Below are 1,119,577 nucleotides of genomic sequence, written 5' to 3'. Positions count from 1 at the left end.
CAAATCCCACTGGGGCCTTATGAATGGGGAACGTGTAAACATATGGGTAAGACCGTTGCGAAATCTCACAACAATGAGAGTTTAAACAATGAGGGTTGATCAGGAAGTCTGAGGAAGGCAGAGATTGGAGACAGATAACCCATAAAGGTGCCCAAAGCAGAGCCCTGTAGGGAAAGAGAGAGAATAAACAAAAGCACCTCAGAGAGAGGTGCAGAAGGGGTAGCAACAGATTTGTTGGTGCACCATGCCACAAATTTATGCCAACAACAGGTATATACCGTTTTGTTGGATGGACGCCTGGCTGTCAAGATAACATCACGGACTTTAGGCAGAAGGTCGAAAGTGGTCAACCGCCACCTCTCAACCTTCACGCAAGAAGCCTGAGACTGGACTGGTTCGGGTGGAGAAACCCCCCCCCCAAAGCTCAGGATACCATAATCGCTGTGCCCAGTCCGGAGCCATAAGAATTACTTGGGCCTAGTTGTTCTTGATCTTCTTGAGAACTCTGGGCAGAAGTGGTATTGGCGAAAAGGTGTACAGGAGGCCCGAGTTCCACTTGAGATGAGGGACTGCCTCTTTGGAAACTCCAGAGCGCAAAACAGCTGACATTGCGCATTCTCTTCAGAGGCAAACAGATCTAACCAAGGCTCTACCCACTGTTGTAAGAGACCTAGCGCCACCTCCGGATGGAGACGCCATTCGTGACCAACCTTGCCTTGATGGCTGCGTTTGTCTGCTCTGGCGTTTGCCCACCAGATGTTGATCCACCAGGGATATGCCCTGACATTCCAATTATGTCCAGAGACACAGGGCCGCTTGACAAAGGGTCTGCAACCCCACCCTACCCTGCTTGTTGCAGTACCACATGGCAGTGGTGTTGTCTGTGAACACCTGCAACCCTTTCCCTTTGAGAGAGGAAAGAAATGCCTTCAGTGCAAGTCTGATCACTCTGAGCTCCAGAAGGTTGATGTGGAACCTGGACTCCCCTGGAGGCTATACGTCTCTGATCTCTGCCTCTACCATGTGGCCGCCCCATCCTAGGAGTGACACATCTGTCATTACGGTCTGATCTGGTCAGGGAAGGGAGAGGGATCTACCTCTGCCACAATCCTGGTTTGTTAGCCAACACTGCAGAACTTGCGCAGTTCCTTTTGAGATCTGGACCATGTCAGAGATATTCCCCTTATGCTGCGCCCATTGGGACTTCTGTTCCCATTGCAGCACCCGCATATGCCATCTGGATTGTGTGACCAGCAGGATGAAGGAGTCCATGAGGCCCAGCAGCCTCATAGTCATTCTCACTGAAACCCAGGAAAGAGGCTGAAACATCATTATCATAGCCTGAATATCCTGGACTCGCCGCTTAGGAGGATAGGTCCGAAACTGCACTGTGTCCAGAACAGCTCTGCTGAAAGGGAAGGTTTGAGAGGGAGTCAGGTGTGACTTTGGCACGTTTATAGTGATCCCCAACTAATACAGAAGGTTTGACATAGTTTGAGCTGGTAGACAACAGCCTGGGGTGGGCCTACCTTCAACAGCCAGTTGACACGGTACAGGAAGACTGAACCCCCTGGCCGATGCAGATGAGCTGTGATCACCGCCATCACTTTGGTGAATATCCGAGAGATGCTGGTAAGGCTGAAGAGTACGGTAAACTGAGTGTGCTCATGACCTACCATGAACCGCAAGTAAAGTCTGTGGGCCGGCAGGACGGGAATATAAACATAGACGTGCTGAAAGTCCAATTCTACCATCCAAGACCAGGGAAGAAAGACCTGAGTCAGAGTGAGCATTTTGAACTTGTCTATACAAATAGCTAAGAGAATGGAACACACAGTTGTTTGGTTGCAGGAAATTGATACGCCAAATGCTGAAGGGAAAAACAGTAATATTAATAAAATCAAAAATAAGAGGATTAGAGACAAATGTGGAGAAAAGTAAAAGTTCAAGAGACAATGTGGATGGGGCTAAAATTAGAATAGGAGGAGATGAAAGGCAGAGAAGACTTGGGTGGAGAGATGTTGTGTTATCGGTGTGATGCCCCAGGACATATTGCATCTAGTAAGATGTGTGCAGCAAAAAATGCAATTTGTAGAAATTATGGAAAAAGGGGGCATTTTGCAAGTGTGTAAATTCAAATTTGGAGTAGGAAGCGACAAAGGAATTCAGGTTATAGATAGTGATCCATGATGTTTGCAAGAATATTCATGAGTTAGTTTTAGTAGGGGACGAGGCTCTGGAAAATTAGAGGAAGGATCTTTCATGCCCTACTGAGGTGATGACACGAAGGCAAGTGAAAATGGAAAGTACTGATAAATTGTAGAAGCCGCTTGGACAAATACTTTTAAACAATGTACCAATTAAAATCTTCATAGACTCAGGAAGTTTGTTCACCCTCATATCAAAGGAAACGTATGAATCTGGGTAGTCATGTGTAGAAAATTCACTTCTGATGGATACAACTACCTGTGGATTCCTCACCTCATGAATACTCCCATGGCGCCAGCATTCGACGGAAATCTTCTTACTAGTCTCTGCACGTCGACGAGGACGTCACTGTCTCGCACGCGACGCCGTCTGACGTCATACAGGCAATAAGAGGTCCTCGACGACGTGCAGACGTCAGTTCCCTTTTTTCCGTGCATTCGAAACGGTTATCTTCGAGGGAGCAACTGTTACTCTTGCGGTTACAGTGTATATCTTGCTGCGTACTCTTTCTCTGTGGAAATAATGTCGCAGAGAAAGTCTGGATTTAAGCCTTGTCGTGAGTGTGGAGGCAAGATGTCGGTGACGGATCCTCATTCCGATTGCCTTTGGTGTTTGAGCTCCGACCACGACGTCTCGACTTGTGATTCGTGTCAGCACATGAATCCGAAGGCCCTTAAAGAACGCGAGGCGAAGCTGTTTATGGCCAAGTCAAAGGAGAAGCATCACAAGAAAAAGTCTTCTCCAAGACATCGGCGTCATCGAGACTCCCGGCGCCGTAGAGAATCTCGGCGTCATTCAAGGGAGGCTCGTTCCAGGTCTCCGGATCGGCGCCGGAGGACATGGGAGGTCAGTCCCACGGTGACGCCGCATCCTTCGACGCCGTTGCTCTCTCCGGCGTCTCCAACTTCGCCTGGACAGGCGTCGGTGATTGAGGTATTGGAGCCTCAAGTGTTTTCTCCGGCGCAGACGCCGAGGCCGGCGTCGGGGTCGCCTCCGAGTCAGGCACCCCAGTATCCGGCTTTTCCCACCCCTGGAGCCGATAGTTCCGCATTCTTGAATGCGATGTATTCCATCTTCCAACAGATGGCTCCAGGGGGTGCTCCGGCTGGGCCTTTGGCCTTTTCTTTGGGTGATCCTGCGCCTCTTCGGCCGGCACCCTTTATGCCCTTTCTCCCGTTTGGGAACGTGGGCTCGGCACCAGTGTCGGCGCCGGTGGCCGCTCCGATGGCTTCGGAGGGATTGGCCCCAGGGATTTCCATCCCGTCGACGTCGAGATTTCGGCCTGTGACTCCGGTGGGTCCATCCGTTTCATCTGCTCTTCAGTCGGCGCCGAAGTTACCTGTGGCGCCGGATGCGGCGTCGGTGGCTTCGGAAGATCGGCGCCGATCTCCGACTTCGGCGGAGGTATTGTCGACTCCGCGGATTGAGCAACGACTGCATTCAAGGAGGCGTGCTCTCCGGGTACTAGAGGAGCAGGAGTACCAACGAGCCCTAGAGGAAGGAGAGCTAGAGGACTCGGGTGATGGGCTGCGTGGACTGGAGTCGGCCAGTGGGCTGGACACTTCCCCTGAGTGGGACCTTTCGTCCCCGGGGGAATATACCGAGGAAGCTGCTTCCTTTCATACAGTGGTACGGAAGGCAGCTAGTTTTTTGGACCTGCCTTTGCCGGTGGTGGAGGCGAAACAAAACCTTTTGACAGAGGTGTTGCATCCGGCCTCAGCCGCGGCGGAGCCTCTATTACCTTTTAATGACGCTCTGCTGGATCCGGTTTTAGAGGTGTGGAAGAAGCCGGCATCTTCCCCAGCAGTTCACAGAGCCGTGGCCAGGAGGTATCGGACGGCTCCAACTGATCCTGGTTTCCTATCTAGGCACCCTACGCCGGAGAGCTTGGTTGTGCAGGCCTCCTGTTCGTCCAAGTCAGCGCCTGGTTCTTTCCCGACGGTGCCTGGGGACAGAGACTCAAAAAAGCTAGAGGCGCAGTCGAAGAAGATTTTTTCGTCCTGCAGTCTGGCGTTAAAAGCCACTAATGCGACCTGTATCCTGGGGAGGTATATTCATGCTCTGATGGATGACATCTCCTCTTCGTTTACAGAGCTTCCCCAGGGTCTTTTGGATCTTGTCTCTGATGCCCAGGCTGCTGCGACCCAAATTATCCAGACGGGACTGGATACCACCGACTCGGTAGCCAGAGCAATGGGCACAACTGTGGTGGAAAGGAGACAGGCCTGGCTCCGTAACTCGGGCTTTTCGGCAGATGTACAGTCCACATTGTTGGATCTCCCGTTTGATGGGGACAAACTGTTTGGGGCTAAGGCTGATTCAGCCTTGGAACGTTTTAAGGAGAGCAGGGCCACGGCTAAGTCGTTGGGACTCCAAGCTCCTTCTTCCACGGCCTCTTCCAGATTCTTCAGGAGGTTTCGTGGATTTGGGTGTGGCTCTTCCTCCTCTTCCTTTCGGGGAAGATATCAGCAACCTGCCTCTTCCCATCCCTATAGATCTTTTAGGGGGAGGGGTAGGGTCCGCACCAGGGGAGCCTCTCAGCAGCACTCTGCCTCTTCCTCATCCTCTGGCGGGGTGCAGCAGGGGAAGCAGCCTTAGGCTTCCACCATTTCCCACTCACTCCTCTCCTGTAGGGGGAAGATTACAGCATTTTCTCACCAAATGGGAGACTGTTACGTCGGACACTTGGGTTCTCAGTGTTGTGGGAAAAGGCTACACCCTTCCCTTTCGGGAGTTTCCGCCCCTCATCCCGCCCCGCCCTTCGTATTGTTCACAAGAACACCTCCTGTTGCTAGAACAGGAGGTAGAAGTCCTCCTTTTAAAGGGCGCGGTGGAGTTGGTCCCGGAGCAGGAAAGGGGTCAAGGAGTTTACTCAAGGTATTTCCTGATTCCCAAGAAGGATGGTCGTTTGAGGCCAATTCTGGACCTGAGGATCTTGAATTGGTTCCTCAAGCAGGAAAAGTTCAAGATGCTGACCCTAGCACAGGTGCTTTTGGCGTTGAACATGGAAGACTGGATGGTGTCTGTCGACTTGCAGGATGCTTACTTTCATATCCCGATACTCAAGTCACACAGGAAGTATCTCCGGTTTGTGGTGGGATCGCAACACTACCAGTTTGCGGTCCTTCCGTTTGGTCTTACCTCAGCACCTCGAGTCTTCACGAAGGTGATGTCGGTGGTTGCGGCAGAGCTCAGAAGGAAGGGGATAGCAGTATTCCCTTACTTGGACGATTGGTTGATCAAAGCCAAGTCCCCGGAGCTTGTGTTGCGTCATCTGCAGTCAACAACCCAGTTGTTGTTCGACCTGGGCTTTTCGGTGAACGAGCCCAAATCTCACCTAGAGCCCTCTCAGCGCCTCCTGTTCATAGGGGCAGTACTGGATACAACATTGGGTCGGGCCTTTCCTCCGCCTCAGCGGATTCAAGATATTCAGGATTTGGTTCCAATGTTTCGAAATGGAGCGGTAGTTCCAGTCCTCAAGGTCCTTCGTCTGCTCGGTCTTTTTGCCTCCTGCATTCTGTTGGTCACGCATGCTCGCTGGCACATGAGGGCTCTTCAGTGGTGCCTCCGAAGGCAGTGGTCTCAACACAGAGGGGATCTAGAGGGTACTGTCAAGATCTCCAGAGATGCTGCTGTGGATTTGAAGTGGTGGATTGCAAGCAACAATCTTTCACAAGGAAAGCCGTTCCAGCAATCGCCACCAGTGGCCACAGTCATAACGGATGCTTCCACTCTAGGGTGGGGAGTTCATCTGGGGGATCTGGAGATCAAAGGTCTTTGGTCTCCAGAGGAACAGATTTTTCACATCAATCTGTTAGAGTTACGGGCTGTACGTCTGGCTCTCAAGGCCTTCCTCCCTTCCCTTCGTGGTCAGTCGGTACAGGTCCTAACGGACAATACTACCACGATGTGGTACATAAACAAGCAGGGAGGAGTGGGGTCGTACCTTCTCTGCAGAGAAGCTCTTCGGCTATGGTCCTGGGCAAAGGACCATCGGATTTGCTTGATAGCAAACCATCTGGCCGGAGTCTTGAACGTGCGTGCGGACAGTCTCAGTCGCCACTTCTCGGCAGACCACGAGTGGCGTCTCCATCCAGATCAAGTCCGTTTAATCTTCCAGAAGTGGGGGTTTCCTCGGGTAGATCTGTTCGCCACTCGAGAGAACGCGCATTGTCCGTTGTTCTGCAGCCTTCAGTATCCGATGCAGGAAGCGTTGGGGGACGCGTTTCAAATGACCTGGTGCGGCCAGTTGCTTTACGCGTTTCCTCCCATACCCTTGATTCCTCGAGTATTGAGGAAGATTCGCCAAGACCGGGCTCTAGTAATCTTAATAGCTCCGGATTGGCCAAGGAGGGTGTGGTACTCCGACCTTCTCCAACTCTCAACGTGCCCGCCGCTCCGTCTCCCTTTCAGGGCAGACCTCCTCTCACAGTCGCAGGGGCAGGTTCTACACCCCAACCTCCAGAGTCTGCATCTACATGCCTGGAGATTGAACGGGGCAACCTGAGTTCCTTCTCTCTCCCGCCTGAGGTAGTGGATGTTATATTAGCGGCCAGGCGACACTCCACTAAATCTATCTACGCTAATAGGTGGTCTAAATTTGTTGCGTGGTGTGGAGAGAGGCAGATTGATCCTTTACATGCTCATCTATCGGACGTTTTGTCTTTTGCTCTATCTCTGGCGCAGAAAGGTTGTGCAGTGGCTACCATTAAAGGTTATTTATCGGCCTTGTCAGCCTTCATATGTCTTCCAGACCAACCATCTTTATTTAAATCCCCTATTGTTATCAGATTCTTGAAAGGTCTTCTAAATCAATATCCTCCAAAGCCATTCGTTATGCCGCAATGGGATTTGCCCTTAGTCCTGACTTTCCTTATGGGGTCCCCTTTTGAACCTATGCATTCTTGCCCCTTGAGGTATTTGGTTTTAAAAACAGTCTTCCTGATAGCTATAACATCAGCAAGGAGAGTGAGTGAGTTGCAGGCCTTATCAGTAAAACCCCCTTATACAACTTTTTATGGGGATAAGGTGGTGTTGAGGACCAAGGCTGCTTTCCTCCCGAAGGTTGTTTCACCCTTCCATTTGGCTCAGGCAATTACTTTGTCCACGTTCTATCCTCCGCCTCATCCTTCCAAAGAGGAAGAAAGACTGCACCGTCTGGACCCAAAGAGAGCGTTGAGCTTCTTTATCGATAGAACAAAGGATTTCAGGCTGGAGGATCAGCTGTTTATTGGATACGTGGGCAAGAGGAGAGGAAAGGCAGTCCACAAGAGAACACTATCCAGGTGGGTTGTTCTTTGCATTAAAATATGTTACTCTTTGGCAAAGAAGGATCCTCCTGAGGGCATTAGAGCTCATTCCACCAGAGCTAAGTCGGCCACTTCGGCCTTAGCCAGAGGTGTTCCTGTGGTCGACATCTGCAAGGCCGCAACTTGGTCGTCCCTTCACACTTTTGCAAAACATTACTGTTTAGATTCTGAGGTTAGAAGGGACGGCCATTTTGCACGGTCAGTGCTGCAGGATTTCTTGGTTTGACCATTTAGGCACCCACCGCCGGGCGTGGTACTGCTTTGGGACTCTATTCATGAGGTGAGGAATCCACAGGTAGTTGTATCCATCAGAAGAACGAGTTACTTACCTTCGGTAACGACTTTTCTGGTGGATACATTAGCTACCTGTGGATTCCTCACGGTCCCACCCGCCTCCCCGTTGCCTTTATGGTCTTGCCAAGTAATCCTTGAGTGCGCTCCTCTTGGTCTTTGAGGGTGCAATAGATGTATATATATAATATATTTATATATATATAGGTACATGTGTATATATCTTTATGTATATACTTGGTGTGTGTATATATTTTAAAAGAGAGAGTTTTATATATATATATATATATATATATATATATATATATATATATGTACATAAAAAGATTTACAGTTATTCATACAATGTGGTGTATTTTTACAATATAATGGATGTTGCTTTGTTCTTTCATTGCATTGCCTGGTTGTTCTCATGCACGTAAAAAAATGATTGGTACTGACGTCCGCACGTCGTCGAGGACCTCTTATTGCCTGTATGACGTCAGACGGCGTCGCGTGCGAGACAGTGACGTCCTCGTCGACGTGCAGAGACTAGTAAGAAGATTTCCGTCGAATGCTGGCGCCATGGGAGTATTCATGAGGTGAGGAATCCACAGGTAGCTAATGTATCCACCAGAAAAGTCGTTACCGAAGGTAAGTAACTCGTTCAACTAGTCAAATCGGATATAAAGGCAGTTGGTTATGTGGGGAAAAGGATAGAACTTTTAGGAATGGAATGGGTGACAATCACTTTTAAAGGAAGGGCTGTTTTTGGAAGCGTATATGTTACGGACTATGGGTGAAATTTATTGGGATGGCGTCATCAGAAAGACCTAGGCATAATATTGAATCCCAATGCGAAGGAACCGGTGTTGCTAACAGAAAAGTAAGAAATAGAAGAAGTAAATATTTAGTATCAAAATCATTTAGTTGAAAAGTATTCTTAAGTATTTTCAAGCAAATTAGGTTTGTTAAAGGGTTTCTCTCATAAAATAATATTGAAAAAAGGTGCAAAACCGGTAGTTCACAAAGTGCGAAATATTCCTAATATGATGAAGGAACCTCTGAAACAAGAATTAGACAAACTGTTACTAGAGGACATAATCGAAACTATTGAAGCTTCTGAGTTGCTTGCACCAATTGTGGTAGCGTCAAAAGGAGGAGGAAAAATGTGGCTATGCTTTGATCTTCAAGATTTAAACAAGAACCTATGGATTGATAGACAGCCTCTTTTGAATGTTTCTGAAATGTTAACAATGGAAGGAAGAGGGCTGGTATTTAGCCTTCTTGATATGTCATCTGCGTATCATCAAATAAATTTGCATGAACAATCTAGACTTATGACATTCTTTGTTACACCGTTGGGGGCTTTTCGTTATAAACAAAATGCCTTTTGTTCTTGCACCAGCCTCTGCGGTGTTTCCAAAGATAGTGAAGAACATTTTGGGGGCTATGACCCAGGTATTGTGTTTTCAGGATCATACATATTGTAGGAAGAAATGTGAGTGAGCATGATCTCTTGTTTGAAGAAGTTATGAGAAGGCTAGAAAAACTTGGATTGACCATTAAGGAAGAAAAATTTCAGATTAGGAGTCCAGAGGTGTGATAAATAGCAGTGGAATCAGGCCAAAGAACAGTGTAGTGACAGCAATTACAAATACACCTAAGCCTTGTAACAAGGACTAATTAAAATTGTTCCTTGGTCTCACAGAATATTGTTCACAATTTGTAAAGAATTTTAGAGAATGGTAGAGCCCCTAAGGAAATTAATGAAAAAGGGAATAGAATATGTGTGGAAGGAAGATTGTAAAAATGCTTTTGAAGGCATTAAAAGGTGTATTATGCAAGCACCTACATTGGGACACTCGGTAACAGCAAGGACTTATATTACTACTGATGCAAGTGGTGTAGGTATTGGGGTGATTCTGACACAAGTGAAAGATAATGAGGAATATGTACTTGGATTTGAATCCAGGAGATTATAAGGTGTGGAAACATCGTATTCCGTAATAGAGAGGGAGGCCTTGGCATGCTGCTGGGGAAACAGTCATTTCAGATTCTATGTGTGGGGTATACCTTTCAAATTAAGGACAGATCATAAACCCTTGATGTAGATTTTTAAAGGGGGAAGGGATTTGGAAGGAAATATTACACCACACATTTCTAGATGGTTAACTTTGATGGATTATAACTTTGAGATAGAATTTTTGAGAGGTAGAAAAAATGTGATAGCGGATTATCTTTCAAGGATGCCAATTGCAGTAGAGGAGATTGAGGAAAATGTAACTTTGGGAGGTGATATTCAAGGTGATGTTGCAATACATTTAGAAGAATAGGATATTGCAAAAGAAAATGTACTGGTCATGAGGAAGGTTGAAGAAAGAGTTGTTCTTGGATTGAAGAACGAGGATGGGGTGAGTGGTGACATAACTGAGTATTTTAAGATTAGAGATCAATTGACTAGATAGAAAATTAATGAGGAGAAATCAGCTTGTTCCTCCAGAAGGTGTTAGTAAGCACATAATTGACATTATGCATAAAGGACACTTAGGTCGAGGAATGATGAAGAGGAATGCAAGGCAGTCATTCTGGTGGCCAGGCATGGATCGTGAGTTAGGGGAGGCAGTAAACAATTGTGTAGCATGTGCACATAGTGATAAAACTAAAGTATTGAAACGACCTCCTTTGGCGGCAAAGGATTTTCCTGGTAAGCCTTGGGAAAAATTGGCTATAGATTTCATTGGTCCAATCTCAAAACTAGGTTGGAAAAGTAGGTATAAAATACTCTTAATAGATTATCATACTAAGTGGTTCTTGATAAAAGCAGAGGAACAGGTAAACACATCCATGGTGATTGAGTTTTTGGAAGAAGCTTAAATGGAGGAAGGGCCACCTAAAACTATTGTGTCAGATAATGAGGTGCAATTTGTATCTAGAGAAATGACTAATTTTCTAGATAGAATGGGAATAACTCATCAAAGGGTTGCTCCGTTCCGACCACAAGCAAATGGTTTGGTGGAGAGAATAAACCGGGTTCTGATGGAAAACATTCAGCTTTCGTTAGCTAATCATCTTCCATGGATAAGAGAGTTGAGAAGAATGATGTGAGCATATAAAACTCCTCCTCATTCTGTAATAGGGGTATCACCATTTGTGTCTCTGAAGGGAAGGGAACCAGGAGTGAAAGAATGACCCATATGGTTGAGAGGAAAAGGAAAGGTAGAAGTAGATTGAAAACTGATAAAGGAAAAAGTTAGAGATGCAGGAGAAGAATATCCGGTATTACAACAATAGGAAAGGGGTCAAACAATGTTGTGTCCAAAGTGGTGATTGGGTTGTTATAAAGAAAGGATGTATCATTCAGAAAGGAGATAGCAAATACTCTATTCTGCATAAAGTGAAGGAAGTTGTACGTAATGTAGTGATTTTGGAGGATTGGGCAAAGTGGAGTATGGGAAATATATGAAATGAAACCAATATGAGTGATCTTTACACATGCCTTACAGCCTGGAGGCAGGGTGCACTAGCACTGAGGGCATAGCTAATATGCCTCTACAGTGTCTAAATCCATTCTTAGACATTGTAAGTGCAGTGTAGCCATATTAAGTACATGATCTAGGAGTTTGTCATTACGAACTCCACAGCACCATGATGGCTTCACTGAATACTGGGAAGTTCGGTATCAAACTTCTCAGCACAATAAACCGACACTGATGCCAGTGTGGGATTTATTGAAAAATGCACACAGAAGGCATCTTAGAGATAGATGCCCCCTGTATGTTAGCCCAACTGCTAGTGTAAGACTGAGCAGTCTGTGCCAGCCTGCCACTTTCAGACGAGTTTCTGACCACATGGGGTGACTGCCTTTGTGCACTCTGAGGTAGAAACAAAGCCTGTCCTGGGTGGAGGTGCTTCACACCTCCCACTCCAGGAACTGTAACACCTGGCGGTAGGCCTCAAAGGCTCAAGCCACGGATTCCAGTGCCCCCAGGGCACTCCAGCTAGTAGAGATGCCCCCCCCCCCCCCCCTTTGCGGGCAAAGCCCCACTTTTGGTGGCAAGTCTGGTGGAAAAATTAGGAAAACAGGGAGGAGTGACCACCTCGGCCATGACCACCCCTAAGGTGTCCAGAGCTGAGGAAACCCACCCCCTCCCTGTAGAATCCTCCATCTTGGTTTAGAGGACAGGGACCAGTAGGGATAGGATTCTGAATCTAAGAGCCTCCCTGAACCCAGCTCACCCGATTCCTGATGACCTCAAGAAAGAAGGGCTGCTGAGCTGAAAACCCAGAAGAGAAGGCGACAACAACTGACTCGGCTCCAGCCCTACCGGCCCGTCTCCTGCTTCAAAAAGCTGCAAAAGAAAAGCAACGCTTTCTGAGGGGCCAGCGGCCTCTGAAGAGCCTCCAGGGGACTTTCTGCATCGCAAAGGACCAAGAAACTCCAGTGGAAAGTGGATCTGCCCAACAAGAAAGAAGGAGAAACTGCTTCTAAAGGACTCACTCCAGAAGCATGAGTCCTAAACCACTCTGCACCCGACGCCCACGGCCTGTGCCCAGGTGGCCCATCTAGCCAGAGAGGACCCCCAGACGATTCCGACCGAGTGTCCACCCCGGGCTGACTTCTCCATGACTATACCTGTAGAGGGAATTCCGAGGACCACCGCGACTGCCGGGGACGAAGATATCCGACGCCTGGAGAAGCACTGCACCTGCAGCCCCCAGACTAGAGAGAAACAGACCACCGGTGCAGTGACGACCAGCAGGAGACCTGCCTTCCTATACAGTCGGTGGTTTGCCCGAGAAGCCCCCCTGTGTCTTGCCTGCAGTGCCTAAGTGACCCTGGGAGTCCCCTCATAGTGTTACATTGGAATCCCGACGTCCTGTTTGCACTTTGCACCCAGCCGCCCCAGTGCCACTGAGGGTGTGTGATTGGTGCCTACATGGGGCCCCTCCAATGCACCTGTAAATCCCCCCCGGTCTGCCCTCTGACAACGCGGATACGTGCCTACTAGTAGACCGGAACTGGGGTACGCCCTGTCTCCATAGGGGCCCATGTTATTTTGGCTCTTGTTTGACCTCTTCATTTAACCGGCCCGTGTTGCCAGTGCTGGGTGCTTGGGGTTATCTTGAACCCCCAACACCCCGGAGACTAAACCTGTAAGTTTGTTACTAACCTCCAAAACTATACTTTACTTTCCTCCCCTATGAACTGTTGAAAATTGCAGTGTCCACTTTTAAAATAGCTTTTTGCCATTTTAAAGAAAACTGTATGGATTGTCAATTTGATTCAAAGTCCTGAACTTACCTGTGCAAATTACCTTTCATTTAATGTATTTACCTGCAAACTGAATCTTGTGGTTCTAGAAATAAATGAACAATAGATATGTTTCTATATAAAACCCTACTTGTCTAGAGTTAAGTAATTTAGTATGTCTTTCTTCTATTGCTTGTGTGTGTGTGTATGCAACAAATGCTTAACACTACCCTCTGATAAGCCTAATTGCTTCCCACACTACCACAAATAGAGCATTAGTATTATTTACTATTGTCTCTGTCAAGCCTCTGGGGAACCCCTGGACTCCGTGCACACTATATCTCATTTTGATATAGTATATACAGAGCCAGCTTTCTACATGCTGCGGGATAAAAGAACTGAAAATGGGGGACTCCCAAAGCCACCATGCTCATATGGAACGGTGAGAATGCCTCCATCGAATGCAGGGCTGTCAGCCCACACCAACCAAGTAAGCAAGCTACGGAGTGTGGCAAAAAAGGAATTTCTGGGCAGTACCAGAATGTTTAAAAAGAGAGTGGTTTTCTATTGCTTTCTATGCCAATCCCTGACTTCCAATATGTATATAATAGTGTGTTTATTCACCTCCTAGTGGAGTATTACCAGTACAGTAGGTTAGTAATTGTGTTACCATAATAAAGTACCTTTATTTTTGTAACACTGTGTGGTTCTTTCATGTGTATATGTGCTGTGTGAATGTAGTGGTAGTGCATAAGCTTTGCATGTCTCCTAGATAAGTCTTGTCTGCTCATCCACAGCTACCGCTGTAGAGCCCTGGCTTCCTAAACACTGTCTACACCTCACTAATAGGGGATACCTGGTATAAGGTGATAACACCATATGGGCTCACCACACACCAGCGGACTTAGACTTCAGCTCATTCAGCGGCCGACCAATGAGCGAGGAACATCGGTGTTCCAAGCACGGTTCAGTGGAGCCATTGCCATGTCTGACTCCGCACACCTCCCTGTTTACAGGATCCAGAGTTACCCCTGCCCAGATAAAATAATTTTACGAGACCATGTGCCGCATATTAGAGTTGGCTGGCCTTTCCGTAGCGGAGCGCCTTTGGTCCCGCCTGGGTTGGAGGAGACCCCACCAGGTTCCACTTCGAAGGCTCTGGCCTCAGCTCAGAAGGGGTCTCATGGATCTGATTCCGGATCAGCACTGGTTGTACCAATGCAGCCTTCTCTGGTGCCAATGTTCCAGGTGCCACCGGCACCCACTGGTGGTGCTAGCCCCATCCTGACTTTTAGCGATCCAGTGCTGTAACTGCATAGAATGATGTGGATGTTCTGCTCCAATGGAGCCCATGGGTGCCAGATCATTGCCCGAGCATTGTTTTCCACAACCAGGCTTGGGAGGGGGCCACTGGACCTTTTAGAACACCAGTTACAACAATAATTGGACTGGGATGAGGAACTAGGAGAGGCCAGTGGATTGGACAGATCTACACATTCTGGGATGCTTTTTTCTTCTGTGGCTACGGAGAAGGGAGCTTCTTATGCAGTGGTGGTGCAGAGAGCCGCGGAGATTCTGGATCTCAAAATGCGCTCAGTGTCTGTCAAGACTAACAGCTTGACAGAAGAGCTTCAGCCTGGGGCTTCCTCTTCTGAACACCTTCTGCCCTTTAATGAAGCTCTTACTGTTTCCCTTCTGGGAACCTGGACCAAGCTCAGCAGAGGGGCTCCTGTAAACACAACAGTTTCCCATTGCATCGCCCTGTCCTGGGTGACCCTAGTTTCCTCGGTTAACACTCACCCATGAAAGCCTGGTAGTCCAAGTCTAAACTTACCATGGTGCGTTCTTTTCCACTCCCCTGGAATGGAAATCCAAGATGCTGGACCAATTTGGGAAGAAGTTTTCTTCCACCAGCCTGACTTTGAGGTAGGTGAGCACTTCATGCCTTTTGGGTTGTTATTCCCGTACCCTTTGGGATACGGTTGCGCAAGTGCTGCCTCTGGTCCCGGAGGGAAAGATGGGAGAGAGGCAGCATAGTTACCCCCACCTTTTGCCAATTGTCACCAGGACCCCAGTGACCTTGCTCTCTCCTATGAATTTGGTTGCTAGTAAACGTTCTACACCAACAATTGGCATACTGGTGCACCTATGTAAGTCCCTAATATATGGTATCTATGTACCCATGGTATTGGTACACCACAGGTCCCCCATGGGCTGCAGCGTGTATTGTGCCACCCATGGGAACATGTGCAAACTGTCTGCAGCCTGTTTGAAATGGTGCAGACACCCTTTCACCATGGAAACTGGTCACTTCACTCAGACACTGTCACCCCTCCAATAGGCCCTTCAACCCAAGGGCAGGGTGCATGCCCCAAGTGTGAGGGAACCCCTGAATGAGCAGGGAGCCCCTATAGACCCTAGGCCAATTTCTGGACTCTAAGTGCTAGGAAGCCATCTTGTAGTGGATGTAGGAAAGTACCCTCATTTTGGCATTGTTATCCCCACTTTTTCCCTGCTGTCAGTGTGTTTTGACCGTTTTCACTGGGATCCTGCTAATCAGGACCCCAGTGACTGTGCTCTCTCCCTCTAAATGTGGTTGCTTAGGACTTTGCACACCCCTCAATGGGCATACTGGTGCTCCCATATAAGTCCCTAGTATGTCGTACGTAGGTACCCAGGGCATTGGGGCACAAGGGGTTCCCCATGAGCTGCAGCACGTATTGTGCCACCCATGGGAGCCCATGCAAAAATGCATCTGCAGGCCTGCCATTGCAGCCTGCGTGAAAAGGTGCATGCACCTTTTCGCTACAGGTCACTGCACTAGGTCCCATGGTAGGCCCCCCTAGCTCAGAGGGCAGGGTGCAGACTGCTTTGAAGGGCACATTTAGTGCCCTACTTGCATAATCTGTTTTGCGCCAGTTCAGTAACCCCCGGTGCCTGCTCTGGTGCGAAACTACATAAAGGACAGGGGAGTGACCACCTCCCCTGTCCAGCTCCTCCCCTAGGGAGGTGCCCAGTGCTTTGCCAGGTGGCCACTTGATTCTGCCATCTTGGAAACAAGATGGGCAGAGGCACCTGGGAGCATCTGACTAGTTAGGCCTGGTAGATGACGTTTTGTTGTGCTGGTGAAGCCTCCTTTTGACTCCCTGTGTCCATCGTCTGTGGGTCACTCGTGTGGGCGCCATCAACTACTGCTGGCCGTCCTGAGGGCCAGTCCTGACTACCCCTCCTGGGTAGTCTCCCCTGGACTTTGCTGGTCCTACAACTTTGCAAACTTCTCTTCCGCTTCTATTTGCACTTGTCAGCGCTTGTTGGTGACCTGGCTGGTCAATGACCCTCCTGCAATCCAGCAACCATTGAGGGACAGCTTGTAGACGACTCCTGGGAGCTCCATAGACATGTAAAACCAGAGCTGGACTTCTTCCACCGACTTGAAGGAGCTTCACCACCAGGAGGGTGGGTATTGTCCCCTGCACCACCTGGGAACCTCTAACCGTGCTGTACTCTGTCCCCTTCCTTTGCAGGCCCTCCATGTTCCACCGGCCTGGTTTACAGATTGTAACAGCAGCTGGACAATCTGTTTTGAATTTGTGCCTTACTCTTATGATTGTGCCTTGTTTCCTGGTTTTTTCACCCCTTGTGCGCTCCCCCCTTGCCGCTCTCTCCCTGCCGCTGCCTCCCGGCGGCCCCGCCCCCCTCGCGCCCCCATTCGCCGCTCCCTCCTGCCTCCCAGCTGCTCCTCCCTCCCCCCTCCCTTCCTAATGGCCCGTCTGCACCCGTCCGCGCCTGGACCGCGCCCAGCGCCACCCCCCCTGGCCCACACGCCCCCCGCACCACCAGACTTCGCTACTTGGCCAGCGAACTCCTCGCCCTCAACCCTGGCTCCTCCACAGCCTGCTTCCAAGCCACTCCGAAGCACACCAAAGGACCCTTCTCCTGCCGCACCTGCAACTTCACCTGCAACAGAACAAGGAAGCCTACATCAACCAACACCAACCACCTCCACTGCATCCTCCTCAACACACGCTCCGCACGAAAGCACGCCATCGAGCTCTGGGACCTGCTCGACACCACCGTCCCAGACGTAGCCTTCCTGACCGAAACCTGGTGGAACGACTCCTCGGCCCCTGACATCGCCATCCCTGATGGCTACAAGATCACCAGAAGAGATCGCACCAACAGAATCGGTGGAGGAATAGCCATCGTCCACAAATCCACCCTCAAGATCCACACCCACACGGACGACACCCTCAAGGCAGCTGAACACCTTCACTTCAAGATCCACACGGATCCCAACACTACCCTCAGAGGAACTCTCATATACCGACCACCAGGACCAAGACCCCCCTTCAGTGACACCATTTCTAACCTCGCCAGCGCTCACGCCCTCGCCTCAACGGACTACATCCTCCTTGGAGACCTCAATTTCCACCTGGAGAACAACAACGAGGCCGCATCACTGACCTCCAACCTCGGACTCAGACAACTGGTCAACACACCCACCCACATCGCCGGTCACACCGTAGACCCACTCTTCACTGCAAGCAACCACATCTCTTTCAACCACACCACCGAACTCCACTGGACCGACCACCACTGCGTACACTTCACATTCAAGAAAAACACCGAACATCACCGAACCCCACTACCACCACACCGCCACTGGGGAAAAGTCACCGCAGATCAACTAACCAGCACCCTCGCCAAGAACCTCCGACCGACCCCACCGACCCGGACTCCGCCGCCATCAACCTCCAACAGTGGTTCCTCAACTGCGCCAACACCCTCGCACCACTCAAGAGGTCCACCGTCAACCAAGAAAAGAAAAAAGCAGCCTGGTTCACAGACGAACTCATCACCTCCAAACGCTCCTGCCAGAAACTCAAGAAAAAATGGCTGCTCGAGCGCACACCCGACAGCCTAGCAGCCCACAAGGAAGCCACCCGCAAGCACCACCAACTTATCCAACTCGCCAAACGCTCCCACTTCACAGAACGCCTTAACAACAACGCGCACAACAGCAAGGAACTCTTCTGCATCGTGAAGGCGCTCTCCAACGTCAACGACATCCCACCATCCCAGAAACTCTGCGACGCACTCTCCACCTTTTTCTACCAGAAAATCGCCGCCATCCACGACCGCCTCAATGCCACACCTCCGCCAGACCCCACCCCCGACAACTCCTCCTACGCCGATTGCCTCACCACCTGGACCCACGTAGATGACACCGAAACCCGAAAGACCATGAACTCCATCCACTCAGGATCCCCATCAGACCCCTGCCCACACCACGTCTACAACAGAGCCGACTCCACCATCGCCCCCCAACTTCGTAAGATCATCAACCTTTCCTTCGACACCGCTACCTTTCCGGACAGCTGGAAGCACGCCGACATCCAAGCCCTCCTCAAGAAACCAAAGGCTGACCTCACCGACCTCAAAAACTTCCGCCCGATCTCCCTCCTCCCCTTCCCAGCGAAGGTCATCGAGAAGATCGTCAATGCCCAGCTCACCCACTACCTCGAAGACAACTCCATCCTAGACCACTCCCAATCCGGATTCAGACGCAATCACAGCACCGAGACTGCTCTCCTCGCCACAGACGACATCAGACAGCAAATGGACAATGGCGAAACTTCAGCCCTCATCCTCCTAGACCTATCCGCCGCCTTCGATACGGTCTGCCACCGCACCCTACTAACCCGTCTCCACGAAGCCGGAATACAAGACAAAGCCCTCAACTGGATCTCCTCCTTCCTCTCTGGCAGAACCCAGAGAGTCCGACTCTCACCCTTCCGATCCGAAGCCACCGACCTCATCTGCGGCGTCCCCCAAGGCTCCTCACTAAGCCCAACGCTGTTCAACGTCTACATGGCACCCCTCGCACAACTGGCCCGTCAGCACAACCTCAGCATCCTCTCCTACGCCGACGACACCCAGCTCATCCTCTCCCTTACTAAAGATCCACACACCGCCAAAGCCAACCTCCACAGGGGACTGAAATCCATCGCTGAATGGATGAGAAACAGCCGCCTGAAACTAAACTCAGATAAGACGGAAGTCCTCATCTTCGGACGCTCCTCCTCGGCCTGGGACGACTCCTGGTGGCCCACCGCACTAGGATCCCCACCTACTCCAGCCAACCACGCACGCAACCTCGGCTTCATCCTCGACTCTGCCCTCACCATGTCCAAACAGGTCAACGCAGTCTCCTCCTCCTCCTGCTTCAACACCCTCCGCATGCTCCGTAGAATCTACAAGTGGATCCCGACAGAAACCAGAAAAACGGTGACCCATGCCCTCGTCAGTAGCAGACTTGACTACGGCAACGCACTCTACACAGGCATCCCAGCAAAAAAGACATCCAACGACTCCAACGCATCCGCCCGCCTGATCCTCGACATCCCCCGCCGATGCCACATCTCCCACCACCTGAAGGACCTCCACTGGCTCCCCGTGGACAAGAGGATCACCTTTAAACTTCTCACCCACGCGCACAAAGCAATAGACGACGCCGGTCCCGCCTACCTAAACAACAGACTTAACTTCTACGTCCCCTCCCGCCAGCTCCGCTCTGCCAACCTCTCCCTCGCCATCGTCCCCCGAATTCATCGCAAGACCTCCGGCGGCAGATCCTTCTCCTACCTCGCCACCAAGACCTGGAATTCTCTCCCGACCTCCCTGCGCCAGACCCAGGACCTCCTCACCTTCAGGTGACTCCTCAAGACATGGCTCTTCGACCGATAGCAGCTGCCCCCCACCCCCAGCGCCTTGAAACCCTAACGGGTACATAGCGCGCTTTATAAGTTTAATGATTGATTGAATGATTGAGGCTTTCACTGACTACAGGAAGAGTCCCTTCTCCCGTCTGCATCCCGGTCCCTGGTGTAGCCACTCCTGTCTTCTGGGTATCCTGGGCTAAGGGACAGCTCCATCATTTCTCTTGTCTACTAGTTTCCTCAGGGTCCACTGTATTTTCATGCTATTTCTGGTGGTTACTTTGTGTACATATTGTGTGTAGATATCTCCAAAGGGACGTATACCAATGCTAGTTTAGTAGTAGTAGTTACTGTCTGACTACGGTGGTATTGCAAGTGCCTTACATTCATCCTGGATAATTTAGCTGTTCGCCTCAGCTACCCCTAAAAAGCTTTTGCTGTCTGAACACCTAGTCACTATCGCTAAGGGTTGCCTGGACTTAGTATAGGGGGGCACACCATAACCTGATTCAGCCTCATACACTAAAGACATTGGGCAAAGTTGGGTCTTAAGTTTTCTTCAGTTAAGAGTCTAGCTGTGTAGGAGGAGTTTTAAGCCTCAAATGCCAAAAAGCCACTGCTACACTCTTTTAAATAATCAGTGATTCCCAACCAGTGATCCGGGGACCCCTGGGTGTCCGTGAAGCATCCAAAGGGAGTCTATGACTGCTTAGAAAATTAAATAGTAACCGATTAATAAAGTGCATATAAATAAAGTGACTAAATGTACAATTAAAAATGTTAAAACATACTGTAAATATTAAGGTATTTGAAACTGGAGACTAAAAATTAAGTTATTATCTTCAGATTGAGTCGTGTGAGCAATTCAGGTACATCAAACAGAATATAATGTGGGCAATGTGTGGCTTCAGTCGAATTTAGAAAAGCTCCAATCTTCCTATTAAAATAACTTTTGTTGTTTTTTTTATTTATATTTGTTTGAAATTAAATAAAGTGTTATGATTTGTATATGTTTGATGGAATGCTTGTTTCTTTATTTTTGTGTGTTTTATTTTGCAGTTTAAATCATCAACAATGTTTAGTCCTGGGTCCCCTGCTTCCAGTCGTGACTCAGTGGTGAGTCCTCGGATTCCAGTAATGATTCAGTAAGGATCCCCGGGTTCCAATAATGATAAATTGGGCCCAGCACAGTCAAAAGGTTGAGAACCACTGCTCCAAACCAGTCCTTGCTTCATGCCTAAAAGGCTTACTACTTGGGGGCGTGGCTACGCAGGCCAAAATGGTGACCACGTTTTACCAGAGCTCGGCGTCATTCTAGCCATCCGCCCAGATCCTACCTGACAGAGCGGGTCTCAATGATCCTGGGGTCCACGGCGGAGGATGGGGCAGAGCCTGCTACCACAGAGGAAAGGACAGGCGGTATCAGGGCAACGCGCCTGCCGCAGTCCCACCTGACCCTAAGATAGAGGGCGATGTGTAGGGCTTGCTTGGCCCTGGCCCCTTTCTATCACCCCCTCCCCCCCTTGTTCTTGGACAGCAGCTCAGCCAGCGGTGGCCGGAAGCAGGGAGTAGAACCGGCTGCCGCAGAGAAACATCGCAAGTGCAGGAGTGGTGCGGTGGGGGGCCTTCTGGCCTTGTGATGCCACGTGACACATCTCAGACCTTGGTGGCCTCTGGCCCCGTGGTGGTTTGTGAGAGGCCTGGGGGCTGACCCAGGAGGAGGCAAAGGTAGACGCCCTAGACTACAAGCGGCAGGCGAGGACAGAGCAGCTGCAGTGACCTGAAGGTGGGGGAGGGGGGGGGTGGCTGAAGGGTCATGCAGGAGGTGACGAACTCCGTATTGACTTTTCACTGATCTGGCAAGACCTATTGGTGGGGGGGTTACCGGGAGAGTCTCCAGGGCGGAGAAGCACATTTCCACAACAGAGGATTATGTTGCTGTCCTCAAGCGCAAGGTTTAGAAACTCACCTCCTCGATGGCAGAACTGCACGAGCGCACAGAGGATGCTGACAACCGGGCTAAGTGCATCAACTTGGATCTGGTAGGCCTGCCAGAAGCCTTGGATGTTCCAGATCTAGCTGCAGCGCTTGAGGGTTGGTTTCGCACCTTGATGTCTGCAGAGAAATTGCCCTCTACCTTCAACATAGAACCATGTGCACCGCTCGCTGGTGCTTTGACCGCCGGTAGGCGCACCGCCATGACCGATAATCCTGAGGATCCTTAACTTTAGAGACCTAGATGCAATTCTGCGTGAAGCCAGGAGTCCGACAGGCCTCCAGTACCAGAACTCCAAAATCTTGGTTTTTCCAGACTACTCCAGGGCAGTGCAGCAAAAGCGCAGGTCCTTCGAGGCTGTCAAACAGAAACTACGTGCGCTGAACATGCGCTACATGCTACTTTTTCCTTCTCGCCCAAAAGTAATTGTCCAAAATATATATATATATATATTTTTTTTTTTTTTAACTCCCTGAAGCAGGCCTGGGAGTGGGCTGCCGAAAAACACGTCCTGATTCCTCCGGCGCTGAAGGGGAGAGGGGGAAAGGAAAGGTGCCCGGAGGCCTCACCGGTGCCTGAGTTGCAGGCAGATATGGCATTGGCCGCTGCCCTGGTGGTCACCCCTGCCCGGTTTGCATCGGCAGAGGACACGCCAAACCCCTCGGATTGATCAGGCCTGAGGGGGAGGTGGCCCAGAGACTGGGATTCTGCTCGGAACACCTGGCAGCAGCTGGATGCCGGGGGCAGGCAGCAGCCTGAGAGACTCGATTGGTCTTATTTTGTCTTAATAGTGCTGGTCAGGTTGCACATCTGTGAGCAAGGCACTGCTAAATCTTGAGGACCCCCCAAATTTTCCCTGTTTTACTTTGCTGGTTTGCAAAAGTGTTGGGCAGGGGCGACAGATGCTTCATGGATAGAAGTATGGGGTGGGGGTGTTTTTGGGGGGAGGGTTTTTTATTGAGGGGAGTTGTGTTGTATTGTGTCCTTTGTTCTAAATTTGTTTCTCCCAGGTTAGACTTGTAAGTAACATGCATATAGATCCGTTGGCCAAGGTAGCCGTTGTGCTTGGCAGCTTGGGCCTGGCAAGGGACCAGAGTTGAGTTTAGTGCCATTCCCTACACCTGCGATATGTCTAGAATACTCTGTTGGTACGTTAATGATTTGGTCTGTTAGACCACATCAAGAGATCAGTGGTCCTATGTCACATTAGGAGATATCGCCTGGGACGTGTTCTCTTGCAGGACACCCACCTAGTGGAAACCCAATGTTTGTTTCTCGGTCGCTTCGGATATGACCTCTGGTTTCCCCAGGGGAGTGGCCCTCATGCGCTATAGGTCGTTGCCCATGCTAGTGGATAAGGTTCATACTGACCCCCAGGGACAGTACGTCTGAATGGAGGGCCACTTGGCAGGCCGACAGGTCAACTTAATTTCATGCTATCTCCCCTCGCTTCTTCGGCCCTCTCTGTTAGGACTACGCACTGTGCTTCTATCCCCACCACAGGGAACCACCATTCTGGGAGGAGATTTCAATGTGGTCCCGACAGGAGACACCTCTACTGTGTTATGACTGGGGCGTTACACGGACTCTACGTGCATCTTGAACTGGGCAGACTCCTTGGGTCTTTGTGATGCATGGCGGGCTTGGCACCCGCAGACGACTGCGCTCACCCACCGTTCGGCAGCTCACCACACAGAGGCACGAATAGACTTGATGTGGCTTCCAGCAGTAGATCTCCTAGCCTTGACGTCAGTGCAGATTCTGGCCCTGCGGTATCTTGGACCACGTGCGGGTCCTGTTGAGTTGGGACACCCTGGCGCAGAATGTGCGACCCATGTGGGGCTTTAGCACATGGTATTTGAAAGACCCCACTTGTGTTGACTTCGACCAAGGATTAGTGCACTACTTTAGAGAGAATCAGGACTCAGTGGCCTCGGTGGGTATCCTCCGGACGGCAAGCAAACCCTCCTTGAGAGGCATCATTAAGGGGTATGTCAGATGGCGGGAGGCCCAGCAGGCACGGCGGATAACCGAGCTGGAGGTCGAAATGGCGGATTTGGAGTATCATGCCCGACAGCCCGGAGGGGAGGATTCGAGGAGATAGTAGTTGGAGCTTTGGCGTGTGGAACTCAGGCAGGTGTCCCTGGCGGAGACTTGACAATACTGGCAGGCCTCGACCCAAAAAGTGTGAGAGCTGGGTGTTAAGACCGGAAAACTGCTTTATTGGCTGGCGACTTGCAATGTCTGGGCCCGGTTGGTGCGTGCACTAATCAGAAATCGGACAAGATTCACACAGGAGGACCTGCTGGCAATTGCACGTGCTTTTGCCTCCTACTATGAAGACCTTTATGCTAGAGTCCGCCAGCCCACGGCGGAATAAGAAAGCCACATTCTGGGAGACATTCTGCTGCCCTCTTCTGTTGTCCTTGGAAGCAGAATTGTACCCATCTTTGGCAGAGGACGCAGTGGGAGAGGCCATCTCCACTCTTCAATCCTTGAAAACCGAAGGTTCCTACAAGTACATTGTCGAATACTACGAGCCATTCTGATCGCACATGGTATATCCCCTGATCAACCCCTATGAGGAGGCGCTTTGTCGTAGCTCCTTCGCCCCAGATCTAGATTGCGCCATGATCGTGGTCATACCTAAAGACGACCTGCCCAGGGACCAATGCTCATTCTACCGGCCCATCTCACCTATTGCAGACATTGATATTCTGGAAGGTCTTGGCTGCCCGGTTGGTACGCACACTGCCTTATCTGGTTCATCCTGATGAGTGCGGCTTCATGACAGGCAGAAGCACTTGCCACTATCTCATCGGGTCCAGGTGTCGCTTTCACCTGCGGATCGACTGGGGGGGGCAGGTTGGCGCTCCCCCTGGTAGACTTTTGCAAGACTTTCGACACCTGGCTTGGAACTTCCTGGAGGAGGTCCTGGTGCGAATGGGTTTCAGCCCGAAATTCAGGAACATGGTCCACCTTTTGTATGACAACCCTTTGGCGCAGGTGCAGGTGAATGATATTCTATCAGATCCCTTTCCGATCAGGCGGGGGACACATCAGGGATGCCCCTGCCCCTCTTACTGTTTGCCCTAGCCATTGAGCCGCTGGCCTGCCTACTCTGCGGTGACTCGTTGATCGATGGTTGGAGGTGGGGGATTAGCCATGAAGACAGTGTGTCCATATATGCGGACGATGGCTTGGTGTTCCTGGGGCAGCCCCAATGTTAGGGACCTCGTTGTTTTGAGCTCCTGAAGCTGTATGGTGAGGCCTCACGGCTACGCTTAAACCCCAGGAAGTCACTGTTGGTGGAGGTGTGGTGAGCTGCATGGAGAGGACTAGTGTCCAGATTTCGCAGTAAAGTGAAATGCCTTCAAATACTTGGGTGTTCATCTCTCCCCGCTCCTGGATCTGGCATGGCAATTAAACTTCCAGGCCCTATCAAGCGCTCTGAGGGGAGACTTGACCTGCTGGGGTCGTTTGCCCCTGAAGCCATTGGGTTGCAACACCCTTTTTTAAAGTGATCTCCCTCCCCGCTATTTGCATGTCCTGACAAACTTCCCCTACTTTGTGCCCCGCTCCTGGTTCCGATCCCTCACCTCCAAGCTCACCTCCTTTATATGGGGGGTGGGCGGGGTGCCATGGAGTGGCCTTTTGCTCCATGCAGAAATCTCCCTATGAGGGTGGATTGGGAGTGCCAAACCTCTGCATCTATAACTTGGCGGCCCAGTTGGGTACAGTCGACGAGTGGTTTACTGGGGGATGGGATGACCTGGTCTACTGCTTGGAACTCTGCCACCTCGGACTCGAGGGCCTGCTGGGATTTTTTGTATAGTGGTCCGGTCTCCCAGGTGGCCCCGGATTGCAGGTGAGTGGCGGTGCGCTGTTGGCAGGCAGCCCTGCGATTGACGGGCTGAGACCAACGCATCACCAAGCTGAAGCCCCTGTGGCATGGAACGTGGTTGCAGCAGTGTTTTGCTTTCACTAATGACTGAGCTGACAATCTCTGGAATGCACTTCTTAGTTCAAAGGAGACATTTATTATTACTTCAACATGAGGTTCCTAAAAAGAGATAAGTAGGTTTAAAGCACACGTTTAAAAATAGTCGCAACAATGAAAGGAAAATGTATCAAAATGAAGAATAAAGTAATAATTCATATACCGTAGGGCCTTCCAAGCTCTTCATCTTTCTCTTACTAGCAAGAAGATGACCCCGTTCAACTGCGAGAAAGAGATATCCACCCTCACAGCACAAGTGTCAGTCTTGGAAAATCCCTCGCTACTGAGCAGGGCCACCTTTATATATCTCTAAAGAACCGAAAGGGCTTTCTGGGGGGGGTGGGGAAGAGGAAACCCCTCCTCTCAGATGGAAATATTCAAACATGCTGGCTACTGTAGGTCAGAGTTGGAAGAAAAACTTTGAAAACTGGCCAGCATTTCAAGGCTCTCCTGCCAAGGCTGCGCCGTTCCCTGCACTGTCCTTTCTTATCATGTTGACTAACTGTTTGGTGAGCTAAAATACGAAAAACAGGCTCAGTTTACCATGTGGAAAAACACATCTCAACTGCAATGGCTAATGCCACAATAAAGCCAATAGGCAGCTAAACTGAATACAAAATGTAATCTGCAACTGGTGAACACTGAACAACTAATATGCAAAGTGGTGCAAAACAAAGTCAGTGGTCAAAAACATCTATTTTCATTACAAGCAGGTGTCCCGATTGGAGGGCTTTAGACAGTGGGACGCCTTTGGAATTACCTACCTGGTAGATGTTTGCACTGGTGACAATCTGATGTCCTTTCAGCAGCTGAGGGAGCATTATGCCCTATCCAACTCCCAGTTTTTTCGCTTCCTCCAGATGCGCCATGCCCTGCGGGCTCACCTGTTGGCCAATTTCTCTCTCTGATATATAGCCCGCTTGAGGCAAAACTGTTGTTGGTTTGCATGGGGAAGGTGCCAATACCCAGATCTAGCGTTCCTTGCTTACTAATGCAATGGATGGCTTGGCCACGATGCGGGACAGGTGGGCGGCCTTGGTGGGAGAGCTGGATGAGGATGATTGGAGAGAGGCCCACCTACCACCCAGGGAACTGACCATTTTCTCCAGGTTAAGAATGGTCCAGATAAATTACTTTCATATGACATACAAACCCCCCAGCTGCCTGAGATGTGGTCAGCTGGGGGCACATCTGCGGCACGTAGCATGGGAGTGTCAGGAGATGCATCCCTTCTGGGTGAGGATGGAGCGGGAGATCTCGAAGGTCCTTGGGTATTCCATTGGGTTGAGTGTGAATGTGGCGCTGTTGGGCCTTCTGGCAGAACTGGGGGGAATGAGAGCTGACCGAATATTCATAAGGGTTGCCTGCCTGGTGGCCAAAAGAGACATTGCACAGTCCTGGAGAAGCCGGTGGTGCTGTCAGTTTCTAAATGGCAGGCCGGAGTGGACTGGTGCTCTCAACTAGAAAAGCCAATTTATGAGGCGCGGGGCTGACCCCCAAAATATGAAAAAATCTGAGGAAAATGGCAGGCACACCAGGGGCTGCATGTTTGATCAGTGTTATTATGTCTTGTTTGGGGAGAAGGGAGGGTTCTCATTTGTGGGAACGGTATTGCCCTGCCTCATTCAGTGGTGCTATTGTGTACTCACTGTCGTGTCTTTGTTTGCCTTTTCCTTTCTGTTCTCACACTTAAATAAAAATAAAATTAGTTATAAAAAAAAATGCTTACTTATTTCTACCTCAACCAGGAAGTCGTTCTTCTTAAATTGTTTCCACAGTCTTACACAGTGCCAGAAAGAGCTTTTCATTCTTCAGAAATTAATCTATTTTTACAATTGTATTTGGGCATGTCTTTATACTTGAAACAGTCAGCCCAATTATTTGTGTTGCTTAGGTCAAGACTTGTTGAAGAATTGCTTAGCACATTGAATAGCCGCTTGCATGTCAGTGTGTGGAAAGTAAGACTGAATACCTCAAGTGGGAAAGTGCGGGTGCATTTCACCAGAGGAATTGTTGCAACAGCTGCTGTCTTTGCTAAAGCTGCAGTATTGCCGACAGGGCACTCCTCTGGAAAGCATCACTGCATGATGTACAGGCTGTCGTAGACTGCTAAACATACTGTGCTACAGGCCATCCTTGCCCACATTCCACTGTTTTTGTTCTCTTTTTAACTACTTTTTAGCCCTAATTCAAATATGCAACTCTGTGAACGATTCAGTGCTGGGGAAGAAAATGTTATCTACCTACAACACACAGTATGGGTTTCTTTTGTAGATTTAGATGAGATCACAAGCCTCTTTAAAGAACACTACATCCCAATCCATTAACCATCCACAAACCAGCTTCTTCTATTACTCATTGAGTTTATTCTGGTCCTTGAACTTGCCCTAGTGCTCCACTTTTTCCTTTTTTGATAGGTTTGCACTATAGAAATAACATATGCATAGCAGTATTGTGACCCTAATAGAAAGAAACAACAGTCTTGACACTTGCTTCACTGCATTAAAACCCCCATTCTGATCTTGGCTAATCACCCGATCAGTGTGAGGGTTAATTAAACCAGGGGTAGAATGAAAAGCAATGACTTGCATAAAATAGCCCAGTGCTGAGGTTCCTTATCTTTCTGGCAATTACTGTATGAGTGAAGGGGCTGAGTCACTATAAGAGACGTTACCTTGGTGAGCACTTTTAACTTCTCTCTGCTTCTCTCTGTAGAATGCTGTTGTGCCACAACTGCTGAGTCAGCCATCGACTACCAGCTGAGTCTGCAGGCGCACCTTCTGCACCAGAGCAGCTCCCACGAGAACTTGCAAGGTACAAATGTAACAGCCTGCTGCAGCGATGTGTGCACCTTTCAATGACAGTCGCTGAGGGGGGCCAGGAAGTTGGCACTGCCCTGACTGAATAGCAAATGAGAAGGTCTGGTACAGCGCTGCACTGAGCTTAACCCTATTGTGCAAGAAGTTCATAAACTGAAACAGAAGTTACTGGGAACAATTTTTAAGTAATCTTTAGTATGATTCCCAAAGTGGATTGAATATAAAAGATTACTCAAAGTGTTTCACTTGAGCAGTTTGAGCCTATGAGGTTCTCAAGACACCGAGGGGTTTGAACCCTCTGTGGATTAACAAGGCTCATAAGGTCTGTATGTGTTTTGTCTGCTCTTTCTTATTTTGTGATCGTTGGCCTTTAAGGTCTCCACCTCTGCTTTTCATGTGGGCAATTTCACCGTCTGTATGACTGCCAAATATTGTAGTTCATGAAAAAGGTAATTTGAGAAAACATTTAAAATCAACCCAGGAGAGCTGTGGCTCTTGCAGTTTTCATAATTGTCCCAGACATATCACACATCTCTGTCTCTGCCAATTCAGTCTTTGCCTTCTCTTCTTTGGTATACTGTAAACAAGGGAGCCATCCATAGTGACACCATTTCTGAATCAGGAGGAGATCAAGATATCTGAAGAGTTTCAAAAATCACTGACGTCATCATAGATGCTGGTTGAGGAATATTCTATTTGTTAGCCCCTCAGATGAGAGCCTCCTGGATTGTATTGATGTCTTCATACCAGGAGATTCTCGCAGGAAGAGAGGTGAGTCAAATACTGCCAGTTTCAGATGTCCTCAAAGACAGTGTTGTAGCTGTATGCTTTAGAGTCTCTATTGATGTCTGCATCTAGATAAGCATCTGGAAGAAGTATGACTTGAATGGCGTGAATGATGATGTGACCTCAACCCTGATTAGTAACAAGAATAGACTTGTGGTGTTGAAGACTTGGATCTGCTTGGCAATAAAGTTGATTCTGTGAGAAGCAGAGTCATAGAAAGTACTGATGGCAGAAATTGAATTTTATCCACAAGAGTCTCTGGGTGTTAGAGGCAGCAGTGGAAGAGGTGGAGCAGGAGACAGTGGTAGTACCACTAAATGCAGTGAAGAATGATTTGAAGAAGACTGGAGAGAAGGCTGGGCATCCGGAGGAGGAGAATCCAGTAAGACCACAGGAGATGATGGCCTAGATGGAGAGTAGGGCCTGCGACCTCTGAGTTCTTTCAGTCAGGGATGCTTGCTGCCTTCTCTACTGATCCTTTCCATGAAGGCTAATATTCTCTGTCACTGACAGGCTACTTGCCAAAAATCAATGGATTTATTGGAAAGAAAAAAATTGATTTCCTTTCGCGAAATGACAGAAAAACGGGTGAAAAACAATTATCAAGAAGTATTGTTGAAGATCCTAATAGTTTAAGTCAAAAAAAGCTGAACTACATACTACATGGTATTGTCACCAGGAGCCGGAAAGAGGAACTGAAGTAATTGCCCCCTACAGGGCCTGATGGGACACTGGAGATACTGAGGCCTTTAAATGCATGGGGTCCGTTATCAGCCCAGCCTAGCTACAGCCTATGTGACCACACTGTTCTGAGTCTTTTCTCTTCTTGTTTGTGAAAGCGGTTTTAGCACTTAATTTTTATGGTGACATCCAGTGTGTTTAATGGCATTTCGTCTTTTAAAACAAAATTAATGGACTTGGTCAATATAGTCTGTTTGTAGGCTGCAGAATTGTTTTTTGTAGAATTGTGGCCGCCCTAAAGTAAATCCAGGATAATATATAAAAATTTACATTTTGAAAGAAGTGCTTAAGGGTCTTGCTCATGTGTGACAGTTGAAAGGTTATGTTGTCACTGGAGATTGCCCTGAAGAACTAGGATTACAGAGAAGAAACCTTTTTAATCTTGTGCTAGCCACGTTAGAATGTTGAGTTTAAAAGTACTTTTGCAGAAGTTGGAGGTTAGGTACCATCTGTGCAGTTCTGATCTTTGCTTTGTATTTCTAGTAAGAGAATATTTCCCCCAGCCAAGTGTAAATTTACATTGTTGATTTACAAATCACAATTGGACATTATAAAAATAATTCAGAATGTTGTCTGTTGCCATGTTTTTCATACAATTTTTAAATGTAAAATGTGTGGAGATATTCTAGTGATCCACCCATGATTTAAAAAAAAACGTGATTACAAGTAAGTAACCTCTTATTACCACTAGAGACCTAATTTCTCACAAGAAGTTCAAGGTGGGATGTTGGTGTAAAATAAGAACTGGGGGCATTTGGATGAACCTGTGGTTTACTACTTTGTCATAACACCTTTTTCTGGCACTTACAAAAAAGTGGCGGCATATGTCATCATTGGCAGTTGGAAAGACTGTGCAGACTTTGGACTGCATTTGTTAGGAATTTGAAGACTTCTTTGCTTATGCCAGTCCATTTCCTTTCTCCTTGTCAAAATATGCAGAACACATGTGTCTGGGGAGCAACATGGACTCGTTCCAGCAGTCTTCAGGAAGCAAAAAGGGAATGTTTACAGATGATCTCCACAAGCTAGTGGATGATTGGGCAAAGGAGACTGCTGGGAACTCACTTATGAAGCCAAGCCTCAACCAGATCAAGCAGAATCAAAGCCGATTAGAGAATGATAGCTGGGGCCGAACATATGAGGTAAGCCTTTTCCACAGTGTCTTCGTATGTTCTGGTTAGCTGAACATGTGATGTAAGCCTTGGTCTCCAGTTAGAAGATTGAGGTGAACCTTGCCTTCCATACAATTCTTCTGGACGTTGATGTTTATGATGAGCCCCTGACATACACCAAAGCCTATGAAGTATGCACAGATATTCTGCTTCCCTCTGACAATATGTGTGAGGTACACCACCCTTATTTTATCCCTCCTGACATCTAGTGCATACCAGTTAGGAGCGCATGTGTGTGTAATGCTCTGCCCATCTTGTCTTGAGGTGAGTGCATGAGAAAAGCAAGAGCATCCTACTCTTATGAGATGTTGGGGGTGACTATGCGGGGTTAACAATACTCTGATGTCCCAAGCCCTTTAGTCTTAACTATTACGTGTCCTTCAACTAGACCATAGCAAAAAAGGCGATCATATCACAGAAGCTTTATTTAATGTTTCTAAAAGGAGTTGATTATATCCAAATAGTCAACACATTTATAAAAAAAAAATGACTAATAGAAATGTCTTTCACTAACCTTTTGTTTAAGTAACATATATGAAAGGCAGAGTAATGTTAGTATAGATACTGTCATGAATACAGGCTGAAAAACTGACTGTACCCCTAAGAAATCATTCCCCTTCTGCGTCCATCCTTTCCAAGCCATGCAAATAAATTCATTTGACGTTTTTTTAGCATTTGACGTGTTTTAGATAAAGTCCTGAAATGTTTGTTCGGTGGCATGTGTGGCTGTGGATACACATGCTTTGCATTATCCTGCCATCTGATGTTGGGTCCGGTGTGTTACAAGTTTTCTTCGAAGATGTTTTTTGAGTCTCTGGATCGAATGACTCCTCCCTCTCAGTGATCATGGGCATCGAGTCCTTTGTTGGATTGTTTTCTCTCCGCCGTTGGGTTCGTACGTGTAATTCTTCACTCCAGTCCAAGACTATTCCTCCGTCTTTTCTATTCCACTGTATTGTACATTCGATCAGGGTTTTCTGACTCTCACATTGACCTTTTTCTTGCATATCGGTTCCAGTTTTTCAATCGTACACCCTCCGTGTCGGAGGCCTGTCGGGCTGGTAAGCCTTGAAACTCTTGGCACCAGACAACACTGTAAGCCCAATGGAACAGACGCCATTTCGGTTTTGCCCTTGGTGCCATTCGAATTACCCCTACACCGATCATCATCTGGTGTGTAACTTATGCCTCTCGCCAGACCATCAAGAGTCTACCTGCAAGACGTCGATCCTTCTGGTCCAACAAGTCACTCCGAGTCCGAAAAGCTTGTAGGCTGGAGATGGCGCGCAGATCTCCAGATGGCACCCTGGATATATTCGAGGAGGAACATGGGCAGGAGGAGGCCCACCAGGAATCCGTCTCTATCCAAGATTTGGATTCAGACATCCAATCTGACATCGAGAGCCAAGAACTGACTTCGGTGGAAACTGAGAGTACAGTAGCCCCACCTCTTACCACAAAACCTCCAAAAAGACCCCATACCGAGGTCACCTGGCCACCACTGAACTTGAGCCATCGCCGGTCTAGGAAAGAACTTTTGGATGCACCGCCCATCAGCTCAGCTCCCAAAACAATGCAGACTGCGGCTGCATCTTTGGCTCTGACCTCATCTACTTCAGTCCAACTTTCCACCACCAAGCACTCGCACCAACCACAATGGTTGCAAGCCGGCAATCTTCAGAACACAGCTCGACGCCGAGAAAGATCTGAGCGAGAATTCTGATGCAGAAAACAAATGAACGTGTTCCTTCTGAGCATTTGGACTCAAGCCACTCAACCACCACACTTTCAGCTATTCAACAAATATTAGAGAGAATGGACGTTAGACAGCGCAAAATTCAGGAAGGCACGGGGCGAATTCTAACTTTCCCTACAATTACTTTTAAAAGAACGCTAACCTTCCGGGAGGCACTGGACACCTCACGACCTAGAAACTCCAGAAGTGAAAGACTGTTTCCACAACGCAGCTTGTTTGTCCTCTTCCTCCTCGTACTTCACCTCCACCTACTTCTCCTCCTTCTCCCAGTTCTCCATCTGAGGGAGATACACAAGCTTCACCTTTATTTGAGGAACACTATTTAGAGGAAATACCACCAGATCAGGATCCCTGGGATTCTTATGATCCAGACCCAGTTATTAATGCGGATCCAGATTTGTATCCCACCAGACCTTCTTCTCCAGAGGATGCTACCAGCTACCAACAAGTCATTGCTAGGGCAGCTGCATACCATAATGTACCTTCACACAAAGATCCTATTGAACAGGATTTTCTATTTAACACACTGACCTGCACACACAGGGACACTCAATAGCTCCACATGCTCTCAGGTATGTTGCAACATGCAAGCATTTTTCAGGTGCCTCTTCGTTCAAGAATAATAACACCAAAGACAGAAAAAATACAAACCAGCTCCATCTGACCCTTAGTTTCAGATCACAAGTGCCGCCAGACTCTACAGTGGCTACGACCACCAGGAAAAGAGCTAGTAGCCGGACCACTGGAGACTCTCCCGTGCCTGACGAGAAAAAAAAAAAAGATTGATGGGTCAGGCAAAAGAGTAGCTGTGCAAGCCGCTAATCATTGTCGGATAGCCAATACCCAAGCTCTGCTCTCTAGATATGACAGAGCTCACTGGAATGAAATGGAGGATCTACTCCAATATCTCCCAGAAGAGCATCGCTAAAGTGTGGCTAACACACTGTGTCGGAGGGGCAGACTATTGCCAACAACTCAATTCGATGTGCCCTGGATGCTGCAGACTCCGCAGCACGAGGCTTAAACACAAGTGTCCTAATCAGAAGACATGCATGGCTTAGGTGCTCTGGATTTGAGCCAGATGTGTACAGCAAGCAGTTTTAAATATGCCCTTTACTAAAGAACATCTCTTTGGTCCATGTTAGAAATGGGGTTTTTGGTTGGCAGTCAGGTTACCCCCTGTCCAAGCAAAAGCCCTCACTCTAGTCAGGGTAAGTCACACACAATCCAAGATTACCCTGTGCCCACCCTCTGGTAGCTTGGCACGAGCAGTCAGGCTTAACTTAGAAGGCAATGTGTAAAGTATTTGTGCAATAAATCATACAATACCACCATATAGCACCACAAAAATACACCACACAGTGTTTAGAAAAATATAGAATATTTATCAGGATAATTGTAGGTCAAAACGAATAAAGTTGCAATGTGAATTTGTAGAGATATCACTGAAAAGTGATACAAAGTGTCTTAAGTCTTTAAAAAGCAAACAAAGTCTCTTTCAAGCACGAAGTACCTGGTTTGGAGTGGAAAATCTCCTCAGAGGGCCACAGAAGAAGAGATACGTGGAAAAAGGGTGTGTGCGTCGATTTCTCCCCAGCACACACGGACTTGCGTCGTTATTTTTCACGCGGGGAAGTCGTGCGTCGTTTACCGGCACGTGGAAAGTCTCTTTCTGTGGATCGCGGGGAGTACCAGATGTCCCGGGTCTGTGCGGGGATTTTCCTGCTTGTTTTCCGGCTGCGCGTCGTTCTGCGGGGCTGCGCGTCGAAATTACGATCTCATGGCAGGCGTTGCGTCGATTTCTCCTCTGGAGGTTGGGCGGCGTTGTCCTTGTGAAGCCGCGCGTCAAAGTTCCGGTCTTCCCAAAGGCGTCGTGTCGATCAGCATCGGTGTGCGGCGTTTTTCTCGCCGCGGAACAAGCTGTACGTCAAAAATTTCGGCGCACGGAGCGTCCAAGTGAAAAAGAGAAGTCTTTTTGGTCCTGAGACTTCAGGGAACAGGAGGCAAGCTCTATCCAAGCCCTTGGAGAGCACTTTCACAGCCAGACAAGAGTTCAGCAAGGCAGCAGGCCAACAGCAAGGCAGCAGTCCTTTGTAGAAAGCAGACAGGTGAGTCCTTTGAGCAGCCAGGCAGTTCTTCTTGGCAGGATGTAGTTTCTGGTTCAGGTTTCTTCTCCAGCAAGTGTCTGATGAGGTAGGGCAGAGGCCCTGTTTTATACCCAAATGTGCCTTTGAAGTGGGGGAGACTTCAAAGAGTGGCTAAGAAGTGCACCAGGTCCCCTTTCAGTTCAATCCTGTCTGCCAGGGTCCCAGTAGGGGGTGTGGCAGTCCTTTGTGTGAGCAGGCCCTCCACCCTCCCAGCCCAGGAAGACCCATTCAAAATGCAGATGTATGCAAGTGAGGCTGAGTACCCTGTGTTTGGGGTGTGTCTGAGTGAATGCACAAGGAGCTGTCAACTAAGCCCAGCCAGACGTGGATTGTAAGGCACAGAAAGTTTTAAGTGCAAAGAAATGCTCACTTTCTAAAAGTGGCATTTCTAGAACAGTAATATGAAATCCAACTTCACCAGTCAGCAGGATTTTACATTACCATTCTGGCCATACTAAATATGACCTTCCTACTCCTTTCAGATCAGCAGCTACCACTTCAATACTGTATGAAGGCAGCCCCAATGTTAGCCTATGAAAGGAGCAGGCCTCACAGTAGTGCAAAAACAAATTTAGGAGTTTTACACTACCAGGACATGTAAACTACACAGGTACATGTCCTGCCTTTCACCCACACAGCACCCTGCTCTAGGGGTTACCTAGGGCACACATTAGAGGTGACTTATATGTGGAGAAAGGGGAGGTTTAGGCTTGGCAAGTACTTTTAAATGCCAAGTCGAGGTGACAGTGAAACTGCACACACAGGCCTTGCAATGGCAGGCCTGAGTCAAAGAAAAGGGGCTACTTAAGTGGGTGGCACAACCAGTGCTGCAGGCCCACTAGTAGCATTTAATCTACCGGCCCTATGCACATAGAGAGCACATTACTAGGGACTTGTAAGTAAATTAATAGTCCAATCAGGTATGATTCAAGGTTACTATGTTTTAAGGGAGAGAGCATATGCACTTTAGCACTGGTTAGCAGTGGTAAAGTGCGCAGAGTCTAAAAGCCAGCAAAAACAGTGTCCAAAAAGTGGAGGGAGGCAGGCAAAAGGTTAGGGGTGACCACCCTAAGGCTGTGAGGTCTAACAGTCCACAAGTTGATTCCACTTTGGAAAAACTAAAAAAGGACATGGACACTGCAAAGGGCATGGGGGCTCTACAGTCACAGGCACAAAGAGGATTATTTTGTCACCCACTCTACTAAGAGGGTTACAAATCAGCAACTTCATCTGAGCCTTCCATGTCTCAAAACAAGCAACCCTCAGGTTCCTGTACCAGAGACTCTTTCAGTGGAGCTTTCAGAGGTCATAATTTCAGAGGCAGGGGCAGGAACACCAAGTCTCCGGGCTCAAGTTCCACAACAAAACACGGTCCACCTCAACATACCCAAACCCCATTTAACACCAGTTGGGGAGCGGCATCAGGACTTCTTTACTCAATGGACACAAATAACATTGGACCAGTGGGTCCTCTCCATTATCCAACATGGTTATTGTAGGAAACTGTCCCTGTATATACTATATCAAAATGAAATATAGTGTGCACAGAGTCCAGAGGCAAACCACAAGATTCAGTTCAGAAGTAAATACTGATGCAGGTAAGTACTTAGCGTAGACATCAATGTAACTTTGTTTCACTTTAGTCAAGTAAACAGTTTTTAAGAAAACAGAGAATCTATTTTAAAAGTGGACACTGCATTTTCTGAACAGTTCATGGGGGAAGACAATAAAGTACAGTTTTAGAGGTGAGTACACAACTTACAGTTCCAGTCCCTGGGTTGTAGGTAGTCCACCATTGGGGGTTCAAGTTAACCCCAAACACCCACCACCAGCATCACGGGGCCGGCCGGGTGCAGAGGTCAAATTTGAGGAATTTTAACATGGGCTCCTATGGAGACGGGGTACACAAATTCGTTCTGCCAGCAGATAAGTACCTGCGGCTCAGACGGCAGACCAGGGGGGATTAGTAGAGCACTGGGGGCACACGTAGGCACCAAATCCGCACCCTCAGCTGGACAGGGGCGGCCAGGTGCAGGGTGCAAACAGGACATCTGGCTCCCAGTGCTGGTTTATGAGGGGACCCTGGGGGTCACTCAGGGGCTGCAGGTGAGGTCCAGAGGGGTGTCTCGGGCACACTATCGGTTGGACAGGGAAGAGGGCCACCTGTTGATCGTTGCTGCACCGGGTGTCTGTTCCTCCAAGGAACGGGTGCTGTGGGTCCTTTGGCGTTTGATATCTTCGTCCGGAGCTTTTGCGGTAGGGGGTGGGGGGGTCCTTGGAATTCCCTCTGCAGGCGTCGTCGTCCAGGGGGGAGGGGTCATCCCAGGGTGAGCACTTGCTCGGAATTGCCTGGGGACCCTCTCTAGCTGGGTAGACCACCTTGATACGGGCCGGGGGCATCAGGTGCAGAGTTGTCAGGACTCGCACTTCATGAGTGAGGTGGGAGTCGTTCAGAAGAGGTTTCTTCTTCTGTTCTTCTTTGGACAGGACCGCTGTCCACAGGAGTTCTTGATCCTCTGTGATGCAGGCAGTCCTCTTGAGGTTTTCAGAGGTCGCTGGACCTGCAGGATGCGTCGCTTTTCTTCTGCAGGTTCTTTGAAGCAGGAGACAGGCCGGTAGGGCTGGAGCCAAGTCAGTTGTTGTCTCCTTTCCTTCTCTGCGGGGGTTTCAGCTAAGCAGTCCATCTTCTTATGAGGTCGTCAGGAATCTGACTAGCTTGGTTCAGGGAGCCCTTAAATACAAGATTTAGGGGTGTTTTAGGAGTCAGAGGGCAGTAGCTAATGGCCACTGTCCCTGAGGGTGGCTACACCCTCCTTGTGTCTACTCCCTTTGGGGAAAGGGGCACATTCCTATTCCTATTGGTCCCTGTCCTCCAAACCAAAATGGAGGATTCTGCATGGAGGGGGTCATTTGAGCTCTGGACACCTTAGGGGTAGTCCCAGCTGAAGTGGTGACTCCTCCTTGTTTTTCTTAAGTTTCCCGCCAAACTGGCCACCCAGAGCGGGGGCTTGTCGGGGCGGGGCGGCATCTCTACTAGCTGGAGTGCCCTGGGGCACTGTAACAGGAGGCCTGAGCCTTTGAGGCTCACCACCAGGTGTTACAGTACCTGCAGTGGGGAGTTGTGAAGCATCTCCATCCAGAGCAGGCTTTTTTTATGTCCTCCGAAAGCACAAGGGCTCTCACCCCAGGAGGTCAGAAACTCGTCTCTTAGTGGCAGGCTGGCACAGACCAGTCAGTCCTTCACTAGAGGATTGGGTAAAATACAAGGGGCATCTCCTATATACCCTCTGTGTGCATGTTTTAATAAATCCAGCACTGCAAATCCACTTCAGTGTGGATTTATTGCGCTGAAAAGTTTGATACCAAACTTCCTAGTATTCAGTGTAGCCATTATGGAACTGCAGAGTTTGTTTTGACAGACTCCCAGACCATATACTTAATATGGCCACACTGCACTTACAATGTCTAAGAATAGACTTAGACACTGTAGGGGCATATTGCTCATGTATTTATGCCCTTACCTGTGGGATAATGCACCCTGCCTTAGGGCTGTAAGGCCTGCTAGAGGGGTGACTTACCTATGCCACAGGCAGTATTTTGTGTGCATGGCACCCTGAGGAGGATGCCATGTCGACTTTGCCTTTTTCTCCCCACCAACACACCCAATCTGCACTGGCAGTGTACATGCGTTAGGTGAGGGGTCCCTTAGGGTGGCACAACACATGCTGCAGCTCTTGGGGAGCTTTCCTGGCCACAGTGCCCTTGGTACCTTTTACAAGGGACTTATCTGTATGCCAGAGGTGTGCCAATTGTGGAAACAATGGTACATGTGTAGGGAAAGAACACTGGTGCTGGGGCCTGGTTAGCAGGATCCCAGCACACTCATCAGTCAAGTCAGCATCAATATCAGGTAAAACGTTGGGCAGGGGGGAAGGGGGGGAGTTAGCGAGTGCCAGTTTCCTACAGTTATTGCATGGAATTCACAACCACATCTCCCAATATCCCTCCTCACACATTATCATCTCAAGAACACCTCACTCTCCTCAACAAAGAGGTACAAGCTCTCCTTTCAAAATGGGCTATAGAACCAGTTCCATCCAGATATTAAGGCACAGGAGTTTATTCGCTATATTTCCTCATTCCAAGAAAAGACAGGTCACTCAGACCCATCTTAGATCTCAGGCCCCTAGATCAATGCATTCTTTCAGAACATTTTCACATGGTCACGCTTCAGGATGATATTCCACTCCTTCAACAGGGAGATTTTATGACAGATCTAGACCTCAAAGATGCATACTTCCACATTCCCATCCATCCAGCACACTGAAAATATTTAAGATTTGCAATTGCCAGCAAACATAATCAGTTCAAAGTTCTACCTTTCGGGGTCACAACTGCTCCCAGGGAATTTAACAAATGCCTAGCAGTGGCTTCAGGACATCTAAGACAACAAAAGAGACCCTGTCCCTCAACTCATTCTGACCACAGATGCATCCTTGACAGGTTGGGGAGCACATCTTCAAAACTTCACAGCACAGGGTCTTTCTGATTATACACATCGTTCCCTGCACATCGGCTATCTGGAACTTCAAGCAGTTTTTTAGCCCTATCTTACCTCACCTCCCACACACAGTTGTCCTTGTCTGCATGGACAGTATGACAGTGATGTCTTACCTACAAAAAGAAAGGGGGATATGATTGTTCCAGCTATCACAACTGGCACAAACAGTATGGAAATGGGCTTATCACCACATTCACCTACTGACAGAATATCTCCCCGTGACGGACAACGACTTTGTAGACCTATTCAGCAGGATGCATCAACAAGTCCACGAATGGGAACTCCACCAACTAGTCCTTCAAAAATACTTCCAAAGGTGGGAAAATCCTGAAATAGATCTTTTCGCCACAGCAGAAAACGCAAAATGCCCAAACTTTGTGTCAAGGTACTCTCGCCCTCGCTCCAAGGATAATGCTGTATGGATGAACTGGCCAGATCTGTTTGCTTATGCTTTTCCACCTCTCCCACTAATTCCATGTCTGGTTCACAAACTCACAGATGCCACTAACTATGATACTAGTTCGTAAATCTTGGTTAACAAATCTTCAGGATCTCTCGCAGGTTCCTCGCGAGAAGCTCCCCAACAGGCCAGATCTTCTCACTCAGGACCATGGACAGATCAGACATCTGGACCCCAAATTGCTCAACGATATGGCTCCTGAAGTCATAGAATATGGTTATCTTAATTTACCTCCTGAGTGTGTGGAAATCTTGAAGGAGGCACACAGACCCACACGTAGAGCATGTTATGCAGCAAAATGGAAACGTTTGCTACTGCCAGTCCAAACACATTAATCCAATAAAATAATCTGTCCAAGAAATTATTTGCTACTTACTTCATTTGCAGCACTTCACTTCACTTGGCCTACACTTCAATCATATTACGTCTTGCATCTATAGCTGCATACTTACAAAATAGAGAACATATTTCATTGTTCAGACTCCCTGTTATTAAAACCTTCACATAAGGACTTAAAAGGCTCATTCCACTTAGACTTCCACCTGTTCCATCATGGAATCTTAACATTGTACTCACTAGGCTTAGGGGCCCTCTATTTGAGGCTCTTCACTCATGCCCTATTCAGTTACTTTCATGGAAAATAGATTTATTTTCTGGTTGCAAAAATATTCCTTAGACGTGTCAGTGAGATTCAGGCATTAACTCTAGAGGAACCCTTCTTTAAAATTCATAAGAATAAGGTAGTCCTTTGCACAAATCCAATATTCTACCAAAAGTGGTGTCTCAATTTCATATCAAACAAACCATTGATTTCCCAGTTGTTTCTTTCTCACAGCTGGATTCAGTAGCACAGAGGGCACTCCACACTTTAGATATAAAGAGTGCACTTTTTGTGGCTTTTGCTTAACCATTCAAGGACATTCCAAATTTATGGGATAGCTAGATGAATTGTTATATGTACACAAACATGTTATTTAAAGGAGAAAAGTCAATTGCCACAAACTCCTAGGGCACATTTCACTAGGAATAAAGTTGCTACTATTGCATTTTTGGGAAATATTCCTTTAGCTGACATATGCAGAGCAGCTACTCTGTCTACACCACACATCCAGTAGACAAGATGCTTGGATGTACAAGCATGACAACTAGCAAATGTTGGACAAGCTGTCTTCAGAACACTTTTCCAAGCAACTGCAACTCCCACAGTCTAGCCACCTCTTTTTGGAGGGACTGCTTTACAGTCTGCAAAGCATGTATATCTACAGCCACACATGCCACCGAACGGAAAATGTTACTAACCCAGTAGCCATCTGTTTGTAACATGTAGTGCTGTAGATTCACATGCACCCACCCTCCTTCCCAGACACCTGTGGCTGTTGCAGTTATCTTATATTCGTATGTATATTTGTACTTATGTAGATATACTTGCATGGACATTTTTTTTTTCTATACTTCCTTCTCAACCCTTTCTCACCCACTTGCGGGAAAACAATCTAACAGAAGACTCGATGCTCATGCTCAGTATCATCGAGAGGGAGGAGACACTTGATCCTGTGACTCGAAAAACATCATCTTTGAAGAAAAATTCAACACTGGACCCAACACCTAGATGTCAGGATTATGCAATCTATAGCACTACATGCCTCGAACAGATGTCTACTTGGTAAGTAACATTTTCCTTTTTTTCTCTTCACAAAATGCCATCCATATTTCTGAAGTGCTCTTCCTGTGGTAAAATGAAGGCTCGAGTTAATATAATATGCTTTCTTGAGGATCACATCCCAAAGGTCTGATGGCTTTGTTTGCCCTGAAGGAGAGGGGGGATGAACTTACTTCAAGGCCTGCAGGAGATACAACTGTAATTCATATCTGGAATCTCTGGAGGGCCTGGAGAAGGGTCCTTTTCTACCAATGTATCTTCTGTTCGCTCTAAAGGTTCCCTGAGAAGGTGATGTAAAAGAAAACATCAGTCAAAGACAAGACATTGTCCATGGTCAACGTTGAAACTGGTTGTTACCTGCTTCCCATCAAAGGTAGGTTGGCCATTGAGAGGACATCATTTGACATCACAGAAACGGTTCTGGACAAAGTTGGCTTGTTTGCCTTTGAATCACTGCTCTCTGTAGACCACAATAGTGCACTCTGCTTTGCTGTCGACATTGCTACTCCCCTCGATGTTGAAAACATCAACGTGGTGGATCAGGTTGAATTTTTCAGTGGAGTGGGTTAAGAAGTTGAAGTGAAGGAGGGCTGCTCAAGGCATCTGATTCTGACTTCTGATCTCCAGAGCAAATTCACTGACTCATGAGGTCTGTCCACCTTTTAGCAATTCTTCCTCCAAGGATTCTTATGTAACCAAGGTGGTGTTCTCTGTTTCCTGATACTTCATACATACCTGTACTAATACCATTTCCACGTTCTCAAAGAACTCCCCATCCCAGAAGTTTCAACCTGCAAACTCTTGCATATGATCCTAGAGACTCTTGCAGCAGAAGTCTTCGTAGGCTCTCAAGGTCTTTTTGTTTTTCTTTTTAAAAATTATTTTTTAATGTTCTTTCAAACCATACACAGGGTTCTCATTTTCGCATCAAGCAATGCATGGAGGGTCCATACATGAGTTACTTAGCATCACGGCTCATCATCAAAAGTATGTCATGTCATACAGCGTTTTGTGGCCCTTCACAAGACCTCTCGCTATCTATACGAAGGAATGATTCTCCACCTTGTCACCCATCCCTACCCTCCCACATGCCTCAGTCTCTGCCTGAGCCCCGAGCAGTTGCACAGCCCTCCCCGCCCCCCATACTTTTTCCTTTTCTTTGGGCAGCCTCTCCTCTCCTATATGACCTCAGTCCGCTGGCACCAGTCCAGGTTGGGTTGCCAGTATAATATTTGTGGGGCAACCGTGCTCTCCCAGGCTCTTGCAACATTACATTTTGCCACTCCACCTACCAGTCTCAGCCATATTTCTGTGTATATGGGCCAGGTGTATTCCCCTGATATTCCTAGGATTAACCATTTAGGATCTAACGGAACTTCCAGTGCAGTCATGCGTGCCATCTCTCCAACCACTTCCGCCCAATATTCCTTTATGTGAGGACATTCCCATAATATATGCATGAATGTGCCATCTTTGCCACAGTGCCTCAGGCAACATGGAGTCACTGCCCTGCCAATCTTAAATAGCAGAGTGCGCAGGTAGTATTCTCTGTGAAGGATTTTTAATTGCCACACCAGGGGGTGATCCCGTAAATGTAGGGATTTTTAATTGTACCAGTCTGAATCTAGCCCTAATGGCTATATCCTTGGTGCTACCAATGGCCTCCCCTCCCCACTGCTCTTCCTCTAATGGTCCCAAGTCGGTTTCCCATTTCTCTGTTAATTCGTTTTTTGTAAATTACAGAATTGCCCCGCCTATGAAGTGGGTCCAGTAGGATGTGATCTTCCAACAAGGAAGCATCCGGCAGGCTGTCTTCCTCCCTAATGTTTCTCCTCAATGCATGTCTGAGCTGCATGTATCGAAAGTGTTCAGTGGGTGCCAGAGTGTACTCCTCTCTGTGTCTCAAAACTAACAAATGCCTGTCCCCTCCACACGTCACCCAGGTGTTCTATGCCAATCGTCTCCCATCTCCTGAATCCCGCTAGGCCTCGTACCTCGGATAACTTGTCGCTGTGCCACAGCGGGTTAAGGTCAGTGAGCTTCCCCAACCACCCCAGGTGTTTAGCTGCCTCTTTCCAGGCCTGTGTCACTACCCTCATGTGAGGCAGCATTGCCTGCTCCTGTCGAGTGTCATCTAGCAAATGTCTTTCTAGTCTATATGCTGGGTCCTGTTTCTCCCCAAACATCCAGTCATTGACCACCAAAAGGTGCGCTGCCCAATAGTATTTCTGAATGTCCGGTTTTGCAAATCCACTCTCTTCATTCCCCCCCCCCCCCCCCCCCCTCCCCTCTCGTATGGTCCCCTCTGTAGCTTGTTTAGGGCAATCCTCTGTGTTCCCCGCCCCCACAGCAACCTGTATACATCTGAGGCAATTGTGCCGAACACCTCACGCTGAATGCTATACTGGGTGTTTTGCAGGACGTAGAGGAGGCGCGGCAGGCTCATCATCTTATAGATTGCTGCTTTTCCCATCATGGTCAGAGGGAGGTCTTGCCAATGTGTCACGTCTCCTTGAAGTCTCTCCAGTTGGACAGTTCCCCTCCCTCCAGGGGATCTACCACCAACCTGGACCAGTTTATTGTGTATCCAGAATGGTCGCCAAAAATTCTAAATATTTCCATGAACCTGCCTATTGTCAGTGAGGGCCGCGAGACATTAAGCAGGATATCATCTGCATGCAAGGATGTACATTCCTCCCAGCCGCCCGATGTTTGGATTCTATCACCAAAGGATCCTGATGGATCCATTCTGTGAATTGCTCCACAGCTAGAGCAAAGAGCAGGGGGGACAGTCGGCAACCCTGTCTGGTAACCCTCCTCAACTCAAATTCTCGTGACACTATTCCATTGACCTTCACTCGCGCTGTGGGGGCGGCACGCAGCAGCCTAGTCCATTTACAGGACTGTGGCCCGAACCCCAGTTTCTTCAGGACCGTAGACAGTTCCACTCCAGGGAGTCAAACGCCATTTTGGTGTCCCGTGCCATCAGGGTCCCCTGATCTGTGTCTGCGGTCAGATGTAGCACACCAAACAAGCGCCTAAGATTTAGTCTTGTGCTTCTGTTCGGCATAAAGCCTGATTGATCCGGCTGCACTAGGTATCCTATTACTCCCCACAACCTATTGACCAACACTTAGGCTAGCACCTTGGCTTCCATATTAAGGAAGAATATCAGTCTATATGAGCTACATACCTCCGGGGGCCTCCCTTCCTTATGAATCACCACAATTGTTGATGCCCTTTGGTCTGCTGGTATACAGCCCTTGTTCCTGGCTTCCTTAACCATTTCCAGTAGTGGACTGGCAATTATGGTGGCCATTCCCTTGTATAGTTCGACTGAGATCCCATCAGGGCCCGCAGCCTTCCCCGTCTGCAAGTCTTGTAATGACAAAGTCCTCTTCCTCCATCATAAGTTTCCAGTGCGCCTGTGTCGTCATTTTTCAGTACCGGTAGTTGGATATCCCCTCAGTACCCTTGTACGTTCTCTGTCCCTCTGCTCCTGCCATGCTAACAACCTGCCCGCCTTGTCGCCCACATCATACAGCCTACGCTGGACCGCTATTGCATATTGCTTGGCCTGGTTCTCTGCCAGAGCTTTCAGCTCTGATTGTTGCAGTCGCAATTGCTCACGATCTTCTGGATCGCTAGAAGCCAGACCTGTCGCTTCCAGGCTGACTATATCTTTCTGTATGGTAGCGCATGCTAGCCGCATCTCCTTCCATGCCACCCCTAGGGCCACCTGCGCTTGGCCCCTTAAAACTATCTTGAAGGCTTCCCATAACGTCCCCGCCAACGATACTGAGCCCTGATTCTCCAAGAAGTAAAGGGTTGCCCCCTCCTGCAGGTTCTCTCTAACCCCCAGCTCCCTCAGACCCCAAACGTCCAGTCTGTCCGGGTGCATGTAATCCCGTTGTGGGCCCAGCAGTTTGACCCCGACCGGGGAATGGTCAGACACACCCCTCGCATGGATAGTCGCGTCACGGAACTGGTGAGCGTGCGCACGCAGGGTGAAGATGTAATCCAATCTGGAGAAACTCCTGTGAGCTGCTGAAAATTGTGTATTGTCTTGCATGTGGGTTGCCTTCCATCCAAAGGTCAGTCAGACCCAGCGGCCCAGAAAACTGGGAAAGTGTCCCCCACCCCCGGAGTCCTTGATCTGTCCAACTCAGAGTTCTTGGTCTGATTCATGTTGCAACCCAAAATAAGGATCCCAGAGGGTAGCTGTAGTAACAGGTACCCCAACCTCTGCGAGGGTAGCTGCCTGCAGTCATGAGGAAGATACAAGGAGCACAGGTTGAGCGTAATGCCCTCCCAGGTCCCCGAGAGAGCCACGTAGTGACCCATGTGGTCATGTCACAGCTGGTGGATAAGGGGTATCGTTTTTTTACCAGAATGCTCACTCCCTTAGCATCAGTAGTGTTCCCTGCATGTGCTTTGAGGATGTAGCCAAATCTGTCCAGTGCCTTATAGTGATTGCCTCTTAGGTGTGTTTCCTGAAGAAAAACCATGTCTGTGGACTGGTGCTTTATATGCTGTAGAACCAAAGTGTGTTCTTCCTGCTCCCCAGCCCATTTATGTTCCAGGACCATATGGTCAAGTTGTGCACCGGACCACCCATTTCACCCTGTTGATTCTATATGGAGTCTGACCCGCCCGCCTCTCGATGCTTCCTCCTACCCCCTGTCAGGGCGGTCCCTCCCTTTGAACCGCGTTGTGTGAACCCCAGAGGCCCCCAACGTGTGGCACTAAGAACATAACTATACATAAGTCCTTACTTGAAACTGCTTGCATCCCCAACTCCTCCCTCCCTGCTACTCTATGCCATGAGCTTTGAACTGCCCACCCCGCGTGTCGCCCTAAACAAACTATGCTTCATCAGGGGTGTGCCACCTATGAGGTGTCGCTCAACTGATCAAATGTGGGCACACACCCAATGTCTCCCCACTTTACGCTGGCTGTTTACAATGACCCTGGTTGGTATGAATCAAGATGCCCTCCAGCCTTCTTGTCTTCAGTGCTAAGGAATTTAGTCATTTCAGTGTCCACCTATCTAATTGTTCTCAGTGCCCTTCTTGAGTTGGGTGCTTTTCATTCTTTTCCCCGCATTTTCCGTTGCACCATCGGTGTGAGCTCTCCTTCCGCTCCCCAGCTTATGTCCTGGTCTCCAGCCAGTCCCACGCCTCTTCGGGGGTGCCAAAGTACCAAGTCTTTCCCTCCGGTACCAAAGAAGTTAGACAGGCGTTTTAGCTTGAGCTTGTTTAGGACTACTTCCTCCACTAATAGGTCTGTGTTCTGGCCTTTCATGCCCTCTGGCACTCCCCCCACCCTCACGTTGTTCCTTCGGGATCATCCCTCCTGACCTTCCAGCCTGGCTCCCATTATTTTGCTCTTTTTGCTGAGTGACTGGATCTGCTCCTCTAGTCGTTTTGTTGTAGCCTGTAGGCCATCTATGTGGGTTTCTGCAACTGCAACTTTCTCTGAGATGTTGCCCATGTCCGCCCTGAGGAGGTTAACATCGATCTGGACTGTCTAGTTTTGGTTCCAGGGGACAATGGAACCCCGGAGGTCCCATATGGCTGCCATGATTGTTCTCAGCGAGGGCGCCGTACCCGGACTCCAGTATTTTCTGTGGTCTCCTCCGTCCCCCCCTCTTGGGAGGAGTCCCCCGCCGCCTCCATTCGTATTGCGTACCTATCCAGGCTGTTTGTAACTGCTTGAGATTGCCGCCTTTGACCATGGTCTCCGTCTTCTGTATCTCGCTTTCATGGGCACACGCCAATGCTGCGCTTCTTCCTGCTGTCCCCTTTGAACTACCTCGTTGATCAAATGCTTACAGTGTCACTTCCACTGGCTTACGCTTTCCACTGGGTGCTCCTCCACTCTCTACTATGTGTGTGGCCATGTCTCTCTCAGGCTCACAACATGTCCCTGGGGCCTTCACTATTGTGCTTTGCCTATCCAGAGGCTCCCTGTCTCCTGTTCCCCCTCGTCGTTTGGCCCCACTGCAGTCTGGTGGTTCTCCATCTTCTAATTTCTGGGGTTATCTGCAGGATTCAGGTCTTGCGAGATGCCGCTCACCACTCCGCCTCCACTGTTGGGTCCCCTCTTCTCAGCTATGTTGATGTTATTTGTGACCCTGGGGCCTTACTGTATAACTGCCTCAGTCCGGTGGCTCCCGTTTTCCTGCTTACCCACTGCCGCCCCACCCCCCTGCGGGTGTGGACAGCGAGGCAGGCAGCAGCAATGGCCCTCTCACTTTGGGCGCCTTGCTGTTATCAGGGCTGGTGTCTTTCTCCCCTCGCACTGCAGGGCAGCTTCGCTCCACTCTCCATTTTGTTTGGAGGCAGTCTGAGCTACTACACTGCCGGCAGCTCTTAGCCAGCCTCATCAAGGGCTGGACCAGTTCAAGTGTCTCGAGGCTCCAGGCATGCCCTGAGCCCCGCCGTCGGCAGGATTTTGTCAGATTTGGGGGGTTATATACCCTGGCAGCACTGGAGCTCGATCAGAGCGTGGCCATCTTTGTTGGCCCAAGCTCCTCCCCCAGGCTCTCAAGGTCTTCATCTAGATGACACTTAAGATCGCATTCCTAATGTTCAAGGCCTTCGAGAGAGGGACAAGAGCTTGTTCATATTTGCCTCTGTCAAGGATATTGCCGTTTTTAATGAGGTCTTAAAGGGGCTTCTAACCTGAGTATTCTAGTTCCTGCTGTTCCTGTATCAATGTTGGTGGTGATTGAGACTGTGCACCATTGGTCTTCTTCTAGACTTCTGCTTCTGTTGGTCCTCAGTCTTAGTCTTGTTTGCTTGGCCCAGAAGTGTCATTATTTTGTATATCTCTTAGCCAGATATTCCTTAGCAGGATCGTTAAAGAAATACAAAGCTCTAGTCCAAGAATCACTTTGAACCAGACACACTTTCCGCCATATTCAGTGATTGTGTCTGCAGCCAAGAAGTTCCACACTGCTTCTAAACCCTCTGTCCTACCAGAGAAGGAATGCAAGCAACTAGAGTATGTGGGAAGCAACATAGTGGGAGTGCTGTGACTGGAATGAGGGCAGCTAGCCCCGTTGGTTTACGGGAAGGTATTATAGATCCGTTGGGATTCCCATCGGTGGTTCTCTCAAACTTCCCAGAGAGGACAGACATGGCTTCCATCATGTATTGGATATCTCCGGCATGTGTAAAGTGCAGCTGCAGTTTAATCTGGCCTAGCAGCTAAATCTTCCTGCCACAGTTTGGCTTTAAGATTTAGTTCCTGGGTGTGATTACCTAGTCTAAAGTTTGAGCCATAGTTGTACATTATGAACCTTCCATTTTCTGGCAGTACGCTTTTTGGATCTCATGACAAAGTCTGCTTTATGAAGGCAGAAACAGAAACCCTAAAGCCAGTTGGGGTGGATAAGGAGTACTGAAAGCATCAGTACAAATCCTTCGCCAGATGCTATTCCAATATGAAGTTAACGCATATTGGCTTGTAAACATAGCCTCCAAATTGTAGGACGGAGCTTAAAATGCTTAAGAGCTATGCCTTATTTGAACTTGCCAGTTTACCTTGCAACATGAGCATATTCTAGGCTTGCAAGCTGTGGTTAAGACCAGAAATGAACATTTAAGTGCAAATGTTCTTTTAGGATGCCCTTCAAACATACTTTGATTTTGCATGTTTCACTGTCACATAAATGATAAGCCAACAGCCCCGCAAAGTATGAGTTTATTTTTAGATTCTATTTTTTGCCACTGGTAGGCTTGGAGGTATTTTCCCAGATCCACTGGGAGAAGCAACTTTTTCAAGAAAGAAATGTTGCTGATCAGGTCTAGAACCGGGTCGGAGAAAATTGAGTGACCAGAATCGGCATGGGGTTTAGTACAATAGTGTTTTTTGTTTTTGTTTTAACTGGGTTCTTCAACCAGATCAGAGAATGTATTCAGGGGAGATTGTTGTCACTTTGAGTACAATCAACTCTATTTTGTTGAACGTGTCCACACTGTTTAAATTATGCCCAAAATGGTATGGAAAATTTGACTTAAATGACAACTACCCACAGTGTGTTTGTCTCCCAAAAGACCGCAAGTCTGAACAATACTAAGCCTAAAACATTGAAACATCAGAAGCATCAGGATAAGATAATAATAGCATACTTTGCCTGGAAACAGAAGAGAGAAAATATGAAAACAAACTGCAAGGGGCCACTCTGTGGAGAAGACGGCTTCTTAGACTCAAGGGGAACCTCAATTGGTTTCAGAGCTTGTGGAAAGATTCTTATATTACAACTATAACAATCTGTTACTTGAACATTTCTCCAGGACAAGTCTACGACTTGTATTCTCCTTCAGAGGAAGGACTGAGGAGCTTATTCAAGTAATCTAAGACGTCATCTGTGTGTAAATACTCATCAATCAAAGACAAGACATAAAACACAAGTCAATCCAGGAGAGCGTCGACAAATCCCATCCTTGTGGGTTCATATCCAAGGCCACCAGTACAGAAACTCTGGAAGCCATTAACCTAACTTTGGAACTCAATCAAGGTCCAAAAGGGGGAAAAAAGGTAATTATACTCAAAAAGAAAGATGCTGAGTCCTCTTACGGGATACTGAGGCAGAAAAGAGGAACGGGATACTTGGTGCAAGAATTGCTACTCTGATAAAGAAGACAGCATTCTTGTAAAACAAAAAGACAAATAGGAGTAAAAACACTAAAGGCGTATGTCAAAAAGTCAAAAATATAAAGAAAAAGCAAGGTTGTGCATAAATTACATAAAACAAGCATACCCAATGAAGTTTTCATTCAGACCTACTTCGAAGATTAATTCACAGTTCAGCACATTCAGGAGGAGGGAGAAGCAGTTTGGCAAAAAAAAAATTTTTGATTCATATTAGAAAGAGGGTCTCACTCTTCAGGCCCTTCCCTAATCTTCTTGCTCTATTTTCATCACGCTTCATCTGTGATGGAACAGATGCCCTTTCGATGCGGCCCTTGGTGTCGTACAAAATATCCCTGATCCGACCTATTCCAAGTCTGCAACCTGTGCCCAAGCACATCGAGGCCTCCTGGGAATCCTATTGGTCAAAGAAGACGCTTTGAGGCTGCCAGGACTGTTTGTTTGCAATGTCACAGAGGAGCAGAGATGGCACCCAGGACCTCGAGGGGGAACATCATCCAGAGCTGTCGCCGCTGATAAAGCTTGCTAGCCCAATGCCATTTCTGCTCTGACCACAAGATCGAACACGCCCCCTTGCTCAGCTGGTGAGTTCAGTTCCCGTCCCCTGAGACTGCTCGCACTCTGAGCACCTGCCTCCCCCTCACCCAAACAACCCCCCCACACAACAAACACACACAGGTTTCTGGATACCACTGCCTTAGGGCCATGGTCAGCATCGACCACTTCAGACTCCAAGCTCAGCCTTGCGTCAATGAAGATTTTGAAGCTGACCTATTCTGCCCTACCTGCCCATCTGATCCAAAACCGTCGACAGCAGTGCCGACAGCTAAGTCAACCAGTGGCTCCTTCAAACCTGTCCTCCAAAAACTGCAGGACCAACTCAGCATCTGCCAGAGGCAAATTATCATCCACCCCTACACGGGCCGGATCCTCACACAACCATCAGGGTCCGCCACTTAGCCTTCCAAGAGGCAGCTTAGCTTCGAGGAGGCCCACGAGCTCCCACCACTGGCCAAGCAGAAGAGGCACAACAATGCCACCAGTCCTCGTCGTGAGCCTCAACTGCCTATCGCATCCACCACACCTCCACTTTCCTACACATCACAGGGGTCACTACACTGAGTTTGAGGGACATGGCAGAGAGAACCCATATGACAGGACATGCCCTTGCAGGGAGACCCCTGGGATTCCTATGATGTGGACCTTCCAGGGGATGCAGACCCTGCCCTCTACCCTGCCTGTGCGTCCTTTGTGGATGACACTATCTCTTACCACAAGGTCCTAGATAGGGCCACCTCATACCATAAGGTGGACATGCACAGGGAACTTATTGAGGAGGTCTTCCTCTTCAAAACAAGTTACTTACCTACGGTAATGCTCTTTGTGGTAGAGAGTCTATCTAGCGACAGGCTTATCACTGACGCTCCTTGTTCTGTGATTGGACACTATCCATTAATAAGATCCTAAGTGCCACGAACATGCACAGTGATCACACCAATTTGCTTTTGGGGTTGTGCATCTGAGGGAGCAGGTACTCTCAAAAGCAACTGACATCAGTGCGGAGGAGTGGCTCCTATATATGCTTTGAACATAATTTCTGGAGCTTAACGACATCAGTGCGGAGCCGCACAGCACCACCTACCGGTGCTCAAAAGTCATGCTAAAAAGCTTCCAAACTCAGACTGATACCTGGTAAATGGTCAAAAGGTGAGGAATCTCCGGCTAGATAGTCTCTCTATCAAAAAGAGTGTTTCTGAAGATAAGTAACTTATTATTGTGTGAGAGTTCTGCCAAAGATGGACACACATTTGGTCTGATTACGAATATAAGTGATATTTATCACACCAGATGAATAACGATACCACCGGGTAGGTTATCGGGTGCAATAAATAGCCCCTCTTACGAATGTCAGCAGAATAACAAGCTGATTTTTGTGTTTCACACTGCTGTGTGGTTTGACCTGCGGAAATGTAATGATGCTTGAGAAATGTGACATGTTAAATACCTTCAAACTTGTAATTCTGAGCTGTGCAGAAACTGGTTTATATATACGTCTGACCCACTTGTAATCAGGCCGTGTGTGTGTGTGTGTGTGTGTGTGTGTGTGTGTGTGTGTGTGTGTGTGTGTGTGTGTGTGAGAGTGTGTGAGAGTGTGTGAGAGTGTGTGTGTGTGAGAGTGTGTGAGAGTGAGAGACCTGTTTCCATCCAGGTCATGATGAAAAGAAATTAGATTTATTGCTTTTTTGAAGAAAACCAAAATGAACCAGTACGAGTGTTTGGTGTTTCTTTGCTTGGATAAAGGAACTAGAGCCCTAGCTAAGGAATTTGAAACTGAAAGACCTTCAGGTGAAAAGTCTTCCACTTCCATTTCAAAGCAACCTATTGAACCTGACAGTAAGTTTCATTCTTCTGACCTACATCAGGAGGAGAAGAGGAGGACTGGCTTCTTGCATGCTGATCTGACAAATCCGAGAAAATGCACTAAGATAGGAAACAATTGTCAGTTTCCTGAGACACAGCAAAAAAATCAGCTGGAAAAGATTGAAATTTTAGCTTTATCAACAGGCAACACGGTAGGCCAGTTGATCATTAATTGTTTATCATTAAGACTACATCAGTAGCGAACGTGAGGACCAGAGCAGTATTGGACAAGACTTTAATATTACAGAATGCCCAGTCAGAGAAGATCATTTTGACATCTGAAAAAACTGAAAGCACTACAGTTGCGGTGTCTCATAAGACAGAAAGAGATAGATCCTTGACTAAGATTTAACCAGTGGAAAAGACTGTTGAAGAAACTTTGACAAAAGTCTTTGTTCCCCTTGAGGCCTCCACAGGCTTCCCTTCTCTAAGCTCCTGCATGATGTTCCTTTCACTGATAGTTTCCTGATTTCCTGCACCTGGTTGATAACTCGTTCATGGCTCACCTCCTGTACCTGTGCTCCTTCCCTTTGCCTCCATTTATTTCCACCTTGGAAGCTCAGCAGCAGTCTTTTCTACTCATTCCCCACTTCGGTTTTGTTTTGCTGCTCTGACTCCAGCCTTGTTCCTTGATTCCTTGTACTTTGGTTTCCCTTTACTTGCAGCTCCCCAGTCCCTTTTTCGTCTCTTTCTCTTCCTCGTTCCTGTTCTTTGTTACTGCCTCTCTGTCCCTCCTTTTCATGGCTCTGTCTGCACACTCCTTGTTCTCCCCTTGTTAGTGTGCCAGAGTTTACTGCTCCATCTGCTGACCCTATGCAGGTCGAGATCTTTTGTTTAACCATATAGGATATCTTTAAGATGGCTCTGGTACCCTCATTGTAACTCCCCAACAGTGAATCAACTCCTTGAGGCTTGGTGATTATGGCAGCTTCCCCGCCCACAACTCCACACCTCCAGAGCCTCTGGCCTCAGCATCTAGCAATAAGTCACTGACTGCATTGCCATCCCCAGACTAGACCGTCAGCCTAGAGCCATCAATTACTCCACCACCCAAAGCTGATTATATCATCGGACTTGGAGCACTTATCCGTGTCATCCTCAAAGTCAGCAGAAATCATCCAGGTGGCGCGAAAGAAGGTTAGAGCTCACCTTGATGAACAGCCTTTTCCTAGAACCCAGACTTGCCCAGATGGGGGAAAGTTATTCAGATCCATTTCGAACATCAAAATCATGCCTCATGGAGATTGCAGCCCCACTGAAGATGTTTTCTAGGCTGACTGCTTCCTACTCCTTACTCAGATGCTGGTCTTATCTTGTCTTACAAAATACCAGTAATCGAAATAAACTTTGACACAATGGCTCATAGAGCTGGAGACATTTTTTACTGGACTTGCCCTCTGAGGAGCCAGACTACCATTTTGAGTGATATTTTGCAACCTACTCGTCAGTTGCAGAGTCTTTGCTTCCACTAAACGAGGCACTACTTAAATCTGTTCAGCTGCCTGCAGAAAGCCCATCATAAGCACAGGAGTCCATAGGTAAACTTCTCAAAACCACAGGCCTGTTTTGATTCATTATTGTCCTCTCACCTTTCGCCAGAGAGCTCAGTGGTTCAGGCTTCATCCTCCAAACTAAACTCAAGTGCCTCACTTTGACCCACACAGAACGTTCTGTAAGAAGATACTTGCTTCAGGCACTCTCACGCCCCATATGGTGAATGCCACATCTATTAGACCTCTGTGTCTATGCCTTGTAGGAGATGGCCAAGGTGGCAGTTAGTTGTAAGTCTACTGGGACACATGATGCCATTTCAAATGTAGTCATTGATAGGTAGGACGCTTTGCAGATCCTGAAGTTCAGCCTGGATTCCAGTCTAGCATAGACAGGCCATGAGCACTTCTGTCAATCACTGCCATGGCTGGCTGCATTCCACTGGACTTTGGAGATGTCTAGGCTAGTCTTATGGATGTTGCTTTTGATGGTGAAATGCATTGCGAAGAAAAGGTAGATTCCTCCCTGGAACGATTCAAGATTACTAGGTATAAGACTTGCTCACTGGACCAGGCCTCACCCGCAAGACAGCTCTATTAGTAGTACTGAAACTTCTAGGGCGAAATTCCAGAGCTCAGCAGTGCTGGCAAAGACAAACCTCTGAACTGGTACATAGACCTCAAGTACTGTTTCTTTTGTGGCAGTGGTCTACCCAAGGTTCGACATCTCCAGCAGCATATCTACTTCCCTGCCTTAAAACCTCTCTTAACTTCCTCTCCACCCCTTTTAAAAAGCCATTTTCCAGTGGTTGGAGGGTTCCCCACTTTTCTGTCAATTAAGAGAGAATCACTTCGAACTGCCAGGATATCCATTTGATCTGCAAGGGCTACACTTTACCCTCCTCTCCCTCCCTCCTGACTGCTCCTTTTCCACCAGGACATGCTTTTCCGCACACATTTGGAGTCTGGTGACTGAGGTTCTAGTCCTGCTGAGCAAATAGTGTAGGAAGCTGGCCTGGTGAGTGGTGAGCACCTATGGTACTTACACCTTATACCAGGTCCAGGGTTTCCGCCATTAGTGAAGTGTAGGAAGTGTCTTGGAGCCAGGCTCTCTAGAGGTAGCTTTGGATGAGCAGCCAAGGCTTATCTCGGAGACATGCGAAGCTCATGCAATACCACTGTAGTCATACAGCACTTACACACATGAAAGAACCACACTGTTACAAAAATAAAGGTACTTTATCTTAGTGACACAATATCAAAAGTACTAGAGAGGCAACCCTCCAATAGGAGGTAACACCCTAGATATGTACACTAGTAGTGAGAAATATGCATTAAAAAGAAATAGAAAACAGCGCAATAGCAATAAACAATAGTGATCCTTGGGGGAACCCAAACCATATACTAAAAAATGGAATGTGAATGTAGGACCCCCACCCAGGTAAGTGGAATCTCCGGAGGGGAGCTGGAGGAGCTAGGAACCCCAAAAGGTAAGTACCACAGTGCCCCCCAGCGACCAGGAAGAAAAAAGTAAGTTACTGGATTTTCCCCAAACCACCAAAAGGACTGAAAAGAAGAATAATGCACCACCCAGATAAGACTGCAAGAAACCAACGGTGGATCCTGAAGGAGGAAGACCTGAAAAAGAAGGGGACCAAGTCCAGAGCTCACAGAAGTGTCCAGTGGGGACAGGAGCCACTACCCACCCCACCCGTCTGTGGTTGCAGGAGTTGGTCGACAGTAGGACAAAGACGGTCAGAAATGCAGCCCTGCAGTCAGTGAAGAGTTCCTGGAGGATGCAGTCGACGTCCCACGCCGGATGGAAGATTGCAGTCTGTCAGTGGTGTGGAAAAGCCACCAACAAGCCTTGGTAAAGGCAAGAGTTGTGTTAGGCGAAAAGTGGAGCTGTCGGAGACCAGCAAGGTCTAGGGGGACTCAACCTACGGAGGGGATTCCGAGGGGACCCTCAGCAATGCAGAGAGTCCACAGACCAAGAGGCAGCCCCCACTGAAGACCCACTGGAAGAGGACCCAGGAGTCAAAGGAGCCCATGCAGCACAACTGAAGAAGGGTCCCACACTGCAGGAGAAGCACGCAGAGGACTGTGCGTCACAGGGAAGAGTGCTGGGGCTACACTGAACCTGAAGATCCCTTGGAGGAGATGCCAAAAAGCTTTGGTAGCTGCAAGAGATGCGGTGCACAGGGCGTACTGTCCTGCATGGGAAGGCAAGGACTCACCTTCACCAGGGTTGGACAGCTGGTAGAGAGGACCAAGGTGACATCTTCAGGCCACCACCTGTGATGCAGGATCCACGCAGCTCAGGATGAGGGTATCCACGCAGCTGGTCGTCATTGCTGCTGGTGCCTGCGGATGCAGAGGAGTGACTCCTTCAATCCAAGAGAGATTCCTTCTTGCTTCTTGTGCAGTCTAAAGGCTTGCTGCCCTCAGAGGATGCACAGCTGGGGAAATGTTGCAATTGTTGGAAGGAGCTGGAGATACAATGTTGCAGGGCAAAGTCGTTCCTTTAGCTGCACATTCAAGGTTCCTGTGAAGTCCAGTTTCGGTTCCAGTGGCCAGAAGTCGAAGTAGACGGTGCATAGGAGTCCTGCTGGAGTCTTGACTGTCGAATCTAAGGACCCATCCACGAGGGAGACACTAAATATCCCTGGAAGAGGGATTCGTCACCTAGCCAGATGACCCCCTATCAGGAGGGGACTCTGACGTTACCTGCCTGACCTGGGCACTCAGATGCTTCCAGAGGCCCCTGCCCACCTTGGATTCAAGATGGCAGAATCAAGGGACCATCTGGAGGAGCTCTGGGCACCACCCCTGGGGTGGTGATGGACAGGGGAGTGGTCACTCCCCTTTCCATTGACCAGTTTCGTGCCAGACCAGGGACTGGAGTGTCCCTGAACCGGTGCAGACTGGTTCATGCAAGGAGGGCACCAAATGTGCCCTTCAAAGCATACCAGTGGCTTGGGGAGGCTATCCCTCCCAAACCATGTAACACTTATTTCCAGAGGGAGAGGGTGTTACCCCCCCCCCCCCCCCCCCCCCCTCTCCCAAAGGAAATATTTTGTTCTACCTTCTTGGGCTTGAGCTGTTCAAGCAACAAGAGGGCAGAAATCAGTCGGAGGGGAGGCAGCAGCTTGGCCTTCCCGGAAAACCCCAGAAAGCTGGTAGGAGCAATGCTGGGGTGTGGGGTCCTCTAAGAAGCCCCCAGAGTGCATGGAATCATACTTCCAATACTGACAACAGTATTGGGATATGATTCTGACATGTTTGATACCAAACATGCCCAGGTTCAGAGTCACCATTATGTAGCTGGACATAGGTAGTAACCTATGTGCAGTACACGCATAAAATGGCATCCCGCACTCACGAAGTCCATGAAAATGGAACTGGAGTTCGTGGGGGCACCTCTGCTAGTGCAGGTGTGCCCTCACACACAGTTACCTGAACTCTGGGCTAGGAGGGCCAACCATAGGGTGACTTACAGTGAGCTGTACTGAAAAGGGTGCATGCCCCCTTTCACGTCGGCTGCAGTAGCAGGCCTGCAGATACATTTTGCATGGGCTCCCTATGGGTGGCATAGTACATGCTGCAGCCCATCTGGAACCCCTGGTGCCCCAATGCCCTGGGTACCATATACTAGGGACTTATAGGGGGGCACCAGTATGCCAAAAGTGGTGTGTTTGTGGTCCAAGCAACCACTTTTAAGGGGGAGAGTGCAGTCACTGGGTCCTGGTTAGCAGGATCCCAGTTAACACAGTGAAAACATGCTGACAACCGGCCAAAAGTGAGGGTAACCATGCCAAAAAAGAGGGTACTTTCCTACAAAGAGGTCATAGAGGTGGTGCTCCTGGAAGAAAGGGGCACAGGCATCTACTCCCTTTACTTATTGATCCCCATGAAGGATGGAGGTCTGAGAACACCCCCTACTGCATCTCTACTTCCTGTACTTTCTTTTTTTGCCAGGACAAGTTTAAGATGTTGTCTCTGAGCCAAGTCTTACAAGCGTTGAAATATGGGATTGGCTGGCACTGCTGTATCTCCAGGGACACCTACTACCATCATACAGAATTCGTTTTCATTACTGCTACTTGAGATTGCCTGTGTGGTCCAAGCACTATCATTTCACAGCCTTGCCATTTGGGCTGACAGCTGCTCCTTGTGTTTTCATGAAAGTGAATCAAGTTTTGACAGCTTTACTGACAATCAGGAGTCCACCTAATTCTCTTCTTGGACTAGTGACTGGTGAAGGCAAAGTCCCTGGTGCTGTTCTTGGGAGCACAATGATTCTTCTATATGACTTGGGCTATCAACAACCAAAACTCTCACCTCACTCTAATGCATAGGTTGACCTTTATATATGTAATTTTGGAGACAACTTGCCTGAAGGACTTTTCTCATCCTCAGTATGTTATGGGTATTCGTGAGTTGATTCTGACGTTTGTGACTTACATGCTTTTCTTGGTCCCGCGGGGCATACATCTGCTTGGCTTCAAGACGTGCATGCCGTGTGGAGGGTGAGGGCCCTCCAGTAGTCCCTGCGATGACACTGGCTGCAGTGCTCAGGGTGCTTACTGGCTTACTGCAGATGATCCAGTCAGTGCTTCCAAACACGCACTGGCAGATGGATCTCTCTGATTTCAAAGATGGCGGTCTATTCAGTCTCCACAAGAACAGGCTACTATGTGACAAACACCACCTTCTTGGGCTACGCTGTCTACCTGGGCAATATGACAGAGTAGGACATTGTGAGAGTATTGTCTTTACATAAATATACTAGAGCCGCAGGCAGTCTGCCTTGCCATGAAACCGTTTTCAATTTCTATTTCAGAGGTTGTCATTCAGATCTCTTGGACAGCAGCATTAGTGTCTATTTAGAAACGAGTAAAGTGTTGTGGGGTCATCTGTGGTAGGAGTTAATTTGCCTGTAGCATTTTTCCTGGTAGTTTCCCCTAATGTGAGAGTGGATGTTATCCATTGTATCTTGCTGGAGGACATCCAGTGGGATTTAGGCCCCAAAGTGACATAAGTGGAAAATTCCACCACCTACTGATCCAAAATATATATGGGGTCCCCAGCAGGCATACTTCTTAACTCCTGACGCTTTACCATGTAAAGGATGTTTCAACGCATGGGCCACAATATGAAAGGACACCAAAGCGTGTAACAGAAGCTCCATGTGCTGAAATTGTATTGTTTAATACATGAGACGGAATGATCGTGATTGTTAAAGGTACTAACAGCAATAACTAGAGAAGGTACTGCCTCTCTATTTTTAAATCTACGCAAGATGTGGATATCTATTGATCTGTAAAATGCACTGTACATTTTATTTGTACTCTGCTGTTTCTTTTTTGTTTGATCTTTATTTACTTCTAAAACCTTAATTAAAAAATGATAAAAAATAAGAGACAGGAGTGATGTTCTGGTGTCCATCTGTGGGTTTCTTTGCCACTAACAAGAACTGGAAGTGTCCTCAGTTTTGTGCTAAACACTTACTCTGAATGTTTTGTGTGATGCCTTCAGTTTCATATGGTCTCAGGGCTTGCTGCACATACATGCACTGATCGTTTCTGGTGAAAGTCCTGCCTATGATGTGGCAGGTTTGTGCACAGCTGATCGTCCCAAGGTGGGCAAAGAGGGTCTGGTACCATTATCTGCTGCCGCTCAACATGTGGCCACCATGTTTCCTGCTCAGGGTGGACCTGAACTTGCAGATGGATGGTCAGGTCCTCAAACCCAATTCCTGCGGTTGCATTTGTGACAATTGATCAGTGCCAGATAGTCCTTTTGCTTCCCTGATGAAGTTACAGAGTGTTGGACAACAAACTACAAAATCCAAGGGGGTGCTGGAGTGCATTCTGTACACTTTTAGTATTGTAGTGTTTGTGATTTCAAGTACAGTTGTACTCTGTGATGGCATAAATAAAGTCCTCCTTGTTCCTAAATGTAGCAGTGCAATATTGAGGACATTTGTTAAACCATTATTTTGTTGTTAGTGACTGATTGTGTAATTTAAGAGTTGCTGTTGTAGATTTGTGTTTTGTTCTGTTTACTATTGACGAAATGTTGTTTAAATAGTTGGTTGAACCAAATTGAATGTATTATTTTTGCATGTCCACGCACCACACCCCTGCTTCCATTATTTCTAGATCTGGGGTTAAGCCGAGTAGCAGATCTAGCTACTCTAAGACCTCTCCTTTATTGGATCAGGTTATGGATAACCCCCGAACTAGATATATATAAGACCTCATTACTCGATCTATTGAAATGCCAAAACGCTATTACTCTTCCCTGGATTCGCCATGTGGCCCATTGGCTTCGGCTATTGGGTCTGGGTGATTATTGGGAAAATCCCCATAAATTAGAGAGATGGCATAAAAACGTTTTAAAGTTAACCTATTGGTCTTATGTTAAGGATAACTACATAACCCACAAATCCCATGGTCGCTTAACTAATTCCTTCATTGATATTAAATGGTCCCCAAAGTTTGAATCCTATCTGGATATTATACTGGATTTGCAGGGCAAGAGCTTATATGCAAGGTTTCGTTTTGGCTCTTTGCCCTTGATGTCATTGATCCATAGGTGGGGGTCGATTAATGTTCCCGATATATGCCCTGCCTGTGGCAGTACTTTCGAAACCATTGAGCATTTCATGTTCTTCTGCCCAGCCTATGCGATTCCGCGATTAAAATGGATCCGCAATATTTGCAGGGACATGGGATTCAAGAACTGCCCTTTGGCTCTACGGGTTCTAAAAAGCCATAATTCTGCCGACGTAATTCTTTCAGTAAGCAAGTATTTAGCAACAGCTTGGCGCATACGATGCCATCTTCAAAAAGTAATTTAAGGTCTCATTTCTTTTATAGATAAGTTTTAGAGTCATATGTGTAATTCAAGTTATTGTTTTAATGTTTTTACACCAATTTATAGATGTGTATTTATTTATTTACTTAAGAATTATTTATTATCTTGTTTTTATGTGCTTTTATGGTCATTGATCGAATAAAGCTGATGATGATGAAAGTCCTCCTTGTTCCTAAATGTAGCAGTGCAATATTGAGGACGTTTGTTAAACCATTATTTTGTTGTTAGTGACTGATTGTGTAATTTAAGAGTTTCTGTTGTAGATTTGTGTTTTGTTCTGTTTACTATTGACGAAATGTTGTTTAAATAGTTGGTTGAACCATATTGAATGTATTATTTTTGGAAAAGGAAGATATTTTAGTTGAAGACAATTCAGAGCAGCCTCTTAAATATTGATGTATTTACCTTCTGTAAGTGTACAGGTAGGTAACTATTTACTTCTGTCTCCTTATGAGGTTTTCTGCTGCTAGGATGAGGACAAAAATAACATGGTAATGCCCCCCTCTACGTGGTGCTAAATGGACAAGACTGCCAGCATTTTGTCCCCCTCCCACCTACCACTTAACATTAGTCTGTTCAGTGCAAGTAGAGTATTCATTAAGATCCTTTGTACCGTCTGATCACCTCTTATTCTATTGATCTACTTTGTGTACTCCTTAAGTAGTGGAAGAATCAAGCAGAGTTCAAGCTACCTGGTCCTTATTAATTAAAGATATGTGATGGATTCTCTGTTTTTTTCCAGAATACCACTTCGCCTCATGGCTACACACCCAACTGGGTCTCTTCGCTGCCTCAGATCCATGGGACTTTGCCTTCTACCCTGCCACCAGGACTTCCTGCTGCTCCCTTCCCTGGGCCAACGTTACCAGCATATGGCGTGCCACACATTTGTCAGTACAATACCATAGGAGGGAGTGGATATGCAGTGCCATGGCCAGGGATTCCAGGAACTGCACCGCCGGCTGTCCTACCTACACAGCCTCTTGGACCATTCCAGTCTGGTTTGAGTTTGCAGGGCTATGCAGCTACCCCAGCACAGAAGCAAGCCACTGTTCCCCCAAGTCCCAAATGAAACATCAAACCAGGAATATCTGATTAAGTCGCACCTTCCAGTGTCTCCCAGCTCCTCTGCTGGCATCCTGCAGTTCTCTTCCAGGACAAGATCCCTGGTGCCGCCCTTCCCATCTTTAACCCTGCTATAGCCGTTTGGTATTGTTGGGTCCAGCGTTTGCACGTTTGCTGGGAAAAGCGTGGCATTAAGGGTACTCCTTCTGCAGGAGGGGCATTTCATTCAGATACTGTCATTTTAATCTTGCCAATTTTGTTTCTGTGGTCGAAATGTTTTGGAAATGTTTTGTTTTTTGCTGTAGGCATCACATTCCAGCAGTACACTCAACACGGTGGTAAAGTTTCCCACAAAACTCTTCGCTATTGTTGTTGCCTCGGCTAGTTTAGCTTGTGCTTCAAACTACACCTGAAAGCCACCCATCTCTTCATTATGAATCACTTATGGATTTGGAAGAATGGGATAGACTTCCTTCCTAGATTACCAGTTCCCCTTTCCATGCCAAGAGATCTTTTTTCATCATTATACCAGGATGATTGAAATCTGAGTAGATATGAGCAGGCGTGGGGGACGGCAGAGGTCTTTAATAACGCTGGCACTGCAAGCACCTCTCGTCCGTAAACACTGATAAGTTAGACTTCACCTTTCCACCACTTATCAGAGCTGTACTGTTAAGAGTGAGCTACACAGCCCTTCTCTGCACCAGCCAGTCTCATTATTTGGGCCTTGCTCTTGTTTAGGTCAGTTTTGAAAAGAGGGATCCCCCTCCCAGCCTCCTCAGCATGGAATGTTGGGCCTTAGAATGGAGATACCTCTAGTAGTTCATGCCAATGGTGTGGGGATTTTTTTTTCAAGTTTTCTTCCCCATGTTTGCTTATATTGTACTGACAAAGACTCTTGCATTTACAGGTTAATAACAGAAGACCGTGTTAAGCTTTTTTTTCTGTACTTTGAGGGGAAATCCTTGCCTTTTTTTAATGATTTGTTTTCTTTGTGTACTGTTGTTTTGCCTACAGCTATTATCCTCTGCACATAAAATGTGGAAATTCAGAAGCAGAAATTAAAAGTAAGTTAGGTGTAACTTGTCACTGGCAGCGCTGGCCTGCAGCAGACAGATATCCTCTCTAAGAGAGACACTGCAACACACCTAGTTTATCCCCAGGGATCTCTTGCCAGTTGTCTGTTCTGGAGATGTCCTTGAGAGCTCATGCTTTCAGTTGCCATGATTGAAGCGATGCAGCACAGTAGACCTCTGTGATGGTTCTAGGTGCAGACAGTTCACTTGAGTGGCCACACTACAACCACTATGGTTGCAGGCATTTTGAGGGGTGCTGCTCTTGTGAGACCAAGATCCTGCCCTATTGCTTTTGATATTAAGCCTCCAAACCTTCTTGAAGGAACCGGGCCTGCTTGGGTGTCAGGGCTTGAATGTGTGTCATCTGAAGAGGATGACAGCTATGCATGCTCTTGCTCCAAATGTCAACTTTCGTTCAGATTGAAGCAAACCCCGCTCACTCTTTTGATATGGCTCATAGCCTTGCTGAGTTTAGTGCAAAGATTGTGCATGGTTGCAGATTCTTTGGATCCCAGGATTCATTACATTTCTTTGAACATTTCTCACAAAAAGTAATGCATGGTGTTTGCTAATCCATTGTCGCAGACAGAGAAGACACAGTTGAGAAGCAATTTAAGTAGAAGAATATGGGTAGATTTGGAGGAAATGTTTATAGTTGATTAGAAGATCAAAAACGGAGGAAAATTGTATGGTCCACTGGAGAGCAAATCTTGCTAATGCTGAGCGGCTTAGGTTGGTTTGCATGCAGACCACACAGAGCTGTTGGGGTAGTTTTTTATTTCTGTAATAAGGCAGGCTTCTGCCAGAAACGTTTGTACGTGTATCCCATTGGTTCCAGCACTGAGTGACAGACGTTGAATTGCCAGCAACACCAGTAGCGGGTTGATGCATCAGTTTGAGCATTTATTATCTTCTTGAAGTCTGTCTGCTTGCCGCATTGCCAGTGAATGCAAGCTGTGTAGGAAAAACTGCAGTTCACTCTTCTGCTTCTGCTGCATAAATGCTTCACACATTCCCCTCCTTCATGATCGACTGCAGACTTTGCAGTGCCTTGTGATAAATATATAGATATATTTTTTAAAACACATTGGGTCTTTGCTGGAATAGAGATGTTTTTGCTTTGTATCACCTGATGTATAGTAGAATGGGGTTCTGGTTCTGTCCTGATCCCTGTAGGGTTTGGAGGGATGAGAGGAACATTTTACGACTCCTTACCCCCAAAAAATAACACAAGCTAGTCTGTCTGTGGAGATTTGAGAAAGAAAACAGTGTTAATTCACACCGCTGTTTATTTTTGTTGAACTTTGACATTCATATTTCTTTGGGTGGGGTGGGTTGGATAGTTCGTTCAAAAGAGGAACACAGATTGCTTGGAGGTTGTAGGCACCTTGACTGTAAATACTGGGTAGTTTTATACTTGAACATTTTGCATTGTTTAGTAAATTTTTTTGCTACGTGAAAATGATATTCTGCAATTTGTCTTCACTTAAAGCTTGTTAATGGTTCCCCTTCCCGTACCAAGCTGCAAGTGGCAAGAAGAGACTAAGATGTGGCCTGCCTGCTAGCACGTCTCCACCACTCTGGACAGTGAGATGGTTCCCGGTCTGTTCTGAGACCCCGGGGGCTCGACTCTTTCCCTGCGCTCCTTGTGGAAGATTGGGTCTACAGTACCAGAATTCTTCATTCCGCACTGGGTTTGCCTTGCTTTAATCATTGGGCTTCTCACATCCACACTTGGGCTCCCTGCTTTAAATGTAGCACTCTTGGCATGTCTGTTGCTGATCATAAGTTACATAGCCAGCCTGGTTCTGAGGCAAAAGGTTGTTGATGCATTCAAGACCTTTCATGACCTCCTATGGCTACAACTCATTTGTGACTTGTGTGTGGCAGTGATAGTCAACCTGGTGCAACACTGTGTGCTACCATGTGCAACATCTCACATAATCCATAACTGAGGCAGCTTGCAAGCACAGGATGCTCAGTTTTAGGGGTGGAGGCTGCTTCATGATGCCCCGGTTAGGTCCTTGGACTCGTAACACCTTCCTTATGCTGCTTTCAATGTCACTTTGGGGACTTGGCAAAAACTGACATGAAGACCTGGGACATTATGAATTGAATAAAACAAAGCAGACATCTTGAACAAAAGCGTCCCATTAGCACCTTTATCAGAAGTGCTCACCTGCCCATGATGTCTTGTCGCACCTGGAGGGCCCTGTAGAGTTCCTTTTGGTCTCAAGGCTATGCTCTTGCCCTGCAGTACTGTATTCTCTGCCCTCTAAAACTGTAAGGAATTGTTTTTGTGAGCCAGCAGTGAAAAGGGGGGAGTGGTGTTCGTATGTTTGTTTACTGTGATGTGACGCCTTAAAGAACTCATTTACCCATGGTGAGGCATACTGTATTTCCTAAGCTTGTTGCTGTCCAAGTAAGAGATCCCATTCCTCGGCCTCCCGCCCACAAAGGCCTGTGCCTGAGCCACATTCTTGGGCCCAGTCATGCACCATAGAAAACTTATCTGAGCCAGATGAAAAGAACACTTTGAGCTATTTTTTGCTGTTTGATTCTTTTCTTTAGAAGTAATTAGTTGTTGATAGAACTGTGAACTCTGCATTTGTTTGGGCCTTTTTCACTTCCTTCAGATTTTATATCAAGCATGAAACTTTTCATAAGAATGTACAAGAAGGATTAGTTACGCCATCTGACCTGGCCTCTCCGCTCAAACAGGCAGGGATGCACATCAGCACGGAATGTAGCCTTCTTATTTATCTCACATTTAGTTACTACTGTCTAGCAAATGTATTTGTGTTTGCAATACATGATGTTGGTTTCTCTTAGCTGCCACTACTTTATAGATTGCCTACTAGGTGGGATCATTTGGCTGCCATATTGAGCCATACACCTTGCACATGGATGGTTAAGCATGGGAAGCCGAATAGCATGCAGTCAAACAGGGTCTTTGCAGGCACCAGTCATTTCATCACTCAAGCAAAAATCCAGTTCTCGTCCTCTGTGTTTGCGATACTTGAACTCTTTCCCAAAATGTAGGCATAGTTTGTAATCTTTTTCCAAGTTCTTGGGTTTCTCTAGGGAAATGTGCCAGATTTCCAAGGACGTGCAGCTTCCACCTGAAGTTAGCACATCCCATGACAAGGTCTTGAAGACTTCCCGCAGCTCTGCTGTTCTCTGGGTTTCCACCTGCTCCATGTTAGCTATGGGGTTCCTCCTACAGTCTTTTCACAACCTCAACATAAGCCCTTTTCTAATTCACCCTATGTGTTTGGGATGGAGGGACTACTGGAGATAGAAGGGTGTCTGACCTCTCAATTTTGTGGAAGGTTCTGAGGTCCTTTGGATTATGAATCCTGCTTCTCCCACAGATTAACATTTTCCTTACTCTGAAATAGTTTTGACATCTACTCAGCTCTTCGTGATGGGGTATGGTTCCTCCTCCAAATGTAACAGTAGCTAAGTAGCTAGACATTCCTCTAACACTGTGACAGGGCATTAACATTCCCGTCTTTCTTGCAGCATGTTCCACATACAGCGAAGACCTCACATTTCTTCTGCATAAGTGACATGCTATAGACATTCCTCCATTTCCCGTAGAAAGCTTCATGGTTCCACCATCCTGATCAATGGGGGTGGGGGGTGACCTGAACTCTGCAAACGAGCTGCCATATCCTGCCTAGTAGGTAATCTACAGAGAGAAAAGCATTTAAGATCATTCATGTCGCAATTAACGAACTTGTTTTATTTTATTTTTATCTACCTCGTTTCAGTGCTGTCGAGGGCTCAATTGCCCCATGCCTGAGGGATGATAACTTCCATGTTGCCTTTTGTTTTTATACGCTTGGGCTTCTTCCAGGTCTTGAGCCGTTGCAAGAGAGTTCCCGTAGTGTATCTAGGGTGGGACACGGAGTCATCGGTTACCTGGGGATCCCCTTGTTTGGAATGTACTGTATTTTAAACATGTTTGTTACAGGAAGAGTTCCTCCTGCTCCATGGAGGCGTATTGCCATCCTTTGGCCACTGTGTGTATTTCAAATATATATTTGGTTTGGATTACATGTCATCTTTGGATTTTCAGATTTAAAAAAAGCATTAAACAATCGGATGTCCTTCGTATACTGGTCTTTTCATTTATTTCTTTGTGTTCTCTTTTGAATGTGTGTTTTTCTTGTTACACTATTATATCTTCCCCAACTTGATACTGTTGTGCCTCTGTCTCTCTGTACATCCCTATTCCATTCATTCCCTTGTTTTCAGTACCTTGCTTCCTTAATACAACCTCTTCAGTATTTTTATAATATTGTTCTCTTGCTCCGTCTTTGCAGTACAGTCCTCTCCCCTCTTTCGTAAGCCCATCTCCTTTCTTCTTTGTAATCTGGTCAACATCTCTTCTATAGATGGTTGTCGTCTCTGGATTTCATGGTTTCTGCTCAAATTACAATATTCTTGTACTCCTCTCTCCAACTGTCAAAGCATTCCTGCTGCTTTGGGAATTTCCTTTTATCCTAAGGAACGATAGATAAAATATTTTAAAAAATGGTTAGAAGGCAATCAGTGCTATCTATTCTCTGCATGGACAAACCTTTCCATACACCCATGTATCTCCAGCAGCTCTGCATCATAGGTTCTCCCTTGATAGCCAAAACCTTTGAATACTAGCCTGCTGCTTGCAGGGACCCTGGAACATTAATACACAACATATGCAATTGTGAAAAAGTGAATAGGCTAGCATGAGGAAATGCAGTGAATCTCTGCCAAATAGTCTATCCAGGTGAAATGTTCCAGATATTTAGACTATATGATATATCTAAATAAGTTCAGAGCATCCGCTAAAAACTGTATCGCAGCACCTACAAAAAGGTCTTGCTGCTTAACAAGTTTAAATAGAGAGGAAAACAGCCTGCTAGGCTTGCGTTGAGTTAGAGTACCATTCTGCCCCCTTAAAAGTCTAGGAACTTCCACACAGGTTGCCTTCTACTGGCAATAGCCTTACAGGCGCTTCTTTTTTCACAGCTTATGTGAGTGAGATCCTGGAACACTTTGGATGATTATATACCTATTTTTCCTCAAACATCCAAACAGAACTTACCATTGTTTAGCGCTAGAAAGTGTTTAGGAATGTCTTACATTTGACTTCCACCTTTTTCCTAGCACAATGCCTTTACTTTTGTGAAGTGCTTTTCTTGTGGTAAGAAGAAATGGACTCAGACCCTCACAGGGTATGTGTGATTTGTCGTGCACCTCCACGTTCAGTCAAGGATTGTGAGTTTTGCCAAAAAAATAATACAACTGTAAAAGACAGAGAAGGCATCAGGCTGTGAATTAAGCTGGAAGACCTCAGAACCGAACTTTTACTGTCGTTGTCGTCGTCCTGCTCCTCTAAGAACTCCCAAAGGGAGCAGTCCAGAGAGAAAATCACAAAAAAGGGAGAAAAACATTATCATCCTCAACGTTCAACATAGAAAGCATCAAAACACATCACCACTGTCATTTTCAAACTGAAATATCTATGACATCAAAGCCTTTAAAAGCATCTTTAGTGTCACATTCAAGTCTTTTATCTCAACGATGCATCAACTGTTGAGTGCCATTTGAGGTCAAGACCTCATTCAACATTGAGACATCACTCACCCAAGGTGCCCTAGGACATAATGGCAGCACTCAATATCGAGGCGATCGATGTTGATATTCTCCATGGTCAAGCCATTCGCCAAACCAAACTTCTAAAAAGAGGATGAAACGCATCATTGCTAGCTGAGTCTCCTGGTCTTGTCTGACCACCGCATTTTATCATTCTGGTGGAAGTCTTGCTTTAAGAACATCTGCAACTGATTGATTTGCCTCCCTCTCCTCCACTCACACGTGCTCAAGTGACAAGGCACATTTCCATGTCCTCTACAAGGAAGAGACTAGTGACACCTAGGTACACTCCTGTAATATAACCTGAACAAGAGCCTGCTCTGCTGTCTGGGGACTTCAATTTTGATCAACCCTCACCTAAACGTTGGTAGAAAATGCGGCCTGCTCCTTCTCCATCAGTGTCCTTACATTCTTATGTTGACACTTCCTCAAATGCGCCCACAGCATTAATAGCCGCTGCCTTTAGGATTTCACCTTTGGACTGTATCAACACATTTCAGGTTTTCTGAGATCTGTCTAATCAGGTCATCAGCCCCTTAAGTGATGTATCAGAAATATTGACTTGCGGTTATTGTCCCAGAATAATCCTAAGACACTCTTCTTGGCAGCGTCTTCCCTCGTTGAGGAGCAGAAGTCCAGATAAAATAATACATTTTCTGTTTACATTTGGTACACTGTTTGGTCAACACACCAAAGAAGAGATGCAAACAATTGAAAACAAGATGATGACTCTTAAAGCAGTGGGCCTGGAGGAGAGGCACAAACTCTGCAGATCACGATTTAGTCAGAGAGATCCCAGGTACTACTTTTGATGGAGTGTTCAAGCCACTTGTTGAACCTACCAATAGAAGTAACATCAACAGTACCATCAGGGCCAAAGGTATTTGAAGCATCAAAGATGAGATTCAGTAAATAAAATGTCTCAGAATCCATCTGCCGGCTCATCAGGCAGCTGCCCTAAATCAACTAACAATTGCTTCACCCTCCATCACCTCAATTGGATAGCACCATATCTCAACATCTGGCACAGAGGCAAAAACATTGCAGACAGATAGGTGCGAACTATTGTAGAAGACTACTTCTCACAACATTTCTAAGCACCTACACCAGCTATACCACCCAAGTCATCTGGAAAATTCTGTCTAGCTAAACTGCACCAGGGGAGACTACATCAATGATTCCAAAAAGTGATATAATTAGTCTTCCTTCCTCCACAAGTGGAAATCTATTTAGTCAAGATATTTTATGCTTTTGAAAAAAAGGTAGAAGAAATTCAGAGAATCGTAGATCTGTCTCTGCACACAAGTGCATCAAAAGAGAGAAGTCACGTATGCTAGTAGGCCATTAAATCATTCTGCATTTCATACAGGGAGACTGGATGGCTGCCGATGACCTACACAATACCTATTTTTGCAGTACTGTGGCTAAACAAAGCATACAGAATATATTTATCCTCTGTAGTAAGTCATTCAGACAGACTTTTAACATGCAGTTATACACTTTGGTCTAAGGTCTGCCACTTGGACTTTTCCAAGTGCTTGGCAACAGTACCAGCCTATCTTTGTTGACAAGAAATGTTCATCTACAGATGACTGGCTGATGAAACCCCAGAATCTGCAGAAAGTGTTGCAGAATTTTCAGACTAAACTACAGCTGTTAAAATACTTGGATTTATAGGTAACCCTGCAAAAGTCAGTAAGAGCTCCTCTACAGATTCTATCCCATTTAGAAGCAACACTAGATACAGCAGGAGCAAAAGCATTTCCTTCACAGTAGAAAGTATTATCAATCTGGGGATGTATGTATGTTTCTAACCGCAGAGTCCTCCCTATGAATGTTCACTGGATCCGGAAATTCAAAGTAGTACTCCTGTGTCCGGATAGGTGGCATTACGTGGTTCTGCGATAACATTGCCCCAATGTGGAAGTGACAAGCTACGCTGTATATAAGCAACACCCATGCACATTGACTTCTGTTCCTGTCTTACTGTGCTTTCAGACACAAATCTAGAGCTACTCCTTCCAGTTTTGAAAAATCTTTTGTGCAGTGGACTAACTTCCCAGAACAACACTGTTTACGCTTTGTAGGGATGTTTGTGACTGATCCTCATGAGGGTATGCCTGTGGTGCCTGAGATTTGAGCATGATTCCAGTACCTTTGACTATTGCATCTAGATGAACCTGAAGGCTGTCCTGAACTGAAAGGTAAAACTTTACATTTCAAAACACTGAAAGACACCACACCGTTATTTGTCGAAGTTAAAAGGAAGTTCCCGGTCCCACAATAGGCCTTCATCACGGTCAAAGTTATTGTGTAAGTCTAAGAAGAAGCATAAAAAATCCAGGTGGGACTTGACCCCTTCCTGCCACTCTCAAACTCCAGAGAAGGCGCAAGGGTGTCAATGTGCCTCCAAGTCTCGCTCTAGGCCTTGCTTCTAATCCGCTTGAGAGCTGATTTTAAACTTGGTTCTGACGCACCCTGAATTATTGGGTCCTTTGCAGTCTTCAGCAGGTTGAGGCCTTTTCTGAGTCTATGCTGTGGACCTTTGGCACTTTTCCTCCTGCAAGCCTTCTGGTCAAACGTCTGCCGGAGCGTCTGCTTTTGGCACAGTCTGTGCCTTCTGAACCCGCTTTGGGTTCTGCCCTGGTGCAGACTTCAGTCCCTACCCAGTGCTGGCTACTTTCCATCAATGCTGGTGCCAACGCTGCTAGCACCAGAGGAGGAGGCTCAATTCATACTGCTCTCCCACTCAGAGCTGAACTTGTCCCAATCTAGACAGAGGCCGCATCTCGATCCTTCTGCGGCACAGTCATTCAGCAGCTCCTCTGATTCAGATACTTTGTCCGTAGCATAACCCAGTTGTACAATGTTTGTAGCACAGAGTCTGATAATTACACCTTTTATGATGGGGCTACATTTATCTCCCAATACACTGAGGATAACTGGTATGAGAAAATATAGGATTTCAGCGGTGTTGACACATCCACAGACACTGGCCTAGTTAACTGCGATCATCCTGATGTTTCAGCCTCTGTCCTGAGGCTGCTGGGATTGTGAACATCCTGCTAGTGAAAAATGCCAGATAGCATATGCAGGATCTGCAGTGGAACCTGATGTCCCACTAGGTAAAACATTGAGGGAATAGGAAGGATTGTATCCAGATTTCTGAGGACGCTGCAAAAGACCTACAGTGATGGCTGCTGGGCCATTGTTGGGTCAGTGGCAGACCTCTCTCCAACCTCCACCCAGATTTAACCTATCTATTCCTGAGGCATGAGGAATTAAAGAGCAAACAAAACATGATTAATTAGTATTTTCTGAATCTATACCTGACGTGCTAATACCACATGTTATCTAGTAATCTGGTATGAAGTACTATGGGACACATTATCATATGTAGAGTTCTTGCTAGTGTATGATGTAACTAGTAGAGCTATTAAATACATTACTATGAAAGAGCAATAGTGGGAGTGATATTTATAAGATACAAAAAAAGGAAAAAGAAAAGAAAAATACATAACTTTAGTTTTGCTGGTTCAAAAACTTGTCCAAAGGCAGAGGTGGTGGGATATTTTTATGGTCACAATCTTCTCCCCCCCTCCGTATTCCATTTATATCGCTGTGGTTTTTGGCGTGATGCAGGATTCAATTGAATGTCCGATAAATTTATCAAAGGCTTCCTGCCATCTACTGAGAGAGCAGTGGGAATAGTCATTACAGTGAAAGGTCCATCAAACCTTGGCTAACTTCATTTTTGGATAACATTTCTGACAAAAACTATCTCTGTCACAACTGGGGAGGTTAACTTCTCCTTTGCGTTGGTTACCGGTATGGAAATTAACTTTGCAACTTTGGTTAATTCAGAGAGATAAACATGCATTTTATCATTCAAGGTTTCAGCTGTACATTCTCCCTGTACCTTCTGGGGGCAGGTATTTGTCTTCATAGGTCTCCCTGTCACTATCTGATGGGATGTCGGTGACGATCAGAACTAGGTGCATTGCTAAGCGAGTAGAGTGCCAGTGGTAGGCAGTACAACCACTTCTTATGCAACATGGCATATAGCTTGCTAAACGTATTCTTCAGCAGGCCACTTAGGCGCTCAATAATGCCAGTGCTCTGGGAATGATATACAGAAGATAGTTTGTTTTATTCTTAGCATTGATGTGAGATGTGTGAAGAATGAATTAGCAAAGTGTGTGCCATTGTCAGATCTTATCTCTTCTGGAATTCCCCAGCAGGGAATCACCTCACGAATCACAAAAGTAGCAGCGGACTTACCATCACAGTGGACGCACGGTCCTGCTTCAATCCATCAAGGAACAAGGACAAACTACAACAATGAGATTGATTGTTGCACCTTTCTAACATGTCCACAAAGTCAAGCTTGAGAGCTTTAAAAGGACCTTGTGGTCATTGAATGGTAGAAGTTACCGCTTTCGATGTAGGATTTGGAGAGGATTGTTGACAAACAGTAAAATTATAAAGGTACATTGTAAGCAAATCATGTAAGTTGGGAACAAACCCATTTTGTTGTATTTACATAGACAAATGATCTCTTGAGATGTGAGCTGGTAAATGCAATTTATCAAGAGCTATCATAAGTAAATCCTGAGGCATCACTGATTTACCTGTAGATATTTGCATACAAACTAAGTCATCCCATGATTGGAAGCATCCTCTAGTCTCCTATAACTGTTTCTCATGTGGTGGAGCAGCTTCCTGCAACTCTCGAAGATGTAAACTTGCTGTCTCAGAATAATGAGGAATGATGTCAGTGATGGTGTCAGATTCACTCAGACGTGAGTCAGTCTGGGCCACCAAAACAAGGACATGTTTATGAATCTGATGGTACAGGCGGGGGTATGCGCCTAGCTGCATCTTAGTTGCCTGATCTGCTAGTGCATTTCTTTGTGATGCAAAATCCTTTCCATTTGGATGTGCTGTACACTTCACAGCTGCCACTAACTGTGGTAACGCAAGTGGCTCCATTAAAGCCTCTAAAAGATTTATTTGCATAACAGGACATCTGTCTGACTTGAGGAAACCTCTCCTGTTCCTCTCATAATGCTACAATGTACAGTGGCAGTTACATAAGCCAAATCGGAATATATTGTGATGACTTTTCCTGCTCCTTGCTTAAGTGCTGCTATCAACTCTGCTGCTTGTGCAGAATAATGTGCTGGTAATGTTAACCGCTGTATTATGCGGAGTGTGTTTGAAGAATCATGCTGTTGTGCTTGGACTACACTGCACCTGTATATCTGTATCCTGGTCAATAGTAGAGGAACCATTAACAAAATTAACAATACTACATGGAATAGGATCCTCTTGTTGCTTGACTAGATACCATTCAAAGATGGTAGTAACAGTATCACCGCATATCCTGATGCTAGGTGTAGTTAGAGTAGTCCTAGACTTCTGAGTGATTCCAAACACTGCATGTTCTTCATAGATAACCCCCCCAAATAACTATAGGGATGCTCTTCTTCAAAGCAGAGGCTGCAATGGCGAGAGCTTGCTAGCAAGAATAATGTACTCATCACGGAATCCAAATGTCCTCTAAAATATGCAATGGGTTTGTGTCCTAATGGACTGGCCTGTGCATTACTGATAATACTGGACACATGGAACTACGATATGGGCACCTTCATTGAGTGTATCCTCCCACATAATTTGTCTGGAAAGGCTTTCTTCCTCTCGCAATCACATCTCCCTATCCACTTTGAGGTGGAATTGCCATTCAGGGTGGCTGGTAACTTTGCTGTGGTGGCATTTGTTGCACAAGAGGCATTGCTGGTTGCTGCACATTTTGTGGTGGAGTCTGAGGTATATATATTATTTGTGGGTTTGACTGTGGCTGCTTTAGTGTATTTCCTGGCTGACTGTAAACACCTGTTCTTCCATTTTATCCAGTATTGGATCTTTCATAAATTCACATGCTCGAATCATCCCCGTCGTCGATGTGGGAGTCCCACGGTATCCTAAAAAGCAGTAAGTTAACATTTTCATAGGCTATAATGCTAGCAAACTCCAACATATAGCCTGTCCTTGTCCTTTTGTAATAAAAGAATCAAACTTGACTTATGACCAATCAGGCGCCAGCATCCTCTAGAATATTCCCCAAAGAGGCTCTTCTTGTGAAGGGAGTCTCCCTGAGCTCTGCTCAGTTTTTTCCTCTGGAAACAACTCTCTTCTTCAGAAGATGTCTGATACTTCCAGGAAAGGCATTTTTTGCACTTGTAAGATATGTGGTAAGAAGAGGCTACATGTTGATGATCCACATAAAGACTGTTTATGTTGCCTGCATCCTTTACACCTGGTAAAAGACTGTAAGATATGCTGCACCTTCTCTGCTAACACCCTTAGAGACAGAGAAGCAGGACTGTTAATATTGTTACAGGCTAAATCCTGTACTTCTGGTGAGGAGAGGGATCCAGGAAAGCCTCATAAAAGGTCCAGATCTGCTGACCTGGGGCAGGGTGAGGAAGGCAGGAAACACTACAAGACTCACCATAAAGAGGATGCCAAGACCTTACAAGGCTCAACTTCCTCCGAACCATCCTTTCCTCGTTGCAGGAAGGAATCCCAACCCCTTTCTCCTTCATAAGAACCATCCACTTCTAGAAAGGTTTCACTTAAATTCAAGTTGACGATGACACTACTGTAGACAACGGTTACCACAGCTACTGTCTCGTCAACGACACCATCGTCGACTATGTCTGTTTTAAATTCCTTCAGTCAGAGTCACTGATAAGGCACAGCCATTGTCTGAGCCATCGATGAAATCTGCTCCAGAAAAGACTTCGTCATTGAAGAGTTCGTCGACGAGGGCATCGTCGTCAGTCACTTTGCTCTATGGGAGCACTGACGGCAAGGGCATCGTCGTCAGCACCATTGTCGACGAGAGCACTGTAGAAGGTCGGCGGTGACAAAACCGTGTCTGACACCAACACCGTCGACCAGGCCATCGTCGTCAGCTCCATCAATAGCAACATGGTCAACAATCCCATTGTCGAGGATGCCACTAGTTCCTGTCAGTCAAGACAGCGTGATCCCCATTTCTTCTGGATCTCCTCACCTTCAAGCCACAGTGAAGATTACAACACTGTCTAGATCTACCGCAGATACATCACCTAGTGAGGTAACAACCTTTCTTCCTATTCTCCTGCTAGACTGGAGGAATCGGAGGATGAAGGGCCGTTTGGTGAAGCACACAGCCCATCCCAATTGCATTTCAAATATCAGGAGGATGATGATGATGAGTACGAGCAACAGTATCAGACTTATTATAAACATCAAAGACGTTATTATGAGCCATTACATCAGCTGAGAGACACTGTACAAATGCCTGCCTCTTTAATTCAACACTTGCAATCTATGTTACAGGATTATCAGAGGAGGTTTCCAACTGCAGCTGAGACTCAACCGCCTCTACCTTCCTCTCCTACTACACCAAGGAGTATACCTCCGCCTCCAGCAACTCCCAGGCTTACACCTAAGTCACAAATAGCCGCCCCTCCCAGAGAGGACGTTTACTCTTCAGAGGATGAAAGGGAAGAAGGAGAGATTTCAACTCCCCAACATCCTAACAATGGATGGGATGAATAGTTAGCTCCTACACCATCGGCACCACTGCCTCATCTATCAGATTCTCCACCGGAGGATATAGGAGGTTTTCATAATTTAATGGACAGAGTTTCCACACGGTTTTATTCACCAACATCTGTCTTTCATTCAGAATGCTTCCTCCATGACTTTAAAGAACAGGCAAGAAAGTCGGTGTGGGAAGTTGGTTCTGTATATACTATCTCAAAGTGAGAGATGGTGTGCACAGAGTCCAAGGGTTCCCCATAGAGGTCGATAGTGGCAAAATTAGATAATACTAATGTTCTTTTTTGTGGAAGTGTGGTCAAGTAGTAGGCTTATCAGAGGGTAGTGTTAAGCATTTGTTGTACACACACAGGCAGTAAATGAGGAACACACACTCAGGCAATTCCAGGCCAATAGGTTTTTGTATAGAAAAATATATTTTCTTAGTTTATTTTAAGAACCACAGGTTCAAGATTTACAAGTAATACTTCAAATGAAAGGTATTTCACTTAGGAACTTTAGGAACTTTGAATTAGCAAAATAGCATATACAGTTTTCACACAAATGGCAATAAGCTATTTTAAAACTAGACAGTGCAATTTTCAACAGTTCCTGGGGGAGGTAAGTGTTTGTTAGTTTTGCAGGTAAGTAAACCACCTACAGAGTTCAAAGTTGGGTCCAAGGTAGCCCACCTTTGGGGGTTCAGGGCAACCCCAAAGTTACCACACCAGCAGCTCAGGGCCGGTCAGGTGCAGAGGTCAAAGTGGTGCTCAAAACACATAGGCTTCAATGGAGAAGGGGGTGCCCCGGTTCCAGTCTGCCAGCAGGTAAGTACCCGCGTCTTCGGAGGGCAGACCAGGGGGGTTTTGTAGGGCACCGGTGGGGGACACGTCAGCACAAAAAGTACACCCTCAGCGGCACGGGGCGGCCGGGTGCAGAGTGCAAACCGGCGTCGGGTTTGCAATAGGATTCAATGGGAGACCCAGGGATCTCTTCAGCGAAGCAGGCAGGCAAGGGGGGGGGCTCCTCTGGGTAGCCACCACCTGGGCAAGGGAGAGGGCCACCTGGCAGTCGCTCCTGCACTGGAGGTCGGATCCTTCAGGTCCTGGGGGCTGTGGGTGCAGTGTCTTTACCAGGCGTTGGGTTCTTGGAAGCAGGCAGTCGCGGTCAGGGGAAGCCTCTGGATTCCCTCTGCAGGTGTCACTGGGGGGCATCAGGGGGGTCAACTCTGGCTACTCACAGGGTCGCAGTCGCCGGGGAGTCCTCCCTGTAGTGTTTCTCCGCAGGTCGAGCCTGGAGCGTCGGGTGCAGAGTGCAAAGTTTCACGCTTCCGGGCTGGAAACGTGTTGCTTTAAAAGTTGCTTCTTTGTTGCAAAGATGTTTTTTCTTTGGAGCAGAGCTGCTGTCCTCTGGAGTTCTTGGTCCTTTTGGATGCAGGGTAGTCCTCTGAGGCTTCAGAGGTCGCTGGACCCTGTGGAACGCGTCGCTGTTGCAGTTTTTCTTGAAGTGGGGAGACAGGCCGGTAGAGCTGGGGCCAAAGCAGTTGGTGTCTCCGTCTTCTCTGCAGGGCTTTCAGGTCAGCAGTCCTTCATCTTAGGTTGCAGGAATCTATCTTGCTAGGTTCTGGGAGCCCCTAAATACTCAATTTAGGGGTGTGTTTAGGTCTGGGGGTTAGTAGCCAATGGCTACTAGCCCTGAGGGTGGCTACACCCTCTTTGTGCCTCCTCCCTGAGGGGAGGGGGGCACATCCCTAATCCTATTGGGGGAATCCTCCACCTGCAAGATGGAGGATTTCTAAAAGTCAGTCACCTCAGCTCAGGACACCTTAGGGGCTGTCCTGACTGGCCAGTGACTCCTCCTTGTTTTGCTCATTATCTCCTCCGGCCTTGCTGCCAAAAGTGGGGCGTGGCCGGAGGGGGCGGGCATCTCCACTAGCTGAAGTGCCCTGGGGCGCTGTAACAAAGGGGGTGAGCCTTTGAGGCTCACCGCCAGGTGTTACAGTTCCTGCAGGGGGAGGTGAGAAGCACCTCCACCCAGTACAGGCTTTGTTACTAGCCACAGAGTGACAAAGGCACTCTCCCCGTGTGGCCAGCAACATGTCTGGTGTGTGGCAGGCTGGTAAAACTAGTCAGCCCAGACTGGAAGTCGGGTATGTTTTCAGGGGGCATCTCTACGATGCACTCTGGGGTGTATTTCACAATAAAATGTACACTGGCATCAGTGTGCATTTATTGTGCTGAGAAGTTTGATACCAAACTTCCCAGTTTTCAGTGTAGCCATTATGGTGCTGTGGAGTTCGTGTATGACAGATTCCCAGACCATGTACTCTTATGGCTACCCTGCACTTACAATGTCTAAGGTTTTGCTTAGACACTGTAGGGGCATAGTGCTCATGCATCTATGTCCTCACCTATGGTATAGTGCACCCTGCCTTAGGGCTGTAAGGCCTGCTAGAGGGGTGACTTACCTATGACATAGGCAGTGTGAGGTTGCTATGGCACCCTGAGGGGAGTGCTATGTCAACTTAGTCATTTTCTCCCCACCAGCACACACAAGCTGGCAAGCAGTGTGTCTGTGCTGGGTGAGGGGTCCCCAGGTGGCATAAGACATACTGCAGCCCTTAGAGACCTTTCCTGGCATCCGGGCCCTTGGTACCTGGGGTACCAGTTACAAGGGACTTACCTGGATGCCAGGGTGTGCCAATTGTGGAAACAAACGTACAGGTAGGGAAAGAACAATGGTGCTGGGGCCTGGTTAGCAGGCCTCAGCACACTTTCAAATCATAACTTGGCATCAGCAAAGGCAAAAAGTCAGGGGGTAACCATGCCAAGGAGGCATTTCCTTACAGTACTCTGGTGCTGGGGCCTGATTAGCAGGGTCCCAGCACACTTCTTAGTCAAGTCAGCATCAATATCAGGCAAAAGGTGGGGGGGTAACTGCAACAGGGAGCCATTTTCCTACAGTCGGTGAGAGCAATCCCAATCATAGACTTTATTTGGAGTGAAGGTATTAAAATTAGGGCGAATCCAGTTCTAGTTCCACAGAAGCTGGATAAAAAGTACAAGGCTACACAGCACAGGACTCTCCAGCATGTTTGACAGGACACCCAAAGCCAGATTCTGTCATTTCTCAGGCCGCCCAAAGACGTTCCAAGAATCCGTTGACGCCTATATCTACTCCACCAGATAAGGAAGGCAGATGCCTGGACAACGTGGGCAAGAGATTCTCATCCATGTCAGCTATTACTGTCCGTGCAGCCAACTCTGGCGATTTTAGGTTGCTACTACAGTCAGATGTGGTCTGACATGAACTCCTTCATAGAGCTCTTTCCGGAAAACAAACAACCTGTGGCATGTAAAATACTGCAGGAGGAAGAACGTATTTCAGAAGAGATCGACTGTGCATTTGATATAGCCTCTACGGGTGGAGGACAGCAGCAGTATTGCGCTGCCCAGGATTTTCAGGCCTGAGGTCCAGTCCAGGATATTAGGCATGCCCTATGATGGCGAAACTCTTTGGCAAGCATATAGATGACACCTTACAGGCCATCAAGACTGTTACGGACACTGCTCTTTCTCTGGGTACCCTAAAGTACAAGAAGCACCCCTTTCAGGGAGCCAGAGGTAGGGTTTCTCTTAGTTTCGTGGTTCCGACCATAGGCAGTACCAACAGCCACACTACAGACCAGCCTATCAACAGTCTTATAGACCACCATCTACAACCACCTACATCAGACAAGATGGAAGAAGAAAACAGAACTCACTATCCCGGGATCAACCTCGTAAGCAATGATCCCCTTCAGAAGCCGGCTACGCTTCCATGTTTCCCACAGTTCCATCAAGTCGGAGCAAACATCTCAAACTATCTACAGAATATGGAAAACATAACATCGGACAAATGGGTGCTGGATATGGTGGCTCACGGTCATGTGCTGGAATTTGTACAGAAACCACCACACCACCCTCCTGGGAAATCGCACCCACTGCATCTTCACTTGCTTCAGCAGAAGCACTCCTAATGCTCTCCTAGGGTGCAATAGGAGAGGTTCCTGCACAACAGAGGGGACTTGGGTTATTTTCCTGGTTCTTTCTCATAAGAAAAAAGTCGGGGGAATGGAGACCAATTCTAGACCTCAGACAATTGAACAAGTTTCTAAGGAACACTCCTTTCGTATGATCACACTGTTGGATATACTGCACCTTCTCGACACCCGAGATTACAGGACATTGTTGGATCTCCAGGACGCCTATTTCCACATCCCTATACATGCAAAGCATCGCAAATATCTACGCTTCACCGTAGCGGGTGCCCATTACCAATTCAAAGTTATCCAATTCGGATTAAAGTCTGCGCCAAGAATCCTCACAAAATGGCTTGCACCAATAGCAACTTCCCTTTGCAATGAGGGTTTTCAAGTCTTCCCGTATTTGGACGACTGGCTGATAAAGGCCCCAACGTCGCAGCTGGCGTCCAAAGCCACTAACGCCTGCCTAGCATTATTTCACAACCTAGGCCTAACAGTAAACTTCCAAAAATCATTTACTCTTCCGACACGCAAGGTAGTCTTTTTGGGTGTGGAACTCGACACTGTCGAAAGCAAGGCTTATCTTTCAGTGGCTTGGCAACAGAGGCTTGCCAATATGGCTACCACGGTCTCAAAAAGAAAGTCTGTTTCGTTGCGGACGTTCAAGTCACTCATAGGAATGATTTCCTCATCAATCACCTTGGTCCACCTAGCAAGGCTGAGAATGAGGTCACTACAAGAGGACTTGCAACTGCAATGGACCCAATCTCAAGGATCCTTTAAGGATTTAATCAATATTACACCAAGGATGGTAGAGACCCTGCGGTGGTGGTCCAAAACCAGCCACATCTCTCAGGGATTGACCTTCCTAACCTCAATAACAGATTTCATTATCACAACGGTTACTTCATTGGAAGGCTGGGGAGGTCATTTGCAAGACATGCATTCAGGGAGCACGGTCAAACTCGCAGAAGAGACTGCACATAAATCTGCTAGATTTAAAGGTGATATTTCTTACGCTCAAGGCATTCCTCTGGCAGATTTTAGGATCCTCAGTGTTGGTCCATACAGACAAAACAGCAAGCATATACTACGTCAACAAGCAGAGAGGAACACGATTTCTTTCCCTCTCAAGAGAAAAACAATCTCTCTGGGAATGGCTCACTCTTCATCAGATTTCTCTGAGAGTAGAACACTTTCCAGGTATCAACAACGCCCTAGCGGACTCTCTCAGCAGGACGGGTGACAGTTGCCACAAATGGGAACTCAATCAGAGGGAACTGGGCAACATCTTTCAAAGCAGGGGATGGCCAACCTTGGATCTATTTGCCACCAACCAGAACACCAAATGCCAATTTTACACAAGTCGATACCCACTCCCAGGGTTGTGGGGGAATGCTCTTTCGATGCAATGGTCTAGGATCTTTGCATATGCTTTTCCCCCCTTCCTATTAATCCCCAGACTTCTCACGAAGATGAAATAAGAAGGTTGCAAGCTCAAAATCATAGCACCCATGTGGCCCAGACAGTATTGGTACACAAAGCTCTTTCTCCTGTCGGTGGCCAATCCCTTACAACTTCCCAGCAAGCACAACCTTCTAACGAAGAGGCGAGGTCTGAGACTTCATTCAGATCCAGCCTCTCTCCAATTGCACGCATGGCTCCTGAATTCAATGAGTTCCAGGGCATGAACATTGATGAGGAATGCAAAGTAATTTTGTAAAGAGCACGAGCTGATACTACAAACAAGACTTACAGGCTCAAATGGAGGAGGTTTTGTATCTGGTGCCATCAAAACAATATGCATCTGTTAAAGGTCTTGCCAAAGCAAAATGTATCATACCCTCTTGCTCTATCTAAAACTGGGCTCTAGTCGCACCTCCCCACTCCTCTTAAAGTTTGGACCACAACCTCCCAAAAGCTTTGTACTGTGGGACAATCTCATGCTAAGTGTAGGAAGGTTGCGGGTCATGCACTACAGCGTTGGCATCCATCCTCTCCACTAGGGTCAATCCTACGGAGGAAGGCAGGGGTGACATATGTATGGTGTATGTAATTAAAGTGTATTAGTTTAAATCTAGCTATACATGTCCCCTGGCACACATATTGCCTTCCATTATGTCTCTTCCAACTGGGCATCCAGATCCATGTCCCAAGCCTCTCGAACCCGCAGCACAGACCTAGGTGTATCTGCCACCACTGCCTTTTATTTCTGATGGATACACCTACCTGTGGATTCCTCACCTAAAGAATTCTCCCCTCGCGCCAGCCCTCAACGGAAATTTCTTCTAGCTCTGCACGTCGACGTCACAATCGCCCGACTCCACGCGACGCCACATGACGTCATCCAGGCAATAAGAAGCCCTCGTCGACGTGCAGACGTCAGTTCCCTTTTTTCCGTGCCCGAGTAACGGTTAATTCTTTGAGGCTCACAGGGAGCTACTGTTTCCAACGACGGTTACGATGTCGCAGCCTAGAAAATCCGGCTTTAAACCTTGTAGCCAGTGCGGGGGTCGAATGTCGGTTACCGACCCCCACGAAAACTGCCTCTGGTGCCTTAGTTCCGACCATGAGGTCGAGTCATGCGGCTCATGTCAGTGCATGAACCCTAAGGCTCTTAAAGAGAGGGAGGCGAAATTGTTCTTGGCTCGGTCCAAGAAGAAGAAGGAGAGGAGTCATCGGAGGGAGTCTTCTTCGAGATCCTCGAGGTCTCGTCACCATCATAGTGACTCTCGGCGCCGTCACGGATCTCGGCGCCGATCGAGAAAGGGACGGTCCAGGTCAAGATCGGCTTCTCTGTCGGCTCGGCGTCGGCCGATGTGGGAGATAAGCCCGACCGTCACCCCTCCGCCTCCTACAACCCCGACGTCACCCGGGTCGGTCTTTGAGGTCGAGCCTCCCCAGAGGCCTGAAGGTTCTCCTGGCCAGGAGTTACCTGGACCCTCCTCGGCATCTATGCCGGCGCAGCAGCAGCAATAAACGGCTTTCCCGACTCCGGGATCGGATCCTGCAGCGTTTTTAAACGCAATGTTTAACATTTTTGCTTCCATGACGCCGGGTGGAAGTCATGCAGATCCGTATGGCCCTCTGGCCTATGATTTGGGTGTTCCGGCGTCTTACAGATCGACGCCATTCACCCCATTTTTATCTGCTGCACCTGAAGCGGCGCCGATGCCTATGATGTCGCCCAGGCTGACTACACCTGCTATGGCGCCGTCTTATTCGCCTCGGATCCGATCGACGTCTAAGAATCTTTTGGAGCCGGAGCTTCCGGCTTCGGACGGATCCGAGGTTCGGCGCCAACGAAGATCTTCGGCGTCAGCCAACGCCTTGTCGACTCCAGGTTTGGAGTCAAGACTTAAATCAAGACGTCTGGCTCTTTGACTTTTGGAGGAAGAAGAGTACGCAAGACAACACCTGGAGGGAAGGTGAAATTGTAGACCCCTCTGGTGACTTCCAGGGGCTGGATACAGCTAGTTGCTTGGACACTACCCTGGAATGGGATCTAGCTTCCCCTGGAGAGGTCACGGCGGAAGCTGCTTCATTCCACGCAGTCATTCGGAAGGCTGCAGACTTTTTGGATCTTCCCCTTCCTACCGCGGAGGTCAAGAGAAATTTATTGACAGACGTTCTACACCCGGCTTCTGCTTCTGCTGAGCCTCTTTTGCCCTCCAATGAGGCTCTGCTGGACCCCATTAAGGATATCTGGCTGAAACCTGTGTCCACCGCTGCGGTCAACAGCGCGGTGGCTCGTCGATACAGGACGGCGCCTGGGGATCCGGTGTTTCTCTCCAGACAGCCAACTCCGGAGAGTCTAGTGGTGCAAGCCTCTTGTTCGTCCAGATCCTCTCCTGGCTCGTTTCCTGGGACCCCTGCGGACAGGGAGTCAAAAAAGATGGACCATACTGCAAAAAAGACCTCTTAATCTTGCAGTATGGCCCTAAAATCTTCCAATGCAACTTGCATACTGGGGCGTTACATCCATGCCCTTATGGAAGAGGCGAAGGGACACCCTAATTTGTCCCAGGAGATGTTGCAGCTGTTGGCGGATGCCCAGGCGGCTGCGACTCAGGTGATCCAGTCAGGATTGGATACTTTGGACTCGGTGGCTAGGGCTATGGGTACGGCCATAGTTTCTAGACGGCAGTCTTGGCTACGGTCATCTGGCTTCTCGACGGACGTGCAGGCCACACTTCTTGATCTTCCTTTTGATGGAGAGAAGCTCTTCGGCACAAAGGCAGACTCTGCCCTGGAGTGTTTTAAAGAAAGCAGAGCGACTGCTAGATCTTTGGGACACCAGTCGTCAGCCTCATCCTCCTTTAGAGGCTTTCGGAGGTTTAAGGGATTTGGACGTGGTTCCTTTTGTGGAAGATTGCAAGGACCACAACAATCTGCTTCTACCCTGCCATACAGATCCTTCAGGGGCAGAGTCCGTACGAGAGGAGCCACCTTGCAGCATTCTGCCTCTTCCTCTTCCTCAGGAGGGGTGCAGCAAGGAAAACAGCCGTAGTCCTCCTCCACTCCCTGTCCACTTGTCTCCGGTAGGGGGGAGACTTGCCCATTTTCTTCCAATGTGGGAGGTTATAACATCGGACTCCTGGGTCATCGACATTGTGAAGAAGGGGTACGCTCTTCCCTTTCGGGAATTCCCTCCTACCTTCCCTCCCCGCCCATCCTTCTGTTCGGAAAAGACCATCTTCTTCTATTACAGCAGGAGGTATTATCCCTATTAGCAAAAGGTGCGATAGAGTTGGTTCCCGAGCAAGAGAGGGGTCAGGGTTGTTACTCAAGATTCTTCCTGATTCCCAAAAAGGATGGTCGGCTGAGACCGATTTTGGACTTGAGGATTTTGAATTGGTTCCTCAAACAGGAAAAATTCAAAATGCTGACCCTCTCACAGGTTCTTTGGCGTTGAACGAAGGAGACTGGATGGTGTCGGTCGATTTGCAGGACGCTTATTTTCATATTCCGATCCTCAAATCGCACAGGAAGTATATCCGGTTTGTAGTGGGATCGCAGCATTATCAGTTTGCGGTCCTCCCGTTTGGTCTTACTTCAGCACCTCGAGTCTTCACAAAGGTGATGGCGGTGGTGGCAGCAGAGCTCAGAAGAAGGGGGATAGCTGTGTTTCCCTATCTGGACGATTGGTTGATCAAGGCCAAAACTCCGGAGTTCGTACGGTGCCATCTCCAGTCGACGACTCAATTGTTGTACGACCTGGGTTTTTCAGTCAGTGTACCCAAATCTCACCTGGAGCCCTCTCAACGCCTCCTGTTCATAGGGGCAGTATTGGACACGACATTGAATCGGGCCTTTCCTCCACCCCAGCGGGTCCAGGATATTCAGGCATTGATTCCAATGTTTCGAAATGGAGCGGTAGTTCCAGTCCTCAAGGTCCTTCGACTGCTCGGTCTGTTAGCTTCTTGCATACTGTTGGTCACTCATGCATGCTGGCACATGAGGGCTCTTCAGTGGTGCGTCCACAGGCAGTGGTTTCAGCACAAAGGGGATCTCGAAGATTCGATAAAGATCTCCAGAGACACTGCAGTGGATCTTCTATGGTGGGCAGCGGTCGACAACCTGTCTCAAGGAAGGCCGTTCTCGCTGCCACCTCCAGTGGCCACAGTGGTAACGATGCTTCCACTCTAGGGTGGGGAGCTCCTCTGGGGGACCTGGAGATCAAGGGCCTTTGGTCTCCAGGGGAACAGAAGTTACATATCAATCTGTTAGAGTTGCGGGCAGTACGTCTGGCACTCAAGGCCCTCCTCCCTTCCATTCGCGGTCAGTCAATCCAAGTTCTAGCGAACAACACGACCGCAATGTGGTATATAAACAAACAGGGAGGAGTGGGGTCGTATCTTCTCTGCAGAGAAGCTCTTCGTCTCTGGTCCTGGCTTCAGGACCACAAGATCTGCTTGATTGCACATCACTTGGCCGGAGTCCTGAACGTGCGTGCAGACATTCTCAGTCGACGTAGCTCGGTCGACCACGGGTGGCGTCTTCATCCAGATCTAGTTCTGTGTATCTTCAGGATGTGGGGATATCCACTGCCCCGACACACGCACTTCCGTGGGCACACACTACCTTTAAATACCTAGGCATACAAATATACCATAGTGTCACTGACCTGAGGGAGGGCAACCAAGGATGCATTCTTCGATCAATTAGAGGCTCCTTACCTTTCTGGAGATTGATCCCGCTGTCGCTCATGGGCAGGGTAGCAATTGCCAAAATGATTATTCTCCTGTGCATGATTTATCACTTCACCGCTTTATCACTACTGATTCCCTGCAATTTTTTTCACATCACTGAATAGCCTCACAATGGATTTAATATGTGGGGGGAGGCCGCCGGCGCGTGGCAGTTACTGCTTGAAATAGGTGGACTGGGCACCCCACACTACGAATTATACAATGCTGCGGCACAAATACAGTGGGCCTGGCGCTGGTTACAGGACCCCCCCGAACTCGGAGGCGAAGTTAGTACACACCATCCTGGGATGCTCAGATGTGTTAGGATGGTTGTTGGATTGCAATAGTCCAACTGGTCAGCATAATACCTTGACGCACATAGCTCGCTGGTGCTGTTATGTAATCGGTGGGAATCTGACCCCCCCCATACTCAGCCCAGATTGCACTACTACTAATCCCAGAGATCTCTAAATTGACCAGACAACATAAGTTACATCAATGGCCCGCGAGAGGCATACTACTGATTGGGGACATATCCTTAGAAGGCCGCATGATGATATATGCCAAACTCTCCTCGGCAAGTGGACCGGGGATGGTTCCTGACATATTATGCTCTACAACAACTCACACGTCGGACTTGGCGATGTGGAGATAGGGAACCTCCAACATCGCTTATACTGCATGAACTGCTTTCCGGCTTGGGAGGGCATTGCAGTATATCCCAGATATATAAAGCCTTACTAGGCAGCCCAGAGGTGGCCCAGCCCCAAGCAAAGGTCAGGTGGGATGGGGTTCTCCCCGCTCCGTTAAACCAACGAGAATGGGGCACAGCACTTGGTTTGGTACGAACAGTATCTCAAAATCCTAGATTTCGCTTCATTCAATTCAACGATTTACACCAGACCTGTCTCCGCACAGGCTACAACACGTTTCCTCAGTCTCCTCAGGAATGTCCACGATGCGGGGACGCAGACGCAACCTTTTTTCATATGATGTGGGAATGTCCGCTGTTGTTTCATGCCTGGCAGGACATTACTGCTAAGCTGATCGGGCGTCCGCTCTCCCCCACACCTGCCTCATGTTTATTGGGTATCCCTCGAAATCCGAAAGGGAAGAAGCACGTACAAAGATGCATCGAGTTGGCATTTATATTATTCAAGCGCCTAATAGCAATGTAATGAAGTGTGCCGAATGTACCGGATACCCGTCATTGGATAAGAGATATGCTGAAGTGGGCAAGAGCGGAGGCTCAAGTGCTGCATTCACTTCGGGACAGAGGGATGCAAATTAAAGAGATAGATACATGGGACACACTAGTTACATCACTTGAAACTAAAGACGATACCCGTCCACCATGATCACATAGGCAGCGCCAACCAACACACACCACATATGAAATAGAAAAGGATCCAGTTCGATCATGGGGCCCGGAGACACACATGACGATCCCAACTCACACGTCACTCGTAACATATCTCATATAGCACAAACGAATGCACGATGGATAACACATAATGGACACAAAGGGCCAGTCCAGGAGGGTTTTGGTCATGACGCGCCGCAGAATATGGAATAGGGGCTGATCTTATGATGGCTGGCAGTCTTTGGCGGCCTGCACTGGGGTCTCCTTCGCACGCTTCTAGCTGACCACCAAGTTAAGTGCTGTGGAATACCAAAATATTATTGTCAAGGAGATATCCTCCCCCTTCCATAACACTGTCCCCTTTTTTTGCGCCCTCCTTTCCCCGCCTCCCGTCCTACCTCCCCACTACCCTTTCCCCCCCCATCATACAGCTCACAACCTAGGCTAAATACCACTAATGATCAGCTGGTTTACATCTCGTTACCTTATCTCGGAATGCCTCCTATATTATCTCACACCGTCGACCATTATTGTTCTGTCCTCATTCTTTGTTACTCTCTTCCTTCCTCTCTCTCTTGTTATAATTCTGGATCACATATTATGATATCATTAGAGCAGGGCCAGGAGCTCGAATGTATATGATGCTGTGTTCTTTAAATTAATAAAGAGATTTAAAAAATATATATATACTGCTTTATTAAGTTACTGTGGGACACCCACTTCGACAGCGTGGAAAGATTCGAGCATGTGAATCATGGAAAGACACCAATACTGGAGAATTGCAGTTACAGGTAACTTATTTTCTTTCTTTTCGGAGACCCAAGATACCATAACTAAGTGTATGGTCGATGCCTGCCACTCTTTCCAGCCCCGGGACTGGGTATATATTTGAGTGCGCCAGAGGAAGACCACTCTGCAAACTCGCTGCTGAGGACATTAACAGGTTCTGCTCATCAGCCAACACTGCCGTCCACAAATGCTCACATAGAGATAAAGACACACCTTCCTGCATTTCTAGACCTGTGTCCAGACCCGGGTGGGTGCCTCCTGAAAAACTGTCCCAGCTGTTGATTTACCACCTGTCAGTGGGCAAAACCACCTGAGCACACCTCCTTTGCCTGCCCCTTCAGAGCCACACAACAATGCGCTCACCACCCCTCATCATCACTGTGGCCTTCAGAGGTGAGCAGCCTTCTCCTGGATACTGGATCCCTTTGTGGATTTGGCCTGCAACCTTTGCTGATACTGTAAGGATCTGGTTATTGGTTGGCCACACCATCACTGTAGAATGGGGAGATATCTAGGAGCCTAACTGCACTGAAACTATCCTGTGTGAATATCTCCTATGTGCTGATGCTTGAGAAACACAAACTATTAATTTCTCCTCTTGCTGGATCTGCGCTCACATGCCTGGGGATGTGGGGGAAAACATGCTTTTAATCAGAGCATCCTTTAAAAAGAATGGAACCTGTCCCAACTTGTTGTACCACGGGACAGGTGACTACAGTATGCTGCCATTCCGTCCCAGTCTTATCAGGAAGTTGAGAGGACAATTCCAATGGCCGCTCCCGAAACAGTGTCAGTCATATCACTGTTTGGTTGCTGGGCTTGTAGCGCTCACAAAGTGCCTTTGTGGGTCAAAGTGTGTTCGACACTGTGGTAGAGACTATTATCTCTGAGCCTCACTGTATGAACAACGCCATTATCAGAAGGATATCCTCATTCCGTCTGTGGAGCCTCGGAGGGCCACAGGAATAGACTGCAGGCTGTTGCTCTGGGTCTATTGCACCTGCCATCTTTCCCTTGCATGGAGCAGGCAAGCTACCTCGAGACCAGATGCAAAGCTGGGAAACTGGAGGAAAATGCCACCAACAACTCGATGCCCATAAAAGCATTTCTTACAGTTCAGGATGGTTTTAGATCACTTCCTTGCATCAGAGGAGAGTGCGTGCTCAATAGTAGGAAAGGAATGTTGCACATATCTCCCCAAAAGCTAACTTAGCATAGACAACCAAATAGATCACATTAAAGATAGAGTTCAAAATGTACACGAGTTTCAAAATGGATTCAATTTCAACCTAAAAAACATCCACACTTGGTTGGGTGGAATCTTTGGGAATGGGGGAATTAAGATATTTGAAATAAATAAAACACCAACGCTACCGTGATGAATAGTTAACTGGTTACCACTTAAGAGAATTCCAATAATGGGTGCCAGTAGTAGATGTACTAGGTATGCCTGGAGGTCCTTACATTTTTCTGACAAACTCTCACCCACTAGCCTAGATGCCATGCTTCACAGCAACACAACAAGATGATGGACGGGGGTGAGTGTTTCAAAAGTTTCAGGGATGTAGGGGGCGAACAGGCTATCTGTCTGAAAATACAGTAAGGTTTTAGACATAGAGGTACACTTCCCACAAATAATGAGGTTAGGAGATCAATGTAGGTTAAAAATCCCTCATGTGGGATAGCTAAATCCATAGTTTATTCTGGCTTTCCTGTGGGATAGTAAATCCAAACGTTGTTGGGACACGGGGATTATCATGCCACTGTCCCCATAATAATCATGTTTCAACCTAGAGTCCGAGGGTTTCATTCTGTGCTTAATTTGAGCAGGTGGTTTTCAGTGCGCGGCACAGGCATGGTGCTTATTTTTCTGCCTCAAGCATTTACTGCGAGCAAGAAAGAGGGAGGAAGAGAAAAACGAAAAAGCGTCACAATGTGAGAAAGCAGAAAGCTGCAAGACTGAGCTGAAGGGACAGGGAGTGGCTGTAAATGGATTAAAGAGGCCCGAGATGGCTTCAGGATTACGCTGCCTCAGTATTCCGTGTTCGCACATTTAATTGCAGCAGCCCATGATTGGGCACGGCACGTTTTTATTTACAAATTAAGCACTGGTTTCATCAGGATTGCTATCCTGCTTCTGCAGACTTCCCTCATACATATGGACTCAAATATACACTGAATATTTGCTCTGGTAGTACTGCTTGTGTTTGGTATCCCTAATTTATGGGCATTCATTGCCTCATGGAGGGCTTTGGTGATAAAAGTAGGCAAAACTGCCAGTGAGACCCTTTGACAAAAGCGAACTGCAAGGGACGCTTGGTGCCTCGAGTGAATGTGACAACCTGATGATGAAGGATGCCACCTACGTTGGTAGGGAGGGTTCAGTAAAAAAGAGCCTCCAGACACATCTAGTCTAGCTATCCCTGCAACCCATCAGTGGAACACTCGTGGGTGGTGAGCAGTTACCTATCCACCGACATTGCCTCACTGCTATATTGATTCATGGTTTGCCCACCCTCTCCTCCCCAGCTTTAGTTTGGATAATTGAAACGGTCATTGCTGTCACTCTGGTTGTGGTTACTCTGTATGTATTTAATCAGCTAATGTTCCTCATTCAACACATTTGAACAAATAAATGCTATGTCCGTCTTGGTACTCTAGAGTATGCGGATGACTGTAATAATGTGAATGTAAGGACTAAGGTCACCCGTTTAGCAACAAATGAATTGTTGAAGGTTTGCCTCCCCTCGAAAACATGGGGGAGGTGGGGCTGAGAACGCGAATCATGCACACCATGTCGCGACACCAGTCCTATATTGTCAATGCTTTGCCACATTTATGCCTTAACAAGCACTGAGGTTTCTATATTAACCTGCGGCACCTATGGACCTCAACATGTCTGCAAAATGTGAATGTCTGTCAGCAGCCTAGAAGCCTCTTTACAGTCGCACATGTCCTTGCATCCTGTAGTAAGCATAGTCTTGCTCTGAGGATCAGCAGAGAGCTTGAGTTCCACCAATAGTGAGCTCGGCATTGAGTTTGTGCATCTCTGTTTACTACCCAAGGTCTTCTGGTAGCCATCCTCCGGCTTCCTGCTCAGTAGCGAGCTTTGTTGGCCTAACACCTTCCTATTACATCTCCACACTTCCATTTACTGGAATTGGTAAAGTAGGAATAAAAATGCAGCCGAGATGTGTAGATTTTAGCATTATAGCTGAGTGTAGCACTAACCAACTGCACCCTTTCCCCTTGTAGGTAGCACTAGCCCGGAGGAAGGCTTGGTAGGTCTCTAGCGAAAGCCCTTCTGAACCATAAAAGGGCCACTGGAGTTATGGAGCAGAGTAGGACCAAATTATGCAGCTGGGATGACAAAACTGCACTGCAAGGAGAGGCAAACTGTGGCACTATGCAGCACCTTTTGTGTTAGTATTACCTCATTTCTACACACCAACACTTTCTGGGGAAAGGTTTCACCTCATTAGTACCACACTGACACCCAAATACCGAAATAACCAACACAAAGGTGCCGGTCAGCCTTTGCGAAGGGACTTCCACTCCACTGCAGCCTGTGCTATGTTTTCAGCAACTTTTGAGCTAGAAACAATTTGTTTGCTACAGACTTTGCAGCAGATGATGGATTACGTGGCAGACACTTACTTATGCAGTGGAAGCCCTGTGGCATCAAACTTCCAGTAGCCCTGACTATAACAAAAACGTACAGTGGCTTTACAGATTACCCATTACTTACTGTTGGTTGGTTTTACTGACACTCTTGTGAGAACCTCTAAAACCTGGGTTGGTCACCCCTGTTTCAGCTTCATTTTACATTTCCTATTTTATTAATTTCAGTAAGGCTGCTTTTTAGCAGTGCTTCTTACATATTTTTATCAATTGACTTTATTTTAGGAAAACAAGGAAAAAGCTGTTGGTTTAGTTAGCCTTTGCACAGCAAATAATCAGTACTTTCTGTCGATGGCTGAAGAAGCCTGTACAAGATATGCTGGTTTGTGTTGCCCCGTAAAAGAGAGTTTCTACCGTCTAGAGATAGGATTGCTTTGGAACTGTATTTCTAACACAGTATGGTTTATTATATAAAAAAAATGCACTGACCCAGAAGGGGCAGAGGGCATTCCGGCCACGACTATCCTTGGACGCATACTGTGTGACATGTAGCTTGGCTGCTGTTCATCTACTACCCTCCGTGGGAGTTGCTATCCACATCACGGACTAAGTACCGTCACTGTTCCAGGGATGGAGTTGGGGGCTAATGCTTTAGAGCATGCCAGGCTGAGGGTACACCCGCTATGCTCTCAGTTTAGATATTGGGTTAGGTAGGAACCTCTAGAACCACATACATTGTTCATCCTCTTTATCATGTTCGTAATGCTGATTACCTTGTTTTGTTTCATCTGCCTAATTATCGCAGTTCACTCTCTATATGCCAGATTGCGATTCTTTCAATAAAAGCATTGAAAAGCTTTCTTGCCTCTTTTGTGTTTCACCTTGGCATGCATGAGTAAGGGCACAAAAAGGGTAGGATCTGTTTACACGGCTTCCCTGGGGAGTCAGCCATAATCACTCCTCACCCCAATAGGTTTCAGGTTCATGTATAACACTGAACTACCCAGGAATGAGGTTGACGGGTGGATAGACTCAGTCTCCCACACTCCGCCATTCTGCCATCTAAATATGCAGTCCTATTACCAAAGTAGTAACCACATAACAATGGCACCACCAACGTTTCACGGTCGGTTACTTATTTAGCAGGTCTCCTGAGTAGTTTTTGCTTGTGTGCCTAAGGTGCCCTATTCACCTTTGTACGAAGATGTTTGTGGTGGTAGGGAATTATACTCTTCGGCTGTATAGGTAGCACCATTATTTGGCTGTAGGTTGTTCAAGATTGAACCTCTAAAAGTATACCCCAGTTAGTGTTTTCCTTCTCTGAATTCCATTATTCAAATGGCTAATCCAGTATTTTTTTCAGTAAATTGTAGACATGCTGTTACACAACATTTACTTTTTAAATGGACAACCCAATGGGGGTGGAGATGTTATGTTTGTGGTTGAGGTATATGATGCATACAAAACAAACATTTTATTCATGGGTCAATTTTCCTGCAGTCGATCCCAACTTACATTTCACAAATATAAAGTGGCTAAACCACCAGCACCATATAGAGCATACAATCATTTAGAAATATAACTGACATATCAGTACATAAAAATTGGTTCCAGGGCGCCCTACCACACATTGTTGAAAACGTTAGATTGGTTCCCCTCAGAAATGACGAGACTGCATGGCCAGTTCTAGCTGCCTGCACACCATATCCAAATATCCAAAATGTAGCAGCAGCTGATCTGCGCCCATTGTGCAATAATCTAGTTAGAATTTATAGGCACCTAACACAATTTGTAATGCGAACATTAAATACTGCCCCAGCGAGGGCTGCTGAAAAACAATTTTCTAAACTTGAGATTAACCCAGTTACTATTGATGCTACTATGGGTAGGGTTCCCACCAAACGGGAAGAAATTCAGTTTTGGATTGCACAAAAAACAAACCAGCTGGAAGCAGTGTTTCCCCATACTGGACCCAAGGATAAAAATAGAATTCTCACAATGTACCTGCTACTTCGGATGGTACCTTCAATAGATGACTGTGCTACCTGGGACCCACTCTTTTCTGCGATATATACCATAACTCATGGTACACCACCGCTTGCGGTTTTACCTGAAGCGTTAAAAAATGAATATGCGGTTGCCCCTGACTTGGCCTTGGGGATGAAATTAATTGACAACTTTGCCACAGTATCCTTAATTATTTTAGGGAACATAAAGGTGAAGCAGCAGCCCTGGCAGCTTGCCAATGTCTCATGCAGGTTACTTTGATAGATCAGGAGTGCAAGTTGGCAAAAACAATTGTAGAAACTCCTACATGTATAGATCTTGATAACTTAAAGCCCAGACCAAATAAGCCACAGCTTAAAGGTAATTCTGAAAAGGATAATGCTGAGTAACCACAGGAGTCTTAAAAAAAAAAAAAAGACGACATACAAAAATAAAATAAAAATAAAGTAAAATCACAGAAAGACTCTCCACACTCTAAGAGCACTGAAAAGTGTGACAGCCTTCTAACCATGATAATTTGAAACAACCCTTCAGATATCAGTTTACTGATACACCCCTTTCTTGTTCCTTTCAGGACTCCTCTGATAAACAGTCTGAGAGAGCTGGGTGGTCAGAACAGAGGAGTATGTGAAACCAAAAAAGGACACAACACTCATTTGACGTACTTATAAAGAAGGAAGAGAAACTTCCTCAAGAAAAACCCCAATTCAAAAAGGTGGTTGCAGGAATTTCAGGGAAATATGCCACACATATTGAGAATGTTACTGCAGAACAGGACACGGACAGTTACTCTGCTGGACAGCGAAGCAGAGGTCATGATAGACCACCCGAATCTTCAAGAGTTTCAGGATGTGAGAGCAACTAACAACTACACAGAAGTTGAAACCCCAGATAGACGAGTCACCCATCCAGATCAAGTGTATAAATTAAACATACAATCTGAGGGAGACCTAATGCACACAATTAAAGTAATTTTGAGGAAAGATTAACACTATGATATTCTCTTGGCTGAAAGATTGGCAACCAGAGTTAGTTAGAAGACTACCGCAAGGATAAGATGTGATTTTACCATCTTTCTCAGTTCTTGTATCAGAGCAGTTAAAGCAAGCGTATGCGGCAGACTGGTCTCTTGCACAAGTCCCAGCAATGTACTGCAACCATGTGGGCTGAGATAGGGACTCCCCTGATCATGTGATATCCATAAGGTCCAACCCGCAAGTACAACCACAATACCCAATAAACCATGAAGCAAAAACTCCTGAGCTTCTCACACAGCTCGAGTGCTAGGGAGTAACTAAACCCTGTGCATCTCCAATGAACAACCCGTTGTTCCCCGTAGCTAAGCAGGATCATTCCTATAGAGTAGATTACTCTATAGGAATGACATTTAAATAGTAATTCCCAGACATCTGCAATACAAAACTCACAGTACAGCACTAATGAACAACATTGCCCCCCACCCCCCCAAAAAAAAAACAACAACAACCGTGCATATTTCCAATGTTTTTTCTGCCAAAATATAATAAGCCTGAAAGCAGGGATCTAACTGCTCTTTCCATCCTCGGCTCTGTGTTGATTTTGCAGACTCCCCCCAAGGGTATAAGAACAGTCCAGGGCTGTTCTCTGCCTGTGTGACATTAATATTGCATGATATTGATCCAGAAGCATTGTCCTATGTTGATAACATATATATCTGATGGATGATGATTTAAACACACATTTAGCCCAGGTAGATCGCATTGTATTGGGATTTGCTGAACATAGCTGCAAAATCAATTTTAAGAAACCAAAAATTGCTTTCCTCTGTGTCCTGTTTTGGGGATATGAACTTTCAAAGGAGGGTAAGAGTCTGGCACCACACTTCCTAGAAAAGTGTGCACAATTCCAATCACCAAGCACTATTCAAAAATTGCAATCCTTGTTCTTTAATTTTGGCAGAACATATATACCTGATTATGCGCAACCCATAAAACCACTTTATGGTTTAATATGTCCAGATTTTTCAAATAAACATTGTACACCAGAACACACAAATACCCAGAACACTACAGATTGACAAGCTTGAAGCAAAACATTTACACACATGTGAAAACAAAACCAATTTGGTCATCGGATAATTCTGGGTGCCATTGGCTTTACCTATGTAACATTCTATGAAGGTGAGACAGCACCGATTGCATATAAATCTCATTTATACTCCAATGTTGAAATGCATTTTGGGTCTACTAAAAACATACTGACTGTAGTTCCGATGACTGTCATTAAGGAAAGAACACTGACTCAGTGAAAATGCATCATTGTCATAACCCCAGTTCCAGCTGTAGAGGCTGTCACGAAAGCTAGCATTGCAAAAGCCTTACATTCAGGATGGATACAATGGGCCACTTCCTTGACTGCCACTAATGTAAACTATGTGCGTGACCCTAAATTGCATCTCAAGAAGTTCTCTAAATATGAACTGGAGTCCCCTATGCCCACTAGCTTTATGCCTCTTGATCAGTATAAATATGTTATTTACACTGATGGTTCAGCTCAACCTGCTGTAGGTACTAAACATCAATACTCTGCAGCTTGTGCACCTGTTTATGGAGTGATGAGGGATGGAGAGTTTTACCCTCAACAAACATTTACGCAGCCCCTAGGGGACTGCACTGCAGAACTAGCTGAACTCACAGAATTGATTCTAACGCTGGATCATATAAATCCTGATTTCCCGACAATGATAGTGTGTGATTCATACTACTGTGGCCAGTCTTTCAATGATAATCTGCATTACCTGGTGAAGCAGCCACAGCTGCAGTTTTTACCACAACTGTAGCTGCGATAACTCATTCACATACAAAGGTGGAAGACTAAATACTGGTTGCCGTGAAGGCCTCGACTGATGGCACCCATTTACCAAAAGCATATCCAGCAAAACATTTCTACAGTTTAAGTGCCCAAAACATTCCGTATGTAACAATTCCAGGGGTGGGTGATCGCGTGGTCCCTAACCAAAAACCTAGGCTATAATTAATTCAAGCAGAGCATGAGGGTTTGGTTTCTGCCCATGTTGATGTAGCAGCTACCATTTCCTTTCTACAATATGGTTATTGGTGGCATGGTCTGTACATACAGACAAAACAGCTAAATTCTTATCTGTGACATCTGGCAGGTAATTATAAGCTGCACTGTTAAATGCCCGCCTCAGACACCCCTCTAAGTATCCAACAAGCCTATGCAGTGTGTGCACTTGGACCATTGTAGTCCCTTAAATTCTGATGGTGCATACAAATACATTCTACTTGCAGTAGATTCTTGTTCCAAACTCCTTTGGGTGTGGGTACAACAATCCGCTGTTATTATAAATGTGCAAGTCTTTGTCACGACATATACAGTAGCTGCGTTCCACTAGGACCAGGGCCCTGCTTTTGCCCTCCAAGCATACAGGGATACCATGGGAACCCTGGGTGTAGATGTGAATTTTCCTTCCCCTTATCATCCTGAGGGGAATTCAAAATATATATATATATATATATATATATATATATATATATATAGAGAGAGAGAGAGAGAGAGAGAGAGAGAGAGAGAGAGAGAGAGAGAGAGAGAGAGAGAGAGAGAGAGAGAGAGAGAGAGAGAGAGAGAGAAAAAAAAAACGTGGGAGCATTCATAACCATCTCAAAAGTGCCACGTTCCTGACAGAGTCTGACAGGGACGGAGAGTCTTGGATTCTGCATTACCCTTTAACCAAACATTTATTTTCCCGGTTTAATAATATACCATCCCCCTAGTAATACATCTGATTTTCTGGACTTCTAGGAGGCGGTTGCCTCTGAGGTGGCACTGAGATATTAGAACTGTACAGTTCTGAGGAATTTCAATCTTCATGTGGATGTACTGATAGAGATGGTCAGTCACTAATGGATTCATGCAAGGCTCCTAATTTGAATCCTTAGGTCTCAACAGCTACCCACCAAGCCGAGCACACCCCAGACCTCATTCTCTTCAATCTTCCTCTCGCAGTCAACCTGCCACTGAAATTAAGTTAGTCTGATAATTTTTTGATAAAGTTTAGTTGGAGCCGGGGGGTGGGGAGGGGGGGGAAGTGGCACTCTTGAATCTGGTAGCAGGTCGCAATATTGTGCATAGAACAAGATCAAGCCCTTGGATTCAGCCTTTTTTTTTTTTTTAAGAAAACAGCTAACCCAGATGTATTGGCTAACTTTCGGCTAATATCTATTCCACTGGTGGCTTTCAAAAGGCTAGAAAAATTAGTCCACACTTAATTGACTTTGTCATATCTGAAAGATAATGGCCTTTTGCATTACGCTCTGTCAAGCTTTCACCAAGGCTATAGCATGAAAACAGCCCTCCTGGAGGATACAGAAATCATAAAAATCTCATTAGATAGAGGTGAAAGCACTGCTCTGATAGTACTGGACTTATCTGTGGTGTTTGATACTGTCTCTCACCCCATTTTATTACAAAGCCTCGCTGAGGTTGGCATTAGTGGGATGATCTCAGGAATGCTCAAACTCTTCCTCGAGGAAAGAGCTCGAATATAGTGGCTGACTCCTTATGTGTCATCTGCAAGGAAGCTTGCCTCTGGGGTATCTCAGGGCTCCACATTGAGCCTTACACTATTTAACATCTGCTTGGCTCCTTTGGCTAAGCCAATAGGCTTCTTTGGCACGGAAACAGTCTCCTGCGCTTACAATACTCAGCCTCTCTTGACAGTCGACCTTTCCTCCTCTACTACAACTGAGGCATTCAAATCCTACCTTTCCGCAAACCTGCGCTGACTGAAAGAGAACATCTGTTATGCAACGAGGATAAAAAACAGATTTTCCTGTTTGGTCACTCCATAGGAGAATGACTGCACAACTTCTGGTCAGAGGATCTCACTACTCCTCCAGGGCCTGCATCATTAGCCAAGAATTTAGTGGTAAAGCCTCTGGATCTCCGGTCTTTAAGGACGGTGGTACATGCACTGATAACTTTGGGACTCGACTATGCTAACAGTCTCTATGTCGGTTTCCCAGACAAGCTGAGAAATTGCAAGTGGTCAAAAAAGGATCTACCCACCTGATTTGAGGGATCTTGCGGGTAGCACATATTTCCCACCACCTGGAAGAACTACTCTGGGTTCCTGTTAAAAAGAGGGTTCTTTTTAAAGCAATGACCATTTTGCAGCAGGCTTTTTACGAGCAAGTTCTCTGATTTGAGGACAAGAACTAAGCATCATATTTCTTCCAGACTCGTTCGCTCAGCAGCCGCTCTGCAAGTTTCCATTCAGAGGTTTTGCTGTATAAAATGCAGGTGCTGGTCGTCCATGATGGTGGCTGAGAGCAAACAGAATGGCCTCCTCGCTTGCTTCAGTCTCTCTCATGAACCAGCCTTTCGTAAAGCTTTAAAAATGTGCCTCTTCTCACTAAAGTAACTTTTTCGTCTGTGCTTCCTTATCTTTACAGGCCATGAGTACCTGACAAATAAAGAGATGTGATTTTTTTTACAGTCCTATTTAGTATCATTCTAGTCCTTTGCAGTCTCTTAATGCTTGAGTACCAATGGTGGATATCTGCCTCGCAGCTACACGAGGAAACAAATAATGGAAGCAGTAGCTGACAGAAATACAGCACTGGACAAGTAATTCTGCTTTTTAGGTCGAAGGCTACCAGACAGCACAGCTGTCTGGTTTGCTAAAGACATCTTGACATTGAAATTCAGAAAGCTTCCCTGGGAATGCATTCCGCTCATTGCTTACAATTGCCTTTGTAACTCACATTTGCCTTCTTTCTATTTGTTGGCTTTATTGGTTTAGGCTGCCCTGCCTGAGTTATCCTTTCCATGGCTCATACCTTATTTAATGTATTCTTTCACCATTACTCGCTTTCTGTAAACAGGACTTTAAATCTTGTTCTTATCTTGTCACATTTACTGTGCATTCAGAGGTCAAAGGTCAGGCTCTGTCTTCCTAGGGAGTTTGTTGTTTACTTTTCTTTCTTTGACTTCAACGTGAAAGGATTTATGTGACAATAATGCTGGACACTGGGGGGGTGCTGGAGGAAGGCCGTATGATATTTTAATTTCTAGCACAAAAAATGTTTTAAATGTCTGTAAATGAACTTCGCAGATATTTCAGAATTAGCGCAAATGAAGCACATTGTTGGTAATTCTGAAGTATGGTGGAAACATTTTAATACGATAAAAACAAATCAATACATTAGGTGATGACATTTCCACACATTATCAATTGTGCGCCATATACTTTTATCAGTAAAAATGTACGTCTGTGCAAATGTAATAGTTATTTCAAATGAAGATGTGTTGTCTAATGTCAGTGCACTACCACACTCTGCACCACTCCACTCTACCACTCCATGCCACTGCACTCAACTCATTACCACTCCACTCAACTCATTACTCATCCACACAGTAACATCTATGCCAATCCACTAGTCACTCTAATCTACTCTCCTCCAAAGCGATCTACTCTGCACCACCCTACTCTAACCACAGCACTGTGCGCCAATCTGCTCTGCACTGCACGATACTCTAGAACATTGTAGTCTACTTCACTCTACGCAACTATTCTACTCTGCAGCACTGCACGACATTGCACTCTACACCACTCTATTCTACTCTGCACCACTTTACTCTCCACCAGTGCACTCTACGCCATTCAACTCCGCACTCTCTGCCACTAAACTCTTTGCCACTCTACTACACGCTACCACAGTCTATGCACAACTGCATTCTACACTATTCTAGCCAAATCCACTTTACTCTGCACTACTCCACTCTGCACTCTAAGCCAATGCAATCTTCTCTGTACCATTCCACTCTGCCTGTGCACACTATGCCACTACTCTGTCATTGCACTCTATAGCCTGTGCCACTTCTCTATTATGAAACAATCCACTCTATGCCACTCCACACAACTGTAATCTACTCAACGCCACTGCTATCTACGCTGCACCCCTCTATGCCAATGCACTCTACACTTTAATCAAAACCAATGTAGTGAATGCCACTTCACTATGCGTACTGCACGCTGTATCACTCTACGCTGTTGTACTATACACCATGCTAGTCTACTCCGCACCACTGCTCTCTTCCATACTCCCATCTGCACCACTGCTTTCTATATCACTGTACTCTGACACTGTTCTGCACAGCTTCACTCTCAACTCTTCACCACTCAACTCTGCACACATCTTTAAATCTACTCTGCACTCAACACCACTGCACTAGCCTGCACCACTCCACTCTAGTCTGAAATAATCTACTCTATGCCACTCCCCTCCATTCACAACACCACTATGCCATTGCACTCTAAACCACTACAATCCATAGGGCGCCACTCTACACCAATGGACTCTACACCACTTTACTTGAAACAAAAGCACTCTACATCAGCCTTTTTGCCACCTCACTTTATAACATGCTATGATGCTCTACTCCATGCCACTCAGTAACATAATTCCACTCTGATGCTCTGTGCAACTCTCTGACACTTTATCCGACTCTAACTACTCTAAGCACTCCATGCCACTTCACTCTGACAGTCGACTCTGCTGTAAGCCACATTACAAGGCTAAATTTGTTCTAGCTAACGCATCAAGAATTTTTAATTCTAGTGACGACTGTGCAGTGAGGATTATGCTTTTCCATCTTTACGGTTTATTATTCTCGAAAACACAGCAGCCAATAAAATTAAACCTTGAGAAAAACTACATTACTCTTAACTTTCATTGTGACTTCATAAAATAGCTCAATTCAAAAGAAGGTATTGTTCCCATTAAAAAGAAAACAATAACAGACAGGAAATTAAACTCAATCCCAAACAGGGGAGAATTCTATCAATTATCTTGTGGTGCCCTCACATACCCCATAGGGCTGTCATTCATAAACATCTGGCTGCTCCTCTTAGGATCAGCGCTGGAATGTCCCACTGGCCCCTCGAAGGGTCACTGTAGTGAAGCTTTTCTGTCTTATGATGATGGTAAGTATGAGGGTGTCCTAACAGTGTGGGGTCAAGTGTCCTTCTGATCAGAATTTCCAAAACTGGAGATCACTATGACGCCTTAACTATATCCAAGCGACAAAGACAAGTCTCAGAAACTGGCATCATCCAAGAGAGCAACGGGATCTGAAAGAAAAGTGAACTCTAGAACTTTTCTATTCATCTTTTCAGACTCTGATCACAATCTGGGAAATACAGCGAAAACTAACATAATACCCAATGGCAGATAAGGTAAAAACATGTGAATACCTAAGTACACAATATCATTGCCATAAAGAAAACAACATCATATATGAATATACCAGCACATAATATCCAATGTTATGTAGAGTAGAAGACCACATATGAATACATTAGTACCTGAGGGTGGGATAAATGGACAATAAGCGTGCAAATAATTTTATTTAACAAGCGAGGGTAGTATAATCCTCGCCTCTGAGTCCTTAATAAAACTGAAACTGCGTGACTTGTTAGCTAGAGTTTTTTTTTTATTCTATGTCAGGCCCGGAGGCTTCAGATTATGCCTGTTCAAAGCTGTTGTAAAACAAGTAAAGCCTTTAATGCTATCAGTATTTAACCACCAGTTTCATCTTTACCACTGACTCCATATTGTGATTAGCTTTACACACTGTCACATTGGTGGCGCAGGTATTTTTCCCTATTTTTGTGCATAGCTTATGCAATGTGTTTTGCTCTTTCTCACCGAGGATGGGTACATAACATGGGGGAGTATCAGAGCTAACGCACTGGCTGGGAATGTTTAGGGTAAGGCAGGGAACAGCTTGGTCTTGGAAAGACACCATGAGAGTTGGCCAGTCTCAAGCGTGTTCCTTTCCAACACTGACCTGGTGAGGCCAGCGTTTGAACAACAACTTACTGTATAGGAGGGGGAGCTTCTAGAATTCTCCTCTCCAGTTGGTTTAAAGAATATAAGGAGAGAAAGCATGAAGACTGAGACTAGAAGGAACTCAGTCTGAAGGGGGGATGCCTTCCTCAGAATCACATGTGGTTGGAAAAACACCCTGTCTCGGTTGTGAGGGCTCCTCAGCCTGAAGCTGGCAGATGAAGGAATGATGTCGATGTCAAGCCCCATGTTGCTGGAATTTTCATTCTTATTTTTATCTTTGTGTTGTGTGTGTGGGGGGGGGGGGGGAGGGAGAGAGAGAGAGAGAATGAATATATATATATATATATATATATATATATATATATATATATATATATAAAACCATTGTGGAATTCTGTGATCAGTATTAATTCACTTCTGTAATCATTTTCAGAAATGCACAAATGTTTTTGCACTTGAAATAAAAGCTCACGTTATTCTTTTTGTGCATGAGATTTGGAAAGTGTCTTAATAAATTAATTGTTTAGACTGAGTGCTGCATTCTTGCCATTCCTTTTATTTTGTCTCCTCTCAGTCTGTAGTAGAGCAGAACAATCTGGCATAGTCGGCAGTACGAGGGAAAAGTTGAAAAGTGTAAGTTTAAAAGTGAAATATGTTTGGCAAGAAGTCAAAAGTGGCTTCACAAGTCATTCCCTAAGTGTCATGTGAGATTCAAGGGTGGATGATAGAGCCTTATAATGTCTCGGGGAACCAGTGGTCTTGTTGTTCGGGGCTTTCAGTATCCTTGGATGAATGCCCTGGTGATGAAGAGTCCCAGAATGTTCCTTTATGTTTAAAAAAAAGTACCTCAAACAGGTGTAGGAAAATGTGCCCTTGTTGCAGTTACAACCCCCTTCTCTCCCCCCCTCCATACCCACACACACTTTTTGCCTGATATTGATGCTGACTTGACTGAGAAGTGTGCTGGGACCCTGCTAACCAGGCCCCATCACCAGTGTTCTTTCACAAAAAAATGTACCATTGCGTCCACAATTGGCAAACCTCTGCCATACAGATAAGTCTCTTGTAAAAGGTACCAGTGGAACCAAGGGCCCTATGACCAGGGACGGTCCCTAAGGGCTGCAGCATCTGTTGTGCCACCCTAAGGGACCCCTCACCTGAACACATGCACACTGCCAGTGCAGATTGTGGGTTGGTGGGGAGAAAAAGGCAAAGTCGACAAGGCATCCCCCTCAGGGTGCCATACCCACAAAACACTGTCTGTGGCATAGGTAAGTCACCCCTCTAGCAGGCCTTAAAGCCCTCAGACAGGGTGCACTATACCACAGGTGAGGACATAGCCGCATGAGCAATATGCCCCAACAGTGTCTAAGTCCATTCTTAGATATTGTAAGTACAGTGTGGCCTTTTTAACCATATGGTCAGGGAGTCTGTCAAAACAAACTCCACAGTTTCATAATGGTTACACTGACTACTGTGAAGTTTGGTATCAAACTTCTCAGCACAAGAAACTCACACTGGTGCCAGTGTTGGATTTATTAGAAAATGCACACAGAGGGCATCTTAGAGATGCCCCCTGTATTTTACCCAATCCTCTATTGTAGGACTGACTGGTCTGTGCCAGCCTGCCACTAAGAGACGAGTTTCTGGCAGGAACTGTAACACCTGGCGGTGAGCCTCAAAGGCTCAAGCCTCATATTACAGTGCCCAGGGCAGCTTGCCCCCCCCCCGGACAAGCCCCCACTTTTGGCAGCCAGTTTGGCGGGAAACTTTCGAAAAAGAAGGAAGAGTGCCCACTTCAGCTGTGACCACCCCTAGGGTGCCTAGAGCTGAAGTGACCCCCCCTCCCCGCTGAATCCTCCATCTTGGTTTGGAGGACAGGGACCAATAGGGTTAGGAATATGCCCCCCCCCTCCCCAAAAGGAGTGGCGCAGGAAGGGTGTAGCCACCCTTAGGGACAGTAGCCATTGGCTACTGCCCTTTGACCCCCTAAATCGTCCCTAAATCTTGTATTTAAGGGCTCCCTGAACCAAGCTAGTCAGATTCCTGCGAACCTCACAAGAAGGAGGACTGCTGAGCTGAAACCCTGGCAGAGAAGGAAATGAGATAACAACTGACTCGGCCCCAGCCCTACCAGCCCGTCTCCTGCTTCAAAGAACCTGAAAACAAAACAAAAAAACAACGCATCCTGCAGGTCCAGCAACCTCTGAAAAAACCAGAGTGTGTTCCTTTCCAACACTGACCTGGTGCGGCCAGCGTTTGAACAATGTACTGTATGGGAGTGGGAGTTTCTGGAATTCTCCTCTCCAGTTTGTTTAAAGAATATAAGGGGAGGAAGCTTGACAACTGGGACTAGAAGGAACTCATTCTGAGGGGGACGCCTTGCTCAGAAGCCCATGCAGTTGGGAAAACTCCCCCTAGCTTGGTTGTGAGGGTTCCTCAGCCTGAAGTGGGCAGATGAAGATATGTCAATGTCAAGTCCCACTGTGATGCATTTTTAATTCTTATTTTTAGCTTTGTTGTACATGCATGAATACGAAATGTGTGTATGTATATGTATATATATATATATATATATATATATAAAAAATAACCATTGTTGAATTCTGTGATTAGTAAATTTTCACAGCTGTGATCATTTTCAGAATTGCATGAGTGATTTTGCATATGAAATAAAAGCTCATGTTATTCTTTTATGTGCATGAGACTTGTGAAGTGTCTTAATAAATTCATTATTGAGACTGAGTGCTGCGTTCTTGGCATTCCTTTTATTTCGTATCCTCTCAGTCTGCAGTAGAGTAGCACAAACCCACATCTAGAAACAGCTTGTAATGGAAAGAACATTCTGAATGTACCACTGGCAAACTCAGACGTTGTTAAAATGATACCTTGTGACGGAGAGTCTTAGTCATAGTATTTCGAGGCCATAATCCATTTGATTGAATAAGCTCTATAATTAGAAGCATCAGCACCTGCTTTGGAGAAAAATCAGTGTTCCCAGCGAGCTGAAGTCTCCAAAGGTATTGAAAGAAAATCTAGCTGCAAATCCAGTAAGAAGAGGCCCAAAGTGAATGCTGAAAACACTTACTGTTAGAAATAGGGCTCCTGGTTGGCTAGGGTAGGCACCTCAGCCAGGTAGGGATCGCCATTCTGAACAGGGTTCACCCAACACCTAAGATAATCCCTGCTCACCCCCTTGGTAGCTTGGCGCAAGCAGTCATGCTTATCCCAGAGGCAATGTGTAAAGCGTTTGGACAACACTAGTGACACAATAAATACACCACAAAGAAAACTCCACAACAAGTTATATAAAAATAAACTGTATCACATACAACATCATTAGACCACAAACATGAACCAGTAGTATTCTGCTACTCAGGCAGTTGTCAGATTATCACATAGTTTACTTGTACTCTGCAAAACAAGCAGTTGTCAGGCCATCCTTGTTACCAAGAACGCACATACAGGGAAACATTACCTTATTGCCTTAGTCATAAAAAACATTATCATGCAGGCCAATAAGAGGTAACTTCTCCATATGGTATATGTTATAAACACACACTGCAATGCACACCAAATGTGCCCTGGAAATATATTTGTTCCCCCAACCTGGTTAGCACGACATGTAATGGAAATGAGGTCCTTGAACAAGAGAAACACCAGTACAACACCGAGGGCAGAAATCGCCCTAAACACCCCTTACAGAAATGCTACAGCACCTCAGCGCTTCCTTTACAAGGTTTGCAGTAGTTTCCAGGAAGGCTGGGCAGGCACGGGACCTCCATTGAGGGTTTCCTCCCTCATCGACCCAGCCATACAATACTGCCACCACATACAAAGAGGGGCTTACCATCAGCAATTAAGGCCCCATGGCTTCTGGTACCTATGCTGCAGGTGGTGGTGGGGGGAGGCAGCCAAGGAAGTCTGCTCACTCTTCCTTTGGCAGCCATGGAGACCTCTCCCGGCCTCCCCGCGTAGAGGACGCCCTGTGACCACTCAGCTACTCTGCACTGGCCGCTCATCGCCCTACACGAGTCAAGGGGAACGCGTCGAGAGCCCTCCAGGGCTTGCTGAACGGATGCCTTTCTCTCCAAGGGACCTGCTCAGCCCCATGGGGCTTCTCCAACGTTTATGAGCTGCGGGCCAACTCCTCCTTTCTTCCCGCCCGGGGGCACTATAGGAAGCGTGCTTGTCTGTTCTATGGCAAGAGGCTCTTTTTGACCTCTCCTGCACTGGGGAGGAAGGGGACCACAACGACACTGGGTCAGTCTTGCAAGAAATGAGGTGCTTTTCATGCACGGTCTTAGACTGAACAAATGAATCGCTCTGCACGGTCAACAAATAAAGCGCTCCGCACAGGAGAACACAAATCCAGGGGGAAAAGGGGGGTACACCACCCAGCCGCTGGAGACAGTCGGGGGTGGGGGGTGCACAAAGCTGCAGGGCCCAGGCAAGCGAGGCAGCACAAAGGTCATAGAGAAAGCAGTCGCAGTCCCTCTAATGACCTAGCAAGTCGCAGGTCAGCACAACAGTAGGGCAGTCCCAAGGCAGTTCCTTGCAAGTCCTTCCAGAAGCATCTAGTGTCTGGTCCATCAGTGTCTCTCCAAACATGGGGCACAACCCCCATACTTAAACTCCAAATGTCTTTGATCTAAGGGGGCACTTCAAAGGACCCTCAGAAGTGCACAACACCCCCCTTTCAGCATCAGTCCTGGCTACAGACATCAGTAGGGGGTAATCAGTCCATTGTGTGGAGGACAGAACACACCCTATTCACAAGTGAGGCGTGAATGACCCTCCCTCTCCCCAGCCCAGGAAAACTATCAGTATGCAGATGTATCCTCTGTCACACCCAGCCCCTCCTGTGTGATGGCTGTCTGGAAAGTATGCACCAAGTGGAGCTGTCACTCTATCCTAGACGTGGATTGGAGTCAAGCTGCAAAACACAAGATGTAGGAAGCTGACCTGGGGTGTGGTGGGTACCTAAGGTACTTACATCAGGTCCAGGTGTCCCATATTAGTGTAGGCAGTGTCTAGAAGCCAGGCTCTCTAGAGGTAGCTGTGGATGGGCAGCAAAGGCCTACCTAGGAGACATGCAAAGCTCATGTAACACCACTGTAGTCATACAGCACTTACACACATGAAAGAAAAAACTCAGTGTTACAAAGTTTAAGGCTCTTAGTTCTAGTAACACAGTACCAAAACACTGGATAGGCAATACTCCAAAAGGAGGTAAGTTAAACACACCAAATATGTACACCGATAATCAATCAGTAATAGGCATGAAAGTGATAAAAAAAAAAAAAAAAAAAAACTGCAAATACAATAAGACAATAGTGACCAAAGGGGGAGCCCAAACCATATACCAAATAAAATGGTATGCGATCACAGGACCCCCGTCTAGGTAAGTGGAATGTGTAGAGGGGAGGTGGGGGTACTAGGATACCCCCAAAGGTAAGTACCACAGTGCCCCCTTGTGACCAGGAAGAAAGGAGTAAATTACTGGATTTTCCCCCAAGAAAATGCAATACCCTGACAAGACTGCAAGAAACCAGCGGTGGATTCCTGAAGATGAAGACCTGTGGAAGAAGCTGACCAAGTCCAGAAGTCAAAAAAAGAGTCCAGGGGGAGCAGGAGCTACTACGTACCCAGCTGTGGTTGCAGGAGTTGATCTATGGTAGGACGAAGACAATCAGGAATGTAGCCCTGGGGCAGGTGAAGGGATCTTGCAGGATGTAGTCAACATCCCACGCCAGAATGATGATTGGAGTCTGTCAGTGGTGTGGAAAGGCCACCAACAAGCCTTGGCAAAGGCAGAAGTCACAGTGAGGCTGTCGCGTAGGCTCTCATTCTAATGAGACTACTGGATTTTGAGCGACAGAATCGCCCGCCGCGTGGGAGACTAAGTCTGACCCACTGCAGGTGACACCTGTCGCTCCAATCCTAACTAGCAGTGCCTCATCTCTACCCAAGGGCAGAGATGACTGGGCAGCTGAGCGCATGACATAATTGGTTTCTCAGGGTAGCCGTGGTCACTCAGGTCTCATCCGTTTCTCTCAGTTACCTTAGTCTCACATATAAATGACAAACAGAGGCAGTATATGTTTTAATAATGAACTTAATAAAATGACTGCATCTTAGCAAAGCGTGAGCTGCAATAACCAGGACGACACAGCATAACCGTATTAAAATTGTGACGAGGAGAGTGAAGCATAGAAATAATGCTACTGTATTGTCACTATGGTCAATAGACTAACTCTTACATAGGTTATGATAGAGCACAGCATGTTAAGCTCTAATTATGCCCTTCAAGTTCCCCTGGGAAGACTTCATCCCCCCCATACCTGAGCAAAGGCCTGCGGTCTGCGTTAGTATCAGTAGCGAAGTATTCAGCAATCAGCATACAGTCGTGGTTCTCTGGCTGGAATCTCCCTCTAAAGTGTACGGGACAAGGAAGTGTTTATTTTTTTATTTTTTATAACACAGCTAATGTTTTGAGAAAATGTCCCTACGTAAGGATGTGTGTTTTCTACGAATATTGGAGACTAAACTTCTATCACGTTCACCGGAAATGTACCGTGCTGTAGCCTTAGAAGAAGCACAGAGTGAGCAAGAATGTCTTGTTTGAGAACAGAGTGCTGGCCTTGGCAAAAACAGTTAGATAAACAGAAAATAAAACAAGACCGTAAAAGTGGCTATTGTAACAATAAAAAAGTAAAGCTGAATACAATATATCTAGGTTAGAGTGCGCAGCGGCTTAGCCTAGTGTCTTAAAATAACGTGCATGGAGCTATAGCTAAAATGGCTACACAACAAGGCAAAAGTGGAGCTGGCGGGGACAAGCAAGGTCCAGGAGGACTCACCCCACAGGAGGAGTCCTGGGGGGGGACCCCCAGCAAGGCAGAGAGTCCAATGAAGAAGAGGCAGCCCCCACGGGAGACCCACTGGACAAGGAACCAGGAGTCGCAGAGGACTCTACGCAGCACAACTGGAGAAGGGTTTCACGCTGCAGGAGAAGCACGCAGGGGGCTGTGCGTCACAGGAAGGAGTGCTGGGGCTACATGGAGCCTGAAGATCCCTTGGAGGAGATGCAGACAAACCTTGGTAGTTGCAAGAGACGCGGTGTACAGGGGTACTGTTCGGCGTGGGAAGGCAAGGGCTTACCTCCACCAAAGTTGGAAAACTGGCAGAGAGGACCAAGAGGACTGCTCCGGACCACCACCCATGAAGCAGGATCCATATAGCTAAGGATGAGAGGAGATCCATGCAGCTAGTCGTCGTTGCAGTTGGTGCCTGCGGATGCAGAGGAGTGACTCCTTCACCCCAAGGAAGATTCCTTCTTCCTTCTTGTGCAAACTGAAGACTTGCCGCCCTCAGAGGATGCACACCCGAGGAAATGTTGCAGAAGCTGGAAGGAGCCATGGAAACAATGTTGCAAGCAGAGTCTTCGTTGTGGATGCAGATTGTTGGTTCCAGTGGCTAGAATTCAAAGTAGAGGTTGCAGAGGAGTCCTGCTGGAATCTTGCAAGTCGAATCGGAGGACCCACCCAAGAGACAAATCCTAAATAGCCCTTAAAGGGGGATTGGTCAGCTATCCAGGTGACCACCTATCAGGAGGGGGCTCTGATGTCACCTGCCTGACCTGGCCACTCAAATGCTCCCATAGGTCCCTGACAACCTTGGATTCAAGATAGCAGAACCCAGGGACGCTCTGGAGGAGCTCCGAATCAATCAAAAAATGTATTAAGCGTGCTACTCACCAGGTAGGGTCTCAAGGCACTTTGGGGGGTGTGGGGGGATGCCGATTTACTGTTCAAAAAGCCATGTCTTGATGTGTTTTCTGAAGGTCAGGCGGTCCGGAGTCTTGCGTAGGTTGGTGGGGAGGGAGTTCCAGGTCTTGGAGGCGAGGTGGGAGAAGGATCTGCCTCCGGAGGTGATGCGAAGGACTGTGGCGAGGGCGAGGTCAGCCGATCGGAGGAGACGAGTGGGTGTGTGAAAGTTCACTCTTTCGTTGACGTAGACTGGTCCAGTGTTGTGGAGGGACAAGTGTAGGCTGGTTTATGCACGACAGGCACCAAATGTGCCTTTCAAAGCATAACAGTGATTTGAGGAGGCTACCCCTCTGGAGCCAGTCACGCCTATTTCCAAAGGGAGAGGGTGTTACCTCCCTCTCCCAAAGGAAATCCTTTATTCTGCCTTCCTGAGCTTGATCAGATCAAGCAGCAGGAGGGCGAAACCTGTCTGAGGAGTGGTAACAGTTCCGGCTGCCCGGAAAACCCTGTAAGACTGGTGGTAACAATGCTGGGGGTATGATTCCGACATGTTTGATACCAAACATGTCTAGGTTTGGCATTACTATTATTTACCTGGACCTTGGTAGTGATCTATATCCAGTACATGCGTAAAATGGCGTCTCTGCACGCACAAAGTCCAGGAAAATTATTCTGGAGTTGTGGGGACACCTTTGCTAGTGCAGGGGTGCCCTCACACACGGGTACCTTCACCCTGCCCTCTGGGCTGAGAGGGCCTACCATAGGGGTGACTTATAGTGACCCGGTGCAGTGACCTGTAATGAAAACTGGTGCATGCACCCGTTTCACAGAGACTGCAATGGCAAGGCAAGCCAAGCCTGCAGAACCATTTGCATGGGCTCCCTATGGGTGGCAGAATAACTGCTGCAGCCCATAGGGATCCCCTGGAAGCCCAATGCCCTGGGTACGTAGGTACCATGTACTAGGGAATTACATGGGGGACCAGTATGCCAATTTTGGGAAGAAAAAGGTACAGTTACCAAGTTAGAAGGGAGAGAGCATAACCACTGGGATCCTGGTTAGCAGGATCCCAGTGGACACAGTCAAACACACTGATAAACAGACCAAAGAGTGGGGGTAACCGTGCTAGTAAGAGGCTACTTTTCTACACCCAGCTACGGGGATGTCATGGGCCAAAGTTAGGATAAACTCTCTAAACTGCTGAGGCACTACCACTCTCCTGGTTGCACCAGATTCGGGGTCTCCGGCCTCAGTGTAAAGGAATCGGAGGATCACCCAGGAGAGAGACCCTAAATAGCCCTGAAAGGGGGATTGGTCAACTAGCCAGGTGACCACCTATCAGGAGGGGGCTCTGACGTCACCTGCCTGACCTGGCCACTCAGATGCTCGCAGAGGTCCCTGCCAACCTTGGATTCACGATGGCAGAACCCAGGGACCCGCTGGAGGAGCTCTGGCCACCACTCCTAGGGTAGTGATGGGCAGGGGAGTGGTCACTCCCCTTTCCATTATCCAGTTTCGCGTCAGAGCAGGGACTGAGGTCCCTGAACCGTTGTAGACTGGTTTATGCACGGAAGGCACCAAATGTGCCCTTCAAATTATACCAGTGGCTTGGGGAGCCTCCCCCCCTCCCAAGCCATGTAACACCTATTTCCGAAGGGAGAGGGTGTTACCCCCCTTTCCCAAAGGAAATCCTTTGTTCTGCCTTCCTGGGCTTGAGCTGTTCAAGCCACAGGAGGGCAGAAACCTGGGCTACCCAGAAACCTCAAGAAGGCTGGTAGGGGCAATGCTGGGGTTATCTAAGGAGCCCCCAGAGTGCATGGAATCATGCTTCCAATACTGGCAACAGTATTGGGATATGATTTCGACATGTTTGATACCAAACATGCCTAGGTTCGGAGTTCGCATTATGCAGCTGGACATATATATATATATATGTATATATAGTAATAATTAGGAATTAGCATAGGAATCAACAAGCATTAGCAAGAAACCACAAAAAAAGAGCTAAGGCCCTGGGGGAGGGCCAAACCATATAATAAAATAGTGGAAAGTGAAGTCCCACACCCAAAGATATGGAGTCGTTGGAGGGGAGCTGGGAGAACATGGGACCCCAAGAGGTGAGTACCTAAGTGACCCCCAGCGACCAGGAGAGCATAGGTAAGTACCTAGTCTTCCCAAGGACTAACAAGAGGACTCAGAAAAGGAACTCTGCAAGAACAGGACCAGACTAGAGGAACCCAAAGGTGAATTCTGGAAGATGAGGACCTGTGAAAAAAAGGAGACCGAGTCCAGTCTACAATGGAATGTCCAGTTGGGGCAGGAGCAAGAGTCACAGTGCAAAGGGGTACTGTCCTGCGTAGCGAGGCAAGGCTCACCATCTCCCAAAATGGAGAGATGGCAGAGACGACCAAGGGGGCCACTACCTGTGTTGCAGGATCCATGCAATTCCAGAGGAGAGCAGATCCACGCACCCAGACTTCGTTGCTGTGGGTGCCTGCAGATGCAGGGGAGTGACCCCTTCACTCCAAGGGAGATTCCTTTTTTCTTCTTGGTGCAGCTAAAGTGTTGCCGACCCCAAGAGGATGCACAACAGTGGAAATATTGCAGTTGCTGGAAGCAGCCGGGGAAACAATGTTGCATGGTAAGGCCTTCTCAGGTGTTGCAGTCTTGTCAGTTCCTGAAGTGTCCTGTTGAGGTTCCGGTGGCTAGGAGAAGAAGAGGTCAACGCAGAGGAGCCCTGGTGGAGTATTGCATGCCTAATCTGGAAGCCCACCAGCAAGGGAGTGCGTAAATAGCCCAAAGAGGGGGTTTGGTCACTTTGCACGGTGACCACCTATCAGAGGGGTCACTGATATCACTTGCCTGACCTGGCCACTCAGAGGCTCCCAGGGGTCTCTCGCATCTTGGTTTCAAGATGACAGAATCAAGTGGCCACCTGGAGGAGCTCTGGGCACCACCCCCAAACGAAGGACAATAACACTAACCATGCCCAGTTGAGTCTTCATTCACTAATAGGGGTTGCCGGGACCTGTTACAAGGTGCCAACACCATAGGTGTCCACCACACACCATACCAGCTTCCTACACAGCCATCCTACAATCACATAGAGGAGGATCATTACACATTTCTCCATGAAAAGGCAATGGCTCTCCTGGCCATGGGAGCCATAGAGAGGGTCCCTGTGCCAGAAGTAGGTCATGGTTGTTATTCCTGCTACTTTCTAGTGCCCAAAAAGGACAAGGGTCTTCATCCTATCCTAGAACTCTGGGCCCTCAATCTCTTCCTCAGGAAGGAGAAGTTCAAAACGCTCAATCTAGCTCAGATCCTTTCTGCCCTGGACCCTGGATAGTAGCATTGGACTTACAGGATGCCCATTTTCATATTCCCATCCTGCCTGCCCACAGACGTGCTGTTCATTGTAGGTCATGAGCATTTTCAGTTTATGGTGCTCCCCTGCGGCCATAGCAGCGCCCCACGGGTGTTTACAAAAGTGATGGCAGAGGTTGCATCTTCTCTGCGCAGGCTAGGGGTTTAAACTGCTGGTTTGGGGGATTACATTGCTTTTTGTTTGTAGGTGTCTAGGCCAATTCTACAACAACTCACAATTGTTGGCCCAACCCTCCCGGCTCACAAGCAGTACCGCAACAAAAACCCAAATGGCAAAAGGTGATTTGTGGTAGCCTTTACGCATGGACTTGAGTGCAACGTCTCAGGAGAGTCGTGGTTAAACAGAGATTACCCTTTTCTCACATGAGCAACAAGTCTCAGTCACACACAGGCAGAGGAGGACATGCAGTAAAGATTTCAATATGTTTTATTAACAAGACTGCAATCTACTGCAAATTGCATGGGCTGCAATGATTAGGATAATGAACAAAGCAAGAAACAGAATTGTAAAAACGAGAGTCATGAATATAAAGATCCCCACTATCTTGCAAAAACATGAGATATAAAATAGATGTGAAAGAGGCCCTAATACCCTAGCATGATTAACCTAATACCCTAGCATGATGAACCTAATCTCTAACCTAAAGAGGGCTAGGTGTGTTAAACCTAATCTGCCAGTACCATGTCCATGAGAAGAGCCTCCCCAACCCTGGTTACCATGGAATAAGGTCTGTAGATCAGACTCCGTGGGGACACAAAGGCTGGGGCTGCATCACAGCGCCATGTAGCATAGCTAGTGTTGATGGCATCTGGTAGGAATCCGTCTGATAACCTTGTCTGCATGAGATGTATTTATACAGATCTTGTAGGACCCCAGATGTAGGTATGTTCCCAAACAATAGATAAGAAAGCATGCTTTGGGTGGCAATTATATAACAATTCCCTGATAAGGTACATTATATTACTGGCACACAGAAGTGGGAAAGTACATAATGTGAATACCTATGTATATCATTTATCTTTGATGCGGATAGTGACGCCTTTACAGAGTGGCACTGATAATGTGAAATTAAAACATCTGCCTAACTATGAACATAGCCATTTGGAAGAAATAAATAAACGCGCTAAAACAGAGCAGGCTAAGTAGGTTAAAAATCACTAGGTGACGGGGGCACCGGCCAGCAAGCCAGAAGGCTAAGCATCTCCTGATTCCCAATAAAACCAAATAGGATCCACAACACCCTCCCTATTACCGGAACAAGTATGACGCCATAATGATGACACCAGAAAAGGTGAATGAACCCAAGCTACGATGCTCTGGACTTAAACAAGCTAAAAGCATACTAAAATCTAATGCAAAACTTGTTAAAACTAGCTAAAACATACAAAGAGACAAAATGTCGACCATGACAAGCACAGCAGGCCAAAGTTAAAGGCAATGTTGGCAAACTTTAAAACTTTGAAATAAGCCATGGTCAAATTTATTTCACAGTAGTCATGATCTTAAAGAATGTCTTCGAGGCCACTGAAAGGAAGGAAAGGAACCGCATTGTCGGATGTCAGATCGATGACAGGTTTGGCAGACGGATCCACGGAGCAGTAGTGCGCAGCAGCCTCAGGATCACCTGCAAGGGCAGCACCATCCAAAGTGCCTAAAGGAGCCAGATAGTCCGCCAAGGGGGGCTCATAGGTGGCCTCGCGAATCAGTCTCATAGGGAATGACCGTGAATTAACCCTCATTGGGAACATCAGCAGTTCTTGGTCCACAGGAGGCACTGGCAGAACAAGACACATCGAAGGTAGATGTTCAAAGAGGCATCAGGTGCAATGAAAGACTGGTTGCACACACCATAAGACTGGTCGGAATGACAGTGACCAATCATGCTCTAATGCTTCCAGCAACAACCACTGTGTATCAGGAGCAAGAATAGCAGTATCCAGCTGATCAATGCCAAAGTCACAGGAAAGCTGCCAAACACACTTGAAAAGAGTGAATGGAAGGCTGAAGGAATGTCAGTCAGTCAGTCACAAAACTTTATTCGGCAAATGCCATAAAAGTACAGACAAAAACACAAAAACCACACAATAATTACGTTACAGTAAATAGATAGAAGAATAAAATAGTACCATATCTAAAACATTACGTAAACATCCGGTCTAAAATCCCATAAAATAAACAAATAAAACTCATAACATAAGGAAAATCACAATAACAGAATACAAAAATTAACTTACAATATTAAACTATACATACATATACATTTAAAATGAAATGAGCCTTTTCCTAATACTTAAAGAGGCTGTAATAAAATCTAATACAAAATGACAAATTTGCCTATCTGGCAATCTCTGAAAATATATTAAAGCTTCCTTGTAATGGATGGGTCTAACAAAACGTAAAGTGGGTAAAATGCAAACTCCTCTAGGAGCAGCATAAAAAGGGCAAAAGAGAAAAAAGTGCAAAAGAGAAAAAAGTGCAAAGTACTCTGGGTTGATCTAGAATCACAGGGACAAAGAGGTAAATCCCTTTTCCAAAAACATGGTTCAGGAAACGCTACCTTAAAATGAATTAAATTAAGTCTAAAAAGTGTTAAAAAAGAAAGTATCTTAAAACTGGAAAACCAGGTCAGATAAGGTTCAAGGCATGGGGCTGTCACTACCTGAGAATAGGAATCAAAGGATTTTAATTTCAGAGAACTACAAAATCTCAGGTCTGATATGTACTCGGAGTAAGTAGCCTTCAGAACGGACCTAGAATTTATAGTTAATAGGTGAGGTTCATCAAACATGTATCTAAGACCTAAATTCTCAAAAGAGTTTCGTAAAAACATAAGCCAGGGGATCCTGTTTGAATTTTCCAATTGTAAGCATTCAGAAATACAATCTTGGACCAATTTTGCCATTGGGTTTAGCCAACATCTAATCCAAAGCAATAATGGCGCCAAAAAAACCCTGTCCTCCAAAAAACACTGACCAGGGTTCTTCGTGGCAGATGATATTTGCAGTACATTTTGGAACCAACAGTAATCTTCGCAAAAATGTATTTTCGACCCTCTGGAGAGATGGTACCTTTACACAGCCCCAAACGCCTGCTCCGTAGAGCACAGCTGCGGTACACTTAGAATTATACAGAGTTTTCATCTGTGCAGGGGGTCTATGGCCTAATTTATTAGAGAAGCGAAAGATCGCTTCGGTGTTCCTTATCAGCTGTTGGAGCTTAAAATTAATATGAGTCTTCCAGGACAGAGAGGAACTCAAATACATGCCTAGGTAACAAAAATCTTTGACCTTGATAAGAGAATGCCCTCCCATAGTAAATTGTTTGGATTTTGTGTTACGTGGGCCACAGGTCATGACAAAAGTCTTGGGGTAATTGACCTTCAAGTCGAGGTTCGACATAAACTCATAAAATATGTCCAATAAGCCCTGTAAGCCATTTGCAGTACGAGCAATTAAAACTGCATCATCCGCATATAGTAAAACTGGAAGTAATCTTTGGCCCATCTTCGGTACATCCTTTGCTTGTTTAACCAAAAAATCATAGAGCCCATTTATATAAATCAAGAAAAGAAAAGGGGCTAAAATACATCCTTGCCTTACGCCCCTGGTTGACGGAATAGGGGGGGTTCTCTGCCCAAATGAGCAGACCTGAACAGAAACCGTTAGGTCTGTATGTAGACGTTTAATAAGCTCCAATAGAGCCGGGTCACACCCTAGAACTTCTAGGATTTGCCATAACTTTGATCTGTTAACCAAATCAAAGGCACTGGTTAGATCGATGAAAGCCATATGGATGGACTCTTTCTTAACAGACACATATTTATTAAGTATCAATTGTAAGTTTAAAACTTGCTCAACTGTGCCCACACCGGGTCTAAAACCGAATTGAATGTGAGATAAAATCTGGGCATCTGTTACCCAATCTTCTAAACGGGACAAGATCACACTACCTAAAATCTTTGCCGTTGAATCAATAAGGGAGATTGGTCTGTAACAAGAGGGGTCTTGTCTATTACCTTTTTTAAAGATGGGAACAATAATAGCCGATTTCCATGAAGAGGGCACATTACTAGTTACCACGTTGTTCAACACATTTGTAACCAAAGGGCCCCAGAGCTCAATTTCTGATTTAAAAAGGTCGACAGGAACCCCATCGGGGCCAGGGGCCTTTCCCTGCCTTGATCTATCAATGGCACCTTTGACCTCATGGAGATCAAAAATAATATTTAGGGCCTTAAAGTTAAAATCTGGAGTAAAATGTGTAGCAGGAATAACTGCCACATGCGAATTCTCATAGGTTTCAGAGCAGAAAACTTTCCTAAAATGATTTATCCAGACATCCTCAGTAATAAAACATTCATTGGCCAAAGAGTTCTTATCAGAAAAGTAAGAGTGATTTATCACTTTCCAGAATTTGGAAGTGTCCTTAAATTCAGATGCGGCCAGAAGATCGCTCCAAGCCCTGGACCTAATTTCGAATTTCCGTTTATCAAGGGCAACCTTATAGTCAAGTCCTTGCTAATTTTACTAATTGACGTGCGGGAGGAACTGCTTTAAGAGCTTCTTTAAGTTTTTTATGGGCTAAAGAACACGCAGAATCAAACCATCTATGGACCGCCGGCCCCTTCCCGGGCCTGTCCATCACCAGGGCGCGTGAAATATCACTACTTAAGGATTCGAATTCTCGCACAATACAGTCAGAGTCTAGCTGCTGAGACAAACACATATGAATCGTATCAGACCTACTTCTTACAATTTCTTGGTTAAACTTTTTAGGGTCAATTTTATCCCATTTTAAACGAATGCCACTATTTAAATTGTAAACTGTAGCAGCACACGAATTTTTGTTCATGGGTGCCTGATTTACCTTTAGGTCCAGTGTAATACTAAGAGGGTTGTGATCACTTGCACAATGAGGCGTAATCTTAAAATTTCTGATTAGATAAAAATCAGGAGAGCTGATAAGTATAAAATCAATGGTACTCCTCTTCAAATTCCCTGTGTAAGTGGGCGTATTACGGGCATCAGGGGCCAATTTCTCTGTAACGTGAACCAGATCAAATTTACAAATAAAAGAATTTAAGGCATCTCCTTCAGAGGTATGATTAAAATGAATTGGTGACTCTCTGCCCTCAACAGGGAAGGCACACAAGTCCGTGTGTTCTTTACAGCATAAGGGAATATTAAAATCACCCACCCAGAAAATAGTTAAATCACTAAACTGTAAAGCATGTGAGGAATCTATAAAATCCATTACCTCTTCCAGATGGGTCATAAGGAAGCCCCGAGGGATATTATTATAAAAGTTTAAAATTAGAATATCCTTTTGCCCGCTTATAGAGACGAGAACAACCATAAAATAAGGGGAAGACAAAATTAGAGACACATTTAAAAGCGGAAGATTTACAGAAACAAGTACTAAAAGGCCACCACTAGCTCTCCCCATGTGGGAAGTCCGTGCCGGCTGACAAAAAGAAGTAAAGCCATTCAAGAAAAACATATCTTTAGACCAAGTTTCCTGTAGACAAATTATATCATAAGAAGAAATGAAACTCTTCCAGTCCGAATTGTTAAGTTTAGATCGCAACCCTGCTACATTCCAACTGAGCAGGGTTAGTGGTCTAAATGCAGAACATAATGATGAGACTTTGGTATTTAGATGAGTTTGTAAATCTGTAATACACATTCCTGTGCCCCTGATACGCTTGGTTTGGACGGTCCCAACCATCCGTCTTTCTAAATTGGAAGAACAGTGGTGGGTCACCGATAGTCAATCATTCTCATCAAAATGACTAAGAGTCGAGAATCTATTGCTAGTTGGAACGTTGACCTGTAAGAGAGACCTATCTGGCTCTTGGCTGTGCATGCTTAAATTAGTAATAGGACGATTTGGTAAAAGCACAGGGTCATAAAAATGGTGCAGGGAATGGATTTGAATCTTGTTATTTAACATATTACAATAGGCCGATTTAGTCAAAAAGTAATCTACTGACTGCGGATTGGCAAAGTTTAAAACAACATAATCGCCCTCCTTCAATTCCTTTGAGAAGCCAACCCTCTTCACCCTTCGGGCCATAAGAATCTTATCATTACGAAAGCCTGAAGAATTTGGTTTAAATTTATAATTCAACCAATGGCCGGCTTTCCTAATTAAAGAGTGGGTATCTTCTAATTTACGGCACTCCAAAGGAGGAACGTTAGAAAGAACCAAAACGTACGGATTACAGTCCGGAGGTAAATGTAAAAAGTCTGCATGATTGGTGGATAAGTTGGAGCCATTGTCTTGCAACCTAGAGGAGTGAGCCTTCCTTGCTGGACATAATACAGGGTTATCCACAAGGGTTCCTTGGCCAGGGACAACTTGTAGATCAGACAAATAGTTACCTGCTCCTTGGGGTGCCAATGTAGGGGGAGGAGTAGGTAAATAAACTGATTCGGGGCCAGGGAGAATTCCCGAGCTAAGTGGGCCAGGTTTAGAAAAACTAGATAAAAGCCTAGTTACATCATTAAAAAAACAATCAAGCTTCTCGGTAATCAAAGTTGTAATTTTAGCCTCTAAAGTTGCACAAAATAATTTAAGTGTCGAGTCAAATCTATTAGAGCCATCTTCAGAAATGACCGTACTTGGAAGACATTCAGAGGTAAAAACCAAGGGGGCTGAAGGTTTGTTACTTTGGGTCAAATGGGTAGGTAAGTTCTTTTTAAAACCTGTGACCTTTTTTACATTTTGTGGCTTTTTCCCGGCTCGCCTCTTCTTCGTAGGTGGAGAAACAGTCTGAGAACCCTCAGAAGGAGGAGTAACTAAAAGGGGAGAAGAAGTAGTACGATCAAAAGTAGGAATTTTGTCTTCTTTCAACTGGCTGGAGTTTGTTGTTAAGGACAGTGGTGAAAGACCAGTACTTAAGGGGGTAGGTGCGTGGCTGATAAGTTCCAGAGAAGGTTCCAGCGGAGGATATTGGACAGTACTTTGGACAGCCCCAATCCTTTCTTCTACATGTTCTAGTTCAGACTCAATGGCCCCCATTACAGAAGATAAATAGCTGGTAATGGAGGACTGGAGGGAGCTGGACCCACCTATCCCCTTCTGAACATTGATTTTCCTTTTCCCCATATTTAATAAGAGATCACACTGTACCTGGCGCAGCACACAAGTATAGATGACACTGTAGAGAGGAGAAGGCGTAAGAGGGGGGGCCCAGCCCGGCCTCTTCCGGTCGATGACGGGCGAAGGACGGGCCCGCCCTTGGCCCGGGCTTCGCCCGGGCGCTGCCCGCGCGCGTCCCGCGGTGCGGGAGCGCTCAAAGTTATTTAAAGGGCTCCTGCCCCGGAAATGCTCTGCCGGTCCCCAGCGGTGCGGGAGCGCTCAAAGTTATTTAAAGGGCTCCTGCCCCGGAAATGCTCTGCCGGTCCCCAGCGGTGCGGGAGCGCTCAAAGTTATTTAAAGGGCTCCTGCCCCGGAAATGCTCTGCCGGTCCCCAGCGGTGCGGGAGCGCTCAAAGTTATTTAAAGGGCTCCTGCCCCGGAAATGCTCTGCCGGCCCCCAGCGGTGCGGGAGCGCTCGAAGTTATTTAAAGGGCTCCTGCCCCGGAAATGCTCTGCCGGTCCCCAGCGGTGCGGGAGCGCTCGAAGTTATTTAAAGGGCTCCTGCCCCGGAAATGCTCTGGCTGAAGGAATGACTCCTAAGACAGTCTTGAGGATGGACACAAATCCAGACCCAACAGCCTTAAAGAAGTGCATAATCCCTGTAGTGCTCGAAGCGTTGACAATTCTGGCTCTCCTAAGTGCTTGGGATTGTATCTCAGCTGATGATCTTGCTATCTGGAGAGCATATGTCTCTCTAGCCGATGCCAACGCAACTTGCTTCTTGAACAGTATCACCTTTAGTCTGCTCAGTTTGTCATAATTTACATTAGTAGTATCAATGTGAGGTCACATTTCTGCTACTCTTATCTCTTGTGTTGGGGGGGATAAAACATGTCTGCAACAAGTTACGATCTTAGAGACTGAAATTGCGTAGGCAATTCCTGGTCTCATACCACAACAGCTTTTTTTGTTCAGGACCACATAACTTCCATTTGAACATATATGAACTACTGGACAAATCAAAGGGACAGGAGTACTTAGTCAGAAAACAGGCTAAGTTCACAACCCCTTCTTGCAAAGGTCATGAAGGGACACCTGTTTGTAGACCACTGAATGACTAACAGTAGTCCCACATTTCCTTCCGCTGAGAAAGACCTCTGTTTCGCCGTTCAGACATTTATATTCAAAGGGCAACTCCCACTCTTCTTTAATAGAACTATCACTTAGCCGCTCGCATCTGCCCACGGCAAGATGTTTCAAGAATTTTGAAAAGTGAAAGGTGGAAATCGGCAGATTTATAATGCCATACACGAGCCACACTGTTGATGGACCTTCTGCAACCGTGAAAGGCAACTTTTCACATTTTCTATACAAAGCATGGTGAAATTTGCTTCCCTTTTAGCCATTTTCTGTTGTTCCTTGGTTAAATTAAAAGCAGGAAACAAGTCACTACTGTTAATGTATTCCAATGGAACGCGGCCATTTTTCAAAATCTGTAGTGTCAAACCTAACTGCATGATTAAACGCAGCCGACATTGTCCATGCTGTAAAAAGGACGTAATTCTGAATTATGACTATCGCAGATGACACTGTGTTATTAATGGAGTATATTCTGTTGAGCAGAGTGTTCATGCCATTATCGACAACAGCTAAAGCCTTTTCCAAATTTTCATTATCTATCTGCCATAAACCTGAAGCTGCTTCCATCTGAGAAAGCTTCCAGATCTCATGGTATATAGCATAAATGAATCTTTTTGAGCAAAGTTTCCTGGGACCTAACAAGAAATCTTGTAAGTCTATCGTCAGATAGGGTATTAGGATTTTCTTTAACTGCTGCTAAGGTGTTAGTCTGCAACCGTTGTTGGCACAGTTTACCCACACTGTATGTGTTAACCATGCCTGAGTGTTGACCTAAGACAAAGGGAGGGTCCGGCCTGCTAATCTTGAAACCCCATGAGGAATTCACAAAACGCGACTGACACTCATTTGTGTCCTTTGGCCACAATACACACCAGCCAGGTCTAGAAAGTGAAGAATTATAGGTACCAATCTGAACCTTTGCATCTAATTCTTCCTCTGTGATGTTGAGGAAGGACTGCCAATTGGTGAATTTTGTTGGTGTGGGGATACTGGATGCATTAATTTATTTCATTCTTGCTTACCCTAGACAGGATGTCTGTTGAAATGTATCATTCAAAAAAATAATTTGAACAGGAATAAGGCATGCTCTAAATACAGCTTCCCTACCCTGAATTTGCCAATCTTGTATACCCCATACACTCTTTACATCTGTAGTGTTCTTTCAGTATTTGTATCCTTCAACTGCAAGTCAGGAAACAAAGGAATCTTAATAAATCAATTTTGTTTGTTAGCACATTTTGCCTAATTTTAGAAGGTTGTTATTTGAAATAGTATTCTGCATTCTTAATGTCATGCCCAGAAAAATACATAAATGTATCTGAATAATGCTTTGAGATCTCCACGGGTGGAGTCGAACAGTGTTCCCACTGTGTGTAACTGAATGCTGATCCGCGTCTAGTTGCTCAGTGGAGGTTGTAGTGGATCCTATTTAGTTTTAATGAGAATCAGGAGTTTAAGCTCAGCCTCTGGCTTGCAGGCCTGTGCGCCCGTCACCCGGTGACTTTTTACCTACTTAGCTTGCTCTGTTTTAGCACATTTATTTGATTAATTCTTCCAAGATGGCTGCCATGTTTATAGTTAGGAATATGTTTTAGATTCGTTATCAGTGCCATTCTGCAAAGGCGTCCCATCAGCATCAAAGATAAATGAGATACGTAGGTTGTCACATTATGTACTTTACCACTTTTATGTGCCAATAAAATAATGTACCTTTTCAGGGAATTGTTTATATAATTACCGCCCCTAGCATGCTTTCTTATCTATTGTTTGGGAACATATCTGCGTCGGGGGTCCTACCAGATCTGTATAAATACATCTCACAAAGACAAGATAATCAAGCAATCATGGAATTTGTAAAGCACACTACTCACCCGTGAGGGTCTCAAGCCGCTGAGGGGGGAGTCGGTGGGAGGACTGTTACTGCTCGAGCTGCCATGCCTTGAGAAGTCTCCTGAAGGTAAGTAGGTCCTTAGTCTGACGCAGGTGGGTGGGAAGAGTGTTCCACGTCTTGGTGGCGAGGTGGGAGAACGATCTGCAGCCGGTGGTTGTTCTGCTGATGCGTGGGACGGTGGTGAGGGCAAGGTCGGCAGAGCAAAGCTGTCGGGTCAGGGTGTAAGAAGGAGTGCCGTCTTTTGAGGTATCCTGGTCCGGTGTTCTGCAGTGCCTTGTGAGCGTGGGTGAGGAGTTTGAACGTGATTCTCTTGTTGACAGGGAGCCAGTGTAGTTCTCTCAGGTGGGCTGTGATGTGGCAGTGGATGTCCGAGATGAGGTGCGCGGAGGCGTTCTGGATGTGTTGCAGTCTTTTCTGGAGTTTTTGGCCGTGGTTCCTGCATAGAGGGCATTGCCGTAGTCCAGTTTGCTCCTTAAAAGGGCCTGGATGACTACTGTTCTAGTTTCAGTGGGGATCCATTTGTAGATCTTCCGAAGCATGCAGAGGGTGTTAAAGCAGGAGGAGGAGATGGCTTTGATCTGCTGGGTCATAGAGAAGAGTCCACGATGAATCCCAGGTTGCATGCGTGGTCAGTGCGGTTCCCAGTGTGGCATGCCACCAGGAGTCGTCCCATATGGAGGGGGTGGAGCCGAAGATGAGGACCTCAGTCTTGTCAGAATTCAGTTTCAGGTAGCTGTTCTTCATCCATTCGCCGATGGCCTTCATTTCTTCATGGAGGTTGGTCTTGACAGTGGCGGGGTCCATGGTGAGGGAAAGGATCAGCTAGGTGTTATTGGTGTATGAAATGATGTTGAGGTTGTGAGATCGGGCGATGTTAGCAAGCGGAGCCATGTAGACGTTGAAGAGGGTCAGGCTAAGGGACAAACCCTGGGGTACGCCGCAGAGGATTTTGGTAGCTTCAGAGTGGAATGGAGGGAGGCAGACTGAGTTCAGACAGTGAGGAAGGAGGTGATCCATGCCAGGGCTCTGTTGCGGTTTCCTGCGTCATTGAGGGTGTGGTGGCAGACTGTGTCAAACGCGGCTGAGAGGTCCAGGGGGAAGAGGTCCGCGGCTTTGCCGTTGTCCTGTATGGTCCTGATGTTGTCGGTGGCTGCAATTTTATTGCTGTGGTTGCTGCGGAATCCGGACTGGGATGGGTCCAGAGTGGTGTTCTCCTCAAGGAAACGGATCAGTTGTTTGACAGTTTTCTCTATGACTTTTGCCGGGAAGGGGAGCAGGGAGATGGGCTGAAAGTTCTTGAGGTCCTTTGGGTCCACCTTGGGTTTCTTTAGGAGGGCGTTGATCTCAGCATATTTCCAGCCCTCCGGGAAGGAGGTAGTCTCAATGGAACTGTTGATGATTGTAGGAAGTTGGCTCTGTATGTGCTATTTCAAAGTAAGGAATAGCATGCACAGAGTCCAAGGGTTCCCCTTAGAGGTAAAATAGTGGTAAAAATAGATAATACTAATGCTCTATTTTGTGGTAGTGTGGTCGAGCAGTAGGCTTATCCAAGGAGTAGTGTTAAGCATTTGTTGTACATACACATAGACAATAAATGAGGTACACACACTCAGAGACAAATCCAGCCAATAGGTTTTTATATAGAAAAATATCTTTTCTTAGTTTATTTTAAGAACCACAGGTTCAAATTCTACATGTAATAGCTCATTCGAAAGGTATTGCAGGTAAGTACTTTAGGAACTTCAAATCATCAAAATTGCATGTATACTTTTCAAGTTATTCACAAATAGCTGTTTTAAAAGTGGACACTTAGTGCAATTTTCACAGTTCCTAGGGGAGGTAAGTATTTGTTAGTTTTACCAGGTAAGTAAGACACTTACAGGGTTCAGTTCTTGGTCCAAGGTAGCCCACCGTTGGGGGTTCAGAGCAACCCCAAAGTCACCACACCAGCAGCTCAGGGCCGGTCAGGTGCAGAGTTCAAAGTGGTGCCCAAAACACATAGGCTAGAATGGAGAGAAGGGGGTGCCCCGGTTCCGGTCTGCTTGCAGGTAAGTACCCGCGTCTTCGGAGGGCAGACCAGGGGGGTTTTGTAGGGCACCGGGGGGGACACAAGCCCACACAGAAATTTCACCCTCAGCAGCGCGGGGGCGGCCGGGTGCAGTGTAGAAACAAGCGTCGGGTTTGTAATGGAAGTCAATGGGAGATCTAGGGATCTCTTCAGCGCTGCAGGCAGGCAAGGGGGGGGTTCCTCGGGGAAACCTCCACTTGGGCAAGGGAGAGGGACTCCCGGGGGTCACTCCTCCAGTGAAAGTCCGGTCCTTCAGGTCCTGGGGGCTGCGGGTGCAGGGTCTCTCCCAGGTGTCGGGACTTTGGATTCAAAAGAGTCGCGGTCAGGGGAAGCCTCGGGATTCCCTCTGCAGGCGGCGCTGTGGGGGCTCAGGGGGGACAGGTTTTTGTACTCACAGTCTTAGAGTAGTCCTGGGGTCCCTCTTGAGGTGTTGGATCGCCACCAGCCGAGTCGGGGTCGCCGGGTGCAGTGTTGCAAGTCTCACGCCTTTTGCGGGGAGCTTGCAGGGTTCTTTAAAGCTGCTGGAAACAAAGTTGCAGCTTTTCTTTGGAGCAGGTCCGCTGTCCTCGGGAGTTTCTTGTCTTTTCGAAGCAGGGGCAGTCCTCAGAGGATGTCGAGGTCGCTGGTCCCTTTGGAAGGCGTCGCTGGAGCAGGATCTTTGGAAGGCAGGAGACAGGCGGGTGAGTTTCTGGAGCCAAGGCAGTTGTCGTCTTCTGGTCTTCCTCTGCAGGGGTTTTTCAGCTAGGCAGTCCTTCTTCTTGTAGTTGCAGGAATCTAATTTTCTAGGGTTCAGGGTAGCCCTTAAATACTAAATTTAAGGGCGTGTTTAGGTCTGGGGGGTTAGTAGCCAATGGCTACTAGCCCTGAGGGTGGGTACACCCTCTTTGTGCCTCCTCCCAAGGGGAGGGGGTCACAATCCTAACCCTATTGGGGGAATCCTCCATCTGCAAGATGGAGGATTTCTAAAAGTCAGAGTCACCTCAGCTCAGGACACCTTAGGGCTGTCCTGACTGACCAGTGACTCCTCCTTGTTGCTTTCTTTGTTCCCTCCAGCCTTGCCGCCAAAAGTGGGGGCCGTGGCCGGAGGGGGCGGGCAACTCCACTAAGCTGGAGTGCCCTGCTGGGCTGTGACAAAGGGGTGAGCCTTTGAGGCTCACCGCCAGGTGTCACAGCTCCTGCCTGGGGGAGGTGTTAGCATCTCCACCCAGTGCAGGCTTTGTTACTGGCCTCAGAGTGACAAAGGCACTCTCCCCATGGGGCCAGCAACATGTCTCTAGTGTGGCAGGCTGCTGGGACCAGTCAGCCTACACAGATAGTCGGATAGGTTTCAGGGGGCACCTCTAAGGTGCCCTCTGTGGTGCATTTTACAATAAAATGTACACTGGCATCAGTGTGCATTTATTGTGCTGAGAAGTTTGATACCAAACTTCCCAGTTTTCAGTGTAGCCATTATGGTGCTGTGGAGTTCGTGTAAAACAGACTCCCAGACCATATACTCTTATGGCTACCCTGCACTTACAATGTCTAAGGTTTTGTTTAGACACTGTAGGGGTACCATGCTCATGCACTGGTACCCTCACCTATGGTATAGTGCACCCTGCCTTAGGGCTGTAAGGCCTGCTAGAGGGGTGTCTTACCTATACTGCATAGGCAGTGAGAGGCTGGCATGGCACCCTGAGGGGGGTGCCATGTCGACTTACTCGTTTTGTCCTCACTAGCACACACAAGCTGGCAAGCAGTGTGTCTGTGCTGAGTGAGAGGTCTCCAGGGTGGCATAAGACATGCTGCAGCCCTTAGAGACCTTCCTTGGTATCAGGGCCCTTGGTACTAGAAGTACCAGTTACAAGGGACTTATCTGGATGCCAGGGTCTGCCAATTGTGGATACAAAAGTACAGGTTAGGGAAAGAACACTGGTGCTGGGGCCTGGTTAGCAGGCCTCAGCACACTTTCAATTGTAAACATAGCATCAGCAAAGGCAAAAAGTCAGGGGGCAACCATGCCAAGGAGGCATTTCCTTACACAACCCCCCCCCAAACGAAAGAGGATGAGACTAACCTTTCCCAAGAGAGTCTTCATTTTCTAAGTGGAAGAACCTGGAAAGGCCATCTGCATTGGCATGGGCAGTCCCAGGTCTGTGTTCCACTATAAAGTCCATTCCCTGTAGGGAGATGGACCACCTCAACAGTTTAGGATTTTCACCTTTCATTTGCATCAGCCATTTGAGAGGTCTGTGGTCAGTTTGAACTAGGAAGTGGGTCCCAAAGAGGTATGGTCTCAGCTTCTTCAGGGACCAAACCACAGCAAAGGCCTCCCTCTCAATGGCACTCCAACGCTGCTCCCTGGGGAGTAACCTCCTGCTAATGAAAGCAACAGGCTGGTCAAGGCCATCATCATTTGTTTGGGACAAAACTGCCCCTATCCCATGTTCAGAGGCATCAGTCTGCACAATGAACTGCTTAGAATAATCTGGAGCTTTGAGAACTGGTGCTGAGCACATTGCCTGTTTCAGGGTGTCAAAGGCCTGTTGGCAGTCCACAGTCCAGTTCACTTTCTTGGGCATTTTCTTGGAGGTGAGTTCAGTGAGGGCTGTCACAATGGATCCATATCCCTTCACAAACCTCCTGTAGTACCCAGTCAAGCCAAGGAATGCCCTGACTTGAGTCTGGGTTTTTGGAGCTACCCAGTCCAGAATAGTCTGGATCTTGGGTTGGAGTGGCTGAACTTGGCCTCCACCTACAAGGTGACCCAAGTAAACCACAGTTCCCTGCCCTATCTGGCATTTGGATGCCTTGATAGAGAGGCCTGCAGATTGCAGAGCCTTCAAAACCTTCTTCAGGTGGACCAGGTGATCCTGCCAGGTGGAGCTAAAGACAGCAATATCATCAAGATAAGCTGTGCTAAAGGACTCCAAGCCAGCAAGGACTTGATTCACCAACCTTTGGAAGGTGGCAGGGGCATTCTTTAAACCAAAGGGCATAACAGTAAACTGATAATGCCCATCAGGTGTGGAGAATGCTGTCTTTTCTTTTGCTCCAGGTGCCATTTTTATTTGCCAGTACCCTGCTGTCAAGTCAAAGGTACTTAGAAATTTGGCAGCACCTAATTTATCAATGAGCTCATCAGCTCTTGGAATTGGATGGGCATCTGTCTTGGTGACAGAGTTGAGCCCTCTGTAGTCCACACAAAACCTCATCTCTTTCTTTCCCTCTTTGGTGTGAGGTTTGGGGACTAAGACCACTGGGCTAGCCCAGGGGCTGTCAGAGCGCTCAATCACTCCCAATTCCAGCATCTTGTGGACTTCCATCTTGATGCTTTCCTTAACATGGTCAGACTGTCTGAAGATTTTGTTCTTGACAGGCATGCTGTCTCCTGTGTCCACATCATGGGTACACAGGTGTGTCTGACCAGGGGTTAGGGAGAAAAGCTCAGGAAACTGTTGTAGGACTCTCCTACAATCAGCCTGCTGTTGGCCAGAGAGGGTGTCTGAGTAGATCACTCCATCTACTGTGCCATCTTTTGGGTCTGATGACAGAAGATCAGGGAGAGGTTCACTCTCTGCCTCCTGATCCTCATCTGTTACCATTAACAGATTCACATCAGCCCTGTCATGGAAGAGCTTAAGGCGGTTCACATGGATCACCCTCTTGGGGCTCCTGCTTGTGCCCAGGTCCACCAGGTAGGTGACCTGACTCTTCCTCTCTAGCACTGGGTAAGGGCCACTCCATTTGTCCTGGAGTGCCCTGGGAGCCACAGGCTCCAGAACCCAGACTTTCTGCCCTGGTTGGAACTCAACCAGTGCAGCCTTTTGGTCATACCAAAACTTCTGGAGTTGTTGGCTGGCCTCAAGGTTTTTGGTTGCCTTTTCCATGTACTCTGCCATTCTAGAGCGAAGGCCAAGTACATAGTCCACTATGTCCTGTTTAGGCTCATGGAGAGGTCTCTCCCAGCCTTCTTTAACAAGGGCAAGTGGTCCCCTTACAGGATGACCAAACAGAAGTTCAAAGGGTGAGAACCCTACTCCCTTCTGTGGTACCTCCCTGTAAGCGAAAAGCAGACATGGCAGGAGGACATCCCATCTCCTTTTGAGTTTTTCTGGGAGCCCCATGATCATGCCCTTTAATGTCTTGTTGAATCTCTCAACTAAGCCATTAGTTTGTGGATGGTAAGGTGTAGTGAATTTATAAGTCACTCCACACTCATTCCACATGTGCTTTAGGTAGGCTGACATGAAGTTGGTACCTCTGTCAGACACCACCTCCTTAGGGAAACCCACTCTGGTAAAGATACCAATGAGGGCCTTGGCTACTGCAGGGGCAGTAGTCGACCTAAGGGGAATAGCTTCAGGATACCTGGTAGCATGATCCACTACTACCAGGATATACATATTTCCTGAGGCTGTGGGAGGTTCTAGTGGACCAACTATGTCCACACCCACTCTTTCAAAGGGCACCCCCACCACTGGAAGTGGAATGAGGGGGGCCTTTGGATGCCCACCTGTCTTACCACTGGCTTGACAGGTGGGGCAGGAGAGGCAAAACTCCTTAACCATGTTGGACATATTGGGCCAGTAGAAGTGGTTGACTAACCTCTCCCACGTCTTGGTTTGTCCCAAATGTCCAGCAAGGGGAATGTCATGGGCCAATGTTAGGATGAACTCTCTGAACAGCTGAGGCACTACCACTCTCCTAGTGGCACCAGGTTTGGGGTCTCTGGCCTCAGTGTACAGGAGCCCATCTTCCCAATAGACCCTATGTGTTCCATTTTTCTTGCCTTTGGACTCTTCAGCAGCTTGCTGCCTAAGGCCTTCAAGAGAGGGACAGGTTTCTTGTCCCTTACACAGCTCCTCCCTTGAGGGTCCCCCTGGGCCTAAGAGCTCAACCTGATAAGGTTCAAGCTCCAAAGGCTCAGTTCCCTCAGAGGGCAGAACTTCTTCCTGAGAAGAGAGGTTCCCTTTCTTTTGCTGTGTTGCAGTTGGTTTCCCAACTGACTTTCCTGTTCTCTTGGTAGGCTGGGCCATTTTTCCAGACTCCAGCTCTACTTTTTCACCCTGTGCCTTGCATTGTGCTCTTGTTTTTACACACACCAGTTCAGGGATACCCAGCATGGCTGCATGGGTTTTTAGTTCTACCTCAGCCCATGCTGAGGACTCCAGGTCATTTCCAAGCAGACAGTCTACTGGGATGTTTGAGGAGACCACCACCTGTTTCAGGCCATTGACCCCTCCCCATTCTAAAGTTACCATTGCCATGGGATGTGCTTTAGTTTGATTGTCAGCATTGGTGACTGTATAAGTTTTTCCAGTCAGGTATTGGCCAGGGGAAACCAGTTTCTCTGTCACCATGGTGACACTGGCACCTGTATCCCTCAGGCCCTCTACACTTGTCCCATTAATAAAGAGCTGCTGCCTGTATTTTTGCATGTTAGGCGGCCAGGCAGCTAGTGTGGCTAAATCCACCCCACCCTCAGAGACTAGAGTAGCTTCAGTGTGGACCCTGATTTGCTCTGGGCACACTGTTGATCCCACTTGGAGACTAGCCATTCCAGTGTTACCTGGATTGGAGTTTGGAGTGGAACTTTTCTTGGGACAGGCCTTGTCTCCAGTTTGGTGTCCATGCTGTTTACAGCTATGACACCAGGCCTTTTTGGGATCAAAGTTTTTACCCTTGTACCCATTGTTTTGTGAAGAGGCTCTGGGCCCACCCTCCTGTGCAGGTTTTTGGGGGCCTGTAGAAGACTCTTTACTATTTTTAGTTTTGGTTGTCTCATCACCCTTCTGCTGGGGAGTCTTTGTGACCCCTTTCTTTTGGTCACCCCCTGTTGAAGTCTTGGACACCCTTGTCTTGACCCAATGGTCCGCCTTCTTTCCCAATTCTTGGGGAGAAATTGGTCCTAGGTCTACCAGATGCTGATGCAGTTTATCATTGAAACAATTACTTAACAGGTGTTCTTTCACAAATAAATTGTACAGCCCATCATAATTATTTACACCACTGCCTTGAATCCAACCATCTAGTGTTTTCACTGAGTAGTCAACAAAGTCAACCCAGGTCTGGCTCGAGGATTTTTGAGCCCCCCTGAACCTAATCCTGTACTCCTCAGTGGAGAATCCAAAGCCCTCAATCAGGGTACCCTTCATGAGGTCATAAGATTCTGCATCTTTTCCAGAGAGTGTGAGGAGTCTATCCCTACACTTTCCAGTGAACATTTCCCAAAGGAGAGCACCCCAGTGAGATCTGTTCACTTTTCTGGTTACACAAGCCCTCTCAAAAGCTGTGAACCATTTGGTGATGTCATCACCATCTTCATATTTAGTTACAATCCCTTTGGGGATTTTCAACATGTCAGGAGAATCTCTGACCCTATTTATGTTGCTGCCACCATTGATGGGTCCTAGGCCCATCTCTTGTCTTTCCCTCTCTATGGCTAGGATCTGTCTTTCCAAAGCCAATCTTTTGGCCATCCTGGCTAACTGGATGTCCTCTTCACTGGGGTTATCCTCAGTGATTTCAGAGTTGTTGGTCCCTCCTGTGAGGGAACCAGCATCTCTGACTATTATTTGTGGAGTCAGGGCTTGAGAAGCCCTGCTCTCCCTAAGTAGGACTGGAGGGGGGGAATTTCCCTCCAAGTCACTATCTTCATCCTCTGAGTTGCCATCCTCAGAGGGGTTGGCCTTTTCAAACTCTGCCAAAAGCTCCTGGAGCTGTACTTTGGTAGGTTTTGGGCCCATTGCTATTTTCTTTAGTTTACAGAGTGACCTTAGCTCTCTCATCTGTAGATGGAGGTAAGGTGTGGTGTCGAGTTCCACCACATTCACATCTGTGCTAGACATTATGCTTCTAAAAGTTGGAATACTTTTTAAGAAACTAAAACTGGTTCTAGAATCTAATTCAAACTTTTACCAAACTTTTAAACTCTAAAAGAAATGCTAAACAGGATCTAACACAAGGCCCTAGCAGGTCTTTTAAGAATTTAGAAAACTTTTCAAATTGCAAAAATCAATTTCTAATGACAATTTTGGAATTTGTCGTGTGATCAGGTATTGGCTGAGTAGTCCAGCAAATGCAAAGTCTTGTACCCCACCGCTGATCCACCAATGTAGGAAGTTGGCTCTGTATGTGCTATTTCAAAGTAAGGAATAGCATGCACAGAGTCCAAGGGTTCCCCTTAGAGGTAAAATAGTGGTAAAAATAGATAATACTAATGCTCTATTTTGTGGTAGTGTGGTCGAGCAGTAGGCTTATCCAAGGAGTAGTGTTAAGCATTTGTTGTACATACACATAGACAATAAATGAGGTACACACACTCAGAGACAAATCCAGCCAATAGGTTTTTATATAGAAAAATATCTTTTCTTAGTTTATTTTAAGAACCACAGGTTCAAATTCTACATGTAATAGCTCATTCGAAAGGTATTGCAGGTAAGTACTTTAGGAACTTCAAATCATCAAAATTGCATGTATACTTTTCAAGTTATTCACAAATAGCTGTTTTAAAAGTGGACACTTAGTGCAATTTTCACAGTTCCTAGGGGAGGTAAGTATTTGTTAGTTTTACCAGGTAAGTAAGACACTTACAGGGTTCAGTTCTTGGTCCAAGGTAGCCCACCGTTGGGGGTTCAGAGCAACCCCAAAGTCACCACACCAGCAGCTCAGGGCCGGTCAGGTGCAGAGTTCAAAGTGGTGCCCAAAACACATAGGCTAGAATGGAGAGAAGGGGGTGCCCCGGTTCCGGTCTGCTTGCAGGTAAGTACCCGCGTCTTCGGAGGGCAGACCAGGGGGGTTTTGTAGGGCACCGGGGGGGACACAAGCCCACACAGAAATTTCACCCTCAGCAGCGCGGGGGCGGCCGGGTGCAGTGTAGAAACAAGCGTCGGGTTTGTAATGGAAGTCAATGGGAGATCTAGGGATCTCTTCAGCGCTGCAGGCAGGCAAGGGGGGGGTTCCTCGGGGAAACCTCCACTTGGGCAAGGGAGAGGGACTCCCGGGGGTCACTCCTCCAGTGAAAGTCCGGTCCTTCAGGTCCTGGGGGCTGCGGGTGCAGGGTCTCTCCCAGGTGTCGGGACTTTGGATTCAAAAGAGTCGCGGTCAGGGGAAGCCTCGGGATTCCCTCTGCAGGCGGCGCTGTGGGGGCTCAGGGGGGACAGGTTTTTGTACTCACAGTCTTAGAGTAGTCCTGGGGTCCCTCTTGAGGTGTTGGATCGCCACCAGCCGAGTCGGGGTCGCCGGGTGCAGTGTTGCAAGTCTCACGCCTTTTGCGGGGAGCTTGCAGGGTTCTTTAAAGCTGCTGGAAACAAAGTTGCAGCTTTTCTTTGGAGCAGGTCCGCTGTCCTCGGGAGTTTCTTGTCTTTTCGAAGCAGGGGCAGTCCTCAGAGGATGTCGAGGTCGCTGGTCCCTTTGGAAGGCGTCGCTGGAGCAGGATCTTTGGAAGGCAGGAGACAGGCGGGTGAGTTTCTGGAGCCAAGGCAGTTGTCGTCTTCTGGTCTTCCTCTGCAGGGGTTTTTCAGCTAGGCAGTCCTTCTTCTTGTAGTTGCAGGAATCTAATTTTCTAGGGTTCAGGGTAGCCCTTAAATACTAAATTTAAGGGCGTGTTTAGGTCTGGGGGGTTAGTAGCCAATGGCTACTAGCCCTGAGGGTGGGTACACCCTCTTTGTGCCTCCTCCCAAGGGGAGGGGGTCACAATCCTAACCCTATTGGGGGAATCCTCCATCTGCAAGATGGAGGATTTCTAAAAGTCAGAGTCACCTCAGCTCAGGACACCTTAGGGCTGTCCTGACTGACCAGTGACTCCTCCTTGTTGCTTTCTTTGTTCCCTCCAGCCTTGCCGCCAAAAGTGGGGGCCGTGGCCGGAGGGGGCGGGCAACTCCACTAAGCTGGAGTGCCCTGCTGGGCTGTGACAAAGGGGTGAGCCTTTGAGGCTCACCGCCAGGTGTCACAGCTCCTGCCTGGGGGAGGTGTTAGCATCTCCACCCAGTGCAGGCTTTGTTACTGGCCTCAGAGTGACAAAGGCACTCTCCCCATGGGGCCAGCAACATGTCTCTAGTGTGGCAGGCTGCTGGGACCAGTCAGCCTACACAGATAGTCGGATAGGTTTCAGGGGGCACCTCTAAGGTGCCCTCTGTGGTGCATTTTACAATAAAATGTACACTGGCATCAGTGTGCATTTATTGTGCTGAGAAGTTTGATACCAAACTTCCCAGTTTTCAGTGTAGCCATTATGGTGCTGTGGAGTTCGTGTAAAACAGACTCCCAGACCATATACTCTTATGGCTACCCTGCACTTACAATGTCTAAGGTTTTGTTTAGACACTGTAGGGGTACCATGCTCATGCACTGGTACCCTCACCTATGGTATAGTGCACCCTGCCTTAGGGCTGTAAGGCCTGCTAGAGGGGTGTCTTACCTATACTGCATAGGCAGTGAGAGGCTGGCATGGCACCCTGAGGGGGGTGCCATGTCGACTTACTCGTTTTGTCCTCACTAGCACACACAAGCTGGCAAGCAGTGTGTCTGTGCTGAGTGAGAGGTCTCCAGGGTGGCATAAGACATGCTGCAGCCCTTAGAGACCTTCCTTGGTATCAGGGCCCTTGGTACTAGAAGTACCAGTTACAAGGGACTTATCTGGATGCCAGGGTCTGCCAATTGTGGATACAAAAGTACAGGTTAGGGAAAGAACACTGGTGCTGGGGCCTGGTTAGCAGGCCTCAGCACACTTTCAATTGTAAACATAGCATCAGCAAAGGCAAAAAGTCAGGGGGCAACCATGCCAAGGAGGCATTTCCTTACAATGATCTTCCGGAGTTGGGGTGTGATGACAGAGCTTGCTTTGTTGAAGATGTGGTGAGGGCAGGGGTTGGATGGCGAGCCGGAGTGGATGGTGTTCATGATTTAGATGGTGTAGTTGTTGACGTGGGTCCAGGAGAGCAGGAGGCTGGTTGGTGGTGAGTCTGTGGTTGACGAGGGGTCTGAGATCTTGCCGTAGAAGGTGGCGGCTAGGGAGTCACAGAGGTCTTGTGGTTGCAGGATGTTGCTGACGTTGGAGCCAGGGTTGTAGAGCTCCTTCACGATGTTGAAGAGATCCCAGTGGCTGTGTGCACTGTTGTTGATGCGTTCTTTCAAGGCGGTTCTCTTGGCGGTTCGGATGAGTTGGTGGTGTCTGCGGATGGCGTTCTTGATGGCTGTGTGGTTGTCAAGTGTCTGATCTTGGAGCCACTTCTTTTCGAGTCTTCGTCATGTTTGCTTAGATTCTTGGAGCTCGGCAGTGAGTCTGTCGGTGCGTCTGTTAGAGGGATTCTTGATCGGGGCGAGAGTGTTGGCACAGTAGTCAATCCATTGACTGAGGTTGCGGGCTGCTGTGTCAGTGGGTTCTGGGAGAGGGTAGTGATCAGATGGTCTTTAGTGAGCTTGTTCCATCTGCGGTGGGGGATCTGTTGCGGGTGATGGTGTGTTGTGGGTTTCTTAAAGGAGAAGTTGATGCAGCGGTGGTCAGTCCAGTGGAGTTCGGTGGTGTGGCTGAAGGAGATGAGTTTGCTGGCGGATAAAATGGGGTTGAGCATGTGTCCTGCGGAGTGGATGGGTGTCCGGACGAGCTGCTTGAGGCCGAGGTTGGCGAGCAGGGTGGTAGAATTGTTGTCGTTGGTTTTTCTCAAGGTGGAAGTTCAAGTCCCCAAGGAGTACGTAGTCTGTGGATGTGAGAGCGTGTGAGCTGATGACGTTGGTGATTGAATCACTGAACTGCTGTTGTGGGCCGGGGGTCTGTATACGAGGGTCCCTCTGCGGGTAGTGTTTGGGTCAGTGTGGATCTGGAAGTGTGTCAGGACCACACAAACTTGCCAAGTCAAACCAAAGAAGTGCATGAGAAAAGCAAAGAGATATCCTCAGTGGAGACAGCAAAGCCCAAACTGGAAGAAGGTTTGCAGAGTAATCTTGCGCTTATTTCAAAGGAAGAATCAAGAAGAGAAGATCCAAGATGGCCGCTGTGAGTCCTGAAGGTTAGTTACAGTTCTAGTCTTGCAATCGGTTGGTTGCTAGGTTACGAGCTCTCCAGCTGGAAACCTTGCACTTCAACTGAGGTCTGACAGGAATCAGCTGTGTGGAGAGAGAGCGCGCTTCAGAACAGAAACTCCTGTGAGGTAAAATTACATTTGAAGATTATATTACAGAAAACTGATAAATATTGTCAAGGTTTATTCGAAGAGTTTGATAGTAGACCGTTCCTGTGGAAGTCGGCAAGGCTACAGAGTTAATGTATGAATTAACCTTATGTTTACAAGGTTCTTGTTTAAGATATTAAAGTCAAAGAAAAAACGAACTTTAAAAGAGCAAGTATCTACAAATGTCAAGGTTATAAACAAAGGCCAAGTTTAAAGGAGAAACAAACTGTTAACAAATAAGCATTTACAAATTCAATGGTAATAAACCAAAATAGAGTTTAAAAGAGAAACGAACTTAAATAAACAAGCATTTACAACTACAAGTTATCGACAGATGTCGAAGTAAGGAAGGAGAAACTAACTGTAATAAACAAGCATTTACAAATACAAGTATTGACAGAAGTCACAATAAGACAGGAGAAATTAAATAACATCAGCTGATTTGAAGAACGCATTATCACCAACTATATATATATATATATATATATATATATATATATAGCAACATAAAACCAATCTCTAACAAAGGTTGAGAAGTTCTTCCAGAATCAGTAATAAGCATTTTTTTAAGAAGAGCTATCATTTATAGAGAGAAGCAAGGCTACAGAGAACTCAGGGTGAGTGAAGAAATAATAGAATTAAAGAGAATTAAGTGTTGAGAGTAGAAAGTGAAAAACTGATGTTGTATGTCCCTAGTAATTGCGACTGTGACTCTTGCAGGTGCTGTATCCAATCTTAGATGTGAAGAGGCAGACTGAGTACTGGCGTTCATCATCTCTGTGGCAGTCTCTCTACCATCCCATTCCCCTTTCCCCCTCTGGGGTACTCAGCACGAAGGATTAATATTCGTTGTGAGTAGCTCGGGTCGGCACTGAGGAGTTATCTTCTGCTTCTGAGGAAATCGAATTGAAGTATCCTGACAAAGTGCAGGTGTTCGGTGATGCCAAGAGTATCATCAGTGCTGGTCGTGATTCTGAGGGTGTTCCTGTGGATGATGGAGATGCCTCCTCCTGGTTTGTTGGTGCGGTCCCTGCGGGTGATCTTGTAGGCATCCGGGATGGCTATGGCGATGTCTAGCACTGAGGAGGGGTTCATTCAGGTCTCGCTCAGGAAGGCGACGTCTGGGGAAGCTGAGTCGAGTAGATTCCAAAGTTCGGCGTGTTTGTGGACGGAGCGGGTGTTGAGTAGGATGCATGTGAAATGGTTGCTTCCTGTCTTGGTGGGTGGGTCGTCGGCGTGGAGGCTGGTGAAGGTGCATTTCCGGCAGGAGAAGGGTCCTCGGGTAAGCTGCGGGGTGGCTTGATGGCAGGAGGATGAGCGACTGGTGTTCAGGGCATGGAGGGTGGTGGCGTTGTAGCAGCAGTGGGGCAAGAACCAGGGGTTCCGGCACTGGGCGTGGTCCAGGCACCAATGGGCTTGTCATTGGCGCGCCAAAGCACACGTCCGCTATGCGACCACCATTAAGTAGGGGGGGTGGGGAGGAGGGAGAGGGCAGCTAGGAGGTGGGAGCAGGGCGAAAAAAAGAGGGCAGGCCGCAGAGGCAGGACTGCAGCACGCATGTGAGAGAGGAGGGGGTGGGGCCGCAGAGAGAGAGGGGGAGAGCGGAGTGGAGGGAAAAGCGAAGAGAGAGAGTGAGAAGCAAAAGTCAAACGGAGCACTGTGGGGAGTGAACGGCAAAAGGGTCACAAGGGGGCAGACACAGAAGAGAGCACACAGAGAGCGAGGCAGAGAAAAGTAGGAGATAGGAGAGAGGCGGAGGGCTCTACTTACAGGTGGAGCTACGGGAGGCAGACAAGTTCACTGATAAGGTCAGTGGTATTGCTCGACCTACAGCGCAGCAGCCATTAAGTAGCGGCGGGAGAAGAGGAAAGCTGGGAGGCGGGAGCGGGGGTGAAAACGGCGCAAAAAAAGGGGGGGCAGCAGCAGCGGGGGTGCAGCGCGCGAGAGAGAGAGGCGGGGGCAAAATTGTGAGAAAAGGGGGGTGGGGCTGCAGGTGCAGCAGCAGTGGGAGTGCAGCACGAGAGAGAGGAGGGGGCAGGGCAGCAGCGGCAGGAGAGAGGCGAGAGAGCGGAGTGGAGGGAAAAGCGAAGAGAGAGAGAGAAGCAAAAGTCAAAACAGAGCACCGAAGCAAACGGCAAAAGGGGCAGACACGGAAGAAAGAGCACACAGAGAGCAAGGCAGAGAAAAGGAGGAGAGAGGCAGAGGGTAGCCTAGTAGGATAGCAGAGCTCTCCCACTAGACACCAGGGATGAGGCGCGGGCAAAAGCCTGCTGGTGGAGTAGGGCTTTGAACCCCTGACAGGGGTCAGGAGTTCAGAGGAACGAGGGCTCTACTGACCAGGTCAGTAATCAGAGGGATTCCTACCAGATGCCATCTAGGCTACACGTCGCCTTGATGCTGACTCAGTCTTCATTTCCCTACGGAGTCTGATCTAGAGACGTCATGCCAAGGTAACAAGGGTTGGGGGCTCTTCTTATGGACATGGTATTGGCGGATTCGGTTTAACACACCTAGTTCTCTTCAGGTTAGAGATTAGGTTCATCTTGCTAGGGTATTAGGGCCGGTTTCACATATATTTCACATTCTATGTTATTGCAAGATGGTGGGGGTCTTGGTATTCATGACTCTTGTTTTTACCATTCTGTTTCTTGTGTTATTCATTACCCTAACCATTGTAGCCCATGCAACTTATCTCAGATTGCAGTCTTGTTAATAAAACCTATTGAAACTTGACTGCATCTCCTTCCTTGCCTGTGTCTGACTAAGGCATATTGTTCATGTGAGGAAGGGTAATCTCCCTTTAACCACGATCTCCCTGAGATGCAGCACTCTTAAGTCCATGCGTAAAGGCTTTGAATGTTTGGGATTTTGTTGAGGTGCTGCTTGTGAGCTGGGAGGGTTGTGACGACAGTTGCAACTTGTTGTAGGATTGGCCTAGATGCCTACAAACATAAGTACTGTCATCCTTAAACTAGCAGTCTTGCCTAGAGCAAAGAGTCAAACTACAACTGTCCCCAAATATTTTAACAGAACATTTCCCCATAATTCTTTGTGTTAGTGTACACCTCATCACTTTCAAATACAGTGTAATCCTGCAATTCAGCTAGCATGGAATCAACTGTTTGAACATCCCAGTCATCAGACATAACACCAGATGTCATTACATCAGTCATTGAAATTTTGAAAACAGATGGAATTTGAATGACCTCAGTAGGCCTGTATGTATCAAATGGAACTTTATCCCATCAGGAATTGGTACTGCTGAAATGTTCACAAGGGACAAGTCTCTTTGGACCTTATGTGAGGAAATATATGGAATTAAGACTTCCTCCACAGACTCAACAGAGCTGTGTTCAGAAAGATAAAGACCATTTATGAGGAGAAAGAAAACAGTCACAAAGCCAATCCATAATAGAAAGGCAAGCAATGTCAGAAATATCCATGGATGAATAAAATAGTTATCTTTAAGCCATATGTACAGGTTACGTGTCTGAAACATTTTCAGTTACAGATGCGGATAAAGTTAAAGAGACGTCATCAAGGTTGATAAAATAACCAAAATCAGTCTCTGCAAAAACAGGAGCCGGTGCATTACTGGTAGATGGATCCATTTTGCGTGGAGGCTCATATTAGACAATGTTGTCTGTTTGTGTGGAGAGTACAAGACAGCCACATCTTGAACAGTTGTTGTCAGTGAAGTGATCAAAGGAATCAGAAAAGGCTAATTTTTCTCCCATTCCCGTGAGGTATTTGCAGCATTGTTGTACATGCTTGTGTAGTCAGAAGTGTTACTATTTCTTCTTTGAAGAGGTATGTCCTGGTGGGTAGTGAGAGGGGACCACCTAAGGGACCTCTGGGTCTACTGTGCGGGATCAGCCACATGATATAGTTTGATTTTGTCAAGGGAGACAAATCTATTTGCTTTGGTCCCAGGCAGCAGGGGTAGGATGACAGCCTTGGTACCTTGTATTCCCAGGAATTAGACCGGTGCTCTGTAGGATGGGCCAAATTCCTTCTTCACAGCAATCTTCTCATGAACCAGATCCCTAACTTTAAGAATCCAGCCAGTAGAAGTTGTTGGCAAATCCCTTATCCCTCAGGTGGCAGCACTGGCGGATGAATTAGCATCATGAAATTGCTGAAGCTCCTGTAAGATAGTGAGACGTTCATTGATGTCAAAAGGTGTATCTGCTGCCACCAAACCAGGGCCATCTAGATCTGGGATATACATAGGTATCCCAAAGAGAACCTCATAAGGAGTGTGCCCTTCCAAGGACCGTCTTGGCAGATTATTCAGTGCTCTCTGGACCCCAGATCTGTGAGGAAGCCAGCTGCTGCCAGAACCTAATACTTTAGATGTTATGGACTGCTTTGGATCTAGATTCCTCCTCTCCATAGCCAAATTTCCCTTGGGATGGTAGGGTGAGGAGTAATGGAGTTCAACACCCATTGTGCTCACAGTGTCCCTAAGTGCCTTAGAGGCAAAGGCAGGGCCCTGTTCCGAATGTAATGCTGCAACTGCCTATGTACCGATAAAGATCAGCAAGTATTTTATAACAGTTTGAGCGTCTCTGCACACGTTCACAGAGAATTACTGACTGGACAGTCAAGTCCGCAGAGACAGCTACTTTGGCTGTTTGGTCCTGCAGGACTTTTTAGTCTGATCTTGGTTCGCAGCCCAAGGCAGAGGATGTTATTGCTTGGGGATTTATTTTAAAGTAAGGAATTTGCAAATAAAAGTCTCTATCAGATGAGCAAGTTACATACCTTTGGTAATGATTTATCTGGTACAGACATATTCTAGCTCCCTCCTCCCTGCTTTGCTAATTAATTTCTAGGTACAGGGACTCCCTTTTCACTGCCCTAGTTCTGGCACACCAATATCAGTGTTCTTTGTGGCTCTGGGCTACTGCCGTGGGAATTTGTGAAAAGAAACTGATGTCAGAGCGCAGGGGTGGTGCCTATATACAACTGGGGCGGTGACCATGACGCCAAGGACGCACATGGAGTCAACCTACACCACCTGACTGTGCAGGGGTATTGCTCAAAGAAAAACCTCAGCTTTCCATTCAGACACCTTGGGGAAATTCTAACTTAAGGAATCTGCAACTTGAATATGTGTCTACTGGATAGATTGTTACTACAGGTAAGTAACTTGTTCATCACTCACAAACACTTGACTGATTCAAAATTACATCCACCCGGAAACCAAAAGAGACACCATCGTACTAGGCAGTCATATGTAAAGGGAAAAAAAAAACAAAAAAAACACGAATTTACAGCCTAACCTCTGGGGGTTGATAGATCAACGCAGAGTAATCTATTCACCTTTGAAGAGATACATCCATAGAAATTGAGGGCCAGTAGTGAAGGGAGGACTGGAAAATAGTCTGAAGCAAACCTGCTGGCTTGCCGGCCAGGCCTGTGTTGGTGAAAAACCCCATATCTTGGAGAAGGGGTCTGAGTTGTCAGAACCCCAACTATACAGTTGTACCATTGTTAAATAGTAATCCAAAATGGTCTCCCTCAGGCACCATTTTGACTATTCATTTGCTATTGCCAGGTGCTCGACAAAGCTGACTCTTCATTGAACCGTGCAAGTTGACTTTTCTATGAACTCTGCTTTTACTAAACCATCTTGTGATCCAGGCCTCTCAACTCTATCTAATTAAGCTGACTCTTAGAAATACCGAGCCACAGCTGCATCCTGCTTGTCTCTGTGCACAAACAAAACTGTACCGCGTACCACCACATTCCAGGAGCCTTTCACACTGGATATCCTCATAAATTATCAGCCAGGCCTTGAGAGACTAAATTTTGGATAGATGAACTGTCACTTTGCCTGTGTATCAGCAGGATACTCCTGAGACAGTGGGAGTGCAGGCAGAAAAAACGAAATCTAACGTGTGTACGTCAGCAGGATGCTTCCGGGTCAAAGGGAGAGCTGACTGAAGCTTTTGGGCTCACAAGATGGGGAGGGGTGGCTTCCTGACTGGGGGACAGCTTAACTATATAAGATTGTACGCTGCAGAATGAAGCAGCCAGCCTCCGTAGGAAAGTCCATCAGACTGTCCTGGGACTGTGCTTGGCTCGAGCTATTATCTGTTTGTTAATAAAACTCTTCTCTTCCTCGTCTGTTGTGTTCTCTGCTGGTAAAGGACCTTGAAGACTTAGGGTGTCCCCTCCACCGCTGGGAGAGGTGAGGCCGCCTTTCCCGGTTCTTCACCATTTGAATATGTTAGGGGAGCTAACAGGGAGTATCAGGAACCTGTGCCATAGTTGGATTCCCATCAAGAGAAGATATAATGGCGAAGGAAACAATAGCAGGATAGAGAAATAGCAGACCTACGAATCAAGGTATCATCCCTCCGTTTTTATAAAGAACCATAATAGGGAAAAAAGAAAAAACATTCTGCTTGTGATTCCTAGCAGATATTCTGTTAATGTTTTGCAGATGCATCGATGTGGACGGCCGGTCAGTTGCCCTCCAAAATAATCTGCCCCAGCCAAAAGATTGTTCAGGGATGTTGAAATTAAACATCCAGGGCTGTAAATGTGCAGTCAAGGAAGGACAATTCTTATACAAACATGTTGACAGGCAACATGCTGAAGGCCATAGGGCAAGTATCTGCCAGCTTGGGATCACTGTGGATCAGATCCAAAAGACGACGTACTATAGCTAGTACAGATTGTCTGCTGCCTAGTAGACTCACTGCTTCTTTGGCCAATCCTGAAACGAAAATGAACTCTTCTAATATTTGGTCAGCAGCAAAAGCGGACGTCCCTTTGTTTACATACCATGTTATGTGATGATTCCTGCTATTGTGATGAGGTCACAATTTAAGTTATGGGTAACGTTTCATTTCTCTGGCTGCTGTCTTTTGGAGCACAATAAACAGCAAAATGGGTGAAAGCCTAATCCGAAGCCGCCTGTCCTGGCACAGAATCGACCCCCCTCAGGTCACTCCACAGAATTCCCAGCACGTGAGTAACTTTTAGCCGCACAGAACGGCAGCCACGCTGGTGAACAACATGACTGAAATGGCAAAGTCGGTAGTTCTTTCAGAGGCGAGACCTGGTGGTGTTCCCATTTTTTTTTTGCGGTTCTATATAGCGCGAAGTTGGCCCGAGGGCTGTAGCGCTTTACAAGACACGTCTTCTAAGGCATTTCAGACTTATTAATAAGTCGATGTATACGAACTGATCATGTAGCAAACCAGAGACTAGTGATATCAGCTTCAAACTGAGGAGACGAAGGAGCGCGCGGGAAGAGGACTGCACACTACGTCTCCCGGAAGTTGTATGCACATTTCCGGTCACAAATGGCTGTGGGAGCCCCGGGCCGGCGCGCGCACGCGTCTCTGGGAAACGTAGTACAAGCGCGGCTCTCTTCGCGCGCTTGGACACTGAAGTCGTTATGCAAAAGAACTACAATTCCCAGTAAGGCCACGAGGTTTGTTGGAAACGAAGAGACCGCCATACCTGGCCGCGCGAGTAAACGCGCAACATGGCGCCCGGAGCTTGAGGCGCGCGCGCGCTGGACGGTCCGCAGATTGGCGCCCGAGGTTGTTTTTGGCGGGAAGGCTCACCCCCTGGGGGCCGCCATTTTCGAGCGGGCCGGTGGCCGCCATTTTGTGAGCGGGTCCTGCCGGTGACCTCCATTTTGTGGATCTCGGTGTTCGCCGTCTCTGCCGAGGCCTCGCCGGCGCCATGGGCGTGCAGGGGCTGCAGGAGTTCGTGGAGAAGCGCTGCCCGGGCGCGGTGGTGCCGGTGGACCTGCTGAAGCTGGCGCGCGCGGTCTGGCGGGGCTCCCCGGGGCCGCCGCTGCCGCCCGGGGCCTCGCCGCCCCCGGCCCGGGTGCTGGTGGACGCGGGCTCGGCCCTGCAGCGGCTCTACGGCGGCTACCAGACGGACTGGGTGTGCGGCGGGCAGTGGGGGGCCATGCTGGGCTACCTGTGGGCGCTGGCGGGCGCCGCCGGCCTGGAGCTCGCCCTGGCCCTGCCCGGGGCCCTGGGGAAGCCGCGCCTGCCCGAGTGGGCCCGCCGGGCCCAGGCCGAGCGCCAGACCGCGCAGCTCATCGTGGGCCACGTGGGGCACAAGGGCACCCCTCCGCCGCGGGCCTGGTTCCTGCCGCCGGCCTGCCTGCAGCACTGCCTGAGGCTGGCCCTGCTGCGCTTCAGAGTGAAGGTGAGAACTGGGGAATGTCGGCTTGTCCCTGCCGGGGCTTTCCGTGTACGCAGCAGTGCCTTCTGGGAGTTGTAGTCCGAGCGGTGCTCTGGGGGCTCCCGGCCCTCTGGTCTCCTAGGGGTGCCACCCTTCCACCGCCCCAGCAGCACTGCCTAAAACTGCCCAGAACTAATGCCTCGGCAGAGGTGTGAAGTCTGGGGGGATGCAGCATTGCATTCTGGGAGTTGTAGTCCAAGCGCTGCTCTGGTGGCTCCCGGCCCTCTGGTCTCCTAGAGGTGCCACCGCTCCAGCAGCACTGCCTGGAACCAATGCCTCTGCAGAGGGGGAGGTGTGAAGTCTGGGGGATGCAGCAGTGCATTCTGGGAGTTGTAGTCCAAGCGCTGCTCTGGTGGCTCCTGGCCCTCTGGTCTCCTAGGGGTGTGGCCCTTCCACCGCCCCAGCAGCTCTGCCTAAAACTGCCTGAATCAATGCCTCTGCAGAACTGGGAGGGGGGGTGAAGTCTGGAGGGCACATCATTGCATTCTGGGAGTTGTGGTCTAAGTGGTGGCCTTGTGGAAAGCAACCACCGGGTCCTTGGGGCGTGTGATCTCCCCATGAGTGTCCTTCACACTTCAAGATGGGGTGTGTCCCCTGCCCCCTCCCACCAGCAGCACTGCCTAAAACTACCCAAAACCAATTCCTTTGCAGAGGAGGGCGTGTGAAGTCTCCATGACGCAGCATTGCATTCTGGGAGTTGAGGCCCCTGGGTCCTTGGGGGTGTGTGATCTCCCCTGAGTGTCCTTCACACTTCAAGATGGGGTGTGTCCCCTGCCCCATCAGCACTGCCTAAATCTGTTTAAACCAATGTGTCTGCAGAGGAGGGTGTTTGAAGTCTGGAGGACGCAGCATTGCATCCTGTGAGTTGTCATCTAAAGTGGTGTCCTGTTGGCAAGCAGCCACCTGGTCCTTAGGGGGTGTGATCTCCCCATGAGTGTGCTTCAGTTTTCAAGTGGGGGTGTGGCCCCTCCTCGAACAGCACTGCCTAAAACTGTCCAAAACCAGTGTCTGCAGGGGAGGGTGTGTGTGAAGTCTGGAGGACGCAGCATTGCATTCTGGGAGTTGTAGTGTATGCAGTGTTCTGGTGTCTCTCCACTATCTGCTCCTCCTATGGGTGTGACCTCCCCATGAGTGTGCTTGAGACCTCAGTGGGACTGTGTCCTCTTCAGCAGCACTGCCTGCAACTGGCCGAGGATGGCATGTGAAGTCTGGATGACATAGCAGTGCATTCTGGGATTTGTAGTCCATGCGCTGCCCTGGTAGCGCCCAGCCTCCTGGTCCTTCTTGTGACCTCGAAAGGGGGTGTGACCCCCAACAGCACTGCTTGAAACTGGCCAAGGTCGATGTTTCAGCCGAGAAGGGCATGAGAAGGGTGGAGAGAAGGGGTTTGTGTGGTATGGATTACAGACGAGAAGAGCATCTTTTTTTAAAGTGAGGTGTATCGGACCAGGAAGGGTTTGCTGCCTAGGGTAAGGGTGGTGGTGTGTCCTGGACTGGGCAGGCCTCCTTGGATGTCATGGGCTGTAGACATCCTTCCACTGCGTCAGGTCCTGGGTGGAGCTCTCCAGTGTTTCATGTCCGTGCATCGGTCGCTTTACTCCACTTTCAAATTTGTGAAATTTGTCTTGATATTACAGTTGGTAAAACACAACTGTAATGCGTTGATTATGAGTGGGTGGAGGTTTCTGACCACTGTGGTAATAGAATTGTAAGTTTTCTGGAGTTTACCGTACTCAGTAGTTATCGGGTGCAATAAGATGAGCTGTCTCTGCAAGGTTAAATCTACTAAGTGTAGTTAAAGGCTACAGAATTGGAGGTGACATTTGGCTGGATATTGGTGTACTAACCACTTAAGTCTGCATGTAATTTTCCGCAAACTTGAAATATGTGAAATTTATTGCTTCTGATAATCTACCACACATGGTAAATGGTATGACCAACTTTAGATGCAACAGTGCTACTCCAAAAGTAATCCAAAGATAAAACCTAACTGACTCAGTCTCTTCTAACCAGGATAAGCTAAAACTCGTGAAAGATGGAAGGGAGCCTTTGGTGTAAGAGTGGTGAAGAATGCTACATTGTCTTCCTTATGACAGGGGTCAGCATCTTTGGATGTGATGAGGGGGTTACACACGTTTTGCACGTGGCTGCGGTGTTGTAGTAGCAGAGGACACGTGGAGTTACTGCACCAAGCACAGGCACTTAAGTTAGTCATGTCCACTACCTGTCTCTGCCAGAAGAGTTGATCGATCCCTTTAACACACTCTTCACTTTACCTGCTTTTATATTGCCCCTTTGTTTTTACATTTCCTTATTGGTTTTCACAAACACATTCACGCTTTTTACTTTTTCATTAAAATGTTATACTTGGTTTAAGGGGTTCTGGAATTGCAAACTAAATAATGCAGAACATAACTGTCTCCTACTTTGGTGTTTTTAGGTTGAGTGTAGCGTAAGCGCTGCTTTCCGACGTATTATAATCTCTTCTGTACCTTTAACCACACACCCCTCCCTCCCATCACTTACATTCGTTCCTGGGCTTGCCTTTCAAAAATCCTTGATGTTGTTGGTAAATGCTTTACATTTGTACCGCCTTGGGGACTGACCCTGTTGCACGGATAATAATCAAGGCGGACATGGCGCTCAGAATTTTCATACCGCACAAACTCGAGTGGCGGTATTGGAGCGCTTTACATGACTACCAGATAAGGTCACATTGTTTTGTTTGTCTCCCTGTGCTCCATGATAGCCATGCCGCTTTGAAGTTTCATAGAGCGCAACCCTGTTTAAGCCTCTTTTCCCTGCAGTTGGCAGGTGCACCTTAAAATGTTTTAAAGGATCTGCAAATAGAGATGTAACTTTCTTCAGATGAATCAGAAGCCTTGCTTTTGCTTCCAGCGTATGGTACTTGTATTTTTCAACCCCGCTAACCACTTCAGCTCAGACCTGTTTTTCTCCACAGTCCTGGGATCAGTTAACAGTTGATGCTTCAGAGCCTCTGTAACTGTGCAGGGAGGGGGACTGCTGCTGCTGCTACCCGGGTGCCCTTTCTAGCATTTAACACTTCCTGTGCCATGTGTCTAGACTTTATAGCTCACCAATACATTTACACAAAACTTCCAATTTTTTTGACAGCGACTTGTAAGAAGTAAACGGAAGTCCGTTTACATCCATTTAAACAAGTCCGTCACCTGCTCCTCAAATGAGGAACCTCGCTGTACAGAGTTGTTGACAATCTTATTTTTCATACAGGATAGTTCCAAAATCTTAGCCCAGTAATAACAAGAATGATGATCCGTAATGTGTACATGTAGTTTAGGCGCAAATTGCAATTATTTAAGTACAAATTGCCTCACAGTATCTTTTGAGCCTAACATCTTATTGATATAAGATATAAGGCACTCTGTTTTCTGTTTGAATGATCGACTTTCACTTTTTTCAGGTGATTTATTTTTACAGTTTGTACCTGTTGTATCAGTAAATGTGTGATGTCTGTGGGATGGATTGAAGTAAACTTTCGATGCTGAGTACCTAACCAGAATAGGTGACAACGTGACAACATGTTAATGAACAACATATTGAAATATATACTCACATACATGTTTACATACTTAACAGTGCTCCTGTCTGTCAATATGCACTGGTCTTGGCTTTCTAGTTCTCTGAAGAGTAGCAGACCCTGGGAAATAAGTCACTGACAACGCATTTTATCATTATGTCCTATATTACATGCCCAGGCACATCGCATTTAACCCGCAGCTCTGGTCTCTGATTGCTATCTGTGACTGTATTAATTGCTGTACAAAGCGTGTGAAACTACCCATTACCTACTGCTTGATGCGGTTACTGACACAAACGTTTCAGAATACGTTGTCCCCTTTCATCCACTATGGCTAGTTCATGTCACACTTACGACAGGCTGCACTTGTGTTTCTTTTTCTCTCAATGCATTTAGATCTATATTTTTGATCTTATTTACTGTCAAAAACAAACCGGATATTCAACCACCATTGCAGTGTAAAACATTAATTTCTAAATTAGTTTAATTTTCTGCACTCACATTAATATTTGTAAATGTTGTGCATTCTGCCTCATAACGTTTCACGTTGTAATATTGTTAATTTCTCCTTTGAACACAGCAGTTTTTCACTATGCACTCAGTTTTGTAGTTCATCACGCTCCAGTTGGTCAGATGTTGTCGTCCTGGGTCCCATTCCCTCTGCCTGGGGCGACTCCTGGTGGCCAACTGCCCTCAAAAGCACCTCCCTACCCACCGACCTCACACGCAACCTAGGCATCATCCTGGACTCCACACTGTCCCTAACCCACCAGGTTAACACAGTCTCATCGTCAACCTTTCACACTCTTTGCCTCCTCTGAAAGATCTTCAAGTGGATCCCAACCGAGGCAAGAAGGATGGTCACCCATGCACTCGTCAGCCGCAAACTCTACTACGCAACGCTCTATCCTGAAATCACAATGAAGCACCAAGCAAGACTCCAGAGAATTCAGAACGCAGCAGCCAGACTTATCCTTGACATCCCCACCTCAGCCACATCTCCACCCACCTTAGAGACCTGCACTGGCTCCCCATCAACAAATGCATCACCTTCAAGCTCCTGACACATGCCTACAAGGCTCTGCACAACATCGGGCCGGCCTTCCTCAACTACCGCCTATCTTTCTACACACCTGCCAGACAGCTCCGATCTTCTCAAGATCTGGCAAACTCTGGACCAAGTTGCTAGTAATATGATACATGAGCTGAGATGTCCTATCTTAGGGCAAACATATACTGAATCGGCTGCAGTCAGAAAAGTTATCTTAGAAAACTACATACAAATCTATAGTCAAACCAAGGATATTGACTGCAAGACTATTTGGGATTGTTTGGGGAAACTGGATATCCCCACTCTGTCAAAAGAAGACTTAGACGTTCTTTCCCAGCCATTCACTAAGCTAAAACCTTTGGAGGTGGTCAAAAATCTTTCTAATGGAAAGCCTGTGGCCCGGATGGTCTCCCTGCCACATTTTATAAAATCTTCTTTAAGAAATTTGTAGATGATTTTTTGTTTCTAATCGATAGCTTGTTAAAGGGTGTGAGGATTCCTAACTCTTGGTATATGGGGAAGGTGCTTAGCTTTCCAAAAAAAAATAAGAATAAAGAAGACCCTAATGCATATCTCCCGATTTCACTGTTACATACAGACTATAAAATCATTATGAAACTCCTGGCTAATCAGTTTAATGTGGTTGTCCCTAACTTGGTCCCTCCTGATCAAAACGGTTTTATCTCTGGGTGACAACTTGCAACCAACACACACTTTTTGGCCGAGGCTCTGGACTATTTCTCTTCAAATAAAATTCCCGCCGTTATTCTTTTGTTCAACGCAGAAAGAGGTTTTGATCTAGTAGTCTTGGATACACTGTTTGAAATATTATCCAGATTCAGGGTTTCAGCACTAATTCCACGGATATATCAAAATTCTGAAGCTGATATTATAATTAACTCTGTGAGCGTGGGCCACCTTCAATTTCGCTGTGGGACCAGTAAAGGCTGCCCCCTATCCCCTATTCTTTTTGCTCTTTTTATTGAACCGTTAGCTATTACAATTAGAATAACCAGATTCACCTTCCTTTGAAGTCAATGCGGTAGATCAAACTTTACGCAGATGATATTATGTTTTTGGAAGAGGATCAGTCCTCTCAGCAGGAGGCTCTCAAGTTTTTTTTCTGAATTTGAGCAAATTGGTGGATACAGGGTCAATAGGAATAAAACTGATGTTACCCTCTGTGGCTCTACGCCCAATAGATTAATCCCTGAATTATCGCTCTGCTGGAATACCAGGCCCAGGAGGTACCCTGGGATCAACTTTTCATCTGATATAGGATGTCAATTTGTTTTCCAACACACAACATTTAAATAACATATAAATGAACGGTACAAATGGCAAAAATTACAGTTAGGAAAAATGTTTTTGTTTATTCTGAACTATAATGGAAACAATGATTTGTTTTGATCCTGTTAAAATCTGAATACTTTATTTGGTGATGAGCAAATGATAAATACTTTCTGAAACCTGATTCCCACACACTATCATGTGCATGTCAAATAGTTTTATCAGTAAAACTACATTCAGCAGGAATGTGTATGGCATTTCAATAGAAAATATGCTCTCTGTAAACGAAGGTGCACTGCTTCGTCATGCTTTAGTAATATTTATTAAAAGTGAGAGGTTTTTAAACTTGTCCAGTTACCTCCTTGATGGTGCAACAAGAAGATAAGAGACCCTTCTAATTTTGTGTGCAACTGGCTTCATTTTCTCTTTCAGCACTATCTTATGTTCAAAATCTTTAAGCAGCCCTAGCTCATCTCTAAATATTTTTTCTATTTTTTTATTATATTCAAAATATTGCTTAATCAGTCACCTTCAATACTTAATCCAGAGAATAGAGATTAGGTGTGATATTTAAACCTTGTAGATGCCTCCATCCTAAAAAGTGGTTGCCTCGTTTTGCTTAATATACCTTTCCAATTTTCCCCTTTTCCTTAAAACAATTCTCATGACAGTGAAACCTGCGAATTCAATCGGAATTACCCCCCATATTCACTAGAAATAATATTCTGAGGTGATAGTGTAGTAGTCTACCTTCCAAAAATTCTCTCCCAATTTTTGGCACCTATCAAAGTGTATGGTGATTCAGAATCTACAAGAACTGTGATTAGTTCTCCCCTTCTTCAGTACAGCACTGCAGCATCATCATTGGACCATCATATATTGTATTATTCTATACATGGAAGTATTCGCAACTTGCAGGACTAGTTTCTGAACACTACTCGAAACCTTACTCACATTCTGCTCTTATCCTCTACCGTACACATGTGCAAAATGTCCACGTTTGCCACATTTATGTTTTTAAACAAGGGGAGTTTCTTTCAAAACAGTTAACTTAGGGACAAATGTCCTACCTTGCCACAAATGCAGCACTTTAACTTTGTTTCCTCTAGAGTAGGACCATCACTCTCAGCACAACTTCATTATGATATTCCCCATACAACTTTAATGTTGCTATAATTGTTTCTTTATTCATGCGTCCTAGCAGTTCCTCTCTTTCTTTTTTCACCTATCTAGATGTATGTTAAATATTTTCCACAATCTCAGTTGCTTCCTTCAAACGGGTATTTATCTAGACTTTTTTCCATGTAGGATTTAGTGTATCATACTAACTGGTCTTGCATGAGCAAATCTGTACTGGCCCCTAAGTCAAAAGCTCAGGAAAGACCTTTCAAACTAGCTACATAACTACCAACCTTTTTATAATTACCTGTGCCCCTGTGAAAAACATAAGTTGTTCTAATTCCATGTAGATCTTCGCATCATAGTGATTTTGCAGCATTTTCACTGATACTTCATAAATGTAATGGGGTTCACCTTCAGTGTAAGCAGTTAGCAACTCATCCAAATTTTTTAGCAATTGCGACCTTCAATTCTCTGATGGTGTAACAAGACAGCTTGCTTCCTGGCTGGTTTAATATCCTCCCTCTCCAATTACTATTAAATATCAATCACATTTTAATTGTATTCATATAGCTCTTACTACAGCTGATGAGACTTTGAAATTCTTTTCGGTGAGTAGCATGCTGCTTTGGAACCCAAAAAGCATTTGTGTCAGATTAGTATAGGGAAATATATGTTTTTAATTTGGGTGATGGACATGTATATCTGTTAATTTGAATAGGATAGAGGAGGGAAGAGTCTAGAAAGTGTTATTTGCGAGCTGACGGTAGTAAGATGGCAAAGTCCAGGAAGCACTAAATAAATAGGCAAGTGTTTACCAACATTACAATGTTCAGGGCCTGTATTCAAGAGCCTGTACCACGGCAGACACTGCCCTTTTCTACACTAGGGTTCAAAACATGTGTTCACACCACCTCTGTGTTTTCTGCACGGTTACCGATGCTGAATCCCCACTGGTATTTTCTAGCACCATGAGTTAATGCGCCCATTTGCCCAGCAGCCCTGAGCTCCAACCCCACAAAATGAAATCTAGCAGTGGTTCTAAAGTAGATCCAGGGGATCCAAAAGGAAAGTATACAGAACACCTTAGCATTTCTTCCCACCAACCTCATTTGATCTACTGGCTCTGAAGTATTAATAAGCAGCACCTTTACAGAAGCAAGCTTTGTTGCACTGATTGCAGAGTAAAACATTCAGTAAGCAAACAGTGGTACCGGGAACAGGTTGTGTGAGGAGTATGACAGGTTCTTAAACACACTTGATAAAGGTCTCAATTTTTCCAAAGACACATCGTTTTTACTTTTTCCTCAGTGCTTTTTTCCATTATTGCAGCTTGGTGTTTTTTTTTTTAATTTTTTTTTTTTAGTACCTGTATAGTCCTCATAAAAGAGCAGAATACTGTATGCTTGATACACACCATAGTAATAGTAATAGTTATAGTGATATTGTACCTGAGTGATATTGCAGCCGAATGTAGTCTGCAGAAAGCATATTTGACCCTCTGGCTGACTTGGTCATGCACTTTGAACATAATGGATGTGAAATCGAGAGAGTTCTGTCTCAAGACCTTGAAGCCCTGTTTTTATGCCAAGTTGTATAGACACCCACTCACAACACAGGTCACCTTCTACACCCTGTTTTCACTAATTTGAGTAACCTTTTCACTGAGGAATCTTTCCCTATACTGTGGTCTGATCACCATCTAGTCCCCTTCCATCTTGAAGTTTCAGGGACAACTGGTAAACAACCCCCTTCACAAAAGCCTAGTCGAGCGTTGTCCAAACTTAACATAAGTGAATGGAAGGTTGCCCTCGCCCTAATGGGTGGCACTACAGAGATATATATCACCTTTGAGAAATGTCTCATTAACTTGCTGGTACATGCCAAAGCTAACTCAACTAAAAAAGAGAGGCTAGAAAGAAGGAGAGAGAGTAGATGAATACCTATTGTAATAATAGCAAAATAAGCTGTAGAATAGCCATAAAAAGATTTAAACAAGCAATTAGGGAGGCCAGAATCACCTACTTTCAAGAGAAAATAGAGACTGCTCCGAACTCATCCAGGGAACTATTTTCAACAGTCAACAAATTTGACTTCTCCCTCTTGTTCTGTAGAACCCTCCCCGTCTACAGAACGCTGCAACATGTTTGCCAACCATTTCATCAACAAAGTCAAGAACATCCGGACCCTCCTTCCATCAGTTAACTCTCCCAGCACCGATGATCAAGCAAGGCAGCATGCAGGCCCCACCCTGGCCTTCCCTGCGTTGAGCAGTGAAACCTTGAAATCCACTCCTGAATCCATAAAATCAGACTCCTTGTGTCCCAGCCCCTCCTGATATCCTGGACCATGGTAGCATCCTAGTACTGGACACCCTCATGAACATTCTCAACCATTTGCTCGAAGCAGGGCATATTCCTAATACTTGGAAACATGCAATAGCGAAGCCACTTCTAATGAAACCAACGGCCAATCCTGATCTGGTAGACAGCTACAGGCCAATTGTCCTTCTCCCGGTAGTGAGTAAAGTACTGGAAAAGCATGTTCATAAACATCTGTCTAGTCTTCTGGAGTAGCATGCTAATTTACACCCCACTCAGGCAGACTTCTGGTCTGGCTATAGTACGGAAACTGCATTACCGGTAGCCACAGAGGAACTTCGTTCTAATCTAGATCAAGTTAGCTCAGCGGCAGAGATCATGCTGGGCTTGAATGCTGCTTTCAGTGCAGTATCTCATCCCATCCTCATTCAGAGAATGTTGGATTTCGTTATTATAGGGATCGCCATCAACTGGTTGGAGGCCTTTTTAGTTGACATAAGTTTCTGAGTATGCAAAGACTCGTTCACCTCTTCCATTCATCCTCTGTTGTGTGCGGTCACAAAATACTCCTCACACACCCCCATACTGTTAAATTTGTATGTGCGCCCCATGGCAGCAATTGTGCATTCACTTGGGCTCGCCCTAGTGTCCTATGCAGATTACACACAGATGATTCTGGCCTTCATCCCCAGCACTAGCGAAACCTGGCCTTCATCCCCAGCACTAGCGAAACCACCTGTTGGCTCTGTATGTGCTATTTCAAAGTAAGGAATAGCATGCACAGAGTCCAAGGGTTCCCCTTAGAGGTAAAATAGTGGTAAAAATAGATAATACTAATGCTCTATTTTGTGGTAGTGTGGTCGAGCAGTAGGCTTATCCAAGGAGTAGTGTTAAGCATTTGTTGTACATACACATAGACAATAAATGAGGTACACACACTCAGAGACAAATCCAGCCAATAGGTTTTTATATAGAAAAATATCTTTTCTTAGTTTATTTTGAGAACCACAGGTTCAAATTCTACATGTAATATCTCATTCGAAAGGTATTGCAGGTAAGTACTTTAGGAACTTCAAATCATCAAAATTGCATGTATACTTTTCAAGTTATTCACAAATAGCTGTTTTAAAAGTGGACACTTAGTGCAATTTTCACAGTTCCTAGGGGAGGTAAGTATTTGTTAGGTTAACCAGGTAAGTAAGACACTTACAGGGCTTAGTTCTTGGTCCAAGGTAGCCCACCGGTGGGGGTTCAGAGCAACCCCAAAGTCACCACACCAGCAGCTCAGGGCCGGTCAGGTGCAGAGTTCAAAGTGGTGCCCAAAACACATAGGCTAGAATGGAGAGAAGGGGGTGCCCCGGTTCCGGTCTGCTTGCAGGTAAGTACCCGCGTCTTCGGAGGGCAGACCAGGGGGGTTTTGTAGGGCACCGGGGGGGACACAGGTCCACACAGAATTTTCACCCTCAGCGGCGCGGGGGCGGCCGGGTGCAGTGTAGAAACAAGCGTCGGGTTCGCAATGTTAGTCTATGAGAGATCTCGGGATCTCTTCAGCGCTGCAGGCAGGCAAGGGGGGGATTCCTCGGGGAAACCTCCACTTGGGCAAGGGAGAGGGACTCCTGGGGGTCGCTTCTCCAGTGAAAGTCCGGTCCTTCAGGTCCTGGGGGCTGCGGGTGCAGGGTCTCTCCCAGGCGTCGGGACTTTAGGTTCAAAGAGTCGCGGTCAGGGGAAGTCTCGGGATTCCCTCTGCAGGCGGCGCTGTGGGGGCTCAGGGGGGACAGGTTTTGGTACTCACAGTATTAGAGTAGTCCTGGGGTCCCTCCTGAGGCGTCGGATCTCCACCAGCCGAGTCGGGGTCGCCGGGTGCAGTGTTGCAAGTCTCACGCTTCTTGCGGGGAGCTTGCAGGGTTCTTTAAAGCTGCTGGAAACAAAGTTGCAGCTTTTCTTGGAGCAGGTCCGCTGTCCTCGGGAGTTTCTTGTCTTTTCGAAGCAGGGGCAGTCCTCAGAGGATGTCGAGGTCGCTGGTCCCTTTGGAAGGCGTCGCTGGAGCAGGATCTTTGGAAGGCAGGAGACAGGCCGGTGAGTTTCTGGAGCCAAGGCAGTTGTCGTCTTCTGGTCTTCCGCTGCAGGGGTTTTCAGCTGGGCAGTCCTTCTTCTTGTTGTTGCAGGAATCTAATTTTCTAGGGTTCAGGGTAGCCCTTAAATACTAAATTTAAGGGCGTGTTTAGGTCTGGGGGGTTAGTAGCCAATGGCTACTAGCCCTGAGGGTGGGTACACCCTCTTTGTGCCTCCTCCCAAGGGGAGGGGGTCACAATCCTAACCCTATTGGGGGAATCCTCCATCTGCAAGATGGAGGATTTCTAAAAGTTAGAGTCACCTCAGCTCAGGACACCTTAGGGGCTGTCCTGACTGGCCAGTGACTCCTCCTTGTTATTCTCATTATTTTCTCCGGCCTTGCCGCCAAAAGTGGGGGCCGGGCCGGAGGGGGCGGGCAACTCCACTAGCTGGAGTGTCCTGCTGGGTTGGCACAAAGGAGGTGAGCCTTTGAGGCTCACCGCCAGGTGTGACAATTCCTGCCTGGGAGAGGTGTTAGCATCTCCACCCAGTGCAGGCTTTGTTACTGGCCTCAGAGTGACAAAGGCACTCTCCCCATGGGGCCAGCAACATGTCTCGGTTTGTGGCAGGCTGCTAAAACTAGTCAGCCTACACAGATAGTCGGTTAGGTTTCAGGGGGCACCTCTAAGGTGCCCTCTGTGGTGTGTTTTACAATAAAATGTACACTGGCATCAGTGTGCATTTATTGTGCTGAGAAGTTTGATACCAAACTTCCCAGCTTTCAGTGTAGCCATTATGGTGCTGTGGAGTTCGTGTTTGACAGACTCCCAGACCATATACTCTTATGGCTACCCTGCACTTACAATGTCTAAGGTTTTGTTTAGACACTGTAGGGGTACCATGCTCATGCACTGGTACCCTCACCTATGGTATAGTGCACCCTGCCTTAGGGCTGTAAGGCCTGCTAGAGGGGTGTCTTACCTATACTGCATAGGCAGTGAGAGGCTGGCATGGCACCCTGAGGGGAGTGCCATGTCGACTTACTCGTTTTGTCCTCACTAGCACACACAAGCTGGCAAGCAGTGTGTCTGTGCTGAGTGAGAGGTCTCCAGGGTGGCATAAGACATGCTGCAGCCCTTAGAGACCTTCCTTGGCATCAGGGCCCTTGGCACTAGAAGTACCAGTTACAAGGGACTTATCTGGATGCCAGGGTCTGCCAATTGTGGATACAAAAGTACAGGTTAGGGAAAGAACACTGGTGCTGGGGCCTGGTTAGCAGGCCTCAGCACACTTTCAATTGTAAACATAGCATCAGCAAAGGCAAAAAGTCAGGGGGCAACCATGCCAAGGAGGCATTTCCTTACACAACCCCCCCCCAAACGAAAGAGGATGAGACTAACCTTTCCCAAGAGAGTCTTCATTTTCTAAGTGGAAGAACCTGGAAAGGCCATCTGCATTGGCATGGGCAGTCCCAGGTCTGTGTTCCACTATAAAGTCCATTCCTTGTAGGGAGATGGACCACCTCAACAGTTTAGGATTTTCACCTTTCATTTGCATCAGCCATTTGAGAGGTCTGTGGTCAGTTTGAACTAGGAAGTGAGTCCCAAAGAGGTATGGTCTCAGCTTCTTCAGGGACCAAACCACAGCAAAGGCCTCCCTCTCAATGGCACTCCAACGCTGCTCCCTGGGGAGTAACCTCCTGCTAATGAAAGCAACAGGCTGGTCAAGGCCATCATCATTTGTTTGGGACAAAACTGCCCCTATCCCATGTTCAGAGGCATCAGTCTGCACAATGAACTGCTTAGAATAATCTGGAGCTTTGAGAACTGGTGCTGAGCACATTGCCTGTTTCAGGGTGTCAAAGGCCTGTTGGCATTCCACAGTCCAGTTTACTTTCTTGGGCATTTTCTTGGAGGTGAGTTCAGTGAGGGCTGTCACAATGGACCCATATCCCTTCACAAACCTCCTGTAATACCCAGTCAAGCCAAGGAATGCCCTGACTTGAGTCTGGGTTTTTGGAGCTACCCAGTCCAGAATAGTCTGGATCTTGGGTTGGAGTGGCTGAACTTGGCCTCCACCTACAAGGTGTCCCAAGTAAACCACAGTTCCCTGCCCTATCTGGCATTTGGATGCCTTGATAGAGAGGCCTGCAGTTTGCAGAGCCTTCAAAACCTTCCTCAGGTGGACCAGGTGATCCTGCCAGGTGGAGCTAAAGACAGCAATATCATCAAGATAAGCTGTGCTAAAGGACTCCAAGCCAGCAAGGACTTGATTCACCAACCTTTGGAAGGTGGCAGGGGCATTCTTTAAACCAAAGGGCATAACAGTAAACTGATAATGCCCATCAGGTGTGGAGAATGCTGTCTTTTCTTTTGCTCCAGGTGCCATTTTTATTTGCCAGTACCCTGCTGTCAAGTCAAAGGTACTTAGAAATTTGGCAGCACCTAATTTATCAATGAGCTCATCAGCTCTTGGAATTGGATGGGCATCTGTCTTGGTGACAGAATTGAGCCCTCTGTAGTCCACACAAAACCTCATCTCTTTCTTTCCATCTTTGGTGTGAGGTTTGGGGACTAAGACCACTGGGCTAGCCCAGGGGCTGTCAGAGCGCTCAATTACTCCCAATTCCAGCATCTTGTGGACTTCCACCTTGATGCTTTCCTTAACATGGTCAGACTGTCTAAAGATTTTGTTCTTGACAGGCATGCTGTCTCCTGTGTCCACATCATGGGTACACAGGTGTGTCTGACCAGGGGTTAAGGAGAAGAGTTCAGGAAACTGTTGTAGGACTCTCCTACAATCAGCTTGCTGTTGGCCAGAGAGGGTGTCTGAGTAGATCACTCCATCTACTGTACCATCTTTTGGGTCTGATGACAGAAGATCAGGGAGAGGTTCACTCTCTGCCTCCTGATCCTCATCTGTTACCATCAACAGATTGACATCAGCCCTGTCGTGGAAGAGCTTAAGGCGGTTTACATGGATCACCCTCTTGGGGCTCCTGCTTGTGCCCAGGTCCACCAAGTAGGTGACCTGACTCTTCCTCTCTAGTACTGGGTAAGGGCCACTCCATTTGTCCTGGAGTGCCCTGGGAGCCACAGGCTCCAGAACCCAGACTTTCTGCCCTGGTTGGAACTCAACCAGTGCAGCCTTTTGGTCATACCAAAACTTCTGGAGCTGTTGGCTGGCCTCAAGGTTTTTGGTTGCCTTTTCCATGTACTCTGCCATTCTAGAGCGAAGGCCAAGTACATAGTCCACTATGTCCTGTTTAGGCTCATGGAGAGGTCTCTCCCAGCCTTCTTTAACAAGGGCAAGTGGTCCCCTTACAGGATGACCAAACAGAAGTTCAAAGGGTGAGAATCCTACTCCCTTCTGTGGCACCTCTCTGTAAGCGAAAAGCAGACATGGCAAGAGGACATCCCATCTCCTTTTGAGCTTTTCTGGGAGCCCCATGATCATGCCTTTTAATGTCTTGTTGAATCTCTCAACCAAGCCATTAGTTTGTGGATGGTATGGTGTAGTGAATTTATAAGTCACTCCACACTCATTCCACATGTGCTTTAGGTATGCTGACATGAAGTTGGTACCTCTGTCAGACACCACCTCCTTAGGGAAACCCACTCTGGTAAAGATACCAATGAGGGCCTTGGCTACTGCAGGGGCAGTAGTCGACCTAAGGGGAATAGCTTCAGGATACCTGGTAGCATGATCCACTACTACCAGGATGTACATATTTCCTGAGGCTGTGGGAGGTTCTAGTGGACCAACTATGTCCACACCCACTCTTTCAAAGGGCACCCCCACCACTGGAAGTGGAATGAGGGGGGCCTTTGGATGCCCACCTGTCTTACCACTGGCTTGACAGGTGGGGCAGGAGAGGCAAAACTCCTTAACCATGTTGGACATATTGGGCCAGTAGAAGTGGTTGACTAACCTCTCCCACGTCTTGGTTTGTCCCAAATGTCCAGCAAGGGGAATGTCATGGGCCAATGTTAGGATGAACTTCCTGAACAGCTGAGGCACTACCACTCTCCTAGTGGCACCAGGTTTGGGGTCTCTGGCCTCAGTGTACAGGAGTCCATCTTCCCAATAGACCCTATGCGTTCCATTTTTCTTGCCTTTGGACTCTTCAGCAGCTTGCTGCCTAAGGCCTTCAAGAGAGGGACAGGTTTCTTGTCCCTTACACAGCTCCTCCCTCGAGGGTCCCCCTGGGCCTAAGAGCTCAACCTGATAAGGTTCAAGCTCCAAAGGCTCAGTTCCCTCAGAGGGCAGAACTTCTTCCTGAGAAGAGAGGTTCCCTTTCTTTTGCTGTGTTGCAGTTGGCTTCCCAACTGACTTTCCTGTTCTCTTGGTAGGCTGGGCCATTTTTCCAGACTCCAGCTCTACTTTTTCACCCTGTGCCTTGCATTGTGCTCTTGTTTTCACACACACCAGTTCAGGGATACCCAGCATTGCTGCATGGGTTTTTAGTTCTACCTCAGCCCATGCTGAGGACTCCAGGTCATTTCCAAGCAGACAGTCCACTGGGATATTTGAGGAGACCACCACCTGTTTCAGGCCATTGACCCCTCCCCATTCTAAAGTAACCATTGCCATGGGATGTACTTTTCTCTGATTGTCAGCGTTGGTGACTGTGTAAGTTTTTCCAGTCAGGTATTGGCCAGGGGAAACCAGTTTCTCTGTCACCATGGTGACACTGGCACCTGTATCCCTCAGGCCCTCTATTCTAGTCCCATTAATTAAGAGTTGCTGTCTGTATTTTTGCATGTTAGGCGGCCAGACAGCTAGTGTGGCTAAATCCACCCCACCCTCAGAAACTAGAGTAGCTTCAGTGTGGACCCTGATTTGCTCTGGGCACACTGTTGATCCCACTTGGAGACTAGCCATACCAGTGTTACCTGGATGGGAGTTTGGAGTGGAATCTTTCTTGGGACAGGCCTTGTCTCCAGTTTGGTTTCCATGCTGTTTACAGCTATGACACCAGGCCTTTTTGGGATCAAAGTTTTTACCCTTGTACCCATTGTTTTGTGAAGAGGCTCTGGGCCCACCCTCCTGTGCAGGTTTTTGGGGGCCTGTAGAAGACTCTTTACTATTTTTAGTCTTGGTTGTCTCATCACCCTTCCCCTGGGGAGTCTTTGTGACCCCTTTCTTTTGGTCACCCCCTGTTGAAGTCTTGGACACCCTTGTCTTGACCCAATGGTCCGCCTTCTTTCCCAATTCTTGGGGAGAAATTGGTCCTAGGTCTACCAGATGCTGATGCAGTTTATCATTGAAACAATTACTTAACAGGTGTTCTTTCACAAATAAATTGTACAGCCCATCATAATTACTTACACCACTGCCTTGAATCCAACCATCTAGTGTTTTCACTGAGTAGTCTACAAAGTCAACCCAGGTCTGGCTCGAGGATTTTTGAGCCCCCCTGAATCTAATCCTATACTCCTCAGTGGAGAATCCAAAGCCCTCAATCAGGGTACCCTTCATGAGGTCATAAGATTCTGCATCTTGTCCAGAGAGTGTGAGGAGTCTATCCCTACACTTTCCTGTGAACATTTCCCAAAGGAGAGCACCCCAGTGAGATCTGTTCACTTTTCTGGTTACACAAGCCCTCTCAAAAGCTGTGAACCATTTGGTGATGTCATCACCATCTTCATATTTAGTCACAATCCCTTTGGGGATTTTTAACATGTCAGGAGAATCTCTGACCCTATTTATATTGCTGCCACCATTGATGGGTCCTAGGCCCATCTCTTGTCTTTCCCTTTCTATGGCTAGGATCTGTCTTTCCAAAGCCAATCTTTTGGCCATCCTGGCTAACTGGATGTCCTCTTCACTGGGGCTATCCTCAGTGATTTCAGAGGTGTTGGTCTCTCCTGTGAGGGAACCAGCATCTCTGACTATTATTTTAGGAGTCAGGGTTTGAGGGACCCTGTTCTCCCTAGATAGGACTGGTAGGGGGGAATTGTCCTCCAAGTCACTATCCTCTTCCTCTGAGTTGCCACCCTCAGAGGGGTTGGCCTTTTCAAACTCTGCCAAAAGCTCCTGGAGCTGTATTTTGGTAGGTTTGGGGCCCATTGTTATTTTCTTTATTTTACAGAGTGACCTTAGCTCCCTCATCTTAAGATGGAGGTAAGGTGTGGTGTCGAGTTCCACCACAGTCACATCTGTGCTAGACATTTTGCTTCTAAAAGTTGGAATACTTTTTAAGAATCTACAACTGGTTCTAGAATCTAATTCAAACTTTTACAAACTTTTAAACTCTAAAAGAAATGCTAAACAGGATCTAACACAAGGCCCTAGCAGGTCTTTTAAGAATTTAGAAAACTTTTCAAATTGCAAAAATCAATTTCTAATGACAATTTTGGAATTTGTCGTGTGATCAGGTATTGGCTGAGTAGTCCAGCAAATGCAAAGTCTTGTACCCCACCGCTGATCCACCAATGTAGGAAGTTGGCTCTGTATGTGCTATTTCAAAGTAAGGAATAGCATGCACAGAGTCCAAGGGTTCCCCTTAGAGGTAAAATAGTGGTAAAAATAGATAATACTAATGCTCTATTTTGTGGTAGTGTGGTCGAGCAGTAGGCTTATCCAAGGAGTAGTGTTAAGCATTTGTTGTACATACACATAGACAATAAATGAGGTACACACACTCAGAGACAAATCCAGCCAATAGGTTTTTATATAGAAAAATATCTTTTCTTAGTTTATTTTGAGAACCACAGGTTCAAATTCTACATGTAATATCTCATTCGAAAGGTATTGCAGGTAAGTACTTTATGAACTTCAAATCATCAAAATTGCATGTATACTTTTCAAGTTATTCACAAATAGCTGTTTTAAAAGTGGACACTTAGTGCAATTTTCACAGTTCCTAGGGGAGGTAAGTATTTGTTAGGTTAACCAGGTAAGTAAGACACTTACAGGGCTTAGTTCTTGGTCCAAGGTAGCCTACCGTTGGGGGTTCAGAGCAACCCCAAAGTCACCACACCAGCAGCTCAGGGCCGGTCAGGTGCAGAGTTCAAAGTGGTGCCCAAAACACATAGGCTAGAATGGAGAGAAGGGGGTGCCCCGGTTCCGGTCTGCTTGCAGGTAAGTACCCGCGTCTTCGGAGGGCAGACCAGGGGGGTTTTGTAGGGCACCGGGGGGGACACAGGTCCACACAGAATTTTCACCCTCAGCGGCGCGGGGGCGGCCGGGTGCAGTGTAGAAACAAGCGTCGGGTTCGCAATGTTAGTCTATGAGAGATCTCGGGATCTCTTCAGCGCTGCAGGCAGGCAAGGGGGGGATTCCTCGGGGAAACCTCCACTTGGGCAAGGGAGAGGGACTCCTGGGGGTCGCTTCTCCAGTGAAAGTCCGGTCCTTCAGGTCCTGGGGGCTGCGGGTGCAGGGTCTCTCCCAGGCGTCGGGACTTTAGGTTCAAAGAGTCGCGGTCAGGGGAAGCCTCGGGATTCCCTCTGCAGGCGGCGCTGTGGGGGCTCAGGGGGGACAGGTTTTGGTACTCACAGTATTAGAGTAGTCCTGGGGTCCCTCCTGAGGCGTCGGATCTCCACCAGCCGAGTCGGGGTCGCCGGGTGCAGTGTTGCAAGTCTCACGCTTCTTGCGGGGAGCTTGCAGGGTTCTTTAAAGCTGCTGGAAACAAAGTTGCAGCTTTTCTTGGAGCAGGTCCGCTGTCCTCGGGAGTTTCTTGTCTTTTCGAAGCAGGGGCAGTCCTCAGAGGATGTCGAGGTCGCTGGTCCCTTTGGAAGGCGTCGCTGGAGCAGGATCTTTGGAAGGCAGGAGACAGGCCGGTGAGTTTCTGGAGCCAAGGCAGTTGTCGTCTTCTGGTCTTCCGCTGCAGGGGTTTTCAGCTGGGCAGTCCTTCTTCTTGTTGTTGCAGGAATCAAATTTTCTAGGGTTCAGGGTAGCCCTTAAATACTAAATTTAAGGGCGTGTTTAGGTCTGGGGGGTTAGTAGCCAATGGCTACTAGCCCTGAGGGTGGGTACACCCTCTTTGTGCCTCCTCCCAAGGGGAGGGGGTCACAATCCTAACCCTATTGGGGGAATCCTCCATCTGCAAGATGGAGGATTTCTAAAAGTTAGAGTCACCTCAGCTCAGGACACCTTAGGGGCTGTCCTGACTGGCCAGTGACTCCTCCTTGTTATTCTCATTATTTTCTCCGGCCTTGCCGCCAAAAGTGGGGGCCGGGCCGGAGGGGGCGGGCAACTCCACTAGCTGGAGTGTCCTGCTGGGTTGGCACAAAGGAGGTGAGCCTTTGAGGCTCACCGCCAGGTGTGACAATTCCTGCCTGGGAGAGGTGTTAGCATCTCCACCCAGTGCAGGCTTTGTTACTGGCCTCAGAGTGACAAAGGCACTCTCCCCATGGGGCCAGCAACATGTCTCGGTTTGTGGCAGGCTGCTAAAACTAGTCAGCCTACACAGATAGTCGGTTAGGTTTCAGGGGGTGTGTTTTACAATAAAATGTACACTGGCATCAGTGTGCATTTATTGTGCTGAGAAGTTTGATACCAAACTTCCCAGCTTTCAGTGTAGCCATTATGGTGCTGTGGAGTTCGTGTTTGACAGACTCCCAGACCATATACTCTTATGGCTACCCTGCACTTACAATGTCTAAGGTTTTGTTTAGACACTGTAGGGGTACCATGCTCATGCACTGGTACCCTCACCTATGGTATAGTGCACCCTGCCTTAGGGCTGTAAGGCCTGCTAGAGGGGTGTCTTACCTATACTGCATAGGCAGTGAGAGGCTGGCATGGCACCCTGAGGGGAGTGCCATGTCGACTTACTCGTTTTGTCCTCACTAGCACACACAAGCTGGCAAGCAGTGTGTCTGTGCTGAGTGAGAGGTCTCCAGGGTGGCATAAGACATGCTGCAGCCCTTAGAGACCTTCCTTGGCATCAGGGCCCTTGGCACTAGAAGTACCAGTTACAAGGGACTTATCTGGATGCCAGGGTCTGCCAATTGTGGATACAAAAGTACAGGTTAGGGAAAGAACACTGGTGCTGGGGCCTGGTTAGCAGGCCTCAGCACACTTTCAATTGTAAACATAGCATCAGCAAAGGCAAAAAGTCAGGGGGCAACCATGCCAAGGAGGCATTTCCTTACACAACCCCCCCCCAAACGAAAGAGGATGAGACTAACCTTTCCCAAGAGAGTCTTCATTTTCTAAGTGGAAGAACCTGGAAAGGCCATCTGCATTGGCATGGGCAGTCCCAGGTCTGTGTTCCACTATAAAGTCCATTCCTTGTAGGGAGATGGACCACCTCAACAGTTTAGGATTTTCACCTTTCATTTGCATCAGCCATTTGAGAGGTCTGTGGTCAGTTTGAACTAGGAAGTGAGTCCCAAAGAGGTATGGTCTCAGCTTCTTCAGGGACCAAACCACAGCAAAGGCCTCCCTCTCAATGGCACTCCAACGCTGCTCCCTGGGGAGTAACCTCCTGCTAATGAAAGCAACAGGCTGGTCAAGGCCATCATCATTTGTTTGGGACAAAACTGCCCCTATCCCATGTTCAGAGGCATCAGTCTGCACAATGAACTGCTTAGAATAATCTGGAGCTTTGAGAACTGGTGCTGAGCACATTGCCTGTTTCAGGGTGTCAAAGGCCTGTTGGCATTCCACAGTCCAGTTTACTTTCTTGGGCATTTTCTTGGAGGTGAGTTCAGTGAGGGCTGTCACAATGGACCCATATCCCTTCACAAACCTCCTGTAATACCCAGTCAAGCCAAGGAATGCCCTGACTTGAGTCTGGGTTTTTGGAGCTACCCAGTCCAGAATAGTCTGGATCTTGGGTTGGAGTGGCTGAACTTGGCCTCCACCTACAAGGTGTCCCAAGTAAACCACAGTTCCCTGCCCTATCTGGCATTTGGATGCCTTGATAGAGAGGCCTGCAGTTTGCAGAGCCTTCAAAACCTTCCTCAGGTGGACCAGGTGATCCTGCCAGGTGGAGCTAAAGACAGCAATATCATCAAGATAAGCTGTGCTAAAGGACTCCAAGCCAGCAAGGACTTGATTCACCAACCTTTGGAAGGTGGCAGGGGCATTCTTTAAACCAAAGGGCATAACAGTAAACTGATAATGCCCATCAGGTGTGGAGAATGCTGTCTTTTCTTTTGCTCCAGGTGCCATTTTTATTTGCCAGTACCCTGCTGTCAAGTCAAAGGTACTTAGAAATTTGGCAGCACCTAATTTATCAATGAGCTCATCAGCTCTTGGAATTGGATGGGCATCTGTCTTGGTGACAGAATTGAGCCCTCTGTAGTCCACACAAAACCTCATCTCTTTCTTTCCATCTTTGGTGTGAGGTTTGGGGACTAAGACCACTGGGCTAGCCCAGGGGCTGTCAGAGCGCTCAATTACTCCCAATTCCAGCATCTTGTGGACTTCCACCTTGATGCTTTCCTTAACATGGTCAGACTGTCTAAAGATTTTGTTCTTGACAGGCATGCTGTCTCCTGTGTCCACATCATGGGTACACAGGTGTGTCTGACCAGGGGTTAAGGAGAAGAGTTCAGGAAACTGTTGTAGGACTCTCCTACAATCAGCTTGCTGTTGGCCAGAGAGGGTGTCTGAGTAGATCACTCCATCTACTGTACCATCTTTTGGGTCTGATGACAGAAGATCAGGGAGAGGTTCACTCTCTGCCTCCTGATCCTCATCTGTTACCATCAACAGATTGACATCAGCCCTGTCGTGGAAGAGCTTAAGGCGGTTTACATGGATCACCCTCTTGGGGCTCCTGCTTGTGCCCAGGTCCACCAAGTAGGTGACCTGACTCTTCCTCTCTAGTACTGGGTAAGGGCCACTCCATTTGTCCTGGAGTGCCCTGGGAGCCACAGGCTCCAGAACCCAGACTTTCTGCCCTGGTTGGAACTCAACCAGTGCAGCCTTTTGGTCATACCAAAACTTCTGGAGCTGTTGGCTGGCCTCAAGGTTTTTGGTTGCCTTTTCCATGTACTCTGCCATTCTAGAGCGAAGGCCAAGTACATAGTCCACTATGTCCTGTTTAGGCTCATGGAGAGGTCTCTCCCAGCCTTCTTTAACAAGGGCAAGTGGTCCCCTTACAGGATGACCAAACAGAAGTTCAAAGGGTGAGAATCCTACTCCCTTCTGTGGCACCTCTCTGTAAGCGAAAAGCAGACATGGCAAGAGGACATCCCATCTCCTTTTGAGCTTTTCTGGGAGCCCCATGATCATGCCTTTTAATGTCTTGTTGAATCTCTCAACCAAGCCATTAGTTTGTGGATGGTATGGTGTAGTGAATTTATAAGTCACTCCACACTCATTCCACATGTGCTTTAGGTATGCTGACATGAAGTTGGTACCTCTGTCAGACACCACCTCCTTAGGGAAACCCACTCTGGTAAAGATACCAATGAGGGCCTTGGCTACTGCAGGGGCAGTAGTCGACCTAAGGGGAATAGCTTCAGGATACCTGGTAGCATGATCCACTACTACCAGGATGTACATATTTCCTGAGGCTGTGGGAGGTTCTAGTGGACCAACTATGTCCACACCCACTCTTTCAAAGGGCACCCCCACCACTGGAAGTGGAATGAGGGGGGCCTTTGGATGCCCACCTGTCTTACCACTGGCTTGACAGGTGGGGCAGGAGAGGCAAAACTCCTTAACCATGTTGGACATATTGGGCCAGTAGAAGTGGTTGACTAACCTCTCCCACGTCTTGGTTTGTCCCAAATGTCCAGCAAGGGGAATGTCATGGGCCAATGTTAGGATGAACTTCCTGAACAGCTGAGGCACTACCACTCTCCTAGTGGCACCAGGTTTGGGGTCTCTGGCCTCAGTGTACAGGAGTCCATCTTCCCAATAGACCCTATGCGTTCCATTTTTCTTGCCTTTGGACTCTTCAGCAGCTTGCTGCCTAAGGCCTTCAAGAGAGGGACAGGTTTCTTGTCCCTTACACAGCTCCTCCCTCGAGGGTCCCCCTGGGCCTAAGAGCTCAACCTGATAAGGTTCAAGCTCCAAAGGCTCAGTTCCCTCAGAGGGCAGAACTTCTTCCTGAGAAGAGAGGTTCCCTTTCTTTTGCTGTGTTGCAGTTGGCTTCCCAACTGACTTTCCTGTTCTCTTGGTAGGCTGGGCCATTTTTCCAGACTCCAGCTCTACTTTTTCACCCTGTGCCTTGCATTGTGCTCTTGTTTTCACACACACCAGTTCAGGGATACCCAGCATTGCTGCATGGGTTTTTAGTTCTACCTCAGCCCATGCTGAGGACTCCAGGTCATTTCCAAGCAGACAGTCCACTGGGATATTTGAGGAGACCACCACCTGTTTCAGGCCATTGACCCCTCCCCATTCTAAAGTAACCATTGCCATGGGATGTACTTTTCTCTGATTGTCAGCGTTGGTGACTGTGTAAGTTTTTCCAGTCAGGTATTGGCCAGGGGAAACCAGTTTCTCTGTCACCATGGTGACACTGGCACCTGTATCCCTCAGGCCCTCTATTCTAGTCCCATTAATTAAGAGTTGCTGTCTGTATTTTTGCATGTTAGGCGGCCAGACAGCTAGTGTGGCTAAATCCACCCCACCCTCAGAAACTAGAGTAGCTTCAGTGTGGACCCTGATTTGCTCTGGGCACACTGTTGATCCCACTTGGAGACTAGCCATACCAGTGTTACCTGGATGGGAGTTTGGAGTGGAATCTTTCTTGGGACAGGCCTTGTCTCCAGTTTGGTGTCCATGCTGTTTACAGCTATGACACCAGGCCTTTTTGGGATCAAAGTTTTTACCCTTGTACCCATTGTTTTGTGAAGAGGCTCTGGGCCCACCCTCCTGTGCAGGTTTTTGGGGGCCTGTAGAAGACTCTTTACTATTTTTAGTCTTGGTTGTCTCATCACCCTTCCCCTGGGGAGTCTTTGTGACCCCTTTCTTTTGGTCACCCCCTGTTGAAGTCTTGGACACCCTTGTCTTGACCCAATGGTCCGCCTTCTTTCCCAATTCTTGGGGAGAAATTGGTCCTAGGTCTACCAGATGCTGATGCAGTTTATCATTGAAACAATTACTTAACAGGTGTTCTTTCACAAATAAATTGTACAGCCCATCATAATTACTTACACCACTGCCTTGAATCCAACCATCTAGTGTTTTCACTGAGTAGTCTACAAAGTCAACCCAGGTCTGGCTCGAGGATTTTTGAGCCCCCCTGAATCTAATCCTATACTCCTCAGTGGAGAATCCAAAGCCCTCAATCAGGGTACCCTTCATGAGGTCATAAGATTCTGCATCTTGTCCAGAGAGTGTGAGGAGTCTATCCCTACACTTTCCTGTGAACATTTCCCAAAGGAGAGCACCCCAGTGAGATCTGTTCACTTTTCTGGTTACACAAGCCCTCTCAAAAGCTGTGAACCATTTGGTGATGTCATCACCATCTTCATATTTAGTCACAATCCCTTTGGGGATTTTTAACATGTCAGGAGAATCTCTGACCCTATTTATATTGCTGCCACCATTGATGGGTCCTAGGCCCATCTCTTGTCTTTCCCTTTCTATGGCTAGGATCTGTCTTTCCAAAGCCAATCTTTTGGCCATCCTGGCTAACTGGATGTCCTCTTCACTGGGGCTATCCTCAGTGATTTCAGAGGTGTTGGTCTCTCCTGTGAGGGAACCAGCATCTCTGACTATTATTTTAGGAGTCAGGGTTTGAGGGACCCTGTTCTCCCTAGATAGGACTGGTAGGGGGGAATTGTCCTCCAAGTCACTATCCTCTTCCTCTGAGTTGCCACCCTCAGAGGGGTTGGCCTTTTCAAACTCTGCCAAAAGCTCCTGGAGCTGTATTTTGGTAGGTTTGGGGCCCATTGTTATTTTCTTTATTTTACAGAGTGACCTTAGCTCCCTCATCTTAAGATGGAGGTAAGGTGTGGTGTCGAGTTCCACCACAGTCACATCTGTGCTAGACATTTTGCTTCTAAAAGTTGGAATACTTTTTAAGAATCTACAACTGGTTCTAGAATCTAATTCAAACTTTTACAAACTTTTAAACTCTAAAAGAAATGCTAAACAGGATCTAACACAAGGCCCTAGCAGGTCTTTTAAGAATTTAGAAAACTTTTCAAATTGCAAAAATCAATTTCTAATGACAATTTTGGAATTTGTCGTGTGATCAGGTATTGGCTGAGTAGTCCAGCAAATGCAAAGTCTTGTACCCCACCGCTGATCCACCAATGTAGGAAGTTGGCTCTGTATGTGCTATTTCAAAGTAAGGAATAGCATGCACAGAGTCCAAGGGTTCCCCTTAGAGGTAAAATAGTGGTAAAAATAGATAATACTAATGCTCTATTTTGTGGTAGTGTGGTCGAGCAGTAGGCTTATCCAAGGAGTAGTGTTAAGCATTTGTTGTACATACACATAGACAATAAATGAGGTACACACACTCAGAGACAAATCCAGCCAATAGGTTTTTATATAGAAAAATATCTTTTCTTAGTTTATTTTGAGAACCACAGGTTCAAATTCTACATGTAATATCTCATTCGAAAGGTATTGCAGGTAAGTACTTTAGGAACTTCAAATCATCAAAATTGCATGTATACTTTTCAAGTTATTCACAAATAGCTGTTTTAAAAGTGGACACTTAGTGCAATTTTCACAGTTCCTAGGGGAGGTAAGTATTTGTTAGGTTAACCAGGTAAGTAAGACACTTACAGGGCTTAGTTCTTGGTCCAAGGTAGCCTACCGTTGGGGGTTCAGAGCAACCCCAAAGTCACCACACCAGCAGCTCAGGGCCGGTCAGGTGCAGAGTTCAAAGTGGTGCCCAAAACACATAGGCTAGAATGGAGAGAAGGGGGTGCCCCGGTTCCGGTCTGCTTGCAGGTAAGTACCCGCGTCTTCGGAGGGCAGACCAGGGGGGTTTTGTAGGGCACCGGGGGGGACACAGGTCCACACAGAATTTTCACCCTCAGCGGCGCGGGGGCGGCCGGGTGCAGTGTAGAAACAAGCGTCGGGTTCGCAATGTTAGTCTATGAGAGATCTCGGGATCTCTTCAGCGCTGCAGGCAGGCAAGGGGGGGATTCCTCGGGGAAACCTCCACTTGGGCAAGGGAGAGGGACTCCTGGGGGTCGCTTCTCCAGTGAAAGTCCGGTCCTTCAGGTCCTGGGGGCTGCGGGTGCAGGGTCTCTCCCAGGCGTCGGGACTTTAGGTTCAAAGAGTCGCGGTCAGGGGAAGCCTCGGGATTCCCTCTGCAGGCGGCGCTGTGGGGGCTCAGGGGGGACAGGTTTTGGTACTCACAGTATTAGAGTAGTCCTGGGGTCCCTCCTGAGGCGTCGGATCTCCACCAGCCGAGTCGGGGTCGCCGGGTGCAGTGTTGCAAGTCTCACGCTTCTTGCGGGGAGCTTGCAGGGTTCTTTAAAGCTGCTGGAAACAAAGTTGCAGCTTTTCTTGGAGCAGGTCCGCTGTCCTCGGGAGTTTCTTGTCTTTTCGAAGCAGGGGCAGTCCTCAGAGGATGTCGAGGTCGCTGGTCCCTTTGGAAGGCGTCGCTGGAGCAGGATCTTTGGAAGGCAGGAGACAGGCCGGTGAGTTTCTGGAGCCAAGGCAGTTGTCGTCTTCTGGTCTTCCGCTGCAGGGGTTTTCAGCTGGGCAGTCCTTCTTCTTGTTGTTGCAGGAATCAAATTTTCTAGGGTTCAGGGTAGCCCTTAAATACTAAATTTAAGGGCGTGTTTAGGTCTGGGGGGTTAGTAGCCAATGGCTACTAGCCCTGAGGGTGGGTACACCCTCTTTGTGCCTCCTCCCAAGGGGAGGGGGTCACAATCCTAACCCTATTGGGGGAATCCTCCATCTGCAAGATGGAGGATTTCTAAAAGTTAGAGTCACCTCAGCTCAGGACACCTTAGGGGCTGTCCTGACTGGCCAGTGACTCCTCCTTGTTATTCTCATTATTTTCTCCGGCCTTGCCGCCAAAAGTGGGGGCCGGGCCGGAGGGGGCGGGCAACTCCACTAGCTGGAGTGTCCTGCTGGGTTGGCACAAAGGAGGTGAGCCTTTGAGGCTCACCGCCAGGTGTGACAATTCCTGCCTGGGAGAGGTGTTAGCATCTCCACCCAGTGCAGGCTTTGTTACTGGCCTCAGAGTGACAAAGGCACTCTCCCCATGGGGCCAGCAACATGTCTCGGTTTGTGGCAGGCTGCTAAAACTAGTCAGCCTACACAGATAGTCGGTTAGGTTTCAGGGGGTGTGTTTTACAATAAAATGTACACTGGCATCAGTGTGCATTTATTGTGCTGAGAAGTTTGATACCAAACTTCCCAGCTTTCAGTGTAGCCATTATGGTGCTGTGGAGTTCGTGTTTGACAGACTCCCAGACCATATACTCTTATGGCTACCCTGCACTTACAATGTCTAAGGTTTTGTTTAGACACTGTAGGGGTACCATGCTCATGCACTGGTACCCTCACCTATGGTATAGTGCACCCTGCCTTAGGGCTGTAAGGCCTGCTAGAGGGGTGTCTTACCTATACTGCATAGGCAGTGAGAGGCTGGCATGGCACCCTGAGGGGAGTGCCATGTCGACTTACTCGTTTTGTCCTCACTAGCACACACAAGCTGGCAAGCAGTGTGTCTGTGCTGAGTGAGAGGTCTCCAGGGTGGCATAAGACATGCTGCAGCCCTTAGAGACCTTCCTTGGCATCAGGGCCCTTGGCACTAGAAGTACCAGTTACAAGGGACTTATCTGGATGCCAGGGTCTGCCAATTGTGGATACAAAAGTACAGGTTAGGGAAAGAACACTGGTGCTGGGGCCTGGTTAGCAGGCCTCAGCACACTTTCAATTGTAAACATAGCATCAGCAAAGGCAAAAAGTCAGGGGGCAACCATGCCAAGGAGGCATTTCCTTACAGTAAAGTACTGGAAAAGCATGTTCATAAACATCTGTCTAGTCTTCTGGAGTAGCATGCTAATTTACACCCCACTCAGGCAGACTTCTGGTCTGGCTATAGTACGGAAACTGCATTACCGGTAGCCACAGAGGAACTTCGTTCTAATCTAGATCAAGTTAGCTCAGCGGCAGAGATCATGCTGGGCTTGAATGCTGCTTTCAGTGCAGTATCTCATCCCATCCTCATTCAGAGAATGTTGGATTTCGTTATTATAGGGATCGCCATCAACTGGTTGGAGGCCTTTTTAGTTGACATAAGTTTCTGAGTATGCAAAGACTCGTTCACCTCTTCCATTCATCCTCTGTTGTGTGCGGTCACAAAATACTCCTCACACACCCCCATACTGTTAAATTTGTATGTGCGCCCCATGGCAGCAATTGTGCATTCACTTGGGCTCGCCCTAGTGTCCTATGCAGATTACACACAGATGATTCTGGCCTTCATCCCCAGCACTAGCGAAACCACCTCCCAAATAAATTCTCGCCTCTGAGAGGTCATAGACTGGCTGTCCAAGAGAAGGCTAAAGCTTAACTGGAACAAAAAGAGGTCTTAGTGGGAGGCAATAACATTTCTAGGTAGCAGGAACTCGACATCTATGACAGCTTCCTCCCGCAAAATCCTGGCACCAGAATCTGTAACAGACAACCGAACCAGACTATCCACAGCTGGTCCACGCTTACCATGGAGGAAACAGTCAGCATCATGAACAGCACCCACTTTGGAGACCCCACGGACCCCTGCCCATACCACATATACATCAGAGCCAGCGCATCCATTGTTCTGAGCTCCAGAACACAATGAACTGCTCCATCAACACTGGCACTTCCGAGGACTGGAAACACACTGGAATAACCCATCCGAACTAAAGAATTTCTGGCCCATCTCGCTGCTACCTTACCCCGTCAAAGTACTGGAGAAAGCAATCAACGCACAACTCCCAGTAGAGTTCCCAGTCTGACTTACACAGCAACCACAGCATGGAGACAGCCCTCCTGGCAGCCACCGACGACACCCGATTACTCCTAGACCGCGGCCACATTGCAGCACTCATATTCCTCGGCTGCTCAGCAGCTTTCGACATGGTCTCCCGTAGTACTCTGCGCACCAGACTCCATGACCTAGGAATCCGCAGAAGAGCCCTGCAATAGATCCACTCCTTTTTCTCCGGGAAGGCACAGTGGGTCAGACTCCCACCCTACACTTCCAGACCCATAGGAGTCAACTGCAGAGTTCCACAAGGATCCTCACTGAGTCCCACACTGTTCAACATATACATGGCCCCCTCGCTGCCATCATCAGAAGCCACAGTATGAACATCATGTCATCTGCCAATGATTTAGAACTCATCATTTCCCTCACTGAAGACCCAGACACAGCCAAATGGAACTTCCACTTGAATGGAAGATGCCACCTGGATGAGAGAAAGCTGCTTCAAGCTCAACTCTGACAAGACTGTGGTCATCATCTTTGGAAACGCCACCTCAGCTTTGGACGACTCCTGGTGGCCCACATCCCTCAGGCATCCCCCCTGCACCGACTGAGCACGCTCGCAGCCTAGGCATTATCCTCAACTCCTCCCTATCCATGACCTGCCAGGTAAACTCAGTTGCCTCCTGCTGCTGGCACACACTTCGCAAACTTCGGATGTTCTTCAGATGGATACCAGCAGACTGTTGCAGGACAGTCACCCACGCCTTAGTCACAAGCAAGCTTGACTACTGCAACGCTGGCACCTCGACTAGAAAAATAAAAAAAACTACAACTCATCCAGAACGCCGCAGCCAGACTCATCCTGGACCTCCCATGCCGAGAACACATCTCCAAACACCTGAGGGCCCTTGGCCGAGAAATAAATCACCTTCAAGCTATTTACCCACACGTACAAGGCCATACACAACGCAGGACCAGCCTACCTGAATCACCACGTCCCCTTCCACACCCCTGCCAGATCCCTTTGCTCTGCCCAGATGGCCCTGGCCACCATCCCTCGCATCTGCAAAACTACAGCCCGAGGTCGATTCTTCACCTACATCGCAGCAAAGAGCTGGAACAACCTGGACCTCAAACAAACATCGCTCACCATCTTAAGAACCTCAAGGTGTGGCTCTTTGGATTAGGCCCCTTCCCTCCCTCCCAGCACCTTGAGGCCCTCACGGGTGAGTAGCCGCGCTGTACAAAAACAGATTGATTGACTATAAAAAGGACCTGCAAGGGATAAAGAAAGAGAAGGATAGGGTTGATGGAAGAAAGAGGCCCGGGTTTGAATCAAGACTAGGCAACTTTGTTTTTAGGCAGTCTTGACAACCAGTGCAGGCTCCTAAGAAAAACATTGGCCTCTGAACTTTTGTTTTAACAAATTTAGCACTAGAAGAATTTATCAGTAAGGGCCAGCTGAAAAGTTTTTTTTCGGTGTGCAAATTCAGGTCAAAGCCTTTTTTACTCTATCTTGATATACAAAACTTAACCATATGCGTTTCATGACATTCAACTATACATGCTACAGAAGCAACATGAAACAGTCAACCTGCTAACAGGTTTACACTTCCCAGTTAGTTTCCTCAAGCATTAGGATCCCCACCAAACATGAGCCATTATAGTGTTACCCCCAACTAGCCAAAGTCCGCTCACCAGGAGAGCAGTTAGAATATTTCAAAATACACGGCCTGGCATCATTATCTTCTCTTTGAAGCGATTCAGGTGGCCTAACATTTCAGAGTTTGGTGCTGTGGGTGGAACTGGGGCACTCACAAAAACATCAAAAGTTTGGCAGGGTCCCTCAGACACCCATAATGGGTGCTAGCCTGAAAAAAAAAATGATCGCCGGCCCCCACCGGCACTCAAGCGAGCCCAAATTCAGAATTGTAATGGGGCTAGATTGCTTAGACAGTATTCTCTAAGTTTGATACTTGCTCCTAGCGCCTGCAGCACTATTAACAATCGAAAACTCTGAGAGGCACTACCCCTTAATTCCAGGTTTACAATAATTTCATGGAACATTGCTGGTTTGAGGATTTATAGAGCTCATAGCTACTCGTGAGTATTCCAACTCTAGGCAGGGCTTCTGTGGGGTAGCCAGGTCTTTAAAGGTTTTCGGAAGCGGAGTTCCTTGTTGGCTGCCTAAAAGTGTAGGGGAGGGAGTTCCAAAGTTTGACCACGTTATATCTTAAGAACCAGTCTCCGATTCTGGCTCTTCTAATGAAAGGAACCACTGCCTGATAGGCGTTGGTGGAATGCAAAGTTCTGTGTAGAGTGTGATCAGGTGTGGCAAGATTAGGGTGGCTTTGTCTAGAAGAACCCTGTGAGCCATACCGAGGGCTTTAAATGATATTCTCTGGGCTACTGGCAGCAAGTGGATGGGGATAAATGCTTGAAAAGCAGACTTGTGCCTAGGGCTATTATGCAGAATCCGACCTGCGGATTTCTGCATCACCTGCAGTTTTCTGATGACCTTTTTTGATGCTCCCAGGTACAATAAGTTTCTGTAGTCCAGACAAGACATGATTGCCTGGACCAGTGCTTTTTTTGAGGATGGGGGAGCCGATACAGAATTTTTGAAGCATCCTGAAGGTGCCGTAACAGGTCCCCACAGACTTTGTTGCCTGGGTGTATGAGGTCAAGGAGTTGCCCAGCCATACCTCCAGTCTCTTTATAGCCATCTTGGGGCCGGGCGGGGTACACAGACAGACTGGAGATCCCACACTAGAATAGAAGTTGGGAGAATCACCACAAATCACAATCTGTTTATCCCCAATTAGTCTGAGGAAAGAGCTGTTCATCCATTTGGCTGCTGCCTCTATGCAAGCTCCTAGGATGGGAAAGGGGGTCTTGATTGCGAGATAACGAAGACCAACTGTGTGTCGTCTGCATATGATATTATAGAAATCCCAAATGGAAGGATATGGTCTGCGTGGGGGCACATGTACAAGTTAAACAGTGTTGGACTTAATGATGAGTCCTGAGGCACTCCACTTTTCAGCAGGAAGGTATCTGAGGTGCAGCATCATTCAAAAACCTGGAAGGTTCTGTTCTTCAGGAACGAGTGGAGCCAAGAGAGGGCTCGTCCCGGGACCCCTGCTCGTTCCGGGACATCTGCACTGTGTATTCTGTTAATGAGAAGCTTGTGGTTAATGGTGTCAAATGCTGCTCTCAGATCAAGGAGAATGATGGCTGCTGAGTCTCCTTGGTCCAGCTGCATTTGAGCTTCCTCCACTACTACAAGGAGAGCAGTATTTGAACCATGTTTAGGTCAGAACCCCATCTGGGTGAAGAATGTTATGGTCTTCTAGAAATTCTGAGAGTGACTGGTTGAAGTATTTCTCTAGGACTTCGATCAGCCCAGGTAACAGCCAGATTGGTCCATAGTTTCCTGGGTCAAGAGAGTCTAAGTTGGGCTTTTTGAGTAATGTTTAAACCATGGCATGTTTCCACGCCGCGGGTACAGTTCTCAGCCAACAAGGAGAACCTGAATTAATTGACAGTGCTGATATACTGTACCTACAAGAAACATGGGCAATGACGCCGATACTGATTGCAGAGTTTCATGGAATTTACCAATTGCGTTTAAAATAGGTAATTTTGGATGCTCTCAGGGGGCTTCGCCAGTTACATACCCACAAGCAAAAAGCTGGAGACAATAGAAGTCAATGCAGAGTGCCATTGTCTCAAGGTCCTACGTCTGCTCGGTCTGTTTGCTTCTTGCATACTGTTGGTCACGCATGCACATGAGGGCTCTTCAGTGGTGCCTCCGAAGGCAGTGGTCTCAAGACAAAGGGGATCTCGAAGGCTCGGTGAGAATCTCCAGAGATGCTGCCAGGGATTTGAAATGGTGGATTGCGGACGGCAATCTTTCCCGAGGAAGGCCGTTCTCGCAAGCTCCTCCAGTGGCCACAGTAATAACGGATGCTTCCACTGTAAGGTGGGGAGCTCATCTGGGGGACCTGGAGATCAAGGGGCTTTGGTCTCCAGTGGAACAGGTGTTTCATATCAATCTGTTGGAGTTACGGGCTGTACTTCTGGCTCTCAAGGCCTTCCTCCCATCCCTTCGCGGTCAGTCGGTTCAGATCCTGACGGACAACACTACCGCGATGTGGTATATAAACAAACAGGGAGGGGTAGAGTCGTACATTCTCTGCAGAGAAGCTCTTCAGCTATGGTCCTGGGCAAAGGACCATCAGATTTGCTTGGTAGCAAATCATCTGGCCGGAGTCTTGAACGTACGTGCGGACAGTCTCAGTCGCCATTTCTCGGCCGATCACGAGTGGCGTCTCCATCCAGATCAAGTCCGGCTAATCTTCCAGATGTGGGGGTTTCCTCGGATAGATCTGTTTGCCACCCGGGAGAACTCGCACTGCCCGTTATTCTGCAGCCTCCAGTATCCGGTACAAGGAGCTTTAGAGGACGCGTTTCAGATAACCTGGTGCGACCAGTTGCTTTACGCGTTTCCTCCCATACCCTTGATTCCTCGAGTGTTGAGGAAAATTCGCCAAGACCGGGCCCAAGTCATCTTAATAGCTCCGGATTGGCCAAGGAGGGTGTGGTACTCGGACCTTCTCCAACTCTCACTGTGCCCTCCGCTCCATCTCCCTCTCAGGGCAGACCTCCTCTCGCAGTCGCAGGGGCAGGTTTTACACCCCCACCTCCAGAGCCTGCACCTTCATGCCTGGAGATTGAACGGGGCAACCTAAGTTCCTTTTCTCTCCCGCCTGATGTAGTGGATGTTATCTTAGTAGCCAGGCAACACTCCACTAAATCTATCTACGCTAATAGGTGGTCTAAATTTGTGGTTTGGTGTGGAGAGAGGCAGATTGATCCCTTACGTGCTCATTTGTCAGATGTATTATCTTTTGCTTTGTCTTTAGCACAGAGGGGTTGTGCAGTAGCTACTGTTAAGGGTTACTTGTCTGCCCTGTCAGCCTTTATTTGTCTTCCAGACCAGCCTTCTTTGTTTAAATCTCCAATAGTGCTTAGATTCTTGAAGGGCCTTATGAATAAATTCCCTCCATCTCCTTTTGTTATGCCTCAATGGGATTTGATCTTGGTTTTAACTTTCCTTATGGGGTCCCCTTTTGAGCCTATGCATTCTTGCCCCATAAGATTATTAGTTCTTAAAACGGTTTTCCTGGTTGCAATTACCTCTGCAAGGAGAGTGAGTGAGTTGCAAGCTCTATCTGTAAAACCCCCTTATACATCTTTTTATGGGGTTAAGGTGGTGTTGAGGACCAGGGCTGCTTTCCTTCCGAAGGTTGTTTCACCCTTTCATTTGGCCCATACAATTATTCTATCCACGTTTTATCCTCCGACTCATCCTTCAAAGGAAGAAGAGAGACTCCACCGCTTGGACCCAAAGAGGGCGCTAAGCTTTTATATAGACAGAACAAAGGATTTCAGGCTGGATGATCAGCTTTTCATCGAATACGTGGGAAAGAGGAGAGGAAAGGCAGTCCACAAGAGAACACTCTCCAGGTGGGTTGTTCTTTACATTAAAATGTGTTACTCTTTAGCAAAGAAGGAACCCCCTGATGGTATAAGAGCTCATTCCACCAGAGCTAAGTCGGCCTATTCGGCCTTGGCTAGGGGTGTTCCTGTGGTCGACATCTGCAAGGCTGCAACTTGGTCATCCCTTCATACTTTTGCGAAGCATTACTGCTTGGACTCTGAGGTCAGAAGGGATGGCTATTTTGCACGGTCGGTGCTGCAGGATTTCTTGGTTTGACCGTTCAGGCACCCTCCACCGAGTGCGGTACTGCTTTGGGACTCTATTCTTTAGGTGAGTAATCCGCAGGTAGTTGTATCCATCAGAAGAACGAGTTACTTACCTTCGGTAACGACTTTTCTGGTGGATACATTAGCTACCTGTGGATTCCTCACGGTCCCACCCGCCTCCCCGTTGCCTGTCTGGTCTAACCAAGTAGTTCTTGAGTGTGCTCCTCTTGGTTTTGAGGACTTGTATATATTCTGTACATATGTTCATATTTATATATATATTGTTCATATAAGTATATATTTGGTGAAAAAAAAAAAGGGAAGGACTGAATTCTCAGAATGATATATTTATTTGGAATATCATTAAATATTTCTATTGTTCTTTCATCTCAATGGCCTATTATTCTCAGGCACGTAAAAAATGTTGGTACTGACGTCGGCACGTCGGCAAGGACCTCTTATTGCCTGTATGACGTCAGACGGCGTCGCGTGGGCAACTGTGACGTCCTCGTCGACGTGCAGAAGCTAGGAAGAAGATTTCCGTCGAGTGCTGGCGCAATGGGGGTATTCATTAGGTGAGGAATCCACAGGTAGCTAATGTATCCACCAGAAAAGTCGTTACCGAAGGTAAGTAACTCGTTCTTTTAAACTTTGAGGGGGGCCCAGAGGGACCCCAGGATCAAGGCTAGGGGGTTAGGGTAAGTATACCTTGCCCCCTTTTCTTTTTTTGTATGTTTTTGGGACTCCGCTTTAGCCGAGTCCCAAATTGACTGCCAACACTTTTTGTTTGAATTGTTGGCAGCCAATCAGATCTCAGCAGAAGATCTCTCTGGATCTGCAGCCCTAGACATACAAATTTTCTTTCCCATTAATATCTCAAAAACTACTGAACGTATTTACACCAAATTGGGTAAAAAGGGTGCTCTGCGGACCAAAAGCTGTCTTTTTGCCAGTTTGGTGTAATTCCGTTCAGTGGTATAGTCTGCAGGTGAGTCTATGGGAATTAACATGGGAAAGACACTGACCCCCCTCCCCCCTTTTCACAGCCCCCTCTTGACAGATCATCCTAAAATTATCCATTCACAAGACCCAACTTGACACTTTGATTGAAAATATTGTGAAGATTCTTTAAATGGTGCCATAGATATAAGCAAGTCAGAAAAAAAATGTTCTATGGCTATATGGGGTAATTTGTCAAGCGGGGGCCTAGAAAACAAGGGAGGAGTGGTCCTAAAATACTTTTTCTCCATGCAGTTTAGACATGACTGCAGGCCAAGCCGCTGGACTGAATTACGCCAAATTTGGCAGAAATCTAGATCTTGGTCCAGAAAGAGCTTCTTGTTACTTGTTGCAAATCTGTTCTGTAGTTTGAGTTTTTGAAGAAAACTATCTAGGGACATGAATCCACTGTGGTGGATTTGCGTATCCATGAGCAAAAGCAAGGCCCTGTTGTCTGGGTGCAACCTACGAGAAAAGTTGCTGCAACAATTTTCTTTTATCAACTCGGTCCGAGGGGGTTGGAGGGAATACACATTAAAAGTGATATAAAGGGACAGGATAAAGGTATCCTGAACCCATAGGACTGATGGAGGGTTCCCTAAGGGACCAGTCTGTATTACTTTACGTTAAAAAAAGCCAGAGAAATTCACTGAAAAAAAACATGTTAGATACGTTATGGTTAGGAAATGGAATTAAAAAAACGTTAGAAATTCACCCAAAAATACCCAAATGATACAGAGACGTTACAATTAGTTTTCCATTTTACAGACACAAAACTGTTGAAATTCAGCAGTCATAGCTATACTTACTTGAAGAAGCTGTAACTCGTGCTGTAAAGTAGCTTTAGGCCATGAGTTATAGTTTCATAATGTGAGTAATATAATGTAAATCTCCCCAGTTGTGTCTGTTCTCATGCACATAATCCGTCTAGAACACTGAATGTACCGAGAGTCGCGTCACAGCCAGGTGCTTAATCAGTGTAGTTGTATACGTGCGCTTGAAGAACTGGGGATGCTGATTTCCTTTTGCAGAAATGTAGAAATAAATGCTTCATGTAGAAATGTCAGAGAGGACTAAAGAGAAAGAGGTTAAAGAGCCCGCAAAAAGCACGCAAACACAGGGCATTGCCATTGGGAGGTGGAAGGGACAATTTTGCACACAAGATCCCTGGAGCGTGCAAATCATAAGGACCGATGGAACTCCATATCCCAGGCAAAAAGCATAAACCTGAAGTGAATATTGCTATGCACTTCTTTCCATTGTATCCCTAACATTCAAATATCCGTTGCATAATCCAGACCTGCCTTATCCCCTGCCATGGTTCAGTGCAGCTTTAGGTAGGTAGGGCATGTTGTGGGAATGAACTATAGTCAGTGTGTAGAGTCCAGTGGTCTCCAAACTTTTTAATTCTGCTCCTACCCTGTTGAAAAATAAAAATAATTGGGCCCCCCCTCAGAATTTTTCACAATTGTTTTATAAAGATGGCAATGTTTAAATATGCCTGGGGGGGCGTGGCCTGGCCGTCGGGCAAGATGGCCGTCACTACGTGAGGCTCTGCCTGGCCCGGGGCCGTTTATCCGTATGTTTTCCCATCTGACGGTGCTGGCGGGTGCGAGTCTAGTGCACCCTGCTAGGAGGAGCCCCTGGACTGCTCTTGGCGGCTCGGGAGCGGCGGTGCGGCCGGAGCAGCTGAGGAGAGACGCGGGCGGGCCTGCTGTCGGCCGTGCGCGCAAGGTGCAGGGCGGACGAGCGGACGCGGAGGCCCGCAACTGCAGCCGGAGGTGTGTGCCCGGGAGCGGAGCTGTGCAGGACGCGGAGCCGGCGGGCAGACGTGGAGGCCCGTGACTGCTCCTGGAGGTGTGTGGCTGGGTGCGGAGCTACGCCTGGGGGCTATTCGGTGACGCGGCCGAGTCGCGGCCCTGCGGCGCGCTCGATCACGGTGGCGCTGCCGCGGAGGAGGTACCGCTGGGCCCCGTGATCCATCTGGGGACTGGCGGCTTTAACGGGCGAGGAGGAGGCCCGAACGGAGACAAGCTGCCGTGGTGAAGCCTTCAGGGGTACACTTGAAATTCGCAGTTGCTCTCCCTTGGCTTCTGGGGAGGTACCGCCCGAAATACTTGGGCGGAATACTTAGGCGGGCCCTCCTGGGGGCCGCTAATCGAGAACACGAGGCAGCACCCGGTTGAGGACGGTGAAGGCTGTGATCGCGGAGGCCCGAGGAGGGTGAACGAGCGGCGACTATCCGGCTGGGCAATGTGGGCCGAGCGGGCCCGAGGGAACTGGCTGATGCTCTGGTGCCCTGCTATTTGATGACCTCGGCTGTTGGTGCTGGTCCAGTGGTGAGTTCTACGCTGTCTGAGGAGGCCCCTGGATTCTGGGCTCCCTAGTGACTGGTTCTAATTACTTGGGCACGGCCGGAGGTGCGGGTCCAGAGTGGAACAATGGGCAAGGCTGATCAGCGCCAGGCCAAACTTACCTTTGAAGGGGGGAAAAAAAGAACGCTGCTGCCAGCTCTCAGCCCTGTGAGGAGACGAACGGGGAGGATGGCCCTGAGGCATCGGTGAAGTCCATGTTCTTGGACCTTAAGACCAGCCTGGCTGGCATTGACGCCAAGCTGGATCATGTAACTGAACAACTCGATCGCATCACGCACATCTGAGATAGAGGACGCGCGCCAGGGTGACAGGGATCAGATTGCACGAATGGAGCGAATTATTGAAGTCATACGCAACAAGAACGAGGACTTGGAGGCAAGATCTCGCCGCAATAACATTCGCATTGTGGGGCTGCCAGAGGCGACCGAGATGGGACGAATGGAAGACTTCATAGAGCAGATGCTATCTGATCTGTTCGCTGGTGAGCTCTCCCAGATGTTAGTGGTTGAGAGAGCTCATAGGTCTTTGGGGCCCCGACCCCTGCCGGAGACCCCCCCCCCCCCACGCCCAATTATCGCGCGTCTGCTGAACTACCGTGACCGTGACGCTGTGCTTTGTCTGGCAAGGGAGAGACGTCCGTTGCTTTATAAGAACTCCGAAAGAAATTTTTTCCCGGACTACACTCTCGGTGTGCAGACCCAGAGGCGTGCTTTCCTGCCGGTTAAACGACTGTTGAACCAAGCGGGAGTAAGCTTTACCCTGCTATACCCCACTAAGCTGAGGGTGCGCCACGAGGGTAAGATGCTCTACTTTGCGCATCTGAAACAGGCGACCAAATTCGCTCTGCAGTTGCCTCAGAGACGGGAGACTGCGGAGCGCCGGGGCCGTGGCGATGACGCCGCCGTTCTGAGTGACAATAAGCTCCGATCGACCTGATACTCATTGCTGGAGCTGCTTGGGTGTGTTGGCTTGCTCCTTGCCTGGATCCGTCCGCCTGATGTCTAGTAGTTGGCCCACGGGCCCCTCTCTCCCGGTGTCAGCTGGGCAGAGAGGTACCAGGCCGGTTACAGCCCCTAGGATGAGTCCTATTATTCACTGTTTTTGTTCTCAAATCAAATCAAATCATTAACATTTATAAAGCACGCTACTCACCCGTGTGGGTCTCAAGGCGCTAGGGGAAAAATGGGGGGGTTATCGCTGTTCGAACAGCCAGGTCTTTAGGAGTCTCCGGAAAGCGGAGTGGTCCTGGGTGGTCCTGAGGCTGGTGGGGAGGGAGTTCCAGGTCTTGGCCGCCAGGAAGGAGAAAGATCTCCCACCCGCCGTGGAGCAGCGGATGCGAGGGACAGCAGTGAGTGCGAGGCCAGAGGAGCGGAGGAGGCGGGTGGGGACGTAGAAGCTGAGGCGTCTGTTGAGGTATTCCGGTCCCTTGTCGTAGAGGGCTTTGTGTGCGTGGGTGAGAAGTCGGAAGGTGATCCTTTTGCTGACAGGGAGCCAATGCAGGTGTCTCAGGTGTGCGGAGATGTGGCTGCTGCGGGGTATGTCGAGGATGAGGCGGGCCGAGGCGTTTTGAATGCGTTGCAGGCGATTTTGGAGTTTGGCTGTGGTCCCGGCGTAGAGGGTGTTGCCGTAGTCCAGGCGGCTCGTGACGAGGGCGTGGGTCACGGTTTTTCTGGTGTCGGCGGGGATCCAGCGGAAGATCTTGCGGAGCATGCGGAGGGTGAGGAAGCAGGCAGAGGACACGGCGTTGACTTGCTTGGTCATGGTGAGAAGAGGGTCCAAGATGAAGCCGAGGTTGCGGGCGTGGTCTGTGGGGGTCGGTGCGGTGCCGAGGGCCGTGGGCCACCAGGAGTCGTCCCAGGCGGACAGGGTGTTGCCGAGGATGAGGACTTCCGTTTTTTCAGAGTTCAGCTTTAGGCGGCTGAGCCTCATCCAATCTGCGACGTCCTTCATACCCTCTTGTAGGTTGGTCTTGGCGCTGGCGGGGTCCTTGGTGAGGGAGAGTATAAGTTGGGTGTCGTCGGCGTAGGAGGTGATGATGATGTCGTGCTTGCGTACGATGTTGGCGAGGGGGCTCATGTAGACATTGAAGAGTGTCGGGCTGAGTGATGAGCCTTGGGGTACGCCGCAGATGATCTCGGTGGGTTCTGAGCGAAACGGAGGGAGGTAAACTCTTTGGGAACGGTTTGAGAGGAAGGAGGCGATCCAGTCCAGGGCCTGGCCTTGGATCCCGGTGGAGCGGAGGCGGGTGATTAGGGTGCGGTGACAGACGGTGTCAGAGGCAGCCGAGAGGTCGAGCAGAATGAGGGCGACTGTTTCACCGTTGTCCATCAGGGTTCTGATGTCGTCAGTGACTGAGATGAGGGCGGTTTCAGTGCTGTGGTTGGTTCGGAATCCGGTTTGTGAGGGGTCGAGCAGGTTGTTGTCTTCCAGGAAGGTGGTCAGCTGTTTGTTGATGGTCTTCTCTATTACTTTGGCTGGGAAAGGCAGAAGAGAGATGGGGCAGAAGTTTTTTAGGTCGCTCGGGTCAGCCGTAGGTTTCTTTAGTAGGGCGTTGACTTCGGCGTGTTTCCAGCATTCGGGGAAGGTAGCAGAAGAAAAAGAAGAGTTGATGACGGTCTGGAGGTGCGGGGCGATGATGTCATCGGCTTTGTTAAAGATGAAGTGCGGGCAGGGGTCCGAAGGGGCGCCGGAGTGGATAGAGTTCATGATGGATTTGGTTTCTTCCGTGTTGATGTGGGACCAGTCGTTGAGGGTGATGGCCGTGGATGCCGGTTCGGTGGTGTATGGTTGGGTCTGGTGTCCGAAGCTGTCGTGGAGGTCGCTAATCTTGCGATGGAAGAAAGTGGCGAGGGATTCGCACAGATCCTGTGAGGGCGTGACGGCGTTGGCGCTGGGGTTGGAGAACTCCTTGACGATGCTGAAGAGTTCTCTGCTGTTGTGTCTGTTTTTGTCCAGTCTGTTGGTGAAAAAGTTCCTTTTGGCAGCGCGGATCAGGTGGTGGTGTTCGCGGGTAGCGTTCTTGAGGGCGGTCATGTTGTCAGCGGTGCGGTCCTTGCGCCAGGCTTTCTCAAGGGCGCAACAAGTTTTCTTTGAGGGTGTCAGAGAACCAGAGAGGTTTTTTGGTGTTGGTCTGTCGATGCGTGCGTTTGAGGGGAGGGTTTTGGGGTCAAGATGGGTGGGTCACTGGTTGGGTCCGATTGGGGGGCCTGAGTGGGTGGGGGGTATCTCACATGTTCGTGGGGTATTGTTCCTTTTTCTTTGTATGGAAGTTTTATTTGATCCTTTGCTAAATCTATGGCAGGTGGTGACAGATCTTTGCGTGCAATGCTGGCTGATTGCTGACTGGGCTGAGGGGTGAGGAAGTGACTGTGGTTAGATGTTTGACTTGGAACGTGCAAGGGCTTAATGATAGAAGGAAAGCTCTACTTGTGGCTGCATATGTTAAGAGACATGCAATTGATGTCTGTATGCTTCAGGAGACGCACTTGGTGGAGTCCACAATATGCAGACTAAGAACTGGGTGGGTAGGTGAGATGCACTGCTCCACGTACTTGGGTTATTCCCGTGGAGTGGCAATCCTTCTTCGTAAGGGTCTGCAGTGACGCCCGAAGAAGGTCCTGGTAGACCCAAATGGCAGATACGTACTGATGAGTGGTGTGCTACTAGACAAAGAGTGTCGCCTAGTTGCTATATATGGGCCGAATGTTGATGATCCAGGTTTCTTTTTGGAGCTGTGGCGTCTGGTGGAGTCGCTGGGGCCAGGTGCGGTGCTCTGGGGGGGAGATTTTAATGTAGTGCTAGATGCTAAGATGGATAGGGAGAGCTTGGCCAGGATACAGCACGTTGCGGCGGCTAAAGCCTTGGAAGGCGTGATGCGAGATGGTGCTCTGGTAGACTTGTGGCGACAGCGGCACATAGAGGCGAGGGAAGGTACATGTTTGAACTATGTACACAGTAGCTGGTCTCAAATTGATCGCTGGCTGGGTACCAGGGATGTGTTGGCCTGGACTAGAGCGGTCGACCATCTCCCTCGTACGTTGTCGGATCACTCGCCGGTATGTCTGGAATTGGAGATACCAACTGTATTTGGTGGGTCGGTTATGTGGCGGCTGCCTAAGGGGGCGCTTCGAGATGCGGCCTTCCGAGAGGAATTGCGCGAGGCGATTAAACTGTATTTTGCCGAGAACCAGGGATCGGTTGAGTCCCCAGGTACTCTTTGGGAGGCATTTAAAGTTGTTATCAGAGGGGTCTGTCTCTCGAAACAGCATGGTATAGTTAAAACTCTAAGGCGAGAGATGGCCGAAATTGAGTCGCGGCTTGCTGAGTTGGAAAGGCGACTGGCATCCCACTGGTCCAGTGATGTTCTTGCGGAGATTCGTCGAGAGGTGTCGCTGTATGAGGAGATCTCCCTTAGGGAGATTTGCTTCCTCGGGAGGGAGGCCCGTGCACGCCAGTATGGGGAGGGCGAAAGGGCTGGACGTACGCTGGCAAACCTTGGGCCAGTGATTATGTCTCTGAGGTCATGGATGGTGAGGGTGGGAGCGTGTCGGGATCGGGTGGAGTTATGCAGGTGTTTACTGAGTTCTACACGAGGCTTTATGCGGCTCCGGTGTGCGCTAGTGCGACTGATGCACAGGTGATCTTCGAGGATATTGCACTAGTATGGTTTGATGAGGTGCACAGGAAATACTTAGACAAACCATTCTCAGTAGAAGAGGTGGCTGCGGCCATACGTGGATTGCCGGGAGAGAAGTCTCCTGGGGTGGACGGCCTGTCCCCCGCGTTCTATAAAGAGTATGTGGATATTTTAGCTCCCCGGCTGATGGCGGTCTATTCAGAAGCCCTGGAGACTGGGTCGCTACCGGCCTCACTCAGGGAGGCTTTGATAGTGACGATCCTGAAACCTGGAAAGGACCCGACTCGATGCGATTCGTATCGTCCGCTTTCCATGATAAATATTGACAACAAAATCCTAGCAAAAATGATTGCGGTGAGATTGCAACCTCTCCTCCCTAGATTAGGGCTACCGGATCAGTCGGGCTTTGTCCCGGGAAGGTCTACAGGCCACAACTTGCGCACCTTTTTCGCGGTGGCCGGTACACTGGCAGAGGATGATAATGCAGCAGCTGTTTTTCTGGACGCAGCTAAAGCGTTTGATTCCCTGACATGGGACTATATGTTCGCTCTGCTGGGTAGGGTGGGACTTAGTGCGCGCTTCCTTCGCTGGATTAAACTATTGTATACGTTGCCCACTGCTAGATTGCGCATTAATGGAAACGTGCCGGCTACTTTTCCGGTTGCGCGAGGCACGCGACAGGGATGCCCGCTGTCCCCTCTCCTTTTTGCAGCGGCGATGGAACCCTTGGCGGCCTGGCTTCGACAGAAATATAACGACAGCGGATTACAATTCCGGCAGCGTCCTATCCTGATATCTCTGTATGCTGATTATATTGCATTATATGTACGGAATCCTGACCAAAATCTGGATATGCTGCTAGATGAGATCGTGCGCTTTGGTACCTATTCAGGTATTACTATTAACTGGTCTAAATCTGTGGTGTTGCCTCTGACCCCTGGGGTGTTGCGGTATGACTCTAGATACCCTCTGGTGTGGGCAGATGGCCCGGTGCGGTACTTGGGTGTACAGCTGAGTTGAGCTGTGGCGGGCTAACTATGGCGCTGCTCTGACATGGCTGGAGAGGAAGGTTGAGGGCTGGCGGGCCCTTCCGTTATCATTGATAGGGTGTATTGCTATTGCAAAGATGGTGGTCCTCCCGAAGTTTTTGTACTTATTTTTTAATCTTCCTCTCCCGCTCCCGAGAGGCTACTTAAAACGTCTGCGCTGATCTGTCTGGTATGGGCGGGCCGACGCGCACGCATTTCTTGGGAGAGGCTGACGCTGCCGTTTGAACTGGGTGGGCTCGCTGCGCCAGGTATGGAATTATACTATCTTTGTGCTCAGGCGCATTTTGCGTATTACTGGCTGAATCCTATCCGTTATTTGCCGCACATGGCGCCTGAGAGCGACTCTGTATGGCCGGATGACCTGACTCGGGCATTCGGTAGATGTGTTCCGTCGCGGGGGATTGATACAGTGGCATGCACGATGCGGGCGTGGGGTATGTTGATGCGGTGGTCCTGGGTCGCGGTCCCGTTTGCTCCCTCTCTGCCAGTCATGGCGATAGCCGATGGACAGCTGTACCGCGACGGTGGAGTACGTGGGTTTCTCCGAGATGCTGGTCTGATAGAGATGAAAGATTGGATGGCGGAGGGTCGCCTGCTTGCAGTATCTGAGGTGCTGGCTGACCGCGAGTGCACGGCACTTCAGCGTATGTATGTTATCCGAGTCCGTTCTTTTTTGCGAAATCGCCTGCGTGGTTCGGTGGAGGCACCTGTGGTGTTCCGTGCACTGGAGGTTCTTTGCTGTGCGCAGTCGCCTAATAGACTGGTTGCCAAATTATATAACTGTATGCAGGAGCAGAGAAATAATCTCCGAGAACCGTCTAAGCTCGCGTGGGAGGCGGACCTGGGAGTGCCCATCCCGGAGGTCCAGTGGCGTGATTGCTGTGCGCATATGAGAGCGTTGACACCAAATTATAGATTTAGATTGCTGCACTTTAATTTTTTGCACAGACTATATTACACCCCAGCGTGGTTGCACTCCTTGGGGTTGCGTGAGGATACGCGCTGTGTACGCTGTCTGGCGCTGGGTGCTGGTTTTTTACATTTAGTATGGGAGTGTAAGGATGTTCACGCCTTCTGGGTGGCAGTTTTTAATGCAATCTCTGAAATGGTCTGAACAGAGATTCCTGCCAATCCTAGAACTGCGCTGCTTGGGTACGTGGAGGATCTTCGGGTAACGCATAGGCGCTTGGTGGGCCTGCTATTGCTGCTGGCCAAGCGTAGAGTGGCCATGTGTTGGGGTGGGACGAGAGTGCTGCGTTGTTCTGAATGGTTAACCCCTTAGCTGCTGGGCCTTTTCCCCCCCAGTGCTGAGCCCTTTTTTGGCTATTTGGGGTAGTTCGCGCTTAGGGCTTCATAACTTTTTGTCCACATAAGCTAACCACGCCAAATTTGCGTCCTTTTTTTTCCAACATCCTAGGGATTCTAATGGTACCCAGAGTTGGTGGTTTCCCCTGGAGGAGACCAAGAAAATAGCCAAAATACAGTGAAAATTTAGTTTTTTCCCAAAAAATGGGGAAAAAGGGCTGCCGAAGAAGGCTTGTGGTTTTTTCCCTGAAAACGCCATCAACAAAGGGTTTCTGGTGCTGAATTCACTATCTTCCCACCTTTCAGGAACGGGCAGACTTGAATCAGAAAACCAAATTTTTCAACACAAATTTGGCATTTTACTGGGACATACCCCATTTCTACTATATTTGGTGCTTTCAGCCTCCTTCCAGTTAGTGACAGGAATGGGTGTGAAACCAATGCTGGATCCCGGAATGCTAAACATTTATGAAAACTAGACAAAATTCTGAATTCAGCAAGGGGTCATTTGTGTAGATCCTACAAGGTTTTCCTACAGAAAATAACAGCTGAAATAAAAAAATATTGAAATTGAGCTGAAAACAACAGCCATTTTTCTTTATGTTTTACTCTGTAACTTTTTCCTGCGATGTCAGATTTCTGAAAGCAATATACCGTTTTGTCTGCTGGACTCTTCTGGTTGCGGGGATATAAAAGGCTTGTAGGTTCATCAAGAACCCTAGGTACCCAGAGCCAATAAATGAGCTGCACCCTGCAGTTGGTTTTCATTCTATACTGGGTATACAGCAATTCATTTGCTGAAATATGAAGAGTGAAAAAGAGGTATCAAGAAAACCTTTGCATTTCCAAAATGGGATCAAGATAAGGTTTTGAGGAGCAGTGGTTATTTGCACATCGCTGAATTCCGAGGTGCCCATACTAGCATGTGAATTGCAGGGCATTTCTCAAATAGACGTCTTTTTTACACACTCTCTAATATTTGGAAGGAAAAAATGTAGAGAAAGATAAGGGGCAATAACACTTGTTTTGCTTTTCTGTGTTCCCCCAAGTCTCCCGATAAAAATGATACCTCACTTGTGTGGGTAGGCCTAGTGCCCGCGACAGGAAATGCCCCAAAACACAACATGGACACATCCTATTTTTTTTATAGAAAACACAGCTGTTTTTTCCAAAGTGCCTACCTGTAGATTTTGGCCTCTAGCTCAGCCGGCACCTAGGGAAACTTACCAAACCTGTGCATTTCTGAAAACTAGAGACCTAGGGGAATCCAAGGAGGGGTGACTCGCGGGGCTCGGACCAGGTTCTGTTACCCAGAATCCCTTGCAAACCTCAAAAAGTGGCTAAAAAAACAAGTTTTCCTCACATTTCGGTGACAGAAAGTTCTGGAATCTGAGAGGAGCCACAAATTTCCTTCCACCCGGCGTTCCCCCAAGTCTCCCGATAAAAATGATACCTCACTTGTGTGGGTAGGCCTAGCGCCCGCGACAGGAAACGCCCCAAAGCGCAACGTGGACACATCCAAATTTTTGGAAGAAAACAGAGGTGTTTTTTGAGAAGTGCCTACCTGTAGATTTTGGCCTCTAGCTCAGCCGGCACCTAGGGAAACCTACCAAACCTGTGCATTTCTGAAAACTAGAGACCTAGGGGAATCTAAGGAGGGGTGACTTGCGGGGCTCGGACCAGGTTCTGTTACCCAGAATCCTTTGCAAACCTCAAAAAGTGGCTAAAAAAACAAGTTTTCCTCACATTTCGGTGACAGAAAGTTATGGAATCTGAGAGGAGCCACAAATGTCCTTCCACCCGGCGTTCCCCCAAGTCTCCCGATAAAAATGATACCTCACTTGTGTGGGTAGGCCTAGCGCCCGTGACAGGAAACGCCCCAAAGCGCAACGTGGACACATCCAAATTTTTGGAAGAAAACAGAGGTGTTTTTTGAGAAGTGCCTACCTGTAGATTTTGGCCTCTAGCTCAGCCGGCACCTAGGGAAACCTACCAAACCTGTGCATTTCTGAAAACTAGAGACCTAGGGGAATCCAAGGAGGGGTGACTTGCGGGGCTCGGACCAGGTTCTGTTACCCAGAATCCTTTGCAAACCTCAAAAAGTGGCTAAAAAACAAGTTTTCCTCACATTTCGGTGACAGAAAGTTCTGGAATCTGAGAGGAGCCACAAATTTCCTTCCACCCGGCGTTCCCCTAAGTCTCCCGATAAAAATGATACCTCACTTGTGTGGGTAGGCCTAGCGCCCGCGACAGGAAATGCCCCAAAACAGAACGTGAACACATCTCATTTTTTCATAGAAAACAGTGCCTACCTGTGGAATTTGGCCTCTAGCTCAGCCGGCACCTGGGGAAACCTAGCAAACCAGCACATTTTTGAAAACTAGAAACCCAGGGGAATCCAAGATGAGGTGACTTGTGGGGCTCGGACCAGGTTCTGTTACCCAGAATCCTTTGCAAACCTCAAAATGTGGCTAAAATACCACGTTTTCCTCACATTTCGGTGACAGAAAGTTCTGGAATCTGAGAGGAGCCACAAATTTCCTTCCACCCAGCGTTCCCCCAAGTCTCCCGATAAATATGATACCTCACTTGTGTGGTTAGGCCAGGTGCCTGCGACAGGAATAGATCACACAACGGTCAATGTTGGTCCTTACGTGAGGCAGCTGTTGACCCTGGGGTGATCCATTCCTGACACAGGCACTAGGTGTAGGCACTCAAGTGGGGTAGTGTTTTTATCAGGACAGGTGAGGAGTCACTGGGTGGTAGGAATGTTGTGGATCCCAGCATATTCCTGTAGTTTGTGTGACAGAAATGCGAGAAAAATAGAGGTTTTTTTCAACATTTCAGCTTTGCAGGGTATTCTGGGTAAGAAAACTTTGGGGAATCCACACAAGTCACACCTCTGTGGACTCCCCCGAATGTCTAGTTTCCAGAAATGTTTGGGTTTAGTGTGTTTCTCTATATGGCCGCCGAATCCAGGACCAAAAACACAGGTGCCTGCCTTACAAAACCAGTTTGTTTTGCCATAGACAATTTTGATGTCTCCACAATATGATTTGGGTGGTGGAATTTGGGGCTGAACTAAATTGGTGAGCTCCCAAGAGAGCACTCTCTCTCTGCTTGCCGCCACATTCACCTGCTCTCTGGGTTGGCCTAACCCACTATTACCCAGTTGCATGAACAGCTTGCGAAGGGACAGCAGGACTGTCCTCATCACCTCCCTCATAATGTACTGGAAGAGGAGTTTTCGAATGGGACTCCTCTGACTGAAAAATCACTCCCAGAGTCTGCGCCATTGTCCTATCCCTCAGATGCTGTCTCAGTATCTGATGTCTCAGTCTCTGATCCTATGTCAGAGCGGTCCTCTATAACCCAAGTGCAGGCAGCAGTCATCCATCAAGATGCCATCTCTGCTATTGGCTAAACTGTTGCTCTAAAACACTAGCCTACGTAGACAGTCACAAAATCGATGGTGTGTGTGAGATACGTGCAACAGTAGAGGCCACCTTACCTGCGCTTCTTCCCTCAATCAGCACGTACTTTCAAGACACTCAAAAAACACCTTGTCACATACCATTCGTCACAGTCTTTAGCACCTCCTGCGCCCAGTCCAACAATCATTATTGGTGCTCCCACTCCCTCCTCCTCGGATTCCCTCATTACCACCCAGCAAAAGTGCCCTTCATCTCTCCATAGACTTTACTAATGTACTCAGCTATTTACATAAAATACAGATGTGCTCTTTGCAGTAGGCATATAAACCTTCTGCGCTTCTTTATGGCACTAAAACTGCCACTAGACAAGTCGGACCCTTTTCCCCCCAGGGAAACCACACACATATTGACAAAAGTGATGTATATATGACAGCCAACCACCTGAAACTCAACTCAAGCAAAACCGAAATAATCCTCTTTGGCCCACACAAAAACACCTGGGACCCCCCATGGTGGCCCACCACGCTAGGCCCTGCACCCACCCCCGCCAACTACGCACGCAACCTCAGCATCATCCTAGACTCCTCCCTCTCTATGACCCAACAAATCAACGCTCTTACCTCCTCATGCTTCAACAAACTCCGTATACTGAAAAACATTCAAATGGATCCCCACAGAGACCAGAAAAACTGTCACTCACGCACTCATCAGCAGCAGGCTTGATTACGGAAACGCCCTCTACGCCGGCACCACTCTAAAACTCAAGTGCAAACTACATGCATCCAGAACTCAGCAGCACGACTCATCCACGACCTCCGCCGACACGAACACATCTCTCCACACCTCAAATCCCTCCACTGGCTCCCCATTGACAAAAGGATCACCTTCAAGATCCTCATCCTCGCACACAAATCACTCCACAACACAGGCCCTGCCTACCTCAACGAGAGTCACCTTCCACACCCCCACACGAAACGTCCGCTCAGCTGACCTCTCTCTCGCCTCTGTCCCCCGCATCAAACACACCACCACCGGGGGCAGATCCTTCTCCTACATTGCACCCAATACCTGGAACGCACTCACAACCCACATTCGCAAGACCCAAAACCTACTTCTTTTCAGGAAGGGCCTCAAAACCTGGCTTTTTGAACAGTGAACCTCCTAGCCCCTTTCCCTCCCCCTGTCCCCCCCCCCCCCGCAGCGCCTTGAGACCCTCACAGGTGAGTAGCGCGCTTTATAAATCTCTTTGATACAGATCTACCTATATATATATATATATATATATATATATATATATATATATATACACACATAGATATACATAGATATATCTATAGATATATCCATGTACCTAGATATATCTATCTACATAGATATATATATATATATATATATATATATATATAGATATATACATATATATTTTTTTTAGTTGCTGTATGGTTTCCTTGGGGGCCAAAATGGCCCCCAGGGAAACCCTACAACATCTAAAAAAAAAATTGCCCCCACAGGGGGTCACCCTGCCCACAGGCGACCCCCTGTCATTTCATTTTTTTATTTATTTTTTATTTTTTTGAGGAAAAAAAAAATCCCCTGGGGGGGGCGCGATCGCCCCCCCCCTCAAGGGGGCACCTACCTTTTTTTAAATAAAAAAAATTATGCCGGGTGGGGGGGCGGCCCGTTTTCCGGGGGGGCCGCCCCCCAAAAGTTAAATCCCTGGTGTCTAGTGGGGTTTCCTGAAACCGTTTCAGAAGGCCTCGTAAGAAAGGGGAGACTCTCCTCTTTCTTACGAGGCCTTCTGAAACTGTTTCTGGCCCCCGATCGCAGCTGTGCTGCGATCGGGGGAGCCAGGAAACCTGAAAGTGTTTCCTGGCCCCCGATCGCAGCACAGCTGCGACCGGGGGCCAGGAGACACTTTCAGGAAGGCCTCGTAAGAAAGGGGAGACTCTCCCCTTTCTTACGAGGCCTTCCCGAACGTGTAAAAGGCCGTTTTCCCCATGAAAGCAGGAAGCGGCCGCAAGGCTGCTTCCTGCTTTCATGGGGAAAACACCTTTGCAACGTCAGCGCGCCTCGCGGCGCGCTGACGTCACAAAGGGGCGGGTGGGGGGCGGGGGGAGACACGGTAGCTTCCGTGTCTCCCGGGGGTAGTAAAAAAAAAAAATAATAATCCTCGGGCGCAACGCACCCGAGGATTTATTAATGCCCTTCCTGGTGTCGGCCACTGGTCGTGACCCGCACCAGGGAGGGTGTGTGGGCGTCGGCCAGTGGCCGACGCCCGCACTCAAGCGGTTAAGTGATTCTGCTTATTGTCATGATCAGCTCACAGTCTACTGGAACCTGATGCCTGAAGGGTCTAGACCCAAAGATATTTGGGCCCCATTGAATAACTTCTTAGCGGCCGAAGTCGAGTGAGTGAAATAACCGGAAAAGCCCGGACTGTGTTGTTACCCCCCTCTGTCTGTTGGCATCTACGCCAGGAAGGTGAATGATTGCTAATGCCTGGCTGTATGCCCCACCTGCCTTTTTTGTTTGTATTGGCTGTTGTCCCCTTCTTTTGCGGTAGGATAATGCCATCACATCACTACCATAAGCTGCCCTGTGGTAGTTGGTACGGATTCTGTCACCAATAATGGATTGAGTGGTTAAAAGGGTAAATTGGATTACAGCGATTAATGTGTGCCTATCTGGTTTCTCCTACGCGACATGTACGCTGATATTGCAGATGATGACAAATTTCTTTTGTTATGATGCTGTGAAGGGACTGTTTTTTTTTCTTCTGTATGTTAATAAGATAAAATCAATTAAAAAAAATATTTAAAAAAAGTTTAAATATGCCTAGACCTATTTAAACATTGCAGTTAAGTACTGTTTCCTTTTAAAAAAATGCAATAACAAGCTTCTGCTTAAAACAAAGGCATGTTATCTGTACACTGCTTCTTTTGGCCAGTGCCTGGCGCCCCCCGGGATCACTTGAAGCCCCCCTAGGGGGGCCTGCCCCCCAGTTTGAAGACCTCTGGTGTAGACTGAAATGCTCTAGTAGGTGGTTAAGGAAGTCAGTGTGTTCCAAGTATCAATATTAAACCAGGACCTCGAGGAGCAGACTGACCGTCAAGAATAGGAAACAAGCATTTGCAATGCAATAGGTCTCGCATTTGCTTGAGTTAGAGCTATTGGTGTTGTAAATGCATAACTGAACTCCTCTTGCCCTATGAATTGGTTAATCAACACATTTATATGGCGTGGCTGTGCGTGCTACTTTACAGCGCTACAGCGCCATACAGCCCGCCTAGCTGTCGTCATAGCTGCGCAGGGTTTGGGTCTCCATCCACAGCCAGTGAGGAGCGGCTGGCACAGAGGAGAAGGGGTGTGGCAGGGAACAGGAGCCCGAGGGAAGGCAGCCAGAGCAGGGGTGGGCTGCGGGGGAGCACGCGAGGCAGGGAGGCGGAACGCAGGGGGTGTTCTGCAAGCGGCATAAGAGGAAGAGAGCAACATGGAGCCGGGAGGATGTTTGGGGAACGAGAAGCAAACAAGGAAAGGCAACGTGAGGTGTTGGAGTGATTATGATGAGGTGCAGATTACAAAGGGTAATACAAACCCGTGAGATTGGTCGTCCTCTGTCACACGAGTGACACCTTTAGCCTGTCCTGGCATTTTAACCATCAACACTTTGCAGGCCAGGATTCGCTTGCCTTAAATGTGCACTGCAAGCCCCAGAATGCAATCTGCATTTATGACACAACTGACCGAGGGAATCAGACACAGGTGACTCTGTAAAAACTATGCATCCCACCTCGTAGATATGCAAAAAGGTTGTTATATAGGACAAACCACAGCGTGGTGCACATCAGACCTCTGACCTCGAGCAGGGTAGGTTGGTATCTGGGAAGTGTCTGAAACATTACTGGGAAATCATAATAGTGAAAACACGTAATGCACCACTGAGTTGAATTTAAAAATATCTTTTGCAGCTCAAACATTCCGTTCACAGCAGCATCTGTTACATGTACCACAAGCCAAGAAAGTATAAGCTGTTGACAAACCAGTCTCTCTGGGGCTGGTTTCATGTTTGTTTGCTGTGCAGCAACAGTCATTGTGCACGTGAAGCATTCGTACATTAACCCGCTGAGCTACCCCAGCAGTCTCTAACCAATAGGTCCAAGGATGGAAATGCACATCATAAAATTTCTGTACTTGTATAAAAAAGAGCAAGTCATACAGAAGGCCTGTGTACCTTGACACAGATGATAAAAAGTAAAGCAGGGGCAAATGTGTTTAGGTTCCATGAAACAAGTGCCTCGAAGTTGTGAAATGTGTGCTTCAGATCCCGCATTACAAACAAATCTTGAGGACCCGGGGGAGGGCTGCTATTTGGCTGTGTGGGGAGAGGTGACATGACAGGAGCCACAGACACAAAGGGCTGTCCGAGAATCCAAGCCCTACCACAAAGACGAGGGGGAAGGGTTAACAAAGGTGCAAGCATGGGGCACGGTTCTCTCTGCTGCTTGCTTCGGAGTGCAATTTGAATAACTGTAGAGGAGGAAACGCGCTTCTTTTAATAAGCAGCAATTCCCACAAGAATTTAACACTGCAGGAACATGTTGCACAAAGCGAGTACCAAACGTGCGTGCAAAGGTGAACAAAAGTCACAAGACAACGGTCGGAATTTTGCCCCAAAAGTTTACTCTTAGCTAGGCGCAAAGGACACAAACTACGCGGAGAAGGAAAACAATGGCGAAAGCCTGCTGCTTATTGTTGCCTTTGTGCAGTTTCAAAGGGGACAGTAGGGCGATGCTGTGCGGCACGAGAATACTCCTGCCAACAGCGATGTGACCGATCATACAGAGCTGCCAACTTCGGGACCCGGGAACCAGGCTCTATTAAAAACTAAAAATAAAATCCTTATCTGAAAATAAACTCGTAACAAATAAAATGAAAATGGTAATCAAAAGGCAGATAGGTAGTGTGGGCGTGTAAAAGTCCAGAACAGAAGCTCTTTAAAATTGAATGAAGCAAGGCAAAGGAAACAAGTAAGAGGTAGAAACAACATACGGCGCTAAGCGGCGAGGCCAAAGACAAAAATAGTGGAGCACACTCAGCCGTGTGGCCGACCGTGCCCCATGTAACAGGGTCCGCCTGTAAGGCAGTAACAAAGCAGCCGCAAGACAGGACAAACGCATAAATGTAGGGATTTTCAAAAGGCAAGTCCAGGCACGAATGAAAGTGATGAGTGTAGTTAAAACCTACAAATGTACAACAATTCAGAAAGCAGTGCTTGCGCGATGCTATGCTCTACCTAAAAAAGGAGTGACAAAAGAAAAGCTGTGTGCCGTCAGGGTAGATTAGAAAGCTTGGAAACGTTGCAGTGCCACGTTAGATACACACTTAGTCTGTTATGATTGTATTGCAGGACCGTATTAGATGAGTAGAATGTCAGGAAAGATTGTTGACCAGTACTGAGTTAGGTAAGTAGGTAGTTTCAAAGTATTGCAGTGTAGGTTTGTATGAGATTGCAAGTAAAAATTAGATAAGCTGCTACTGTTGGTCTCTATGCTTGAGTTGGCAATAAAAAAAGTGCTGTTTAGTACATGGATCAAGGTAGCCTTTGTGGCAGTATCTTGGTTTTTGGCCTACTGCTTTTTTTGGCTCCCGCTAAAAGTCTGTTTTTTCCGTTCTTCTGTAGGTGTTCCAGACCCTTGAAGACCATCACCTTGAAGTGGTTGCCTTCTACAGGGAGAATGGCTTTCATGGTTTAATTGCCCATGACTCTGAATATGCCCTCTGCAACATCCCTTCCTACTACAGTTCTCATGCTCTGAAACTCAGCTGGAACGGGAAAAATCTTACAACCAATCAGTTTCTCATGCAAGAGGTTGCCAAGCAGCTGGGACTGAAGCTTGCACACTTTCCTCTTTTTGCAGCCCTTCTCGGTAAATACAGATAAGTTTGTAGCGGAGGTAGATGCTGCTTTCCATGTGTGCCTCACACCATAGGCCATTTACCCTTTTCGTATTGCTCATCACTGGGACCGGTTGCGTTGCTACAATGAGGTTGTTAGTTTACAAAGCATTGTGTTCTGCTTTGAGATGGTGCTTTGCAAGGCTGCACACGGGAAACGTACAACTAAATTATTTTTTAATTTCAGGCAATCACATTCTCCCAGACGAGGACCTGGCTGCTTTTCACTGGAGCCTGCTCGGACCAGACCACCCTTTGGCCTCACTGAAGGTGATGCCTGTTCTGCTATCTTTCTCGCACTTCCCATCCACCCATTTCCAGTGGGTTCAGCAGCACTGTATGTTTTTTTCCTAGTCCATTTCCCAGGCATTGTCCATTGCTAAATTATGTTTTAGAGAAAAGAATACTTTACATTCCCTAAAATGTGAAGACTCCTCACTCACACTTGCATACACACATCTAAGGAAGACCTACCTCTTCATTCCGTTAGCCTACAACAAACAGACCTCTGAGGGAGGTAATTTCAGTAATTATGGGAGTATTCTTTCATATGCTTTGTATTTTTTGTCTCTGTCCTTTTTATAGGTGCGTGCTCATCAGCTAGTCCTTCCGCCCTGTGATGTCGTGATCAAGGCTGTCTCAGAGTATGTGGCTTCAATACGAGATCCCTCAAACCTTGATATGGTGGGAAAGGATGTTTTTAAACACTCTCAGGTGAGGCTGTCCCACATACATCTCTCATTTTTCACTTAAACTTCTGTTTGTTTGAAGGTAGGCGGAGGTTAAAAATTGCATGCCACTTCTGTTTTTGGGGGACTGGGCTCTAAAGTCTAACGCATGTGAACTTTTTAACACACCATACCATTGCTGCTTTAAAAGTGCTGGGATTAAGAGCTTAAGTAAAGCCCAGCCCAGAATGTCCAGCTGTTTAAAGAGGCCCAATTTGAACTGGAGATACCTTAACCTGATTATGGATCAAAATTATCATAGTTTTTACCGATTAGGCTAGAGCAGGTTCCTGAAACAACTTCAAAATTAAAAGTGTACTTTTGAAATAATTTTATAATCCTTTGTATTTTGGGAGAACATATTGGGTAATATTTCCTCTCCTTCCCTTTGCGGTCTTTGAGAGTGGTGACAATATTCTTAGCCACATTTCTTAAAATACACATTTATACATAGTAGGAGTTTCATTGTCTGTGTCTTTATAAATCAACTGCGCTTTTAAGTGCTAGAAGTAGGAATACAGCAGCATGTCCATTTTACCGAATATGAACTGTTTTTACAATACTTTTCTTAATAAGTCCATTCCGTTTGATACATTAAAAAAACATTTTACACCACATTTTGAACCTCCTGCCCTTAAGCTACTCCGAGAAATTTGTAGGAAATAAACGAAAATGAAGCTAGATAGGCAGCAGAATAATTTTTGGACACTTATGTGGGTTTTCAAAACTTTCTACAAAAAAGGTTATGAACTCGGCCCTATTGTGAAAAGTTACATAGTAGTCCGTCAAGTAGGGGCCAAGAAAAAGGGAGGTCCTTTTTAAATTTAAATCAGGCCCAAGATCTGATTGGCTGCTTCACATCAATAAAACAAAGTTTGGGAGCCGTTTTAGGATTCTGGACCTGAGTCCTGAAAATAACATATAGGGGAAGGGTAGGGATACACATACATGGACCATGGAGCGCAGGAGGTGGTGGGTAGGGGAAGGCAAGCCTGCCAGACAAAGCAGGCACATGAGTCAATGGCAGAAAGACGGACCACGGGGAGCGGAGGCAGCAGGGACTTGCACACACAGAATAAAGGGGATGGGACCCTCCCATGGACAGGGGTCACCCAGGTAGTGAACGTAGGGCAGATGAGATGGGGGGGAGAGCAGAGAGTAAGCTGGAATTGGCAGGGGCAGTACAGTGGACCGCAGAGGACAGGAAGGCTGGGGCAGGGGGATGCACAAGGAGAACAGAAGGCAGGGGAGGGGTATCATGCTGACCACAGAAGGCTAGACGGAGGGGCCAGGGACATGCACATGGAGAACGGAGGGCATAGGGGATGGAGGAATGTGCAGCATCAACAGTGACCATGGAGGTAGGCAGGAGAGGGCAGGTGTGCATAGACAAAGGGCAGGGGGGTTGGGGCAAGGACAGCAAGCTGACCACAGAGGGCAGAAGGTAGGTAGCAGGGTCAGTAAGATGACCATGTAAGGCAGGCCATCAGGGACAACATTAATTAACTAGGGAGGGAGGGCTGGAAGGGGCAGGGACACACAAATGGAGAACGGAGGGGGGAGGAGCAACAAGCTGGCCACAGAAGGCAAGCTGGCATGGACAGGGACAACACAACAGACCATAGAGGAAGGTTGGAAGGGGCTGGCTCACTCACTCGCTCGCAGGGCAGACGGACGAGACAGGCCCAGCAAGCTGACTACAGGGGGCAAGCCGGCAGGAGCTGGGGCAGCAAGCTGACCACTAAGGGCAGACTACAGCGGTAGGCACCAGTGTGGTGTGCCTCGGCCACTCCCCTCTGCACAACGCCAAAGGATGTGCAAAGTTAAGGGTGTTAGTTGAATGTGATTTAAAAAAAACAACTGAAAGAAACAAATCTTAAAGTGACATTTAAGTAAGGTGTTGAAATGGGTTATAAAAAATGACTACAAACCAAAAAAATAAAAAAACACTGAATTTGTCTTTTATTGTTCGGTTAATTAACTATAGCTTGCGCCCCTGCCATGCATGACTTATGACTTCACATATATAATCACTCATGACATTTTAGCTGGCATCATTGATGACAGCATTCAGTTAATGTGACTGTTTACATTACGCTTTTCTTACTGGAAGGTAATCAGCAAGGTACATCTAGACCCAATTTTCTATACCCTCGTTAGTTCCAATGGGTGTAATCTTTAGCAACATGTAGAACATGAAGCATATCCGTGACATTACCCACATTTAAACCTATAATGCTTTTTTAGGGTCGAGCCTGCATTGCATGCGTTAGCGCATGCGAATCGCTTGCGAACGCTGTAGTAGTTAGAAAAGGGCTCGGAGCCCCGCCCATGTCAGGTGAGTGTCTTTCATTGGTTCGTGGGCTTGCCTTTTAAAATCTGCTCGCTTTCATTAGTGGAAGGCATGCATACGTCATGCCTTTTCCGGTGGTTAGCCCTCCTCGAGCGCAGCGGCCAAGTACTGAAAACATACGAGGCTCGCTGTTTTCCGTCCGGTTTGTGGACTACTTTTTCTCTTTTTTCGCAGAGCGATCTCGCTTGGCAGAAGTCAAGCGCTTTGCATGACATGGACCCTGAGACCGTTTCTATTTCCATTTTTTAGCAGCGCAATCGCGCTTGTTTTTTTTCTCCATTTAATGAGGCAAGAAAAGTCTGGTTGGGAGTTTACAACTGCTAATAGTTCTAACTCGGAGAAATGCGAGACCCGTTGCATTGCAAATGTTTGTTTTACTGGTATTCAGGGACATAAGAATGTAATGACTCATTAGACATTAATGTGATCAGCAACTGATTAAAGTTTGAATACTGTTATAAAATTATTTAGCTTAATAAGATGTGCTTGTTAAATACCTCATCTGACCTCAAATTTTAAGTCAGCTTTACATTAGCCACTGAAAAGGCAAGCACAACCAGCCCTCTTCTTTGTTACAGGTGACTTGTGCTGCACCTACTCACCTGTAACAAAGAAGTGACCTAGTTGCGCAACTGTAATAAATTGTTTTATGATTTATTAAAGTTTGAGTGTTGCCAAAACCAGCAGCCAAGTTGAAAGCCATACACAAAGCATAATAAAAGCTGTAGGTATAAAAGTTAAAAAGAGATTTGGCTTTTCCTTTAGCTTTGTTTTTCTGTATGACCAGGAAAGCAGCAGCAAGGAGATATTTATGGCTGCAATCTATAATCTGCATCTTTCTAAACATTGAGGTACACAACTTTTAAGAAAATAAATTGACTTGATTTAAGTTGATCTTATATCTTTTTTTTAATAAATATATTTTTTTTTTTTTTTTTGTTTCATTTAAAGTAGAGATTCTGCTTTTATTCCTCATATTTGCATGCATGCTACTTCTTTCATATGAAAGAACAACGCACCAAAGATTTAAGTGGTTTGTGGACAGTTATATTATTAGGGTATTGCAAGTCAACTTGCAGTTCCATTATGTAGGAAGTTGGCTCTGTATGTACTATTTCAAAGTAAGAAATAGCATGCACAGAGTCCAAGGGTTCCCCTTAGAGCTAAGATAGTGGCAAAAAGAGATAATTCTAATGCTCTATTTTGTGGTAGTGTGGTCGAGCAGTAGGCTTATCAGAGAGTAGTGTTAAGCATTTGTTGTACACACACAGGCAATAAATGAGGAACACACACTCAAAGACAATTCCAGGCCAATAGGTTTTTATATAGAAAAATATATTTTCTTAGTTTATTTTAAGAACCACAGGTTCAAGATATACAAACAATAGTTTAAATGAAAGGTATTTCACTCAGGTATCTTAGGAACTTTTAATCATCACAATAGCATGTACAGTTTTGGCAAAAATGGCAATAAGCTATTTTAAAATTGGCCACTGTGCAAAATTCAACAGTTCCTGGGGGAGGTAAGTGTTTGATAGTTTCACAGGTAAGTAAAGCACTTACAGGGTTGGAGGGCAGACCAGGGGGGTTTTGTAGGGCACCGGGGGGGACACAAGCAGGCACAGAAAGTACACCCTCAGCGGCACAGGGGCGGCCGGGTGCAGTGTGCAAACAGGCGTTGGGTTTGCAATAGGTTTCAGTGGGAGACCCAGGGGTCTCTTCAGCGATGCAGGCAGGCAAAAGGGGGGGGGGGGGGGACTCCTCGGGGTAGCCACCACCTGGGGGGCTCACTCCTGCACTGGAAGTCGGATCCGTCAGGTCCTGGGGGCTGTGGGTGCAGTGTGTTTACCAGGCGTCGGGTTCTTTGAAGCAGGCTGTCGCGGTCAGGGGGAGCCTCTGGATTCCCTCTGCAGGCGCCGCTGTGGGGGCTCAGGGTGGTCAACTCTGGCTACTCACAGGCTCGCAGTCGCTGGGCAGTCCTCCCTGTAGTGTTAGTTTTCTTCAGCTCGAGCCGGGGGCTTCGGGTGCAGAGTGGAAAGTCTCACGCTTCCGGCGGGAAATGTGTGGTCTTTAAAAGTTGCTTCTTTGTTGTAAGGTTGCAGTTTCTTTGGAACAGGGCCACTGTCCTCAGGAGTTCTTGGTCCTTTTAGATGCAGGGTAGTCCTCTGAGGCTTCAGAGGTCGCTGGACCCTTAGGGACGCGTCGCTGTTGCAGTTTTTTTTGAAGTGGGGAGACAGGCCGGTAGGGCTGGGGCCAAAGCAGTTGGTGTCTCCGTCTTCTCTGCAGGGCTTCAGGTCACCAGTCCTTCTTCAGCTTCAGGTTGCAGGAATCTCTCTTCCTAGGTTCTGGGGGGACCCTAAATACTCAATTTAGGGGTGTGTTTAGGTCTGGGGTGTTAGTAGCCAATGGCTACTAGCCCTGAGAGTGGCTACACCCTCTTTGTGTCTCCTCCCTGTGGGGAGGGGGGCACATCCCTAATCCTATTGGGGGAATCCTCCATCTGAAAGATGGAGGATTTCTAAAAGTCAGAGTCACCGCAGCTCAGGACACCTTAGGGGTTGTCCTGACTGGCCAGTGACTCCGCCTTGTTTTTCTCATTATCTCCTCCGGCCTTGCCACCAAAAGTGGGGCCGTGGCCGGAGGGGGCGGGCATCTCCACTAGCTGGGATGCCCTGTGGCGCTGTAACAAAGGGGGTGAGCCTTTGAGGCTCATCGCCATGTGTTACAGTTCCTGCAGGGGGAGGTGAGAAGCACCTCCACCCAGTACAGGCTTTGTTACTAGCCACAGAGTGACAAAGGCACTCTCCCCATGTGGCCAGCAACATGTCTGGTGTGTGGCAGGCTGGCAAAACTAGTCAGCCCACACTGGAAGTCGGGTATGTTTTCAGGGGGCATCTCTAAGATGCCCTCTGGGTGTATTTCACAATAAAATGTACACTGGCATCAGTGTGCATTTATTGTGCTGAGAAGTTTGATACCAAACTTCCCAGTTTTCAGTGTAGCCATTATGGTGCCATGGAGTGTGTGTATGACAGACTCCCAGACCATACACTCTTATGGCTACCCTGCACTTACAATGTCTAAAGTTTTGCTTAGACACTGTAGGGGCATAGTGCTCATGCACCTATGCCCTCACCTGTGGTATAGTAAGGCCTGCTAGAGGGGTGACTTATCTATGCCATAGGCAGTGTGAGGTTGGCATGGCACCCTGAGGGGAGTGCCATGTCGACTTAGTCATTTTCTCCCCACCAGCACACACAAGCTGGCAAGCAGTGTGTCTGTGCTGAGTGAGGGGTCCCCAGGGTGGCATAAGACATGCTGTAGCCCTTAGAGACCTTCCCTGGCATCAGGGCCCTTGGTACCAGAGGTACCAGTTACAAGGGACTTATCTGGATGCCAGGGTGTGCCAATTGTGGAAAAGTACAGGTTAGGGAAAGAACACTGGTGCTGGGGCCTGGTTAGCAGGCCTCAGCACACTTTCAAATCGAAACTTAGCATCAGCAAAGGCAAAAAGTCAGGGGGTAACCATGCCAAGGAGGCATTTCCTTACACAACACCCCCCCAAACGAAAGAGGATGAGACTAACCTTTCCCAAGAGAGTCTTCATTTTCTAAGTGGAAGAACCTGGAAAGGCCATCTGCATTGGCATGGGCAGTCCCAGGTCTGTGTTCCACTATAAAGTCCATTCCCTGTAGGGAGATGGACCACCTCAACAGTTTTGGATCTTCACCTTTCATTTGCATCAGCCATCTGAGAGGTCTGTGGCCAGTTTGAACTACAGAGTGAGTACCAAAGAGGTATAGTCTCAGGTTCTTCAGGGACCAAACCATAGCAAAGGCCTCCCTCTCAATGGCACTCCAACGCTGCTCCCCGGGGAGTAACCTCCTGCTAATGAAAGCAACAGGCTGGTCAAGGCCATCCTCATTTGTTTGGGACAAAACTGCCCCTATCCTATGTTCAGAGGCATCTGTCTGCACAATGAACTGCTTGGAGTAATCTGGAGCTTTTAGAACTGGTGCTGTGCACATTGCTTGTTTCAGGGTGTCAAAGGCCTGTTGGCATTCTACAGTCCAGTTTACTTTCTTGGGCATTTTTTTGGAGGTAAGTTCTGTGAGGACTGTCACTATGGATCCATATCCCTTCACAAACCCCCTGTAATACCCAGTCAAGCCAAGGAATGCCCTGACTTGAGTCTGGGTTTTTGGAGCTGCCCAGTCCAGAATAGTCTGGATCTTAGCCTGGAGTGGCTGAACTTGGCCTCCACCTACAAGGTGTCCCAAGTAAACCACAGTTCCCTGCCCTATCTGGCATTTGGATGCCTTGATAGAGAGGCCTGCTGATTGCAGAGCCTTCAAAACCTTCTTCAGGTGGACCAGGTGATCCTGCCAGCTGGAGCTAAAGACTGCAATATCGTCAACATAAGGTGCACTAAAGGACTCCAAGCCAGCAAGGACTTGATTCACCAACCTTTGGAAGGTGGCAGGGGCATTCTTTAAACCAAAGGGCATAACAGTAAACTGATAATGCCCATCAGGTGTGGAGAATGCTGTCTTTTCTTTTGCTCCTGGTGCCATTTTGATTTGCCAGTACCCTGCAGTTAAGTCAAAGGTACTTAAGAATTTGGCAGCACCTAATTTGTCAATCAGTTCATCAGCCCTTGGAATGGGATGGGCATCTGTCTTGGTGACAGAATTAAGTCCTTTGTAGTCCACACAAAACCTCATCTCTCTCTTTCCATCTTTGGTGTGAGGTTTGGGGACTAAGACCACTGGGCTAGCCCAGGGGCTGTCAGAGTGCTCAATGACTCCCAATTCCAGCATCTTGTGGACTTCCACCTTGATGCTTTCCTTAACTTGGTCAGACTGTCTGAACATTTTGTTTTTGACAGGCATGCTGTCTCCTGTGTCCACATCATGGGTACACAGGTGTGTCTGACCAGGGGTTAGGGAAAAGAGCTCAGCAAACTGTTGCAGGACCTTCCTACAGTCAGATTGCTGTTGGCTAGAGACGGTGTCTGAATAGATCACTCCATCAACTGAGCCATCTTTAGGGTTTGTGGAGAGGAGATCAGGGAGAGGTTCACTCTCAGCTTCCTGGGACTCAACTGTTACCATCAACAGATTCACATCAGCCCTGTCATGGAAGAGCTTAAGGCGGTTCACATGGATCACCCTCTTGGGGGTCCTGCTAGTGCCTAGGTCCACCAGGTAGGTGACCTGACTCTTCTTTTCTTGTACTGGGTAAGGGCCACTCCATCTGTCCTGAAGTGCCCTGGGAGCCACAGGCTCCAAAACCCAGACTTTCTTCCCAGGTTGAAATTCAACCATTGCAGCCTTTTGGTCATACCAAAACTTCTGGAGCTGTTGGCTGGCCTCAAGGTTTTTGCTTGCCTTTTCCATGTACTCTGCCATCCTTGAACGTAGGCCAAGTACATAGTCCACTATATCTTGTTTAGGCTCATGAAGAGGTCTCTCCCAGCCTTCTTTCACAAGAGCTAGTGGTTCCCTTACAGGGTGGCCAAACAGAAGTTCAAAGGGTGAGAACCCTACTCCCTTCTGAGGCACCTCTCTGTAAGCGAAAAGCAGACATGGCAAGAGGACATCCCATCTCCTTTTGAGTTTTTCAGGGAGCCCCATGATCATGCCTTTCAATGTTTTGTTGAATCTCTCAACAAGACCATTGGTTTGTGGACGGTATGGTGTGGTGAATTTGTAAGTCACCCCCACTCATTCCACATGTGTTTCAGGTATGCTGACATAAAGTTGTTACCTCTGTCAGACACCACCTCTTTAGGAAAACCCACTCTGGTAAAGATACCAATGAGTGCCTTGGCTACTGCAGGGGCAGTAGTCGACCTAAGGGGAATTGCTTCAGGGTATTTAGTAGCATGATCCACTACTACTAGTATGTATAGGTTCCCTGAGGCTGTGGGAGGTTCAAGTGGACCCACTATGTCCACACCCACTCTTTGAAAGGGGACCCCTACCACTGGAAGTGGAATGAGGGGGGCCTTTGGGTGTCCACCTGTCTTACCACTGGCTTGACAGGTGGCACAGGAGACACAAAACTCCTTGACCTTCTGGGACATGTTGGGCCAGTAGAAGTGGTTGACTAGTCTCTCCCACGTCTTGGTCTGTCCCAAATGCCCAGCAAGAGGAATATCATGGGCTAAGGTCAGAATGAACTCCCTAAACTCCTGAGGCACTACCACTCTCCTAGTGGCACCAGGTTTGGGATCTCTTGCCTCAGTGTAAAGGAGTCCATCTTCCCAATAGACCCTATGTGTTCCTGTTTTCTTTCCATTGGACTCTTCAGCAGCTTGCTGCCTAAGGCCTTCAAGCGAGGGACAGGTTTCTTGCCCCTTACACAACTGCTCCCTTGAGGGTCCCCCTGGGCCTAGGAGCTCAACCTGATAAGGTCCTAACTCCATAGGCTCAGTTCCCTCAGAGGGCAGAACTTCTTCCTGAGAAGAGAGGTTCTCTTTTTCTTGTTGTGTTGCAACTGGTTCCCCAGTTGTCTTTCCTTTTCTCTTGGTAGGTTGGGCCCTTTTTCCAGGCTCCAACACTACTTTTTCACCCTGAGCCTTGCACTGTGCCCTTGTCTTGACACACACCAGTTCAGGGATACCCAGCATGGCTGCATGGGTTTTCAGTTCTACCTCAGCCCATGCTGAGGACTCCAGGTCATTTCCAAGCAAACAGTCTACAGGGATATTTGAGGAGACCACCACCTGTTTCATGCCATTGACCCCTCCCCACTCTAAAGTTACCATAGCCATGGGATGTACTTTAGTCTGATTGTCAGCGTTGGTGACTGGATAAGTTTGTCCAGCCAGGTATTGACCAGGGGAAACCAGTTTCTCTGTCACCATGGTGACACTGGCACCTGTATCCTTCAGGCCTTCTACACTTGTCCCATTAATTAAGAGCTGCTGCCTGTATTTTTGCATGTTAGGGGGCCAGGCAGCCAGTGTGGCTAAATCCACCCCACCCTCAGAGACTAATGTAGCTTCAGTGTGACACCTGATTTGCTCTGGGCACACTGTTGATCCCACTTGGAGACTGGCCATTCCAGTGTTAGCTGTAGTGGAGTTAGAAGTGGTACTTTTCTTGGGACAGGCCTTGTCTCCAGTTTGGTGTCCAGGCTGATTACAGCTACGACACCAGGCCTTTTTGGGATCAAAGTTTTTACCCTTCTACCCAAAATTGGATTGTGAAGAGGCTCTGGGCCCACCCTCCTGTGCAGGTTTTTGGGGGCCTGTAGAAGACTCTTTACTATTTTTACCTTTGGATGTCTCAACACTCTTCCCCTGGGGAGGCTTTGTGACCCCTTTCTTTTGGTCACCCCCTGTGGAGGTCTTGGTCACCCTAGTCTTGACCCAATGGTCCGCCTTCTTTCCCAATTCTTGGGGAGAAGTTGGTCCTAGGTCTACCAGATACTGATGCAACTTTTCATTGAAGCAGTTACTTAAAATGTGTTCTTTCATAAACAAATTATAAAGCCCAACATAGTCATGCACTTCATTTCCAGTTACCCAACCATCCAGTGTTTTCACTGAGTAGTCTACAAAATCAACCCAGGTCTGGCTCGAGGATTTTTGAGCCCCCCTGAATCTAATTCTATACTCCTCAGTGGAGAATCCAAAGCCCTCAATCAGGGTTCCCTTCATGAGGTCATAAGATTCTGCATCTTTTCTAGAGAGTGTGAGGAGTCTTTCCCTACACTTTCCAGTGAACATTTCCCAAAGGAGAGCACCCCAGTGAGATCTGCTTACTTTTCTGGTTACACAAGCCCTCTCAAAAGCTGCGAACCATTTGGTGATGTCATCACCGTCTTCATATTTAGTTACAATCCCTTTAGGGATTTTCAACATGTCAGGAGAATCTCTGACCCTATTTATGTTGCTGCCACTATTGATGGGACCTAGGCCCATCTCTTGTCTTTCCCTTTCTATGGCTAGGATCCGACTTTCCAAAGCCAATCTTTTGGCCATCCTGGCTAGCAGGAGGTCCTCTTCACTGAGGCTATCCTCAGTGATTTCAGAGGTGCTGGCCCCTCCTGTGAGGGAAGCTGCATCTCTGACTATCACAGTTGGAATCAGGGATTGAGGGTCCCTGGGTTCCCTAGTTAGGACTGGAAGGTGGGAATTCTCCTCCATGTCACTAACATCATCCTCTGGGTTGTCATCCTCAGAGGGGTTGGCTTTTTCAAACTCTGCCAAAAGCTCCTGGAGCTGTTGTTTGGAGGGTCTTAAGCCAATTGTGATTTTCTTTATTTTGTAGAGTGACCTTAGCTCCCTCATCTTAAGATGGAGGTAAGGTGTGAGGTCGAGTTCCTCCACATTCACATCTGCACCAGGCATTATGTTTCTAAAAGTTGGAATACTTTTTAAGAATCTAAAATTAGTTCTAGAATCTAATTCAAACTTTCACAAAACTTTTAAACTCTAAAAGAAATGCTATCAGGGACTAACACAAGGCCCTAGCAGGTCTTTTAAAAATTTAGAAAAATAGTTCAAATTGCAAAAATCAATTTCTAATGACAATTTTTGGAATTTGTCGTGTGATCAGGTATTGGCTGAGTAGTCCAGCAAATGCAAAGTCTTGTATCCCACCGCTGCCACCAATGTAGGAAGTTGGCTCTGTATGCACTATTTCAAAGTAAGGAATAGTATGCACAGAGTCCAAGGGTTCCCCTTAGAGGTAAGATAGTGGCAAAAAGAGATAATACTAATGCTCTATTTTGTGGTAGTGTGGTCGAGCAGTAGGCTTATCCAAGGAGTAGTGTTAAGCATTTGTTGTACATACACACAGGCAATAAATGAGGAACACACACTCAGAGACAAATCCAGGCCAATAGGTTTTGTTATAGAAAAATATATTTTCTTAGTTTATTTTAAGAACCACAGGTTCAAATTCTACATGTAATATCTCATTTGAAAGGTATTGCAGGTAAGTACTTTAGGAACTTTGAATAATCACAATAGCATATATACTTGTTACATAAAACACACTTAGCTGTTTTAAAAGTGGACACTTAGTGCAATTTTCACAGTTCCTAGGGGAGGTAAAGTAATGTTAGTTCTTGCAGGTAAGTTAACCACCTACGGGGTTCAAATTGGGGTCCAAGGTAGCCCACCGTTGGGGGTTCAGAGCAACCCCAAAGTTACCACACCAGCAGCTCAGGGCCGGTCAGGTGCAGAGTTCAAAGTGGTGCCCAAAACGCATAGGCTTCAATGGAGAGAAGGGGGTGCCCCGGTTCCAGTCTGCCAGCAGGTAAGTACCCGCGTCCTCGGAGGGCAGACCAGGGGGGTTTTGTAGGGCACCGGGGGGGACACAAGTTCACACAAAAAGTACACCCTCAGCGGCACTGGGGCGGCCGGGTGCAGTGTAGAAACAAGCGTCAGGTTTCCAATGTAAATCAATGGGAGACCAAGGGGTCTCTTCAGCGATGCAGGCAGGCAAGGGGGGGGCTCCTCGGGGTAGCCACCACCTGGGCAAGGGAGAGGGCCTCCTGGGGGTCACTTCTGCACTGAAGTTCCGATCCTTCAGGTGCTGGGGGCTGCGGGTGCAGGGCCTTTCCAGCCGTCGGGATTTTAGAGTCAGGCAGTCGCGGTCAGGGGGAGCCTGGGGATTCCCTATGCAGGCGTCGCTGTGGGGGCTCAGGGGGGACAACTTTGGTTACTCACAGTCTCGGAGTCTCCGGAGGGTCCTCCCTGAGGTGTTGGTTCTCCACCAGTCGAGTCGGGGTCGCCGGGTGCAGTGTTGCAAGTCTCACGCTTCTTGCGGGGATTGCAGGGGTCTTTAAATCTGCTCCTCTGTCACAAAGTTGCAGTCTTTTTGGAACAGGGCCGCTGTCCTCGGGAGTTTCTAGTCTTTCTTGAAGCAGGGCAGTCCTCTGAGGATTCAGAGGTCGCTGGTCCTGGGGAAAGCGTCGCTGGAGCAGGTTTCTTTGGAAGGCAGGAGACAGGCCGGTAGGACTGGGGCCAAAGCAGTTGGTGTCTTCTTTCTTCTTCTGCAGGGGTTTTCAGCTCAGCAGTCCTCTTCTTCTTGTAAGTTGCAGGAATCTGAGTTCCTAGGTTCTGGGGAGCCCCTAAATACTGAATTTAGGGGTGTGTTTAGGTCTGGGAGGGCAGTAGCCAATGGCTACTGTCCTTGAGGGTGGGTACACCCTTTTTGTGCCTCCTCCGTGAGGGGAGGGGGGCACATCCCTATTCCTATTGGGGGAATCCTCCTTCTACAAGATGGAGGATTTCTAAAAGTCAGAGTCACCTCAGCTCAGGACACCTTAGGGTCTGTCCTGACTGGCCAGTGACTCCTCCTTGTTTTTCTCATTATCTCTCCTGGACTTGCCGCCAAAAGTGGGGGTTGGGTCCAGGGGTCGGGCATCTCCACTAGCTGGAGTGCCCTGGGGCATTGTAACACGAAGCTTGAGCCTTTGAAGCTCACTGCTAGGTGTTACAGTTCCTGCAGGGGGGAGGTGTGAAGCACCTCTACCCAGAGCAGGCTTTGTTTCTGTCCTCAGAGAGCACAAAGGCTCTCACTGCATGGGGTCAGAAACTCGTCTCTCAGCAGCAGGCTGGCAGAGACCAGTCAGTCCTGCACTGAACAATTGGGTAAAATACAGGGGGCATCTCTAAGATGCCCTCTGTGTGCATTTTTTAATAAATCCAACACTGGCATCAGTGTGGGTTTATTATTCTGAGAAGTTTGGTACCAAACTTCCCAGTATTCAGTGTAGCCATTATGGAGCTGTGGAGTTAGTTTTTGACAGACTCCCAGACCATATGCTCTTATGGCTACCCTGCACTTACAATGTCTAAGGTTTTGCTTAGACACTGTAGGGGCATGGTGCTCATGCACCTATGCCCTCACCTGTGGTATAGTGCACCCTGCCTTAGGGCTGTAAGGCCTGTTAGAGGGGTGACTTACCTATGCCATAGGCAGTGTGAGGTTGGCATGGCACCCTGAGGGGAGTGCCATGTCGACTTAGTCATTTTCTCCCCACCAGCACACACAAGCTGGCAAGCAGTGTGTCTGTGCTGTGTGAGGGGTCCCTAGGGTGGCATAAGACATGCTGCAGCCCTTAGAGACCTTCCCTGGCATCAGGGCCCTTGGTACCAGGGGTACCAGTTACAAGGGACTTACCTGGATGCCAGGGTTGTGCCAATTGTGGAGACAATGGTACATTTTAGGTGAAAGAACACTGGTGCTGGGGCCTGGTTAGCAGAGTCGCAGCACACTTCTCAGTCAAGTCAGCATCAGTATCAGGCAAAAAGTGGGGGGTAACTGCAACAGGGAGCCATTTCTTTACAATCAGCATAGGCAAAAAGTCAGGGGGTAACCATGCCAAGGAGGCATTTCCTTACAACGCATTCAAACATATTGACAACAGATAGAAAATAGGGGTAACTAGGCCAAGAAAGAGGGTACTTTCCTAGACCAGGTACTTAACCTCCTCTCTCGTGGTCGCCGGGCAGTGCTCTAGTACTTACCTTTTGGGGTTCCTAGTTCCTCCAGCTTTAGTCCCTTTACAGATTCCACTTGCGTGGGTGGGAGTGTCCACCTCTCGCCTTCCATTTTTTTTTAGTATATTGTTTGGTCTCCCCTGAGAGTCTTTATTGTTTACTGTTATTTCACCATTTTCTATTGCTTTCTGTGCCTATTCCTGATTACTAAGGTGTATATAATAGTGCGTTTACTTACCTGCTAGTCGAGTGTTGCACGTTTAGTATTTTAGTAATTTTTTTAGTGTAATAAAGGACCTTTATTTTTGGAACACTGTGTTTTTTTCATGTGTGTAAGTGCTTTGTGACTACAATGGTACTACATAAGCTTGGCATGTCTCCTCGATAAGTCTTGCCTTCTCATCCACAGCTACCCCTAGAGAGCCCTGGCTTCCTAGATACTGCCTACCCCTCACTAATAAGGGATACCAGGACCTGGTATAAGGTGATAACACCATAGGTGCTCACCACACACCAGGCCAGCTTCCTACAGCCACTGTCCAAAACGCAAAATGTCAAAGGTTTGCCTCCAGGTTTCCACACCCGCAGTCAATGCTCTATGGATGAACTGGTCAAGAATATTTGCATACTTTTTTCTGCTTCTCCCACTTCTTTCATACATGGTTCAGTAGCTTCAGCAGACATCACTCACTCTCATCCTGGTGGCTACCGCCAGACAACCCTACTTTCCAGTCCTTCTAAGCTGGTCACTGGTTTCCCTCAAGAAGCTGTTTAGCAGGCCAGACCTTCTCACGCAGAACCAAGACAATAGGAGACATCCGAACACCAAGCAAATTAATCTAACGATTTGGTTTAACTTACACTTCCGTATGACTACATCTTGCTGCATTCACAGCTTACTTGCAGAATAGGAAGCACGCTTCCTTGTTTAGGGTCCCTCTTATAAAGGCTTTAATGGAAGGGTTCAAAAGAGTCATATCTCCCAGGGTAACTCCCACTGCTGTCTGGAACCTCAGTACCGTATCTTATGGACTGACCTTTTCAACCTTTACACTAATGCCCACTGCATTTGTGGTTTTGGAAGGTTACTTTCCTAGTCGCTGTCACCTCTTTGAGGTGCATCAGCTAATTACAAGCTGAAAAGGGAGGGGGAAGAGTAAAAGGCGAGCCTCCATTGTGTATAAGTATTCCCCACCTCTGTGACCAACGTGTAGGTTAGCTAAAAGTATAGACAATTTGCACTGCCATGTATGTGTTCTATATATCGAAGACCTTTCTAAAGTTTATAATGGGCCCATTGGTTATCGAGGACGTACACCGCTCAATGGCTTTGTGCGGAGTGTGTCGCAAGTAACTGAGCCTACCTCCTTACCCAATACCGGTATCGAACTACACGTTGTTCACAGAGGTAGGGATACTTATTCACGCTTGGAGGTCTCCTTTCCCTCTTGATAAAAGGTTAGGTTTAGTTTAGGACCTGATGAAATGCCACTTGAACATTCTTTGACATAATGGGCATGAAACATGACGACCATGAATTAGCATCAATGTAAACACATTTGATTTCTGTTAAAAGCAGAGTCTTTCGCAGACTTATAGGTAATGTTAATTTGTACTTATCCAATCTTCTAATTTATCTCCTGGAGTCAATCCCCTGCTCGAGGTGCTTAAAGATGATTTACAACAAAAGATCTCTGGCAAAGTGCCCCTTCATGAGGCCTGTTTGGTATTACAGCACTGGCCCAAAGAGGAGCAGGCCTGATGATGAAGCATGCCACCTTTTGGTGGGTGAGGGCACTTACTTCAAGAAGCAGATGCTTCTAATGACTCTTCCAGGTCTCTATTAAGCTGCCTCAGAAGTTATATCGGATCAGTATACTTTATTCTTTATTATGTGTTTGTTTTTATGATATTTATATATATATATATATATATATATATATGTTCGATGGCATGTGTAGCTGCAGATACACATGCTGTGCACAGTCCGCCGTCTGGTGTTGGGCTCGGAGTGTTACAAGTTGTTTTTCTTCGAAGAAGTCTTTTCGAGTCACGAGACCGAGGGACTCCTCCTACTTTGATTCCATTGCGCATGGGCGTCGACTCCATCTTAGATTGTTTTTTTTCCACCATCGGGTTCGGACGTGTTCCTTTTCGATCCGTGTTTCGGGTCGGAAAGTTAGTTAGAATCTCAGAAAAAAACGTCGGTATTGTTTGCGTTCGGTATCGGGTTAGTTAGAACAAATCAACACCGAATTTTGAAGAGCTCCGGTGGCCCTTCGGGGTTTTTTGATCCCCCGTCGGGGCCTGGTCGGCCCGGCCACGTGCGACTTCAAGGCTCATGGAACAGACCCCATTCCGTTTCTGCCCAAAATGCCATCACAAGTATCCGTATACGGATCACCATCTGGTCTGTAACTTGTGCTTGTCCCCCGAGCACAAGGAGGATACTTGTGAAGCCTGTCGAGCGTTTCGGTCGAGGAAGACGCTGAGAGACCGAAGAGCCAGGAGACTACAAATGGCGTCCACACCGACAGGTCAAGATCGTTTCGAGGAGGAAGAAGAAGCTTTCTCCGTCCGCGAGTCGGATTCGGAAGAACTCGACGCCGAAGAAACAACCAAAACCGTGAGTAAGACGTCGAAAATCAAGACTCACGAGAAGTCTACAAAAGCCCAGGGGACGCCACCGCCAACAGGCCATGGCTTAACCCGAAAAATAGGTGACCCATCCAAGGCACCGAAAAAGGGCATGCTGGTGTCGAAGTCATCCGACTCCGGTCGAGATACCGCCACACAGCAACCTCGGAGCCGAGACAGAGGCTGCGAGAAACTTCGGCACAGAGACAGCGGCACCGAAGAATTTCGGCACCGAGACACCACGCCGAAAATAAAGAAGGTTTCTTCGGAGCCTAAAAAGACTTCCGAAAAGGTTTCGGTTCCGAAACAGCCAGCCTCGGAGCCGAAAACCAGTTCCTATACAGAGGAACAAGGATTAACCTCCCAATTACATAGATTTGGAGAGGAGCTTCAAGATGTAGAACCTGACTACACACAAAGAAGGCTTCATATTCATGAGGACACAGGGAAGATAACCACTCTTCCTCCAATCAAAATAAAAAGGAAACTTGCCTTTCAACAAAAGGACAAGCAACCACAGGCAAAGGTGGCAAGGAAAACAACCCCACCACTGTCTCCACCACCATCAATACATGCATCACCAGCAACAACTCCACCACTGATGCACTCACCAGCTCATACCACAATGAGTCAGGATGATCCCGATGCATGGGACCTCTACGATGCTCCAGTGTCTGACAATAGCCCAGACTCTTATCCTACAAAACCGTCACCACCTGAAGACAGTACATCCTATACACAGGTGGTCGCTAGGGCAGCCGAGTTTCACAATGTCTCCTTACATTCGGAACCAATTGAGGATGACTTTCTCTTTAACACCCTATCCTCCACCCTTAGCCAGTATCAATGCCTTCCCATGCTCCCAGGAATGCTAAGACATTCAAAACAAATTTTTCAGGATCCAGTTAAAGGCAGAGCCATAACTCCGAGGGTGGAGAAAAAATATAAGCCACCGCCCACAGATCCAATATATATTACAACACAACTAACACCAGACTTAGTAGTTGTGGGGGCAGCTCGTAAGAGAGCCAACTCTCATACCTCAGGCGACGCACCACCTCCAGACCAGGAGAGCCACAAATTTGATGCTGCGGGAAAAAGGGTTGCAGCACAAGCAGCAAATCAGTGGCGTATTGCCAATTCACAGGCACTTTTGGCAAGATACGACAGGGCTCATTGGGATGAAATGCAACATTTCATCGAACACTTACCCAAGGAGTTCCAAAAAAGAGCGCAACAGGTGGTGGAAGAGGGACAAAGTATTTCAAATAATCAGATACGGTCTTCCATGGATGCAGCAGATACAGCTGCAAGGACAATAAACACTGCAGTCACAATACGAAGGCACGCATGGATGCGCACTTCTGGGTTCAAACCGGAAATCCAGCAGGCTGTGCTCAATATGCCGTTTAATGAACAGCAATTGTTTGGGCCGGAGGTAGACACTGCCATCGAAAAACTAAAAAAGGACACCGATACAGCCAAAGCCATGGGCGCACTCTACTCCCCGCAGAGCAGAGGCACATTTCGGAAAACACCTTTTAGGGGAGGGTTTCGAGGTCAACCCACAGAAACCACAACCTCACAAACAAGGCCTACCTACCAGGGTCAATATCAGAGGGGAGGTTTTCGGGGGCAATTTAGAGGGGGCCAATTCCCAAAAAATAGAGGAAAATTCCAAGGCCCCAAAACCCCTCAAAATAAGCAGTGACTTACAAGTCACACAACCCCATCACATAACACCTGTGGGGGGAAGACTAAGCCAATTTTACAAACTTTGGGAGGAAATAACAACAGACACTTGGGTCTTAGCAATTATCCAGCATGGTTATTGCATAGAATTTCGCCAATTCCCTCCAAACGTCCCACCGAAAACACACAATATGTCAAAACAACATATAGATCTTCTAGGACTAGAAGTTCAAGCATTGCTACAAAAGGACGCAATAGAATTAGTACCAACTCAACAAAAAAACACAGGAGTTTACTCACTGTACTTTCTAATACCCAAAAAAGACAAAACTCTGAGACCAATACTAGATCTCAGAACACTAAATACCTACATAAAATCAGACCTCTTTCACATGGTCACATTACAAGACGTAATCCCACTGCTCAAACAGCAAGACTACATGACAACATTTGATCTAAAAGATGCGTATTTCCATATACCAATACATCCTTCACACAGGAAATACCTAAGGTTCGTATTCCAAGGAATACATTACCAATTCAAAGTGTTGCCATTCGGAATAACAACTGCGCCAAGAGTTTTTACAAAATGCCTGGCAGTAGTAGCTGCACATATCAGAAGGCAGCAAATACATGTGTTCCCGTACTTAGACGACTGGTTAATCAAAACCAACACGCTAAAACAGTGTTCACAGCACACAAAATATGTCATACAAACCCTTCACAGGCTAGGTTTCTCCATCAACTACGCGAAGTCACACCTTTTGCCGTGTCAAACGCAGCAATACTTAGGAGCGACAATCAACACAACAAAAGGGATTGCCACTCCAAGTCCACAACGGGTTCAAACATTTCACAAAGTAATACAGGCCATGTATCCAACACAAAAGATACAAGTCAGAATGGTAATGAAACTACTAGGCATGATGTCTTCATGCATAGCCATTGTCCCAAACGCAAGATTGCACATGCGACCCTTACAACAGTGCCTAGCATCACAATGGTCACAAGCACAGGGTCAACTTCTAGATCTGGTGTTGATAGACCGACAAACATACATCTCGCTTCTATGGTGGAACAGTACAAATTTAAACCGAGGGCGGCCTTTCCAAGACCCAGTGCCACAATACGTCATAACGACAGATGCTTCCATGACAGGGTGGGGAGCACACCTCAATCAACACAGCATCCAAGGACAATGGGACGTACATCAGAGACAGTTTCACATAAATCACTTGGAAATGTTAGCAGTATTTCTAGCGCTGAAAGCATTTCAACCCATAATAACCCAAAAATACATTCTTGTCAAAACAGACAACATGTCAACAATGTATTATCTAAACAAACAAGGAGGGACACACTCAACACAGTTGTGCCTCCTGACACAGAAAATATGGCATTGGGCGATTCACAACCACATTCGCCTAATAGCACAATTTATTCCAGGGATTCAGAACCAGTTGGCAGACAATCTCTCTCGAGATCACCAACAAACCCACGAATGGGAAATTCACCCCCAAATACTAAACAATTACTTTCAAAATTGGGGAACGCCTCAAATAGATCTATTTGCAACAAAGGAAAACTCAAAATGCCAAAACTTCGCATCCAGGTACCCACAAGATCAATCCCAAGGCAATGCTCTATGGATGAACTGGTCAGGAATCTTTGCATACGCTTTTCCCCCTCTCCCTCTCATTCCATATGTAGTAAACAGGTTGAGTCAAAACAAACTCAAACTCATACTAATAGCACCAACATGGGCGAGGCAACCTTGGTACACGACACTACTAGACCTGTCAGTAGTACCTCATGTCAAACTACCCAACAAACCAGATCTGTTAACACAACACAAACAACAGATCAGACATCCAAATCCAGCATCTTTGAATCTAGCAATTTGGCTCCTGAAATCCTAGAATTCGGACACTTGCACCTCACACAAGAATGTATGGAGGTCATAAAACAAGCTAGGAAACCTACCACTAGACACTGCTACGCAAACAAGTGGAAAAGATTTGTGTATTACTGCCAGAATAATCAAATTCAGCCATTGCACGCATCTCCAAAGGATATAGTAGGATATTTACTACATTTGCAAAAATCAAATCTAGCTTTCTCTTCCATAAAAATACATCTCACCGCAATATCAGCTTACCTACAAATTACTCATTCAACTTCACTATTTAAAATACCAGTCATTAAAGCATTTATGGAAGGCTTAAAGAGAATCATACCACCAAGAACACCACCTGTTCCTTCATGGAACCTCAACATTGTCTTATCAAGACTCATGGGTCCACCTTTCGAGCCCATGCATTCTTGTGAAATGCAATACTTAACGTGGAAAGTTGCATTTTTGATTGCCATCACATCTCTAAGAAGAGTGAGCGAGATTCAAGCATTTACCATACAAGAACCATTTATTCAGATACATAAAAATAAAGTAGTTCTAAGAACAAATCCTAAATTTTTACCAAAGGTTATCTCACCGTTCCACTTAAATCAAACAGTAGAATTACCAGTGTTCTTCCCACAACCAGATTCTGTAGCTGAAAGAGCACTACATACATTAGACATAAAAAGAGCACTAATGTACTACATTGACAGAACGAAACTAATTAGAAAAACAAAACAACTATTTATTGCCTTTCAAAAACCTCATACAGGAAATCCAATTTCAAAACAAGGCATTGCTAGGTGGATAGTTAAGTGTATTCAAACCTGCTATCTTAAAGCAAAGAGAGAGCTGCCTATTACACCAAAGGCACACTCAACCAGAAAGAAAGGGGCTACCATGGCCTTTCTAGGAAATATTCCAATGAACGAAATATGTAAGGCAGCAACATGGTCTACGCCTCATACATTTACCAAGCACTACTGTGTAGATGTGTTAACTGCACAACAAGCCACAGTAGGTCAAGCTGTACTACGAACATTGTTTCAAACAACTTCAACTCCTACAGGCTGAACCACCGCTTTTGGGGAGATAACTGCTTACTAGTCAGTGCACAGCATGTGTATCTGCAGCTACACATGCCATCGAACGGAAAATGTCACTTACCCAGTGTACATCTGTTCGTGGCATGAGTCGCTGCAGATTCACATGCGCCCACCCGCCTCCCCGGGAGCCTGTAGCCGTTTAGAAGTAGATCTTCAACATTTGTACATTTGTAAATATATTACTTTAACCTTTATTATGTACATACGTATTCATCCCATTGCATGGGCACTATTACTAACATACACAACTCCTACCTCACCCTCTGCGGGGAAAACAATCTAAGATGGAGTCGATGCCCATGCGCAATGGAATCGAAGTAGGAGTCCCTCGGTCTCGTGACTCGAAAAGACTTCTTCGAAGAAAAACAACTTGTAACACTCCGAGCCCAACACCAGACGGCGGAGTGTGCACAGCATGTGAATCTGCAGCGACTCATGCCACGAACAGATGTACACTGGGTAAGTGACATTTTCCATATATATATGTTTCCCTATTGTCTTATGAATTGCACGTCCTTTCTAGAACTATTAAGTGGTACTGAGAAAGTTGGGCTAATGGAGAGCAATGTGGATACATTTTGAAGTATTTTTACTTGCGCACCTACCATTGGTTTTAAGTGTTTTGTATGAGATTATTAATTATAAACTTTAAGTGAGCTATGCGATTACACTCGACCACATAATTTTTTTTAACCACCACTGCTACGTTGAAGTAAATGGGATTAACTATTACATGTAATTAAATGTATAACTTTTTTTTTTTTTTTAAACAGACTGAAATGTAAAATTCCCAGGAATTAAATGAGCATGTTGTAGGGTGACCTTTTTCTTGGCTGCTGCGGCTAAATGATTTTGTTCTACATATAAGCTTTTTGAAGAGTGACTTGTATGCAAACAACTCATATTCAATCCTTTACTGCTATTCCTCTCTTTGCTGTCTAGTCTAGGACTGAAGAGAAGATTGAGCGTTTTAAGAAAGCAGTTGAATATTACTCCGTGGCCACCAAACCCCGACCATTACCTTTGGGGCCTTCTCCGTTCTTAGGTAAGCATAAAAAACTGCTCTTCAACATGCATTCTTGTATGTATTAACTTTCTTGGTTGAATGCACTATGGCTTTAGCTCAAAGACTCTTACAGTGTCATATTTATGAGCTTGTCCAATTTTACCTGCACTCCAGGCAACTGGTGAAAGGTGCCACCACACCCAGTCAGTACCATTTAAATTGCTTTTTCTGAGGTGCCATGAGTAGTTTTTGGTTAGAAGTGTCTATCAGAAAACAGTCCTCGCTCAGCTATGTGGTCAAACTCTTCTATCCAATCACAAATTTGTATTTTGGGGTATTTGGGATTAATTCTTGCCACGAATACAGGTACTTAAATGTCTCATCTTACTTAACCACTCATTATTTCTACTCCATCTTAGTCTCAAACACACTCTGGCACTCACACAACCTGTAAAAAATTTGTACATAGATTACCTACCACTTTATCTATGCCATTCAAAGTTTAGTGCAGGCCTTTTGTTCTCACAAAACCCTAAATTTATTATGGGCCTTGCTTGCTGTCAGTTTGGCTGATGGTGGTTGCAGTTGTTGGTGGCAGTTTGCAACAGGGTGCTTGCAGGTGTAGTTGAAAGAATCCTAGAGGGCTGGCTCTGAATTCTGAACTAAGAAGTTATTGTAATTGATTACTCCGGAGGCAGGTTATGGATGTCAACTTGGATGGGGTACCTGCCTTAGCATGTCTAGTGTTCTGGACACAGAAATAATTAGCTTGACGTGGAATAAAGATCACTCAGTCAGCCTTCCTTGCTCTGAATGCTAACCAGACAGACCCCAGACCTACATATCTGAGAACAAATTCCAATACTGAGAGTGTATATTAAAGAAAAAGGCTAACTGGCCAGCAATCCCCAAAACTTCTAACCACAGATTCTTCGCCTTCTGCATATTCCCCCAGTTGTCAGACTGGATCTGTAAAAGTTTCAGCAGTAGCCCTGCACACTGGTAGGTGCCGTCACATGGCTCTGAGGTGACGTTGTTCCGCTCTGGAAGTCACACATGGAGTTGTACATTTCTGCCGCTTGTGATTTAACAGTTTGTTTGTGCGCCTGTACACGCAGATCTTGAGCTACCCCTCATCTGTAGAGATAGGATTCCCAAGAATGTTTCACTAACCAGTGTGCAGTGTAATGTTATCCCACCAAGTCTCCATGTACAGACTCTTACAAAAAAATGTGTGTGAAAGATTTCCATTGGACCAGGAGTCCACGGCCTGCAGTGAACATAACCTATGTCACACTAACGTCATTTGGAAATGGAAAGTGAAGCTCTATGTCGTGAAACACTGGCAGACTCCATGCCATGCCCGTTTAGGTCGAAGGGAAGATCCCCTTCCCACTCCTGACATTGTTCCCGCAGCAGATCTTCATCACTGTCAGTCATTGACCAAGAAGAAATGGAAGAAATCCAGGTGTGACTTTGCCCATTCATGCCACTCTCAATGTACAGAGAAGGTGTGAGGGCGTCAGTGTGCCTCCTGGTCTTGCTCCAGATGTCAATCTTCTGAGCCGATTCTGGGCCTTGTTTCACAGCAACCTGAGTTTCCAGGGGCGGTGGCTGCTCCCAACAACTAAGAGTGTTGCGAGGTCATATGTCGCCTCTGTTACGTTACTGACTCCCTATGGTGTACCTCCGGGCCCCAAGAAGCCAAGAGGCCTCCCAACTAGCGCTCCCAAGGCAGGGCCACTATCTGCACCAGTTGGGCCCTCTGGACCCATTATGGGTTTCGTACTGGTACCTTTGGTGACCTCTATCCTGATGCCACAACCCTTGCTAAGACATTGCGTGTCAGTGCCAGTGTCGACGCCCGACGACACACATCCCATATTGTTGTCTGAATCACAGTTGGCGCTGCTTCAACCTCGATCAAGGCTACACCCTGATCCCCCAGGCTGCAGCCTATTTACAACCTTTTTTGATTCAGTTGTACTACCTATGCCCCAGTGACAGACGCATACCCTCCATACTTTTTGCTTCTAATACTGATTATGACGCTTATGATGCTGGGGACGAGTTTGTCCAGCCGTACATCACGGCCAGTTGGTATCATATTATCATGGTATCAGAATATCTCATAGTATCAAAGCCTCTACATCCTACCAGACATTGGCTTGGTCTCCCCTCCTGGTCTTGCATCTAAAGAGTGACTACTTTGCAGTGGTCATGCAAATGGCAGCTGAGGTGTTCAACTTACGTCTGCCCAATATGGAAGTCAATGCTAGTGAACTGACTGAGGTCCTCCATCTGGGGCAAACTAATTCTGAACCTGTGCTCCCTTTTAATGAGGCCATTACGGCTACCCTTATGAGGGTGAGGTGAAACCTTGTTCTAGATTGTCGGGAAACTTTGTTCTAGACTCTGGGTTTTTCGGCAGGTTTGCAAAGCATCATTGCCCTGCTGTAGGTGTCCCCAACATCTTAACTCTGCACCCTTCTCCCAGGCGCTTTGTAGTGCAGGTCTCAAAGAGTAAGGTTACTTATAACTCTTCCTGTACTGCACCATCAAATAGAGATATTTGGGAAACATATGTTTTCCTCTACAAGTCTAGCATTAAGGTCTGTTGAATGCAGCTGCCTTATACGTTGCTATTCTCTTGTGTTTTTTGGGACCCCATAGCAAAGGGTCTTCCAATGGTCCCTGATGTTGTATGTTTTTGTCTCGACGCTGGCCATACAGGATGTTTGCAACGCTGGCAAGTTCACAGTTTGTTATGGCATTGATTCTGCTGACTTACGCAGAGTCATACGTAGCAGTGAGGCCTTTCATAGGCATCCTTGGGCGAGGTGTAAGAGCTTCCCCAATTTGATTTACAAGCCGACCTCATGTAAATGCCCTTTGATGGCTCCTGCTTCTTTGGAAATAAAGCATACTTGGCCCTCGAGTGCTTTAATGAAAGAAGAGCCACAGTGTGCTCTTTGGGCTTAAAAAAAATGGGACCTTCTGCTCCACAATGACAACAGCATCAGCAATTTTGTCACCACTGTGGCTACGGTATGAGGCTTCCAATTCCACCAGCAGATGCAGCTAAGTCTGCAAACTCCCCATGCTTTCCATGATCGAGGCCATGGTAATCACAGACCATTTTCTTCCAGGGTGGCAAGCAGTCACTGGACAAGTCGGTCCTGCAAATTGTCCAGTGGGGCTATGCCTTACTATTTCTAGATACCCTGTTGCACCTTACACCATCCTCTGAACTGCTGACAGGGGGTAATCTGTTCCTTTTGCAGCAGGAAATGCAAGCCCTTCTGGCCAAAGGAGCTACAGAGAGAGAGAGAGCTGATGTCAGAAGTAAGCTGTGGTTGCTATTCCTGCTACTTGTCCAAGCCAAAGGACGACCAAGGCATTCGTCCTGTTTTAAACCTTGCGTGCTCTCAGTGTCTTTCTGCGAAGAACAAATTTAGGATGCTCATTTTAGTGCATCTTTTGCATTCCTAATACCCTGGAGACTGGACTTCAATTTTGAACCTACAGGGCGTTTATGTCCACATCCCCTTCCTGCAGGCCCATGATTAACGGTGGACCTGGAGCATTTCCATTTTGCTGTGCTCCGCTGTGGCTTTGCCAGTGTGCGTCAGGTGTTCATGAAAGTGGTGGTTGCAGCATGTGGGGGTCATGATAACAGTCTGTAACAAGGTTGCTCTGTATATACTATGCCAGAATGAGGTATAGTGTGCACAGAGTCCAGGGTTTCCCCAGAGACGTGACAGAGGCTGAAGTAGATAATACTAATGGTCTCTTTTGTGGTAGTGTGGGCGAACAGTCAGATCTCGTTGCAGTCAGGAGGGTCCTCCGATTCAGGCTGCAGGCATTGTTGTGCTGCCAGGAGAGGTCAACCCAGGGTGGACTTGAGGTCAAAATCGCCTGGGGACCGTCTCTGGTCTGGTAGGCCACCTAGCCTTAGGCTGTGGGCGTTGGGTGGGGAGTGGGCATGGCTTGCGGGTCCAGGCTGTTCTGGAGTCCTTTTAGAGGTTTCTTCTGGACAGGGCCGCTGTCCTTGGGAGTTCTTGGTCCTCAGTTCTGGGGGTTTGTAGAAGTCGCTGGTCCTGCAAGATGCGTCGCTTAATTGGAGCAGAGGTCTTTGAAGCTGCAGGCAGGCCAGTAGGGCTGGTGCCAAGTCAGTTGTCATCTGGAGTCTTCACTGCTGGGATTGGCTTAGCAGTCCCCCTTCTTTCTTCTTGAGGTTGCCAGGAATCTGGTGAGTGAGGTTCAGGGGAGCCCCTAAATACTAGATTTAGGGGAATTACAGGGGTCGTAGGGCAGTAGCCAATGGCTACTGTCCCTGAGGGTGGCTACACCCTTCTGTTGCCCTCTCCCTGTGGGGAGAGGGGCACATTTCTAACCCTATTGGTCCCTAACCTCCAAAACAAGATGGAGGATTCTGCAAGTAGGGGGTCACTTCAACTCTGGACACCTTAGCGGTAGTCCTAGCTGCAATGGTCACTCCTCCCTGTTTAACCTAATTTTCCTGCCGCCGAAAGTGCGTCTTGGTCCAGGCGGTGGGAATCTCCACTAGCTGGAGTGCCCTGGGGCACTGTAACAGGAGGCCTGAGCCCTTGAGGCTCACCGCCAAGTGTTACAGTTCCTGCATGGAGGAGGTTAAAGCACCTCCACCCAGAGCAGGGTTTGTTTCTGACCTCAGAGAGCACAAAGGCTCTGACCCCATGTGGTCAGAAACTTGTCTGTTAATGGCAAGCTGGCACAGACTGGTCAGGCCCTTGGTACCACTGGTACCTTTTACAAGGGTGTAAGGAAATGCCTCCTTGGCATGGTTACCCCCTGACTTTTTTGGGAGCTTTTGGCTTAGTTTCTCCATCAGTATTCTCGCCTTCGCTGGAGGAACTTGCGGAGACGTTACTGTCAAACTCCTGAGCCACCTCCTCCTCCTCCACTCTGGGAGCGAAAGATTAATCAGTCTCATCACCAGGGTCTTCGCTGCTTCCGTGCTCCTCCCGAATCTTGCCTTCGGCCTTCATGCGCTCCAGGTAGGCGTTGTTCTGACCCTCGTCTGAATCCGCATAGTCGTCATAGCCTTGCTTCATGCCCTCTTTCATTCTTCGGTTCTTGATATTCAGTTTCTTCTGAGCTAGGCGGTGTGCTAAGGAAATGCCTCCTTGGCATGGTTACCCCCTGACTTTTTGCCTTTGCTGATGCCAAGTTATGATTTGAAAGTGTGCTGGGACCCTGATAACCAGGCCCCAGTACCAGTGTTCTTTCCCTAAACTGTACCTTTGTCTCCACAATTGGCACAGCCTGGCACCCAGGTAAGTCCCTTGTAACTGGTACCCCCTGGTACCAAGGCCCTGGTGCCAGGGAAGGTCTCAAAGGGCTGCTGCATGTCTTATGCAACCCTAGAGACCCCTCACTCAGCACATACACACTGCTTGCCAGCTTGTGTGTGCCGGTGGGGAGAAAATGACTAAGTTGACATGGCACTCCCCTCAGAGTGCCATGCCAACCACACACTGCCTGTGGCATAGGTAAGTCACCCCTCTAGCAGGCGTTACAGCCCTAAGGCAGGGTGCACTACACCACAGGTGAGGGCATAAGTGCATGAGCACTATGCCCCTACAGTGTCTAAGCAAAACCTTAGACATTGTAAGTGCAGGGTAGCCATAAGAGTATATGGTATGGGAGTCTGTCAAACACGAACTCCACAGCACCATAAGGGCTACACTGAAAACTGGGAAGTTTGGTATCAAACTTCTCAGCACAATAAATGCACACTGATGCCAGTGTGCACTTTATTGTAAAAATACACCCAGAGGGCAGAGATGCCCCCTGAAAACCTACCCGACTTCCAGTGTGGGCTGACTAGTTTTTGCCAGCCTGCCACACACCAGACATGTTGCTGGCCACATGGGGAGAGTGCCTTTGTCACTCTGTGGCCAGGAACAAAGCATGTACTGGGTGGAGGTGCTTCTCACCTCCCCTTGCAGGAACTGTAACACCTGGCGGTGAGCCTCAAAGGCTCACCCCCTTTGTTACAGCGCCACAGGGCATCCCAGCTAGTGGAGATGCCCACTCCTCCGGCCAGTGCCCCCACTTTTGGCGGCAAGGCTGGAGGAGATAATGAGAAAAACAAGGAGTCGTCACCCCCCAGTCAGGACAGCCCCTAAGGTGTCCTGATCTGAGGTGATTCTTACTTTTAGAAATCCTTCATCTTGTAGAAGGAGGATTTCCCCCAATAGGATTAGGGATGTGCCTCCCTCCCCACAGGGAGGAGGCACAAAGAGGGTGTAGCCACCCTCAAGGACAGTAGCCATTGTCTACTGCCCTCCAGACCTAAACACGCCCCTAAATGCATCATTTAGGTGCTCCCAGAACCGAGTAAGATAGATTCTTGCAACCTAAAGAAGAAGGACTGCTGACCTGAAGCCCTGCAGTGAAGATGGAGACAACAACTGATTTGGCCCCAGCCCCACCGACCTGTCTCCCTACTTCGAAGAAAACTGCAACAGCGACGCATCCAACAGGCAACAGGGTCCAGCGACCCGTGAAGCCTCAGAGGACTACCCTGCATCTAAAAGGACCAAGAAACTCCTGAGAACAGCGGCCCTGTTCAAGAAACTGCAACTCTTTGCAACAAAGAAGCAACTTTTAAAGACCACATGTTTCCCGCCGGAAGCGTGAGACTTTCCACTCTGCACCTGACGCCCCTGGCTCGACCTGCGGAAAATTAACACTACAGGGAGGACTCCCCGGCGACTGCGAGCCCGTGAGTAGCCAGAGTTGACTGCCCTGAGCCCCCACAGCGACGCCTGCAGAGGAAATCCAGAGGCTCCCCCTGACCGCAACTGCCTGCTTCAAGGAACCCGACGCCTGGAAACCACACTGCACCCGCAGCCCCCAGGACATGAAGGAACTGAACTCCAGTGCAGGAGCAACCCCCAGGCGACCCTCTGCCTAGCCCAGGTGGTGGCTACCCAGAGGAGCCCCCCCTATGACTGCCTGCATCGTTGAAGAGACCCCCGGGATCTCCCCATTGATTCCTATTAGAAACCCGACGCCTGTTTGCACTCTGCACCCGGCCGCCCCTGTGCCGCTGAGGGTGTACTTTCTGTGCCTGCTTGTCCCCCCCCCCGGTGCCCTAAAAAAAAACCCTGGTCTGCCCTCCGAAGACACGGGTACTTACCTGCTGGCAGACTGGAACCGGGGCACCCCCTTCTCCATTGAAGCCTATGTGTTTTGGGCACCACTTTGACCTCTGCACCTGACCGGCCCTGAGCTGTTGGTGTTGTAACTTTGGGGTTGCCTTGAACGGTGGACACTTTGTGCAAATATCAACAGTTCCTGGGGGAGGTAAGTAAATGTTAAGTTCACAGGTAAGTAAAACACTTACAGGGTTCAGAGTTGGGTCCAAGGTAGCCCACCGTTGCATGTTTTGTACGGAAAGATACTCGCACTTATAACGAGGCGGTGAAGCTAAGGCTAAGCTGAATACAAAATGGAGTCTGCAACTTGTGACTGCTAATGTGACGGTGGACAGCTAAGCCAAGTGCAAAGCTGTGTGTCACGGAGTCAGTATCAGAAACACAAATTTCTGATGGATACAACTACCTGTGGATTCCTCACCTGATGAATACTCCCATGGCGCCAGCATTCGACGGAAATCTTCTTACTAGTCTCTGCACGTCGACGAGGACGTCACTCTAGCCCACGCGACGCCATCTGACGTCATACAGGCAATAAGAGGTCCTCGCCGACGTGCCGATGACAGTTCCCTTTTTTCCGTGCATTTGAAACGGTTATCTTCGAGGGAGCTACTGTTACCTTCGTGGTTACAGTGTATTGTCTGCTGCGTAGTTTTCTCTGCGGTAATAATGTCTCAGAGGAAGTCGGGTTTCAAGCCCTGTCGAGAGTGTGGGGGCAAGATGTCAGTTACAGATCCTCACTCCGACTGTCTATGGTGTTTGAGCTCCGACCACGACGTCTCGACTTGCGATTCATGTCAACACATGAATCCGAAGGCCCTCAAAGAGCGTAAGGCCAAGTTATTCATGGCAAAGTCAAAGAAGAAGGAGAAACATCATAAGAAGTCTTCTTCGCCAAGGTCTCACCGGCGTCATCGAGACTCCCGGCGCCGTAGAGACTCACGATTGCATTCCAGCAAGGAGTCTCGTTCGAGGTCACCTTCGGCTCGGCGTCGGAAGACTTGGGAAGTCAGCCCCACGGTCACGCCGCATCCTTCGACGCCGTTGCCATCTCCGGCGTCACCGACTTCGCCTGGTCAGGCGTCGGTGATTGAGGTGGTGCAGCCTCTTGGGTTTTCTCCGGCGTCGCAGACGTCGAGGTCGGGGTCGCCTTCGATCCAGGCACCCCAGTATCCGGCTTTTCCCACTCCTGGAGCCGATAGTACCGTGTTTCTTAATGCGATGTATACCATCTTTCAGCAGATGGCTCCAGGAGCTGCTCCGGCTGGTCCTTCGGGGCCCTTGGCCTTTTCGTTGGGTGATCCTGCGCCTCTTCGGCCGGCACCCTTTATGCCCTTTCTCCCTTTTGGGAATGTGGGCTCGGCGCCGGTGCCGGCGTCGGTGGCCGCTCCGGTGGCTTCGGATGTTTCGGCCCCGGAGGTTGCCCTTCCGTCGAAGTCAGGATTTTGCCCTGTGACTCCGGTTGGTCCATCGGCTCCAAGACCTCGTCCTCCGGCTCCTGCCTCGGCGCCGAAGCTGCCTGTGGCGCCGGACGCGGCGTCAGATGCTTCTGGAGATCGGCGCCGTTCTTCGACGTCGGCGGAGGCCATGTCGACTCCGCGTATCGAGGAGAGACTTCATTCGAGGAGGCGTGCTCTCCGTCTTTTAGAAGAGCAGGAGTACCAGCGAGTCTTAGAGGAGGGAGAGATTGAGGACTCTGGAGACGGACTACATGGTCTGGATACAGCCAGTGGGCTGGACACTTCCCCTGAGTGGGACCTTTCATCTCCAGGGGAATATACGGAGGAGGCTGCTTCCTTTCATGCTGTGGTGAGGAAGGCAGCGAGCTTTTTGGACCTGCCTTTGCCGGTGGCAGAGGCAAAGCAGAATTTGCTGACAGAGGTATTGCATCCGGCCTCTGCTGCAGCTGAGCCTCTCTTGCCATTTAATGAGGCTTTGCTGGATCCGGTGTTGGAGGTGTGGAAGAAGCCGGTGTCTTCCTCGGCCGTTCATAGGGCTGTGGCCAGGAGGTATCGAGCTGCACCATCTGACCCTGGCTTTCTCTCTAGACACCCTACGCCGGAGAGCTTGGTGGTGCAAGCCTCCTGTTCCTCAAAGTCAGCGCCTGGTTCCTTCCCGACGGTGCCTGGAGACAGAGACTCCAAAAAACTGGATGCGCAGTCCAAGAAAATATTTTCGGCGTGCAGTTTGGCGTTGAAGGCCACCAACGCAACGTGCATTCTGGGGAGGTACATCCATGCTCTGATGGATGATATTTCATCTTCATTTACGGAGCTCCCCCAGGGTCTCTTGGATGTGGTCTCGGACGCCCAGGCTGCCGCGACCCAGATTATCCAGTCTGGGCTGGACACGACCGACTCGGTGGCCAGGGCGATGGGCACGGCTGTGGTGGCAAGAAGACAGGCCTGGCTCCGAAACTCAGGGTTTTCTGCGGATGTGCAGTCGACCCTGCTGGACCTCCCGTTTGATGGGGACAGACTGTTTGGAGCCAAGGCAGATTCGGCCTTGGAACGATTTAAGGAGAGCAGAGCCACAGCCAAATCGTTAGGACTGCAAGCTCCTTCTTCCTCTGCCTCTTCTAGATTTTTCAGGAGGTTTCGGGGATTTGGGCGTGGCTCTTCTTCCTCTTCCTTTCGGGGGAGGTTCCAGCAACCCGCCTCTTCCCTCCCCTATAGGTCATTTAGAGGGAGGGGGAGGGGTGGGTCCCGTACCAGAGGAGCCTCTCAACAGCACTCTGCCTCTTCCTCGTCCTCTGGAGGGGTGCAGCAGGGGAAGCAGCCTTAGGCTTCCACCGTTTTCCACTCACTCCTCTCCTGTAGGGGGAAGATTACAGCATTTTCTCCACAAGTGGAAGTCTATCACAACGGACACTTGGGTTCTCGGCATTGTGGGGAAAGGCTACGCCCTTCCCTTTCGGGAGTTCCCGCCCCTCATCCCGCCCCGCCCATCTTATTGTTCAGAAGAACACCTCCTGTTGCTAGAACAGGAGGTTCGAGTCCTCCTTTCAAAGGGCGCGGTAGAGTTGGTCCCAGAGCAGGAAAAGGGTCGAGGTTGTTACTCAAGATACTTCCTGATTCCCAAAAAGGATGGTCAGTTGAGACCAATCCTGGATCTGAGGATCTTGAATTGGTTCCTCAAACAGGAAAAGTTCAAGATGCTGACCCTAGCACAGGTGCTTTTGGCGTTGAACAAAGAGGATTGGATGGTGTCTGTCGACTTGCAGGATGCTTACTTTCATATCCCGATCCTCAAGTCGCACAGGAAGTATCTCCGGTTTGTGGTAGGGTCGCAGCACTATCAGTTTGCGGTCCTCCCGTTTGGTCTTACTTCAGCACCTCGAGTCTTCACAAAGGTGATGTCAGTGGTTGCGGCGGAGCTCAGAAGGAAGGGGATAGCAGTATTCCCTTACTTGGACGACTGGTTGATCAAAGCCAAGTCCCCGGAGCTTGTGTCGCATCATCTGCAGTCAACAACCCAGTTGTTGTTCGACCTGGGCTTTTCGGTGAACGTGCCCAAATCTCACCTGGAGCCCTCTCAGCGCCTCCTGTTCATAGGGGCAGTACTGGATACAACATTGAGTCGAGCCTTTCCTCCGCCTCAGCGGATTCAAGATATTCAGGAATTGGTTCCAATGTTTCGAAATGGAGCGGTAGTTCCAGTCCTCAAGGTCCTTCGTCTGCTCGGTCTGTTCGCCTCCTGCATTCTGTTGGTCACGCATGCTCGCTGGCACATGAGGGCTCTTCAGTGGTGCCTCCGAAGGCAGTGGTCTCAGCACAAGGGAGATTTAGAAGGTACTGTCAAGATCTCCAGAGATGCTGCTGTGGAATTGAAGTGGTGGATTGCGGGCAACAATCTTTCACAGGGAAAGCCGTTCGTGCAGTCGCCACCAGTGGCCACGGTCATAACGGATGCTTCCACCCTAGGATGGGGAGCTCATCTGGGGGATCTGGAGATCAAAGGGCTTTGGTCTCCAGAGGAACAGGTGTTTCATATCAATCTGTTGGAGTTACGGGCTGTACGTCTGGCTCTCAAGGCCTTCCTCCCATCCCTTCGTGGTCAGTCGGTACAGGTCCTGACGGACAATACTACCGCGATGTGGTACATAAACAAACAGGGAGGAGTAGGGTCGTACCTTCTCTGCAGAGAAGCTCTTCGGCTATGGTCCTGGGCAAAGGACCATCAGATTTGCTTGGTGGCAAATCATCTGGCCGGGGTCTTGAATGTATGTGCGGACAGTCTCAGTCGCCAATTCTCGGCAGACCACGAGTGGCGTCTCCATCCAGATCAAGTCTGTTTAATCTTCCAGATGTGGGGGTTTCCTCGGATAGATCTGTTTGCCACTCGGGAGAACGCGCATTGCCCGTTATTCTGCAGCCTCCTGTATCCGATGCAGGGAGCGTTGGGGGACGCGTTTCAGATAACCTGGTGCGACCAGTTGCTTTACGCGTTTCCCCCCATACCCTTGATTCCTCGAGTGTTGAGGAAAATTCGTCAAGACCGGGCCCAAGTCATCTTAATAGCTCCGGATTGGCCAAGGAGGGTATGGTACTCCGACCTTCTCCAACTCTCAATGTGCCCTCCGCTCCGTCTCCCTCTCAGGGCAGACCTCCTCTCGCAGTCGCAGGGGCAGGTTTTACACCCCAACCTCCAGAGTCTGCACCTACATGCTTGGAGATTGAACGGGGCAACCTGAGTTCCTTCTCTCTCCCGTCTGATGTAGTGGATGTTATCTTAGCGGCCAGGCGACACTCCACTAAATCTATCTACGCTAATAGGTGGTCTAAATTTGTTATGTGGTGTGGAGAGAGGCAGATTGATCCCTTACATGCTCATCTGTCACATGTTTTGTCTTTTGCACTGTCTCTAGCGCAGAAAGGTTGTGCAGTGGCTACCATTAAGGGTTATTTGTCGGCCTTGTCAGCCTTCATTTGTCTTCCAGACCAACCATCGTTATTTAAATCCCCTATTGTTCTCAGATTCTTGAAAGGTCTTCTGAATCAATATCCTCCAAAACCATTTGTTATGCCTCAATGGGATTTGTCCTTGGTCCTGACTTTCCTTATGGGGTCCCCTTTTGAGCCTATGCATTCTTGCCCCTTAAGGTATTTGGTTATTAAAACAGTATTCCTGGTAGCTATAACATCTGCAAGGAGAGTGAGTGAGTTGCAGGCCTTATCGGTTAAACCCCCTTATATAACGTTTTATGGGGATAAGGTGGTGTTGAGGACCAAGGCTGCTTTCCTTCCGAAGGTTGTTTCACCCTTTCATTTGACTCAGACAATCACTTTGTCCACGTTTTATCCTCCGCCTCATCCTTCAAAGGAGGAAGAAAGACTACATCGCCTGGACCCAAAAAGGGCGTTGAGCTTCTATATCGATAGAATGAAGGATATCAGGCTGGAGGATCAGCTGTTTGTCGGATACGTGGGCAAGAGGAGAGGAAAGGCAGTCCACAAGAGAACACTCTCCAGGTGGGTTGTTCTTTGCATTAAAATCTGTTATTCTTTGGCAAAGAAGGATCCGCCTGAGGGCATTAGAGCTCATTCCACCAGAGCTAAGTCGGCCTCTTCGGCCTTGGCCAGGGGTGTTCCTGTGGTCGACATCTGCAAGGCCGCAACTTGGTCGTCCCTTCACACTTTTGTGAAACATTACTGTTTGGACTCTGAGGTCAGAAGGGACGGTCATTTTGCACGGTCAGTGCTGCAGGATTTCTTGGTTTGACCATTTAGGCACCCACCGCCGGGCGTGGTACTGCTTTGGGACTCTATTCATCAGGTGAGGAATCCACAGGTAGTTGTATCCATCAGAAGAACGAGTTACTTACCTTCGGTAACGACTTTTCTGGTGGATACATTAGCTACCTGTGGATTCCTCACGGTCCCACCCGCCTCCCCGTTGCCTTTTTGGTCTCTCCAAGCAATCATTGAGTGTGCTCCTTTTGGTCTTCAAAGTTGCAATACATTTTGTATATATGATATTTGTATATATGTGTATATTTATATATATATAAATCAATATATATTGTGTATATACATGATTCGTATGTATATATATATTTATTAGTTTAAAAAAAAAAAAAAAGGGTTATATTAAATCTACAGCTATTTTATTGCAATGTTGTGTGATTCACAATATTAAGAGATGTTGCTTTGCTCTTTCATTACATTGGGTTATTATTATTATTATTATTCTCATGCACGTAAAAAATGTTGGTACTGTCATCGGCACGTCGGCGAGGACCTCTTATTGCCTGTATGACGTCAGACGGTGTCGCGTGGGCTAGAGTGACGTCCTCGTCGACGTGCAGAGACTAGTAAGAAGATTTCCGTCGAATGCTGGCGCCATGGGAGTATTCATCAGGTGAGGAATCCACAGGTAGCTAATGTATCCACCAGAAAAGTCGTTACCGAAGGTAAGTAACTCGTTCTTCACCTCCAGGGGATCCTCATCAATAGTCATAAACATTGAATATTCCCACCCCGTGCGGGGATCCCGGAGCATATGCAAAAACACACATGTATAAGTATGAAATATATATGAAAAAAATTTGCATTTTTAGTAGACAATTTTCATACCAGATTCATGTATACATGTGTATAACAGTAATGCAGACTACATTGATAAACAGGCTAAAATGCTTCATTTCTATGGAGTTTTTTTTTTTTAAACACTCTCCTTTATAATTACAAGAAAAAACATTCTAAAGCCCCATAGCCGGGCACAGAAAAAGAAGTACCAGCAACACGTGTGAAAAAAGAGAAAAAACTACATTGAAAACAATAGAGCATTATTAGCCGATAGGATGCATGCAGGTTAATACAGCAGAACCACAAAATTTGGCACCGTGCCTTTAAGACCCTGAGCACCTCCAGTATCCCACCATGCCTCAGGGGTGAAGGAAAGGTGACAGTTGGTTCACAGTTAGGTCAGTTCTTTTTTCCGGCTTCATTGTTTTTTTCTACCTTCACTTGACGTTTTTCACCTTTTTCTGAGTGAGGGGATTTTTTCCTGACTGGAAAATGCCTTCTCTTTTTGTGAAGTGTCCTTCCTGTGGGAAGAAGAAGGCCCAGTCTGATCCACACTCTCTCTGTATTGTGTGTTTGCCTCAGAGCCACTGCCCTGACACATGCAGGCACTGTAAAAACATGTCCAAAAGGACTCTGAAGGACAGAGAGAAAATCAGACTTCATGTGAGGCAGAAAACATCGTCCTCTTCGCTTCCCAGGCAGTCTACAAGCCATTCTCAGGAGAGACAGGCTAGATCGACATCAGCTGGTAAGAAGGTGCCTGTCTGTTCCCCGTCGACGTCATTGCTGCCACCGTCGCATCATCGCATATCGCCGCCAACGCCGACCCAACTGACGTCGAAGGATACAATGTCGAAGGCGCACAGCCATCACCAGGACAGATCTCCATAGACGGCAACCCACCGATCGACGTCGAGCCAGCACTGTCGTGCTCGTACACCGTCGAAGGCATCACACCCCTCGACGGCACGGAAGACGACGTCGAGATCGCCTCAGCGGGGAGAGCAGAGGCATCCGTCGTCAGCAGTCCATCACTTGACAGCGAAGCATACGACGTCGAGCCGTGCACATACAAGGGACCACCAGTCGCCGTCGAGGCGCTCGATGTCGAGACCTGAGTAGTCCACGGTACTTCCTTTGACGTCGGCACACCTTTCGACGTTGAAACAGGTACTGCCTATCTCTCAAGGTGAAGAGCGTCAGCAACCACCGGCTGACAAGAATGTCACTCCACCAAGCCCAGTGGTCTCTATAAGGAGTGGATCGTCTAGACGGTCAAGGGCATCGTCAGGGCACGTCTCGCCCATAAACCTATCGCCAAGGTGGTTGGAGATCCTTAACAAGGCACCGGCTTCTCCAGACTCTCAATACTCGCCGATGTATTCACCATCAGCGTTGCTTCCGAGGACACCATCGCCAACGGCGCGTACAGAAGGGGCTCGTTCTACGTCTCGCCAATCTGCCACTAGGCCTCAGCACACTACCACAAGATCTAGGAGCAGGTCACGCTCCCAGAGGAGGTCTAGGTCAAAGTCGCGCCATAACAGGAGGACTCCTTCTTCATCCACATCGTCGAGGTCTTTCATAAGAGGTTACTCCCCGACTCTGACGGATTCTCCACCAGCTAGAGTTTCCCCGGTGGATGACATAACAATTTTCAATGAGGTGCTGCTCAGAGGAGCACAAAAGCTTAATATTGATGTCCCGGAACCTGCAACTTCCTCGTCAGTAATCTTCTAAACCCTGCAACACAGGACGGTTTCAAGGAAGTTGTTACCTCTCGTGCCTGGTCTTCTCTAGCCGACCATGGAGGCTTTTCTAACGCCAGCAAACCTCCGTTCAGCTCCTGCTAGGATCTTGAAAAAGTACAAGGCCCCTGATCAGGATCCTTTGTTTCTCAGGGTTGATCCACCACCAGACTCAGTCATATTATCCGCAGCCCGCAAGACGCATTCAGTGGCGTCATCCTCAACGGTTCCACCGGACAAGGAGAGTAGACATCTGGACTCTCTGGGGAGGAAGATGTGTTGCACAGCGTCGTCGATGATGGCGATCTCCAGCGCCTCAGCACTCCTAGGCAGATATGATCGATTCTTCTGGTACTCGCTGAGCAGATTTGCGGAAAAGCTGCCTAGAGAGGACAGGCAGGACTTCCAGGAGATCCTTCAGGAGGGAAGTCTGGTGTCCAATCAAGTCATCAGTGCAGCCGCAGACGGTGCAGACTTGGCGGCGCATTGATACGCGCATGGGGTTTGCGCGAGAAGATCTTCCTGGCTGAGGCTCACAGGGTTAAAGCAGGAAGCGCAACAGTGTATCATGAATCTTCCGATACATATTTGGAGCCCACACAGTTGATGAGATGGCCCGTATGAAGGCGGAGGTCAACACTATGAGGGCAGTGGGTCTCGAAAGAAGGAAAGACTTCAGAAGGAGGTACAGGCCTTACGACAGGCGCCCGTTCCAGCAGAGAGTTCAAACCCCTCACTGGTCTCAAAGACCGCAGCAAAAACAAGGGCGTCCTCTTTTCCAGTCTCGCAAGACCACAAGAGACCGAGGATCAAGCAGACCTCAGCAGTCTACCTCCAAAGCCCCCGCAAAACAATGAGAGTTCACTTCCCTTAATACCGTACACCACTCCGGTTGGGGGAAGTATCACAGAGTTCGCTCACGAGTGGCATGGCAAAACAAAAGACAAATGGGTGCTGAACATTGTAGAGAGTGGATGCTGTCTTCTTTTCCGACAACCTCCACCTCATTTGCCACCAACCAAGTCGAGACCTGCTCACATGAACTTACTACGCAAAGAGGTTCGCGCCCTGTTGCAGAAAAGAGCGATAGAAAAGGTGCCAGCTGCCCAAAGAGGAAAGGGGGTATACTCCCGCTATTTTCTAGTAGCAAAGAAGGGTCGGGAAGGAGTCTTCAGACCGATTCTAGACTTGAGGCTGCTCAACAAATACATACGGAAACAAAAATTCTGAATGCTGGCTCTTCATCAGATTTTCCCTCAACTGCATCGAGGAGATTGGATGTGCTCCATAGATCTGCAGGATGCATATTTTCATATCCCGATCATTCCCAAACATCGGAAATTGTTTGTGATAGCCTCCCGACACTATCAGTTCAAGGTGCTTCCTTTCGGCCTCATATCTGCCCCTCGCGCATTCTCCAAGTGTGTAGCAATGGTAGCGGCGCATTTAAGGAAGCAGAAAAGCTTCATTTATCCATACCTAGACGACTGGCTACTGAAAGCCTCCTCTCCGGAACAGGCGAAAAAGCATCTAGACATTGTCCTCAGTGTTTTCCGATCTCTAGGTCTGCAAGTCAACTTCCAAAAGTCCACCCTCATCCCAACACAAACCCTCCACTACCTGGGAGCGATACTGAATACAGAGCTAGAAAGAGTGTATCCTTCGGAGGAACGACTGTTATCAATAAGGAGGAAGTGTTGCGATCTTCTTGGTTCCCCCGCGCCTACGGCCCGTCAGGTGACATCTCTGTTGGGCTCCATGGCCTCTTGCATTTTCATTGCCTCGAACGCCAGATTGCATATGAGACCTCTACAAGAGACTCTAGAGGAAAACTGGAATCAACACACAGGCCACTGGGAGGACAGGATACTTCTTCCGGTAGGAGCGCGACAATCATTACAGTGGTGGACGCGCAGACATCACCTGTCAGTAGGAGTTCAGTTTCACCATCTAATCCCTTCCGACACTCTGGTAACGGACACTTCGCTTCAGGGCTGGGGAGCTCATCTGGGTTTCCTTCTGGCTCAGGGCTTGTGGTCCAGCAAAGAGAAAACGTACCATATCAACCTGCTGGATCTCAGAGCGGTTCCTCTGGCTCTCAAATCTTTTGCGCCATCGATTCAGGGAAAGTCTCTCCTGGTGCAGACGGACAATACGACAACATTATATTATCTGAACAAGCAAGGAGGTACGAGATCCCGGCCCCTATCTCGGGAGTCTCAAACCGTCTGGCATTGGCTCATAGCGAGGGGAATGTCTCTTACAGCAATTCACCTCCCAGGGCAGCAAAACGTGGAAAAGGACTTCCTAAGCAGAACCCTCGAGGACGCCCACGATTGGGTTCTTCACGACGAGGTCGTCGCAGACATCTTCGTTCAATGGGGTCAGCCTCAGTTAGATCTGTTTGCAGATGAGGTAAACAAAAAATGCCCAGACCTCGTGTCCAGGTTCTACCGTCCGGGGTCTCGAGGGAATGCCCTGTTGATAGGCTGGTCAGGGATATTTCTCTACGCTTTTCCACCAATTCCCCTGATACCAGCGGTGATAAACAAACTCTACAGTTCTAACACCAGAATGATTTTCATAGCCCCGCAATGTCCTCGACAGTTCTGGTACACGGATCTCCTCAACCTGTCAGAACAACCACACAAGAGGCTGCCGTGCAGACCGGATCTCCTTTGCAGGCTGGGAGGCAAGATTCTTCACCCCAACCTTCTCTCTCTGAGCTTGACGGCATGGCTCCTGAATTCCTGCAGTATGGGCATCTAGGACTCTCTCAGGAATGCATGAACATTTTGAAGGAGTCCAGAAGGCCTTCCACTCGGCACTCTTACGCTTTCAAGTGGAAGAGATTCTACATATGGTGTCGTCAACGGGGTCAGAATCCTATTCTGGCTCAGGAGGAGGTCATATTGTCTTACCAGCTCCATCTGGTGAAATCAGGTCTGCAATTGTCATCTATTAAGGTACATTTATCTGCCATTACGGCTTATCGTAAGTCACCTTATCAGGAATCCTTCTTTACAATGCCCGTAGTCAAGGATTTCTTAGAAGGTTTAAAGAAGGTTTTTCCACCCATTCGAAAACCCACGCCTCCTTGGGAACTGAAGATAGTATTATCTAGACTCATGGGCCCTCCTTTCGAGCCTATCCACAAAGCTTCTTTGCAACACTTTACGTGGAAGACAGCTTTTCTCGTAGCCATTACTTCGGCTAGGAGGGTCAGTGAGATTCAGGCTTTGTCCTCCAAGGAACTGTATACGGTTTTCCATGAAAACAGAGTTGTTCTAAGAACTCATCCATCATTCTTACCGAAGGTGGTGTCGGATTTTCACATCAATCAGACTATATCACTCCCAACTTTTTTCCCCAATCCGGATACTCCAGCGGAGAAGGCCTTGCACTCCCTGGATTTGAAAAGCGTGCTAAAATTTTACCTGGATAAGACCAGATTGATTAGACGGTCTCACCACCTGTTTGTTAATTATGGACATATGAGAACAGGCGATGCAGCCTCAAAACGAACCATATCTAGATGGATAGTTTCATGTATTGTAACTGCATATCAATTGGCTAACAAACAGTTATTGGCTAGGCCTAAGGCTCATTCGACAAGAGGAAAAGCGGCTACTGCTGCCCCCCTTAATAATGTTCCACTCTCTGAAATCTGTAAGGCTGCTACATGGAAATCTGTGCATACGTTTACTAGGCATTACTGTTTGGACTCAGATGCCAGAGCAGACGCTCAAGTTGGGCAAGCGTCTCTGAGAACTTTGCTTGCATAGTGTATGTCTTTGTCCTGCACTTCTATTAGACAGTCCGCAGAGATAAGGGATGGGCTTGCTAATCTATTCACTGTTTATGACTATTGATGAGGATTCCATGGAAGAGAAGGATAAGTTACTTACCTGTAAATCCTAGATCTCTTCCAGGGGTATCCTCATCAAAGTCAACCCACCCTCCTCCCCGGACTCCAGTCTCCTAGAAGTGCAGGACAGACCATCTGTCTAATCTGTTGGATGCTTTGTCACCGTAAAAAAGTACTGACCTAACTGTGAACCAACTGTCACCTCTCCTTCACCCCTGAGGCATGGTGGGATACTGGAGGTGCTCAGAGTCTTAAAGGCACGGTGCCAAATTTTGTAGTTCTGTTATATTAACCTGCATACAGCCTATTGGCTAATAATGCTCTATTGTTTCCAATGTAGTTTTTTCTCTTTTTTCACATGTGTTGCTGGTACTTCTTTTTCTGTGCCCGGCTATGGGGCTTTAGAAAGTTTTTTCTTGTAATTATAAAGGAGAGAGTTTAAAAAAAACACAAAAAAAACATAGAAATAAAGCATTTTAGCCTGTTTATCAATATAGTCTGCATTGCTGATATACACATGTATACATGAATCTGGTATGAAAATTGTCTACTAAAAAATGCTATTTTTTTCATATATGTTTCATACTTATACATGTGTGTTTTTGTATATGCTCCGGGATCCCCGCACGGGGGCGGGAATATTCAATGTTTATGACTTTGATGAGGATACCCCTGGATGAGAAGTAGGATGTACAGGTAAGTAACTTATCCATCACTGCAACATCCCACTCCTGGAGACTGGAGCTGTAAGTTGAGTACTTACCACAAAACTTCACTAGGACTGTTCTGAAAATTGCACTGTCAATTTGTAAAAGTGATACTTGCCTGTAAACCGTTTTCTTTGCCAAATCTAAAGAAAGTGCTATTGATACGCAAGTTTGATACTTACTTGCAAATGTACTTACTTTCAACTAGAACTTTTTGGTTCTAGAAATAAAGTAACAACATCTATTTTTCCCATATAAATACATTGGCCTGGAGTTGGTCACTGAGTGTGTGCCTCATTTATTGATTGTGTGTGTACATCAAATGCTTTGCACTACCCTCTGAAAAGCCTAACTGCTGGACCACACAACCACAAAAGAGCACATTAGTATTATCTCCTTTAGCCTCTGTTAAGCCTCTGGGGATCCCCTGGAATCTGTGCACACTATATATAATTTTGATATAGTACATACAGAGACCGCTTCCTACAGTGTGAATCTAGAAAGATTCCATACTACAAACAAAGCTAGTTACATGTAATTATGATTATAAAGCTTGATGCTCCTCTCGATTCACGTGCAGCCCTTCCTCCCTATCGCAGAAGGTTCGTAGAAGGAAAAGCAAGAACCTAAGATGCTAGGCATGCATGTGGGCATTGTCTCAGTACGGTTGACATTAAATAGGGACTTTGCATTTGACTTCCACCCACAAGCTAAAAAGTTTTGAGGAAAACACTTCCAGGCCCAACCACTTGATGGCAGGATTGTGCAAAACATGCAAATCCATAAGTGATTAGTGCTTCAAAAGCATAGTTACAGGTAACCAGTTTCACATACAATGCTTGAACCATAATGTTTTACAAAGCAGCCTTTTGCAAGGTAGTATTTTTAAGCGTTTTCGTCAGTGACGTGTGTATACTGGACGTGAAAGAAATGTGTACTGTTGTATGGATAGGTTCATCGACTTCAAAAACTCAGCATTGCCAATTGGATTACACAGATTACATTTTTCAATATATTTTGGTATGGTCAGGGAAACACAGTTGCTGGGAAGAAAGATGACACTATTGACAAGGCAAAGAGCATCCAAGGCAGCAGCAACTGCCAGTGTGCCTCTCCAAGGCACACATGAAGTAGCTAATTGGAGGACACCATTAGGCGCTCACCATTCACTCTTTTCTTGATGTGGCTTTCACAGATGAAACGTTGGATCAAGATGCGAAAAAGAAACATAGTTACAGGTGTATAACTTTTTCACCTGTGCACCAGCTCCTTCTGCTCTAAAGTGCTAAAGTCATAATTGTAAGGCAGTGTGGTCAAATACTAAGCCTGATGTCTTAGATTTGTCTGTATATTTTAGTGTAATGTAGTTATCTTGGTTTAGTTTCAGGATATGGGCAAAATCAGTTTGGAGTTCCTCCTATGCCGCCTAATCAGATGGGCGGGGTGCCAACAGGAAAGCACATGGTAAGGTACTCAAGTGGTTGGATGGTTTCTTATATTTGCACAGTTTGTAGTAGCCCACTGTATGTTGTCTCGTTTTTTCACCATCTTATTTTCCTTCAGTTTTCTCACCAGATGCCACAGAAGTTGCAGTACCAGCACTCGTTTCCCCCAGGACCAATGTCGGGTTCGCTCTTCAGCCCTCACCACCACCAGCAGCAACACCACCACCACCTCAGCAACATGCCCCCTTTCCCGGATGAGCCCATGCTGAAGGGGGCTCCCTTCAACAACTGGTCAGTCTCCCACGATTCGCCTGCCCCCAAGTTTCCTAATCATTTGACCTCCAAAGCGTCTCCTTCTGGGCCAGGCTCTTCTCCCACCACTTCCTCAGATGACGAGGAGCATAACGGAGGCAGCTCCAAGTAAGCACTGTAACCCACCCGTTCTAGCACATTTCATGTGTTCAGAATGACCCAGGTGCTCTCCCAGCCCCCCGTTTGATCAGTAGTTGTAGGCAGGTAGAAGGACCATGTTAATGCTATATGTGGGTCAATGCTTCTGAAAAGGTGTGTTGGAAGGTATTGCTCTATTAGAATTATGGTGTCTGTAGGCTGTCAACATATGAATCACATTTTTATTAATTGTCGCTGCTGGTGTGCTATGTGGTATGCTTTTTGTTTGCATTGCTCTGACAATGTCAGATGCATTTGAAAGCAGTATAGTGCAGCAAGACTTGTTCTGTTGTACAGTGGCTGCTCCTCTCTCTCTGCCTTGGGTTATCATTATATGAATCACATTCCTCATAACAATTGTCAGTGTTGTTGTGCTGTGCCCTTTCTTTGCATATCTGTTGTAATTTCAGATGAATTGGGAAGCAACATCCTGTTGTACTGTCATGGAGCTGCCCTCTTTTCTTCTTGGAGTTTTCAAAGCTGGTGTCTAGCAGGACCTTATTCATCTTAAAAGTGACATGAATGATTCAGAGCCACAAGATAAAAAGTGTTGAATTTCTTTTCATAATAAGGCAAGTGGCAACAAATGTGAGTTCTGGTAGTCAGTGGCACGTGTGCTGTGCTGAAGCATTTGAAACTAAGTTGCTATGTTTTACAGTGGCTTTGGATGTTACAGTCTTACCGTATTAGTGCAAAGGTGTTTGGTGTTTGCCCGTTTAGAGCTCATAAGTTCTTCTGGAACTTGCATTCTGTAATTTGTTGGTGCAGGTACATTCATGTGAACTAGACTATTTTCTGCAATGGGAGTTTTAAGTATCTCAAGGCAGAGTATTTCAGTGTTGTTGTCAAAATGTGGACTTTTATTTCCCTCTGCCCATCAAAAATCACTCCAGTCTTCCGTCTTGGTTTCTTGGGATCACTTTCATTTAGGGCCAGGAACCCTGCTGAAGTATCACATGCAGAGACACATTTGACAAGTCTCCATGCATATCCAACCGCACATAACTTATATAGATTTCAAACACAATGATTTGCATGGTTTGCTTTCTGCCACATTCCATTGCTCACCACAAGCACTTCTGCTGATCCTCAAAGTCACAACACCCTGTTTGTACTGAGAGTGTCAGTTATTTATCCCTGGGCTAAACACTAACTTCCCTCTAGGCCATATACGCTCAGCTGAGTACAAAGGTCAGTAGGTTATTTCTTGGACCGGATTGTGTTCTTTGTACCAAAGTCACGGTTCCACCGTTTGACTATCACATGTACTGGAACTCCGGTTTCAGCACATTTTACTGGTGTCTATTTCTGTCTCAAGTGTATGTTTTTTGTACAAGATGGAGTCTGTGACTAGCACATGTACAGAAACGCTGGTTTCAACACATAGTTTACTGGTGTGTCCATTGCTATCTCATACATATTTTTTGTACAAGATGGACTCTGTTCGCAAAATGGAGTTACTGTATACATTTCTATTTCCTCATTCGCCCCTCTTGTCAATTGATTGACACCTATTTGATGCTGGTGATGTTGTGGCTGTCCCCAATTGTCCATTAGCCTAATTTTTGTTCTAACCAAATTAATTCCTACTCTGCCAATGTTTGCCATCTCTCTCTGGCAGCATTGTAGTATTATTTGGAAGCAACATAGCAGTATTACTATTATGATGGGCAGGAGGGCTTTAAGGAACCCTGATATCCAGGATGGTACCCATGAGAACCACCCTGAAAACCAATCCATAGGTTTGATTTGTTCCGTTGCCATATTTTCTCTCAGAGTGTGCAAAGCTAGCATTGCTTTTGGATAGGGTACCGTTGTCTTCATTATTTCCTGGAATGAACATACAGCAGGAGGAGCCAATCTTGGCACACACTCCAGCTTCCATGGCCGTTAGTAAATCCAGTACAACACAATGTTGCATCACCATTATTCTCATTGCCCCTGATTCTTCTCTGATAGCATTAAAACCATCATCTGTGCGATTCACTAATAACATAAGCTCATGTCGTTTGCTGCAGACATCTGGCATTAGCAACTGCTTGGAACACTGGAATCGGTCCTCCGGTAGGGCATACTCGCACCCAAAACCTCACTTTCGGAGAATAGTAGAAACTCTTCTGGCACACCTTTCACGTCCAGGGCAAATTGTTGACGAATGCACGTCTTCAACCTGTGTGTTAGGGCATGCTTTCTCTTTTGTGCATGCACATAAATGTCTTCCACTGTGACATTTTCATGTAATGGTGCCACTAGTGTTTGGGACATCAGCAGAACAAGGGAGCAAACACCCTGCCAATTTTTGGGCATTTGATAATGTGATTGTGTACCACATGCCCAGTACGTATCCATTAATGCTGCTGTTCCTTCTTGTAGGCTTTGAAGATTTAAACCCTTCGCTGCCAGGCCTTTTCCCCTCCTGTGCTAAGCCTTTTATTGGCTATTTGGGGCAGTTCGCACTTAGGCCCTCATAACTTTTTGTTCACATAAGCTACCCACGCCAAATTTGCGTCCTTTTTTCCACCATCCTAGGGATTCTAGAGGTACCCAGACTTTGTGGGTTACCCTGAAGGAGACCAAGAAATTAGCCAAAATACAGTGAAAATTTCGTTTTCTATTCAAACAAATGGGAAAAAAGGGCTGCAGAAGGCAGCTCGTGGTTTATTCCCTGAAAATGGCACCAACAAAGGGTTTACAGTGCTAAAATCACCATCTTCCCAGCTTTCAGGGACAGGTAGACTTGAATTACAAAACCCCATTTTTTCAACACAATTTTGACATTTTACTGGGACATTCCCCATTTTTACTATTTTTTTGTGCTTTCAGCCTCCTTCCAGTTAGTGACCAAAATGGGTGAGAAACCAGTGCTGGTTCCCAGAAAGCTAAACATTTCTGAAAAGTAGACAAAATTCTGAATTCAGCAAGGGGTCATTGTGTAGATCCTACAAGTGTTTCCTACAGAAAATAACAGTTGAAATAAAAAAATATTGAAATAGAGGTGAAAAAAACAGCCATTTTTCTCCACGTTTTACTCTGTAACTTTTGCACACTGCGATGTCAGATTTTTGAAAGCAATACACTGTTACGTCAGCTGGACTCTTCTGGTTGGCGGGATATATAGGGCTTGTAGGTTCATCAAGAACCCTTGGTACCCAGAGCCAATGAATGAGCTGCACTTTGCAATGGGTTTTTATTCTATACCGGGAATACAGCAATTCATTTGCTGAAATATAAAAAGTGAAAAATAGGTATCAAGAAAACCTTTGTATTTCCAAAATGGCCACAAGATAAGGTGTTGAGAAGCAGTGGTTATTTGCACATCTCTGAATTTCGGGGTGCCCATAATAGCATGGAATTACAGGGCATTTCTCAAGTAGACGTCTTTTTTACACACTGTCTTGCATTCGGAAGGACAAAATGGAGAGAAAGAAAAGGGGCAATAACACTTGTTTTGCTATTCTGTGTTCCCCCATGTCTCCCGATAAAAATGGTACCTCACTTGCGTGGATAGGCCTAGCGCCCGCGTCAGGAACTGCCCCAAAACACAACGTGGACACATCACATTTTCACAAAGAAAACAGAGCTGTTTTTTGCAAAGTGCCTAGCTGTGGATTTTGGCCTCTAGCTCAGCCGGCACCTGGGGAAACCTAGCAAACAAGCGCATTTTTGAAAACTAGATACCTAGGGGAATCCAAGATGGGGTGACTTGTGGGACTCTGACCAGGTTCTGTTACCCAGAATCCTTTGCAACCTCAAAATTTGGCCCAAAAAACACTTTTCCTCTCATTTTGGTGACAGAAAGTTCTGGAATCTTAGAGGAGCCACAAATTTCCTTCAACCCAGCGTTCCCCCCAAGTCTCCCGATAAAAATAGTACCTCACTTGTGGGGGTAGGCCTAGCGCCCGCGACAGGAAAAACCCCAAAACACAACGTGGACACATCACATTTTCACAAACAAAACAGAGCTGTTTTTTGCAAAGTGCCTAGCTGGATTTTGACCTGTAGCTCAGCCGACACCTAGGGAAACCTAGCAAACCTGCGCAGTTTCGAAAACTAGACACCTAGGGGAATCCAAGATTGGGTGACTTGTGGGGCTCTGACCAGGTTCTGTTACCCAGAATCCTTTTCAAACCTCAATATTTGGCCAAAAAAACACCTTTTCTGCTCATTTCGGTGACAGAAAGTTCTGGAATCTGAGAGGAGCCACAAATTTCCTTCCACCCACCGTTCCCCCAAGTCTCCCGATAAAAATGGTACCTCACTTTTGTGGGTGGGCCTACTGCCCGCAAAAGGAAATGCCCCAAAACACTAGCTGGACACATCAAAATTATCAAATACCAACCTACCTGTTTTTGCGGGGGCACCTGTGTTTTTGGCCCTGGGCCTAGCAGCCTCCTAGGGAAACCTACCAAACCCAGACATTTCTGAAAACTAGACACCCGAGGGAGTCCAGTGAGGTGTGACTTGCGTGGATCCCCTAATGTTTTCTTACCCAGAATCCTCAGCAAACCTCAAATTTAGCTAAAAAAGAAAATCACATTTTCCCACATTTCAGTGTGGGATCACCGCACTGGGACAAATTTCATACCACCCAATGTTCCCCTAAGTCTCCCGGTAAAAATGATACCTCATTGGTGTAGGTGGGCCAAGTGCTTGTGAAAGGGAAGAGCCAAAAACATGTCGAAATTGAGGGGGAACCAAACGGAGTCCAAAAGGGTAGTTTGCAAAAAAAAAACATTTTTAGGCTGACAAGTGCAGTAGAATGTTTATCGGTATAGATGAGGCAATGCTGGGTGGTAGGAATTTTGTGGATTCCTGCAGATTCCGGAAGGTTTCATCACAAAAATGTGGGAAAAATGTGTGATTTCCAGCAAAGTTGGAGGTTTGCAGGGCATTGTGGGCACAAAAATGGTGCAGGGTGCATGTGAAACACACCACCCTGGAATCACCAAGATGTTTAGTTTGCAGATGTGTCTAGGTGTTGTGGATTTTTCTACATGGCAGCGTCCCAAAGTCCATAAAGTGCAGCCCTCACCATTCCAAGTGGGACGATTTTGAGAGTTAGCCAAGCTCTCATGGCCCAAATGTAAAACCAAAACCCAGAATAATCAAATGTCTTCTTGCTTGCTGTGGGATAAGATGTTTTAGTGTGCAGGGGAGAGCTGAAAGAATGTTACCCCCCCTTCAGTTGGGGTGGGGGCATAACCAGGCTCATACTGGTTTGTAGCCACCACCCCAATATATATATATATTTTTTTAATTCCCTGGCATCTAGTAGACTGTCTGCCCCATCTGCCCACTGGTGGGCAGAACAACTTTGGCCCCATTTATTTGGGGTGTAGGTATGGCCATACCCCTACCCTCTTATTTTTGAAAAAAAAACTTCCCTGGTCTCGGGGGGGGGGGGGGGACAGAAATGGCCTAAATATAATTTGGCCCCTAGGGAGCGAACCTTGCCTAAGGGGTCGCTCCCCAACAAAAAAAAAAAAAAGATCACTGGCGCCTAGTGGATTCTGCCCCCCCCCGGGGCAGATCGGCCTAACAACACTAGGACGATCTTCCCGGGGGGGGGGGCAGAAAAGGCCTTGCAAAATATTGCCCCCCTGGGGAGCAACCCTTGCCCATGGGGAAGTGGCCTCTGATGAGGTCAGCACGCAAATGCATGCTGACGTCATCAGATGTCACTGTGGGTGTCAGGGGGGGGTTGGGGGGGCCGGGGGTGGAAGGGGAAGGGCTTCTCCTACCATCCCTGCCTTGGGGGTGTGGGAGGGAAGCCCACAGAGGGAGCGCTAGTGCCGAGGACGTAATGGTTATGTCCTCGGCACATGATCACTGTGCCGGTGGACGTAACCATTACATCCCCAGCACAGAAGCGGTTAATGTAATTTGACACTTTTTGTTCCTACCTACCAGTTGTGTCCCATTGCCTCAAAAACATATAGTATAACTCAACCCTGGAAAAATATGTATTGGTGCTGGTATTGAGTCAAAATATGTCGTACTTGTTATTTCCTGGTCCCATATAGGACTACATCCTGTTTTGGTTTCCCTATAATCTGTAGCATTGAAAGCTACTTGCTTTATTAACACTTTGGAGGGACAAATAGATCTAGTATTGAAAACCCATTGCCTGTTCTCGTATGCTGCTCCTTTTAAATGTTAGTGTAGCCCATTTTTCGCGTTCTTTCGCTGTGCTATTTTACTCCCATTGGTACAGTGCTGCTCCATTGTTCTTCCTAATACTGCTGTGGTATTCATCTTTACTGCCCTGAAAGAATATTTGGAATACTGTTTTCTGCCCCCAAAGGAGCAGGACATTAATACTAATAGACATGTGGGGTTGGTTCGCTCCTTCACTCTCCATTTCAGTACTATCTGCTTCATGTGGTATTAACGAGCAAACAAAACGTGTCTTATCTGAGTGTTCCCTGACAGTAGTATGTAAACTTCTATACCAAGTGTTCGTCATCAAAAATGGGTGTAGTGAGATGGTCAGTAAGTTCTCTTTTTGCTTAGGTGATTTGGCAGATATATGCCTATAATCCCTAGGTGCTTGTGGTGTTACAATTGCATTGCTACCTAGCAGACCCTTATCTCGTAAGGAGGGTATCAACAACTTTTTTTTTTTTTTTTTTTACTACTTGGCAGACCCTTATCTTGTAAGGAGGGGATCAGCAACATCTGAAAATGACTGTCTAGCGGGATCTCACCCTTTATGAGTGTGAGAGACAGCATCACAAACAAAAACAATAAGCAACAAAGAATAACGTCCCCCCTCTCCTTACTCCTGAGGAGAAAGGCTGCGGTATTGGGACAGTCATACATCTGATAAGTGAATCCAGTGCTTCAGTCCCTAGACCTTTACTGATGTTGGTGTTACTCGAATCACTTTGTAGAGGCAGAGAAGTTGTGGATCCTTCCACTGGTGCACAAAGTTCTTCACAAAGTCCTGGCATCTATCTGGGATAGATGTTCTTCTGTGGTACCACTGGTGGGGCGATGGAGCTCACTTTTTGAAGCCGAACCTGCTTTGAGAAAACTTACACAACACGTGTTTATGCACTCATATATGCTTACGTCTCTTGCCATACTAAACCAATTGTTTTTTGTGCATCAGTATTGTTTCTATGGGGCACAAAGCCCATAGGCATTAACCTGCCTATGACTATTTGATGTAGTGTCAAATGATGGTCTGAAGAGGGAGCATTCCTTAGGGAAAATAAAGCTGGTAGCAAACAATAAATCCAATTTGCATTCAAGGTGACTGACAATTTAGTCATGTGCTCATATATTTTGCTGGCGAAATGTTTCCCATTACCGGAGCGAATCCCTTTTGGAATTCCCCATCTTGGGATAACTTCTTTAACTAAAGATTTAGCTGCACTTTTTTGCATCTTGGCTGTGGCAAGGTCCTGCCTCTATCCGTCAGGAGAATGGACAGACGACTATAATCAAATATCTCATGTTTTGGCATCTGTGAATCATGTCCACATAATCTATGTGTAACTCTTGAAAAGGGCCTTCGGGTCATGGAATGGAGGATAAAAGTTTAGTTGCTGGTCTTGTGCTATCATACTGTTTGCAGATGATACATTGGTGTAAAATATGTCTATTAACTTAAGAAGCTCTGGAACAAACCAATCTGCTGAAAGTATATATGTTTTTTCTTTGGTAGATGTGATGGCAAATGTAGTTGAGTCAGTGCTAAATGGAACAACCTCTGTGGTATCACTAGTTTTCCTGTGTCTGTATATCGATACAGAAAATCACTTGAAACCATACATCCTCTATTGTCCCAAACTTCTCTCTCTTCCACGGGAACGGTTTCCTGTATGTCCTGCAAATGATGTGCTGCTAACGCGAGATAACATACGTCAGTATTTTCAAAGTGCCCTTCTGTCACAGTACATATTCTAGAGGACATCTGTCCTGCTTTGTAGCTGCATTGTCTGCTATGTCATTACCTTGGGAAATGGTATCTAACCCATTAGTATGTGCTTGACATTTCACTATTGCTTTTGTCCCCCCTCCCCCTACCACCTCTTTCTTTAATTCTGAAATCAGTTCCTGTAGGAGATCATGTGTTTCTGGCGTACCGTCGCTTTTCTTGAAACCCTGTCTCTTCCATTTGCTGAGACCTGAGTGTACAGTGGAAGTGACATGCTGAATCAGAATAAACAGTAACATCATCTGGATGTACTATCTGTAAGGCCTGTATCAGAGCTTTGTGCTGAAAAATGGGATGGCAGTGGTATATACTGTAATACTGAGTACATGACTTTTAGTGGAACTCCTGTTTGTTATACTACTGCTGCGCCTGTGTGCCTTATCCCTGTTTGCTGATCTATTTGGGACGAACCATCAGTATATAACATTCTGTTGTGTGGTAAGGGCAATTCTGACGCGTATGTTTCTGTGTCTTCCTGATGTGTTGCACATTCTTTTCCAGGGGATCCTCATCAATAGTCATAAACATTGAATATTCCCGCCCTTGTGCGGGGACCCCGGAGCATATATAAAATACACACATATAAAGTATGAAATATGCACGAAAAATATATATATAGCATTTTTAGTAGACAAATTTTTCATACTAAACTCATATATACATGTGTAAAACAGCAATGCAGGCTATAATCATAAACAGGCTAAAATGCTTTATTTCTATGGAGTTTTTTTTTTTAAATCTTTCCAAAATTACAATAAGACAATAAATATCTACCAAAGCACCACAACTGGGCTTAGGGAAATAAGCAGTAGTAATCATTAGAGAAAAAGAGAAAAAACGACATTGAAAAACAATGGAGCATTCTTAGCCAATAGGCTGCATGCAGGTTAACACAGGAGAACCATAAAAACGTTGTCACCGTGCCTTTAAGACCCTGAGCACCTCCAGTATCCCACCATGCCTCAGGGTTGAAGGAGAGGTGACAGTTGATTCACAGTTAGGTCAGTTCTTTTTTCCGGCTTCTTCTGAGAGGATCCTGGAGCATTGAGCTCTCAGTTTTTCTGAGTTTTTCTCAGAAAAATACTTTAGAACAGCCTTTTTTCCTACTTTACTCAACATCTAACATCATTGTCTGAGTTTGGAAGTTTTTTCCTGACAGAAAAATGCCTTCACTTTTTGTGAAATGCCCTTCCTGTGGGAAGAAGAAGGCCCAGTCAGATACACACACTCTTTGTATTGTGTGCTTGCCTCAGAGTCACTGCCCTGACACTTGCAAACACTGCAAGAACATGTCAAAGAGGACTCTGAAGGACCGAGAAAAGATCAGGCTTCATGGGCTTCACGAGAGGCAGAAAACATCACCCTCTTCGCTTCCCAGGCAGCCAACAAGCCACCCTCAGGAGAGAATGGGTAGGTCGACGTCAGCAGGTAGGAAAGTACCTGTTTGTTCACCGTCGACGTCGTCGCTGCCACCATCTCACCGCCATAGATCGACGGCGACCCGCCCGACGTCGAAGGATACGACGTTGAGAGAACATGGCCATCGCAGGGGCATATCTCCGTCGACGGCAACCCGCCGATCGACGTCGAGCCATCGCCGGCGCGCCCATTTGCCGCCGAAGGCCTCGCACCCCTCGACGTCAAGAGAGACGGCGTCGAAATCACCACAGCGGCGAGAGCGAGGACATCCGCCGTCGGCCGCCCACCGCTCCATGTCGAGGCACACGACGGCGAGCAGGTCGAGGTCCAGAGATCGCCGTTCGACGTCGAGACACTCAATGTCGAGACACTCAAGGGCGAGACAGGAACAACCGGCGGCGCTCCCTTCGAAGTCAGTACGGCTGTCGACGTCGACACAGGTTTTACCTGTCTTGCAGGGAGCAGAACCCTTCCGCCAGCAGATAAGACTACTCCATCTCCAGTGGTCTCCATAAGGAGTGGTTCATCTCGTTCGAGAGCGGCATCGTCGGGGCATGTCTCACCCATCAATTTGTCACCAAGATGGTTGGAGAGCCTTAACAGACCAACGGCCTCTCCGGATTCGCAGTATTCACGGATGTACTCTCCTACTGCCTCTCTCCCGAGAACACCATCACCGACAGCGCGGGCAGGACGGGCTCGTTCTGCTTCTCGCCAACCGACCACGAGGCCTGGGCGCTCTGTTACAGCGTCTCGCAGCAGGTCACGTTCCCAGCGATGATCTAGGTCACGATCAAGACACAGAAGATCGCCCTCTTGGTCATCGCCAGGGTCGTCCGTTAGACGATACTCCCCCACCTTAACAGATTCTCCACCAGCTAGAGTTTCACCGGTGGATGACATCACTACTTTTAATGAGGTGCTTTTCAGGGGAGCACAGAAGTTAAATATAGAGGTTCCAGAACCATCAACCTCCTCATCAGTCATTTTTGAGACTCTACAGCATAGAGCAGTTTTGAAAAAACTACTGCCGCTAGTGCCTGGTCTGTTGCAGCCAACCATGGACACTTTTTTGGCGCCAGCCACCCTCCAATCTGTTCCTGCTAGGATTTTGAAAAAATATAAAGCGCCTGAACAAGATCCTTTATTCCTAAGAACTGATCCGCCGCCGGAGTCATATTGTCCGCAGCCCGAAAAACTCACTCAGTGGCATCATCCTCCACGGTCCCACCGGACAAAGAGAGCAGACATCTAGACACTCTGGGGAGAAAAATGTGCGGCACGGCGGCATCTGTGATGAAGGTCTCCAGCGCGTCTGCACTCCTAGGCAGATATGACTGTTCTCTGTGGGACTCTCTCAACAGGTTCACAGAAAAATTACCTAGAGAAGACAGACAGAACTTCCAAGAGATCCTGCAAGAGGGATGTCTGGTATCCAACCAAGTCATCAGCGCAGCAGCAGATGGGGTAGACTTAGCTGCACATGGGTACGCACATGGAATCTGTGCAAGAAGGTCTTCCTGGTTGAGATTGACTGGTTTAAAACAGGAAGCACAACAGCGCATCCTAAATCTTCCATTCAACGGGAACTCGCTGTTTGGTACCCATACGGACGAAGAAATGGCGCGCATGAAAACTGAAGTGGACACCATGAGGGCAGTAGGCCTGGAAAGGAAGAAGGACTTCAGGCGGAGGTATAGGCCTTATGACAGGCGCCCTTTCCAGCAGAAGGTTCAAACCCCTCACTGGTCCCAGAGACCACAGCAAAGGCAGGGACGCCCTCTTTTTCAGTCTTGTAAGGCCACAAGGGAACGAGGGTCAAGTAGACCACAACAGTCCACACCCAAAGCGCCGGCCAAGCAATGAGAACTCACTTCCCTCAACACTGTGCACCACTCCGGTGGGGGGGAAGTATCACAGATTTTCTTCTGAGTGGCGCTCGATCACAAAAGACAAATGGGTGCTCAATATTGTCGAAAATGGCTACTCCCTTCTTTTCCGGCAACCTCCACCGCACTTGCCACCAGCCAAATGCAATCCATCTCACGTCAGCCTATTGCGCAAAGAGGCTCTCGCCCTTTTACGAAAGAAGGCAATAGAAAAAGTTCCACTTGCGCACAGAGGAAAGGGGGTTTACTCCCGTTATTTTCTGGTGGCGAAAAAAGGCCAAGAGGGCGTTTTCAGACGGATTCTGGACTTAAGGCTTCTGAACAAGTACATAAGAAAGCAAAAGTTCAGGATGCTGGCTCTTAACCAGATTTTCCCTCAGCTACATCAGGGAGATTGGATGTGCTCCATCGACCTGCAGGATGCATATTTTCACATCCCGATAGTTCCCAAGCATCGGAAATTCCTGCGCTTCCAGATAGCCTCACAGCATTATCAGTTCAAAGTGCTACCATTCGGCCTGAAATCTGCCCCCCGCGTCTTCTCGAAATGCGTGGCAGTGGTAGCGGCACATCTTCGAAAACAAAAAATCTTCATTTACCCATACCTAGATGACTGGCTACTGAAAGCCTCCTCTCCGGAGCAGGCGAGAACCCATCGGGACATTGTGCTCAAGGTTTTCGAGTCTCTAGGTCTTCAAGTCAACTACCAAAAGTCCACCTTGATTCCAACGCAGAACCTCCACTACCTGGGAGCAATACTAAACACAGAGCTCCAAAGAGTGTATCCTTCGGAGGAACGACAATTCTCAATAAAGAAAAAGTGTGAAGACCTGTTAAGATCCGACGCACCTACGGCCCGTCAGGTGACATCTCTGCTGGGCTCCATGGCATCATGCATTTTCATTGTCCCGAATGCCAGGCTACATATGAGGCCCCTCCAAGAGGCGTTGGAAAACAACTGGAGCCAAAGGACAGACCACTGGGAGGACAGAGTGCGGTTACCGATAGCAGCACGTCAGTCATTGCAATGGTGGATGCACAAACCACACCTATCAGTAGGGGCTCCGTTTCACCAGGTAATTCCATCCGACACTCTGGTAACGGATGCGTCTCTTCAAGGATGGGGGGCTCATCTAGGTCCCCTTCAAGCTCAGGGCCTGTGGTCCGACAACGAAAGGAAGTACCACATCAATCTGCTGGAGCTCAGAGCGGTCCATCTGGCTCTCACGTCTTTTGCTCCATCGATTCAGGGGAAATCTCTCCTAATACAAACGGACAATACAACCACAATGTATTACTTGAACAGACAAGGGGGAACGAGATCCCTACCCCTATCTCGGGAGTCCCAAACAATCTGGCATTGGCTCCTGGCCAGAGGGATGTCGCTTACAGCGGTTCACCTACCAGATCAACAAAACGTGGAAGCAGATTTTCTGAGCAGACACCTAGAGGACGCCCACGATTGGGTCCTACTCGGAGAAGTCGTCGAAGACATCTTCGCTAAATGGGGTCGGCCTCAATTGGATCTCTTCGCAGACGAGGTAAACAAGAAATGCCCAGACTTCGCATCCAGGTTCTACCGTCCGGGATCTCGAGGGAATGCCCTGTTGATCGACTGGTCAGGGATATTTCTCTACGCTTTTCCACCGATTCCCCTCATACCGGCAGTGATCAACAAACTTTACAGATCCAGCACCAGAATGATTCTCATAGCTCCACAATGGCCCCGTCAATTCTGGTACACAGATCTCCTCAACCTATCGGAACAACCTCACAGGAGGCTGCCGTGCAGACCGGATCTTCTGAGCAGGATGGAGGGCAGGGTCCTGCACCCCAACCTACCCTCTCTGAGCTTGACAGCATGGCTCCTGAATTCCTGCAGTATGGGCACCTAGGGCTCTCGCAGGAGTGCATGAACATCTTGAAAGAGTCCAGACGACCTTCCACGCGGTGTTCTTACGCGTTTAAGTGGAAGAGGTTCTATATATGGTGCTGTCAGCAAGGTCAGAATCCCATACGGGCTCAGGAGGACGTCATACTGTCTTACTTACTCCATCTGGCAAAGTCCGGTCTGCAGGTATTGTCTATTAAGGTACATTTGTCTGCCATTACAGCCTATCGTAAGTCACCTTCTCAGGAATCCTTCTTTACGAAACCAGTAGTCAAGGATTTCTTGGAAGGTTTGAAAAAAGTTTTTCCACCCATTCGGAAACCCTCCCCTCCATGGGAACTGAACATAGTACTGTCAAAACTTATGGGCCCTCCTTTCGAACCTATACACAAAGCCTCTTTGCAACACCTGACGTGGAAGACGGCTTTTTTGGTAGCCATTACTTCCGCAAGGAGGGTCAGTGAAATTCAGGCTTTGTCCTCCAAAGAACCGTACACAGTCTTTCATGACAATAGAGTAGTTCTGCGAACTCACCCATCATTCCTACCGAAGGTGGTGTCAGAATTCCACATCAATCAGACTATTTCTCTACCAACTTTTTTCCCCAATCCGGAGACTCCGGCGGAGAAAGAGTTGCACTCCCTAGATCTGAAAAGATTTCTCACATTTTATTTGGATAAAACAAAATTGATTAGACATTCCAACCACTTGTTTATAAATTATGGTCATTTGCGAACAGGAGAGGCAGCATGTAAACGAACCATATCAAGATGGATAGTTTCTTGTATTGTTAATGCATACCAGTTGGCTAACAAACAACTACTTGCTAGACCTAAAGAGCATTCCACAAAAGGAAAAGCGGCTACTGCTGCCCTCCTTAATAATGTTCCAATATCTGAAATTTGTAAGGCTGCTACAGGGAAGTCTGTACATACATTTACTAGACATTACTGTTTGGACTCAGATGCAAGAGCAGACGCCCAAGTTGGGCAAGCTTCTCTGAGGAATTTGTTCGCATGATACATATCTATTCCTGCACTTCTATTGGACAGTCCGCAGAGTCCAGGGATGGGTTTACTAATCTATTCATTGTTTATGACTATTGATGAGGATCCCCTGGAAGAGAAGGATAAGTTACTTACCTGTAAATCCTAGTTCTCTTCCAGGGGTATCCTCATCAAAGTCATAAACAACCCACCCTCCTCCCCGGACGCACGTCTCCTAGAAGTGCAGGACAGACTATCTTTCGAATCGGCTACACAGATTGTCACCGTAAAAAAGTACTGACCTAACTGTGAACCAACTGTCACCTCTCCTTCACCCCTGAGGCATGGTGGGATACTGGAGGTGCTCAGGGTCTTAAAGGCACGGTGCCAAAGTTTTTATGGTTCTCCTGTGTTAACCTGCATGCAGCCTATTGGCTAAGAATGCTCCATTGTTTTTCAATGTAGTTTTTTCTTTTTTTTCTCTAATGATTACTACTGCTTATTTCCCTAAGCCCAGTTGTGGGGCTTTGGTAGATATTTATTCTCTTATTGTAATTTTGTAAAGATTTAAAAAAAAAAAAAAAAAAAAAAAACTCCATAGAAATAAAGCATTTTAGCCTGTTTATGATTATAGCCTACATTGCTGTTTTACACATGTATATATGAGTTTAGTATGAAAAATTTGTCTACTAAAAATGCTATATATATATATGTTCGATGGCATCTGTCGCTGTAGATACACATGTTGTGCATAGCCCGCCATCTGGTGTTGGGTCGGAGTGTTACAAGTTGTTTTTCTTCGAAGAAGTCTTTCGAGTCACGGGACCGAGTGACTCCTCCTTTTGTCTCCATTGCGCATGGGCGTCGACTCCATCTTCGATTGTTTTCTTTCCGCCATCGGGTTCGGACGTGTTCCTGTCGCTCCGAGTTTCGGAACGGAAAGTTAGCTAACTATCGGAAGATTACGTCGGTATTGTTGCGTTCGGGATCGGCTTAGTTAGAATCGACACCGCATCGAAGTTTGAAGAGCTCCGGTGCCCTTCGGGGTAGCTTTCGATCCCCCGTCGGGGCCTGGTTGGCCCGACCGCGTGTCAGACAACGCAGATGGAACGGACCCCGTTTCGTTTCTGTCCCAAATGCCACAACAAATACCCGTATTCAGACCAACATTTGGTCTGTAACCTGTGCCTGTCGCCTGAGCACAGTGAAGAGACTTGCGAGGCCTGTCGTGCGTTCCGGTCCCGAAAGACACTCCGTGACCGTCGAGCCAGAAGACTTCAGATGGCGTCCACGCCGACAGCACACCGAGAGTTCGAGGAACAAGAGGAGGAAGAAGCCTTCTCGATCCACGAATCGGACTCCGAGGAATTCGACGATCAAAGAACTGTGAGTAAGACGTCGAAGGCAACACACAAGAAAAGTGACAAGGCCCAGGGGACGCCACTGCCACCAGGCCATGGCTCGACCCATAAATTCGGTGACCGACCGTCGGCACCGAAAAAGGCCGAAACAGTGCCGAGATCGTCCGACTCCGGTCGAGACACCGGCACGCAGCCTGCTCGGGACCGAGACAGTGCTGCTGAAAAAGATAGACGCCGAGATAGCGGTGCCAAAACGGCTCGACGCCGAGACAGTGGCACCGAGGAAGATCGACGCCGAGAGGTTTCGACTCCGAAAAAGAAAAAAGTCACCTCGGAGCCGAAAAAGAGTACAGACAGGGTTTCGGTGCCAAAACGAGCCGCAACCGACCCAGTTACCGGTTCCTATTCAGAGGAGCAATCACTGTCCTCTCAGATGCGAAAGCATAGATTTGAGGAAGAGTTGCAATCCACCGAAGTGGACCATACGCAGAAACGTATTTTCATACAGGAAGGAACAGGGAAAATAAGCACCCTTCCCCCAATTAGGAGAAAAAGGAGACTGGAGTTTCAAACAGACCAAGCACCACAAACAAAAATGGTGAGAAAGGTAACTCCGCCACCCTCTCCTCCACCTGTAACTAACGTTTCACCAGCACAAACTCCATCACATTCCCCGGCTCACACCACCGCGAGCCAAGGTGACCAGGACCAAGACGCTTGGGACTTATACGACGCCCCAGTGTCGGACAACAGTCCAGAGGTGTATCCCACAAAGCCCTCACCACCAGAAGACAGCACGGCTTATTCACAAGTGGTGGCTAGAGCGGCAGAGTTCCACAACGTAAACCTCCACTCAGAACCAGTCGAGGATGACTTCTTATTCAACACCCTCTCCTCCACCCACAGCTCCTACCAAAGCTTGCCTATGCTCCCAGGAATGCTTCGGCACGCAAAGGAAATCTTCAAGGAGCCGGTCAAGAGTAGGGCAATAACGCCAAGGGTGGAAAAGAAATATAAAGCACCTCCCACAGACCCTGTTTTCATCACCACACAGCTGCCACCAGATTCCGTCGTAGTAGGAGCAGCTCGCAAGAGAGCCAACTCCCACACATCTGGTTATGCACCACCCCCAGATAAAGAGAGCCGCAAGTTCGATGCAGCCGGAAAGAGAGTCGCAGCACAGGCTGCAAACCAGTGGCGCATCGCTAACTCCCAAGCACTACTTGCGCGCTATGACAGAGCCCATTGGGACGAGATGCAACACCTCATTGAGCATCTACCCAAGGAACTACAAAAGAGGGCGAAGCAGGTGGTTGAGGAAGGACAGAACATATCTAATAATCAGATACGCTCCTCTATGGACGCAGCGGACACAGCTGCGAGAACAAAACACATCTGTGACTATAAGAAGGCACGCATGGCTACGAACGTCTGGTTTTAAACCAGAGATACAGCAGGCAGTGCTCAATATGCCATTCAATAAAAAACAACTGTTCGGACCAGAGGTGGACACGGCAATTGAGAAACTGAAAAAGGACACTGACACTGCTAAAGCCATGGGCGCACTCTACTCCCCGCAGAGCAGAGGCACTTACAGCACCTTCCGCAAGACAACCTTTAGAGGGGGGTTTCGGGGTCAGGCCACACAAGCCAGCACCTCACAGACAACACCGTCCAGCTACCAGGGACAGTACCAGAGGGGAGGCTTTCGGGGCCAATACAGAGGACAATTCCCTAGGAATAGGGGAAAATTTCAAAGCCCCAAAACCCCTACAACCAAGCAGTGACTCACATGTCACTCATCCCCTCCACACAACACCAGTGGGGGGAAGAATAGGTCATTATTACCAAGCATGGGAGGAAATAACTACAGACACTTGGGTCTTAGCAATTATCCAACATGGTTATTGCATAGAATTTCTACAAATCCCTCCAAACATACCACCAAAAGCACAGAATTTATCAAAACAACATTCAGACCTTCTGGAAACAGAAGTTCAAGCATTATTGCAAAAGAACGCAATAGAACTAGTACCAGAAACACAAATAAACACAGGAGTTTATTCACTGTACTTCCTAATACCAAAAAAGGACAAAACACTGAGACCAATCCTAGACCTCAGAACACTAAACACCTACATCAAATCAGAACACTTTCACATGGTCACGCTACAAGAGGTGTTACCATTGCTACAACAACAGGACTACATGACAACCTTAGATCTCAAAGACGCGTATTTCCACATACCAATACATCAGTCGCACAGGAAATACCTCAGGTTTGTATTCAAAGGAATACATTACCAATTCAAAGTATTGCCGTTTGGTTTAACAACCGCGCCAAGAGTCTTTACAAAATGTCTAGCAGTAGTGGCTGCACACATCAGAAGGCAGCAGATACACGTATTCCCGTATCTAGACGACTGGCTAATCAAGACCAACTCACTGACAAAGTGCTCACACCACACAAATCAGGTTATACAAACCCTCTACAAACTCGGTTTCACCATCAACTATGCAAAATCACACATTCTGCCGTGCAAAGTACAACAATACCTAGGAGCCATAATAGACACAACAAAAGGATTAGCCACTCCAAGTCCACAGAGAATTCAAAATTTCAACAAGATCATACAACGCATGTATCCAACACAAAGAATACAAGCAAAAATGATATTACAACTCCTAGGCATGATGTCCTCATGCATAGCCATTGTCCCAAACGCAAGACTGCACATGAGGCCCTTACAACAGTGCCTAGCATCACAATGGTCACAAGCACAGGGTCACCTTCTAGATCTGGTGTTGATAGACCGCCAAACATACCTCTCGCTTCTATGGTGGAACAGTATAAATTTAAACAAAGGGCGGCCTTTCCAAGACCCAGTGCCACAATACGTAATAACGACAGATGCTTCCATGACGGGGTGGGGAGCACACCTCGATCAACACAGCATACAAGGACAATGGGACGTACATCAAACAAAACTGCACATAAATCACCTGGAACTGCTAGCAGTTTTTCAAGCACTAAAAGTATTCCAACCGATCATAACTCACAAGTACATTCTTGTCAAAACACACAACATGACAACAATGTATTATCTAAACAAACAGGGGGGGACACACTCACCGCAGCTGAGCCTTCTAGCACAAAAAATATGGCGCTGGGCAATTCACAACCACGTTCGCCTAATAGCACAGTTTATTCCGGGGATCCAGAATCAACTTGCAGACCATCTCTCTCGAGATCACCAACAGGTCCACGAATGGGAAATTCACCCCCAAATGCTAAACACTTACTTCAAACTTTGGGGAACACCTCAAATAGACTTATTTGCAACAAAGGAGAACGCAAAATGCCAAAACTTCGCATCCAGATACCCACACAGGCAGTCTCAAGGCAATGCCCTATGGATGAACTGGTCAGGGATATTTGCGTACGTTTTTCCCCCTCTCCCTCTCCTTCCATATCTAGTAAACAAATTGAGTCAAAACAAACTCAAACTCATACTGATAGCACCAACATGGGCAAGGCAACCTTGGTACACAACACTGCTAGACTTATCAGTAGTACCCCACGTCAAGTTGCCCAACAGGCCAGATCTGTTAACACAACACAAACAACAGATCAGGCATCCAAACCCAGCATCGCTGAATCTAGCAATCTGGCTCCTGAAATCCTAGAATTCGGACACTTAAACCTCACACAAGAATGTATGGAAGTCATAAAGCAAGCTAGAAGACCATCCACTAGACACTGCTATGCAAGCAAATGGAAAAGGTTTGTTTGCTACTGCCATCAGAATCAAATTCAACCATTACACGCATCTCCAAAGGATGTAGTGGGCTACTTGCTACACTTACAAAAATCGAAACTGGCCTTCTCTTCCATTAAAATACACCTCGCAGCAATATCTGCATACCTGCAGATTACCCATTCAACTTCACTATTTAGGATACCTGTCATTAAAGCATTTATGGAAGGCCTCAGAAGAATTATACCACCAAGGACACCACCCGTTCCTTCATGGAACCTCAACATCGTCTTAACAAGACTCATGGGTCCACCCTTTGAACCTATGCATTCTTGCGAAATGCAATTCCTAACCTGGAAAGTTGCATTTCTCATCGCCATCACATCTCTAAGAAGAGTAAGTGAAATTCAGGCGTTTACAATACAAGAACTTTTTATCCAACTACACAAAAATAAGGTAGTCCTAAGGACTAATCCTAAATTTTTACCGAAGGTTATTTCACCATTCCACCTAAATCAAACGGTAGAACTACCAGTATTCTTCCCACAGCCAGATTCCGTGGCTGAGAGGGCACTGCATACATAAGATGTCAAAAGAGCATTATTGTACTACATTGACAGAACAAAGAACATCAGAAAAACTAAACAGCTATTTATTGCATTCCAAAAACCTCATGCAGGAAACCCAATATCAAAACAAGGTATAGCCAGATGGATAGTTAAGTGCATCCAAATCTGCTACCTTAAAGCAAAACGACAGCTGCCCATTACACCAAGGGCACACTCAACCAGAAAGAAAGGTGCCACCATGGCCTTTCTAGGAAATATTCCAATGCACGAAATATGTAAGGCAGCCACATGGTCTACGCCTCACACGTTCACCAAGCACTACTGTGTAGACGTGCTATCCGCACAACAAGCCACAGTAGGTCAAGCCGTGTTAAGAACCTTATTTCAAACTACTTCCACTCCTACAGGCTGAGCCACCGCTTTTGGGGAGATAACTGCTTACTAGTCTATGCACAACATGTGTATCTACAGCGACAGATGCCATCGAACTGAAAATGTCACTTACCCAGTGTACATCTGTTCGTGGCATCAGTCGCTGAAGATTCACATGTGCCCACCCGCCTCCCCGGGAGCCTGTAGCAGTTCGGAAGTTAGCTTAAGCTTTGTACATTTGTAAATATATTATTTAAACCTTAAATAGGTACATACTTAGTCACTCCATTGCATGGGCACTATTACTACAACACAACTCCTACCTCACCCTCTGCGGGGAAAACAATCGAAGATGGAGTCGACGCCCGTGCGCAATGGAGACAAAAGGAGGCGTCACTCGGTCCCGTGACTCGAAAGACTTCTTCGAATAAAAACAACTTGTAACACTCCGACCCAACACCAGATGGCGGGCTATGCACAACATGTGAATCTTCAGCGACTGATGCCACGAACAGATGTACACTGGGTAAGTGACATTTTCATTTTCGTGCATATTTCATACTTTATATGTGTGTATTTTATATATGCTCCGGGGTCCCCGCACAAGGGCGGGAATATTCAATGTTTATGACTTTGATGAGGATACCCCTGGAAGAGAACTAGGATTTACAGGTAAGTAACTTATCCATCATGATCAACTTCTGTCAATGGTTCCAGTAGAAATTGAGCTGGGTTCACTGTATGAACACTGACAATTTTACTGTGTAGTTAAAGTACTTTCTGCTTTTTGCAGAGCTGCAAAAGGGTCATGCTCTGCGTATAGTGTTGTGGGACTCCCTGCTGTTATCTTAGATACCTTTTCTACTCTGAATGCTGCAGCAAGTCCTTGTTCTTTTGGAAACTGTCCTTTCATTATCTCATCTAATTGTCCACTGAAATAAGCTATGGGTTTATGGCCGATATGATAATTTTGTGTTAGTACTGCTCTCATGGTATCTCCATTAGTACGGGAGCACAGAAAAAACTCTGTTATGATCTGGTGTTGCTTACACTGGGCGGGGGCTATGCAGTTCTTTAATTCTTGGAATATTTGTTGCAATGGTGGTGTCCAGTGCAATGTCATGGTTCCTGAAGGTGTGCCTTTGATCATCTGGTACAAGGGTGTGATCTTAGAGCTGTAATCAAAAATCTACTGTCTCACAAAGTTGCATATCCCTAAAAATGTGTGTAATGCCTTCACTGTCTGGGCTAGTGGTTGATTTCTAATTGCTTCCACTCTGTCTTGAGTAATGCGACGGCCTTCAGCAGACACTACTTGTCCTAGGTATTGTGCTTGCTGTTGAGCAATCTGCAATTTCTGCTTTTCAACTTCGTAACCTTTGTATGCTAACAGTATCAGTAATTCCACAGTGTCCTCTTCACACTGTGCCTTAGTGCAACTCAAATCATCCACATATTGTAATACTGTACTTTCACTTTGAAAATTCATCAGATCATTCCTCAAAGCTCTGTTAAAGATTGAGGGTGATTCACATTACCCTTGAGGCAAACAAGAATACAAATATTGAAATCAAGAAAATGTAAATGCTGTCTCTTGGTGTAAAGATACACCATGAAATACATTCTTTAAATCCGTCACTGTACACCACTTTTCTGTGTTGGAGATGTTGGTTAATGTCACTGAGGCTGTCTGGTACTACAGGAAATTCTTGTACTGCAATAGCATTCAAGAGGCGAAAATCCTGTACCATCCTCCAGTTATTTCCCTGTAATTTGCGCACTGGAAAAATCAGGGTGTTGCTTAGTGAAGGCGAAGAGTATAAAACTAAGACTTGTATGGTAATTGCTATTCCTTCATTCGCTTCGCGTGAAATTTGGTAACTCTAGGCAATTGTGCATTTACCTTTAGTGTTATTTATAAAGGTTCAGCGCTCAGTATTAATCCAACATCGTTTGAATCTTGTGACCATAGCGGGGGAGGTGTCCATGCATGTAATTTACTAGCTTCCCCTGTTGTTTTTTGGATATCCGTGGTGGCATGGGCACACTTCTACTTGTATTTCAGTCCCTGCTGATATTGTTTAGGAATAGAACTAATATTTCTTCTGTCACCGGGTATGGAAATTCTGGTCTAAGCTGCAATTTAAGTGGTGTCTCTATCCACTTGCCCTGCAAGGCTGGTTCTGTCATTATGAATTTCATTATGCCTTTCTGTAGCAGGGATACATTGAGGGGTACACCTCATTTGTACTTCTGTATTGTCTAGGGCGGTTCGTCAGACCATACACATGGATGGTATCCCTGGTGTGGAACAAAGCATTGTCCCATCATCGTTGAATGTAATGGACATGTTCAGTTTGTGTAACAAATCTCATCCCAATAAATTTGTAGGAGCTTGGGATGCATATAGCAATAACTCTGACACTACAGAATCTCCTACCTGAACTGGAATCTCACAGGTGTAGGGTACTGTCATTATTTCTCCTGTAGGGTACTGTCATTATTTCACCTGAGACCTCTTGTGCTGCCATTGTTTTATTTGACAGCGGTAAACCTCCATGTCCAAGATTTGGTTGCCCCTATATCAATCAAGAATTTATATTTTCTTTGCTAAATACAAATGGATGCTATAGGCTCTTGTTAGTAATTCAATGTTTTTGCTATCAAAGGGCACAGTAGGGTCTCTGGTGCAGACTATCATGATGTGAAGAATAGATTAGTCCCAGCTTGAAAAAGTGTGCTCCACATCATTGGCTGCGGTACAGGTTGTGCTTGCTATGGTGTCTGCTGAATATACTGGCCCTGGGGTGGATGTTAACATCCCTGTCTCATATTTCTGTTGTGGTTGTATCATTTGGATTGGCTGTTGTGAAGCCATTTGTGGTGCACTGTACACACAACTTTGTTGCTGGTACTGGTGCACAGGAGAAAAAATCCCTGCATGGGAAAAATGTCTTCCTTGTCTCAGTTGTGCCTTTCTAAAATAACAGTCTGCTATTAAGTGCCCTTTACTATTGCAATAACAACATGTTATATTTGTTTTATTTCCTCTACCTTGCCCATGTTGCTGCAATCCTTGCACCATTTGCTGAGGAGGCTGACGGGTGGGGCCTTGATACCACTGCTGTTGTGACTATCTGTGGTAGTTGTGCTGTAACTTGAACTGGAGGTGCTTGAGTGACTACATTTGCTCCTATTGTGCTCTCTTTCTCTACTTTTTGACTAGTCAATTTGGCTGTGACACTGTCCAAATGTTCCGTTGTTTTTCTTTCCTTTTCCAACCTTTTTATAGCATGGTGCAGTATTATGCCCTTTAATTCCACCCAAGGTTTACTATCTATTGCCACTACTGTGTCTAACGGCTGCTGGAGATCCTCTGGCAATCGATTTTTCACAATGTGAAAGAGCAGTCTGGTCCCTTGTACATCTAGGGGACCCATATCAGTGGTCCACAGTTTTCTTAAGCATTCATCATATTACAACACTGACTCATCCTTCCCAATTACTTGGCTCGTCATGCCACCTATATCTGGCACATCTGGATATCTCCTTCTCAATTCTGCCCAGACAAGTGCACATATGCTGTTAAATGTTTCTTTGTCCCTGTCACCATTAATCAAGGTTATAAGTCCTGCATTGGTGCACGTTACTACTTAATAAATATTGTCTGTCTTATCTCCCTATATACTTGCAAGGAAGCTCTTCACGTCCCCTGTTGCTAATTGTACTCCTGCTGTGTGCTTTTCTAGGGCAGCTATGCATTTAGAAGCACCCTCAGAAAGTGGTGGTAATTGTTTCTTTCATTTCTCCTGTAAGGAAATGCCTCCTTGGCATGGTTACCCCCTGACTTTTTGGCTTTGCTGATGCCAAGTTATGATTTGAAAGTGTGCTGAGGCCTGCTAACAAGGCCCCAGCACCAGTGTTCTTTCCCTAACCTGTACCTTTGTTTCCACAATTGGCACACCCTGGCATCCAGGTAAGTCCCTTGTAACTGGTACCCCGGTACCAAGGGCCCTGATGCCAGGGAAGGTCTCTAAGGGCTGCAGCATGTCTTATGCCACCCTGGGGACCACTCACTCAGCACAGACACACTGCTTGCCAGCTTGTGTGTGCTGGAGGGGAGAAAATGACTAAGTCGACATGGCACTCCCCTTAGGGTGCCATGCCAACCTCACACTGCCTTTGGCATAGATAAGTCACCCCTCTAGCAGGCCTTACAGCCCTAAGGCAGGGTGCACTATACCACAGGTGAGGGCATAGGTGCATGAGCACTATGCCCCTACAGTGTCTAAGCAAAACCTTAGACATTGTAAGTGCAGGGTAGCCGTAAGAGTATATGGTCTGGGAGTCTGTCATACACGAACTCCACAGCACCATAATGGCTACACTGAAAACTGGGAAGTTTGGTATCAAACTTCTCAGCACAATAAATGCACACTGATGCCAGTGTACATTTTATTGTAAAATACACCACAGAGGGCACCTTAGAGGTGCCCCCTGAAACTTAACCAACTATCTGTGTAGGCTGACTGGTTCCAGCAGCCTGCCACACTAGAGACATGTTGCTGGCCCCATGGGGAGAGTGCCTTTGTCACTCTGAGGCCAGTAACAAAGCCTGCACTGGGTGGAGATGCTAACACCTCCCCCAGGCAGGAGCTGTAACACCTGGCGGTGAGCCTCAAAGGCTCACCCCTTTGTCACAGCCCAGCAGGGCACTCCAGCTTAGTGGAGTTGCCCGCCCCCTCCGGCCACGGCCCCCACTTTTGGCGGCAAGGCTGGAGGGAACAAAGAAAGCAACAAGGAGGAGTCACTGGCCAGTCAGGACAGCCCCTAAGGTGTCCTGAGCTGAGGTGACTCTAACTTTTAGAAATCCTCCATCTTGCAGATGGAGGATTCCCCCAATAGGGTTAGGATTGTGACCCCCTCCCCTTGGGAGGAGGCACAAAGAGGGTGTACCCACCCTCAGGGCTAGTAGCCATTGGCTACTAACCCCCCAGACCTAAACACGCCCTTAAAATTAGTATTTAAGGGCTTCCCTGAATCTAAGATTTTAGATTCCTGCAACAACAAGAAGAAGGACTGCCTAGCTGAAAACCCCTGCAGAGGAAGACCAGAAGACAACAACTGCCTTGGCTCCAGAAACTCACCGGCCTGTCTCCTGCCTTCCAAAGAACTCTGCTCCAGCGATGCCTTCCAAAGGGACCAGCGACCTCTGAATCCTCTGAGGACTGCCCTGCTTCGACGACGACAAGAAACTCCCGAGGACAGCGGACCTGCTCCAAAAAGACTGCAACTTTGTTTCAAGAAGCAGCTTTAAAGAACCCTGCAACTCCCCGCAAGAAGCGTGAGACTTGCAACACTGCACCCGGCGACCCCGACTCGGCTGGTGGAGAACCAACACCTCAGGGAGGACCCCCGGACTACTCTACGACTGTGAGTACCAAAACCTGTCCCCCCTGAGCCCCCACAGCGCCGCCTGCAGAGGGAATCCCGAGGCTTCCCCTGACCGCGACTCTCTGAAACCTAAGTCCCGACGCCTGGAAAAGACCCTGCACCCGCAGCCCCCAGGACCTGAAGGACCGGACTTTCACTGCAGAAGTGACCCCCAGGAGTCCCTCTCCCTTGCCCAAGTGGAGGTTTCCCCGAGGAAGCCCCCCCTTGCCTGCCTGCAGCGCTGAAGAGATCCCTTGATCTCTCATTGACTTACATTGCGAACCCGACGCTTGTTCTAACACTGCACCCGGCCGCCCCCGCGCCGCTGAGGGTGAAATTTCTGTGTGGGCTTGTGTCCCCCCCGGTGCCCTACAAAACCCCCCTGGTCTGCCCTCCGAAGACGCGGGTACTTACCTGCAAGCAGACCGGAACCGGGGCACCCCCTTCTCTCCATTGAAGCCTATGCGTTTTGGGCACCACTTTGAACTCTGCACCTGACCGGCCCTGAGCTGCTGGTGTGGTAACTTTGGGGTTGCTCTGAACCCCCAACGGTGGGCTACCTTGGACCAAGAACTGAACCCTGTAAGTGTCTTACTTACCTGGTAAAACTAACAAAAACTTACCTCCCCCAGGAACTGTGAAAATTGCACTGTCCACTTTTGAAATAGCTATTTGTGAATAACTTGAAAAGTATACATGCAATTGAAATGATTCAAAGTTCCTAATGTACTTACCTGCAATACCTTTCAAACAAGATATTACATGTTAAATTTGAACCTGTGGTTCTTAAAATAAACTAAGAAAAGATATTTTTCTATACAAAACCTATTGGCTGGATTTGTCTCTGAGTATGTGTACCTCATTTATTGTCTATGTGTATGTACAACAAATGCTTAACACTACTCCTTGGATAAGCCTACTGCTCGACCACACTACCACAAAATAGAGCATTAGTATTATCTCTGTTTACCACTATTTTACCTCTAAGGGGAACCCTTGGACTCTGTGCATGCTATTCCTTACTTTGAAATAGCACATACAGAGCCAACTTCCTACATTGGTGGATCAGCGGTGGGGTACAAGACTTTGCATTTGCTGGACTACTCAGCCAATACCTGATGACACGACAAATTCCAAAATTGTCATTAGAAATTGATTTTTGCAATTTGAAAAGTTTTCTAAATTCTTAAAAGACCTGCTAGGGCCTTGTGTTAGATCCTGTTTAGCATTTCTTTTAGAGTTTAAAAGTTTGGTAAAAGTTTGAATTAGAACCTAGATCTAGTTTTAGATTCTTAAAAAGTATTCCAACTTTTAGAAGCATAATGTCTAGTACAGATGTGAATGTGGTGGAACTCGACACCACACCTTACCTCCATCTTAAGATGAGGGAGCTAAGGTCACTCTGTAAAATAAAGAAAATAACAATGGGCCCCAGACCTTCCAAACTACAGCTCCAGGAGCTGTTGGCAGAGTTTGCAAAGGCCAACCCCTCTGAGGATGGCAACACAGAGGATGAAGATAGTGACTTGGAGGAAAATTCCCCCCTACCAGTCCCATTTAGGGAGAACAGGGTCTCTCAAACCCTGACTCCAAAAATAGTAGTCAGAAATGCTGGCTCCCTCACAGGAGGGTCCAGCCTCTCTGAAATCACGGAAGGTAACTCCAGTGAAGAGGACATCCAGTTAGCCAGGATGGCCAAAAGATTGGCTTTGGAAAAACAGATCCTAGCCATAGAAAGGGAAAGACAAGAGATGGGCCTAGGACCCATCAATGGTGGCAGCAACATAAATAGGGTCAGAGATTCTCCTGACATGTTGAAAATCCCCAAAGGGATTGTAACAAAATATGAAGATGGTGATGACATCACCAAATGGTTCACAGCTTTTGAGAGGGCTTGTGTAACCAGAAAAGTGAACAAATCTCACTGGGGTGCTCTCCTTTGGGAAATGTTCACAGGAAAGTGTAGGGATAGACTCCTCACACTCTCTAAAAAAGATGCAGAATCTTATGACCTCATGAAGGGTACCCTGATTGAGGGCTTTGGATTCTCCACTGAGGAGTATAGAATTAGATTCAGGGGGGCTCAAAAATCCTCGAGCCAGACCTGGGTTGATTATGTTGACTACTCAGTGAAAACACTGGATGGTTGGGTAACTGGAAATGAAGTGTATGACTATGTTGGGCTTTATAATTTGTTTATGAAAGAACACATTTTAAGTAACTGCTTCAATGAAAAGTTGCATCAGTATCTGGTAGACCTAGGTCCAATTTCTCCCCAAGAATTGGGAAAGAAGGCAGACCACTGGGTCAAGACTAGGGTAACCAAAACTTCCACTGGGGGTGACCAAAAGAAAGGGGTTACAAAGCCTCCCCAGGAGAAAGTGGGTGACACTAGAAACAAAGAAAAAGAGTCCCCTGTAGGCCCCCAAAAACCAGACCAGGTGGGTGGGCCCAGAGACACAACCCAAAACAAAGGTGGGTACCAGGGTAAGAGCTGGGATGCCACTAAGGCATGGTGCCATAACTGTAAACAGACAGGGCACCACACCAAGGACACTTCTTGTCCCAAAAACAAACCCCCTAGCAAAATCCCAGGGGTGACCAGTGTAGCCATTGGGGATGACTCCTCAGATGAGGAGGTCTTCATAGCCTTCAACTGGAAAAAGGGCCCAACAGGTGAGTTGGAGATTCCAGAGGGAAGTAGACACTTCCACCACCTACAGGTGAATGGAATCCCAGCCACTGCCCTGAGAGACACTTGTGCCAGTCACACTATTGTGCATGACAGGCTGGTGTTCTCAAACCAGTACATCCCAGGTGAGATGGCCAGAGTAAGAGTTAGCCCAGACAGGGTCACTAATAGGCCTGTGGCTTTTGTGCCCATAGAAGTGGGTGGAACTTTTAGCTGGAGAAGGGTGGTAGTCAGTACAGACCTCCCCCTTGATTGTCTCCTTGGAAATGACTACCCAGAGGTTAGTCAGAGCCTAAGAGAAGAACTGGTCCAGGGCCAGTCCTCTCCCAAGGATTCTGGAGTGCCTGCCTCTGCAGTAAATGCACGTAGGCCCCAGAAGAAAAAGAAAAGGAAACAGAGTAGGAAAGGTGGACAACCTTTAGCCAATGTTCCAGCAAGCCAAGGAGATAATGCTCCAGTAGAGGAGAACTCCAAAAGTGGCTCTGATAAAGTCCAACCTGACCCACAAGAAGTCCTGGCTAGTCAGGCAACTGTTAAGCCTGAGTGGGTGGCTCCTCAGCTAACAGAAGAAAGAGTGGAAGAAGGGTGTTTACTACAAGATGTGGTAACCCCCCACTCTAATACAGCAGACAGGCACCCTGAACCCAAAGAAGCCTGTAACTTAGCCCCTTCCCTTGTAGGTGAAGAGCTAAAGGTGTGGTTCTGGGCACTGACAGCTGTCAGTGGCCTCTGCTGGGTGTTAGCCTTTATGGCTGCACTATCCTTGGCATGGTGGTCTGACCCCATGCCAAATAACAAGTTAGGCCCCCTGACCCTGTTGGTCATGGTGGGGTTACTCCAGCTCTGGGTAACCTCTTTGGGTAAGCTAGGGGTGACCCTGGCTAAGATAAGATTAGCAGAGGTGGATACCTCTAACCCCAAAATAGAGAGAATGGGTGAAGACATAAAAAGCACAGACAAGAGGCAGTTCAGACTAGGTCCTATCACTGTGGAAGTGGGTCAGTTCCCCAGAGGGGATGACCTGAACAGGAGGATGTAAGGCAGAGTAGGCCCTGCAACAAACCAGCCTATTTCCTCTACTCTTCCTCGCCTGACAGACTAGGAAGACTCTCCCAGCTTTGGCTGAGTCTCCTGGCCTGTGGGCTGGGGGGGGCTTGTGTAAAGAAATGGCTCCCTGTTGCAGTTACCCCCCACTTTTTGCCTGATACTGATGCTGACTTGACTGAGAAGTGTGCTGGGACCCTGCTAACCAGGCCCCAGCACCAGTGTTCTTTCACCTAAAATGTACCATTGTTTCCACAATTGGCACACCCTGGCATCCAGATAAGTCCCTTGTAACTGGTACCTCTGGTACCAAGGGCCCTGATGCCAGGGAAGGTCTCTAAGGGCTGCAGCATGTATTATGCCACCCTAGAGACCCCTCACTCAGCACAGACACACTGCTTACAAGCCTGTGTGTGCTAGTGAGAACAAAATGAGTAAGTCGACATGGCACTCCCCTCAGGGTGCCATGCCAGCCTCTCACTGCCTATGCAGTATAGGTAAGACACCCCTCTAGCAGGCCTTACAGCCCCAAGGCAGGGTGCACTATACCATAGGTGAGGGTACCAGTGCATGAGCACTGTACCCCTACAGTGTCTAAGCAAAACCTTAGACATTGTAAGTGCAGGATAGCCATAAGAGTATATGGTCTGGGAGTCTGTTTTACACAAACTCCACAGCACCATAATGGCTACACTGAAAACTGGGAAGTTTGGTATCAAACTTCTCAGCACAATAAATGCACACTGATGCCAGTGTACATTTTATTGTAAAATACACCACAGAGGGCACCTTAGAGGTGCCCCCTGAAACTTAACCAACTATCTGTGTAGGCTGACTGGTTCCAGCAGCCTGCCACACTAGAGACATGTTGCTGGCCCCATGGGGAGAGTGCCTTTGTCACTCTGAGGCCAGTAACAAAGCCTGCACTGGGTGGAGATGCTAACACCTCCCCCAGGCAGGAGCTGTAACACCTGGCGGTGAGCCTCAAAGGCTCACCCCTTTGTCACAGCCCAGCAGGGCACTCCAGCTTAGTGGAGTTGCCCGCCCCCTCCGGCCACGGCCCCCACTTTTGGCGGCAAGGCTGGAGGGAACAAAGAAAGCAACAAGGAGGAGTCACTGGCCAGTCAGGACAGCCCCTAAGGTGTCCTGAGCTGAGGTGACTCTAACTTTTAGAAATCCTCCATCTTGCAGATGGAGGATTCCCCCAATAGGGTTAGGATTGTGACCCCCTCCCCTTGGGAGGAGACACAAAGAGGGTGTACCCACCCTCAGGGCTAGTAGCCATTGGCTACTAACCCCCCAGACCTAAACACGCCCTTAAAATTAGTATTTAAGGGCTTCCCTGAACCTAAGATTTTAGATTCCTGCAACAACAAGAAGAAGGACTGCCTAGCTGAAAACCCCTGCAGAGGAAGACCAGAAGACAACAACTGCCTTGGCTCCAGAAACTCACCGGCCTGTCTCCTGCCTTCCAAAGAACTCTGCTCCAGCGACGCCTTCCAAAGGGACCAGCGACCTCTGAATCCTCTGAGGACTGCCCTGCTTCGACGACGACAAGAAACTCCCGAGGACAGCGGACCTGCTCCAAAAAGACTGCAACTTTGTTTCAAGAAGCAGCTTTAAAGAACCCTGCAACTCCCCGCAAGAAGCGTGAGACTTGCAACACTGCACCCGGCGACCCCGACTCGGCTGGTGGAGAACCAACACCTCAGGGAGGACCCCCGGACTACTCTACGACTGTGAGTACCAAAACCTGTCCCCCCTGAGCCCCCACAGCGCCGCCTGCAGAGGGAATCCCGAGGCTTCCCCTGACCGCGACTCTCTGAAACCTAAGTCCCGACGCCTGGAAAAGACCCTGCACCCGCAGCCCCCAGGACCTGAAGGACCGGACTTTCACTGCAGAAGTGACCCCCAGGAGTCCCTCTCCCTTGCCCAAGTGGAGGTTTCCCCGAGGAAGCCCCCCCTTGCCTGCCTGCAGCGCTGAAGAGATCCCTTGATCTCTCATTGACTTCCATTGCGAACCCGACGCTTGTTCTAACACTGCACCCGGCCGCCCCCGCGCCGCTGAGGGTGAAATTTCTGTGTGGGCTTGTGTCCCCCCCGGTGCCCTACAAAACCCCCCTGGTCTGCCCTCCGAAGACGCGGGTACTTACCTGCAAGCAGACCGGAACCGGGGCACCCCCTTCTCTCCATTGAAGCCTATGCGTTTTGGGCACCACTTTGAACTCTGCACCTGACCGGCCCTGAGCTGCTGGTGTGGTAACTTTGGGGTTGCTCTGAACCCCCAACGGTGGGCTACCTTGGACCAAGAACTGAACCCTGTAAGTGTCTTACTTACCTGGTAAAACTAACAAAAACTTACCTCCCCCAGGAACTGTGAAAATTGCATTAAGTGTCCACTTTTGAAATAGCTATTTGTGAATAACTTGAAAAGTATACATGCAATTGAAATGATTCAAAGTTCCTAATGTACTTACCTGCAATACCTTTCAAACAAGATATTACATGTTAAATTTGAACCTGTGGTTCTTAAAATAAACTAAGAAAAGATATTTTTCTATACAAAACCTATTGGCTGGATTTGTCTCTGAGTGTGTGTACCTCATTTATTGTCTATGTGTATGTACAACAAATGCTTAACACTACTCCTTGGATAAGCCTACTGCTCGACCACACTTCCACAAAATAGAGCATTAGTATTATCTCTGTTTACCACTATTTTACCTCTAAGGGGAACCCTTGGACTCTGTGCATGCTATTCCTTACTTTGAAATAGCACATACAGAGCCAACTTCCTACACACCCTCTTTGTGCCTCCTCCCTGTGGGGAGGTGGGTACATCCCTAATCCTATTGGTGGAATCCTCCAAACTCAAGATGGAGGATTTCTCAAGGCAGGGGTCACCTCAGCTCAGGACACTTGAGGGGCAGTCCTGACTTTTGGGTGACTCTTCTTTGTTTTTCTCATTATCTCCTCCAGCCTTGCCACCAAAAGTGAGGGCAGTGGCCGGAAGGGCGGGCATCTCCACTAGCTGGGATGCCCTGGGGCGCTGTAAGAAAAGGGGTGAGCCTCACCGCCAGGTGATACAGTTCCTTCAGGGGGAGGTGAGAAGCACCTCCACCCAGCACAGGCTTTGTTCCTGGCCACAGAGGACAAAGGCACTCTCCCCATGGGGCCAGCAACATGGCTGGTGTGTGGCAGGCTGGCAGACACTGGTCAGCCTACACTAGTAGTCGAATTGGTATTCAGGGGGCAACTCTAAGATGCCCTCTGGGTGTATGTTACAATAAATTGCACACAGGCATCAGTGTGCATTTATTGTGCTGAGAAGTTTGATACCAAACTTCCCAGATTTCATTGTAGCCATTATGTAACTGTGGAGTTTGTGTTTGACAAACTCCCAGACCATATACTCTTACGGCTACCCTGCACTTGCAATGTCTAAGGTTTTGCTTAGACACTATAGGGGCATAGTGCTCATGCACATATGCCCTCACCTGTTGTGTAGTGCACCCTGCCTTAGGGCTGTAATGCCTGCTAGAGGGGTGACTTACCTATGCCACAGGCAGTGTGAGGTTGGCATGGCACTCTGAGGGGAGTGCCATGTTGACTTAGTCATTTTCTCCCCACCAGCACATACAAGCTGTGAGGCAGTGTGCATGTGCTGAGTGAGGGTCCCAAGGGTGGCATAAAACATGCTGCAGCCCTTAGAGACCTTCCCTGGCATCAGGGCCCTTGGTACTAGGGGTACCAGTTACAAGGGACTTACCTGAGTGCCAGGGTTGTGCCAATTGTGGAGACAAAGGTACAGTTTAGGGAAAGAACACTGGTGCTGGGGCCTGGTTAGCAGGGTCCCAGTACACTTTCAAATCATAACTTAGCATCAGCAAAGGCAAAAGGTTAGGGGGTAACCATGCCAAGGAGGCATTTCCTTACACTCATTTCATAATCTGACAAAACAGTATCATAAACTAGTAAACTATTGTCACATTCCTGTATTTAGTGACACTTTATTCCTGTTTCGTCTCCTGGACCTAGGATGCATACACCACTACTAAACGTTTTACTTAATGCAGACACTTTGACATTCTTAGTCATGTCTGACTAATTAGGAGTCCACCCTACAACAATATCTATATTGTGCCTTATGCACCTTCTAAGAAACTCGAGAGGGAAAGACTTTTAAGGGCATAAATTTATTCAGAGAATGTGTTAGGCTCACCTGTCTTACCGAACTACGAGACCCACTCCCCCCTCTCGATGGCAGATTTTGAACAAACACTGGGAATCTGCATACTTGTTTGAGTGCTCTTTAATCACAGAAGGGGAGGTGGTGGGTTTGACCCCCTGAGGTTCAGCAGGCTGACCGCAAGAATTCTCCTGGCTGGCTCGCCAATGTCAAAACGTGGACTTTTATTTCCCTCTGCCCATCAAAAATCACTCCAGTCTTCAGTCTTGGTTTTTTAGAATCACTCTTACTTACGGCCGGGAATTCTGCTGAAGCATTGCGTGCAAAGACATATTCGGCAAGTCTCAAAGCATATCTGACTTCACATAACTTATATAGATTTCAAACACAATGATTTGCATGGTTTGCTCCCTGCCACATTCCATTGCTCACCACAAGCACTTTTGCTGATCCTCAAAGTCACAACATCCTGTTTGTACTGAGAGTGTCAGTTATTCATCCCTGGGCTAAACACTAACTTCCCTCTAGGCCATATACGCTCAGCTCAGTACAAAGGTCAGTAAGTTATTTCTTGGACCAGTTTGTGTTCTTTGTACCAAGGTGTCAGCCCCACCCTGTGGCTATCACATGTACTGGAAGTCCGGTTTCATCACATTTTTTGGTGTCTATTTTTGTCTCACCTACATGTATTTTTTGTACAAGATGGAGTCTGTGGCTAGCACATGTACTGAAACTCTGGTTTCAATACATTTTACCGGTGTCTCTTTCTGTCTCATGCATATTATATGTACAAGGTAGACTCTGTTCGCAAGATGGAGTTACTGTAGACATTTCTATTTCCACAGTGTTATCACATTAAGAGTTAACTTTTGTTCTATAGTATAGGATCTTCGTTGGTAGTCAAAATAGTAGAATAATGTATCTCTCCCCACATAGACTCTGGAGCATTTTTCCTAGATATATATTCCCTTGAATTATCAACAAAGGGTGCCAGCGCCCTTATGATGGGCAGCACCGTTTAGGGCCCTATCAGAGTTGTAAGGAAGAACCCTCTTTTTGACATGGTTATCCCCACTTTTTTGCCTGCACTCTGTGCCAGTGTTTTGACTGTGTTCCCTTGGGTTGTGCTAACCAGGACCCCAGTGATTGTGCTCTATCCATCTAAATTTGGTTGCTTAGGACTTTGCACTCCCCACAGTTGGCATACTGGTGCCTCCATATAGGTCCTTAGTATATGGTACTTGGGTACAGAGGGCATTGGTGTAACAGGGGTTCCACATGGGCTGCAGCATGTATTGTGCCACCCATGGGAGGCCATGCAAAATGTGTCTGCAGGCCTGCCATTGCAGCGTGTGTGAAAAGGTGCACGCACCTTTTCACTACAGGTCACTGCACCAGGTCACTGTAAGTCACCCCTTTGGTAGGCCCTTTTAGCCCAGGGGCAGGATGCAGGTACCTGTGTGTGAGGGCACCCCTGCATGAGCAGAGGTGCCCTTACGAACTCCAGCTCCATTGCACTGGACTTCATAAGTGTAGGGAAACCATTTTACCTGTGTACTGGACACAAGTCACTACCTGTAGACCAGCTACATAAGGTAACTCCGAACCGGGGCATGTTGGGAATCAGCTTGTCTGAATCATACCCCAAGACTATTGCCAGGATTTGTTCTATGAGTCCATGCACTCTGGGGGCTCCTTAAAAGACCCCCAGCATAGCTCCTACCAGTCTTCTTGGGTTTTCCAGGCAGCCTGCGCTGCTACCACCCATCAGACATATTTGTGCCACCCTGCTGCTTGACCAGCTCAGGCAGAGGAGTGCAGAACATAGGACTTTCTGTGGAGAGGGAGGTAACACCCTCTCTCTTGGAAATAGGTATTACGTGGCTTGGGAAGGGTAGCCTCCCCAAGCCACTGGTATGCTTTGAAGGGCACCTTTGATGCACTGCTTGCAAAAGCCAGTTTGCACCAATCTAGGGACCCCTGGTCCCTGGGCTGGAGCAAAACTGGACAATAGAAACGGGAGTGACCGCCTCCTTTGTCCATCACCTTGTCTATCTCTAGAGGTGGTGCCCAGAGCTCCTCCAAGGGGTCACTTGATTCTGCTATCCTAAATCCAAGGTGGGTAGACGCCCCTGGGAGCATCTGAGTGGCCAGGTCAAGTAGGTGACATCACAGCCTTCTCCTGATTGGTGGTCACCCTGCGAGGGGACCAAGCCCGCTTCCTGGGCTATTTAGGGTCTCCTTCCTCCGTGGGTTCTCTGATTCGATGTGCAAAATTCCAGCAGGACTCTTCTGCATTGTTTACTTCATCTTCTGGCCACTGGGACTGCAACTGCAACTGGAGGAACCAACAATCTGCAACGTAATCGACTCTGCTGTGCAACATTCTTTCTCCGGCTCCTTCCAGCAACAGCAACATTTTCCCGGCTGTGCATCCTCTGAGGGCGACGAGTCTTCAGGCTGCACAATAAGTAAGAAGGAATCTCCCTTGGATTGAAGGAGTCAGTCCGCTGCATCTGCAGGCACCAACTGCAGCCATGACCGGCTGCGTGGATCTGCTTTCCTCCGGAACTGCGTGGATCCTGCATCACGGGTGGTAGTCCGGAGTAGTCCTCTTGGTCCTCTGTGCCAGCTGTTCAACTTTGGTGGCAGGAAGCCCTTGCCTGTCCACGCAGGACAGTTGCCCTGTGGACCGCATCTATTTCAGCTGCCAAGCCTTCTTTGCATCTCCTCTAAGGGAGCTTCAGGATTTGTGTCCCCCAGCACTTCTTCCTGTGACACATAGCCCTCTGCGTGCTTCTCCTGCGGCGTGGGACCGTCCTCCAGTAGTGCTACGTGGGCTCCTCTTTGACTTCTGGTTCCTCGTCCACTGGGTCTCCTGTGGGGGCTGCCTCTTCTTCTTTGGACTCTCTGCCTTACTGAGGGTCCCCCTAGGACTCCCACTGTGGGTTGAGCCCTCCTGGACCTTGCTGGTCCCTGGCAACGCCACTTTTGCTTTACCGTGACTTCTGCCTTTGTCAAGGCTTGTTGGTGGCTTTTCCATGCCACTGACAGACTGCAATCTTCCATCCAGCATGGAACGTCGACTGCATCCTCCAGGAACTCTTCACCTGCTCCAGGACTGCATTCTCAACCATCTTGGTCCTACTGTTGACCAACTCCTGCATCCACAGCTGGGTGGGTAGTAGCTCCTAATCCTCCTGGGCTCTTCTGTGACTTCTGGACTTAGCACCCTTCTTCTACAGGTCTTCCTCTTCAGGAATCCACCGCAGGTTTCTTGCACTCTTGTCTGGGTGTTGTATTTGTTTCATTTTCTTCCTTTTGGGGGAAAATCTATTAATTTACTCCTATCCTCCTGGTGTCTAGGGGGCACTGTGGTACTTACCTTTGGGGTTTCCTAGTACCCGCTGCTCCCTTCTACACATTCCACTTATCTAGGTGGGGGTCCTGTGTTTGCATTCCATTTTTTTAGTATATGGTTTGGGCTCGCCCTAGGGTCACTGTTGTCTATCTGAATTTGCACTGTTTTCGATCACTTTTTATGCTTATGTCTGATAACTAGTGTACATATTTAGTGTGTTTACTTACCTCATATTGGAGGGTTGCCTAACTAGTGTTTTGGTACTGTTACTGTGTTTTCTTTTATGTGTGTAAGTGCTGTGTGACTACAGTGGTATTGCATGAGCTTTGCATGTCTCCTAGATAAGCCTTGGCTGCTCATCGACCGCTACCTCTAGAGAGCCTAGCTTTTAGACACTACATACACTACACTAATAGGGGATATCTGGACTTTGTATAAGGTGTAAGTACTTCAGGTACCCACTACACACCAGGCCATCTTCCTACAATATACTATATCAAAATGAGATATAGTGTGCACAGAGTCCAGGATTCCCCAGAGGCTTAACAGAGGCTAAAGTAGATAATACTAATGTGCTCTTTTGTGATAGTGTGTTCGAGCAGTTAGGCTTATCAGAGGGTAGTGCAAAGTGTTTGTTGTACACACACAGTCAATAAGTGAGGCACACACTCCATGACTAACTCCAGGCCATTGTATTTATATTGGAAACATATATTTTGTTAGTTTATTTCTAGAACCAACAGGATCTTGTTGCAAGTGAGTATCTAACATATGTATCAATAGCACTTTGTTTAGGTTTGGCAGAGAAAACTGTTAATAGGCAAGTAACACTTTTCACTTTCAAAAGTTGACAGTGCATTTTTCAGAACAGTTGTGGGGGTAGAGGGGGTGTGTTAGTGCAGTTTTGAGGTAACTATTAGCCTTACAGTTCTAGGCTCCGGGGGTTATGATGCCCACTGGTCAGGGTTCAGGATGACCCCAAACTTACACAACCATCAGCACGGGCTGGCAGGGTGCAGAGGTCAAAGGTCAGTTCCAAACATCATCCCACCCCTCCCCAAGAAAGCACAGGGGTGGCCGGGTGCAGGGTCAAAACACAGCATCAGGCTCCCACTGTTTTCCAATAAGGGGACGCCGGGGGGTCAACAAAGATGCTGCAGGCTGAGTCTAGGGGGTTGGTTCTGGGAAACCACAAGTTAGACAGGGATGAGTGACGCCTGCTGAACGTTGCTGGGCCAGTGGTCGGATTCCCCAAGGCTATGGGGTGCGGGTGCAAGGGTGTACCTATGGGCATCAGAAATCTTCAACTGGTTCTCTCGAGGCTGAGGGTGGTCCTCCTCATTTATGCTGCAGGCATTGTCGTGTTGGCCAGGAGTCCTGGGGAGCTGCTGTGGACCAGTGGGCAACTTGGACACTAAGAATGGACTTGGACACTGTAGGGACATATTGCGTATGCAGCTATGCCCTCACCTGTGGTTTAGTGCACCCTTCCTTAGGGCTGTAAGGCCTGCTAGAGGGGTGACTTACCTATGCCACAGGCAGTGGTTTGTGGGTATGGCACCCTGAGAGGTATGCCATGTCGATTTTACCTTTCTCCCCACTAACACGTACAATCTGCAATGGCAGTGTGCATGCGTTTAGAGAGGGGTCCCTTAGAATGGCACCATATAGATGTTGTAGCCCTGAATGACCCTCCCTGGATACTACTGGTACCTTTACAAGGGACTGAGCTGTGTGCCAGGGCTGTGCCAATTGTGGAAACAGTAGTACAGTTTAGGGAAAGAACACTGATGCTTTGGCCTGGTTAGCAGAATCCCAACACACAATCAAGTTAGCATCAGTACCAGGCAAAAAGTGGTGGAGTAACCATGCCAAAATGAGGCACTTTTCTACAACCTTCACTGGCTCCAGCTCAACAAAAGAATCACCTTCAGGCTCCTCATGCACACATACATTCCCCTTCACAGCATCAGACCTGAATACCTCAATCACCGCCTGACCTTTCACACCCACAAAACACCTCCGCTTCACCCAACTGGCCCTCTCCACTACCCCCAAGAATGTGCAAGAAGTCTGTTGGAGGAAGTTCATTCTCTTCCTAGCCGCAAGGACCTGGAACGCTCTTCCTCAACACCTCACGCAATCACCCTCACTATCTCATTTGAAGAAGAACCTCAAGACCTGGCTCTTCGACTGAACTCCTACTACCCCCAGCGCCTTGAGACCCTCATGGGTGATAAAACGTGCTTAACAAATATGCTCATTGATTGATTGATATCTGAAGTTTCAGTGTGCCAAACATCAAGGGGATCTCTTTGACCATGTCCAGATTTCTAAGGAGACCGCAAAAGTTCTACATTGGTGGTTTCTTGACTGCCATTGGGTGAGTGGCAGACTCAACTCCCTACCCCCAAACAAAGCTGACAGTGGTCTCTGATGCATTACTTATGGGTTGGGGTGGCCATCTGGGAGAGGGGTTGTATGACATTACCATGCGTGGTTTTATAATGCAGGTCTTTACGTCATAGTTTTTACCACGCATACCATTACCACACTTTCACATTTGCTTACTTACCACATCGCTTACACCTCACATAAGATGACTTCGTATTTTATAATAACTAGACAGTAGTGGATTTTCACTAAAGTGTGACACTGCCACCTACTGACTAACATGAGTAACAATTCCAAAATCAACCTGAATACTTCAATCCAAATACACAATAAACTCTAATACTTTGAATAAAAAATGTATATTTTTTTTATAATGCCAATTATATCATTTACAGGTTTATGTCTCCCAGGAAAGATACATACTGGGCTTCAAAGTTTCAAACGACTTATCAAACCTTTGCCCCTAAACCCTCTGCATCGTGTCCTGGGAGTATCTTTTTTTAATGCAACATATATATTGCTATCAAATTGATACTCTGCTATTACAAATAATAGCTAAATATTAACAAACATACCCACCCATTGCCTCAAACCCTAAAAATACCCTTTGCACATTATAGCCATTTCCCACCCCTATACCCTAAAAATACCCTTACAACCCAATACCCCTACCCAGACTATAACCTTAAAATCACCCTTAACACCCATATCCTTTACCCACTCCTAAGCCATAAAAATACCCTTGCCACCCAATACTCTTTTCCACTTTTAAGCCCTAAAAATAACCTTAAAAATCAATACCCTAACCCACTGCTAAACCCTAAAAATACCCTTACAATTCAAATCCATAACTCGCCCCTCAACCCTAAAAATATTCTTAAAGCACAATATCTTTACCCACCTCTAAATTCTAAAATTACCACTCTATCCCCACCCCTAAACCCTTCAATGTGAGTATCTATCGCCTCTGTTTATATATAATACCATTTTATATATAGTATGTGTGTGTTAAAATAATTACTACAATTATATCAGTATAATAATAAGTAATATATTATATTATGGATAATTAAATGTAAAATACAAGTTTTATACATATTTTTTACTTTTAGTATGTATGTAAAATATTATGCTATAAACATTATTTTACATTTTTGAAAAAATGCCATCACCAAAATGTCACTTTAGTAATATGAAAAAAATACTATTAAAAAAGAAATTATTATTAAATTAACACTCATGTTATTAAAAATAAAAAGATGATCGGACAACTGTAGTTTCAACCACAGGTTAACACTGCCACCTACTCTATTTTCCAATGTAAAGATTTGCGTTATAACTGTCATTCCATTGTAGAAAATGTATAGTGATTGTGGTTGTAAAAACTTTGAAGTAAAGACTGTTTCCCAGGAGATTTGGAGATGAGGTCTATAGCCTCTGACAGAGCCTCATCTCCACATCAACCTATTGGAGCTGAGGGTCATCCTCCTGGCCTTGAAAGCTTTCCTGCCCTTGACCATGAAAAGACTGGTGCAGTTGCTGGTGCTCAGAGACAACACCGCCACCATGTGGTATTTCAAGAGCAGGAAGGGGTGAAGTCGTGGACCATGTACCAGGAGCCTCTGCTGCTCTGGAAATCGCTAGAACATCAAAGAATCTTCTTGGTGGTGAACCACCTGGCAAGATCTTTGGTGGCCAGAGCGGACAATCTGAGCTATTGAAGCCTAGCAGCAGTTACACCCATGTGTGGTGCAAGTTCTCTTTCACGCATGGGAAGACCTTGGCTTGATCTCTTCGCCACCACCACAAAGGCGCAATCCTGCACTTGAGAGTTTCCAAAGCATCTCTTTTGAAGAAGCTTGTGACTCCTGTATGCCATCTCGCCGATACCTCTTGTACCACGGGTTCTGAAGATCAGGAACAACCAGGCTCAAGTCATCCTAGTGGCCCTAAATTGAGCACAGAGCATTTGGTCTCCAGAACTCCAGGGCATGAGCATGGATGACCAGTCGTCACAGTGAGGTGGCATGCTTGAAGATGGAGCAGCATGGAGGTGCTTAATGTCATCTTGGCAGTCAGCTGTCCCTCGACTAACTGTATATGTCTGTCATTTGGACAAATTAGTGGTCTTGTGCAACCCAAAACATATAGACCCCTCCAGGCCAAATTGTATACGATTTGGTGTTTGTTCTCTTCCGTGCCCAGTAAGGCTTTGCTTTGGGCATGGTTAAAGGGTATCTTTTGGCATTTTTACGGTTTCTGAACCTGTCCTCTTTATTTACATCACCTGTTATGGTGCATGTGTTTTTTAAAGGACTCCAACATTTGTTTCCTTCTTCTCCCTTTGTTATGCTGAAGTTGAATCTTTTATGTGTACTCCCTTTGAACCTTTTCACAGCAGTCCTTTGTGGCTTCTCACTATCATAACAGTATTTCTTGTTGCCATAACATCAGCCTGACTGGAGAGTGAGCTCTATGCTTTTTGTGTTAACCCACCATATACAACCTTCTTCCCAGACAAACCAGTTCTGTGGAGTTGAGCATCATTTCCTTAAAGTAGTGATCCCGTTCCTTGTCATTCAAACCATCACCTTGCCGGAGTTCTGTGCTCCTTCTCTTCCCTTTAAAGAACCTCAAAAGAGCGCTTAGTTTGTATATTGATCGTAGTGGAAAACTCAGAGTGGACTATCAATTCTTTGTGGGAGCAAAGAAAGGCAAGGCCGTGTTGAAAAGTACTTGTACTCTCTCGCTGGATTGTGCTCTGCAAAAAGATCTGCTATACGTTGAGGACTCATCCCACCAAAGCCAAGGCTGATGCTGCTACATTATCGTATGGAGTTCCTGTCTTGGACATTTGTCTGGCAGTTACTTAGACATCTCTCCACATGATCATGAAGCACTACTGTTTAGACAGCCAGATTCTCTGTGAAGGGGAACACTCTCTGGTATCTATTTAAAAGGTGAGAAATCTGCAGTCAAACATCTCTATCAGAAGAACTGATTACTTACCTTGAGTAGTGCTCTTTCTGTTAGACTCTTACCGCAGATTCCTCACCGAACTTTCCGTCTTGTTCTGTTAATCTGACACACTCCATTGAAAAAGATCCCAAGGCTATGAATCTACTCACTGGTTGATACCAATTTTCTGTTGGGGATCTGCATCTGGGGGTGTAGACCACCTTCAAAGCCCAGGAGTGGTACCTGTATTAATGGTGCACGTCATGTATGAAGCAGATCGGCATCAGTACGGAGCAGCACTGCATCACCTACCGGCACTCAGAGCTACTGCTCAAAAGGTTCTGGATCCAGTTTGATGCCTGAGAAAGAATCCAGGGTGAGGCGTCTGTGGTTAAATGTAGTCTCCACTAAAAGGAACCTTACTGAAGGTAAGCAACTTGTACTTTAGGGTACCAGTCCTGTTGCTATATGGCTCTGTTGATATCATCACGACTCCCCGTCTGGAGTCGAAACAGTCAGCACCTCCTTCCAGTGCTGGAGGCTTTTTGCTAAAGTTTTCTGGGTCCAATCTTTCATCTGGGATATTCAAAGGTGTGGCATCTGTAGTAGATATATTATTCACCTGGAAGATCTTTATAGAGGGTATGTAAGTAATGTTCATTTTCGATAGCTATTACCTCTGCTCGAATAAAAAACAAGATTCAGGCATTGTGCTTTCAAGAACCTTAGAACAAAACAGGGAGGTGATGAACACTCATCTGAGTTTTCTCTCGAAAATAATCTTTAAATATTCTTACTTTTTTTCGAATCCTTCAACTCCAGCAAACAAAAGCCTTCAAACTTTCTATGTGAAAAGAGTAGACAGATAAAGCAGCCTAATCATCCATTTATAAATTATAGTTTTGTAAAAACTGGTTTACTTATGACAATTATGTCCATCTCAACTGGATAGTATATTTTATTTTATATTCTTATTAATAAATAAATCTCTCCCTGATAGATCTAAAGCATGTTTGAGCTGGGGAAAGCTGCTACCCCAGGTGTGACTAGAAATATCCCTTTTTCAGATATGCACTGCTAGTACATGGAGGTTTGGAGATATATTTGTGAGCCATTGTCTTGATTGAGACTCAAGCAGATGCCCCATGTAGGAAGCTGGCCTGGTGTGTGGTAGGTTCCTGAGGCGCTTACACTTTATACCAGGTCCAGGTATTCCCTATTAGTGTAGTGTAGGCAGTGGTTAGAAGCCAGGCTCTCTAAGGTAGCCGTGGATGAGCAGCCAAAGGCTTATCTAAGAGACATGCAAAGCTCATACAATGCCATTGTAGTCACACAGCACTTACACACATAAAAGAAAACAGTGTTACAAAATAAAAGTACTTTATTTTATTGACACAATTACCAAAAAAGTACTAGAGTGGCAACCTTCCAATAGAAGGTAAGTAACACACTAGATATGTACACTAGTAATTACAAATAGGCATAAATAGCAATAGAAAATAGTGCAATAGGAAATAGGCAACAGTGACCCTAGGGAGAGCCCAAACCATATACTAAAACGATGGAATGCGAATGCAGGACCCCTACCTCGGTAAGTGGAATGTGTAGAGGTGAGCTGGGGGTACTAGGAAACCCCACAGGTAAGTAACACAGTGCCCCATAGCCACCAGGAAGAATGGAGTAAGATACTTGATTTTCCCCACACCACCCAAAAGGAAGGAAAAGAAGAAAATGCAACACTCCGATAAGACTGCAAGAAACCAGCGGTGGATTCCTGAAGACCTGTGGAAAAAGGGGTCCAAGTCCAAAAGTTACAGAAGATTTCAGTGGGTGCAGGAGCCACTACCCACCCAACTATGGATGCAGGAAATGGTCGACGTTAGGACGAAGTCGGTCAGGAATGCAGCCCTGGAGCAGGTGAAGAGTTCCTGAAGGGTGCAGTCGATGTCCCACCCTGGATGGATGATTGCAGTCAGTCAGTAGCAAGGAAGAGCCACCAACAAGCCTTGGCAAAGTCATTGTGAAGCAAAGCAAAAGTAGAGCTGCCAGGGACCAGCGAGGTCCAAGAGGACTCAACCCACAGGGGGAGACCTAGGGGGACCTTCAGCAAGGCAGAGAGGACCAGGATGACTACTCTGGATCACCCCCCTTAATGCAGGATCCACACAACTCAGGATGATATGATATCCACGCAGCCGGTCGTTGTTGCAGTTGGTGCCTGCGGATGCAGGGGAGCGACTCATTCACTCCAAGGAAGATTCCTTCTTCCTTCTTGTGCAGACTGAAGACTTGCCGCCCTCAGAGAATACTCAGCTGGGGAAATGTTGCAGAAGCTGGAAGGAGCCATGGAAACAATGCTGCAAGCAGAGTCTTCGTCGTGTATGCAGCTTGTCGGTTCTTGGAGGGTCCAGTCGAGGTTCCAGTGGCTAGAAGTCGAAGTAGTGGTTGCAGAGGAGTCCTGCTGGAATCTTGCAAGGTGAATCTGAGGACTTGCCCAAGAGAGAGACCCTAAATAGCCCTGAAAGGGGGGATTGGTCACTTATCCAGGTTACCACCTATCGGGAGGGGGCTCTGACATCACCTGCTTGACCTGGCCACTCAATTGCTCCCAGAGGTCCCTGCCAACCTAGGATTCAAGATGGCAGAACCCAAGGACCGTCTGGAGGAGCTCTGGGCACCACCCCTGGGGTGGTGATGGACGGGGGAATGATCACTCCCCTTTCCATTGTCCAGTATTACGCCAGAGCAGGGACTGGGGGTCCCTGAACCAGTGTAGACTGTTTTTTGCATGGAGGCCACCAAATGTGCCCTTCAAAGCAAACTAGTGGCTTAAGGAGGCTACCCCCCTAAGCCAGTCACACCTATTTCCAAAGGTACAGGGTGTCGCCTCTCTTTCCCAAAGGAAATCCTTTGTTCTGCCTTCCTGGGCTTGATCAGATCAACCAGCAGGAGGGTAGAAACCTGTCTGAGGGGTGGCAGGAGCTGGGCTGCCCAGAATACCCTGTAAGACTGGTAGTAGCAATGCTGGTGGTCCTCTAAGGAGCCCCCAGAGTGCATGGAATCATATTTGCAATACTTGTAACAGCATTGGGGTATAATTCTCACTTGTTTGATACCAAACATGCCCAGGTTCGGAGTTACCATTATGTAGCTGGACATAGGTAGTGACCAATGTCCAGTACACACATAAGATGGCGTCCCCGCACACAAAGTCCAGGAAAATAGATCTTGAGTTTGTGGGGGCACCGCTGCTAGTGCAGAGGTGCCCTCACACACAGATACCTGCATCCTGACTTCTGGGCTGAGAGGGAGTACCATAGGGGTGACTTATAGTGACCTGGTGTAGTAACCTGTAGTGAAAACAGGTGTATGCACCCGTTCCACGCAGGCTGCAATGGCAGGCCTGCAGAACCCTTTGTATGGGCTACATGTGGGTGGCAGAATAACTGTTGCAGCCCATAGGGATCCCCTGGAACTGCAGTCCCCTGGGTACCATATACCTGGGACTTACATGGGGGGACCAGTATGCCAGTTGTGGGAATTACAAGCTACAATTTAGAGGAGAGAGCAAAACTGCTGGAGTCCTGCTTAGCAGGAACCCAGTAGACACAGACAGAAAATGGGGATAACCATGCCAAAAAAGAGGGTACTTTCCTACACCAAATGTGTGGTGTGTTACCTAGTTAGAAGGGCGAAAGCATAATTGCTGGGGTCCTGGGTAGCAGGATCCCAGTGGTCACAGTCAGACACACTATCAACAGGCATAAAATGGGGGTAACCGGGCCAAGAAAGAGGGTACTTTCCTACATCCCACAAGGACTGGCCTGTTTGAGGAATCTTAAGGTTTGGGTTAATTCTGTTTCGTTTTCTTATCTGCCTTTTTGATAACAAGAGCTTTCTAATCTAATCATTGCTTTTGACAATTGATGAGGATCCTCTAGAAAAGAAAAAAACATAACTTACTATTAATCCTAATTATTTTCCTGGGGAATAATGATCAAAGTCCTAAGCAACCCTGCTACCTCCCCTGAAAGGCAGGCAGGCAGGCATGCAGCAATGTGTTCATTTTGTACCCAGGATCAAGGCACCGTAAAAATGAACTGACCAGTTACCTGTGATGGGGCACATGAGTAAGGTTGAATCACTTAGTCATACTGCTGGTCTTGCTCATTTAGCCAAGGCAGAGCTTAATATTCTATTAAAATCCCTGTTTCAGAGTTTAAGCATGTCGAAAATATCATTGATAAACTTGTTTTTCAGATTCCTTGTAGCTAACGATTTCCTGAAGGGCAGTCAAGAGCTCACTCTTTGAGCATATTCATAAGGCTTCCTTACAACACCTTTGCTAACGAAAACTCACCCTACATTCCTCCCTGTGGTAGTTTTATTTTTTCGTGTGAAAAGAATAATTTCCTTAACTTTTTTTTTTTTTTGTATAAAATCCCTCTTCTGACATGAGGTTTTTTGAAGTGTTATCTATGTAAGACCAAAGACTTAAAAGTCCAAACAGTTTTTTGGCAACCGTGACCCGTGACGGACAGTGTTTGTCGCATCGAAACTATCACTGAGTAACTGGGTAGTTTCGGGCTACTGCTGCTTCTTTGTAAAATATTCAAATTAGTTTTGACCTGTAAAGCAGGAGTCTTGCTTGAGAGATGCTGTTGTCTTGATTCAGGTTCGAGAGCAGATGCCCAAATGCGCGGGTATCCTTGAAAAACCTCCATGCCCGCGTCTATGGATCTGTGTTTTTAACATCTTCAGTTACAAACTCTGGTATGAGCTAGCTAATTTATTTCAGTGCTAATGATTATCAGTAGACATCCTCGAAAGATGAAAGAATGGTTTCTTACCCGTAATCCTTCTTCTTCACAGGAATCTCCATTGAAAACTCAATTAACCCTCCCACCACCCTGGTGGAAAAGATAAAGGCGACATTGAAGCATCAACACTACTGATGTAGCTGCTACATACAGGGCAGATTGGGCGCTGAAGGTCACTCTAGCGTAGCTGTAGCCTACAGCGCTACATTGCCTTGATCTGCCCCTTCATGTGCTTGGGGAAAGGGCTTGTGAAATTGATTTTAAATGTCACTTTTCTTACTTTGTAGTGACATTTCAGGATTTTATGTATTTATTGAGTTTTTAGAGTAAATTAATGGATTTGGCCCTATAGCCTTCTAAGGCTGTTAAATTTGACACTTATCACATGTACTTCTTGACCATTCCAAAGTAAGGTGTAGGTGTTACACTAAATGCAACTTTGGTAGAAGTGCTCTGGAAACCCACACGTGGGCAAGACTGTTAAATGTTGATGAAGGAGAACTACAATTACAGGTAAGAAATCCAACCTTTTCTGTTCATGTGGGTAGGCTAATGAAGTGGCACTGTTTTCTGCCTCTTTGGCTGTGTTTAACATTATCCTGCTATAGCAGTGTTAGCAAGGGACTACCATCTCGATGACCGTGATGATTCAAGTATGTGAATCTATGAAAGATACCAAAGCTGGAAACTAGTATTAGGTAAATATTGTTGTGCATACAAGTGGCTACCAACTAAGTAAGGCTGTGAAAAAGAAGACTGTTAGTAGCATGTTTCGCTGTAGCTACACATGCTCTTCATACTTCTGCCATCCATTGTACGCCTCAGACATCGGCAAGTTCTTTTTCTTTTAAGAAGTCTTTTGAGTCACATGATCTGTAGTGACTCTCCCCCGTATTTGACAATGCGCATGGGCATAGACTCCATGTTAGATTGTGTTTCACGCAGTGGATTGAGATCTTTATGGAGTGGTGAGTCAACATAATATGATGCACGTGTGTTGCACAAAAAAGAATGTAATTGGAAAAGAGACCTGTCATCGGAGTCACAGGCCTCTTGGTAGGAGGGTGGGATCATGTAAATCTACAGCACTACACGCTACAAACAGATACTAAGGGGGTAAGGAACATTTTCGATCCGTAGTATGTGTTGCTGTGGCTACATATACTCTGCATAGACTCTAAAGCAGTGCCTTCCATAAGTCGTGGCTGGCGTGTGGATGATGCATATCTCTGAACTAAGGTCCTTAAGAGTATCTGGCCAATCATAGCCTGTTGTCTAGCTAGAATTTCCACGCACTATTTAGTAAGCGTGTGCGGTTGACCACATAATTGCCTTACAGGTGTTAGCTAGGGGGATGTTTCCCAGAAAAGCCATAGTTGCAGCCTTTTTCGGGGTAGAGTGTCCATGGTGTGACAGGTAGGGCTGTAATTAATGCTTTAACCGCGGTTATGAGCAAGAGGGAGGAATGTGCTTTATTTTCCTTGTAGGCTGCTATAGCTGCCGGATAAAGCCATATTGAGGTGTAGGCTTCTCGATTACTTTTAATTCTTGTTATCTTTCCGCCATTCTGATATTGCTGGACAGTTTTTCACTGATGACTAGTGATCTGGCAGACGCGGGAAGGCGCTAACTAGGAAGAATCAAGTGCTCCCACAACCACTGACAGATGAGGCTTGGATGCCAGTTCACCAACACGTTAAAGAGGTGTCTCGGAATCCTAGATTCCGATTTACACAATTTAATTACACACATCCGGCATCCCACCCCCCAAGCTCATCATACATATATACCCTGCTCCCACACCTGAATGCCCAAAATCAAAGCTTACAGAGGCTGGGTCCTACCACATGGTTTGGGAATGTCCTCAGGTACATCTAATGTAGGCGGAAATCACAACCACTTCAGCAGACTTAGTACCTACCTCCGAATTCTGCCTCCTCGGCATTTGTTGCCAAAGGGGATAAACGGATTGATTTATTGATCTGGCGTTCGTTCTCTTTAACAGCGGATGACAAGGCAGTGGAAAGCTCTGTGCGCCCAGGCACTGATAAATGTCTGGCTACACTAGTACAATAGGCATGCGCAGAATCGAATGTGCTGTGCTCCGAACCTGCCAGGGGGGTGGCAAGGGCGGGGGTGAAAATTGGGACATATACATTATAAACCTTGAAGCCAAGAGCGCTATATGCTGGCGTTAAAGAGAATACCCTGTAACTACAGGGCTACCACTGCCATAAGGTGACGTAATTGACCCACAAGCCTCACACACTGCTGCAACCCAGTGGATAAGGGATGCTAGACGTCTACACCGGTCCGTGCCCTTGGTGGTCGCTGATCATGTCTCTACACACACTATTGGTTATGTTTGCTTTATCAGGGCCTCCATGGTTGCCCAGTAGTGATTCCATTTCCCCTCCCCCCACGGGAGCCACTGTAGAGGAGATGTCTTGTGAAATGCTCCTATATTACTGTATGTACTATAAATGTGATTATTGTCATGACTATGTACAGTAGTCCTACGAAATGAGTTGTGCGTTACTTACCTGGATTCCCTTGTTGTTGTGAAATAATAAAAATAGATTAAAAAATTTTTGCTGTACACAATAACGTTTCTAGAAACAACCCAACTTTTTAAAATTGTATTTTTTGTTGGATGAGGGCTGTTAGTCCTTTAACACTATGTGGGCGTGGTTTTCTTGACAAGTCAGGCTTTGCGCATTTATGCAACTCTTTGAAAACCTGAGTGTTCATATGAGTGTCCACCATCAGAACACAGTATGGAATTAAATGTCTGTGACTCTAGTATGGGCCTCGATGAAGAGCATCTGCCCCCTCCCCTGCTGGTTGGCTGATGCATTATTACAGCAGAAGTTCTTTCAATGTTGTTTGCAACCTTCAGCTCTTGAAATGTGTAGCGTCCTGCATTTATCCTTTTAGCCTTAAGGACTTCACGGTTTGTGAAGGGCTCCCTGTGGCAAAAGTAAAACCAAAAATCAGAAAAAGATCTTCATAACCCATGCATCCTTTTACTGTAGACAGTTGTAAATGCAGTAAATGGCATTCTATAACATCTTTTTCATTTTCTCATTTTTTTTTATAACATTTTCATCGTCTGCCGTTAGGGCTAAGAGTGTTTTATAAAACTCAGTAGATACAAATAAGACTTGAAAGACTGAAACAGTCTGCCAGTCGTGGTTAGCTCTGTTTGATCACTATGTACTCCTCCTCTGCAGTCCAGTGATGGTAAGAAAATCAGATGGACAGAGTTAAAAGTGCTGTAATCTAATGCCGTTGGACCAGTTCATAACAAACTTTATCCGTAACCATGGGAATGAGAAAGTGGAGGAGGGATCTGTTGAGGTGTTTTTCTTACTAGCAGTCTGAACTTCTTCGGAATATCTTTTTTGTGTTGTTGGGAGTGCTCATTTAGCGTTTTACAGGGCTGTCTTCCCTTCGCCCTTTTACCAGAGACACACTTATTGTAGTTTGTTCTTTTTATGTAGGAGATGGCTCCCTATGCCATGCTTCTTATCTGAGCTTGAAAGGAAGACAGCTTCATACTGTAAGTGTGATGCCTTAGCTTTTTATGGCCAAATCGATATGCAAATTGAAGTATTGGTTAGATTTCAGCATAATACTTAAACTGAGCACATTTTACCTTAAGAGCAATTGGCTAAATTGTCCTCCCCCTTTTCTTGAATTCTGCAGCATAATTTAAATGACCGTTACAAGTGATTTTTTTAAGTGAAATTTGTTACATGAAGGCTTAAATCTAAAGGTTTAAAAGTCAATAACTGTTTTTGTCTTTTGTCAGTCATGTGGCGGACTTGCACAAGTCTGGCTGGGAAGATCCATCTAGTGAGAAAATGCCCCCTGGATGGGGACCACAGTCTGGTGGAGGTGATTCTGCTGCAAACCTCAATAGCTCTGCGGGCACTCCTATACCATCATTACTCTCCATGTCAACAAGAAACCATATGGACATCACTACCCCTCCTCTACCACCAGTGGCACCTGAAGTCCTTCGGGTTGCTGAGCATCGGCATCGGAGAGCACTTATGTACCCCTACATTTACCATGTGCTCACAAAGGTGAGCAAGATTGGGGCAGTTGGATATCTGTAAGTCACCACCTGTGTCCTCCTGTGGGCAGATAAGTTCATTGTGCCTTTACTACTTGGAAACTGCTGATGTGATTGATAATGGTTTCTGACACAGATTCCTAACTGCAGATTCCTCATCGTGAGAATATCCCCAGCGCCAGACTGAATCTAGACAATTTTCAAGAGCAATTCTGTCACATACCCTTAGGTGGCATCATGTGGCCCCATATTCGGTTGGTTCCACCCCAGATGTCACATTGAGGGGCCACTAGATATGCACCACTTACACACGCTGACATCAGTTCATTTCTTTCTGTGCTTTCTAATGCACATGCAGAGCTTTTGTTCCCTTAGACTACAGACAGATTTCTTTTCACATTTTCCCAGTGTGCAATTGATATGTTCCCCACCTAACCCAGTGTTCAAACTGTGCAAGGATTGCCATAAGCAGATGTTGATAACAGTCCTAACAAGTTCTATCTTTGGTAACTTGGCTCCAAACAAAACTGTGTCCTGTGGGGCTGATGAGCAAAGATGAATCCGATGGACGTGCACGTCTTGAAGCTAGGCTTGAAGGCCATTCTTGATCTCCAAGCTAATCTGTGTTGTGAAAGACCAAAAAGATGGGGCGGTTTTGTTTGAAGTCAAGGCTATGGGCCTGCTCTTGCAACCTCTCATCAGTTGCAGTGTTCATGTAAGTGCAAAAGGTCAAGGACACTCAACAGGTCCAAACACATCTCCACTTCGTCATGCCGTTGCCACTACTTTGACTCACGTGACCGAGGGCTTTAAGTGGGCCAGATCCTGCCAGCACTGAACACCATCAATTTATAAAAGGGGGCATCGAAACGGGTCACTATTGGGCTCTGTTTTCATGCCACTGGCACAGGCGGTCTGTTTTTTTTTTTCCTCAAGAGGTAACTTTGGAGTGAGCATGCCCACTAGTGTGAAAAAAGGTGTGTGCATGCTCATTTCACGCCCACTTCTCACTTGGGGAGAAGTTGCGGCGTGATGTCACACCAGGTGAGCTTTGTAGCGGGAAGGGAATTCCTTTAAAGAGACATTTTCTCTATGGATTTCACTTCTCTTTCTGCAACTCAGGAGCAGCAGCAACAACATTTTCTGTTCTGCCATCATCACCTGCCCCCAACGCTTGGGACAGATCATCAGAACCACCAGTACCGGCCCAGCGCAACCCTTCTGTGGCTACTCAGAGCTAACAGAGGACCAATGGCAGCCAACCACCAATGCGACACTGCTCTGCTCTTTCACCGTAAGGGTCTAGCATGCAGAGTGCAGTGTAATCCAGCCACAAGGGAAGCGTTTCCCCCTCCTCTACCAAAGAGGCTTGCAGAGTAACCATCCTGTGTGATCCTGACGCAGCCCTACCAGCACCAGCAAAGTTAAACTCTGCTGAACCTTTGAAATCCACCTCAGCAAGGATTCGGATGCCTTGTGTTCTGAAGATGGGTGAATTGTAGGGAGATATTTGTTTCCTTCTTGCTGACTGTAGTGCAACACAACTACCTTGAACGCCACAGGAAGTAAGGAATGTGTCTTTGTGTATTGTAACTGTTGCTCGTGTGCAGCTCTCCTATACCCGCAGGTCTAGTATGCGCTATAAAACACTGCAAAACAATAATATATTACTAGCTATTTTAACAGTAAAATTAAACCTTGTATTTTCCCGTATCCCTTGCATGCCTTATTTGTGGGGGGCATGAAGGGGGTGTGTGAATCTTGGGTGCATTGTAAAGAGAGTGCACTTTGCGAACGACATGCACATGCTACAATACTCATTGTGCAGGGGTTAAGCCTGTACTTTATTAAATAAAACAATGATCTGGTGCTGTGTTCTGCTGTCCTGAAAACATGGTGGTGATCTCCCCAGGCAGGTTTTTTTTTTAGTGTGCCCCCTCAGACTGTTTCTCTACTTCAAGACAATGTTCCATACATTGAGTATGGCCAGATAAAACAAATATGTAAAAAGAAAAAAATTGCATGCATATTGCACAAAAAATATTTAAAAACAAGACCTCTTAACATACATTACATTTAAAAAAAAATGGTGCCTTCATCATTTGTATGTAATAGTTTTAAAATGTGGACAAATTCAAGAATACCCTGATTATGTTGCCATAAGTGACCAAATTTCTTTAAGCGTCACTTTCATTAGCTGGCCAAGGAAAACAAAGTGTGGTCTAGTAGCAGTATGCCGAGGATCATGCAGTTTAGTCAAGCGTAAACACTGTGATTTGATCTCAGGATTCGTAATTACATCCTACAATTTAGCCACTAAATAGATGTCTTTCTCATTCCTTCTTAAAATGAAAACAGCCTCCTGCCTCCCTTGCTCCTTACCTTCTCTCCTGTGTTTTCATTCAGAAAAAATGTCCTTGGTATTGTAACTGTTGCTCATGTAAAGACCTCCAATACTTTTGCATTGAGTTCGCTCTATATAAAACTGACTGCCCATCATGGTCTGTTCATTCAGCCGCCAAAGACAAGAGTGAGCAAGGATGCAGTCATGCAGCACTTACCAGACGGAACTCAGTGAGGGTGCGCAGGGGCAGTAGCTACCCTGACTTTAACCTGGGGTCATGAAGACAGCAGTAAGATAGCAAAGCAAATGGAGGTCTTAAAAGCTGTTTACCTTTTACAGGTTATTTATTTCTTTTTTTGCGGTTTTAATATAGCGTAGACTTGGCCTAAAGCGATTTCCCTACAGGAAAAAACGGCCAGGCCACACCTTGCCCTGTCTCTCAGATAGATTTCTAAGTAATGTAATCATTGTAAAGTGTTTGTTGTTTTTATTCCTCTTTATTCCCCCCCCCCCCCCCAAAATAAAATCGCCGACTTGCGCCAAAATCAATTTTTTTCATCACACACTTAAATTCCTGGTGTGATTCTCTGGGTACCTTTAGACCACAAACTGTGACCCGACTCTGGGTTTGCTTTGATTAGGCTCCAATTTCCCAGGTTGCCACCGCTACAGATCAGGAAATATCATGAGACCACGGACTGCATTTTTCTGGCACCGTTGGTTCGGTTTGCCTTGGATCGTGGATGTCGGGTGCAGAGGTCACTTGAGGTGTTGTCTTTGCTGTTCTTGAGTCTGCAGAGTCATTTCCTGTTACTTTGTTGCTGAGCAGGTCTGCTCCTTACATGAGTTGAGTCTTCTTAGAAGGCAGGCAGTCCTCCTGGGTTTCTTGGAGGTTCAGTTGCAGGACAAGTCGTCTTCTTTGGCAGAATCCAGTGAAGTCAGCAGGCAGGCATGTCAGCTGCTTTTTCCTCTTCTGCAGGGGTCCTACTCTTCTGTGTCTTTCTGCGTAGGTCATCGAAATCTGAGTTCTAGCATTCATGGGTGCCACCTAAATATTGAATTTAGGGCAGATACAGAGAGTGCCAAGTGATAGCCAATGCGCTGACCCCCTTTAGGATGACTCCTTCCTCTGGGAAGTGGGTGTTGGACCTGGCCCTTTTTACAGAGTCATCCCCAAACTTTTTGCCTTCCTTCTCCTGTTTTTTTCCTGACCCTTTTGTTGACGTTAGGACTCTGAACACTTTACCACTGCTGATCAGTGCTAAAGTGCATGTGCTCTCCCTTCTAAATTTGGTTTGATTGGCTTACACCTAATTGACACATTTAATTTTAATCTGTAAGTCCCTTGTACAGTGGTATCCCTTATACCCAGGGCCTGCAAATTAAATGCTACTAGTGGGCCTGCAGCACAGCTTGCACCATCCACAGAAATAGCATGTCAGACCTGTCTAAGGCCTGCCACCGCAGAGCCTGCTTGCGTAGTTTCTGCCTAAGGGACCTGATTTAAGTTGACTTGCCAGGCCTGGAACTCCCCTTTTACTAAATATAATTCACCCCATGTGTAGGCCCTAGCTAGCCCTATGGGCAGGGTGCTGTGTATGTAAAAGGAAGGGCTATATGTCTTTATGTACTACATGTTCTGGTTGTGACAAACTATCTAGTTTCTCACTACTGTGAGCGCTTCCTGTCTTATGGGATTGCATTGGAAATGCCCTAACATTGTCTAAGTGGTATTGTGTGATCTATGAGGGGTGGCGCATTGGTGTAGGTGGATTTTTTTATTACCATTATAGAATTGCCACTTTTAGAAAGTGAGCATTTCTCTGTGCTTATGACTCTGGTGTTTTGCAGCTTGACTCCAAGCCACGTCTGTGCAGAGGGACAGCTGGGCTTTGTGCGTACTGTTCAGACAGTCTGTATACAGGGAGTGTGGAGGTGTGACATGACTGCATCTAAATATCAAATGGTCTTCCGGGGCTGGGAGAGGTAGGGGCAGGGCACACCTGCATCTGTAAAGCTGTGCCCTGGCCTCACACAAAGGGATCGTTTACCCCATGCTGTTGTCTGGAGCCAGTGCTGGAGGAGAAAGGGGACATTCCTGGAACCAGTTAGTGCTGGTTTGAACCACTTCTCCCCTGTTTTGTGGAGGCAACGCAAAATGAGTATTAGTACAAGGAGGCTGCCCCCACATTTGTAGACACTGCCCGGACCTGCCCGGAGGAACTCTTATGCTGCAGAAAGGAACTGCCATCAGGACTGACCTGTTTAAGGGGCTGACCTGTGACCTTCTAGGGCACAAGAAGGACTGCAACATTGTCCCAAAAACCCTCATGTGCTGGCTTGTTGCTGCTGCTTACTATAACTCTCTGAATAGGAGATTGGGAGGTGGTGGGTTGTGTCCCCTCAGTATGGGAGAAGTTGGCAGGCACCGCATTGCCCCTAGTAGGGAAACCTGTGGCAACCATTATGGCCTTGCTTCAGTTTGGAGGTGGGAACCCAGAGAGGTCTCCCCGCACCTGTGTTACCCATATGAGCCGCGCCTCCCCACCCCACTCCTGGTGGCCCATCTGTAGGAAGAGCCTCGACCTTCTAGGACTACCACCCAGGTGGGGAAGGATCCCCATCAGAGTCCTCTGTCTGGCTACTCTGTTTTCAAGGATAGAGTTTACCGCCTACTCTCCTAATAGAGTTGCAGGTGCACCCGATAGCCCTGCTGGGGTAACATATCCCTTTCAGGATTGCAGGGCAGACATGGGGATGGGTGGGGAATGTTCTATCACATATGCCTTATAGGAATGTTCCAGCAATGTTTTCCTGGTAATCTTTTACATGATACATGCAACCTGGAAATGTTTTCCTGTTGTATGCTTCTATGTTGGTGATACTAATGACTTGCCTTTTGGGAATGTTTCATTTTATGTGCACTCAGGAGGATGTCTTGGCAGTTATGATACTGTGTTTTTTTCCGACTTGTGCATTTTTGGTGGTAATAACAACCTGAAAACTGCTGGTGGGGCAGAATAATAGTAACCTATATGTTTACCTGTCTACTGCTTGCTTTCGCAGAGTACTAGTAACCTAGTTGATGTTCTGACGACTGCTTGTGTGGCAGGGTATTGCTGATACATGTCATGTTTGGTCTAATGTTGTTTTGTACAATACAGTTTATTTTTATATAACTTGTTGTGTTTCCTTTGTGGTGTATTTATTGTGTTGTGTGTGTTGTGTAGGCACTTTCACATTGGCTCTGGGATAGGCCTGACTGCTTGTGCCAAGCTACCAAGGGGGTGACCAGGGGTTATCTTGGGTGTGTAACTCCCTCGCCCTGACTAGAGTGGTGGGCTCTACCTGGTGTAGATGCATACCCTAGCCAACCAGAAACCCCATTTCTAACAGTGGGCATACTCCTAACCCTAGTGGCCTAATTCCTTCAAAAAGGTTTGCGCGGGGGCGTATTGCATCCAGAACCCAGATCCCTACAAGGACCAAAGGTGCATCTACGTCCCTGAGCACCTCAAGTCTTCTACCTACCTGCTTGTTGTCCCCAAATGGTTTCCTAGCCAGAGCCTGCAGCCTGTTTGTCACGAGGTCCAACTCCATAGACAACTATTGGGGATCCAACGCCTTACTGCACCTGTAGGAAGTTGGCTCTGTATATACTATCTCAAAGTAAGAAATAGTGTGTACAGAGTCCAAGGGTTCCCCTTACAGGTGGGATAGTGGCAAAAGAAGATAATTCTAATGCTCTATTTTTGTGGTAGTGTGGTCGAGCAGTAGGATTATCAGAGGGTAGTGTTATGCATTTGTTGTACACACACAGGCAATAAATGAGGAACACACACTCAAAGACTTACTCCAGGCCAATAGGTTTTTATATTGAAAAATATATGTTCGATGGCATGTGTAGCTGCAGATACACATGTTGTGCATAGCCCGCCATCTGGTGTTGGGTCGGAGTGTTACAGGTTGTTTTTCTTTGAAGAAGTCTTTCGAGTCACGAGACCGAGGGACTCCTCCTCCTTTGCTTCCATTGTGCATGGGCGTCGACTCCATCTTCGATTGTTTTCTTTCCGCCATCGGGTTCGGACGTGTTCCTTTTCGGTCCGGGTTCGAAACGGAAAGATAGTTAGAAATTCGGAAAATTACGTCGGTATTGTTGCGTTCGGGATCGGATTAGATAGAATCGACACCGAATCGAATCGTGAAGAGCTCCGGTAGCCCTTCGGGGTAATTTCGATCCCCCGTCGGGGCCTGGTCGGCCCGACCGCGTGTAACATCGAGGCTCATGGAACGGACCCCGTTCCGATTCTGCCCTAAATGCTACAACAAATACCCATATACAGACCAACATTTGGTCTGTAACCTGTGCCTGTCGCCCGAGCACAAGGAAGAAACTTGTGAGGCCTGTCGCGCGTTTCGATCCCGAAAAACGCTCCGTGACCGGCGAGCCAGGAGATTACAGATGGCGTCCACGCCGACAGGACACCGAGAGTTCGAGGAACAAGGAGAAGAAGAGGAAGCCTTCTCTATCCATGAATCGGACTCAGAGGAATTCGACGTCCACGAAACAGTGAGTAAGACGTCGAAGCAAGCACACAAGAAAACAGACAAGGCCCAGGGGACGCCACTGCCAACAGGCCATGGCTCAACCCATAAAGTCGGTGACTGCCCATCGGCACCGAAAAAGGCCGAACTAGTGCCTAGATCGTCCGACTCGGGTCGAGACACAGGCACGCAGCAATCTCGGGACCGAGAAAGTGCTGCCGACAAAGATCGACGCCGAGACATCGGAGCCGAAGCTGCTCGACGCAGAGACAGTGGCACCGAGGAGGATCGACGCCGAGAAGTTTCGACTCCAAAAAAGAGAAAAGTCGCCTCGGAGCCGAAAACGAGTAAGGACATAGTTTCGGTGCCGAAACGACCGGCAACCAAGCCAACTACCAGCTCATATTCAGAGGAGCAATCACTGTCCTCTCAATTGCGCAAACATAGATGCGAGGAAGAGTTACAGTCCACTGAAGTAGACCACACTCAAAAGCGGATCTTTATACAGAGTGGAACAGGGAAGATCAGCACCCTTCCCCCTATTAGGAGAAAAAGGAGACTTGAGTTCCAAATACAGGAACAAGCACCACAAACAAAAGTGGTGAAGAAGGTAACTCCGCCACCCTCTCCTCCACCTGTAACTTACATATCACCGGCACAGACTCCGTCACACTCACCGGCTCACACCACCATGAGCCAAGATGACCAGGACGCTTGGGACCTATACGACGCCCCGGTGTCAGACAACAGTCCGGAGGCGTATCCTACCAAGCCCTCACCACCAGAGGACAGCACAGCGTATTCACAGGTGGTAGCTAGGGCAGCAGAGTTCCATAACGTGTCGCTACACTCGGAACCTGTCGAGGATGACTTCCTTTTCAACACCCTCTCCTCCACCCATAGCACCTACCAGAGCCTGCCTATGCTCCCAGGAATGCTAAGGCACGCAAAGCAAATCTTCAAAGAGCCTGTCAAGAGTAGAGCAATAACACCAAGGGTGGAAAAGAAATACAAAGCACCGCCCACAGACCCTGCTTTCATCACCTCACAACTCCCACCAGATTCGGTTGTAGTAGGGGCAGCTCGCAAGAGAGCCAACTCTCACACGTCAGGCGATGCACCACCTCCGGATAAAGAAAGCCGCAAGTTCGACGCAGCCGGAAAAAGGGTCGCAGTACAAGCTGCAAACCAGTGGCGCATCGCTAACTCTCAAGCGCTCCTAGCGCGATATGATAGAGCCCATTGGGACGAGATGCAGCACCTCATCGAGCATCTACCCAAGGATTTACAAAAAAAGGGCGAAACAGGTGGTTGAGGAGGGACAAAACATCTCCAATAACCAAATACGCTCCTCTATGGATGCAGCTGACACAGCTGCAAGAACAATTAACACAGCAGTAACCATAAGAAGGCACGCGTGGTTACGAACATCTGGCTTTAAACCGGAGATACAGCAAGCGGTGCTCAATATGCCATTCAATGAGCAACAATTGTTCGGACCTGAAGTGGACACGGCAATTGAGAAGCTAAAAAAAGACACTGACACTGCCAAGGCCTTGGGCGCACTCTATTCCCCGCAGGGCAGAGGCACTTTCGGCACCTTCCGCAAAACAACCTCCAGAGGGGGGTTTCGGGGTCAGGCCACACAAGCCAGTACCTCACACTCAACACCATCTACCTACCAGGGACAGTATCAAAGGGGAAGCTTTCAGGGCCAGTACAAAGGAGGACAATTCCCTAGAAACAGGGGAAAAGTTCAAAGCCCAAAAACACCTGCAACCAAACAGTGACTCACAGGTCACTCATCCCCTCCACACAACACCAGTGGGGGGAAGAATAAGTCAGTATTACCAATCTTGGGAGGAAATAACAACAGACACTTGGGTCTTAGCAATTATCCAACATGGTTATTGCATCGAATTTCTCCAAATCCCTCCAAATATACCACCAAAAACACAGAATATATCAAAACAGCATTCAGACCTTCTGGAAATAGAAGTTCAAGCATTACTGCAAAAGAACGCAATAGAACTGGTACCAGGTACACAAATAAACACAGGAGTTTACTCACTGTACTTTCTAATACCAAAAAAGGACAAAACACTGAGACCAATCCTAGATCTCAGGACACTAAACACCTACATCAAATCAGAACACTTTCACAGGGTCACACTACAAGAAGTGTTACCATTGCTAAAGCAACAAGACTACATGACAACCTTAGATCTCAAAGACGCATATTTCCACATACCGGTACATCCCTCGCACAGGAAATACCTAAGGTTCGTATTCAAAGGAATACATTACCAATTCAAAGTATTGCCGTTCGGTATAACAACCGCACCAAGAGTCTTTACAAAATGCCTAGCAGTAGTAGCTGCACACATCAGAAGGCAGCAAATACACGTATTCCCGTATCTAGACGATTGGCTAATCAAGACCAACTCACTGTCAAAGTGTTCACACCACACAGATCAGGTCATACAAACCCTCTACAAACTCGGTTTCTCCGTCAACTATGCGAAATCACGCGTTCTGCCGTGCAAAGTACAGCAATACCTAGGAGCAACAATAGACACAACAAGGGGAATAGCCACTCCAAGTCCACAAAGGGTTCAAAATTTCCAAAAAGTTATACAAACCATGTATCCAACACAAAAAATACAGGCAAAGACGGTATTACAACTCCTAGGCATGATGTCCTCATGCATAGCCATTGTCACGAATGCAAGACTGCACATGAGGCCCTTACAACAGTGCCTAGCATCACAATGGTCACAAGCACAGGGTCACCTTCTAGATCTGGTGTTGATAGACCGCCAAACATACATCTCGCTTCTATGGTGGAACAGTATAAATTTAAACAAAGGGCGGCCTTTCCAAGACCCAGTGCCACAATACGTGATAACAACAGATGCTTCCATGACAGGGTGGGGAGCACACCTCAATCAACACAGCATCCAAGGACAATGGGACGTACATCAAACAAAGCTGCATATAAATCACCTCGAACTGCTAGCAGTTTTCCTAGCGTTAAAAGCATTCCAACCCATCATAACCCACAAGTACATTCTTGTCAAAACAGACAACATGACAACAATGTATTATCTAAACAAACAGGGGGGGACACACTCGACACAGCTGTGCCTCCTGGCACAAAAAATATGGCAATGGGCAATTCACAACCACATTCGCCTAATAGCACAGTTTATTCCGGGAATCCAGAATCAACTTGCAGACAATCTCTCTCGAGATCACCAACAGGTCCACGAATGGGAAATTCACCCCCAAATTCTAAACACTTACTTCAAAATTTGGGGAACACCTCAAATAGACTTATTTGCAACAAAGGAGAACGCAAAATGCCAAAACTTCGCATCCAGATACCCACACAGGCAGTCCCAAGGCAATGCCCTATGGATGAACTGGTCGGGGATATTTGCGTACGCTTTCCCCCCTCTCCCTCTCCTTCCATATCTAGTAAACAGATTGAGTCAAAACAAACTCAAACTCATACTGATAGCACCAACATGGGCGAGGCAACCATGGTACACAACACTGCTAGACCTATCAGTAGTACCCCACGTCAAGTTACCCAACAGGCCAGATCTGTTAACACAACACAAACAACAGATCAGGCATCCAAACCCAGCATCGCTGAATCTAGCAATCTGGCTCCTGAAATCCTAGAATTCGGACACTTAAACCTCACCCAAGAATGTATGGAAGTCATAAAGCAAGCTAGAAGACCATCCACTAGACACTGCTATGCAAGCAAATGGAAAAGGTTTGTTTGCTACTGCCATAATAATCAAATTCAACCATTACACGCATCTCCAAAGGATGTAGTGGGTTACTTACTACACTTACAACAATCAAACCTGGCCTTCTCTTCCATTAAAATACACCTCGCAGCAATATCTGCATACCTGCAGATTACCCATTCAACTTCACTATTTAGGATACCTGTCATTAAAGTGTTTATGGAAGGCCTCAAAAGAATTATACCACCAAGGACACCACCCGTTCCTTCATGGAACCTCAACATCGTCTTAACGAGACTCATGGGTCCACCTTTTGAACCCATGCATTCTTGCGAAATACAATTCCTAACCTGGAAAGTTGCATTTCTCATCGCCATCACATCTCTAAGAAGAGTAAGTGAAATTCAGGCGTTTACAATACAAGAACCTTATATCCAAATACACAAAAATAAGGTAGTCCTAAGAACCAATCCAAAATTTCTACTAAAGGTTATTTCACCGTTCCACTTAAATCAAACGGTAGAACTACCAGTGTTCTTCCCACAGCCAGACTCGGTAGCTGAAAGGGCACTACATACATTAGACATCAGAAGAGCACTAATGTATTACATTGACAGAACAAAACAAATCAGAAAAACAAAACAACTGTTTATTGCATTCCAAAAACCTCATAAAGGAAACCCAATATCAAAACAGGGTATAGCCAGATGGATAGTTAAATGCATCCAAATCTGCTACCTTAAAGCCAAAAGGGAGCTGCCCATTACACCAAGGGCACACTCAACCCGAAAGAAAGGCGCTAGCATGGCCTTCCTAGGGAATATTCCAATGCACGAGATATGTAAGGCAGTCACATGGTCTACGCCTCACACATTTACTAAGCACTACTGTGTAGACGTGCTATCCGCACAACAAGCCACAGTAGGTCAAGCCGTACTAAGAACTCTATTTCAGACTACTGTCACTCCTACAGGCTGAGCCACCGCTTTTGGGGAGATAACTGCTTCCTAGTCTATGCACAACATGTGTATCTGCAGCTACACATGCCATCGAACTAAAAATGTCACTTACCCAGTGTACATCTGTTTGTGGCATTAGTCGCTGCAGATTCACATGTGCCCACCCGCCTCCCCGGGAGCCTGTAGCCGTTTGGAAGTTATCTTCAACTTTGTACATTTTGTAAATATATTACTTAAACCTTAACTGGTACATACTTATTCACTCCATTGCATGGGCACTATTACTAACACACACAACTCCTACCTCACCCTCTGCGGGGAAAACAATCGAAGATGGAGTCGACGCCCATGCGCAATGGAAGCAAAGGAGGAGGAGTCCCTCGGTCTCGTGACTCGAAAGACTTCTTCGAAGAAAAACAACTTGTAACACTCCGACCCAACACCAGATGGCGGGCAATGCACAACATGTGAATCTGCAGCGACTAATGCCACGAACAGATGTACACTGGGTAAGTGACATTTTCATTTCTTAGTTTATTTTAAGAACCACAGGTTCAAGATTGACATCAAACACTTTAAATGTAAGGTAATTCACTTAGATACTTTAGGAACTTTGAATGAAAACAATTTCATGTACAGTCTTTGTAAAAATGGCAATAAGCTATTTTCAAAGTGGACACAGTGCAAAAATCAACAGTTCCTGGGGAGGTAAGTAAAGGTTAGATTAGGAGGTTAGTAAAACACTTACAAGTCTCAGTTCTGGGGCATAGGCAGCCCACCGTTGGGGGTTCAAGGCAACCCCAAAGGTACCACACCAGCAGCTCAGGGCCAGTCAGGTGCAGAGGTCAAAGAGGTTCCCAAAACACACAGGTGTCTATGGAGAACAGGGGGTGCTCAGGTTCCAGTCTGCCAACAGGTAAGTACCTGGGTCCTCGGGGGGCAGACCAGGGGGTTTTGTAGAGCACTGGAGGGGACACAAGTAGGCACACAAAACACACCCTCAGCGGCATAGGGGTGGCCGGGTGCAGTGTGCAAAGCAGGCGTCGGGTTTCAGGTAGGAAACAATGGAGGGACCCGGGGTCACTCTAGCGGTGCAGGCAGGCACGGGGGGCTTCTTGGGACAGCCACCACCTGGGCAAGGTAGAGGGTCACTCCTGCGTTGAAGTTCGGTTCCTTTAGGTCCTGGGGGCTGCGGGTGCAGTGTTGGTTCCAGGCGGCGGGTTCCTTGTTACAGGCAGCCGCGGTCAGTGGGAGCCTCTAGATTCTCTCTGCAGGCGTTGCTGTGGGGGTTTAGGGGGGTCGTCTCTGGTTACTCACAGGCTCGCAATCGCCGGGGAGTCCTCCCTGAGGTGTTTGTTCTCTGGATCTAGAGCCGGGGCGTCTGGTGCAGAGTGTGAAGTCTCACGCTTCCGGTGGGAAACGTGTAGTCTTGGAAAGTTGCTTCTTTGTTGCAAAGAAGTAGCTGGTTTTGAACAGGGCCGCTGTTCACGGGAGTTTCTTGGTCCTTTAGTCCAGGGCAGTCCTCTGAGGCTTCAGAGGTCGCTGGTCCCTGTCAGATGCGTTGCTAGAGCAGGTTTTCAAAGTTGGAGACAGGCCGGTAGGGCTGGGGCCAAAGCAGTTGTCGTCTTCCTCCTTCTCTGCAGGCTTGTAGGTCAGCAGTCCTTGTTTCTTCAGGTTGCAGGAATCTGCTTTCCTGGGATCTGGGGAGCCCCTAAATACTGAATTCAGGGGTGTGTTTAGGTCTGGGAGGGCAGTAGCCAACGGCTACTGTCCTTGAGGGTGGCTACACCCTCTTTGTGCCTCCTCCCTGTGGGGAGTGGGGCACATCCCTAATCCTATTGGGGGAATCCTCCAAATTCAAGATGGAGGATTTCTCAAGGCAGGGGTCACCTCAGCTCAGGACACCTTAGGGGCTGTCCTGACTGGTGGGTGACTCCTCTTTATTTTTCTCATTATCTCCTCCAGCCTTGCAGCGAAAAGTGGCGGCAGGTGCCGGAGGGGTGGGCATCTCCACTAGCTGGGATGCCCTGGGGCGCTGTAACAAAAGGGGTGAGCCTTTGAGGCTCACCGCCAGGTGTTACAGTTCCTGCAGGGGGAGGTGAGAAGCACCTCCACCCAGTACAGGCTTTGTTCCTGACCACAGAGTGACAAAGGCACTCTCCCCATGTGGCCAGCAACATGTCTGGTGTGTGGCAGGCTGGCGGAAACTGGTCAGCCTACACTAGAAGTCGGGTAGGTATTCAGGGGGCATCTCTAAGATGCCCTCTGGGTGTATGTTACAATAACTTGCACACTGGCATCAGTGTTCATTTATTGTGCTGAGAAGTTTGATACCAATCTTCCCAGTTTTCAGTGTAGCCATTATGGAACTGTGGAGTTCGTGTTTGACAAAATCCCAGACCATATACTCTTATGGCTACCCTGCATTTACAATGTCTAAGGTTTTGCTTAGACACTGTAGGGGCATAGTGCTCATGCACATATGCCCTCACCTGTGGTATAGTGCACCCTGCCTTAGGGCTGTAAGGCCTACTAGAGGGGTGACTTACCTATGCCACAGGCAGTGTGAGGTTGGCATGGCACTCTGAGGGGAGTGCCATGTCGACTTAGTAATTTTCTCCCCACCAGCACACACAAGCTGGCAAGCAGTGTGTATGTGCTGAGTGAGTTGTCCCCAGGGTGGCATAAGACATGCTGCAGCCCTTAGAGTCCTTCCCTGGCATCAGGTCCCTTGATACCAGGGGTACCAGTTACAAGGGACTTACCTGAGTGCCAGGGTTGTGCCAATTGTGGAGACAAAGGTACAGTTTAGGGAAAGAACACTGGTGCTGGGGCCTGGTTAGCAGGGTCCCAGCACACTTTCAAATCATAACTTAGCATCAGCAAAGGCAAAAAGTTAGGGGGTAACCACGCCAAGCAGGCATTTCCTTACAGCACCTCTGCACCCGGCTGCCCCAGTGCTGCCCGGTGTGACCTGTTGGTATTGTTCTAAACATTGCCCAGTACTTAACTTTGCTTCCTGAGTTCGACCTCATAAGTCCTTGTTAACCCTGTATTTGCCGAACATTGCTTTCCTCAATGGGATAACATTGAAAGGACTTCGAAAATTGCACTGTGTTGATTTCTGAAACGGCAAATTATGGTTAAAAGGTTACTTACCTGATTACAAAGTTCTTGGGTTTAAAATATATTTAAAACATTTTATTTTATTTTTCTAAGTTGGTCTCGGATTTGTTCTTTTGAGTGTGCCTTATTTATTGCCTCTGTGAGTACAACAGATGCTTAGCACTGCTCTCTGATAAGCCTATCTGCCACACTTCCACAAAATAGAACATTAGTCATATCTACATTTGCCTCTGCCAAACCAATTGGGGATCCACTGGAGTCTGCACAGTGTTTTTCATTTTAGTGCACTATATAGAGACCCAGCTTCCTACCTAAGCATAATGCTGCTCGAACACACTACCCCCTAAAAGAGCACCTCAGGAATGCTAGAGCAAGCTCCTGCCCATTAATAAGGGAAACCCTGGACTCTTTGCACTAAATATCTCATTTTGATACCTACACTTGTGCCACCATGAAGGTCTCCCAAGTAAAACAAGTCCCCCAGTATGCCACACCAGACTGATGGAGCAGTTGCGCATTGCTACCCCGCCTTTGCCATTGAAAGCAATGGCAAACCCACCTGTGACATTTGTGTAAGTCACCCTTCTGTCAGGCCTGCCGACACAGGCAGGACATGTGCCGTACATGTTTTGACAGTAATATACCTGAAAGGACTGTTTTAACCGTGGAAAGACACGATCGCCCAATTGGCAAGTACAGGGTTTCACGCTGACTCTTTTGCTGCACTAACTCCTGAACGATGCATCCAGAGTGGACACTCCCAGGTATCAAACAGCTTGTTACATTAAGCCTGAGTTAAATCTCAAGTAGAAATTAACGTAACTTGTTGCAGTGTACAGCTTTGGCAAAGCTGCCTCTTTGTTGCCTTTAAAACTCCTGTGCCTTCCCGGACACACACAGAGCCTTCTCCCCAAGACAGCTTTCTTCCTTCCTGGAGAGACCTGCAACAACTCACAGTGAGGAGAGCAGTGAGGTTTTGCAGGCCATGGTGATGTCACCTTCCTCCTGCAGGTAGCCACTTAGGTGTTAGCCTCAGAAGGCAGGCTTCAAAGGTGAAGCCGCTTTTGAAGAACAGATGTGGGACTCCAGGGGGAGGGCGGCCCCATTGCTGAGGTAGAGAGGCTGGCATGGGGGCAGGAATGGGAAACCAGTAGTCAAACCAGTTTCCTCAGGGGCGTGTAACGCGGGTAACCCCTCCCCTGGGGTACACTAGGCAAGTCTGTATGCCAGGATTTTGGACTTGCACTCCTGGTAGTTGACAGAATGGAGATCCTGGGATATCCAATTGGCACACTCTGATGAGGACTGCACCTGCTGGCTAGTGAAGAGAGGGACTGTGCCTGCCGGGTCCTGCTCTAGGACAAGTTGTCTCCAGAGCCTATCCAAGTCAAGAGAACTTCATGGGCCAGCTGACTGGCTTCCTGTTCGCAGCACAGGAACACAACAGCTGAAAAAGCCTTCTGAGGCAAGTTGGCAGCCCATAGTCTTCAATTCGCTGTCACAGTGCAGCACTGAGGACCAAAACCTGATGCACAGAGTTGCACCCAAGTTCATTGAATCCAGGAGTGCTGACTGTAGGAGGCTGTCTCAGTTTATGGTGGACACCTTTGGTGTGGCACCATATACTGAGTCCAGGCAACCCTTAGTGATGGTGAATAGGTGTCCAGATAGCAAAAGCTCTCTAGGGGTAGATGAGGTGAGCAGCTGAAGCTTATCCAGGAGGCATGTAAAGCACTTGCAATACCACAGTAGTCAGACAGTAACTCACTCACAAAAAAGAACCACACAAGTGTGCAAAAAAAAGGATACTTTATTACAGCACTGCTACTAGATAAGCATTGGTATATCTGCCTTTGAAGATATCTACACACAGCATGTACACAAAATAACCAGCAGAAATAGCATAAAATATACAGGGCCCTGTGGGGGTGCCTAACCATATACTAAGTAAGTGGAATGCGACATAGTGAACCCAACCAAGGTGAGTACGGTAGTTAGCTAGGTGCTGAGGAAAGATGAGAACGCCAGAGGTAAGTACAGCAAGTGTTCCCAGTGACCAGGCGCGGATGGGCTACCTACCCAGTCGTCCCATAGGCTAACATAGGTAGTAGTGGTTGGAGTTCGTGTGTTTCAGGACCCTTCCCAACAGATCCAGAGAAAACCAGCAGACAAGTGGAAGGTTGGAGAGTGGCCCCACCCCAGGATACCCAGAAGATGAGTACTTACAATGAGGACCTGGATGCAGAGGAGAGAAGGGACTCTCACTGAAGTCAATGGAAGCCTTGTATTGTCCAGCTGCTGTCGCAACCCATGGACCAGGCAGGTGGAACCCAGGGGTGGATTCCGGACATGGAGGACATGTATAGGAAGGGGACAAAGCCTAGCATCGTTGGAGGTGCACAGGTGGTGCAGATGGCAATGTCCACCTTCCTAGAGGTGAAGTTCCTGCAAGGCATTGGAGGAAAAAGACCACTTGCGAGTTCCAGGAGCTGCAGAAGGACCCAGTAGTCTCCTACGAGCTGTACCTTGATGGTCGCTGGATTGCAGGAGGGTCAGTGACCAGCAAGACCACCAACGAGCACTGGCAAACAGAAGCTGAAGATTGCAGGACTATAGGAAGCTGGCCTGGTATGTGGCGGGCACCTATGGTGTTTGCACTTTATATTAGCTTCAGGTAACCCCTATCAGTTAGTGAACAGTGTCTAGGAAGCCAGGGCTCTATAGTTGTGGTGAGCAGCCATGACTTATATAAAGTGTAAAGCACTTGCAATACTACAGCAGTCACTCAGCAACTTATCTCCCATGAAAGGAACCACACAGTGTTGCAAAAATAAAGGTACGTTTTTACAGAAACACTGAACTCGATTACTATAGGCAGACCCTCAACTGGAGGTAAGTATACACTGTATATACACAATAAATACTAGGAATTAACAAAGAAAAACAACAAGCATTGGTAAGAAATCTCAGAAAATAGCTACAGCCACATAGGGAGCCAAACCATATTCTAAAATTGTGCCAAGTGAAGTCAGCTCCCCCACCTACGGTTGTAGAGTAGTTGGAAGGGAGCTGGAAAAACTAGGAGCCCTGCCCCGGCCCCAACCGGAGCTGCAAAGGAGTCCCTGAAGTCATTCAGAAGCTAGCCCACACTGGATGCTGGGTCGAAAACGGGCCGGTGGTCAGAAGGACCACCAACAAGCCTTGGCAAGTGCATATATAAACAGACGAAGATTTGCAGAGCTGAAGAGGCTCAGTAAGGGCCCTGGGGACTCAACCCTTGGAGGAGAGTCCGGACATGGAGGACATGTATAGGAAGGGGACAAAGCCCAGAATTGTTGGAGGTGCACAGGTGGTGCAGATGGCAATGTCCACCTTCCTAGAGGTGAAGTTCCTGCAAGGCATTGGAGGAAAAAGACCACTTGCGAGTTCCAGGAGCTGCAGAAGGACCCAGTAGTCTCCTACGAGCTGTACCTTTATGGTCGCCGGATTGCAGGAGGGTCAGTGACCAGCAAGACCACCAACGAGCACTGGCAAGCAGAAGCTGAAGATTGCAGGACTATAGGAAGCTGGACTGGTATGTGGCGGGCACCTATGGTGTTTGCACTTTATATTAGCTTCAGATAACCCCTATCAGTTAGTGAACAGTGTCTAGGAAGCCAGGGCTCTATAGCTGTGGTGAGCAGCCATGACTTATATAAAGTGTAAAGCACTTGCAATACTACAGCAGTCACTCAGCAACTTATCTCCCATGAAAGGAACCACATAGTGTTGCAAAAATAAAGGTACTTTTTTACAGAAACACAGAACTCGATTACTATAGGCAGACCCTCAACTGGAGGTAAGTATACACTATATATACACAATAAATACTAGGAATTAAAAAAAAAGAAAAACAACAAGCATTGGTAAGAAATCTCAGAAAATAGCTAAAGCCACATAGGGAGCCAAACCATATTCTAAAATTGTGCCAAGTGAAGTCAGCTCCCCCACCTATGGTTGTAGAGTAATTGGAAGGGAGCTGGAAAAACTAGGAGCCCTGCCCCGGCCCCAACCGGAGCTGCAAAGGAGTCCCTGAAGTCATTCCGAAGCTGGCCCACACTGGATGCTGGGTCGAAAACGGGCCGGTGGTCAGAAGGACCACCAACAAGCCTTGGCAAGTGCAAATATGAACAGACGAAGATTTGCAGAGCTGAAGAGGCTCAGTAAGGGCCCTGGGGACTGAACCCTTGGAGGAGAGTCTGGACTGACCCTCAGCAGTCAGGAGAGCCAGCAGAAGCAGTCATGAACTCATCAGGCAACCCTCTGGCAGCAGGCACAGTAAGTTGCAGTGAGGTCCAGTCACCACACCTGGGGAGGAGTCCCACGTTGCTAGAGCAGCAGAGAGGAGACTGTCCTTGCAAGGATGAAGTGCTGGGGGCTGGGGCTACTTGGAGCCTGAAGATCCCTCGGAGCAGGAGTCAACAGGCCTTGGTTGCTGCAAGTCGCGGTGCACATGGACTCTGCCCTGGAAGGAGAGGCATGTGTTCACATTCTCCCAAGTTGGAGAGAAGGCAGAGAGGACCATTCAGAACCACCACCTGTGTTGGAAGATCCATGTAGGTCCAGTGGAGAGCAGATCCCAGCAGCTGGACAGTGAGATTTCTTCTTGCTTCTATGGTGCAGCTGAGGTTGCACAGTCGTGGGAATTTTGCAATTGCTGGGAAGGAGCCAGAGAAAGAATGTTGCAAGGCGAGGTCGTCTCGGGAGTTGCAGGCTTGTTTGGTTCCTGTGAAGTCCAGCAGTGGTTCCTCTGGCTAGGAGCAGAAAAGGTTGATGCAGAGAAGTCCTGGTGGAAGCTTGCACGATGAATCTGGGGACCCATCCACTAAGGTATCCCTAAATAGCCCTAACAGGGGGCTTGGTCACTCTGCAGGGTGACCGCCAATTAGAGGGGGTCACTGATGGCAGATACCTGTCCTGACCAACCAGATGCTCCCAGGGGCCTCTGCACATCTTGTTCCCAAGATGGCAGAATCAAGTGGTCAACTGGAGGAGCACTGGGTACCATCCGTGGGGTGGTGATGGACAGGGGAGTAGTCACTCCCCTTTCCTTTGTGTAGTTTTGTACCAAAGCATGGACTAGGGGTCCATGGACTGGTGCAAACCTGATTATGCAAGGAGGGCACCAAATGTGCCCTTCAAAGCATACCGGTGGCATGTGGGAGACTACCCTTCCCCAGCCTTGTAACACCTATTTCCAAGGGAGAGGGTGTTGCATCCCCTCTCCTAAAGGAAATCTATTGTTCTGCCTTCCATTGTTTGAGCTGGTCAAGCAGCAGGAGGGCAGAACCCTGTCTGAACGGCTGCAGCAGAGTGGGCTGTTCGCAAACCCTGTAGGACTGGTAGGAGCAATGCTTGGGGGGAGGGGGGTTTGTCCTCTAAGGAGCACCCAGAGTGCATGGAATCATGTCAACAATACTGTCAACAATACTGACATTAGTATTGGGGTATGATTCTGACATATTTGATAACAAACATGCCTAGGTTCAGAGTTACCATTATGTAGCTGGACCACAGACCCTTACATGGGTAAAATGGCTTCCCCGCACTTATGAAGTCCAGTGCATTGGAACTGGAGTTCGTAAAGACACACCTGCTGTAAGGAAATGCCTCCTTGGCATGGTTGCCCCCTGACTTTTTGCCTTTGCTGATGCTATGTTTACAATTGAAAGTGTGCTGAGGCCTGCTAACCAGGCCCCAGCACCAGTGTTCTTTCCCTAACCTGTACTTTTGTATCCACAATTGGCAGACCCTGGCATCCAGATAAGTCCCTTGTAACTGGTACTTCTAGTACCAAGGGCCCTGATGCCAAGGAAGGTCTCTAAGGGCTGCAGCATGTCTTATGCCACCCTGGAGACCTCTCACTCAGCACAGACACACTGCTTGCCAGCTTGTGTGTGCTAGTGAGGACAAAACGAGTAAGTCGACATGGCACTCCCCTCAGGGTGCCATGCCAGCCTCTCACTGCCTATGCAGTATAGGTAAGACACCCCTCTAGCAGGCCTTACAGCCCTAAGGCAGGGTGCACTATACCATAGGTAAGGGTACCAGTGCATGAGCATGGTACCCCTACAGTGTCTAAATAAAACCTTAGACATTGTAAGTGCAGGGTAGCCATAAGAGTATATGGTCTGGGAGTCTGTCAAACACGAACTCCACAGCACCATAATGGCTACACTGAAAACTGGGAAGTTTGGTATCAAACTTCTCAGCACAATAAATGCACACTGATGCCAGTGTACATTTTATTGTAAAATACACCACAGAGGGCACCTTAGAGGTGCCCCCTGAAACTTAACCGACTATCTGTGTAGGCTGACTAGTTTTAGCAGCCTGCCACAAACCGAGACATGTTGCTGGCCCCATGGGGAGAGTGCCTTTGTCACTCTGAGGCCAGTAACAAAGCCTGCACTGGGTGGAGATGCTAACACCTCTCCCAGGCAGGAATTGTCACACCTGGCGGTGAGCCTCAAAGGCTCACCCCCTTTGTGCCAACCCAGCAGGACACTCCAGCTAGTGGAGTTGCCCGCCCCCTCCGGCCAGGCCCCACTTTTGGCGGCAAGGCCGGAGAAAATAATGAGAATAACAAGGAGGAGTCACTGGCCAGTCAGGACAGCCCCTAAGGTGTCCTGAGCTGAGGTGACTCTAACTTTTAGAAATCCTCCATCTTGCAGATGGAGGATTCCCCCAATAGGGTTAGGATTGTGACCCCCTCCCCTTGGGAGGAGGCACAAAGAGGGTGTACCCACCCTCAGGGCTAGTAGCCATTGGCTACTAACCCCCCAGACCTAAACACGCCCTTAAATTTAGTATTTAAGGGCTACCCTGAACCCTAGAAAATTAGATTCCTGCAAACTACAAGAAGAAGGACTGCCCAGCTGAAAACCCCTGCAGCGGAAGACAAGAAGACGACAACTGCCTTGGCTCCAGAAACTCACCGGCCTGTCTCCTGCCTTCCAAAGATCCTGCTCCAGCGACGCCTTCCAAAGGGACCAGCGACCTCGACATCCTCTGAGGACTGCCCCTGCTTCGAAAAGACAAGAAACTCCCGAGGACAGCGGACCTGCTCCAAGAAAGGCTGCAACTTTGTTTCCAGCAACTTTAAAGAACCCTGCAAGCTCCCCGCAAGAAGCGTGAGACTTGCAACACTGCACCCGGCGACCCCGACTCGGCTGGTGGCGATCCAACACCTCAGGAGGGACCCCAGGACTACTCTGATACTGTGAGTACCAAAACCTGTCCCCCCTGAGCCCCCACAGCGCCGCCTGCAGAGGGAATCCCGAGGCTTCCCCTGACCGCGACTCTTTGAACCTAAAGTCCCGACGCCTGGGAGAGACCCTGCACCCGCAGCCCCCAGGACCTGACGGACCGGACTTTCACTGGAGAAGTGACCCCCAGGAGTCCCTCTCCCTTGCCCAAGTGGAGGTTTCCCCGAGGAATCCCCCCCTTGCCTGCCTGCAGCGCTGAAGAGATCCCGAGATCTCTCATAGACTAACATTGCAAACCCGACGCTTGTGTCTACACTGCACCCGGCCGCCCCCGCGCCGCTGAGGGTGAAATTTCTGTGTGGACTTGTGTCCCCCCCGGTGCCCTACAAAACCCCCCTGGTCTGCCCTCCGAAGACGCGGGTACTTACCTGCAAGCAGACCGGAACCGGGGCACCCCCTTCTCTCCATTCTAGCCTATGTGTTTTGGGCACCACTTTGAACTCTGCACCTGACCGGCCCTGAGCTGCTGGTGTGGTGACTTTGGGGTTGCTCTGAACCCCCAACGGTGGGCTACCTTGGACCAAGAACTGAACCCTGTAAGTGTCCTACTTACCTGGTAAAACTAACAAAAACTTACCTCCCCCAGGAACTGTGAAAATTGCACTAAGTGTCCACTTTTAAAACAGCTATTTGACAATAACTTGAAAAGTATACATGCAATTTTGATGATTTGAAGTTCCTAAAGTACTTACCTGCAATACCTTTCGAATGAGATATTACATGTAGAATTTGAACCTGTGGTTCTTAAAATAAACTAAGAAAAGATATTTTTCTATAGAAAAACCTATTGGCTGGATTTGTCTCTGAGTGTGTGTACCTCATTTATTGTCTTGTGTATGTACAACAAATGCTTAACACTACTCCTTGGATAAGCCTACTGCTCGACCACACTACCACAAAATAGAGCATTAGTATTATCTATTTTTACCACTATTTTACCTCTAAGGGGAACCCTTGGACTCTGTGCATGCTATTCCTTACTTTGAAATAGCACATACAGAGCCAACTTCCTACATTGGTGGATCAGCGGTGGGGTACAAGACTTTGCATTTGCTGGACTACTCAGCCAATACCTGATCACACGACAAATTCCAAAATTGTCATTAGAAATTGATTTTTGCAATTTGAAAAGTTTTCTAAATTCTTAAAAGACCTGCTAGGGCCTTGTGTTAGATCCTGTTTAGCATTTCTTTTAGAGTTTAAAAGTTTGTTAAAAGTTTGAATTAGATTCTAGAATCAGTTTTAGTTTCTTAAAAAGTATTCCAACTTTTAGAAGCATAATGTCTAGCACAGATGTGAATGTGGTGGAACTCGACACCACACCTTACCTCCATCTACAGATGAGAGAGCTAAGGTCACTCTGTAAACTAAAGAAAATAACAATGGGCCCCAAACCTACCAAAATACAGCTCCAGGAGCTTTTGGCAGAGTTTGAAAAGGCCAACCCCTCTGAGGGTGGCAACTCAGAGGAAGAGGATAGTGACTTGGAGGACAATTCCCCCCTACCAGTCCTATCTAGGGAGAACAGGGTCCCTCAAACCCTGACTCCTAAAATAATAGTCAGAGATGCTGGTTCCCTCACAGGAGAGACCAACACCTCTGAAATCACTGAGGATAGCCCCAGTGAAGAGGACATCCAGTTAGCCAGGATGGCCAAAAGATTGGCTTTGGAAAGACAGATCCTAGCCATAGAGAGGGAAAGACAAGAGATGGGCCTAGGACCCATCAATGGTGGCAGCAACATAAATAGGGTCAGAGATTCTCCTGACATGTTGAAAATCCCTAAAGGGATTGTAACTAAATATGAAGATGGTGATGACATCACCAAATGGTTCACAGCTTTTGAGAGGGCTTGTGTAACCAGAAAAGTGAACAGATCTCACTGGGGTGCTCTCCTTTGGGAAATGTTCACAGGAAAGTGTAGGGATAGACTCCTCACACTCTCTGGACAAGATGCAGAATCTTATGACCTCATGAAGGGTACCCTGATTGAGGGCTTTGGATTCTCCACTGAGGAGTATAGGATTAGATTCAGGGGGGCTCAAAAATCCTCGAGCCAGACCTGGGTTGACTTTGTAGACTACTCAGTGAAAACACTAGATGGTTGGATTCAAGGCAGTGGTGTAAGTAATTATGATGGGCTGTACAATTTATTTGTGAAAGAACACCTATTAAGTAATTGTTTCAATGATAAACTGCATCAGCATCTGGTAGACCTAGGACCAATTTCTCCCCAAGAATTGGGAAAGAAGGCGGACCATTGGGTCAAGACAAGGGTGTCCAAGACTTCAACAGGGGGTGACCAAAAGAAAGGGGTCACAAAGACTCCCCAGCAGAAGGGTGATGAGACAACCAAAACTAAAAATAGTAAAGAGTCTTCTACAGGCCCCCAAAAACCTGCACAGGAGGGTGGGCCCAGAGCCTCTTCACAAAACAATGGGTACAAGGGTAAAAACTTTGATCCCAAAAAGGCCTGGTGTCATAGCTGTAAACAGCATGGACACCAAACTGGAGACAAGGCCTGTCCCAAGAAAGGTTCCACTCCAAACTCCCATCCAGGTAACACTGGTATGGCTAGTCTCCAAGTGGGATCAACAGTGTGCCCAGAGCAAATCAGGGTCCACACTGAAGCTACTCTAGTTTCTGAGGGTGGGGTGGATTTAGCCACACTAGCTGTCTGGCCGCCTAACATGCAAAAATACAGACAGCAACTCTTAATTAATGGGACTAGAATAGAGGGCCTGAGGGATACAGGTGCCAGTGTCACCATGGTGACAGAGAAACTGGTTTCCCCTGGCCAATACCTGACTGGAAAAACTTACACAGTCACCAACGCTGACAATCAGAGAAAAGTACATCCCATGGCAATGGTTACTTTGGAATGGGGAGGGGTCAATGGCCTGAAACAGGTGGTGGTCTCCTCAAATATCCCAGTGGACTGTCTGCTTGGAAATGACCTGGAGTCCTCAGCATGGGCTGAGGTAGAACTAAAAACCCATGCAGCAATGCTGGGTATCCCTAAACTGGTGTGTGTGAAAACAAGAGCACAGTGCAAGGCACAGGGTGAACAAGTAGAGCTGGAGTCCGGAAGAATGGCCCAGCCTACCAAGAGAACAGGAAAGTCAGTTGGGAAACCAACTGCAACCCAGCAAAAGAAAGGGAACCTCTCTTCTCAGGAAGAAGTTCTGCCCTCTGAGGGAACTGAGCCTTTGGAGCTTGAACCTTATCAGGTTGAGCTCTTAGGCCCAGGGGGACCCTCAAGGGAGGAGCTGTGTAAGGGACAAGAAACCTGTCCCTCTCTTGAAGGCCTTAGGCAGCAAGCTGCTGAAGAGTCCAAAGGCAAGAAAAATGGAACGCATAGGGTCTATTGGGAAGATGGACTCCTGTACACTGAGGCCAGAGACCCCAAACCTGGTGCCACTAGGAGAGTGGTAGTGCCTCAGCTGTTCAGAGAGTTCATCCTAACATTGGCCCATGACATTCCCCTTGCTGGACATTTGGGACAAACCAAGACGTGGGAGAGGTTAGTCAACCACTTCTACTGGCCCAATATGTCCAACATGGTTAAGGAGTTTTGCCTCTCCTGCCCCACCTGTCAAGCCAGTGGTAAGACAGGTGGGCATCCAAAGGCCCCCCTCATTCCACTTCCAGTGGTGGGGGTTCCCTTTGAAAGAGTGGGTGTGGACATAGTTGGTCCACTGGAACCTCCCACAGCCTCAGGAAATATGTATATCCTGGTAGTAGTGGATCATGCTACCAGGTATCCTGAAGCTATTCCCCTTAGGTCGACTACTGCCCCTGCAGTAGCCAAGGCCCTCATTGGTATCTTTACCAGAGTGGGTTTCCCTAAGGAGGTGGTGTCTGACAGAGGTACCAACTTCATGTCAGCATACCTAAAGCACATGTGGAATGAGTGTGGAGTGACTTATAAATTCACTACCCCATACCATCCACAAACTAATGGCTTGGTTGAGAGATTCAACAAGACATTAAAAGGCATGATCATGGGGCTCCCAGAAAAACTCAAAAGGAGATGGGATGTCCTCTTGCCATGTCTGCTTTTCGCTTACAGAGAGGTGCCACAGAAGGGAGTAGGATTCTCACCCTTTGAACTTCTGTTTGGCCATCCTGTAAGGGGACCACTTGCTCTTGTTAAAGAAGGCTGGGAGAGACCTCTCCATGAGCCAAAACAAGACATAGTGGACTATGTACTTGGCCTTCGCTCTAGAATGGCAGAGTACATGGAAAAGGCAACCAAAAACCTTGAGGCCAGCCAACAACTCCAGAAGTTTTGGTATGACCAAAAGGCTGCACTGGTTGAGTTCCAACCAGGGCAGAAAGTCTGGGTTCTGGAGCCTGTGGCTCCCAGGGCACTCCAGGACAAATGGAGTGGCCCTTACCCAGTGCTAGAGAGGAAGAGTCAGGTCACCTACCTGGTGGACCTGGGCACAAGCAGGAGCCCCAAGAGGGTGATCCATGTGAACCGCCTTAAGCTCTTCCATGACAGGGCTGATGTGAGTCTGTTGATGGTAACAGATGAGGATCAGGAGGCAGAGAGTGAACCTCTCCCTGATCTTCTGTCATCAGACCCAAAAGATGGCACAGTAGATGGAGTGATCTACTCAGACACCCTCTCTGGCCAACAGCAGGCTGATTGTAGGAGAGTCCTACAACAGTTTCCTGAGCTTTTCTCCCTAACCCCTGGTCAGACACACCTGTGTACCCATGATGTGGACACAGGAGACAGCATGCCTGTCAAGAACAAAATCTTCAGACAGTCTGACCATGTTAAGGAAAGCATCAAGGTGGAAGTCCACAAGATGCTGGAATTGGGAGTAATTGAGCGCTCTGACAGCCCCTGGGCTAGCCCAGTGGTCTTAGTCCCCAAACCTCACACCAAAGATGGAAAGAAAGAGATGAGGTTTTGTGTGGACTACAGAGGGCTCAATTCTGTCACCAAGACAGATGCCCATCCAATTCCAAGAGCTGATGAGCTCATTGATAAATTAGGTGCTGCCAAATTTCTAAGTACCTTTGACTTGACAGCAGGGTACTGGCAAATAAAAATGGCACCTGGAGCAAAAGAAAAGACAGCATTCTCCACACCTGATGGGCATTATCAGTTTACTGTTATGCCCTTTGGTTTAAAGAATGCCCCTGCCACCTTCCAAAGGTTGGTGAATCAAGTCCTTGCTGGCTTGGAGTCCTTTAGCACAGCTTATCTTGATGATATTGCTGTCTTTAGCTCCACCTGGCAGGATCACCTGGTCCACCTGGGGAAGGTTTTGAAGGCTCTGCAATCTGCAGGCCTCTCTATCAAGGCATCCAAATGCCAGATAGGGCAGGGAACTGTGGTTTACTTGGGACACCTTGTAGGTGGAGGCCAAGTTCAGCCACTCCAACCCAAGATCCAGACTATTCTGGACTGGGTAGCTCCAAAAACCCAGACTCAAGTCAGGGCATTCCTTGGCTTGACTGGGTATTACAGGAGGTTTGTGAAGGGATATGGATCCATTGTGACAGCCCTCACTGAACTCACCTCCAAGAAAATTCCCAAGAAAGTGAACTGGACTGTGGAATGCCAACAGGCCTTTGACACCCTGAAACAGGCAATGTGCTCAGCACCAGTTCTCAAAGCTCCAGATTATTCTAAGCAGTTCATTGTGCAGACTGATGCCTCTGAACATGGGATAGGGGCAGTTTTGTCCCAAACAAATGATGATGGCCTTGACCAGCCTGTTGCTTTCATTAGCAGGAGGTTACTCCCCAGGGAGCAGCGTTGGAGTGCCATTGAGAGGGAGGCCTTTGCTGTGGTTTGGTCCCTGAAGAAGCTGAGACCATACCTCTTTGGGACTCACTTCCTAGTTCAAACTGACCACAGACCTCTCAAATGGCTGATGCAAATGAAAGGTGAAAATCCTAAACTGTTGAGGTGGTCCATCTCCCTACAGGGAATGGACTTTATAGTGGAACACAGACCTGGGACTGCCCATGCCAATGCAGATGGCCTTTCCAGGTTCTTCCACTTAGAAAATGAAGACTCTCTTGGGAAAGGTTAGTCTCATCCTCTTTCGTTTGGGGGGGGGTTGTGTAAGGAAATGCCTCCTTGGCATGGTTGCCCCCTGACTTTTTGCCTTTGCTGATGCTATGTTTACAATTGAAAGTGTGCTGAGGCCTGCTAACCAGGCCCCAGCACCAGTGTTCTTTCCCTAACCTGTACTTTTGTATCCACAATTGGCAGACCCTGGCATCCAGATAAGTCCCTTGTAACTGGTACTTCTAGTACCAAGGGCCCTGATGCCAAGGAAGGTCTCTAAGGGCTGCAGCATGTCTTATGCCACCCTGGAGACCTCTCACTCAGCACAGACACACTGCTTGCCAGCTTGTGTGTGCTAGTGAGGACAAAACGAGTAAGTCGACATGGCACTCCCCTCAGGGTGCCATGCCAGCCTCTCACTGCCTATGCAGTATAGGTAAGACACCCCTCTAGCAGGCCTTACAGCCCTAAGGCAGGGTGCACTATACCATAGGTAAGGGTACCAGTGCATGAGCATGGTACCCCTACAGTGTCTAAATAAAACCTTAGACATTGTAAGTGCAGGGTAGCCATAAGAGTATATGGTCTGGGAGTCTGTCAAACACGAACTCCACAGCACCATAATGGCTACACTGAAAACTGGGAAGTTTGGTATCAAACTTCTCAGCACAATAAATGCACACTGATGCCAGTGTACATTTTATTGTAAAATACACCACAGAGGGCACCTTAGAGGTGCCCCCTGAAACTTAACCGACTATCTGTGTAGGCTGACTAGTTTTAGCAGCCTGCCACAAACCGAGACATGTTGCTGGCCCCATGGGGAGAGTGCCTTTGTCACTCTGAGGCCAGTAACAAAGCCTGCACTGGGTGGAGATGCTAACACCTCTCCCAGGCAGGAATTGTCACACCTGGCGGTGAGCCTCAAAGGCTCACCCCCTTTGTGCCAACCCAGCAGGACACTCCAGCTAGTGGAGTTGCCCGCCCCCTCCGGCCAGGCCCCACTTTTGGCGGCAAGGCCGGAGAAAATAATGAGAATAACAAGGAGGAGTCACTGGCCAGTCAGGACAGCCCCTAAGGTGTCCTGAGCTGAGGTGACTCTAACTTTTAGAAATCCTCCATCTTGCAGATGGAGGATTCCCCCAATAGGGTTAGGATTGTGACCCCCTCCCCTTGGGAGGAGGCACAAAGAGGGTGTACCCACCCTCAGGGCTAGTAGCCATTGGCTACTAACCCCCCAGACCTAAACACGCCCTTAAATTTAGTATTTAAGGGCTACCCTGAACCCTAGAAAATTAGATTCCTGCAAACTACAAGAAGAAGGACTGCCCAGCTGAAAACCCCTGCAGCGGAAGACCAGAAGACGACAACTGCCTTGGCTCCAGAAACTCACCGGCCTGTCTCCTGCCTTCCAAAGATCCTGCTCCAGCGACGCCTTCCAAAGGGACCAGCGACCTCGACATCCTCTGAGGACTGCCCCTGCTTCGAAAAGACAAGAAACTCCCGAGGACAGCGGACCTGCTCCAAGAAAGGCTGCAACTTTGTTTCCAGCAACTTTAAAGAACCCTGCAAGCTCCCCGCAAGAAGCGTGAGACTTGCAACACTGCACCCGGCGACCCCGACTCGGCTGGTGGCGATCCAACACCTCAGGAGGGACCCCAGGACTACTCTGATACTGTGAGTACCAAAACCTGTCCCCCCTGAGCCCCCACAGCGCCGCCTGCAGAGGGAATCCCGAGGCTTCCCCTGACCGCGACTCTTTGAACCTAAAGTCCCGACGCCTGGGAGAGACCCTGCACCCGCAGCCCCCAGGACCTGACGGACCGGACTTTCACTGGAGAAGTGACCCCCAGGAGTCCCTCTCCCTTGCCCAAGTGGAGGTTTCCCCGAGGAATCCCCCCCTTGCCTGCCTGCAGCGCTGAAGAGATCCCGAGATCTCTCATAGACTAACATTGCAAACCCGACGCTTGTGTCTACACTGCACCCGGCCGCCCCCGCGCCGCTGAGGGTGAAATTTCTGTGTGGACTTGTGTCCCCCCCGGTGCCCTACAAAACCCCCCTGGTCTGCCCTCCGAAGACGCGGGTACTTACCTGCAAGCAGACCGGAACCGGGGCACCCCCTTCTCTCCATTCTAGCCTATGTGTTTTGGGCACCACTTTGAACTCTGCACCTGACCGGCCCTGAGCTGCTGGTGTGGTGACTTTGGGGTTGCTCTGAACCCCCAACGGTGGGCTACCTTGGACCAAGAACTGAACCCTGTAAGTGTCCTACTTACCTGGTAAAACTAACAAAAACTTACCTCCCCCAGGAACTGTGAAAATTGCACTAAGTGTCCACTTTTAAAACAGCTATTTGGCAATAACTTGAAAAGTATACATGCAATTTTGATGATTTGAAGTTCCTAAAGTACTTACCTGCAATACCTTTCGAATGAGATATTACATGTAGAATTTGAACCTGTGGTTCTTAAAATAAACTAAGAAAAGATATTTTTCTATAGAAAAACCTATTGGCTGGATTTGTCTCTGAGTGTGTGTACCTCATTTATTGTCTTGTGTATGTACAACAAATGCTTAACACTACTCCTTGGATAAGCCTACTGCTCGACCACACTACCACAAAATAGAGCATTAGTATTATCTATTTTTACCACTATTTTACCTCTAAGGGGAACCCTTGGACTCTGTGCATGCTATTCCTTACTTTGAAATAGCACATACAGAGCCAACTTCCTACATTGGTGGATCAGCGGTGGGGTACAAGACTTTGCATTTGCTGGACTACTCAGCCAATACCTGATCACACGACAAATTCCAAAATTGTCATTAGAAATTGATTTTTGCAATTTGAAAAGTTTTCTAAATTCTTAAAAGACCTGCTAGGGCCTTGTGTTAGATCCTGTTTAGCATTTCTTTTAGAGTTTAAAAGTTTGTTAAAAGTTTGAATTAGATTCTAGAATCAGTTTTAGTTTCTTAAAAAGTATTCCAACTTTTAGAAGCATAATGTCTAGCACAGATGTGAATGTGGTGGAACTCGACACCACACCTTACCTCCATCTACAGATGAGAGAGCTAAGGTCACTCTGTAAACTAAAGAAAATAACAATGGGCCCCAAACCTACCAAAATACAGCTCCAGGAGCTTTTGGCAGAGTTTGAAAAGGCCAACCCCTCTGAGGGTGGCAACTCAGAGGAAGAGGATAGTGACTTGGAGGACAATTCCCCCCTACCAGTCCTATCTAGGGAGAACAGGGTCCCTCAAACCCTGACTCCTAAAATAATAGTCAGAGATGCTGGTTCCCTCACAGGAGAGACCAACACCTCTGAAATCACTGAGGATAGCCCCAGTGAAGAGGACATCCAGTTAGCCAGGATGGCCAAAAGATTGGCTTTGGAAAGACAGATCCTAGCCATAGAGAGGGAAAGACAAGAGATGGGCCTAGGACCCATCAATGGTGGCAGCAACATAAATAGGGTCAGAGATTCTCCTGACATGTTGAAAATCCCTAAAGGGATTGTAACTAAATATGAAGATGGTGATGACATCACCAAATGGTTCACAGCTTTTGAGAGGGCTTGTGTAACCAGAAAAGTGAACAGATCTCACTGGGGTGCTCTCCTTTGGGAAATGTTCACAGGAAAGTGTAGGGATAGACTCCTCACACTCTCTGGACAAGATGCAGAATCTTATGACCTCATGAAGGGTACCCTGATTGAGGGCTTTGGATTCTCCACTGAGGAGTATAGGATTAGATTCAGGGGGGCTCAAAAATCCTCGAGCCAGACCTGGGTTGACTTTGTAGACTACTCAGTGAAAACACTAGATGGTTGGATTCAAGGCAGTGGTGTAAGTAATTATGATGGGCTGTACAATTTATTTGTGAAAGAACACCTATTAAGTAATTGTTTCAATGATAAACTGCATCAGCATCTGGTAGACCTAGGACCAATTTCTCCCCAAGAATTGGGAAAGAAGGCGGACCATTGGGTCAAGACAAGGGTGTCCAAGACTTCAACAGGGGGTGACCAAAAGAAAGGGGTCACAAAGACTCCCCAGCAGAAGGGTGATGAGACAACCAAAACTAAAAATAGTAAAGAGTCTTCTACAGGCCCCCAAAAACCTGCACAGGAGGGTGGGCCCAGAGCCTCTTCACAAAACAATGGGTACAAGGGTAAAAACTTTGATCCCAAAAAGGCCTGGTGTCATAGCTGTAAACAGCATGGACACCAAACTGGAGACAAGGCCTGTCCCAAGAAAGGTTCCACTCCAAACTCCCATCCAGGTAACACTGGTATGGCTAGTCTCCAAGTGGGATCAACAGTGTGCCCAGAGCAAATCAGGGTCCACACTGAAGCTACTCTAGTTTCTGAGGGTGGGGTGGATTTAGCCACACTAGCTGTCTGGCCGCCTAACATGCAAAAATACAGACAGCAACTCTTAATTAATGGGACTAGAATAGAGGGCCTGAGGGATACAGGTGCCAGTGTCACCATGGTGACAGAGAAACTGGTTTCCCCTGGCCAATACCTGACTGGAAAAACTTACACAGTCACCAACGCTGACAATCAGAGAAAAGTACATCCCATGGCAATGGTTACTTTGGAATGGGGAGGGGTCAATGGCCTGAAACAGGTGGTGGTCTCCTCAAATATCCCAGTGGACTGTCTGCTTGGAAATGACCTGGAGTCCTCAGCATGGGCTGAGGTAGAACTAAAAACCCATGCAGCAATGCTGGGTATCCCTAAACTGGTGTGTGTGAAAACAAGAGCACAGTGCAAGGCACAGGGTGAACAAGTAGAGCTGGAGTCCGGAAGAATGGCCCAGCCTACCAAGAGAACAGGAAAGTCAGTTGGGAAACCAACTGCAACCCAGCAAAAGAAAGGGAACCTCTCTTCTCAGGAAGAAGTTCTGCCCTCTGAGGGAACTGAGCCTTTGGAGCTTGAACCTTATCAGGTTGAGCTCTTAGGCCCAGGGGGACCCTCAAGGGAGGAGCTGTGTAAGGGACAAGAAACCTGTCCCTCTCTTGAAGGCCTTAGGCAGCAAGCTGCTGAAGAGTCCAAAGGCAAGAAAAATGGAACGCATAGGGTCTATTGGGAAGATGGACTCCTGTACACTGAGGCCAGAGACCCCAAACCTGGTGCCACTAGGAGAGTGGTAGTGCCTCAGCTGTTCAGAGAGTTCATCCTAACATTGGCCCATGACATTCCCCTTGCTGGACATTTGGGACAAACCAAGACGTGGGAGAGGTTAGTCAACCACTTCTACTGGCCCAATATGTCCAACATGGTTAAGGAGTTTTGCCTCTCCTGCCCCACCTGTCAAGCCAGTGGTAAGACAGGTGGGCATCCAAAGGCCCCCCTCATTCCACTTCCAGTGGTGGGGGTTCCCTTTGAAAGAGTGGGTGTGGACATAGTTGGTCCACTGGAACCTCCCACAGCCTCAGGAAATATGTATATCCTGGTAGTAGTGGATCATGCTACCAGGTATCCTGAAGCTATTCCCCTTAGGTCGACTACTGCCCCTGCAGTAGCCAAGGCCCTCATTGGTATCTTTACCAGAGTGGGTTTCCCTAAGGAGGTGGTGTCTGACAGAGGTACCAACTTCATGTCAGCATACCTAAAGCACATGTGGAATGAGTGTGGAGTGACTTATAAATTCACTACCCCATACCATCCACAAACTAATGGCTTGGTTGAGAGATTCAACAAGACATTAAAAGGCATGATCATGGGGCTCCCAGAAAAACTCAAAAGGAGATGGGATGTCCTCTTGCCATGTCTGCTTTTCGCTTACAGAGAGGTGCCACAGAAGGGAGTAGGATTCTCACCCTTTGAACTTCTGTTTGGCCATCCTGTAAGGGGACCACTTGCTCTTGTTAAAGAAGGCTGGGAGAGACCTCTCCATGAGCCAAAACAAGACATAGTGGACTATGTACTTGGCCTTCGCTCTAGAATGGCAGAGTACATGGAAAAGGCAACCAAAAACCTTGAGGCCAGCCAACAACTCCAGAAGTTTTGGTATGACCAAAAGGCTGCACTGGTTGAGTTCCAACCAGGGCAGAAAGTCTGGGTTCTGGAGCCTGTGGCTCCCAGGGCACTCCAGGACAAATGGAGTGGCCCTTACCCAGTGCTAGAGAGGAAGAGTCAGGTCACCTACCTGGTGGACCTGGGCACAAGCAGGAGCCCCAAGAGGGTGATCCATGTGAACCGCCTTAAGCTCTTCCATGACAGGGCTGATGTGAGTCTGTTGATGGTAACAGATGAGGATCAGGAGGCAGAGAGTGAACCTCTCCCTGATCTTCTGTCATCAGACCCAAAAGATGGCACAGTAGATGGAGTGATCTACTCAGACACCCTCTCTGGCCAACAGCAGGCTGATTGTAGGAGAGTCCTACAACAGTTTCCTGAGCTTTTCTCCCTAACCCCTGGTCAGACACACCTGTGTACCCATGATGTGGACACAGGAGACAGCATGCCTGTCAAGAACAAAATCTTCAGACAGTCTGACCATGTTAAGGAAAGCATCAAGGTGGAAGTCCACAAGATGCTGGAATTGGGAGTAATTGAGCGCTCTGACAGCCCCTGGGCTAGCCCAGTGGTCTTAGTCCCCAAACCTCACACCAAAGATGGAAAGAAAGAGATGAGGTTTTGTGTGGACTACAGAGGGCTCAATTCTGTCACCAAGACAGATGCCCATCCAATTCCAAGAGCTGATGAGCTCATTGATAAATTAGGTGCTGCCAAATTTCTAAGTACCTTTGACTTGACAGCAGGGTACTGGCAAATAAAAATGGCACCTGGAGCAAAAGAAAAGACAGCATTCTCCACACCTGATGGGCATTATCAGTTTACTGTTATGCCCTTTGGTTTAAAGAATGCCCCTGCCACCTTCCAAAGGTTGGTGAATCAAGTCCTTGCTGGCTTGGAGTCCTTTAGCACAGCTTATCTTGATGATATTGCTGTCTTTAGCTCCACCTGGCAGGATCACCTGGTCCACCTGGGGAAGGTTTTGAAGGCTCTGCAATCTGCAGGCCTCTCTATCAAGGCATCCAAATGCCAGATAGGGCAGGGAACTGTGGTTTACTTGGGACACCTTGTAGGTGGAGGCCAAGTTCAGCCACTCCAACCCAAGATCCAGACTATTCTGGACTGGGTAGCTCCAAAAACCCAGACTCAAGTCAGGGCATTCCTTGGCTTGACTGGGTATTACAGGAGGTTTGTGAAGGGATATGGATCCATTGTGACAGCCCTCACTGAACTCACCTCCAAGAAAATGCCCAAGAAAGTGAACTGGACTGTGGAATGCCAACAGGCCTTTGACACCCTGAAACAGGCAATGTGCTCAGCACCAGTTCTCAAAGCTCCAGATTATTCTAAGCAGTTCATTGTGCAGACTGATGCCTCTGAACATGGGATAGGGGCAGTTTTGTCCCAAACAAATGATGATGGCCTTGACCAGCCTGTTGCTTTCATTAGCAGGAGGTTACTCCCCAGGGAGCAGCGTTGGAGTGCCATTGAGAGGGAGGCCTTTGCTGTGGTTTGGTCCCTGAAGAAGCTGAGACCATACCTCTTTGGGACTCACTTCCTAGTTCAAACTGACCACAGACCTCTCAAATGGCTGATGCAAATGAAAGGTGAAAATCCTAAACTGTTGAGGTGGTCCATCTCCCTACAGGGAATGGACTTTATAGTGGAACACAGACCTGGGACTGCCCATGCCAATGCAGATGGCCTTTCCAGGTTCTTCCACTTAGAAAATGAAGACTCTCTTGGGAAAGGTTAGTCTCATCCTCTTTCGTTTGGGGGGGGGTTGTGTAAGGAAATGCCTCCTTGGCATGGTTGCCCCCTGACTTTTTGCCTTTGCTGATGCTATGTTTACAATTGAAAGTGTGCTGAGGCCTGCTAACCAGGCCCCAGCACCAGTGTTCTTTCCCTAACCTGTACTTTTGTATCCACAATTGGCAGACCCTGGCATCCAGATAAGTCCCTTGTAACTGGTACTTCTAGTACCAAGGGCCCTGATGCCAAGGAAGGTCTCTAAGGGCTGCAGCATGTCTTATGCCACCCTGGAGACCTCTCACTCAGCACAGACACACTGCTTGCCAGCTTGTGTGTGCTAGTGAGGACAAAACGAGTAAGTCGACATGGCACTCCCCTCAGGGTGCCATGCCAGCCTCTCACTGCCTATGCAGTATAGGTAAGACACCCCTCTAGCAGGCCTTACAGCCCTAAGGCAGGGTGCACTATACCATAGGTAAGGGTACCAGTGCATGAGCATGGTACCCCTACAGTGTCTAAATAAAACCTTAGACATTGTAAGTGCAGGGTAGCCATAAGAGTATATGGTCTGGGAGTCTGTCAAACACGAACTCCACAGCACCATAATGGCTACACTGAAAACTGGGAAGTTTGGTATCAAACTTCTCAGCACAATAAATGCACACTGATGCCAGTGTACATTTTATTGTAAAATACACCACAGAGGGCACCTTAGAGGTGCCCCCTGAAACTTAACCGACTATCTGTGTAGGCTGACTAGTTTTAGCAGCCTGCCACAAACCGAGACATGTTGCTGGCCCCATGGGGAGAGTGCCTTTGTCACTCTGAGGCCAGTAACAAAGCCTGCACTGGGTGGAGATGCTAACACCTCTCCCAGGCAGGAATTGTCACACCTGGCGGTGAGCCTCAAAGGCTCACCCCCTTTGTGCCAACCCAGCAGGACACTCCAGCTAGTGGAGTTGCCCGCCCCCTCCGGCCAGGCCCCACTTTTGGCGGCAAGGCCGGAGAAAATAATGAGAATAACAAGGAGGAGTCACTGGCCAGTCAGGACAGCCCCTAAGGTGTCCTGAGCTGAGGTGACTCTAACTTTTAGAAATCCTCCATCTTGCAGATGGAGGATTCCCCCAATAGGGTTAGGATTGTGACCCCCTCCCCTTGGGAGGAGGCACAAAGAGGGTGTACCCACCCTCAGGGCTAGTAGCCATTGGCTACTAACCCCCCAGACCTAAACACGCCCTTAAATTTAGTATTTAAGGGCTACCCTGAACCCTAGAAAATTAGATTCCTGCAAACTACAAGAAGAAGGACTGCCCAGCTGAAAACCCCTGCAGCGGAAGACCAGAAGACGACAACTGCCTTGGCTCCAGAAACTCACCGGCCTGTCTCCTGCCTTCCAAAGATCCTGCTCCAGCGACGCCTTCCAAAGGGACCAGCGACCTCGACATCCTCTGAGGACTGCCCCTGCTTCGAAAAGACAAGAAACTCCCGAGGACAGCGGACCTGCTCCAAGAAAGGCTGCAACTTTGTTTCCAGCAACTTTAAAGAACCCTGCAAGCTCCCCGCAAGAAGCGTGAGACTTGCAACACTGCACCCGGCGACCCCGACTCGGCTGGTGGCGATCCAACACCTCAGGAGGGACCCCAGGACTACTCTGATACTGTGAGTACCAAAACCTGTCCCCCCTGAGCCCCCACAGCGCCGCCTGCAGAGGGAATCCCGAGGCTTCCCCTGACCGCGACTCTTTGAACCTAAAGTCCCGACGCCTGGGAGAGACCCTGCACCCGCAGCCCCCAGGACCTGACGGACCGGACTTTCACTGGAGAAGTGACCCCCAGGAGTCCCTCTCCCTTGCCCAAGTGGAGGTTTCCCCGAGGAATCCCCCCCTTGCCTGCCTGCAGCGCTGAAGAGATCCCGAGATCTCTCATAGACTAACATTGCAAACCCGACGCTTGTGTCTACACTGCACCCGGCCGCCCCCGCGCCGCTGAGGGTGAAATTTCTGTGTGGACTTGTGTCCCCCCCGGTGCCCTACAAAACCCCCCTGGTCTGCCCTCCGAAGACGCGGGTACTTACCTGCAAGCAGACCGGAACCGGGGCACCCCCTTCTCTCCATTCTAGCCTATGTGTTTTGGGCACCACTTTGAACTCTGCACCTGACCGGCCCTGAGCTGCTGGTGTGGTGACTTTGGGGTTGCTCTGAACCCCCAACGGTGGGCTACCTTGGACCAAGAACTGAACCCTGTAAGTGTCCTACTTACCTGGTAAAACTAACAAAAACTTACCTCCCCCAGGAACTGTGAAAATTGCACTAAGTGTCCACTTTTAAAACAGCTATTTGACAATAACTTGAAAAGTATACATGCAATTTTGATGATTTGAAGTTCCTAAAGTACTTACCTGCAATACCTTTCGAATGAGATATTACATGTAGAATTTGAACCTGTGGTTCTTAAAATAAACTAAGAAAAGATATTTTTCTATAGAAAAACCTATTGGCTGGATTTGTCTCTGAGTGTGTGTACCTCATTTATTGTCTTGTGTATGTACAACAAATGCTTAACACTACTCCTTGGATAAGCCTACTGCTCGACCACACTACCACAAAATAGAGCATTAGTATTATCTATTTTTACCACTATTTTACCTCTAAGGGGAACCCTTGGACTCTGTGCATGCTATTCCTTACTTTGAAATAGCACATACAGAGCCAACTTCCTACATTGGTGGATCAGCGGTGGGGTACAAGACTTTGCATTTGCTGGACTACTCAGCCAATACCTGATCACACGACAAATTCCAAAATTGTCATTAGAAATTGATTTTTGCAATTTGAAAAGTTTTCTAAATTCTTAAAAGACCTGCTAGGGCCTTGTGTTAGATCCTGTTTAGCATTTCTTTTAGAGTTTAAAAGTTTGTTAAAAGTTTGAATTAGATTCTAGAATCAGTTTTAGTTTCTTAAAAAGTATTCCAACTTTTAGAAGCATAATGTCTAGCACAGATGTGAATGTGGTGGAACTCGACACCACACCTTACCTCCATCTACAGATGAGAGAGCTAAGGTCACTCTGTAAACTAAAGAAAATAACAATGGGCCCCAAACCTACCAAAATACAGCTCCAGGAGCTTTTGGCAGAGTTTGAAAAGGCCAACCCCTCTGAGGGTGGCAACTCAGAGGAAGAGGATAGTGACTTGGAGGACAATTCCCCCCTACCAGTCCTATCTAGGGAGAACAGGGTCCCTCAAACCCTGACTCCTAAAATAATAGTCAGAGATGCTGGTTCCCTCACAGGAGAGACCAACACCTCTGAAATCACTGAGGATAGCCCCAGTGAAGAGGACATCCAGTTAGCCAGGATGGCCAAAAGATTGGCTTTGGAAAGACAGATCCTAGCCATAGAGAGGGAAAGACAAGAGATGGGCCTAGGACCCATCAATGGTGGCAGCAACATAAATAGGGTCAGAGATTCTCCTGACATGTTGAAAATCCCTAAAGGGATTGTAACTAAATATGAAGATGGTGATGACATCACCAAATGGTTCACAGCTTTTGAGAGGGCTTGTGTAACCAGAAAAGTGAACAGATCTCACTGGGGTGCTCTCCTTTGGGAAATGTTCACAGGAAAGTGTAGGGATAGACTCCTCACACTCTCTGGACAAGATGCAGAATCTTATGACCTCATGAAGGGTACCCTGATTGAGGGCTTTGGATTCTCCACTGAGGAGTATAGGATTAGATTCAGGGGGGCTCAAAAATCCTCGAGCCAGACCTGGGTTGACTTTGTAGACTACTCAGTGAAAACACTAGATGGTTGGATTCAAGGCAGTGGTGTAAGTAATTATGATGGGCTGTACAATTTATTTGTGAAAGAACACCTATTAAGTAATTGTTTCAATGATAAACTGCATCAGCATCTGGTAGACCTAGGACCAATTTCTCCCCAAGAATTGGGAAAGAAGGCGGACCATTGGGTCAAGACAAGGGTGTCCAAGACTTCAACAGGGGGTGACCAAAAGAAAGGGGTCACAAAGACTCCCCAGCAGAAGGGTGATGAGACAACCAAAACTAAAAATAGTAAAGAGTCTTCTACAGGCCCCCAAAAACCTGCACAGGAGGGTGGGCCCAGAGCCTCTTCACAAAACAATGGGTACAAGGGTAAAAACTTTGATCCCAAAAAGGCCTGGTGTCATAGCTGTAAACAGCATGGACACCAAACTGGAGACAAGGCCTGTCCCAAGAAAGGTTCCACTCCAAACTCCCATCCAGGTAACACTGGTATGGCTAGTCTCCAAGTGGGATCAACAGTGTGCCCAGAGCAAATCAGGGTCCACACTGAAGCTACTCTAGTTTCTGAGGGTGGGGTGGATTTAGCCACACTAGCTGTCTGGCCGCCTAACATGCAAAAATACAGACAGCAACTCTTAATTAATGGGACTAGAATAGAGGGCCTGAGGGATACAGGTGCCAGTGTCACCATGGTGACAGAGAAACTGGTTTCCCCTGGCCAATACCTGACTGGAAAAACTTACACAGTCACCAACGCTGACAATCAGAGAAAAGTACATCCCATGGCAATGGTTACTTTGGAATGGGGAGGGGTCAATGGCCTGAAACAGGTGGTGGTCTCCTCAAATATCCCAGTGGACTGTCTGCTTGGAAATGACCTGGAGTCCTCAGCATGGGCTGAGGTAGAACTAAAAACCCATGCAGCAATGCTGGGTATCCCTAAACTGGTGTGTGTGAAAACAAGAGCACAGTGCAAGGCACAGGGTGAACAAGTAGAGCTGGAGTCCGGAAGAATGGCCCAGCCTACCAAGAGAACAGGAAAGTCAGTTGGGAAACCAACTGCAACCCAGCAAAAGAAAGGGAACCTCTCTTCTCAGGAAGAAGTTCTGCCCTCTGAGGGAACTGAGCCTTTGGAGCTTGAACCTTATCAGGTTGAGCTCTTAGGCCCAGGGGGACCCTCAAGGGAGGAGCTGTGTAAGGGACAAGAAACCTGTCCCTCTCTTGAAGGCCTTAGGCAGCAAGCTGCTGAAGAGTCCAAAGGCAAGAAAAATGGAACGCATAGGGTCTATTGGGAAGATGGACTCCTGTACACTGAGGCCAGAGACCCCAAACCTGGTGCCACTAGGAGAGTGGTAGTGCCTCAGCTGTTCAGAGAGTTCATCCTAACATTGGCCCATGACATTCCCCTTGCTGGACATTTGGGACAAACCAAGACGTGGGAGAGGTTAGTCAACCACTTCTACTGGCCCAATATGTCCAACATGGTTAAGGAGTTTTGCCTCTCCTGCCCCACCTGTCAAGCCAGTGGTAAGACAGGTGGGCATCCAAAGGCCCCCCTCATTCCACTTCCAGTGGTGGGGGTTCCCTTTGAAAGAGTGGGTGTGGACATAGTTGGTCCACTGGAACCTCCCACAGCCTCAGGAAATATGTATATCCTGGTAGTAGTGGATCATGCTACCAGGTATCCTGAAGCTATTCCCCTTAGGTCGACTACTGCCCCTGCAGTAGCCAAGGCCCTCATTGGTATCTTTACCAGAGTGGGTTTCCCTAAGGAGGTGGTGTCTGACAGAGGTACCAACTTCATGTCAGCATACCTAAAGCACATGTGGAATGAGTGTGGAGTGACTTATAAATTCACTACCCCATACCATCCACAAACTAATGGCTTGGTTGAGAGATTCAACAAGACATTAAAAGGCATGATCATGGGGCTCCCAGAAAAACTCAAAAGGAGATGGGATGTCCTCTTGCCATGTCTGCTTTTCGCTTACAGAGAGGTGCCACAGAAGGGAGTAGGATTCTCACCCTTTGAACTTCTGTTTGGCCATCCTGTAAGGGGACCACTTGCTCTTGTTAAAGAAGGCTGGGAGAGACCTCTCCATGAGCCAAAACAAGACATAGTGGACTATGTACTTGGCCTTCGCTCTAGAATGGCAGAGTACATGGAAAAGGCAACCAAAAACCTTGAGGCCAGCCAACAACTCCAGAAGTTTTGGTATGACCAAAAGGCTGCACTGGTTGAGTTCCAACCAGGGCAGAAAGTCTGGGTTCTGGAGCCTGTGGCTCCCAGGGCACTCCAGGACAAATGGAGTGGCCCTTACCCAGTGCTAGAGAGGAAGAGTCAGGTCACCTACCTGGTGGACCTGGGCACAAGCAGGAGCCCCAAGAGGGTGATCCATGTGAACCGCCTTAAGCTCTTCCATGACAGGGCTGATGTGAGTCTGTTGATGGTAACAGATGAGGATCAGGAGGCAGAGAGTGAACCTCTCCCTGATCTTCTGTCATCAGACCCAAAAGATGGCACAGTAGATGGAGTGATCTACTCAGACACCCTCTCTGGCCAACAGCAGGCTGATTGTAGGAGAGTCCTACAACAGTTTCCTGAGCTTTTCTCCCTAACCCCTGGTCAGACACACCTGTGTACCCATGATGTGGACACAGGAGACAGCATGCCTGTCAAGAACAAAATCTTCAGACAGTCTGACCATGTTAAGGAAAGCATCAAGGTGGAAGTCCACAAGATGCTGGAATTGGGAGTAATTGAGCGCTCTGACAGCCCCTGGGCTAGCCCAGTGGTCTTAGTCCCCAAACCTCACACCAAAGATGGAAAGAAAGAGATGAGGTTTTGTGTGGACTACAGAGGGCTCAATTCTGTCACCAAGACAGATGCCCATCCAATTCCAAGAGCTGATGAGCTCATTGATAAATTAGGTGCTGCCAAATTTCTAAGTACCTTTGACTTGACAGCAGGGTACTGGCAAATAAAAATGGCACCTGGAGCAAAAGAAAAGACAGCATTCTCCACACCTGATGGGCATTATCAGTTTACTGTTATGCCCTTTGGTTTAAAGAATGCCCCTGCCACCTTCCAAAGGTTGGTGAATCAAGTCCTTGCTGGCTTGGAGTCCTTTAGCACAGCTTATCTTGATGATATTGCTGTCTTTAGCTCCACCTGGCAGGATCACCTGGTCCACCTGGGGAAGGTTTTGAAGGCTCTGCAATCTGCAGGCCTCTCTATCAAGGCATCCAAATGCCAGATAGGGCAGGGAACTGTGGTTTACTTGGGACACCTTGTAGGTGGAGGCCAAGTTCAGCCACTCCAACCCAAGATCCAGACTATTCTGGACTGGGTAGCTCCAAAAACCCAGACTCAAGTCAGGGCATTCCTTGGCTTGACTGGGTATTACAGGAGGTTTGTGAAGGGATATGGATCCATTGTGACAGCCCTCACTGAACTCACCTCCAAGAAAATGCCCAAGAAAGTGAACTGGACTGTGGAATGCCAACAGGCCTTTGACACCCTGAAACAGGCAATGTGCTCAGCACCAGTTCTCAAAGCTCCAGATTATTCTAAGCAGTTCATTGTGCAGACTGATGCCTCTGAACATGGGATAGGGGCAGTTTTGTCCCAAACAAATGATGATGGCCTTGACCAGCCTGTTGCTTTCATTAGCAGGAGGTTACTCCCCAGGGAGCAGCGTTGGAGTGCCATTGAGAGGGAGGCCTTTGCTGTGGTTTGGTCCCTGAAGAAGCTGAGACCATACCTCTTTGGGACTCACTTCCTAGTTCAAACTGACCACAGACCTCTCAAATGGCTGATGCAAATGAAAGGTGAAAATCCTAAACTGTTGAGGTGGTCCATCTCCCTACAGGGAATGGACTTTATAGTGGAACACAGACCTGGGACTGCCCATGCCAATGCAGATGGCCTTTCCAGGTTCTTCCACTTAGAAAATGAAGACTCTCTTGGGAAAGGTTAGTCTCATCCTCTTTCGTTTGGGGGGGGGTTGTGTAAGGAAATGCCTCCTTGGCATGGTTGCCCCCTGACTTTTTGCCTTTGCTGATGCTATGTTTACAATTGAAAGTGTGCTGAGGCCTGCTAACCAGGCCCCAGCACCAGTGTTCTTTCCCTAACCTGTACTTTTGTATCCACAATTGGCAGACCCTGGCATCCAGATAAGTCCCTTGTAACTGGTACTTCTAGTACCAAGGGCCCTGATGCCAAGGAAGGTCTCTAAGGGCTGCAGCATGTCTTATGCCACCCTGGAGACCTCTCACTCAGCACAGACACACTGCTTGCCAGCTTGTGTGTGCTAGTGAGGACAAAACGAGTAAGTCGACATGGCACTCCCCTCAGGGTGCCATGCCAGCCTCTCACTGCCTATGCAGTATAGGTAAGACACCCCTCTAGCAGGCCTTACAGCCCTAAGGCAGGGTGCACTATACCATAGGTAAGGGTACCAGTGCATGAGCATGGTACCCCTACAGTGTCTAAATAAAACCTTAGACATTGTAAGTGCAGGGTAGCCATAAGAGTATATGGTCTGGGAGTCTGTCAAACACGAACTCCACAGCACCATAATGGCTACACTGAAAACTGGGAAGTTTGGTATCAAACTTCTCAGCACAATAAATGCACACTGATGCCAGTGTACATTTTATTGTAAAATACACCACAGAGGGCACCTTAGAGGTGCCCCCTGAAACTTAACCGACTATCTGTGTAGGCTGACTAGTTTTAGCAGCCTGCCACAAACCGAGACATGTTGCTGGCCCCATGGGGAGAGTGCCTTTGTCACTCTGAGGCCAGTAACAAAGCCTGCACTGGGTGGAGATGCTAACACCTCTCCCAGGCAGGAATTGTCACACCTGGCGGTGAGCCTCAAAGGCTCACCCCCTTTGTGCCAACCCAGCAGGACACTCCAGCTAGTGGAGTTGCCCGCCCCCTCCGGCCAGGCCCCACTTTTGGCGGCAAGGCCGGAGAAAATAATGAGAATAACAAGGAGGAGTCACTGGCCAGTCAGGACAGCCCCTAAGGTGTCCTGAGCTGAGGTGACTCTAACTTTTAGAAATCCTCCATCTTGCAGATGGAGGATTCCCCCAATAGGGTTAGGATTGTGACCCCCTCCCCTTGGGAGGAGGCACAAAGAGGGTGTACCCACCCTCAGGGCTAGTAGCCATTGGCTACTAACCCCCCAGACCTAAACACGCCCTTAAATTTAGTATTTAAGGGCTACCCTGAACCCTAGAAAATTAGATTCCTGCAAACTACAAGAAGAAGGACTGCCCAGCTGAAAACCCCTGCAGCGGAAGACCAGAAGACGACAACTGCCTTGGCTCCAGAAACTCACCGGCCTGTCTCCTGCCTTCCAAAGATCCTGCTCCAGCGACGCCTTCCAAAGGGACCAGCGACCTCGACATCCTCTGAGGACTGCCCCTGCTTCGAAAAGACAAGAAACTCCCGAGGACAGCGGACCTGCTCCAAGAAAGGCTGCAACTTTGTTTCCAGCAACTTTAAAGAACCCTGCAAGCTCCCCGCAAGAAGCGTGAGACTTGCAACACTGCACCCGGCGACCCCGACTCGGCTGGTGGCGATCCAACACCTCAGGAGGGACCCCAGGACTACTCTGATACTGTGAGTACCAAAACCTGTCCCCCCTGAGCCCCCACAGCGCCGCCTGCAGAGGGAATCCCGAGGCTTCCCCTGACCGCGACTCTTTGAACCTAAAGTCCCGACGCCTGGGAGAGACCCTGCACCCGCAGCCCCCAGGACCTGACGGACCGGACTTTCACTGGAGAAGTGACCCCCAGGAGTCCCTCTCCCTTGCCCAAGTGGAGGTTTCCCCGAGGAATCCCCCCCTTGCCTGCCTGCAGCGCTGAAGAGATCCCGAGATCTCTCATAGACTAACATTGCAAACCCGACGCTTGTGTCTACACTGCACCCGGCCGCCCCCGCGCCGCTGAGGGTGAAATTTCTGTGTGGACTTGTGTCCCCCCCGGTGCCCTACAAAACCCCCCTGGTCTGCCCTCCGAAGACGCGGGTACTTACCTGCAAGCAGACCGGAACCGGGGCACCCCCTTCTCTCCATTCTAGCCTATGTGTTTTGGGCACCACTTTGAACTCTGCACCTGACCGGCCCTGAGCTGCTGGTGTGGTGACTTTGGGGTTGCTCTGAACCCCCAACGGTGGGCTACCTTGGACCAAGAACTGAACCCTGTAAGTGTCCTACTTACCTGGTAAAACTAACAAAAACTTACCTCCCCCAGGAACTGTGAAAATTGCACTAAGTGTCCACTTTTAAAACAGCTATTTGACAATAACTTGAAAAGTATACATGCAATTTTGATGATTTGAAGTTCCTAAAGTACTTACCTGCAATACCTTTCGAATGAGATATTACATGTAGAATTTGAACCTGTGGTTCTTAAAATAAACTAAGAAAAGATATTTTTCTATAGAAAAACCTATTGGCTGGATTTGTCTCTGAGTGTGTGTACCTCATTTATTGTCTTGTGTATGTACAACAAATGCTTAACACTACTCCTTGGATAAGCCTACTGCTCGACCACACTACCACAAAATAGAGCATTAGTATTATCTATTTTTACCACTATTTTACCTCTAAGGGGAACCCTTGGACTCTGTGCATGCTATTCCTTACTTTGAAATAGCACATACAGAGCCAACTTCCTACACCTGCTCATGCAGGAGTGCCCTCACACACAGAGACGTGCACCCTGCCCTTTGGACTGAAAGTGCCTACTGTAGGGGTGACTGGTGCAGTGAGCAGCAGTGAAAGGGTGCATGCACCTTTTCACGCAGGCTGCAAATGGCAGGCCTGCAGACAGTTTACATGGGCTCCCGTAGGTGGCATAATACATGTTCAGCCCATGGGGGAGCCCTGGTGCGCCAATGCCCAGGATACCTAAGTACCATAAACTAGTGACTTACAGGGGTACACCAGTATGCCAATTGTGGGGTGTAAAAGGTACCAAAGCAACCATATTTAAAGGAGAGAGCACAATCACTAGGTTCCTGGTTAGCAGGAACGCAGTGCAAGCAGTCTAACCACACTGATTACAGGCAAAAAGTGGGAGTAACCGTGCCAAAAAGAGTGACTTTCCTACAGGGACCAGCAAGGTCCAGAGGACTTGACTCTTGAGGGGGATTCAGGGCTGGCCCTTCGCTAGCAGGAAAGCCAGCAGAAGTCTTAAACCCCCACGAGTGACCCACAGGCGATGGACACAGGGAGCCACAAAGAGGCCTCAGCAGCACAACAAAACAGAAGTCCCGTGTTGCAGGACAGGGGTTGATCTTTGAGTTGCGGAGTGCTGGAGGCCAGGGCTTCTTGACACCTGAAGATCTACTGGAGGAAGAGTCAACTAGCCTTGGCAAGAGCAGCAGTCATGGTGAACAGGGGTCACAGTCCAGTGGCAGGAGCAGGGGCCAACCGTCTCCCAAGTTGGTCAAAAGACAAGCAGGACCCCGAGGCGGCCTCAGAACCCCCACCGGTGATGCAGAGCCTTTCAATGTCCATGGGAAAGCACACTTCAACAGCCGGTCGACGTTGTCTTGAGGTGCCTGCAGATGCAGGGGAGTGACTCTTTCCAAGGGAGCTTCCTTTGTGCTTCCAAGTGCTAAGAGAGTCCTTGTGACCCTGGAGGATGCACAAACTTGGATGTTGCAGAATTCTTGCAGGATCCCGAGAAACAATGTTTCAGTGGGAGACTTCCCACCAGAAGCAGACTTGTTCGGTTCCAGAGCAGACTGGCAGCGTTTAAAGAGGCCAGGAGCAGAAAGTGTCTTGCAGAGAGTTCCTTGTAGAGTCTTGCTCAATGAATCTGAGGACCCATCCTCGGGGGAGCCCTCAAGTAACTGTAAAAGGGGGTTGGTTACTCTGAAGTGACCCACTTATCAGAGGGGGTGAGGAACGTCATCTACCTGGCCTAACCAGTCACAATCTCCCAGGGGCCTCTGCACATCTTATTTTTAAGTTGACAGAATCAAGTGGCCACCTGGCAGAGCTCTGTGCACCTCCCTAGGGTAGGAGCCGGACAGGGGCTGTGGTCACTCCCCTGTCCTTTGTGCAGTTTCACGCCAGAGCTGGAACCGGGTGTTCCTGAACTGGTGCAAACCAGATTATGCAAGGAGGGTACCAAATGTGCCCTTAAAAGCAGTCTGGTGCTCGGAGGCCATCCCACCCCAGCCCTTAGACACCTAATACACAGGGGAAGGTGGTCACACCGCTCCCTTGCAGGAAATCTGTGTTGAGCAGTGCCCACTGCATACCTTAAAATGGCTTTCCTGCACTCACAAAGCCCAGGGATTGGAGTCTGGGGTTTGTAGGGGTCCCCTGCTCATACAAGGGTACCCTCACACTTATGGACATGCACCTTGCCCTTGGGCTGAAGGGCCTACCAGAGGGGTGACTTACAGTGTCTAAGTGCAGTGACCAGGGTATAAGGCAAGCCGTATATCTGAAGTGAAAGGTGCATGCACCATTTCACGCAGGCTGACATGGCAGGCCTGCAGACAGTTTGCATGGCTAGCACAATACATGCTCAGCCCATGGGGGTCTCCGGGTGTACCAATGCTCTCTGGGTACCTTAGTACTATATACTAGGGACTTACATAGGTGCCCAGTATGCCAATTCTGGGTGTAAAAAGTTTACCAGCAACCAAAATTGGAGGAGACAGCACAGCCCCTGGGGTGCTGGTTAGCAGGATCCCATTGAATTACTGTCTAAACACACTGACATCAGGCAAAAAGTGGGGGTAGCTGTGTTAGAAAGATGTTACTTTCCTACATAACCAATCAGGCGATAGCACCCTGTTGAAAACACTCCCAACAGAGGCTAAGTGCCTCAGATTTCCAAGCACAAGTGGGAATAAATAATCCTGAGCTATAAGTGGAGACTCTATGAGGAGGAGGGTAGGTACATGTGAATCTGTGAAAGATACCAATACTGGAGAACTGCAGTGGCAGGTAAGTAACTTATTTTCTTCTTCAGTATTGGATCTTTAATAGATTCACCTGCTTGAATCAGAATAGCAAGCAGTTACTGTATTTGTATATCTTGTAGTTAAAGCACAAATAGTGGATGGTGGGTAGAAAATATATTCCTAACATTAATATGCAATTTAGGGGGGCGTGGCTAAGCCACCAAACATGGCGGGCGTGAGCTGCTAGAGCTCCACGCCACGGCAGGCCGGCCAAAAACAGAGTTTAGGGGGAGACGCAGAGGGGGTATAATACCCTCGCAGGCCGTATGGGAGCGGGGGACACGCCAATGTCGTTTGGAACGCCGTAGCTACCCGGGCGGCCTCGGCGCTCTGACCTGCGCGGCTGCGGAGCGGGCCGTGTGCTGGAGCCGGGCTGCGGGGCGGTGCCCGGATGAAAGAGAAGACGTCCGGCGCGGCCGCGCCTGCACCCGGAGGCTGAGATGGCCTGATGCACCCGCCGCGGTGGCCAAATACAAGCTGAGGAGAGGCGACTTACATCCCACTGGGGGGCGACGTTAAAGCGGTGAGTGGTGACGGGGGGGAGCGGTCCGCTCCCCTCCCTTTCCCCCTTCTTCCCTCTCCAGACCCACGCGGGGAGAGACAACGAGGCCGAGAGGGCCGGGGAAAACCACTGTCTCGGCTGGGACTACGTGCCGGACCTGTGGCGACCCCTCCGGAGCCAGTAAGGCCCGCACCCAATCTGTGGCGGTATCCCCCGATGCGAGGACTGGTGTCCCTACGGCCTAGCTTACGGACTCTGGCTGCGGCGCCGTGGCCACGCCTGGGAGCCGGCCCCCGGGGTGAGGGTCGGCGCGCTGGAGCCTCTCCTATCCACTACAACCAATATACTTACGTTGGAGACGATAGACCGGACCTGCCGGGCAACTGCTGAGGGACTCAGGTGCTACGGGGTAGGGAGCTGCTGCGACCGCGACTGATCTGCCAGGGCCGAAAACGTAACCCACTCGCACTCTGCGCTGCATACAAAGGTGGGTCCAGAAGACGTACAAAAACCTCTACCTGCACTAATGTGACCCGAAAGACTCTTCCCCCCACCGACAATAGAAACGTTTCGAGTGAAGCAGAACCTTTCCTGATGACTGGGAAATAACGCGAATCAACCGGAGTGACATAGCTTAGGATCCCCCCCCCCCCCCTCGGCCTGTAAGTGGAGCACCACAAAAATAGCGGTGAGCGGCGTAACACCTGCAAAAAGAAAGGCCAACCACTCGGGCTGCTCGTGCTGTCGTGGGGCTGTGACACAGTGACCCCTGACAAGCGGGCCCGACTCTCCCTGTATAAGCACTGGTACATAACTGAAGGGGAGCAGCATTGAAGCCATGTAGTCTGTTGACGAATTAAGACGCCCCTGTGAAGCCCATGCTAGGCGCAATCCTACATGAGACCAGGCACTGTGGGAACTCCACACTAAAGATCTGGGAACGACCACTGGCAGCGAGACCTCCCACCAAGTACTTGAAAAACACCGAAGAACAATACACTCATCTTACACCATCTCGACGAAAATTGATATACGTCTTGTACTGCGAGCGAAGACTAGTCAAGCGAAAAGTACTGACCAGAAACCAAACAGCTCTCATTAATAATTTCGAACCATGGCTGGAGCTGGACGCCTACGCTCCGGAGTTGGAACTGGGAAAACGCAAGACCCCTCAACCCAAGACAACCAAAAACTAGATGCAGTGCTTGCAGCAGTGGAACGCATTGGAGATTCTCTTGAGCGTGCCCGCACGTCATTGGAAGCCAAGATAGACAGTGTGGCAAGTGATCTTATCCTTCTACATGCGGACCACCGCAAACTAACAGACAAGACTAACGCGATCGAAGCCACAGTAAAGGAATTAACACCTGTGACCGCCCAGCTGAAAGCAGGGATGGAAGACATACAAGCTAGAGTGGCAGAACCGGAACGCTGAGCGGAAGACGCGGAAGGCCGCTCCAGAAGAAACAACATTTGTGTGGTAAACCTGCCGGAAGGCACGGAGGGCCGAAACCCGACGACCTATTCGGAGAGCTGGCTACGCGGGCTGGTCCCAGATGATACACTTAGCCCCTTTTTCTCTGTAGAACGCGTGCACCGAGTCCCGGCTCGGGCGAGACCACCGGTAAGCGATCCACGCCCATTTATTATTCGCCTCCTCCACCAGGCAGACAGAGATATAATATTGAGCTGCTCCGGATAAACGATACGCAAATACTGTTATTCCCAGATTATACTCTGGCGGTGCAAAGAGACCGTGCCTCCTACCTCCCGCTGAAGCGTAGGCTACGGTCATTGGATCGAACTTACTCTCTGCTGTTCCTGGCCAAATTGCGGGTAGTGATGGAGGACAAAACGCACTTCTTCTCCACACCGTAAGCGGCCTGGGAATGGCTCGAATCGTCAGGGCTATCCACTGGAGGCGCCCCGGAGCGGGCTGAACAGATACCCCGGACCAAGCGCAGCCGAAGCAGACGAGATCGGAAAAGGAACACAACCCGCACAGGGCCAACTAAATGTGCACCGGACCTGGAACAACTAATCCAGGAGAGAAGAGAGGCGATCCACACTGCGGCGGCGATAGGTATGTCCCCCCCCGGGCTCGGGATCCGACACCGAAACCTCGCAACAGACCAGCGACCTTCCCCCCACACCGGATCGTCTATCAGAACTGGGCCTTACTGATGGGCTGCCTGCAACACCAGCCACTGCAGACGAAATTTTCTAAATAGACTCTTGAACAAAGCAAAGAGCCAAAACGCCGCAAGAAGAACCCAACTAGAGACGCCTACACAAATTATCTTACAAAGCGAGCAACAACACCATAAGGAGCGACCTCTGACCTGTTTTAGGTCTAGAGCTCGCCCCCCACGTCCGCAGCACCAACCTGCTGTCTCCTGCCTCTGACCCCCACCCACGCTGCTGCTAGCGTGTTCGAGGCCCTCCTCCACCCGCAGGCATCCTCCTGCGCCTCATCCCTGGTGTCTAGTGGGCTCTAGTAAGCTTCACTTGACCCGTGTGCCGCTTTCCGCCGTCCTGTAAGTGTTTTTCTCATTTTTCAGCGCCTTGCCTCCTTGCGCTTCTGCCCCCGTCGTGCCCCTTCTGTTTGTGCCACTTTTCGCCGTCCTGTAAGTGCGTTTTTACTGTTTTCAAGCACCTCGCCTCCTGCGCATCTGCCCCCGTTGTGCCCCTCTGATTGCTGTTTCCCCGATTGTATACTGTGCCATTAGTGTATTTCTGTGACTGTTTTCAAATTGTGACTGTTTTTTAAAATTGTGCCCGACTTTTTTTGCCTTGTTTTTTGTGTTTTCGCCCCTTGTGCGCTCCCCCTTGCTCTCCGCTCCCTGCCGCTGCCTCCCTGCGGCCCCGCCCCCCTCGTGCCCCCATTCGCCGCTCCCTCCCGCCTCCCAGCTGCTCCTCCCTCCTCCCTCCCCCCTCCCTTCTTAATGGCTGGCGCTGCGCGTCGCGAGTGAGCGACCTCTGACCTGTTTTAGGTCTAGAGCTCGCCCCCCACGTCCGCAGCACCAACCTGCTGTCTCCTGCCTCTGACCCCCGCCCACGCTGCTGCTAGCGTGTTCGAGGCCCTCCTCCACCCGCAGGCATCCTCCTGCGCCTCATCCCTGGTGTCTAGTGGGCTCTAGTAAGCTTCACTTGACCCGTGTGCCGCTTTCCGCCGTCCTGTAAGTGTTTTTCTCATTTTTCAGCGCCTTGCCTCCTTGCGCTTCTGCCCCCGTCGTGCCCCTTCTGTTTGTGCCACTTTTCGCCGTCCTGTAAGTGCGTTTTTACTGTTTTTAAGCGCCTCGCCTCCTGCGCATCTGCCCCCGTTGTGCCCCTCTGATTGCTGTTTCCCCGATTGTATACTGTGCCATTAGTGTATTTCTGTGACTGTTTTCAAATTGTGACTGTTTTTTAAAATTGTGCCCGACTTTTTTTGCCTTGTTTTTCGTGTTTTCGCCCCTTGTGCGCTCCCCCTTGCTCTCCGCTCCCTGCCGCTGCCTCCCTGCGGCCCCGCCCCCCTCGCGCCCCCATTCGCCGCTCCCGCCTCCCAGCTGCTCCTCCCTCCCCCCTCCCTTCTTAATGGCTGGCGCTGCGCGTCCGCGCCGCTGGCGCGCCGGATGCGCGCCAGAGGCAAGCCCGTCTGCGCCCGTCCGCGCCTGGACCGCGCCCAGGCCCACCCCCCCTGGTCCTCACGCCCCCCGCACCGCCTGCTTCCGATACTCGGCCCGTGAACTCCTCGCCCTCAACCCTGGCCCCTCCACAGAGTGCTTCCTGGCCACCCCGAAGCACACCAAAGGACCTTTTTCCTGCCGCACCTGCAACTTCTCCTGCAACAGAACAACGAAGCCAGCAACAACCAACACAAACCACCTGCACTGCATCCTCCTCAACACACGCTCCGCATGAAAACACGCCATCGAGCTCTGGGACTTGCTCGACCCCACCGCCCCAGACGTGGCCTTCCTGACCGAAACCTGGTGGAACGACTCTTCGGCCACTGACATCGCCATCGCCATACCTGACGGATACAAGATCACCAGAAGAGATCTCACCAACGGAATCGGCGGAGGGATAGCCATCGCCCACAAATCTACCCTCAAGATCCACACCCACACGGACAACACCCTCAAGACAGCCGAACACCTCCACTTCCAGATTCACACGGACCCCAACACTACCCTCAGAGGAACCCTCATATACCGCCCTCCAGGACCAAGAGCCCCCTTCAGCGACACCGTCTCCGACCTCGCAAGCACCCACGCCCTCGCCTCTCCAGACTACATCCTCCTGGGAGACCTAAACTTCCACCTGGAAAACAACAACGACGCCAACACCGCATCACTGACCACCAACCTCCTCAACCTCGGACTCGGTCAACTGGTCAACACTCCCACCCACATCGCCGGACACACGCTTGACCCACTCTTCACCTCAAGCAACCACATCTCTTTCAGCCACACCTCCGAACTCCACTGGACCGACCATCACTGCATCCACTTCACCTTCAAGAAAAACACCGAACACCACCGCATCCCTCTACCGCCTCACCGCCGCTGGGGAAAAGTCACCGAAGACCAACTAACCAGCACACTCGCCAAATACCCACCACCCGAACCCACCGACCCGAGCACCGCCGGCATCAACCTCCATCAATGGATCCTCAACTGCGCCAACACCCTAGCCCCACTCAAGAAACCCACTGCCAACCAAGAAAAGAAAAAAACAGCCTGGTTCACAGACGAACTGACCACCTCCAAACGCACCTGCCAGAAACTCAAGAAGAAATGGATCCTCAAGCGCACACCCGACAACCTTGCTACCCTCAAGGACGCCAACTGTGAACACCGCCAACGGATCCGACTCGCCAAGCGCGCCCACTTCACAGAACGCCTCAACAACAACGCCCACGACTGCAAAGAACTCTTCTGCATCGTGAAGGAACTCTCCAACCCTAATGCCAACGTCAACGACGTCCCTCCCTCCCAGAAACTCTGCGACGATCTCTCCACCTTCTTCCACCAGAAAATCGCAGCCATCCACGACAGCTTCAACACCGCACCTCCGCCAGACCCCACCCCCGACGACTCCTCCCACGCCTGCCGCCTCACCACCTGGACTCAAGTAGACGACACCGAAACCCTAACAACCATGAATTCCATCCACTCAGGCTCTCCCACGGACCCGTGCCCACATCACGTATTCAACAAAGCCGACGCCACCATCGCCCCCAAACTCCGCAAGATCATCAACCTCTCCTTCAACACCGCCACCTTCCCGGACAGCTGGAAGCATGCAGAAATCCAACCCCTCCTCAAGAAACCCAAGGCTGACCCCAACGATCTCAAAAACTTCCGACCGATCTCTCTCCTCCCTTTTCCAGCGAAAGTCATCGAGAAGATCGTCAACGCACAGCTCGCCCACTTCCTAGAAGACAACTTGTAGGAAGTTGGCTCTGTATGTGCTATTTCAAAGTAAGGAATAGCATGCACAGAGTCCAAGGGTTCCCCTTAGAGGTAAAATAGTGGTAAAAAGAGATAATACTAATGCTCTATTTCGTGGTAGTGTGGTCGAGCAGTAGGCTTATCCAAGGAGTAGTGTTAAGCATTTGTTGTACATACACATAGACAATAAATGAGGTACACACACTCAGAGACAAATCCAGCCAATAGGTTTTGTTATAGAAAAATATCTTTTCTTAGTTTATTTGAAGAACCACAGGTTCAAATTTAACATGTAATATCTTGTTTGAAAGGTATTGCAGGTAAGTACATTAGGAACTTTGAATCATTTCAATTGCATGTATACTTTTCAAGTTATTGACAAATAGCTACTTTAAAAGTGGACACTTAGTGCAATTTTCACAGTTCCTGGGGGAGGTAAGTTTTTGTTAGTTTTACCAGGTAAGTAAGACACTTACAGGGTTCAGTTCTTGGTCCAAGGTAGCCCACCGTTGGGGGTTCAGAGCAACCCCAAAGTCACCACACCAGCAGCTCAGGGCCGGTCAGGTGCAGAGTTCAAAGTGGTGCCCAAAACGCATAGGCTAGAATGGAGAGAAGGGGGTGCCCCGGTTCCGGTCTGCTTGCAGGTAAGTACCCGCGTCTTCGGAGGGCAGACCAGGGGGGTTTTGTAGGGCACCGGGGGGGACACAAGCCCACACAGAAATTTCACCCTCAGCAGCGCGGGGGCGGCCGGGTGCAGTGTAGAAACAAGCGTCGGGTTCGCAATGTTAGTCTATGAGAGATCAACGGATCTCTTCAGCGCTGCAGGCAGGCAAGGGGGGGCTTCCTCGGGGAAACCTCCACTTGGGCAAGGGAGAGGGACTCCTGGGGGTCACTTCTCCAGTGAAAGTCCGGTCCTTCAGGTCCTGGGGGCTGCGGGTGCAGGGTCCTTTCCAGGCGTCGGGACTTAGGTTTCAGAGAGTCGCGGTCAGGGGAAGCCTCGGGATTCCCTCTGCAGGCGGCGCTGGGGGGGCTCAGGGGGGACAGGTTTTGGTACTCACAGTCGGAGAGTAGTCCGGGGGTCCTCCCTGAGGTGTTGGTTCTCCACCAGCCGAGTCGGGGTCGCCGGGTGCAGTGTTGCAAGTCTCACGCTTCTTGCGGGGAGATTGCAGGGTCTTTAAAGCTGCTCCTCAAAACAAAGTTGCAGTCTTTTTGGAGCAGGTCCGCTGTCCTCGGGAGTTTCTTGTCTTTTTCGAAGCAGGGCAGTCCTCAGAGGATTCAGAGGTCGCTGGTCCCTTGGAAGGCGTCGCTGGAGCAGAGTTCTTTGGAAGGCAGGAGACAGGCCGGTGAGTTTCTGGAGCCAAGGCAGTTGTCGTCTTCTGGTCTTCCTCTGCAGGGGTTTTCAGCTAGGCAGTCCTTCTTCTTGTAGTTTGCAGGAATCTAATTTTCTAGGGTTCAGGGTAGCCCTTAAATACTAAATTTAAGGGCGTGTTTAGGTCTGGGGGGTTAGTAGCCAATGGCTACTAGCCCTGAGGGTGGGTACACCCTCTTTGTGCCTCCTCCCAAGGGGAGGGGGTCACAATCCTAACCCTATTGGGGGAATCCTCCATCTGCAAGACGGAGGATTTCTAAAAGTTAGAGTCACCTCAGCTCAGGACACCTTAGGGGCTGTCCTGACTGGCCAGTGACTCCTCCTTGTTATTCTCATTATTTTCTCCGGCCTTGCCGCCAAAAGTGGGGGCCGGGCCGGAGGGGGCGGGCAACTCCACTAGCTGGAGTGTCCTGCGGTGCTGTGACAAAGGGGTGAGCCTTTGAGGCTCACCGCCAGGTGTTACAGCTCCTGCCTGGGGGAGGTGTTAGCATCTCCACCCAGTGCAGGCTTTGTTACTGGCCTCAGAGTGACAAAGGCACTCTCCCCATGGGGCCAGCAACATGTCTCTAGTGTGGCAGGCTGCTGGAACTAGTCAGCCTACACAGATAGTCGGTTAAGTTTCAGGGGGCACCTCTAAGGTGCCCTCTGGGGTGTATTTTGCAATAAAATGTACACTGGCATCAGTGTGCATTTATTGTGCTGAGAAGTTTGATACCAAACTTCCCAGTTTTCAGTGTAGCCATTATGGTGCTGTGGAGTTCGTGTTTGACAAACTCCCAGACCATATACTCTTATGGCTACCCTGCACTTACAATGTCTAAGGTTTTGTTTAGACACTGTAGGGGTACCATGCTCATGCACTGGTACCCTCACCTATGGTATAGTGCACCCTGCCTTAGGGCTGTAAGGCCTGCTAGAGGGGTGTCTTACCTATACTGCATAGGCAGTGAGAGGCTGGCATGGCACCCTGAGGGGAGTGCCATGTCGACTTACTCGTTTTGTCCTCACTAGCACACACAAGCTGGCAAGCAGTGTGTCTGTGCTGAGTGAGAGGTCTCCAGGGTGGCATAAGACATGCTGCAGCCCTTAGAGACCTTCCTTGGCATCAGGGCCCTTGGTACTAGAAGTACCAGTTACAAGGGACTTATCTGGATGCCAGGGTCTGCCAATTGTGGATACAAAAGTACAGGTTAGGGAAAGAACACTGGTGCTGGGGCCTGGTTAGCAGGCCTCAGCACACTTTCAATTGTAAACATAGCATCAGCAAAGGCAAAAAGTCAGGGGGCAACCATGCCAAGGAGGCATTTCCTTACACAACCCCCCCCCAAACGAAAGAGGATGAGACTAACCTTTCCCAAGAGAGTCTTCATTTTCTAAGTGGAAGAACCTGGAAAGGCCATCTGCATTGGCATGGGCAGTCCCAGGTCTGTGTTCCACTATAAAGTCCATTCCCTGTAGGGAGATGGACCACCTCAACAGTTTAGGATTTTCACCTTTCATTTGCATCAGCCATTTGAGAGGTCTGTGGTCAGTTTGAACTAGGAAGTGAGTCCCAAAGAAGTATGGTCTCAGCTTCTTCAGGGACCAAACCACAGCAAAGGCCTCCCTCTCAATGGCACTCCAACGCTGCTCCCTGGGGAGTAACCTCCTGCTAATGAAAGCAACAGGCTGGTCAAGGCCATCATCATTTGTTTGGGACAAAACTGCCCCTATCCCATGTTCAGAGGCATCTGTCTGCACAATGAACTGCTTAGAATAATCTGGAGCTTTTAGAACTGGTGCTGAGCACATTGCTTGTTTCAGGGTGTCAAAGGCCTGTTGGCATTCCACAGTCCAGTTCACTTTCTTGGGCATTTTCTTGGAGGTGAGTTCAGTGAGGGCTGTCACAATGGATCCATATCCCTTCACAAACCTCCTGTAATACCCAGTCAAGCCAAGGAATGCCCTGACTTGAGTGGGTTTTTGGAGCTACCCAGTCCAGAATAGTCTGGATCTTGGGTTGGAGTGGCTGAACTTGGCCTCCACCTACAAGGTGTCCCAAGTAAACCACAGTTCCCTGCCCTATCTGGCATTTGGATGCCTTGATAGAGAGGCCTGCAGATTGCAGAGCCTTCAAAACCTTCTTCAGGTGGACCAGGTGATCCTGCCAGGTGGAGCTAAAGACAGCAATATCATCAAGATAAGCTGTGCTAAAGGACTCCAAGCCAGCAAGGACTTGATTCACCAACCTTTGGAAGGTGGCCGGGGCATTCTTTAAACCAAAGGGCATAACAGTAAACTGATAATGCCCATCAGGTGTGGAGAATGCTGTTTTCTCTTTTGCTCCAGGTGCCATTTTTATTTGCCAGTACCCTGCTGTCAAGTCAAAGGTACTTAAGAATTTGGCAGCACCTAATTTATCTATGAGCTCATCAGCTCTAGGAATTGGATGAGCATCTGTCTTGGTGACAGAATTGAGCCCTCTGTAGTCCACACAAAACCTCATCTCTTTCTTTCCATCTTTGGTGTGAGGTTTGGGGACTAAGACCACTGGGCTAGCCCAGGGGCTGTCAGAGCGCTCAATTACTCCCAATTCCAGCATCTTGTGGATTTCCACCTTGATGCTTTCCTTAACATGGTCAGACTGTCTAAAAATTTTGTTCTTGACAGGCATGCTGTCTCCTGTGTCCACATCATGGGTACACAGGTGTGTCTGACCAGGGGTTAAGGAGAAGAGTTCAGGAAACTGTTGTAGGACTCTCCTACAATCAGCTTGCTGTTGGTCAGAGAGGGTGTCTGAGTAGATCACTCCATCTACTGAGCCATCTTTTGGGTCTGATGACAGAAGATCAGGGAGAGGTTCACTCTCTGCCTCCTGATCCTCATCTGTTACCATCAACAGATTCACATCAGCCCTGTCATGGAAGAGCTTAAGGCGGTTCACATGGATCACCCTCTTGGGGCTCCTGCTTGTGCCCAGGTCCACCAGGTAGGTGACCTGACTCTTCCTTTCTAGCACTGGGTAAGGGCCACTCCATTTGTCCTGGAGTGCCCTGGGAGCCACAGGCTCCAGAACCCAGACTTTCTGCCCTGGTTGGAACTCAACCAGTGCAGCCTTTTGGTCATACCAAAACTTCTGGAGCTGTTGGCTGGCCTTAAGGTTTTTGGTTGCCTTCTCCATGTACTCTGCCATTCTAGAGCGAAGGCCAAGTACATAGTCCACTATGTCTTGTTTAGGCTCATGAAGAGGTCTCTCCCAGCCTTCTTTAACAAGAGCAAGTGGTCCCCTTACAGGGTGACCAAACAGAAGTTCAAAGGGTGAGAATCCTACTCCCTTCTGTGGCACCTCTCTGTAAGCGAAAAGCAGACATGGCAAGAGGACATCCCATCTCCTTTTGAGTTTTTCTGGGAGCCCCATGATCATGCCTTTTAATGTCTTGTTGAATCTCTCAACTAAGCCATTAGTTTGTGGATGGTATGGTGTAGTGAATTTGTAAGTCACTCCACACTCATTCCACATGTGTTTTAGGTATGCTGACATGAAGTTGGTACCTCTGTCAGACACCACCTCCTTAGGGAAACCCACTCTGGTAAAGATACCAATGAGGGCCTTGGCTACTGCAGGGGCAGTAGTCGACCTAAGGGGAATAGCTTCAGGATACCTAGTAGCATGATCCACTACTACTAGGATGTACATATTTCCTGAGGCTGTGGGAGGTTCCAGTGGACCAACTATGTCCACACCCACTCTTTCAAAGGGGACCCCCACCACTGGAAGTGGAATGAGGGGGGCCTTTGGGTGCCCACCTGTCTTACCACTGGATTGACAGGTGGGGCAGGAGAGGCAAAACTCCTTAACCTTCTGGGACATATTGGGCCAGTAGAAGTGGTTGACTAACCTCTCCCACGTCTTGGTTTGTCCCAAATGCCCAGCAAGGGGAATATCATGGGCTAAGGTCAGAATAAACTCTCTGAACGACTGAGGCACTACCACTCTCCTAGTGGCACCAGGTTTGGGGTCTCTGGCCTCAGTGTACAGGAGTCCATCTTCCCAATAGACCCTATGTGTTCCATTTTTCTTGCCCTTGGACTCTTCAGCAGCTTGCTGCCTAAGGCCTTCAAGAGAGGGACAGGTTTCTTGTCCCTTACACAGCTCCTCCCTTGAGGGTCCCCCTGGGCCCAAGAGCTCAACCTGATAAGGTTCAAGCTCCAAAGGCTCAGTTCCCTCAGAGGGCAGAACTTCTTCCTGAGAAGAGAGGTTCCCTTTTTCTGACTGTGTTGCAGTTGGTTTCCCAACTGACTTTCCTTTTCTCTTGGTAGGCTGGGCCATTTTTCCAGACTCCAGCTCTACTTTTTCACCCTGTGCCTTGCATTGTGCTCTTGTTTTTACACACACCAGTTCAGGGATACCCAGCATGGCTGCATGGGTTTTTAGTTCTACCTCAGCCAATGCTGAGGACTCGAGGTCATTTCCAAGCAGACAGTCTACTGGGATGTTTGAGGAGACCACCACCTGTTTCAGGCCATTGACCCCTCCCCATTCTAAAGTTACCATTGCCATGGGATGTGCTTTAGTTTGATTGTCAGCATTGGTGACTGTATAAGTTTTTCCAGTCAGGTATTGGCCAGGGGAAACCAGTTTCTCTGTCACCATGGTGACACTGGCACCTGTATCCCTCAGGTCCTCTACACTTGTCCCATTAATAAAGAGCTGCTGCCTGTATTTTTGCATGTTAGGAGGCCAGGCAGCTAGTGTGGCTAAATCCACCCCACCCTCAGAGACTAGAGTAGCTTCAGCGTGGACCCTGATTTGCTCTGGGCACACTGTTGATCCCACTTGGAGACTAGCCATTCCAGTGTTACCTGGATTGGAGTTTGGAGTGGAACTTTTCTTGGGACAGGCCTTGTCTCCAGTTTGGTGTCCAGACTGACTACAGTTTCGACACCAGGCCTTTTTGGGATCAAAGTTTTTACCCTTGTACCCAGGATTGTTTTGTGAAGAGGTTCTGGGCCCACCCTCCTGTGCAGGTTTTTGGGGGCCTTTAGAAGACTCTTGACTATTTTTATTTTTGGTTGTCTCACCACCTTTCCCCTGGGGAGGTTTTGTGACCCCTTTCTTTTGGTCACCCCCTGTGGAAGTTTTGGACACCCTTGTCTTGACCCAATGGTCCGCCTTCTTTCCCAATTCTTGGGGAGAAATTGGTCCTAGGTCTACCAGATGCTGATGCAGTTTATCATTGAAACAATTACTCAATAGGTGCTCTTTCACAAATAAATTGTACAGCCCATCATAATTACTTACACCACTGCCTTGAATCCAACCATCTAGTGTTTTTACTGAGTAGTCTACAAAGTCAACCCAGGTCTGGCTCGAGGATTTTTGAGCCCCCCTGAATCTAATCCTATACTCCTCAGTGGAGAATCCAAAGCCCTCAATCAGGGTACCCTTCATGAGGTCATAAGATTCTGCATCTTGTCCAGAGAGTGTGAGGAGTCTATCCCTACACTTTCCTGTGAACATTTCCCAAAGGAGAGCACCCCAGTGAGATCTGTTCACTTTTCTGGTTACACAAGCCCTCTCAAAAGCTGTGAACCATTTGGTGATGTCATCACCATCTTCATATTTAGTTACAATCCCTTTAGGGATTTTCAACATGTCAGGAGAATCTCTGACCCTATTTATGTTGCTGCCACCATTGATGGGTCCTAGGCCCATCTCTTGTCTTTCCCTCTCTATGGCTAGGATCTGTCTTTCCAAAGCCAATCTTTTGGCCATCCTGGCTAACTGGATGTCCTCTTCACTGGAGTTATCCTCGGTGATTTCAGAGGTGTTGGTCTCTCCTGTGAGGGAACCAGCATCTCTGACTATTATTTTTGGAGTCAGGGTTTGAGAGACCCTGTTCTCCCTAGATAGGACTGGTAGGGGGGAATTTTCCTCCAAGTCACTATCCTCTTCCTCTGAGTTGCCACCCTCAGAGGGGTTGGCCTTTTCAAACTCTGCCAAAAGCTCCTGGAGCTGTATTTTGGTAGGTTTGGGGCCCATTGTTATTTTCTTTATTTTACAGAGTGACCTTAGCTCCCTCATCTTAAGATGGAGGTAAGGTGTGGTGTCGAGTTCCACCACAGTCACATCTGTGCTAGACATTTTGCTTCTAAAAGTTGGAATACTTTTTAAGAATCTACAACTGGTTCTAGAATCTAATTCAAACTTTTACAAACTTTTAAACTCTAAAAGAAATGCTAAACAGGATCTAACACAAGGCCCTAGCAGGTCTTTTAAGAATTTAGAAAACTTTTCAAATTGCAAAAATCAATTTCTAATGACAATTTTGGAATTTGTCGTGTGATCAGGTATTGGCTGAGTAGTCCAGCAAATGCAAAGTCTTGTACCCCACCGCTGATCCACCAATGTAGGAAGTTGGCTCTGTATGTGCTATTTCAAAGTAAGGAATAGCATGCACAGAGTCCAAGGGTTCCCCTTAGAGGTAAAATAGTGGTAAAAAGAGATAATACTAATGCTCTATTTCGTGGTAGTGTGGTCGAGCAGTAGGCTTATCCAAGGAGTAGTGTTAAGCATTTGTTGTACATACACATAGACAATAAATGAGGTACACACACTCAGAGACAAATCCAGCCAATAGGTTTTGTTATAGAAAAATATCTTTTCTTATTTTATTTTAAGAACCACAGGTTCAAATTTAACATGTAATATCTTGTTTGAAAGGTATTGCAGGTAAGTACATTAGGAACTTTGAATCATTTCAATTGCATGTATACTTTTCAAGTTATTGACAAATAGCTACTTTAAAAGTGGACACTTAGTGCAATTTTCACAGTTCCTGGGGGAGGTAAGTTTTTGTTAGTTTTACCAGGTAAGTAAGACACTTACAGGGTTCAGTTCTTGGTCCAAGGTAGCCCACCGTTGGGGGTTCAGAGCAACCCCAAAGTCACCACACCAGCAGCTCAGGGCCGGTCAGGTGCAGAGTTCAAAGTGGTGCCCAAAACGCATAGGCTAGAATGGAGAGAAGGGGGTGCCCCGGTTCCGGTCTGCTTGCAGGTAAGTACCCGCGTCTTCGGAGGGCAGACCAGGGGGGTTTTGTAGGGCACCGGGGGGGACACAAGCCCACACAGAAATTTCACCCTCAGCAGCGCGGGGGCGGCCGGGTGCAGTGTAGAAACAAGCGTCGGGTTCGCAATGTTAGTCTATGAGAGATCAACGGATCTCTTCAGCGCTGCAGGCAGGCAAGGGGGGGCTTCCTCGGGGAAACCTCCACTTGGGCAAGGGAGAGGGACTCCTGGGGGTCACTTCTCCAGTGAAAGTCCGGTCCTTCAGGTCCTGGGGGCTGCGGGTGCAGGGTCCTTTCCAGGCGTCGGGACTTAGGTTTCAGAGAGTCGCGGTCAGGGGAAGCCTCGGGATTCCCTCTGCAGGCGGCGCTGGGGGGGCTCAGGGGGGACAGGTTTTGGTACTCACAGTCGGAGAGTAGTCCGGGGGTCCTCCCTGAGGTGTTGGTTCTCCACCAGCCGAGTCGGGGTCGCCGGGTGCAGTGTTGCAAGTCTCACGCTTCTTGCGGGGAGATTGCAGGGTCTTTAAAGCTGCTCCTCAAAACAAAGTTGCAGTCTTTTTGGAGCAGGTCCGCTGTCCTCAGGAGTTTCTTGTCTTTTTCGAAGCAGGGCAGTCCTCAGAGGATTCAGAGGTCGCTGGTCCCTTGGAAGGCGTCGCTGGAGCAGAGTTCTTTGGAAGGCAGGAGACAGGCCGGTGAGTTTCTGGAGCCAAGGCAGTTGTCGTCTTCTGGTCTTCCTCTGCAGGGGTTTTCAGCTAGGCAGTCCTTCTTCTTGTAGTTTGCAGGAATCTAATTTTCTAGGGTTCAGGGTAGCCCTTAAATACTAAATTTAAGGGCGTGTTTAGGTCTGGGGGGTTAGTAGCCAATGGCTACTAGCCCTGAGGGTGGGTACACCCTCTTTGTGCCTCCTCCCAAGGGGAGGGGGTCACAATCCTAACCCTATTGGGGGAATCCTCCATCTGCAAGACGGAGGATTTCTAAAAGTTAGAGTCACCTCAGCTCAGGACACCTTAGGGGCTGTCCTGACTGGCCAGTGACTCCTCCTTGTTATTCTCATTATTTTCTCCGGCCTTGCCGCCAAAAGTGGGGGCCGGGCCGGAGGGGGCGGGCAACTCCACTAGCTGGAGTGTCCTGCGGTGCTGTGACAAAGGGGTGAGCCTTTGAGGCTCACCGCCAGGTGTTACAGCTCCTGCCTGGGGGAGGTGTTAGCATCTCCACCCAGTGCAGGCTTTGTTACTGGCCTCAGAGTGACAAAGGCACTCTCCCCATGGGGCCAGCAACATGTCTCTAGTGTGGCAGGCTGCTGGAACTAGTCAGCCTACACAGATAGTCGGTTAAGTTTCAGGGGGCACCTCTAAGGTGCCCTCTGGGGTGTATTTTGCAATAAAATGTACACTGGCATCAGTGTGCATTTATTGTGCTGAGAAGTTTGATACCAAACTTCCCAGTTTTCAGTGTAGCCATTATGGTGCTGTGGAGTTCGTGTTTGACAAACTCCCAGACCATATACTCTTATGGCTACCCTGCACTTACAATGTCTAAGGTTTTGTTTAGACACTGTAGGGGTACCATGCTCATGCACTGGTACCCTCACCTATGGTATAGTGCACCCTGCCTTAGGGCTGTAAGGCCTGCTAGAGGGGTGTCTTACCTATACTGCATAGGCAGTGAGAGGCTGGCATGGCACCCTGAGGGGAGTGCCATGTCGACTTACTCGTTTTGTCCTCACTAGCACACACAAGCTGGCAAGCAGTGTGTCTGTGCTGAGTGAGAGGTCTCCAGGGTGGCATAAGACATGCTGCAGCCCTTAGAGACCTTCCTTGGCATCAGGGCCCTTGGTACTAGAAGTACCAGTTACAAGGGACTTATCTGGATGCCAGGGTCTGCCAATTGTGGATACAAAAGTACAGGTTAGGGAAAGAACACTGGTGCTGGGGCCTGGTTAGCAGGCCTCAGCACACTTTCAATTGTAAACATAGCATCAGCAAAGGCAAAAAGTCAGGGGGCAACCATGCCAAGGAGGCATTTCCTTACACAACCCCCCCCCAAACGAAAGAGGATGAGACTAACCTTTCCCAAGAGAGTCTTCATTTTCTAAGTGGAAGAACCTGGAAAGGCCATCTGCATTGGCATGGGCAGTCCCAGGTCTGTGTTCCACTATAAAGTCCATTCCCTGTAGGGAGATGGACCACCTCAACAGTTTAGGATTTTCACCTTTCATTTGCATCAGCCATTTGAGAGGTCTGTGGTCAGTTTGAACTAGGAAGTGAGTCCCAAAGAAGTATGGTCTCAGCTTCTTCAGGGACCAAACCACAGCAAAGGCCTCCCTCTCAATGGCACTCCAACTCTGCTCCCTGGGGAGTAACCTCCTGCTAATGAAAGCAACAGGCTGGTCAAGGCCATCATCATTTGTTTGGGACAAAACTGCCCCTATCCCATGTTCAGAGGCATCTGTCTGCACAATGAACTGCTTAGAATAATCTGGAGCTTTTAGAACTGGTGCTGAGCACATTGCTTGTTTCAGGGTGTCAAAGGCCTGTTGGCATTCCACAGTCCAGTTCACTTTCTTGGGCATTTTCTTGGAGGTGAGTTCAGTGAGGGCTGTCACAATGGATCCATATCCCTTCACAAACCTCCTGTAATACCCAGTCAAGCCAAGGAATGCCCTGACTTGAGTGGGTTTTTGGAGCTACCCAGTCCAGAATAGTCTGGATCTTGGGTTGGAGTGGCTGAACTTGGCCTCCACCTACAAGGTGTCCCAAGTAAACCACAGTTCCCTGCCCTATCTGGCATTTGGATGCCTTGATAGAGAGGCCTGCAGATTGCAGAGCCTTCAAAACCTTCTTCAGGTGGACCAGGTGATCCTGCCAGGTGGAGCTAAAGACAGCAATATCATCAAGATAAGCTGTGCTAAAGGACTCCAAGCCAGCAAGGACTTGATTCACCAACCTTTGGAAGGTGGCCGGGGCATTCTTTAAACCAAAGGGCATAACAGTAAACTGATAATGCCCATCAGGTGTGGAGAATGCTGTTTTCTCTTTTGCTCCAGGTGCCATTTTTATTTGCCAGTACCCTGCTGTCAAGTCAAAGGTACTTAAGAATTTGGCAGCACCTAATTTATCTATGAGCTCATCAGCTCTAGGAATTGGATGAGCATCTGTCTTGGTGACAGAATTGAGCCCTCTGTAGTCCACACAAAACCTCATCTCTTTCTTTCCATCTTTGGTGTGAGGTTTGGGGACTAAGACCACTGGGCTAGCCCAGGGGCTGTCAGAGCGCTCAATTACTCCCAATTCCAGCATCTTGTGGATTTCCACCTTGATGCTTTCCTTAACATGGTCAGACTGTCTAAAAATTTTGTTCTTGACAGGCATGCTGTCTCCTGTGTCCACATCATGGGTACACAGGTGTGTCTGACCAGGGGTTAAGGAGAAGAGTTCAGGAAACTGTTGTAGGACTCTCCTACAATCAGCTTGCTGTTGGTCAGAGAGGGTGTCTGAGTAGATCACTCCATCTACTGAGCCATCTTTTGGGTCTGATGACAGAAGATCAGGGAGAGGTTCACTCTCTGCCTCCTGATCCTCATCTGTTACCATCAACAGATTCACATCAGCCCTGTCATGGAAGAGCTTAAGGCGGTTCACATGGATCACCCTCTTGGGGCTCCTGCTTGTGCCCAGGTCCACCAGGTAGGTGACCTGACTCTTCCTTTCTAGCACTGGGTAAGGGCCACTCCATTTGTCCTGGAGTGCCCTGGGAGCCACAGGCTCCAGAACCCAGACTTTCTGCCCTGGTTGGAACTCAACCAGTGCAGCCTTTTGGTCATACCAAAACTTCTGGAGCTGTTGGCTGGCCTTAAGGTTTTTGGTTGCCTTCTCCATGTACTCTGCCATTCTAGAGCGAAGGCCAAGTACATAGTCCACTATGTCTTGTTTAGGCTCATGAAGAGGTCTCTCCCAGCCTTCTTTAACAAGAGCAAGTGGTCCCCTTACAGGGTGACCAAACAGAAGTTCAAAGGGTGAGAATCCTACTCCCTTCTGTGGCACCTCTCTGTAAGCGAAAAGCAGACATGGCAAGAGGACATCCCATCTCCTTTTGAGTTTTTCTGGGAGCCCCATGATCATGCCTTTTAATGTCTTGTTGAATCTCTCAACTAAGCCATTAGTTTGTGGATGGTATGGTGTAGTGAATTTGTAAGTCACTCCACACTCATTCCACATGTGTTTTAGGTATGCTGACATGAAGTTGGTACCTCTGTCAGACACCACCTCCTTAGGGAAACCCACTCTGGTAAAGATACCAATGAGGGCCTTGGCTACTGCAGGGGCAGTAGTCGACCTAAGGGGAATAGCTTCAGGATACCTAGTAGCATGATCCACTACTACTAGGATGTACATATTTCCTGAGGCTGTGGGAGGTTCCAGTGGACCAACTATGTCCACACCCACTCTTTCAAAGGGGACCCCCACCACTGGAAGTGGAATGAGGGGGGCCTTTGGGTGCCCACCTGTCTTACCACTGGATTGACAGGTGGGGCAGGAGAGGCAAAACTCCTTAACCTTCTGGGACATATTGGGCCAGTAGAAGTGGTTGACTAACCTCTCCCACGTCTTGGTTTGTCCCAAATGCCCAGCAAGGGGAATATCATGGGCTAAGGTCAGAATAAACTCTCTGAACGACTGAGGCACTACCACTCTCCTAGTGGCACCAGGTTTGGGGTCTCTGGCCTCAGTGTACAGGAGTCCATCTTCCCAATAGACCCTATGTGTTCCATTTTTCTTGCCCTTGGACTCTTCAGCAGCTTGCTGCCTAAGGCCTTCAAGAGAGGGACAGGTTTCTTGTCCCTTACACAGCTCCTCCCTTGAGGGTCCCCCTGGGCCCAAGAGCTCAACCTGATAAGGTTCAAGCTCCAAAGGCTCAGTTCCCTCAGAGGGCAGAACTTCTTCCTGAGAAGAGAGGTTCCCTTTTTCTGACTGTGTTGCAGTTGGTTTCCCAACTGACTTTCCTTTTCTCTTGGTAGGCTGGGCCATTTTTCCAGACTCCAGCTCTACTTTTTCACCCTGTGCCTTGCATTGTGCTCTTGTTTTTACACACACCAGTTCAGGGATACCCAGCATGGCTGCATGGGTTTTTAGTTCTACCTCAGCCCATGCTGAGGACTCCAGGTCATTTCCAAGCAGACAGTCTACTGGGATGTTTGAGGAGACCACCACCTGTTTCAGGCCATTGACCCCTCCCCATTCTAAAGTTACCATTGCCATGGGATGTGCTTTAGTTTGATTGTCAGCATTGGTGACTGTATAAGTTTTTCCAGTCAGGTATTGGCCAGGGGAAACCAGTTTCTCTGTCACCATGGTGACACTGGCACCTGTATCCCTCAGGCCCTCTACACTTGTCCCATTAATAAAGAGCTGCTGCCTGTATTTTTGCATGTTAGGAGGCCAGGCAGCTAGTGTGGCTAAATCCACCCCACCCTCAGAGACTAGAGTAGCTTCAGTGTGGACCCTGATTTGCTCTGGGCACACTGTTGATCCCACTTGGAGACTAGCCATTCCAGTGTTACCTGGATTGGAGTTTGGAGTGGAACTTTTCTTGGGACAGGCCTTGTCTCCAGTTTGGTGTCCAGACTGACTACAGTTTCGACACCAGGCCTTTTTGGGATCAAAGTTTTTACCCTTGTGTAGGAAGTTGGCTCTGTATGTGCTATTTCAAAGTAAGGAATAGCATGCACAGAGTCCAAGGGTTCCCCTTAGAGGTAAAATAGTGGTAAAAATAGATAATACTAATGCTCTATTTTGTGGTAGTGTGGTCGAGCAGTAGGCTTATCCAAGGAGTAGTGTTAAGCATTTGTTGTACATACACATAGACAATAAATGAGGTACACACACTCAGAGACAAATCCAGCCAATAGGTTTTGTTATAGAAAAATATCTTTTCTTAGTTTATTTTAAGAACCACAGGTTCAAATTTAACATGTAATATCTTGTTCGAAAGGTATTGCAGGTAAGTACTTTAGGAACTTCAAATCATCAAAATTGCATGTATACTTTTCAAGTTATTGACAAATAGCTGTTTCAAAAGTGGACACTTAGTGCAATTTTCACAGTTCCTGGGGGAGGTAAGTTTTTGTTAGTTTTACCAGGTAAGTAGGACACTTACAGGGTTCAGTTCTTGGTCCAAGGTAGCCCACCGTTGGGGGTTCAGAGCAACCCCAAAGTCACCACACCAGCAACTCAGGGCCGGTCGGGTGCAGAGTTCCAAGTGGTGCCCAAAACACATAGGCTAGAATGGAGAGAAGGGGGTGCCCCGGTTCCGGTCTGCTTGCAGGTAAGTACCCGCGTCTTCGGAGGGCAGACCAGGGGGGTTTTGTAGGGCACCGGGGGGGACACAGGTCCACACAGAAATTTCACCCTCAGCGGCGCGGGGGCGGCCGGGTGCAGTGTAGAAACAAGCGTCGGGTTCGCAATGTTAGTCTATGAGAGATCTCGGGATCTCTTCAGCGCTGCAGGCAGGCAAGGGGGGGATTCCTCGGGGAAACCTCCACTTGGGCAAGGGAGAGGGACTCCTGGGGGTCACTTCTCCAGTGAAAGTCCGGTCCTTCAGGTCCTGGGGGCTGCGGGTGCAGGGTCTCTCCCAGGCGTCGGGACTTTAGGTTCAAAGAGTCGCGGTCAGGGGAAGCCTCGGGATTCCCTCTGCAGGCGGCGCTGTGGGGGCTCAGGGGGGACAGGTTTTGGTACTCACAGTATCAGAGTAGTCCTGGGGTCCCTCCTGAGGTGTTGGATCGCCACCAGCCGAGTCGGGGTCGCCGGGTGCAGTGTTGCAAGTCTCACGCTTCTTGCGGGGAGCTTGCAGGGTTCTTTAGAGCTGCTGGAAACAAAGTTGCAGCTTTTCTTGGAGCAGGTCCGCTGTCCTCGGGAGTTTCTTGTCTTTTCGAAGCAGGGGCAGTCCTCAGAGGATGTCGAGGTCGCTGGTCCCTTTGGAAGGCGTCGCTGGAGCAGGATCTTTGGAAGGCAGGAGACAGGCCGGTGAGTTTCTGGAGCCAAGGCAGTTGTCGTCTTCTGGTCTTCCTCTGCAGGGGTTTTCAGCTAGGCAGTCCTTCTTCTGGTAGTTGCAGGAATCTAATTTTCTAGGGTTCAGGGTAGCCCTTAAATACTAAATTTAAGGGCGTGTTTAGGTCTGGGGGGTTAGTAGCCAATGGCTACTAGCCCTGAGGGTGGGTACACCCTCTTTGTGCCTCCTCCCAAGGGGTGGGGGTCACAATCCTAACCCTATTGGGGGAATCCTCCATCTGCAAGATGGAGGATTTCTAAAAGTTAGAGTCACTTCAGCTCAGGACACCTTAGGGGCTGTCCTGACTGGCCAGTGACTCCTCCTTGTTATTCTCATTATTTTCTCCGGCCTTGCCGCCAAAAGTGGGGCCTGGCCGGAGGGGGCGGGCAACTCCACTAGCTGGAGTGTCCTGCTGGGTTGGCACAAAGGAGGTGAGCCTTTGAGGCTCACCGCCAGGTGTGACAATTCCTGCCTGGGAGAGGTGTTAGCATCTCCACCCAGTGCAGGCTTTGTTACTGGCCTCAGAGTGACAAAGGCACTCTCCCCATGGGGCCAGCAACATGTCTCGGTTTGTGGCAGGCTGCTAAAACTAGTCAGCCTACACAGATAGTCGGTTAAGTTTCAGGGGGCACCTCTAAGGTGCCCTCTGTGGTGTATTTTACAATAGAATGTACACTGGCATCAGTGTGCATTTATTGTGCTGAGAAGTTTGATACCAAACTTCCCAGTTTTCAGTGTAGCCATTATGGTGCTGTGGAGTTCGTGTTTAACAGACTCCCAGACCATATACTCTTATGGCTACCCTGCACTTACAATGTCTAAGGTTTTGTTTAGACACTGTAGGGGTACCATGCTCATGCACTGGTACCCTCACCTATGGTATAGTGCACCCTGCCTTAGGGCTGTAAGGCCTGCTAGAGGGGTGTCTTACCTATACTGCATAGGCAGTGAGAGGCTGGCATGGCACCCTGAGGGGAGTGCCATGTCGACTTACTCGTTTTGTCCTCACTAGCACACACAAGCTGGCAAGCAGTGTGTCTGTGCTGAGTGAGAGGTCTCCAGGGTGGCATAAGACATGCTGCAGCCCTTAGAGACCTTCCTTGGCATCAGGGCCCTTGGTACTAGAAGTACCAGTTACAAGGGACTTATCTGGATGCCAGGGTCTGCCAATTGTGGATACAAAAGTACAGGTTAGGGAAAGAACACTGGTGCTGGGGCCTGATTAGCAGGCCTCAGCACACTTTCAATTGTAAACATAGCATCAGCAAAGGCAAAAAGTCAGGGGGCAACCATGCCAAGGAGGCATTTCCTTACACAACCCCCCCCCAAACGAAAGAGGATGAGACTAACCTTTCCCAAGAGAGTCTTCATTTTCTAAGTGGAAGAACCTGGAAAGGCCATCTGCATTGGCATGGGCAGTCCCAGGTCTGTGTTCCACTATAAAGTCCATTCCCTGTAGGGAGATGGACCACCTCAACAGTTTAGGATTTTCACCTTTCATTTGCATCAGCCATTTGAGAGGTCTGTGGTCAGTTTGAACTAGGAAGTGAGTCCCAAAGAGGTATGGTCTCAGCTTCTTCAGGGACCAAACCACAGCAAAGGCCTCCCTCTCAATGGCACTCCAACGCTGCTCCCTGGGGAGTAACCTCCTGCTAATGAAAGCAACAGGCTGGTCAAGGCCATCATCATTTGTTTGGGACAAAACTGCCCCTATCCCATGTTCAGAGGCATCAGTCTGCACAATGAACTGCTTAGAATAATCTGGAGCTTTGAGAACTGGTGCTGAGCACATTGCCTGTTTCAGGGTGTCAAAGGCCTGTTGGCATTCCACAGTCCAGTTTACTTTCTTGGGCATTTTCTTGGAGGTGAGTTCAGTGAGGGCTGTCACAATGGATCCATATCCCTTCACAAACCTCCTGTAATACCCAGTCAAGCCAAGGAATGCCCTGACTTGAGTCTGGGTTTTTGGAGCTACCCAGTCCAGAATAGTCTGGATCTTGGGTTGGAGTGGCTGAACTTGGCCTCCACCTACAAGGTGTCCCAAGTAAACCACAGTTCCCTGCCCTATCTGGCATTTGGATGCCTTGATAGAGAGGCCTGCAGATTGCAGAGCCTTCAAAACCTTCCTCAGGTGGACCAGGTGATCCTGCCAGGTGGAGCTAAAGACAGCAATATCATCAAGATAAGCTGTGCTAAAGGACTCCAAGCCAGCAAGGACTTGATTCACCAACCTTTGGAAGGTGGCAGGGGCATTCTTTAAACCAAAGGGCATAACAGTAAACTGATAATGCCCATCAGGTGTGGAGAATGCTGTTTTCTCTTTTGCTCCAGGTGCCATTTTTATTTGCCAGTACCCTGCTGTCAAGTCAAAGGTACTTAGAAATTTGGCAGCACCTAATTTATCAATGAGCTCATCAGCTCTTGGAATTGGATGGGCATCTGTCTTGGTGACAGAATTGAGCCCTCTGTAGTCCACACAAAACCTCATCTCTTTCTTTCCATCTTTGGTGTGAGGTTTGGGGACTAAGACCACTGGGCTAGCCCAGGGGCTGTCAGAGCGCTCAATTACTCCCAATTCCAGCATCTTGTGGACTTCCACCTTGATGCTTTCCTTAACATGGTCAGACTGTCTGAAGATTTTGTTCTTGACAGGCATGCTGTCTCCTGTGTCCACATCATGGGTACACAGGTGTGTCTGACCAGGGGTTAGGGAGAAAAGCTCAGGAAACTGTTGTAGGACTCTCCTACAATCAGCCTGCTGTTGGCCAGAGAGGGTGTCTGAGTAGATCACTCCATCTACTGTGCCATCTTTTGGGTCTGATGACAGAAGATCAGGGAGAGGTTCACTCTCTGCCTCCTGATCCTCATCTGTTACCATCAACAGATTCACATCAGCCCTGTCATGGAAGAGCTTAAGGCGGTTCACATGGATCACCCTCTTGGGGCTCCTGCTTGTGCTCAGGTCCACCAGGTAGGTGACCTGACTCTTCCTTTCTAGTACTGGGTAAGGGCCACTCCATTTGTCCTGGAGTGCCCTGGGAGCCACAGGCTCCAGAACCCAGACTTTCTGCCCTGGTTGGAACTCAACCAGTGCAGCCTTTTGGTCATACCAAAACTTCTGGAGTTGTTGGCTGGCCTCAAGGTTTTTGGTTGCCTTTTCCATGTACTCTGCCATTCTAGAGCGCAGGCCAAGTACATAGTCCACTATGTCCTGTTTAGGCTCATGGAGAGGTCTCTCCCAGCCTTCTTTAACAAGGGCAAGTGGTCCCCTTACAGGATGTCCAAACAGAAGTTCAAAGGGTGAGAATCCTACTCCCTTCTGTGGCACCTCTCTGTAAGCGAAAAGCAGACATGGCAAGAGGACATCCCATCTCCTTTTGAGTTTTTCTGGGAGCCCCATGATCATGCCTTTTAATGTCTTGTTGAATCTCTCAACCAAGCCATTAGTTTGTGGATGGTATGGTGTAGTGAATTTATAAGTCACTCCACACTCATTCCACATGTGCTTTAGGTATGCTGACATGAAGTTGGTACCTCTGTCAGACACCACCTCCTTAGGGAAACCCACTCTGGTAAAGATACCAATGAGGGCCTTTGCTACTGCAGGGGCAGTAGTCGACCTAAGGGGAATAGCTTCAGGATACCTGGTAGCATGATCCACTACTACCAGGATATACATATTTCCTGAGGCTGTGGGAGGTTCCAGTGGACCAACTATGTCCACACCCACTCTTTCAAAGGGAACCCCCACCACTGGAAGTGGAATGAGGGGGGCCTTTGGATGCCCACCTGTCTTACCACTGGCTTGACAGGTGGGGCAGGAGAGGCAAAACTCCTTAACCATGTTGGACATATTGGGCCAGTAGAAGTGGTTGACTAACCTCTCCCACGTCTTGGTTTGTCCCAAATGTCCAGCAAGGGGAATGTCATGGGCCAATGTTAGGATGAACTCTCTGAACAGCTGAGGCACTACCACTCTCCTAGTGGCACCAGGTTTGGGGTCTCTGGCCTCAGTGTACAGGAGTCCATCTTCCCAATAGACCCTATGCGTTCCATTTTTCTTGCCTTTGGACTCTTCAGCAGCTTGCTGCCTAAGGCCTTCAAGAGAGGGACAGGTTTCTTGTCCCTTACACAGCTCCTCCCTTGAGGGTCCCCCTGGGCCTAAGAGCTCAACCTGATAAGGTTCAAGCTCCAAAGGCTCAGTTCCCTCAGAGGGCAGAACTTCTTCCTGAGAAGAGAGGTTCCCTTTCTTTTGCTGTGTTGCAGTTGGTTTCCCAACTGACTTTCCTGTTCTCTTGGTAGGCTGGGCCATTTTTCCAGACTCCAGCTCTACTTTTTCACCCTGTGCCTTGCATTGTGCTCTTGTTTTCACACACACCAGTTCAGGGATACCCAGCATTGCTGCATGGGTTTTTAGCTCTACCTCAGCCCATGCTGAGGACTCCAGGTCATTTCCAAGCAGACAGTCCACTGGGATATTTGAGGAGACCACCACCTGTTTCAGGCCATTGACCCCTCCCCATTCTAAAGTAACCATTGCCATGGGATGTACTTTTTTCTGATTGTCAGCGTTGGTGACTGTGTAGGTTTTTCCAGTCAGGTATTGGCCAGGGGAAACCAGTTTCTCTGTCACCATGGTGACACTGGCACCTGTATCCCTCAGGCCCTCTATTCTAGTCCCATTAATTAAGAGTTGCTGTCTGTATTTTTGCATGTTAGGCGGCCAGACAGCTAGTGTGGCTAAATCCACCCCACCCTCAGAAACTAGAGTAGCTTCAGTGTGGACCCTGATTTGCTCTGGGCACACTGTTGATCCCACTTGGAGACTAGCCATACCAGTGTTACCTGGATGGGAGTTTGGAGTGGAACCTTTCTTGGGACAGGCCTTGTCTCCAGTTTGGTGTCCATGCTGTTTACAGCTATGACACCAGGCCTTTTTGGGATCAAAGTTTTTACCCTTGTACCCATTGTTTTGTGAAGAGGCTCTGGGCCCACCCTCCTGTGCAGGTTTTTGGGGGCCTGTAGAAGACTCTTTACTATTTTTAGTTTTGGTTGCCTCATCACCCTTCTGCTGGGGAGTCTTTGTGACCCCTTTCTTTTGGTCACCCCCTGTTGAAGTCTTGGACACCCTTGTCTTGACCCAATGGTCCGCCTTCTTTCCCAATTCTTGGGGAGAAATTGGTCCTAGGTCTACCAGATGCTGATGCAGTTTATCATTGAAACAATTACTTAACAGGTGTTCTTTCACAAATAAATTGTACAGCCCATCATAATTACTTACACCACTGCCTTGAATCCAACCATCTAGTGTTTTCACTGAGTAGTCAACAAAGTCAACCCAGGTCTGGCTCGAGGATTTTTGAGCCCCCCTGAACCTAATCCTGTACTCCTCAGTGGAGAATCCAAAGCCCTCAATCAGGGTACCCTTCATGAGGTCATAAGATTCTGCATCTTGTCCAGAGAGTGTGAGGAGTCTATCCCTACACTTTCCTGTGAACATTTCCCAAAGGAGAGCACCCCAGTGAGATCTGTTCACTTTTCTGGTTACACAAGCCCTCTCAAAAGCTGTGAACCATTTGGTGATGTCATCACCATCTTCATATTTAGTTACAATCCCTTTGGGGATTTTCAACATGTCAGGAGAATCTCTGACCCTATTTATGTTGCTGCCACCATTGATGGGTCCTAGGCCCATCTCTTGTCTTTCCCTCTCTATGGCTAGGATCTGTCTTTCCAAAGCCAATCTTTTGGCCATCCTGGCTAACTGGATGTCCTCTTCACTGGGGCTATCCTCAGTGATTTCAGAGGTGTTGGTCTCTCCTGTGAGGGAACCAGCATCTCTGACTATTATTTTAGGAGTCAGGGTTTGAGGGACCCTGTTCTCCCTAGATAGGACTGGTAGGGGAGAATTGTCCTCCAAGTCACTATCCTCTTCCTCTGAGTTGCCACCCTCAGAGGGGTTGGCCTTTTCAAACTCTGCCAAAAGCTCCTGGAGCTGTATTTTGGTAGGTTTGGGGCCCATTGTTATTTTCTTTAGTTTACAGAGTGACCTTAGCTCTCTCATCTGTAGATGGAGGTAAGGTGTGGTGTCGAGTTCCACCACATTCACATCTGTGCTAGACATTATGCTTCTAAAAGTTGGAATACTTTTTAAGAGACTAAAACTGATTCTAGAATCTAATTCAAACTTTTAACAAACTTTTAAACTCTAAAAGAAATGCTAAACAGGATCTAACACAAGGCCCTAGCAGGTCTTTTAAGAATTTAGAAAACTTTTCAAATTGCAAAAATCAATTTCTAATGACAATTTTGGAATTTGTCGTGTGATCAGGTATTGGCTGAGTAGTCCAGCAAATGCAAAGTCTTGTACCCCACCGCTGATCCACCAATGTAGGAAGTTGGCTCTGTATGTGCTATTTCAAAGTAAGGAATAGCATGCACAGAGTCCAAGGGTTCCCCTTAGAGGTAAAATAGTGGTAAAAATAGATAATACTAATGCTCTATTTTGTGGTAGTGTGGTCGAGCAGTAGGCTTATCCAAGGAGTAGTGTTAAGCATTTGTTGTACATACACATAGACAATAAATGAGGTACACACACTCAGAGACAAATCCAGCCAATAGGTTTTGTTATAGAAAAATATCTTTTCTTAGTTTATTTTAAGAACCACAGGTTCAAATTTAACATGTAATATCTTGTTCGAAAGGTATTGCAGGTAAGTACTTTAGGAACTTCAAATCATCAAAATTGCATGTATACTTTTCAAGTTATTGACAAATAGCTGTTTCAAAAGTGGACACTTAGTGCAATTTTCACAGTTCCTGGGGGAGGTAAGTTTTTGTTAGTTTTACCAGGTAAGTAGGACACTTACAGGGTTCAGTTCTTGGTCCAAGGTAGCCCACCGTTGGGGGTTCAGAGCAACCCCAAAGTCACCACACCAGCAACTCAGGGCCGGTCGGGTGCAGAGTTCCAAGTGGTGCCCAAAACACATAGGCTAGAATGGAGAGAAGGGGGTGCCCCAGTTCCGGTCTGCTTGCAGGTAAGTACCCGCGTCTTCGGAGGGCAGACCAGGGGGGTTTTGTAGGGCACCGGGGGGGACACAGGTCCACACAGAAATTTCACCCTCAGCGGCGCGGGGGCGGCCGGGTGCAGTGTAGAAACAAGCGTCGGGTTCGCAATGTTAGTCTATGAGAGATCTCGGGATCTCTTCAGCGCTGCAGGCAGGCAAGGGGGGGATTCCTCGGGGAAACCTCCACTTGGGCAAGGGAGAGGGACTCCTGGGGGTCACTTCTCCAGTGAAAGTCCGGTCCTTCAGGTCCTGGGGGCTGCGGGTGCAGGGTCTCTCCCAGGCGTCGGGACTTTAGGTTCAAAGAGTCGCGGTCAGGGGAAGCCTCGGGATTCCCTCTGCAGGCGGCGCTGTGGGGGCTCAGGGGGGACAGGTTTTGGTACTCACAGTATCAGAGTAGTCCTGGGGTCCCTCCTGAGGTGTTGGATCGCCACCAGCCGAGTCGGGGTCGCCGGGTGCAGTGTTGCAAGTCTCACGCTTCTTGCGGGGAGCTTGCAGGGTTCTTTAGAGCTGCTGGAAACAAAGTTGCAGCTTTTCTTGGAGCAGGTCCGCTGTCCTCGGGAGTTTCTTGTCTTTTCGAAGCAGGGGCAGTCCTCAGAGGATGTCGAGGTCGCTGGTCCCTTTGGAAGGCGTCGCTGGAGCAGGATCTTTGGAAGGCAGGAGACAGGCCGGTGAGTTTCTGGAGCCAAGGCAGTTGTCGTCTTCTGGTCTTCCTCTGCAGGGGTTTTCAGCTAGGCAGTCCTTCTTCTGGTAGTTGCAGGAATCTAATTTTCTAGGGTTCAGGGTAGCCCTTAAATACTAAATTTAAGGGCGTGTTTAGGTCTGGGGGGTTAGTAGCCAATGGCTACTAGCCCTGAGGGTGGGTACACCCTCTTTGTGCCTCCTCCCAAGGGGTGGGGGTCACAATCCTAACCCTATTGGGGGAATCCTCCATCTGCAAGATGGAGGATTTCTAAAAGTTAGAGTCACTTCAGCTCAGGACACCTTAGGGGCTGTCCTGACTGGCCAGTGACTCCTTGTTATTCTCATTATTTTCTCCGGCCTTGCCGCCAAAAGTGGGGCCTGGCCGGAGGGGGCGGGCAACTCCACTAGCTGGAGTGTCCTGCTGGGTTGGCACAAAGGAGGTGAGCCTTTGAGGCTCACCGCCAGGTGTGACAATTCCTGCCTGGGAGAGGTGTTAGCATCTCCACCCAGTGCAGGCTTTGTTACTGGCCTCAGAGTGACAAAGGCACTCTCCCCATGGGGCCAGCAACATGTCTCGGTTTGTGGCAGGCTGCTAAAACTAGTCAGCCTACACAGATAGTCGGTTAAGTTTCAGGGGGCACCTCTAAGGTGCCCTCTGTGGTGTATTTTACAATAGAATGTACACTGGCATCAGTGTGCATTTATTGTGCTGAGAAGTTTGATACCAAACTTCCCAGTTTTCAGTGTAGCCATTATGGTGCTGTGGAGTTCGTGTTTGACAGACTCCCAGACCATATACTCTTATGGCTACCCTGCACTTACAATGTCTAAGGTTTTGTTTAGACACTGTAGGGGTACCATGCTCATGCACTGGTACCCTCACCTATGGTATAGTGCACCCTGCCTTAGGGCTGTAAGGCCTGCTAGAGGGGTGTCTTACCTATACTGCATAGGCAGTGAGAGGCTGGCATGGCACCCTGAGGGGAGTGCCATGTCGACTTACTCGTTTTGTCCTCACTAGCACACACAAGCTGGCAAGCAGTGTGTCTGTGCTGAGTGAGAGGTCTCCAGGGTGGCATAAGACATGCTGCAGCCCTTAGAGACCTTCCTTGGCATCAGGGCCCTTGGTACTAGAAGTACCAGTTACAAGGGACTTATCTGGATGCCAGGGTCTGCCAATTGTGGATACAAAAGTACAGGTTAGGGAAAGAACACTGGTGCTGGGGCCTGATTAGCAGGCCTCAGCACACTTTCAATTGTAAACATAGCATCAGCAAAGGCAAAAAGTCAGGGGGCAACCATGCCAAGGAGGCATTTCCTTACACCTTGTACCCAGGATTGTTTTGTGAAGAGGTTCTGGGCCCACCCTCCTGTGCAGGTTTTTGGGGGCCTTTAGAAGACTCTTGACTATTTTTATTTTTGGTTGTCTCACCACCTTTCCCCTGGGGAGGTTTTGTGACCCCTTTCTTTTGGTCACCCCCTGTGGAAGTTTTGGACACCCTTGTCTTGACCCAATGGTCCGCCTTCTTTCCCAATTCTTGGGGAGAAATTGGTCCTAGGTCTACCAGATGCTGATGCAGTTTATCATTGAAACAATTACTCAATAGGTGCTCTTTCACAAATAAATTGTACAGCCCATCATAATTACTTACACCACTGCCTTGAATCCAACCATCTAGTGTTTTTACTGAGTAGTCTACAAAGTCAACCCAGGTCTGGCTCGAGGATTTTTGAGCCCCCCTGAATCTAATCCTATACTCCTCAGTGGAGAATCCAAAGCCCTCAATCAGGGTACCCTTCATGAGGTCATAAGATTCTGCATCTTGTCCAGAGAGTGTGAGGAGTCTATCCCTACACTTTCCTGTGAACATTTCCCAAAGGAGAGCACCCCAGTGAGATCTGTTCACTTTTCTGGTTACACAAGCCCTCTCAAAAGCTGTGAACCATTTGGTGATGTCATCACCATCTTCATATTTAGTTACAATCCCTTTAGGGATTTTCAACATGTCAGGAGAATCTCTGACCCTATTTATGTTGCTGCCACCATTGATGGGTCCTAGGCCCATCTCTTGTCTTTCCCTCTCTATGGCTAGGATCTGTCTTTCCAAAGCCAATCTTTTGGCCATCCTGGCTAACTGGATGTCCTCTTCACTGGAGTTATCCTCGGTGATTTCAGAGGTGTTGGTCTCTCCTGTGAGGGAACCAGCATCTCTGACTATTATTTTTGGAGTCAGGGTTTGAGAGACCCTGTTCTCCCTAGATAGGACTGGTAGGGGGGAATTTTCCTCCAAGTCACTATCCTCTTCCTCTGAGTTGCCACCCTCAGAGGGGTTGGCCTTTTCAAACTCTGCCAAAAGCTCCTGGAGCTGTATTTTGGTAGGTTTGGGGCCCATTGTTATTTTCTTTATTTTACAGAGTGACCTTAGCTCCCTCATCTTAAGATGGAGGTAAGGTGTGGTGTCGAGTTCCACCACAGTCACATCTGTGCTAGACATTTTGCTTCTAAAAGTTGGAATACTTTTTAAGAATCTACAACTGGTTCTAGAATCTAATTCAAACTTTTACAAACTTTTAAACTCTAAAAGAAATGCTAAACAGGATCTAACACAAGGCCCTAGCAGGTCTTTTAAGAATTTAGAAAACTTTTCAAATTGCAAAAATCTATTTCTAATGACAATTTTGGAATTTGTCGTGTGATCAGGTATTGGCTGAGTAGTCCAGCAAATGCAAAGTCTTGTACCCCACCGCTGATCCACCAATGTAGGAAGTTGGCTCTGTATGTGCTATTTCAAAGTAAGGAATAGCATGCACAGAGTCCAAGGGTTCCCCTTAGAGGTAAAATAGTGGTAAAAAGAGATAATACTAATGCTCTATTTCGTGGTAGTGTGGTCGAGCAGTAGGCTTATCCAAGGAGTAGTGTTAAGCATTTGTTGTACATACACATAGACAATAAATGAGGTACACACACTCAGAGACAAATCCAGCCAATAGGTTTTGTTATAGAAAAATATCTTTTCTTATTTTATTTTAAGAACCACAGGTTCAAATTTAACATGTAATATCTTGTTTGAAAGGTATTGCAGGTAAGTACATTAGGAACTTTGAATCATTTCAATTGCATGTATACTTTTCAAGTTATTGACAAATAGCTACTTTAAAAGTGGACACTTAGTGCAATTTTCACAGTTCCTGGGGGAGGTAAGTTTTTGTTAGTTTTACCAGGTAAGTAAGACACTTACAGGGTTCAGTTCTTGGTCCAAGGTAGCCCACCGTTGGGGGTTCAGAGCAACCCCAAAGTCACCACACCAGCAGCTCAGGGCCGGTCAGGTGCAGAGTTCAAAGTGGTGCCCAAAACGCATAGGCTAGAATGGAGAGAAGGGCACCGGGGGGGACACAAGCCCACACAGAAATTTCACCCTCAGCAGCGCGGGGGCGGCCGGGTGCAGTGTAGAAACAAGCGTCGGGTTCGCAATGTTAGTCTATGAGAGATCAACGGATCTCTTCAGCGCTGCAGGCAGGCAAGGGGGGGCTTCCTCGGGGAAACCTCCACTTGGGCAAGGGAGAGGGACTCCTGGGGGTCACTTCTCCAGTGAAAGTCCGGTCCTTCAGGTCCTGGGGGCTGCGGGTGCAGGGTCCTTTCCAGGCGTCGGGACTTAGGTTTCAGAGAGTCGCGGTCAGGGGAAGCCTCGGGATTCCCTCTGCAGGCGGCGCTGGGGGGGCTCAGGGGGGACAGGTTTTGGTACTCACAGTCGGAGAGTAGTCCGGGGGTCCTCCCTGAGGTGTTGGTTCTCCACCAGCCGAGTCGGGGTCGCCGGGTGCAGTGTTGCAAGTCTCACGCTTCTTGCGGGGAGATTGCAGGGTCTTTAAAGCTGCTCCTCGAAACAAAGTTGCAGTCTTTTTGGAGCAGGTCCGCTGTCCTCTGGAGTTTCTTGTCTTTTTCGAAGCAGGGCAGTCCTCAGAGGATTCAGAGGTCGCTGGTCCCTTGGAAGGCGTCGCTGGAGCAGAGTTCTTTGGAAGGCAGGAGACAGGCCGGTGAGTTTCTGGAGCCAAGGCAGTTGTCGTCTTCTGGTCTTCCTCTGCAGGGGTTTTCAGCTAGGCAGTCCTTCTTCTTGTAGTTTGCAGGAATCTAATTTTCTAGGGTTCAGGGTAGCCCTTAAATACTAAATTTAAGGGCGTGTTTAGGTCTGGGGGGTTAGTAGCCAATGGCTACTAGCCCTGAGGGTGGGTACACCCTCTTTGTGCCTCCTCCCAAGGGGAGGGGGTCACAATCCTAACCCTATTGGGGGAATCCTCCATCTGCAAGATGGAGGATTTCTAAAAGTTAGAGTCACCTCAGCTCAGGACACCTTAGGGGCTGTCCTGACTGGCCAGTGACTCCTCCTTGTTATTCTCATTATTTTCTCCGGCCTTGCCGCCAAAAGTGGGGGCCGGGCCGGAGGGGGCGGGCAACTCCACTAGCTGGAGTGTCCTGCGGTGCTGTGACAAGGGGGGGAGCCTTTGAGGCTCACCGCCAGGTGTTACAGCTCCTGCCTGGGGGAGGTGTTAGCATCTCCACCCAGTGCAGGCTTTGTTACTGGCCTCAGAGTGACAAAGGCACTCTCCCCATGGGGCCAGCAACATGTCTCTAGTGTGGCAGGCTGCTGGAACCAGTCAGCCTACACAGATAGTCGGTTAAGTTTCAGGGGGCACCTCTAAGGTGCCCTCTGGGGTGTATTTTGCAATAAAATGTACACTGGCATCAGTGTGCATTTATTGTGCTGAGAAGTTTGATACCAAACTTCCCAGTTTTCAGTGTAGCCATTATGGTGCTGTGGAGTTCGTGTTTGACAAACTCCCAGACCATATACTCTTATGGCTACCCTGCACTTACAATGTCTAAGGTTTTGTTTAGACACTGTAGGGGTACCATGCTCATGCACTGGTACCCTCACCTATGGTATAGTGCACCCTGCCTTAGGGCTGTAAGGCCTGCTAGAGGGGTGTCTTACCTATACTGCATAGGTAGTGAGAGGCTGGCATGGCACCCTGAGGGGAGTGCCATGTCGACTTACTCGTTTTGTCCTCACTAGCACACACAAGCTGGCAAGCAGTGTGTCTGTGCTGAGTGAGAGGTCTCCAGGGTGGCATAAGACATGCTGCAGCCCTTAGAGACCTTCCTTGGCATCAGGGCCCTTGGTACTAGAAGTACCAGTTACAAGGGACTTATCTGGATGCCAGGGTCTGCCAATTGTGGATACAAAAGTACAGGTTAGGGAAAGAACACTGGTGCTGGGGCCTGGTTAGCAGGCCTCAGCACACTTTCAATTGTAAACATAGCATCAGCAAAGGCAAAAAGTCAGGGGGCAACCATGCCAAGGAGGCATTTCCTTACACAACTCCATCCTAGACCCCTCACAATCTGGATTCAGACGAAACCACAGCACTGAGACCGCACTCCTCGCCGCCACAGATGACATCAGACAACAAATGGACAACGGCGAAACCTCAGCCCTCATCCACCTCGACCTATCAGCCGCTTTCGACACAGTCTGCCACCGCACCCTGCTAACCCGTCTCCACGAAGCCGGCATCCAAGACAGCCCTAAACTGGATCTCATCCTTCCTCTCCGACAGAACCCAGAGAGTCCGACTCTCACCCTTCCGCTCCAAAGCCACCAACCTCATTTGCGGCGTCCCCCAAGGCTCCTCTCTTAGCCCAACGTTGTTCAACGTCTACATGGCCCCCCTCGCACAACTGGCCCGTCAACACAACCTTAGCATCATCTCCTACGCCGACGACACCCAGCTCGTCCTCTCCCTGACCAAAGATCCGCTCACCGCCAAAACCAACCTCCACGAGGGACTAAAATCCATCGCCGAGTGGATGAGCAACAGCCGCCTGAAGCTCAACTCCGACAAGACGGAAGTCCTCATCCTCGGACGCTCCCCCTCGGCCTGGAACGACTCCTGGTGGCCCACCGCCCTCGGACCCCCACCCACCCCAGCCAGCCACGTACGAAACCTCGGCTTCGTCCTCGACTCTGCTCTCACCATGTCCAAACAGATCAACGCCGTCTCCTCCTCTTGTTTCAACACCCTCCGCATGCTCCGCAGGATCTTCAAGTGGATTCCAACAGGAACCAGGAAGACGGTGACTCAAGCCCTCGTCAGTAGCAGACTTGACTACGGCAACGCACTCTACACGAAAGACATCAAACGACTCCAACGCATCCAGAACGCATCCGCCCGCCTGATCCTCGACATACCCCGCCGATGTCACATCTCCCCCCACCTGAAGGACCTCCACTGGCTCCCTGTGGAAAAAAGGATCACCTTCAAACTCCTCACCCACGCACACAAGGCACTACACAACACCGGACCCACCTACCTGAACACCAGACTCAACTTCTACGTCCCCACATGTCAACTCCGCTCTGCCAACCTCGCCCTCGCCTTCGTCCCCCGAATCCAGCGCAAGACCTCTGGCGGCAGATCCTTCTCCTTCCTCGCCGCCAAGACCTGGAACTCTCTCCCCACCACTCTACGCCAGACCCAGGACCTCCTCACCTTCAAGACATGGCTCTTCGAACGCTAGCAGCACCCTGTTCTTCTGATGAACGAACGCAGAGGAGCCCCCGTGCTCCCACCTATTATTCACATTATCCGTCACAACCGGACATAATGCCCCTTGGCTACACCATCCCCCGCTATATTCGGCCTACCCCCATACTCCTACCAGTGGAACCACGTAATGTACAGTCACCCAACTGCAAGTTACCACTATTCTTGTTGTAGTGTTTGGGCGGTGACCCGTTGTTTAACTGCTCTGATGGTATTGATTGTGTTTTGTTTTTGCCGAAGGTCATGCTATACCCCCGAGTCTTAGCTGGAAAGGGAAGGATAAGGAAATAATGCAGTGTAGGGTGCGCAGGAGGGTAAAGGAAAGGAGAAAAGTCCCAACGCCCATGATATGGCTACATACACAACAATTACTTGGAACGTAAGGGGCATACACACTCCCAAGCGACGCTATGCTATCTACTCCTACCTTAAAAGACACTCAGTTCAACTGGCGCTTCTACAAGAAACACACCTAACAACTCAGGAGATCCCCCGGTTACGCCAGCGCTGGAGAGGGCAGTTATACGCGACAGGCCATTCGGCCTATGCTAGTGGCACGCTGATCTGGGTTAGGGCAGGCACCCCCTTCGCGGCTGAAGAACAGATTATAGACCCGCAGGGTAGATTCGTACTCGTCAAAGGGAAACTGGCGGGTCACACAATTGTATTGGGCTCTATATATGCCCCAAACACAGACCAAACCACCTTCCTACATAGTCTATCACACCACTTAGCAAACTGGAATACAATACCGTGGCTACTGGGGGGAGACTTCAACAGTGTACTAGACGTCGAACTAGACCGCTCCTTCCCACCGCTGCCCACATCCCCAGTGGTAGCTGCCTCACGCGGTCTGACAGAATGGGCACAGCGGTGGCAGCTGGTGGATGTGTGGCGACAGAGACACAGAGAGGAAAGAGTCTACTCCTTCTACTCCGCCCCACACTCCTTGCATGTACGCCTAGATAATATATTCTGCACTGCGAACCTTGCTCCGGTAGTTGTGAGCTCGGAATACATGGGTCGCACACACTCAGACCATAACCCTCTGGTGGCACATGTGATGGGGATCCCCCCACGCGCCCATTTCCACGTGGAAGTTGAGACCAGAGCTCCTAGAGGACCCTGACTTTAGAGCATCATTAGGTACCGCAATTCTGGAATATTTTGAGCAGAACGAAGGCACGGACACCTCGAGGCTGATTGAATGGGATGCATTCAAGACTTTTACTCGAGGGCACTGTCTGGGAGCCCAGTGTAACATGCGACGTTCTATCGAACGCGACCTGACCCGAATAGAGCGGACTTTACCGCAGTCGGAAGACGAAATTACTAACAACCAAATTGGAAAAAGCGAAACCAGCAATAATACGTGCAGAACATCAGACACTACTAGAACGTCTGAGATGTCTTAACTACACTGCGCACTCCGCAAGAACTCATGCATCAGCAGATAAAGCAGGTAAATTACTGGCTTGGCTGATACGTCGGGATTGCGAGAGGAAACCGATAATGGAAATTCGCTCACAAACAGGGGAGTTAGTGTACACGCCCACGGAGATACAGGCCAATTCACAAGACACTATGAGACACTCTACACCTCAAGGACAACCACTGGAGAAGACCCCAGTGCTGGGTTCCTTGGCAGGGTGACACTTCCACACTTGGAGAGTGACCAGATTGAGGCACTTGAGGCACCCCTCGACCTTGAGGAGATTAAAGCCAGTATTCGAGAACTTGCGTCCGGCAGGACACCGGGCCCAGATGGGTTATAGGTCGACTTTTACAAAGCCTTCGCACTACTGCTGGCACCTAAGCTACTTCAAGTATATGAGAACGCTGAACAGGAGGGCCATCTGTCGACCACACAAAGGGAGGCACTACTAATCTCCCTTCCCAAACCCGGAAGAGACCTAACAGACATGAGCTCCTACAGACCGCTGGCAATGCTAAACACCTATTATAAAATATTAGCCAAAACACTAGCGACAAGGCTAGCGCCTAACGTGCCAGAACTAATACACCCCGACCAAAACGGGTTTGTACCGGCCAGAGACACTTCTCATAATATTAGAAGACTATTCCGGGTTATGCAATACACGAGACGTTATTGGCCGAGGGCGGGCTGCCTCGTCCTTGATCTAGAGAAGGCCTTTGACTCACTGGAAGGGCCATTCCTGTTCAGGGTGCTGCAACAGTATGGCTTGGGATCATCGTACATTCGCTGAGTTAAACTATTATACACCAGGCCAATGATAAGGGTGGGACTGGGATCCGAGATATCAGAACCGATCTGAGTGTGTAGAGGTACTAGACAGGGCTGCCCCCTATCACCATTATTATTCTCACTTGCAATGGAGCCCCTGGCAGCAGCCCTGCGTGAGGAAGGAGAAACTTGGGGAATCCCTCTGGGAGACGGCTTACACATAGTGTCATTATACGCTGACGACCTCTTGCTATACTTTCGAGACATTACACAGGTACCACATAGAGCCGGCTCACTCCTACAACACTTCGCATCAATATCAGGTTTGAAGGTCAACTGGTCGAAATCATGCCTCTTCCCATTCGACCCGGGCTTGCCGGACCCGAGACTGGTGCTGGCCGGAAACCCTGTCCCATGGCAACCTAATACATTCAAATATCTGGGTGTCAGAATCTACCATAACGAAGAAGACATATTTGAGGGCAACCTTGTAAGGGCGGTAACCTCGGTCAGGTCCCAAATGGTGTTCTGGAGGACATTGCCACTATCCATGACTGGCAGGATAGCACTCCTAAAAATGGTGGTACTCCCACGGCTTCTGTACTTTTTCTCTAACCTCCCACACTACGTCCCCCCCCAGTTTCTTCAGGACACTAGAGACCGGGCTAAGGGAATTTATATGGAACGGCAGCCGCTGTAGGGTCGCCCTTAAAAAACTGTACCTACCGCCTGATCAAGGTGGGCTTGCAGTCCCCAACCTAGAACAATACTTTCTGGCAGCTCAACTCCAGTGGGTGTCTAGATGGCTAGCTGGTGTGCACCTCACAGACACAGCAACAGAGGGAGGGCCACGCCTACTCCCAACAAATACAGCATTTATTCCACCCGCTCACATGCACACAGACCCCACGGCAACTGTTTCTAAAAACAGCTCATAAATGCTTCCGTAGATCGCTCTACCTCACGAGATCAATAGTCCCATTTGCGCCTGCCTTGGCACTGGTGGGTACTCCAAGGGGTCCTAGGATCACGTCCTACTCCGAACTGCGTGCATGGCACGAATTAGAAATACATACACTGGGTGACATTTATGAAGAAAACCAACTGCTGCCGTTCGCTAGACTCTGTAAAATGGGACTCCCGCCTGGTCAATTCCTATTGTACTGCTCACTGGTGAGGGCACTGAACTCCAAATGGGGAGAAATCACTACAGCTCCACCTACCCACCTACTGGTCCAATACCTACAAGTGGTGGGCCGCGGCCAACACCATATCAGCTGGCTAGCGGACGCCCTGAGAATCCAAACTGCCTCCGACAATGATGCACTGCGTGTAGCATGGGAAATGGACACAGGCGATCCCATTGCAATTCTGCGATGGAGATCTGCCATCTCAAGTCATCTCAACATACCACGTAACGCGCGATTCAGACTAATCCAATATTATATAGTGAACAGAGCCTATCTCACACCTGCACGAATAAACAAATACTTTGCTCGTCAGGACGCGGCCTGCCCCAGATGCCATGAGATTGGGGCGGATATGCTGCACAGGCTGTGGTCATGTCCCAGCCTGAACGCCTATTGGAGGGCGGTAATTGACAACTTATCGAACTGTATAACACAACACATACCATTCACATGGGAAACATGTATTCTGGGACTATTCCCAAGAGATAAACAACACAGAGCAGAGACGCGATTCATAGATCTAGGACTCATTGTTGCGAAACGACTAGTGACCTGAAAGTGGAAGTCCCCAGACCCCCCTGCCGATACAGGCCTGGAGACGCTTGTTTGAGGTGTGGGCGGGCGCGGAGAGTTTAGCACTTACACGGGAAGAAACTCTGGGACTACGACAATTCCCGATCTCCACCTGTTGGAATGGGTTCTTACTACAGCTAAATAACACGGAAGCACATTCGATGGAAGAGGGGTTCGACTGAGGCGAACCAGTATTTAGGAGTGAGAAAACCACACTATATAGGAAGACAGAGTGTAGAACATTACTGGGCACACCATGGCATTGAGGAAGTAGAAAACAGCATGCGCTAAACCTGCCACATGACCTACCCCCTCACCTGCAAACAGAACTGTCACAATAGACCCACAACCTGACATGAACCAGCTAAGCCTGAAATAATCACATAGATTTTGATCTCGGCACACAAAGTTATTATAGAAGTTTTTCTTTTTTTTCCTTTTCCTTTTCTATTTCCTGTTTTTTTGTTAAGGTTAACCAATATAAAAATCATATTATCTGCTTTTATCCTCCTTCAACCAATAGCAATAGCTGGACATTTCAGACAGTAAAAATGGTATCCCAATAAAAATTGCAACTACATTGAAAAACTGAATAACCACAAAAGAACTATGTAACAAATGTAATATAACCATGTTGCCACCACTCCAATATCGCTTAACAATGTGAATACCGCAGATTAAGATATGTTATACTGAAACGAACCCCAACTAAGACGAAATGTAAAGCTTTAACAAAATTTAATAAAACAGATTTATGAAGAAAAAAACCCATTAATATGCAATTTTATATATTAACATATAAACATATATATTCACTTAAAAAATCAAAAGTTCCAGGGACGTTAAAGTGAGGCTTACATTTTAAATGTACAAAACCATAGAAATTCCCCTCTTATAGTTGGATTAATCTCAAGTAACTATAACACGTGCCCTAAGGTAACTATAACTTGTGCCCCCACCATGCACAGTTTTTTTGTGAAAACTTTTGCTGCAAATATTACATTGATATTATCAAAGATGTCACGAGTGCTTTAATTTGTGGGTAATTAGCAGTGCATGGCGAGGGCGCGAGTTATGGTTTCCTTGGAGCATGAGTTATAGTCACTTGAGATAATTCTATCTAGAACAGGTGACTTTCTGTGGTTTTGTACGTTTCAAATGCGACCCTGACTATAACGTCCCTGTAACCTTTAGTTTTTGTAAGTGAATTTCTGTGGTTTTGTACGTTCCAAGTGTGACCCTGACTATAACGTCCCTGTAACCTCTAGTTTTTTAAGTGAATTTCTGTGGTTTTTAAATTCTATTTCCTAACTGCAGTGTCCCTGAAACCTTAGTTTTTTTCAATGAATTTCTTTTTTTTTTAATGTATAGTCATTTTCATTACTACATGTTGATCCAACCACCAACGCGCATGGACTTCGGCTGTGCACGGTGGCAGTTGGCCACAGAGCCTGGCCTTTAGATTCCTCACTGATCCTCCATCCTCCCCGTTCTTTGCAGTGGACTCATCAAGTAGATTTAATAAAATTACAATGTAGAGATCTGCACATTGTTCCAGTCCGATTATGAAGGCTCTGCGTCTGTAAGTGGGGGTGGAAAGAAGGTGGCGAATATGTAGTAGCCCTGTTGTCGCATACTGGGCAGGACAGACCTGAAGCAGAGCCGCACAATGCCACATATTGGCTTGTGAGCGAATTGCTGTTGAAAACTCTTTGGATCCAGTCTAGCCCCTGTGGGTATTCACAAAGTGAGGAATCTGTGGTACAATAGTCTTTATCAAAAAAGGCATTACCAAAGTTAAGTATCTTGTTCACTACGTCTACTTCTTTGTGTTTCCGGGTCTAGTATTGATAAACTTTGAGTTTCTACAATTCACTGTTATTTTCCGGTGTTTGTCTTCCAGGGTGAGATTAAAATCCCAGTATGCATAGAGGATGAGTGTAACATGGAGCTCCCACCGGCCACTATTCTGTTCCGAAATGCCCGCCAGTATGTGTATGGCGTTCTCTTCAGCTTGGCAGAAACCCAGAGAAGATTAGAGCGATTGGCAATGCGCAGGCGGATCCCAGTGGAAGGTGAGCATTCTCTTGCGATCTGATGATTTTCGTATTCTCTTTCAGAGTGTGTTCTTCTGTATTCATAATAAATGGAATATCTCTGTCTTTTCTGAGTGGTCCGAACACTTTTTAAAAGAACACTTTTTTTTTTTTTTTTGTTGGGTGGGTTTACCCACCCAACAAATTACTGCATGTACTATCTGAAAACAGACTTGAGTAGTCAAATTAAAGTTCAGGCACAATTTTTGTTTGTCCAATTAAGTCCGATATATATGGTAATACAAGTTACAACACATATTACAGTTCAGAATTGTGCCGTTAGCAACTCCCTCCCCACAATTTTGCCCCGGGTAAGTTTTGGCAAGTTGAACTTGCTGATGATTAGAGAGGAGACAAGCGCTATCAATATTGTATTGGGTGATCTTTAGCACACGTTAATTCTGATCCCTGCAGTGTAAAATTTATTGCCTGCAATACATATTTGCACAGTTTTGTGGGCCAAGCTTAATTAGTGCACAAATCTGTCTAACATATCAGTGGCGTCTATTGTTGGAGAGGTTTAAACCCCTGAAGCGTTGAATCTATCATTGCATTGTGAGAATGTCATGTTATTTCTAAGTTGTGACATGATCTGTTGGGAATAGCCTGGTGAGGAGGGCTTTGTCACTCTACTTTCCACAGTTGGGCCTGCTCTGTAACTGCTGGCTATTGTGGTAATTGATTGTTTTTGCTTCCTTGTCAGAACGACCGCTCAGTGGAAGTATTTTGGAGATGCAGATGAAACTGTAGGTAATGGCTTTGATTGCTGTTGACTTGTGAGAATGTAGGTGTGTGCTTCTTGGTCCATCTTTATGTAGTGCACAACTGCAGCTCGGGGTTAGATTCAGTTGTGACTTAAGGAGGTCTGATCAGGACGCAGCCAGTATATGCTGAGGCGGCCGCCGCCGCAGCCACGACCCTAGCAATGACAAGAAAGATTTGGTGGACGAGGCATAGCTTAGGTGTGGTGGGTTTTGAAAAAACACTATTCTGACAGTGGCATTTTGAAGCATGCTGTAAGTTTTATTTGGAGGAGAAAGTGCTTGGCAAGTTGGTTTATTTTAAAGCGTATCAGTATGGGCTTTTGGGGGTTTCAGATCCCCCCAAAGATAGGTGGGTACATTAGTGTCCCATGTAGTAAACATCCCACATTTGGCCAGTAAAATTGGTCAAATCATGATCAGAGTTATAGACAGCCTTACAAAGGCTTTGGACGTTCTTCTGCAGTAGACTTTAGTCACAAGCTCTAACATGGGAAACACCAAGGCACAAACTCTTTGGTCATACTTATTAAAACGGCAAACAATTTACGTATCATTTTCCAAGCAATCTACATATATCCGCACTCATCTAAGGATTGTTTGAAAAAAATGAGGCCAGGGACCAATAAGTACATCCAGCCAGTAAGAGTCATTACATTTCATAGTAAACAAGCTAGTACTTTAAGGAATCCAAGAGTACAATGTTTTAAACCAATTTTAACCAAACGCTTCAGTGTACACTCAATATTGTTTCGTATCAGTTTAATGCTTAACCTGACCATGATAGGCAAAACATATTTAGAATCAATACACATTACTGCCAGCTCCTTGCTGTGGGTGGCAATGTGAGTGACAGTACTCGATCAGTAACCGTCAATGAATAGGTCTGTAAAGATCCCAAGCTGTCCTGATTATTTCAAGTCTTAACAGCTCCATAAATCTATGCCAGTACCATTTAGAAACCCCATTATTATTCAGAATAAAAGTGTTGAGAATAAAGAATTCATAAAATACTATTAAAAATATATATTTGGGAATGTTATAATCAGATCTGATTTTCAGTTTATGAAAATACAAACATTTTACCATCTAATTCAAGCTTTTCATTTTAGAAAAGTTTCCTCCAAAACAAAATTTATTAGCACATAAAAAATGTATTTTCACAGTTGAATACCATTTTGTAATTTTTTTAACGTTTGTAGTAAAGCACCATTTTTGGCATGTTTAGCCCCCCACTTTTTGTCTGGTACCAGAGGTAATTTTGACTATTAGTGCACTGCGTCCCTGCTAACCAGGTCTCCAGTGCCAGAGCTCTTTCCCAAGACTGCACAGTTGTTTTGCACAATTGGCACACTCCTTAGCACCCACTGCAAGTTCCTAGTAAATGGTACCTCTGGTACCTATGGCCTGAGGTATTAAGGAAGGTCCCCGAGGGCTGCAGCACCAATTGTGCCACCCCCAGGGACCCCCCACCAAACCCACGCTGTGCTGCCATTGCAGACTGTGTGTGTTGGTGTAGGTAAAATTGAAAACACAACTTGTCACACACCCCTGTGTGCTAGGTCCCCTATCACTGCATGTGCCAGGTGTAAGTCATCCCTAAGTCAGGGTGCATCCTGACACCTGAGGGCATATGCACATGAGCAAATATGCCCCTGCTATGTCTCTGTTGATTTTCAGACATAGTAAGTGAACAGGGAAACCATTTTAAATGCATGTGCTGGACACTGGTCACTATGTTTGGTATCAAACATCTCAGATTAATAAACCCTCACTTATGCCAGTGAGGGATTTAATAATAACTGCACCCAGAGGGTACTTTAGAGGTGTCCCATGAAAACCTATCAGCTACTAGTGTGTGACTGACTGGTCCTGACCAGTTCAGCCACCTTAGACACGTTTCGGGCCTCCCAAGGTGAGAGCCAGCGCTCTTGAGGGCCAGATACAAAAACATGAACTGGGTGGGGATGTTAGCACCTCGTCCATGCAAGATGGACTTTTCAGAGCGGGGAGCTTCAAAGTCCCAGCCGCCTTTGAAATGCAACCCAGGTATCTCCAGATGGCAGAGAGGACCACCCCCCCCCCTGTCCTGACCCCACTTTTGGCGACAGAACAGGCCGGAAAACTAGTCCGATTAGGAAGTGCTCCCACTCATGCCAGTCTCACCCCTAAGGTGGACGAGCCGAAGTGGACACTACTTTTTAATTTCCTCCAGTTAGGCCACTAGGGTTAAGATTATGCCCAGTTCCCCACAGAAGTTGTCATAGAAAGTGTGTAGTCACCCTGAAGTTGGTCAGCCCATTGGCTACCACATGTCACTGCCTGTAATGCCCATAAATTGAATGTTTAGGAGGTACCCCTGAACATAGAACTCAGATCCTGATGAGGTAAGAAGAAAATGACAGAAGAGTCGCATCTACAGAAGAGGAGGTGAAAAAGAAGCAGCTGACCTGGTACAAACCCCTTCAGCCTCCCTTCTGACCTCCACGGACTCTGCCTAAAAAGATGACTCGTCCTGCAACTGCACCTCCATAAACCCAGGCAAATTGTCTACCCACCACAAAGACTCAAGACTTCCATGAGCAGCAGATCTGCTCTGCAACAAAGTCTCAAAGAGCTCTGCAGCCTCTAGAACAGCAAAGACCCGACACCCGAAGTGACTACTACACCTGACGTGCACGACCAGGGGTGAAGTCAACCAATGGTGCAAGCAAGGTTCCCCAGCTAACCAGAGTGCGAGTCCATCGTGGTCTCACCGATCTTGAAGTGGGAGTCCCACGGTATATAGAAAGCAATAAATAGAGATTTTTTTTCATTTTTTTTTTCATTGAAGTCAATAGGAAAAAACACATTCAATTGTACAACTATCAGCCTCATTAGAAAAAGCCCAAACTTCAGCCAATCAGGCGAGACCACCCCTTTAGAATCCTCAGCACAGAGGCTCAGTCTCTCAGATTTCTCCGCACTAGTGATTACAGGGAAGCAAAAGAGGTGAGCCCCTCTGGGGAGGAGGGTGGGTCGCATGTGAATCTATGAAAGATACCAATACTGGAGAACCACAGTTACAGGTAAGTAACTTATTTTCTTCTCCAGTATTGGGGTAATTTTCATAGATTCACATGCTTGAATCAGAGTAGTCAGCAGTAGGAAAGATGGTTGAGTTCTGAAATGCCAGAAGCATGCCTGTGTAGAATTTATCCTATATGGACTTATATAGGTAATTAACATTTGCAAATCAACCCTCTAAAAGATTATATACATGAATATATGTATATATCTACACATAGATCTATTTACATGAAAATATAAGTTCGATGGCATCTGTCGCTGTAGATACACATGTTCTGCATAGCTCGCCATCTGGTGTTGGGTCGGAGTTCTGGCAATACGTAGAGGATGGAGGGTAAAAGGTTATTGGCTCACCTTATGCAAATAAATTACGTAACACTGCTTGTCCTACCGCGGCATCCATTCTGTCCGTAGCTTCCAGGCAGTAGTGCTGGGTAAAGGTGTGAGCACGTGTCCACGTTGCCGCTCTGCAGATCTGGCTCAGAGGGACTCCTGCGAATAGAGCTGCCGAAGTGGATACCGCTCTAGTGGAGTGCGCTCTGACACTGGATGATAACGGTTTCCCTGCCAACTGGTGGCATAGCTGTATGGCAGAAGAGATCCAGCGCGCTATGGTCTGCTTAGTAACGGCTTTGCCTTTATTGATCCGTCCATAACTAATAAACAGTTGCTCAGATTTACGGAAATTGCTAGTCCTTTGTATATAGAATTTTAAACATCGTTTAATGTCCAGAGAATGTAATGCACGCTCCGCTGCAGTTTGCGGATTTGGAAAAAATGTTCTCAGAACCACCGGCTCATTCAGATGAAAAGACAATGGAACCTTAGGTATAAATTTTGGATTAGTTCTCAGAATGACCACCTCTGGTTTGAATTGTATGAAAGGTGGAGAGATTGTGAAGGCTTGGATATCGCTAACCCTCTTCGCTGATGTCAAGGCCAGAAGGAGGGCTGTTTTAAAAGAAATTAATTTGAGGTCTACCTTATGAATGGGTTCAAACGGATGCTTCATTAACTGGGATAGCACAATATTCAAATGCCACTGAGGTGAAGGACGGTGAATCGGCGGAAACATCCTGAACAAACCCTTAAGAAATTGTTTTATTATTCTGGATGACCATAAAGAAGGTGACTGAGACGTTCGTCGGAAACGGGATATGGCAGCCAGGTGCACTCTAATAGACGAATGCGAAAGGCCGGATTTAGCTAAATGCAATAGATATGGCAGAATCTGTTCAGGAGAGGACTTTAGAGGATGAACGTTGGAAGTTGAGCACCATGTGCAAAATCTCTTCCACTTGAACTTATATGTCCTGTTTGTAGACTGAGCCCTGGCACAGGCAAGTACCTCCCTGCAATCTGGAGGAATATCTAGGCCGTCGAATTCATAGAATTCAGGAGCCAGGCTGATGAACGAAGAGACGTCGGGTTGGGATGACGGATCTGACCCTGATTCGTTGTTAGCAAATCCGGTAGTGTCTTCAGTCGAATGTGAGGCTGCTCCGAGAGTAATAGGAGTTCTGTGAACCAAAACTGGCGTGGCCGGATTTGCTAACAACCAAAGTGAGCCAATAACCTTTTACCCTCCATCCTCTACGTATTGCCAGAATGATATTTTCATGTAAATAGATCTATGTGTAGATATATATATATATATATATATATATTCATGTATGTAATCTTTTAGAGGGTTGATTTGCAAATGTTAATTACCTATATAAGTCCATATAGGATAAATTATACACAGGCATGCTTCTGGCATTTCAGAACTCAACCATCTTTCCTACTGCTGACTACTTTGATTCAAGCATGTGAATCTATGAAAGATACCCCAATACTGGAGAAGAAAATAAGTTACTTACCTGTAACTGTGGTTCTCCAGTATTGGTATCTTTCATAGATTCACATGCGACCCACCCTCCTCCCCAGAGGGGCTCACCTCTTTTGCTTTCCTGTAATCACTAGTGCAGAGAAATCGGAGAGACTGAGCCTCTGTGCTGAGGATTCTAAAGGGGTGGTCTCGCCTGATTGGCTGAAGTTTGGGCTTTTTCTAATGAGGCTGATAGTTGTACAATTGAATGTGTTTTTTCCTATTGACTTCAATGAAAAAAAAAAAAAAAAAATTCTCTATTTATTGCTTTCTATATACCGTGGGACTCCCAATTCGACGACGGGGAATGATTCAAGCATGTGAATCTATGAAAGATACCAATACTGGAGAACCACAGTTACAGGTAAGTAACTTATTTTCTTAGTACCTTTTTAAAATCCAATGTTGAATGTAATTTTTGGATTTGTTTTTTTTAAGTTAATTGTACTTTGGTAGTGTATTTTTATTTGAATACTTTTATGGTTTTTATTAACTGAATACAGTATTCCTGAATGAGTACATTAGGAGCATTAGTATAAGTGCTGTTAATATTGAATGTTCTGTTTAGGTTTCTTTCAGTTAGGTGATGTCTCCTTTGTAGTTGTCTGCCAAAATCTTGGCATGCTTCTTTTTATAACGAAAAATTGTATTGTAGGAAAGTACACTTTTTTCGGCATGGTTACCTCCAATTTTTCCCTGCTATCAATATGCTTAGACTGTCTTCACTGGGATCCTAAGAACCAGGACCCCAGTGATTTGCTCTATTCCTCTAAATTTGGTTGCCTAGGACTTTTGTGCACTCCACAATTGACATACTGGAGTCTCCTTATAAGTCTCTAGAATATGGTACTTAGAAAACCAGGGCATTGGAACACCAGGGGTCACCCATTGGCTACCGCATGTATTATGACACCCATGGGAGTCCATGCAAAGGTTATCTGCAGGCCTGCCGTTGCAGCCTGTGTGCAAAGGTGCATGCACCCTTTCACCACAGGTCACTGCACTAGATCACTGTAAGTCACCCCCATGGTAGGCCCTCCTAACCCAGAGGACAGGGTACAGGTCCCTGTGTGTGAGGGCACCCCTGCATGAGCAGAGATGCCCCTACGAACTCCAGTTCCATTGCACTGGACTTTGTAAGTGCGGGGAAGCCATTTTACCCGTGTACTGGACATAGGTCACTATCTGTGTCCAGCTAGCTACATAATGGTAACTCCAAACATGGGCATGTTTGGTATCAAACATGTCGAAATCATACCTTCAATACTGTTGTCAGTATTGGCTGTATGATTCCATGCACTCTGGGGGCTCCCTAGAGGAACTTCTGCCCCCCAGTTTTGCTCCTACCAGTCTTCTAGGGTTTTCCAGGAAGCCCAGGCTGCTCCCACCCCTCAGACAGGTTTCTGCCCTCCTGCTGCTTGACCAGTTCAAGCAAGGGAAGGCAGAACAAAGGATTTCCTGTGGGAGAGGGAAGCAAAACCCTCTCCCTTGGAAATAGGTGTTACAAGGTTTGGGAGGCTTAACCTCCCCAAACCACCGGTTTGTTTTGAAGGACCCATTTTGTGCCCTCCTTGCATAAACTGGTTTGCACCAGTCCAGGGACCCCCGGTCCCTGCTCTGGCGTGAAATTGTACAAAGGAAAGGGGAGTGACCACTCCCCTGTCCACCACCACCATTGGGGTGGTGCCCAGAGCTCCTCCTGGTGGCCACTTGATTCTGCCATCTTGAAACCAAGATGTGCAGAGTCCCCTGGGAGCATCTGAGTAGGCAGGTGATGCCAGAGGACCCTCCTGATAGGTGGTCACTGTGCAAGATGACCAAACCCCCATTTAGGGCTACATAGGGACTCCCTTTCAGGTGGGTCCCCATATTCGATGTGCAAGACTCCACGAGGACTCCTCTGCATTGTCTGCTTCTGCTCCTGGCCACTGGAACCGCTGCTGGACACATCAGGAACCGACAAGACTGCAACTTTCGAGACAACCTCGCCTTGCAACATTGTTTCCCTGGCTCCTTCCAGCAACCACAACATTTCCCCGGCTGTGCATACTATGAGGTCGGCAAGACTTCAGCTGCACTAGGAAACCAAAAGGAATCTCCCTTGGAGGGAAGGAGTCACTCCCCTGCATCTGCAGGCACCTACAGCAATGAAATCCGGCTTCATGGATCTGCTCTCTGGAACCTCGTGGATCCTGCACTAAAGGTGGTGGCCTCCAGCACTTCATCCTGCCAAGAACAGTCTCCTCTCTGTTGCTCCAGCGAAGTATGACTCCTCTCCAGGTATGCCGATTGGGCCTCAATGCAACTTACTGTGCCTGCTGCCAGTCGGGTTGCCTGTGGGGGCTGCAAATACTTCTGCTGGCTCTCCTGGCTGCAGAGGGTCAGCCCGGACTCCCCTCCCAAGGTCGAGTCCCCCTGGATCTTGCTTGTCCTCTTCGGCCTTGCAACTCTTTTTTTTGTCTTGTGTTTGCTAAGGCTTGTTGGTGCTGCTCCTCAACCACTGACCAATTGCGACCCGACGAACGACATGGGACACCATCTGCACCGCCCCAAGGACTCTTCTCAGCACTCCATTGTGGGTTGCACTCTGTCCCCTTCTTTTGCAGTTCCTCTTCTTCTTCCAGAATCCACCTTTGGTTTCTTCTAGGCTGGTCCTGTTCTTGCACAATCCAATTTAAGCCCTCTTGTTAATCCTTGGAAAGACCAGGTACTTACCTCCTGATAGTTGGGGGTCACTCAAGTACTCACCTCTTGGGGACTCTAGTTCTTCTAGCTCCGCTCTAACTTCTTCATACCCCTGGGTGGGGGACTTCACATAGTATTGCACAAGTTTAGTATATGGATTGGTCCTCCCCTAGGGTCCTAACTATTTTTCACTAACTCTTGCCAATGCTTGTTGTTTCTTGTGGCAATTCCTAATGATTACTGTGTGTGTGTGTTTTTATATATTTGTATGTTCGATGCCATGTGTAGCTGCAGATACACATGCTATGCACTATTCCGCCATCTAGTGTTGGGCTCGGAGTGTTGCAAGTTGTTGTTTTTTTTCCTTCGAAGATGTATTTTCTGAGTCACGGGATCGAGTGACTACTCCTCTCGTCATACTGCGCATGGGCATCAACGTTGTTAGATTGTTTTCTTCCCGCTGTCAGGTTCGGACGTGTTTCCTCTCACTCTGAGAATTTGAATCGGAAACTTTAGATAACTTCCTTGACCATCAGTATTGTTTCAATTGCGTTTCCACCTAGACTCGAACCGATAGTACCATCAAAAACTAAATTTCGCCCTTCTGGACGCGTGCACCCGCATCGGGCCTACCACATCAAAGCCTAATGGATCGGACTCCAGTTCTATTTTGTCCCCGATACCACGCAAAATTTCCATACACAGACCAACACCTTGTATGTAATCTGTGTCTTTCCCCCAATTACAGAGAAGAGGATTGCAAGGCCTGTTGATCGTTTCAATCCAAAAAGACCCTGCGTAATGGGAGAGCCAGGAGACTGGAAATAGCGTCGAAGAGTACCGAACATATCGACACCATGGAGAAAGAACAGGTGCAGACGGCAGTTTCCATCAGAGGCACCGACTCTGAAGAAGACCTGAAGGAAGATAGACTCATTACTGCTGGTCAGCACGTGAGTACAACTGCACCTATGCCCACTCATAAAAACCCCTCAAAGGCCTTGGGTGCACCACTGCCAGAGAGCCACGGTTCGACCCAAAAGAAGATTCTCGTCGACTGACCTTCAGGTTTGGCACCGAAAAAGGCCACTTCTCTGTCGATACCGGAGTTGAGCAAGTCCACCAAAAGCTCAACTTCCGAACACAGAGTCGGCGTCTCCACTCTTCGAATTCGAAGCCTCGACGTCCTGCTTCGGAGCCGAAACAACCAGCGGTATTTTCGGGCCTGAAAAAACTATCCTCTTCAGAAAAAGAAAAGTTTTCTTATTCGCGAGAACAAGGATTTTCGAGCCATCTTAAGCAGTGCTCAAAATCACTTGACGAACAGTCATATAGACCATCTGATTATGTTTCTGAGGACACAGAGTTTCAACCCATCCTTGAAATCATGGATGAGAGACAATGAAGGATTCATATCCAAGAAGAGACTGGCAGAATAATTACTGCACCTCCTCTACAGACCAAGAGAAAGTTGGCTTTTCAAGAACATTTAGATACTACTCCACCACCAGCAAAGATTTTTAAACAGGAAGGAGAAGCCATTACCTATGCATACTTCTCCCCCTCATTGACCACAACTTTCTTTTTTGCCACCACCCACTAGCCCACCACCTTTGCCTTCAACAACTCATTCACAATATTCTCATGGGGATACGGTTGATCCTTGGGATTTCTATGATCCGGATCCTATTCCTGCCAATGACCTGTACTTAAACCCTTCAAAACCTTCTCCTCCAGAAGAAACTACTGCATACACGCAGGTTATTTCTAGGGCAGCAGCGTACTATGGGGTGCTTATGCACAGTGAACCTTTGGAAGAGGATTTTCTTTTTAACACCTTATCCTCCCCACACTCAAGATATCAGTGCCTCCCCATGCTACCTGCCACGATTAAGCATACGGATGAGATATTCAGTGAGCCGGTCAAAGCTAGGGTTTTAACACCATGCATTGGCAAAAAATATAAGCCTGCACCTACAGACCTGCTTACATTACCCACCAAGTACCTCCAGACTCGGTGGTTGTGAGTGCCACCAGAAAGAGGGCTAATAGCCAGTCGTCAGGGGATGCTCAAGGGGTGCTCCTACCCCTGACAGAGAGTAGGAAATTCAATGCTGCTGGCAAGAGGGTAGCGACACAAACTGCTAACCAATGGCAAATTGCAAACTCGCAAGCCTTGCTAGCAAGGTATGATAGAGCCCACTGGAATGAGATGAAGGAACTCCTACAGCACCTGCCAACACCAAAAAAGAGCTCAACAGATTGTTGAGGACGGTCAGGCCATAAGTAACAACCAAATACGGTCTGCCCTTGATGCTGCAGATACAGCAGCTAGAAGCATGAATACTGCTGTCACCATACGCAGACACACATGGCTATGTTCCTCTTGATTCAAGCCAGAAATACAGCAGGCAGTGCTGAATATGCCTTTCAATAAAAAACACCTGTCTGGTCCTGAGGTTGACACTGCCATAGAAAAACTCAGGAAGGACTCGGACACTGCCAAAGCAATAGGAGCCTTATATACAACATCTTATAGAGGCTCCTTTCGTAGGCAACAATTTAGAGGAGGTTTCAAGCCACAATCTACAGAGGCGTCTACCTCCCAGGCAAAACAAGGGTAACAACAACAGTGCCAGAGAAGAGGATTTAGAGGTTCATATAGAGGTCAACACTTTAGAACCAGAGGCAAATTCCAGGCCTTAAAACAAGCCACTACCCCATCTAAACAGTGACTTATTTGCCATCCCTCAACCCCACACATCTCCTGTGGGGGGCAGACTGCAGCAATTCCACTCCTAATGGCACAATATCACCACAGACCAATGGGTATTGTCAATTATTCGCAATGGCTATTGTCTAGAATTGGTTTCTATCCCTCCAAACATTCCTACACATTATCACAAGTTGTGCCCAGAACACAATGTTCTGTTACAACAAGAGGTACAATCAATACTATTAAAACAGTCAATAGAATTGGTCCCACATTTTCACCAAGGAACAGGAGTATACTCACTAAACTTCTTCATTCCCAAAAAGGATGGCACTCTCAGACCCATCCTGGACCTCAGACCCCTAAATCTATTTATCCTGTCAGAACACTTTCACATGGTAACTCTGCAGGACGCCATTTCACTACTACAAAAACAAGATTACATGACTGCATTAGATCTCAAGGATGCATATTTCCATAACCCCATCCATCCAGCTCACAGAAAATATCTCAGATTTGTAATAGCAGGAAAACATTACCAATTCAAAGTTCTGCCATTCGGCATAACAACAGCTCCGAGAGTATTTACAAAATGTCTAGCGGTAGTAGCAGCTTACCTAAGGAGACAACACATACATGTCTTCCCTTCTCTAGACGATTGGCTAATAAAATCAAGCAATTTTATACAATGTCAACAAGACACTCAATACACAATAGAAACCCTATGTAGGAAGTTGGCTCTGTATATACTATCTCAAAGTAAGAGATAGTGTGCACAGAGTCCAAGGGTTCCACTTAGAGGCAAGATAGTTGCAAAAATAGATAATTATAATGCTCTATTTTGTGGTAGTGTGGTCGAGCAGTAGGCATATCAGAGGGTAGTGTTAAGCATTTTTTGTACACACACAAGCAGTAAATGAGGAACACACACTCAAAGACTAACTCCAGGCCAATAGGTTTTTATATAGAAAAATATTTTTTCTTAGTTTATTTTAAGAACCATGAGTTCAAGATTTGAAGTAAATACATAAAATGCAAGGTACTCCACACAGGTAAGTTAAGAACTTTGAATTAAAGCAATATCCTATACAGTTTTTGTTAAAATGGCAATAAGCTATTTTAAAAGTGGACACAGTGCAAAAATCAAAAGTTCCTGGGGGAGGTAAGTAATGGTTAGATTGTGAGGTAAGTAAGACACTTACAAGTCTTAGTTCCTGGGCATAGGCAGCCCACCGTTGGGGGTTCAAGGCAACCCCAAAGTTACCACACCAGCAGATCAGGGGCGGCCGGGTTCAGTGTGCAAAGCAGGCGTCGGTTTTTAGATAGGATTCAGTAGAAGGACGCGGGGGTCACTCTAGCGGTGCAAGCAGGAAAAGAGGGGGCTTCTCGGGACAGCCACGACCGGGGCTAGGCAGAGGGTGGCCTGGGGGTCACTCCTGCACTGAGGTTCGGTTCTTTCAGGTCCTGGGGGCTGTGGGTGCAGTGCTTGGTCCAGGCGTCGGGTCCCTTGTTACAGGCAGTCGCAGTCAGAGGGAGCCTCTGTATTCTTTCTGCAGGTGTTGCTGTGGGGGTCCAGGGGGGTTGTCTCGGGCTACTCACGGCGTCACAGTTGCCGGGGAGTCCTCCCTGTGGTGTTGGTTCTCTGAATCTTGAGCAGAGGGCGTCGGGTGCAGAGTGTGAATTCTCAGGCTTCCGGCTGTAAGAGTGAGTTCTTTGAAAGTTGCTTCTTTGTTGCAAAGATGTTGCTGTTTTTGAGCAGAGCCGCTGCTCACGGGAGTTTCTTGGTCCTGGGGTCAGGGCAGTCCTCTGAGGCTTCAGAGGTCGCTCGTCCCTGTTGGATGCGTCGCTGGTTGCAGGTTTTCGACTCAGGAGGCAGGCCCAAAGGTGTCGCCGTCCATGGTCTCTGCAGGCTTGTAGGTCAGTAGTCCTTCTTTGTAGTTCGGGTTGCAGGAATCTGATTTCCTGGGTTCTGGGGTGCCCCTAAATACTAAATTTAGGAGGGTGTTTTAGGTCTGGGAGGGCAGTAGCCAATGGCTACTGTCCTGGAGGGTGGCTACGCCCTCTTTGTGTCTCCTCCCTGGGGGGAGGGGGGCACATCCCTAATCCTATTGGGGGAATCCTCCAAAACTAAGATGGAGGATTTCTAAAGACAGGGGTCACCTCAGCTCAGGGCATCTTAGGGGCTGTCCTGACTGGTGGGTGACTCCTCCTTGTTTTTCTAATTATCTCCCCCAGCCTTGCCGCCAAAAGTGGGGCACTGGCCGGAGGGGCGGGCATCTCCACTAGCTGGGATGCCCTGGGGCGCTTTAACAAAGGGGGTGAGCCTTTGAGGCTCACCGCCAGGTGTTACAGTTCCTGCAGGGGGAGGTGTAAAGCACCTCCACCCAGTGCAGGCTTTGTTCCTGGCCACAGAGTGACAAAGGGCACTCTCCCCATGTAGCCAGTAACATGTCTGGTGTGTGGCAGACTGGCAGAAACTGGTCAGCCTACACTAGAAGTCGGGTAGGTATTCAGGGGGCATCGCTAAGATGCCCTCTGGGTGTATGTTACAATAACTTGCACACTGGCATCAGAGTGTATTTATTGTGCTGAGAAGTGTGATACCAAACTTCCCAGATTTCAGTGTAGCCATTATGGAACTGTGGAGTTTGTGTTTGACAAACTCCCAGACCATATACTCTTATGGCTACCCTGCACTTACAATGTCTATGGATTTGATTAGACACTGTAGGGGCATAGTGCTCATGCATATATGCCCTCATCTGTGGTATAGTGCACCCTGCCTTAGGGCTGTAAGGCCTGCTAGAGGGGTGACTTACATATGCCACAGGCAGTGTGAGGTTGGTATGGCACTCTGAGGGGAGTGCCATGTCGACTTAGTCATTTTCTCCCCACCAGCACACACAAGCTGTGAGGCAGTGTGCATGTGCTGAGTGAGGGGTCCCCAGGGTGGCATAAGACATGCTGCAGCCCTTAGAGACCTTCCCTGGCATCAGGGCCCTTGGTACCAGGGGTACCAGTTACAAGGGACTTACCTGAGTGCCAGGGCTGTGCCAATTGTGGAAGAAAAGGTACAGTTTAGGGAAAGAACACTGGTGCTGGGGCCTGGTTAGCAGGGTCCAGGCACACTTTCAATCAAAACTTAGCATCAGCAAAGGCAAAACGTTAGGGGGTAACCATGCCAAGGAGGCATTCCCTTACACCCTACATACATTAGGATTCAGTCTCAACTACCAAAAATCCCAACTTCAGCCAGCACAGGTACAACCTTACCTAGATGCTATGCTCAATACACAGAAAGCGTTGGCCTATCCAAATACCCAAAGGATACAAGCTTTCCAAAATCTCATAACACAGATGCTGCCAAATTAACAATACACTGTAAGATGTATCATAAAACTATTGGGAATGATGGCATACTGCATAGCACTAGTACCGCATGCAAGACTAAACATGAGGACCCTACAACAGTGCCTCTCGCAGCAATGGTCTCAAGCACAGGGTCAGTTGCGAGATGTAGTGTTGTTAGACCGCCAAACACACAGGTCCCTTCAATGGTGGAATCTCAGCAATTTAATGAAGGGGCAGTCTTTTCAAGACCCTGTGCCTCGGACCATAAAAACAACAGATGCATTAATGAGTTTGGGAGCTCATCTCAACAACCTTATCATTCAAGGGGCATGGGATTCAAAATAGCGAAATTGCCACATAAACCATTTAGAATTATTAGCTGTATTCCTTGCCCGAAAAGCGTTTCAACACCTTCTCAAACACAAGACTGTTATGATAAAAACAGACATTATGACTACCATGTATTACCTGAAGAAGCAGGCGGGACACATTCATCTCAACTATCCCTACTAGCCCAAACAATATGTAAATGGGCAATTCACAGTCACATTAATCTATTAGCAGAATACATTCCAGGAATACACAATCAGCTAGTGGATCTCCTTAGCAGGACATACCAACAGATACACAAATGGGAGATTCACTTTCAGGTACTTCAACAGTAATTTCAAAAGTGGGGAACACCAGAAGTAGACCTATTCTCAACAAGCGAAAACGCAAAATACCAAAACTTTGTATCCAGACACCCACATCCTCTATCCAAGAACAATGCTCTATGGATCAACTGGTCAGGGATATTTGCTTACGCTTTTCCCCCTCTCCCACTACTTCCCTTTCTTGTCAACAAACTACATCAGACCTCTCCCACCATGATACTCATATCCCCAACGTGGCCAAGACAACATTGGTACCAACACTCCTAGATCTGTCAGTAGTACCTCATTCCAAACTTCCAAACAGACCGGATTTGTTAACACAAAACAAAGGACAAATCAGACATCCAAATCCCAGTGCTCTCAACTTAGCGATTTGGCTCCTGAAATCATAGAATTTGGATACTTAAAACTTCCATTAAAATGCATGGAAGTTCTCAAACAAGCATGCAAGCCTACAACTAGGCAAAGCTATGCTAACAAATGGAAAAGATTTGTTTACTACTGTCAATTTAAAAATACTGACGCACTTTCAGCATCAATACAAGATTTTGTATGCTATCTACTTCATTTGCAGAAGTCAAATCTGGCCTTCTCATCCATTAAAATCCATCTTACTGCAATATCAACATACTTGCAAACTATTCAACATACCTCTCTCTTTAGAGTCCCAGTTATAGATGCCTTCATGGAAGGACTAAAATGTATGTTCGATGGCATCTGTCGCTGTAGATACACATGGTATGCATGAGCTCGCCATCTGGTGTTGGGTCGGAGTGTTACAAGTTGTTTTTCTTCGAAGAAGTGTTTTCGAGTCACGGGACCGAGTGACTCCACCTTCTGTGCTCATTGCGCATGGGCGTCGACTCCATCTTCGATTGTTTTCTTTCCGCCATCGGGTTCGGACGTGTTCATGTCGCTCCGAGTTTCGGAACGGAAAGATAGCTGAAGACGGAAGATTTTCGACGGTATCGTTGCGATCCGGTTACAGATAGACACATACGACGACGCGTTGAACATCGAAGCGCTTCGGTGCCCTTCGGGGTAGATTTCGGCACCCCGTCGGGGCCTAGTCGGCCCGACCGCGTGGAGGACAACGCCGATGGATCGGACCCCGTTTAGATTCTGCCCCGAATGCCACAACAAATATCCTTATACGGACCTGCACTCGGTCTGTAATCTGTGCCTGTCACCCGAGCACAGTGAAGAATCCTGCGAGGCCTGTCGGGCGTTCCGGTCCCGAAAAACTCTGCGCGACCGTCGAGCGAGAAGACTGCAGATGGCGTCCACGCCAAAAGAGCGTCGACAGTTCGAGACAGAAGAAGAACAGGAGGAATCCTTTTCCATCCAGGATTCAGACTCCGACGAGCTACACTCTACAAGAACTGTGAGTAAGACGTCGAGATCAAACCCTAAAAAAGGAAAGAAGGCCCAGGGGACGCCACTGCCAACCGGCCATGGCTCCACCCAAATTCTCGGTGACCAACAATCGGCACCGAAAAAGGCCCATTCAGTGTCGAGATCGTCCGACTTCGGTCGAGACACCGGCACGCAGCCTCCTCGGGACCGAGAGAGTGCTAAACAGAAGCATCGACACCGAGAGTTCGGTGTCGACACCGATCGACGCCGAGACAGTGGCGCCGAAGACCATAGAGGCCAAGAATTTTCGGCACAGAAAAAGAGGAAGGTTACCTCGGAGCCGAAAAAACAATCGACAGGGCTTTCGGAGCCGAAAAAAGCGACATCAGACCCTGTTTCTGGCTCCTATACCGAAGAGCATTCTATGTCTTCTCAAATGAAGAAACATAGATTTGAACAAGAACTGCAATCCACTGACGTGGATCACACGCAAAAGCGTATCTTTATTCAGCAGGGGACTGGGAAGATCAGTACCCTTCCACCTGTCAAACGAAAGAGAACGCTTCAGTTTACTCCTCAGCAACAAACAACACAAAAGGTAACACCTCCTCCCTCGCCTCCACCTGTAACTCCGGCTTCGCCAACTTACACCCCGTCACATTCGCCAGCTCACACCGCCATGAGCCACGACGACCAAGATCAGGATGCGTGGGACTTGTACGACGCACCAGTGTCTGATAACAGCCCAGACACATACCCAACTAGGCCATCACCACCGGAAGACAGCACAGCCTACTCACAAGTGGTGGCTAGAGCAGCTCTATTCCATAATGTGGAACTACACTCGGAACAAGTCGAGGATGATTTTTTATTTAACACCCTCTCCTCAACCCACAGCTCCTACCAAAGCCTGCCGATGCTCCCAGGCATGCTACGCCATGCAAAGGACATTTTTAAGGAGCCAGTTAAAAGTAGGGCAGTGACGCCTAGGGTGGACAAAAAGTATAAGGCGCCTCCTACGGACCCTGTCTTCATCACCTCTCAGCTGCCACCAGACTCTGTGGTGGTAGGGGCTGCCAGAAAACGGGCAAACTCGCACACTTCTGGGGATGCACCTCCCCCAGATAAAGAAAGTAGGAAGTTCGATGCAGCCGGGAAGAGGGTTGCTGTCCAAGCAGCAAACCAGTGGCGCATCGCAAATTCACAAGCGCTGCTAGCGCGATACGACAGAGCCCACTGGGATGAGATGCAGCATCTCATTGAACATCTCCCAAAAGATCTGCAAAAAAGAGCAAAACAGGTTGTTGAGGAGGGTCAAAACATTTCCAACAATCAAATACGCTCCTCCATGGATGCAGCAGACACGGCCGCAAGAACCATTAATACGTCGGTTACCATCCGTAGGCACGCATGGCTCAGAACGTCTGGATTCAAGCCAGAAATTCAGCAGGCAGTGCTTAACATGCCAGTAAACGAGAAACTTCTGTTCGGTCCGGAGGTCGACACAGCTATAGAAAAGCTCAAGAAGGACACTGACACTGCCAAGGCCATGGGCGCACTCTACTCCCCGCAGAGCAGAGGATCTTATAACACCTTCCGCAAAACACCTTTTAGAGGAGGGTTTCGGGGTCAGGCCACACAAGCTAGCACCTCACAGTCCGCACCGCCCACCTACCAGGGACAGTACAGAGGAGGTTTTCGGGGCCAGTATAGAGGGGGGCAATTTCCTAGGAATAGAGGAAGATTTCAAAGCCCCAAAACCACTACCAACAAGCAGTGACTCACACGTCACTCACCCCTCCCACACAACACCAGTGGGGGGGAGGATACATCAATATTACGAAGCATGGGACAAAATAACTACAGATACATGGGTCCTAGCAATTATCCAACATGGTTATTGCATAGAATTCATGCAATTCCCTCCAGACATACCACCAAAATCACAAAATTTATCAAAATACCATTCACAACTTCTAGAGATAGAAGTTCAAGCACTACTGCAAAAAAATGCAATAGAATTAGTACCAAGCACACAAATAAACACAGGAGTTTATTCACTGTACTTCTTGATACCAAAAAAGGACGAAACACTGAGACCAATTCTAGACCTCAGGGTAGTAAACACATTCATCAAATCAGACCACTTTCACATGGTCACACTACAAGAAGTGTTACCATTGCTCAGAAAACACGACTACATGACAACCCTAGACCTCAAGGACGCATATTTCCATATACCAATCCATCAATCACACAGGAAATATCTAAGGTTTGTATTCAAAGGAATACATTACCAATTCAAAGTATTGCCTTTTGGTTTAACAACCGCTCCAAGAGTATTCACAAAGTGCCTAGCAGTAGTCGCTGCACACATCAGAAGGCAGCAAATACATGTGTTCCCGTATCTAGACGACTGGCTAATCAAAACCAGTTCGCTCACACAATGCTCAAACCACACAAATCAAGTCATACAAACCCTCTACAATTTAGGGTTCACCGTCAACTTTGCAAAATCAAACATTCTGCCAAGCAAAGTACAGCAATATCTAGGAGCCATAATAGACACGACAAAAGGAGTAGCAACGCCAACTCCACAAAGGATCCACAATTTCAACAGGGTCATTCAACACATGTCTCCAAACCAAACAATACAAGCAAGAACAATACTACAGCTCCTAGGCATGATGTCCTCATGCATAGCCATTGTCCCAAACGCAAGACTGCACATGAGGCCCTTACAACAGTGCCTAGCCTCACAGTGGTCTCAAGCACAGGGTCACCTTCTAGATCTGGTGTTGCTAGACCGCCAAACTTACCTATCGCTTCTATGGTGGAACAGTATAAATTTAAACATAGGGCGGCCTTTCCAAGACCCAGTGCCACAGTACGTAATAACAACAGATGCTTCCATGACAGGGTGGGGAGCACATCTCAATCAACACAACATAAGAGGACAATGGAACATACATCAAACAAAACTGCATATAAATCATCTAGAATTATTAGCAGTTTTTCAAGCACTAAAAGCTTTCCAACCAATCATAACCCACAAATACATCCTTGTCAAAACAGACAACATGACAACGATGTATTATCTAAACAAACAAGGAGGAACACATTCAACGCAGTTAAGCTTGTTAGCTCAAAAAATATGGAAGTGGGCAATCCACCATCAAATTGGTCTAATAGCACAGTTTATTCCGGGGATCCAGAATCAGCTGGCAGACAATCTCTCTCGAGATCACCAGCAAGTCCACGAATGGGAAATCCACCCACAAATTCTGAACACCTACTTCACACTCTGGGGAACACCACAAATAGACTTATTTGCAACAAAAGAGAACGCAAAATGCCAAAACTTCGCGTCCAGATACCCACACAAGCAATCCCAAGGCAATGCCCTATGGATGAACTGGTCAGGAATATTTGCTTACGCTTTTCCTCCTCTCCCTCTCCTTCCTTACCTAGTAAACAAATTGAGTCAAAACAAACTCAAACTCATTTTAATAGCACCAACGTGGGCAAGACAACCCTGGTACACAACACTGCTAGATCTGTCTGTAGTACCACACATCAAACTGCCCAACAAACCAGATCTGTTAACGCAACACAACCAACAGATCAGACACCCGGACCCAGCATCGCTGAATCTAGCAATCTGGCTCCTGAAATCCTAGAATTCGGACACTTACAACTTAGCCAAGAGTGTATGGAAGTCATAAAGCAGGCCAGAAGGCCATCCACTAGACACTGCTACGCAAGTAAGTGGAAAAGATTTGTTTGTTACTGCCATCATAATCAGATACAACCACTAGAGGCAACTCCAAAACATATAGTAGATTACTTGCTCCATTTACAAAAAGCAAAGCTAGCCTTCTCTTCTATTAAAATACACCTTGCAGCAATATCTGCATACCTGCAAACTACATATTCAACTTCCTTGTATAGGATACCAGTTATCAAAGCATTCATAGAAGGGCTTAAAAGAATTATACCACCAAGAACACCACCTGTTCCTTCATGGAACCTAAACGTGGTTCTAACAAGACTCATGGGCCCACCCTTCGAACCCATGCACTCTTGCGGAATACAATTCCTCACCTGGAAAGTTGCCTTTCTCATCGCCATTACATCTCTAAGAAGAGTAAGTGAAATTCAAGCGTTCACAACACAAGAGCCTTTTATACAAATACATAAAAATAAGGTCGTCCTACGACCTAATCCAAAATTTTTACCAAAAGTTATTTCTCCATTCCATCTAAATCAAACGGTAGAATTACCAGTATTCTTCCCACAGCCAGATTCTGTGGCTGAAAGAGCACTACATACATTAGATGTCAAAAGAGCATTAATGTACTACATTGACAGAACGAAGAACATCAGAAAAACTAAACAGCTATTTATTGCATTCCAAAAACCTCATGCAGGTAACCCAATATCAAAACAAGGTATAGCCAGATGGATAGTTAAATGCATCCAAATCTGCTACCTTAAAGCAAAAAGACAACTGCCCATTACTCCCAGGGCACATTCAACAAGGAAAAAAGGTGCTTCAATGGCCTTTTTAGGAAACATCCCAATGCAAGAAATATGTAAGGCAGCCACTTGGTCTACGCCTCACACATTCACCAAACACTACTGTATAGATGTGCTATCCGCACAACAAGCTACAGTAGGTCAAGCTGTATTAAGAACTCTATTTCAGACAACTTCTACTCCTACAGGCTAAACCACCGCTTATGGGGAACTAACTGCTTACTAGTCTATGCATACCATGTGTATCTACAGCGACAGATGCCATCGAACTGAAAATGTCACTTACCCAGTGTACATCTGTTCGTGGCATCAGTCGCTGAGATTCACATGGACCCACCCACCTCCCCGGAAGCCTGTAGCAGTTCAGAAGTTACCTTCAATTTTGTACATTTGTATATATATTACTTAATCCTTTAATAGGTACATACTTACATTTTTCATTGCGCGGGCACTATTACTATAGTACAACTCCTACCTCACCCTCTGCGGGGAAAACAATCGAAGATGGAGTCGACGCCCATGCGCAATGAGCACAGAAGGTGGAGTCACTCGGTCCCGTGACTCGAAAACACTTCTTCGAAGAAAAACAACTTGTAACACTCCGACCCAACACCAGATGGCGAGCTCATGCATACCATGTGAATCTCAGCGACTGATGCCACGAACAGATGTACACTGGGTAAGTGACATTTTCATTTTCCACCTAGAGCACCTCCTGTTCCTACTTGGAATCTAAATATTGTACTCAACAGACTAATGGGCCCACCTTTTGAACCCATGCATTCTTGTGAGATTCAATTCTTAACTTGGCAAGTTGCTTTCCTAGTGGCCATTACTTCATTGCGAAAAGTTAGTGAAATACAAGTATTCAGTCTTGAAGAACCTTTTTTCCAAGTACACAAACATAAAGTTGTACTTAGAACAAATCCAAAGTTTCTGCCAAAAGTGGTATCACCTTCCTCTCGTAGGGGATTTCCATGTATAGTCATAAGCGTTGAATAGTTCTGCCCGCCTGCGGGGACCCCGGAGCACTTTTTCCAATCTAACTTCTTAAGTGTCCATGTTCGCCTTACTTCAGGAAGGCCTGCCAAGTCACTTAAGAATGTCCATATGCAGCCTAGAGGAAATGCTAGTGTCCAAAATTCTTCATCCAGTTAGCTTTAAAAAGGGAAACATTTGAGACACATGCATTCAAATGCCTGAATGAGTTGAAAACTTTTGCATAAAAAAATCCTTCACAAACCTTTTTATATTGCAAAACAATGATGGAGTGTAGGGCAGTGTAGCCCATAGGCTGGATGAAGGAAAAGGAGAATGTGACTTTAAGAACAGCCAGTCCTCCAGTATCCCATCATGCCTAGAGAGCGGCAATTACCTCAGTTCTTTTTCCGGCTCCTGCTGACAGGACCCTGGAGCATTGAGCTCGACCTATTTAGGTTTTTTCATCTAAAATACAGTGAAAATTTCAGTGACAACTACTTCACTGGACGTCTTTTGAATTTCTCTCTTGATTTCTGTCTTTTTTTGACTGGAATTAGGGCTTTTTTCCCAGTAAAAATTCCTTCTCTATTTGACAAATGTCCACGATGTGGCAGAAAAAAGGCCAAAACAGACTCTCACGAAGTCTGTATCATCTGCCTGCCGCCTTCACACATTCCTGCCTCCTGTAACATCTGCAAATCATTTTCCAGACATAGCCTGCATGACAGGGAGAAGATTCGCCTTCAAGGGAGAGCAGAGAGGCGACGCCAGGATGCCAGTGGGACCTCTGAGTGAGGGGAAGGTCAGTCTTCTACCACAGCTCTTCCCTCAGCCTCCATTGGACGTGGAACGTCTTCTGTTAAAAAACGCTTTCGGTCCCGGTCGATGTCGAGGAGATTGACGTTGAGAGGAGGTACGGCACCGACATGATCGCCGTCGAAGTCTGGCTCGACTTCGCACAAGCGGCGCCACTCGACGTCAAGACGCCGCATGACGTCGAAGACTCCACGGCACACGACATTGAGGAGCATATCGACGTCGAGGCGAAAACGCAGATGAGGTCCCACTCAATGTCGACACCTGGACGTCAGAGAGAAAGATCAACGTCCATGAGTCCCTTTACGATGAGGAGACCGAAACGGAGAAGGATATATTCATCATCGGATTCGCACCATTCCCCTTTTCTGCTGTTTCTTCCTTCGTCGCCTTCTCCTCATACCTCTCCTCCACCAGCTGCTACGTCTCCTCTTCAACCTTCACAAAGTCTGACTCCGCTGTGGTCGGCTGCTCTGGGTGTTCCGGCACCCGCACCACTTCTGGTGCCTTAAATGTCTATCAATGCCCCAGCTCCCAGAACGCGCTCAACATCGTGCCACCGTTCTCGTCATGGCCATCGGTCATCAGGCCGCTCAAGGTCAAGTCATTCCCGCCACAGATCTAGACATAGATCAAGATCACGTGCCCATCAGAGAGATTCCTTGTCCTCTACCAGAGATTACTCACCTACATTAACAGATTCACCTCCACCTCGTTCCTCACCGGTTGATGATATCAATATCTTTTGTGAAGTTTTTGTACGAGGTGCAACAAAACTCAACATTCCGATGGCTGTCCCTACTCCATCTACGTCGATTATATTCGAGAGACTCCAACAGCGCAAGATTCTTTGTTTCTGCGTTCCGACTCTCCACCGGATTTGGTTTTAATACTGGCTGCCCGCAAATCCCTCTCTACCTCTCCATCTTCTACCTCTCCTCCTGACAGAGAGTAAGAAAGTTGATTCAACAGGCCGCAGAGTCTATAGTTCGGCAGCGAACTCCATGAAGACGGAAAGCGCAACAGCCCTTTTGGGCAGATATGATAGGGCCTTGTGAGATTCCCTACTCCAGTTTGCAGAGCACGTCCCGAGAGATCTTAGGGAGGATTTTTTGGAGATCGTCCAGTTGGGTGCCATGGTCTCTAACCAGATCATTAGTGCAGTGGCGGACTCTTCCTTGCTCTTTGCGCATACATACGGCCACGAGTAACGCTAAGGAGACATTCATGGCTATGTCTAACATCCCTGAAGCCGGATGCTCAGCAGCACATTCTGAACCTGCCATCATCATACTCCACTCTATTCAGCTGTCACGCCGATGATGAGATGCTAAGGATGAAGGCTGAGGTGGACACATTGAAGGCAGTGGGTCTTGAAAAGCCCAAAGAACAACGAATGCCCTTCCGACCTTTCCAACGTCGCTATTCTACTCAGAGGGTTCAAACCCTCAGTGGCTCCCTGCAAGATCTCACCAGCAGTTCCAAAGATCTTTCCATCCTCAGCGAAAACCAGAGAGGACGAACGACACATCAGCCCAGTCAGGGTTCTCGACAACCTTCAGCCTCAAAACCCTTAAAGATTTCTCCCCCCGAGTCCGTTACCCACTCCGGTGGGGGGAAGTGTCACCAATTGCCTGGCAGAGTGGCAACAAATTACAACAGATGCTTGGGTCTTGAACATTGTTTAGAATGGATATTGTCTCAGGTTTTCCACTCCGCCCCCAAGCATTCCGCTGAAATCCATTACTTCTTATCTCGGCCTTCTAAAGGCGGAAGTTTCCATCCTCCTCGAAAAGAAAGCAGTGGAACCCGTTTCCCTCAACCAACGGGGAAAAGGCATTTACTCAAAGTATTTTCTCGTTCCAAAAAGACAAGAATGAGTTCAGACCCATTCTAGACCTGAAGATTGCCAACAAATGGATCCGATAGGAAAAGTTCAGGATGCTGGCCTTACACCAGATACATCCCCAGATTCATTAAAGGGGCTGGCTTTGCTTAGTAGACCTACACGATGCCTACTTTCATATCCCCATCGCGAAAAAGCATCGGACGTTCTTGAGGTTTGTTGTGGGACACGATCACTTACAATACACTGTCCTACCATTAGGTCTCAAGTCAGCTCCCAGGGCTTTTTCCAAATGCATGGCTGTGGTGGCAGCACATCGCTGAAGACTTCGGATCTTCATCTATCCATATCTGGACGACTGGCTAATCAAATCATCCACCCATGCAGAAGCCCAACTGCATATGGAGTGAACATGCAATCTCCTTTATTGGCTAGGGCTTCATGCAACTATCTCAAGTGTACAACAGTTCCTGTCCAGAAGTTGCACTACTTAGGAGCTACCATAGACACACTACAGGCAAAAGTGTGTCCTTTGGAGGAACGACGCTTATCCATTCTCCTGAAGTGTTGGGCACTCCAAACTATGCATCGCCCAACAGTGCGCACAGTCTCCTCACTTTTCGGCTCCATGGCCTCCTGCATCTTTCTGACACCCAATGCTCGCCTCCACAAGCGACCTCTTTAGGAGTGCCTGGAGGACCAATGGAATCAACGGTCTGAAAACTGGGAAGACCGAATTCTTCTGTCCACCCACGCAATCAGATCCCTCGCTTGGTGGTGTTCTCCAATCAATCTCCTACAAGTGATGCCTTTCCGTCCACAGCCTCCAGCAGACTATCGTGACAAATACCTCTCTCCTCGGATGGGGAGCCCATATGGGTCACCTACAAACACAAGGCCTCTGGTCTCCCAAGGAGTCGTCATACCACATCAATCTCCTCGAGCTCCGTGCAGTGCACCTAGCTCTCAAGGCATTTCTCCCGTCATTCACCACCGACACCTTGCTTATCCAGACAGACAATACAACCACCATGTATTACCTGAACAAACAGGGGGGGCGCCAGATCGAGAGTCGTGTCTCAAAAGTCCCAGACAATATGGCACTGGCTCCTAGCCAGGCGGTTGAACATAGTGTGAACTCACCTTCTAGGTGCTCAGACTGTACAAGTGGATGCCCTCAGCAGAGTTTTCAAAGAGAACCACGAGTGGGTGCTCAACGAAGATGTCGTTACTCCAGTATTGGAACTTTCATAGATTCACATGCTTGAATCATTCCCCGTCGTCGAGATGGTAGTCCCGGTACAATTTTCACAAGTAATGTTAAGACATATTAACAGAGAAAAAAGGCCCTAGGCCTCTTCAATTTCATAGTCTATCAGAGTCATTTTGTGAAAAGAGAACTGGAGAACTACAGTTACAGGTAATTAACTTAGGGCCAGATGTATGAAAATATTTTGCACTCGCAAACAGTAAAATCGTCCGTTTGCGAGTGCAAAATAGTGGTCTGCAATGCATGAAAGGCATTCGCAGACCACAAAGTAGAAATCGCAAAAATTTCGATTTTTTGCGTTGCGACCTGGATTTTGCGAATCACAATTTGCGATTAGCAAAATCCAAGTCGCAAGGCAATGCTGCAAAAAATCGCAAATTGCGATTTGTCGCAGAATGGTATTTTGCACATGCAAAATACCATGATCTGCAACCAGGTGGTAACCTGGTGCAAAATTTAAAAATGCAGTAAAACTGCATTTTTAAATTTAACATGTAAAGCACACATGCCCTTTTAGCATGTGTGTACCTTACATGTTCAAAAAAAAAAAAATTGGGGTGCAGGAGAGGGGGCCTTAGGCCCCCAGCACCCTGGCCTTTTGCATTTCCAAAATTGCGATTTCTGGTTAAGAAATCGCAATTTTGGAAATGCAAAAAATTAGCAGATATGGGCCAACAGGCCCATAGGGGCGAATGGGGCCGGTATCGCAGTTTGCGATTCGGTAATAGCATTTGCGATTTTTAAGAAATCGCTATTACCGATTCGCAAATGTGATACATGGCATTTTGCGAGTCGGAAATAGCGATTTCTTAAAAATCGCTATTTCCGAATCGCAAAAGGCCTTCATGATACATCTGGCCCTTATTTTCTTCAAGATATCTTCCGTTTGTGGGGCACACCTTCTATCAACCTCTTCGCCACACAGGAAAACAGAAAATGCCGCGAGTTCGCCGCCAGGTTTTACCATCCAGAATCGTTGGGAAACACTCTGTGGATAGACTGGTCCAACAAATTTCTGTATGCCTTTCCACCAATTCCACTGATCCCAGCAGTCCTTCTCAAACTCTCAATGACTTCTGCCAGAATGATACTCATTGCACCAGAGTGGCCGAGGCAGTGGTGGTTCCCAGGTTTTATTCACCTGTCACTCTGTCCACATCTCAGACTGCCATGCAGGCCGGTCCTCTTGACAAAAGTCGGAGGGCAGATGAGACACCCTTCTCTCTCCTTCTTGAATTTGGCAGCATGGCTCCTGAGTTAGTAAAGTATGAACACCTGAATCTTCCACAGGATTCTATGGAAATCCTAAAAGAGGCGAAGCGGCCATCTACCAATACATCATATTCCTTCAAATGGAGAAGATTCTGCATCTGGTGTTCCTCTAAAAGGATAGACCCTACATCTTGCCAGGAAGATGTCATTCTTCCATACTTGTTACATTTGGCTCAATCTGGTCTACAACTCTCTTCAATTAAGGTCCATCTGGCAGCCCTGACTGCATACAGAGAAGGTCCTTCTCAAACCTCTTTCTTTAGGATTCCAGTCATCAAAGATTTCCTAGAGGGGTTAAAGAAGGTCTTTCCTCCAGTGAGGCGCCCTTTTCCACCATGGGAGCTTAATGTGGTCCTTTCCCACCTCATGCAAAATCCATTTGAGCCCATACATAAAGCATCTCTCCAATACCTAACTTGGAAAACTGCTTTCCTTGTGGCAACCACATCGACACGAAGGGTTAGCGAGATTCAGGCTCTCTGTGCCCACGAGCCTTACACAGTAGTCCACTCCTCCAAGGTAATGATGAGAACACATCATAAATTCCTGCCCAAGGTTATATCTGACTTTCATGTCAACCAATCGATTTTCTTACCAACTTTCTTTCAAAACCCATCAACTCCAGCTGAGAGGGCTCTCCATTCTCTAGACATAAGGAGGGTGTTAAAATTCTACTTAGATAAGACTAGTTCTCTTCGAAAATCTCCACAAATGTTTGTTAATTATGGTCCGGTTCGCACTGGTCTGGCCACCTCCAAACAATCAATATCTAGATGGATTGTCTCCTGTATTCTATTTTGCTACCAACTAGATAACAAAACCCTAGCTGGTAGACCAAAAGCACATTCTACCAGAGGCAAGTCTGCAACCACTGCCTTAATGAGGAATGTTCCCTTAGCAGACATCTGTAGAGCTGCGACTTAGTGGTCTATTCACACCTTTACTAAGCTTTATTGTCTTGACTCTGATGCCAGAACAGATGCTCAAGTAGGACAGGCTTCTCTCAGGAGCCTCTTTGCTTGAAAGTGTATTTCATTATTGTTCTGTCTACGCCTCCGCGGTTTATGGGATGGACTTGCTATTCTATTAAACGCTTATGACTATAAATGGAAATCCCCTACGAGAGAAGGAATAGTTTCTTACCTGTAACTCCAGTTATCTCGTAGGGGTATTTCCATGATAGTCATAAGTGATCCTCCCCCCTCCCCAGTAGAGTAGACAAATTAATACATCAGGTTTATCATTACTGTCAGCTAGTACTGCTTAACACTCCGCGCACAACACTAGATGGGGGAAGGGTTCCTGGGCGTGGTATAAGATGCCAACCTCATATGTGTTCCCCACACACCAGGCCAGCTTCTACAGATATATTTTATTTTGCACATAATACCACTGTGGATTTGGTCTGAATATTTAATAAAGATTAGTATCTTTTGATGTGTACTGTTGGTTTGATTTCAGGCAGGTAAAAAAAACAGTCTTCACTAGTACGTGAATAGGGCAGTATATAGGAGTCTTATAGTTTATCTTGAGGCTACTTTATGAAACTTTTGTGTAAACTGAGTTTTAAACAGGTTTTTTTCCATTCAGTTTCCGTTTTTTATTGAACATTTGGGCTCCCAGCATTGGTTGCAGTAACATTTCAAATATCGTGCCTTAAAGCAGATCACAAAGTCCTCCTTAAATTGAGCATGTAAGTGTTCTTGTTAAACCAGCACCAGCTATATATCAGATGTTGATATTTGTCTGTTTAGTGTGACCTTGAATTAAGGGCCAGATCTTGTCTCACACCAGGTGCTTGTAATTTAGTTTTGTTTCAAAGAAATCCATGGTGAGCTTCATGGTTGAACATGTTCACATAGATTGTATTGAGTTACTGGTTCCAAATGATATGTCTTTGCCATATAGTAATTTATGGCCATCTTCACTTCACTGTGCACAACAGCTCCACCGCTGTCACCTTATCTACTGAAAGAGTCAAAGTAGTGGAAATGAAAAGTGACCATATCCTCAACTGCTGGCAAGTGCCCTCGCTTCCCATCTGCCCTCCAAACTAAGTAGCATATTGACGAGGCAGTGCGCAAACAGGAGTACTCTTACTCATTTGATATGCAACAGGGTGTTGCATCTTTATGCAGTAAGTGGTTCTTGGCTCTGTCTGCGTGGATCCCAACCTCCCGAATTGAGAGATAAGCCTGAAGCGGCAGAAAGGGGTTGCCGCTTGAAACTTATATCACTAACTTCGCTTTCCTTTGCTCACCACACGAAAGCTCTGCGACAGGCCAATCCAACCTCTGGATCTGTCTACCTGGATCCTCTCTTCCCCACTTAATACTGGATCTGAGCAAGAACAAAGCAGTGGAGTGTGGTTGACACTCAAGAATGTAATCACACAATTATTACTTCTTTGCCCAGCACTGGAAGCCCTGCTGATGCCACCGCACCCTACCCTGGGCTTTGCCTGTTTTCTGTCCTTGATGCATCCATGAGCCCTAGAGGAGGCCGTGGCAAGCACATAGCACTAGGACGTTGAAACATATTGCGTATTCTCCTTTGTCCAGTACACGCAGGTCCTGTTGATGCCTTCTTGTCTTCCACCACTGCTGCCCCCAGGCACAGTCAGTCCAGGGGACAGAGGTGAAGGCACCGCACACGCCTTTCCTACTTCACTTGTGCTGTACACGTATTACACACACACGTGCACTCCTCAAACACACAGGATGTCAGTCCACGATTCCAGGTTTTCACATAACAGTGGATCTTTACATGAGACACACTGACACTGATAAAAAAAACAGTCTGGTCAACTATATGAGATCATAAAATATGAACTGCTGCCAGCACCACCTTATGTGCTAAACCCAAGACAAGGACAGTAGTTATCTGTTCACTCAGAGGGTAAACATGATGTACCCCTCACAGTCACAGCTCAGGTCTTGGCCCTTGTCATGGACAGACGTAGGCCTCTGCTCACACACTAGCCGAGCAGGATAGCAGAGACAGGGTACCAGAAGCACATGCAGTTGGATGCTCAGGGTATGAGGACATACCCTCATACCATGCAGGGGGTATTCCTGTTCCAAAAGAAATCAGTCCTAGTGATGGATGACTGTTCCCCTAATTCTAGTGCCTATCATTTTTTTTAATATAGCACTATTTCACAGGCTAGTAGTGTTGTTTCTTTCTACTAAATTACATCTTTAGATTGCATGCTATACCAAAAAAGCCTCATCCCACTGTATTCTAAACCGTGCAAGAAAATCTGACCTTGATTTAAAATTTTCACTTTCCCTCTTTTCCTATTGAATGACCCCATTCTTACCTCCATCCGCCTTCTTTCTCTGAGAATAGCGTAATCCGTTGCAGGGGTGTCTCCATAATTGCCTTTTGTATTTCAGCAATTACTTACACCTTATTTCATAGACAACAACCCCCGTACTATGAGCTCATGTCCAAGCAACCAAAAAATTCTGATTTCATCCACTGTATTTTTTTCATCCAACCAGCTATCTGCTTGAACTCATAGACTCCCAGGAATTAGCAGATCTAACTCCCATCAGTCTAAGGCAGAGGTCTTCAAACTGGGGGGCGGGCCCCCCTTGGGGGGCCTCAAGTGATCCCAGGGGGGGCGCCAAACTGGTCAAAAGAAATATTATACAGATAACATGCCTTTGTTTTAAGCAGAAGCATGTTATTGCAGTTTTAAAAAGGTAACAGTACTTAACTGCAATGTTTAAATAGGTTTATACCTATTTAAACATTGCCATCTTTCTAAAATAATTGTGAAAAATTCTGAAGGGGGGGGCCCAATGATTTTTATTTTTCAACTGGGGGGGCGCGGCTTAAAAAAGTTTGAAGACCACTGGTCTAAGGTAACACAAAGAAACCAAAACAAATGCTAGGAATGGTTTCCTTGGGAGCACAATACTAATCCCAATTATCAGTAGCAAGTGAATTTATTATTAATATTGGGTTGTGGAGTAGCATGCTTCTTATTGTAATGCACTTCAGTAACTCATCAGGGTGGGTAAGTTAGTATAAAGCGATTTTATTAGATCAGTACCGGCGCTTCTCCAGACAGTACTAGAGCTTCTCCTGAGCGCAGGTGCCTGGTGGGTGATCCATGGTAAATTTGTTAGGACAGCACTGGCACTTGTCTAGAAGAATATGTAGTGGGACTGTGGGGGCCCTTCGTGTGAGATCTGTGGTACATTAAAAGCCACAGTACCAGCTCTTGTCCAGGACGCACTGATGTGGCGTTCTGCAATGGTGTGAAGGTGAGTGACATCTTCCATTCCTCCTTTAGTTTAAGATTTCATCAGAATTGTACCATGGTTGAAAATATCGACAGGCCTTTGCCATTAATGTTCATTTATGATACTGCTGAGACGTGTCCGACTTTGACTAGTATGTTAATTTAAGAAATACTACAACAGAGGAGCACAGCTAAACAAGACCAACCACATGGGGGAGCCTGGGCTTAGAAGGTAAGTAGGACATATTTGCCAAGTTTAGAGTTTGTCTAAATGTGATATTTCTCTGTTTTCGGTGTGCTGAAGTTTGATGTTACAGTGCCATGTGTGACGCTTTGAGTGACACTTCATTCTTAGTAGAATAGAGCAGTTAAATCCATTTAATGAAATAAATATGAGAGAGTCCCTTTTGTGCAACATGTTAGGCTAGACACAGCCCTAGAACAATCCAGACTGCAAAGTAGCCTTGGCTATAAAGATGAAACTGCCTGAAGGCTTTGGTCACACAAGATGCCTTTTGGCACCACTGTTATAACTATTTTATCGTAAAATATATACATATTCTTTCCGTCTTTACACCTGTTTTAACAAATGTATATTTAACTTATGGCCAAATGTGTGTGTATATATGTGCATGTGTAGATGTATGTATGAGTATATATTTTGTATGTGTACATATATATATATATATATATATGTATATTTTTCTACCCTTAATATGTTCATAGGTCACTGCATAGTTTCTATACAAGCTGTTAGATTGGATGCTTAAGAGTCTCTGTTTTCATTTTATCTATTGCAATAGGTAAATATTATCTTAACTGTTTACAAGCATTTCACTATTGAAATATTGAGGAAAGATAAAATAATGTTAAAAAAGTACACAAATAAATTAACTGCAAACACAGCTACTCTTACAAGTGTGTGGTTTAACGATACAACTTAAATCTCAATATATTATATATTTTTACTTTGGTCCTACTGTACAAAAGGAAAATGTAATTACTCTTTCAAAGGTTTTACTCTGTCTCACCATTACCCTAAACCTCTGTCAATCTATCCTCTATCCCCACCCTTTGACTCATACCAAACCCGTTCTACTACTATGATCTCCAAAATAACCCTTCCTAGACTCTTCCCTCATCTATCCCACTTGGCTCACCAGAATCCTCGGTTTACTACTGTGATCTCCCAAACAACCCCACTAAATTCTCCCTCATTTATTTCTCCTTTACTTATCCCAAACCTCATCCTGCACTATGATCTCCAAATTAACACTTCTGAATTGTTTTTCCCTCTATATCTCCGTTGTTCTATTCAGTCCAACTACCAGACTCACATCCACTGCTCAAATGAAATCATACCTCCCTATACAAATACTATGCTCTTATTCCCCTATATTTTTCCACCACTAATCCCTTTGGGTTGTGGAGTAGCGTGCCGCTCTCTGGAAAGCACTTTTACACCTTCAAAAGGGCAGTAACCGCTATATAAATACAATTACAATCTACGTCCCCGAGAACCCCACGTCTACAACCTACTTGTTTACTGTCCACGACTGGCTTTTTAGCCAGAACCTGCAGCCTGTTTACATGAGGGCCAATTCCTATTGAAAACCATTGGCCACCCAATGCCTTGCTGCACCCCTGCACCTGGCCGCTCCAGTGCTGCGCGGAATACCTGCTGGTGTGGTTCTGATCAGTGTCCAGTATTTAAGTGAACTGTCTGAGATTGGCCTCAAAGTTGTTAACTGTGTACCCTATGTGTGTGTTAACCTATGGAGGAACATTGTTTTCCTCTATAGGCTAACATTGAAAAACTCTGAAACTGCACTGTTAACTGTTCACCCACACTACCACAAAATAGAGCATTAGTCCGATCTACTTTTGCCTCTGTAAACCAATTGGGGATCCACTGGACTCTCTGCACGGTGTACTTCTTTTTAGTGCGCCATACAGAGAGCCAGCTTCCAACAACGTGTATTTTGTGTGGCTTTCATCAGGCATGTTCAAGTACTAACACAGTAAATGGATAGATTGCACCTAGCTTGTTTCACATAAATGACTTACGTAATGCTTGTTAATGATTTTCAAGACTGTTTGCTGCGAGAACACAGAAATTAGACCATCCTGTTTGGCGTAGGTGAATGAGACTGTTGTTTTCTCAGCTGTACATGGGGTGGCGGAGCGAAGAACTCTGTGTTGTTTTGCAGATTTCTATTTTGCCAGCATTTCCACTTTTACTGAATGTATTCTTGGTGCATAGCAACACTAATACAGTTTACTATCACTGGACTTTTTCAGAGCTTTGCCGTTGTTATGTTTCATGACAGAATATGTGTAGCTGAAGTTTTTTTTTTTTTCTTTTTAGTTTTTTTTCATAAAAAGCATTATTTGTTTCGCCTGCCATGTTTTTTTTTTTTTTTTTAAAGTAACTTCTCTAACACAATTTCTGACATGAAACTTGAAAATGGTAAAGGTCTGAAAAAATACACAATCAAAGAAAACTGTAAAATAGCATTGACATGCATCAGAAATGCAGTTTCATCAGATATGGGAATGCTGGAAAGATAGCTTAGCGAGTTCTACACCCAACCCTGCGTGGGTGGAGAAGTGTGGCTCAATGGTTAGAGCGGCAGACCCTGAAGCAGAGATCTGGCTCAAGACCAGGGTTCAAGTCCCGCTTCGGCAGGTCTTGGGCTCAATTCCCCTTGACCAGATAATTCTCGCCTCGGTCCCTAATCTAATTCATGGGTCCCACTCTGCAACTCTGGGCAATAGCTTGCTTAATCTCCACAACGGCCCCAACAGCGCTTGGATGCCTGGCTTCACCCTGGGGGTGCTCAGGAGTGGGCGCCTCACAGGGAAAAGCCAGGAGGGGTTCCATAGCGGTATGAGTACAGCGCCTTGAGACCCTAACAGGTGAGTAGTGCGCTATACAAGTGCTAATTTACATTTTTTTACAACCCTGACATCTGAGTCAGCCCCCCAGTTATAATCTGCAATATCGGTATACCACTCCAGCCTTCTATCCCTTTGAGGTCAGTAAATTGAGTACTTATGAATTTGGTAACCCTGCTATCTGTTTTGTATAGCAAGTAAAGTAAGCAACATTGCAGTTTCAGCAGTGTTGAAAAACAAGCTTTTTATTGTCCGAAAGATATTCCCTCAGTGAAATTTAAACAAGTGAGAAGGTTATACGTTCACTGACAGCGCCCACCTCTTTTGTAGCGTTGGCCATGACATAGTGTTGGTAATTTGTGGGATATTCTGCGCCTCTGTCACTGTGATCGCACGCAAGGTAGAATCTTTTCTGTGTGTTTGATTAAAGCAATCAGCTTATGATTATTATTTGGAAAATTGAATTTATTTTTCTAAAATTAATTACAAGGTTTTACTGAGTAGCAACATTCATGTATTTAGAATCTTGTCCATGTGTTCTTACGAAAGCACTCTCCTTATTATCATTATTTGAAGAATTACATGTATTCTAAAATGAGTTCTAAGAATGTACTTCAAAGCAACATTCATGTATTTTCATAAACTTAAACTCTTCTGGGCTCAAAAGTAACGGCTACACAAATATATATCAAACTAGTATTTGGTTGCTAATCAGTATTGCTGTCTGCAGGTCTACTCTTTCTGATCTGAGAAATGTGTGCATTTGTTTTTCTGACTTACATCTTCAAATAATATTTTGAGTCATACCATATGTCTGAGAATCTGCAAAAGAGGAGTTGGGAAGTTAAAATGCAGAAGTAACTAAAGATGCTATGACAGTGGTGGGTTAACTGAAAGTCAATTTCCTAAACTGATTGTAAAATGTATCACTTTACCCCAGGTGTTTGGGACGGCTGAACCCCATACACAACTAGGGTGGGTGAATCAAACCAAGTGCTTGTCTTCATGAAACTGCTGGAATATTACAAGAGTCCACCTTTGTTTCACATTTATGTGAAAACAGTGGTGTGCAAAAACCCAATGTAGGTTTATTTTTCGAAAGCATCATCTTGATCCTCTATAGGAAATCAGACTTGTTTGCTATGCCCAATTCATTTAATCGAAGGTCAATATTTAGGCCCCAGTGCATTTTGACAGGTCACTAGTCACCACTACTTGGAGGTAACCTCCCTACTACAGTGGAAGTCATAGAATTCACTTGCTGAGCTCACTCGCTTGGGCTTGTTTAAAATTTCTACCTTCAGTGCCCAGTACCACCTTGTTTGCTTCTGCTGTAGGGTGCATTGTTATTTGGTCCAGACCTGATGTTATGCATAACATGTAGGCCATGGGATGCCTGCAGGTGGGACAACGTTTAGTTAGGAAAAGACTGACAAAGTAGCGGGCTGAGCCTGAGTGCCAGGCAAGTTAATGTGCAAACATGCCCCGATGCAGACCTTTATCACCAAACACTACCAGAGAGTCTAACCCCACCATTGTCACTGGTCCCTGTTGCGGTTAACTACCATCACCCCTTAGCCAAGTCTGAATGCACTGCGCCATTGTTACTGCAAGTCCTGTCCACCAGTGAGCGCAAGAAGCCTTCCCACTGTTCCAAATAGCTGTCCTGCTCCCTAGTACAGCAGGAGGTACACATGGGTCTGCAGTCAGGAAATGCAGAGATCCTGACCACCACCTACCCAGCTAGGAGTGTTCACTGCCAAAACTTGACAACTCTGGTTGCAGCTGAGACCATGCATCTGAGACTGGCGCTCGATGGACACCACTCATCAAAATTCTAAATCAGATCAGAGACCATCTTCTAGGGAGTGGAATGACCTAGTAACTGCTGCCTACAACGGGTAGAGCTGAGGGGGAGAATAAATGCATGTGAAGTAATGCCTGTAGGCAAGTACCTTCTTTTTGGCTTGGTTACCCCTACGTTTTGCCTACTATCAGTGTGCTTAGACTGCATTCACGGGGATCCTGCTAACGAGGACCCCAGTGACTGTGCTCTCTCCCGCCTAATTTGGTTACCGAGGACCTTTGTGCACTCTTCAGTTGGCTTACTGGTGTCTGTAGGAAATCCCTCTTCTTCCCATGGTTACCCCCATTTTGTTGCCTGCTACCAGTGTGTTTTGACTATCTTCACTGGGATTCTGCTGACCAGGACCCCAGTGGCTGTGCTCACTCCCTCTATTTGGTTGCTTAGGACTTAGCATTCCCCACAATTGGCATACTGGTGCCCCCATGTAAGACCCTAGTGTATGGTAGTTAAGTAACCAGGACATTGGGGTACCAGGGGTCCACCATGAACTGCAGCAGCACTTATTCTGCCACCTTGGGGACCCATGCAAAATATTACTGCAGGCCTGCCATTGCAGCCTGCATGAAAAGGTGCATGCACCCTTTCACTACAGATCACTGCTCCAGGTCACTGTAAGTCAATCCTATGGCAGGCCCTCCTAGCCCAGAGGGCAGGGTGTAGGTACCTGTGTGTGAGGGCACCCCTGCATGAGCAGAGGGCCCTCTATAAACTCCAGATCCATTACTCTGGATTTTGTAAGTACAGGGAAGCGATTTTACCGTGTACTGGACACAGATGTTCTGTGTTCAGCTACATAATGGTAACTCCGAACCTGGGCACGTTTGGTATCAAACATGTCGGAATCATACTCGGAATCATACCCCAATGCTGTGGCCAGTATTAGTTGTATGATCTGATGCACTCTGGGGGCTCCTTAAAGGACCCCTAGCATTGCTCCTATCAGTCTTAAAGGGTTTTCCAGGCAACCTGTGCTGCTGCCACCCTCCATACAGGTTTCTGCCCTCCTGTTGCTTGACCAGCCCAGGCAGAGGAAGGCAGAACAAATTTATTTTGGGAGAGGGAGGCAACACCCTCTCCCTTTGGAAATAGGTGTTGCAGTGCTTGGGAAGGGTAGCCTCCTGAAGCTACCAGTTTGCTTTGAAGGGCACATTTGGTGCCCTTCTTGCATAAACCGGTTTGCACCAGTCCAGGGACCCCAGACCCTGCTCTGGCGCAAAACTGGCAGCAGATCCCTCAGGTTGGAGTTCTTCCCAGGCGTCAGGCTGGATCCAGACATTTTTGTGAGCTGTACCCTTGCACGCCAGTAGGTTGTATCGCTCGGCTCTGCATGGTGGTGTGTGTGCTGAAAGTGTCAGCGCAGTGCCTATATGGGCACCACCCCAGTGCACTGACGGCAGTTCTTTTCTTTCCACACAAGTCATGTCAGATAATGGAAGAGCTATCCCCAGTCTTTTTTGGCTGACTATTTTTTGACTTTTTGTCCATATTTTTTCATTTTGAGACCTTACCTCCTGGTGCATCAGGATGTCCGCTTGGAAAGCTGTCTTCAGACTGTTGGCACCTAGCATCAACATATGTCTGTGACAGACCCACATTTGGTGTGTCTCTGGTGCTTGGAGTGTGACCATGATGCCAAGACCTGTGTTGACTGCCAAGCGAGAGCCCAAGGCCTTGTGGGACCACACCTTCAGGCTCTTTGCTGCCGCAACGCTTGGCATCTCAGTTGAGAGGAAGGTCCCGAGATCATTTGCTGATCCACTTCAGGCACTCATCGCCACAGTCAGTCATCTGGGAAATCGGGTAAATCAAACAGGGATAAGAACAAGAAGTCAAAAAGATCTCCAACTTCACCACTTTCGGCGAAGTCATCTGACGAGATGAGGGAGTGTTGGCAATAAAGGCATTTCTCTTTTGTGGAGCCTGCTCTTGGGCCGTCCCCACACCTTGCAGAGTTTCCAGGAGCCAGAGCAACCCCTGAACCAGTTACATAGATTTTATGAGGCCTTGCACCAGTTGGGCCCCTTGGATCTGTTGATGGCTCTGGAGCGATGCCAGTCTAGTCACCTTGACCTTCCCTGGCACCTGCTCAAGCACTGGCACTGCCGATTTTCCCCCCACAGCGGCTCCATCCCCATACTGAGCACAGACTCAAACACAGAGCCGGTTCACCATATGCATGCTATCTCCACTCTCCACCTCCGCTCATGCCAGAGCTGGTTACTTATTCAAATGACAGACCAGGATTGGGAGACGAATAGGAGGATCGGCGGACCCTTATGGATGCCAGTTAGTTGATCCCAGGACATCTGGTATGACAACCTGGTGGGTGCTAGTAGACTGTACACCTCCTCAAACACTGCCCTGGTCTCTCTACTCCCTATTGTGGCTTCGGAGAAGGGTGCCTCATTCGCAAGGGTAGTGTGGTTTGGCAGCTGAGGTCCTAGAGCTACCCTCAGTGGCAGTCAAGCCAATCATCTTGATGGAGGTGTTTCAGCCGGTAGTTTCCCCACTGTAGGAAGTTGGCTCTGTATGTACTATTTCAAAGAAAGAAATAGTGTGCACAGAGTCCAAGGGTTCCCCTTAGAGGTAAGATAGTGGCAAAAAGAGATAATAATAATGCTCTATTTTGTGGTAGTGTGGTCGAGCAGTAGGCTTATCAGAGGGTAGTGTTAAGCATTTGTTGTACACACATAGGCAATAAATGAGGAACACGCACTCAAAGACAATTCCAGGCCAATAGGTTTTTATGTAGAAAAATATCTTTTCTTAGTTTATTTTAAGAACCACAGGTTCAAGATTTACAAGTAATACTTCAAATGAAAAGTTTTTCACTCAGGTATTTACTTTGAATAATCACAATAGCATGTACAGTTTTGACAAAAATGGCAATAAGCTATTTTAAAAGTGGACACAGTGCAAAAACTGTTCCTGGGGGAGGTAAGTAATTGTTAAGTTCACAGGTAAGTAAAACACTTACAGGGTTCAAAGTTGGGTCCAAGGTAGCCCACCGTTGGGGGTTCAAGGCAACCCCAAAGTTACCACACCAGCAGCCCAGGGACGGTCAGGTGCAGAGGTTAAAGAGGTGCCCAAAACACATTGGCTTCAATGGAAACGGGTGCCCCGGTTCCAGTCTGCCAGCAGATAAGTACCCGTGTCCTCGGAGGGCAGACCAGGGGGGTTTTGTAGAGTACCGGGTGGGACACAAGCAGGCACAGAAAGTACACCCTCAGCGGCACAGGGGCGGCCGGGTGCAGAGTGCAAACAGGCGTCCGTTTTTGTATTGGAATCAATGGGGAGACCCGGGGGTCTCTTCAACGTTGCAGGCAGGCACAGAGGCGGGCTCCTCTGGGATGCCACCACCTGGGCTAGGCAGAGGATCGCCTGGGGGGTCGCTCCAGCACTGGAGTTCAGTTCCTTCAGGTCCTGGGGGCTGCGGGTGCAATGTTGGTTCCAGGCCTCGGGTCCCTTGTTACAGGCAGTCGTGGTCAGGGGGAGCCTCTGGATTTCCTCTGCAGGCTTCGCTGTGGGGTCTCAGGGGGGTCGTCTCTGGTTACTCACGTGCTCGCAGTCGCCAGGGAGTCCTCCCTGAGGTGTTTGTTTTCCGCAGGTCGAGCCGGGGGCATCGGGTGCAGAGTGGAAAGTCTCACGCTTCCGGCGGGAAAGGTGGAGTCTTTAAAGTTGCTTCTTTGTTGCAGAAAGTTGCAGATGGTTGAGCAGAGCCGCTGTCCACGGGAGCTTCTTGGTCCTTTGGGTGCAGGGCAATCCTCTGAGGCTTCAGAGGTCACTGGTCCCTGTTGGATGCGTCGCTGTTGCAGTTTTCGTCGAAGTAGGGAGACAGGCCGGTGGGGCTGGGGCCAAATCAGTTGTCGTCTCTTTCTTCACTGCAGGGCTTCAGGTCAGCAGTCCTTCTTCTTCTTTAGGTTGCAGGAATCTAGGGCCATATGTACAAACACATTTTCCCATTGACACAGAATGGGAAAAACCCTTTGTTACATCTGGCCCCATGTTTCCTAGGTTCTGGGGGGCCCTAAATACTGAATTTAGGGGTGTGTTTAGGTCTGGGAGGGCAGTAGCCAATGGCTACTGTCCTTGAGAGTGGCTACACCCTCTTTGTGCCTCCTCCCTGTGGGGAGGGGGGCACATCCCTAATCCTATTGGGGGAATCCTCCTTCTACAAGATGGAGGATTTCTAAAAGTAAGAGTCCCCTCAGCTCAGGATACCTTAGGGGCTGTCCTGACTGGGGGGTGACTCCTCTTTGTTTTTCTCATTATCTCCTCCAGCCTTGCTGCCAAAAGTGGGGGCAGTGGCTGGAGGGGCGGGCATCTCCACTAGCTGGGATGCACTGTGGCGCTGTAACAAAGGAGGTGAGCCTTTGAGGCTAAGGCCAGGTGTTACAGTTCCTGCAGGGGGAGGTGAGAAGCACCTCCACCCACTACAGGCTTTGTTCCTGGCCACAGAGTGACAAAGGCACTCCCCCCATGTGGCCAGCAACATGTCTGGTGTGTGGCAGGCTGGCAAAAACTAGTCAGCCCACACTGGAAGTCGGGTATGTTTTCAGGGGGCATCTATTAGATGCCCTCTGGGTGTATTTTACAATAAAGTGCACACTGGCACCAGTGTGCACTTATTGTGCTGAGAAGTTTGATTCCAAACTTCCCAGTTTTCAGTGTAGCCATTATGGTGCTGTGGAGTTCGTGTTTGACAGACTCCCAGACCAAATACTCTTATGGCTACCCTGTACTTACAATGTCTAAGGTTTGGCTTAGACACTGTAGGGGCATAGTGCTCATGCACTTATGCCCTCACCTGTGGTCTAGTGCACCCTGCCTTAGGGCTGTAAGGCCTGCTAGAGGAGTGACTTACCTATGCCACAGGCAGTGTGAGGTTGGCATGGCACTCTGAGGGGAGTGCCATGTCGACTTAGTCATTTTCTCCCCGCCAGCACAATCAAGCTGTGAAGCAGTGTGCATGTGCTGAGTGAGGGGTCCCTAGGGTGACATAAGACATGCTGCAGCCCTTAGAGACCTTCCCTGGCATCAGGGCCCTTGGGGATAACCATGTAAAGGAGGCATTTCCTTACACCCACACTGAGCCGTTACTCTCATTTAATGAAGTCCTTGCTGATATCCTACTCGGGCCTTCTCCAAGCCCGGCAAAGGGCCTACTGTGCTTAGGACAGTTGCCTGCCACAATCGTCCAGTCCCTGGAGACCCCAGTTTTTCCATCCAGCACCCCACACCAGAGAACTTGGTGGTCCTGACCTCCACCTCCAAAGTTAGTTCACCCCGGTGCTTTCCCTCCACCAGGAATCCAAACGGCTGGATAGATTTGGAAAGAGGATGTTCTCTTCTGCCAGCCTGGCACTGCGATTGGTGAACACTGGATGCCTCTTGAGCTGATACTCCCATATTATCTGTGACTCTATTGCCCAAGTGCTGACCATGATAGAGGAGGCCTGAGCTAGACTCTCTCATGTAATTGATGATGGGAGGGATGCCAGATGCCTAGGTGAGAACCATTGGCTTTTCGAGGGATGTCTAAGCCTCACTGATGGACATGCCCGTAGATGGCTCTCATTTGTCTGGAGAGAAAGCGGGCTCAGTGATAGAGCGCTTTATGGATAGCAGAGCTACGGCCTGGTCTTTTGGCTTGTCCATGGCCCCTCGCCAACCCCAGTCCTTCTTCCGCCCCATTTGTGGTCACGAGCGCCTTCCAACTGCGTCTTTATACCTTTACACTCCCAGCCTCCCCGGCTAGCAGTCTTTTTGTGGCAGAGAACGCAGTTCCCACAGACAACATGGGACAGATACCCAGAGAATGATCCATTTCAACTCCCCTCCCCCCAATACACACACCAGTCACACCCTAGACACCACTTTACAATCCCCTCTGTCCATCATGGGCATCTAGTGGGTGGCAGGATATGGCATCACCTGCACCAATGGAGGGCAATTAAATTCGACCATTGGGTTTTGCCACTCGTCCAGAGGCTTCAGTCCCTACCTCAACGATTGGCTGTTGAAGGTGGGGTTGCTCTAGACAGTTGTCTTTCCACCTTCAGACTATGGTAAGCCTTCTGCACTCACTGGGGTTCTCTATCAGCGTGCCGAAGCAGTTCTGGACACAATGCAGTTTCGGACCTTTCCTCCCAAGCAGAGAGTCCAGGAAATTGAGGATATGATAATGATGTGTTCGATGGCATCTGTCGCTGTAGATACGCATGTTCTGCAATAGCTCGCCATCTGGTGTTGGGCCGGAGTGTTACAAGTTGTTTTTCTTCGAAGAAGTCTTTCGAGTCACGGGACCGAGTGACTCCTCCTTTTGTCTCCATTGCGCATGGGCGTCGACTCCATCTTCGATTGTTTTTTTTCCGCCATCGGGTTCGGACGTGTTCCTGTCGCTCCGAGTTTCGGAACAGAAAAAATAGTTAATTTCGGAAGATTTTCGTCGGTATTGTTGCGTTCGGGATCGGCGTACTTAGATTCAACACCGCATCGAAGATCGAAGAGCTCCGGTGCCCTTCGGGGTAGTTTTTCGATCCTCCGTCGGGGCCTGGTCGGCCCGACCGCGTGCTGAGGAACGCCGATGGAACGGACCCCTTTCCGTTTCTGCCCCAAATGCCACAATAAATACCCCTACACAGACCAACACTTGGTCTGCAACCTGTGCCTGTCACCTGAGCACAGCGAAGACACCTGCGAGGCCTGTCGTGCGTTCCGGTCCCGAAAAACACTCCGAGACCGTCGAGCCAGAAGACTTCAAATGGCGTCCGCACCGACAGCCCAACGGGAGTTCGAGGAACAGGAAGAGGAAGGTACCTTCTCGATCCAAGACTCAGACTCCGAAGGATTCGACGATACACAAACCGTGAGTAAGACGTCGAAAACCACACAAAGAAACATTTACAAGGCCCAGGGGACGCCACTGCCACCAGGCCATGGCTCAACCCATAAAATCGGTGACCGACCGTCGGCACCGAAAAAGGCCCAAACAGTGCCGAGATCGTCCGACTCCGGTCGAGACACCGGCACGCAGCCTTCTCGGGACCGAGAAAGTGCTGGAGACAAGCCTCGACACCGAGATGCCGGTGTGGACACGGCTCGACGCCGAGACAGCGGCACCGAAACAGATCGACGCCGAGAGGTTTCGGCCCCGAAAAGAAAAAAAGTCACCTCGGAGCCGAAAAAACACGCAGACAAAGTTTCCATGCCGAAACAAACTGCAAGCGACCCAGCTTCAGGCTCTTATACAGAAGAGCACTCGCTAACCTCCCAAATGCAGAAGCATAGGTTTGAGGAAGAGCTACAAGCAACTGATGCGGACCATACGCAAAAGCGTATCTTCATTCAGCAGGGGACAGGAAAAATAAGCACCCTTCCCCCCATTAGGAGAAAGAGAAGGTTGGAGTTCCAGACGGAACAAGCACCACAACCAAAAGTGGTGAAAAGAGTTACACCACCACCCTCTCCTCCGCCCGTGATTAACGTTTCACCAGCACAAACGCCATCACACTCCCCAGCTCACACCACCATGTGCCAGGGTGACCAAGACCAGGACGCATGGGACCTATACGACGCCCCAGTGTCAGATAACAGCCCAGAGGCATACCCTACAAAACCATCTCCACCAGAAGACAGCACCGCGTACTCTCAGGTGGTGGCTAGAGCAGCACAATTTCACAACGTAAGCCTCCACTCAGAACAGGTCGAGGATGATTTCTTGTTCAACACACTCTCCTCCACCCACAGCTCCTACCAAAGCCTGCCTATGCTCCCTGGTATGCTCCGGCACGCAAAAGACATATTTAAGGACCCGGTCAAAGGTAGGGCAATCACACCAAGGGTGGAAAAAAAGTACAAGGCGCCTCCTACGGACCCAGCTTTCATCACAACACAGCTGCCACCAGACTCTGTTGTTGTAGGAGCAGCTAGGAAAAGGGCCAACTCTCACACATCTGGAGATGCACCACCCCCAGATAAAGAAAGCCGCAAGTTTGATGCAGCTGGTAAGAGAGTCGCAGCACAAGCTGCAAACCAGTGGCGCATCGCGAACTCCCAGGCACTACTTGCGCGCTATGACAGAGCCCACTGGGACGAGATGCAACATCTCATCGAACATCTGCCCAAAGACTTCCAAAATAGGGCAAAACAAGTGGTTGAGGAGGGACAAGCCATCTCCAACAACCAGATCCGCTCCTCCATGGACGCTGCAGATACAGCTGCACGGACAATTAATACATCTGTAACTATCAGAAGGCATGCATGGCTCCGAACGTCTGGATTTAAACCAGAGATTCAACAAGCAGTTCTCAATATGCCTTTTAATGAAAAAGAACTGTTCGGTCCAGAAGTGGACACAGCGATTGAGAAACTCAAAAAAGATACGGACACTGCCAAAGCCATGGGCGCACTCTACTCCCCGCAGAGCAGAGGGAATTACAGCTCATTCCGTAAAACGCCCTTTCGAGGGGGGTTTCGGGGTCAAAGCACACAAGCCAGCACCTCACAAGCCACACCGTCCAGTTACCAAGGACAGTATAGAGGAGGTTTTCGGGGACAATATAGAGGAGGGCAATTCCCTAGAAATAGAGGAAGATTCCAAAGCCCCAAAACCCCTACTACTAAACAGTGACTCACATGTCACTCACCCCCTCCACACAACACCAGTGGGGGGACGAATAGGTCATTATTACAGAGCATGGGAGAAAATCACTACAGACACTTGGGTTCTAGCAATTATCCAACATGGTTACTGCATAGAATTTCTACAGTTCCCTCCAAACATACCACCAAAAGCACAAAATTTAACAACACACCATTCCAATCTCCTAGAGATAGAAGTGCAGGCACTATTGCAAAAGAATGCAATCGAATTAGTGCCAAACACACAAATAAACACAGGAGTTTACTCACTGTACTTTCTGATACCAAAGAAGGACAAAACACTGAGACCAATCCTAGACCTCAGAGTAGTCAACACTTTCATCAAATCAGACCACTTCCACATGGTCACACTACAAGAAGTGTTGCCATTGCTAAAGCTGCACGACTACATGGCAACTTTAGACCTCAAGGATGCTTATTTCCATATACCAATACACCCATCGCACAGGAAATACCTAAGGTTTGTATTCAAAGGAATACATTACCAATTCAAGGTACTGCCTTTCGGATTAACAACCGCACCAAGAGTCTTTACCAAATGTCTAGCGGTAGTCGCTGCACACATCAGAAGGCAGCAAATACATGTGTTCCCATATCTAGACGACTGGCTAATCAAGGCCCATTCGTTAATAGAGTGCTCAAATCACACAAATCATATCATACAAACCCTCTTCAAACTAGGGTTCACCGTCAATTTCACAAAATCCAAAATTCTGCCACGCAAGGTACAACAATACCTGGGAGCCATAATAAACACATCAAAAGGAGTAGCCACTCCAAGTCCACAAAGAATTCAAAATTTCAACACCATCATACAACGCATGTATCCAACACAAAAGATACAAGCAAAGATGGTATTACAACTCCTAGGCATGATGTCATCATGCATAGCCATTGTCCCAAACGCAAGACTGCACATGAGGCCCTTACAACAATGCCTAGCATCACAGTGGTCTCAAGCACAGGGTCACCTTCTAGATCTGGTGTTAATAGACCGCCAAACTTACCTCTCGCTTCTGTGGTGGAACAACATAAATTTAAACAAGGGGCGGCCTTTCCAAGACCCAGTGCCACAATACGTAATAACAACAGATGCTTCCATGACAGGGTGGGGAGCACACCTCGATCAACACAGCATACAAGGACAATGGAACGTACATCAAACAAAACTGCATATCAATCACCTAGAACTTCTTGCAGTTTTTCAAGCACTAAAAGCTTTCCAACCAATAATAGTTCACAAATACATTCTCGTCAAAACAGACAACATGACAACAATGTATTATCTAAACAAGCAGGGAGGGACGCACTCCACGCAGTTAAGCCTGTTAGCACAAAAAATTTGGCATTGGGCAATTCACAACCAAATTCGCCTAATTGCACAGTTTATACCAGGGATACAAAATCAACTCGCAGACAATCTCTCTCGAGATCACCAACAGGTCCACGAATGGGAAATTCACCCCCAAATACTGAACACTTATTTCAAACTCTGGGGAACACCTCAAATAGACTTGTTTGCGACAAGGGAGAACGCAAAATGCCAAAACTTCGCATCCAGATACCCACACAAACAATCCCAAGGCAATGCCCTATGGATGAACTGGTCAGGGATATTTGCTTACGCTTTTCCTCCTCTCCCTCTCCTTCCTTACCTGGTAAACAAACTCAGTCAAAGCAAACTCAAACTCATATTGATAGCACCAACTTGGGCAAGGCAACCCTGGTACACAACCCTGCTAGACCTATCAGTGGTACCCTGCATCAAATTGCCCAACAGGCCAGATCTGTTGACACAGCACAACCAAAAGATCAGACACCCAGATCCAGCATCGCTGAATCTAGCAATCTGGCTCCTGAAATCCTAGAATTCGGGCACTTACAACTTACCCAAGAATGTATGGAAGTCATAAAACAAGCAAGAAGGCCATCCACCAGGCACTGCTATGCAAGTAAATGGAAGAGGTTTGTTTGCTACTGCCATATTAATCAAATACAACCATTACACACAACTCCGGAACATGTAGTGGGTTACTTGCTTCACTTACAAAAATCTAACCTAGCTTTCTCTTCCATTAAGATTCACCTTGCAGCAATATCTGCATACCTGCAGACTACCTATTCAACTTCCCTATATAAAATACCAGTCATTAAAGCATTCATGGAGGGCCTTAGGAGAATTATACCACCAAGAACACTACCTGTTCCTTCATGGAACCTAAATGTTGTCCTAACTAGACTTATGGGTCCACCTTTTGAACCCATGCACTCCTGCGACATACAGTTCCTAACCTGGAAGGTGGCATTTCTCATCGCCATTACTTCCCTGAGAAGAGTAAGCGAGATTCAGGCGTTTACTATACAGGAACCTTTTATACAACTACACAAAAATAAAGTCGTCCTAAGGACCAATCCTAAATTTTTGCCAAAGGTTATTTCACCGTTCCATCTAAATCAAACAGTGGAACTTCCGGTGTTCTTTCCACAGCCAGATACCGTAGCTGAAAGGGCACTACATACATTAGATGTCAAAAGAGCATTAATGTATTACATTGACAGAACAAAGAACATCAGAAAGACTAAACAACTCTTTATTGCATTTCAAAAACCTCATGCAGGAAACCCAATTTCAAAACAAGGTATAGCCAGATGGATAGTTAAATGCATCCAAATCTGCTACCTTAAAGCTAAACGACAGCTGCCCATTACACCAAGGGCACACTCAACCAGAAAGAAAGGTGCTACCATGGCCTTTCTAGGAAACATCCCAATGCAAGAAATATGTAAGGCAGCCACATGGTCTACGCCTCACACATTCACCAAGCACTACTGTGTAGACGTGTTATCCGCACAACAAGCCACAGTAGGTCAAGCTGTATTAAGGACATTATTTCAGACTACTTCCACTCCTACAGGCTGATCCACCGCTTTTGGGGAAATAACTGCTTACTAGTCTATTGCAGAACATGCGTATCTACAGCGACAGATGCCATCGAACTGAAAATGTCACTTACCCAGTGTACATCTGTTCGTGGCATCAGTCGCAGTAGATTCGCATGTGCCCACCCGCCTCCCCGGGAGCCTGTAGCAGTTTGAAAGTTACCTTCAATTATTTATATATGTATCATCTCAACCTTAAATAAGTGCATACTTAGTCACTCCATTGCATGGGCACTATTACTACAATTCAACTCCTACCTCACCCTCTGCGGGGAAAAACAATCGAAGATGGAGTCGACGCCCATGCGCAATGGAGACAAAAGGAGGAGTCACTCGGTCCCGTGACTCGAAAGACTTCTTCGAAGAAAAACAACTTGTAACACTCCGGCCCAACACCAGATGGCGAGCTATTGCAGAACATGCGAATCTACTGCGACTGATGCCACGAACAGATGTACACTGGGTAAGTGACATTTTCATTTGGCCTCTATTCTGAAGTTTGGTGACATTGTGTAGGAAGTTGGCTCTGTATGTGCTATTTCAAAGTAAGGAATAGCATGCACAGAGTCCAAGGGTTCCCCTTAGAGGTAAAATAGTGGTAAAAAGAGATAATACTAATGCTCTATTTTGTGGTAGTGTGGTCGAGCAGTAGGCTTATCCAAGGAGTAGTGTTAAGCATTTGTTGTACATACACATAGACAATAAATGAGGTACACACACTCAGAGACAAATCCAGCCAATAGGTTTTGTTATAGAAAAATATATTTTCTTAGTTTATTTTAAGAACCACAGGTTCAAATTTAACATGTTATATCTTGTTTGAAAGGTATTGCAGGTAAGTACATTAGGAACTTTGAATCATTTCAATTGCATGTATACTTTTCAAGTTATTCACAAATAGCTATTTCAAAAGTGGACACTTAGTGCAATTTTCACAGTTCCTGGGGGAGGTAAGTTTTTGTTAGTTTTACCAGGTAAGTAAGACACTTACAGGGTTCAGTTCTTGGTCCAAGGTAGCCCACCGTTGGGGGTTCAGAGCAACCCCAAAGTTACCACACCAGCAGCTCAGGGCCGGTCAGGTGCAGAGTTCAAAGTGGTGCCCAAAACGCATAGGCTTCAATGGAGAGAAGGGGGTGCCCCGGTTCCGGTCTGCTTGCAGGTAAGTACCTGCGTCTTCGGAGGGCAGGCCAGGGGGGTTTTGTAGGGCACCGGGGGGGACACAAGCCCACACAGAAATTTCACCCTCAGCGGCGCGGGGGCGGCCGGGTGCAGTGTTAGAACAAGCGTCGGGTTTGCAATGGAAGTCAATGAGAGATCAAGGGATCTCTTCAGCGCTGCAGGCAGGCAAGGGGGGGCTTCCTCGGGGAAACCTCCACTTGGGCAAGGGAGAGGGACTCCCGGGGGTCACTTCTGCAGTGAAAGTCCGGTCCTTCAGGTCCTGGGGGCTGCGGGTGCAGGGTCTTTTCCAGGCGTCGGGACTTAGGTTTCAGAGAGTCGCGGTCAGGGGAAGCCTCGGGATTCCCTCTGCAGGCGGCGCTGTGGGGGCTCAGGGGGGACAGGTTTTGGTACTCACAGTCGTAGAGTAGTCCGGGGGTCCTCCCTGAGGTGTTGGTTCTCCACCAGCCGAGTCGGGGTCGCCGGGTGCAGTGTTGCAAGTCTCACGCTTCTTGCGGGGAGATTGCAGGGTTCTTTAAAGCTGCTCCTTTGGATAAAGTTGCAGTCTTTTTGGAGCAGGTCCGCTGTCCTCGGGAGTTTCTTGTCGTCGTCGAAGCAGGGCAGTCCTCAGAGGATTCAGAGGTCGCTGGTCCCTTTGGAAGGCGTCGCTGGAGCAGAGTTCTTTGGAAGGCAGGAGACAGGCCGGTGAGTTTCTGGAGCCAAGGCAGTTGTTGTCTTCTGGTCTTCCTCTGCAGGGGTTTTCAGCTAGGCAGTCCTTCTTCTTGTTGTTGCAGGAATCTAATTTTCTAGGGTTCAGGGTAGCCCTTAAATACTAAATTTAAGGGCGTGTTTAGGTCTGGGGGGTTAGTAGCCAACACTACTAGCCCTGAGGGTGGGTACACCCTCTTTGTGCCTCCTCCCAAGGGGAGGGGGTCACATCCCTAATCCTATTGGGGGAATCCTCCATCTGCAAGATGGAGGATTTCTAAAAGTTAGAGTCACCTCAGCTCAGGACACCTTAGGGGCTGTCCTGACTGGCCAGTGACTCCTCCTTGTTGCTTTCTTTGTTCCCTCCAGCCTTGCTGCCAAAAGTGGGGGCCGTGGCCGGAGGGGGCGGGCAACTCCACTAAGCTGGAGTGCCCTGCTGGGCTGTGACAAAGGGGTGAGCCTTTGAGGCTCACCGCCAGGTGTTACAGCTCCTGCCTGGGGGAGGTGTTAGCATCTCCACCCAGTGCAGGCTTTGTTACTGGCCTCAGAGTGACAAAGGCACTCTCCCCATGGGGCCAGCAACATGTCTCTAGTGTGGCAGGCTGCTGGAACCAGTCAGCCTACACAGATAGTTGGTTAAGTTTCAGGGGGCACCTCTAAGGTGCCCTCTGTGGTGTATTTTACAATAAAATGCACACTGGCATCAGTGTGCATTTATTGTGCTGAGAAGTTTGATACCAAACTTCCCAGTTTTCAGTGTAGCCATTATGGTGCTGTGGAGTTCGTGTAAAACAGACTCCCAGACCATATACTCTTATGGCTACCCTGCACTTACAATGTCTAAGGTTTTGCTTAGACACTGTAGGGGTACAGTGCTCATGCACTGGTACCCTCACCTATGGTATAGTGCACCCTGCCTTGGGGCTGTAAGGCCTGCTAGAGGGGTGTCTTACCTATACTGCATAGGCAGTGAGAGGCTGGCATGGCACCCTGAGGGGAGTGCCATGTCGACTTACTCATTTTGTTCTCACTAGCACACACAGGCTTGTAAGCAGTGTGTCTGTGCTGAGTGAGGGGTCTCTAGGGTGGCATAATACATGCTGCAGCCCTTAGAGACCTTCCCTAGCATCAGGGCCCTTGGTACCAGAGGTACCAGTTACAATGGACTTATCTGGATGCCAGGGTGTGCCAATTGTGGAAACAATGGTACATTTTAGGTGAAAGAACACTGGTGCTGGGGCCTGGTTAGCAGGGTCCCAGCACACTTCTCAGTCAAGTCAGCATCAGTATCAGGCAAAAAGTGGGGGGTAACTGCAACAGGGAGCCATTTCTTTACACAAGCCCCCCCCAGCCCACAGGCCAGGAGACTCAGCCAAAGCTGGGAGAGTCTTCCTAGTCTGTCAGGCGAGGAAGAGTAGAGGAAATAGGCTGGTTTGTTGCAGGGCCTACTCTGCCTTACATCCTCCTGTTTAGGTCATTCCCTCTGGGGAACTGACCCACTTCCACAGTGATAGGACCTAGTCTGAACTGCCTCTTGTCTGTGCTTTTTATGTCTTCACCCATTCTCTCTATTTTGGGTTTAGAGGTATCCACCTCTGCTAATCTTATCTTAGCCAGGGTCACCCCTAGCTTACCCAAAGAGGTTACCCAGAGCTGGAGTAACCCCACCATGACCAACAGGGTCAGGGGGCCTAACTTGTTATTTGGCATGGGGTCAGACCACCATGCCAAGGATAGTGCAGCCATAAAGGCTAACACCCAGCAGAGGCCACTGACAGCTGTCAGTGCCCAGAACCACACCTTTAGCTCTTCACCTACAAGGGAAGGGGCTAAGTTACAGGCTTCTTTGGGTTCAGGGTGCTTGTCTGCTGTATTAGAGTGGGGGGTTACCACATCTTGTAGTAAACACCCTTCTTCCACTCTTTCTTCTGTTAGCTGAGGAGCCACCCACTCAGGCTTAACAGTTGCCTGACTAGCCAGGACTTCTTGTGGGTCAGGTTGGACTTTATCAGAGCCACTTTTGGAGTTCTCCTCTACTGGAGCAGAATCTCCTTGGCTTGCTGGAACCTTGGCTAAAGGTTGTCCACCTTTCCTACTCTGTTTCCTTTTCTTTTTCTTCTGGGGCCTACTTGCATTTACTGCAGAGGCAGGCACTCCAGAATCCTTGGGAGAGGACTGGCCCTGGACCAGTTCTTCTCTTAGGCTCTGACTAACCTCTGGGTAGTCATTTCCAAGGAGACAATCAAGGGGGAGGTCTGTACTGACTACCACCCTTCTCCAGCTAAACGTTCCACCCACTTCTATGGGCACAAAAGCCACAGGCCTATTAGTGACCCTGTCTGGGCTAACTCTTACTCTGGCCATCTCACCTGGGATGTACTGGTTTGAGAACACCAGCCTGTCATGCACAATAGTGTGACTGGCACAAGTGTCTCTCAGGGCAGTGGCTGGGATTCCATTCACCTGTAGGTGGTGGAAGTGTCTACTTCCCTCTGGAATCTCCAACTCACCTGTTGGGCCCTTTTTCCAGTTGAAGGCTATGAAGACCTCCTCATCTGAGGAGTCATCCCCAATGGCTACACTGGTCACCCCTGGGATTTTGCTAGGGGGTTTGTTTTTGGGACAAGAAGTGTCCTTGGTGTGGTGCCCTGTCTGTTTACAGTTATGGCACCATGCCTTAGTGGCATCCCAGCTCTTACCCTGGTACCCACCTTTGTTTTGGGTTGTGTCTCTGGGCCCACCCACCTGGTCTGGTTTTTGGGGGGCTACAGGGGACTCTTTTTCTTTGTTTCTAGTGTCACCCACTTTCTCCTGGGGAGGCTTTGTAACCCCTTTCTTTTGGTCACCCCCAGTGGAAGTTTTGGTTACCCTAGTCTTGACCCAGTGGTCTGCCTTCTTTCCCAATTCTTGGGGAGAAATTGGACCTAGGTCTACCAGATACTGATGCAACTTTTCATTGAAGCAGTTACTTAAAATGTGTTCTTTCATAAACAAATTATAAAGCCCAACCTAGTCATACACTTCATTTCCAGTTACCCAACCATCCAGTGTTTTCACTGAGTAGTCAACATAATCAACCCAGGTCTGGCTCGAGGATTTTTGAGCCCCCCTGAATCTAATTCTATACTCCTCACTGGAGAATCCAAAGCCCTCAATCAGGGTACCCTTCATGAGGTCATAAGATTCTGCATCTTTTTTAGAGAGTGTGAGGAGTCTATCCCTACACTTTCCTGTGAACATTTCCCAAAGGAGAGCACCCCAGTGAGATTTGTTCACTTTTCTGGTTACACAAGCCCTCTCAAAAGCTGTGAACCATTTGGTGATGTCATCACCATCTTCATATTTTGTTACAATCCCTTTAGGGATTTTCAACATGTCAGAAGAATCTCTGACCCTATTTATGTTGCTGCCACCATTGATGGGTCCTAGGCCCATCTCTTGTCTTTCCCTTTCTATGGCTAGGATCTGTCTTTCCAAAGCCAATCTTTTGGCCATCCTGGCTAACTGGATGTCCTCTTCACTGGAGTTATCCTCAGTGATTTCAGAGGTGTTGGTCTCTCCTGTGAGGGAACCAGCATCTCTGACTATTATTTTTGGAGTCAGGGCTTGAGAAGCCCTGTTCTCCCTAGATAGGACTGGTGGGGGGGAATCACCCTCCAAGTCACTATCTTCATCCTCTGTGTTGCCATCCTCAGAGGGGTTGGCCTTTGCAAACTCTGCCAACAGCTCCTGGAGCTGTAGTTTGGAAGGTCTGGGGCCCATTGTTATTTTCTTTATTTTACAGAGTGACCTTAGCTCCCTCATCTTAAGATGGAGGTAAGGTGTGGTGTCGAGTTCCACCACATTCACATCTGTGCTAGACATTATTCTTCTAAAAGTTGGAATACTTTTTAAGAAACTAAACTAGTTCTAGGTTCTAATTCAAACTTTTACCAAACTTTTAAACTCTAAAAGAAATGCTAACAGGATCTAACACAAGGCCCTAGCAGGTCTTTTAAGAATTTAGAAAACTTTTCAAATTGCAAAAACAATTTCTAATGACAATTTTGGAATTTGTCGTGTGATCAGGTATTGGCTGAGTAGTCCAGCAAATGCAAAGTCTTGTACCCCACCGCTGATCCACCAATGTAGGAAGTTGGCTCTGTATGTGCTATTTCAAAGTGAGGAATAGCATGCACAGAGTCCAAGGGTTCCCCTTAGAGGTAAAATAGTGGTAAAAAGAGATAATACTAATGCTCTATTTTGTGGTAGTGTGGTCGAGCAGTAGGCTTATCCAAGGAGTAGTGTGAAGCATTTGTTGTACATACACATAGACAATAAATGAGGTACACACACTCAGAGACAAATCCAGCCAATAGGTTTTGTTATAGAAAAATATCTTTTCTTAGTTTATTTTAAGAACCACAGGTTCAAATTTAACATGTAATATCTTGTTTGAAAGGTATTGCAGGTAAGTACATTAGGAACTTTGAATCATTTCAATTGCATGTATACTTTTCAAGTTATTCACAAATAGCTATTTCAAAAGTGGACACTTAGTGCAATTTTCACAGTTCCTGGGGGAGGTAAGTTTTTGTTAGTTTTACCAGGTAAGTAAGACACTTACAGGGTTCAGTTCTTGGTCCAAGGTAGCCCACCGTTGGGGGTTCAGAGCAACCCCAAAGTTACCACACCAGCAGCTCAGGGCCGGTCAGGTGCAGAGTTCAAAGTGGTGCCCAAAACGCATAGGCTTCAATGGAGAGAAGGGGGTGCCCCGGTTCCGGTCTGCTTGCAGGTAAGTACCCGTGTCTTCGGAGGGCAGACCAGGGGGGTTTTGTAGGGCACCGGGGGGGACACAAGCCCACACAGAAATTTCACCCTCAGCGGCGCGGGGGCGGCCGGGTGCAGTGTTAGAACAAGCGTCGGGTTCGCAATGGAAGTCAATGAGAGATCAAGGGATCTCTTCAGCGCTGCAGGCAGGCAAGGGGGGGCTTCCTCTGGGAAACCTCCACTTGGGCAAGGGAGAGGGATTCCCGGGGGTCACTTCTGCAGTGAAAGTCCGGTCCTTCAGGTCCTGGGGGCTGCGGGTGCAGGGTCTTTTCCAGGCGTCGGGACTTAGGTTTCAGAGAGTCGCGGTCAGGGGAAGCCTCGGGATTCCCTCTGCAGGCGGCGCTGTGGGGGCTCAGGGGGGACAGGTTTTGGTACTCACAGTCGTAGAGTAGTCCGGGGGTCCTCCCTGAGGTATTGGTTCTCCACCAGCCGAGTCGGGGTCGCCGGGTGCAGTGTTGCAAGTCTCACGCTTCTTGCGGGGAGATTGCAGGGTTCTTTAAAGCTGCTCCTTTGGATAAAGTTGCAGTCTTTTTGGAGCAGGTCCGCTGTCCTCGGGAGTTTCTTGTCGTCGTCGAAGCAGGGCAGTCCTCAGAGGATTCAGAGGTCGCTGGTCCCTTTGGAAGGCGTCGCTGGAGCAGAGTTCTTTGGAAGGCAGGAGACAGGCCGGTGAGTTTCTGGAGCCAAGGCAGTTGTTGTCTTCTGGTCTTCCTCTGCAGGGGTTTTCAGCTAGGCAGTCCTTCTTCTTGTTGTTGCAGGAATCTAATTTTCTAGGGATCAGGGTAGCCCTTAAATACTAAATTTAAGGGCGTGTTTAGGTCTGGGGGGTTAGTAGCCAATGGCTACTAGCCCTGAGGGTGGGTACACCCTCTTTGTGCCTCCTCCCAAGGGGAGGGGGTCACATCCCTAATCCTATTGGGGGAATCCTCCATCTGCAAGATGGAGGATTTCTAAAAGTTAGAGTCACCTCAGCTCAGGACACCTTAGGGGCTGTCCTGACTGGCCAGTGACTCCTCCTTGTTGCTTTCTTTGTTCCCTCCAGCCTTGCCGCCAAAAGTGGGGGCCGTGGCCAGAGGGGGCGGGCAACTCCACTAAGCTGGAGTGCCCTGCTGGGCTGTGACAAAGGGGTGAGCCTTTGAGGCTCACCGCCAGGTGTTACAGCTCCTGCCTGGGGGAGGTGTTAGCATCTCCACCCAGTGCAGGCTTTGTTACTGGCCTCAGAGTGACAAAGGCACTCTCCCCATGGGGCCAGCAACATGTCTCTAGTGTGGCAGGCTGCTGGAACCAGTCAGCCTACACAGATAGTTGGTTAAGTTTCAGGGGGCACCTCTAAGGTGCCCTCTGTGGTGTATTTTACAATAAAATGCACACTGGCATCAGTGTGCATTTATTGTGCTGAGAAGTTTGATACCAAACTTCCCAGTTTTCAGTGTAGCCATTATGGTGCTGTGGAGTTCGTGTAAAACAGACTCCCAGACCATATACTCTTATGGCTACCCTGCACTTACAATGTCTAAGGTTTTGCTTAGACACTGTAGGGGTACAGTGCTCATGCACTGGTACCCTCACCTATGGTATAGTGCACCCTGCCTTGGGGCTGTAAGGCCTGCTAGAGGGGTGTCTTACCTATACTGCATAGGCAGTGAGAGGCTGGCATGGCACCCTGAGGGGAGTGCCATGTCGACTTACTCATTTTGTTCTCACTAGCACACACAGGCTTGTAAGCAGTGTGTCTGTGCTGAGTGAGGGGTCTCTAGGGTGGCATAATACATGCTGCAGTGCAGCCCTTAGAGACCTTCCCTGGCATCAGGGCCCTTGGTACCAGAGGTACCAGTTACAAGGGACTTATCTGGATGCCAGGGTCTGCCAATTGTGGAAACAATGGTACATTTTAGGTGAAAGAACGCTGGTGCTGGGGCCTGGTTAGAAGGGTCCCAGCACACTTCTCAGTCAAGTCAGCATCAGTATCAGGCAAAAAGTGGGGGGTAACTGCAACAGTGAGCCATTTCTTTACACATTGACTCTGAGGCTGTTGGGCCTCATACACTTCTGCATCCTTCTTGATAGATGAGGGCTCTGCAGTGGGTCCTGAAGTGACACAGATCCGGTGAATTACTCCGACATGGTCCATATCTCAGAGGGACCTGCAAAAACCTATAGTGGTGGTTAACAAACTGCAAATGGGTTAGTGGCAGACTCCTTTCCCCTACCCAACCAGACTGTAGTTTTTCATGTCTGGGCTGGGGTGGCCATCTGAACGAGGTAGAGAACAGAAAGGCAGGCGATTTTCGCAGTTTGCGCCATGCAAAATAGTTACTATATCTGGCTCCTAGTCCTTCCCAGCTAAATGTTAAACATCACGAAGAAGATGAAGATTATTATGAGGAATATGATTCACAGATCTTCACTTCTCAGGAAAAGCAATATCAAGAGGAGATGGTGTTTATGCTGAGTTCCCAGCTTATGGTGTCTGATTACAGAAAGAGATTTCCACCCACTGGAAATTGGGTGCCTCAACCATCTATGCCTGATAAATCCCCAGCACCTCCACCAGCCACCCCACTCCAGAGGCCTACATCGTTGCCCCCCACAACATTGCCATCACCTTCCACAGTTCTGCTCTATGATCCAGATACCACTGACTAAGAACGTGAGGAAGGTGAACTCCCAAGAGGATCACACAGAATGGGATGATTTAATTCTTCCCACCCCATCATTTCCTGTACTCGCCTCCTGAAGACATTGGGGTTTTCATAATTTATTTTAAAGAGCTGTCTAAAGTTTTGGAGTACCAATGCCAACCAAGCAGATGGACTGCTTTTTGTATGACTTCAAAGAGCCTTTCCCGAAAAGCGTATGCTCCATGCCTGTGGTCAGTTACATCTGGGAGGAAGGGTTAAAGGTGATGCAAAACTCTGAGATACAAAATATAAAGCCCCGGAAGATGCCCCAACTTTCCTGTCACCCACAACCAGACTCTGTTATTGCCCAAGCGGCTCAAAGGCGATCTAAGAATTCCTCCACCCCAAATCCGACACCTCCTGATAAGGAGGGACGACAATTAAACAATATTGGCAAACATTTTTCATCAATGTCAAGTCTTACTTTGTGGGCGGCTAACTCTCTGGCGGTGCTCGGCAGATATGGTAGTTGTGGGCAGATATTGGCCCATACATAGATCCGCTACCAGATGAATCCAAGCTTTAAGCAAATGATATTTCCAGAGGGAGAGAGGGAACATCAGCAGATATTATCTGCTCCATGGATATTACCACCTCCCATTTCGTCAGCTTGCAGGAGCTGCTGTGCTGAGAAGACAAGACTGGTTAAAGGCTACATTCTTTTGCCCGGAGGGGCAAAATAAGATCTTAGATCTCCCCTTTGACAGACAAGCCTTGTTCGGCAAACATGTCGATGAAGCTCACCCGGGATTAAAACTGATACCAACTCAGCTAAATCTCTTGGTACACAGCAGGTCAGAAAGTTTTCCTTTCATGGAGCCAGAGGTCGTGGAATTCCTTTATACAGGGGAGACTATCAACAGTACAGACACTCCTCTTACACATCGACCTCCCAATAATTTCATTCACAGTACACACAGAGGGAACCTCCACAAGCAGTGTACACCAGTCTGGCTCGCCAGGGAAAAGAGACTGCGCACTGACAATAATCCCTTCAAGGCCCCTGTCCCTTCAAACTCCAGACTAGTGGGCACAATTTTGTCATTCCTCCGACCATGGCAGGACATAACATCAGACCAGTAAGTCTTAGACCTGGTTCAGTTTGGTCATACTCTGTAGTTTGTCCAGATTCCCGCTCACAAGCCTCACAATCCATTCCCAAACACCTCCATCAGCTCAGTTTACAAGTCAACATCATGCTTCAGATTGGAGCGATAGAGGAGGTCGCCCAGTCCTGATGGGAAAAAGGATTCTATTTCCGCTTCTTCCTCATTTGCAAAAAGTGGAAGGGATGGTGGCCTATCCTCAACCTCAGAGATATGAACATCTATCTGAAGAAACAATCTGCATGGTAACACTGCAGGATATCCTCCTCCGCTTAAACCATGGGGATTATCTGTCCACCCTAGATTTGCAGGACTCCTTCTTTCATATTCCGACCCACTCTTCTCACAGGCAATTCCTAAGATTCATGGTAGCCGGAAGCCAACAGTTTCCTGTTCTACTCTTCGGTCTGAAATCGCCTCCCAGGATATTTACAAAGTGCCTAGCACCTGTGGCCGCAGTCTTGAGAAAACAAAAGCACCAAGTCTTGCCATACTTGGAGAATTGGCTTGTCAAGGCAAAGTCATTTCGAGCAGGACAAAAATCGACAAGAGTATGTATTGCACTATTCAACAACTTAAGCCCCACTCTCAATTGGAAAAAGTTCAACCCTCATCCCTCGCAGACTACCATCTTTTTGGGGGCAAATCTGGACACCAATCCTACGTGGCTTGTCCCATTGTAGAAAGGCAACAGTAACTAATTGTTTTGGCAAAAGCCATTCAAAAAAGCAAATGCATTTCAGTATGCATTTTCAAGTCGTTATTGTGGATGATGTCTTTCTGTATCTCACTAATACCGTTCTGCAGACTCAGGATGCGTCCCCTCTAAGAGGAGCTCATCCTCCAATGGATTCAAGCCACAGGCAAGTTCGCTGATCAATCACGATCACTCTGGCGATCATCAAGACCCTAACTAGCTGGATGCATAAAAAACGTATCGATGTGCCTCTCCTTCCTCCCTCAACCATCTCCGTAGGTCATCACCACTGAGGCACTAGAAGGGTGGAGAGCATATCTTCAAGACCTACAGATAGGCGGCAAGTGGCAAACACCTTCTGGGAGTTCGTACATCAACCTCCTTGACCTGAAAGCAGTGCATCTGGCCTTGCAAGCTTTCCTTCCCAGGATTGCCAATTCAGAGGTTCTCATAAGGACAGACAATACCACCACAGTGCACTACCTAAACAAACAGAGAGGCACAAGATCTCTTCTTCTCTCCCAAGAAGCACCGGAAATTTGGAATTGGGCCATCACACATGGAGTGCATCTGCGAGCAGAACACATCCTGGGGAAGCAAAACCAGATTGTGGACACTCTCAGCAGATTGACATCAGCTTGTCACAAGTGGGAACTAATCAACAGACGGTCGAGCACATATTCTCCCAATGGGGAACTCCTGGTGTCAACATTTTCTCTCCAGAGCCTGAGCTACCAGCACTAACAAAACTTACTCTTGTAAGTGGAAGAGATTCTGTTTATGGTGTCAGCAGCAACAGATACATCCACTGTCTTCCTCACCGGAGAAGTTAGTACCCTGCCGTTTGCATTTGGCACATTCAGGCCTAGATTATGCCTCCAATAGGGTTCATCTAGCTGCCTTTCTCTTTTTAGACGTTCACATAGGACACCCCTCCTATGGTTCTCCAGACTCATCAAACAATTCCTGAAAGGGCTCTTCAGGGTCTTTCCACTATTCATACCGCCCCTCCTTTGTGTCAGCTGAACACAGTCCTTGCACAGTTCATGAAACAGCCATTTGAGCCGATTGACAGATCCACTTTGAATTTTCTATCTTGGAAGGTAGCCCTCCTGGTCACTCTCATGTCAGCCAGACAGGTCAGTGAGATCGATGCTTTGGCGATTCAAGAACCTTTCTTACAGAATAGACGACAGGCTAATCATACGGACAAATCCATGATTCATATCTATGGTCTATTTCGACTTCCCTATCAATCAGCCACTTATCCTGAAGACCTTCTCCCAAACCCTTCAACACCAGCGGAAAGGGCTCTTCATTATTTGGATGTGAAAAGCTGCATCAAGTTCTACCTTTATAGGAACAAATCCTTCTGTAAGACTAACCAGTTGTATGTCGCTTACAGTACACTAAGAAAGGGCCATTCCCCTTTCCAAACGAGACATTGCTAGATGGATATCGGCTGTGTAGGAGGCTGGCTTAGATTATGGTGTACACCTATGGTGTGGCACCCTATGCTGAGTCCAGGCGACCCTTAGTGATAGTGAATAGGTGTCCAGATAGCAGAAGCTCTCTAGGGATAGCCGAAGCGAGCAGCTAAAGCTTATCCAGGAGGAATGTAAACCACTAGCAATACCTCAGTAGTCAGACACTAACTTAGTCACAACAAGGAAGTACACATGTGTTGCAAAAATAAAGGATAGTTTATTACAGCACTATTATTAAACTGAAATTGGTATATCTCTCTTTGGAGATATTTCATACAATTATACACTTAAAATGATCAGCAAAAGTAGCATAGAAATATACAGGGCCCTAGGGGAGGGCCAAACCATATACTAAAGTGGCATGTGAAAGTGGAACTCCACCCAAGGTAAGTGTGGTGGTTAGCTAGGGGCAGGGGCACGGGCCAGATAGAACCATCAGAGGCAAGCACAGTAGGTGACCCCAGCAAGCAGGTGTAAGACAGTTACCCACCCAGGTGTCCGTAGGCTAACACAGAAAGCAGTGGTTAGAGTTGGTGGAATTTAGGACCTTTCCTAGCGAACCCCGAGAAAACCAACAGGCAAGAGGATGGATGGAGAGTGCCCCTACCCTAGAATACCCAGAGGACAGGAGTTACCTACACCAGGGACCCAGATGCAGAGGTGATAAGGGACTCTCTCCGAAGACTGTGGATGCCTTGGATTGTCCAGCTGCTGTCTCGGCCCATGGTCCAGGCTGGTGGAACCCAGGGATGGATTGCGGACCTGGAGGACCTGCAGAGGAAGGGGGACGGAGTCCAACACCCAAGGAGGTGCCCAGGTGGTGCAGGTGACAATGCTCACCCTCCGGAAGGTGAAGTTCCTGCAAGTCGATGGAAGAAGTCCATCTGCAGTGTCTAGGTGTCTTTGAAGATCCCAGGAGTCGCCTACGAGATGTCCCTCAACGTTTGTCGGATTGCAGGAGGGTCACTGACCAGCCAGGTCACCAACAAGCACTGGCAAGTGCAAATAGAAGCAGAAGAGAAGTTTGCAAAGTTGTGGGACGAGCAAGGTCCAGGAGACTCTACCCAAGAGGGGGAATCAGAGCTGGCCCACAGCACACCAGAAGGCCAACAGAAGTCAATGGAGCCCCCACGAGTGACCCACAGGCGCCTGACACTGGATCACAAGAAGACGTTACCATCCCAGCAAAACAGAAGTTCCACGTTGCAGCAGTTGCAGGACAGGAGCTGATCTTTTTGCAGAGTGCTGTGGGCTGGGGCTCCACGGAGGCAGAAGATTTCCCAGAGGAAGAGTCAGCAAGCCTTGGCAAATGCAATAGTTGTTGTGCACAGGGGTGCCAGGCCAGTGGCAGGAGCGAGGATCTAGTCTCTCCCAACTTGGATAGAAGACAAACAGGACCTAGAGGAGGCCACAGACTCACCACCTGTGTTGCTGGATCTTCGAATGTCATGAGACAGCAGACCGCGCCAACCAATAGACAATGCTTTGAGGCACCTGCAGTTGAAGGGGAGTGACTCTTTCACTCCAAGGGAGATCCCTTCTTGCTTCCTGGTCCTTGTGACCCTGAAGGATGATCAGTCTTGGCTGTTACAGAATTCTTGCAGGATCCAGAGAAACAATGTTGCAGTGGAAGCCCTCCCATCAGAAACAGACTTGTTCAGTCCCAGGTGAAGACCAGCAGCGGTTCCAGAGGCAGATGTCTTGCAGAGAGTTTCTTATAGAGTCCACTCACGAGGGAGCACTTAAATTACTCTAAAAGGGGGTTGGTCACTCACTGCAGTAACCTACCTATCAGAGGGGGTCAGGGATATCACCTGCCTGGCCTACCCAACCTGATGCTCCCAGGGGGCCTCTGCACATCTTATTTTCAAGATGGCAGAATCAAGTGGCCACCTGGCAGAGCTCTGGGCACCCCCCCTAGGGAATTAACTGGACAGGGGGGGGGGAGGTGATCAGACCCCTGTTGTAGGAAAGTACCCTCTTTCCTGGAATGGTTACCCCTGTTTTTTTCCCTGCTAACCAGGACCCCAGTAGTTTTGCTCGCTCCTCTAAATTATACTTTTTTCTTCCCACAATTAGCATACTGGTCCCCCCTCCCCCAATGTAAGTCCCTAGTATATGGTACCTAGATACCCAGGGCATTGGGATTCCAGGGGATCCCTGTGGGCTGCAGCAGTTATTCTGCATCCCATAGGGATCCCATGCAAAGGGTTCTGCAGGCCTCCCATTGCAGCCTGCGTGAAACGGGTGCATGCACCCATTTTCACTTCACCATGTCACTATGTCACCCCTATGGTAGGCCTTCTCAGCCCAGAGGGCAGTGTGCAGAGACCTGTGTGTGAGGGCACCCCTGCACTAGCAGAGGTGCCCCCACAAACTCCAGATCCATTTTCCTGGACTTTTTGAGTGCGTGGACACCATTTTACGCATCTACTGGACATAGGTCACATAATTGTAACTCCGAACCTGGGCATGTTTGGTATCAAACATGTCGGAATCATACCCCAATACTGTTCCAAGTATAGGAATTATGATTCCGTGCACTATAGGGGCTCCTTAGAGGACCCCCATCATTGCTACTACCAGTCTTACAGGGTTTTCTGGGCAGCCCAGCTGCTGCCACCCTTCAGACAGGTTTTTGCCCTCCTGCGGCTTGATCTGATCAGGCCCAGGAAGGCAGAACAAAGGATTTCCTTTGGGAGAGGGAGGTAACACCCTCTCCCTTTGGAAATAGGTGTGACTGGCTTGGGAGGGGTATCCTCCCCAAGCCACTGGTTTGCTTTTAAGGGCACATTTGGTGCCCTCTGTGTACAAACTAGTCCACACCGGTTCAGGAACCCCCAGCCCCTGCTCTGGCGTGAAACTGGACAATGGAAAGGGGAGCGACCACTACCCTGTCCATCACCACCCCATGGGTGGTGCCCGGAGCACCTCCAGAGGGTCCCTGGATTCTGCCATCTTGTTTCCAAGGTTGGCAGGGAACTCTGGGAGCATCTGAGTGGCCAGGCCAGGCAGGTGAGGTCGGAGTCCCTTCCTTGTAGGTGTTTACCTGGTTAGGTGACCAATACCCCTTTCAGGGCTATTTAGGGTCTTTCTCCTGGGTGGGTCCTCAGATTCGGTTTGCAAGATTCCAGCAGGACTCCTCTGCAACCTCTACTTCAACTTCTGGCCACTGGAACCACGACTGGACCCTCCAGGAACCAACAGACGCTGCTACATCGAAGAAGACTCTTCTGCAACTTTGTTTTCACGTCTCCTGCCAGCTTTGCAACATTTACCTGGCTGTGCAGCCTCAGAAGACTGCAACTCTTCAGCCTGCACAAGAAGAAGAAGAAGGAATAGCCCTTGGAGTGAAGGAGTCAGTCCCCTGCAACCGCAGGCACCTACAGCAAGCGACAACCTGCTGCGTGGATCTCCTCATCTTGAGCTGCGTGGATCCTGCATCACAGGTGGCGATGCAGGATCAACCTTGGTCCTCTCTGCCAGATGTCCAACTTTGGTGGAGGTAAGCCTTTGCCTTCCCATGCAAGACAGTACCCCCGTGCACCGGGTCTCTTGCAGCTACCAAAGCTTGTTTGCATGTCCTCCAAGGGTTCTTCAGATGACTTGTAGCTCCAGCCCCCAGCACTCCGTCCTGCAAAGCACAGCCTCCTGCGTGGTTCTCCTGTGGCATGGGATCCTCTTTTGTAGTACTGAGTGGACTCCTTCTGCGACTCCTGTGTCCCCATCCTGTGGGTGCTGCCTCCGCTCCTGTGGACTCTGCAATGCTGAGGGGCCCCGTGAATCCCCACTCTAGGGGTGAGTCCTCTGGGCCTTGCTGGTCCTTGGCAGCACCTCTTTTCCACTAACCGTGAGTTTGCCTTTGCCAAGGCTTGTTGGTTGAATTCCTGCAGTGACACCAGTCTGTGATCTGCCTTCCGGAGTGGGGTTTCATCTGCATCCATCAGGAACTCTTCTCCAGTTCCATAGCTGCAGTGCTGACCTGTTCTTCATCACCTTTGACCAACTTCTGCCTGCATCCACAGCTGGGTGGGTAGTAGCTCCTACTCCTCCTGGACTCCACTGTGACTCTTGAAAGTGGTCCCCTCCCTCCACTGGTCTTCTTTCTTCAAGAATCCACCGCTGGTTTTAGTATATGGTTTGTGCTCCATCTAGGGTCACTATTGGTTATTGCTATTTGCACTGTTTTCTAAACTTTTCTATGCCTGTTTTTGATTACTAGTGTATATATTTAGTATATTACTTACCTCCTAAGGGTGGGTCACCTGTCTAGTGTTTTGTGGTGATTTGTTCTAGAAATAAAGTACTTTTATTTTTGCATAACCAAGTGTATTCTTTCTTGTGTGTAAGTGCTGTGTGACTACAGTGGCATTGCATGAGCTTTGCATGTCTCCTACATCAGCCTTGGCTGCTCATCCACAGCTACCTCTAGAGAGCCTGGCTTCTAGACACTGCCTACACCTCACTGAGAGGGGATACCTGGACCTGGTATAAGGTGTAAGTACCACAGGTACCCACTATACACCAGGCTAGCTTTCTACAAATATGATGCCTTGAGACATCCCTTTGAGCCAATGGACATGACTGATAGAGAAAGCACCTTTTGCAAAAGTTTTTTTTATTTGTTTTTTAATCTCTTGATTTAGAAAGTTTCATGCAGTTTGTGTTGATGAACCATACATTGTATTTCATCATAAGTGTCATTAAGAACCCGCCCTTTCTTTCGTTCGAAAGTTGTTTCTGGCTTTCACATTAAGGAAACGGTTTCCTCGCCTACTTTTTTCCAAATGCAGTGTCTTCAACTGAGAGGTTGTTACTTTGTGTTTCCAAAATAAACTGCCTTGTTATTTTTACAAAATGAAAGAGATTTGTAAAGATAAGTGGTACTCCATTAGATAGGTTTTTCGTTTTTTGCATTGTTTTCTGTTATGACGACCCTGAAGGACAGCACCAATTGATCTCTACCTGCTAAGCCTTGGGGCCTTTCCATATTGCTGCTTGGTGTAAGGCAGCCACATGGAGATGAGTCCATACATTGGTAGATCACTATTGCTTGGACTCTCTATGTAACCTATTTACCTACAGCTTCGCTCTGTGGCCCTTATTGCGCTTTTAAGTTTGGGCTGATTTGCTACTGCATTGTACCTTTTATAAATACCTCAGGGACTCTGTGGGTGAAGAAGGAAAGGTTACGTAGTTGTTATCCTGAGTCTTCTCTTTCTTAATTCACAAAAGCCTCTCCCACCCCCTTGCTTTTGGGGCTGCAGGCTTTGAACAGATTACTGCACTATACAGAGCCTCTATCAAGTGCGCTAAAGAGCAAACTGCCCTTCTGTCCTAGGATTGTGCCGTCTTCCACAGGAGCAGGGTTCTTTATACTTGTGCTTTGCTTTACATTGGACCACTATTTACTGCTTTTGTGTATATACTCTTGGAAGTGGTATTTTCAACAAGATGCACCCTTAATTTATTATTTTGGTTAATTGGTATAAAAAGCACCATGCCACCTTTGAGCATTTGTTTTCGTTCATTGTAAACCGGAGTTTTCAGACATCGCCGTGGTGAGGGGCTGGGATTAAAAAGACCTCCTTGCTTTTCCCGCATTTACGTTCACTATTCTTAAGTTCAACAATTTGTTTCTTCTGAAGAATTGGAGCACTTCATACAAAATGAACCCTTGCTTAATTGAGAATTTTGTTTTTCAGAAATGTATGGCTTTCTGGGTGCGCTCATAGGTTTTACACCCTTTCAAAAATGGTTAGTTCATTGGCATTGTTCGTTAGTTTGACTAACTTAATTTACTTTTTCAAACAAAAATGAGAAAATAAGTAGAAAATGTTGCTTGTTATAGGCACTTATTCATTATGTAAAAAGCAGCCCTAAATGGTATTCTAGGGTTCTTATGTATTCTACTTTTAATAGGTTCAGAGAGCATACCCCTGACGGAGGATAAGGATTGCTGATACTTAACTTTTCCATCTTTCTTTTGTGTGGTAAATAAGTAATGTTCGTGCTTTTGTGTTCAATAAATGAAATTCGTAACTAATGATATCTTAAAGAAACAAAATGTTACTTCACGTTGAAAATTAAAATCTTGTGTGCTCAAGACCCCCCCCCCCCCCCCCCCCCCAAAAAAACCATGGCAGAATGAATCTGTTTACCGATTCAAGAAACACTCCTGTTGGCGACCCAGGATTAGAACTTTGTGACTTTTGATTATAATAGCGCCACGTTCATGCTACGAGCTTCGCATTTGATTGCTGACCCATACTTCTGTAAAGAAGATTTTTTTTTGCTTTTCCAATTAATAACACATTTCCTTTGCCTTCTGATTCTTGCAGTGCCTCCAGTCATTGTCAAGGAGTGGTCTGCCTATAAGGGAAAGTCTCCTCAGACCCCCGAACTTGTTTCTGCGCTGACCTTTAGGGAATGGACATGTCCAAACCTCAAGAAACTCTGGCTTGGGAAGGCTGTGGAGGACAAGAACCGAAGAATGAGGGCATTCCTTGCCTGTATGAAGTCTGATACTCCTAGTATGCTTAATCCAGCCAACATCCCAACACACCTGCTGCTCATGTGCTGTGTGCTTCGGTAAGTGAAGTGAGGGAATGTGATGAAAGTAGCCTCGAAATGCACCTCACACTCCCAGTTATGATAGCTGGCTACGTGTAGTGCTGCAGCAGTCCCGTGCGGAGGCCCAGACGCTGCGTGATATGCAACGTAGAGGATTGGTGCAGGGTGGCTCTGACATCTGGGATATCTTTAAAGTAAACATGGAGGCCAGGGACGACTCCCTGCAGGCATTGATGCAGATAAATGTCCCGGGTCTACCTGAGTTGGTGTTTGCTCTACGTCTTCTCGCTGGGGGCGCAGTGGATCTTGTGCGAGTGGCGATGCAGCGCGCGAGGATCCCGGTTACCCATGTTGCTCCACTTAACATAACCTACTCCAACCTGCTCTTCAGCCCATATTAATATTACTATAGCGCGTGACCCCTCCACTATCATACCAGCACTCTATTATTCTAATGGCACACTCGGGGCACCTAACGCCCCTCCTCTCACTAAGACCCTTTCAGTTGCACCTCCTCTGACACAAAGGGAGGAGCCAGAATGCTTGACTAGTGGCACAGTTTATTGTTGTGGTGGTGGTGGTGGTGTTTTCTCTTAATATACAATGTAAAGAATGGTTCGATGCATATGTTGCTGCAGATACACATGTTTGGCACAGTCCGCTGCCTGGTGTTGGGCTCGGAGTATTACAAGTTGTTTTTCTTCGAAGAAGTCTTTTTTGGTCACGGGACCGAAGGACTCCTCCCTCCTCGGCTCCATTGCGCATGGGCGTCGACTCCATCTCAGATTGTTTTTTTCCGCTGTCGGGTTCGGACGTATTCCTTTTCGCTCCGTGTTTCGGTTCGGAAAGTTAGTCAGAATCTCGGAAGAAAGCGTCGGTATTGTTCCGTTCGGTATCGGGATAGTTAGGTACATCGACACCGATCATCGGAAGACTTTGGGGTAGTTTCGATCCCCCATCGGGGCCTGGTCGGCCCGACCGCGTGCGACATCGAAGCCGATGGAACGGACCCCGTTTCGTTTCTGCCCAAAATGTCACAGTAAGTATCCTTATACAGATCAGCACTTGGTCTGTAACTTGTGTTTGTCTCCCGAGCACAAGGAGGATACCTGTGAAGCCTGTCGAGCCTTCCGGTCCAGAAAAACACTCCGGGACCGAAGAGCCAGGCGTCAACAAATGGCGTCCACGTCGACAAAACAACGTTTCGACGAGGAAGAGGAAACATTCTCGGTTCCGGAATCAGAATCCGGAGACTCCGACGTCGAACAACAGCAACAAACTGTGAGTAAGACGTCGAAAAGTAAATCCATCGACAAACCGAAAGCCCAGGGGACGCCACTGCCAACAGGCCATGGCTCGACCCATAAAACAGGCGACCCGTCGAAGGTGCCGAAAAAGGGCACGCCCATAGCGAAGACACCCGACTCCGGTCGAGGGACCGCCATGGAGCAATCTCGGAGCCGAGAAAGCGGCTCCGAGAGACAAAAACAAGATACCGGCACCGAAAAACATCGGCACCGAGAATCCATGCCGAAAGGAACAAAAATTCTGTCGGTGCCGAAACCGAAAAAAGATTCTCTCTCGGCGCCGAAAAATACCACACCTTCATCCTACTCAGAGGAACAAGGAATAAGTGGCCAAATGCACAGATTTGGACAAGAGCTCCAAAGTGTAGAATCGGACTACACACAAAAGAGACTGTACATCCAGCACGACACAGGGAAGATATCAACCCTTCCCCCAATCATGAGGAAAAGAAGGATCGGACTTCCAAAGGATGACGCACAACCACAAGCCAAAGTGGTTAAAAAAGTCACGCCTCCGCCCTCTCCACCACAGGCATCGCCGGCACAAACACCGCCACAAATGCACTCACCAGCGCAAACTACCATAAGTCATGACGATCAGGATCAAGACGCTTGGGACCTGTATGACACCCCAGTGCCGGACAATGATCCCGAGTCATACCCCACAAAGCCGTCACCGCCAGAGGACAGTACCTCATACTCGCAACTGGTGGCTAGGGCAGCAGAATTCCACAATGTCCAACTGCATTCCGATCCTATAGAGGATGATTTTTTATTTAACACCCTCTCGGCTACACACAGCCAATATCAATGTCTCCCAATGCTACCAGGGATGTTACGGCACGCAAAACAAATTTTTGAAGAGCCCGTAAAATCAAGAGCCATCACCCCAAGGGTGGATAAGAAATACAAACCACCACCCACAGACCCAGTGTTTATTACTTCGCAGTTACCACCTGACTCCGTGGTAGTAGGGGCAGCTCGCAAGAGAGCAAATTCACATACATCTGGCGACGCCCCACCTCCGGACAAAGAAAGCCGAAAATTTGATGCGGCAGGGAAAAGAGTAGCATCACAGGCAGCCAACCAGTGGCGCATCGCAAATTCACAAGCGCTGCTGGCCAGATATGACCGCGCACACTGGGACGAGATGCAACTTCTCGTAGACCATCTTCCCCAGGAATACCAAAAAAGGGCGCAGCAAATAGTGGAAGAGGGACAAACGATCTCAAACAATCAAATCCGCTCTTCACTAGACGCAGCCGATACTGCAGCAAGAACAGTCAACACTGCTGTCACCATAAGGAGACACGCTTGGCTACGCACTTCAGGCTTCAAACCTGAAATCCAGCAGGCTGTCCTTAATATGCCCTTCAACGAGAAACAACTTTTTGGCTCTGAAGTGGATACAGCCATTGAAAAACTTAAAAAGGACACAGACACGGCCAAGGCCATGGGCGCACTCTACTCCCCGCAGAGCAGAGGCTCTTTCAGAAAAACTCCATTTAGAGGGGGGTTTCGTGGCCAACCCACAGACACCACCAGCCAACAAACAAGAACCACACCATATCAGGGTTCCTTCCAAAGGGGAGGTTTCAGGGGATATCGGGGGGGTCAATTCCCAAGGAGTAGGGGAAGATTCCAGACTCCAAAAACACCTCCACCTAAACAGTGACTTTCAAGTCACGCAACCCCTTCACTCAACACCAGTAGGGGGAAGACTAAGCCAATTCTACCAATCTTGGCAACAGATTACAACTGACAATTGGGTATTAGCAATAATCCAACATGGCTATTGCATAGAATTCCACAACTTCCCACCAAACATCCCCCCCAAAACACGCAAAATGTCACCACAACATTTAGAACTTTTAGGACTAGAAGTTCAAGCACTACTGCAAAAGGATGCAATAGAGTTAGTACCAGTACAACAAAAAAACACAAGAGTTTACTCCCTGTACTTTCTAATTCCAAAAAAAGACAAAACATTAAGACCAATATTAGATCTCAGGACACTAAATACCTACATCATATCGGACCACTTTCACATGGTCACACTACAAGACATCATTCCACTGCTCAAACAGCAAGATTACATGACCACATTAGACCTAAAGGATGCGTACTTTCATATACCAATACACCCTTCTCACAGAAAGTACCTACGGTTCGTATTCAGAGGAATACATTACCAATTCAAGGTGTTGCCATTCGGAATAACAACTGCACCAAGAGTGTTCACAAAATGTCTAGCAGTAGTAGCAGCACACATCAGGAGACAACAGATACATGTGTTCCCTTACCTAGACGATTGGCTAATCAAGACCAACACAGTAAAAAAATGCGCAAACGACACCACATTTGTCATACAAACCCTTCACAAACTGGGGTTTTCCATCAACTATACAAAATCACACCTAGAACCGTGTCAAACACAACAATATCTAGGAGCAACCATCAAAACATCAAAAGGAATTGCCACTCCAAGTCCACAAAGAGTGCAGGCATTCCACAAGGTAATAAGTGCTATGTTTCCAAACCAAAAGATACAAGCAAAATTTGTGCTAAAACTTCTAGGCATGATGTCATCATGCATAGCCATTGTCCCAAACGCAAGGCTACACATGCGACCCTTACAACAGTGTCTAGCATCACAATGGTCACAAGCACAGGGTCAACTTCAAAATCTGGTGTTGGTAGACCGCCAAACATACCTCTCGCTTCTATGGTGGAACAGCAAAAATTTAAACAAAGGGCGGACATTTCAGGACCCAGTGCCTCAATACGTTATAACAACAGATGCTTCCATGACAGGGTGGGGAGCACACCTCAATCACCACAGCATTCAAGGACAATGGGATATACACGAAACAAAATTTCATATCAATTACCTAGAACTGTTAGCAGTATTTCTAGCGTTAAAAGCCTTCCAACCCATAATAACACACAAATACATTCTTGTCAAAACAGACAACATGACAACAATGTATTATTTAAACAAACAAGGAGGAACACACTCAACACAATTGTGCCTCCTAACACAAAAAATTTGGCAGTGGGCGATTCACAACAACATTCGCCTAATAGCACAATTTATTCCAGGAATACAAAACCAACTAGCAGACAACCTTTCGCGAGACCACCAACAAGTCCACGAATGGGAAATTCACCCCCAAGTTCTGAACAAGTACTTTCAAATTTGGGGAACACCCCAGATAGATTTGTTCGCAACAAAAGAAAACTCAAAATGCCAAAACTTCGCATCCAGGTACCCACACCGCGAATCACAAGGCAATGCTCTATGGATGAGTTGGTCAGGGATATTTGCGTACGCTTTTCCCCCTCTCCCTCTCCTTCCATATCTAGTAAACAAGTTGAGTCAAAACCAACTCAAACTCATACTGATAGCACCCACATGGGCAAGACAACCTTGGTATACAACTCTACTAGACCTTTCACTAGTACCGCATGTCAAACTACCCAACAGGCCAGATCTGTTAACACAACACAAACAACAGATCAGGCATCCAAACCCAGCATCATTGAATCTGGCAATTTGGCTCCTGAAATCCTAGAATTCGGACACTTAGACCTCACACAAGAATGCATGGAGGTCATAAAACAAGCTAGAAAACCTTCCACTAGACACTGCTATGCATCTAAGTGGAAAAGATTTGTTTACTACTGCCATGCCAATCAAATACAACCATTACATGCCTCTACTAAAGACATAGTAGGATACTTACTACATTTGCAAAAAGCAAATCTCGCTTTTTCATCTATAAAAATACACCTCGCAGCAATATCTGCTTACCTACAAACTACTCATTCATCGTCTCTATTTAGAATACCAGTTATTAAAGCATTCATGGAAGGGCTAAAAAGAATTATACCACCAAGAACACCACCAGTTCCTTCATGGAATCTTAACATCGTCTTAACAAGACTCATGGGTCCACCTTTCGAACCCATGCATTCCTGTGAAATGCAATATCTAACCTGGAAGGTCGCATTTCTCATTGCAATCACATCCCTCAGAAGAGTAAGTGAAATACAGGCATTTACCATACAAGAACCATTTATTCAAATACACAACAATAAAATAGTTCTAAGAACAAATCCAAAATTTCTGCCAAAAGTAATCTCACCATTCCATTTAAATCAAACAGTAGAATTGCCAGTGTTCTTCCCACAACCAAATTCTGTGGCTGAAAGGGCACTACATACATTAGACATCAAAAGAGCACTAATGTATTACATTGACAGAACAAATCTAATCAGGAAAACAAAACAACTGTTCATAGCTTTTCAAAAACCACACATAGGAAATCCAATCTCTAAACAAGGCATTGCTAGATGGATAGTCAGATGCATTCAAACATGCTATCTTAAAGCCAAAAGAGAATTGCCTATTACACCAAAGGCACACTCAACCAGAAAGAAAGGTGCTACAATGGCCTTTCTAGGAAACATTCCTATGAGCGAAATATGTAAGGCTGCAACCTGGTCTACGCCTCATACGTTTACTAAACACTACTGTGTAGACGTACTAAATGCACAACAAGCTACAGTGGGCCAAGCTGTACTAAGAACATTATTCCAAACTACTTCAACTCCTACAGGCTAAACCACCGCTTTTAGGGGAGGTAACTGCTTTATAGTCTATGCCAAACATGTGTATCTGCAGCAACATATGCCATCGAACTGAAAATGTCACTTACCCAGTGTACATCTGTTCGTGGCATTAGTCGCTGCAGATTCACATGTACCCTCCCACCTCCCCGGGAAGCCTGTAGCCGTTTAGAAGTAGATCATAAATCTTAAACATCTGAACATTTGTAAATAATTATTAGAAACTCTTAACGTACATACATATTCACTCCATTGCATGGGCACTATTTATACCAAACAACTCCATCCTCACCCTCTGCGGGGAAAACAATCTAAGATGGAGTCGACGCCCATGCGCAATGGAGCCGAGGAGGGAGGAGTCCTTCGGTCCCGTGACCAAAAAAGACTTCTTCGAAGAAAAACAACTTGTAATACTCCGAGCCCAACACCAGGCAGCGGACTGTGCCAAACATGTGAATCTGCAGCGACTAATGCCACGAACAGATGTACACTGGGTAAGTGACATTTTCATTCCTATTCCCATGCTGCTGTCTGAGGCTTCAGGCGTGTTCCACTTTATGTGATACTATCGTAACAATAAAGAGATGTTAAAAAAAAGTAGCCTCGAATCAAAAGTAGCCTCGAATCAGCATGTTGGAAGCAGACAGCTTTGCTTGAACCTAAAAAGAAAAAAGTATTTTATCCATGGATACAACTAAATGTTAATTTTAGCAAACTGGATTCCTATCTAGTGCTACAAAGGGATCTCTGTGCACTTTCACCAATCGCTTGCAAAGGTAAACAAACTAGTGCCTAGAATTAAAAGCTTGTTTGTGCGAGCAGTGCCAAGTAGTTCTTGAAACCTTGGCACAAACAGTCTATCAACGAAAATGTATGTAAGATGCAAGAACAGGGACTCAACAGCAACATTTACGTCACAAAAGTAAAAAGATTTCATATCAATTCAATTATTACAAAGGATGTAATGAATAAAACTGCAAAAATATGCTACCTGCCTGGTGAGACTCAACCTTATCTTGCAGTCAGGAAATTGTCTTAATTTGAATGCTTTGTGCATTTACATTGCTTAGAAATGAACAGTAGCCCACACTAGAGCCCTGGCTGTGTTCACAAAAAATGCAAATGTAGAAATGCAAAAAATGTAAATTTTTGGTGTATGCCTATTTTTGGGAAGTACTGTATCAAGCAGAGTTCCAAAATGAATGACTTTAGAAAACTGTTCTACAAAAATGCTGTCCAGGTTTTTAGAACTTGCAAGACAATTTCTGTATCTCAAGCACAAATTTTCCCAAACTTCCTGGGATTGTTCCTCTCCTGGGATTGCTCCTCTCATTGGACGCAAGGCCACAGGCCAAATGGGGCAAGAATTTTCCTCCACTCAAGGATCACCGCTGCATGTCCAGTTCCACGATTACTTGATTTGTTTTGTCCAGGAGGTATCTCTTTTTGGCTTGTAGAATTAGCAAGAGTCTTGATTACCTTTGTCTAGTCAGCCCTCTCATGCCCCTGGGATTCTGTGGCTTCAAAAGAATTTCCTCAGTGTTCTTGTTAACAAGTAGCTATGATTACAAACCAAAGAACACCTCCATGCATGGGCTGGCCTATCAAATGAATCTCGCCCACTGCTCCTTATAAAGTGTTTACTAAACATAAGCTAGGGGCCTGCTTACCCTTTGTTCATAACCCTTTGATCAGTGGCCACACCCCCTGATGAATACCTCTTACATTGGGATACTGCACACCAAAAGGTTCACTGTCTAGGGAGCCCTGTGATCTGGAAGTATTTAACTGGCCTTGCTCCTCATTTTATGCCAGGTGATTAACTGGAGCACTTTGGGAAGCCAGGCCAAGTGGCAGAGCTGGTGTTAAGATCAATTTGCGAAGCAGTATTTGAATTATAATTCTACCTTTATACTTGCCACACTTGAAATACACATCTGTCTTATGAAAAGGTTGTTTAATGAACAAGTCAGCTCTGGGTTTCTGCCCACAGTTTTACGTGGCTGGCTGTGTCAGCATTTCACCAAGCTGTAAATCTCCTGGTCTGTGGGGAGTCCTTGCTGCAACTTGCATGCGTTATTTTCCTTTAATACGACTAGTGCAATTTAGTCCAAATATCATCCTAGGCTTCCATAAGCCCATTAGTCCAGTTGAGTGGCTGTGTTTTGGGGAAGACAAACTATGTAGTGAGAATTATTCCCTTTTATCAGACTTTGATTATTAAATGCATCAGTTAGATATCCATTTAAAATCTAAATTATTAAGTGCCCCTTACAAGTCATTGGGGCCTTTCCTGCTAAAACCAGTGAGTGTGTGGATCTCTGGTATCATCTTCAGTCCTCTTCATTTTCAAACGCAGAGTGTACAGTGTATATTTGTCTCATTGTATGTTTAAACATTGTGGGAATTGTCTGTCATATAATTGTCATTCATGTTCATAACCAAACTGTAGATCTGTCTATATGCAGGACCCTTGGTGCACCGTTACAGTATAGAGAACAGCCCAATTCAAACAAAAAGCATTACGTATGTAAAAGCAGCATTGTTTTAGAATTGTATGTACCTATGTTAAAAACATTAGACAATTAGAAAACTGTAGAAGCCCTGCTGATATAAACATCTCAACCCTCATCAGCATTCGATCTTTCATACATTCACGCACTTGAATGCTTCCCCATCATTGAGGTGAGTCCCAGGGTAACCTTACAATAGTAGTAAAAGGCACTACCTGCCTGAATGACCTTTAGACAATGCCCATTTAGTGTCACACTTGCCTCTTTGTTAAAGACCTGAACTTCAGCCAGAGGTGCGAATGCCCTCAGCCTTGTCTCTCTCCCCGTTGTAGGAAGCTGGCCAAGTGTGTGTTGGGCACCTTATACTGGGTCCAGGCAAACTTCAACTACATAGTGTTACAGTGTCTAGACTGCCAGGGCTCTCTAGGGTAGCTGTAGTGAACAGCCAAGACTTATCTAGAAGGCATGTGAAGCACTTGCAATACCACAGTAGTCACAGTAACTGATCACACATGAAAGGAACCACACAGAGTTGCAAAAATGAAAGTCCTTTCTTAAAGGCACACCAAACTAGACTACCATGGGCATAGCTCCCTTTAGAGGTATGAGCACACAAGATATACGCAGGTAAATATTAATGAAAAGCATAAATTAGCAAGGGCCCTATAGGGAGGCCAAATCATATATTAAAAACATTGAATACGAAAGGGTGTCCTCCACCAGAGTGTATGGAGAAAGTTAGACAAGTGCTGGGGGAGAGTGGAACCACAAAAAATAAGTACTGTAAGGAAATGCCTCCTTGGCATGGTTGCCCCCTGACTTTTTGCCTTTGCTGATGCTATGTTTACAATTGAAAGTGTGCTGAGGCCTGCTAACCAGGCCCCAGCACCAGTGTTCTTTCCCTAACCTGTACTTTTGTATCCACAATTGGCAGACCCTGGCATCCAGATAAGTCCCTTGTAACTGGTACTTCTAGTACCAAGGGCCCTGATGCCAAGGAAGGTCTCTAAGGGCTGCAGCATGTCTTATGCCACCCTGGAGACCTCTCACTCAGCACAGACACCCTGCTTGCCAGCTTGTGTGTGCTAGTGAGGACAAAACGAGTAAGTCGACATGGCACTCCCCTCAGGGTGCCATGCCAGCCTCTCACTGCCTATGCAGTATAGGTAAGACACCCCTCTAGCAGGCCTTACAGCCCTAAGGCAGGGTGCACTATACCATGGGTGAGGGTACCAGTGCATGAGCATGGTACCCCTACAGTGTCTAAACAAAACCTTAGACATTGTAAGTGCAGGGTAGCCATAAGAGTATATGGTCTGGGAGTCTGTCAAACACGAACTCCACAGCACCATAATGGCTACACTGAAAACTGGGAAGTTTGGTATCAAACTTCTCAGCACAATAAATGCACACTGATGCCAGTGTACATGTTATTGAAAAATACACCACAGAGGGCACCTTAGAGGTGCCCCCTGAAACTTAACCGACTATCTGTGTAGGCTGACTAGTTTTAGCAGCCTGCCACAAACCGAGACATGTTGCTGGCCCCATGGGGAGAGTGCCTTTGTCACTCTGAGGCCAGTAACAAAGCCTGCACTGGGTGGAGATGCTAACACCTCTCCCAGGCAGGAATTGTCACACCTGGCGGTGAGCCTCAAAGGCTCACCTCCTTTGTGCCAACCCAGCAGGACACTCCAGCTAGTGGAGTTGCCCGCCCCCTCCGGCCAGGCCCCACTTTTGGCGGCAAGGCCGGAGAAAATAATGAGAAAAACAAGGAGGAGTCACTGGCCAGTCAGGACAGCCCCTAAGGTGTCCTGAGCTGAAGTGACTCTAACTTTTAGAAATCCTCCATCTTGCAGATGGAGGATTCCCCCAATAGGGTTAGGATTGTGACCCCCTCCCCTTGGGAGGAGGCACAAAGAGGGTGTACCCACCCTCAGGGCTAGTAGCCATTGGCTACTAACCCCCCAGACCTAAACACGCCCTTAAATTTAGTATTTAAGGGCTACCCTGAACCCTAGAAAATTAGATTCCTGCAACTACAAGAAGAAGGACTGCCTAGCTGAAAACCCCTGCAGAGGAAGACCAGAAGACGACTACTGCCTTGGCTCCAGAAACTCACCGGCCTGTCTCCTGCCTTCCAAAGATCCTGCTCCAGCGACGCCTTCCAAAGGGACCAGCGACCTCGACATCCTCTGAGGACTGCCCCTGCTTCGAAAAGACAAGAAACTCCCGAGGACAGCGGACCTGCTCCAAGAAAGGCTGCAACTTTGTTTCCAGCAGCTTTAAAGAACCCTGCAAGCTCCCCGCAAAAGGCGTGAGACTTGCAACACTGCACCCGGCGACCCCGACTCGGCTGGTGGCGATCCAACACCTCAGGAGGGACCCCAGGACTACTCTAAGACTGTGAGTACAAAAACCTGTCCCCCCTGAGCCCCCACAGCGCCGCCTGCAGAGGGAATCCCGAGGCTTCCCCTGACCGCGACTCTTTGAATCCTAAGTCCCGACACCTGGGAGAGACCCTGCACCCGCAGCCCCCAGGACCCGAAGGACCGGACTTTCACTGGAGGAGTGACCCCCAGGAGTCCCTCTCCCTTGACCAAGTGGAGGTTTCCCCGAGGAACCCCCCCCTTGCCTGCCTGCAGCGCTGAAGAGATCCCTAGATCTCCCATTGACTTCCATTACAAACCCGACGCTTGTTTCTACACTGCACCCGGCCGCCCCCGCGCTGCTGAGGGTGAAATTCCTCTGTGGGCTTGTGTCCCCCCCCGGTGCCCTACAAAACCCCCCTGGTCTGCCCTCCGAAGACGCGGGTACTTACCTGCAAGCAGACCGGAACCGGGGCACCCCCTTCTCTCCATTCTAGCCTATGTGTTTTGGGCACCACTTTGAACTCTGCACCTGACCGGCCCTGTGCTGCTGGTGTGGTGACTTTGGGGTTGCTCTGAACCCCCAACGGTGGGCTACCTTGGACCAAGAACTGAACCCTGTAAGTGTCTTACTTACCTGGTAAAACTAACAAATACTTACCTCCCCTAGGAACTGTGAAAATTGCACTAAGTGTCCACTTTTAAAACAGCTATTTGTGAATAACTTGAAAAGTATACATGCAATTTTTATGATTTGAAGTTCCTAAAGTACTTACCTGCAATACCTTTCGAATGAGCTATTACATGTAGAATTTGAACCTGTGGTTCTTAAAATAAACTAAGAAAAGATATTTTTCTATATAAAAACCTATTGGCTGGATTTGTCTCTGAGTGTGTGTACCTCATTTATTGTCTATGTGTATGTACAACAAATGCTTAACACTACTCCTTGGATAAGCCTACTGCTCGACCACACTACCACAAAATAGAGCATTAGTATTATCTATTTTTACCACTATTTTACCTCTAAGGGGAACCCTTGGACTCTGTGCATGCTATTCCTTACTTTGAAATAGCACATACAGAGCCAACTTCCTACATTGGTGGATCAGCGGTGGGGTACAAGACTTTGCATTTGCTGGACTACTCAGCCAATACCTGATCACACGACAAATTCCAAAATTGTCATTAGAAATTGATTTTTGCAATTTGAAAAGTTTTCTAAATTCTTAAAAGACCTGCTAGGGCCTTGTGTTAGATCCTGTTTAGCATTTCTTTTAGAGTTTAAAAGTTTGTTAAAAGTTTGAATTAGATTCTAGAACCAGTTTTAGTTTCTTAAAAAGTATTCCGACTTTTAGAAGCATAATGTCTAGCACAGATGTGAATGTGGTGGAACTCGACACCACACCTTACCTCCATCTACAGATGAGAGAGCTAAGGTCACTCTGTAAACTAAAGAAAATAGCAATGGGCCCCAAACCTACCAAAGTACAGCTCCAGGAGCTTTTGGCAGAGTTTGAAAAGGCCAACCCCTCTGAGGATGGCAACTCAGAGGATGAAGATAGTGACTTGGAGGGAAATTCCCCCCCTCCAGTCCTACTTAGGGAGAGCAGGGCTTCTCAAGCCCTGACTCCACAAATAATAGTCAGAGATGCTGGTTCCCTCACAGGAGGGACCAACAACTCTGAAATCACTGAGGATAACTCCAGTGAAGAGGACATCCAGTTAGCCAGGATGGCCAAAAGATTGGCTTTGGAAAGACAGATCCTAGCCATAGAGAGGGAAAGACAAGAGATGGGCCTAGGACCCATCAATGGTGGCAGCAACATAAATAGGGTCAGAGATTCTCCTGACATGTTGAAAATCCCCAAAGGGATTGTAACTAAATATGAAGATGGTGATGACATCACCAAATGGTTCACAGCTTTTGAGAGGGCTTGTGTAACCAGAAAAGTGAACAGATCTCACTGGGGTGCTCTCCTTTGGGAAATGTTCACAGGAAAGTGTAGGGATAGACTCCTCACACTCTCTGGACAAGATGCAGAATCTTATGACCTCATGAAGGGTACCCTGATTGAGGGCTTTGGATTCTCCACTGAGGAGTACAGGATTAGGTTCAGGGGGGCTCAAAAATCCTCGAGCCAGACCTGGGTTGACTTTGTTGACTACTCAGTGAAAACACTAGATGGTTGGATTCAAGGCAGTGGTGTAAGTAATTATGATGGGCTGTACAATTTATTTGTGAAAGAACACCTGTTAAGTAATTGTTTCAATGATAAACTGCATCAGCATCTGGTAGACCTAGGACCAATTTCTCCCCAAGAATTGGGAAAGAAGGCGGACCATTGGGTCAAGACAAGGGTGTCCAAGACTTCAACAGGGGGTGACCAAAAGAAAGGGGTCACAAAGACTCCCCAGCAGAAGGGTGATGAGACAACCAAAACTAAAAATAGTAAAGAGTCTTCTACAGGCCCCCAAAAACCTGCGCAGGAGGGTGGGCCCAGAGCCTCTTCACAAAACAATGGGTACAAGGGTAAAAACTTTGATCCCAAAAAGGCCTGGTGTCATAGCTGTAAACAGCATGGACACCAAACTGGAGACAAGGCCTGTCCCAAGAAGGGTTCCACTCCAAACTCCCATCCAGGTAACACTGGTATGGCTAGTCTCCAAGTGGGATCAACAGTGTGCCCAGAGCAAATCAGGGTTCACACTGAAGCTACTCTAGTTTCTGAGGGTGGGGTGGATTTAGCCACACTAGCTGTCTGGCCGCCTAACATGCAAAAATACAGACAGCAACTCTTAATTAATGGGACTAGAATAGAGGGCCTGAGGGATACAGGTGCCAGTGTCACCATGGTGACAGAGAAACTGGTTTCCCCTGGCCAATACCTGACTGGAAAAACTTACACAGTCACCAACGCTGACAATCAGAGAAAAGTACATCCCATGGCAATGGTTACTTTAGAATGGGGAGGGGTCAATGGCCTGAAACAGGTGGTGGTCTCCTCAAATATCCCAGTGGACTGTCTGCTTGGAAATGACCTGGAGTCCTCAGCATGGGCTGAGGTAGAGCTAAAAACCCATGCAGCAATGCTGGGTATCCCTGAACTGGTGTGTGTGAAAACAAGAGCACAATGCAAGGCACAGGGTGAAAAAGTAGAGCTGGAGTCTGGAAAAATGGCCCAGCCTACCAAGAGAACAGGAAAGTCAGTTGGGAAGCCAACTGCAACACAGCAAAAGAAAGGGAACCTCTCTTCTCAGGAAGAAGTTCTGCCCTCTGAGGGAACTGAGCCTTTGGAGCTTGAACCTTATCAGGTTGAGCTCTTAGGCCCAGGGGGACCCTCCAGGGAAGAGCTGTGTAAGGGACAAGAAACCTGTCCCTCTCTTGAAGGCCTTAGGCAGCAAGCTGCTGAAGAGTCCAAAGGCAAGAAAAATGGAACACATAGGGTCTATTGGGAAGATGGGCTCCTGTACACTGAGGCCAGAGACCCCAAACCTGGTGCCACTAGGAGAGTGGTAGTGCCTCAGCTGTTCAGAGAGTTCATCCTAACATTGGCCCATGACATTCCCCTTGCTGGACATTTGGGACAAACCAAGACGTGGGAGAGGTTAGTCAACCACTTCTACTGGCCCAATATGTCCAACATGGTTAAGGAGTTTTGCCTCTCCTGCCCCACCTGTCAAGCCAGTGGTAAGACAGGTGGGCATCCAAAGGCCCCCCTCATTCCACTTCCAGTGGTGGGGGTGCCCTTTGAAAGAGTGGGTGTGGACATAGTTGGTCCACTGGAACCTCCCACAGCCTCAGGGAATATGTATATCCTGGTAGTAGTGGATCATGCTACCAGGTATCCTGAAGCTATTCCCCTTAGGTCGACTACTGCCCCTGCAGTAGCCAAGGCCCTCATTGGTATCTTTACCAGAGTGGGTTTCCCTAAGGAGGTGGTGTCTGACAGAGGTACCAACTTCATGTCAGCATACCTAAAGCACATGTGGAATGAGTGTGGAGTGACTTATAAATTCACTACACCTTACCATCCACAAACTAATGGCTTAGTTGAGAGATTCAACAAGACATTAAAGGGCATGATCATGGGGCTCCCAGAAAAACTCAAAAGGAGATGGGATGTCCTCCTGCCATGTCTGCTTTTCGCTTACAGGGAGGTACCACAGAAGGGAGTAGGGTTCTCACCCTTTGAACTTCTGTTTGGTCATCCTGTAAGGGGACCACTTGCTCTTGTTAAAGAAGGCTGGGAGAGACCTCTCCATGAGCCAAAACAAGACATAGTGGACTATGTACTTGGCCTTCGCTCTAGAATGGCAGAGTACATGGAAAAGGCAACCAAAAACCTTGAGGCCAGCCAACAGCTCCAGAAGTTTTGGTATGACCAAAAGGCTGCACTGGTTGAGTTCCAACCAGGGCAGAAAGTCTGGGTTCTGGAGCCTGTGGCTCCCAGGGCACTCCAGGACAAATGGAGTGGCCCTTACCCAGTGCTAGAGAGGAAGAGTCAGGTCACCTACCTGGTGGACCTGGGCACAAGCAGGAGCCCCAAGAGGGTGATCCATGTGAACCGCCTTAAGCTCTTCCATGACAGGGCTGATGTGAATCTGTTAATGGTAACAGATGAGGATCAGGAGGCAGAGAGTGAACCTCTCCCTGATCTTCTGTCATCAGACCCAAAAGATGGCACAGTAGATGGAGTGATCTACTCAGACACCCTCTCTGGCCAACAGCAAGCTGATTGTAGGAGAGTCCTACAACAGTTTCCTGAGCTGTTCTCCCTAACCCCTGGTCAGACACACCTGTGTACCCATGATGTGGACACAGGAGACAGCATGCCTGTCAAGAACAAAATCTTCAGACAGTCTGACCATGTTAAGGAAAGCATCAAGGTGGAAGTCCACAAGATGCTGGAATTGGGAGTGATTGAGCGCTCTGACAGCCCCTGGGCTAGCCCAGTGGTCTTAGTCCCCAAACCCCACACCAAAGATGGAAAGAAAGAGATGAGGTTTTGTGTGGACTACAGAGGGCTCAACTCTGTCACCAAGACAGATGCCCATCCAATTCCAAGAGCTGATGAGCTCATTGATAAGTTAGGTGCTGCCAAATTTCTAAGTACCTTTGACTTGACAGCAGGGTACTGGCAAATAAAAATGGCACCTGGAGCAAAAAAAAAGACAGCATTCTCCACACCTGATGGGCATTATCAGTTTACTGTTATGCCCTTTGGTTTAAAGAATGCCCCTGCCACCTTCCAAAGGTTGGTGAATCAAGTCCTTGCTGGCTTGGAGTCCTTTAGCACAGCTTATCTTGATGATATTGCTGTCTTTAGCTCCACCTGGCAGGATCACCTGGTCCACCTGAGGAAGGTTTTGAAGGCTCTGCAATCTGCAGGCCTCTCTATCAAGGCATCCAAATGCCAGATAGGGCAGGGAACTGTGGTTTACTTGGGCCACCTTGTAGGTGGAGGCCAAGTTCAGCCACTTCAACCCAAGATCCAGACTATTCTGGACTGGGTAGCTCCAAAAACCCAGACTCAAGTCAGGGCATTCCTTGGCTTGACTGGGTATTACAGGAGGTTTGTGAAGGGATATGGATCCATTGTGACAGCCCTCACTGAACTCACCTCCAAGAAAATGCCCAAGAAAGTGAACTGGACTGTGGAATGCCAACAGGCCTTTGACACCCTGAAACAGGCAATGTGCTCAGCACCAGTTCTCAAAGCTCCAGATTATTCTAAGCAGTTCATTGTGCAGACTGATGCCTCTGAACATGGGATAGGGGCAGTTTTGTCCCAAACAAATGATGATGGCCTTGACCAGCCTGTTGCTTTCATTAGCAGGAGGTTACTCCCCAGGGAGCAGCGTTGGAGTGCCATTGAGAGGGAGGCCTTTGCTGTGGTTTGGTCCCTGAAGAAGCTGAGACCATACCTCTTTGGGACTCACTTCCTAGTTCAAACTGACCACAGACCTCTCAAATGGCTGATGCAAATGAAAGGTGAAAATCCTAAACTGTTGAGGTGGTCCATCTCCCTACAGGGAATGGACTTTATAGTGGAACACAGACCTGGGACTGCCCATGCCAATGCAGATGGCCTTTCCAGGTTCTTCCACTTAGAAAATGAAGACTCTCTTGGGAAAGGTTAGTCTCATCCTCTTTCGTTTGGGGGGGGGTTGTGTAAGGAAATGCCTCCTTGGCATGGTTGCCCCCTGACTTTTTGCCTTTGCTGATGCTATGTTTACAATTGAAAGTGTGCTGAGGCCTGCTAACCAGGCCCCAGCACCAGTGTTCTTTCCCTAACCTGTACTTTTGTATCCACAATTGGCAGACCCTGGCATCCAGATAAGTCCCTTGTAACTGGTACTTCTAGTACCAAGGGCCCTGATGCCAAGGAAGGTCTCTAAGGGCTGCAGCATGTCTTATGCCACACTGGAGACCTCTCACTCAGCACAGACACCCTGCTTGCCAGCTTGTGTGTGCTAGTGAGGACAAAACGAGTAAGTCGACATGGCACTCCCCTCAGGGTGCCATGCCAGCCTCTCACTGCCTATGCAGTATAGGTAAGACACCCCTCTAGCAGGCCTTACAGCCCTAAGGCAGGGTGCACTATACCATGGGTGAGGGTACCAGTGCATGAGCATGGTACCCCTACAGTGTCTAAACAAAACCTTAGACATTGTAAGTGCAGGGTAGCCATAAGAGTATATGGTCTGGGAGTCTGTCAAACACGAACTCCACAGCACCATAATGGCTACACTGAAAACTGGGAAGTTTGGTATCAAACTTCTCAGCACAATAAATGCACACTGATGCCAGTGTACATGTTATTGAAAAATACACCACAGAGGGCACCTTAGAGGTGCCCCCTGAAACTTAACCGACTATCTGTGTAGGCTGACTAGTTTTAGCAGCCTGCCACAAACCGAGACATGTTGCTGGCCCCATGGGGAGAGTGCCTTTGTCACTCTGAGGCCAGTAACAAAGCCTGCACTGGGTGGAGATGCTAACACCTCTCCCAGGCAGGAATTGTCACACCTGGCGGTGAGCCTCAAAGGCTCACCTCCTTTGTGCCAACCCAGCAGGACACTCCAGCTAGTGGAGTTGCCCGCCCCCTCCGGCCAGGCCCCACTTTTGGCGGCAAGGCCGGAGAAAATAATGAGAAAAACAAGGAGGAGTCACTGGCCAGTCAGGACAGCCCCTAAGGTGTCCTGAGCTGAAGTGACTCTAACTTTTAGAAATCCTCCATCTTGCAGATGGAGGATTCCCCCAATAGGGTTAGGATTGTGACCCCCTCCCCTTGGGAGGAGGCACAAAGAGGGTGTACCCACCCTCAGGGCTAGTAGCCATTGGCTACTAACCCCCCAGACCTAAACACGCCCTTAAATTTAGTATTTAAGGGCTACCCTGAACCCTAGAAAATTAGATTCCTGCAACTACAAGAAGAAGGACTGCCTAGCTGAAAACCCCTGCAGAGGAAGACCAGAAGACGACTACTGCCTTGGCTCCAGAAACTCACCGGCCTGTCTCCTGCCTTCCAAAGATCCTGCTCCAGCGACGCCTTCCAAAGGGACCAGCGACCTCGACATCCTCTGAGGACTGCCCCTGCTTCGAAAAGACAAGAAACTCCCGAGGACAGCGGACCTGCTCCAAGAAAGGCTGCAACTTTGTTTCCAGCAGCTTTAAAGAACCCTGCAAGCTCCCCGCAAAAGGCGTGAGACTTGCAACACTGCACCCGGCGACCCCGACTCGGCTGGTGGCGATCCAACACCTCAGGAGGGACCCCAGGACTACTCTAAGACTGTGAGTACAAAAACCTGTCCCCCCTGAGCCCCCACAGCGCCGCCTGCAGAGGGAATCCCGAGGCTTCCCCTGACCGCGACTCTTTGAATCCTAAGTCCCGACACCTGGGAGAGACCCTGCACCCGCAGCCCCCAGGACCCGAAGGACCGGACTTTCACTGGAGGAGTGACCCCCAGGAGTCCCTCTCCCTTGACCAAGTGGAGGTTTCCCCGAGGAACCCCCCCCTTGCCTGCCTGCAGCGCTGAAGAGATCCCTAGATCTCCCATTGACTTCCATTACAAACCCGACGCTTGTTTCTACACTGCACCCGGCCGCCCCCGCGCTGCTGAGGGTGAAATTCCTCTGTGGGCTTGTGTCCCCCCCCGGTGCCCTACAAAACCCCCCTGGTCTGCCCTCCGAAGACGCGGGTACTTACCTGCAAGCAGACCGGAACCGGGGCACCCCCTTCTCTCCATTCTAGCCTATGTGTTTTGGGCACCACTTTGAACTCTGCACCTGACCGGCCCTGTGCTGCTGGTGTGGTGACTTTGGGGTTGCTCTGAACCCCCAACGGTGGGCTACCTTGGACCAAGAACTGAACCCTGTAAGTGTCTTACTTACCTGGTAAAACTAACAAATACTTACCTCCCCTAGGAACTGTGAAAATTGCACTAAGTGTCCACTTTTAAAACAGCTATTTGTGAATAACTTGAAAAGTATACATGCAATTTTTATGATTTGAAGTTCCTAAAGTACTTACCTGCAATACCTTTCGAATGAGCTATTACATGTAGAATTTGAACCTGTGGTTCTTAAAATAAACTAAGAAAAGATATTTTTCTATATAAAAACCTATTGGCTGGATTTGTCTCTGAGTGTGTGTACCTCATTTATTGTCTATGTGTATGTACAACAAATGCTTAACACTACTCCTTGGATAAGCCTACTGCTCGACCACACTACCACAAAATAGAGCATTAGTATTATCTATTTTTACCACTATTTTACCTCTAAGGGGAACCCTTGGACTCTGTGCATGCTATTCCTTACTTTGAAATAGCACATACAGAGCCAACTTCCTACAAGTACCTAAAAGATCCCCAGCGGTCAGGTGCAGAGAGGTAAGTTACCCATTTTTCCCATAGGCTAACATGGGGACATGGCAGTTGGAGAATGCAGAGGCTGGACTGGGCCAGTGGAACCCAAGGGCAGCTTCTGGGTGAAGAGGACCTGCAAAAGAAGGGGACAGAGTCCAGTCCAGGTAGGAGTGTTAAGGTGGAGCAGGGGCTATTGCCCACCCTTCTGAAGCTGAAAATCCGGGTCGACTGTGATGGATGAAGTCCAGCGTCGTGGTCCAGGAGCTGCAGAGGAGTCCCTGAAGTCGCCTACAAGCTGTCCCTCGATGATCGCCGGATTGCAGAAGGGTCAGTGGTCAGGATGGCCACAAACAAGCACAAGCAAATGCAAGAGGAGCTGTTTTGCAGAGCTGTGGAGGACCAGCAAGGTCCTGGGGACTCGACCCTTGGGAGTCGGGGCTGACCCTCAAAAAACAGGAGCGTGAGCAGAAGCAGTTGGAGCCCCCACAAGTAACCCACTGACAGCAGGTGCAGTAAGTTGCAGTGAGGCCCAATCAGCACAGCTGAAACAAAGTCCAACGTCACTGTAGCAGCAGAGGAGACTTTCCTTGCAGAGATAGAGTGCTGGGGGCCGGGGCTACATGGCACCTGAAGATCCCTCGGAGCAGGAGACAACCAGCCTTGGTTGGTGCAACAGTCCCGGTACACAGGGATTCTGTCCCAGTAGCAGAGGCAAGGGCTTACCGTCTCCCACATTGGGAAGAAGATAGGACCCAGAGGATCCCACAGAACCATCGCCTATTTTGGAGAATCTTTGCAGATCCAGAAGACAGAAGGAGATCCCACCAGCTGGACGTTGTTGCCTTAGGTGCCTGAGGATGCATGGGAGTGACTGCATCGCTTCAAGGGAGATTCCTTCTTGCTTCTTTGGTGAAGCTGAAGTCTTGTCAACCCGAGAGGATGCACAGCTGTGGAAATGTTGCAAATTGCTGGCAGGAGCCACGGAAACAATATTGCAAGGAGAAGTCTTCTTAGGCATTGCAGTCTTGTTCGGTTCCTGTGTTGCCTAGCAGCCGTTCCGAAGGCCAGGAGCAGAAACTCTTTACAGAATGGTCCCGGTGGAGTGTTACACGACGTTCTGGGGACCCACCCTCAAAGAGTCCCTAAATAACCCAAAAAGGGGTTGGTAACTCTCTGGAGTGACCACCCATCATGAAGGCTCTCTGACGTCAGCTATCTGGGCTATCCACTCCGAGGCCTCTGCCCATTTTGGTATCAAGATGGCACAACCAAGTGGCCACCTGGAGGAGCTCTGGGCACCACTGTAGGGGTTGAGCTGGACAGGGGAGTGGACACTCCCCTTTCCTTTGTGTGTTTCAAGCTAGAGAAGGTGCCAGTGGTCCCTGGACTGGTGCAAACCGGATTATGCAAGGAGGGCACAAAATGTGCCCTTCAGAGCTATCTGGTGGCATGGAGAAGCTACTCCTCCCTAGCCCAGTAATACCTATTTCAAATTGAAGAGGAGGTTGCACCCCTTTCCTACAGAAAACCCTTTGTTCTGCTGTCCCCTACTTGAGGTGGTCAAGCAGCAGAAGAGTAAAATAGTGTCTGAGGGCTGCCCGCAGACCCTGGAAGGTTGGTAGGAGCAGGACTGGAGGACCCTCTAAGGAACCCCTAAGTGCACGGAATCATGCCACCAATACTGGAATCAGTATTGGGGTATGATTCCGCCATGTTTGATACCAAACATGCCCAGGTTTGGAGTTACCAATATGTAGCTGGGCCACATACAGCGAACATTGGTCAGCACATAGCTAAAATGGCTCCCCTGCACTTACGAAATCCAGTGAATTTGAATTGGAGCTCATGCAGGGGTGCCCACATACGCAGGGACCTGCACACGGCCCTTTAAATTGAAAAGGGCCTAACGTAGGGGTGGCTTAGAGTGACCTGGTGTAGTGACTCCTAGTGAAAGGGTGCATACACCTTTCTACGCAGGAGGCAAATGGCAGGCCTGTAGACACAGTCTGGATAGGATCCCATGGGTGGCACAATATATGCTGCAGCCCATGGGAGACCCTGGTGTACCAGTGCCCTGGGTAGCTAAGTACCATCTACCACGGACTTGCAGGTGTACACCAGTATGCCAATTGTGGGATGCAAGTATCATCAAGCCAACCTAATTTAGAGGAGAGAGCACAATCACTAGAGTCCTGATTAGCTGGATCCCAGTGAGGACAGTCGAAGCACACTGATAGGCAAACAGTTGCGGTAACCATGCCAGAAAGAGGGGACTTTCCTTCTCCTATCTCCTCAGATTTTTACTTCTACTGCACATCATGTGGAAAGGGAATCCCACAGCTTTGCTCTCTGCTGGAAAGAGATAGGTCTCAACTTTAAATTTAATTTCTGACCTGTCCTTAGGACACCACAACTTCCTCTGAAATGGACAGTTTGACTTACTTTAGCTTAGAGAAATAATCAGAAAGAATACTATTAAGATATGTGCCTGTTTTGGAAATAAGGTGTGTTCGATGGCATGTGTGGCTTTACATACACGCTTTGCATAAGTCCGCCATCTATTGTTGGGTCTGGAGTGTTACAAGTTGTTAATTTTTTTCTGAAGAATCTTTTCGAGTCACGGGATCGAGAGCTCCTCCACCTCGGTGATACTGCGCATGGGCATTGAGTCCTTTGTTAGATTGTTTTCTCTTTGCTGTTTTGTTCAAACGTGTGTTCCTCTTGCTCCGGCATTCCTCGGTTCGGTCTGTTCCGAACTGTTCTTTTCCGTCTTTCTTTTAGCAACGGTATTGTAATTCGATAGCTGTTTCTCCTCCTAACATAGCCGATCCGAATTTCTGCCCCGGGAATCGGTTTATCATCCCTCGAGGGGCCAATGCCCATCTCAGGCCTACTCCTTCACGTTGTGTTGAGATATGCAGCGCTGATGGAAAAGACTAAATTTTGGTTTTGCCCTTGATGCCATTCCAAATTCCCACACACCGATCAACACCTGGTGTGTAACTTGTCTCTCTCTCTGGACCATAAAGACAGTTGCGACGCCTGCCGGTTCTTTTAATCCAAGAAGACACTCCAGGACCGAAGAGCACTCAATTGGCGATGTTGACGATATCTGACGACATTCTAGATATTTTCAGCGGAGAACACTCACAGGAGGAGCTCAAACAGGAGGAGGCATTATCAATAGAAGATTTGGAGTTGGATGTCCAATTCGACATTGAAAGACATCCTCTTACCTCTGCGCAACCTGTGAGTACATCTGCCCGACCCCTTATACAAAGGTTTTAAAGAAGCCCCAAAAGCAGTTCGCAGGACCGTCACTACCTTCGGGCCATGTCGGATCCAAAAGAATCCTTCGGGTTCTGCACCGAAAATAGCCAAGACCAAAACGTCTTCGGTGTCGACCTCTGGCTCCAGAACATCCCACACAGTCTCAGGATCGACCAGACCCCTTGATCCGAGTGTTTCGGCACCAAGCAAAAAGCCCACCATACCGGCTTCGGGTCGACACAAGAGTTTGACACTGAGAACTTCAGAATCTAAGACTTTATCTTCTAAAGACTCTAGTCACTCCTCAGAAGCAGCCTCACCAGTGGAGCCCACCTTAGAGATAATGGACGCTCGTCAGCACCAGCTCCATATTCAAAAAGGATCAATCAAGAGAAAGTTTACATTTCAAGAGGCCTAGACACCTAAAATGGTCTCTGAGGACAAGGCTCCACTTGGACCCCGGCCTTCTCCACCATACTCAGCTGTGCTTCCTTCTACACCTCCACCACCTCCCCATTCACCTACACCCATTACTAAGCCACAATTATCTCCACACAAGGTTCACTACCACCTCAATGAGATGATTTAGGGAACATGCCACAGGACGTTGACCCATGGGATTCATACGATCCAGGTCCCATTTTACCAAATGACCCTGATCTATATCCAGCACTCCCATCACCTCCTGAAAACTCAACATCATAATCAGCAGGTCGTAACACGGGCAGCAGCATACCACAATGTCCAGATGCACACTGACCCCATTGAAGAGGACTTCCTCTTTGATACACTGACTACCACCCATAAAGAAAGTCAGTTTTTACCCTTGCTACCTGGCATGCTTTAACATGACACTGATATTTTTAAAGAACCTGTTAGGTCTAGAATTACCACCCAAGAGTAGATAAAAAATATAAGGCAGCACCTACAGACCCTATATTTATACGCTCACAAATCCCTCCTGACTCCATAGTAGTCTGCCTTGCACAAAAATGTGCTAACAACCAATCAACAGGAGACACCTCCCCCTGATAAGGAAAGCAAAAAACTAAATGCAGCAGGGATAAGGGTGGCTGCTTAAGTTGCAATCATTGGCGTATCGCCAATTCGCAGGCACTTTTAGCACGATGTGACAGGGCCCACTGGGGTGAAATGGAGAATCTTCTCCAGTACCTCCCAGAGGATCTTCGAAAAAGGGCACAGGAGATAGTTTCTGAGGGTCAGACCATCTCAAACATCTTAATCAGGTGTGCAGTCAGTTGATGCAGCAGACACAGCAACATGTGGTATTAATACCAGCATTATCATCAGGAGACCTACTTGGCTTAGATGTTCAGGCTTTAAGCCAGAAACTCAGCAGGCATTTGTCAACATGCCCTTCGACAGAGAACACCTGTTTGGTCAAGAGGTTGAGAAAACCATAGAGAAGCTCACAAAAGACTCTGACACAGCAAAAGGCTATGGGGGGCATTACTCACCGCACCACAACTATGTAATTTCCATCACCCACAATTCAGGGGAGGCTTCAAACAATCCTCAACTGAACCTTCCACCTCTCAAAGCAAGCAAGGCAATCAATTCTATACTAGAGGTTCATTCAGAGGTTCATGCAGAGGTGCAAACAAAAAAGGCAGAGGAAAGGCACCCACCTCAATAGGATCTGCCTCCACTGCACATCATTGACTACCTACACCTTCCACTGCCTCACACCTCTCCAGTAAGGGGAAGATCAAAACATTTCTACCCACAGTGGTCCAATATCCCCACAGATCAGTGGGTTCTCGCGATTATCCAGTATGGTTACTGTCTGGAGCTCATTTCCACTCCACCAAACATCCCCCCTTGGGTTAGCAAACTTTCACAACACCATCTTTCTCTTCTAAAAGAAGAGGTATAATCCCTTCTTCTCAAAGGGTCTATAGAACCTGTTCCCCTCTCACAGCCAGAGTTAAGAGTATTCTCCCTATACCTCCTCATACCAAAGAAGGATGGGTCACTCAGACCTATTCTAGATCTCAGGCCACTCAACCTCTACATTCTGTCAGAACATTTCCATATGGTTACTCTCCAAGATGTCATTTCATTGTTAGAACAAGGCGACTTCATGACAGTTTTAGATCTAAAAGACACATACTTTCATATCCACATTCATCCAGCACACCGCAGGTACCTCAGATTTCTCATTGCAGGGAAACACTATCAATTCAAGGTTTTACCGTTCAGGGTAACAACTGCTCCAAGGGTCTTCACAAAATGTTTAGCAGTAATTGCAGCATACCTCAAATGACAACACATCCCTTTCTTGGACGACTGGCTTATCACAGCCAGTAAAAAAAACAACTATGTTAGCGCCACACTCGAAGCACAATTCACCTCCTTCATACTCTGGGATTCACAATCAACTTTCTCAAATCCCATCTCCAACAGTTACAGCCTTACCTAGGGGCAATTCTCAATAGTCAGTCAGGGCTAGCATATCCAACACCAGCTCGATTCAGCCTTTTCAAACTCTTGTTTCTCAGCTACAGGAAAACCACACTTACACAGTCAGAACAGTGATGCAAATACTAAAGATGATGGCCTCCTGTATTGCCACCGTTCCCCAGGCCAGACTACTCATGCGTCCCTTACAGCAGTGCCTTATCTCATCAGTGGTCTCAGTCACAGGGCTGTCTCCAAGCTCTAGAGTTGTTGGACCGCCATCCTCACTACTCTTTACAATGGTGAAAAACCACCAACCTCTCCAAAGGGAGGGCCCATTCAGGACCCAGTGCCTCATATCACTCTCACTACAGATGCATCACAGACAGGTTGGGGAGCTCACCTCAACAACCTCCCAATACAGGTCATATGGGATCCCATTCAACAAGCTTCCTACATCAATTACTTGAAATTGCAAGCAGTTTTACTAGCAATCAAAACCTTTCTACCACAACTCTCCCACAAAGTTGTTCTACTCTGTACAGACAACATGAGAGCCATGTATTAGCTGCAGAAACAGGGGGGGGACACATTCTCAGTTATCCATCTCGCTCGAACAATATGGAAATGAGGAATTCACCATCACATTCACCTAGTGGCGGAATATCTCCCAGGAATGGACAACCCCAGTTGCAGTTTTTTTTGTTTTTTTTTACCCCAGTTTGCAGACCTCCTCAGCAGGATGCAGCAATAAGTCCACGAACGGGAACTCCACCCACAAGTCCTTCACTAGTACTTTCAAAGGTTGGGAACACCCCAAATAGATCACTTCGCCACTGCAGAAAATTCAAAATGCCAAAACTTTGCGTGTAGATACCCACACCATCAGTCCAAGCGCAATGCTCTATGGATGAACTGGTCAGGTATATTTGCTTTCGCTTTTCCACCTCTCCCCCTCATTCCGTCTCTAGTTCGCAAACTGAGACAAACTTCACTCACAATGATCCTTGTAGCTTCCACATGGGTACATCAACATTGGTTCACAACACTTATGGATCTGTCCTTTGTTCCTCACAAGAAACTCCCCAACAGGCCGGACCTTTTTACTCAAAGTCAAGGTCAGATAAGACATCCAGATCCCAAGATGCTCAACCTTACGATATGTCTCCTGAAGTCATAGTTTGGTAACCTGAATCTTCCATCAGAATGCATGGACATTCTTAAAGAGGCACGTAAACCTACAGCTAGACAGTGTTATGCAGCAAAATGGAAACGTTTGAATGCTTCTGTCGACCTAAACATATTGACCCGCTCAAAGCTTTAGTCCAAGACATTGTTTATTTGCTACATTTGCAAAACTCAAACTTAGCATACTCATCCATTTGTCTTCATTTAGCAGCAATAACTGCTTACCTCCAAAACAGACAACATGTTTCTTTATTTAGAATTCCAGTTATCAAAGCCGTCATGGAAGGTCTCCAAAGAGTCATTCCACCAAGGGTCCCCCCAGCACCATCCTTGAACCTTAATGTTGTACTTACTAGGCTCATGGGCCCACCTTTTGAGCCTGTGCATGCATGCCCATTTCAATTCCTTTCATGGAAGGTAGCCTTTTTAGTAGCTATCACTTTCCTAAGAAGTGTAAGTGAACTCCAGGCTCTAACTGTAGAAGAACCATTCTTCCAGTTACAGAGTAGTTCTTCGAACAAACCCTAAATTCCTTCCAAAAGTAGTTTCACAATTCCAAATAAATCAGTCAATTGAGTTACCAGTCTTTTTTCCACAACCAGGCTCAGTTGCAGAGAGAGCTCTTCCCGCACTAGACTTTAAAAGTGATCTTATTTATTATATTGACAGGACCAAACTGTTGAGGAAATCTAAAGAAATTTTTGGAAGCATTTTAAACACCTCATAAAAATAACCCAATATCAAAAAATGGTATAGCCAGATGGATAGTCCAGTATATCAAACTTGTTATGCGAAAGCCAACAGGTAGTTAGTTACCTATTGCACCCAAAACGCATTCCACCAGAAAGAAGGGTGCTTCTATGGCCTTTTCATGTAACATCCCAAAGCAGATATATGTAAAGCTGCTACTTGGTCTACACCACATAAATTTACTAAACACTGTTGTGTAGATGTTTTAGCACGTCAACAAGCCAAAGTGGGTCATGCAGTGCTCCAAACTCTTTTTCAAGCAACTCCAACTCCTAGCCACCGCTTACTTAGAGGGACTGCTTTACAATCTATTCCACATCTACAGCCACTCATGCCATTGAACAAAAAATGTTACTTACCCAGTGTACATCTGTTCGTGGCATGTAGTGCTGTAGATTCACATGCACCCTCCCTCCTCCCCGGAGCCTGTGGCCGTTGTGGTTGCATTCTTATATAAATATTGTATATATGTAAATATATTGCATGGACATCTCTTTTCCTATTACTCTCTATACACTCCTTACCTCACCAACCTGCGGGAAAACTCTAACAAAGGACTTGATGCCCATGTGCAGTATCACTAAGAGGAGGAGTGGCTTCATCTCGTGACTCAAAGATTCTTCAAAGAAAAACAACTTGTAACACTCAGGACCCAACACTAGATGGCGGACTTATGCATAGCCTGTGAATCTACAGCACTATATGCCACAGACCGATGTCTACTCGTGACTAACATTTTTCTGTCTGATTATCCTCACAAAAAGGGCAGTTAATACTACCTTTATCCGGATAGTGCACTAAAGGACTGCAAGATTTGCACAACATTTTCAGCCTAAACCCTCCTCGATCTCGATGGATACACAAGACTAAGAAAGGGCCTGATTCAGAGTTAGTTATACAGTGTGCTCTGTAGCAAACGCAACGGAGTACCCTGTCTGCCAAGCCCTTGGTCTACTTGCCTCATTTAGAGACTGGCAGACATTAAGCTTTCCATTGACTGAGCCCCTGTTGCCTCCGTCGACAGAAAGTCTCTGACAGCCTGATGGAGTTGCAGCTGTTGGAGGAAAGACATTACTCTGCCCAACCTATTTATAGTGGACAGTTTAGTGTCACCACCAGGCAGTAAGGGATAGGAACACAAAATGACCCCCATACCCAGAGGGTTCCCCCCAGGGTGTGATGCTTGTAGGAAGCTGGCTCTGTATATACTACACCAAAATGTGGTATAGTGTGCACGAGTCCAATGGATCCCCAGAGGCTTAACAGAAGCTAATGTAGATAATACTAATGCTCTCTTTTGTGGTAGTGTGGTCGAGCAGATAGGCTTATGAGAGGGTTGTGCTAAGCGTTTGTTGAACACACAGTCAATAAATGAGGCACACTTAATGACTAACTCTAGGCCAATGTTTTTATGTAGCAAAAATATATTTTGTTATTTTATTTCTAGACCCAAAAGGATCTTTGTTGCTGGTAAGTACAGTTGTAAGTTTGTATTAAGCTTATATATCAAATTAACTTTGTTTGTGTTTTGCAGATAAAGCTGTTAACAACTAAGTAATACTTTTCAGTTTTCAAAAGGAGACACGTGCAATTTCTCTTAGGAACCAATGGAGTCCTGGGGAGGAAAAGTGTTAGCACAGTTTACAAGTAAGTACTCGACTATGACCCCAGTCTTCCGGGGTTAGGATGTCCATAGGTCAAAGTTCAAGTTGACCCCAAAAGTGCATCACGAGCAACACAGGGCCAGTGGTCACAGTTGGTGTTGGGTTTTCAAGGGAATCCTATGAGAACTGGGGGCACTCAGAAAGAAACAGGTTGCAGGTAAGTACCCGCGGTTTCCGGGCACAGACCTTGGGGGTTTAGATGAGCATCGAGGTGGCCACAGGTCAGCACCAAACACAAACCCACAGGGGCGGCTGGGTGCAGGGTGCAAACACAGCCACTGGCCCCCCAATGATTTTCAATGATAGAACCCTGGGGTCACAAAGATGCTGCAGGCTGGGTCTAGGGAGTCTGTTACGGAAAACCAAAGATTGGACAGGTAGGAGAGGAGCCTGATGGACCATTGGTTGGATTGCTGCTGCAATTTTCGTCTGATCCAGTCGCGGTCAAGTCCTCCGGATTTAGGCTGCAAGCGTCGTCATGTTGGCCAGGAGGGGTCAACCCAGGGTGGACTGGAGGTTGGAATCGCCTTGGGGACCTTCTCCTGAGCGGTGGGCCACCTTGATTCGGGCAGCGGGCTTCGGGTGCAGACAGGGCCGTTGCCCTTGTGAGTTCTTTGTCATCTGGTAGGCAGGCAGGCCTCTGGGAGTTTGTAGAGGTCGCTGGTCCGCAGGATGTGTCGCCTTTTTGTAGCAGGAGTCTTGAAACTGTAGGCAGGATGGTAGGGCTAGGGCCAAGTCAATTGTCATCTCGAGTCTTCACTGATGTGGTCGGTTCTTCAGTCCCTTTTGAGGTCGCCAGAAATCTGAAGAGCGGGATTCAGGGGTGTCCCTAAGGACTAGATTTAGGGGCGTTCCAGGGGTCAGAGGACTGGCTACTGTCCCTGAGGGTGGGTACACCCTTCCTGTGCCTATTCCCTTGGGGGAGGTGGGCACATTCCATTCCCTATTGGCTACTTTCATCCAAAGCAAGATGGAGGATTCTGCAAGGAGGGTGTCCCTTCAGCTCTGGACACCTTAGGGGTAGTCCTGGCTGCAGTGATCACTCCTCTTTGTTTTTCCTAATTTTCCCACCAGACCTGCCGCCAAAAGTGGGGCCTCATCTGGAGGGGGCGAGCATCTCCACTAGCTGGATTGCCCTGGGGCACTGTAAAAGGAGGCGTGAGCCTTTGAGGCTCTCCGCCAAGTGTTGCACTGTTGAGACCCTACCTGGTGAGTAGTGCACTTAAGAAATGATTTGCAGTTCCTGCAGGGGGGAGGTGTGAAGCACCTCCACCCAGAGCAGGCCTTGTCCTTGACCCCAGAGAGCACAAAGGCTCTCATATCATGGGGTCAGAAACTTTTCTGTTAGTAGTAGGCTGGCACAGACCGGTCACCCGGTCAAATGGTTGGATTAAATAAAGGGGACATCTCTAAGATGCCCTTTGTGTGCGTTTTACAATAAATCCAACACGGGCATCAGTGTGGGCTTATTGTGCTGAGAAGTATGATACCAAACTTCCCACACCTCAGTGGAGCCATCATGGAGCTGTGGAGTTCTTAATGACAGACTCCCAGCCCATGTACTTAATGTGGCCACACTTACTTACAATGTATACGAATGGACTTACAGTGTAGGGACATATTGCTCATGCAGCTATGCCCTCACCTGTGGTATAGTGCACCCTGCCTTAGGGCTGTAAGGCCTGCTAGAGGGGTGACTTACCTATGCCACAGGCAGTGGTTTGTGGGCATGGCACCCTGAGAAGGGTGCCATGTCAACTTTGTCTTTTTCTCCCCACCAACACACACAAGCTGCAATGGCAGTGTGCATGTGCTTGGTGAGCGGTCCTCCATGGTGGCATAACACATGCTGCAGCTCTTGGGGACCTATCCCTGGTCACAGGGCCCTTGGTACCATGGGTACCTTTTACAAGAGACTTAACTGTGTGCCAGGGGTGTGCCAGTTGTGGAAACAATGGTACAGTTTTAGGGAAAGAACACTGGTGGTGGGGCCTGGTAAGCAGGATCCCAGCACACTCTGTTAAGTCAGCATCAATATCAGGCAAAAAGTGTGTGCGTGTGGAGGTAACCATGCCACAAAGGGCACTTTCCTACATATACGCAAAGGGCATATGAGACCTCAAGGCAAAACTTTACGTCGCCAAGCACCAGGAGACGCTGCAACAAGACTAATCTATGGAATTCAATGGCTCAGATTCTCCCAGGTGTTACTGAAGATCTCCAACCTGTCCTTGCCCAGGCTATAAAGGACTGTTGTGACCTGGCCAGGTTCAGAATTTGTTGTGGCTTGAACACCACTAATTCCATTGGGGGGGGGATAGGCACTAGTGTTGGCATTTGCCTCCGCACTTGGCTGCAGTAAAACGATTTCTCAGGCAATGTCCAGTCATCCCTCATGAAAATGGCTTTTAACCAACTCTCCCAGTCTGGGTACAAGTCACATTCCACTCTAGAGCGTTCAAGGAGATTAGGACGCCCCTCACCAAACCCCACCTGCCAAGCCCTTTCAGCATTCTCTAGTGTGTAGCACAACCGCCGTTGTTGGCAGGCCATAACATCAGGCAGGTGGATCCTACAAATTGTTCAGAAGGGATGTGCCCTACCCTTCCTTTCCACTCTGCCACACCTCCCACCATCCCTTCCAGTGACTGGTGAAGGACCATCTGTCCATTTTGCGTCAAGAAATGCAATCTTTTTTGGTCACCGGCTTTCGAAAGGGTGCCTTTTCCAGAAGTAGGTTGTGTTTGTTATTCCTGCTACTTCTGGTGCCCAAGAAGGATGAAGACCTTCATCCCAATTTAGACCTATGGCCTCTCAACGCCTTCCTCCGGCAGGAACAATTCAAGTTGCTCATTCTGGCCTAGGTCTTGACTGCTCTCAACCCTTAAGAATGGAGGATGGTGCTACGCATGCAGGATGCCTATTTCCATACACCCTTCATGGTGGCCCATTCGTGCAACTTGCAGTTCGTAGTGGGACAGGAGCAGTTTCATTTTGCTGTCCTCCAATTTGGTCTTACCAGTGCCCTTCAGGTGTTCACAAATGTGATGGTGCTAGCAGCATATCTTCAGAGATCAGGGGTTCCAGTTTTCCCCTACTTCAACGACTGGCTGCTGAAGGAGGGCTGGCCCCAGGCAGTCATCAGCTAGCTCTAGATGATAGCAAACTTAATGTAATCTTTGGGGTTCACTATGAATGACAAACCTGAATCTTCCTCAGACGCACCCCTTCATTGAAGGCGTTCTAAACACAGTTCGGTTTTGTGCCTTTCCCCTGGGAAAGAGTCCAGACCATTTAGGCTATTATCCAGATCTTTCACCCTTGGTCCAGTAATTGGACTCTCTGGCTTCTGAGACTGATGCCTCCTGCATCCTGCTGGTGAAGCACACTAGGCGGAATACGTGGGCCCTGCTGTGGGATCTGAAGTTTCAGTGGGCCCAATATCAAGGGGACCTTTCTGACCAAGTTCAGATTTCAGAGGAAACTACATAATATCTTCAGTGGCAGTTGCTGGACTGCAAAAGGGTCAGCATAAGACCTCCCTTCCTCACCCAGAGCTGACAGTGGTGACTGGTTGATTGCTTCTTAGTTGTGGTGGCCTTCTGAGAGAGGGGGACATCAGATACATATGGTCCCTGGCAGTGTCCCGGCTCCATATTAACCTTCTAGACCTGAGAACCATTCGATTAGCGTTGAAAGCTTTTCTTCTGTCCATAAAGGGGAGACTAGTACAGTTGTTAACTGACAACACCGCCATGTTTTACTGCAACAAAAGGCAGGGTGGCGTCACAGACCCTGTGGCAGGAGATCCTGCTCCTCTGAAATCTAAGTGGCGGGAACATCAGGGTATTTTCCTTGTGGTGAACCACTGCAGGGTTGTTGAATGTTAAGGCAGGTGAGCCCAACCATTAGCACCTAGCAGTAACAGCTGGAGTTGGCGCAAGGCCTCTTTTGCAAGTGGGGAGAACCTTAGCCTAATCTGTTCGCCACTGCAGAGAACACACAATATCAGCAATTCTGCATGTTTGGGTTTCCTAGGCGTCCCTCATTTGGAGGTGCGTTCCAACTCGAGTGAACCTCTGTATGCATTTCTGCGGATAGCACTTGTGGCTCGAGTTTTCAAGAAGATTAGGATTGACCAAGCCTAAATCATTTTCGTGACCCCAGATTGGCCACAGGGGGTACAATACCCAGAACTCTTGGGCTTGGGCATCTGCCCTCTGATTCAGCTGCTCCTCTAGAGGGATTTGCTGTCGTAGCTGCAGCACAGGGTTCTACAACCAGGCCTTCGCATTCTCCACCGTCATGTTTGGAGATTGAGCAGCAACAGCTGTACAACTTAGACCTTCCTCCAAAGGTGGTTGATGTCATTGTGGCAGCCAGCATACCATGACAAGAGCTGTATACACCTGTCACTGAGGCACCTTTGTGCCTTGGTGCAGTACTCGGCAGATAAACCCCTTCCAGATAAAGTTATCTGTTGTTTTTGTCTCTAGCTCTGCAAGTCTTTGCTCCGATCACTCTTAAAGGGGTCCTTTCTTTTCTTTTAGGCTTTTTACAGTCGCCGGATCAGCCCCCTGTAAGTCTGCAATTGTCTTGTGCCTCTTGAAAGGTTTACCGTATTTGTTTCCTTCTTCTCCCTTTGCCATGCCACAGTGGGACCTCAGCTTGGTCTGGAGATTCAATGGATTGGCAATGGAGGCTGCTGGAACCAGCACACGAGCGATTGCAGGCAACTTTCTGTATGTAGTCTGGCATGTGGGGACAGTCACAAGGAGAGGAATCACAATGTGAAGAATCTGTGGTTAAATAGAGTATTTCATTAATAATATAGTTAACAAAGCTAAATAACTTGTTCTTCTTAAGATTCATACCAAAAGATGCCCTTCCTTCCTTATTTGCTGGCTTTGTTGAATAATTAAAAAGGAATGTCCGTTTCTGGACTGATGTTTTAATTTAATGGAAACTCTGAGTTCGATGGCATCTGTCGCTGTAGATACGCATGTTCTGCAATAGCTCGCCATCTGGTGTTGGGCCGGAGTGTTACAAGTTGTTTTTCTTCGAAGAAGTCTTTCGAGTCACGGGACCGAGTGACTCCTCCTTTTGTCTCCATTGCGCATGGGCGTCGACTCCATCTTCGATTGTTTTTTTTCCGCCATCGGGTTCGGACGTGTTCCTGTCGCTCCAAGTTTCGGAACGGAAAATTAGCTAATTTCGGAAGATTTTCGTCGGTATTGTTGCGTTCGGGATCGGCGTACTTAGATTCCACACCGCATCGAAGATCGAAGAGCTCCGGTGCCCTTCGGGGTAGTTTTTCGATCCTCCGTCGGGGCATGGTCGGCCCGACCGCGTGCTGAAGAACGCCGATGGAACGGACCCCGTTCCGTTTCTGCCCCAAATGCCACAATAAGTACCCTTACACAGACCAACACTTGGTCTGCAACCTGTGCCTGTCACCTGAGCACAGCGAAGACACCTGCGAGGCCTGTCGTGCGTTCCGGTCCCGAAAAACACTCCGAGACCGTCGAGCCAAAAGACTTCAGATGGCGTCCGCACCGACAGCCCAACGGGAGTTCGAGGAACAGGAAGAAGAAGGTACCTTCTCGATCCAAGACTCGGACTCCGAAGGATTCGACGATACACAAACCGTGAGTAAGACGTCGAAATCCACTCAGAAGAACATTTACAAGGCCCAGGGGACGCCACTGCCACCAGGCCATGGCTCCACCCATAAATTCGGTGACCGCCCGTCGGCACCGAAAAAGGCCCACACAGTGCCGAGATCGTCCGACTCCGGTCGAGACACCGGCACGCAGCCTTCTCGGGACCGAGAAAGTGCTGGAGACAAGCCTCGACACCGAGATGCCGGTGCCGACACGGCTCGACGCCGAGACAGCGGCACCGAAACAGATCGACGCCGAGAGGTTTCGGCCCCGAAAAAGAAAAGAGTCACCTCGGAGCCGAAAAAACACGCAGACAGGGTTTCGATGCCGAAACAAACTGCAAGCGACCCAGCTTCAGGCTCTTATACAGAAGAGCACTCGCTAACCTCCCAAATGCAGAAGCATAGTGTAGGAAGTTGGCTCTGTATGTGCTATTTCAAAGTAAGGAATAGCATGCACAGAGTCCAAGGGTTCCCCTTAGAGGTAAAATAGTGGTAAAAATAGATAATACTAATGCTCTATTTTGTGGTAGTGTGGTCGAGCAGTAGGCTTATCCAAGGAGTAGTGTTAAGCATTTGTTGTACATACACATAGACAATAAATGAGGTACACACACTCAGAGACAAATCCAGCCAATAGGTTTTTATATAGAAAAATATCTTTTCTTAGTTTATTTTAAGAACCACAGGTTCAAATTCTACATGTAATAGCTCATTCGAAAGGTATTGCAGGTAAGTACTTTAGGAACTTCAAATCATCAAAATTGCATGTATACTTTTCAAGTTATTCACAAATAGCTGTTTTAAAAGTGGACACTTAGTGCAATTTTCACAGTTCCTAGGGGAGGTAAGTATTTGTTAGTTTTACCAGGTAAGTAAGACACTTACAGGGTTCAGTTCTTGGTCCAAGGTAGCCCACCGTTGGGGGTTCAGAGCAACCCCAAAGTCACCACACCAGCAGCTCAGGGCCGGTCAGGTGCAGAGTTCAAAGTGGTGCCCAAAACACATAGGCTAGAATGGAGAGAAGGGGGTGCCCCGGTTCCGGTCTGCTTGCAGGTAAGTACCCGCGTCTTCGGAGGGCAGACCAGGGGGGTTTTGTAGGGCACCGGGGGGGACACAAGTCCACACAGAAATTTCACCCTCAGCGGCGCGGGGGCGGCCGGGTGCAGTGTAGAAACAAGCGCCGGGTTCGCAATGTTAGTCTATGAGAGATCTCGGGATCTCTTCAGCGCTGCAGGCAGGCAAGGGGGGGGTTCCTCGGGGAAACCTCCACTTGGGCAAGGGAGAGGGACTCCTGGGGGTCACTTCTCCAGTGAAAGTCCGGTCCTTCAGGTCCTGGGGGCTGCGGGTGCAGGGTCTCTCCCAGGCGTCGGGACTTTAGGTTCAAAGAGTCGCGGTCAGGGGAAGCCTCGGGATTCCCTCTGCAGGCGGCGCTGTGGGGGCTCAGGGGGGACAGGTTTTGGTACTCACAGTATCAGAGTAGTCCTGGGGTCCCTCCTGAGGTGTTGGATCGCCACCAGCCGAGTCGGGGTCGCCGGGTGCAGTGTTGCAAGTCTCACGCTTCTTGCGGGGAGCTTGCAGGGTTCTTTAAAGTTGCTGGAAACAAAGTTGCAGCTTTTCTTGGAGCAGGTCCGCTGTCCTCGGGAGTTTCTTGTCTTTTCGAAGCAGGGGCAGTCCTCAGAGGATGTCGAGGTCGCTGGTCCCTTTGGAAGGCGTCGCTGGAGCAGGATCTTTGGAAGGCAGGAGACAGGCCGGTGAGTTTCTGGAGCCAAGGCAGTTGTCGTCTTCTGGTCTTCCGCTGCAGGGGTTTTCAGCTGGGCAGTCCTTCTTCTTGTAGTTGCAGGAATCTAATTTTCTAGGGTTCAGGGTAGCCCTTAAATACTAAATTTAAGGGCGTGTTTAGGTCTGGGGGGTTAGTAGCCAATGGCTACTAGCCCTGAGGGTGGGTACACCCTCTTTGTGCCTCCTCCCAAGGGGAGGGGGTCACAATCCTAACCCTATTGGGGGAATCCTCCATCTGCAAGATGGAGGATTTCTAAAAGTTAGAGTCACTTCAGCTCAGGACACCTTAGGGGCTGTCCTGACTGGCCAGTGACTCCTCCTTGTTGCTTTCTTTGTTCCCTCCAGCCTTGCCGCCAAAAGTGGGGGCCGTGGCCGGAGGGGGCGGGCAACTCCACTAAGCTGGAGTGCCCTGCTGGGCTGTGACAAAGGGGTGAGCCTTTGAGGCTCACCGCCAGGTGTCACAGCTCCTACCTGGGGGAGGTGTTAGCATCTCCACCCAGTGCAGGCTTTGTTACTGGCCTCAGAGTGACAAAGGCACTCTCCCCATGGGGCCAGCAACATGTCTCTAGTGTGGCAGGCTGCTGGAACTAGTCAGCCTACACAGATAGTTGGTTAAGTTTCAGGGGGCACCTCTAAGGTGCCCTCTGTGGTGTATTTTACAATCAAATGTACACTGGCATCAGTGTGCATTTATTGTGCTGAGAAGTTTGATACCAAACTTCCCAGTTTTCAGTGTAGCCATTATGGTGCTGTGGAGTTCGTGTAAAACAGACTCCCAGACCATATACTCTTATGGCTACCCTGCACTTACAATGTCTAAGGTTTTGCTTAGACACTGTAGGGGCACAGTGCTCATGCACTGGTACCCTCACCTATGGTATAGTGCACCCTGCCTTAGGGCTGTAAGGCCTGCTAGAGGGGTGTCTTATCTATACTGCATAGGCAGTGAGAGGCTGGCATGGCACCCTGAGGGGAGTGCCATGTCGACTTACTAATTTTGTTCTCACTAGCACACACAGGCTTGTAAGCAGTGTGGCTGTGCTGAGTGAGGGGTCTCTAGGGTGGCATAATGCATGCTGCAGCCCTTAGGGACCTTCCCTGGCATCAGGTACCAGAGGTACCAGTTACAAGGGACTTATCTGGATGCCAGGGTGTGCCAATTGTGGGATCAATGGTACATTTTAGGTGAAAGAACACTGGTGCTGGGGCCTGGTTAGCAGGGTCCCAGCACACTTCTCAGTCAAGTCAGCATCAGTATCAGGCAAAAAGTGGGGGGTAACTGCAACAGGGAGCCATTTCTTTACACAAGCCCCCCCCAGCCCACAGGCCAGGAGACTCAGCCAACGCTGGAAGAGTCTTCCTAGTCTGTCAGGCGAGGAAGAGTAGAGGAAATGGCTGGTTTGTTGCAGGGCCTACTCTGCCTTACATCCTCCTGTTCAGGTCATTCCCTCTGGGGAACTGACCCACTTCCACAGTGATAGGACCTAGTCTGAACTGCCTCTTGTCTGTGCTTTTTATGTCTTTACCCATTCTCTCTATTTTGAGGTCAGAGGTATCCACCTCTGCTAATCTTATCTTAGCCAGGGTCACCCCTAGCTTACCCAAAGAGGTTACCCAGAGCTGGAGTAACCCCACCATGACCAACAGGGTCAGGGGGCCTAACTTGTTATTTGGCATGGGGTCAGACCACCATGCCAAGGATAGTGCAGCCATAAAGGCTAACACCCAGCAGAGGCCACTGACAGCTGTCAGTGCCCAGAACCACACCTTTAGCTCTTCACCTACAAGGGAAGGGGCTAAGTTACAGGCTTCTTTGGGTTCAGGGTGCCTGTCTGCCGTATTAGAGTGGGGGGTTACCACATCTTGTAGTAAACACCCTTCTTCCACTCTTTCTTCTGTTAGCTGAGGAGCCACCCACTCAGGCTTAACAGTTGCCTGACTAGCCAGGACTTCTTGTGGGTCAGGTTGGACTTTATCAGAGCCATTTTTGGAGTTCTCCCCTACTGGAGCAGAATCTCCTTGGCTTGCTGGAACCTTGGCTAAAGGTTGTCCACCTTTCCTACTCTGTTTCCTTTTCTTTTTCTTCTGGGGCCTACTTGCATTTACTGCAGAGGCAGGCACTCCAGAATCCTTGGGAGAGGACTGGCCCTGGACCAGTTCTTCTCTTAGGCTCTGACTAACCTCTGGGTAGTCATTTCCAAGGAGACAATCAAGGGGGAGGTCTGTACTGACTACCACCCTTCTCCAGCTAAAAGTTCCACCCACTTCTATGGGCACAAGAGCCACAGGCCTATTAGTGACCCTGTCTGGGCTAACTCTTACTCTGGCCATCTCACCTGGGATGTATTGGTTTGAGAGTACCAGCCTGTCATGCACAATAGTGTGACTGGCACAAGTGTCTCTCAGGGCAGTGGTTGGGATTCCATTCACCAGTAGGTGGTGGAAGTGTCTACTTCCCTCTGGAATCTCCAACTCACCTGTTGGGCCCTGTTTCCAGTTGAAGGCTATGAAGACCTCCTCATCTGAGGAGTCATCTCCCATGGCTACACTGGTTACCCCTGGAATTTTGTTCTGGGGTTTGTTTTTGGGACAAGAAGTGTCCTTGGTGTGGTGCCCAGACTGTTTACAGTTGTGGCACCATGCCTTAGTGGCATCCCAGTTCTTACCCTGGTACCCACCTTTGTTTTGGGTTGTGTCTTGGGGCCCACCCACCTGTTCTGGTTTTTGGGGGCCTACAGAGGACTCTTTTTCTTTGTTTCTAGGGTCACCCACTTTCTCCTGGGGAGTTTTTGTAACCCCTTTCTTTTGGTCACCCCCAGTGGAAGTTTTGGTTACCCTAGTCTTGACCCAGTGGTCTGCCTTCTTTCCCAATTCTTGGGGAGAAATTGGACCTAGATCTACCAGATACTGATGCAACTTTTCATTGAAGCAGTTACTTAAAATGTGCTCTTTCATAAACAAATTATAAAGCCCAACATAGTCACACACTTCATTTCCAGTTAACCAACCATCTAGTGTTTTTACTGAGTAGTCTACAAAATCAACCCAGGTCTGGCTCGAGGATTTTTGAGCCCCCCTGAATCTAATTCTATACTCCTCAGTGGAGAATCCAAAGCCCTCAATCAGGGTACCCTTCATGAGGTCATAAGATTCTGCATCTTTTCCAGAGAGTGTGAGGAGTCTATCCCTACACTTTCCAGTGAACATTTCCCAAAGGAGAGCACCCCAGTGAGATCTGTTTACTTTTCTGGTTACACAAGCCCTCTCAAAAGCTGTGAACCATTTGGTGATGTCATCACCATCTTCATATTTTGTTACAATCCCTTTGGGGATTTTTAGGATGTCAGGAGAATCTCTGACCCTATTTAAGTTGCTGCCACCATCGATGGGACCTAGGCCCATCTCTTTTCTTTCCCTTTCTATGGCTAGGAGCTGCTTTTCCAAAGCCAATCTTTTGACCATCCTGGCTAACAGGGGGTCATCTTCACTGGAGTTATCCTCAGTGATTTCAGAGGTGTTGGTCTCTCCTGTGAGGGAACCAGCATCTCTGACTATTATTTTTGGAGTCAGGGTTTGAGGGACCCTGTTCTCCCTAGATAGGACTGGTAGGGGGGAATTTTCCTCCTGGTCACTATCCTCTTCCTCTGAGTTGCCACCCTCAGAGGGGTTGGCCTTTTCAAACTCTGCCAAAAGCTCCTGGAGCTGTATTTTGGTAGGTTTGGGGCCCATTGTTATTTTCTTTATTTTACAGAGTGACCTTAGCTCCCTCATCTTAAGATGGAGGTAAGGTGTGGTGTCGAGTTCCACCACAGTCACATCTGTGCTAGACATTTTGCTTCTAAAAGTTGGAATACTTTTTAAGAATCTACAACTGGTTCTAGAATCTAATTCAAACTTTTACAAACTTTTAAACTCTAAAAGAAATGCTAAACAGGATCTAACACAAGGCCCTAGCAGGTCTTTTAAGAATTTAGAAAACTTTTCAAATTGCAAAAATCAATTTCTAATGACAATTTTGGAATTTGTCGTGTGATCAGGTATTGGCTGAGTAGTCCAGCAAATGCAAAGTCTTGTATCCCACCGCTGATCCACCAATGTAGGAAGTTGGCTCTGTATGTGCTATTTCAAAGTAAGGAATAGCATGCACAGAGTCCAAGGGTTCCCCTTAGAGGTAAAATAGTGGTAAAAATAGATAATACTAATGCTCTATTTTGTGGTAGTGTGGTCGAGCAGTAGGCTTATCCAAGGAGTAGTGTTAAGCATTTGTTGTACATACACATAGACAATAAATGAGGTACACACACTCAGAGACAAATCCAGCCAATAGGTTTTTATATAGAAAAATATCTTTTCTTAGTTTATTTTAAGAACCACAGGTTCAAATTCTACATGTAATAGCTCATTCGAAAGGTATTGCAGGTAAGTACTTTAGGAACTTCAAATCATCAAAATTGCATGTATACTTTTCAAGTTATTCACAAATAGCTGTTTTAAAAGTGGACACTTAGTGCAATTTTCACAGTTCCTAGGGGAGGTAAGTATTTGTTAGTTTTACCAGGTAAGTAAGACACTTACAGGGTTCAGTTCTTGGTCCAAGGTAGCCCACCGTTGGGGGTTCAGAGCAACCCCAAAGTCACCACACCAGCAGCTCAGGGCCGGTCAGGTGCAGAGTTCAAAGTGGTGCCCAAAACACATAGGCTAGAATGGAGAGAAGGGGGTGCCCCGGTTCCGGTCTGCTTGCAGGTAAGTACCCGCGTCTTCGGAGGGCAGACCAGGGGGGTTTTGTAGGGCACCGGGGGGGACACAAGTCCACACAGAAATTTCACCCTCAGCGGCGCGGGGGCGGCCGGGTGCAGTGTAGAAACAAGCGTCGGGTTCGCAATGTTAGTCTATGAGAGATCTCGGGATCTCTTCAGCGCTGCAGGCAGGCAAGGGGGGGGTTCCTCGGGGAAACCTCCACTTGGGCAAGGGAGAGGGACTCCTGGGGGTCACTTCTCCAGTGAAAGTCCGGTCCTTCAGGTCCTGGGGGCTGCGGGTGCAGGGTCTCTCCCAGGCGTCGGGACTTTAGGTTCAAAGAGTCGCGGTCAGGGGAAGCCTCGGGATTCCCTCTGCAGGCGGCGCTGTGGGGGCTCAGGGGGGACAGGTTTTGGTACTCACAGTATCAGAGTAGTCCTGGGGTCCCTCCTGAGGTGTTGGATCGCCACCAGCCGAGTCGGGGTCGCCGGGTGCAGTGTTGCAAGTCTCACGCTTCTTGCGGGGAGCTTGCAGGGTTCTTTAAAGTTGCTGGAAACAAAGTTGCAGCTTTTCTTGGAGCAGGTCCGCTGTCCTCGGGAGTTTCTTGTCTTTTCGAAGCAGGGGCAGTCCTCAGAGGATGTCGAGGTCGCTGGTCCCTTTGGAAGGCGTCGCTGGAGCAGGATCTTTGGAAGGCAGGAGACAGGCCGGTGAGTTTCTGGAGCCAAGGCAGTTGTCGTCTTCTGGTCTTCCGCTGCAGGGGTTTTCAGCTGGGCAGTCCTTCTTCTTGTAGTTGCAGGAATCTAATTTTCTAGGGTTCAGGGTAGCCCTTAAATACTAAATTTAAGGGCGTGTTTAGGTCTGGGGGGTTAGTAGCCAATGGCTACTAGCCCTGAGGGTGGGTACACCCTCTTTGTGCCTCCTCCCAAGGGGAGGGGGTCACAATCCTAACCCTATTGGGGGAATCCTCCATCTGCAAGATGGAGGATTTCTAAAAGTTAGAGTCACTTCAGCTCAGGACACCTTAGGGGCTGTCCTGACTGGCCAGTGACTCCTCCTTGTTGCTTTCTTTGTTCCCTCCAGCCTTGCCGCCAAAAGTGGGGGCCGTGGCCGGAGGGGGCGGGCAACTCCACTAAGCTGGAGTGCCCTGCTGGGCTGTGACAAAGGGGTGAGCCTTTGAGGCTCACCGCCAGGTGTCACAGCTCCTACCTGGGGGAGGTGTTAGCATCTCCACCCAGTGCAGGCTTTGTTACTGGCCTCAGAGTGACAAAGGCACTCTCCCCATGGGGCCAGCAACATGTCTCTAGTGTGGCAGGCTGCTGGAACTAGTCAGCCTACACAGATAGTTGGTTAAGTTTCAGGGGGCACCTCTAAGGTGCCCTCTGTGGTGTATTTTACAATCAAATGTACACTGGCATCAGTGTGCATTTATTGTGCTGAGAAGTTTGATACCAAACTTCCCAGTTTTCAGTGTAGCCATTATGGTGCTGTGGAGTTCGTGTAAAACAGACTCCCAGACCATATACTCTTATGGCTACCCTGCACTTACAACGTCTAAGGTTTTGCTTAGACACTGTAGGGGCACAGTGCTCATGCACTGGTACCCTCACCTATGGTATAGTGCACCCTGCCTTAGGGCTGTAAGGCCTGCTAGAGGGGTGTCTTATCTATACTGCATAGGCAGTGAGAGGCTGGCATGGCACCCTGAGGGGAGTGCCATGTCGACTTACTAATTTTGTTCTCACTAGCACACACAGGCTTGTAAGCAGTGTGGCTGTGCTGAGTGAGGGGTCTCTAGGGTGGCATAATGCATGCTGCAGCCCTTAGGGACCTTCCCTGGCATCAGGTACCAGAGGTACCAGTTACAAGGGACTTATCTGGATGCCAGGGTGTGCCAATTGTGGGATCAATGGTACATTTTAGGTGAAAGAACACTGGTGCTGGGGCCTGGTTAGCAGGGTCCCAGCACACTTCTCAGTCAAGTCAGCATCAGTATCAGGCAAAAAGTGGGGGGTAACTGCAACAGGGAGCCATTTCTTTACACATAGGTTTGAGGAAGAGCTGCAAGCAACTGATGTGGACCATACGCAAAAGCGTATCTTCATACAGCAGGGGACAGGAAAAATAAGCACCCTTCCCCCCATTAGGAGAAAGAGAAGGTTGGAGTTCCAGACGGAACAAACACCACAACCAAAAGTGGTGAAAAGAGTTACCCCACCACCCTCTCCTCCGCCTGTGATTAACGTCTCACCAGCACAAACTCCATCACACTCCCCAGCTCACACCACCATGAGCCAGGGTGACCAAGATCAGGACGCATGGGACCTATACGACGCCCCAGTGTCAGATAACAGTCCGGAGGCATACCCTACAAAGCCATCTCCACCAGAAGACAGCACCGCGTATTCTCAAGTGGTGGCTAGAGCAGCACAATTTCACAACGTAAGCCTCCACTCAGAACAAGTCGAGGATGATTTCTTATTTAACACACTCTCCTCCACCCACAGCTCCTACCAAAGCCTGCCTATGCTCCCTGGTATGCTCCGGCACGCAAAAGACATCTTTAAGGAGCCGGTCAAAAGTAGGGCAATCACACCAAGGGTGGAAAAAAAGTATAAGGCGCCTCCTACAGACCCGGCTTTCATCACTACACAGCTGCCACCAGACTCTGTCGTTGTAGGAGCAGCTAGGAAAAGGGCCAACTCTCACACATCTGGAGATGCACCACCCCCAGATAAAGAAAGCCGCAAGTTTGATGCAGCTGGTAAAAGAGTCGCAGCACAAGCTGCAAACCAGTGGCGCATCGCGAACTCACAGGCACTACTTGCGCGCTATGACAGAGCCCACTGGGACGAGATGCAACATCTCATTGATCATCTGCCCAAGGACTTACAAAATAGGGCAAAACAAGTGGTTGAGGAGGGACAGACCATTTCCAACAACCAGATCCGCTCCTCCATGGACGCTGCAGATACAGCTGCACGGACAATTAATACATCCGTAACTATCAGAAGGCATGCATGGCTCCGAACGTCTGGATTTAAACCAGAGATTCAACAAGCAGTTCTCAATATGCCTTTTAATGAAAAAGAACTGTTCGGTCCAGAAGTGGACACAGCGATTGAGAAACTCAAAAAAGATACGGACACTGCCAAAGCCATGGGCGCACTCTACTCCCCGCAGAGCAGAGGGAATTACAGCACATTCCGTAAAACGCCCTTTCGAGGGGGGTTTCGGGGTCAAAGCACACAAGCCAGCACCTCACAAGCAACACCGTCCACTTACCAGGGACAGTATAGAGGAGGTTTTCGGGGACAATATAGAGGAGGGCAATTCCCTAGAAATAGAGGGAGATTTCAAAGCCCCAAAACCCCTACTACTAAACAATGACTCACATGTCACTCACCCCCTCCACACAACACCAGTGGGGGGAAGAATAGGTCATTATTACAAAGCATGGGAGGAAATCACTACAGACACTTGGGTTCTAGCAATTATCCAACATGGTTATTGCATAGAATTTCTACAATTCCCTCCAAACATACCACCAAAAGCACAAAATTTAACAACACACCATTCCAATCTCCTGGAGATAGAAGTGCAGGCACTATTGCAAAAGAATGCAATCGAATTAGTGCCAAACACACAAATAAACACAGGAGTTTACTCACTGTACTTTCTGATACCAAAGAAGGACAAAACGCTGAGACCAATCCTAGACCTCAGAGTAGTGAACACTTTCATCAAATCAGACCACTTCCACATGGTCACACTACAAGAAGTATTGCCATTGCTAAAACTGCACGACTACATGGCAACTTTAGACCTCAAGGATGCTTATTTCCATATACCAATACACCCATCGCACAGGAAATACCTAAGGTTTGTATTCAAAGGAATACATTACCAATTCAAGGTACTGCCTTTCGGATTAACAACCGCACCAAGAGTCTTTACCAAATGTCTAGCAGTAGTCGCAGCACACATAAGAAGGCAGCAAATACATGTGTTCCCATATCTAGACGACTGGCTAATCAAGGCCCATTCGTTAATAGAGTGCTCAAATCACACAAATCATATCATACAAACCCTTTTCAAACTAGGGTTCACCGTCAATTTCACAAAATCCAAAATTCTGCCACGCAAGGTACAACAATACCTGGGAGCCATAATAGACACATCAAAAGGAGTAGCCACTCCAAGTCCACAAAGAATTCAAAATTTCAACACCATCATACAACGCATGTATCCAACACAAAAGATACAGGCAAAGATGGTATTACAACTCCTAGGCATGATGTCATCATGCATAGCCATTGTCCCAAACGCAAGACTGCACATGAGGCCCTTACAACAATGCCTAGCATCACAGTGGTCTCAAGCACAGGGTCACCTTCTAGATCTGGTGTTAATAGACCGCCAAACTTACCTTTCGCTTCTGTGGTGGAACAACATAAATTTAAACAAGGGGCGGCCTTTCCAAGACCCAGTGCCACAATACGTAATAACAACAGATGCTTCCATGACAGGGTGGGGAGCACACCTCAATCAACACAGCATACAAGGACAATGGAACGTACATCAAACAAAACTGCATATCAGTCACCTAGAACTTCTAGCAGTTTTTCAAGCACTAAAAGCTTTCCAACCAATAATAGTTCACAAATACATTCTCGTCAAAACAGACAACATGACAACAATGTATTATCTAAACAAGCAGGGAGGGACGCACTCCACGCAGTTAAGCCTGCTAGCACAAAAATGTTGGCATTGGGCAATTCACAACCAAATTCGCCTAATTGCACAGTTTATACCAGGGATACAAAATCAACTCGCAGACAATCTCTCTCGAGATCACCAACAGGTCCACGAATGGGAAATTCACCCCCAAATACTGAACACTTATTTCAAACTCTGGGGAACACCTCAGATAGACTTGTTTGCGACAAGGGAGAACGCAAAATGCCAAAACTTCGCATCCAGATACACACACAAACAATCCCAAGGCAATGCCCTATGGATGAACTGGTCAGGGATATTTGCTTACGCTTTTCCTCCTCTCCCTCTCCTTCCTTACCTGGTAAACAAACTCAGTCAAAGCAAACTCAAACTCATATTGATAGCACCAACTTGGGCAAGGCAACCCTGGTACACAACGCTGCTAGACCTATCAGTGGTACCCTGCATCAAATTGCCCAACAGGCCAGATCTGTTGACACAGCACAACCAAAAGATCAGACACCCAGATCCAGCATCGCTGAATCTAGCAATCTGGCTCCTGAAATCCTAGAATTCGGGCACTTACAACTTACCCAAGAATGTATGGAAGTCATAAAACAAGCAAGAAGGCCATCCACCAGGCACTGCTATGCAAGTAAATGGAAGAGGTTTGTTTGCTACTGCCATATTAATCAAATACAACCATTACACACAACTCCAGAACATGTAGTGGGTTACTTGCTTCACTTACAAAAATCTAACCTAGCTTTCTCTTCCATTAAGATTCACCTTGCAGCAATATCTGCATACCTGCAGACTACCTATTCAACTTCCCTATATAAAATACCAGTCATTAAAGCATTCATGGAGGGCCTTAGGAGAATTATACCACCAAGAACACTACCTGTTCCTTCATGGAACCTAAATGTTGTCCTAACTAGACTTATGGGTCCACCTTTTGAACCCATGCACTCCTGCGACATACAGTTCCTAACCTGGAAGGTGGCATTTCTCATCGCCATTACTTCCCTGAGAAGAGTAAGCGAGATTCAGGCGTTTACTATACAGGAACCTTTTATACAACTACACAAAAATAAAGTCGTCCTAAGGACCAATCCTACATTTTTGCCAAAGGTTATTTCACCGTTCCATCTAAATCAAACAGTGGAACTTCCAGTGTTCTTTCCACAGCCAGATACCGTAGCTGAAAGGGCACTACATACATTAGATGTCAAAAGAGCATTAATGTATTACATTGACAGAACAAAGAACATCAGAAAGACTAAACAACTCTTTATTGCATTTCAAAAACCTCATGCAGGAAACCCAATTTCAAAACAAGGTATAGCCAGATGGATAGTTAAATGCATCCAAATCTGCTACCTTAAAGCTAAACGACAGCTGCCCATTACACCAAGGGCACACTCAACCAGAAAGAAAGGTGCTACCATGGCCTTTCTAGGAAACATCCCAATGCAAGAAATATGTAAGGCAGCCACATGGTCTACGCCTCACACATTCACCAAGCACTACTGTGTAGACGTGTTATCCGCACAACAAGCCACAGTAGGTCAAGCTGTATTAAGGACATTATTTCAGACTACTTCCACTCCTACAGGCTGATCCACCGCTTTTGGGAAAATAACTGCTTACTAGTCTATGCAGAACATGCGTATCTACAGCGACAGATGCCATCGAACTGAAAATGTCACTTACCCAGTGTACATCTGTTCGTGGCATCAGTCGCAGTAGATTCGCATGTGCCCACCCGCCTCCCCGGGAGCCTGTAGCAGTTTGGAAGTTGCCTTCAATTATTTATATATGTATCATCTCAACCTTAAATAGGTGCATACTTAGTCACTCCATTGCATGGGCACTATTACTACAATTCAACTCCTACCTCACCCTCTGCGGGGAAAAACAATCGAAGATGGAGTCGACGCCCATGCGCAATGGAGACAAAAGGAGGAGTCACTCGGTCCCGTGACTCGAAAGACTTCTTCGAAGAAAAACAACTTGTAACACTCCGGCCCAACACCAGATGGCGAGCTATTGCAGAACATGCGAATCTACTGCGACTGATGCCACGAACAGATGTACACTGGGTAAGTGACATTTTCAATACAGAGCAAACGTCCTACAGTGGTGAAAATTAAAACAAATTTTTGGTTCTTCCGATATCTAACATTTCAAATGTTCGTATAATCTATTGACAAGAATTACCGTTCACAGTAAAGTAACCTTTTCATTTAGCTAGTCGTTTGTATGAGAGCTGCCTTATGTAGCCACAGCAAGTAGGTGAGGTCCTGCTACGTTATCATGCCTTCAAGTCTTTTAAATGCATAATGTGCTTCCTAAGGTCATTTTCAAAACACAAGTTCACCTGCCTTTTTTAGACTGTATCAGATATGCTGTGCTCTTTTGTAGATGTAACACTCACTGGTTGTAGCCTCCTCCTCATGTCTTTTATTCCACAAGAAGCTGAAGACCTGGCATTTCGAGTAGTCCCACTAGGCCCTGTGCGTTTCTAAACACAAAACAGCTCAGCGCCAGGATACCCGGCCGAGCAATAGTGTGCTCTTCAAATTTGCATAACATAACACAACACAGTGCTCACATTTCCACTATCTCTTTTTGTGTTTTTCAGTTACATCATGCAGTGGCCGGGTGGCAGAATCCTTCTCCGGCATGAGTTGGATGCGTTCCTAGCTCAGGCGGTCTCTGCGCAGCTGTACGAACCTGACCAGCTTCAGGAGCTCAAGGTACACTGGAAGAAGCGCGAGTGAATGGGGCTGTTACTGCTTATCTTCAGCTGTATCCTAACCAGCTGGCACCTAACTGGGTTGAGCATGAAAGGAGTTGTGATTTCTTGTACAGCCTTTAATTTAAATCCTCTACTGCATAACAAAACAGCTTATATGTTGGTAATGTTTGCTTTCTTCCATAATCTGGCTATCTGTATCGTTCAAGTCTTAGTTCTGTTGTATATCATCTGAAGGCTAATTCTACCTTCTCACCTCTTAAATTCTGGCAGATGCCAGACTGAATCTGTAAACTGTTAACCCTCACACCTCGGAAGGTTGCGTCACGGCTCTGGGCAACGTCTCAGAGCTGTATAAGGTGCCTCCTTGGTGCACTGACGGTTCCTTTTCCCTCATCTTGGAGCATGGATCTTGACTCATTTTCCTCAAACCTTTATTTTAAAATAAAACTATTGAAATTAAAGTATGTTTGATGGCATGTGTGGCTGTAGATACAAATACTCTGCATACTCCTGCCATCTAGTGTTGGGTCCGAAGTTGTGCTAGTTGTTTTTCTTCTAAGAAGTCTTCCAAGTAATGATGTTGAGTGACTCCCCCTCTCAGTGATATTGCTCATGGGCATCAACTCCATTGTTGGGTTGTTTTCTCTCCACCATTGGGTTTGGCATATGTGCCTCCACTCTGTTTTTCGTCTCCATTCGGTACGATTCTTTGTTTTTTTTACTGTCTTCTACGGTATTGTTTTCGTTTGTGCTTCTCTATTTCTCCACTGCTCTGGAATTTTGTCGGTTTGGGCTTCGACTGACCGCCCTTCGATGTGCCGCCTGTCTTGTGCCTACCTTCCCACATGTCACCAGCTCCATCAAATGTGCATTTCTGGTGGAATGTACACCCTTCAGATGTTGCCCGCATTGCCACGCAAAATACCCTCACACCGACCAGCATCTCATGTTCAACCTCTGCCTCCGACCACAAGGAGATAGAGTGCGATGCCTTTAAGTACTTCCATTCTAAGAAGACCCTTCCGTAAAAAGGGCTTGATGACTAGAAGTGTTGCAGAAGGCCTCTGATGACACTCCCAGTCTTTTTGGTGAAGAACATGCGCAGGAGGAATGAACGCTGAAGAAGTGGAGGCCTTCTCCATCAAGGATAGCTCCAGCTCCGACATCGAGCTGAACCTCAAAGTGCAGGAGATATAATCAGCCCAGCACATGAGTACTATGGCCCCTGCTTCAACACCCAAGCCCTCTTAAAAATAATCGAGGGATCTTCCACTTCCACCTTCTGAGGTCACCGGACCACCACTGCCGGCCAGACATGGTTGGATCTGAAAGTCTGTCTCGGCCGCCCCACCCTCAGGCCTATAGCAAAGATGGCCGCAAAGGCCAAGCCTTCGGCATCAACCTCCACCTCAAAGGACCCAAGGGCACGCTTCGGCATTGACTGACCCAGCAGCTGCCTCCTTCAAACTCAGCACCAACAAAGCCTCCTTTGGCCAGGCCAAAACATTCAGCATGGAAAGCCTCGGAGCCGAAAGATTCCAGAGTCGATCCTAGCAAAACTGGACATCCGACGAGGAGGTTTCAGATACAAGTGGGGACTTACTGCATTATCGCTACTCCTTCTCCCCACCACCTCTAAAGGGGAAGTTGACTTTCGAGGAGGCATTGGACCTTCCCATTCCTGCCAGGAAGAAAACCAAAGACAAGGCCTCCAGCCCTGCCTACCATCCTCCACCACCTCCTCCTTCTCTTCCTTCTCCTCCACTCCCACCACCTCCACCCCCTCCACCTCCTCAAACACTGTCTCCTACACACGGCCCACTTGATGTTTCACCTCCGGGGTCACCAGAGTCGGGCACCTGGGGTGGAGGTAGGAGGTGCTATTAGGTGATCCTGACCCTTGAAACATGTACAACACTGATCCCACTACCCCAATGATCCAGAAATATCCTGCTCATCCTTCCCCTCCTGAGGATGCCACTTCCTTCCAGCAGGTTATCTCTAGGGCAGCAGCTTTTCATAACATTGAGCTGCATAAAGAACCCCTAAAACAGGACTTTCTGTTTGACACCCTCTCTTCCACACACATTCTTACTGTCATGATGAGACATGCCAAAGACATTTTTAAGGAACCAGTCCAAGCCAAGGTGATCACCCCTTCGGTGGCAAAAAAAATATAAAGCGGCGCCTTCCGGCCCCCTGTTCATCTGGAGTCAAGTTCCACCTGACTCCATTGTGTTGCAATGTAGGAATCTGGGTCTTTATGTGATATATCAGTAACTAGAAATACCGTATAAAGAGTCCAGGGGTTCCCTTCTCAGTGGTCTGGGGCTTGCTATGCTATCCCAAAGGGCTCTATTTTTGAGGTAGTGTGATGGAGCAACCTTAGACTTTACACAGAGTGGGCACGAGATCTACAAATACACACAGTAGTCAATAAATTAGATGCTACCACTCCTGCCTCAGGTTTAAGAGATGAGCAGGACACAACTGTACCCAGAGTGGGCCAGGAGAGAGTGGTACCCAAAGGTCCTATGCTTTGGATTTGTCTTCCAATCAGGCAGCCACTGCTAGAGGATCTTATGTCTTGGCAATAGGGTAGGATCCTGCATCTGATTATCCACAACCTCTGAACAACAGTAACTGAATGCAGTTGGTTTGCCTTCAAGGTGACTGACATCTTCCTTTGCAGCTAGCAACCCTTTCTATAAAGTCCATCTATGCGAGGCACTTGGGAGAAATGTGTTCTTTGGCGTAGTCCCCGAAATAGCTACTGTTACATGCAAACCTATCTGATGTTCTTTTTTTTGTTCTTTTGTTAGCCTAGCAAGGTCTTGCAGTAGGTACAGCAAAAGGTTCATTATTGGCTCTTTCTGATTTTTGTGTGTTCTGAACTAATTGTCCTTGTTTAAATCACTAGTCGGATACATTTAATTAAAGGTTTGACCTACAAGTTTCTTCTAAACCAGTGGTTCCCAACCTTTTGACTTCTGTGGACCCACACTTTATCAGTACTGGAACCTGGGGACCCCAACTGAACCATTATTGGATTCCGGGGACCCCCACCAATGAGTCATTGCTGAAAGCTGTTAATATTATTACATTTTCAAAGCAGTCACGGACCCCCTAAGGAGGCTTTGCGGACCCCAAGGGGTCCCTGGATGACAGGTTGGGAACCACAGTTCTAAACCATTTGTGATACCTCAGTAGAACCTTAACCTTGTTTTAAAATTTCTTATGGACATACCTTTGGGGCCTATGCACAGCTTCTGCTTAAGGCTCTTTGTTATGAAAACGTTTTTATTTATTGACAGGGCACTTCTTGACTGAACTGCGGATGTCATCTGTACAGCAATCCTACACCAGCTCTACACCACCTTCTTCCAGATAGGTCGGTGATAAAGACACAGGTTATCTTCTTCCTTAAATTTGTGACCACTTTACACATTGGCCTATAGATCCCTGTGCCAACGTTCTGTGGTATGTCTCACCATTCAAAACAGGAGAAGAGACTCCAAAGCCTATATTCTATTGTTGATTGTTCAAAAGATTAAGTAGTTGAACAGCTCTTCCTTTGGTTTTCAGGTACAAGGAAAGGTAAAGTGGTGCAAAAGAGGACCCTTACAAGGTGGGCACGTTTGCTGTTAGAAGCACTGCAATGTGCTGGCCAAAATATCAAGGCCCCTCAAGATATGAAAGCCAATTATAACAGGGCTGAGGCTGCTCCAGTGGTGTTGGCTTGAGGGGTGTCTGTGCTTCATGTCTGCCAGGCATCGGTTCATATGTTCACAAAGCTCGGCTGTCTTGTCAGCTAGGTCTGGAAGGATAGTGAGTTCCTCTGCTCAGTTCTGCAGGAATGTTTTGTCTTCTCTCCACTCCACCTACCTTTATAAAAATTGCTGTGGTATATATTCTAAAGGTGACAAAGAAAGATTATTAGTGGAGTCTCAAAAATAATGTTATCATCAAATATAATCTACAGCGTCCAAGTAGGAGGAAGAAGGATGGGAGCCTTGCTGAGGACATCAGACCACTAGCTGGAGGATTAAGGGGAAGGATTGGCAAAAGGAGCTGGTTTTATCTGTATTTAGCCTGAGCAAATTAGAAAACATCCAGTTAGCAAGCACACAGAGGCAATTCCAAAACTAGTTCTGTCTAAAAAACAAAAAATCAAGGTCTCCAATAAGGTGGAGTATCAGTTGAATGTCATCGACATAAGCACAAAAGTGAAGACCGAATAAAAAAGAAAAGCACAAAAGTGAAGACCGAATAAAAAAGAAATAAAGAGTGGCAAAAGGAATCATGCAGCTGTTACAAAACGTAGGGCTCAGTGATAAGCCCTGGGAAACCAGACAGGTGATGGGTTTGCATGACAGCAAAAGTGAGCAATGACAGAGAATGGGAGCATCCTTGAAGAAAGGACAAAACAGCTGTGTACATGGGTTCTATAAGTAATTCATTGAACTGGAAAGTCATGCAAGAGCGAAAAATGTCTTGAGCCATTTTGTGTGAAGCGCTGTTGACATTCGGATTGAAATCTCCAAGGACTATTAGAGGGTCGGTATGTAGACTAATGGTGGAGATAACTTCGAGCAATAAAGATGCAGAGTTTAATAGGGCTGGGAGGTTTGTAGATTAATAGCATTTTCAATTTGTGACTGATGGTGAGAGTCACAGTTTCAAAGATCTTTCTGAGCATTACTCCCATGCGCTGCTAGGAGACCTCATATGGCTCCGCAGTAACCCTACACCGCCCCGGATGTGACAGTCGAACTGCATGTAAACAGCTAGCCTGCGTGTTGACATCTCATTCCACGCCTCCAGACATGGCGTTTAAAACATTGCTGGCACAGTGTGTTGACCTTTAATTCGGGACATTTTCAGATGATAAAGAGGCTATTCCACAGAACAGGAAGGTTGGAGAGCAGTGAGGAATCTACGAGGTTAGATACAGTATCCACAAGAAAGAGCATTACCAAAGTTTAATTAACTTGTTCTTCTGATGGATACTTCTGCAGGAAAGTGCCATCTTTCTAGCACAGTTACACCCACTTTTGCCTGATGTCAGTGTGTTTAGACTAGAGTTCACTGGGATCGTGCTAATCAGGACCACTGTGACTGTGCTCTCTCCTCTACATTTGGTTCCTGGTAAACTTTTTGCACACACAATTGGAATACTGATGCACCCATCTAAGTCCCTAGTATATGGTACTTAGGTACCCAGGGGTCTCCCATGGGCTGCAGCATATATTGTGCCACCCATGGGAGGCCATGCAAACTTTGTCTGCAGCCCTGCCATTGAAGATGCGTGAAATGGTGCGTGCACCCTTTTACCACAGATCTAAGGCTTGCCTTATATCCTGGTCACTGCACTTAGACACTCTAAGTCAACCCCCCCCCCGGTAGACCCTTCAGCCCAAGGGCAGGGTGCATGTCCCTAAGTGTGAGGGCACCCCTGCATGAGCGCAGGCTCCATTTCCTGGGCCTTGCAAGTGCAGGGAAGCCATCTTAAGGTATGCAGTGGACACCTTTCAACACAAGTGGTCCAACTACATAATGGCTTCTCTGAACCTAGGTATGTTTGGTATCAAACATGTTGGAATCGTACAACGACACCGATTCCAGTGTTAGTTGCTTGATACATGTACTCTGGGGATTCTGTAGAGGATCCCCCAATTCTGCCTGTGCAGCCTTATGGGGTCTAGCTGCCAGCCCACGCTGTACTGCCCTCCTACTGGTGAGCCTGGATCAGGCTGTAAAGGCAGAACAAAGGATTTCCTGCAAAGCAGAGGTGTAACCACCTCTTCCTTTGTATTAGGTGTAAGGGCTGGAATGTGGTGGCCTTTGAGCACCACCAGACTGCTTTGAAGAGCACATTGGTGCCTGTAGGAAAATGCCACTGTTGGCATGGGTACCCCCTCACTTTTTGCCTAGTGTTGCTGCCAGCTTTGATTGGACGTGTGCTGGGACCCTGCTAACCAGGCCCCAGCACCAATGTTCTTTCCCAAAAACTGTACCTTTGTTACCCAATTGACACAGCCCTGGCACACAGTTAAGTCCCTTGTAAAAGGCACCCCTGGTACCAAGGGCCCTGTGGCCAGGGAAGGTCCCTAACGGCTGCAGCCTGTATTATGCCTCCCTAAGGGACCCCTCACTCAGCACATGCACACTACCTTGCAGCTTGTGAGTGCTGGTGGGGAGAAAAGACAAAGTCGACATGACACTCCCCTCAGAGTGTCATGCCCACAAACCACTGCCTTTGCAACTGGTAAGTCATCCCTCTAGCAGGCCTTACAGCCCTAAGGCAGGGTGCACTATACCACAGGTGCGGGCATAGCTGCATGAGCAATGTGCCCCTACAGTGTCTAAGTACATTCTTCAACGTAAGTGCAGTATGGCCATATTGAGTACATGTGCTTGGAGGTTGTCTCATTTCGAACTCCACAGCTCCATGATGGCTTCACCGAAGACTTGGAAGTTTGTTATCAAACTTCTCAGAACAATAAACCCACACTTATGCCAGTGTTGGATGTATTATAAAATGCATCCAGAAGGCATGTCCCTTGTATTTCACCCAACACTTTAGTGTAAGGCTGACCAGTCTGTGCCAGCCTGCTACTTCCAGACAAGTTTCTGACCCCATGGGGTGACAGCCCTTGTGTTGTCTGGGATCAGGAACAAAGCCTGCTCTGGGCGGAGGTGCTTCACATCTCCCTTCTGCAGGAACTGCAACACTTGACGGTGAGCCTCAAAGGCTCAGGCCTCCTGTTATATTGCCCCAGGGCACTCCAGCTAGTGGAGATGCCTGCCCCCAGACCAAGCCCCAGTTTTGGTGGAAACATTAGGAAAAACAGAGTGACCACTGCAGCTAAGAAGTCCAGAGCTGAAGTGACCCCCCTCACTGCAGAATTCTCCATCTTGCTTTGGAGGAGAGTAGACAATAGGGATAGGAATGTGCCCAATTCCGCAAAGGGACTGGATACAGGAAGGGTGTAGCCACCCTCAGGGACAGTAGCCATTGACTACTGGCCTCTGACCCCTGTATCGCTAGTATTTAGGAGGATCCCTGAACCTTGCTCTTCAGATTCCTGGTGACGTCAAGAAGTAGGACTAAACAACCAACCCCAGCAGTCAAGACTCCAAACGACAACTGACTTGGCCCCACCCCTACCGGCCTGTCTGCAGCTTCAAGATTCCTGCTACAACAAGGCAAGACATCTGTAGGAATTTTGCTCTTTCTGTCATGGTTACCCTCACTTTTGGCTGTTTATCAGTGTGTTTAGACTGTTCTCACTGGGACCCAGGTACCCAGGACCCCAGTGGTTGTGCTCCCTCCCCTAAATTTGGTTGCTTTGGTACTATTTACACCCCACAATTGGCACACTGTTGTACCCCTGTAAGTCCCTAGTATATGGTACTAAGGTTCCCAGAGCATTGGTACACGAGGGGGCCCCCATGGGCTGCAGCATGTAGTATGCCATCCATGGGAACCCATGCAAACTGTCTGCCGGCCTTCCATTGCAGCCTGCCTGAAAAGGTGCACGCACCCTTTAACCACAGGTCACTGCTAGTCATCCTTCTGGTAGGCCCTCCTAGCCCAGAGGGCAGGGTGCAGGTTCCTGTGTGTGAGGGCACCCCTGCATGAGAAGAGGTGCCATTAGGAACTCCAGGTCTAATGCACTGCACTTTGTAAGTGCAGGGAAGCCATTTTACCTGTGTACTGGCAAAGGTCAGTACCTGTGTGCAGCTACATAATGGTAACTCCGAACCTAGGCATGTTTGGTATCAAACATGTCGGAATCATACCCCATTACTGATAACCGTATTGGTGGCATTATTCCATGCACTCTAAGGGCTCCTTAGAGGACCCTCCGTATCCCCCCCCACACCTCCCCCCACCCCACCCCCCAGGGTTGATCCCTCCTGGCCAACACGACAAAGCCTGCAGCCTATATCAGGAGGACCCCCATGACCGCGACCGGATGTGACGAAGATTACTGACACCAACAGGTACTCCTGCACCCGCAGCCCCCTAGAGCTTGGGGAGTCCGACCGTCCAGCAACGTCCAGCGGGCTCCTCTCCTACCTGTCCAGTCTTTGGATTTTTCACAACCGACTCCCTGGACCCAGCCTGCAGCATCATTGTGACCCCTGGGGTTCCCCCATTGAAAAGCATTGGGAGCTCAATGCGGTGTTTGCACCCTACCCCTGTGCCACTGAAGGTGTGTGTTTGCTCTGACCTGTGGCCCCGATGCTCATCTGTGCACTGAAGCAGCGGGTTCTTACATGCAACCTGTTTTCTTCCGAGTGCCCCCAGTCCTCATATTATTCCATTGAAAACCCGACACCACATTTGACCTCTGCCCCCGGCCAGCCCTGTATTGCTGGTGGTGCACTTTTGGGGTCCACTGGATCTTTAACCTGTGGGCATCCAAACCCCCGAAGACTGGGATCGTAAGTCAAGTACTTAGCTGTAAACTGTGCTAACACTTTTCCTCCCCTAGGACTCCATTGGTTCCTAAGAGAAATTGCAGTAAGTGTCTACTTTTGAAATTGAAAAGTGTTACTTGTAAACTGCTTGATCAGCAAAACCCAAACAAAGTGCATTTGATATATAAGCTTGATACAAACTTAAAATTGTACTTACCTTCAAAAAGATCCTTTTGGGTCTTGAATTAAAGTAACAAAATATATTTTTGCTATATAAAAACATTAGCCTGGAGTTAGTCATTAAGTGAGTGCCTCATTTCTTGACTGTGTGTGTACAACAAATGCTCTGCACTACCCTCTGGTAAGCTCAACCACACTACCACACAAGAGAGCATTAGTATTCTCTACTTTAGCCTCTGTTAAGCCTCTGGGGAACCCCTGGACTCTGCAGTATATACAGAGCCAGCTTCCTACAAGGTGTATTTCCGAGGTTCTGCTAGCAGTGGGAGATTATTCTGAAGGTTTGGGTTCCCTCGCTGGTGAACTGTTGTTACAAATAAGCAACTTTTCTGTTTTTCCTGTTAACCAGCCAATTTCAGTTATGCATAGACATAAAATGAGGAGGAAAGTTAACAGGATGTTGTTTTTATTAATTTGTCTGGGTAAGGTTTGGATTGGCTGTCTGCAGGGTGACTTTGTTTTAAGAAAGATGTTTAATCTAAAAAACAGAGGTTGACCATTGTAAACATCTCTGACAGAGGGTTCTGTTGAGGATTGAGAATCACATAATAACAGATTGAGGTCACCATTTATCCAATTTGTTAATGTTTTTTGTTTGTGTTATGTACAGATTGAGAGGTTGGATGTCCGTGGTATTCAACTTGCTGCCCTTTTCATGAGTGGTGTGGACACAGCCCTTTTTGCCAATGATGCCTGTGGACAGCCGGTGCCATGGGAGCACTGCTGTCCTTGGATCTACTTCGATGGAAAGCTTTTCCAGAGCAAGCTCATTCGGGCAGGGCGAGAGCGAGCACCGTTGATCGATCTCTGTGATGGACAGGTACGGTGTAGCACAGTCTTTGTTGTTGACGTTTATTCAAGCCTTTTCTTAATACAGGCTGAGAGCACTTAAGTAACCTTTACATACTATGGGCCTCATTTGGACCTTGGCGGTCTTGTTTCAAGACCGCTGAGGTACCGCCGTGCTGAAGACCGCCAGTGCAGGCGGTTTTCCTCACAGCGTATTAGGAGTGCTGGCAGCCCTCTGCCCTTTTCCGGACGGAGAGCCGCCAGCAGCCATACTGGCGGTCGGCGGTGAAGTGGAGGCTGCTCCACCGCCACGTCATCAGAACACCGCCCACCGAATCACGTCCCAGGATTCGGTGTAGCGGTGTTCTGGTGACGGGGAGCTGGCGGCGGAGCTGCCCCCATGGATCCTGTTCCCTCCCGGAGGATCACCGCACAAGGTAAGGTGATCGTCCGTTAGGGGATGGGGGTGTTGTGTGCGTTCATGGGGGTGTGCATGGGAGTGTGTAGAGGAGGTGTGTAAGTGCGTGTATGCATGCGGGGGATGTGTTGTTTGTATGGGAAATGTGTGCGTTTATGTCTGTGTGTATGTGTTCTTGTTATGTGTAGTAGTTGTGTGAGTGTGCCTGTTGGGGGAGTGTGTATGACAATGTTTGGGGGGCGTGGGGAGGGGTCCTGCCACCTTAGGAGGGTGGTAGGGGGGTCATGGGTTTCGGGGGAGGACTCTGGGGAGGGGAGTGGGGCAGACCCCTATCAGTGCCAGGGAACGAATTCCCTTGCACTGATAGTGCCTACCGCCATGGATTTCGTGGCGGTACAGAACCCCACGAAATCCATGGCGGTATGCGGGGTCGTGATACCGCCGGCGATATAGTGACGGCCGCTGGGCTGGAAACCGAAGTCTCCAGCCCAACGGTCGTTACCACCTTGGCGGTCGGAGTGGAGATGCAGCGGTTTGGCATGGCAGTCACTGCTATGCTTGTAATTTCCTTTTTTGTTTTTTTTTTACCGCCGACCTGTTTGCGGTATTACCGACACTTCTCCACTGACCGCCAGGGTTATAATGAGGGCCTATGTCCTTTACATACACCCTTCTATTTCTTGACCACCATAGTCAGAATGCCCCTCTAGCTACCAAACCTCTCATTGGCTCCTGAGGTTAACGCACATCTTGTGTCAAACAGAGGAGCATTAGGCCTGAATATCAAAGATTGGTTGTGAGGAGAGTGCAGAGGTGAATAAAATTAGTGCAAAGTGTAAGCAGTCGCCAATTGGATTTCTGAAATGCGTATAGGCAGCCTAGTGTCTGGCGGGGAGGAGCCACTATAATCATACAGGTGCATGTGTGAGCTGAGACTCCAGGTAAGTTTAATGGCCCTAAAATAAGTCCAAAATGTGCACAGAAAAATCAGTCAGATGTGCTTAGTGTAGATTGTAACCATCCTACTTAAGGATAAGATGAGCACTGACGCCGACGCAGAACTCGCTAGCTGAGCAAGCCGCAAGGAGCAGCAGGCGGCTGTAGCAGTGCAGAGCTGGGCTGCTGGACTGATACTTCACTACCGGGCAAAGACAGGGTGGCAGAGAGGGGAGGTCACAGTTTAGGTTCCCCCAGCCTGACTGCATTGTCGGATTAGCCCGAGGCCTGTATCTGGGCTCCGGTTTTGGGTTTGATAGAGTGGCAGCAGAAAGCGAGTAGTGAGTTGGGGACAGGCAAGACTCAGAGCCGCGGACTACCACTGCCGTGGCGTGGAAGCGGTCTGTTTTAGGCCGATGCGGCTTGCTTCCTTGGCGGGCCCCTTTATTTTATCCCCTTTCCCCCCCAACTACTTCCTGAGTTCAATCCATTCCGCTCTTGGTGTAGCTCATATTGGATTTTAATATGCAGTGAGTGTACTGTCTGTACTATACCAACTGACCAATAGAGAGACACATGAGGGAACCCTTGCTCGTCATTGTGGTTTACCTTTTTGGACCTTCAGGCTTTATCATTTGACAGATTATCAAGGAACCCCTCCGGACATTAAGTTGAGCGTGCTCGTGGCCCCCATATGCCATAGGATTGCCGATCGGCTTCAAGGAGTGTGGCACCGCTCATTGGCACAAATCGGGCTTCAAAGGGTCTGCTGAGCTTTTGCCAGACATCTTGCGAATTAACAAGTGTGCAATAACAGGTGGCCACTCCCTATGCCAGTGCCTGTTCCAGCAAATCCACCAACTTCAGACACACATGCTTGAGATTATTACACTTTAGATTGTAATGCTAGGCCCTCTAGGCGGGGCCATGCAAAGGGGTAGTGGCATGCTTGTTGTTTAATACACTTAAATGGAAGTATGAATGTTATAGAGATCCTAGCAACTTGTTTATGGCCGTAACTGTGCATGGCAGGTGGAGATCCAAGTGTCGCCCCCCTCTTATTGGTAAATTCCTACATACCTCCTAATGCTTTGACGGCCTTCTTTATAGAATTTTCTCTTTTATTAGTACATCTCTTGATAGATAATGGGCTCCCCACGTTTTACTGGTAGGAGATTTAAATTGTAAAGTTTCCAACTATGCCTTGCACCAACTACTCGAAGTTGAAAAAGAGGAAGCCTTGCGAATTCCTGTGAGCATTTTTCCACCAAAGATAAGAACCAATAAGAGAGGAAAGCTCCTACTCGATCAACTGAAAAGTAATGATTATGTTATAGTTAATGGGAGACTTCCCTCGGATTCCCCAGCGTTGTATACGCACATTTCTCCAAGGGAAGAGGCAATCATCGATTACGTGGTGGTAGGTTGCCCCTCAATCTTTTTGTTGGGCGATGTAAAGGTTATTGATACCCCCCTCAGCAATCATAGCCTGTTGATTTAAAAAAAAAAAAATCCTTGGACTTGAATACTTCCCCCATTAGTTCATGGATGCTTGATGGGTCTTTATCCAAATTTGATCAAAAGACAGTGAGAACACAGTGAAACCATAGGATGATTACAGGCTTGAAATGTAAACTAGAAACCACACTTGAAAAACGTGAAGCCTGGATGGGAGATGAACTGGAAAGTTTTGGTATGTTTATGAAGCGGCTGCTAGTAGGGGCTAGCTGAAAATCCATTAATAGTAAATTTAATGCAATTTCCTCGTCCTCTCCTCCTTCTAAATAGGGAAATAAATACCTTAATTAGGAAACAATACATGGTATATTCCCCCAAAAGGAATACCAGGCTGTCACTTTTGAAAAGGAGAAAGAGGCATCTGAGGGGCCGCATAAAAAGAGAAGCGTGTGACAGGCTTTGGTTTGACCTAAGGGACGCTGTAGTAAAGGGCCTGACAAGGTGCTTTTGGTCGCTGGTCGCTGGATGATGTAGGTCAGGAGTCCGATCTTTCGCCTTGGCTATTAATGAGGCTAGTAGAATCAGTTTTATTTCTAATTGTTATGCCTCTAAATCTATCTGAAAAAGAGATTTAACTAGCCATTCGAGTAATGCGTTCCTTGGCTGCGATGGGGCCAAACGGAATACCAATTTCTGTAATAAGACAAGGTATAAATGTATACGTATCTTGACTAGTTATGTTTTTTTATATGAATCTCTTTTGGAGTTCTGTAACATAAACAAAATAAACTTGAAATTTAAGCATGGAAGGTGTTAACAGTCTAAAGGAAGGTGAAAATAGTGTAGATGTCAACTGAGTACATCAGATGAGATTAGTGCAAGGTATGTGCATAGTCCCCATGCAGGTGACATCAGTATTTAGGATGCGCAGAATTTAAAAGGAGGTGAGATTTGTGTCAGTGATATGTAAAACCGTTCATCAGTTTTGAAAGAATTGGGGTTAGGAAGACGTGGTAAACAGTGTACAGACACTACTGATTAAAGTCAGATTAGAGCGGTTTTTAAGCAGTGCCATTCAGCTGGACTGATGGATTATTGTAGGTTACGAGCAGTATCAATAAGTAGCTTTGAGAGGTGGAGGATTAATGCAGGACGTAAACTACAGGCTGTCTGATTAAAAGTTTTGAGATTAATATAGGCGTATGAGCAAAGCACACCCATTTACTCCAGTATTGGAAGTTTTCATAGATTCACATGCTTGAATCATTGCCCGTCGTCGAGATGGGAGTCCCGGTACAATTTTCATAAGTAATGTTAAAACATATTAAAGAGAAAAAGGCCCTAGGCCTCTTCAATTTCATAGTCTATCAGAGTCATTTTGTGAAAAGGACCAAACCTGATCCTCCACCAATCAGGGGACAGCACCCTTCAGAACCTCCTGAGAGAAGCTCTAGCACCTCAGATTTTCTACCGCACGTCGTGCTAGGGAGTCTCCTCAGAGCTCTGCTCTGTTTTCACACCTTTATTCAGCTCTTTTTCTCTCAGAGAAACTCATTTATTTGGTTTTTGTCAGCTATTTTTCAACTATGTCTGACAAGGAAAAGAAAAGTCTCTTTAGGGACTGCAAGACTTGTGGGAAGAAAAGACTTCATTCTGAAGATCCTCATCAAGACTGCATTTTCTGCCTGTACCCAGATCATTCAGCCAAGGACTGTAAGATTTGCCGTACTTTTTCTTCTAAGACCTTAAAGGATAGAGAAGGCAGATTATTAATATGGCTGCAGAAACTGAAGCATAGGAAGGATCCAGTTTCTGATTCTGAGAGTGAGGAATCCTCAACATCCAAGAGATCAACTAAAAGGGCAAGATCACGCTCTAGATCTCCCTCACAAATCTCAAGGAAAGCCCTCAATAAGACTGCTTCAGGGTCTTATAAGGGTCGCAGCCCTTCTTCTTCCCCAACTAAACTCTCAAGTAAAGAGGGGAAAAGACATTCTTCCAGTTCTGAGAGGCACAGGAAATCCTCATCTGTGCCTTTCAAAAAGCCATCCTCTGTGACTGGAAAAAAGGCCTCGTCGACGGATTCCCCGTTGACGGCACCGTCGGTGGGCGCATTGCCGACGACAACAGCTACTTCAGGTTTTCCATCGTCAACGGCTCCGTCGGCGACATCGGCGACGAGAACAAGTACACCACCGTCGACGAGAACTGCAACGACGACATCAGCGTCGACGACCATCTACACCTCGTCATCGTCGACGGCGCTGATGTCAGTGTCAGCCCTACCGTCGTCGACGACTTCGTCGACAGTAGACTCGTCGGCAAAGCTTTCTGCTATTAAAATAACGGTGCGTCCAGCATCGACGGGGGAAAAACATCAAAAAAGAATAGAAAAGTTAACTCCAACCCACACTTCACCTAGTAAGGTATCCTCCCTGGTACCAGTACATCTTTTGGAGGGAGTTGAAGATTCAGATGAAGATGGGCCTTTTGGAACAGCCCACAGCCCCTCTGAATTGAATGTAAAATACCAGGAAGAGGAGGAATATGAGGAAGCTTATGATCCCCAGGCTTGCTCGGAGCATCAGCAGTATCAACAGGGAACGTATATTCCTTCTGACCTGCTTACTGGCCTTAGAGCGATGTTAGTGGATTACAACAGAAGGTTTCCTCCACAAGGAGAACAGCCTCCTCCATCGCCCATTTCTGGTCTTTCTACTCCACATCAAAGACCAACGTCTTTGCATCTCACAGATGTGGCCACCCCGGACATGACAATTCCCCAAGACACTGACATTTCAGAAGGAGATCAGGAGGAAGGAGAGCTCATAGATACTCACTCAGAGTGGGACGAGTATATTATTCGTGCTCCATCTTCTCCTTCTCACTCGAAGGTGGAGTCCCCACCTGAAGACATTGGAGGTTTTCACAATCTCCTAGAGAGGGCAGCCAAGCGTTTTGCTTTACCGCTACCTACGAAGCAAACAGATTGTTTCCTTTATGATTTTAAAGAGCCCTTCCAGAAGTCTGTGCGCTCTATCCCGATGGTGAACTACCTGTGAGAAGAAGGCCTTAAAGTCATGACTAATCCGGCAACAGTCACAGCAGTTTTACCACGTCTGGATAAGAAATACAAAGCTCCTGATGATGCACCAACATGCTTGACAGGACATCCTCCTCCAGATTCAGTAGTAGCTCAGGCGGCTCAAAGAAGATCAAAAAATCCTTCTGCTCCGATTTCCGCGCCCCCAGATAAGGAGGGTCGGAGGCTAGATAACATAGGGAAAAGATTTTCGTCTATGGCCAGCCTAGTGCTTAGAGCTGCCAACTCCTTGGCTATTTTGTCTCGATACGACAGACAGCTTTGGGCGGATATTGCACCTTTTATTAATCAACTGCCAGAAGATGTAAAATCAGAGGCAAATAAGACTGTCCAAGAGGGTCAACGCACGTCTGCAGAGCTTATAGACTGTGCAATGGATATAGCGACCACTGCTTTCAGACAGCTTGCAGGTGCTGCTGTATTAAGAAGACAGGGCTGGCTCAAAGCCACCTCATTTCGCCCAGAAGTCCAGAATAAAATCCTAGACTTACCCTTTGATGGCCAAGCGCTACTTGGGAAACATGTGGACGAAGCCCTACAGTCAATTAAAACGGACACAGCAAGGTCATTAGGGACCCTGCAATATCGAAGATTGTCCTTTCGTCCTAGGGGGCGTGGCCAGCCCTCTTACAGAGGGGGATATCAACAACAGAGATACTCTTCCTATCCATCATCTTCACAACAATATCGGCCATACTACTCCCAAAGGCAACCGACTCAACCAGCCTTTAGTAGACTGGCAGGCCGTGGACGTTCAACCCGCCCCGCCAAAGATTCAGCTCGTAGAATCTGATGTTTTCGAGGCGCCGGCTACGCTCAGTCCTCCTCCTGTCACCCTGGGCGGGAGAATTTCCTTATTTCTCAGTCAATGGCAAACCATTACGTCAGACAAGTGGGTCCTACAATTAGTGGAACGGGGCCATACTTTAGAATTTGTCCAGATACCTCCCTCCAACCCTCCCCGCAGGACTCCTTCAAGATATCCTCAACAACTCAAAGAAGAGGTCTACAAGCTCCTTCTCAAGGGAGCTATAGAGAAGGTGCCTCGGGCTCAACGAGGAACAGGATTTTATTCCAGGTTCTTCATCATTCGAAAAAAGTGGAAGGATTGGAGGCCGATCCTCTATTTAAGGCAACTAAATGTATACCTAAAAAAGCAATTGTTTCGAATGATCAGCCTGCAAGACGTCCTTCTGCGTCTCAATCAAAGAGATTTTATGTCATCACTAGACCTCAAAGACGCATACTTCCACATACCAATCCACCCTGCCCACAGAAAGTATTTGAGATTTACCGTAGCCGGGAGCCATTATCAATATCGCGTCCTTCCCTTCGGGCTCAAATCAGCCCCAAGAATATTTACCAAATGCCTAGCACCAGTTGCAGCCTTTCTCAGGAGAAGAAAGCACCAGGTCTTTCCATACTTAGACGACTGGTTAATAAAGGCAAAGACTTACGCAGGAGCACACAAGTCAACAAGAAAGTGCGTTTCCTTACTGACCAATCTCAGATTCACAATCAACTGGGAGAAGTCCAACCCTCTACCAGTACGCAGTATTACTTTTCTGGGAGCAAAACTGAACACGGAATCCGGCATGGCATGTCCCAGGTTAGAGACAACAAAGATTTCTAACCCTAGGGAGTTTCATACACAAAAGACGAAAGGTTACAGTCCGTCTCTTCAAATCACTATTGGGCATGATGTCTTCATGCATACCGATGATCCCTCTGTGTCGGCTAAAGATGCGCCCCTTGCAGGAGCAGCTAAACCGTCAATGGCTCCAAGTATCAGGCACTTTCGAAGACCGGATACAAATAACTCCAATAATGATCAAAACTCTCAAGTGGTGGTCTCAAAAGCATCATCTGTCAATCGGTCTCTCGTTTCTTCAACAGCCAGCCCCGTGGACCATAACAACAGATGCCTCACTGGAAGGCTGGGGCGCAGTATTACAGGACCTGAAAATAAGTGGCAAATGGCCAACTCATCTGGCATCAATGCATATCAATTGGCTAGAACTCAGGGCAGTGCACCCCGCCTTACAAGCGTTTCTCCCAAGAATCTCTGGATCGCGAGTGGTGATAAGAACGGACAACACCACTACGATGCACTATCTCAACAAACAAGGAGGTACAAGATCTCTCACCCTCTCCAGGGAAGCCCAAGCGATCTGGAACTGGGCCTCACAGCAAGGCATCACACTATCGGCGGTACACTTGCCGGGAATAAACAACAAGGCAGCAGATGCACTCAGTAGGCAGAAATCGGACTGTCACGAGTGGGAACTAGACCAGACAGTACTGACCCAGATTTTTTCCCAGTGGGGAACACCAACAGTGGATCTGTTTGCGAAGAAGGACAACGCCAAATTCCAGTTCTTCGCAAGTTGGCATCACCAAAAGGGATCTTAGGGGAATGCGTTTTCGATAGTCTGGTCAGACATCTTTGCTTACGCCTTTTCTCCCATTCTGTTGATCCCAAGGGTCCTCACGAAGATGAAAACAGAACCGCGCACTCTCATACTGATAGCCCCGTACTGGCCGCGCCAACATTGGTTCACAGAGCTCCTCATTCTGTCAGTCAAACCTCATATTCCACTGGAGCCGTTACCTCATTTACAAACAATGAACAACAGCCAACTTCGGCACCCCGATCCGCAGTCAATGCGGTTATCAGCATGGCTCCTCACCACAGAGAATTTGCGCATTTGAACATCCCGCAGGACTGCAGAGATATTTTGTCAAAGGCCAGAGCGGATAGCACTAACAAGGCGTATCACTGTAAATGGAAAAGATTCTGTGCCTGGTGTCATCAGCGTCAAATCGACCCTCTACTTTCACCACCAGAAGAGATAGTGCCGTATCTCTTACAGTTAGCTCGATCTGGCCTTGCACACTCGTCCATTAAAGTTCATGTAGCAGCCATAGCTGCATACAGACGTTCAGATGACACACCCCCGCTCTTCTCTTCTCGGCAGATTAAGAGATTTCTGAAGGGGCTGTTCAGGGTTTACCCTCCTTTCAGACCGCCACCTCCTTCGTGGAATTTGAATATTGTTTTGGCACAACTGATGAAGCATCCATTTGAACCGATCCACCGTGCTTCCCTCAAATACTTGTCGTGGAAGGTTGCCTTATTGATAGCTCTTACATCAGCTAGGCGGGTCAGTGAGGTGCAAGCGCTGTCCATCCAAGAGCCATTCCTGCAGCTTAAACAAGATCGACTACTAATGTGCACTAACCCGCATTTTATTCCAAAGGTTCCGTCAGACTTTCACATGAACGAACCTTTGGTCTTCAAGTCCTTTTTCCCTCATCCATCTACTCCAGCGGAGAGGGCATTACACTCTTTAGATGTGAAAAGATGCGTTCAATTTTATTTGGACAGGACTAAAGCTTTTTGGCGCTCTAATCAGCTATTTGTGGCGTAAAGTGCTCCTAGGAAGGGGTACCCGCTATCCAAGCAGAGTATTTCTAGATGGATCGCCTTTGCTATTCGCTTCTGCCATCAGGCAGCGGGCAAATCTTTGCAGTCTTCTGTGCATGCTCACTCGACGAGAAAAGTCTAATCGTCAGCGGCACTGTTTGCCGGAGTGCCACTACAAGACATATGTAGAGCAGCAACATGGAAGAGCTGTCATACCTTCACGAAGCACTATTGCTTGGAGTCCCTCTCGCACGGAGAGGTAGCAGTGGGCCAGGCGGGTCTCAGGAATCTCTTCAGGTGAAGGTGAGCCATTTCTCCTACATCCCTCCATCCTAGAACAGGTATGCACATTGAAAAAAAAATTATGAAAAAAACAGAAATGCATCTAAAGATAAGAGAACGCTATCATAATCCCATAAGTAAGCGGGTTTTCAGACATTGGTCATGTTACAGTAGTGTCTTATGATGTTTTATTACTGGTTTGTTATTCAAATTTCATCATGTATCTTCACAGGTATATCTCTATATATATTAGAGATAAGAAGATACTTATATTTATATATATATATGTTCGATGGCATGTGTAGCTGCAGATACACGTGCTGTGCACATCCCGCCATCTGGTGTTGGGCTCGGAGTGTTACAAGTTGTTTTTCTTCAAAGAAGTATTTTCGAGTCACGAGACCGAGGGACTCCTCCCCTTTCGACTCCATTGCGCATGGGCGTCGACTCCATCTTAGATTGTTTTTTTTCCGCCATCGGGTTCAGACGTGTTCCTTTTCGCTCCGTGTTTCGGGACGAAAGTTAGTTAGAATCTCGGAAAATTCGTCGGTATTGTTTGCGTTCGGTATCGGGTTAGTTACAACAGATCGGCACCGACTTTGGAAGAGCTCCGGTGGCCCTTCGGGTTTTTTTTCGATCCCCGTCGGGGCCTGGTCGGCCCGGCCACGTGTCTCTTCAAGGCTGTTGGAACGGACCCCATTCCGCTTCTGCCCAAAATGCCATAACAAGTATCCATATACAGATCAGCATCTGGTCTGTAACTTGTGTTTGTCGCCGGAACACAAGGAAGATACTTGTGAGGCGTGTCGAGCGTTTCGGTCCAGGAAGACACTAAGAGACCGAAGAGCAAGGAGACTGCAAATGGCGTCGGCGCCGACAGGACAAGAGCGTTTCAAGGAGGAGGAAGAAACATTCTCCATCCATGAATCTGACTCGGATGAGATCGATCCCGAACAAACGGCGAAAACCGTGAGTAAGACGTCGAAACACAAGACTCACGAAAAAACCACTAAAGCCCAGGGGACGCCACCGCCAACAGGCCATAGCTTAACCCGAAAAATAGGTGACCGATCATCGGCACCGAAAAAGGGCACGCTGGTGTCGAAGTCATCCGACTCCGGTCGAGATACCGCCACACAGCAATCTCGGGCTCGAGATAGTGGCTCCGAGCAGGGTCGCACCGAGACAGCGGCACCGAAATGAGTCGGCACTGAGAGACCACGACGCCGAAAACAAAAAAGGTTTTGTCGGAACCGAAAAAAGTAGCCGAAAATGTTTCGATACAGAGACATCCGGCTTCGGAACCGAAAACAAGTTCCTACACAGAGGAACAAGGACTGTCCTCACAAATGAAAATACATAGATTTGGACAGGAATTAGAGACAATGGAGCCAGACTACACCCAAAGACGGCTCCACATCCAAAAAGAAACGGGAAAGATCAGCACTCTCCCTCCTATTAGGATGAAACGCAAACTTGCCTTCCAGGAGAAAGACAAGCAGCCACAGGCAAAGGTGGCTAAACAAGTAACCCCGCCACCATCTCCACAATGCTCTCCGCAACCATCACCGGTAGCCACTCCACCTATGATGCAATCCCCGACCCACACAGGGATGAGTCAAGATGACCCTGACGCATGGGACCTTTATGATGCACCAGTGTCAGATAATAGTCCTGACTGTTATCCAGCTAGACCGTCACCACCAGAAGATAGTACAGCCTACGCACAAGTGGTGTCAAGGGCAGCAGCATTTCATAATGTCAGCCTACATGCAGAGCCCATTGAAGACGACTTTCTATTTAATACACTGTCGTCCACACACAGCCAGTACCAGAGTCTTCCCATGCTACCCGGGATGCTAAAACACTCCAAACAAGTGTTTGAGGAGCCTGTAAAAGGAAGGGCCATTACTCCAAGAGTGGAGAAAAAATATAAACCACCACCAACAGACCCTGTGTACATCACACAACAGCTAACACCAGACTCAGTTGTAGTAGGGGCAGCTCGCAAGAGAGCAAACTCACATACTTCAGGAGATGCACCACCTCCAGATAAGGAAAGTCGCAAATTCGACGCAGCAGGCAAAAGGGTGGCGGCACAGGCAGCAAACCAGTGGCGTATTGGAAATTCACAGGCTTTGTTGGCCAGATACGATAGGGCTCATTGGGACGAAATGCAACATTTTATAGAACATTTGCCCAAGGAGTTCCAGAAAAGAGCACAGCAAGTAGTAGAAGAAGGACAGAGTATCTCCAACAATCAGATACGGTCAGCTATGGATGCTGCAGACACAGCTGCTAGAACTGTCAACACAGCAGTAACAATAAGGAGACATGCATGGCTGCGTACATCAGGATTTAAACCAGAAATACAGCAAGCTGTGCTAAATATGCCATTTAACGGACAGCAGTTGTTTGGGCCGGAGGTGGACACTGCGATCGAAAAACTTAAAAAGGACACTGACACGGCCAAAGCCATGGGCGCACTCTACTCCCCACAGAGCAGAGGCACATTTAGAAAAACACAGTTTCGAGGGGGGTTTCGAGGGCAAAGCACAGAACCCACAACCTCACAAACAAGGCCCACTTATCAGAGTCAATATCTGCGTGGAAGTTTTCGGGGACAATATAGAGGGGGACAGTTCCAAAAAAATAGAGGAAAGTTCCAAAGTCCCAAAACTCCTCAAAATAAGCAGTGACTTAAAAGTCACACATCCCCAACACATAACACCTGTGGGGGGGGGAGACTAAGCAATTTTTACAAACATTGGGAGGAAATAACAGATACTTGGGTACTGGCAATTATCCAGCATGGTTATTGCATAGAATTTCTCAAATTCCCTCCAAACGTCCCACCGAAAACACACAATATGTCAAAACAACATATAGATCTTCTAGGACTAGAAGTTCAGGCGTTGCTACAGAAAGAGCCAATAGAATTAGTACCAAACCAACAGAAAGGAACAGGAGTTTACTCTCTGTATTTTCTCATACCCAAAAAAGACAAGAGTCTGAGACCTATATTAGATCTCAGAACATTAAATACCTACATCAAATCAGATCACTTTCACATGGTGACATTACAGGACGTAATCCCACTGCTCAAACAACAAGACTACATGACAACACTAGACCTAAAGGATGCATATTTCCATATACCGATACGTTCGATGGCATGTGTAGCTGCAGATACACATGTTGTGCATAGCCCGCCATCTGGTGTTGGGTCGGAGTGTTACAAGTTGTTTTTCTTCGAAGAAGTCTTTCGAGTCACGAGACCGAGGGACTCCTCCTCCTTTGCTTCCATTGCGCATGGGCGTCGACTCCATCTTCGATTGTTTTCTTTCCGCCATCGGGTTCGGACGTGTTCCTTTTCGGTCCGGGTTCGGAACGGAAAGATAGTTAGAAATTTGGAAAATTACGTCGGTATTGTTGCGTTCGGGATCGGATTAGATAGAATCGACACCGAATCGAATCGTGAAGAGCTCCGGTAGCCCTTCGGGGTAATTTCGATCCCCCGTCGGGGCCTGGTCGGCCCGACCGCGTGTAACATCGAGGCTGATGGAACGGACCCCGTTCCGATTCTGCCCTAAATGCCACAACAAATACCCATATACAGACCAACATTTGGTCTGTAACCTGTGCCTGTCGCCCGAGCACAAGGAAGAAACTTGTGAGGCCTGTCGTGCGTTTCGATCCCGAAAAACGCTCCGTGACCGGCGAGCCAGAAGATTACAGATGGCGTCCACGCCGACAGGACACCGAGAGTTCGAGGAACAAGGAGAAGAAGAGGAAGCCTTCTCTATCCATGAATCGGACTCGGAGGAATTCGACGTCCACGAAACAGTGAGTAAGACGTCGAAGCCAGCACACAAGAAAACAGACAAGGCCCAGGGGACGCCACTGCCAACAGGCCATGGCTCAACCCATAAAGTCGGTGATCGCCCATCAGCACCGAAAAAGGCCGAACTAGTGCCGAGATCGTCCGACTCGGGTCGAGACACAGGCACGCAGCAATCTCGGGACCGAGAAAGTGCTGCCGACAAAGATCGACGCCGAGACATCGGAGCCGAAGCTGCTCGACGCAGAGACAGCGGCACCGAGGAGGATCGACAAAGAGAAGTTTCGACTCCAAAAAAGAGAAAAGTCGCCTCGGAGCCGAAAACGAGTAAGGACATAGTTTCGGTGCCGAAACGACCGGCAACCGAGCCAACAACCAGCTCATATTCAGAGGAGCAATCACTGTCCTCTCAATTGCGCAAACATAGATTCGAGGAAGAGTTACAGTCCACTGAAGTAGACCACACTCAAAAGCGGATCTTCATACAGAGTGGAACAGCGAAGATCAGCACCCTTCCCCCTATTAGGAGAAAAAGGAGACTTGAGTTCCAAATACAGGAACAAGCACCACAAACAAAAGTGGTGAAGAAGGTAACTCCGCCACCCTCTCCTCCACCTGTAACTTACATGTTCGATGGCATATGTTGCTGCAGATACAGATGTTTGGCACAGTCCGCTGCCTGGTGTTGGGCTCGGAGTATTACAAGTTGTTTTTCTTCGAAGAAGTCTTTTTGGTCACGGGACCGAAGGACTCCTCCCTCCTCGCCTCCATTGCGCATGGGCGTCGACTCCATCTTAGATTGTTTTTTTCCGCTGTCGGGTTCGGACGTATTCCTTTTCGCTCCGTGTTTCGGTTCGGAAAGTTAGTCAGAATCTCGGAAGAAAGCGTCGGTATTGTTCCGTTCGGTATCGGGATAGTTAGGTACATCGACACCGATCATCGAAAGACTTTGGGGTAGTTTCGATCCCCCATCGGGGCCTGGTCGGCCCGACCGCGTGCGACATCGAAGCCGATGGAACGGACCCCGTTTCGTTTCTGCCCAAAATGTCACAGTAAGTATCCTTATACAGATCAGCACTTGGTCTGTAACTTGTGCTTGTCCCCCGAGCACAAGGAGGATACCTGTGAAGCCTGTCGAGCCTTCCGGTCCAGAAAAACACTCCGGGACCGAAGAGCCAGGCGTCAACGTCGACAAAACAACGTTTCGACGAGGAAGAGGAAACATTCTCGGTTCCGGAATCAGAATCCGGAGACTCCGACGTCAAACAACAGCAACAAACTGTGAGTAAGATGTCGAAAAGTAAATCCATCGACAAACCGAAAGCCCAGGGGACGCCACTGCCAACAGGCCATGGCTCGACCCATAAAACAGGCGACCCGTCGAAGGCACCGAAAAAGGGCACGCCCATAGCGAAGACACCCGACTCCGGTCGAGGGACCGCCATGGAGCAACCTCGGAGCCGAGAAAGCGGCTCCGAGAGACAAAAACAAGATACCGGCACCGAAAAACATCGGCACCGAGAATCCATGCCGAAAGGAACAAAAATTCTGTCGGGGCCGAAACCGAAAAAAGATTCTCTCTCGGCGCCGAAAAATACCACACCTTCATCCTACTCAGAGGAACAAGGAATAAGTGGCCAAATGCACAGATTTGGACAAGAGCTCCAAAGTGTAGAATCGGACTACACACAAAAGAGACTGTACATCCAGCACGACACAGGGAAGATATCAACCCTTCCCCCAATCATGAGGAAAAGAAGGATCGGACTTCCAAAGGATGACGCACAACCACAAGCCAAAGTGGTTAAAAAAGTCACGCCTCCGCCCTCTCCACCACAGGCATCGCCGGCACAAACACCGCCACAAATGCACTCACCAGCGCAAACTACCATAAGTCATGACGATCAGGATCAAGACGCTTGGGACCTGTATGACACCCCAGTGCCGGACAATGATCCCGAGTCATACCCCACAAAGCCGTCACCGCCAGAGGACAGTACCTCATACTCGCAACTGGTGGCTAGGGCAGCAGAATTCCACAATGTCCAACTGCATTCCGATCCTATAGAGGATGATTTTTTATTTAACACCCTCTCGGCTACACACAGCCAATATCAATGTCTCCCAATGCTACCAGGGATGTTACGGCACGCAAAACAAATTTTTGAAGAGCCCGTAAAATCAAGAGCCATCACCCCAAGGGTGGATAAGAAATACAAACCACCACCCACAGACCCAGTGTTTATTACTTCGCAGTTACCACCTGACTCCGTGGTAGTAGGGGCAGCTCGCAAGAGAGCAAATTCACATACATCTGGCGACGCCTGTAGGAGGCTGGACTGGCTTGTAGTGAGTACCAAGGGGTACTTGCACCTTGCACCAGGCCCAGTTATCCCTTATTAGTGTATAGGGTGTCTAGCAGCTTAGGCTGATAGATAATGGTAGCTTAGCAAAGCAGCTCAGGCTGAACTAGGAGACGTGTGAAGCTACTACAGTACCACTTAGTGTCATATGCACAATATCATAAGAAAACACAATACACAGTTATACTAAAAATAAAGGTACTTTATTTTTATGACAATATGCCAAAGTATCTTAGAGTGTACCCTCAGTGAGAGGATAGGAAATATACACAAGATATATATACACAATAGCAAAAATATGCAGTATAGTCTTAGAAAACAGTGCAAACAATGTATAGTTACAATAGGATGCAATGGGGAAACATAGGGATAGGGGCAACACAAACCATATACTCCAGAAGTGGAATGCGAACCACGAATGGACCCCAAACCTATGTGACCTTGTAGAGGGTCGCTGGGACTATTAGAAAATAGTGAGAGTTAGAAAAATAACCCACCCCAAGACCCTGAAAAGTGAGTGCAAAGTGCACCAAAGTTCCCCTAAGGACAAAATAGTCGTGTTAGAGGGAGAATGCAAGGAAAACACAAATCAGCAATGCAACAACGATGGATTCCTGTCTGAAGGTACCTGTGGAACAAGGGGACCAAGTCCAAAAGTCACAAGCAGCTCGGAGATGGGCAGATGCCCAAGAAATGCCAGCGGTTGGTGCAAAGAAGCTCTTACTAGGCTGAAGAACTGTGAATACTGCAGGAACGACAAGGGCTAGAGACTTCCCTTTTGGAGGATGGATCCCCCACGCCTTGGAGAGTCGTGCAGAAGTGTTTTCCCGCCGGATGGACGCCAACAAGCCTTGCTACACGCAAATCGTGCGTTTGGCGTTTTTGGACGCTGCTGGGGCCCAGGAGGGACCAGGAGGTCGCAAATTGGACCTGCAGAGAGAGGGGACGTCGAGCAAGACAAAGAGCCCTCACTGAAGCAGGTAGCACCCGGAGAAGTGCCAGAAACAGGCACTACGAGGATGCGTGAAACGGTGCTCGCCGAAGTTGCACAAAGGAGTCCCACGTCGCCGGAGACCAACTTAGAAAGTCGTGCAATGCAGGTTAGAGTGCCGTGGACCCCGGCTTGGCTGTGCACGAAGGATTTCCGCCGGAAGTGCACAGGGGCCGGAGAAGCTTGCAAAGTCGCGGTTCCCAGCAATGCAGCCCAGCGAGGTGAGGCAAGGACTTACCTCCACCAAACTCGGGCTGAGGAGTCACTGGACTGTGGGGGTCACTTGGACGGTGTCGCTGGATTCGAGGGACCTCGCTCGTCGTGCTGAGAGGAGACCCAAGGGACCGGAGATGCAGCTTTTTGGTGCCTGCGGTTGCAGGGGGAAGATTCCGTCGACCCACGGGAGATTTCTTCGGAGCTTCTGGTGCAGAGAGGAGGCAGACTACCCCCATAGCATGCACAAGCAGGAAAACAGTCGAGAAGGCGGCAGGATCAGCGTTACAGAGTTGCAGTAGTCGTCTTTGCTACTATGTTGCAGGTTTGCAGGCTTCCAGCGCGGTCAGCGGTCGATTCCTTATCAGAAGGTGAAGAGGGAGATGCAGAGGAACTCGGCTGAGCTCATGCATTCGTTATCTAAAGTTTCCCCAGAGACAGAGACCCTAAATAGCCAGAAAAGAGGGTTTGGCTACCTAGGAGAGAGGAAAGGCTACTAACACCTGAAGGAGCCTATCAGCAGGAGTCTCTGACGTCACCTGGTGGCACTGGCCACTCAGAGCAGTCCAGTGTGCCAGCAGCACCTCTGTTTCCAAGATGGCAGAGGTCTGGAGCACACTGGAGGAGCTCTGGACACCTCCCAGGGGAGGTGCAGGTCAGGGGAGTGGTCACTCCCCTTTCCTTTGTCCAGTTTCGCGCCAGAGCAGGGGCTAAGGGGTCCCTGAACCGGTGTAGACTGGCTTATGCAGAATTGGGCACACCTGTGCCCAACAAAGCATTTCCAGAGGCTGGGGGAGGCTACTCCTCCCCTGCCTTCACACCATTTTCCAAAGGGAGAGGGTGTCACACCCTCTCTCAGAGGAAGTTCTTTGTTCTGCCATCCTGGGCCAGGCCTGGCTGGACCCCAGGAGGGCAGCTGCCTGTCTGAGGGGTTGGCAGCAGCAGCAGCTGCAGAGAAACCCCAGGAAGGGCAGTCTGGCAGTACCAGGGTCTGTGCTACAGACCACTGGGATCATGGAATTGTACCAACAATGCCAGGATGGCATAGAGGGGGCAATTCCATGATCATAGACATGTTACATGGCCATATTCGGAGTTACCATGGTGAAGCTACATGTAGGTAGTGACCTATATGTAGTGCACGCGTGTAATGGTGTCCCCGCACTCACAAAGTTCAGTGAATTGGCTCTGAACAATGTGGGGGCACCTTGGCTAGTGCCAGGGTGCCCTCACACTAAGTAACTTTGCACCTAACCTTTACCAGGTAAAGGTTAGACATATAGGTGACTTATAAGTTACTTAAGTGCAGTGTAAAATGGCTGTGAAATAACGTGGACGTTATTTCACTCAGGCTGCAGTGGCAGGCCTGTGTAAGAATTGTCAGAGCTCCCTATGGGTGGCAAAAGAAATGCTGCAGCCCATAGGGATCTCCTGGAACCCCAATACCCTGGGTACCTCAGTACCATATACTAGGGAATTATAAGGGTGTTCCAGTAAGCCAATGTAAATTGGTAAAAATGGTCACTAGCCTGTCAGTGACAATTTGGAAAGAAATGAGAGAGCATAACCACTGAGGTTCTGGTTAGCAGAGCCTCAGTGAGACAGTTAGGCACCACACAGGGAACATACACATGCACACCTATGAGCACTGGGGCCCTGTGTGACAGGGTCCCAGTGACACATACATATAGGCCACAAACCTATGAGCACTGGGGTCCTGACCAGCAGGATCCCAGTGACACATAACAACCATACTGAAAACATGGTGTTTTCACTATGAGCACTGAGGCCTGGCTATCAGGATCCCAGTGAGACAGTGAAAACAGTGACAAACACCCTGACATACACTCACAAACAGGCCAAAAGTGGGGGTAACAAGGCTAGAAAGAGGCTACCTTCTCACACAACCCCCCCCCCAAACGAAGGACAATAAGGCTAACCTTGGCCAGTTGAGACTTTATTGTCTAAGTGGTGATAAGTAGAGAGTAGCTCTGCAATAGACTGGTTACTCCCTTTATCATCCACTATATGGTTACTTCCCTGTGGGGATGTAAACCACCCTGTTTGAAGTTTTTTAGCTAAGCAACAATGTGAAGATGTATTTTCAGAGTTTCTATCAGTAAGTTTTAGTTTAGAGCAGTGGGAATTGTCCACTGAACCTATTTGTAGTGATGGAAATGCCAGACAGGGATGCTGTCTCAGAAAAGCCATAGCTGGGCAAAAACTTTGTCCATCTGGCTGGAAGAGAGAACAGGGATGCTGTTTCTCTTGAGTTGGAGCAGGGCAGGGATGCTGTCCTATGAGCTCCACACTAGGGCAGGGATGCTGTCCTAAGTGTTGTGAGGTAGTGCAGGGTTTCTGCACTAAAGTTTCTCTGGAAGGGTTGGAGGGATGCTCCATGTTAACTAAAATGGTGCTGTTTTTCTCACCAATGTTAGTTATCCCACAGAGAGGTACTTCCACCTCAGGGAGTCCAGCTTTGCCAGCTGATGATTCCCTTAGAACAGGTGCCACCCCAGGAGAGGTTTCTCCCACCACAGGAATAGTATCCTGAATGGTAGGGTGGTTAGGGGATACTGTGATACCCTTTTTACCTGTTGATGGAGAGGGATCCTGAGTTTTCAGGCCTTCTCTCCTTTGCTTTTTCATTTCACTTGAAATGAGAGGGAACAATTCCTCAGGGATGCCCAGCATGGCTGCATGGGCATAAAACTCTACATCAGCCCAACCTGAGGCCTCTAGGTCATTACCTAAGAGACAGTCTACAGGTAAGCTAGGTGATACCACCACCTGCTTAGGGCCAGTAACTCCACCCCAACTAAACTGAATTATAGCTAAGGGAAGAAACTTAGTGGAGTTATGGACATCAATAATCTTATACTGTTGTCCAATGATGTGTTGTTCAGGAGGCACTAGGTTTTCAGTCACCAAAGTGAAACTGGCACCTGTGTCCCTGTAGGCCAAGGCCTCAACACCATTTATTGAAACTGTCTGCCTGTACTTATCCATTGTAAGGGGACAAGCAGCCAGTGTGGCAAGGCCAATGCCACTAGGTGTGACAGAAACTGTCTTGGGACTGATTACATCAGTTTCCACTATGGACCCATAAGTGAACCCAACTACACCCTTTGCTTGACTGTTGCCAGCAGTCCCACCACTAGTACCACTACTGCTAGGGGCACTAGAGCTTGATGTATTAGTGGTGGTAGGCTCAGGGGGTTTACCTGGACAGGACTTATCCCCTGGCCTATGGCCTCTGTTTTTACACACAAAGCACCAAGGCTTTTTAATGTGTGCAGGTTGGGAAGAAGAGGAATAATTTGTTTTATCCCCACCCTCTGAAGAGTGTTTAAGATTTGAAGTGGGATCTTTGGTTTTACCCTTATCCCCATGCTTATCTTGAGATTTTTCACCATCTTTCTTCTTATTGCCATCTTTGTCACCCCCTGTATGAACTTTTCTGTTCACCCTTGTTCTGACCCATTTGTCTGCCTTCTTTCCCAATTCTTGGGGAGAGGTCAGATCAGAGTCTACCAGGTACTGGTGCAACAAATCAGACACACAATTATTAAGTATATGCTCTCTCAGGATTGTGTTATACAGGCTTTCATAATCAGTAACTTTACTGCCATGTAACCACCCCTCCAAGGCCTTCACTGAATGGTCAATGAAATCAACCCAGTCTTGTGAAGACTCCTTTTTGGTCTCTCTGAACTTTATCCTGTACTGTTCAGTGGTTAAGCCATAACCATCCAGGAGTGCATTCTTAAGAACTGTAAAATTATTGGCATCACTTTCTTTCACAGTAAGGAGTCTATCCCTACCCTTTCCACTAAATGATAGCCATAGGATAGCAGCCCACTGCTTTTGAGGGACATCCTGTACAGCACAGGCCCTCTCAAGTGCAGCAAACCACTTGTTAATGTCATCCCCCTCCTTATAAGGGGGAACTATCTCGTGCAGATTCCTGGAATCATGCTCTTTTGCAGGATGACTATGGGGAATACTGCTGCTGCCACCATGGGTATCTAAACCCAACTTCTGTCTTTCCTTCTCTACTTCTAAAGACTGTCTATCCAAATCCAGCTGTTGCTTCTTGAGCTTCAGTCTGGTCTGTTCCACTCTCAATCTATTGAGCTCCCTTTCTAACAATCTGTCATCAGGGTGGGTGGGAGGGACATTTCTAGATACAGAGGTATGATGGGAATGAACAGAAGGAGACCTGTCCCTTACAGAGGGCACCCTAACAGCTTGGCTACCAGTATAATGTGAGAGCACACCATTAGTATGGTGTGATTCAACCTCTGTACCAACTATGCTAGACTGTCTAGTAATGGGCAGGCTGAGAAGTTTCTTTCCTGAACCTTTTCCTGGGGGAGTCCCTGGATCAGATTGAGAACCATTAGCTACTTTTTCTACAGATTGGGCACTTATGGCCTTATCCTGTACTCTAAGCATATTAATTAACAGTTCTAAGGAAGGATTCTTCCCTACACTCAAACCTCTCTCTATGCAGAGACTCCTTGCTCCTTTCCAGCTAAGGTGATCATATGCAAGTTTGGACAGTTCAACATTTTGGCCTGTGCCAGACATTTTTAGAGAGAGTTAAAGTGAAAGAGAAAAAAGTTTTCAGAACTTTTTGGAAAGACAGAAAAAAACTTTTTAAACTTTTAAGAACTTTTTGAAAGTTTTAGAAGTACTTTTCAGCACTTAGAAAAGAGTGCAAAGAGGAAATGCAAAACTTTTTGGCTATGTGTATATACACTGACCTTGTTTTGTATATTTTTCTCTTATGAAAAGTACAATGACAAGAGTGGTAAGTAGTCTCAAGCACTTATCCCACCACTGCACAACCAATGTAGGAGGCTGGACTGGCTTGTAGTGAGTACCAAGGGGTACTTGCACCTTGCACCAGGCCCAGTTATCCCTTATTAGTGTATAGGGTGTCTAGCAGCTTAGGCTGATAGATAATGGTAGCTTAGCAAAGCAGCTCAGGCTGAACTAGGAGACGTGTGAAGCTACTACAGTACCACTTAGTGTCATATGCACAATATCATAAGAAAACACAATACACAGTTATACTAAAAATAAAGGTACTTTATTTTTATGACAATATGCCAAAGTATCTTAGAGTGTACCCTCAGTGAGAGGATAGGAAATATACACAAGATATATATACACAATAGCAAAAATATGCAGTATAGTCTTAGAAAACAGTGCAAACAATGTATAGTTACAATAGGATGCAATGGGGAAACATAGGGATAGGGGCAACACAAACCATATACTCCAGAAGTGGAATGCGAACCACGAATGGACCCCAAACCTATGTGACCTTGTAGAGGGTCGCTGGGACTATTAGAAAATAGTGAGAGTTAGAAAAATAACCCACCCCAAGACCCTGAAAAGTGAGTGCAAAGTGCACCAAAGTTCCCCTAAGGACAAAATAGTCGTGTTAGAGGGAGAATGCAAGGAAAACACAAATCAGCAATGCAACAACGATGGATTCCTGTCTGAAGGTACCTGTGGAACAAGGGGACCAAGTCCAAAAGTCACAAGCAGCTCGGAGATGGGCAGATGCCCAAGAAATGCCAGCGGTTGGTGCAAAGAAGCTCTTACTAGGCTGAAGAACTGTGAATACTGCAGGAACGACAAGGGCTAGAGACTTCCCTTTTGGAGGATGGATCCCCCACGCCTTGGAGAGTCGTGCAGAAGTGTTTTCCCGCCGGATGGACGCCAACAAGCCTTGCTACACGCAAATCGTGCGTTTGGCGTTTTTGGACGCTGCTGGGGCCCAGGAGGGACCAGGAGGTCGCAAATTGGACCTGCAGAGAGAGGGGACGTCGAGCAAGACAAAGAGCCCTCACTGAAGCAGGTAGCACCCGGAGAAGTGCCAGAAACAGGCACTACGAGGATGCGTGAAACGGTGCTCGCCGAAGTTGCACAAAGGAGTCCCACGTCACCGGAGACCAACTTAGAAAGTCGTGCAATGCAGGTTAGAGTGCCGTGGACCCCGGCTTGGCTGTGCACGAAGGATTTCCGCCGGAAGTGCACAGGGGCCGGAGAAGCTTGCAAAGTCGCGGTTCCCAGCAATGCAGCCCAGCGAGGTGAGGCAAGGACTTACCTCCACCAAACTCGGGCTGAGGAGTCACTGGACTGTGGGGGTCACTTGGACGGTGTCGCTGGATTCGAGGGACCTCGCTCGTCGTGCTGAGAGGAGACCCAAGGGACCGGAGATGCAGCTTTTTGGTGCCTGCGGTTGCAGGGGGAAGATTCCGTCGACCCACGGGAGATTTCTTCGGAGCTTCTGGTGCAGAGAGGAGGCAGACTACCCCCACAGCATGCACAAGCAGGAAAACAGTCGAGAAGGCGGCAGGATCAGCGTTACAGAGTTGCAGTAGTCGTCTTTGCTACTATGTTGCAGGTTTGCAGGCTTCCAGCGCGGTCAGCGGTCGATTCCTTATCAGAAGGTGAAGAGGGAGATGCAGAGGAACTCGGCTGAGCTCATGCATTCGTTATCTAAAGTTTCCCCAGAGACAGAGACCCTAAATAGCCAGAAAAGAGGGTTTGGCTACCTAGGAGAGAGGAAAGGCTACTAACACCTGAAGGAGCCTATCAGCAGGAGTCTCTGACGTCACCTGGTGGCACTGGCCACTCAGAGCAGTCCAGTGTGCCAGCAGCACCTCTGTTTCCAAGATGGCAGAGGTCTGGAGCACACTGGAGGAGCTCTGGACACCTCCCAGGGGAGGTGCAGGTCAGGGGAGTGGTCACTCCCCTTTCCTTTGTCCAGTTTCGCGCCAGAGCAGGGGCTAAGGGGTCCCTGAACCGGTGTAGACTGGCTTATGCAGAATTGGGCACACCTGTGCCCAACAAAGCATTTCCAGAGGCTGGGGGAGGCTACTCCTCCCCTGCCTTCACACCATTTTCCAAAGGGAGAGGGTGTCACACCCTCTCTCAGAGGAAGTTCTTTGTTCTGCCATCCTGGGCCAGGCCTGGCTGGACCCCAGGAGGGCAGCTGCCTGTCTGAGGGGTTGGCAGCAGCAGCAGCTGCAGAGAAACCCCAGGAAGGGCAGTCTGGCAGTACCAGGGTCTGTGCTACAGACCACTGGGATCATGGAATTGTACCAACAATGCCAGGATGGCATAGAGGGGGCAATTCCATGATCATAGACATGTTACATGGCCATATTCGGAGTTACCATGGTGAAGCTACATGTAGGTAGTGACCTATATGTAGTGCACGCGTGTAATGGTGTCCCCGCACTCACAAAGTTCAGTGAATTGGCTCTGAACAATGTGGGGGCACCTTGGCTAGTGCCAGGGTGCCCTCACACTAAGTAACTTTGCACCTAACCTTTACCAGGTAAAGGTTAGACATATAGGTGACTTATAAGTTACTTAAGTGCAGTGTAAAATGGCTGTGAAATAACGTGGACGTTATTTCACTCAGGCTGCAGTGGCAGGCCTGTGTAAGAATTGTCAGAGCTCCCTATGGGTGGCAAAAGAAATGCTGCAGCCCATAGGGATCTCCTGGAACCCCAATACCCTGGGTACCTCAGTACCATATACTAGGGAATTATAAGGGTGTTCCAGTAAGCCAATGTAAATTGGTAAAAATGGTCACTAGCCTGTCAGTGACAATTTGGAAAGAAATGAGAGAGCATAACCACTGAGGTTCTGGTTAGCAGAGCCTCAGTGAGACAGTTAGGCACCACACAGGGAACATACACATGCACACCTATGAGCACTGGGGCCCTGTGTGACAGGGTCCCAGTGACACATACATATAGGCCACAAACCTATGAGCACTGGGGTCCTGACCAGCAGGATCCCAGTGACACATAACAACCATACTGAAAACATGGTGTTTTCACTATGAGCACTGAGGCCTGGCTATCAGGATCCCAGTGAGACAGTGAAAACAGTGACAAACACCCTGACATACACTCACAAACAGGCCAAAAGTGGGGGTAACAAGGCTAGAAAGAGGCTACCTTCTCACAACGCCCCACCTCCGGACAAAGAAAGCCGAAAATTTGATGCGGCAGGGAAAATGAGTAGCATCACAGGCAGCCAACCAGTGGCGCATCGCAAATTCACAAGCGCTGCTGGCCAGATATGACCGCGCACACTGGGACGAGATGCAACTTCTCGTAGACCATCTTCCCCAGGAATACCAAAAAAGGGCGCAGCAAATAGTGGAAGAGGGACAAACGATCTCAAACAATCAAATCCGCTCTTCACTAGACGCAGCCGATACTGCAGCAAGAACAGTCAACACTGCTGTCACCATAAGGAGACACGCTTGGCTACGCACTTCAGGCTTCAAACCTGAAATCCAGCAGGCTGTCCTTAATATGCCCTTCAACGAGAAACAACTTTTTGGCTCTGAAGTGGATACAGCCATTGAAAAACTTAAAAAGGACACAGACACGGCCAAGGCCATGGGCGCACTCTACTCCCCGCAGAGCAGAGGCTCTTTCAGAAAAACTCCATTTAGAGGGGGGTTTCGTGGCCAACCCACAGACACCACCAGCCAACAAACAAGAACCACACCATATCAGGGTTCCTTCCAAAGGGGAGGTTTCAGGGGATATCGGGGGGGTCAATTCCCAAGGAGTAGGGGAAGATTCCAGACTCCAAAAACACCTCCACCTAAACAGTGACTTTCAAGTCACGCAACCCCTTCACTCAACACCAGTGGGGGGAAGACTAAGCCAATTCTACCAATCTTGGCAACAGATTACAACTGACAATTGGGTATTAGCAATAATCCAACATGGCTATTGCATAGAATTCCACAACTTCCCACCAAACATCCCCCCCAAAACACGCAAAATGTCACCACAACATTTAGAACTTTTAGGACTAGAAGTTCAAGCACTACTGCAAAAGGATGCAATAGAGTTAGTACCAGTACAACAAAAAAACACAGGAGTTTACTCCCTGTACTTTCTAATTCCAAAAAAAGACAAAACATTAAGACCAATATTAGATCTCAGGACACTAAATACCTACATCATATCGGACCATTTTCACATGGTCACACTACAAGACATCATTCCACTGCTCAAACAGCAAGATTACATGACCACATTAGACCTAAAGGATGCGTACTTTCATATACCAATACACCCTTCTCACAGAAAGTACCTACGGTTCGTATTCAAAGGAATACATTACCAATTCAAGGTGTTGCCATTCGGAATAACAACTGCACCAAGAGTGTTCACAAAATGTCTAGCAGTAGTAGCAGCACACATCAGGAGACAGCAGATACATGTGTTCCCTTACCTAGACGATTGGCTAATCAAGACCAACACAGTAAAAAAATGCGCAAACGACACCACATTTGTCATACAAACCCTTCACAAACTGGGGTTTTCCATCAACTATACAAAATCACACCTAGAACCGTGTCAAACACAACAATATCTAGGAGCAACCATCAACACATCAAAAGGAATTGCCACTCCAAGTCCACAAAGAGTGCAGGCATTCCACAAGGTAATAAGTGCTATGTTTCCAAACCAAAAGATACAAGCAAAACATGTGCTAAAACTTCTAGGCATGATGTCATCATGCATAGCCATTGTCCCAAACGCAAGACTACACATGCGACCCTTACAACAGTGTCTAGCATCACAATGGTCACAGGCACAGGGTCAACTTCAAAATCTGGTGTTGGTAGACCGCCAAACATACCTCTCGCTTCTATGGTGGAACAGCAAAAATTTAAACAAAGGGCGGACATTTCAGGACCCAGTGCCTCAATACGTTATAACAACAGATGCTTCCATGACAGGGTGGGGAGCACACCTCAATCACCACAGCATTCAAGGACAATGGGATATAAACGAAACAAAATTTCATATCAATTACCTAGAACTGTTAGCAGTATTTCTAGCGTTAAAAGCCTTCCAACCCATAATAACACACAAATACATTCTTGTCAAAACAGACAACATGACAACAATGTATTATTTAAACAAACAAGGAGGAACACACTCAACACAATTGTGCCTCCTAACACAAAAAATTTGGCAGTGGGCGATTCACAACAACATTCGCCTAATAGCACAATTTATTCCAGGAATACAAAACCAACTAGCAGACAACCTTTCGCGAGACCACCAACAAGTCCACGAATGGGAAATTCACCCCCAAGTTCTGAACAAGTACTTTCAAATTTGGGGAACACCCCAGATAGATTTGTTCGCAACAAAAGAAAACTCAAAATGCCAAAACTTCGCATCCAGGTACCCACACCGCGAATCACAAGGCAATGCTCTATGGATTAGTTGGTCAGGGATATTTGCGTACGCTTTTCCCCCTCTCCCTCTCCTTCCATATCTAGTAAACAAGTTGAGTCAAAACCAACTCAAACTCATACTGATAGCACCCACATGGGCAAGACAACCTTGGTATACAACTCTACTAGACCTTTCACTAGTACCGCATGTCAAACTACCCAACAGGCCAGATCTGTTAACACAACACAAACAACAGATCAGGCATCCAAACCCAGCATCATTGAATCTGGCAATTTGGCTCCTGAAATCCTAGAATTCGGACACTTAGACCTCACACAAGAATGCATGGAGGTCATAAAACAAGCTAGAAAACCTTCCACTAGACACTGCTATGCATCTAAGTGGAAAAGATTTGTTTACTACTGCCATGCCAATCAAATACAACCATTACATGCCTCTACTAAAGACATAGTAGGATACTTACTACATTTGCAAAAAGCAAATCTCGCTTTTTCATCTATAAAAATACACCTCACAGCAATATCTGCTTACCTACAAACTACTCATTCATCGTCTCTATTTAGAATACCAGTTATTAAAGCATTCATGGAAGGGCTAAAAAGAATTATACCACCAAGAACACCACCAGTTCCTTCATGGAATCTTAACATCGTCTTAACAAGACTCATGGGTCCACCTTTCGAACCCATGCATTCCTGTGAAATGCAATATCTAACCTGGAAGGTCGCATTTCTCATTGCAATCACATCCCTCAGAAGAGTAAGTGAAATACAGGCATTTACCATACAAGAACCATTTATTCAAATACACAACAATAAAATAGTTCTAAGAACAAATCCAAAATTTCTGCCAAAAGTAATCTCACCATTCCATTTAAATCAAACAGTAGAATTGCCAGTGTTCTTCCCACAACCAAATTCTGTGGCTGAAAGGGCACTACATACATTAGACATCAAAAGAGCACTAATGTATTACATTGACAGAACAAATCTAATCAGGAAAACAAATCAACTGTTCATAGCTTTTCAAAAACCACACATAGGAAATCCAATCTCTAAACAAGGCATTGCTAGATGGATAGTCAGATGCATTCAAACATGCTATCTTAAAGCCAAAAGAGAATTGCCTATTACACCAAAGGCACACTCAACCAGAAAGAAAGGTGCTACAATGGCCTTTCTAGGAAACATTCCTATGAGCGAAATATGTAAGGCTGCAACCTGGTCTACGCCTCATACGTTTACTAAACACTACTGTGTAGACGTACTAAATGCACAACAAGCTACAGTGGGCCAAGCTGTACTAAGAACATTATTCCAAACTACTTCAACTCCTACAGGCTAAACCACCGCTTTTAGGGGAGGTAACTGCTTTATAGTCTATGCCAAACATGTGTATCTGCAGCAACATATGCCATCGAACTGAAAATGTCACTTACCCAGTGTACATCTGTTCGTGGCATTAGTCGCTGCAGATTCACATGTACCCTCCCACCTCCCCGGGAAGCCTGTAGCCATTTAGAAGTAGATCATAAATCTTAAACATCTGAACATTTGTAAATAATTATTAGAAACTCTTAACGTACATACATATTCACTCCATTGCATGGGCACTATTTATACCAAACAACTCCATCCTCACCCTCTGCGGGGAAAACAATCTAAGATGGAGTCGACGCCCATGCGCAATGGAGCCGAGGAGGGAGGAGTCCTTCGGTCCCGTGACCAAAAAGACTTCTTCGAAGAAAAACAACTTGTAATACTCCGAGCCCAACACCAGGCAGCGGACTGTGCCAAACATGTGAATCTGCAGCGACTAATGCCACGAACAGATGTACACTGGGTAAGTGACATTTTCAATCACCGGCACAGACTCCGTCACACTCACCGGCTCACACCACCATGAGCCAAGATGACCAGGACGCTTGGGACCTATACGACGCCCCAGTGTCAGACAACAGTCCGGAGGCGTATCCTACCAAGCCCTCACCACCAGAGGACAGTACAGCGTATTCACAGGTGGTAGCTAGGGCAGCAGAGTTCCATAACGTGTCGCTACACTCGGAACCTGTCGAGGATGACTTCCTTTTCAACACCCTCTCCTCCACCCATAGCACCTACCAGAGCCTGCCTATGCTCCCAGGAATGCTAAGGCACGCAAAGCAAATCTTCAAAGAGCCTGTCAAGAGTAGAGCAATAACACCAAGGGTGGAAAAGAAATATAAAGCACCGCCCACAGACCCTGCTTTCATCACTTCACAACTCCCACCAGATTCGGTTGTAGTAGGGGCAGCTCGCAAGAGAGCCAACTCTCACACATCAGGCGATGCACCACCTCCGGATAAAGAAAGCCGCAAGTTCGACGCAGCCGGAAAAAGGGTCGCAGTACAAGCTGCAAACCAGTGGCGCATCGCTAACTCTCAAGCGCTCCTAGCGCAATATGATAGAGCCCATTGGGACGAGATGCAGCACCTCATCGAGCATCTACCCAAGGATTTACAAAAAAGGGCGAAACAGGTGGTTGAGGAGGGACAAAACATCTCCAATGACCAAATACGCTCCTCTATGGATGCAGCTGACACAGCTGCAAGAACAATTAACACAGCAGTAACCATAAGAAGGCACGCGTGGTTACGAACATCTGGCTTTAAACCGGAGATACAGCAAGCGGTGCTCAATATGCCATTCAATGAGCAACAATTGTTCAGACCTGAAGTGGACACGGCAATTGAGAAGCTAAAAAAGGACACTGACACTGCCAAGGCCATGGGCGCACTCTATTCCCCGCAGGGCAGAGGCACTTTCGGCACCTTCCGCAAAACAACCTTCAGAGGGGGGTTTCGGGGTCAGGCTACACAAGCCAGTACCTCACATTCAACACCGTCTACCTACCAGGGACAGTACTAAAGGGGAGGCTTTCGGGGCCAGTACAGAGGAGGACAATTCCCTAGAAACAGGGGAAAATTTCAAAGCCCAAAAACACCTGCAACCAAACAGTGACTCACAGGTCACTCATCCCCTCCACACAACACCAGTGGGGGGAAGAATAAGTCAGTATTACCAATCTTGGGAGGAAATAACAACAGACACTTGGGTCTTAGCAATTATCCAACATGGTTATTGCATAGAATTTCTCCAAATCCCTCCAAATATACCACCAAAAACACAGAATATATCAAAACAGCATTCAGACCTTCTGGAAATAGAAGTTCAAGCATTACTGCAAAAGAACGCAATAGAACTGGTACCAGGTACACAAATAAACACAGGAGTTTACTCACTGTACTTTCTAATACCAAAAAAGGACAAAACACTGAGACCAATCCTAGATCCCAGAACACTAAACACCTACATCAAATCAGAACACTTTCACATGGTCACGCTACAAGAAGTGTTACCATTGCTAAAGCAACAAGACTACATGACAACCTTAGATCTCAAAGACGCATATTTCCACATACCGGTACATCCCTCGCACAGGAAATACCTAAGGTTCGTATTCAAAGGAATACATTACCAATTCAAAGTATTGCCGTTCGGTATAACAACCGCACCAAGAGTCTTTACAAAATGCCTAGCAGTAGTAGCTGCACACATCAGAAGGCAGCAAATACACGTATTCCCGTATCTAGACGATTGGCTAATCAAGACCAACTCACTGACAAAGTGTTCACACCACACAGATCAGGTCATACAAACCCTCTACAAACTCGGTTTCTCCGTCAACTATGCAAAATCACACATTCTGCCGTGCAAAGTACAGCAATACCTAGGAGCAACAATAGACACAACAAGGGGAATAGCCACTCCAAGTCCACAAAGGGTTCAAAATTTCCAAAAAGTTATACAAACCATGTATCCAACACAAAAAATACAGGCAAAGATGGTATTACAACTCCTAGGCATGATGTCCTCATGCATAGCCATTGTCCTGAACGTAAGACTGCACATGAGGCCCTTACAACAGTGCCTAGCATCACAATGGTCACAAGCACAGGGTCACCTTCTAGATCTGGTGTTGATAGACCGCCAAACATACATCTCGCTTCTATGGTGGAACAGTATAAATTTAAACAAAGGGCGGCCTTTCCAAGACCCAGTGCCACAATACGTGATAACAACAGATGCTTCCATGACAGGGTGGGGAGCACACCTCAATCAACAGAGCATCCAAGGACAATGGGACGTACATCAAACAAAGCTGCATATAAATCACCTCGAACTGCTAGCAGTTTTCCTAGCGTTAAAAGCATTCCAACCCATCATAACCCACAAGTACATTCTTGTCAAAACAGACAACATGACAACAATGTATTATCTAAACAAACAGGGGGGGACACACTCGACACAGCTGTGCCTCCTGGCACAAAAAATATGGCAATGGGCAATTCACAACCACATTCGCCTAATAGCACAGTTTATTCCAGGGATCCAGAATCAACTTGCAGACAATCTCTCTCGAGATCACCAACAGGTCCACGAATGGGAAATTCACCCCCAAATTCTAAACACTTACTTCAAAATTTGGGGAACACCTCAAATAGACTTATTTGCAACAAAGGAGAACGCAAAATGCCAAAACTTCACATCCAGATACCCACACAGGCAGTCCCAAGGCAATGCCCTATGGATGAACTGGTCAGGGATATTTGCGTACGCTTTTCCCCCTCTCCCTCTCCTTCCATATCTAGTAAACAAATTGAGTCAAAACAAACTCAAACTCATACTGATAGCACCAACATGGGCGAGGCAACCATAGTACACAACACTGCTAGACCTATCAGTAGTACCCCACGTCAAGTTACCCAACAGGCCAGATCTGTTAACACAACACAAACAACAGATCAGGCATCCAAACCCAGCATCGCTGAATCTAGCAATCTGGCTCCTGAAATCCTAGAATTCGGACACTTAAACCTCACCCAAGAATGTATGGAAGTCATAAAGCAAGCTAGAAGACCATCCACTAGACACTGCTATGCAAGCAAATGGAAAAGGTTTGTTTGCTACTGCCATCAGAATCAAATTCAACCATTACACGCATCTCCAAAGGATGTAGTGGGTTACTTACTACACTTACAAAAATCGAACCTGGCCTTCTCTTCCATTAAAATACACCTCGCAGCAATATCTGCATACCTGCAGATTACCCATTTAACTTCACTATTTAGGATACCTGTCATTAAAGCGTTTATGGAAGGCCTCAAAAGAATTATACCACCAAGGACACCACCCGTTCCTTCATGGAACCTCAACATCGTCTTAACGAGACTCGTGGGTCCACCTTTTGAACCCATGCATTCTTGCGAAATACAATTCCTAACCTGGAAAGTTGCATTTCTCATCGCCATCACATCTCTAAGAAGAGTAAGTGAAATTCAGGCGTTTACAATACAAGAACCTTATATCCAAATACACAAAAATAAGGTAGTCCTAAGAACCAATCCTAAATTTCTACCAAAGGTTATTTCACCGTTCCACTTAAATCAAACGGTAGAACTACCAGTGTTCTTCCCACAGCCAGACTCGGTAGCTGAAAGGGCACTACATACATTAGACATCAGAAGAGCACTAATGTACTACATTGACAGAACAAAACAAATCAGAAAAACAAAACAACTGTTTATTGCATTCCAAAAACCTCATACAGGAAACCCAATATCAAAACAGGGTATAGCCAGATGGATAGTTAAATGCATCCAAATCTGCTACCTTAAAGCCAAAAGGGAGCTGCCCATTACACCAAGGGCACACTCAACCCGAAAGAAAGGCGCTAGCATGGCCTTCCTAGGGAATATTCCAATGCACGAGATATGTAAGGCAGCCACATGGTCTACGCCTCACACATTTACTAAGCACTACTGTGTAGACGTGCTATCGGCACAACAAGCCACAGTAGGTCAAGCCGTACTAAGAACTCTATTTCAGACTACTTCCACTCCTACAGGCTGAGCCACCGCTTTTGGGGAGATAACTGCTTACTAGTCTATGCACAACATGTGTATCTGCAGCTACACATGCCATCGAACTGAAAATGTCACTTACCCAGTGTACATCTGTTCGTGGCATTAGTCGCTGCAGATTCACATGTGCCCACCCGCCTCCCCGGGAGCCTGTAGCCGTTTGGAAGTTATCTTCAACTTTGTACATTTTGTAAATATATTACTTAAACCTTAATTGGTACATACTTATTCACTCCATTGCATGGGCACTATTACTAACACACACAACTCCTACCTCACCCTCTGCGGGGAAAACAATCGAAGATGGAGTCGACGCCCATGCGCAATGGAAGCAAAGGAGGAGGAGTCCCTCGGTCTCGTGACTCGAAAGACTTCTTCGAAGAAAAACAACTTGTAACTCTCCGACCCAACACCAGATGGCGGGCTATGCACAACATGTGAATCTGCAGCGACTAATGCCACGAACAGATGTGCACTGGGTAAGTGACATTTTCAATCCTTCACACAGAAAGTACTTAAGGTTTGTATTCCAAGGGGTACACTACCAATTCAAGGTGTTGCCATTCGGAATAACAACTGCGCCAAGAGTTTTTACAAAATGCCTAGCAGTCGTAGCTGCACATATCAGAAGGCAGCAAATACATGTGTTCCCGTACCTAGACGATTGGTTAATCAAAACAAACACGCTAGAACGGTGTTCACAACACACAAAGTATGTCATAGAAACCCTCCACAAACTAGGTTTCTCAATCAACTACACGAAGTCACACTTTCTGCCGTGTCAAACACAGCAATACTTAGGGGCGACAATCAACACAGCAAAAGGGATTGCCACGCCAAGCCCTCAAAGGGTTCAGGCATTTCACCATTTAATACAGACCATGTATCCAAAACAAAGAATACAAGTCAAGACAGTGATGAAACTCCTAGGCATGATGTCCTCATGCATAGCCATTGTCCCAAACGCAAGGTTACACATGCGGCCCTTACAACAGTGCCTAGCATCACAATGGTCACAGGCACAGGGTCAACTTCTAGATCTGGTGTTGGTAGACCGCCAAACATACATTTCGCTTTAATGGTGGAACAGTATAAATTTAAACCAAGGGCGGCCTTTCCAAGACCCAGTGCCACAATATGTAATAACCACAGATGCCTCCATGATAGGGTGGGGAGCACACCTCAATCAACACAGCATCCAAGGACAATGGGACACTCAGCAAAAACAGTTTCACATAAATCACTTAGAACTATTGGCAGTATTTCTAGCGCTGAAAGCATTTCAACCCATAATAAGCCACAAACACATTCTTGTCAAAACAGACAACATAACAACGATGTATTACCTAAACAAACAGGGAGGGACACACTCAACGCAGTTGTGTCTCCTGACACAGAAAATATGGCATTGGGCGATTCACAACCACATTCGCCTAATAGCACAATTTATTCCAGGAATTCAGAATCAGTTAGCAGACAATCTCTCTCGGGATCACCAACAGATCCACAAATGGGAGATTCACCCCCAAATACTAAACATTTACTTCCAAAGGTGGGGAACACCACAAATAGATCTATTTGCAACAAAAGAAAACGCAAAATGCCAAAACTTCGCATCCAGGTACCCTCAATATCAGTCTCAGGGCAATGCGTTATGGATGAGTTGGTCAGGGATATTTGCTTACGCTTTTCCCCCTCTCCCACTCCTTCCATATCTGGTAAACAAATTGAGTCAAAACAAACTCAAACTCATACTGATAGCGCCAACATGGGCAAGGCAACCTTGGTACACAACACTACTAGACCTTTCAGTAGTACCTCATGTCAAACTACCAAACATACCAGATCTGTTAACGCAACACAAACAACAGATCAGACACCCAAATCCAGCATCGCTGAATCTAGCAATTTGGCTACCTGAAGTCCTAGAGTTCGGACACTTAGACCTTACACAGGAATGTATGGAGGTCATAAAACAAGCTAGGAAACCTACCACTAGACATTGCTATGCAAATAAGTGGAAAAGATTTGTTTATTACTGCCATAATAATCAAATTCAACCCTTACACGCATCTGCCAAAGACATCGTAAAATACTTAATGCATTTGCAAAAGTCAAAGCTAGCTTTTTCTTCCATTAAGATACATCTTACCGCAATTTCAGCTTACCTGCAAATTACGCACTCAACTTCACTATTTAGGATACCAGTCATAAAAGCGTTTATGGAGGGCCTAAAGAGAATTATACTACCAAGAACACCACCAGTTCCTTCATGGAACCTCAACATTGTCTTAACACGACTCATGGGTCCACCTTTTGAGCCCATGCACTCTTGTGAAATGCAATACTTAACATGGAAAGTTGCATTTTTAATTGCCATCACATCTTTAAGAAGAGTAAGTGAGTTTCAAGCATTTACCATACAAGAACCATTTATTCAAATACACAAGCATAAAGTAGTTCTACGGACAAATCCTAAATTTTTACCAAAAGTTATATCACCGTTCCACTTAAATCAAACAGTAGAATTACCAGTGTTCTTCCCACAGCCAGACTCTGTAGCTGAAAGAGCACTACATACATTAGACATCAAAAGAGCGTTAATGTACTACATTGACAGAACAAAACTAATTCGAAAAACAAAGCAACTATTTATTGCTTTCCAAAAACCGCATACAGGAAATCCAATTTCTAAACAAGGCATTGCTAGATGGATAGTGAAGTGCATTCAAACCTGTTATCTTAAAGCAAAAAGAGAACTGCCTATTACACCAAAGGCACACTCAACTAGAAAGAAAGGTGCTACCATGGCCTTTCTAGGAAACATTCCAATGACCGAAATATGTAAAGCAGCTACATGGTCTACGCCTCATACATTTACCAAACACTACTGTGTAGATGTACTAACAGCACAACAAGCCACAGTAGGCCAAGCTGTACTACGAACATTGTTTCAAACAACTTCAACTCCTACAGGCTGAACCACCGCTTTTGGGGAGATAACTGCTTACTAGTCTATGCACAGCATGTGTATCTGCAGCTACACATGCCATTGAACGGAAAATGTCACTTACCCAGTGTACATCTGTTCTTGGCATTAGTCGCTGCAGATTCGCATGCGCCTCCCCGGGAGCCTGTAGCCGTTTAGAAGTTGATTTTGAACATCTGTATATTTGTAAATATATTACTTTAAACTACATTATGTACATTACTCCATTGCATGTGCACTATTACTAGCATACACAACTCCTACCTCACCCTCTGCGGGAGAAAACAATCTAAGATGGAGTCGACGCCCATGCGCAATGGAGTCGAAAGGGGAGGAGTCCCTCGGTCTCGTGACTCGAAAAGACTTCTTCGAAGAAAAACAACTTGTAACACTCCGAGCCCAACACCAGATGGCGGGATGTGCACAGCACAGCATGTGAATCTGCAGCGACTAATGCCACGAACAGATGTACACTGGGTAAGTGACATTTTCCATATATATAGAGACATATGTCAGTACACTCATATACTTCATCAATTTATGCATGATGATAAGAAGGGTTTGTGGTTTAAGATAATTTGTTTATTAAAGATGTTGTCATTTTACAATGTGCATAGTTATTGCTTTCTACTCTGATTCAAGCATGTGAATCTATGAAAGTTCCAATACTGGAGTATGAAAATAAGTTACTTACCTGTAACTGTAGGTTCGATGGCATCTGTCGCTGTAGATACGCATGTTCTGCAATAGCTCGCCATCTGGTGTTGGGCCGGAGTGTTACAAGTTGTTTTTCTTCGAAGAAGTCTTTCGAGTCACGGGACCGAGTGACTCCTCCTTTTGTCTCCATTGCGCATGGGCGTCGACTCCATCTTCGATTGTTTTTTTTCCGCCATCGGGTTCGTACGTGTTCCTGTCGCTCCGAGTTTCGGAACGGAAAATTAGCTAATTTCGGAAGATTTTCGTCGGTATTGTTGCGTTCGGGATCGGCGTACTTAGATTCCACACCGCATCGAAGATCGAAGAGCTCCGGTGCCCTTCGGGGTAGTTTTTCGATCCTCCGTCGGGGCCTGGTCGGCCCGACCGCGTGCTGAAGAACGCCGATGGAACGGACCCCGTTCCGTTTCTGCCCCAAATGCCACAATAAATACCCCTACACAGACCAACACTTGGTCTGCAACCTGTGCCTGTCACCTGAGCACAGCGAAGACACCTGCGAGGCCTGTCGTGCGTTCCGGTCCCGAAAAACACTCCGAGACCGTCGAGCCAGAAGACTTCAAATGGCGTCCGCACCGACAGCCCAACGGGAGTTCGAGGAACAGGAAGAAGAAGGTACCTTCTCGATCCAAGACTCAGACTCCGAAGGATTCGACGATACACAAACCGTGAGTAAGACGTCGAAAACCACACAAAGAAACATTTACAAGGCCCAGGGGACGCCACTGCCACCAGGCCATGGCTCGACCCATAAATTCGGTGACCGACCGTCGGCACCGAAAAAGGCCCAAACAGTGCCGAGATCGTCCGACTCCTGTCGAGACACCGGCACGCAGCCTTCTCGGGACCGAGAAAGTGCTGGAGATAAGCCTCGACACCGAGATGCCGGTGTGGACACGGCTCGACGCCGAGACAGCGGCACCGAAACAGATCGACGCCGAGAGGTTTCGGCCCCGAAAAGGAAAAAAGTCACCTCGGAGCCGAAAAAACACGCAGACAAAGTTTCGATGCCGAAACAAACTGCAAGCGACCCAGCTTCAGGCTCTTATACAGAAGAGCACTCGCTAACCTCCCAAATGCAAAAGCATAGGCTTGAGGAAGAGCTACAAGCAACTGATGTGGACCATACGCAAAAGCGTATCTTCATTCAGCAGGGGACAGGAAAAATAAGCACCCTTCCCCCCATTAGGAGAAAGAGAAGGTTGGAGTTCCAGACGGAACAAGCACCACAACCAAAAGTGGTGAAAAGAGTTACACCACCACCCTCTCCTCCGCCCGTGATTAACGTTTCACCAGCACAAACTCCATCACACTCCCCAGCTCACACCACCATGAGCCAGGGTGACCAAGATCAGGACGCGTGGGACCTATACGACGCCCCAGTGTCAGATAACAGCCCGGAGGCATACCCTACAAAGCCATCTCCACCAGAAGACAGCACCGCGTACTCTCAGGTGGTGGCTAGAGCAGCACAATTTCACAACGTAAGCCTCCACTCAGAACAGGTCGAGGATGATTTCTTGTTCAACACACTCTCCTCCACCCACAGCTCATACCAAAGCCTGCCTATGCTCCCTGGTATGCTCCGGCACGCAAAAGACATATTTAAGGAGCCGGTCAAAAGTAGGGCAATCACACCAAGGGTGGAAAAAAAGTATAAGCCGCCTCCTACGGACCCGGTTTTCATCACTACACAGCTGCCACCAGACTCTGTTGTTGTAGGAGCAGCTAGGAAAAGGGCCAACTCTCACACATCTGGAGATGCACCACCCCCAGATAAAGAAAGCCGCAAGTTCGATGCAGCTGGTAAAAGAGTCGCAGCACAAGCTGCAAACCAGTGGCGCATCGCAAACTCCCAGGCACTACTTGCGCGCTATGACAGAGCCCACTGGGACGAGATGCAACATCTCATTGAACATCTGCCCAAGGACTTCCAAAATAGGGCAAAACAAGTGGTTGAGGAGGGACAGACCATCTCCAACAACCAGATACGTTCCTCCATGGACGCTGCAGATACAACTGCACGGACAATTAATACATCTGTAACTATCAGAAGGCATGCATGGCTCCGAACGTCTGGATTTAAACCAGAGATTCAACAAGCAGTTCTCAATATGCCTTTTAATGAAAAAGAACTGTTCGGTCCAGAAGTGGACACAGCGATTGAGAAACTCAAAAAAGATACGGACACTGCCAAAGCCATGGGCGCACTCTACTCCCCGCAGAGCAGAGGGAATTACAGCACATTCCGTAAAACGCCCTTTCGAGGGGAGTTTCGGGGTCAAAGCACACAAGCCAGCACCTCACAAGCAACACCGTCCACTTACCAGGGACAGTATAGAGGAGGTTTTCGGGGACAATATAGAGGAGGCCAATTCCCTAGAAATAGAGGGAGATTTCAAAGCCCCAAAACCCCTACTACTAAACAATGACTCACAGGTCACTCACCCCCTACACACAACACCAGTGGGGGGAAGAATAGGTCATTGTTACAAAGCATGGGAAGAAATCACTACAGACACTTGGGTTCTAGCAATTATCCAACATGGTTATTGCATAGAATTTCTACAATTCCCTCCAAACATACCACCAAAAGCACAAAATTTAACAACACACCATTCCAATCTCCTGGAGATAGAAGTGCAGGCACTATTGCAAAAGAATGCAATCGAATTAGTGCCAAACACACAAATAAACACAGGAGTTTACTCACTGTACTTTCTGATACCAAAGAAGGACAAAACGCTGAGACCAATCCTAGACCTCAGAGTAGTGAACACTTTCATCAAATCAGACCACTTCCACATGGTCACACTACAAGAAGTATTGCCATTGCTAAAACTACACGACTACATGGCAACTTTAGACCTCAAGGATGCTTATTTCCATATACCAATACACCCATCGCACAGGAAATACCTAAGGTTTGTATTCAAAGGAATACATTACCAATTCAAGGTACTGCCTTTCGGATTAACAACCGCACCAAGAGTCTTTACCAAATGTCTAGCGGTGGTCGCTGCACACATAAGAAGGCAGCAAATACATGTGTTCCCATATTTGGACGACTGGCTAATCAAGGCCCATTCGTTCATACAGTGCTCAAATCACACAAATCAGATCATACAAACCCTCTTCAAACTCGGGTTCACCGTCAACTTTACAAAATCCAACATTCTGCCGCGCAAGGTACAACAATACCTAGGAGCCATAATAGACACATCAAAGGGAGTAGCCACTCCAAGTCCACAAAGAATTCTAAATTTCAACACCATCATACAACGCATGTATCCAACACAAAAGATACAGGCAAAGATGGTATTACAACTCCTAGGCATGATGTCATCATGCATAGCCATTGTCCCAAACGCAAGACTGCACATGAGGCCCTTACAACAATGCCTAGCATCACAGTGGTCTCAAGCACAGGGTCACCTTCTAGATCTGGTGTTAATAGACCGCCAAACTTACCTCTCGCTTCTGTGGTGGAACAACATAAATTTAAACAAGGGGCGGCCTTTCCAAGACCCAGTGCCACAATACGTAACAACAACAGATGCTTCCATGACAGGGTGGGGAGCACACCTCGATCAACACAGCATACAAGGACAATGGAACGTACATCAAACAAAACTGCATATCAATCACCTAGAACTTCTAGCAGTTTTTCAAGCACTAAAAGCTTTCCAACCAATAATAGTTCACAAATACATTCTCGTCAAAACAGACAACATGACAACAATGTATTATCTAAACAAGCAGGGAGGGACGCACTCCACGCAGTTAAGCCTGCTAGCACAGAAAATTTGGCATTGGGCAATTCACAACCAAATTCGCCTAATTGCACAGTTTATACCAGGGATCCAAAATCAACTCGCAGACAATCTCTCTCGAGATCACCAACAGGTCCACGAATGGGAAATTCACCCCCAAATTCTGAACACTTATTTCAAACTCTGGGGAACACCTCAGATAGACTTGTTTGCGACAAGGGAGAACGCAAAATGCCAAAACTTCGCATCCAGATACCCACACAAACAATCCCAAGGCAATGCCCTATGGATGAACTGGTCAGGGATATTTGCTTACGCTTTTCCTCCTCTCCCTCTCCTTCCTTACCTGGTAAACAAACTCAGTCAAAGCAAACTCAAACTCATATTGATAGCACCAACTTGGGCAAGGCAACCCTGGTACACAACGCTGCTAGACCTATCAGTGGTACCCTGCATCAAATTGCCCAACAGGCCAGATCTGTTGACACAGCACAACCAAAAGATCAGACACCCAGATCCAGCATCGCTGAATCTAGCAATCTGGCTCCTGAAATCCTAGAATTCGGGCACTTACAACTTACCCAAGAATGTATGGAAGTCATAAAACAAGCCAGAAGGCCATCCACCAGGCACTGCTATGCAAGTAAATGGAAGAGGTTTGTTTGCTACTGCCATATTAATCAAATACAACCATTACACACAACTCCAGAACATGTAGTGGGTTACTTGCTTCACTTACAAAAATCTAACCTAGCTTTCTCTTCCATTAAAATTCACCTTGCAGCAAAATCTGCATACCTGCAGACTACCTATTCAACTTCCCTATATAAGATACCAGTCATTAAAGCATTCATGGAAGGCCTTAGGAGAATTATACCACCAAGAACACTACCTGTTCCTTCATGGAACCTAAATGTTGTCCTAACTAGACTTATGGGTCCACCTTTTGAACCCATGCACTCCTGCGAAATACAGTTCCTAACCTGGAAGGTGGCATTTCTCATCGCCATTACTTCCCTGAGAAGAGTAAGCGAGATTCAGGCGTTTACAATACAGGAACCTTTTATACAACTACACAAAAATAAAGTCGTCCTAAGGACCAATCCTAAATTTTTGCCAAAGGTTATTTCACCGTTCCATCTAAATCAAACAGTGGAACTTCCAGTGTTCTTTCCACAGCCAGATACCGTAGCTGAAAGGGCACTACATACATTAGATGTCAAAAGAGCATTAATGTATTACATTGACAGAACAAAAAACATCAGAAAGACTAAACAACTCTTTATTGCCTTTCAAAAACCTCACGCAGGAAACCCAATTTCAAAACAAGGTATAGCCAGATGGATAGTTAAATGCATCCAAATCTGCTACCTTAAAGCTAAACGACAGCTGCCCATTACACCAAGGGCACACTCAACCAGAAAGAAAGGTGCTACCATGGCCTTTCTAGGAAACATCCCAATGCAAGAAATATGTAAGGCAGCCACATGGTCTACGCCTCACACATTCACCAAGCACTACTGTGTAGACGTGTTATCCGCACAACAAGCCACAGTAGGTCAAGCCGTATTAAGGACATTATTTCAAACTACTTCCACTCCTACACGCTGATCCACCGCTTTTTGGGGAAATAACTGCTTACTAGTCTATGCAGAACATGCGTATCTACAGCGACAGATGCCATCGAACTGAAAATGTCACTTACCCAGTGTACATCTGTTCGTGGCATCAGTCGCAGTAGATTCGCATGTGCCCACCCGCCTCCCCGGGAGCCTGTAGCAGTTTGGAAGTTACCTTCAATTATTTATATATGTATCATCTCAACCTTAAATAGGTGCATACTTAGTCACTCCATTGCATGGGCACTATTACTACAATTCAACTCCTACCTCACCCTCTGCGGGGAAAAACAATCGAAGATGGAGTCGACGCCCATGCGCAATGGAGACAAAAGGAGGAGTCACTCGGTCCCGTGACTCGAAAGACTTCTTCGAAGAAAAACAACTTGTAACACTCCGGCCCAACACCAGATGGCGAGCTATTGCAGAACATGCGAATCTACTGCGACTGATGCCACGAACAGATGTACACTGGGTAAGTGACATTTTCATTCTCCAGTATTGGAATCTTTCATATATTCACATGCGACCCACCTGCCTCCCCGGAGAAGCTCACTTCACCTCTTTCTTTCTATTTATACATATATTCAACATAATATAAGCACTTGTGCTTGGAAAATCTGAGGTGCTAGATCTTCTCTCAGGAGGTTCTGAAGGGTGCTGTCGCCTGATTGGTGGAGGATCAGGTTTGGTCCTTTTCACAAAATGACTCTGATAGACTATGAAATTGAAGAGGCCTAGGGCCTTTTTTTCTTCAATATGTTTTAACATTACTTGTGAAAATTGTACCGGGACTCCCATCTCGACGACGGGGAATGATTCAAGCATGAAAGATTCCAATACTGGAGAACTACAGTTACAGGTAAGTAACTTATTTTAATTCTGCTCATTAACTGTTATTTATTTAACAATCAAGCAAAATTTTATTTTCAAAATCACTTTACAGTAGTTACAACCCCTAGTCTTCCCATATCATTCTAAATGCTAAACAGGACCCTCACTATAACCATTTGTATTGATCCAACAGCGTTTGAGAATATTATGTTCTATGGCATGTGTGAATGTAAATACACATGCTTTGCATAATCCTGCCATCTAATTTTGGGTTCAGAGTGCTGCAACTTGTTTTTCTTCAAGAAGCATTTTTGAGTCACGGGATCAAGTAGCTCCTCCTTCTGGGTGACACTGCGCATGTGCATTTAATCCTTTGTTAGATTGTTTTGTCTGGGCCGTCGGGTGCGGATGTGTTTTAGTCACTCAGTATCTCGCTTGCTCTGGTTCGAGATTCTGTTTCCGTCTTTCCTCTACATCAAGGGTGTTGTATTTCCGACAGCGTTTTTCCCAGTCTACACTTGGTCTTCTCAGTCCGTCTGGATCGATCTTCCACTGTGCGCCCTTCGGGGCCGGCTTCGCCCAGCCTCCGGCCTACCTCCACGTAGCATAGAAGATTATGATTCCCTGATGGAATGAATGCCGTTTCGATTCTGCCCCCGGTGCCGCACCAGTTTTCCACACACCGATCACCACCAGGTATGTAATCTCTGCCTCGCCCGGATGACCATGAGGCCACCTGCCACACATGCCAATCGTTTTGATCCAAGAAGACCCTTTGGGACCGACAAGCTCGCAGACTGGAAATGGCTTACTCATCCCAAGAGCAGACCCTGGATATTTTCGTGGACAAACATGCTCAGGAGGAGCAGGAGGAGGCGGCTTTCTTTATTCAGGGCTCGGGCTCCAACCTTCAGTCTGATATAGAGAGCCGGGACATCACTTCGGCACAGCCTGTGAGTACCAATGCCCCTCCTCCCTCCGCAAAGACTCTCAAAAAAGCCCCAAAAGACGTTGCCAGACCACCACTGCTCTTGGGCTATGGTCAGTCATGGAAAGTTGCTTTGGTTGCCCTGTCTTCCCACTCATCTCCGAAAAGCTGGCAAGACTTCGGCTGAGTCTTCCATCGCAACCTCCTTTAGTTCAGTCTGAATGATAACTAAACATTGGCACAGACGACTTTGGCACTGAGTGGGAGTAGCACATTCATCGCTGGCACTGAAAAATGTCATTGCCCCAAAGCTTCAGTACCAAAAATCCACACCACCGCTTCTTAAGAACAGATGGAGTCTATCCTAACCCCCTGCACTACATCTTCCATTGAACCCATCCTTGAAACCAAGGATGCTAAGCAGTGTCGGCTTCATATACAAAGTGGCACAGGACGCATTGTGGCTTCTCCATCACAACCTTGAAGAGGAGACTCACTTTCCATGAGGCCTTAGACAACTCACCTCCTCTTAAGAAGTCTCACCCTTGCAGCTACACTTCCCACTCCTCCTCCAGCACCATCTTCTCCACCCCCACTTCCTATATCCCCTTGGCCACACTCTTATCCTCATTCTCCTGCCTCTCCTGCTGCAGAAGACCACACTCCACTCTGTATGCTAGGGGGACTTGGGGGATATAGCACGGGACCCAGACCCCTTGGGACTCTTATGATCCGTATCCTCTTATCTCTACTGCCCCGGCTCTTTACCCTGCATGCCCCTCTCCTCTAGAGAATAGGACCAGCTATCATCAGGTCATTGCCAGAGCCGCTTCCTATCACAAAGTCCAGCTCCACTGGATCCTAAAGAGCCGGATTTCCTGCTCGACACCCTCACATCAACACACAACACATCCAGTACCTCCCTATACTGTCAGGGATGCTTTGTCATGCTGAAGACTTCTTCAAGGAGCCTGTCCGCTTAAGAATTACACCTAGGGTGGACAAGAAGTACAAACCGGCACCCTCTGATCCAGTTTTCATCCGTTCTCAGTTTCCACCGGATTCCATTGTGGCTACTTTAGGAAGCTGGCCTGGTGCGTGGTGAGCACCTATGGTGTTATCACCTTATACCAGGTATCCCCTATTAGTGAGGTGTAGACAGTGTTTAGGAAGCCAGGGCTCTCTAAAGGTAGCTGCGGATGAGCAGCCATTACTTATCTATTAGCATGCAAAGCTTATGCAGTACCACTACAGTCACACAGCACTTACACACATAAAAGAACCACACAGAGCTACAAAAATAAAGGCACTTAATTATGGTAACGCAAACACAAAAATACTGTAAAGGCAATACTCCACTAGGAGGAGAGTAAACACTCTATTATACACACATTACAAGTCAGGAGTTAGCGTAGAAAATAATAGTAAACCGTAAAATAATAAAAAAAAATTAGTAAAGGCACTAGGGGGAGACCAAACCATATACTAAGTAAGTGGAATCCGAAACGCAGTCCCCCACCCAAGGAAGTAAAATCTGTAGAGGGGAACTGGAAGAACTAGGAATCCCAAAAGGTAAGCCCCAGCAACCAGGAGAGAAGAGGTAAGTACCTGTTTTTTACCCAAGCCCACAGGTAAACTTTGTAAAAGGACTGTGCAAGACCCAAGCAAGACTGGAAGAAACCAAAGGTGTATCCTTACAGAAGAGGACCTGCAAAAAAAGGGACCAAGTCCAGTTCGAGTTGAAGTGTCTGGTGGGGGTAGGAGCCACTACCCACCTTTCTGGAGATGCAGAAAAGGTCGACCGTGAAGACAAGGAGCCAGATGTGCAGCACTGGAGCAGGAGAAGAGTTCCAGAAGTGAGGCAGCCGATGTCTCAAGACAGAAGAAGAGTTGCAGTCAGTCAGTGATGTTGGAGAACCATCAGCAAGTCTTGGCAAAGGCAAAAGTTGCAGATGATGAGTTGCAGAACTGCCGGGGACCAGCAATGTCCAGGGGGACTCAACCCAAGAAGCGGAGTCCCAGGTGACGCTCAGCAGTGAGGAGAGTCGGAAGACGAAGATGCAGCCCACACAGGCAACTCACAGGCAGCAAGCACAGGAGTTGCAGTGAGGCCCACTCTGCACACCTGGAGAGGAGTCCCACGTCTCTGGAGGAGCAGGCAGGAGACTGTGCTTTACAGGGCGGAGTGCTGGAGGCTGCGGCTACAAGGAACCTGTAGATCCCTTGGAGAAGGAACAAACAAACCTTGGTAGCTGCAAGAGTTGCGGTGCACAGGGGTACTGTCCTGCAAAGGCTCACCGTCTCCCAGGTTGGAGAGCTGATAGAGAGGACCACTCCAAACCACCACCTGTGTTTTACGATCCACGCAGTTTTGCAGGAGAGAAGATCCTCGCAGCCAGACGTCGTTGCAGTAGGTGCCTGCGGATGCAGGGGAGTGACTCCTTCACTCCAAGGAGATTCCTTCTTGCTTCTTGTGCAGGCTGAAGACGTGTTGCCCTCAGAGGATGCACAGCCAGGGAAATGTTGCAATTGCTGGAAGGAGCTGGGGAAACAATCTTGCAAAGCGGAGTCGTTGCAGATTGTCGGTTCCTGGAGGGTCCAGTTGCAGGCCTGGTGAAGAAGATGAAGTAAACAACGCAGAGGAGACCTGCTGGAATCTTGCACATCTAATCTGAAGACCCACCATGGAGGGAGACCCTAATAGCCCAGGAAGGGGGGTTGGTCACCTAGTAGGGTGACCACCTATGAGGCGGGGGCTGTGACGTCACCTTCCTGACCTGGCCACTCGGATGCTTCCGTGGGCCTTTACCCACCTTGGATTCAAGATGACAGAATCAAGTGGCCACCTGGAGGAGCTCTGGGCACCACCTCTGGGGTGGTGATGGACAGGGGAGTGGTCACTCCCCTTTCCATTGTCCAGTTTCATGCCAGAGCTGGGACCAGAGTTCCCTGGACCGGTGCAAACCGGTTTATGCCAGGAGGGCACCAAATGTGCCCTTCAAAGCCTACCGGTGGCTTGGGGAGGCTACACCTCCCAAGCCTTGTAACACCTAGTTCCAAAGGGAGAGGGTGTTGCCTCCCTCTCCCAAAGGAAATCCTTTGTTCTGCCTTCCTTTGCTTTAGCAGGCTAAGCAGCAGGAAGGCAGAAACCTGTCTGTGGGGTTGCTGCAGCACGGGCTGCCCGGAACACCCCAGAAGATTGGTAGGAGCAATGCTGGGAGTCCTCTAAGGAGCCCCCAGAGTGCATGGAATCATACAACCAATACTGGCACCAGTATTGGGGTACGATTCCGACATGTTTGATACCAAACATGCCCAGTTTCGGAGTTATCATTATGTAGCTGGACATAGGTGTCCAGCTTGACCTGTGCCCAGTACACAGATAAAAATGGCTTCCCCGCACTTAAGAAGTCCAGGAAAATGAAACTGGACTTCGTAGGGGCTCCTCTGCTCATTCAGGGGTGCCCTCATACACAGTTACATGCACCCTGCCCTCTGGACTAGGAGAGCCTGCCATAGGGGTGACTTACAGTGACCTGGTGCAGTGACCAGTAGTGAAGGGATGCATTTACCTTACACGCAGGCTACAATGGCAGGCCTGCAGTTGCAGTTTGCATGAGTGGGCTCCTGTGGGTGGCATAATACATGCTGCAGCCCATGGGGAATCCCTGGTGCCCAAATGCCATGGGTACCTAGGTACCATATACTAGGTGTAGGAAGTTGGCTCTGTATGTGCTATTTCAAAGTAAGGAATAGCATGCACAGAGTCCAAGGGTTCCCCTTAGAGGTAAAATAGTGGTAAAAATAGATAATACTAATGCTCTATTTTGTGGTAGTGTGGTCGAGCAGTAGGCTTATCCAAGGAGTAGTGTTAAGCATTTGTTGTACATACACATAGACAATAAATGAGGTACACACACTCAGAGACAAATCCAGCCAATAGGTTTTTATATAGAAAAATATCTTTTCTTAGTTTATTTTAAGAACCACAGGTTCAAATTCTACATGTAATATCTCATTCGAAAGGTATTGCAGGTAAGTACTTTAGGAACTTCAAATCATCAAAATTGCATGTATACTTTTCAAGTTATTCACAAATAGCTGTTTTAAAAGTGGACACTTAGTGCAATTTTCACAGTTCCTAGGGGAGGTAAGTATTTGTTAGTTTTACCAGGTAAGTAAGGCACTTACAGGGCTTAGTTCTTGGTCCAAGGTAGCCCACCGTTGGGGGTTCAGAGCAACCCCAAAGTCACCACACCAGCAGCTCAGGGCCGGTCAGGTGCAGAGTTCAAGGTGGTGCCCAAAACACATAGGCTAGAATGGAGAGAAGGGGGTGCCCCGGTTCCGGTCTGCTTGCAGGTAAGTACCCGCGTCTTCGGAGGGCAGACCAGGGGGGTTTTGTAGGGCACCGGGGGGGACACAAGTCCACACAGAAATTTCACCCTCAGCAGCGCGGGGGCGGCCGGGTGCAGTGTAGGAACAAGCGTCGGGTTTGTAATGGAAGTCAATGGGAGATCTCGGGATCTCTTCAGCGCTGCAGGCAGGCAAGGGGGGAATTCCTCGGGGAAACCTCCACTTGGGCAGGGGAGAGGGACTCCTGGGGGTCACTTCTCCAGTGAAAGTCCGGTCCTTCAGGTCCTGGGGGCTGCGGGTGCAGGGTCTCTCCCAGGTGTCGGGACTTTAGGTTCAAAGAGTCGCGGTCAGGGGAAGCCTCGGGATTCCCTCTGCAGGCGGCGCTGTGGGGGCTCAGGGGGGGACAGGTTCTGGTACTCACAGTATCAGAGTAGTCCTGGGGTCCCTCCTGAGGCGTCGGATCTCCACCAGTCGAGTCGGGGTCGCCGGGTGCAGTGTTGCAAGTCTCACGCTTCTTGCGGGGAGCTTGCAGGGTTCTTTAAAGCTGCTGGAAACAAAGTTGCAGCTTTTCTTGGAGCAGGTCCGCTGTCCTCGGGAGTTTCTTGTCTTTTCGAAGTAGGGGCAGTCCTCAGAGGATGTCGAGGTCGCTGGTCCCTTCGGAAGGCGTCGCTGGAGCAGGATCTTTGGAAGGCAGGAGACAGGCCGGTGAGTTTCTGGAGCCAAGGCAGTTGTCGTCTTCTGGTCTTCCTCTGCAGGGGTTTTCAGCTAGGCAGTCCTTCTTCTTGTCGTTGCAGGAATCTAATTTTCTAGGGTTCAGGGTAGCCCTTAAATACTAAATTTAAGGGCGTGTTTAGGTCTGGGGGGTTAGTAGCCAATGGCTACTAGCCCTGAGGGTGGGTACACCCTCTTTGTGCCTCCTCCCAAGGGGAGGGGGTCACAATCCTAACCCTATTGGGGGAATCCTCCATCTGCAAGATGGAGGATTTCTAAAAGTTAGAGTCACTTCAGCTCAGGACACCTTAGGGGCTGTCCTGACTGGCCAGTGACTCCTCCTTGTTTTTCTCATTATTTTCTCCGGCCTTGCCGCCAAAAGTGGGGCCTGGCCGGAGGGGGCGGGCAACTCCACTAGCTGGAGTGTCCTGCTGGGTTGGCACAAAGGAGGTGAGCCTTTGAGGCTCACCGCCAGGTGTGACAATTCCTGCCTGGGAGAGGTGTTAGCATCTCCACCCAGTGCAGGCTTTGTTACTGGCCTCAGAGTGACAAAGGCACTCTCCCCATGGGGCCAGCAACATGTCTCGGTTTGTGGCAGGCTGCTAAAACTAGTCAGCCTACACAGATAGTCGGTTAAGTTTCAGGGGGCACCTCTAAGGTGCCCTCTGGGGTGTATTTGGCAATAAAATGTACACTGGCATCAGTGTGCATTTATTGTGCTGAGAAGTTTGATACCAAACTTCCCAGTTTTCAGTGTAGCCATTATGGTGCTGTGGAGTTCGTGTTTGACAGACTCCCAGACCATATACTCTTATGGCTACCCTGCACTTACAATGTCTAAGGTTTTGTGTAGACACTGTAGGGGTACCATGCTCATGCACTGGTACCCTCACCTATGGTATAGTGCACCCTGCCTTAGGGCTGTAAGGCCTGCTAGAGGGGTGTCTTACCTATACTGCATAGGCAGTGAGAGGCTGGCATGGCACCCTGAGGGGAGTGCCATGTCGACTTACTCGTTTTGTCCTCACTAGCACACACAAGCTGGCAAGCAGTGTGTCTGTGCTGAGTGAGAGGTCTCCAGGGTGGCATAAGACATGCTGCAGCCCTTAGAGACCTTCCTTGGCATCAGGGCCCTTGGTACTAGAAGTACCAGTTACAAGGGACTTATCTGAATGCCAGGGTGTGCCAATTGTGGATACAATGGTACATTGTAGGTGAAGGAACACTGGTGCTGGGGCCTGGTTAGCAGGGTCCCAGCACACTTCTCAGTCAAGTCAGCATCAGTATCAGGCAAAAAGTGGGGGGTAACTGCAACAGGGAGCCATTTCTTTACACAAGCCCCCCCCAGCCCACAGGCCAGGAGACTCAGCCCAAGCTGGGAGAGTCTTCCTAGTCTGTCAGGCGAGGAAGAGTAGGAGAAATAGGCTGGTTAGTTGCAGGGCCTACTCTGCCTTACATCCTTCTGTTCAGGTCATTCCCTTTGGGGAACTGACCTACTTCCACAGTGATAGGACCTAGTCTGAATTGCCTCTTGTCTGCCTCTTCAATGTCTCCACCCATTCTTTCTATTTTGGTCTTAGAGGTATCCACCTCTGCTAACCTTATCTTGGCCAGGGTTACCCCTAGCTTACCCAGAGAGGTTACCCAGAGCTGGAGTAACCCCACCATGACCAATAGGGTCAGGGGGCCTAACTTGCTATTTGGCATGGGGTCAGACCACCATGCTAAGGATAGTGCAGCCATAAAGGCTAACACCCAGCAGAGGCCACTGACAGCTGTCAGTGCCCAGAACCACACCTTTAGCTCTTCACCTAAAAGGGAAGGGGCTAAGTTACAGGCTTCTTTGGGTTCAGGTTGCCTGTCTGCTGTATTGGAGTGGGGGGTTACCACATCTTGTAGTAAACACCCTTCTTCCACTCTTTCTTCTGTTAGCTGAGGAGCCACCCACTCAGGTTTAACAGTTGCCTGACTAGCCAGGACTTCTTGTGGGTCAGGTTGGACTTTATCAGGGCCATTTTTGGAGTTCTCCCCTACTGGAGCAGAATCTCCTTGGCTCGCTGTAACCTTGGCTAAAGGTTGTCCACCCTTCCTACTCTGTTTTCTTTTCTTCTTCTTCTGGGGCCTGCTTGCATTTACTGCAGAGGCAGGACTTCCAGAATCCTTGGGAGAGGACTGGCACTGGACCAGTTCCTCTCTTGAGCTCTGACTAACCTCTGGGTAGTCATTTCCAAGGAGACAATCAAGGGGGAGGTCTGTACTGACTACTACCCTTCTCCAGCTAAGAGTGCCACCCACTTCTATGGGCACTAAAGCCACAGGCCTCTTAGTGACCCTGTCTAGGCTAACTCTTACCCTGGCAGTCTCACCTGGGATGTACTGGTTTGAGAGCACCAGCCTGTCATGCACAATAGTGTGACTGGCACAAGTGTCTCTCAGGGCAGTGGTTGGGATTCCATTCACCAGTAGGTGGTGGAAGTGTCTACTTCCCTCTGGAATCTCCAACTCACCTGTTGGGCCCTGTTTCCAGTTGAAGGCTAGGAAGACCTCCTCATCCGAGGAGTCATCTCCCATGGCTACACTGGTTACCCCAGGAATTTTGTTCTGGGGTTTGTTTTTGGGACAAGAAGTGTCCTTGGTGTGGTGCCCAGACTGTTTACAGTTGTGGCACCATGCCCTAGTGGCATCCCAGTTCTTACCCTGGTACCCACCTTTGTTTTGGGTTGTGTCTTGGGGCCCACCCACCTGTTCTGGTTTTTTGGGGCCTACAGAGGACTCTTTTTCTTTGTTTCTAGTGTTACCCACTTTCTCCTGGGGAGTTTTTGTAACCCCTTTCTTTTGGTCACCCCCAGTGGAAGTTTTGGTTACCCTAGTCTTGACCCAGTGGTCTGCCTTCTTTCCCAATTCTTGGGGAGAAATTGGACCTAGGTCTACCAGATACTGATGCAACTTTTCATTGAAGCAGTTACTTAGAATGTGTTCTTTCATAAACAAATTATAAAGCCCAACATAGTCACACACTTCATTTCCAGTTAACCAACCATCTAGTGTTTTTACTGAGTAGTCTACAAAATCAACCCAGGTCTGGCTCGAGGATTTTTGAGCCCCCCTGAATCTAATTCTATACTCCTCAGTGGAGAATCCAAAGCCCTCAATCAGGGTACCCTTCATGAGGTCATAAGATTCTGCATCTTGTCCAGAGAGTGTGAGGAGTCTATCCCTACACTTTCCTGTGAACATTTCCCAAAGGAGAGCACCCCAGTGAGATCTGTTCACTTTTCTGGTTACACAAGCCCTCTCAAAAGCTGTGAACCATTTGGTGATGTCATCACCAGCTTCATATTTTGTTACAATCCCTTTGGGGATTTTTAGGATGTCAGGAGAATCTCTGACCCTATTTAAGTTGCTGCCACCATCGATGGGACCTAGGCCCATCTCTTTTCTTTCCCTTTCTATGGCTAGGAGCTGCTTTTCCAAAGCCAATCTTTTGACCATCCTGGCTAACAGGGGGTCATCTTCACTGAGAGCATCCTCAGTGATTTCAGAAATGCTGGACCCTCCTGTGAGGGAAGCAACATTTCTGACTATCATTTTTGGAGACAGGGCTTGAGAGGCCCTGGTCTCCCTATTTAGGACTGGAAGGGGGGAATTGCCCTCCCAGTCACTAATTTCTTCCTCTGTGAAGTCATCCTCAGAGGGGTTGGCTTTTTCAAACTCTGCCAACAGCTCCTGGAGCTGAATTTTGGTAGGTCTGGAGCCAAGGGTTATTTTCTTTATATTACAGAGAGACCTTAGCTCCCTCATCTTAAGATGGAGGTAAGGTGTGGTGTCGAGTTCCACCACATTCATCTCTGTATCAGACATTATTTTGCTAAGAGTTGGAAGACTTTTTAAAGAATCTAAAACTGTTTCTAGAATCTAATTTCAAACTTTTAACAAACTTTTAAACTCTAAAAGACAATGCTAAACAGGAACTTAACACACAAGGCCCTAGCAGGACTTTTAAGAATTTAGAAAAATTTCCAAATTGCAAAAATGAATTTCTAATGACAATTTTGGAATTTGTCGTGTGATCAGGTATTGGCTGAGTAGTCCAGCAAATGCAAAGTCTTGTACCCCACCGCTGATCCACCAATGTAGGAAGTTGGCTCTGTATGTGCTATTTCAAAGTAAGGAATAGCATGCACAGAGTCCAAGGGTTCCCCTTAGAGGTAAAATAGTGGTAAAAATAGATAATACTAATGCTCTATTTTGTGGTAGTGTGGTCGAGCAGTAGGCTTATCCAAGGAGTAGTGTTAAGCATTTGTTGTACATACACATAGACAATAAATGAGGTACACACACTCAGAGACAAATCCAGCCAATAGGTTTTTATATAGAAAAATATCTTTTCTTAGTTTATTTTAAGAACCACAGGTTCAAATTCTACATGTAATATCTCATTCGAAAGGTATTGCAGGTAAGTACTTTAGGAACTTCAAATCATCAAAATTGCATGTATACTTTTCAAGTTATTCACAAATAGCTGTTTTAAAAGTGGACACTTAGTGCAATTTTCACAGTTCCTAGGGGAGGTAAGTATTTGTTAGTTTTACCAGGTAAGTAAGGCACTTACAGGGCTTAGTTCTTGGTCCAAGGTAGCCCACCGTTGGGGGTTCAGAGCAACCCCAAAGTCACCACACCAGCAGCTCAGGGCCGGTCAGGTGCAGAGTTCAAGGTGGTGCCCAAAACACATAGGCTAGAATGGAGAGAAGGGGGTGCCCCGGTTCCGGTCTGCTTGCAGGTAAGTACCCGCGTCTTCGGAGGGCAGACCAGGGGGGTTTTGTAGGGCACCGGGGGGGACACAAGTCCACACAGAAATTTCACCCTCAGCAGCGCGGGGGCGGCCGGGTGCAGTGTAGGAACAAGCGTCGGGTTTGTAATGGAAGTCAATGGGAGATCTCGGGATCTCTTCAGCGCTGCAGGCAGGCAAGGGGGGAATTCCTCGGGGAAACCTCCACTTGGGCAGGGGAGAGGGACTCCTGGGGGTCACTTCTCCAGTGAAAGTCCGGTCCTTCAGGTCCTGGGGGCTGCGGGTGCAGGGTCTCTCCCAGGTGTCGGGACTTTAGGTTCAAAGAGTCGCGGTCAGGGGAAGCCTCGGGATTCCCTCTGCAGGCGGCGCTGTGGGGGCTCAGGGGGGGACAGGTTCTGGTACTCACAGTATCAGAGTAGTCCTGGGGTCCCTCCTGAGGCGTCGGATCTCCACCAGTCGAGTCGGGGTCGCCGGGTGCAGTGTTGCAAGTCTCACGCTTCTTGCGGGGAGCTTGCAGGGTTCTTTAAAGCTGCTGGAAACAAAGTTGCAGCTTTTCTTGGAGCAGGTCCGCTGTCCTCGGGAGTTTCTTGTCTTTTCGAAGTAGGGGCAGTCCTCAGAGGATGTCGAGGTCGCTGGTCCCTTCGGAAGGCGTCGCTGGAGCAGGATCTTTGGAAGGCAGGAGACAGGCCGGTGAGTTTCTGGAGCCAAGGCAGTTGTCGTCTTCTGGTCTTCCTCTGCAGGGGTTTTCAGCTAGGCAGTCCTTCTTCTTGTCGTTGCAGGAATCTAATTTTCTAGGGTTCAGGGTAGCCCTTAAATACTAAATTTAAGGGCGTGTTTAGGTCTGGGGGGTTAGTAGCCAATGGCTACTAGCCCTGAGGGTGGGTACACCCTCTTTGTGCCTCCTCCCAAGGGGAGGGGGTCACAATCCTAACCCTATTGGGGGAATCCTCCATCTGCAAGATGGAGGATTTCTAAAAGTTAGAGTCACTTCAGCTCAGGACACCTTAGGGGCTGTCCTGACTGGCCAGTGACTCCTCCTTGTTTTTCTCATTATTTTCTCCGGCCTTGCCGCCAAAAGTGGGGCCTGGCCGGAGGGGGCGGGCAACTCCACTAGCTGGAGTGTCCTGCTGGGTTGGCACAAAGGAGGTGAGCCTTTGAGGCTCACCGCCAGGTGTGACAATTCCTGCCTGGGAGAGGTGTTAGCATCTCCACCCAGTGCAGGCTTTGTTACTGGCCTCAGAGTGACAAAGGCACTCTCCCCATGGGGCCAGCAACATGTCTCGGTTTGTGGCAGGCTGCTAAAACTAGTCAGCCTACACAGATAGTCGGTTAAGTTTCAGGGGGCACCTCTAAGGTGCCCTCTGGGGTGTATTTGGCAATAAAATGTACACTGGCATCAGTGTGCATTTATTGTGCTGAGAAGTTTGATACCAAACTTCCCAGTTTTCAGTGTAGCCATTATGGTGCTGTGGAGTTCGTGTTTGACAGACTCCCAGACCATATACTCTTATGGCTACCCTGCACTTACAATGTCTAAGGTTTTGTGTAGACACTGTAGGGGTACCATGCTCATGCACTGGTACCCTCACCTATGGTATAGTGCACCCTGCCTTAGGGCTGTAAGGCCTGCTAGAGGGGTGTCTTACCTATACTGCATAGGCAGTGAGAGGCTGGCATGGCACCCTGAGGGGAGTGCCATGTCGACTTACTCGTTTTGTCCTCACTAGCACACACAAGCTGGCAAGCAGTGTGTCTGTGCTGAGTGAGAGGTCTCCAGGGTGGCATAAGACATGCTGCAGCCCTTAGAGACCTTCCTTGGCATCAGGGCCCTTGGTACTAGAAGTACCAGTTACAAGGGACTTATCTGAATGCCAGGGTGTGCCAATTGTGGATACAATGGTACATTGTAGGTGAAGGAACACTGGTGCTGGGGCCTGGTTAGCAGGGTCCCAGCACACTTCTCAGTCAAGTCAGCATCAGTATCAGGCAAAAAGTGGGGGGTAACTGCAACAGGGAGCCATTTCTTTACACTAGGGATTTACATGGAGGCACCAGTATGCCAATTGTGGGGTGTGCTAACTCCTCAGTAACCAAATTTAGAGGGATACAGCACAGTCGCTGGGGTCCTGGTCAGCAGGATCCCAGTGAACACAGGCAAAACATACTGACAGCAGGCAAAAAGTCGGCGTAACCATGCCAAAAAAAGGGTACTTTCCTACAGCTACCACCGCTATAAAGAGGGCTAACAGTCAGGCTAATGGAAAGTGTCCCCCACCTGAGAAAGTTTTTTTTTTTTAAATGGATGCAGCAGGCAAGAGGGGTAGCCATGACCAGGCTCACTGGGATGAGATGGAGAAACTCCTCCAATGTCTCCTAGATGAGCACCGTAAACATGTACAGGAAATTGTTTCCAACGGTCGAAAACAGTTGCAAATAATTGAATCAGGTGCACATTAGATGCAGGAGACACAGCCGCACTTTGGGTAAACACCAGTGGCCTGTTCAGAAGGCATGCATGACTCAGATGCTCCAGATTTAAGCCAGAGTGTCGGAAGCTGGCTCTGTATATACTATATCAAAATGAGATATAGGGAGTCATTCTGACCCTGGCGGTCATGGACCGCCAGGGCCAATGACCGCGGAAGCACCCCAACAGGCTGGCGGTGCTTCCATGGGCATTCTGACCGCGACGGTACAGCCGCGGTCAGAAACGGGAAACCGGCGGTGTCCCGCCGGTTTCCCGCTGCCCCAGGGAATCCTCCACGGCGGCGCTGCAAGCAGCGCCGCCATGGTGATTCCGACCCCCTTCCCGCCAGCCTGGACCTGGCTGGCGGGAACGGGTGTCGTGGGGCCCCTGGGGGCCCCTGCAGTGCCCATGCCATTGGCATGGGCACTGCAGGGGCCCCCTAACAGGGCCCTACATAGATTTTCAGTGTCTGCTTGGCAGACACTGAAAATCGCGACGGGTGCAACTGCACCCGTCGCACCCCTTCCACTCCGCCGGCTCCATTCGGAGCCGGCATCCTCGTGGAAGGGGGTTTCCCGCTGGGCGGGCGGGCGGCCTTCTGGCGGTCGCCCGCCAGCCCAGCGGGAAACTCAGAATGACCGCCGCGGTCATTTGACCGCGGTGCGTTCATTCGGCGGCTCCCGCCAGGCATGCGGTTACCGCCGCCGGCGTGAGTCAGAATGACCCCCATAGTGTGCACAGAGCCCAGGGGTTCCCCAGAGGCTCAAGTCGATAATACTAACACTCTTTTGTGGTAGTTTGGTCAAGCAGTTAGGCTCATCAGAGAGTAGTGCAAAGCATTTGATGTACACGCACAGGCGATAAAGGAAGCACACATTCATTGACTGACTCCAGGCCAATGGTATTTATATGGCAAAAAATATATTTTGTTACTTTGTTCGATGGCATCTGTCGCTGTAGATACACATGTTGTGCATAGCCCGCCATCTGGTGTTGGGTCGGAGTGTTACAAGTTGTTTTTCTTCGAAGAAGTCTTTCGAGTCACGGGACCGAGGGACTCCTCCTCTTTGTCTCCATTGCGCATGGGCGTCGACTCCATCTTCGATTGTTTTCTTTCCGCCATCGGGTTCGGACGTGTTCCTTTCGCTCCGGGTTTCGGAACGGAAAGTTAGCTTAAAATCGGAAAATTACGTTGGTATTGTTGCGTTCGGGATCGGATTAGATAGCATCGACATCGAATCAATACGATAACATCTCCGTTGCCCTTCGGGGTAGTTTTCGATCCCCCGTCGGGGCCTGGTCGGCCCGACCGCGTGTGACATCGATGCTGATGGAACGGACCCCGTTCCGATTCTGTCCTAAATGCCACAACAAATACCCATATACAGACCAATATTCGGTCTGTAACCTGTGCCTGTCGCCCGAGCACAGGGAAGAAACTTGTGAGGCCTGTCGTGCGTTCCGGTCCCGAAAAACGCTCTGTGACCGCCGAGCCAGAAGACTGCAAATGGCGTCCACGCCGACAGGACACCGAGAATTCGAGGAACAAGAAGAAGTAGAAGCCTTCTCGATCCATGAATCGGACTCTGACGAATTCGACGACCATGAAACAGTGAGTAAGACGTCGAAGATAGCACATAAGAAAACTGACAAGGCCCAGGGGACGCCACTGCCATCATGCCATGGCTCAACCCATAAAATCGGTGACCGACCGTCGGCACCGAAGAAGGCCGAAATAGTGCCGAGATCGTCCGACTCGGGTCGAGACACAGGCACCCAGCCATCTCGGGACCGAGATAGTGCTGCCGACAAAGATCGACGCCGAGATAGCGGAGCCGAAGCTGCTCGACGCAGAGACAGCGGCACCGAGGAGGATCGACGCCGAGAGGGTTCGACTCCGAAAAAGAGAAAAGTCGCCTCGGAGCCGAAAAAGAGCGTGGACATAGTTTCGGTGCCAAACCGAGCCAACTACCGGTTCCTATTCAGAGGAACAATCACTGTCCTCTCAAATGCGAAAGCATAGATTCGAGGAGGAATTACAATCCACCGAGGTGGACCACACTCAAAAACGGATTTTTATACAGAGTGGAACAGGGAAAATAAGCACCCTTCCCCCTATTAGGAGGAAGAGGAGACTTGAATTCCAACAAGAACAAGCACCACAAACAAAACTGGTGAAGAAGGTAACTCCGCCACCCTCTCCTCCACCTGTAGCTCACATTTCACCGGCACAGACTCCGTCACATTCACCGGCTCACACCACCTTAAGCCAAGGTGACCAGGACCAAGATGCTTGGGACTTATACGACGCCCCAGTGTCGGACAACAGTCCAGAGGCGTATCCTACAAAGCCCTCACCACCAGAAGACAGCACGGCATATTCACAAGTGGTGGCTAGAGCAGCAGAGTTCCACAACGTGTCTCTACACTCGGAGCCTGTCGAGGATGACTTCCTCTTCAACACCCTCTCTTCCACACATAGCACCTACCAAAGCCTGCCTATGCTCCCAGGAATGCTAAGGCACGCAAAGGACATATTCAAAGAGCCTGTCAAGAGTAGGGCAATAACACCGAGGGTGGAAAAGAAATATAAAGCACCTCCTACAGACCCAGCTTTCATCACCTCACAACTGCCACCAGATTCGGTTGTGGTAGGGGCAGCTCGCAAGAGAGCAAACTCTCACACATCGGGCGATGCACCACCCCCAGATAAGGAGAGCCGCAAGTTCGATGCAGCCGGTAAAAGGGTCGCAGTACAGGCTGCAAACCAGTGGCGCATCGCTAACTCTCAAGCGCTCCTAGCGCGCTATGACAGAGCCCACTGGGACGAGATGCAACACCTCATTGAGCATCTACCCACAGAACTACAAAAGAGGGCGAAACAAGTGGTTGAGGAGGGCCAAAACATCTCCAATAACCAGATACGCTCCTCTATGGACGCAGCGGACACAGCAGCAAGAACAATTAACATGGCAGTAACCATACGAAGGCACGCGTGGCTACGAACATCTGGTTTTAAACCAGAGATACAGCAGGCGGTGCTCAATATGCCATTCAATGAGCAACAATTGTTCGGACCTGAAGTGGACACGGCAATTGAGAAGCTAAAAAAGGACACTGACACTGCAAAAGCCATGGGCGCGCTCTACTCCCCGCAGAGCAGAGGCACTTTCAACACCTTCCGCAAGACAACCTTTAGAGGGGGGTTTCGGGGTCAAGCCACACAAGCCAGTACCTCACATTCAGCACCGTCCACCTACCAGGGACAGTACCAAAGGGGAGGCTTTCGGGGCCAATACAGAGGAGGACAATTCCCCAGAAGCAGGGGAAAATTTCAAAGCCCCAAAACACCTACAACCAAACAGTGACTCACACGTCACTCATCCCCTCCACACAACACCAGTGGGGGGAAGAATAAGTCAGTATTACCAAGCGTGGGAGAAAATAACAACAGACACTTGGGTCTTAGCAATTATCCAACATGGTTATTGCATAGAATTTCTACAAATCCCTCCAAACATACCACCAAAATCACAGAATATATCAAAACAACATTCGGACCTCCTAGAAATAGAAGTTCAAGCATTACTGCAAAAGAACGCAATAGAACTGGTACCAGATACACAAACAAATACAGGGGTTTACTCACTGTACTTTCTAATACCAAAGAAGGACAAAACACTGAGACCAATCCTAGACCTCAGAACACTAAACACATAGATCAAATCAGACCACTTTCACATGGTCACACTACAGGAAGTGTTACCATTGCTAAAGCAACAAGATTACATGACAACCTTAGATCTCAAAGACGCGTATTTCCACATACCAATACATCCGTCGCACAGAAAATACCTAAGGTTCGTATTCAAAGGAATACATTACCAATTTAAAGTATTGCCGTTCGGTTTAACAACTGCACCAAGAGTCTTCACAAAATGCCTAGCAGTAGTGGCTGCACACATCAGAAGGCAGCAAATACACGTATTCCCGTATCTAGACGACTGGCTAATCAAGACCGACTCACTGACAAGGTGCTCACACCACACAGATCAGGTCATACAAACCCTCTACAAACTCGGTTTCACCATCAACTATGCGAAATCACACATTCTGCCGTGCAAAGTACAACAATACCTAGGAGCGACAATAGACACAACGAGGGGAATAGCCACTCCAAGTCCACAAAGGGTTCAAAATTTCCAAAAGATTATACAACGCATGTATCCAACACAAAAAATACAGGCGAAGATGATATTACAACTCCTAGGCATGATGTCATCATGCATAGCCATTGTCCCGAACGCAAGACTACACATGAGGCCCTTACAACAGTGCCTAGCATAACAATGGTCACAAGCACAGGGTCGCCTTCTAGATCTGGTGTTAATAGACCGCCTAACATACCTCTCGCTTCTATGGTGGAACAATATAAATTTAAACAAAGGGCGGCCTTTCCAAGACCCAGTGCCACAATACGTGATAACAACAGATGCTTCCATGACAGGGTGGGGAGCACACCTCAATCAACACAGCATACAAGGACAATGGGATGTACATCAAAGAAAGCTGCATATAAATCACCTCGAACTACTAGCAGTTTTCCAAGCATTAAAAGCATTTCAACCAATCATAACTCACAAATACATTCTTGTCAAGACGGACAACTTGACAACAATGTATTATCTAAACAAACAGGGGGACACACACTCGACACAGCTGTGCCTTCTGGCACAACAAATATGGCAATGGGCAATTCACAACCACATTCGCCTAATAGCAGTTTATTCCAGGGATCCAGAATCAACTTGCAGACAATCTCTCTCGAGATCACCAACAAGTCCACGAATGGGAAATTCACCCCCAAATTCTAAACACTTACTTCAAACGTTGGGGAACACCTCAAATAGACTTATTTGCAACAAAGGAGAACGCAAAATGCCAAAACTTCGCATCCAGATAACCACACAGGCAGTCTCAAGGCAATGCCCTATGGATGAACTGGTCAGGGATATTTGCGTACGCTTTTCCCCCTCTCCCTCTCCCTCTCCTTCCATATCTAGTAAACAAATTGAGTCAAAACAAACTCAAACTCATACTGATAGCACCAACATGGGCAAGGCAACCATGGTACACAACACTGCTAGACCTATCAGTAGTACCCCACGTCAAGTTGCCCAACAGGCCAGATCTGTTAACACAACACAGACAACAGATCAGGCATCCAAACTCAGCATCGCTGAATCTAGCAATCTGGCTCCTGAAATCCTAGAATTCGGACACTTAAACCTCACCCAAGAATGTATGGAAGTCATAAAGCAAGCTAGAAGACCATCCACTAGACACTGCTATGCAAGCAAATGGAAAAGGTTTGTTTGCTACTGCCATCATAATCAAATTCGACCATTACACGCATCTCCAAAGGATGTAGTGGGTTACTTACTACACTTACAAAAATCAAACCTGGCCTTCTCTTCCATTAAAATACACCTCGCAGCAATATCTGCATACCTGCAGACTACCCATTCAACGTCACTATTTAGGATACCTGTCATTAAAGCGTTTATGGAAGGCCTCAAAAGAATTATACCACCAAGGACACCACCTGTTCCTTCATGGAACCTCAACATCGTCTTAACAAGACTCATGGGTCCACCCTTTGAATCTATGCATTCTTGCGAAATACAATTCCTAACCTGGAAAGTTGCATTTCTCATCGCCATCACATCTCTAAGAAGAGTAAGTGAAATTCAGGCGTTTACAATACAAAAACCTTTTATCCAACTACACAAAAATAAAGTAGTCCTAAGGACCAATCCTAAATTTTTGCCAAAGGTTATTTCACCGTTCCACCTAAATCAAACGGTAGAGCTACCAGTGTTCTTCCCACAGCCAGATTCCATAGCTGAAAGGGCACTACATACATTAGACGTCAAAAGGGCACTAATGTACTACATCGACAGAACTAAAAACATCAGAAAAACTAAACAACTATTTATTGCATTTCAAAAACCTCACGCAGGAAACCCAATATCGAAACAGGGTATAGCCAGATGGATAGTTAAGTGCATCCAAATCTGCTACCTTAAAGCAAAAAGACAACTGCCCATTACACCAAGGGCACACTCAACCAGAAAGAAAGGCGCTACCATGGCCTTCCTAGGGAATATTCCAATGCACGAAATATGTAAGGCAGCCACATGGTCTACGCCTCACACATTTACCAAGCACTACTGTGTACACGTGCTATCCGTACAACAAGCCACAGTAGGTCAAGCCGTACTAAAAACCTTATTTCAGACTACTTCCACTCCTACAGGCTGAGCCACCGCTTTTGGGGAGATAACTGCTTACTAGTCTATGCACAATATGTGTATCTACAGCGACAGATGCCATCGAACTGAAAATGTCACTTACCCAGTGTACATCTGTTCGTGGCATCAGTCGCTGAAGATTCACATGTGCCCACCCACCTCCCCGGGAGCCTGTAGCCGTTTGGAAGTTAGCTTCAACTTTGTACATTTGTAAATATATTAAATCTTAAATAGGTACATACTTATTCACTCCATTGCATGGGCACTATTACTAACAAACAACTCCTACCTCACCCTCTGCGGGGAAAACAATTGAAGATGGAGTCAACGCCCATGCGCAGTGGAGACAAAGAGGAGGAGTCCCTCGGTCCCGTGACTCGAAAGACTTCTTCGAAGAAAAACAACTTGTAACACTCCGACCCAACACCAGATGGCGGGCTATGCACAACATGTGAATCTTCAGCGACTGATGCCACGAACAGATGTACACTGGGTAAGTGACATTTTCATTGTAGAACCACAAGTTTGTTTGCAGCTAAGTACATTTGCAAGTAAGTAGCAAGCATATGTATCAACACAACTTTGTTTCAAGTTTTCAATTAAATAGCAATAATCTGTTTTATAAGTTGACACAGTGCAATTTTCAAACAGGTTCTAGAGGGAGAAAGGTCAGTACAGTTTTGAGGTAAGTACAAGACTTAGAGTTCCAGTCTCTGGGGTTAGGATGTCAACAGATTGGCGTTCAAGCTAACCCCTAACACCCACCACCAGCAACACGGGGCCGGCCAGGTGCAGAGGTCAAAGTTGCTGCAAGATTTAAAATGGGCTCCTATGGAGACTGAGGGCACTCAAAATCAGGCCTGCTTGCCTTGTATTCAGAGGGCAGAACAGACACCCTCAGCAGCACAGGGCTAGCCAGGTGCAGGATGCAAACTTAGCTTCGGGCTCCCAGTGCTTTTCAATAGGGGGACCCCAGGGATCACAAGTAGGCTGGGTTCAGGGGGTGGGCTCGGAGAAACCACAGGCTGGACAGTGAGGAGGGCTGCCTGCTGGACGTTGTTGCACCCGACGTCTGGTTCCCCTAGGCTCAGGGAGCTGGGGGTGCAGGTTACCTTTTGCCGTCTCTGGTATATTTGTCCAGATCCTTCATAGGCAGGGGGGTCCTCTGGTTTTGGTCTGCAGGCATGGTTGTAGTGGACAGGAGTGGTCAACCCGGGGTGGACACTAGGTCAGAATCGCCTAGGGACTAGCTCTAGTCTGTTGGACCACCTGGACATGAGCCGTGGGCTTCTGGTGCTGAGTAGGCAGGACTCACGGATCTTGGGTGGCTCTAGTGTCCTTTGTTGGAGTTTCTTTCTGGACAGGGCCGCTGTCCACAGGAGATCTTGGTCCTTTGATGTGCAGGCAGTCATTTTGAGGCTTTTAAGAGGTCGCTGGTCCTGCTGGATGCGTCGCCTTTTTGTTGCAGGAGCTTCAGAAGCTGGAGACAGGCCGATAGGGCTGGGGCCAAATCAGTTGGTGTCTTCAGCCTTCTCTGCTGGGGGTCAGCTTAGAAGTCCTTCTTTCTTTTTGTCGTCGTCTTGAGGTTGCCAGGAATCTGGTGATCTAGGTTCAGGGGTGCCCCTAAATACTAGATTTAGGGCTGTTAAAGGGTTCAGAGGGCAATAGCTAATGGCTACTGTCCCTGAGGGTGACTACACCCTCCCTGTGCCCACTCCCTTTGGAGAGGGGGGCACACTCTTAACCCTATTGGTCCCTGTCCTTCAAACCAAGATGGAGGATTCTGCAGGGAGGGGAGGGGTCACTTCAGCTCTGGACACCTTAGAGGTGGTCCCAGCTGAAATGGTCACTTCTCCTTGTTTTTCCTAATTTTCCCATCTGACTTGCCACCAAAAGTGGGTTTTGTCCAGGGGATGGGCATCTCCACTAGCTGGAGTGCCCCGGGGGACTGTAACAAGAGGCCTGAGCCTTTGGGCCTCACTGTCCTGCTGGGGGGAGGTGTGAAGCACCTCCAACCAGGACAGGCTTTGTTTCAGACCATAGAGAGCACAAAGGCTCTCACCCCATGTGGTCAGAACCTTGTCTGGAAGTGGCAGGCTGGCACAGAGCAGTCAGTCCTGCACCAGAAGTTTGGCCGAAATACCCCCTGGATGCATTTTTCAATAAATCCCACACTGGCATCAGTGTGAGTTTATTGTGCTGAGAAGTTTGATACCAGACTTCCCAGCCTTCAGTGAAGCCATCATGGAGCTTTGGAGTTCGTAATGACAAACTCCCAGCTCATGTACTTAATAGGACCACACCACACTTACAATGTATAAGAATGGACTAAGACACTGTAAGGGCATATTGCTCTTGCAGCTTTGCCCTCACCTGTGATAGTGTGCACCCTGCCTTAGGGCTGTAAGGCCTACTAGAGGGGTGACTTACCTATGCCACAGGCAGTGGTTTGTGGGCATGGCACCCTCGAAGGGCTGTCATGTCGACTTTGCCCTTTTCTTCCCACCAGCACACCCAATCTGCAGTAGCAGTGTACATGTGCTTGGTGAGGGGTCTCTTAGGGTAGCACAATACATAATACAGCCCTTATAACTTACACTTACTCTACACTCCATTCTCACCCCGCCTGTGTGAAAACAATCTAACAGTGGAGTCGATGCTCATGGATAATATCAAAGAGAATGTGGAGTCACCCTTCCTCATGGCTCGAAAGACTTTCTTAGAAGAAAAACAATCTGCTCACATCCGACCCAAAACTAGATGGTAGGAGTATGGAGAGCATGTGAATCTACAGCACTACATGCCACAAACAGATGCTTAAAGGCCAAGTTACATATTCCAGTTCTTCTTACTGGTGTCTTAACCCAAGAGTTCTTTGTCTGTGCCTGGGATGGCTGAGCCTCAGCTCCATTTATAGACTCAGCCAAATAATGTTATTGTGTTGGACAAGATGAGTGAACAGGATATTCACATCAGTGCAATTTTGTTAAAGAATGCATCATAAGTTTATTTTAATTTTATTTATTTGATTCCCAGGCGGAGCAAGCTGCCAAAGTCGAAAGGATGCGGCAAAGTATCCTGGAGGGTATCAACCTGAACCGGCAACCACCTCCTCCTCTTCTGCCTCCCCCTGCATTCGTGCCCCCAATGATGTCACCTTTTTATCCAGTCCACCTCTATCCACGCGCTATGGGTACAGTGCCGCCACCCCCTCCGGGACGTAACAGAGGTCTGTCTGGTGAGTGTTACATGCGTACCGCATAGGTGAACAGCTTTATGTAGCCTTTCAAAGGTATACTCTGTGTTTCATTACTGCTTTTATACAGAAGCTTTGCCTCACAGTGGACTATACAAAGGGAAGGAAGGTATGATGGCAGCTTAACAAACAAGTAGGAAGCAATTGTAGGAAGCTGGCCTGGTGTGTGGTGAGCACCTATGGTTTTATCGCCTTAAACCAGGTCCAGGGATCCTCCACCAGTGAAGTGTAGGCAGCCAAGGCTTATCTAGGAGACATACAAAGCTTATGCAGTACACCTATAGTCACACAGCAACCTATCACACTTGAAAGAACCACACAGTGTTACAAAAATAAAGGTACTTTATTATGGTAACACAGCAGTAGAATACCTAGAGGCAGTTCCCCCCAACTGGAGGTAAGTACACACTAAATATATACACAGTAGCAATCGGTAGATAGAATAGAAACAACAAACATTGGCAATACTTAGTGAAAATAGCAAGGGCCCCAGGGGAGGGCTAAACCAGATACTAAGAAAGTGGGATGTGAGATACAGTCCCCCACCCAAGAATGTAGAGTTGTTAGAGGGGAGCTGGAGGAACTAAGAACCCCAAGAGGTGAGTACCAGAGTGACCCCCAGCGAGAAGAAAAGCAGAGGTAAGTACCTGGTTTTCCCAAGGACTAGCGGGGGAGGACTTAGAAAAAGGATTATTTCAAAGTAAGCGATAGTGTGCACAGAGTCCAAGGGTTCACCTTAGAGGTAAAATAGTGGCAAAAATGATAATTCTAATGCTCTATTTTGTGGTAGTGTGGTCGAGCAGTAGGCATATCGGAGGGTAGTGTTAAGCATTTGTTGTACACACTGTCAGAGTCACCAGATCCTCTGGGTCCGTGCACGTTCCCAACACTTCAACCACAAGACAGCTCCAATACTCTGATTAGATTTATCACAGAGTCTAAGAGAGTCCAAGTGGGGAAAAGGGGACTAGGACGGGAACAGCTGGGAAGGAGACCTGTAGGAAGCAAAAGGTTAAAACACAACATCAAAATTACATCTCATGAAATCAGTACCATGCTACAACTCTAAGCTTCGTCTTTTCTGAAAAACATGAACAACCCTAGAATAATCCTAAAACTGACTATGCTTTAGATGACCGAATACCTGAGGAGGAAACAGGAAAAGTTAAATAGTACTTTCAGATTCAAGTACTTTCTTTAGCATGAGAATCAGGAAACACTCTGAGCAATTTCTAAACAACCATATGAATCTCCTTTTAGGAATACATATCAGGAACACACAGAATTACCTCTAGAACTCTGCTATTGTGTTGTGTTCATCTCAGAAAAAACATTGGGAAGTAAATTGCGCACACTGCAGATTTTTATATGAGTATTAAAAACCATAAAGGTTTGTGCACCATGAAATCACACAACGTAGTTTCAAGGAATAAATCACGCGACGTGTCAACTTGAAATGCTACCAAGAAAATGTCTTAGAATGGTAGCGCACAGTAACTTACATTATTTATACACGAGGAAAGAATTGCGCGTCTTGCCGATTCAAATGCCACCATACAAAAGCCAAGAAATGGTAGCGCACAATGAATAACATGAAAAAACACTCAAGGAAAGAATCGCTCGTGTTGCCGATTCGAATGCCACCATGTAAATGCCAGAAAATGGTAGCGCACAATGAACAGCATGAATTACACATGAGAAGTGAATCGCGCGTTTCGCCGATTCGAATGCCACCATGTAAATGTCAAGAAAAGGTAGCGCGCAATGAACAACAAAGTTAAATGCTCATGAAACGAGTTGCACATCTTGCCAACTCGTAAAACATCATGTAAATGTCAAGAAATATCAGCGCGCAATGAACAATAATGTAATAACGAAGTCAAATCTTTATGGAATAAATTGCGCGTCCTCCCTATTTGCAAACCACCATACAAATGTCAAAAAATGGCAGCGCACAAGTAATCTGTTATTCATTTAGGATTTAAAATCAAGAATATGAAGCTTCTCAATTACGGTGTTGGGAAATGTCCAAACACCGTCTTACCGCCTGGAAACAGTGAGCACCAATGAGAGATGAGTGCAGAAGACTGGAAAATCCAAATAGGCCGCCGGGACAGGAGCTCAGGAAGAAGCTGCTGCTCTGCACCGGGACCTCTGAATAGTGAGCACTGGAAGTTGGGCTGACTCTCTTTTATAGAGTCTTGGCCCAGCCAGGATCCACGCCCAGGCATGTTGCAGGGAAAGTCTCCAGAAGGCCCTGGAAAGGGACCACACCCTAACACACTCTGAATGTCTGCAGCAACACATTGTAAATGTACAGTATTTATAAGCACCTTAAAAATGAATCTTTTGGATGGATTTCTGCAATGCAAAAGGTTAAACAATAACATATCATCACAATGCATAAATTACTTTATCTTGCGAGTGTTGGGTTTTTGCATTCTAGATGCCCGTAAAGCGCGCACTGTCCTGGTGTTGACACACACACAGGCAATAAATGAGCAACACACACTCAAAGACTTACTCCAGGCCAATAGTATTTATATAGAAAAATATATTTTCTTAATTTATTTTTAGAACCACAAGTTCATGATTTGAAGTAAATACATAAAATGCAAGGTACTCCACACAGGTAAGTTAGGAACTTTTAATTAGAGCAATATCATATACAGTTTTTGTTAAAATGGCAATAAGCTATTTTAAAAGTAGACAGTGCAAAAATCAACAGTTCCTGGGGGAGGTAAGTATTGGTTAGATTGTGAGGTAAGTAAGACACTTACAAGTCTCAGTTCCTGGGCATAGGAAGCCCACCGTTGGGGATTCAAGGCAACCCCCAAAGTTACCACACCAGCAGCTCAGGGCGGGTCAGGTGCAGAGGTCAAAGAGGTGCCCAAAACACATAGGTGCCTATGGAGAACAGGGGTGCTCCAGTTCCAGTCTGCCAGCAGGTAAGTACTTGGGGCCAGACCAGGGGGGTTTTGTAGAGCACTGGGGGGGGGGGGCACAAGTAGGAACACAAAACACACCCTCAGCGGCTGGGTGCAGTGTGCAAAACAGTCGTCAGGTTTTGTATCGGGTTTTGTATAGGAAACAATGGAGGGACCCGGGGGTCATTCTAGCGATGCAGGCAGGGCACAGGGGGGATTTGCGGGCCAGCCACCACCTGGGCTAGGCAGAGGGTCGCCTGGGGGTCATTCCTGCGCTGACATTCGGTTCCTTCTGGTCCTAGGGGCTGCGGGTGCAGTGCTTGGTCCAGGCATCGGGTCCCTTGTTACAGGCAGTTGCGGTCAGGGGGAGCCTCTGGATTCTCTCTGCATGCGTCGCTGTGGGGAGCCTTGTTTTCCTAATTATCTCCTCCAGCCTTGCCGCCAAAAGTGGGGGCAGTGTCCGGAGGGGCGGGCATCTCCACTAGCTGGGATGCCCTGTGGCGCTGTAAAAAAAGGGGTGAGCCTGTGGCTTTGTTCCTGGCCACAGAGTGACAAAGGCACTCTCCCCATGTGGCCACCAATTCGTCTGGTTGTGGCAGGCTGGCAGCAACTGGTCAGCCCCACACTAGAAGTTGGATTGGTATTCAGGGGGCATCTCTAAGATGCCCTCTGGGTGCTTGGTACAGTAAATTGCACACTGGCATTAGTGTGCTTTTATTGTGTTGAGAAGTTTGATACCAACTGAGAGGTCTGTGGTCAGGTTGAACTATGAAGTGAGTACCAAAAAGGTATGGTCTCAGCGTCTTCAGGGACCAGACCACAGCAAAGGTCTCCCTCTCAATGCCACTCCAGCGCTGCTCCCTGGGGAGTAACCTCCTGCTAATAAAAGTAACAGGCTGGTCAAGGCCATCATCATTTGTTTGGGACAGGACTGCTTCTATCCCATGTTCAGAGGCATCTGTCTGCACAATGAACTGCTTAGAGTAACCTGGAGCTTTAAAAACTGGTGCTGTAGACATTGCTTGCTTCAGGGTGTCAAAGGCCTTTTGACAGTCCACAGTCCAGTTCACTTTCTTGGGCATTTTCTGGAGGTATGTTCTGTGAGGGGTGTCACTATTGATCCATAACCCTTCACAAACCTCCTATAGTACCCAGTCTAGCTAAGGAATGCCCTGACTTGAGTCTGGGATTTTGGAGCTACCCAGTCCAGAATAGTCTGGATCTTCAGTTGGTGTGGCTGAACGTTGCCTCCACCTACAAGGTGACCCAAGTACAACACAGTTCCCTGCCCTATCTGACATTTAGATGCCTTGATAGAGAGGCCTGCTGCTTGCAGGGCCTTCAAAATCTTCTTCAGGTGCACCAGGTGATCCTGCCAGTTGGAACTAAAGACAGCAATATCATCAAGATAAGCTGCACTAAAGGACTCCAAGCCAGCAAGGACTTGATTCACAAACCATTGGAAGGTGGCAGGGTCATTCTGTAAGCCAAAGGGCATCACAGTAAACTGATAGTGCCCATCAAGTGTAGAGAATGCTGTTTTCTCTTTTGCCCCAGGTGCCATTCTTATTTTCCAGTACCCTGCTGTCAAAGGTACTTAAGTATTTGGCAGCACCTAATTTATCTGTTAGCTCATCTGCCCTTGGAATGGGGTGAGCATCTGTCTTGGTGACAGAATTAAGCCCTCTGTAGTCCACACAGAACCTCCTCTCTCTTGCCATCATGTGTGTGAGGTTTGGAAACCAAGACCACTGGGCTAGCCCAGGGACTGTCAGAGTGCTCAATCACTCCCAACTCCAGCATCTTGTGGACTTCCACTTTGATGCTTTCTTTAACTTGGTCAGACTGTCTAAATATTTTGTTTTTGACAGGCATGCTGTCTCCTGGGTCCACATCATGGGTACCCAGGTGTGTCTGACCAGGGGTTAAAGAAAAGAGCTTAGCAAACTGCTGGAGGACTTGCCTGCAGTCAGACTGCTGTTGCCCAGAGAGGGTGTCTGAATAGATCACTCCATCTACTAAGCCATCTTTAGGGTCACAGGAGAGGAGATCAGGGAGAGGTTCACTCTCTGCTTCCTGGTCCTCATCTGTATCCATCAACATGTTTACATCTGTCCTATCATGGAAGAGCTTGAGGCGGTTCACATGGATCACCCTCTTGGGGGTCCTGCTAGTGCCTAGGTATACCAAGTAGGTGACCTGACTCTTCTTTCTAGTACTGGGTAAGGGCCACTCCATCTGTCCTGAAGTGCCCCTGGAGCCACAGGCTCCAGAACCCAAAATTTCTGCCCTGGCTGAAACTCATCCATAGCAGCCTTTTGGTCATACCACATCTTCTGGAGCTGTTGGCTGGCCTCAAGGTTTTTGCTTGCCTTTTCCATGTACTCTGCCATCCTTGAACGTAGGCCTAGTATATAGTCCACCACATCTTGTTTAGGCTCATGGAGAGGCCTCTCCCAGCCTTCTTTTACAAGAGCTAGTGGTCCCCTAACAGGATGGCCAAACAGAAGTTCAAAGGGGGAAAACCCTACTCCCTTCTGTGGCACTTCTCTGTAGGCGAAAAGCAGGCATGGCAAGAGGCTGGTTTCTTGCAGTCTTGTCTTATTTTCTTCTTTTCCTTCCTTTTGGGTGGTTTGGGAAAATTCCAGTGATTTACTTCTGTTTTCCTGGTCACTGGGGGGTATTGTGTCACTTATTTCTGTGGTTTTCTAGTACCCCCAGCTCTCCTCTACATATTCCACTTACCTAGGAGGGAATCTTGTGTTCGCATTACATGGTTTTGGGCTCCCCCTTGGGTCTCTATTGGTTATTGCTATTTGCACTGTTTTCTAACCTTTCTATGCCTATTCTGATTACTAGTGTACATAGTAAGTGTGCTTACTTAACCTCCTAAGGGCGTATTGCCTTTTTAGTAATTTTGGTATTGTCACTGAAATAAAGTACCTTTATTTCTGGAACACTGAGTGTTTTCTCTCGTGTGTAAGTGCTGTGTGACAACAGTGGTATTGCATGTGCTTTGCGTGTCTCCTAGATCAGCCTTGGCTTCTCATCCACAGCTACCGCTAGAGAGCCTTGCTTCTAGACACTGCCTACACTTCACTAAGAGGGGATACCTGGACCTGGTATAAGGTGTAAGAACCTTAGGTACACACCAGGCCTGCTTCCTACAGTATTCAACATAGATATCAATGTAACTTTGTTTAACTTTAGCAAGTTAAATGGTTTTGAAGAAAACAGAATATCTATTTTAAAAGTGGACACGTAGTTCAGTTTCTTTTCTGAAGCAGTTCCAGGGGAAAGAAAAGAAAGTACTGTTTTAGAGGTAAGTACCAGACTTACAGTTCCAGTCTCCGGGGGTTAGGATGTCCTTCGGTTTGGGTTCAAATCAACCCCAAACACCCACTACCAGCAACACAGGGCTGTTCGGGTGCAGAGGTCAAAGGGGTTGCCGGCTTTATAGTGGGCCCCCATGAAGACTATGGGAACTGGGAGTTAGGCCTGCCTGTAGTTAAGTACCCGCGTCTTCGGAGGGCAGACCTGGGAAGTTTTGAGGAGCAGCAGGGGGGGCCCCACAGGTAAGCACCAAGCACACACCCTCAGCGGCACAGGGGTGGCTGGGTGCAGGGTGCAAACGCAGCATTGGGCTCCCAGTGCTTTCCTTTGTGGGGACCCCGGGAATCACTTGGATGCTCCAGGTGGGGTCCAGGGGTTTGGTTCCGTGAAACCACAGGCAGGTCAGGTAGGAGGGCTGCCTGCTGAATGTTGCTGCACCAGAGGTCTGGTTCCCCAAGACCAGGGGGCTGCAGGTGCAGTGTACCTTTTGGCATCTGGCGTCTTCGTCCGGTGCTGATGCGGTCAGGAGGGTTCTCTGGGTTCACACTGCAGGCGTTGTTGTGGAGGACAGGAGAGGTCAGCCCAGGGTGGGCACTTGCTCGGAATTGTCTGAGGGTCCTCTCTCGTCAGTCGGGCCACCTGGACACGGGCTGTGGGCGTCAGGTGCAGAGTGGTCAGGACTCGTTGATCCAGGGAGGCTCTGGAATCCTTAGCTGCTGTTCATTGTTGGACAGGGCCGCTGTCCACTGGAGTTCTTGGTCCTCGGTGGTGCAGGCAATCCTCCTGGGGCTTTTAGGAGGTTGATGGTCCTGCAGGATGCATCGCTTTCTAGTTGCAGGGTTTTTGAAGCTGGAGACAGGCCGGTAGGGCTGAGGCCAAATCAGTTTGCGTCTTCATTCTTCTCTGCGAAGGTTCGGCTAAGCAGTCCTTCTTTTCTTCAGTCTTCTTGTGAGGTCGCCAGGAATCTGATGGTCTGGGTTCAGGGGAGCTCTTAAATCCTGGATTTAGGGGCATTAGAGGGGTCAGAGTGCCTTAGCCAATAGCTTTTGTCCCTGAGGGTGGCTACACCCTTCTTGTGTCTGCTCCCTTTGGGGAGGGGGACACAGACCTAACACATTGATCCCTGTCCTCCAAACTAAGATGGAGGATTCTGCAGGGAGGGGGGTCATCTCAGCTATGGACACCCTAGGGATGGTCCTAGCTGGAGTGGTCACTCCTCCCTGTTTTCCCTAATTTTCCCACCAGACTTGCTGCCAAAAGTGGGGCTTTGTCCAGGGGGCTGGCAACTCCACTAACTGGAGTGCCCTGGGGCACTGTAACAAGAGGCTTCAGCCTTTGAAGCTCACCGCCAGGTGTTAAAGTTCCTGCAGTGGGGAGGTGTGAAGTACCTCCACCCAGGACAGGCTTTGTTTCTGGCCACAGAGAGCACACAGGCTCTCACCACATGTGGTCAGAAACTTCTCTGAAAGTGGCAGACTGGCCTGTCCTGCAGTTTGACTAACATACAGGAGGCATCTCTATGATACCCTCTGTGTGCATTTTTCAATAAATCCCACACTGGCATCAGTGTGGACTTATTGTGCTGAGAAGTTTGTTACCAAACTTCTTCCTAGTGTTCAGTGAAGCCATTATGGAGCTGTGGAGTTCATAATGACAAACTCCCAGACCATATACTTAATATGGCTACACTGCACTTACAATATCTAAGAATAGAGTTAGACACTGTAGGAGCATATTGCTCATGCATCTATGCCCTCACCTGTGGTATAGTGGACCCTGCCTTAGGGCTGTAAGGCCTGTAGAGGGGTGACTTACCTATGCCACAGGCAGTGTCATGTTGACTTTGCCTTTTTCTCACCACCAGCAAACACAAGCTGCAAAGGCAGTTCATGTGGTTGGTGAGGGGTCCCCCAGGGTGGCATAATACATGCTGCAGCATTTGGGGTCCTTCCCTGGCCGAAGGGCCCTTGGTACTATGGCTACCTTTTACAAGGGACTTAACTGTGTGCCAATTGTGGAAACAAAGGTACAGATTTGGGGAAAGAACACTGGTGCTGGGGCCTGGTTAGCAGGATCCCAGCACACTCTCAATCAAAGTTGGCATCAATGTCAGGCAAAAGGGGTGGGGTGGGGACCATGCCAACAAGGGCACTTTACTTCAGGCACTATAATGGCCTCTTTCTGATGGATACAACTACCTGTGGACTCGATGACGCCGTGAATCTCTACGGTGCCGGGAGTCTTGATGACGCCGATGAGACCTTGGCGAGGAAGACTTTTTGTGATGTTTTTCCTTTCTCTTCGACTTCGCCAGGAATAATTTAGCCTCACGTTCCTTGAGGGCCTTCGGATTCATGTGCTGACATGAATCGCAAGTCACAACGTCGTGGTCGGAGCTCAAACACCAGAGACAGTCGGAGTGAGGATCTGTAACGGACATCTTGCCCCCACACTCTCAACAGGGCTTGAAACCCGACTTTCTCTGAGACATTGTTACCGCAGAGAAGAACTACGCAGCAGAAAAGACACTGTAACCACTAAAGTAACAGTAGCTCCCTCGAAGATAACCGTTTCGAATGCACGGAAAAAAGGGAACTGACGTCGGCACGTCATCGAGGACCTCTTATTGCCTGTATGACATCAGACGGCGTCGCGTGGGCTAGAGTGACGTCCTCGTCGACGTGCAGAGACTAGGAAGAAGATTTCCGTCGAATGCTGGCGCCATGGGAGTATTCATTAGGTGAGGAATCCACAGGTAGCTAATGTATCCACCAGAAAAGTCGTTACCGAAGGTAAGTAACTCGTTCTTCTAGGAATCCAGTAGGCTGCCCTTAACTAACGCCCTTAACACATTGGTCAAGCGAGGGGCCCAGATTTCAACATTATTTTTAAATAGATCTACTGTCACCCCATCGGGCACCGGGGCCTTGCCACTAGCTGCACGCTGAACGGCTGTGGCAACAGCTGCGTGGTCAATCAAGTCAGCTATCCACTCCTCGCTTACCTCTTTATGGGATGGGCTGGAATCCTTTCTTTGCTCACGTACCTCACTAAAAACAAAGTGTTCTATCCAGTCCTCTTCACTGAAATGGCATTCAATGTCAGTGGGTTGTGGTTGTTTGTCAACGAAAAGGGGTTGGTTTACTGTTTCCCGAAAGAGTTTGTAGTCTTTTAGATGGGCAGCTTTTTCTAAATCCTCTCAGGCCTTCCTTCTAATTTCATGCCTCCTTTTCCCAAGAGCCTTGCTTCCCTTACCTCCTTTATGTTATGTGCAGTTTTATTGGTGGCCTTTTTTAATGCTTTGAGTGCTACTGTGCGTTCTGGGCTTAACTATGTATTAACAGAGGACTTTCTTTTTGGAAGTGTTTCAGATAAATATCTTGCCACTATGCTACCAATTTTAATAAAACACTGACATCATATACACACAAAACTGCTTACCTGATAACGACGTTCTTTGGTTCAAAGCATCGTTATTTTTTCTAAATTTGTCTCAGATCTATTCTTTGAGTGTGTCTCTCATTTATTGCCTCTGTACAACAAATACTTAACACAACTCCTTGATAAGCCTACCTGCTCGTCCACACTACCACAAATAGAGCTCTAGACCTATTGATTTTTGTCTCTGCACACCTTTGGGGATCTACTAGACTCTCTGCACAGAGTACTTCACTTTACTACACTGTATAGAGAACTAGCTTCCTATAGATGAGCTGTTTCATTATAGGCTCATTTTGCTGTGCATTCATTTTCACATTCTCATGTAATTTTTCTTCTCCTGCATCCCCAGGTATTCACCAGATCCCACCCCAGGGTGGTAAGCTCGAGATAGCTGGAATGGTTGTGGGCCAGTGGGCTGGCAGCAAGCCCTCGCGGGGAAGAGGATCATTCGGTATGCAGGTGGTGTCGGTGGGAGGTCCAGGAAAGGGGTAAGTGTTTGATCAGGAATTAACTTTAACATGTTTGTACATAATGCCTTTGAACATAAACTTGAGTGTTTGTGGCATGATCACTGATGCATTCTAGTTTATGTTGACACATTCTACTAATCAGAATTGAGAGTCAAGAGGAGTTAGTCTCTGGAATAAACTGAACATTTCAGAGGAAAAAGTTGCCCAAAAGACATTAGTGACAATTTTGAGATATGCGATCATAAACAGTACATTTAATATATGCCATAACATTGACAGCACAAGTCTCTTATTAAGTTATCTTAACTGCTGAACTAATTACTGTTTGCTAGTACAATCATCTAGTCATTCTTATCATTATCATTACCCCATTCCAAGACTCTTCAGTACTCGATTAAGTAATATTTTGATTGATCCTGTTTTTAACCAGCTGAAAGCAGGCTGCCTGATTTTCAGAAATAAGATGAGCATTGTGGCATAGTTTAAGAACATTCTGATATATCTGTTACTGGGTTTTAATTTGGATGTATTTCATTTCATGCTTGTATAACATCATGGTGTGGGTATGGTTCATAAAACCATTACCTTAGCTCCAACATGCTGTAATAGAAAATTTTATTTTAAGTGTTGATGTTGCTTCTGTAAGTAGAAATGTAGGACATCTGTTTCAGCACAGCGGTGCTTGTAGTGCACTTTTAAAAATAGATGTAGCTGTTCGTTTAAAGTCCAGCATTTCTCTTGATCATCACCTTCTGGGGGCAGCTTCGTTTCTCCAGTACTGGATCTTTCATAGATTCACATGCTTGAACCATTCTCCTATGTCTAAGTGGAAGTCCCGCTGTACCATAATAAAGCAATACATAACATTACTGTAGACCATAATGGCAATGAAACATTTACTCTAATAATGTATCCATATACTTTAAACTGAACCAAACTCCAGCCGATCAAGTGACAGCACCTTCTTGAATACTCTCCTCAGCGGCTGATTCCCTCAGATTTTCTACCCCGCGTCAAGTCAAGGGAATCTCCTTGAGCTCTGCTCAGTTTCTTCAACCAATTTTAGAGTGTCTGCTACATGTCCGATTAATTAAAGAAAAGCATTTTCGGGACTGTGGCACCAGCAGGCAGAAAAGGCTTCATTCTGACGATCCCCAGAAGGACAGCATCTATTGCCTCTACCCTACACATAAGGTAAAAGACTGCAAGATCTGTCATATCTTTTCTACGAAGACCCTAAAGGATAGGTAGAGGAGGCTTCTTCTTTGACTTTAAAAATCTAAATCTAGAAGCTGTCCTTTTCTAAGGAAGAAGACAGTGACACTTCTTTAACCTCTCAAAAAAGGTCACACAAAAGGAAAAGTTCTCGTGACCAGGGGACATCAGAAGAATTTAGAAAGCCATTAAAGAAGACTTACCATAAGTCTGTCAGAGCCAGCCTCCAAATGTAGAAAAGAGAAAAAAAATAATCTCAGAAACCTCAAGGTCTGAGCCCACCACTCAATCTGCTAAGTCTGGTGTGCAACCAGAGAAGTCCTTCTCAGAGCTTTCAACGACAAAGCCAAACTCGCTTTAAAATCTGCGACCACTATGTAGGAAGCTGGGCTGGTGTGTGGTGAGCACCTATTGTGTTAGCGGGTATCCCCTGTTAGTGAAGTGTAGACAGTGTCTAGGAAGCCAGGGCTCTCTAGCGGTAGCTGTGGATAAGCAGCCAAGACTTATCTAGGAGACATGCAAAGTTTATGCAATACCACACATCACTTACACACATAAAAGAACCACGCAGTGTTACAAAAACAAAGGTACTTTATTATAGTAACACAAATACTAAAATACTGTATAGGCAATACTCCAACTGGAAGTAGGTAAACACACTATTACATGGACATTAGCATTCAGTAAATAGCACAGAAAGCAATAGCATTGATAAAAGCAATAGCAAATAGTGAGAGCCCTAGGGGAGGGCCAAACCACATACTAAAAAAGTGGAATGTGAAAGGCAGTCCCCCACCCAAGGACGAGGAATCAGTAGAGGGGAGCTGGAGGAACTAGGAACCCCAAGAGGTGAGTACAAGACTGACCCTCAGCAACCAGGAGAGCAGAGGTAAGAACCTGGTTTTCCCCAAAACCTACATGAGGACTTTGGAAGAGGATTGCGCAAGACTCAGACAATACTGGAAGAACCCAAACTTGGATCCTGACAGAAGAGGACCTGCAAAGAAAGGGGACCAAGTCCAGTTTGTAATGGAGTGTCCGGTGGTGGCAGGAGCCACTAACCACCCTTCTGTGGATGCAGGACCAGAGTTGAGGAGGAGTCCCAGAAGTGATGCAAGTGATGTCCCATGTCTGTGGTCATGATGCAGTCGGTCAGTGGTGCTTAAAAACTCCCAACAAGCCTTGGCAATTGCGGGAGTCGGAGAAGAAGGTTTCGCAAAGCTGGGAAGGTCCAGGGAGGTCCAGAGGACTCGACTCAAAGAGGGAAGTCTGAGGTGACCCTCAGCAGCTGGGAGAGTCACAAGAAGATGTGGCAGCCCCAACAAGCGACCCAGGGGCAGCAGGCACAGGAGATACAGTAAGGCCTACTCAGCACACCTGAAGAGGAGTCCCACTTCGCTGAAAAGGCTGGAGACTGTGCTCTGCAGGAAGCAGTGCTTGGGGCTGTGGCTACACAGAGCCTGAAGATCCCTTGGAGGAGGAACAATCTAGACTTGGTAGCTGCAGGAGTTGCCGTGCACAGGGGTACTGTCCTGCAAGGAGAGGCAACGGCTTACCGTCTCCCAAGTTGGACAGCTAGTAGAGAGGACCAAGGGTACCACTCCAGGCCACCACCTGTGATGCAGAATCCACGCAACTCCGGTGGAGAGAAGATCCAAGCAGCCGGTCTTTGTTGTAGTTGGTGCCTGTGGATGCAGGGGAGTGACTTCTTCAGTCCAAGGGAGATTTCTTCTTACTTCTTGTGCAGGCTGAAGACTCATTGCCCTAGGAGGATGCACAGCTGGGGAAATGTTGCAGTTGCTGGAAGGAGCCAGAGAAACAGTGTTGCAGAGCGGAGTCGTTGCTAAAGTTGCAGATTATTGGTTCCTGGAGGGTCCAGTTGCAGTCCCAGTGGTCAGAAGATGAAGTAAATGACGCAGAGGACTCCTGCTGAAATCTTGCCCATCGATTCTGAGGATCCACCCAAGAGGGAGACCCTACATAGCCCAGGAAGGGGGATTGGTCACCTAGCATGGTGACCACCTATCAAGAGGGGGCTGGGACGTCACTTGCCTGACCTGGCCACTCAGATGCTCCCAGGGACCTCTGCCCACCTTGGATTCAAGACGGCTGGATCAAGTGGCCACCTGGAGGAGTTCTGGGCACCACCCTTGGGGTGGTGATGGACAGGGGAGTTGTCACTCCCCTTTCCATTGTCCAGTTTCGCGCCTGAGCAGGGATCAGGGAGGGTCCCTGGACTGGTGCAAACTGGTTTACGCAAGGAAGGCACCAAATGGGCCCTTCAAAGCATACCGGTGGTTTGGGGAGGCTACCTCTCCCAAGCCATGTAATACCTATTTCCAAGGGAAATAGTGTTAACTTCCTCTCCCACTGGAAATCCTTTGTTCTGCCTTCCTCTGCCTGAGCTGGTTAAGCAGCAGTAGGGCAGAAACCTGTCTGAGGGGTGGCAGCAGCGGGGGCTGCCTGGAAAACCCCAGAAGACTTGTAGGAGCAATGTTGGGGGTCCTCTAAGGAGCCCCTATAATGCGTGGAATAATACAACCAATACTGGCAACAGTATTGGAGTATGATTCCGACTTGTTTGATACCAAACATGCCCAGGTTCGGGGTTACCATTGTGTAGCTGTGTCCAGTACACAGGTGAGATGGCTTCCCTGCACTTACCAAGTCCAGGGAAATGGAGCTGAGTTCGGAGGGGTACCTCTGCTCATCCAGGGGTGCCCTCACACAAGGTAATTGCCCCCTGCCCTCTGGGGTGACTTACAGTGACGTGGTGCAGTAACTTGTAGTGAAAGGGTGCATGCACCTTTTCACGCAGGCTGCAAAGTCAGGCCTGCAGACACATTTTACATGGGCTTCCATGGGTGGCATAATACATGCTGTAGCCCATGGGGATCCCTTGGTGTCCCAGTGCCTTGGGTACCTAGGTACCATATACTAGGGACTTACATGGGGTCACCAGTATGTCAATTGTGGGGTGTGCTAAGTCCTAAGCAACCAAATTTAGGGGAGAGAGCGCAGTCAATGGGTCCCTGGTGTGCAGGATCCCAGTGAACACAGTCAAAAAACACACTAACAGCAAGCAAAAAGTGGGGGTAACCATGCCAAAAAGAGGGTACTTTACTACAGTCATGGCTTCTTAGTACAGGAGGAGGGCACATAGGGGGTCATTCTGACCCTGGCGGTCATTGACCGCCAGGGCCAACGACCACGGAAGCACCACCACCAACAGGCTGGCGGTGCTTCCTGGCCAATTCTGACCGCGGCGGTAAAGCCGCGGTCAGAAAAGGGAAACCGGCGTTTTCCCGCCGGTTTTCCCCTGGCCAAAGGAATCCTCCATGGCGGCGCTGCAAGCAGCGCCGCCATGGGGATTCCGACCCCCTTCCCGCCAGCCTCTTCCACCAGGAAGAGGCTGGCGGGAACGGGTGTCGTGGGGCCCCTGGGGGCCCCTGCACTGCCCATGCCACTGGCATGGGCAGTGCAGGGGCCCCCTAACAGGGCCCCAGCAAGATTGAAAATCGCGACGGGTGCCACTGCACCCGTCGCACCCCAGCAACTCCGCCGGCTCCATTTGGAGCCGGCTTCATCGTTGCTGGGTCTTTCCCGCTGGGCCGGCGGGCGGCCTTTTGGCGGTCGCCCGCCGGCCCAGCGGGAAAGTCAGAATGTCCGCCGCGGTCATTTGAGCTCGGTGTGGTCTTCTGGCGGTCTCCGCCCGGCGGGCGGTGCCCGCCGCCCGCCGAGGTCGGAATGACCCCCTTGGTTTCTTGAAGGTCATCAAAAACTTTTTGGGAGCTGGCTGTCCACAAAACCTTTTGGGCATCCTTTTAGATGTGAAGTCATTTAAGGGGGCTACAATGGAGCTATAGTTTGTAATGAACGTCCTATAGTACCCTGTCAGACCTAGGAAGGCTCTGACTTGGGTCTGAGTGGTAGGGGCGGTCTAGTCCAGAATGGACTTTGAATCTGGCCTCCACCCACCAAGTGGCCCAGGTAAACCACTTTCCCTGCCCTATCTGGCACTTTCAGGCCTTGATAGTGAGGCCTGCTTTTTGCAGAACTTCCAATACATTCCCAAGGTGGACCAGGAGATCCTCTCAGGTGGAGCTAAAGGCCGCTATATCATCTAGATAGGCTGCAGTGAAGCTTTTCAGGCCTTGGAGAACTTTGTTCACCAACCTCTGGAAAATGGCAGGTGCATTCTTTAGTCCAAAGTACATCACTGAAAAGTGAGAGTGCACACTAGGAGTGGAGAATGCAGTTTTTGGTTTGGCATCCTCTGACAGCTTGCTCTACCAGTAGCCAGCAATCCGGTCAAAGGTGCTCAGATACTTGGCAGAAGCCAGTGTATCTATGAGCTCAACTGCCCTAGGGATAGGATGAGTATCCGTTTTAGTCACAGTATTGAGACAAACCTCATCTCCTTTTTACCATTTTGGGAGTGTGTTTAGGGACAAGGATTACAGGACTAGTCCAGGGGCTGTCAGAAGGCTCAATAACTCCCAGGTCTAACATCTTTGGCAACTCACATTTGATGCACTCCCTGACATGATCAGGGTCAGAGAGAACAGTTCAGAGAACTGTCCCAGGATATTTCTGCAGTCATCTTTTTGTGACTGAAAGAGGCAGTCTGCAAGCACAACCCCATCTACTGAGCCATCCACTGTATTGTGGGATAAGAGGTCAGGGAAAGTATAACTCTTTTCTTCCTGTCCCTCATCAGTTGCCATGAGTAAGGTCATGTCAGACCTGTTATAGTAGGGCTTCAGGCGGTTCACATTAAGCACCCTGTGGGGGCTTCTAGGAGTGCCCAAGTCCACCAGATATGTGACCACACCCTTTCTCTCCAGAATGGTGTGGGGTCCACTCCATTTGTCTTGGAGCACCCTGGGAGCCACCGGCTCCAGGACCCACACTTTCTGTCCTGGCTGATAAACAGTTAGCACAGCCTTTTGGTCATGCCATTGTTTTTGCAACTATTGGCTGGCCTTAAGTTTTTTGGAAGCCCCCTTCATGTACACTGCCATCCTAGATATAAGGCCTAGTACATAGTCCACAATGTCCTGTTTTGTAGGCATGAGAGGTTGCTTCCAGCCTTCTTTTACAAGAGTAAGGGATCCCTAACAGGATGTCCAAGCAGAAGTTCAAAAGGGCTATAACCCTCTCCTTTCTGAGGAACCTAACTATAGGCAAAGGGTACGCAAGGTAACAGGACATCCCACCTCCTCTTGAGTTTTCCTGAGAGCCCCACTTTTATTAAACCTCTCAACTAGTTCATTTGTTTGGGTATGGTAAGGGGTGGTGAATTTATAAGTGACACCACACTCCTTCGACATGGCTTTAAGGTAAGCAGACATGAAGTTTGCATGTCTGTCTGATACCACCTCTTTAGGAAAACCCACCCTTGTGAAAATTCCCAGGAGGGCTTTGGCCAATGCAGGAGCTGTAGTGGTTCTAAGAGGAATGGTCTCTGGATACCTGGTGGCATGGTTCACTACCACCAATATAAATCTATTGCCAGAGGCTGTTGGAGGGTCCAGGGGGCTAACACTATCCATCCCCAACCCTCTCAAAGGGCACCCCAACCACCGGTAGTAGAATTAAAGGGGCCTTTGAAGTGCCATCTGACTTACCCCTGGCTTGACAAATGACACAGTAGCGACAAAACTCCTTGGTGTCCTCAGACATGTGCAGCCAGTGAAAGTGAGGGACAAGCCTATCTCAAGTCTTGCTTTGTCCTAAGTGGCCTGCAAGGGGAATGTCATGTGCTAGAGGTAACAGGAACTTCCTAAACTTCAGAGGGATAACCAGTCTCTTGGTGGCACCAGGTGTAGGGTCCCTTGCTTCTGAGTAAAAGAGGTTCTCTTCCAGGGGAATCCTCATCAAAGTCATAAACATTGAATATTCCCGCCCTTGTGCGGGGACCCCGGAGCATATATAAAATATATACACATTATACATGTGTAACAAACAGTCATGCAGGCTATCATGTTAAAAACAGGCTAAAATGCTTTATTTCTATAAAGTTTTTTTTTTTTTTTTTTTTTTTTTTTTAAATACTACAATAGAGCATAAATAAGTACCCAAGCTCCTAAAACTAGGCTTGGGGAAGTAAGCAGTAGCAAACTCTAGTGAAAAAATAGAGAAAACTGCATTGAAAAACAATGAAGCATTCTTAGCCAATAGGCTGCATGTAGGTTAACACAGGAGAACCATAAAAACTTTGGCACTGTGCCTTTAAGACCCTGAGCACCTCCAGTATCCCACCATGCCTCAGGGGTGAAGGAAAGGTGACAGTTGGTTCACAGTTAGGTCAGTTCTTTTTTCCGGCTCCTTCTGAGAGGATCCTGGAGCATTGAGCTCTCAGTTTTTCTGAGTTTTCCTCAGAAAAATTCTTTAAAAAAGCGTTTTTTCACTTTTCACTCGACAAGTAACATCTTTGTCTGAGCTAGGAAGGTTTTTTCTGACAGAAAAATGCCTTCTCTTTTTGTCAAATGCCCTGCTTGTGGGAAGAAGAAGGCCCAGTCAGATCCCCACTCTCTGTGCATAGTGTGCCTGCCTCAGAGTCACTGCCCTGACACTTGTAAGTACTGTAAGAACATGTCTAGGAGGACTCTGAAAGACAGAGAGAAGATCCGACTTCATGGGCTTCAGGAGAGGAAAAGAACATCGTCCTCCTCGCTCCCCAGGCATCCAGAAGGCCATTCTCAGGAGAGAATGGCCCGGTCGACGTCGACAGGTAGGAAAATACCTGTTTGTTCACCGTCGACGTCGTCGCTACCACCGTCCCACCGGCATAGATCGCCGTCGACGGCGACGCACCCGACGTCGAAGGGAACGGCGTCGAGGGAACATCAGAGTAGGGGCAGGTCTCCGTCGACGGCAGCCCGCCGATCGACGTCGAGCCACCGCCGGCATGCCCGGTCGCCGCCAAAGGCTGTGCGCCCCCCGACGTCAGGACACACGACGTCGAGATCTCCACGACGGCACGGGAAACATCCGCCGTCAACCTCCCATCGCTCCACGTCGAGGCACACGACGGCGAGCAGGTCGAGGTCCAAGGAACGCCGTTCGACGTCAAGGCACTCAACGTCGAGGCAATCAACGTCGAGGCAGGACCAACCGACTGGGCGTCCTTCGACGTCGAAACAGCCATCGACGTCGACGCAGGTTTTACCTGTCCAACAGGGAGCAGAACATCGCCCCTCGCCAGACAAGGCTCAGTCTCCAGTGGTCTCCATACCGAGCGACTCTTCTCGGTCAAGAGCATCTCCTGGGCATGTCTCGCCCATCAACCTATCTCCGAGATGGCTGGAGAGCCTCAACAGACCAGCGGCCTCCCCAGATTCGCAATATTCGCGAATGTATTCACCCACTGCCTCCCCGCCAAGAACGCCATCGCCGACAGCCGGGGCAGAACGGGCTCGTTCAGCTCCTCGACAGCCGACCGCGAGGCCTAGGCGCTCGGCTACAGCGTCCCGCAGCAGATCTCGCTCTCAACGGAGATCCAGGTCGCGCTCAAGAAGATCACCCTCTTGGTCTTCATCAGGTTCTTCTGTCAGGCGTTACTCACCTACTCTTACAGATTCACCACCTGCTAGAGTCTCACCAGTGGATGACATAACCACTTTCAACGAGGTGTTGCTAAGAGGAGCACAGAAACTCAATATAGAGGTTCCAGAACCATCTACCTCCTCATCAATCATCTTTGAGACACTACAACAGAGATCAGCGTCGAAAAAGTTGCTGCCTCTAGTGCCTGGTTTGTTGCAGCCGACCATGGACACTTTTCTGGCCCCAGCCTCGCTTAAGTCTGCCCCGGCTCGGATTCTTAAAAAGTACAAGGCTCCAGAGCAAGACCCTTTATTCCTTAGGAAGGATCCGCCACCAGACTCAGTGATCATAGCTGCCGCCCGAAAGACCCACTCGGTGGCATCTTCATCCACGGTACCCCCGGATAAAGAGAGCAGGCATTTAGACTCTCTGGGAAGAAAGATGTGCGGGACAGCGGCTTCAGCAATGAAGGTCTCTAGTACGTCTGCGCTCCTGGGCAGGTACGATCGTTCTCTGTGGGATTCCCTCAGTAGATTTACAGAAAAACTGCCCAGAGAAGACAGGCAAGATTTCCAAGAGATTCTACAGGAAGGATGCCTGGTATCTAACCAAGTTATCAACGCGGCAGCGGATGGGGCGGATTTGGCGGCTCATGGGTACGCACATGGTATCTGTGCGAGGAGATCTTCCTGGCTGAGGCTCACTGGCTTGAAACAGGAGGCACAACAACGTATCCTGAATCTCCCATTTGCCGGGAATTCTCTATTCGGTGCCCATGCAGACGAAGAGATGGCCCGCATGAAGACCGAGGTGGATACCATGAAGGCGGTAGGCCTCGAAAGAAGGAAAGATTTCAGGCGGAGGTACAGACCGTACGATAGACGCCCTTTCCAACAGAGGGTTCAAACCCCTCATTGGTCGCAAAGGTCTCAGCAACGACAGGGACGCCCTCTGTTTCAGCGAAGAAACACAAGGGAGCGAGGGTCAAGTAGACCTCAACAGTCCACTCCAAAAGCACCCACTAAGCAATGAAGTCTCGCTTCCCTCGACACTGTACACCACTCCGGTGGGGGGAAGTATTATTGCTCATCTTCACGAGTGGCACTCTATCACAAGAGACAAATGGGTGCTCAATATTGTCGAACATGGCTATTCTCTCCTTTTCAAGCAGCCTCCACCACACTTGCCACCAACCAAACACAATCCGGCTCATCTCACCTTGCTACGCAAGGAGGCTCTCGCCCTCCTAAGAAAGAATGCCATAGAAAGAGTTCCACCTGCCCACAGAGGAAAGGGGGTCTACTCCCGTTACTTTCTAGTAGCAAAGAAGGGTCAAGAGGGCGTTTTCAGGCCAATCCTGGATCTAAGACTGCTGAACAAATACATAAGAAAGCAGAAGTTCAGAATGCTAGCGCTTCACCAAATTTTCCCTCAACTGCATCAGGGAGACTGGATGTGCTCCATCGACCTGCAGGATGCGTATTTCCACATCCCAATAGCTCCAAAGCATCGAAAATTCCTGCGCTTTCGAGTAGCGTTACAGCATTACCAGTTCAGGGTTCTACCCTTTGGCCTGAAATCTGCTCCAAGAGTTTTCTCGAAATGTATGGCAGTGGTGGCGGCGCATCTACGAAGACAAAGGATATACATATATCCATACCTAGACGACTGGCTACTAAAGGCTTCTTCTCCGGAGCAGGCGAGAAGCCATCGGGACATTGTACTAGGAGTTTGCGAAGCTCTAGGTCTTCAGGTCAATTACCAGAAGTCAACCTTGACTCCAACGCAGAGTCTTCACTACCTAGGAGCTATCATAAACACAGAACTACAAAAAGTGTATCCTTCGGAGGAACGACTGTCCTCAATAAACATGAAGTGCCAGGACCTGTTGAGAGCAGGCGCACCTACGGCACGTCAGGTGACATCACTACTGGGCTCCATGGCATCGTGCATCTTTATTGTCCCAAATGCCAGACTCCACATGAGACCCCTCCAAGAGGCATTGGAGGCCAATTGGAGCCAAAGAACAGGTTACTGGGAAGACACAATGCGGCTACCGGAGGTAGCACTGCAGTCATTGAGATGGTGGATGCACAGACCTCACCTGTCAGTGGGCGCTCCGTTTCACCAGGTACTTCCATCCGACACTCTGGTAACGGATGCGTCTCTTCAGGGATGGGGGGCTCATCTGGGTCCTTTTCAAGCGCAGGGTCTGTGGTCAGACAAGGAGAAGCAGTACCACATCAATCTGCTAGAACTCAGAGCGGTCCATCTGGCTCTCAAGTCTTTCACACCGCTAATTCAGGGGAAAACTCTATTGATACAGACGGACAATACAACCACGATGTATTACTTGAACAAACAAGGGGGAACGAGATCCCTACCCCTTTCACGAGAGTCCCAAGCGATATGGCATTGGCTCCTGGCCAGAGGAATGTCAATCACAGCAGTTCACCTGCCAGGTCAGCAGAACGTAGAAGCAGACTTTCTAAGCAGACACCTGGAGGACGTTCACGATTGGGTCCTGCACGACGAAGTCGCAGAATACATCTTCGCGCAATGGGGTCGGCCTCAACTGGACCTCTTCGCAGACGATGTAAATAGGAAATGCCCAGACTTCGCATCCAGGTTCTACCGTCCAGGATCTCGAGGGAATGCCCTGTTGATCGACTGGTCAGGGACATTTCTTTACGCTTTTCCTCCGATTCCCCTCATTCCGGCAGTGATCAGCAAACTTTACGGATCCAGGACCAGAATGATTCTTATAGCGCCACAATGGCCTCGACAATTCTGGTACACGGATCTCCTCAACCTGTCGGAAAAACCTCACAGGAGGCTGCCGTGCAGACCGGATCTTCTGAGCAGAATGGAGGGCAGGATTCTGCATCCCAACCTACCCTCTCTGAGCTTAACAGCATGGCTCCTGAATTCCTGCAGTATGGGCACCTAGGACTCTCGCAGGAGTGCATGAACATCTTGAAAGAGTCCAAACGGCCTTCCACGCGGCGTTCCTACGCTTTTAAGTGGAAGAGATTCTACATATGGTGCTGTCAGCAAGGCCATAATCCCATACGGGCGCAGGAGGACGTCATACTGTCCTATTTGCTTCACCTAGCGAAATCCGGTCTGCAGGTATCATCTATTAAGGTACATTTGTCTGCTATTACTGCCTATCGCAAGTCACCTTCTCAGGAATCCTTCTTTACGAAACCTGTAGTCAAGGATTTCTTAGAAGGTTTGAAGAAAGTTTTTCCGCCAATTCGGAGGCCTTCTCCTCCGTGGGAACTGAACATAGTCCTAGCAAAACTTATGGGCCCTCCTTTCGAGCCTATCCATAAGGCCTCCTTACAACACCTTACGTGGAAAACGGCTTTTCTGGTGGCCATTACTTCAGCGAGGAGGGTCAGTGAGATCCAGGCCTTGTCTGCAAAAGAACCGTACACGGTTTTTCATGACAATAGAGTAGTTCTGCGAACTCACCCATCTTTCCTTCCGAAGGTGGTGTCAGAATTCCATATTAATCAGACCATAACTTTACCGACGTTCTTTCCCAATCCGGAAACTCCGGCTGAGAAAGCATTGCACTCATTAGACTTGAAAAGAGTGCTGAAATTTTATCTGGACAAGACAAAATCGATTAGAAACTCTAACCGCTTGTTTGTGAACTATGGTCATTTAAGGACAGGAGAAGCAGCATCTAAGCGAACAATATCAAGATGGATAGTCTCTTGTATTGTTAATACTTACCAGCTAGCTAATAGACAATTGCTAGCGCGGCCTAGAGCGCATTCCACAAGGGGAAAAGCGGCTACAGCTGCTCTCCTTAACAATGTTCCTATATCTGAGATTTGTAAGGCTGCTACATGGAAGTCTGTACATACTTTTACAAGACATTATTGTTTAGACTCAGATGCAAGAGCGGATGCCCAAGTGGGGCAGGCCTCTCTAAGGAATTTATTTGCGTAAGACATGTCTATTCCTGCACTTCTATCGGACAGTCCGCTGGGTTTAGGGATGGGCTTGCTAATCTATTCAATGTTTATGACTATTGATGAGGATCCCCTGGAAGAGAAGGATAAGTTACTTACCTGTAAATCCTAGTTCTCTTCCAGGGGTATCCTCATCAAAGTCATAAACAACCCACCCTCCTCCCCGGACACACGTCTACTGGAAGTGCAGGACAGACAGTATTTTGATTCAATTATACAAATTGTCACCGTAAAAAGAACTGACCTAACTGTGAACCAACTGTCACCTTTCCTTCACCCCTGAGGCATGGTGGGATACTGGAGGTGCTCAGGGTCTTAAAGGCACAGTGCCAAAGTTTTTATGGTTCTCCTGTGTTAACCTACATGCAGCCTATTGGCTAAGAATGCTTCATTGTTTTTCAATGCAGTTTTCTCTATTTTTTCACTAGAGTTTGCTACTGCTTACTTCCCCAAGCCTAGGTTTAGGAGCTTGGGTACTTATTTATGCTCTATTGTAGTATTTAAAAAAAAAAAAAAAAAAAAAAAAAAACTTCATAGAAATAAAGCATTTTAGCCTGTTTTTAACATGATAGCCTGCATGACTGTTTGTTACACATGTATAATGTGTATATATTTTATATATGCTCCGGGGTCCCCGCACAAGGGCGGGAATATTCAATGTTTATGACTTTGATGAGGATACCCCTGGAAGAGAACTAGGATTTACAGGTAAGTAACTTATCCTTGCTCTCCCAGTACACCTTATTGGTGCCACTGACATCCCCTACTTCTTGTGCCGAACCTTGCTGCCTTACCTCTCCAGTGAGAGACAGGGTTTCTGTTTCATACTGAGTTCTGCCTCAATTCACCCAAGAACTCAGCTGTGTCAGCTTTGAGCTTCTCTGTTGTAGGTTCCACCCAAGAAGTCAACTCTTCTCCCTCAGGAGTTGAATCTTCACTGGAGGCTGGAGCAATTGGCACCTTTTTACCCTTTCTGCTCTTTTGTTTAGGAACATCCTGGGTGTAGGAAGTTGGCTCTGGATCTACTATTTCAAAGTAAGAAATAGTGTGCACAGAGTCCAAGGGTTCCCCTTAGAGGTAAGATAGTGGCAAAAATAGATAATACTAATGCTCTATTTTGTGGCAGTGTGGTCGAGCAATAGGCTTATCAGAGGGTAGTGTTAAGCATTTGTTGTACACACACAGGCAATAAATGGGGAACACACACTCACAGACAATTCCAGGCCAATAGGTTTTTATATAGAAAAATATATTTTCTTAGTTTATTTTAAGAACCACAGATTCAAGATTTACAAACAATACTTTAAATGAAAGGTATTTCACTCGGGTATCTTAGGAACTTTGAATCATCACAATAGCATGTACAGTTTTGGCAAAAATGACAATAAGCTATTTTAAAATTGGACACAGTGCATAAATCAACAGTTCCTGGGAGAGGTAAGTATTTTGTTAGGTTCACAGGTTAGTAAAGCACTTACAGGGTTCAAAGTTGGGTCCAAGGTAGCCCACCGTTGGGGGTTCAGGGCAACCCCAAAGTTACCACACCAGCAGCTCAGGGGCCGGTCAGGTGCAGAGGCCAAAGTGGTGCCCAAAACACATAGGCTTCAATGGAAATAGGGGTGCCCCGGTTCCAGTCTGCCAGCAGGTAAGTACCCGCGACTTTGGAGGGCAGACCAGGGAGGTTTTGTAGGGCACCGGGGGGGGACACAAGCAGGCACAAAAAGTACACCTTCTGCGGCACAGGGGCGGCCGGGTGCAGAGTGCAAACAGGCGTCGGGTTTACAATAGGTTTCAATGGGAGACCCAGGGGTCTCTTCAACGATGCAGGCAGGCAAGGGGAGGGCTCCTCGTGGTAGCCACCACCTGGGCTAGGGAGAGGGCCACGTGGGGGTCGCTCCTGCACTGGAGTTCGGTTCCTTCAGGTCCTGGGGGCTGCGGGTGCAGTGTCTTTACCAGGTGTTGGGTTCCTTGAAGCAAGCAGTCGCGGTCAGGGGTAGCCTCTGGATTCCCCCTGCAGGTGTCGCTGTGGGGGCTCAGGGGGGTCAACTCTGGCTACTCACGGGCTCGCAATCGCTGGGGAGTCCTCCCTGTAGAGTTAGTTTTCTGCAGGTCGAGCCGGGGCGTCGGGTGCAGAGTGGAAAGTCTCACGCTTCCGGCGGGAAACGTGTGGTCTTTAAAAGTTGCTTCTTTGTTGCAAAGTTGCAGTTTCTTTGGAACAGGGCCGCTGTCCTCAGGAGTTTCTTGGTCCTTTTAGATGCAGGGTAGTCCTCTGCGGCTTCAGAGGTCGCTGGACCCTGGGGTACACGTCGCTATTGCAGTTTTTCTTGAAGTGGGGAGACAGGCCGGTAGGGCTGGGGCCAAAGCAGTTGGTGTCTTAGTCTTCTCTGCAGGGCTTCAGGTCAGCAGTCCTTGTTCATCTTCAGGTTGCAGGAATCTATCTTCCTAGGTTCTGGGGGCCCCTAAATACTCAATTTACAGGGTGTTTATGTCTGGGAGGATAGTAGCCATTGGCTACTAGCCCTGAGGGTGGCTACACCCTCTTTGTGCCTCCTCATTGAGGGGAGGGGGGGCACATCCCTAATCCTATTGAGGGAATCCTCCATCTGCAAGATGGAGGATTTCTAAAAGTCAGAGTCACCTCAGCTCAGGACACCTTAGGGGTTGTCCTGACTGGCCAGTGACTCCTCCTTGTTTTTCTCATTATCTCCTCCGGCCTTGCCGCCAAAAGTGGGGGCAGTGGACGGAGGGGCGGGCATCTCCACTAGCTGGGATGCCCTGTGGTGCTGTAACAAAGGGGGTGAGCCTTTGAGGCTCACCGCCAGGTGTTACAGTTCCTGCAGGGGGAGGTGTGAAGCACCTCCACCCAGTACAGGCTTTGTTACTAGTCACAGAGTGACAAAGGCACTCTCCCCATGTGGCCAGCAACATGTCTGGTGTGTGGCAGGCTGGCAAAACTAGTCAGCCCACACTGGAAGTCGGGTATGTTTTCAGGGGCATCTCTAAGATGCCCTCTGGGTGTATTTCACAATAAATTGGACACTGGTATCAGTGTGCATTTATTGTGCTGAGATGTTTGATACCAAACTTCACAGTTTTCAGTGTAGCCATTATGATGCCGTGGAGTTCGTGTATGACAGACTCCAGACCATATACTCTTATGGCTACCCTACACTTACAATGTCTAAGGTTTTGCTTAGACACTGTAGGGGCTTAGTGCTCATGCACCTATGCCCTCACCTGTGGTATAGTGCACCCTGCCTTAGGGCTGTAAGGCCTGCTAGAGGGGTGACTTACCTATGCCATAGGCAGTGTGAGGTTGGCATGGCACTCTGAGGGGAGTGCCATGTCGACTTAGTCATTTTCTCCCCACCAGCACACACAAGCTGGCAGGCAGTGTGTATGTGCTGAGTGAGGGGTCCCCAGGGTGGCATAAGACATGCTGCAGCCCTTAGAGACCTTCCCTGGCATCAGGGCCCTTGGTACCAGGGGTACCAGTTACAAGGGACTTACCTAAATGCCAGGGTGTGCCAATTGTGGAGACAAAGGTACAGTTTTAGGGAAAGAACACTGGTGCTGGGGCCTGGTTAGCAGGCCTCAGTACACTTTCAAATCATAACTTGGCATCAGCAAAGGCAAAAGGTCAGGGGGTAACCATGCCAAGGAGGCATTTCCTTACATAGGGCCATTGTTCCATGCTCCAGGGCTCCCTGTTCCCTTTGTTTCTTGGCCTGTGCTCTGGTGAGGGCAAAGGTATGCCCAGGGATGCCCAGCATTGCTGCATGGGCCTCCAATTCCACTTCAGCCTAAGCTGAAGTCTCCAGTTCATTACTTAGCAGACATTCTACAGGTAAATCGGAGGACACTACAACCTTTTTAGGGCCAGTAACTCCCCCCAGCTAAAGTCAATAATTGCTATGGAGTGGCACAAAGTGTTAGTGTGCGCATCAGTCCTGTGGTACGTGTGACCAAGTCGGTGTTGCTCAGGAGACACCAGTTTTTCAATCACCATAGTACCACTGGCACCTGTGTCCCTCAACACCATTGATTAAGGGATGCTGTCTGTACTTACCTATGATAAGGGGACAGGCAGCTAGGGTGGCAAAGTCAATGCCCCCATCAGAGACCAGCACAGCCTCAATGGTCTCTCTGACTAGCCCAGATCCCACTAACAATAATAATAGTAATGTAGCAAACCTTAGCATATATGGATGAAGCCTAGGGGATGTAGGTCTCAGGCGACAACTACCCCGAAAGTAAACTTGAAGATGTTGGGTATGGGCAACAGGCACTCTGACGAGTTGGGGAGGTGGTTAGTTTTAAACTCACCATGCAAGGAGGCAGGGAGGGGAGTATGTTTTGGTTTAATTGTTGGTCGATTGTTTGAACAAGTGTCTTGTACGATAAGCAATTGTTGGATGCCACTAAGACTCAGAATGCCAAGGCTAACACATTCAAACCAGCAATTGCGCTTCCCCTTGATCATTCAGGGATAACTGGGTTCATGTTCGCATTAACCTGGGACAATGATATTAAGAGCCGTGGATACTAAACTGCTCTCCTGGAATGTAAATGGGCTGGGGGATAAAATGAAGAGGGGAGTGGTGTTGCAATACCTAAAACGGCAAGCCCGTGATATTCTCCTGCAGGAGACTCATCTGTGTGGAAACACTTATCGAGCTTTAGATCGAGGAGGGTATAGAATGGCAGCACATGCAGGATACACCTTGGGCTCTCGAGGAGTGGGCATCCTACTGCGCAAGTCCTGGCCCTTTACAATCAAAGGCACATGGGTAGACAGACATGGCAGATATGCAGCACTCACTGGGACATGGGGGTGAAGCCACACTGAATATTATCTCAGTGTATATTCTTACATGCGGATCATATGACCCTGCTCTTAAAATTGCCAGATGGCGACCTCCTTATAGGGGCTGATTTCAATGGGAAACCAATGTGAGTTACAAGGTAGATGGCCACATTGGCAAGTGGCCTAAACCCACATCTCTCTGGCAGACTTTATCGCAGCTGTGGGGCTTATTGATGTGTGGCGTTCCTGTCACCCACAAGAGCGCCAATACATGTTTCTCTCAGGAAACCATGGAAGCCTCTCAAGATTCGACTACATCCTTACCTTCCCTCATCAGATAGGTTATTATAAAGAAATTAGACATTTGGCATGAGGAATATCAGATCATTCACCAATTTGTTCACTGTACGGAAATCAGGCTCCATCAGGACAATGAAGGTGATACCGCATATCCGCTCTAACTTGACCAGGGTAGCCCAAAGCTACTTCAAACAAAATGTAGGGTCAGTTGAATCCTCACAGACACTATTGGAGGCTTACAAGGCGGTAATAAAGGGGCAAGGGGACTCAGCGATAGTAGGGCATAAGAACATTGCAAATGCACTTGCAGAGGCACTAGAGAAAGAAATTAGAGACCTAGAGGCGGGACTAGGGGACCATGGCCAAGTAGACAGAAGAATCAGCTGGTGCTAAAACAAATAGAATATAGAGACACTGTGATGGAAGAAGCCCGCACACACCACGTAGCCATGCAGCGAAGGCTATATGAAATGTGAGATAGGGCGGGTAAATTGCTTGCTTGGCTGGAGAGAAAAGATAAAAACAGTAGAAGGGTCCCTGAGATTGAGACTCATGGGGGTTCCGGTGCGTGAGGAGCGACTGCTAGCAGAGGCATTTGCTAAATACTACACCGCCCTGTACTCCAAAACCACATTGGCCTCTGCCATTGACATCCGGGAATTACTATCGGATATCAGTTTGCCGACTTTCAATTGCCAAAATACAGAACGATTAGAGCACGACTTAACGCAGGATGAAATATTGCAAGCGATAAGAGACATGGCCTCAAGCAAAGTCTTGGGACCTAATGGGATACTCAAGGAATTATATAAACTTACTGCGTCTACCATTGCGCCACATCTACTGACGATGTATCGTAAAAAAGTAGGGACAAGGGCCTTTTGCCCCAGGATCAGCGAATCGCCAGCATAATGGTCATATCCAAAGAAGGCAAACCACCTGAAAAATGTGCCTCGTATACGCCTATTTCACTTCTTAATGCGGAAGTCAAAATTTTAGCTAAAATACTGACCACCAGATTGGTCAAGATGATCCTCTTCTTGATACATCTAGATCAATCTGGCTTCATGCCAGGTCGAAGCACTGCCCTGAACCTGAGACGCCTACATGGGTCATAGGTAGGACACACAGAATAAGAGAGGCAGTACTAGAGTTTTCTCTTGACGCAAGGATGGCCTTTGACACCGTAGATTGGACCTACCTCTTTAAAGTCCTTAGAAAATTTGGGTTTGGACCCAAATTCACAGCCTTGGTACGTCTCCTGTATGCGGAGCCCCTGGCACAGGTGGTCGTCAACAAATGTACATCCCCAGTTTTAAACTCCAGCGTGGTACCCGACTGGGGTGCCCACTATCCTTCTTGATCTTTGCGATGGCACTGGAGCCACTGTAAGAGGGGATACATGGTGATCCGCTGCCTAGAGGCTTGCAGTGGTCAGAGGGATGGGAAGACAGGATATCATTCCACGCTGATGATATTACTCCAGTATTGGAACTTTCATAGATACACATGCTTGAATCATTCCCCGTCGTCGAGATGGGAGTCCCAGTACAATTTCCACAAGTAATGTTAAAACATATTGAAGAGAAAAAGGCCCTAGGCCCCTTCAATTTCATAGTCTATCGGAGTCATTTTGTGAAAAGGACCAAACCTGATCCTCCACCAATCAGGCGACAGCACCCTTCAGAACCTCCTGAGAGAAGCTCTAGCACCTCAGATTTTCTACCGCACGTCGTGCTAGGGAGTCTCCTTAGAGCTCTGCTCTGTCTTCACACCTTTATTCAACTATTTTTCTCTCAGAGAAACTCATTTATTTGGATTTGTCAGCTATTTTTCAACTATGTCTGACAAGGAAAAGAAGAGTCTCTTCAGAGACTGCAAGACTTGTGGGAAGAAAAGACTTCATTCTGTAGACCCTCACCAAGACTGCATTTACTGCCTGTACCCAGATCATTCAGCCAAAGACTGTAAGATTTGCCGTACTTTTTCTTCTAAGACCTTAAAAGACAGGGAAGGCAGATTATTAATATGGCTGCAGAAACTAAAACATAGGAAGGATCCAGTTTCTGATTCTGAGAGTGAGGAATCATCAACATCTAAGAGATCATCTAAAAGGGCAAGATCACGCTCTAGATCTCCCTCGCAAATCTCAAGAAAAGCCCTCAAAAAGACTGCTTCAGGGTCTTATAAGGGTCGCAGCCCATCTTCTTCCCCAACTAAAGTCTCAAGTAAAGAGGGGAAAAGACATTCTTCCAGTTCTGAGAGGCACAGAAAGTCTTCATCTGTTCCACCATCTGTGCCTTTCAAAAAGCCATCCTCTGTGACTGGAAAAAAGGCTTCGTCGACGGATTCCCCGTCGACGGCACCGTCGGTGGGTGCATTGCCGACGACAACAGCTACTTCTGGATTTCCATCGTCGACGAGAACAAGTACCCCACCGTCGACGAGAAGTGCAACGACAACATCAGCGTCGACGACCGTCTAAACCTCGTCATCGTCGACGGCGCTGATGTCAGTGTCAGCCCTACCGTCGTCGTCGACTTCGTCGGCGAGGCTTTCTGCTATTAAAATAACTGTGCGTCCAGCCTCGACGGCACCGTCCATGACAAAGTCGATTTACACGTCGACGACGACACCGTTGACGAGGGAAAAACATCAAAAAAGAGGAGAAAAGTTAACTCCAACCCACACATCACCTAGTAAGGTATCCTCCCTTGTGCCAGTACATCTTTTGGAGGGAGACGAAGATTCAGATAAAGACGGGCCTTTTAGAACAGCCCACAGTCCTTCTGAATTGAATGTAAAGTACCAGGAAGAGGAGGAATATGAAGAAGCTTATGATCCCCAGGTTTACTCAGAGCATCAGCAATATCAACAGGGGGCGTATATTCCTTCCGACCTGCTTACTGGCCTTAGAGCGATGTTAGTGGATTACAACAGAAGGTTTCCTCCTCAAGGAGAACAACCTCCTCCATCGCCTATTTCTGGTGTTTCTACTCCACATCAGAGACCAACGTCCTTGCCCCTCACAAATGTGGCCACTCCGGACATGACAATTCCCCAAGACACCGACATCTCAGAAGGGGATCCGGAAGAATGAGAGCTCATGGACACTCACTCAGAGTGGGACGAGTACATTATCCCTGCTCCTTCTTCTCCTTCTCATTCGAAGGTGGAATCCCCGCTAGAAGACATTGGAGGTTTTCACAATCTTCTAGAGAGGGTAGCCAAGTGTTTTGCCTTACCGTTACCTACTAAACAAACAGACTGTTTCCTATATGATTTTAAAGAGCCCTTTCAGAAGTCTGTGCGATCTATCCCGATGGTGAACTACCTGTGGGAAGAGGGCCTTAAAGTCATGAATAATCCGGCAACAGTCACGGCAGTTTTGCCACGTCTGGATAAAAAATACAAAGCTCCTGATGATGCACCAACATGCTTAACAGGACATCCTCCTCCGGATTCAGTAGTAGCTCAGGCAGCTCAAAGAAGATCGAAGAATCCTTCTGCCCCGATTTCCGCACCCCCAGACAAGGAGGGTAGGCGGCTAGACAACATAGGGAAAAGGTTTTCGTCTATGGCTAGCCTAGTAGTTAGAGCTGCCAACTCCTTGGCTATTTTGTCTAGATTCGACAGACCGCTTTAGGCGGATATTGCACCTTTTATTAACCAACTGCCAGAAGACGCGAGATCGGAGGCAAATAAAACTGTACAAGAAGGTCAACGCATCTCTGCAGAGCTTATAGACTGTGCAATGGATATAGCGACCACTGCTTTTAGACAGCTTGCAGGTGCAGCTGTAATAAGAAGACAGGGCTGGCTTAAAGCCACCTCGTTTCACCCAGAAGTCCAGAATAAAATCCTAGACTTACCCTTTGATGGCCAAGCGCTATTTGGAAAACATGTTGATGAAGCCCTACAATCAATCAAGACGGACACGGCAAGGTCATTAGGGACCCTGCAATATCGAAGATCGTCCTTTCGTCCTAGGGGGCGTGGCCAACCCTCATACAGAGGGGGATATCAACAACAGAGATATTTTTCCTATCCATCATCCTCACAGCAGTATCGTCCATACTACTCCCAAAGGCAACCGACTCAACCAGCCTATAGTAGACCAGCAGGCCGTGGACGTTCAGCCCGTCCAGCCAAAGATTCAGCTCGTAGAACCTGATGTTTTCGAGGCGCCGGCTACGCTCAGTCCTCCTCCTCCTGTCACCCTGGGCGGGAGGATCTCCTTATTCCTCATTTAATGGCAAACCATTACGTCAGACAAGTGGGTCCTACAATTAGTGGAACGGGGCCTGTAGGAAGTTGGCTCTGTATGCACTATTTCAAAGTAAGGAATAGTATGCACAGAGTCCAAGGGTTCCCCTTAGAGGTAAGATAGTGGCAAAAATAGATAATACCAATGCTCTATTTTGTGGTAGTGTGGTCGAGCAGTAGGCTTATCAAAGGAGTAGTGTTAAGCATTTGTTGTACATACACACAGGCAATAAATGAGGAACACACACTCAGAGACAAATCCAGCCAATAGGTTTTGTTATAGAAAAATATATTTTCTTAGTTTATTTTAAGAACCACAGGTTCAAATTCTACATGTAATATCTCATTTGAAAGGTATTGCAGGTAAGTACTTTAGGAACTTTGAATAATTACAGTAGAATATATACTTTTCACATAAAACACAAATAGCTGTTTTAAAAGTGGACACAGTGCAATTTTCACAGTTCCTGGGGGAGGTAAGTTATTGTTAGTTTTAGCAGGTAAGTAAATCACTTACAAGTCTCAGGTTTGGGTCCAAGGTAGCCCACCGTTGGGGGTTCAGAGCAACCCCAAAGTTACCACACCAGCAGCTCAGGGCCGGTCAGGTGCAGAGGTCAAAGAGGTGCCCAAAACACATAGGCTTCAATGGAGAGAAGGGGGTGCCCCGGTTCCGGTCTGCCAGCAGGTAAGTACCCGCGTCTTCGGAGGTCACACCAGGGGGGTTTTGTAGGGCACCGAGGGGGACACAAGTCAGCACAAAAAGTACACCCTCAGCAGCGCTGGGGTGGCCGGGTGCAGCGTGTAAACAAGCGTCGGGTTCTCTGTAGGTTTCAATGGGAGACCAAGGGATCTCTTCAGCGGTGCAGGCAGGCAAGGGGGGGGGGCTCCTCGGGGTAGCCACCACCTGGGCAAGGGAGAGGGCCTCCTGGGGGTCACTCCTGCACAGAAGTTCCGTTCCTTCAGGTGCTGGGGGCTGCGGGTGCAGGGTCTTTTCCAGCCGTCGGGACTTTAGGTTCAGGCAGTCGTGGTCAGGGGGAGCCTCGGGATTCCCTCTGCAGGCGTCGCTGTGGGGGATCAGGGGGGACAACTTTGGTTACTCACGGACTCGGAGTCGCCGGAGGGTCCTCCCTGAGGTGTTGGTTCTCCACCAGTCGAGTCGGGGTCGCCGGGTGCAGTGTTGCAAGTCTCACACTTCTTGCGGGGAGTTGCAGGGGTCTTTAAATCTGCTCCTTCAAAACAAAGTTGCAGTCTTTTGGAGCAGGGCCGCTGTCCTCGGGAGTTTCTTGTCTTTCTTGAAGCAGGGCAGTCCTCTGAGGATTCAGAGGTCGCTGGTCCTTTGGAAAGCGTCGCTGGAGCAGGTTTCTTTGGAAGGCAGGAGACAGGCCGGTAGGACTGGGGTCAAAGCAGTTGGTGTCTTCTGTTCTTCCTCTGCAGGGGTTTTTCAGCTCAGCAGTCTTCTTCTTCTTGTAGTTTCAGGAATCTAAATCTTAGGTTCAGGGAAGCCCTTAAATACTAAATTTAAGGGCGTGTTTAGTTCTGGGGGGTTAGTAGCCAATGGCTACTAGCCCTGAGGGTGGGTACACCCTCTTTGTGCCTCCTCCCAAGGGGAGGGGGTCACATCCCTAATCCTATTGGGGAATCCTCCATCTGCAAGATGGAGGATTTCTAAAAGTTAGAGTCACTTCAGCTCAGGACACCTTAGGGGCTGTCCTGACTGGCCAGCGACTCCTCCTTGTTATTCTCATTATCTCCTCCGGCCTTGCCGCCAAAAGTAGGGGCCGTGGCCGGAGGGGGCGGGCAACTCCACTAGCTGGAGTGTCCTGCGGTGCTGGAACAAAGGGGTGAGCCTTTGAGGCTCACCGCCAGGTGTTACAGCTCCTGCCTGGGGGAGGTGTTAGCATCTCCACCCAGTGCAGGCTTTGTTACTGGCCTCAGAGTGACAAAGGCACTCTCCCCATGGGGCCAGCAACATGTCTCGGTTGTGGCAGGCTGCTGGAACCAGTCAGCCTACACAGATAGTCGGTTAAGGTTTCAGGGGGCACCTCTAAGGTGCCCTCTGTGGTGTATTTCACAATAAAATGTACACTGGCGTCAGTGTGCATTTATTGTGCTGAGAAGTTTGATACCAAACTTCCCAGTTTTCAGTGTAGCCATTATGGTGCTGTGGAGTCCGTGTTTGTCAGACTCCCAGACCATATACTCTTATGGTTACTGTAGGAAGTTGGCTCTGTATGTGCTATTTCAAAGTAAGGAATAGCATGCACAGAGTCCAAGGGTTCCCCTTAGAGGTAAAATAGTGGTAAAAAATAGATAATACTAATGCTCTATTTTGTGGTAGTGTGGTCGAGCAGTAGGCTTATCCAAGGAGTAGTGTTAAGCATTTGTTGTACATACACATAGACAATAAATGAGGTACACACACTCAGAGACAAATCCAGCCAATAGGTTTTGTTATAGAAAAATATCTTTTCTTAGTTTATTTTAAGAACCACAGGTTCAAATTTAACATGTAATATCTTGTTTGAAAGGTATTGCAGGTAAGTACATTAGGAACATTGAATCATTTCAATTGCATGTATACTTTTCAAGTTATTGACAAATAGCTATTTCAAAAGTGGACACTTAGTGCAATTTTCACAGTTCCTGGGGGAGGTAAGTTTTTGTTAGTTTTACCAGGTAAGTAAGACACTTACAGGGTTCAGTTCTTGGTCCAAGGTAGCCCACCGTTGGGGGTTCAGAGCAACCCCAAAGTCACCACACCAGCAGCTCAGGGCCGGTCAGGTGCAGAGTTCAAAGTGGTGCCCAAAACGCATAGGCTAGAATGGAGAGAAGGGGGTGCCCCGGTTCCGGTCTGCTTGCAGGTAAGTACCTGCGTCTTCGGAGGGCAGACCAGGGGGGTTTTGTAGGGCACCGGGGGGGACACAAGCCCACACAGAAATTTCACCCTCAGCAGCGCGGGGGCGGCCGGGTGCAGTGTAGAAACAAGCGTCGGGTTTGCAATGTTAGTCTATGAGAGATCAATGGATCTCTTCAGCGCTGCAGGCAGGCAAGGGGGGGGCTTCCTCGGGGAAACCTCCACTTGGGCAAGGGAGAGGGACTCCTGGGGGTCACTTCTCCAGTGAAAGTCCGGTCCTTCAGGTCCTGGGGGCTGCGGGTGCAGGGTCTTTTCCAGGCGTCGGGACTTAGGTTTCAGAGAGTCGCGGTCAGGGGAAGCCTCGGGATTCCCTCTGCAGGCGGCGCTGTGGGGGCTCAGGGTGGACAGGTTTTGGTACTCACAGTCGTAGAGTAGTCCGGGGGTCCTCCCTGAGGTGTTGGTTCTCCACCAGCCGAGTCGGGGTCGCCGGGTGCAGTGTTGCAAGTCTCATGCTTCTTGCGGGGAGTTGCAGGGTTCTTTAAAGCTGCTTCTTGAGACAAAGTTGCAGTCTTTTTGGAGCAGGTCCGCTGTCCTCGGGAGTTTCTTGTCGTCGTCGAAGCAGGGCAGTCCTCAGAGGATTCAGAGGTCGCTGGTCCCTTGGAAGGCGTCGCTGGAGCAGAGTTCTTTGGAAGGCAGGAGACAGGCCGGTGAGTTTCTGGAGCCAAGGCAGTTGTCGTCTTCTGGTCTTCCTCTGCAGGGGTTTTCAGCTAGGCAGTCCTTCTTCTTGTAGTTTGCAGGAATCTAATTTTCTAGGGTTCAGGGTAGCCCTTAAATACTAAATTTAAGGGCGTGTTTAGGTCTGGGGGTTAGTAGCCAATGGCTACTAGCCCTGAGGGTGGGTACACCCTCTCTGTGCCTCCTCCCAAGGGGAGGGGGTCACAATCCTAACCCTATTGGGGGAATCCTCCATCTGCAAGATGGAGGATTTCTAAAAGTTAGAGTCACCTCAGCTCAGGACACCTTAGGGGCTGTCCTGACTGGCCAGTGACTCCTCCTTGTTGCTTTCTTTGTTCCCTCCAGCCTTGCCGCCAAAAGTGGGGGCCGTGGCCGGAGGGGGCGGGCAACTCCACTAAGCTGGAGTGCCCTGCTGGGCTGTGACAAAGGGGTGAGCCTTTGAGGCTCACCACCAGGTGTCACAGCTCCTGCCTGGGGGAGGTGTTAGCATCTCCACCCAGTGCAGGCTTTGTTACTGGCCTCAGAGTGACAAAGGCACTCTCCCCATGGGGCCAGCAACATGTCTCTAGTATGGCAGGCTGCTGGAACTAGTCAGCCTACACAGACAGTCGGTTAAGTTTCAGGGGGCACCTCTAAGGTGCCCTCTGGGGTGTATTTTGCAATAAAATGTACACTGGCATCAGTGTGCATTTATTGTGCTGAGAAGTTTGATACCAAACTTCCCAGTTTTCAGTGTAGCCATTATGGTGCTGTGGAGTTCGTGTTTGACAGACTCCCAGACCATATACTCTTATGGCTACCCTGCACTTACAATGTCTAAGGTTTTGTTTAGACACTGTAGGGGCACCATGCTCATGCACTGGTACCCTCACCTATGGTATAGTGCACCCTGCCTTAGGGCTGTAAGGCCTGCTAGAGGGGTGTCTTACCTATACTGCATAGGCAGTGAGAGGCTGGCATGGCACCCTGAGGGGAGTGCCATGTCGACTTACTCGTTTTGTCCTCACTAGCACACACAAGCTGGCAAGCAGTGTGTCTGTGCTGAGTGAGAGGTCTCCAGGGTGGCATAAGACATGCTGCAGCCCTTAGAGACCTTCCTTGGCATCAGGGCCCTTGGTACTAGAAGTACCAGTTACAAGGGACTTATCTGGATGCCAGGGTCTGCCAATTGTGGATACAAAAGTACAGGTTAGGGAAAGAACACTGGTGCTGGGGCCTGGTTAGCAGGCCTCAGCACACTTTCAATTGTAAACATAGCATCAGCAAAGGCAAAAAGTCAGGGGGCAACCATGCCAAGGAGGCATTTCCTTACACAACCCCCCCCCCAAACGAAAGAGGATGAGACTAACCTTTCCCAAGAGAGTCTTCATTTTCTAAGTGGAAGAACCTGGAAAGGCCATCTGCATTGGCATGGGCAGTCCCAGGTCTGTGTTCCACTATAAAGTCCATTCCCTGTAGGGAGATGGACCACCTCAACAGTTTAGGGTTTTCACCTTTCATTTGCATCAGCCATTTGAGAGGTCTGTGGTCAGTTTGAACTAGGAAGTGAGTCCCAAAGAGGTATGGTCTCAGCTTCTTCAGGGACCAAACCACAGCAAAGGCCTCCCTCTCAATGGCACTCCAACGCTGCTCCCTGGGGAGTAACCTCCTGCTAATGAAAGCAACAGGCTGGTCAAGGCCATCATCATTTGTTTGGGACAAAACTGCCCCTATCCCATGTTCAGAGGCATCTGTCTGCACAATGAACTGCTTAGAATAATCTGGAGCTTTTAGAACTGGTGCTGAGCACATTGCTTGTTTCAGGGTGTCAAAGGCCTGTTGGCATTCCACAGTCCAGTTCACTTTCTTGGGCATTTTCTTGGAGGTGAGTTCAGTGAGGGCTGTCACAATGGATCCATATCCCTTCACAAACCTCCTGTAATACCCAGTCAAGCCAAGGAATGCCCTGACTTGAGTCTGGGTTTTTGGAGCTACCCAGTCCAGAATAGTCTGGATCTTGGGTTGGAGTGGCTGAACTTGGCCTCCACCTACAAGGTGGCCCAAGTAAACCACAGTTCCCTGCCCTATCTGGCATTTGGATGCCTTGATAGAGAGGCCTGCAGATTGCAGAGCCTTCAAAACCTTCTTCAGGTGGACCAGGTGATCCTGCCAGGTGGAGCTAAAGACAGCAATATCATCAAGATAAGCTGTGCTAAAGGACTCCAAGCCAGCAAGGACTTGATTCACCAACCTTTGGAAGGTGGCAGGGGCATTCTTTAAACCAAAGGGCATAACAGTAAACTGATAATGCCCATCAGGTGTGGAGAATGCTGTTTTCTCTTTTGCTCCAGGTGCCATTTTTATTTGCCAGTACCCTGCTGTCAAGTCAAAGGTACTTAAGAATTTGGCAGCACCTAATTTATCTATGAGCTCATCAGCTCTAGGAATTGGATGAGCATCTGTCTTGGTGACAGAGTTGAGCCCTCTGTAGTCCACACAAAACCTCATCTCTTTCTTTCCATCTTTGGTGTGAGGTTTGGGGACTAAGACCACTGGGCTAGCCCAGGGGCTGTCAGAGCGCTCAATTACTCCCAATTCCAGCATCTTGTGGACTTCCACCTTGATGCTTTCCTTAACATGGCCAGACTGTCTAAAGATTTTGTTCTTGACAGGCATGCTGTCTCCTGTGTCCACATCATGGGTACACAGGTGTGTCTGACCAGGGGTTAAGGAGAAGAGTTCAGGAAACTGTTGTAGGACTCTCCTACAATCAGCTTGCTGTTGGCCAGAGAGGGTGTCTGAGTAGATCACTCCATCTACTGAGCCATCTTTTGGGTCTGATGACAGAAGATCAGGGAGAGGTTCACTCTCTGCCTCCTGATCCTCATCTGTTACCATCAACAGATTCACATCAGCCCTGTCATGGAAGAGCTTAAGGCGGTTCACATGGATCACCCTCTTGGGGCTCCTGCTTGTGCCCAGGTCCACCAGGTAGGTGACCTGACTCTTCCTTTCTAGCACTGGGTAAGGGCCACTCCATTTGTCCTGGAGTGCCCTGGGAGCCACAGGCTCCAGAACCCAGACTTTCTGCCCTGGTTGGAACTCAACCAGTGCAGCCTTTTGGTCATACCAAACCTTCTGGAGCTGTTGGCTGGCCTCAAGGTTTTTGGTTGCCTTTTCCATGTACTCTGCCATTCTAGAGCGAAGGCCAAGTACATAGTCCACTATGTCTTGTTTAGGCTCATGGAGAGGTCTCTCCCAGCCTTCTTTAACAAGAGCAAGTGGTCCCCTTACAGGATGACCAAACAGAAGTTCAAAGGGTGAGAATCCTACTCCCTTCTGTGGCACCTCTCTGTAAGCAAAAAGCAGACATGGCAAGAGGACATCCCATCTCCTTTTGAGTTTTTCTGGGAGCCCCATGATCATGCCTTTTAATGTCTTGTTGAATCTCTCAACTAAGCCATTAGTTTGTGGATGGTATGGTGTAGTGAATTTGTAAGTCACTCCACACTCATTCCACATGTGTTTTAGGTATGCTGACATGAAGTTGGTACCTCTGTCAGACACCACCTCCTTAGGGAAACCCACTCTGGTAAAGATACCAATGAGGGCCTTGGCTACTGCAGGGGCAGTAGTCGACCTAAGGGGAATAGCTTCAGGATACCTAGTAGCATGATCCACTACTACTAGGATGTACATATTTCCTGAGGCTGTGGGAGGTTCCAATGGACCAACTATGTCCACACCCACTCTTTCAAAGGGGACCCCCACCACTGGAAGTGGAATGAGGGGGGCCTTTGGGTGCCCACCTGTCTTACCACTGGATTGACAGGTGGGGCAGGAGAGGCAAAACTCCTTAACCTTCTGGGACATATTGGGCCAGTAGAAGTGGTTGACTAACCTCTCCCACGTCTTGGTTTGTCCCAAATGCCCAGCAAGGGGAATATCATGGGCCAAGGTCAGAATAAACTCTCTGAACGACTGAGGCACTACCACTCTCCTAGTGGCACCAGGTTTGGGGTCTCTGGCCTCAGTGTACAGGAGTCCATCTTCCCAATAGACCCTATGTGTTCCATTTTTCTTGCCTTTGGACTCTTCAGCAGCTTGCTGCCTAAGGCCTTCAAGAGAGGGACAGGTTTCTTGTCCCTTACACAGCTCCTCCCTGGAGGGTCCCCCTGGGCCTAAGAGCTCAACCTGATAAGGTTCAAGCTCCAAAGGCTCAGTTCCCTCAGAGGGCAGAACTTCTTCCTGAGAAGAGAGGTTCTCTTTTTCCGACTGTGTTGCAGTTTGTTTCCCAACTGACTTTCCTTTTCTCTTGGTAGGCTGGGCCATTTTTCCAGACTCCAGCTCTACTTTTTCACCCTGTGCCTTGCATTGTGCTCTTGTTTTTACACACACCAGTTCAGGGATACCCAGCATGGCTGCATGGGTTTTTAGTTCTACCTCAGCCCATGCTGAGGACTCCAGGTCATTTCCAAGCAGACAGTCTACTGGGATGTTTGAGGAGACCACCACCTGTTTCAGGCCATTGACCCCTCCCCATTCTAAAGTTACCATTGCCATGGGATGTGCTTTAGTTTGATTGTCAGCATTGGTGACTGTATAAGTTTTTCCAGTCAGGTATTGGCCAGGGGAAACCAGTTTCTCTGTCACCATGGTGACACTGGCACCTGTATCCCTCAGGCCCTCTACACTTGTCCCATTAATAAAGAGCTGCTGCCTGTATTTTTGCATGTTAGGGGGCCAGGCAGCTAGTGTGGCTAAATCCACCCCACCCTCAGAGACTAGAGTAGCTTCAGTGTGGACCCTGATTTGCTCTGGGCACACTGTTGATCCCACTTGGAGACTAGCCATTCCAGTGTTACCTGGATTGGAGTTTGGAGTGGAACCTTTCTTGGGACAGGCCTTGTCTCCAGTTTGGTGTCCAGACTGACTACAGTTTCGACACCAGGCCTTTTTGGGATCAAAGTTTTTACCCTTGTACCCAGGATTGTTTTGTGAAGAGGCTCTGGGCCCACCCTCCTGTGCAGGTTTTTGGGGGCCTGTAGAAGACTCTTGACTATTTTTATTTTTGGCTGTCTCACCACCTTTCCCCTGGGGAGGTTTTGTGACCCCTTTCTTTTGGTCACCCCCTGTGGAAGTTTTGGACACCCTAGTCTTGACCCAATGGTCCGCCTTCTTTCCCAATTCTTGGGGAGAAATTGGTCCTAGGTCTACCAGATGCTGATGCAGTTTATCATTGAAACAATTACTTAACAGGTGTTCTTTCACAAATAAATTGTACAGCCCATCATAATTACTTACACCACTGCCTTGAATCCAACCATCTAGTGTTTTTACTGAGTAGTCTACAAAGTCAACCCAGGTCTGGCTCGAGGATTTTTGAGCCCCCCTGAATCTAATCCTATACTCCTCAGTGGAGAATCCAAAGCCCTCAATCAGGGTACCCTTCATGAGGTCATAAGATTCTGCATCTTGTCCAGAGAGTGTGAGGAGTCTATCCCTACACTTTCCTGTGAACATTTCCCAAAGGAGAGCACCCCAGTGAGATCTGTTCACTTTTCTGGTTACACAAGCCCTCTCAAAAGCTGTGAACCATTTGGTGATGTCATCACCATCTTCATATTTAGTTACAATCCCTTTAGGGATTTTCAACATGTCAGGAGAATCTCTGACCCTATTTATGTTGCTGCCACCATTGATGGGTCCTAGGCCCATCTCTTTTCTTTCCCTCTCTATGGCTAGGATCTGTCTTTCCAAAGCCAATCTTTTGGCCATCCTGGCTAACTGGATGTCCTCTTCACTGGAGTTATCCTCAGTGATTTCAGAGGGGTTGGTCTCTCCTGTGAGGGAACCAGCATCTCTGACTATTATTTTTGGAGTCAGGGTTTGAGAGACCCTGTTCTCCCTAGATAGGACTGGTAGGGGGGAATTTTCCTCCAAGTCACTATCCTCTTCCTCTGAGTTGCCACCCTCAGAGGGGTTGGCCTTTTCAAACTCTGCCAAAAGCTCCTGGAGCTGTATTTTGGTAGGTTTGGGGCCCATTGTTGTTTTCTTTATTTTACAGAGTGACCTTAGCTCCCTCATCTTAAGATGGAGGTAAGGTGTGGTGTCGAGTTCCACCACAGTCACATCTGTGCTAGACATTTTGCTTCTAAAAGTTGGAATACTTTTTAAGAATCTACAACTGGTTCTAGAATCTAATTCAAACTTTTACAAACTTTTAAACTCTAAAAGAAATGCTAGACAGGATCTAACACAAGGCCCTAGCAGGTCTTTTAAGAATTTAGAAAACTTTTCAAATTGCAAAAATCAATTTCTAATGACAATTTTGGAATTTGTCGTGTGATCAGGTATTGGCTGAGTAGTCCAGCAAATGCAAAGTCTTGTACCCCACCGCTGATCCACCAATGTAGGAAGTTGGCTCTGTATGTGCTATTTCAAAGTAAGGAATAGCATGCACAGAGTCCAAGGGTTCCCCTTAGAGGTAAAATAGTGGTAAAAAATAGATAATACTAATGCTCTATTTTGTGGTAGTGTGGTCGAGCAGTAGGCTTATCCAAGGAGTAGGGTTAAGCATTTGTTGTACATACACATAGACAATAAATGAGGTACACACACTCAGAGACAAATCCAGCCAATAGGTTTTGTTATAGAAAAATATCTTTTCTTAGTTTATTTTAAGAACCACAGGTTCAAATTTAACATGTAATATCTTGTTTGAAAGGTATTGCAGGTAAGTACATTAGGAACTTTGAATCATTTCAATTGCATGTATACTTTTCAAGTTATTGACAAATAGCTATTTCAAAAGTGGACACTTAGTGCAATTTTCACAGTTCCTGGGGGAGGTAAGTTTTTGTTAGTTTTACCAGGTAAGTAAGACACTTACAGGGTTCAGTTCTTGGTCCAAGGTAGCCCACCGTTGGGGGTTCAGAGCAACCCCAAAGTCACCACACCAGCAGCTCAGGGCCGGTCAGGTGCAGAGTTCAAAGTGGTGCCCAAAACGCATAGGCTAGAATGGAGAGAAGGGGGTGCCCCGGTTCCGGTCTGCTTGCAGGTAAGTACCCGCGTCTTCGGAGGGCAGACCAGGGGGGTTTTGTAGGGCACCGGGGGGGACACAAGCCCACACAGAAATTTCACCCTCAGCAGCGCGGGGGCGGCCGGGTGCAGTGTAGAAACAAGCGTCGGGTTTGCAATGTTAGTCTATGAGAGATCAACGGATCTCTTCAGCGCTGCAGGCAGGCAAGGGGGGGGCTTCCTCGGGGAAACCTCCACTTGGGCAAGGGAGAGGGACTCCTGGGGGTCACTTCTCCAGTGAAAGTCCGGTCCTTCAGGTCCTGGGGGCTGCGGGTGCAGGGTCTTTTCCAGGCGTCGGGACTTAGGTTTCAGAGAGTCGCGGTCAGGGGAAGCCTCGGGATTCCCTCTGCAGGCGGCGCTGTGGGGGCTCAGGGGGGACAGGTTTTGGTACTCAGTCGTAGAGTAGTCCGGGGGTCCTCCCCGAGGTGTTGGTTCTCCACCAGCCGAGTCGGGGTCGCCGGGTGCAGTGTTGCAAGTCTCACGCTTCTTGCGGGGAGTTGCAGGGTTCTTTAAAGCTGCTTCTTGAGACAAAGTTGCAGTCTTTTTGGAGCAGGTCCGCTGTCCTCGGGAGTTTCTTGTCGTCGTCGAAGCAGGGCAGTCCTCAGAGGATTCAGAGGTCGCTGGTCCCTTGGAAGGCGTCGCTGGAGCAGAGTTCTTTGGAAGGCAGGAGACAGGCCGGTGAGTTTCTGGAGCCAAGGCAGTTGTCGTCTTCTGGTCTTCCTCTGCAGGGGTTTTCAGCTAGGCAGTCCTTCTTCTTGTAGTTCGCAGGAATCTAATTTTCTAGGGTTCAGGGTAGCCCTTAAATACTAAATTTAAGGGCGTGTTTAGGTCTGGGGGGTTAGTAGCCAATGGCTACTAGCCCTGAGGGTGGGTACACCCTCTCTGTGCCTCCTCCCAAGGGGAGGGGGTCACAATCCTAACCCTATTGGGGGAATCCTCCATCTGCAAGATGGAGGATTTCTAAAAGTTAGAGTCACCTCAGCTCAGGACACCTTAGGGGCTGTCCTGACTGGCCAGTGACTCCTCCTTGTTGCTTTCTTTGTTCCCTCCAGCCTTGCCGCCAAAAGTGGGGGCCGTGGCCGGAGGGGGCGGGCAACTCCACTAAGCTGGAGTGCCCTGCTGGGCTGTGACAAAGGGGTGAGCCTTTGAGGCTCACCGCCAGGTGTCACAGCTCCTGCCTGGGGGAGGTGTTAGCATCTCCACCCAGTGCAGGCTTTGTTACTGGCCTCAGAGTGACAAAGGCACTCTCCCCATGGGGCCAGCAACATGTCTCTAGTGTGGCAGGCTGCTGGAACTAGTCAGCCTACACAGACAGTCGGTTAAGTTTCAGGGGGCACCTCTAAGGTGCCCTCTGGGGTGTATTTTGCAATAAAATGTACACTGGCATCAGTGTGCATTTATTGTGCTGAGAAGTTTGATACCAAACTTCCCAGTTTTCAGTGTAGCCATTATGGTGCTGTGGAGTTCGTGTTTGACAGACTCCCAGACCATATACTCTTATGGCTACCCTGCACTTACAATGTCTAAGGTTTTGTTTAGACACTGTAGGGGCACCATGCTCATGCACTGGTACCCTCACCTATGGTATAGTGCACCCTGCCTTAGGGCTGTAAGGCCTGCTAGAGGGGTGTCTTACCTATACTGCATAGGCAGTGAGAGGCTGGCATGGCACCCTGAGGGGAGTGCCATGTCGACTTACTCGTTTTGTCCTCACTAGCACACACAAGCTGGCAAGCAGTGTGTCTGTGCTGAGTGAGAGGTCTCCAGGGTGGCATAAGACATGCTGCAGCCCTTAGAGACCTTCCTTGGCATCAGGGCCCTTGGTACTAGAAGTACCAGTTACAAGGGACTTATCTGGATGCCAGGGTCTGCCAATTGTGGATACAAAAGTACAGGTTAGGGAAAGAACACTGGTGCTGGGGCCTGGTTAGCAGGCCTCAGCACACTTTCAATTGTAAACATAGCATCAGCAAAGGCAAAAAGTCAGGGGGCAACCATGCCAAGGAGGCATTTCCTTACACAACCCCCCCCCCCAAACGAAAGAGGATGAGACTAACCTTTCCCAAGAGAGTCTTCATTTTCTAAGTGGAAGAACCTGGAAAGGCCATCTGCATTGGCATGGGCAGTCCCAGGTCTGTGTTCCACTATAAAGTCCATTCCCTGTAGGGAGATGGACCACCTCAACAGTTTAGGGTTTTCACCTTTCATTTGCATCAGCCATTTGAGAGGTCTGTGGTCAGTTTGAACTAGGAAGTGAGTCCCAAAGAGGTATGGTCTCAGCTTCTTCAGGGACCAAACCACAGCAAAGGCCTCCCTCTCAATGGCACTCCAACGCTGCTCCCTGGGGAGTAACCTCCTGCTAATGAAAGCAACAGGCTGGTCAAGGCCATCATCATTTGTTTGGGACAAAACTGCCCCTATCCCATGTTCAGAGGCATCTGTCTGCACAATGAACTGCTTAGAATAATCTGGAGCTTTTAGAACTGGTGCTGAGCACATTGCTTGTTTCAGGGTGTCAAAGGCCTGTTGGCATTCCACAGTCCAGTTCACTTTCTTGGGCATTTTCTTGGAGGTGAGTTCAGTGAGGGCTGTCACAATGGATCCATATCCCTTCACAAACCTCCTGTAATACCCAGTCAAGCCAAGGAATGCCCTGACTTGAGTCTGGGTTTTTGGAGCTACCCAGTCCAGAATAGTCTGGATCTTGGGTTGGAGTGGCTGAACTTGGCCTCCACCTACAAGGTGGCCCAAGTAAACCACAGTTCCCTGCCCTATCTGGCATTTGGATGCCTTGATAGAGAGGCCTGCAGATTGCAGAACCTTCAAAACCTTCTTCAGGTGGACCAGGTGATCCTGCCAGGTGGAGCTAAAGACAGCAATATCATCAAGATAAGCTGTGCTAAAGGACTCCAAGCCAGCAAGGACTTGATTCACCAACCTTTGGAAGGTGGCAGGGGCATTCTTTAAACCAAAGGGCATAACAGTAAACTGATAATGCCCATCAGGTGTGGAGAATGCTGTTTTCTCTTTTGCTCCAGGTGCCATTTTTATTTGCCAGTACCCTGCTGTCAAGTCAAAGGTACTTAAGAATTTGGCAGCACCTAATTTATCTATGAGCTCATCAGCTCTAGGAATTGGATGAGCATCTGTCTTGGTGACAGAGTTGAGCCCTCTGTAGTCCACACAAAACCTCATCTCTTTCTTTCCATCTTTGGTGTGAGGTTTGGGGACTAAGACCACTGGGCTAGCCCAGGGGCTGTCAGAGCGCTCAATTACTCCCAATTCCAGCATCTTGTGGACTTCCACCTTGATGCTTTCCTTAACATGGCCAGACTGTCTAAAGATTTTGTTCTTGACAGGCATGCTGTCTCCTGTGTCCACATCATGGGTACACAGGTGTGTCTGACCAGGGGTTAAGGAGAAGAGTTCAGGAAACTGTTGTAGGACTCTCCTACAATCAGCTTGCTGTTGGCCAGAGAGGGTGTCTGAGTAGATCACTCCATCTACTGAGCCATCTTTTGGGTCTGATGACAGAAGATCAGGGAGAGGTTCACTCTCTGCCTCCTGATCCTCATCTGTTACCATCAACAGATTCACATCAGCCCTGTCATGGAAGAGCTTAAGGCGGTTCACATGGATCACCCTCTTGGGGCTCCTGCTTGTGCCCAGGTCCACCAGGTAGGTGACCTGACTCTTCCTTTCTAGCACTGGGTAAGGGCCACTCCATTTGTCCTGGAGTGCCCTGGGAGCCACAGGCTCCAGAACCCAGACTTTCTGCCCTGGTTGGAACTCAACCAGTGCAGCCTTTTGGTCATACCAAACCTTCTGGAGCTGTTGGCTGGCCTCAAGGTTTTTGGTTGCCTTTTCCATGTACTCTGCCATTCTAGAGCGAAGGCCAAGTACATAGTCCACTATGTCTTGTTTAGGCTCATGGAGAGGTCTCTCCCAGCCTTCTTTAACAAGAGCAAGTGGTCCCCTTACAGGATGACCAAACAGAAGTTCAAAGGGTGAGAATCCTACTCCCTTCTGTGGCACCTCTCTGTAAGCAAAAAGCAGACATGGCAAGAGGACATCCCATCTCCTTTTGAGTTTTTCTGGGAGCCCCATGATCATGCCTTTTAATGTCTTGTTGAATCTCTCAACTAAGCCATTAGTTTGTGGATGGTATGGTGTAGTGAATTTGTAAGTCACTCCACACTCATTCCACATGTGTTTTAGGTATGCTGACATGAAGTTGGTACCTCTGTCAGACACCACCTCCTTAGGGAAACCCACTCTGGTAAAGATACCAATGAGGGCCTTGGCTACTGCAGGGGCAGTAGTCGACCTAAGGGGAATAGCTTCAGGATACCTAGTAGCATGATCCACTACTACTAGGATGTACATATTTCCTGAGGCTGTGGGAGGTTCCAATGGACCAACTATGTCCACACCCACTCTTTCAAAGGGGACCCCCACCACTGGAAGTGGAATGAGGGGGGCCTTTGGGTGCCCACCTGTCTTACCACTGGATTGACAGGTGGGGCAGGAGAGGCAAAACTCCTTAACCTTCTGGGACATATTGGGCCAGTAGAAGTGGTTGACTAACCTCTCCCACGTCTTGGTTTGTCCCAAATGCCCAGCAAGGGGAATATCATGGGCCAAGGTCAGAATAAACTCTCTGAACGACTGAGGCACTACCACTCTCCTAGTGGCACCAGGTTTGGGGTCTCTGGCCTCAGTGTACAGGAGTCCATCTTCCCAATAGACCCTATGTGTTCCATTTTTCTTGCCTTTGGACTCTTCAGCAGCTTGCTGCCTAAGGCCTTCAAGAGAGGGACAGGTTTCTTGTCCCTTACACAGCTCCTCCCTGGAGGGTCCCCCTGGGCCTAAGAGCTCAACCTGATAAGGTTCAAGCTCCAAAGGCTCAGTTCCCTCAGAGGGCAGAACTTCTTCCTGAGAAGAGAGGTTCTCTTTTTCCGACTGTGTTGCAGTTTGTTTCCCAACTGACTTTCCTTTTCTCTTGGTAGGCTGGGCCATTTTTCCAGACTCCAGCTCTACTTTTTCACCCTGTGCCTTGCATTGTGCTCTTGTTTTTACACACACCAGTTCAGGGATACCCAGCATGGCTGCATGGGTTTTTAGTTCTACCTCAGCCCATGCTGAGGACTCCAGGTCATTTCCAAGCAGACAGTCTACTGGGATGTTTGAGGAGACCACCACCTGTTTCAGGCCATTGACCCCTCCCCATTCTAAAGTTACCATTGCCATGGGATGTGCTTTAGTTTGATTGTCAGCATTGGTGACTGTATAAGTTTTTCCAGTCAGGTATTGGCCAGGGGAAACCAGTTTCTCTGTCACCATGGTGACACTGGCACCTGTATCCCTCAGGCCCTCTACACTTGTCCCATTAATAAAGAGCTGCTGCCTGTATTTTTGCATGTTAGGGGGCCAGGCAGCTAGTGTGGCTAAATCCACCCCACCCTCAGAGACTAGAGTAGCTTCAGTGTGGACCCTGATTTGCTCTGGGCACACTGTTGATCCCACTTGGAGACTAGCCATTCCAGTGTTACCTGGATTGGAGTTTGGAGTGGAACCTTTCTTGGGACAGGCCTTGTCTCCAGTTTGGTGTCCAGACTGACTACAGTTTCGACACCAGGCCTTTTTGGGATCAAAGTTTTTACCCTTGTACCCAGGATTGTTTTGTGAAGAGGCTCTGGGCCCACCCTCCTGTGCAGGTTTTTGGGGGCCTGTAGAAGACTCTTGACTATTTTTATTTTTGGCTGTCTCACCACCTTTCCCCTGGGGAGGTTTTGTGACCCCTTTCTTTTGGTCACCCCCTGTGGAAGTTTTGGACACCCTAGTCTTGACCCAATGGTCCGCCTTCTTTCCCAATTCTTGGGGAGAAATTGGTCCTAGGTCTACCAGATGCTGATGCAGTTTATCATTGAAACAATTACTTAACAGGTGTTCTTTCACAAATAAATTGTACAGCCCATCATAATTACTTACACCACTGCCTTGAATCCAACCATCTAGTGTTTTTACTGAGTAGTCTACAAAGTCAACCCAGGTCTGGCTCGAGGATTTTTGAGCCCCCCTGAATCTAATCCTATACTCCTCAGTGGAGAATCCAAAGCCCTCAATCAGGGTACCCTTCATGAGGTCATAAGATTCTGCATCTTGTCCAGAGAGTGTGAGGAGTCTATCCCTACACTTTCCTGTGAACATTTCCCAAAGGAGAGCACCCCAGTGAGATCTGTTCACTTTTCTGGTTACACAAGCCCTCTCAAAAGCTGTGAACCATTTGGTGATGTCATCACCATCTTCATATTTAGTTACAATCCCTTTAGGGATTTTCAACATGTCAGGAGAATCTCTGACCCTATTTATGTTGCTGCCACCATTGATGGGTCCTAGGCCCATCTCTTTTCTTTCCCTCTCTATGGCTAGGATCTGTCTTTCCAAAGCCAATCTTTTGGCCATCCTGGCTAACTGGATGTCCTCTTCACTGGAGTTATCCTCAGTGATTTCAGAGGTGTTGGTCTCTCCTGTGAGGGAACCAGCATCTCTGACTATTATTTTTGGAGTCAGGGTTTGAGAGACCCTGTTCTCCCTAGATAGGACTGGTAGGGGGGAATTTTCCTCCAAGTCACTATCCTCTTCCTCTGAGTTGCCACCCTCAGAGGGGTTGGCCTTTTCAAACTCTGCCAAAAGCTCCTGGAGCTGTATTTTGGTAGGTTTGGGGCCCATTGTTGTTTTCTTTATTTTACAGAGTGACCTTAGCTCCCTCATCTTAAGATGGAGGTAAGGTGTGGTGTCGAGTTCCACCACAGTCACATCTGTGCTAGACATTTTGCTTCTAAAAGTTGGAATACTTTTTAAGAATCTACAACTGGTTCTAGAATCTAATTCAAACTTTTACAAACTTTTAAACTCTAAAAGAAATGCTAGACAGGATCTAACACAAGGCCCTAGCAGGTCTTTTAAGAATTTAGAAAACTTTTCAAATTGCAAAAATCAATTTCTAATGACAATTTTGGAATTTGTCGTGTGATCAGGTATTGGCTGAGTAGTCCAGCAAATGCAAAGTCTTGTACCCCACCGCTGATCCACCAATGTAGGAAGTTGGCTCTGTATGTGCTATTTCAAAGTAAGGAATAGCATGCACAGAGTCCAAGGGTTCCCCTTAGAGGTAAAATAGTGGTAAAAAATAGATAATACTAATGCTCTATTTTGTGGTAGTGTGGTCGAGCAGTAGGCTTATCCAAGGAGTAGGGTTAAGCATTTGTTGTACATACACATAGACAATAAATGAGGTACACACACTCAGAGACAAATCCAGCCAATAGGTTTTGTTATAGAAAAATATCTTTTCTTAGTTTATTTTAAGAACCACAGGTTCAAATTTAACATGTAATATCTTGTTTGAAAGGTATTGCAGGTAAGTACATTAGGAACTTTGAATCATTTCAATTGCATGTATACTTTTCAAGTTATTGACAAATAGCTATTTCAAAAGTGGACACTTAGTGCAATTTTCACAGTTCCTGGGGGAGGTAAGTTTTTGTTAGTTTTACCAGGTAAGTAAGACACTTACAGGGTTCAGTTCTTGGTCCAAGGTAGCCCACCGTTGGGGGTTCAGAGCAACCCCAAAGTCACCACACCAGCAGCTCAGGGCCGGTCAGGTGCAGAGTTCAAAGTGGTGCCCAAAACGCATAGGCTAGAATGGAGAGAAGGGGGTGCCCCGGTTCCGGTCTGCTTGCAGGTAAGTACCCGCGTCTTCGGAGGGCAGACCAGGGGGGTTTTGTAGGGCACCGGGGGGGACACAAGCCCACACAGAAATTTCACCCTCAGCAGCGCGGGGGCGGCCGGGTGCAGTGTAGAAACAAGCGTCGGGTTTGCAATGTTAGTCTATGAGAGATCAACGGATCTCTTCAGCGCTGCAGGCGGGCAAGGGGGGGGCTTCCTCGGGGAAACCTCCACTTGGGCAAGGGAGAGGGACTCCTGGGGGTCACTTCTCCAGTGAAAGTCCAGTCCTTCAGGTCCTGGGGGCTGCGGGTGCAGGGTCTTTTCCAGGCGTCGGGACTTAGGTTTCAGAGAGTCGCGGTCAGGGGAAGCCTCGGGATTCCCTCTGCAGGCGGCGCTGTGGGGGCTCAGGGGGGACAGGTTTTGGTACTCAGTCGTAGAGTAGTCCGGGGGTCCTCCCCGAGGTGTTGGTTCTCCACCAGCCAAGTCGGGGTCGCCGGGTGCAGTGTTGCAAGTCTCACGCTTCTTGCGGGGAGTTGCAGGGTTCTTTAAAGCTGCTTCTTGAGACAAAGTTGCAGTCTTTTTGGAGCAGGTCCGCTGTCCTCGGGAGTTTCTTGTCGTCGTCGAAGCAGGGCAGTCCTCAGAGGATTCAGAGGTCGCTGGTCCCTTGGAAGGCGTCGCTGGAGCAGAGTTCTTTGGAAGGCAGGAGACAGGCCGGTGAGTTTCTGGAGCCAAGGCAGTTGTCGTCTTCTGGTCTTCCTCTGCAGGGGTTTTCAGCTAGGCAGTCCTTCTTCTTGTAGTTCGCAGGAATCTAATGTTCGATGGCATCTGTCGCTGTAGATACGCATGTTCTGCAATAGCTCGCCATCTGGTGTTGGGCCGGAGTGTTACAAGTTGTTTTTCTTCGAAGAAGTCTTTCGAGTCACGGGACCGAGTGACTCCTCCTTTTGTCTCCATTGCGCATGGGCGTCGACTCCATCTTCGATTGTTTTTTTTCCGCCATCGGGTTCGGACGTGTTCCTGTCGCTCCGAGTTTCGGAACAGAAAAAATAGTTAATTTCGGAAGATTTTCGTCGGTATTGTTGCGTTCGGGATCGGCGTACTTAGATTCAACACCGCATCGAAGATCGAAGAGCTCCGGTGCCCTTCGGGGTAGTTTTTCGATCCTCCGTCGGGGCCTGGTCGGCCCGACCGCGTGCTGAGGAACGCCGATGGAACGGACCCCGTTCCGTTTCTGCCCCAAATGCCACAATAAATACCCCTACACAGACCAACACTTGGTCTGCAACCTGTGCCTGTCACCTGAGCACAGCGAAGACACCTGCGAGGCCTGTCGTGCGTTCCGGTCCCGAAAAACACTCCGAGACCGTCGAGCCAGAAGACTTCAAATGGCGTCCGCACCGACAGCCCGACGGGAGTTCGAGGAACAGGAAGAGGAAGGTACCTTCTCGATCCAAGACTCAGACTCCGAAGGATTCGACGATACACAAACCGTGAGTAAGACGTCGAAAACCACACAAAGAAACATTTACAAGGCCCAGGGGACGCCACTGCCACCAGGCCATGGCTCAACCCATAAAATCGGTGACCGACCGTCGGCACCGAAAAAGGCCCAAACAGTGCCGAGATCGTCCGACTCCGGTCGAGACACCGGCACGCAGCCTTCTCGGGACCGAGAAAGTGCTGGAGACAAGCCTCGACACCGAGATGCCGGTGTGGACACGGCTCGACGCCGAGACAGCGGCACCGAAACAGATCGACGCCGAGAGGTTTCGGCCCCGAAAAGGAAAAAAGTCACCTCGGAGCCGAAAAAACACGCAGACAAAGTTTCGATGCCGAAACAAACTGCAAGCGACCCAGCTTCAGGCTCTTATACAGAAGAGCACTCGCTAACCTCCCAAATGCAGAAGCATAGGTTTGAGGAAGAGCTACAAGCAACTGATGCGGACCATACGCAAAAGCGTATCTTCATTCAGCAGGGGACAGGAAAAATAAGCACCCTTCCCCCCATTAGGAGAAAGAGAAGGTTGGAGTTCCAGACGGAACAAGCACCACAACCAAAAGTGGTGAAAAGAGTTACACCACCACCCTCTCCTCCGCCCGTGATTAACGTTTCACCAGCACAAACGCCATCACACTCCCCAGCTCACACCACCATGAGCCAGGGTGACCAAGACCAGGACGCATGGGACCTATACGACGCCCCAGTGTCAGATAACAGCCCAGAGGCATACCCTACAAAACCATCTCCACCAGAAGACAGCACCGCGTACTCTCAGGTGGTGGCTAGAGCAGCACAATTTCACAACGTAAGCCTCCACTCAGAACAGGTCGAGGATGATTTCTTGTTCAACACACTCTCCTCCACCCACAGCTCCTACCAAAGCCTGCCTATGCTCCCTGGTATGCTCCGGCACGCAAAAGACATATTTAAGGACCCGGTCAAAAGTAGGGCAATCACACCAAGGGTGGAAAAAAAGTATAAGCCGCCTCCTACGGACCCGGCTTTCATCACAACACAGCTGCCACCAGACTCTGTTGTTGTAGGAGCAGCTAGGAAAAGGGCCAACTCTCACACATCTGGAGATGCACCACCCCCAGATAAAGAAAGCCGCAAGTTTGATGCAGCTGGTAAGAGAGTCGCAGCACAAGCTGCAAACCAGTGGCGCATCGCGAACTCCCAGGCACTACTTGCGCGCTATGACAGAGCCCACTGGGACGAGATGCAACATCTCATTGAACATCTGCCCAAAGACTTCCAAAATAGGGCAAAACAAGTGGTTGAGGAGGGACAGGCCATCTCCAACAACCAGATCCGCTCCTCCATGGACGCTGCAGATACAGCTGCACGGACAATTAATACATCTGTAACTATCAGAAGGCATGCATGGCTCCGAACGTCTGGATTTAAACCAGAGATTCAACAAGCCGTTCTCAATATGCCTTTTAATGAAAAAGAACTGTTCGGTCCAGAAGTGGACACAGCGATTGAGAAACTCAAAAAAGATACGGACACTGCCAAAGCCATGGGCGCACTCTACTCCCCGCAGAGCAGAGGGAATTACAGCTCATTCCGTAAAACGCCCTTTCGAGGGGGGTTTCGGGGTCAAAGCACACAAGCCAGCACCTCACAAACCACACCGTCCAGTTACCAAGGACAGTATAGAGGAGGTTTTCGGGGACAATATAGAGGAGGGCAATTCCCTAGAAATAGAGGAAGATTCCAAAGCCCCAAAACCCCTACTACTAAACAGTGACTCACATGTCACTCACCCCCTCCACACAACACCAGTGGGGGGACGAATAGGTCATTATTACAGAGCATGGGAGAAAATCACTACAGACACTTGGGTTCTAGCAATTATCCAACATGGTTACTGCATAGAATTTCTACAGTTCCCTCCAAACATACCACCAAAAGCACAAAATTTAACAACACACCATTCCAATCTCCTAGAGATAGAAGTGCAGGCACTATTGCAAAAGAATGCAATCGAATTAGTGCCAAACACACAAATAAACACAGGAGTTTACTCACTGTACTTTCTGATACCAAAGAAGGACAAAACACTGAGACCAATCCTAGACCTCAGAGTAGTCAACACTTTCATCAAATCAGACCACTTCCACATGGTCACACTACAAGAAGTATTGCCATTGCTAAAGCTGCACGACTACATGGCAACTTTAGACCTCAAGGATGCTTATTTCCATATACCAATACACCCATCGCACAGGAAATACCTAAGGTTTGTATTCAAAGGAATACATTACCAATTCAAGGTACTGCCTTTCGGATTAACAACCGCACCAAGAGTCTTTACCAAATGTCTAGCGGTAGTCGCTGCACACATCAGAAGGCAGCAAATACATGTGTTCCCATATCTAGACGACTGGCTAATCAAGGCCCATTCGTTAATAGAGTGCTCAAATCACACAAATCATATCATACAAACCCTCTTCAAACTAGGGTTCACCGTCAATTTCACAAAATCCAAAATTCTGCCACGCAAGGTACAACAATACCTGGGAGCCATAATAGACACATCAAAAGGAGTAGCCACTCCAAGTCCACAAAGGATTCAAAATTTCAACACCATCATACAACGCATGTATCCAACACAAAAGATACAAGCAAAGATGGTATTACAACTCCTAGGCATGATGTCATCATGCATAGCCATTGTCCCAAACGCAAGACTGCACATGAGGCCCTTACAACAATGCCTAGCATCACAGTGGTCTCAAGCACAGGGTCACCTTCTAGATCTGGTGTTAATAGACCGCCAAACTTACCTCTCGCTTCTGTGGTGGAACAACATAAATTTAAACAAGGGGCGGCCTTTCCAAGACCCAGTGCCACAATACGTAATAACAACAGATGCTTCCATGACAGGGTGGGGAGCACACCTCGATCAACACAGCATACAAGGACAATGGAACGTACATCAAACAAAACTGCATATCAATCACCTAGAACTTCTTGCAGTTTTTCAAGCACTAAAAGCTTTCCAACCAATAATAGTTCACAAATACATTCTCGTCAAAACAGACAACATGACAACAATGTATTATCTAAACAAGCAGGGAGGGACGCACTCCACGCAGTTAAGCCTGTTAGCACAAAAAATTTGGCATTGGGCAATTCACAACCAAATTCGCCTAATTGCACAGTTTATACCAGGGATACAAAATCAACTCGCAGACAATCTCTCTCGAGATCACCAACAGGTCCACGAATGGGAAATTCACCCCCAAATACTGAACACTTATTTCAAACTCTGGGGAACACCTCAGATAGACTTGTTTGCGACAAGGGAGAACGCAAAATGCCAAAACTTCGCATCCAGATACCCACACAAACAATCCCAAGGCAATGCCCTATGGATGAACTGGTCAGGGATATTTGCTTACGCTTTTCCTCCTCTCCCTCTCCTTCCTTACCTGGTAAACAAACTCAGTCAAAGCAAACTCAAACTCATATTGATAGCACCAACTTGGGCAAGGCAACCCTGGTACACAACGCTGCTAGACCTATCAGTGGTACCCTGCATCAAATTGCCCAACAGGCCAGATCTGTTGACACAGCACAACCAAAAGATCAGACACCCAGATCCAGCATCGCTGAATCTAGCAATCTGGCTCCTGAAATCCTAGAATTCGGGCACTTACAACTTACCCAAGAATGTATGGAAGTCATAAAACAAGCAAGAAGGCCATCCACCAGGCACTGCTATGCAAGTAAATGGAAGAGGTTTGTTTGCTACTGCCATATTAATCAAATACAACCATTACACACAACTCCAGAACATGTAGTGGGTTACTTGCTTCACTTACAAAAATCTAACCTAGCTTTCTCTTCCATTAAGATTCACCTTGCAGCAATATCTGCATACCTGCAGACTACCTATTCAACTTCCCTATATAAAATACCAGTCATTAAAGCATTCATGGAGGGCCTTAGGAGAATTATACCACCAAGAACACTACCTGTTCCTTCATGGAACCTAAATGTTGTCCTAACTAGACTTATGGGTCCACCTTTTGAACCCATGCACTCCTGCGACATACAGTTCCTAACCTGGAAGGTGGCATTTCTCATCGCCATTACTTCCCTGAGAAGAGTAAGCGAGATTCAGGCGTTTACTATACAGGAACCGTTTATACAACTACACAAAAATAAAGTCGTCCTAAGGACCAATCCTAAATTTTTGCCAAAGGTTATTTCACCGTTCCATCTAAATCAAACAGTGGAACTTCCGGTGTTCTTTCCACAGCCAGATACCGTAGCTGAAAGGGCACTACATACATTAGATGTCAAAAGAGCATTAATGTATTACATTGACAGAACAAAGAACATCAGAAAGACTAAACAACTCTTTATTGCATTTCAAAAACCTCATGCAGGAAACCCAATTTCAAAACAAGGTATAGCCAGATGGATAGTTAAATGCATCCAAATCTGCTACCTTAAAGCTAAACGACAGCTGCCCATTACACCAAGGGCACACTCAACCAGAAAGAAAGGTGCTACCATGGCCTTTCTAGGAAACATCCCAATGCAAGAAATATGTAAGGCAGCCACATGGTCTACGCCTCACACATTCACCAAGCACTACTGTGTAGACGTGTTATCTGCACAACAAGCCACAGTAGGTCAAGCTGTATTAAGGACATTATTTCAGACTACTTCCACTCCTACAGGCTGATCCACCGCTTTTGGGGAAATAACTGCTTACTAGTCTATTGCAGAACATGCGTATCTACAGCGACAGATGCCATCGAACTGAAAATGTCACTTACCCAGTGTACATCTGTTCGTGGCATCAGTCGCAGTAGATTCGCATGTGCCCACCCGCCTCCCCGGGAGCCTGTAGTAGTTTGGAAGTTACCTTCAATTATTTATATATGTATCATCTCAACCTTAAATAAGTGCATACTTAGTCACTCCATTGCATGGGCACTATTACTACAATTCAACTCCTACCTCACCCTCTGCGGGGAAAAACAATCGAAGATGGAGTCGACGCCCATGCGCAATGGAGACAAAAGGAGGAGTCACTCGGTCCCGTGACTCGAAAGACTTCTTCGAAGAAAAACAACTTGTAACACTCCGGCCCAACACCAGATGGCGAGCTATTGCAGAACATGCGAATCTACTGCGACTGATGCCACGAACAGATGTACACTGGGTAAGTGACATTTTCATTTCTAGGGTTCAGGGTAGCCCTTAAATACTAAATTTAAGGGCGTGTTTAGGTCTGGGGGGTTAGTAGCCAATGGCTACTAGCCCTGAGGGTGGGTACACCCTCTCTGTGCCTCCTCCCAAGGGGAGGGGGTCACAATCCTAACCCTATTGGGGGAATCCTCCATCTGCAAGATGGAGGATTTCTAAAAGTTAGAGTCACCTCAGCTCAGGACACCTTAGGGGCTGTCCTGACTGGCCAGTGACTCCTCCTTGTTGCTTTCTTTGTTCCCTCCAGCCTTGCCGCCAAAAGTGGGGGCCGTGGCCGGAGGGGGCGGGCAACTCCACTAAGCTGGAGTGCCCTGCTGGGCTGTGACAAAGGGGTGAGCCTTTGAGGCTCACCGCCAGGTGTCACAGCTCCTGCCTGGGGGAGGTGTTAGCATCTCCACCCAGTGCAGGCTTTGTTACTGGCCTCAGAGTGACAAAGGCACTCTCCCCATGGGGCCAGCAACATGTCTCTAGTGTGGCAGGCTGCTGGAACTAGTCACCCTACACAGACAGTCGGTTAAGTTTCAGGGGGCACCTCTAAGGTGCCCTCTGGGGTGTATTTTGCAATAAAATGTACACTGGCATCAGTGTGCATTTATTGTGCTGAGAAGTTTGATACCAAACTTCCCAGTTTTCAGTGTAGCCATTATGGTGCTGTGGAGTTCGTGTTTGACAGACTCCCAGACCATATACTCTTATGGCTACCCTGCACTTACAATGTCTAAGGTTTTGTTTAGACACTGTAGGGGCACCATGCTCATGCACTGGTACCCTCACCTATGGTATAGTGCACCCTGCCTTAGGGCTGTAAGGCCTGCTAGAGGGGTGTCTTACCTATACTGCATAGGCAGTGAGAGGCTGGCATGGCACCCTGAGGGGAGTGCCATGTCGACTTACTCGTTTTGTCCTCACTAGCACACACAAGCTGGCAAGCAGTGTGTCTGTGCTGAGTGAGAGGTCTCCAGGGTGGCATAAGACATGCTGCAGCCCTTAGAGACCTTCCTTGGCATCAGGGCCCTTGGTACTAGAAGTACCAGTTACAAGGGACTTATCTGGATGCCAGGGTCTGCCAATTGTGGATACAAAAGTACAGGTTAGGGAAAGAACACTGGTGCTGGGGCCTGGTTAGCAGGCCTCAGCACACTTTCAATTGTAAACATAGCATCAGCAAAGGCAAAAAGTCAGGGGGCAACCATGCCAAGGAGGCATTTCCTTACAGTTACCCTGCACTTACAATGTCTAAGGTTTGGCTTAGACACTGTAGGGGCACAGTACTCATGCACTGGTGCCCTCACCTATGGTATAGTGCACCCTGCCTTAGGGCTGTAAGGCCTGCTAGAGGGGTGTCTTACCTATACTGCATAGGCAGTGTGAGGTTGGCATGGCACCCTGAGGGGAGTTCCATGTTGACTTACTCGTTTTGTTCTCACCAGCACACACAAGCTGGTAAGCAGTGTGTCTGTGCTGAGTGAGGGGTCCCCAGGGTGGCATAAGATATGCTGCAGCCCTTAGAGACCTTCCCTGGCATCAGGGCCCTTGGTACCAGGGGTACCAGTTACAAGGGACTTACCTGGATGCCAGGGTGTGCCAATTGTGGAATCAAAAGTACAGGTTAGGGAAAGAACACTGGTGCTGGGGCCTGGTTAGCAGGCCTCAGCACACTTTCAATTCAAAACATAGCATCAGCAAAGGCAAAAAGTCAGGGGGTAACCATGCCAAGGAGGCATTTCCTTACAGGGCCATACTTTAGAATTTATCCAGATACCTCCCTCCAACCCTCCCCGCAGGACTCCTTCAAGGTATCCTCAACAACTCAAAGAAGAAGTCGACAAGCTGCTTCTCAAGGGAGCTATAGAGAAGGTGCCTCGGGCCCAACGAGGAACAGGATTTTATTCCAGGTTCTTCATCATTCGGAAAAAGTGGAAGGATTGGAGGCCGATCCTCGATTTAAGGGAACTAAGGGGGTCATTCTGACCCCGGCGGGCGGCGGGAGCCGCCCGCCTGGAGGGAGCCGCCATATGGCCGCTCCGCGGTCGAAAGACCGCGGAGGCCATTCTGGCTTTCCCGCTGGGCTGGCGGGCGACCAGAAGGCCGCCCGCCAGCCCAGCGGGAAACCCCTCCCCACAAGGAAGCCGGCTCCGAATGGAGCCGGCGGAGTGGAGGATGTGCGACGGGTGCAGTGGCACCCGTCGCGAATTCCAGTGTCTGCAAAGCAGACACTGGAATTCAAAGTGGGGCCCCCAGGGGCCCCACAACACCCCTCACCGCCATCCTGTTCCTGGCAGTTGGAACCGCCAGGAACAGAATGGCGGTGAGGGGGTCGGAATCCCCCATGGGGGATTCCCAGGGCAGCGGAAAACCGGCGGGAGACCAGCCCAGCGGGAAACCCCTCCCCACGAGGAAGCCGGCTCCGAATGGAGCCGGCGGAGTGGAGGATGTGCGACGGGTGCAGTGGCACCCGTCGCGAATTCCAGTGTCTGCAAAGCAGACACTGGAATTCAAAGTGGGGCCCTCTTACGGGGGCCCCTACAGTGCCCATGCCATTGGCATGGGCACTGCAGGGGCCGCCAGGGGCCCCACGACACCCCTCACCGCCATCCTGTTCCTGGCGGTCAGAACCGCCAGGAACAGGATGGCGGTGAGGGGGTCGGAATCCCCCATGGCGGCGCAGCAAGCTGCGCCGCCATGGGGGATTCCCAGGGCAGCGGAAAACCGGCGGGAGACCGCCGGTTTTCCTGGTCTGACCGCGGCCAAACCGCCGCGGTCAGAATGCCCTGCGGGGCACCGCCAGCCTGTTGGCGGTGCTCCCGCATCCCCGGGGTCGGAATGACCCCCTAAATGTATACCTAAAAAAGCAATCGTTCCGAATGATCAGCCTGCAAGACGTCCTTCTGCGTCTCAATCAAGGAGATTTTATGTCATCACTAGACCTCAAAGACGCATACTTCCACATACCCATCCACCCTGCCCACAGAAAATATTTGAGATTCACCGTAGCCGGGAGCCATTATGTAGGAAGTTGGCTCTGTATGTGCTATTTCAAAGTAAGGAATAGCATGCACAGAGTCCAAGGGTTCCCCTTAGAGGTAAGATAGTGGCAAAAAGAGATAATACTAATGCTCTATTTTGTGGTAGTGTGGTCGAGCAGTAGGCTTATCCAAGGAGTAGTGTTAAGCATTTGTTGTACATACACATAGACAATAAATGAGGTACACACACTCAGAGACAAATCCAGCCAATAGGTTTTGTATAGAAAAATATCTTTTCTTAGTTTATTTTAAGAACCACAGGTTCAAATTCTACATGTAATATCTCATTTGAAAGGTATTGCAGGTAAGTACTTTAGGAACTTTAAATCATAAAAATTGCATGTATACTTTTCAAGTTATTGACAAATAGCTGTTTTAAAAGTGGACACTTAGTGCAATTTTCACAGTTCCTGGGGGAGGTAAGTTTTTGTTAGTTTTACCAGGTAAGTAAGACACTTACAGGGCTTAGTTCTTGGTCCAAGGTAGCCCACCGTTGGGGGTTCAGAGCAACCCCAAAGTCACCGCACCAGCAGCTCAGGGCCGGTCAGGTGCAGAGTTCAAAGTGGTGCCCAAAACGCATAGGCTAGAATGGAGAGAAGGGGGTGCCCCGGTTCCGGTCTGCTTGCAGGTAAGTACCCGCGTCTTCGGAGGGCAGACCAGGGGGGTTTTGTAGGGCACCGGGGGGGACACAAGCCCACACAGAAATTTCACCCTCAGCAGCGCGGGGGCGGCCGGGTGCAGTGTAGAAACAAGCGTCGGGTTTTCAATGTTAGTCTATGAGAGATCTCGGGATCTCTTCAGCGCTGCAGGCAGGCAAGGGGGGGGTTCCTCGGGGAAACCTCCACTTGGGCAAGGGAGAGGGACTCCTGGGGGTCACTTCTCCAGTGAAAGTCCGGTCCTTCAGGTCCTGGGGGCTGCAGGTGCAGGGTCTCTCCCAGGTGTCGGGACTTAGGAGTCAAAGAGTCGCGGTCAGGGGAAGCCTCGGGATTCCCTCTGCAGGCGGCGCTGTGGGGGCTCAGGGGGGACAGGTTTTTGTACTCACAGTCTTAGAGTAGTCCTGGGGTCCCTCCTGAGGTGTTGGATCTCCACCAGCCGAGTCGGGGTCGCCGGGTGCAGTGTTGCAAGTCTCACGCTTCTTGCGGGGAGCTTGCAGGGTTCTTTCAAGGCTGCTGGAAACAAAGTTGCAGCCTTTCTTGGAGCAGGTCCGCTGTCCTCGGGAGTTTCTTGTCTTTTCGAAGCAGGGGCAGTCCTCGGAGGATGTCGAGGTCGCTGGTCCCTTTGGAAGGCGTCGCTGGAGCAGGATCTTTGGAAGGCAGGAGACAGGCCGGTAAGTTTCTGGAGCCAAGGCAGTTGTCGTCTTCTGGTCTTCCTCTGCAGGGGTTTTTCAGCTAGGCAGTCCTTCTTCTTGTAGTTGCAGGAATCTCATTTTCTAGGGTTCAGGGTAGCCCTTAAATACTAAATTTAAGGGCGTGTTTAGGTCTGGGGGGTTAGTAGCCAATGGCTACTAGCCCTGAGGGTGGGTACACCCTCTTTGTGCCTCCTCCCAAGGGGAGGGGGTCACATTCCTAACCCTATTGGGGGAATCCTCCATCTGCAAGATGGAGGATTTCTAAAAGTTAGAGTCACCTCAGCTCAGGACACCTTAGGGGCTGTCCTGACTGGTCAGTGACTCCTCCTTGTTTTTCTCATTATTTTCTCCGGCCTTGCCGCCAAAAGTGGGGCCTGGCCGGAGGGGGCGGGCAACTCCACTAGCTGGAGTGTCCTGCTGGGTTGGCACAAAGGAGGTGAGCCTTTGAGGCTCACCGCCAGGTGTGACAATTCCTGCCTGGGGGAGGTGTTAGCATCTCCACCCAGTGCAGGCTTTGTTACTGGCCTCAGAGTGACAAAGGCACTCTCCCCATGGGGCCAGCAACATGTCTCGGTTTGTGGCAGGCTGCTAAAACTAGTCAGCCTACACAGATAGTCGGTTAAGTTTCAGGGGGCACCTCTAAGGTGCCCTCTGGGGTGTATTTTACAATAAAATGTACACTGGCATCAGTGTGCATTTATTGTGCTGAGAAGTTTGATACCAAACTTCCCAGTTTTCAGTGTAGCCATTATGGTGCTGTGGAGTTCGTGTTTGACAGACTCCCAGACCATATACTCTTATGGCTACCCTGCACTTACAATGTCTAAGGTTTTGTTTAGACACTGTAGGGGTACCATGCTCATGCACTGGTACCCTCACCTATGGTATAGTGCACCCTGCCTTAGGGCTGTAAGGCCTGCTAGAGGGGTGTCTTACCTATACTGCATAGGCAGTGAGAGGCTGGCATGGCACCCTGAGGGGAGTGCCATGTCGACTTACTCGTTTTGTCCTCACTAGCACACACAAGCTGGCAAGCAGTGTGTCTGTGCTGAGTGAGAGGTCTCCAGGGTGGCATAAGACATGCTGCAGCCCTTAGAGACCTTCCTTGGCATCAGGGCCCTTGGTACTAGAAGTACCAGTTACAAGGGACTTATCTGGATGCCAGGGTCTGCCAATTGTGGATACAAAAGTACAGGTTAGGGAAAGAACACTGGTGCTGGGGCCTGGTTAGCAGGCCTCAGCACACTTTCAATTGTAAACATAGCATCAGCAAAGGCAAAAAGTCAGGGGGCAACCATGCCAAGGAGGCATTTCCTTACACATTATCAATACCCCGTCCTTCCTTTCGGACTCAAATCAACCCCAAGAATATTTACCAAATGCCTAGCACCAGTCGCAGCCTTTCTCAGAAGAAGAAAGCACCAGGTTTTTCCATACTTAGACGATTGGTTAATAAAGGCAAAGACTTACACAGGAGCACACAAGTCAACAAGAAAGTGCGTTTCCTTACTGACCAATCTCGGATTCACAATCAACTGGGAGAAGTCCAACCCTCTACCAGTACGCAATATTACTTTTCTGGGAGCAAAATTGAACACAGAATCCGGCATGGCATGTCCCACGTTAGAGAGGCAACAAAGATTACTGACCCTAGTGAGTTCCATACAGAGAAGACGAAAGGTTACTGTCCGTCTCTTCAAATCACTGTTGGGCATGATGTCTTCATGCATACCTCTGGTTCCTCTGTGTCGGCTAAAGATGCGCCCCTTACAGGAGCAGCTAAATCGTCAATGGCTCCAGGTAGCAGGCACTTTCGAGGACCAGGTACAAATAACTCCGATAATGATCAGAACTCTGAGATGGTGGTCTCAAAAGCACCATCTGTCAATCGGCCTCTCGTTTCTTCAACAGCCAGCCCCGTGGACCATAACAACGGATGCCTCACTGGAAGGCTGGGGAGCGGTGTTACAGGACCTGAAAATAAGTGGCAAATGGCCAATGCATCTGGCATCAATGCATATCAATTGGCTAGAACTCAGGGCAGTGCACCTGGCCTTACAAGCATTTCTCCCAAGAATCTCAGGATCGCGATTGGTGATAAGAACGGACAACACCACTACGATGCACTATCTCAACAAATAAGGAGGCACAAGATCTCTCACCCTCTCCAGGGAAGCCCAAGCGATCTGGAACTGGGCCTCGCAGCAAGGCATCACACTATCAGCGGTACACTTGCCTGGAATAAACAACAAGACAGCAGATGCACTCAGTAGGCAGAAATTGGACTGCCACGAGTGGGAGCTAGACCAGACAGTACTGAACCAGATTTTTTCCCGGTGGGGAACACCAACGGTGGATCTGTTTACGAAGAAGGACAACGCCAAATGCCGGTTCTTCGCAAGTTGGCATCACCGAAAGAGATCTTGGGGGAATGCGTTTTCAATAGTCTGGTCAGACATCTTTCCTTACGCCTTTCCTCCCATTCCGTTGATCCCAAGGGTCCTCACGAATATGAAAACAGAACCGTGCACTCTGATACTGATAGCCCCGTACTGGCCGCGCCAACATTGGTTCACGGAGCTCCTCATTCTGTCAGCCAAACCTCATATTCCACTGGAGCCGTTACCTCAATTACTAACAATGAACAACGGCCAGGTTCGGCACCCCGATCCGCAGTCAATGCGGTTATCCGCATGGCTCCTCACCACAGAGAGTTTGCGCATTTGAATATCCCGCAGGACTGCAGGGATATTTTGTCGAAGGTCAGAGGGGATAGCACGAACAAGACGTATCAGTGTAAATGGAAAAGATTCTGTGCCTGGTGTCATCAGCGTTGGATTGACCCTCTAGTCTCACCACCAGAGGAAATATTGCCGTATATCTTACAGTTAGCTCAATCTGGCCTAGCACACTCGTCCATTAAAGTTCACTTAGCAGGTATAGCTGCATACAGACGTTCAGATGACACACCCTCACTCTTCTCTGTTTGGCTGATTGAGAGATTTCCAAAAGGGCATTTCAGGGTTTACCCTCCATTCAGACCACCACCTCCTTCGTGGAATCTGAATATTGTTTTGGCACAACTGATAAAGCATCCGTTTGAACCGATCCATCGTGCTTCCCTCAAGTTCTTGTTGTGAAAGGTTGCCTTATTGATAGCCCTTACATCAGCTAGGCGGGTCAGCGTGGTGCAAGCGCTGTCCATCCAAGAGCCATTCCTGCAGCTTAAACACGATAGACTGTTAATGCGCACTAACCCGCATTTTATTCCAAAGGTTCCGTCAGACTTTCACATGAACGAATCTTTAGTCTTCAAGTCTTTTTTCCCTCATCCATCTACTCCGGCGGAGAGGGCATTACACTCTTTAGACGTTAAAAGATGTGTTCAATTTTATTTGGACAGGACTAAGGGGGTGATTCTAACATTGGCGGGCGGCGGAGTCTGCCCGCCAATGTTCCCCCTCCAAAATACCGCTCCGCGGTCAAAAGACCGCTGAGGGTATTTTGTGATTTGCCCTGGGCTGGCGGGCGGCCGCCAAAAGGCCGCCCGCCAGCCCAGGGCAAATCGACCTTCCCACGAGGACGCCGGCTCCGGATGGAGCCGGCGTAGTGGGAAGGTGCGACGGGTGCAGTTGCACCCGTCGCGTATTTCAGTGTCTGCGTTGCAGACACTGAAATACTTTGCGGGGCCCTCTTACGGGGGCCCCGCGACACCCCCTACCGCCATCCTGTTCCTGGCGGGCGAACCGCCAGGAACAGGATGGCGGTAGGGGGTGTCAGAATCCCCAAGGCGGCGCAGCATGCTGCGCCGCCTTGGAGGATTCTGACGGGCAGCGGAAAACCGGCGGGAGACCGCCGGTTTTCCTGCACTGACCGCGGCCAAAGCGCCGCAGTCAGAATGCCCTGCGGGGCACCGCCGGCCTGTCGGCGGTGCTCCCGCCGACCCTGGCCCCGGCGGTCTAAGACCGCCGGGGTCAGAATCACCCCCTAAATCTTTTCGACGCTCTAATCAGTTATTTGTGGCGTACGGTGCTCCTAGGAAGGGGTACCCACTATCCAAGCAGAGTATTTCCAGATGGATCGCCTCAGCCATTCGCATTTTGCCATCAAGCAGCGGGCAAACCTTTGCAGTCATCTGTGCATGCTCACTCTACGAGAAAAGTCTCATCGTCAGCGGCACTGTTTGCCGGAGTGCCACTACAAGACATTTGTAGGGCAGCAACGTGGAAGAGCTGTCAGGCGGTGCTCAGGAATCTCTTCAGGTGAGGGTGAGCCATTTCTCCTACATCCCTCCATCCTAGAACAGGTATGCACATTGTTTACATTTAAAAAAAAAAAAAAAAGGAGTGTAAAGAAATGGCTCCCTGTTGCAGTTACCCCCCACTTTGTGCCTGATACTGATGCTGACTTGACTGAGAAGTGTGCTGGGACCCTGCTAACCAGGCCCCAGCACCAGTGTTCTTTCACCTAAAATGTACCATTGTTTCCACAATTGGCACACCCTGGCATCCAGATAAGTCCCTTGTAACTGGTACCTCTGGTACCAAGGGCCCTGATGCCAGGGAAGGTCTCTAAGGGCTGCAGCATGTATTATGCCACCCTAGAGACCCCTCACTCAGCACAGACACACTGCGTACAAGCCTGTGTGTGCTAGTGAGAACAAAATGAGTAAGTCGACATGGCACTCCCCTCAGGGTGCCATGCCAGCCTCTCACTGCCTATGCAGTATAGGTAAGACACCCCTCTAGCAGGCCTTACAGCCCCAAGGCAGGGTGCACTATACCATAGGTGAGGGTACCAGTGCATGAGCATGGTGCCCCTACAGTGTCTAAACAAAACCTTAGACATTGTAAGTGCAGGGTAGCCATAAGAGTATATGGTCTGGGAGTCTGTCAAACACGAACTCCACAGCACCATAATGGCTACACTGAAAACTGGGAAGTTTGGTATCAAACTTCTCAGCACAATAAATGCACACTGATGTCAGTGTACATTTTATTGCAAAATACACCCCAGAGGGCACCTTAGAGGTGCCCCCTGAAACTTAACCGACTGTCTGTGTAGGCTGACTAGTTCCAGCAGCCTGCCACACTAGAGACATGTTGCTGGCCCCATGGGGAGAGTGCCTTTGTCACTCTGAGGCCAGTAACAAAGCCTGCACTGGGTGGAGATGCTAACACCTCCCCCAGGCAGGAGCTGTGACACCTGGCGGTGAGCCTCAAAGGCTCACCCCTTTGTCACAGCCCAGCAGGGCACTCCAGCTTAGTGGAGTTGCCCGCCCCCTCCGGCCACGGCCCCCACTTTTGGCGGCAAGGCTGGAGGGAACAAAGAAAGCAACAAGGAGGAGTCACTGGCCAGTCAGGACAGCCCCTAAGGTGTCCTGAGCTGAGGTGACTCTAACTTTTAGAAATCCTCCATCTTGCAGATGGAGGATTCCCCCAATAGGGTTAGGATTGTGACCCCCTCCCCTTGGGAGGAGGCACAGAGAGGGTGTACCCACCCTCAGGGCTAGTAGCCATTGGCTACTAACCCCCCAGACCTAAACACGCCCTTAAATTTAGTATTTAAGGGCTACCCTGAACCCTAGAAAATTAGATTCCTGCGAACTACAAGAAGAAGGACTGCCTAGCTGAAAACCCCTGCAGAGGAAGACCAGAAGACGACAACTGCCTTGGCTCCAGAAACTCACCGGCCTGTCTCCTGCCTTCCAAAGAACTCTGCTCCAGCGACGCCTTCCAAGGGACCAGCGACCTCTGAATCCTCTGAGGACTGCCCTGCTTCGACGACGACAAGAAACTCCCGAGGACAGCGGACCTGCTCCAAAAAGACTGCAACTTTGTCTCAAGAAGCAGCTTTAAAGAACCCTGCAACTCCCCGCAAGAAGCGTGAGACTTGCAACACTGCACCCGGCGACCCCGACTCGGCTGGTGGAGAACCAACACCTCGGGGAGGACCCCCGGACTACTCTACGACTGAGTACCAAAACCTGTCCCCCCTGAGCCCCCACAGTGCCGCCTGCAGAGGGAATCCCGAGGCTTCCCCTGACCGAGACTCTCTGAAACCTAAGTCCCGACGCCTGGAAAAGACCCTGCACCCGCAGCCCCCAGGACCTGAAGGACCGGACTTTCACTGCAGAAGTGACCCCCAGGAGTCCCTCTCCCTTGCCCAAGTGGAGGTTTCCCCGAGGAAGCCCCCCCTTGCCTGCCTGCAGCGCTGAAGAGATCCCTTGATCTCTCATTGACTTCCATTGCGAACCCGACGCTTGTTCTAACACTGCACCCGGCCGCCCCCGCGCCGCTGAGGGTGAAATTTCTGTGTGGGCTTGTGTCCCCCCCGGTGCCCTACAAAACCCCCCTGGTCTGCCCTCCGAAGACGCGGGTACTTACCTGCTGGCAGACTGGAACCGGGGCACCCCCTTCTCTCCATTGAAGCCTATGCGTTTTGGGCACCACTTTGAACTCTGCACCTGACCGGCCCTGAGCTGCTGGTGTGGTAACTTTGGGGTTGCTCTGAACCCCCAACGGTGGGCTACCTTGGACCAAGAACTGAACCCTGTAAGTGTCTTACTTACCTGGTAAAACTAACCAAAAACTTACCTCCCCCAGGAACTGTGAAAATTGCACTAAGTGTCCACTTTTAAAATAGCTATTTGTGAATAACTTGAAAAGTATACATGCAATTGAAATGATTCAAAGTTCCTAATGTACTTACCTGCAATACCTTTCAAACAAGATATTACATGTTAAATTTGAACCTGTGGTTCTTAAAATAAACTAAGAAAATATATTTTTCTATACAAAACCTATTGGCTGGATTTGTCTCTGAGTGTGTGTACCTCATTTATTGTCTATGTGTATGTACAACAAATGCTTAACACTACTCCTTGGATAAGCCTACTGCTCGACCACACTACCACAAAATAGAGCATTAGTATTATCTCTTTTTACCACTATTTTACCTCTAAGGGGAACCCTTGGACTCTGCGCATGCTATTCCTCACTTTGAAATAGCACATACAGAGCCAACTTCCTACATTGGTGGATCAGCGGTGGGGTACAAGACTTTGCATTTGCTGGACTACTCGGCCAATACCTGATCACACGACAAATTCCAAAATTGTCATTAGAAATTGATTTTTGCAATTTGAAAAGTTTTCTAAATTCTTAAAAGTTCTGCTAGGGCCTTGTGTTAGTCCCTGTTAGCATTTCTTTTAGAGTTTAAAAGTTTGTTAAAAGTTTGAATTAGATTCTAGAACCAGTTTAGTTTCTTAAAAAGTATTCCAACTTTTAGAAGCATAATGTCTAGCACAGATGTGAATGTGGTGGAACTCGACACCACACCTTACCTCCATCTTAAGATGAGGGAGCTAAGGTCACTCTGTAAAATAAAGAAAATAACAATGGGCCCCAGACCTTCCAAACTACAGCTCCAGGAGCTGTTGGCAGAGTTTGCAAAGGCCAACCCCTCTGAGGATGGCAACACAGAGGATGAAGATAGTGACTTGGAGGGTGATTCCCCCCCACCAGTCCTATCTAGGGAGAACAGGGCCTCTCAAGCCCTGACTCCACAAATAATAGTCAGAGATGCTGGTTCCCTCACAGGAGGGACCAACCTCTCTGAAATCACTGAGGATAACTCCAGTGAAGAGGACATCCAGTTAGCCAGGATGGCCAAAAGATTGGCTTTGGAAAGACAGATCCTAGCCATAGAAAGGGAAAGACAAGAGATGGGCCTAGGACCCATCAATGGTGGCAGCAACATAAATAGGGTCAGAGATTCTCCTGACATGTTGAAAATCCCCAAAGGGATTGTAACAAAATATGAAGATGGTGATGACATCACCAAATGGTTCACAGCTTTTGAGAGGGCTTGTGTAACCAGAAAAGTGAACAAATCTCACTGGGGTGCTCTCCTTTGGGAAATGTTCACAGGAAAGTGTAGGGATAGACTCCTCACACTCTCTAAAAAAGATGCAGAATCTTATGACCTCATGAAGGGTACCCTGATTGAGGGCTTTGGATTCTCCACTGAGGAGTATAGAATTAGATTCAGGGGGGCTCAAAAATCCTCGAGCCAGACCTGGGTTGATTATGTTGACTACTCAGTGAAAACACTGGATGGTTGGGTAACTGGAAATGAAGTGTATGACTATGTTGGGCTTTATAATTTGTTTATGAAAGAACACATTTTAAGTAACTGCTTCAATGAAAAGTTGCATCAGTATCTGGTAGACCTAGGTCCAATTTCTCCCCAAGAATTGGGAAAGAAGGCAGACCACTGGGTCAAGACTAGGGTAACCAAAACTTCCACTGGGGGTGACCAAAAGAAAGGGGTTACAAAGCCTCCCCAGGAGAAAGTGGGTGACACTAGAAACAAAGAAAAAGAGTCCCCTGTAGGCCCCCAAAAACCAGACCAGGTGGGTGGGCCCAGAGACACAACCCAAAACAAAGGTGGGTACCAGGGTAAGAGCTGGGATGCCACTAAGGCATGGTGCCATAACTGTAAACAGACAGGGCACCACACCAAGGACACTTCTTGTCCCAAAAACAAACCCCCTAGCAAAATCCCAGGGGTGACCAGTGTAGCCATTGGGGATGACTCCTCAGATGAGGAGGTCTTCATAGCCTTCAACTGGAAAAAGGGCCCAACAGGTGAGTTGGAGATTCCAGAGGGAAGTAGACACTTCCACCACCTACAGGTGAATGGAATCCCAGCCACTGCCCTGAGAGACACTTGTGCCAGTCACACTATTGTGCATGACAGGCTGGTGTTCTCAAACCAGTACATCCCAGGTGAGATGGCCAGAGTAAGAGTTAGCCCAGACAGGGTCACTAATAGGCCTGTGGCTTTTGTGCCCATAGAAGTGGGTGGAACTTTTAGCTGGAGAAGGGTGGTAGTCAGTACAGACCTCCCCCTTGATTGTCTCCTTGGAAATGACTACCCAGAGGTTAGTCAGAGCCTAAGAGAAGAACTGGTCCAGGGCCAGTCCTCTCCCAAGGATTCTGGAGTGCCTGCCTCTGCAGTAAATGCAAGTAGGCCCCAGAAGAAAAAGAAAAGGAAACAGAGTAGGAAAGGTGGACAACCTTTAGCCAAGGTTCCAGCAAGCCAAGGAGATTCTGCTCCAGTAGAGGAGAACTCCAAAAGTGGCTCTGATAAAGTCCAACCTGACCCACAAGAAGTCCTGGCTAGTCAGGCAACTGTTAAGCCTGAGTGGGTGGCTCCTCAGCTAACAGAAGAAAGAGTGGAAGAAGGGTGTTTACTACAAGATGTGGTAACCCCCCACTCTAATACAGCAGACAGGCACCCTGAACCCAAAGAAGCCTGTAACTTAGCCCCTTCCCTTGTAGGTGAAGAGCTAAAGGTGTGGTTCTGGGCACTGACAGCTGTCAGTGGCCTCTGCTGGGTGTTAGCCTTTATGGCTGCACTATCCTTGGCATGGTGGTCTGACCCCATGCCAAATACCAAGTTAGGCCCCCTGACCCTGTTGGTCATGGTGGGGTTACTCCAGCTCTGGGTAACCTCTTTGGGTAAGCTAGGGGTGACCCTGGCTAAGATAAGATTAGCAGAGGTGGAAACCTCTAAACCCAAAATAGAGAGAATGGGTGAAGACATAAAAAGCACAGACAAGAGGCAGTTCAGACTAGGTCCTATCACTGTGGAAGTGGGTCAGTTCCCCAGAGGGAATGACCTGAACAGGAGGATGTAAGGCAGAGTAGGCCCTGCAACAAACCAGCCTATTTCCTCTACTCTTCCTCGCCTGACAGACTAGGAAGACTCTCCCAGCTTTGGCTGAGTCTCCTGGCCTGTGGGCTGGGGGGGGGCTTGTGTAAAGAAATGGCTCCCTGTTGCAGTTACCCCCCACTTTTTGCCTGATACTGATGCTGACTTGACTGAGAAGTGTGCTGGGACCCTGCTAACCAGGCCCCAGCACCAGTGTTCTTTCACCTAAAATGTACCATTGTTTCCACAATTGGCACACCCTGGCATCCAGATAAGTCCCTTGTAACTGGTACCTCTGGTACCAAGGGCCCTGATGCCAGGGAAGGTCTCTAAGGGCTGCAGCATGTATTATGCCACCCTAGAGACCCCTCACTCAGCACAGACACACTGCTTACAAGCCTGTGTGTGCTAGTGAGAACAAAATGAGTAAGTCGACATGGCACTCCCCTCAGGGTGCCATGCCAGCCTCTCACTGCCTATGCAGTATAGGTAAGACACCCCTCTAGCAGGCCTTACAGCCCCAAGGCAGGGTGCACTATACCATAGGTGAGGGTACCAGTGCATGAGCACTGTACCCCTACAGTGTCTAAGCAAAACCTTAGACATTGTAAGTGCAGGGTAGCCATAAGAGTATATGGTCTGGGAGTCTGTTTTACACGAACTCCACAGCACCATAATGGCTACACTGAAAACTGGGAAGTTTGGTATCAAACTTCTCAGCACAATAAATGCACACTGATGCCAGTGTACATTTTATTGTAAAATACACCACAGAGGGCACCTTAGAGGTGCCCCCTGAAACTTAACCGACTATCTGTGTAGGCTGACTGGTTCCAGCAGCCTGCCACACTAGATACATGTTGCTGGCCCCATGGGGAGAGTGCCTTTGTCACTCTGAGGCCAGTAACAAAGCCTGCACTGGGTGGAGATGCTAACACCTCCCCCAGGCAGGAGCTGTAACACCTGGCGGTGAGCCTCAAAGGCTCACCCCTTTGTCACAGCCCAGCAGGGCACTCCAGCTTAGTGGAGTTGCCCGCCCCCTCCGGCCACGGCCCCCACTTTTGGCGGCAAGGCTGGAGGGAACAAAGAAAGCAACAAGGAGGAGTCACTGGCCAGCCAGGACAGCCCCTAAGGTGTCCTGAGCTGAGGTGACTCTAACTTTTAGAAATCCTCCATCTTGCAGATGGAGGATTCCCCCAATAGGGTTAGGATTGTGACCCCCTCCCCTTGGGAGGAGGCACAAAGAGGGTGTACCCACCCTCAGGGCTAGTAGCCATTGGCTACTAACCCCCCAGACCTAAACACGCCCTTAAATTTAGTATTTAAGAGCTACCCTGAACCCTAGAAAATTAGATTCCTGCAACAACAAGAAGAAGGACTGCCTAGCTGAAACCCCTGCAGAGGAAGACCAGAAGACAACAACTGCCTTGGCTCCAGAAACTCACCGGCCTGTCTCCTGCCTTCCAAAGAACTCTGCTCCAGCGACGCCTTCCAAAGGGACCAGCGACCTCTGAATCCTCTGAGGACTGCCCTGCTTCGACGACGACAAGAAACTCCTGAGGACAGCGGACCTGCTCCAAAAAGACTGCAACTTTATCCAAAGGAGCAGCTTTAAAGAACCCTGCAATCTCCCCGCAAGAAGCGTGAGACTTGCAACACTGCACCCGGCGACCCCGACTCGGCTGGTGGAGAACCAACACCTCAGGGAGGACCCCCAGACTACTCTACGACTGTGAGTACCAAAACCTGTCCCCCCTGACCTCCCCCAGGGCGCCGCCTGCAGAGGGAATCCCAAGGCTTCCCCTGACCGCGACTCTCTGAAACCTAAGTCCCGACGCCTGGAAAAGACCCTGCACCCGCAGCCCCCAGGACCTGAAGGACCGGACTTTCACTGCAGAAGTGACCCCCAGGAGTCCCTCTCCCTTGCCCAAGTGGAGGTTTCCCAGAGGAAGCCCCCCCTTGCCTGCCTGCAGCGCTGAAGAGATCCCTTGATCTCTCATTGACTTCCATTGCGAACCCGACGCTTGTTCTAACACTGCACCCGGCCGCCCCCGCGCCGCTGAGGGTGAAATTTCTGTGTGGGCTTGTGTGTCCCCCGGTGCCCTACAAAACCCCCCTGGTCTGCCCTCCGAAGACGCGGGTACTTACCTGCTGGCAGACTGGAACCGGGGCACCCCCTTCTCTCCATTGAAGCCTATGCGTTTTGGGCACCACTTTGAACTCTGCACCTGACCGGCCCTGAGCTGCTGGTGTGGTAACTTTGGGGTTGCTCTGAACCCCCAACGATGGGCTACCTTGGACCAAGAACTGAACCCTGTAAGTGTCTTACTTACCTGGTAAAACTAACCAAAAACTTACCTCCCCCAGGAACTGTGAAAATTGAACTGTGTCCACTTTTAAAATAGCTATTTGTGAATAACTTGAAAAGTATACATGCAATTGAAATGATTCAAAGTTCCTAATGTACTTACCTGCAATACCTTTCAAACAAGATATTACATGTTAAATTTGAACCTGTGGTTCTTAAAATAAACTAAGAAAAGATATTTTTCTATACAAAACCTATTGGCTGGATTTGTCTCTGAGTGTGTGTACCTCATTTATTGTCTATGTGTATGTACAACAAATGCTTAACACTACTCCTTGGATAAGCCTACTGCTCGACCACACTGCCACAAAATAGAGCATTAGTATTATCTCTTTTTACCACTATTTTACCTCTAAGGGGAACCCTTGGACTCTGTGCATGCTATTCCTCACTTTGAAATAGCACATACAGAGCCAACTTCCTACAAGGAGAAAAACAGAAACGTATATAAGGATAAAAGAACGCTATCGCAATCACATAAGTAAGCGGGTTTGCATACATTGATCATGTTACAGTAGTGTCTTATAATAATTTCTTTTACTGTTTTTCTTGGAATTTCATCATGTATCTCCACAGGTATATCTGTATGTAATAGAGATAAGTATATAGGTGTATTTATATGTTCGATGGCATGTGTAGCTGCAGATACACATGCTGTGCACATCCCGCCATCAGGTGTTGGGCTCGGAGTGTTACAAGTTGTTTTTCTTCGAAGAAGTCTTTTCGAGTCACGAGACCGAGGGACTCCTCCCATTTCGACTCCATTGCGCATGGGCGTCGACTCCATCTTAGATTGTTTTTTTTCCGCCATCGGGTTTGGACGTGTTCCTTTTCGCTCCGTGTTTCGGGTCGGAAAGTTAGTTAGAATCTCGGAAAAAACGTCGGTATTGTTTGCGTTCGGTATCGGGTTAGTTACAACAGATCGACACCGAATTTTGAAGAGCTCCGGTGGCCCTTCGGGGTTTTTTTCGATCCCCCGTCGGGGCCTGGTCGGCCCGGCCACGTGTGATTTCAAGTCTGATGGAACGGACCCCATTCCGCTTCTGTCCAAAATGCCATAACAAATATCCGTATACGGATCAGCATCTGGTCTGTAACTTGTGCTTGTCCCCAGAGCACAAGGAAGATACTTGTGAGGCCTGTCGAGCGTTTCGGTCCAGAAAGACGTTAAGAGACCGAAGAACCAGAAGACTGCAGATGGCGTAGACGCCGACAGGACAAGAGCGTTTCGAGGAGGAAGAGGAAGCTTTCTCTATCCATGAGTCGGACTCGGAAGAGCTGGAGGCCGAAGAAATGCCGAAAACCGTGAGTAAGACGTCGAAACATAAGACTCACGAGAAGTCAACAAAAGCCCAGGGGACGCCACCGCCAACAGGCCATGGCTTAACCCAAAAAATAGGTGACCGAGCCAAGGCACCGAAAAAGGGCACGCTGGTGTCGAAGTCATCCGACTCTGGTCGAGATACCGCCACACAGCAATCTCGGACCCGAGACATCGGCTCAGAGAAATTTCGGCACCGTGACAGCGGCACCGAACAAATTCGCCACCGAGACACCACCACGCCGAAAATTACAAAGGTTTCTTCGGAGCCTAAAAAGACGTCTGGAAAAGTTTCGGTTCCGAAACATCCAGCCTCGGAGCCGAAAACAGGTTCCTATACAGAGGAACAAGGATTGTCCTCCCAAATGCAAAAACATAGATTTGGAGAGGAACTTCAAGCTGTAGAGCCAGACTATACTCAAAGGAGGCTCCACATTCATCAAGACACAGGTAAGATAACCACTCTTCCCCCAATTAAAATAAAAAGAAAACTTGCCTTTCAAGAAAAGGACAAGGAGCCACAGGCAAAGGTGGCAAAGAAAACAACTCCACCACCGTCTCCACCACCATCAGTGCACACATAACCAGTAGCAACTCCTCCACTGATGCACTCCCCGACTCATACTGCCATGAGTCAAGATGATCCCGATGCATGGGACCTTTACGATGCTCCAGTATCGGACAACAGCCCAGACTCGTACCCTGCCAGGCCGTCCCCTCCTAAGGACAGTACATCTTACACACAGGTGATCGCAAGGGCAGCTGCTTTCCATAACGTCACCTTGCATTCCGAACCAATTGAGGATGACTTTTTGTTTAACACGCTATCCTCCACTCATAGCCAATACCAAAGACTACCTATGCTCCCAGGAATGCTAAAACATTCAAAACAAATCTTTCAGGATCCTTTTAAAGGCCGAGCCATAACTCCAAGGGTGGAGAAAAAGTACAAGCCACCGCCAACAGATCCTGTTTATATTACAACGCAGTTAACACCAGACTCAGTAGTTGTCGGGGCAGCTCGTAAGAGAGCAAACTCTCATACCTCGGGGACGCACCACCTCCAGACAAAGAGAGTCGCAAATTTGATGCTGCGGGCAAAAGGGTTGCAGCACAAGCAGCAAACCAATGGCGCATTGCCAATTCACAAGCACTTTTGGCAAGATATGATAGAGCTCACTGGGATGAAATGCAACATTTGATAGAACACTTACCCAAGGAGTTCCAAAAAAGAGCACAACAAGTGGTGGAAGAAGGACAAAGTATCTCTAATAATCAGATACGGTCTTCAATGGATGCAGCAGATACGGCTGCAAGGACAGTAAATACTGCAATAACAATAAGAAGGCACGCATGGCTGCGCACGTCAGGTTTCAAGCCGGAAATTCAACAAGCCGTGCTAAATATGCCATTTAATGAACAGCAGTTGTTTGGGCTGGAAGTCGACACTGCTATTGATAAACTCAAGAAAGACACTGATACAGCAAAAGCCATGGGCGCACTCTACTCCCCGCAAAGCAGAGGCACATTTCGCAAAACACCTTTTAGGGGAAGGTTTCGAGGACAACCTACAGAAACCACAACATCACAAACAAGGCCCACTTACCAAAGCCAATATCAGCGGGGAAGTTTTCGGGGGCAATATAGAGGGGGACAATTCCAAAAAAATAGAGGAAAATTCTAAAGCCCCAAAAGTCCTCAAAATAAGGAGTGACTTACAAGTCACACATCCCCATCACATAACACCTGTGGGGGAAGACTAAGCCAATTTTACAAACATTGGGAGGAGATAACAACAGATACTTGGGTACTAGCAATTATCCAGCATGGTTATTGCATAGAATTTCTCGAATTCCCTCCAACAGTCCCACCGAAAACACACAGTATGTCAAAACAGCATATAAATCTTCTAGGATTAGAAGTTCAAGCATTGCTCCAAAAAGAGGCAATAGAATTAGTACCAAAACAAGAACTAAACACAGGAGTTTACTCACTGTACTTTCTGATACCCAAAAAAGACAAAACTCTAAGACCTATACTAGATCTCAGAATAGTAAATACATACATCAAATCAGACCACTTTCACATGGTTACATTACAAGAAGTAATCCCACTGCTCAAACAACAAGACTACATGACAACACTGGATCTAAAGGATGCATATTTCCATATACCAATACACCCTTCACACAGAAAGTACCTAAGGTTTGTATTCCAAGGGATACATTACCAATTCAAAGTGTTGCCATTCGGAATAACAACTGCGCCAAGAGTTTTTACAAAATGTCTAGCAGTAGTAGCTGCATATATCAGAAGGCGGCAAATACATGTGTTCCCGTACCTAGACGATTGGTTAATCAAAACCAACACGCAAATACAGTATTCACAACACACAAATTATGTCATAGAAACCCTACACAAACTAGGTTTCTCAATCAATTACTCAAAGTCACACCTTCTGCTGTGTCAAACACAGCAATACCTAGGAGCAACAATCAACACAGTAAAAGGAATTGCCACTCCAAGTCCACAAAGAGTCCAAACATTCCACAATGTAATACAAGCCATGTATCCAAAACAAAAGATACAGGTCAAATTAGTAATGAAACTCCTAGGCATGATGTCCTCATGCATAGCCATTGTCCCAAACGCAAGGTTGCACATGCGGCCCTTACAACAGTGCCTAGCATCACAGTGGTCACAGGCACAGGGTCAACTTCTAGATCTGGTGTTGATAGACCGCCAAACATACATCTCGCTTCAATGGTGGAACAGTATCAATTTAAACCAAGGGCGGCCTTTTCAAGACCCAGTGCCACAATACGTAATAACGACAGATGCATCCATGACAGGGTGGAGAGCACACCTCAATCAGCACAGCATCCAAGGACAATGGGACATTCAGCAAAGACAGTTTCATATAAACCACTTAGAACTGTTAGCGGTGTTTCTAGCGCTAAAAGCATTTCAACCCATAATAACCCACAAATACACTCTTGTCAAAACAGACAACATGACAGCAATGTATTACCTAAACAAACAGGGAGGAACACACTCGACACAGTTGTGTCTCCTAACACAAAAAATATTGCATTGGGCGATTCACAACCACATTCGCCTAATAGCACACTTTATTCCAGGGATTCAGAATCAGTTAGCAGACAATCTCTCTCGGGATCACCAACAGATCCACAAATGGGAAATTCACCCCCAAATACTGAACACTTACTTCAGAATGTGGGGAACGCCACAAATAGATCTATTTGCAACAAAAGAAAACTCAAAATGCCAAAACTTCGCATCCAGGTACCCACAACATCAGTCTCAGGGCAATGCACTATGGATGAACTGGTCAGGGATATTTGCGTACGTTTTTCCCCCTCTCCCACTTCTTCCATATCTAGTAAACAAGTTGAGTCAAAACAAACTCAAACTCATACTAATAGCACCAACATGGGCAAGGCGACCTTGGTACACAACTCTACTAGACCTTTCAGTAGTACCTCATGTCAAACTGCCAAACAGACCAGATCTGTTAACACAACACAAACAACAGATCAGACATCCAAATCCAGCATCGCTGAATCTAGCAATTTGGCTCCTGAAATCCTAGAATTTGGACACTTAGACCTCACACAGGAATGTATGGAGGTCATAAAACAAGCTAGAAAACCTACCACTAGACACTGCTATCCAAATAAGTGGAAAAGATTTGTTTATTACTGCCATAATAATCAAATTCAACCTTTACACGCATCTGCAAAAGAGATAGTAGGATACTTACTACATTTGCAAAAATCTAATCTAGCTTTCTCTTCCATTAAAATACATCTTACGGCAATTTCAGCTTACCTGCAAATTACGCACTCAACTTCATTATTTAGGATACCAGTCATAAAAGCGTTTATGGAAGGCCTAAAGAGAATTATACCACCAAGAACACCACCAGTTCCTTCATGGAACCTCAACATTGTCTTAACACGACTCATGGGTCCACCTTTTGAGCCCATGCACTCTTGTGAAATGCAATACTTAACGTGGAAAGTTGCATTTTTAATTGCCATCACATCTCTAAGAAGAGTGAGTGAAATTCAAGCATTTACCATTCAAGAACCATTTATTAAAAAACACAAAAATAAAGTTGTTCTACGGACCAATCCTACATTTTTACCAAAAGTAATCTCACCGTTCCACTTGAATCAAACGGTAGAATTACCAGTGTTCTTCCCACAGCCAGATTCTGTAGCTGAAAGAGCACTACATACATTAGACATCAAAAGAGCACTAATGTACTACATTGACAGAACAAAACTAATTCGAAAGACAAAACAACTGTTTATCGCCTTTCAAAAACCTCATACAGGAAATCCAATTTCAAAACAAGGCATTGCTAGATGGATAGTTAAGTGCATTCAAACCTGCTATCTTAAAGCTAAAAGAGAACTGCCTATTACACCAAAGGCACACTCAACCTGAAAGAAAGGTGCTACCATGGCCTTTCTAGGAAATATTCCAATGAACGAAATATGTAAGGCAGCAACATGGTCTACGCCTCATACATTTACCAAGCACTACTGTGTAGATGTGTTAACTTCACAGCAGGCAACAGTAGGTCAAGCTGTACTAAAAACATTATTTCAAACTACTTCAACTCCTACAGGCTGAACCACCGCTTTTGGGGAGATAACTGCTTACTAGTCTATGCACAGCATGTGTATCTGCAGCTACACATGCCATAGAATGGAAAATGTCACTTACCCAGTGTACATCTGTTCGTGGCATTAGTCGCTGCAGATTCACATGCGCCCACCCGCCTCCCCGGGAGCCTGTAGCCGTTTAGAAGTAGATCTTAAACATTTGTACATTTGTAAATATATTACTTTAAACTTCATTATGTACATACGCATTCACTCCATTGCATGGGCAATATTACTAGCATACACAACTCCTACCTCACCCTCTGCGGGGAAAACAATCTAAGATGGAGTCGACGCCCATGCGCAATGGAGTCGAAATGGGAGGAGTCCCTCGGTCTCGTGACTCGAAAAGACATCTTCGAAGAAAAACAACTTGTAACACTCCGAGCCCAACACCAGATGGCGGGATGTGCACAGCATGTGAATCTGCAGCGACTAATGCCACGAACAGATGTACACTGGGTAAGTGACATTTTCCATATATATATGTTCGATGGCATGTGTAGCTGCAGATACACAAGCTGTGCACATCTCGCCATCTGGTGTTGGGCACGGAGTGTTACAAGTTGTTTTTCTTCGAAGAAGTCTTTTCGAGTCACGAGACCGAGGGACTCCTCCCATTTCGACTCCATTGCGCATGGGCGTCGACTCTATCTTAGATTGTTTTTTTTCCGCCATCGGGTTCGGACGTGTTCCTTTTCGCTCCGTGTTTCGGGTCGGAAAGTTAGTTAGAATCTCAGAAAAATCGTCGGTATTGTTTTCGTTCGGTATCGGGTTAGTTACAACAGATCGACACCGAATTAAGAAGAGCTCCGGTGGCCCTTCGGGGTTTTTCCGATCCCCGTCGGGGCCTGGTCGGCCCGGCCACGTGTCTCTTCAAGGCTGATGGAACGGACACCATTCCGCTTCTGTCCAAAATGCCATAACAAGTATCCATATACAGATCAACATCTGGTCTGTAACTTGTGTTTGTCACCAGAACACAAGGAGGATACTTGTGAGGCCTGTCGAGCGTTTCGGTCCAGGAAGACACTCAGGGACCGAAGAGCAAGAAGACTGCAAATGGCGTCGGCGCCGACAGGACAAGGGCATTTCGAGGAGGAGGAAGAAACATTCTCCACCCAGGATTTGGACTCTGAGGAGATCGATCTCGAGGAAAGGCCGAAAACCGTGAGTAAGACGTCGAAACAAAGAACTCACGAGAAGACCGCTAAAGCCCAGGTGACGCCACCGCCAACAGGCCATGGCTTAACCCGAAAAATAGGTGACCGTTCATCGGCACCGAAAAAGGGCGAGCTGGTGTCGAAGTCATCCGACTCCGGTCGAGATACCGGCACACAGCAATCTCGGGCCCGAGATAGTGGCTCAGAGAAGATTCGGCACCGAGACAGCGGCACTGAAACGGGTCGGCACCAGAGAGCACGACGCCGAAAGTAAAGAAGGTTTCGTCGGAGCCGAAAAAAGCAGCCGAAAAAGTTTCGGTATCGAAACAGCCGGCCTCGGAACCGAAAACAAGTTCCTACACTGAGGAACAAGGACTGTCCACACAAATGAAGACACATAGATTTGGACAGGAATTAGAGACAATAGAGCCAGATCACACACAAAGACGGCTCTTTATTCAAAAAGATACAGGGAAGATCAGCACTCTTTCTCCAGTCAAAATGAAACGCAAGCTTGCCTTCCAAGACAAGGACAAAAAGCCACACGCAAAGGTGGCTAAACAAGTAACACCGCCACCATCCCCACATCACTCTCCGCAACCATCACCGGTAGCCACTCCACCAATGATGCAATCCCCAACTCATACAGGAATGAGTCAAGATGACCCTGACGCATGGGACCTTTATGACGCACCAGTGTCAGATAATAGTCCGGAATGCTATCCAGCTAGACCATCGCCACCAGAGGATAGTACAGGCTACGCACAGGTGGTGTCAAGAGCAGCGGCATTTCATAATGTCAGCCTTCATTTAGAGCCCATTGAAGACGACTTTCTTTTTAATACACTGTCGTCCACACACAGCCAATATCAGAGTCTTCCTATGCTACCCGGAATGCTAAAACACTAACACTCCAAACAAGTGTTTGAGGAGCCTGTTAAAGGGAGAGCCATTACTCCAAGAGTAGATAAAAAATATAAACCGCCACCAACAGACCCAGTGTACATTACACAACAGCTAACACCAGACTCTGTTGTGGTGGGAGCAGCGCGCAAAAGAGCCAACTCTCATACTTCAGGAGATGGACCACCTCCAGATAAAGAAAGTCCAAAATTTGATGCTGCAGGCAAAAGGGTGGCGGCACAGGCAGCAAACCAGTGGCGTATTGCAAATTCGCAAGCTTTGTTAGCCAGATATGATAGGGCCCATTGGGATGAGATGCAACACTTTATTGAACATTTACCCAAGGAGTTCCAAAAAAGAGCACAGCAAGTAGTAGAAGAAGGACAGAGTATCTCCAATAATCAGATACGGTCAGCAATGGATACTGCAGACACAGCTGCTAGAACTGTCAACACAGCAGTAACAATAAGGAGACATGCATGGCTGCGTACATCAGGATTTAAACCAGAGATACAGCAAGCTGTGCTGAATATGCCATTCAGCGGACAGCAGTTGTTTGGGCCGGAGGTGGACACTGCAATAGAAAAACTTAAAGACACTGACACGGCCAAAGCCATGGGCGCACTCTACTCCCCGCAGAGCAGAGGCACATTTCGAAAAACACAATTTCGAGGGGGGTTTTGAGGGCAGACCACAGAAGCCACAACCTCACAAACAAAGCCCACTTACCAGAGCCAGTATCAGCGGGGAGGTTTTCGGGGACAATATAGAGGGGGACAATTTCAAAGGAATAGAGGAAAGTTCCAAAGTCCCAAAACTCCTCCAAACAAGCAGTGACTTCAAGGTCACAAATCTCCAACACATAACACCTGTGGGGGGGAGACTAACCAAGTTTTACAAACATTGGGAGGAAATAACAACAGACACTTGGGTCTTAGCAATTATCCAGCATGGTTATTGCATAGAATTTTTCAAATTCCCTCCAAACGTCCCACCGAAAACACACAATATGTCAAAACAACATATAGATCTTCTAGGGCTAGAAGTTCAGGCATTGCTACAGAAAGAAGCAATAGAATTAGTACCAAAACAACAAATAAACACAGGAGTTTACTCCCTGTACTTTCTGATACCCAAAAAAGACAAGAGTCTGAGACCTATACTAGATCTCAGAACATTAAATACATACATCAAATCAGATCACTTTCACATGGTTACATTACAAGACGTAATCCCACTGCTCAAACAAGATACATGACAACACTAGACCTAAAGGATGCATATTTCCATATACCAATACATCCTTCACTCAGAAAGTACCTAAGGTTTGTATTCCAAGGGATACATTACCAATTCAAAGTGTTGCCATTCGGAATAACAACTGCACCAAGAGTTTTTACAAAATGCCTGGCAGTAGTAGCTGCACATATCAGAAGGCAGCAAATACATGTGTTCCCGTACCTAGACGATTGGTTAATCAAAACCAACACGCTAAGACGGTGTTCACAACACACAAAATATGTCATAGAAATCCTCCACAAACTAGGTTTCTCAATCAACTACACAAAGTCACACCTTCTGCCGTGTCAAACACTGCAATACTTGGGAGCGACAATCAACACAGCAAAAGCGATTGCCACTCCAAGTCCACAAAGAGTTCACACATTTCACAATGTAATACAGACCATGTATCCAAAACAAAAGATACAAGTCAAACTGGTGATGAAACTACTAGGCATGATGGCTTCATGCATAGCCATTGTCCCAAACGCAAGGTTGCACATGCGGCCCTTACAACAGTGCCTAGCATCACAAAGGTCACAAGCACAGGGTCAGCTTCTAGATCTGGTGTTGATAGACCGCCAAACATACATCTCGCTTCAATGGTGGAACAGTATAAATTTAAACCAAGGGCGGCCTTTCCAAGACCCAGTGCCACAATACGTAATAACAACAGATGCTTCCATGATAGGTTGGGGAGCCCACCTCAATCAACACAGCATCCAAGGACAATGGGACATACAGCAAAGACAGTTTCACATAAATCACTTAGAACTGTTAGCGGTATTTCTAGCGCTCAAAGCATTTCAACCCATAATAAGCCACAAACACATTCTTGTCAAAACAGACAACATGACAACAATGTATTACCTAAACAAACAGGGAGGGACACACTCGACACAGTTGTGTCTCCTAACACAGAAAATATGGCATTGGGCGATTCACAACCACATTCGCCTAATAGCACAATTTATTCCAGGAATTCAGAACCAGTTAGCAGACAATCTCTCTCGGGATCACCAACAGATCCACGAATGGGAAATTCACCTCCAAATACTAAACACTTACTTCCAAATTTGGGGAACACCACAAATAGATCTATTTGCAACAAAGGAAAACTCAAAATGCCAAAACTTCGCATCCAGGTACCCACAAGATCAGTCTCAGGACAATGCGTTATGGATGAGCTGGTCAGGGATATTTGCTTACGCTTTTCCCCCTCTCCCACTCCTTCCATATCTAGTAAACAAATTGAGTCAAAACAAACTCAAACTCATACTAATAGCACCGACATGGGCAAGACAACCTTGGTACACAACACTACTAGACCTCTCAGTAGTACCTCATGTCAAACTACCAAACAGACCAGATCTGTTAACACAACACAAACAACAGATCAGACATCCAAATCCAGCATCGCTGAATCTAGCAATTTGGCTCCTGAAATCCTAGAATTCGGACACTTAGACCTCACACAAGAATGTATGGAGGTCATAAGACAAGCTAGGAAACCTACCACTAGACACTGCTATGCAAATAAGTGGAAAAGATTTGTTTATTACTGCCATAATAATCAAATTCAACCCTTACACGCATCTGCCAAAGATATAGTAGGATACTTACTACAATTGCAAAAGTCAAAGCTAGCTTTCTCTTCAATAAAGATACATCTTACCGCAATTTCAGCTTACCTGCAAATTACGCACTCAACTTCATTATTTAGGATACCAGTCATAAAAGCATTTATGGAAGGCCTAAAGAGAATTATACCACCAAGAACACCACCAGTTCCTTCATGGAACCTCAACATTGTCTTAACACGACTCATGGGTCCACCTTTTGAGCCTATGCACTCTTGTGAAATGCAATACTTAACATGGAAAGTTGCATTTTTGATTGCCATCACATCTCTAAGAAGAGTGAGTGAAATTCAAGCATTTACCATACAAGAACCATTTATTCAAAAACACAAGCATAAAGTAGTTCTACGGACAAATCCAACATTTTTACCAAAAGAGATCTCACAGTTCCACTTGAATCAAACAGTAGAATTACCAGTGTTCTTCCCACAGCCAGATTCTGTAGCTGAAAGAGCACTGCATGCATTAGACATCAAAAGAGCGCTAATGTACTACATTGACAGAACAAAACTAATTCGAAAAACAAAACAACTATTTATTGCTTTCCAAAAACCTCATACAGGGAATCCAATTTCTAAACAAGGCATTGCTAGATGGATAGTTAAGTGTATTCAAACCTGCTATCTTAAAGCAAAGAGAGAGCTGCCTATTACACCAAAGGCACACTCAACCAGAAAGAAAGGTGCTACCATGGCCTTTCTAGGAAATATTCCAATTAACGAAATATGTAAGGCAGGAACATGGTCTACACCTCATACATTTACCAAACACTACTGTGTAGATGTGTTAACTGCACAACAGGCCACAGTAGGTCAAGCTGTACTACGAACATTATTTCAAACAACTTCAACTCCTACAGGCTAAACCACCGCTTTTGGGGAGATAACTGCTTACTAGTCTATGCACAGCATGTGTATCTGCAGCTACACATGCCATGGAACGGAAAATGTCACTTACCCAGTGTACATCTGTTCGTGGCATTAGACGCTGCAGATTCACATGCGTCCACCCGCCTCCCCAGGAGCCTGTAGCCGTTTAGAAGTTGATCTTGAACATTTGTAAATATATTACTTTAAACTTCATTATATACATACGTATTCACTCCATTGCATGGGCACTATTACTAGCATACACAACTCCTACCTCACCCTCTGCGGGGAAAACAATCTAAGATGGAGTCGACGCCCATGCGCAATGGAGTCGAAATGGGAGGAGTACCTCGGTCTCGTGACTCGAAAAGACTTCTTCGAAGAAAAACAACTTGTAACACTCCGAGCCCAACACCAGATGGCGGGATGTGCACAGCATGTGAATCTGCAGCGACTAATGCCACGAACAGATGTACACTGGGTAAGTGACATTTTCCATATATATATATATATATATATATATATATATATATATGTATATATATATATGTATGTATATATATATATAGACATATGGGCGTATACTTATATAGTTCATCATTTTATGCATGTTGATAATAAGGTTTTGTGGTTCAAGATATTTTGTTTATTAGAGGTGTTGTCATATTACAATGTGCATAGTTATTGCTCTCTACTCTGATTCAAGCATGTGAATCTATGAAAGTTCCAATACTGGAGTAAGAAAATAAGTTACTTACCTGTAACTGTAGTTCTCCAGTATTGGAATCTTTCATAGATTCACATGCGACCCACCCGCCTCCCCGGAGAAGCTCACTTCACCTCTTTCTTTCTTTATATATTCAACATAATATACGCACTTGTGCTTGGAAAATCTGAGGTGCTAGAGCTTCTCTCAGGAGGTTCTGAAGGGTGCTGTCGCCTGATTGGTGGAGGATCAGGTTTGGTCCTTTTCACAAAATGACTCTGATAGACTATGAAATTGAAGAGGCCTAGGGCCTTTTTCTCTTCAATATGTTTTAACATTACTTGTGAAAATTGTACCAGGACTCCCATCTCGACGACGGGGAATGATTCAAGCATGTGAATCTATGAAAGATTCCAATACTGGAGAACTACAGTTACAGGTAAGTAACTTATTTTCTTCTGCTTTATATTTCAGAGCCAAATTCTTCCCTGGACAGGGTAATGTACATTCTTACGCTCTTCTATCAATACTCAAGCTACACTATTAACTGGGACAAGTCAGTGATGTATATACTATATGGCCCGGTCCCACATCTCCCGATTGGCTGCTGCGCCCGGATTGCTGCAGAAGGGTTTCAGATACCTACGTATCTATATAACCGGAACACCCACTAGCTTCTGTACCCAGAAGTTAGATCCGCCACTGCGACGGCTTAGGAGATGTCAAGCGATGGCAATCCCTACCATTGTCACTTCTGGGAAGGGCAGCTTTGTTCAAAATGATGGCCCTGCCCCGTTTTCTCTATATACTTCACAACACTCTGTATCTGGTCCCAACCTTGTACATTTGAGCCATTGAACAAAGAAATACGTACTCCTGTCGGATGGGGGACCGGCCCACATAGGGGTAGCTAAGCTCACAAGAACTGGTATGACGGGGGCATAGCCCACTCAGACATGCAAACTATTATCAAGCGGCCCGAATCACGACTATTAATCAGTGGACCTTCTTGCGGAATCGGAGCCAGCATACCGCATGGACAGGGAAGCAATGAAGCCAGGAGGGCCTCTCTGGGCCCTGTATGGTGGACGAGGACCACAGACATTACCAGTTTCGACAATGCTTACCATAACCCTCTGGCATGAAACTCTGAAGGTGTTGGGTTGGAATAATGTCATCACACAGAGCACCCCCTTGTGGGGAAAAACAGCGCTAGGCACACTGGCAACCCAACCTGGATTTAATAAATGGGACCTAATCGGTCTCACAAAAGTGGGGGACCTGTGAGCGGTGGGGGTGAGGGCACTCTTCCCTTCACGAACCTCCATGTGGAGTAACGGCTGGCCCGACAGAGATGTATTGTTACCTCCAAATCAGACACACACTCAAAGTATTACCCCCTCGAATCTTCCCTGCCAGAAGATAAATTATTACTCGAACATTTACCTAAAAAGGCAACGTGTATCCCATATCCTGAAATACTTAATCACTTACCAGATGTATGTAAAGACCTGAGAGCACGCTGGGTACAGGATGTAGGGGATTTGGGTGAAGAGGAATGATAAGAGGTTTTAGCATCCCCTAGGGAGGTAGGAATGCGAGCATGGTTCCAATTAGTTCAGCTGGGAGTAACTTCAGAGGAGTTATTACGCCTGCACAACACTGGCCTAAATGGGCAGGGAAGCCTCACCCTTGTGTTCCCGAAATTGTGGCCAGTGAGGGTCATTCTATCATATGTTATGGGATTGTCCAATGATACAGAGATTCTGGTCTACAGTAGTATCTTGCCTAAACGTAGTTTGTGGAAGCTCTAGAGAGCCTTAGCCCAAATGGTGTGTTCTAAATATAAAGGGAGATGTGGACCTTGCCAGCATGGATCACATATGGATGAAGTTAGGCTTAAAAGTGGCAAAACATAAAATAGCACGGGCTTGCAGGGCCCCCAACCCACCCGAAGTAGAGGACTGGAAACATGACCTAGACTGGTGTATGTTGGCAGAGAAAGTGATTTAGTAAGGCAAGGGCTGCCCCAAAAAATGGCACAAGGTCTGGGGGAAGTGGAACTACTACGGGGGGTTGTGTACAGTATTGACAGAGGAAGAATCTGAGGAATACAGTACACCGTAAATATTGGGCGGGGAGAAGGTTTGCGTATGGGAAGGGAGAGAATTTGAGGGAGGGCCTTGGGGGATCAGGAGGGTGGGCACTGGGGATGATTAATTGTATTTTGACCAACGTGATGGCTGAGACTGCAGCACACACTTGTTTTGTTTGTATTTCTAGTAAAAAGATTTTTAAAAAACAAAGAGCCTTTTTACAGTGTTCCATGCCAACAGAGTAGTGATGAGGACTCACCCTAGTTTTCTTCCCTAAGTGGTATCTGATTTACACTTCAACCAGACAATCTCACTTCCTACGTTCTTTCCTAATCCATCCAAACCAGCGGAAAGAGCCTTACACTGTTTAGATCTGAAAAGAGTACTGAAGTTTCTGGACAAGACTAAAGACATCAGACAGTCTGGTCACTTGTTTGTGAACTATGGCCCTGTGGGAACAGGCATCGCTGCCTCTAAACAAACCATCTCCAGATGGATAGTTTCTTGCAATATGTTTACTTACCACTTGGCCAACAAAGTTTTGCCTTGTAGACCCAAAGCCCACTGTACATTGGGCAAGGCGGCAACAGCAGCCCTGCTAAAGGATGTCCCCTGCTCCGAAATCTGCAAAGCTGCTACTTGGAGATCGGTGCACACTTTCACGAGGCATTACTGTCTAGATTCTGATACTAAGACAGACCCAAGTAGGCCATGCCGCCTTAGGAAACCTCTTTAAATAAAAATGTCAACTGCTTTGTGCTTACTCTTACATCGTCTGCAGAGGTGTGGGATGGGCTTGCTACTCTATTCAGTGCTTATGACAATTGTTGAGGATCCCCTGGAGAAGAAGGATAATTTAGTTTCCTGTAATCCTAGGTTCGATGGCATCTGTCGCTGTAGATACGCATGTTCTGCAATAGCTCGCCATCTGGTGTTGGGCCGGAGTGTTACAAGTTGTTTTTCTTCGAAGAAGTCTTTCGAGTCACGGGACCGAGTGACTCCTCCTTTTGTCTCCATTGCGCATGGGCGTCGACTCCATCCTCGATTGTTTTTTTTCCGCCATCGGGTTCGGACGTGTTCCTGTCGCTCCGAGTTTCGGAACGGAAAATTAGCTAATTTCGGAAGATTTTCGTCGGTATTGTTGCGTTCGGGATCGGCGTACTTAGATTCCACACCGCATCGAAGATCGAAGAGCTCCGGTGCCCTTCGGGGTAGTTTTTTGATCCTCCGTCGGGGCCTGGTCGGCCCGACCGCGTGCTGAAGAACGCCGATGGAACGGACCCCGTTCCGTTTCTGCCCCAAATGCCACAATAAATACCCTTACACAGACCAACACTTGGTCTGCAACCTGTGCCTGTCACCTGAGCACAGCGAAGACACCTGCGAGGCCTGTCGTGCGTTCCGGTCCCGAAAAACACTCCGAGACCGTCGAGCCAGAAGACTTCAGATGGTGTCCGCACCGACAGCCCAACGGGAGTTCGAGGAACAGGAAGAGGAAGGTACCTTCTCGATCCAAGACTCAGACTCCGAAGGATTCGACGATACACAAACCGTGAGTAAGACGTCGAAATCCACTCAGAAGAACATTTACAAGGCCCAGGGGACGCCACTGCCACCAGGCCATGGCTCAACCCATAAATTCGGTGACCGACCGTCGGCACCGAAAAAGGCCCAAACAGTGCCGAGATCGTCCGACTCCGGTCGAGACACCGGCACGCAGCCTTCTCGGGACCGAGAAAGTGCTGGAAACAAGCCTCGACACCGAGATGCCGGTGCCGACACGGCTCGACGCCGAGACAGCGGCACCGAAACAGATCGACGCCGAGAGGTTTCCGCCCCGAAAAAGAAAAGAGTCACCTCGGAGCCGAAAAAACACGCAGACAGGGTTTCGATGCCGAAACAAACTGCAAGCGACCCAGCTTCAGGCTCTTATACAGAAGAGCACTCGCTAACCTCCCAAATGCAGAAGCATAGGTTTGAGGAAGAGCTGCAAGCAACTGATGTGGACCATACGCAAAAGCGTATCTTCATACAGCAGGGGACAGGAAAAATAAGCACCCTTCCCCCCATTAGGAGAAAGAGAAGGTTGGAGTTCCAGACGGAACAGACACCACAACCAAAAGTGGTGAAAAGAGTTACCCCACCACCCTCTCCTCCGCCTGTGATTAACGTCTCACCAGCACAAACTCCATCACACTCCCCAGCTCACACCACCATGAGCCAGGGTGACCAGGATCAGAACGCATGGGACCTATACGACGCCCCAGTGTCAGATAACAGTCCGGAGGCATACCCTACAAAGCCATCTCCACCAGAAGACAGCACCGCGTATTCTCAAGTGGTGGCTAGAGCAGCACAATTTCACAACGTAAGCCTCCACTCAGAACAGGTCGAGGATGATTTCTTATTCAACACACTCTCCTCCACCCACAGCTCCTACCAAAGCCTGCCTATGCTCCCTGGTATGCTCCGGCACGCAAAAGACATCTTTAAGGAGCCGGTCAAAAGTAGGGCAATCACACCAAGGGTGGAAAAAAAGTATAAGGCGCCTCCTACAGACCCGGCTTTCATCACTACACAGCTGCCACCAGACTCTGTCGTTGTAGGAGCAGCTAGGAAAAGGGCCAACTCTCACACATCTGGAGATGCACCACCCCCAGATAAAGAAAGCCGCAAGTTCGATGCAGCTGGTAAAAGAGTCGCAGCACAAGCTGCAAACCAGTGGCGCATCGCGAACTCCCAGGCACTACTTGCGCGCTATGACAGAGCCCACTGGGACGAGATGCAACATCTCATTGAACATCTGCCCAAGGACTTACAAAATAGGGAAAAACAAGTGGTTGAGGAAGGACAGACCATTTCCAACAACCAGATCCGCTCCTCCATGGACGCTGCAGATACAGCTGCACGGACAATTAATACATCTGTAACTATCAGAAGGCATGCATGGCTCCGAACGTCTGGATTTAAACCAGAGATTCAACAAGCAGTTCTCAATATGCCTTTTAATGAAAAAGAACTGTTCGGTCCAGAAGTGGACACAGCGATTGAGAAACTCAAAAAAGATACGGACACTGCCAAAGCCATGGGCGCACTCTACTCCCCGCAGAGCAGAGGGAATTACAGCACATTCCGTAAAACGCCCTTTCGAGGGGGGTTTCGAGGTCAAAGCACACAAGCCAGCACCTCACAAGCCACACCGTCCAGTTACCAGGGACAGTATAGAGGAGGTTTTCGGGGACAATATAGAGGAGGGCAATTCCCTAGAAATAGAGGAAGATTTCAAAGCCCAAAAGCCCCTACTACTAAACAGTGACTCACAGGTCACTCACCCCCTCCACACAACACCAGTGGGGGGAAGAATAGGTCATTATTACAAAGCATGGGAGGAAATCACTACAGACACTTGGGTTCTAGCAATTATCCAACATGGTTATTGCATAGAATTTCTACAATTCCCTCCAAACATACCACCAAAAGCACAAACTTTAACAACACACCATTCCAATCTCCTGGAGATAGAAGTGCAGGCACTATTGCAAAAGAATGCAATCGAATTAGTGCCAAACACACAAATAAACACAGGAGTTTACTCACTGTACTTTCTGATACCAAAGAAGGACAAAACACTGAGACCAATCCTAGACCTCAGAGTAGTGAACACTTTCATCAAATCAGACCACTTCCACATGGTCACACTACAAGAAGTATTGCCATTGCTAAAACTACACGACTACATGGCAACTTTAGACCTCAAGGATGCTTATTTCCATATACCAATACACCCATCGCACAGGAAATACCTAAGGTTTGTATTCAAAGGAATACATTACCAATTCAAGGTACTGCCTTTCGGATTAAAAACCGCACCAAGAGTCTTTACCAAATGTCTAGCGGTAGTCGCTGCACACATAAGAAGGCAGCAAATACATGTGTTCCCATATTTGGACGACTGGCTAATCAAGGCCCATTCGTTCATACAGTGCTCAAATCACACAAATCAGATCATACAAACCCTCTTCAAACTCGGGTTCACCGTCAACTTTACAAAATCCAACATTCTGCCGCGCAAGGTACAACAATACCTAGGAGCCATAATGGACACATCAAAGGGAGTAGCCACTCCAAGTCCACAAAGAATTCTAAATTTCAACACCATCATACAACGCATGTATCCAACACAAAAAATACAGGCAAAGATGGTATTACAACTCCTAGGCATGATGTCATCATGCATAGCCATTGTCCCAAACGCAAGACTGCACATGAGGCCCTTACAACAATGCCTAGCATCACAGTGGTCTCAAGCACAGGGTCACCTTCTAGATCTGGTGTTAATAGACCGCCAAACTTACCTCTCGCTTCTGTGGTGGAACAACATAAATTTAAACAAGGGGCGGCCTTTCCAAGACCCAGTGCCACAATACGTAATAACAACAGATGCTTCCATGACAGGGTGGGGAGCACACCTCGATCAACACAGCATACAAGGACAATGGAACGTACATCAAACAAAACTGCATATCAATCACCTAGAACTTCTAGCAGTTTTTCAAGCACTAAAAGCTTTCCAACCAATAATAGTTCACAAATACATTCTCGTCAAAACAGACAACATGACAACAATGTATTATCTAAACAAGCAGGGGGGGACGCACTCCACGCAGTTAAGCCTGCTAGCACAAAAAATTTGGCATTGGGCAATTCACAACCAAATTCGCCTAATTGCACAGTTTATACCAGGGATACAAAATCAACTCGCAGACAATCTCTCTCGAGATCACCAACAGGTCCACGAATGGGAAATTCACCCCCAAATTCTGAACACTTATTTCAAACTCTGGGGAACACCTCAGATAGACTTGTTTGCGACAAGGGAGAACGCAAAATGCCAAAACTTCGCATCCAGATACCCACACAAACAATCCCAAGGCAATGCCCTATGGATGAACTGGTCAGGGATATTTGCTTACGCTTTTCCTCCTCTCCCTCTCCTTCCTTACCTGGTAAACAAACTCAGTCAAAGCAAACTCAAACTCATATTGATAGCACCAACTTGGGCAAGGCAACCCTGGTACACAACGCTGCTAGACCTATCAGTGGTACCCTGCATCAAATTGCCCAACAGGCCAGATCTGTTGACACAGCACAACCAAAAGATCAGACACCCAGATCCAGCATCGCTGAATCTAGCAATCTGGCTCCTGAAATCCTAGAATTCGGGCACTTACAACTTACCCAAGAATGTATGGAAGTCATAAAACAAGCCAGAAGGCCATCCACCAGGCACTGCTATGCAAGTAAATGGAAGAGGTTTGTTTGCTACTGCCATATTAATCAAATACAACCATTACACACAACTCCAGAACATGTAGTGGGTTACTTGCTTCACTTACAAAAATCTAACCTAGCTTTCTCTTCCATTAAGATTCACCTTGCAGCAATATCTGCATACCTGCAGACTACCTATTCAACTTCCCTATATAAAATACCAGTCATTAAAGCATTCATGGAGGGCCTTAGGAGAATTATACCACCAAGAACACTACCTGTTCCTTCATGGAACCTAAATGTTGTCCTAACTAGACTTATGGGTCCACCTTTTGAACCCATGCACTCCTGCGACATACAGTTCCTAACCTGGAAGGTGGCATTTCTCATCGCCATTACTTCCCTGAGAAGAGTAAGCGAGATTCAGGCGTTTACTATACAGGAACCTTTTATACAACTACACAAAAATAAAGTCGTCCTAAGGACCAATCCTAAATTTTTGCCAAAGGTTATTTCACCGTTCCATCTAAATCAAACAGTGGAACTTCCAGTGTTCTTTCCACAGCCAGATACCGTAGCTGAAAGGGCACTACATACATTAGATGTCAAAAGAGCATTAATGTATTACATTGACAGAACAAAGAACATCAGAAAGACTAAACAACTCTTTATTGCATTTCAAAAACCTCATGCAGGAAACCCAATTTCAAAACAAGGTATAGCCAGATGGATAGTTAAATGCATCCAAATCTGCTACCTTAAAGCTAAACGACAGCTGCCCATTACACCAAGGGCACACTCAACCAGAAAGAAAGGTGCTACCATGGCCTTTCTAGGAAACATCCCAATGCAAGAAATATGTAAGGCAGCCACATGGTCTACGCCTCACACATTCACCAAGCACTACTGTGTAGACGTGTTATCCGCACAACAAGCCACAGTAGGTCAAGCCGTATTAAGGACATTATTTCAAACTACTTCCACTCCTACAGGCTGATCCACCGCTTTTGGGGAAATAACTGCTTACTAGTCTATGCAGAACATGCGTATCTACAGCGACAGATGCCATCGAACTGAAAATGTCACTTACCCAGTGTACATCTGTTCGTGGCATCAGTCGCAGTAGATTCGCATGTGCCCACCCGCCTCCCCGGGAGCCTGTAGCAGTTTGGAAGTTACCTTCAATTATTTATATATGTATCATCTCAACCTTAAATAGGTGCATACTTAGTCACTCCATTGCATGGGCACTATTACTACAATTCAACTCCTACCTCACCCTCTGCGGGGAAAAACAATCGAGGATGGAGTCGACGCCCATGCGCAATGGAGACAAAAGGAGGAGTCACTCGGTCCCGTGACTCGAAAGACTTCTTCGAAGAAAAACAACTTGTAACACTCCGGCCCAACACCAGATGGCGAGCTATTGCAGAACATGCGAATCTACTGCGACTGATGCCACGAACAGATGTACACTGGGTAAGTGACATTTTCATTCTTTTACAGAGGAATCCTCATGAAAGTCAAAAGCAACCCGCCGACCTGCCCGGACGTAGCTTGTATGCAGCAGTTTATACATGGCGGTGTGCAGTTTTGTAAATCACTGTAAAAAAGTACTGACCTAACTGTTACCTCACTTTCACCTCTAGAGCATGATGGAATACAGGAGGTCCTGGAGGAAGAAATATTTCATGTAAATTAAGCATTTTTAGCCTTTAGTATAGGCTGCATAGATGTATGTAAATACATGCTTTCTAAAATTCTAGATACAATTTTTGTGTTATATAATATGTGCTCTGGGGTCCCTGCACGTGGGTGGGAATATTCAGTGTTTATGACTTGGAGGATTCGCCTGGAACTAGGATTACAGGTAAGTAACTTATCCTTCCTTTAATGTGATCTCTGTGTTTGGCTTTTTCAGTTAATTTGTCACTTGCATGTGTGTATTGGGTAAATTTGACGTTGATATTTTTCACTTCACAGACGAGGGAGAGAGTTGGCTGGAAAAACTACCAAAGGAAATAAAAAGGTAAACCCGTGCTCACGTTTTCCAAACGGCCGTAAAAAGAATTGCAGTTGCTCTGTGTTGTGAATTTTACCATGCAAATGTTTGTAAGCTGAATTTAATCACATCAAATGGACACCACAGATGGTTTGCGAGTTCACCATCATGGTTTGCATGCTACTAAATACTTTTGTGCTCTAGTTAGAGTGCAATCTGTAAATCACCCCTGTAATGCGTAGGGCTGCGGAAAAAGATTATTCCATCATGTGGTCTTTATCAATTGTCACAATCATTGAATGTGTCCGTAATAACATGGAGATGTTTGTTAGCAGTAGGTCCCTCCACTGTAAAAGAAAAAAACAATTCTGCATCATATGATCTTAATTATTTTGGGAAAGGCAGCAATATCTCCTCCTTTGAGTTCTTTTTCCAAGTCTGCAAATGAAATGTTATGAGATCTTCGTTTATGCCTTCATTGAATATTCCTCGGATGCAGAAGTAGGACTACAAGTAAGTAGCATTTCTCTTGTGGGAGTGTCTAGGAATCCGTAAGCAGGACTTCTCTGGATACTTCACCTACAGATTCCTGACGATTCCTCATCTGTAGAATCATTAGCTCTTTTTCACTGGTAGGTGGTGCTGGCTCAGTTACAACACCTGAAGCATCACCAGCATGATTTCACTGGTGCCAAATAGCCACCTCGACAGAACCATATTGGGTCCCTTTTTTCTACACCCTTTATAGTGAATCAGAGCTTTTCTCCTCATTTTTCTGGTCACTTTTTGTGATTTTCTTTACAGTTTTTCTCTTAAATTGATATCTTGTAATTAGGGAACCTGTGTCTACTGCAGTACACATTATCACAAGGTGCTGACTTGATGGTACACAGAGGCCTTTGGTGACAGCTAAACTCATCCCTCAACCCACTGTTGCTGGTTTTCGATCTTCCTGAAGCAGTTGGTGCCATCCTGGCAGCCAGGCATCCTTCCACTAAAACTGTATATGCAGGATGCTGGGAGACGTTTGCTGTCTGGTGTTCCTCCTGTGACATTCAGCCTTTACAACAAAAGTTGTTAGACATTTTTTGTTGTGTCTCTGAACAGCCCAGCAAGGTCTTGCTGTGGCGTCAGTTAAGGGTTATCATTCAGCCCTTCAGCCTTCCTAAGGTTTGCAAGATCAGACATCCCTTTTCAAATCACGGGTTGTGATGTGTTTCTTGATGAGACTGAGCCAAATTATCCCACCAGTACCTTTAGTGATGTCAGTTTGGTTCTCACCTACTTGATGTGCACTCGACCAGTGAGTGAACTCCAGGCCTTGTCCGTCCAGCAACCTTACACATCTTTCTTTGTGGACAAACTGGTCCTACAGACCAAAGCAGCTTTTCTCCCCAAAAGTATTCACGCCATTCTACCTAGGGCAATCCATTACTTTGCTGTCTTTCTATGTCTGATCTCATCTATCGAAGGAAAAAGAGTGGATCCACCTTCTTGATCCTAAGGGAGCCCTCCGTTTTTCACAAAGATCTGGTATGTGCTTGCAGGCAAGCAGCCCTCAGGTTTGTGCGCTCATTCCACCAGAGCAAAAGCTGTGACTACTACGCTGGCACATGGTGTGCCAGTCTTGGACATCTGCCAGGCTCCTACATGGGTGTTTCTCCTCACGTCCACAAAGCACTAGTGTGTGGACAGCCAGGTCTGGCAGGACTGGCACTTTGCCCAATCTATCCTGCAGGATTTCCAGGTCTAAATCAATCCACAGACCGACCACCTTGGGAGGTACTGCTTTAGTATCTGTTCATGAGGTGAGGATTCTGCAGTTAGAAGCCTCTATCAGATGAATGAGTTACTTTCCTTAGTTAACACTTTTTCTTGTAGAGACCCTACCTAACTACGGATTTCTCACCGACCTGTCCTCCACCCTGTTCTATGGAATGGACTCTTACAGTTCATTAATAAGATCCCAAATTTAGAGACCTGCACACTGGCAAATCCTGATTACTTTGATTAGAGATCAGAAAGAAACTGCTGTACGCGTGGGGGTGGCACAGATATAGCGGTCCTGCTGACACATCTGGGGTGAGACAAATCGGACATGGAGCTGAATGACACCAGCTAGTGACACGTGAGGGAGTTGCTTTGAAAATCTTTCAAATCCAGTCTGGTGCCTGGGGTAATTCAGATGGTAAGAAATCCGTGGTTAGAAGAATCCATCCGAAATAATGTTACAGAAGGTAAGCAGATTGTTTGTTAATGTTAACCTCACGAGGCTGCTTGGAAGTCCCTATTCATACATTTGCAAAATACCATTGTATTAATTCAGACTCCTGGACTGGTTTCCTATCGTGGGTCAGCCCATTCTGTGTAATCTGTTTGCTTAATTGAACTATTTTCTTCCAATGAGTGGTGTTGGTCACACGTTTGGAGCAGGGTTCTGCATTTTGCTTGACAAGTCTATTCTACTTTTAAGGGGTTTCACTTTTAAATTGTTGATAATCATTCTGTCCTCCGTGTTGGCATGCCAGAATCCTTTCAGTAGTAACTGCCTGTCCCTGCAGAGTAGGACAGATTGGTGTCCGCTTCTGAAATTTATACAGGTGTAGTATCAGTTTGTAACTGTATGTACAGCCTGCGATGGAGGCTGTATTTTCACTTTAGTACTCCCTTTTAAAAATGATTGTAATAACTGTGTTCGAAGGCATGTGCAGCTGTAGATACACATGCTTTGCATAAGTCTGCCATCTATTGTTGGGCTTAGAGTGTTACAAGTTGTTTTTTCTTCAAAGAAGGTTTTCGATTGACTAGATCAGGTGACTCCTGTTGGTGATAATGTGCATGGGCATCGAGTCCTTTGTTAGAATGTTTTCCTCCTGCCGTTTGGTTCGGACGTGTTTCCTCTCGCTCCGATGGATCTCAGTTCAGTACTTCTGAACTTATTCTACCTTTCTCTAATTCTGTCTGTATAGTTTGGATCTCATTTCCTATCTATAGTTGATCCGATTTAGACCATTGGGGTCGATTTTTCACCCACCATCTAGTGTTGGGCTCGGAGTGTTACAAGTTGTTTTTCTTCAAAGAAGCTTTTTCGAGTCACAAGATTGAGTGACTCCTCCTCTTGGTGATCGTACGCATGGGCATCGAGTCCTTTGCTAGATTGTTTTCTTTCTGCTGTCGGGTTCGGACATGTTTGTCTCACCTCGGTAGATCTCCGTTCAGTACTATCTGAACTTTTCTATTATTTCTCTAAAAGTCTGTTTTGTTTTTCAATTGCGTTTTCTAACTATATTTGATCCGATTGTATCGTTGGGGTCGATTAAACGCCCTTTTCGGGCAACCGCACCCTTCTCAGGCCTCCTACACAGGCTCATTGATCAGACTCCGTTTCGCTTTTTCCCTCGGTGCCACGCCAAGTTCCCATACACCAACAAACTCTTGGTGTGCAACCTCTGTCTCTCTCCCAATCACAAGGAGGAAACGTGTGAGGTGTGTCGATCCTTCCTGTCTAAGAAAACTTCGAGATCGAAGAGCCCGTCGGTTAAATATGGCATCTAAGTTGTCGGAACAAACATTCAACATTTTTGGAGAGGAGCAACCGCAGATTGCAGTTTCCATCGCAGAATCCGATTCCAACTGAGACTGATGGGGACAGCCAATTGCCAGCTGCGCAGTACGTGAGTACACTAGCCCCTTCCCATCACCAAAAACCATCCAAAAGATATCACAAATGGTCTTGGGTCCACCATTGCTTGTCGGCCATGGTCGGACCCGAAAGATACATCTTGATGACCAACACTTGTGTTCGGCACCAGAAAAGACCAAGATGCATTTGGCATCTACTGAACAGCCCTCAACACCTGTTTCAGGATCGACTCGAATTGTGGAGGCTTCTACCTCGGAGCCGAAACACCCAACATCCATTTCGGAGCCAAAAAAGCTACCATCTATTTCGGAGCTGACATTCTCAGCCCATTTAAAACACTCAGTCTCCAAACTTTCTGAGCTAAACCCTGCAGGGAAAAATATGCTTTAACTGCAGAAGAATCTTCAGAGATAAGACCCATACTTGAAGTGATGGATGATAAACAGTGCAAAATTCAAATCCATAAAGATACTGGAAGGATTATTGCTTCTCCTCCTTCTACAACTAAGAGGAAATTATCTTTCCAAGAGAATTTAGAAGCTGGGCCTTCAAAATATTCAAACATAAGGAGAAACCAAAGGCAGTACATCAGCCTTCACCACCACATTTGCTTCCCACTTCTCCACCACCTGATACTACACCACCACCACCACCCTCACCTACACAATTTTCTCCGCAATCCACTGTTTCTTCACATGGGAACGAGTTAGGTGACACTCCTTACAATGGAGACCCTTGGGATTTGTATGACCCAGACCCTATTCCATCTGATGATCCTGATTTATACCCCACTAGGCCATCTCCACCTGAAGACACCACGGCCTATAATAAGGTAATTGCTAGGGCAGCTGCATATCACAATGTGCAGTTACACTCACAACCCATAGAGGATGATTTATTTAACACACTATCCTCTACGCACAAGTACCTTCAATGCCTGCCAATTCTCCTAGGCATGCTTAAGCATGCATATGACATTTTTAAAGAGCCAGTGAAGGCTAGGATACTTACACCAAGGGTGGACAAAAAATACAAGGCTGCACCATCAGATCCACTCTTTATCTCACAACAATTGCCACCTGATTCTATTGTTGTTAGTGCAGCAAGGAAAAGGGCAAATAGTCGGTCTACCGGGGATGCTCCTCCCCGATAAAGAAAGCCGCAAGTTTGATTCAGCAGGGCAGAAAGTGGCAACTCAAACTGTAAATCACTGGAGAATTGCCAACTCCCAGGCTCTTTTAGCCTTGATATCATAGAGCCCATTGGGATGAAATATAGGGGTTCCTACAATACCTCCCACCAGAAAACCAAAAAAGAGCACAGCAAATAGTTACTGAGGGACAGGCTATCTCCAACAACCAAATTAGATCTGCCCTAGATGCAGCAGACACAGCAGCCAGGGGTATTAACACTAGTGTTATCATCAGAAGGCATGCATGTTTGCAATCTTCAGGATTCAAACCTGAGATACAACAGGCTGTACTCAATATGCCTTTTATCAAACAGCAATTATTTGGACCACAGGTGGATACCACCATAGAAAAATTAAAAAAGGACTCTGAAACAGCTAAAGCGATGGGTTCCCTTTATACAACACATGCTCGGGGATGTTTCGTAGGCCCCAGTTCAGAGGTGGTTTTAAACCATCAACATCAGAGCCTTCTAAGTCCCAACAAAAGCAGGGACAACAATATTACACCAGAGGGTCTTTCAGAGGATCCTACAAGGGGAACAGCTTTAGAGGTAGAGGCAAATCCACCACCACAAGGGGTGCCTCCACCTCATCCATACAGAGAATTTCTACGCTTCCCTTACAGTATACATCTGCTGTGGGAGGAAGACTGCAAAATGTCTACCAACAATGGCACAACATTACATCAGATCAATGGGTACTGTCAAATATCCAGAACTGTTATTGCCTGGATCTCATCTCTACTCCACCAAACATTCCCCCTCGCTCAGGCTTTCTCTAGAACACCTCGCCTTTTTAAAACTAGAAGTACAATCACTTCTACTCAAAGGTGCAAGAGAGATAGTACCTATAACTCACAAGGGACAGGAGTATATTCTCTAGAATTCCTTATACCAAAAAAGGATGGTACTCTTTGACCAATCCTAGATCTCAGACACCTCATTCAGTGCCTTCTCTCAGAGCATTTCCTTATGGTCACTCTTCAAGATGTCATTCCTCTATTACAAAAACAGGACTACATGACAGCATTAGATCTAAAAGAGGCTTACTTTCATATTCCCATACATCCAGCTCATCGCAAATACCTAAGATTTGTCATATCAGGCAAACACTACCAATTCAAAGTGCTATCCTTTGCAGTAACAATAGCACCAAGGGTATTCACCAAATGCCTAGCAGTAGTTGCAGCATACCTCAGAAGGCAAAATATACATGTCTTTCCCTATCTGGACGACTGGCTCATAAAAGCCAGCACCATTCAAACCTGTCAACACACACAATACACAATCCATACTCTACACAGTCTAGGTTTCACAATCAATTACCAAAAATCTCTTGTCCAACCATCCCAAATACAACCGCATCTAGGAGCAATTCTGAATACTTAGTCAGCATTAGCTTACCCAAGCCCACAGAGAATTCAAGTTTTCCACAATCTCATATCTCAACTACAATACAATCAAACTTACACAGTAAGGTTTATCATGAAACTGTTGTGAATGATGGCATCGTGCTTAGCAATACTACCAAATGCACGTCTAAACATGAGACCCCTACAACAGTGTCTCTCGCAACAATGGTCTCAGGCACAGGGTCAACTTCACGATCTAGTGTTGTTGGACCGCCAAACTTACAACTCTCTGCAATGGTGGAATCACACCAACTTATCAAAAGGGCGGCCATTTCAGGACCCTGTGCCATAGACCATAATCACAACTGATGCATCAATGACATGTTGGGGAGCCCATCTCAACAATCTTACTATACAGGGAGAATGGTACTCAATTCCACAAACTTGCCACATAAATCACTTGGAATTGCTAGCAGTGTTCCTAGCACTCAACGCATTCCAACCACAGATCACACACACAACAGTGCTGATCAGAACAGACAACATGACAGCAATATATTATCTGCAAAAACGGGGGGGGCAGACTCATCTCAGATTTCCCGTCTAGAATTAGAAATGGGCAAGTCACAATCATATTCAGATAATAGCAGAGTATATCCCAGGGATGCACAACCTCTTAAGCAGGACGCAGCAACAAATACACAAATGGAAGATTCACCCACAAGTGATTCAACAGTACTTTCGAATCTGGGGAACACCAGCCATAGACCTCTTCGCAACAAACGAAAACGCAAAATGCCCAAACTTCTCATCCAGGTACCCACAAACTCAATCCAAGGGCAGTGCTCTATGGATCAGTTGGTCAGGGATATTTGCTTATGCTTTTTATCCTTTCCCATTAATTCCATTTCTGGTCAACAAGATCCATCACACCTCCCTCACTATAATACTCATACCTCCTAGTGGGCACGTCAACACTGGTACACAACACTATTGGATCTATCTGTAGTACCACATCACAAGCTCCCAAACAGACCTGACCTGTTGACTCAAAACAAAGGTCAAATCGGTCATCCCAATCCCAGTATGCTCAACCTGGCGATTTGGCTCCTGAGGTCATAGATTTTGGATTTCTACAGCTTCCATCAGAATGTATGGACATTCTAAAGAAAGCATGCAAACCTACAACCAGCAGCTAAATGGAATCATTTAGTATACTACTATCAACCTAAAAACATTTATCCACTTAAAGCATCAGTACAGGATATTGTTTATTTGCTTCACTTACAAAAAGAAAATCTGGCATACTCATCTATTGAAATTAATTTAACAGCAATATCAGCTTACCTCCAGACAGCATACTTCTCTGTTTAGAATACCTGTTATAAAAGCTTTTATGGAAGGCCTTAAAAGAGTTATTACACCTAGAGTTCCAACAGCTCCTGCCTGGAATCTTAACATTGTGCTCACAAGACTTATGGGTCCACCTTTTGAACCCGTGCATTCTTGCGCTCTCCAATTTCTTTCATGGAAGGTTGCTTTTCTAGTAGCAATTACTTCCTTATGGAAAGTTAGTGAAATCCAAGCATTCAATTTAGAAGAACCTTTCTTCCAAATTTACAAGAATAAAATAGTACTTAGGCCAAACCCAAAATTCCTACCCAGAGTGGTTTCACCATTTCACATCAATCAGTCAGTGGAATTGCCAGTCTTCTTTCCATAGCCAGATTCAGTTTCCAAAAGAGCTCTTCACACTCTTGATGTCAAGAGCTCTCGTGTATTACATAGATAAAACAAAAGATTTCAGAAAATCTAAACAACTTTTTGTAGCTCTCCAGCAACCTTATACGGGGTAACCCTATTTAAAAAGGGATTAGCTAGATGGATAGTAAGGTGTATTCAAACTTGCTATCTTAAAGCTAAAAGACAGCTGTTAGTAACTCCTAAAGTACATTCTACTAGAAAAAAGCTTTAATGGCATTCTTAGGAAAAGACAAATGCAAAGCAGCCATTGGTCCACACCACACACATTTACTAAACACTACTGTGTGAATGTGTTATCTCGCCAACAGGCAAATGTTGGTCAAGCAGTGCTTAAAACACTATTTCAAGCTACTCCAACTCCTACAGGCCAGCCACCGCTTACTTTAGGAGGGGACTGCTTTTCAGTCTATGCAAAGCATGTGTATCTGCAGCTACACATGCGTTGAACGGAAAATGTCACTTACCCAGTAGACATATGCTCGTGGCATGTAGTGCAGATTCACATGCGCCCTCCCTCCTCACCGGAAGCCTGTAGCCGTTGTAGTACTTTCTTTATGTACATATGTATATACACTGCATGGACATCTTCTTTTCTTACTATAAATATATATATATGTTCGATGGCATGTGTAGCTGCAGATACACATGCTGTGCACATCCCGCCATCTGGTGTTGGGCTCGGAGTGTTACAAGTTGTTTTTCTTCGAAGAAGTCTTTTCGAGTCACGAGACCGAGGGACTCCTCCCATTTCGACTCCATTGCGCATGGGCGTCGACTCCACCTTAGATTGGTTTTTTTCCGCCATCGGGTTCGGACGTGTTCCTTTTCGCTCCGTGTTTCGGGTCGGAAAGTTAGTTAGAATCTCGGAAAAATCGTCGGTATTGTTTGCGTTCGGTATCTGGTTAGTTGCAACAAATCAACACCGAATTAAGAAGAGCTCCGGTGGCCCTTCGGGGTTTTTTCGATCCCCGTCGGGGCCTGGTCGGCCCGGCCACGTGTCTCTTCAAGGCTGATGGAACGGACCCCATTCCGCTTCTGTCCAAAATGCCATAACAAGTATCCATATACAGATCAACATCTGGTCTGTAACTTGTGTTTCTCACCAGAACACAAGGAGGATACTTGTGAGGCCTGTCAAGCGTTTCGGTCAAGGAAGACACTCAGGGACCGAAGAGCAAGAAGACTGCAAATGGTGTCGGCGCCGACAGGACAAGGGCGTTTCGAGGAGGAGGAAGAAACATTCTCCACCCAGGATTCGGACTCTGAGGAGATCGATCTCGAGGAAACGCTGAAAACCGTGAGTAAGACGTCGAAACAAAGAACTCACGAGAAGACCGCTAAAGCCCAGGGTACGCCACCGCCAACAGGCCATGGCTTAACCCGAAAAATAGGTGACCGTTCATCGGCACCGAAAAAGGGCGAGCTGGTGTCGAAGTCATCCGACTCCGGTCGAGATACCGGCACACAGCAATCTCGGGCCCGAGATAGTGGCTCAGAGAAGATTCGGCACCGAGACAGCGGCACCGAAACGGGTCGGCACTGAGAGAGCACGACGCCGAAAGTAAAGAAGGTTTCGTCGGAGCTGAAAAAAGCAGCCGAAAAAGTTTCGGTACCGAAACAGCCAGCCTCGGAACCGAAAACAAGTTCCTACACTGAGGAACAAGGACTGTCCACACAAATGAAGACACATAGATTTGGACAGGAATTAGAGACAATAGAGCCAGATCACACACAAAGGCGGCTCTTTATTCAAAAAGATACAGGGAAGATCAGCACTCTTTCTCCAGTCAAAATGAAACGCAAGCTTGCCTTCCAAGACAAGGACAAACAGCCACACGCAAAGGTGGCTAAACAAGTAACACCGCCACCATCCCCACATCACTCTCCGCAACCATCACCGGTAGCCACTCCACCAATGATGCAATCCCCAACTCATACAGGAATGAGTCAAGATGACCCTGACGCATGGGACCTTTATGACGCACCAGTGTCAGATAATAGTCCAGAATGCTATCCAGCTAGACCATCGCCACCAGAGGATAGTACAGGCTACGCACAGGTGGTGTCAAGAGCAGCGGCATTTCATAATGTCAGCCTTCATTCAGAGCCCATTGAAGACAACTTTCTTTTTAATACACTGTCGTCCACACACAGCCAATATCAGAGTCTTCCTATGCTACCCGGAATGCTAAAACACTCCAAACAAGTGTTTGAGGAGCCTGTTAAAGGGAGAGCCATTACTCCAGGAGTAGATAAAAAATATAAACCGCCACCAACAGACCCAGTGTACATTACACAACAGCTAACACCAGACTCTGTTGTGTTGGGAGCAGCGCGCAAAAGAGCCAACTCTCATACTTCAGGAGATGCACCACCTCCAGATAAAGAAAGTCGAAAATTCGATGCTGCAGGCAAAAGGGTGGCGGCACAGGCAGCAAACCAGTGGCGTATTGCAAATTCGCAAGCTTTGTTAGCCAGATATGATAGGGCCCATTGGGATGAGATGCAACACTTTATTGAACATTTACCCAAGGAGTTCCAAAAAAGAGCACAGCAAGTAGTAGAAGAAGGACAGAGTATCTCCAATAATCAGATACGGTCAGCAATGGATGCTGCAGACACAGCTGCTAGAACTGTCAACACAGCAGTAACAATAAGGAGACATGCATGGCTGCGTACATCAGGATTTAAACCAGAGATACAGCAAGCTGTGCTGAATATGCCATTCAACGGACAGCAGTTGTTTGGGCCGGAGGTGGACACTGCGATCGAAAAACTTAAGAAAGACACTGACACGGCCAAAGCCATGGGCGCACTCTACTCCCCACTGAGCAGAGGCACATTTCGAAAGACACAATTTCGAGGAGGGTTTCGAGGGCAAACCACAGAAGCCACAACCTCACAAACAAAGCCCACTTACCAGAGCCAGTATCAGCGGGGAGGTTTTCGGGGACAATATAGAGGGGGACAATTTCAAAGGAATAGAGGAAAGTTCCAAAGTCCCAAAACTCCTCCAAACAAGCAGTGACTTCAAGGTCACAAATCTCCAACACATAACACCTGTGGGGGGGGAGACTAACCAACTTTTTACAAACATTGGGAGGAAATAACAACAGACACTTGGGTCTTAGCAATTATCCTGCATGGTTATTGCATAGAATTTTTCAAATTCCCTCCAAACGTCCCACCGAAAACACACAATATGTCAAAACAACATATAGATCTTCTAGGACTAGAAGTTCAGGCATTGCTACAGAAAGAAGCAATATAATTAGTACCAAAACAACAAATAAACACAGGAGTTTACTCCCTGTACTTTCTGATACCCAAAAAAGACAAGAGTCTGAGACCTATACTAGATCTCAGAACATTAAATACCTACATCAAATCAGATCACTTTCACATGTTTACATTACAAGACGTAATCCCACTGCTCAAACAACAAGACTACATGACAACACTAGACCTAAAGGATGCATATTTCCATATACCAATACATCCTTCACTCAGAAAGTACCTAAGGTTTGTATTCCAAGGGATACATTACCAATTCAAAGTGTTGCCATTCGGAATAACAACTGCACCAAGAGTTTTTACAAAATGCCTGGCAGTAGTAGCTGCACATATCAGAAGGCAGCAAATGCATGTGTTCCCGTACCTAGACGATTGGTTAATCAAAACCAACACGCTAAGACGGTGTTCACAACACACAAAATATGTCATAGAAATCCTCCACAAACTAGGTTTCTCAATCAACTACACAAAGTCACACCTTCTACCGTGTCAAACACTGCAATACTTGGGAGCGACAATCAACACAGCAAAAGGGATTGCCACTCCAAGTCCACAAATAGTTCACACATTTCACAATGTAATACAGAACATGTATCCAAAACAAAAGATACAAGTCAAACTGGTGATGAAACTACTAGGCATGATGGCTTCATGCATAGCCAAACGCCCAAACGCAAGGTTGTCCCAAACGCAAGGTTGCACATGCGGCCCTTACAACAGTGCCTAGCATCACAGTGGTCACAAGCACAGGGTCAGCTTCTAGATCTGGTGTTGATAGACCGCCAAACATACATCTCGCTTCAATGGTGGAACAGTATAAATTTAAGCCAAGGGCGGCCTTTCCAAGACCCAGTGCCACAATACGTAATAACAACAGATACTTCCATGATAGGGTGGGGAGCCCACCTCAATCAACACAGCATCCAAGGACAATGGGACATACAGCAAAGACAGTTTCACATAAATCACTTAGAACTGTTAGCGGTATTTCTAGCGCTCAAAGCATTTCAACCCATAATAAGCCACAAACACATTCTTGTCAAAACAGACAACAATGTATTACCTAAACAAACAGGGAGGGACACACTCGACACAGTTGTGTCTCCTAACACAGAAAATATGGCATTGGGCGATTCACAACCACATCCGCCTAATAGCACAATTTATTCCAGGAATTCAGAACCAGTTAGCAGACAATCTCTCTCGGGATCACCAACAGATCCACGAATGGGAGATTCACCCCCAAATACTAAACACTTACTTCCAAATTTGGGAAACACCACAAATAGATCTATTTGCAACAAAGGAAAACTCAAAATGCCAAAACTTCGCATCCAGGTACCCACAAGATCAGTCTCAGGGCAATGCGTTATGGATGAGCTGGTCAGGGATATTTGCTTACGCTTTTCCCCCTCTCCCACTCCTTCCATATCTAGTAAACAAATTGAGTCAAAACAAACTCAAACTCATACTAATAGCACCGACATGGGCAAGACAACCTTGGTACACAACACTACTAGACCTCTCAGTAGTACCTCATGTCAAACTACCAAACAGACCAGATCTGTTAACCCAACACAAACAACAGATCAGACATCCAAATCCAGCATCGCTGAATCTAGCAATTTGGCTCCTGAAATCCTAGAATTCGGACACTTAGACCTCACACAAGAATGTATGGAGGTCATAAGACAAGCTAGGAAACCTACCACTAAACACTGCTATGCAAATCAGTGGAAAAGATTTGTTTATTACTGCCATAATAATCAAATTCAACCCTTACACGCATCTGCCAAAGATATAGTAGGATACTTACTACAACTGCAAAAGTCAAAGCTAGCTTTCTCTTCAATAAAGATACATCTTACCGCAATTTCAGCTTACCTGCAAATTACGCACTCAACTTCATTATTTAGGATACCAGTCATAAAAGCATTTATGGAAGGCCTAAAGAGAATTATACCACCAAGAACACCACCAGTTCCTTCATGGAACCTCAACATTGTCTTAACACGACTCATGGGTCCACCTTTTGAGCCCATGCACTCTTGTGAAATGCAATACTTAACATGGAAAGTTGCATTTTTGATTGCCATCACATCTCTAAGAAGAGTGAGTGAAATTCAAGCATTTACCATACAAGAACCATTTATTCAAATACACAAGCATAAAGTAGTTCTACGGACAAATCCAAAATTTTTACCAAAAGTGATCTCACCGTTCCACTTGAATCAAACGGTAGAATTACCAGTGTTCTTCCCACAGCCAGATTCTGTAGCTGAAAGAGCACTGCATACATTAGACATCAAAAGAGTGCTAATGTACTACATTGACAGAACAAAACTAATTCGAAAAACAAAACAACTATTTATTGCTTTCCAAAAACCTCATACAGGGAATCCAATTTCTAAACAAGGCATTGCTAGATGGATAGTTAAGTGTATTCAAACCTGCTATCTTAAAGCAAAGAGAGAGCTGCCTATTACACCAAAGGCACACTCAACCAGAAAGAAAGGTGCTACCATGGCCTTTCTAGGAAATATTCCAATGAACGAAATATGTAAGGCAGCAACATGGTCTACGCCTCATACATTTACCAAACACTACTGTGTAGATGTGTTAACTGCACAACAGGCCACAGTAGGTCAAGCTGTACTACGAACATTATTTCAAACAACTTCAACTCCTACAGGCTAAACCACCGCTTTTGGGGAGATAACTGCTTACTAGTCTATGCACAGCATGTGTGTCTGCAGCTACACATGCCATCGAACGGAAAATGTCACTTACCCAGTGTACATCTGTTCGTGGCATTAGTCGCTGCAGATTCACATGCGCCCACCCGCCTCCCCAGGAGCCTGTAGCCGTTTAGAAGTTGATCTTGAACATTTGTAAATTTGTAAATATATTACTTTAAACTTCATTATGTACATACGTATTCACTCCATTGCATGGGCACTATTACTAGCATACACAACTCCTACCTCACCCTCTGCGGGGAAAACAATCTAAGATGGAGTCGACGCCCATGCGCAATGGAGTCGAAATGGGAGGAGTCCCTCGGTCTCGTGACTCGAAAAGACTTCTTAGAAGAAAAACAACTTGTAACACTCCGAGCCCAACACCAGATGGCGGGATGTGCACAGCATGTGAATCTGCAGCGACTAATGCCATGAACAGATGTACACTGTAAGTGACATTTTCCATATGTTCGGTGGCATGTGTAGTTGCAGATACACATGCTGTGCATATGTCTGCCATCTGGTGTTGGTCTCGGAGTGTTATAAGTTGTTTTTCTTCAAAGAAGTGTTTTCGAGTCACGGGATCGAATGACTCCTTCCCTTCGGCTCCATTGCGCATGGGCATCGACTCCATATTTGATTGTTTTCTTTCCGCTATCGAGTTCGGACGTGTTTCCTTTCGCTCCGATAGTTCGATTCAGAAAACCTTGAAAACGCTTCATTTCTCGTTAGTATTGTTTCTATCGCGTTATACCTTAGATCCACACTTCAGTACCGTCGGAACAAACATCTCTACTCGCCCTTTGGGGCGCGCGCGCCCAACTTGGGCCTGGTCGGGCTGACCTCGTGGAAGCCTCATGGATTGGTCTCCATTCCGATTCTATCCTCTGTGCCACGCTAAATTCCCCTATACAGACCAACACCTTGTCTGTAATCTTTGCCTTTCCCCTGACCATCGGGAAGAAAATTGCGAGGCCTGACGATCCTTTTGGTCAAAAAAAGACACTCCAGGACAGAAGAGCTCAGAGGCTTGAGATGGCGTCAAAAAGCTCAGAACATCTCGACATCGAAGAGGGAGAGATCATGCAGACTGCAGTCTCTGTCCGAGGATCCGACTCCGACCAGGATTCTGAGGACAAGACCGGTCATGGCAGGCCAGCCCGTGAGTACGCCTGGCCCTGTACCATCTAAGCCCAAACATAAGGCCTTGGGGACGCCACTTCTGGAAAACCATGGCTCGACCCGAAAAAAGAGGCTCTGTGACCAACCCACCAGTTTGGCACTGAAAAAGGCCACTCCTCCGAAGCCATCGGATTCGAGCTGAAGCTCTGTGTCTGAACCGAGCAAACGCCGCTCTTCCGAGTCCAGTTCTCGAAAATCATTTTCGGAGCCGAGACCAACTTCAACCCCATCTTTTTCGATACCGAAGAAGCCAGCTTTGGAGCCGAAAAGACCTAGTTATACTGAGGAGCATGGACGTTCAAAAACACTTAGAGAAAGCCATAAATCTACTGAGGAGGCCTCACAAATGCAACCAATCATGGAAGTAATGGATGAAAGGCAAGAAAGGATTCATATCCATAAAGTAACTGGCAGAATTTCAACTGCACCTCCTACAAAACCAGAGGGGAAATTAGCATTTCAGATGGAATTGGACACTACACAGCCTCCAGCTATAGTGCCAAAAACAAAGGAGAGACCTCCACCTCCTCAATTTTCTCCTCCTCAGTCTTCTCCTCACTCTCCACATCTACATATCTCTCCTCCTTCCAGTCCTACACCTATGCAGTCACCATCGCACTCATTTGATTCTCAGCAGGACAATGTGGATCCATGGGATCTTTATGATCCAGACCCCATTCCCGACAATAACCCAGACTGCTATCCCTCTAAGCCTTCACCACCAGAGGATAGTACAGGCTACACTCAAGTGATAGCTAGGGCGTCAGCATATCATAATGTCACCATGCACACTGAGCCATTAGAGGATGATTTCTTATTTAATACGCTCCTCCACGCATGCAACATATCAGTCGCTCCCTATGCTCCCCGGCATGCTAAAACATGCTGACCAAATATTTAGCGAGCCTATAAAGGCAAGAATAATGACTCCTAGAGTAGAAAAGAAATATAAGCCACCTCCTTCTGACCCTGTCTATATTACCCAGCAACTACCTCCAGACTCAGTAGTGGTAAGCGCTGCCAGAAAGAGGGCAAACTCGCAGTCGTCAGGTGATGCACCCCCACCAGACAAAGAGAGTAGGACGTTTGATGCTGCAGGGAAGAGGGTGGCATCTCAGGCAGCCAACCAATGGAGAATAGCCAACTCTCAGGCGTTGTTGGCTAGATAGGACAGGGCCCACTGGGACGAGATGAAAGATATAATCCAGCATCTCCCCAAAGAACATCATAAGAGGGCACAGCAGATAGTGGAGGAAGGGCAAAGCATCACTAACAATCAGATTAGGTCTGCCCTAGACTCAGCAGACAGCGGCCAGAAGCATCAACACTGCTGTAACCATAAGGAGGCATGCATGGCTTGGGTCCTCAGGATTCAAACCTGAAATCCAACAGGCTGTGTTGAATATGCCATTCAACAAGAAACAGCTTTTCGGTCCAGAGGTCGACACTGCTATAGAAAAAATGCGGGAGGATTCAGACACCGCAAAAGCTACGGGTGCACTATACACCGCACAATACAGGGGATCCTGTCGCAAACCCCAATTTAGAGGTGGATTTAAGGCTCAAACTGCGGAGGCATTCACATCACAGCCAAAGCTGGCCTACCAACCTCAATACCAATGAGGTGGTTTTAAAAGCACATATAGAGGCCTGTACCCCAGAGGCAGGGGAAAATATCAAACACCAAAACAAGCCTTACAACAAAGTAAATAGTGACTGGGTCATTCCTTTCTAATCCACACCTCCCCTGTGGGAGGAAGACTGCAACAGTTCCACAACAATTGGCAAAACATTACCACAGACAACTGGGTATTATCAATTATCCGCAGTGGCTATTGCCTAGAATTGATACAAACTCCACCAAACATTCCACCAAAACCACACAAACCATCCTCAGACCATATCACTCTTACAGGAGGAAGTCAAATCTCTCTTACTCAAACAAGCAATAGAACCCGTGCCACAAAATCAAGTAGGGACAGGAGTTTACCACTGTATTTATTCATTCCCAAAAAGGACGGAACCTTAAGGCCAATTTTAGATCTCAGGACCCTCAATCTTTACATCCTGTTAGGACACTTTCACGTGGTAACGGTACAAGATGTTATCCCACTACTTAAAAAACACAATTTCATGGCAACAATAGACCTCAAAGATGCATATTTTCATATACCCATCCATCCTGCTCACAGAAAATATCTCAGGTTTGTCATTCAAGGAAAGCACTATCATTTCAAGGTGTTACCCTTTGGAATAACAGCAGCTGCAAGGGTATTCACAAAGTGCCTAGCGGTAGTCGCAGCTTACCTAAGAAGACAGTACATAAATGTCTTTCCATATTAAGACGATTGGCTGATAAAATCAAACAGTCATACGCAGTGTCAAAACCATGCGCATTATGTAATACGAATGCTGCACATGCTAGGGTTCTCAATAAATTACCAAAAGTCACAACTACAGCCTGCGCAAACACAACAGTATTTAGGAGCAGTACTAAATACTCAAAAAAAGATTGCAAGTCCAAATACGCAAAGAATACAAGCTTTCCAGAATATAATAGCACAAATACAGACAGATCAACAGTACACTGTCAAATTTGTCATGAAAATATTAGGGATGATGGCATCATGTATTGCAATTGTTCCACATGCAAGACTAAACATGCGGCCTTGCAGCAGTGCCTTGCACAACAATGGTCACAAGCACAGGGTCAACTTCAAGATCTAGAGATGATAGACCGCCAAACATACATGTCCCTTCAGTGGTGGAATTCCACAAATCTAAACAAAGGGCAGCCATTTCAAGACCCTGTGCCTCAGACCATAATTACAACAGATGCATCAATGATTGGTTGGGGAGCTCAACTCAACAATCACAACATCCAAGGACAATGGGATGCCCGACACAAACAACTACAAATAAATCATTTAGAGCTGTTAGCTGTCTTCCTAGCACTCAAAGCTTTTCAGCCTCTCCTCATTCACAAAAATGTCCTGATCAAAACAGACAACATGACCACCATGTATTACCTAAACAAACAGGGAGGGACACATTCGTCCCAACTCTCCCTCCTAACTCAAAAGATTTGGAAATGGCCAATACACAACCAAATTCACCTGGTAGCAGAATACATTCCAGGGATACACAACCAATTAGCGGATGTTCTCAGCAGAAATCATCAGCAGACACACGAGTGAGAGATTCACCCTCAAGTACTTCAAAAATACTTTCAACAATGTGGAACACCAGGCATAGATCTGTTCGCCACCAGCGAAAACGCAAAATGCCAAAACTTTGCATCCAGATACCCACATCCCCTATCCAAGGGTAATGCTCTATGGATCAATTGGTCAGGGATATTTGCTTACGCTTTTCCCCCTCTCCCACTCATTCCATTTCTAGTCAACAAATTGCATCAAAACACGTTCAATCTGATACTCATAGCGCCAACGTGGGCACGTCAACCGTGGTACACAACACTACTAGACCTGTCAGTAGTACCACACTCCAAACTCCCAAACAGACCAAACCTGTTAAAACAAAACAAAGGGCAGATCAGGCACCTGAATCCCAACACACTCAATCTGGTGATTTGGCTCCTAAGGTCACAGAATTTGGGTATTTACAACTACCAACAGGATGTATGGAAGTAATTAAGCAAGCAAGAAAACCCACTACTAGACAGTGCTATGCAAACTAATGGAAAAGATTTGTATATTACTGTCAATCTAAACAAATTGCCCTTCTTTCAGCATCAATACAAAATATTGTATGCTATTTACTTCATTTACAGAAATCAAATTTAGCATTCTCTTCCATAAAAATACATCTCACTGCAACTTCCGCATATTTGCAAAATGTTAGAGTACCTGTTATCAAAGCCTTCATGGAAGGCTTAAAACGCATCATTCCACCCAGAACACCTTCAATTCCTTCGTGGAACCTAAACATAGTACTTAGATGACCTATGGGCCCACCATTTGAACCTATGCACTCGTGTCAAATACAATTCTTAACATGGAAGGTTGCCTTCCTAGTCGCAATTACATCATTGCGAAGAGTTAGCGAAATTCAAGCTTTCACTATTGAGGAACCGTTCATACAAGAAGACAAGCATAAAGTCGTACTACGAACTAACCCTAAATCTCTTCCTAAAGTAATATCACCTTTTCATATCAATTAAACATTGGAACTACCAGTCTTCTTCCCACAGCCAGCTTCTGTGGCAGAAAGAGCTCTACATACATTAGACATTAAAAGAGCTCGAATGTACTGCATAGATACAACAAAACCTTTCTGGAAAACTTAACAGTTATTCGTAGCTTTTTAAAAACCTCAAACTGGTAATCCCATTTCAAAAGAAGGTTTAGCACGATGGATAGTAAAATACATTCAAACATGTTACCTTAAAACTAAAAGACAACTTTTAGTTGCTCCTCAGGCACATTCTACAAGAAAAAAAGGTGCTACAATATCCTTTTTAGGAAACATACCAATGGCTGAAATACGTAAGGCAGCTACTTGGTCAACACCACATACATTTACTAAACACTATTGTGTAGATGTTTCAGCAACACAGCAAGCCACAGTAGGTCAAGCTGTACTAAGAACATTATTTCAAACAACCTCAACTCCTACAGGCTGACCACCGCTTTTATGGGAGGACTAACTGCTTTGTAGTCTATGCACACCATGTGTATCTGCAGCTACACATGCCATTGAATGGAAAATGTCACTTACCCAGTATACATCTGTTCGTGGCATGTTCCGTTGCAGATTCACATGCACCCTCCCAGCTCCCTGGAAGCCTGTAATTGTTTACATTAAACAATACTTGTACATATGTAGATATTTATATGTTCGATGGCATGTGTAGCTGCAGATACACATGCTTTGCACATTCCGCCATCTAGTGTTGGACTCGGAGTGTTACAAGTTGTTTTCTTCGAAGAAGTCTTTTGAGTCACGAGATCGGGGGACTCCTTCCCTTTCGGCTCCATTGCGCATGGGCATCGACTCCATCTTAGATTGATTTTTTTCCGCCATCGGGTTCGGACGTGTTCTTTTTCGCTCTGTGTTTGGGTTTGGAAAATTAGTTAGAATCTCGGAAAATTTGACGGAATTGTTTGCGTTCGGTATCGGGTTAATTAACGCAGATCGACACCGAATTAAAGAAGAGCTCCGGTAGCCCTTCGGGGCTTCTACCCCCCGACGGGGCCTGGTCGGCCCGACCGCGTGCGTCTTCAAGGCCCATGGAATGGACCCCATTCCGCTTCTGCCCCGAATGCCATAACAAGTATCCATACACAGATCAACATCTTGTCTGTAATTTGTGTTTGTCCCCCGAACACAAAGAGGATACTTGCAAGGCCTGCCGGGCATTTCGGTCGAAGAAAACGCTACGGGACCGGAGAGCACGAAGGCTTCAAATGGCGTCGGCGCCGTCAGGACACCACGACATCGAGGAAGAAGAGACTTTCTCCATTGCTGACTCGGACTCGGACGAGCCCGAAACAGAGCAGATGCCGAAAACCATGAGTAAAACAGCCCCGGCCAAAACTCACGCCAAAATCATGAAGGCCCAGGGGACGCCACCGCCAGCAGGCCATGGCTTAACCCATAAAATCGTTGACCGTCCATCGTCACCGAAAAAGGACACACACGTGTCGAAGTCATCCGACTCCGGTCGAGATACCGGCACAGAACATACTCGACACCGAGACCCTGGTTCCGACCAAACTCGACATCGAGATACCAGCACCGAGATAAGTCGGCACCGAGAGATCAGAACACCGAAACCGAAAAAAGTGGCTTCGGAGCCAAAAAAAGACTGTAGAAAAAGTTTTGGTACCGAAACATCCAGCTTCGGAGCCGAAAACAAGCTCCTACTCCGAAGAACAAGGCCTTTCAGCACAACTGCAAGGCCATACATTTGGACTAGAGCTAGAAGCAGGGGAGCCAGATTATACACAAAGAAGGCTCCATATTCAAAAGGATACAGGGAAAATAAGAACTCTCCCTCCTATAAGGATGAAAAGGAAACTTGCTTCCCAAGACAAAGAAAAACAACCACAAGCAAAAGTGGCAAAAGCAGTAACTCCACCTCACTCTTCCCCACAACCATCACCACACCACTCACCACAACTGTCACCAATTGCAACACCCCCTATGATGCAATCTCCAACGCACACAGGGATGAGCCAGGATGACCCAGATGCATGGGATCTCTATGATGCGCCTGTATCAGACAATTGTCCAGACTGCTACCCAGCAAGACCATCACCACCTGAAGACAGTACTGCCTACACGCAGGTGGTGTCCAGAGCAGCGGCTTTTCACAATGTGGCACTGCACGCTGAACCCATTGAGGATGACTTTTATTTAATACTTTGTCGTCGACACACAGTCAGTACCAAAGTCTCCCAATGTTACCAGGGATGCTGAAACACGCGAAACAAGTATTTCAAGAACCCGTCAAAGGCAGAGCAATCACACCTAGGGTGGAGAAAAAGTACAAGCCTCCCCTACAGACCCCGTGTACATCACACAACAACTGACACCTGACTCAGTAGTAGTGGGCGCAGCACCTAAAAGGGCTAATTCACACACCTCTGGAGATGCACCACCACCCAACAAAGAAAGTCAAAAGTTTGATGCTGCGGGAAAGAGAGTTGCAGCACAAGCGGCCAATCAATGGCACATTGCCAATTCACAAGCTTTATTGTCAAGATATGACAGAGCTCATTGGGATGAAATGCAGCACTTTATAGAACATCTGCCCAAGGAGTTTCAAAAGCGTGCACAACAAGTGGTGGAAGAGGGCCAAAGTATCTCAAACAACCAGATACGATCGGCAATGGATGCAGCGGACACAGCCGCAAGAACTGTGAATTCAGCGGTCACTATTCAGAGACACGCATGGCTACGCACCTCAGGATTTAAACCAGAGATCCAACAGGCTGTGCTTAATATGCCTTTTAATGGACAGCAGTTGTTTGGGCTGGAGGTGGACACAGCTATAGAGAAGCTGAAGAAGGACACTGATACGGCCAAGGCCATGGGCGCGCTCTACTCCCCACAGAGCAGAGGCATATTTAGGAAGACACAATTTAGAGGGGGGTTTCGGGCCCAAAGCACAGAACCCTCAACCTCACAAACCAGACCCACATACCAGGGCCAGTATCAAAGATGAAGCTTTCAGGGACAATACAGAGGCGGACAGTTCCCTAAAACTAGGGGAAAGTTCCAAAGACCCCTCAAAATAAACAGTGACTTCACTGTCACAAATCCCCAACACAAAAATCACCAGTGGGGGGGAGACTCACATATTATTACCACAATTGGGAGGAAATAACAACAGACTTGTGGGTCCTAGCCATTATCCAACATGGTTACTGCATAGAATTCCTACAATTACCACCAAATGTGCCTCCAAGAACACACAACATGTCCAAACAGCACTTAGATCTATTACAAATAGAAGTCCAAGTGTTGTTACAAAAAGACGCATAGAACTAGTACCCAACCATCAGAAAGGAACAGGTGTTTATTCCCTGTATTTTCTAATACCCAAAAAGGACAAAAATCTGAGACCCATCTTAGATCTCAGAACACTAAATCTTTACATCAAATCAGATCACTTTCACATGGTAACACTTCAAGACGTAATCCCCTTGCTCAAACAACAAGACTACATGTCAACTTTAGATCTCAAGGATGCGTACTTCCATATACCCATACATCCTTCACACAGGAAATACTTAAGGTTTGTAATCAAAGGAGTACATTACCAGTTCAACGTGTTACCATTCGGGATAACAACCGCACCAAGGGTATTTACAAAATGCCTTGCAGTAGTAGCAGCACATATCAGAAGACAGCACATACACGTATTCCCGTATCTAGACGATTGGTGAATCAAAACAAACACTCAAGAACAGTGTTTTCAACACACAAAATACGTCATAGAAACCCTTCACAAACTGGGTTTCTCACTAAACTACCAAAAATCACACCTACAGCCGTGTCAAATACAACAATACTTAGGAGCAACAATCAACACATAAAAAGGGATTGCCACTCCAAGTCCACAAAGGGTACAAGCATTCCAAAACGTAATACAAAGCATGCACCCAAACCAGAAGTATCAGGTAAAATTAGTGATGAAACTTCTAGGCATGATGTCTTCATGCATAGCCATTGTCCCAAACGCAAGATTACACATGCGGCCCTTGCAACAGTGCCTAGCAACACAATGGACACAAGCACATGGTCAACTCCAAGATCTAGTGTTGATAGACCGCCAAACACACACCTCGCTACAATGGTGGAATCATGTAAATTTAAATCAAGGGCGGCCTTTCCAGGACCCAGTGCCTCAATACGTGATCACAACAGATGCTTCCATGGTAGGGTGGGGAGCACACCTCAACCAACACAGCATCCATGGACAATGGGACACTCAGCAGAAACAACTTCACATAAATCAGCTAGAACTACTAGCAGTGTTTCTAGCGTTGAAAGCATTTCAACCGCTAATAGCCCACAAACACATTCTTGTCAAAACAGACAACATGACAACAATGTATTACTTAAACAAACAGGGAGGCACACACTCATCACAACTGTGTCTCTTAGCACAAAAGATTTGGCATTGGGCGATTCACATTCGCCTAATAGCGCAATACATCCCAGGAATTCAAAACCAGTTGGCCGACAATCTCAGTCGAGATCACCAACAGATCCACGAATGGGAGATTCATCCACAGATACTACAAACCTACTTCCAAAACTGGGGAACACCGCAAATAGACCTATTCGCAACAAAAGAAAACGCAAAATGCCAAAACTTCGCATCCAGGTACCCACAGCCTCACTCCAAGGTTAATGCGTTATGGATGAGTTGGTCAGGGATATTTGCTTATGCTTTTCCCCCTCTCCCACTCCTTCCGTACATAGTAAACAAATTGAGTCAAAACAAACTCAAACTAATACTAATAGCACCAACTTGGGCACGACAACCTTGGTACACAACACTACTAGACCTGTCAGTAGTGCCTCATATCAAACTACCAAACAGACCAGATCTGTTAACTCAACACAAACAGCAGATCAGACACCCGAATCCAGCATCGCTCAATCTAGCGATCTGGCTCCTGAAGTCTTAGAATTCGGACACCTAGACCTTACACAAGAATGTATGGAGGTCATCAAACAGGCTAGAAAACCTACTACAAGACATTGCTACGCTAATAAATGGAAACAATTTGTTTATTACTGTCATAATAATCAAATTCAACCATTACACGCGTCCGCTAAAGACATTGTAAGCTACTTACTACACTTACAAAAATCTAACTTAGCTTTTTCATCCATTAAAATACATCTCACAGCAATTTCGGCTTATCTGCAAATTACACATTCAACTTCACTATTTAGAATCCTAGTCATAAAAGCATTTATGGATCATTCCACCAAGAACACCACCAGTTCCTTCGTGGAACCTCAATATTGTATTAACGCGACTCATGGGTCCACCATTCGAACCCATGCACTCTTGTTAAATGCAATACTTAACTTGGAAAGTAGCCTTCCTAATAGCTATCACGTCTCTCAGAAGAGTAAGTGAAATACAAGCCTTTACCATACAGGAACCCTTTATACAAATACACAAACATAAAGTGGTTCTACGCACAAATCCCAAATTTTTGCCAAAAGTTATATCACCGTTCCACTTAAACCAAACTGTGGAACTCCCAGTGTTTTTTCCACAACCATACTCTCTGTAGCTGAAAAAACGTTACATACATTAGACATAAAAAGAGCTCTAATGTACTACATTGATAGAACCAATCAGTTTCGCAAAACAAAACAATTGTTTGAAGCTTACCAAAAACCTCATACAGGGAATCCAATATCCAAACAAGGCATTGCCAGATGGATAGTTAAATGTATTCAAACCTGTTATGTTAAAGCTAAAAGAGAACTGCCTATTACACCAAAGGCACACTCCACTAGAAAGAAAGGCGCCACAATGGCCTTTCTAGGAAATATACCAATGACAGAAATCTGTAAGGCAGCCACATGGCCTACGCCTCATACATTCACTAAACATTACTGCTTGGATGTGTTAACACAACAAGCCACAGTAGGACAAGCAGTACTAAGAACATTATTTCAAACAACTTCAACTCCTACAGGCTAAACCACCGCTTTTGGGGAGATAACTGCTTACTAGTCTATGCACAGCATGTGTATCTGCAGCTACACATGCCATCGAACGGAAAATGTCACTTACCCAGTGTACATCTGTTTGTGACATGAGACGCTGCAGATTCACATGCGCCCACCCGCCTCCCCGGGAGCCTGTAGCCGTTCAGAAGTAGCCGTTATAAGTTGATTAAAATTAAACTTGTACATTTGTAAATTTGTAAATATAACACTTTTAGTCACATTATGTACCTACATACTTACTCCATTGCATGGGCACTATTACTATTACTATATACACAACTCCTACCTCACCCTCTGCGGGGAAAACAATCTAAGATGGCGTCGACGCCCAAGCGCAATGGAGCCGAAATGGGAGGAGTCCCTCGATCTCGTGACTCGAAAAGACTTCTTCGAAGAAAAACAACTCTTAACACTCCGAGCCCAACACTAGATGGCGGGATATGCACAGCATGTGAATCTGCAGCGTCTCATGCCATTTTCCATATATATATACATATATACATTTGTGTATACATGTATCAGTAACTATACATATGGATTAATGTTATACAATGTGCTTCATTACTGCTTGCTATTCTGATTCAAGCATGTGAATCTATGAAAGTTCCAATACTGGAGTAAGAAAATAAGTTACTTACCTGTAACTGTAGTTCTCCAGTATTGAAATCTTTTATAGATTCACATGCGACCCACCCTCCTCCCCTTGGAATCTCACCTTCTCCTCTGTTCTTCAGATATTCTTATACTCGTGCTTGAGAAAATCTGGGGGAAGGAAGCTCCTCTCAGGAGGGTTCTAGAGGTAGGGGAAGCTTGATTGGCTGGGCCTTGTTTCGGACCTTTTGCTCATAATGATGAGGATAGGCTACTAAAGTGAAGGCCTTAGGCCTTTTTTCTTTGCAGTAGCCTGTATGTATAGCTGTTTTGATGTACTGGGGGCTCCCATCTCGACAACGGTGAAGGATTCAAGAATGTGAATCTATGAAAGATTCCAATACTGGAGAACTACAGTTACAGGTAAGTAACTTATTTTCTTTCACACACTGTACTTCACCCGCCTGCGGGAAAACAATGTAACAAAGGACTCGATGCCCATATGCAGTATCACCGAGAGGAGGAGTCACTCGATCTCGTGACTCAAAAACCTTCAAAGAAAAACTGTTTGTAACACTCCGAGCCCAACAGTAGATGGCGGACTTATGCAAAGCATGGGAATCTACACATATATGTCTACTCAGTAAGTAACATTTTCCTTTTAGTACTAATGTTGCTGTTTTTTTGTTTAAGCTATACATTTAACTATTTTAGGCATCTTTTCTTCCATTTAATTGGGTTTCACAAGAAACAAAATACATTATTAGTTTAGGTAACAAGTCTGAGGAGTCAGATTGTTGGGACATGGTAGTTTACAGAACTGGCATTTCTACTTTGTCCTTGAGGCAGTTCTCAGACATACAACTCCTGTTCTGTGCCCTGTTGGCAACTTGCATTAAAATATAGTCTACGTCTGCGGAGAAAGGTAACTGGTGAAAAAAAGAGCGAGTTCATAGATAGATTGACACATCTACACATACCTGTGATAAATGCCCTGACTCAGAACAGGCTACATCAGCCATCTTTAGCTGCTGCAGAATGCTGCTGCATGGTGGTCGTGGGGCTCTTAAAACATGAGCACCTTCTCCCACGGCTTTCTATCCGTAGGTGGGGTCTTCAGCTCTGCACCAAAAGGCTGCTTCATTGTTGTCTTCTGATTTTGAATGCTCTGCTCCAAATTGAACATTGTGTTTTTCCAACCAATCTCTTCTTGTGGGTCTATAAAGCAAAATCTCTACGCTGTGGCTGTCATTTCCCGTTGCAGCGGCCAGAGTCTGCGTGATGAGCCCAGTCTGATGAGTTTTAGAAAGTTATTGAAGACCGGGTTCACTAATCAAGAACCTCTTTTAGCCTCCATCCCAGGTGCTGCTACTTTCCTTTTGTCATTGTGGTGTTATGTTTTTAACCAACGTTGAGAAGCTCAGTGCAGAGTGCTTTATAAAACATAGTCAAAGAATGCCAGGGCACACCACAAGTAGTCCGAGAAATAGTTCTGAAGTGGAGAAAAGAGTTCAGAGTCCAAACACTGTGTAACGGTTGATGAAGGTTTTATTCCTTGTAGACAAAGTATGGTCTGTGAACAGCCGACACGTGTTTCGTCATATGGACTTTTTCAAGGCTGTAGGTCAAATTGGTGGACACAGAAGAATACAATGAGCATCCGGTAATGGATGATAACAGGAGATTAATAACCTCAAGTAAGAGTTGAGAAAGAAATATGTATGTAAAGGTAAGAGAAGTAAACTGGAAAATAAAAAGTGCTAAGAAGGAAAAATTGTTGTGGTGGAGATATTGTTCTCCAATTGGAGGAGAAATAAATGAGCGAGAAACGATAGGTGGTGGGCAAGTACTGTGTGTCGCGGAAACCAGTGCGGAAAACAGTTCATATTTAAAATCTGTGGATGGAGAAAAGAATTCTGAGTGAGTAGGATCACACATGTGAAAATTGGAACACCGATACTATAGTGGTGCTCGTCTACTCGTTCGTGTGAGAGACCGGTTTAATTTATAGAAAAATAGATGACAACACAGAGTGACATAGCGTGAATAACGCCACTGGGGGAAAACCAACAACCTTTATAGAACACATAGATCTGGCTCTGCTTGCTTGTCTTCTGAAGCGCTTCTTGGTTTTTCATTTGCATGGTTTTAGGGAGGAAAGCACTCAAGGCCGCAGTTGCATTGGTGAGTAACTTTCCCTTTTTCACCCACAGAGCTCAGCAGATGGAGCCGCGAAGCCAACTGAACTGAACCGCAGTCCCCTCCAAGTCAATGGGAACGACGGGAGCGGCGGCGGCCCCGCGGGCGAGGAGGAGAGTGGCCCGACAGCCCCACTGCCACCGTGTGCCTTAGCCAGAGACAATGATGTGTGCAATAATACCAGTCCTGGGGGACCCCACTTCAGCACTCTTGGAGAGGATAGTGACTGTTGCCGAGAGGAGAAAGTGCTGGCGGCTCCCCTGCAGAAGGAGGAGTAAAGCGGGGGACCAAGAAGCGGGCTGAAACCTTGTACAGTAGCTGATGGACAGACTCGGCGGGGGGAGAGGCGAAGGTGGTGGGCTTCAGGTGCTCTGTAGGGATTCGGGTGCTATCTCCTGAGGAAGGCCCCTCTCTGCTCCCACTAACCTAAAGAAAACCGGTGAGAGAAGCTGGACACGAAATTAGCACAACCTTGAAGGCCTGCAAGAATCCCTTTCTTATATGGGTGCAATTGTTATTTATTCTCTTGTGCAGTCCCACCTGCCTTTGTCACCTTTTTCCAGACTTGGAAGTAATGGCACATAAGCTGTAGAAGCGAGGATCGGGGAGTTGTCAAAGGATGGTGGGACACACATGTGGCTTTCTTGTCCATCTTCCCTGCCTGTGCATTTAGGGAGGTCTTGGGGTAGAAAGACGAGCTGAAGTGTCTGCCTGGCTTCTCCCCCAGTAGTGATGTTAGGATACTGTGAAGAGCTGTTGGAGAGGGCGCCGAAGGGTAGCCCACGCTGACACGCTCCTATGGAGTGGCACCAGCACGCTTCCTCCAAAGCACACAGCTTTGCTGTGGGCGCCCTCTAGTCTGCATATCAGACCTGTACACAGTCAGAGCGTTTCCCCGTTTATTTTCTACTGTATGCATACATACAAATATATGAACTGAACCTTTGTACAAGGACATTACAGAGATTGCAAGGTAGCTGGCAGATTTTTCCTGCCAATTGGCGCTGCACGGACGACAGAGCCTCTGAATAACTGACCTAATCTACTTCTCAGATGTTGAAGTGAACAGAAACCGCGACGTTGGCATCAGTGAGTGGGTTATGGGTGAGTTGTGAAAGAGGGAGAGAGTCTTGATTGGATGAGAAAGTGAATGTGCGTGTATATACATGATATATATTCCTGGGCGTGTCTGCAAACATGCACGGCCGCACACAAACTTTATATATGTATGTAGAGAGAAAGATGTTTATATATAAATATATACCTAGGAAGCGATCCGTGTCCCAGGGGAGCAGGACGTTTCTTGGGAAATGTCTTCAGGTTCGGGTGTTGAGCAGTGGCATCCAGCAGATGCCAAACATAGAGTGAATCCAGGAAGGAAAGGATCCAGCGATCCAGGTTTTCATTTGCCTCATCGGTGACACACCATTTGCCCCAACAATGATGGCATTGGGATTTGCAGTGATAATCGGACTGCTCCCAAGTATTGAGTTCTAGGTGTTTTAGCAAACACCGCATATTTATAGTCCTGCAGTGCTTCATCACGCATACTCACCCTTGTGTGGAGTCCCTGCACAAGGCTCTGGCACTCCCTGCCAGTCCCAGGTCATCCATCGGTAACTCATCCTACCTGTTGAATCTTACTACACCTGTCCCAGTGCGGTGTTCAGGACTGCTCCTGAGCAGTGTAATACCAAAGCCATGCTCAAACCCATGGGCAAGGCCTCATGAAGGTGCTGCTTTTCTGCTGTGGGAGCAGTGACCACTCAATCATGCATAGGTAACAAGGATCTTCTATTTTGTTGTGCGCCCAGGCACACTGAAGTAGGGCGAGTGTTCTTGGACTAAATCGTCTGCACATTCCTTTCCCAAGAAAGAAGCACATACAGCTGGTCTACTCGACCTAGGCTAAAGGAGCACAGCAGACTTGGAAACCACGCAACAGTCTGCCCTTCAGCAGGCACAGGAGGCCTGGAAACATCACCAAGCAGTCTGCCCCTCCAGCAGGCCTGGAAACCACCACTCTGCACCTCCAGCAGGCCTGGAAACATCACCAAGCAGTCTGCCCCTCCAGCAGACACAGGAGGCCTGGAAACATCACCAAGCAGTCTGCCCCTCCAGCAGACACAGGAGGCCTGGAAACATCACCAAGCAGCATGCCCCTCCAGCAGATACAGGAGGCCTGGAAACATCACCAAGCAGCATGCCCCTCCAGCAGGCACAGCAGGCCTGGAAACATCACCAAGCAGTCTGCCCCTCCAGCAGACACAGGAGGCCTGGAAACATCACCAAGCAGCATGCCCCTCCAGCAGACACAGGAGGCCTGGAAACATCACCAAGCAGCATGCCCCTCCAGCAGGCACAGCAGGCCTGGAAACATCATCAAGCAGTCTGCCCCTCCAGCAGACACAGGAGGCCTGGAAACATCACCAAGCAGTCGGCCCTTCCAGCAGCCATGGAAACCACCAGGAAGTTTGTCCTTCCAGCAGGCACAGCATGCCTGGAAAGCACCAAGAAGTCTGTCCCTCCAGCAGGCACAGCAGGCCTGGAAAGCACCAAGCAGTTTGTCCCTCTAGCAGGCACAGCAGGCCTGGAAACATCACCAAGCTGTCGGCCCTTCCAGCAGCCCTGGAAACCACCAAGGAGTCTGTCCCTCCAGCAGCCCTGGAAACCATGGAGTCTGTCCCTCCAGCAGCCCTGGAAACCATGGAGTCTGTCCCTCCAGCAGCCCTGGAAACCACCAAGGAGTATGTCCCGCCAGCAGGCCTGGAAAGCACCAAGCAGTCTGCCCCTCCAGCAGGCCTGGAAACATCACCAAGCAGTCTGCCCCTCCAGCAGGCACAGCAGGATTGAAACCTTAAGCTGGTTGGGTAGACCGAAGGAGGTGCTTGGGAAGGTTGCCAGTAAAGCATCACAAAAATAGCACAACATTGTTGTTTTGTACCTCGATGACTCCACACCCCGTGAGAGAAACAGCGAATTAAGACTATTTGCCTGCATGCTAGGGACTTTACTTAGTTCACAAATACTGTTTAATAAACAATATTATGTTAGGACTCCATCGGAGACTGAGATTCCTTTGCAATGCCAGGAGGCCAGAGAGTGTTAGGGGAGTTTTCAGTGCTCTTCCTAATCATTGATGCGTGGCCTACATGGAGGGCATTAAGCTAGTACTAGAGCTCACTCTTTGATTCCCGTGGTTCCTTGGGGAGTGCAGTGTTCAAAGCAAGACAACTCTTCATTGGCAACCACACCCCAATGACTCGTCTTGGCATTACAAAAACGATGATACATCCCAGTTTGTACTAGGAGATATCTTCTGCCAACGAGAGTTCTTGTAAATTTCTGCACGAGATTGAGGGACTCCTTTACGTGTGTGTTCAAGTCTCATTTATTTCAGGAAAATGAAATCCTTTGTAAAGCTGCTTTGTTCTTCTGGGGCTTCTCGCAGTGCCCTCTGTGTATCTGAGAGGAGGCTGGCAAAGCCACTGTCTACAGCCGAGCTGTTGCAGTGCTTGTGACAAAGGCCCAGCCAGACGACGTGTGTCCATACTCAAGGAGCTTTCTTCTTCTAGCGGGACTTACAAAGAAAAGAGTTTTACATTGAGTCATCCCTCTTCTCTGTCACCCAGGAGTTTTTATCCTTGAGGAGTTGTGTCCAGCCCAGAGGGTCTTCTCCCTGTAATATGCCTTGAAGCTGACCCAGTCTAGTCTCTTCATTACCTTGTCTTTGAACCTGCAGCTACTGGTCACAGACGGAGCCACCCAACAACAAAGTGATGGCCTAAAACACACTGTCTTAATGAACCTCGCTTCAGTCACTTCTTGCAATGTTTCCACTTGCCGTCTAGAAATGGGAGAATGTTATCTTTGACCTCAGTTAAAAAATAACACCTGCCTCTTTGTTTTGACTCGGTATTCCTAGATATTTTCTCCTCAGAGACCCATCATCCTAGCTTCTTGCGTGTATTGGGAGACATGCGGTCTCTGTCGTCATCTATTTCACTGTAGGATGCACTGTTGTGTTTCCGTGGAGGGAAGTCTGTTTGCAGTTGTTGCGTGGTCTGCAGTAAAACGAAGACTCCCACTTTGCCTTCATTTGTGATTACCCAAGTGGTTTAATCCTTACAAGGTGTGCTTTATCTTTCATATTCACTGATCTGTACTTCCGTGTTGTGTCCACTAGTGCACCGTGTTGGTTTTTGCCCGATGTGCTATCTCTAGAGTCTTGCTGTGTCAGAAGGGCTGTGATAAGGCTTGTACGACCTGATGAATGTGAATCCCTTAGCTGTGCTCACCTGTGATCCTAGTGATCTTCGTGGTTACCAGAGAAGTCTGCATTCTTCATGTATGCCTACTTCCTTGAGCTCGAGCAGCCAGTGAGCGCCGTATTCTCCCCCCCAGGCTTCCCTGCAGCCTTCTGTCCCATCGCGTCACACGTCTCTCTGCAAGGCCCAAAGCCTCCTGCATGACCATGGATTAGGCATCGTTAGAGGAGGGGGAGAAGCAGAGATGGGTGAAAGTGAACACAACACCTCTGACTTCACTAGCACAACTATGCTGCAAACTGAGAATCTACATATACGTACTGATTATTCATAGGGCAGAACATACGGCTCCCTTTCTCGGTACTAACGTAAACCCCAGGGGCATCAGATGGCCACTAGAGTGTACCTAGTTGGTTCATGTGGACTGCAACCAGGGACTTGTGTAACGAGATGTCACCAATCCGACTCAGTGAGTGCCCTTGCAAAGGTAATCGCTGTGACGTAGAGATACACTTGCTTTAGGCCGCGCGTCATCTTTGACCATGTAAGACCTATTTCATCTGTGTCTCCTTTACTTGCTCTGACGCCCACAATTCTAAATATTCAGTTTCCCTGTGAAGGGAGATGCTGTGACCTCAGCATTGGCAGCTGGAACTGTACAGAGCAGGTCTCCAAGCCTACTTTATGACTACTGCTCCTGTTGGAAGCATCGTAGAAGCTGTGCTGCTCTTTCAGTACGCTACTTGGCATCGCCTTTTAGCTGCTCAGGGCTCCACAAGGTCAAAGGATCGTCAACATTTTGCTTACCTGCATGCACATATTGGGAAACATCATTACTGCAGGGGTTGAGGAGGTTAGGTCTCTAGTGAAACTCCTCTTGTAAACCCACCTCGTTTGCACTTGCTTCCAAAATAGATACCATGCACACATGCATCAGAAAAACTGGCAGCTGCCAGCTTACAAAAGTTGTTTCCTAATATTTGAGCCTGACCTTGAGATTCTCTGTGGTTCATGCAGATCACACTGCAGAAGGTGTACTGCCATTTCCAAGACTGCTAATGGGGAATGGCGAGCTAGGGCTCTCGTTTCAAAAGTTCAGGGAGAGCTTTTTTGTACAAGAACAACTTTTGGGGGCATTTAAGTGACTTTTTAACATACATAATTATGATAAGTTTGATGAAATCTTTAAGGTTTTCATCATGATTAGGGTATTTCTTTTTTATGTTCTGGAGATACTGAAAATCTGTGGGAGGTACTTTGTTCGGGATTCAGCCAATCCCAGCTTTAGCCTTTTATGGCTGCATTGAATTGAAGAAGCATTCATGATATTCTCCTGATTTCAAACTTTTAACAGAACTTTATTTACTACTGGTGAATGCAGATGCAGCCGGCATCCTCAGTAGCATTGCTGAACTTTTAGATTGGGAGTGCTTCCAAGCACCATACCCACTTTTAAATCCCTCATATATGGTGGTGCGAAGCGACCGTCTGTTAGTCTACAAAGATGCTCTAGGGGCATCAGTGAGGGCTGCAAGACTACCTTCGCTTCTCTGTCCACATATATTCTGATGTTATGACACTTGCAGGCGGGGCTGCTGTAGGCCCTGTCTGCATCCCTCCCCATGATGGATGAAAAGTCCCTCTAAACTCCTCTGACTCACAGATGGTGAGTTAGTATTTTATGTAATGTAGCCAATAAACTCTGGTATTTCGTGAGCAGATACTGCTAAGAACAGTTAGGAAAAATCTTCTCATGTCCTAGAGCCACATTTTTACCGTTGCACGAATGTTTTCATTAATATTTAACCATTTATGTTCTGTTGTGATTAGCAGGCATTCTAATCTTACCAATGAACATATGCTGTTCTGTTGGCGCTCTTTTCCCTCCTGCTGATCTCCTCCTTACCTCTCTTTAAACCACTGTGGGCCCTTTGTGAGATGGCCCACACTTGCTATGCTGATAGTAATCCCATATGTATTGTGAAACATGATTATAAAATGTAATTGGTCATTTTTTGTTAGGTTTTAGGTAATTCAGTATAGGGTATCTGACTTTTGACGAACACCAACTGGTGTTCACACACTCCAGGGATCAATGATAGCTCCCACTTCAAGAAGGAGGCTATAACTCGGAATTAGTTGGTGTCAGACAGGCTGGTGATTTTCGTTACTGCCTGAATAATATAGGAAGTCTCACCATTCTTAACTGTTAGTTTTTTGCAACAGAAAAATCTCCTCCTGTGATGCAAGTGTTAATACTCACTTTCCACAGCAGCGCTGACGTGTAGTTCCCAGTCACGAGTGTATTTGCTAAAAACGTATTTTTCACTTTTATTTTGTTACATTTTCCTCAGTATCTGGATTTCCCTCCTCGCATTGGATAGTTTGTGCTATCTAGAGGATGTTTCTAACATTATGCAACTATTCATCACCACCTATTGTTGCTTAAGGCTTTGCTGTTGAATATTGTCATTAATTTCTAAGGGTTTTTTGTTTGTCAGTGTTTAAAAATGAAATAGTAACATAAAACCATGGCTCTGTTAACCAGGCCTAACACTTCCCCCTTGATGTATCTACTGCTCCCATACTATGAAACTGTCTCCCTTGTTGGTAGTACTTAACAAGTAAAATTGCATTTCAGTTAAAAATATAGACATTTAAACTTTTATTGTAAGCCTTCCTCCCTTTCTGAGCTTGATCAAGTTTAGCTGAAGATTTTATCACTAATCCATGCTCTTTTTAAACAGTCTTTTCTTTTTAATTTATATGATTAGATTAAATATTTCACTGGAAAGAATACCCAACTATTTTAGTTACACCTATTAAATGATGCCGTACATGTGTATGAAAAACTAGAGAATGGTGTCCTGGTTTCCTCCTCTGTGTAATATGTTCCCTTATGCTAATGACACCCGTTTTAGTGAGTGCAAAATGTGCTACTCTTCCCTCTATCTGCTCCCCTTGCACACAGAAATATCCCCCTTAAGTTCCAACTCTTTATCAGATTCACTTCTTCCCCACCCGAACTGTCCTGCACCATACCCAGCTCCCTTACAACAGCTCCATAGATTATCAATGTAAGTTTGAATGGCTGATTCTTCGGGAAAACTTTTGTGAAGGGAAGTGGATTGCTTTGGGTTTGTTTCTTGATGGACACAAGTTTGCTGTTCAGTTAATGCCAAGAGACTTACAGTGCTTAATAAAGGTCTATTCTTTTAGTAAAAAGTAATCGTGTGTTCTTTTTTTCTCGTTCTGCTGACCCGTTGTAACTGGTGGAGCGTTGGTGCTTGTAGCAACTTTCCTGCAAGAACCTCAGTGTGTGTGTGCCTGCCTTTGTGACCCAGTGTTTTTATCCTCCCACATGTTATCTCCACACAGTAAAAATATGTACCAGATATTCATTCAGCCTTTGTTCTGGCAATATGGTGGGTATTTAAGGAGGTAGTCTGGCATGGTCTGGAAAGTTCCGGACATAGCTGATTCGGTGGTTCTAACCATGGGGTCTTCAACGGCCCTAAGCTGTTAGGCTTGGCTGCCAGCTACAGGTTTTTTCTTGCAGTGTAGCAGCCATGTCGTGTGATGGCCAGCGTTTCTTCTAAGACAAGTCAGATATAGCGTTAACACTTTAAAGAGGGAAGGACGACAGCATCTCAAAACTAGGACTTCAAACCCTGGAGAAGGACTTTAATCATTTTCGGACATAAGGTTTTTCAGAGGGGTTTCAGTAAAGGCAGCTCCTGCCCTCCCAGACCGTGCAGCAGCTGCAAAACCACTTTGTAGGTCAGGCCAAGGGAAGATGCCTCCAGAACCCACCTTTTTCTTCTCTTCTCTTCCCTCCTTCTCCTCTTCCTTCCTTGCACTTCTAGGAAAGGTTCTTTAGGTTGCTTCTGAAGGAGCGTGTGCGGCCTGTGAAAGGGTGGGCATCCTGTTTTATGGATTCCTGGGTGGGGGTTTGGTCACAGCATTATGCCAGGTAGTCCATCAAATTGTAGCAAGGGCTATATATACCCAGTCCAAAAAACTGGAGATTAGTGGAATCACACATTTTCTGTCGGGAAGCTTTAAGGCTGCAGACCTGGGCGCACCAGCATGAAACATGGGTAGTCGCCACCCATTTGACTGGTTCTCTCAACACCTGAACAGCCTCGGTAGTCGTCTTCATGTTAACTACAAATGGCATATCCATCCGGAATTGATTCAAGAATTACTGCAGTATTGGAACTTTAATAAATTCACATGCTTGAATCATTTCTCGTTGTTGAAATGTGAGTCTCCGGTACCATACAATAGCAATGCAATGTTAAAGAGAGAGCATGAAGGCCCTATGCCCTTCAATTTTGCAACCAATTATAGTCTATTAAAAAAAGAGATCAAACGTAAGATTTCAGCCAGTCAGGCTCCTTTGCCCTCTAGAAGAGTACTGAGAAGCTTCAGTCCCTCAGAATTTCTACTGTACGTATTGTTAAGAAGTCTCTGCTGAGGTCTACTCAGATATTTCCTATTTGGATACTTTCAAGGAATTTTTTTCCAATATCCTTGTGCTGTGGAAGTGTTTACCTTTGTCCCCCAGTGCTTTCCTCCACAAAATCTGACTTTGTCTTTTTTTTTCATCATGTCAGACAAGGAGAAGAAAAGTCTTTTCAGGGCCTGCAGTACCTGCAGTAAAAAGAGACTTCACTCTGAAGACCATCACCAAGACTGCTTTCATTGCCTCTACTTGGATCATTCTGCCATGGACTGTAAGGTATGTCATACCTTTTCAACCAAAACATATAAGGATAGAGAAGGAAGGCTGCTAGTTTGGCTCCAAAAGCTCAAGACCAGAAAAGAGACAGTTTCTGACTCTGATAGCGAGAACGAACAGAGAAAGGTCACTCCATTCCTGATCCTCCTCTGTGAGCCTAAAAAAGCCTAAAAGACCGCTTCTGGGTCTTACCAGGGCAGCAGTCCTTCAAAATCTTCTGAGAAATAAGTCTTCTTTCAAGAAGGAGAAAAAAGAACCTGCTGCCTCCTCAATAAAAACTAAAAGGTCATCCTCTGAGCCACCTATACCACCCCCTAAGGTCAGTCACTCGTTCAAGAAGCCTTCCTTAGCTCTGCCTGCCGACAGATCATTGATGAGTATCCCTGTGTCGATGAGAACATCTTAGTCAGCACTGTGGAAACGAAAAAGTACAGTAGCATCAGCAACGACAACAGCTACAGTCACCACGTCCACCACCTCTTCCTTCTCGTCGACATCTACGTCAACGGCGTCTGTGACTAGAGCATCAACGCTGAAGATTTCCCTAATTTCATCGTCAACGACACTGTCGATGACTCCCCTATCAACGTCTATTCCCTTCCCGAGAGCAGCGATGACTACGACGGCAGACAAGATGTTATTAACAAATCCGTTGACGACAGAAAAAATTCCAAAACAATAACAAAGCAAGTTACTCCAGTATTTGAACTTTCATAGATTCACATGCTTGAATACTTCCCCGTCGTTGAGCTGGGAGTCCTCGGTGAAATACGTAAGTTCTCTTCCAGGGGATCCTCATCAATAGTCATAAACATTGAATATTCCCGCCCCCGTGCGGGGACCCCGGAGCATATATATATAAAATACATACATATTATCATGTGTAAAACAGCAATGCAGGCTATAATCATAAATAGGCTAAAATGCTTTATTTCTATGCAAGTTTTTTTTTTTTTTTTTTTTTTTTTTATATTATAAAATCACAATAGATCATAAATATCTACCTAAGCCTCAAAAACTGGACTTAGGGAAGTAAACAGCAGTAAATATCAGAGAAAAATAGAAAAAAACCACATTGAAAAACAATGAAGCATTCTTAGCCAATAGGCTGCATGCAGGTTAACACAGGAGAACCATAAAAACTTTGGCACCGTGCCTTTAAGACCCTGAGCACCTCCAGTATCCCACCATGCCTCAGGGGTGAAGGGAAGGTGACAGTTGGTTCACAGTTAGGTCAGTTCTTTTTTCCGGCTTCTTCTGAGAGGATCCTGGAGCATTGAGCTCTCAGTTTTTCTGAGTTTTTCTTCAGAAAAATCCTTAAAAAATAGTGTTTTTCCTGTTTACTCGACACATAACATCTTTTGTCTGAGTTTGGAAGTCTTTTTGACAGAAAATGCCATCTCTTTTTGTAAAATGTCCTTCTTGTGGGAAGAAGAAAGCCCAGTCAGACCCACACTCTCTGTGTATTGTCTGCCTGCCACAGAGTCACTGTCCTGACACCTGCAAGTATTGTAAGAACATGTCAAGGAGGACTCTCAAAGACAGAGAGAAGATCAGGCTACATGGGCTTCAGGAGAGGAAAAAGTCAACATCCTCTTCACTTCCCAGACCTACAACAGAAGGAATGGCCCGATCGACGTCGACAGGTAGGATTGTGCCTGTTTGTTCTCCATCGACGTCATCGGCACCACCGTCTCACCGGCATAGATCGCCGTCGACGGTGACCAGACCGACGTCGAAGGACAAAGCGTCGAAGCATGGACACAGGGGTACATCTCCGTCGACGGCAGGCCGCCGTTCGGCGTCGAGTCATCTCCGGCGCTCCCGTTCGCCGTCGAGAACGTCTCACCCCTTGGCGTCGAAGGACACGACACCAAAAACACCACGACGGCATGAACATCCGCCGTCGACCACTCGCCACTCAACGTCGAGACACACGACGGCGAGTAGGTCCAGGTCCCGCGATCGGCGATCGGCGTCAAGACATTCAACGTCAAGGCCTTCGACGTCAAGACCTTCGACGTCGAGAACAGACCAGCCATCGCAACCTTCGACGTCGAGGATACAATCGACGTCGACACAACCTTCAGCTGTGTCACAGGCAGTAGAGCCAGCGGACAAAGCTCCCTCACCGGTGGTCTCTATAAGGAGTGCATCATCCCATTCCAGAGCGGGCTCATCGGGGCATGTTTCTCCCATCACTCTATCACCCAGATGGTTAGAGAGCCTGAATAGACCGGCAGCATCCCCGGATTCCCAATACTCTAGGATGTATTCTCCTACTGCCTCATTACCGAGAACGCCATCGCCTACAGCTAGAGCAGGACGGGCTCGTTCTGCTTCTCGTCAGCCGACCACAAGACCTGCACACTCTGCTACAGCCTCTCGGAACAGGTCCCGTTCCCGAAGGAGAACCAGGTCGCGAACACCACGCAGAAGATCACCTTCTTGGTCTTCTTCAGGATCGTCTGTTGGGCGCTACTCCCCCACACTGACAGATTCTCCACCTGCTAGGATTTCCCCGGTGGATGATATCACCACTTTTAATGAGGTTCTTCTAAGGGGAGCGCAGAAGCTAAATATTGAGGTACCGGAACCGGCCACCTCATCCTCAGTTATCTTTGAGACCCTACAACACAGATCAGTCTCGAGAAAACTGCTGCCACTAGTACCGGGTTTGCTGCAACCTACTATGGACACTTTTCTGTCTCCAGCCACTCTCAAGTCTGCCCCGGCTAGGATTCAAAAGAAATACAAAGCTCCGGAGCAAGATCCTTTATTCCTGCGGAAGGATCCGCCACCGGACTCTGTGATCTTAGCCGCAGCCAGAAAAACACACTCTGTGGCATCATCTTCCACAGTCCCCCCGGATAAGGAGAGCAGACACCTAGACTCCCTGGGGAGAAAGATGTGCGGTACGGCGGCATCTGCTATGAAGGTCTCCAGCGCCTCAGCACTTCTGGGCAGATATGACCGCTCTCTGTGGGACTCACTCCACAGATTTACAGAAAAGTTGCCCAGGGAAGATAGACAGGACTTCCAGGAAATCTTGCAGGAAGGGGGCCTAGTATCTAACCAGGTCATCAGCGCGGCGGCGGACGGGGCGGATTTGGCTGCGCATGGGTATGCGCACGGAATCTGCGCTAGGAGGTCTTCCTGGCTACGGCTCACGGGTCTGAAGCAGGAAGCACAGCAACGCATTTTAAACCTCCCATTCAGCGGCAATTCGTTGTTCGGTACCCACGCGGATGAAGAGATGGCCCGAATGAAAACGGAAGTGGACACGATGAGGGCAGTGGGCCTGGAACGTAAGAAAGACTTCAGGCGGAGGTACAGGCCGTACGACAGACGACCATTCCAGCAGAGGGTTCAAACCCCTCACTGGTCTCAGAGGCCACAACAACGACAGGGACGTCCCCTGTTTCAGACACGTAGACCCACAAGAGACCGAGGGTCAAGTAGACCTCAACAGTCTACAGCAAAGACACCAACAAAGCAATGAGGCATTGCTTCCCTCAGCACTGTGCACCACTCCGGTGGGGGGAAGTGTTACGCATCATCTTCACGAGTGGCACTCCATCACAAAAGACAAGTGGGTGCTCAATATTGTCGAACATGGCTATTCTCTCCTTTTCAAAAAACCTCCTCCACACTTGCCGCCAGCAAGAGGTTTTCCTTCTCATCTCAGCCTGCTACGCAAGGAAGTTCTCGCACTCCTACAAAAGAAAGCTGTAGAAAAGGTTCCTCCGGCACAAAAAGGAAAAGGGGTGTACTCCCGTTACTTTCTGGTGGCGAAAAAAGGTCAACAGGGCCTCTTCAGGCCAATTCTGGACTTACGGCTCCTGAACAAGTACATAAGAAAACAGAAGTTCAGGATGCTAGCCCTTCACCAGATTGTCCCGCAACTGCATCAGGGAGACTGGATGTGCTCCATCGACCTACAGGATGCATATTTTCACATCCCAATAGCATCCAAACATCGGAAATTTTTACGTTTCCAGATAGCGTCACAGCACTACCAATTCAGAGTCCTTCCATTCGGCCTGAAGTCTGCACCCCGAGTCTTTTCAAAATGTGTAGCAGTGGTAGCGGCACATCTTCGAAGACAAAAAATATTCGTCTACCCCTACCTGGACGACTGGCTAGTGAAGGCCTCCTCTCCGGATCAGGCGAGAAAACATCGAGACATCGTACTAAGAACTTTCGAGTCTCTAGGTCTTCAAATCAACCACAACAAGTCAACCTTGATTCCAACACAAAACCTCCACTACCTGGGAGCGGTACTAAACACAGAGCTCCAAAGAGTGTATCCTTCGGAGGAACGACTTTTATCAATCCACAGGAAGTGTCAACAACTATTAACAGCCGATGCACCTACTGCTCGTCAGGTGACATCTCTTCTGGGCTCCATGGCTTCATGCATCTTCATTGTCCCGAATGCCAGGCTACGCATGAGGCCCCTTCAGGAGGCATTAGAGAACAATTGGAGCCAAAAGACTGGTCACTGGGAGGACAGAGTTCGACTACCAGCAGTGGCTTTTCAATCACTACAATGGTGGATGCACAGACCTCACCTGTCGATAGGTTCTCCGTTTCACCAGACAATTCCAGCCGACACTCTGGTAACGGATGCGTCTCTTCAGGGTTGGGGTGCTCATCTGGGTTCCTTCCAAGCTCGGGGTTTGTGGTCCGACAAGGAAAAGAACTATCACATAAATCTACTGGAGCTCAGAGCAGTCCATCTGGCTCTCAAATCTTTCTCTCCATTGGTTCAGGGGAAATCTCTCCTAATTCAGACAGACAATACAACCACAATGTATTATCTGAACAAACAGGGGGGAACAAGATCACTACCTCTGTCTCGAGAATCCCAAACGATATGGCATTGGCTCCTGGCCAGGGGAATGTCTATCACAGCGGTACACCTGCCAGGTCAGCAAAACGTAGAGGCAGATTTCCTGAGCAGACATCTAGAAGACGCGCACGACTGGGTCCTACACGACGAAGTCGTCGAGGACATCTTCGGTCAATGGGGTCGACCCCAGTTGGATCTTTTTGCAGACGAAACAAACAAGAAATGCCCAGACTTCGCATCCAGGTTCTGCCGTCCGGGATCTCAAGGGAATGCCCTGTTGATCGACTGGTCAGGGACATTTCTCTACGCCTTTCCACCGATTCCCCTCATACCGGCAGTAATCAACAAATTTTACAACTCCAGAACCAGAATGATTCTGATAGCGCCACAATGGCCCCGCCAATTCTGGTACACGGACCTACTCAACTTATCGGAAAAACCTCACAGGAGGTTGCCGTGCAGACCGGATCTCCTGAGCAGAATGGAAGGCAGAATCCTACATCCCAACCTTCCCTCTCTGAGCTTGACAGCATGGCTCCTGAATTCCTACAGTATGGGCACCTAGGGCTCTCACAGGAGTGCATGAACATCTTGAAAGAGTCAAAACGACCTTACACGCGGCGTTCTTACGCTTTTAAGTGGAAGAGATTTTACATCTGGTGCTCTCAACAAGGTATAAATCCCATACGAGCTCAGGAGGACGTCATTCTGTCCTATTTGCTTCATCTGGCGAAGTCTGGTCTGCAGGTATCTTCTATTAAGGTTCATTTGTCTGCAATTACAGCGTATCGTAAGTCGCCTTCTCAGGAATCCTTCTTTACGATACCTGTAGTCAAGGATTTTTTAGAAGGCTTGAAAAAGGTTTTTCCTCCCATTCGGAGACCTTCTCCTCCATGGGAACTGAATGTAGTCCTGTCAAAGCTTATGGGCCCTCCCTTTGAACCTATCCACAAGGCCTCTTTACAGCACCTTACGTGGAAGACGGCTTTTTTGGTGGCCATTACTTCAGCGAGGAGGGTCAGCGAAATTCAGGCTCTGTCTTGCAGAGAACCGTACACGTTTTTTCACGATAATAGAGTGGTTCTGCGAACTCACCCATCTTTCCTTCCGAAGGTGGTGTCAGAATTCCATATCAATCAGACTATATCTTTACCGACTTTCTTTCCCAATCCGGAGACTCCGGCTGAGAAAGCATTGCATTCTTTAGACTTGAAAAGAGTGCTGAGATTCTATTTGGACAAAACAAAACCGATTAGACATTCTAACCATTTGTTTCTAAATTATGGTCATTTAAGAACAGGAGAGGCAGCGTCTAAACGAACGATATCAAGATGGATTGTGTCTTGTATTGTTAACTCTTACCAACTGGCTAATAAGCGATTACTGGCTAGGCCAAAAGCGCATTCTACAAGGGGAAAAGCGGCTACTGCTGCCCTCCTTAACAATGTACCAATTTCCGAGATTTGTAAGGCTGCTACATGGAAGTCTGTGCATACCTTTACTAAGCATTACTGTTTAGACTCGGATGCAAGAGCGGATGCCCAGGTGGGGCAGGCCTCTCTTAGAAATCTATTTGCATGAATATATATTCTTTCCTGCACTTCTTTCAGACAGTCCGCAGAGTTTAGGGATGGGCTTGCTAATCTATTCAATGTTTATGACTATTGATGAGGATCCCATGGAAGAGAAGGATTAGTTACTTACCTGTAAATCCTAGTTCTCTTCCAGGGGTATCCTCATCAAAGTCATAAACAACCCACCCTCCTCCCCGGACTCAAGTCTCCTAGAAGTGCAGGACAGATTATCTTTCTGATCAGTTACACAGATTGTCACCGTAAAAAAGTACTGACCTAACTGTGAACCAACTGTCACCTTCCCTTCACCCCTGAGGCATAGTGGGATACTGGAGGTGCTCAGGGTCTTAAAGGCACGGTGCCAAAGTTTTTATGGTTCTCCTGTGTTAACCTGCATGCAGCCTATTGGCTAAGAATGCTTCATTGTTTTTCAATGTGGTTTTTTCTATTTTTCTCTGATATTTACTGCTGTTTACTTCCCTAAGTCCAGTTTTTGGGGCTTAGGTAGATATTTATGATCTATTGTGATTTTATAATATAAAAAAAAAAAAGAAAAAAAAAAAAACTTGCATAGAAATAAAGCATTTTAGCCTATTTATGATTATAGCCTGCATTGCTGTTTTACACATGATAATATGTATGTATTTTATATATATATGCTCCGGGGTCCCCGCACGGGGGCGGGAATATTCAATGTTTATGACTTTGATGAGGATACCCCTGGAAGAGAACTAGGATTTACAGGTAAGTAACTAATCCATATTACATGCATTAGGCCTTTAGCTTAGTAACATATCACAGTCATTTTGTAAAAAAAAAAGACCCAAACTCAAAAGCTCAACCAATAAGGCTGCAGCACCCTCTAGAAGCCTCCTGTGAGGAACTGCTTTCCCTCAGGTTTTCCACCGCATGCCGTGCTGAGGAGTCTTCTTTTGAGCTGCGCTCAAATTTTCTTTCAGAACCTCTTTCCCTGGGACTTATGAGTTTATATCTCTTCTTTTGGTGCTTCAAACTGGCTGCCATGTCAGAGACACCAAAAAAGGGGCTTTTCAGATCCTGTGCAACCTATCTGAAAAAGAGATTATATGTGGATGACCCACATGATGATTGCATATACTGTTTATACCCAAATCACAGGACCAAAGACTGCAAGATCTGTAGAAAAGTTTCTACTAAGACTTTAAAGGACGGAGAGGGTCGTCTTCTTTTGTGGCTTCAAAAAGGTAAATCCGGCCATCCAGCCTCTGACGAGGACAGTGACTCATCTTCTGTCTCTGTCACGAAGACACCTGTTAAGAGGCAATATGAAGGCTTAGATATTCAGGGACCTCCTAAAAAGGCTCCAAAAAAAGTCACCTGAGGGCTCTTCAAAAATTCACAGCCCTACAAAGAAAATACAGTCTGGCATGCTGAGATGGTCAGACTCCCTCATAAAGCCCAAAAAGAAAACTTTATCTGAGCCCCCAACGCCACCTCTTAAAATAAAACATAATAAATTCAAGAAGCCAGGATCCGCACCGTCGGTGGCTCCGTCGTCGACTGCATTCTCGTCGACAACTTTATCATCAGTGACATCAACCATAGCCACCATTTCAGTGTCGATGGCAGTGGCCTCTGGATCCTCATTTACGGTGCTTTCATCCTCGTCGACGGGGCGATCCATCTCGTTGCCAGGACTATTCGTCGTCGACGGTCTTGTGTATAGAGCTCACGACGGCCCCGTCGACAATACCTCCGATGACACCCTCGTCGACGACACTCCTGTCAACGGCATTCTCGTCATTGATGCTCCTGTCGATGACCCTCTGCTGACGGCCACCTTCTCGTTAACTCCACCATCGACGACAGCAACTCTTCTTTAGTCGACGATCAAGCTAATGCCTACAAAAAGGCAAATACCATCTTCATTCCCTCTTTACCTGTTGACGAAGCATACAGCACTTGCAAAGATATCCAAGATTCACCTAACGCCATCCATAACATCCCTAAGTAAGGTGTCAAGGCTTTTACCATCACGCCTTTTGGATGATGATGACTCGGATGATGGAATACATGAAGTAGCTAGAAGTCCATCCCAATTACATGTGAAATGCCAGGAATATTCGGACGATGACTTATATTAATGACCAACACTACTATGACAACAGCAGCAGGAAATGATATATCTGCCCTCCAGTCTGGTATCTGACCTACAAGCCATGCTAGCAGATTATAAGGAACTCTTCCGTCCACAGCCTACGGTCATCCCCTAGCCACTGGTTTCAGTACAGAGTACTCCACAGTCGATACATCTGCAGGTACAACCTGCCACTCAACATGTTTCTCTGCAGCATCCACAAATCTACGCTTCGTCGGATGATGAACAGGAAGTACATACGATGCAGGTTGCGTGGGACGACTATATATTGCCCACGCCTGCCTCCTCGGAGCCAACTTCTGTCGAGTTCCCTCCAGAAGATATCAGCACATTCCATAAGCTATTGGAGAAAGCTGCCACACGCTTTAAATTACAAATGCCCACAACCCAGCAAGACTGTTTCTTGTATGACTTTAAAGAACCTCATAGGAAAGTCATCAGGGCTATCCCAATAATAGACCATGGGTGGAATCAGGGTTTGAAAATAATGCGTAACCCTGCTTACTGTGCCAGCGGTCTTGCCTAAGCTGGAATAAAAAGTACAAAACAACAGATGATGCTCCTGCCTGCCTATCAGGTCATCCGAAGCTGGATTCTGTAATTTCCCAGCCGGCACAAAGACGTTTTAGGAACCCTTCTGCACCTCTGACTGTGCCTCTAGATAAGGAAGGTAGGCACCTTGATAACATTGGGAAACGATTCTCCTCCAAGACTGCGATTGTAGTGCATGCAGCAAACTCCTTAGCGCTCCTTGACAGGTAAAATAGGCAACTATGGTCGGACATCACTCACTCTTTGGGCGAGCTTCTGGAAGCTAAAAAAGCTGAAGCTATGAAAATTCTTCTAGAAGGGCAGCGCTTGTCTTCAGAGATAATAGACTGCGCACTAGATATTGCTGCTATGGGGTTTAGGCTTCTGGCTGGATCCACAGTATTACAGTGCCAGAGATGGCTTAAAGCCTCTAACTCTCAACCAGAAGTCCAAACAAAGATTCTGGACCTTCTTATGACAGGGAAGCCCGTTCCGGCAACCATGTTGACGATGCCCTTCAGACAATCCAAGCAGACACAGATACTGCTAAATCGCTTGGCTCCCTACAATATAAGAAAATACCCTTTCGGGGTGGCAGAGGACAGTCTTCCTTTTGTTGGGGGATACCAGCAATACAGGTACCCAGCTTATTCCTATAACTTCCAACCTACCAGAACCCAATATCACCAGAAACAACCGCCTGCAGCAGCTTATAGCAGGCTTCCTCACAGAGGAAAATCTGGGAGGGAAGCCAAAGAACCCTCCCGCAGGCAATGACAACCTCCAACTGCCGGCTGCCACGCCTTCCTCACTAAAACACCACCTTCATCGTTGACAAAAAATAACGAACGACAAGATGGTCCTAGACATATGATTCGGTCACCTTCTAGAATTTATATGTATGCCCCTGTGGCCCCCTCCCTCCCAAGTATGTCAAAGACATATCCATCTTCACAACCTATAAACTGAGGTGATGTTAAGCAAAGGAGCAATAGAATTTATAACCCATTCCGAAAGAGGAAAGGGTTTCTATTCTCGCACCTTTCTAATCAGAACAAAATATCGCCTATGGAGACCCATACTGGATCTAAGGGAGCTGAGCAGGTATCTGGAAAAAACAGTCATTCCAAATGGTAACATTGAAAGACATCTTGCAGCTTCTTAACAGAGTGGATTACATGGCTTCCCTAGACCTGCAAGACTCCTACTTCCACGTACCCATCCACCCAAAACACAGGAAGTTCCTAAGATTTATGGTAGCCAGCAGGCACTTTCAATTCAAGGTTCTCCCTTTTGGGCTTAAGTCTGCTACCTGGATTTTTACCAAGTGTCTAGCCCCTGTTTCAGCATATCTAAGACACAAGCCACATCAAATTTTCCCATACCTGGACGACTGGTTAGTAGAGGCTTGCGACATCCAGTCAGTACGCAGGTCTCTCAAGGCGACCTTACTCCTTTTCAAACAATTGGGCCTCACTCTCAACCAGGAAAAGACCCAGCTTCAGCCATCCACAAGGATAGTCTTCCTGGGCGCCATACTGGATACAGTCCAAACCAAGTCTTATTCAACAGTGGACAAACAGCAGAAGCTAGTCAAGCTAGCAAGACTAATTCAACGTAAAAAGTCTCTTTCAGTTCGACGCTACAAGTCATCTTGCATAAATCTTATTCCCCACTGTCATCTTCATATGCGTCCACTCCAAGAGGAGCTTGAGAAGCAATGAAAGCAGACACACGGCTCCTTTGAGGACACAGGCCCTCATTTCAACCTTGGCGATCGGACGAGGCCGACCGCCAAGGCTGAACCGCCGGAAACCCGCCGGCCACATTTGGACCTTTCCGCTGGGCCGGTGGGGATGTCAGCCGTAACAGTGCAGATGGTTCCTAATGGAGCCGGCGGTAATGTGGCAGTGCTGTAGGTGCAGAAGCACCCGTTGCACTTTTCACTGTCTGCCTGGCAGACAGTGAAAATAGCGACGGGGTTGTGCCTGAGGGCCCCTGCACTGCCCATGCCAAGTGCAGCGGCCCCGCGACTCCCCTTACCGCCAGCCTTTCCATGGCTGTGTCTACCGCCATGGACAGGCTGACGGTAAGGGGAGTCAAAATCCCCAGGGCAGCGCTGCCCTGGTGGATTCAGACCGCCAGGACATCCATGGCGGTAAACCGCCGGTACCGGCGGTGTGACCGCCGCGGTCATAATATGGCAATTCGTATCGCCAGCCTGGTGGCGGTATGAACGCCACTTAATGAGGTCCATAGTACATGTAACTCCGCGTATGGCAGCCTCCCTCGATTGGTGGATAACACCCATGAACATTTCCAAAGGCCTATGCTTCTTAACCCAGGTCCCTCCACTAACTATAAGGATGGACGCATCAACGGTAGGATAGGGTGCATGTCTGCATGATCTTCAAGTGAGTGGCAAATGGCCCCCCTCACGCCACTCTTCGAATCAACATCTTCGAGCTCAGAGCAGTGTATCTGGTATTGCAGGCTTTCATTCCAAGAATTCCAAGGCTCTTCAGTGCTTGTCCGAACGGACAATACGACCACCATGCACTACATAAACAAGCGAGGAGGGACTCAATCGCATCTACTATCCAAAGAAGCACAACCATTTGTAGTTGGTGCATTCGTCACTCAGGGTATATAAAAGCAGAGCATCTTCCAGGAGTGCACAACACCACTGCGAATTCGCTGAGCAGGCTAGACACATCTCCCCACGAATGGGAATTGAACCAGGAAATGCTGGACAGAATATTCAGGTGGGGAAAACCAAATCTGGACTTGTTTGCGACATCTCACAACACCAAATTCCGATTTTATGCAAGTTGGCATCACCAACTAGGATCGTGGGGAAATGCCTTTTCGATAGCATGGTCAGGGATTTATGCTTACACTTTTCCTCCGATTCCTCTCATCCCACAAGTACTCAGCAAAATCAAATCAGAACGCTATCAAATATTCCTAATTGCTCCAGCCTGGCCGCATCAACCTTGGTACGCAGAGCTACTGCTGCTATCGTAGTGTCCACCCATCAGGATAACACAGATTCCGGAGTTGCTAACCATCAATCAAGGCGAGGTGAGACACCCGGATCCCAGGTCTCAACTTATTTGCATGGCTCCTGAATTCAATGATTTCGGCCAATTAGACATTCCTAACGATTGTAAAGACATCTTGGCTAAAGCGCATGCAGATAGCACAAGTAAGACATACCAATTAAAGTATAAATGCTTCTGCTTGTGGTGTATCTCCAAGAACATACACCCTCTTTCTTCCGCTCCGGAACAAATCCCTTACCTACTTCATCTAGCCCGCTTAGGTCTTGTCCATGTGTCCATCAAGGTTCACAGCCATTTCTAGATACAGGAGAGTATCTAACAAGCCATCCCTCCGGTCTCATAGACTTCTCACAGTTTCTGAAGGGTCTTTTTTTGGTCTTTTCCTTCAGTTAAGGTCCCTCCTCCAGCTTGGCAACTTTTAGTGTCTTGGGCCAGCTCATGAAAGAACCATTTGAGCCCATCCTTAAGGCAGAGCTCAAATACCTCACATGGGAAGTAGCATTTCTCTTAGCTCTAACATCTGCTCGCAGAGTCAGCGAAATACAAGCATTTACAATCCAAGAGCCTTTTTTACAGTTCAGAGAGGATAGAGTTATCTTGCGTACCAACCCAAAATTTATCCCCAAAGTACCATCGGACTTTCATATTAATGAGCCAATAGTACTGAAGTCCTTCTTTCCACAACTACAAACTGGAGCAGAAAGATCTCTCCATTCTCTAGACTTGAAAAGATGTCTCAAGTTTTACTTACACAGAAAAAAGTAAATCAGGAAATCGAGCCAGCTCTTCATATCCTTCAGTGTACCCAGAAGAGGACATACAGTTACTAAGCAGACCATTTCCAAGTGGATTTCAAGCACGATAGCCTTTTGCCATCAAAAGGCTGGTCGACCTTTGGGCACGAGAGTGCGTGCACATTCCACTAGAGCGGTTTCCACCTCTTGGGCATTGTTTTCGGGCGTATCCCTACCAGACATCTGCCAAGCGGCAACGTGGCGAGCGGAACATGCTTTCACGAGGCACTATTGCTTAGATGCTGAAACGCTCCGTAATGCAGCTGCTGGTCAGGCAGTCCTTCGGCATTTGTTCCAGTGAAGGTGAGCCATTTCTCTATTCCCGCCATCCACTCCTACTGTTTAGTGACACATTTTCTGTATACTAATATATATATATCAGACATGAAAGTTAGCTAAATGCTGATGCTATCTCATATGTGATAGAATGTTGTTCTTACGAATACAGAAAATGTGCTAGTTACTGCTTGCTATTCTTATTCAAGTATGTGAATCTATGAAAGTTCCAATACTGGAGTGAGAAATAAGTTACTTACCTGTAACTGAAGGTTCGATGGCATCTGTCGCTGTAGTTCTCCACTATTGGAAGCTTTCATAGATTCACTTGCGGCCCAACCACCTCCCCTGAGGAGCTCACCTTCTCTTTTCTCAGTGTTTATTACAGCACTAATGCTCGGAAATTCTGAGGGAAGGCAGTTCCTCACAGGAGGCTTCTAGAGGGTGGTGCAGCCTGATTAGTTGAGCTTTTGAGTTTGGGTCTTTTTTACAAAATGACTGTGATATTTTACTAAGCTAAAGGCCTAATGCATGTAATGTAGGTATACATATAAGCAAATCTTATGTATTACAACGGGGAGTCCCATCTCGATGATGGGGAAGTATTCAAGCATGTGAATCTATGAAAGCTTCCAATACTGGAGAACTACAGTTACAGTGTAGGAGGCTGGACTGGCTTGTAGTGAGTACCAAGGGGTACTTGCACCTTGCACCTTGCACCAGGCCCAGTTATCCCTTATTAGTGTATAGGGTGTCTAGCAGCTTAGGCTGATAGATAATGGTAGCTTAGCAAAGCAGCTCAGGCTGAACTAGGAGACGTGTGAAGCTACTACAGTACCACTTAGTGTCATATGCACAATATCATAAGAAAACACAATACACAGTTATACTAAAAATAAAGGTACTTTATTTTTATGACAATATGCCAAAGTATCTTAGAGTGTACCCTCAGTGAGAGGATAGGAAATATACACAAGATATATATACACAATAGCAAAAATATGCAGTATAGTCTTAGAAAACAGTGCAAACAATGTATAGTTACAATAGGATGCAATGGGGAAACATAGGGATAGGGGCAACACAAACCATATACTCCAGAAGTGGAATGCGAACCACGAATGGACCCCAAACCTATGTGACCTTGTAGAGGGTCGCTGGGACTATTAGAAAATAGTGAGACTTAGCAAAATAACCCTCCCCAAGACCCTGAAAAGTGAGTGCAAAGTGCACTAAAGTTCCCCTAAGGACAAAATAGTCGTGTTAGAGGGAGAATGCAAGGAAAACACAAATCAGCAATGCAACAACGATGGATTCCTGTCTGAGGGTACCTGTGGAACAAGGGGACCAAGTCCAAAAGTCACAAGCAGCTCGTAGCTGGGCAGATGCCCAAGAAATGCCAGCGGTTGGTGCAAAGAAGCTCTTACTAGGCTGAAGAGCTGTGAATACTGCAGGAACGACAAGGGCTAGAGACTTCCCCTTTGGAGGATGGATCCCCCACGCCTTGGAGAGTCGTGCAGAAGTGTTTTCCCGCCGGATGGACGCCAACAAGCCTTGCTACACGCAAATCGTGCGTTTGGCGTTTTTGGACGCTGCTGGGGCCCAGGAGGGACCAGAAGGTCGCAAATTGGACCTGCAGAGAGAGGGGACGTCGAGCAAGACAAAGAGCCCTCACTGAAGCAGGTAGCACCCGGAGAAGTGCCAGAAACAGGCACTACGAGGATGCGTGAAACGGTGCTCGCCGAAGTTGCACAGAGGAGTCCCACGTCGCCGGAGACCAACTTAGAAAGTCGTGCAATGCAGGTTAGAGTGCCGTGGACCCAGGCTTGGCTGTGCACACAGGATTTCCGCCGGAAGTGCACAGGGGCCGGAGAAGCTTGCAAAGTCGCGGTTCCCAGCAATGCAGCCCAGCGAGGTGAGGCAAGGACTTACCTCCACCAAACTTGGGCTGAAGAGTCACTGGACTGTGGGAGTCACTTGGACGGTGTCGCTGGATTCGAGGGACCTCGCTCGTCGTGCTGAGAGGAGACCCAAGGGACCGGTAATGCAGCTTTTTTGTGCCTGCGGTTGCAGGGGGAAGATTCCGTCGACCCACGGGAGATTTCTTCGGAGCTTCTGGTGCAGAGAGGAGGCAGACTACCCCCACAGCATGCACAAGCAGGAAAACAGTCGAGAAGGCGGCAGGATCAGCGTTACAGAGTTGCAGTAGTCGTCTTTGCTACTATGTTGCAGGTTTGCAGGCTTCCAGCGCGGTCAGCGGTCGATTCCTTATCAGAAGGTGAAGAGGGAGATGCAGAGGAACTCGGCTGAGCTCATGCATTCGTTATCTAAAGTTTCCCCAGAGACAGAGACCCTAAATAGCCAGAAAAGAGGGTTTGGCTACCTAGGAGAGAGGAAAGGCTACTAACACCTGAAGGAGCCTATCAGCAGGAGTCTCTGACGTCACCTGGTGGCACTGGCCACTCAGAGCAGTCCAGTGTGCCAGCAGCACCTCTGTTTCCAAGATGGCAGAGGTCTGGAGCACACTGGAGGAGCTCTGGACACCTCCCAGGGGAGGTGCAGGTCAGGGGAGTGGTCACTCCCCTTTCCTTTGTCCAGTTTCGCGCCAGAGCAGGGGCTAAGGGGTCCCTGAACCGGTGTAGACTGGCTTATGCAGAATTGGGCACATCTGTGCCCAACAAAGCATTTCCAGAGGCTGGGGGAGGCTACTCCTCCCCTGCCTTCACACCATTTTCCAAAGGGAGAGGGTGTCACACCCTCTCTCAGAGGAAGTTCTTTGTTCTGCCATCCTGGGCCAGGCCTGGCTGGACCCCAGGAGGGCAGCTGCCTGTCTGAGGGGTTGGCAGCAGCAGCAGCTGCAGTGAAACCCCAGGAAGGGCAGTCTGGCAGTACCAGGGTCTGTGCTACAGACCACTGGGATCATGGGATTGTACCAACAATGCCAGGATGGCATAGAGGGGGCAATTCCATGATCATAGACATGTTACATGGCCATATTCGGAGTTACCATGGTGAAGCTACATATAGGTAGTGACCTATATGTAGTGCACGCGTGTAATGGTGTCCCCGCACTCACAAAGTTCAGTGAATTGGCTCTGAACAATGTGGGGGCACCTTGGCTAGTGCCAGGGTGCCCTCACACTAAGTAACTTTGCACCTAACCTTTACCAGGTAAAGGTTAGACATATAGGTGACTTATAAGTTACTTAAGTGCAGTGTAAAATGGCTGTGAAATAACGTGGACGTTATTTCACTCAGGCTGCAGTGGCAGGCCTGTGTAAGAATTGTCAGAGCTCCCTATGGGTGGCAAAAGAAATGCTGCAGCCCATAGGGATCTCCTGGAACCCCAATACCCTGGGTACCTCAGTACCATATACTAGGGAATTATAAGGGTGTTCCAGTAAGCCAATGTAAATTGGTAAAAATGGTCACTAGCCTGTCAGTGACAATTTGAAAGTAATGAGAGAGCATAACCACTGAGGTTCTGGTTAGCAGAGCCTCAGTGAGACAGTTAGGCACCACACAGGGAACATACACATGCACACCTATGAGCACTGGGGCCCTGTGTGACAGGGTCCCAGTGACACATACATATAGGCCACAAACCTATGAGCACTGGGGTCCTGACCAGCAGGATCCCAGTGACACATAACAACCATACTGAAAACATGGTGTTTTCACTATGAGCACTGAGGCCTGGCTATCAGGATCCCAGTGAGACAGTGAAAACAGTGACAAACACCCTGACATACACTCACAAACAGGCCAAAAGTGGGGGTAACAAGGCTAGAAAGAGGCTACCTTCTCACACAACCCCCCCCCCAAACGAAGGACAATAAGGCTAACCTTGGCCAGTTGAGACTTTATTGTCTAAGTGGTGATAAGTAGAGAGTAGCTCTGCAATAGACTGGTTACTCCCTTTATCATCCACTATATGGTTACTTCCCTGTGGGGATGTAAACCACCCTGTTTGAAGTTTTTTAGCTAAGCAACAATGTGAAGATGTATTTTCAGAGTTTCTATCAGTAAGTTTTAGGTTAGAGCAGTGGGAATTGTCCACTGAACCTATTTGTAGTGATGGAAATGCCAGACAGGGATGCTGTCTCAGAAAAGCCATAGCTGGGCAAAAACTTTGTCCATCTGGCTGGAAGAGAGAACAGGGATGCTGTTTCTCTTGAGTTGGAGCAGGGCAGGGATGCTGTCCTATGAGCTCCACACTAGGGCAGGGATGCTGTCCTAAGTGTTGTGAGGTAGTGCAGGGTTTCTGCACTAAAGTTTCTCTGGGAGGGTTGGAGGGATGCTCCATGTTAACTAAAATGGTGCTGTTTTTCTCACCAATGTTAGTTATCCCACAGAGAGGTACTTCCACCTCAGGGAGTCCAGCTTTGCCAGCTGATGATTCCCTTGGAACAGGTGCCACCCCAGGAGAGGTTTCTCCCACCACAGGAATAGTATCCTGAATGGTAGGGTGGTTAGGGGATACTGTGATACCCTTTTTACCTGTTGATGGAGAGGGATCCTGAGTTTTCAGGCCTTCTCTCCTTTGCTTTTTCATTTCACTTGAAATGAGAGGGAACAATTCCTCAGGGATGCCCAGCATGGCTGCATGGGCATAAAACTCTACATCAGCCCAACCTGAGGCCTCTAGGTCATTACCTAAGAGACAGTCTACAGGTAAGCTAGGTGATACCACCACCTGCTTAGGGCCAGTAACTCCACCCCAACTAAACTGAATTATAGCTAAGGGAAGAAACTTAGTGGAGTTATGGACATCAATAATCTTATACTGTTGTCCAATGATGTGTTGTTCAGGAGGCACTAGGTTTTCAGTCACCAAAGTGAAACTGGCACCTGTGTCCCTGTAGGCCAAGGCCTCAACACCATTTATTGAAACTGTCTGCCTGTACTTATCCATTGTAAGGGGACAAGCAGCCAGTGTGGCAAGGCCAATGCCACTAGGTGTGACAGAAACTGTCTTGGGACTGACTACCCCAGTTTCTACTATGGACCCATAAGTGAACCCAACTACACCCTTTGCTTGACTGTTGCCAGCAGTCCCACCACTAGTACCACTACTGCTAGGGGCACTAGAGCTTGATGTATTAGTGGTGGTAGGCTCAGGGGGTTTACCTGGACAGGACTTATCCCCTGGCCTATGGCCTCTGTTTTTACACACAAAGCACCAAGGCTTTTTAATGTGTGCAGGTTGGGAAGAAGAGGAAGAATTTGTTTTATCCCCACCCTCTGAAGAGTGTTTAAGATTTGAAGTGGGATCTTTGGTTTTACCCTTATCCCCATGCTTATCTTGAGATTTTTCACCATCTTTCTTCTTATTGCCATCTTTGTTACCCCCTGTATGAACTTTTCTGTTCACCCTTGTTCTGACCCATTTGTCTGCCTTCTTTCCCAATTCTTGGGGAGAGGTCAGATCAGAGTCTACCAGGTACTGGTGCAACAAATCAGACACACAATTATTAAGTATATGCTCTCTCAGGATTGTGTTATACAGGCTTTCATAATCAGTAACTTTACTGCCATGTAACCACCCCTCCAAGGCCTTCACTGAATGGTCAATGAAATCAACCCAGTCTTGTGAAGACTCCTTTTTGGTCTCTCTGAACTTTATCCTGTACTGTTCAGTGGTTAAGCCATAACCATCCAGGAGTGCATTCTTAAGAACTGTAAAATTATTGGCATCATTTTCTTTCACAGTAAGGAGCCTATCCCTACCTTTTCCACTAAATGATAGCCATAGGATAGCAGCCCACTGCTTTTGAGGGACATCCTGTACAGCACAGGCCCTCTCAAGTGCAGCAAACCACTTGTTAATGTCATCCCCCTCCTTATAAGGGGGAACTATCTTGTGCAGATTCCTGGAATCATGCTCTTTTGCAGGATGGCTATGGGGAATACTGCTGCTGCCACCATGGGTATCTAAACCCAACTTCTGTCTTTCCCTCTCTATTTCTAAAGACTGTCTATCCAAATCCAGCTGTTGCTTCTTGAGCTTCAGTCTGGTTTGTTCCACTCTCAATCTATTGAGCTCCCTTTCTAACAATCTGTCATCAGGGTGGGTGGGAGGGACATTTCTAGATACAGAGGTATGATGGGAATGAACAGAAGGAGACCTGTCCCTTACAGAGGGCACCCTAACAGCTTGGCTACCAGCATAATGTGAGAGCACACCATCAGTATGGTGTGATTCAACCTCTGTACCAACTATGCTCGACTGTCTAGTAATGGGCAGACTGAGAAGTTTCTTTCCTGAACCTTTTCCTGGGGGAGTCCCTGGATCAGATTGAGAACCATTAGCTACTTTTTCTACAGATTGGGCACTTATGGCCTTATCCTGTACTCTAAGCATATTAATTAACAGTTCTAAGGAAGGATTCTTCCCTACACTCAAACCTCTCTCTATGCAGAGACTCCTTGCTCCTTTCCAGCTAAGGTGATCATATGCAAGTTTGGACAGTTCAACATTTTTGCCTGTGCCAGACATTTTTTAGAGAGAGTTAAAGTGATAGAAAAAGAGAAAAAAGTTTTCAGAACTTTTTGGAAAGACAGAAAAAAACTTTGTAAACTTTTAAGAACTTTTTGAAAGTTTAGGAGTACTTTTCAGCACTTAGAAAAGAGTGAAAAGAGGAAATGCAAAACTTTTTGGCTATGTGTATATACACTGACCTTGTTTTGTATATTTTTCTCTTATGAAAAGTACAATGACAAGAGTGGTAAGTAGTCTCAAGCACTTATCCCACCACTGCACAACCAATGTAGGAGGCTGGACTGGCTTGTAGTGAGTACCAAGGGGTACTTGCACCTTGCACCAGGCCCAGTTATCCCTTATTAGTGTATAGGGTGTCTAGCAGCTTAGGCTGATAGATAATGGTAGCTTAGCAAAGCAGCTCAGGCTGAACTAGGAGACGTGTGAAGCTACTACAGTACCACTTAGTGTCATATGCACAATATCATAAGAAAACACAATACACAGTTATACTAAAAATAAAGGTACTTTATTTTTATGACAATATGCCAAAGTATCTTAGAGTGTACCCTCAGTGAGAGGATAGGAAATATACACAAGATATATATACACAATAGCAAAAATATGCAGTATAGTCTTAGAAAACAGTGCAAACAATGTATAGTTACAATAGGATGCAATGGGGAAACATAGGGATAGGGGCAACACAAACCATATACTCCAGAAGTGGAATGCGAACCACGAATGGACCCCAAACCTATGTGACCTTGTAGAGGGTCGCTGGGACTATTAGAAAATAGTGAGAGTTAGCAAAATAACCCTCCCCAAGACCCTGAAAAGTGAGTGCAAAGTGCACTAAAGTTCCCCTAAGGACAAAATAGTCGTGTTAGAGGGAGAATGCAAGGAAAACACAAATCAGCAATGCAACAACGATGGATTCCTGACTGAGGGTACCTGTGGAACAAGGGGACCAAGTCCAAAAGTCACAAGCAGCTCGGAGATGGGCAGATGCCCAAGAAATGCCAGCGGTTGGTGCAAAGAAGCTCTTACTAGGCTGAAGAACTGTGAATACTGCAGGAACGACAAGGGCTAGAGACTTCCCCTTTGGAGGATGGATCCCCCACGCCTTGGAGAGTCGTGCAGAAGTGTTTTCCCGCCGGATGGACGCCAACAAGCCTTGCTACACGCAAATCGTGCGTTTGGCGTTTTTGGACGCTGCTGGGGCCCAGGAGGGACCAGGAGGTCGCAAATTGGACCTGCAGAGAGAGGGGACGTCGAGCAAGACAAAGAGCCCTCACTGAAGCAGGTAGCACCCGGAGAAGTGCCAGAAACAGGCACTACGAGGATGCGTGAAACGGTGCTCGCCGAAGTTGCACAAAGGGGTCCCACGTCGCCGGAGACCAACTTAGAAAGTCGTGCAATGCAGGTTAGAGTGCCGTGGACCCAGGCTTGGCTGTGCACAAAGGATTTCCGCCAGAAGTGCACAGGGGCCGGAGTAGCTTGCAAAGTCGCGGTTCCCAGCAATGCAGCCCAGCGAGGTGAGGCAAGGACTTACCTCCACCAAACTTGGGCTGAAGAGTCACTGGACTGTGGGGGTCACTTGGACGGTGTCGCTGGATTCGAGGGACCTCGCTCGTCGTGCTGAGAGGAGACCCAAGGGACCGGTAATGCAGCTTTTTGGTGCCTGCGGTTGCAGGGGGAAGATTCCGTCGACCCACGGGAGATTTCTTCGGAGCTTCTGGTGCAGAGAGGAGGCAGACTACCCCCACAGCATGCACAAGCAGGAAAACAGTCGAGAAGGCGGCAGGATCAGCGTTACAGAGTTGCAGTAGTCGTCTTTGCTACTATGTTGCAGGTTTGCAGGCTTCCAGCGCGGTCAGCGGTCGATTCCTTATCAGAAGGTGAAGAGGGAGATGCAGAGGAACTCGGCTGAGCTCATGCATTCGTTATCTAAAGTTTCCCCAGAGACAGAGACCCTAAATAGCCAGAAAAGAGGGTTTGGCTACCTAGGAGAGAGGAAAGGCTACTAACACCTGAAGGAGCCTATCAGCAGGAGTCTCTGACGTCACCTGGTGGCACTGGCCACTCAGAGCAGTCCAGTGTGCCAGCAGCACCTCTGTTTCCAAGATGGCAGAGGTCTGGAGCACACTGGAGGAGCTCTGGACACCTCCCAGGGGAGGTGCAGGTCAGGGGAGTGGTCACTCCCCTTTCCTTTGTCCAGTTTCGCGCCAGAGCAGGGGCTAAGGGGTCCCTGAACCGGTGTAGACTGGCTTATGCAGAATTGGGCACATCTGTGCCCAACAAAGCATTTCCAGAGGCTGGGGGAGGCTACTCCTCCCCTGCCTTCACACCATTTTCCAAAGGGAGAGGGTGTCACACCCTCTCTCAGAGGAAGTTCTTTGTTCTGCCATCCTGGGCCAGGCCTGGCTGGACCCCAGGAGGGCAGCTGCCTGTCTGAGGGGTTGGCAGCAGCAGCAGCTGCAGTGAAACCCCAGGAAGGGCAGTCTGGCAGTACCAGGGTCTGTGCTACAGACCACTGGGATCATGGGATTGTACCAACAATGCCAGGATGGCATAGAGGGGGCAATTCCATGATCATAGACATGTTACATGGCCATATTCGGAGTTACCATGGTGAAGCTACATATAGGTAGTGACCTATATGTAGTGCACGCGTGTAATGGTGTCCCCGCACTCACAAAGTTCAGTGAATTGGCTCTGAACAATGTGGGGGCACCTTGGCTAGTGCCAGGGTGCCCTCACACTAAGTAACTTTGCACCTAACCTTTACCAGGTAAAGGTTAGACATATAGGTGACTTATAAGTTACTTAAGTGCAGTGTAAAATGGCTGTGAAATAACGTGGACGTTATTTCACTCAGGCTGCAGTGGCAGGCCTGTGTAAGAATTGTCAGAGCTCCCTATGGGTGGCAAAAGAAATGCTGCAGCCCATAGGGATCTCCTGGAACCCCAATACCCTGGGTACCTCAGTACCATATACTAGGGAATTATAAGGGTGTTCCAGTAAGCCAATGTAAATTGGTAAAAATGGTCACTAGCCTGTCAGTGACAATTTGAAAGTAATGAGAGAGCATAACCACTGAGGTTCTGGTTAGCAGAGCCTCAGTGAGACAGTTAGGCACCACACAGGGAACATACACATGCACACCTATGAGCACTGGGGCCCTGTGTGACAGGGTCCCAGTGACACATACATATAGGCCACAAACCTATGAGCACTGGGGTCCTGACCAGCAGGATCCCAGTGACACATAACAACCATACTGAAAACATGGTGTTTTCACTATGAGCACTGAGGCCTGGCTATCAGGATCCCAGTGAGACAGTGAAAACAGTGACAAACACCCTGACATACACTCACAAACAGGCCAAAAGTGGGGGTAACAAGGCTAGAAAGAGGCTACCTTCTCACATACAGGTAAGTAACTTATTTATTTTTTACCCTAGAACACACCTTTCCGAGCAAGGTGAGCCCCCTGATATCAGCTCATCTTTTGGATTAGGAAGACTCGGACAGTGAGGGGCCCTTTGGGGTCATGCACAGTCCATCCGAGCTGCAAGTGAAGTACAAAGAAGAAGAGGAGCACTATGATGAGGAAGTGGAACACCAGGATTGTTAAACTTCCCATGGCCAGTATCAGCAGCCATTCCAGGGGGAGATGGGTTGTCTACCTGGCCATCTGATTTCCGATTTAGAATTCATGCTTTCAGATTATATCAGTCAATCAATCAATGCATTTATAGAGCGCGCTAATCACCCGTGAGGGTCTCAAGGTGCTGGAGGGGGGGGGTGGGTTACTGCTGCTCGAAGAGCCAAGTCTTGAGGCGCTTCCTGAAGGTGAGATGGTCCTGGGTAGTTCTTAGGTGTGCCGGGAAGGAGTTCCATGCTTTGGCTGCCAGGTAGGTGAACGATCTTCCTCCGGCTGTGGTTCTGCGGATGCGTGGTACGGTGGCGAGGGCGAGGCTAGCTGAGCAGAGCTGACAAGTGGGCGTGTAGAATGAGAGGCGGCTGTTGAGGTATTCGGGGCCCATGTTGTGGAGGGCTTTGTGTGTGTGGGTGAGGAGTCTGAAGGTGATCCTCTTGTTGACGGGGATCCAGTGTAGGTGTTTCAGGTGGGCGGATATGTCGCTGTGGCGAGGGATGTCGAGGATGAGGCATGCGGAGGCGTTCTGTATGCGTTGTAGACGTTTCTGAAGCTTTGCGGTGGTACCTGCGTAGAGGGTGTTTCCGTAGTCCAGACGGCTTGTGACGAGGGCGTGGGTAACTGTCTTTCTGGTTTCAGCGGGGATCCATCGGAAGATTTTTCGGAGCATGCGTAGGGTGTTGAAGCATGATGACGAGACGGCATTGACTTGCTTGGTCATTGTGAGGAGGGGGGCCAGGATGAATCTGAGGTTGCGTGCCTGATCCGAGGGGGTTGGTGCGGTGCCCAGAGCCGTGGGCCACCAGGAGTCGTCCCAGGCAGAAGGAGGTTGTCCGAGGATGAGGACCTCCGTCTTGTCTGAGTTCAGTTTTAGGAGGCTGAGCTTCATCCATTCTCCGACGTCTTGCATTCCTTCCTGTAGGTTGGTTTTGGTGGTGGTTGGGTCTTTGGTGAGGGAGAGTATCAGCTGGGTGTCGTCGGTGTAGGAGATGATGTTGATGTTGTGTTTGCGTGCGATGGCGGCGAGTGGGCTCATGTAGATATTGAAGAGGGTTGGGCTGAGCGAGGAGCCTTGGGGTACGCCGCAGATGATCTCGGTGGGTTCTGAGCGGAAGGGGGGGAGGTGGACTCTCTGTGTTCTGTCAGAGAGGAACGAGATGATCCAGTCAAGGGCCTGTCCTAGGATACCAGTGGTGCGGAGGCGGGTTGTTAGGGTGCGATGGCACACGGTGTCGAAGGCAGCCGAGAGGTCCAGGAGGATGAGGGCGGATGTTTCTCCGTTGTCCATCAGGGTTCTGATGTCGTCGGTGACTGGGATGAGGGCGGTTTCTGTGCTGTGGTTGGCCCGAAATCCAGATTGGGAAGGGTCGAGCGAGTTGTTAGCTTCAAGAAAAGCGGTCAGCTGCTTGATGACGGTCTTCTCGATGACCTTGGCCGGGAAGGGGAGAAAAGAGATGGGGCGGAAGTTCTTCAGGTCATTGGGGTCAGCCGTGGGTTTTTTCAGGAGGGCGTTGACTTCCGTGTGTTTCCATCTCTCGGGGAAGGTGGCTGAAGAGAACGATCTGTTGATGATGTTCCGGAGATGGGGGGCGATGACGGAGTCGGCTTTGTTGAAAATGTGATGGGGACAAGGGTCCGAGGGGGAGCCGGAGTGGATGGTGTTAATGATGCTTCTGGTCTCTTCTGAGCTGATGGGGGTCCAGGCGTTGAGAGTAGTGGTGGGGGCTGTAGGTTCGGTGGTGGGGGGCAGGGTCTGGGGTCCGAAGCTGTCGTGTAGGTCTACGATCTTACGGTGGAAGAATGTAGCGAGTGAGTTGCAGAGTTCTTAGTTCTTGTGATGGTGTGATGACGGAGCTGGCTCTGGGGTTGGAGAGCTCTTTGACGATGTTGAAGAGTTTTTTGCTGTTGTGGGTGTTGTTGTCTAGTCGCTCTTTGAATGATGTCATTTTGGTGGAGCGGATCAGCTGGTGGTGTTTACAGATGGCGATCTTGAGGGCTGTTATGTTTTCTGTGGTGCGTTCCCTGCGCCAGGTTTTTTCGAGGGTACGGCAGGATATCTTGGATTCTTTGAGGGCGTCCGTGAACCATGGGGGTTTCCTGATGCTGGATCCGCTAGGGTGGTTTTTCAGTGGTGCGAGGTTTTCGGCACAGTTGGTGATCCACTGTGTGAGGCTGTGGGCTGCGTTGTTGGCGTCGGTGACGATGGCTGGTGGGTTTTGGTTCAGTGTAGAGAGGAGCTGCTCTGTGGAAATTTTGCTCCAGCGTCTGCGGGGGATTTGTTGTGTGCAAAGGTGGTGAGTCTCTCGTTTGAAGGTGAAGTGGACACATCTGTGGTCGGTCCAGTGTAGTTCGGAGGAGTGGCTGAAGGAGATGTGGTTGTTGGCGGAGAAGATGGGGTCGAGCGTGTGACCAGCGGTGTGTGTGGGGGTGCTCACCAGTTGCTTGAGTCCGAGGTTGTCGAGCAGGGTGGTGGTGTTGTTGTCATTGTTTTTCTCCAGGTGGAAGTTCAGGTCCCCGAGGAGGATGTAGTCAGGTGAGGCTAGGGCATGCGGGCTGATGAAGTCTGTGATGGTTTTGCTGAATTGGGTGCGTGGGCACGGGGGTCTATAGACGAGTGTTCCTCTGAGGGTGGTTTTGGGGTCGGTGTGGATCTGGAAGTGTATGTGTTCGGCGGCAAGGGGGGGTGTCTTCGGTGGTGGTCGTGATGTTGAGGGTGTTCCTGTAGATGATGGCGATTCCTCCTCCTGTTTGGTTGATGCGGTCCTTCTTTGCGATCCTGTAGCCGTCGGGGATGGCTATGGCGATGTCTGGAGCCGAAGAGGCGCTCATCCAGGTTTCTGTGATGAAGGCGACGTCTGGTGCTGTTGTATCCAGGAGGTCCCATAGTTCAATGGCGTGCTTGTGGACGGAGCGTGTGTTGAGGAGGATGCACTTGAGGTGGTTGTTGTTGCGGAGGCCGGTGGGAGGTCTGCAGTTACGGTGGAATGTGTATTTGCAGGCTTGGCAGGTGAAGGGTCCATGGGTTCGTTTGGGGCTGGCTTGGTAGCAGGAGGCTGTTCAACCGGTGTTGAGGGCGTAGAGGGAGGTTGCGTCGTATCTTATTCTGGTGCTTTGAGTGCGGAGGGGGGCAGGGGTTCTGGCGCTGGGCGCGGTCCAGGCGCGGACGGGCGCAGATGAGCTTGCCTTTGGGGTCAGCTGGGAGGCAGGAGGCAGGCGGGAAGGAGAGCAAATGGGAGAAGGGGAGGGCGGGGCCGCAAGGGTGGCAGCGGCGGGAAACGCAGGAAGCGCTAGGAGGGAACAGAGAACCAAAAACAGACAAAGAGCCAAATGTAGACAAAGACAGACAGAGAAACGATACAAACAGAGAGACAAAACAAATACAAACAGGGAGACAAAGGAAGGACCGACAAAGGAGGAAAGGAAAGGCAAGAAGGCAGAAGCTACCTGGCAGGGGCCTGGGCAGGCGGACCTGCAGCGGTGGGGAAGCGACCTACCCGAGGGTCATTATAGGACGCAGTTTCCATCTACTGAAGCTACTGCACAACAGATATCCACGACTACCAGATATCCCGCTGCTCAACCATCCACTCCAGCACAAAGATCTATATTATTGCCTACCTCAGTAAGGCATACACCACAGACAGCCCTTCCCCATGATCCAGCTACCTCTGACGAGAGAGAGGAAGGAGAGCTCTGCGACACCCATACGGAATGGGATGACTATCTCATCCCTACACCATCATCTCCGTCACCCACACTAGTGGACACACCACCAGAAGCTTATTGGGTTTTCACAGTTTGCTGGAAAGAGCAGCTAAAAGATTTGCACTCCCTATGTCCACTAAGCAGGCGGTGAAGGAAAGCACCCTCTTTATGGCATGGTTACCCCCACTTTTTGCCTGTTGTCAGTAAGTTTTGACTGTGTTCACCAGGATCCTGCTAACCAGGCCCCCAGTGATTATGCTCTCTCCCTTTAAATTTGGTTGCTTGGACCACACACACCCCACATTTGGCTTACTGGTACCCCCATATAAGTCCCTAGTATATGGCACCCAGGGCACTGGGGCACCAGTGGTCCCCCATGGGCTGCAGCATGTATTATGCCACCCATGAGGAGCCCATGCAAAGTGTACCTGCAGGCCTGCTATTGCAGCCTGAATGAAAGGGTGCAAGCACCCTTTTCACTACAGATCACTGCACCAGGTTACTATAAGTCACCCCTGTAGCAGGCCCTCCTAGTCCAGAGGGCAGGGTGCAGGTAACTGTGTGTGAGGGCACCACTGCATGAGCAGAGGTGCTCCCACAAACTTCAGCTCCATTTTCATGGACTTCGTGAGTATGGGGACACCATTTTACGTGTGTACTGGACATAGGTCACTATGTCCAGCTATATAATATATAATGTATAATATAATGGTAACTCTGAACCTAAGCATGTTGGTATCAAATATGTCGGAATCATACCCCAATAGTGTTGCCAGTATTGAAAATATTATTCCACTCTGGGAGCTCCTTAGAGGATCCTCCAGCATTGCTCCTACCAGCTCTCTGGGGTTTACCGGGCAGCCTATAAGACAAGTTTCTGCCCTCCTGGCTTGATCACCACACGCCAGGCCAGCTTCCTACAGACGGACTGCTTTTTATATGATTTTAAGGAGCCATTCCCATTTATCAACTATGTTTGGGAACCAGGCTTAAAAATAATAAAGAATCCAGCTACAGTTGTCTTCCGCAACTTGACAAAAAATATAAAGCCCTGGAGGACTCACTGGCTTTTCTAATTGGCCACCAAAAGCCAGACTCTGTAATTACGCAGGCAGCCCAACAACGATCTAAGAGCGAGAAGGGTAGATGCTTGGATAATATCGATAAGCGTTTTTCTTCAGTGTCAGCGCAAACAGGGTGGCAAATTCTCTGGCTGTTTTGGGAAGATATGATAGGCAGCTATGGGCTCACCGCCCCATATATAGATCAACTTCCAGAAGAGGCTAAAATGGAGTTAAAAAAAGATCTTGCAGGTAGGGGAAGCACACATCAGCAAAGGTCATAGACTGTACCATGGATATCGTTACCACTGCATTTAGGCAACTTGCAGGTTCTGCTGTGCTCAGAAGGAAAATTTTAGATCTCCCTTTGATATGGAAGCCCTTTTCGGCAAGCATGTCGATGAAGCCTACAGACCATGAAAACAGGTATGGCTAGAACGCTGGGGACTCTCCAGTTCAAAAAGTTGCGTGGTCAAACAGACCTACAGCTAGAGGAAGAGCAACACATCAGGGAAAGGATGCTGGTTGTCGTCTATGACCTGTCACAAGTTCCTGCTACTCCTACCTCCTCATCATTCAGACTAAGAGGAAGACTATCCCAGTTCATCCAACGCTGGCAAGAAACACCATCGGACCAATGGGTCCTAGACCTTGTTCAATTCGGTCACATCCTAGAATTCATTCAGATCCCACCATCAAACCCACCGCACACCTCCATTCCAAACATCTACAACTGCTCAATTTGGAGAACAGGACATGCTCCGAAAGGGAGCAATAGAGATAGTCCCTCTTTCATAACGAGGAAAGGGATTCTATTCCTGTTTCCTCCTCATTTGCAAAAAGTGGAAGGAATGGCGGCCTATCCGACAATCATTCTGCATGGTAACGTTACAAGATATTGTACTACGACTAAACCATGGAGATTATATCTCAACTCTTGACCTGCAGGATGCATATTTTCACATTCTCATCCCTCCCACAGTAGATTCCTAAGATTCGGGGTAACGGGCAGCCACCAGTTTAGAGTTCTTCCTTTTGGTCTGAAGTCAGCCCCCAGGATATTTACAAAGTGTCTGGCTCCCGTAGCAGTCTTCTTAAGGAAACAAAAACACCAAATGTTCCCATACTTACACAACTGGCTCGTCAAGGCGCATTCCAGTCAAGCAGCATAGAAATCAACAAATGCCTGCATAGCCCTGTTCAACTAACTAGGTCTCACTCTGAAATGGAAAACGTCAAGCCTACAATCATCAAGAACTATAATCTTTTTAGGAGCAACGCTATGTACTATAAACAACAAGTCCTGCTCCACATCAGAAAAATAGATAAAGCTATTGTAATTGGCAAAGTCTATTCAGAGAAAAGAGTTTCTTTCGGTATGCCTCTACAACCCACTTCTGGGGATGATGTCATCATTCATTCCTCTAGTTCCGTTCTGCCGGCTAAGGATGCTACCTGTAGGAATGTACCCTCCTTTTTGGCATGGTTACCCCCACTTTTAGCCTGATATCAGTGTGTTTTGACTGTGTTTACTGGGATCCTGCTAACCGGGACCCCAGTAACTGTGCTCTCTCCTTCTGGATTTGGTTGTCCCTAACTTTTACACCCCACAATTGGCATACTGGTGCCCCCATATCAGTCCCTAGTATATGGTACCTAGGTACCCTGGGCACTGTTTCCCATGGGCTGCTGCATGTATTATGCCACCCATGGGGGCCCATGCCAAGTGTTCTGCAGGCCTGCCATTGTAGCCTGCGTGAAAGGGCGCATGCACGCTTTTTCACTACAGGTCACTGTAAGTCACCCCTATGGCAGGCGCCCTCAGCCCAGAGGGCAGGGTGTAAGTACCTGTGTGCAAAGGCACACCTGCACTAGCAGACGCCCCGCAAACTCCAGTTCCATTTTCCTGCACTTCAAGAGTGCAAGGACGCCATTTTATGCTTGTACTGGACAGAGGTCACTACCTATGTCCAGCTACATAATGGTAACTCTGAACCTAGGCATGTTTGGTATCAAACATGTCGGAATCATACCCCAATACTGTTGCAAGTATTGGACGTATGATTCCATGCACTCTGGGGGCTCCTTAGAGGACCCACCTCATTGCTCCTACCAGCCTTCTGGGGTTTTCCAGGCAGCCCAAGCTGCTGCCACCCCACAGACAGGTTTCTGCCCTCCTGCTGCTTGAACAGCTCAAGCCCAGGAAGGCAGAACAAACGATTGCCTTATGGGGGGAGGGGAGTTTACACCCTCTCCATTTAGAAATAGGTGTTAAATGGCCTGGGAAGGGTAGCCTCTCCAAGCCACTAGCATGCTTTGAAGGGCACATTTGGTGCCCTCTGTGCATAAACCAGTCTACACCGGTTCACGGACCTCCAGCACCTGCTCTGGGGGCAAAATAGGACAGTGGAAAGGGGAGTGACCACTCCCCCGGCCATCACCAACCCCATGGGTGGTGCCCAGAGCTCCTCCAGAGGGTCCCTGGGTTCTGCCATCTTGAATCCAAGGTTGGCAGGGACCTCTGGGAGCATCTAAGTGGCCAGGTCAGGCAGGTGATGTCAGAGCCCCCTCCTGGTAGGTGGTCACCTGGCTAGGTGACCAATCCCCCTTTCAGGGCTATTTAGGGTCTCTCTCTTGGGTGAGTCCTCAGATTCAGCTTGCAACCTCTACTAAAGACTTCTAGCCACTGGAACAGCGACTGGACCCTCCAGGAACTGACCGTCTGCATCCACGACAAAAACTCTGCTTGCAACATTGTTTTCACGGCTCCTTCCAGCTTCTGCAACATTTCTCCGGCTGTGCATTTTATGAGGGTGTCAAGTCTTCAGTCTGCACGAGAAGGAAGAAAGAATCTCCCTTGGAGTGAAGTAGTCACTCCCCTGCATCCGCAGGCACCAACTGCAATGACAACCTGCTGTGTGGATCTCCTCTCGTACTGATCTGCGTGGATCCTGCATCACAGGTGGTGGTCTGGAGTATTTCTCTTGGTCTTCTCTGCCAGCTGTCCAACTTTGGTGGAGTTAAGCCCTTGCCTTCTCACACAGGACAGCACCCAGTGCACTGCGTCTCTTGCAGCTGCCAAGAGTTGTTTGCATCTCCCCTAAGGGATCTTCAGGCTCCGTGTAGTCCCAGCACTCCTTCCTGCGACGCACAGCCCTCTGCGTGCTTCTCCTGCAGCCTGGGACCTTTCTCCAGTAGTGCTGCGTGGGCTCCTCTGTGACCCCTGGTTCCTCATCCAGTGGGTCTCCTGTGGGGGCTGCCTCGTCTTTTTTGGGCTCTCTGCCTTGCTGAGGGTCCCCCTAGGGATTCCCCTGTGGGTTGAGTCCTCCTGGGCCTTACTGGTCCCCGGCAGCTCCACTTTTGCTTCACCGTGACTTCTGCCTTTGCCCAGGCTTGTTAGTGGCTTTTCCACGCCACTGACCGACTGCAATCATCCATCTGGCGTGGGACGTCGATTGCATCCTCCAGGAACTCTTTCCCTGCTCCAGGGCTGCATCCCTGACCGTCTTTGTCCTACCGTCGACCAACCTCTGCATCCACAGATGGGTGGGTAGTCGCTCCTACTTCTCCTGGTCTTTTCTGTGACTTCTGGACTTGGTCCCCTCCTCGCTCAACCCTCTCCGTTGGTCATTACCAGCGACGCTTCCCTGAAGGCTCTCTTTATAACTCAAAGACCTACAGGCCAGTGGCAGATGCCTCATCCGCGCTTTCACATCAATCTGCTCGAGCTCAAGCTCAAGACAGTACATCGGGCTTTGCAGGCTTTCCTTCCTAAGATAAATAACTCTGCAATTCTTATACTAACGGACAATACAACAACTATGCACTGCATAAACAAGGGGTCCGAGATCACTTCTCTCACTCAAGTCGCAAGACATCTGGAATTGGGCCACCTGAAACGGACTGCATCTGCGAGCTGAGCATGTCCCAGGAATCCAAAACGAGATAGCGGACACCCTCAGCAGACGTGGGTCATCTTTCCACGAGTGGGAACTGGATCAGGAGAAAATCAACCAAATATTCTCACAGTGGGGCAAACCCAATCTCGACCTCTTTGCTAACCCCCAGAACACCAAATGCTGAATCTTTGCAAGCTGACATCACCATCCGGGATCATGGAGGAATGCATTTTTGATGGTATGGTCCAGAATCTTTGCTTACACCTTTTTACCCATCCTCCTGATTCCAAAGGTTCTCACAAAGATGACATTCAAACCTTGCAGAAAAATACTAATAGCCCCAATGTGGCCTCGCCAGCACTGGTTTACAGAGCTTCTCCTGCTGTCAGAGAAACTTCACATTTGATTGAAAGTCTCACCTTATCTCCTGAAAATGAGCGAGGGCCAAGTCCTGCACCCAGATCCTGAGTCTCTTCACTTATCAGCCGGGCTCCTGAGAACAATGAGTTTGCCCATCTAAACGTCTCTCCTGAATGTAGAGAGATACTTTCAGACAGTACGAACAAGACTTATATTCACAAGTGGAAGAGATTGATGTCAACAGGAGCACATACATCCCTTGTTGTCATCACCTGAACAGGTATTACCATATCTATTACAGTTGGCATGCTCGGGTTTAGCTCATGCATCTATCAGAGTTCACCTGGCAGCCACATCTCACTTCAGACGATCACCCAAGTCATCCTATTTTGGTCCTCCAGAATAATCAAACACTTCCTCAAAGGCTTATTTAGGTTTTTTCCCTCCAGTCAAACTTCCTCCTCCAACTTGGCATCTGAACACGGTGCTATCACAGCTCATGAAACAACTATTTGAGCCCATTCACAGAGCAAATTTAAAGTACCTGTCTTGGAAAGTTACTCTATTTGTGGCCCTGACTTCTGCCAGATGGGTCAGTGAGATCCAAGCCCTCACTTTTCAAGAACCCTTCCTACAGTTTAAGAGAGGACAGTGTAATCCTTCGTACAAACCACAAATTTATCCCTAAAGTCCCTTCGGACTTTCACCTCAGTGAGCCTCTGATCTTAAAGACCTTCTTTCCAAACACTTCAACACCAGCCAAAAGGACTCTTCATTCTTTGGACATCAAGAGATGCATCAGGTTCTTCATAGACAAAACCAAGAGCTTTTGTACATCTATGGGGCTTACAGCGCACCACTGAAAGCACAACCCTTTTTCCAAACAGAGCGTAGCTAGAAGGATATCGACTGCAATTCACTTTTGTCACCAAGCAGCAAGAAACAACCTCAACAGCATGGTTTGCTGCAGTGCCACTCAATGACATTTGCAGATCAGCTGCCTGGAAGAATAGGCATACCTTTACTCAACACTAATGCCTGGACTCGACTCCTCAAGGGGATGCAGCAATACGCAAGGCAGTTCTAAGACATCTTTCCCGGTAAAGGTGAGCTACCTCTTTCTTCCCACCATCCTCTTACTGGTTCCACACATTGCCTAAAATATAATGTGTTTTCTTTCTTGACATCATACTGAAATGTTTTCATGTGTTAAACCACATCTTATGATATTTGTACATAGTTATGTCTTAGTTCATGCTATGTTTGGTATCATTTCTTAAATGTGATATCTCTATAGAACTGTATTCTTAACTCACTGTACAATGTGCCTCACTGCTGCTTTATTCTCTGATTCAAGCATGTGAATCTATGAAAGTTCCAATACCGGAGAAGAAAATGAGTTACCTGTAACTGTAGTTCTCCAGTATTGGAATCGCTCATAGATTCACATATGAGCCACCCTCCTCCTGTGAGAAGCTCACCTTTCTCTCCTGTGAGTGGTTCTCCTGCAGTTGTGCTATGGAAGATCTGAGGGACTGGAGACCCTCTCAGGACTGTTCTAGAGGACAAGGCAGCCTGATTGGCTGACAGATAAGTTTGGTTTCTTTCTTTAATAGACTGATAGGTTGCAAAAGTAAAAGGTATACAGCCTTCATGCTCTATATTTAACATTGCATTGCTATTGTATGGTACCAGGAATTCCCATCTCGACGATGGGGAAAGATTCAAACATGAATCAATGAAAGATTCTAATACTGGAGAACTATAGTTACAGGTAAGTAACTTATTTTCATCTTTCAACTGAGGTGATCCTCTTTGTTGTTCATGACAATACCCATTGCCTGGTGTTTTGTGCCTTCCAGCATCTGTTGGACGGAGCCTCAGGGACACTTCTCAGTTGAGGTGTAAAATTTCCACTTCACTACGCATTTCCACCTGTAGCCTTGATTCATTGATTTCCGAGGAAGATTTGCCAAGATGTGGCCCAAGTCATTCTCATTGTCCAAGGCTTGCCTTGAAAGGTATTGTACACATACTTCTGCACCTCTTATTTGTTTTCTTCCATGGGATCCTCATCAATAGTCCTAAAAACTGAATATTCCTGCCCATGTGCACGGACCCCGGAGCACACATTAAATATAAGATATATATATATATATATATGTTCGATGGCATGTGTAGCTGCAGATACACATGCTGTGCATATCTCGCCTTCTAGTGTTGGGCTTGAAGTGTTAGAAGTTGTTTTTCTTTGAAGAAGTATTTTTGCGAGTCACTGGATCGAGTGACGACTCCACTCTGTGGTACTGCGCATGGGCATTGACTCCTTTGTCAGACTGTTTTCTTTCCACCATCAGGTTCAGATGTGTTCCCTCTTGCTCCGGGACTTTTGATTCGGAAATCCTATATTCTCTAAAACTTTTCTTATACTATCAGTATTGTTTCGAACGCGGTTTCTTCTGCACTCGATCCGATAGTACCATTAGAATCAAGGAAACACGCTTTCGGGTGTTCACGCCCTCCTTGGGCCTGTTCGGGCCTACTGTGTCACAGCCTGATGGATCAGACTCCATTCAGATTCTGTCCTCAGTGCCACATGAAATATCTTTATACCAACCAGCACTTGGTCTGTAATCTCTGTCTTTCTCTGGAACATCGAGAAAAAAGCTGTGAGGCGTGTCAGTCTTTTCGATCGTAGAAAACATTACGCGAGTGAAGGGCACGAAGACTGGATATGGCGTCCAAGCACACTGAGTCCAGTACCGACACCCTTGAAGAGGAGCAGGCACAAACAGCAGTTTCGATCCCAGACTCTGACCAGGGTTCAGATGACAACAGCAAGCCAATAGCAGCGGCACGTGAGTACACCTGCCCCAACACCAGCTTTTAAAAAATCAGGCAAGACCTTGGGTGCATCACTGCTGTCAAGCCATTGTTCCACCTGGAAAAAATAATCGTAGACTGACCCTTGGGTTCGGCGCCGAAAAAGGCCAAAACATTCGATCAACAGGTTACCACGCCTGTTCCGGTGTCTGGGTCGAGCCGAAAATTACAAGCTTCAACCTCCGAACCGTGCCGACGCCCAACATAATCAGATACAAAAAGAGTACGCTCTGCTGCGGAGCCGAAACATATCGGTCCAACTTCGGAGCTGAAAACATCATCCTATATAGAGGAGATGGGGCTTTCGGCTTTTATAAGGTAGGTGCCCAAAACATTGACTGAACATTTCTCTAAGGACACAAAACATACCTCTGATCATCAAATGGAGGGATCAGACATTCAACCTATTTTAGAGGATATGGACAGCAAGCAGAGAAGAATCCAAATCCAGAAAGAGACTGGCAAAATTATTACTTCTCCGCCTCCACAAACTAAAAAAAAGTTAGCATTTCAGGAGACTCTTGATACTGCCCCACCACCAGCAAAACTTTTCAAGCAAAAGGAAAAGCCGAAACCTCTTCAGCTTTCTCCACCACATTCACCGCAACTTTCTATTTCACCAGAACCTCTCACTCCACCACCACCACCTTTATCGTCACACACTCACACTTCTTCACAAGAAGAACAAAGGGGTGATTCCAGTTACACTGTACACCCATGGGACTTGTATGATTTGGATCCTTTACCAACTAATGATCCTGAGCTCTACCCTACTAGACCATCCCCACCAGAGGATAGTACAGCTTATCACTGAGTAATATCCAGGGCAGCTGCATACCATGGAGTACAAATGCATGCACAACCTTTAGAAGAGGATTTCCTCTTTAATACACCATTCTCAACTCATAAGCAATACCAGTGTTTACCAATGCTTCTTGGTATGCTTAGGCACGCAGAAGAAATATTTAAAGAACCAGTTAAAGCTAGGGTTCTAACACAGAGGATTGACAAAAAATACAAGCCTGCCCCAACCGACTTAATGTACATCGCACAACAATTACCACCAGATTCTACTGTGGTCAGTGCAGCCAGAAAGCGTGCCAATAGTCAGTCTTCAGGGGATACTCCACCCCCCCCCCCCCCCCCCCCCACAAACAAAGCAGAAAATTTAATGCTGCAGTGAAAAGGGTGGCAACACAAGCAGTCAACCAATGGTGTATTGCCAATTCCCAGGCCCTGTTAGCAAGATTTGATAGAGCACATTGGGATGAGATGCAAGAATTCTTGCAATACCTACCCAAGGAACACCAAAAGCGGGTGCAGCAAATCGTGGAAGAAGGTCAGGCCATAACAAATAACCAGATTAGGTCTACTCTGGATGCAGCTGACACTGCAGCTAGAGGAATTAATACCAGCATCACAATTAGACGACATGCATTGTTGAGGTCTTCGGGTTTTAAACCGGAGATGCAACAGGCGGTCCTTAATATGCTGTTTAACAAACAGCAACTCTTCGGACCAGAGGTGGACACAACCATAGAGAAACTAAAAAAAGACTGAGACAGCAAAAGCCATAGGAGCCCTTTATACCACACCATTTCGGGGTTCTTTTCAGAAACCACAATTTAGGGGAGGTTTTAAAACCCAGACTGCAGAGGCTTCTACCTCCCATCCAAAGCAAGGACAGCAGTACTACCAAGGGGGGTCATTTAAAGGCTTTTACACAGGACACAATTTCAGGGCCAGAGGAAAATTTGCAGCCTCCAAGGGTACTTCCACACCCAATAAACAATGACTTCCCAAACATCCTACAATCCCATACGTCTCCTGTAGGAGGAAGACTGCAACAATTCCATTCTCACTGGCAAAACATCACCACAGATCAATAGGTAATCTCAATTATCTGCAATGGTTATTGCCTACAGCTCAACTCCGCTCCACCAAATATCCCACTGTGTTCGCACAGACTCTCTCCAGAACACACTATTCTACTATAGCCTTAGAACCCGCTGTAGCAGGCTCTACTGTCCATTAAAGGCCTGCTCCCCCGTTTAACAAGGCAGAGGGCTTTTAATGGCCAGTAGAGCCCGCTACAGCGGGATCTAAGTCTATTGGAACATTCTGCCACTCGAGGGCAGAATGTTCTATCAAATAAAACAAATTCCTCACGATGCTCGAGGGGATTAAAATCCCCTCAGGCTCCGTGAAGCTTTGTTCACAGCTATTGCTGTGAACAAAGAGAACATTGGAATGTTGATGCTCTGGGCTTTTACCAGCCAGCAAAAGCCTGAGCACTCCAGTGTCTGCAATGTAGCCCCCAACATTCCAATGTTCTAATAAAACAAGAGGTACGATCTCTATCACTCAAGGAGGCAATAGAAATAGTTCCCATGTCACAACAAGAAACAGGAGTATACTCCCTATACTTCCTTATACCAAAGAAAGATGGTACTCTCAGACCTATTCTCGATCTCAGACCTCTAAATCTATATATCCTACCAGAACATTTTCCCATTGTCACTCTACAGGATGTAATTCCCCTGCTACAAGATTACATGACAGCGCTAGATCTAAAAGACGCTTTTTCATACATCCAGCTCACCGCAAGTATTTAAGGTTCGTAATTTCAGGCAACCACTACCAATTCAAGGTACTGCCCTTTGGAGTGACAACAGCACCAAGAGTGTTCACAAAATGTTTAGCTGTAGTAGCAGCTCACCTCAGAAGACAGCACATACATGTCTTACCTTAGCTACACGATTGGTTAATAAACTCCAGCACCATTCTAAAATGCCAACACACACATTACACAATGGATACCCTACACACATTTGAGTTTACAATCAATTACCAGAAATCTCATCTTCGGCCAGCACAAATTCAACCTTATCTAGGCGCAATTCTGAATACTCAATCAGCATGAGCCTACTCAAATCCACAGAGGATACAGGCTTTTCAATACCTCATATCACAAATCCAAATTTGCATCCTTTTTTTTCAACATCCTAAGGATTCTAGAGGTACTCCGAGTTTGTAGGTTCCTGTAAGGAAATGCCTCCTTGGCATGGTTGCCCCCTGACTTTTTGCCTTTGCTGATGCTATGTTTACAATTGAAAGTGTGCTGAGGCCTGCTAACCAGGCCCCAGCACCAGTGTTCTTTCCCTAACCTGTACTTTTGTATCCACAATTGGCAGACCCTGGCATCCAGATAAGTCCCTTGTAACTGGTACTTCTAGTACCAAGGGCCCTGATGCCAAGGAAGGTCTCTAAGGGCTGCAGCATGTCTTATGCCACCCTGGAGACCTCTCACTCAGCACAGACACACTGCTTGCCAGCTTGTGTGTGCTAGTGAGAACAAAACGAGTAAGTCGACATGGCACTCCCCTCAGGGTGCCATGCCAGCCTCTCACTGCCTATGCAGTATAGGTAAGACACCCCTCTAGCAGGCCTTACAGCCCTAAGGCAGGGTGCACTATACCATAGGTGAGGGTACCAGTGCATGAGCATGGTACCCCTACAGTGTCTAAACAAAACCTTAGACATTGTAAGTGCAGGGTAGCCATAAGAGTATATGGTCTGGGAGTTTGTCAAACACGAACTCCACAGCACCATAATGGCTACACTGAAAACTGGGAAGTTTGGTATCAAACTTCTCAGCACAATAAATGCACACTGATGCCAGTGTACATTTTATTGTAAAATACACCACAGAGGGCACCTTAGAGGTGCCCCCTGGAACTTAACCGACTGTCTGTGTAGGCTGACTAGTTTTAGCAGCCTGCCACAAACCGAGACATGTTGCTGGCCCCATGGGGAGAGTGCCTTTGTCACTCTGAGGCCAGTAACAAAGCCTGCACTGGGTGGAGATGCTAACACCTCCCCCAGGCAGGAATTGTCACACCTGGCGGTGAGCCTCAAAGGCTCACCTCCTTTGTGCCAACCCAGCAGGACACTCCAGCTAGTGGAGTTGCCCGCCCCCTCCGGCCAGGCCCCACTTTTGGCGGCAAGGCCGGAGAAAATAATGAGAAAAACAAGGAGGAGTCACTGGCCAGTCAGGACAGCCCCTAAGGTGTCCTGAGCTGAAGTGACTCTAACTTTTAGAGATCCTCCATCTTGCAGATGGAGGATTCCCCCAATAGGGTTAGGATTGTGACCCCCTCCCCTTGGGAGGAGGCACAAAGAGGGTGTACCCACCCTCAGGGCTAGTAGCCATTGGCTACTAACCCCCCAGACCTAAACACGCCCTTAAATTTAGTATTTAAGGGCTACCCTGAACCCTAGAAAATTAGATTCCTGCAACTACAAGAAGAAGGACTGCCTAGCTGAAAACCCCTGCAGAGGAAGACCAGAAGACGACAACTGCCTTGGCTCCAGAAACTCACCGGCCTGTCTCCTGCCTTCCAAAGATCCTGCTCCAGCGACGCCTTCCAAAGGGACCAGCGACCTCGACATCCTCTGAGGACTGCCCCTGCTTCGAAAAGACAAGAAACTCCCGAGGACAGCGGACCTGCTCCAAGAAAGGCTGCAACTTTGTTTCCAGCAGCCTTGAAAGAACCCTGCAAGCTCCCCGCAAGAAGCGTGAGACTGGCAACACTGCACCCGGCGACCCCGACTCGGCTGGTGGAGATCCGACGCCTCAGGAGGGACCCCAGGACTACTCTGATACTGTGAGTACCAAGACCTGTCCCCCCTGAGCCCCCACAGCGCCGCCTGCAGAGGGAATCCCGAGGCTTCCCCTGACCGCGACTCTTTGAACCTAAAGTCCCGACGCCTGGGAGAGACCCTGCACCCGCAGCCCCCAGGACCTGAAGGACCGGACTTTCACTGGAGAAGCGACCCCCAGGAGTCCCTCTCCCTTGCCCAAGTGGAGGTTTCCCCGAGGAATCCCCCCCTTGCCTGCCTGCAGCGCTGAAGAGATCCCGAGATCTCTCATAGACTAACATTGCGAACCCGACGCTTGTTTCTACACTGCACCCGGCCGCCCCCGCGCTGCTGAGGGTGAAATTTCTGTGTGGACTTGTGTCCCCCCCGGTGCCCTACAAAACCCCTCTGGTCTGCCCTCCGAAGACGCGGGTACTTACCTGCAAGCAGACCGGAACCAGGGCACCCCCTTCTCTCCATTCTAGCCTATGTGTTTTGGGCACCACTTGGAACTCTGCACCTGACCGGCCCTGAGCTGCTGGTGTGGTGACTTTGGGGTTGCTCTGAACCCCCAACGGTGGGCTACCTTGGACCAAGAACTGAACCCTGTAAGTGTCCTACTTACCTGGTAAAACTAACAAAAACTTACCTCCCCCAGGAACTGTGAAAATTGCACTAAGTGTCCACTTTTAAAACAGCTATTTGTCAATAACTTGAAAAGTATACATGCAATTTTGATGATTTGAAGTTCCTAAAGTACTTACCTGCAATACCTTTCGAATGAGATATTACATGTTAAATTTGAACCTGTGGTTCTTAAAATAAACTAAGAAAAGATATTTTTCTATACACAAACCTATTGGCTGGATTTGTCTCTGAGTGTGTGTACCTCATTTATTGTCTATGTGTATGTACAAAAATGCTTAACACTACTCCTTGGATAAGCCTACTGCTCGACCACACTACCACAAAATAGAGCATTAGTATTATCTATTTTTACCACTATTTTACCTCTAAGGGGAACCCTTGGACTCTGTGCATGCTATTCCTTACTTTGAAATAGCACATACAGAGCCAACTTCCTACATTGGTGGATCAGCGGTGGGGTACAAGACTTTGCATTTGCTGGACTACTCAGCCAATACCTGATCACACGACAAATTCCAAAATTGTCATTAGAAATTCATTTTTGCAATTTGAAATTTTTCTAAATTCTTAAAAGTCCTGCTAGGGCCTTGTGTGTTAAGTCCCTGTTTAGCATTTCTTTTAGAGTTTAAAAGTTTGTAAAAGTTTGAATTAGATTCTAGAACCAGTTGTAGATTCTTAAAAAGTATTCCAACTTTTAGAAGCAAAATGTCTAGCACAGATGTGACTGTGGTGGAACTCGACACCACACCTTACCTCCATCTTAAGATGAGGGAGCTAAGGTCACTCTGTAAAATAAAGAAAATAACAATGGGCCCCAAACCTACCAAAATACAGCTCCAGGAGCTTTTGGCAGAGTTTGAAAAGGCCAACCCCTCTGAGGGTGGCAACTCAGAGGAAGAGGATAGTGACTTGGAGGACAATTCCCCCCTACCAGTCCTATCTAGGGAGAACAGGGTCTCTCAAACCCTGACTCCAAAAATAATAGTCAGAGATGCTGGTTCCCTCACAGGAGAGACCAACACCTCTGAAATCACTGAGGATAACTCCAGTGAAGAGGACATCCAGTTAGCCAGGATGGCCAAAAGATTGGCTTTGGAAAGACAGATCCTAGCCATAGAGAGGGAAAGACAAGAGATGGGCCTAGGACCCATCAATGGTGGCAGCAACATAAATAGGGTCAGAGATTCTCCTGACATGTTGAAAATCCCTAAAGGGATTGTAACTAAATATGAAGATGGTGATGACATCACCAAATGGTTCACAGCTTTTGAGAGGGCTTGTGTAACCAGAAAAGTGAACAGATCTCACTGGGGTGCTCTCCTTTGGGAAATGTTCACAGGAAAGTGTAGGGATAGACTCCTCACACTCTCTGGACCAGATGCAGAATCTTATGACCTCATGAAGGGTACCCTGATTGAGGGCTTTGGATTCTCCACTGAGGAGTACAGGATTAGGTTCGGGGGGGCTCAAAAATCCTCGAGCCAGACCTGGGTTGACTTTGTTGACTACTCAGTGAAAACACTAGATGGTTGGATTCAAGGCAGTGGTGTAAGTAATTATGATGGGCTGTACAATTTATTTGTGAAAGAACACCTGTTAAGTAATTGTTTCAATGATAAACTGCATCAGCATCTGGTAGACCTAGGACCAATTTCTCCCCAAGAATTGGGAAAGAAGGCGGACCATTGGGTCAAGACAAGGGTGTCCAAGACTTCAACAGGGGGTGACCAAAAGAAAGGGGTCACAAAGACTCCCCAGGGGAAGAGTGATGAGACAACCAAAACTAAAAATAGTAAAGAGTCTTCTACAGGCCCCCAAAAACCTGCACAGGAGGGTGGGCCCAGAGCCTCTTCACAAAACAATGGGTACAAGGGTAAAAACTTTGATCCCAAAAAGGCCTGGTGTCATAGCTGTAAACAGCATGGACACCAAACTGGAGACAAGGCCTGTCCCAAGAAAGGTTCCACTCCAAACTCCCATCCAGGTAACACTGGTATGGCTAGTCTCCAAGTGGGATCAACAGTGTGCCCAGAGCAAATCAGGGTCCACACTGAAGCTACTCTAGTTTCTGAGGGTGGGGTGGATTTAGCCACACTAGCTGTCTGGCCGCCTAACATGCAAAAATACAGACAGCAACTCTTAATTAATGGGACTAGAATAGAGGGCCTGAGGGATACAGGTGCCAGTGTCACCATGGTGACAGAGAAACTGGTTTCCCCTGGCCAATACCTGACTGGAAAAACTTACACAGTCACCAACGCTGACAATCAGAGAAAAGTACATCCCATGGCAATGGTTACTTTAGAATGTGGAGGGGTCAATGGCCTGAAACAGGTGGTGGTCTCCTCAAATATCCCAGTGGACTGTCTGCTTGGAAATGACCTGGAGTCCTCAGCATGGGCTGAGGTAGAACTAAAAACCCATGCAGCAATGCTGGGTATCCCTGAACTGGTGTGTGTGAAAACAAGAGCACAGTGCAAGGCACAGGGTGAACAAGTAGAGCTGGAGTCTGGAAGAATGGCCCAGCCTACCAAGAGGAAAGGAAAGTCAGTTGGGAAACCAACTGCAACACAGCAAAAGAAAGGGAACCTCTCTTCTCAGGAAGAAGTTCTGCCCTCTGAGGGAACTGAGCCTTTGGAGCTTGAACCTTATCAGGTTGAGCTCTTGGGCCCAGGGGGACCCTCAAGGGAGGAGCTGTGTAAGGGACAAGAAACCTGTCCCTCTCTTGAAGGCCTTAGGCAGCAAGCTGCTGAAGAGTCCAAAGGCAAGAAAAATGGAACGCATAGGGTCTATTGGGAAGATGGACTCCTGTACACTGAGGCCAGAGACCCCAAACCTGGTGCCACTAGGAGAGTGGTAGTGCCTCAGCTGTTCAGGAAGTTCATCCTAACATTGGCCCATGACATTCCCCTTGCTGGACATTTGGGACAAACCAAGACGTGGGAGAGGTTAGTCAACCACTTCTACTGGCCCAATATGTCCAACATGGTTAAGGAGTTTTGCCTCTCCTGCCCCACCTGTCAAGCCAGTGGTAAGACAGGTGGGCATCCAAAGGCCCCCCTCATTCCACTTCCAGTGGTGGGGGTTCCCTTTGAAAGAGTGGGTGTGGACATAGTTGGTCCACTAGAACCTCCCACCGCCTCAGGAAATATGTATATCCTGGTAGTAGTGGATCATGCTACCAGGTATCCTGAAGCTATTCCCCTTAGGTCGACTACTGCCCCTGCAGTAGCCAAGGCCCTCATTGGTATCTTTACCAGAGTGGGTTTCCCTAAGGAGGTGGTGTCTGACAGAGGTACCAACTTCATGTCAGCATACCTAAAGCACATGTGGAATGAGTGTGGAGTGACTTATAAATTCACTACACCATACCATCCACAAACTAATGGCTTGGTTGAGAGATTCAACAAGACATTAAAAGGCATGATCATGGGGCTCCCAGAAAAACTCAAAAGGAGATGGGATGTCCTCTTGCCATGTCTGCTTTTCGCTTACAGAGAGGTGCCACAGAAGGGAGTAGGATTCTCACCCTTTGAACTTCTGTTTGGACATCCTGTAAGGGGACCACTTGCCCTTGTTAAAGAAGGCTGGGAGAGACCTCTCCATGAGCCTAAACAGGACATAGTGGACTATGTACTTGGCCTTCGCTCTAGAATGGCAGAGTACATGGAAAAGGCAACCAAAAACCTTGAGGCCAGCCAACAGCTCCAGAAGTTTTGGTATGACCAAAAGGCTGCACTGGTTGAGTTCCAACCAGGGCAGAAAGTCTGGGTTCTGGAGCCTGTGGCTCCCAGGGCACTCCAGGACAAATGGAGTGGCCCTTACCCAGTGCTAGAGAGGAAGAGTCAGGTCACCTACCTGGTGGACCTGGGCACAAGCAGGAGCCCCAAGAGGGTGATCCATGTGAACCGCCTTAAGCTCTTCCACGACAGGGCTGATGTGAATCTGTTAATGGTAACAGATGAGGATCAGGAGGCAGAGAGTGAACCTCTCCCTGATCTTCTGTCATCAGACCCAAAAGATGGCACAGTAGATGGAGTGATCTACTCAGACACCCTCTCTGGCCAACAGCAAGCTGATTGTAGGAGAGTCCTACAACAGTTTCCTGAACTCTTCTCCTTAACCCCTGGTCAGACACACCTGTGTACCCATGATGTGGACACAGGAGACAGCATGCCTGTCAAAAACAAAATCTTTAGACAGTCTGACCATGTTAAGGAAAGCATCAAGGTGGAAGTCCACAAGATGCTGGAATTGGGAGTTATTGAGCGCTCTGACAGTCCCTGGGCTAGCCCAGTGGTCTTAGTCCCCAAACCTCACACCAAAGATGGAAAGAAAGAGATGAGGTTTTGTGTGGACTACAGAGGGCTCAACTCTGTCACCAAGACAGATGCCCATCCAATTCCAAGAGCTGATGAGCTCATTGATAAATTAGGTGCTGCCAAATTCCTAAGTACCTTTGACTTGACAGCAGGGTACTGGCAAATAAAAATGGCACCTGGAGCAAAAGAAAAGACAGCATTCTCCACACCTGATGGGCATTATCAGTTTACTGTTATGCCCTTTGGTTTAAAGAATGCCCCTGCCACCTTCCAAAGGTTGGTGAATCAAGTCCTTGCTGGCTTGGAGTCCTTTAGCACAGCTTATCTTGATGATATTGCTGTCTTCAGCTCCACCTGGCAGGATCACCTGGTCCACCTGAAGAAGGTTTTGAAGGCTCTGCAATCTGCAGGCCTCTCTATCAAGGCATCCAAATGCCAGATAGGGCAGGGAACTGTGGTTTACTTGGGCCACCTTGTAGGTGGAGGCCAAGTTCAGCCACTCCAACCCAAGATCCAGACTATTCTGGACTGGGTAGCTCCAAAAACCCAGACTCAAGTCAGGGCATTCCTTGGCTTGACTGGGTATTACAGGAGGTTTGTGAAGGGATATGGATCCATTGTGACAGCCCTCACTGAACTCACCTCCAAGAAAATGCCCAAGAAAGTGAACTGGACTGTGGAATGCCAACAGGCCTTTGACACCCTGAAACAGGCAATGTGCTCAGCACCAGTTCTAAAAGCTCCAGATTATTCTAAGCAGTTCATTGTGCAGACTGATGCCTCTGAACATGGGATAGGGGCAGTTTTGTCCCAAACAAATGATGATGGCCTTGACCAGCCTGTTGCTTTCATTAGCAGGAGGTTACTCCCCAGGGAGCAGCGTTGGAGTGCCATTGAGAGGGAGGCCTTTGCTGTGGTTTGGTCCCTGAAGAAGCTGAGACCATACCTCTTTGGGACTCACTTCCTAGTTCAAACTGACCACAGACCTCTCAAATGGCTGATGCAAATGAAAGGTGAAAACCCTAAACTGTTGAGGTGGTCCATCTCCCTACAGGGAATGGACTTTATAGTGGAACACAGACCTGGGACTGCCCATGCCAATGCAGATGGCCTTTCCAGGTTCTTCCACTTAGAAAATGAAGACTCTCTTGGGAAAGGTTAGTCTCATCCTCTTTCGTTTGGGGGGGGGTTGTGTAAGGAAATGCCTCCTTGGCATGGTTGCCCCCTGACTTTTTGCCTTTGCTGATGCTATGTTTACAATTGAAAGTGTGCTGAGGCCTGCTAACCAGGCCCCAGCACCAGTGTTCTTTCCCTAACCTGTACTTTTGTATCCACAATTGGCAGACCCTGGCATCCAGATAAGTCCCTTGTAACTGGTACTTCTAGTACCAAGGGCCCTGATGCCAAGGAAGGTCTCTAAGGGCTGCAGCATGTCTTATGCCACCCTGGAGACCTCTCACTCAGCACAGACACACTGCTTGCCAGCTTGTGTGTGCTAGTGAGAACAAAACGAGTAAGTCGACATGGCACTCCCCTCAGGGTGCCATGCCAGCCTCTCACTGCCTATGCAGTATAGGTAAGACACCCCTCTAGCAGGCCTTACAGCCCTAAGGCAGGGTGCACTATACCATAGGTGAGGGTACCAGTGCATGAGCATGGTACCCCTACAGTGTCTAAACAAAACCTTAGACATTGTAAGTGCAGGGTAGCCATAAGAGTATATGGTCTGGGAGTTTGTCAAACACGAACTCCACAGCACCATAATGGCTACACTGAAAACTGGGAAGTTTGGTATCAAACTTCTCAGCACAATAAATGCACACTGATGCCAGTGTACATTTTATTGTAAAATACACCACAGAGGGCACCTTAGAGGTGCCCCCTGAAACTTAACCGACTGTCTGTGTAGGCTGACTAGTTTTAGCAGCCTGCCACAAACCGAGACATGTTGCTGGCCCCATGGGGAGAGTGCCTTTGTCACTCTGAGGCCAGTAACAAAGCCTGCACTGGGTGGAGATGCTAACACCTCCCCCAGGCAGGAATTGTCACACCTGGCGGTGAGCCTCAAAGGCTCACCTCCTTTGTGCCAACCCAGCAGGACACTCCAGCTAGTGGAGTTGCCCGCCCCCTCCGGCCAGGCCCCACTTTTGGCGGCAAGGCCGGAGAAAATAATGAGAAAAACAAGGAGGAGTCACTGGCCAGTCAGGACAGCCCCTAAGGTGTCCTGAGCTGAAGTGACTCTAACTTTTAGAGATCCTCCATCTTGCAGATGGAGGATTCCCCCAATAGGGTTAGGATTGTGACCCCCTCCCCTTGGGAGGAGGCACAAAGAGGGTGTACCCACCCTCAGGGCTAGTAGCCATTGGCTACTAACCCCCCAGACCTAAACACGCCCTTAAATTTAGTATTTAAGGGCTACCCTGAACCCTAGAAAATTAGATTCCTGCAACTACAAGAAGAAGGACTGCCTAGCTGAAAACCCCTGCAGAGGAAGACCAGAAGACGACAACTGCCTTGGCTCCAGAAACTCACCGGCCTGTCTCCTGCCTTCCAAAGATCCTGCTCCAGCGACGCCTTCCAAAGGGACCAGCGACCTCGACATCCTCTGAGGACTGCCCCTGCTTCGAAAAGACAAGAAACTCCCGAGGACAGCGGACCTGCTCCAAGAAAGGCTGCAACTTTGTTTCCAGCAGCCTTGAAAGAACCCTGCAAGCTCCCCGCAAGAAGCGTGAGACTGGCAACACTGCACCCGGCGACCCCGACTCGGCTGGTGGAGATCCGACGCCTCAGGAGGGACCCCAGGACTACTCTGATACTGTGAGTACCAAGACCTGTCCCCCCTGAGCCCCCACAGCGCCGCCTGCAGAGGGAATCCCGAGGCTTCCCCTGACCGCGACTCTTTGAACCTAAAGTCCCGACGCCTGGGAGAGACCCTGCACCCGCAGCCCCCAGGACCTGAAGGACCGGACTTTCACTGGAGAAGCGACCCCCAGGAGTCCCTCTCCCTTGCCCAAGTGGAGGTTTCCCCGAGGAATCCCCCCCTTGCCTGCCTGCAGCGCTGAAGAGATCCCGAGATCTCTCATAGACTAACATTGCGAACCCGACGCTTGTTTCTACACTGCACCCGGCCGCCCCCGCGCTGCTGAGGGTGAAATTTCTGTGTGGACTTGTGTCCCCCCCGGTGCCCTACAAAACCCCTCTGGTCTGCCCTCCGAAGACGCGGGTACTTACCTGCAAGCAGACCGGAACCAGGGCACCCCCTTCTCTCCATTCTAGCCTATGTGTTTTGGGCACCACTTGGAACTCTGCACCTGACCGGCCCTGAGCTGCTGGTGTGGTGACTTTGGGGTTGCTCTGAACCCCCAACGGTGGGCTACCTTGGACCAAGAACTGAACCCTGTAAGTGTCCTACTTACCTGGTAAAACTAACAAAAACTTACCTCCCCCAGGAACTGTGAAAATTGCACTAAGTGTCCACTTTTAAAACAGCTATTTGTCAATAACTTGAAAAGTATACATGCAATTTTGATGATTTGAAGTTCCTAAAGTACTTACCTGCAATACCTTTCGAATGAGATATTACATGTTAAATTTGAACCTGTGGTTCTTAAAATAAACTAAGAAAATATATTTTTCTATACACAAACCTATTGGCTGGATTTGTCTCTGAGTGTGTGTACCTCATTTATTGTCTATGTGTATGTACAACAAATGCTTAACACTACTCCTTGGATAAGCCTACTGCTCGACCACACTACCACAAAATAGAGCATTAGTATTATCTATTTTTACCACTATTTTACCTCTAAGGGGAACCCTTGGACTCTGTGCATGCTATTCCTTACTTTGAAATAGCACATACAGAGCCAACTTCCTACAGTTCCCCTGAAGGAGACCAAGAAATTATCCAAAATGAAGCGAACATATATATTTTTTTTTTTCAAAAAAGGGCTGCAGAAGAAGGCCTGTGTTTTTTTACCCTGAAAATGGCATCAACAAAGGGTTTACGGTGCCACAATCACCATCTTACCAGCTTTCAGAAACAGGCAGACTTGAATCAGAAAACCACATTTTTCAACACAATTTTGGCATATTACTGGGACATACCCCACTTTTACTATTTTCTGTTCTTTTAGCCTCCTTCCAGTTAGTGACAGAAATGGGTGTGAAACCAATGCTGGATCCTGGAAAGCTAAACATTTCTGAAAAGTAAACAAAATTCTGAATTCACCAAGGGATCATTTGTGTAGATCCTACAAGGTTTTCCTACAGAAAATAACAGCTGGAATAAAAAAATAGTGAAATTGAGGTAAAAAAAAACAGCCCTTTTTCTCCACGTTTTACTCTGTAACTTTTTCCTGCTATGTCATATTTTTGAAAGCAATATACCTTTAGGTCTGCTGGACTCTTCTGGTTGCGGGGATTTATAGAGCTTGTAGGTTTATCAAGAACCCTAGGTTCCCAGAGCCAATAAAGGAGCTGCACCTTGCAATGGGTTTTCCTTGTATATCTGGTATACAGCAATTCATTTGGAGAAATATAAAGAGTCAAAAATAGGTATCAAGGAAACCTTTGTATTTACAGAATGGGCACAAGATAATGTGTTGAGAAGCAGTAGTTATTTGCACATCTCTGAATTCCAGGGTCCCCATACTAGCATGTGAATTACAGGGCATTTCTCAAATAGACGTCTTTTTTACACACTGTCTTACATTTGGAAGGAAAAAATGCAGAGAAAGACAGGGGGCAATAACACTGGTTCTGCTATTCTGTGTTCCCCCAAGTCTCCCAATAAAAACGGTACCTCACTTGTGTGGGTAGGCCTACTGCCCGCGTCAGAAAATGCCCCAAAACACAACGTGGACTCATCACATTTTCTCAAAGAAAACAGCTGTTTGTATATACAAAGTGCTTTGCTGTGGGTTTTGGTCTCTAGCTCAGCCGCCACCTAGGGAAACCTACCAAACCTGTGCATTTTTTAAAACTAGACACCTAGGGGAATCCAAGATGGGGTGACTTGTGGGGCTCTCACCAGGTTCTGTTACCCAGAATCCTCAGCAAACCTCAAAATTTGGCCAAAAAACACTTTTTCCTCACATTTTGGTGACAGAAAGTTCTGGAATCTGAGGGGAGCCACAAGTTTCCTTCCACCCAGCATTCCCCCAAGTCTCCCGATAGAAATGGTACATCACTTGTGTGGTAGGCCTAGTGCCTGCTAAGGGAAAATGCCACAAAACTCTATGTGGACACATTAAAATGATAAAATACAAAACTACCTGTTTTTGCGGGGGCACCTGCGTTTTTGGTCCTGGGCTCAGCTGCCACATAGGGAAACCTACCAAACCCAACCATTTCTGAAAACTAGACACCTGAGGGAGTCCAGGGAGGTGTGACTTGCGTGGAGCCCCCAGTGTTTTCTTACCCAGAATCCTCAGCAAACCTCACAATTTGGCCAAAAAAACATATTTTTCTCACATTTCGATGTCAGAAAGTTCTGGGACCTGAGAGGAGCCACAAATGTCCTTCCACCCAGCATTCCCCCAAGTCACCCGATAAAAATGATACCTTACTTGTGTGGGTGGCCCAGGTGCCTGCAACAGAAAAAGGCCAAAAACCTGTAGAGATTGAGGGGGTAGCACAGCAAGTTGATAAGCACATATTTTCCTTTTATACATCTTTTAGGCTGACTCTGCTTTGGGGACGCACACAGGAGAGGTATCATTTTACTTGGGAGACTGAAGGGAATGCTGGGTGGTAGGAAATTTGTGCCGGAGCGGTGATCCTACAAAGAAAAGTGAGTAAAATATGCTTTTTTAAGCAAATTTTGAGGTTTGCAGAGGAGTCTGGGTAAGAAAATGTTGGGGGATCCACGCCAGCCACACCTCCGTGGACTCCTTGGGGTATCTAGTTTTAAAAAATGTCTGGGTTTGGTAGGTTTCCCTAGATGAAGGCCGCACCCAGGGCCAAAAACATAGGTCTCCCCCCAAACACAGATAGTTTTGTAATATATCATTTTGATGTGTCCACATATGTCTGTGATGTTCCAAGCACTAACATTGTGAAAAGAAACACACTTAGGATATGTGAAAAAGACCCTTTACCCACCAACCAAGTTGGTGGCATACTTTATCATCTGTGTCCCACCCGAGACACCTAGCGTGTCATGGGTGTGCTGCAACGCCTTATTACAGCGGAGCAGGTTTTGTAATTTTTACCACATATACTGTTTGGGTTTGGCACGAGGGTGAGTGATGGTTCAGTAGATCAAATTTTATTTACAATAGATTTCACAAAAATTAAATGCACTATTAATAACTGAAAGGCCAAAAAACTGAACCAATGACTCACAACTCGTGAGCTGTAAAACCACGACAAGGCACCAACTGCTTTACAGTCCGTTCACACACCTTTTCATACATGACATGCACAAGACCATTCACGCCGCCAGCCACTGCCCCAGTACATTACAAACTCGCATCGACAGCGCCACTCAAGGGCCCATCACTTATATACCCCCACAAGGCTGATAAAGCAATCACACCAGCTGATGGGAGTGTGTGGACTGGTGTTTGGCTGGCACCTCCAGCCAAGCGCCACCCCACGCATGCCACCCCATGCACACCGCCACCTAGCTCCACTCCACCCACACCGCCATCCAAGCGCCACTTCACGCACACCGCTAGCCAAGTGCCACTCCACACACACCACCAGCCAAACCTCACCCCATGCACACCACCAGCCAAGCGCCACTCCACACACACCGCCAGCCAAGCACCACTCCACACACACACCGCCTGCCAAGGGCCACTCCACGCACCCTGCCAGCCAAGCGCCACTCCATGTACACCACCATTACTTTTTTTTTAGTTTTAAACAACAAATAAACCACTAACTAATTATAAATAAGTACAAAACTACAAACACAAAAGCTCTAACTGAATACATGACAGAAATGCCAACGGTGAAACTGAATATATGAAAATATGAAACAGGCAGTCTAAGCTCACAGTAGTTCCCAGAATGTTTTTGTTTTTGGTGTGGTAACTCCTGAAACAGCCAGCCACACAGCCCAGGCTTTGAAGGGCAATTGGGGCAGTACATCCGGCTCTACCTCCGGATACCTCTTCGGGCACAGACTCTACATCTCTTAGTGGGCAAGTCTTTTTTGGGAGTGGGAGGAATGTGATCAGGAAAGTGACGATTTTTCAATCTAGCCACATCCTTCACCACTTCTACTCTAGGAACTCTTGCCTGTTCCACCACAATAAGGCTCTCTATTACTGACTCCTGAAATTTAACAAATGTTATCCTTGACTCAGGGGAACAATCCTTGAACAGAATAAAAGCATTAAAAGTTTCCAAATGTAACAAATGGATGGCCAACTTGTTATACGACACGTAAGACTTACGAAGAGCAGTGTAAGGTTCCAACCTTGGATCTACTCTAACACCACCACCCATGTGCTTACTGTTGTCCAAAATGCATGCAGGTTTGCGCAGTTTGACATCATGACCCCAAACAGTCATTGGCAAAGTACTCTCATCATGGATGGTAGTTAGCATGTACACATCCCTCCTGTCTGCAAATTTCAGAGCATTACACAAGGAACTGCACTGTCCCCTCTCAAGTTTTTTACAGATAAGCTCTCTTGGATAGCCTTTCCGGTTAGAACGGATTGTGCCACAAGCAACAGTGTCCACCCTGAACAATTCCTTGAACAACTGCACTCCAGTGTAGAAGTTATCAATGTACAAATGGTGACCTTTGTTAAACAGTCGTCTACCAACTTCCCATACAATTTTCTCACTAACTCCAAAAGTGGGTGAACAACCAGGGGGGTCAATACTGGAATCCCTACCAGTATAGACCTGGAAATTATACACGTATCCTGTATTACTTTCATACAGCATATACATTTTAATTCCATACCGTGCCCTCTTGCTAGGAATGTACTGCTTAAAAACCAAACGTCCCTTGAAGAGGACCAAAGACTCGTCCACAGTTATTTCTTTGCCTAGAACATACAACTCTGAAAATCGATCTACAAAATGATCAAGGACAGGCCCAATCTTAAAAAGACGGTCACAATCAGGGTGATCTTGTGGGAAGGCTAAAGCATTGGCACCAAAATGCAGCATCTGAAGAAGAAGCAAATACCGACTGCAAGTCATGGTTGCAGGAAATATAGCCATTGCCATCAAGGGACGAGTAGACCAATAAGAAGCCAGTGACTGCTTCCTTATCAACCTCATCAACAAAGTCAAACCTAAGAACCTTTTCATCTCCTCCAGATTTGTGGGAACCCACTGGGTAGCTCTAGACTGAGGCCTACGTCTGGCAGCGTTGTCCCTCAAATACTGCTCTGCATACAAATTAGTCTGCTCAACAATCTCTACCAAAAATACATTGTCCATAAACAACTCAAGATGTTTTCCGTATATACTCTACACCCTGGGAGACAAGTAAAGGTAGGCAACTGTGGCTGCTCCTTTGGGGCAACGTAGGTATCCGGTCTTCCAGTGGGAAACCTTTCAGCCCCAGGCTGCTGCACTACTGGCACATCCATGCCCTCCTCTAAAACAGGCCCTTCATCTGCACGCAGAGTGGCCTCCTCATCAGAAGATTCCTCTCGGACAGAAAAGTCACTGCCAGAATCTCTTACTTCCTCCTCTGCCTCAGATGCCGAGTCAGTCTCATAGTTATGGTCAGAAGCTGACTCAAAAAGCATGCCAACAACCTGCTGAGCGGTCACTCTGTGGCTAGCCATAATCCTTTCGAACAACAAATGGATTGCAAACAACAACCAGCACTGTCTAAAATAAGTAATAAACAAAGTGTGGCTTTAACACAAAGAGTTACGTGCTAAAAAACAATACTAATCACTTGCCTGAAAAGGCTACTTACCAGCAACTACTCTGCACAGTCACAGCAATCACCAATGATATCCCACTAAAAAGAAAAAAAGAAAAGCAAATTAGACATAAGACAACACAAATATAATTGTGCACAAATCTAAGAACAATTCCACACACAATCCTGCATTGAGTACACCACCTACAAACATGTCATTCATGCATGTCAACAATACTCCTTTGGAGTAAATTGCTTACCTAAAACATACCACTACGCAAACCCCAGGTAAACTACTGCCAAAACCCGCAAGGATCCACATCAAAGGAAGCAAAAGCTTTAAACTAGAACAAAAGGGAGAAATAAACTTTTGTACTCACAAATACAAATATTTCACCAGTTGACAAACACTCCGCCACCAAGCAGTTACAGATTTTCCCTGGTGCCTAAGTGGATTCTGCCCCCCTTGGGGCAGATGGGCCTACAAAAAATAGGCCGAGAAATGGCCATCAGTATATGCCCCCTTAGGGGGGAGACCCTTGCCAAAGGAGCCACCCCCCCCACACAAAACACACACACATTCACACAAGATCCCTGGTGCCTAGGTGGATTCTGCACCCCTTGTGGGCAGATGGGCCTAAAAAAAATAGGCAGTTCTGCCCCCAAGTGGGGAAGGAATGGCCAACAGTTCTGTGCCCCCTTTGGGGGGGGGGCAGCCTTGCCAAAGGGGGTGCCCCCCAGCACAAAAAAGCAAAGGGGGAACAAAAACAATTCCCTGGCTTTTGTCCCCCTTGGGGGCAAATATGCCTAAAAAAATAGGCCGGTCTCCCCCAAGGGGCAGACATGGCCGACACTAATGTCCCCCTTTGAGGGGGCGACCCTTGCTCAAAGGGTGCCCCAAGACACAGAAACACACACACAACGCAATACCTGGGGCCTAGTGGGTTTCGACCTCCCCAGGGGTGGGATCAACCGAAAACATGTCCGATCTAGCCCCGGGGGGGGGGGCCAAAACATATAAAAAAAATATTGCCAACATGGCAGCGACCCTTGTCTAAGGAGTTGCTGCCCGTCCCTGGTGTCTAGTGGGGTTTAACCCCCTCTAGGGGCTATCGGCTGAAAAAACAGCAGATCTGCCCCCGGGGTCGCTCCCCAAAATAAACAAAAAATAATCCCTGGTGTCTAGTGGGTAGATTCCTGCTCCACGATCGTGGGCCTCTTCCGCGATCGTGGAGCAGGAATCCACTCAAAACAGGCACAGGGGGAAAGGAAAAACTATTTCCTTTCCCCCTCTGTCTGTTTTTCCCCCTAAAACTCCCCCAGGAGAAGGACTCACCTGAAAAGGGTCCTATCCGATGGACGCACTGAAAGCAAATGGCTTCCAGCGCGTGCCGGCAGCATTTGATGACGTTGGCGTGCTGTGAGCGCACTGGCGTCATCAGATTCCAGAGGGGGGTCAGGGGTGGAAGGGTAAGCGATTTCCCTTCCATCCCCGACTGGGGGGGTGTAGGAGGTAGGCCCACAGTCGGAGCGCTAGCACTCCCCCGTGGGCCTGGTGCAGGACGAGCTGGTCTCATCCCTGGCACACAGGAACTGTGTGCGAGGACGAGGCCACCTCGCCCCAGGCACCATAGTGGTTAATAAGAACAGACAACATGACAACAATGTATTATGTGAAAAAACAGAGGAGGGCACACTCATCCCAATTGCCCCTTTTAGCACAAACAATATGGAAATGGTGTAGGAAGTTGGCTCTGTATGTACTATTTCAAAGCAAGAAATAGCATTCACAGAGTCCAAGGGTTCCCCTTAGAGGTAAGATAGTGGCAAAAAGAGATAATTCTAATGCTCTATTTGGTGGTAGGTTGGTCGAGCAGTAGGCTTATCAGAGGGTAGTGTTAAGCATTTGTTGTACACACACAGGCAATACACACACTCAGACATTTCCAGGCCAATAGTTTTTTGTATAGAAAAATATATTTTCTTGGTTTATTTTAAGAACCACAGGTTCAAGGTTTACAAGTAATACTTCAAATGAAAGGTATTTCACTTAGGTAACTTAGGAACTTTGAATCAGCAAAATAGCATGTACAGTTGTCACAAAAATGTCAATAAGCTATTTTAAAAAAAGACAGTGCAATTTTCAACGGTCCCTGGGGGAAGTAAGTGTTTGTTAGTTTTGCAGGTAAGTAAACTACCTACAGGGTTCAAAGTTGGGTCCAAGGTAGCCCACCGTGGGGGGTTCAGGGCAACCCCAAAGTTACCACACCAGCAGCTCAGGGCCGGTCAGGTGCAGAGGTCAAAGTGGTGCCCAAAACGCATAGGCTTCAATGGATAAGGGGGTGCCCAGGTTCCAGTCTGCCAGCAGGTAGGTACCCGCGTCTTCGGAGGGCAGACCAGTGGGGTTTTGTAGGGCACCGGGGGGGACACAAGTCAGCACAAAAAGTACACCCTCAGCGGCACGGGGCGGCCGGGTGCAGAGTGCAAACTGGCGTCGGGTTTGCAATGAAGTTCAATGGGAGACCCAGGGGTCTCTTCAGCGAAGCAGGCAGGCAAGGGGGGGGGCTCCTCGGGGTAGCCACCACCTGGGCATGGGAGAGGGCCACCTGGTAGTCGCTTCTATACTGGAGGTCGGATCCTTCGGGTCTAGGGGGCTGCGGGTGTAGGGTCTTTACCAGGAGTCAGGTTCTTAGAAGCAAGCAGTTGCGGTCAGGGGGAGCCTCTGGATTCCCTCTGCAGGCGTCGCTGGCAGGGCTCAGGGGGGTCAACTCTGGCTACTCACAGGGTCGCAGTCGCCGGGGAGTACTCCCTGTAGTGTTGTTTCTCCGCAGGTCGAGCCAGGGACGTTAGGTGCAGAGTGGAAAGTCTCACGCTTCCGGCAGGAAACGTGCAGTCCTTTAAAAGTTGTTTCTTTGTTACAAAGATGTTTCTTCTTTGGAGCAGAGCCGCTGTCCTCGGGAGTTCTTGATCCTTTTAGATGCAGGGTAGTCCTCTGAGGCTTGAGAGGTCGCTGGACCCTGGGGAACGCGTCGCTGTTGCAGTTTTTCTTGAAGTGGGGAGACAGGCCGGTAGGGCTGGGGCCAAAGCAGTTGGTGTCTCCGTCTTCTCTGCAGGGCTTTCAGGTCAGCAGTCCTTCTACTTCTTCAGGTTGCAGGAATCTATCTTGCTAGGTTCTGGGGGCCCCTAAATACTCAATTTAGGGGTGTGTTTAGGTCTGGGGGTTAGTAGCCAATGGCTACTAGCCCTGAGGGTGGCTACACCCTCTTTGTGTCTCCTCCCTGAGGGGAGGGGGGCACATCCCTAATCCTATTGGGGGAATCCTCCATCTGCAAGATGGAGGATTTCTAAAAGTCAGAGTCACCTCAGCTCAGGACACCTTAGGGGCTGTCCTGACTGGCCAGTGACTCCTCCTTGTTTTTCTCATTATCTCCTACAACCTTGCCGCCAAAAGTGGGGCCGTGGCCAGAGGGGGGCGGGCATCTCCACTAGCTGGAGTGCCCTGGGGCGCTGTAACAAAGGGGGTGAGCCTTTGAGGCTCACCGCCAGGTGTTACAGTTCCTGCAGGGGGAGGTGAGAAGCACCTCCACCCAGTACAGGCTTTGTTACTAGCCACAGAGTGACAAAGGCACTCTCCCCATATGGCCAGCAACATGTCTGGTGTGTGGCAGGCTAGTAAAACTAGTCAGCCCACACTGGAAGTCGGGTATGTTTTCAGGGTGTATCTCTAAGATGCCCTCTGTGGTGTATTTCACAATAAAATGTACTCTGGCATCAGTGTGCATTTATTGTGCTGAGAAGTTTGATACCAAACTTCCCAGTTTTCAGTGTAGCCATTATGGTGCTGTGGAGTTCGTGTATGACAGACTCACAGACCATATACTCTTATGGCTACCCTGCACTTACAATGTCTAAGGTTTTGCTTAGACACTGTGAGGGGCATAGTGCTCATGCGCCTATGCCCTCACCTATGGTATAGTGCACCCTGCCTTAGGGTTGTAAGGCCTGCTAGAGGGGTGACTTATCTATGCCATAGGCAGTGTGAGGTTGGCATGGCACTCTGAGGGGAGTGCCATGTCGACTTAGTAATTTTCTTCCCACCAGCACACACAAGCTGGCAAGCAGTGTGTCTGTGCTGAGTGAGGGGTCCCAGGGTGGCATAAGACATGCTGCAGCCCTTAGAGACCTTCCCTGGCATCAGGGCCCTTGGTACCAGGGGTACCAGTTACACAGGACTTACCTGGATGCCAGGGTGTGCCAATTGTGGAAACAAAGGTACAGGTTAGGGAAAGAACACTGGTGCTGGGGCCTGGTTAGCAGGCCTCAGCACACTTTCAAATCATAACTTGGCATCAGCAAAGGCAAAAAGTCAGGGGCTTCCGCACTTCATCGTCGTCGAAGACTAATGGACCGGACCCCCTTCCATTTCTGTCCCAAATGTCACGGCAAGTATCCTTATACAGACCAGCATCGGGTCTGTAACCTGTGTTTATCACCAGAACACAGAGAGGATACTTGTGAGGCCTGCTGAGCGTTTCAGTCCAAGAAGATTTTAAGGGATCGACGCGCAAGACGACTATAGATGGTGTCAAAGCCGAAACAACATCTCGACGTCGAAGAAGAGATGCGGATATCCATCCAATGATAGGACTCGGATGAATCCGACGGTGATCGACCTTTGACGGCGGCGCAAAAAGTGAGTACACCTGCCTCGTCCCACACCCAAGGTCAAGCCAAAAATCTAAAGGCTACGGGGACGCCACTGCCTGAAGGCCATGGCTCCACTCACAGAAAAGAAGGTGACCAAGTAACATCGGCACCGAAAAAGGCCAAGATTTTGCCGAAGACTTCCGACTCCGGTCGAGAAACCGGCACCGAAAAAAGTCTGCATCGAGTAATCGAGTCGAGCAAGCCTCGAAAGAGCTTATCGGAACCGAAAAAGATGATTTAGATGGGAATTTCAGTACCGAAAAAAACGGCTTTGGAGCCAAAACGGTCTTCCTACACTGAAGAGCAAGGGCTTTCTCGGCAGCTCAAAGAAAGGCACAGATTTGAGCAGGATCTGGATTTAGAAGAGCATGACCAAACACAGCAAAGGTTAGAAATCCAGAAAGACACAGGGAAGATGCAAACCATCCCTCCGCTCAAGTCAAAAAGAAAACGGGCTTTTCATGAGACTGAGATGCAACCAAAAGCCAAAGTGGTCAGAGAAAGATCATCACCCCCACATTTCTCTCCACAAACATCCCTACTCCAATCACCACTGTTGTCACCAGTGGGTACAACAATGGCACAGTCACCCACACATACTGGGATGACTGAAGACGATGCAGACTCCTGAGATCTATACGACCCACCTACAGCCCAGAGTGTTATCCAACAAAACCATCACCGCCAGAGGACAGTACGTCCTACACACAGGTACTGGCCAGAGCAGCACCATTCCACAACGTAACAATGCACTCGGAACCGGTGGAGGATGACTTCCTGTTTAACACTCTGGCATCCACGCATGCATCGTACCAAAGTTTACCAATGTTACCGGGCATGCTTAAACACGCACAACAGGTCTTCCAAGAGCCTGTAAAAGGTAGAGCCGTCACGCCAAGGGTCGAAAAGAAATATAAACCGGCCCGACAGACCCAGTGTTTATTACTCAACAGCTCCCTCCGGACTCAGTGGTTGTGAGGGCTGCAAGGAAACTGGCAAATTCACAATCATCAGGGGATGCGCCACCCCCTTATAAGGAAAGTCGGAAATTCGATGAAGCAGGGAAAAGAGTGGCATCGCAAGCAGCCAGTCAGTGGCGAATTGGCAACTCGCAAGCCCTACTTGCCCGCTACGACAGGGCGCATTGGGACGAGATGCAAGGCATCATCCAGCACTTGCCCAAAGAACACCAAAAACGTGCCCAACACGTGGTCGAAGAAGGACACGCCATATCAAACAACCAAATCCGGTCTGCCCTGGACTCTGCTGATACAGCAGCACGGACTGTCAATACAGCAGTAACAATTAGAAGACATGCATGGCTGCGAAGTTCTGGGTTTAAACCAGAAATACAACAGGCGGTATTGAATATGCCGTTTAATCAACATCAACTATTCGGACCGGAAGTGGATACCGCAATAGAAAAAATGAAAAAAGACACGGACACGGCCAAAGCCATGGGCACGCTCTACTCCTCCCAATACAGAGGACCATTTAGGAAACCACAGTTTAGGGGAGGGTTTAGACAACAACCATCAGAACCATCCACCTCCCAAACAAAACCCACCTACCAGTCTCAGTACCAGAGAGGGGGGTTTCGTGGTTCCTACAGAGGACAGTTCCCAAGAGGAAGAGGGAAATTCCAGCCTGCCAAGCCCTAGCAAGCAGTGACTTCAATGTCACACTTCCCCAACACATATCACTGATGGGGGGGAGATTAACCAAATACTACCACAATTGGACACACATTACCACAGACATGTGGGTCCTATCAATTATCCTACATGGTTACTGCATAGAGTTACCAACATTCCCTCCAGATGTTCCCCCAAGACCGCACAAAATGTTTCTACAACACTTAGACCTATTACAAATAGAGGTCCAAGCACTACTAGCAAAAGAAGCCATAGAGCTAGTACCCTATCACCAAAAAGGAACAGGCGTTTACTCCCTATATTTCATTATACCGAAAAAAGACAAAACGTTAAGGCCTATCTTAGATCTCAGAACACTGAGGCCCTCATTACAACATTGGCGGAAAAAGCCGCTTACCACTGTGCAGAAGACCGCCAACACACTGCTGCGGCCACGGTATTCCGCCACAGCTATTACGACCCACTGATCGGAATCCGCCAAAATTGAGACACCCACACAAGTCCGCCACACCAAAGGTCAGTGATAAACTGGCAAAAACAAAACCTCCACCGTCACGCCAACAGAAATACGCCCACACTATCACGACCCACGAATCCATGTGGCGGTCTTTCAACCGCGGTATTCCATTGGCGGTACACACCGCTGCGCTCAAAATACACACTGTAGGAAGTTGGCTCTGTATGTGCTATTTCAAAGTAAGGAATAGCATGCACAGAGTCCAAGGGTTCCCCTTAGAGGTAAAATAGTGGTAAAAATAGATAATACTAATGCTCTATTTTGTGGTAGTGTGGTCGAGCAGTAGGCTTATCCAAGGAGTAGTGTTAAGCATTTGTTGTACATACACATAGACAATAAATGAGGTACACACACTCGGAGACAAATCCAGCCAATAGGTTTTGTTATAGAAAAATATCTTTTCTTAGTTTATTTTAAGAACCACAGGTTCAAATTTAACATGTAATATCTTGTTTGTAAGGTATTGCAGGTAAGTACATTAGGAACTTTGAATCATTTCAATTGCATGTATACTTTTCAAGTTATTCACAAATAGCTACTTTAAAAGTGGACACAGTGCAATTTTCACAGTTCCTGGGGGAGGTAAGTTTTTGTTAGTTTTACCAGGTAAGTAAGACACTTACAGGGTTCAGTTCTTGGTCCAAGGTAGCCCACCGTTGGGGGTTCAGAGCAACCCCAAAGTTACCACACCAGCAGCTCAGGGCCGGTCAGGTGCAGAGTTCAAAGTGGTGCCCAAAACGCATAGGCTATAATGGAGAGAAGGGGGTGCACCGGTTCCGGTCTGCTTGCAGGTAAGTACCCGCGTCTTCGGAGGGCAGACCAGGGGGGTTTTGTAGGGCACCGGGGGGGACACAAGCCCACACAGAAATTTCACCCTCAGCGGCGCGGGGGCGGCCGGGTGCAGTGTTAGAACAAGCGTCGGGTTCGCAATGTTAGTCAATGAGAGATCAAGGGATCTCTTCAGCGCTGCAGGCAGGCAAGGGGGGGCTTCCTCTGGGAAACCTCCACTTGGACACGGGAGAGGGACTCCTGGGGGTCACTCCTACAGTGAAAGTCCGGTCCTTCAGGTCCTGGGGGCTGCGGGTGCAGGGTCTTTTCCAGGCGTCGGGACTTAGGTTTCAGAGAGTCGCGGTCAGGGGAAGCCTCGGGATTCCCTCTGCAGGCGGCGCTGTGGGGGCTCAGGGGGGACAGGTTTTGGTACTCACAGTCGTAGAGTAGTCCGGGGGTCCTCCCTGAGGTGTTGGTTCTCCACCAGCCGAGTCGGGGTCGCCGGGTGCAGTGTTGCAAGTCTCACGCTTCTTGCGGGGAGTTGCAGGGTTCTTTAAAGCTGCTTCTTGAAACAAAGTTGCAGTCTTTTTGGAGCAGGTCCGCTGTCCTCGGGAGTTTCTTGTCGTTGTCGAAGCAGGGCAGTCCTCAGAGGAGTCAGAGGTCGCTGGTCCCTTTGGAAGGCGTCGCTGGAGCAGAGTTCTTTGGAAGGCAGGAGACAGGCCGGTGAGTTTCTGGAGCCAAGGCAGTTGTTGTCTTCTGGTCTTCCTCTGCAGGGGTTTTCAGCTAGGCAGTCCTTCTTGTTGTTGTTGCAGGAATCTAATTTTCTAGGGTTCAGGGTAGCCCTTAAATACTAAATGTAAGGGCGTGTTTAGGTCTGGGGGGTTAGTAGCCAATGGCTACTAGCCCTGAGGGTGGGTACACCCTCTTTGTGCCTCCTCCCAAGGGGAGGGGGTCACAATCCTAACCCTATTGGGGGAGTCCTCCATCTGCAAGATGGAGGATTTCTAAAAGTTAGAGTCACCTCAGCTCAGGACACCTTAGGGGCTGTCCTGACTGGCCAGTGACTCCTCCTTGTTGCTTTCTTTGTTCCCTCCAGCCTTGCCGCCAAAAGTGGGGGCCGTGGCCGGAGGGGGCGGGCAACTCCACTAAGCTGGAGTGCCCTGCTGGGCTGTGACAAAGGGGTGAGCCTTTGAGGCTCACCGCCAGGTGTTACAGCTCCTGCCTGGGGGAGGTGTTAGCATCTCCACCCAGTGCAGGCTTTGTTACTGGCCTCAGAGTGACAAAGGCACTCTCCCCATGGGGCCAGCAACATGTCTCTAGTGTGGCAGGCTGCTGGAACTAGTCAGCCTACACAGACAGTCGGTTAAGTTTCAGGGGGCACCTCTAAGGTGCCCTCTGGGGTGTATTTTGCAATAAAATGTACACTGGCATCAGTGTGCATTTATTGTGCTGAGAAGTTTGATACCAAACTTCCCAGTTTTCAGTGTAGCCATTATGGTGCTGTGGAGTTCGTGTTTGACAAACTCCCAGACCATATACTCTTATGGCTACCCTGCACTTACAATGTCTAAGGTTTTGTTTAGACACTGTAGGGGTACCATGCTCATGCACTGGTACCCTCACCTATGGTATAGTGCACCCTGCCTTAGGGCTGTAAGGCCTGCTAGAGGGGTGACTGACCTATACTTGCATAGGCAGTGAGAGGCTGGCATGGCACCCTGAGGGGAGTGCCATGTCGACTTACTCGTTTTGTTCTCACTAGCACACACAAGCTGGCAAGCAGTGTGTCTGTGCTGAGTGAGAGGTCTCCAGGGTGGCATAAGACATGCTGCAGCCCTTAGAGACCTTCCTTGGCATCAGGGCCCTTGGTACTAGAAGTACCAGTTACAAGGGACTTATCTGGATGCCAGGGTCTGCCAATTGTGGATACAATGGTACATTTTAGGTGAAATAACACTGGTGCTGGGGCCTGGTTAGCAGGGTCCCAGCACACTTCTCAGTCAAGTCAGCATCAGTATCAGGCAAAAAGTGGGGGGTAACTGCAACAGGGAGCCATTTCTTTACACAAGCCCCCCCCAGCCCACAGGCCAGGAGACTCAGCCAAAGCTGGGAGAGTCTTCCTAGTCTGTCAGGCGAGGAAGAGTAGAGGAAATGGGCTGGTTTGTTGCAGGGCCTACTCTGCCTTACATCCTCCTGTTCAGGTCATTCCCTCTGGGGAACTGACCCACTTCCACAGTGATAGGACCTAGTCTGAACTGCCTCTTGTCTGTGCTTTTTATGTCTTCACCCATTCTCTCTATTTTGGGGTTAGAGGTATCCACCTCTGCTAATCTTATCTTAGCCAGGGTCACCCCTAGCTTACCCAAAGAGGTTACCCAGAGCTGGAGTAACCCCACCATGACCAACAGGGTCAGGGGGCCTAACTTGCTATTTGGCATGGGGTCAGACCACCATGCCAAGGAGAGTGCAGCCATAAAGGCTAACACCCAGCAGAGGCCACTGACAGCTGTCAGTGCCCAGAACCACACCTTTAGCTCTTCACCTACAAGGGAAGGGGCTAAGTTACAGGCTTCTTTGGGTTCAGGGTGCCTGTCTGCTGTATTAGAGTGGGGGGTTACCACATCTTGTAGTAAACACCCTTCTTCCACTCTTTCTTCTGTTAGCTGAGGAGCCACCCACTCAGGCTTAACAGTTGCCTGACTAGTCAGGACTTCTTGTGGGTCAGGTTGGACTTTATCAGAGCCACTTTTGGAGTTCTCCCCTACTGGAGCAGAATCTCCTTGGCTTGCTGGAACCTTGGCTAAAGGTTGTCCACCTTTCCTACTCTGTTTCCTTTTCTTTTTCTTCTGGGGCCTACTTGCATTTACTGCAGAGGTAGGCACTCCAGAATCCTTGGGAGAGGTCTGGCCCTGGACCAGTTCTTCTCTTAGGCTCTGACTAACCTCTGGGTAGTCATTTCCAAGGAGACAATCAAGGGGGAGGTCTGTACTGACTACCACCCTTCTCCAGCTAAAAGTTCCACCCACTTCTATGGGCACAAAAGCCACAGGCCTATTAGTGACCCTGTCTGGGCTAACTCTTACTCTGGCCATCTCACCTGGGATGTACTGGTTTGAGAACACCAGCCTGTCATGCACAATAGTGTGACTGGCACAAGTGTCTCTCAGGGCAGTGGCTGGGATTCCATTCACCTGTAGGTGGTGGAAGTGTCTACTTCCCTCTGGAATCTCCAACTCACCTGTTGGGCCCTTTTTCCAGTTGAAGGCTATGAAGACCTCCTCATCTGAGGAGTCATCCCCAATGGCTACACTGGTCACCCCTGGGATTTTGCTAGGGGGTTTGTTTTTGGGACAAGAAGTGTCCTTGGTGTGGTGCCCTGTCTGTTTACAGTTATGGCACCATGCCTTAGTCTCATCCCAGCTCTTACCCTGGTACCCACCTTTGTTTTGAGTTGTGTCTCTGGGCCCACCCACCTGGTCTGGTTTTTGGGGGCCTACAGGGGACTCTTTTTCTTTGTTTCTAGTGTCACCCACTTTCTCCTGGGGAGGCTTTGTAACCCCTTTCTTTTGGTCACCCCCAGTGGAAGTTTTGGTTACCCTAGTCTTGACCCAGTGGTCTGCCTTCTTTCCCAATTCTTGGGGAGCAATTGGACCTAGGTCTACCAGATACTGATGCAACTTTTCATTGAAGCAGTTACTTAAAATGTGTTCTTTCATAAACAAATTATAAAGCCCAACATAGTCATACACTTCATTTCCAGTTACCCAACCATCCAGTGTTTTCACTGAGTAGTCAACATAATCAACCCAGGTCTGGCTCGAGGATTTTTGAGCCCCCCTGAATCTAATTCTATACTCCTCAGTGGAGAATCCAAAGCCCTCAATCAGGGTACCCTTCATGAGGTCATAAGATTCTGCATCTTTTCCAGAGAGTGTGAGGAGTCTATCCCTACACTTTCCTGTGAACATTTCCCAAAGGAGAGCACCCCAGTGAGATTTCTTCACTTTTCTGGTTACACAAGCCCTCTCAAAAGCTGTGAACCATTTGGTGATGTCATCACCATCTTCATATTTTGTTACAATCCCTTTGGGGATTTTCAACATGTCAGGAGAATCTCTGACCCTATTTATGTTGCTGCCACCATTGATGGGTCCTAGGCCCATCTCTTTTCTTTCCCTTTCTATGGCTAGGATCTGTCTTTCCAAAGCCAATCTTTTGGCCATCCTGGCTAACTGGATGTCCTCTTCACTGGAGTTATCCTCAGTGATTTCAGAGTTGTTGGTCCCTCCTGTGAGGGAACCAGCATCTCTGACTATTATTTGTGGAGTCAGGGCTTGAGAGGCCCTGCTCTCCCTAAATAGGACTGGTAGGGGGGAATTTTCCTCCAAGTCACTATCTTCATCCTCTGTGTTGCCATCCTCAGAGGGGTTGGCCTTTTCAAACTCTGCCAAAAGCTCCTGGAGCTGTACTTTGGTAGGTTTGGGGCCCATTGCTATTTTCTTTAGTTTACAGAGTGACCTTAGCTCTCTCATCTGTAGATGGAGGTAAGGTGTGGTGTCGAGTTCCACCACAGCCACATCTGTGCTAGACATTTTGCTTCTAAAAGTTGGAATACTTTTTAAGAATCTAAAACTGGTTCTAGAATCTAATTCAAACTTTTACAAACTTTTAAACTCTAAAAGAAATGCTAAACAGGATCTAACACAAGGCCCTAGCAGGACTTTTAAGAATTTAGAAAACTTTTCAAATTGCAAAAATCAATTTCTAATGACAATTTTGGAATTTGTCGTGTGATCAGGTATTGGCTGAGTAGTCCAGCAAATGCAAAGTCTTGTACCCCACCGCTGATCCACCAATGTAGGAAGTTGGCTCTGTATGTGCTATTTCAAAGTAAGGAATAGCATGCACAGAGTCCAAGGGTTCCCCTTAGAGGTAAAATAGTGGTAAAAATAGATAATACTAATGCTCTATTTTGTGGTAGTGTGGTCGAGCAGTAGGCTTATCCAAGGAGTAGTGTTAAGCATTTGTTGTACATACACATAGACAATAAATGAGGTACACACACTCGGAGACAAATCCAGCCAATAGGTTTTGTTATAGAAAAATATATTTTCTTAGTTTATTTTAAGAACCACAGGTTCAAATTTAACATGTAATATCTTGTTTGAAAGGTATTGCAGGTAAGTACATTAGGAACTTTGAATCATTTCAATTGCATGTATACTTTTCAAGTTATTCACAAATAGCTACTTTAAAAGTGGACACAGTGCAATTTTCACAGTTCCTGGGGGAGGTAAGTTTTTGTTAGTTTTACCAGGTAAGTAAGAGACTTACAGGGTTCAGTTCTTGGTCCAAGGTAGCCCACCGTTGGGGGTTCAGAGCAACCCCAAAGTTACCACACCAGCAGCTCAGGGCCGGTCAGGTGCAGAGTTCAAAGTGGTGCCCAAAACGCATAGGCTATAATGGAGAGAAGGGGGTGCACCGGTTCCGGTCTGCTTGCAGGTAAGTACCCGCGTCTTCGGAGGGCAGACCAGGGGGGTTTTGTAGGGCACCGGGGGGGACACAAGCCCACACAGAAATTTCACCCTCAGCGGCGCGGGGGCGGCCGGGTGCAGTGTTAGAACAAGCGTTGGGTTCGCAATGTTAGTCAATGAGAGATCAAGGGATCTCTTCAGCGCTGCAGGCAGGCAAGGGGGGGCTTCCTCGGGGAAACCTCCACTTGGACACGGGAGAGGGACTCCTGGGGGTCACTCCTACAGTGAAAGTCCGGTCCTTCAGGTCCTGGGGGCTGCGGGTGCAGGGTCTTTTCCAGGCGTCGGGACTTAGGTTTCAGAGAGTCGCGGTCAGGGGAAGCCTCGGGATTCCCTCTGCAGGCGGCGCTGTGGGGGCTCAGGGGGGACAGGTTTTGGTACTCACAGTCGTAGAGTAGTCCGGGGGTCCTCCCTGAGGTGTTGGTTCTCCACCAGCCGAGTCGGGGTCGCCGGGTGCAGTGTTGCAAGTCTCACGCTTCTTGCGGGGAGTTGCAGGGTTCTTTAAAGCTGCTTCTTGAAACAAAGTTGCAGTCTTTTTGGAGCAGGTCCGCTGTCCTCGGGAGTTTCTTGTCGTTGTCGAAGCAGGGCAGTCCTCAGAGGAGTCAGAGGTCGCTGGTCCCTTTGGAAGGCGTCGCTGGAGCAGAGTTCTTTGGAAGGCAGGAGACAGGCCGGTGAGTTTCTGGAGCCAAGGCAGTTGTTGTCTTCTGGTCTTCCTCTGCAGGGGTTTTCAGCTAGGCAGTCCTTCTTCTTGTTGTTGCAGGAATCTAATTTTCTAGGGTTCAGGGTAGCCCTTAAATACTAAATTTAAGGGCGTGTTTAGGTCTGGGGGGTTAGTAGCCAATGGCTACTAGCCCTGAGGGTGGGTACACCCTCTTTGTGCCTCCTCCCAAGGGGAGGGGGTCACAATCCTAACCCTATTGGCGGAGTCCTCCATCTGCAAGATGGAGGATTTCTAAAAGTTAGTCACCTCAGCTCAGGACACCTTAGGGGCTGTCCTGACTGGCCAGTGACTCCTCCTTGTTGCTTTCTTTGTTCCCTCCAGCCTTGCCGCCAAAAGTGGGGGCCGTGGCCGGAGGGGGCGGGCAACTCCACTAAGCTGGAGTGCCCTGTTGGGCTGTGACAAAGTGATGAGCCTTTGAGGCTCACCGCCAGGTTTTACAGCTCCTGCCTGGGGGAGGTGTTAGCATCTCCACCCAGTGCAGGCTTTGTTACTGGCCTCAGAGTGACAAAGGCACTCTCCCCATGGGGCCAGCAACATGTCTCTAGTGTGGCAGGCTGCTAAAACTAGTCAGCCTACACAGACAGTCGGTTAAGTTTCAGGGGGCACCTCTAAGGTGCCCTCTGGGGTGTATTTTGCAATAAAATGTACACTGGCATCAGTGTGCATTTATTGTGCTGAGAAGTTTGATACCAAACTTCCCAGTTTTCAGTGTAGCCATTATGGTGCTGTGGAGTTCGTGTTTGACAAACTCCCAGACCATATACTCTTATGGCTACCCTGCACTTACAATGTCTAAGGTTTTGTTTAGACACTGTAGGGGTACCATGCTCATGCACTGGTACCCTCACCTATGGTATAGTGCACCCTGCCTTAGGGCTGTAAGGCCTGCTAGAGGGGTGACTGACCTATACTTGCATAGGCAGTGAGAGGCTGGCATGGCACCCTGAGGGGAGTGCCATGTCGACTTACTCGTTTTGTTCTCACTAGCACACACAAGCTGGCAAGCAGAGTGTCTGTGCTGAGTGAGAGGTCTCCAGGGTGGCATAAGACATGCTGCAGCCCTTAGAGACCTTCCTTGGCATCAGGGCCCTTGGTACTAGAAGTACCAGTTACAAGGGACTTATCTGGATGCCAGGGTCTGCCAATTGTGGATACAATGGTACATTTTAGGTGAAAGAACACTGGTGCTGGGGCCTGGTTAGCAGGGTCCCAGCACACTTCTCAGTCAAGTCAGCATCAGTATCAGGCAAAAAGTGGGGGGTAACTGCAACAGGGAGCCATTTCTTTACACACACACATTGACAAAACACTGCCACATTGGACAATTCGAAATACACACACCTGATACACATACACACACCACTCCCACACACCCATAACAATATAAAACTCACACCCATATCAACCACAAATCCCTACGACCAAAAAAAAGAAAGAAGGCCAGAGAGAGACACTACAAACTACTACCAAGCATCCACAGGCACACAATACTATCACCCACATAACTTCCTCACACAACACACCACCAAATATCACCCCACTTATGACTACACACACCAACCCACACATCACCCACACCACCCCATGGCACGGCAAAGACACCCCAGGTTCTCTGAGGAGGAGCTCAGGGTCATGGTGGAGGAAATCGTCCGGGTAGAGCCACAGCTATTCGGATCACAGGTGCAGCACACCTCCATAGCTAGGAAGATGGAGCTATGGCGAAGAATAGTGGACAGGGTTAACGCAGTGGGACAGCACCCAAGAAATAGGGATGACATCAGGAAGAGATGGAACGACCTACGGGGGAAGGTGCGTTCCGTGGTCTCAACACACCACCCTGCGGTTCAGCGGACTGGCGGCGGACCCCCACCTCCTCCCCCACAACTACAGGGAGTGCAGAATTATTAGGCAAATGAGTATTTTGACCACATCATCCTCTTTATGCATGTTGTCTTACTCCAAGCTGTATAGGCTCGAAAGCCTACTACCAATTAAGCATATTAGGTGATGTGCATCTCTGTAATGAGAAGGGGTGTGGTCTAATGACATCAACACCCTATATCAGGTGTGCATAATTATTAGGCAACTTCCTTTCCTTTGGCAAAATGGGTCAAAAGAAGGACTTGACAGGCGCAGAAAAGTCAAAAATAGTGAGATATCTTGCAGAGGGATGCAGCACTCTTAAAATTGCAAAGCTTCTGAAGCGTGATCATCGAACAATCAAGCGTTTCATTAAAAATAGTCAACAGGGTCGCAAGAAGCGTGTGGAAAAACCAAGGCGCAAAATAACTGCCCATGAACTGAGAAAAGTCAAGCGTGCAGCTGCCACGATGCCACTTGCCACCAGTTTGGCCATATTTCAGAGCTGCAACATCACTGGAGTGCCCAAAAGCACAAGGTGTGCAATACTCAGAGACATGGCCAAGGTAAGAAAGGCTGAAAGACGACCACCACTGAACAAGACACACAAGCTGAAACGTCAAGACTGGGCCAAGAAATATCTCAAGACTGATTTTCCTAAGGTTTTATGGACTGATGAAATGAGAGTGAGTCTTGATGGGCCAGATGGATGGGCCCGTGGCTGGATTGGTAAAGGGCAGAGAGCTCCAGTCCGACTCAGACGCCAGCAAGGTGGAGGTGGAGTACTGGTTTGGGCTGGTATCATCAAAGATGAGCTTGTGGGGCCTTTTCGGGTTGAGGATGGAGTCAAGCTCAACTCCCAGTCCTACTGCCAGTTCCTGGAAGACACCTTCTTCAAGCAGTGGTACAGGAAGAAGTCTGCATCCTTCAAGAAAAACATGATTTTCATGCAGGACAATGCTCCATCACACGCGTCCAAGTACTCCACAGCGTGGCTGGCAAGAAAGGGTATAAAAGAAGGAAATCTAATGACATGGCCTCCTTGTTCACCTGATCTGACCCCCATTGAGAACCTGTGGTCCATCATCAAATGTGAGATTTACAAGGAGGGAAAACAGTACACCTCTCTGAACAGTGTCTGGGAGGCTGTGGTTGCTGCTGCACGCAATGTTGATGGTGAACAGATCAAAACACTGACAGAATCCATGGATGGCAGGCTTTTGAGTGTCCTTGCAAAGAAAGGTGGCTATATTGGTCACTGATTTGTTTTTGTTTTGTTTTTGAATGTCAGAAATGTATATTTGTGAATGTTGAGATGTTATATTGGTTTCACTGGTAATAATAAATAATTGAAATGGGTATATATTTTTTTTTTGTTAAGTTGCCTAATAATTATGCACAGTAATAGTCACCTGCACACACAGATATCCCCATAACATAGCTAAAACTAAAAACAAACTAAAAACTACTTCCAAAAATATTCAGCTTTGATATTAATGAGTTTTTTGGGTTCATTGAGAACATGGTTGTTGTTCAATAATAAAATTAATCCTCAAAAATACAACTTGCCTAATAATTCTGCACTCCCTGTAACAACATGGTGTAGGAGGCTGGACTGGCTTGTAGTGAGTACCAAGGGGTACTTGCACCTTGCACCAGGCCCAGTTATCCCTTATTAGTGTATAGGGTGTCTAGCAGCTTAGGCTGATAGATAATGGTAGCTTAGCAAAGCAGCTCAGGCTGAACTAGGAGACGTGTGAAGCTACTACAGTACCACTTAGTGTCATATGCACAATATCATAAGAAAACACAATACACAGTTATACTAAAAATAAAGGTACTTTATTTTTATGACAATATGCCAAAGTATCTTAGAGTGTACCCTCAGTGAGAGGATAGGAAATATACACAAGATATATATACACAATAGCAAAAATATGCAGTATAGTCTTAGAAAACAGTGCAAACAATGTATAGTTACAATAGGATGCAATGGGGAAACATAGGGATAGGGGCAACACAAACCATATACTCCAAAAGTGGAATGTGAACCACGAATGGACCCCAAACCTATGTGACCTTGTAGAGGGTCGCTGGGACTATTAGAAAATAGTGAGAGTTAGAAAAATAACCCTCCCCAAGACCCTGAAAAGTGAGTGCAAAGTGCACCAAAGTTCCCCTAAGGACAAAATAGTCGTGTTAGAGGGAAAATGCAAGGAAAACACAAATCAGCAATGCAACAACGATGGATTCCTGACTGAGGGTACCTGTGGAACAAGGGGACCAAGTCCAAAAGTCACAAGCAGCTCGGAGATGGGCAGATGCCCAAGAAATGCCAGCAGTTGGTGCAAAGAAGCTCTTACTAGGCTGAAGAGCTGTGAATACTGCAGGAACGACAAGGGCTAGAGACTTCCCCTTTGGAGGATGGATCCCCCACGCCTTGGAGAGTCGTGCAGAAGTGTTTTCCCGCCGGATGGACGCCAACAAGCCTTGCTACATGCAAATCGTGCGTTTGGCGTTTTTGGACGCTGCTGGGGCCCAGGAGGGACCAGGAGGTCGCAAATTGGACCTGCAGAGAGAGGGGACGTCGAGCAAGACAAAGAGCCCTCACTGAAGCAGGTAGCACCCGGAGAAGTGCCAGAAACAGGCACTACGAGGATGCGTGAAACGGTGCTCGCCGAAGTTGCACAAAGGAGTCCCACGTCGCCGGAGACCAACTTAGAAAGTCGTGCAATGCAGGTTAGAGTGCCGTGGACCCAGGCTTGGCTGTGCACACAGGATTTCCGCCGGAAGTGCACAGGGGCCGGAGAAGCTTGCAAAGTCGCGGTTCCCAGCAATGCAGCCCAGCGAGGTGAGGCAAGGACTTACCTCCACCAAACTTGGGCTGAAGAGTCACTGGACTGTGGGGGTCACTTGGACGGTGTCGCTGGATTCGAGGGACCTCGCTCGTCGTGCTGAGAGGAGACCCAAGGGACCGGAGATGCAGCTTTTTGGTGCCTGCGGTTGCAGGGGGAAGATTCCGTCGACCCACGGGAGATTTCTTCGGAGCTTCTGGTGCAGAGAGGAGGCAGGCTACCCCCACAGCATGCACAAGCAGGAAAACAGTCGAGAAGGCGGCAGGATCAGCGTTACAGAGTTGCAGTAGTCGTCTTTGCTACTATGTTGCAGGTTTGCAGGCTTCCAGCGCGGTCAGCGGTCGATTCCTTATCAGAAGGTGAAGAGGGAGATGCAGAGGAACTCGGCTGAGCTCATGCATTCGTTATCTACAGTTTCCCCAGAGACAGAGACCCTAAATAGCCAGAAAAGAGGGTTTGGCTACCTAGGAGAGAGGATAGGCTACTAACACCTGAAGGAGCCTATCAGCAGGAGTCTCTGACGTCACCTGGTGGCACTGGCCACTCAGAGCAGTCCAGTGTGCCAGCAGCACCTCTGTTTCCAAGATGGCAGAGGTCTGGAGCACACTGGAGGAGCTCTGGACACCTCCCAGGGGAGGTGCAGGTCAGGGGAGTGGTCACTCCCCTTTCCTTTGTCCAGTTTCGCGCCAGAGCAGGGGCTAAGGGGTCCCTGAACCGGTGTAGACTGGCTTATGCAGAATTGGGCACCTCTGTGCCCAACAAAGCATTTCCAGAGGCTGGGGGAGGCTACTCCTCCCCTGCCTTCACACCATTTTCCAAAGGGAGAGGGTGTCACACCCTCTCTCAGAGGAAGTTCTTTGTTCTGCCATCCTGGGCCAGGCCTGGCTGGACCCCAGGAGGGCAGCTGCCTGTCTGAGGGGTTGGCAGCAGCAGCAGCTGCAGTGAAACCCCAGGAAGGGCAGTTTGGCAGTACCAGGGTCTGTGCTACAGACCACTGGGATCATGGGATTGTGCCAACTATGCCAGGATGGCATAGAGGGGGCAATTCCATGATCATAGACATGTTACATGGCCATATTCGGAGTTACCATGGTGAAGCTACATATAGGTAGTGACCTATATGTAGTGCACGCGTGTAATGGTGTCCCCGCACTCACAAAGTTCAGTGAATTGGCTCTGAACAATGTGGGGGCACCTTGGCTAGTGCCAGGGTGCCCTCACACTAAGTAACTTTGCACCTAACCTTTACCAGGTAAAGGTTAGACATATAGGTGACTTATAAGTTACTTAAGTGCAGTGTAAAATGGCTGTGAAATAACGTGGACGTTATTTCACTCAGGCTGCAGTGGCAGGCCTGTGTAAGAATTGTCAGAGCTCCCTATGGGTGGCAAAAGAATTGCTGCAGCCCATAGGGATCTCCTGGAACCCCAATACCCTGGGTACCTTAGTACCATATACTAGGGAATTATAAGGGTGTTCCAGTAAGCCAATGTAAATTGGTAAAATTGGTCACTAGCCTGTTAGTGACAATTTGAAAGTAATGAGAGAGCATAACCACTGAGGTTCTGGTTAGCAGAGCCTCAGTGAGACAGTTAGGCACCACACAGGGAACATATACATGCACACCTATGAGCACTGGGGCCCTGTGTGACAGGGTCCCAGTGACACATACATATAGGCCACAAACCTATGAGCACTGGGGTCCTGACTAGCAGGATCCCAGTGACACATAACAACCATACTGAAAACATAGTGTTTTCACTATGAGCACTGAGGCCTGGCTATCAGGATCCCAGTGAGACAGTGAAAACAGTGACAAACACCCTGACATACACTCACAAACAGGCCAAAAGTGGGGGTAACAAGGCTAGAAAGAGGCTACCTTCTCACACAACCCCCCCCCAAACGAAGGACAATAAGGCTAACCTTGGCCAGTTGAGACTTTATTGTCTAAGTGGTGATAAGTAGAGAGTAGCTCTGCAATAGACTGGTTACTCCCTTTATCATCCACTATATGGTTACTTCCCTGTGGGGATGTAAACCACCCTGTTTGAAGTTTTTTAGCTAAGCAACAATGTGAAGATGTATTTTCAGAGTTTCTATCAGTAAGTTTTAGTTTAGAGCAGTGGGAATTGTCCACTGAACCTATTTGTAGTGATGGAAATGCCAGACAGGGATGCTGTCTCAGAAAAGCCATAGCTGGGCAAACACTTTGTCCATCTGGCTGGAAGAGAGAACAGGGATGCTGTTTCTCTTGAGTTGGAACAGGGCAGGGATGCTGTCCTATCAGCTCCACACTAGGGCAGGGATGCTGTCCTAAGTGTTGTGAGGCAGTGCAGAGTTTCTGCACTAAAGTTTCTCTGGGAGGGTTGGAGGGATGCTCCATGTTAACTAAAATGGTGCTCTTTTTCTCACCAATGTTAGTTATCCCACAGAGAGGTACTTCCACCTCAGGGAGTCCAGCTTTGCTAGCTGATGATTCCCTTGGAACAGGTGCCACCCCAGGAGAGGTTTCTCCCACCACAGGAATAGTATCCTGAATGGTAGGGTGGTTAGGGGATACTGTGATACCCTTTTTACCTGTTGATGGAGAGGGATCCTGAGTTTTCAGGCCTTCTCTCCTTTGCTTTTTCATTTCACTTGAAATGAGAGGGAACAATTCCTCAGGGATGCCCAGCATGGCTGCATGGGCATAAAACTCTACATCAGCCCAACCTGAGGCCTCTAGGTCATTACCTAAGAGACAGTCTACAGGTAAGCTAGGTGATACCACCACCTGCTTAGGGCCAGTAACTCCACCCCAACTAAACTGAATTATAGCTAAGGGAAGAAACTTAGTGGAGTTATGGACATCAATAATCTTATACTGTTGTCCAATGATGTGTTGATCAGGGTGCACTAGGTTTTCAGTCACCAAAGTGAAACTGGCACCTGTGTCCCTGTAGGCCAAGGCCTCAACACCATTTATTGTAACTGTCTGTCTGTACTTATCCATTGTAAGGGGACAAGCAGCCAGTGTGGCAAGGCCAGTGCCACTAGGTGTGACAGAAACTGTCTTGGGACTGATGACATCAGTTTCCACTATGGACCCATAAGTGAACCCAACTACACCCTTTGCTTGACTGTTGCCAGCAGTCCCACCACTAGTACCACTACTGCTAGGGGCACTAGAGCTTGATGTATTAGTGGTGGTAGGCTCAGGGGGTTTACCTGGACAGGACTTATCCCCTGGCCTATGGCCTCTATTTTTACACACAAAGCACCAAGGCTTTTTAATGTGTGCAGGTTGGGAAGAAGAGGAAGAATTTGTTTTATCCCCACCCTCTGAAGAGTGTTTAAGATTTGAAGTGGGATCTTTGGTTTTACCCTTATCCCCATGCTTATCTTGAGATTTTTCACCATCTTTCTTCTTATTGCCATCTTTGTCACCCCCTGTATGAACTTTTCTGTTCACCCTTGTTCTGACCCATTTGTCTGCCTTCTTTCCCAATTCTTGGGGAGAGGTCAGATCAGAGTCTACCAGGTACTGGTGCAACAAATCAGACACACAATTATTAAGTATATGCTCTCTCAGGATTGTGTTATACAGGCTTTCATAATCAGTAACTTTACTGCCATGTAACCACCCCTCCAAGGCCTTCACTGAATGGTCAATGAAATCAACCCAGTCTTGTGAAGACTCCTTTTTGGTCTCTCTGAACTTTATCCTGTACTGTTCAGTGGTTAAGCCATAACCATCCAGGAGTGCATTCTTAAGAACTTGGAAATTATTGGCATCATTTTCTTTCACTGTAAGGAGCCTATCCCTACCTTTTCCACTAAATGATAGCCATAGGATAGCAGCCCACTGCTTTTGAGGGACATCCTGTACAGCACAGGCCCTCTCAAGTGCAGCAAACCACTTGTTAATGTCATCCCCCTCCTTATAAGGGGGAACTATCTTGTGCAGATTCCTGGAATCATGCTCTTTTGCAGGATGGCTATGGGGAATACTGCTGCTGCCACCATGGGTATCTAAACCCAACTTCTGTCTTTCCCTCTCTATTTCTAAAGACTGTCTATCCAAATCCAGCTGTTGCTTCTTGAGCTTCAGTCTGGTTTGTTCCACTCTCAATCTATTGAGCTCCCTTTCTAACAATCTGTCATCAGGGTGGGTGGGAGGGACATTTCTAGATACAGAGGTATGATGGGAATGAACAGAAGGAGACCTGTCCCTTACAAGGGGCACCCTAACAGCTTGGCTACCAGCATAATGTGAGAGCACATCATCAGTATGATGTGATTCAACCTCTGTACCAACTATGCTAGACTGTCTAGTAATGGGCAGGCTGAGAAGTTTCTTTCCTGAACCTTTTCCTGGGGGAGTCCCTGGATCAGATTGAGAACCATTAGCTACTTTTTCTACAGATTGGGCACTTATGGCCTTATCCTGTACTCTAAGCATATTAATTAACAGTTCTAAGGAAGGATTCTTCCCTACACTCAAACCTCTCTCTATGCAGAGACTCCTTGCTCCTTTCCAGCTAAGGTGATCATATGCAAGTTTGGACAGTTCAACTTTTTGGCCTGTGCCAGACATTTTTAGAGAGAGTTAAAGTGATAGACAAAGAGAAAAAAGTTTTCAGAATTTTTTTTTGGAAAGACAGAAAAAACTTTTTAAACTTTTAAGAACTTTTTGAAAGTTTAGAAGTACTTTTCAGCACTTAGAAAAGAGTGAAAAGAGGAAATGCAAAACTTTTTGGCTATGTGTATATACACTGACCTTGTTTTGTATATTTTTCTCTTATGAAAAGTACAATGACAAGAGTGGTAAGTAGTCTCAAAGCACTTATCCCACCGCTGCACAACCAATGTAGGAGGCTGGACTGGCTTGTAGTGAGTACCAAGGGGTACTTGCACCTTGCACCAGGCCCAGTTATCCCTTATTAGTGTATAGGGTGTCTAGCAGCTTAGGCTGATAGATAATGGTAGCTTAGCAAAGCAGCTCAGGCTGAACTAGGAGACGTGTGAAGCTACTACAGTACCACTTAGTGTCATATGCACAATATCATAAGAAAACACAATACACAGTTATACTAAAAATAAAGGTACTTTATTTTTATGACAATATGCCAAAGTATCTTAGAGTGTACCCTCAGTGAGAGGATAGGAAATATACACAAGATATATATACACAATAGCAAAAATATGCAGTATAGTCTTAGAAAACAGTGCAAACAATGTATAGTTACAATAGGATGCAATGGGGAAACATAGGGATAGGGGCAACACAAACCATATACTCCAAAAGTGGAATGTGAACCACGAATGGACCCCAAACCTATGTGACCTTGTAGAGGGTCGCTGGGACTATTAGAAAATAGTGAGAGTTAGAAAAATAACCCTCCCCAAGACCCTGAAAAGTGAGTGCAAAGTGCACCAAAGTTCCCCTAAGGACAAAATAGTTGTGTTAGAGGGAAAATGCAAGGAAAACACAAATCAGCAATGCAACAACGATGGATTCCTGACTGAGGGTACCTGTGGAACAAGGGGACCAAGTCCAAAAGTCACAAGCAGCTCGGAGATGGGCAGATGCCCAAGAAATGCCAGCGGTTGGTGCAAAGAAGCTCTTACTAGGCTGAAGAGCTGTGAATACTGCAGGAACGACAAGGGCTAGAGACTTCCCCTTTGGAGGATGGACCCCCCACGCCTTGGAGAGTCGTGCAGAAGTGTTTTCCCGCCGGATGGACGCCAACAAGCCTTGCTACACGCAAATCGTGCGTTTGGCGTTTTTGGACGCTGCTGGGGCCCAGGAGGGACCAGGAGGTCGCAAATTGGACCTGCAGAGAGAGGGGACGTCGAGCAAGACAAAGAGCCCTCACTGAAGCAGGTAGCACCCGGAGAAGTGCCAGAAACAGGCACTACGAGGATGCGTGAAACGGTGCTCGCCGAAGTTGCACAAAGGAGTCCCACGTCGCCGGAGACCAACTTAGAAAGTCGTGCAATGCAGGTTAGAGTGCCGTGGACCCAGGCTTGGCTGTGCACACAGGATTTCCGCCGGAAGTGCACAGGGGCCGGAGAAGCTTGCAAAGTCGCGGTTCCCAGCAATGTAGCCCAGCGAGGTGAGGCAAGGACTTACCTCCACCAAACTTGGGCTGAAGAGTCACTGGACTGTGGGGGTCACTTGGACGGTGTCGCTGGATTCGAGGGACCTCGCTCGTCGTGCTGAGAGGAGACCCAAGGGACCGGAGATGCAGCTTTTTGGTGCCTGCGGTTGCAGGGGGAAGATTCCGTCGACCCACGGGAGATTTCTTCGGAGCTTCTGGTGCAGAGAGGAGGCAGGCTACCCCCACAGCATGCACAAGCAGGAAAACAGTCGAGAAGGCGGCAGGATCAGCGTTACAGAGTTGCAGTAGTCGTCTTTGCTACTATGTTGCAGGTTTGCAGGCTTCCAGCGCGGTCAGCGGTCGATTCCTTATCAGAAGGTGAAGAGGGAGATGCAGAGGAACTCGGCTGAGCTCATGCATTCGTTATCTACAGTTTCCCCAGAGACAGAGACCCTAAATAGCCAGAAAAGAGGGTTTGGCTACCTAGGAGAGAGGATAGGCTACTAACACCTGAAGGAGCCTATCAGCAGGAGTCTCTGACGTCACCTGGTGGCACTGGCCACTCAGAGCAGTCCAGTGTGCCAGCAGCACCTCTGTTTCCAAGATGGCAGAGGTCTGGAGCACACTGGAGGAGCTCTGGACACCTCCCAGGGGAGGTGCAGGTCAGGGGAGTGGTCACTCCCCTTTCCTTTGTCCAGTTTCGCGCCAGAGCAGGGGCTAAGGGGTCCCTGAACCGGTGTAGACTGGCTTATGCAGAATTGGGCACCTCTGTGCCCAACAAAGCATTTCCAGAGGCTGGGGGAGGCTACTCCTCCCCTGCCTTCACACCATTTTCCAAAGGGAGAGGGTGTCACACCCTCTCTCAGAGGAAGTTCTTTGTTCTGCCATCCTGGGCCAGGCCTGGCTGGACCCCAGGAGGGCAGCTGCCTGTCTGAGGGGTTGGCAGCAGCAGCAGCTGCAGTGAAACCCCAGGAAGGGCAGTTTGGCAGTACCAGGGTCTGTGCTACAGACCACTGGGATCATGGGATTGTGCCAACTATGCCAGGATGGCATAGAGGGGGCAATTCCATGATCATAGACATGTTACATGGCCATATTCGGAGTTACCATGGTGAAGCTACATATAGGTAGTGACCTATATGTAGTGCACGCGTGTAATGGTGTCCCCGCACTCACAAAGTTCAGTGAATTGGCTCTGAACAATGTGGGGGCACCTTGGCTAGTGCCAGGGTGCCCTCACACTAAGTAACTTTGCACCTAACCTTTACCAGGTAAAGGTTAGACATATAGGTGACTTATAAGTTACTTAAGTGCAGTGTAAAATGGCTGTGAAATAACGTGGACGTTATTTCACTCAGGCTGCAGTGGCAGGCCTGTGTAAGAATTGTCAGAGCTCCCTATGGGTGGCAAAAGAATTGCTGCAGCCCATAGGGATCTCCTGGAACCCCAATACCCTGGGTACCTTAGTACCATATACTAGGGAATTATAAGGGTGTTCCAGTAAGCCAATGTAAATTGGTAAAATTGGTCACTAGCCTGTTAGTGACAATTTGAAAGTAATGAGAGAGCATAACCACTGAGGTTCTGGTTAGCAGAGCCTCAGTGAGACAGTTAGGCACCACACAGGGAACATATACATGCACACCTATGAGCACTGGGGCCCTGTGTGACAGGGTCCCAGTGACACATACATATAGGCCACAAACCTATGAGCACTGGGGTCCTGACTAGCAGGATCCCAGTGACACATAACAACCATACTGAAAACATAGTGTTTTCACTATGAGCACTGAGGCCTGGCTATCAGGATCCCAGTGAGACAGTGAAAACAGTGACAAACACCCTGACATACACTCACAAACAGGCCAAAAGTGGGGGTAACAAGGCTAGAAAGAGGCTACCTTCTCACACATGGGAGGAGCAAGTCTTGGCGATTCTGAATCCTGAAGGCCTTGCAGGAGTAGATGGAGGAATGGACTCTGGTAAGGCAATGCGTTACTACTATATCCCCCACCCTACCTGCATGCCATCACATACCCCCACCCTGGCCCTCACCCCCATCTCTCCAACTCCTCACAAATGTCCCAATATCACAAACCACACATCCCAACACCAAGCCCTGCATGCAACAACAAAGCATGGACACCCATCACCAAAGCATGGCCACTGCACATACCCATACACCCCCCTAAACCACCATCACACAAGGTCCCAGACAGGAATGCAAGCACTGGGGTACACGGTCACCCACCCATTGCACACCATGGCACACAAAGATGCAATAAACATCCTTTTCTACCCCTGCAGGACCACTACCCAATGTCACCGGACAGGAGGGTCCACACATGTCCACACCACCAACAGAAGAGGCCCACAGTGATGACAGCAGCTCTGTCCAACTGTATCTAGATGACCAGCCCGGCCCATCTGGGACCTCGGGACAGTCGGTTCCCCTCACACTGGCACAGGCCACCACAGAGCTTCCCCCCTCTGGAAACACCAGCACAGCACCCACCCAGCGGGCCCATACCTCTGTCCCCAGGACATGTCAATCAGCAGTGTGTCCACCACTACAGGGAACCCAGGCTAACCCACCACCCCAACAACAGGGACCTGGGGGCAGTGGGCACACGGTCCACGGGACAGAGGCCCAGGAACACAGGGGAACTGGGAGGGCTGCTGTGCGACAGGGGGGAGGACAGACCCAGGGAACCCACTCTCCATGAGGCCCTCTCCAACATCATGGGAGCCTACCACCATTTCCAAGAGACAATGGCAACGGTACTGGCCAAGTTTCAGGAGACCCAGCGGCTGCAGGAGGAACAGTATTTGGGCTTCAGGGAGGAACTCAGGTCCATCAATTCCACCCTGAGCACCATCGTAGGGTTGCTGAAGGAAGTCCTCAACACCAGGCGGGACACTGTGGCACAACAAGGGGCTCCTGACACTAGCCTGGACGATGAACTGCCCACCACCTCCGCCGGCACTAGTGGACAGGAGGCACCTCCACAGGACCACCACACCAGCACCCCACCCTCTGCAGAGGGAGAACCACCCCGCAAACGGTCCCTGAGATCCAGGACAAAGACAGAGAATGATGCCAAGACCCCGCCAAGAAATGAGACCACCCTGATTGTCATCCTTCTGTCCCACCTTGTCACCCTGTCCATCCTCAAACTGCCCCAGCTCCACTTTCTATGCCCATTTGGGCAATGCACCTGTGAGACTAATAGACTGGACTCTGCCATGGACATTCCTCCACCATCACCTCTCACCATTTTACAGCACCCTCCAATATTGAGCACTTAAATAAACACCCTTAAAGCACAAAACAATCTTGAGTCTGTCTGTGATTTCGAAATAGTGTAATAGCAATTACAGTGTCAAAATGTTCTTTCAATTGTAATGTCAACATACATATGTCACACAGCTCTAGTCCATGAGGAAACAAAGCAGATGTCACACAGCGGGACCCACATCTGTGAAATCGTAAGGGAAAGTGACAACTCAGTGACCATACACTGGGTGAAAACGACAGACAGTATAGAGGTAGTAGTGTTAAAATACATGTTGTAGGCAGGTTTGTATTCTTACCTGTGTCTCACTGGAAGTATTGCAGGATCACTGAGTTCCTGTTGTCGATGTCCTCTTCTTCTGCTTCCTCGTCTTCACTGTCCACAGGCTCCTCAGCTGCCACAACACCTCCATCTGGACCATCCTCCTGCAGAAAAGGCACCTGTCATTGCAAAGCTAGGTTGTGAAGCATACAGCAGGCCACGATGATCTGGCACACCTTCTTTGGTGAGTAGAATAGGGATCCACCTGTCATATGGAGGCACCTGAACCTGGCCTTCAGGAGGCCGAAGGTCCGCTCTATAATCCTCCGAGTTCGCCCATGGGCCTCATTGTAGCGTTCGTCTGCCCTTGTCCCTCACTGGGGTCAGTAGCCATTACAGGTTGGGGTAACCAGAGTCGCCTGCAAATGGCGAGGGACAACTGTTAGACACACACTAACCTGTAGGGATATCCCCAGACCCAGACAACCATTCCCACTGACTTGCTTCCATGTGCTCACTTAATAGCCACACACGGTGCCTCCGGAGTTGCCCCATCACATAAGGGATGCTGCTATTCCGCAGGATGTAAGCGTCATGCACTGAGCCAGGGAATTTGGCATTAACATGGGTACTGGTCGGCCAAACACACCATCTGCACATTCATCAAATGATAACTCTTTCGGTTTATGTACACCTGTTCACTCCTGCGGGGGGGGTACCAAAGCCACATGTGTCCCATCAGTGGCACCTATGATGTTGGGGATATGTCCCAGGTTATAGAAATCACCTTTCACTGTAGGCAAATCCTCCACCTGAGGGAAAACGATGTAGCTCCGCATGTGTTTCAGCAGGGTAGACAACACTCTGGACAACACGTTGGAAAACATAGGCTGGGACATCCCTGATGCTATGGCCACTGTTGTTTGAAATTACCCACTTGCAAGGAAATGGAGTACTGACAGCACCTGCACTAGAGGGGGGATTCCTGTGGAATGGCGGATAGCTGACATCAGGTCTGGCTCACAGTTCCAGGATTGTGGCACGATCAAGCCTGTAGGTGATGATCACATGTCTTTCCTCCATTGTCGACAGGTCCACCAGCGGTCTGTACACCGGAGGATGCTGCCATCTCCTCAAATGTTCCAGCGGTCGGTGCCTATGAAGGACAACAGCGAGCACAGAGTCAACCAAATCAGAGGTACGTACCCACAGCTTACACAGAACACGATCCATAATCCGAAATTTGCATGTATGAGTGTTGAGGCAAGGCCTAGGTATGTGTGACGCAGTTAAAAATTAAGCCATGTTGGCCCCTGAAATGGCTGCTGCCTGACCTGTAAAGTGGGACAATGGGATGTGAGGTAACTGCGCTGGCGTTGTACACCGTCGCGGTAGGCGGTCGAAGACCGCGGCGCAATTCTGCATTGGTTAACATTGGACCCTATGGGTCCCAGGAGCCAATGACGATGTATGACGGCGGTGACGGTACGCACCGCCACGGACGTGACCGCCATTTTCTATCTGTTCAATCACTCGATACCTGATCTTCGACAGGAGAGGACCTACACTGCAAGTGCTGCTGTGACCTCAGTCTGGAAGAGACAATGGCTCGTGCGTCTGGGGAAAGGGCCCCTGCCTTCACATCGGAGGAGTTGGAGAAACTCGTGTATGGGGTCCTCCCCCAGTACATACTACTCTACGGTCCTCCAGACAAACAGGTAAGTACAATGGGAGCATGCTGTATGGGCTATGCCTGTGTGGAGTGGGGTGGATGAAAGATTGGGGGGGAGAGATTGAGGCATGCATGAAACGACGGTGAGTGCATGTGCCACATGGCAAGGGTAGGGATGGGGGCCAATGACTGTGACGGTGCAGTTGGTAATAACTTTTATTTTTCCCCTGTACAATTCCTGTAGGTCAGCGCCCACCAGAAGAAGGATGTTTTGCGTGCCATTGCCAAGGACGTCCGATCCCTGGGGGTCTATCACAAACGGAGCACCCACTGCCGTAAGAGATGGGAGGACATTCGCCGCTGGAGCAAGAAGACGGCGGAGGCCCAGCTGGGCATGGCCTCCCAACATCGCACCATGACCCCCCTGATGTTCAGGATCCTGGCGGGGGCGTACCCGGATTTGGATGGGCGCTTGAGGGGATCACAGCAGCCACAAGGGGGTGAGTACACTCTCATTCAGCTGATTCAGCGCGCAGTGGAGGTGTCTGGGTGGGGGAGGTGGGCTGTGGATTTCCCTAGGCCAGGGCGAGTGTGCTAGTTAGGTCCTCTTCTTCTGGCAGACCCTGTGCCACCCCACCCAACTTGTGTACAGTGCCAACTACACCTAGTCAGGCTCCTGTGACATCCATGTGTGCAGATTTCAGCCATAGCCTTGTAGGCCATGTCCCACGGATTGAACAGTGGACCCCAAGTGCGCGGCGTAGTGCAGGGGGCTTCGGTGTCTGTCGTGTCCGCCAATGGTAGCGGTGATGCATGCACTCAACATGTCTTTCTTCTGTAGTTCCCCACCTTTTTGTGGTCTCCCTGTTCTTGTGTGCATTAGCATCATCAGGCGGAGGAGCCGTGGCACCGGATCAGGAGGGAGCTGCATCCCACAAGGCCCTGGAGGGCGAGACTACGGACTCGGAATTCACCAGTGGGAGGGAGGGCAAGGGGAGCTCCACGGCGGGTACAGGAGCTGAGACCAGTGATACGGACTCGTCCTCTGATGGGAGCTCCCTTGTGGTGGCGGCAACATCTGTGCCCCCCGCATCTACAGCCGCCACCCCCCTACCAGTACCGCCCTCCCAGCAGCCCCTCAGCCTTTGCCCCGTGCCCGCTCACCCAGGAGGGTGGGCATCACCTTTGCCCCAGGCACCTCAGGCCCTGCCCCAGTCACCCCTGCTGCCCTCAGTGAGGAGGCCATTGACCTCCTCAGGTCCCTCACTGTTGGGCAGTCTACCGTTTTGAATGCCATCCAGGGTGTAGAGAGGCAGTTGCAACAAACAAATGCATTCCTGGTGGGCATTCATTCTGGTCAGGCAGCCCTTCAGTGAGCTTTTCAGACTCTGGCCTCAGCACTAATGGCAGCTATTGTCCCTGTCTCTAGCCTCCCCCCTCCAACTTCCTCCACCCACACCCCTGTACCTCAGCCTACCCCAAGCACACCATCAGACCAGCATGCACACACGTCAACACACAAGGGAAGCCCTGGCAAACATAAGCACCACACATGCCACAGGCACTCATGCAAGAATCACACACATGCAGACACACCAACATCCACTGCCTCCATTGTGTCCCCCTCCTCGTCTCCCTCCTCCCTCCCAGTCTCGTCTCCACTCACACCTGCATGCACTACATCTACAGCCACTACCATCACCAGCACACACACCACCACACCCCGCTCACGTGCAGTCACCACCCCCACTACCATTCACACGTCCCCTGTGCCCTCTCCCAGTGTGTCCGTGATGCCACCTCCCAAGATACACAAACGCAGGCATACACCCACCCAACAGCCATCCACGTCACGACAGCCTCCAGCGCATGCACCTTCACCCAAAGTCACCAAACAAACACCTCCTACGACCACAACCTCTTCCTCCACTCCCAAACCCCCTCCAGGTACCCGTCCCAGTGTTCCCAAGAAACTTTTCCTGTCCACCCTTGACCTCTTTCCCTCACCTCCCCCACCCCGTCAATCTCCTAGGGCCTGAGTCTCCAGGTCCCAACCTAGCACCTCTGCCACAACATCTCTGGGACCAGTGGTGCCAGTAGTCACCGGATTCTGGAGTGCACCAGGCAGCAGGGCAGCCAGTGTGGCAAGGAGCCACAGCACGGACAGTCCCCCACCTGTCAAGCATCAAAAGTTAGCCAGTGCCCGGCGGGAGAGGAGGAAGACTCCAGCCACCGAAGCCGCTCCCAGGGGTACAGGTGGGAGTGTAGAGTCAGCTGCGACACCTTCCAAGGTGGGGAAGGGGCACAAGAAACTCAGCAAGTCTGGGAAGAGCAGCACGGCGGAGAAGACCGCCATCAGCCTGCTACCCAGGAGGCCACCGCCATCAGCCCCGCTGCCCAGGAGGCCACCGCCATCATCCCTGCTGCCCAGGAGGCCACCGCCATCATCCCTGCTGCCCAGGAGGCCACCGCCATCATCCCCGCTGCCCAGGAGGCCACCGCCATCATCTCTGCTGCCCAGGAGGCAACTGCCATCAGCCCCGCTGGGCCAGAAAGGACGGCCAGCACCAGCCCCGCTGGGCCAGAAAGGACCGCCAGCACCAGCCCCGCTGGGCCAAAAAGGACCGCCAGCACCAGCCCCGCTGGGCCAGAAAGGACCGCCAGCACCTGCCCCGCTGGGCCAGACAGGACCGCCAGCAGCTGAGTCGCTGCCAAGGACCCCGCCGCAACAAGCACAGCTGAACACGACACTGCCGCCACAAGCACCGCTAAACAGGACACCGCCACCACAAGCACTGCTGAACAGGACACCGCCGCCACAAGCACCGCTGCCAAGGACACAGCCGCCACAAGCACCGCTGGCCCATGAGCGCCAAGGGCACTGACGCTACTGTGTCCGCCACGAGCAGGATGAAGCACTCGGGGCATAAAGCCCCTTCTAGAACCAGTGGAGAAAGGCATCCACTACCTCTGTCCTTGGCAGGAAGAAGCACTCTGGGCACAAAGCCCCCTCCAGAACCAGTGGAGAAAGGCATCCTCTACCTCTGTCCTTGGCAGGATGAAGCACTCTGGGCACAAAGCCCCCTCCAGAACCAGTGGAGAAAGGCATCCTCTACCTCTGTCCTTGGCAGGATGAAGCACTCTGGGCACAAAGTCCCCTCCAGAACCAGTGGAGATTTACATCCACTACCTCTGTCCTTGGCAGGATGGCTTTGCACTCCCCAGGATTGAACAGTGGGCAACCCACCCACTGTAGAGACTTGAGAGACTGTGGCTTTGAACTCCCCAGGATTGAACAGTGGGCAAACCACCCACTCTATAGACTTCAGAGACTGTGGCTTTGCACTCCCCAGCATTGAACAGTGGGCAACCCCCCCCCCCACTGTGGAGACTTGAGAGACTGTGGCTTTGCACTCCCCAGGATTGAACAGTGGGCAAACCACCCACTGTATAGACTTGAGTGACTGTGGCTTTGCACTCCCCAGGATTGAACAGTGGGAAAACCACCCACTGTAGAGACTTGAGAGACTGTGGCTTTGCACTCCCCAGGATTGAACAGTGGGCATGAGGCCCCCTCGTGGATTTGGCTGAGGTGCCCCCCCTTTCCCTTCTCTCTGAGGTGCCTGTTTTATTGCTATCTGATGTCCCTGCAGTGTTCTCTCCGTCATGTTCGGGTATTGAGTGTGGGCCTCGCCCATGCCGTGTGGGCCCAGTGTTCTACCAACTTCAATGGAACAATACCTGGACTACTATTCTTGGTGTATATATTTGTTAATAGTGTATATATATTTTTGCGTACTGGATTTTAATATGTTACAATGGTTACACTCATTTCCTTTTGTCTTTGCATTCTTCCAGGGGGTTTGGGGGGTGTAACTGTAATGTATCATGCTGTATTAGTGTGTGTGTGTTGTAGTGGGTGGGTGTGGGGGTGTTGCGTGTTGCGTGTGTGTGTCCCTGTTTTTTCCCTCCCCCTCCCCTGTGTCGTAGGTGCAGTACTCACCGTGCTCTTCGCCACCGGCGTTCGTGCTCCTGGTAGAGGAGCAAGAAGATAAGGGCAGGGAAAATGTGCAGCTCGGGTTCCATGGCATCCTGGTTCCTCGTGGGGTGTGTAGAGGTGAGCGTTTTCCCTTCGAAGTCCTGTTTCTGCCGTGTTTTTGTTAGCGGTGAATCCGCCCCAGAAAGGGTGGCGGATTGGTAGGTTGTGATACTGTGGGCGGTACATTGTTCTCCGCCTGTCTGTTAGCGGTGACCGCCATGCTGTTTGTTTGTACCGCCGTGGCGGCCGGAGTGTTAAAGTGGCTGTCTTTGTTGGCGGTTTCCGCCATGGTCGTAATTCAGGTTTTTTTTTCGCCGGCCTGTTGGCGGTCTTACTGCCACTTTAACACCGTCCACCACCTGAATCTCTTCATCAAATCAGATAATTTCCACATGGTAACACTTCAGGAAGTAGTCCCCTTACTAAAACAAGGGGAATACATGGCAACACTGGATCTCAAGGATGCATATTTTCACATACCCATCCATCCATCTCACACGAAATACCTCAGGTTTGTAATAAAAGGCAAACATTACCAATTCAAGGTGTTGCCGTTCGGAATAACAACAGCCCCCAGGGTATTTACAAAATGCCTATCTGTAATAGCAGTTCATATAAGGAGACATCACATGCACGTATTCCCATATCTAGACGATTGGCTAATAAAAGCCAATACTCAATGACAATGTCACGTTCACACGCAATATGTAATAGATACTCTACACAAACTAGGGTTTTCTATAAATTACCAAAAATCATATTTACAACCATCCCAAATACAACAATACTTGGGAGCAACACTCAACACACAAAGAGCAATTGCCACTCCAAGTCCACAAAGAGTTCAGTCGTTTCAAAATATAAGATCAAGCATGCAACCAAACCAACACTACAAGGTCAGGTTTGTGATGAAACTACTAGGCATGATGTCCTCATGCATAGCTATTGCCCCAAATGCAAGGCTACACATGCGGCCTTTACAACAGTGCCTAGCAAAACAATGGACGCAGGCACAGGGTCAACTCCAAGATCTAGGTGGTCATTCTGACCCTGGCGGTCTTTGACCGCCAGGGCGGAGGACCGCGGGAGCACCGCCGACAGGCCGGCGGTGCTCCAATGGGGATTCCGACCGCGGCGGTAAAGCCGCGGTCGGACCGGCACCACTGGCGGGGTCCCGCCAGTGTACCGCCGCCCCATTGAATCCTCCGTGGCGGCGCAGCTTGCTGCACCGCCGCGGGGATTCCGACCCCCCCTACCGCCATCCAGATCCCGGCGGTCGGACCGCCGGGATCCGGATGGCGGTAGGGGGGGTCGCGGGGCCCCTGGGGGCCCCTGCAGTGCCCATGCCACTGGCATGGGCATTGCAGGGGCCCCCGTAAGAGGGCCCCTACATGTATTTCACTGTCTGCTGTGCAGACAGTGAAATACGCGACGGGTGCAACTGCACCCGTCGCACAGCTTCCACTCCGCCGGCTCGATTCCGAGCCGGCTTCATCGTGGAAGCCTCTTTCCCGCTGGGCTGGCGGGCGGTCTGAAGGCGACCGCCCGCCAGCCCAGCGGGAAAGTCAGAATTACCGCCGCGGTCTTTCGACCGCGGAACGGTAATCTGACGGCGGGACTTTGGCGGGCGGCCTCCGCCGCCCGCCAAGGTCAGAATGAGGGCCCTAGTGTTGATAGACCGCCAAACACACTCTTCGCTTCAATGGTGGAACCCTGTAAATTTAAACAAAGGGCGGCCTTTTCAAGACCCAGTGCCTCACGCCATTATCACAACAGACGCCTCCATGATTGGGTGGGGAGCACACCTCAACAATCACAGCATACAAGGTCAGTGGGACAATCAGCAAAAACAACTTCACATACATCACTTAGAACTGTTAGCAGTCTTTTTAGCACTAAAAGCCTTTCAACCCCTTCTAGCCCACAAACACATTCTTGTCAAAACAGACAATATGACAACAATGTATTATCTAAACAAACAGGGGGGGGGACACACTCGTCACAGCTGTGTCTCTTAGCACAGAAGAATTGGCATTGGGCAATTCACAACAACATTCGTCTCATAGCACAATATATACCAGGCATTCACAATCAGTTGGCCGACAATCTCAGTCGAGATCACCTGCAAACTCACGAGTGGGAAATACATCCCCAGATTCTACAAGATCACTTCCACCGCTGGGGGACACCAAACATAGATCTGTTTGCAACAAAAGAAAAAGCAAAATGCCAAAACTTTGCGTCCAGATACCCACAACCTCAGTCCAAGGGCAATGCTCTATGGATCAGCTGGTCAGGGATATTTGCTTACGCTTTTCCCCCTCTCCCGCTCATTCCTTATCTGGTCAACAAACTGAGTCAAAACAAACTCAAACTAATACTTATCGCACCAACGTGGGCTCGCCAACCCTGGTACACCACACTGTTGGACCTATCTGTAGTACCCCCACATCAAACTACCAAACAGACCAGATCTGTTAACACAACACAACCAACAGATCAGACAACCGAACCCAGCATCGCTCAACCTAGCAATTTGGCTCCTGAAGTCTTAGAATTTGGATATCTAAACCTTTCCAAAGAGTGTATGGAGGTCATTAAACAAGCAAGAAAACCCACAACAAGACATTGTTACGCTAACAAATGTAAAAGGTTTGTTTGCTACTGCCAGGCTAATCAAATGATGCCATTAGACGCCTCCACACAAAACATTGTAAGTTATTTACTACACTTACAAAAGTCCAATCTAGCTTTCTCTTCCATTAAAATCCATCTCACTGCAATATCTGCTTATCTGCAGATTAAACACACAAAATCGCTTTTTAGAATCCCAGTTATTAAAGCCTTTATGGAAGGACTGAAAAGAATCATTCCCCCAAGGACACCACCAGTACCTTTGTGGAATCTTAATATTGTATTAACACGACTCATGGGCCCACCATTTGAACCGATGCATTCTTGTCAAATCAAATTTTTGACTTGGAAAGTAGCCTTTCTAATAGCCATCACATCACTTCGAAGAGTTAGTGAAATACAGGTGTTTACTATTCAAGAACCCTTTATACAAATACATAAACAGAAAGTGGTTCTCCATACAAATCCAAACTTTTTCACAAAAGTCATATCACTGTTCCATCTAAACCAAACTGTGGGACTCCCAGTCTTCTTTCCACAACCAGACTCAGTAGCGGAAAGGGCATTGCATACATTAGACATAAAAAGAGCACTAATGTATTACATTGACAGAACAAAACAATTTTGTAAAACAAAACAATTGTTCGTAGCTTTCCAAAACCCTCATGCAGGTAACCCTATATCCAAACAGGGCATTGCCAGATGGATAGTTAAATGTATTCAAATCTGTTACCTTAAAGATAAAAGAGAATTACCCATTACACCAAGGGCACACTCCACTAGAAAGAAAGGCGCCACAATGGCTTTTCTTGGTAATATACCAATGACAGAGATTTGTAAGGCAGCCACCTGGTCTACGCCCCATACATTTACTAAGCATTACTGTGTAGATGTGTTAGCAACACAACAAGCCACAGTAGGACAGGCTGTATTAAGAACATTATTTCAGACAACTTCAACTCCCACAGGCTGACCACTGCTTTTGGGGAGATTACTGCTTTGTAGTCTATGCACAGCATGTGTATCTGCAGCTACACATGCCATCAAATGGAAAATGTCACTTACCCAGTGTACATCTGTTTGTGGCATGATACGCTGCAGATTCACATGCGCCCTCCCACCTCCCCAGGAGCCTGTAGCTGTTTTAGTTGCATGTAAATTGTAAAAATGTAAATAAATATTCCTTTACTACACAATATGTACATACATTTCTACTCCATTGCATGGGCACCTCTAGTATCCTTACTTTACCAACTCCTACCTCACCCTTTGTGGGGAAAACAATCTAAGATGGAGTCGACACCCATGTGTCACTTGGTCCCGTGACTCGAAAAGACTTCTTTGAAGAAAAACAACTTGTAACACTCCGAGCCCAACATTAGATGGCAGGAACAGTGCACAGCATGTGAATCTGCAGCGCAATGTGCCACGGACAGATGTACACTGGGTAAGTGACATTTTCCATATATATATATATAAGTCAAAAAAGCAGCACGCTGCACTCCCGGAGATAAAAATCAACTGCACATTTATTCCTCGTAATGCTTGTTGAGGCTGTATCTGGCACCACAACGCGTTTTGACATCCGTCTTCTTCCAGGTGGTTAAGCCATCAAGATTGATGAGCAGCTTGCTGGTATTTATGGTTAACATGTGGCTTTCAGATGTGAACCAAATGGAGGCGTTTCTCCTCCACCGTACCTTCATTTCACTACTAATTAACATCCTGTGTGAAATTCACCATTTGAGATTTTCCGGATTCACTTCATGCTCAAGTGTCACATTCTTAAGAAGTAACATCCTCATATTTAAAAATGACAATGTACTCTTTATAAAGCATAAGATGATTCAATACTTTCCTAAATGAATTCACAGTTCCTCTGAGTCAATAAGAATGCAGAACGTGCATTACCGATCCTCGTGGAAAACAGCCTCCATTCAGGTGATTTCTGCCGTCATGATTGACGAGCAGCATGCTGGTATTTGTAGTTGATCTATGACTTTCAGATATAAGCCAAATGTAGGCGCTTCTCCTCCACTGCACGTTCATTTTACTGTTAATAGGCAACCTATGTGAAATTCAAAGTTTCCAAATTTCAAATTGACATCATGCTCCAAATGTCACGTTCTTAAACAAATTAACATCCTCGAATTCCGAAATGACGATATGCTATTCATAGAGCATGAAATGATTCAATACATTCCCGAATTAATTTAATGTGCAGTTGATTTTAATCTCCGGGAGTGCAGCGTTCTGCTTTTTTTTACTTATATTTAGGGTTCGGTCCTTTACCCTTACGCAGCACCGGCAGTTAGGCACATCGCTGTAGAGGACCGTCAGTTTGGAGTTTATATATATATATATATATATATATATATATATATATATATATATATATATAGTTAAAGTACATAGTACCTTTAAATACATATATATACATATGCAGCCTACAATAGATGCGAAAAAATGTATAAATGGCAAGGAGTTTTCATTTAACAAAATTATCTCACAAACCTCAAGGGGCTCTCTGTATCCCATCATGCCCCACAAGCGACAGGTCAGTTCTTTTTTCCAGCTCCTACAGTTATAACCCTGGAGCACTGAGCTCTGCAATGTTTGACATTTTGCCAAGACATTTCTTTTCTAAACATACTGTTTTGCTATCATTTGACAGTTTTAAGTGCCTGGTGTACAGTAGATTGTTTCTGACTGAACAAAATATATATTTTTCTGTCAAATTATGCCATCACTATTTGTGAGTTGTCCTTGTGGTAAAAAGAAGGTGGAGACTGACACCCATTCAGTCTGCATTGTCTCCCTGATTCTCATCTTCCAGACTTGTCATCACTGCCAGAAACTGTCCAGAAGAACTTTGAAGGACAGGGAGAAAATCAGGCTGTGTACCTTGCAAAAGAGGGCAAAAAACAGGCTGTTCAAAAGGCATTGAAGAGGATTAATCATCCTTCTAAGAGCCCTCTTGTCATCATAACCAATGCACAGGGGAAGTTCTCATGAGGCACATGAAAAACTCCATTCCCCTTCGTCGTCGATACGTAGGGGGTCGAAATCGGGGACAATTCTTGTGTGTTCATAGTCAACATCAAGAGTGACCTCTGGCGTACATCAAGATTCGATATTGAAGACAAATATGTAGTTGAAGCAGGTGTCGCCAACACAGTTACCGTTGAGGCACTCACCAGTAGCTCCTTCAATCCCGAAGAGACACAGACCATCAACATTGAAGCACCCAATGATGTCCTTGACATCAAGACATTCGCTGATAGCTCTGTCAACCAGACACCAGCTGTCGACTTTGAGGCACACGTCGACGTCAAAAGATGTAACGTCTGTCATCGGCATCAAGGCATACATCAACAGCAAAGGATACCACTAGAGACAACGTTTTTTTATTGAAGGTCACACCATTCAACATCGATGCAGCCAGACAGGTCAGGATCGATGTCAAAGACTTCATCTAAACAGCTATTGATGTCAAGAAGCCACTCCTACTCATCAGACGTTCAGATTTTGCCAGTGGAGCTAGGAGAACCAAGGTCTACAACTCGAGTGGGGCCTCTTGCTGATCCACCTGTGAGTCTACCACCACAATGGTTGGACAGTGTGCACAGGTGGCCTGATCCTCCTGTTCAGGGTCCTGGATCAGACTTTTCACAAACCTACTCTCCAACCACAGTCACTCTGTATACGCCATCACTAAAACACACTCCTCCAAGGAATTTCCCCGGATTCGCACTTCCAAAGAGACATACAGTTTCCCTGTAATCTCCACAAAGGTCCATAACCCCCAGAGAGGCATACATCAATGTCCAGAACTCTGCAGAGGCGTAAATCAAGGTCCAGAACTCCACGCAGGCTTAGATCAAGGTTGAAGTTGCGAAGAACCAGGTCTACCTCCAGATCATGGCCCTATCAATCCAGGTCGCCCCATAGTAAGCATACAAAACACTCCTCTTCTACAACGTTGCGTTCCGGTTTGTGGAATTACTCACCAACACTTTGGGACACGCCTCCTGCAAGAGTATCTCAGGTGGATGACCTATTTACATTTAGTGATTGTAGGAAGCTGGCCTGGTGTGTGGTGGGTACCTATGATATTTTCACCTTATACCAGGTATCCTCTATTAGTGAGGTGTAGTCAGTGTGTAGAAGCCAGGCTCTTCAGAGGTAGCTGTCAATGAGCAGCCAAGGCATATCTAGGAGACATGCAAAGCTCATGCAATACCACTGTAGTCACACAGCATTTACACACATAAAAGATTGTGTCCCGAAAATAAAGGCTCTTTATTACAGTAACACAGTCACTAAAACACTAGATAGGCAATACTGCAATAAGAGGTAAGTAAGTACACCATGTATGTACAGTAACAAGCAGGAATAGGCATAAAAAGCAATAGAAAACAGTGAAAAGCAATAAGCAATTCTGAAGGCTGGGTGGGGGGGGTGGGAGGGTTCAAACCATATACTAAGAATGCGAAGGTTGGGTCCCCACCCAAGGAAGTGGAATCGGTAGAGGGGAACTGGAGGAACTAGAAAACCCCCCAAGGTAAGTACTAGAGTGCCCCCCAGCGACCAGGAGAGAAGAGGTAAATTACTGGTTCTACCCAAACCAACCCAAAAAACTTCAGAAGAGGATATTGCAAGATCCAGACAAGACTGCAAAAAAACAAAGGTGGATCTTGGAAGAGGAACACCTGGAAAAGAAGGGGACAAGTCCAATTCACATTGGAGTGCCCAGTCATGGCAGGAGCCACTATCCACCAGTCTGTGGATGCAGGAGTTGGTCAATGGTGAGAAGATGGTCAGCAATTCAGCAATGCAGCACTGGAGCATATGAAGAGTTCCTGTGTTAGGCAGTCGACTTCCCATATCGGATAGAGGATTCCAGTCGGTATGTGGTGTAGAAAGATCACCAACGAGCCTTGGCAAAGGCAAATATTGCAGCAAGTGAAAAGTGAGCTGCCGGGGACCAGCAAGGTCCAGCGGGGACTCAACCCACAGGGGGAGTCCCAGGTGGCCCTCAGCAGTGCAGAAAGTCCAAAGAAGAAGAGGCAGCCCCCACAGAAGACCCACAGGCAGGGAACCCTGGAGTCGCAGAGAGGCCCACGCAGCACACCAGAAGAGAGGTCCCATGTCACAGGAGAAGCACGCAGAGGGCTGTGCATCACAGGGAAGACTGTTGGGGGCTCCCTTGGAGTGTAGGAGTCTCTCCTGTGCACCTGCAGGCAAAAACTGCAATGACAACTGGCTGCGTGGATCTACTTTCCTCTGGAACTGCGTGGATCCTGTGTCACAGGTGGTGGTCTTGAGTGGTCCCCTTGGTCCTCTCTGCCATCTGTCCAACTTGGGAGACAGTAAGCCCTAGCCTCTCCTTGCAGGACAGTTCCCCAGTGCACCGCAACTTTTGCAACTACCAAGGCTTGTTTGCTGCTCCTCCCAGGGATCTTCAGGTTCGTGCAGCTCTGGCCCCCAGCATTTTTTCCTGCCAAGCACAGTCTCCTCTGCTGCTCCAGCGACTTGGAACTCCTCTTCAGGTGTGCTGAGTGGGCCTCACTGCGACTGCTGTGGATGCTGCCTGTGGGGGATGCCTCTGCCTCTTGTGACTCTCCCAACTGTGAGGGTCACCCCGGACTCCCATCCTTAGGTCGATTCCCATGGACCGTGCTGGTCCTCTTCACCCTTGCAACCCGTCATCTTCTTCTTTTGCATTTGCCAAGGCTTGTTGATGGTTCTCTAGCACCACTGATCAACTGCAACCCAATGGACTATGTGGGACACCATCTGTATCACTTCAGGAAATCCTCTTCATCTTCTGTGCTGCACTGCTGGTCTTCTTTGTCCCCAGTCCACCTGGTCTTTCATCCACAGAAGAGTGGTTAGTGGCTCCTGCCACGACTGGACACTTCATCACGAACTGGACTTGTTCCCCTTCCTTTACAGGTCCTCTTCTGCCTGAATCCTCCTTTGGGTTTTTCCAGTCTTGTTTGGGTCTTGCACAATCCTTTTCGAAAGCCCTTGTGTTGGGTTTGGGAAAAAGCAAGTACTTGCCTCTGCTCTTCTGGTCGCTGGGGGTCACTCTGGCACTCAGCTCTTGGGGTTTCTTGTTCCTCCAGCTCCCCTCTATCCATTCCACATCCTTGGGTGGGGGACTGTATGTCACATCCCACTTTCTTAGTATATGGTTTGGCTCTCCCCTGGGGCCTACACTGTTTTCTATTGCTTTTGGCAATGCCTATTGCTTTCTATGCTATTTACTGATTGCTAATGTGTATATAGTAGTGTGGATGAGCAGTTGGGCATATCGGAGTGCAGCGCTAACATGTAAGGCACACACATACAGTTAGTGAGACACACATTCAATAAAGAAATCTGACACCATTTTATGAAAGTAACACATACTTTTATATAAACTTTGATACCAAGATCACCAGAATCAGACAAGTACTTTTCGGGATTTGGCTTTTTAGAGTTTTTAAAAGTCGACAGTTCAGTTTTCGGATACGGTAATTGTATCCTATGGCGGACGAACAAGCACTGCATACAGGTAGAGTACAGCGACGGACAGGACCAATCTCCTGAACTTCAGGTGAGTATGGGGCAAGGTCCAAGGCCACACCAGCATGTCACCTCAGGAGGCTCTGGTGTGTTACTGTGTTGGGTGTCCCATTCAAGTCTATGGGAATCAGGCAGGTTGCAAAGTTGCTGCAGGGATAGACATGAAGATCAGTCCTGAGGAACCCACAGGGAGGCTTGACCCTTGAGGTCTTCTGGCACACAGGGCGCAGGTGCAGTGGTATCTTCTGGCATCAGGTCCGGTGCTGGAGTTCCTTGCAGTTGCCGGAGAGCCCACAGAAACTGTCTGCAAGTATGGACTGGGGGTCAAGTCCAACCAAACTGTTACGTAGGCTCAGTTCTCACAAGGCTAGGAGACGTGGGTAGGCCCCTGGTTCTCTTCTTCTCGGTCTGGGGCTGACTGGTGCAGAGGTGTCCTGAGGCGTCAGGCCTTTGTCTCCTGGTCACTCGCGGTTGCAGGAGGGGCTGCAGAAACAGTCTGCAGACGCCTTTGTGAAGTCCAAAGTGGGCGCACTCAAGGTAAGCTTAGGCTCTGGAGGGGCTGGGAACCATGCTGACACAGTTGGCCCACTTCAGCACGGGCTAGACAGCTCAGGTGTGGTGGTGATGTCCAGTGTCAGTTTTCTGGCGGTCCCAGTCCCCTCAGTTTATTCTTGGGTGCATGCAGATGCAGAGGATCAGCTCCTCGACTCCAAGGGAGTTCTTGGTGATTTGTGAAGCACTGGCAGCTCTTCCAGTATCTTGGAGACTGTAGCGGCCGGACAGGTCGGTTTCTCCTCCAGGGTAGGGTGCAGCAGGCAGGCCAACAGGGTTGGCACCAAGTCAGTCATGCTCCTCTGTTCTCGGGTTCAGCAGGCTTCTTGTCCATTCTTTCTTATGTGTCCAGTGAAGATCTGAAGACCTTGTGTCAGGGGATCCCCTAAATACTCAATTTAGGTGGCGTTAAGGAGAGTGAAAGGTAGTAGCCAATTGGCTACTTACTACACCTGGGGACACTACCCCCCGGGTGATCACTTCCTGTGGGGAGAGGGCATCACCCTGTCTAGAGTTTCTAAAGTCCACCACACACAAGAAGGCAGAATTTCCTAAGTTGTGTCGCTTCAAAGTGGCCACCCACTCCTCTGAGGAAGACCAGATCTGCATACCAAAGGCAATGGGCTTCTTTGAAGCTCCCCTGCCTTGGAATGCAGGTCATCCTGTGCGGAGGGGTGCTTCACACTCCAGCCCGTCCAGGCTTTTGTTTGTGACCTCTCTAGAGCGGAGGCTCTCACCCTGGGAGGTCAGATAATTGTCTGTTGGTGGCAGAATGGTCAGAACCGGTCAGTGAGCTCACCAGTGGTTGGTAGATTTTGAGAGGACGCCTCTAAAGTGCCTCTGGGAGCAGGTACCAATAAATTCAACACTGGAATCAGTGAGGGTTTATTAATACAAGGTGTTTGATACCAAACATCCCTATGTTCAGAGAAGCCATTATGTAGCTGGGGAACTCGTATTGACCACTGTCCAGCACATGTATTTAAAATGGCTTCCTTGCACACTTCCTATGTCTATGAATCGAAACAGGTACAGTAGAGGCATATTTGCTCAAGCCTATATGCCCTCACTTGTAATATAATGCACCCTGCCTTAGGGCTGAAAGGCCTGCAACCAGAACCCAGCTTCCTACACCCACCTACAAAACAATCATGTCATCAGCGAGTCCTCTTGCAGGACGAAGTCACCCATCTGCTACAAAAGGAGGCCATAGAGGAGGTTCAATTATCCCAAAGGGGACAGAGCATTTACTCCTCCTATTTCCAAGTAAGGAACAAAGACCAAAACCCAGAATTCAGATTCATTCTGGACTTAAGAACACCGACCAAATTTGTACGCAAAGAAAAATTCAGGATGCTTGCCCTTCACCAGGTTTATCCCAAACTCCATCAGGGGACCGGATGTGTTCCATCAATCTACAAGATGCCTACTTTCATATTCCAATTACCACAGGGTTCCAGAAGTTCCTACGCTTTGAAGTAGCATCCAACTACTACCAGTACAAAGTAGTACCATTCGGCCTGAAATCAGCACCTTACACATTCCCATAATGTATGGCCGTAGTGGCAGTGTACCTTAGGAAAAAAAGGATATTAATCTACCTTTACTTAGATGACTGGCGCATACAAACATTCTCCCTTTCCAGATGGAAAGGCATTATCATACCTGCGTCAAGACCCTTCAAAACCTAGGTCTCCAAACCAATTTCAGAAAATCAATACAAACTCCACCCCGAAAAATACACTACTTGGGCACAGCTCTGGACACAAGGGCTGCAAGAGTGTATCCTTTGGAGCAAAGCTTACCCTCAATCAGACTGAAGTGTTACAATCTCCTGTACACTTGTCATGTGTTGGCCAGACAGGTAGCGTCTCTTCTAGGGTCGATGGCCTCTTGCATTTTCATCGTCCTACATGCCAGGTTGCACATGAAACCTCTGCAACAAATGCTAGAAGATCAGTGGACTCAATTCTTGGACTGCTAGGAAGACAAGCTGACCCTCGCACAAGATGCACTGCAATCGCTTTCATGGTGGACTCACAGTCAAAATCTACTGATGGAAGTCCCTTTTTACCAGGACCCTCCCACACAGACTCTCATCACGGATGCCTTCCTCCAAGGCTGGGATGCTGACACTGGTCTCTGCAACTCCAAGGAATGTGGAACCAGGGCAAAGAGCGGCCGGCCTTGGCCCGCGCCCAAAGCCGACGTGTGCTCTACGCGGCGGATCGAGCCGCATGGTGGGCCCTGATCCTGCTGCTCCCTTGGTTGTGAGGGCCGTGGAGGCAGCGGCCCAGGAGGACGGCGCTGGGGCCAGAGAGCGGTGAGGTCTGCGCTGGGGGCCCGAGGAGCTGAGTGGCACGGGCGACCCTGTGGGGCAGAGGCGCCCTCCCTGCTGGACTTCCCTTGGTGGACACGCGGCCTGGAGGTGGCGGCTGAGGTACGGGGTGCATCCAGACGCCCCGACTATGAAGTAGGAAGACGCAGGGCGGAGAGACAGGGCTGGGCCCTTGAATGAAGGTCCTGGCGACATAGTAGGGCCACGACTGGCAAGAGGAAGCACAAGGGCGCTAGGCCAGTAGCTGTCCCGGGTACAGGGGGCTTGCGGTGGCCTGGCCCCAGAGGGAGTCTGAGAAGGGGCCCAGGAGGGCAGCCTGCACGTTCATGATAACACACAAGGGTCATGGCAGCGTCCAAGTCTAAGCGGGAGCGATCAGTCAGAGAAATGTTGACCAGGGCCCGCCCGGCACCAGGTGGCGCGGGCGAGGAACCGCCGGCGACGAAGTCCCCAGAGATGCGGGCGGAGGCGGAGCTGGATGAGGGCTCCCTGGTCACGAAGGGCTTCCTTACCGCCTTGTTTGACTCGCTCCGGAGTGATATACAGGATCTCCGTAGGGACATTTTTCAAGAGGTGAGAGAGCTACAAGGCGAGGTCACGTACCTAGGGGAGTGAGTGTCACAGATGGAAGACGATGAGATCTCTCGCGGCGAGGAGGTGGCGGGTCTGCAACAGGAGGTCGTCCGCCTCCTGGAGCAGCAGGACCTCCTCCAGATAGCGGTGGAGGATTTAGAGAACCGCTCGAGAAGACATAACATCCGCGACTTTGTGGTGGGTCTGTTTCGCTCATTACTTGGCCTGGAAGAGACCCTTGGACAGAGTCCATCGAGTGGGCCGCGCTGGTGGGGCTGGAGACTGACCACTGGATATTCTAGCCTGTGTTCACAACTTTGGGCTTAAAGAGCGCATCTTGCAGCGGGCCCGCGATCTTCAGCAGGTGCATTTCAGAGGCCATGAGCTTCAATTATTCCAGGACCTCTCTGCACGGACCCTGCAGAGGCGGTGAGAATTCAAGCCCATTATGGAGTATCTGCGAGCGCATGATGTCTCTTACTCCCGGGGCCACCCATTTCGGCTTGTCTTCCGATGGGAGGATCAGCACCGGCAAGTGAGGTCCATTCGGGAGGCAAACCGGATCCTGCATTTGGAGAATCCCAGCTGGGATTCAGGCGATAAGGTGGGCTTGGCTGGCGAGGTTCGTCCGCGCTGGCGGCGGAAGGAGAAACAGAGGAAACTACAGCGCCCTACAGTTTCGGAGCTGAGGTCTGCCTTGAATAGCGTGGCCGCTGGGACTAATGCCTAAGGGAGCGGTGGCCGCTGGACTGCTGGGGGTCGCATCGTTTTCGGCCTGGTGGCCACTCAAGAGGGGTCATGGTGGCGGGGTCGATGGACCTGGCGTGATGAACTTGAGTGGTTCTACAGCCCTGTGGAGACTTTACCTCGTGGAGATGTTTGTGCGAGGACTTTTTGGTTGTGAGCACCTGTTGTGCGATCTGGTTGTATGTTGGTGTGCTTCCCTGAGATGCTGGCTTTTGTGTGGAGGTGTGGCCTGGCCCCGGTGTTCGGAGTGGTTGATGGTGTGGGATGCGGGGTGGTTTTCCTGTGAGGTTTTTTGACTGCTTTACTCATCTTGAGGTATGATTGTTAAATGTATAAGCTTGAATGTCTGAGGGCTTAATAGTCCGACTAAGAGGTTTGCGATCCTGTCGGCCCTAGAGAGGTCTGGGAGTCATATCTGTCTATTGCAGGAAACACACCTCGTGCAGAAGGACATCTGCTGCATGCTTTCTAAGTGGTTCCCTAGGCAATTTTGGTCTTCAGCTTTTTCGAAACATGCAGGGGTTGCGATATTACTAGCGCGCTCCATCCCCGGGGACACGGTGGCAAAGTTACATGAGGTGCAAGGAAGGTTTTTGGCCATAAGGATGAGGTTGGGGGCCTTTTCCTTTACTATTGCTTCCCTATATGCTCCTAATACTCAGCAAGAAGTCTTCCTGAGGCAGGCTTTGACCCCGATGCTGCACTCGCCGGATAGCGCCATTTTGGTGGGGGGTGATTTTAACTTGGTGATGGATAATGATCTGGACCGCTCCGGTCACCGCCATGGGCAGACGGGGTCTCTGACAGCGGCTGGTCGCCAGTGGCTGGCTGAGTGTGGCTTGGAGGACGTGTGGCAGAGGGCGCATCTCACGCTTAGGGATTATTCCTTTTACTCAGCAGCGATCAAGACTTATGCCCGGCTCGACCTTTTCTTGGCTTCGCAGGAGTTCCTCTCCCGAGTTAGGGAGTCTGCGATTGAGCCTCGGGCCCTGTCGGACCATGCTCCTGTCACCGTAGAAGTTGCTATGGGCGTGGAGCGGGTGGGGGCCTTGGGTGGCAATTTAGGGATTCGTTGCTTCAGAATGACGCAACGGTGGAGTCGATCCGACGTGCAATCGCGGACTACCTTAGTTTTAATGACGATGGGAGCACCTGCTTGGGGACGCTGTGGGAGGCATTGAAGGCAGTGGTGAGAGGAGAGGTGATGTCGTTGTCCGCTAGGGATAATAAAGCAAGGAGACTGATGAGGGAGGAGCTGGAACAGAAGGTGGCGGTACTGAAGTGCTCCCATAAACATACGGGTGCCCCTAGAATTTGGCGGGAACTGGAGAAGGTAAGGAAGCAGCTGAAACGGCTAGACTGGGACAGTGCAGAGTATGCGGTGCCACGCCTTAAGCACAAGTATTACATTGGGAGCAATAGATGTGGGAAGCTTTTGGCACACTGGTTACGAGCGCAGCGTCGACGATGAAGCTGGTCCATTCTCTCTCGGGAGTGGAAGCGCGAACGAGCGATCAAATTGCAGAGGTGTTTGTGGAGTTCTATCAGGGATTGTATGAGGTGGATGACCTGGGCAATGTGGTTCCTGATGCATTTTTAGAGGGTATTGCAATTACTCCTCTGGGTGAGAGGGAGGCAGCTTCATTAGATCAACTTGTAAGAGCGGAAGAGGTCATATCAGCAATTTTGCGCTTGCAGGTGGGGAAGTCCCCTGGCCCAGATGGTTTTACGGCACTTTTTTATAAGACCTTTTGTGTGGTACTGGTACCGATATTAGTGCGGCTTTTCAACTCCTTCCGGGCGCCGGGAGTACTAAGCCAGTATGCTGGATGCCACTATTGTGGTTATAAATAAGCCGGGGAAAGATCCTGAGGATTGCGCCTCCTATAGGCCGATCTTGCTCTTGAATATTGATGCCAAATTATTTACAGGAATTCTTGCCCATCGTCTTAATTACTACATGCCGGGTCTTGTGGATCCTGACCAAGCAGGTTTTATAGCGCACAGGCAGTGCAGCGATAACACAAAGCGATTGCTTCATCTGCTAGACAAAACGGATCGTTCCCGCCGGGAGGCGCTCTTCCTTTCTATTGGCGCGGAGAAGGCGTTCGATAGGGTCCACTGGCCATATCTGTTCAGGGTGCTTGAACGCTTCAGACTGGGCCCGGGATTTATGGCGTGGATCCGTTGCATTTATCAGACGGCTCGTGCTGCAGTCCAGTTCAACGGGATGCTATCATTGCCGTTCTCAATCCGACGAGGGACTCAGCAGGGGTGTCCGCTCTCCCCTCTCCTTTTTGCGCTTTATATGGAGCCTCTGGCGCAGCGTCTGCGTGATAGTCCTCAGATCACTGGTGTGAAATTCGGGGGCGATGATCACCTCATTTCTCTGTATGCAGATGATGTGATCCTTACCCTGGCAGAGCCCGCGACCTCGTTGCCTGCGCCTATGGAGATACTTGATGAATTTGGCCAGGTCTCAGGACTCCGGATGAATATGCAGAAGTCACAGGTCCTGAGTCGTTTTATTAGCGCGGAGCATGAAAGTGACCTGAGGGCCCGATTCCATTTTATATGGTCGTCCTCGCGGCTTCCTTATTTAGGGATTGACTTGGCGACTTTGAACTACGCGAAATTGGTTCGGGAGGTGCAGCGAGATTTAGAGACCTGGGGGACTCAAGCTGTCCTGGCTGGGCAGAGTTGCGGCGATGAAGATTACTATCTTGCCACGTGTCCTGTATGTGTTCCAGGCACTTCCCCTGACGCCTCCGCCCGAACGATTGCTACCCTCCAAACGGCGGTTTTGAGATTTATCTGGGAAGGTAGAGCGACGCGCCTTCCGCGACGGGTTCTGTACCGCCCCAAGGGGATGGGGGGTTGGCGGTTCCCTGCCTCTTACGATATTTTCAGGCGGCGCAGTTGTGTTTTTTTTTTTTTTAGAGTGGAGTCGCCCGTCTACTGAGAAACACTGGTGCTTTATGGACCAAGGGTGGCCGGTTCTCATATATGGAAGGAGCCCTGGCTTCGACGTCGGCACAGGGCGAGCGGTCTTTATTCATCCCCGATTACAGAGGTAACGCTGCGTGTATGGGATGAGGTGGCCGGTCGATTGGGGCTGGCGACGTTCCCATCCCCGATGACCCCTCTAGGTGCGAACCCTGACTTTGAACCGGGGATAGCTTTGCGCCGATGGTATGAAGGGGGCTGTAAAAGGGTGGGGCAGGGAGTCATCTCCATTGACCAGATGAGGGAGACATATGGCTTAACAGAGGCAGACAGGATGATGTACTATCAAATACGGCATTGGGCCCTGTTGCCAGCTAATAGAGTACAAATAGATAGGCCGCTTACGCCGTTTGAGAAATGGCTCCTAGTGAAGAAGGATGATAAACGTGTGATCTCGGTGCTTTACGGAATACTGCAGGGGGAGGGTCGCGCGCCTAAGTCTAAGGGTCAGTTGCGATGGGAGAAGGAGTTGGAAAGGGAGCTGTCTGATGAAGAGTGGGATAGTATATTTTACAGGACACACCATACGGCTTACAATGCGTCATGCACAGAGACAGCATATGAGCATGTAAGGTGGCCTCCTATTGGTACTTCACCCCTGCAAGGATACACGCTTGGGATCCCACTAAGTCTAACCTCTGCTGGAGGGAGTGTGGGGGCAGAGGGACGCTTGTGCATCTACTCTGGCATTGCCCCAAGCTCCATAGATACTGGGAGAGTGTTATAGATTCTATTGATGCAGCTTTAGTACTCAGATCCCCAGATTCCCATTGTACACCTTGTTAGGATTGCCCAACCCGCTCACCTTTCCCCTGAGATCATTAAAAGGGCGGCAGATGGCCCTGGCCCTCAATGCGGCATTGCAGCTGATATTAGCAATGTGGGGTACAGACAGGATACCGACATATACATCATGGCTTCATAAGCTGTGGTTTATTCTGGCGATGGAGAAGCTTACTCTGGCCTCACAGCAGCGGGGGGTGATTTCAGGGACTTATGGCAACCATTCTTGGAGATCTTATCCACTGAGTTCAATGAGTTGACATGCCCGGTCTACTTGAGAGTGCTGGGTCTGACCTGAGCTTCTGGGAGTATGTCTGTTGGAGAGATTCTTGGGAGAACCGGTAACATGGGGGACGAGGGGCCTTCTCAGGGAAACAATGTTGGTGTTTTACTAATCATTTCTATGTTGTATATTACTATGCGTGGAGCTGGCTTCATAGTGCAGCATTTGATGGTGGTATCCCTACTAGGTGGGGAGTGCATAGAGGAGGGGAGGAGGTGGCCCTCTCGGACATGGCTAAGCAGGAGATGTATGCTATGGGCTGCCCAATACTTCCAGACTAGTACCGCTGCATTGTGATTGCCTTATTGTGGAGAGTTGTACTTGATATGTTAATAACTTGAAAACAACAAACAGATTTGATCCATAAAACAACAAAAAATGCCTAGACTACGTGTCTAGGTTTTGCTTACCATTATTGAAGGGGATTGCCCTTTTGATAGACTGGTCAGGGAAATTTCTTTATGCGTTTCCCCCAGTTCCACTGATCCCTACATTAATGATCAAGTTGTACAGATCTAGGACCAGGATGATCCTCATAGCTCTGGAATGGCCTCGCCAGTGGTTCTCAGATCTGCTATACCGGTCAGAAAGATCATGCAGGAGGTTGCCATGCAGAAAGCATCTCCTGTACAAGCTCTGAGGACAGATTTTGCATCCCAACCTGCCCTCGCTGAGCTTGACAGCGTGGCTCCTGCATTCCTACAGTATGGACTTTTAGGCCTCTTACAGGATTGAATGAACTTCCTCAAATAACCCAAAAGACCTTCTACCAGAAACACCTATGCCTTCAAGTGGAAGCAGCTTTCTTTGTGGTGTGCCCAAAATTATCATCTTCCAATTTTGGATCAAGAGAATGTAATCTTTCCTTATCTCCTACATTTAGCAAAGTCTGACCTGCAGTTTTCCTCCATAAAGGTACATCTAGCAGCCATTACTGCTTACAGAAAGTGTCCCACACAGATTTCTTTCTTTCAAATGCCTGTGATAAAATATTTTTTAGAAGGACTAAAGAAGGTATCCTCCTGTAAGATCTTCTCCACCGTGGGAACTTAACATTGTTCTCGCAAAGCTCATGGGCCCTTCTTTCAAGCTCATTCACAAAGCCTCTTTACAGCACCTCGCATGGAAAGCGCCGTTCCTAGTAGCTATTGCTCCAGCACAAAGAGTCAGCAAAATCCTGTCTCTGTGCTAAAGAGTCCTATACAGTGTTCTAAGGTAATGGGGTGGTCATGAGCACATCCTAGTTTCCTTCCCAATGTAGTTTTTGATTTTTACATAAACCAGACTATTACTTTACCAGCATTCTTCCCTAACCCCTCCACTCCCGCAGAGAGAGCGTTGCATTTCTTGGACATCAAGAGGGTACTTAAGTTTTACCTAGATAAAACAAAAGATATCAGATAATCTGACCATCTATTTGTCATCTATGGGCCGATGAGAACAGGCATAGCTTCCTCCAAGCAGTCCATCTTTCGGTGGATAGTATCCTGTATAGTGTTTTCCTACCAGTTAGCCAACAAACACTTGCGGCCAAGCCCTTTCTACTTGGGACAAGGTCACCACATAGTTATCAGTCCGTACTTTCACAAAACAATCCTGCGTAGATATCCATGGACTTTGGGAGGTGCATATGGGATAGAAGGTTCCAAAACACCTTTTGCAACTACACATGCACTTCAGCCTACCTCCAGTCAAAGGTTAATACTGCTATATAATCTATGCAAAGGATGCAAATCCAGAAAAGATTTGCATGGCAAAAGGAAAATGTTATTTAAATGTAACAATAATTTTGCAGCCTGAAGCTTTTCTGGGTTCACATGGGACTCACCCGCCTCCCCAGTGAAGGAGTATGGTTAAGCAAAAAGGGTGAGAACTCAAAAGCAACACACAATTAGACATGGGTCTCCAAAGCAGGGATAAAAGCATCTGAAGACAGTGACCACTTATAGGGACTATGTGGGCTTACATTTGATGTCATAAGGGTTGGTCACTGCCCACCTATGGTCAATGCTCAAATAAATGTCAACGACCTCTACCATTTGGTGCCTAGATCGTCCTCCTGTTACGTAATATCCCCTCCCCTGAGCCTTCCTGTTGGTCACCATATTCAGATTCTTTTTTTCTGCCATTGGGACTATAGAAGCATAGCTGAAGGCTCCCCGACATACAAATTAAAGAAGGTGAACAATTCGATAGTCATTGAAAAGAACTAGTTAATCGCCAGTAAGAACTACTGAGGGAACAACACTGACCGAGTATATCACAATTGCGTAGAAAATGCCCAGACGGGGGGCCCCCTGTTCTGGTTGAGATGGAGAAAACACCATTACAATTCTGACCGTAATGTCACAAAAAACGGTAACCCAGATAAAACGGAGTTGGGGGATGTAAGGAAATGGCTCCTTTTTGCAGTTACCCCCCACTTTTTGCCTGATACTGATGCTGACTTGACTGAGAAGTGTGCTGGGACCCTGATAACCAGGCCCCAGCACCAGTGTTCTTTCACCTAAAATGTACCATTGTTTCCACAATAGGCACACCCCTGGCACACAGATAAGTCCCTTGTAAAAGGTACCAGTGGTACTAAGGGCCCTGTGACCAGGGAAGGTCCCTAAGAGCTGCAGCATATGTTGTGCCACCCTAAGGGACCCCTCACCTAACACATGCACACTGCCATTGCAGATTGTGTGTGTTGGTGGGGAGAAAAAGGCAAAGTCCACATGGCATCCCCCTCAGGATGCCATGCACAAAAAATGCTGCCTGTGGCATAGGTAAGTCACCCCTCTAGCAGGCCTTACAGCCCTAAGGCAGGGTGCACTATACCACAGGTGAGGGCATAGCTGCATGAGCAATATGCCCCTACAGTGTCTAAGTCTATTTTAAGACATTGTAAGTACAGTTGTGGCCATATTAAGTATATGGCCTGGGAGTTTGTCAAAAACAAACTCCACAGCTCCATAATGGCTACACTGAATACTGGGAAGTTTGGTATCAAACTTCTCAGAATAATAAACCCACACTGATGCCAGTGTTGGATTTATTACAAAATACACACAGAGGGCATCTTAGAGATGCCCCCTGTATTGTACCCAATTGTTCAGTGCAGGGCTGACTGGTCTGTGCCACCTTGCTGCTGAGAGACGAGTTTCTGACCCCATGTCGTGAGGGCCTTTGTGTCCTCGGAGGCCAGAAACAAAGCCTGCTCTGGGTGGAGGTGCTTCACACCTCCCCCCTGCAGGAACTGTAACACCTAACAGTGAGCCTCAAAGGCTCTGGCCTCGTGTTACAATGCCCCAGGGCACTCCAGCTAGTGGAGATGCCCGACCCCTGGACCCAGCCCCCACTTTTGGTGGCAAGTCCAGGGGAGATAATGAGAAAAACAAGGAGTCACCACCCACCAGTCAGGACAGCCCCTAAGGTGTCCTGAGCTGAGGTGACCCCTGCCTTTAGAAATCCTCCATCTTGGTTTTGGAGGATTCCCCCAATAGTATTAGGGATGTGCCCCCCTCTCCACAGGGAGGAGGCACAAGGAGGGTGTAACCACCCTCAGGGACAGTAGCCATTGGCTACTGCCCTCCCAGACCTAAACACACCCCTAAATTCAGTATTTAGGGGCTCCCCAGATCTCAGGAAATCAGATTCCTGCAACCTTAACAAGAAGAAGGACTGCTGACCTGAAGCCCTGCAGTGAAGACGGAGACGACTACTGCTTTGGCCCCAGCCCTACCGGCCTGTTTCCCAACTTAGAAGAAAACTGCAACAGCAACGCATCCAACAGGGACCAGCGACCTCTGAAGCCTCAGAGGACTGCCCTGCAACCAAGGACCAAGAAACTCCCGTGAACAGCAGCCCTGTTCAACAATCTGCAACTTTCTTGCAACAAAGAAACGACTTTGAAGACTTCACGTTTCCCGCCGGAAGCGTGAGACTTTCCACTCTGCACCTGACACCCCCGGCTTGACCTGCAGAAAACCAACACCTCAGGGAGGACTCCCCGGCCACTGCGAGCCCGTGAGTAGCCAGAGACGACCCCCCTGACCCCCCACAGTGACGCCTGCAGAGGAAATCCAGAGGCTCCCCCTGACCGCGACTGCCTGTAACAAGGGACCCGTCACCTGGAACCAACACTGCACCCGCAGCCCCCAGGACCTGAAGGAACCGAACTCCAGTGCAGGAGCGACCCCCAGGCGACCCTCTGCCTAGCCCAGGTAGTGGCTACCCCGAGGAGCCCCCCCCTGTGCCTGTCTGCATCATTGAAGAGACCCCCGGGTCTCCCCGTTGCTTTCAATACAAAACCCAACGCCTGTTTGCACTCTGCACCCGGCCGCCCCTGTGGCGCTGAGGGTGTACTTTCTGTGCCTGCTTGTGTCCCCCCCGGTGCCCTACAAAACCCCCCTGGCCATCCCTCCGAGAACGCGGGTACTTACCTGCTGGCAGACTAGAACCGGGGCACCCCTGTTCTCCATTGAAGCCTAAGTGTTTTGGGCACCTCTTTGACCTCTGCACCTGACCGTCCCTGAGCTGCTGGTGTGGTAACTTTGGGGTTGCCTTGAACCCCCAACGGTGGGCTACCTTGGACCCAACTTTGAACCCTGTAAGTGTTTTACTTACCTGTGAACTTAACATTTACTTACCTCCCCCCGGGGACTGTTGATTTTTGCAGTGTCCACTTTTAAAATAGCTTATTGCCATTTTTGCCAAAACTGTACATGCTATTGTGATTATTCAAAGTTCCTAAAGTACCTAAGTGAAACACCTTTCATTTGATCTATTACTTATAAATCTTGAACCTGTGGTTCTTAAAATAAACTAAGAAAATATATTTTTCTATATAAAAACCTATTGGCCTGGAATTTGTCTTTGAGTGTGTGTTCCTCATTTATTGCTTGTGCGTGTACAACAAATGCTTAACATTACCCTCTGATAAGCCTACTGCTCGACCACACTACCACAAAATAGAGCATTAGAATTATCTCTTTTTGCCACTATCTTACCTCTAAGGGGAACCCTTGGACTCTGTGCACACTATTTCTTACTTTGAAATGGTATATACAGAGCCAACTTCCTACAGGGAAGTAAAAAGAAAACGGACTCAGAAGGACACAAAGGGGCCTCAGCATCAAGAAAATAGTTGACTGAGAGGGAGACTAAATCAAAAGAACCCCTCGGGTCCCTCACAAAGGATACAGCATGTGGTTAAACGCCTGACAAGACGCCAATAGATGAGAGGAGTCGCTGGGAGGAAAAAAGAGATCGAAGCAGAGAAGCTTTGTCGTCAAAGGAAGGAAAGAGGGGAGAAACGCAGAAAAAGGCTTTGAAAGAAACTCTGTCAAAGGATGTTTCGACATCGATGAGAAAAACATCTGTACTTGACATTGAGGAAAGGGCTGCTGAAATCTAAAGAAAAGGCTCAAAGCCGAAATGGCATCAATTTTGCAGAAAGGGATTTCAAGGAATCTCTTAAGGAATTTAGAATTCCACATAAGCCATCAAGACTGGAAGATAGTGGCATGGGGGAAACTGAAGAGCTAGAACCCCAACAACATAAAGCCACAAGCAGAAGATTTAGAGCAGGACTTCTTCTACGAAGAGGAAGATCCAGAACAGTTAACAATGGAATTGTTACATGAAGTGTCAGAGTGCACTGACAGTCAATGTCAGGGCAAGGCGATAGATTCACTAGAAGAGGGTGTTGACTCCTGCCCTTCAGAAGCTTCACCCTCTGATGATATTGCCATATTCAGCCAGCCCATACCAAAGGCAGCTGAAACATATGGTGTACAAATATAGGAAGAGAAGGCACAATCCTGCTTTCTGCCGGAAACACTAATGCCTTCGCAAAGCTAAGAATCGTTTTCTGACAGTGCTAACAAGCATTCTAGATCAAGGCAAAGAGGCATTTAAGGAGCCCGCAAATTGCAAAGCTGTGCCTCCCAGAGCTGAAAAACAGTATAGACGCTTTCAAAAGAACCTCTATATATTAAAGGAGGAGTACAACCTGATTCTATCACTGCAGCAACCTCAAGAAAGAAGGCCACTATTCCAACAACATCTGGCCCACCCCCAGACAAAGAAATAAAAAAAATGAATCTGGTGGGAAGAAAATTTTAAAGAGGTGCAGCAAATCAATAGAGGCTTCCAAACTCCAATGCCCTGTTAAACCGCTATGCATTTCAACAGTGGAACAGAATGGCAGAGCTTGAGACATCATCCAGTGCAATACAGAAAGAGGGGTGCAGCATTGGCGAAGAAGGTAAAAACATTGCTAATACTGGTCTAAAATCTGCTCTGGATGTGGCAGACACAGCCAGTCGCCAGATGATGGCGGGGACAACTCTATGGAGACAGGATTTGAGCCTGAAGTACAGGCAGATATCAGTGCCCCATTTGATGGAGAACATCTCTTCGGTGCTGCAGTAGACAACACCGTTCAACAGATAAAGAAGGATAATGAGACGCAAAAAGCATGGGTGCACTCCATTTGGAGGAAACTTAAGAAGAGGCTCAACCCCTATAAGGAAACTGTCAGGAAGGGGGAGTATTTCAGGAACATTCTTACATCAGGGTTTGCAGGGAACAAGTCAGGCTCCGACAAACCCTACAACTTGGCAATTTCATTTACAGGGGCGGCAGTCCATTCAGGGACCTGCAGGGGGAAAAGTACAACCACAAAAAGGAGGAACAACTTCCTCTAATAAGTGACTCTTCAGCACAACAATCACAACAAATCCTTTCAAATTCAACACCTGGGGAGGAAGAATAAATAACTTCCTTCAGGAGTGGGGGAAGATATCATCAGACAATTATATTATAAATATCATAAAATATGGATATTGCATAGAATTAAAATCACAACCAGAAAGGAACACCAACAGAAAAGTTTCTCTCACAAGAAGAAACATCATGTCTAACAAAGGAAGTAAATGAGTTATTGGAGAAAAATGCTATAGAAAGGGAGCCCAAAAGAGAGGAAAATCATGGAAATTACTGAACATACTTCCTAATTCCAAAACCAGATGGATCCCGAGGCTGATTCTAGATTTCATAAACAAGTTCATAAAAGCCCCAAAGTTCAAGATGACCACTTTACAAGAAGTCATTCCACAAATACAAAAAGGAGATTATATAGCAACTATAGAGCTCAAAGATGCATAACTGCACATCCTAATGAATCACAAGAAATATTTAAGGTTTATGGTCAACAACAAATATTACCAATTCAAAGTGCTGAAGTTCGGGATAAAATCAGCTCCAAGAGTATTTCCAAAATGCTATGTAATAGTAATGTCAACATTATTCAATCTAGGGATCAGGGAGAATTGAAACCGCACCTTCTTCCTTTATTTATTATATATATGCAATTTATTGCACTTTTCGGTGCACAGGTCGTGAGGGCCAACCCCCTAGACCTCAAATAGCCATGGGCTCATAACATTGAAAAGGAGACCCAGCACATCGAAGTGTCCATTGATATCCACAAAATTATCACATTTCTTAAAAAATCACATAATTCACTAGTTCTTATGAAGACTTTTTGTTCTTTATTTAAAAGTTTTTCATTGTCAGGAGATCGGATGGCGTTCTGCCGTGGAGCGCGTTACATACTGCAATTATGAGCCCTGAAGAAGTCCGTTTGGACAAAACGCGTTGGCTATGATGGATTAGATATTGTCATTGTGGATAAATAAAGAACAAAACGTTTTCATAAGAACTCTATTGAATTATGTGATATTTGAAGAAATGTGATAATTTTGTGGATATCAATGGACACTTCGATGTGCTGGGTCTCCTTTTTAATACTATTCAATCTAGGATTATCAATAAATACAGAAAAATCTTCCACAAATCTAGAAAGAGAAAATATCCTTTTAGGAGCAAGATTAAACACAACACAGCAGAAAGCTGATCCCTGTGAAAAGAGAATACATTAATTGCTACAAGAAACTCTCCTTTTCCAGAGGGATCGGTCTCTGACAGTGAGGACTGTGGGGAAAATCTTGGGGACGATGGCCTCATGCATGCCACTCCTTCCATATGCAGAGCTTCATGTGGGACCAGTTCAAGAATGCCTACAGAACCCATGGTCACAAGCAGCAGGGGGCTGGGAAGATCTAGTGGCTGTCATGCAAAAAATACAGGAAGAGATGATGTGGCGGAACAGAACACAGTTAACAGCGGGAAGGCCTTCTACACAACCAACTCCCACAGTGACCATTACAACAGATGCCTCACATATGGGTTGGGGTGCTCATATGGAATCACTCATGTAAGAGGTGTACGGAAAGAGCAGGAAGCAGTTCAGACTATCAACATCCCGGAATTTAAAAGGGTTCCTAGCCTCATAAATCTTTCAGAAAGAAGTCTGGGGAAGGTCAATATTAATACAGGAAGACAACACTACAATATTGTTTTATATTAACAAACAAGAGGGAACACAATCATTTGTCCTTTCAAATTTAGCACAGCACATTTGGAAATTGGCAATTCAAAGACAGATTTACCTTACAGCAATTCATCTCCAAGGGCAGGACAATGTACAAGCGGACAAACTGAGCAGACTCTCATCAACTACCCAGGAGTGAGAACTCAATCAGTACTCAAACAGATATTCCAATGTTGGGGAGCACCAAAGATAGATCTGTTCCCAACAGTAGAAAACACAAAATGCCAAAACTTTGCATCCAGACAGCAACATCACCAATCATTAGGGAATGTCCTGTTAATAAGCTGGTCAGGGATATTTACATACTCTTTTCCTCCAATACCTCTGATACACGGAGTGATAAACGAATGCAAGCAGAACAGAATGACTCTAATTCTTTTTTGCACCAAAGTGGGCAAGACAGACGCGGTTTATGGAACGGATTGAAATAGCCAAAGGAAATTTTCTAAAACTACCAAAACAACACGATTTGCTGACAATAAACAAGGGCCAAGTCCTTTATCCAGAACCAGAGAAGTTAAGTCTAGCTGCATGGCCCCTGAAGACTTATAATTCGCACACCTTCATCTGTCGGAAAAGACGATGGTGGTGCTCAGAGAGGTTAGAAGACCAACAACCAGAAAATGTTATATGGCAAAATGGGAACAATACACACAGTGGTGTATAAAGGGGTATCTGTTTAACCAGAACACAAAAGAGACTACAATACGAAGTTATCTCACTCACCTTTGAGATTATATGTTATCATACACTTCCTTAAAAGTACATCTGGCAACTATTGTGGCATACACAAGGGGACACTTTGAGAAGAGTCTCTTTACATTGCGTGTAATTAAAAGATTTTTAGACGGAGCAAAAAGAATAGCATCACCCAGAAGGGTACCTGCTCCACCATGGAACTTAAATATGGTTTTACCACAACTGAGGGGGAAACCATTTGAGTCTCTACATGAAGCATCTCTAAAATTGCTCATGCTTAATACTGCTTATCTGGTAGCAATTACATACTTGCAGAGAGTAAGTAATTAAAGCTCTCACAATTCAAGAACCTTACTTGCAACTTCATAAAGCCAGAGAACAGACTCTCAATTTCTGCCTAAAGTTATATCAAACTTTCATATTAATCAATCAACTCATTTTTCAAGTTTCTTCCAGGAACCAAAGAACAATTCTGAGGGAGAAAACACACATTGGATGCTAGTAGGTCAATTATGTATTACATAGAAAGAGCTAAGACACAATCAGGAAAACAAAACAATTGTTTGTTTAATTTGCTAAACATAATAAAGGAAATCCAGTCACAAAGCGAACTATCGCAAAATGGATTTCTCAAGCAATAAAATTGTGCCATGCAAATGCAGAAGCACCTTTAACTTGTAACCCAAGGGCTCATTCAAAGCTCAAAACAGGAACAACAGGAGCTTTCCTAGCAAACATTCCAAACAGGATATTTGTATGGCAGCAATTTAGTCATCTGTTCATACTTTCACCAAACATTGCTACATAGGCATTCAAATGAAAAAAGAAGCTGAAGTTCGACAAAAGGTTTTGAAAGATATATTCACCAATTTAAGCTCATCTTCATCTAGGATGACCAGAACTTGAGAACCAAAAACCGGGACATTTTGCAGAAATAGAAGAAGGACTACAATATTAGATTGAGGGAGAGGATCGGAATGACAGCTCCCATCAACGTAGGAAGACAGAAGAGGCACTAAGGGTCATATTTATACTTTTTGACGCACAACTGCGCCAACGCAGTTGTGCGTAAAAAATGTTAACGCCATTCCAAAGCGCCATGCGGGCGCCTTATTTATGGAATGACGTTAGCCGGCGGAGCTGACTGGTGTGCGTCAAAAAAAATTACCCACACCAGGCAGCGCCGGCGTAGGGGAAAATGGAGCTTGGGCGTCAAAAAATGGGGCAAGTCGGTCTGAGGCAAAAAAATCTGCCTCAACCCGATTAGCGCCATTTTTTTTTTTACTCCCACCCTCCATTGACATGAGTCATGCCCCCTTGCCCAATGGCCATGCCCCCTGGGCATGGTCATTGGGCATAGTGGCATGTAGGGGGGCACAAATCAGGCCACAATAAAAATTTTAAAAAAATACTTACCTGAACTTACCTTAAATTCCCTGGGATGGGTCCGTCCATCCTTGGGCGTCCTCCTGGGGTGGGCAAGGGTGGCAGGGGGTGTCCCTGGGGGCATGGGAGGGCACCTCTGGGCTCCTTCCGAGCCCACAGGTCCCTTAACGCCTGCCCTGACCAGGCGTTAAGAAATGACGCAAAAGCGGCTGGATGTCATTTTTTTTTACCCTCCCGTGCGCCATTTTTGCACAGGAGTTTAAATAAGGCGCACATGCCTTGGAGTCATTTTTTAGACGGGAACGCCTACCTTGCATATCATTAACGCAAGGTAGGTGTGCACGCTAAAAAATGACGCAATCTCCAAGATCTTTGGCGCTAGACGGGTCTAACGCCAAAGTGTAAATATGGAGTTAGCTTTGCGTCGGATTTGCGTTAAAAAAAACGACGCAATTCCGGCGCAAACAGAGTATAAATATGCCCCTTAGAAAATAAATAAAATGCAATTTCTGAACCCAGCATCAAACCTGTTAGTTAAATCGCTTACTTATAACAGCTGCTAGTTAGCACAACTTTAGAACACCTAAAAAAGTGTCTCTCACTGTTTTCAGTTAGACCCCTTTAAAAACCAGGATATGAGCCAAATTTGCAGAAATCTGCCAGGACAACTGGTGAAAAGCCAGGATTGTCCCAGCAAATCCAGGACACCTGGTCACCGTATCTTCATCTCATCCTCCTCAACAGTAGACTACTGCTACAAAATCAATTCACAGCATGTGAATCCAGACAAGATTCACACTGCAAAACAAAATAGTTTCTTAGCTATAGGTTTAGAAGTTAAGTTGCAGCTTGAAGAAATTTCTAGATTCAAAAGCGACCCACCCACCTCCCAAGAAAATTAAGCAGAAAAAAAAAGAAAATCTGAAGATGGCGACCAACAGGAAGGTTTAGTGGAAGAGATATCATGTCAGAAGAGGAGAATCTAAGCACCAAATGGTGGAGGTCATCGACAGGCAAAAGAAAAAGTTGAATAAGAAAAAGGACTCTTATGACTTGGGAAAATTCAAGTTCCAACCACTAGATGGCAGAATAATGTATAGCATGTTAATCGAGAAAATTCTTCGAGCCTCAAAACTACACCTACAGGTAAGAAACTATTTTGTTACAGGTCTCTAACTTTCTCCTTCTTACCCCTGGTGAGGTGGATAGTAGGAATCCCGTCTTTTAGTCCTTTGTGCTTTTGTAGCGCAAACTACAGCTCACTCCCACCACAGGTGGAGCCCCGTGATGATCATCTAGAGTTCAACAGTGACTGCCCTGTCACCCGTTGGGGTGGTGCTGCATGGCCTGACTAGAAATTGGGTGACAGCCCCAAGAATCGACCCCTGGCACTTGCAAGATAAGCTCCTAAGAGACAAGCTGGGCAAGGTGGCAGACTGCTACTTCCAGGAAAACAAGGGCTCGCTGGACTTGGACTTCATTCTGTGGGAGGCCTTCAAAACGGGCATACGCGGTCAGGCACACTCCCTTATAGGTGTAAAAACATAGAGTCTTGCCTACATAAGGGAGAGGATGAGGACCTCGGGCATCAGCTCTGCCTCAGACAGCTGAGGACTATGAAGCCCTCCTAAAAACAATACGCCTCCCAGGGCTGTTTGACAAGAGCAGATGAGCCCTAGAGGGGGCCCTAACAACAGGGAAAATAGCCAAGGTGGTTTGAGACCTCCAATCTGGAAAAGTGGTGGGCCTGAATCCGCTGCCTGTCGAACTCTATGAAGGTATGGCTGCAAAGCTGTCAGAACATATGCTAGCCATGTTCCAGGCAGCACGAGAGGGGTGTAGCTTACAGGAGGACCAGCGAATGGTAATGATAGTGGCCCCACCCAAGAACAAGCCGATGACTGACTGTGCCTCCTGCAGGCCCATATCCATAATGTAGAGGCCAAAGTGCTGGTGAAAGTACTGGCCTCGAGGCTGCGTTAAGTGATCACAACAGTGATCCATCGAGACCAGTCCGGCTTTATGCCACACCGGGGAACTAGACTGAACTGGCAATGTCTATATAGGGTGCTGCACATGACCCGTAATGACCATCACAGGCAGGCAGTGGTCCTGTCCCTCAATGTTAGAATGGCATTTGACAGCATCAAATGGAACTACATATGTGCACCCCTTGAACGGCTGGGCTTTGGCTCCAAATCCTCTGGCTGGGTGTGACTCCTGTACCTGGCCCTGATGACAAGTGTATGCGTCAGCCATGCGATATCAGGGACCTTTGCCCTCCAGAATGGCACAAGGCAGGGTTGCTTTTTGACCCCCATGGTCTTCGCCTTAGCACATGAGCTGATTGTGGCCTGGGTTCGCCAGGACCTCCAGAACTGGTTGGGTGAGCAGCAGGCGGGAACTGGAAGAGCAAATACTGTTATATGCCGACAAGATACTTCTGTGTGTTACCCAACTCACACTGCCAATTGACAGTATATCGCAGATCTTCCAAAGCTTTGGGAATTATGTCGGACGCTGCATCAACTGGGACAAGTCCTGGGGTTACCTTCTGTTGAACGACATCTCAAACCTCTCTTTATGCTGTAGTGTACTGGTGGCGGTGGAGGGCTTCCAATATCTCAATGTATAAATCACCCAGAACTCTGAGGAATTCCTCCATAAGAACCTGTATATAAAGCTGGATATGCTCCATTGTGATGTGCACTGGAGAGCATTGCCACTCTTTCTTATGGGCACAGCATTCCCATATAAAGTGATGACTCTACCCCGTTTCTTATACGTCCTCCAGAGTACACCATTCAGGGTCCCAAGGTAATGTTTTAAAAAGTCGACTACAAGGTCAGATTGCTCCTGTGGGATAAAGGTGGCTCACACATTGCCCTTCATTAGCTACAGAGGAGTTTACTATGAAGGGCTGGAAGTCCTGGATATTCTCACATATTATTGGGCTGCACAACCAGTTGTGGTTAACGATTGGGTCTTCGCAGACTTCCAAACTGGCACTCTGTTGTATACAGAGAGGCAAAGGGGCCAAGGGGCTACCCAGCAATTCTTTATAGGCGACAGCGAGAGCACACACTCCCAACCCATACACAAACGGTGGTGAGAGTGTGGCATAAGGCCACGAAATTCCTAGGTTGGGATTGAAAACTCATGGAATAGACCCTGACCCTCTTGTGGGACAGTGACCTATTGCAAGAGGTGGGGAAATTAGGCAGCTTCTCTAAAGGGGGCCTGATTGGACTGGAACCCCTGGGCGACTTCTGGAGACGGTCCTCACTGGTGACATTTGAGGTACTCCAGCAAGAGTACAAGATGACTGTGAACAAGCGGTACAGATACATGCAGGGTAGGCACGCCCTCAGATGCCACATTGGAGAGGGGGAAATAACTGGTGGAGGCGACACTACGGGAAGATCGCCTTCTCTTAAACCCTCTGACCAAAAAAGCCATCTCCCTGACATAAAAAGAATGAATAATACACCAGACACCCTACGACTGGTGCGGGAAGACTGGGAGGTGGGTATTAGGGCAATGGAAAATGAGTAGGAAGACGCATTACAGAGCCCAAAGATTGTGGTGGTCAGGGTCAGCTTTTGTCTAGTTCGATTGTGCATCCTACGCTAGTGTGCTCTTGTACAAATCCGCCAGTGGCGACTCCATGCTTTGCTCAAGGGGTTGTGGCCAAGAGGGCACCTTCTTCCACACACTAGGGACGGCCTGATCATTGAGACCTACTGGGGAGGAGTAACACAAATAATGGCTCGAGTGCAGGACTCGGAGGTCCAATTAGAGGCAAAGTGGCTCTTATCGAGGGTGAAACAGCGTGGCCTGAATGCCCAGAACTCTGGATGGTGGTGAGAGAAGGGGTGGCCAAGTGGAATTTAGCAGGCACATCAGGTGCCACTATGCCGCAAAGGGTCATAGATTGGGAAGCAGATAATGGACTGCTGCCAGTAAGCAGAAAAGGTGATATATCAGACTAGGGGCAGCCTGCAGAAGTGTGCAAAAATATGGGGTAAATGGCACACCATTAGAACAGCCAGGTAATGCTGTGCTTAAAAGATCTGGGATAGATGTTCCTGTCCTGAACTATCCCTTCAAACAGAGCGATTGGGACTTTTGATACAATGCCAATGCACACCCGCTTACTGTGTAAACTATACGGTTGTTTTGAATAGTGTCTATGTTGGCTGAAGAGCAAAAACACTGTACCTGTGCTACAAACAGACTGGAACAATACCCTGGACTTTCCTCTATCATCACCCCCATTCCATTGCACTTTCCCCTCAATTTCTTAGCACTACAATAAACACCCTTGGACACAACTCGACTACTTGTATGTGTTGTGTTGAAAATGTGTATTCATGGAAATAGTTTCATCCATTGCTAATGTACTGTAGATTGTGAGAACATAGAAATAATGACCTGTAGCAGGCTGTAGTCAGCACATCAGTACACAGTGGTTATATCACCAACATCTGCAAAATGACAAACCATAGGTGACAGTAAGTAGAGGTAAAAGGAAGTGAATGACAATCATGCCACAGCCCCACACAGAACACACCCATAGTCATAGAAATGTTAAGTTACACTGACTCACCTGTGTGTCATTGGAAGTACTGATGGATAACTGATGTTCTGTTGTCCTCATCCTCAGCCTCTTCATCCTCACTGTCATCAGGGTCGACTGCTGCCACAGGGGCATCTCCAGTCTTCTCCTCCTGCAGAAAAGGTACATGCCGTCTGAGGGCCAGGTTGTGCAACATGCAGCATGCCACTACTATCTGGCAGACCTTCTCAGGTGAGTAGCACAGGGATCCACCTGTCAGATGGAGGCACCTGAACATGGCCTTCAGGAGGCCGAAGGTCCTCTTGATGATCCATCTGGTTTGCCCATGTGCCTCATTATAACGTTCTTCAGCCCTTGTCCTGGCATTCCTCACAGAGGTCAGCAGCCACAATAGGTTTGGGTAGCCAGAGTCACCTGCAAGTATTGAGGGACAACATTTAGCCACACACAATCCTATGGGGTTGACACCAGAGGCATACACTAACATACAGTGGGTGGGGACCAAGGCTCACCTATTAGCTACACCCTGTGCCTCTGTAGTTGGCCCATCACATTTGGGATGCTGCAATTCCTCAGAAGAAAAGCATCATGCACCGACCCAGGATACTTAGCATTGATGTGGGAGATGTACTGGTCCGCTAGGCACACCATCTACACATTCATTGAGTGGAAACTCTTATTATTGCTGTACACCTCTTCATTCTGGCAGGGGGGGGGACAAACACAATATATGTCCCGTCAATCGTCCCAATAATATTGGGGATATGTCCCATTGCATAGAATCCGGCTTTCACAGAGGCCAAATCTTCCATTTGGGGGAAAGCTATGTAGCTGCACATGTGTTTTACCAGGGCAGACAAAACTCTTGCCAGCACGATTGAAAACATTGGCTGTGACATTCCTGCTGCCAAGCACGCTGTCACTTGGAAAGAACCAGTTGCCAGGAAATGGAGCACTGATAGCACTTGCACAAGAGGGGGGATCCCAGTGGGATGACGGATAGCTGATATCAGGTCAGGCTCAAACTGGGCACACAGCTCTGTGATTGTGGCCCTGTCCCATCTATAGGTGAGTATTATGTGCCTGTCCTCCAGTGTAGCCAAGTCTACCATAGGTCTGTACACAGGGTATGTCTCCACCTCCTATTCATCCGCGCGGTAGGCATCTAAGGGACACAAGATTGAGTAGACTGTCACAACTGGAACAACAAAACCACAACTGCAGTCCACATGGTGCACTTATGTATTGGGAAGTGTAACTGGTGAAGTATGTGCCAATCTAATCTGTGACGCAGTAATTGTCGATATGCCTGCCCCCACCCCCCCCCCTGAAATGGCGATCACCTGTCCTGTATGGAGGGACAGGTGGAAGTGTGGAAATTCTGCTGACTTTGGCCGTCATGGCGGAAGGCGTCTTGCACCGCAGTACAATTCCTCATTGGATAATATGGGGCTCTATGGAGTACAGTGGCCAATGGGGATATACGCCGGCGGTGACGGTGTAAACCGCCGCAGATGTGACAGCCATTTTCTATCTGATTCCTCACTTGTTTCCTGACCTTCAACAGGACAACACCTACACTGCATGTGCTGCTGTGACCTGTGTCTGGAACCTACCATGGCCCGTGTGACTGGGGAAAGGGCCCCAGCCTTCACTTCGGAGGAGTTGGAGCGACTGGTGGATGGGGTCCTACCCCAGTACGGACAGTTGTATGGGCCTCCAGACCAACAGGTGAGTACACTTTGGCCACGATGCATGTGGGAAGGATGCATGGAGATGTGTGTGCAAGCATTGTGTAAGGGGGGTGGGGGAATGTCTAGTGGTGGTGTACATAGTGTGTGCTGGGCTATGTGTGTGTCAATGGTGATGGAAACGGGTATGGTGGGCCACTTGTGTGACAGGCTGGACTGTTTGTCTAATGGTGTTCTCCTGTCTGTATTGCCTCTGCAGGTCAGCACCCATCAAATGGGTAGTGACAGTGGTAGCGACCCTTGACCCAAGGGTAGGTCGCTCCTCCAGCTCCTCCAGGTTCCTGAGTTCCTGAGACTCACCTCACAGTAAGTACCCCCCACCTCCCTGCCCCACGCTACTCACCCTCTCTCCTGCTTCTTTTCTTCTTTTCTTCTTCTCTGTTCTTCCTCCTCGCTCCTCCTCTGTAATCTTCTTCTGTACTCTTCTTTTCCCCGTCTGCTCTCTTCTTCTGGGTGCTTCTCTGCCTCTCCTGTTCGCCTCTCTTCTTCTTCATCTTCTTCTGTGGTCTTCTGCCTGTCTTCTGTTCTCCTGTTCTTCTGTTCTCCTGTTCTTCTGTTCTTCCGGTCTTCTGTTCTTCTGTTCTTCCGGTCTTCTGTTCTTCTGTCTTCTATCTTCTGTCTTCGGCTCCTCTGCCTCCTCCGTCTTCTTCTCCCCGCGCCTGCCCACCTACTCCAGCCTCATCCCCCTTCCTCACTCGCCTCCCCCTCTCTATCACCCCTACCTACCCCGTTCGCTATCTACCTCCCTCACTCCTCCTATCTACCTATCTCTCTATCTCACTATCTAACTCCCTTACTCTCCACCTCCTCCTATCTACCTATCTCTCTATCTATTTCTCTATCTATCTATTTCTCTATCTATCTACTTTCTCTATCTATTTCTCTATCTCTCCCCCCCTTCCCGCCACCCCCTCTATTACCTATCTTCCTATCCTCTCACTCTACCTCCCACCCTCACCCACCTCTACAACCCCCCTCCCCTATCTTCACAACCCTACTCCTATCTCTCTCCCTAATCTCCTAACACTCACCCCCGTCCAACCTTAAACCCCCCTCCCCCAGCTCTTCTCACTCTACCTGTCCCCCCCTCCCTCGCACTTTCCCGCCGCGACCTCCTGCACGCCCTCAGCTCCCATTCGACCCCAGCTGACCCCTCCTACCTCATATGGCGGCCGCTGCGCAACAGTGGTAGCGACCCTTGACCCAAGGGTAGGTCGCTCCCCCTGCCGCTGCAGCTCCTCCAGCTCCTCAAGGTTCCTGAGTTCCTGAGACCCACCTCACAGTAAGTACCCCCCACCTCCCTGCCCCTCGCCCTGCCCCGCGCTACTCACCCTCTCTCCTGCTCCTGCTTCTTTTCTTCTTCTCTGTTCTTCCTCCTCGCTCCTCCTCTGTAATCTTCTTCTGTACTCTTCTTTTCCCTGTCTGCTCTCTTCTTCTGGGTGCTTCTCTGCCTCTCCTGTTCGCCTCTCTTCTTCTTCATCTTCTTCTGTGGTCTTCTGCCTGTCTTCTGTTCTTCTGTTCTTCCGGTCTTCTGTTTTCCTGTTCTTCTGTTCTTCCGGTCTTCTGTTCTTCTGTCTTCTGTCTTCGGCTCCTCTGCCTCCTCCGTCTTCTTCTCCCCGCGCCTGCCCACCTGCTCCTGCCTCATCCCCCTCCCTCACTCGCCTCCCCCTCTCTATCACCCCTACCTACCCCGTTCGCTATCTACCTCCCTCACTCCTCCTATCTACCTATCTCTCTATCTAACTCCCTCACTCTCCACCTCCTCCTATCTACCTATCTCTCTATCTACCTATCTCTCTATCTATTTCTCTATCTATCTACTTTCTCTATCTATCTACTTTCTCTATCTATTTCTCTATCTCTCTCTCCCTTCCTGCCACCCCCTCTATTACCTATCTTCCTATCCTCTCACTCTACCTCTCAGCCTCACCCACCTCTACAACCCCCCCTCCCCTATCTTCACAACCCTACTCCTATCTCTCTCCCTAATCTCCTAAACCTCCTAACACTCACACCCCTCCAACCTTAAACCCCCCTCACCCAGCTCTTCTCACTCTACCTGTCCCCCCTCCCTCGCGCTTTCCCACTGCGACCTCCTGCACGCCCCCACCCCCCAGCTCCCATTCGACCCCAGCTGACCCCTCCCCCCCCCACCTCATGTGGCAGCCGCTGCGCGAGCGCGCCGCTGGCGCGCCTGAGGCACGCCAGAGGCAAGCCCGTCTGCGCCCGTCCGTGCCTGGCCCGCGCCCAGCGCCACGACCCCTGGTCCCCAGCTCTCCCAAGCCCCGCTGATCCGCTACGACCCCACCACCCTCCACGCCCTCAACCCAGGGCGCTCCAACACCTGCTTCCAAGCTCACCCCAAACGCACCCATGGACCCTTCGCCTGCAACCGCATCTTCCACCACGCAACTACCACGACCACAAGCCCACGCGCCATCAACCACCTCAAGTGCATCCTGGTCAGCGCTCGTTCCGTCCACAAGCATGCCGTTGAACTCTGGGACCTCCTGGACTCCACAGCACCGGACGTCGCCTTCATCACGGAGACCTGGATGAACACCTCCTCTGCTCCAGACATCGCCACCGCCATCCCCGAAGGCTACAAGATCTCCAGAAAAGACCGCACCAACCAAGTAGGAGGAGGTATCGCCATCGTCTTCAAAGACTCCATCAGCGTCACCACCTCCACCGAAGACACGCCGCTGAACACCTGCATTTTCAGATTCGCACCGACCCCAGGACCACCCTCAGAGGATCCCTCGTCTACCGTCCTCCCGGACCGCGCGCCCCTCTCAGGGACGCCATCGCCGACTTCATCACCCGCACGCCCTCGCCTCGCCGGACTACATCCTCCTAGGCGACCTCAACTTCCATCTGGAACAAAACAACGACCCCAACACCACCACCCTGCTCGACAACCTCGCCAACCTTGGCCTCAAGCAACTGGTGAACACCGCCACCCACATCGCCGGACACACGCTTGACCCCATCTTCTCCGCCAGCAAACACGTCTTCTTCAGCCACACCTCCGCTCTACACTGGACCGACCACAGCTGTGTACATTTCACATTCCGACGCGAGATCCGCCACCGCCGCACTCAACCCATCCCTCGTCGACAGTGGAACAAAATCCCCGAAGAGCAACTCTTCTCCGCACTCGCCGCCAACCAACCCACCCTCACCACCGACCCCAACGACGCAGCCCTCAGCCTCACGAACTGGATCTCCAACTGCGCAGACAACCTTGCTCCCCTCAAACGCACGCATCGACAGGCCAACACCAAAAAACCTCTCTGGTTCTCTGACACCCTCAAAGAATCGAAGAAAACTTGTCGCGCACTCGAGAAGGCCTGGCGCAAGGACCACACCGCTGACAATATGACCGCCCTCAAGAACGCTACCCGCGAACACCACCACCTGATCCGCGCTGCCAAAAGGAACTTTTTTACCGACAGACTGGACAAAAACAGCCACAACAGCAGAGAACTTTTTAGCATCGTCAAGGAGTTCTCCAACCCCAACGCCGTCACGCCCTCACAAGATGTGTGCAACTCCCTCGCCATCTTCTTCCATCGCAAGATCAGCGACCTCCACGACAGCTTCAGACACCAGACCCAACCAAGCATCACCGAACCCACACCTCCGACCATCACCCTCAACGACTGGACCCACATCAACACCGAAGAAACCAAAACCACCATGAACTCGATCCACTCCGGCGCTCCATCGGACCCCTGCCCTCACTTCATCTTCAATAAAGCCGACGACATCATCGCCCCACACCTCCAGGCCGTCATCAACTCCTCTTTTTCTTCTGCTACCTTCCCCGAATGCTGGAAACACGCCGAAGTCAACGCACTACTAAAGAAACCTACGGCTGACCCGAGCGACCTGAAAAACTTCCGCCCCATCTCGCTCCTCCCCTTCCCCGCCAAGGTAATAGAGAAGGCCGTCAACAAACAGCTGACCACCTTCCTGGAAGACAACCGGCTCGACCCTTCACAAACCGGATTCCGAACCAACCACAGCACTGAAACCGCCCTCATTTCAGTCACAGACGACATCAGAACCCTGATGGACAACGGTGAAACAGTCGCCCTCATCCTCCTCGACCTCTCAGCTGCCTTCGACACCGTCTGTCACCGCACCCTAATCACCCGCCTCCGCTCCACCGGGATCCAAGGCCAGGCCCTGGACTGGATCGCCTCCTTCCTCTCAAACCGATCCCAAAGAGTCTACCTCCCTCCGTTTCGCTCAGACCCCACCAAGATCATCTGCGGCGTACCTCAAGGCTCATCACTCAGCCCGACACTCTTCAATGTCTACATGAGCCCCCTCGCCGACATCGTACGCAAGCACGACATCATCATCACCTCCTACGCCGACGACACCCAACTTATACTCTCCCTCACCAAGGACCCCGCCAGCGCCAAGACCAACCTACAAGAGGGCATGAAGGACGTCGCAGATTGGATGAGGCTCAGCCGCCTAAAGCTGAACTCTGACAAAACGGAAGTCCTCATCCTCGGCAACACCCCGTCCGCTTGGGACGACTCCTGGTGGCCCACGGCCCTCGGCACCGCACCGACCCCCGCAAACCACGCCCGCAACCTCGGCTTCATCTTGGACCCTCTTCTCACCATGACCAAGCAAGTCAACGCCGTGTCCTCCGCCTGCTTCCTCACCCTCCGCATGCTCCGCAAGATCTTCCGCTGGATCCCCGCCGACACTAGAAAAACCGTGACCCACGCCCTCGTCATGAGCCGCCTGGACTACGGCAACACCCTCTATGCTGGGACCACCGCCAAGCTCCAAAAACGCCTGCAACGTATTCAAAACGCCTCGGCCCGCCTCATCCTCGACGTACCCCGCAACAGCCACATCTCCGCACACCTGAGACACCTGCATTGGCTCCCAGTCAGCAAAAGGATCACCTTCCGACTTCTCACCCACGCACACAAAGCCCTCCACAACAAGGGACCGGATTACCTCAACCGTCGCCTCAGCTTCCACGCCCCCACCCGTCTCCTCCGTTCCTCGGGCCTTGCGCTCGCTGCCGTCCCTCGCATCCGCCGCTCCACGACGGGTGGGAGGTCCTTCTCCTTCCTGGCAGCCAAGACCTGGAACTCCCTCCCCACCAGCCTCAGGACCACTCCGCATTCCGGAGACTCCTAAAAACCTGGCTCTTCGAGCAGCAGCAACCCCCCCCCCTTTTTTTTCCCTAGCGCCTTGAGACCCGCACAGGTGATTAGCGCGCTTTATAAATATTCATGATTTGATTTGATTTGATTAATGATTTGATTTGATCAAAAGAAGGGAATATGGCGTGCCATCGCCAAGGACATGAGGACCCTGGGGGTCTATGGCAGGCAGAGCACCCACTGTCGGAAACAGTGGGAGGCCTAAGACGCTGGGCACAGAAGACCGAGAGGCCGAGCTGGGGATGGCCTCCTACCGAGGAAGGGGTGCCCGTTGGACCCTGACCCCCTGATGGCCCGCATACTGGTTGTTGCCTACCCTGAGCTGGATGGGTGCTTGAGGGAATCACAGCAGCCAAAAGGGGGTGAGTACAGTGGATATCATTACATATTTTGGCTGGTGGGGTGTTATCCGGGTAGTGAATGTGCGTTAGTTGGTACCCTTAAGGCCAGGCCAGACATTGCAGCGTGGGTCATCTGAAGGGTAATGGGTATATGGCAAATACAGGTAACCTAGCTTGTTAGCAGTCCATTTCAGGCAGGGCATTGTGGGTCCCAGGAGTGCTGCAGTTGGCGGTGTGTGGTCCTTATCTTGCCTTAGTGACTAGCCGTATCACTGGTAGTGCAATGCATGGTGCTTAAGCCTGTTTCCTGTGTGTGACGACGATGTGCATGCCAATAGTGGTGTTGGTGCAGTCATTGAGCCAGTGTATCCTTTGTCTCCCCTCACCCCCTTTCTTGTTTTGTCATCCTGTCCTTGTGTGCATTAACATCATCTGGCGGAGGAGCAGGGGCACCGGCAACAGAGGGAGCTGCAACCCACAGGACCCAGGAGGCAGAGTCCACTGACGCCGAGGGAACCAGTGGGAAGGAGGGTGAGGGGAGCACCACAGCGGAGACTGGGGGAGACAACACAGACTCAGATACCTCCTCCGATGGAAGCTCACTGGTGGTAGCGGACACCTCTGTGACCACCCAGCTGCAGGTACAGCCGCCACGCCCTGTACCAGCACTTACCCTCCCAGTAGCCCCTCAGCGAGCTGCCCGTGCCCGCTCACCCAGGAGGGTGGGCATCTGCTGCGCCCAAGGCACCTCAGGCCCTGCCCCAGTGAGCCCTGATGCCCTGAGTGAGGAGGCTATTGACCTCCTGAGATCCATCTCTGTAGGGCAATCAACCATAGTGAATGCCATCCAGGGACTGGCATCCCAGATGCAGCAATGCATTCCCCCAGAACCAGTGGGGATGTTCTCATATTCGTCTTAGGTGCCTTCCCCATCCCCCTGAAATGCCTGCCCACTTGCAAAATGATGCCCCTGCAGAGTTCTATTTGGGTGATGTCAGGATACAAGTTGGGCCTTGGACTGGGCCATGTGTGCCTTTATGACTTTGGACTGGGCTTTGGGCCTTTCTGAACATTTGGTTTGTGTGGTGGGTTTTGCTGTGCTAATACATTTTTTTTCTACATCTGTACTCTGGCCCTGCGTTATTCTGCTATGTGTCGTGTGCTATTGGTTTACTTCTGCAGGTGTGTGTGTGTGTGTCGTTTTCCTCCCTCCCTCCCTTGGGTGCTAGACGGCTGTTCTCACTGCCATCGTCTTCGTCGGTGTTTCAGGTGGAGCATAACCCGGAAGAGCATCGGGAGGACTTGCAGTTCGGGTTCCATGGGGGCGTTGTTCTTCCCTGTGTCTCCGATGGTGAGTCCTTTCTCTTCTGTGCTCGGTTTCTGCCAGGCTTTTGATGACGTTGCTAGCGCCCCGGAAAAGGAGGCGGATTTGTGTGTCATGATATAGTGGCCGGTACCTTTGTCTTCTGCCTGGCTGTTGATGGCTACCGCTGTGGTGAGTGTTGTTTCCGCCCTGGCAGTTGGTGTGGTACATTGGCTGTCAATGGGAGTTATTACCGCCATGGTCATAATTTGGCGGTAGTTCGGTAATACCGCCACTGTATCACTCACGCCAGGGCCGTAATGAGGGCCCCTGTGCTTACGTCACTATACCTGTGTCACCCTGTGTTTACGTCACTGTACCTACGTCACCGAACCCCCTCCAGCGGTTGCGGGCGCGGCGCCGGGTTCTCCCCTCCCATCATGGCACCACGGAGAGGTGCGCGCTCTAGCGCTCCGGGGTCGGGCCTCTGCTTCCGTCTGCCCCACTTCCGCCCGCTCCGCAGAGTCCGCTTCCGGCCGCCGCGTCACTTCCGCCCTCAGTTCCGGGGCCTCTTCACCCAGCTTTATTGTTCCGGTGCGGCGCGGCGGAGACAGGAGAGGCCGAGGCCCGGGGGGCAGAGCCGGAGCCCGGGGCGGGACGGACAGCAGCGGCCGGTGGAGGGGGCGCGGAGAGCGGGCAGTCTTCCGAGCCGGGGCCCCCAGCAGAGCAGACCGGGGCCCCCAGCAGAGCAGAGCAGACCGGGGCCCCCCTGCAGCCCCTGCGCACCTTGCACGGGCAGGAGCCCCGCGCACCAGCCCGGGACCGCCGGGCGCCCACTGCTCGTTAATGCCCGGCCTGTAACCGACCTGCTGCAGGGCCTGGGGGTGACACCCCTCTGAACATCTCCGGGCAGTCACCGCTCGTTAATGCCCCGCGGGGCACCGGACGGACTGCTGCAGCCGGGACATTGACTCCTCTGGGGACATCTCCGGGCAGGAACCGGTCATCAGTGCCGGGCTGGAGACCGAGCTGTGCCCAGGAGCCTGGGGGTGACACCCCTCTGAACATCTCCGGGCAGTGACCGCTCGTTAATGCCCCGCGGGGCACCGAGCTGCTGCAGGACCTGAGGTTTACACTCATCTTTGGACATCACTGGTCCTTATTGCCCTGTGGAGCACCGGACTGCCTCCCGGAGCCAGGATATTAACACCTCTTTAGACATCACCGGGCAGTTACTGGTCATTAACGCCTGGCTGGGGACCGAGCTGTCTGCAGGAGCCAGGGGTCTCAGAGCCCATCCCCTGCTCAGGTACCAGCTGCCGATGACCACGAGGAACCCGAGCTGAAAGCACCAGCGACGAAGGGTCCATCCCGGGCAGCCGTCAGGTGGTTAAACACTTCTGAGCCGCCCCTCCTCCCTGCGCTCCGTCATCTGCTAGGAGCTCCCCTGTCACCAGGAGCAACCAAAGGGATAATCTCCTATCAGCTCTTCACTGATAAACGGACAGCCCTGGTCTGACATTTATCCTGACAGGAAAGTGACTAGTAACTAGGGCCGGTGATTCTGTGGCTGCAATAAGAGGCATTAGGGCCCTGACTGAGGAGCACCCAGTCCAGGTTACCATCACCACAAAATTGTAGGAGCAATAGTTTAGCAGTTGCCGTCTGCACCTTATACCTGTTGACTAGAAAGCCAGCCAACATCCGTCAGTACGTGAAGAACAGGCTATTACGTCTGTGCCAGTCAGTCACCAGGACCTGAGCAGCCACCAGGGCTGTCACCAGCCCACCAGCAGAAGGGGTGCTCAGTTAATGAAATCACCAGGCAGTTTGTCATTGTTTATTTAGTTATTAATCACTTAGCAGTCACTCGGTTTGGTGGATGAGAGGTTTATCGTGGGTGAACTCCCAGCTGTCCAGTAACTGTCCTCGATCACACTTTGATACCATATACATCGCTGACTGACAGCAGAAAACCTGCTTGATCTGATCTGTTAACCCACCACTTGGCTTGTATTTCACTAGCTTTCAGTCAGATTCCTTGATGATCTGCCAACAGAAGCCATAGATTTAAACCAAAACTAGGGGTGTTGGGACCTTGGTGTAGTTTTCTCCTGCCACAGCTGATCAGTCTTCATCAAGTTGCAGTTGATTGTCCCAATCGGTTGCTGCCACAAATAATCAAGTCGCCCGCTTGGTTGGACTTTGCAAGGACTGTCGCACCCCTCCATTGTTTGCTTGAGACAAGAACCACAGTGTAACCATCTTCCACTACTTGATTGATGACAGACACTAGTGCCCACTCAGGTAGACTGGACGACTATGCTGTGAGCTGACCTGGAGACCTCCGCATGCAGCGCGCACTCAGGCCCAGTACCCGTCTGTTGCACGTGACTTGCATTGGGTAGGCAGGTCTTGTGGGCAGAGGTTTCCTACACTACACCCCTCACCACCATCAGGATGGCATCGGTCCCTGTGTACTGCCTCTGCCGCCTGCCCTACGATGTCACCCGCTTCATGATCGAGTGCGATGCCTGCCAGGACTGGTTTCATGGCAGGTGAGTAGGCTGGAAATTTCATTGAACCCCTTTGGTGTTAGTCTCTGTGTGACAATCCATGTTTTACATAATTAATCGTGTCTGGATTAAACAATGCACCTCCTCCACTCTTGGTTAACAGTATTGTTAGTGTTTTTTCCGTTGCCGAAGTACGTATGTACAGTGTCAGTTTGAATTTTTTTCTTTAGTCCGTTCACATTTCCAGTATTCAGTGTAAGTTCCATCTGATTTTCCTGACCGTTTTCAGTTATCCTTTACATGAAGCAGCTGTATCTGGTCCAGATTGAAAGTTGGTAAATGCTTTGGCGAGAGCCTTAGAAGAAAGGAAGGTTGTATCATGGAAAGTGGTGGAAACAGCTGACAAAAAGCATTAGCAAAGCCAATAGGTCTCATCTATGCAAGCGCTATTGGCTTTGCCAATGTGTTTTAGCCATGTGTACTCCAGCGGGGCTGCTGTTCAGCAGGACTATGAGTGGCTTAGAGGAGAGAGGCGTGGAGTATCGTAGAGTGGTATGGCAAAGAGTAGAGTGGTGTGAAGTGGCATAATGTGGAGTGTCAGAGTGGCGTAGAATGGACTGGTGTAACCAGCATTGGTGTAGTGTTGCAGAGTACTGTGGCACTGAGTGCAGTGTCATTGAATTCAGCAGCATAGAATGCACCAGCATATATTAGAGTTGTGCGTAGTAGAGTGGTGTTGAGTAATACAGAGCAGGACAGTGGTGTAGAGTTGGGTGTCCTGGAGTGCAGTGGGATAGAGTGGTGCAGAGTAGAATATGATGGTAATATGGTGGTTGTATTGGGATTTAGCAGATGACAACAATTAGAAGAATATTTACTTCACAGGTCCAAAGGTTAAGAGCCATCGTCTGAGCTTCTGCTTAAGTGAAAAGTCCAGAGAAACTTGTCTCCTCACCTAGCATCCCGCTCCAAAGTTCAACAGTGACAGAACACAGATAAGAATTCTAATCAGGTTAAAGTAACAGTAAACACAAAAAGCAAAATAACACATCAAAACATAATGAAAGAAAAGCAAATATGAATGTGTAACAGTACAAAAGTGCTGTAGAGTGCAGTGGCATGGAGTGGAATAGTGCAGGGTAGAGTGGCGGGGAGTGCAGTGTAGACTGTCAGTGCAGTGATGTAGAGTGGCTTAGAGTGCATTGGCGTAGAGTGCAGTGGTTAAGAGTAGAGTGGTGCAGTGTGGCAGTGGCATAGAATAGATTGTTTCAGAGTAGAATGGACTGGTGCAGGGTAGAGTGCAGGCAGTACACATGCATACAGTTTAGTAATAAAACTACACAGTTCACAGACGAGAATGTGTGGAAATTGCATCACCTAGTGTAATGATTTGTTTTGATCATATTGAAGTGTTTGCTTCCAACGCACTTCAGAAATAACAAAATAAATTGCTTTATTTGTGCTCCCAATTCTGATATACACCGTTCATTTAAATGTTGTCATGTGCTAGGGAAAAAAACCCTCTTCTAAGCCCAGTATATAACAAAATTGTCCCATAAATCCTCTCACTTTGAAGTCAGAGGAAGAAAATAGTAAATAAACACCCTCGGGAGAGAGCGCCTGATATTTGACCTCAGTCTTTGAATGCACAGCAAATGTGACAAAATGAGAACAAGATTTACAGGCCTGTTTGCAGAAAGGAGGCTTTAGGAAGGATACTGTAAATAAGGTTTGAGTAAGGGAAGAATGTAACTCAAGCTGTGCAGCCTACAACAAAGCTAGTAAATGGCAAGCAATAGGCAGAATGCATTCCTAGGTCAGCTTTCTGAATGTCCCCAAGATGTCTTTAGAAAACCAGATAGGTAAATTGTCTAGAAGGTTACAACCTAAAAATGGGGTTACTTGCTAGAAACACAACACATCTGTTGTTATATGCAAATTCAGTACTGCTCAAAAGCAACTTCCTGAGTAAGGCTATGGGGGAATAGATCACAATTGTTAATGTGGCTGACACATGAGATTAGAATTCACTACCCTTTGTGAGTTGTATCGTCTCACTTCGCTGTCAGTAAACCATGGAAGTAGCCAAGTGCTCTCATGCCTTCTCAACATCCCCCGGATCTGCTCTGCCTGGGATATCACCCTCAACTGCAGCTTACTTTGATCACTCCTGCTGGTGATTGGCTGCTTGAGAGTGGGTGCTGGGTGATTTGCTCTGTTGATTGAGTCGTGTGGAGGTTCCAAAGGAAGGCTCAGGGTACAGGAACAACACGAGTGTCTGTTAAGTGGTCCTGGTGCGGCTCGCTATTATCTTCTGCAAGGGGACGAGTTGAGTGGTGCCATGACCATAGGACAAGGGAACAGATGTGAAAAGCTGGTTGGATTCATGATGGTATTGATTCTGGGTGACTTCAGAGTGTGGATTGTAAATATTATAAATGTAGCTTTGCTGTCCGGCTCTAGTTAAAGTGGTAGGTGACCTACAAGTACATTGAGGAGCTGTCATTTTGGGTCTGTCACCCCAGACCAATTATCTCAGCTGCTGATTTCTGGCTTACACCACTGAGGGGGTAATGAGCAGGTTTGATATGGTGGATGGGTTGGGGGTTCTTACTAAAGCCAATAATGTTACCATAAGTTGGGGAATTGGCAAGTTATTTTTTGGGCGTACAGTAAATACAATTTCTGAATTATCAACTGTGAACATTTTTCAAGCCCTGTTGTTGCTCTTTCTTTTAGCTTAGGAGTGGTGTTCTCTTCTCTGGCTCCTACCGCTGGCCCTAGTCTCTTGCCTGTGAGGTGTCAAGGGGATGTTTAGTCATACAGCAGGGGGAGGAGTTGTGGGCCAGGTTATTGAGGGCCTGGTTGGTGAAATAGGAAAACAAAGGTAATACAGCTCAATGCTTGAGAGTAAACCGGTGGCCTAATTCGGGAGATGCAGCACTCCCAATCATGGAATCAAACGAGGGTTAGAACTTTCTGGTGCTCCTTTGGACTCTCAGTATTCGGTGAGGTCCCTGCAAAAATAAGCAACGTTTTATCTGTACATTAAATCTTGGTTAAATTGGTCTACAAGTGTTATGCAGGCCAAGGCTACAAGATCTCTATTTCCTCCTCAATGTTTATGCTCAAGGAAGTACCTAAGTAGAATTATAATTACTAAACAAACATGAAGGGGGCAGTTCAAAGACGGTTTCATGTGAAGTAAGCTAACATACACATTATAATAATGTAATGAATAATTACAAATCTCTTTTGAACTGTCTGTATCATTTCTTTCGCTTGTAACATAAAATGATGCATGTTTAATTTCATCACCTCCATTAGGTTTGCCTTTTATCCTCTGTGTCTCAGGAAATACAGGCAGAAGTGATTCATTCTCCTAGTATTGCTATAGATAAATTTCATGACAAACATATGAAATTTCAGCCTCAGAATATAAGAGATCAGATTTCATCCTCTCATGCAACAATATACATATTGGACCTTCATCCCCTGCTTCATTGCTTAATTTGCTCTCCTTTTCTTGCAGGGGGGCCCTGCAGGGGATTCTAGGAGCATTAGTAGTGGTCCCCATTAATCAACAGTGTCTATTTGAAAAATAATAATTATAGATCCCTAAAATGTTCCTCAGGGTATGTTCTCTCCAATTATAGATCCCGGAGAATGTCTTCACATACAAATATATCTTTCCTAAGTTTCTTTAAAGTAAGAGAAAATACACATAGCTTTATATTGAAAATTAGTACAAATGACAAAGGCTGAATAGAAAGATACCCCTCAATCCATGTTTTGAGTCTGCTCTTGCTTCTGCTAAACAAAGCAAAATTGGGAGGAGGATTCAATTTGTTTCATTATTAAAATATACCTGTAAAACCAAAAACATTACATTTCCCAGAATGGATAATACATATAAAAACCTAAATATGACAAGACCATTCAATATTGTCAAAGAGTTGTTGGTCAAAGGTCAGTTATGATGATATAGATTTTTTTTTTTGTATATTTCAAGGGGGAAAACCAAGAAGCTTCACTGCCTGAATCCACTGAATATTATTGTATTGCTTAAATACCTGAGCTAGCTGATATGAATCCCAAGGGCATGTAGACAGAAGGATTTGTAAAGTCTATTAACAAGGGTTTCTCATTCTTCTCCTCCATAAAGAACATGATAACCAAAACACCAATTGCTATAAAATATATGGGTCTAGAAATTAAACCCAACTCTGAGTTCCTTAAACTACCTAGGGATTGCATTCCTACCCAAGTCAGAGTTTGAAAAATCATGCAGGAAGTACACTTCCATCAAGTTAATAGCATAGTGAGACCATGTGAGTCATTCGTGCCGGTCCCTTTACTATCAAAACAACTTATGATCAGTAAACCACAAATTAAATTACATAGAAATGAATGGGTACGCCACGTGACACCTTAAATCAAATTCTGTACACTGTCTTTTCTGATTTGAATGATGGCCCAAAGTGTTCACATTTTAATAACATGTAATAACACAAGGACCTTTCTAGTGGCTGTAAGCTGTTAAACTGTAATGTACATGGGTTTGTAATCTGTATCATATTCTTATGCTCCAGGGTACTTGGTCGCAATAGAGTCCTGTTGAAGGATATATTGCTTTTTGTGAAAAAGATAATTACGCTTCTGATGGTAGACTCTCGGGGTTTGCTAACCTTAGTATCAATAAAAGATGCTATTGCGATTTAAAGGCAGCAGCACATGGGTGGAAGCACGTGTAGTTAACTGAGCTATCTAGTGATGAAAGGATATTACATTAGTAGATATATCCATGAGTCTTTTGCGACCTCATCACTAAAAACTATTAAAAAGATAAGTAGCTTAATCAATCTGCCAGTTAAAATATTTAAATTAATTCAGATTACTTGCCTCTGGTGGGAGTGACCTTTGGGCTGTGCAAGCCTCTTTTGTTCTAAAGGATGAACCAACTTTTGATAGTCTCAACAATGGAGATTGAGAAGCCTAGAAAATTAACCACAACATGAGTTAATCCTCTTCTCTTTTTTTTTTTTTTTTTTTGTACAACAAGAATTTCAGACATTTTTTGGGGGTTCTGATCCAAAAGCCTGTTCTGGTTGAACATGGGAGGTTCTGATCTGTAATTCAATATTTCACTGCCACCTCAGAAATAAAATTGTATCTCTATAACCAAGCGGAGATGCTGGTCTAGATAACCTCTTGGCAGTGTTAGTGAAAAACCGTATTGACTGGTGGGTCCAGTTTTTAGCACTAGTTTTATAGTGATTAACGGAGACTGGGGGAACTTCCGCCATCCTGGAGGAAGGGGCTGTATTTAAGCCAGTTTATAATGAGGGGGAACCGAGGATCTCCGAGTAACTATAGATTTATAAGCCTGACTGGAAAGCACTTTTGTGTCGCTTGGAAGGGTGATTGCTGAAAATAATTCTGCTCCCCTGGAACAGGGTGTCTTTCGATAGGGGCATCCCACTTTAGCCCACTATTTTGTTGTGTGGGCATAATTTGTACCTCACTTCAAATAAATACAAAAATGATGTTGCTGTCTCGTTGACTTTCAGACAGTGCTTGATACAGTGAGCAGAGGTCTTTTTTAAAATAAATTGTCAGTCTGGTGGATTTCACCTTGTTTACTGTCATTAGTACAGATATTACGTACCTCTAATTAGGCACAAGTTGAGCTGGATCATTACGTCATCTTTCAAACAGAATAAAGATCTTGAATGGACCACAAGGGTCCCTGTTTGGTATCTATTTAGCAGATTTGCCTTCAGCTCTTAAAGAGTAACAGCAATTTTTTTATGTCCATTGGTAAAAAGCCTGCTAATTCCATATGATTTCTAAATTACTAAAAAGTAGATGATGTTTATTTGTATAAATACTTGGGACTGTAATCCCCATAATTCCCTAGCAATTTTAATTGGTCTGACCATTTTAAAGTGCTAAAAGCAGAACCTGTCTTTCAGTTGGAGCCTTACTTTATTTTAATAATCTATTAAGGTTATGTTTTTTGCCCCTCTCTTGACAGCATATACAGACAAACCCCCTCCTTTGGTGCTGTGTGACTCTGAAGTACTGCGCATTGAATCAAATGTGTGATGGGAAGTGGGATGAGGGGCTCAGTTAACGATGTTAAAGCTTCCTAGAGGTGTTACGATCCAAGCAATACGGAGTGGACAAAATGTTACTCTGCAGGCTGAGCCAGCAGAAATACAGATCTTACTTCTTTAACAAACTGGGCTCAGAGAGTGATGCAAATAAATGATCCTTTCTATCCGTTCTATGTTAGAACGAGGCAGAGCAGCAAAAGGAAATGTGTGTCGCTGCTGAAAACAATCGATTTTTGCAAGCACTTATAACAGGGTTATAGTAAAGGATCGGAGCCTTTTCTTAAGTTAATGCCGGACAAGTCAGTTACACACAGGTCTTGGAGAGTGAACAGCAAAGAAAGAAGCCACCAACAGCGCTCACTTCAGGAACTTCAGCAAGTGAAGGCACACTTCAGTTCATACATAGGTTACCCGGCCAGAGCCACCGTCTTAGTGGTAAAAGTTAAATCCCACCCTAGTCCTATTTTCTCAATACCTAAACTACATTGAAGAGTACAAATGAGTGTTGCTTAACTGCCCATGTCCTTGGATTTGTAAATGTACCGTAACTGATAGTTTAATGTATTGCTATTTATTTTATGACATAAATAAAGCCAGTCTTTTTTAATGTATGACACTTGAGGGAACACGTCAGTTGCTGATCTTTTAACAAACGTGCATTTTTTAGATGTGGTCATTGTGCTAGTCCACTTCTTAAATGCTGTCGTTTGGTGGTGCATTTAAAGGTGAGTAATGTGCTTATTTGTGTATACATACAAACTGTATTTTAGGCATTTGGAGTTTTAGGGGCGTAATTGTCTGAATTTGCTTTATTTCGGTATATGGTTGTTCTCCTCATGGCCTGTTGAAGTGAGTCTACGGGGTACCCCTTTCTTTGCCAGGGTGGTGTGGCGTAACTCACAGGCTACCTTTCAAAGACGTGCCAGACAGCATCACTGCTGAGAACTATTGAACTTCATGATCCAGCGTTTTAACAAAGTAAATACGTTTTGACTAGATACCAGGAAAAGTAAAGAAAATCCGCTCTTTAGGTCACAGCTTACTATAGAGAGTGAACCCTTGGCTTGAATTTGAACAGGCAGAGAAGGTTCACTTTTTGCAAGTCTTCTAAGATTCTAGTGTAAACGCAGAGCTTAGGCTCGGTCACAACGATTGTATTTGGTTCTAGGGCCTGTCGGGATGTAATGCTCTGACTTAGAATTAATTCTGGAGCAATAATATCCCTATTGAGACAAAATTGAAGGCACTAACTGATGAGGCTTCCACTGGTCTGGAAAACTATCCAGGAGCCCTTGGTGTGATAGAAAAATCTGAAGTCAAAATCCGGTAGGGATGCTACGTTGAACTTTACATGCAGACTAGATCACGTTCAACAAGGTGATCAGAGACTAGTGCATAGTGAAGGTGCAGTGCTTGTGAGAAACTGAGCTGTAAAACAACACATTCATCTCACATTCAATTGAGATCATGGATAGCTGCCTTTAAACTCTGTGGTGGATCAGGGTGGATCTGTTGCACAAAATTCCACCCAGTAGCCTTTGAGTTCAAACGATTAGCCATCCAATCATCAAATATTGTTGATGTTTTGACCCCATACCCGTGAATGATTCCCATAGGGGTCTTTATGCTGGACAAGGCATAGATGCACTTCAGTCTACAAGAATGTGTGAACTCCAAAATGAGCTATTTAAAAGGAGAGGGTCAATGAATGACATGTAAGCATTGGCTTATTCATCCCATTCAAAGAATGACACCATGAAAGAGATATCTGTCCACCTGATCTCGAGACGTTTCTCCGTGTATCTAAGGCGAATTACAATTAAGCAAGTATCAAGGAAGCGAGGTTATGTGTCATAGTTCCCTATAGCTAGTGCTGCTCCTCTGGGGCCCAGAGGTAGAAGACAGCAGGCTTACCTTAGAAGCGTACCCAGGCATCCTGGTGATGCCCTAGCTGTGGGACTAAAAACGGATGCTTACTAAGGATCGTCAGTCACAATGTGGTGAAAAACAAAAGTGCTGGTGAATAAGCAGTGCTCACATAAAGGCTTACCGTAAAACATTTTCTTTATATGTAGAGCCAGGAGCAAGCAGGTTAAAATTCCAGTGAAGCTTCAACAGAGTGGTTAGACGACCATTAGATGCCGAAAAATCAGGGTGTGGGGAAGTAGATAGGGGACCCACCTAAGACTTGCATGCGTGGCTTAATGTTTTAGTGCCTAACTTTACATGTAGGGTTAGACTTCCTTGTTGAGCTAAAATAAGCAAAAAATGAGGGACCTGTAAAAATAAAAAATAAAATGGTGTGTTGCAGGAGTCGCAAATCAACCTCTTGAAGCAAAGTAAACTGCTGTGGGGAACAAACACTTATCGTGCTTTCCAATAGCCTGAAAAGACAAGTGATGCGCTCAGCGCACAGCTCACCGCTTTCTAAAATAGCAGCGTTCATAGACAAGGCGGTCGCATGCTCGAGTCACCGCTGGGCCACGCGATGCCATCCCAGCAGTGGAGGTACAATGTATCATCTGGCTAAATGTTTAGAAGGTCTTTCGCTGATTTTTAAGACTCATATTATACGCATAAGGAGAAAAGGGTCTAAAAGGCTAGCCACAATTTACTTTTAATGTTAATGTATGGAATCTCATCTCGTGAGAAAAGAAAAATAATGGTGTTTGAATGATTAAGGGAAAAGGTGCATCGTGTGAGTGTGGTATTGTCCTGGCTTATATCGCAGGTCATGGATCCCAGATAAACACCTTTAGTACATTCCTCTAAAGATGTGTATCTAACACTATTTTTGTATTTCACATTGTACATTTTACATTGTACATTTTACATTAGAACTCTACCAGTACCCTCTCCTACTCCTCAAATTATTTCAGTCCTTGATTAGTACAGCTCAAGATGTTGATTAATTTGCACTCCTATTTGTTCAGTTGTTTGAAAACTCAGCCTGCCCCCCCAGGGCCCCACCCTCCTTTATTGGTGACCATACATTTCACCATTTGCCATTTGATGTCATCAGAGGCATGTTGCATAGTGCGGAAATGTTCCACAACTGGCGCTCCAGTTGTCTGACATCTTATGCGGCTGCATTTCTGAAGAGTGTCCTGTTTGGCGTTTTGTTTGGCCAACGTACGGTAGGCCACATGGACACCAGATAGCACATATTACATTTGCACTCATACAATTGCTTAGCTTTTGATGAATAAACCTTTTGTTGCCATGATGAAAAGCCATCATTTCTTTACATAAGGTACGTGCTTTGCAGCTTCCACATTTGAAATGCCCAAGGACCTGTGGGTAACCACTAGGACCCGGATGTTATTGCCTTTTTTGAAAGTATATAGCGGTTTGCTTGACTGTCCATTGTCATCCTGAATGAGTTCCCAATGTTTGCTGATTTGCTGATACATATTTTTATATTTAATTACTCTTGCTATTATATCACAAGCAAGTCTTTCCTAACTCTTATTGCAGGTTTTGTGGGTCAACAGAACACAGCCTGCCCCCCCCCCACTCCCCCTCCCCCACTCTGAACGAGCAAAACCAAGCCCTTTTATTTGCCAGTATAAGTAGTCAACGAGGATACCATGTGTACTAAAACGGGTTCCACCCATTTAGTCCTCTGTGTTACTTTTGCTTTTTGATCACCTGATTTTTGGCCCTTTACTGTGGGCGAGTCTCGCTCCTTGAGTCTCACCCAGGTTAACCTCATGGTAATTAGACTGCATGTTTACCGCCAATGTTTACCTTTTCAGATAAGGCTGCTGCAACGTACTGGTCTGGTTACACCTAAATATGTATGCACATGTGTGGCCTGCTTGTGTGAGACTGCCAGTAGTGCCGGAACAATATTCCAAGTGGGGGTGCTGCCATTAATGTTATATCGCCGAAGTCCAAGAAATTGTGAAACATCCAAATGTCACACGTGGAGCAAATGTGCCACCCATTCAGCCCGAGAGTGGTAAGGGTGTTGTATGTAGCTGGTGGCGCATTTGAGAGCACGGGTGTGGTAATCAACTGTTGTTTACAGGCAGCACATTTTCAGTTGAAATAGCCACTAAATGTGCATAGACATAAATTTTTTCTGGCAAAACTATATAGCGTACAAATGATGTGTGGCAATCAAGTTTCTGTTAATATTAATCATTTGTGTGTCACCAAAAAATGCCTTGATTTGTTTTGATTGTATTAAAATATTTGTTTCCATCACCCTTCAGAGTTGCAAGATGTACTTCCTATGTGATTTCCTGATGTATTTTGAAATATGAGTATAATTCTTTTACAGGTATTTCAATGTTGTTGCATGTTAGAAAAAAACAACATCCTATAGCCTTTTTCACTTTCTGTGCCTCAGCAAGATTGTCACAAAGTTCACTTTTTCAAAATACTCTCACTTTGCAGTCGGAGAAATTAAATTAAACACCTGTTTATGAAAGTACAGGAGTTTATCAGAAGACACAGCTTGACATTGAACCTTGGTCTTGCAGCGCACATGAAATGTTACAAGATAAACACAAAATTTAAAGACCTCTTTATTGCTCATTCTCCTTCTGAAATCCCACATGACATTATTGCTGGTGTTGCAGCATCTCTACTTAAAGCGCTTAGGGAGACTACTGTTGCGCTGCCCGGTAATTGCGCACATGTACCCGAGCTCAGAAGTGACTTTGAAGGGGTTAATGTTGGCCTAGTGTCTGCAATACTGGATTTTCCGAGAATGGTTGGGACACGGTTGGAGTGATGTTGTGACATCCTAGAATTGTGCGGGTGCTTTATCTAGAACTTCCCACTCACACATATTAACTCTGGCATGAGGGAGAGATGGGCAGCTAGACCCTGGACTTGGACAGCGGCAACACCTTGGACAGCTAGAAGGGCAAGTTCCCTGGTGGACTAAGTACTGTCTGCAGCTGACCATAGGGCCAGTAGGGACCACTTAGGGGAAGACCTGGATTTCTGTGGACAACAAGAGGAGAGGAACATCAAGCAAAGGAGAAAATCTGGTGGAGAGAACCAGTGAAACCTGCTCCCTGTAGAGCTTGCTGCTTTTAGAGGACGCTTGCTGAAAATGCTCCAGGTGGCTAGGGCTGGTCACCAGGAGCAAAATGAGCCTGCGAACAAGGAAAGTGGCCCACCATTGCCAGAAGTCTGCACCATTGAAGATTGCCAATTTAAACCTACCAAAATTGGGTGGTAGAATGCAAGGGGCTCCGCCCTGTCTTTCAAACTTACCCTATGGTGGCCCAGGTCCTGGGAGTCACTGTTGTTCTTGGGTAAGTAGGTGTGCCTGGGTCCCTCTACCACATAGTCTGATTACCCCCCGGGGGCCTACTCACAAGAATGCAGAAGCCCATGACCCCCATTCACAGGCCCTAAAATGTAGGAAGAGCGTTGGGTGACTGAAAGTGCTTTACTTACCTGCAAAACCTAACCAAACTTACCTCCCTCAGGAACTGTTGATTTTTGCACTGTGTCCACTTTTAAAATAGCTTATTGCCATTTTAACCTATACTGTGTGTACTACTGCTTTAATTCAAAGTTCCATACTTACCTATGTGAAGTACCTTGCATTTTATTGTACTTACCTCAAATCTTGAATCTTGTGGTTCTAAAATAAATTAAGAAAATATATTTTACTATATAAAAACTATCGGCCTGGAGTTAAATCTCTGAGTGTGTGTTCTCATTTATTGCCTGTGTGTGTACAACAAATGCTTAACACAACCCTCTGGTAAGCCTACTGCTTGACCACACTACCACAAAATAGAGCATTAGAATTATCTAATTTTGCCACTGTCAACCTCTGAGGGGAACCCTTGGACTCTGTGCTCACTATCTCTCACTTTGAGATAGTATATACAGAGCCAGCTTCCTACACCTCACATCCTTCATAACTGAAAACCCAATTTTTTACTACCCCTAACCAGTAATTAGTGAATCAAAATGTTAGTCATTCAAATAATCGAACTTTCGGGCATGATTCCTTCTCACTCTCAAAAAACAAATTGTAAGTTATCGCATGAGCTTCACGGGTGATAATTTGAATTCAGACTGCAGAGATTACCCCTCGCTTTAAGCACCCTGTGCTTTCAGGATAGAATGCATTCTACAAGAGAGAGCTATACACCCTTCTGAGCCTGCAAGAACTCCATAAGTAGGTTTGTCCTGAAGACTGTTATGCAGGTGTTTGTGAATCTGCTAATTCTGTATTAGGAGAACAGGACATGCCATGATGCTTTGGAAGCATACATCTGACCCAGTCTGTGGTTCACCAAAGATGCCTCTTCCTAGTGTAGTAAACAAAATGCCCGTCTCATGGCTGTTCTCTCTCTTAAGTGGGCAGTGGAACCGGAGAGTGCAACAAGCACAACAGTGGGAAAGAGAAGGCAAGTCACTTGTACTTCCTCTCCATCTCCTTGCGGAGGTCAGGGATCAACTCCCAGCTGAAGCTTCTCCAAAGACATAATCTGCATTCTCCTCCCACTGGAGGAACATGAGACTCTGTCTCCTTATAAAAGAGCACCTATGACCAACCCATTTACACAGCTCTTGGTATTAATGTTTCATACGTTGCAGTGAGAGATGATGGCCTGCCTTATGTCAGGCCAAGCATACGTTAATAATGCCTGCTCAGGGAGTTGGGCAGTGTCATCTGATGATCATCAGCACATAGGGGTAGCTGGTGCAAATGTCCAGTGTGTCCCCAAGCGGGAGTATGAGATTATTCCATGGGAACATTTGTTCCTTTTTTTTTTTTTTTTTTTTTTTTCTTTTCATTTTAAGTATTTTGTGGAGAGTGTGTACCACGTGCAAAAAAGTACAAGGGAGTGGGTTTGAGAAGCAGATGTGTAGAACAAGGAGGCAGGAGGTGAGAATCTGAACATTCATAACACAATGTAAACCTTGCAACTGACAGTAAGATGAAGAAGCCTTAAATTGAGCCCAGCCCTTAGGAAACAGCTTACAGGGATGTGGTGACTTACTGCTGAATGTATGTGCAAGAAAGAGGCACTGATAAGGTCATTTCTGTTTAGCTCTTGGTGAAAGATTAGGCAAGTCGCATGAGAGGAGTGTAACGTTTTGTAGAGCTTACAAAGTTCTCTTCAGTTGGAGAGGTAATGAGTTCCACCGGGTCGCACCCTACACTTGCTGTGTTGTAGCAACTATTCGTTTTTTTAAGCCTTAGTGGATAAAGTGAAAGCTGGCTAAAGGAGGCCAATCTCGACTTGCACGGTTGAACATTGTTCATCATGGAACCAGTTTTCATTAGTCTTTTGGCTCTTTTTCAGTAAGTGCATTTGTAAAAGGGAGTTTGGATTTAATAAAATTAAGTTCCTGGTTTGTGGTGACTGACAACATAAGGCCTCTTGATGTGATTCAGTGTGAAGTTAATTCTAGTCTGGTCATGAGAACTGTAGGTAGTCTAGTACTTGCAGCTCTGGGATTAAGAAAGCAGTGAATGCATCACATGGAATTGGGCTGGTTGTGTTAACAACTGGTGGGAGCCCAAGTTACACGTTCCGTCTAGGACTTGCAGCTCAAATGGAGTTCTTCCGAAACTTCAGGATGAGTAATTTATTGTGCTAGATGGGTGATATTTTTAAACTGGAACCATCTATCAAGTGTTCTGTTAGAGTAACTAGAGCTGGGATTGTGTAGTTTAATTCTCACACAGACACTTTTAGCACAGGCGCTTGTATTAATTGGGCTCCAAACTCTTTCGTCTTTGAGGCTTTCACTCTTGTAGGCTAAAGAAATGCTCACAGATACTCGTCTCTATCCATGAACACCCAGACATCCTATTCCACTACCCCAGCTCGCAGGAATTTGCACTGCAGGATTTTTGCAGTACTTTTATCCATATGCATGTTTCTTTCCCTAAAATCTAGGCTTGTCTTAATGTTGACAAACATGTTTTGGTGGAACAAGGCAGAGCTGTGAGTAAATAAGATGAATGTTTCGGAGCAGAGTAGCCTCTTAGTGGTCCACGGTTAATAAGGTGAGCCAGTTGATCACAGCAGAGAGAAGAAAATAGAAAAAAATATTGGCTTTTCCATTCTGTTCCTGCGCCATTATGTAGCGTCCTTTAGAGCTGAAGATATTTCACATACATGTTTAACTTTTTACATATGTTGAAGATTTCACTGCACTTGTCATAATGCCAAACTGTCCTTTGGTCCATGGAGATTTAGCTGTTGGTTTCACATCCGCTGATACCCTGGGCGGAATTAGGCGCGTTCCAGAGCATTAGCAGGCAAAGTGACCTACAACGCCCAGGAGTCTGCAGGGTTGTGTAGGAGTGTGAGATTGGTTTATCATATATCCTTCCTGAAAACATTTTGTTTTTCTTGTAGCTGTGTCGGGGTAGAGGAGGCGAAGGCGACTGACATAGACCTGTACCATTGCCCAAACTGCGAGATTGCACATGGACCTTCTGTTAGTAAGTACAATATTCTACACCGCAGTGTGTGTGGCAGCCTCTCAGCATCAGTATGCACATTTCTCTCTCACCTTGGGGCCTGCTTGTTTGATAAGAGATTCTTGCTTTTGGTCACCGTCAGTGGTAAACTGGCAAATGCTTTGATAGATAAGTCCATCCTGATTTATGAGGCCACAGAGGTCTATGAGTTCTTGAAATTTTTGTCTGCAGGTGGGAGCTATTAAGGCTGGAATCATAATTTTCATATATTTTGAGTTTCTCGTTTGTGAACAGATAGTGTCTGAACTAAGTATGCTCTCTAGAGTCGCTGATGACAATGCCCCAACAGATCATACCTGTGTGCTTGAGGCATAGATGCCAAAGCTTGTTGATTCCAACAACACATTTTGATTTAGCTTTTTCTTTCTTGTTCTTTAATTTTGCCCCCCCCTTTCTCTCCCTCTCTGTGATCAGTGAAAAAACGCCGTGGCAGTCAAAAGGTGCATGATCCCCAGGTGGTCAAAGAGGTGACAAAGCCTGTCCAGACTGGCACCCAACTCTTCATCAAGGAGTTGCGAGGTCGGACATTCCCCAGGTAACCTACTGCAGCTTCCTTGCTCACCTAGGAGGTGTGCCACTTTTGTTTTGCTGCATGATCTGGTGGGTAACGCAGGATATTTTTGTGTCCAGTGCAGACGAGGTAATTCTTAAACCATCTGGGGTGCAGCTGACTGTAGAGTACCTGGAGGAAAATAGCTTCAGCGTCCCTATCCTTGTGGTGAAGAAAGATGGGCTAGGCATGACCCTGCCTGATTCCTCCTTTACTGTCTCGGACGTGGAGCACTATGTGGGTAAGGAGCTCTTTGTTCTTCAGCATGCTTATACATGTTTGACCTCCTGTTTGCTAAGAGACGGGGCCTTCTGAGTGCTGGTACTTTATAGTTGGTATCCTCTTGATGTGGCATTTACCATCCGTTAGATCTGTCAGCTCTTGGCCTGGTTTCCCTTGTCTTTTTGCTTCCGACCTTCTGTTTTTGATCCTGTGCTGAATATTGTTTTTGCTGGCTTTAGGACTCTGGGCACTTTACCAAAGATGCCAGCGCTAAAGTGCAAGTGCTCACGGTGTAATTTGTACTGGTGATTGGTTTCTTCATGATTGGCATATTTGATTTACTAGTAAGTCCCTAGTAAAGTGCACTGTGGGCCCAGGGCCTGTGAATCAAATGCTACTAGTGGGCCTGCAGCACTGGTTGTGCCACCCACATTAGTAGCCCTGTAAACATGGCTCAGACCTGCCACTGCAGTGTCTGTGTGTGCAGTTCCAAAGTGTCATTTCGACTTGGCAAGTGCACCCATGTGCTAAGCTCAAACCTTCCTTTTCAGTACTTGTAGGTTACCCCTAAAGTAGGCCAGAAGCAGCCTCATGGGTAGGGTGCAGTATATTTTGAAGGTAGGACATGTACTGGTGTGTATTACATGTCCTGATAGTGAAGTACTGCTACATTCGGTTTTCACTATTGCAAAGCCTATCTCTCCCATAGGGTAACATAGGAATTGCCCAGAACTATCTTTTAAGCTTAATTTCCCATTTGGAGCAGATAGATAAATAGAGTATGGGGTCCCTGAACTCACCATTTAAAAACATATATATTTTGGTGAAGTTGGTTTTTGAATTGTAAGTATGAAAATGCCACTTTTAGAAAATGGACATTTTCTTGCTTACCCATTCTGTGCCTCTGCCTGTCTGTGGAATACACATCTGGGTCAGGGTGACAGATGGGCTTTTTGTGTATTCACTCTAGACAGTCACACAAAGGGACCTGAGGTGTACCTTGCATATCCTGATGGCCCATCGCTAGGCTGATGGCTCTTCCTGGGCTAGAGCTGACACTTGCACCAGAGTAGAGCTGTGCCTTTCCCCACACAAAGCAGTCTCCAACCCCCCTGGAGTGTGTCTGGGTCAAGGGCAGGGAAAGGCAGGGACTTTTGGACTAGAAAGACTTTTCTTTGAAGTTTGCCTACTTCAAAGACAGGAAGGGGGTAAGAGCATTGGACATCTGACACCACCTAGTTAGAATCCTTCTGGACTGAAGACATTGTGCCAGGAAGAAGAGCTGAATGCTGTAGGAGGGATTGCCACTCTGCCTGTTACTTTGCTGTGCTGGCCTGCTGCTTCTGTCCTAGAAGTGAAAGGACTGGACTTTGCTTTCTACATCCTGCTTCCAAAGACTCTCGAAGAGCTTGGACTGAGCTTGCCTCCTGTTAAGTCTCAGGGACATCAAAGACTTCTCCTGCCTGGGCTCGCTTGCTGAGAGTCCCAACTTGCCAAGTGCTGCCTAATCCAGTTCCAGGGAGTTGTGGTGTAACAGGTAAGAAACAAATGCATCTACATCCAGAACCATGTCAGGACCAGCGCTGCTCTCTGACTCCGTGCCATTGCCTGCACTACAGCTGTGTTCCCTGCTGAGTGGAATGACCACCACCACAGGCCCAACCCCGCCATAGTGCCTCGGAAGCCCCGCCACAGCGCAAGTCCAGAGCTCTGTGTCACCGCCGCCCGTGGTATCCAACTTAAACTCCACTGCATCTCCTGTGGTGTGATTGCAACACCATGAAGTCAGTGCCTCAAGTCTCGACCTGCTGGATCCATAGATTTGTCTTATAGAACCAACTCCTTGCCGCCAAAGCCGCATCACCTCTGCTGCAACCGTAAGGAACCAACGCCTCACCTCCCCTGCCTAGTAGTAAGGAACCGACGCCTCGCCTCCACGGTGGCAGTAAGGAACCAACGCTGCACCGACTCAAGTGATGCCGCACCTCCCCGACTCCGTGCAATGTCTTTGAATAAAGAGCATATAACAGTGAACCCCATGAATTTACAGGCCCAAAGCGATTCCCCCCCCCCCCCCCCCCCCGGACTATCATCATAAATAGCTATTTGAAAGCCAAATCCCTTTTTGACATGCAATGATAGTATAACTGGGGGGTCAAGCATATTGTGCGCATAGGCCAAGCAATCCTAGAGGTATTGGAGATTGTGCATGGTCGTCCTAAATAGCACGAACCCAGATTGATCAATGTGAATCAGTGTCCGTCTCGCCTCATAGGGACAATTTGCAAGGACTTTGGCCAATATGTTTGTCTTCACGTTTAGGGTGGAAAATGTTCTATAACAGGAATTCTTGTAAAAACTGACCAAGAGCCAATCATGGTTTGTACCCTGAAACAGGCCTTGGAATTTATAATGTTCTGCTACTCCCCACAACCTGGCATCCATGGGGTGCAAAGCGAAAGAATCGTAGAGAGGACAAAAAAAACTTGGTCAGGCAATGAAAACATTATAAAACAACTGACAGCCATGTTGCACTGTTGCAAAATATTGAAAAAAGAGCCCATAACTGTCATGAAACGTGAAAAAGGCGAGCGTGTTGTAGGTGTATAAGGTTGCAAAGTCGAGCACTTCACTGATGTGGAACGTTATAACTTAGTTTGCATGTAGTTAAAGATGTTAATCAAGTGGCCCTCGTTGTGTTCCGGGTTCTGTTGGTGTAGTTTCCATACCGAGTCTATGTAGTCTCATGCTTATGTCGCACCACTCTTGCTACATCTCATTGGTCGATTTGTCCTTCATGTTTTACTACCTAGGAGCGGACCGAGAAATCGACGTGATTGATGTGACGCGGCAGGCAGACTGCAAGATGAAACTGGGCGACTTTGTTAAGTATTACAACAGTCCCAGCAGAGAGAAAGTGCTGAACGTCATCAGCTTGGAGTTCTCGGAAACTAGGTACTGCCAGTCCCAACTCCCCGTATGTAGTGGAGTACGTAGTAATTAAATGTGACTGTTGGGCCCTTCATGTTGAAGGCAGGTTCATTGGTTAATGTATATGGGATATTGAACAATGGGCTGTTCTTGGAATAGATGTTGCTTTGATTATTTAAATGATTCTCATTTGTATACTTCTCACTCCGTAGACAGTCTCCTGTGCTGGTCCTTTGAGGTAATAGACTAATGTAATTTTCTTCTTTTGCACCTTTCTTTTTCGATAACTCGATAACCTGCAGACTGACCAATCTGGTGGAAACCCCAAAGATTGTCCGGAAACTCTCTTGGGTGGAGAACCTTTGGCCTGAGGAGTCTGTGTTTGAGAGGCCAAATGTGCAGAAGTACTGCCTGATGGGGGTTAAGGACAGCTACACAGACTTCCACATTGACTTTGGGGGGACCTCCGTCTGGTACCACGTACTAAAGGTATTTGCTGCAATGTGTTTTGCACTTTGAGGGCTGACGGCAGTTAACATCTCTGCCTCATTCCTGATCTTTGGCATCCCTCTCTCTGTTCCAGGGCGAGAAGATATTTTACCTTATCCGTCCCACAACAGCCAACCTGGCCCTGTTTGAATGTTGGAGCAGCTCCTCCAACCAGAACGAGATGTTCTTCGGTGATCAGGTGGACAAGTGCTACAGGTGCTCCGTGAAGCAGGGTCAGACTCTCTTTATCCCTACAGGTGTGTGATCTGCACTTTGTGCTACTCAGAATTTGTGATCAGGGTGTAGTTTGGGTCGGTGCCACTAGAGAAGCAGTGCTAGGTGCTTTTCAGAACCGACAAGTATATGGCCTGAGGCTGGTTTGTCGATGCTGAAACTATGGAGGTAGTGGAACTATGGGACCCATGAAGCTGGGTGGCTTCCACTGACCACTTCGGCTGAGCTCCAGCAGCTTTTACAGGTTATATTGCTAAGAAGGTATTTTGCATAGGGTGTACCTTTTCCTTGCCTTCAGTCTCCGGACCTAGGGAACAGTTTCCCATTTGAAAGATCTCCGGTAGAGCTACAGACATGCAAGATCTCAGTACAAGGTGGGGACAGAATTACATCTGCTTACGGCCTGCTAGACTCAATAGCTGAGACACCTCAGAGCAGGATTGTGCCCTCCTCCCTAAACCCCCTCCATCAAGATTCATCAGCTTATGGAAGAGAGGAGAAGGCTTCCTGGAAAGAGCTCTTTATTGTATGCGGGAAATCTGCCCAGTAGAAAAGCTGCAACAGGTGTTTTTGTTTTTTGAGGCAGCATGTGGTTCGTGCCTTCTCAGACGCCTGCTTCAGATATCTTCATGTGTGAATAATCCCTCCCTTATTGATTCATAGGTTGGATTCATGCTGTTCTTACACCGGTTGAGTGTCTGGCTTTCGGAGGCAACTTTCTGCACAGTCTCAACATCGACATGCAACTTAAGTGAGTATTGGGGTCAGGAGAGTATTGTGAAGCTTGGGGAGTCAAGGTTTCTGAATGCTACCCTCATTCATGCATGCTGCCATGTCAGTGCTTTTGGGTAGGAAGCTACAAAGAGAACTAGAGGATATTGTTGTTGACCTCTCACTTTCTTCTGATGTGCGAAGTTCTGGTTGCAAATGAAGGGTAATAGTCTGCTGCATTCTTGGAAACTAAACAAAGGGGGGTTCTTTTGGCCTTTCTGGTAATCTTCTTCTGTTCTGTGAAGTTGTGTGTTTTCCCCAGTCCTTTATTGCCCAAGACCATGTGCCCATCACCGCTGCTTGTGTCCCCCAAGTCTCTTGTCCACTTAGTCCGTACATTCTCCACCGACTCTATATGTGCTGCTTTTTCCTGTATTGGTGTCTGATCTGCCTTTTTCTTCTATCCTGCAGAGCCTACGAGATTGAGAAGAGACTGCATACAGCTGAGCTCTTCAAATTCCCCAATTTTGAGACCATCTGTTGGTATGTGGGAAAGCACTTACTGGACACTTTCAGAGGTGGGAGCTCCTTCTATGTCTCTTTTATTTTGCATGTCTTTCCCAGGGGTCACTTGTTCCTGGCTTCTGCACTGGTATTTGTTGCACTAATACATTTCTTGGGTGACATTTGTTTGTGTGCTTTCATGTATTTCTTTTGTCAGACGTTCAAGGCCAGTGACTGATCCCTCAGATGAGCTAATTGAAATTAGAGACAAAAGGCCTGTTCTGAATCTCAGACTGGAGGCGGGTATCGATGGGAGAGTACGCGAAAGGGAAAAAGTGAGAGAAAGGAGAAAAAGCAAGGAAGGGATATAGTGAAATAGAAGGAAAGAGAATGACAGAGTTGAGAACAAGGAAAAATAGGAAAAAAACAACAGGTAGCTAAAGAGTGCCAAAGGAAAGAGGAAGAAAGGAGGAAAGGATATAAAAAGAAAAGGAGAAACTATCTGATACCGGGAGAGCACACGAGAAAAGGCAGGATAGAACCAGATAAATAAATAAGCAGAAAAAATGGAAAAAGGAAAAAGAGAAAGGAGCAAAAGAAATACGAATAGGATGAAAAAGAAACAAAAAAGTAAGAAAACAGACAGTGAAATAAAACAATGAAGTACTTAAGAAGTAAAGAGCAAGCTAGCAAGATAAGAGGTCGTTAGGAGTTAAAGATTGAGAAAGAAGATGGAGGAGCTAAAGTAAGAAAGAGCAAAAGGAAAGAAAAGGGAGAGTACAAAAGCGTAAAGTTAAAAAGAAGTAGCGGAAGAACAAGAAAGAAAGGGGAAGAAATAACTGAACAAGAAAATCGCAAAAAAAATAGGAAGAAAGAAAAGAGCAAACGAGGGGAGAAAATCAAATGGAAAAAGAAGAGAATGAAAAGATAGAGAGGAAAAAGAAAAGAACACATGAAATACAAGAGGAGCTGTAGAAAGAAAGGAGAGCTATCAAAATATATATATATATATATATATATATATATATATATATATATATATATATATATATATTCATTATTTTTTTTATTTTTTTTATACAAGCGGGTGGGGTGCATTTTCCTGCATTCTCCACTTCTCACGTCTAACAGAACTGGGCCTCAGTGTTTAAAGTATTGCTCAAGCAGGTGGGCAGCTGTATGTTTTTTTTTTTTAAACAAGCTGACAGGCATTTTAACGTGTATGAGCTACTCATTGGCAGCCTACGAGCTATTGGTGTTGTGGTTTCATTTTAGCAACTTGCTTGGGCACACTTATTTCAGCTTAGGCCTCTGCCTTGTGCCCTTTTACCTGGTTACATGCTTCGTGTCATTCATTCTAATTCATTTTAGCATGGCTTACTTTTAGCAGAGATGTTTTATTTTTCGAATCAACTGCTATTTTTAGAAAGTATTGTTATTAGGTCCTTTTGCACATCATTTTACTGTGTGCCTCTGCCCAAGGCTGTACATGATAGTTTATCTAGTATTGCCTCCACAAGTGTGCGGAGCCAGCCTTCGACACGGAGACGCATTGCCACGTCAGGCCTGTTCTCAGAACACAACACGTTTTGTTATAAAAACATCACACAGGCCAAAGAAGGTTGGAGAGGTCATTGCAGGCAGAGAAGCTATCCTATACTGTGTTCCACTTCACTGCAATTTTGCTGACCTCAGCCCTGTCTCTACAGCCAACTGAGGAGACGACGGGCAGACCCCTTTCTTCAGGTATGGGGGCAGGTATACCTTTCAAGGACTAATATGGGCAGAGAGGGGCTATCACTGATACGCTCTAATGTAGATGCTAAAGGTGTAGGTAGGGATCTGTAGGCACGTACTTATTCCAATATGCTGGGATTGATAATTTGTTTCTCAGTCGTGGTCACGGATCTGTCATATGTTTCATCCTCCTAAAAATCGCAGCTCATATATTTTATCATAGATTACAGTCTTCTCAATAAATGCATTGAAAACTGTTGTGCATCTTTTGTCTGCCTTTGCTTGTGTTAGACTTGTGCAAACAAGAGAAAGGGCCAGGGTCTGCCAACCACGACTTCCTGGGGAGTCAGAGTCTCATGCGACAGGCCGCCACAGATCACCTTTACTTTCTAGGTTTGGGTGAGTTGCTGCTAGCTAGCCAAAAGGGTTAGGCCGACAGCTGCAGGTGCTGTGGGACTGACTCAGTCACCTACATGCTGCAGTGCTGCTGCCGAAACCAGCATCTTCTCTCCATGATAAGAGTCCTACGACACTGGTCGCCCACGATAGAACTGTTGGAGACTTCTGTCCTGGAAGAATAAATGGTGCTGTTTATGAGTGCAAAACAGTCCAGCCACCTCTAAGCGCAGAGGGTTTTGAAGAGAAGCCATTGTGAAGCATTAGCCCTGATGCCAGCCTTCCTAGTTTCTTGCTGAAGACCAACCATGTGAGTCCTTCAAGCATTTTTGACTGGGAGAAACACATCGACTCCCTCTAATCAGTCAGTTGGTTCAGGTTTGGATAATCCTTACTCACGACACTTGCACACTGTGAAACGAATCCCCACACTACTTCTCTTTACCCTAAGTGTATTATAACGACAAAAGTCAGATTCTCTGTAAAGTTCAGTTTTTCTTGCTGGAGTGTGTAAATATAGAGGATGCTTTAGGAGACGCGGGCAGTTGGAGAATGCAGGACTCTAGAAAAAGCATCATTATTTGCATGTTATGATACTACATTAGGTACTTGTGACAAGTGCTAGAATCTGTCGAACAAACTGTGTGATGGCTTTTCTAGTGTTCAGGCACACCCCATCTTTCTTTGAGAACGCGCCTTCAAGGTTGGAGGGTCACCCAAGAAGCCAGAACCTGACTTTGGCTAAATCTGACCTCAAATGAAGATAAATACTGCTCCCGTCCTCTCCTCCCAGCCAGTACTTTGTCTCAAAACCAAGGTGCTCCTGCTTTACATTGCAAGAGGAACCATGTCTGCGCTCGACCCCAGTGATAAACTAAGTCTGCAGAACCACTTTGCTTTTGGTCTGAAAGGAAGAACTGTCTTTCTCCTAAAAAGCTGAAGTGCCCTTGTCGGGTTGAGTAACTTGCTTCACTAGCTTCCGAAGCCCACGTGCCGGCAGAAGTGTCTAGGGCAGCAGTGAGAGGACTGCATCTCCCCCGTAACAAGAGTCTATCCAGCAATACCGAACAAAGCTAGCTCTGGATCCAGGAGCGGTTCCATTGCTTTCAAGCTGAGAATGGTGAGCCTGTCCTGACCCTCTTAACTCATTATCTAGGGTCATCCAGTGTGAACGGGCAGCTTGACTTGCAGCTCTCCCTGTCCTGTGGCCAGAAGGCTACTCGGCTTAGACTCCAGTAACTGTCCACTACTGGACATCACTGACCAAACGCTGGATAACCCAAGACAACAATGGGCCACCTCATAAATAATGGTTTCCTTGCAGGAAAGGGAGGACTACTAATTCCTTTTGGTTTCTAGAGCATCTTTGGGTTTTCCTAGCAGGTGCATTACTACAGCATATTTCTCGGTATCATAAACAATTAAATCATTGCCACTGAGACTTACGAGCAGTTAACTTCCCCTTCAAAGTAATTCTGTGGAAATATATAGAAGAGAGCTTTTAGTCATGACTCCGCAATCACTGCGGTTCCCTGGCCCCACCAGCAGTTCCCCCAATAGAATAACAAGGGCTGCAGGGCTCAGTGTTACACTAAAGTGTACCCTGCGTCTGTAAATGCCAGGCAGCCACAGCAGCATTTGTATGAGTGACTCCGGTCCAGGAGGTGCTAGGAGCTAGCTTTTGACATTAATATCTTATGGTGTGCAGTGCACAATTTTTGCGTACCTGTAAATATTGTTCTCTTTTGTACATTTACAATGTCACCCTGCATTCAGAGGTTGTAACTCCATGCTCCTTCTTGGGGAACACTTTTGACTGTTCATCCTTGCTACCTGGAGAGACAAGAGTGTTAAAAGGTACTGGATCAGCAAGGTTTCAGAAACTGGGTACCCAATTGATGTCCAGTAACCCCAAGAAAATCCCCCAGTAACTGCATGTTACTTAAGGGTGCTTTCACGCTGGGGAATTCTTAACCTCCCCAATCTGCTCTCTTTATAAAGGCTACTTGTGCTGCATGCAAGAACTTTTTTTTTCTTTCAACTGGAGAATTTATCCCTACACTAGCGACTTACCACCTGTTGGGGTCTTTCACACACGTTTGGTCCTTGGGTTGGGGTCTTTTACACACGTTTGGTCCTTGGGTTGTTTTTTTTAGAGATAAGGCTGTGGGCTACGAATAAATATCAAAGGATGCTGTGGTACCTCACACTTAAGATGGAAAATAGTTTGTGCATGGACTTTCCTTTAATTTTTATATTGGCATTCGTTGTATTCTGTTGATAATTAACAAGCATAGCAGCAGTGTGGTGGAACTGCCATGTGTAGACCAACTTGTGAAAACCATCTTCACAGAAGACACCCTTTGCAGTCCTCTCTTCTTTTCCACCACACACACTAAGAAGAGAAAGGCAGAACAGGCACAGTTCGGCAGCAAAGGAAACTGTTTCTTTTGCATGAGGTTGCGAGAGCCGAACAGCATGTGCTGTTCGTCATAAGCAAAGTTGTGTAGAAAGTCTCATGAAAGACACTCCTTGGTGGTAACTTCAGTGTTTTGGAGTCTTGCATGGTCTAAAGGGAGCCCCCAGGATGTTCAGTTCTAAAGCGGAGTGTACTTTTTCCTTTCTGATGCAGTTACCAAAAGAAAATTGAAGCAATGGCTATTTATTTTAGATGAGGTTGGTGATGTGGAGCTAACAGTCACCCCAAAAAAGTGTGTCTACCAGTGTAGTGGTGCTCCACCTGCTGCTACTAAGTGATGAAAATAACTGTTCGATGGCATCTGTCGCTGTAGATACGCATGTTCTGCAATAGCTCGCCATCTGGTGTTGGGCCGGAGTGTTACAAGTTGTTTTTCTTCGAAGAAGTCTTTCGAGTCACGGGACCGAGTGACTCCTCCTTTTGTCTCCATTGCGCATGGGCGTTGACTCCATCCTCGATTGTTTTTTTTCCGCCATCGGGTTCGGACGTGTTCCTGTCGCTCCGAGTTTCGGAACAGAAAAAATAGTTAATTTCGGAAGATTTTCGTCGGTATTGTTGCGTTCGGGATCGGCATACTTACATTCAACACCGCATCGAAGATCGAAGAGCTCCGGTGCCCTTCGGGGTAATTTTTCGATCCTCCGTCGGGCCTGGTCGGCCCGACCGCGTGCTGAAGAACGCCGATGGAACGGACCCCGTTCCGTTTCTGCCCCAAATGCCACAATAAATACCCCTACACAGACCAACACTTGGTCTGCAACCTGTGCCTGTCACCTGAGCACAGCGAAGACACCTGCGAGGCCTGTCGTGCGTTCCGGTCCCGAAAAACACTCCGAGACCGTCGAGCCAGAAGACTTCAAATGGCGTCCGCACCGACAGCCCGACGGGAGTTCGAGGAACAGGAAGAGGAAGGTACCTTCTCGATCCAAGACTCAGACTCCGAAGGATTCGACGATACACAAACCGTGAGTAAGACGTCGAAAACCACACAAAGAAACATTTACAAGGCCCAGGGGACGCCACTGCCACCAGGCCATGGCTCAACCCATAAAATCGGTGACCGACCGTCGGCACCGAAAAAGGCCCAAACAGTGCCGAGATCGTCCGACTCCGGTCGAGACACCGGCACGCAGCCTTCTCGGGACCGAGAAAGTGCTGGAGACAAGCCTCGACACCGAGATGCCGGTGTGGACACGGCTCGACGCCGAGACAGCGGCACCGAAACAGATCGACGCCGAGAGGTTTCGGCCCCGAAAAGGAAAAAAGTCACCTCGGAGCCGAAAAAACACGCAGACACAGTTTCGACGCCGAAACAAACTGCAAGCGACCCAGCTTCAGGCTCTTATACAGAAGAGCACTCGCTAACCTCCCAAATGCAGAAGCATAGGTTTGAGGAAGAGCTACAAGCAACTGATGCGGACCATACGCAAAAGCGTATCTTCATTCAGCAGGGGACAGGAAAAATAAGCACCCTTCCCCCCATTAGGAGAAAGAGAAGGTTGGAGTTCCAGACGGAACAAGCACCACAACCAAAAGTGGTGAAAAGAGTTACACCACCACCCTCTCCTCCGCCCGTGATTAACGTTTCACCAGCACAAACGCCATCACACTCCCCAGCTCACACCACCATGAGCCAGGGTGACCAAGACCAGGACGCATGGGACCTATACGACGCCCCAGTGTCAGATAACAGCCCAGAGGCATACCCTACAAAACCATCTCCACCAGAAGACAGCACCGCGTACTCTCAGGTGGTGGCTAGAGCAGCACAATTTCACAACGTAAGCCTCCACTCAGAACAGGTCGAGGATGATTTCCTGTTCAACACACTCTCCTCCACCCACAGCTCCTACCAAAGCCTGCCTATGCTCCCTGGTATGCTCCGGCACGCAAAAGACATATTTAAGGACCCGGTCAAAAGTAGGGCAATCACACCAAGGGTGGAAAAAAAGTATAAGCCGCCTCCTACAGACCCGGCTTTCATCACAACACAGCTGCCACCAGACTCTGTTGTTGTAGGAGCAGCTAGGAAAAGGGCCAACTCTCACACATCTGGAGATGCACCACCCCCAGATAAAGAAAGCCGCAAGTTTGATGCAGCTGGTAAAAGAGTCGCAGCACAAGCTGCAAACCAGTGGCGCATCGCGAACTCCCAGGCACTACTTGCGCGCTATGACAGAGCCCACTGGGACGAGATGCAACATCTCATTGAACATCTGCCCAAAGACTTCCAAAATAGGGCAAAACAAGTGGTTGAGGAGGGACAGGCCATCTCCAACAACCAGATCCGCTCCTCCATGGACGCTGCAGATACAGCTGCACGGACAATTAATACATCTGTAACTATCAGAAGGCATGCATGGCTCCGAACGTCTGGATTTAAACCAGAGATTCAACAAGCAGTTCTCAATATGCCTTTTAATGAAAAAGAACTGTTCGGTCCAGAAGTGGACACAGCGATTGAGAAACTCAAAAAAGATACGGACACTGCCAAAGCCATGGGCGCACTCTACTCCCCGCAGAGCAGAGGGAATTACAGCTCATTCCGTAAAACGCCCTTTCGAGGGGGGTTTCGGGGTCAAAGCACACAAGCCAGCACCTCACAAGCCACACCGTCCAGTTACCAAGGACAGTATAGAGGAGGTTTTCGGGGACAATATAGAGGAGGGCAATTCCCTAGAAATAGAGGAAGATTCCAAAGCCCCAAAACCCCTACTACTAAACAGTGACTCACATGTCACTCACCCCCTCCACACAACACCAGTGGGGGGACGAATAGGTCATTATTACAGAGCATGGGAGAAAATCACTACAGACACTTGGGTTCTAGCAATTATCCAACATGGTTACTGCATAGAATTTCTACAGTTCCCTCCAAACATACCACCAAAAGCACAAAATTTAACAACACACCATTCCAATCTCCTAGAGATAGAAGTGCAGGCACTATTGCAAAAGAATGCAATCGAATTAGTGCCAAACACACAAATAAACACAGGAGTTTACTCACTGTACTTTCTGATACCAAAGAAGGACAAAACACTGAGACCAATCCTAGACCTCAGAGTAGTCAACACTTTCATCAAATCAGACCACTTCCACATGGTCACACTACAAGAAGTGTTGCCATTGCTAAAGCTGCACGACTACATGGCAACTTTAGACCTCAAGGATGCTTATTTCCATATACCAATTCACCCATCGCACAGGAAATACCTAAGGTTTGTATTCAAAGGAATACATTACCAATTCAAGGTACTGCCTTTCGGATTAACAACCGCACCAAGAGTCTTTACCAAATGTCTAGCGGTAGTCGCTGCACACATCAGAAGGCAGCAAATACATGTGTTCCCATATCTAGACGACTGGCTAATCAAGGCCCATTCGTTAATAGAGTGCTCAAATCACACAAATCATATCATACAAACCCTCTTCAAACTAGGGTTCACCGTCAATTTCACAAAATCCAAGATTCGGCCACGCAAGGTACAACAATACCTGGGAGCCATAATAGACACATCAAAAGGAGTAGCCACTCCAAGTCCACAAAGAATTCAAAATTTCAACACCATCATACAACGCATGTATCCAACACAAAAGATACAAGCAAAGATGGTATTACAACTCCTAGGCATGATGTCATCATGCATAGCCATTGTCCCAAACGCAAGACTGCACATGAGGCCCTTACAACAATGCCTAGCATCACAGTGGTCTCAAGCACAGGGTCACCTTCTAGATCTGGTGTTAATAGACCGCCAAACTTACCTCTCGCTTCTGTGGTGGAACAACATAAATTTAAACAAGGGGCGGCCTTTTCAAGACCCAGTGCCACAATACGTAATAACAACAGATGCTTCCATGACAGGGTGGGGAGCACACCTCGATCAACACAGCATACAAGGACAATGGAACGTACATCAAACAAAACTGCATATCAATCACCTAGAACTTCTTGCAGTTTTTCAAGCACTAAAAGCTTTCCAACCAATAATAGTTCACAAATACATTCTCGTCAAAACAGACAACATGACAACAATGTATTATCTAAACAAGCAGGGAGGGACGCACTCCACGCAGTTAAGCATGTTAGCACAAAAAATTTGGCATTGGGCAATTCACAACCAAATTCGCCTAATTGCACAGTTTATACCAGGGATACAAAATCAACTCGCAGACAATCTCTCTCGAGATCACCAACAGGTCCACGAATGGGAAATTCACCCCCAAATACTGAACACTTATTTCAAACTCTGGGGAACACCTCAGATAGACTTGTTTGCGACAAGGGAGAACGCAAAATGCCAAAACTTCGCATCCAGATACCCACACAAACAATCCCAAGGCAATGCCCTATGGATGAACTGGTCAGGGATATTTGCTTACGCTTTTCCTCCTCTCCCTCTCCTTCCTTACCTGGTAAACAAACTCAGTCAAAGCAAACTCAAACTCATATTGATAGCACCAACTTGGGCAAGGCAACCCTGGTACACAACGCTGCTAGACCTATCAGTGGTACCCTGCATCAAATTGCCCAACAGGCCAGATCTGTTGACACAGCACAACCAAAAGATCAGACACCCAGATCCAGCATCGCTGAATCTAGCAATCTGGCTCCTGAAATCCTAGAATTCGGGCACTTACAACTTACCCAAGAATGTATGGAAGTCATAAAACAAGCAAGAAGGCCATCCACCAGGCACTGCTATGCAAGTAAATGGAAGAGGTTTGTTTGCTACTGCCATATTAATCAAATACAACCATTACACACAACTCCAGAACATGTAGTGGGTTACTTGCTTCACTTACAAAAATCTAACCTAGCTTTCTCTTCCATTAAGATTCACCTTGCAGCAATATCTGCATACCTGCAGACTACCTATTCAACTTCCCTATATAAAATACCAGTCATTAAAGCATTCATGGAGGGCCTTAGGAGAATTATACCACCAAGAACACTACCTGTTCCTTCATGGAACCTAAATGTTGTCCTAACTAGACTTATGGGTCCACCTTTTGAACCCATGCACTCCTGCGACATACAGTTCCTAACCTGGAAGGTGGCATTTCTCATCGCCATTACTTCCCTGAGAAGAGTAAGCGAGATTCAGGCGTTTACTATACAGGAACCTTTTATACAACTACACAAAAATAAAGTCGTCCTAAGGACCAATCCTAAATTTTTGCCAAAGGTTATTTCACCGTTCCATCTAAATCAAACAGTGGAACTTCCGGTGTTCTTTCCACAGCCAGATACCGTAGCTGAAAGGGCACTACATACATTAGATGTCAAAAGAGCATTAATGTATTACATTGACAGAACAAAGAACATCAGAAAGACTAAACAACTCTTTATTGCATTTCAAAAACCTCATGCAGGAAACCCAATTTCAAAACAAGGTATAGCCAGATGGATAGTTAAATGCATCCAAATCTGCTACCTTAAAGCTAAACGACAGCTGCCCATTACACCAAGGGCACACTCAACCAGAAAGAAAGGTGCTACCATGGCCTTTCTAGGAAACATCCCAATGCAAGAAATATGTAAGGCAGCCACATGGTCTACGCCTCACACATTCACCAAGCACTACTGTGTAGACGTGTTATCCGCACAACAAGCCACAGTAGGTCAAGCTGTATTAAGGACATTATTTCAGACTACTTCCACTCCTACAGGCTGATCCACCGCTTTTGGGGAAATAACTGCTTACTAGTCTATTGCAGAACATGCGTATCTACAGCGACAGATGCCATCGAACTGAAAATGTCACTTACCCAGTGTACATCTGTTCGTGGCATCAGTCGCAGTAGATTCGCATGTGCCCACCCGCCTCCCCGGGAGCCTGTAGCAGTTTGGAAGTTACCTTCAATTATTTATATATGTATCATCTCAACCTTAAATAAGTGCATACTTAGTCACTCCATTGCATGGGCACTATTACTACAATTCAACTCCTACCTCACCCTCTGCGGGGAAAAACAATCGAGGATGGAGTCAACGCCCATGCGCAATGGAGACAAAAGGAGGAGTCACTCGGTCCCGTGACTCGAAAGACTTCTTCGAAGAAAAACAACTTGTAACACTCCGGCCCAACACCAGATGGCGAGCTATTGCAGAACATGCGAATCTACTGCGACTGATGCCACGAACAGATGTACACTGGGTAAGTGACATTTTCATTACTTCTCACTTCAGGGTAACTTTCTGTGCAGTCAACAGCAGTTCCTGATCTCCCGCATGTCTGGTGCCACCTGTGTCACTTTGAGCCTTTGTTGTTCTGGTTACTGTTGTATGCTGCTATCCAGGCGCCGGTGGTGGTTATCTTTACACACCACACTTTGGGCCTGATTTAGATCTTGGCGGAGGGAAATACTCGGTCACAAACGTGATGGATATTCCATCCGCTGTATTAATATCCAATTATATTCTATGGAGATCGTATTACTGCAGATGAGATATCTGTCTTGTTTGTGATGGAGTATCCTATCCGCGGAGATCTAAATGCGGGCCATAGTCTGCTGTCTGAGATTTTGTCAAGATTGTTGCCAATTAGTCAATCCGTGGACAGGTACGGGGCTCTGATTTGAGACTGAATAGCATATTCCTCTCATTTTCTTAATCTGGCTGTCCGAAAACTCCAAAGTACCAAAAGTTATTAGATTTTCAGTGGTTGGGCCATTTATACCTTCAAGAGATTTCTTAAACTAAAAGGGTTGTTATTCACAAGTGAAACAAAACAAAAAGCCACTTTCTGATTTTACTACACAGTTTTGCTGCCTCTGAAGTTGCCAACAATTTCCTTCTGCCTCAATGCCAACCATACCTGTGTCATGCCACACTGCTCCTGTGATTGTTCTCCCATGTCCCCCCCCCCCCTCCTTTTAATTATTCTGTTGTGGCACGTCATTCCTTTCGCTTCTCTCCATGTCCAGGTCTGCGGGAGAACCGTCGACACCCAGCTTCATACCTGGTGCACGGAGCCAAAGCTTTAAACATGGCCTTCAGAGCCTGGACTAAGAAAGAGGTGAGTGCTCCCTGGTGGCTTTACAAGCATATTAGCCACAGTTTCACCCAAGTCTAAAGAGACGTTAGTCTAGCTCACAGCTTGGCAGGTGGTTTGATTGACGGGCACACCGTTGTGTGTAGAGCCAGGGCTGGGAGAGAGGCTAACGCCTCATCAGATCTTCTGTAGCACGAACAGCTGTAGAACCTGGGTATGAACAGTGCTGTTCACAGACGTGTATTTATGTACAGATACATCAACAGGAGAGCAACTTTTCACGCCTCCAAGAAAAAAGCTAAAGACCTTGCTCTTCTAAAAGCCCTGTTTTCCTTTCTGCATTCTTTTTATGGCATGTATCAATAATTTTTTTCTAGTGCCAGGACACCTGGTGTCGTGGGCAGCCGTGTGCTTTACAAACATTATGACTAGGACTCCCAGTTTTCCATAACTAATATTTCCGGAGAAATACATTTTAAAAAAATCAGTGATTTCCTGTCTGTATTTATTTTTAAGTTTGAAAAAAAACAATTTGTCGTCTTTGAGTGTTTCTCTCTTCTGTCAATGACTAGTGCCAGGTCAGTATCTGTGGAGATAGACAGGTAGGGAATTTAAAAAAGAACAAATATTTCTTAGTGAAGCTTGGAAAAGGGATGCTCTAAAGCTGTTTACGCTGTTCTGCAAAGCAAATGTTTTTGGGTGACTGTATTCTTCTGTAAACAGCTAAAACATGTTAGACATGCAAATGAGTACATATTAATCAGTTAAATAAAATGGAAATATACCCTCTGCTGCTTCACTTGTACACTAAACACAAAATAAAAATCGATAAATACAGACCAAAATGTCCCAAAAAATACCATAAAACCAGGAGCCCTAAATCTAGGTTAACAGATGTTACAAGAGCCTTAATCAGAAGAGGATCGTGCCCACTCATGGGTGTCACCGGTGTCTTTCTACAGATGCACTCCTGCATCTAGAGCCTTGATTGATGAGGGTATTGCTTGCTTCTGAACAGTTCCCCAATATTGACACATCCTTCTTGTAGCCTAGTCCATCACAATCACGAAGCTGCAGTGGCCGCTGCAAAGTGCTGCTGAGTATTTTATGCTGCCACGTGCATACACAAGGGTTTTACAGTGTGCGCTCCCATGGGAGCTGCTCACAAGCCCTGCCACTTTAACGTGATCAACGTGTCTCATTCATAATACTGCCGGGTTTTATGTTTAGTCTCACACGTGCCTCCTTGAATGCATGTGCAGGTTTTTTTTTAAATCTCTCCATTCCTAGGGGCTGACAAACCCCATTGTTTTAAAGTGACCAGTGTGCCTACTTCTAAGTTGCTGAGTGTAATGTCTGCTGCATTTCCAGGCATTAGCAGACCATGAGGAGGAGATCCCGGAAACAATTAAAACCATGCAGCTCATCAAGGACCTCGCCAAGGAGATCCGCCTGGTGGAAGTAAGTGACCTGCACATATGCACTCTGCAATGGAGTCTAGATAATAGGAATCGTTGGGGGGAGCAGCAGGGGCTCTGAGGGGGCGGTGGGGGCAAGCCACAGCAACCTCTGGCCAAAACGTGATGCTAAAGTTCAGCGTATCAGAAGGGGTGCCCACAGATTATCTGCACAAGGCCATGCAATCTGTATTTGAGTTATTAAACCCGTTTTTCAGCTTTTGCTTTATACTGGTGTCCAGTCCAGAGAGCTGTGTGGTTGAGCCTGTTCCTTTACTGATCTGAAAAGATATAACTGTACCTCAAGGCACTGCTAATGTACTTTTTTCGAATATTTCTTTGGTCCTTTTTCCAACTATTTCCCAGCAACATGCCATGTGATCAGTCTAAACGGACCATGTGAAAAAACATATCACAAGGATCCCGGTGCCCTCTCTCCCCCATGGCACATTTATTGTTTATTTAAATTTGACTATTCTGCTGTTGATAAAACTATGTATGTTAATTAACATCTACTGTACATCTTTTAATAATCAACTGCTAGACTGATCATCATAGTTAATTCTTGGACCCACCAGTTGAACATCAAAACATGAAACAAAAATTTAAGCAACAGAAGCAGTTGTATTGTTTCCTTGCTAAAGAGTGGCTAAACGGATGCTTTGACCAAAGAATAACCAGATACCTTTAAAGGCATTTCTGCCCTGGAGAAGAGCCCTTTGATTTGAAAGACCGAAACTTGTTAAGACCACCAACTGCCGTGAATGTGAATGGCCTCTACAGAAGTGACTAAATGTGAAATGGTGCTTGTAAATATAATGTCCGTTTGCTTAGCAACAAGCCCATGTGATCCAGATACCACGACTGTTCTCTGTGCAACTTTGTTGAAATAATTCCATTCCATCTTCGATTGCGAAGGCAGGACATCTTACACGCCATCTCTGGTTAAAGGAAATGGACAATCTACGACTGAGTAGCTGGGTTTGACTTTGTGTAAGGTTGTGTAAGTCATAAGAGTTGGGTGACAGGTTTTATTCACTTCTCATCTCTCTACCTAAAAGCCTCTTGGAACATTTGGGTTTATTGGGATGCACTGTGCTTTCACTGGCATCTCTAACCAGCACGTAACAAAGCTAGTTCTATAAATACTCCAGTATAAGAGTTCCCTGCCTATTTTGTCTGTTAACTTTAGTTATTGCCTCCATGATACTCTGATAAAGCTGGCATGCTGCCTGTAATGGTGGCACTTTATTACATTGTTTTGTTTTTAGACAAAATCTTTCATCCCATTTTTACTTCCTGTTTGAGTGAGTGACCACTTGGCATGTGAAATATCCTCCCTCTGGAATCGGGGAGCCCAGTCAGTTAAAGCTCCGTGTGCTACATGACATCTCTTCCAGTAAATAAGTATCAACCTTCAGGTGAGAAACAGATATGCAAGGGTGACGTTTACTTATCCATTTGATCAGCTCGGCCAGGCCCTGCTGGTTATTACCGGTCCTCAGCACACTAAAGGAAAAAAACAAAACAGTTGCAGCTCTTGGGCAAGGGTGCAGGGCTTGCTATGGATAAAGAGTCCTTCAGTCTGCAGGAGCGGGTTTATTGTCCTTTCTACGCTGGTTTTGTTTGATTCAGTGAAGTTCCTCGATCACTTATGTTTTCAGAGAACAGACCATAGACTGCGCCTTGCAACATCCTACTTCTTTGCCTAAATGTGACAGTTGGTGGCCTGTCGGAAAAGACTTCTAAACTATGCTAATCTGACCCATGTGCTGAATTTCACTTGTTTCGCAGTTCATTGTTTTGAAGTTTTCGGACCCTGCTGCAGTTAGTTTTGTTTAATGCACAGTCCTTGGGTCTTGCTGGACCACAATTTCTATCCTCCCCTCACCCCAGCACAATCTCTGATCACATTGTGACTGCTCCCATACAAAGCTAGATGGAGTGTGCCTGATTAGGGGTTGGGCTTTGGGTGTTGCGTCCTGTCTGACACAGTGGGATAGGGAGATCCTTTGCAGCAGACTGTGACCGGAGGTAACAGGGTGGTTGTTGGGTTGTAAGATGAACATGTTAGTGAATTGAAGCTTGCTCCTCTTGCTTTCACAGGATATCTTCCAGCAGAACATTGGGAAGACCGGCAGCCCCTTCGGACTCAAGAGGAGCCCTCCAACCAGTGCTGTCTCACCATCCAAGCCAGTGCTGCTGTTGACTGGGTCGGGCAGCAAGAGTCAGGTTTTAATGTCCAAGGAGTTGATGAAGCGTGGGCGAAAGCCCCGGGAGGGAACATCTTTGATCCCTAAGCGACTTGATCTGGAGCTCCTCGGCCCCTTGGAGCTGCAAGCCTTGAAGGAAAGTGGCTCCCTGAAGAAGGAGGTGTGTGGGTTTCCAGCTGCTGCTTCCCACATAAGTGTTTGAAAAACATTAGTTATGTTTGTGCTGCAAACCTTTACCACTGATACATTCAGGCCCTATTCTGTTAGGTTTTTGGTCTAACCCTCTGGCTGGTGCCTTTTCTGTAGATAACTGCTCTTGTCCCCTACTTCCTTGACACTACCCCCCTTCTACACCATTCCCCCACCCCCCCCTTCAGTGACTATACTTTAATCTCTTAGTTGCTCATTAACCCCTTCATGCCACAGGCCTTATAGGAGAGTGACTTTCAGAAAGCCACAGTACTCTTGTGAAAAGCATTGATGATCGGTTTGCTGCTGCAGATTCTCGTGTTCCCCTGCTCCGAACTGTTAGATTCGGTCCCCTCTGTGCTCACCTCTATTTCTGTTGATGAGTAGTGGTTACATGCAGCTTGTGATTGCCATCTGACTGGTGTTTCTCTGCTCTTTGCAGTACGACATCCCCAGCTCTTTCCTGGAGGGCATAGAGGACAACTTTGCACTGGATCCTAGCTTGGCAGAGAGCCGCCTGAAGCTGGTCCTTTCTAATGGCAAATCTGCCGGGTAAGTGGAGCCCAGGTGACGGTCTTGTTCAGAGCCACTGGAAGTATGCAGCAGGGTAGGACCATATTATGTGGGGGTTGACGATATTATGGAACAAGAAAAGGCATATTGTGCGGAATAATGTGGCACATTTTGTGATAGTATTACTTCTTTCTTTGTTTTGTTTTTATTATTTTGTTTTTTTAAACTCCTGGTAACACTGTCTTGCAAAGATTTCACTTCATTAGTACCAGTTTAACAACCAAATACAGCAATAAGCAACTGAAAGATGACCAGTCAGCTTCTGCAAAGGGCCTTCTACTGTGAGGAAGCACGTATTGAGACATTTTTAGTAACTTTTAACCCGTTTGAGGTATGTGGCAAATTGGTTCTGTCCATTTAGCACACCAGGCTTTTTTTATTTTAGGTTTCCCAGTTTTTGAACCTTTTATTGTAGGCAAGTCTCCATACAGGAGTCTCACCCCCAGTAATTTCATAGTAAATTGGATTGCAGGTGTTTAGCACCAGTGGCTGTTTTTAATTTATGGCCTCCGCGATGCAAGTAGGGTAAGGGGCACTGGGCTGGTTACACGTTAACACGTGCACAGGTGTGTACCCATGAGTGCAGGCTGCACCTGAGACCACAGGCGTGTGCAGCCTGGGATTGAACATAGGTAATAGGTAGGGTTTTTAAAAAAAACAAGTTTGACCTGTCAAAGCATCCGTCTTCATAGGCATAAAGTTCCTTTTAAATATTAATAGGTCACCCATATCTCTACCTCATTTCCCATAAAGTCAGGGTGTGGATTTTTTAAAGTAGGATGCGCAGAATTTAATGTTGAGTGTGTCCATGCAGTGAAGCATCCCCAAAACAATCTCCATTGTAGCAAGGCTGGTGCTGCCCTGGGGAAACATTGGGCTACATTCTTACAAGTATTAAAGGCTAAATTCAGATTGTAAGCAGCTAGAAACATATTTATTTCACTCCTTTCAATTGTGCGTTTAAGGAGGATTTAATTTTTAAATTATTATTTTAGGAATGCCACTTTTAGAAAGCTAAAGTATAAAAAAAAAAATGATGGATGGAATGCTCGAATTAATCTCAGCTACTTGTAATTAGTTGTGCCGAATTCCAGGCCATCGTTATTTTGCTCACCACGTCATCTCAGTTTGGACCCAGTCATACACAAATCAGCCATGGGAGCAGTACAGTTTGAACTGCCAGGTTAGGTTCTCCCTGAACTGGAACACAAGCAATCTTGGTCCGGTTTTGCCCAAGTAAGGGGTCTTTAGCCAGGTATAGCTTGATTCCAGTGGTACAGCAGGCGTGGGGCCCACGTCAGGACATACCCAGCAGGGCATCAAGGGCCAAGCCCCTGGAGACGATGCAGTGCTTTTATTTACTTTGAGATCAGGGAAGGGGACGTGTGGGGTGGGGGAGGGGGGGAAGAGTCCCCTTCCTAGACTCCCTTGGGCCCGGGGAACCCATCTGGGGCCTGTGCATTGACGGCAGGCCATGGGACCCCCTCCCTGGGGCCCAGACCAATGAAGACAGGTCAGCAAGGCATGCAGAGCATAGGATCACTTCCCCACGCCTCATGCTTGTGACTTGGGACAGCAGGTGGGGCCCAGCCATGCACTGCTGCTCCCACTACCGATGGGAGCAGGAGATAAGCTCGGCCCACCACAGGAGAAGCCGAAACAAAGATGCCAGCTTCTGTGCTGCACCAGAGGTGCATGTGAGTATGAGGAGCTGGCTGGGGGTCACGTGGCCTTGGGGCCCACCACAACTCCCACCAACCATTACCACCTGAGGGGGTCCCTGGTGGGACCTGGACACCCAAAAGGAAACAAAACATTTTAAAAATGCAGTGCTAAGCAGACTTATCGAATCCACAGCCTGGGCTGGGAAGACTTTAATCGCATATTGGCTTCCATCTGGCCTGGCGTGCCCTATACTGCCTTGCAGGGCTTGGTTTCCATAAGTTCTCCTTCGTCCTGTGGCCCCCATGAGTGCATGGGCACCAATAACATGATTTTGGAGGTGTTTGGGGGTTTAGGAGCCAAGCCCCCCCCCCCGAGCAACTGGACAAAAATGAACAGTATGTCTTGCAGATGAAAGGATGTATTCCTAAGGCTGGGACATTTGCTCTGTTGGCTGGGAGTGCAGGGAGCCCTAATGGTTGGTTCTCTGGCTGCATGTTATGTGGCCCAAACAAAGACATGCATATCATGTTGCTTTGTTGACAATAATAATTACAGTTAAACTTGATTATTGATTTCAGTGATCTAATGGTGATTTTTTGCATGTCGTTATTGGTATTTCAATGTTATGATCCCTTGACAAAGCCAGTAGGCTTGCCTTGTATATTGATGTGGTAACCTTTGACTAGGCCAATTGGTTTGCTTTATTTAAAGTGCGCCCCCTTCCCACCCCCCGGAAATATTGTGATGTTCTATCTGGTGTAGGTAGGGGGAGGAGGTACCGTGGTTTTGGTGGGGGGGGGGGTTAGGGTTGGGTCATGGCCCATAGGTGTCAAATGTGCCTTCAGAATGTCACCAAAGGCCATTCTGTCTGCCTGTTGCAGATATTTGTAAATACATTCATAGGATTTATTAGTGTGTGTGTAATAAATGTACTTTTCATTTTCAAATAAAAGGCACTGACTGCACTGTCTCTTATTGGGCGTTATTATCCCCTGCCAGCGAATTGTGATTAACTATCCCGCCGCTCCTTCGAGCGGGCCGTGGACTGCTCTGCTGCCCTGAACGTCACACGCTACGATGGGGCGTTTGGTTCCATTGAGGAGGGATTGGGCCCATTACTTGTGCAGGCCTCACATCTTACATTAGTAATAACCCAATTTCTTACAAGGTAGGAAAAATCTGTTGTTAAAATCTGCAGATTTATGCAGCACGTGATGGAGGAGGTGGTAAATGTGGCATAGCCATAATTATATGGAAAGCAGTGCGGCTGCAGAATTTTGTAATTCCAGTGTGCCTCGTTTTGTTTTGAAATCCCCAATGACCAAGCACAGTGTGCACTCCAATCTTTGTTTGTAGTTGGCTGTGTCCTCTTGTGGCGGAGGGATGTAAGTGATGATGGAAGAGATGGGCGACCAGACATAGGGGGACGAATGGGTGCCTTTTCATGTGTAGGAGACTCATCACTGACAGTCAGGTCAAAGTGAGGCTCGCTCTCAAGTCTCCTGTGGAGGGTGTGAACCTTGGTGTGAGTTAGACCTCCACTAAAAGGATCTACTTCAGAGTCAGCGGGTCTTGGTAGGAGTGTGCTAGCTGCTCCATCTCCCACTAAGCTCGTTAGGCTGCGTCCTGGTGAGAGGTGCCGTGAGTGTCAGCATCCGGGTTAAGCCTGATAAGTCTGTGTTCTTCCAGTGCTACTTTAGAATCCCCAGGATACCATCCCTATCCCTCTTCCTGAACTTCCCTCAGTTGCAGTGAAGGCTTTGGGGCGATCTTTCATGCTAAAGACCTCAGCACATCTCTCCTGCTGAGGCTACAGTGTACCTACTTCCAGGCCACATCTGAAAAAGTGTAACAGTCTGTTTTTAGGGACTAGATTTGGCCTACTCTCAATTACTTTTTGTATTACCTGTTGACATTTTTAATAAACCAAACAAGTTGAGCAACAACATAACTGTGGCATTTCCTAAAGCTCTTATAGATAGTCCCCAATTATTAGTTTATAACTCTTAGTGACATATAGTTACAGCCAAGTAATTGGTTTTGTCGAAAAGGGTTCCAGGTAAACAATACATTCAGCCTATCACTGTGGGCTTCGTATATGGGCCTTTCAAGGATTTTTCCCACACTTCTGCTTTCCGCTTAGAGTAACTCTGAGCTGTGATACCACTCCGTTATTAAGATGCATCCCTTTTGGTGATGAGGGGACCCAAACCAACAAATTCTCAATTGTATCTACCCCAGTATAGGTCATCAAGAGTGTTGAAATGCTTGCAAGAGAGTTGGAGCACTTTGGTAACCTATAATGTCCAACAGAGCCCTTCCCACAACCCCCTCAAAAGCCCCCTAGTAAACCCACAGTTCTTTCCATGTGGAGAAAGTGCCCCTCCTCAGTCTGGCATATCACGCACAGGGAGTGGAAGAGACTCTTCCCATTCTACAGACTTGGTCTTGTGAAATATATAAGACAAAGATACTTCAGTTAATTAAGTGTGAGTTGGGGAAGAGGCAGCAGTTTCCCTTTGGTCCAGCAGTACTAACTGCAAATGTGCATTTTCCGTAGAGCCAAGACTTGCCTCCCTGAAGACAGCAAAGATTTCTGGTATATGTACAGTTAAAGCCCATATTTCAGATATATTTTCTTGTCTGGCAATGCCAGACCTGTTAGATTTGCTTGAAAAGACTAAACCCCAGGAGTTGAAGTGTTCAGTTAGGCGACAGTGCATGGCAGAGATGTAGATAATGAAAGGACTAGGACTGTAGGACCCTACATTTTTTTTTTTTGTAGGTCATCAAAGGATGTCATATAATTATCTGTGTGAGAGAACTCTTTCTATGGTAGACCCACCAAGTGAGTCCTATTGACGGAACCCCTCTAGTGCCACAACTAAAATGATCACTCCCAAAAGGTTCTCTCCATTGCCTGTTTTATTAGACTAACCATCATGTTTGGGCTATCTCTCCATGCCACAGTCGCCACCGTAGTTGCTGAAGGTGCCCGCACAGTCAAGCGCCCCATAGAGGAAATTAATCGAGTATGTCGGCCCATTATCCACAGTTGCTCTGTTTCATTGGTCACTGATAAAGTCTAGGTTGGAAGCCCAATCGTACGACAGGAAATCGGTAATTTCCAAGCCTCCTTCATTTGTTTACTTGCAGCATTAAGTCATAGCTACCCTGGGAACCTGATTGTTCCAGAGGACGACCCTGGTCACTTCAATGATATGTTAGTCATCCTTTACTCTTTCTGGGTTCTGCTGGGGTCACGGGATGGTCATGTAGTTGTTGCTGCCTGGGAGGAACGTTTCACTTCCTCTATTCCTCTCTTTCAGTAATAAGAGGACCCTCATTTCTTCCAAACGACAGAAGACCAAGCATTCGCACAAGTCCAAGCTCCTTCAGCACAGCGCTTGCTTTGTGGATGGCATTGACCTGGATTCCGAGGAGGACCTTCAGATCGATGAGACGCCGCGGAAGGAGAAGAAGGTCCCATCCCCGAGGAAGAAGCTTCCAAGTATGTGTGGATTGTCTTATCCGACTGATCGATGTTTGTTGTTCTTACCTATGTTCAGAATGAGCGTGCTAGCCACACAGTGATCGGACGTGTGCAGAATGATGATGGAAAGATTGCTTTGACGTGCGTGTGCTGCTGGCTGAGCACTCGTCCCTGTTACTGTTGATGCATCTTCTGCCATGCACTGCACTTAACCAGGAGAATGATGAGCCTTCAAGGTTAAGGGCTACCCTCTCTGCCCCAGCCAGAGTCCATGGCAGTGTCATTCTAGCACCCCTTGGGTCTGTCACACTTGTTTTCTAAGCAGACGTGGGTGGTGAGTGGCATATTTGTCTACTGTGCACCTTGATTCTTATTTCACAGCACCCTGCAACCTCTTTTCCATCCAGCTTCGCACCCTGGGGATGAACCCTCTGACCCTCTTACCCGCGACACATCCCCTCCTAATAACCAGATTCTCAAAAGGGAGCTGATGGGGGAAGGGACCTTTGTGGGAAGTGATGAGGCACATTAGGAGGAGTCCTATTTGAACACTGGGAATGGGCAACGTAAGCAATCTTAGTAGAAGGGGTTATGGGGGGAACCAAGGAGGTTGGCCCTCTGTTCCCGAACTGAACCCTATAATAGAACAAATGTTGCAGAAACAGTTGCTAACACAATTTTCAAAACACCTAACTCCTAAATGTCCCAGAATCCCACCTCAAAGTTGGTCTCTGTGCAACATAGTGTGTGCAACATTTCCTTTTCTGAGTGCTTTTGTCTTTTTTTATTTTACTTGCAGAGTTCCCACGAAAACTGCCGCGTGCTAAACCATGCTCGGATCCCAACCGCATCCGCGAGCCTGGTGAACTAGAGTTCGACGTTGAGGTAGGAATGTGGGCGTGTTGGGTCTTTTTTTCTGCAGCCTAAATCACCTTAAAGACGTATGATTTTAGAATAATTCTTCAATGCTGTGAGCAGATGCATGACCACTTATTCGTATTTATAATTTTCACTTTTGTATTCTGTCTACCAAATGTGATGATCCGGATGACTTCTCAGAATGCTTTGTGCAGTGTTTGGGTTTCTGTGTTGTAGGAAGCTGGCTATCTAGAGTTCCAATGTAGGGAACACTATGCAGATAGTATTGGCAACCCTTATTGGTTTACAGGGGGTTGCCAGACTGACTGTTTGGCCTGCGATGGGTCAGACATGTTATTTGTTTTATCTTTCGCCCAGCAAGGCCTTGCACTTGGCACTGTAAAAGGCTATTTGTTGTGACTTGTACGATTACTGGATCAGAATTCATTGTTCAAATTACTTCTTTTAATGAGGTTTTCTAAAGGTTTACCACATAAGTTCCTGTCGAAGCCCTTTGCGATGCTACAGTGGACATGAGTTTGGTTCTTATTTTCTGATATGTGCTCCTTTTGAGCCAATGCACGGTTGGCCACCACATCTTTAGACAGCGAAAACAGCTTTTCTGATCGTAATAACATCAGCTTCTTTCGCGAGTGAACTGCAGGCTTTCTCTGCCCAGCCACCTTACATCACATTTTTTTTCAGACGAAATGGTGCTAAGAACTCTAGCTGCAGTTCTGCTGAAAATAGAAGCCTGCCTGACATGGATCGGTAATTGTTTCCCTTCCGACTTTCCTTGCCCTGCCACGCCTCTTGAAAAAGGAGGGGAGACTCCATTGTTTTGTACTACATAAGAACCTTCAGTTTCTACATTGATCTTACCGGGTACCAGAAGGTGGATGATTAACTCTTTGCAGCCTTGCCAGGAACACAGAAGGACAAGGCTGACAAGAAAAAAATGTCTCTAGCTGGCTAGATCCCTGTATTAAAATTTGCTAGCCGTTAATTGCGAAGCTGCCTCCAAAAGGATTGAGGGCTCTGTAGAAAGCTGGCCTGGTGTGTGGTGGACATCTATGGTGTTTGAGTCTCATACCAGGTCCAGGCAATCCCTATTAGTGAGTGAGACAGAGCCTACGAAGCCAGGGCTCTCCAGTGGTAGCTGTGGTGAGCAGCCAAGACTTATCTAGGAGGAGTGTAAAGCACTTGCAATACCACTGTAGTCACACAGCAACTTATCACACATGAAAGGAACCACTCAGTGTTACAAAAATAAAGGTACTTTATTACAGTAGCTGTAAACTAGATTACTTAAAGGCAGTCTCCCAACTGGAAGTAAGTACATACTATGTATACTTGGTAATTATTAGGAATTAGCATATTAGAAACAACAAGCATTGGCAAGAAACAGCAGAAAATAGTTAGGGCCCTATGGGAGCAGGGGGGCAAACTATATACTAAAATAGTGGAATGCAAAGTGAAGCTCCCCACCCAAGGATATGGAGTAGTTAGAGGGAAGCTGGTAGAACTCTGGACCCCAAGAGGTGAGTACCTAGGTGGCCCCCAGCGCCCAGGAGGGCAGAGGTAAGTTACCTGGTCTCCCAAGGACTAACAAGGGAACTTGGAAAAGGAAGATTGCAAGACCAGGAACAGTCCAGTGGAACCCAACGGTGGATTCTGAAAGAAGAGGACCTTCAAGAGAAGGGGCCAGACTCCAGTCCACACAGGAGTGTCCAGGCAGGGCAGAAGCCACTACCCACCCTTCTGTGGAAGAAGATCAGGGGCAAAAAGAGAAGATGATGATCAGCCGTGGAGCCCGGGAGCTGCAGGGAAGTCATTGGATTAGTGCATAAGATTTCCCACATCGTTTGCCAGGTTGCAGATGGTTAGTGATGGGGCGGACCACAACAAGCCTTGGCAAATGCAAATCTGGGCAGAAGAGGATTTGCAGAGAAGAAGAGGACAGGCAAGGTTCAGGACAAGCGACCCTTGGAGGGGGTTCTGGGCTGACCCTCAGCAGTTGGGAGAGTGAGCAGAAGCAGTCTCTGCCCCTACAGGTAACCCAATAGCAGCAGGCACTGGAAGATGCAGTGAGGCCCAGTCAGCACACCTGGAGAGGAGTACCACGTCACTGGAGCAGCAGAGGAGAAACTGTCCTTGCAAGGATGAAGTGCAGGGGGCCAGGGCTACTTGGAGCCTGAAGATCCCTTGGAGCAGGAGTCAACAAGCCTTGGTTGCTACAATAGTCGCAGTGTACAGGGGTACTGTCCTGCAAGGAGAGGCAAGGGCTCACCGTTTCCCAAATTGGAGAGCAGGGAGAGAGGATCAAGGGGACCACTCAGAACCACCACCTGTGTTGGGGGATCCACACAGTTCTTATGGAGAGCAGATCCGAGCTGCTGGACGATGTTTCCTTAGGTGCCTGCTGATGCAGGGACGTGACGTCTTCATTCCAAGGGAGATTTTTTTCTTGCTTCTTTGGTGCAGCTGAAGTCTTGCAGACCCCAGAGGATGCACAGCCTTGGAAATGTTGCCATTACTAGAAGGAGCCGAAGAAACAATGTTGCAAGGCGAGGGCTTCTCAGGAATTACAGGCTTGTTTGGTTCCTGTGAAGTGCAGAAGAGGCTGATGTAGAGGAGGCCTGGTGTAGTCTTGCATGCCGAATCTGGGGACCTACCTACAAGGGAGTCCCTAAATAGCCCTAACGGGAGGTTTGATCACTCGGCAGGGTGATCACCTATCAGAGGGGGTCACTGTCATCACTCACCTGTCCTGACCGACCAGATGCTCCCAGGGGTCTCAGCACATCTTGTTTCCAAGCTGGCAGAATCAAGTGACCCCTTGGAAGAGCTTTGGGCACCACCCTGGGGTGGTGATGGGCAGGGGAGTGGTCACTCCCCTTTCCTTTGTGTGGTTTCGTGCCAGAGCAGGAACTGGAAGTCCCTGGACTGGTGCAAACTGGATTATGCAAGGAAGGCACGAAATGTGCTCTTTAAAGCAAGCTGATGGCGTGGGGAGGCTACCCCTCCCAGTTATATAACACCTATTTACAAGAGAGAAGGTTTTGCCTCCCTCTCCCACAGGAAATCCGTCCTCCGCCTGTGCTGGTTAAGCAGCAGGCGGGCAGAAACCTGTCTGAGGGACTTCAGAAGCATGGACTGCTCGCAAACCCTGGAAGACTGGTAGGAGCAGGTCCTCTAATAACCCCCCAGAGTGCATGGAATCATGCTATTAATACTGGTATCAGTATTAGGGTATGATTCTGACATATTTGATTCTGAACATGCCTATGTTTGGAGTTAACATTATGTAGTTGGACCTGTGGCCAGTACATGGGGAATTATGGCTTCCCTGCACTTACAAAGTCCAGTGCATTTGAACTTGAGTTTGTAGGGGCTTCTCTACTCATGCTGTGGTGCCCTGACACTCTGGTATCCGCACCATGCACTTTGGGCTAGAAGGGCCTACCATAGGGCTGACTTACAGTGACCTGGTGCAGTGACCAGCAGTGAAAGGATGCATGCACGTTTTCACGAAGGCTGCAATGGCGGGCCTGCAGACATAGTTTGCATGGACTCCAATGGGTGGCATAATACATGCTGCAGCCCATGGAGGACCCCTGGGTACCTAAGTCCCATATACTAGGGACTTACAGGGTTACACCAGTATGCCAATTGTGGGGTGTTAAGGTTACCAAAGCAACCAAATTTAGTGGTGAGAGCACAATCATTGGGGTCCTGGTTAACAGGATCCCAGTGAAAACAGTCTAAACACACTGAGAAGCAGGCAAAAAGTGGGGGCAACCATGCCAAAAACAATTATTTTCTTACAGGCTCATTCCACTGGAGCCAAAGTTGCTACTACTATGCTGGTGCGTGGAGGGTCTGTCCTCTATATCTGTCAGGCTGTTGTGTTGGCATCAGTGTACACATTCACTAAGCTTTGTCTTGGATGGTCCGTCTGGTCGGGCAAGATGCCCATTTAGTCCTGCAGTGCTTTTTGGTCTGAGCCATATCACAGACCCACTATATGGGGTGGTATGGGGTGGTACTGCTTTGGTATCTATTCACAAGGTTTGAAATCTGCAGTTAGAAGTATCCAACAAAAGTACAAGTTAATTACCTTTGATAAAGCTCTGTCTGTTGGATACTTTAACCACAGGTTCCTCACCGCCCTCCCACATTCACTTTTGGTGGAATTGACACAGTTTTAATCTAAAAAGGTCTTAATCTAGAGATCTGAATACTGGTCTTATACTTTGATGAGCTCTGCTTCTGCGAGTGCAGACTGGCCTTTGAAAGAAGCTGAATCGGTGCAAGGGTTTTGTTTGTATGTTGGTCTGTCACCTCCGGAGTGGAAGGATACCGCACCAGGATCACATGATGCCACCTAGTGGCTAGCGCCGGGACCATGTGATGCCACCTAGTGGCATGCAGGATTACTGCTTTTTAGGTTTCCAGATCCAGTTTGACACCTGGGGAGTATTCACAAGGTGATGGATCTGCAGTCATATAGAGTTCCCACTAGAGAGAGCATTACCTGTCTGACGGTGAGAAGCAGTGAATTTGTAATGGGGGGGATTTGTTTGGGCGAAATGAGGGGTGGTTTCTGTCTGTATACCTTAGATCTCACAGTACCTCCACTTGTTTGTGTTGCATTTCCTTGTTTGTTGTTTTCCAGGACGACTACACAACAGATGAGGAGCTGGACAACATGATGACCCAGAAACTGGGAGCCAGCACAGGCGCTGGAGGCATCCTCGATCTGCTCAAGGCCAGCCGGCAGGTGGGCGGGCCAGATTACGCAGCTCTTGGGTAAGACCTGGAGACGGATTTGTCTATTAGAATTTTTCCGTTCCATAATCCTTTACTTCAGTTTTTCACTTCTGGCCTACTTTGCGTGTTCTCTGTGTTTCTGTAACCAGCTTGTCTTGTTTTTTGCTTTTTCAGGGAGCAGACTATTCAGTATGCACTTATCAACCCTTTAGAAAACATTAAATGTTAAATCAAACTTTGATGCTCAGTTGTCTTGGCATTGAATGCAAGCCTCTGTGGCCTAATTTACCTTTCTTTATAAAACTATTTTAAGATGTTGAGTGAGGTCATACAAATATGCAAATAAATGCTGTAACAAAACACTTAGTTACACATAAAGATATAATTTCTCAGTGGTTAGAGCATGTTCAGGATGAAAAAACAAAAGAACGCCCACAAATAGAATCTTCATTCTGGGCTGTGTGACATGCATCTATTATAACTAGTGTCATCTGATCTCCAGGGTGAGCAGCGTGGCCCAGAGCCCTTAAGGGGTATTAAGTACTCTTACTTGGTGTTCTGGCATCATAAGTTTCACCAGCGGTGAGCAGTGAGAGGTAGATCCCGTTATATGGGATTGTTTTGAAATCAAAGCGAGCAGGGCATGTTCAGCCTCTTGCGAGGCACAGAGTCTGATCCTTCCTTGGAATGTACGCTTATGGAGGGGGGCGGGGGGCTCGCACACCAACTTTCTAACGGCGTGGCTCTCAGGATGTCTTACCTTGTATTAGTGTAGTCTGATCTGTCCTTGGAATGTGCTCTTATGGGGGGCTCGCACACCAACTTTCAAACAGCGTTGCTCCCAGGATGTCTTACCTTGTGTTAGAGTTCTAGGCAGATCCCATCCTCTTTATTTGTGTCTCTACATAATTAGGGATCAAACTTCCTAGAGGTCCCCTGGTGGACGAAGTGGGGGTGATAGGGGAGAGATGAGATAGCTCAGCTTGATTGTCCTTTCTCTGCAGTCTAAAGAGGATTTGTGATTACAAGTGGTTCTTGGACTGCGACACCCTTATCTCTGTTTGAGGCAGTTAAACAATATGTTCGATGGCATCTGACGCTGTAGATACACATGTTGTGCATAGCCCGCCATCTGGTGTTGGGTCGGAGTGTTACAAGTTGTTTTTCTTCGAAGAAGTCTTTCGAGTCACGGGACCGAGGGACTCCTCCTCTTTGTCTCCATTGCGCATGGGCGTCGACTCCATCTTCGATTTGTTTTCTTTCCGCCATCGGGTTCGGACGTGTTCCTTTCGCTCCGGGTTTCGGAACGGAAAGTTAGCTAAATATCGGAAAAATTACGTCGGTATTGTTGCGTTCGGGATCGGCTTAGTTAGAATCGACACCGAATCGAAGAGTGAAGAGCTCCGGTACCCTTCGGGGTAGTTTTCGATCCCCCTTCGGGGCCTGGTCGGCCCGACCGCGTGTAAAACAACGCTGATGGAATGGACCCCGTTCCGTTTCTGTCCTAAATGCCACAACAAATACCCGTATACAGACACACATTTGGTCTGTAACCTGTGCCTGTCGCCTGAGCACAGTGAAGAGACTTGCGAGGCCTGTCGTGCGTTCCGGTCCCGAAAAACACTCCGTGACCGTCGAGCCAGAAGACTGCAGATGGCGTCCACGCCGACAGCTCACCGAGAGTTCGAGGATCAAGAGGAAGAAGAAACCTTCTCGATCAATGATTCGGACTCCGAAGAATTCGACGACCAAAGAACTGTGAGTAAGACGTTGAAGCCAGCACACAAGAAAAGTGACAAGGCCCAGGGGACGCCACTGCCACCAGGCCATGGCTCGACCCATAAATTCGGTGACCGACCATCAGCACCGAAAAAGGCCGAAATGGTGCCGAGATCGTCCGACTCCGGTCGAGACACCGGCGCACAGCCTTCTCGGGACCGAGAAAGTGCTGTTGAAAAACATCGACGCCGAGATATCGGAGCCGAAACTGCTCGACGCAGAGACAGCGTCATCGAGCTAGATCGACGCCGAGAGGGTTCGACTCCGAAAAAGAAGGTCACTTCGGAGCCGAAAAAGAGTACAGACAGGGTTTCGGTGCAAAAACAACCCGCAACCGACCCACCTACCGGTTCCTATTCAGAGGAGCAATCACTGTCCTCTCAGATGCGAAAGCATAGATTTGAGGAAGAGTTGCAATCCACCCAGGTGGACTACACTCAGAAACGTATTTTTATACAGGAAGGAACAGGGAAAATAAGCACCCTTCCCCCTATTAGGAGAAAAAGGAGACTGGAGTTTCAATCATACCAAGCACCACAAACAAAAATGGTGAAAAAGGTAACTCCGCCACCCTCTCAAAAGGTAACTCCGCCACCCTCTCCTCCACCTGTAACTAACGTTTCACCGGCACAAACTCCATCACATTCCCCGGCTCACACCACCATGAGCCAAGGTGATCAGGACCAAGACGCTTGGGACTTATACGACGCCCCAGTGTCGGACAACAGTCCAGAGGCGTACCCTACAAAGCCCTCACCACCGGAAGATAGCACAGCATACTCACAAGTGGTGGCTAGAGCAGCAGAGTTCCACAACGTGTCCCTACACTCGGAACCAGTTGAGTATGACTTCTTATTCAACACCCTCTCCTCCACCTATAGCTCCTACCAAAGCCTGCCTATGCTCCCAGGAATGCTTCGGCACGCAAAGGAAATCTTCAAGGAGCCGGTCAAGAGTAGAGCAATAACACCAAGAGTGGAAAAGAAATATAAAGCACCTCCCACAGACCCTGTTTTCATCAGCTCACAGCTGCCACCAGATTCCGTCGTAGTAGGAGCAGCTCGCAAGAGAGACAACTCCCACACATCTGGGGATGCACCGCCCCCAGATAAAGAGAGCCGCAAGTTCGATGCAGCCGGAAAGAGAGTCTCAGTACAAGCTGCAAACCAGTGGCGCATCGCTAACTCTCAGGCACTACTTGCGCGCTATGACAGAGCCCATTGGGACGAGATGCAACACCTCATTGAGCATCTACCCAAAGAGCTACAAAAGAGGGCGAAACAGGTGGTTGAGGAAGGACAGAACATATCTAATAATCAGATACGCTCCTCTATGGATGCAGCGGACACAGCTGCAAGAACAATTAACACATCTGTGACTATCAGAAGGCACGCATGGCTACGAACGTCTGGTTTTAAACCAGAGATACAGCAGGCAGTGCTCAATATGCCATTCAATGAGAAACAACTGTTCGGACCAGAAGTGGACACGGCGATTGAAAAACTCAAAAAGGACACTGACACTGCTAAAGCCATGGGCGCACTCTACTCCCCGCAGAGCAGAGGCACTTACAGCACCTTCCGCAAGACAACCTTTAGAGGGGGGTTTCGGGGTCAGGCCACACAAGCCAGCACCTCACAGACAACACCGTCCAGCTACCAGGGACAGTACCAGAGGGGAGGCTTTCGGGGCCAACACAGAGGACAATTCCCTAGGAATAGGGGAAAATTTCAAAGCCCCAAAACCCCTACAACTAAGCAGTGACTCAGACGTCACTCACCCCCTCCACACAACACCAGTGGGGGGAAGAATAGGTCAGTATTACCAAGCATGGGAGGAAATAACTACAGACACTTGGGTCTTAGCAATTATCCAACATGGTTATTGCATAGAATTTCTACAAATCCCTCCAAACATACCACCAAAAGCACAGAATTTATCAAAACAACATTCAGACCTTCTGGAAACAGAAGTTCAAGCATTATTGCAAAAGAACGCAATAGAACTAGTACCAAAGACACAAATAAACACAGGAGTTTATTCCCTGTACTTCCTAATACCAAAAAAGGACAAAACACTGAGACCAATCCTAGACCTCAGAACACTAAACACCTACATCAAATCAGAACACTTTCACATGGTCACGCTACAAGAGGTGTTACCATTGCTAAAGCAACAGGACTACATGACAACCTTAGATCTCAAAGACGCGTATTTCCACATACCAATACATCAGTCGCACAGGAAATACCTCAGGTTTGTATTCAAAGGAATACATTACCAATTCAAGGTATTGCCCTTCGGTTTAACAACTGCACCAAGCGTCTTCACAGAGTGCCTAGCAGTAGTGGCTGCACACATCAGAAGGCAGCAAATACACGTATTCCCGTATCTAGACGACTGGCTAATCAAAACCGACTCACTGACAAGGTGCTCGCACCACACAGATCAAGTCATGCAAACCCCCTACATACTCGGTTTCACCATCAACTATGCAAAATCACACATTCTGCCGTGCAAGGTACAACAATATCTAGGTGCCACAATAGATACAACAAAGGGAATAGCCACTCCAAGTCCACAAAGGGTTCAAAATTTCCAAAAGATTATACAACGCATGTATCCAACACAAAAAATACAAGCGAAGATGATATTACAACTACTAGGCATGATGTCCTCATGCATAGCCATTGTCCCACACGCAAGGTTGCACATGTGGCCCTTACAACAGTGCCTAGCATCACAATGGTCTCAAGCACAGGGTCAGCTTCTAGATCTGGTGTTGATAGACCGCCTAACATACCTCTCGCTTCTATGGTGGAACAACATAAATTTAAACAAAGGGCGGCCTTTCCAAGACCCACTGCCACAATACGTAATAACAGATGCTTCCATGACAGGGTGGGGAGCACACCTCAATCACCACAGCATACAAGGACAATGGGACGTACATCAAAGAAAGCTGCATATAAATCACCTCGAACTACTAGCAGTTTTCCAAGCATTAAAAGCATTTCAACCACTCATAACTCACAAATACATTCTTGTCAAAACAGACAACATGACAACAATGTATTATCTAAACAAACAGTGGGGGACACACTCGACACAGCTGTGCCTGCTGGCACAAAAAATATGGCAATGGGCAATTCACAACCACATTCGCCTAATAGCACAGTTTATTCCAGGGATCCAGAATCAACTTGCAGACAATCTCTCTCGAGATCACCAACAGGTCCACGAGTGGGAAATTCACCCCCAAATTCTAAACACTTACTTCAAACGTTGGGGAACACCTCAAATAGACTTATTTGCAACGAAGGAGAACGCAAAATGCCAAAACTTCGCATCCAGATACCCACACAGGCAGTCTCAAGGCAATGCCCTATGGATGAACTGGTCAGGGATATTTGCGTACGCTTTTCCCCCTCTCCCTCTCCTTCCATATCTAGTAAACAAATTGAGTCAAAACAAACTCAAACTCCTACTGATAGCACCAACGTGGGCAAGGCAACCATGGTACACAACACTGCTAGACCTATCAGTAGTATCCCACGTCAAGTTGCCCAACTGGCCAGATCTGTTAACGCAACACAACCAACAGATCAGGCATCCAAACCCAGCATCGCTGAATCTAGCAATCTGGCTCCTGAAATCCTAGAATTCGGACATTTAAACCTCACACAAGAATGTATGGAAGTCATAAAGCAAGCCAGAAGACCATCCACTAGACACTGCTATGCAAGCAAATGGAAAAGATTTGTTTGCTATTGCCATCATATTCAAATTCAACCATTACATGCATCTCCAAAAGATGTAGTGGGTTACTTACTACACTTACAAAAAACGAACCTGGCCTTCTCTTCCATTAAGATACACCTAGCAGCAATATCTGCATACCTGCAGATTACCCATTCAACTTCACTATTTAGGATACCTGTCATTAAAGCATTTATGGAAGGCCTCAAAAGAATTATACCACCAAGGACACCACCCGTTCCTTCGTGGAACCTTAACATCGTCTTAACCAGACTCATGGGTCCACCCTTTGAACCTATGCACTCTTGCGAAATACAATTCCTAACCTGGAAAGTTGCATTTCTCATCGCCATCACATCTCTAAGAAGAGTAAGTGAAATTCAGGCGTTTACAATACAAGAACCTTTTATCCAACTACACAAAAATAAAGTAGTCCTAAGGACCAATCCTAAATTTTTGCCAAAGGTTATTTCACCGTTCCACCTAAATCAAACGGTAGAGCTACCAGTGTTCTTCCCACAGCCAGATTCCATAGCTGAAAGGGCACTACATACATTAGACGTCAAAAGAGCACTAATGTACTACATCGACAGAACTAAAAACATCAGGAAAACTAAACAACTGTTTATTGCATTTCAAAAACCTCACGCAGGAAACCCAATCTCGAAACAGGGTATAGCCAGATGGATAGTTAAGTGCATCCAAATCTGCTACCTTAAAGCAAAAAGACAACTGCCCATTACACCAAGGGCACACTCAACCAGAAAGAAAGGCGCTACCATGGCCTTCCTAGGGAATATTCCAATGCACGAAATATGTAAGGCAGCCACATGGTCTACGCCTCACACATTTACCAAGCACTACTGTGTAGACGTGCTATCAGCACAACAAGCCACAGTAGGTCAAGCCGTACTAAGAACCTTATTTCAGAATACTTCCACTCCTACAGGCTGAGCCACCGCTTTTGGGGAGATAACTGCTTACTAGTCTATGCACAACATGTGTATCTACAGCGACAGATGCCATTGAACTGAAAATGTCACTTACCCAGTGTACATCTGTTCGTGGCATCAGTCGCTGAAGATTCACATGTGCCCACCCACCTCCCCGGGAGCCTGTAGCCGTTTGGAAGTTAGCTTCAACTTTGTACATTTGTAAATATATTAAATCTTAGTTAGGTTCATACTTATTCACTCCATTGCATGGGCACTATTACTAACAAACAACTCCTACCTCACCCTCTGCGGGGAAAACAACGAAGATGGAGTCGACGCCCATGCGCAATGGAGACAAAGAGGAGGAGTCCCTCGGTCCCGTGACTCGAAAGACTTCTTCGAAGAAAAACAACTTGTAACACTCCGACCCAACACCAGATGGCGGGCTATGCACAACATGTGAATCTTCAGCGACTGATGCCACGAACAGATGTACACTGGGTAAGTGACATTTTCATTTTCATTTGTTTGTTAGTAAAACGGTTTCTGCCTCTTCTGATCTTAGTTTCTTTGCTTTACCTGTATTTTTATTTAGTTGATGGTTACGTTTCCCCTTTATATTTGGGTGAGGAGGTTCATCATTCCCTATGCATGCTTAGGTCACCATGCCAACGCATGCCTATGGAATGACGCAGGTGCTCAGTGCACATTGAAGAATACATATTGGCTCTGCCTGGTGCTTTGTTCTGGTGGGATATAAACCAGTTAGGCACTCTGAGGCCCGTCGTGTAAATGAACGTAAGGTAGATGTAGTTCTTGGAGGGCGAAAAGGGGGAAAGTCAAGGTATTGAGGCTGCTTCGATCCATATAGATGATGTTTAAAAAAAGAACCCTTGAAACTGGTTCTGTAAAACTTTTTTACTCCTGTAAAATAATGGAACCATACCACTGAAGCCATCCTTGAATATCTTTGATCGAGAAAACGTTTAGCACATTTGTTGTTGAAAGCCCACTCTGCAGAGGACACCATTGTGTTTGGCTTGTTATTGGGACCTTCGTGGGTATGGTGGGCTTAGTACAGCGCACATCTCCAGTACAGCCATATGATATTGTAGATCCTACATATAAAATGTAAAATGTAAATTAGCACTTGTATAGCGCACTACTCACCCGTTAGGGTCTCAAGGCGCTGTACTCATACCGCTATGGAACCCCTCCTGGCTTTTCCCTGTGAGGCGCCCACTCCTGAGCACCCCCAGGGTGAAGCCAGGCATCCAAGCGCTGTTGGGGCCGTTGTGGAGATTAAGCAAGCTATTGCCCAGAGTTGCAGAGTGGGACCCATGAATTAGATTAGGCACCGAGGCGAGAATTATCTGGTCAAGGGGAATTGAGCCCAAGACCTGCCGAAGCGGGACTTGAACCCTGGTCTTGAGCCAGATCTCTGCTTCAGGGTCTGCCGCTCTAACCATTGAGCCACACTTCTCCACATGCTGCACAAGGAGCACTATGGTTATGAGAATAAGGGTGTGCAATGTTTCAGTATTTTACAGTTTAAGTCCTACGGCAATTGGACTACTAAATGCTTGACCCTGCCTTTTTCCACATTCCCCGTTGCTCCTGAAGACTGGCTAAGACAGCGCAGGATTGTGGCCGGTGGACGCGTCTACTGTGCCTGGACCCTGCACCACAGTGGCCCTGTTTGTTTAAACGGGGATTCCGCATGCTGCAGCAGACCTACCCAGTGCCTTTTCAAATGTCACTCTGGTCTGTTTAATTTATATAATCTTGAGAGGAACACCATGAAGGACCTCTTTCTCCGTGACATTTAAAAAGTGAGGCTGATCAACCATGTGTGGCTAGTCAGCCCTGTAACTGGTGGGTCCACCACACACTGTCCGACTCATGACCGATGCACCAGACCCACATAGATTCACCAGCAGTATCAGGCCCACACAGTCAGGCTTGTGATGGATGTTAAAGTCTGGCTCTGATTTTCATAATGCATACTACCCCACAACCAGAGTAACAAACTAGAGGACGGAAGTATAATGTGCCACTTGTCCTCTGTGATTTAACATTCTCTTGAGGTTTTTTAAATTGACCAACCACATGAGATACTGTGCAGGGTGCGCTGTTTGTAACTCTGTTGATTATCTTTCGGCTGGGGAAACCTGTCACACATTACGCAAACAGGTGATGAAACCAACGTTCAAATGGGTGTTTGGGAGCTGTACTACTGTTCATGAGAAGTATACTTTTGCTGGTACTGGGCTGTATAATTTTGGCAGCTGGAGTGCAATGTTGCCTTTCTGTGGACACCATGAGTACTTGGGTTTTTGCATGAATATAAATTTTTATAACTACATAGGTTTTGTCCGCTGTTTTGCTAAGCAATCTGCAGATGACTGCTGTTCCATCTCTGTCGCTCCCTCCAGCGAGGCTCCTGCCTCCCCCAGCACACAAGAGGCCATTCAGGGGATGCTGTGCATGGCCAACCTCCAGTCCTCGTCATCCTCTCCAGCAGCCTCCAGCCTCCAGGCCTGGTGGGCCGCCGGGCAGGAGCGCAGCGGGGGTGTCAATGCCGGTGGCAGTGTCTCCCTTGGCACACCAACGAAGAGTAGATCTGGCGGCCGGAAGGTCATGGAGCGGCCTGGGAAGAGGCCGGTGAAGCGGCCAGCGCACCACAGCATGGATAGCGATGAAGACGAAGGCAGTCTGGATGAGCACGAGACTCTGGGAACCTGTTTCAGAGATGCAGAATATGGTGAGCATTGATCCTCTGCGCGCTCTGTCATTTCTGCGTTACTTGGTCCTAAATGCTGCAGTTTGCAGAGACACCAGACTTCACTCCCGAAGAGTGTGAATAGAAATAGAGGACCTTTGGGGGGAGAGGGGTGGGGGGGGGCGGTATCCATTCACCCACAAAAGGTGGGCGACTCTTGTAATCCCCTGTTATACCTCCCTTTCAGTTTACCCCTCCCTGGAATCAGACGAGGATGACCCTGCCTTCGGATCTCGACCAAAGAAAAAGAAAGCAACAGACGATGCTCCATGGAACCCTAAAGGTAAGGTATCCCCCCCCTTTCTTACAGCACCCTCTCTCGGCATGTCATTACCTCAAAGGTTCTAGTTGATTCGTGGAAGTCTGTAAGCTACTATATATATATATATATATATATATATATATATATATATATATATATGTTTGATGGCATGTGTAGCTGCAGATACACATGCTGTGCACATCCCGCCATCTGGTGTTGGGCTCGGAGTGTTATAAGTTGTTTTTCTTCGAAGAAGTCTTTTCGAGTCACAAGACCGAGGGACTCCTCCCATTTCGACTCCATTGCGCATGGGCGTCGACTCCATCTTAGATTGTTTTTTTTCCGCCATCGGGTTCGGACGTGTTCCTTTTCGCTCCGTGTTTCGGGTCGGAAAGTTAGTTAGAATCTCGGAAAAATCGTCGGTATTGTTTGCGTTCGGTATCGGGTTAGTTACTACAGATCGACACCGACTTTTGAAGAGCTCCGGTGGCCCTTTGTTTTTTTTTTCGATCCCCGTCGGGGCCTGGTCGGCCCGGCCACGTGTCTCTTCAAGGCTGATGGAACGGACCCCATTCCGCTTCTGTCCAAAATGCCAGAACAAGTATCCATATACAGATCAACACCTGGTCTGTAACTTGTGCTTGTCACCAGAACACAAGGAGGATACTTGTGAGGCCTGTCGAGCGTTTCGGTCCAGGAAGACACTCAGGGACCGACGAGCAAGAAGACTGCAAATGGCGTCGGCGCCGACAGGACAAGGGCGTTTCGAGGAGGAGGAAGAAACATTCTCCACCCAGGATTCGGACTTGGAGGAGATCGATCTCGAAAAAACGCCGAAAACCGTGAGTAAGACGTCGAAACAAAGAACTCACGAGTAGACCGCTAAAGCCCAGGGGACGCCACCGCCAACAGGCCATGGCTTAACCCGAAAAATAGGTGACCGTCCATCGACACCGAAAAAGGGCGAGCTGGTGTCGAAGTCATCCGACTCCGGTCGAGATACCGGCACACAGCATTCTCGGGCCCGAGAGAGTGGGCCCGAGAAGATTCGGCATCGAGACAGCGGCACCGAAATGGGTCGGCACCGAGAGGGCACTACGCCAAAAGTAAAAAAGGTTTCGTCGGAGCCGAAAAAGGCAGCCGAAAAGGTTTCGGTACCGAAACATCCGGCATCGGAACCGAAAATAAGTTCCTATTCAGAGGAACAAGGAATGTCCTCACAAATGAAGACACACAGATTTGGACAAGAATTAGAGACAATAGAGCCAGATCACACACAAAGACGGCTCTTTATTCAAAAAGATACAGGGAAGATCAGCACTCTTCCTCCAATCAAAATGAAACGTAAACTTGCCTTCCAAGACACGGATAAACAGCCACACGCAAAGGTGGCTAAACAAGTAACACCACCACCATCCCCACATCTCTCTCCGCAACCATCACCGGTAGCCACTCCACCAATGATGCAATCCCCAACTCATACAGGAATGAGTCAAGATGACCCTAACGCATGGGACCTTTATGACGCAGTGTCAGATAATAGTCCTGAATGCTATCCAGCGAGACCATCGCCACCAGAGGATAGTACAGGCTACGCTCAGGTGGTGTCGAGAGCAGCGGCATTTCACAATGTCAGCCTTCATTCAGAACCCATTGAAGACGACTTTCTTTTTAATACACTGCCTACACACAGTTAATATCAAAGTCTTCCGATGTTACCCGGAATGCTCAAACACTCCAAACAAGTGTTTGAGGAGCCTGTCAAAGGGAGAGCCATTACTCCAAGAGTAGATAAAAAATATAAACCGCCACCAACAGACCCAGTGTACATCACACAACAGCTAACACCAGACTCTGTTGTAGTGGGAGCAGCGCGCAAAAGAGCCAACTCTCATACTTCAGGAGATGCACCACCTCCAGATAAAGAAAGTAGAAAATTCGATGCTGCAGGCAAAAGGGTGGCGGCACAGGCAGCAAACCAATGGCGTATTGCAAATTCGCAAGCTTTGTTAGCCAGATATGATAGGGCCCATTGGGATGAGATGCAACACTTTATTGAACATTTACCAAAAGAGTTCCAAAAAAGAGCGCAGCAAGTGGTAGAAGAGGGACAGAGTATCTCCAATAATCAGATACGGTCAGCAATGGATGCTGCAGACACAGCTGCTAGAACTGTCAACACAGCAGTAACAATAAGGAGACATGCATGGCTGCGTACATCAGGATTTAAACCAGAGATACAGCAAGCTGTGCTGAATATGCCATTCAACGGACAGCAGTTGTTTGGGCCGGAGGTGGACACTGCAATAGAAAAACTTAAGAAAGACACTGACACGGCCAAAGCCATGGGCGCACTCTACTCCCCGCAGAGCAGAGGCACATTTCGAAAGACACCATTTCGAGGGGGGTTTCAAAGGCAGACCACAGAAGCCACAACCTCACAAACAAAGCCCACTTACCAAAGCCAGTATCAGCGGGGAGGTTTTCGGGGACAATATAGAGGAGGACAATTTCAAAGAAATAGAGGAAAGTTCCAAAGTCCCAAAACTCCTACAAACAAACAGTGACTTCAAGGTCACAAATCCCCAACACATAACACCTGTGGGGGGGAGACTAACCAAGTTTTACACACATTGGGAGGAAATAACAACAGACACTTGGGTCTTAGCAATTATCCAGCATGGTTATTGCATAGAATTTCTCAAATTCCCTCCAAACGTCCCACCGAAAACACACAGTATGTCAAAACAACATATAGATCTTCTAGGACTAGAAGTTCAGGCATTGCTACAGAAAGAAGCAATACAATTAGTACCAAAACAACAAATAAACACAGGAGTTTACTCACTGTACTTTCTAATACCCAAAAAGGACAAGAGTCTGAGACCTATACTAGATCTCAGAACATTAAATACCTACATCAAATCAGACCACTTTCACATGGTTACTTTACAAGACGTAATCCCACTGCTCAAACAACAAGACTACATGACAACACTAGACCTAAAGGATGCATATTTCCATATACCAATACATCCTTCACACAGAAAGTACCTAAGGTTTGTATTCCAAGGGATACATTACCAATTCAAAGTGTTGCCATTCGGAATAGCAACTGCGCCAAGAGATTTTACAAAATGCCTTGCAGTAGTGGCTGCACATATCAGAAGGCAGCACATACATGTGTTCCCGTACCTGGACGATTGGTGAATCAAAACCAACACGCTAAGACGGTGTTCACAACACACAAGATATGTCATAGAAATCCTACACAAACTAGGTTTCTCAATCAACTACGCAAAGTCACACCTTCTGCTGTGTCAAACACAGCAATACTTAGGGGCGACAATCAACACGGAAAAAGGGATTGCCACTCCAAGTCCACAAAGAGTTCAAACATTTCACAGTGTAATACAGGCCATGTATCCAAAACAAAAGTTACAAGTCAAAATAGTAATGAAACTACTAGGCATGATGTCTTCATGCATAGCCATTGTCCCAAATGCAAGGTTGCACATGCGGCCCTTACAACAGTGCCTAGCATCACAATGGTCACAAGCACAGGGTCAGATTCTAGATCTGGTGTTGATAGACCGCCAAACATACATCTCGCTTCAATGGTGGAACAGTCTAAATTTAAACCAAGGGCGGCCTTTCCAAGACCCAGTGCCACAATACGTGATAACGACAGATGCTTCCATGACAGGGTGGGGAGCACACCTCAATCAACACAGCATCCAAGGACAATGGGACATACAGCAAAGACAGTTTCACATAAATCACTTAGAACTGTTAGCAGTATTTCAAGCGCTGAAAGCATTTCAACCCATAATAACCCACAAATACATTCTTGTCAAAACAGACAACATGACAACAATGTATTACCTAAACAAACAGGGAGGGACACACTCGACACAGTTGTGTCTCCTCACACAGAAAATATGGCATTGGGCGATTCACAACCACATTCGCCTAATAGCACAATTTATTCCAGGAATTCAGAACCAGTTAGCAAACAATCTCTCTCGGGATCACCAACAGATCCACGAATGGGAGATTCACCCCCAAATACTAAACACTTACTTCCAAATTTGGGGAACACAACAAATAGATCTATTTGCAACAAAAGAAAACTCAAAATGCCAAAACTTCGCATCCAGGTACCCACAACATCAGTCTCAGGGCAATGCGTTATGGATGAACTTGTCAGGGATATTTGCGTACGCTTTTCCCCATCTCCCACTCCTTCCATATCTAGTAAACAAGTTGAGTCAAAACAAACTCAAACTCATACTAATAGCACCAACATGGGCAAGACAACCTTGGTACACAACACTACTAGACCTTTCAGTAGTACCTCATGTCAAACTACCAAACAGACCAGATCTGTTAACACAACACAAACAACAGATCAGACATCCAAATCCAGCATCGCTGAATCTAGCAATTTGGCTCCTGAAATCCTAGAATTCGGACACTTAGACCTCACACAAGAATGTATGGAGGTCATAAGACAAGCTAGGAAACCTACCACTAGACACTGCTATGCAAATAAGTGGAAAAGATTTGTTTATTACTACCATAATAATCAAATCCAACCCTTACACGCATCTGCAAAAGATATAGTAGGATACTTACTACATTTGCAAAACTCAAAACTAGCTTTCTCTTCCATAAAGATACATCTTACCGCAATTTCAGCTTACCTGCAAATTACGCACTCAACTTCATTATTTAGGATACCAGTCATAAAAGCGTTTATGGAAGACCTAAAGAGAATTATACCACCAAGAACACCACCAGTTCCTTCATGGAACCTCAACATTGTCTTAACACGACTCATGGGTCCGCCTTTTGAGCCCATGCACTCTTGTGAAATGCAATACTTAACGTGGAAAGTTGCATTTTTGATTGCCATCATGTAGGAAGTTGTCTCTGTATGTGCTATTTCAAAGTAAGGAATAGCATGCACAGAGTCCAAGGGTTCCCCTTAGAGGTAAGATAGTGGCAAAAAGAGATAATACTAATGCTCTATTTTGTGGTAGTGTGGTCGAGCAGTAGGCTTATCCAAGGAGTAGTGTTAAGCATTTGTTGTACATACACATAGACAATAAATGAGATACACACACTCAGAGACAAATCCAGCCAATAGGTTTTTATATAGAAAAATATATTTTCTTAGTTTATTTTAAGAACCACAGGTTCAAATTCTACATGTAATATCTCATTCGAAAGGTATTGCAGGTAAGTACTTTAGGAACTTCAAATCATAAAATTTGCATGTATACTTTTCAAGTTATTCACAAATAGCTGTTTTAAAAGTGGACACTTAGTGCAATTTTCACAGTTCCTAGGGGAGGTAAGTATTTGTTAGGTTAACCAGGTAAGTAAGACACTTACAGGGCTTAGTTCTTGGTCCAAGGTAGCCCACCGTTGGGGGTTCAGAGCAACCCCAAAGTCACCACACCAGCAGCTCAGGGCCGGTCAGATGCAGAGTTCAAAGTGGTGCCCAAAACACATAGGCTAGAATGGAGAGAAGGGGGTGCCCCGGTTCCGGTCTGCTTGCAGGTAAGTACCCGCGTCTTCGGAGGGCAGACCAGGGGGGTTTTGTAGGGCACCGGGGGGGACACAAGTCCACACAGAAATTTCACCCTCAGCAGCGCGGGGGCGGCCGGGTGCAGTGTAGGAACAGGCGTCGGGTTCGCAATGTTAGTCTATGAGAGATCTCGGGATCTCTTCAGCGCTGCAGGCAGGCAAGGGGGGGATTCCTCGGGGAAACCTCCACTTGGGTAAGGGAGAGGGACTCCTGGGGGTCACTTCTCCAGTGAAAGTCCGGTCCTTCAGGTCCTGGGGGCTGCGGGTGCAGGGTCTCTCCCAGGCGTCGGGACTTTAGGTTCAAAGAGTCGCGGTCAGGGGAAGCCTCGGGATTCCCTCTGCAGGCGGCGCTGTGGGGGCTCAGGGGGGACAGGTTTTGGTACTCACAGTATCAGAGTAGTCCTGGGGTCCCTCCTGAGGTGTTGGATCGCCACCAGCCGAGTCGGGGTCGCCGGGTGCAGTGTTGCAAGTCTCACGCTTCTTGCGGGGAGCTTGCAGGGTTCTTTAAAGCTGCTGGAAACAAAGTTGCAGCTTTTCTTGGAGCAGGTCCGCTGTCCTCGGGAGTTTCTTGTCTTTTCGAAGCAGGGGCAGTCCTCAGAGGATGTCGAGGTCGCTGGTCCCTTTGGAAGGCGTCGCTGGAGCAGGATCTTTGGAAGGCAGGAGACAGGCCGGTGAGTTTCTGGAGCCAAGGCAGTTGTCGTCTTCTGGTCTTCCTCTGCAGGGGTTTTCAGCTAGGCAGTCCTTCTTCTTGTAGTTGCAGGAATCTAATTTTCTAGGGTTCAGGGTAGCCCTTAAATACTAAATTTAAGGGCGTGTTTAGGTCTGGGGGGTTAGTAGCCAATGGCTACTAGCCCTGAGGGTGGGTACACCCTCTTTGTGCCTCCTCCCAAGGGGAGGGGGTCACAATCCTAACCCTATTGGGGGAATCCTCCATCTGCAAGATGGAGGATTTCTAAAAGTCAGAGTCACCTCAGCTCAGGACACCTTAGGGGCTGTCCTGACTGGCCAGTGACTCCTCCTTGTTTCTTTCTTTGTTCCCTCCAGCCTTGCCGCCAAAAGTGGGGGCCGTGGCCGGAGGGGGCGGGCAACTCCACTAAGCTGGAGTGCCCTGCTGGGTTGTGACAAAGGGGTGAGCCTTTGAGGCTCACCGCCAGGTGTTACAGCTCCTGCCTGGGGGAGGTGTTAGCATCTCCACCCAGTGCAGGCTTTGTTACTGGCCTCAGAGTGACAAAGGCACTCTCCCCATGGGGCCAGCAACATGTCTCTAGTGTGGCAGGCTGCTGGAACTAGTCAGCCTACACAGACAGTCGGTTAAGTTTCAGGGGGCACCTCTAAGGTGCCCTCTGGGGTGTATTTTGCAATAAAATGTACACTGGCATCAGTATGCATTTATTGTGCTGAGAAGTTTGATACCAAACTTCCCAGTTTTCAGTGTAGCCACTATGGTGCTGTGGAGTTCGTGTTTGACAGACTCCCAGACCATATACTCTTATGGCTACCCTGCACTTACAATGTCTAAGGTTTTGTTTAGACACTGTAGGGGCACAGTGCTCATGCACTGGTACCCTCACCTATGGTATAGTGCACCCTGCCTTAGGGCTGTAAGGCCTGCTAGAGGGGTGTCTTACCTATACTGCATAGGCAGTGAGAGGCTGGCATGGCACCCTGAGGGGAGTGCCATGTCGACTTACTCGTTTTGTCCTCACTAGCACACACAAGCTGGCAAGCAGTGTGTCTGTGCTGAGTGAGAGGTCTCCAGGGTGGCATAAGACATGCTGCAGCCCTTAGAGACCTTCCTTGGCATCAGGGCCCTTGGTACTAGAAGTACCAGTTACAAGGGACTTATCTGGATGCCAGGGTCTGCCAATTGTGGATACAAAAGTACAGGTTAGGGAAAGAACACTGGTGCTGGGGCCTGGTTGGCAGGCCTCAGCACACTTTCAATTGTAAACATAGCATCAGCAAAGGCAAAAAGTCAGGGGGCAACCATGCCAAGGAGGCATTTCCTTACACAACCCCCCCCAAACGAAAGAGGATGAGACTAACCTTTCCCAAGAGAGTCTTCATTTTCTAAGTGGAAGAACCTGGAAAGGCCATCTGCATTGGCATGGGCAGTCCCAGGTCTGTGTTCCACTATAAAGTCCATTCCCTGTAGGGAGATGGACCACCTCAACAGTTTAGGATTTTCACCTTTCATTTGCATCAGCCATTTGAGAGGTCTGTGGTCAGTTTGAACTAGGAAGTGAGTCCCAAAGAGGTATGGTCTCAACTTCTTCAGGGACCAAACCACAGCAAAGGCCTCCCTCTCAATGGCACTCCAACGCTGCTCCCTGGGGAGTAACCTCCTGCTAATGAAAGCAACAGGCTGGTCAAGGCCATCATCATTTGTTTGGGACAAAACTGCCCCTATCCCATGTTCAGAGGCATCAGTCTGCACAATGAACTGCTTAGAATAATCTGGAGCTTTTAGAACTGGTGCTGAGCACATTGCTTGTTTCAGGGTGTCAAAGGCCTGTTGGCATTCTACAGTCCAGTTCACTTTCTTGGGCATTTTCTTGGAGGTGAGTTCAGTGAGGGCTGTCACAATGGATCCATATCCCTTCACAAACCTCCTGTAATACCCAGTCAAGCCAAGGAATGCCCTGACTTGAGTCTGGGTTTTTGGAGCTACCCAGTCCAGAATAGTCTGGATCTTGGGTTGGAGTGGCTGAACTTGGCCTCCACCTACAAGGTGGCCCAAGTAAACCACAGTTCCCTGCCCTATCTGGCATTTGGATGCCTTGATAGAGAGGCCTGCAGATTGCAGAGCCTTCAAAACCTTCTTCAGGTGGACCAGGTGATCCTGCCAGGTGGAGCTAAAGACAGCAATATCATCAAGATAAGCTGTGCTAAAGGACTCCAAGCCAGCAAGGACTTGATTCACCAACCTTTGGAAGGTGGCAGGGGCATTCTTTAAACCAAAGGGCATAACAGTAAACTGATAATGCCCATCAGGTGTGGAGAATGCTGTTTTCTCTTTTGCTCCAGGTGCCATTTTTATTTGCCAGTACCCTGCTGTCAAGTCAAAGGTACTTAAGAATTTGGCAGCACCTAATTTGTCTATGAGCTCATCAGCTCTTGGGATTGGATGAGCATCTGTCTTGGTGACAGAATTGAGCCCTCTGTAGTCCACACAAAACCTCATCTCTTTCTTTCCATCTTTGGTGTGAGGTTTGGGGACTAAGACCACTGGGCTAGCCCAGGGGCTGTCAGAGCGCTCAATTACTCCCAATTCCAGCATCTTGTGGACTTCCACCTTGATGCTTTCCTTAACATGGTCCGACTGTCTAAAGATTTTGTTCTTGACAGGCATGCTGTCTCCTGTGTCCACATCATGGGTACACAGGTGTGTCTGACCAGGGGTTAAGGAGAAGAGTTCAGGAAACTGTTGTAGGACTCTCCTACAATCAGCTTGCTGTTGGCCAGAGAGGGTGTCTGAGTAGATCACTCCATCTACTGTGCCATCTTTTGGGTCTGATGACAGAAGGTCAGGGAGAGGTTCACTCTCTGCCTCCTGATCCTCATCTGTTACCATCAACAGATTGACATCAGCCCTGTCATGGAAGAGCTTAAGGCGGTTCACATGGATCACCCTCTTGGGGCTCCTGCTTGTGCCCAGGTCCACCAGGTAGGTGACCTGACTCTTCCTTTCTAGTACTGGGTAAGGGCCACTCCATTTGTCCTGGAGTGCCCTGGGAGCCACAGGCTCCAGAACCCAGACTTTCTGCCCTGGTTGGAACTCAACCAGTGCAGCCTTTTGGTCATACCAAAACTTCTGGAGCTGTTGGCTGGCCTCAAGGTTTTTGGTTGCCTTTTCCATGTACTCTGCCATTCTAGAGCGAAGGCCAAGTACATAGTCCACTATGTCCTGTTTAGGCTCATGGAGAGGTCTCTCCCAGCCTTCTTTAACAAGGGCAAGTGGTCCCCTTACAGGATGACCAAACAGAAGTTCAAAGGGTGAGAATCCTACTCCCTTCTGTGGCACCTCTCTGTAAGCGAAAAGCAGACATGGCAAGAGGACATCCCATCTCCTTTTGAGCTTTTCTGGGAGCCCCATGATCATGCCTTTTAATGTCTTGTTGAATCTCTCAACCAAGCCATTAGTTTGGGGATGGTATGGTGTAGTGAATTTATAAGTCACTCCACACTCATTCCACATGTGCTTTAGGTATGCTGACATGAAGTTGGTACCTCTGTCAGACACCACCTCCTTAGGGAAACCCACTCTGGTAAAGATACCAATGAGGGCCTTGGCTACTGCAGGGGCAGTAGTCGACCTAAGGGGAATAGCTTCAGGATACCTGGTAGCATGATCCACTACTACCAGGATATACATATTTCCTGAGGCTGTGGGAGGTTCTAGTGGACCAACTATGTCCACACCCACTCTTTCAAAGGGAACCCCCACCACTGGAAGTGGAATGAGGGGGGCCTTTGGATGTCCACCTGTCTTACCACTGGCTTGACAGGTGGGGCAGGAGAGGCAAAACTCCTTAACCATGTTGGACATATTGGGCCAGTAGAAGTGGTTGACTAACCTCTCCCACGTCTTGGTTTGTCCCAAATGTCCAGCAAGGGGAATGTCATGGGCCAATGTTAGGATGAACTTCCTGAACAGCTGAGGCACTACCACTCTCCTAGTGGCACCAGGTTTGGGGTCTCTGGCCTCAGTGTACAGGAGTCCATCTTCCCAATAGACCCTATGCGTTCCATTTTTCTTGCCTTTGGACTCTTCAGCAGCTTGCTGCCTAAGGCCTTCAAGAGAGGGACAGGTTTCTTGTCCCTTACACAGCTCCTCCCTTGAGGGTCCCCCTGGGCCTAAGAGCTCAACCTGATAAGGTTCAAGCTCCAAAGGCTCAGTTCCCTCAGAGGGCAGAACTTCTTCCTGAGAAGAGAGGTTCCCTTTCTTTTGCTGTGTTGTAGTTGGTTTCCCAACTGACTTTACTGTTCTCTTGGTAGGCTGGGCCATTCTTCCAGACTCCAGCTCTACTTGTTCACCCTGTGCCTTGCATTGTGCTCTTGTTTTCACACACATCAGTTCAGGGATACCCAGCATTGCTGCATGGGTTTTTAGCTCTACCTCAGCCCATGCTGAGGACTCCAGGTCATTTCCAAGCAGACAGTCCACTGAGATATTTGAGGAGACCACCACCTGTTTCAGGCCATTGACCCCTCCCCATTCTAAAGTAACCATTGCCATGGGATGTACTTTTCTCTGATTGTCAGCGTTGGTGACTGTGTAAGTTTTTCCAGTCAGGTATTGGCCAGGGGAAACCAGTTTCTCTGTCACCATGGTGACACTGGCACCTGTATCCCTCAGGCCCTCTATTCTAGTCCCATTAATTAAGAGTTGCTGTCTGTATTTTTGCATGTTAGGCGGCCAGACAGCTAGTGTGGCTAAATCCACCCCACCCTCAGAAACTAGAATAGCTTCAGTGTGGACCCTGATTTGCTCTGGGCACACTGTTGATCCCACTTGGAGACTAGCCATACCAGTGTTACCTGGATGGGAGTTTGGAGTGGAACCTTTCTTGGGACAGGCCTTGTCTCCAGTTTGGTGTCCATGCTGTTTACAGCTATGACACCAGGCCTTTTTGGGATCAAAGTTTTTACCCTTGTACCCATTGTTTTGTGAAGAGGCTCTGGGCCCACCCTCCTGTGCAGGTTTTTGGGGGCCTGTAGAAGACTCTTGTAAGGAAATGCCTCCTTGGCATGGTTGCCCCCTGACTTTTTGCCTTTGCTGATGCTATGTTTACAATTGAAAGTGTGCTGAGGCCTGCTAACCAGGCCCCAGCACCAGTGTTCTTTCCCTAACCTGTACTTTTGTATCCACAATTGGCAGACCCTGGCATCCAGATAAGTCCCTTGTAACTGGTACTTCTAGTACCAAGGGCCCTGATGCCAAGGAAGGTCTCTAAGGGCTGCAGCATGTCTTATGCCACCCTGGAGACCTCTCACTCAGCACAGACACACTGCTTGCCAGCTTGTGTGTGCTAGTGAGGACAAAACGAGTAAGTCGACATGGCACTCCCCTCAGGGTGCCATGCCAGCCTCTCACTGCCTATGCAGTATAGGTAAGACACCCCTCTAGCAGGCCTTACAGCCCTAAGGCAGGGTGCACTATACCATAGGTGAGGGTACCAGTGCATGAGCATGGTACCCCTACAGTGTCTAAACAAAACCTTAGACATTGTAAGTACAGGGTAGCCATAAGAGTATATGGTCTGGGAGTCTGTCAAACACGAACTCCACAGCACCATAATGGCTACACTGAAAACTGGGAAGTTTGGTATCAAACTTCTCAGCACAATAAATGCACACTGATGCCAGTGTACATTTTATTGTAAAATACACCACAGAGGGCACCTTAGAGGTGCCCCCTGAAACGTAACCGACTATCTGTGTAGGCTGACTAGTTTTAGCAGCCTGCCACAAACCGAGACATGTTGCTGGCCCCATGGGGAGAGTGCCTTTGTCACTCTGAGGCCAGTAACAAAGCCTGCACTGGGTGGAGATGCTAACACCTCTCCCAGGCAGGAATTGTCACACCTGGCGGTGAGCCTCAAAGGCTCACCTCCTTTGTGCCAACCCAGCAGGACACTCCAGCTAGTGGAGTTGCCCGCCCCCTCCGGCCAGGCCCCACTTTTGGCGGCAAGGCCGGAGAAAATAATGAGAATAACAAGGAGGAGTCACTGGCCAGTCAGGACAGCCCCTAAGGTGTCCTGAGCTGAGGTGACTCTAACTTTTAGAAATCCTCCATCTTGCAGATGGAGGATTCCCCCAATAGGGTTAGGATTGTGACCCCCTCCCCTTGGGAGGAGGCACAAAGAGGGTGTACCCACCCTCAGGGCTAGTAGCCATTGGCTACTAACCCCCCAGACCTAAACACGCCCTTAAATTTAGTATTTAAGGGCTACCCTGAACCCTAGAAAATTAGATTCCTGCAACTACAAGAAGAAGGACTGCCTAGCTGAAAACCCCTGCAGCGGAAGACCAGAAGACGACAACTGCCTTGGCTCCAGAAACTCACCGGCCTGTCTCCTGCCTTCCAAAGATCCTGCTCCAGCGACGCCTTCCAAAGGGACCAGCGACCTCGACATCCTCTGAGGACTGCCCCTGCTTCGAAAAGACAAGAAACTCCCGAGGACAGCGGACCTGCTCCAAGAAAAGCTGCAACTTTGTTTCCAGCAGCTCCAAAGAACCCTGCAAGCTCCCCGCAAGAAGCGTGAGACTTGCAACACTGCACCCGGCGACCCCGACTCGGCTGGTGGCGATCCAACACCTCAGGAGGGACCCCAGGACTACTCTGATACTGTGAGTACCAAAACCTGTCCCCCCTGAGCCCCCACAGCGCCGCCTGCAGAGGGAATCCCGAGGCTTCCCCTGACCGCGACTCTTTGAACCTAAAGTCCCGACGCCTGGGAGAGACCCTGCACCCGCAGCCCCCAGGACCTGAAGGACCGGACTTTCACTGGAGGAGTGACCCCCAGGAGTCCCTCTCCCTCGCCCAAGTGGAGGTTTCCCCGAGGAATCCCCCCCTTGCCTACCTGCAGCGCTGAAGAGATCCCGAGATCTCTCATAGACTAACATTGAAAACCCGACGCTTGTTTCTACACTGCACCCGGCCGCCCCCGCGCCGCTGAGGGTGAAATTTCTGTGTGGGCTTGTGTCCCCCCCGGTGCCCTACAAAACCCCCCTGGTCTGCCCTCCGAAGACGCGGGTACTTACCTGCAAGCCGACCGGAACCGGGGCACCCCCTTCTCTCCATTCTAGCCTATGTGTTTTGGGCACCACTTTGAACTCTGCACCTGACCGGCCCTGAGCTGCTGGTGTGGTGACTTTGGGGTTGCTCTGAACCCCCAACGGTGGGCTACCTTGGACCAAGAACTGAACCCTGTAAGTGTCTTACTTACCTGGTAAAACTAACAAAAACTTACCTCCCCTAGGAACTGTGAAAATTGCACTAAGTGTCCACTTTTAAACAGCTATTTGTGAATAACTTGAAAAGTATACATGCAATTTTGATGATTTGAAGTTCCTAAAGTACTTACCTGCAATACCTTTCGAATGAGATATTACATGTAGAATTTGAACCTGTGGTTCTTAAAATAAACTAAGAAAAGATATTTTTTCTATATAAAAACCTATTGGCTGGATTTGTCTCTGAGTGTGTGTACCTCATTTATTGTCTATGTGTATGTACAACAAATGCTTAACACTACTCCTTGGATAAGCCTACTGCTCGACCACACTACCACAAAATAGAGCATTAGTATTATCTCTTTTTACCACTATTTTACCTCTAAGGGGAACCCTTGGACTCTGTGCATGCTATTCCTTACTTTGAAATAGCACATACAGAGCCAACTTCCTACAACTCTTTACTATTTTTAGTTTTGGTTGTCTCATCACCCTTCCCCTGGGGAGTCTTTGTGACCCCTTTCTTTTGGTCACCCCCTGTTGAAGTCTTGGACACCCTTGTCTTGACCCAATGGTCCGCCTTCTTTCCCAATTCTTGGGGAGAAATTGGTCCTAGGTCTACCAGATGCTGATGCAGTTTATCATTGAAACAATTACTTAACAGGTGTTCTTTCACAAATAAATTGTACAGCCCATCATAATTACTTACACCACTGCCTTGAATCCAACCATCTAGTGTTTTCACTGAGTAGTCAACAAAGTCAACCCAGGTCTGGCTCGAGGATTTTTGAGCCCCCCTGAACCTAATCCTGTACTCCTCAGTGGAGAATCCAAAGCCCTCAATCAGGGTACCCTTCATGAGGTCATAAGATTCTGCATCTTTTCCAGAGAGTGTGAGGAGTCTATCCCTACACTTTCCAGTGAACATTTCCCAAAGGAGAGCACCCCAGTGAGATCTGTTCACTTTTCTGGTTACACAAGCCCTCTCAAAAGCTGTGAACCACTTGGTGATGTCATCACCATCTTCAAATTTTGTCACAATCCCTTTGGGGATTTTTAACATGTCAGGAGAATCTCTGACCCTATTTATATTGCTGCCACCATTGATGGGTCCTAGGCCCATCTCTTGTCTTTCCCTTTCTATGGCTAGGAGCTGTCTCTCTAAAGCCAATCTTTTGGCCATCCTGGCTAACAGGAGGTCATCTTCACTGAGAGCATCCTCAGTGATTTCAGAAATGTGGGACCCTCCTGTGAGGGACTCACTATTTCTGACTAACACAGTTGGAGACAGGACTTGAGGGGTCCTGTTCTCCCTATTTAGGACTGGAGGAGGGACATTGGCCTCCAAGTCACTAATTTCTTCCTCTGTGAGGTCATCATCAGAGGGGTTGGCTTTTTCAAACTCTGCCAACAGCTCCTGGAGCTGAATTTTGGTAGGTCTGGAGCCAATGGTTATTTTTTTGATATTACAGAGAGACCTTAGCTCCCTCATCTTAAGATGGAGGTAAGGTGTGGTGTCGAGTTCCACCACATTCATCTCTGTATCAGACATTATTTTGCTAAGAGTTGGAAGACTTTTTAAAGAATCTAAAACTGTTTCTAGAATCTAATTTCAAACTTTTAACAAACTTTTAAACTCTAAAAAGACAATGCTAAACAGGGACTTAACACACAAGGCCCTAGCAGGACTTTTAAGAATTTTGAAAAATTTCAAATTGCAAAAATCAATTTCTAATGACAATTTTGGAATTTGTCGTGTGATCAGGTATTGGCTGAGTAGTCCAGCAAATGCAAAGTCTTGTACCCCACCGCTGATCCACCAATGTAGGAAGTTGTCTCTGTATGTGCTATTTCAAAGTAAGGAATAGCATGCACAGAGTCCAAGGGTTCCCCTTAGAGGTAAGATAGTGGCAAAAAGAGATAATACTAATGCTCTATTTTGTGGTAGTGTGGTCGAGCAGTAGGCTTATCCAAGGAGTAGTGTTAAGCATTTGTTGTACATACACATAGACAATAAATGAGATACACACACTCAGAGACAAATCCAGCCAATAGGTTTTTATATAGAAAAATATCTTTTCTTAGTTTATTTTAAGAACCACAGGTTCAAATTCTACATGTAATATCTCATTCGAAAGGTATTGCAGGTAAGTACTTTAGGAACTTCAAATCATCAAAATTGCATGTATACTTTTCAAGTTATTCACAAATAGCTGTTTTAAAAGTGGACACTTAGTGCAATTTTCACAGTTCCTAGGGGAGGTAAGTATTTGTTAGGTTAACCAGGTAAGTAAGACACTTACAGGGCTTAGTTCTTGGTCCAAGGTAGCCCACCGTTGGGGGTTCAGAGCAACCCCAAAGTCACCACACCAGCAGCTCAGGGCCGGTCAGGTGCAGAGTTCAAAGTGGTGCCCAAAACACATAGGCTAGAATGGAGAGAAGGGGGTGCCCCGGTTCCGGTCTGCTTGCAGGTAAGTACCCGCGTCTTCGGAGGGCAGACCAGGGGGGTTTTGTAGGGCACCGGGGGGGACACAAGTCCACACAGAAATTTCACCCTCAGCAGCGCGGGGGCGGCCGGGTGCAGTGTAGGAACAGGCGTCGGGTTCGCAATGTTAGTCTATGAGAGATCTCGGGATCTCTTCAGCGCTGCAGGCAGGCAAGGGGGGGATTCCTCGGGGAAACCTCCACTTGGGTAAGGGAGAGGGACTCCTGGGGGTCACTTCTCCAGTGAAAGTCCGGTCCTTCAGGTCCTGGGGGCTGCGGGTGCAGGGTCTCTCCCAGGCGTCGGGACTTTAGGTTCAAAGAGTCGCGGTCAGGGGAAGCCTCGGGATTCCCTCTGCAGGCGGCGCTGTGGGGGCTCAGGGGGGACAGGTTTTGGTACTCACAGTATCAGAGTAGTCCTGGGGTCCCTCCTGAGGTGTTGGATCGCCACCAGCCGAGTCGGGGTCGCCGGGTGCAGTGTTGCAAGTCTCACGCTTCTTGCGGGGAGCTTGCAGGGTTCTTTAAAGCTGCTGGAAACAAAGTTGCAGCTTTTCTTGGAGCAGGTCCGCTGTCCTCGGGAGTTTCTTGTCTTTTCGAAGCAGGGGCAGTCCTCAGAGGATGTCGAGGTCGCTGGTCCCTTTGGAAGGCGTCGCTGGAGCAGGATCTTTGGAAGGCAGGAGACAGGCCGGTGAGTTTCTGGAGCCAAGGCAGTTGTCGTCTTCTGGTCTTCCTCTGCAGGGGTTTTCAGCTAGGCAGTCCTTCTTCTTGTAGTTGCAGGAATCTAATTTTCTAGGGTTCAGGGTAGCCCTTAAATACTAAATTTAAGGGCGTGTTTAGGTCTGGGGGGTTAGTAGCCAATGGCTACTAGCCCTGAGGGTGGGTACACCCTCTTTGTGCCTCCTCCCAAGGGGAGGGGGTCACAATCCTAACCCTATTGGGGGAATCCTCCATCTGCAAGATGGAGGATTTCTAAAAGTCAGAGTCACCTCAGCTCAGGACACCTTAGGGGCTGTCCTGACTGGCCAGTGACTCCTCCTTGTTTCTTTCTTTGTTCCCTCCAGCCTTGCCGCCAAAAGTGGGGGCCGTGGCCGGAGGGGGCGGGCAACTCCACTAAGCTGGAGTGCCCTGCTGGGTTGTGACAAAGGGGTGAGCCTTTGAGGCTCACCGCCAGGTGTTACAGCTCCTGCCTGGGGGAGGTGTTAGCATCTCCACCCAGTGCAGGCTTTGTTACTGGCCTCAGAGTGACAAAGGCACTCTCCCCATGGGGCCAGCAACATGTCTCTAGTGTGGCAGGCTGCTGGAACTAGTCAGCCTACACAGACAGTCGGTTAAGTTTCAGGGGGCACCTCTAAGGTGCCCTCTGGGGTGTATTTTGCAATAAAATGTACACTGGCATCAGTGTGCATTTATTGTGCTGAGAAGTTTGATACCAAACTTCCCAGTTTTCAGTGTAGCCACTATGGTGCTGTGGAGTTCGTGTTTGACAGACTCCCAGACCATATACTCTTATGGCTACCCTGCACTTACAATGTCTAAGGTTTTGTTTAGACACTGTAGGGGTACCATGCTCATGCACTGGTACCCTCACCTATGGTATAGTGCACCCTGCCTTAGGGCTGTAAGGCCTGCTAGAGGGGTGTCTTACCTATACTGCATAGGCAGTGAGAGGCTGGCATGGCACCCTGAGGGGAGTGCCATGTCGACTTACTCGTTTTGTCCTCACTAGCACACACAAGCTGGCAAGCAGTGTGTCTGTGCTGAGTGAGAGGTCTCCAGGGTGGCATAAGACATGCTGCAGCCCTTAGAGACCTTCCTTGGCATCAGGGCCCTTGGTACTAGAAGTACCAGTTACAAGGGACTTATCTGGATGCCAGGGTCTGCCAATTGTGGATACAAAAGTACAGGTTAGGGAAAGAACACTGGTGCTGGGGCCTGGTTGGCAGGCCTCAGCACACTTTCAATTGTAAACATAGCATCAGCAAAGGCAAAAAGTCAGGGGGCAACCATGCCAAGGAGGCATTTCCTTACACATCACTTCTCTAAGAGTGAGTGAAATTCAAGCATTTACCATACAAGAACCATTTGTTCAAATACACAAGAATAAAGTAGTTCTACGGACAAATCCAACATTTTTACCAAAAGTTATCTCACCGTTTCACTTGAATCAAACAGTAGAATTACCAGTGTTCTTCCCACAGCCAGATTCTGTAGCTGAAAGAGCACTACATACATTAGACATCAAAAGAGCGCTAATGTACTACATTGACAGAACAAAACTAATTCGAAAAACAAAACAATTATTTATAGCTTTTCAAAAACCTCATACAGGAAATCCAATTTCAAAACAAGGCATTGCTAGATGGATAGTTAAGTGTATTCAAACCTGCTATCTTAAAGCAAAGAGAGAGCTGCCTATTACACCAAAGGCACACTCAACCAGAAAGAAAGGTGCTACCATGGCCTTTCTAGGAAATATTCCAATGAACGAAATATGTAAGGCAGCAACATGGTCTACGCCTCATACATTTCCCAAACACTACTGTGTAGATGCGTTAACTTCACAACAAGCCACAGTAGGTCAAGCTGTACTACGAACATTGTTTCAAACAACTTCAACTCCTACAGGCTGAACCACCGCTTTTGGGGAGATAACTGCTTACTAGTCTATGCACAGCATGTGTATCTGCAGCTACACATGCCATCGAACGGAAAATGTCACTTACCCAGTGTACATCTGTTCGTGGCATTAGTCGCTGCAGATTCACATGCGCCCACCCGCCTCCCCGGGAGCCTGTAGCCGTTTAGAAGTTTATCTTGAACATTTGTAAATTTGTAAATAGAGTACTTTAAACTTCATTATGTACATAGGTATTCACTCCATTTCATGGGCACTATTACTAGCATACACAACTCCTACCTCACCCTCTGCGGGGAAAACAATCGAAGATGGAGTCGACGCCCATGCGCAATGGAACAAAGGAGGAGGAGTCCCTCGGTCTCGTGACTCAAACACTTCTTCGAAGAAAAACAACTTGTAACACTCCGAGCCCAACACCAGATGGCGGGATGTGCACAGCATGTGAATCTGCAGCAACTAATGCCACGAACAGATGTACACTGGGTAAGTGACATTTTCCATATATATATATATATATATATATATATATATATATATATATATTTTTTTTTTAATTTAAATTCTTTTTATTGGCATTTCAAACAAGAAAGAAATTTGTAAAGTTGTGACATGGAATACGAGCGCAATTAAACTCCATATAGTGGCTATATACAGAAAATGAAATAAAAGGTTAATAAAGTGTATAAAAATAAAGTGGCTACATGTACAATTTAACATTTTTAAATGTACTGTAAGTTTCAAGGGATTTGAGACTGGAGGCACAAAATTAAATCCGTGTCCTCGGATTGATGTGTTGGAGCCGTGCAGGTGCATCAAGCAGAATATACTATTGACGATGTGTGGCTTCAATTGAATTTAGAAAAGCTCCAACCTTCTATTAAAAATGTGTTTTTTTTATTGATATTTGTCAAGGTTGGGAACCACTGCTCTAATCTTCCCCCTCCAATATCTAACAGAGCCAGGTAGGCAGAGTCTCTCATTGCTAACCTTTTGACCTGTTTTGTTTCAAGCCCGTGTGACCCCAACACTTCCGAAGCAGGAACGTCCAGTGCGGGAGGGGACGCGCGTGGCCTCTGTAGAGACCGGGCTAGCAGCAGCAGCTGCTAAGCTGTCACAGCAGGTACTTCTCTGGGGACACCACAGGGGCAATTGGGCTCATTTAAGGGGGTAGGGGTAAAGCACAGCATCTTTTGACGCTATCACTAAGCTCGAGTCCTGGTTTGTTCCTCTAAAGGTTCAGATTCACCCAGCGCATGTCTTTGTCTTCTGCTGCTATCTGAGCTTTCAGTGGGGAGCTGGAAGAGGGTTCCTTTTTGGGTGGGTTGTGATCTTCTGCTTGTGAATCCTGAGGGTTGATAGTCATCAAGTCTTACTTTCACATGCACAGCCTGCTTCTCTTTGGCTCTTTCCTTGCGTAATGTACCTATTGTCCGTGCCTTTTGTCGCAGGAGCTGCAGAGATCAGAACAGAGGAAACTTGTCCAGAAGAAGCCAGCCATTGTGGAAACTGAAAAGCTTCTGGAGGTAGAGGAAGAAGTTGAGGCAATGTTGGAGGAAGAGGATGAGGACGTGGAGGAAGAGGAGCAAACCACTCCTCTGCCAGCAGTGGTGCCAGAGTCTCCGCAGGAGGTGTTTGCTGGCAGCTTGGCCGATCACGAGTACACTGCTGGACCTAACATCTTTGGAATGGCACAAGTGAACCGTGGCACAACACCCATGGCCCCTGGTGTGTTTTTGACTCATCGGCGGCCTTCGTCATCCTCTCAAATCAGCCAGTCGTCACTAGGTGAGTATGTCAATGACCAGAGAATCCCAAACTCAGCTGCTCTCCCCCTGTGCTCCATTATCAGTCACCAGTAAACATGACTGTGCCGTTTTAGCACTCAGCCTTATGTGACACTGCTAGGTTAATTTTTACCCTTGAACCTTAGTACCAAGATTCACTGCTAATGGTGAAGGTATGACTGCCAGGCTTCAATAGTCATGTTTAGATAGGACAGACCGGGCTAAGTACTATTTCATGGGTGCATCTGACTGGTTTCAGTACTAACCCTTGGGTAGCACTGCCCAGTTTCTTTACTGACCCTTGGGTAGGCCTGTCCAGGTTCAGTACTCATTCACTGTTGAGTATGACTGCCCAGGTTTGATGCTCCTCCTTAGGCATGACTGATCAGCTCCAGTACTCACCCTTGGGTATGACTGGCCCATCACCAGTATTCTCCCTGGGGTATGTCTGGCCCCGTTCTTTTACACCTCCTTAGAGATGAATGCCGAGGTTTAGGACTTGCCCTCAGGCTGAGAAATCTCTCTGCACATCTTCGTAGCCTCTTGTACGATTCACCCTTGAGCACAGCACCCAAAACTGATATCAACTTGTTTGTGACTCGGAAACGTATTACTCCTGCCCACCCCACTTGACATCCCCATCAAATCTGTCTGGAAATGATTCTCTTTGCCCTCCGGGCTCACTCTCAGGCTCAGCGGATCCTTCTGTATAGTGTTCTCCAGCTTTCCTATAGCTCAGAGGCCCACGGGTCCCCTCCACCCCCACGAGGGCTAAATACATAACATTAACTTTACCGTAAAGAAATTCAGTATGTTAAAATGTGGAAGGTTGGACTCTCAAAAAATCCCAAGTACTGCTTGAACAAAGCTCTAACCTATCGGAACCTGCAAACACATGCTTGTACCTGCCAGGAACGGGGGCATCTGTTCCTAGGCCGCCACTCTGGAGCATTTTAAGTGGGCGTAACCCAATTAAGGGGAGCTTGAGGAAGGGAACTGTGCAGTATCTCAGCTTGCTAGGGTCTCTTATACTGTAACCTCTTGGGCTGTTTGTGGACAGAAGATCTGGTTTCACTGAAGACGAGGAGATGTTGGCGTGCCAAGTTTTCCATCTGCATCGCCTTGCGGAGAGAAGATGGAAACGTTGCTTGTAATCCTGAATGCAGCGGTGACGTGTGGGATCTCAGAGCACTTTTAGTGAGCGACAAACGGCCTGATTTAGAGTTTGGCGGATGGGGTTACTGCATCGATCCCGTTGTATCTTCTGGTGATCATAATACGGTGGACGGGATACCCGTCCCGGGGTAACCCATCCACCAGACTCTAAATCAGGCTTAAAACCTCTTCTGAGAAAATCTGTGTTCGGTGGCATGTGTAGCTGCAGACACACATGCTGTGCACAGTCCGCCGTCTGGTGTTGGGCTCGGAGTGTTACAAGTTGTTTTTCTTCGAAGAAGTCTTTTCGAGTCACAAGACCGAGGGACTCCTCCCACTTCGGTTCCATTGCGCATGGGCGTCGACTCCATCTTAGATTGTTTTTTTTCCGCCATCGGTTTCGGACGTGTTCCTTTTTGCTCCGTGTTTCGGGTCGGAAAGTTAGTCAGAATCTCGGAAAAAATCGTCGGTATTGTTTCGTTCGGTATCGGGTTAGTTAGAACAAATCGACACCGAATCTTGAAGAGCTCCGGTAGCCCTTCGGGGTAATTTCGATCATCCGTCGGGGCCTGGTCGGCCCGACCGCGTGCAACATCGAGACTGATGGAACGGACCCTGTAGGAAGTTGGCTCTGTATGTGCTATTTCAAAGTAAGGAATAGCATGCACAGAGTCCAAGGGTTCCCCTTAGAGGTAAAATAGTGGTAAAAAGAGATAATACTAATGCTCTATTTTGTGGTAGTGTGGTCGAGCAGTAGGCTTATCCAAGGAGTAGTGTTAAGCATTTGTTGTACATACACATAGACAATAAATGAGGTACACACACTCGGAGACAAATCCAGCCAATAGGTTTTGTAGAGAAAAATATATTTTCTTAGTTTATTTTAAGAACCACAGGTTCAAATTTAACATGTAATATCTTGTTTGAAAGGTATTGCAGGTAAGTACATTAGGAACTTTGAATCATTTCAATTGCATGTATACTTTTCAAGTTATTCACAAATAGCTATTTTAAAAGTGGACACAATGCAATTTTCACAGTTCCTGGGGGAGGTAAGTTTTTGTTAGTTTTACCAGGTAAGTACGACACTTACAGGGTTCAGTTCTTGGTCCAAGGTAGCCCACCGTTGGGGGTTCAGAGCAACCCCAAAGTTACCACACCAGCAGCTCAGGGCCGGTCAGGTGCAGAGTTCAAAGTGGTGCCCAAAACGCATAGGCTTCAATGGAGAGAAGGGGGTGCCCCGGTTCCAGTCTGCCAGCAGGTAAGTACCCGCGTGTAAAGAAATGGCTCCCTGTTGCAGTTACCCCCCACTTTTTGCCTGATACTGATGCTGACTTGACTGAGAAGTGTGCTGGGACCCTGCTAACCAGGCCCCAGCACCAGTGTTCCTTCACCTAAAATGTACCATTGTATCCACAATTGGCACACCCTGGCATTCAGATAAGTCCCTTGTAACTGGTACTTCTAGTACCAAGGGCCCTGATGCCAAGGAAGGTCTCTAAGGGCTGCAGCATGTCTTATGCCACCCTGGAGACCTCTCACTCAGCACAGACACACTGCTTGCCAGCTTGTGTGTGCTAGTGAGGACAAAACGAGTAAGTCGACATGGCACTCCCCTCAGGGTGCCATGCCAGCCTCTCACTGCCTATGCAGTATAGGTAAGACACCCCTCTAGCAGGCCTTACAGCCCTAAGGCAGGGTGCACTATACCATAGGTGAGGGTACCAGTGCATGAGCATGGTACCCCTATAGTGTCTAAACAAAACCTTAGACATTGTAAGTGCAGGGTAGCCATAAGAGTATATGGTCTGGGAGTCTGTCAAACACGAACTCCACAGCACCATAATGGCTACACTGAAAACTGGGAAGTTTGGTATCAAACTTCTCAGCACAATAAATGCACACTGATGCCAGTGTACATTTTATTGTAAAATACACCCCAGAGGGCACCTTAGAGGTGCCCCCTGAAACTTAACCGACTGTCTGTGTAGGCTGACTAGTTCCAGCAGCCTGCCACACCAGAGACATGTTGCTGGCCCCATGGGGAGAGTGCCTTTGTCACTCTGAGGCCAGTAACAAAGCCTGCACTGGGTGGAGATGCTAACACCTCCCCCAGGCAAGAGCTGTGACACCTGGCGGTGAGCCTCAAAGGCTCACCCCTTTGTCACCGCCCAGCAGGGCACTCCAGCTTAGTGGAGTTGCCCGCCCCCTCCGGCCACGGCCCCCACTTTTGGCGGCAAGGCTGGAGGGAACAAAGAAAGCAACAAGGAGGAGTCACTGGCCAGTCAGGACAGCCCCTAAGGTGTCCTGAGCTGAAGTGACTCTAACTTTTAGAAATCCTCCATCTTGCAGATGGAGGATTCCCCCAATAGGGTTAGGATTGTGACCCCCTCCCCTTGGGAGGAGGCACAAAGAGGGTGTACCCACCCTCGGGGCTAGTAGCCATTGGCTACTAACCCCCCAGACCTAAACACGCCCTTAAATTTAGTATTTAAGGGCTACCCTGAACCCTAGAAAATCAGATTCCTGCAACTACAAGAAGAAGGACTGCCTAGCTGAAAACCCCTGCAGAGGAAGACCAGAAGACGACAACTGCCTTGGCTCCAGAAACTCACCGGCCTGTCTCCTGCCTTCCAAAGAACTCTGCTCCAGCGACGCCTTCCAAGGGACCAGCGACCTCTGACTCCTCTGAGGACTGCCCTGCTTCGAAAAAGACAAGAAACTCCCGAGGACAGCGGACCTGCTCCAAAAAGACTGCAACTTTGTTTCAAGAAGCAGCTTTAAAGAACCCTGCAACTCCCCGCAAGAAGCGTGAGACTTGCAACACTGCACCCGGCGACCCCGACTCGGCTGGTGGAGAACCAACACCTCAGGGAGGACCCCCGGACTACTCTACGACTGTGAGTACCAAAACCTGTCCCCCCTGAGCCCCCACAGCGCCGCCTGCAGAAGGAATCCCGAGGCTTCCCCTGACCGCGACTCTCTGAAACCTAAGTCCCGACGCCTGGAAAAGACCCTGCACCCGCAGCCCCCAGGACCTGAAGGACCGGACTTTCACTGGAGAAGTGACCCCCAGGAGTCCCTCTCCCTTGCCCAAGTGGAGGTTTCCCCGAGGAAGCCCCCCCTTGCCTGCCTGCAGCGCTGAAGAGATCCGTTGATCTCTCATAGACTAACATTGCAAACCCGACGCTTGTTTCTACACTGCACCCGGCCGCCCCCGCTCTGCTGAGGGTGAAATTTCTGTGTGGACTTGTGTCCCCCCCGGTGCCCTACAAAACCCCCCTGGTCTGCCCTCCGAAGACGCGGGTACTTACCTGCACGCAGACCGGAACCGGGGCACCCCCTTCTCTCCATTCTAGCCTATGTGTTTTGGGCACCACTTTGAACTCTGCACCTGACCGGCCCTGAGCTGCTGGTGTGGTGACTTTGGGGGTTGCTCTGAACCCCCAACGGTGGGCTACCTTGGACCAAGAACTGAACCCTGTAAGTGTCTTACTTACCTGGTAAAACTAACCAAAACTTACCTCCCCTAGGAACTGTGAAAATTGCACTAAGTGTCCACTTTTAAAATAGCTATTTGCCAATAACTTGAAAAGTATACATGCAATTTTTATGATTTAAAGTTCCTAAAGTACTTACCTGCAATACCTTTCGAATGAGATATTACATGTAGAATTTGAACCTGTGGTTCTTAAAATAAACTAAGAAAAGATATTTTTCTATATAAAAACCTATTGGCTGGATTTGTCTCTGAGTGTGTGTACCTCATTTATTGTCTTGTGTATGTACAACAAATGCTTAACACTACTCCTTGGATAAGCCTACTGCTCGACCACACTACCACAAAATAGAGCATTAGTATTATCTATTTTTACCACTATTTTACCTCTAAGGGGAACCCTTGGACTCTGTGCATGCTATTCCTTACTTTGAAATAGCACATACAGAGCCAACTTCCTACACCGCGTCTTCGGAGGGCAGACCAGGGGGGTTTTGTAGGGCACCGGGGGGGGACAAGCCCACACAGAAATTTCACCCTCAGCAGCGCGGGGGCGGCCGGGTGCAGTGTTAGAACAAGCGTCGGGTTCGCAATGGAAGTCAATGAGAGATCAAGGGATCTCTTCAGCGCTGCAGGCAGGCAAGGGGGGGCTTCCTCGGGGAAACCTCCACTTGGGCAAGGGAGAGGGACTCCTGGGGGTCACTTCTGCAGTGAAAGTCCGGTCCTTCAGGTCCTGGGGGCTGCGGGTGCAGGGTCTTTTCCAGGCGTCGGGACTTAGGTTTCAGAGAGTCGCGGTCAGGGGAAGCCTCGGGATTCCCTCTGCAGGCGGCGCTGTGGGGGCTCTTGGGGGACAGGTTTTGGTACTCACAGTCGTAGAGTAGTCCGGGGGTCCTCCCTGAGGTGTTGGTTCTCCACCAGCCGAGTCGGGGTCGCCGGGTGCAGTGTTGCAAGTCTCACGCTTCTTGCGGGGAGATTGCAGGGTTCTTTAAAGCTGCTCCTTTGGATAAAGTTGCAGTCTTTTTGGAGCAGGTCCGCTGTCCTCGGGAGTTTCTTGTCGTCGTCGAAGCAGGGCAGTCCTCAGAGGATTCAGAGGTCGCTGGTCCCTTTGGAAGGCGTCGCTGGAGCAGAGTTCTTTGGAAGGCAGGAGACAGGCCGGTGAGTTTCTGGAGCCAAGGCAGTTGTTGTCTTCTGGTCTTCCTCTGCAGGGGTTTTCAGCTAGGCAGTCCTTCTTGTTGTTGCAGGAATCTAGTTTCTAGGTTCAGGGAGAGCCCTTAAATACTAAATTTAAGGGCGTGTTTAGGTCTGGGGGGGTTAGTAGCCAATGGCTACTAGCCCTGAGGGTGGGTACACCCTCTTTGTGCCTCCTCCCAAGGGGAGGGGGTCACATCCCTAATCCTATTGGGGGAATCCTCCATCTGCAAGATGGAGGATTTCTAAAAGTTAGAGTCACCTCAGCTCAGGACACCTTAGGGGCTGTCCTGACTGGCCAGTGACTCCTCCTTGTTATTCTCATTATTTTCTCCGGCCTTGCCGCCAAAAGTGGGGGCCGGGGCCGGAGGGGGCGGGCAACTCCACTAGCTGGAGTGTCCTGCGGTGCTGTGACAAAGGGGTGAGCCTTTGAGGCTCACCGCCAGGTGTTACAGCTCCTGCCTGGGGGAGGTGTTAGCATCTCCACCCAGTGCAGGCTTTGTTACTGGCCTCAGAGTGACAAAGGCACTCTCCCCATGGGGCCAGCAACATGTCTCTAGTGTGGCAGGCTGCTGGAACCAGTCAGCCTACACAGATAGTCTGTTAAGTTTCAGGGGGCACCTCTAAGGTGCCCTCTGTGGTGTGTTTTACAATAAAATGTACACTGGCATCAGTGTGCATTTATTGTGCTGAGAAGTTTGATACCAAACTTCCCAGTTTTCAGTGTAGCCATTATGGTGCTGTGGAGTTCGTGTAAAACAGACTCCCAGACCATATACTCTTATGGCTACCCTGCACTTACAATGTCTAAGGTTTTGCTTAGACACTGTAGGGGCACAGTGCTCATGCACTGGTACCCTCACCTATGGTATAGTGCACCCTGCCTTAGGGCTGTAAGGCCTGCTAGAGGGGTGTCTTACCTATACTGCATAGGCAGTGAGAGGCCGGCATGGCACCCTGAGGGGAGTGCCATGTCGACTTACTCATTTTGTTCTCACTAGCACACACAAGCTGGTAAGCAGTGTGTCTGTGCTGAGTGAGGGGTCTCTAGGGTGGCATAATACATGCTGCAGCCCTTAGAGACCTTCCCTGGCATCAGGGCGCTTGGTACCAGAGGTACCAGTTACAAGGGACTTATCTGGATGCCAGGGTGTGCCAATTGTGGAATCAAAAGTACAGGTTAGGGAAAGAACACTGGTGCTGGGGCCTGGTTAGCAGGCCTCAGCACACTTTCAATTCAAAACATAGCATCAGCAAAGGCAAAAAGTCAGGGGGTAACCATGCCAAGGAGGCATTTCCTTACAGACCCCGTTCCGATTCTGTCCTAAATGCCATAATAAATATCCTTATACGGATCAACATTTGGTCTGTAACTTGTGCCTGTCCCCCGAGCACAAGGAGGATACGTGCGAAGCCTGTCGCGCGTTTCGGTCGAGAAAAACACTCAGGGACCGAAGAGCCAGGAGGTTGCAGATGTCGTCCACGCCGACAGGACAACAACGGTTCGAGGAGGAGGAAGAAGAAACTTTCACCATCCACGAGTCGGATTCCGAAGAATTCGACGTCAAAGAACAACCAACCGTGACTAAGACGTCGAAACAAAAGTCACACGAAAAGACTGACAAAGCCTAGGGGACGCCACCGCCAACAGGCCATGGCTTAACCCGGAAAGTAGGTGACCGTCCATCGGCACCGAAAAAGGGCGAGCTGCTGTCGAAGTCATCCGACTCCGGTCGAGATACAGGCACGCAGCAATCTCGGGACCGAGAGTGTGACGCAGAAAAAATTTGGTAGCGGCACCGAAGTTGGTCGGCACCGAGAGGGCACGACGCCGAAAAGAAAAAAGATCTTGTCGGAGCCGAAAAAATCCAGAGACACGGTTTCGGTGCCGAAACAGCCGGCAACTGAACCGAAAACTGGTTCCTACTCAGAGGAACAAGGACTGTCCTCTCAACTAAAAAAACACAGATTTGAGGAGGAATTACAAACCATAGAGCCAGATCACACGCAAAAGCGGATCTTTATTCAAAAGGATACAGGGAAGATCAGCACTCTTCCCCCAATCAAAAGGAAAAGGAAACTTGACTTCCAGCAAGGAGACAAGCAACCACAAGCAAAGGTGGTAAAGAAGGTAACTCCACCACCCTCTCCACCACCATCACCTCATGCATCACCGGCACAAACTCCACCATTAACACACTCACCAGCTCATACCACAATGAGCCAGGATGATCCGGATGCATGGGACCTCTACGACGCTCCAGTATCGGACAATAGCCCGGAGTCGTACCCAACTAAACCATCACCACCTGAGGACAGTACATCATATGCACAGGTGGTAGCTAGGGCAGCCGAATTCCATAATGTATCGCTACATTCGGAGCCTATTGAGGATGACTTCCTCTTTAACACCCTGTCCTCCACCCATAGCCATTATCAAAGCCTTCCCATGCTCCCAGGAATGCTAAGGCACTCGAAACAGATATTTCAGGAGCCAGTTAAAAGCAGAGCCATAACTCCAAGGGTGGAGAAAAAATACAAGGCACCGCCCACAGACCCTGTTTTTATTACATCACAACTGACACCAGACTCAGTAGTTGTGGGGGCAGCTCGTAAGAGAGCCAACTCGCATACATCAGTCGACGCACCACCTCCGGACACAGAGAGCCGCAAATTTGATGCAGCGGGAAAAAGGGTTGCAGCACAAGCGGCAAATCAGTGGCGCATCGCCAACTCACAAGCACTCCTGACGAGATACGACAGGGCTCATTGGGATGAGATGCAACATCTCATCGAACACCTCCCCAAAGAGTTCCAAAAACGAGCGCAACAGGTGGTGGGAGAGGGACAAAGTATCTTGAACAATCAGATACGGTCTTCCATGGATGCAGCGGATACAGCTGCAAGGACCATAAATACTGCAGTCACGATAAGGAGGCACGCATGGCTGCGCACATCTGGGTTCAAACCCGAAATACAAAAGGCTGTGCTCAATATGCCGTTTAATGAACAGCAATTGTTTGGGCCGGAGGTCGACACTGCAATTGAAAAATTTAAAAAGGACACCGATACAGCCAAAGCCATGGGCGCACTCTACTCCCCGCAGGGCAGAGGCACATTTGGCACATTTCGTAAAACAACTTTTAGGGGAGGGTTTCGAGGTCAACCCACAGAAACCAGCACCTCACAAGTAAGACCACCTACCTACCAGGGACAATATCAAAGGGGAGGTTTTCGGGGACAATACAGAGGGGGCCAATTCCCAAGAAACCGGGGAAAATTTCAAGGTCCCAAAACCCCTCAAAATAAACAGTGACTCACAAGTCACACAACCCCTTCACACAACACCAGTGGGGGGAAGACTAAGCCAGTTCTAAAAATCTTGGGAGGAAATAACAACAGACACTTGGGTCTTAGCAATTATCCAACATGGTTATTGCATAGAATTTCTCCAACTCCCTCCAAACGTCCCACCGAAAACACACAATATGTCAAAACAGCATATAGACCTTCTAGGACTAGAAGTTCAAGCATTACTGCAAAAGGACGCAATAGAATTAGTACCAAGTCGACAAAAGAACACAGGAGTTTACTCACTGTACTTTCTAATACCAAAAAAGGACAAAACTCTAAGACTAATACTAGATCTCAGAACACTAAACACCTACATCAAATCAGACCACTTTCACATGGTCACATTACAAGACGTAAAAATTAGATCTAAAAGATGCGTATTTCCATATACCGATACATCCTTCGCACAGGAAATACCTAAGGTTCGTATTCAAGGGAATACATTACCAATTCAAAGTGTTGCCATTCGGAATAACAACTGCGCCAAGAGTCTTTACAAAATGCCTAGCAGTAGTAGCTGCACATATCAGAAGGCAGCAAATACACGTTTTCCCTTACTTAGACGACTGGTTAATCAAGACCAACACGCTAACAAAGTGTTCACATCACACAAATTATGTTATACAAACCCTTCACAAGCTGGATTTCTCCATCAACTACGCAAAGTCACACCTTTTGCCGTGTCAAACACAGCAATACTTAGGAGCGACAATCAACACAACAAAAGGGATAGCCACTCCAAGTCCACAAAGGGTTCAAACGTTTCACAAGGTAATACAGGCCATGTATCCAACACAAAAGATACAAGCAAAAATAGTATTAAAACTCCTAGGCATAATGTCTTCATGCATAGCCATTGTCCCATACGCAAGGTTGCACATGCGGCCCTTACAACAGTGCCTAGCATCACAATGGTCACAGGCACAGGGTCAACTTCTAGATCTGGTGTTGATAGACCGCCAAACATACATCTCGCTTCTATGGTGGAACAGTACAAATTTAAACAAAGGGCGGCCTTTCCAAGACCCAGTGCCAACATACGTTATAACAACGGATGCTTCCATGACAGGGTGTGGAGCACACCTCAATCAACACAGCATCCAAGGACAATGGGACATACATCAAAGAAAGTTTCACATAAATCACTTAGAACTGTTAGCAGTATTTCTAGCGTTGAAAGCATTCCAACCCATAATAACCCACAAATACATTCTTGTCAAAACAGACAACATGACGACAATGTATTATTTAAACAAACAGGGGGGGACACACTCGACACAGTTGTCTCCTAACACAAAAAATATGGCATTGGGCAATTCACAACCATATTCGCCTAATAGCACAATTTATTCCAGGGATCCAGAACCAACTAGCAGACAATCTCTTTCGGGATCACCAACAAGTCCACGAATGGGAAATTCACCCCCAAATACTGAACACTTACTTTCAAATTTGGGGAACACCTCAAATAGATCTATTTGCAACAAAAGAAAACGCAAAATGCCAACACTTCGCATCCAGGTACCCACACCGGCACTCCCAAGGCAATGCTCTATGGATCAATTGGTCAGGGATATTTGCGTACGCTTTTCCCCCTCTCCCTCTCATTCCATATCTAGTAAACAGATTGAGTCAAAACAAACTCAAACTCATACTAATAGCACCAACATGGGCAAGACAACCTTGGTATACGACACTACTAGACCTGTCAGTAGTACCTCATGTCAAACTACCCAACAGACCAGATCTGTTAACACAACACAAACAACAGATCAGGCATCCAAACCCAGCATCGCTGAATCTAGCAATTTGGCTCCTGAAATCCTAGAATTTGGACACTTAGACCTCACACAAGAATGTATGGAGGTCATAAAACAAGCTAGAAAACCTTCCACTAGACACTGCTATGCAAGTAAATGGAAAAGATTTGTTTATTACTGCCATAATAATCAAATTCAACCATTGCATGCATCTCCAAAAGATGTAGTAGGATATTTACTACATTTGCAAAAATCCAATCTAGCTTTCTCTTCCATAAAGATACATCTCGCCGCAATATCTGCTTACCTGCAGATTACTCATTCAACTTCCCTATTTTAGAATACCTGTCATTAAAGCGTTTATGGAAGGCCTAAAGAGAATTATACCACCAAGGACACCACCTGTTCCTTCATGGAACCTCAACATTGTCTTAACAAGGCTCATGGGTCCACCTTTCGAACCCATGCATTCTTGTGAAATGCAATACTTAACGTGGAAAGTTGCATTTCTCATTGCCATCACATCTCTAAGAAGAGTAAGTGAAATACAGGCGTTTACCATACAAGAACCATTTATTCAAATACACAAGAATAAAGTAGTTCTAAGAACAAATCCAAAATTCTTACCAAAGGTTATCTCACCGTTCCACTTAAATCAAACAGTAGAATTACCAGTGTTCTTCCCACAGCCAGATTCAATAGCTGAAAGAGCACTACATACATTAGACATCAAAAGAGCACTAATGTACTACATTGACAGAACAAAAGTATTTAGGAAGACAAAACAACTATTTATTGCCTTTCAAAAACCTCATACAGGAAATCCAATTTCAAAACAAGGTATTGCCAGATGGATAGTTAGGTGCATCCAAACCTGCTATCTTAAAGCAGAGAGAGCTGCCTATTACACCAAAGGCACACTCAACCAGAAAGAAAGGTGCTACTATGGCCTTTCTAGGAAATATTCCAATGAACGAAATATGTAAGGCAGCAACATGGTCTACGCCTCACACATTTACTAAGCACTACTGTGTAGACGTGCTATCCGCACAACAAGTCACAGTAGGTCAAGCCGTACTAAGAACTTTATTTCAAACTACTTCCACTCCTACAGGCTGAACCACCGCTTTTGGGGAGATAACTGCTTACTAGTCTATGCACAGCATGTGTATCTGCAGCTACACATGCCACCGAACGGAAAATGTCCCTTACCCAGTGTACATCTGTTCGTGGCATTAGTTGCTGCAGATTCACATGCGCCCACCCGCCTCCCCGGGAGCCTGTAGCCGTTTGGAAGTAGATCTTCAACATTTGTACATTTCTAAATATATTACTTCAACCTTCATTTTGTACATACGTATTCATTCCATTGCATGTGCACTATTACTAGCATACACAACTCCTACCTCACCCTCTGCGGGGAAAACAATCTAAGATGGAGTCGACGCCCATGCGCAATGGAACCGAAGTGGGAGGAGTCCCTCGGTCTCGTGACTCAGACTTCTTCGAAGAAAAACAACTTGTAACACTCCGAGCCCAACACCAGACGGCGGACTGTGCACAGCATGTGAATCTGCAGCGACTAATGCCACGAACAGATGTACACTGGGTAAGTGACATTTTCCTTTGTCTGTTTTTCTACATGCATATCTGCAGACATTTTAAAAAAATCTTTATTTTTTAATTTAAAAGAAAAAAAACACAGCTGTGTACAGAATTTCAGTATGCATACTAATTGTCGATTGGGTTTCATATAAAACATACCTAGAGGGAATGCATAACCAGCATTGACATTCGGAGGAGGTGCTCCCTGCAGTATGCTCTCTGTCTGTTTTGGCATATCCCTGTAAGGTGAAGGTGGCAACACCCCCTCCCCTGACCTGTGTCTAATCTGATTCACCTGCTATCCGAAGCGGAGGCCCCGTTGGGGACATCTGGGTTAAGGAGTCACTCGCTTAGTGTTCTCCAGTTGTCCAGGTCCTAGTCCACCTTGTCATCCAGTCTAGGTAGTTTTATCTGGATTTCTTCTGCGAGCGCCCATTCCTTCACATCCCCCTACCACTGTGTTATTTTTGGTGCGCTTGTGCGCATCCATGAGATGGCAATTCGGTGTTTTGTGAGCACTAGTGCTAATTGCAGGATTTTATGTGCCATTTTCTTGCCCTTTGGACCCCTCACATTCCCCAGGAGGCAACTGGCTGGTGATGCCCCTATCAGGATGCCCACTGTTCAGTTTATTAGTGCTATTACTTTTTCCTAGTAGCTCTGTACTTAGCTGCATTTGCAGGCGAAATGTAGGAGTCCTGTGTCTTCCTTTCCGCACCTTGGGCAGCTGTCGGGACATGTGGCAGAAAATTTGTGGAGGTCTCTGGGGGTTAGGTATGTCGAGTGAAGGAAATGAAAATGTACCAGTTTAAAGTGTGCATTGCAGGATACTGTATGTGCGAGGAAATTGATGCGCAACCATTCTACGTCCCCCAACTGTCCCTCCAGATTGTTCTCCCAGGCGACTCTAGAGCATGGCCTTTGTGCTTGCTCTAGCCACCCTCATGGCTTTGTTGAGTAAGGTGATTAGGTGGCGACCCGACCCACACTACAAAAGGATCCCCAGCGTGTGTAACATGTTCAGAGCGTCCAGAAAGGTGGCCCACGCACTCCTCGCAATGTTAGACAAGCCCGCGTGGAGCAGGAAATGCCCATGTCCCAAATCAAAGGTGGTGCATGCCTCCTCAAATTAAATCAATTTGTCTCCTGGGTATATGTCTCCTAGCGTTTCACATCCTCCCTCAGCCCATTCCCGGAAAAACACACTCTCCATGAGTTGACAGACTGGTTGTACTATCCAGATCGGAAGATCCCTATGGAAAGGGTCCGTCCTCAGGACTTTTTGTACAAAGCTTTGTAAAACAGATGATATGAACCGCTCCAGTTGAGGGACCGTTGAGGAGGTCCCTGTCCCTTCCATAAGGATTTCAGGCAGGCTTAGGGATATCCAGCCTATCTAGGAAAGAGATGTATTTCTGGGCCTGTATTTTTTTAGTCCACTGTGTATACCCTTTTTAAGTGTTGTTGGAATACCCGAGCAATGTCTGCCCTTGTAACACTCTAGTGTCTCCAAGTGTGTTTCTGTGTTGGAGCAGTTTCCCTTGAGAGTATACAGGATAGTAGTTTGCCAGGTTTGTCCCCTTCCTGAAGAAGTCTCTGTATCTGCTTAGGGTATATTTATCCAGCCTGTCTCTTATGCCTAGGATTCTGCATTTTATTTGCTGCTCCCTGTGCTGTGTTTCCTGATGTGCATGTGCAGTAGTCTGGGTGCGCTTGAAGTCTGCTTCTTCCCTCTGTAATTCAGATTGTAGCTGTCTGCGTACCCCAAATGTAAGGCCCATACATGCTCCCCTGACCGTTGTCTGTGCGGCCATTCTGTGGCCCTGTGTGTTGTGGACCGCCAGTTAGTCTCCAAGTATTCCGTAACTGCGCTGGACATGGCTTCCCTGCCCTCTGGGTCCACCAAGATATCGGTGGTAGCCGCCGTGATTTGGAACTTCGCTGGGTCCTCCCCCATGATAAATGACAAGTAACTGGGCAATGATCGGAAAGGAATCTTGCCAGGTGGGTTCTCTTCAGATTCTCAGGGTGTGGGATCCCGGATACCAGGATTCTACGTAGGCGGCTATATGTTTTATGGGTCAGGGAGTGGCAGGTAAATACTGCCGGGTCAGGACGGTCAAGCCTCCATAGGTCAGTGAGGTCTACCTCCTGTAGTGCTGTTGTCATGTGGGGTTTTGTGCCCGTCCTCAGCGGCGATCTATCCATAGCGGTATCCAGTATACAATAGAAGTCACCAAACCAGAATATTGATGGCCCTGTGTTTTGCACTAATATGTCTTGTATGGTACTGAAGAAACCTGGGTCATCATTGTTTGGGGCGTAAGTGTTGAGTATAGTTAATGTAGTGCTGTCGAAAGTGCCCTGCAAGAGGACATACCTCCCACCCACGTCTGCTTCTGAATAAGTAAGGGAGAATGGGACTGCCGGTGCCACCCAGGTTAGGGTTCCCCTGGCATGGGATGAATAGGAGGAATGATGAAGTTGGCCCTTCCATTTCGGTGGCCATGCATTGTGCTGATTTATCTGTAAGGTGTTTTTCCTGCAGACACGCTATATCGATTCTGTGCTGCTTCAGGAATGACAGGACCCTAAAGTGCTTTACATTTGACCCCAGGCCCCTCACATTCCACGTCAGAAGCCTCATGTCCACCCCAGCCATAACGTAGAATAATCACGGGTGAGAAATCCCTTATCCATGAAGCCCAGTAATGTGCTGCGGCATATCAGCAGACTACATTAACTGATTTTGACGTTTTTTGCCATACTAAGAATCTAGTTAAAGTAAGAGTCCATTTGTAACAGCATTGTATTGTTGGTTCTTCAAGTAATGGTCCTTTTTAAAAAGAAACCCCACTGGAGCAAAACCAAGTCTAAGCAAATAGGCATCAGCAGGAAATGTAACACTGAACTTGCCTCGCAAATCCTGAATCCCTCATTGCTTCTCATTTATATGAGACCTACGAATCCTCAGTCCGCTCGAGGAAAGCAACAGCTCTGGATAAATAGTTCACAGACTTCTATGATGGAGAACTGGGAGTTCAAGCCAGTAAGTGTTTGCTACACCAGCTGCCACCACATCCGCATCTTTCCATATCTTAACGAAATACTGACCCCTCACCAAACTCTGTGATTCACTGCAAGAGTTATGTGTCCGCTCAGGCCACCGCTCTGCCTCCTCAGAGAGATCAGGCTTGGTTATGCAGGTGGCCGGAAGATATTGCGCACACTCACTGTCGCTGTGCATGTCTGTTAGTGCCTTGTTCTTCTTACACAGACATAATAGGGCTCTGAAACAATAAAGTTGCTGATGCCCTTTCCGAGGACAAAAGACAGGACTTAACAGAGTTCTTAAGGTTCTTCATCTTGTTTGAAACCAGGTCTTCAGTGACACTGTTAATCTGTCAGATCCTGCAGCGCAGGACACAGAATCTTACTTTGGAGAACCTTTTGGCTGTGATTCACCACACTAGAGCATGATGGACAACAGAAAATACTCAACTTGACCATGTGTGATTCAACACTCAGTTGGTTACACAGATGATTAGCTCATTAAATGATGGGGGATAACATGATTTACCATGGGAGTCAAGGTCATGATATCAGACACATACGTTCTTCCATCTTGTAGCTTTTAAAACAGCATCAGCCGAAGCAGCATCATCGAAGGAGACAGCCATGCGAGAGATGGCCTCAGTGACTATTGCTGTAGCAGCACTATCAGAGGAGACAGCCACAAGAGAGATGGCTTCAGTGACTATCGCTGAAGTGGCACCATGGGAGGAGACAGCCATGAGACAGATGGCCTCAGCGACTTTTGCCAAAGCTGCCCCATAGGAGGAGACAGCTATGAGAGAGATGGCCTCAGTGACTATTGCTGAAGCGGCACCTTAGGAGGAGACAACCATGAGACATATGGTCTCTCTGCGACTACCACCGAAGTAGCACCAATGGAGGAGACAGATGGCCTCTGCGACTACTGCTGAAGCAGCAACATCGGAGGAGACAGATGGCCTCTGCGACTACTGCTACTGCCGAAGCAGCAACATCGGAGGAGGCAGATAGCCTCTGCGACTACTGCCGAAGCAGCAACATCAGAGGAGACAGATGGCCTCTGCGACTACTGCCGAAGCAGCAGCAACAACGGAGGAGACAGATGGCCTCTGCGACTACTGCCGAAGCAGCAACATCGGAGGAGACAGATGACCTCTGCGACTACTGGCGAAGCAGCAACATCGGAGGAGACAGATGGCCTCTGCGACTGTTGCCGAAGCAGCAAAAACGAAGGAGACAGCCACGAGAGAGATGGCCTCCACGACTATCACTGAAACACCACTATCTGGGCATCAGCGACTGTCGTCAAAGCGCCATCATCAGAGGAGACAGCCATGAGACAGATTGCCTCAGTGACAGCTAAAGCAGCACCAATGGAGGAGACAGCCATGAGACAGATGGCCTCGGGGACTATCGCCGAAGCAGCACTATTGGAGGAGACAGATGTCCTCAGCAACTATTGCCGAGCAGCACCATCGGAGGAGACAGATGGCCTCAGCAATTATCGCAGAGCAGCACCATCGGAGAAAACAGCCATGAGACAGATGACTTCAGCGACTATTGTTGAAGCACCACTATCAGAGGAGATAGTCATGAGAGAGATGGCCTCAGCAGCTATAGCTGAAGCAGCACCATCAGAGGAGACAGCCTCGAGACAGATGGCCTCAGCAGCTATCGCTCAAGCACCACCATTGGAGGAGACAGCCACAAGACAGATGGCCTCAGTGACTCTCGGGAGCTCAGGGATGCTTGCCATCTACAGCAGTATTTATTCCATCACCCAGTCCTGTGGGCTGAGGGTAATAGCCTCTTATGTTTCAGATGCAGGATTTCAAAGGACATGTATCTTGTTCAACAAAAATGTAACTGGGTGTTCTACCAAAAAGTCCTGAAAATGCCTTCTTCATCAGCTGCAGAAAGAGATCCATTGTTAGTATAGAAACCGGCGGTGGAACTTATTCCTTTGTATGAAAACAGAAAAAGGAATTAACTCTGGGTACTGTTTTCATATTAAAGAAAGGTCCAAAGCAGAAATTCAAACTGATTTTCGATCTAAAAAAAACAACTGTATCGGAAAAGTAAAATATAGGATATTGTCGCTTCTTGATGAGTGTCCTCGCTCTACACAAGCCATTCTTTCACATTCCAGCCATACCAAAACTATTATCTGTTCATTGTCTTACCATTCTGCCTCAAATAGGCACCACAAACTTATCCTAAGTGTTTTAAAGTATCTCTTGCAGGACATATTTTAATTTACTTCCCACCTGGATGACTAGATGATAAAAGATTTGCCTGAAAAAAAGCTGTAGGAAGTTGGCTCTGTATGTGCTATTTCAAAGTAAGGAATAGCATGCACAGAGTCCAAGGGTTCCCCTTAGAGGTAAAATAGTGGTAAAAATAGATAATACTAATGCTCTATTTTGTGGTAGTGTGGTCGAGCAGTAGGCTTATCCAAGGAGTAGTGTTAAGCATTTGTTGTACATACACATAGACAATAAATGAGGTACACACACTCAGAGACAAATCCAGCCAATAGGTTTTTGTATAGAAAAATATATTTTCTTAGTTTATTTTAAGAACCACAGGTTCAAATTTAACATGTAATATCTTGTTTGAAAGGTATTGCAGGTAAGTACATTAGGAACTTTGAATCATTTCAATTGCATGTATACTTTTCAAGTTATTGACAAATAGCTACTTTAAAAGTGGACACTTAGTGCAATTTTCACAGTTCCTGGGGGAGGTAAGTTTTTGTTAGTTTTACCAGGTAAGTACGACACTTACAGGGTTCAGTTCTTGGCCCAAGGTAGCCCACCGTTGGGGGTTCAGAGCAACCCCAAAGTCACCACACCAGCAGCTCAGGGCCGGTCAGGTGCAGAGTTCAAAGTGGTGCCCAAAACACATAGGCTAGAATGGAGAGAAGGGGGTGCCCCGGTTCCGGTCTGCTTGCAGGTAAGTACCCGCGTCTTCGGAGGGCAGACCAGGGGGGTTTTGTAGGGCACCAGGGGGGACACAAGCCCACACAGAAATTTCACCCTCAGCGGCGCGGGGGCGGCCGGGTGCAGTGTAGAAACAGGCGTCGGGTTCGCAATGTTAGTCTATGAGAGATCTCGGGATCTCTTCAGCGCTGCAGGCAGGCAAGGGGGGGGGTTCCTCGGGGAAACCTCCACTTGGGCAAGGGAGAGGGACTCCTGGGGGTCACTTCTCCAGTGAAAGTCCGGTCCTTCAGGTCCTGGGGGCTGCGGGTGCAGGGTCTCTCCCAGGCGTCGGGACTTTGGATTCAAAGAGTCGCGGTCAGGGGAAGCCTCGGGATTCCCTCTGCAGGCGGCGCTGTGGGGGCTCAGGGGGGACAGGTTTTGGTACTCACAGTATCAGAGTAGTCCTGGGGTCCCTCCTGAGGTGTTGGATCTCCACCAGCCGAGTCGGGGTCGCCGGGTGCAGGGTTGCAAGTCTCACGCTTCTTGCGGGGAGCTTGCAGGGTTCTTTCAAGGCTGCTGGAAACAAAGTTGCAGCCTTTCTTGGAGCAGGTCCGCTGTCCTCGGGAGTTTCTTGTCTTTTCGAAGCAGGGGCAGTCCTCAGGATGTCGAGGTCGCTGGTCCCTTTGGAAGGCGTCGCTGGAGCAGGATCTTTGGAAGGCAGGAGACAGGCCGGTGAGTTTCTGGAGCCAAGGCAGTTGTCGTCTTCTGGTCTTCCTCTGCAGGGGTTTTCAGCTAGGCAGTCCTTCTTCTTGTAGTTGCAGGAATCTAATTTTCTAGGGTTCAGGGTAGCCCTTAAATACTAAATTTAAGGGCGTGTTTAGGTCTGGGGGGTTAGTAGCCAATGGCTACTAGCCCTGAGGGTGGGTACACCCTCTTTGTGCCTCCTCCCAAGGGGAGGGGGTCACAATCCTAACCCTATTGGGGGAATCCTCCATCTGCAAGATGGAGGATTTCTAAAAGTTAGAGTCACTTCAGCTCAGGACACCTTAGGGGCTGTCCTGACTGGCCAGTGACTCCTCCTTGTTTTTCTCATTATTTTCTCCGGCCTTGCCGCCAAAAGTGGGGCCTGGCCGGAGGGGGCGGGCAACTCCACTAGCTGGAGTGTCCTGCTGGGTTGGCACAAAGGAGGTGAGCCTTTGAGGCTCACCGCCAGGTGTGACAATTCCTGCCTGGGGGAGGTGTTAGCATCTCCACCCAGTGCAGGCTTTGTTACTGGCCTCAGAGTGACAAAGGCACTCTCCCCATGGGGCCAGCAACATGTCTCGGTTTGTGGCAGGCTGCTAAAACTAGTCAGCCTACACAGATAGTCGGTTAAGTTTCAGGGGGCACCTCTAAGGTGCCCTCTGGGGTGTATTTTACAATAAAATGTACACTGGCATCAGTGTGCATTTATTGTGCTGAGAAGTTTGATACCAAACTTCCCAGTTTTCAGTGTAACCATTATGGTGCTGTGGAGTTCGTGTAAAACAGACTCCCAGACCATATACTCTTATGGCTACCCTGCACTTACAATGTCTAAGGTTTTGCTTAGACACTGTAGGGGCACAGTGCTCATGCACTGGTACCCTCACCTATGGTATAGTGCACCCTGCCTTAGGGCTGTAAGGCCTGCTAGAGGGGTGTCTTATCTATACTGCATAGGCAGTGAGAGGCTGGCATGGCACCCTGAGGGGAGTGCCATGTCGACTTACTCATTTTGTTCTCACTAGCACACACAGGCTTGTAAGCAGTGTGGCTGTGCTGAGTGAGGGGTCTCTAGGGTGGCATAATGCATGCTGCAGCCCTTAGAGACCTTCCCTGGCATCAGGGCCCTTGGTACCAGAGGTACCAGTTACAAGGGACTTATCTGGATGCCAGGGTGTGCCAATTGTGGGATCAATGGTACATCTTAGGTGAAAGAACACTGGTGCTGGGGCCTGGTTAGCAGGGTCCCAGCACACTTCTCAGTCAAGTCAGCATCAGTATCAGGCAAAAAGTGGGGGGTAACTGCAACAGGGAGCCATTTCTTTACACAAGCCCCCCCCAGCCCACAGGCCAGGAGACTCAGCCCAAGCTGGGAGAGTCTTCCTAGTCTGTCAGGCGAGGAAGAGTAGGATAAATAGGCTGGTTAGTTGCAGGGCCTACTCTGCCTTACATCCTTCTGTTCAGGTCATTCCCTTTGGGGAACTGACCTACTTCCACAGTGATAGGACCTAGTCTGAATTGCCTCTTGTCTGCCTCTTCAATGTCTCCACCCATTCTTTCTATTTTGGTCTTAGAGGTATCCACCTCTGCTAACCTTATCTTGGCCAGGGTTACCCCTAGCTTACCCAGAGAGGTTACCCAGAGCTGGAGTAACCCCACCATGACCAATAGGGTCAGGGGGCCTAACTTGCTATTTGGCATGGGGTCAGACCACCATGCTAAGGATAGTGCAGCCATAAAGGCTAACACCCAGCAGAGGCCACTGACAGCTGTCAGTGCCCAGAACCACACCGTTAGCTCTTCACCTAAAAGGGAAGGGGCTAAGTTACAGGCCTCTTTGGGTTCAGGTTGCCTGTCTGCTGTATTAGAGTGGGGGGTTACCACATCTTGTAGTAAACACCCTTCTTCCACTCTTTCTTCTGTTAGCTGAGGAGCCACCCACTCAGGTTTAACAGTTGCCTGACTAGCCAGGACTTCTTGTGGGTCAGGTTGGACTTTATCAGGGCCATTTTTGGAGTTCTCCCCTACTGGAGCAGAATCTCCTTGGCTTGCTGTAACCTTGGCTAAAGGTTGTCCACCCTTCCTACTCTGTTTTCTTTTCTTCTTCTTCTGGGGCCTGCTGGCATTTACTGCAGAGGCAGGACTTCCAGAATCCTTGGGAGAGGACTGGCACTGGACCAGTTCCTCTCTTGGGCTCTGACTAACCTCTGGGTAGTCATTTCCAAGGAGACAATCAAGGGGGAGGTCTCTACTGACTACTACCCTTCTCCAGCTAAGAGTGCCACCCACTTCTATGGGTACTAAAGCCACAGGCCTCTTAGTGACCCTGTCTAGGCTAACTCTTACCCTGGCAGTCTCACCTGGGATGTACTGGTTTGAGAGCACCAGCCTGTCATGGCCCATAGTGTGACTGGCACAAGTGTCTCTCAGGGCAGTGGTTGGGATTCCATTCACCAGTAGGTGGTGGAAGTGTCTACTTCCCTCTGGAATCTCCAACTCACCTGTTGGGCCCTGTTTCCAGTTGAAGGCTATGAAGACCTCCTCATCTGAGGAGTCATCTCCCATGGCTACACTGGTTACCCCTGGAATCTTGTTCTGGGGTTTGTTTTTGGGACAAGAAGTGTCCTTGGTGTGGTGCCCAGACTGTTTACAGTTGTGGCACCATGCCTTAGTGGCATCCCAGTTCTTACCCTGGTACCCACCTTTGTTTTGGGTTGTGTCTTGGGGCCCACCCACCTGTTCTGGTTTTTGGGGGCCTACAGAGGACTCTTTTTCTTTGTTTCTAGTGTCACCCACTTTCTCCTGGGGAGTTTTTGTAACCCCTTTCTTTTGGTCACCCCCAGTGGAAGTTTTGGTTACCCTAGTCTTGACCCAGTGGTCTGCCTTCTTTCCCAATTCTTGGGGAGAAATTGGACCTAGGTCTACCAGATACTGATGCAACTTTTCATTGAAGCAGTTACTTAAAATGTGTTCTTTCATAAACAAATTATAAAGCCCAACATAGTCACACACTTCATTTCCAGTTAACCAACCATCTAGTGTTTTTACTGAGTAGTCTACAAAATCAACCCAGGTCTGGCTCGAGGATTTTTGAGCCCCCCTGAATCTAATTCTATACTCCTCAGTGGAGAATCCAAAGCCCTCTATCAGGGTACCCTTCATGAGGTCATAAGATTCTGCATCTGTTCCAGAGAGTGTGAGGAGTCTATCCCTACACTTTCCAGTGAACATTTCCCAAAGGAGAGCACCCCAGTGAGATTTGTTTACTTTTCTGGTTACACAAGCCCTCTCAAAAGCTGTGAACCATTTGGTGATGTCATCACCATCTTCATATTTTGTTACAATCCCTTTGGGGATTTTTAGGATGTCAGGAGAATCTCTGACCCTATTTAATTTGCTGCCACCATCGATGGGACCTAGGCCCATCTCTTTTCTTTCCCTTTCTATGGCTAGGAGCTGTTTTTCCAAAGCCACTCTTTTGACCATCCTGGCTAACAGGAGGTCATCTTCACTGAGAGCATCCTCAGTGATTTCAGAAATGTGGGACCCTCCTGTGAGGGACTCACTATTTCTGACTAACACAGTTGGAGACAGGACTTGAGGGGTCCTGTTCTCCCTATTTAGGACTGGAGGAGGGACATTGGCCTCCAAGTCACTAATTTCTTCCTCTGTGAGGTCATCATCAGAGGGGTTGGCTTTTTCAAACTCTGCCAACAGCTCCTGGAGCTGAATTTTGGTAGGTCTGGAGCCAATGGTTATTTTTTTGATATTACAGAGAGACCTTAGCTCCCTCATCTTAAGATGGAGGTAAGGTGTGGTGTCGAGTTCCACCACATTCATCTCTGTATCAGACATTATTTTGCTAAGAGTTGGAAGACTTTTTAAAGAATCTAAAACTGTTTCTAGAATCTAATTTCAAACTTTTAAACTCTAAAAGACAATGCTAAACAGGGACTTAACACACAAGGCCCTAGCAGGACTTTTAAGAATTTAGAAAAATTTCAAATTGCAAAAATGAATTTCTAATGACAATTTTGGAATTTGTCGTGTGATCAGGTATTGGCTGAGTAGTCCAGCAAATGCAAAGTCTTGTACCCCACCGCTGATCCACCAATGTAGGAAGTTGGCTCTGTATGTGCTATTTCAAAGTAAGGAATAGCATGCACAGAGTCCAAGGGTTCCCCTTAGAGGTAAAATAGTGGTAAAAATAGATAATAATGCTCTATTTTGTGGTAGTGTGGTCGAGCAGTAGGCTTATCCAAGGAGTAGTGTTAAGCATTTGTTGTACATACACATAGACAATAAATGAGGTACACACACTCAGAGACAAATCCAGCCAATAGGTTTTTGTATAGAAAAATATCTTTTCTTAGTTTATTTTAAGAACCACAGGTTCAAATTTAACATGTAATATCTTGTTTGAAAGGTATTGCAGGTAAGTACATTAGGAACTTTGAATCATTTCAATTGCATGTATACTTTTCAAGTTATTGACAAATAGCTACTTTAAAAGTGGACACTTAGTGCAATTTTCACAGTTCCTGGGGGAGGTAAGTTTTTGTTAGTTTTACCAGGTAAGTACGACACTTACAGGGTTCAGTTCTTGGCCCAAGGTAGCCCACCGTTGGGGGTTCAGAGCAACCCCAAAGTCACCACACCAGCAGCTCAGGGCCGGTCAGGTGCAGAGTTCAAAGTGGTGCCCAAAACACATAGGCTAGAATGGAGAGAAGGGGGTGCCCCGGTCCCGGTCTGCTTGCAGGTAAGTACCCGCGTCTTCGGAGGGCAGACCAGGGGGGTTTTGTAGGGCACCGGGGGACACACAAGCCCACACAGAAATTTCACCCTCAGCGGCGCGGGGGCGGCCGGGTGCAGTGTAGAAACAGGCGTCGGGTTCGCAATGTTAGTCTATGAGAGATCTCGGGATCTCTTCAGCGCTGCAGGCAGGCAAGGGGGGGGGGGGGTCCTCGGGGAAACCTCCACTTGGGCAAGGGAGAGGGACTCCTGGGGGTCACTTCTCCAGTGAAAGTCCGGTCCTTCAGGTCCTGGGGGCTGCGGGTGCAGGGTCTCTCCCAGGCGTCGGGACTTTGGATTCAAAGAGTCGCGGTCAGGGGAAGCCTCGGGATTCCCTCTGCAGGCGGCGCTGTGGGGGCTCAGGGGGGACAGGTTTTGGTACTCACAGTATCAGAGTAGTCCTGGGGTCCCTCCTGAGGGGTTGGATCTCCACCAGCCGAGTCGGGGTCGCCGGGTGCAGGGTTGCAAGTCTCACGCTTCTTGCGGGGAGCTTGCAGGGTTCTTTCAAGGCTGCTGGAAACAAAGTTGCAGCCTTTCTTGGAGCAGGTCCGCTGTCCTCGGGAGTTTCTTGTCTTTTCGAAGCAGGGGCAGTCCTCAGAGGATGTCGAGGTCGCTGGTCCCTTTGGAAGGCGTCGCTGGAGCAGGATCTTTGGAAGGCAGGAGACAGGCCGGTGAGTTTCTGGAGCCAAGGCAGTTGTCGTCTTCTGGTCTTCCTCTGCAGGGGTTTTCAGCTAGGCAGTCCTTCTTCTTGTAGTTGCAGGAATCTAATTTTCTAGGGTTCAGGGTAGCCCTTAAATACTAAATTTAAGGGCGTGTTTAGGTCTGGGGGGTTAGTAGCCAATGGCTACTAGCCCTGAGGGTGGGTACACCCTCTTTGTGCCTCCTCCCAAGGGGAGGGGGTCACAATCCTAACCCTATTGGGGGAATCCTCCATCTGCAAGATGGAGGATTTCTAAAAGTTAGAGTCACTTCAGCTCAGGACACCTTAGGGGCTGTCCTGACTGGCCAGTGACTCCTCCTTGTTTTTCTCATTATTTTCTCCGGCCTTGCCGCCAAAAGTGGGGCCTGGCCGGAGGGGGCGGGCAACTCCACTAGCTGGAGTGTCCTGCTGGGTTGGCACAAAGGAGGTGAGCCTTTGAGGCTCACCGCCAGGTGTGACAATTCCTGCCTGGGGGAGGTGTTAGCATCTCCACCCAGTGCAGGCTTTGTTACTGGCCTCAGAGTGACAAAGGCACTCTCCCCATGGGGCCAGCAACATGTCTCGGTTTGTGGCAGGCTGCTAAAACTAGTCAGCCTACACAGATAGTCGGTTAAGTTTCAGGGGGCACCTCTAAGGTGCCCTCTGGGGTGTATTTTACAATAAAATGTACACTGGCATCAGTGTGCATTTATTGTGCTGAGAAGTTTGATACCAAACTTCCCAGTTTTCAGTGTAGCCATTATGGTGCTGTGGAGTTCGTGTAAAACAGACTCCCAGACCATATACTCTTATGGCTACCCTGCACTTACAATGTCTAAGGTTTTGCTTAGACACTGTAGGGGCACAGTGCTCATGCACTGGTACCCTCACCTATGGTATAGTGCACCCTGCCTTAGGGCTGTTAGGCCTGCTAGAGGGGTGTCTTATCTATACTGCATAGGCAGTGAGAGGCTGGCATGGCACCCTGAGGGGAGTGCCATGTCGACTTACTAATTTTGTTCTCACTAGCACACACAGGCTTGTAAGCAGTGTGGCTGTGCTGAGTGAGGGGTCTCTAGGGTGGCATAATGCATGCTGCAGCCCTTAGAGACCTTCCCTGGCATCAGGGCCCTTGGTACCAGAGGTACCAGTTACAAGGGACTTATCTGGATGCCAGGGTGTGCCAATTGTGGGATCAATGGTACATCTTAGGTGAAAGAACACTGGTGCTGGGGCCTGGTTAGCAGGGTCCCAGCACACTTCTCAGTCAAGTCAGCATCAGTATCAGGCAAAAAGTGGGGGGTAACTGCAACAGGGAGCCATTTCTTTACACAAGCCCCCCCCAGCCCACAGGCCAGGAGACTCAGCCCAAGCTGGGAGAGTCTTCCTAGTCTGTCAGGCGAGGAAGAGTAGGAGAAATAGGCTGGTTAGTTGCAGGGCCTACTCTGCCTTACATCCTTCTGTTCAGGTCATTCCCTTTGGGGAACTGACCTACTTCCACAGTGATAGGACCTAGTCTGAATTGCCTCTTGTCTGCCTCTTCAATGTCTCCACCCATTCTTTCTATTTTGGTCTTAGAGGTATCCACCTCTGCTAACCTTATCTTGGCCAGGGTTACCCCTAGCTTACCCAGAGAGGTTACCCAGAGCTGGAGTAACCCCACCATGACCAATAGGGTCAGGGGGCCTAACTTGCTATTTGGCATGGGGTCAGACCACCATGCTAAGGATAGTGCAGCCATAAAGGCTAACACCCAGCAGAGGCCACTGACAGCTGTCAGTGCCCAGAACCACACCTTTAGCTCTTCACCTAAAAGGGAAGGGGCTAAGTTACAGGCCTCTTTGGGTTCAGGTTGCCTGTCTGCTGTATTAGAGTGGGGGGTTACCACATCTTGTAGTAAACACCCTTCTTCCACTCTTTCTTCTGTTAGCTGAGGAGCCACCCACTCAGGTTTAACAGTTGCCTGACTAGCCAGGACTTCTTGTGGGTCAGGTTGGACTTTATCAGGGCCATTTTTGGAGTTCTCCCCTACTGGAGCAGAATCTCCTTGGCTTGCTGTAACCTTGGCTAAAGGTTGTCCACCCTTCCTACTCTGTTTTCTTTTCTTCTTCTTCTGGGGCCTGCTGGCATTTACTGCAGAGGCAGGACTTCCAGAATCCTTGGGAGAGGACTGGCACTGGACCAGTTCCTCTCTTGGGCTCTGACTAACCTCTGGGTAGTCATTTCCAAGGAGACAATCAAGGGGGAGGTCTCTACTGACTACTACCCTTCTCCAGCTAAGAGTGCCACCCACTTCTATGGGTACTAAAGCCACAGGCCTCTTAGTGACCCTGTCTAGGCTAACTCTTACCCTGGCAGTCTCACCTGGGATGTACTGGTTTGAGAGCACCAGCCTGTCATGCACCATAGTGTGACTGGCACAAGTGTCTCTCAGGGCAGTGGTTGGGATTCCATTCACCAGTAGGTGGTGGAAGTGTCTACTTCCCTCTGGAATCTCCAACTCACCTGTTGGGCCCTGTTTCCAGTTGAAGGCTATGAGGACCTCCTCATCTGAGGAGTCATCTCCCATGGCTACACTGGTTACCCCTGGAATCTTGTTCTGGGGTTTGTTTTTGGGACAAGAAGTGTCCTTGGTGTGGTGCCCAGACTGTTTACAGTTGTGGCACCATGCCTTAGTGGCATCCCAGTTCTTACCCTGGTACCCACCTTTGTTTTGGGTTGTGTCTTGGGGCCCACCCACCTGTTCTGGTTTTTGGGGGCCTACAGAGGACTCTTTTTCTTTGTTTCTAGTGTCACCCACTTTCTCCTGGGGAGTTTTTGTAACCCCTTTCTTTTGGTCACCCCCAGTGGAAGTTTTGGTTACCCTAGTCTTGACCCAGTGGTCTGCCTTCTTTCCCAATTCTTGGGGAGAAATTGGACCTAGGTCTACCAGATACTGATGCAACTTTTCATTGAAGCAGTTACTTAAAATGTGTTCTTTCATAAACAAATTATAAAGCCCAACATAGTCACACACTTCATTTCCAGTTAACCAACCATCTAGTGTTTTTACTGAGTAGTCTACAAAATCAACCCAGGTCTGGCTCGAGGATTTTTGAGCCCCCCTGAATCTAATTCTATACTCCTCAGTGGAGAATCCAAAGCCCTCAATCAGGGTACCCTTCATGAGGTCATAAGATTCTGCATCTGTTCCAGAGAGTGTGAGGAGTCTATCCCTACACTTTCCAGTGAACATTTCCCAAAGGAGAGCACCCCAGTGAGATTTGTTTACTTTTCTGGTTACACAAGCCCTCTCAAAAGCTGTGAACCATTTGGTGATGTCATCACCATCTTCATATTTTGTTACAATCCCTTTGGGGATTTTTAGGATGTCAGGAGAATCTCTGACCCTATTTAAGTTGCTGCCACCATCGATGAGACCTAGGCCCATCTCTTTTCTTTCCCTTTCTATGGCTAGGAGCTGTTTTTCCAAAGCCACTCTTTTGACCATCCTGGCTAACAGGAGGTCATCTTCACTGAGAGCATCCTCAGTGATTTCAGAAATGTGGGACCCTCCTGTGAGGGACTCACTATTTCTGACTAACACAGTTGGAGACAGGACTTGAGGGGTCCTGTTCTCCCTATTTAGGACTGGAGGAGGGACATTGGCCTCCAAGTCACTAATTTCTTCCTCTGTGAGGTCATCATCAGAGGGGTTGGCTTTTTCAAACTCTGCCAACAGCTCCTGGAGCTGAATTTTGGTAGGTCTGGAGCCAATGGTTATTTTTTTGATATTACAGAGAGACCTTAGCTCCCTCATCTTAAGATGGAGGTAAGGTGTGGTGTCGAGTTCCACCACATTCATCTCTGTATCAGACATTATTTTGCTAAGAGTTGGAAGACTTTTTAAAGAATCTAAAACTGTTTCTAGAATCTAATTTCAAACTTTTAAACTCTAAAAGACAATGCTAAACAGGGACTTAACACACAAGGCCCTAGCAGGACTTTTAAGAATTTAGAAAAATTTCAAATTGCAAAAATGAATTTCTAATGACAATTTTGGAATTTGTCGTGTGATCAGGTATTGGCTGAGTAGTCCAGCAAATGCAAAGTCTTGTACCCCACCGCTGATCCACCAATGTAGGAAGTTGGCTCTGTATGTGCTATTTCAAAGTAAGGAATAGCATGCACAGAGTCCAAGGGTTCCCCTTAGAGGTAAAATAGTGGTAAAAATAGATAATACTAATGCTCTATTTTGTGGTAGTGTGGTCGAGCAGTAGGCTTATCCAAGGAGTAGTGTTAAGCATTTGTTGTACATACACATAGACAATAAATGAGGTACACACACTCAGAGACAAATCCAGCCAATAGGTTTTTGTATAGAAAAATATCTTTTCTTAGTTTATTTTAAGAACCACAGGTTCAAATTTAACATGTAATATCTTGTTTGAAAGGTATTGCAGGTAAGTACATTAGGAACTTTGAATCATTTCAATTGCATGTATACTTTTCAAGTTATTGACAAATAGCTACTTTAAAAGTGGACACTTAGTGCAATTTTCACAGTTCCTGGGGGAGGTAAGTTTTTGTTAGTTTTACCAGGTAAGTACGACACTTACAGGGTTCAGTTCTTGGCCCAAGGTAGCCCACCGTTGGGGGTTCAGAGCAACCCCAAAGTCACCACACCAGCAGCTCAGGGCCGGTCAGGTGCAGAGTTCAAAGTGGTGCCCAAAACACATAGGCTAGAATGGAGAGAAGGGGGTGCCCCGGTTCCGGTCTGCTTGCAGGTAAGTACCCGCGTCTTCGGAGGGCAGACCAGGGGGGTTTTGTAGGGCACCGGGGGGGACACAAGCCCACACAGAAATTTCACCCTCAGCGGCGCGGGGGCGGCCGGGTGCAGTGTAGAAACAGGCGTCGGGTTCGCAATGTTAGTCTATGAGAGATCTCGGGATCTCTTCAGCGCTGCAGGCAGGCAAGGGGGGGGGGGTTCCTCGGGGAAACCTCCACTTGGGCAAGGGAGAGGGACTCCTGGGGGTCACTTCTCCAGTGAAAGTCCGGTCCTTCAGGTCCTGGGGGCTGCGGGTGCAGGGTCTCTCCCAGGCGTCGGGACTTTGGATTCAAAGAGTCGCGGTCAGGGGAAGCCTCGGGATTCCCTCTGCAGGCGGCGCTGTGGGGGCTCAGGGGGGACAGGTTTTGGTACTCACAGTATCAGAGTAGTCCTGGGGTCCCTCCTGAGGGGTTGGATCTCCACCAGCCGAGTCGGGGTCGCCGGGTGCAGGGTTGCAAGTCTCACGCTTCTTGCGGGGAGCTTGCAGGGTTCTTTCAAGGCTGCTGGAAACAAAGTTGCAGCCTTTCTTGGAGCAGGTCCGCTGTCCTCGGGAGTTTCTTGTCTTTTCGAAGCAGGGGCAGTCCTCAGAGGATGTCGAGGTCGCTGGTCCCTTTGGAAGGCGTCGCTGGAGCAGGATCTTTGGAAGGCAGGAGACAGGCCGGTGAGTTTCTGGAGCCAAGGCAGTTGTCGTCTTCTGGTCTTCCTCTGCAGGGGTTTTCAGCTAGGCAGTCCTTCTTCTTGTAGTTGCAGGAATCTAATTTTCTAGGGTTCAGGGTAGCCCTTAAATACTAAATTTAAGGGCGTGTTTAGGTCTGGGGGGTTAGTAGCCAATGGCTACTAGCCCTGAGGGTGGGTACACCCTCTTTGTGCCTCCTCCCAAGGGGAGGGGGTCACAATCCTAACCCTATTGGGGGAATCCTCCATCTGCAAGATGGAGGATTTCTAAAAGTTAGAGTCACTTCAGCTCAGGACACCTTAGGGGCTGTCCTGACTGGCCAGTGACTCCTCCTTGTTTTTCTCATTATTTTCTCCGGCCTTGCCGCCAAAAGTGGGGCCTGGCCGGAGGGGGCGGGCAACTCCACTAGCTGGAGTGTCCTGCTGGGTTGGCACAAAGGAGGTGAGCCTTTGAGGCTCACCGCCAGGTGTGACAATTCCTGCCTGGGGGAGGTGTTAGCATCTCCACCCAGTGCAGGCTTTGTTACTGGCCTCAGAGTGACAAAGGCACTCTCCCCATGGGGCCAGCAACATGTCTCGGTTTGTGGCAGGCTGCTAAAACTAGTCAGCCTACACAGATAGTCGGTTAAGTTTCAGGGGGCACCTCTAAGGTGCCCTCTGGGGTGTATTTTACAATAAAATGTACACTGGCATCAGTGTGCATTTATTGTGCTGAGAAGTTTGATACCAAACTTCCCAGTTTTCAGTGTAGCCATTATGGTGCTGTGGAGTTCGTGTAAAACAGACTCCCAGACCATATACTCTTATGGCTACCCTGCACTTACAATGTCTAAGGTTTTGCTTAGACACTGTAGGGGCACAGTGCTCATGCACTGGTACCCTCACCTATGGTATAGTGCACCCTGCCTTAGGGCTGTTAGGCCTGCTAGAGGGGTGTCTTATCTATACTGCATAGGCAGTGAGAGGCTGGCATGGCACCCTGAGGGGAGTGCCATGTCGACTTACTAATTTTGTTCTCACTAGCACACACAGGCTTGTAAGCAGTGTGGCTGTGCTGAGTGAGGGGTCTCTAGGGTGGCATAATGCATGCTGCAGCCCTTAGAGACCTTCCCTGGCATCAGGGCCCTTGGTACCAGAGGTACCAGTTACAAGGGACTTATCTGGATGCCAGGGTGTGCCAATTGTGGGATCAATGGTACATCTTAGGTGAAAGAACACTGGTGCTGGGGCCTGGTTAGCAGGGTCCCAGCACACTTCTCAGTCAAGTCAGCATCAGTATCAGGCAAAAAGTGGGGGGTAACTGCAACAGGGAGCCATTTCTTTACACAAGCCCCCCCCAGCCCACAGGCCAGGAGACTCAGCCCAAGCTGGGAGAGTCTTCCTAGTCTGTCAGGCGAGGAAGAGTAGGAGAAATAGGCTGGTTAGTTGCAGGGCCTACTCTGCCTTACATCCTTCTGTTCAGGTCATTCCCTTTGGGGAACTGACCTACTTCCACAGTGATAGGACCTAGTCTGAATTGCCTCTTGTCTGCCTCTTCAATGTCTCCACCCATTCTTTCTATTTTGGTCTTAGAGGTATCCACCTCTGCTAACCTTATCTTGGCCAGGGTTACCCCTAGCTTACCCAGAGCTGGAGTAACCCCACCATGACCAATAGGGTCAGGGGGCCTAACTTGCTATTTGGCATGGGGTCAGACCACCATGCTAAGGATAGTGCAGCCATAAAGGCTAACACCCAGCAGAGGCCACTGACAGCTGTCAGTGCCCAGAACCACACCTTTAGCTCTTCACCTAAAAGGGAAGGGGCTAAGTTACAGGCCTCTTTGGGTTCAGGTTGCCTGTCTGCTGTATTAGAGTGGGGGGTTACCACATCTTGTAGTAAACACCCTTCTTCCACTCTTTCTTCTGTTAGCTGAGGAGCCACCCACTCAGGTTTAACAGTTGCCTGACTAGCCAGGACTTCTTGTGGGTCAGGTTGGACTTTATCAGGGCCATTTTTGGAGTTCTCCCCTACTGGAGCAGAATCTCCTTGGCTTGCTGTAACCTTGGCTAAAGGTTGTCCACCCTTCCTACTCTGTTTTCTTTTCTTCTTCTTCTGGGGCCTGCTGGCATTTACTGCAGAGGCAGGACTTCCAGAATCCTTGGGAGAGGACTGGCACTGGACCAGTTCCTCTCTTGGGCTCTGACTAACCTCTGGGTAGTCATTTCCAAGGAGACAATCAAGGGGGAGGTCTCTACTGACTACTACCCTTCTTCAGCTAAGAGTGCCACCCACTTCTATGGGTACTAAAGCCACAGGCCTCTTAGTGACCCTGTCTAGGCTAACTCTTACCCTGGCAGTCTCACCTGGGATGTACTGGTTTGAGAGCACCAGCCTGTCATGCACCATAGTGTGACTGGCACAAGTGTCTCTCAGGGCAGTGGTTGGGATTCCATTCACCAGTAGGTGGTGGAAGTGTCTACTTCCCTCTGGAATCTCCAACTCACCTGTTGGGCCCTGTTTCCAGTTGAAGGCTATGAAGACCTCCTCATCTGAGGAGTCATCTCCCATGGCTACACTGGTTACCCCTGGAATCTTGTTCTGGGGTTTGTTTTTGGACAAGAAGTGTCCTTGGTGTGGTGCCCAGACTGTTTACAGTTGTGGCACCATGCCTTAGTGGCATCCCAGTTCTTACCCTGGTACCCACCTTTGTTTTGGGTTGTGTCTTGGGGCCCACCCACCTGTTCTGGTTTTTGGGGGCCTACAGAGGACTCTTTTTCTTTGTTTCTAGTGTCACCCACTTTCTCCTGGGGAGTTTTTGTAACCCCTTTCTTTTGGTCACCCCCAGTGGAAGTTTTGGTTACCCTAGTCTTGACCCAGTGGTCTGCCTTCTTTCCCAATTCTTGGGGAGAAATTGGACCTAGGTCTACCAGATACTGATGCAACTTTTCATTGAAGCAGTTACTTAAAATGTGTTCTTTCATAAACAAATTATAAAGCCCAACATAGTCACACACTTCATTTCCAGTTAACCAACCATCTAGTGTTTTTACTGAGTAGTCTACAAAATCAACCCAGGTCTGGCTCGAGGATTTTTGAGCCCCCCTGAATCTAATTCTATACTCCTCAGTGGAGAATCCAAAGCCCTCAATCAGGGTACCCTTCATGAGGTCATAAGATTCTGCATCTGTTCCAGAGAGTGTGAGGAGTCTATCCCTACACTTTCCAGTGAACATTTCCCAAAGGAGAGCACCCCAGTGAGATTTGTTTACTTTTCTGGTTACACAAGCCCTCTCAAAAGCTGTGAACCATTTGGTGATGTCATCACCATCTTCATATTTTGTTACAATCCCTTTGGGGATTTTTAGGATGTCAGGAGAATCTCTGACCCTATTTAAGTTGCTGCCACCATCGATGGGACCTAGGCCCATCTCTTTTCTTTCCCTTTCTATGGCTAGGAGCTGTTTTTCCAAAGCCACTCTTTTGACCATCCTGGCTAACAGGAGGTCATCTTCACTGAGAGCATCCTCAGTGATTTCAGAAATGTGGGACCCTCCTGTGAGGGACTCACTATTTCTGACTAACACAGTTGGAGACAGGACTTGAGGGGTCCTGTTCTCCCTATTTAGGACTGGAGGAGGGACATTGGCCTCCAAGTCACTAATTTCTTCCTCTGTGAGGTCATCATCAGAGGGGTTGGCTTTTTCAAACTCTGCCAACAGCTCCTGGAGCTGAATTTTGGTAGGTCTGGAGCCAATGGTTATTTTTTTGATATTACAGAGAGACCTTAGCTCCCTCATCTTAAGATGGAGGTAAGGTGTGGTGTCGAGTTCCACCACATTCATCTCTGTATCAGACATTATTTTGCTAAGAGTTGGAAGACTTTTTAAAGAATCTAAAACTGTTTCTAGAATCTAATTTCAAACTTTTAAACTCTAAAAGACAATGCTAAACAGGGACTTAACACACAAGGCCCTAGCAGGACTTTTAAGAATTTAGAAAAATTTCAAATTGCAAAAATGAATTTCTAATGACAATTTTGGAATTTGTCGTGTGATCAGGTATTGGCTGAGTAGTCCAGCAAATGCAAAGTCTTGTACCCCACCGCTGATCCACCAATGTAGGAAGTTGGCTCTGTATGTGCTATTTCAAAGTAAGGAATAGCATGCACAGAGTCCAAGGGTTCCCCTTAGAGGTAAAATAGTGGTAAAAATAGATAATACTAATGCTCTATTTTGTGGTAGTGTGGTCGAGCAGTAGGCTTATCCAAGGAGTAGTGTTAAGCATTTGTTGTACATACACATAGACAATAAATGAGGTACACACACTCAGAGACAAATCCAGCCAATAGGTTTTTGTATAGAAAAATATATTTTCTTAGTTTATTTTAAGAACCACAGGTTCAAATTTAACATGTAATATCTTGTTTGAAAGGTATTGCAGGTAAGTACATTAGGAACTTTGAATCATTTCAATTGCATGTATACTTTTCAAGTTATTGACAAATAGCTACTTTAAAAGTGGACACTTAGTGCAATTTTCACAGTTCCTGGGGGGAGGTAAGTTTTTGTTAGTTTTACCAGGTAAGTACGACACTTACAGGGTTCAGTTCTTGGCCCAAGGTAGCCCACCGTTGGGGGTTCAGAGCAACCCCAAAGTCACCACACCAGCAGCTCAGGGCCGGTCAGGTGCAGAGTTCAAAGTGGTGCCCAAAACACATAGGCTAGAATGGAGAGAAGGGGGTGCCCCGGTTCCGGTCTGCTTGCAGGTAAGTACCCGCGTCTTCGGAGGGCAGACCAGGGGGGTTTTGTAGGGCACCGGGGGGGACACAAGCCCACACAGAAATTTCACCCTCAGCGGCGCGGGGGCGGCCGGGTGCAGTGTAGAAACAGGCGTCGGGTTCGCAATGTTAGTCTATGAGAGATCTCGGGATCTCTTCAGCGCTGCAGGCAGGCAAGGGGGGGGGGTTCCTCGGGGAAACCTCCACTTGGGCAAGGGAGAGGGACTCCTGGGGGTCACTTCTCCAGTGAAAGTCCGGTCCTTCAGGTCCTGGGGGCTGCGGGTGCAGGGTCTCTCCCAGGCGTCGGGACTTTGGATTCAAAGAGTCGCGGTCAGGGGAAGCCTCGGGATTCCCTCTGCAGGCGGCGCTGTGGGGGCTCAGGGGGGACAGGTTTTGGTACTCACAGTATCAGAGTAGTCCTGGGGTCCCTCCTGAGGTGTTGGATCTCCACCAGCCGAGTCGGGGTCGCCGGGTGCAGGGTTGCAAGTCTCACGCTTCTTGCGGGGAGCTTGCAGGGTTCTTTCAAGGCTGCTGGAAACAAAGTTGCAGCCTTTCTTGGAGCAGGTCCGCTGTCCTCAGGAGTTTCTTGTCTTTTCGAAGCAGGGGCAGTCCTCAGAGGATGTCGAGGTCGCTGGTCCCTTTGGAAGGCGTCGCTGGAGCAGGATCTTTGGAAGGCAGGAGACAGGCCGGTGAGTTTCTGGAGCCAAGGCAGTTGTCGTCTTCTGGTCTTCCTCTGCAGGGGTTTTCAGCTAGGCAGTCCTTCTTCTTGTAGTTGCAGGAATCTAATTTTCTAGGGTTCAGGGTAGCCCTTAAATACTAAATTTAAGGGCGTGTTTAGGTCTGGGGGGTTAGTAGCCAATGGCTACTAGCCCTGAGGGTGGGTACACCCTCTTTGTGCCTCCTCCCAAGGGGAGGGGGTCACAATCCTAACCCTATTGGGGGAATCCTCCATCTGCAAGATGGAGGATTTCTAAAAGTTAGAGTCACTTCAGCTCAGGACACCTTAGGGGCTGTCCTGACTGGCCAGTGACTCCTCCTTGTTTTTCTCATTATTTTCTCCGGCCTTGCCGCCAAAAGTGGGGCCTGGCCGGAGGGGGCGGGCAACTCCACTAGCTGGAGTGTCCTGCTGGGTTGGCACAAAGGAGGTGAGCCTTTGAGGCTCACCGCCAGGTGTGACAATTCCTGCCTGGGGGAGGTGTTAGCATCTCCACCCAGTGCAGGCTTTGTTACTGGCCTCAGAGTGACAAAGGCACTCTCCCCATGGGGCCAGCAACATGTCTCGGTTTGTGGCAGGCTGCTAAAACTAGTCAGCCTACACAGATAGTCGGTTAAGTTTCAGGGGGCACCTCTAAGGTGCCCTCTGGGGTGTATTTTACAATAAAATGTACACTGGCATCAGTGTGCATTTATTGTGCTGAGAAGTTTGATACCAAACTTCCCAGTTTTCAGTGTAGCCATTATGGTGCTGTGGAGTTCGTGTTTGACAAACTCCCAGACCATATACTCTTATGGCTACCCTGCACTTACAATGTCTAAGGTTTTTGTTTAGACACTGTAGGGGTACCATGCTCATGCACTGGTACCCTCACCTATGGTATAGTGCACCCTGCCTTAGGGCTGTAAGGCCTGCTAGAGGGGTGTCTTATCTATACTGCATAGGCAGTGAGAGGCTGGCATGGCACCCTGAGGGGAGTGCCATGTCGACTTACTCATTTTGTTCTCACTAGCACACACAGGCTTGTAAGCAGTGTGGCTGTGCTGAGTGAGGGGTCTCTAGGGTGGCATAATGCATGCTGCAGCCCTTAGAGACCTTCCCTGGCATCAGGGCCCTTGGTACCAGAGGTACCAGTTACAAGGGACTTATCTGGATGCCAGGGTCTGCCAATTGTGGGATCAATGGTACATCTTAGGTGAAAGAACACTGGTGCTGGGGCCTGGTTAGCAGGGTCCCAGCACACTTCTCAGTCAAGTCAGCATCAGTATCAGGCAAAAAGTGGGGGGTAACTGCAACAGGGAGCCATTTCTTTACAAAAGCCCACAAGCATGTTCATTTTTTTTTTAGAGGAATACATTGTGATACACTTTTGACACAACAAAGAAACAAAACATTTTTTGGGTCAATATATTATGCCACTGCATCATGTAGGTTAGTTCTCATCAACCAGCGCACAGACGTAGCCTTTTCCAGTCTGGTCCAACCTGGCACCATTTTCAAGCAGCAGCCACTCCTGCAGCTTCAGATAAACCTTAACTAGTCCGCAATGTCCCTGGTACAGATCGTTGACGGCCTGTAGTTTATGCTGAATACAACAGTGTAATTCTTCGATCTTGTAATTCTCTCATAGCGCGTCAGCTTTCTTCTAAACTGGATTTCAGTCATTGTGATAGTATGAAACGATATGTCTCGAACAAATTTTTGCAAAACCCCACTTTTGGAAAGTCTTCCTTACCTCAAGGTCATTTCTCACATTAATGTGCAGATCTAGATATGTCTTTGCAAAGAGGTGCTGTTCTAGCTGCTTGTTGGAGGCGAGTTTGCAGCCTTTACAGTTCATGCCCATTAATGAAGATCTTGTAACCGAGAGAACACCACTCAGGGCAGGTTTAAGGAGAACCAGAACGTTTGCAGGAGTTGCTTTGCCAATGTGCAAAGTTGTCTTAAAATTGTCCGATAACTTGGACTGCAGAATCAAGAAAGTTTTGCTTTTCCCCTAAACAGAACATCCGGATAAGTCCCTATAATCATCACTTCTAGAAGTGGGTGTTCCAGGGCTGTTCTGGAACACATCAGTTGTGTTGGCGTATACCAGGGTCAGAAGGGTTTATGCAACTTATTGTTTAGTCACCCCCGCCCTCAACCTCCCTCCCCCCTTCAACTTGGGGTCTTGAGTGCATTCTTGAACTCCTTGTTGTATAATGCTCTTCCTTTGGCTCTGAAGCCTTCATGGCGATGCAACTCAAGGTTTCCTCGTAAACTGGACAGTCTTCTGCTGTGTGGCTCTGATAGACGACAAGCAGCCCAAGGTCCTCCTTCGTAGATTTCTTCCCATCACAAGAAGGCACCTCAGAAAGATTAAGGATATTGGTCATGGCTGTGAATAAAAACAAAAGCCGTAAGAAGGTACATTTACAAAGTCATTGTGATGTGAAAAATGTTAAATGAAATATGATTAAAATTGAAATTCCTGTCAAGAAGCTGTGAGGCCGGAGCCCGCGCTCCTGGATTCTGCTAAGAGAAGCAGGGAAGAAGAGAAAGGCCAGCTCATGCCCTTGAGGGACTCTGTGGGTGGGGGGGCATTGCAGGTTTGCATTTTCAACTCAGAAAAGCTACTAGAAAACTGATTTGACTTCCTTTCATTCCATTTACAACATCCTTTTTAAGAGGATTACTGTTTAGGTAAACATCAGTACAAGTCTGTTGCAATTGGCTTCATTTTAAACGAATTACAATTATGGCTGAGTTTGTGGGCCTTTAAAACTTGGAGGAAATGTAAATTTTTCAGAACATATGGCATGCAGTGGCTGGGGAATCGAAGTGAAATCCATGATTCCAGTCGCAGTGGAAGGGGAAATGTTGTGGGGAAGGAATATTTGTTTGGCAAGGGCAAGTAGATGATCTCAGCCTTTGGTTGAGCTCTACCTTAGCTGGATGCCCCTTATCGAATGTCTTGGCGGCTTGACAAACAGTGGGACTTAGAGGCCAGGGACCGACATTGGCGGTGTAGGTAGCATGGTGAAGGGCTAAGAAAGGGACAGCGCGCTGGACGCAGAACCTTGAGGATCCATGTCGATGGAGGTGACACATGGTAACCCAAGGAGGTGAAGCGGGGGAGCTCGGGTCTGTCAGTCGCAAGCTTGACATGCTCTCAGGGGTGTGGAATTTAATAAAATATCTACTTGTCCAGGGGACAGGTTGCTTCTCAAATCTACTTGTCCTGTAAAAAGATCTACTTGTCCCTTCGGTGCCATGTAGTGTGGCGACAAATTATGGCAGCAATCTCATTATGTAAGAGCTCTGATAATAGTCTCTCTGATTATGCCAGGCTACTACCATAGTAGGGCTTGAATACTTGCAGTTTCAATCCATACTGTAGCAATTTCCTTTTTTTGCCACCTTTCTGCAGATCTGCATACTGGGGCTGGAGGAAGCAGTAAGCAATAGTTCCAGGGCTGGAATGCCCTTGAGTCTGGAAACCTACTAACCTGCATGTTTTAAAGATTTTCACCAGCTTCTCTCTAATATTTTCCCATAATAAGAAAGGTTGGACATTTACTCCTGACAGTGGCAGAATTAGAACTTCTTTCAAGGTTGGGAAGAAAGTGGCTGGAGGGAAAATGAACTTGCAAATGCTCAATAGATTTTCACATGAGCAAATCTACACATGCGTATTTACCCATGCTAAAATACAGTTCACAAATATTTTATAGGGGTAAGACATATACCATGAGTGCACTTTTGTGACTTTCTTTAAGAATTTGCGGCCACATGTAGGTAGGTTCAGATTTGCGACCCGCAAATTGCGAGTCAGAGCGAGTCGCAAATCCGAATGTAGAATGGTGTCCCTGACACCATCTGTGATTTGCAAGGGCTTGGCAAATGCCCACCTCATGAATAATCATGAGGTGGGTCACAATTTGCGACCCCCTTGCGAATGGCGGCCCTCACAGGGATGGTGGCCTGCTGGAGACTGCTTTTCAATAAAGCTGTTTTTTTTTTTTTTTTGTAATGCAGCCCGTTTTCCTTAAAGGAAAACGAGATGCATTACAAAAACATTAAAAAATTAAACGTTTTCGTTTCATTTTTTCAGAGACATTCACAATGGGGAGGGGGGCCCATGGGGACCCATTCCCTTTTGCGAAAGTGTTAGCATCCATTTGAAATGGGTGCAAACTGCGATTGGTTTGCGCCCGCGTTCACGGTCACAAAACAATCCTACATTGCACTGCGAGTCGCAATTAGGAAGGGAACACCCCAGGTTACTGAATCGCAAAACTGGGTTTGTGCATCGCAATGTGCTTTTTGCACTTCGCAAACAGCGAAAGTCGCTGTTTGCGACATGCAAAAAGCTACCTACATGTGGGTCTTGGTCCCTAATTAGGTCTGGTGTTAACAAAGACATTTTTTTTTTTATTAAACTTCTATTTCGCTCTCTTTCGGCTGGCTTTACTGTGAGTGATCGCATTCTGCTCTTCCACAAGGAGCATATTGGCACACAAAGTAGTTTTGTTCAGTGTCAGGAACTACAGTGGCAATCAGTGACGTAACGAAACTGGAGGGTGCCCCTTTGCAAAGAACATGGAGGAGCCCCCTCTCCAGACTCACTCAGGGCAGGTGCAGTGCTGAAGGGGCCCCCTGGAGGGCGGCTGCGGGGCCTTTGTTATGCCACTGGTGGCAACGTGTGCTTTTAGAGTTCAAAAACTTTTTTTTTTTTTTTTTGCCAGTGTTTGTTACAATGTTGAGGGCCTGGTAGCTCCCAAAACAATAAAGTGTTACAAAAGCCATGTCAAAACAAGATACGCTTTGATGAAACTAAAAGACTTATAAAAATATGTCAGATCAGTTGGCTTTGTCAGTGTTTGTTTATTTTCATGCTTCCCATAATCGTGTTAAAAATGGTTACACTGATTTTCTATTAGAAATATTTTTGGGCAATAGTAGCATGCATCAACACATTTTACTAAATGACACTTCATTTGCATCTAATCAGAGAGCATTCTGGGAGCATTATACTTAGCCCCATAGCCTAAACTTTTCAAACATGTGTATACACGTTTTTTTGTTTTTTTGTACTGGAACCAACGTCAGTAGTGAAGTGTGACCTTAAAACATTTATTTACAGCACTCACCCTAATAATGAAGGCTTTCAAATAATGAACCATAAATACAAGTTCGAACAGCATTACCTTTTGGAAACACATTATCTCAACTGCAGAGAGTTCCACTCTCTGTAAACAGGCAGCCAAAGGGTTTGTGCTGCAGAGGGTTGGGCCTACTTGTCCCAAGGACAAAGTAAACATAAAAACTTGTTGCCCTTGACCCCAAACAAGATGTCCCGGGCGTCGGGCGATAGGAATTCCACATCCCTGGCTCTTCAGGAGTCTGCTGCAGTCACATTAGCAAAGCTATGGCGGGAAGGAATGTGGGTCTTGTTGGAGCTGTGAGGTAAGGGTCACAGTGTTGTGTATAAAAGGCATACAACACACATTTTGTCGTCACATACTGCAGTGCAGCAGCCTGCGCGACTCTGGTCGGCGCAGCAACCTGCGCAACTCTGGCCGGCGCAGCAGCCTGCATGACACTGTAGCCTACACAACTCTGACCTGTGCAGATTATTTGCATCACTGCTGCCTTCTAACCTTGTTGCTTGCTTTTTACAGGAAAACGACCCAAGAAAGGTTTGGCCACCGCAAAGCAGCGTCTTGGCAAGATCCTTAAAATCCACAGAAACGGGAAACTGCTGATGTGAAGCTTAGGCCAGGACGTATGTTCTTCTTGCTGCTTTCCTTCCATAGACAAAGGGTTGGCCTTCATGATCCCTGCGAGGGGCTTAGGACGCCGTGCTTCTGGCTTCTGGTGTCTGTAGCTTCCAGTTTTAACATTCATCTGGCCACTTGGCACAAAGGACTTTGTTGTTTTATACAGAAACACAGAGCAACTTACAGTGTTAAACTCTTGAGGGAGAGCCCCGAGACCCCCTTCCACACAGTACCTTCAAGGCAAATACGGAGTCTATCCATGTATTGCAACCAGCTCTGCTCATCACCGGAATCTGGACATCCGTGGATGCAGTTTAGTTTGGGACTAAAAATGACACTGCATTTCTTTTTTCATCCTGTTCTGGCCCTCACTGCCTCTATATCTTTACAGACTTTCACGCTTCCCTGCCCACCCAATGTCCTCTTTTCTAGGGCTTCATGGGGGGCATACATTTCATACTTGGGTCCTGAATTAGGATAGACAAAACCAAGGTAATGCTTCTTATGTAACAGAAGCTAGCATTTGCCCTACAGTCACATGCCCCTTTTTAGTTTCGGGAGCAGCTGGTCAGCTTCTGGAAGGGGTATTTGGGTTGGGATAGAAGTCCTTTGTTTCCGTACATTGAGGCCTGACAGCAGTTTGAGTGGAAGCAGCGGTCAGCCATGTCAAAATAAAGGGTTCCTTCAGATGAGGAGTGAGTGGAAATCCTGGGTTAACCGGCGTTGTTGGAAAGGTGTGGAGATAGAGTGGAAGAAGACCTCTGTCTCTGGAGTATCCCTACGTGGGTCCTCAACAGCACATGGAAGGAGCTACGAGCCTTCACTTCCCGTCTTTGTGAGTACTCGGGTGTAGGTGCAAACCATGGCAAGTTCTACCACTTTGAACTGGCTGACACAAAATCAGCCTGCTGGGAATAAGTTTATAAACCTGCACAAGAAGTAGACAAAAAAGGGTAGGTGTCAAGAGGCTGGGGGAGAAGCCACTACAGGGCTTGATCATGATGTGGCGCCTTGAAAAGATCCTTGACAAGCATAGAAAGAGAGTAACAAAGCATGTCCTGGGGTAGGAGAAGCAGCTCTGGCTGGAATATGGAATAGCCTGTGAAAGGGATATATGGGACGTTCATGGGCCTGGTGTATGAGTTGGACATCTCATCCAGAAGGTAGATTGAGAGTGGTATTCTAGTGGGGCCTGTGTGGGGTTTGGAGGCGTTTCTTAAAGGGGGAAGAAATTATGACAAAACAGGTAACAATCTGGTTTGGGGCTCAACATTTTAGGGGCGGGGCTTTGCCTCGAAGTCTGAGACCATGATTTCTTGGAGGATGTCCAAGGACCTTAATACAAGGAGCAGAGTGCCTGACAGTTCTGAAAATCTTCAAACACATTATGGAGAGCACTTAGTACAAAGGACCACATGTCATAATGGAGTGTGATACAGGTGTGCCAGGGTTTGCAGTAATCCTTACTATGCGGAGTACGTCTCTTAGGAGAATGAACATGGCAATGGCCCTTCATCTCTGTTTCGGGGGGTAAGATATCGGCCCAGAGAGAAGCCATCACTTTCCCATCTTGTTTAGGTTATTGTGCTTCTTGTAGGCAGAGTAGCATCTCCTCTGGTTAGATGGGGCTGCAAGGCAGGCATTTATTACATCCCAACTACTGCATCTTGGAGCTGACTGGAGCAACATGGTGGGTGCTGCATACGGTGATGGCCCGGTCTTCAAAGGGGCAGTGTGTAGTGATAAGTGGGTGGGGTGTCATTTTGAAAGCCATTCACCCACACAGGAGGAAAATATGCTGAGCATGAGAGATGGTGATTCTTTTTTTCTGCACTTGTCTGTCCACCAGATATGGCAGAAAAAAGTTGAGGAATTTGTGCGTCTGTGTGTGCTTCAGGTGGAGCATGAGTTAGCTTTGCGTTGTAGTTTGAATGTCTGGACAGTTTGATGGCCATATGCAGGCACACCACTTGTGTCATATCAGACCAGCCACAAAATAGTAACCTTTTTGTGAACTGGGCGGAGATTATTCACCTCTAGGATTTTGATTGTGGAATCTGAACCTTTAGAGAGTTGGTTGAAGTTTGTGAACCTCCACATGCTTGGTTGTGTTTTCTCCATCTCCAGGAGTTTAGTCGTATTTTGCACCTTGCTAAAGGTTTTTTGATAATAGCTCATCACTTTCAGTTGTTTGGTGGTGGTTTACATCGGGATTTAGAAGTTGCGTGGGCACCTCAAAGAGGCTTGTGCACCTCCTTTGGTTGTACACCTCCTGGACTTTAATATAGAGGTTTGCGCACCTCCAGGGATTTGGTGGTGTTCAGTGGATCCCTATGCATGACACCTACAGGAATACTGTAGCAGAGTGTGCACCCCAAGGACTTGCTTGTGGTTTATGCACCTCCAGGAGGTTGGTGATGGCTTATGCATTTCCAGGTGTAACTTGATTGCATGTGCACTTGCAGGAGTATGATGGTGGTTTCAGTACTTCTGGAGGTTAATTGATGGCTTGTGCACTTCCAGGGTTTTTGATGGTGGTTTCAGTACTTCTGGGGGTTGGTCTGTTCCATGTACACTTAGTGGGGTTTGATGGTGGTTTCATTACTTCTGGGGAGTTGTTGATGGCATGTGCACTTCCTGGGGTTTGATGGGGGGTTTCAGTACTTCTGGGGGTTTGTTAGTACCATGTGCCGTTCCAAGTGTTTGATGTTGCTTCTAGCACTTCTGGGGGACCAGTTTCGTTCTTGTACCTCCAAGGGCTTGGTTGTAACCTATACACTAGCAGAGGTTTGATTATCGTTTGTGTGCCTTATTGGTTGCTAAACGAACAACAGATAACGTAGGCTCGGCTCACAACCTTGACGTTTTGCACTGTGCAACATTTTAATTCAGTGCTTGTGGATCTCTATGAGTTTTATTGTGTTTTGCTAGTTGTCCCGCAAATGCTATTTGGTGAGTTTTCAGAATCTTCACTTGCTCACTGCCTCAAGCCTGTCCATCATACACAGAATTGGGAATATCACAGTCAATATTTTTGCTTCATTAAAGCATCATGTTATTTATTCCTTAAGCAGATTGTTTTTTCTGGTGAATTATGATCAAGCGCATATATTTCCTGCCTGAGTCAAGTGTGTAGATGTTGCCTGCCTTAAGCATACCTCTCATATCAAGTTAGACTTCTGGGTGTCACGGTAGGTCTTTCAGACTGTGACTTTTAATACCTGTCATTTTGTACCTGGTCTCTAACAATTAGTATGGGCTGAGGAACTCTGGCCTGGAGCTGACAGAGTCATTGGACATACATTGATAAACTTTATATGCTGTTTAAGGTATAATTTGGGTGGCAGATGCGAGAGGTCCAGTAAGACAAGTATTTACGTGAGCAGCTGTATTCTGAAGACCCGCCATGATCCAGGGCCAGGTCTGCAATCATGTAGAGCACATCCTGCGATTACCTGAGATTAGGCCTGTAGAGGCAGAAGATAAAGGCTGTTTGACTCAAGGCAAAGCTTACGATGTGGTGCAAGAAAGTCTGTGATGTGTGCTATACACTGAAATCTATGGACTAACAGCTCCCTGGCCCCATCTAGCTCATATAGAATTGGTGGGGTCCATGGCTGTGGTTGGTAGTACTGAATGCCCACCCCCCATCCACCATCCATAAGAACTCCTTGTTTAAGTGGTCAGTATATCTTACTTGTTGGACATGAACATCCTGGGACAAAGCACAACCAAGCCTCACCCCACCCCCAACTGGGATTCAGCATAAATCTTTAATGTAGGAGGATTAGAATAGAAGTGATGATGGAAGCATTCAGACCTTGAAATCTGGATGCCATTAGGAACAAAGTGGTCTCCAGCATCTGGATCTTCACCACCGAGGGCGTCCTATGACCAACATCTCGTCGATCATTGATGCCCACAGTTTTTTTTTATGAGCAGTTTTCCTTTCCGTTAAGGTTGTTTTTTTTTAATCTTCAATTTTTCACTGACTGCGTGGTGTATAACTCGGCCCAGCCGCGAGTGCAGGGTTGCAGAGACTGGCCTTGGGAGACCCATGATGTTTTATAGTGATTAACTGCTTCGCCAGAGATTTTTGGACACTGTTGCATTTGTACAAACTGGACTGTTAACATTTCTCACCTTTGTTTTATTTTTTTAGTAGGGGGCTGGGGTATATGAGAGAGCACTGAAGAAAGATCTATAAACTTATTTTTTTTAAGCAGGGAAAAGGATGCGATTTGAGTGTGTTTTTTTTTTCTTTCTCTTTTTTTGGGGGGGGGGGGGTTGTTTTTTTGTTTTTATATATAAAACCCGAATGGGACAAGAAAAAGAATGTTCCTCCTGCGTAGGAGAAGTTGTAAATGTATTTCTTTGTTTATTGAAGTGTGTAGGGACTGCAGTGTGGGGGGAGGGGCATCAACCCACTGTCTTTGTAGAGAGTGGAGGTTGACCATACTACAGTGCCCGCTTGGGTTTTGTGTTCTCTGTTCATGATGTAATTTATATTTTTCTAGCGCTTTCTTCTTTCCTAGAGAGATGAAGTAAACTTACCTATCTGGTTTGATTCTTTTGTATCTGTATCATCTTTCTTTGTGTTTTATGATGAATGTAGGTTTTCCTATCTGTTGTGAATGGCTCCAGAGGACACAGGGGCACACGTTCTGCTTCTTCTGACTTTACTCTGAGGTACAGGGCAACCCAGTAGACAATTATTTATCAAAATAAAGCTACAAAGTTGTTTACAGAAGAGAACCCTCTGATCCAGATTGACATCTCTTATGGCAGTCACTTCTTTCAAGAAGACTTATCGGTGGAGCCACCTTTGAAGCTGTAAATCTTTCTAATTTTCTCGCAACAAACGCAAGAAACATCAAAGACCACCTGCAGTTCAGGAAGGTAGTGAATATTTGTCTGTTCCCTAGACAGTCCCACAATAATCGGACATAACCACTTGCCATTACTAGGGAGGGTTGAACAAGCCGAAATTGGAACGTCACCCTAAGCGTGGCAAGAATAACATGTATAGCTATATGCACAGCCTTCTCCCTGCGGCAGTCCCGGTATAATGGAGTCTCCACATTCAGTGACTCCATAGAAGTAGCCTCAGCCACATATTCATGACACTAAACCACTTTCCTTATAGGCTGTGCTACATTCACACGTCTCTGTCCATACGAACACTGTTGATTTGAAAGTGTAAGTTTCCTGTCTTGCCCGACTTTTGCTTCACCGCATGCCAAAATTCTGCCCAAAACAGTAGTGGCAGTTCCAGTAGTTCTCCAGTATTGGATCGTTCATAGATTCACATGCTTGAATCATTCCCCATTGTGAAAGTGGGAGTCCCACGGTACCATAATAAAGAAATGTGTGTCATTATAATAGACCATAATGACAATGATTTTTATAGACTATCAGTGTCCTTCTATTTTATTTTTGAATTTAAAAAAAAACAAAAAGACCAAACTTTAGCCAATCAGACAATAGCTAGAGAGGCTGAATCCCCGAGATTTCTACTGCATGTCGTGTGATGGGAGTCTTCTTGAGCTCTGCTCAACTTTCTACCTTTTATCTCCACCCTTGAGAAGATTTCCTTACAGAACATTATTTAGTAGAAATATCTACAGATGATACAACCAGACCAGCATGTCACAACCAGCTAAAAAAAAGTTTTCAGATATTGTGGCACTTTTGGGAAGAAGAGGTTCCACTCTAATGACCTTCATAAGGAGTGTATATATTGCCTTCTTCCGGAACATAAGGTGAGAGATGGTAAACGTTGTACCTTTTCTCTGAAAACCTTGAAGGACAAGGAAGGTAGGCTCTCAATATGGCTTCAAAAATTAAAAACTCCAGGGGCGGCCTATCTCAGACACAGGGGAGTTCAGGTTTTTCCAAGTCTGAAAGACTGGCTCTTAAAGGCACTTGTGTATCTGCAAGCAGCAAAGGACACAGCAACCTGTCTCATTATTCAGCAGTCTGGGTCTCACAGTCCACAAACAAAAATCTCATTTAAATCCAACAACAACCTTAACATTCTTGGGATTGTTGCTGGATATAGTCCACAATAAAGCTTTTGCATCGCTAGACAACCAGACACAAATTAAACAACTAATGGCAAAAAAGTTAGTTTCTTGCCGAATATACAAATCACTCCTCACAATGCTCTCCTGCATCCCTCTCATTCCAATTTGCTGTCTCCAGATGCAGCCACTTCAGGTGGAGCCGGACAGACTTTGGCTACAAATGCAGGGATCATTCGACAACATCATTCAGATAACTCCAGCAATGACCCAAGCCATGCTTTGGTGGACACACAAATCAAAGCTATCCAAAGGTCTATCATTTCTATCACAAATCCCTGAATACATCATAACAATGGATGCATCCCTGGAAGGATGGGGCGCACATCTACAAGACCAATCAGCAGCAAACAGGATTACCAACAGACAAAACTACACATAAACCTGCTGGAACTGAAAGCCATCACCTTGACGTTAAAATCTTTCCTCCCCCCAGATAGCACAGTCATCGGTGTTAATTTGCACAGACAATACCACTGGCATGTTTTATATCAACAAGCAGGGAGGCACAAGCTCACCAGCGCTATCTCATCAAGTGCAAGAAGTCTGGAACTGGGCTCCTCAAAACCAAATAATGTTCAGAGCAGAACATGTGCTCGGAGTATCCAGTATCCTCGCAGACTCATTAAGTACGACCAATACCACCTGCCACGAACGGGAGCTCAACCAGCAAATTCTGGACCTCTTCCAATGCTGGCGCAAACCAGACCTAAACCGGTTTGTGACAAGAGCGACCTGGAAATGCTAATTCTTTGCAAGTCGGCATCCACAGCTCAGATCGTGGAGGAATATATTTTCCATGAGATGGTCCGGGATCTATGCTTACGCTTTCCCCCCAATCCCATTGATCCCAAGATTTCTCAAGAAACTGATGTGAAAGCCTTGCTGAGTTCTCATTGCTCTCACGTGGCCCAGGCAGTTATAGTTCACTGAGCTCCTGCTCCTGTCAGAACAACCCCACCTTCAGCTGAAAGCAATACCAATGCTGCTGACGAACCAAGGGCAGGTCCGTCTTCCCAGCCCGACATCACTACACATGGCCTAGCTCCAGAGTTCAATGAGTTTGCCATGTTAGATATTCCTTCAGGCTGTAGGGAAATCCTTGCAAATGCAAGGGCAGAAAACACTTACAGAACATGCAAGCTCAAATTGAAATGTTTCTGCATCTGGTGTGTAGAATCTAAAGTTAAAATTTTTACATCACCACCGGAGAAAATTCTCCCATATCTGCTCCACTTGGCGAGATCCAGATTAACCATCAGAGTCCATCTGTGGCAATATCCAGATTTAGACGTTCTATTTACACGTTTTCATTATGGTCTAGTAAAACTAAAAAACAATTCCTCAAATGTCTATTCAGGACATTTCCTCCAGTAAGGAGACCACCTCCACCGTGGCTCCTTGATGTGCTGGGACAGCTTATGAAAGCACATTGGAGCCCTTTCACGAAGCAGATTTAAAATATCTCACATGTAAGACAGCACTTCTCGTAACACATCAACAAAGAGAGTCATTGACATTCAAGCATTCACAATATAAAAAAAAAAACTTTTCCTCCAATTCAAGTCAGACAGTTTAATACTCAGGACCAATCCTAAGGTACCTTCGGACTTCTATGTAAATGAACCAGTAATACTACTTGCAATTACTATCTGTGGATTAATTCCACTTTAAATCTTGTTGCCCCTGTTAAAGCGTATAAAAATCACAGAATGTCACCGTCAGAACCTTGGTTCGAGGATGAACTTAGGTTACAAAACAAGCCTGTCGTCAGTTAGAAAGGAAATGACACATCAACTATGATCCTTTGGAAAAGGAAATGTATCGATCAGCCTATAAAGCAAAACTCATTTACTTTACATCCAAAATTCAGTCCTCAATTAACTCTTCCAAAGAACTTTTTGAGGAAGTGAAACAACTAACCAAGCTTCCAGATTCCAAAAACCACACTGCTGATCAGGCTTTCTGTAACTCCCTACCCTCTTTATGTATGGAAAAGGTAGGAGTTATTTACAACTCTTCTCAACGCGTTGCCCTCCTGCCCTCACGAATACTTTGTGTCCTCTGATCCCAACTGCATCTATCTCGGATGATATACTTTCCAGCTTGACAATATCTCTTTCCCACATTCCACTTCAACAGTGGGAACCTCTTCCTTAGGCAATGCGGTTCTGACCTTGTTCTCCCCTTCTCCACTTCTTTTGTGCAGTCCCTTCTTAGCCTGGTTAACCCGGGTTCCCCCTTGCCCTCCCACAATCCTTCACCTTGTACCTGATATTGTATCCAAGCATCTCGCGGATATCATCAATAATATGTTTATGACTGGCTACTTTCCAAGAAAGTGGAAAATAGCCTCCATCCTCCTCTTTTAGAAGAATTTACCTTGGATGCTAATTATCCTAACAACTGTCATCCCATTTCTCGTCTTCCCTTTCCTGCGAAGACAGTAGAGAAGACCATTAATGTAGAACTCTCCAACAGTGGGCTTCTTGACGACACCCAATTTGGCTTTAGAAGTCAGTATAGAATGGCGTTGGCTCCGATTACTGCAGCAGAGAAAATCAGACAATCACTAGATGCTGGCAGTAATGCTGCCCTGATTCTACTTGATCTCTCAGCAGCATTCGACTAGGGCAACCAAGACCTGGTAATAGACCTGTCTTTCCACACTAGGAATAAGGGACAAAGCGATTCAGCTCATGAAATCCTTCCTCTCCGATTAAGAGCAGTTCATTGCCATGGCTGAGTTCAAGTCTTCCTCATTCTCCTTACCAGGTGGGGTCCTACAGGGCTCTTCGCTGAAGCCCACTCTTTTTAATCTATATGTGACCCATCTGGCCCAGCTGATCAAATTGTTCGATTACTCTGTTTTGTCCTACGCCGACAACACCCAGATAGTTGTACCAGTGGCCATTAACCCTGACGATACTGCCTCCCGATTCCATGACTGCATGCTTTAGATCAGGAATTGGATGGCCCTCAACTATCTAAAACTAAACCCCGGGAAAATGAAGTGATTTTGATTGGCAGGAACATGTCGTTTTGGCCTCCTAGTTGGCGGCTACAGGAGTTGGGGAGCTTTGCTCCCTGGTCTCTAAAGGTAGGTGTTCCCTTTGACAGTAATCTTTCCTTTGATGGCCATGTCAACACCCCCACCTCTTCATCTTGTTTCCTGTTAAAAATACTCAGTAAAGGTCTTCCCTTCATCTCTTGTGGTCTACAAAAAATATAGTCTCTACCCTGACCTCTAAAATTGATTACTGTAATGCTTTAGTTCGATGGCATCTGTCGCTGTAGATACGCATGTTCTGCAATAGCTCGCCATCTGGTGTTGGGCCGGAGTGTTACAAGTTGTTTTTCTTCGAAGAAGTCTTTCGAGTCACGGGACCGAGTGACTCCTCCTTTTGTCTCCATTGCGCATGGGCGTCGACTCTATCCTCGATTGTTTTTTTTCCGCCATCGGGTTCGGACGTGTTCCTGTCGCTCCGAGTTTCGGAACGGAAAATTAGCTAATTTCGGAAGATTTTCGTCGGTATTGTTGCGTTCGGGATCGGCGTACTTCCATTCAACACCGCATCGAAGATCGAACAGCTCCGGTGCCCTTCGGGGTAGTTTTTTCGATCCTCCGTCGGGGCCTGGTCGGCCCGACCGCGTGCTGAAGAACGCCGATGGAACGGACCCCGTTTCGTTTCTGCCCCAAATGCCACAATAAATACCCCTACACAGACCAACACTTGGTCTGCAACCTGTGCCTGTCACCTGAGCACAGCGAAGACACCTGCGAGGCCTGTCGTGCGTTCCGGTCCCGAAAAACACTCCGAGACCGTCGAGCCAGAAGACTTCAGATGGCGTCCGCACCGACAGCCCACCGGGAGTTCGAGGAACAGGAAGAGGAAGGTACCTTCTCGATCCAAGACTCCGACTCCGAAGGATTCGACGATACACAAACCGTGAGTAAGACGTCGAAAACCACACAGAGGAAGATTTACAAGGCCCAGGGGACGCCACTGCCACCAGGCCATGGCTCGACCCATAAATTCGGTGACCGACCATCGGCACCGAAAAAGGCCCAAACAGTGCCGAGATCGTCCGACTCCGGTCGAGACACCGGCACGCAGCCTTCTCGGGACCGAGAAAGTGCTGGAGACAAGCCTCGACACCGAGATGCCGGTGTGGACACGGCTCGACGCCGAGACAGCGGCACAGAAACAGATCGACGCCGAGAGGTTTCGGCCCCGAAAAGGAAAAAAGTCACCTCGGAGCCGAAAAAACACGCAGACAAAGTTTCGATGCCGAAACAAACTGCAAGCGACCCAGCTTCAGGCTCTTATACAGAAGAGCACTCGCTAACCTCCCAAATGCAGAAGCATAGGTTTGAGGAAGAGCTACAAGCAACTGATGTGGACCATACGCAAAAGCGTATCTTCATTCAGCAGGGGACAGGAAAAATAAGCACCCTTCCCCCCATTAGGAGAAAGAGGAGGTTGGAGTTCCACACGGAACAAACACCACAACCAAAAGTGGTGAAAAGAGTTACACCACCACCCTCACCTCCGCCCGTGATTAACGTTTCACCAGCACAAACTCCATCACACTCCCCAGCTCACACCACCATGAGCCAGGGTGACCAAGATCAGGACGCATGGGACCTATACGACGCCCCAGTGTCAGATAACAGTCCGGAGGCATACCCTGCGAAGCCATCTCCACCAGAAGACAGCACCGCGTACTCTCAAGTGGTGGCTAGAGCAGCACAATTTCACCACGTAAGCCTCCACTCAGAACAGGTCGAGGATGATTTCTTATTCAACACACTCTCCTCCACCCACAGCTCATACCAAAGCCTGCCTATGCTCCCTGGTATGCTCCGCCACGCAAAAGACATCTTTAAGGAGCCGGTTAAAAGTAGGGCAATCACACCAAGGGTAGAAAAGAAGTATAAGCCGCCTCCTACGGACCCGGTTTTCATCACTACACAGCTGCCACCAGACTCTGTCGTTGTAGGAGCAGCTAGGAAAAGGGCCAACTCTCACACATCTGGAGATGCACCACCCCCAGATAAAGAAAGCCGCAAGTTTGATGCAGCTGGTAAAAGAGTCGCAGCACAAGCTGCAAACCAGTGGCGCATCGCGAACTCCCAGGCACTACTTGCGCGCTATGACAGAGCCCACTGGGACGAGATGCAACATCTCATTGAACATCTGCCCAAGGACTTACAAAATAGGGCAAAACAAGTGGTTGAGGAGGGACAGGCCATCTCCAACAACCAGATCCGCTCCTCCATGGACGCTGCAGATACAGCTGCACGGACAATTAATACATCTGTAACTATCAGAAGGCATGCATGGCTCCGAACGTCTGGATTTAAACCAGAGATTCAACAAGCAGTTCTCAATATGCCTTTTAATGAAAAAGAACTGTTCGGTCCAGAAGTGGACACATCGATTGAGAAACTGAAAAAAGATACAGACACTGCCAAAGCCATGGGCGCACTCTACTCCCCGCAGAGCAGAGGGAATTACAGCTCATTCCGTAAAACGCCCTTTCGAGGGGGGTTTCGGGGTCAAAGCACACAAGCCAGCACCTCACAAGCCACACCGTCCAGTTACCAAGGACAGTATAGAGGAGGTTTTCGGGGACAATATAGAGGAGGGCAATTCCCTAGAAATAGAGGAAGATTCCAAAGCCCCAAAACCCCTACTACTAAACAGTGACTCACATGTCACTCACCCCCTCCACACAACACCAGTGGGGGGACGAATAGGTCATTATTACAGAGCATGGGAGAAAATCACTACAGACACTTGGGTTCTAGCAATTATCCAACATGGTTATTGCATAGAATTTCTACAATTCCCTCCAAACATACCACCAAAAGCACAAAATTTAACAACACACCATTCCAATCTCCTGGAGATAGAAGTGCAGGCACTATTGCAAAAGAATGCAATCGAATTAGTGCCAAACACACAAATAAACACAGGAGTTTACTCACTGTACTTTCTGATACCAAAGAAGGACAAAACACTGAGACCAATCCTAGACCTCAGAGTAGTGAACACTTTCATCAAATCAGACCACTTCCACATGGTCACACTACAAGAAGTATTGCCATTGCTAAAGCTGCACGATTACATGGCCACTTTAGACCTCAAGGATGCTTATTTCCATATACCAATACACCCATCGCACAGGAAATACCTAAGGTTTGTATTCAAAGGAATACATTACCAATTCAAGGTACTGCCTTTCGGATTAACAACCGCACCAAGAGTCTTTACCAAATGTCTAGCGGTAGTCGCAGCACACATAAGAAGGCAGCAGATACATGTGTTCCCATATCTAGACGACTGGCTAATCAAGGCCCATTCGTTAATAGAGTGCTCAAATCACACAAATCATATCATACAAACCCTCTTCAAACTAGGGTTCACCGTCAATTTCACAAAATCCAAAATTCTGCCACGCAAGGTACAACAATACCTAGGAGCCATAATAGACACATCAAAAGGAGTAGCCACTCCAAGTCCACAAAGAATTCAAAATTTCAACACCATCATACAACGCATGTATCCAACACAAAAGATACAAGCAAAGATGGAATTACAACTCCTAGGCATGATGTCATCATGCATAGCCATTGTCCCAAACGCAAGACTGCACATGAGGCCCCTACAACAATGCCTAGCATCACAGTGGTCTCAAGCACAGGGTCACCTTCTAGATCTGGTGTTAATAGACCGCCAAACTTACCTCTCGCTTCTGTGGTGGAACAACATAAATTTAAACAAGGGGCGGACTTTCCAAGACCCAGTGCCACAATACGTAATAACAACAGATGCTTCCATGACAGGGTGGGGAGCACACCTCGATCAACACAGCATACAAGGACAATGGAACGTACATCAAACAAAACTGCATATCAATCACCTAGAACTTCTAGCAGTTTTTCAAGCACTAAAAGCTTTCCAACCAATAATAGTTCACAAATACATTCTCGTCAAAACAGACAACATGACAACAATGTATTATCTAAACAAGCAGGGGGGGACGCACTCCACGCAGTTAAGCCTGCTAGCACAAAAAATTTGGCATTGGGCAATTCACAACCAAATTCGCCTAATTGCACAGTTTATACCAGGGATACAAAATCAACTCGCAGACGATCTCTCTCGAGATCACCAACAGGTCCACGAATGGGAAATTCACCCCCAAATTCTGAACACTTATTTCAAACTCTGGGGAACACCTCAGATAGACTTGTTTGCAACAAGGGAGAACGCAAAATGCCAAAACTTCGCATCCAGATACCCACACAAACAATCCCAAGGCAATGCCCTATGGATGAACTGGTCAGGGATATTTGCTTACGCTTTTCCTCCTCTCCCTCTCCTTCCTTACCTGGTAAACAAACTCAGTCAAAGCAAACTCAAACTCATATTGATAGCACCAACTTGGGCAAGGCAACCCTGGTACACAACGCTGCTAGACCTATCAGTGGTACCCTGCATCAAATTGCCCAACAGGCCAGATCTGTTGACACAGCACAACCAAAAGATCAGGCACCCAGATCCAGCATCGCTGAATCTAGCAATCTGGCTCCTGAAATCCTAGAATTCGGGCACTTACAACTTACCCAAGAATGTATGGAAGTCATAAAACAAGCCAGAAGGCCATCCACCAGGCACTGCTATGCAAGTAAATGGAAGAGGTTTGTTTGCTACTGCCATATTAATCAAATACAACCATTACACACAACTCCAGAACAGGTAGTGGGTTACTTGCTTCACTTACAAAAATCTAACCTAGCTTTCTCTTCCATTAAGATTCACCTTGCAGCAATATCTGCATACCTGCAAACTACCTATTCAACTTCCCTATATAGGATACCAGTCATTAAAGCATTCATGGAGGGCCTTAGGAGAATTATACCACCAAGAACACCACCTGTTCCTTCATGGAACCTAAATGTTGTCCTAACTAGACTTATGGGTCCACCTTTTGAACCCATGCACTCCTGCGACATACAGTTCCTAACCTGGAAGGTGGCATTTCTCATCGCCATTACTTCCCTAAGAAGAGTAAGCGAGATTCAGGCGTTTACTATACAGGAACCTTTTATACAACTACACAAAAATAAAGTCGTCCTAAGAACCAATCCTAAATTTTTGCCAAAGGTTATTTCACCGTTCCATCTAAATCAAACAGTGGAACTTCCAGTGTTCTTTCCACAGCCAGATACCGTAGCTGAAAGGGCACTACATACATTAGATGTCAAAAGAGCATTAATGTATTACATTGACAGAACAAAAAACATCAAAGACTAAACAACTCTTTATTGCATTTCAAAAACCTCACGCAGGAAACCCAATTTCAAAACAAGGTATAGCCAGATGGATAGTTAAATGCATCCAAATCTGCTACCTTAAAGCTAAACGACAGCTGCCCATTACACCAAGGGCACACTCAACCAGAAAGAAAGGTGCTACCATGGCCTTTCTAGGAAACATCCCAATGCAAGAAATATGTAAGGCAGCCACATGGTCTACGCCTCACACATTCACCAAGCACTACTGTGTAGACGTGTTATCCGCACAACAAGCCACAGTAGGTCAAGCCGTATTAAGGACATTATTTCAGACTACTTCCACTCCCACAGGCTGATCCACCGCTTTTGGGGAAATAACTGCTTACTAGTCTATGCAGAACATGCGTATCTACAGCGACAGATGCCATCGAACTGAAAATGTCACTTACCCAGTGTACATCTGTTCATGGCATCAGTCGCAGTAGATTCGCATGTGCCCACCCGCCTCCCCGGGAGCCTGTAGCAGTTTGGAAGTTACCTTCAATTATTTATATATGTATCATCTCAACCTTAAATAGGTGCATACTTAGTCACTCCATTGCATGGGCACTATTACTACAATTCAACTCCTACCTCACCCTCTGCGGGGAAAAACAATCGAGGATAGAGTCGACGCCCATGCGCAATGGAGACAAAAGGAGGAGTCACTCGGTCCCGTGACTCGAAAGACTTCTTCGAAGAAAAACAACTTGTAACACTCCGGCCCAACACCAGATGGCGAGCTATTGCAGAACATGCGAATCTACTGCGACTGATGCCACGAACAGATGTACACTGGGTAAGTGACATTTTCATTCCCTAACATCTGGAAAAGATGCTTACATATAATGCAAATACTACAGAATGCTGCAGCTTGTTTGCGCCTGCAAATCTCCAAATTTCAATCTGTCTCCCACGGCCTTTCCCAGCTTCATTGGCATTCCATAAAAAAAGCATAGACTTCAAAGCCCTCTGCATCCCTTTCAAAGCGATGCACGACATATTCCAAACAACGTTTCCGATGGTACACACTCAATAGAATACTTAGATCATCCTTAGCTCGAAACCTAGTGGTACCCAAGTTCGAAAGATCAAATTGGGGCGGCAGGAGGTTTATCTAGCCATGCTCTGGAACTCGATGCCCCTAGATCTTAAGAACAAAAAGGAACTGCTGTGCTTCCGAAAGGTTCTTAAAACCTGCTTGCTAGTAGCTATAGCATGTTTCCTCTTGTTCCTATAGTTTTTCTGTTTCCTGGAGCAGCAGCGCATAGACACCCCAGGGTAGTAGAGTGCTTTATAAATTTAATTTTCATTTAATTTACTACGAACATTTATTTCCAAATCCTGAAACCGTGGCAGAGAAGTCATTGCATTAGTTAGGCGTCAAAAGACGTCTCAAATTCTATTTGCACAGGACTCATCAATTCCGCAAAGCGGATCAGTTATTTGTGGCTTATGGAGATGTAAGAACAGGTTTATCAGTTTCATAACCGACCACAGCCAGATGAATTGAATCTGCCATCCCATTTTGTCACCCTTAAGCGGAAAGACCATTGTACAACAAAGTCAAGGCCCATTCCACCAGAGCTGTCTCCTCTTCCACAGCCATTTTTGCTGGTGTGCCCATTCAACACATCTGCCAAGGAGCAACATGGTCCATCAGGCACACCTTTACAGGGCATCATTATTAAGATGCATCTGACAAGACTGGTGCAGCTGTGGGACAAGTGGGGTTACAACATCTGTTTCAATAGGTGAGCCTTTGATGCTGATCTTTCCCACCTTCTGCTATGTTGTCTTGCTATTATGGTTGACTTCAGTTTACTGTTAACTATTCTGATTCAAGCATGTGAATCTATGAAAGATCCAATACTGGAGAAGAACATTTGTTACCTGTAACTGTAGCTATCCAGTATTGGTATCTTTCATAGATACACGTGAGGCACCCTCCTCCCCCTAGAGGCTCCCCTTTTAACTCAACATTATTCTATTTCACTTGTGATGGAAAATCTGAGGGATTCAGCATCTCTTGGGACTGTTCTAGACGGTGATATTGTCTGATTGGGCGAAGTTTGCAGTTTGGTCCTTTTTCCAAATGGACATATCCTATAAAACAAATGGTTCATTGCCATTATGGCCTATTATTATGATATGCATTGCTTTATTATGGTACAGTGAGACTTCCACGTCAACGACGGGGAATGATTCAAGTTTGTGAATCTATGAAAGATACCAATACTGGAAAACAGGAGTTACAGATTAGTAACTAATTTTCTTCTGATTGATACATCTTCCTGCACATTACTCGCCATAAGTATGAGTTATTCTTCCAAGTGTTACAAGCTGTAGATTGGTCCAGAAAAGTATTTCCCCCTAGCAATATTTTCCCAGTACCACAAAGTGGCACCAGGTGCCTTTAGCCACTACTCTGCCTTCAGGCATGTTGGCACTGGAGTGCATTAGATACCAACCAGTGCACTGGTGTAATTCCCTGTTTTGCACACTGCGCCAGAGGTTGAGCTTGCTCATGGTATCTAGCTGACAAAATTCCTCAGCATTTTAACAGCAAATTGGTCAAATACCACCTCTAAACTCATCAGAGTTTTATCCGTGTTGCAGATGCCTCAAGAATATATATTTATACCCACATGACATCTAGCTGTGTTATCAGTGATTGGAACATGATGCCGAATCCTGAAACTCCTATGCTTTTTTGCACCCAAAAGCTATCTAGAAGTGGGAGACCAAGTTGTTTTTTTGACAAAGCCCTACAGAGTGATCTTCCCACACAAAAGCACAAACCCTCACCAGACGAAAGAGAAATTATTTTTCTTTGAGGAAACCGTTCTGCTCCTGGAAGGGTTTAGTCTTGATGCCCATCACCTTCTCGTCTGATACAATCCGGATGCTGGAAAAGGTGGGGCTGGATTTTTGGGTTCCATTGGCTGACGCATGTTGAGGCCTTCTGGTTGGCTATGTTTGATCTGTTCAAGATGGCTCCTCGTTTTCTGTGGCAACTCTGATGCTTGCTGGGGCCACAATTCTGTGGTCTCCAGCCTCAGTGACAAGGAAGTAGTCGAACCCTGCCAGGTTGTGGCTCTGTAGGGTTGCACCTCCTTTGTTGATTACTATTTAGACGTGGTTGGAGCTGACCACAGACCTGCTCTCGAAGCCATCAAAGTCAGAAGAAATTGTACATCAAGAGAGAAGGCTAAGGCAAACTTCAACTACGTTTTCTTGCTAAAGTGCTTTCCTTGGGTGCAGAGATTTGCCCCATTGAGGGAGTTGTTTGGCTGTGCCTCCAATGCCTTGTAAGGATTAAGCCATCTAAATGATGATCATTCGAAGGCTGATATCCTCATTCCCCACTATAGCTCTGATTCTGGCTTGTATCTGGACTTAGAGAAAGGGAGTGGCCTGGACACTTCACCAAAAGAAGACATCCCTTACGCCTGGCTCGGTGTCAGAGGATGTTTTGTCATTTACACCTGTTTGGAAAACAGCTGAAACCTTGGCATTGACCTCTGTGAAGGCATATCTTGACATTCTGACCATTTTGGCACCATTGTAAGCGGCAAAACCCTTTTTTTCATTCAGTGATGCTGGCATGAATCCTGTTAAAACTGCATGGCAAAATTATTTTTGTGTCCACTAGTTTAGACTGATACCGGATGATCGTCTCCTATCTTCCCAGATATTCCTGGGAAGTCTGATAGTCCTTGATTACTTCTTGAACTAAAACTTGAATGCAGAGAGAGAGAGAGACCCACACACCACATTCACACACTCTCTCATCAAGCATATGCAAGATGCATTAAAATAATATATGTTGAAATAAAGGAAATATCCTGTGGCATAGTGTGCATAGTGAATCATTTTAAAGTTCCACCGTGGATGCCATATTTAGAAACAGCGTGTTGGGTATCTTTAAACTTGTGGTTCTGGCAGCTCAGCATCTGCCAGTCAAGTGCAAATAAGCACAAATTCCGTCTAACTTGTGCTTAAACTATATACGTTGTCCATGGAAGGTGAGCTTCAGCTGCTGAGCACCACATTCTAGTGCAAGTAACTGGAAAACGGTTGGCATGGCAAGGAATGAATGCAAATCTGGGAGCTGAGCTTCTGCATCTCTGGAGGCAAGTTATCATAATGTTCAAATACATGTATGTGGACCGTTGGATTTACGCAACATAAGTGGCTCCTAGAAGCTGAGCAGTTGATCCTCCAGAATTTTAACATGGCTCTCTTTTAAACGTATCGTAATGTAGTTGAATGACTGGGTGACAAAGAACACAAGTGGTCATGGCATCCGGGCCTTTGAATTTCTCCAGTTAGGTCACCAAACTCAAATGCACATTTTTGGACCACCATAGGATTGATTCTTAACTAAGAACACCTAAGGTCCTGGAAGTGGACCACCTGCAATTCCAAGACTGATACTACACTTAAAAACCATTTAAAAAAAAAAAACTTGTATTGACCGCAACCCACTGCCCTCATTATACAGTCTACACCGATAATGGTGGTTTATTCTTTTGAAGGTAGACTTCAGTGGAGTCCTATGGTTTCTTGGAAAGGAAAAGAGTATGATGTTTGTTGGGATGTGTTGTCTGAACTTCTAATGAATCCTAGCCATGCCCACTAAGTGTGAAATATATGTTCAATGCACTTTTCCATTCTGGTAGAATCCTGTTAGTTCCCTTAACATCAGATCAGTCAGTAAAAAATCTGTTGATTCAAAAGGGGGGTGCTTGTGGCTGCAAGCAATAATTAAGGAACTGATGTTGCATCAGTAGTAAAGTGAGTGTATACAGTTTTGTATTTGTTGCCATAGGGAGAGGACATATTGCAACTAAATAAAGTGAGGTAGGCAACTTATTTCTAAATTACAATTCCACCAAAGTTGTGAGTCAATAAGTCCAAGGTTGTGATTTTTTTTCTAGAGTCCAGAAAGTGTTGTGTAATGTCCAAAGAATAATTTGTGCACATGTTCCTTTAAAATGAGAGCTTCATATTTTTCTACAAAGAAGTTGGGGGTATGGTATGGCCAAAGTATTCTCGTTGGATATTGCTGTATTTGTGGAGAAATCTCCAAACTACTTACTCTTAACATCATAGCTGAAAGCAAGGAGAGCAAGATCAAAGATGCAGAAGACAATAAAACAGGCCAGAAATCTGGCTTACCTATACCTGACTCGTCTATATAATCAAAATCTGATCAATTCCTCCAGAGACTTTCAGTCTAAAAGGACCTAGCCCAAGGGCCAAAAACAAATATAAATATCGTGCAAGCAGATATGACATAGCAGGAAGAATTTCTGAAGCCGAATCAAGGATCAGCCATCTTCAAGACAAAAAATAATAATTACGCAAACATAAAAGCTAGCAAGATCCTTATGTTCCAAAGTCGCAATCTTAACAAAAGAAATCATAGATCTTGAAGATTGCAACCGCAGAGGACATTTGAGAATATTTGGGTCCCTCGAGGAATCAGAAAACATGCCCAACTGTTATGTGGAGTTCCTAGAATCTAGTATTCCTCAAGTCCTGGACTTATCTATTACAAAGACTTTGAGTTAGAAAGCGCATCTAGAATCCCAATGGATAAACTCTCTATGGAGTCACTTAAAGATCCAAGAGAAATGACCTTTAAGCTGCTAAGATATGGACATGCAGAAGAAATACTCAACCACATGAAAAAGTCAATAAATAACTTGGAACAGTGCAAAGATTTGAATTGCTCAGTACTACACAATAGTTCTAAGAAGAAAAGATTTCCTTGTGCTCAAATAAACACTGAGAGATCATTTAATTCCCTTCTTTGTTGGCGTGTCATTTCAAAATCCTGTTAAATGAAAACAGATTCTTCTAACAATCTCAGGATCTCTAGACCTTTATCTTAAACCTAACACCCTCAGAAATGGCCCTTTAGCTAGGGCTTCTGTGCTTGCACTTGTTAGGTATCGTTTTGGCCCTTGGTAAGCCATGTGTCGCTTTTCTAGCTTAGACTTTGATCCACCAATTTAAGTCAAGACTCTGGTAACTGTCATACCCGATATCAACCTAGCATTTTTACTTTGTGTTCACACATTTTCTGGACTACAGTGGGTTAGGCCCATCTTTTGATTTTACTCCATGCAAATGTATGTTTCTGTCATACAAGTATGTCTGTGTGACTTAAGCTGAGATGACTACAGTTGTACCTACCCCTGTTCCTATAGTCTTATCTGACTCTGAGCCACGTTCATCTCTGCCCTGGCTGATCGTGTCCTGAAGCACCAGCCCCAGTTCAGGCAGGCTCAGGCAGAACTGTGCTTTTGCCTCTGAGCCAACCCTGGAGCTCCAGCAACTTTTTGTTTCTGACTATGATGAAAGCCGGTTAGCCTTTGGAGAAGACCGGGGAGATGTGAGGGAATATTTTCTCTAACAATTATGTCAATGCCTACATGGACTTGCAGGAGGCCAGTGAGTTGGACACTTCACCCGGTAGTGTGTTGTGTACTCTTGTGTTTAGGATGTTTAGGCTGTTCAAGGGAAGAGAGTGCCTCTTTACTGTGTTAGTGAGATGTACAGCGGAGTTATTGGATTTATATAGGAAAGTGCCCCTTTTTGACATGGCCACCCCCACTTTTTCCCTGGTAATTAATGCAATTTTGACAATGTGCACTGGGTTCCTGCTAAGCGGGTCCCCAGTACTAGATCTCTTTCCCTAAATCTGTACAATTGTTCCCCGATTGGCCATACCTTTGGTCCCCTTGTAGGTCCTGAGTAAATGGTACCCCTGGTACCTAGGACATGATTCCAAGGAGTGTCCTGAAGGGCTGCAGCATGTATCTGATAGAGACTTCTAGTTGCAGATTCCTTACCTTAGATTTTCCCCCAGGCATCAGACTGGATCCGGAGATTTTTCTTCGAGCAATACCCTTGCGCGTCTGTAGGTGGCATCTGTCGACTCTGCGGGCTTAGTTGGCGTTGTAGTCACCGTGATGACATCGGGAGTAGTGCATAGATGCCGCCTCAGCGTAGTAACGTCAGTTCTTTTCTTTCAGCACCATGCGCTGATTCCGAGAGAGCTACCCTGGTCTCTTTTTGACTGACTTCGACTCTTGTCATGTTTTTGGTGAGTTTTTTGGTGTGTCGATGTCCCCGAAGGCCGGTTTCAATCTGTGCGAGAACTGTCACCGCATGACGTCGGTGACTGATCCGCATCCGGTCTGTTTGTGGTGCTTGAAGCGCGACCATGACCCAAAGTTGTGCTCTGAGGGCCTTAAGGGAACAGTCCCTCAAGCTCATGGCGGCCTGGAGCTCGACTCCGCGTAGGTCCCAGTCTTGCTCGAGAGGAAGGTCTCAAGACTGTTCGCGGAGCCACCACCATTTTTCTTCCTCCATGCTTTCGGCCACAGGTAAGAAGTCGTCAAAGTGGTCCTTTCGACTTCGCCCCGTTGCTCGGCTGATGTGACGAGTAAGGAGCGTGTGACGTGGGAGGAGCGTCGATGCTCGAGGCCTCTCTCTTTGGAGCCTGCTTCTTGGTCTGCTCTGCGCTTCCCCGAATTTCTGGGAGCCAGAGCAACCCCCGCACAATTAAAGGAGTTCTGTGAGACCATGCACCTCATTTTTGGATGGACCGACCCCAATATGTCGCCTTTGGGCCCAAGGGTTTTGGATGAGGGGCCTTCAGGTTCCGGGCCAGCGGCTTCGTTTTCGACCACCAAGGTCCACTCCGGATCCACTCGCGGACCCGCACAACACTGGTCATATCACTGAGACCTTCCCCGGCGCCAGTTCGTCTGTCAACGCTCCCGATGTCCGTAGTGCCCATTGTCAAAATCGACCAGATCCTTATCCCTGATGAATCTGAGTCGGATCGGTGTCGTCTTACGCCGTCTCTGTCTTCGACGGGTCCTACTCACTCCAGGTTGGATCTGGACCCTTTTTCTTATGGGTACGAATTTGGGGAAGGATTGGAATACCAGGATGACCCATCTTTGAACTGGGCACAGGAATTTGGCGAGGCCAGTGGACTGGACACTTCTCCAGATGCTGGCATGCTGTCTCCTCCTACCGTGGCTACGGTGGAGGGAGCAACTTATGCTATCGTGGTCAGTAGGGGGGCTGATGTCCTTGGCCTTGAGCTACCTACTGTAGAGGTCAGGTCCACTCTCCTGACTGAGGTGCTTCAACTAGGGGCTTCCACATCTGAGCCCCTTTTGCCATTCAATGAAGCCCTCACGAATGTCCTTTTGGATACTTGGTCTAAACCCAACATGGGGGCTCCTGTGAACAGGACTATTGCACGCTGCCATTGGCCCGCCCCAAACGACCCTAAATTCCTGTCCCAACACCCCACGCCTGAGAGTCTTGTCAATCAGGCTTTCTCTTCCTCGGGTGCATTACCTTCTGTACCCCCAGATAGGAAATCAAAAAGGCTGGAACAATTTGGGAAGAAGATGTTTTCTTCCTCCAGTCTCGCACTGCTGTCCGTGAACACTGCATGCCTTTTGGGCCGCTATACCCACTCTCTGTGGGATACTGTCGCACAAGTTCTGCCGCAGATACAGGAGGAGGCACGTGCTATTGTCTCCCAAGCTGTCAACGATGGGAGAGATGCAGCGAAGTTTACAATACGATGTGGGCTGGACACGACTGATTCTCTGGGCAGATCGGTTGCTACGACGGTGGCCTTGAGACACCACGCCTGGTTCTGTACTTCTGGTTTTTCTGAAGATGTCCAACAGTCTCTCATGGATATGCCCTTTGATGGCTCCCGTCTCTTTGGAGACAAGGCGGACTGGGCCTTGGAGAGATTCAAGGACTCCCGGGCTTCGTCTCAGTCCCTAGGCCTTTCCGCTGCGCCTCACCCCGACAGTCCGCCTTTCGCCCCTTTCATGGCCATGGAAGGGCTCCCTGTCGTGCCCCCGATCCAGCCACCGCGCCACCCATGCTGTTCAGCCGCTGTGTGGCCGGGGATGCGGAATCCCACGTGGTCGTTGGACAGGGAACCAGAGGTCTGCCCGATTCACTCCTGCCCCCACTGCAGTCTCCAAACCCTCCGTCCACTCACTCCCATCCAGTTGGCGGCAGGATTCACCATCACCTGCCCCACTGGGAATCAATCACTACAGACAGGTGGGTTTTGCAGATAGTTCGAAAGGGCTATTCCCTCCCTTTCGAATCTGCCCCACCAGCTATGCCTCAGCCGACTCCCGGAGGATCATCTGGCACTTCTCCGCCAGAAAGTTGCGGCTCTCTTGGCCCAGGGAGCCATAGAGAAGGTCCCTGTGCCAAAAGTAGGTTGTGGTTGTTATTCCCGCTACTTTCTGGTGCTGAAAAAGGACAAGGGCTTACGTCCTATATAAACCTTTGGGACCTTAACTACTTCCTAAAAAAGGAGAAATTCAAAATGCTCACCCTGGCTCAGGTCCTGTCTGCCTTACATCCAGGAGTCTGGATGGTAGCGTTGGACTTGCAGGATGCTTATTTCCACATTCCCATCCTGCCTGCCCACAGACATTACCTATGATTCGTGGTAAGTCACAAGCACTATCAGTTTACCATGCTCCCCTTCTGCCTTACCAGTGCCCCTCGGGTGTTCACAAAAGTGATGGTGGTGGTTGCAGCTCATCTGTGCAGATTAGGGGGTCTCAGTCGTCTTTCCCTACCTTGAGGACTGGCTGTTGAAGGCAGACTCTCCCCAGAAAGTCATCTCCCGCCTTCAGACTAAGGCAAGCCTCCTGCACACGCTGGGGTTCCCTATCAACGTGCCAAAGTCACATCTGACTCCCTCTCAGTCGGTCCCTTTCATCTGAGCTGTTCTGGACACAGTGCAGTTTCGGTCTTATCCTCCCGAAAAGTGAGTCCAAGATATTCAGGCTATGATTGTGCCTTTCAACCTCTGTCTTGGGTTTCGGTGAGACTGACTCTGAGGCTGCTGGGCCTCATGCCCTCCTGCATCCTGCTAGTCACACATGCCAGATGGCATATGCGGGCTCCGCAGTGGGACTTGAATTTCCAGTGGGCGCAGCATCAGGGGAATCTCTCCGACATGGTCCAGATCTCGGAGGGGACTGCGAAAGACCTGCAGTGGTGGCTTTCAAATCTGCATTGGGTCCACAGCAGATCCCTCTCCTTTCCCCAGCCAGATCTATCCATAGTGACAGATGGGTCGCTTCTGGTTGGGGTGGCCACATGGGAGAGGCCTCTGGTCTCCGGCAGAGTTTGGGCTCCATATCAATCTTCTGGAGCTCCGGGTGATCAGGCTTGTGTTAAAAGCATTTCTTCCCTCTATCAAAGGGAACGTAGTGCAGGTGTTCACGGACAATACTACCGCCATGTGGTACTGCAACAAACAGGGCGGGGTAGGATCCTGAACCCTTTGTCAGGAGGCACTACACCTCTGGACATGGCTGGAACATCAGGGCATTACCCTGCTGGTTCAACAACTGGCGGGTTCTCTCAACGCCAGAGCGGACAAACTCAGCAGGCGATGCACAGCCGATCACAAATGGCTTTTCCATCTGGAGGTGGCGTAAGGTCTCTTTCAGCAGTGGGGAGAGCCTGTTTGCGTGTGCAGAGAACGCCCAATGTCTGCTGTTTTGCGCATTGGAGTTTCCAAGGTGGCATTATCTCTGAGACGCTTTTCATCTTGAGTGAAACTCCAGCCTCCTTTACACCTTTCCGCCTATACCACTTCTGCCCAGAGTTCTCGAAGATCAGAAACGACTGGGCCCAAGTCATCCTGGTGGCTCCGGACTGGGCACTGAGAGTTTGGTATCCAGAGCTATTGAGTATGGCCACCGATCCACCACTCAAATTGCCTCTTCAGGAGGATCTTCTGTCGCAGCAACAGGGGACAGTTCTCCACCCGGACCTGCCCAATCTCTGCCTTCATGTGTGGAGATTGAGTGGCGGCAGTTGACTTTTGATCTTCCACCCGAAGTCTGCTATGTTATCTTGGCAGCCATGCGTCCCTCCACCAAAACGGTATACGCCGGTCGTTGGCATAAACTTGTGGCATGGTGTACCAACAAATCTGTTGACCCACCCTCTCTGCTCCTCTATCTGAGGTTCTTTTGTTCATTCTTTCTTTGGCCCACCAGGGCTCTGCTTTGGGCACCCTTAAGGGGTATTTATCTGCCATTTTGGCCTTTCTAGGCTACCTGATCAGCCCTCACTCTTTAAATCTCCTATTGTCAATAGCTTCCTTAAAGGTCCCACCCATTTACTTCCTCCCACTCCATTTATTATGCCTCAGTGGGACCTCAATCTTGTCCTTACTTACTTAATGTGTGCTCCCTTTGAGCCGATGCACAATTGTCCCTTACAGCTCCTTACTTTCAATGCTGTCTTTCTTGTTTCCATCACTTCTGCTCGCAGAGTGAGTGAGCTTCAGACCCTTTCTTCCAAGCCTCCATTCTTGTCTGCGCACCCTGACAAAGTGGTGTTGCACACTAAGGCTTCCTTCCTTTACCAAGTTTGTTACGCCTTTTCATGTAGGCCAGTCCATCACCTTGCCCATTTTTTATGCACCCCCCACATCCTTCTCATGAGGAGGAGAGACTCCATCGTCTGGACCCAAAAAGAGCGTTGGCGTTCTATCTAAATCGTACTAAAGATTTCCGGGTGGACGATCAACTCTGTCGGGTATGTGGGTGCGAAGAAAGGGAAGGCGGTGGAAAAACGTACCATCTCTCGGTGGTTACTTTGCATCAAGATGTGCTATGCTTTGGCCAAGAAGCAACCCCCTGAGGGCTTGCGCGCTCATTCCACCAGAGCGACTGCTGCTTCCACTGCGTTAGCACGCGGAGTTCCTATCCTGGATATCCACCAGACAGCTACATGTGCATCCCTGCACATTTTTGCTAAACATTACTGCCTGGACAGTCAGGTCTGTCGGGACAGCTACTTTGGTCGGTCAGTCCTGTAGGACTTTCTATTATGATTTTGATTCGCAGCCCACCTTTGAGGATGGCATTGCTTGGGTATCTATTCTAAGCTAAGGAATCTGCAACTAGAAGTCTCTCTCAGATGTACAAGTTACTTACCTTCGGTAACAAAATATATGATAGAGACATTTTCTAGTTGCAGATTCCTTAGCTTAGAATAGTTACCCAGGCAATTTGGAGGACTCCGGACCGCCAAAACCTGACACCTCAAAGCACCACTGCACCTGTGGCGCACAGCCCAAGTTAAAGTGGACCCTTTGATGTCTCTTGCAGCCTCTGCATCCAGGCCCCCTCAACCGTGAGTGCCCCAGTGAAGGAAACCTAATGTCTCAGGACACCTCTGCACCTGTTGCCCCTGGCCTGTGCAGAAGAGGACTGAAGGTGTCCCCACAGATCCTAAGATGGGAACCCACTTGTTGGTTCATGCCGACTGGATCCCCAGTCCTCACCTGCAGCATCTTTTCAACTGGACTGATTTCAATTGGGTAACATTGGGCACCCAGCTGCCCCAGCGCGGCCTGATGTAAGCGTTTGGTGTGGTCCCGACCCTTGCATAATACTTACCTAAAGTCCAGGAGATTGGCTTTGTAAGTCGCTGTACTGTACCTGTTTTGTGCCTTTGGTTTTCCTCCATAGGATAATATTGCAGCTTCCAGAATTTGCAGTGTCGACTTTTCAAAACGAAAGATTTTTCCTACAAACGCACTTACCTGATCGTATTGATTCTGGTTCCTAAATATATATTAAGATATGTGTTGTTTTTGAAAATTGGTGTGCTTTTCCTTCTTGAGTCATGTGTCTCATTAATGACTGTGCGTGTGTTTGCAGATGTCTAACACTCCTGTCTGATAAGCCTAAGGCTGCTCGACCACACTACCCCCTAAAAGAGCACCTTGATATTGCTAGAGCAAGACCCTGTCCATTAGTAAGAGAAACCCTGGACTCTTTGCACAATATATTTCATTTTGATACATCATATAAAGAGTTAGCTGCCTATAACTTACAGTTGGCAACTATGAAAATCAAAACTAACATACTAACAGACGTTTTGCAAGTGGGACAAACTTCTCCTGAAGCCATGATTGACACCCTTACGGACATTTTTTCTAAGCCCAATTTCTGCCCAAAAGGGTACAAGTAGGTTGCAAGACACCACAGACTAGCACCAGGTGACCCCCTGATTTTATTTTGACACAGTACCCTACACCAGAAAGTTTGATGTTTCCGGCTTCCTCCAGTAGAGTCAACCCCAGTTGGGGGAGTCCAGTTTTCCCCACCTCAACCACTGGCTGTTGAAAGTAGGCTTGCCACAGATAGTTGTAGAACACCTCCAGATGACGGTGAACCTCCTGACATCTCTGGTGCTCTCTTATCAATGTGTTGAAGTCACAACTGACTCCTTCGTAGAGGCTCCCTTTTGTTGAAGCCATCCTGGATACTTGCAGCTTCAGTCCCTTTCTTAACCATGGGACCCGGGCGTTTACGCTATGATCCTGATGTTTCAGCTTCAGTCTTGTGAGATTGGTTTTGAGGCATCTGGGCCTCTTGGCATGCAGCATCCTTCTAGTCAACTATGCCAGGTGGCATATTCTGGCTCTGCAGTGGAACTTGAGGTCTCAGTGGGCCGAGCACCAGGCAAACCTATCCAATTCCGCCCAGGTTTCAGAGGAGGCCGAGAGCACCTGCAGTGGGGGCCCATCTGCATTTGGATTGGCAACTGACCCCTCGTCTTACCCCACCCAGAGCTGATGGTGGTGACAGATTTGGCACTGGTGGGCTGGGGAGGTCATCTAGGAGAGATCAGAGGACTCTGAACCCTGAATGTGATCTATCTCCACATCAGTCTGCTAGAGTTGTGGGCCATTACCCTTGTGCTGAAAGCCTTCCTACTGTCCATCAAAGGAAGGCTGATTCAAGTTCTCGCAGAAAACACCTCCACTATTTGGTAATGCAACACGTAGGGCTGGGTGGGGTCTTGGGTCCCAGTTTCTGTGCAAGGAGGCAATTTGTCTCTGAAGCTGGCTAGAGTGCTAGGGTATTTCCCTGGTCATGGACCACCTAGCAGGGTCTTTGAACTCCAGAGCAGGCAAACTCAGTGGCGGCACCTGTCAGATCACAAATGGCAGTTACAGCCCAAGGTGGCACAGGGTATCTTTCAGCAGTGGGGAGAACTCAAGCTCGAGCTTTTCACCACCATGGAGAATGTGCAATTTCAAAACTAGTGCATGGTGGAGTTTCCAAGAAGGCTCATTCTTGAATAATCATTCCAGACAGAGTGATCCATGGGACTCTTGAATGCCTTTCTCCTGCTGCCTCTTCTGCCCTTAGTTCTAAAGAACATCAGGAATGACGAGGCCCCAGGCATCCTAGTAGCTTCAGGTAGGGCTAGGAGACGGTGGTACCCAGAGCTCTGGGCATGGGCATCTGTCCTCCCATCAGACTATGGCTTTGGGAGAAACTCATGTCACAGCAGCCAGCCAGGATGCTACACACAAACCTACATAATCTGCATCTCGATGTGCGTAGATTGTGTGGCAGCAGTTACTCATTTCATCTTCCTCTCAAATTTGTGGAAGTCATTCTTGCTGCCAGACGTCCTTCTACTAAGTCTATGTCAAGTGCTGAGACCCGTTCGTAGCCTGATGTTTCACCTGCAGTACAGATCCAGTGCATGACAAACTGTTGGGTGTCGTTCTGTTCTTTTTATCTCTGGCCTACAAGGACTGGCAATGGACACTGCTAAAGGTTGTTTGTTGTCACATTGAGTCTTCAAGTTTACTGTATCAATCATCCTTGTAAAAACACCCATTACGACGACATTTCTGATAGGTGTGGCGCATCTATATGCTGCAACACTCTTTTTGATGCTACAGTGGGCCTTCCCTTGCTTAATGTTCATGCTATTCAAACCAATGCACAGCTCTCCATCTTCAGATGACTGTGCTTCTGTCCACCGTGTGAGTGAACAGTTCCCCCGCCTTTTTGCCCAGATAAAGTGATGCTGAAGACTAGGGTGAACTTTTTACCAAATGTTGTGACTGCCTGTAAACTTCGTACTTGTTTAGTGCACTACTCACCCGTTAGGGTCTCAAGGCGCTGTACGCATACCGCTGTGAAACCCCTCCTTGCTTTTCCCTGTGAGGTGCCCACTCCTGGGCAACCTCCAAGGTGAAGCCAGGCATCCCAGCGCTGTTGGGGCTGTTGTGGAGATTAAGCAAGCTATTGCCCAGAGTTACAGAGTGGGACCCATGAATTAGGTTAGGCACCTATGCAAGAATTATCAGGTCCAGGGAAATTGAGTCCACGACCAGCCGAGGCGGGAATTGAACCCTGGTCCCGGACCAGATTTCTGCATCAGGGTCTGCCGCTCTAACCATTGAGCCACACTTCTCCACACTTGTGAACTTCTGCACTGATGCCTTTCAGATTGGGCAGATTGGGCAATCGGTCCCTCTCCCAACGATCTTTGCTCTGCCCCACACCACAAGAGAGTAGGAGAGACTTCATTGGCTAGAGCTCAAAAGAGCTGTATGCTTTTATAGCACACCAAAGACCATCAGGTGGACATTCAGCTTTTTGTGGGATTCTCTGGGGCAAAGAGCGCAGGGCAGAAACAATTCTGTTGAGATGGATAGTCTTCTGCATGAAGATGTGCTACACACTGGGAAGGAGTAGCCTCCGGACGAAATGCTGGGCAGTTCTACCAGAGCCATGCTTTTAGCACTGCTCTCGCCCACACTGCGACTGCGACATCTGTCGGGCAGTGACGTGGGCATCAGTGCAGTTCACAAAGCACTACTGCTTTCACACCCTGACAGGGTGGGCATTTCATCCATTTGACCCTATAGAACTTTAAAAGCTGAGCTATTCCACAGGTCCACTATCTAGGCGGAGGGGGGCAGGAAGCTATTTATTTCCTTTCTGTTCTAAAGGTGAGGATTCTGTGATTAAACGTCTCCATCAGAAGAACAAGTTCCTTAACTTCGGTAACGCTGTTTCTGGTGAATACTGTACCTAACTGCAGATTCCTCACAGACACTCCCACTTCCTTGTAATGTGTAATGGTCTAATTTCCATTTCAAAAAGTCCCACTTTAGGAATCTGCACACTGGTACCTCTAATTATTGTTGGGCTCAGCATCAGGGCAGGGATAGAGTCAAGACTGAAACCGGTTGATGTTCGGGAGTGGCACTTACATGCAGCTCTCATCATCACTTCCATGGTGAAAAGATGTCAAGGCGGAACTGCATGGCACCACCTACCAGAGTGTGAGAGCATTGCTGTTAGTCTTAGGGGATCCAGCCTGTCACCTGGGGATATGCTAAAGATAAAAAATCTGCGGTTAGATAGATAATCCACCAGAAAGAGCGTTACTGAAGGCGAGTAATGTCTACTACGATGATCCAATAAGAAGCTATATCACACCTATTCCATCTCTCTCTCTCTCTCTCTGTACCTTTAACGCCACCATCTTCCTCCGTTCAGGTCCCATCCGATTCCCTCTTCCCCTGTTTATCCCAACTACCTCTTCTTCCCTTAAGTTGAACCTTTCTTCATCCATCCTTTCTCTCACTGGCATCCATCATCCTCTCCTCTGACCTGCCAATCAAGCCCTCTTCAAGCTTCGTACCAACCACTCATCTTCCACTTCCTTCACTACCTCTTTAGAGCCCCGACTCACTCCTTTACTCTTCCCCTATCCTCTTACACTTGTTGGCGCGTTGGTCCTTAATAAGTAAACTTACAAGTGGACGCGTATAGGTCGATGAACCTTTTCATTTATATAGGGTGTTTTTACAATAGCTGCGACACAGAATCAATAATCACACAATCAATAACCATTAGTCAAATCTATAATCAATGGAGTCAGTAATTTTCACACACCATGACTCTTCAGCCATGAATAACCACACCTTTAAGTATAAGTTTAGTAAGTTTATTCCCTATTCGTTAACAATACTAAGTCATGAATTTTAATCATCAACTCTAATCAAAACAATTCTAATAACACTTGTTAATCAGCAAGTCACAGAAGACGTGATCTAATCAAGGCTTGAATCAAAAGACATTCTAAGGCATCAACACAAGACATTAATAAAACCCAATTCAGTAAAACTATGTTATCCATCAAGTTCAGCAAGATAGTCCGTCAACCATTTGTCCCTGTAATTTGTCAGTCATCGTGTAAGTAAACTCAGCTAACACCAATTAGCATCAGCATTTGGGGCTTCCTGCAAAACAATTTAGAACACAACTTTGGAAAAAATCTACCTAAAGAAAAGTATTAAGTCAGCATGAAAATGCAATTCAGTCATTGTCAAATCTACCTATCCACGGTATGGGTCAGCAAGCAGAATCAGTCTTCGTCTTCAGGTCATCAGTCGATAAGCAAAAGATCAGGCTCTCAGTCCGAGAGTATGAGCCCAATGACAGAATCTCGAATCTCTTCTTCTCAATATCGCAGTTCATGACGGGGTAAGATCTGCCTAAAATTCTCCTCAATTCTGAATCTGGTCTCCTCTGTCACGTTGTTATATCAAAGTTCCCAAACCATCCCTCAATTTACAATTCATCAATTAATCGTACATTATTACTCTACCCAATAAAGTCCCTTTACCAAATCTATGAATTCTAATATTTCACAGTTCACATGTCGTTGATTGGTCTGCCTTACAATGTTCTCATCATCCGGTTCGTCAAGTATCAAATTTGTTGCATCTTCGTCTCCAGTCAGTGTCTTCATTGTTTGCGGGAAAGAACCCTTTGCACACTTTACACACATTTAGTTACTTTACGAGAGACCTCATCTCCTGTCCGTCGGTTCTCATAGAAAGACTCGGCTAAGCATTTTATTAAAACAGTGAGCATTTCACAGTTAGTTCGCCCTGTCAGCATTTTTCATTAAACACTAAGAAATACAGCTTCTGCATGAAGCCTGGCAAAACTAGGCCAGAGCACTCACTAAGTTAAGGCCTATAATTAATAAGCAAGAATATAATTCATAACCCTTAATATGACATATTATTACATTAATCTAATACATTTTCAATATTTCATATGGATTTATTATTATTTAGTACATTTCATGAATACTGGTGGCCATTTTTCGAGGTCACATTTTCAAACGTGCACATTATTTTTCTACGTTGTTAATTTTTCTACATAAGTCACTATTCAAAATATGTAAACCTTCATTAATAATTTCTAATTAAGACATCTGCGTTAGCAATCCCTCCTCTGATGACTAAATATGTCATCACACCAAATTTACCACCCACAATTTTTACAATCCTATCTCTTCAACATTTTATCTTCTCCTTGAATTTTCCCTATAGATTCTTTCTCTATTTCTCTCTTCGCTCCTCTGATTATTTTTAGACCTTTTTAATCTGATTATTTTGCATAATTTATATAATCCCCATATTCCTAATAAGCAAACTATGACAATTAATATTCCCTGTATGATTTTCAATAGTACCCCATTCCAAATACTACTAAGCCAATTTCCCACTGAATCAAACCCCTTACCAACCTTTTCCCAAACACCTGGTTCTTTTAAATCCTTCAAATCACTACTAGTGTTAGTCAGATTAGTAAGTAAGTCTCTTGTCTCTCTGCTGTTATCGGGTATATAAGAACAACAATGCCTAGAGTTAATAATTTTACAGACTCCGCCATTTTTCAGTAAAAGAATGTCTAAAGCAAGATGATTTTGAAGAGTCATAGTTCTATCCGCAGCCAATTCAGTATCTATCAGGAGTATAGCCCCTGAAAACTTGTCAGCATGTTATCTACAGTAGTAGAGAACTTTCGAATCTTAATTGAATTCATGATGACTTCCACTGAAGGAATCATCACACCAAATATATCTCCCTTTATCGCAGAAGAGGTTTCCCTCCTCTGTCTCTTACGATGTAATTGTCAATTTCGGAAACTTATTCAAATCCTCAATCTGATAAATCTTTGGGAATACTATCCCCAAATAACATGTCCCATACCATCCTCTTGGAAGACAGTAATAAGCCTTAGGTCCACAACTATAGTAGATCCCCGAAATCGCAGGGTCCTGCCCATTCAACATAAATGTCCATTTACTCTGAAACAAAATCACATGCCTACGTTCACTCGTACCCACAAATAAAGTGTCAATGCATGATTTAGGCCTATATATACAAAGCTTCCCTACGTGTAATGCATCTAAAGCTAATTTTAATTGCGGTGGAAGCATAATCATTTTGATAAGTCCTTTTCTCTAATCCTTTTTCTAATCTCTCCTTAAGTGCCTTTCTCCTGTCATCAGTGTGATCTAAGAAGCTCTTCTCTAAAGATGTAAGCAAGCATGTGAGGTTATTCTTATGCGCATAAGTGGTCCCAAACGTTAGTGTAGGTTCAAAGAATCCTCTAACTAATTCTATGTTATTATCCTTAGCTTCTCTACTCAAATACCTAATAATAGGAACAAACGAAAACACGACATTGTGATTGGAGTAAAATTATTGGATGTACTCTTGATTATAGAATCTTGTTAGTAACAGACTACAACTTATCCCATAGGTTACTGGAAGCTTATGGTAAGTGACTCCTTCCTCGACTGACGATGAGATCTTCGTACAAACAAGACTATCCTTTGCATCCACTGTTTCAACATACTCACTCAATAAGTGATAGAAAACATTAAAAGAAAGCTCTCCTTGAACATTAGTAAAGTCACGCAAATACTTCTCATCTAACTTAAATCTTTCTAAAGCTGTTAATGTAGTAGTCTCAAAAGCAGAAGTATGGTTGGCTCCTTTCGTGTGACGAACAGACATACCCGCAATCAACACTATAAACAATATCCCACACATAATTGCCCAACCAATGCTCATATATTTAGAGCGCCTCACATCCCTAATTTTCTTATCTACATCAGCCATGATCTGTAAAGAATCAGAAAGCAGAAGTAACTTTAGAAAAGTGTAGCAAAATCAAACATAGACAATTCTTCTTTCAGCAGTTCAGGTTCACTCCCAGAAACCCTCCTCCTTGTCAAAATCGGTTAGCAGCTTTGTCAAAATCAGTTTCAAATGTCAAATCAGGTTATCAATGTCTTATCTGGTTATTTCATCAGTCTCTTTCTCAAGTTTTTCTCAGATTGTTTCCACAGTCCAGTTCATCAATTTTCTTCAAGTCACTTCAAAATACTGACTCGGAACTTCCCTATCAAAACAAAAAGAAATAAACTTGTGTTGCCATTCGTTTGTAGTTGCCCGTTCAGGACCTGCGTATCTTTGACTTGCTATTCTTTCTTTTCAACTTTCGATCACCACTCAACTCTCCTTCACTCAGTTCCTCTTTTCTCGTAGTATCGATTTCTTCCACTATTGTTTGATCAACAATCACCTCTTTCCTTTTCTCCACTTGTGAATTCGACCACTTATCTCCTTTTCGTGTACCTTCTGTTAGTATTCTCTTCAGGATTGGACTCGAACCCTTTTCTTTCTCTGTGGTGTTTTCTCTTGATGGACCTGCAACAGATTCAGGAGGAGTCAGATCACTTTGACTTTGATCCTGCTCAACTCCCTCCCCTTCTTGGTCTGGCACTTGCTCGGTTTGTCTCTCATAATCATTTGCTTCTGGGAGAGCCCTCTCAGTACTTGACTCTCCTGCTGGTTCAGTTGCGATCGGTTCCTCTGCACCCTCCTAGAGGTCTTCACTTTCATCTCTCACAGGGGTGATAGAACCGTCTTCAACGAGCTCAGGTCCAGTTTCAGTTCTTTCTTGCTCCTTTTCCGGTTCTGGTGCTGTAATTTGTCTCACTGTTGTCGGTACTCTCAAGAACGCTTCTTCATGATCCAGTGGACAGGCCACTCTCTTCGTGCGACTCGTGTGAATCCAGTTCAGGATCCCTGCACACTTCACAGGTGTTGTTGTTAAGATCACCTAGTATGGTCCCTGCCAACGAGGCTCTAAACACGTCTTGCGTACGTGCTTGCAGACAACAACCCAGTCACCAGCCCTCAGGTTGTGCCCTGGGTTGTGTATTGGCGGAAGTGTGGTGGCCTCTACCTGCTGAGAGAAAGAGCGAACCACATCAGCCAGACCTTTGCAGTAGTCCAACACCATATCATCTGTTATGTTGACAAATGCATTGGCTGGAACTGCTGGCAACCTCATTGCTCTGCCTATGAGAAACTCGTGGGGTGACAATCCTGTCTTCCTGTCAGGTGTGTTTCTCATTTACATCAATACCAAAGCCAATGCATCTGGCCATTTCAGGTTTGTGGCTGCACACATTTTTGCAATTCTTGATTTCAAGGTACCATTCATCTGCTCCACCAGTCCTGATGCTTCAGGGCGGTAACTACAATGCAACTTCTGCTCAATGTTCAGTGCTGCACACATCAGTTTAATCACTTCATTATTGAAGTGCGTTCCCCTATCTGATTCTAAAGAGATTGGAAATCCGAAACTTGGTATCAGTTCCCTAACCGACAATTTTGCTACCGTGAGGCTATCATTTCTCCTTGTAGGGTACGCTTCAATCCAATGACTAAAAACACACACAATCACCAACACATATTTCAGACCTCCACATGCATTTCAGAATTGCATTCTGCTGAATGGACCTCCTGCTCTTCCAATGTGGCTCAAATTTACCACGGTCCCTTTACCTGCATTTAATTACTGACAAATTACACAACAATGGCATACTGCTTCAGCTGCCTGTCTAAACTTGGGGTTAAACCAGTCAATTTTGAACAAACGAACCATGGCGTCCCTCCCAATGTGTGCCTGATGATGATAGTATCTTGCCATCTGGGAGAACAAGCTATTTGGCAAAACCATCTGACCCTCCTCAGATACCCACAAATCATCCTGTCTTTGAACACATTTCATTTTGATCCATGCTCGTTTTTCTTCTTTATCCACATTGCTCTGCAAATCTTTCAACTCTTCTAACGTGTCGATCACTTTTAATGCAAAGCTTGTACATGTAGTGTCTTCTTCAGGCATCAATTCCCACTTGTCTTTGAACGATATACAGTTCAATGCGCAAAACCTTGCGACTTGATCCGCATATCCATTTCCCAAGGACACACCAGCCGCCCACCCGCATTATGACCGCAGACAGAATTCTGCCAGAAGGCTGGTGGAATACCGCCGACAGTCATGGTGGTGGATGGCAGTAAGGTGGCGCTGCTGTCAGCAACAGCGCCACACCAGCAAAACACCGCCAACCATATCATGAGCAATGATACGGCCTGGTGGTGTTTTGCTGGCAGACACTGCTGCTGGCAGCAGGGCCGCGTCCCTTCTCCTGCTGGAGGACCCCCTGCATGCAGGTAAGTCGGGTTCTCCGACAGGAGAAGGCGTGGGGGGTGGCGTGTCCGTGTGTGTGTGGGGGGGTGTCTGTTTTTGTATGCGTGCATCCAGGTGTGAGTCACGTTGAATAAGTGTGTGAATGACTGAATGTGAGTGTATGTTGTGAATGTGTGTGTGCGACAATGTATGCTGGTGTGTGTTGCGGTGTGTGGATATGTATGTGTGCATGCGTGGGTGGATGTGGGTATGCGTGTGTAAATGTGTGGGAGGGGGAGGGCAGGGGAGAACTCTGGGCAGGGGAAGGGGTGCGGGGAAGACCCCTATCAGTGCCAGGGAAGGAATTCCCTGGCCCTCATAGTGCCTACCGCCATGGTTTTCGTGGTGGCACGCTTGCCACGAAAACCATGGCAGTAGGTGGGCTCATAATCCAGAGGGTGGGATTGCGACAGCCGCATGGTTGGAGACCGAAGTCTCCAGCCCGGCAGCTGTTACCACCCTGGCGGACGGAGTGGTACATTGGCGGTTTGGCTTCAGCCAAACCGCCAATGTCATAATTCGGGAAAAGGTACCGGCAGCCTGATGGCAGTACCTTTCTCCAAATTACTGCCAACCGCCAGGGTTGTAATGAGGGCCATAGTCCTGTGGACTTTGGGGCCCGAATTTATACTTTTTTAGCGCTGCATTTGCGTCGTTTTTTGACGCAAAAACGGCACAAACTTGCAAAATACCATTGTATTTTATAGGTTTGCGCCGTTTTGCGTCAAAAAGCGGCGCAAATGCGGCGCTAAAAAAAGTATAAATACGGGCCTAGATGTGCACTGCATTTCACCATGGCATTTTCTTGAGGCAGTTGAATTGCATATAACAACTCCTTTATTCCGTCACCATTGCCCACTTGTGATCCAGTAGAGGTCAGGAAACCTCTCTGTGACCACAATTGACAAAAATCATGAACTATTCTGAATCCGTACTGGCTATCTGTATAGATAGTGAGACTCACTCGAGCAGAAACATGGCATGCCCTAGTAAGAGCAACCAATTCCGCTACCTGAGCAGAGTAAACTCTTTGAAGCCAGGAAGTTTCTAAGGTACCTGTAATTTTGCACACTGCATATCCTGCACTCAGTGTCCCTGTGCTGTTTCTTAGATAAGAACCATTGACAAAACCAATTTGGTCATTTTCTTCCAATCTTGTATCTCTGATGTCAGGTCTCAGTTTCATGCACAACTCAGTTACTTCGAGACAATCATGTACAACATCCTCCTCTTTCTCAATTTCAGTAGAATCACAAGGAAGTAAGGTTGCCTGGTTCAGCACTGTACATCTTTTCAGTGTCACGTTTGGAGCACCCAAAATGCTCGTCTCATATCTAGTCAGTCGAGCACCAGTCAAGTATTGGGTTTTCGTCCTTGTCAATAAAATCTAAATCGAGTGAGGAACCATTACAGTCAGGGGATATCCCATCACTATTCCTTCACACTGTGAAAGACTATGACCAACTGCGGCAAAGGCTCGCAAACAACCTGATAAGGCTGCTGCAACTGGGTCCAAGGTAGCTGAAAAATATGCTACTAGGCATTGAGTATCTCCATGGACCTGCGTCAAGACAGACAATGAACAGCATCACGCTCATGACAAAACAGTGTGAAAGGCTTTGTGTAGTCAGGCATACCCAATGCTGGAGCTCTGCACAAACTCTCAATTCAGTGAACGCTTTAATCTGATCTTCATCTAATGCTATGGGATCTGTAACATCCTTATGGGTCAACTTCTGCAATGGTTTTGAGATTTCTGCAAAATTTGGAATCCATTGGCGACAATAACCCACCACTCCCAGGAACATCCTAACATCCCTCTGTGAAGTCAGGGGGGGTTCATCTGCAGTATCATTGTGATCCTTTCTCTAGATATTTTCCTCGATCCTTTCTCAGTTTGGTGACCCAATTACTTCACTACCTTCTGGCAGTACTGCAACTTCAATGGTGACACTTTATGACTAAACGTTCCCAAATGATTCAATAGGGCAATTGAGTCATACTTGCACTCGTTCCTTGTCCTGGATGCAATCAACAAATCATCAATATACTGCACCAGAGTTAATTGAAAAGGTAACTCTAATGACTCCAAATTCTTTTTCAAGATTTGATTAAACAAGGATGGTGACTCTGTGTACCCTTGAGGAAGTCTACGCCAACAGTAGACACGATCTAGGAATTTGAAACTGAAGAGAAATTGGCTATCCTCATGAAGAGTCACAGAAAAGAGCACTTGTGACAAATCAACCATTGTGTACCACTCTGCATCACATGGAATCTGGAACATTACAGCTGGGTTGGGCACTATGGGACAACACTTGACCATGACGTCATTTATTTTTCTCAAATCCTGAACAATTTGGACTTTCCCACATGGCTTTTTCAACCCCATTATTGGTGAATTACATGGGCTGTTTAACACCTCTTTCAAAACTCCCTGCTTCACAAAATCTGCAATTATCTGAGCCACCTTCATCAGGACATCTTGTGGCATATTGTACTGAGGACGCTGTGGAAATTCTGCGTTTGGCTTTAAGGTGACCTTAATCGGCTCCACTCCTTTGATTAAACCCACTTCTTTCCCTGTCAAATCCCAAACATTTTCTTGAACCGTTCCCTGCAAATCAGAATGCAACTCTTTTACTGTGAACAGTAGGAAAAAATCAGTCAAGGGATACTCCTCATTGGTAATCTCACACTAGGGTCCTGGAGCTGGATCTTCCTCATCATTGCTATTTATTTGGATCTCAATTCCATCGGATGAACAATAATCAAACACCTAGTTTTACACAACAAGTCCCTTCCCAGTAGGGATACCGGACTCGAGTCACAAACTATGAATTTATGCAGTCCCTGGAATTTGCCAATCTCAACTTGCACTGGATTTTTAATTGGGGTGTCAAATACTGATTCACTACTCCTACAACTTAAAATGTTCGACCTGAAAGGGGCACATTTGGAACTTCTCACTGTAGAGCGTGTAGCTCTTGTGTCTATCAAAAATTAAACTTTATGACCCATCACCTTCCCTCTCACATAGGGTCCTCTTGTAGTGAATCCTAGTTTGTTTTAATGGGATATCAGGAGTTAGCGTAGCCTTTGGCTTGCAGACTCGTGCCCCCATCACCTAGTGACTTTTAACCTGTTTAGCTTGCTCTGTCTTATCCCATTTATTTAATTAATTCTTTTAAGATGGCTGCATTGTTTATAGTTAGGCCAAACTGTAGGTGTTCACATTAGGTACGTTCCCTCTTCACGCTTTTGAGGGAATTGTTTATATTAATTGCCATCCCTAGCATGCTGTGTTATCTATTGTTTGGGAACAACCTACGTCAGGGGTCTAAGTAGATCTGTATAAATACACCTCACTTTAAACAGATAATCAGAGGGATTCCGACCAGATACCATTGCTGCTATCGATGCTGCACGTTGCCTTGACGCTGACCCAGACTTTGTGTTCCTACGGAGTCTGAGCTAGAGACCTCATTCCAAGGTAACAAGGGCTCTTCTCAGGGACATGGCATTGGGATATTAGGTTTAACATGCCCAGCTCTCCTTTAGGTAGAAGGTTAGGCCTATCAGAATAGGGTAATAGGACATTATACACTCTGTCTTTCTATGTTACTGCAAGATGGTGGGGGTCTTCATAATAATGGCTCTTGTCTTTACCATTCTGTATCTTGCATCGTTCATTATCCTAATCATTGCAGCCCATACAATTTACTGCAGACTGTGTTGAATAAAAACTATTGAAACCTTACTGCATCTTCGTTCTTGCCTGTGTTTGGTTGAGACATGATATATCTGTGAGAAAGGGGTAATCTCCGTTTACCCACGGCACTCCCTGAGATGTCAAACTCTTGAGTCCATGCATAAAGGTTGCCATAAATCACCTTTAACTGTTTGGGTTTTTGGTGAGGTACTGCAAGTGAGCCGGAAGGGTTGGGACTACAGTTGAAACTTGTTGTAGGATAAGCATAGTCACCTACAAACATAGATACTGTCATCCTTAAACCAGCAGTCTTGTCTAGAGCAAGAGTCCAACTACGACATGGTGCCACCAACGATGGTGTTTAGGCACTAATTTACAGACACCCCGACTATCACTGTCTCACAGACAACAGGTACCCTAAGTACCATTATACGGAGACATCTGTGGTCTTTTGGAAGATGCTCCTCAGGTGAACAGGGAACACCTAATTAGGCTGTAGGTTGTTTGAGCTTGAACTCATAAAAGGACTATACTCCCCAGTTGGTGTTCCATCTCTTCACCCATTTTACAATATGGCTAACGCCATAGAGATTCCTGAGAATGCCAGACAAGCATTAACATTACATCTAGTAGCGCATGGCTTAACAGATGAGGGAGGGGATGTTGCATTCATAGTAGAAGCTAATGAAGTTTACCAAACAGAAATATTCTACTCCTGGGTCACCTTTCCGGAGGAAGACCACAGGTCAGTCACATTCCACGCACATAGAATTGCTAATGTACCTCAACGGTACCAAGCATACCAGTATCATGAAATAGAGTTCACTTATCAAGAGCATCAGAACTGGTTCGAAGGCGCCCTACCACATGTAATGCAATGCATGAGATTAGGGCCCATATTTATACTTATTGACGCTAAACTGCGCTAACGCAGTTTAGCGTCATAAATTTTTGCGCCGTCTAACGCCATTCTGAAGCGCCATGCGGGCGCCGTATTTATGGAATGGCGTTAGCCGGCGCAAGCAGACCGGCGCTGCCTGGTTTGCGTGGAAAAAAACCACGTACACCAGACAGCGCCGGCGTAGGGGGAAAATGGCGTATGGGCGTCTTAAAATGGGGCAAGTCAGGTTACGTCGAAAAAATCGTCGTAACTCGACTTGCGCCATTTTTTTTCGACGCCCATCCCCCATCAACATGACTCCTATCATTGTAAAGATAGGAGTCATGCCCCCTTGCCCAATGGCCATGCCCAGGGGACTTCTGTCCCCTGGGCATGGTCATTGGGCATAGTGGCATGTAGGGGGGCCCAAATAAGGCCCCCCTATGCCACAAAAAAAAATTGAAAAATAAAAAAAATTATACTTACCTGAACTTACCTGTACTTCACTGGGATGGGTCCCTCCATCCTTGGGTGTCCTCCTGGGGTGGGCAGGGGTGGCAGGGGGGGTCCCTGGGGGCAGGGGAGGGCACTGTGGGCTCATTTTGAGGCCACTTGTCCCTTAACGCCATCCCTGACCCAGGCGTTAAAAAGCGGCGCAAATGCGCCGTTTTTGGCCACGCCCACTCCCGGGCGTCATTTTTGCCCGGGAGTATAAATACCACGTAAAGGCCTGGGAGTCATTTTTTTAGACGGGAACGCCTCCCTTGCATCTCATTAACGCAAGGAAGGGGTTCACGCTAAAAAATGACGCTCACTCCGGGCACTTTGGCGCCCGAAGCGTCTAACGCCATAGTATAAATATGGCGTTAGTTGGCGTTAGTTTAGCGTCGAATTTGCGTCGAAAAAAACGACGCAAATTCGGCGCAACCAGAGTATAAATACGGCCCTAGGTCCTTTAGGTAATGATGGAACAATGTGGCCTATGTTTGCCACATACACACCTCATCCAGGTTTACAAGAAGCAGATCTGCGAAATTTATACGATGAAATAGTAACACTCTATAGATGGCTTGTTCAGTTCGTAGTGAGGACTTTGAACACAACACCTGCGCGTCCAGCACCACCAGCACCTGCTGGATACCAATTGGCTACTGGGATTAATCCACAAACAGTGCATACTATTATGGGTAAAGTACCCACAGTACGGGAGAAAATACCGTTCTGGATAGCCCAGAAAACAAATCAACTGGAAGCTGTGTTTCCCCCATACGGGACCACAGGAGAAACATAGATTTCTCACAATGTGCTTGTCCTTTGGGATGGTTCCCTCGGTGGATGACTGGGCCACATGGGGTACAGTCTTCGCTGCAATTTATACTACCACACATGGTACCCCGACACTTGCCAGTTTACCAGAAGTGTTAAAACAAATACAGGATGAGCACGGGGCAGCACCGGCCCTAGATTTAGGGACGCAATTCATGCGTAACTTCAACGCAGTTTCCTCAGTAATACTCAGTAACATTAAAGGGGAAGCGGTAGCACTGGCTATACGCCAGCGGCTCTGAGAAACTCCACATTTGGAACAGGAGAGACAGCTACCAAATATTATTTCGGTACCTATACTAGTATAGGACGGGATAGTCTGGAAGCCAAGCCGAAGAAGCTAGAATTACAGAGTACCGCCCCTAGAGAAGGTACAAACCAGACACAGGAGGGTTCTTAAAAGCGCTGGGATGAGCCAAGACAATTTAAAGATAGACAGAAGCAGAGAATAGACTCTCCACATCCGGAGAACTCCGAAAGGAGGTACACTCTCAGAATTAGGGAGAATATAAAAACTCCTGACAGAGATACTGATTCACGTCCCTCTCGTTCCTTTCCGGATGCACCAGATAGACGTAGCAAGAGAGGTGGCCGTCCTGACCGATGTCCTGAATACGTGAAACAAAAGAAAAACTCATTACAGCCTACAGTCAAAAAAGAAGAAAACACTTCACAACAAAAGCCATAGTTTAAAAAGAAAAAGGTGGCAGCATTGTCAGTTAAAAATGCCAGTACACTTGAGGACACTGCTGAAATAAAATGAAGTGGGCATTGACACTGTTAGACAGCGCAGCAGAGGTCACGATATGTCGCCAGAGTCTGAAGGATCATCTGGATGCAACCGCAACTAGCGATTATATTGAAGTTGAAACGGCGGACGGGCGTGTACTCCCACCTGATAGAGTTTATCATTTGAAGATTCAAATTGAGGGAGACGTAGAACGCACCATCGGTGTCATATTTTGGGACGAACTTAATTGTGATATCCTATTGGCTGAAAGAGATTGGCCCCCGAGCACATCCACAAGCTCCCACATGAGGAAGATGTAATTTTGCCTTCTTTCTCTAATCCAGAAGCATAAAAAGAAGCCTACGCTGTCAAATGGGCTTTAGCACAGGCACCTGCGTTATACCGCAATCATGTAGGTTGGGACAAGGACTCTCCTTGTCATGTAATACCCATTAGGTCTACACCCCAACCTCAGACACAATATCCTATTAAACATGAAGCAAAAGCTCCGGTGAGGGAGATCCTCACTCAGCTAGCGTATCAGGGAGTGGTCGAGCCCTGTGCTTCTGCAATGAATAACCCGTTATTTCCGTTGGCGAAGCCAGACCATTCCTTTAGAATAGTCTCAGGTTTCAGACATTTAAACCGTCATACACGTACATATTCTATACAAAATTCGCATAGCACAACACTTATAAACAATATAGTGCACAAGAAATATAAAACAACGTTGGATATTTCCAATGGGTTTCTCTGCCAGAATTTAGCGGAAGAAAGTCGGGATCTAAGTGCATTCTCATTTGGCTTGCAAAAAAGGTTTTGCCGATTACCCCAGGGCTATAAGAATAGCCCAGGGCTGTTCTCAGTCTGAGTAACATCAATATTACATGATAATGATCCCGAGGCATTTTTGTATGTGGATGACATATATCTCACAGATGACGACCTCAACATTCGTCTTGTTAGGGTTGATCGAATAATATTGGGGGTTGCAGAGGTCGGTTATAAATTCAACTTCAAGAAAAGTAGGATTGCCTTTCTCAGTGTATTGTTCCTGGGATATGAGCTATCGAACGAGGGGAAGAGCCTGGCCCGCACTTTCTAGAGAAATGTGCACAATTGCACCCACCAAACACTCTAAAGAAACTACAGTCTTTACTTGGTTTCTTCAATTTTGGCAGAACAAACATTCCTGACTATGCACAACATGTCAAGCCACTTTTATGACTTAATACGTCCAGATTTTTCTAGCATACACTGGACAGTTGAACACCCACGCATCCTTAGGGAGTTGCAACAGGACATGCTGGAAGCAAAACACTTACACACATGTGACAATAAAACAAACTTGGCCATCAGAATAATTACTGGTGCCACTGGGTTTACTTAGGTCGCCTTCAATGAAGATGACACAGTGCCCATAGCATATAAATCACACTTATACTCCAATGCAGAACAACGTTTTGCACCAACAGAAAAAATTCTAAGTGCAGTTCAGATGGCTGTCATAAAGGAGAGGCCACTTGCTCAAGGGAAACGCATCATTGTCGTTACCCCGGTGCCAGCCTTAGAAGCCGTCACCAAAGCGAGCATTCCAAACGCTAAAGCATTACATCCACATTGGATTCAGTGGCAACCTCCCTGACTGCTACTGATATTGATTACTTCTTTGATCCAAAATTCCAGACACAAGAATTTCTCCAGTACGAACCGGAATGCCCCGCTCCTAAATATTTTGCCTTTAGACAACTACCATACTGTCATTTATACTGATGGTTCAGCGCAACCAGCTGTAAGTAACAAACATCAATATTCAGCCGCTTGCGCAGCTGTGAGTGGAACAATGGAGGATGGAGTCTTCTACCCTCACAATACCTACACGCAGACCATAGGGGACTGCACAGCTCAGTTGGCTGAACTCAAGGCCCTCACTTTAGCGCTAAAACACACAGAGACAGGAAAACTGACTTTAATAGTCTGCAACTCGTATTACTGTGTCCAGTCCTACAATGATTATCTTAATCATGGGAAGCTAAACGGGTTTAGAGATTCTAAAGGGAACACCATAAAACACAAGACTTTGTGGGGAGAGTGGCCGATCTTAAAGATGAGCTACCATCTGTCCATGTAGTACATACATTGGGCCACCAACGTGTAGGAGTACACGTTATCGGCACCACTTTGGCTGACGAAGCAGCAAAATGCGCAGGGGCATATTTATACTCTGTTTGCGCCGGATTTGCGTCGTTTTTTTTTACGCAAATCCGCCGCAAAACTAACTCCATATTTATACTTTGGCGTTAGACGCGTCGAGCGTCAAAGTTCATGGAGTTTGCGTCATTTTTTAGCGTGGACACCTTCCTTGCGTTAATGATATGCAAGGGAGGCGTTCCCTACTAAAAAATGACTCCGATGCATGTGCGTCGTATTTATACTCCCGGGCAAAAATGATGCCCGGGAGTGGGCGGGTGAAAAAAAATGACGTCTACCCTCGTTAGCGTCATTTTTTAACGCCTGCTCAGGGCAGGCATTAAGGGACCTGTGGGCTCGGAAGGAGCCCAGAGGTGCCCTCCCATGCCCCCAGGGACACCCCTGCCACCCTTGCCCACCCCAGGAGGACACCCAAGGATGGAGGGACCCATCCCAGGAAACTTAAGGTAAGTTCAGGTAGGTTTTTTTTTTTTTTTTTTGGGGTGGCATAGGGGGGCCTGATTTGTGCCCCCCTACATGCCACTATGCCCAATGACCATGCCCAGGGGACATAAGTCCCCTGGGCATGGCCATTGGGCAAGGGGGCATTTCAATGGGGGTTGGGAGTGGAAAAAAATAACGCAAATCGGGTTGAGGCGAAAATTTTGCCTCAGCCTGACTTGCCCCTTTTTTGACGCCCAAACTCCATTTTCCCCTACGCCGGCGCTGCCTGGTGTAAGTCATTTTTTTTGACGCACACCACTCCGCAGCGCCGGCTAACGCCGGCTAACGCCGGCTAACATCATTGAATAAATACGGCGCCCGCATGGTGCTTCAGAATGGCGTTAGCCGGCGTTAAGTTTTTTGACGCACAACTGCGTTGGCGCAGTTGTGCGTCGAAAAGTATAAATATGGCCCGCAGTATCTACGGCTTCTGTTGCTGCAGTGACTCGTTACCATACGAGATTGGATAAAGAAATTCTGGCTGCCGTGAGGGCTTCGGCTGATGGCAAGCCCCTCCCGAAAGGGTACCCTACAAAATATTCTTACCACATCAGTGCGCACAATGTTGCCTATGCAACACTTCCTAGGGTTGGAGACCGAGCAATACCCAACTAAGACCAGCGATTGGATCTAGTGAAAGCAGCGCATGAGGGTGTCGCTTTTGCTCATGCTGGTATTTCGGCCACAGTAACACTCTGGTAGAAAAGATTCTGGTTGCCAGGTTCATACAAACAGGCAAAGCAATACGTCCTTTGTTGTGACATTTGCCAGCAGATAAAGGCCTCGAATGTCAAAAGCCCACCACAGACATCCCTCATAGTGTCCAGCAGGCCATTACAATGTGTGTACCTGGACCATTGTGGTCCACTCCAGCCTGATGGTGCCTACAGATACACCCTGGTAGCTAGATTCCTGTGGGTATGGCCACAGCAGTCGGCTGATACTCGAACTGTTATAAAAGACTTGCTGATCTTTATCAGTACATATGCAGTTGCAGCATTCCATTTGGACCAGGGTCCTGCATTTGCCTCTAAGGCATTCAGGGACACCATGGGGACGATGGGTGTTGAACTCCATTACTCCTCACCATACCATCCCAAGGGAAATTTGGTCGTGGAGAGGCGGAACCGTGATCTAAAGCAGTCCTTAACAGCTAGAGTATTAGGTTCTGGTCGCAACTGGCTTCATCACCTATATGAAGTCCATACGAATTTACTTGTTAGTGTCTTGTGTGTTCCACCTTTCCTCATTTGCATGGGGATGTGGTCTTATGCGCTCAGGAATCTCTTTGCATCTGTGCCTGTGTCGTATTATTAATGCAGGCGCAGAGGCAAAGTAGCTGTCAGGAGCCACACTGTTAGTGATGATGGCAGCCCTCTGGAGGGGGTAAAGGTGGTTCCATGGAGACAGCAGACCACCATTGTCTGTGTTTACTTTTAAATAAAGCAACTTTAAAAAAAAAAAATGCAACCCGTTGTCCTTCAAGAAAAACTGGATGCGTTTCAAAAAGAAAAATGAAACTTTTATTTAATTTTGTAAGGGTAGGCAGTGGTCCCTGGACCACTGCCAGTCTCAAAAAACATTTTTGCTACCATTCACAAATGGGAAGGGGCACCTTCCTGTTTGCAATGGGGTTACCACCTGCTGGAAGTAGGCGGTAAACTGTGATTGTTTTGCAAGCACATTGCAGTCGCTAAATATTTGTACATCCCCCTGTACACTCTTGGCATGTCCCTCCCAAATAGCAACTCGCAAATGATTTTGCAAGTTGGTAATAGGTTAACGCCTTGCAAAATAGAGTTTGTACATGCCAGAGGCCATTTTAATGGTCGGAAAATGGCCAAATCTCCGTTTGAGACTGCTTAATACAGTCATACATCTGGCCCCCAGTCCTCTAAGCAAAGCCACCAGCAGGTCCCTGACTCTGGCAAACACCCGCACTGTGCTGATGCGTAAAGTTCTCTCCAAGCACGGTGAAGCACAAGGTCCTGGACCCTGAAAGACTGTCCCCATTACAGAATCTCCCTCAAGTCAAGAAAAGTGCACCCTGGGTGTTTGTCCTCTTCTTCCCAGACATTTCCACTGGCATATCAAGGTCAGGGTGGGCAGAACCAGCCGTGGAGGTTTGTTGCGTCGAGTCAGGCTGCTTCAACCAGTTTCTCTGGTTGCTGGGTGAGGGCCATCACAACACAGGCAAGATGGGAGGTTTGGCTTAAGTGATGCAGGAGGTCTGATTGTGTAAGGAAGGCAGTTCTTAGTTTGCAAAAAGTAAAATATGTGCCAGGGCCCTCATCAGGAGGCCACTGCAGCTTGCACCACACATTGCCAGCCGCACTGTCAGTGGTAATGCCGACACACCTAATATCACACTATACAAGTGTTTAAATTCTGACTATTCCAGTCCCAGCAACCTGATTTAAATGGCTTGGGTGGCAGGTATTAGTCATTTTTAATGTATATTGAATTAATAAACAGCTGTTGTTGTGCTCATCTCTAAATAAAACAAACAGCTCCACCATGTGGCGCACTGTCAAAAATGCTGCTGTTGGCAATTAAATGCTGGTGGCGAGCACTGGCAACCACCAGCTCAAATTAAGCACTGAGGGAAAGGATGACAGTTCTTTTAACCACCTTTGTTCAGGTGCCAAGGAACAAAGGAGGTGTGGGTTGTTGTATCTGCCACTTTCTACTGTTTGGACGAGCTTTAGGATTATCACAGTTTTGGCCAATCAGGGGAACAAGAGATGGAACGAAAGTGAATCTGGGGTGTTAGATGGTAGGATATATGTAGTAGGTGACAGCTATGACCAGGAGCTGACTGCTGTCCAGGGCAGAGGCATAAAAGTTGAATTAACTATTTGGATTCATTTGTGTTTTGCAACCTGTCACAACAAAATGGCGACAAGCTCAGCTGAGTGGAGCAGCACATGTGCTGTTAGGGAAGAAAAAGGTTTCCACTTGCGTACAAGAGGCAAGAATTCTGTGGGCTGCCTGAACAGCCACCGGACAAAGGAAGACAACCAACAGTGTGCAGAACTCTTTATGTCAAACTGAGGGAATCTAGTTGGATCTGGTTTTCAGCCACACTGCACAAAAAATATGTGAAATCAAAGGAGGGGCACTTTTGTGCATGCGGTTCACTGACAACTGAGGAAAGGCGTTAGGAGGCTGATTGTGACGTCATTAGATGGGGGTCATCTGACGAATGTGGAATACCAACACCACACCCCATGCACGAGCAGCATGCTGGGTCAAGTTGCGTGACTTGCCTATTGTGGCCCATATTTATGGATTTTGACGCAAAACTGCGCTAATGAAGTTTTGCGTCAAACTCCATACCCCTGCTAGCGCCATTCCATAGCGTCAGCCAGGCACCATATTTATGGAATGGTGTACGGTGGCGCAAAGGACATGCTAGCATCTAAAGAAAAGACGCTACCCGGTGGGAGGGATGGCGGGGGGAAAAAGGTGTTAGTGGGCCATAAATGATGCTAGGCTTGTCAGCAGCAATGAATATGCTGCTAACCAGTCTAGCATTATTTTCTGACGCACCACCACCCAAACATGACTCCTGTCTCTTTAGAGACAAGAGTCATGCCCACTACCCCAACTGCCAGCCCAGGGCACCAGTGTCAGGCAGGGTGCCCATGTAAGGAGCCCCCCAATGGCACAAAAAAAACAAAAACTGTACTTACCTATAATTACCCAGGATGGGGCCCCCCATCCTATGGCGTCCCTCTGGTGTGGGTGGCGGTGTTGCTGGGGCTTGGGGTGGGCACCGGTGGGCCCATTCCATGGTGTTTAGCCATGGCAATGGGTCCATAGCTACCCTAACGCCTGGTCTGACCCAGGCATGAAACTATGGCGCTAAGCAGACTTAGTGTCATTATTTGGGTCTGCCTAATCTGTGCGCATCATTTTTGCGCCAGAGTATAAATAAGACGTTAGGGGGTGAGCCTCATATTGTGGACGGGAACGCCTACTTTGCATCTAATTAGTGCAAGGTAGTTTGCTGCATCCACAATATGACGCTAACTCCAATATTTTGATGCTAGACGGGTCTAGCGTCAAAATATAAATATGGAGTTAGCTATACACGTTTTAGCGTTAAAATCATTGGCCAACACACCGCAAAGGAGGAATATGTAAAATTTCTTAGCTATCAAGAAGGAAAGTTTCAATTCTATTAAGGCCAGGGAAGTGAGCATTATGGATCTCTTTCATCACTTTTCTTAAATAGCAGTATTTCCAAAGATTTTTTCTTTAATACATAAACCACATTTTCCAAGGACATTGAGAAATCAAACTATAATAAAATAACTATATTCCACTAATCATGGCCTTCAGTCTAGTGTAATGTCCATTGTCCAATCCGTGTCCTCTCGGGGGTGGGGCTTGCAGCCCAACAAGCCGGCCTCTCTCTGAGTGAGCTCCGCAAACCGGACAGGCCTAACACCACCATCTGGCCATAATCCTCACAGTCCCCACCCCAAACTGTAGGGATCAGCGATGGAATAAGCAACAGTTTAAGGTGAATCCCGGAGAAATCTGCTGCTGGTGAGGTCATCCGTGCCCCCAGCTCCACTGGGCTTAGCAGGGCCACACTCTCCAGCAGCGGCTGGAGCCCAGGGATCTGCAAGTGCCCTGGATAACTGGGGCACTTTCCTACCTTGCTGACTGAAGCCCTGGAACCAAGATCCCCTCAAGCGCCTGGTGAAAAACACCCGCTGGGTCTGTGTGTCGCTGAGACAATCAGCAGACCGAGTGAACGCCGACAGAAGCGCACGCATGTTGAATACGCGATGGCACTGCAGGAGCGTGTCAGGGCCTCCTCCTCTCTCAGCGATCAGTGTGTGGGATCTTTCTCTGAGATTGAGAAGAAGTTGCCACAAGCCTTGGGGGAGGGGGAACGGCGCAGGAAGCTTCGATCCGGCCTGGACCCCGGGGCCCTGCCGAAGGCCTGCATGCAGCACATTTAGGATTAATCACAGTGCACCGTCTAGTGAGGCCGGGCCTAGTGCGACTCCATCGCCACAGCCCTGCCCTCAGGAATCCCGCTTACCATCAGGCAGTGATTGGGGACTTCAGGATTGTCTTTACCCCTGGGTCCCATGGGACCCATGGACTGTTGGGGGCCCTGGTAGTTGAAGGCCCAGAAGCATCATAGGGGGAGGTGCACCTCCTGAAACCTTAAACACAGTGATTGTGTCTGTCCATACCCTAGCCAGATCAGCCATACCCATCTCTATCACCGTGGGCTCACAACAACTTGACTGACAGGAGAAGTGACTGGTGATTTTCAGTCCCTGCCACACTAAACCTTTGACTTCAGGCATAAAGCCGAAAGGCAGCAGAGGGAGGAGGGGGAACCCTCAGGGGCCCTCCCTTACCCCTGTTCTCCTTCCTCTGGTAGGCAGTGGTGATTAGCACTAATACTGCAGGATCCCAAGAGCCTGGTCCACCACAATCTTCACAATGGTGAGAGGCAGAGGGGGTAAACCCCACCAACCGAACAACATGGACAAGTATGCAGTTCCAGCGGAAACAAAACAGGGCTCATAGATGGCACCCAAAGAAACACCCCCAGAGACGGCCACAACCCTCCCCCAACCAACACTTACACAGATAATGGCAGCAATATAGTGGTCAAAAACATGCTGGAACCCAAAATAAACTACTTTGTTGTAGCAATGGAGCTGCTGCAGGCAGACATGAACGAACTCCGTTAGAGGATGAAAGTCACTGAGGTCCCGGTCTCAGACCTAATCAACACCTCCACCACCCTCCGCCAACAAGTCATCTGTCTGCAAAAAACAAAGCAGCTGATGCGAGCAAAGCTTGAGGAAATGGAAGAGCGATCATGTAGGAACAATCTACGCCTGGTTGGAGTCCCAGAAAAAGCAGAGAGCCCTAGTGCTGATGGTTTTGTGGAACATTTTATTCTGGATGTGCTAAAACCTAGGGCCTATCAAAATTCTTCTCTGTAGACCAGGCCCACAGGATGACAGGCTCCCTTTCTAAGCTGGGCTCCACCCTGCAAACAATTATTGCCCACATCTTTAACTATAGGGACCAGGATGTTATCCTAAAGATGGCCGGACGTGCGCTGGCTCTGCAATACGAGAATGCTACCATCCACCTATATCCGAACTTCACTCTTCAAGTGCAAGAACAGAATCGCAGCTTTTTATAAGTCAAGAGGGAACTCCCTGCATGAGACTTAAAATATATGATGCTGTTCCCAACTAGACTTTGAGTCATTGAGGAGAGTAAGATCTGCCACTTCCTTATACCAAGAGAAGCATGACACTGGCTGGAGGGGTGGCACCCTGCAAAGTAGAAGCTGGGGCGCTCGCAACAGTGAGGACCTGATCAAAAAGGTAGTTGTGAACCCAGCACCATGAGCAGAACTCCACGGTGAACGACAGAGAGGAGGACCCTAAAGATGGCTGACTATAGCGATGACATACACGGAGACGTAAGAACTTCTTAAAAGTACTATTGCATACATGCGTCCCAGCCCATGGGTGGGAGCGTGCCATTACTGACTACCAAAGGCACCGACTGACATTAAATGCTGCGCAAATTCGGAGGGGGACCCCACTGATTACTACTATCTGGTGTGAATGGGAGACTGAATGGATTATGCCAGCCTCTCCCCAGTTAATAGTTACTATATCAAATTCATATGTCGACAGGCGCTCTGCTAGTTTGGGGGTGGTGGGCAGTTCAAAGCCCACAATGCAGGGGGGCAAGGGGGGTAATGTTTTTGAGAAATGTTTATATATTTACACAGCAGGTAGTCTCCTGACATAGCAGGTGCAGGAGAGGCTGGATCTGAACGGGAGACACAGGTGCACAATTTCAAACACACTACCACATGACAACACCTCGTGCACCCTTAAAGTGATGTCATGGAATGATAATAGCCTGGGTCACAAGCTGAAATTAAGCATTGTCGTGTAATTTATAAAGAGAGACAACTCAGACATTGTACTCTTGCAAGAGACCCACTTACTAGAGAACACATGCAAGGCACTCTTCCGCAGTGAGTACACCTTCACAGCCCATGCAGGCTTCACCTCTGACTCGATGGGGTTAGGCATCCTCATCACAAACGGTACGCCTTGTATTCCCACCACCATGTGGAGAGACGTGCAGGGGGAATAAGTGGCCTAATCGGGGATGTGGGATTGCATTAACGTCAATATATGCTTAGCGTACATTCCACCACAACATCTGCAGATCTTTCCTTCGCTTAGTGAGCTCCTACTGCAGCTCCCACAGGGTATGCTAATTTTGGGAGACGAGTTTAACGCAGTGATGTCCGAAATAGAGGACACACTCACATGATCTTTGCATATGTGGACAGCGCCCCCAATTATTACATTCGGAGAGGCCCTGGGCCTGGTGGATACATGGAGGATCCAACATCTGGAGGGGAGATGATATACATTCCTGTTGGGAGTCCATCATAGCGCCTCGCGCTTGGATCAAATCTTCATGCACCACACACACATTTCCCAATTAGTTCTGATTAAACATCTAGCACATTGGACATATCAGACCACTCCCTGTCGTGGTTAGAATTAAGGGGATAATCCAGGCTTACGCCGGGCCAGAAAATAATCATTCCGTGGCACATGAGAGATGGCAAAATCATGACAGCATTGCAACTGGCAACAGACAACTACTCTATAGAAAAGGTAGGGATAGTGACTTAACCCATCAGTATCTCGGAAGTGTATAAAACTTTATTAAGGGGCCAGTTGATAGCTAGGAAAAAGAAAGAGGTGAGGGCCAAGATGGTTTGCCTAGAGGACAAAATTGTTGTGTTAGAGCGTGACCTACATGGGAAGGGAACAGGGATGACGGCGCATGCCCTCAAATTGAAGGAAAAATAATACAGAGACTGGTTGGAAGACTGAATGCAAAATCCTCATCCTGACGCAGAGGAGGGTTTATGACATAGGGAATACTGCCAGCAAGCTCCTAGTGTGGCTAGAAAAGAAAGACTACGCTCATAACTGGGTACCTCGACTAGTGACGCCCAACGGGGAAGTCAGGGCCAAGGCAGACAACATAGCGGTGGAATTCACAACCTACTACTCCACACTCTACAAGGCTAGGAGTACCTCCCAAATACAGGAGATTCATGAGTAGCTCAGCAACATTGCTACTCTCCGACTCACAGCTGAACACAGGCAGATGCTGCATAGCGACTTCCCGCTAGCTAAATTGTATAGGCCATCTGCTCCCTTGCCTCTGGGAAGGCTTTGGGACCCAATGCCATTCCGATTGCACTTTATAAGGACCTAGCAAGCAAGATGGCTCCTCACCTCCTAAATATTTGGAAAGAAGCTAAGCATGTAGGGTGACTACCTCAGGACCAGCTACAGGACACCATTGTGGTTATCCATATAGACAACAAACCCCTTGAATGACGTGGGTTGCAGAGACCCATATCCCTACTAAATGCAGAGGCCAAAGTTCATGCAAAAATACTGTTGACCAGACTTAGGCAGGTCATAACCACCTTGATTCACCCGGCTCAATCGGGCTTCATGCCCAACAGAGGCACCAGAATCAATCTTAGACAACTATTTGGGGTGATGGCCTGCGCTCAAGATCACAATATTTCCATGATGGTCCTGTCAATGGATGCCTCCATGGCCTTCAACACCTTGCACACAGTCTTGGAGCACATCAGATTTGGCCCTGCTTTTCTTGGCTGGATCCGTCTTCTATATCACGTGCCAGAGGCGTGAGTGAGGGTGAACAGGGTGACTTCACAAGCCTTTGAATTACAACAAGGGACATGACAGGGCTGCCCACGTTCCCCACTAATATTTGCCCAGGCTTTAGAGCCTCTGGTGGTCTGGATCAGGGGTGACCCACCAGTCAAGGGAATTATTTGGGGGGAGAAATGGGAGGAGCGCATATCTTTATATGCGGACAACATTTTATTCTATGTCACAGACCATACTTTCACCATCCCCAGGCTAATGCAAATTTTTTGCATCTTTGGCACCTTCTCAGGGTACAAGATAAATTGACAAAAATCTCTTATGCACCTAATTACGGGGCTACTACCAATCCTACAGGGTGAGATCCCTATGTCCATGGTAGAAGAGGGATTCAAACACCTCCACATATATTGTTACACAAGACCCACAGGTGTTCTACAAGACCAACCTTAAACCCATCCTGGAGCGATTTCAGTCAGATGTACAACACTGGAAGACCTTACCACTCTCCCTTCTGGGGAGGGCAGCAATGTTCAAAATGAGGACTCCCCCACGCAAGATATCCGCTTTGCAGACACCCCCTACCCGGTGCCCAAAGTCTTTTTCCTGTGAACGGAGGCTGCCCTCTGACTCTTACTCTAGGGCAATAGCCAACCCCGGATCGCCCTCCAGAAACTCACCAGGGGAGTATACAATGGGGGATTGGCCTACCTGACATGCGCAAATACTATTGCGCAACGCAGTTGACTGTAGTCAATGATTGGGTCTTTGCACCATGGGACAACCCGGGGATATGTTTGGACAGATTCGCAGGGAGGGCTATGATGGGGCACTATATAGAGCTAAACTGGCTTGTGACCCCCTTGTCCACACCAGAACAGTCATCCAAATATGGAGGTAGACCACGGCACATCTAGTCTGGAGGGACCGACTAATGGAGATGACCCCTCTTTGGTCCAGTGACCTCCTATCAGAAGTAGGCAAACTACAGGGCTTCGCCAAATGGAAATTGATAGGAATTACCAAGCGGGCTGATGTTTGGCAAGGAAATACACTACTGAACTGACCAACAAGTACCAACTAGCGCCCTGTAGGAAGTTGGCTCTGTATGTGCTATTTCAAAGTAAGGAATAGCATGCACAGAGTCCAAGGGTTCCCCTTAGAGGTAAAATAGTGGTAAAAATAGATAATACTAATGCTCTATTTTGTGGTAGTGTGGTCGAGCAGTAGGCTTATCCAAGGAGTAGTGTTAAGCATTTGTTGTACATACACATAGACAATAAATGAGGTACACACACTCAGAGACAAATCCAGCCAATAGGTTTTGTTATAGAAAAATATCTTTTCTTAGTTTATTTTAAGAACCACAGGTTCAAATTCTACATGTAATATCTCATTTGAAAGGTATTGCAGGTAAGTACTTTAGGAACTTTAAATCATAAAAATTGCATGTATACTTTTCAAGTTATTGACAAATAGCTGTTTTAAAAGTGGACACTTAGTGCAATTTTCACAGTTCCTGGGGGAGGTAAGTTTTTGTTAGTTTTACCCGGTAAGTAAGACACTTACAGGGTTCAGTTCTTGGTCCAAGGTAGCCCACCGTTGGGGGTTCAGAGCAACCCCAAAGTCACCACACCAGCAGCTCAGGGCCGGTCAGGTGCAGAGTTCAAAGTGGTGCCCAAAACACATAGGCTAGAATGGAGAGAAGGGGGTGCCCCGGTTCCGGTCTGCTTGCAGGTAAGTACCCGCGTCTTTGGAGGGCAGACCAGGGGGGTTTTGTAGGGCACCGGGGGGGACACAAGTCCACACAGAAATTTCACCCTCAGCGGCGCGGGGGCGGCCGGGTGCAGTGTAGAAACCAGCGTCGGGTTCGCAATGTTAGTCTATGAGAGATCTCGGGATCTCTTCAGCGCTGCAGGCAGGCAAGGGGGGGGTTCCTCGGGGAAACCTCCACTTGGGCAAGGGAGAGGGACTCCTGGGGGTCACTTCTCCAGTGAAAGTCCGGTCCTTCAGGTCCTGGGGGCTGCGGGTGCAGGGTCTCTCCCAGGTGTCGGGACTTTAGGTTCAAAGAGTCGCGGTCAGGGGAAGCCTCGGGATTCCCTCTGCAGGCGGCGCTGTGGGGGCTCAGGGGGGACAGGTTTTGGTACTCACAGTATCAGAGTAGTCCTGGGGTCCCTCCTGAGGTGTTGGATCGCCACCAGCCGAGTCGGGGTCGCCGGGTGCAGTGTTGCAAGTCTCACGCTTCTTGCGGGGAGCTTGCAGGGATCTTTAAAGCTGCTGGAAACAAAGTTGCAGCTTTTCTTGGAGCAGGTCCGCTGTCCTCGGGAGTTTCTTGTCTTTTCGAAGCAGGGGCAGTCCTCAGAGGATGTCGAGGTCGCTGGTCCCTTTGGAAGGCGTCGCTGGAGCAGGATCTTTGGAAGGCAGGAGACAGGCCGGTGAGTTTCTGGAGCCAAGGCAGTTGTCGTCTTCTGGTCTTCCTCTGCAGGGGTTTTCAGCTAGGCAGTCCTTCTTCTTGTAGTTGCAGGAATCTAATTTTCTAGGGTTCAGGGTAGCCCTTAAATACTAAATTTAAGGGCGTGTTTAGGTCTGGGGGGTTAGTAGCCAATGGCTACTAGCCCTGAGGGTGGGTACACCCTCTTTGTGCCTCCTCCCGAGGGGAGGGGGTCACATTCCTAACCCTATTGGGGGAATCCTCCATCTGCAAGATGGAGGATTTCTAAAAGTTAGAGTCACCTCAGCTCAGGACACCTTAGGGGCTGTCCTGACTGGCCAGAGACTCCTCCTTGTTATTCTCATTATTTTCTCCGGCCTTGCCGCCAAAAGTGGGGCCTGGCCGGAGGGGGCGGGCAACTCCACTAGCTGGAGTGTCCTGCTGGGTTGGCACAAAGGAGGTGAGCCTTTGAGGCTCACCGCCAGGTGTGACAATTCCTGCCTGGGAGAGGTGTTAGCATCTCCACCCAGTGCAGGCTTTGTTACTGGCCTCAGAGTGACAAAGGCACTCTCCCCATGGGGCCAGCAACATGTCTCGGTTTGTGGCAGGCTGCTAAAACTAGTCAGCCTACACAGATAGTCGGTTAAGTTTCAGGGGGCACCTCTAAGGTGCCCTCTGGGGTGTATTTTACAATAAAATGTACACTGGCATCAGTGTGCACTTATTGTGCTGAGAAGTTTGATACCAAACTTCCCAGTTTTCAGTGTAGCCATTATGGTGCTGTGGAGTTCGTGTTTGACAGACTCCCAGACCATATACTCTTATGGCTACCCTGCACTTACAATGTCTAAGGTTTTGTTTAGACACTGTAGGGGTACCATGCTCATGCATTGGTACCCTCACCTATGGTATAGTGCACCCTGCCTTAGGGCTGTAAGGCCTGCTAGAGGGGTGTCTTACCTATACTGCATAGGCAGTGAGAGGCTGGCATGGCACCCTGAGGGGAGTGCCATGTCGACTTACTCGTTTTGTCCTCACTAGCACACACAAGCTGGTAAGCAGTGTGTCTGTGCTGAGTGAGAGGTCTCCAGGGTGGCATAAGACATGCTGCAGCCCTTAGAGACCTTCCTTGGCATCAGGGCCCTTGGTACTAGAAGTACCAGTTACAAGGGACTTATCTGGATGCCAGGGTCTGCCAATTGTGGATACAAAAGTACAGGTTAGGGAAAGAACACTGGTGCTGGGGCCTGGTTAGCAGGCCTCAGCACACTTTCAATTGTAAACATAGCATCAGCAAAGGCAAAAAGTCAGGGGGCAACCATGCCAAGGAGGCATTTCCTTACACAACCCCCCCCCAAACGAAAGAGGATGAGACTAACCTTTCCCAAGAGAGTCTTCATTTTCTAAGTGGAAGAACCTGGAAAGGCCATCTGCATTGGCATGGGCAGTCCCAGGTCTGTGTTCCACTATAAAGTCCATTCCCTGTAGGGAGATGGACCACCTCAACAGTTTAGGATTTTCACCTTTCATTTGCATCAGCCATTTGAGAGGTCTGTGGTCGGTTTGAACTAGGAAGTGAGTCCCAAAGAGGTATGGTCTCAGCTTCTTCAGGGACCAAACCACAGCAAAGGCCTCCCTCTCAATGGCACTCCAACGCTGCTCCCTGGGGAGTAACCTCCTGCTAATGAAAGCAACAGGCTGGTCAAGGCCATCATCATTTGTTTGGGACAAAACTGCCCCTATCCCATGTTCAGAGGCATCAGTCTGCACAATGAACTGCTTAGAATAATCTGGAGCTTTGAGAACTGGTGCTGAGCACATTGCCTGTTTCAGGGTGTCAAAGGCCTGTTGGCAGTCCACAGTCCAGTTTACTTTCTTGGGCATTTTCTTGGAGGTGAGTTCAGTGAGGGCTGTCACAATGGATCCATATCCCTTCACAAACCTCCTGTAATACCCAGTCAAGCCAAGGAATGCCCTGACTTGAGTCTGGGTTTTTGGAGCTACCCAGTCCAGAATAGTCTGGATCTTGGGTTGGAGTGGCTGAACTTGGCCTCCACCTACAAGGTGTCCCAAGTAAACCACAGTTCCCTGCCCTATCTGGCATTTGGATGCCTTGATAGAGAGGCCTGCAGATTGCAGAGCCTTCAAAACCTTCCTCAGGTGGACCAGGTGATCCTGCCAGGTGGAGCTAAAGACAGCAATATCATCAAGATAAGCTGTGCTAAAGGACTCCAAGCCAGCAAGGACTTGATTCACCAACCTTTGGAAGGTGGCAGGGGCATTCTTTAAACCAAAGGGCATAACAGTAAACTGATAATGCCCATCAGGTGTGGAGAATGCTGTCTTTTCTTTTGCTCCAGGTGCCATTTTTATTTGCCAGTACCCTGCTGTCAAGTCAAAGGTACTTAAGAATTTGGCAGCACCTAATTTGTCTATGAGCTCGTCAGCTCTTGGAATTGGATGAGCATCTGTCTTGGTGACAGAATTGAGCCCTCTGTAGTCCACACAAAACCTCATCTCTTTCTTTCCATCTGTGGTGTGAGGTTTGGGGACTAAGACCACTGGGCTAGCCCAGGGGCTGTCAGAGCGCTCAATGACTCCCAATTCCAGCATCTTGTGGACTTCCACCTTGATGCTTTCCTTAACATGGTCAGACTGTCTAAAGATTTTGTTCTTGACAGGCATGCTGTCTCCTGTGTCCACATCATGGGTACACAGGTGTGTCTGACCAGGGGTTAAGGAGAAGAGTTCAGGAAACTGTTGTAGGACTCTCCTACAATCAGCTTGTTGTTGGCCAGAGAGGGTGTCTGAGTAGATCACTCCATCTACTGTACCATCTTTTGGGTCTGATGACAGAAGATCAGGGAGAGGTTCACTCTCTGCCTCCTGATCCTCATCTGTTACCATCAACAGATTGACATCAGCCCTGTCGTGGAAGAGCTTAAGGCGGTTTACATGGATCACCCTTTTGGGGCTCCTGCTTGTGCCCAGGTCCACCAAGTAGGTGACCTGACTCTTCCTCTCTAGTACTGGGTAAGGGCCACTCCATTTGTCCTGGAGTGCCCTGGGAGCCACAGGCTCCAGAACCCAGACTTTCTGCCCTGGTTGGAACTCAACCAGTGCAGCCTTTTGGTCATACCAAAACTTCTGGAGCTGTTGGCTGGCCTCAAGGTTTTTGGTTGCCTTTTCCATGTACTCTGCCATTCTAGAGCGAAGGCCAAGTACATAGTCCACTATGTCCTGTTTAGGCTCATGGAGAGGTCTCTCCCAGCCTTCTTTAACAAGGGCAAGTGGTCCCCTTACAGGATGACCAAACAGAAGTTCAAAGGGTGAGAACCCTACTCCCTTCTGTGGTACCTCCCTGTAAGCGAAAAGCAGACATGGCAGGAGGACATCCCATCTCCTTTTGAGTTTTTCTGGGAGCCCCATGATCATGCCCTTTAATGTCTTGTTGAATCTCTCAACCAAGCCATTAGTTTGTGGATGGTATGGTGTAGTGAATTTATAAGTCACTCCACACTCATGCCACATGTGCTTTAGGTATGCTGACATGAAGTTGGTACCTCTGTCAGACACCACCTCCTTAGGGAAACCCACTCTGGTAAAGATACCAATGAGGGCCTTGGCTACTGCAGGGGCAGTAGTCGACCTAAGGGGAATAGCTTCAGGATACCTGGTAGCATGATCCACTACTACCAGGATATACATATTTCCTGAGGCTGTGGGAGGTTCCAGTGGACCAACTATGTCCACACCCACTCTTTCAAAGGGCACCCCCACCACTGGAAGTGGAATGAGGGGGGCCTTTGGATGCCCACCTGTCTTACCACTGGCTTGACAGGTGGGGCAGGAGAGGCAAAACTCCTTAACCATGTTGGACATATTGGGCCAGTAGAAGTGGTTGACTAACCTCTCCCACGTCTTGGTTTGTCCCAAATGTCCAGCAAGGGGAATGTCATGGGCCAATGTTAGGATGAACTCTCTGAACAGCTGAGGCACTACCACTCTCCTAGTGGCACCAGGTTTGGGGTCTCTGGCCTCAGTGTACAGGAGCCCATCTTCCCAATAGACCCTATGTGTTCCATTTTTCTTGCCTTTGGATTCTTCAGCAGCTTGCTGCCTAAGGCCTTCAAGAGAGGGACAGGTTTCTTGTCCCTTACACAGCTCTTCCCTTGAGGGTCCCCCTGGGCCTAAGAGCTCAACCTGATAAGGTTCAAGCTCCAAAGGCTCAGTTCCCTCAGAGGGCAGAACTTCTTCCTGAGAAGAGAGGTTCCCTTTCTTTTGCTGTGTTGCAGTTGGTTTCCCAACTGACTTTCCTGTTCTCTTGGTAGGCTGGGCCATTTTTCCAGACTCCAGCTCTACTTTTTCACCCTGTGCCTTGCATTGTGCTCTTGTTTTCACACACACCAGTTCAGGGATACCCAGCATTGCTGCATGGGTTTTTAGCTCTACCTCAGCCCATGCTGAGGACTCCAGGTCATTTCCAAGCAGACAGTCCACTGGGATATTTGAGGAGACCACCACCTGTTTCAGGCCATTGACCCCTCCCCATTCTAAAGTAACCATTGCCATGGGATGTACTTTTCTCTGATTGTCAGCGTTGGTGACTGTGTAAGTTTTTCCAGTCAGGTATTGGCCAGGGGAAACCAGTTTCTCTGTCACCATGGTGACACTGGCACCTGTATCCCTCAGGCCCTCTATTCTAGTCCCATTAATTAAGAGTTGCTGTCTGTATTTTTGCATGTTAGGCGGCCAGACAGCTAGTGTGGCTAAATCCACCCCACCCTCAGAAACTAGAGTAGCTTCAGTGTGGACCCTGATTTGCTCTGGGCACACTGTTGATCCCACTTGGAGACTAGCCATACCAGTGTTACCTGGATGGGAGTTTGGAGTGGAACCTTTCTTGGGACAGGCCTTGTCTCCAGTTTGGTGTCCATGCTGTTTACAGCTATGACACCAGGCCTTTTTGGGATCAAAGTTTTTACCCTTGTACCCATTGTTTTGTGAAGAGGCTCTGGGCCCACCCTCCTGTGCAGGTTTTTGGGGGCCTGTAGAAGACTCTTTACTATTTTTAGTTTTGGTTGTCTCATCACCCTTCTGCTGGGGAGTCTTTGTGACCCCTTTCTTTTGGTCACCCCCTGTTGAAGTCTTGGACACCCTTGTCTTGACCCAATGGTCCGCCTTCTTTCCCAATTCTTGGGGAGAAATTGGTCCTAGGTCTACCAGATGCTGATGCAGTTTATCATTGAAACAATTACTTAACAGGTGTTCTTTCACAAATAAATTGTACAGCCCATCATAATTACTTACACCACTGCCTTGAATCCAACCATCTAGTGTTTTCACTGAGTAGTCAACAAAGTCAACCCAGGTCTGGCTCGAGGATTTTTGAGCCCCCCTGAACCTAATCCTGTACTCCTCAGTGGAGAATCCAAAGCCCTCAATCAGGGTACCCTTCATGAGGTCATAAGATTCTGCATCTTGTCCAGAGAGTGTGAGGAGTCTATCCCTACACTTTCCTGTGAACATTTCCCAAAGGAGAGCACCCCAGTGAGATCTGTTCACTTTTCTGGTTACACAAGCCCTCTCAAAAGCTGTGAACCATTTGGTGATGTCATCACCATCTTCATATTTAGTTACAATCCCTTTGGGGATTTTCAACATGTCAGGAGAATCTCTGACCCTATTTATGTTGCTGCCACCATTGATGGGTCCTAGGCCCATCTCTTGCCTTTCCCTCTCTATGGCTAGGATCTGTCTTTCCAAAGCCAATCTTTTGGCCATCCTGGCTAACTGGATGTCCTCTTCACTGGAGTTATCCTCAGTGATTTCAGAGTTGTTGGTCCCTCCTGTGAGGGAACCAGCATCTCTGACTATTATTTGTGGAGTCAGGGCTTGAGAAGCCCTGCTCTCCCTAAGTAGGACTGGAGGGGGGGAATTTCCCTCCAAGTCACTATCTTCATCCTCTGAGTTGCCATCCTCAGAGGGGTTGGCCTTTTCAAACTCTGCCAAAAGCTCCTGGAGCTGTACTTTGGTAGGTTTGGGGCCCATTGCTATTTTCTTTAGTTTACAGAGTGACCTTAGCTCTCTCATCTGTAGATGGAGGTAAGGTGTGGTGTCGAGTTCCACCACATTCACATCTGTGCTAGACATTTTGCTTCTAAAAGTTGGAATACTTTTTAAGAATCTACAACTGGTTCTAGAATCTAATTCAAACTTTTACAACCTTTTAAACTCTAAAAGAAATGCTAAACAGGATCTAACACAAGGCCCTAGCAGGTCTTTTAAGAATTTAGAAAACTTTTCAAATTGCAAAAATCAATTTCTAATGACAATTTTGGAATTTGTCGTGTGATCAGGTATTGGCTGAGTAGTCCAGCAAATGCAAAGTCTTGTACCCCACCGCTGATCCACCAATGTAGGAAGTTGGCTCTGTATGTGCTATTTCAAAGTAAGGAATAGCATGCACAGAGTCCAAGGGTTCCCCTTAGAGGTAAAATAGTGGTAAAAATAGATAATACTAATGCTCTATTTTGTGGTAGTGTGGTCGAGCAGTAGGCTTATCCAAGGAGTAGTGTTAAGCATTTGTTGTACATACACATAGACAATAAATGAGGTACACACACTCAGAGACAAATCCAGCCAATAGGTTTTGTTATAGAAAAATATCTTTTCTTAGTTTATTTTAAGAACCACAGGTTCAAATTCTACATGTAATATCTCATTTGAAAGGTATTGCAGGTAAGTACTTTAGGAACTTTAAATCATAAAAATTGCATGTATACTTTTCAAGTTATTGACAAATAGCTGTTTTAAAAGTGGACACTTAGTGCAATTTTCACAGTTCCTGGGGGAGGTAAGTTTTTGTTAGTTTTACCCGGTAAGTAAGACACTTACAGGGTTCAGTTCTTGGTCCAAGGTAGCCCACCGTTGGGGGTTCAGAGCAACCCCAAAGTCACCACACCAGCAGCTCAGGGCCGGTCAGGTGCAGAGTTCAAAGTGGTGCCCAAAACACATAGGCTAGAATGGAGAGAAGGGGGTGCCCCGGTTCCGGTCTGCTTGCAGGTAAGTACCCGCGTCTTTGGAGGGCAGACCAGGGGGGTTTTGTAGGGCACCGGGGGGGACACAAGTCCACACAGAAATTTCACCCTCAGCGGCGCGGGGGCGGCCGGGTGCAGTGTAGAAACCAGCGTCGGGTTCGCAATGTTAGTCTATGAGAGATCTCGGGATCTCTTCAGCGCTGCAGGCAGGCAAGGGGGGGGTTCCTCGGGGAAACCTCCACTTGGGCAAGGGAGAGGGACTCCTGGGGGTCACTTCTCCAGTGAAAGTCCGGTCCTTCAGGTCCTGGGGGCTGCGGGTGCAGGGTCTCTCCCAGGTGTCGGGACTTTAGGTTCAAAGAGTCGCGGTCAGGGGAAGCCTCGGGATTCCCTCTGCAGGCGGCGCTGTGGGGGCTCAGGGGGGACAGGTTTTGGTACTCACAGTATCAGAGTAGTCCTGGGGTCCCTCCTGAGGTGTTGGATCGCCACCAGCCGAGTCGGGGTCGCCGGGTGCAGTGTTGCAAGTCTCACGCTTCTTGCGGGGAGCTTGCAGGGATCTTTAAAGCTGCTGGAAACAAAGTTGCAGCTTTTCTTGGAGCAGGTCCGCTGTCCTCGGGAGTTTCTTGTCTTTTCGAAGCAGGGGCAGTCCTCAGAGGATGTCGAGGTCGCTGGTCCCTTTGGAAGGCGTCGCTGGAGCAGGATCTTTGGAAGGCAGGAGACAGGCCGGTGAGTTTCTGGAGCCAAGGCAGTTGTCGTCTTCTGGTCTTCCTCTGCAGGGGTTTTCAGCTAGGCAGTCCTTCTTCTTGTAGTTGCAGGAATCTAATTTTCTAGGGTTCAGGGTAGCCCTTAAATACTAAATTTAAGGGCGTGTTTAGGTCTGGGGGGTTAGTAGCCAATGGCTACTAGCCCTGAGGGTGGGTACACCCTCTTTGTGCCTCCTCCCGAGGGGAGGGGGTCACATTCCTAACCCTATTGGGGGAATCCTCCATCTGCAAGATGGAGGATTTCTAAAAGTTAGAGTCACCTCAGCTCAGGACACCTTAGGGGCTGTCCTGACTGGCCAGAGACTCCTCCTTGTTATTCTCATTATTTTCTCCGGCCTTGCCGCCAAAAGTGGGGCCTGGCCGGAGGGGGCGGGCAACTCCACTAGCTGGAGTGTCCTGCTGGGTTGGCACAAAGGAGGTGAGCCTTTGAGGCTCACCGCCAGGTGTGACAATTCCTGCCTGGGAGAGGTGTTAGCATCTCCACCCAGTGCAGGCTTTGTTACTGGCCTCAGAGTGACAAAGGCACTCTCCCCATGGGGCCAGCAACATGTCTCGGTTTGTGGCAGGCTGCTAAAACTAGTCAGCCTACACAGATAGTCGGTTAAGTTTCAGGGGGCACCTCTAAGGTGCCCTCTGGGGTGTATTTTACAATAAAATGTACACTGGCATCAGTGTGCACTTATTGTGCTGAGAAGTTTGATACCAAACTTCCCAGTTTTCAGTGTAGCCATTATGGTGCTGTGGAGTTCGTGTTTGACAGACTCCCAGACCATATACTCTTATGGCTACCCTGCACTTACAATGTCTAAGGTTTTGTTTAGACACTGTAGGGGTACCATGCTCATGCATTGGTACCCTCACCTATGGTATAGTGCACCCTGCCTTAGGGCTGTAAGGCCTGCTAGAGGGGTGTCTTACCTATACTGCATAGGCAGTGAGAGGCTGGCATGGCACCCTGAGGGGAGTGCCATGTCGACTTACTCGTTTTGTCCTCACTAGCACACACAAGCTGGTAAGCAGTGTGTCTGTGCTGAGTGAGAGGTCTCCAGGGTGGCATAAGACATGCTGCAGCCCTTAGAGACCTTCCTTGGCATCAGGGCCCTTGGTACTAGAAGTACCAGTTACAAGGGACTTATCTGGATGCCAGGGTCTGCCAATTGTGGATACAAAAGTACAGGTTAGGGAAAGAACACTGGTGCTGGGGCCTGGTTAGCAGGCCTCAGCACACTTTCAATTGTAAACATAGCATCAGCAAAGGCAAAAAGTCAGGGGGCAACCATGCCAAGGAGGCATTTCCTTACACGCCCACACAAAGTTATAAATATATGCAACTCAAACATGGTCTTGCCACACACATACCATCTAATAGTACCATTGAGAAGTCCTCCCCACTGTGGGACTGTGTTCTGTCAGAATGGCTGTGCAAGAAAGCCATATTCCTGATATATAGAAAATTATTAAATAACGCTCCTGACACCATGCCGGCCCTTGAAGCCAAATGGGAGGCAGACACAGGGCAATTTGAAGAGTGTGAATGGGAGGAAGCCCTGGGGGGCCCCGGGAAATTGCAAACAAATTCAGCTTCAGGCTGGTCCAGTTATGCATTCTATATTGCTCCTATTATTCACGCACCACTCATCATGCCATGGGTGGACGTCCAACGGTGGCCTGGTTGCTGGGATGTGGGGAAAGAGGAACGTTCCTACATGTGATCTGCGGATGTCCACAAATAAACCCTACTGGTCCTCCATCAGAGCCATGATGAAAGTGCCAGGTTACCAGATGCTGAACACAATCAAATGTTGCATACTCAATATCTGGGGTGACAAACCACCACCTCGATACAGTGAGCTCTGGCTGTCCCTCGGCCTTGGGGTGGCCAACAGAATCATTGCCCAGAGGTGGGGAGTGATAAACCCGCAAAGTTATAGGGCTGGCAAAATGATATGGATTGGTGCATGCTCACGGAAAAAAAAATCTACCTGAGCAGAGGACGCCCCAAGAAATGGGAAATGGTCACTGCAAAGCCACTGCAAGTCTGCTTGTAAAGCCCAGGGAGGGGGGAGGAAATGATTATGAAGATGCCCTAATGGGGTTGAGTAGACCATGGGTCTGTGGAAATGTCCCTGTTTTTGAAGTATCCCAATTATACTGTACTTCCTATACATCTGAAGCTGCCTTTTACCCTAGTGATCTACGCCTACTGTGACTTGCCACTGCTTGTTTGGTTGCACTTTCTTTTACTTAAGAAACTCAATAAAAAAGATTTTTTAAAATCTGTGTCCTCTTGCTACTGGGAGGAAATTCTAACCTCTCCATGTGTCACGGGTCGTTCCTCTGTTCCGAACTTTGTGAAACCATGTTATTCAGTTCTTTCTATAACCCTCCCATAACATTCATTTCATCTCTGAATTCATGAATAGCAAATATGTACATTAATTGTTCATATACCGTGCACAACATCACCTCACTTTAGCCGCAACAATATTTTTATTTCTTAAGAAACTACAATAAAGACATCGGTATTCATTATTCTGAAAATAATCTCACTCTTACAACTTATTTCCTGACAGGTAGGAATCTTTCCCTTATGCTTCTTGGGTTGATAACCTTCACTTCCATGTTCTTAGCATAAATGAAACTTTCTTCTACATACCTGGAGTGTTTATATTCCACACCAGGATCGAGGCGGAGATTATGCATGTTCAAAGCCTACTTACCGCCAGAGAAACTGCTTCTTTGATGGGGTTGAAGCAGAGTTTCTTTGAAGGTCGATTCCAATGACCAATCTGCAGCATGCGTGATGTCTTTCAGTCGCTCTCCCACTGTAACCGCTTTTCAGGCCATGGCTCCCTCTGTTGAATGCACCCCAAACATCAACGCATTGAAATCTGCTTATTGCCTTTTCCATCGTACCCACCTGGCAATCGATGGAGACGAGACCACCTGGAAAGGCTTTTTCAGGACAGTCAGGAGTTGTCTCTCTTCCGCCAGTCTTTCTCTGCTCTCATACGTACTCTTGTCGGCCTTTAGGCAATGCACCATGCAGAGTTTGGTTTATCATTGAAGGATGAATATGGAATTAATCAGGTATTACTTGTACTTTTCCTGGAACAGAGAGGTGTAGAGGTAGAGAGAGAGAGAAATATCCAAGAACAAAGCGCCATTGCCGCACTCAAAGTGGAGCGAGAGAGAGAGATATCCAAGAAAAAAGGGCCATCACAAACCAAACCTTCGGTGTGTTTTCACCGGTGTGGTGTGAACACATCATCCGGTTCGTCAAGTATCAAATTTATTGCATCTTCGTCTCCAGTCAGTGTCTTCATTGTTTGCGGGAAAGAACCCTTTGTACACTTTACACACATTTAGTTACTTTACGAGAGACCTCATCTCCTGTCCGTCGGTTCTCATAGAAAGACTCGGCTAAGCATTTTATTAAAACAGTGAGCATTTCACAGTTAGTTCGCCCTGTCAGCATTTTTTATTAAACACTGAGAAATACAGCTTCTGCATTAAGCCTGGCAAAACTAGGCCAGAGCACTCGCTAAGTTAAGACCTACAATTAATAAGCAAGAATATAATTCATAACCCTTAATATGACATATTATTACATTAATCTAATAAATTTTCAATATTTCATAGGGATTAATCATTATTTAGTTCATTTCGTGAATACTGGTGGCCATTTTTCGAGGTCACATTTTCAAAAATGCACATTATTTTTCTACGTTTATTTTTCTACATAAGTCACTATTCAAAATATGTAAACCTTCATTAATAATTTCTAATTAAGACATCTGCGTTAGCAATCCCTCCTCTGATGACTAAATATGTCATCACACCAAATTTACCACCCACAATTTTTACAATTCTATCTCTTCAACATTTTATCTTCTCCTTGAATTTTCCCTATAGATTCTTTCTTTAGTTCTCTCTTCGTTCCTCTGATTATTTTTGGACCTTTTTAATCTGATTATTTTGCATAATTTACATAATCCCCATATTCCTAATAAGCAAACCATGACAATTAATATTCCCTGTATGATTTTCAATAGTACCCCATTCCAAATACTACTAAGCCAATTTCCCACTGAATCAAACCCCTTACCAACCTTTTCCCAAACACCTGGTTCTTTCAAATCCTTCAAATCACTACTAGTGTTAGTCAGATTAGTAAGTAAGTCTCTTGTCTCTCTGCTGTTATCGGGTATATAAGAACAACAATGCCTAGAGTTAATAATTTTACAGCCTCTGCCATTTTTCGGTAAAAGAATGTCTAAAGCAAGATGATTTTGAAGAGTCGTAGTTCGATCCGCAGCCAATTCAGTATCTATCAGGAGTATAGCCCCTGAAAATTTGTCAGCATGTTATCTACAGTAGTAGAGAACTTTCGAATCTTAATTGAATTCATGATGACTCCCACTGAAGGAATCATCACACCAAATATATCTCCCACTATCGCAGAAGAGGTTTCCCTCCTCTGTCTCTTACGATGTAATTGTCAATTTCGTAAACTTATTCAAATCCTCTATCTGATAAATCTTTGGGAATACTATCCCCAAATAACATGTCCCATACCATCCTCTTGGAAGACAGTAATAAGCATTAAGTCCACAAATATAGTAGATACCCGGAATCGCAGGGTCCTGCCCATTCAACATAAATGTTCATTTACTCTGAAACAAAAACGCATGCCTACATTCACTCATACCCACAAATAAAGTGTCAGTGCGTGATTTAGGCCTACATATACAAAGCTTCCCTACGTGTAATGCATCTAAAGCTAATTTTAATTGCGGTGGAAGCATAGTCATTTTGATAAGTCCTTTTCTCTAATCCTTTTCTCTAATCCTTTTTCTAATCTCTCCTTAAGTGCCTTTCTCCTGTCATCAGTGTGATCTAAAAAGCTCTTCTCTAAAGATGTAAGCAAGCATGTGAGGTTATTCTTATGCGCATAAGCGGTCCCAAACGTTAGTGTAGGTTCAAAGAATCCTCTAACTAATTCTGTGTTATTATCCTTAGCTTCTCTACTCAAATACCTAATAATAGGAACAAACGAAAACACGACATTGTGATTGGAGTAAAATTATTGGATGTACTCTTGATTATAGAATCTTGTTAGTAACAGACTACAACTTATCCCATAGGTTACTGGAAGCCTATGGTAAGTGACTCCTTCCTCGACTGACGAAGGAATCTTCGTACAAACAAGACTATCCTTTGCATCCACTGTCTCAACATACTCACTCAATAAGTGATAGAAAACATTAAAAGAAAGCTCTCCTTGAACATTAGTAAAGTCATGCAAATACTTCTCATCTAACTTAAATCTTTCTAAAGCCCTTAATGTAATAGTCCCAAAAGCAGAAGTATGGTTGGCTCCTTTCGTGTGAAGAACAGACATACCCGCAATCAACACTATAAACAATATCCCACACATAAACATAACAATGCTCATATATTTAGAGCGCCTAACATCCCTGATTTGCTTATCTACATCAGCCATGATCTGTAAAGAATCAGAAAGCAGAAGTAACTTTAGAAAAGTGTAGCAAAATCAGAAATAGACAATTCTTCTTTCAGCAGTTCAGGTTCACTCCCAGGAACCCTTCTCTTTGTCAAAATCGGTTAGCAGGTTTGTCAAAATCAGTTTCAAATGTCAAATCAGGTTATCAATGTCTTATCCGGTTATTTCATCAGTCTCTTTCTCAAAAGTTTTTCTCAGATTGTTTCCACAGTCCAGTTAATCAATTTTCTTCAGGTCACTTCAAAATACTGACTCGGAACTTCCCTATCAAAACAAAAAGAAATAAACTTGTGTTGCCATTTGTTTGTAGTTGCATATGCCCGTTCAGGACCTGCGTATCTTTGACTTGCTATTCTTTCTTTTCAATTTTCGATCACCACTCAACTCTCCTTCACTCAATTCCTCTTTTCTCGTAGTATCGATTTCTTCCTCTACTGTTTGATCAACAATCACCTCTTTCCTTTTCTCCACTTGTGAATTCAACCACTTATCTCCTTTTCATGTGCCTTCTGTTAGTATTCTCTTCAGGATTGGACTCAAACCCTTTTCTTTCTCTGTGGTGTTTTCTCTTGATGGACCTGCAACAGATTCAGGAGGAGTCAGATCACTTTGACTTTGATCCTGCTCAACTTCCTCCCCTTCTTGGTCTGGCACTTGCTCGGTTTGTCTCATAATCATTTGCTTCTGGGAGAGCCCTCTCAGTACTTGACTCTCCTGCTGGTTCAGTTGCGATAGGTTCCTCTGCACCCTCCTAGAGGTCTTCACTTTCATCTCTCACAGGGGTGATAGAACCGTCTTCAACGAGCTCAGGTCCAGTTTCAGTTCTTTCTTGCTCCTTTTCCAGTTCTGGTGCTGTAATTTGTCTCACTGTTGTCGGTACTCTCAAGAACGCTTCTTCATGATCCAGTGGACAGGCCACTCTCTTCGTGTGACTCGGGTGAATCCAGTTCAGGATCCCTGCACACTTCACAGGTGTCGTCGTTAAGATCACCTGGTATGGTCCCCGCCAACGAGGCTCCAAACACGTCTTGCGTACGTGCTTGCAGACAACAACCCAGTCACCAGCCCTCAGGTTGTGCCCTGGATCGTGTATTGGCGGTTGTGCGATGGCCTCCACCTGCTGAGAGAAAGAGCGAACGACATCAGCCAGACCTTTGCAGTAGTCCAACACCATATCATCTGTTATGTTTACAAATGCATTGGCTGGAACTGCTGGCAACCTCATTGCTCTGCCCATGAGAATCTCGTGGGGTGACAATCCTGTCTTCCTGTCAGGTGTGTTTCTCATTGACATCAATACCAAAGGCAATGCATCTGGCCATTTCAGGTTTGTGGCTGCACACATTTTTGCAATTCTTGATTTTAAGGTACCATTCATCTGCTCCACCAGTCCTGATGCTTCAGGGCGGTAACTACAATGCAACTTCTGCTCAATGTTCAGTACTGCACACAACAGTTTAATCACTTCATTATTGAAGTGCGTTCCCCTATCTGATTCTAAAGAGATTGGAAATCCGAATTCTGGTATCAGTTCCCTAAGCAACAATTTTGCTACTGTGAGGCTATCATTTCTCCTTGTAGGGTACGCTTCAATCCAATGACTAAAAATGCACACAATCACCAACACATATTTCAGACCTCCACATGCATTTCAGAATTGCATTCTGCTGAATGGACCTCCTGCTCTTCCAATGTGGCTCAAATTTACCACGGTCCCTTTACCTGCATTTAATTACTGACAAATTACACAACAATGGCATACTGCCTGTCTAAACTTGGGGTTAAACCAGTCAATTTTGAACAAACTAACCATGGCGTCCCTCCCAATGTGTGCCTGATGATGATAGTATCTTGCCATCTGGGACAACAAGCCATTTAGCAAAACCATCTGACCCTCCTCAGATGCCCACAAATCATCCTGTCTTTGAACACATTTCATTTTGATCCATGCTTGTTTCTCTTCTTTATCCACATTGCTCTGCAAATCTTTCAACTCTTCTAACGTGTCGATCACTTTTAATGCAAAGCTTGTACATGTAGTGTCTTCTTCAGGCATCAATTCCCACTTGTCTTTGAACGATATACAGTTCAATGCACAAAACCTTGCAACTTGATCCGCATATCCATTTCCCAAGGACACATCAGCCGCCCACCCGCATTATTACCGCAGACAGAATTCTGCCAGAAGGCTGGTGTAATACCACCGACAGTCATGGTGGTGGACGGCAGTAAGGTGGCGCTGCTGTCAGCAACAGCGCCACGCCAGCAAAACACTGCAGACCATATCATGAGCAATGATACGGCCTGGTGGTGTTTTGCTGGCAGCAGCGCTGCGTCCCTTCTCCTGCTGGAGGACCCCCTGCAAGCAGGTAAGTCAGGTTCTCCGACAGGAGAAGGGGTGGGGGGTGGTGTGTCCGTGTGTGTGTGTGGGGGTGTGTCTGTTTTTGTATGCGTGCATGCAGGTGTGAGTCGCGTTGAATAAGTGCGTGAATGACTGAATGTGAGTGTACGTGTATGTTGTGAATGCGTGTGTGCGACAATGTATATTGGTGTGTGTTGCGGTGTGTGGATATGTATGTGTGCATGCGTGGGTGGATGTGGGTATGCATGTGTAAATGTGCGGGAGGGGGAGGGCAGGGGAGAACTCTTGGAAGGGGAAGGGGTGCGGGGAAGACCCCTATCAGTGCCAGGGAAGGAATTCCCTGGCCCTGATAGTGCCTACCGCCATGGTTTTCGTGGTGACACGCTTGCCACGAAAACCATGGCAGTAGGTGGGCTCATAATCCCGAGGGTGGGATTGTGACAGCCGCCCGGCTGAAGACCGAAGTCTCCAGCCCGGCAGCTGTTACCACTCTGGCGGACGGAGAGGTACCAAACCGCCAATGTCATAATTTGGGAAAAGGTACCGCCAGCCTGTTGGCAGTACCTTTCTCCAAATTACCGCCGACCACTAGGGTTGTAATGAGGGCCATAGTCCTGTGGACTTTAGATGTGCACTGCATTTCACCATGGCATTTTCTTGAGGCAGTTGAATTGCATATAACAACTCCTTTATTCTGTCACCATTGCCTACTTGTGATCCAGTAGAGGTCAGGAAACCTCTCTGTGACCACAATTGACAAAAATCATGAACTATTCTGAATCCGTACTGGCTATCTGTATAGATAGTGACTCTCAATCGAGCAGAAACATGGCATGCCCTAGTAAGAGCAACCAATTCCGCTACCTGAGCAGAATAGACTCCTTGAAGCCAGGAAGTTTCTAAGGTACCTGTAATTGTGCACACTGCATATCCTGCACTCAGTGTCCCGGTGCTGTTTCTTAGATAAGAACCATCGACAAAACCAATTTGGTCATTTTCTTCCAATCATGTATCTCTGATGTCAGGTCTTGGTTTCATGCACAACTCAGTTACTCCGAGATAATCATGTACAACATCCTCCTCTTTCTCAATTTCAGTAGAATCACAAGGAAGTAAGGTTGCCTGGTTCAGCACTGTACATCTTTTCAGTGTCACGTTTGGAGCACCCAAAATGCTCGTCTCATATCTAGTCAGTCGAGCACCAGTCAAGTATTGGGTTTTTGTCCTTGTCAGTAAAATCTAAATCGAGTGAGGAACCATTACAGTCAGGGGATATCCCATCTCTATTCCTTCACACTGTGAAAGACTATGACCAACTGCGGCAAAGGCTCGCAAACAACCTGATAAGGCTGCTGCAACTGGGTCCAAGGTAGCTGAAAAATATGCTACTAGGCACTGAGCATCTCCATGGACCTGCGTCAAGACAGACAATGAACAGCATCACGCTCATGATAAAACAGTGTGAAAGGCTTTGTGTAGTCAGGCATACCCAATGCTGGAGCTCTGCACAAACTCTCAATTCAGTGAACGCTTTCATCTGATCTTCATCTAATGCTATGGGATCTGTAACATCCTTATGGGTAAACTTCTGCAATGGTTTTGAGATTTCTGCAAAATTTGGAATCCATTGGCGACAATAACCCACCATTCCCAGGAACATCCTAACATCCCTCTGTGAAGTCAGGGGGGTTCATCTGCAGTATCATTGTGATCCTTTCTCTAGATATTTTCCTCGATCCTTTCTCAATTTGGTGACCCAATTACTTCACTACCTTCTGGCAGTACTGCAACTTCAATGGTGACACTTTATGACTAAACGTTCCCAAATTATTCAATAGGGCAATTGAGTCATACTTGCACTCGTCCCTTGTCCTGGATGCAATCAACAAATCATCAATATACTGCACCAGAGTTAATTGAAAAGGTAACTCTAATGACTCCAAATTCTTTTTCAAGATTTGATTAAACAAGGATGGTGACTCTGTGTACCCTTGAGGAAGTCTACGCCAACAGTAGACACGATCGGAGGGCGTGGCTAGCGGCCGATGGAGCCGCACGCTTAGGGAAGAGCTCCGGGGCCGCGAACGGGGCACGGCCGGCTTAAAATACCTGATCGACGCCTGAAAACCGAAACTGGCCGCAGGCAATAGTGCCACAGAGCAGTGGGAGTGTAAAGAAACTCTCATGGACTCGGATCATGTCTTAAATGCAGCGCAGAACGATTTTTCATACAGCGACCACCCGAGTCAAAATGGCGGCCGCAACTAACTGAATGAGCAGCGATCCTGTGGCGGGGAGCGGTGAGACCGGGGCAAGTGCTACAGGACCCGGGGGACTGAGATCGGCCTAGGGGGACCACCGGACTCTGACGTTCACCCGATTGGGCAGAAGTGAAACTGGTAGGTGGGAGAAGCGGGCACCCACGGAGCTGCGGCCTCCTCACCGAGCGCGAACCCGGATCGGGCCCAACACCCTTGAGGCCTCACGAAAAGCGTTGAGTAGAGCGGGGGAGTCCCCCGCCCAGAGGAGGGTGGCGAGAGAAGCAGGAGACACCACCCCCCCGCCCCAGAGGAGTCGCGCCCCCCGGGGGAACCCAGACCAGCTACCAGGGGCCTCCGAACAGCTCAGGAGGCCAGAAACAATTAACTATCAACCCCCCCGCCAATCGACAATGCCGGCGTGACACCTATCCCACAACGCTGTAATCAAAGAAGAGGAAGAGCTCAGAAATCGGGGCCTGTGGGCTAGCGAGGCTACCATTCTGGACCTTAAGAGGGGGGACCTCCAGCGCCAAGGACCCCAGACCTGGCTGGGGGAGGAAAAGCTACTGGGAACGCACCGGGCTCCGCTCCCATCCTTCGTTCTTTTCCACGGCCCCGGCTACGGCAGAAAAAAAAAAAATCAACAAATACTAAAGTCTCTGAAGAATCCCCCCCGAAAGTAACTTCCTTACTATCAACATAACACTCCAACATCTGATCCAAAGACTCCTTTAACCATGGGGAAAACCAAAAAACACGAAGAACAGAGCCAGGACGAGGCCGCAAGCACTAAACCCACTACCCACCCCATAAAATCGCACTCCACAGATGACGCGTCACTACATGAAACTACTCTGGACACAGTTCTCCTGGCCATCAGAGAGTCCCGAGAAGCATTGGAGTAGAAATTAGATAACTTGGCAACGGACCTCACTCTACTGAGAGATGACCATCGCAAACTGAAGGAGAGAGTAGGAACCAACGAAACATCGCTTGCGGCAGTGACTTTAACACAAAAAACAACAACTGCAGAACTCATGGTTCTCACCTCCCGCATCAAAACCTTAGAAACCAGAGCAGAAGACGCTGAAAACCGCGCTCGCAGGAGTAACCTTAGACTGGTCAGGGTCCCTGAGCAAACCGAAAAGTCTGCAGACAGTATGGAGTCCTTCTTAGAAAACTGGATTAAGACCACAGTGGCCCCGGAGGGCCTCTCAGCTTTCTTTGCAATAGAAAGAGCACATTGAGTACCCAACAGGATCCCTCCCCCAGGAGCAAGACCACGTCCAATAGTGGCTAAACTACTACACTACAGAGACAGAGACTATATTCTCTCACAAACACGTCAACTCGGAGAGATCACCTGCAACAACCAACGAATCATGATCTCTCCAGATTTCACCAGGGAAACGCAATCAAGAAGGGCCTCCTTTAAAGTCCCCAAACGTGCATTGCGTGAGAAAGGCAGAAAATATGCAATGCTCTTCCCGGCTAAACTCAGGGTGGAACATGATGGTAAAACGCACTTCACCTCGCCGCAACTAGTTTGGGAGGGGCTGGAAGCTTGGAACATGTCCACCTTGAACCACTCCACTGGGACCCCGCGCAAACCAGGTGGGAGAGCCAGCAGATCCTCCAAACGAACCACGATGGCGGCCCCCCCCCCCCAGACTCCAATCCCTCCGCGAGATGAGAAATGCAGTGGAAACTGCAGCAGCCCTAAGCGGGGGAACGAGCCCTCGCCCACAATCCCCGGAAAACACTTTGGATCTTGATTCAGACTGCGGGAGCTCCTCATTGTCACAAGACACCTTAACAAGCCTGCCGAAAATCACGCCGGGCACTGCGGAGGAGATCATCTAATCACTAGCTTCAAAGATCATACCCTGTATGTATACTGGTACGACCCTTACCATTTTCAGACAGAGACCCCTCCGACCCTGCTACTAGGCTAGGTTTACTAAGTACATTCTTTCGGGTCCTAGATATGAAACGGCCAGGCCCCGGGAGCGACTCGGGACGGAAGCTCTCGGCCCCTGCCAAGCCACCCTCCTATAGGACTTTAAACTAAGAATGTTCAAGGTTTGGACGGGGAAAATTTTGGTTACCGGTCCTGGGGTATGGTAGTTGGAGTTTAAATTTGTTCTTATAGTTATAGGGGTCCAAGTCGCATTAACCATCCACAAACCTAACAACTCTCGTCTTCACTCCTCCACAAACTCGCATAACAGAAGACCTGTCAAGCGGTCCAGTCCCACACATAATCAACAATTCACAATTCATAATACATGGCTGTAACCTACAAAATGATAACATGGAACGTCAGAGGCTTAAATAGCATGTCTAAAAGATATAAAGTACATAGCTACCTTAAACGCAGAGGAGCGCATATAGCCCTGCTCCAAGAAACACACCTACTAGAACAGGAAGTCACAGCGCTCAAAAAAAGATGGAGAGGCCAAATATTTGCCACTAACTACTCCGATTATGCCAGGGGGGTACTAATATGGGTCCGCCCAGGGGTCCAATTCCAGGCACTTCTAACATTAATAGATAAAGAAGGGAGATATGTGGTAATCAGGGGAAGGCTGGATGGAAAAGAAGTGACAATAGGAGGTCTTTATGTGCCGAACTCAGACCAAAAATGTTTCCTAGATAAGTTATCACGAGACTTAGGGCCGACCTTTACAGGCCCAAAAATACTCGGTGGGGACTCCAACTGCATATCTAACACACACTTAGATAGATCACACCCCCCCTTACAACACACGCAAACTCAAAAAACTGCCAAATACTTCACGGAATGGCAACAACACTGGCAACTTGAAGATTGTTGGAGACAACACAATCCACAAGGCAGAGATTACTCCTATTATTTGACAACACACGATCTACACGTTAGACTAGATACATTCCTGGTCTCCCAGGAACTGCAACATATAGTAACAACAGCCGAATACCTAAGCTGCACTATATCGGACCATAATCCCCTAATGATTTCACTAGCATGGGGTGGGGAAAAACCAGCAATCCCCACTTGGCGTCTGAGAATTGAGGCACTCGAAGACGAGGCGTTCAAACATACCCTACACCAAAGCATTGAGGAATATTTCTCTCTAAATGCAGGGTCAACTCCTTCTAGAACCCTGGAGTGGGAAACCTTCAAAGTAGTAACAAGAGGTAACTGCATTGGCGAGAGCACTGGCGTTCGAAAATCTATCGAAACTGAACTCAAAAACCTAGAGGACTCCCTCAGAGAAACCGAGCAAAAGTTCCCAACACATCCCGAACTGATGTCCCTCCTCAACGATACGAAAACTAAAATAGTCGAGGCGGGCTCAAGATTGTCCCGCATTGATTATAAACAGCACTTAAATAGACAGCATACAGAGGGCGATAAAGCAGGATCCCTGCTGGCATGGCTTGCCAGGCCCCATAAACAACAAACCCCCATAGTTGAGATCATTACACTCACAAGGGGCAGCATATACGGTCAAAAGGAAATAAACACGTTTCCTTGAATACTACTCAACCTTCTACGCCCCCCCCAGTGGTTACTATCTGTAATACCCAGATCCAGGAATTAGAGTCACTCATCCTCCCAACACTAGGCGCAGAGGACAGTCAGGCACTAGCTGCGCCTATCTCAATCACAGAGATTAAAGCAGCTATACAGGGTATGGCTAGGGGAAAAGTCCCTGGAACAGACGGACTCCCTATGGAGTTTTACCTGTTGTACCAAGACCTGTTGGCTCCTAGACTATGCGAACTATACGCAGAAGCCTGGCATAACAATAAACTGCCCCAATCAACTAACGAGGCCGTAAGGATCTCCCTAGTAAAACCCGATAAACCTCCCACAGATGTTCGCTCATACCGTCCTCTTTCCATGTTAAACCTAGATTATAAAATATTAAGCAGAATACTGGCAAATAGGCTATTACCCCACATGACGTCACTAATACATAAAGACCAGGCTGGATTCATACCCCAACGCAGCACAGCGCAAAATATTAGACGCTTAGGGGCATATTTATACTCTGTTTGCGCCAGAATTGCGTCGGTTTTTTTTACGCAATTCCGACGCAAAACTAACTCCATATTTATACTTTGGCGTTAGACGTGTCTAGCGCCAAAGTCCATGGAGTTTGCGTAATTTTTTAGCGTGGACACCTACTTTGCGTTAATGATATGCAAGGTAGGCGTTCCCGTCTAAAAAATTGACTCCGAGGCATGTGTGCCGTATTTACACTCCCAGGCTAAATTCACGCCCGGGAGTGGGCGGGTCAAAAACAATGACGTCCAGCCGCTTTTGCGCCGTTTTTTAGCGCCTGGACAAGGCAGGCGTTAAGGGACCTGTGGGCTCGGAAGGAGCCCAGAGGTGCCCTCCCATGCCCCCAGGGACACCCCCTGCCACCCTTGCCCACCCCAGGAGGACACCCAAGGATGGAGGGACCCATCCCAGGGACATTAAGGTAAGTTCAGGTAAGTATTATTATTATTATTATTTTTTGTGGCATAGGGGGGCCTGATTTGTGCCCCCCTACATGCCACTATGCCCAATGACCATGCCCAGGGGACATAAGTCCCCTGGGCATGCCCATTGGGCAAGGGGGCATGACTCCTGTCTTTGCTAAGACAGGAGTCATTTCAATGGGGGTTGGGAGTCGGAAAAAATGGCGCAAATCGGGTTGAGGCGAAAAATTTGACTCAGCCTGACTTGCCCCATTTTTTGGCGCCCAAGCTCCATATTCCCCTACGCCGGCGCTGCCTGGTGTACATCATTTGTTTTCACGCACACCAGGCAGCGCCGGCGGCTAACGCCGGCTAACGTCATTGAATAAATACGGCGCCCGCATGGTGCTTCAGAATGGCGTTAGCCGGCGCTGATTTTTTTGACGCAAAACTGCGTTAGCGCAGTTTTGCGTCAAAAAGTATAAATATGGCCCTTAGTCTCAATATTACATGCCATGCCATCAACTACAACGCTACCCCAAGCAGCGATAATTTCATTAGACATAGAAAAAGCCTTTGATAGCCTGCGGTGGGACTATCTGGAACTGGTTATGCTAAAACTAGGACTTGGGGAGGGCTTTACGCGCTGGACAAGGCTACTCTATACCAACCCCACAGCAAGAGTACGTACAGGTGGCATTATTTCCGACTCTTTCCGGGTGGGCAGGGGAACCAGACAGGGTTGCCCACTGTCTCCCCTCCTGTTCGCCATGGCAGTGGAACCCCTGGCACAAACAGCGAGATCAGGGAGGTACTTTGAGGGTATATCGATCAATAATCAAATGCACCACATATCACTATATGCAGACAACATGCTGTTGTTTCTCAAAAAGCTGGACACTGGCCTACCAGGGACAATAGACATGCTCGAACATTTCGGCAGGGCTTTTGGTCTCAGAATCAACTGGAGAAAGCCCATCATCTTTCCGCTTACTGCAGACACTCCAGAGCCCGAAGATACCAGAGGCCTTCCCTGGTCCCCGAATACATTTAAATACTTGGGGATCAATGTATACCATACATTTGAAGACCTCCTAGAAGGAAACATACAGAGAGCTATCAATGGACTCAAAAATAATATGCAATTCTGGAATACACTCCCCCTGACTGTCTTTGGGAGGGTTGCCCTGATAAAAATGATAGCACTGCCCAGACTACTATACTATTTCTCCACCATCCCCCTAATAATCTCCAAAAGAGTATTCAAAAACATAGAATCCCTAATTGTGAATTTTATATGGGGATCGAACAGACGCAGAATCACGCTTAACACACTCCAGAGGCCTACCTCAGAGGGAGGATTAGCTGTACCAAACCTAGAGATTTACTATTGGGCAGGGCAACTACAATGGATAGCAAGGATAAGCAGCGAGTTCCTAAACAATAGCAACCCACGAATTTCATTAAACTGTCCTCTAGAAAACATTCTAAACCTTTTACTGAACCCCAAAAAACCATCGCAACAGCTCCCATTAGAATGGGAGGCGCCTAGACATTGTTGGGACCAATTCCTAAAACGCACGCACACAAGAACCCCCTATTCACCCGAGATCCCCCTAACAGCTCTAAACCTCACCCCGAAGGGACACATCATAGCGCACTCTAACAAAATGACAAAGTACAACATCACAAAAATAGGAGACATGTTTAACAATGGTAAACTTTGCAAGTATACAGAATTACAAGAACGGTTCAACCTACCCTCTGGCTTATTGCTCTCCCACTCTGCCTTAACAAATAGTATCCAAAAACTATGGGGCGCAAAATCGAGTGTACACGAAAGTTGCCACCTCCTCTGCACAACAGGCGACCAGAGGGGGGTAGTATCGAGAATATATAAGTCCCTACAAAGTACCACCTGTCTCCCACTAAACAAACTTAGATCCAAATGGCAGACCGACCTAGATTGTACTCTAGAGGATACCCAATGGGCCAGAATCACCTCCCACATTTACTCTGTATCCAGGAACACAAGGTTCAAACTGATAAATGTATACATCTATCACAGAGCTTACCTGACTCCACAATTACTAACCAAATTCTTTAACACAAATAACTCTAAGTGCCCCAGATGTGAAGAATTATCTGCGGACCTTCTGCACATGCTATGGAGCTGCCCAAGAATAAACTTGTTTTGGACCGAAGTGTTCAGGAAATTAGCCTCCAGTACAGAAAGAATAATCTCTCCCACGCCACTGGTTGCTCTACTGGGAGATTTCCCTCGCCCCTCAGCAAAACAAATATCCAACAGGTTTATAGATCTGGCACTAATACTCGCCAAGAGGGAAATAACTTCCCACTGGAAAGACCCAGGGAGCCCGCTGGTGGATAGATGGCAAAACGCACTAGTGAAGTGGGCAGAAATCGAAAGCACAGCACTGCTGAAAGAAGCGCTGCAAGGTCAAAGACCCAGAGACAGCGCCAAACACTGGGTCACACTGCTGGACAGTTTAAAGGCGGTGGATGCCTCCTCATCAGAGGATAGCACATCTGACTCGGAATCGGACCCTGTACAGTCAACAAAGACATAACATACACTAAGGATCACCGACTAATATTCTGGCAGCAAGAAGAGTTGTAATTAGATTAATAAATGATGAAAAAAATGCGAGATGGGGGAGGGGGTTATAATACACAGTTGGGAATAATTTAATATCTGTATTTGTTATGAGACATAATCCCTTGTTAAAAGCAATAAAAGATATTAAAAAAAAAAAAAAACAGTAGACACGATCTAGGAATTTGAAACTGAAGAGAAATTGGCTATCCTCATGAAGAGTCACAGAAAAGAACACTTGTGACAAATCAACAATTGTGTACCACTCTGCATCGCCTGGAATCTGGAACATTACAGCTGGGTTGGGCACTATGGGACAACACTTGACCATGACGTCATTTATTTTTCTCAAATCCTGAACAATTTGGACTTTCCCACATGGCTTTTTCAACCCCATTATTGGTGAATTACATGGGCTGTTTAACACCTCTTTCAAAACTCCCTGCTTCACAAAATCTGCAATTATCTGAGCCACCTTCATCAGGACATCTTGTGGCATATTGTACTGAGGACGCTGTGGAAATTCTGCGTTTGGCTTTAAGGTGACCTTAATCGGCTCCACTCCTTTGATTAAACCCACTTCTTTCCCTGTCAAATCCCAAACATTTTCTTGAACCGTTCCCTGCAAATCAGAATGCAGCTCTTTTACTGTGAACAGCAGGAAAAATTCAGTCAAGGGATACTCCTCATTGGTAATCTCACACTCGGGTTCTGGAGCTGGATGTTCCTCATCATTGCTATTTATCTGGATCTCAGTTCCATCGGATGAACAAGTAATCAAACACCTAGTTTTACACAACAAGTCCCTTCCCAGTAGGGATACCGGACTCGAGTCACAAACTACGAACTTATGCAGTCCCTGGAATTTGCCAATCTCAACTTGCACTGGATTTTTAATTGGGGTGTCAAATACTGATTCACTACTCCTACAACTTAAAATGTTCGACCTGAAAGGGGCACATTTGGAACTTCTGCACTTCTCACTGTAGAGCGTGTAGCTCCTGTGTCTACCAAAAATGAAACTTTATGACCCATCACCTTCCCTCTCACATAGGGTCCTCTTGTAGTGAATCCTAGTTTGTTTTAATGGGATATCAGGAGTTAGCTTAGCCTTTGGCTTGCAGACTCGTGCCCCCGTCACCTAGTGACTTTTAACCTGTTTAGCTTGCTCTGTCTTAGCTCATTTATTTAATTAATTCTTTTAAGATGGCTGCATTGTTTATAGTTAGGCCAAACTGTAGGTGTTCACATTAGGTACGTTCCCTCTTCACGCTTTTGAGGGAATTGTTTATATTAATTGCCATCCCAAGCATGCTGTGTTATCTATTGTTTGGGAACAACCTACGTCAGGGGTCTAAGTAGATCTGTATAAATACACCTCACTTTAAACAGATAATCAGAGGGATTCCGACCAGATACCATTGCTGCTATCGATGCTGCACGATGCCTTGACGCTGACCCAGACTTTGTGTTCCTACAGAGTCTGAACTAGAGACCTCATTCCAAGGTAACAAGGGGTGAGGGCTCTTCTCAGGGACATGGCATTGGGATATTAGGTTTAACATGCCCAGCTCTCCTTTAGGTAGAAGGTTAGGCCTATCAGAATAGGGTAATAGGACATTATACACTCTGTCTTTCTATGTTACTGCAAGATGGTGGGGGTCTTCATAATAATGGCTCTTGTCTTTACCGTTCTGTCTCTTGCATTGTTCATTATCCTAATCATTGCAGCCCATACAATTTAATGCAGACTGTGTTGAATAAAAACGATTGAAACCTTACTGCATCTTCGTTCTTGCCTGTGTTTGGTTGAGACATGATATATCTGTGAGAAAGGGGTAATCTCCGTTTAACCACGGCACTCCCTGAGATGTCAAACTCTTGAGTCCATGCATAAAGGTTGCCACAAATCACCTTTAACTGTTTGGGTTTTTGGTGAGGTACTGCAAGTGAGCCGGAAGGGTTGGGACTACAGTTGAAACTTGTTGTAGGATAGACATAGTCACCTACAAACATAAGTACTGTCATCCTTAAACCAGCAGTCTTGTCTAGAGCAAGAGTCCAACTACGACATGGCGCCACCAACGATGGTGTTTAGGCACTAATTTACAGACACCCCGACTATCACTGTCTCACAGACAACAGGTACCCTAAGTACCATTATACGGAGACATCCGTGGTCTTTTGGAAGATGCTCCTCAGCTGAACAGGGAACACCTAATTAGGCTGTAGGTTGTTTGAGCTCGAACTCATAAAAGGACTATACTCCCCACTTGGTGTTCCATCTCTTCACCCATTTTACAATATGGCTAACGCCATAGAGATTCCTGAGAATGCTAGACAAGCATTAACATTACATCTAGTAGCGCATGGCTTAACAGATGAGGGCGGGGATGTTACATTCATAGTAGAAGCTAATGAAGTTTACCAAACAAAAATATTCTACTCCTGGGTCACCTTTCCGGAGGAAGACCACAGGTCAGTCACATTCCATGCATATAGAATTGCTAATGTACCTCAACGGTACCAAGCATACCAGTATCATGAAATAGAGTTCACTTATCAAGAGCATCAGAACTGGTTCGAAGGCGCCCTACCACATGTAATGCAATGCGTGAGATTAGGTCCTTTAGGTAATGATGGAACAATGTGGCCTATGTTTGCCACATACACACCTCATCCAGGTTTACAAAATATGCAAGAAGCAGATCTGCGAAATTTATACGATGAAATAGTAACACTCTATAGATGGCTTGTTCAGTTCGTAGTGAGGACTTTGAACACAACACCAGCGCGTCCAGCACCACCAGCACCTGCTGGATACCAATTGGCTACTGGGATTAATCCACAAACAGTGCATACTATTATGGGTAAAGTACCCACAGTACGGGAGAAAATACCGTTCTGGATAGCCCAGAAAGCAAATCAACTGGAAGCTGTGTTTCCCCCCATACGGGACCACAGGAGAAACATAGATTTCTCACAATGTGCTTGCCCTTTGGGATGGTTCCCTCGGTGGATGACTGGGCCACATGGGGTACAGTCTTCGCTGCAATTTATACTACCACACATGGTACCCCGACACTTGCCAGTTTACCAGAAGTGTTAAAACAAATACAGGATGAGCACGGGGCAGCACCTGCCCTAGATTTAGGGACGCAATTCATGCGTAACTTCAACGCAGTTTCCTCAGTAATACTCAGTAACATTAAAGGGGAAGCGGTAGCACTGGCTATACGCCAGCGGCTCCGAGAAACTCCACATTTGGAACAGGAGAGACAGCTACCAAATATTATTTCGGTACCTATACTAGTATAGGATGGGATAGTCTGGAAGCCAAGCCGAAGAAGCTAGAATTACAGAGTACCGCCCCTAGAGAAGGTACAAACCAGACACAGGAGGGTTCTTAAAAGCGCTGGGATAAGCCAAGACAATTTAAAGATAGACAGAAGCAGAGAATAGACTCTCCACATCCGGAGAACTCCGAAAGGAGGTACACTCTCAGAAATAGGGAGAATATAAACCTGACAGAGATACTGATTCACGTCCCTCTCGTTCCTTTCCGGATGCACCAGATAGACGTAGCGAGAGAGGTGGCTGTCCTGACCAATGTCCTGAATACGTGAAACAAAAGAAAAACTAATTACAGCCTACAGTCAAAAAAGAAGAAAAAACTTCACAACAAAAGCCATAGTTTAAAAAGAAAAAGGTGGCAGCATTGTCAGTTAAAAATGCCAGTACACTTGAGGACACTGCTGAAGAAAAATTAAGTAGGCATTGACACTGTTAGACAGCGCAGCAGAGGTCATGATTTGTCGCCAGAGTCTGAAGGATCATCTGGATGCAACTAGCGATTATATTGAAGTTGAAACGGTGGACGGGCGTGTACTCCCACCTGATGGAGTTTATCATTGAAGATTCAAATTGAGGGAGACGTAGAACGCACCATTGGTGTGATATTTTGGGACTAACTTAATTGTGATATCCTATTGGCCGAAAGAGATTGGCCACCCGAACACGTCCACAAGCTCCCACATGGGGGAGATGTCATTTTGCCTTCTTTCTCTAATCCAGAAGCATAAAAAGAAGCCTACGCTGTCAAATGGGCTTTAGCACAGGCACCTGCGTTATACCGCAATCATGTAGGTTGGGACAAGGACTCTCCTTGTCATGTAATACCCATTAGGTCTACACCCCAACCTCAGACACAATATCCTATTAAACATGAAGCAAAAGTTCCGGTGAGGGAGATCCTCACTCAGCTAGCGTATCAGGGAGTGGTCGAGCCCTGTGCTTCTGCAATGAATAACCTGTTATTTCCGGTGGCGAAGCCAGACCATTCCTATAGAATAGTCTCAGGTTTCAGACATTTAAACAGTCATACACGTACATATGCTATACAAATCCACATAGCACAGCACTAATAAACAATATAGTGCTCAAGAAATATAAAACAACGTTGGATATTTCCAATGGGTTTTTCTGCTAGAATTTAGCGGAAGAAAGTCGGGATCTAAGTGCATTCTCATTTGGCTTGCAAAAAAGGTTTTGCCGATTACCCCAGGGCTATAAGAATAGCCCAGGGCTGTTCTCAGTCTGAGTAACATCAATATTACATGATATTGATCCAGAGGCGTTTTTGTATGTGGATGACATATATCTCACAGACGACGACCTCAACATTCATCTTGTTAGGGTCGATCGAATAATATTGGGGGTTGCAGAGGTCGGTTATAAATTCAACTTCAAGAAAAGTAGGATTGCCTTTCTCAGTGTATTGTTCCTGGGATATGAGTTATCGAATGAGGGGAAGAGCCTGGCCCGCACTTTCTAGAGAAATGTGCACAATTGCACCCACGAAACACTCTAAAGAAAATACAGTCTTTACTTGGTTTCTTCAATGTTGGCAGAACAAACATTCTACGCACAATGTATCAAGCCACTTTTATGACTTAATACGTCCAGATTTTTCTAGCAGACACTGGACAGTTGAACATACATGCATCCTTAGGGAGTTGCAACAGGACATGCTGGAAGCAAAACACTTACACACATGTGACAATAAAACAAACTTGGTCATCAGAATAATTGCTGGTGCCACTGGGTTTACTTATGTCACCTTCAATGAAGGTGACACAGTGCCCATAGCATATAAATCACACTTATACTCCAATGCAGAACAACGTTTTGCACCAACAGAAAAAATTCTAATTGCAGTTCAGATGGCTGTCATAAAGGAGAGGCCACTTGCTCAAGGGAAACGCATCATTGTCGTTACCCCGGTGCCAGCCTTAGAAGCCGTCACCAAAGCGAGCATTCCAAACGCTAAAGCATTACATCCACGTTGGATTCAGTGGCAACCTCCCTGACCGCTACTGATGTTGATTACATCTTTGATCCGAAATTCCAGACACAAGAATTTCTCCATACAAACAGGAATGCCCGCTCCTAAATATTTTGCCTTTAGACAACTACCATACTGTCATTTATACTGATGGTTCAGCGCAACCAGCTGTAAGTAACAAACATCAATATTCAGCCGCTTGCGCAGCTGTGAGTGGGACAATGGAGGATGGAGTCTTCTACCCTCACAATACCTACACGCAGACCATAGGGGACTGCACAGCTCAGTTGGCTGAACTCAAGGCCCTCATTTTAGCGCTAAAACACATAGAGACAGGAAAACTGACTTTAATAGTCTGCAACTCGTATTATTGTGTCCAGTCCTACAATGATTATCTTAATCATGGGAAGCTAAACGGGTTTAGAGATTCTAAAGGGAACACCATAAAACACAAGACTTTGTGGGGAGAGTGGCCGTTCTTAAAGATGAGCTACCATCTGTCCATGTAGTACATACATTGGGCCACCAACGTGTAGGAGTACACGTTATCGGCACCACTTTGGCTGACGAAGCAGCAAAATGCGCAGTATCTACGGCTTCTGTGGCTGCAGTGACTCGTTCCCATACAAGATTGGATAATGAAATTCTGGCTGCCGTGAAGGCTTCGGCTGATGGCAAGCCCCTCCCGAAAGGGTACCCTACAAAATATTCTTACCACATCAGTGCGCACAATGTTGCCTATGCAACACTTCCTGGGGTTGGAGACCGAGCAATACCCAACTAAGACCAGCGATTGGATCTAGTGAAAGCAGCGCATGAGGGTGTTGCTTTTGCTCATGCTGGTATTTCGGCCACAGTAACACTCTTGTAGAAAAGATTCTGGTTGCCAGGTCCATACAAACAGGCAAAGCAATACGTCCTTTGTTGTGACATTTGCCAGCAGATAAAGGCCTCAAATGTCAAAAGCCCACCACAGACATCCCTCGTAGTGTCCAGCAGGCCATTACAATGTGTGTACCTGGACCATTGAGGTCCACTCCAGCCTGATGGTGCCTACAGATACACCCTAGTAGCTGTAGATTCTTGTTCTAGATTCCTGTGGGTATGGCCACAGCAGTCGGCTGATACTCGAACTGTTATAAAAGACTTGCTGATCTTTATCAGTACATATGCAGTTGCAGCATTCCATTTGGACCAGGGTCCTGCATTTGCCTCTAAGGCATTCAGGGACACCATGGGGACGATGGGTGTTGAACTCCATTACTCCTCACCATGCCATCCCAAGGGAAATTTGGTCGTGGAGAGGCGGAACCGTGATCTAAAGCAGTCCTTAACAGCTAGAGTATTAGGTTCTGGTCGCAACTGGCTTCATCACCTATATGAAGTCCATACGAATTTACTTGTTAGTGTCTTGTGTGTTCCACCTTTCCTCATTTGCATGGGGATGTGGTCTTATGCGCTCAGGAATCTCTTTGCATCTGTGCCTGTGTCGTATTATTAATGCAGGCGCAGAGGCAAAGTAGCTGTCAGGAGCCACACTGTTAGTGATGATGGCAGCCCTCTGGAGGGGGTAAAGGTGGTTCCATGGACCCCCACCCAGACATCCCCTTGCAGGCGGGTGCAGTCATTCACTGCACCCTCTGCATGGGGATCTCTTATCCCTCTTAAAAGTGCAGGCGGGTTGTTCCCTGCACAGAGAAAAACAGAGCAACTTTTATTTCTCTTGAATGCACTGCCCTGGGGGCAGCACAAGTTTGTGGCTGCCCTGAGGGCAGAGCATTCTTCATCACAGGACGCACATTCCCTGCTTGCACCCGGTGCAGATGCTTTGAGGTGCCTCATGGCACAAACAGGAAAAGTGCGCTCTCTCTTATAACAGAGCTCCGGATGTCCATATTTAAAAAATGTAGAGTCACGGTCCAGCCTTATGGTTGGTGGTGTTGGAGTGCGAACATTACTAATACAAAGTGTGACATTAAAATATAGTGTGCAATAACATATAATAAAAGGTTATTTGAAATTGTGTTTTAATAAATAAAAATATGTAGCTGATATGGACACCATAAACAATGTGTATAAATATGAAAAATAAAGACCAATGAAAATGTTTTTATTAAATAATAGTTAAATGTACTTAAAATTAATTAATATGAATACTAATGTATTTTAATTTAATTATTATTTGGTTTATATGCGAAATTAAATGCTTTTGTGGGTCTACATGAAAAGGCCTAAAGAAATTCTATGCCTTAAACGCTTGTGCAGTGTTTTCTTTCTCAGCAGTTTCTGGAAGCTCCATGTTCATTGTTCATACAATGCTGACGTCACATAATATTTCAGATGTTTAGTGAAAAAGATTTTCAATGTCCTGTATAACTCGCACCCTGTGGAAACGTTATGTTCTTATGTTGTAACATTTGTCTGTATTCCTGGGATGAGATAATGTGTACCCAGGAACAATAGCCTTCAGTGCTCATGTATAACGTGGAATAATTGTATTCTACTGTGGAAACTGGTGACTGCAGTGAGACAAGATGAGCCAATCGAAAATGAAGAAAAGGTACTTCTGAAATGTGGAATAATTCTAATTGGTTCTGACCCAAACCACCCCATAGTCTGACCAATAGCATTCTAGTTAGTTGCCTTCTAGGATTTGTTACAGCGAGGTTCTAGGTGATGTAAGCTCAAATTTGTCTTTTCTCAGCTCGTGAAATGATGTGTTCCTGTACCTTAGCTTTTTGTCTATGATTCTGTCAGTTCAGATGTAATAAGACCAAACTTTACTGAACTGTTTCCCCATTCATCATACTGATGCTGTACAATGACCAGATGCCCCACTGATGTAGACAACACTGTTTGCTGATCCATTTAGGAGAGATATAACCAAATGCGCATTTTAGAAAATCTAACCTCTATTTTTGGTTAGCACCAAAGTTAGATGTTTTCTAAATAAATTTTTGCCTTCTTTTCTTTTTGCAAGAAGCCCACACATGCTTATTGAATCAGAGTAATAGTTGAGGATGTCAAATTCTAAATTCAACTGTGTCATATAATTTGATTGTAAATAATTCACCTGTGATAACTAAATGCATTCTGTTTCCATCATTCATCTGTAGTTGCTGTTATTCTGCATGGTGGTTCTTGAATGTTTCATGATAAATATCCTGTCTAGGTTAAGATTCTTTCGAAGGTTTTGTCAACCTTTGTTATTCTTGTATTTCTAACATTTGGTCTTGCGTTTGATTTATGTGATCCTAGCATTGTTAATCTAAAGGGCAATAAATGTTTGAATTGTATTAAACTGGTGTGGTGATTCATGGCCACATAGGTCATGGTGCGTATACATTTTTTAGTCCAAAATTGAAACTGCTATTTATTGATCAATGCTGTTTGTTAGGACGTTATCACACTTCTGAGTCCAAAGATTCGTGTGAACCTCTAAGGGTAATTGCTAGTTACCCTGTACGTGTAACCTATAAATAAAATATCAAAAGAAATATAAGTCTGGACACGCCCACAGTGATGGCACTTGTAGGATCTAACACACCAACAGGCTCTCCCTGCCCCTACTCCTACTGAGCTTGGACTGTAGAGGCCGGCATCATCTGTCACTTCAGCAAGCCGTGCCCACAGGAGGGCTAGGGTGTTTCTGATGGTTCCAGTATCAGGGTTGAGGCTGCAGCCACTCCCACATAACCTGGTTTTAGGACAACCACCTCTGCATGCCTCTGGAGCGAGGAGAGATACTGGTGAGAGGTGGGAGCGGTGCAGGCTACAGAGATGTCCTGACGGTATCTCTTCCACACTTCAATCACTGGCAATGCCTGCCCATTTCTTTGGATTTAAGGCCAGCTGGGTATGCAAAGATCTTGGGGCCCTAGGTGACTTGCACCCCTTGAGGTGTCCTTGGCAGAGGTTCAATCAACGGGGTGTTGTTCAGTCAGGGGCATAAGCCTCTCTCGGCACAGTGGCCACAAGGTTGCTCCAAAGTCAATTACTTAGGGCCAGATGCACGAGCATTTCCTTTTACGACTCGAAAAATTGCAAATTTTAGCAACTTGTAATTTATGAGTCGTAAAAGGAAATGTACTAATGTGTCACAGACACATTTAGCGATTCCATATAGGGTCGCAATTGACCTGCCTCATCAATATTCAAGAGGCAGGTCGCAATTTTCGACCCATTGGGAATGGGCAATGACACAGTGATGGTGGCCTGCTGGAGACAGCAGACCACCATTGTCTGTGTTTACTTTTAAATAAAGCAACTTAAAAAAAAAAAATGCAACCCGTTGTCCTTCAAGAAAAACTGGATGCGTTTCAAAAAGAAAAATGAAACTTTTATTTAATTTTGTAAGGGTAGGCAGTGGTCCCTGGGACCACTGCCAGTCTCAAAAAACATTTTTGCTACCATTCACAAATGGGAAGGGGCACCTTCCTGTTTGCAATGGGGTTACCACCTGCTGGAAGTAGGCGGTAAACTGTGATTGTTTTGCAAGCACATTGCAGTCGCTAAATATTTGTACATCCCCCTGTACACTCTTGGCATGTCCCTCCCAAATAGCAACTCGCAAATGATTTTGCAAGTTGGTAATAGGTTAACGCCTTGCAAAATAGAGTTTGTACATGCCAGAGGCCATTTTAACGGTCGGAAAATGGCCAAATCTCCGTTTGAGACTGCTTAATACAGTCATACATCTGGCCCCCAGTCCTCTAAGCAAAGCCACCAGCAGGTCCCTGACTCTGGCAAACACCCGCACTGTGCTGATGCGTAAAGTTCTCTCCAAGCACGGTGAAGCACAAGGTCCTGGACCCTGAAAGACTGTCCCCATTACAGAATCTCCCTCAAGTCAAGAAAAGTGCACCCTGGGTGTTTGTCCTCTTCTTCCCAGACATTTCCACTGGCATATCAAGGTCAGGGTGGACAGAACCAGCCGTGGAGGTTTGTTGCGTCGAGTCAGGCTGCTTCAACCAGTTTCTCTGGTTGCTGGGTGAGGGCCATCACAACACAGGCAAGATGGGAGGTTTGGCTTAAGTGACGCAGGAGGTCTGATTGTGTAAGGAAGGCAGTTCTTAGTTTGCAAAAAGTAAAATATGTGCCAGGGCCCTCATCAGGAGGCCACTGCAGCTTGCACCACACATTGCCAGCCGCACTGTCAGTGGTAATGCCGACACACCTAATATCACACTATACAAGTGTTTAAATTCTGACTATTCCAGTCCCAGCAACCTGATTTAAATGGCTTGGGTGGCAGGTATTAGTCATTTTTAATGTATATTGAATTAATAAACAGCTGTTGTTGTGCTCATCTCTAAATAAAACAAACAGCTCCACCATGTGGCGCACTGTCAAAAATGCTGCTGTTGGCAATTAAATGCTGGTGGCGAGCACTGGCAACCACCGGCTCAAATTAAGCACTGAGGGAAAGGATGACAGTTCTTTTAACCACCTTTGTTCAGGTGCCAAGGAACAAAGGAGGTGTGGGTTGTTGTATCTGCCACTTTCTACTGTTTGGACGAGCTTTAGGATTATCACAGTTTTGGCCAATCAGGGGAACAAGAGATGGAACGAAAGTGAATCTGGGGTGTTAGATGGTAGGATATATGTAGTAGGTGACAGCTATGACCAGGAGCTGACTGCTGTCCAGGGCAGAGGCATAAAAGTTGAATTAACTATTTGGATTCATTTGTGTTTTGCAACCTGTCACAACAAAATGGCGACAAGCTCAGCTGAGTGGAGCAGCACATGTGCTGTTAGGGAAGAAAAAGGTTTCCACTTGCGTACAAGAGGCAAGAATTCTGTGGGCTGCCTGAACAGCCACCGGACAAAGGAAGACAACCAACAGTGTGCAGAACTCTTTGTGTCAAACTGAGGGAATCTAGTTGGATCTGGTTTTCAGCCACACTGCACAAAAAATATGTGAAATCAAAGGAGGGGCACTTTTGTGCATGCGGTTCACTGACAACTGAGGAAAGGCGTTAGGAGGCTGATTGTGACGTCATTAGATGGGGGTCATCTGACGAATGTGGAATACCAACACCACACCCCATGCACGAGCAGCATGCTGGGTCAAGTTGCGTGACTTGCCTATTGTGGCCCATATTTATGGATTTTGACGCAAAACTGCGCTAATGAAGTTTTGCGTCAATCTCCATACCCCTGCTAGCGCCATTCCATAGCGTCAGCCAGGCACCATATTTATGGAATGGTGTACGGTGGCGCAAAGGACATGCTAGCATCTAAAGAAAAGACGCTACCCGGTGGGAGGGATGGCGGGGGGAAAAAGGTGTTAGTGGGCCATAAATGATGCTAGGCTTGTCAGCAGCAATGAATATGCTGCTAACCAGTCTAGCATTATTTTCTGACGCACCACCACCCAAACATGACTCCTGTCTCTTTAGAGACAGGAGTCATGCCCACTACCCCAACTGCCAGCCCAGGGCACCAGTGTCAGGCAGGGTGCCCATGTAAGGAGCCCCCCAATGGCACAAAAAAACAAAAACTGTACTTACCTATAATTACCCAGGATGGGGCCCCCCATCCTATGGCGTCCCTCTGGTGTGGGTGGCGGTGTTGCTGGGGCTTGGGGTGGGCACCGGTGGGCCCATTCCATGGTGTTTAGCCATGGCAATGGGTCCATAGCTACCCTAACGCCTGGTCTGACCCAGGCATGAAACTATGGCGCTAAGCAGACTTAGTGTCATTATTTGGGTCTGCCTAATCTGTGCGCATCATTTTTGCGCCAGAGTATAAATAAGACGTTAGGGGGTGAGCCTCATATTGTGGACGGGAACGCCTACTTTGCATCTAATTAGTGCAAGGTAGTTTGCTGCATCCACAATATGACGCTAACTCCAATATTTTGATGCTAGACGGGTCTAGCGTCAAAATATAAATATGGAGTTAGCTATACACGTTTTAGCGTTAAAATCATTGGCCAACACACCGCAAAGGAGGAATATGTAAAATTTCTTAGCTATCAAGAAGGAAAGTTTCAATTCTATTAAGGCCAGGGAAGTGAGCATTATGGATCTCTTTCATCACTTTTCTTAAATAGCAGTATTTCCAAAGATTTTTTCTTTAATACATAAACCACATTTTCCAAGGACATTGAGAAATCAAACTATAATAAAATAACTATATTCCACTAATCATGGCCTTCAGTCTAGTGTAATGTCCATTGTCCAATCCGTGTCCTCTCGGGGGTGGGGCTTGCAGCCCAACAAGCCGGCCTCTCTCTGAGTGAGCTCCGCAAACCGGACAGGCCTAACACCACCATCTGGCCATAATCCTCACAGTCCCCACCCCAAACTGTAGGGATCAGCGATGGAATAAGCAACAGTTTAAGGTGAATCCCGGAGAAATCTGCTGCTGGTGAGGTCATCCGTGCCCCCAGCTCCACTGGGCTTAGCAGGGCCACACTCTCCAGCAGCGGCTGGAGCCCAGGGATCTGCAAGTGCCCTGGATAACTGGGGCACTTTCCTACCTTGCTGACTGAAGCCCTGGAACCAAGATCCCCTCAAGCGCCTGGTGAAAAACACCCGCTGGGTCTGTGTGTCGCTGAGACAATCAGCAGACCGAGTGAACGCCGACAGAAGCGCACGCATGTTGAATACGCGATGGCACTGCAGGAGCGTGTCAGGGCCTCCTCCTCTCTCAGCGATCAGTGTGTGGGATCTTTCTCTGAGATTGAGAAGAAGTTGCCACAAGCCTTGGGGGAGGGGGAACGGCGCAGGAAGCTTCGATCCGGCCTGGACCCCGGGGCCCTGCCGAAGGCCTGCATGCAGCACATTTAGGATTAATCACAGTGCACCGTCTAGTGAGGCCGGGCCTAGTGCGACTCCATCGCCACAGCCCTGCCCTCAGGAATCCCGCTTACCATCAGGCAGTGATTGGGGACTTCAGGATTGTCTTTACCCCTGGGTCCCATGGGACCCATGGACTGTTGGGGGCCCTGGTAGTTGAAGGCCCAGAAGCATCATAGGGGGAGGTGCACCTCCTGAAACCTTAAACACAGTGATTGTGTCTGTCCATACCCTAGCCAGATCAGCCATACCCATCTCTATCACCGTGGGCTCACAACAACTTGACTGACAGGAGAAGTGACTGGTGATTTTCAGTCCCTGCCACACTAAACCTTTGACTTCAGGCATAAAGCCGAAAGGCAGCAGAGGGAGGAGGGGGAACCCTCAGGGGCCCTCCCTTACCCCTGTTCTCCTTCCTCTGGTAGGCAGTGGTGATTAGCACTAATACTGCAGGATCCCAAGAGCCTGGTCCACCACAATCTTCACAATGGTGAGAGGCAGAGGGGGTAAACCCCACCAACCGAACAACATGGACAAGTATGCAGTTCCAGCGGAAACAAAACAGGGCTCATAGATGGCACCCAAAGAAACACCCCCAGAGACGGCCACAACCCTCCCCCAACCAACACTTACACAGATAATGGCAGCAATATAGTGGTCAAAAACATGCTGGAACCCAAAATAAACTACTTTGTTGTAGCAATGGAGCTGCTGCAGGCAGACATGAACGAACTCCGTTAGAGGATGAAAGTCACTGAGGTCCCGGTCTCAGACCTAATCAACACCTCCACCACCCTCCGCCAACAAGTCATCTGTCTGCAAAAAACAAAGCAGCTGATGCGAGCAAAGCTTGAGGAAATGGAAGAGCGATCATGTAGGAACAATCTACGCCTGGTTGGAGTCCCAGAAAAAGCAGAGAGCCCTAGTGCTGATGGTTTTGTGGAACATTTTATTCTGGATGTGCTAAAACCTAGGGCCTATCAAAATTCTTCTCTGTAGACCAGGCCCACAGGATGACAGGCTCCCTTTCTAAGCTGGGCTCCACCCTGCAAACAATTATTGCCCACATCTTTAACTATAGGGACCAGGATGTTATCCTAAAGATGGCCGGACGTGCGCTGGCTCTGCAATACGAGAATGCTACCATCCACCTATATCCGAACTTCACTCTTCAAGTGCAAGAACAGAATCGCAGCTTTTTATAAGTCAAGAGGGAACTCCCTGCATGAGACTTAAAATATATGATGCTGTTCCCAACTAGACTTTGAGTCATTGAGGAGAGTAAGATCTGCCACTTCCTTATACCAAGAGAAGCATGACACTGGCTGGAGGGGTGGCACCCTGCAAAGTAGAAGCTGGGGCGCTCGCAACAGTGAGGACCTGATCAAAAAGGTAGTTGTGAACCCAGCACCATGAGCAGAACTCCACGGTGAACGACAGAGAGGAGGACCCTAAAGATGGCTGACTATAGCGATGACATACACGGAGACGTAAGAACTTCTTAAAAGTACTATTGCATACATGCGTCCCAGCCCATGGGTGGGAGCGTGCCATTACTGACTACCAAAGGCACCGACTGACATTAAATGCTGCGCAAATTCGGAGGGGGACCCCACTGATTACTACTATCTGGTGTGAATGGGAGACTGAATGGATTATGCCAGCCTCTCCCCAGTTAATAGTTACTATATCAAATTCATATGTCGACAGGCGCTCTGCTAGTTTGGGGGTGGTGGGCAGTTCAAAGCCCACAATGCAGGGGGGTAAGGGGGGTAATGTTTTTGAGAAATGTTTATATATTTACACAGCAGGTAGTCTCCTGACATAGCAGGTGCAGGAGAGGCTGGATCTGAACGGGAGACACAGGTGCACAATTTCAAACACACTACCACATGACAACACCTCGTGCACCCTTAAAGTGATGTCATGGAATGATAATAGCCTGGGTCACAAGCTGAAATTAAGCATTGTCGTGTAATTTATAAAGAGAGACAACTCAGACATTGTACTCTTGCAAGAGACCCACTTACTAGAGAACACATGCAAGGCACTCTTCCGCAGTGAGTACACCTTCACAGCCCATGCAGGCTTCACCTCTGACTCGATGGGGTTAGGCATCCTCATCACAAACGGTACGCCTTGTATTCCCACCACCATGTGGAGAGACGTGCAGGGGGAATAAGTGGCCTAATCGGGGATGTGGGATTGCATTAACGTCAATATATGCTTAGCGTACATTCCACCACAACATCTGCAGATCTTTCCTTCGCTTAGTGAGCTCCTACTGCAGCTCCCACAGGGTATGCTAATTTTGGGAGACGAGTTTAACGCAGTGATGTCTGAAATAGAGGACACACTCACATGATCTTTGCATATGTGGACAGCGCCCCCAATTATTACATTCGTAGAGGCCCTGGGCCTGGTGGATACATGGAGGATCCAACATCTGGAGGGGAGATGATATACATTCCTGTTGGGAGTCCATCATAGCGCCTCGCGCTTGGATCAAATCTTCATGCACCACACACACATTTCCCAATTAGTTCTGATTAAACATCTAGCACATTGGACATATCAGACCACTCCCTGTCGTGGTTAGAATTAAGGGGATAATCCAGGCTTACGCCGGGCCAGAAAATAATCATTCCGTGGCACATGAGAGATGGCAAAATCATGACAGCATTGCAACTGGCAACAGACAACTACTCTATAGAAAAGGTAGGGATAGTGACTTAACCCATCAGTATCTCGGAAGTGTATAAAACTTTATTAAGGGGCCAGTTGATAGCTAGGAAAAAGAAAGAGGTGAGGGCCAAGATGGTTTGCCTAGAGGACAAAATTGTTGTGTTAGAGCGTGACCTACATGGGAAGGGAACAGGGATGACGGCGCATGCCCTCAAATTGAAGGAAAAATAATACAGAGACTGGTTGGAAGACTGAATGCAAAATCCTCATCCTGACGCAGAGGAGGGTTTATGACATAGGGAATACTGCCAGCAAGCTCCTAGTGTGGCTAGAAAAGAAAGACTACGCTCATAACTGGGTACCTCGACTAGTGACGCCCAACGGGGAAGTCAGGGCCAAGGCAGACAACATAGCGGTGGAATTCACAACCTACTACTCCACACTCTACAAGGCTAGGAGTACCTCCCAAATACAGGAGATTCATGAGTAGCTCAGCAACATTGCTACTCTCCGACTCACAGCTGAACACAGGCAGATGCTGCATAGCGACTTCCCGCTAGCTAAATTGTATAGGCCATCTGCTCCCTTGCCTCTGGGAAGGCTTTGGGACCCAATGCCATTCCGATTGCACTTTATAAGGACCTAGCAAGCAAGATGGCTCCTCACCTCCTAAATATTTGGAAAGAAGCTAAGCATGTAGGGTGACTACCTCAGGACCAGCTACAGGACACCATTGTGGTTATCCATATAGACAACAAACCCCTTGAATGACGTGGGTTGCAGAGACCCATATCCCTACTAAATGCAGAGGCCAAAGTTCATGCAAAAATACTGTTGACCAGACTTAGGCAGGTCATAACCACCTTGATTCACCCGGCTCAATCGGGCTTCATGCCCAACAGAGGCACCAGAATCAATCTTAGACAACTATTTGGGGTGATGGCCTGCGCTCAAGATCACAATATTTCCATGATGGTCCTGTCAATGGATGCCTCCATGGCCTTCAACACCTTGCACACAGTCTTGGAGCACATCAGATTTGGCCCTGCTTTTCTTGGCTGGATCCGTCTTCTATATCACGTGCCAGAGGCGTGAGTGAGGGTGAACAGGGTGACTTCACAAGCCTTTGAATTACAACAAGGGACATGACAGGGCTGCCCACGTTCCCCACTAATATTTGCCCAGGCTTTAGAGCCTCTGGTGGTCTGGATCAGGGGTGACCCACCAGTCAAGGGAATTATTTGGGGGGAGAAATGGGAGGAGCGCATATCTTTATATGCGGACAACATTTTATTCTATGTCACAGACCATACTTTCACCATCCCCAGGCTAATGCAAATTTTTTGCATCTTTGGCACCTTCTCAGGGTACAAGATAAATTGACAAAAATCTCTTATGCACCTAATTACGGGGCTACTACCAATCCTACAGGGTGAGATCCCTATGTCCATGGTAGAAGAGGGATTCAAACACCTCCACATATATTGTTACACAAGACCCACAGGTGTTCTACAAGACCAACCTTAAACCCATCCTGGAGCGATTTCAGTCAGATGTACAACACTGGAAGACCTTACCACTCTCCCTTCTGGGGAGGGCAGCAATGTTCAAAATGAGGACTCCCCCACGCAAGATATCCGCTTTGCAGACACCCCCTACCCGGTGCCCAAAGTCTTTTTCCTGTGAACGGAGGCTGCCCTCTGACTCTTACTCTAGGGCAATAGCCAACCCCGGATCGCCCTCCAGAAACTCACCAGGGGAGTATACAATGGGGGATTGGCCTACCTGAGATGCGCAAATACTATTGCGCAACGCAGTTGACTGTAGTCAATGATTGGGTCTTTGCACCATGGGACAACCCGGGGATATGTTTGGACAGATTCGCAGGGAGGGCTATGATGGGGCACTATATAGAGCTAAACTGGCTTGTGACCCCCTTGTCCACACCAGAACAGTCATCCAAATATGGAGGTAGACCACGGCACATCTAGTCTGGAGGGACCGACTAATGGAGATGACCCCTCTTTGGTCCAGTGACCTCCTATCAGAAGTAGGCAAACTACAGGGCTTCGCCAAATGGAAATTGATAGGAATTACCAAGCGGGCTGATGTTTGGCAAGGAAATACACTACTGAACTGACCAACAAGTACCAACTAGCGCCCACACAAAGTTATAAATATATGCAACTCAAACATGGTCTTGCCACACACATACCATCTAATAGTACCATTGAGAAGTCCTCCCCACTGTGGGACTGTGTTCTGTCAGAATGGCTGTGCAAGAAAGCCATATTCCTGATATATAGAAAATTATTAAATAACGCTCCTGACACCATGCCGGCCCTTGAAGCCAAATGGGAGGCAGACACAGGGCAATTTGAAGAGTGTGAATGGGAGGAAGCCCTGGGGGGCCCCGGGAAATTGCAAACAAATTCAGCTTCAGGCTGGTCCAGTTATGCATTCTATATTGCTCCTATTATTCACGCACCACTCAACATGCCATGGGTGGACGTCCAACGGTGGCCTGGTTGCTGGGATGTGGGGAAAGAGGAACGTTCCTACATGTGATCTGCGGATGTCCACAAATAAACCCTACTGGTCCTCCATCAGAGCCATGATGAAAGTGCCAGGTTACCAGATGCTGAACACAATCAAATGTTGCATACTCAATATCTGGGGTGACAAACCACCACCTCGATACAGTGAGCTCTGGCTGTCCCTCGGCCTTGGGGTGGCCAACAGAATCATTGCCCAGAGGTGGGGAGTGATAAACCCGCAAAGTTATAGGGCTGGCAAAATGATATGGATTGGTGCATGCTCACGGAAAAAAAAATCTACCTGAGCAGAGGACGCCCCAAGAAATGGGAAATGGTCACTGCAAAGCCACTGCAAGTCTGCTTGTAAAGCCCAGGGAGGGGGGAGGAAATGATTATGAAGATGCCCTAATGGGGTTGAGTAGACCATGGGTCTGTGGAAATGTCCCTGTTTTTGAAGTATCCCAATTATACTGTACTTCCTATACATCTGAAGCTGCCTTTTACCCTAGTGATCTACGCCTACTGTGACTTGCCACTGCTTGTTTGGTTGCACTTTCTTTTACTTAAGAAACTCAATAAAAAAGATTTTTAAAAATCTGTGTCCTCTTGCTACTGGGAGGAAATTCTAACCTCTCCATGTGTCACGGGTCGTTCCTCTGTTCCGAACTTTGTGAAACCATGTTATTCAGTTCTTTCTATAACCCTCCCATAACATTCATTTCATCTCTGAATTCATGAATAGCAAATATGTACATTAATTGTTCATATACCGTGCACAACATCACCTCACTTTAGCCGCAACAATATTTTTATTTCTTAAGAAACTACAATAAAGACATCGGTATTCATTATTCTGAAAATAATCTCACTCTTACAACTTATTTCCTGACAGGTAGGAATCTTTCCCTTATGCTTCTTGGGTTGATAACCTTCACTTCCATGTTCTTAGCATAAATGAAACTTTCTTCTACATACCTGGAGTGTTTATATTCCACACCAGGATCGAGGCGGAGATTATGCATGTTCAAAGCCTACTTACCGCCAGAGAAACTGCTTCTTTGATGGGGTTGAAGCAGAGTTTCTTTGAAGGTCGATTCCAATGACCAATCTGCAGCATGCGTGATGTCTTTCAGTCGCTCTCCCACTGTAACCGCTTTTCAGGCCATGGCTCCCTCTGTTGAATGCACCCCAAACATCAACGCATTGAAATCTGCTTATTGCCTTTTCCATCGTACCCACCTGGCAATCGATGGAGACGAGACCACCTGGAAAGGCTTTTTCAGGACAGTCAGGAGTTGTCTCTCTTCCGCCAGTCTTTCTCTGCTCTCATACGTACTCTTGTCGGCCTTTAGGCAATGCACCATGCAGAGTTTGGTTTATCATTGAAGGATGAATATGGAATTAATCAGGTATTACTTGTACTTTTCCTGGAACAGAGAGGTGTAGAGGTAGAGAGAGAGAGAAATATCCAAGAACAAAGCGCCATTGCCGCACTCAAAGTGGAGCGAGAGAGAGAGATATCCAAGAAAAAAGGGCCATCACAAACCAAACCTTCGGTGTGTTTTCACCGGTGTGGTGTAAACACATCATCCGGTTCGTCAAGTATCAAATTTATTGCATCTTCGTCTCCAGTCAGTGTCTTCATTGTTTGCGGGAAAGAACCCTTTGTACACTTTACACACATTTAGTTACTTTACGAGAGACCTCATCTCCTGTCCGTCGGTTCTCATAGAAAGACTCGGCTAAGCATTTTATTAAAACAGTGAGCATTTCACAGTTAGTTCGCCCTGTCAGCATTTTTTATTAAACACTGAGAAATACAGCTTCTGCATTAAGCCTGGCAAAACTAGGCCAGAGCACTCGCTAAGTTAAGACCTACAATTAATAAGCAAGAATATAATTCATAACCCTTAATATGACATATTATTACATTAATCTAATAAATTTTCAATATTTCATAGGGATTAATCATTATTTAGTTCATTTCGTGAATACTGGTGGCCATTTTTCGAGGTCACATTTTCAAAAATGCACATTATTTTTCTACGTTTATTTTTCTACATAAGTCACTATTCAAAATATGTAAACCTTCATTAATAATTTCTAATTAAGACATCTGCGTTAGCAATCCCTCCTCTGATGACTAAATATGTCATCACACCAAATTTACCACCCACAATTTTTACAATTCTATCTCTTCAACATTTTATCTTCTCCTTGAATTTTCCCTATAGATTCTTTCTTTAGTTCTCTCTTCGTTCCTCTGATTATTTTTGGACCTTTTTAATCTGATTATTTTGCATAATTTACATAATCCCCATATTCCTAATAAGCAAACCATGACAATTAATATTCCCTGTATGATTTTCAATAGTACCCCATTCCAAATACTACTAAGCCAATTTCCCACTGAATCAAACCCCTTACCAACCTTTTCCCAAACACCTGGTTCTTTCAAATCCTTCAAATCACTACTAGTGTTAGTCAGATTAGTAAGTAAGTCTCTTGTCTCTCTGCTGTTATCGGGTATATAAGAACAACAATGCCTAGAGTTAATAATTTTACAGCCTCTGCCATTTTTCGGTAAAAGAATGTCTAAAGCAAGATGATTTTGAAGAGTCGTAGTTCGATCCGCAGCCAATTCAGTATCTATCAGGAGTATAGCCCCTGAAAATTTGTCAGCATGTTATCTACAGTAGTAGAGAACTTTCGAATCTTAATTGAATTCATGATGACTCCCACTGAAGGAATCATCACACCAAATATATCTCCCACTATCGCAGAAGAGGTTTCCCTCCTCTGTCTCTTACGATGTAATTGTCAATTTCGTAAACTTATTCAAATCCTCTATCTGATAAATCTTTGGGAATACTATCCCCAAATAACATGTCCCATACCATCCTCTTGGAAGACAGTAATAAGCATTAAGTCCACAAATATAGTAGATACCCGGAATCGCAGGGTCCTGCCCATTCAACATAAATGTTCATTTACTCTGAAACAAAAACGCATGCCTACATTCACTCATACCCACAAATAAAGTGTCAGTGCGTGATTTAGGCCTACATATACAAAGCTTCCCTACGTGTAATGCATCTAAAGCTAATTTTAATTGCGGTGGAAGCATAGTCATTTTGATAAGTCCTTTTCTCTAATCCTTTTCTCTAATCCTTTTTCTAATCTCTCCTTAAGTGCCTTTCTCCTGTCATCAGTGTGATCTAAAAAGCTCTTCTCTAAAGATGTAAGCAAGCATGTGAGGTTATTCTTATGCGCATAAGCGGTCCCAAACGTTAGTGTAGGTTCAAAGAATCCTCTAACTAATTCTGTGTTATTATCCTTAGCTTCTCTACTCAAATACCTAATAATAGGAACAAACGAAAACACGACATTGTGATTGGAGTAAAATTATTGGATGTACTCTTGATTATAGAATCTTGTTAGTAACAGACTACAACTTATCCCATAGGTTACTGGAAGCCTATGGTAAGTGACTCCTTCCTCGACTGACGAAGGAATCTTCGTACAAACAAGACTATCCTTTGCATCCACTGTCTCAACATACTCACTCAATAAGTGATAGAAAACATTAAAAGAAAGCTCTCCTTGAACATTAGTAAAGTCATGCAAATACTTCTCATCTAACTTAAATCTTTCTAAAGCCCTTAATGTAATAGTCCCAAAAGCAGAAGTATGGTTGGCTCCTTTCGTGTGAAGAACAGACATACCCGCAATCAACACTATAAACAATATCCCACACATAAACATAACAATGCTCATATATTTAGAGCGCCTAACATCCCTGATTTGCTTATCTACATCAGCCATGATCTGTAAAGAATCAGAAAGCAGAAGTAACTTTAGAAAAGTGTAGCAAAATCAGAAATAGACAATTCTTCTTTCAGCAGTTCAGGTTCACTCCCAGGAACCCTTCTCTTTGTCAAAATCGGTTAGCAGGTTTGTCAAAATCAGTTTCAAATGTCAAATCAGGTTATCAATGTCTTATCCGGTTATTTCATCAGTCTCTTTCTCAAAAGTTTTTCTCAGATTGTTTCCACAGTCCAGTTAATCAATTTTCTTCAGGTCACTTCAAAATACTGACTCGGAACTTCCCTATCAAAACAAAAAGAAATAAACTTGTGTTGCCATTTGTTTGTAGTTGCATATGCCCGTTCAGGACCTGCGTATCTTTGACTTGCTATTCTTTCTTTTCAATTTTCGATCACCACTCAACTCTCCTTCACTCAATTCCTCTTTTCTCGTAGTATCGATTTCTTCCTCTACTGTTTGATCAACAATCACCTCTTTCCTTTTCTCCACTTGTGAATTCAACCACTTATCTCCTTTTCATGTGCCTTCTGTTAGTATTCTCTTCAGGATTGGACTCAAACCCTTTTCTTTCTCTGTGGTGTTTTCTCTTGATGGACCTGCAACAGATTCAGGAGGAGTCAGATCACTTTGACTTTGATCCTGCTCAACTTCCTCCCCTTCTTGGTCTGGCACTTGCTCGGTTTGTCTCATAATCATTTGCTTCTGGGAGAGCCCTCTCAGTACTTGACTCTCCTGCTGGTTCAGTTGCGATAGGTTCCTCTGCACCCTCCTAGAGGTCTTCACTTTCATCTCTCACAGGGGTGATAGAACCGTCTTCAACGAGCTCAGGTCCAGTTTCAGTTCTTTCTTGCTCCTTTTCCAGTTCTGGTGCTGTAATTTGTCTCACTGTTGTCGGTACTCTCAAGAACGCTTCTTCATGATCCAGTGGACAGGCCACTCTCTTCGTGTGACTCGGGTGAATCCAGTTCAGGATCCCTGCACACTTCACAGGTGTCGTCGTTAAGATCACCTGGTATGGTCCCCGCCAACGAGGCTCCAAACACGTCTTGCGTACGTGCTTGCAGACAACAACCCAGTCACCAGCCCTCAGGTTGTGCCCTGGATCGTGTATTGGCGGTTGTGCGATGGCCTCCACCTGCTGAGAGAAAGAGCGAACGACATCAGCCAGACCTTTGCAGTAGTCCAACACCATATCATCTGTTATGTTGACAAATGCATTGGCTGGAACTGCTGGCAACCTCATTGCTCTGCCCATGAGAATCTCGTGGGGTGACAATCCTGTCTTCCTGTCAGGTGTGTTTCTCATTGACATCAATACCAAAGGCAATGCATCTGGCCATTTCAGGTTTGTGGCTGCACACATTTTTGCAATTCTTGATTTTAAGGTACCATTCATCTGCTCCACCAGTCCTGATGCTTCAGGGCGGTAACTACAATGCAACTTCTGCTCAATGTTCAGTACTGCACACAACAGTTTAATCACTTCATTATTGAAGTGCGTTCCCCTATCTGATTCTAAAGAGATTGGAAATCCGAATTCTGGTATCAGTTCCCTAAGCAACAATTTTGCTACTGTGAGGCTATCATTTCTCCTTGTAGGGTACGCTTCAATCCAATGACTAAAAATGCACACAATCACCAACACATATTTCAGACCTCCACATGCATTTCAGAATTGCATTCTGCTGAATGGACCTCCTGCTCTTCCAATGTGGCTCAAATTTACCACGGTCCCTTTACCTGCATTTAATTACTGACAAATTACACAACAATGGCATACTGCCTGTCTAAACTTGGGGTTAAACCAGTCAATTTTGAACAAACTAACCATGGCGTCCCTCCCAATGTGTGCCTGATGATGATAGTATCTTGCCATCTGGGACAACAAGCTATTTGGCAAAACCATCTGACCCTCCACAGATGCCCACAAATCATCCTGTCTTTGAACACATTTCATTTTGATCCATGCTTGTTTCTCTTCTTTATCCACATTGCTCTGCAAATCTTTCAACTCTTCTAACGTGTCGATCACTTTTAATGCAAAGCTTGTACATGTAGTGTCTTCTTCAGGCATCAATTCCCACTTGTCTTTGAACGATATACAGTTCAATGCACAAAACCTTGCAACTTGATCCGCATATCCATTTCCCAAGGACACATCAGCCGCCCACCCGCATTATTACCGCAGACAGAATTCTGCCAGAAGGCTGGTGGAATACCACCGACAGTCATGGTGGTGGACGGCAGTAAGGTGGCGCTGCTGTCAGCAACAGCGCCACGCCAGCAAAACACCGCAGACCATATCATGAGCAATGATACGGCCTGGTGGTGTTTTGCTGGCAGAAGCTGCTGCTGGCAGCAGCGCTGCGTCCCTTCTCCTGCTGGAGGACCCCCTGCAAGCAGGTAAGTCAGGTTCTCCGACAGGAGAAGGGGTGGGGGGTGGTGTGTCCGTGTGTGTGTGTGGGGGGGTGTCTGTTTTTGTATGCGTGCATGCAGGTGTGAGTCGCGTTGAATAAGTGCGTGAATGACTGAATGTGAGTGTACGTGTATGTTGTGAATGCGTGTGTGCGACAATGTATATTGGTGTGTGTTGCGGTGTGTGGATATGTATGTGTGCATGCGTGGGTGGATGTGGGTATGCATGTGTAAATGTGCGGGAGGGGGAGGGCAGGGGAGAACTCTTGGAAGGGGAAGGGGTGCGGGGAAGACCCCTATCAGTGCCAGGGAAGGAATTCCCTGGCCCTGATAGTGCCTACCGCCATGGTTTTCGTGGTGACACGCTTGCCACGAAAACCATGGCAGTAGGTGGGCTCATAATCCCGAGGGTGGGATTGTGACAGCCGCCCGGCTGAAGACCGAAGTCTCCAGCCCGGCAGCTGTTACCACTCTGGCGGACGGAGAGGTACCAAACCGCCAATGTCATAATTTGGGAAAAGGTACCGCCAGCCTGTTGGCAGTACCTTTCTCCAAATTACCGCCGACCACTAGGGTTGTAATGAGGGCCATAGTCCTGTGGACTTTAGATGTGCACTGCATTTCACCATGGCATTTTCTTGAGGCAGTTGAATTGCATATAACAACTCCTTTATTCTGTCACCATTGCCTACTTGTGATCCAGTAGAGGTCAGGAAACCTCTCTGTGACCACAATTGACAAAAATCATGAACTATTCTGAATCCGTACTGGCTATCTGTATAGATAGTGACTCTCAATCGAGCAGAAACATGGCATGCCCTAGTAAGAGCAACCAATTCCGCTACCTGAGCAGAATAGACTCCTTGAAGCCAGGAAGTTTCTAAGGTACCTGTAATTGTGCACACTGCATATCCTGCACTCAGTGTCCCGGTGCTGTTTCTTAGATAAGAACCATCGACAAAACCAATTTGGTCATTTTCTTCCAATCATGTATCTCTGATGTCAGGTCTTGGTTTCATGCACAACTCAGTTACTCCGAGATAATCATGTACAACATCCTCCTCTTTCTCAATTTCAGTAGAATCACAAGGAAGTAAGGTTGCCTGGTTCAGCACTGTACATCTTTTCAGTGTCACGTTTGGAGCACCCAAAATGCTCGTCTCATATCTAGTCAGTCGAGCACCAGTCAAGTATTGGGTTTTTGTCCTTGTCAGTAAAATCTAAATCGAGTGAGGAACCATTACAGTCAGGGGATATCCCATCTCTATTCCTTCACACTGTGAAAGACTATGACCAACTGCGGCAAAGGCTCGCAAACAACCTGATAAGGCTGCTGCAACTGGGTCCAAGGTAGCTGAAAAATATGCTACTAGGCACTGAGCATCTCCATGGACCTGCGTCAAGACAGACAATGAACAGCATCACGCTCATGATAAAACAGTGTGAAAGGCTTTGTGTAGTCAGGCATACCCAATGCTGGAGCTCTGCACAAACTCTCAATTCAGTGAACGCTTTCATCTGATCTTCATCTAATGCTATGGGATCTGTAACATTATTATGGGTAAACTTCTGCAATGGTTTTGAGATTTCTGCAAAATTTGGAATCCATTGGCGACAATAACCCACCATTCCCAGGAACATCCTAACATCCCTCTGTGAAGTCAGGGGGGTTCATCTGCAGTATCATTGTGATCCTTTCTCTAGATATTTTCCTCGATCCTTTCTCAATTTGGTGACCCAATTACTTCACTACCTTCTGGCAGTACTGCAACTTCAATGGTGACACTTTATGACTAAACGTTCCCAAATTATTCAATAGGGCAATTGAGTCATACTTGCACTCGTCCCTTGTCCTGGATGCAATCAACAAATCATCAATATACTGCACCAGAGTTAATTGAAAAGGTAACTCTAATGACTCCAAATTCTTTTTCAAGATTTGATTAAACAAGGATGGTGACTCTGTGTACCCTTGAGGAAGTCTACGCCAACAGTAGACACGATCGGAGGGCGTGGCTAGCGGCCGATGGAGCCGCACGCTTAGGGAAGAGCTCCGGGGCCGCGAACGGGGCACGGCCGGCTTAAAATACCTGATCGACGCCTGAAAACCGAAACTGGCCGCAGGCAATAGTGCCACAGAGCAGTGGGAGTGTAAAGAAACTCTCATGGACTCGGATCATGTCTTAAATGCAGCGCAGAACGATTTTTCATACAGCGACCACCCGAGTCAAAATGGCGGCCGCAACTAACTGAATGAGCAGCGATCCTGTGGCGGGGAGCGGTGAGACCGGGGCAAGTGCTACAGGACCCGGGGGACTGAGATCGGCCTAGGGGGACCACCGGACTCTGACGTTCACCCGATTGGGCAGAAGTGAAACTGGTAGGTGGGAGAAGCGGGCACCCACGGAGCTGCGGCCTCCTCACCGAGCGCGAACCCGGATCGGGCCCAACACCCTTGAGGCCTCACGAAAAGCGGTGAGTAGAGCGGGGGAGTCCCCCGCCCAGAGGAGGGTGGCGAGAGAAGCAGGAGACACCACCCCCCCGCCCCAGAGGAGTCGCGCCCCCCGGGGGAACCCAGACCAGCTACCAGGGGCCTCCGAACAGCTCAGGAGGCCAGAAACAATTAACTATCAACCCCCCCCGCCAATCGACAATGCCGGCGTGACACCTATCCCACAACGCTGTAATCAAAGAAGAGGAAGAGCTCAGAAATCGGGGCCTGTGGGCTAGCGAGGCTACCATTCTGGACCTTAAGAGGGGGGACCTCCAGCGCCAAGGACCCCAGACCTGGCTGGGGGAGGAAAAGCTACTGGGAACGCACCGGGCTCCGCTCCCATCCTTCGTTCTTTTCCACGGCCCCGGCTACGGCAGAAAAAAAAAAAATCAACAAATACTAAAGTCTCTGAAGAATCCCCCCCGAAAGTAACTTCCTTACTATCAACATAACACTCCAACATCTGATCCAAAGACTCCTTTAACCATGGGGAAAACCAAAAAACACGAAGAACAGAGCCAGGACGAGGCCGCAAGCACTAAACCCACTACCCACCCCATAAAATCGCACTCCACAGATGACGCGTCACTACATGAAACTACTCTGGACACAGTTCTCCTGGCCATCAGAGAGTCCCGAGAAGCATTGGAGTAGAAATTAGATAACTTGGCAACGGACCTCACTCTACTGAGAGATGACCATCGCAAACTGAAGGAGAGAGTAGGAACCAACGAAACATCGCTTGCGGCAGTGACTTTAACACAAAAAACAACAACTGCAGAACTCACGGTTCTCACCTCCCGCATCAAAACCTTAGAAACCAGAGCAGAAGACGCTGAAAACCGCGCTCGCAGGAGTAACCTTAGACTGGTCGGGGTCCCTGAGCAAACCGAAACGTCTGCAGACAGTATGGAGTCCTTCTTAGAAAACTGGATTAAGACCACAGTGGCCCCGGAGGGCCTCTCAGCTTTCTTTGCAATAGAAAGAGCACATTGAGTACCCAACAGGATCCCTCCCCCAGGAGCAAGACCACGTCCAATAGTGGCTAAACTACTACACTACAGAGACAGAGACTATATTCTCTCACAAACACGTCAACTCGGAGAGATCACCTGCAACAACCAACGAATCATGATCTCTCCAGATTTCACCAGGGAAACGCAATCAAGAAGGGCCTCCTTTAAAGTCCCCAAACGTGCATTGCGTGAGAAAGGCAGAAAATATGCAATGCTCTTCCCGGCTAAACTCAGGGTGGAACATGATGGTAAAACGCACTTCACCTCGCCGCAACTAGTTTGGGAGGGGCTGGAAGCTTGGAACATGTCCACCTTGAACCACTCCACTGGGACCCCGCGCAAACCAGGTGGGAGAGCCAGCAGATCCTCCAAACGAACCACGATGGCGGCCCCCCCCCCCCCCCCCAGACTCCAATCCCTCCGCGAGATGAGAAATGCAGTGGAAACTGCAGCAGCCCTAAGCGGGGGAACGAGCCCTCGCCCACAATCCCCGGAAAACACTTTGGATCTTGATTCAGACTGCGGGAGCTCCTCATTGTCACAAGACACCTTAACAAGCCTGCCGAAAATCACGCCGGGCACTGCGGAGGAGATCATCTAATCACTAGCTTCAAAGATCATACCCTGTATGTATACTGGCACGACCCTTACCATTTTCAGACAGAGACCCCTCCGACCCTGCTACTAGGCTAGGTTTACTAAGTACATTCTTTCGGGTCCTAGATATGACACGGCCAGGCCCCGGGAGCGACTCGGGACGGAAGCTCTCGGCCCCTGCCAAGCCACCCTCCTATAGGACTTTAAACTAAGAATGTTCAAGGTTTGGACGGGGAAAATTTTGGTTACCGGTCCTGGGGTATGGTAGTTGGAGTTTAAATTTGTTCTTATAGTTATAGGGGTCCAAGTCGCATTAACCATCCACAAACCTAACAACTCTCGTCTTCACTCCTCCACAAACTCGCATAACAGAAGACCTGTCCAGCGGTCCAGTCCCACACATAATCAACAATTCACAATTCATAATACATGGCTGTAACCTACAAAATGATAACATGGAACGTCAGAGGCTTAAATAGCATGTCTAAAAGATATAAAGTACATAGCTACCTTAAACGCAGAGGAGCGCATATAGCCCTGCTCCAAGAAACACACCTACTAGAACAGGAAGTCACAGCGCTCAAAAAAAGATGGAGAGGCCAAATATTTGCCACTAACTACTCCGATTATGCCAGGGGGGTACTAATATGGGTCCGCCCAGGGGTCCCATTCCAGGCACTTCTAACATTAATAGATAAAGAAGGGAGATATGTGGTAATCAGGGGAAGGCTGGATGGAAAAGAAGTGACAATAGGAGGTCTTTATGTGCCGAACTCAGACCAAAAATGTTTCCTAGATAAGTTATCACGAGACTTAGGGCCGACCTTTACAGGCCCAAAAATACTCGGTGGGGACTCCAACTGCATATCTAACACACACTTAGATAGATCACACCCCCCCTTACAACACACGCAAACTCAAAAAACTGCCAAATACTTCACGGAATGGCAACAACACTGGCAACTTGAAGATTGTTGGAGACAACACAATCCACAAGGCAGAGATTACTCCTATTATTTGACAACACACGATCTACACGTTAGACTAGATACATTCCTGGTCTCCCAGGAACTGCAACATATAGTAACAACAGCCGAATACCTAAGCTGCACTATATCGGACCATAATCCCCTAATGATTTCACTAGCATGGGGTGGGGAAAAACCAGCAATCCCCACTTGGCGTCTGAGAATTGAGGCACTCGAAGACGAGGCGTTCAAACATACCCTACACCAAAGCATTGAGGAATATTTCTCTCTAAATGCAGGGTCAACTCCTTCTAGAACCCTGGAGTGGGAAACCTTCAAAGTAGTAACAAGAGGTAACTGCATTGGCGAGAGCACTGGCGTTCGAAAATCTATCGAAACTGAACTCAAAAACCTAGAGGACTCCCTCAGAGAAACCGAGCAAAAGTTCCCAATACATCCCGAACTGATGTCCCTCCTGAACGATACGAAAACTAAAATAGTCGAGGCGGGCTCAAGATTGTCCCGCATTGATTATAAACAGCACTTAAATAGACAGCATACAGAGGGCGATAAAGCAGGATCCCTGCTGGCATGGCTTGCCAGGCCCCATAAACAACAAACCCCCATAGTTGAGATCATTACACTCACAAGGGGCAGCATATACGGTCAAAAGGAAATAAACACGTTTCCTTGAATACTACTCAACCTTCTACGCCCCCCCCAGTGGTTACTATCTGTAATACCCAGATCCAGGAATTAGAGTCACTCATCCTCCCAACACTAGGCGCAGAGGACAGTCAGGCACTAGCTGCGCCTATCTCAATCACAGAGATTAAAGCAGCTATACAGGGTATGGCTAGGGGAAAAGTCCCTGGAACAGACGGACTCCCTATGGAGTTTTACCTGTTGTACCAAGACCTGTTGGCTCCTAGACTATGCGAACTATACGCAGAAGCCTGGCATAACAATAAACTGCCCCAATCAACTAACGAGGCCGTAAGGATCTCCCTAGTAAAACCCGATAAACCTCCCACAGATGTTCGCTCATACCGTCCTCTTTCCATGTTAAACCTAGATTATAAAATATTAAGCAGAATACTGGCAAATAGGCTATTACCCCACATGACGTCACTAATACATAAAGACCAGGCTGGATTCATACCCCAACGCAGCACAGCGCAAAATATTAGACGCTTAGGGGCATATTTATACTCTGTTTGCGCCAGAATTGCGTCGGTTTTTTTTACGCAATTCCGACGCAAAACTAACTCCATATTTATACTTTGGCGTTAGACGTGTCTAGCGCCAAAGTCCATGGAGTTTGCGTAATTTTTTAGCGTGGACACCTACTTTGCGTTAATGATATGCAAGGTAGGCGTTCCCGTCTAAAAAATTGACTCCGAGGCATGTGTGCCGTATTTACACTCCCAGGCTAAATTCACGCCCGGGAGTGGGCGGGTCAAAAACAATGACGTCCAGCCGCTTTTGCGCCGTTTTTTAGCGCCTGGACAAGGCAGGCGTTAAGGGACCTGTGGGCTCGGAAGGAGCCCAGAGGTGCCCTCCCATGCCCCCAGGGACACCCCCTGCCACCCTTGCCCACCCCAGGAGGACACCCAAGGATGGAGGGACCCATCCCAGGGACATTAAGGTAAGTTCAGGTAAGTATTATTATTATTATTTTTTTTTGTGGCATAGGGGGGCCTGATTTGTGCCCCCCTACATGCCACTATGCCCAATGACCATGCCCAGGGGACATAAGTCCCCTGGGCATGCCCATTGGGCAAGGGGGCATGACTCCTGTCTTTGCTAAGACAGGAGTCATTTCAATGGGGGTTGGGAGTCGGAAAAAATGGCGCTAATCGGGTTGAGGCGAAAAATTTGACTCAGCCTGACTTGCCCCATTTTTTGGCGCCCAAGCTCCATATTCCCCTACGCCGGCACTGCCTGGTGTACGTCATTTGTTTTCACGCACACCAGGCAGCGCCGGCGGCTAACGCCGGCTAACGTCATTGAATAAATACGGCGCCCGCATGGTGCTTCAGAATGGCGTTAGCCGGCGCTGATTTTTTTGACGCAAAACTGCGTTAGCGCAGTTTTGCGTCAAAAAGTATAAATATGGCCCTTAGTCTCAATATTACATGCCATGCCATCAACTACAACGCTACCCCAAGCAGCGATAATTTCATTAGACATAGAAAAAGCCTTTGATAGCCTGCGGTGGGACTATCTGGAACTGGTTATGCTAAAACTAGGACTTGGGGAGGGCTTTACGCGCTGGACAAGGCTACTCTATACCAACCCCACAGCGAGAGTACGTACAGGTGGCATTATTTCCGACTCTTTCCGGGTGGGAAGGGGAACCAGACAGGGTTGCCCACTGTCTCCCCTCCTGTTCGCCATGGCAGTGGAACCCCTGGCACAAACAGCGAGATCAGGGAGGTACTTTGAGGGTATATCGATCAATAATCAAATGCACCACATATCACTATATGCAGACAACATGCTGTTGTTTCTCAAAAAGCTGGACACTGGCCTACCAGGGACAATAGACATGCTCGAACATTTCGGCAGGGCTTTTGGTCTCAGAATCAACTGGAGAAAGTCCATCATCTTTCCGCTTACTGCAAACACTCCAGAGCCCGAAGATACCAGAGGCCTTCCCTGGTCCCCGAATACATTTAAATACTTGGGGATCAATGTATACCATACATTTGAAGACCTCCTAGAAGGAAACATACAGAGAGCTATCAATGGACTCAAAAATAATATGCAATTCTGGAATACACTCCCCCTGACTGTCTTTGGGAGGGTTGCCCTGATAAAAATGATAGCACTGCCCAGACTACTATACTATTTCTCCACCATCCCCCTAATAATCCCCAAAAGAGTATTCAAAAACATAGAATCCCTAATTGTGAATTTTATATGGGGATCGAACAGACGCAGAATCACGCTTAACACACTCCAGAGGCCTACCTCAGAGGGAGGATTAGCTGTACCAAACCTAGAGATTTACTATTGGGCAGGGCAACTACAATGGATAGCAAGGATAAGCAGCGAGTTCCTAAACAATAGCAACCCACGAATTTCATTAAACTGTCCTCTAGAAAACATTCTAAACCTTTTACTGAACCCCAAAAAACCATCGCAACAGCTCCCATTAGAATGCGAGGCGCCTAGACATTGTTGGGACCAATTCCTAAAACGCACGCACACAAGAACCCCCTATTCACCCGAGATCCCCCTAACAGCTCTAAACCTCACCCCGAAGGGACACATCATAGCGCACTCTAACAAAATGACAAAGTACAACATCACAAAAATAGGAGACATGTTTAACAATGGTAAACTTTGCAAGTATACAGAATTACAAGAACGGTTCAACCTACCCTCTGGCTTATTCCTCTCCCACTCTGCCTTAACAAATAGTATCCAAAAACTATGGGGTGCAAAATCGAGTGTACACGAAAGTTGCCACCTCCTCTGCACAACAGGCGACCAGAGGGGGGTAGTATCGAGAATATATAAGTCCCTACAAAGTACCACCTGTCTCCCACTAAACAAACTTAGATCCAAATGGCAGACCGACCTAGATTGTACTCTAGAGGATACCCAATGGGCCAGAATCACCTCCCACATTTACTCTGTATCCAGGAACACAAGGTTCAAACTGATAAATGTATACATCTATCACAGAGCTTACCTGACTCCACAATTACTAACCAAATTCTTTAACACAAATAACTCTAAGTGCCCCAGATGTGAAGAATTATCTGCGGACCTTCTGCACATGCTATGGAGCTGCCCAAGAATAAACTTGTTTTGGACCGAAGTGTTCAGGAAATTAGCCTCCAGTACAGAAAGAATAATCTCTCCCACGCCACTGGTTGCTCTACTGGGAGATTTCCCTCGCCCCTCAGCAAAACAAATATCCAACAGGTTTATAGATCTGGCACTAATACTCGCCAAGAGGGAAATAACTTCCCACTGGAAAGACCCAGGGAGCCCGCTGGTGGATAGATGGCAAAACGCACTAGTGAAGTGGGCAGAAATCGAAAGCACAGCACTGCTGAAAGAAGCGCTGCAAGGTCAAAGACCCAGAGACAGCGCCAAACACTGGGTCACACTGCTGGACAGTTTAAAGGCGGTGGATGCCTCCTCATCAGAGGATGGCACATCTGACTCGGAATCGGACCCTGTACAGTCAACAAAGACATAACATACACTAAGGATCACCGACTAATATTCTGGCAGCAAGAAGAGTTGTAATTAGATTAATAAATGATGAAAAAAATGCGAGATGGGGGAGGGGGTTATAATACACAGTTGGGAATAATTTAATATCTGTATTTGTTATGAGACATAATCCCTTGTTAAAAGCAATAAAAGATATTAAAAAAAAAAAAAAACAGTAGACACGATCTAGGAATTTGAAACTGAAGAGAAATTGGCTATCCTCATGAAGAGTCACAGAAAAGAACACTTGTGACAAATCAACAATTGTGTACCACTCTGCATCGCCTGGAATCTGGAACATTACAGCTGGGTTGGGCACTATGGGACAACACTTGACCATGACGTCATTTATTTTTCTCAAATCCTGAACAATTTGGACTTTCCCACATGGCTTTTTCAACCCCATTATTGGTGAATTACATGGGCTGTTTAACACCTCTTTCAAAACTCCCTGCTTCACAAAATCTGCAATTATCTGAGCCACCTTCATCAGGACATCTTGTGGCATATTGTACTGAGGACGCTGTGGAAATTCTGCGTTTGGCTTTAAGGTGACCTTAATCGGCTCCACTCCTTTGATTAAACCCACTTCTTTCCCTGTCAAATCCCAAACATTTTCTTGAACCGTTCCCTGCAAATCAGAATGCAGCTCTTTTACTGTGAACAGCAGGAAAAATTCAGTCAAGGGATACTCCTCATTGGTAATCTCACACTCGGGTTCTGGAGCTGGATGTTCCTCATCATTGCTATTTATCTGGATCTCAGTTCCATCGGATGAACAAGTAATCAAACACCTAGTTTTACACAACAAGTCCCTTCCCAGTAGGGATACCGGACTCGAGTCACAAACTACGAACTTATGCAGTCCCTGGAATTTGCCAATCTCAACTTGCACTGGATTTTTAATTGGGGTGTCAAATACTGATTCACTACTCCTACAACTTAAAATGTTCGACCTGAAAGGGGCACATTTGGAACTTCTGCACTTCTCACTGTAGAGCGTGTAGCTCCTGTGTCTACCAAAAATGAAACTTTATGACCCATCACCTTCCCTCTCACATAGGGTCCTCTTGTAGTGAATCCTAGTTTGTTTTAATGGGATATCAGGAGTTAGCTTAGCCTTTGGCTTGCAGACTCGTGCCCCCGTCACCTAGTGACTTTTAACCTGTTTAGCTTGCTCTGTCTTAGCTCATTTATTTAATTAATTCTTTTAAGATGGCTGCATTGTTTATAGTTAGGCCAAACTGTAGGTGTTCACATTAGGTACGTTCCCTCTTCACGCTTTTGAGGGAATTGTTTATATTAATTGCCATCCCAAGCATGCTGTGTTATCTATTGTTTGGGAACAACCTACGTCAGGGGTCTAAGTAGATCTGTATAAATACACCTCACTTTAAACAGATAATCAGAGGGATTCCGACCAGATACCATTGCTGCTATCGATGCTGCACGTTGCCTTGACGCTGACCCAGACTTTGTGTTCCTACAGAGTCTGAACTAGAGACCTCATTCCAAGGTAACAAGGGGTGAGGGCTCTTCTCAGGGACATGGCATTGGGATATTAGGTTTAACATGCCCAGCTCTCCTTTAGGTAGAAGGTTAGGCCTATCAGAATAGGGTAATAGGACATTATACACTCTGTCTTTCTATGTTACTGCAAGATGGTGGGGGTCTTCATAATAATGGCTCTTGTCTTTACCGTTCTGTCTCTTGCATTGTTCATTATCCTAATCATTGCAGCCCATACAATTTAATGCAGACTGTGTTGAATAAAAACGATTGAAACCTTACTGCATCTTCGTTCTTGCCTGTGTTTGGTTGAGACATGATATATCTGTGAGAAAGGGGTAATCTCCGTTTAACCACGGCACTCCCTGAGATGTCAAACTCTTGAGTCCATGCATAAAGGTTGCCACAAATCACCTTTAACTGTTTGGGTTTTTGGTGAGGTACTGCAAGTGAGCCGGAAGGGTTGGGACTACAGTTGAAACTTGTTGTAGGATAGACATAGTCACCTACAAACATAAGTACTGTCATCCTTAAACCAGCAGTCTTGTCTAGAGCAAGAGTCCAACTACGACATGGCGCCACCAACGATGGTGTTTAGGCACTAATTTACAGACACCCCGACTATCACTGTCTCACAGACAACAGGTACCCTAAGTACCATTATACGGAGACATCCGTGGTCTTTTGGAAGATGCTCCTCAGCTGAACAGGGAACACCTAATTAGGCTGTAGGTTGTTTGAGCTCGAACTCATAAAAGGACTATACTCCCCACTTGGTGTTCCATCTCTTCACCCATTTTACAATATGGCTAACGCCATAGAGATTCCTGAGAATGCTAGACAAGCATTAACATTACATCTAGTAGCGCATGGCTTAACAGATGAGGGCGGGGATGTTACATTCATAGTAGAAGCTAATGAAGTTTACCAAACAAAAATATTCTACTCCTGGGTCACCTTTCCGGAGGAAGACCACAGGTCAGTCACATTCCATGCATATAGAATTGCTAATGTACCTCAACGGTACCAAGCATACCAGTATCATGAAATAGAGTTCACTTATCAAGAGCATCAGAACTGGTTCGAAGGCGCCCTACCACATGTAATGCAATGCGTGAGATTAGGTCCTTTAGGTAATGATGGAACAATGTGGCCTATGTTTGCCACATACACACCTCATCCAGGTATACAAAATATGCAAGAAGCAGATCTGCGAAATTTATACGATGAAATAGTAACACTCTATAGATGGCTTGTTCAGTTCGTAGTGAGGACTTTGAACACAACACCAGCGCGTCCAGCACCACCAGCACCTGCTGGATACCAATTGGCTACTGGGATTAATCCACAAACAGTGCATACTATTATGGGTAAAGTACTCACAGTACGGGAGAAAATACCGTTCTGGATAGCCCAGAAAGCAAATCAACTGGAAGCTGTGTTTCCCCCCATACGGGACCACAGGAGAAACATAGATTTCTCACAATGTGCTTGCCCTTTGGGATGGTTCCCTCGGTGGATGACTGGGCCACATGGGGTACAGTCTTCGCTGCAATTTATACTACCACACATGGTACCCCGACACTTGCCAGTTTACCAGAAGTGTTAAAACAAATACAGGATGAGCACGGGGCAGCACCTGCCCTAGATTTAGGGACGCAATTCATGCGTAACTTCAACGCAGTTTCCTCAGTAATACTCAGTAACATTAAAGGGGAAGCGGTAGCACTGGCTATACGTCAGCGGCTCCGAGAAACTCCACATTTGGAACAGGAGAGACAGCTACCAAATATTATTTCGGTACCTATACTAGTATAGGATGGGATAGTCTGGAAGCCAAGCCGAAGAAGCTAGAATTACAGAGTACCGCCCCTAGAGAAGGTACAAACCAGACACAGGAGGGTTCTTAAAAGCGCTGGGATAAGCCAAGACAATTTAAAGATAGACAGAAGCAGAGAGCAGACTCTCCATATCCGGAGAACTCCGAAAGGAGGTACACTCTCAGAAATAGGGAGAATATAAAAACTCCTGACAGAGATACTGATTCACGTCCCTCTCGTTCCTTTCAGGATGCACCAGATAGACGTAGCAAGAGAGGTGGCTGTCCTGACCAATGTCCTGAATACGTGAAACAAAAGAAAAACTCATTACAGCCTACAGTCAAAAAAGAAGAAAACACTTCACAACAAAAGCCATAGTTTAAAAAGAAAAAGGTGGCAGCATTGTCAGTTAAAAATGCCAGTACACTTGAGGACACTGCTGAAATAAAATGAAGTGGGCATTGACACTGTTAGACAGCGCAGCAGAGGTCATGATATGTCGCCAGAGTCTGAAGGATCATCTGGATGCAACCGCAACTAGCGATTATATTGAAGTTGAAACGGCGGACGGGCGTGTACTCCCACCTGATAGAGTTTATCATTTGAAGATTCAAATTGAGGGAGACGTAGAACGCACCATCGGTGTGATATTTTGGGACGAACTTAATTGTGATATCCTATTGGCTGAAAGAGATTGGCCCCCGAGCACGTCCACAAGCTCCCACATGGGGAAGATGTAATTTTGCCTTCTTTCTCTAATCCAGAAGCATAAAAAGAAGCCTACGCTGTCAAATGGGCTTTAGCACAGGCACCTGCGTTATACCGCAATCATGTAGGTTGGGACAAGGACTCTCCTTGTCATGTAATACCCATTAGGTCTACACCCCAACCTCAGACACAATATCCTATTAAACATGAAGCAAAAGTTCCGGTGAGGGAGATCCTCACTCAGCTAGCGTATCAGGGAGTGGTCGAGCCCTGTGCTTCTGCAATGAATAACCTGTTATTTCCGGTGGCGAAGCCAGACCATTCCTATAGAATAGTCTCAGGTTTCAGACATTTAAACAGTCATACACGTACATATGCTATACAAATCCACATAGCACAGCACTAATAAACAATATAGTGCTCAAGAAATATAAAACAACGTTGGATATTTCCAATGGGTTTTTCTGCTAGAAATTAGTGGAAGAAAGTCGGGATCTAAGTGCATTCTCATTTGGCTTGCAAAAAAGGTTTTGCCGATTACCCCAGGGCTATAAGAATAGCCCAGGGCTGTTCTCAGTCTGAGTAACATCAATATTACATGATATTGATCCAGAGGCGTTTTTGTATGTGGATGACATATATCTCACAGACGACGACCTCAACATTCATCTTGTTAGGGTCGATCGAATAATATTGGGGGTTGCAGAGGTCGGTTATAAATTCAACTTCAAGAAAAGTAGGATTGCCTTTCTCAGTGTATTGTTCCTGGGATATGAGTTATCGAATGAGGGGAAGAGCCTGGCCCGCACTTTCTAGAGAAATGTGCACAATTGCACCCACGAAACACTCTAAAGAAAATACAGTCTTTACTTGGTTTCTTCAATTTTGGCAGAACAAACATTCTACGCACAACGTATCAAGCCACTTTTATGACTTAATACGTCCAGATTTTTCTAGCAGACACTGGACAGTTGAACATACATGCATCCTTAGGGAGTTGCAACAGGACATGCTGGAAGCAAAACACTTACACACATGTGACAATAAAACAAACTTGGTCATCAGAATAATTGCTGGTGCCACTGGGTTTACTTATGTCACCTTCAATGAAGGTGACACAGTGCCCATAGCATATAAATCACACTTATACTCCAATGCAGAACAACGTTTTGCACCAACAGAAAAAATTCTAATTGCAGTTCAGATGGCTGTCATAAAGGAGAGGCCACTTGCTCAAGGGAAACGCATCATTGTCGTTACCCCGGTGCCAGCCTTAGAAGCCGTCACCAAAGCGAGCATTCCAAACGCTAAAGCATTACATCCACGTTGGATTCAGTGGCAACTTCCGTGACCGCTACTGATGTTGATTACATCTTTGATCCGAAATTCCAGACACAAGAATTTCTCCAGTACAAACAGGAATGCCCGCTCCTAAATATTTTGCCTTTAGACAACTACCATACTGTCATTTATACTGATGGTTCAGTGCAACCAGCTGTAAGTAACAAACATCAATATTCAGCCGCTTGCGCAGCTGTGAGTGGGACAATGGAGGATGGAGTCTTCTACCCTCACAATACCTACACGCAGACCATAGGGGACTGCACAGCTCAGTTGGCTGAACTCAAGGCCCTCATTTTAGCGCTAAAACACATAGAGACAGGAAAACTGACTTTAATAGTCTGCAACTCGTATTATTGTGTCCAGTCCTACAATGATTATCTTAATCATGGGAAGCTAAACGGGTTTAGAGATTCTTAAGGGAACACCATAAAACACAAGACTTTGTGGGGAGAGTGGCCGTTCTTAAAGATGAGCTACCATCTGTCCATGTAGTACATACATTGGGCCACCAACGTGTAGGAGTACACGTTATCGGCACCACTTTGGCTGACGAAGCAGCAAAATGCGCAGTATCTACGGCTTCTGTGGCTGCAGTGACTCGTTCCCATACAAGATTGGATAATGAAATTCTGGCTGCCGTGAAGGCTTCGGCTGATGGCAAGCCCCTCCCGAAAGGGTACCCTACAAAATATTCTTACCACATCAGTGCGCACAATGTTGCCTATGCAACACTTCCTGGGGTTGGAGACCGAGCAATACCCAACTAAGACCAGCGATTGGATCTAGTGAAAGCAGCGCATGAGGGTGTTGCTTTTGCTCATGCTGGTATTTCGGCCACAGTAACACTCTTGTAGAAAAGATTCTGGTTGCCAGGTCCATACAAACAGGCAAAGCAATACGTCCTTTGTTGTGACATTTGCCAGCAGATAAAGGCCTCAAATGTCAAAAGCCCACCACAGACATCCCTCGTAGTGTCCAACAGGCCATTACAATGTGTGTACCTGGACCATTGTGGTCCACTCCAGCCTGATGGTGCCTACAGATACATCCTAGTAGCTGTAGATTCTTGTTCTAGATTCCTGTGGGTATGGCCACAGCAGTCGGCTGATACTCGAACTGTTATAAAAGACTTGCTGATCTTTATCAGTACATATGCAGTTGCAGCATTCCATTAGGACCAGGGTCCTGCATTTGCCTCTAAGGCATTCAGGGACACCATGGGGACGATGGGTGTTGAACTCCATTACTCCTCACCATACCATCCCGAGGGAAATTCGGTTGTGGAGAGGTGGAACCGTGATCTAAAGCAGTCCTTAACAGCTAGAGTATTAGGTTCTGGTCGCAACTGGCTTCATCACCTATATGGAGTCCATACAAATGTACTTGTTAGTGTCTTGTGTGTTCCACCTTTCCTCATTTGCATGGGGATGTGGTCTTATGCACTCAGGAATCTCTTTGCATCTGTGCCTGTGTCGTATTATAAATGCAGGCGCAGAGGCAAATTAGCTGTCAGGAGCCACACTGTTAGTGATGATGGCAGCCCTCTGGAGGGGGGAAAGGTGGTTCCATGGACCCCCACCCAGACATCCCCTTGCAGGCTGGTGCAGTCACTCACTGCACCCCCTGCATGGGGATCTCTTATCCCTCTTAAAAGTGCAGGCGGATTGTTCCCTGCACAGAGAAAAACAGAGCAACTTTTATTTCTCTTGAATGCACTGCCCTGGCGGCAGCACAAGTTTGTGGCTGCCCTGAGGGCAGAGCATTCTTCATCACAGGGCGCACATTCCCTGCTTGCACCCGGTGCAGATGCTTTGAGGTGCCTCATGGCACAAACAGGAAAAGTGCGCTTTCTCAGTAACAGAGCCCCGGATGTCCATATTTAAAAAAATGTAGAGTCACGGTCCAGCCTTATGGTTGGTGGTGTTGGAGTGCGAACATTATTAATACAAAGTGTGACATTAAAATATAGTGTGCAATAACATATAATAAAAGGTTATTTGAAATTGTGTTTTAATAAATTAAAATATGTAGCTGATATGGACACCATAAACAATGTGTATAAATATGAAAAATAAAGACCAATGAAAATGTTTTTATTAAATAATAGTTAAATGTACTTAAAATTAATTAATATGAATACTAATGTATTTGAATTTAATTATTATTTGGTTTATATGCGAAATTAAATGCTTTATTAAATGTGGGTCTACATGAAAAGGCCTAAAGCTAATTCTATGCCTTAAACGCTTGTGCAGTGTTTTCTTTCTCAGCAGTTTCTGGAAGCTCCATGTTCATTGTTCATACAATGCTGACATCACATAATATTTCAAATGTTTAGTGAAAAAGATTTTCAATATCCTGTATAACTCGCACCCTGTGGAAACGTTATGTTCTTATGTTGTAACATTTGTCTGTATTCCTGGGATGAGATAATGTGTACCCAGGAACAATTGCCTTCACTGCTCATGTATAACGTGCAATAATTGTATTCTACTGTGGAAACTGGTGACTGCAGTGAGAGAAGATGAGCCAATTGAAAATGAAGAAAAGGTACTTCTGAAATGTGGAATAATTCTAATTGGTTCTGACCCAAACCACCACATAGTCTGACCAATAGCATTCTAGTTAGTTGCCTTCTAGGATTTGTTATAGCGAGGTTCTAGGTGATGTAAGCTCAAATTTGTCTTTTCTCAGCTAGTGAAATGATGTGTTCCAGTACCTTAGCTTTTTGTCTATGATTCTGTCAGTTCAGGTGTAATAAGACCAAACTTTACTGAACTGTTTCCCCATTCATCATACTGATGCTGTACAATGACCAGATGCTCCACTGATGTATACCACACTGTTTGCTGATCCATTTAGGAGAGATATAACCAAATGTGTATTTTAGAAAATCTAACCTCTATTTTGGAGATGGCCAAATCTCCATTTGAGACTGCTTAATACAGTCATACATCTGGCCCCCAGTCCTCTAAGCAAAGCCACCAGCAGGTCCCTGACTCTGGCAAACACCCGCACTGTGCTGATGCGTAAAGTTCTCTCCAAGCACGGTGAAGCACAAGGTCCTGGACCCTGAAAGACTGTCCCCATTACAGAATCTCCCTCAAGTCAAGAAAAGTGCACCCTGGGTGTTTGTCCTCTTCTTGCCAGACATTTCAACTGGCAGATCGAGGTCAGAGTGGGCAGAACCAGCCGTGCAGGTTTGTTGCGTCGAGTCAGTTTCTCTGGTTGCTGGGTGAGGGCCATCACAACACAGACAAGATGGGAGGTTTGGCTTAAGTGACGCAGGAGGTCTGATTGTGTGCGGAAGGCAGTTCTTAAATTGCAAAAAGTAAAATATGTGCCAGGGCCCTCATCAGGAGGCCACTGCAGCTTGCACCACACATTGCCCCGCCGCACTGTCAGTGGTAATGCCGACACACCTAATATCACACTATACAAGTATTTAAATTCTGACTATTCCAGTCCCAGCAACCCGATTTAAATGGCTTGGGTGGCAGGTATTAGTCATTTTTAATGTATATTGAATTAATAAACAGCTGTTGTTGTGCTCATCTCTAAATAAAACAAACAGCTCCACCATGTGGTGCACTGTCAAAAATGCTGCTGTTGGCAATTAAATGCTGGTGGCGAGCACTGGCAACCACTGGCTCAAATTAAGCACTGAGGGAAAGGATGACAGTTCCTTTAACCACCTTTGTTCAGGTGCCAAGGAACAAAGGAGGTGTGGGTTGTCATATCTGCCAGTTTCTACTGTTTGAACGAGCTTTAGGATTATCACAGTTTTGGCCAATCAGGGGAAAGAGAGATGGAACGAAAGTGAATCTGGGGTGTTAGATGGAAGGGATATATGTAGTAGGTGACAGCTATGACCAGGAGTTGACTGCTGTCCAGGGCAGAGGCATAAAAGTTGAATTAACTATTTGGATTAATTTGTGTTTTGCAACCTGTCACAATAAAATGGCGACGAGCTCAGCTGAATGGAGCGGCACATGTGCTGTTAGGGAAGAAAAAGGTTTCCACTTGCGTACAAGAAGCAAGAATTCTGTGGGCTGCCTGAACAGCCACCGGACAAAGGAAGACAACCAACAGTGTGCAGAACTCTTGGAGGGTCATTCTGACCCGGGCGGGCGGCAGTCGCCGCCCGCCTGGCGGGAACCGCCAAATGGCTGCCCCGCGGTCAAAAGACCGCGGGGGCCTTTCTGACTTTCCTGCTGGGCCGGCGGGCGCCTGCCAAGAAAGCACCCGCCGGCCCAGCGGGAAAGGGCCTGCAACACAGAAGCCGGCTCCGAATGGAGCCCGCGGTGTTGCAGGTGTGCGACGGGTGCAGTAGCACCCGTCGCGATTTTCACTGTCTGCTATGCAGACAGTGAAAATCATGCTGGGGCCCGGTTAGGGGGCCCCTGCAATGCCCATGCCAGTGGCATGGGCATTGCAGGGGCCCCCAGGGGCCCCACGACACCCGTTCCCGCCATCCTGTTCCTGGCGGTAAAAACCGCCAGAAACAGGCTGGCGGGAAGGGGGTCGGAATCCCCATGGCCGCCGGATCCCCTTTTCTGACCGCGGCGGTGGGCAATGAAGCACCGCCAGCCTGTTGGCGGTGCTTCCGTTGCCCGCGGCCCTGGCGGTCCAAGACCGCCAGGGTCGGAATGAGGCCCTTTGTGTCAAACTGAGGGAATCTAGTTGGATCTGGTTTTCAGCCGCACTGCACAAAAAATATGTGAAATCAGAGGAGGGGCACTTTTGTGCATGCGGTTCACTGACAACTGAGGAAAGGCGTTAGGAGGCTGATTGTGACGTCATTAGATGCCCACTGTAGTGCATGGGGATCATCTGACGAATGTGGAATACCAACACCACACCCCATGCACGAGCAGCGTGCTGGATCAACTTGTGTGACTTGCCTATTGTGGCCCATATTTATGGATTTTGACGCGAAACTGCGCTAACGCAGTTTTGCGTCAAACTCCATACCCCTGCTAGCGCCATTCCATAGCGTCAGCCAGGCACCATATTTATGAAATGGTGTACGGTGGCACAAAGGACATGCTAGCATCTAAAGAAAAGACGCTACCCGGTGGGAGGGATGGCGGGGGGAAAAAGATGTTAGTGGGCCATAAACGATGCTAGGCTTGTCAGCAGCAATGAATATGCTGCTAACCAGTCTAGCATCATTTTCTGACGCACTACCACCCAAACATGACTCCTGTCTCTTTAGAGACAGGAGTCATGTCCACTACCCCAATTGCCAGCCCAGGGCACCAGTGTCAGGCAGGGTGCCCATGTAAGGAGCCCCCAATGGCACAAAAAAACAAAAACTGTAATTACCTATAATTACCCAGGATGGGGCCCCCCATCCTATGGTGTTCCTCTGGTGTGGGTGGTGGTGTTGCTGGGGCTTGGGGTGGGCACCTGTGGGCCCATTCCATGGTGTTTAGCCATCGCAATGGGTCCATAGCTACCCTAACACCTGGTCTGACCCAGGCATGAAACTATGGCGCTAAGCAGACTTAGGGGGTTATTACAACTTTGGAGGAGGTGTTAATCCGTCCCAAAAGTGACGGTAAAGTGACGGATATACCACCAGCCGTATTACGAGTCCATTATATCCTATGGAACTCGTAATACAGCTGGTGGTATATCCGTCACATTTGGGACGGATTAACACCTCCTCCAAAGTTGTAATAACCCCCTTTGTGCCATTATTTGGGTCTGCCTAATCTGTGCGCATAATTTTTGCGCCAGTGTATAAATAAGGCGTTAGTGGGTGAGCCTCATATTGTGGACGGGAACGCCTACTTTGCATCTAATTAGTGCAAGGTAGTTTGCTGCATCCACAATATGACGCTAACTCCAATATTTTGATGCTAGACGGGTCTAGCGTCAAAATATAAATATGGAGTTAGCTATACACGTTTTAGCGTTAAAATCATTGGCCAACACACCGCAAAGGAGGAATATGTAAAATTTCTTAGCTATCAAGAAGGAAAGTTTCAATTCTATTAAGGCCACGGAAGTGAGCATTATGGATCTCTTTCATCACTTTTCTTAAATAGCAGTATTTCCAAAGATTTTTTCTTTAATACATAAACCACATTTTCCAAGGACATTGAAAAATCAAACTATAATAAAATAACTATATTCCACTAATCATGGCCTTCAGTCTAGTGTAATGTCCATTGTACAATCCGTGTCCTCTCGGGGTGGGGCTTGCAGCCCAACACGACGGCCTCTCTCTTGAGTGAGCTCCGCAAACCGGACAGGCCTAACGCCACCATCTTGCCATAATCCTCACAGTCCCCAACCCAAACTGTAGGGATCAGCGATGGAATAAGCAACAGTTTAAGGTGAATCCCGGAGAAATCTGCCGCTGGTGAGGGCATCCGTGCCCCCAGCTCCACTGGGCTTAGCAGGGCCACACTCTCCAGCAGCGGCTGGAGCCCGGGGATCTGCAAGTGCCCTGGATAGCTGGGGCACTTTCCTACCTTGCTGACTGAAGCCCCGGAACCAAGATCCCCTCAAGCGCCTGGTGAAAAACACCTGCCGGGTCTGTGTGTCGCTGAGACGATCAGCAGACCGAGTGAACGCCGACAGAAGCGCACGCATGTTGAATACGCGATAGCACTGCAGGAGCGTATCAGGGCCTCCTCCTCTCTCAGCGATCAGTGTGTGGGATCTTTCTCTGAGATTGAGAAGAAGTTGCCACAAGCCTTGGGGGAGGGGGAACGGCGCAGGAAGCTTCGATCCGGCCTGGACCCCGGGGCCCTGCTTAAGGCCTGCATGCAGCACATTTAGGCTTAACCACAGTGCACCGTCTAGTGAGGCCGGGCCTAGCGCGACTCCATCGCCACAGCCCTGCCCTCAGGAATCCCGCTTACCATCAGGCAGTGATTGGGGACTTCAGGATTGTCTTTACCCCTGGGTCCCATGGGACCCATGGACTGTTGGGGGCCCTGGTAGTTGACGGCCCAGAAGCCTCATAGGGGGAGGTGCACCTCCTGACACCTTAAACACATTGATTGCGCCTGTCCGTAATATCCATCTATATCACTGTGGGCTCACAACAACTTGACTGACAGGAGACGTGACTGGCGATTTGAAGTCCCTGCCACACTAAGCCTTTGACTTCAGGCATAAAGCCGACAGGCAGCAGAGAGAGGAGGGGGAACCCTCAGGGGCCCTCCCTCACTCCTGTTCTCCTTCCTCTGGTAGGCAGTGGTGATTAGCACCAATACTTCAGGATCCCAAGGGCCTGGTCCACCACAATCTTCACAATGGTGAGAGGCAGAGGGGGTAAACCCCCCAACCGAACAACATGGACAAGTATGCAGTTCCAGCGGAAACAATACAGGGCTCCTAGATGGCACCCAAAGAAACACCCCCAGAGACTGCCACAGCCCTCCCCCAACCAACACTTACACAGATAATGGCAGCAATATAGTGGTCAAAAACATGCTGGAACCCAAAATAAACTACTTTGTTGTAGCAATGGAGCTTCTGCAGTCAGACATGAACAAACTCAGTGAGAGGATGAAAGTCACTAAGGTCCCGGTCTCAGACCTAATCAACACCTCCAGCACCCTCTGCCAACAAGTCATCTGCAAAAAACAAAGCCGCTGATGCAAGCAAAGCTTGAGGACATGGAAGAGCGATCATGTAGGAACAATCTACGCCTGGTTGGAGTCCCAGAAAAAGCAGAGAGCCCTAGTGCTGATGTTTTTGTGGAACATTTAATTCTGGATGGGCTGAAACCTAGGGCCTATCAAAATTCTTCTCTGTAGACCAGGCCCACAGGATGCCAGGCTCCCTTTCTAAGCTGGGCTCCACCCTGCAAACAATTATTGCCCTCATCTTTAACTATAGGGACCAGGATGTTATACTAGAGATGGCCAGACGTGTGCTGGCTCTGCAATACGAGAATGCTACCATCCACCTATATCCGAAATTCACTCTTCAAGTGCAAGAACAGAATCGCAGCTTTTTGGAAGTCAAGAAGGAACTCCTTGCATGAGGCTTAAAATATATGATGCTCTTCCCAACTAAACTTTGAGTCATTGAGGAGAGTAAGATCTGCCACTTCCTCATACCATGTGAAGCATGACACTGGCTGGAGGGGTGGCACCATGCAAAGATGAAGCTGGGGCGCTCGCAACAGTGAGGACCTGATCAAAAAGGTAGTTGTGAACCCAGCACCATGAGCAGAACTCCACGGTGAACGACAGAGAGGAGGACCCTAAAGATGGCTGACTATAGTGATAACATACACGGAGACGTAAGAACTTCTTAAAAGTGCTATTGCATACAGGTGTCCCAGCCCATAGGTGGGAGCGTGCCGTTACTGACTACCAAAGGCACCGAATGACATTAAATGCTGCGCAAATTTGGAGGGGGACCCCACTGATTACTACTATCTGGTGTGAATGGGAGACTGAATGGATTATGCCAGCCTCTCCCCAATTAATAGTTACTATATCAAATTCATATGTCGACAGGCACTCTGCTAGTTTGGGGGTGGTGGGCAGTTCAAAGCCCACAATGCATGGGGGAAAGGGGGGGGTAATGTTTTGAGGATTTATATATTTACACAGCAGGTAGTCTCCTGACACATAGTAGGTGCAGGAGAGGCTGGATCTGAACGGGAGACACAGGTTCACAATTTCAAACACACTACCACATGACAACACCTCGTGCACCCTTAAAGTGATGTCATGGAATGATAATAGCCTGGGTCACAAGCTGAAATTAAGCATTGTCGTGTAATTTATAAAGAGAGACAACTCAGACATTGTACTCTTGCAAGAGACCCACTTACTAGAGAACACATTCAAGGCACTCTTCCGCAGTGGGTACACCTTCACAGCCCATGCAGGCTTCACCTCTGACTCGATGGGATTAGGCATCCTCATCACAAACGCTACGCCTTTTATTCCCACCACCATGTGGAGAGACGTGCAGGGGAAATAAGTGGCCTAATCGGGGATGTGGGATTGCATTAACTTCAATATATGCTTAGCGTACATTCCGCCACAACATCTACAGATCTTTCCTTCGCTTAGTGAGCTCCTTGGGAGACGATTTTAACTCAGTGATGTCCGAAACAGAGGACACACTCACATGATCTTTGCATATGTGGACAGCGCCCCCAATTATTACATTGGTAGAGGCCCTGGGCCTGGTGGATACATGGAGGATCCAACATCTGGAGGGGAGATGATATACATTCCTGTTGGGAGTCCATCATAGCACCTCACGCTTGGATCATATCTTTATGCACCACGCACACATTTCCCAATTAGTTTTGATTAAACATCTAGCACATTGGACATATCAGACCACTCCCTGTCGTGGTTAGAATTAAGGGGAGAATCCAGGCTTACGCCGGGCCAGAAAATAATCATTCCGTGGCACATGAGAGATGGCAAAATCATGACAGCATTGCAACTGGCAACAGACAACTACTCTATAGAAAAGGTAGGGATAGTGACTTAACCCATCAGCATCTCTGAAGTGTATAAAACTTCATTAAGGGGCCAGTTGATAGCTAGGAAAAAGAAAGAGGTGAGGGCCGAGATGATTTGCCTAGAGGACAAAATTGTTGTGTTAGAGCGTGACCTACATGGGAAGGGAACAGGGATGACGGCGCATGCCTTCCAATTGAAGGAAAAATAATATAGAGACTGGTTGGAAGACTGAATGCAAAATCCTCATCCTGACGCAGAGGAGGGTTTATGACATAGGGAATACTGCCGGCAAGCTCCTAGTGTGGCTCATAACTGGGTACCTCGACTAGTGACGCCCAACGGGGAAGTCAGGGCCAAGGCAGACAACATAGCGATGGAATTCACAACCTACTACTCCAAACTCTACAAGGCTAGGACTACCTCCCAAATACAGGAGATTCATGAGTAGCTCAGCAACATTGCTACTCTCCGACTCACAGCTGAACACAGGCAGATGCTGCATAGCGACTTCCCGCTAGCGAAATTGTATAGGCCATCGGCTCCCTTGCCTCTGGGAAGGCTTTGGGACCCAATGGCATTCCGATTGAACTTTATAAGGACCTAGCAAGCAAGATGGCTCCTCACCTCCTAAATATTTGGAAAGAAGCTAAGCATGTAGGGTGACTACCTCAGGACCAGCTACAGGACACCATTGTGGTTATCCATATAGACAACAAACCCCTTGAATGACGTGGGTTGCAGAGACCCATATCCCTACTAAATGCAGAGGCCAAAGTTCATGCAAAAATACTGTTGACCAGACTTAGGCAGGTCATAACCACCTTGATTCACCCGGCTCAATCGGGCTTCATGCCCAACAGAGGCACCAGAATCAATCTTAGACAACTATTTGGGGTGATGGCCTGCGCTCAAGATCACAATATTTCCATGATGGTCCTGTCAATGGATGCCTCCATGGCCTTCAACACCTTGCACACAGTCTTGGAGCACATCAGATTTGGTCCAGCTTTTCTTGGCTGGATCCGTCTTCTATATCACGTGCCAGAGGCGTGAGTGAGGGTGAACAGGGTGACTTCACAAGCCTTTGAATTACAACGAGGGACATGACAGGGCTGCCCACGTTCCCCACTAATATTTGCCCAGGCTTTAGAGCCTCCGGTGGTCTGGATCAGGGGTGACCCACCAGTCAAGGGAATTATTTGGGGGGAGAAATGGGAGGAGCGCATATCTTTATATGCGGACAACATTTTATTCTATGTCACAGACCATACTTTCACCATCCCCAGGCTAATGCAATTTTTTTGCATCTTTGGCATCTTCTCAGGGTACAAGATAAATTGACAAAAATCTCTTATGCACCTAATTACGGGGCTACTACCAATCCTACAGGGTGAGATGCCTATGTCTATGGTAGAAGAGGGATTCAAACACCTCCACATATATTGTTACACAAGACCCACAGGTGTTCTACAAGACCAACCTTAAACCCATCCTGGAGCGATTTCAGTCAGACGTACAACACTGGAAGACCTTACCACTCTCCCTTCTGGGGAGGGCAGCAATGTTCCAAATGAGGACTCCCCCACGCAAGATATACGCTTTGCAGACACCCCCTACCCGGTGCCCAAAGTCTTTTTCCTGTGAACGAAGGCTGCCCTCTGACTCTTACTCTTGGGCAATAGCCAACCCCGGATCGCCCTCCAGAAACTCACCAGGGGAGTATACAATGGGGGATTGGCCTACCTGACATGCACAAATACTATTGCGCAACGCAGTTGACTGTAGTCAATGATTGGGTCTTTGCACCATGGGACAACCCGGGGACATGTTTGGACAGATTCGCAGGGAGGGCTATGAGGTGGCACTATATAGAGCTAAACTGGCTTGTGACCTCCTTTCCACACCAGAACAGTCATCCAAATATGGACGGGGACCATGGCACATCTAGTCTGGAGGGACAGACTGATGGAGATGACCCCTCTTTGGTCCAGTGACCTCCTGTCAGAAGTAGGCAAACTACAGGGCTTCGCCAAATGGAAATTGATAGGAATTACCAAGCTGGGTGATGTTTGGCAAGGAAATACACTACTGAACTGACCAACAAGTACCAACTAGCACCCACACATAGTTATAAATATATCCAACTCAAACAAGGTCTTGCCACACACATACCATCTAACAGTACCATTGAGAAGTCCTCCCCACTGTGGGACCGTGTTCTGTCAGAATGGCTGTGCAAGAAAGCCATATCCCTGATATATAGAAAATTATTAAATGATGCTCCTGACACCATGCTGGCCCTTGAAGCCAAATGGGAGGCAGGCACAGGGCAATTTGAAGAGTGTGAATGGGAGGAAGCCCTGGGGGGCCCTGGAAAATTGCAAACAAATTTGGCTTCAGGCTGGTCCAGTTATGCATTCTAGATTGCTCCTATTATTCACGCACCACTCAACATGCCATGGGTGGATGTCCAACGGCGGCCTGATTGCTGGGATGTGGGGGAAAGAGGAATGTTCCTACATGTGATCTGTGGAAGTCCACAGATAGACCCTACTGGTCCTCCATCAGAGCCACAATGAAAGTGACCGGTTACCAGATGCTGGACACAATCAAATGTTGCATACTCAATATCTGGGGTGACAAACCACCACCTCGATACAGTAAGCTATGGCTGTCCCTCTGCCTTGCGGTGGCCAACAGAATCATTGCCCAGAGGTGGGGAGTGATAAACCCGCAAAGTTATAGGGCTGGCAAAATGATATGGATTGGTGCATGCTCACGGAAAAAAGCAATCTACCTGAGAAGAGGACGCCCCAAGAAATGGGAAATGGGCACTGCAAAGCCACTGCAAGTCTGCTTGTAAAGCCCAGGGAGGGGGGGAGGAAATGATTATGAAGATGCCCTAATGGGGTTGAGTAGACCATGGGTCTGTGGAAATGTCACTGCTTTTGAAGTATCCCAATTATACTGTACTTCCCATACATCTGAAGCTGCCTTTTACCCTAGTGATCTACGCCTACTGTGACTTGTCACTGCTTGTTTGGTTGCACTTTCTCCTAATTAAGAAACTCAATAAAAAGATTTATAAAAATGTGTCCTCTTGCTACTGGGAGGAAATTTTAACCTCTCCATGTGTCATAGGTTGTTCCTCTGTTCCGAACTTAGTGAAACCATGTTATCCAGTTCTTGCTATAACCCTCCCATAACATTAATTTAATCTCTGAATTCCTGAATAGCAAATATGTACATTAACTGTTCATATACCGTGCACAACATCACCTCACTGTAGCCACAACAACATTTTTATTTCTTAAGAAACTACAATAAAGACATCAGTAATTATTATTCTGAAAAGAATCTTACTTTTACAACTTATTTCCTGACAGGTAGGAATCTTTCCCTTAGGTTTCTTGGGTGGATAACCTTCACTTCCATGTTCTTAGTATAAATGAAACTTTCTTCTTCATACCTGGAGTGTTTATATTCCACACCAGGATCGAGGAGGGGATTATGCATGTTCAAAGCCTACTTGCCACCAGAGAAACTGCTTCTTCGATGGGGTTGAAGCAGAGTGTCTTTGAAGGTCGATTCCAAAGACCAATCTGCAGCATGCGTGATGTCTTCCAGTCACTCTCCGACTGTAACCGCTTTTCAGGCCATGGCTCCCTTTGTTGAATGCACTCGAAACTTCAACACATTGAAACCTGTTTATTGCATTTTCCTTCGTACCCACCTGCCAATCGATGGAGACGAGACCACCTGGAAAGGCTTTTTCAAGACAATCTGGAGTTGTCTCTCTTACGCCAGTCTTTCTCTGCTCTCATACGTACTCTTGTCGGCCTTTAGGCAATGCACCATGCACAGTTTTGGTTTATCATTGAAGGATGAATATGGAATTAATCAGGTATTACTTGTACTTTTCCTGGAACAGAGAGGGGTAGAGGTAGAGAGAGAGAGAAATATCCAAGAACAAAGCGCCATTGCCGCGCTCATAGTGCAGCTTGAGAGAGAGATATCCAAGAAAAAAGGGTCATCACAAACCAAACCTGAAACCTGAAACCTTCGGTGTGTTTTCACCGGTGTGGTGTGAACACATTGCTATAGACAACCCAAAAAAATACTAACACTGCAATGCCCAGATGGGATAAGGGACCATCACACGCTGTAACAGGAGGAAGCATGGGCAACAAAAATGTTCTCTTAGTGAAATCGCCTGCGAGAGTACTAAGCACACAAAGGAGGGACATTTATAAAAATGCACCAATAAAATGGAAGCATTTAAGACATGCACAACAAAGAACACAAGGCAACAGTGGGAGTGGTTAAAGCCCATAGACTGAATACAGCATGTCTTGCACATGTGCGCTGCCTAGGCTTGACCTAAAAAGACAGAAAACACAATGTGTGTTGCAAATAAGAAATCTAGAGCAATAATATATTAAAACACAGGGGGACAGATGTAGCAAAGGTTTTTACCCTTTCTGTGTCTATGGGAAAAAGTGTTCGTACACATGGCCCAAGATCACTGTCGGAGACGCTTAACAGTATAATTGGAAAATTATAGAGTTATGACTGAAGGAGCCATGAAAATTCCCAATGAAATAGCGCTCAGCTCAATTACGAAATACAATACGGTGAATCTCTGTGATTAAGGTGCAGTCTCAAGGGAAGGTAGTGGCAGGGTGTTTTGGGGGTGAACACTGACAATGAGAGTTAATAAGGCACCCAGAGGGGTGAGGCAGGGTATTACTGCATCATCATCATAGCCTAGAAGGAAGTAAGGAGCCTGGATGTGCTGATCCCACCCTGATTCACCAGTGGTCAGTAAGCACTTCGCAAACATTCACTTTCATGTCTCCCATCCTGTTCTATTTCTCCCTGTTCCTGCCGGTGCAGCAGTGAAAGGGCCAGAATAGAAAGAATACTTTGCAAACAAAGGGGAATATTTGTTTACATTTCACCAATACAGGGCAGCAAACAGAGTTGCTGCGATGAGTGAAAGGGAGTCAGCAGAAATACACCATAATTCAGTGGTTCCCAACCTTTTGACTTCTGAGGACCCCCAGTGAGTCAGTACTGGATGCCAGGGACCCCCAAGCAATTTGTAAGATTTAAATTTCAAATATTAAAACAGCAATTCACAAAAAATACATAAGCAAATACACACCAAACAAATACTCAAATTACTAAAAATATAAGTGTTTTTTATTGAAAAAAATATGGATAAATCAATGCATTTCAGCAATTAACTTGTCAATGTTTAGTTATTATTTCGGAACATTAAATCCTCAGGTCACATTCTACATTTCCCAAGCAAAGCCTGTATTTAATTTTTATGTGCTTAAGATCTGAGAAAGCTTTTTCACATAAATATGCTGTGGGGAAAGGAAGTAAACCTTAAGTGCCTCTCATCTCTCCATAGCCCCAATGTATAAAGTATTTATGTAGCACTTCAAACAGTAATAAAGTAAAAAAACAACACAAGAAAAATCCTAGATCAGTGTGGAAAACTAGGGTAAACTCTAATAAAATTTTTGACACATAACCAACAAAAATCCAATTAGCAGAACTGGAGACATACATTTTTAAAGGGTATTGAAAAACTAACCGCTAAGAAACAAAAAGAGCCAACTGTGGTTACCTGGTTGCAGTAGACAGGGTCCAAGTCACACGTTCAGGCCAACCATGATGGAGTGTGGGCCGGGTACAGGACTCAGTTCAGTCCACTGAGAAAATATCTTATGAGCCTGGACATCGAGATACAAAGTCCTTTCATTGAGTTGTGTGGGCCAATGTTGAGGAGCTGTTGATGATAAGCTATGATGTGAGGTCCAGCGGCGAGATGCTTTACGCAGCAGAGGAGTCATTGACTGTCGATGAAGAGCTGTGATGGGAGGCCTTCTTTTGTTGAGGAATTCGTTGGGGCTTGCGGACACTTGCGCTGCAATGTGTCAGTGCAGGGAACGAGATGCATCGTGCTGGACCAGTGTCGACATTAGGCTGCCTTGGCATCGAAGCCATCCTTGCAAGGAGTTGCGATGAGAAGCATCAAGGACGAGATGAGTTGGGCTGGGCCGAAGTCGGTGGCGGGCTGCATGGAGATACACAGAGACACGGTGATGTTGAAGAAGTCTTGAACAGGGGCCAGCCAACTGACGCTTAGAGATTAACTGGAGTTTTGGGTCCACAAAGACAGGCTGGATTCAGCAGGGCAGCTCACAGCAACAGACAAATCCTTGAGCAGCAATAGCAAGTCTTGGCAGAAAAGCAGTCCTTGGTCAGCATGCAAGTCAGCAGTATATATAGAACTGGTTTCCACCCCGGAGGAGTTTGGAATTCTCTGCCTCTCTGCCCTGGCCACAACTTGCCTGGGGGCACAAAAACTAGTATGAAACCCTTTGTGAGTGTGCTGAGGAAGAGCAATTGTGATATGCAAGTGTGGTAGATGACAGCTTCGTCTCCTTGTTAAGTCAGAGATGGCCCATCCTGCCAATACCTATTCGCCCTTCGTCTCGCTCTCTTTGAGCAATACACAAAGACCAACTGCCAGCTACACGTATTTAGGTGACCCAAGATACAGGCCATAGGCACAAAATGGTTGGAACAAGAAAATGCCAACTTTCTGAAAGTTGCTTTTACAGAATTGTGACTTAAAATCCGGCTTTACCACTAAAGAGGGTTTTAAAGTAAATTTTTTACACACCAAACTCGATATTCCAACCTGCTCCCAATTGAAAGTTATCACTTATTAAATATAATAAGGTAACCCAATGTTATCCTATGGGAGAAGCAGGCCTTGCAGTAGTGAAAAACAATTTTAAGAGGTTTTTACTACCAGCACATGTAAAAGTATTTGTCCCACTTCTTAAATACACTGCACTCTGCCCTATGGTCTGTGTAAGGCCTCGTGTAGGGTTGATGTACATGTATTAAAAAGGAAAATTTAGGCTTGGCAAAAGGTTTATCTTGCCAGGTCAAAATAGCAGTTTCAAACTGTGCACACAGGCTGCAATGGCAGGCATGAGACATATATGTCAGGCTACTTAACTGTGTGGCACAATTAGTGCTGCCGTCCCACTAGTAGTAGTAACATTAATCTACAGGTCCTGGGTACAGGTAGTACCAATTTACTAGGACCTTATAAGTAAAGTAATTGTGCCATTTGGGTGTAAACCAATATTACCTTGTTTTAGGGAGTGAGCACACGCATGTTAGCACTGGTTAGCAGTAGTAAAGTGCACAGAGTCCTAAGGCCAACAAAAATAAGAACAGCAAAATGGAGGAGTAAGGCAAACAGTCCGGAGAAAGAGCACTCTAAGGCTGACAGGTCTAACACGCACCTACAATGCAACATGCTAGTAAATCTGCCCGTGAATGTCTATGATTGAGGAAGATGCTTGGACATCTGAAAAAATGGGAAAGCTTCATTGGGTCCAAGTGCAAGCAAGAAAACTGGGCCCCCATCTGCTGATGTGGTGGTAAAAAACAGCGATAACTGGGGTGAATTTGGACACTCACACCTCTGGGCTACTACTATTTTAAGCTTTTTTATGACTTTTGTTTAGATAACAAAACAACTTCAGCAAGGTAATAAATGTTATCTAGTACAGTCAGGAGCAAAACAGCAAAACATGTAATTGCATCCAGGCTAGCACCATGAGGTACAGACAGTATCAAAGAACGGAGAGATGCTGAAAACACAACACTCAGACCACCTCAAGCATCGTTGACTGGGAAGTGATGCAGGGATGCCTTTGGGGTAAGTAGATATGATCACAATGGGGTCCATTTGTCTTTAGGTCGTGATGTGAGGGGTAGTGTGTCTGCACAGCTGTCTATGGAATCATAGCTAGAGATGAGGTTCTTCAGCCAGTTGTTTTGGCCATGAACAGGACTAAAGCAGTGAATCAGTGAGGATGTTTGGGTGTAGCTCTCACAGACCCAAGCAGACGGGACTGGGGGAAAGATACAGAGAGCATCTTCGAGAGGGATTTAAATATCGCTCCCCCGCAGAAGAACACACCCAGACAATCACAGGCTAGGTGATAGGGAGCTGCAATGGGACGGCTGCAGTGCAGGTCTGTAGCACCTTCCAGAAGCCAGCCTTCTTGTAAACAGGCAGGGGTAGAGTGTATGCAGTGTTCACATGTAGAATGAAGGGGCCTGTGCCTACCACTTAAGGGATACTGTCACTGTTTGCAGACAGCAGAAGGTCCACTTCTCATCTGTCAATATTATGTTCAAAGCTTGTTGTGATTACCCCTGGACGGTGACACATCCCAATGGACAGCATCTATTGTTGCAATACATAAACTCATGATTAAGCCACAAAGAGTGGCTGAGTCTAAGGTAAAGGTGAGGGCCGTGAAGGTGGGTGGTATATCAGGGAGACATGGGACGCGTGGTTGCAGTGTTTCTGAATTCTTCAGTAGAAAAACATGTCCATGGAGGTAGTCCACCCTCTTTGTGTAAATGTCTCTAACATTCAGAACTTACCATCAACAAAGAGGTCACCCAACGTACACAGCCCAAGAGAGGCAAGTCTGTTCTGAGCTCTCCGCTCATAGTATAACAGGTGTAGTGGGTCGCTGCAAAGTGGGAGCCACGGAGAGAATAGCCCTTCCAAGTCAATGCCAAGTGTAGGCTGCTCAACAGACAGGGACACTGTACGTTTCTTGCGACGGAGGTGGACAAGTGGTGTCACCTGCCATATCCGGCTCACTTGTGTGAGAGGTTAGGCGTAATTCAGGGTGCAACCCATAAAATAGGAATTTTGCTTGTGGTACCAGGTAGTAGTCTTCCATGTATGGTGCTTCCAGGCCGCCCTTAGAGTACGACAGAGCTAGAACCCGCCAACTGATCTGAGACTGCTCATTAGCCATGTAAAGCTCGCTGGGCCCACTATTAATAGCGACACCCTTGATCAGATGCTGAGTAGCAGGGTAAGGAAGTACTTATTTAAACGCGCTGAATGATCCGCATGGGTTTAACTCCACTACACCAATGCTCAGTGGAGCTATTGCCAGGGATACACTTTCCAAAGGAAGCCAGACAGCCATGAAACCATGGAAGATGGTGTCTACGCAGAAGACGTTAGCTATTGTGTGTAGGTTTCCACAATATATTTAAAAGGGATCAGGTGATTATGCATATTAGTAACAAAACAGTGCAAGGGATGCTATGTGTGAGCAGCAATGAAGCATGTACTAGCTAGGGTGAGGCAGGTGGGAATATCAGGGAGGTGCTACAGATGCTCTTGACATCTCCAAGGACCATGAGACACTTAGCAGGTGGAAGAATCGTAACTCCAGTAGCAAAAACTAGATGAGGAATGCAGGTTGGACCCAAGAGCCGAAGTCCTACGTCAGGAAGAGTTCAGGCAAAGGCGGCCTCTATTCGCTGTCACAGATGCTGTAGCTTTGCACACTTGGCCAACAATAAAAGGAGGCGGCGTTAACACAGACGTGTTCTGCTTCTGGCCTGGTGGGACATCCTGCAAGGGGATCTAGAAGAAACGGTGGGAATCACAAGGTAAAATGTGAAGAGGAGGTCCACAGTTAGCAGCAGAATGCTGATGAGAAGCATTTGAGGATGTGAAGGAAGCCTGGATTTAAGGTGCTTTTGCAGGTCTAAAAATTAGTATCTTAAGTGATTCAGGGTTGCCACAAGCAACTAAGAAGCATGGAGAGAGAACTTTGTGAACATTGGACATGGGCTGGTACCGTCCACACAGCTTCATTGGAGAATTGATCCCATTGTTGACTTTTAGAACTGTTACACTAGTATTTATGGCAAGGCAAACAAGGGAAACTGTATGTGGCAGAAAATGGACCTTCCATCTTGGACTGGATGGAGCAACATTGTTCTGGATCCCACCAGCCCGAGTAGGTGTCAGTAGTTGGTGAGAGTATAGAATTAGAATGTTAAGTTTGGAAAGAGTTCCCGAAGGTGTTTACATGAAAGATAGGAAGCCTAGAGGGCTTTTAACGAAGAATGCCCATCCAGTAATCCACAAAGTCAGGCAGATACCCATGGTGGTAAGGGAGTAAGTTCACCTGGAGAAGAAGAAATTACATAACTCAGGAATAATCAAACCTGTGGGGTCTGCTGAATGGATTTCTACTTTGGTGACAGCGCAACGAGCCAACAGAAGATAAGACTCTGCGTCAATCTAATTGATTTAAACAAAACATTTTGGTGCACAAGTTCGCTCTTCCAAGGATTAATGAGTTTTTATTTAAACTAAAGGAAAGGATTGCTTCCAGACTACTGACTATTGTCAGTTCACAACCAGGCACCTCTTCATCAAAAAAGTAGAAGTTTCATGGTGTCAATCATTGCTATGGGATGCTTACAATGTGTTACGATGCCATTCTGGCTAGCATCATCTGCCATCTTTCAAAGACTAACAAGTAAAAAAACGTTCAAGGCAATATCCAATGGGAAAAACATGTTTGAGTATATGAGCGCATCAAAGAGGTTTTGCTAAAGTGTTGAGAGAGAGGCAGAGTACACAAAATGAACATTTGGTGGATGGACTGAAACAGACCTGATGCAATACACCCTAAGGGTTGAGTGAAGCAGCTGAGAGTCCCTGCTCCAGCTACAAAGCAAGAGCTGAGCACTCCCTTAGCTGTGGTGGAATACCACTGAATGTGTGTGTAGTTTGTGGAGAAAACAAGTGTTGAGACAAATGCTGAAGGTGAAGTTGAGATTAGTGTGGTCACATGAATGCCAGTAGGAGTTTGAAGCAATCAAGAGAGACATTTGTAAAGTAATATCCTTGCAAGATTTTTTATTTCAGCGCCAACAGCATGATTACATCTGATGCGAGCAATAAAGGCCCTGGGGGCGATAATATTGCATGTGGAGGATACGGGAAAGGATGCTCAAGGAGTTTTTCCCCAACAGAGAAACGCTACCCTGCAATACAGCAAGAGTCTTCAGCAGAACTGTTGGGTTGGAACATTTTCAGTCATTTGTGTGTGGGGGGGGTGTCAGAGTTTGAAGTGAGGACAGATCATAAACCACTCAGCAAGTTATTAACAACGAGTGCATTACAATTATAGAGTCTGTTATGTGCCTGAAGCAAGGAACTGAGTGTCAGATTGCCTAGTGTTTAACTTAACACTCATAATCTTTTCTTTAAAATGTATTCTATTTCTGTTTTGTATTACAAAATTAAAGGTGGAGGATACATGTAGGCACACATTTACTAAGATTTTGCGTCGCGGGTGCGTCACTTTTGCAGCACAGCGCTGACGCAAACTCCTTTTTGGCTAATGCTAATGTCACGTAAAATAATCTCAAAATCAAATGATAAACATACAGAAACCACACTGGCTGACCGAAGCGACGAAAGAAACGCAAACTGATCAAAGCTGGAACTACGACATATTCTAACGTTACAGTGCAAAGTAACAAGAACTGGCAAACGATATCACATACATTTAGATTCAGCAAAGAAAATACATCAAATGTTACTCCATGTGTTGATTTTCATTAGTGAGGATCCTAACTAACACCAGATTAGAATTAGCATGTTTGGGCTTCAGGCAAAACAATTTAGTCAACACAAATTTGGAAGAACATCTCACTAAGGCTCCATCAACATAGTGTGGTTGGTCCCTGGAGAGAAAATCAAATAAACATAGCAAACAACATCATCATCAATATGCCTGTCCTCAGTCTGGGTCAGCGCGGCAACAGGCTTCGCCATCAGGACATCAGTCTGGTCAGGAAGACGTCAGGATTCAGTATCAAAGTTCAGGAAAGGCAAAGTCTTTCAAGCATTAAAGTTAAGCATGTCTCGTCTCAAGACGCTCAAGAAAGTAATGGCCTTTCGTCAAGAGATGAAAATGGGCAAATGCGTTGTCTTCTCTCCGTGCGGTCGGCTAAATTAGATTTCTTAAAACTACTTCCCAAGTCCCTGCTGGGCAAGGGATCGCATGTTCACACTTTGTCCAATAAAACTAAAACTTAAAATCAACATTTTCTACTGGTACACGGTTCACATGTCGTAGATTGGCTCCATCCGTACTGTTCTCATCATCCGGCTCGTCAGGTAACAATATTGTTGCAGCTTATACTCCAGTCAGTGTCTCTATTGTCCTTCTCCTGGGAACGTCAGTCCCACACACATTACATTTACAATGTTACATTAGCAGAAACAGCATCTTCTAGCAAGCATTTCTCATGAGAAAGATTCCTAGCTACGAGCACAGTAGGTCCGCACAGTGGAAAATCACAATTTAATTCTCTAAGCAGACATTTTATTCAACGCCTAAGAAATACAGAAAGGGGGGTTGAGAGCACAGTGCCTCGCATCCCAGCACTGTTCGCCCCTATGCATCTCGGTAAATGCAGTTCACAGTTAGCGCTTACTTGAAAGTTATCTGTCGTTTTCCACCAAAGTTGGTGCAGACATTGCTGTATATCTCTAGAGATGTGTTTCAGGGTTTAGCCCTTCATCAGTTGTTTAAGCATTCTTAAACAAGACATTTCTTTCACTCTGTGCTTTTCTCAAGGCTGCAGTAAGAGAGGTTGCAGGTAAACGTGGTAACGCTTTGTCCCTGGTATTCATAGAAACATACACATCCTTACATAGGGACATTTTCTCAGAACACCAGCTGTTTTATTATAAAAACCTCATCTCTGTCCCATACACGTTAGAGGGAGATTCCATCCAGATGACACAACTGTATGCTGATTGCTGAATGCTTCGCTACAGCTGCTTATGTAGACTACAGGCCCCTTGCTCGGGTATGAGGGATGATGTCTTCCCAGGGGAACCTGAAGGGCAGAACTAGAGCTTAACATGCTGTGCTCTAACGTAGCCTAGGTAAAAAATATTTTAATGACTCTAGTGACAACATGGTAGCGTTATTTTAATGCTTAACTCTCCTTGTCACAATTTTAATCCTGTTATGCTTCATCATCCTGGTTATGGAAGTACGTGCTTTGTTATCTAAAATGCAGTTGCTTCATTAAAACCTTATTGAAACATATACTGCCTCTGATTGTCCTTGTATATGTGAGACTAATGTAACTGAGAGAAACGGATGCGATCTGAGTGGCCACGATTTCCCTGAGGAGTCAATTGTGTCATGTGCTCGGCTACCCAATCATCCCTGCTCTTGGGTGGAGATGAGGCACTGCTAGTTAGCTGGAGCAAAACCCGGATTAGGCCGGCAGGTGTCACCTGTAGTGGGTTCAGACTCAGTCCCCCCACAGTGCAAGTGATTCTGCCCCTCAAATCTAGTAGTCTCATTAGAATAATGAGAGCCTATGTGACAGCAGAAATCGTGATCCGCCAGGGCAACGCAGCATGAAGCGCTGCCCTACGGATTATGACCTTGTTCTCCGCTAGCCTTTTCATAGTGGTAACATCGCCATGAAAAGGCTGGCGGAGAACAGGTACCGGGGGCCACAGGGGGCCCCTGCATTGCCCATGCACTTGGTATGGCAGTGCAGGCCCCCTTGCACAGCACAATTGCAGTGTTCACTGTCTGAACATTGCATGCAAGGGTGCTGGTGCACCCTGCAGGCTACAGCATTCCTTCCAGCTTGATTACGAGCCAGAGACAATCTGTAGCTGGTTTCCTGCTAGGCCGGTGGCCGGAAATCAAGGCTTCCGCCCACCAACCTAGCAGGAAACTCTTAATAGCTCTGGAGGGGTGGTTGCCACGAAGGTGGCGGCCACCGTGTTGGAAGTTTGGCGCACAGGATTTCCCATCCGCAAAGCTCCTAATTAGGCCCTTAGTCACGATTTAAAAGAGAAAAAACAGATTCCAACCCATATTTTGTTGTACATTTCCGAAACCCCCCTAAAAACATATAAAAGGAGCTATTCGCCATTTTGTGATCAGTGGGTAACTTTCTTGTGACGTGACCCCACGCAGCTCTCGGAGCTGAGAACACCCCACTCATTCGAAAACAGTGCCACCAAGCTATACAAGTACTTATAATCCTACTTTACAACGTCCCAATACACCACTAACAATAAAAAAAAAAACAGAACAATTATTTTCAAAAAATAAATATTTTGCGGACACTGAAGGCTATCTTCACTCACCACCTTGCATCCATATCCTACTTTTAAAACATTGTAAGTTCCCATTCCCTCTCTTTCACTGTAAATAAATATAGAAAAATTACAACATAGATAGAACATATGACCTACTTAGGACAGGTGCTGGAAACTGACTGGGAGGGTAACATTTTACGCTCTACCTTGGACAAATACTTAACTCAGGGCAGGTGCTGGACAGCGTCTGGGGGGCAAATTTACTATTCTAACTCTGCCCGTTGTTTAACTCAGAGCAGCTGCCGGACAGTGCCTCAGGTGCAAATTTACTATCTAACTCTGCCAGGTACTTACCTCAGGGCAGCTGTTGGACAGTGCTGGGGGCAGATTTACTATTCTAACTGCTGGCTGCTTACCTTAGGGCAGAAACTGAACAGTGTCTGGGGGCAAATTTACTATTCTAACTGCTGGCTGCTTACCTTAGGGCAGAAACTGGACAGTGAGGTGAAAATTTACTATCTAACTGCTGGCTGCTTACCTTAGGGCAGGACCTGGACAGTGTCTGGGGGCAGATTTACTATCTAACTGCTGGCTGCTTACCTTAGGGCAGAACCTGGACAGTGTCTGGGGGGCAAATTTACTATTATAACTGCTAGCTGCTTACCTTAGGGCAGAAACTGGACAGTGTCTGGGGGCAGATTTACTATTATAACTGCTGGCTGCTTACCTTAGGGCAGAAACTGGACAGTGTCTGGGGGGCACATTTACTATTCTAACTGCTGGCTGCTTACCTTAGGGCAGAAACTGGACAGTGTCTGGGGTGCAAATTTACTATTCTAACTGCTAGCTGCTTACCTTAGGGCAGAAACTGGACAGTGTCTGGGGGCAGATTTACTATTCTAACTGCTAGCTGCTTACCTTAGGGCAGAAACTGGACAGTGTCTGGGGACAGATTTACTATTCTAACTGCTGGCTGCTTACCTTAGGGCAGAAACTGGACAGTGTCGGGGGGGGAATTTACTATTATAACTGCTAGCTGCTTACCTTAGGGCAGAAACTGGACAGTGTCTGGGGGCAAATTTACTACTCTAACTGCTGGCTGCTTACCTTAGGGCAGAAACTGGACAGTGTCTGGGGGGCAAATTTACTATCTAACTGCTAGCTGCTTACCTTAGGGCAGAAACTGGACAGTGTCTGGGGGCAGATTTACTATTATAACTGCTAGCTGCTTACCTTAGGGCAGAAACTGGACAGTGTCTGGGGGCAAATTTACTACTCTAACTGCTGGCTGCTTACCTTAGGGCAGAAACTGGACAGTGTCGGGGGGGCAAATTTACTTTCTAACTGCTGGCTGCTTACCTTAGGGCAGAAACTGGACAGTGTCTGGGGGCAGATTTACTATTATAACTGCTAGCTGCTTACCTTAGGGCAGAAACTGGACAGTGTCTGAGGGGCAACTTTACTATTGATTTACTATTATAACTGCTAGCTGCTTACCTTAGGGCAGAAACTGGACAGTGTCTGAGGGCAGATTTACTATTATAACTGCTAGCTGCTTACCTTAGGGCAGAAACTGGACAGTGTCTGAGGTGCAAATTTACTATTCTAACTGCTGGCTGCTTACCTTAGGGCAGAAACTGGACAGTGTCTGAGGGGCACATTTACTATTCTAACTGCTGGCTGCTTACCTTAGGGCAGAAACTGGACAGTGTCTGAGGTGCAAATTTACTATTCTAACTGCTGGCTGCTTACCTTTGGGCAGAAACTGGACAGTGTCTGGGGGAAGATTTACTATTCTAACTGCTGGCTGCCTACCTTTGGGCAGAAACTGGACAGTGTCTGGTGGCAGATTTACTATTATAACTGCTGGCTGCTTATCTTAGGGCAGAAACAGGACAGTGTCTGGGGGGCAAATTTACTATTCTAACTGCTGGCTGCTTACCTTAGGGCAGAAACTGGACAGTGTCTGAGGGGCAACTTTACTATTCTAACTGCTAGCTGCTTACCTTAGGGCAGAAACTGGACAGTGTCTGGGGGCAGATTTACTATTCTAACTGCTGGCTGCTTACCTTAGGGCAGAAACTGGACAGTGTCTGAGGGGCACATTTACTGTTCTAATTGCTGGCTGCTTACCTTAGGGCAGAAACTGGAAAGTGTCTGGGGGCATATTTACTATTATAACTGCTAGCTGCTTACCTTAGGGCAGAAACTGGACAGTGTCTGGGGGCAGATTTACTATTATATAACTGCTAGCTGCTTACCTTAGGGCAGAAACTGGACAGTGTCTGGGGGCAGATTTACTATTATAACTGCTGGCTGCTTACCTTAGGGCAGAAACTGGACAGTGTCTGGGTGGGGCAAATTTACTATTCTAACTGCTGGCTGCTTACCTTAGGGCAGAAACTGGACAGTGTCTGAGGTGCAAATTTACTATTCTAACTGCTGGCTGCTTACCTTTGGGCAGAAACTGGACAGTGTCTGGGGGAAGATTTACTATTCTAACTGCTGGCTGGCTACCTTTGGGCAGAAACTGGACAGTGTCTGGTGGCAGATTTACTATTATAACTGCTGGCTGCTTATCTTAGGGCAGAAACAGGACAGTGTCTGGGGGGCAAATTTACTATTCTAACTGCTGGCTGCTTACCTTAGGGCAGAAACTGGACAGTGTCTGGGGTGCAAATTTACTATTCTAACTGCTAGCTGCTTACCTTAGGGCAGAAACTGGACAGTGTCTGGGGGCAGATTTACTATTCTAACTGCTAGCTGCTTACCTTAGGGCAGAAACTGGACAGTGTCTGGGGACAGATTTACTATTCTAACTGCTGTCTGCTTACCTTAGGGCAGAAACTGGACAGTGTCGGGGGGGGGGGGAATTTACTATTATAACTGCTAGCTGCTTACCTTAGGGCAGAAACTGGACAGTGTCTGGGGGCAAATTTACTACTCTAACTGCTGGCTGCTTACCTTAGGGCAGAAACTGGACAGTGTCTGGGGGGCAAATTTACTATCTAACTGCTGGCTGCTTACCTTAGGGCAGAAACTGGACAGTGTCTGGGGGCAGATTTACTATTATAACTGCTAGCTGCTTACCTTAGGGCAGAAACTGGACAGTGTCTGGGGGCAAATTTACTACTCTAACTGCTGGCTGCTTACCTTAGGGCAGAAACTGGACAGTGTCGGGGGGGGCAAATTTACTTTCTAACTGCTGGCTGCTTACCTTAGGGCAGAAACTGGACAGTGTCTGGGGGCAGATTTACTATTATAACTGCTAGCTGCTTACCTTAGGGCAGAAACTGGACAGTGTCTGAGGGGCAACTTTACTATTGATTTACTATTATAACTGCTAGCTGCTTACCTTAGGGCAGAAACTGGACAGTGTCTGAGGGCAGATTTACTATTATAACTGCTAGCTGCTTACCTTAGGGCAGAAACTGGACAGTGTCTGAGGTGCAAATTTACTATTCTAACTGCTGGCTGCTTACCTTAGGGCAGAAACTGGACAGTGTCTGAGGGGCACATTTACTATTCTAACTGCTGGCTGCTTACCTTAGGGCAGAAACTGGACAGTGTCTGAGGTGCAAATTTACTATTCTAACTGCTGGCTGCTTACCTTTGGGCAGAAACTGGACAGTGTCTGGGGGAAGATTTACTATTCTAACTGCTGGCTGCCTACCTTTGGGCAGAAACTGGACAGTGTCTGGTGGCAGATTTACTAATATAACTGCTGGCTGCTTATCTTAGGGCAGAAACAGGACAGTGTCTGGGGGGCAAATTTACTATTCTAACTGCTGGCTGCTTACCTTAGGGCAGAAACTGGACAGTGTCTGAGGGGCAACTTTACTATTCTAACTGCTAGCTGCTTACCTTAGGGCAGAAACTGGACAGTGTCTGGGGGCAGATTTACTATTCTAACTGCTGGCTGCTTACCTTAGGGCAGAAACTGGACAGTGTCTGAGGGGCACATTTACTATTCTAATTGCTGGCTGCTTACCTTAGGGCAGAAACTGGACAGTGTCTGGGGGCAGATTTACTATTATAACTGCTAGCTGCTTACCTTAGGGCAGAAACTGGACAGTGTCTGGGGGCAGATTTACTATTATATAACTGCTAGCTGCTTACCTTAGGGCAGAAACTGGACAGTGTCTGGGGGCAGATTTACTATTATAACTGCTGGCTGCTTACCTTAGGGCAGAAACTGGACAGTGTCTGGGTGGGGCAAATTTACTATCTAACTCAGCCAGGTACCTACCTCAGGGCAGGTGCTGGACAGTGGCTGGGGGGCATATTTACTATTCTAACTCCAACATGTTCTTACTTTAGGGCAGGTGCTGGACAGTGTCTCAGGTGCAAATTTACTATCTAACTCAGCCAGGTACATACCTCAGGGCAGGTGCTGGACAGTGTGTCAGGTGCAAATTTACTATCTAACTCAGCCAGGTACATTTCTCAGGGCAGTTGCTAGAAAGTGGCTGGGGGGCAAAATTTACTATTCTAACAACACAGGGTATTACCTCAGGGCATGTGCTGGACAGTGGGTGGGGAGCAAACGTAGTATTCTATCTCTGCCGGGTACTTACCTCAGGGCAGCTGCTGGACAATGGCTGGGGGTAAAATGTTGTATTCTAACTCTCATGTGCTTAGCTCAGGGCAGCTGCTGGAGCGTGGCAATGGGGAAAATGTACTTCTCTAACTGCTGGCTGCGTATCTCAGAGCAGGTGCTGGACAGTGTTTGGGGACAAGATTACTACTGCAAGTAACCCAAATACTTACTTAAAATGAGGGAAAAAACCTACATCTAGGTACAAAATCAGAAAAAAACACAGCCCATACTTGAGGAAATACAGCAGAATGGAGGTAAGTAAAACTAAAGACATCATAATTAAAAACAAAACTGAATAACAAGTAAATCACATAAAACGTCACTGTTGTCTTTCTAATTTTAAACAGAAATTCAAGAAGACACCAACTCGACCAAACTGGATTACCTCAACAATCCACCTTTGGATTTTTTTAACACCATACATAGACAAGAAAATACAACCAGGTAACACATTTATTTATCACAAAAATACACACTTCCGAACATAAAAAAAATGTCCACAGATTTTAACCCTAACAAATAAAAACATTTCTCTCTTTTTCCACAGGTTAAATAGATATTGGGGGTCATTATGACCCTGGCGGTCGGCGGAACACTGACGGTAATACCGCCAACAGGCTGGCGGTGTTCCACCAGCGTATTATGACCGTGGCGGTCCTGCCAGTATACCGCCAGGCTTCAGCTGGGCGATCATAATCCCCAGGGCAGCGCTGCCCTGGGGATTATGAGTCTCCAACCGCCAGCCTGTCCATGGTGGTAAACACTGCCATGGAAAGGCTGGCGGTAAGGGGGATTTGGCATGGGCAGTGCAGGGGCCTCCAGGCACAGCCCCATCGCGCATTTCACTGCCCACTGCTGCACCCGCTGCACATCAACATTGCCGCCAGCACGATTATGAACCAGCTTCGATGTTTATGTGACTTTTCCGCTGGCCCAGCGGAAAAGTCATAATAGGGGTCCAAGCATACCGCCAGCACTGGCGGTATGTTGGCTCCCGCGGCTTCAGCGGTCTTTTTACAAGAAGTCGTAATGAGGGCCTTTGTTCTCCCACAACAAGGAACACAAAGTAACAATAACTTTTTTTTTTAAACAGACAGGATTTAATGAACAAAAATGAAGAACAGTTTTATAAAATTATACTCATGAATTTTTTTCTCCTTTTCACCAACAGACCATTGAAAACACGGAAAATACAAACAAAGCGAGATCCGTCCTGTCAAGAAGACGTAACAGGCTGCAGAAACATGATGGCTACATTTATTGTAAGGAGAGGTTAACTGAGCCCCAGAGTCATTGAAGTATTTTTCATCACATTACAAAGGCAGAGCGGTAACTCTGGGTGACACTGAGCACAACCACTCTGCAATGGAGACTGAAGTGAGAGAATCCATTCAACACATCAAAACACTCGCAGCCACCTCCAGTGAATCCCGTGGCTCAGTTCTGAGGGAGGTAGCCCAAGCCGTCCCCGTGCGAGTAGCATTGAGTGTGTCCACAATACCCAGTTTAAGGAGAATGGTTCAGAGGCAAAAACAGGCAGGTAATCCCCAAAGAATAACACCCCAATCCTACTCAGATATTAACACCCGCCTTAAACTAACAGTTAGGCCCATATTTATACTTTTTTAGCACCGCATTTGTGCCGCTTTTTGATGCAAAAGCAGCGCAAACTTACAAAATACAATTGTATTTTTTTTTAAATAAAAAAAAATACGCAAATGCGGCACTAAAAAAGTATAAATATGGGCCTTAGTTTTACTAATGAACCTTTCCTACTGCATGACAATGAGAACTCCCTCAAATACGAAGTAATCGTCAGTACAATGCATAACTTAGTAACCCTGGAGAATACTGACATTTGGATGATGGATGGAACTTTTAAGCCTACACCCCATCCACTCACTTTTCATGGCAGCGTTAACAAAACCAGCGTCCCATTAGTATACAACTTACTCCCTGACAAGCAATTCTCACCTTACACTGAGTTTTTATCAGTTATTAAATCCAAAATTGTGAATAAAAGTCATAGGAAAATTAAATTTGATTTTTAATGACATATGATTAAAGCTTTACCCTGACACACAAATTCAAGGAAGTTTATTTATTTTTCCCAGGTATTGGTGAAAAATGTAAAAGAACATCCTCAGCTCAGGATTTCATGTCAAATAGTAAACTGGAGTATGATTTCTTTTTAAATGAACAGCTTTACGTTTTGTGCCTCCTGAGTGTGTGAATGAGTTCTACATATGAATTATGCAATCGGAACACTTTACTGAAAATGAACACAAATTGCTTTGAAAAAAGTACAAAGCTTCCAGGAAATGAGAATGTTACAATCTTTGTCCAGCAGTCTGAAGCCTTCTGTAACCAAAAAAGCAAAGCAATGTCCGAGGGACTGTTGGCTAAAATCCAACAATTTCTGTTGGTGGGTACTTCAAACTACCTAGACAGTCTTGCATACATTCTACATTACTAATATTTACTGAAACTCTGTGTCATTACTTGCCTTTCTTTAAAACATTCCCAAATCCAATTAACATTTTTAATTTGTTTTTTTACAAATGCAAAGATTTTTTTCCGACCTGTAGTTGTGTTCTTTCTTCGACTCTTGGTGTTGTGTATTAAAACCTGTCACCAAGAGCCATGAACAATCCAATCATTCAACCAGTAAAAGGAAAAAAACACCAATAGGCATACACTTGTTTTTAAAAAAACATCTCCTAAATTCGGCTTTTACAGGACACCATAAAAATACAAATAAGGTTTCCAAAAATCAAATTCCCCAAACAGATTCCAGTCGGTAGGGTGGTGTATATTCCATCCAATTTCAAAAATTATTTTTCTCTAAAAACACCAGCTACAATCCATTCAAGAATCCCAACTTTTTCCTGCAAAGCTGTGGTCTTTTGCTATAAAAAAACATGATGCAACAAAAATTAAAAATGTTGCTTTTACTACAAATTGGTTTTAAAAAGTTGGCATCATGTTTTTTATCAACTTTTTTAAACCTACTTTGCAACATTACCGATGTGCACCAACAAACATAACCTCCATGGGGGTCTAAAAGTGATTAAAACAGTAATAAAATACATTTCTTAGCATTACACCTTCTATCTACCTCCCAACATCTCTCCTTACAATAAATATAGCCACCAATATGTTTAAAAAAGAAAAGTCATTTTTCTTACTGGACAGCAGCTCTTACTTGCAACTGATCTAGATGCTCCACTCACTGTAGAAACAGATGCAAAACCAGTTCCATCAAGCTTGAAAGTAAATAGAAAAAAGGAGAATTTCTCTTATTGAATTCTATGGAAAACTGAGAGAACATGTCTAAAAAAGTTCTTAGTAAAACGTATGGTACATTTTTAAAAAATAAGCTATATTTATTACTATTTATAAAACAATCAGATTTTAGAAAAATGTTTTAAATAAACACTTGTCCTTTTTATCTTTACTAATAAAATTTATAAAAATGTATTTCTACTTCTAAAAATTCAATTTGATCTTGTGTGTTTTTTTAAATGTTACTGCGTGGTAAAGGCATTTGTGGTAAAGGCATATGTGTGGTAATGAATTTGTGGTAAATGTTCTTTCCCCTTTCTAACACCCTTCCTAGAAAGAGGAGAAAGGAAACAAGGCGAAAGTTACTAAGTTAGTTGGCATCCACCAAAGGTTGATCTGGAGGCGTGAGAACTGGTGGACTTTGAACAAGCAGGGAAGGGGCTTTGCAAGAGGATGAGTTGATTAACATGGTCCAGTAGGATGCTATTTGACAGGAGCATTCCTAAGTGATGTTCTGGACCCTGCATTAGTGGAGAAGTTAGTTGTTTTCTCATTAACAATGGTCTTGAGAAAAGAACCCTTGTTGACCCCCAAGAAGTTGACGATCTTCACATAGCTTTGCAGATAAGGTTTAGAACATCAGTAGCAACTGAAGATGGAGCAAGTGAGACATCACTTTGTTGTTTACAAACTCTTCACAGTTGACTTTGGGATCTTCAGAGGTGGAGCTGGTGAGGACAAACCCCATGACATAGCAATGACAAATAGGAGTTTAGCCAGGAGATATGTTTTTGTAGTTTCTCCAGGCTGTTCAGAGCTGTGAAGGCCAGTGACTAAGGGAAATATTCTCCATATATTCTCTGCCCCTTTGAGGGATCTTCTTTCTTTGTACAGGGTGTTGGAGAACCATGGGGCTGTCTAGTCAATCACGGAACAACTCTAGTGAGCAGCAGAAAGATTCACATCTTGGTTAGGGTAGAGAGGAAGAAGGGTGTTCAGCATCAAGGTGGTGATGAGACCAATGTCTAAACATTTTGGCCCATATTTAAGAAGGGCCTAGAACCACCTACAGCCACATTAGCATCATTTCTTTAATGCTAATGTTGCATTAGGTTGGCAAAAACGCCATGCAAAATTTACAAGGTGGTGCAATTGCCTGCGCCAGGCATAATGTGTGCAGGGGGGGGCGTGTCTCCGTTAGGAAGCCCAGAAACATGGCGCAGTGGAATCTCTGAGATGCCACTGCTCCATTTTTCTTGTCATTTTTAACAGCTGCACAGTGCAGGTGTTAACTTGAGGCACACCATTGTTTATAATGGGCCTCTATGTACTTTGCAGGAGTAGCTCCAAAACGATTGGCGCTAATCCTGCAAAGTGCCACAATAGCATCAGCACTGATGACGCTATTGATCCTAACGCGCGCCATGGTGTGCTGAATCATTAATACAGCGTACACATAGTGGCGTTAGGGGGGGCAGAATGGGGCACAAGAAAAGTGGCGCTTCATGTAATGAAGCACCGCGTTTCTTAAATCTGGGCCCTTGTGTCACAAAGGCATAGCGTCCTTTTTTGGTTGCCATAATGGTTTACAATGAGTGATATACATTGTGAATGACATCAGAAAGTCATCAGACCAGTCCATGGCAAGAAGTTTATTATCAGACACTAAAGAATATTTCGAGATAACAAAATCAAGAACCACACCTTTATTGTGAGTGGGTTTGCAGCCTCGTTGCAAAAAACTCTTACAACAAGGATGTGAGCACATTTTCTGAAACATCCATTTGACCGTGCCAGTGGAGGTTTCAGTCCCTAAGAAAGACATTTGAGACAGACAAGCAGAAGATTGGTTAGATAATCCGATAGACTCCCAAAAAGGTAGAGTTGTCACCTAGGGACGATAGTAGAGTTGATTTTATTAGATTTATATGGAGGAATGTCGACGAGCAGGCACTGTGATAAAGTTGATCAGTGAGGATTGTTTTGCATTTGATACAACTCTTGTGAATAGTTGTAATTCTGACTTTACGCACTCTTCGAGAACACATGCAGGAAGCCAGGTGGTTACACTTTAGAGGAGAGAGATTTATGGGCTTTTGGCACAGGGGAGCACAGCAAGCCACCTCGCTGCCCTGCATCAAAGGGAAGGGGAAGGAATGTGCCGTATGTATGGATACGCCGCATTCCCGTCATTTTCCACTGCAGTGGCGCCCTCTTGGCAGCCTAATGCCAACGCATGCTCCCTTGGTGCACGGGTGCCCGTGTTGTCGGCACGATTGGTTTTGTGCAAAAAGGGACCCCTTTCTGCACAAAAACAATCCTGGGGGGTTCCTCTTTCTATGTGTGCTGCACAATGCAAAAATGAGGAGAAATAAAGATATAACTCCTCGGTGCGCCTCTGCTGGGGAGGCGTGAGGTTTTGGCACTGCACAGATTTACAAGGTCTTGTAAATTTGGTGCAGCCTTAAAATCCATGGGTGGGAAGGCCCAGCGCAACGCCCATGGAAACACCTCCCTTGCGCAGCGTAAGGCAGCGCAGCGATGTGCGCTGCCTTCCTTACTCCGTATCTGCGAGGCCATTCAAACCAAGCGAAGTGGCTTTGCGCGGCGTGATCGGTATGAATTCAAGGTTTGCGCTGTCGCTGCGTCACTTTAGGGGCTCGTAAATAGTGTCTAAAAGTGAACACAGGTTGTGAGGAATCCTGAGCTTGTGTTAAGTCACTTGGCAAAAGCGGTAAGGCCTTCCTCAGGGAACAGCGCATAGGACCGATGAACAGCAACATAACATTACTGGGGAGAAAAAGACAGGAATCAGAAGTATGGATTATATTGTGATTCATATTTAGAGCAGTACGAGGGAGGGATAACATGCACCACTGCTCTTGTTGTGCTTCTCAAAAACAGCCACTAGAAGCTGCAAGAAATATATGTCAACCTAACACAAACCAATGCCTCCCAGCTTACGCAGAGAAGGTCTGTTGCAAAATTGTTGTCTTTTAAAGTACAGTTCAGTCATGTGCAGTACATGCCCCTGTCTGGACTATCATGAGCATGTTTAACAAAGAGTTCTGTTGCTCTTGCGCCATGCAATGGGGTGCCAGGGAGAAGCAACTCAAGTTACATTTAGCAAGCCACCATGCGTGGCCCTGCGTGACTGGATAAATCTAGAGTAACGAAATGCAGTGCAAATCACTGCATTGCGTTACTATGCTCTGGGAAGGCAATCCATGGGTGAAGTATGGGTGTCCCCACGCATCCACCTATGAATTTTGGCGCATTCTAATATCTCCCATTACTGGTAGACCTGGGAATACATTAAAATCCTACGCTTCCACAGGTGAGGCGCAAGGAAGAGAAATATCCTTGTTTTTTCCTCTCTCCCTGCATTCTGCAGCACACACAGAAAGCCTCTCAGGATTGTTTTTGTGCAGGAAGGTGCCCTTTCCTGCACAGAAACAATCCTGTCTGCAACACAGGCACCCTTGCCCCATAGTTTAAGGGTGCCTGCATTGGTGCTAGGCAACACATTGTGAGCATGTTCCCTAGTAAACGGTACCCCTGGTACCTAAGACCCAGGTACTAGAGAGGGACCCTAATAGCTGCAGCACCACTTGTGTGACTCTAACGGACCCAGCATCAACCTCGTGCAGACTGCCACTGCAGGCTGCATGACAAGGTGCTCCCAAAAGTGAAAACATGACACGGGAAACACTTGTGTGTCAAGTGCCCTAAAAAACTGCTTGTAATATTTGTAAGTCACCCCTACAGCAGGCCTTCACCCTAAGGCAGATTGCATTATATTACATGCAGGAGCAGATATGCCCCTGCTATGTCTTTGTCGATTCTTAGACATAGTAAGTGAACAGTGAAGCTATTTTAGTCATGTTTTTAGGCACACTGTTTTAGCAACTAGGCCTGCCGTTTGTGCACTTTAGCCCAGTTACATTTTATTCAGCTTCATTTTATTATTTTAACACATGCCACATTTGTGATGCTGTTTTATTTTGTTTATCTAGTTGTTCTTTTGCCTAGGAAAGCATTGCGTTTCTATCAGGACATTCTTTTCACTTTCTGCTTTCCTCAAGACTGCAGCGGGATAGAGTTGCCGGCAAAGTGGTACACCACGTCTCAAACATTCACAGAAACATACACATCTGTGACGGGCTGGAACCTGTTCGCCCGTACTTGGACTTCACTTGTGCTGACACTGCCACTGGTGGGCCCAGGCAGCCCAGTTTACCGTCCCGTGATTGGCTGGACGCTTTCAAGCGGCGGGATGTCAGGAAGTTAAAATCGCCGCTACCGGAGTTTACGGCGTCCGGGGTTTGTGAGGAAGGAGTTAGAGGTGATCGAGGACCAGTGACATACCATCAAAACGAGGAGACGGACGGAAACCATACAGACGTCGGGAGCGGAAGACGGAGACAAAGAACTACACGGAGGCAGGTGGAGCACTCGTATCCTGGAGGTGACGGCTGGAGACGAACATCAGACACCCTGAAGCCCAGAGACCGGGAGGACGAGCTGCTGCTTCCTGCCACGCTTCCGGAGAAGAGTGGCAGTACAGGTGCGTGGGATCATGAGCCTGAACCTGAGTAAAAAAAGGGAGAGAGAGAGAGATAGAGAGAGAGAATTGAACAAGGGCACAAACACAGCACAACAAGGGGAGAAGGAGTGAAAGGAAGGGAGGGGGAGGGCTGGAAAAAAATTACCACTAACACTGTAGAGTACAACAAGAGTCTAAGTCACCGAAGTCATCGGGCACAGGATCACGAGCACTATAGAGGGGGGGGAGAGAACAAAACCATAAAAAGAAAGGATGTTAAACATAACAAAACACTGGAATGATTAGTATCAGGAATAGAAAGTGAGGATAAAAGGAAAAGAAACGCAATACTTACCATATGACAGAAGTACCTAGTCCACTTACCCCTTCTGTTCTCTTCTTTCTGCATGTACCTCCCGGGGAATCCCTATGGAAGTGGAACAGAAAAGAGGAGAGTGAAGACCTGACTACAGACAAACCCATACCATCTTCTACCCAGCAATTAATGACCATAAACACGTACCTGTACTTGCTTCATCCATAT

The 1,119,577-nt window shown here is 47.5% G+C and overlaps 3 protein-coding genes across 5 annotated transcripts in view; all 3 read left to right on the top strand.

Annotated features, from left to right (window-relative positions):
- Positions 1-67,575, top strand: part of WNK3 (WNK lysine deficient protein kinase 3) — a 577,357-nt gene extending 509,782 nt beyond the window's left edge. For both annotated transcript variants that reach the window (XM_069209347.1, XM_069209346.1), the window contains exons 22-24: positions 28,472-28,570; positions 31,042-31,244; positions 62,055-67,575. In XM_069209347.1, the coding sequence (XP_069065448.1) occupies positions 28,472-28,570; positions 31,042-31,244; positions 62,055-62,384 (632 nt within the window). In that variant the 3' untranslated portion in view covers positions 62,385-67,575. The remainder of the gene's footprint in view (positions 1-28,471; positions 28,571-31,041; positions 31,245-62,054) is intronic.
- Positions 67,576-145,505: 77,930 nt separating this feature from the next.
- Positions 145,506-710,090, top strand: FAM120C (family with sequence similarity 120 member C). Of its 2 annotated transcripts, none has more exons than XM_069209344.1 (16): positions 145,506-146,220; positions 200,708-200,954; positions 201,170-201,252; positions 201,568-201,696; positions 223,805-223,907; positions 245,308-245,390; positions 245,490-245,791; positions 296,717-296,993; positions 387,251-387,422; positions 454,234-454,483; positions 502,995-503,109; positions 512,392-512,601; positions 578,366-578,567; positions 588,636-588,774; positions 674,389-674,434; positions 702,612-710,090. In XM_069209344.1, the coding sequence occupies exons 1-16, from the start codon at positions 145,744-145,746 to the stop codon at positions 702,873-702,875; spliced, it is 3,099 nt and encodes a 1,032-aa protein (XP_069065445.1). In that variant the 5' UTR covers positions 145,506-145,743; the 3' UTR covers positions 702,876-710,090. The 2 variants fall into 2 exon arrangements, with proteins under 2 accessions (XP_069065445.1, XP_069065446.1); XM_069209345.1 differs by having other exon boundaries at positions 145,507-146,220; positions 245,490-245,662.
- A 131,062-nt stretch (positions 710,091-841,152) lies between these two features.
- Positions 841,153-966,120, top strand: PHF8 (PHD finger protein 8). The gene is made up of 21 exons (XM_069209343.1): positions 841,153-843,077; positions 857,512-857,597; positions 858,051-858,171; positions 858,267-858,427; positions 861,222-861,363; positions 861,642-861,828; positions 861,923-862,085; positions 862,726-862,813; positions 863,245-863,351; positions 874,823-874,914; positions 876,262-876,351; positions 878,454-878,720; positions 879,192-879,301; positions 884,317-884,498; positions 885,280-885,365; positions 890,017-890,150; positions 899,020-899,348; positions 899,554-899,649; positions 919,312-919,421; positions 919,750-920,086; positions 961,455-966,120. The coding sequence occupies exons 1-21, from the start codon at positions 842,980-842,982 to the stop codon at positions 961,541-961,543; spliced, it is 3,075 nt and encodes a 1,024-aa protein (XP_069065444.1). The 5' UTR covers positions 841,153-842,979; the 3' UTR covers positions 961,544-966,120.
- The last annotated feature ends 153,457 nt before the right edge of the window (positions 966,121-1,119,577 follow it).

The sequence above is a fragment of the Pleurodeles waltl genome, chromosome 10 (genome assembly GCF_031143425.1).
Source record: "Pleurodeles waltl isolate 20211129_DDA chromosome 10, aPleWal1.hap1.20221129, whole genome shotgun sequence".
Classification (NCBI taxonomy): Eukaryota; Metazoa; Chordata; class Amphibia; order Caudata; family Salamandridae; genus Pleurodeles; species Pleurodeles waltl.
The sequence above is the reverse complement of the archived record's forward strand: the minus strand, read 5'-3'. Positions and strand labels throughout refer to the sequence as shown.

Bases quoted from the DNA above. Each gene is read 5' to 3' on its own strand.
- FAM120C (XM_069209344.1), top strand. From the start codon at position 145,744: ATGGGCGTGCAGGGGCTGCAGGAGTTCGTGGAGAAGCGCTGCCCGGGC. The intron at 454,484-502,994 runs GTAAGTGAAGTG...TGTGTTTTTCAG, and splicing joins CTCATGTGCTGTGTGCTTCG to TTACATCATGCAGTGGCCGG. The intron at 674,435-702,611 runs GTAAACCCGTGC...TTTCACCCACAG, and splicing joins CTACCAAAGGAAATAAAAAG to AGCTCAGCAGATGGAGCCGC.
- PHF8 (XM_069209343.1), top strand. From the start codon at position 842,980: ATGGCATCGGTCCCTGTGTACTGCCTCTGCCGCCTGCCCTACGATGTC. The intron at 884,499-885,279 runs GTATGTGTGGAT...TTTTACTTGCAG, and splicing joins CCCGAGGAAGAAGCTTCCAA to AGTTCCCACGAAAACTGCCG. The intron at 919,422-919,749 runs GTACTTCTCTGG...CTTTTGTCGCAG, and splicing joins CTGCTAAGCTGTCACAGCAG to GAGCTGCAGAGATCAGAACA.